The sequence below is a fragment of the Gnatocerus cornutus genome, chromosome 3 (assembly GCF_029298725.1).
Source record: "Gnatocerus cornutus isolate USDA-ARS CGAHR chromosome 3, icGnaCorn1.1, whole genome shotgun sequence".
NCBI classification, from domain to species: Eukaryota; Metazoa; Arthropoda; class Insecta; order Coleoptera; family Tenebrionidae; genus Gnatocerus; species Gnatocerus cornutus.
In genome coordinates, this window is record NC_142235.1 from 20,327,356 (window position 1) to 21,248,098 (window position 920,743).

A 920,743-nucleotide genomic window follows, 5' to 3' on the forward strand; every position below is an offset into this window, starting at 1 on the left:
TGTTAAAATGACACTTGTAGCTCTGGGGGATTTAGATATTGTAGTTTTCACGTGTTACATTCCTTTGTCTGTTGTTCTCTTGAAGAAAAACGAATGGAGACAATTCCTCAAGTGTCTTAATTCAGTTCTTTTAGTTCCGGAGACACAGGCGAGGTTGGTAAAATACGCAAAGTTCGCACTCTTTAAATGGTTTATAGAGTTGATAATTTTGCTTTCTGTGTCTATTTTCTGGTGCTTAGCATCTGGCACTCGTTGGTTTCACCCCTACCGAATCCACAACTTCCAACTAGTTCTTCTATTCACTTTTAACACTCTTCTTTGGTTTATCCTTCATTGTATTCTAACCCAGTACCAAAACCTCGCGGCGAAATTCCCGTTAGCAAACTTGAAGACTGTCTATTTCTTGAAAGATACAGTCGATCTTTTCAACGAGCTCTTCGGATGGCCGATCGCCTTAACAATCTTTTACACTGTTCTCTACTTCCTCAACAACATCGACTTTGTCTTCATTGCTTCCGTGCAAGAGCACGACCAGTTGGTGCTGCGAGTTGCGGCGGATTTGGCGCTAGTTTTGATCACCACTGTAAGTTGGTAGTTTGGTGGCTAAAAAAAATCGTTGTTTTTAGGTTGGTACTTTCATGGTGATTCTGTGGTGCGACTTTATTCAGATGGAAGCTCAGAATATGTTGGATAAATGTAACGTTATGCAGAGACACTGCGACGCCAAAGAGAAAGAAAATTTGAAGAAGTTGGAAAGAGTTCTGAAGAAAAGTTTCCCGAGGTTTTCAGCTGCGCGGTTTTTTGATATTAACAGATCGACGATTTTGGGGGTTTTGAACACGAAAGTCACATTTATTGTGGTTTTGATTCAGTTCCGGATTTTGGCGGAAAGTAACCAAAAAGTGGGTTCGATGTGATCATGGAATATTGATCTATCGATTTTTGTGTTGTTTGTGTATTTATTTGTGTAATAAACAGACACTCAAATTAATTATAAACGTGCAATTGTAACCAACAATGTTTGTCTTTGGTATGAAACTACAGGAAAAAAAAATTTGTTCTAATTCCAGAAATTTCCAGCTTTTTTTATTGATCCCTCAGCGCGTTTATCCAAACAGTAACCACTCATTGTAATTACCACCCTCATGAGTGTCTTTAAAATGCCCGTAGACTCGTCCAACGTTCTCTTCAGCATCGCAAAATTCCTCCTGATAGCCCCACCGCTAAAAACCTCAATCGTATGGGGCCAAAAACTAGCCACTTTCCTCTTCATCCCTTGTAGCATTTTTCTAACTATTCTTTCAGTGCCTGAAATTGATGCTTACTATGAGAACTACGTGAAAACCACACTTTTTGCCCTCGGAGACTTGAACATTTTGGTCTTCTCTTGCTACACGCCTCTCGCTGTTGTCTTTGTCAAGAAAAATCAGTGGCAGCGTCTGGTGAAGAATCTCAACACGTTTCTTTCAGTCCCTGGAGAGCAGTCGAAATGGGGTTGGATTGCAATCGCTAAATGGTTCTTCGAGGTGGTAATTCTCGTCTTGGTTGTGGTGGCTTGGTTTGTGATGGTTCCATCTTACTGGTTTAATCCTTATCGAGTTCGCTACTTCCAGTATCTTCTGTTGTATTCTCACAACACTCTTCTTTGGTTTATCTTGCAGTGCATTTTAACACAGTACCGGAATCTTTCCGCAAATCTTACCACTGACAAAGCCTTAGAGGACTTGTATTTCTTGAAAGACACTGTTGATCTCTTCAACGACATCTTCGGATGGCCCATCATGTTGGCCATCTCGTACACCATCTTGTATTTTCTCAACAACACCGATTTTATCTTCAGAACGTCTCTAAAAGTACCGAGCTACTTAGAACTACGAATTGCAGCAGATTTGACTTTAATTCTCCTGACTACTGTAAGTAGAAGAGTGTCTTAACTCAAAGACATTCGTGTTTGCAGGTTGGTACTTTCATGGTCATTCTGTGGTGCGATTTGGTACTGAAAGAAGCCGAAAGCTTACGGGAGAAATGTCACGTCTTGCAAAGAAACTGCGACTTTAAGGAGTTCGAGAAGTTGGAGAAGTTCAGTCAAGAGTTGGAAAGGAGTTTTCCGAGATTTTTGGCTGCGAGGTTTTTTGATATCGACCGGTCGACGATTTTAAGTGTTTTGAATACTGAGATTACGTTTATTATAGTTTTGATTCAATTCCGCAATTATATTTTCAATGTGTAAAGAAACAACTGTAATTGGTAACTTCTTTGGTTTACCATGAGAAAGTAAGTAAAGCCCATTAAAACTACAGTAGAACCTCTTTGTCGCGACCTTTTTTTACCATGCTTTCAACTTCCAGCACTAACTGTAAATGCTTCGTCATGCAAAAATTTCTCCTCCTTCTGCTGTTATTCTTAACTTCATTAACTTACCAGAAGAGCCAAAGTTTTGGTTTGTAATGTTCAAATTGCCGCAACGAGGCACTGCCTCGATTGCCTCAGCTGGGAAAATTTTAAGAGACAGGCAAAAACGCGTTCTTCTAGGAAATGTAAAAAAGAACAAAAAAAGCCGTTGTTAACTTCTTTATTTTACCACAACTCCAAAGTTACAGCTCACTAATCTCCAGGGTGCTTTTCTTGGTCTCATCATCCCCCATCTAAAAGAAATTACAGTGGAACCTTTTTACTACGACCGCTTCTTACCATGTTTGCAACCCTTATCAACTCCTTCATCATTTTATCTCCATTTCTTTTGACCAAATTGTAGAACACCCCATTGGTGTCCCTCAACAGCTCCATGGGACTCCCAAACTCCGCAACTTTACCATTTTCCATCACCAAGATCTTATCCGAGTCGATGACAGTATGAAGCCGATGGGCGATGGTCAAAACAGTACAATCTCCAAACTTCTTCTTGATGGTACTCTGGATGAGCTCGTCCGTCTTCATATCAACACTCGCTGTCGCCTCATCCAAAACAACTATCTTCGTTTTCCTCAACATCGCTCTGACAAGACACAATAATTGTCGCTCTCCGACACTGAGATTCGCTCCTTTCTCCGTGATGGTACTATCAACTCCTGAGGGAAGATTCGACACCATGCGACGGAGTCCCATGTCATCCAGAGTTTTCCAAAGAAGCTCGTCGGTGACTTCGTCGAACGGATCTAAGTTCTTTCTTAGAGTCCCGAGAAAAAGAACAGGGTCCTGAGGGATAATCGAGATTTTGGAACGAAGAGTTGACAGAGGTACTGAATGGGTGTCAACACCGTCGATGAAGACGCGTCCTTCAAACGGGAAGAGGTGGTAGAGTGTGGAAAGAAGCGAAGTTTTCCCAGCTCCGGTCCTCCCAACTATCCCGACTTTTTCTCCAGCTTGGATTCGGAAGGAGACGTTCTGGAGGACGTGGGGTTTGAGCGGGGAGTACCGAAGAGAAACGTCGCGGTACTCCAAGTCACCATGCGACGGCCATGAAGGTGGTGGAGGAGTTTTATTCAAATCGTCTTCTCCAGGGAGTTCGGCGTATTCAACCAAACGCTCCACGGAGGTCATGTGGGCGTCCAACTCCCCAAGAGTCTTCATTCCGTGTTGGACCAAACCCATTAAGTTGATGGAGAGGGAGATGGCCAACCCCACGTTACCACCAAAAGTGTCTAAAGAAACGTCACAAATGAAGCACGCGAATTGGTAACTTACCAGAACCAAGAAGAAAGAAGCTGAAGGTGACCAACCCGCAGTAGATGGCGCAGGTGAAGTCAGTCCAAAAGGCGAAGGTGTTGAACATCGCGACGTAGTTATAAGACGCTGAGATGTGGAGGTCTTGGTAAGAGTCAAACTCCTCCATAAGCTTTTTCTGGGAGTCAAAAGCCCGGATTGTTGAAAGACCTTGCAGAGACGCCGACAGGTGCGAAAGGACGCTGCTTCGTGCTAAAACCACCAACTAATAACTGGTTAATTCCTCGACTTCTACTCACTGATCCCTTCAGTTCTTTTATTGTTGCGATTCGTGGGTTTGTAAATAACACTGTACAGAAAAATGACCAAAACCAGAGCAACTGTTGGTACCACCATCCAGTAGTTCATCGCGATGATGGTCACCATGATCCCGAAGATTGTTAAGAACCCAGTTATCCCATTGGTGAGGGTCATGGGCAGAATCTCATCCACCGTCCCCGTGTCTTTAGAAAACCGGTTGAGAATCCTCCCCGAAGAGTGGTTATTAAAGAACGTCATACTCCCATGGAGGACCTTGTTGAACATGTTGTCGTACAACGTCTTCGTGGCTTTAACACAGTACGAACTGAAAATCATCGACGCGAAGTGGTTGGTGACCATCATCACCACGATGGTACCGATGTAGATGTACAAACAGTTCGCGGAGAAGAAGGTCTCGAAGTCGAGCCCCAGGTTATAGTCCTTCTGTTCGAAATTCACCCAGAACGCCACGTAGAAGTCGGCGTAGCTCCCAATAACCTGCGCGATGAAAAACAAGAAGAGCACCAAAACAGTGAGCGGCCACCCTCCAGCAGCTCGACAATAACTCTTGTAAATCTTCCGGGTGTTGGAAGTGGTACTCCTGTGTTCTTTCTCTTCGTCTTGGAGCTCATCAGTGGACGCCACCGCAAGCAACGGAATCACCTTGTGCTCTTCGTCGAAGTTCGCAATCCCCTCGAAATCCGGCGTTTCCGCAAGACTCCCGAACTCGCTGAAGTAGATCTTGTCGACGTTCCGCAGGTACTGGAATTGGTGAGTGACCAACACAACGCACTTCTCCGCCAAGTGGTTTAAAATACACGCTTCGAAGATGTTGCGCGCCACCGCGGCGTCCACAGCTGAGAGAGGATCGTCCAGGAGGTAGATATCAGCGTCGCGGTAGATCGCTCTAGCTAAGTTAAGACGCGCTTTTTGGCCTCCGCTCAGCATGACTCCTTTCTCTCCCACTAGAGTCTGGTCACCGAAGGGGAGGTGGTTCAAATCGTACCGCAAACAACACATCTCGATGACCTTCTGGTACTTAACCTCGTCGAAGACGTCGCCGAAAAGGATGTTTTGTTTGATACTCCCGTTGAACAGCCACGGGTCTTGGGAGGAGTAAGAGATCGTACCACCCACGTCTATGGTGCCGCTCTCCACTTCAACTTCCCGGAGGATTGTCTGGAGGAGGGTTGTTTTCCCGCTCCCGGAGGCTCCGATCACCACAACGAGTTCCCCAGGTTGCGCGTTGAAACTTACTCTTTTGAGTGCGGTGGTGTTGTGCCACCCCACGGTGACGTTCTCCATGATAATCCCCGGGAGCTTCGCTCTGAAGGCGTCGCTTGGTCTAAAGACAAACCCGCCTGTTTTAACACCGCGCTCTAGAAGCATGTTCCCCAGGTGGTTGGGTTTCTTGTGGTCATGGAGGAGAAACTCCTGAATGCGCTTGATGGACGCGCGCGTCTCCGCGACGTAGATCACCGCCATGGGGAGGTGCAACACTACGACGGTGGTAATGTTCTGGAAGAAACACGAAATGGAGAAGATGTGCTGGGGGTTAAGAGAAAGACCGGTGAGGACGGTGCTCAACACAGCCAAAAACAAGCAGATGCGAGTGATGTACAACTTGAAGGTGTTGTTCATGAGGCGGAGCTTGGTGGAGAGCGCCACTTCTTTGATTTCCAATCTAAAAGAAGTCAGTTAAGTTAGTTCTTCGTGGTGGAGAGGAAGAGTTACGTCCGCGCAGCGTTGACAAGCTCAGAGAACGCTTTTTCCCACGAGTACATCTTGATGGTCTGGATCCCGCTGATGATGTCGTCCATGAGCCGGATGCGGTAGTCGGTCCGGTGGGCGGTGCGGAGGCGGCATTGCGCGAACTTCCTCGCCATGTAAACTACCATGGTACCATCAAAAAGAAGTACCTCTAGGTATACTCACTTTGTACCATCAAGCAGAGGAAGAGCACAGTGACTCCAGAGAGGGCAGTGTGTCCGAACTTCAAGTCCAGGTAGACGGACCCCACGATGAGACCTAGAGGACCCATCCAGATGACGTGCGCGCTCGCAAAAGCGAACTCAAAACGAAAAACATCAATAGAAGACAAGTTGATGATTTGACCAACGGTAACCTTCTGGAAACTGTCTTTCTTCAGCGACAAGCACTTGCGGTAGATCAAGGAAGAGCACGCAGCTCGTGTCTTAATCCCCAGTATCGCCTGCTGGAAGTTAAACCAGTTGATGGCGATGACCCGAAGCACGAAGAGAAGAACAAGAATGAGGGCGTCCACGTAAGCGCGCTCTTTCTTCATTTCCGTCTCTTCAGGAGTGTAGAAAGCCAAGAGATTGTTAAAGAACCACGGCTGCAAGATCCTGGAAGGAAACAAAACAGTTATGTTGAAAGTCCATGGAGGAACACCCACCCAGAGAGGACTTCCACCGGAAAATAGAAGAGACCAACAATCAGGAATTTCCTCCAAACTAACCGGAGCGCAGCTCGAGTAAGAGAGGGTTTCTTCCGTGTTAGTTCTTCATTCCACAGCTCCTCCAGTTTGTCCCCGAGGTCTTTCGAGTTGTGGTCTTTCAACGGGGCGAAGAGGTCATCCTCGGTGAGCTCGTTTCGCCATCCGTGGAATAAAATCGGCAGCTGCCAACTGCCACATTTGTTAAAAATCCCAGTTTTGTTGACTTACCAGAAGGGGATGAAAGACCAGAATTTCGACGTTTCTTCAGGATGGACTTTGAGTTTTTCTTTTGTGATTTTGGTCCGTTCTTTGTCTTCCATGGTTTGGCTGGACTGTGGTCAAAATATGTTTTTGCGAAAAATTTTACCTTGGGCTAAGGTCAGTGATTCATAAATTAAGATAACCAAATTAGTTACCATGCAAAATTACCAAAAAAAATCGTTTCTATTGGGGAAATTTGGTACCGTTTTCCTCAACTCTGTACGAATTGGTACGATATCGTGCAAAAATGTTGTTTCTCTGACGATAAAACTATAATTTTGCTTCGTTTAGGCACTCTAGAATGAAGGACGTTGGGCAAATTAAAAGTGATAAGAGCTTGGTGTTATCTAGTTATTTTTTGTTTATAGTTGGTTGGTGAAGGAACTCTAATGTTGGTCACTGATTTTGAGTGCCAAGGGCAAGGAAGAAAGAAGTCAAATCGTTCTGATGAGGACTGAAATTAAATGAAAACGAAGAAACAAACGTTAAGATAACGGAAAAGATTCAAAATTTTAAAGAAAGGCGAAGAAAAGTGAAAAATTTCTAAAATCTGTTTTGGGCTCTCCGAGAGAACAGAGCTGCCAACATAAAAAAATTTGACCAAAGTTTTGTTGACGTTTTAGAAATTCGTCTATTAAATTATTTTTTGTGTCTTTTGAATGCTTTGCTTTTATTGCAAATTTTGAAGATTTAAAGAAAATAGTAAATTCGGTTACTTTAAATGCTACAGTAACGAAATTTGCCATGGTTACTACTTTTATTACACTTTATAATCGTGCTGAATTACAAACTTTTAGGGTAAAAGAGAGACTTTCTAGAAATTTATATTTAAAGATCCGCCCTTTTCTCATAACAAAATGAAGAAGGTGATTGAAATCGGGTTAACACCAAAAAAAGAATTCGTGCGATTGGCTGGCATTCTCTTTATCAAAGAAGTTTTTATAGCAAAAAACGCACCCAAGCAACCAATTTCAATGTAACTTATCACCTTATCAATCATTCATTGGCTGGATGTCCAATACTGTTGTTTATTGGATCAATTTCTTAGCTAATTATGCATAAAAAAGTTCATTCTTGCAAAATTTCTACAATTTGAATCTTTTGCTCTACAATTTTGAAATTCGGTATAGTTAATAAACTATTTAAAAATAGTAATCTCTCCAAATTTTATAGTTGTAACACTAAAATTACCAAAATTACGAATTTTAGCCCAAAATGTCGTCAATTTTTGCTTGTTCTTAAAAATTAAAATTTCTAAAATTTTGGTCTTTTGCTCTACAATTTTGCAAATTAGTGGAGTTAATAAACTGTTTTAAAAAAGTAACCTCCCTAAATTTCGTAGTTGTAGCACTAAAATTACCAAAATTACGAATTTTAGTCCAAGATGTCGTAAATTTTTGCTTGTACTTAAAAATAAATATTTCTAAAATTTGAGTCTTTTGCTCAACGATTTTGAAATTTGGTGGAGTTAATAAACTATTTGATATAAGTAACTTCCCCAAATTTTATAGTTGTAGCACTAAAATTACCAAAATTACGAATTTTAACCCAAAATGAAGTTAATTTTTGCTTGTTCTTAAAAATGAAAATTTCTAAAATTTGAGTCTTTTGCTCTACAATTTTGCAAATTGGTGGAGTTAATAAACTATTTTAAAAAAGTAACCTCCCCAAATTTCATAGTTGTAGCACTAAAATTACAAAAATTACGAATTTTAGCTAGAGATTTCGTCAATTTTGCTTGTTCTTAAAAACAAAAAAATTCTAAAATTTTAGTCTTTTGCTCTACAATTTTGCAAATTAGTGGAGTTAATAAACTATTCAAAGCAAGTAACATCTCTAAATTTCGTAGTTGCAGACTAAAATTACCGAAATTACGAATTTTAGCCCAAGATGTCGTCAATTTTTGCTTGTACTTAAAAATAAAAATTTCTAAAATTTGAGTCTTTCGCTCAACAATTTTGAAATTTGGTGGAGTTAATAAACTATTTGATATAAGTAACTTCCCCAAATTTTATAGTTGTAGCACTAAAATTACCAAAAATACGAATTTTAGCTTAGAAGTCGTCAAATTTTGCTTGTTCTCAAAAATAAAAATTTCTAAAATTTGAGTCTTTTGCTCTACAATTTTGCAAATTGGTGGAGTTAATAAACTGTTTTAGAAAAGTAACTTTCCCAAATTTCATAGTTGTAGCACTAACATTACCAAAATTACGAATTTTAGCTAGAGATTTCGTCAATTTTGCTTGTTCTTAAAAACAAAAAATTGTAAAATTTTAGCCTTTTGCTCTATAATTTTGCAAATTAGTGGAGTTAATAAACTATTTAAAACAAGTAACATCTCTAAATTTCGTAGTTGTAGCACTAAAATTACCAAAATTACGAATTTTAGCTTAAGAAGTCGGCAATTTTTTTTGCTTTGTTTAGAAAGTAAAAATTTTTAAAATTTGAGTTTTTTGCTCTACAATTTTGCAAATTGATGGAGTTAATAAACTGTTTGATATAAGTAACTTCCCCAAATTTCATAGTGGTAGCACTAAAATTACCAAAATTACGAATTTTAGCTAGAGATTTCGTCAATTTTTGCTTGTACTTAAAAATAAAAATTTCTAAAATTTGAATCTTTTGCTCTACAATTTTGCAAATTGGTGGAGTTAATAAACTATTCAAAACAAGTAACTTTCCCAAATTTTGTAGTTGTAGCACTAAAATTACCAAAATTACGAATTTTAACCCAAAATGAAGTTAATTTTTGCTTGTTCTTAAAAATGAAAATTTCTAATATTTGAGTCTTTTGCTCTACAATTTTGCAAATTGGTGGAGTTAATAAACTATTTTAAAAAAGTAACCTCCCCAAATTTCATAGTTGTAGCACTAAAATTACCAAAATTACGAATTTTAGCTAGAGATTTCGTCAATTTTGCTTGTTCTTAAAAACAAAAAAATTCTAAAATTTTAGTCTTTTGCTCTACAATTTTGCAAATGAGTGGAGTTAATAAACTATTCAAAACAAGTAACATCTCTAAATTTCGTGGTTGTAGCACTAAAATTACCAAAATTACGAATTTTAGCTAGAGATTTCGTCAATTTTGCTTGTTCTTAAAAGCAAAAAATTCTAAAATTTTAGCCTTTTGCTCTATAATTTTGCAAATTAGTGGAGTTAATAAACTGTTTTAAAAAAGTAACCTCCCCAAATTTCATAGTTGTTGCAGTAAAATTACCAAAATTACGAATTTTAGCTAGAGATTTCGTCAATTTTTGCTTGTTCTTAAAAACAAAAAATTCAAAAATTTGAGTCTTTTGCTCTACAATTTTGCAAGTTGGTGAAGTTAATAAACTATTCAAAACAAGTAACTTCCCTAAATTTAATAAACTGTTTGATATAAGTAACTTCCCCAAATTTTATAGTGGTAGCACTAAAATTACCAAAAATAAGAATTTTACCTTAAGAAGTCGGCATTTTTTTTGCTTGGTTTAGAAAGTGAAAATTTGAGTTTTTTGCTCTACAATTTTGAAACTCCTTCTGAAATATCCAAACAATTCCTGAAACTAGAGGAAGTACCATCTCATATAGCCTCAAGCTTCCGGTGTTAAAAAAGTAGTTTTCTTTATCGGAATTTTAGCTGTGTAAACTTGATAAGACTAAGCTCGTTTTATGATAATAATATGTTCTTTCGTACATATAAGTACTCTACAATGATGGTACTTTATTTTATCCATTAAATTTTATCCATCAAAGAAATTAAGCTTCATTTTTTATTTTTGGTGAATGTATACCAAACTGTAAGGGGTGTGTCGTCTGGAAGCCGACTTTGTAACGGGGGGGATGTAAGATATGGGTACCCCGTACACCAAAACCACCTAATAGACATAATGTGAGGTCAATGAAATCGATGAACTGTCGTACGATCAGACGATGCAATTCAGCAATAGGAAATGCAACGTCCTGATTTGAGGGGGTTCATCGGCTCCTTGACCAGTGGAACTTTGGAAGGGAGTGAGTGGGTCGATGGTTGGTGTTGAAGGTGGTTGTTGGTGTCGGGGGTGCCCAGAAGGCTGCGGGCCAGATCGGCACAAGAATACCCCTCAATAATGTAAGTAGGCTAAGAGTAGAATAAACTAGTAAACGAAACTAAGCGTCTGAATATATACCCCACTCCCTGATCTTACAATCAGAACAGTTTTGCGATGAGTCCGACAATAGCAGTGCCATAACTAGAATTCCAGAGCACAAAATATCTCTAAATTATTATAATTACGTGTCGGTTGTTAATACTAAGTTATTACCAACAAGGTTACCACAGTACCACCGCGTAACAAAACATGTAATCATGATAACATAATATAACACTTCAGTACTTTTATACAATTACTACAGTTAAGTACCTCTTATTTTATCTTATCTGCGAGTGGTACCAAATTATTTTTTAATCTTCGAAATGAGTCGCTACATTGTGCTGCTGGTACTTTTACCAACTGCGCTTTTGGTAAGTGAAAAATTAGTTTTTTGGTAATGATTGTCGTAGGATCCCATCGTGGAACTTCCATCTGGTAAAATCCTGGGCCGCGAAGCTACGACTTATGCGAAGACGAAGTACTACTCGTTCCAAAATGTTCCATATGCTGCACCTCCAGTTGGAGATTTGAGATTCAAGGTTGTACAGTTAGCTGCGGTTCTTTGACCGATATCTCGCTTATTTATTAAACACGATTAAAGTATTGGTACTCATTTTACGCAGAATTTCACGTGGAATCCAAAAACGTGAAATTTGTTAAGATCGGCCCACAAATAACTGAGTTATGAGCGATCAAAGTTTAGGATATTGGAATCACTCCAAAAAAAACTTCTTGAAATCACTTTTTGACCAATGCCTCGTTTATTTGTGTAGCAAATTCAAGTTATTTTTGCTTATTTGACGCAGAATTTCACGCTGAATCTAAAACCGTCTTCATTTTTTTCGTACGTCAACAAATAACGAAGTTATGGCGAATCCAAATCTTGGATAGACAGAAATCAAAAATTTTAATAAACATTGATTGACTCTTCCAGGTGCCGCAACCGCCCCCAAAATGGGACGGCGTCCTCAACGCCACCAAGCTCCGCGTCACATGTTTCCAAATTCCAACAAAGAAGACGGACTCTGAGGATTGTCTCATCCTCAACGTGTACACCCCTCGGGTGAGTCCTCCACTTCTTTGAGTGGTACTACCTCTTAACAGCTTCCAGGAGATGAAGAGTTGCTACCAGTAATGTTATTCATCCATGGAGGAGCGTTCAAGAAAGGCTCCAGTAAACTAGCACCACCTGATCTCTTCGTAGATCATGGAGTGGTACTTGTGGCGATAAACTACAGACTTGGAGCTTTTGGTAATTGAACAGATTTTTAACACCGGTACTATTAAGTTTGTAGGATTTCTCTCAACGCAAGACGAGGTAATTCCTGGCAATAACGGGCTCAAGGACCAACTCCTGGCGATGCAGTGGACGAGCGATAACATCAAACTCTTCGGTGGCGACCCTGAGAAAGTTATAATTTTCGGGCAAAGCGCAGGAGCGGCCTCTGTTGGTTTCCAGACGCTGAAACAATCTTCTGAGGGGTTGTTCAGGGGCGCCATCCTCGAGAGTGGGTCTTTTCTGTGTCCTTGGGCCATCCAAAGAGACGCCAGAAGTATTGCTTTTGGTATTGGTACCACTCTTGATGGTGGTACTAGAAGCGACTCTAAGACTCTTCTGGAGTTCTTGAGCGGCGTGGACGCTAGTGAACTTAACGCCGCCGCCACCAGCTACGCCAAGGAGGTGAGATAGTCAACTTTGACCTCTTTCTTCACTATTAACTGTGTCAATTCTCAAAAAAAATCGACAAAAATTACAAAGTTTATAAATTTTGATGTCTCAGAACAACGAAAAATTTTCAAAGTGTTTCATAAAGTGGTATAATTTTGCTGATTTGTAAGCTAGAAACATGAAATTTGAAGAGATTGTTACTCTAGACTAGTCTATTAACTGTGCAATTCTCAAAAAAAATCAGCAAAAATTACATAATTTATAAAAAAAATATTTCTCAGAAGAATCAAAAATCTTCAAAATTTTACATAAAGTTGTATAATTTTGGTAATTTGTAAGCTAGAGAGATGAAATTTGAAGAGATTATTACTCTTGGCTAGCCTATTAACTGTGCCAATTCTCTAAAAAAAATCGCCAAAAAAACGGAATTTTTATAATTTTTATTCTTCAGATGAACCGAAAATTTCCAGAATTTTACATAAAGTCGTATAATTTTGGTAATTTGTAAGCTAGAAACGTAAAATTTGAAGAACCTACTTTTCTTGGCTAGTCTATTAAGTCTGCCAATTCTCAAAAAAATTCGACCAAAATTACGAAATTTATAAAAAAAATATTTTTCAGAAGAAGCAAAAATATTCAAAATTTTACATAAGTTGTGTAATTTTGGTAATTTGTAAGCTAGAGAGATGAAATTCGAAGAGATTATAACTCTTGGCTAGCCTATTAACTGTGCCAATTCTCAAAAAAAAATCGCCAAAAAAACGGAATTTTTATAATTTTTATTTTTCAGATGAACCGAAAATTTCCAGAATTTTACATAAAGTCGTATAATTTTGGTAATTTGTAAGCTAGAAACATAAAATTTGAAGAACCTACTTTTCTTGGCTAGTCTATTAACTCTGCCAATTCTCAAAAAAATTCGACCAAAATTACGAAATTTATAAAAAAAATATTTTTCAGAAGAAGCAAAAATATTCAAAATTTTACATATAGTTGTGTAATTTTGGTAATTTGTAAGCTAGAGAGATGAAATTCGAAGAGATTATAACTCTTGGCTAGCCTATTAACTGTGCCAATTCTCAAAAAAAAATCGCCAAAAAAACGGAATTTTTATAATTTTTATTTTTCAGATGAACCGAAAATTTCCAGAATTTTACATAAAGTCGTATAATTTTGGTAATTTGTAAGCTAGAAACATAAAATTTGAAGAACCTACTTTTCTTGGCTAGTCTATTAACTCTGCCAATTCTCAAAAAAATTCGACCAAAATTACGAAATTTATAAAAAAAATATTTTTCAGAAGAAGCAAAAATATTCAAAATTTTACATATAGTTGTGTAATTTTGGTAATTTGTAAGCTAGAGAGATGAAATTCGAAGAGATTATAACTCTTGGCTAGCCTATTAACTGTGCCAATTCTAAAAAAAAAATCGCCAAAAAAACGGAATTTTGATAATTTTTATTCTTCAGATGAACCGAAAATTTCCAGAATTTTACATAAAGTCGTATAATTTTGGTAATTTGTAAGCTAGAAACATAAAATTTGAAGAACCTACTTTTCTTGGCTAGTCTATTAAGTCTGCCAATTCTCAAAAAAATTCGACCAAAATTACGAAATTTATAAAAAAAATATTTTTCAGAAGAAGCAAAAATATTCAAAATTTTACATATAGTTGTGTAATTTTGGTAATTTGTAAGCTAGAGAGATGAAATTCGAAGAGATTATAACTCTTGGCTAGCCTATTAACTGTGCCAATTCTCAAAAAAAAATCGCCAAAAAAACGGAATTTTGATAATTTTTATTCTTCAGATGAACCGAAAATTTCCAGAATTTTACATAAAGTCGTATAATTTTGGTAATTTGTAAGCTAGAAACATATAATTTGAAGAACCTACTTTTATTGGCTAGTCTATTAAGTCTGCCAATTCTCAAAAAAATTCGACCAAAATTACGAAATTTATAAAAAAAATATTTTTCAGAAGAAGCAAAAATATTCAAAATTTTACATAAGTTGTGTAATTTTGGTAATTTGTAAGCTAGAGAGATGAAATTCGAAGAGATTATAACTCTTGGCTAGCCTATTAACTGTGCCAATTCTCAAAAAAAAATCTCCAAAAAAACAGAATTTTGATAATTGTCGTATTGATAATGTCGTATAATTTTGTTAATTTCTATGATAGAAACATGAAATTTGTTAACTCTTGGTTGTTTAGAAACAGGTTTTTATCCACAAGCATTCAAGGTTGCATTAGTCCGACCCTTACCAAAAATTATAGAAAAACTTATCAATAAACAAATGTATGAATACGTCACTTCAGAAAATATCATTTTTAGCGCGACAGAAACGAAATTTATGCATGTTGTTTCTTTTGTTTGTTTTAGCAATATCACTAATTTGCAAAAATTTAGATCAAAAATCCGAATTTTTAGAAATTTTCGTTTTAAGATCAAAAAAATGCCACCATTTTTTTTTAAGATCCTGTAATTTCTTTATTTTTTATTTGTTAATTTTTATTATTATTATTTTTATTTGTTTTTTTTTTAGTTGAAAATTAGTTACTTTAGAGGTTAAGTAGAATAGCAACCTGCTAGATCTTTGCATCTTATATTTCTCTTTTTGTTTTCTGTATCCATTTTATTTTTAATAAAACCCTATTATTATTATTATTATTATTATTATTCTCAAGAGGGTTGCAGATTGGGCACCCGTGGGACTTCGACGTTTCCCAAGGAAACACCTTCGCCCCGGTCATCGAAGTGAAGAATCCCGACGCCTTCATCACGAAGAAGATGTTCGGGTTGCTCCAGGCCAAAAATGTGTTAAAAGTTCCGACAATCTTCGGCATCAACTCCGAAGAGAGTCTCCTTTTCAATAAAAGTACCGGAGTTTGATTACTTCCCCGACTAAACTTCTTCTTGTAGATTCAACAGTTCTCCAGGACATCCTCACAACCTTCGACGACGACTTAGACCTCATTGTCAACGACGACATGATGATCACCGACCCTGAAAAACACTCGAAGATGGCCACCGCGATCAGAGACATCTACACCGATGGAAACACCTTTGGGACGAACCTGGGGGCCTTCATCAGAGTGAGTACTCTTCTTCAACCTCCTGGTTACCTCACGTTCTTTGCAAGTACTCCACGGACACGTCTTTTGTTCGTCCCATGGTAAAACACGCCGAGATCTACTCTGAAGTCGCTCCAACATTCTTCTACGAGTTGTCGTACGATGGGAAACTCGGAGGTCTGGATGTCCATTACGACGGCGCCGAAGACGTCGGTCACAGCGAGCAGCAGTACTACATGTTCTGCAGCGGGGATGAGTGCGCTTTTGAAGATGTCCCTGAGGGTGATCGGTTGACGTCGAAACGTGTTATTGAGATGTGGACGAATTTCGCGAAGTTTTTGTAAGGTTGAGGTGGTTTTGGGTTCGTTTTTATGGTGTTTTAGGGTTCCGACTCCTGAGACTTCGGAGGTGGTGGAGGTGATTTGGCCGCGCGTTTCGGTGGCTGCTGGTGACTTCTTGTATCTTAACATCAACGAGACGTTGGAGGTGAAGAATCACCCGAAGAAGGAGGTGGTGGAGAAGTGGAAGGAGTTGTATGAGAGCTTGGGATACGACGATTTCGACACTTATTAAATTTAATGCTACTAAAATAATAAATAAATAATATTAATTAATAAAGTGGACAGAATAATAAATTATAAACTTATTAATGGCAAAACTCTGCGGCTGATATCTTGTTTATTTTTGGGCCAAATTTGCGTTATTTAGGCTCATTTTACGCAGAATTTCGCGCAAAATTCAAAAAGCTAAGATTCGTTAAAATTAGTTTACAAATAACTAAGTTATGAATTATCAAAATTTTGGATATTAAATTTTGAGTTGAAAAATATTCAAAGTTCAATTTCTCCGAAACTACGAAAGATTTTGAGAAACGATTTTTACCATCGTTTTTCTCGGGTCATTTTACTTTAGAATCCGCCTTCAAAAGCCTAAAAATCAATAGTCAATTTTTTGGGCAAAAAATGCGACTTAATCGATAAAATTTTTTTAATTTTTAATTTTTTGATCGCCACTCGTAAACTATTTGCCCGATTGTACTGAAATTTGGACAACTCATAGATCCCGAGCTGCTCTTTCGATCGATATATAATTCAATAATATTAAACGCAGTTTTCGCTCCAAAACATCTTCTTGAAAATGACCTTAAAATTGCCCTATGAAAATGTAATTTGGTCGATATCTCGCTTGTTTGTTAACGAAATTTGAGCTATATAGGCTCATTTAACGCAGAATTTCGCGCTGAATCCAAAAAGCTAAGACTCGTTAAAATTAGTTTACAAATAACTGAGTTATGGATGTTCAAAATTTTAGATATTAAATTTTGAGTTAAAAAATATTCAAAGTTCAATTTCTCCGAAACTACGAAAGATTTTGAGAAACGGTTTTCACCATTGTTTTTCCCGGGTCATTTTACTTTAGAATCCGCCTTCAAAAGCCAAAAAATCAATAGTCAATTTTTTGGGCAAAAAAATTTTGCGGCTTATTCGATAAAAATTTTTTAATTTTTTATTTTTTGATCGCCACTCGTAAACTATTTGCCCGATTGTACTGAAATTTGGACACCTCATAGATCCCGAGCTGCTCTTTCGATCGATATATAATTCAATAATATTAAACGCAGTTTTCGCTCCAAAACAGCTTTTTGAAAATGACCTTAAAATTGCCCTGTGAAAAAGTAATTCGGTCGATATCTGGCTTGTTTGTTAACGAAATTTCAGCTATATAGGCTCATTTAACGCAAAATTTCGCGCTGAATTCAAAATAATTTTTATTTTTTTTGTAAGTCAACAAATAAGTGAGTTAGAGACGTTTGAAATTTTGGGTTGTTGCCAGAGAGCCAAAATTTTGAAGGTTCTAAACCGATTTTGCTCGATATCTCCGGAATTATGGCAAATATTGAACAACGCTTTTCGAAATCATTTTTCTCGCATTTTTTTACCTCAGAAATCGATCTTAGATAGTTTGAATTCAAAATTTTTATTTTTTTAATGTAGAAGTTAGCTGCCTTTTAGTCCCTTATTAAGGCTCGGTTGCTATCTTGCTATTTATAAAGCAATCTTAACGTGCTCATTTTACGCAGAATTTTACACAGAATCCAAAAACGTAAAATTCGTTGAGATCGGCTCACAAATAACTGAGTTATGAGCGATCAAAATTTTGGATATTGAATTTTGAGTGGGAAAATTTTCAAACCTCGATATCTCCGAAACTAAAAGAAAAATTGAGAAACGGTTGACGCCATCGTTTCTCTCGGCTCATTCTACCTTAGAATCAGCCCTTAAATGTTGAAAATTTGAAGGAAAATTTTTTGGGCAAAAAAATTTTGCGACTCAATCGACGAAAAATTTTCAATTTTTCGTTTTTTGATCGCCCCTCGTAAACTATTTGCCCGATCAATCTGAGATTTGGACAGTTGATAGATCTCAATCTGCTCTTTCGATCGATACATAATTTAATAATATTAAACGCAGTTTTCGCCCTGAAACAGCGCTTTAAAAATGACCCTAAAATTACCCTCTAAAAATGGAAATCGGTCGATATCTCGTTTATTTGTTAAGGAAATTCTAACTATATACGCTTATTTTACGCAGAATTTTGCGCTGAATCCAAAACTACCATAATTTTTCTCGTCGGTTAACAAATAACTAAATTAGAAGCGTTTGAAATTTCGGGTTGTCGCCAGAGAGCCAAAATTTTGGAGGTTCGAAAACGATTTCGCTCGATTTTTCCAGAATTAAAACAAACATAAAAAAAAACTAATTTTAAAATCGTTTTTCTCGCAATTTTTTAATTAAGAATTCGTGCTTAGATTTTCCGAAAATCGAAAATTTGATTTTGTCGAAAAAAAATTCATGACTAAAAGGATGCCAAACTTCTGCGGTCAATATTTCGCTTATTTTTAGAGCAAACTTGTATTATTGGGGCTCATTTTACGCAGAATTTCTCACAGCTTCTAAATCCGGGCTCAAAATCCACGTACAACAACAAATAACTGAGCTATGACCATTTAAAGAGTCGATAAGCAAATTTTTAAAATGTTCAAAACTACAACAGATCCAAATTTATTTGAGGGTGCAGATTATTCGACACCACCCTTTGAGAGTTTACAAGTTTACGAATTACGATGAGTTCAATTCTATTAATATTAAGAAGACTCAAAGAAACGTTCAACTTGTTTTGTAGCCAATTTCATTTACGACGCAAACTTGTCCTGTTATTTTATTATTACTGGTTTACGTGCGTCAATTGACACTTTTTCGTTTTTTGCAACAAAGGACGAGAAGTTAGCTATGCCGACGGCTTCTCAAGGTTATCCGGCTCGCTGTCAGGGAATTCCGGACAACAAAAACCAAAACTGCGGCCTACACGATTTTTTTTCTTTGGAAAAAATTATGACCACATTCAAACCACGTTTTCCAAAATTCGACAATTCGACTAAATTTATTAATTTCTTCTAAATTATTTAAAAAAAAGACGTTAGAAAGTCAACAGACCGATTTTTATTCGTTTATTTTTTTGTTTTATTTTTTTCAAACCTGATCTTGCGACCCTCGCCGCGCCCCCGACTCGATAAATTTCCTTCCGCCGCGCCTTCAGCCTCCAGTACCACCTCAACACCCATGGACTTCTTAAGACTCCAAATCCTGGAAAATCTCACCCTTTTCCTGAAACTCACCGCTGGGATTTTCGCCCTTCTTACGATCGCCCAGTACCTCTGGAAGCGCCGCTGGATCTACTACTTCTCCTGGGTGCTCCCAGGACCCCTCTCGCTACCATTCATCGGGAGCCCCAGCATCGTCTTCGCCGGACAGAAAGGTAGGTCCACCCCTGAGTTTCCTCCACCTCAAAATCTTCTCCAGATGTCTTCAGACGGTGGATCAGAATGTCGGAGATTTACCCTCCGGTGTGGAGGATGTGGATCGCCAATCAGATGTACATTCTCACCTCCAGAGCGCAAGACGTGGAGTATTTGCTCTTAAATTGTTTACATAAAGACAATATTTTGTTGTATGAGTACACGGAGGAGATCGTTTCGTCCATTTTTTCAACGAGGTGTAAGTAGTTTGGGGTTGGTTTTCCATGATTTGGTGGTAGTGAACAGGTGGAAGAACCATCGGAAGAATATCAATCCGGCGTTCAACCAGAAGATGTTAAATTCGTTCTTCCATGGGATGGTCAAACACGCGGACAAGCTGACGGAGCTGCTGGAAGAGCAGCGCGGGGATGGCGAGATCCAGATGCTGCCCATCATGTGGACCAACACTTTGAACACAATTTTTGGTAAGGCCATTTTTTTCTGTTTCTTTTTTCAATTTTTTTCTATTTTTTCTTCCTTTTTTTTATTCTTTTTTTTATTATTTTTATTGTTTTTTTTCCTTTTCTTTCTTTCTTTTTATTGTAATTTCTTTTACTTCCAGAAACTTTTTCTGTTTTTTTTTGCTTTTTTCCGATTTGTTTTCTTATTATTTTCATGTTTCTTTTTTCTCTTTTTTTTATGGTTATTTCTTTTACTTCCAGAAACATTTTCTGTTTTTTCCTATTTTTTCCGATTTTTTTTTCAATTATTGTTTTTCCTTTTTTTACCTTTTTGTTATTATTCTTTTACTTTCAACTTTTTTGTTTTTTCTAGTTTTTCTTTATTTTCCAGTTTTCTTTTTTTTTCCTATTATTTTCATTTTTTTTTTCGTTACTTTCTGTTTTTTATTTTTATTTCTTTTACTTTCAGATACTTTTTCTGTTTTTTCCTACGTTTTTTCGATTTTTTTCTTTTTTTCTTATTAATTTCATGTTTGTTTTTTCCTTTTTTATGGTTATTTAGAATAGAATGGAATAGAATGTTTATTGTTGGGAAAAAAACCTCAACGGTTTAATCAAAGATTTTAGGTTATACAGATTAAAATCCAGGACATCACAATAGTATAAAATTACAAAAATATTATGGTTATTTCTCTTATTTCCAGAAATTTTTTCTGTTTTTCCCAATTTTGTTTATTTCTTATATCATTTATTATTCTTATTTCCTTTTTCTTTTTTTTATTGTTATTTCTTTTACTTCCACAAACTGTTTTTGTTTTTTGTTATTTTTTTCCAGTTTTTTCTTTTTTTATAGTATTGTCATTTTTATCCTTTTTTTTTCTTGTTCTTTTTTTCTTTTTTTTAATTTTTTTCCCTATTTTTTCTTTATTTTCTATATATTTTTTTTCTTTTTTTTCTTATTATTTTTTTTATTGTTATTTCCTTTCCTTCCAGAAACCTTGGGCCGCGTGGACCCAAAAACCCTCCGAAAGAGCAACTCCAAACACGTCGCCATGCTCACACGGTACTACCAACCAAACTCCCCAACTTCCACTAACTCTTCTCCCCAGATACGAGGAGCTCGTTGTGGAACGTGGCACTAACATCTACTACTATTTCAACATCTTCTGGAAGACCAGCGCTCTGTACACCGAACTCAACACTCTTCTACAAGAATTCTGGACGGAACTCGAGGAGGTACCACCCCACTTCTTAACTAAAATCCCCTAACTTCCGTTCTTTCAGACGATTGACCGCCACTGCTGCCAAACCGACAAAGGTAAAGTCACTAAAAACGCACGGAAATGAGCAAATTTTGCAGATCCCGCTCTTACCGACAAGACTTTTATTTCGCGGTTGCGGAACGGTGACTACACGCTTCAAGGGAAAGTCGAGGAAGTCGCCTTTATGTTCGTAGCAGGCAGTGAAACAACCGCCAACGCCGTGTGTACTTTTCTCCTCTTCATGAGTATTTACCCCGAAATCCAGGTCCGTACTCCCTTAATTGACCCGGTTCTGTACCTTTTTGTAGGAGCGCGTCTACGAAGAGCTCTTGGAAGTCTTCGGCGACGACGATATAACTCTGGAGGGTCTCAACAAGTTGGAGTATTTAGAACGCGTGATCAAGGAGGCGATGAGGATTTCCCCCTCCATTCCTTGCGTGGGGCGTTACATCGACAAGACGTTCGAATTGGGTAAAAAGCGCCCTTTTAAAAGACTTTTTCAGCAATCGTTTGTTTTCGATACTATTAATGCATGATTTGTCGGCTGAAATCATCCATTAAAGTGGGCTATTAATCAATAATTTAATGTGTTTGTTATACACATAACTTCACTTTGCTTTTGTATTTTTGGTTGCATAACCACCTTTTTTGGTGAATTTTTCAATATTCAATCACCGGAAAAGTATTGTACGTAACTCTATGGTTAATGAACGATTAATAATCTTGCTTATTAACGGTCAAAATCGCTCAATTATTAACCGCTTTCATTAACCAACTTGTTTGTTAAATGGCTATTAAACGATTCTTTTAATAGACGGACAGACGTTTCCGGAGGGCGCCACGACGGTGATTCCCATCTGGAGCCTCCACAGAAATCCCCAGTACTGGCCTGACCCTCTCAAGTTCGATCCTGATCGGTTTTTACCGGAGGAAGTAAAAAAGAGGCCGAGATGTGCCTACATTCCGTTTAGTTACGGTTCTAGGAACTGTGTCGGTGCGTGGGTTGGCACCACTGGGATTTTTTCACTGTTTTGTTGGTTGCAGGGTTGAAGTACGCCATGATGGTTATCAAGATTATAATCGCGCAGGTTCTGAGGAAGTTTGAGGTTAAGCAGGGGAAGTACCGGTCCTTCCAGGAGATCGAAATGGTGTTTCAGTTCATTGCAAAGCCCAAAGAAGGGTGCAGAATACATGTAGAACGAAGAACGGGGGTGGGGGAATAAAAAATGGGGGGCAGTTGTACCAACTGTTGTTTAATTTTTAGGAAAACCACTAAAATTTGCGAGTTTGGTGACAGATGTGTCAATTTGGTGTCAAAACGAAAATCACTAAACTCAAAGAATGAATATGTATAGAATAACGTCATTGTAATGACATAATATAGAAAAACTTTATTAACACATAAAATACAAAAACACAAAAAAATCAGCGTTTATTATATTACAAAACGGCAAAAATTACATAATAATTTGCGGCTCCGGCACCGAAACCGTGATGTTCTTATGCGGCAAGACTTGCCCCCCGTTGATATACGTTTCGTCCTTCACAATAACATCTTCACCGAGCACCGTGGTGCCTTCCATCCTCACCCATTTCCCCACAGAACACCTCCACCCAACTATACAACTCTCTAGCCACGAATTCGATTTGATCACAGCGTCTCTTAGAATAGTCGACCTCTTCACACAGACCCCCTCTTCAATGACCACCCCAGGTCCAATAGTCACGTTAGGCCCGATTTGGCAATTCGGCCCGATTTTCGCCGTGGGGTCCACTAAGGCATTCCCGACGACTCCGGGGCCTTTGTACAAAAGCTCGGAGTTTTTGCTCCTGAGGTCCTTGAGGTAGAGACACATTCCGGTGAGGAAGTCTTTGGGTTGGCCGACGTCCATCCAGAAGCCCTGGAGCTCGAAGGCGAAGAGCTGCTGGTCTTTGGCCATGACTGGGAAAATTTCTTTTTCTATGGACGTGGGACGGAGTTGGATGCGGTTGACCACGCTCGGGTTCAAAATATACAATCCTATATATTAAAAATAATAATAATTATTTGGTCCTTGGAGCCGGATCGCGATACCCCACCTGCGTTGATTTTGTTGGAGATGAACTCCTGGGGCTTCTCCACGAAGCTCTCGATGCAATGGCTGGAGTCGTAAACCACCACGCCGTACTTTGAGGGCTCCTCGACCTTCGTCACCACGATGGTGCCCTCCTGGCCGTGGTCCTGGTGGAACTTCGCGAGTTCTTTGAACGGAAAGTCGCAGATGATGTCGGAGTTTAACACGAAGAACGGCTTGGTGCTCTTCAGGAGGTGCTCCCTGGCCAAGGCGATAGGGCCCGCGGTCCCCAGAGGCTCCGTCTCGTGCGAGAAGATCAAACTGATCCCCAATTTCACAGCTTCGGCCTTTAATTCTTGCTCCATTTGCTCGGCGCGGTAGGACACTGCTAAAATCACCTCGGTGACGTCGGCCCCCACGAGCGCCTCCATTTGGTGGAGGAGAATCGGCTTGTTAGCGAACTCCACAAGCGGCTTGGGGCGACTCAGGGTAAGGGGGCGCAGCCTCGTACCGTAGCCCCCGACTAGAATCAGGGCGCGCATTGTGTCTTTCGTCATTGTGGGGTGGACACGTCACGATTTCTCATTTAACTGATACTGATAAGGGAAGATAAACAATCTGACGTGGATGTGTCAAACTTCGGAGCTGCCAACCGTCAGAGTTTGAGGTTAAGTTGGGTGAAACCGGGGGTACGAACACTGACAGAGGCTGTCGTAAAGACGACGAGTAACCCCTTATTCGTTTAGCCACCAGGGGGGTGTAGAGAAGCGAGAAGACACTCAGAGCGAGGCCGGGTGGATGTAACCTCACTTAAATCTGTCAAATTGTGAAACATCGTCGCTTGAAACGGTAGTGGCTAAAGTATCAACACCGGGAAACTATCAATAAAAGTGACATTTCGTTAGTTTCACAGCAGTGTCGCCACCTTCCTAAATTAAAAAGTGCAACTCTCACTCTTTTATCATCATGGATCTTTTCTATTGTGAACATAACCCCAAATTCGAGGACCCCGGTCCTTCCACTTCCACAATTGCCACTTCTTTTTTTCAAAATAACATAAAATTTGAACTTCTACCCCCTGATCGTGAGTCTTAATAATCTCTCGTTGCTTCGTTTTATATTATTTTCTAGACAAACCACCAATTTTCGACAAGACTCGCTCGAAATTCTCTTCTTCTCAGCTCGAGCTGCTCCAGAATTCGTACCAAAACTCCAAATATATCAGTTTTAGCGAACGAAAAAAATTGTCGGGGGTTTCAGGGCTTACAAGGCAGCAGATCAAAAACTGGTTCAAGAACAGAAGGAGCAGAGAAAGGAAGAAGAAGAACCAAGAAAAAGCCTTTGAAACGAAGTGGAATGAATACGTGATGGACTTGGTGAAGACCATAAGAGTTGACTCCGTTGCCGACATGATGAAGTACATGAAGGTGGAGACTCCGTTTGAGTGCCCCCATGAGTTCTACCACCTCGCCAGAGTGAAGTGCCCCTGTGAGGGAATCTAATGCGATTTTTTTTTACAGAATCCCTTTTTATTTACGATAGAAATCAGTTTTATTTCACCTTTTTTTTCAATAAATAAGTGTCTTTGTAGAATTTTCCGAAGAGATAAATGATCACCAAGACGTTGACGCAGAAGAGGCCCATCCAGCCCTTGGGGTACGAGCAATTGACGTTTAAAATCGCCGGGGCGACACTGATGAAGATCATGCAGTGTTGAATCTAGAAATACAGTGGTACCAACTTGTTATGAAAATTTGGAGCTGCTTACAATTTGGAGAACTGTGACGTACTTCTTCCACCAGATGACTTTGGTGTTGTTGGGGCTCCAGGAGGACATTAAGTAGTAGCAATACATGATGCAGTGGATGACTGTGTTGTAAATCCCGACATAGAGTCCCTGTCCTCCTGGGAAATATTTCCCGGAAATCCAGGCAGCGGTCAAGATTCCAATATGGTGGTAAACATGGAGGAAGGAAATCTGCCGGTTTTTCTTCCGAAGAACGTAAAACACCTACAACACTCTCACAGAAAAAGTCACTAAAAGCACTAAACTCACAGTCTCTATCAGGTCTAAATATTTCAGTAAGACGTAGTAGTAGTGCCCTCGCAGCTCCGCGAGGTTGGCATCAGTGTTGGACTTGTCAGGCGGCGAGCAAATTAAATTTAAGTTGGCACTACCTTCCACCAGCTAAATCACCAAAATAACATCAAAAAATCCAACTAAAACGACTTACTTTGAAGAAAATAAAAGCGTTGAGGAAAATCTGCGCGATGTTATATCCAATGATTGTGTTCCTCAAAGAAAACGGTTTTCGGTGCTGCATGAACATTGGTCCGATTCGAAAAACCACCGCGAGATAAATTAGAAGAATTGTGATGAGCTGCAGCGGCGATTTCATCAAGAAGAGATCCATCCGGGGGTCTGGAAATTGAAGAATTATTTTGATTAGATTTGGGCATTTGGGCTTACCGGACGCCCCCGTGGAATCGGTCAAAACATCCCAGAAGTTCCGCAGCACTGACGCCGACATCTTCGACTGAAGCCGCTCCTCGAGTATAAAGTATTATACCTTCTGAAATTCTAGGTCAACTAGTAAATCGGCGGAAAATGAATCAGCCTTGCGTCGCAACGCTTTTTGAACAAAGTAAAGTACAAATGCATGAATATTGCAATGAACAATGGAAATTGACAATATTTTTACATATTATTGACCTATCGGGATGATTTGAGAATTTTAAAAAGCGAACGGCGCGTGGGAACAAATATTTTTTATTTAGTCACTTTTTTTTCGTAATTATAATTTTTGTGTTATAATCGTTTCCTGCATGTTCCTTTTTTTCGTAATTACACTTTTTTTGTGTCTAAATGTTGACACGAATCTCGTGCGGAATGTAAAAGTTTGCTTAAAACTGAAATTTGTTCGTCTGCTGAACCACTTTATTTTCACTTGTTTTACCTACTTGTGGTGTTATTAAGGCCGTTAAATCTTCATTATGTTTGCTTTGATTGAAAAAATCTGCTTTTTTGCTTTCTAATGGTGAGAAGAGCTCTTGGAGTGGTGAGTCAAGAGGACTTTTGTATTAGGAACAATAAAGAGAATTTACCTACAATGTGGACAATTTTTTATCCTAGATTTCTTCTCGTTTCTAGTTTGTCTTTTCTTTTACTTCTGCTTGCACAAGTTTCAATTCTATCAATTTAAAATTATTAGTTCTTGTCTCTTAATTTAGTTTTTTTATTCTAAATTTTCTATTTTCTGAATTGCTTAATTTTAAACTTACCAATTTTTTTTAACTGTTCATTTTAAACTTCATTTTTTTGAATCACAATTTATAAATCCTAAATTTATAATTTCTGTAATCCTCTAAATTTTGAATTAATAGAATCCATAAAATTATTATTATTAGAACTTACTTCGACTTCTTACTCGAAAAGTGTCAAATCTCTTAAATATCTAGTTTTCGTACATCAAAACTGCTGCGACGATGTAAGTTTCGACGTGACTTTTTTTCGAAATATTCAAAATTTATTAGAAATTTCCAATTGGCTAATAAAAAATTCTAAAATTTGTATCCTCTGTTCAAAAATTCTGTCTTTTGGTACAGTTAAAAATCAAGTTGGGAATAGTACCTTCTTCAAATTTTAAATTTCTAGAACAAAAAATACGAAAATTACAAATTTTAATAAAAAATGTTGCTAATTTTTGACTTGCCGTAAAATATATATTTTTTTTAATTTGCGTTTTTTGCTCAAAAATTTTGTACTTTGGCACAGTTGAAAAACAAAGTAAGAATAGTCTCTCCTCCAAATTTCATAATTTTAGGGCAAAAAATACGAGAGTTACAAATTTTATTAAAAAATATTGCAAATTTTTGACTCACTCAAAATGAAAAATTCTAAAATTTGTCTTTTTTTGCTAAAAAATTCTGTACTTTGGCACAGTTAAAAAACACCTTAAGAACAGTGACTCCTCCAAATTTCATAGTTCTAGGGCTAAAAGTACGAAAATTACAAATTATAATAAAAAATATTATAAATTTTTGACTCCCTCAAAATGAAAATTTCTAAAATTTGTCTTTTTTGCTCCAAAGTTCTGTATTTTGGCACAGTTGAAAAACAAGTTAAGTATAGTAACTCCTCCAAATTTCATAGTTTTTGGGCAAAAAATACGAGAATTACAAATTTTATTAAAAAATATTGCAAATTTTTGATTCCCTCAAAATGAAAAATTCTAAAATTTGTCTTTTTTTGCTAAAAAATTCTGTACTTTGGCACAGTTAAAAAACACCTTAAGGACAGTGACTCCTCCAAATTTCATAGTGCTAGAGCTAAAAGTACGAAAATTACAAATTATAATAAAAAATATTATAAATTTTTGACTCCCTCAAAATGAAAATTTCTAAAATTTGTCTTTTTTGCTCCAAAGTTCTGTATTTTGGCACAGTTGAAAAACAAGTTAAGGATAGTAACTTCTCCAAATTTCATAGTTTTAGGGCAAAAAATACGAGAGTTACAAATTTTATTAAACAATTTTCTAATTTTTGACTACCTCAAAATGAAAAATTCTAAAATTTGTCTTTTTTGCTAAAAAAATCTATACTTTGGCACAGTTAAAAAACAAGTTAAGAATAGTTATTCTTCCAAATTTCATAGTTCTAAAACTAAAACTACGAAAAGAAAATTACAAATTTTATTAAAAAGTGTTAATTTTTGATCTGTGGTTAGATATATTTTTTTTAAATTTGTCTTTTTTGCTCAAAAATTCTGTACTTTGGCACAATTGAAAAACAAGTAAAGAATAGTATCTCCTTAAAATTTCATAGTTTTATGGCAAAAACTACGAAAGTTACAAATTTTATTAAAAAATATTGTAAATTTTTGATTCCCTCAGAATGAAAAATTCTAAAATTTGTCTCGTTTGCTAAAAAAATTCTGTACTTTAACACAATTGAAAGTCAAGTGAAAAATAGTAACTTTTTTAAATTTCATAGTTCTAGGGCTAAAAGTACCAAAATTACAGAAGATAATAAAAAATGCTGAAAATATTTGACTCGCTTTATAAATAAAAAAAATCTAATATTTGTTTTCTTTTCTCAAAAAATCGGTTTCTCAAAAAATACGTTAAGAATAGTAACTTCTGCAAATTTCATAGCTCGAGGACTAAAAATACAAAAATTAGAAATTTAAATCAAAAATGCAAAATTTTTGACTTGCACTTAAAATAAAAAATTCTAAAATTTGTCGTTTATGCTTCAAAATTCAGTCCTTTGGCACAGTTGAAAAACAGGTTAAGAATAGTAACTTCTCCAAATTTGATAGTTCTAAAGCTAAAAGTACGAAAATTATAGAAATTATTCAAAAGTCTTGCAAATTTTTGACTCGCACTTAAAATAAAAATTCTAAAATTTGTCTCTTTTACTCAAAAAAATCTGTACTTTGGCACAGTTAAGGAACACGTTAAGTATAGTAACTCCTCTGAATTTCTTAGTTTTAAAGCGAAAAGTACGAAAGTTACAAATTTTATTAAAAAACATTGTAAATTTTTGACTGGCCCTCAAAATAAAAAATTCTAAAATTTGTCTTTTTTGCTCAAAAATGCCGTACTTTGGCACAGTTGAAAAACAAGCTAAAAATAGTATCTCCTCCAAATTTCATAGTTTTATGGCAAAAAATACGAAAGTTACAAATTTTATTAAAAAATAATGTAAATTTTTGACTTTCCCTCAAAATGAAAAATTCTAAAATTTATCTCCTTTGCTCAAAATTTTTGTACTTTGGCACTGTCGAAAAACAAGCTAAGAATAGTATCTCCTCCAAATTTTATGGTTTTAGGGCAAAAACTACGACAGTTACAAATTTTATTAAAAAATATTGTAAATTTTTTATTTCCTTAAAATGCAAAAATCTAAAATTTGTCTCCTTTGCTCAAAACTTCTGTACATTAACACAGTTGAAAAACAAGTGAAAAATAGTAACTCTTCCAAATTTTATAGTTCTAGGGCTAAAAGTACAAAAATTATAGAAGATAATAAAAAAATGTTGAAAATTTTTGACTCACTTTCTAAATTAAAAAATCTAAAATTTGTCTCCTTTTCTCAAAAAATCTGTACTTTAAAACAGTCAAAAAATACGTTAAGAATAGTAACTTCTGCAAATTTCATAGCTCTAAGACTAAAAATACAAAAATTAGAAATTTAAATAAGAAATGTTGCAAATTTTTGACTTGCACTTAAAATAAAAAATTCTAAAATTTGTCTTTTTTGCTTCAAAATTCTGTCCTTTGGCACAGTTGAAAAACACGTTAATTATAGTAACTTCTCTAAATTTCATAGTTCTAAAGCTAAAAGTACGAAAATTATAGAAATTAATCAAAAATCTTGCAAAATTTTTGACTCGCACTTAAAATAAAAAACTCTAAAATTTGTCTCCTTTGCTCAAAAATTCTGTACTTTGGCACAGTTGAAAAACAAGTGAAAATTAATAACTTCTCTAAATTTTATAGTTCTAGGGCTAAAAGTACTAAAATAACAGCATTTAAGAAAATGTTGAAAATTTTTGACTCGCGCTCAAAATAAAGAATTTCTAAAATTTGTTTCCTTTGTTCGAAAATTCTGTACTTTGGCACAATTGAAAAGCAAGTTAAGCATAGTAACTCCTCCAAATTTCATAATTCTAGGGCAAAAAATACAAAAATTACAAATTTTAATAAATAGTATTGCAAATTTCTCGACCTCATTGTACAAATTCCCGTTTTTAAATTATAAATCCCGAACTCGCATTGTCTCAGTTCAACTGTAATTCACCTAAAATTCGTACTTTGAACTTAAGACTAAAAAACTCATTCCAAAACCAATTCTATTTGTTTAATTAAGTTATGAATAGCAAAACAACACAAAAAAACAAGTTACGCAACTCCACCAAAGTCAAAACATTCCCAACGCGTCTGCTATGCATAAATCTTCTCTCAAACATCTTCATCTCAATGTCGTGACGCCTCCACCTCCACCACCACCCAATCGAATTTCCCGACGTCACGATTACGCAACGAAATTCTTCATCTCATCATCATCCATTGATAGAGTAACGGTGGTTTTTTGACAGATGGCACAATTTCTACCTCCGAAAACTAGTTAATCCAAGAAACGAGTTTGTTTGAAACGACCTCAGATGCATTGTTTATGCCGACTTTCCATTCATTAGTGCAAAATCGGACTAGTAAATTAGACCTTGGCAAATCCGTTCGATGCTGTTCACCTTATGGAAACTCCATTGGTGACACTTCCGATTTCCGGTCACTTAAAAGTGAGTTTTTACCCACTGAACATCCCTTGAGACGAAAATTTAATAGCAACTTATTAATGGTGTCAAGGCAGGAAATTGTGTAAAACCTGAAAAGACTTGTTTTAGCACGAGTTGAATGTCGACGACTTGGAAAATTTGCAAATTATGGAACAGAACTGCAATTGCAAGAGATTGGAGTGCGTGATAGAGTGATCATCTCGTGTTGACCTCATCGATAATGGAAATTGGCGTTTTGCCTTGTTTGTAGTTTTGTAGTTTTTCCTGATTTGTTGTCATGGTGAATATTGGATTTGAGTTGGATAATATTGATCTTGGGGAAAAAGTGAAATTTTGCGGAATTTCAATCAATTTTTTTCAATGTTTGTCTGCTTCGGATGCCGCTTCTGCGGTTGTAAAGAAACAATTTTAGCTTTTTGTGCGTTCCGAGTCGAAAGTCTTGAGGTTTTCTTCAGTTTCTTAGGAAATTTGGAATTGGATCATGGAAATTTGGTCTCTAATTTAGACTCAGTCGCTATTTCGCTTATTTATTAGGCAATCGTATTGGTGCTCATTTTACGCAGAATTTCGCGTAAAATTCGACAAGGTAAAACTCGTTTTCAGATATTGAATTTTAAATTGGAACATTTTCAAAATTCAATATCTCCGAAACTGCGAAAGATTTTGAGAAACGGTTTTCACCATCCTTTTTCTCGGGTCATTTTACTTAAGAATCCGCCCTCAAAAGTCAAAATTTCGATGGTGGATTTTTTGGCCAAAAAAATTTTGGGACTCAATCGATGAAAAATTTTCAATTTTCCATTTTTCGATCGCCACTCGTAAACTATTTGCCCGATTGTACTGAGATTTAGACAACTCATAGATCTCGAGCTGCTCTTTCGATCGATATATAATTCAACAATATTAAACGCAGTTTTCGCCCCAAAACAGCGTCTTAAAAATGACTCTAAAATCACCCTCTAAAAATGTAATTCGGTCGATACCTCGGTTATTTGTTAAGGAAATTTGAGCCATATGGGCTCATTTGACGCAGAATTTTGCGCTGAATTCAAAAATATCATTATTTTTCTCGTACGTCAACAAATAACTGAGTTAGAAGCGTTTGAAATTTTGGGTTGTCGCCAGAGGGTCAAAATTTTAGAGGTTTGAAAACGATTTGCTCGATATCTCCAGAATTATGACAAATATCAAACGACCCTTTCCGGATCAATTTTCTCGCAATTATTCACCTCAAAAATCGATATTAGATAGTTCAATTTCAAAATTTTTATTTTTTCAATGTAAAAGTTAGCTACCTTTTAGTCTCTTATTCAGACTCGGTCGCTATTTTGCATATTTATAAAATAATCTTAACGTATTTGTGCTCATTTTACGCAGAATTTTACACAGAATCCAAAAACGTAAAATTCATTGAGATCGGATAACAAATAACTGCGATATGAGCGATCAAAGTTTTGGATATTAAATTTTGAGTTGGAAAATTTTCAAAGTTCAATATCTCCGAAACTACAAAAGATTTTGAGAGACGGTTTTTACCATTGTTTTTCTTGGGTCATTTTACTTTATAATCCGCCTTCAAAAGTCAAAAATTCGATGATCGATTTTTTAGACAAAAAAATTTTGCGACTCAATCAATGAAAAATTTTCAATTTTCCGTTTTTCGATTGCCACTCGTAAACTATTTGCCCGATTGTACTGAAATTTGGACAACTCATAGATCCCGAGCTGCTCTTTCGATCGATATATATTTCAATAATATTAAACGCAGTTTTCGCCCCGAAACAGCCTCTTAAAAATAATCCTAAAATCACTCTCTGAAAATGTAATTTGGTCGATACTTCGGTTATTTGTTAAGGAAATTTGAGCTATATGGGCTCATTTGACGCAGAATTTTGCGCTGAATTCAAAAATATTATTATTTTTCTTGTACGTCAACAAATAACTGAGTTAGAGGCGTTTGAAATTTTGGGTTGTCGCCAGAGGGCCAAAATTTTGGAGGGTCGAAAATGATTTTGCTTGATATCTCCGGAATTATAGTAAATATTAAACAATTTTTTGCGGAATCGTTTTTCTCGCAATTTTTTACTTTAGAAATCGATCTTAGATAATTCGAATTCAAAAATTTTCATTTTTTTAATGTAGAAGATCAAAGTCTTACATATAATTTTGAGTCAGCAGCGGTTTTTTTTATCGATTTCTCGGTTATTTTTGGATCAAACTTGCTTTTATCAGAATTTGCTTTACGCAGAATTTCGCGCAGAATCCAAAACTGAGCTCAAAATCTACGCACGGCTACAAATAACCAAGTTATGATCATTCAAAGTTTTAAATAGCTAATTTTTATTTTTCAAATTTTTGGAATTTTTGTTTTTTCGGCCGCCATTTGTAAACTGTTTGACCTACCAACCTGAGATTTAACCAGTTGATAGATTTTAAGCTGCTCTTTCGATTGATGTAAACTCAAAGAAAGTCAACGTCGTTTTAATCCCGAAAAAAAAACGTTGAAAATCACCTGAAAAAAACTACTTGAAATCACTTTTTGGCCAACGCCTCGTTTATTTGCGTGGCAAACTCAAGTTATTTTTGCTCATTTGACGCAAAATTTCACGCTGAATCTAAAACCGTCTTCATTTTTTCCGTACGCCAACAAATAACTGAGTTGTGGCGGATCAAAATTTTGCATTTTTTCAACGTAGAAGTTAGCTGCCTTTCGGTCTCTAATTCAGACTCGGTCGCTATCTCGCTTATTTATAAAACAATTTTGACGTATTGGTGCTCATTTCACGCAGAATTTCACGCAGAATTCAAAAAGATGAGAGTTTTTAAAATCGTTTAAAATTTTGAATACTTAAAAAATAATATCCTAATTTTGTAAATATAGAAACAACAAATCTGAAATTTATAATTGAAAAAGAAGGAAACTAGAAGTTACAAAAATTACATTATTATGAATATTTGCAACCTGAGGAATTAGACAATTCGAAACTCCAGCAATGCGACAATTTGCTGCCGAAACTTCCTCAATCAAATGATTAGACCAATGAAGAGACGTTCGCTTTCCTACACACGACACACTTTCCTACCTTTCTCTACTCGATTTAAACCAAAATTTCGCAACAAAAACCAATTTATTAATCATTTAATTACTTTTCTTCAAATAAGCATTGCGATAAAACTGCCCGAACAGATAAGTAGTCACCAAAACGTTCACCGAAAAAATTCCCATCCATCCTTTAGGATACGAACAACTCCGATTGACCACAGCGGGGAAAATAGTCACAAAAATAAAGCAGTGTTGCACCTAAAACACTCAATAAGTCCCTACAAAAAATTAGAACGAACTCACGATTTGGATCAGAGTCAGATACTTTTTCCACCGGAATGCCGTGTTGCTATTGGGGCTCCATGACGTCAGGAGGTAATAACAGTACATTATCGCATGCACGAGGGTGTTGAAAACCGCCACGAAGCCCGCTTGGCCTCCTGGGAAATATTTCCCGGAAATCCAGGCGGCCAGGAGGATTCCAACGTGGTGGGAAGGAGATTTGGCGCTGTTTCTTCCGCAGCACGAAGAAAACCTAAGAAAAATTAACAATAAGCGAGTCTAAATGACGCGCGACTTACAGTTTCCATCAAATCAGCGAATTTCAGAAGAATGAAACAGTAGTGCAAGCGCACCTCCTGAAGACTTTCTTCGCTATCAGTGGTGTCGCTCGGCGAGCACGATATGTTCAAATTTCGCGCCATAGGAATTAGCTAGATACATTCTAAAATTACAAGGGGCCAAGTTGACAACACTAAACTTACTAGAATGAACAGGGTGGTATTAGCAACTATTTGAAGGATGTTATAAGCGATCATGACTCCTCGGAGGGAGTAGGGCTTCCGGTGCTTCATAAAAGAGGGCCCGAATTTGTAGATCGTGCTTAAGTAGACTGTGAGTATCATCATGAATTGCAGAGGCGATTTCATGAGAAATTTGTCCATTCGAGGATCTGCAAAAATGGTAAGATTAGGGGAAAATCCGAAATTAAAAAATTACCAGAAAGGCCGGCGGTGTCGTGGAGGACATTCAGGATTTTTTGGAGTGGCATCGTCGATACTGTCAGTTCTTTGTTATCAACTGGTGCAAATAATTTGCATTTTTTTTGAAGTTAAGAAGGTGCAGCCATGGTCAACAGGTTTCAAGGATTGGCGGTCCATAGACCTGTGCAGTCTGGCGGGTTTTTTGGGGGTACAAATATTTGGTTCACGATTTTTGGGAATTTAATATTAGTTTTTTTTTTAATTTTCAAAATATTTTGAGTTTGGACCAGAGCTAGAGGAAAGAGCTGTTGTTTCTACTTTTGGCTTATCTAGTAATTGTGACAATTTTCAAAAAAATACGACAAAAATGACGAAATTTAGAAAATTTTTATTTCTCAGAAAAACCAAAAATTTACAAAATTTTACACATAAAGTTGTGTAGTTTTGCTAATTTGTAAGGCAGAAAGATGAAATTTAAAGAGATTACTACTCTTGGCTATCCTATTAACTGTATTAATTCTCAAAAAAATACGACAAAAATTACGAAGTTTCTAACATTTTTATTTCTCAGAAGACCAAAAATTTCAAAAATTTTACATAAAGTCGTATAATTTCAGTAATTTGTAAGCTAAAGACATGAAATTTGAAAAGAATACTAATCTTGGCCAATCTACTGACTGAATTCTCAAAAGTACACGACAAAAATAAGGAAATTTAAAATATTTTTATTTCTTGGAAGAACCAAAAATTTTGAAAATTTAGACAAAGTCGTATATTTTTGGTAATCTGTAAACTAAGAACACAAAATTTGAAGAAATTAGTACTCTAGGTTAGTCTATAAACTGTGCCAAATTTCAAAATTCTGGGGCAACAGATTCAGATTTTAGAATTTTTTATTTTTAGAACGCACCAAAAAGTTTCAAAATTCTATAAAAAAAAATTGTATCTTTGGTTGTGTTTGCACTACATCGATTAAATTTTGGGAGGTTGCTACTTTTGACACCCATTTATTAGATGTTCCAAATTTCAATATTTTGAGGCAACAGACGCAGATTTTAGAAATTTTATTTTTAGGACGAACCCAAAAGTTTCAAAATTCTATAAAAAAAATTGTATTTTACTGGTTGTGTTAGCACTACCGCGATAAGATTTGGGAAGGTTGCTGCTCTTGACTTATTTATTAACTGTGCCAAATTTCAAAATTCTAGAGCAACAGACGCAGATTTTAGAAATTTTTGTTTTTAAAACGAACCAAAAAGTTTCAAAATTCTATAAAAAAAATTGTATTTTTGGTTGAGTTAACACTACTGCGATGAAATTTTTCAAGGTTACTAGTTTTTATCTATTTATTAACTATTCCAAATTTCAAAATTTTGAGGCAACAAACTCAGATTTAAAAAATTTTTATTTTTAGTTTTTTACCAAAAAGTTTCAAAATTCTATAAAAAAATGTATTATTAGTTGTGTAAGTACTACATTAATTAAATTTGAGGAGGTTGTTATTCTGAACTTAATTATTAACTGTGCCAAATTTCAAAATTCTAGAGCAACAGACGCAGATTTTAGAAATTTTTATTTTTAGAACGAACCAAAAAGTTTCAAAATTCTATAAAAAAAATTGTATTTTTGGTTGTGTTAACACTACAGCGATGAAATTTTGGGAGTTTGCTATTCTTTACCCATTGATTCATTGTGTAAAATTTCATTAATTTGGACCAACAGACGCAGATTTTGGAAATTTTTTAGTTTTGGGATGAACCCAGAAGTTTCAAAATTCAAAATAAAAATTTGTATCTTTGGTTGTGTTTGAGCCATAGCGACTAAATTTAGTGAGGTTGGTACTTTTAATTTATTTATTAACTGTAGCAAATTTCAAAATTCTGAAGCAACAGACTCAGATTTTAGAAATTTTTATTTTTAGGACAAACTCAAAAGTTTCAAAATTTGAAATAAAAATTTGTATCTTTGGTTGTGTTAGCACTACAGCGATCAAATTTTGGGAGGTTACTAGTTTTTATCTATTTATTAACTCTTCCAAATTTCAAAATTTTGGGGCAACAAACTCGAATTTTAAAAATTTTTATTTTTAGTTTTTTATTAAAAAGTTTCAAAATTCTATAAAAAAAAACGTATAATTGGTTGTGTTAGCACTACATTAATGAAATTTGAGGAGGTTGTTATTCTGTACTTATTTATTAACTGTGCCAAATTTCAAAATTCTGAAACAACAGACGCAGATTTTAGAAATTTTTATTTTTAGGACGAACCAAAAACTTTCAAAATTCGATAAAAAAAATCGTATTTTTGGTTGTGTTGGTGCCACAGCAATGAAATTTGGTAAGATTGTTCATCTTAACTCATTCATTAACTGTTCCAAATTTGAAAATTCTGAGGCAAAAGACCCAGATTTTAGAATTTTTTTAAGACGAACCAAATTATTGTGACTTGGATGAAATTAAATTAGAAAATGCATTATCCGCCGCTTTTATAATTTCTTCTACATCACCATCATCACTCATTTTAACCAACTAATGCACTTTAGAAAACACTGAACGTAAAGTGACATTTCTCTTGTCAACAACTAAATTTTAAACAGTTTGAAATCCCGGTAGTCCGAGCATTTTAATCTCTAGTGGTTAAAATGCGATTTCAATGTCGCGAGAAGATAACTAGAGCATGAGCTAATTCTATCAATTCACTCTCCTATAAGTATAAATTTTTGAAAGTTAAAGCACGAGTGTCTAGAGTTGTTTATGAACATGTTACATACTATATTTTTTCTACGACCTCAAATTTGTCACCGGTGACAAATGGTAACTTAAAAAGTCATTTTAAATACAAAAGTAGAAAAAATAATTAAAGCTTCAAAATAGAAACTTCTGGCTAAAGAGTTTGAAGAGGCGACGATTGTCTTACTGACGCTGAGGAAGCGAAAAAAAATGTTAAAAAAAACGAATGGAAAAATCAGATTCAGGAACACCTCAAAGGTCAACACCCCAGGTCTTGTTTAAAATTTTCCAAAACTAGACACGAGAATAAAAATATTTCCAAACAAACATTTTGATTTGTGTTCTCAGCCTTGAACCAGCGTATAATTAATTCAAGTTTTGGACTTTAGTTCATCTTCTCTTATGATTTATGAATTGAATAACGAGATGTTTTGATTAACCAAAAAAAAATCTCTTTATGTAATTGCCCAATTTTTTGCACACTTAATGACAGTACAGCAACCATTAAAAATGCACAATCATGACTGCCAACAATACAGAATAAATTAATCAAATTACCAAAACCAACGCAATTGTGTTCTTTGGTAGATCCAGCAGCAAAACTTGGAAGGACATGAAATTTAATTAAAGTACGGAACGACTGTAATTACGAATAATTAGATGCTCGTTAATTACTTACAATATCCATACATATTCATTACTGTGTAATAAATAACGATTTATTTTTCCAATAATATGATAATAAATTGTCAACTTTTTACCTCAACGCGATTGATTTTTACCGAAAGGTCAAGGTCAGTGAAATTTTTCACACTTAAGAAGTTCAAGAGCACCGAAAGCACGAGTGTCAGGGTCAAGGCCGAGTTATCTCGCTCAATTTTTACATCTTAAATATGCAAAAAATATAAAAATTAATGGTCATAATTATATAATTCTTGATTTATTAGTCTGGAAATTTCTAGTGAGAGATTTGGAAAAATACAGTTTCGTTGTTTGTTTTAATAAACCGGACAGTATGGAAATTGTTGTTTTCACCTTAAAATGTTAATGAATATTAATCATTGTCTTATAAATTATTACACGGAAGATATAAATAATATTTGCATTGAAAGACAAAACCGGAATGTCTCCGTTTGCAGTCTGAAAAATGTTTTTATTATAGCGCTGATGCATTTTTATTGCTTCTAAGAATGTGTTTACTAATTTTGTTTATTTACTGTAATGTTTTCTCTTCTGGTTCCTGATGGTTGTCAAGCCTTGAAACTGAAAGTCAAAATATTTTTATTTCCCTATTGGACTTTTATATCTCAATAAAACGTAAGTTTTTATTATCTACCAATTTATACATACTTGCAATAAACTTTTTTATTATTTCATATTAATATAACTTCCAATAGAATTATTAAAAAAAATTGAAAAATTTTCTAGATGTCGATCTTATCTTGAGTTAAAATATATTTTTTTAATTTGTCTTTTTTACGCAGAATTTCAGGAGGAGTTCAAATCGGTTTTTTTTTAATCGACAACAAATAACTAAATCAGAAGCGTTTAAATTATAAAAAATAGCAATTTGTGCAATAAGTCATTTAAATAACATGTTGCGTGCGTAAGAGTTATTTTGCTCGTGTAGTAAACAAGATTTTTTCTACAATCGCAGTAATATTCCTAATAAAAGTAATAAACTCCAAGTTTGGTGCGTAAAATACAACTATAATATACAATATTTTATAAAAATAAAAATTTCTAAAATCTGAATCTGTCGCCTCAGAATTTTGAAATTTAGCACAGTCAATAAATGGGTAAAAAGTAGTAACCTCCCAAAATTTCATCGCTGTAGTGCTAACACAACTAAAAATACAATGTTTTTTATAAAATTTTTAAACATTTTGGTTTGTTCTAAAATAAAAATTTGTAAAATCTAAGCCTGTATCCTGAAAATTGTGAAATTTGCCGCAGTAAATAAATGGCTAAAGAATAGCAACCTCCTAAAATCTCAGCGCGCTAGAGCTAACACAACCAAAAATACAATTTTTTTTATAAAATTTTGAAACTTTTTGGTTCGTCCTAAAAATAAAAATTTGTAAAATCTGAGTTTATTGTCTCAAAATTTTAAAATTTAGAACAGTTATTAATTGGGTAATAACTAGCAACCTCCCAAAATTTGATCGCTGTAGTGCTAACACAACCAAAGATACAAATTTTTATTTTAAATTTTGAAACTTTTGGGTTTGTCCTAAAAATAAAAATTTCTAAAATTTGCGTCTGTTGCCTCAGAATTTTGAAATTTGCTACAGTTAATAAATAAGTCAAGAGTACCAACCTCACTAAATTTCATCGCTATGGCTCAAACACAACCAAAGATAAAAAATTTTAATTTTGAATTTTGAAACTGGGTTTATCCCAAAACTCATAAATTTACTAAATCTGCGTCTATTGATCCAGAATTTTGAAATTTGCGACCATGAATAAATGGCTAAAGAATAGCAACCTCCAAAAATTTCATCGCTGGAGTGCTGACACAACTAAAAATACATTTTTTTATAAAATTTTTAAACATTTTGGTTTGTTCTAAAAATAAAAATTTCTAAAAACTAAGTCTGTTGCCTCAAAATTGTGAACTTTGCCACAGTAAATAAATGTGTAAAGAATAGCAACCTCCTAAAATCTCATTGCGCTAGAGCTAACACAACCAAAAATACAATTTTTTTTATAAAATTTTGAAACTTTTTGGTTAGTCCTAAAAATTAAAATTTTTAAAATCTGCGTCTGTTGTCTCAAAATTTTGAAATTTGGCACAGTGAATAAATAGGCAAAGAATAGCAATCTTCTAAAATTTCATCGCTGTAGTGTCAATACAACCAATAATACAATTTTTTTTATAAAATTTTGAAACTTTTTGGTTAGTCCTAAAAATTAAAATTTCTAAAATCTGCGTCTGTTGTCTCAAAATTTTGAAATTTGGCACAGTGAATAAATAGGCAAAGAATAGCAATCTCCTAAAATTTCATCGCTGTAGTGCTAATACAACCAATAATACAATTTTTTTTATAAAATTTTGAAACTTTTTGGTGCGTTCTAAAAATAAAAATTTCTAAAATCTGAGCCTCTTGCTCCAGAATTTTGAAACTTGGCACAATTAATAAATGGGTAAAGAATAGCAACCTCTCAAAATTTCATCGTTGTAGCACTACCGGTTGCGCCATCTATGAATCTCGTAAATAAGTTTCCGTACAAGATAAAAAGGTAAATAAACATGGTCAATTTCTCGTTTATTCTTATAGTAAACCTGCATTATTGGAGCTCATTTTACGCAGAATTTCGCGCAGATTCCAAATCTGGGCTCCAAATCCACGTACGACCACAAACAACCGAATTATGACCGTTTACATCGCGTGAAGCAAAAAGTTGATTTCAAGTTTTTCCATTTTACCACTACTAAAGGTAAATGAAACTATTAAAACACCACTTAATAAATTCTCTTATATTTAAACAATCTAACACTGATCACATTTAACAAATCTTCCGTTTTTTTAACGTAACTTCATAACAGTCTTTCGGCTTAGCGAAGAGATAATAAGTCGTCTCAACATCATCCAAACTCTCTAATTCTCCTCGCTCAACTTCAAACTCCTTCACGATTTTAGCGACGAGGACTTTCACCCCCACAGTTCCATATCTCATCCCTGCAACGTTCAAATATAAGAAAAATTCCCCTGAAGAAGATTCCCACCAATGCAGTTTCTAGCCCCTCGACTAAACGCCAAATAAGCCGCCCGAGGCCTCTTCTCCACTTCTTCGGGCAAGAATCTGTCCGGGTCGAACTTCAGAGGATCCGGCCAATACTCCGGTTTTCTATGGATGGAGTAGATGGGTATCCACACCAGAGTACCAGCTGGGTAAACTTGATGGTCAATTTTAAAAGACTTGTCGACGTAGCGGAAAATTATCGGGATTGGAGGCAGGAAGCGCATGGTCTCTTTGACCACACGGTCTAAGTAGTTGAGGTTGTCCAAGTCTTGTAATGTTAAGCCTTCAGGAAGGTTCTTCACTTCTTCGTGGAGTTTTTCCTAGAGAAGAGTTAAGAGGCGTGGTGGTGAAATTAGAGGCACCTACTTGAATATGAGGGTAAATGCTCAGCGCAAGAAGAACACTCTTGGTGACGATGGCGGTGGTTTCACTTCCTGCAACTCCCATGGCCGTCATCTCCGCAGGGATGCCATCTTTGGCGTAGTGATTCTTCCGCAGGAAGTTAATGAAGTTTGGGGTTGACAGCTCCTCTGAAAGAATTTTACACTCTTTTAAGACGCGAAGAAGAAATTACCTTCAGTGACTGAGCTTCTGGAGCTGGGGTGGCGATCAACAGCCTGCAAAAGACATGGAGAGTGTGCTAACTCCGCCAATTAACTTTACCTCTTGGAGGGCCGCCATCGACTTGTCTTTCGACAGCGCGAGCTCCTTCGCGGAGCCGCTCATCTCCCACAAAGACTTGAAGTAGAAGATGGGGTTGGTGATGCGGCTCCCCAACAGTTCCTCCTGTCTAATAAACAGTTTTCACCAATAAATTAACAAGAAGATACAACCAAAAATACAAATTTTTATTTAGATTTTCGAAACTTATGGGTTCATTTCAAAACTCAAAAATTTCCAAAATCTGCGTCTGTTGGTGCAGAATTTTGAAATTGGGCACAATGAATAAATGTATAATGAATAGCAACCTCTTAAAATTTCATCGCTGTATTGCTAACATAACCAAAAATACATTTTTTTTAATAAATTTTTTAAATTTTTTGGTTCGTCCTAAAATAAAAATTTCTAAAATCTAAGTCTGTTGTCTCAAAATTTTGAATTTTGGTACAGTTAATAAATGGGTAAAGAGTAATAACCTCCCCAAACTTCATCGCTTCGACTCTAACACAACCAAAAATACAAATTTTTATTTTGAATTTTGAAACTTCTGGGTTCATCCCGAAACCCAAAAATTTCCAAAATCTGCGTCTGTTAGTCCAGAATTTTAAAATTGGGCACAATGAATAAATGGGTGATGAATTGCAACGTTCGGAAATTTCATCGCTGTAGTGCCAACACAACCAAAGATATAATTTTTTTATTAAATTTTGAAACTTTTGGGTTCGTTCTGAAAATAAAAATTTCTAAAACCTGCGGCTGTTGTTCCAAAATTTTGAAATTTGGTACGGTTAATAAATGAGTCAAGAGTAGTATTCTCTCCAAATTTCATCGCTGTAGGGCCAACACAACCAAAGATACAATTTTTTTTATTGAATTTTGAAACTGTTGGATTTGTCCTAAAAATAAAAATTTTAAAACTCTGAGTTTGTTGTCTCAGAATTTTGAAATTTGCTACAATTAATAAATAAGTCAAGACTAGCAACCTCACCAAATTTCATCGCTCTGGCTCTAACACAACCAAAGATATAAATTTTTATTTTGAATTTTGAAACTTCTGGGTTCATCCCGAAACCCAAAAATTTCCAAAATCTGCGTCTGTTAGTCCAGAATTTTAAAATTGGGCACAATGAATAAATGGGTGATGAATAGCAACGTTCTGAAATTTCATCGCTGTAGTGCCAACACAACCAAAGATATAATTTTTTTATAAAATTTTGAAATTTTTTGGTTCGTCTTAAAAATAAAAATTTCTAAAATCTGCGCCTGTTGTCTCAAAATTTTGAAATTTGGTACGGTTAATAAATCAGTCAAGAGTAGTATTCTCTCCAAATTTCATCGCTGTAGGGCTAACACAACCAAAGATACAATTTTTTTTATAAAATTTTGAAACTTTTTGGTTCGTCCCAAAACCCAAAAATTTCCAAAATCTGCGTCTGTTGGTCCATAATTGAATAATTGATATTAGGCACAATGAATAAACGGGTAAAAAATAGCAACCTCCTAAAATTTCATCGTTGTATTGCTAACACAACCAAAAATACATTTTTTTTTATAAAATTTTGAAACTTTTTGGTTTGTTCTAAAAATAAAAATTTCTAAAATCTGCGTCTGTTGCCTCAGAATTTTGAAATTTGGAACAGTTAATGAATGAGTTAAGATTAACAATCTTCCCAAATTTCATTGCAGTGGCATCAACACAACCAAAAATACAATTTTTTTTATAGAATTTTGAAACTTTCAGGTTCGTTCTAAAAATAAAAATTTTTTAAATCTGATCCTGTTGCCTCAGAATTTTGAAATTTGCTACAAGCAATAAATAAGTCAAGAGTAACAACCTCACCAAATTTCATCGCTATGGCTCTAACACAACCAAAAATCCAAGTTTTTATTTTGAATTTTGAAATTTCTGGGTTTATTCCAAAACTCAAAAATTTCCAAAATCTGCGTCTGTTAGTCCAGAATTTTAAAATTGGGCACAATGAATAAATGGGTGATGAATAGCAACGTTCTAAAATTTCATCGCTGTAGTGCTAACACAACCAAAGATACAATTTTTTTATTAAATTTTGAAACTTTTGGGCTCGTTCTAAAAATAAAAATTTCTAAAATCTAAGTCTGTTGTCTCAAAATTTTGAAATTTGCCACAGAAACTAAATGGGTAAAAAGTTATAACCTCCCAATATTTCATCGCTGTAGTGCTAACACAACCAAAGATACCAAAGATACAATTTTTTTTATAAAATTTTGAAACTTTTTGGTTCGTCCTAAAAATAAAAATTTCTAAAATCTGCGTTTGTTATTCCAAAATTTTGAAATTTGGTACGGTTAATAAATGAGTCAAGAGTAGAATTCTCTCCAAATTTCATCGCTGTAGGGCCAACACAACCAAAGATACAATTTTTTTTATAGAATTTTGAAACTTTTAGGTTCGTTCTAAAAATAAAAATTTTTTAAATCTGATCCTGTTGCCTCAGAATTTTGAAATTTGCTACAAGCAATAAATAAGTCAAGAGTAGCAACCTCACCAAATTTCATCGCTATGGCTCTAACACAACCAAAAATCCAAGTTTTTATTTTGAATTTTGAAATTTCTGGGTTTATTCCAAAACTCAAAAATTTCCAAAATCTGCGTCTGTTAGTCGAGAATTTTGAAATTTAGCAGAATGAATAAATGGATAAAGAATAGCTACTTCCCAAAATTTAATCGCTGTAGTGCCAACACAACCAAAGATACAATTTTTTTTATTGAATTTTGAAACTTTTGGGTTCGTTCTAAAAATAAAAATTTCTAAAATCTGCGTCTGTTGTCTTAGAATTTTGAAATTTGATACAGTTAATAAATGAATCAAGATTAGTATCCTCTCCAAATTTCATCGCTGTAGTGCCAACACAACAAAAATACAATTTTTTATAGAATTTTGAAACATTTGGGTTTGTTCTAAAAATAAAAATTTTTAAAATCTGATCCTGTTGCCTCAGAATTTTGAAATTTGCCACAATTAATAAATAAGTCAAGAGTAGCAACCTCACCGAATTTCATCGCTATGACTGCAACACAACCAAAGATACAAATTTTAATTCTGAATTTTGAAACTTCTGAGCATCCCAAAACTCAAATATTTCCAAAATCTGCGTGTGCTAGTCAAGAATTTTGAAATTTAGCACAATAAATAAATGAGTAAATAATAGCAACTTCCCACCTGATGATGGTGGATACAAGTTCCGGCGGCTTCATGGAGAGGGTGTTGGCATCCACTTCCCCCAGGTTGTCTAAAAGGAGTTAGAGAGACCCAATCAAAATAAAACGAAAATCACCGAAAACCGTCGCCACGGTGTTTTCCCAGAGGATCCGGACCAAACTCGTCTTCCTCCCGCAGACTCCCTCCAGCCTCTTCAGTAATTGATTGGTGTACTTCACGAAAACCCCGAAGTAGATCTCCATGAGTTTGGGGCTGAACGTGGGGTTCAAGTTCTTGCGATGGACCCTCCAGCGCTCGTCTAAAAAACCATCGAACTTGAAGGAAAAAAACGGATTTTCAACTCACAATTAGTCGAGGCTATGGAGGAGTACGATTCCTCCATGTACCTATAGAAGGGAACGTTCTTCTTCTGCAGACAGTTGTTAAGAACGTAGTCAGCATGCTCGGCTTTGGTGGTGACAATGCATAAGTGGCTGCCCAACCAGAACCTCCAAACCGCTGGATAGAACTCGAGGAAAGCTAGAAACCTCTTAAAATACGCTAAAAGAATTGTAGGTTCTGTTATGGAAGTCTCACCTTTTGGACCCGAGAAGACTATGCTAGGGCTTCCGATAAGAGGCAGAGAAAGAGGACCTGGAAGAATGGCGGAGTAGTAGTACAACCATCTTCGCTCCCAGAGGAGTTTAACAATGAAGGACGCGAATAAAATTGTTAAGAACCATCGTAACAGAAATGAAAGAGTTATCTGGGAGGCGTCCATGGTGGTACAATTTTTACAAGACCATCAGCTGGGGGGGTTTATATATTTGCGGTAATTAGAGTATGGAGGTTATTTTTAGTCCTTCTAAGAAAATGGTAATAATTAATTATTGCAAGAAATGTTATTGTTGAACGTTAATTTTGTAGCAAATGAATAATTAACATGAATTAAAGTGACTTGTTTACATTGGACTTCAGTTCTGCAATACTTTTTCTTAATACAGAAAAGATAAAAAAAAAACCTATCAGGGCAGGATTCATGAAGATTCTTATAAAGTATGTTGCCGGAATTTTTAATGAATAATTTGTCTTCAGTTTTGCAATCTAAAGAATTTGAGGAAAACCGATGGCATCTCCAGAGACGGATTAGGGTAAATGTATTGGAAACTATTGGACTCCTAAAAGACATGAATTTAGTACCAAACGATATAAAAAATTCGAATTATTGTGGCCTGAATCTGAATTTTCTTATGAATTCTCTGATTGTCTATAACTTCTCTTTCCGTTTTTCCTATTTAGAATCCTCTAAGATTAATTTAAATTTTGTCCATTCGTTTCTCTAGATTTTCTGAATTCTTTTTAGATTCTTTCTGTGTCTGCAATTTTCAAACTTGTCATCAGACTGTCTTTACAGCCTCGAGTCATATAAATTCCTTTAGTCAAATTTTGCTTATATTCTATGTATTTAGACGTTTCGTATTGTCAATAGATTCCTTTTAGATTTTAATTTTTTGCAGATTTGTCTTTTCGTCTTTTGTGTTAAAAATTGTAAAGTTGGGAAATTGCAAAATTCATAAAGTCCCATAATTTTTTTAATCTTAAAATAGTAAAATTTCGAGGATTTATCACTTTTGACATGCACATTACCTGTGCTAAATTTTAAAATTTTAGAACATGAAATAGAATTTTTATAAATTTTTGTTTTAAAAATGAGCCAAAAATTTGGACAGTTTTTTATTAAATTCCGTATTCTGGTAATTTAAATCCCAAAACAGTGAAATTTAGACGCATTGTTCCTTTTAACTCGCAGACAAACTGTGCTAAATGGAAAAATTTTAAAACAAAAAACTAAATTTTTAGAAATTTTTATTTTAAAGACAAACTAAAATTTTTTTTGTTTCATATAAAAAATCGTAACTTTGGCAGTTTTAGTCCTAAAATAGTAAAATTTCGGGGTTTTATTACTTTTGACATGTGAATTTCCTGTGCTAAATAACAAAATTTTAAAACAAAGAATAGAATTTTTAGAAATTTTTGTTTTAAAGACAAACAAAAATTTCCTTCGTTTTAAATAAAAAATGGTAACTTTGGCAGTTTTAATCCAAAAATAGTAAAATTTCGAGGTTTACTTTACTTTACTTTTGACATGAAAATTACGCTAAATTTCAAAATTTTACATAAAATAAATTTTTTAGAAATTTTAATTTCAAAATGAACCAAAAATCTGCACAGTTTTCTATTAAATTCCGTAGTTCTGGTAATTTAAATCCCAAAACAGTAAAATTTAGGCAAATTGTTTCTTTTAAATAGTTTGTAACCTGTGTTAAATTACAAAATTTTAAAACAAAGAAATGAATTTTTGGAAATTTTTGTTTTAAAGACAAACAAAAAATTTGTTTTGTTTCATATAAAAAATCGTAGCTTTGGCAGTTTTAGTCCTAAAATAGTAAAATTTCGGGGACTTATTACTTTTGACATGCAAATTACCTGTGCTAAATTTCAAAATTTTAGAAGATGAAATAGAATTTTTATTTTCAAAATGAGCTAAAACTTTACACGGTTTTTTATTAAATTCCGTAGTTATAGTAAATTAAATCCCAAAACAGTGAAATTTAAGCGAATGGTTTCTTTAATCATTTTTATAAACTGTGCTAGATAACAAAATTTTAAAACAAAAAATAGAATTTTTAAAAACTTTTATTTTAAAGACAAACAAAAATTTCCTTCGTTTTAAATAAAAAATCGTAACTTTGGCAGTTTTAGTCCTAAAATAGTAAAATTTCGGGGATTTATTACTTTTGACATGCAAATTAATTGTGCTAAATTTTAAAATTTTATAACATGAAATAGAATTTTTAGAAATTTTTATTTTCAAAATGAGCTAAAACTTTACACGGTTTTTTATTAAATTCCGTAGTTAAAGTAATTTAAATCCCAAAACAGTGAAATTTAAGCGAATGGTTTCTTTAATCATTTTTATAAACTGTGCTAAATAACAAAATTTTAAAACAAAAAATAGAATTTTTAAAAACATTTATTTTAAAGACAAACAAAAATTTCCTTCGTTTTAAATAAAAAATCGTAACTTTGGCAGTTTTAGTCCTAAAATAGTAAAATTTCGGGGATTTATTACTTTTGACATGCAAATTAATTGTGCTAAATTTTAAAATTTTAGAACATAAAATAGAATTTTTAGAAATTTTTATTTTTAAAATGAGCCAAAAATTTGCACGGTTTTTTATTAAATTCTCTAGTTCTAGTAATTTAAATCCCCAAACAGTGAAATTTGAAGGAATTGTTTCTTTAATCATTTTTATAAACTGTGCTAAATAACAAAATTTTTAAACAAAAAATAGAATTATTGGAAATTTTTGTTTTAGAGACAAACAAAAATTTCCTTCGTTTTAAATAAAAAATCGTAACTTTGATAGTTTTAGTCCTAAAATAGTAAAATTTCGGGGATTTATTAGTTTTGACATGCAAATTACCTGTGCTAAATTTCAAAATTTTAGAACATGAAATCGAATTTTTAGAAATTTTATATTCAAAATGAACCAAAAATGTGCACGGTTTTCTATTAAATTCTGTAGTTCTGGTATCTTAACTACCAAAACAGTGAAATTTGGGCAAATTGTTCCTTTTATCATGTTTATAAACTGTAATAAATAACAAAATTTTAAAACCAAAAACAGAATTTTTGAAAATTTTTATTTTCAAGACAAACTAAAATTTTTTTCGCTTCATATAAAAAATCGTAACTTTGGCAGTTTTAATCCTAAGATAGTAAAATTTCGAGGATTTGTTACTTTTAACATGCAAATTACCTGTGCTAAATTTCAAAATTTTCCAGCAAAAAATAGAATTTTTAGAAATTTCGCTTTCAAACTTCGTACGCCCCAGAACTAAAGTCCATTGAAAACAACACTAATTAATTTATAGATCGATGTTATTATTTTCTTTTCAGTTCCAACAAACCGATTGACGCATTCCAATCAAAAATAGCATTTCCTGCAACAATTACGCCTATTTTTACTCGGCGCTAATTTCATAATAACCCCTGAATTAATTACCACACGCCCATATAAACACTTTCTCGGTTTGCAACAATTTTGTACCATCATGGACACTTCCCAGATACTTTTCTCCACAGCCCTCCGATGGTTCTTGACAATTTTGTCCGCATTCTTCATCGCTAAACTCCTCTGGAGGCGAAGATGGTTGTACTACCACTCCGCAGTTCTTCCTGGTCCTCTGTCTCTGCCTCTCATCGGAAGTCCAAGCATTGTCTTCGCGAAACAAGAAGGTGAGATTCCTATTATGGTCTCTACTATCTCTTAGGGTATTTCAAGCGACTTTCAGAGTTGTTCAACTCGTACCCGCGGGTCTGGAGGTTTTGGCTGGGCAGCGACTTCTTAATCGCGACGTCCAAAACTGAGCACATCGAGTATCTTCTTCATAACTGCCTCCAGAAGGACTTCGTCTCGTTTTACATGTACATGGATGAGATCTCATCGTCCATCGTCTCACAGCCTTGTAAGTGAAGAAGTGGTGTCTTCAGACCTTGAGGAATTTTTCTAGATGATCGCTGGAAGGTTAACCGAAGGAGTCTCAACCACGCGTTCAGCTCGAAGCTCATGGAGGTTTACTATGTGGTTTTTAAGAAGTACGCGAATCAAGCGGTGAGGGATTTCGGTGAGTGTTGTGACAAGAAGATTAATTTGATGCCGCTCTTGTGGGAAAACACTTTGACGACGATTTTTGGTGAGATTAACACGAATTTTTCGCACGTTTCTTCAGGGTCTTTTGTAGAAACTTTCGGTGAAGTGGACCCAGAGCGACTTTCCCAGAAGTCTTCTGATATCATTCCAGTAATTGTGAGGTAAAATTTTGGTTTCAATGTCTTTACCTCAAGTAATTTTTTTTTACTTTTTTAGACACTTAGAACTGGTTGTTAACCGCATCACAAATCCTCTTTACTACTTCAAACCTCTGTGGGAAAGAAGCCACACTTTCAAGGAGCTAACAGTGTCTAAATTTAGATCGTTTGATTTGGCTCAAGAAGTAAATATTCGCCTGTGAAATAACTCTTTATTTTACAGTTTTTTTTTTAGATGATTGGTCAACACCCGAGCTCGCAACCTTCGCCGAGTAAAGGTGAGTTTGACTTCAATTTTATTTAAGTGTTTAGATTTAGTTTAACTATTGATTCTCTTTGAATTTTTTAAATCTCCCATTTGCTCGAGGCGACAAAGTTGAAAAATCGCTCGCGAAGCAACTATTCTCTCAATCGGCAATGTGAATTTTTGCGCTCTCAATGCACAATTAGCTATTGTAAAATATTTATATATTTTCTCTACATTTTTCTTTTTTAGTTGTTTGGAATTTTTTTTTTTAGAAAATTAAAATTAAAGTTTTCTTACTTTTAATAAAAATCGTAACTTTGGCAGTTTTAATCCTAAAAATGTAAAAATTTTGAGGTTTAATTAATTTTAACATGGAAATTACTTGTGCCAAATTTCAGAATTTTAGACGATGAAATAGAATTTTTAGAAATTTTATTTTGATAATGAAAAAAAAAATGTGCACGGTTTTCTTTTAAATTCCGTAGTTCTGGTCATTTAAATTGTAAAACAATGAAATTTTAACAAATTGTTCCATTTATCATGTTTATAAACTGTGCTAAATAACAAAATTTTAAAACAAAAAACAAAATTTTTGAAAATTTTTAGTTTGAAGACAAATTAAAATGTTTTTCCTTTCATAAAAAAAATGGTAACTTTGACAGTTTTAATCCCAAAATAGTAAAATCTCAAGGTTTTATTACTTTTGACATGCAAATTACCTGTGCAAAATTTCAAAATTTTAGAACATGAAATAAAGATTTTAGAAATTTTCATTTTGAAAATGAGCCAAAAATTTGCACGTTTCAATATTAAATTCCGTAGTTTTGGTAATTTAAATCCCAAAAAAGTGAAATTTGGGGGAATTGTTCCCTTTTATCGTGTTTATAAATTGCGCTGAATAAAAAAAAATTAAAACAAAAAACAAAATTTTTGGAAATTTTCATTTTCAGACAGACAAAAAATGTTCTTCGTGTCATATAAAAAATCGTAACTTTGGCAGTTTTAATCCTAAAAATGTAAAAATTTTGAGGTTTAATTAATTTTAACATGGAAATTACTTGTGCCAAATTTCAGAATTTTAGACGATGAAATAGAATTTTTAGAAATTTTATCTTGATAATGAAAAAAAAATGTGCACGGTTTTCTTTTAAATTCCGTAGTTCTGGTCATTTAAATCGTAAAACAATGAAATTTTAACAAATTGTTCCATTTATCATGTTTATAAACTGTGCTAAATAACAAAATTTTAAAACAAAAAACAAAATTTTTGAAAATTTTTAGTTTGAAGACAAATTAAAATGTTTTTCCTTTCATAAAAAAATGGTAACTTTGGCAGTTTTAATCCCAAAATAGTAAAATCTCAAGGTTTTATTACTTTTGACATGCAAATTACCTGTGCAAAATTTCAAAATTTTAGAACATGAAATAAAGATTTTAGAAATTTTCATTTTAAAAATGAGCCAAAAATTTGCACGTTTCAATATTAAATTCCGTAGTTTTGGTAATTTAAATCCCAAAAAAAGTGAAATTTGGGGGAATTGTTCCCTTTTATCGGGTTTATAAATTGTGCTGAATAAAAAAAAATTAAAACAAAAAACAAAATTTTTGGAAATTTTCATTTTCAGACAGACAAAAAATGTTCTTCGTGTCATATAAAAAATCGTAACTTTGGCAGTTTTAATCCTAAAAATGTAAAAATTTTGAGGTTTAATTAATTTTAACATGGAAATTACTTGTGCCAAATTTCAGAATTTTAGACGATGAAATAGAATTTTTAGAAATTTTATCTTGATAATGAAAAAAAAATGTGCACGGTTTTCTTTTAAATTCCGTAGTTCTGGTCATTTAAATCGTAAAACAATGAAATTTTAACAAATTGTTCCATTTATCATGTTTATAAACTGTGCTAAATAACAAAATTTTAAAACAAAAAACAAAATTTTTGAAAATTTTTAGTTTGAAGACAAATTAAAATGTTTTTCCTTTCATAAAAAAATGGTAACTTTGGCAGTTTTAATCCCAAAATAGTAAAATCTCAAGATTTTATTACTTTTGACATGCAAATTACCTGTGCAAAATTTCAAAATTTTAGAACATGAAATAAAGATTTTAGAAATTTTCATTTTGAAAATGAGCCAAAAATTTGCACGTTTCAATATTAAATTCCGTAGTTTTGGTAATTTAAATCCCAAAAAAGTGAAATTTGGGGGAATTGTTCCCTTTTATCGGGTTTATAAATTGTGCTGAATAAAAAAAAATTAAAACAAAAAACAAACAGACAGACAAAAAATGTTCTTCGTGTCATACAAAAAACTTTGGCAGTTTTAATCCTACAATAGGAAAATTTTGGAATTTTATTACGTTTGACATCCAAATTACCTGTGCCAAATTTCAAAACTTTAGAACCTGAAATCAAATTTTTAGAAATTTTAATTTTGAAAATGAACCAAAAATGTGCCCGCTTTTCTATTAAATTTCGTAGTTTTGGTAACTTAAATCGGAAAACACTGAAATTTAGGCAAACTGTTTCTTTTATCATGTTTATGAACTGTGCTAAATAACAAAATTTTAAAACAAAAAACAAAATTTTTAATTTTAAAATAGTTAAAAATTGTCTTCGTTTTATATAAAAAATCATAACTTTAGCAGTTTTAATCCAAAAATAGTAAGATTTTGAGGTATAATTACTTCTAACATACAAATTGCCTGTGCTAAATTGTAAAATTTTAAAACATAAAATCAAATTTTTAGAAATTTTACTTTCAAAATGAACCAAAAATGTACACAGTTTTTAATAAATTTCGTATTTCTGGTAACTTAAATCCGAAAGCAGTGAAATTTGGGCGAATTGTTTCTTTTATTATGTTTATAAAGTGTGCTAAATAGCAAAATTCAAAAACAAAAAACAGAATTTTTGGAAATTTTTATTTTCAAGACAAACTAAAAATTTCCTTCGTTTTAAATAACATAATCGCAACTATGGAAGTTATAATCCTAAAATAGTAAAATTTTGTGGATTTATTACCTTTGACATGCAAATTACCTGTGCTAAGTTTCAAAAATTCAGAACATAAAATAGAATTTTTAGAAATTTTTATTTTGAAAATAAGCCAAAGATTTGCACGGTTTTCTATTAAATTCCGTAATTCTAGTAATTTAAATCCCAAAACAGTGAAATTTGGGCGAATTGTTTTTTTTATCATGTTTATAAAGTGTGCTAAATAGCAAAATTTAAAAACAAAAAACAGAATTTTTGTAAATTTTTATTTTCAAGACAAACTAAAAATTTCCTTCGTTTTAAATAAAATATTCGTAACTTTGGAAGTTTTAATCCTAAAATAGTCAAATTTTGTGGATTTATTACCTTTGACATGCAAATTACCTGTGCTAAGTTTCAAAAATTCAGAACATAAAATAGAATTTTTAGAAATTTTTATTTTGAAAATAAGCCAAAGATTTGCACGGTTTTCTATTAAATTCCGTAATTCTAGTAATTTAAATCCCAAAACGGTGTAATTTGAGCGAATTGTTCCTTTAATCATGTTTATGAACTGTGATAAATAACAAAACTTTAAAACAAAAAACTCAATTTTGGGAAATTTTTATTTTAAAGACAAATTAAAAATTTTCTTTGTTTCATATTAAAAATCGTAATTTTGACAGTTTTAATCCTAAAATAGTAAAATATCAGGGTTTAATTACTTTTGACATACAAATTACCTGTGCTAAATTTCAAAATTTTAGAACGTAAAAGTAAATTTTTAGAAATTTTTATTTTGAAAATGAGCCAAAAATTTGCACGGTTTACTATTAAATTCCGTAGTTTTGGTAATTTAAATCCGAAACCAGTGAAATTTGGGAGAAATGTTTCCTTTTATCATGTTTATAAACTGTTGCTAATTAACAAAATTTTAAAACAAAAAACAGAATTTTTGGAAATTTTTATTTTTAAGACAATAAGGTTTTTCTTTCTTTTATATAAAAAATCGTAACTTTGGCAATTTTAATCCTAAAATAGTAAAATTACGGGATTTTATTTCTTTTGATATGCAAATTACTTAATTTCAAAATTTTAAAACAAAAAACAAAATTTTTGGAAATTTTCATTTTCAGACAGACAAAAAATGTTCTTCGTTTTATATTAAAAATCGTAACTTTGACAGTTTTAATCCTAAAATAGCAAAATTTCAGGGTTTAATTACTTTTGACATACAAATTACCTGTGCTAAATTTCAAAATTTTAGAACGTAAAAGTAAATTTTTAGAAATTTTTATTTTGAAAATGAGCCAAAATTTTGCACGGTTTACTATTAAATTCCGTAGTTTTGGTAATTTAAATCCGGAAACAGTGAAATTTGGGGGAAATGTTTCCTTTTACCCTGTTTATAAACTGTTGCTAATTAACAAAATTTAAAAAAAAACAGAATTTTTGGAAATTTTTATTTTTAAGACAAACTAAGATTTTACTTCCTTTCATATAAAAAATCGTAACTTTGGCAATTTTAATCCTAAAATAGTAAAATTACGGAATTTTATTACTTTTGACATGCAAATTACTTGTGCTTAATTTTAAAGTTTTAAAACAAAAAACAAAATTTTTGGAAATTTTCATTTTCAGACTGACAAAAATGTTCTTCGTTTCATATAAAAAATCGTAACTTTGGCAGTTGTAATCCTAAAATAGTAAAATCTTTAGATTTTATTAGTTTTGATATGCAAATTATGTGTGCCAAATTTCAAAACTTTATAGCAAGAAACAAAATTTTTCGAAATTTTTATTTTGAAGACGAACTAAAATTTTCTTCGTTTCATACAAACAATCGTAACTTTGGCAGTTTTAATAATAAAACAGTAAAATTTTCGGAAATTTTCATTTTAAAAACGAACTAAAATTTCGCCATAAATTTCCAGAGGACCTTATGACACCAAACTTCATAAACTCCCTCCGAAAAAGCGACCCAACCCCCGGCGAAATGGTGCGCGAATTTTCCTCCATGTGCATCGCAGGGAGTGAAACTTCCGCAGCTCTTATCAACTGTGTGCTCTTAGCCATGAGCATGTACCCCCAATTCCAAGTAAACTCTCATTTCATTACTATTTTCCCCCAAATAATCGCATTGGTTGCAGAAAAAACTGTACGAAGAAGTGAAAACCGTCGACGACGCCATCACCATGCAGCAACTGGAAAGTTTAGACTATCTAGACCGAGTGGTTAAAGAAACAGTGCGGCTGTTTTCCCCCGTTCCTATAATCTTCAGACACGTAGAAAAAACTGTTAAAATCGGCTCTCAAGTCTTCCCCGCCGGCTGCTCGGTTATAATTCCGATTTTCCATATCCACAGAAGAGAGGAGTATTGGCCGGATCCTCTGAAGTTTGATCCCGACAGGTTCCTCCCTGAAGAAGTTAGTAAGAGGCCGCGGTACTCTTACTTACCCTTCAGTTATGGGCCTAGAAACTGTATCGGTAAGAATAAAATTTTCGCTTTGTTCTTCTTTCTTTCATTGTTTTGATTGAAGGGATGAAGTATGGTCTTGTTGGTGTTAAGTTGATGGTCGCTAATATTGTGAAGGAGTTTGAATTGGAAAGAGGGGATCATGAGAATTTCGCTGATGTTGAGGTGGCGTACTATCTTCTGGCCAAGCCGAAGGAGTATTATCAAGTGACGCTGAGGAAGCGGAAGTTGAATAAAGTGTGAATTGGGATGTTGGGATTGGTGACGGCCACATTTTATTCTGTACGGAAAATTGTTATAAATAAATGAAAACGTAAAGTACAATGTGTTTTTTGTTTTACAATTTCCCAAGTTTTTATTTAATAGAAATTATTTGATCATTTTCAACACATCTAAAAATTTCTAAAAATTCAATTTTATGTGCTAAAATTTTAAGATTTAGTACAGATAATTTGCATGTCAAAAGTAATAAAACCCCAAAATTTTAATATTTTAAGATTAAAATTGTCAAAGTTACGATTTTTTATATAAAATTACGAAGAAAATTTGTTGTTTGTCTCCAAAATAAAAATTTCTAAAAATTCTGTTTCTTGCTTTAAAATTTTGTTATTTAGCACAGTTTATAAACATGATAAAAGGAACAATTTGCCCAAATTTCACTGTTTTTCGATTTAAGTTACCAAAACTACAAAATTTAATAGAAAACCGTGCACATTTTTGGTTGATTTTGAAAATCAAATTTCCAAAAATTCAATTTCATGTTCTAAAATTTTGAAATTTAACACAGATAATTTGAATGTCAAAAGTAACAAAACTTCGAAATTTTACTATTTTAGGATTAAAACTGCCAAAGTTACGATTTCTTATATAGAACAAAAAAAATTTTTAGTTTGTCTTGAAAATAAAAATTTCCAAAAATTCTGTTTTTTGTTTTAAAATTTTGTAATTTAACGCAGTTTATAAATATAATTAAAGAAACATTTCGCCCAAATTTCACTGTTTTGGGATTTAAGTTACCAGAACTACAAAATTGAATAGAAAACCGTGCAAATTGTTGGTTCATTTTGAAATTAAAATTTCTAAAAATTCGATTTCATGTTCTAAAGTTTTGAAACAGGTAATTAGCATATCAAAAGTAATAAAACCTCAAAATTTTACGATTTTAAGAATATTAAACTGCCAAAGTTACGAATTTATATGTGAAACAAAAAAAAATTGTGTCTTGAAAATCAAAATTTTAAAAAAATCTGTTTTTTAGTTTTAAAATTTTGTTATTTAGCACACTTTATAAACCTGATAAAAGAAAAAATTGGCACAAATTTCACTGATTTGGGATTTAAATTACTACACCTGCGGAATTTAATAGAAAACCGTACAAATCTTTAGCAAATTTTTAAATTAAAAATTTGTAAAAATTCTATTTTATGTTCCAAAATTTTGAAATTTTGCACAAGTAATTTGCATGTAAAAAGTAATAAAACCTCAAAATTTTACGATTGTAGAATTAAAATTGCCAAAGTTACGATTTTTTACATAAAACGAAGAAAATTTTTAGTCTGTCTTGAAAATAAAAATTTCCAAAAATTCTGATTTTTGTGTTAAAATCTTGTTATTAACCACACTTTATGAACATAATAAAAGAAACAATTTAGCCAAATTTCACTGTTTTGGGATTTAAATTACTAGAACTGCGGGATTTAATAGAAAACCGTTTAAATCTTTAGCTCATTTTAAAAATAAAAATTTCTAAAAATTCTATTTTATGTTCTAAAATTTTGAAATTTAGTGAAAGTAATTTGCTTGTTAAAAGTAATAAAATCTCAAAATTCTAGTATTTTAGGATTAAAATTGCCAAAGTTACAGTTTATATGAAACGAAGAAAATTTTTTGTTTATCTCCAAAATAAAAATTTCTAAAAATTCAGTTTCTTCCTTTGACATTTTGTTATTTAACACAGTTCATAAATATGATAAAAGAAACAATTGGCCCAAATTTCACTGTTTTCCGATTTAAGTTACCAAAACTACGAAATTTAATAGAAAACCTGCACATTTTTGATTCATTTTAAAAATAAAATTCCTAAAAATTCGATCTCATCTTCTAAAATTTTGAAATTTAGCACAGATAATTTGCATGTCAAAGATAATAAAACCTCAAAATTTTACGATTTTAGGATTAGAGCTGCCAAAGTTACGATTTTTTATATAAAACGAAGAAAATGTTTAGTCTGTCTTGAAAATAAAAAATTACAAAAAATCTATTTTTTGTTTTAAAATGTTGTAATTTAACGCAATTTATAAATATAATAAAAGGAACAATTCGCCCAAATTTCACTGTTTTATAATTTAAGTTACCAGAACTACAAAATTTAATAGAAAACCGTGCAAATTGTTGGTTCATTTTGAAATTAAAATTTCTAAAAATTCGATTTCATGTTCTAAAGCTTTGAAACTTAACACAGGTAATTAGCATATCAAAAGTAATAAAACCTCAAAATTTTACGATTTTAGGAATAAAACTGCCAAAGTTACGATTTTTTATATGAAACAAAAAAAATAGTATCTTGAAAATCAAAATTTCAAAAAATTCTGTTTTTAAGTTTTAAAATTTTGTTATTTAGCACACTTTATAAACATAATAAAAGAAACAATTAGCCCAAATTTCACTGATTTGGGATTTAAATTACTAGAACTGCGGGATTTAATAGAAAACCGTTCAAATTTTTAGCTAATTTTTAAAATAAAAATTTGTAAAAATTCTATTTTATGTTCCAAAATTTTGAAATTTAACACAGATAACTTGCATGTCAAAAGTAACAAAACCTCAAAATTTTCCAATTTTAGGATTGAAACTGCCAAAGTTACGATTTTTATATGAATCAAAGAAAATTTTTAGATTGTTTTAAAAATAAAAATTTCCAAAAATTCTGTTTTTTGTTTAAAAATTTTGTTATTTAGCACACTTTATAAACATGATAAAAGAAACAATTCCTCAAAATTCCATTGTTTTAAGATTTAAATTACCAGAACTACGAAATTTAATAGAAAACAGTGCAGGTTTTTGGTTCATTTTCAAATAAAAATTTCTGAAAATTCGATTTCACGTTATAAAATTTTGAAATTTAGCACAGGTAATTTGCATGTCAAAAATAATAAAACCTCAAAATTTTACAATTTTAGGATTGAAACTGCCAAAGTTACGATTTTTATATGAATCAAAGAAAATTTTTAGATTGTTTTAAAAATAAAAATTTCCAAAAATTCTGTTTTTTGTTTTAAAATTTTGTAATTTAGCACACTTTATAAACATAATAAAAGCAACAATTAGCCCAAATTTCACTGTTTTGGGATTTAAGATACCAAAACTACAGAATAATTACATTTTCAAAACAAAAATTTCTCTAAATTCTAATTTATGTTCTAAAATTTTGAAATTTAGCACAGGCAATTTACATCTCAAAAGCAATAAAACCTTAAAATTTCACTGTTTTTGGTTTAAAAGTGCCAAAGTTATGATTTTTTTTATAAAACAAAGAAAATTTTTGTCAGCTTGAAAATGAAAATTTCCAAAAATTCTGTTTTTTGTTTAAAAATTTTGTTATTTAGCACACTTTATAAACATGATAAAAGAAACAATTCCTCAAAATTCCATTGTTTTAAGATTTAAATTACCAGAACTACGAAATTTAATAGAAAACAGTGCAGGTTTTTGGTTCATTTTCAAATAAAAATTTCTGAAAATTCGATTTCACGTTATAAAATTTTGAAATTTAGCACAGGTAATTTGCATGTCAAAAATAATAAAACCTCAAAATTTTACAATTTTAGGATTGAAACTGCCAAAGTTACGATTTTTATATGAATCAAAGAAAATTTTTAGATTGTTTTAAAAATAAAAATTTCCAAAAATTCTGTTTTTTGTTTTAAAATTTTGTAATTTAGCACACTTTATAAACATAATAAAAGCAACAATTAGCCCAAATTTCACTGTTTTGCGATTTAAGATACCAAAACTACAGAATAATTACATTTTCAAAACAAAAATTTCTCTAAATTCTAATTTATGTTCTAAAATTTTGAAATTTAGCACAGGCAATTTACATCTCAAAAGCAATAAAACCTTAAAATTTCACTGTTTTTGGTTTAAAAGTGCCAAAGTTATGATTTTTTTTATAAAACAAAGAAAATTTTTGTCAGCTTGAAAATGAAAATTTCCAAAAATTCTGTTTTTTGCGTTAAAATTTTCTTAATTAGCACAGTTCATAAAAATGATACAAAAATATAAAAATGTACACAAAAAAACAAAATATATAAATCCGCCTCTGATTTGACCCCACTTCAAATTTTCAAAAATGGTGGATGCGCCAAAAAATCGCTTCAATTTTTGTACCCATTGTAAACTTCTCAGAGGTCCTAAACATTTTAACACATGAGTAGGTAAAATGAACACTCTGTATGTTAATTAGACTGTGGAAATTATTATGATAAAACTAACTAAAAATAGCGATAATTCCAGAAAGTGCTATTTTTGAACAATGTATCGAAAACGTCAAAAATGTCACTCAGACCCTTCAAAATTCTCCGTACAAATGCACTCCCTCCAAAATCTCCCCTTTTTCAACCCCCTAATCCCCCAAATCATTTCCAGAAGCCTCTCCAAATCCATAGTACCAATCAGACTCTCGTACGCCTCGTACGAAACCACCGCCGCACCCACCCCAACAGACCCATCGCCTCTCCTCATCAACCACGGCATCTTCGGCTCGAAAACCAACTGGAACAACATCTGCAAAGTGTACCATGATAAAACCCAGCGCAAAATTATAGCAACAGATGCAAGAAACCACGGCGACAGTCCTCATTCCATGCAGCACACGTACACCCATATGGTCGTGGACATCAAAGAGTTCCTCGAGGAGATGAAAATTGAAAAAGCGGCCTTGATGGGACACTCCATGGGTGGTCGTACGGCGATGTACTTCGCGTTGAAATTTGTAGAGTTGGTACCATGATGGTACTATGGTAGTTTAGCCTAGTTTTGTAGACAGACTCGTCGTGGTGGATATTTCTCCAGTTGCTCGCACCACTGATATGAGGACAGTTTTGGGGATTTCCAACATTATGCAGAATTTAACACTGCCGAAGAACGTTTCGATGTCGGTGGCGCGACTCCAAACAGACATTCAACTCGCGAGGTTTGTCCGCAGCAAAGGAATAAGAAGTTTCTTACTTACCAACTTAGTACAACAATTAGACGGACAGTAAGTTTAAACAATCACCAAATTAAAGTTACGAAGTGAATATAGGTACATTTGGAGAGTCAACATTCCGGGGCTCGTTGCTAACTTCAGAGACATCGCGAGTTTTCCTTCGACCAACGATTTGAAGTTTGAAGGTCCTGTGCTTTTTATAGGGGGCAAAGACTCCAATCTTATAAAGTGAGTTTAAAGGGTGAGTTTTGAGGGTTTTGATTTTTTTGGGGTAGAGAGACGGATCATTCGAAGATCATGCAACTTTTTCCGAGAGCTGAGTTCAAGTTTGTGCAGATTGGCGGGCACTGGATGCAGCACCGCAAGCCGAGTAAAATGCTAGAGCATTCGATTGAATTTTTGAATAAATAAAACTCTATATTGTCGAAAATTTTTAAGGCTTTTCAGTTCCTGTACTTGTGTTTTAGTAATTGCAGAATTTTTGATAAAAAAAACTTATTTTAGAAATCTTTATTTTCAACGTGAAGCAGAAATATGAGACATCCAACCTTAAAATTCGTAATTTTGGTAATTTTAGTGCTACAGCTATGGAATTTAAGGAAATTGCTAGTTTTCCATCGTACATTAACTAGACCAAATTGCAAATTTTTAAATCAAAAGACACGAATTTTAGAAATTTTTATTATCAATGCGGACCAGAAATATGAAAAGTGCTTCCATAAAATTCGTAGTTTTGGTAATTTTAGTGCTACAGCTATGAAATTTGGGGAAATAACTAGTTTTCAATCGTACATTAACTCTGCCCAATTGCAAATTTTTAAATCAAAAGACACGAATTTTAGAAATTCTTATTATCAATGCGGACCAGAAATATGAAAAGTCCTTCCATAAAATTCGTAGTTTTGGTAATTTTAGTGCTACAGCTATTAGGGTCAAAATATCCATGCTAATTTTTAATTAAATTGAGCTTTTATTTGAAATATTTAAGAAACTTGGATCTATAGCTAAAGCTTTATGCATTGTCGTGCTAAAAAAACGGTACTAAACCAACTCAGTTACGCCATTGGCTACTTCAATTTCTCCGCGTCCTCTCATTGGTTGCCATAGTACGCCTATTAAATTTCGAATAGCGATCTAAAATCCACTACTTCAAAATTCGCGCTTGTTGTGACGTCACCACTAATAATTAATACACTAATTAAATTAAAATGCGTGATCTAATTTTAGAACAGTTCAATAATTAGAACGCGAGCAGACTTTACCAATGAGAGCCCAAAATAAATGTTTCCACCACTCCCGTCACCACAGTTACTAAATTTATTTGAAGTTGGTACTTAGATTGTCAACTTTTTTGTTTTTTGCCACGTTTGTGTTCATCATATCTGATCCAGGCGACACCCAATTTATCTCGCAAGTTTTCCAACCCAATTGTAAGTGAAACTCGTTTTAAATCAAGTAAAATTGAATTTCCACAAGCACTGAATTACAATTTCGCAGCATCTATGGAAGCCCCCAATTTTCCCGACGAAAAAACGAAGGAGGCTGTGAGCATGCCGTCAAAAGTTAGTAGGCCTGGAATTGTGTTTAAAAGACGTTAATTTCGCCTAATTACAGGTAAAAATTGTTCTCATGGCACTCTTCATTCTGCTAGGAGTGTGTTTGATCGTCTTTAAGGTTTATGGTAAATTGCGCCACAAAAGACTCCTTTTCCTCACTGCCTCGTACCAAATTAAACCCAATGAACCAAATTCTTGGAGATTGGGGAGTTGGTGACGTCGCAAATCCTAACCGCATGTCGAAAGATGTGTGTAATTCTCCCCCCGATGGTAATTTTTTTTCTCACGTTGGTAGACCTGCTACCAACCCTAAACCCCATACAATTTCAGGTCGCGAATTCATAAACGACTTTATTAACACCAGCACTCGCGAGCATCACCTTCCTGGGTACAATTTCTGCGGATTTGGTACGTAGTTATTTCCACATCAAGACCTGAAACTCGTTTTTTAGGCACGAGACTGGAGGAAAGACTTCAAAATGGCGACGAACCCATCAACCCACTAGATGAGGCGTGTTTGTACCACGACAAGGCATACAACTCCACGGACCGAGAAACGAGGCACCAAGCCGATTGGGCCCTCGCCAAAAGGGCGTGGAAAAGGGTCATTTCCACGGACGCCGTGCCCGAGGAGAGGTTCTGGGCCTTCTGGGTCTTCCTCGCGATGGTTTTTAAGTAATTCACGAGACCAGGAGGCGTGAATTTCACCAAGTTGTTGGTGAATTTGCGTTGACAGTAGAGCCATGTCTTGCGATGTGGAATTTGTTTTTTTGGTCACTTGATAGAATGGAATTACTTTAAATCAAACACGATTTTTTATAAATGTTTATTTTTTGTAACTGAAGTTTTTAAAATAACATTTCAATATAAATTATACGTGTGTTATGGCGTCCGAAATTGGACCGCAAATCGGTTGTGATCCGTGAATCTTTTTGTTTTTTTTTACCAAACTATTCCTTCTATTTTATTAAAACACCTTAAATGGAACATAAGAATTGTATCTATAACCACGAATTAATAATTGTTAGTTCAGAGCGAAAACAATCTGCAAATTGTTAACTTTGGATAATACTGATACAAATGACAGAAAGAAAAAAAAACGAAGCCGCCGCCAACTAAAAGTATTATTCATAGTTACAGATAGAATTTTACGCTGTAGCCTACTTAGTAACATCTATTTTTTTACCAATGAATTTTATAGAACACATTACCTTACCTAATTAAAATGTACAGAATACATCAGCTGCCGCTTCTGATTGGCCTAATTGACGTCATAATCGAGGAACAAAAGAGAAATCCAGCATACTATGACTTTAGTGTCTTTGGTATAGTTTTCCGAACTAAATTTATCACAAAAAAATCCCTAGGCAGTTGATATAGTCAATACACAGACAGCCAGATTCTCGTCATGTTTGCATGAAAACAAACATAAAAAGAATACACACAATCTAGGTATATAAATTTCTTCAATATATAAAACTTTGAAAAGTACAAACATGACAAAAAAAAAGACAAATAAAGCTACGAACTGGATGGCAGATTTTCGTACTTTCAAAAGTTTTCTTTCAAAAAACCAAAAATCTGCTCTGATTTTTTTTGAAAACGGAGGTGTTTTTGAAATAAAATAGAACTACGAAACGATGGAAACGGTGCAAAAGTTTCTCAAAAAAATTCAGAGCCGCATTAATAATAATTATAATGTCCAGCATTAATTTAAAAATCTCCAATACATACATAAAATTTTTCGCAACATTAATCTTTTTTTATTATATAATTTATAGTATCACTAAAAAGCTAGTTCTGAGTTTAATAATACAATCTGGGAAAGTTTGGGACGAGAATGAGCCGTTCGTGTAACTAGCAACAATACGAAGTGGCGCCACCTAGCCACGCCCCCTGAATTAACCACAAAACTGGCAGTTTTCATTGGATAAAATACTAAGGAGGGGGCGTGTCCAATCGACGCGAGTTCGTACGACAACAAACGAGGTTCTTGTTGCGTATTCTAACAAAACAATAGCGAGAGAATCCAAAATGACCGATTTTTAGCCTACGCACTACGCACTGAGACGCACAGCTCACTCTCCGAGTGTCCCAAAATTATAAAAGTTGACTAGTTTCTACAAAAATAAAAATCTAAAATAAAAAACGTGGCGAAGATAAAACTGTCAAAAAAAACTTCATATTTTACATATAAAATTTTGATGCAAAACGTCCTCAAATAATAAAAAAATAATTTAAAACTTTCTAATCACAATATTTTGTAAGAATGTATGCTGAGCTAAGACCCGTGAAGAGTTTCACCCTCGAAGTCGGGGCACCACGCCCTAACGAAAGAAAAACAAACGAACTCTACATCAGGAGCCATCTTGACAATACTTTTCTAATATAGAAATTGTACAAGAACTTTTTTTGGGCCGAACTAACCTCAAATCAGATCTGAACTAAGCTATCACAAGCGTACTTAATTTTGAAACAATCGCAGGTATGCTATATACCCAAAAATTCGCAATCTGGACCTGGTTTCAGTGGTGCCCCCTAGCGTGAATTTTTGTTTCATTACCGACCAACAACTTAAAACGAGCTAAATAAATAATTTAGTAATATTTCGTAACATATAATAGAGAATCTAACATTTATAGTGTTTGCAACACTGCACAGAAACCCAACTCACAACTTATCATACGGCGATGGCAACGTCTCCTCGTGCACACTTTTGACAGATCACACGACGAGACATGCGCACTGATAAGACCTTGTCATCGCACCTGTCCAATTTTATAATTTGTTATTATAATAAATCTAATAGTCTAAAATGGCCAACTAGCCTACTTTAAACTTGTCCCGGTGTCTTGCTGGGTGTTGTTGCCAACCTGCAAAACAAACAATCACTAATTAAACAAACGAACTTTACAGCACACTTCGACGAAATATTTTAAATATTTGCAAAACAGGAAGCTTCGTCTCAAATTTCACCTATTTATAGACGATAAAAACTAAATTTCTTCCCAAATTCCCCAAAAGCCGCCGGATGTTGAAAAAAAACAAACATCGGCGCCTCTTTTTCCCACAGAACTTTCACGGATGACTCATCGTTAAACGTTCAAGGACGAAAACTATCGCAAAAAAATGACTCCTCATTCACCAAAAATTTCGCCGCACGAATGATCAATATCCCGATGGCTATGCGTTAGTCAGATGTTATCGACCTCGAGAAATTTTTTGTTATTTAAATGTTTTCCGGGGTCTAGTAAGGTGCAGTTTTTTCTACGAATTGCTCACTAATTAAAATAGATATCTGTAATATCGGTCATGAATAATAAACAATTGAATACAATGGTGCGAGCGTCATTGTTCTTATTCGTCATTGATGACTCACAATTCAGTGTGGCCAACCGAAATCTGGTGACTTTAAGGACTTTGTAGCGCCGATTTTTCTTTCCAATTATCGAACAAATTTAGGACAATCTGAAAATTTAATTCTTCAACTGTAATTTTTGGACTGTTTTACAAAATATTTATTGATTTTGAGAAAATATTAGATATAATAGATCATTCCACAAGCAAATGACAAGTTTTTTAGTCATTTCTAAATAATGCTTCTACCATTTGGTGACAATTTGACAAAAATGCGTTTAAAAAAAAATCAGCATTGTTAAACACGCTTTCCTAACGACCAATCAAAAAGTCGTATTTTGAATTCGATGCCTAGTCAGTTTAGGTTAGATAGTTTAGTCAATTTTTTCTTAGTGTTGGACTCTTGATGAATTAGCTTTGGAAAAATTGAGTTGATAAGATTGGCAACTTTCTCCCCCAGAATTTGACATGAAATTTGCTACATATTAAGGTTAATTAATAATTAATTAATTATGTAGTATATATCCGCACAGACCTGTCAAAAGTGACACTTATTTTGAAATACAAATGTAATTATTGATTTTTTATCTCAGATATCTAGACGATTCACTGTAAAACAACATGCATAATGGTAAAAATAAACTGGTTAGGTCGTTTCTGACAAGACAATTTTGACAGGTCTGTGCGGATATATTCATATCACACTAGTGACTTTTACTTTCGTACTTTCGTAAACATCTAATTGTGGAATACGTCACTTTCATATAAAGTCGTAGAAAAATGACATTTAGAATAGATAAGAAATCAACTTTTGTCGAGACTAAAGGTTTCTTCCTGATGATGGAAGGTCGTAGGAAAAATAGTGTACATAACTCGTCGGAAAATCTTTCTTGCACTCGAGTAATATATGCACTTGGCTGGCGCCTCGTACATCTACATTCACACTCGTGCGAAATTGGTCACTTTCTGCACTTGGTATGTAAATATCTATTTCCATGCTGTTTAAAAACGGCAAATTGAATTTTGACATTAATTTAACAGAAACGAAATACAGTCGAACTTCCATAACTCGAAACCTGACGGAAAACCACAATTGGATCGAGTTTAAGAAAAACTAAAGAAAAAAAATGAAAATTTTGTTGAAATACATAATCGGTTAAATTTTAGCGCAATTTTTTTCATAAAATTATTTTTATAAGAATTATTGAATTATAAATGTTGTCAGTTAATATTTTAACGCATTTTTCAGTTTTTAATGTAAAACTTCAAAATCTTTCAAAATTTTTCTTAAAGATTTGATTTTCATCTGATTTTTTAGAATATTCTTCTTCTTGCACTTAGAAATCCAAAAAACAAATTTTCGAAATAAAATGTTGAATAGTTCTTTCGGTTACATCGAAGCTCCATATGGAGGATAAGATTTTTACACAATCCAGAAGGCCAATATTGCAAGTTTCATAGCTATCTAGCATTTTTGATAAAATTCCAGATTTATGGTGACATTTAAAGCTATTAATCAACTTCAGAACATTCAGAAAAATACTACAATATCATTTTTCACCAACTAATTCTGAGAAAATTTTCGAGTTATGGAAGTTCGAGTTGTGGAAGTTCGACTGTACCCAAAAAAAATTGAAATTTTTTTTTGCGATATTAACAAATTGTAGAAAAATTCTCTGCAGGAAAAATGAAACTAATTCTGAGAAAATTTTCGAGTTATGGAAGTTCGAGTTGTGGAAGTTCGACTGTACCAAAAAAAATTTGAATTTTTTTTGCGATCTTAACAAATTGTAGAAAAATTCTCTGCAGGAAAAATGAAGTTAGAGTGTACCGAATAAAACTCATAGAAAATTTTGAGCAGACAACACTGGGACTTGGAGTTAGTTAAATTACCAGCGGATGCGGTTGGTCGGACGAGATCCCGCCGCCGCCGACGTTGGACACTCCACTGCCGCCTCCGGCGGCCGCCGTCGTCGTCGGCTGCTGCTTGATCTTATCGCAGTAATCGGCCAAAATATCCCTGAACCGAGGCCAGCTCTTCTCCGGGACCGTGATGGCCGTACGAAAGTTCGTCTTCACCTCCGAAATACGCATATAGACACCGCGATTGTTCTGGCCGATGTCAAAATAGAAATTCTTGTTGTCGACGTGCATGTGCCTGCCTTCGGGCAAGTCGGGTTTGTACGCGTGCTCGTCGGTGCTGAACTCGTCTAGAAGATCGGTGAGGGCGTCACGGAACTCGATCATGCCCTGTGCCGGAATGGCCACCTGCGAACGGGGGCCGCCGCGGGTTATCGTCTGGGAGACGCGGAGGAATCGACCCCGCGAGTTCTCCTTCAGGTCGAGGTAATAGCGTCGGTTGTCCTTGATCATCATCTCGCTTTTCAGTTTGCCGTCTTCGGGGACGTTGTCAGGATTCGGAGGTCCTAAACCAAACAAGTCTTTAATCATATGAGGCGTTGAAAACAAAAGCGACGGGGGCCACTTCAACCCGCCACAGCACGCTTGAAATGGACCCATTATTACAGGCGAAATGTGACGTTTCGTTTAGCCGAGTTACACGATTCGCGAAAAACACACCTGTCAACATTACTCAACTGCCACTCGTCAGAACCGCGCATTTTTTCATTCAATATCTGTCAAATTTTAATTTTTGGGATCCCTTAAATTCCCAGTCGTTGTTGGCCATGAGAAAGAAGCATGTCGTAGCTAACACCATCGCAGCAGTTTTGACGAATGGGAACCGATTATTTGAGGGATTTGACAATTTTCGAGGAAGAAGCCGACATACGCTCAAAATACATGGCCGCCTAGAATATAATTAAGAATGAAGGTTAAAATTCGAATTACGAAACGCCTAGTTAAAAGTTTTTTTGAACGAATATTAATAAAATTTAGATCCAAAATTATTTAATGGGGCTTAGCTTGACATTATTTATTATTTATACAAGGTGGCGTTGAAACAACAAATGTCAGTTGAAAAATCTAAACCACATTTGTAACAAGCGGTAACATATATTTGCAAAACAAGTACGGAAAGTGACCAATTTCGCACGAGTGTGAATGTACGAGTGCAGGAAAGACACTTTCCAACGAGTTATGTACACTATTTTTCCTACGACCATATGAAAGTGGCGTTTTCCATATGGTTAAACGACTCCAAAAGTTGATGATTTCGTACATCCATTTTCGAATGTAATAGTCACTAGTGTGATGTGAATATATCCGCACAGACCTGACAAAATTGACAGTTATTTTGAAATACAAATGTAACTCTCGAATTTTTGTCTCAAATATCTAGACGATTCACTGTAAAACAATATGCGTAATGAATTGTTTCTGACAAGTCAATTTTGACAGGTCTGTGCGGATATATTCATATCACACTAGTGACTTTTACTTTCGTAAATGAATGTACGAAAACATCAACCATAACTATGTGGAATACGTCACTTTTATATGAGATCAGAGAAAAATGACGTTTAGATTAGATAAGAAATAAACTATTGTCGAAACTTATGGTTTTTTCCTGATGATGGAAGTGCGTAGAAAAAATAGTGTACGCAACTCGTCGAAAAGTGTCTTTCTTGCACTCGTGCATCTACATTCACACTCGTGCAAAATTGGTCACTTTCCGCACTTGTAATGTAAATATCTATTACACTGTTTTGCATTCCGTGTAATATCAGTTGGCGGTGTTATGACTAGGTGCCGGACAATGGAATGTCCTTCCTGGAAACGATAATCGCTATCGGTGTTACAGATTCCTGTACTATCGGTATTGATTAATACAGACATAAAAACAAAAAAATTGAACAAACCGTGAAAAAAAAAAGATCCACAAGGCAAATTCCCCCAAAATCAATCGTTAAATTCCCTGAAAATCGATCGTTTTACAGACCTTGTGATAGTGGCCCGCAGTATGACGTAATCTACGACGCGACGTTCCCGTTCGTTCGCCTATCGGGGTTCGAAATTAATCGAAACGTCACATTTGGGGGAAAACCGCACTTTCTCTTACCCAATGAGGAATAAAAGTCACTAAAGGCAGAGAGGTGATCTCTAAATTCGGCAGCAGTGGAAAGAGCCAGGAAAATCTGTGAACGCCTGCCATCTGCTCCGATCTAAATAAAACAACAGGAAAACTGTAAAAACACAATTTAACTAACTAATTGAACTCTAAAATGCAAGAACGAGCGCAATGACAGTGATGCCAACCCCGAAAAATGGTACTGGAGTTGTAAGACGAGTGGAAAATGAAATCTGCCCGTTTTTGGGTGTTTGATGAGTTTGTTGACACGAGTTTAATTGAAATGAGTCAAGTTTATTTAACCTAACTGTCATTGTGACATAAGAAGGGACTCACCTCAGCAACTTTAATAAATCTTCCTCTTCGGTTCTGTTTTACATCTAAATAAAATCGTTTACTTTGGATTTGTAACATTTTTGTGGCCAATTCTTGTTCCACCTGACCCTGTTGACCTGTAAAAAGAAAAACTGAGGTTAGAATCGGTCAAGGCATATTTGATTAATGAAAAAAAAAAAAATGAAAACAACACCAACTTGGATCATGCCAGTACTGTATTCTATGAAAAGGCCACTCAAAATTCAGATCCGGATCCATAAGATTTCTGAAAAAGCACATAGATAACGCGACCGCGGCCCTCAACTCTCAAACTGGGGGGACACACTGAGAATGAATCATGAATGTAGTCTATAGTAATGTCTTACTAGAGATTTCTTGGAATGAATGAGTCATTCCATTCATGAGTAGAGCGCGCGTTCGGCGGGGGCGCACGTGGGGCATGAGGAAAAAAGGGGGCACCTACCTGGGTCATATTCGCTGCTCCCCTGTTCCATTCCTTGGTGATATTCTAAAAAACCAACAATTGGGCAAAGTTAGTGAAAAACTGCTCAAAAATGTTAATGCAAAAGTGCAACCAACCCATGAAACGAACGAAATTTCCCCACAATTGATCAAAAACATCGAATTCAAGCCATAAGGTCGAAGTTGGCCGATTTTCACGTTTGCCAACACAAAACAGCCAACCTAACTAACGTTAACCAAGGTCATTACAAGACTAGGGCAATATACAAGACATTGCAGGGTTTTTGCGCCACTTTCGCCCCTTTTTGCGCCGCGTCAAGGGTCGAATCGCGTAAAACGAACCTGGAAGGACACATTCTAGCCATCATTCGCCGGTTATTCGACGGGACGACTCCGTAAATCGCGCTTTTGCGGTCGGCAACAATTGAAAAAATCGCCATTTTGGTTCGCTTGTCAAATTTGTCGGAGGAATTTTGAGGTTTCTAACGGCTGTTTTGAGGTTAATTTGAAGTATGTTGTAGAGGAATGTGTGGATTTTCGTGTGGTCAAGGTGTGGATCTGTTTAGATTACTCACTTTGCGAACTTGAACCCTCATCTCCGCTTCCTAAATCCGACATCGCAAACCCGACACACACACAACCTTCACTGTTTAGGGGAAAGGCGAAAATTCACTAGGAAACTCACTAACTTGATCCGGTGTAAACATCGAATTTTTAAACTTACATCGAATTGCTGCGGAGGAATGCGGCAACGAACTAAACGCATTTTTCGCTATTCCTAAAACAACAAACGCCTAAATATTATTTTATTTTTGTTTCACCATAATTTAATTTCACAAATATGCTAATTATCTAATTGGGCGTCATTTCTGACATGGAAAATTCTGATTGAACGAATTCCAACATGTGAGCGAATTTGTCATCAAGTTAACTGAAAATGACGATAACATTCTGCTTCGTTGAATTACATAACAAGTTGTGTCACTTTTCTTTTAATCGAATTTTATCTTTATCAAGTTGTAGTTTTCCTTCTAGGGTTCTAAATATCTTTTTTTTATCTCTCGACCGTGTTGATGATAAGCTCTATTACAGCACTTGTTAGATAATAAGAAAAATCGTTATGTAACGTACTCATTACTCAACTGGTTTTTGCCAAAAAAAAGTGCACCTGTCAAACCTGTCAAGTCGTGAAAAAAATAACAATTAGTTTTTCCTTTAATAAACTTAAAAAAATTGACCGAAAATTGGTGATAAAGTTGCCAACACTGCGTCAAAAAAAAAAAATTACTAGAAGTTGACTGAACTGTCAAAATAACTCAAGCACTGCGATTGTTGTTGTTTTTAAGCTGCTGGAAACAAATGAAGATCGTGACGTTGAATATTTACCGAAACAAAACACCAACGGGCACGTTTCGTCATTAATGACTAAGAAAAACTTAATTACGTCATGTCATCCATGAATCATTTGCGTTTTCTGTTAGCCAATTATATTTCCGGACTTTCGCGTTTCCGGTCACCGACGACGCACAGGTTATTAATAGTTTCTGCACTTCAATTAGTTAGCAAATCAGAAAAATCATCATCGATTCGATTAAATTTCGGTGTAGACGCTACATCGAGTAATGACGCAAGCGCGACGTAAGATAGATAAAGACAAAAGCAATCAAAAGTGAGTTTTAAGGAGGCTTTGAAATACAAAATAGGTTGGTAACGCTGTTTTTTTTATTATAATGACCAAAGCGGCAGGTCTACCAACACACGTCAAATTCCAAAGCCTCCTTTGTCGCGGCGAAGTAAAATTTGATAACATCACGTCATCGCTGAACTGGTTCATAAATAATTCCTCAAATCGCGTTTATTTTTAGCAATTAATCTCCTTGTCAATTTCGATCATCCGATGCGGCAGAATCTATTAATAACTCGTGCGAATAAAGTGCGAATTTCTTCGTCTTGATTAACCGGTTATTAATAGAACGAGTAATTATAACAATTACGTCAAGTGGTCATCGCATAATAACAACAAATAACGAAACGTCATCGATTCGATGTAATTTCGATGTAGACGTTCCATCGAGTCATCGACGCACGCGCACGCCATTCGTCCGTGCGTCGAGCGAGGGGAACAAAGATGGCTATGGCTCTATCCGCCATTTTCTAAAGTGAGATAGACTAAAGTGTTTTTCGTGAAAATAGCATGTTTTCGGCGGAAAAACCGGCGATTTTCCCCGTTTTCCACTGAAAGTGGCCGTTTTCGTGTCCGTCGACGCTGTTGCAACATGGCTCGCAGTGAAAAAGGGCGATTTTGACCGTGTTGAATATCGGCGTCTCTGTGGAAACACCGCGGTGTGAGAGTAAAGGTAAATGGTTTTCTTTGTTACTTCTACACTTATTTCATTTCAACTTTATCAGCGTCTTTGTTGTAAAAAGAGATAAATTTGAGCGAGAAGTTAGACTTTTGAAATGCGATGATTGACGTTTGTCTATGACGAAATTACAGAGGCGGAACGCTGGATTTTTTTCGGGCCCCAACGCCGCACCCAGCACCCGCGATTTTTCATGCGAAATTCCATTTTTTATCGACAAATGTCAACGATTCGCTTTTGTTTCTGCCGGGATTGTTGCTATATTTGCGGCGATGATGAACTGGCTGTCAAATAGCTTTCGCGAAATTTATTCAAGCGATTATTTCAATAAATTTACATAATGTTGGCGTTTACATAAATTTTATTGGTTGACGTTTCGGGTTAGGGATTTTTAATCTGATTGCTCCCACGATTAAATATGGATTTGAAGTATGCTAATCCCCAAGTGGACGGAATCAATAAAGAAAACTTATTAATGCGATTGGCTGGCTAATTGCGCTTTTGTTTCCGCCACGACCTTGAAATCCATAGCTATGTCGATCCGTCACTTTTTTTTTGTCTGAGCCTACTATTTTTTTTATTTTTTTTTATTTTCTAGTTGCCATAGTTTGCCCGGTGGAGTCTCTTCACCCCCCAGCCAATCAATGATGTTCGATCCCAACGCCATAACGACCCAGCAGTCCCAAATTCAGTACCAACAGCAGCAGCCGAGTGACAAAGACAAGTCGCAGGATGGCACCCAAAAAGACACTTTTCCCTCTTTTTGCTACGCCAACGTGAATATGATCCACAAAATAACCCCCCAAACCACCCAAACCCACAATTCCACAGTCAACATGTCTCAACTGTCCGACGATAAATGCTATATAACGCAACCGTTTAGCTATAACTATGCTCTCGTTAACCAAATGTCGCTAACCCAGAACACCATATCGAATATCTCCTTCAAATGCGACGTCTGTGGGCTAATTTTCGCCCATTTGTCGTTGCTAAACCACCATAAAAGAGTCCATCAAGGCCAAGGCGACCAAAACCAACCCCAACAACAACAAATCACCGTGCAGGTAAAACAACCGACGTGCGTGGTGTTGCGTACAACGTTTTTTCCAGGTCCAACAGCCGCAGCAGCCTACTCAAATCCAGATAGTGTCAGCTGAGCGAATCCGCTTCCCCTGTGAAGAATGTGGTCTTACTTTCAATACTCAAGCTGACATGAAGTCGCATAAAATCCAAACGCATCAACCCCAGCAGCAACAAGTGACGACGCAGGCGCCCCCACAACAACAGAACACTTTAAAAATCAAAAATTGCGAGTCGTGCGGGGCCCCTCTCCCCCAAGACAATAATAAAAAGCGAGCTGTAATGAAAGTCAAATGTGAAAACTGTCTCTCTGCTGAGGCCATCCAGCCCCAGATTTTCGTAGTAGCAACAGCGTCCGACTCCACGTCGGTGAAGTTCGAGGAGTCGACCGGCACGCAAACCACGGCGAATTTAGGTACTCAAAATTCCATCCCCATCGGGGTGAAAAACAACCACCCAGTAAAGCGTCGCGGCGTCGCCAGCGTCACCAAGTGCACGAAGTGCAACGGCAGCGGCATCATCTTCATCGGCGGCTCGAAAAACCAACAAAACAACGTCGACAAGCCGTTCCATTGCAACATCTGCAACGGTAATAATAAGACGTGGAAAAAACCGTATACAAAACACGTGATTTCAGGTTCGTTCAGTCGGTACTCTTCCTTATGGTCGCACAAGCGCCTCCACACCGGCGAAAAAAACTTCAAATGCAACATCTGCGGCCTGGCGTTCGCCAAAGCCGCCTACTTAAAAAACCACTCTCGAATACACACCGGGGAAAAACCGTACCGCTGCAACGTCTGCGGCATGCAGTTCTCGCAGTCGCCGCATCTCAAGAACCACGAGCGGATACACTCGGGGGAAAGACCGTACGTGTGTGAAGTGTGCGAAAAGTCGTTCGCTAGACATTCCACGTTGTGGAACCACAGGAGGATCCACACCGGGGAAAAACCCTACAGGTGCGACATCTGCGGCTCGTGCTTCAACCAAGCGACGCATCTGAAGAACCACGCCAAGGTGCATTCGGGGGAAAAACCGTTCAAGTGCGATATTTGCTCGGTGGGGTTCTCGGACAGGTGAGGCGGATTACAGGGATCTGTAATTCGAATTACAGGAAACTGTAATTTTGCTAATGCGGTTTTTCTAGATTCGCGCTGAAGCGGCATAGGAACATCCACGAGAAGTACGGGCGCACCAAGCCGAACCCGCCGCCGGCTTCCACCGCCGACGACACCCAAACCAACAACACCGTGACGGACTCGTCGACCACGACGGTCACCACGGTGGCGACCGGAACTCAAGACTCCACCGACCACGAAGAACTGTTAGAAACGAAGTATGAAGCCAAGTTTGTACCCTCCGACGAAATCACCGAAGAAATGACGGACATCTCGGAGCTCCAAGTCCAACTATCTTAAATGTTTAGCTCGAGTATTATTTGTTGGATTTGTAAATACTTCCGTTTAGTATTCTAGGAGAAGATTTTTTTTATTATGTAGGACTTTATTTTTAACGCATTCTTTTTATAACAGCTTTTATGTAACTATAGAATGCTTCAGCTAGGGTAGACCACCGTGTAAAGTATCATGTTTGCCATAGAACTCTCCATTCTTTGTTGTTGAAGATTTTTGACTGCGCTTTGCCCTCCATTACTTTGTTAGTGTTATTTTTAGTTTACGGTACGAATAAATGCTCAGAAGACAGAACAATCTCACTCAACCTTCACCCCAAGGCTACTATATGGGATGACCTTGAGAAATCATCTTATTAAAGAACGATCGCGAGAGATTATAGACACGCGAGGTGACATCACACGATCAAAAAGTGTCAAATCTCACCAGGTAAGCCCTCATTTGTTTCATTGTCGCTTTACTTACGATATTTTCCAATTTTTTTCACGAAAAATGACAATTTGCTAAAGTTTTATTATTATCCTGGCGCCTCCACCATTTTCAGTAAATTTTATTTTTTGGTACAATTTGAATGAAATTTTTGTTACATTTTATAGAGAGAAATCCCTAATTTTTTATACTACCAACCTTAAAAAATCCCCAGAAGTTATTACGCGCGCCTGACTAATTAATTACGTACTTGTGATGCATAGCAATTTTTCTGTCAAAATTGGCAAATGTCAAATTTTGGGGGATAATTATATACAGGGTGGCCCATCTAAGACTTTCGGGCTCAATATCTTTGTTATTTATGAACGGATTTTTCCAAAATTTAAAATATAATTTCTTGAATAGGCAAGGATGATGTGACATTACCAGCGTCATCCTTGTCTTAAAAATGTTAATTTTACTTGTCTTATTTTAAATTTTAATTAGTTAAAAGTTATGGCATTTTATAAAACAGCAATAATTATACGCGTGTGCCAAAAATCAACCGTCTAGCAAGTCAAGTTGCCGAGAAAAAGACAAAAAAGGACCTCAACATTTCCAAAAGATACAAACTGATAGTCGGCTATGAAACAATTGACTTCTACAGCGAGTTTAGATTTTGGACATCCCTGACTTGTTGATGAATCCGTGACATTCATGACATTTGTGACAATCATTTAAGGTTATGTTTATTTTTGAGCATTATGATGAGGACTATTGATTTAAACATGCACATTCGCGATTTTTTATCTCGATCTTTTAGTAACTAGTTACAATGCATTGAACCGAGCATCGTTTCTCGACATTTCTGATAATTTCTCGTTTGAGGTTATGTTTACTTTTAAGCATGATGATGAATATCATTTATTTAAACTTGCGCAGAACGATTTATCCCGATCTTTTGAAATTGAAAACTAATCACAATGCATCAGACAGCGTTTTGATGCAAAAATTTCATAGGCACAAGGAAATGTGAGCGAAAAACTTGTTGAAAGTTGGTCGTCACCAGAAAAATGATTGCAGAATGGTTCGTTATGAGGTGCAACTAGTATTCACGACTTCTTTAGCACTGTCACAGGTTTATTGGAAATGGAAATTCAGTGACACGTATGCAGTGAAGCGATTTGACTCATTTATGATTGCATTTGCGTTAAAACAGTAATCTCATTTATGATGGAGACAGAATTAGATGATCACAAGATTTCGTCCTTTTTCAGGAAACTACTTTACTTTGATTTACTTTGATTAACAAATAATTTGTTACAAGGTATTTTATTGTAAGGTACAAAGTTTTAACAGTGAATAAACTATACCAGTGACAATTATAGCAATGTAACACCATATTTTCTACAATAGTAATGAACGAATGTACAAAAATTTACAAATGTATCAGATATTTACACTGTTACAACATGTCTATGTACTTTGAACATTTATAACAAGTGCAAATAATGCTGGAATATTGTAAGCGTTTGGTCACTACCATTTTGCTTGTTGGCGATGCGATGAGATTTGGCTTTTCTTTTTACTAGCAACTCATTTCTTGAACTTTCTTGTAACGAAATGGACACAAACAATTAGGGGCGGCATAAGTTTTTGAATATGTTCTGTGATGGTGAAGAATGAATTTGCGGTCCCTTGGTCCGAGCAAATCGCTTGTTGCTTTCAACTGGAACAATTGCTTCGATGGTACTAGTCACTTGCCTTCGCTGAACACTTACCATATCACGTTGACGGCGACTCATCATCGAATTCATCAAGCAGGGTTTTGCACTTTTAGCAGCTTGGTTACTGTCCGTCAAACATATCCACCCATGTTAGAAGAATCCAAGTGGCATAGTCGTTCATGGTAGTCAACACCGTCCAGAACGTTCTGCAAACGTTCTTAATGCTTGCAACAGGGTACGATAGCGTGTCAATGAAAGTTCCTTTCATATTTGCATCTTTTGGCGGTTCAATGAGAAAGAACAGGTTCAACATTTAAAAAAGTAACAGTCCGTGTTGAAGTACTGCATCATTTTCAGTGTGTTGCTTTCAGTCTTGTTCGTCTTTTTTTTACTCGTCCAAGTTATTAATGAATGTTGCAATGCCCTAAAGTTAATGTTCGTTTAAAGAATTGTCCCATAGAAAGAGTCGACCGACGATACTTTGATAGAAATATCATGTTTGCAATTTTCATTGGAACGTAGGTATAGATGACGTTCGTTGTCATTTTGTTTCATTTCTTTCTTGCACTATTTCTTTGACTCGTTATTCTTTCTTAGTAAGAAATCGTCATGATACCGTGCAAGCACATTTTCCATATCATAATAGTGGTCCTAGATCGTTAGGTAGTTCGCAGGTTTGTTGAAGAAACAAATACAACTCGCAACATCATGCACCATATTCGGTTCGAAAGCACGAATCTGAAATATCAGATGTAAACAGTGTTTTCCTACAATTTGCAATGACCTTAGAAAATGTAACACACTATCATGCGTTTTTGGTGATCCAAAACCGCTTAGTTGTAGGTAACTACATGTATCTGATTTCCATATTACTTATACGTCTTGGTATCATTAGTTGATTTCCTATTCAAAGTTTCATTTGCCAATCTTTCGAAACGAAATAATAATGGTACTGTACGGCTAATTTGGACTTGAAGAAACTTTCTTGATAACACCTTTTAGCATGGCGGTCGTGTGCAGAATTGTGCCTACATTTGTCGATTCGACCTTGTTTCTACAAATCATAATTGAAACATACGAATTTATTAGTCGTATAGCCACTAAATACCATAAAACTCCGTTTTGACATGGGTAAACTTGTCTTTGTCGCTGGTCTTGTAGGTACTGGGCAACTCAACGATACAGCATTCTTCGTTACTTTTGCATACCAACTTTACCGACATTCATTTGTGAATCAAGTGATTCAAACACTCATGTAGGTACAAGCTAATGCGCACAAATGGCACATAGCTCAATTCTGCACCAGCATTTTTCGATTTCGTCCTAGATTTCATATGTATTATGAACCAATTTTGACTTCTTGACTACGGCAGTTCACATATTGGAGCTTCAAGGTTAATCTACTTTGGATTAATGACATTATTAAACAAAAGAAAAATGTTAAAACTATCTAGTACCATACATTTTATAGGCGCAGTAAAGAAGTTTGCTGCAAAAGGATGAAATCATCTAATTCTGTCTTCATCATAAGTGAAATAACTGGTTTAACGTAAATGCAATCATAAATGAGTCAAATCGCTTCACTGCATACGTGTCACTGAATTTCCATTTCCAATAAACCAGTGACATTTCTAAAGAAGTCGTGAATTCTAGTTGCACCTCATAGCGAACCATTCTGCAATCATTTTTCTGGTGATAACCAACTTTCAACAAGTTTTTTACTCACATTTTCTTGTGCCTACGCATTTTTTGCACCAAAACGTTGCCTGATGCATTGTGATTAGTTTCCAATTTCAATAGATCGAGATAAATCGTTCTGCGCAAGTTTAAATCAATGATTTTCATCATCATGCTCAAAAGTAAACATAACCTCAAATGAAAAATATTACAAATGTCAAGAACGTCACTGACGTCAGCGATTATTGACAGACCGAACGCAGGGATGTCCAAAATGGGGCGTGGGAAATTATTTTTTTCATAGCCGACTATGATTTTGCATCTTTTGGAAATGTTGAGGGTCTTTTTTCTCTTTTTCTCGGCAATTTGACTAGCTAGACGGTTGAGTTTTGGCACACTCGGATAAATATTGATGTTCTATAAAATGACATAAATCTTAACAAATTAAAATTTAAAATAAGACAAGTAAAATTAACATTTTTAAGACAAGGATGACGCTGGTAATGTCACATCATCCTTACCTATTCAAGAAATTATATTTTAAATTTTGGAAAAATCCGTTCATAAATGACAAAGATATTGAGCCCGAAAGTCTTAGGTGGGCCACCCTGTATATAGTAGGCTTATTTTGTTATTTTAAATTTCGCGCGTTCACTTTTCATTTCGCAAACGTGACGACTTTTCTGTCATTTAATCTCTCCCTGTATGAATTATAACCATAATACACAACAAATTTCATGTCAAATGTCAAATTCTGGGGAAAAATGATGCCAACCTTATCATATTAAAAACTTTAAAGCTGATTTGTCAAGATTCCAACTTTAAATAAGAAATGCAGTCCATCCTTTTATTATTAAAAACTCTTTCAAATGCTTTATGTTCCCAGATTTTCACAATTTTTCTCCATTCTTTTTACAAAAAATGACAGATTTTAAGTTTTATTATTATCTTGGCGCCTCCACCATTTTACAGTAAATTTTATTTTATATTGCCTTAATTTCGGTAATATTTTTATAAAACTTATCACATTTTATCAAGCAAAATCCCTACATTTTTGTGTACTGCCAACCCTCAAAAAATCCCCAGAAATTTCACTTCACTTGGACTAGTTTAAGTGCTCGCACTAATTAATTACGTAGTTGTCATGCATAGCAATTTTCATGTCAAAATTGGCAAATGTCAAATTCTGGGGGACAATGTTACCAATCTTGTCAACTCAAAATTTCCAAAGCTAATTTGTCAAAATTCCAATTTTAAATATAAACCAGAGATCAGCCCACTGTCTTATTAAAAACTCCTTCAAATGCTTTATGTTCCCGGATTTTCACGATATTTCCCAAATTTTTCACAAAAAATGACAATTTGCGAAAGTTTTATTATTATCCTGGCGCCTCCACCATTTTTCAGTATTATTTTTTTATATTTTCTTAGTTTTTTTGGTACAATTTGAATGAAATTTTTGTCACATTTTAAAGAGAAAAATCCCTACATTTTTTTTGTGCTACCAACCTCCGAAAGTCCCCAGAAATTATTACGCGCACCTGAAAGACCAGTTTAAGAGCTCGCAGTAATTAATTACGTAGTTGTGTTGCATAACAATTTTTCTGTCAAAATTGGCAAATGTCAAATTTTGGGGGATAGTGATGCCAACTTTGTCATATTAAAAACTCCAAAGCTGATTTATCAAGATTCCAACTTTAAATAAGAAATGCAGTCCACTTTCTTTGCCCTCCATTACTAAATAATAAATGCTCAGAAGACAAAAAAATCTCACCCAACCTTCATCACAAGGCAACTATATGGGATGACCTTGAGAAATCATCTTATTAAAAAACAATCGCGAGTGATTATAGACACGCGAGGTGAGATCACACGATCAAAAAGTAAGAAATCTCGCCAGGTAAGCCCTCATTTGTTTTATTGTCGCTTTATCTCAAAACAATTGAAATTATCGCCAAATCTAGTCATCTAGTTGTCTACCGAAACGTGATCTTTCAATTGTCATGGACCAATGGCTGAAAATCTCGCTGCTGCTTTGCGTGTTCGGGTTCGTGAAGGAGTTGCGCCCTTCCGAGCCCTTCACCTACGAGTTTCTCATAGGGCCATGGAAGGACCTCACCGAAGACGAAATAGTCAAGCAGGCGTTCCCTTTCTCCACCTACAGCAACTTGATTTGTGCCGTGTTCATCTTCTTGATCACGGACATGTGTCGGTACAAACCTCTTATTATTCTTCTGGGGCTCTCGGGGATGGGAGTGTGGTCAATGCTGCTGTGGACCAAGAGCCTTCTTGAGCTGAAGATTATAGAGGTACGATCTTTGACTGTTGTTAAAGTCTTCACGTCTTCTTATTAGATTATCTATGGTTTGTTTCGAGCGACTGAAATCGCCTACTATTCGTACATCTACGCGAAGGTCGAAAAAAAGCACTTCCAGAAGGTGACGTCGCACACAAGAGGCGCCATCTTGGCCGGGAGGTGCGTATCCGGAGTGGCCTCGCAGGTGTTTGTCTCCACGAGCCTCCTCAACTACAAGACATTAAACTACGTGTCTTTAACAAGTAGGTAAAGCCTCTGGAGGCCACGTCTAACATTGTTAAAGGCGTAGGGGTGGCGTCCATCTGGGCCCTTTTCCTCCCTCCCGTCGACAAAAGCCTCTACTTCCACTCCGAAGGCTCGAGAAACCAACCCCTCGGCAAGAAAGTCGCCTCGGCTTTCACCCTCATGAAGAGGCACTTCTTGGACGCCTTCACCAATCGCCACGTTTTGAAGTGGTCGCTGTGGTGGGCCCTCTCCACGTGTGGTTACACCCAAGTCGAATTCTACCTTCAACCTCTTTATGTGGCGATACAATCCGATGACAAAGAGATTTACAACGGCGCCGTGGAGGCCATCATCACTCTTCTTAGTTTCGGCGCCGCGCTCCTCGCTGGGTACTTGAAATTCGATTGGAAAACCAAGGGGGAGCTCACTTTAGGGGTGTTTTCCCTCATCCAAGGGACTCTGATCGTCGTGGTCTCCCAAACGGGGGAAATTTTTTTATGCTACGCATTTTACGTCCTCTTCGGGATTCTCTACCACTTCATGATTACAATAGCGAGCGCGGAAATCGCGAAACAGATCGATGAAGACAGTTATGGCCTCATCTTCGGCATTAACATGTTTGTGGCCCTCGTGTTCAACGCGATTTTGACGGCGACGGTGGCCACCGAAGGGGTGGGATTCGCCCTGGATCCAAGGGGGCAATACGTGGTGTATGGGGGGTACCATTTAACCATCGCGCTTCTTTTCGGGGGCATGGGGGTGTGGACTTGGAGGAAGAGCACAAATAAGTGACGAGCGCACGCCACTGGAATGCACAAACAAGAGTTCTTATCAGATTGCGTAAATGTACGAAAATAAAGTTGTGATTATTTTATTATTAGACCTTGAGAGATGTAAAATCGGAAGATAGGTCAGTGGGGTACGGCAGTATAGTAATAGGAAGGTTGCACACTTAAGGTCACTAGATGAAAATTTTTCTTTTATACAATTTTTATCTAGTGACCTTATGCACATTTGACTTCAGCGCCAACTAGCGGCGGTTTAATCGTAAGTGGAATGAAACAAAGTATTTCCCGCCATATCTTCTGTTATTTTGAGGGGGCTACAATTACATTTCCCTTGTTAATTTTATTGTGCACTTCGCATCAAAAACTTTGCAATTATCGAGATTTAATTGCTGATTAGGCTAGTTAACAACAATAGAAAAGTCTCCTCATTCTGAATCTGAAGTCAGTTTTGCTCCATTAGGTATTCGAAGATAATCTGAGTTTCAGAGATTTTTAGGTTATGCTCCATCAATTTAATTCATTTTGAAAAGTTGCAAAGTTGTGGAATCGTGCAATACTGTTTTCGAAAACCAATTAATAGCTATTTAACAAACAAGTTGGTTAATGAAAGTGTGTAATTGGTTGCCTATAATAAACACATTAAATCTTTCATTAATAGCCCACTTTAATGCATGATTTAAAATAACATTTTTAACTAACTGCAGAACTCATCTCTAGGGTAATTTCTCAACTATTTGTGAAAAATTGAAGTGACATTCAAAGTCAAGGCAAACATTATTTGCTCACTTATTAACACGAAAAATGGGTGCATAATCATGAAAACAGGAAAACATCAATTTTTTTATGTTTATTTCATACCAGATAAAAGACATTTTAAAAAAAAATCACTTTTACATTAACCCATTATCGCCCAGTGTCCTATATATAGGACAGCCAGTTTACAATTTTTTTAAAGTACTTTAGAATTGTTTTTTCTGTATGTTTTAATTTTTACTATAAACTACTGTCTTATGACTTTACATTAACTTTTTTTTTAAGCAAATGGTTTCAGTTTTTAGTTTTTAGTGCATTTATCACTTCACCGTATTTAATTTTTTTGCTGTAAAATGATAAACTGAATATATAATTTGACTTAAAGATTATTAAAAGTAACATTCATTCTTAACAAAGTCACAGATTTTGTGCATATTTTCTACTTTTTATATATTCCAGAGCTAATTATTATCGGTCCACTGAATAAAATATTAAGTTGGCAGAAGCCCTTAGCGATTTTTATCGGTAGCAGTTGGCAGCAAAAGCGTTTGACCTTGACGCATCTGCCATGCGTAGAAGCTAATAGTCTTGGACAACATTGCCAAAACTTGTTAAATCTCTATTATAATCATTCTTTTGCAACAAATTTTTAATTAGTTATTGATTAATACACTCAACTTTGACAACGTGTTAACCTCAAAAATCGCTACATTCAATTTTATCCTAATTTTTTCCCTAAGGAATTGAAAGCCTGATTTACACCCAAAAATCTTCGAAAATTTACAGAGGAGAGTGGACTGACAGCAATGAGCTGTACTTTAAATTTAACCTCATATGTAAAATTTATGAAAAACAAATTATTTCTGGTAGCGGGCGTTAATGGGTTAAAAAACGGATAATTGTGAGGTTAAATTGGTGTGTTTGTCAACCACAAATGTCAAATGTTAAATCAATTTATGCTAAGGTCACTAGATTTTTTCCAAAAGAGAAATTTTCATCTAGTGTCCTTAATTTATGCAACTTCCCTAAGAAGTATCGTGAGCTTTGTGTAGTTGTTTCTTTTTTTCCCATGTGTGGTACCGTGGTGAAGAAGGACAGAAACTGGAGGAGGAGGGTGGTTTTGTTGGATCCCGCGCGCAACCTCCGCCACTGGCGCAGTTACGTTTTTGGTGACTTTTCATTTTCCCCTATGTCACTTTCCTCACCGTCATCGAACGGTTTTTCTTGACAACTACTCATGGTAGCTAAAATCCAATAAGTGGCATAAAATGCGGATATAAATTCGAGTGGGTGGCTTTTCTTCATTCCGCGCATTTCTCCGTGTCCGTTGTATGAATTTGCCAGTTTTAAACCCGAAGAAGGAATGGATGCTAAAAGAAAACTATCGTAAGTCGGCTCACACCTGTCGCTAGGTGCCCCTTTTGACCCGTTTTTCTCCAGGACCCAGGGCGACTCCCTGTACGAAATCTTAGCATTGCCCAAAACCGCCACTGCTGAAGAAATTAAGAAGACCTACAGGAGGTTAGCGTTGAAATACCACCCCGATAAGAACCCAAACAACCCCGAAGCGTCGGAGAAATTCAAAGAAGTGAATAGGGCGCATTCGATTCTTAGCGATCCCACCAAGAGGAATATTTATGATAATTACGGCTCCTTGGGGCTGTACATCGCCGAGCAGTTCGGGGAGGAGAATGTCAACGCGTATTTCGCGATCACGTCGCCGTGGTGCAAGGTAGGCAACGCTAAAAAAATTAAGAGCCGTTTTTCCCCCATTACAGGTTCCTGTAATTTCAAAAAAAAAATTCGTATCGCCGGAAAACCACTTCCGCGCGATTAACTTTTGTTTTAATTACCAAGCAACCGCCCAACTTCCCCTGAAGCGAATTTACAGGTCGCCCCGAAAAATGTCGCTCGCCCCGCCACACAGTGGCTTCTGGTTGAACTAAAATCATGGCGCCTAAACGGCTTGACATAATTAGTTGAAATTTTCAGACTTTACATATTTTTACTTGCTTAATTTGATTATAAGGAAAAAAATGTTTTGATGAATTAGAAAACCACTCTCCTGTGTAAATTTTCGAAAATTTTTGGGTGTAAATCAGGCTTTCAATTCCTTAGGGAGAAAATTAGGGGAAAATTGAATGTAGCGATTTTTGAGGTTAACATGTTGTCAAAGTTGAGTTTATTAATCACTAACTAGTTTAAAATTTGTTGCAAAAGAATGATTTCAATAGAGATTTAACAGGTTTTGGCAATGACGATTAGCTTCTACGCATGCCACAGTTGCGTCAAGGTCAAACGCTTTTGCTGCCAACTGCTACCGATAAAAATCGCTAAGGGCTGCTGCCAACTTAATATTTTATTGATTGGACCGATAGTAATGAGCTTCTGGTATATATAAAAAGGAGAAAATATGTACAAAATCTGTGACTTTGTTAAGAATGAACCTTACTTTTAATAATCCTTAAGTCAAATTATATATTCAGTTTATCATTTTACAGCAAAAAAATTAAATACAGTGAAGTGATAAATGCACTAAAAACCCAGGGTTTTCAATTTTTTTTGCTAAAAACTGAAACAGCCATTTGCTTGAAATAAAATGTTAATGGAAAGTCAAAAGACAGTAGTTTATGGTAAAAATTAAAACATACAGAAAAAGCAATTCTAAAGTACTTTAAAAAAATTGTTAACTGGCTGTCCTTCATCTGCTATAAAATAAAGAAAAAAAAATTGATGCTTCCTTGTTTCCATGATTATGCACCCATTTTTCGTGTTAATAAGTGAGCAAATAATGTTGCTTGACTTTGAATATCACTTCAGTGATTAAATCATCTTAGAAAATTAGTAAAAATTAGAATTCAAAAATTTACTTTTTCCAAAATATTAGTTAGAAACAGGTTGACAGCAACGCAAAATTTTATTTTACATTATACACATACATATTTATTTATTTTATACAGGGTGATTTTTAAAAAACGGCAGGCGTAGAATTTTGATTTATGAACCGATTTTAAAAACTTAAAATACAAATTAAATGGCTCTTAAGTTACTATAAGCTGATGATTTTAGAATTTTTCTAAATGTCTTATTATATTTTGGGCGACATTCAACTTTCTTATTTTAAATTGGCATCCATATTTTTTCCATAATTTGGAAGATATTAATTTTCTTAATTCAGAAATGTGTAATATGCTCTACTTTTACAAATAAATAATTAAAAAAATATATCAAAATTAAAAAGAATTAAGCAATAAAAGTTGTAGTGTCAAAAGGCAGCAAATAACAGAAAGGATTGGCAATCTTTTTTCAAATTTTTAATAACAAAAGACAATAATAATTACAAATCAATAGAAACAATTAATTAAAATCATGCGATTTTAGCGACTTTAACGGCGTATATTTTTATATGATTTGGTGAATAATTCTGAAATTAAGACAATATCTGGAGCCCAACTAAAACTTGCATCTGTGTTAATTACAGCTCGATAAAAAAATGTCAATTTTTCAATTTTCGTTCAACCAGAAGCTTGCAAGTTGCCCACTGCGCCACTGGAATCGATACATTTCCATCTCCAACAAAGCCCTGATAACACAAACATGATCTTTTCTTATCACTCCTTGATAATCCTCTCGCATTCTTCGACGATGCCCGACAATCTAAACCTCCCCGTGTGGTTAATCTACTGGTCCGAGGCGAAAATTCTGGGCGACAACTGCAGGGTCGCCAACCCCACCGAATCGCCAAGGTCACTAGATGAAAATTTCTCTTTTCTACAAAAGCGAAATTTTCATCTAATGACCTTACGAATCGCACCTAAACTAATTTTTGTTTTTTCCAGGCCCTCTTCGTAGTATGCGGTATAATCACGTGCTGTTATTGCTGTTGTTGTCTCTGCTGCTGTTGCAACTTCTGCTGCGGAAAGTGCAAACCGCGACCACCGGAAGACACTGGAGATTATCACACGCTGAACGTAAGTGTTTTCTTGGTTGTTTTTAATCCGAGTTTTATTATCGTTGATGCATGTTCTTTTTTCTGTCGGGACGGCGGGGTTGTGTAAGGTAAGTTCGCACTTTAGACGCACCTTCATGATTATTTTTTTTGTTTCACTGTGTATATTTTCGGGCGCGGATTTGTACGGCCAAAATTCCGTGGGGCAAAATGGCCGATCCAAGATGGCGTGCTAGTATACGCGGTGGCCCAGTTAAGCGTTTTCGAGGCCAATATCGTTTTTTTTACGGATTTTAGTTAAATTTACATCCATAATTATTGATTGAGGCTTGGTTTGACATTATTCATTATTTATACAAGGTGGCTTCGGAACTACAAATGTCAGTTGAAAAATATAAACCATATTTATAATGAGCGGCAATAGATATTTACATAAAAAGTACGGAAAGTGACCAATTTTGCACGAGTGTGAATGTACGAGTGCAAGAAAGACACTTTCCGAAGTGTTATGTACACTATTTTTCCTACGACCACATATCCACCTACATCCACCAAATAAAAAATTCCAAAATTTGTCTCTGTTGCTCTATAATTTTGAAATTTAGCACAGTTAATAAGCAAGTCTAAATTAGTAATTTCCTCAATTTTCATTGCTCTGCCGTTAGAATTGTCTGAGTTACACGCCTTTTAATAAAAAAAATTGGTTTTTTTTGTTCATCTTCCAAATGAAAAATTCCAAAATTTGTCCACGTTGCTCTATAATTTTGAAATTTAACACAGTTAATAAGCAAGTCTAAATTAGTAATTTCCTCAATTTTCATTGCTCTGCCGTTAGAATTGTCTGAGTTACACGCCTTTTAATAAAAAAATTGTGTTTTTTTGTTCATCTTCCAAATGAAAAATTCCAAAATTTGTCCCCGTTGCTCTATAATTTTGAAATTTAGCACAGTTAATAAGCAAGTCTAAATTAGTAATTTCCTCAATTTTCATTGCTCTGCCGTTAGAATTGTCTGAGTTACACGTCAATTAATAAAAAAATTTTTTTTTTTGTTCATCCAAATGAAAAATTCCAAAATTTGTCTCTGTTGCTCTATAATTTTGAAATTAGGCACAGTTAATAAGCAAGTCTAAATTAGTAATTTCCTCAATTTTCGTTGCTCTGCCGTTAAAATTGTCGGAGTTACACGCCTTTTAATAAAAAAATTGTTTTTTTTTGTTCATCCTCCAAGTGAAAAATTCCAAAATTTGTCTCTGTTGCTCTATAATTTTGAAATTTAGCACAGTTAGTAAGCAAGTCTAAATTAGTAATTTCCTCAATTTTCATTGCTCTGCCGTTAGAATTGTCTGAGTTACACGCCTTTTAATAAAAAAAATGTGTTTTTTTGTTCATCCTCCAAATAAAAATTCCAAAATTTGTCTCTGTTGCTCTATAATTTTGAAATTTAGCACAGTTAGTAAGCAAGTCTAAATTAGTAATTTCCTCAATTTTCATTGCTCTGCCGTTAGAATTGTCTGAGTTACACGCCTTTTAATAAAAAAATTGTGTTTTTTTGTTCATCTTCCAAATGAAAAATTCCAAAATTTGTCCCCGTTGCTCTATAATTTTGAAATTTAGCACAGTTAATAAGCAAGTCTAAATTAGTAATTTCCTCAATTTTCATTGCTCTGCCGTTAGAATTGTCTGAGTTACACGTCAATTAATAAAAAAATTGTTTTTTTTTTGTTCATCCAAATGAAAAATTCCAAAATTTGTCCCCGTTGCTCTATAATTTTGAAATTAGGCACAGTTAATAAGCAAGTCTAAATTAGTAATTTCCTCAATTTTCGTTGCTCTGCCGTTAAAATTGTCTGAGTTACACGCATTTTAATAAAAAAATTGTTTTTTTTTGTTCATCCTCCAAGTGAAAAATTCCAAAATTTGTCTCTGTTGCTCTATAATTTTGAAATTTAGCACAGTTTGTAAGCAAGTCTAAATTAGTAATTTCCTCAATTTTCATTGCTCTGCCGTTAGAATTGTCTGAGTTACACGCCTTTTAATAAAAAAATTGTGTTTTTTTGTTCATCTTCCAAATGAAAAATTCCAAAATTTGTCCCCGTTGCTCTATAATTTTGAAATTTAGCACAGTTAATAAGCAAGTCTAAATTAGTAATTTCCTCAATTTTCATTGCTCTGCCGTTAGAATTGTCTGAGTTACACGCCTTTTAATAAAAAAATTGTGTTTTTTTGTTCATCTTCCAAATGAAAAATTCCAAAATTTGTCCCCGTTGCTCTATAATTTTGAAATTTAGCACAGTTAATAAGCAAGTCTAAATTAGTAATTTCCTCAATTTTCATTGCTCTGCCGTTAGAATTGTCTGAGTTACACGCCTTTTAATAAAAAAAATGTGTTTTTTTGTTCATCCTCCAAATAAAAATTCCAAAATTTGTCTCTGTTGCTCTATAATTTTGAAATTTAGCACAGTTAGTAAGCAAGTCTAAATTAGTAATTTCCTCAATTTTCATTGCTCTGCCGTTAGAATTGTCTGAGTTACACGCCTTTTAATAAAAAAATTGTGTTTTTTTGTTCATCTTCCAAATGAAAAATTCCAAAATTTGTCCCCGTTGCTCTATAATTTTGAAATTTAGCACAGTTAATAAGCAAGTCTAAATTAGTAATTTCCTCAATTTTCATTGCTCTGCCGTTAGAATTGTCTGAGTTACACGTCAATTAATAAAAAAATTGTTTTTTTTTTGTTCATCCAAATGAAAAATTCCAAAATTTGTCCCCGTTGCTCTATAATTTTGAAATTAGGCACAGTTAATAAGCAAGTCTAAATTAGTAATTTCCTCAATTTTCGTTGCTCTGCCGTTAAAATTGTCTGAGTTACACGCATTTTAATAAAAAAATTGATTTTTTTTGTTCATCCTCCATATGAAAAATTCCAAAATTTGTCTCTGTTGCTCTATAATTTTGAAATTTAGCACATTTAGTAAGCAAGTCTAAATTAGTAATTTCCTCAATTTTCGTTGCTCTGCCGTTAAAATTGTCCAAGTTACACGCCTTTTAATAAAAAAATTGTTTTTTTTTTGTTCATCCTCTAAATGAAAAATTCCAAAATTTGTCTCTGTTGCTCTATAATTTTTAAATTTAGCACAGTTAGTAAGCAAGTCTAAATTAGTAATTTCCTCAATTTTCGTTGCTCTGCCGTTAAAATTGTCTGAGTTACACGCATTTTAATAAAAAAATTGTGTTTTTTTTGTTCATCCTCCAAATAAAAATTCCAAAATTTGTCTCTGTTGCTCTATAATTTTGAAATTTAGCACAGTTAATAAGCAGGTCTAAATTAGTAATTTCCTCAATTTTCGTTCTTCTGCCGTTGAAATTGTCGGAGTTACACGGATTTTAATAAAAAAATTGGTGTTTTTTTTTTGTTCATCCACCAAATAAAAAAATCTAAAATCTGTCTTTGTTGCTCTATAATTTTGAAATTTAGCACAGTTAATAAACAAGTCTAAATTAGTAATTTCCTCAATTTTTGTTGTTCTGCCGTTAAAATTGTCGGAGTTACACGCCTTTTAATAAAAAAATTTTGTTTTTTTGTTCATCCTCCAAATAAAAAATTCCAAAATTTGTCTCTGTTGTTCTATAATTTTGAAATTTGGCACAGTTAATCAGCAGGTCCAAATTAGTAATTTCCTTAATTTTTATTGTTCTGCCGTTAGAGTTGACGCAGTTATACTGTCACAACTTATGGTTTCTTCCTGATGTAGGAAAAATAGTGTATATAACTCGTTGGAAAGTGTCTTTCTTGCACTCGTACATTCACTCTCGTGCGAAATTGGCCACTTTCCGCACTTGTTATGTAAATATTCTCCTATTGACATTTCATAGCCACATAACATTTTGCAGTAATGACATTTTTGAAATAACTAATAAAATGACTAATAATTTCTCGAAATAACAGACCATAACCCCAAATGAGAAATGTCAAAAACGTCAGATTGAAACAAATGCCTTGGATGTCGAAAATTCCTAGTTTTCATAGCCAGAGATGATTTTGTCGCGTTCTCAGTTTTTGCTCGATTTCTCGGAAACTGGAGCTGCTAGACGGTTCATTTTCAGCAGACACCTTTATGACTACCTCAGTTATCTGGGTTTTAAATTTCGTTAAAATCCGTTGGTAAATAACAAAGATATTGACTGTAAAGTGTCGGAATTTTGGCCGCCGCCCCCATTGCCTTTTTTTGTTTTTTGTCGTTCTCATACGTAGTGATGTTTTCAGCGAGAGCAAGGTCCCAGTAATAATCAGCCTATTTCGACCCAGCCAGGTAAAAGGGTGAGTTTTGTTTCCAGCGTTTTGGTAACACTGTGGTTAGTGGGGGCTGAAGTAAAGCGTTGTGTGTACAGTTCTCATCGGCATGTCCCTCCCCTCCTCTGTAGTTAGCCCCCCTGTAGAGCTTATCCGTGCTTTGTACAAAAGGCGGCTGTGGACACGTCGCAGGTTCCGATTGGCCGCGTCAAATGACCTCTTTGTGGTTGCAGGAGGACGGCTCGGACGACGAACCGGCGCTCGGGACCCCTAGGAACGATTCGCCCCCGGTCACCTCCCAGCCGTCGCCGAAGAAGGGCCCCAACGCCCCCGTGTATGCCATGCCGCCGCCCACGTCAAATTTGGGTGAGAGCGCGGCGTTGAATCAAGGAGACGTGCCTGTGTACACGCCAGGTGTGTGAAGTTTTCGGTCCTTGCAGCCGGATCGCGGCTTGCATGTCGCTGTGTAGTTGTAGTGTTTGGTAGCTTGCAGTCACGCAACCGCGTGCGATTAAAAGTCCCCGATAAGTCGTGGAAATCGATTAACTTCTCTCGGTTGTAGGAATGACGAATTCGCCAACGAAGGGCCAGCAGTGGTGAGGAGAGAGTCACGGGAAGCCATCGTCTGCAGCTCTTGAATCCTCTAGTCATTAATAAGCGACTTTTGACGAAACAGCTCGCCTCGATTTACACAATATTAAAAAAAAAAGTATTTTACGTCTCCTTGTCTTACCATTTATCAAACACACTTAAACTTAGAGATTAAATAAACTACGAATATTTTGTAGGTCGTTCGTATAACATTTTTATTGTTATTGGCACCGAAAGAAAAACAATTAGTATTTTTAAGGCCGTCGATTTAATTTTTTGGTCCATCGAGCCGTATTTGTTGCGCGACATCTTTTGGATAATAGTATTGTTTTTCTATTGTGCTGTTCTGTTATAACTATAACATGTTAAAGGGGGTCTATATGTACTTGCTGTTAGTGTTAACTCAATTTTTGAATGATTATATCAATTATAGTGGTAAGTTGTGAAGACACCTGTTTGTAAAAATTATCCATCACTAGTTAAACTGTAATTTTACTATTTATTGAATGTATAATTGTTGAAACGATTATTTTAGCTTAGATATTATACAGCAACTTCAATGTACATTAAAATTAAATTGCGTACCACAATCTCGTCTTTTTTACCAAAAACAGTACTACCAACTTTATTTTTTTTTTTAGAAAAAAAAGGCATTAAATTAAATAACTCTCTTCGTAACAGTCCCTCAGATCTAAAATTTTATCGAAACACTCCTTCAACTGATCATTTTCAACCCCCTCGCTCACAAACTGGTGGAACCTCTTGTACTTCACCTTCTCCAAGTCTTCAGAAAGTGCCCCAAACACCCTCCCCACGAATTTCCCACTATGCAACCCCCCCAACACGCTCACACTCTCCTCCTGACCAAAAAACCGGGGAAATGGCGTCCTCACCGCCATTTTCTCCCCAGTCACAGCCACCTCACTCTTCGTACCAAAACACGTACAAACTAGATAAAACTCCAACATTTCCTTAACTGTCTCGCAACGGTACGCCGGCATGTCTCTCTGTCTCTCCGCCACGTGTGAAGGCCGCTTTAGCCGCGACTCTGGGATTCCCCTCAGTGTCACCAACTGTAGACTATTATCGCTCTCAATCTCGCAGTTTGGAGTGAGAGAGAGCGAAAGGGGGCCCTTCCACTCGTCGAGACAGTCAATCAAATCCTCGTTTTGTTTGATCGGGAACGGAAACCGACAGCTGGTGGCGGCGGCTTTCCGGCCATTCGTGGAAAAGTCGCTGCAGAGGTCGACCAGACTATGGGGGCTGCCTTTCAAGCGGTGGTTCAAAGTGACGGTGTCTAACGTGGCGGCGAGGACGGCACTAGAATGATAGGGGATGTTAGAACCAGGAAAATTAAATTGGTTTTGGTACGATAAAGGGGTGAAAAGGGAGGCGTGCTCGCTCAACCCCTCGAAGCACAGGGCTGTGGAGAGCAAATGTAGGGGGTTCTTGGAGACTTCAGGGTTCAACGGAACCCCAAAAATCGATTTCGGTGTGTATTCATCCCGCAGGTACTCAAGACACGCGACGGAAAGCCCCGAGAATCCGTTCCAAGAGTCTAACAACACGTGGAATCCTTGAAAATTGTTGCACTCTTCAACGTAGTTTCTTATTTTATCGGCAAAGTCTTCGCCCCACTGTTCGGATTTCCACAAATTCGCCCCCAGAGGGAAAATATCGAACGGGTCGCTTTCGCTTGAGTGTTGGTACTCGTTCACCACATTGACGCTGCGAGGGTGAAAGCGCGTGTAAAGAAAGTCAGACCAGACTCGCACCTCGCTCTCCAGGTCGTACGATTTGCCATGGCAGCCCCCTTCTTGTAGATCCTTCAGGAAATCGAGTTTCTCCTCAGGTTTCTGCGCGCGGACTTCGAGCCCCGCGGTGTCTAAGTCTTGGGGGAGTTGGTACAACTCCCCTTCTTCCGGGAGAGTTTTGAGACTCCCTTTCAAGTCAACGAGGAGGAGTCGGGGGGTGAAGGTCACCTCCCCTTTCAAATTCAGCCCTTCTCTGTACAGAACGTCATGGTTGATGTCAGTGGGGTGATCAGGGTCGTAAGTGAAGCTCGATTCTTGGATGTTCCACCAGTGAGTGCCCACGAAGTTCGAGTAGTGCCCGAATTGTAAGGTTAGGATTTCGTTGGACATAACCTCAAAGTTGGGTCACGGGGGGCTGCAACAAAAAGGGACGAGATTTGACAGGTAAACATAACCTATATCTTAATTTTTGATTTTGGAGTTTTTGAATCACATATAAAGACAGAAAATGATTTAGGGGACTCACTGAATATAGTTGCTGCGTTTTTCTTGATAAAATTCGAGTTTAAATGCATTAATGGCAGTGACAAAACAACGTGAATTTCGTATTCCACTAAAGTTGTGAAGGGAAATTAGGTTAGATACCTACATTACCGACGACATTCTAACCTCACTTTTTATTATTAGCAAAAAAATCGATTAATTTTAAGATATTGGAGTTGCAACGACTGTACACATACAACTGGAGGAGCAAATGTTGAACCCTGAGCTCGAATGAGGGGTCTCGACACATTTCCTTAATAATTATGAGACTTTTCAGCCCCAGGCAGCCCCCCGATTGCTCTTCGTCTCGTTGTATTACGTCAGTACACGCAGCGATTAGTTGTTTTTCATAAATGAAGACAAACTGTCTAATTAGAGTCTGTCTTAAGTGAGCCCCCTCACTGGCGACGTTCTCATTCAAATACTCCAAGAAATTCGTTTCTTGAAGGGCCAAACTCTCATAACTGTGAAGTCTCTGCAGGATTTTCTCCAACGCGCCCCAATCGTGGAGGTGGAGGAGCGCGTACGCAAATTTCACCTGTTTTCTCCTGAATATTAAACCAGTGATGTCCCCAGGGTCATGGGGGCCCTCGCTTTTGATTAAAGTAGTGACTACTTTATCGTTAGTTTCGTAATAAGAGATGTTTCGGACGACTCTCGCTGCGAAGCCCCCCCGGTCTAGGGCTTCCTGGTCGTGTTTCCTCACCAATTCTACAAATCTACGTTCTCAGGTGTCTTTATGGGGGGTACTCTAACAATGTTACCAAGTCTCTTCACGTTCTCCCGGTGTCTTTCATTCCTCCGCTTATTAAAATCGAGGATTTCGGTGCACAAGTCGCCCCCTTGAATTTCGTAGTTTCCAAGACACGTACTTATAAAAATGTCGCAGTTTTCTTTATCAACCCCCACGTGGCAAGTGGGGGCTAAACCCCGCAAAAACTTCTAAAAAGAACAGTTTTATATCAAAACAATTGTGAAAAGGGGGCTCACGAGAACGTTGAGTCTTTTGGTTGTCGCCGCCGAGGATTTCACTTGGAGAGTGTCGTAGACTACGTCACTAAACCCCTCGGCGATGGTGGAGACAGCTTCTGAGTGGAGTTTGGGGAAATCGTAGCGCTTCTGGAGGAGAAACTCGAAGATTTTCGGTTCGGTCATTTTTAGGTTATGTTTATGTTCGACACATGCGCGGTGTATATTTGGTTGCATAATCTAGTTATTTATGGCGCGTGTTTTAAAAACGTTTTATCTATAATTACTCAATAAAATTCCTCTGAGTCTCAAGAAGTGTTTATTTCAACCAAACTTCGTTTTCTATCCATTCCACGTAATGCAGCACGTTTACATAAACCCCAGCACCGCTCCCACACGTCATTCCAAAAGAAGTGATTCCTACGACGTCGTGCATGCAGCGGAGACCATCTTGGACGTGGCGGATCTGAACGGGGCCTCCAGAGTCCCCCTGGCAGGTGTCTCCCCCCATTTTGTTGGCATCCTGCGCGCAGAATTGCATATCCGATATTCCCATGGGAGCAAGTCTGTTTCGCACATATAAGTTGTTACAGGCATTCATATCCGTAATCTTCAATTTGATTTGAAGGAGGAATTTACTAAGGGAGCTTCCATCGCGGGTTGTGGAGCCCCAACCAGTAGCAACAACTTCTTCCGCGGCTAGTTGCGGATGAGAGTACAAACACGCAGGTCTTGTGTACGAGTCCAGTACAACGCTTTTTTCTAGTTTGATTAGAGCGATGTCGTGGTAACTAGAAGGGTAGGTGTACTTGGGGTGCACTACAATTTTAGAGACATTCAGGTCTTGTTTAGTGTCGTTGGAGGACAAATCTGTGACTCCCAATCTCACTATTGTTATGTTTCTAGAAGGAAGGACGTTATAAATAAAGTTTGTGTTGGCTGCACTGAACATACTGATGGGAGAAACAATGCGCTGCTGTCAAAATGAATTGGTCGCTGATCAAAGTGCCCCCACAGAGCCACTGTACTTCGGCGCCGTTATTTGTACCTAGAGAAGCCTACAAAAAATTACTAAATTGTGTGAATAACTAACCGTACCATGTGGGGAAAACTCTTTTTTTCCACCCTCATCCCCCCCACGATTAAAGGGACGAGGCCACAGCTAAGTCGTCTCTTTTCCCCCACTGTCTCGTAGGCATACTCCGAATATTCTCGGCATTCTAAACAGACAAAACTGGAAAAACATTCGCCGGAATTTCACTTACTTTCTCTGCTGATTTCCCCGTGTTGCAAAGGGCAACAGACTTTAGGCTCCGTGCCTTGGAAGCCGCAGACTTGGGGGAACCCCCGATGCTCTGTCAAGTCCTCCAGAGCCTTCTTGCACTCGTTTAGCGGCTTGCACTTTCCGTACGAGTTTGTGGTTCTCAACGTGCAGAGGTCCCCTAAAATGAAAATTTAAGAAGTGAGGATTTAATGTAATTTAGTTGGTACCTATTTTTGGGGCCGCATCGACCAAAATTTCGATCAGGAGCAGAAATACGTAGAGCCGCATTTTTGTTACTAAACGTAATATGTAATATTGACGCGGAGATTCGGAAAGTGACCTGTGACCTACGACCTTGACCGCCATTTGGATAACTTTGTTTCTCTAAAAAACCGCGGAGGTCATGATAGATGTAAAGTTATTTTTAATTAGATTCGGAGTAGGCTCTGGAATTTTAAATTGGCGTTTCTAATAACAGTGTAGCTGTCATTTTCTCTTAAGGTTTTTCATTTGTTTGGGTCTTTCACTAACTCGCTTAATGTGATTGGACCAACGGGTAAGAGTCTTCGTTTGTTTCGCTTTTCAGTGTTCTTGTTAAACGTCAATATTATCAATTTTTGACGTTTCGTTTCTACACTGGAAAAAAGTCGCGGATCAAGGTTAATACTTCTCGAAAATGGCATACACCTGAGTTCCCCTGATTTCCTCCTGATTTTACTTGTGATTTCGTCTAACTTCCTCTGATTTCCTTTTGATTTTCTCTAACTTTTCCTGATTTCTTTTTGATTTCGTCTCACTTTTCATGATTTCCTCTTGATTTCGTCCGACTTCCCCTGATTTACTTTTGAGTTCGCCTAACTTCCCCTGATTTCATTGTGATTTCGTCTAACTTCCCCTGATTTCCTATTGGTTTCGTCTAACTCCCCTGATTTCAATGGATTTCGTCTAACTTCCTCTGATTTTCTTTTGATTTTCTCTAACTTTTCCTGATTTCTTTTTGATTTCGTCTCACTTTTCCTGATTTCCTTTTGATTTTGTCCAACTTCCCCTGATTTTCTTTTGAGTTCGTCCAACTTCCCCTGATTTCATTGTGATTTCGTCTAACTTCTCCTGATTTCCTTTTGATTTCGTCTAACTTCCCCTGATTTCAATGGATTTCGTCCAACATCCCCTGATTTCCTTTTTCGTCCAACTTCCCCTGATTTCATTGTGATTTTGTCTAACTTCCCCTGATTTCAATGGATTTCGTCCAACTTCTCCTGATTTCCATTTGATTTCGTCTAACTTCCCCTGATTTCCTAAATTTAATACACCGATTTCCCAGGGAGGTTTACCCCTCGGTCGCAGACATTTGAATCGTCATCGCCTACATTATTAATATTTGCATTTCTTTCAGCCAATGGCATTTCTTCACTGATGATGTCTAACGAACACTACGACGTACGTTCTTTCATTTCCACAGCCCGACCCTGCATTTGTTTAGCGATCTCAATTTAGAGAGACTTTAAAATCCAAGTTTCATTAGACCTCTCCTGTGATACGGCCCTGTGATTTTGACAGTTTAGACGCTAAAAGAAATAGGAGAGGAATTTTTAAAAATTGTTATTTTCAAATGTATACAGGAGTACCGACTCACAAAAAATCTAAACAACAGAAAAACAATAAAGTCACCAAATAGACAACTTTATTTCCATTAACTACAACTTTTACTCCTCCGGCCAGACCTGGTCTTCAATCCACTTGATGTAGCGAGACACCCTCACATAAACACTTGAGGATCCACTGCACGGTCTCCCAAAAGAAGTAATTCCAATGACATCATACATACACTTGGCATCAGTCTCATTATGATACACCTGAAGAGGCCCTCCAGAGTCGCCCTACATAAAAACCAACTTCACCGTGGAAAAAACATAGTACGCAACAAACCCGACACGTGTCCTTCTTCTTATCATCGTCCGAAGCAGCACACAGTTGAATATCCTCAACAATTCCCTTTTCAAACCTCCGATTGATGCTGTTCTTGTAGCTGTCATTACACTGCTTGTTGTTGACCAGCAACAAGGTGACTTTCAGTAGCGTGGTGCTCTGAGAGTCTCCTTCCGCCGTGGTGTCCCCCCATCCCGTCGCTATAGCTTTGTCCGCCGCCACGTTGCTGTCGTAGTAAAGACAGGCGGGGCGCGCGTACGGGTTGAGATTCGCCGGTTTCTCGAGTTTCACCAGCCCAATGTCGTGGTAATGCGAGGGGTATTTGTACTCAGGGTGAGCTATCCATTGCGCGATCTTGATGTCCTGTCTCTTGAAGGTGCTGTTGAGGTCGATAACCCCCATCCGGACGTGTGTCATGTTCCCTCTAAAGTTCGGGGGACTTAAAAACGGGATTCAACCAGTTCGTCCCCAATACAATTTGCCCCCAGTTTAATTCATTCGGTGCGATCTTTGATAATAATTGAAGAATGGTTTATTTAATTTGAAATTCGTTTTCTAGCAGTGCTGCCACAACTCCCGTGAAAAGTAATTTTGTAGAAGAGAGAATTAATGCGTTACTGGGAAAAAAATCATGCGAGCCGTCGTTATTCATTAGCACTTTGAAGAAGGCTTTGATATTTGAATTTGGTTGGTAGCACTGAGAACACGCGAGTTTTTGAAGTTATTTCAGTTTTTTATTTCATCAATTTTACTGGTTTGTCTAACTATACTGTCGTTTTAATTATTTTCGGTTCATCCAAAAAAATATAATTTCTAAAGTTAGTCGTTTTTATTCAATTACTTTGAGTTTTGGTCCAATTAGTAATCAAGTCAGTACTAGTAAGTTCCCCAAATTTGGTTACTATGGCACTAAAATTATTAGAGTTACAACCATTACTACACAAATTTCTTAGTTTTTGGTCCATCTAAAAAATAAAAATTTCCAAAATCTGTCGCTTTCGCTCCATAACTTTGAATTTTGGCCCAGATAGTAATCAAACCTGCACTAGTTATTTCCCTAAATTTGGTTACTGCAGCATTAAAATCACTACAGTTGCAACACTTAAAACAAAAATTTCTAGTTTTCGGTCCATCCAAAAAGTTAAAATTTGTAAAATCGGTCGCTTTTCTTCAATTACTTTGACTTTTCGCTTATTTAGTAATCAAGTCTGTGCTAGTAACCTCCTCAAATTTAGTTACTATGGGGTTAAAATTACTAGAGTTACAACCCATAGTAAAGAAAATTGTCAATTTTTGGGTCATTCGAAAAATAAAATTTTCTAAAATTTATCGTTTTTGCTCTATAATTTGGAATTTTCGCACACTTGGTAATCAAGGCCAAGTTAGTAACCTCCCTAAATTTGATGATCGTGGCATTAAAATTCCCAGAGTTACAATCGTTAATACAAAAAATTTTTAGTTCTTGGTCCATCTTAAAAATTAAAATTTCTAAAATCAGTCGCTTTCGCTCTATAGTTTTCTAATTTGGTACAGTTAATAATCAAGTCTAAATTAGTAACTTCCCTGAATTTGGTTACTGTGGCATTAAAATTACAAAAGTTACAACGCTTAAAAAACAAATTTCTTAGTTTTCGGTCTATTCAAAAAATTAGAATTTCTAAAATATGTCGCTTTTGCTCTATAATTTTCTAATTTGGCACACTTAACAATCAAGTTTGAATTAGTACGTTTCCAATTTTTGGTTACTGTGGCAATAAAAATAGCAGAGTTACAACCTTGAAAACAAAAATTTCGTAGTTTTAGGTCAATCGAAGAAATTAAAATTTTTAAAATCTGTCGCTTTTGCTCAATAATTTTCTCATTTGGCACGCTTAGTAGTCAAATTTAAATTAGTTACTTCCTTTAATTTGGTTACTGTAGCATTAAAATTACAAAAGTTACAACGCGTAAAACACAAATTTCTTAGTTTTCGGTCTATTCAAAAAATTAGAATTTCTAAAATATGTCGCTTTTGCTCTATAATTTTCTAATTTGGCACACTTAACAATCAAATTTGAATTAGTACGTTTGCAATTTTTGGTTACTGTGGCAATACAAATAGCAGAGTTACAACCTTGAAAACAAAAATTTCGTAGTTTTAGGTCAATCGAAGAAATTAAAATTTTTAAAATCTATCGCTTTTGCTCAATAATTTTCTCATTTGGCACGCTTAGTAGTCAAATTTAAATTAGTTACTTCCTTAAATTTGGTTACTGTAGCATTAAAATTACAAAAGTTACAACGCTTAAAACACAATTTTTTTAGTTTTCGGTCTATTCAAAAAATTAGAATTTCTAAAATATGTCGCTTTTGCTCTATAATTTTCTAATTTGGCACACTTAACAATCAAGTTTGAATTAGTACGTTGCCAATTTTTGGTTACTGTGGCAATAAAAATAGCAGAGTTACAACCTTGAAAACAAAAATTTCGTAGTTTTAGGTCAATCGAAGAAATTAAAATTTTTAAAATCTGTCGCTTTTGCTCAATAATTTTCTCATTTGGCACGCTTAGTAGTCAAATTTAAATTAGTTACTTCCTTAAATTTGGTTACTGTAGTATTAAAATTACAAAAGTTACAACGCTTAAAACCCAAATTTCTTAGTTTTCGGTCTATTCAAAAAATTAGAATTTCTAAAATCTATTGGTTGTGCTCTATAATTTTTTAATTTGGCACACTGAATAGACAAGTTTAAATTAGTAATTTCCCTAAACATGGTTACTGTGGTATTTAAATTACCAGAGTTACAACCCTTAAAACAAACATTTCGTAGTTTTCGGTCCATACAAAAAATTAAAATTTCTAAAATCTGGCGGTTTTGCTCTATAATTTTCTAATTTGGCACACTTGGTAGTCAAGTTTAAATTAGTAACTTCCCTAAATTTGGTTACAGTGGCTTTAAAATTAACATAGTTACAACCCTTAAAACAAAATTTTCGTAGTTTTCGGTACATACAAAAAATTAAAATTTCTAAAACATCTGCAAATTAATTTTTTACTTTTAACTCTATCCGAGTCCGTTGATGCTCTTATTATTATTATTACAGCGCATGTAAACAAAGCCTTCAGGGACAAATTAGCCGAGGACGAATTTTCAAAGGGTCAAAATAACTGAATTGCCGGGGACAAACTGTCCGCAAATCCTTAAAAACAGTACTTACTGATACGGATCGGTCAGACAATGCGCCGCTGTCAAAACAAACAGTTCGCTGAGGAGGGTGCCGCCACACAACCACTTCAGACCATCGTGTTGTTCCTTCCCTAGAGCAACCTTTGAAGGAGTCGAAATGGTACTTTTAGTGTTTGTTTACCATGTGAGGAAATTCCTTCTTGGTGGCGGGTTTCCCCCCGCTGATGAGCTCCACGATTTCGTGGCCGCACTCAAACCGCCGGTGTTTTGGGGCGTTGGGGATGAGGATCGGCGACTCCACCACGGCGTAGGCGAAGTCCGCGTACTCGCGACATTCTGGAAATTATTTCCGTTGATCATCTCTTGTGAGGGGTGAAACTCACTCTTTCTGCTGATTTCTCCGAGTTTCCGCCCTTTGGGGCAACACACAATGGGGATGTGACCTTTGAAGTTACAGTTCTGTGGGAAACCCCGGTGGTTTCTCAAGTCGTCGTCGACTTTCGGGCAGTCGGAGATTAGTTTGCATTCTCCGGGCTCTCCGGTGGCTTTCAGGGTGCACAAATCACCTGCAAAGCGTAGTTTTTATTCTGACGTAAACAGTTGCGAGTGCTTACCAGCGAATTGTTGCCCTTTGGCAGGAAGAAAGAGAGGAAACAGGAGGAGGGTGCTGACGTAGCACTGCATTACCAGAAGCCACATGTTTACTTAGAACCATTAGAACGAAGAATAATCATTGTTTTGACTTATAATAAGTCAGTAGTGGGGGTGTCCTTGCTTTCACAGATTCTGCTGACAAAAAGAAACGCGTTGAAATTCTCAGAATCGATTTTAATTCAATTTGAGAAAATAAGAAGACTATCCAGACTTCCGGTAAATATTCGTGTCTTTGGTGGTCTTTTGGGCTCGTTCATGGTCAAAATCTGCAGTACCAAGGTGGTACCTTTGGACATATAGGCAACCATCATTTCAAGCGTACGCAGATTGTCTTCATTTGCAACTTGGAAAAATCTTTGTTGTCTATTTCGTGGCTTCATTGTGTTTCTGTTGTTTCGATTTGGTGAGTTGGTACTCCTGTATACATTTGAAAATCCAAATTTCTAAAAATTCCTCCCCTATTTCTGTTGGTCTGAATTTTTGAGATTTGAAACTGTCAAAATTTCTTTGTTTTAGCGCCAAAACTGTCAAAATCACAGGGCCGTATCTGAAATAATGGAAAGGTCTAATGAAACTTAGTTTTTAAAGTGTCTCTGAATTGGGCTCGCTAAACAAATGCAGGGACGGGGTGTGGAAATGAAAGAACGTACGTCGTAGTGTTCGTCTGACACCATCAGTGAAGAAATGCCATTGGCTGAAAGAAATGCAAATATTAATAATGTAGGCGGTGACGATTCAAATGTCTGCAAAAAAAGGGTTAACCTCCCTGGGAAATCAGGGTATCAATTTTGAGAAATCACTAGGATATCAGGAGAAGTTAGACGAAATCAAAAGGAAATCAGGGGAAGTTGGACGAAATCAAAAGGAAATCAGGGGAAGTTGGACAAAATCGAAAGAAAATCAGGGAAAATTAGACAAAAATTAGACAAAAAAAATCGGAGGAAGTTGGATGAAATAAAAAGACAATCAGGAGAAGTTGGACGAAATCAAAAGGAAATCAGGGGAAATTAGACGAAATCACAATGAAATCTGGGGAAGTTAGATGAAATCACAACGAAATTAAGGGAAGTTGGACAAAATCAAAAGAAAATTAGGGAAAATGAGATAAAATTAAAAAAAATCGTAGGAAGTTAGACCAAATAAAAAGAAAATCAGGAGAAGTTAGACGAAATCACAATGAAATCAGGAGAAGTTGGACGAAATCAAAAGAAAATCAGGGGAAGTTAGACGAAATCACAATGAAATCGGGAGAAGTTAGACAAAATCACAATGAAATCTGAAATCAGGGAAGTTGGACGAAATCAAAAGAAAATCAGGGGAAGTTAAATAAAATTAAAAGGAAATCAGGGGAAGTTAAACGAAATCACAATTAAATCGGGGGAAGTTAGACCAAACTACAATGAAATCAAAAGAAAATCAGGAGAAGTTAGACGAAATTAAAAGGAAACCAGGGGAAATTGGACGAAATCACAATGAAATCAGGAGAAGTTGGACGAAATCAAAAGAAAATCAGGGGAAGTTAGACGAAATCACAATGAAATCGGAAGAAGTTAGACGAAATCACAATGAAATCAGGGGATGTTGGACAAAATCAAAAGAAAATCAGGAGGTTAGACGAAATAAAAAAAAAATCAGGGGTCATTAGACGAAATCAAAAGAAAATTAGAGGAAGTTAGCCGAAATCAAAAGGAAATCAGGGGAAGTTAGACAAAATCAAAAGAAATTCAGGGGAAATTAAACAAAATTAAAATAAAATCGGAGGAAGTTAGACGAAATAAAAAGAAAATGAGGAAAATTTTGACGAAATCAAAAGGAAATCAAGGGAACTTAGACAAAATCGCAATGAAATCAGGGAAAGTTGGACGAAATTAAAAGAAAATCAGGAGAAGTTAGACTAAATCAAAAGGAAATCAGGGGTAATTTAGACGAAACCAAAAGTTCATGGCCAAAATCTGCATTACCAAGGTGGTACTTTTGGACATATAGGCAACCATCATTTCAAGCGTATGCAGATTATCTTGATTTGCAACTTGGAAAGATCTTTGTTGTCTATTTCGTGGCTCCATTGCTTTTCTGTTGTTTCGATTTTTGTGAGTTGGTACTCCTGTGTACATTTGAAAATGCAAATTTCTAAAAGTTCCTCCCCTATTTCTGTTGCTTTGAATTTTTGAGATCAGGAGAAATCAGGAGAAGTTAGACGAAATCGAAAGGAAATCAAGGGGAATAAGACGAAATCACAATGAAATCAGGGGGAATTAAACGAAATCACAATGAAATCAGGGAAAGCTGGACGAAATCAAAAGGCAATCAGAGAAAATAAAGAGATGAAATCAGGGGAAGTTAGACGAAATAAAAAAAATTAGGAGTTCAATGCATTCAAAAGAAAATCAAGGGAAGTTTATCGAAATTACAATGAAATCGGGAGAATTTAGAGGAAATCACAATGAAATCAGAGGAAGTTGGACGAAATGAAAAGAAAATCAGGAGAAGTTAAACGAAATCAAAAGGAAATCAGGGGTAATTAGACGAAATCAAAAGGAAATGAGGGGAAGTTAGACGAAATCAAAAGGAAATCTGGGGAAGTTAGACGAAATCAAAAGGAAATCAGGGGAAATTAGATGAAATCAAAAGGAAATCAGGGGAAGTTAGACGAAACCGAAAGTTCATGGTCAAAATCTGCATTACCAAGGTGGTACTTTTGGACATATAGGCATCATTTCAAGCGTATGCAGATTATCTTGATTTACAACTTTAAAAGATCTTTCTTGCTGAATCAACGTGTTAATAACCGCCACGTGTTTACCAATTCTTGGCAAAAAACTAGTTTACGGTCTTAATTGCCATATTATCTTAATGTTAGAATATGGCACGCAATCTTGTCAATAAACTGATTATCACAATCAAGATTTAAACAATAGCTCGCAAAAAACGAGACAATACTCGCACTAACACTGGTACTCCAACAGATAATTTTTTACACCAAAAAAACTTTAATTCTAGATATAAATGTCCGCGTCCCCCTCATCTAGCTGAACTTAGAAATGGAGCCGTGGTTCAAAATCTCCCTCCTTCTGTGCCTCTTCGGCTTCCTCAAAGAAATCCGTCCCTCGGAGCCCTTCGTCTACGACTTCTTCATCGATCCGCGATGGCACAACGTCACCGAAGACGAAATCACCAAAGAAGTATACCCGGTGGGCACCTACAGCAACATGATACTCCTCGTCATCGTGTTCCTCATCACCGACATGTGTCGGTACAAGCCTCTGATCATCCTCCTGGGGCTCTCCGGGATAGCCATCTTCGCGATGCTCATCTGGACGCAGTCCCTCTTCGAGCTGCAGGTCGTGGAGGTCTTCTACGGCATGTTCTGCGCGACGGAAGTCGCGTACTTCACTTACATCTACGCGAAGGTAGACAAAGACAAGTACCAGAAGGTCACCTCGCACACCAGAGGCGCGATTTTGGCGGGGCGCGCAATCTCCGGGATATCCTCGCAGGTGTTGGTGTCCACAGGCGCTATGAACTTCAAGGAGTTGAACTACATCACGTTCGCTGGTAAGGTGCCGTGGTAACACTTCGAAGAAGTCACTTCTGTTTCCAGCTGTCAGCTCTGCGACGATTTGGAGTTTGTTCCTTCCGCCGGTGGAGCGGAGCCTGTATTTCCACTCGGAGGAGTCGAAGGATCTGCCGTTTGCCAAGAAGGTAACGTCCGCGTTCACTCTTATGAAGTCGCACTTCTTGGACGCCTTCACCAACAGCCACGTGGTGAAGTGGTCGGCTTGGTGGGCGCTCTCCACGTGCGGCTACGTGCAGATCGAGAACTACATGCAACCGCTTTATGCCGCCATCCAGCAGAACACCGAAGCGGCTTATAATGGCGCCGTGGAAGCCATTTTGACCTTGTCAGGGTTCGTAGTCGCGCTCCTGGCAGGGTACCTCCACATCAACTGGGACATCAAAGGGGAGATTATTTTGGGGTGCTTCTCCCTCCTCCAAGGAGTTCTTATAGTTGTCAGCTCCCAAACCACCTGGATCTTCCTATGTTACGCTTTCTACATCATCTTCGGGGTGTTGTACCACTTCATGGTGACCATCGCCAGCGCGCAAATCGCCAAAAAGATCGACCAGGACAGTTATGGTCTCATTTTCGGCATCAACACGTTCTTCTCATTAGTCTGTAACTCCATTTTAACAGCTGTTGTGGTGACCAAAGGCTCGGGCTTCGCCCTCGACCCCAGGGACCAATACGTGGTGTATGGAAGCTACCACTTAGCCATCGCTGTAGTTTTCATGATCATGGGGGTACGAACCCTTGTAAAAAATCGACGAGTTGGGGGGAGCAGCGACGATATCACCCCAACTAGCTAAAATAAATTTTAAAGAATTTATTATTTTTTTGGGGGGAAGTAGGGAGTGCCCCATGTTAGTTGGTGCTTTCACCACCGAAAGCAACATTCAGCAAGAACCACGTGAAGGTCTGGGGCGTTTCTTGCCAGGAGGGTGGGATCCAGGAAGGGGTGGAAAATGTCAGAGTCAGAATAAGTCGCCAACTTAAATATTGGCTTAGCCGAGCGGCGCTGACTTTAGTGTTCTTTCAAACACACCCAGTGGTCCTAATTAGACCCTCATTCCTTCATACAGTTTCAATACAAACTGGGAAAATGGTTTCCAAGGTGTGACCTTGGATATTATGTGTGGAAAAAGCCGTGTTTTGAACACGAATGCGTAGTAATAATAATAATAATAATGATGATGAAGATGTCCTAAAGGCTTCAATGAGGACAACATGGCTGTCACTTTTATGTGGAAAAATAAAATTTCCCTAGAAAATGGAGAGATGAACAATGCCTACTGGACGAGGCGTCTCATTTCTTCATACAGTTTCAATACGACCAACAAAATTTTTTTTAAGAAAAAGATGCTCCAAAAAAGCTCAAATAATAAAATAATAATGGTAAAAATTGAAGATTTGAAAATATCAGCTGCATGAGCTGAAAAAAATAAGTATTTTATAAGCGAGATAACCTCAAATATTGAAAAGTCACCAAGTTAAAAATGCGGAAAATGAAAATAATATTGCGATGACAGACCCTCCCCACATCGCCGCCACTGCCCTTATTTTACAATCATTTTTCACACAAAAAACCGCGTTTTTAATTAATAACGTTCAAGAATCAAACTATCTGAGGCATAGTTGTAGAATAAACGCCCAAAAAAAACGAAAAAAGTCAATTTTTCTAGAATTTTTGTAACCTAACCTCACAAAAAGAGTGGTGCTAATTAGCGCCATAATTACCACTTTTGGCTCGTGATAACTTTACTGCGTATTTATGAATATATAATTGAAAGTTTAATCGCAAAATTAAGAGCCACAAACCTGAAAAACGGTAGTTTCCGGATCCTTTTGTGACATAACCTCAAAAATTTAGTCACGGAATAAAACCACCATCACCGCTTCCAGCTCTTGTGGGACTTTAATTTGAACACTTGGGGGGTGTATAATAAAAAAATGAGCGTCAAAACAAAAAACGCACGTAGAAATACATTTTTGTGAGCACAACAATTGCACAGCAAGCATATGCTGACGTGGGGGAAACCATTGCCAACCCGAAGACTAAAAATCACTGTTTCGGTTTTATGGGGGCTTGATTTTGCGGATTTATTATTTATGGGAGAAGCAGAGACGAGAAGGATTAAAAATCAGAGATTGAAGGGATTTTCCTCTTATCGTCAAAGATAAGGAATCATTGGAAATAAGTAATTAAAAAAATTGTAGGTACCAACTTATGAAAATGAAGTTCCTAAATTACATGGAAAAAAATTAAAACTGTTTTTATTCCCGTTTTCCCACAAACTCGTTTCAATTCTATTGATGCCCGTTTTCTTTTAAATCAGAAAAAACGTTTTTTCTAAATTTTTTAAAAATTGTTGGACAGGGCCGTATTTTTTTAATTTAGGCCCTCCCGGAAGCAAAAACAATGAAACCCTGTGAAAAAATACGCAAATTCGCTTATTTTCTCCACTAAATTACGTAAATAAAACAAACAAATTAATTCCACTGTTGTTAACCAAATTTGCACTTTTTCAAGCGTCCAAAACAAACAAACCATTTCCGCTCGACTCTTTATAAGCCCCAATTGAACAAACCCACCAACTATATAAACCCCCCCGAATCAAAAACCACCAGAACCATGTTAAACTCGGCGGTTTTCGCATTTCTTCTGGCGGCACTGTGCCAGGTAAGTTCTTTTTCCAAACTCCAAATTTTTGAATTGTTTCTTTAGGCCAAACACGACGAGATCATCGCCCAATGCAAGGCAGAGTTTGGGATAACCGACGCCATGAAACCCCTCCAAAGCACCGGTTTAACCGAACCAATGAAGTGCTTCATCAGATGCGCGAACGACAAACTTGGCTATCTAACACCCGATGGCAAACTTCTTTTGGAAAAAGTGAAAGCGGACGAGGAGTTCCCGTACAAATCACCGGAAATGTTTGCGTGTTTGGAGAAATTCCAGGGGTTTAGAGGGTGCGAAGGGGCTGAAGAAATCGCCAAATGTCACGAACACCACTAACTCCAAACTATATTGTAGTAGCTAAATACCTTTAATTACAAAGAGAAGCATTCAATTAGATCTGTTATTTTCTCGCAGGTGTTAACTCGGGTAAGTGAAGACGCGCACGCGTAGACTTTGTCGAGACGCACGTTATTACCATCGGCGATGTGGTCAGTTCGCATTTTTTCGACCATGACTGTACCATTGGTGCTAATGTAGCCACCGGTGGCGAAGAGACATTTGATGTAGCACTTTTTCTTGGGTGATAAGACCTCGGCGGGTTTGAGGACGCGCGCCTCTTCTTGGGATAGTCCGGTTTGTTGGCGACACTGCTCCTTCACCTGGTCGGTGATCCGGGAAACTCCCTAATCAAAAGAAGAAGTAGAAGAACAGAATCAAAAGAACTTACAAGGGTTTGGGCTAAAAACGCCACAAGAAGTAGAATGGCGACGAATTTTAACACCATGATTGGGTAGTGATAACCCCGAGGGTATCAGAATCAGTGGTACCAACTTTATTATCATTGCAGAGTTATCTTAAACTAAAGCAATCGATTAGTTGCGTCACGCAGTTTATCTTCAGGAGTTGCGCTTTGACCCGACAAGAAACCTCAAAATCTTACAATAAGAAGACGAAAAAGAAGAGTTAAACGAGCTTACAATAGTGAAGAGAAGAAAGACACAAAAAAGCATAGATTGTAACAAAACAGTTTTAAAATTCTAAAAAAAATTGTTCCGGCGCATCCACCATTTTTGGAGCACAAAAAAAATTGTATCTTTGGTTTTGTTGGCACCATTGCGATGAAATTTGGGCAGTTTACTACCCTTACCTCAATTATTAACTGTACCAAATTTCAACATTCTGAGGCAAGAAACTATCACTTTGGAAATTTTTATTTTTGGCACTAACAAAAATTTTCAAAAATTTATAAAAAAAATCGTATCTTTGGTTGTGTTGAAGCCACAGCGATAAAATTTTAGAAAGTTACTAATCTTAACTTACTTATTATCTGTTCCAAATTTCAAAATTCTGGAACAACAGACTGAGATTTTAGAAATTTTTACTTTTGGTACTAACAAAAATTTTCACAATTCTATAGAAAAAAAATTGTATCTTTGGTTGTGTTGGCGCCACTGCGATGAAATTTGGGGAGGTTGCTACTCTTACCTCATTTATTAACTGTACCAAATTTCAAAATTTTGCAGACACAAACTCAGATTTTAGAAATTTTTATTTTTGGTACTAACAAAAATTTTCAAAATTCTATAGAAAAAAAATCGTATTTTTTGTTGTGTTGGAGCCACACCGATGAAACTTCGGGAAGTTACTACTCCTAATTTACTTATTATCTGTTCCAAATTTCAAAATTCTGGAACAACAGACTGAGATTTTAGAAATTTTTACTTTTGGTACAAACAAAAATTTTCAAAATTCTATAGAAAAAAAATCGTATTTTTTGTTGTGTTGGAGCTACAGCGATGAAACTTTGGGAAGTTACTGCTCCTAAATTACTTATTATCTGTTCCAAATTTCAAAATTATAGAGCAACAAATTCAAATTTAAATTTTTTTTATTTTTAGAACTAGAAAAAGTTTCCAAATTCTATGAAAAAAAAAATTGTATCTTTGGTTGTGTTGGCGCCACTGCGATGAAATTTGGGGAGGTTGCTACTCTTACTTCATTTATTAACTGTACCAAATTTCAAAATTTTGTAGCCACAAGCTCAGATTTTAGAAATTTTTATTTTTGACGTTAACCCAAATTTTCAAAAATTTACAAAAAAAAATTGTATCTTTGGTTGTGTTGGAGCCACAGCAATAAAATTTTAGAAAGTTACTAATCTTAACTTACTTAGTATCTGTTCCAAATTTCAAAATTCTGGAACAACAGACTGAGATTTTAGAAAATTTTACTTATGGTACTAACAAAAATTTTCAAAATTTTATAGAAAAAAAAACGTATTTTTTGTTGTGTTGGAGCCACAGCGATGAAACTTTGGAAAGTTATTACTTCTAACTTACTTAATATCTGTTTTAAATTTTAAAATTATGGGGCGAAAAATTCAGATTTAAATTTTTTTTATTTTTAGAACTAGAAAAAGTTTTCAAATTCTATGAAAAAAAATTGTATCTTTGGTTGTGTTGGCACCACTGCGATGAAATTTGGGAAGGTTGCTACTCTTACCTCAATAATGAACTGTACCAAATTTCAAAATTTTGTAGCCACAAACTCAAATTTTAGAAATTTTTATTTTTGACATTAACCAAAAAGTTTCAAAAATTTTAGAAAAAATAATTTATCTCTATTTGTGTTGGTACTACAGAAATGAAATTTGAGGGGGTTACTACTATTCACCTATTTAATATGTGTACTAAATTTCAAAAATCTGAAACCACAGAGTCAGATTTTAGAAATTTTTATTTTTAGGATTCCAATAAGTTACCAAATCATAGGAGAAAAAAAAGTATTTTTGCTTGCGTTGCCACCACTGCGTATCAGAATCAATGCTACCAACACTTTATTATCATTACAGAGTTATTTTAAACTGAAGCAATCAACTAGTTGCGTCACTTTCTCGCAGTTTATCTTCGGGAGTTGCGCGAGGCACTCGTACACTTTCTCTTCGTTTCCAACTTTATCGCCTTTGAGGTGGTCGATGAGGATTCTTCCGTCTTTGGTGAGGTAGCCGCCGTGTTCAAACAAGCACTTAATATAACACTTCTTCTTTTGGGAGAGTTCCTCGCTGGTTTTAAGGAGGCGCGACTCCTCCAAAGAGAGCCCGAATTGGCTGCGACACTCATTCTTCACCTCAGTGGTGACGCGACAAGAAACCTCAAAATCTCACAATAAGAAAACGAAGAAGAAGAGTTAAAAAATCTTACGATAGTGAAGAGAAGTAAGACACAAAGAAGTGGGAGCTTCGACATGGTGACACCTTTCACTCTTAAACTGTTAATGAGAGAAACTATTTCTTGTAACCTTGCATAATTGGGCTATTAGCATAGTTGTTCCAAAATCATTAAAAAAACGGTTGGTACTACTTTATTTCGTTCTATTCAATGTTAAAACACTGCTCCAAGGCCCACGCATCATCACACTCTTTCACTCCCTGAAGACCGTCCAAACAGTTATAAATTTTCTCCAAGTCTTCATCGTCACCTTCGCCAGCAACTTCATCCCTCTTCATCTCGTCAACTCCAAGAGTACCATCAGGGTGGATGTACCCCAACCCCTCAAAAGTGCACTTGATGAAGCACAAGAGTTCTTCGCTCGGTTTACCATCACCAGGTTTGTGGCTTCGAATCATTTCTTCAGTTACCAGCGTCTGGTTCTTGCATTCGGTGGTCGCTGCGATGATCTTCTCAATGTTATCAGCGTGCTGAAAGGCGAAATGAAGGAGTTGAGGTGGGGGGTGGTACTCACCGCAGAGATGAAGGCTGCAAGAAGTGTTAAAATTAGAAGTTTGGTCATTTTGACTGTGAGATTAACACTCAAAACCAGCGAGTTTTATGCGGGTTTGGTGATCACTTCCGGGTCGAAATCGATGGTTTCCGGTGATGTACTTATTACCCGTAAATTAGAGCTTGATTGTTATAATTTAGTTGATGAGCTTTACAACAATTTAATTTAGTTTAAACGATTTAAAATGATCCAATTTTCGTTTTTTTTGAAATAGCTGATTAGCAGTCACTTCCATATTTGAGACTCAATATTGTCAAAACCGTTTATTGTTCTGCGATGGGATTTTGCAGGTTAATAGCCAACTTGTTGAACTATAATCGTAAATTTTTTCAAAATTTTATCGCTATTATTTTCCGGGAAATTTAAAATTAAAAAAATGGTGGATGCGCCGTGTCAATTTTTCCTTCTAACTTTGATATCTCTAGAACGGTTCACACTATTTTGATCAAAGTTAGGCAACTTTTAGTACAGATTCTAACCTTCCTTCTGGATTTTTTACAAATTTTTATCCTTCTTCGTCGTCGAGAAATAAAACAATAAAGCTGAATAATTTCTATCTAGATTTTTATTCAAACCGAATCAAACCAACATGGCTAAAAAAAATTAAAAAACGGTTGGTAGCTCCGACTGTCATGTCACTTTAAGGTTAGGTTAAACCAACTAACTCGCTCTTTGATTACAAGTCGATATTAAAACACTCCTCCATGGCCCAAGCGTCATCACACTCCTTCACTCCTTCCAGTTCTTCCAAGCACTTGTAAACCTTCGCCAACCTTTCTTCAGTGCCATCAGCCACCTTATCCTTCTTTATGTTATCAACCAGAAGAGTACCATCAGGTTGCACGTAGCCCAACTTCTCAAAACTGCACTTAAAGAAGCACAGAAGTTCTTCGCTCGGTTTACCAGCGTTGGGTTTGTGACTTCGAATCATTTCTTCAGTTACTTTTGTGGTGATTGCGCATTCTTTGGTGATGGATGCAAGTTCATCTTTGTCATGAGCAAACTAAAGGATCAACTGTTGAAGTACTTTAAGTTCAAAACGGGTACTTACCACAGAGCTGAGCGCAAGAAGTGTTAATGCGGCTACAATTTTCATCATTTTGACTGTGAACATGTCGTGCGAAATGAGAATTTTATATACGGTTGTTTGACGTAATCACAGCTTCCGGTTCCGGTGCTAAAAGTTAATTGGATCGTTTTACGCGGAAACCGTGAACTTGATTGAACTAATTTGTTGAATAGAGATATGATTTATGTCACAATTTGTTTAATTCAAGGTCGCGGAAAATGCATAGTTTGTAACAAAATGTTTCAAAATTTAAAAAAAAATTGTACCGGCGCATCCACCATTTTTGGAGCCAAAAAAAAAAATTGTATCTTTGGTTGTGTTGGTGCTACAGCGATGAAATTTGGGGAAGCTGCTAATCTTATCTTATTTATTAACTGTGCCAAATTTCAAAATTGTGGAGCCGCAAACTCGGATTTTAAAAATTTTATTTTTAGCCCTACAAAAAGTTTCAAAATTTTGTGAAAAAAATTTGTATCTTTGGTTGTGTTGATGCTACAGCTACGAAATTTGGGGAGTTTACTACTCTTACCTCAGTTATTAACTGTACCAAATTTCAAAATTTTGAGGCAACAGAATAAGATTTTAGAAATTTTTATTTTTGGCACTAACAAAAATTTTCAAAAATTTATATAAAAAATTGTATCTTTGGTTGAGTTGATGCTATAGCGATGAAATTTAGAGAGATTACTACTCTTACCTCGTTTATTATCTGCACCAAATTTCAAAATTTTAGGGCAACAGCCTCAGATTTTAGAATTTTTTTTTGACACTAAAAGAAATTTTCAAAATTTTATAAAAAATCGTATTTTTAGTGGTGGTAATGCCACAGCGATAAAATTTCGGGAAGTTACTACTCTATATTTACTTATTATCTGCACCAAATTTCAAAATTCTCGAACAACAAACTAAGATTTTAGAAATTTTAATTTTTTGGACTAGAAAAAGTTCGAAATTTTAGGAAACAAAACTGTATCTTTGGTTATGTTGATGCTATAGCGATGAAATTTAGGGAAGTTACTATTCTTACTTCATTTATTATCTGCACCAAATTTCAAAATTCTAGGACATCAAACTCAAATTTTAGAAATTTTTATTTTTGGCATTACAAAAAATTTTCAAAATTTTATGAAAAAATTTGTATCTTTGGTTGTGCTGGAGCCACAGCAATGAAATTTGAGGAGATTATTACTCTTAACCCATTTATTAACTGCACCAAATTTCAAAATTCTAGAACATCAAACTCAAATTTAAGAAATTTTTATTTTTGGCGCTCAAAAAAATTTTTAAAATTTTATGAAAAAATTTGTATCTTTGGTTGTGCTGGAGCCACAACGATGAAATTTGAGGAGATTATTACTCTTAACCCATTTATTTACTGCACCAAATTTTAAAATTCTAGAACATCAAACTCAAATTTTAGAAATTTTTATTTTTGACATTAGAAAAAATTTTCAAAATTTTATGAAAAAATTTGTATCTTTGGTTGTGCTGGAGCCACAACGATGAAATTTGAGGAGATTATTACTCTTAACCCATTTATTAACTGCTCCAAATTTTAAAATTCTAGAACATCAAACTCAAATTTTAGAAATTTTTATTTTTGACATTAGAAAAAATTTTCAAAATTTTATGAAAAAATTTGTATCTTTGGTTGTGCTGGAGCCACAGCCATAAAATTTCAGGAAGTTACTACTCTTAACATGCTTATTATCTATTTTAAATTTCAAAATTCTAGAACGACAGACTGAGATTTTAGAAATATTAATTTTTGGACTATAAAAAGTTCAAAATTCTAGGAAAAAAAATTGTATTTTTGTTTATACAGCCATGAAATTTGGGTTTATTAAAAAAAATAACCGTATTGCTTTCAAATATGCATTAAAACCATCAAATATATTAACTGTAAAGTCGCATCAAAAGTATAGTATGTAACCTGAAAAAACCCGTGTTTAAAGTGACGTTTATAAGACTTGTTACATAATGTACTAAAAACAACTTATCGAAACCCTTTTCTCTAAACTCTCCTTAAACTTCCTCGCATCTTCGCACGTTTCAACTTTTTCAATTTCCTCTTCAATTTCTTCGAGATCCTTCACATCTTGAGCCTCATCCAGAAGAAGAAAAGCGTTAAGCTTCTTCACGTTGATTTCCCCGTTTTCATCAAATATCTTATTTTTGGTGTTGATACATTTAACAAAACAGAAGTAATCTTCAGGAGCTTCGTTTGTGGCCATTTTCTTGTAGTTTTCGACATCTGACTCTGTTAGATGAGTTTCTTCCTGGCATTGCTTCTGGATCGCTTTGTTAAAGAACTAACATACAAAGACACACTTTGGGAATTAAATTAGTTAAATTGTGAACTTACAAAGTGTCCAAAACTGAGGACGAACAAAGAAGACACAAAGAAAGAGTAGAAAAACAAATACATGGTAATAAATAAAATAATAATAAATAAATAAAAACGGACGCGGCTATTTATTGCAATTTTCTTGTCGGATAAAAAATGAAGGTCGTGTTTCCGCGTCGTTAATTAAAAAAGGAAATGTTTGACAGAGAGCAGAACAAAAAAATAAACTAAATTTCTCTCATTTATTCACACGTTAAAAGAGCCCATCGAAACACATTTCCAACTTCACCATATCTTTACAACTCTTAACAACATTGGCATCTTTGATGCACTTCATGAACTGCTCCTGTTTAGCCTCCTCCAGACTCTTCACTTCCGGTAGCTCCTTTATAAGGTCAGTGAGGACATTCCCATTGGTATCCAAAACGAAACTCTTCTCATAGAAGCACTTGTAGAAACACAACTCCTCCTCTGGAATCTCTTCAGCTTTCTCGTAGTCGTGGAGGTCCTCGACGGTAATTGACAGTTCTTTGAAACAAGCGTCTCTCATTCCGGCCACTTCGCCTTCCATGATAGTGAACATCTTCTGGACCTAAACACGAGTAGAAATGGTACGACTGTGATGGTACTTACCTCCATGTCCTTCCTGCTGGCGCTGCAGGAGGCGAGGAGGATTGCTGAGAGGTAGAGGAGCAACATTTTACTGTCGAAACTAAACTAGAGGGTTTTATAAGCTAATTTGGAGGCCGCAGGAAACGCAGTCATGATCGTAAAATTTTGATTGGTTTCTGTAATTTTACCATTTTATCGCCACCATTATGCTGATAATAATACGTTGCTTCAATCACCGGCACCGTCCGAAATTACCACTTCCGTGTTGTTACTATAAAACCAAAGTACCACCACAGCTCTTCAAACAGTACCATGAGTAAGTTTCTTGTCGTTTTCCTCGCTTTTCTCGCCGGTTCGCTCGCGGATGAAGCTGCAGATAAAGCAGTAAGTACCCCAAACTCCTTCAGAAAAATACTTTTCAATAGTGAAATGTGAAATAAAAGATGAATTGTTTTTTAATTTTAAAATTTTGGGGCAACAGCCTCACAATTTCGAAATTTTTATTTTTGCCTCTAAGAAACATTTTCAAAATTTTATAAACAATAATGTATTTTTAGTGGTGTTAAAGCCACAGCAATGAAATTTCGGGAAGTTACTACTGTATACTTACTTATTATCTGTACCAAATTTCAAAATTCTAGAACAACAAACTGAGATTTTAAAAAATTTAATTTTTTGGCCTATGAAAAGTTCGATATTCTAGGGAAAAAAATTGTATCTTTGGTTGGGTTGATGCTATAATAATGAAATTTAGGGAGGTTACTAGTCTTACCTCATTTATTAATTTGCACTAAATTTCAAAATTTTGGAGCAACAGTCTTAGGTTTTCGAAATTTTTATTTTTGCTACTAAGAAAAATTTTCAAAATTTTATAAAAAAAAATTGTATCTTTGGTGATGTTGAAGCCACAGCGATAAAATTTTGGAAAGTTATTTCCCTATACTCACTTATTATCTGTACCAAATTTCAAAATTCTAGAACAAACTGAGATTTTAAAAACTTAAATTTTTTGGACTACAAAAAGTTCGATATGACTAGGAAAAAAAAATTGTATCTTTGGTTGTGTTGATGCTATAATAATGAAATTTAGGGAGGTTACTAGTCTTACCTCATTTATTAATTTGCACTAAATTTCAAAATTTTGGAGCAACAGTCTTAGGTTTTCGAAATTTTTATTTTTGCTACTAAGAAAAATTTTCAAAATTTTATAAAAAAAAATGTATCTTTGGTGATGTTGAAGCCACAGTGATAAAATTTTGGAAAGTTACCACCCTATTCTCACTTATTATCTGTACTAAATTTCAAAATTCTAGAACAACAAATTGAGATTTTAAAAAATTTAATTTTTTGGCCTATGAAAAGTTCGATATTCTAGGGAAAAAAATTGTATCTTTGGTTGTGTTGATGCTATAATAATGAAATTTAAGGAGGTTACAACTATTGCCTCGTTGATTATCTGCACCAAATTTCAAAATTTTGGGGCCACAGATTTAGATTTTAGAATTTTTTTTAGCACTAAGAGAAATTTTGCGCTAAGAGAAAGTTTGTATAAAAAAAATCGTATTTTTAGTGGTGATGATGCCACAGCGATGCAATTTCAGCCAGTTACTACTCTATACTTACTTATTATCTGTACCAAATTTTAAAATTCTAGAACAACAGACTAAGATTTTAAAAATTTTAATTTTTTGGACTATGAAAAGTTCGAAATTCTATGAAAAAAAATTGTATCTTTGGTTGTGTTGATGCTATAACGATGAAATTTAGGTAGGTTACTACTCTTACCTCATTTATTATCTGCACCAAATTTCAAAATTTTGGAGCAACAGTCTTAGATTTTCGAAATTTTTATTTTTGCTACTAAGAAAAATTTTTAAAATTTTATTAAAAAAATCGTAAGTTTGGTGATGTTAAAGCCACAGCAATGAAATTTCAGGAAGTTACTACTATATAATTACTTATTATCTGTACTAAATTTCAAAATTCTAGAACAGACTGAGATTGTAAAAATTTTAATTTTTTGGACTATAAAAAGTTCGAAATTCTATGAAAAAAATTGTATCTTTGGTTGTGTTGATGCTATAACGATGAAATTTGGGTAGGTTACTACTCTTACCTCATTTATTATCTGCACCAAATTTCAAAATTTTGTGACAACAATCTAAGATTTTAGAAATTTTATTTTTGGCACTAAGAAAAGTTTTAGAAACTTAAAAAAAAAATCGTATTTTTAGTGGTGTTAAAGCCACAGCAATGAAATTTTGGAAAAGTACTACTCTTTACTTACTTATTATTTGTACCAATTCTCAAAATTCTAGAACAACAGACTGCGATCTTAGAATTATTTTTTTTTGGACTATAAAAATTTTATGAAAAAATAATAAAAAAAACACTCTCCAATAGTTGCAGCAAGCGTTCTGCGAAATGAAAGATGAGTTAGCGACGGCCAGAGACAGTTGTTTTCAAACTACTTCTATGAAAATCGAGGATTTGAGAGACTACGAAAAGTCTGAAGATGCCACTGAGACGGAATTGTGCTTCTATAAATGTTTCTACGAGGCGATTGGGTTGATACAAAAAGGGAAATTCGTGCCGGAGAATATTGCACTGATTTCGACTATCAGGGGAATGAAGGAAAATGAAACTGAAGAGGTGAAGAAATGTGTGGAGGGGTTGGAGGAGATTCAGACTTGTGATGATATGAAAACATTGGATGAATGTTTGTTTTAAATATGTACGTTAAATAAAATTATAAATGCACGATTTTTTTTATTTTGTCGTCGTTTGTTTTGAAGGTAGGAATGTAATGTTGCAATACAAAGAGTGCCTATAAAAGTAGTTATAAGTCTGTGAAAGTTTCATCAAAATCTGTTTAGCTGTTCCGAAGATATTTCAATTTGTTTGTAAAATTGTTCCGGCGCATCCACCATTTTTAAATAAATAAAAAAAAAAATTGTATCTTTGGTTGTGTTGGTGTAACACTAATGAAATTTGAGAGGGTTATTGCTATTAACTTACTTATTAACTGTAGCAAATTTCAAAATTCTGGGACGTCAGACTCCGATTTTAGAAAATTTTATTTTTGGCATCAATCAAAAAGTTTGAAAATTCTATAAAAAAAATTGTAGTTTGGCTTGAATTAGGCGCCACTGCGATGAAATTAGAAGAGCTTACTACTTACTAACTCATTTATTAAGTGTACTATATTTCAAAATTCTATGCCCACAAACTCAGATTTTAGAAATTTTTAATTTAAGCACTACAAAAAGTTTCCAAATTCTATGAATAAAAATATGTATCTTTGGTTATGTTGGCGCCACAGCGATAAAATTTAGGGAAATTGCTATTTTTATCTCACTTATTATCTGTGCCTAATTTCAAAATTCTGAAACAGACTCAAATTTTAGGAATTTTTATTTTTAAGACAACAAAAAACATTCAAAATTCTGAGCAAAAATGTGTATCTTTTGTGTTGTTGGCATCACTGCGATCAAATTTGGGGATGTTATTACCCTTACTTTATCTATTAACTGTACCTAATTTCAAAATTTTGCAGCAATAGACTCAAATTTTAGAAAATTTTATCTTAGCCAAAAAGTTTTAAAATTTTAGAAAAAATAATGTATCTTTGTTTGTGTGGGCACTACAACAATGAAATTTCGGCAAGTTTTTAATATTAACTCATTTATTCTGTGTGCCAAATTTCGAAATTCTGAAACAACGGGCTCTGATTTTAAAAATTTTGATTTTTAAGACTACAAAAAAATTTCTAAATTCTGAGAAAAAATTTGTATCTTCTGTTGTGTTTGCATCAATGCGATAAAATTTGGGGAGGTTACTTTTCATACCTCATTTATTAACTGTCCCAAATTTCAAAATTTTGTAGCAACAGACTCAAATTTTAGAAATTTTTATTTTTGACATTAACCAAAAAGTTTCAAAATTTTAGAAAAAATAATGCATCTTTGTTTGTGTGGGCGCTACAACAATGAAATTTGAGGAAGTTTTTACTATTAACTCATTTATTATGTGTACTAAATTTCAAAATTTTAAGGCCGCAGGCTCAGATTTTAGAAATTTTTATTTTTAGGACTACAAAAAGTTTGAAAATTCTATGCAAAAAAAAGTTGTATCTTTTGTGTTGTTGGTGCCACTGCAATGAAATTTGGTGAGATTATTACTTTTACCTCATTTATTAACTGTACAAAATTTCAAAATTCTAGAGCATTAAACTCAGAATTTAGAAATTTTTATTTTTAGGACTACAAAAAGTTTGAAAATTCTATGCAAAAAAAAATTGTATCTTTTGTGTTGTTGGTGCCACTGCAATGAAATTTGGTGAAATTATTACTTTTACCTCATTTATTAACTGTACAAAATTTCAAAATTCTAGAGCATTAAACTCAAATTTTAGAAATTTTTATTTTTAAGACTACAAAAAAACTTTCGAAATTCTGAAAAAAATTTTTTGTTGTTGGATCACTGCGATAAAATTTGCGGAAGTTACTACTCTTACTGCATTTATTAACTGTCTCAAATTTCAAAATTTTGTAGCAACAGAGTTAAATTTTAGAAATTTTTATTTTTGACATTAACTAAAAAGTTTCAAAATTTAAAAAAAAAATAATGCATCTTTGTTTGTGTGCGCGCTACAACTATAAAATTTAGGGAAGTTTCTACTATTATCTCATTTATTATGTGTACCACATTTTAAAATTCTGAGTCCACAGACGCAGATTTTAGAAATTTTTAATTTTAGAACTACAAAAAGTTTCCAAATTCTTGAATACATTTTTTTTAAATTAGGTGCGTTGGGGCCACTGTAATAAAATTTGGGGAGACTATTACTTTTATCCTATTTATTATCTGTACTAAATTTCAAAATTTTAAAACAACAGACTCTGATTCTAAAAATTTTTATTTTTAAGACTACAAATAATTTCGAAATTCTGAGAAAAAACTTTGTATTATTTGTGTTGTTGGTGTCACTGCAATAAAATTTGGTGAAATTATTACTCTTACCTCATTTATTAACATACGGACTTTCAAAATCCTAGAGCAACAAAGTCAGATTACTACAAAAAGTTTCAAAAGTGTATGAAAAAATTGGTATTTTTGGTTCACTTCTAATTAAATTATTTGTTGACGTACCTAAAAAGTTATCACAATTTTGGATTTGACGTAAAATTCTTCGTTTAATGAGCAAAATTGACCTGGCGCATCCACCATTGTTTTAAACAAAAAATGTTCATTCTCTGTTGAAAATTTGTCACTTTTTTTACCCAAATTTAAATTCTTTCCTTTTAGAGAAAAATTTTCATGTCAAACAAACAATCTACAGAAAATTCGCGAGTGTTTTGGAACAAATCAGCGAAAAAAGTACAATAGGGACCCTAAGAGACAATGTCAGTGATGCCCGGTTCGCTCTGGCGCCCCCATTTAATTTATTAATAACTCTATTATCAACAAACATGATTGTACTCTCTAATTTCCAATATCCTCGAAAAAAACATATAAAAACCAAAGTACCCATGTACCACTTCCATCTTCAACAAGTTACCATGAAGCCGACAATACTACTTTTCGCAATTTTAATTTTTCACGCCTCTTTGGCTGACAATTATGCAGAAATGAAAACCAAATGTTTGAAAGAAACTTCTTTGACTCTCGAAGAAGCCAACACGGACTGGCGATCGGATACAAAATCAGAAAATCGCTTGTGTTTCCACAGATGCATGATGGTCTCTGAGGGACTGTTAAACGAAGAGTTTGAGGTCCAACCGGAGAAAATCAAAGAGAAGATGCAATTGAGAAAATGCAGTGATGAAGAGAGCAGCAGTATTGCAAAGTGTTTTGAAGAAATCGGAATGTTCGGAGATTGTCAAGAAGTTAAGAAGATGTTTGAGTGTCTTCCACAGAGAAGACCTAGTTAGACGTGTTTTGATCTGTTTTTCTTTAAATTGTGTTAATAAATTACTTTGATTTTAGATGTGTAGAGTTTTGATGTGTCTCAAGGTGCTCTTTTTGGACCTCTACTAGCCCAAAAGTTTCAAAATTCTATCAAAAAAATTGTATCTATGGTTGTGTTGGTGCCACAACGATGAAATTTAGGAAGGTTGCTACTCTTGGCTCATTTATTATTTGTACCAAATCTCACATTTCTAAAGTTTTCAAGTTTAATGAAAAAAACTGCTTTTTTGTTGTGTTGGTGCCACTGCGATGAAATTTAGAGAGGTTCCCACTCTTACCTCATTTATTAATTGTACCAAATTTCAAAATTTTGTAGCAACAGAATTAAATTTTAGAAATTTTTACTTTTGACATTAACCAAGAAGTTTTAAAATCTTTGAAAAAAATATGTGTTTTTGTTTGTATTAGCGCTACAGCGATGAAATTTGTGGAAGCTACTAATCTTATTTTATTTATTAACTGTGCCAAATTTTAAAAATTTGGAAAGACAGACTCAAACATTAGAAATTTTTATTATATAAGATTACAAAAATTTCCAAATTCTACGTAAAAAATTTTGTATTTTTTGTTGTGTTGGTGTCACTGCAATGAAATTTGGAAGGGATACTACTGCCAACTCATTTATTACGTGTACTAATTTTTAAAATGTTGGAGCCACAGACTCAGATTTTAGAAATTTTTGTTATTGCGACTACAGAAATTTCCAATTTCTACGTAAAAAATTTTGTATTTTTTGTTGTGTTGGCGTCAGTCCGATAAAATTTGGAAAAAGTACAACTCATAACTCATTTATTACGTGTACCAAATTTCAAAAATTTAGGGCCTCAAACTTAAATTTTAAAAATTTTTATTTTTAGAATTACAAAAATTTCGAAATTTTACAAAAAAAATTGATTCATTTGTTGTGTTGGCGCCACTGCAATGAAATTTGGAGAGGGTACTACTAGTAACTTATTTATTATGTGCACCAAATTTCAAAAAATTTGGGTAACAGACCCAGATTTTAGAAATTTTTATTTTTAGAATTACAAAAAAAATATTTTTTGTTGTGTTGGCGTCACTGCGATAAAATTTAGAGCTCATTTATTATAAGTACCAAGTTTTAAAAATTTGGGTCAACAGACTCAGATTTTAGAAATGTTTACTTTTGACATTAACCAAAAAGTTTCAAAATTTTAGAAAAAAATATGTATCTTTGTTTGTGTTAGTGCCACTACAATAAAATTTGGGGAGGTTTCTAATATTAACTCATTTATTTTGTGTACTAAATTACAACATTTTGGGGCTACAGACTCAGATTTTATAAATTTTTATTTTTAGGATTACAAAAATTTCCAAATTCTACAAAAAAAAAATAAATATTTTTTGTTGTGTTGGCGTCACTGTGATGAAATTTGGATAGAGTACTACCCCTAGCTCATTTATTAAAAGTACCAAATTTTAAAAATTTGGGTCAACAGACTCAGATTTTAGAAATGTTTACTTTTAACATTAACCAAAAAGTTTCAAAATTTTAGAAAAAATTATGTATCTTTGTTTGTGTTAGTGCCACTACAATAAAATTTGGGGAGGTTTCTAATATTAACTCATTTATTTTGTGTATTAAATTACAACATTTTGGGGCTACAGACTCAGATTTTATAAATTTTTATTTTTAGGATTACAAAAATTTCCAAATTCTACAAAAAAAATTAAATCGTTTGTTGTGTTGGCATCACTGCGATAAAATTTAGAGAGGATACTACTACTAACTCATTTATTATGTGTACCAAATTTCAAAAATTTTGGGCAACAGACCCAGATTTTATAAATTTTTATTTTTAGGATTACAAAAAATTTCCAAATTCTACAAAAAAAAAATATTTTTTGTTGTGTTGGCGTCACTGTGATGAAGTTTGGATAGAGTACTACCCCTAGCTCATTTATTATAAGTACCAAATTTTAAAAATTTGGGTCAACAGACTCAGATTTTAGAAATGTTTACTTTTGACATTAACCAAAAAGTTTCAAAATTTTAGAAAAAATTATGTATCTTTGTTTGTGTTAGTACCAGTACAATAAAATTTGGGGAGGTTTCTAATATTAACTCATTTATTTTGTGTACCAAATTACAACATTTTGGGGCTGGAGACTCAGACTTTAAAATTTTTTATTTTAAGAACTACAAAAAGTTTCGAAGTTCTATGAAAAAAAATTGTATCTTTGATTGTGTTGGCGCCACTGGGATAAAATTTAGGGAGATTACTATTTTTATCCCATTAATTATCTGTACGAAATTTCAAAAATTTGAGGCAATAGACTCAGATTTTAGAAATTTTTATTTTTAGATTCATACTAAATTTCAAAATTCTATGAAAAAAATTGTATTTTTAGTTGTGTTGGCACCACAGTAATGAAATTTGAGGAAGTTACTACTCTTAACACATTCAATATCCGTTCGAAATTTCAAAATTCTAGGTCAACAGACTCAGATTTTAGAGAGCTCCTCAGTGTCCCCCAAGGTACTCTTTTCGAACCTCTACTGTTATTTAATAAAAAAAAACTCATTCAAAATCTGTATTTGATTAATTTTCTATGTCAAAAACTTCATAAAGCAGTCTCTGATTTTCTGCACGTCGGAACATTCCTCAATGGGCCCCATGCTCCCCAAACACTCCACAATGTTATTCTTCTTGTCTTCAGCAATCTTTGCAAAAATTGGCAGACTTTCAATCTTCTCCATCACGAACATCTTCTTCTCGTCTACATAGCCCGTCTGTTCTTGGACACACTTAATCAGACAGGCGAGTTTTTCCGGAATCTTCTCAGGAGTAGCAGCCTTAATTTCCTTCCCCAAATCTTCAGCAGTCAACTTCAACTCGGCGAAACATTTTTCTTTGGCTGCTTCCAAGTCTGCATCCACCAGGAGCCCCTCGCGGACGTCCTTAAATAAAAACAATTAGAAGAGTTTAATTAATAAAACGCGAAAATAGAAACTTTGACATCAAACGCGAAGGCACCAAAAACAGCGAAGGAGAGAAGCGCTAGGCGGATCATGGCGATTTTTGAGTGCCAAGTTGGTAGCACTGCTTTTATACGTTGAAACTAATTAAATGTTATTAAATTATTATTATTATTAATAATGAAATGGTGTACAATGACGACAACGGCAATGTAACAATTAATAAAAAAATTAACAGAGGTCCAAAAGTAGTACCTTGAGTGACGCATTGCATGTTCAATTTTTTTCCCACAGCACGCTTTGGTCACGCATCGCCACCTTCGCTCAAATAAATATCATTTTCAGATAATTGCCGCCAATTTTTCGGTACTCGCTGACCTTGGCAAGGCTACATAAAGCGCGCAAACTACCCTGAAATTACAGAGCGCAAAATGAAGGCAATCATTCTGCTTTCCTGTATCATTGTAAGTGGTAATTTTGTGTTGAAACCGCCCATTTAACACTTGAGTTTTTGCAGCTCTCTTCAGGTCGTCGAGGAGGATTTTCCGACCGACAGGAGTTCAGGGAGAAGAGGGAGAAATGTCTTGAAGAGAACTCTCTGACTGTTGAAGAGTTACGGGGGGCGCGGCGAGGGAACGAGACTAGTGAAAACTACTTTTGCTTCCAGAGATGCATGTTGGTGCAAAAAGGGGTGCTGGGGGAGGACTTCCAGGTGGTGGAATCGTTGCCAAGATTTCGAAGACTCGGAGATGAAGGGGTGGAGTGCATCAAAGGAGTTGGGAGGGTGGAGGATTGCGAAGACGCCCAGAAGATTCACGAGTGTTTTAGACTTGCGCGCCGAAGACACCAATAGAAGAGGTTCTTAAACTGCTCCTTGTGGTACCTCGTCCCGCTCTGGCGCATCCATTTAACTAAATAAACAAATTTTAACACCAAAATTGCCTCTAATTGGAACGACCCTGACAAAACGAATAAAACCAAAGTGACCACTTCCTCTAGTGGTCAGAACCATGAAAGCACCACCGCTATTTTTGGCGCTTTTCGTTTTTTCCTCCGCGCAAAAACCGTTTTATTTGAACGAAGAGTTCGCAGAAGTTAGAGAGAAGTGTCTGGAACAGAGCTCTTTGAGTCTTGAAGATCTGAAGAAGGACTGGCGCGCCGATCCAGACACTGAAAACCGCCTGTGCTTCCATAGGTGCGTGTTGGTTGAGGAGGGGCTGCTGAACCAAGAGTTTGAGGTCCAGGAAGAAAAAACCAAAGAAATCATGGGAAAAGCAAATGTGAAGGATGAAGAGATAAACAGTATCGTGGAGTGTCTTAAAGGAGTTGGAAAGTTTGAAGAGTGCAAGGATGTGAAGAAGATGTTTGGGTGCCTTCCACAGAAGGCTCACGATTAGTTTAGTTTTTCTTTAATTGTGTGGTAATAAAGTTACAGCTCAGCTTTGAGAGTTTGAATTTTGTATTGTATGGTTTTGGTGTCCCTCAAGGTGCTCTTTTTGGACCTTTGTTATTCTGGCATTGAAAGCTCCACCATTTTTTTTGCGAATTTTCATTTTTTTACTGAAAACCCATTTATTAGCTGTACCAAATTCCAAAATTTCGGAGCAACAGACTCAGGTTTTAAAAATTTTATTATTGACATTGACTAAAAAGTTTTCAAATTTTACAAAAAAATGTGTTACTTTGGTTCTGTTGTTACCACAATAATGAAATTTGGGAAGTTTACTACTCTTACCTCAGTTATCATTTGTACTAAATTACAAAATTTTGAAGCAACAGAATCAGATTTTAGAAATTTTATTTTTGACATTGACCAAAAGGTTTCAAAATATTAGAAAAAAAAAATGTTACTTTGGTTGTGTTGGTGCCACAGTAATGAAATTTAAACAGTTTACTACTCTTACCTCAGTTATTATTTGTACTAAATTCCAAAATTTTGGAGCAACAGACTCAGGTTTTAAAAAATTTATTTCTGACATTGACTAAAATGTTTTCAAGTTTTAGGAAAAAATGTGTTACTTTGGTTGTGTTGTTACCACAATAATGAAATTTGGGGAGTTTACTACTCTTACCTCAGTTATTATTTGTACTAAATTCCAAAATTTTGAAGCAACAGAATTAGATTTTAGAAATTTTATTTTTGACATTGACTAAAAGGTTTCAAAATTTAGAAAAAAATATGTTACTTTGATTGTGTTGGTGCCACAGTAATGAAATTTTAGCAGTTTACTACTCTTACCTCAGTTATTTTTTGTACTAAATTCAAAAATTTTGAAGCAACAGAATCAGATTTAAAAATTTTTATTTTTGACATTGACCAAAAAGTTTTCAAAATTTAGAAAAACATATGTTACTTTAGTTGTGTTGGTGCCACAGTAATGAAATTTGGGGAGTTTACTACTCTTACCTCAGTTATTATTTGTACTAATTTCCAAAATTTTGAAGCAAAAGACTCAGGTTTTAGAAATTTTATTTCTGACATTGACCTAAAAGTTTTCAAATTTTAGAAAAAAATATGCTACTTTGGTTGTGTTGGTGCCACAGTAATGAAATTTGGGGAGTTTACTACTCTTACCTCAGTTATTATTTGTACTAAATTCCAAAATTTTGAAGCAACAGAATCAGATTTTAGAAATTTTATTTTTGACATTGACCAAAAAGTTTTCAAATTTTTAGAAAAACATATGTTACTTTAGTTGTGTTGGTGCCACAGTAATGAAATTTGGGGAGTTTACTACTCTTACCTCAGTTATTATTGGTACTAAATTACAAAATTTTGTAGCAACATACTCAGGTATTAGAATTTTTTTTTTGGCACTAACAAAAATTTTCAAAATTTTATAAAAAAAATCGCATTTTTGGTTTTGTTGGAGCCGCAGGAATGAAATATTGAGAGGTTACTTCTCATAACTTACTAATTATCTGTTCTACATTTCAAAATTTTAAAACAAACTGACGTTTTAGAAATGTTACTTTTTTTAAGAACAAAAAGTTTCAAAATTTTACAAAAAAAAATTGTATTTTTTGTTGCGTTGGCGTCAATGCAATAAAATTTGGAAAGGGTAACACTAATAACTGATTTATTATGTGTACCAAATTTCAAAAATTTGGGGCCACAAACTCAAATTTTAGAAATATTTATTTTTAGGATTACAAAAATTTCCAAATTCTACGAAAAAAAAAGTATTTTTTGTTGTGTTGGCGCCACTGCAATGAAATTTAAAAAATGTGCTACCGCTAACTCATTTATTATGTGTACCAAATTTCAAAAATTTGAGACCACGAACTCAGATTTTAGAAATTTTTATTTTTAAAATTACAAAAATTTCTAAATTCTACGAAAAAAAATTGTATTTTTTATTGTGTTGGCGTCACTGCGATAAAATTTGAAGACGATACTTCTACTAACTTATTTATTATGTGTACCAAATTTCAAAATTCTGGCGCCACAGACTTATTTTTAGGAATACAAAAATTTCCAAATCAACAAAAAAAATTGTATTTGTTGTTATGTTGGCGTCACTGCGATGAAATTTAGAGGAAAAACTACTACTAACTCAGTCATTATGTGTACCAAATTTCAAAAATTTGGGGCAACAAACAAAGATTTTCAAAATTTCAAGATTCTTTGAAAAAAATTTGTATTTTTGTTGTGTTGGCTCCACTGCAATAAAATTCGGGGAGGTCACTACTTTTACCTCAATTATTATCCGTGCCAAATTTCAAAATTCTATAACAACAAACTCAAAACAAAAAATGTAAAAACCCCAAATTGACTGACTCAGCGGAAACACGTCTGATGGCGCCCCCACAGCCCCCCGTCACGCTCTACCGCCCCCATTTAATTTATAAAAACACGCTTTTAACGCAAACACTATTGTCGCTTTAAAATTGTATCGTCCCTGAAAAATCCTATAAAACTAAACTAATTGCTTCCAATTTCCACCAGAACCATGAAGACAACAACAGTACTCTTCGCGTCTTTCATCCTCTTCGTCTCTTCGGCCGACAAACCATTTCATATGACGGAAGAATTCGCAAAGATGAGAGACGAGTGTTTGGAGCAAAATTCGATAACTCTCGAGGAACTCCATGATTGGAAGTCTAACGCAAACACAGAGAAGCATTTGTGCTTCCATAGATGCATGATGGTGTTAGAAGGACTTCTAAATGAAGAGTTTGAGATGCAAGAAGACAAAGTTAAAGAGATGTTGGAGAAGAGGAAGTTTAGTGATGAAGACATCAGCAGTGTGGTGGAGTGTTATAAAGGAATCGGGAAGATCGAGGAGTGCGCAGACATAAAGAAGATTTTTGAGTGCCTTCCACGGAGAAGACCCCACTAAAGTCGAGTTGTGTTTTGTTTTTCTGTAACTGTGTGTTAATAAAAAGGCAACTTAGCTATGTGAGTTTAATTTTTAACACTAGGTATATAGTTTTTGGTGTGCCTCAAGGTACTCTTTGGGGACCAATTCTACTTTCTTCTAAGTTTCCCGAAGATAAGAAACTGAAAAAAATTGTAAAAAGAAAAATTGTACCATCTTAAGACATTATCAGGACCGTCCTATCGGAATTTGGGCCCCGAGTTCACTCAAGAATCTCTTCTAGGACCTTCACTGTTTTTAGACAGAAAATTATGTATCTTTGGTTGTGTTGGTGCCACACTAATGAAATTTGGAAAGTTTATTTTCTTCACCTCAGTTATTAAGTGTACCAAATTTCAAAATTTTGGGACACCAAACTTGGATTTTAAAAATTTTTATTTTTGGCACTAACAAAAATTTTCAAATTTAAAAAAAAAAACGTATTGTTGGTTTGGTGGGAGCCACAGCAATAAAATTTCAAGAGATTACTTTTCTTAACTTACTTAATGTGTTCTAAATTTCAAAATTCTTAAACAACAGACTGAAATTTTAGAAATTTTAATTTTTTTGGACAACACAATTTGGGGCTACAAACTCAGATTTTAGAAATTTTTATTTTTAGATTTACAAAAATTTCCAAATTCCACGAAAAAAAATTGTATTTTTTGTTGTGTTGGCGTCACTGCGATCAAATTTAGAGAGAGTACTACTACTAACTCATTTATTATGTGTACCAAGTTTCAAAAATTTAGAACCAGAAACTCGTATTTTAAAAATTTTTATTTTTAGGATTTAAAAATTCCAAATTCTAAGAAAAAAAATTGTATTTTTTGTTGTGTTGGCGTCACTGCGATGAAATTTGGAGAGGGTACTACTTCTAACTCATTTATTATGTGTACCAAGTTTCAAAAATTTAGAACCACAAACTCGTATTTTAAAAATTTTTATTTTTAGGATTTAAAAATTCCAAATTCTAAGAAAAAAAATTGTATTTTTTGTTGTGTTGGCGTCACTGCGATGAAATTTGGAGAGGGTACTACTTCTAACTCATTTATTATGTGTACCAAGTTTCAAAAATTTAGAACCAGAAACTCGTATTTTAAAAATTTTTATTTTTAGGATTTAAAAATTCCAAATTCTAAGAAAAAAAATTGTATTTTTTGTTGTGTTGGCGTCACTGCGATGAAATTTGGAGAGGGTACTACTTCTAACTCATTTATTATGTGTACCAAGTTTCAAAAATTTAGAACCACAAACTCGTATTTTAAAAATTTTTATTTTTAGGATTTAAAAATTCCAAATTCTAAGAAAAAAAATTGTATTTTTTGTTGTGTTGGCGTCACTGCGATGGAATTTCGAGAAGATACTACTACTAACTCATTTATTATGTGTACCAAGTTTCAAAAATTTGGAACGACAAACTCAGATTTTAAAAATTTTTATTTTTAGGATTCAAAAATTTCAAATTCTAAGAAAAAAAATTTATTTTTTGTTGTGATTGCGTTACTGCCATGAAGTTTGAAAAGAGTACTACTGCTAACTCATTTATTAAGTGTACCAAATTTTAGAAATTTAGGGCCACAAACTCAAATTTAAAAAATTTTTATTTTTAGTATTAAAACAAATTCCAAATTTTGAGAAAAATTTTTTTTATTGTTTGTTGTGTTGGCACCACTGCAATAAAATTTAGAAAGAGTACTACTGCTTACTCTTTTATTATGTGTATCAAATTTCAAAAATTGGGGGTTACAAACTCAGATTTTAGAAATTTTTATTTTTAGGATTTCAAAAACTTTTAAATTCTGCGAAAAAAAAAATGTATTTTTTGTTGTGTTGGCGTCACTGCGATGAAAGTTGGAGAAAGTATTACTACTAACTTATTTGATATGTGTACTAAATTTTAAAAATTTAGGACAACAAACCCAAATTTTAGAAAATTTTATTTTGACGACTACAAAAATTTCCAAATTCAACGAATCAAAAATTGTATTTTTTGTTGTGTTGGCGTCACTGCGATGAAATTTAGAGAGAATACTTCTACTTGTTTATTATATGTACTAAATTTCAAAACTTTTTGAACCCAAACTCAGATTTAAAAAAATTTTATTTTTAGGATTACAAAAATTTCCAAATTCCACAAAAAAAATTGTAATATTTGTTGTGTTGGTGTCACTGCGATGAAATTTAGAGAGGACACTACTATTAACTCGTCCATTATGTGTACCAATATTTAAAAATTTAAGGTCTCAAACTCAGATTTTAAAAATTTTTATTTTTAGGATTCGAAAATTCCAAATTCTAAGAAAAAAAATTGTATTTTTTGTTGTGTTGGCGTCACTGCAATGGAAATTATAGACGACACTACTACTAATTCTTCCATTATGTGCACCAAATTTCAAAAATTTGGGGCTACAAACTCAGATTTTAGAAATTTTTATTTTTAGAATGACAAAAATTTCTAAATTCCACGAAAAAAAATTGTATTTTTTGTTGTGTTGGCGTCACTGCGATGAAATTTAAAGACGACACTACTACTAACTCGTCCATTATGTGCACCAAATTTCAAAAAAATTTAAGGTCTCAAACTCAGATTTTAAAAATTTTTATTTTTAGGATTCGAAAATTCCAAATTCTAAGAAAAAAAATTGTATTTTTTGTTGTGTTGGCGTCACTGCGATGAAATTTAGAGACGACACTACTACTAATTCGTCCATTATGTGCACCAAATTTCAAAAATTTGGGGCTACAAACTCAGATTTTAGAAATTTTTATTTTTAGATTTACAAAAATTTCTAAATTTCACGAAAAAAAATTGTATTTTTTGTTGTGTTTGCATCACTGGGATAAAATTTAGAGAAGACACTACTACTAACTCGTCTATTATGTGTACCAATATTTAAAAATTTAAGGTCACAAACTTAGATTTTAAAAATTTTTATTTTTAGGATTCGAAAATTCCGAATTCTAAGAAAAAAAAATGTATTTTTTGTTGTGTTGGCGTCACTGCAATGAAATTTAGAGACGACACTACTACTAACTCGTCCATTATGTGCACCAAATTTCAAAAATTTGGGGCTACAAACTCAGATTTTAGAAATTTTTATTTTTAGAATTACAAAAATTTCTAAATTTTACGAAAAAAAATTGTATTTTTTGTTGTGTTTGCATCACTGCGATAAAATTTAGAGAAGACACTACTACTAACTCGTCTATTATGTGTACCAATATTTAAAAATTTAAGGTCACAAACTTAGATTTTAAAAATTTTTATTTTTGGAATTCGAAAATTCCGAATTCTAAGAAAAAAATTGTATTTTTTGTTTTGTTGACGCCACTGCAATGAAATTTAGAAAGAGTACTACTGCTTACTCATTAATTATGTGTACCAAATTTCAAAAATTTGGAGTTACAAACTCAGATTTTAGAAAATTTTATTTTTACGACTACAAAAATTTCCAAATTCTACGAATAAAAAATTGTATTTTTTGTTGTGTTGGCGTCACTGCGATGCAATTTGGAGAAAATACTACTACTAATTTGTTTATTCTGTGTACTAAATTTTAAAAATTTGAGGCCACAAACTTAGATTTTAAAAATTTTTATTTTTAGGATATCAAAAATTTTTAAATTCTATGAATAAAAAATTGTATTTTTTGTTGTGTTGGCGTCACTCCAATAAAATTTAGAGAAGACACTACTACTAGCTCGTCCATTATGTGTACCAATATTCAAAAATTTGGGGCCACAAACTTAGATTTTAGAAATTTTTATTTTTAGGATTACAAAAATTTCCAAATTCTACGAATAAAAAATTGTAAAATTGTAAAAATTTGTTGTGTTGGCGTCACTGCGACGAAATTTGGAGAGTTTAATTTTTAACACTAAATATATGAGTTTTGGAGTGCCCCAAGGTACTGTTTGGGGACCATTTCTATTTCTTCTGAGTTTCCCGATAATAAAAAAAAACTGGAAAAAAAAGTAAAAAGTAATACTGTCCAACCTTAAGACATTACCAGGACCGTCCTATCGGAATTTGAGCCCCGAGTTCACTCAAGGATGTATCAACACCAAATGTCAAATTCTACGTGTAGCCAGCCTCTGATTGGTCTAAAATGACGTAACAATGCCCCTGAATTAATCCGTCAAATTCCGACACTAATTTCCGCGATAATAATAATAATTACGTTCATCTAACACTATAAAAGCAGGCGCGCCAACCCTCCGCGTCAAAACTCACCATGTTGCGCCTAGTACTTTTAGTCTCGTGCGCCCTGAGCGGCTCCCTCGCAGTAAACATTCAAGTGTGTTGCCCACACTATTTTTTCCACACTTTCTCACTCGTTTCTTCCAGGAAATCCGCGCTCGATTAATCGAAGACCAAGACAACACAGTCAAAGAACAATGTTTTTCTGATCTAGGAATGACAGCTGAAGAGATCGCCGAGGAGATAAAGACGGCCAAAGAAGACTCGTCGTCCGAAAAACTCGCTTGCGTGGTCAAATGCATCCAAGAGAAACTGGGCTGCATTGGTGAGGACAAGATGCTGGTGATCGAAAATCTTGAGAAATTGCCGGTTTGGGCTCACATCCCCGAAGACAGAAAACCGAAACTTTTGGAGTGTTTGGGGGCCGTGGGGGCCATCGAGACCTGCATGGACGTGGACAAGGAAAAATCGTGTCTCCAAAACGCGTTAGCTTGAAGGAAATTGTACGATACGGCCATGGGAAAATAAAAGTTTTAACTGAAAGTTATTTTTTATTATTTGGATGGTAGCACTGGGTTAGTTGCTCTCCACGCTGGAGACGCAGTCCTGCAAATAGAGGAGATCCAGACACTTTAACATTTTTGGAAGATTTCTTAAGCACTCATAATTAATCTCTTCAGACTCTGAGGTTGAATCCTCGAAATTCTCTTCAATTGCTTCAACGTTCAGAGTGCCATCCTCCTCGATGAAGCCTCTTCTTTCAAAAACGCACTTGGTGTAGCATAAGACTTTGTGGTCAACTTCTTCGCTTGAGTCATTTTCGATTTGTTCAACAGTGAGATTGCTGTGGTGGAGGCACTCAGAGTCGTACTCTTCGCTTGAGGATCCCAGCGACTATAAGAGTGTTGAAGTGGTTGTTGGACCAACAGAACAGACTTACCAAGACGACGCTGCTGGACGCAAAGAGGAGAAGAACGGCGAACATTCCGTCTTCTGTTAAGGTCGCTGTGGGAATAAAACAACCAGCGCGTTCTGCTTGGTTGCCACTAATTATACAGATTATAAACAAGGTCGAAACAAAACTCTTTAATTGATACATTTAACCAGAAGCTCAACATCTTGACATGTTAGGATTGGTGGAATTGTCTCCAGGCAATCGTAATTCTTGTCCTCAAACTTCCACAGACGCTTCTTGAGGAGTTCCGGATACAAAATCCCGTCGTTGCTCATGTAGTTCTTCTTCAAAAGACGACATCTTAAGAAGCACAACACTTCTTCAGTTACTATGCCGTTAGAAAGTCGCACCAACTTCTCGTGGATGTCACTGATGTTGACTTGCTCCTCGCAGGTGACATCCACGTGGTTCTCTTCGTCGAAGGTGTCTTCAAAGTCGCTTACCATGGCGGTGGTGGTGACCACGAGGAAGAAGAGGAAGAGCATGTTTGCAACTGGTGGTTTTAACACTCTTCCTCTTTTGAAGAAGACAGCACCAGGTGGCAACAACGCATTTTGTTTTTTTTGCACGCGCCAACCTTGCACTATTGCCACACAAAGAGAAATTGGCTTCCGGTCCACCTGTAATTACCCCAATAACTGTCATTACATGATGTAACTGGCAAAGGCACCGACAACCAGTTGGCAACACGCGCTTGAACAATGGCGACGTTCCCAAAAATTTTGCTCCTCTGCTGTACTCTTGTCGCGCTTTCTTTGGGCGACCGCGTAAGTTTTCCCATTTTCCCATTTTCCGATTTATTAAAGTACGATTTCCCTTTCAGGACAGAGAATTCCTGGAAGAGTGTCTGCAAGATGTTAATTTAACCGAAGAGGAGCTGATGAAGTTCACCGGAAACGTTGCCACCGACAAATACATGTGTTACCTCAAATGTGTTAATATGAAGAAAGGAGTTTTGGACTCTGATGGTAATATCAACGTGGAGATGCTCGAGATGGTTTCTGGAGAGTACAAACTACCAAAAAAGGCACTGGCGGCGTTTCTGGACTGTGTTGGCGAAATTGGACCGATTCAGAAGTGTAAAGATATGAATAAGATTATTAAGTGTTATGACGATCTTGACTCTTACTAAGGGCTAAATGAATAAAGATTGTCGAGTTTTGATTGGTTTTTATTGGGGCACTTTTAGGTTCTCACCCTGTATATATTTCAAGTTACGAGTTACACAAGTACGTGATGTTGTAAGGACAGAGTAAATTTTACGTGGTTTTTAGGAAACGTGGCAGACCACGTAGCATGAACTTCTTCGACACCAACTAGGGATTGGTTTATCAGAGTTTCTAGAAAACTGGTGGTAAAAATGGTGGCCTGAACGGCTTTAAAAGAGGTGTAGTGGAAGTAGTAGTCAACTATATTGCTGTATTTTCTTATTCTATACGTCATTTTTCCTGCAGAAAATTTACCGATTTACAAAAAAGTAATTTTAAAAATTTTAGGAAAAATCGTTTTCCCAATCTAATTCGGTCGATATCTCGCTCATTTACGGAGCAATCTTAAACTATTGATGCTCATTTAACGCAGAATTTCGCGCTGAATCCAAAACTCCCTTTATTTTTCTCGCCCGTCTACAAATAAGTGAGTTAGAAACGTTTGAAATTTTGGGTTGTCGCCAGAGGGCCAAAATTTTAGAGGTTCTAAAACGATTTTGCTCGATATCTCAGAAACTAAAAAAGATTTTGAGAAACGGTTTGCGCCATCGTTTTTCTCGGCTCATTCTACTTTGGAATTAACCCTCAGAAGTCGAAAATTCAATGGTAAATTTTTTGGGCAAAAAAATTTTGCGGCTCAATCGAAGAAAAATTTTTAATTTTTCGTTTTTCGATCGCCCCTTGTAAACTACTTGTCCTATCGATCTGAGATTTGGCCAGTCGATTGACCTCAAACTCCTCTTTCGATCGATATATAATTCAATAATACTAAACGTAGTTTTCGCCCCGTAACAGCGTCTTTAAAATGACCCTAAAACCATTCTCTCAAAATGGAATTCGGTCGATATCTCGTTTAATTGTTGAGAAAATTTGAGCTATATAAGCTCATTTAACGCAGAATTTCTCGCTGAATCCAAAAATGTCCTTATTTTTCTCGCACGTCAACAAATAACTGAGTTAGAGACGTCCGAAATTTTGGGTAGTCGCCAGAGGACCAAAGTTTTGGAAGTTCGAAAACGATTTTGCTCGATATCTCCGGAATTATGGCAAATATCAAACAACCCTTTTCGGAATCGTTTTTTTCGCAATTTTTTACTTTAGAAATCCCTTTTAAATAATTGAAATTAAAAATTTTCTATTTTTTTAATGTAGAAGTTAGCTGCCTTTCAATCTCTAATTCAGATTTGGTCGCTATCTCGCTTAATCAAAAAGCAGTATTAACGTATTGGTGCTCATTTTACGCAGAATTTCACGCAGAATCCAAAAAAATAAAATTCGTTAAGATCCGTTTAGAAGTAACTATGTAATGAGCGATCAAAGTTTCGGATATTGGATTCTGAGTTGGAAAAATTTCAAAGCTCGATATCTCCGAAACTAAAAAAGATTTTGAAAAACGGTTTGTGCCATCGTTTTTCTCGGCTCATTCTACTCTAGAATAAACCCTCAATAATCGAAAATTCCATGGTAAATTTTTTGGGCAAAAAAATTTTGCGACTCAATCGATGAAAAATTTTCAATTTTTCGTTTTTCGATTGCCTCTTGTAAACTACTTGTCCTATCGATCTGAGATTTGGCCTGTCGATTGACCTCGAGTTCCTCTTTCGATCGATAGATAATTCAATAATACCAAACGCAATTTTCGCCACAAAACAGCGTCTTGAAAATGACCCTAAAATCACCCTCTAAACATCTAATTCGGTCGATATCTCATTTATTTGTGTAGGAAATTTGAGCTATATTCAACTCATTTAACGCAGAATTTTGCGCTGAATCCAAAAATATCCTTATTTTTCTCGTAAGTCAACAAATAACTGAGTTAAAAGCGTTTGAAATTTTGGTTTGTCGCCAGAGAGCCAAAATTTTGGAGGTTCGAAAACGATTTTGCTCGATATCTCCGGAATTATGGCAAATATCAAACAACCCTTTTCAGAATCGTTTTTCTCCCAATTTTTTACCCTAAAAATCGATCTTAGGTGGTTCTAATTCAAAATTTTCATTTTTTCAATGTAGAAGTTAGCTGCCTTTCAATCTCTAGTTCAGACTCGGTCGCTAATATACGGCAATATTAAAGTATTAGTGCTCATTTTACGCAGAACTTTACGCCCAATCCAAAACTGGGCGCTAAGTTCACGTACGTCAATAAATAATAGAATTAGAAGCGTTTAAAGTTTCGGGTAGTGAATTTTTAGTACCGAAATGTTTAAAATCTAATTTCGCCAATATCTCGCTTATTTAAGGAACAATCGTACACTATTAGTGCTAATTTTACGCAGAATTTCACGCAGAATCCAAAACTGGCCGAAATATTCACATACGTCAATAAATAATCGAACTTTAAACAATTGATTTCACTATGAAAGCCAATTCTATATGCTTTTAACAATTTGTTAAGTTGTTAAGAACAATTAAAAGTCATTGTCCAATCCCCTCTTTTCGGGAATGATTGGCCCACCAAAATTATCATCAAAGTATCAAAGCATCAAAATTTCAACCAATTCCATGAAAACCGCCATTTTGTATTGAACGCCATTCGTCCATCATTATAAACATATTAGTCTAATGACCCTTCGCTAAATTTATTTCCCCAGCTCATTTATTATCATCAATTCAAAATCAATTAGCGCCGCGCAGGGAGGTCAATTACGCAAGCATGCTCATTTGTTTAATTCAGTTTAGTGCTGCGACGCAATGGGGACAGACGTGTTTGCAGATGTGAAGTGAAATTGTGCCGCTTTGGATTTAAATTAAACTGTAAGTGCTAAACAAGTTAATTTATTGACATTTCGCGTTGGTTTTTCTGGATTTTCCGGATGTTTTAGTTAGACAATTTCACATTTACTTAAAGTTAGACGTGCTTCAGTGTAGTTCTTATTTGTTTATTACTATTTTAAATAGTTCGCTGCCTTGTTGCTTCCAATTCTAGAATATTTCGGACTTGACAATGCTATAAGATATATTAGGAATTTAGTAGTGAAACAGTTTCCATAAAAGTACGCATTTATAAAATCAATTAGTCGCCGATCGGCCTCGACAGCAAAACAGTTTTTTGCGCTAAAAAAGAGTTGGATAATCGCTTCTTATTAAAGTGAAACCTTCATTTTTACAGACGAGCTTAAAGACGTGTTGTGGAAACTCGAAATTCATTTTGGTCTTTTGTGCTAGGAATCCAGAAACAACAAGTAGGTTTTAAAAACAGTTGAGACTAACAATTTCGCAGTATTTTGTGACACATCTCCGATCGTTTGATTTTGATTAAACTTTTTGCTAAATCGTTCAGTAACTCTAACTTTACAGTACTTAATTCTAAGTTCTCTATTTGGTTCTAATGTATATTTGGGTTTTAGACGGGCTGTGTTAAGTGACCGAAGTCAAGACAGTGGACGATGAGGCCGCGCCGAAGAAGCCATCAAAGGTAGGATCTGAGTTCTGGGTTTTAATACCCCGTTTCTGTCCCCTCTGTTCTACATTTGCCATTTTACTAGATTTTATTATCTCACTGTTTTACCAGAGGTTTGTTTCTTCTTTCCCCATGTCCACTGAAATTTCTTTCATTATCCTTCTTCTTACACTATTTCTGCCACATTTCTGAAAATTCCACCCTTTCATTTGGTAAGACTCGAAAAACGGGAAAGTTTCTTTGCTACAAGGGAAATTATGTTCATCCACGTAGGTACACTAATGCAGGAAGTTAGGTACATTTTGGTGCATCTGCACATTAGTTTGTCAAGCTATTTACCCACGAATTTAAATCTAGGGGGGTGGATGAACCTTAGGGCGGGGGGTTAGAAAGCCGGCCTAAAGGGCCGGTCGCTTCACTTACCGGTTAGAAACAAGGGCCAATGTTAGTCAATCAGGTTCGCCAGGCTCGGATTGTGTCATACCGCAATGGTCGCAATGGACCATTAGGGTATTTGCTTCATTTTATTTTTACATTTTCCAACACTCTGTTGGAAAAAATGCATGAGACACCACCGAATACTGGCCACGGCTGGGCAGTTGGTAGCCACCTACACTGGGCTAGTGTGAGCGCGCGCGCGAACTTTATCTCTCGTTGGGGGGCTAGAAGTAGGGACGGGAGTCAGGGGGAGTTTAGTTAGCTTTAGAAGTAATGTGCTCGAGGGGGTTAACTTTGAGACCGCGAAAGGGATGGAGAGAGTCTTATCTTATGAATTTTCTTTATTCTGTCAAGTCTTTTATTCTGACATTTTGTCTATTTATATCGGATTTCTGTCCCATTTTCACGGAATGTCTTCTATTCTACGACATTTTTTATCATGCCATTTTAGCATTTTTGTCCCATTTCTGTTGAATTTTCGTTCTTATCCTCATTTTCCATAGCATTCTTCATTTGCCATTTTGCCCATTCTCATTATTATTTTTTCTTTTGCCACACCTTTTAACCATTTCTGTTAATTGGTTTTCTGTCCCATTTGCACTAAATTTCTACTATTCTACGACGTTCTTCATCATGCCATTTTACCATTTTTGTCCCATTTCTGTTGAATTTTCGTTCTTATCCCCTTTTCCATGACATTCTTTATTTGCCGTTTTACCCATTTTCATTTTTATCTTTTCATTTGCCACACCTTTTTACATTTATGCTAATTGGGTTTCTATCCCATTTCCACTGATTTTTTTTCTATTCTACAACGTTCTTCATTATGCCATTTTACCATTTTAGTCCCATTTCTGTTTAATTTTCGTTTTAACCCCCATATTCCATGGCATTCTTCGTTTGCCATTTTGCCCATTTTCATTTTTATCTCTTCTTTTGCCACATCTTTTAACCATTTCTGTTAATTGGTTTTCTGTCCCATTTGCACTAAATTTCTACTATTCTACGACGTTCTTCATCATGCCATTTTACCATTTTTGTCCCATTTCTGTTGAATTTTCGTTCTTATCCCCTTTTCCATGACATTCTTTATTTGCCGTTTTACCCATTTTCATTTTTATCTTTTCATTTGCCACACCTTTTTACATTTATGCTAATTGGGTTTCTATCCCATTTCCACTGATTTTTTTTCTATTCTACAACGTTCTTCATTATGCCATTTTACCATTTTAGTCCCATTTCTGTTTAATTTTCGTTTTAACCCCCATATTCCATGGCATTCTTCGTTTGCCATTTTGCCCATTTTCATTTTTATCTCTTCTTTTGCCACATCTTTTAACCATTTCTGTTAATTGGTTTTCTGTCCCATTTGCACTAAATTTCTACTATTCTACGACGTTCTTCATCATGCCATTTTACCATTTTTGTCCCATTTCTGTTGAATTTTCGTTCTTATCCCCTTTTCCATGACATTCTTTATTTGCCGTTTTACCCATTTTCATTTTTATCTTTTCATTTGCCACACCTTTTTACATTTATGCTAATTGGGTTTCTATCCCATTTCCACTGATTTTTTTTCTATTCTACAACGTTCTTCATTATGCCATTTTACCATTTTAGTCCCATTTCTGTTTAATTTTCGTTTTAACCCCCATATTCCATGGCATTCTTCGTTTGCCATTTTGCCCATTTTCATTTTTATCTCTTCTTTTGCCACATCTTTTAACCATTTCTGTTAATTGGTTTTCTGTCCCATTTGCACTAAATTTCTACTATTCTACGACGTTCTTCATCATGCCATTTTACCATTTTTGTCCCATTTCTGTTGAATTTTCGTTCTTATCCCCTTTTCCATGACATTCTTTATTTGCCGTTTTACCCATTTTCATTTTTATCTTTTCATTTGCCACACCTTTTTACATTTATGCTAATTGGGTTTCTATCCCATTTCCACTGATTTTTTTTCTATTCTACAACGTTCTTCATTATGCCATTTTACCATTTTAGTCCCATTTCTGTTTAATTTTCGTTTTAACCCCCATATTCCATGGCATTCTTCGTTTGCCATTTTGCCCATTTTCATTTTTATCTCTTCTTTTGCCACATCTTTTAACCATTTCTGTTAATTGGTTTTCTGTCCCATTTGCACTAAATTTCTACTATTCTACGACGTTCTTCATCATGCCATTTTACCATTTTTGTCCCATTTCTGTTGAATTTTCGTTCTTATCCCCTTTTCCATGACATTCTTTATTTGCCGTTTTACCCATTTTCATTTTTATCTTTTCATTTGCCACACCTTTTTACATTTATGCTAATTGGGTTTCTATCCCATTTCCACTGATTTTTTTTCTATTCTACAACGTTCTTCATTATGCCATTTTACCATTTTAGTCCCATTTCTGTTTAATTTTCGTTTTAACCCCCATATTCCATGGCATTCTTCGTTTGCCATTTTGCCCATTTTCATTTTTATCTCTTCTTTTGCCACATCTTTTAACCATTTCTGTTCATTGGTTTTCTGTCCCATTTGCACTAAATTTCTACTATTCTACGACGTTCTTCATCATGCCATTTTACCATTTTTGTCCCATTTCTGTTGAATTTTCGTTCTTATCCCCTTTTCCATGACATTCTTTATTTGCCGTTTTACCCATTTTCATTTTTATCTTTTCATTTGCCACACCTTTTTACATTTATGCTAATTGGGTTTCTATCCCATTTCCACTGATTTTTTTTCTATTCTACAACGTTCTTCATTATGCCATTTTACCATTTTAGTCCCATTTCTGTTTAATTTTCGTTTTAACCCCCATATTCCATGGCATTCTTCGTTTGCCATTTTGCCCATTTTCATTTTTATCTCTTCTTTTGCCACATCTTTTAACCATTTCTGTTCATTGGTTTTCTGTCCCATTTGCACTGAATTTCTTCTATTCTACGACATTCTTCATCATGCCATTTTACCATTTTTGTCCCATTTCTGTTGAATTTTCGTTCTTATCCCCTTTTCCATGACATTCTTTATTTGCCGTTTTACCCATTTTCATTTTTATCTTTTCATTTGCCACACCTTTTTACATTTATGCTAATTGGGTTTCTATCCCATTTCCACTGATTTTTTTTCTATTCTACAACGTTCTTCATTATGCCATTTTACCATTTTAGTCCCATTTCTGTTTAATTTTCGTTTTAACCCCCATATTCCATGGCATTCTTCGTTTGCCATTTTGCCCATTTTCATTTTTATCTCTTCTTTTGCCACATCTTTTAACCATTTCTGTTAATTGGTTTTCTGTCCCATTTGCACTAAATTTCTACTATTCTACGACGTTCTTCATCATGCCATTTTACCATTTTTGTCCCATTTCTGTTGAATTTTCGTTCTTATCCCCTTTTCCATGACATTCTTTATTTGCCGTTTTACCCATTTTCATTTTTATCTTTTCATTTGCCACACCTTTTTACATTTATGCTAATTGGGTTTCTATCCCATTTCCACTGATTTTTTTTCTATTCTACAACGTTCTTCATTATGCCATTTTACCTTTTTAGTCCCATTTCTGTTTAATTTTCGTTTTAACCCCCATATTCGATGGCATTCTTCGTTTGCCATTTTGCCCATTTTCATTTTTATCTCTTCTTTTGCCACATCTTTTAACCATTTCTGTTCATTGGTTTTCTGTCCCATTTGCACTGAATTTCTTCTATTCTACGACATTCTTCATCATGCCATTTTACCATTTTTGTCCCATTTCTATTGAATTTTCGTTGTTATCCCCTTTTCCATGGCATTCTTTATTTGCCGTTTTACCCATTTTCATTTTTATCTTTTCTTTTGCCACACCTTTTTACCATTTATGCTAATTGGATTTCTGTCCCATTTCCACCTAATTTTTTCTATTCTACGGCGTTCTTTATCATACCGTTTTTGTCCCATTTCTATTAAGTTTTCATTCTTATCCGATTTTCCATGGCATTCTTTTTTGCCATTTTGCCCATTCTCCATTATTTGCTGATTCTCCGTTCTTCATTTTGTCATTTTCCCATTTTGCTTTTTTATTTCCCCATTCTATGATCTTCAATTCTAATGAATTTCTTTCCCAATTTTCAGACCTCTTCCAGTTTCTTTCTCCAATTCTTATTTTCAATTTGCCCCAAATTCTACACGTCTCTTTTCTTATGTCCATTTTTACCCAGTTTCTTGCCCATTTCTATTAAACGACGTTCACTTTGCCGCCTCCAACTATTTATCTTCGAGCCAAAATATCTGATTCTTCAATTTTAGATTTTAGACTTTGTTGTTCAAGCCTCTGGTCACATTTCCCACATATTCTTGCTCTATTCTTCCCCCAAATTACCCCAAATTTCGTTTGCCTCCCCAGTACTCACATCCTTTTTTTTTAGAAAACCGACTTACCAGTAAGGACACCTGTCGAGGAAATCCGTCCAAAAGCACCAAAAGAAGAAGAGAAGAATGAAATTGTATTTATGAAAAAATAAATTTTATTCGAGAAGTAAATTTTATTTCCAATGATGAACACTAAATTGAAAATACAAAACAAAAATTCGAGAGAACCAACACAAAAATTTTAAAAATCAAAAATCTGTAAAATTTAAAAATTTTAAAATTCAAAAGTAAAAAAGCGTAAAAATCAATTGTTGAAAAAAAAATTAATAATCGAAAAATAATAAATTAAATGAAAATCCAAAAATAAAGGAAAGAAACCAAAATACAAAAATTATTTGAATTCAAAAACTCAAAAATTCAAAAATTAAAAAATCCTTAATTCAAAAATCCAAAAAATTTTAAAATAAATAAATTAAAAAATCCTTAATTCAAAAATCCAAAAAATTTAAAAATTAAAAAATTTAAAAATGAAAACAAAAAATTCTACAATTAAAAAAATACAAATAATCAATCATCAATTTTAAATTAAAAAAAAAACAAAAATTCAGAAATTAAGAAAATTTAAAATCTAAAAATTCAAAATTAAAAAAAAATGAAAATTTATAAATTCCAAATCCCAGAAATTCACTTTAAAATGTAAAAATTCAAAATGGAAAAAAAAAAACTCAAAATATAATAAATTAAAAAAAACAATTATAAATTTGAAAAAAAATTGAAGTTTTAAAATGTAAAAATTCAAAATTGAAAAAAAAACTCAAAATGAAGTGAAAAAAATAATTAAAAAAACGAAGAACAAAAATTTTAAATAATAAGATTTTCCTTGAAAACTTTACTTTCACATAAACCTTTCCATAAAACAATTTTGCAACTTCTTCATGTCTTCGCACTCCTCAACAGTATCGACCTCTTCAGCGCACTCTTTCAGTTGCCCAATTTGTTCCTCCGTCATCTCCTTAACACCAGCAACTAACTCGAGTTTTCCGACGTCGATTTTCCCGTCTTCTTCCAAAAGCCCCATTTTCTTACTCATGCATTTACTGAAGCACAGAACTTTCTCAGGGACTTCGTCAACGGAATCGTACATTTTCAAGTCTTCTTGCGTTAGAGAACTGTTCTTGAGGCAGTCGTCCTAAAATGGAATATACAGGGTCGTTTAAGAAAATACCTGAGTAGGTAACTGTATTATCGGCCTTGCAGAGGGTGAAGATTAAGCACAGCAGGAAAAGCAGAAACGACATTTTTACCAACTGAGCGACAGAGAGTACCAATTCGGTTTTATAGCAACGAAAAAAACCAAGTTTTTTTTACTAAAATTCGTTTAATGATAGAAATTTCGACAAATTAGCGTTATCCTTCATGGTGACCAACTTTAGATAATTACACACCGTCGAATTTTGTCACAGTACCGTGACCCACAATAAACGTTCTGATTGGTTGGAAACGACGCCATTTCCATTTTTTGACAAAACTACAACTTGAAGCCCGAATGTATGGCTACAACCCCCATATTCAAATTCTCATAAGTGACCCCCCGGAAGCCCGCCTCCTCGATCATCCCTTTGAAAGTCTCCTGAAAAGCCATCGTAGAAAAAGTACAGTACGCAACTCGCATACCTGATTCGGAAACTGTCTAATACTCTCGACTAAATATTGGTACGCCTGCCACTGCCCCGCGATAATGTGCCCCATTACTGGAATAACTTGAAAGCTGTACTGGTCGTACAACCTGGAAAGACAACATGAGCCCCCTTGTCATCCTCACAAAGGTACCCACCATCGAAGAGTGTCGTTTTCCACGTGACTGAATTCTAGGCACAAGAAGCGCCCCCCAGGTTCCAGGACTCTGTACGCTTCTTCTAGGACTTTGTCGATATGCGTGCAATTTCGGGCCCCAAAAGCTATAGTGTAGGCATTGAAGCTGTTGTCTTTGAAACGCAAACTTTCCGCGTTCCCTTGTTGCCAACTGATTTGTTGGGGGTCGTGTCTAAGACTCTTACTTCGGGCTTTGCCCACTTCTAACATATCCGCGTTTATATCGCAAACCGTAACATGGCAGCCCCCCACATTCTCGTTTTTCACGTAGTTCAGAAAACGGAACGCAATATCACCTGTGCCCCCCGCCATATCGAGAAGCTTCGTATTAGAAGTCGGCCCCAATCGGCACATAAAAATATCTTTCCAGAGGCGGTGGATCCCCAAAGACATCGCGTCGTTCATTTTATCGTAGCTCGTAGCGACATTCTCAAAGACGCTGTAAACTGAGGCAGAGTTAGAGGAACAAGGGGGCCCCAGACTCACCTTTTTCTTCCTTTTCGCTCTCTTTGACCGTTTGGAAACCAAAGTGGGTGTCTCTGTCGACATCCTGGGGGGCTGTGGCGAAGAACTTTGCGAGGTTTGAGGGGGCGAAGCGGGTTTTTCTGAAAATAGTGGAGAGGTGACGGGAGAACATTTTAGGTTATGTTAAGTTGACCCCGACTAGAAAATTAAACTTGGAATTGTTAGTTGTCTTAATTTGGGCGCACATTCAGACTCTGCTCGTATTTTTAAATAAAATCCTAACAAAATCAACAATAAGTGAGGTTATGTTGCTCAAATTTAATTCAAATTCCACTGAACTTGTGAACTCGATGTCGTGATTGGTCGATTTCCTGAATTTTGACAATTTGACGTAAATTTGACAGACACCGAGAAACATGGCGTCTATCCTCAAGTTGTCGCAATCCGTGGCAAAATTATCCAAAAATGGGAGTCTTATCAAGGTAAGAACCCCTTTTAGCCCCCATAAAAACCCGTTTTAGACCTTTGTCCAACTTTATGTTGTTTGTCCAATAGTTGCATAATGACGTTACGTAATTCGGCGACATAACCTGCAAATCTTTTTCCAGGCGTCAAAGAGCCTCCGCAAAGCCTCCACAGCCGCTGAGCCCAAACAGGTGGTTTTGAACGTCCCCCCGACCAACGTCAGCACGTTGAATTCAGGTCAGTGCCCCCATTCCTGTCTTTAAAGTGTCTGAAATGGCATTGTAGGTCTGCGAGTGGCAACTGAGGATTGGGGCTCCCACACCGCCACCGTCGGCATTTGGATCGACGCGGGGAGTCGCTACGAAAACTCGAAGAACAACGGAGTCGCCCACTTCATGGAGCACATGGCTTTCAAAGTAACCCCCGGCTATTTCTCACTCCCCAATAATAGCCCCTGTTTTAGGGCACTGGTAAGCGAAACCAAACGCAGCTCGAGATCGAAATCGAGGACCTGGGGGCCCAGTTGAACGCCTACACCAGCAGGGAACAAACGGTTTATTATTCCAAGTGTTTGGCGAAGGACGTCCCCAAAGCGATCGAAATCCTGGGGGATATCGTCCAGAACGCGAAACTCGGCGATGCTGAAATCGAGCGCGAGCGCAGCGTCATCCTCCGCGAGATGCAAGAAGTGGAGTCCAACCTCCAGGAGGTGGTTTTTGACCATTTGCACGCCATCGCGTACCAAGGGACTCCATTAGCCAACACCATTTTGGGCCCCACTGCTAATATCCGGTCTATCAACGCCACGGACTTAAGGGCTTATCTTGACAACCATTATAAAGCTAGTCGGATTGTGGTCGCCGGCGCCGGAGGAGTCAACCACGAGGAGTTGGTGAAACTGTGCGAGCAGCACCTGGGGAAATTAAGTAGGTCGTATCAAATGACGTGAGGTGTCTAATTTGGGCTTGCAGACAACACTTACCCTGATGAAATCCCCATTTTGGGGCCCTGCAGATTCACGGGTTCGGAAATCCGAGTCCGCGACGATTCTCTCCCTCTAGCCCACATCGCCATCGCCGTGGAGGGCGCCGGTTGGACCGACCCCGACGTCTTAACCCTCATGGTGGCGTCAACACTTCTGGGGGCCTGGGACAGGTCCCAGGCCTCCGCCAAGCAAAACGCGACGAATCTAGCTCGCGCCAGCGCCGAAGGCGAACTCTGCCACTCCTACCAAAGCTTCAACACCTGCTATAAGGTGAGAAATCCCTCCGACAACCCCCTCGACTGTCTTTATTTCCACAGGACACCGGTCTCTGGGGGGTGTACTTCGTCTCCGACCCCCTGAAAATCGAAGACATGGTCTTCAACATCCAGCAGGAGTTCATGCGCTTGGCCACCAGCGCCACCGAAGGCGAGGTGGAGCGCGCCAAGGCCCAACTCATCGCAAACACGTTGTTGCAACTGGACACCTCCACCGCAGTGTGCGAAGATATTGGACGCCAACTTCTTTGCTACGGGCGCAGGTTGCCGCCCCACGAACTCACCCATAGGATTAATTCGATTTCTGCGCAAAACGTCAGGGATATTTGCTATAAGTATCTTTATGATAGATGTCCAGCGGTGGCGGCGGTGGGGCCCGTTGAAGGCCTCCCTGATTACAACCGCCTCCGCAGCTCCATGTATTGGCTGCGTGTCTAAATAATTAGTAAACACACGTGGAAAATCAGTTGTAAATAAGGTTCCGCTCTTTTTTGTTAATTTAATAAACGTTCACGATTGTACCCCATAGAGACCATCGATTTCCAATTTCCGTGTTTAAACAGGCCGCAATTAGGAGAAAATCACCGGTGTAGCTTTAATATTTAATGCGGTTTTGACCATGACCGGCCATTCCGCCATGGGCATTAAACTCCTCCGCTTGATTATGGTGTACGGCGAAATTTTCGCCCTAACCCCCTCGAGGAAAAGGGTGAAGACGCTCACAACGAAAATCTACGCCGTTCTGGTGATCACGGGGGTTTTGGTAGCCTCTTTGGGCTCCGTAGCCTATTATAGACTCCCCCTCTACATCAACTTCACCGAAATCAAGTTGGTTCTGACCATCAGTATGGTGGTACTGGTCAACTCCTTCAACTGTTACACAGTGTTGGCGCCTGTTTTTTGTAAGAGTCGAGAGTACCGGTATTTAGTCCACGCTCTGGAGGAGTCAGGGTACAATTTCAGAGCCCCTTATGTTCTTTTTATGGTCCCTAATGTACTATACTGGGTGGTCAACGTATACGTCGCCTACGTCTGGACCGATATTTTGGGGTTCGAGTACTACAAGCAGTACTGGATGGAGGTGATCCAACTCTACTTCCAATTCTACCACAACTTCTTTCTTTGCGTGGTGGTTCGTATCATTTGGTGGCGGTACAAACACGTCAATTTCCTCCTCTCCGAACACATCCTCTACACCCAGACACGAGGGACGAGTTCCCCAGTCTTGAGACGCATCGAAGACATTATTTACTCCCTCAAAGAAACCAACGTGGCCTTCAACGACATCTTCGGCTGGTCGATACTTATAACAGTCCTGTATTCAAGTATGTTACTGTTAAACTACTTCGATGACATCTTCAGGAATAGTTTCGGGTACACCCAGAGCCAGTACATGGGTGTGATCATCTCTAACATCAGCGTGGTGCTGTTAACCAACGTGAGTCGCCGCCATCTTGTTGGCGATCTCTAATTTTTACTTCTGTAGGTGGGAACTCTCTGTTTTATCCTTCTGTGTGATGGGGTGTTGAATGAGGCGAAAACGACGATTTTGTTGGGGTACAAACTCCGCCAACACGTCTCCGGGCTGGAAAGGGAAGAAATCTGCCAGTTTATTCGATTAGTTGGGGATAATTTCCCGGAGTTCACGGCTGCGGGGTTTTTCTCGATCAGCAAAACGACCGTTTTGTACATAGTCGGGACTGTTACAACGTTTTTTATTATAATTATTCAATTTAATACAAGCACGTGACAATGCTAGGTGGTATGGTTTTGCGTATACGTGAGTATAGGTCTACGTAGCACTCGCGTAACTTCTCCGTGTCTTCGCATTAGGCGACAGTTTTTGTCTCATCCACACATTCCAGGATCTTCGTCTTCAGTTCTGGAGGAGGTCGGCGTAGTCGTAGAGCTGGAATTGTGGGGTTAGTGGGGAAAAAGTATAGTTTGGAACTTTACAAAGTAGGGGAATACGTAGCAGAAAACTGCTGCGGTTCCTAGTAGCTTGATGGGGTAGAAGATTTCGCCGGCTTTGCTGGAATTATAGTGAGGGTGATTCGAGGGGTTGGCTTCCTTGGGAAATTAGAAGAAAATCGGGGAAATCACTAGGAAATTAGGGAAAATTGACAAGAAATCAAGGAAAATGACTAGGAAATCAGGGGAAATGAAAGAAACTCATTCAGAAATGGGAGAAATCAAAGAAAATCCGGGAAAATCAGAGGAAATTATTAAAAACTTAGAAATCAAGGAAAATCAAAGGAACTCATTCAGAAATCAGGAGCAATTATTGGGAAATCAAAGAAACTACGGAAATCAGAGTAAATTATTGGAAAATGAAAGAAAATGAGGAGAAATTGGAGGAAATTAGAAGAAAATAAGGGAAAATCATAAGGAAATCAAAGAAAATTTGGGGAAATCGGAAATTAGGACAAGGAAATCTGGAGAAATCAAAGGAACTCATTCGGAAATTCGGAGAAATCAGAGGAAATTAGTAGAAAATTTGTGGAAATCATAAGGAAATCGAAAAACATTGAGGGAAATCGGAGGAAATCACTAAGAAATTGGGGGAAATCATTATTAAATCAGAACAAATTACTATAAAATCAGACTAAATTGCAAGAAACTCATTCGAAAATTAGGAAAAATCAAAGAAAAACAGGAGAAATGGGAGGAAATCAGTAAAAAATAAAGGGAAATCATGAGGAAATCAAAGAAAATTTGGGGAAATCGGAGAAAATCAACAGGAAATTAGGGGAAATCATTATGAAATCAGAAGAAATCATTGAGAAAACAAAGAAAATTAGGGAAAATCGGAAGAATCAATAGGAAATTGGTACGATCACTAAGAAATTATGGGAAATGATTTGGAAATCAGGAGAAATCATTGGGAAAACAAAGAAAATTAGGAGAAATCGGAGGAAATCACTAAGAAATTGGGGGAAATTAGGAGAAAATAAAGGAGAATCATTGGAAAATCAAAGAAAATTGGGGATAATCACTAGGAAATTAGGGGAAATTGCCAAGAAATCAGGGGAAATCACTCAGAAATCTAAGCAAATCAGATGAACCCACTAGAAAATCAGGAGAATTTCCTAGTAAATTAGAGGGAAATTGATGGAAATCACACGGAAATTAGGAGGAATTGGTGAAAATCATTAGAAAATTAGGAGGAAAATTAAGGAAAGCCATTTGGAAATCAGATTAAATCATTCGGAAATCAATGGAAATCATAAGAAATCGAAGAAAGACAAAAATCACTACAAAATCACGAATAAATTAGGACAAATCACTACCAAATCAAGGAAAATGACTAGAAAATTATGCGAAATCGTTAGGAAATCAGAAGAAACTGCTATAAAATCAAACGAAATTGCAAGAAAATCAGGAGAAATCAAAAGAACTCATTCGGAAATTAGGAGAAATCAAAGAAAAACAGGGGAAATTGGAGGAAATCAGTAGAAAATAAGGGGAAATTAAAGAAAATTAGGAGAAATCGGAGGAAATCACTAGGAAAATCACTAAGAAATTGGGGGAAATTAGGAGAAAATAAAGGAGAATCATTGGAAAATCAAAGAAAATTGGGGATAATAACTAGGAAATTAGGGGAAATTGCCAAGAAATCAGGGGAAATCACTCAGAAATCTAAGCAAATCAGATGAAACCACTAGAAAATCAGGAGAATTAATTATTAAATTAGAGGGAAATTGATGGAAATCACAAGGAAATTAGGAGGAATTGGTGAAAATCATCAGAAAATTAGGAGAAATTACTAAGGAAAGCCATTTGGAAATCAGATTAAATCATTCGGAAATCATAAGAAATCGAAGAAAGAAAAAAATCTCTACAAAATCACGAATAAATTAGGACAAATCACTACAAAATCAAGGAAAATGACTAGAAAATTATGCGAAATCGTTAGGAAATCAGAAGAAACTGCTATAAAATCATACGAAATTGCAAGAAAATCAGGAGAAATCAAAAGAACTCATTCGGAAATTAGGAGAAATCAAAGAAAAACAGGGGAAATTGGAGGAAATCAGTAGAAAATAAGGGGAAATTAAAGAAAATTTGGGGAAATCGGAGGAAATCAATAGGAAATTAGGACAATCGCTAAAAAATTGGAGGAAATCATAGGGAATTTCGAGAAAATTACAAGGAAATCTGGAGAAATCAAAGGAACTCATTCAGAAATCAGGAGAAAACAAAGAAAAACAGGGAAAATCAGAGGAACTAAGTAGAAAATAAGGGGAAATCATCAGGAAATCAAAGAAAACTTGGAGAAATCGGAGGAAATCAATAGGAAATTAGGACAATCGCTAAAAAATTAGAGGAAATCATAGGGAATTTCGAGAAAATTGCAAGGCAATCAGGGGAAAACAAAGGAACCCATCATCAGAAGAAATCAAAGAAAAACAGGGAAAATCGAAGGAAATCACTAGAAAATAGAGGAAAATCATCATGAAATCAAAGAAAATTTGGATAAATCGTAGGAAATCAATAGGAAATTATGACAATCACTAAGAAACTAGGGAAAACCATTACGAAATCGTTGCAACGTTACAATGTTTTTTGTTATAATTATTCAATTTAATACAAGCACGTGACAGTGCTAGGTGCAATGGTTTTGAGTATACGTCAGTATAGGTCTACGTAGCCCTACATCCCTAGGAGTTTTTTGGCCTCGGGCAAAATGCACACGCGTAACTTTTCCGTGTCTTCGCATTTGGCGACAGTCTTCGTCTCATCGATACACTCCAGGATCTTCGTCTTCAGATCTGGAGGAGCGTCAGCCAAGTACTCGCTTAGTACCTCCGGGGCGAAGGCACCATCGCCGGTTATCGCCTTCATTTTTTCCAACAGACATTTGGCCATGCACTGCAAGTTCTCTGAAGGTTCTTCTAAGAGGACCTTCGCACCCATGTACTCCTCCTGGGGGGTGTTGCTACTTTCTGCACATTCATCCACGTATTGCTGTAGTTCTTTGTACTAAAACGTCATTTGTTAGTTTCATGCCGACTTTAATCGGGTATCGCTGATAGTGTGGAGGTGGCCAAAAAAAGGCACAAAGCGGCAGATAACACCAACATTATTATACAAGTGCCGAGCGTTTAACTCTTGGGATTTTTATACCATCCAGAGCCAAGGCCGGAAAGGACGTAAATAGCACTTTTTATCAAATTAAATGATGTAAAAATAACAATAATAATGAAGGCAATAGTGTTGTGGCTCAGGTGACACGTTAATTACATTAAATTATCGCGAAATCAAAACATCGTGAAAATCTCCACGAATCTCCTTAGTTGCCATGGTAACGGTGTAAGAAAGTGGTGGGGGATGAGTGTATAAAAGCGCATCTCGCGACGCCCGGCTCAGTGCACTTTCCGACCTTGCAGCGTGTTAATGAGCGACACGGCGGAAAAAAACACTTTTCCTATCTGAAAAAACTTGATTATCTAACAGTGTCGCCACCCGCACGTCACCTCAAGTGCCATCTCGTGGTTCAGATGCATTTCCTGGCTGAATTTAATTCGAAATGGTCTGAGAGCACAGGCTAGGAAAATTAAGTACGTTCGTTTGTTGCTCGGGCTCCAGTGGTACCACTGCACGTTCATCAAAGTCGCAAAGATTTGCTCGAACTGAAAGTAAAGTTAGAGGGGATGAGAGCGTGGGGTTTACTAACGGAGTCTTCGATGTCTTGGCCGCACGTGGTGATGGCCATGAGGATGGTGGCGCCTATGAAAATGAGGAATGCCCAACGGAGGATGTTGTGGAGGTCGGCGTAGTCGTAGAGCTGGAATTGTGGGGTTAGTGGGGAAAAAGTATAGTTTGTAACTTTACAAAGTAGGGGAATACGCAGCAGAAAACTGCTGCGGTTCCTAGTAGCTTGAAGGGGTAGAAGAGGCTCTCGAAGGTTTTGACGATTTCGCCGGCTTTGCTGGAATTATAGTGGGGGTAAGTCGAGGGGTTGGTTTCCCTGGGAAATCGGTGTCTTGGGAAATTAGTGGAAAATCGGGGGAATCACTAGGGAATTAGGGGAAATTGACAAGAAATCAAAGGAAATCGAGGAAATTGACTAGGAAATCAGGGGAAATGGGGGAAATAAAAAAAAACGAGAAAATCGGAGGAAATTTGGGGAATCATTAAGAAATCAGAGGAAATTATTAAAAAATTAGAAATCTGGGAAAATCTAAGGAACTCATTTGGAAATGAAGAGAAATTGGAGAAATTTGGGATGATCGGAGAAAATCACTAGGAAATTATGGGAAATTGCCAAGAAATCAGTGGAAATCACAAAGAAATTTGAGAAAATCAAAAATTCTAAGCAAATCAGATGAAACCACCAGAAAATCATGGGGAACTGGTGAAAAATCACTAGAAAATCAGGGGAAATGACTAGAAAATTATGGGTAATTATTAGGAAATCAGAAGAAACTATTTTAAATCAGTCGAAATTGCAAGAAAATCAGGAGAAATCAAAGGAACTCATTAGGAAATTGGGAGAAATTAAAGAAAAACAGGGGAAATCAGTAGAAAATTACTGGACATCATAAGGAAGTCATTTGAAAATTTGAGGAAATTACTAAGAAATTGGGGAAATCATTAGGAAATTAGAAGAAACTACTATAAAATCAGACGAAATTGCAAGAAAATCAGTAGAAATTAAAGAAACTCATTCGTAAATTAGCAGAAATCACAGAAAAAGTGGGGAAATCGAAGAAAATCAGTAGAAAATAAGGGGAAATCATTAGAAAATCAATGAAAAATTGGGGAAATCGGAGAAAATCAATAGGAAATTAGGACAATCACTAAGAAATTGGGGGAAATCAGAAGAAATCAGAAGGAAATTTGTGCAATCATTAAGAAATTAGATGAAATCATTAGGAAATCAGGAGAAATCATTGGGAAAACAAAGAAAATTTAGGGGAAATCAGAAGAAATTACTATAAAATCAGACAAAATTGCAAGAAAATCAGGAGAAATTAAAGAAACTCATTTGTAAATTAGCAGAAATCACAGAAAAAGTGGGGAAATCGGAGAAAATTAGTAGAAAATAAGGGGAAATCATTAGAAGATCAAAGAAAATTTGGGAAAATCGCAGGAAATCAATAGGAAATTAGGACAATTACTAAGAAATTGGCGGAAATCAGAAGAAATCAGAAGGAAATTTGTGCAATCACTAAGAAATTAGGGGAAATCATTAGGAAATCGGGAGAAATCAATGGGTAAACAAAGAAAATTTGGGGAAATTGGGGGAAATCAGAAGAAATTACTATCAAATCAGACGAAATTGCAAGAAAATGAGGAGAAATTAAAGACTCATTTGTAAATTAGCATAAATCACAAAAAAAGTGGGAATATCGCAGGAAATCAGTAGAAATCAACCGAAAATCATTAAAAAAATCAAAGAAAATTTGGGGATATCGGAGGAAATCAATAGGAAATTAGGACAATCACTAAGAAATTAGGGGAAATCATTGAAAAAAACAAAGAAAATAAGGGGAAATCGGAGGAAATTAGGTAAATCACTAAGAAATTGGCGGAAATCAGAAGAAATCAGAAGGAAATTTGTGCAATCACTAAGAAATTAGGGGAAATCATTAGGAAATCAGGAGAAATCATTGGGAAAACTTTGAAAATTAGGGAAGATCGGAGGAAATCACTAGGAAATGATGTAAATCACTAAGAAATTAGAGGAAATCGGAAGAAATCGACAAGAAATTAGGACAATCACTAAGAAATTAGGGGAACTTATTAGGAAATCACTGGGAAAACAAAGAAAATTAGGGGAAGTTGTAGGAAATCACCAAGAAATTGGTGGAAATCATTGTAAAATCAAAGGAGATTATGGGAAAATTGCAAGGAAATAAGGGGAAATCAAAGAAACTCATTCGGAAATGAAGAGAAATCCTTGGGAAATCAAAAAAAATTGGAGGAAATCACTAGGAAAATCGGAGAAATTATTGAAGCGAATCAACCCCTCGGGGTAACTGGAGGAAAAAAGTAACTACTACCTGCGGTACGAGCAGTACATTCGAATGCACCCCAACAATCGTTCTGTAGTAACCTTGTGGTAGAAATCCCCCAATTTTAAGCACCGTCTTGTATCAAAGCCTTGATTGATATTTTCAATATTGTCCATAGTTTGGTAAATACCCAACTTGAAGTGAAGAAACCCAAACATTAGATACGGCGCCGGTATTGCCATACCCGTGTAAACAAAGAACCAAATAAACAACCTGTAGATCAACATGAGAAAGTTCAGACCCTCAGGAAAGTACTCAGTGAGCATAGCCGACAAGAAAAGCACCTCATTGTCGTTTTGATTGGGTATAATCAACAGCACTGCGAAAACCAAGGACATAATAAAGTTGAAGGCCATGTAAGCAGAAATGTAAAACACTTCCTTTTTGAACTTCTTTTCCAGTTTTTTAGAGAGCTTTCTGGTGGGTTCGCTACCAATCTCAAGAAGTTTCATGATGTTCAGAGCTGCGGGTAAAACTATGATACAAATGACGGCCTAAAAAAAATCATTACGGCCCTAGTTAGCACATCGTTGTTTTTTACGTATAAGCAGACTACATATCCAGTGGCGTACTTAAAAAAATACTCAAAGTCGAACTTGCACAGAAAGATCCAACTTTGGAGCAAAAAAAAGAACGAGGCACATGGCGCCCCAACAAAAAGGACCAATTTCGTCAGTTTTAACCGGTGAAAACCTTTCGTTGAGACTTCACAGACTTTTAGGCAGAATTCCAAAGAACTTGGGCGCCGAACGTGTTTGACCGGTCGCTGCATTTCCGAAAGTGGCATTGATTTCTCATTTTGTTTAAATATGAATTGAAGCTTTGATCTGATTTTGGTTGAAAAAGTACATTAGGAGCTTCAAAGGGAGCTTTTATTCTTATTTCCAAGCCTACTTAAACTACAATTTCCTTTGTAACAAAGCTTTAAATGAGCGAAAAAAAAACACATTAAACTCGTTAAAATTAGTTTCAAACCTCACCCTCTGCAGGAACCTGGGAACTTTCAAGGACAGGAATGGTTTCAAGGTCTAAAACTTCGGGGATTCACGTACAATATTATTCCAACAGTCTTTACATGACTCTAGAAAATGAGTTTTTGCTTGAAATGTTCAACTTCAGTTCCAATCACACACTTAATTTAGACACTCCTGAAGTTATCGTCCTCGTCCTCCGGCAGCCCCCTGAGAGGGGTTTTGCCACGTCGCTCCTCTCCCTCCTCGCACGGACGGGTTGGCCCCGCGCCCTCGCCCCCTTGCCGCTAAAACAACTCATTAGTGAAAGAAAAACGACAATTTCACTCACCTTGAGCGCGTAGAATCGCCGATTTCCCCCTGCCCGCCGTCCCTGCCTTCGTCTGTTTCTTGAACATGGGGGCGTTCTTTAACATGTCCGGCAATATTAGAAATCGGATTTTCGAGCCTCTGATGTACACATTTTCCAGTTGGGCCACTCGTCCGTCTCTGTACGTCACCGTGATTTGAGTCATTTGGCAGTTCATGTTGTCTTCGGCTTCTATTAGTTTGCCCCGGTAGACTTCGCCGGTTATGGTTTCACAGGTGACGATGTGGCCTTCAGCCTCATGAAGGACCTTGATAGGGACGCCGATGGACATCTTCGGGGTCAAATTCACTCGAAACTAACACAATTACTCCAAGTTTGGAAAGGATGATTGCGGATGAAAATAAACGTAGGAGAAACGAAACGGACGCCAAAATTTGACAGTTCGAAACTACGACCACCAACCAATCAGAAGCGTGTATTGGTACGTGTGGTGTCCTCTCGCGGCGGAGTTTTTTGAACGGACCAATGAGCGGTTTGTTTGGGCAGGGGTGCCAACGGAGCGAAAAGCGAAACAATTCAAAGTTTTTCTTCGATTTCTACTCAAAAACGGGGTAAACACCTAAATAATGGGTAGGTAAGGGTAAAACGAGGGCGCATCTTTAATTAGTTGTCTTGTGGAGCCTTTTAACGAGAAATTTTAATATTGTTTAACCGAGTGACGTTTTAGGTTATGTCAACCCACTCACGTTTGTGGTTTTGTGACGACAGCCCCCAGGATGGCGAAGCCCCCTATGTCCGAACAGGAGCGCCTGGAGCTAGCCGACAAACTCGACCGTAATTTGGACAGTTTTATTGACAGCCTCCCTAAGCGCCCCCCTCAGGAGTCCGTGCCTTACGACCGATGGGAGGAAGTGAGGTTAAAACTCCTCTTTAATTTCACTTGACTGTTTTGTAGGAACTGGCGAACCACCCCTTCTTTATGACGGGGGCCCCGGAGGGCGAACCCGGCACCCTCCACCCCCTGTATGAGGGCCTGCAGAAACTCAAGTACGACCCTGAGGAGAACGAGCCGGAAGAACTTGCTCTCGCGTACAAAGACGACGGGAATTTCAATTTCAAACACAAAAAGTATCGAATGGCGATATTATCATACACTGAGGGGCTCAGGGCGAAGTCCGGGAACCCCGAAATTGACGCCACACTTTATAACAACCGTTCAGCGTCACATTTCTTCCTTAAGAACTACAGATCTGCGCTTTTGGACGCTGAGGGGGCCCTGAAACTCAAACCGGAGTACGACAAAGCGCTCATGAGGGCAGCGCAGTGCTGTTTCGCCCTCGAGAAATTCGACGAGGCCGTGGAGTTCTGTGATGGAGTGTTGGGGAGGGACAAGAGCCACGCCGAGGCTCTGGAGTTGCGAAAAAAGAGCCTCCATGGAGCGAAGATAAAGGAGAGAGACCGCCGAAAGCGGGGGGCTGCCGAAAAAAAGGAGAGACAAGAAGAAGAGATGGTAGTTTCCGAAATTAAGAAGCGAGGAATTCAAATTGATGGGGGCTCAAATGGTTTGAGTTTGAGCAAATTGGAGCCCCAATTCCCCCAGTTGTTTAACAGCCGCGTTTCGGTCCAAGAGGGTTGTTTGGTGTGGCCTGTAATCCTGTTTTACCCCGAGTATAAAATTATGGATTACATTCAAGGGTTTGATGAGACAACGACGTAAGTTGGGATGGTTTTACCCCCACAGTTACGTAATTTTCCGCAGTTTTCTAGAACAGTTAGGCCACGTGTTTGAAACTCACCCCGAGTGGGACAGGGATGGAGTCTACAGGCCTGACAACCTCAATGTTTATTTCGAGGACGATAAAAAGAGAAACGTACAAATTGATGTTAATAAAACATTATTGGAGGTTTTAAAATTAGAAGGGTATAAAAAAGTGGTGTAATTTTTCCTCTGTATTGACTTTATTTGTAGGCACGTAATCAAAGAGGGGACGCCAAAGTTTATCATTTTGGTGGCTGATAGTAAGGTTGAGAGGCTATTTCTGAGTCATTGAATTATTTTTGTTACGACTTTATAAATGTTGGATTAACAGTCGTGTGCGATGCTTGGAATAAAACAGTAAATAATTGATAACTATTGACGTTTTTTTCACTTTTAAGGAATGAAATACGGTAGTAATAGACGCGACACTGATTGGAGCACATGTTGCGTCATTGGAAGATTCTAGAGGGTGAGTTTTTTCGTCGCAAATTCCACGTTTTCTCCACTTGATCTATAAATACGCAATCTAGTTCTCGATCATTTTTATTCCGCCTACCGATTTTTTCTCGCCACACCTTGGAAATTACTTCGTGGCTCATTAAATATTCATCCCCCAACAGTTTGTGTCCACGTGGAAGAGTCGATCACTGGTAAACACAATGCACCTGGAAGCCTATTAATGCAAAATTTATTTATTATTAACGACCTCATTGGAGTGTGTCAGACGTTGAAATAGTGAGATTTTATCGACGAAATAGGAAACGCACCGTTGAGTTAAGGGTGGTTAATTAGTTAGGGGTCATTTCCGGTCACCCCGTAGACAGTTTAGTTAAATATTAATTGGGGACTAAGCAGCGGCGATTATCACATGAAAATTTCACGTAAGTAAAGTGGGGGTGATTACAGCACCCAGGGGGTGGTTTTTTGAAAATCGCGCCTGTGAGGTAGGCAACTCATTATACATCTCGGTGGTGGTTTTTTTTTCAATCTAGTGACTTTATTTTTTTGGTTTCGAATTTTCGCCGTTTTATTTCTCGCGTTTTTTTCCTGGGATGGTGGTGTTTATTTCGTCCCAATTTCGCCCATGACTTGTCCCATTGTCCCATGTCGTCCCATGGCCCGTTTGCGGCGCGCATGCCCGCCGCCGCCGCGACTCTGGTGCTTTTGGTGAAAGTGGCTTGACGTTGGCAGTCCTGTCCGAAAAATATACAAAATGGCGTCTGGTAGCATTCGTTGATGTCGGCGATCCCGTTGTAAAACCGCCGGAAAATCGTGGAAATAAAGTGAACGTGTTGTGAAAACTGCTCCGGATGTGTCTTTGAAGTCTTTAGGTGTCTTTCCGCATGTCGAGCGCCTCGACTTTGGTGTGAAAGTGTCGAAAAACGTGCTTAAAAAATGTGATGTTGTTTCTTTGTCTTTTATTGTCGACGATGTGAAGTGTGGTTGTTGCCGTTGAATTTTTCCGCCCGTTTTCCACCCCCGAGACGCCGTCGACGTCTTCGCGGAGTTCTTCTGTGTAAGTGGTCGTCAGGGCGCCGCCAGGGGCGGATTCGACGCACTTTTCATTGAAAAATTTAAGTAGGACACGAGGATTCTTGGGCGTATTCGACAACAATGTCGGCACGACTTGCGATGGGCCGCTATTTTGATTTATCGGGGGGGTTTATGAAATCGATCGGTTTAGATTTTTCCTTTACTAAAGTCGCATTTTTTACAGATTCCCCTCTGTTTGTCAAGACTGGATCCCCGTTTCTCCGATAGCGACTCTGTAAGTAATTGAGATTTTATTTCGGATAAAAACAACCGAGGGGAACGGCAAATTTAAAAAATACACACATTTTTATTACACTTTTGAATCTAGTAGCCGTTGCGACAACCACACGTTAATCAAGTGGTTCCTGTTTCGCGCACTCTTGATTTATCCAGATTTTTATATTATGTACACTTGTCGCTCGTGTTTACACTGATAATTTCGCTTTTGAAAATATCAGATTATCACCCACTTCAAGTATATTTATTTTCGATCAGTTATGTAAACACCGGCGACTAATATCAGACGGGTCTCCTAATTCTCAGCACTTTCTTTAAATTTTTCGATCCGGCTCGTTGGACCAAAGACCCTTCCAATGGCGTTACGCAGCAAAAAATAAACCCCAATTTGTCATCCCGACCCTGTTGCTGTCAAAAACATGACAGCCGACTTGTTTCAATCGTTTTTATCAACGCAAAGCTTTCTTTATAAAAAACGAAATAAAATAATTTTAATGAAGCTTCCACTAGTAAAAAGCGCGATATCATAGTCCAACATCGCGAAAATAGCCAAATTAATTAACATGCTAATTTACTTCTGTTTACACGCTCTCGAGGTACAATTTTAACATTTCCACCGATTTTTTTGCCACGTTCCACTTTTCCCACCGTCTTTTTATTTGAAAGAGATATTCTTATCTGGCGTCGGGAGATAACGTCTCTCAACTGCCACTCGAAGCAATTCCCGGGGATTTTTTCCAACGTCATTATTTTAATAACTATCCAAACATTGGAAACGATGGGGTGGAAACTTGACTGGAAAAACAGAACTCTTCATTGTCTTTTAACCGTTTTACAATTAACGTTGGCAGTACAAACGAGCGTTTAAATGAATCAAAGTGGCTGATTGTTGGAACAAAAGAGATGTTGGATGTTTTGTGTTGAAGTGTAGCTTCTTTTGTTGGTTTGTTTCGAGTTATCCGGCACCAAGGACCGGAATTCTTAACTAAATGGTGGTGGTATTAAATATCCGGCTCCAAGGACCAAAGTATCTGTGACAATTAACTGTATTTTGTGTGGGGTTTGGAAAATGTTGACTCTAATTCTGTGCGGAATCTGAAAATGGGTCAACATTTTCGATATATTGTGACAGTTTTTGTGGCGACAACTAATAATTCCGTCTGTCTTTGTCTGGGCTGTAAATTTTGGAAAATTTCACAATTTTGACCAAATTTATTTATATTCCAGCTCGCGGGGCAGATTGGACTCCAATCGAGCTGTCTTGGAACCAAATCGTGCAGTGTTTTTTTGACTCACATACTTTCTGTCAAAAGTGTAAATAGAGTAATAAACGCTATAAAAAAATTGATCCGGCTTCATGGACCAAACTTCTCCACCTCTCTCTTCATATACTTTCTGTCAACACTGCTAATAAAGTAATAAACGTAATAAAAAAAATTGATCTGGCTCCATGGACCAAACTTCTCCACCTCTCGCCTTATCTTGTAACCAAATCGTGCAGTGTTTTTCTATTTTGATTCATATTTTTTGTCAAAGTTAACTAGAGTAATAAACGCAATAAAAAAAATTATCCGGCTCCATGGACCAAACTTTTCCACTTCTCGTCTTGCCTTGGAACCAAAACATGCAGTGTTTTTCTATTTTGACTCTCATATGCTTTTTGTTAAAACTGTAAACAAAGTAACAAACGTAATAAAAAAAAATTAACGGGCTCCATGGACCAAACTTCTCCACCTCTCGCCTTATCTTGTAACCAAATCGTGCAGTGTTTGTCTATTTTGACTGTTATATACTTTCGGTCAGTAAAAAGCGTAATAAAAAAAATTATCCGGCTCCACGGACCAAACTTCTGCACCTCTCGCCTTGTCCCGAAGTTTATTTCTGCCACATTCGCGATGTGGGTCACGTGATAGCGAAGTTTGCAACAACTTTAAGAGCCCCGCTGTGTTCCGGCCCGAATATAGCAGCAAACCACGAAACACGCATCCGCAAACAACGTCATTTTTTTAAATGAAAAACAACCCCATCACAATCGTCACGTGTGAAACTCTCCCTTAGCACGCCACCTTTTCAAATGAAATAAAAATTTCATATCGATGCAACACGAAGTTGGCCATGACAACCATGGCCAGCTTTGACCCGGGACAAAAATGTGTTTGTTCTCGCTGCCACTCGTCGTCGAGTGGACATTTAATTATTTTAAGTGGAATAAAGTCCTTTAAATAATTACCGTGTGTATAAACAAACAATTATGTTCAAACGAAACAATTTTGGAAATAATTTGGAAAAAAAACGGGATTGTGCTTCTACATCTGGCGGTGTCACTTTGTTTGTTTTGTGCTTTTAGCAATTAATTCACTTTATAATGTATAATTTACTAATTCTCTCTCGGTTCGCGCAAATTCGTCGGCGGCAGGTGACACGGAATTAACGAAAATCGGGATAAAAGAGAGCAAGTCAGCGGTCCCCAAACTGTGACATTTCGAGCGTCTCAGGGGGATAATTCCGTGGTTCGTTTTGTTTTGTGGTTTAGCCCACTTTGACCGAAATTTTCTTTGTTATAATTTTGAGGTTAGAAACTAGAATACACTTGTTTTTAGTCTCATGGCCAACTAGAGCGTTCGAAAACCTCCCGAAAATCAATTGAAATTATAATTTCGATAAATTATACTCCGAACGATAACTATTGTTCAACCACGCATAAATTAGTCTGTTATTTGTGTAATTTAATTAATTTTAATCCGGCGATAACCATGCATTATGCGCCGCCAAAGATAAATTCGATCAATCGTGTTGTGTCATCTGTCGTGTGTATCCGTAATTAAGTTGGGAAAATTCTCCGAAACTTGACGTTATTTTCAATTATTCCACTTGCACTGAGACTTGGAAGAATTAGTTAAGATTATCACAGAATGATAACTTTGCTGTCGCGCTTTTCAAGTCGCTTCCGTGAGTCATTTAAAATTTATGGACACGGCGACTGCATCACCTAAAGGAATGAATTATTCCGAAGACGAAAATGGCGGTTTTGTTTGATTACGAGTAATGAGGAAGGTTTTCTGATATGCAAAACGGGGAAAGTGTGGATTTGCATGTTGGAAAATGGAGATTTTTTCCGGTTGACCGGCCGTGGACGGGATTTGAGCTGGATTAGTTTTTCGTTGGTTCAAATTTTCGTTTTTAATTGTGCCATTTTCCCGAATTTTTATCGTCCATAACTCCCCTGCCGGTTTTTTTTTAATTCTCTTGTAATATTCACAAGAATGCTTCTATGGTTTCATTTTTTTGCATGCTTATTGTCCATAATTGCTGTTTTTCATAACTGTCGCCGTTTTTTCAAATTTGCAATATCCATAACTGCCGTTTGTTCAAATTTTCTTTGGAATCAGCGCAAGGGGGCTCTTCGTAAAATCAACATTTTTTCACTTGCTTCTAATGTCCATATTTGCTACTTTCCAGAACTGTGGTTTTGCATAAGTGTCAGTTTTTTAAATTTTCATTATCTATAACTGCCATTCATTAACATTTTTTATTTTTTTTACAAGCCCATTGTCCATAAATGCCATTTTTCCAAATTTTTATTTTTTATAACTGCCATTCCTTAACATTTTTTATTTCTTAGCAAGCTCGTTGTCCATAAGTGCCATTTTTTCAAATTTTTATTTTTATCTATGACTGGCATTTATCAAAATTTGCATTATCCATAACCGTCATTTGTTCAAATTTTCTCTATAATGTTAATCGTAGGAATGGACTATATTTATTTTGATTGCTCATAGTGTCCATATTTGCTACTTTCCAGAACTGTGCTTTTGCATAAGAGCCATTTTTCCAAATTTTTATTATTCATAACTGTCATTCGTTAACAATTTTCATTTTTTTTGCAAGTTTGTTGTCCAGAAGTGTCATTTTTCCAAATTTTTATTATCTATAAATGTTCATTATCAAAATTAACATTGTCCATAAATGCTGTTTGTTCAAATTTTCTCTATAATATTAGTCACACGAATAGACCAGACCTGTTTTGATTCTTCGTTAAATTTATCATTTCTTTACATTTATAAAGTCCATAATTGCTACTTTCCAGAACTGTTGTTTTACATAAGTGCTATTTTTCCAAATTTTCATTAATCATAACTGTCATTCGTTAACATTTTTTATTTTTTTGCAAGCTTATTGTTCATAAGTGCCACTTTTTCAAATAAATTTTTATTCTTTTCTATAACTCATTTATCAAAATTTACATTATCCATAATTGCGATTTGTTCAAATTTTCTCTATAATATTAATCGCAGAAATGGACCAGACCTATTTTGATTCTTCGTTAAATTTATTATTTCTTTACATGCTTATAAAGTCCATAATTCCTACTTTCCAGAACTGTTGTTTTGCATAAGTGTCAGTTTTGCATAAGTGTCATTTTTACAAATTTTCATTAATAATAACTGCCATTCGTTAACATTTTTCGTTTTTTCGCACTCATTGTCTATAAGCGCCATTTTTCCAAATTTGCATTTTTATCAAAAACTGACAGTTATCAAAATTTGCATTATCCATAACTGCCATTTGTTCAAATTTTCTCAATAATAATAGCCGCAGGCATATACTGATTCTTCATAATTGCAGAAATTGCCACTTTTTAAAATCGTTGTTCTCCATAAGTGTCATTTTCCCAAATTTTCATTATCCATAACTGCCGTTTGTTCAAATTTTCTCTACGTATAATAGATAACAGGGCGCAGGGGTGGACTGAACCTATTTCGATTCTCCGATAAATTTGTCATCGTCCATTTGTTCACATTCTCTCTAAATTACTTTGCGGTTGAGTAATATTGATTTTTCGTGTAGCTTGTAAAAGATTCGATGATTAATCAAATTAGAAAATCTGTAATACCTGGAAACATCGTAAGAATTAGTCATGTAGAAAGACAGTTATACAACTCGAAATGATGAAACGCATCGAAAAAACAGATTACATCTTTCGCCATTTCTTAGATGAAGGAACCAAGAGAAATAATGGGAAAAAAATGACGTGCCATTGGTAATGTTGATAAACCTTCCGGCGGAAAATAAAAATCGAACGTAAATGACACACGTTATCAATTTAGATAAAGCCGAACACACAGTCCATCACATTGTTGCTCTTCCTTTATTTTCCCGTCGGATATTTCTTTGTGGGTAATAATTTAAATTTCATAAAAACGTCATATCGGACGATTTATTTCATCTTTAATTTTATTACAACAATAAATTTCAATAATAATTCCTCGACGTTCAATGGAAGTATCGGAAAAATGAAATATATTGAAATAAATGTCTTCGGCGATGGATTAGAAAATGGCCTCAGATTACCGAACGCGTGACACCTACACGGCGACCGTTAAACTCATATTCGGCCCATAATTTACCATCTAATCCTTGATAAAATATTAAGGTTAACCGAGCGAAATTTCCTCCAGGGGTCATTCCAATAAAATAGAAACTTCGATTTTGACTAGGCAAGTTGAAAAATTGGCGCTAATAAAATTAAAATTCCCTACAAGAGAACACTTGCAAAATGTCATTTCGTATTATGACACACTTTCAACTGCTATTTGTCAACATTTGCAATATCCATAACTGCCATTTGTTCAAATTTTCTCTATAATTTGATTCTTCGTTAAATTTATCTTATCTTTACATGCTTATAATGTCATTATTGCTACTTTCCAGAACTGTTGTTTTGCATAAGCGTCATTTTTTCAAATTTTCATTATCCATAACTGTCATTCGATAACACTTTTCGATTTTCGCAAGCCCATTGTCCATACGTGTCATTTTTTTAAATTTGCTTTTTTAGCTATAACTGCCAATTATTCAAATTTGCATTATCCATAACTGCCATTTGTTAAAATTTTCGCTACCATATCAGTCGTCGAAGTAGAGTGAAAAGTTGGCGCAAATAAAATTAAAATTCCCTACAAGAGAACACTTGCAAAATGTAATTTCGTATTACAACGACAGACTTTCAACGAAGAATGAAAAAAAAGCTGGAAATCCTATTACGTTTCGGTAAACTTTTCAGTTTAATACCCGTTTTTAACTCGGTAACAAAGTTAATATTGCTTGATGTTTAAAATAATAATATTAACTAGTGGAGCGAATTTAGCCGCATTGCTCTTTATAACTCCATTTCAGCACGACAAAAAATCTCCGTTTGAAAATTTGTGATCGGAATAGGCTGTGGAAACGTGACGTCATCCCCCAGGCCTGCTACATTTAAATTATTTTGATCCACCTAAATTTAACTTTGTCCCCTTTCGGTGTTTACATATTTCCTAAATATTTATCCGTAGCCAAACGGAAAAGAGGTCGTTCTCCACCAGCACCAGACTTGGAACTGGAAGTAATTTAATACGTAATAAAAAACGTCATAAATTTTATCTACAAGTGTCACGGGTAGAGTGAGTCCCTTGTAAACCGTTTATTTATAACACCGCGACATCCATGCTTACAATTAAAGTAAAAGGGGTAGTAAGGATATCTTCTTTAATTTTTTCACAGGGTGGGATTTCCGTTTTGGGTTAATTAAAACGTTCAAAAGTTGGGGAAAGGCAACGTCGGCGAGACTAAAAAAGAGGAAGATAAAAAGATGGACGCTTATGCAAGACTCTTAGGTAATGGCGGCGTTTAGTGGGTCATTGTGCGAGAAAGGAGAAAAACTAACATAATAAATGATGCTAATTACAGACGGTGAAAGTCGTCGAATCCACGAAAAATCAATAGATCCAAGATTGGACTCTTCTGCTGGTCACACCACGTTGTTAAACAAGACGTATAAAGCAGTGACGGTCATTAAAACCCCTCATTATATCTTTACCTGTACAAGGTACTCATTGAATTTACATTAAGTACCACCACCGACTGCGTAATGTGTCGTTAGTACTACAAATGTGGGTACTTAACAACACTAATTTCCCGGGTTTTAGTCCAACTTTCACAACATTTCCCGGTGTTGTTTTTTTCCTCAATTGAATTTAAATAAAATAACGTTGAAATGAATGTTATTTGCGCCGACAAAAAGAGCTTTGATGATATATTTCGAGAGGATGCACCTGTATTGATTTTACAGCGACATGGATACACTCATTTGATTAAAACAAAAAAAAACCGCTCGAGTTTTCTCCGAGGAAATCGATTCGTTTCCACCCCTCGCTAATTTGCCACAGTGGTCTGTTAGAAAATAGAATTAGACAAAAGAGTTTTTACTGACCTTGATGTTGGGGGTTGCGAACGCCCTGTATTCTCGGAGTTTTCTCCGGGAAATCGATTCGTTTCCGCCCCTAACTAATATACTACTCCATCGGTCTGTTAGAAAATAGAATTACACAAATTGTGGTTACGGGAAACGTTTGAGGAAAGCCAGAGCGCGATCGAGACGAAGAGAATTGGTCATTGAAAAGACAGGAGAGTTTTCCGAACTTATCTGTCGTTGGAGTGGTGAATATGAAATAGGGGTTGAATTTTCCTAGAATTACGGCATTTATCTAGACGCGGAATTTCCAAGACACGAGATTTTCCGACGAGCAATTTCCATTCTGTCAAGTTGTTGGTGCATCTTTAAAACGGTGCATTTGAGTGATTTACGGTGGGGGCTATTAGTGCTGGAAAACTCCATTTATTGTTTATTTTGCCTGAAGAAGTGGCGGAAAATCGTGGAAATTTGCTAGACTGAGGAGTCATTTCACGTTTTTCATTTTTTTACAAGTCCACTGTCCATAAGTGCCATTTTTTCGAGATTTTATTTTTATCTATAACTGCTATTTATCAAAATTTGCATTATCCATAATTGTCATTTGTTCAAATTTTCTCTATAATGTATTCATAACTACCATTCGCTAACATTTTTTATTTTTTTACAAGCCTATTGTCCGTAACTGTAATTTTTCCAAATTTTTATTATCTATAACTGCTATCTATCAAAATTTGCAATATCTATAACTGCCATTTGTTCAAATTTTCTCTATAATATTAGTCGCAGGGATGAACCAGACCTATTTTGATTCTTCGTTAAATTTATCATTTCTTTACATGCTTATAATGTCCATATTGCTACTTTCCAGAACTGTTGTTTTGCACAAGTGTCATTTTTTCAAATTTTTATTTATTTCAATAACTGCCATTGATCATAACTGTCATTTGTTCAAATTTTCTCTATATTCATAACTGCCATTTGCTAACATTTTCTATTTTTTTACAAGCTCATTGTCCGTAAGTGTAATTTTTCCAAATTTTTATTATCTATAACTGCTATCTATCAAAATTTGCAATATCCATAACTGCCATTTGTTCAAATTTTCTCTATAATATTAGTCGCAGGGATGAACCAGACCTATTTTGATTCTTCGTTAAATTTATCATTTCTTTACATGCTTATAATGTCCATAATTGCTACTTTCCAGAACTGTTGTTTTGCATAAGTGTCATTTTTTCAAATTTTTATTTATTTCAATAACTGCCATTTATCAAAATTTGCATTGATCATAACTGTCATTTGTTCAAATTTTCTCTATATTCATAACTGCCATTTGCTAACATTTTCTATTTTTTTACAAGCTCATTGCCTGTAAGTGTAATTTTTTCCAAATTTTTATTATCTATAACTGCTATCTATCAAAATTTGCAATGTCCATAACTGCCATTTGTTCAAATTTTCTCTATAATATTAGTCGCAGGGATGAACCAGACCTATTTTGATTCTTCGTTAAATTTATCATTTTTTTACATGCTTATAATGTCCATAATTGCTACTTTCCAGAACTGTTGTTTAGCATAAGTGTCATTTTTTCAAATTTTTATATATTTCAATAACTGCCATTTATCAAAATTTGCATTGATCATAACTGTCATTTGTTCAAATTTTCTCTATATTCATAACTGCCATTTGCTAACATTATTTATTTTTTTACAAGCTCATTGTCCGTAAGTGTAATTTTTCCAAATTTTTATTATCTATAACTGCTATCAAAATTTGCAATGTCCATAACTGCCATTTGTTCAAATTTTCTCTATAATATTAGTCGCAGGGATGAACCAGACCTATTTTGATTCTTTGTTAAATTTATCATTTCTTTACATGCTTATAATGTCCATAATTGCTACTTTCCAAAACTGTTGTTTCGCATAAGTGTTATTTTTTCAAATTTTTATTTAGTTCAATAACTGCTATTTATCAAAATTTGCATTGATCATAACTGCCATTCGCTAACATTTTTTATTTTTTTACAAGCTTATTGTCCGTAACTGTAATTTTTCCCTAATTTTTATTATCTATAACTGCTATTTATCAAAATTTGCAATATTCCTAACTTCCATTTGTTCAAAATTTTTCTATAATATTATTCGCAGGGATGGACTAGACCTAGTTTAATTCTTCGTTAAATTTGTCATTTCTTTACATGCTTATAATGTCCATAATTCCTACTTTCCAGAACTGTTGTTTTGCATAAGTGTCATTTTTCGAAATTGTTATTATCCATAACTGCCATTCGTTAACACTTTTTATTATTTTTTGCAAGCCTATTGTCCATAAGTCCTATTTTTTTCAAATTTTTATTCTTATCTATAACTGCCATTTATCAAAATTTGCATTAACCATAACTGTCATTTTTTAAATTTTCTCTCTAATATTAATCGTAGAGATGGTCTAGATTTATTTTGATTGCTCATATCGTCCATAATTGCTACTTTCCAGAACTGTACTTTTGCATTAGTGCCATTTTTCCAAATTTTTATTATTCATAACTGCCATTCATTAACATTTTTCGTTTTTTTTGCAAGCTCATTGTCCATAAGTGCCATTTTTTTCAAATTTTTATTGTTTATAACTCATTTGTCAACACTTATTATTTTTGCGCAAACTCATTGCTCATAAGTGTCATTTTTTCAAATTTTTATGTTTGTCCAAAACTGCTGTTTATCAAAATTTGCATTATCCATTACTGCTATTGGTTCAAATTTTCGCTATCATTTTTGAATGATTTACGGTGAGGGCTATTAATGATGGAAAACTCTATTTATTGCTTATTTAGCCGGAAAAAGTAGTGGAAAATCGTGGAAATTTGTCAGACTGAGTCATTTTAAGAATTCATCTTTCTCCGTGTAGTTTTTAATAAAACACTATTGCAGCTCGGGACGTTCGGTGATGTAATGAAAAGAAACAAGGTAAGAATGCTTCTCTTCCCAGATGAACCGTCAATAACGCCAGCGAAAATGACAGAAACGGCAACATTCGTTCCTTAGAACGCGAAAAAACGGGAGAGCCACTGTAATAAGTTAAATTAATTGCAAAGCTTCATAACGCGATATTAAAATATCCAAGCACGAAAATACCAACATTGTAATATTAAAACATCCCAACCTTAAAAATCGATGCTCTCACATTTCCTCGACTCCGACGCAATCGAGGCTACTTTACTGTAGAAAGTAGCAAACGGCGATCAATTCTGGCTAATTTGGTTCGTGCACTGACATATTCGGCTTTCTTTTTGCGGATCTTGGAGGTTCGAAAACTTTCTTTGGTAAATGTTAAATGACAAAATTAACTAGGTGGCCTTGGGAAATTTGTTTTTAGCTTTTTTGTGGAAAAGCGAGGTCCAGGAAAAAAATGAGATTCACATATTTCCCAGGGCCACTTAATTTGTTTGCTTTTTTTGTTGATCTTGGCGGCTTGAGGTCCAAACTCATCGATTAACCCAATTATTGATTGATCAAACGATTTGGAAATAATCCAATCTGAACGTGGAGGAGGTTTTAGCCTTTGACATTCTCTGTTGGATGCATTCTGGTTTCAGGTAATTCCAATGGGCAGTGGGTGTTGCATGAAAACAATGTTATATTGTGTTACCACAAAGTTATTTGTGGATTTACGCCGATCAATCCCACACGTTGGTAAGAAAGGGACCTAAGGTGACACCCTGGGGCACACCAAACTATATAGGCCTGGAGAAAAAATGTTTTTTTTGATTGGTTTGTCGACAAACATTCAGGGTATCGATGACATTCAGGTCATTTACTTGAATCGGAACTGTACTTCGTTCTTGAACCCATTAAACGCCGAACAATAGCACCATCGAAGGATTTGCCTGTCAAAATGTGAAAGGTTCGTTCGTAATGAATCTCAATGACAAAAGCGTTGACCGTTGCTGCTTCGCTTCTTGTCTTTGAGTTTTTCTAAAGAATTTTTGCCGTTATCGAATGCCTTCTTCAAATAGAAAAAAGCGCAACCGTAATGTTAATAACAATCCAATCACATCGCCATTGACGACGCTCTTTTTAAATTATTTGAGGTTACAATTAAAAATAAATGAACGTGGAATCCATCGCCTACTTTCGTAACACCACACGTCATTTAACATTAGTGTACTAAGTAACTCTTAATGAAGCCGTAATTAGCTTAACATCAGGTTATCATAACATGCTTCGCCAGTCTCGTAGTTCAGACAAAATGCTAAATTACCGCCTATCCGCTCCGTACTCGATTATTATTCGAGTAAAAATCCGTTTTTTTCCAGCGTAATTTCCATATTTTTTTCGTGTCCATCGAAATGTGTCTCCCGAATAAATCCGGTGGGAACATTTAATACCAACTTCGCATTATCGACGATTCGCTAAACACTTTTGATGAAGCCGGGCTTCTTTTTTCATGCCGCCCGCCGCCAACTAAAAATAAAGTACTTTGTACTAAATCAAGTTTGCTCTGCTGTGAATAATTGTTGCTTTGTGATGGATGGCGTGTTTATAAATCAAAATTGCTTTTAATGTATTAAAACAATCGGCGGTTTCGGGAGGGCAATTAAGAGGTTTTTTAATGGAGCCGCCTTTTGTTTGGCCGAAATCACATTTCTTGCTGGAAAATTCCGATTTGATACGAAAATTTACCCATCCGACAATTTGACTTTTGACATTTGACGTATCTGACATTGAATCTACGTGTAGTAATAAATCCGAAGTAGATGAGATAACACGAATTACAATTTTTTAATTGTCTAAATTTTTGGTTTTATTTCTAAAATTCGTTTCTGTTGCTCTAAAAATTTGTAATTGAGCACACTGAATAAATATGTCAAAAGTAGTGTCCTTGCCAAATTTTATTACTCTCGCATTAAAACTGCCAGAATTTTCAAATTGTCAAAATTTATCTCTCAAAAAATTTATTTTTTAGATTCGTTCCTCTTGCTCTAAAAATTTGTAATTGAGGGCACTAAGTAAACATGTCAAAAGTACTGTTCTTGCCGGATTAAAACTGCCACAATTACAAATTTTTTAAATCATCAAAATTTTAGCTTTTTCAAAAAACAAAAATTTCTAAAATTTGTTCCTTTTGCTCTAAAAATTTGTAATTGGCTACACTGAATAAACATGTCAAAACTACTGTCCTTGCCAAATTTTATTACTGTCGCATTAAAACTGCCAGAATTACAATTTTTTTAAATAGTTATATTATAATAATTTCAGCTTTCTCTCTGGAAAATCGGTGTATCAGTTTTAGGAAATCAATAGGAAATTAGAGGATATCATTAAAAAATCAGGGGAAGTCAGACGAAATTACAAAGAAATCAGGGAAAGTTAGACGAAATCCCAAAAAAATCAGGGGAAGTTAAACGAAATCACGAGGAAATTATCGAGAAAATCAGGGGAAGTTAGGTATATGCCATTTTTGAGAAGTATAAATGCCTGACAAATCACGTCATGAATCATTTTTTTAAGAAAATCAGGGGGAATCAGACAATATTACAAGGAAATCAGGGGAACTTAAACGAAATCTCAAGAAAATCAGGGGAAGTTTGACGAAATTACAACGAAATCACAAGACAATCAGCGAGGAAATCAGGGGAAACCATGTGTACGCCATTTTTGGACATTGAATTTTAACTCAACAGATGAAAGTTCTTTAATCAACATCTGATCTAATAAACGAATTTAGATTTTAGAATTTAGAACATCTAAATGTAGATCAAATGACACTCTGATCAAGACGATCTACGTATAAAGAAGAGACATTTGTAATGAAACGAGTTATTATCTTTTATTTCCCGCTTCATCTGTCGTAATTTTTCACATGGTCCCATTTTTTCGCTTCCCCCGAAATTCTTTATGATCTATGTGAAATATTTCGTGCTTAACACTCGCGAGCAACTAATGAATAGCCCTAAAAAACGTGCCCGAGCTCCAAATCGGGCAATTTCATTCATTGCGTCCGTTAAATATTAAAATGATATCCAGTAAAACATATCCGATAAAGATCTTGATATTAATTTCACGTGCGTGCCCGACCTCTCCTGCTGTTTATGATTTCGCGTTGCGCCACAGAAAGAAAGAAGATTCGTCATAAATAAAATAGGATAATTAACGTGGACACACATCCCTGAGAAAAAGTGAGTGTCTCGTTACGAGTTTGTTGCACGTAAAGAATTCCAAACGAAATAATATATCAGAGAGACGGGAATTAAAAAAGTTGTAGTTTTGCCGCGTGATCTTCGGGAGTTTATTCCAGAGACAAATAACCAAAACGAGGAATTATTAAGATTTAAGGGGGGTAGAGCATAAAAGACGCCCTCTTCGCTAGGCGTCGTAAAAACTTACTAATTTACTGGTGGTTTTTTGCACGCCGCCGCCTACAGAACTTATTTATTTTATGACGAGGTGTCATATTATAAAGCAACATATTGCTTCCGAAAAGAGCCGCGCGAAGAGGTTTCTTTTGTTACTTCGGACTGTTTTTTCTCTCACTGTGTAGTTATTAATGTTTTGCCGCGGAGGAAAATTACGTCTAATCTGACCACGCATCTTGATCAGCGAGATCATGTTTCTTTCCCTCTGCTGTTGAATGGGGGCTAATTTTCCAACTGACCCTCTTGGTTTCGGATTCCTACCAGCAGGTGGATTAGGTTTAATACACGAATTAACACCGGAAACGACGGATATTAATCCCCGAAGATTGAATAAATAATTTTCTCAAATCTTCTTTTCCGATCGCTGATATTGTTCGTTGATTTCCATCGGCTTTGAAATTCCTCGTAAAAAAATCATCATTGAATTTATTTTGTCGTTTGGCTTCGGCCGACGAGGCTCCGAAATTGATGTTCATTTTACTCCCTGGAGGGAAACTGGGAATATATTGTTGTATTTAAAACGAGAAAGTGAAGGAAAGACTCGATTGGATTTGGGAACGTGGCGAATTGGGTTTTGTTAAGGGAGGCATTATTTTAAAATGACGGGGGAAGGAGATTGGGAGCTGGATTTTTCCGAGCCGGAGTGGATCAGATTTTACTGGTTGAAAGATTGGCTGATTATTGACATAAACGCAGATTTTTATCAGATTCAGATTTTACGCTGAGGCAGATCATATTTCATTAGATCATTACGACTCGAATTTTGGAAACTTTTATTTTGTAATTCTGCTGGTTTCAATGACATTTGGTGACAGTACTTTTGACTTGTTTATTCTGTGTGCTAAATTACAAATTTTTATAGCAAAAGGAACGAATTTTAGAAATTTTTGTTTTTTGAGAAACCTAAAATTTTGACGATTTCGAAAATTTATAATTCTGGCAATTTTAATGCGACAGTAATAAAATTTGGCACGAACAGTGTTTTTGACTTGTTTATTCAGTGTGCTTAATTACAAATTTTTAGAGCAAAAGGAACGAGTTTTAGAAATTTCAGTTTTGTGAGAACTCAAAAATTTAGACACTAAAAAAATCAATTTTGATAAGCCGCCAGATTCGGTGGCGGATGTTGATCGTTCCCGCCAACATTTCCATGAATTTTTCAACACCACAGTGTATAATGCAGGTGTTCATATCCACTTGAACTAACTACACAGATAAGAGCCCTAAAGACCCCATTGTTGAAAGAATAAACAAACAACTCGAAATCGCGGTTGTGGAATTAGTTTTCGCCGACAAGTAAACAAACCAACTTATCCTAAAACGTCGATTTCATTTATGTGAATTGCACCGTTTCTGATTACCGGAACTCTGCAGAGAATCCATTTATCGCGTTTCTTTGCCAACTTTGTACGATGTCAACACGCCCTTTAAACTGGGGATATTTCGGAATTGAATATTTCATGTGTAATTAAAAGCATTTCTAGTTGGTAGACGTGACCATTAACTATACACCGCACAATGTGGAATTGAGTGAATAATAGAAAATGCGGTTCCATGATTGATAGTAGTGACGAAAAATCGTGAAAGGATGTCTTTGATGCACCTGGAAGTTTCCGAAGCTGATTATAAAGTGACGTCGGTAAATATGTAATTAACTTCCTTAGACTCTTGGTTTTGTTGCCCCGACTCTCTGAATTCGCTAACGACATCAATACGAATATAGAGTGAAAGGGTCTTTGATCTATATTTCTGCATTAACAGAACGGCGCCTCTCAATATGGATTACAGGTTTAAAGCCGTCGCGGTTTTTTTTCTCCAAAACGTGACTTTGGAACAAGTGGAATTTGTTGATTTTTTTACACGTCTGGTCACTGTTTTATCTCATATAGAAATGATAATAAATTGTATGCGAAACCCGCAGACAACGCAATCGATAACGTTTGATGCGAACGGGAATTTTTCGATTGCTTTGCGTATGTCAAGGATGACGCTTGATAAGAAAAAGGGGAACGTCGACAACAGGAAACATCATTTTTTACAGAGGTATTGGCAGTGACGTGACAAAAAGGAACGAGGCGAGGGTGTGGAGAAACATATTTGTTACGATAATTTGGAATTCGAGGGAGCTGTGGGAAAAGGAAGGCGTGTCTGAGCTAGATCCGTACATACCTCGCGCTAATTGTCACTATCTAATTGATAGATCCATGTGTGTTTTTATTATACACGCATCCATTTCTCCCTAGTTTTAGAGCTAATTTAGAGCTAATTTTACGCAGATTCTTGTTCAACAATTTTGGAATTCAGCACAGTTGATAAACAAGTCGCAAATAATAAATCCTCCAAATTTTACTGTTTTAAGATTCAAATTGTCAAAGTTGCAGAATTAAATAAAAATTAGTGAGCATTTTTGGTTTTTGGATCCTCAAAATATATTTTTTTTAAATTCGGTTTTTTGCTCTAAAATTTTAAAATTTAGGACATTTGATAAACACGTCGAAAATAGCAAAATTTTCAAATTTCACTTTTTTAGCATGAAAACTGCCAAAGTTACAGAATTTCATAAAATGTGATGAAAATTTTTGGTTCGCTTCAAAATGAAAAATTCTAACATCTGTGCTGCTTGTTCTAAAATGTTGAAATTTAGCACAGTTGATAAACAAGTCCAAAATATCAAGATCTCCAAGTTTTACTATTTTAGCATTTAAACTGCTAAAGTTACGGAATTTAATAAAAAGTGTTGAAAATTTTTGGTGCGCTTCAAAACGAAAATTTCTAAAATCTGTGCTTGTTGCTCTAAAATTTTGAAATTTAGCAAGTCGCAAGAAGTCAAAGTTTCACTGTTTTGGAATTAAAATTTTCAGAGTTACGCAATTTAATTGAATTTAGAGAAATTTTTTGTTTCGTCATCGAAATAAAAAATTCTAAAAATTCTGTTTCTTAAAATTTTGGTGTCTAACTTAGTTAATATAAAATTTGTAAGTAGTAAAATCTCCAAATTTTACTATTTTTGAATTAGGGATAAATGACAAAATTTAATAAAAAGTTGCTAAAATTTTTGATTGTACATAATAAAAATTTCAAAAAGTTTGTTTTTTTGCTCTAAAATTTTGGAATTTAGCATAGTTGATAAACAATTTGCAAACAATAAGTCCTCAAAATTTCACTGTTTTGATATTTAAATTGTCAAACTTACGGAATTTAATAAAAATTATATGAAATTTTTGGTTCATTGACATAAACATTTTTAAATATTCTATCTCTTGCTCTAAAATTTTGAAATTTAGCACAGTTGATAAATAAGTTGCAGATAATAAAATCTCTAAATTTTACTGTTTTGAGATTCAAATTGTCAAATTTACAGAATTTAATAAAAATTATTAAAAATTTTAGGTACGTCTTTAAAATATATATTTTTTAAATTCGATCTTTTGCTTTAAAATTTTAGAATTTAACACAGTTGATAAACAATTCGCAAGAACTAAAACCTTAAAATTTTGTTGTTTTGGGATTGAAATTGTCAAAATTACGAAATTTAATAAAATGCTGCGAACATTTTTGTTCCTGCGAATAAAAAAATTGTTTTTTTGCTCTAAAATTTTGGAAGTTGGCGCAGTTGTTAAACAAGTCGCAAATAATAAAAAGCTGCAAATTTTGCTGTTTTTATATTTAAATTGTCAAAGTTACGGAATTTAATAAAAATTTTTGATTTTTGGTTCCTCAAAATAAAAATTTCTAAAAATTTGGTTTCTTGCTCTATAATTTTGGAATTTAGCACAATCGACACGCAAGTCGCAAGTAGCCAAAGTTCCAAATTTTACAGTTTTGGGACTAAAATTGTCAAAGCTACACAATTTAACAGAAATTAGAGAAAATTTTTGGTTCGTCATCGAAATAAAAAATTCTAAATATTTGGTCTCTTGCTCTAAAATTTTGGAATTTAGCACGATTGACAAGCAAGTCGCAAATAGTCAAAGTTTCAAATCTCACAGTTTTGGGATTAAAATTGCAAAGTTACGCAATTTATAGAATTTAGAAAAAATTGTTGGTTCTTGATCGAAATAAAAAAATTTAAAAATCCTGTTTCTGGTTCTAAAATTTTGAAATTTAGCACAGTTGATAAATAAGTTGCAGATAATAAAATCTCTAAATTTTACTGTTTTTAGATTCAAATTGTAAAATTTACAGAATTTAATAAAAATTATTAAAAATTTTAGGTACGTCTTCAAAATATTTTTTTTTAAATTCGATTTTTTGCTCTAAAATTTTAGAATTTAACACAGTTGATAAACAATTCGCAAGAACTAAAACCTTAAAATTTTGCTGTTTTGGGATTAAAATTGTCAAAATTACGAAATTTAATAAAATGCTGGGAACATTTTTGTTCCTGCGAATAAAAAAAATGTTTTTTTGCTCTATAATTTTGGAATTTAATTTCACTGTGGTGAGATTGAAATTGTCAAATTTGCGCAATTTAATAAAAATTATTGAAAATTTTTGGTTCGCTATCAAAATAAAATTTTTTAAAAATTCGGTTTTTTGCTCTAAAATTTTGGGAATTTAACACAATTGACAAGCAAGTCGCATGTAGTTAAACCTGCAAATTTTACTATTTTTGAATTAGGATTAATTAAAATAAAAATTTCAAAAAATTTTTTTTTTTTTGCTTTAAAATTTTGGAATTTAGCATAGTTGATAAACAATTTGCAAATAATAAATCCTCCAAATTTTACTGTTTTGATATTTAAATTGTCAAAATTACTGAATTTAATAAAAATTACAGGAAATTTTTGGTTTGTCATCAAATAAAAAATTCTAAAATTTTGAAATTTAGCACAGTTGATAAATAAGTTGCAGATAATAAAATCTCTAAATTTTACTGTTTTGAGATTCAAATTGTAAAATTTACAGAATTTAATAAAAATTATTAAAAATTTTAGGTACGTCTTCAAAATATTTTTTTTTAAATTCGATTTTTTGCTCTAAAATTTTAGAATTTAACACAGTTGATAAACAATTCGCAAGAACTAAAACCTTAAAATTTTGCTGTTTTGGGATTAAAATTGTCAAAATTACGAAATTTAATAAAATGCTGGGAACATTTTTGTTCCTGCGAATAAAAAAAATGTTTTTTTGCTCTATAATTTTGGAATTTAATTTCACTGTGGTGAGATTGAAATTGTCAAATTTGCGCAATTTAATAAAAATTATTGAAAATTTTTGGTTCGCTATCAAAATAAAATTTTTTAAAAATTCGGTTTTTTGCTCTAAAATTTTGGGAATTTAACACAATTGACAAGCAAGTCGCATGTAGTTAAACCTGCAAATTTTACTATTTTTGAATTAGGATTAATTAAAATAAAAATTTCAAAAAATTTTTTTTTTTTTGCTTTAAAATTTTGGAATTTAGCATAGTTGATAAACAATTTGCAAATAATAAATCCTCCAAATTTTACTGTTTTGATATTTAAATTGTCAAAATTACTGAATTTAATAAAAATTACAGGAAATTTTTGGTTTGTCATCAAATAAAAAATTCTAAAATTTTGAAATTTAGCACAGTTGATAAATAAGTTGCAGATAATAAAATCTCTAAATTTTACTGTTTTGAGATTCAAATTGTAAAATTTACAGAATTTAATAAAAATTATTAAAAATTTTAGGTACGTCTTCAAAATATTTTTTTTTAAATTCGATTTTTTGCTCTAAAATTTTAGAATTTAACACAGTTGATAAACAATTCGCAAGAACTAAAACCTTAAAATTTTGCTGTTTTGGGATTAAAATTGTCAAAATTACGAAATTTAATAAAATGCTGGGAACATTTTTGTTCCTGCGAATAAAAAAAATGTTTTTTTGCTCTATAATTTTGGAATTTAATTTCACTGTGGTGAGATTGAAATTGTCAAATTTGCGCAATTTAATAAAAATTATTGAAAATTTTTGGTTCGCTATCAAAATAAAATTTTTTAAAAATTCGGTTTTTTGCTCTAAAATTTTGGGAATTTAACACAATTGACAAGCAAGTCGCATGTAGTTAAACCTGCAAATTTTACTATTTTTGAATTAGGATTAATTAAAATAAAAATTTCAAAAAAATTTTTTTTTTTTGCTTTAAAATTTTGGAATTTAGCATAGTTGATAAACAATTTGCAAATAAATCCTCCAAATTTTACTGTTTTGATATTTAAATTGTCAAAATTACTGAATTTAATAAAAATTACAGGAAATTTTTGGTTTGTCATCAAATAAAAAATTCTAAAATTTTGAAATTTAGCACAGTTGATAAATAAGTTGCAGATAATAAAATCTCTAAATTTTACTGTTTTGAGATTCAAATTGTCAAATTTACAGAATTTAATAAAAATTATTAAAAATTTTAGGTACGTCTTCAAAATATATTTTTTTTAAATTCGATCTTTTGCTTTAAAATTTTAGAATTTAACACAGTTGATAAACAATTCGCAAGAACTAAAACCTTAAAATTTTGCTGTTTTGGGATTAAAATTGGCAAAATTACGAAATTTAATAAAATGCTGCGAACATTTTTGATCCCACGAATAAAAAGGTTTTTTTTGCTCTAAAATTTTTGGAAGTTAGCGCAGTTGTTAAACAAGTCGCAAATAATAAAAAGGTGCAAATTTTGCTGTTTTGATATTTAAATTGTCAGAGTTACGGAATTTAACAAAAATTTGTGAAAAGTTTCTTGCTCTAGAATTTTGGAATTTAGCACAATTGATAAGCAAGTCGCAAATAGTCAAAGTTTCAAATCTCACAGTTTTGGGATAAAAATTGCAAAGTTACGCAATTTATAGAATTTATAAAAAAATTTTGGTTCTTGATCGAAATAAAAAATTTTAAAAATCCTGTTTCTGGTTCTAAAATTTTGAAATTTAGCACAGTTGATAAACAAGTCGCAAAATGTAAAACCTCCAAATTTCACTGTTGTGAGGTTGAAATTGTCAAATTTGCGCAATTTAATAAAAATTATTGAAAATTTTTGGTTCGCTATCAAAATAAATTTTTTTAAAAATTCGGTTTTTTGCTCTAAAATTTTGGGAATTTAACACAATTGACAAGCAAGTCGCATGTAGTTAAACCTACAAATTTTACTATTTTTGAATTAGGATTAATTAAAATAAAAATTTCAAAAAAATTTGTGTTTTTTTTTTTGCTCTAAAATTTTGGAATTTAGCATAGTTGATAAACAATTTGCAAATAATAAATCCTCCAAATTTTACTGTTTAGATATTTAAATTGTCAAATTACGAGGAATTTAAAAATTATTGGAAATAGGTTTTCGCCGATTTTTAAACCGAGTTCATTTTGCTGCTGCCTCTCCATGAAAGTTAGTGAAGTTAAAACAAGATAACCAACTCCACGCTTTGAATAGCGTAATTTCAGACACTTCCACATTTTCTTGTTGACCTGTCATAAATTACACCGCACATTATGACCTGTTTATGGCAGTCTTTTGTGTGAGTAATTGTCAGATGATAAATCATCTCCAGTAAATAACTCATGACGGCCAGTTGATTGTTGCTACATAAAAAAAAATTCAATAACTAAATCCACCACAATTTTAATGAAAATGAGCGCCGAGGTATTTATTTATCGCCGCTGTCAGCTCGAGTTCATTGATCAATTTATGATAGGGCTGATGGTCCATTCCCAGAGGGATGTTAAATCACACCTCATTATTGAAGTTAAAATGTCACTGTAATGAAATATGAACAGTCCGTACCGTTTGTGAGCCAATTAGAGTGCGTAAATCTCCGAGGATCGAAATTTTAATGTTTGACATGTCGAGGTAATGTGATTATCATTGCCGCAGTATTAACACTTGGAAATTCGAGGTCTATTTATACACTACATATTTTGGGGCCTCCATAATTTTATGTTTATGTCTCTGGAATTTATCTAGTGCATGACATATTTATGTTCAGACACAAAAACGCGGTTTAGAAACATCAGTTTGTACTTTGAAAAACGAGCGTTGTTTGTCATGGTGTCACACAAGGAACTATATTCGGGCCGACGCTTTTAGTGTATTATCGCCTCGTTAATAACGAAATGTTTATAAAAGCGGTGATAACCCGCGAGTTGGATTAGTCATCTGGCGGAGAATCTACGAACGGGGAGCTAAATTGGACGGTTTAAACTAGGTGGCCCTCGGAAATCTGTGGATCTCGCTTTCTTCGTGGAGCTCACCACTCCGTGGCGGCTTATAAAAGCTTGGCTTAGTCTTCTCTAGACGGCAGAGAAGCAAAAATTGTCTGTTTAAATGGGCGTTTCTTCGCGATTTTATTAAGGTTAACACAATTTCAGATTTTAAGTAGTTAAAAAATTCTAAAATTTTTACTTTTTGTTTCAAGATTCTGAAATTAGACATACTCGATCAGAACATCCAAAGTTCTGATTTCCACCAAATTTCATTAATTTTGAGTTAAAAGTAGCCGATTTATTGAATTTAATGGAAAATTTTGGATTTTTAGGTCGTTCCACGAAAAAAAATTTCCAAAATTTTTATTTTTTGTTTTAAAATTTTGAAATTTAAAGGACTCCATACAGACTCCGAAAGTAATTGAATGTAATGAAAGTATAAAAAAAATAGCGGTTTTATAGATTTTGAAATAAATTTTGGATTTTGAGTAGATAAAATTTTCAATTTTTGTTTCAAAATTCTGAAATTTAACATACGCGATAAGAACACTAAGATTTATATCAAATTTCATTAATTTTGAGTTAAAACTAGCGGATTTATATAGAATTTAATGGAAAATATTTGATTTTTAGCTGGTTCTACAAAGAAAATTTTCCAAAATTTTTATTTTTGGTTTGAAAAGTCTGAAATTTAAAGCACTCAATAAACACCCAAAAAGTTAATAATCTACCAAATTTCATTAATTTTGCGTTAAAAATAGCGATTTTATAGAATTTAAAAGAAAACTTTGAATTTTGAGTAGACAGAAAAATTCTAAAATTTTTATTTTCAGATTCAAAATTCTGAAATTTGAGACACTTGATAAGAACATTCAAAGTAAGATTTCTACCAAATTTCATTAATTTTGAGTTGAAACTAGCGGCTTTACCGAATTTAATAGAAAATTTTGGATTTTTAGGTCGTTGCACGAAGAAAAATTTCCAAAATTTTTATTTTTTGTTTTAAAATTTAAAGCACTCGATAAAGACCCCTTAAGTAATTAATTTACTTATTCATTAATTTTGCGCTAAAAGTAGCGATTTTATAGAATTTAAAAGCAAATTTTGGATTTTGAGTAAATAAAAAATTCTAAAATTTGTACTTTTTGTTTTAAAATTCTGGAATTTAACACACTCGATAAGAACGTTCATAGTAAGATTTCGACCAACTTTCATTAATTTTGAGTTAAAACTGGCGGATTTACAGAATTTAATGGGAAATTTAGGATTTTTCGGTCGTTCCACGAAAAAAAATTTCCAAAATTTTATTTTTTTGTTTAAAAATTCTGAAATTTAAAGCACTCGATAAAGACCCCTTAAATAATTAATCTCCTAAATTTTATTAATTTTGCGTTAAAAATGGCGATTTTATAGAATTTGAAAGCAAATTTTGGATTTTGAGTAAATAAAATATTCTAAAATTTGTACTTTTTGTTTTAAAATTCTGGAATTTGACACACTCGATAAGATCGTTCAAAGTAAGATTTCCACCAAATTTCATTAATTTTGAGTTAAAACTAGCGGATTTACAGAATTTAATGGGAAATTTAGGATTTTTCGGTCGTTCCACGAAAAAAAATTCCAAAATTTTATTTTTTTGTTTAAAAATTCTGGAATTTAAAGCACTCGATAAAGAACCCCCTAAATAATTAATCTACTAAATTTCATTAATTTTGCGTTCAAAATAGCGATTTTATAAAATTTAAAAGCAAATTTTGGATTTTGAGTAAATAAAAAATTCTAAAATTTGTACTTTTTGTTTTAAAATTCTGGAATTTGACACAGTCGATAAGAACGTTCAAAGTAAGATGTCCACTAAATTTCATTAATTTTGAGTTAAAACTGGCGGATTTACAGAATTTAATGGGAAATTTAGGATTTTTCGGTCGTTCCACGAAAAAAAAATTCCAAAATTTTATTTTTTTGTTTGAAAATTCTGGAATTTAAAGGACTCGATAAAGACCCCTTAAATAATTAATCTACTAAATTTTATTAATTTTGCGTTCAAAATAGCGATTTTATAAAATTTAAAAGCTAATTTTGGATTTTGAGTAAATAAAAAATTCTAAAATTTGTACTTTTTGTTTTAAAATTCTGGAATTTGACACAGTCGATAAGAACGTTCAAAGTAAGATGTCCACTAAATTTCATTAATTTTGAGTTAAAACTGGCGGATTTACAGAATTTAATGGGAAATTTAGGATTTTTCGGTCGTTCCACGAAAAAAAAATTCCAAAATTTTATTTTTTTGTTTGAAAATTCTGGAATTTAAAGGACTCGATAAAGACCCCTTAAATAATTAATCTACTAAATTTTATTAATTTTGCGTTAAAAATAGCGATTTTATAGAATTTAAGAGCAAATTTTGGATTTTGAGTAAATAAAAAATTCTAAAATTTGTACTTTTTGTTTTAAAATTCTGGAATTTGACACACTCGATAAGATCGTTCAAAGTAAGATTTTCACCAAATTTCATTAATTTTGAGTTAAAACTAGCGGATTTACAGAATTTAATGGGAAATTTAGGATTTTTCGGTCGTTCCACGAAAAAAAAAATTTCCAAAATTTTATTTTTTTGTTTAAAAATTCTGAAATTTAAAGCACTCGATAAAGACCCCCAAAGTAATTAATCCACTAAATTTCATTCATTTTGCGTTAAAAATCGCGATTTCATAGAATTTCAAAGAAAATCTTGGATTTTGGGTAGATACATTTTTTTTAAATTTTTACTTTTTGTTTCAAAAATTCTGAAATTTGACATATTCGATCAGAACATCCAAAGTTCTGATTTCCACCAAATTTCATTAATTTTGAGTTAAAAGTAGCCGATTTACTGAATTTAATGGAAAATTTTGGATTTTTAGGTCGTTCCACGAAGAAAAATTCTCAAAATTTTTATTTTTTGTTTTAAAATTCCGACATTTAACGCACTCAGTAAAGACTCCTGAAGTGATGAAACTACAAAATTTCATTAATCTTGCGTTAAACATAGCGATTTTACAGAATTTAAAAGAAAACTTTGAATTTTGAATAGACAAATAAAATCTAAAATTTTTACTTTTATATTCAAAATTCTGAAATTTGAGACACTTGATAAGAACATTCAAAGTAAGATTTCTACCAAATTTTATTAATGTTGAGTTAAAAATAGTGGCTTAACCGAATTTAATGGAAAGTTTTGGATTTTTAGGTCGTTGCACGAAGAAAAATTTCCAAAATTTTTATTTTTTGTTTTAAAATTTAAAGTACTCGATAAAGACCCCTTAAGTAATTAATCTACGAAATTTCATTAATTTTGCGTTAAAAATATCGATTTTATAGAATTAAAAAGAAAATTTTAGATTTTAAGTAGTTACAAAATTCTAAAATTTTTACTTTTTGTTTCAAAATTCTGAAATTTAACACACTCGATAAGAACGTTCGAAGTAAGATTTCCACCAATTGTCATTAATTTTAAGCTAAAACTAGTGGATTTACAGAATTTAATGGAAAATTTAGGATTTTTCTGTCGTTTCACGAAAAAAAAAAATCCAAAATTTTATTTTTTTGTTTGAAAATTCTGAAATTTAAAGCACTCGATAAAGACCCCTTAAGTAATTAATCTACTAAATTTCATTAATTTTGCGTTAAAAGTAGCGATTTTATAGAATTAAAAAGAAAATTTTATATTTTTTAGAAGTAGTTAAAAAATTCTAAAATTTTTACTTTTTGTTTCAAAATTCTGAAATTTGACACACTCGATAAGAACGTTCAAAGTAAGATTTTCACCAAATTTCATTAATTTTGTGTTAAAACCAGCGGATTTACACAAAAATTGCCGGTTCAAACAACGTGGCCCTCGCAAATCAGTGGATCTCGCTTTTTTCGTACCCCTCGCTTTTCCGTGGCGGTTTATAAAAACTAGAATTAGTCATCTCTACCCGCAGAGAATCTCCGAACGGGAAGCAAAAATTGCCGGTTTGAATGGGCGTTTCTTCACGGTAGGTTTCCACCATGACAAAGGGAGGACATTCCATGGAACTTCAACCAAGGTCGTCGCAGGGGTTACCGCTCTCTTGATTACCCCGTTAATGTCGTCACACGTGACAAATCCACCCTCGAATCGCCACCCCGTGCGCGTTCCATCATCATTTTTTCTGCTCGTTGAAGACACGTGATGGTGTGAAAGCTACGCACGAGACCTCTCCAAAACACAATTATTCATCCACAACGGGAATTGTCACCCCGATCGGGAACAATGGCAAACTTATTAATTAATTCCGGGGATTTAAGGAAAAACACTGCAAGGGTGTTACGAAACGAGGAAGCGGTGAAAATTTCATGAATTTTACAATCGGGCCATAACTTTTTTATTACGGACATGATGAAATTCGGGCCGCCGAAATAAACACGACGAAAAAATTGAGGATGTTTGGATGAAATTGGTTGTAATGTGATGTGGTGGGTGGTCTGCGCGGTAAATCATAGGAGGCTCTAATTATGGGGCCGACGAAAAAACAGACTGTGGTTATATTGAATTGTATTGTCCGCCATGTTGGATCGCCATTTTGTTTGCTAAAATTCGTTTTTGTTTCCAGAGTTTGGATTTACCCACGAATGAGCTTCACCAACCGCCATTGTCACAACCCAAAAAGTAAGTTTTCCCCGTTTTTTTTTTCTAAACATTCATCCAACGAACCCCTCACTCATAAAGGTTCATAATTACGCTTCGGAAACAACAAAGATGAAGTGAATTCCATTAGGCCCGTCGAACGCACAAGGGTCACAAAATAACGAAATACAGAGATATAACATCAACTAATCCAACATTTGTGGATCATATTTTATCCGGCTTTCATAAATATCACTTTAACCTTAACGTATTATGTTACATACGAAATCCAATACAAGGGAATTACGAGAATCCTATGAAAATATCGCGGCTGCCGGACTATTTCGTTTTGTTCACTCCGGCAATCGTAAGTTCGAATCAAAATGACAAAGGAAGACGGAAGAGGGGGAAGTTATTAATGTTGATGTTGCGGAAATCGCGGTGGCGAGGATAGTGGTGGCTAGATGGGGTAGTTATTTTCTTTAATTATCTAGGTTTCGAGGGTTTCTGGGTAAATATTGCATGTGTGAAGGTTTGGTTTGGCTTTGGGGAGGCCGAGCTCCGGGAAACGTAGTAAATATGATGTTCTAAAATGGTTGTTGGGGGGAAGAAATTACGTTTTGTTTGTTTAACAGCTGCATGTAAGCTCGTTTTACGCAGAATTTCATGCGGAATCCAAAAATGTTAATTAATGATCGAGGTATGGCCGTTTGAAGTTTTGGATGGTCGTCTTTCAAAAATTTTAAAATTTTTATTTTTTGTTTGAAAATTCTGACATTTATAGCACTCGATAAAGACACTGAAAATAATTAATCTACTAATTTTTATTAATTTTGCGTTTAAAATAGAGATTTTATTGAATTTTAAAGAAAATTTTGGATCTTGAGTTGATAAAAAAAATTCTAAAATTTTCACCTTTTGTTTCAAAATTCTGAAATTTAATATACTTGATAAGAGCGTTCAAAGTAAGATTTTTACCAAATTTCATTAATTTTGAGTTAAAACTAGCGATTTTACAGAATTTAATGGAAATTTAGGTATTTTAAGGCGGCTCTAGGAAGAAAAATTACAAATTTTTTATTTTTTGTTTTAAAATTTTGAAATTTAAAGCACTCCATGCAGAACCCGAAAGTAATTGATTTTCTGGATTTCATTAATTTTGCATAAAAAATAGCGATTTTATAGATTTTAAAATAAATTTTGGATTTTGAGTAGTTAAAAAATTCTAAAATTTTCAATTTTTGTTTTAAAATTCTAAAATTTAACATATGCGATAAGAACATCCAAGATTTATACCAAATTTAATTAATTTTAAATTAAAACTAGCGGTTTTACAGAAATTAATGCAAATTTAGGTATTTTAAGGCGGCTCTAGGAAGAAAAATTACAAATTTTTTATTTTTTGTTTTAAAATTTTGAAATTTAAAGCACTCTATGCAGAACCCGAAAGTAATTGATCTTCTGGATTTCATTAATTTTGCATAAAAAATAGCGATTTTATAGATTTTAAAATAAATTTTGGATTTTGAGTAGATAAAAAATTCTAAAATTTTCAATTTTTGTTTTAAAATTCTAAAATTTAACATATGCGATAAGAACATCCAAAATTTAGACCAAATTTAATTAATTTTAAATTAAAACTAGCGGTTTTACAGAATTTAATGGAAATTTAGGTATTTTAAGGCGGCTCTAGGAAGAAAAAATTCCAAATTTTTTATTTTTTGTTTTAAAATTTTGAAATTTAAAGCACTCCATGCAAACCCCGAAAGTAATTGATCTTCTGGATTTCATTAATTTTGCATAAAAATAGCGATTTTATAAATTTTAAAATAAATTTTGGATTTTGAGTAGATAAAAAATTCTAAAATTTTCAATTTTTGTTTTAAAATTTTGAAATTTACCATATCCGATAAGAAATCCAAAGTAAGATTTATGCCAAATTTTATTAATTTTGAGTTTAAACTATCGGATATATAGAATTTAATGGAAAATTTTGAATTTTCAGGTGGTTCTATAAAGAAAATTTTCCAAAATTTTTATTTTTGGTTTGAAAAGTCTGAAATTTAAAACACTCAATAAACACCCCCCAAAGTTAATAATCTACCAAATTTCATGAATTTTGCGTTAAAAATAGCGATTTTACAGAATTTAAAAGAAAATTTTGGATTTAATTGACGAAAAAATTCTAAAATTTTCAATTTTTGTTTCAAAATTCTAAAATTTAACATACGCGATAACATCTAAAGTAAGACCTATACCAAATTTTATTAATTTTACGTTAGAAATGGCGATTTTATGGAATTTAAAAGAAAATTTTGGCTTTTGAGTAAATACATTTTTTTTAAATTTCCGCTTGTTTCAAAATTCTGAAATTTAACATACTCGATGGGAACATCCAGAGTAAGATTTTCACCAAATTTTATTAATTTTGAGTAAAAATTGGCAGATTTACAGAATTTATTGTGAAATTGTGGATTTTCATAAACAATGATTAATATCTCGGAAACTACGACAGATGAAAAGAAACTGTTTTCGCCATCGTTTTTTTTGCGATTTTCCAGTTAAGAATTCGTGTTTATATTTTTCGAAAGTAAAAAATTTAATTTTTTTGTAAATGAAATTCAGGATTAAAAATATCTCAATCTTCTGCTGTTGATTTCTCACTTTTTTTGGATCAAACTTGCGTTATGAGGGCTCATTTTATGCAGAATTTCTTGCAAATACAAATAACTAAGATTATAATAAACCCACGGATATGTAACAGAACATAGTGCACATTTACAAATTAAAAAAAAAAACAACAATAAAACGAAATCTTACAAATATAGTTCGTCCCTCCTCAATCTTGTAAAATTTTGCTGCTGACTGTACATCTGTGCAATGAAAAATCTCCGTGACCTTGAGAGTACACTCCACCCCATAAAACATGACTAATGGTGTGTACATTTCCCCGTTTTGAATGAAATTTCGTGTCGCCGCGCCTCATAAAAATACGGCAAATATTCCACATGTTGTAATTCCCTTAAGGCCGGGCGTCCACTGTCGTGCGAATTTCATTCATTCCAAACTACTCCCAATTATTTAATTCCTTAATTGAGTGTTATTTCATCCAATCAGTCCGAATAAACTCCTTTTTATTATCCCAACCCGAATCACGACCCCGATCCTCCTTTTTTGATTTGTTCGAACCACCCAATTACCGATAATGTAAATTTCCCTCGATATCAAAGTTAAATTTAGCGATTGTGTTCGACATTACAAGGCGACTCGGCCCTTCAGGCAACGAAACCGTTTATGTATTTATATTATGGGATTTATGGACGGCGGCAATTCGGGGATTTGTTCCTGGCTTGTTAAGTACCCTAAAAAGCCTCAACGGTCATAAATCAACACGGCGTTGGAAATCACCGATTCGACACGCTCGGCGAAAATGTTTTCACTTGTTTTTCAAGGGTGCCGGGTTTTGTGTACTCGGTATTAAAACGTCACTTCACACTCTTGATCCATAAACAGGCGTTATAACTAATGACATTTTTACGGCTCCCTCGCTCAATCAGATCATGGATTCAGGGTTGTTTTGGGGTTTTCTTGAAAGTTTCACTGAAGGACGTTTGAGGGTTGATACGTCGATCATTGGCGTGTCACCTGTTGTACAAGGGTGGAAAAAAACGTCGGAATTCGCGCAAAATTGCACATTCCGAGACAGATTTCACCTTGGTCGACACTGAAATTAAATTTTGATAGAAAAGAGGCGGCGGAGGGTGGCACCATTATCATTTTTTTTATCAAAGGTTTGTATCGTAATTTATGTATCGAGAGCGCGAAATGATCCAACCGTTGCGAGGTGGTATAAATCATCCGAGACTTTTTCCTTAATTACCACATTTTACGATATCCCGAAATGAATGTCGCTACCAATTTCCTCGAGCTAATAAAAATTCATTAATATAAGCGTCGTGTTATTAAGTCGGATCGATCGGCGAACGGCGGAAAAATTTCAGTTTCCGGGTGGCTTCGTCGATAATACAGGTAGCATATATTTCATGTATTCCTTCCACATTGTGCTCTTTATTATTTATCAAGCTTTCTTCCTTCGAGGACATTTCAATATGTACATAAATAATGGCGGCGAGGTATCTTCGGATAAAAATCGACCGAGGCGTCGTCGGCGTCACTCCCATACAAAATTAATAGAGGAAAATTTTTAAATTTCTGAAACGTTTAACGACACACGAAACAATTTTCCGCGTCGATGGATTCTTCGGTAAATAGATTACCTGGGGAAGACGGAAGGCAAACAAAAGGGGGCTATATTATGTACCAGGTGGAGTACTCGCAAAAACTAGGTTACGTGAATTCGTTTTCTTTCGCGACGTTTTGGCCCGAACATCATCATGAAACGAATGAAATTCGCATTTTTATTAGTTTTGAGGTTGACAATGAAATTTGGGGAGGTTACTACTTGTAAAGTGTTTATTAGCTGTGCCAAATTCCAAAATTTTAGAACAAGAATTGGAGGATTTTAGAAAATTTCATTTTAGAACGAACCAAATATTTTCACTTGTTTGATAATAAAATTCGCATTTTTGTTAATTTTCAAGTTATGACAATCAAATTTGGAGAGCTTACTACGTCTCAAGTGTTCTTTACCTGTGCCAAAGTGTAAAATTTTAGAACAAGAATTAGAGATTTCAGAAAATTTTATTTTAGATCGAACCAAATATTCCATTTTTTGTTATAAAAATTCGTAGTTTTGTTAGTTTTCAAGTTATGTCGATGAAATTTGGGGAAGTTACTACTTCTAAAGTGTCTTTTACCTGTGCCAAATTCCAAAATTTTAGAACAAGAAATGGAGATTTTAGAAAATTTTGTTTTAGAACGAACCAAATATTTTCACTTTTTGTTATTAAAATTAGTAGTTTCGTCAGTTTTCAAGTTATTTCAATGAAATTTGGAGAGGTTACTACTCCTAAAGTGTTCTTTACCTGTGCCAAATTCCAAATTTTTAGAACAAGAATTGGAGATTTTAGAAAATTATATTTTAGATCGAACCAATAATTTTCATTTTTTTATTACTCAGTTCATATTTTTGTTAGTTTTTAAGTTATTTTAATGAATTTTACAGAGTTTACTACTTCTAATAAAGTGTTCTTTACCTGTGTCAAAGTGCAAAATTTTAGAACAGGAAATAGAGATTTTAGAAAATTTCATTTTAGATCGAACAACATATGTATTTTCACTTTTTGTTATTAAAATTCGTATTTTTGTGAGTTTTGAAGTTATGAAAATGAAATTTGGGAAGGTCACTACTTCTGAAGTGTTCTTTACCTTTGCCAAATTTTAAATTTTTAGAGCAAGAATTGGAGATTTTAGAAAATTTCATTTTAGAACGAACAACATATTTTCACTTTTTGTTGTAAAAATTCGCATTTTTGTTAGTTTTAAAGTTATGTCAATCAAATTTGGGGAAGTTACTTCTTCTAAAGTGTCTTTTACCTGTGCCAAATTTTAAATTTTGAGAGCAAGAATTAGAGATTTTGGAAAATTTAATTTTAGATCGAACCAAATATTTTCACTTTTTTGTTATTAAAATTCGTATTTTTGTTAGTTTTCCAGTGATGTCAATGAAATTTGGGAAGGTTACTATTTCTAAAGAGTTCTTTATCTTTGCCAAATTTTAAATTTTAAGAACAAGAATTGAAGATTTTAGAAAATTTCATTTTAGAACGAACCAAATATTTTCACTTTTTGATAATAAAATTCGCATTTTTCTTAATTTTCAAGTTATGACAATCAAATTTGGAAGGCTGACTACATCTAAAGTGTTCTTTACCTGTGCTAAAGTGTAAAATTTTAGAACAAGAATTAAAGATTTCAGAAAATTTAATTTTAGGTCGAACCAAATATTTTCATTTTTTGTTATTAAAATTCGTATTTTTGTGAGTTTTTAAATTATGAAAATGAAATTTGGGAAGGTCACTACTTCTGAAGTGTTCATTACCTTTGCCAAATTTTAAATTTTTAGAGCAAGAATTGGAGATTTTAGAAAATTTCATTTTAGAACGAACAACATATTTTCACTTTTTGTTATAAAAATTCGTATTTTTGTAAGTTTTTAAGTTACGTCAATTAAATTTGTGGAGGTTACTACTTGTAAAGTGTTTATTAGCTGTGCCAAATTCCAAAATTTTAGAACAAGAATTGGAGGATTTTAGAAAATTTCATTTTAGAACGAACCAAATATTTTCACTTTTTGTTAATAAAATTCGCATTTTTGTTAATTTTCAAGTTATGACAATCAAATTTGGAGGGCTGACTACATCTAAAGTGTTCTTTACCTGTGCTAAAGTGTAAAATTTTAGAACAAGAATTAGAGATTTCAGAAAATTTAATTTTAGGTCGATCTAAATATTTTCACTTTTTGTTATTAAAATTCGTATTTTTGTGAGTTTTGAAGTTATGAAAATGAAATTTGGGAAGGTCACTACTTCTGAAGTGTTCTTTACCTTTGCCAAATTTTAAATTTTTAGAGCAAGAATTGGAGATTTTAGAACGAACCACATATTTTCACTTTTTGTTATAAAAATTCGCATTTTTGTTAGTTTTCAAGTTATGTCAATCAAATTTGGGGAAGTTACTTCTTCTAAAGTGTCTTTTACCTGTGCCAAATTTTAAATTTTTAGAGCAAGAATTAGAGATTTTAGAAAATTTAATTTTAGATCGAACCAAATATTTTCACTTTTTTGTTATTAAAATTCGTATTTTTGTTAGTTTTCCAGTGATGTCAATGAAATTTAGGGAGGTTACTATTTCTAAAGAGTTCTTTTTCTTTGCCAAATTTCAAATTATTAGAACAAGAATTGAAAATTTTTGAAAATTTCATTTTAGATCGAACCAATTATTATTTTCACTTTTTTATATAAAAATTCGTATTTTTGTTAGTTTTTTAGTTACGTCGATTAAATTTGGGGAGGTTACTACTTCTAGAGTGTCCTTTACCTGTGCCAAATTCCAAAATTTTAGATCTAGAAATAGAGATTTTAGAAAATTTCATTCTTTTCTAAAATGTCAACTTCTTTAATTTTGGTGGTGCCTCTGGAAACTGTCTATATTGCATCGAAATCACTTCCGCTGATGTTTCGAGGAAATATCTTTATTGTTGGCACATAATCCTTTATGATGAGGCAGGAAATTCTTTGTGGTGGCGGCTGCTTACCGCTGCACTTGACGTGTTTCTGGAGCGAACTTGCGCTCAAGTTCAACGTGTCGTATGGAAATTTCAAGCGAGATGATGTACTTGAATGTGGAAGAGTTTGTCGGGGGCGGCGACTCTAGTCTTCCTCGAAAACGAGAAGCTTTTACAGGCGGTTCAATAAAACGTTTCCTCGCACTTTTACCAACCTTGCCCCCAAAAAATCCCAGTCACTGAATCTTTAATTAACGATAACGATGCAATTTCGTCTTAATAAAACGATTAATTAAATGAAAATCCAACAATTGAAACGTGAAATGTCATCGAAAGGACAAGACGGCCATTGAGCGAGTTGCTCGGATCCAATCAAAGCTTGAAATGAAATTTTTAGAAAAAGCGACACTTCCGTCATTGGCTGGCTGGTTTTTTTCTTGGTTATTAACAATTTCCTTCAATGAAGTGGACGCACAGGATGTTAATTAGGAGTTTTTGCTTGATAAGCGCACGCGGTGATTTATTATCTGACAGTATTAACATAAATGTCACTCTGAAATAAAACCAAGACGGCTTTGCTTCATTATGGAATGACAGCGCGTTTTTGACACTCTCCGTTGTCAAATTCGACTACTCTATAGTATGTTTATAAATGTTTCTAGCATCAAGGGTGGCTATGAAATGTCAAAGAAATTTGCCGCTCATTACAAATATGGGTTTCGATTTGTCAACTGACATTTGCAGTTAACCTCAAACATGAAGCAAATTAAATTTTGAGAAATAAACTGTTCCAGTTGTGGTTTAAAACCTAAAAATCGAAAACTTGTACAGAAAACCGTAACTAAAACGTCATTGAAGTAAGTAACATTATAAATAATTTTCAAGATAGTTATATTCACTATTAAAACAAAGCGGCAAACTTGGAATTCCAAAGCCGCTCTTGATGCTAGAAACATTTATAAACACCTTGTATATCCGGTGAGACAGATTGGGAGATCTTGACAGTTGACATATAGGTTGGCAGCAATGATGCATAATCCACTAAAAACACTAAATTCCTACGCAAGCTGGGTTATTATTTTAAATAGTGACTTCTGTCATTCAATTTCTCACTGTACGAACTGAACACTCCTCCAATCAGCATTCCAAAACAATGAGAACTACAGAAATCTGCCCGGTCATGCTCTCATCGAACGAATTCCTTACAATATCGTTAAATTTATGGTGTTCTTTGCTGCTATTTTTCGTGCTCGATCCCCGCTTTCCCGCTATCCAACATCTGTTACATGTTACGTAATTTCGTTAAGGACCTTTTCCCCCACAGTCAGTCATAAACTTCCATATCTCGCTCGATTGGTCTTCCCTTATACATTTTTTGTCTGCGTTTTGCTCCACCGAGTTTACTAAACACGACGAGCTCAGGTTATTGGAAAATGTACATAATACGTTGGAGAGAAGGGTTTTGTTTTTCGGATATTGCGATCGGCGAAAGAAACCCCACACTCTGGTCCTTGCAGCCGGATCAAACAACAAAATATTTACTTATTCTCGGAGTTATCATCTCTTCATTCCCTGTTTTAATTAATTCCAGCCTCGGATGAAATTTTTTCCTTTCCAAAAATGTCATATTGCGCATTCCCAGACAGATTTAACTTTTCGAAGCCTCGCAATAAAATTCCACCCTCGTTCGTCAAAAACCGAAGCACCGAAAATAAAAAAAACAAATTTAATTTTCACGCTTTTCTTAATTAATTTTTGTCAATAGTAATTTCGCAAGATTGTGAACGTTAATCAAAGCGAATTCTCGAGCCATTCTCTCTGAAAAATGAAACTCTTACCTTGAATCGAACGTTATTAGGGTCGTCCGTTACACCTCCGACGTCGCCGCCCCCGCGATCCCATCATTGATATTTCAAACCTGGCGTAAAATCCGAGCTGGCGTTTCATTACTGGCATTATACGAGTTTGTAAGTCAATTAATAACGTTATCGATCTTCGGCTCTGATGATGTTCGGGCGCGAAACGTCGCGGAAGAAAACGAATTCACGTTACCGGAGCAACTAGTTTTTGCGAGTACTCCACCCGGTATATTGCGCCCTTTTGTTTGCCTTCCCTCTTCGCCAGGTAATTCTATTTACTGAAAAATCCATCGACGCGGAAAATTGTTTCGTGTGTAGTTAATCGTTTTAGAAATTTTAAAATTTTTCTCTATTAATGTTCGTTCTAAAATGAAATTTTCTAAAATCTATTTCTTGTTCTAAAATTTTGCCCTTTGGTACAGATAAAGAATGTTGACATAATTTGAAAGTTAACAAAAATACGAATTTTAATACCAAATTTTTTCAACTTTTTGTTAATAAAATTCGTATTTTTGCTAGTTTTCAAATTATTTCAAAGTGTTCATTACCTGTGCCAAAGTCCAAAATTTTAGAACAAGAAACAGATTTTAGAAAATTTCATTTTAGAACCGAACTAAATAGTTTTATTTTAGTTATAAAAATTCGTATTTTTGTTAGTTTTCAAGTTATGATAATAAAATTTGGGGAGGTTACTCTTTTCAGAGTGTTCTTTACCTGTGCCAAATTCCAAAATTTTAGAACAAGAATTGGAGATTTTAGAAAATTTCATTTTAGATCGAACCAAATGTTTTCACTTTTTGTTATAAAAATTCGTATTTTTGTGAGTTTTCATGTTATGTCAATGAAATTTTGGGAGGTTATTACTTCTAAAGTGTCTTTTATCCGTGTAAAATGCCAAATTTTTAGAACAAGAATTGAAGATTTTAGAAAATTCCATTTCAGATCGAACCGAATATTTTCACTTTTTGTTTGTAAAATTCGTATTTTTGTTACTTTTCAAGTTATGATAATGAAATTTGGGGGGGTTACTACTTCTAAAGTGTCCTTTACCGGTGCCAAATTTCAAATTTTTAGAACAAGAATTGGAGATTTTAGAAAATTTAATTTTAGGACGAACAAAATATTTTCATTTTTTGTTAGTAAAATTCATATTTTTGTTAGTTTTCAAGTTATGTCAATGAAATTTGCGAAGATTACTACTTCTTAAGTTACCTTTACCTGTGCCAAATTCCAAAATTTTAGAACAAGAAATAGAGATTTTAGAAATTTTCATTTTAATTCCAACCAAAGATTTTCACTTTTTGTTAATAAAATTCGTATTTTTTTTAATTTAAAGTGCAAAATTTTAGAACAAGCAATCCAGACATTTATCGCTCTTTTTAAAAAAAATCACTGCGGGTTGGCCTGTTGAACCCCAGCTTAACCGAAATCGTATTTTTGAACAGTTATGAGCTGTAAATTTCGTTATAATTTCGTTTTAATTCCTAGATTTGAATGATAATTGTGTACAGAGAGAACCGGGTTAATCCCTGACGGTTTTAAAAACTCACTCGGAGGGCGAGCGAGTATATTTCGTTAGTCTTTGTTTTTAGGGTTTTTTTTAAGCGGAAGCGTTCGCACGGGTAGTTGACTCAACTTCAAAATGACACGAATTAAATTGAGATTAATGTCACCTCATTAATCTCTAATCGTCGGAACGTCTCTTTTTCGGTGGGTTTTTCACATAGAAGAAGCCGATGGTGACCGGAGGGCGCCAGGGTCATTGTTCGACCTGCAGGGTGTGGCGGGAGGAAAAAATTCCGGCGGTTATTAAAACTTTAAACTACGATTAACGTTGAATTAGATTTTGATTGGCTACAGAAAAAAGTTGGCAACACTGAGACGACAAAAGTTGTTTTACCTGTGTTAGAATCGTTGATTAACTATGTATAACTATTTAACCGTTAAAAAATTGGAACAAGCAGATTATTTGCTCGCTTCGCTCGCCCCTGCAATTGGGTTTGTATCTAAATTTAGCCCGCCGCCCCAATTGCCGCCGCGAAGATGTCAAAATAACGAGTGCTATTTAAGACTCTTGTATATGCCGCCCCCATGGGACGGCGGTTATTAAAACTTTAAACTACGATTAACGTTAAATTAGATTTTGATTGGCGATAGAAAAAAGTTGGCAGCACTGAGGCAACAAAAGTTGTTTTACCTGTATTAGAATCGTTGAGTAATAGGGACTATTATATAACTATAAATAACTATTTAACTGTTTAAAAATTAGAACAAGGCCCTTATTTGCTCGCTTCGCTCGCCCCTGCAATTGGGTTTGTATCTAAATTTAGCCCGCCGCCCCAATTGCCGCCGCGAAGATGTCAAAATAACGAGTGCTATTTAAGACACTTGTATATGCCGCCCCCATGGGACGGCGGTTATTAAAACTTTAAACTACGATTAACGTTAAATTAGATTTTGATTGGCGACCGAAAAAAGTTGGCAGCACTGAGGCAACAAAAGTTGTTTTACCTGTATTAGAATCGTTGAGTAATGGGGACTATTATATAACTATATATAACTATTTAACTGTTTAAAAATTGGAACAAGCCCCTTATTTGCTCGCTTCGCTCGCCCCTGCAATTGGGTTTGTATCTAAATTTAGCCCGCCGCCGCGAAGATGTCAAAATAACGAGTGCTATTTAAGACACCTGTATATGCCGCCCCCATGGGACGGCAGATCGATCGAGCCGGCAGCGACACATCCAAGGCCATCATCCAACTGCCCCCTGTGGTGGCGACAAGGGCGCGAATTAATCCGAAATTTGCGCGCAAAGAACGCGACAAATTGACTAAAAACGCGTTTTTTCCTCAGCATCCCCGTTGATTCCGGGGCGGTTCGCTACATTAATAATAAGCAGACAGTAAACACGAAATAATACGTTTTTTTGTGTTCGTTTTGTGCTTCGGAGATTCACGAGATGTAAAAAAATAAAAGAAAAAGGGAGGCAGAGCGGAATCCGAGATGAAACAGCGTCGCAAAGTTAAAAATTCAATTGCCGACGACAAATAAGCACCGTTTCAACAAGGTGGGCGTGGAGCCGCCCTTATAAATAACGTGGATCGCCAACTGCGACCCGAACACCTTTCTCGGGGGTGAAACGATTATAATATTCTTATCTTAACGGCCGAACTAGCGGAAAACATCCCCGTAATAGTTGACGAAATTGCGCGTCGATAAAATTCGACATTATTAAACTACGAAAGGGACGGAAGTTTGACTTACCACAGGGGGTGGTTTTTGCGCACAGAAAAACAATTTCGATGCAATCAAATTATATTTCAAACAGCCACCTGTTGGTGGCGTATTTAGTCTTGCGAAAAAAAAACTTAGTTAACGGAAACTGACATAAAACCGTTTGAATGGTAATCGCAGTTTGCCACGCTTTCACGGGGGAAAATGGTATTGTAGGTAAGCAGGCCGCTTTATCCCTTTATGGGGTAGTCGGCTATCCATGAAGTTTCATCCACGATTCGATGGCCGTTTTATGCAAAGCGGCGCGGGGGTGGGATGCAAAGGGACGTAAAATGAACGTTAAAAGGGCGCTAGTATTTTTTTCCACAAATTGATATAGTATATTGTGTGTAGAGGGCGGTGAATCGGTCTTCTTTGTTTCATAGTAAAACGAAGCAAAGTCCACGAAAAATGCGAGATCCACGGATTTCCGAGGGCCACCTATGGATATAGTATATTGTGCGTCGAGGGCGTTGAATCGCAAGACAGTTGTCAATCTAAATCCTCATTTCCTGCACGCCACAAGAACTTTATTGAACAGAATGAAGCTAGTTACGCGTCACCATCATATTTCCGTCTCGATGTTTTCCCAGTTAATATTATTCGTGACAGTTTGTGTAAAGTGCACGGCTTTTTATCCACCGTTCCATAACAAATGAAATTACTTGAACACACAGAACGAAGAAAAAATCGAAAGTTTCTGTTTTATTGAAGCCGCGCCTTCATGTTTGTTCGTTGTGTTTAATTTAACAAGCGATACTGTTGATACAATCTAAAATTCCCCATAAAATTCAATTTTCACTAATAATGCATAGATCGGTTATTTTGGAAATTAATAATTGATTAATGCCATTAGGTTTCGGGTTTGTAGTTGACGGCTTCGGGAACGGCGAGCGTGTAAATTATTTACATTCGGTGTGTTATTTTGTGTTGTTTTGAATGACATTTCATGTTTCGGTTTTAGGCAGCCGCGAGTCAAATGAATTTAATGCTCATTACAATGATTTGATTCGTTATGATAAAGAGGGTTTAATAATGCATGATGAATCGACGAAACGGGAAAAGTTGTAATTGGATTTTTGTTGGGCGCCAAACAAATGTGTTTTTTGGGTTAAGTACAGTTCGCACAACGATCTAGTGCGGTTATGGCTGCGACTTTGTTTTTCTACACAGCCGTCGATTTCTCGGTTATTTTTAGGGCGATCTTAACGTATTGCTGCTCATTTTACGCAGAATTTCACGTAGAATCCAAACAGGTGAGAGTTGGTAAGATTCGGATATCGAAATTTGAGTTGCAAAATTTTCAAAGTTGAATATCTTTACTTTGGAATCTGTCCTCAAAAGTCGAAAATTCGATGGTCAATTTTTGCGACTCATTCGATGAAAAATTTTCAGTTTTTGTTTTTTGATCGCCACTCGTAAACTATTTGTCCGATCGATCTGAGATTTGGTCAGTTGATAGATCTCGAGCTGCTCTTTCGATCGATTTATAATTCAATAATATTAATCGCAGTTTTTGCCCCGAAACAGCGTCTTGAAAATGACTCAAAAATCACCCTCTGAAAATCGAATTCGGTCGATATCTCGAGTTATTTGTTAAGGAAATTTGAGCTACATGGGCTCATTTAACGCAGAATTTCGCGCTGAATCCAAAACTACCTTTATTTTTCTCGTACGTCAACAAATAACTGAGTTAGAGACGTTTGAAAATTTTGATTGACGCTAATGGGCCAAAATTTTGGAGGTTCGAAAACTATTTTGCTCGATATCTCTGGAATTATGGCGATTATCAAACAACCCTTTTCGGAATCGTTTTTCTCGTATTTTTTTACCTCAAAAATCGATTTTTGATAGTTCTAATTTAAAATTTTCATTTTTTCATTGTAGAAATTAGCTGCCTTTCAGTCTCTAATTCAAACTCGGTCGCTATCTCGCTTATTCATAAAGCAATCTTAACGTATTGGTGCTCTTTTTACGCAGAATTTCACGCAGAATCCAAAAAGGCAAGATTCGTTGCGATCAGCCCAAAAATAACTGAGTGATGAGCGATCAAAGTTTCAGATATTGGATTTTGAGTTGGAAAAACTTCAAAGCTCGATATCTCCGAAACTAAAAAAGATTTTTAGAAACGGTTTGCTCCATCGTTTTTCTTGGCTCATTCTACTTTAGAATCAACCCTCAAAAGTCGAAAATTCGATGGTCGATTTTTGGGCAAAAAAATTTTGCGACTCAATCGATGAAAAATTTTCAATTTTTCGATTTTTGATCGCCCCTCGTAAACTATTTGTCCGATCGATCTGAGATTTGGCCAGTTGATAGATCTAGGGCTGCTCTTTCGCTCGATATATAATTCAATAATAATAATTGTAGTTTTTGCCCCAACACAGCGTCTTGAAAATGACCCAAAAATCACCCTCTGAAAATGTAATTTGGTCGATATCTCGTTGATTTGTTAAGGAAATTTGTGCTATATGGACTTATTTTACGCAGAATTTCGCGCTGGATCCAAAAATATCTTTATTTTTGTCGTACGTCAACAAGTAACTGAGTTAGAGGCGTGTAAAATTTTGGGTTGTCGCCAGAGGGCCAAATTTTTGAAGGTTCGAAAATATTTTTCCTCAATATCTCGGTAACTACGACAGATCGAAAGAAACGGTTTTCGCCGTCGTTTTTCTCGCGATTTTTTAGTTAAAAATTCGTTCTTAGATTTTCCAAAATTCGAAAATTAGATTTTTCCCAAATTTTCTGGCTTGATTTTGAAGTAAACTTGAGTCATTGGGGCTCATTTTACGCGGAATTTAGCGCTGATTTGAAATCCGGGCTCAAAATCAGTAATCATTTTAGATTTTCTGCGAATTTTGACTTTTGAAAAGCAACTTGATGAAACGTGTCTTCCCAAAAACTCAAAAATTGCGTCGCGACGCCAAACTGAAGCTCTAAATTTTTGTCTTGAAATTAGGGGATTTTGAGGGTGTTTATAAGTGTTGCCGGAGCCTGTAATAGTGCTGCAATATGAGTAAAACTGACTTTATAACGGCCAATTTGGGCCAACTGATCTCCGTGTCATAAAATACCAATTACCTAGCAGGGAACAGAAGCACAATGAATTTAGATCCGGATCAAAAACGACACTTTTGTGCAAACCACCCGCCGCCCCCAGTGGCAATAATGAACTGCGAAGGGGTGTGGTTTTTTCCTCCCTTTCAGCGATGTGTGTTATCGTCTGAGCATGATTCAGCAACAATTTTTTAAGAGGCGCACAGTTGCATTAGAAAACACGATCGATCGATAACCTCCAAAACTTTGTTACAGAGAGTGGGGAAGGCGTCCAAGGGTTGGTCGCAAGAGGCGGCGTAGAAAAACAACGACAAAACTTGATGCGGAATTGAGAAATTAAAGCCGAATTTTTGCGTTATTGGTAAAGTTTATTTAGTTTTTTTTTACCCCCGTGTTTGAACAGATGTCACCGAGTTGGCGGTGGAACAACTGTTGTTTGATATTGTACGAGTTTAAGGGTGTGATTAGTTGAAAACAACAATGAAGGTCTGAAACGGGACCTGTCAGAGGCGTTCGTTGGGGAAGGGTCACTTTACAGCGGAATTCCGACAATAAAAGTAACAAATTGTGGCGCTGGAAGATCCGAGATGACGTTTTAAAGGCAATAAAAACACCATCCGCGACAACCCATCAATATTCACAACATGGCTTACACCGGCGCGACACATTACACCAGAAGCACGACTCCAGCACCTCTAAAGTCGGCGTAAATCGCGAATTTTCTCTTTACCATCCCGCTAAAACTTCATTCGCGAAAACATAAAACCACAGAATCGATCACTGGAGAAATAAAAATCCGCTAAAATTAACCTCGCGGAAAACTTCCGACTTCCACTCACTTCTGAAGAAGATCCATCATTCCGAAACAACAGAAACACTTTTTTTTTCCGCTTGATTGTTGGACTAGGGCCAAATCGCAACATACGCAGTAGCGTCGTGTGCACAGTTCGGCGGAAGAGAATTTTATTCGAAAAAAAAATGCTCATGAAAACGAAAACCAACAATGTATTCTAGGGTACCTCCTTTATCAAAAAAAGTTTAATTTTGAAAAATTATGAAAATTTATTAATCAATATCTGAATTTTCCTTATTTTTTAAACTTTGAAAACTCTAAAACCAGGGCAGATGGATAAGAAATTGCAATAACGTGGTTATCAAAATTTCATAACTAGTTTTATATAATTTTGGTAATTTTAGTGCCACGGCTATGAAATTTCGGGAAAATTACTATTTTTAAATTCGTAATTTTGGTAATTTTAGTGCTGCAGTTACGATATTTAGGGAATTTACTATTTTTAAGTTGTTTATTAAGTCTACCAAGTTTCAAAATTCTAGATCGAAAGGCCCAAAATTTAGAATTTTTTATTTTTGAGAAGAAGCAAAATTTACGAGATCTTCCACTAAAATTCGAAGTTTTTGTAATTTTAGTGCTACGGCTTTGAAATTTGGGGGAATTACTCTTTTTTAGTCATATATTAACCCCACCAAATTTCAAAATTCTAGATCGAAAGGCCCAAAATTTAGAAGTTTTTATTTTTGAGAAGAAGCAAAATTTACGAGATCTTCCACTAAAATTCGAAGTTTTTGTAATTTTAGTGCTACGGCTTTGAAATTTGGGGGAATTACTCTTTTTTAGTCATATATTAACCCCACCAAATTTCAAAATTCTAGATCGAAAGGCCCAAAATTTAGAAGTTTTTATTTTTGAGACGAAGCAAAATTTACGAGATCTTCCACTAAAATTCGAAGTTTTGGTAATTTTGGTGCTACGGCTTTGAAATTTTGGGGAAGTTACTCTATTTTAGTCATATATTAACCCCACCAAATTTCAAAATTCTAGATCGAAAGGCCCAAAATTTAGAAGTTTTTGTTTTTGAGAAGATGCAAAATTTACCAGATCTTCCACTAAAATTCGAAGTTTTTGTAATTTTGGTGCTACGGCTTTGAAATTTGGGGAAGTTACTCTATTTTAGTCATATATTAATCCCACCAAATTTCAAAATTCTAGATCGAAAGGCCCAAAATTTAGAAGTTTTTATTTTTGAGAAGAAGCAAAATTTACCAGATCTTCCACTAAAATTCGAAGTTTTTGTAATTTTGGTGCTACGGCTTTGAAATTTGGGGAAGTTACTCTATTTTAGTCATATATTAATCCCACCAAATTTCAAAATTCTAGATCGAAAGGTCCAAAATTTAGAAGTTTTTATTTTTGAGAAGAAGCAAAATTTACGAGATCTTCCACTAAAATTCGAAGTTTTGGTAATGTTGGTGCTACGGCTTTGAAATTTGGGGAAGTTACTCTATTTTAGTCATATATTAACCACACCAAATTTCAAAATTCTAGATCGAAAGGCCCAAAATTTAGAAGTTTTTATTTTTGAGAAGAAGCAAAATTTACGAGATCTTCCACTAAAATTCGAAGTTTTTGTAATTTTGGTGCTACGGCTTTGAAATTTGGGGAAGTTACTCTATTTTAGTCATGTATTAATCCCACCAAATTTCAAAATTCTAGATCGAAAGGCCCAAAATTTAGAAGTTTTTATTTTTGAGAAGAAGCAAAATTTACCAGATCTTCCACTAAAATTCGAAGTTTTTGTAATTTTGGTGCTACGGCTTTGAAATTTGGGGAAGTTACTCTATTTTAGTCATATATTAATCCCACCAAATTTCAAAATTCTAGATCGAAAGGTCCAAAATTTAGAAGTTTTTATTTTTGAGAAGAAGCAAAATTTACGAGATCTTCCACTAAAATTCGAAGTTTTGGTAATGTTGGTGCTACGGCTTTGAAATTTGGGGAAGTTACTCTATTTTAGTCATATATTAACCCCACCAAATTTCAAAATTCTAGATCGAAAGGTCCAAAATTTAGAAGTTTTTATTTTTGAGAAGAAGCAAAATTTACGAGATCTTCCACTAAAATTCGAAGTTTTGGTAATTTTGGTGCTACGGCTTTGAAATTTGGGGAAGTTACTCTATTTTAGTCATATATTAATCCCACCAAATTTCAAAATTCTAGATCGAAAGGTCCAAAATTTAGAAGTTTTTATTTTTGAGAAGAAGCAAAATTTACGAGATCTTCCACTAAAATTCGAAGTTTTGGTAATGTTGGTGCTACGGCTTTGAAATTTGGGGAAGTTACTCTATTTTAGTCATGTATTAATCCCACCAAATTTCAAAATTCTAGATCGAAAGGCCCAAAATTTAGAAGTTTTTATTTTTGAGAAGAAGCAAAATTTACCAGATCTTCCACTAAAATTCGAAGTTTTTGTAATTTTGGTGCTACGGCTTTGAAATTTGGGGAAGTTACTCTATTTTAGTCATATATTAACCCCACCAAATTTCAAAATTCTAGATCGAAAGGTCCAAAATTTAGAAGTTTTTATTTTTGAGAAGAAGCAAAATTTACCAGATCTTCCACTAAAATTCGAAGTTTTTGTAATTTTGGTGCTACGGCTTTGAAATTTGGGGAAGTTACTCTATTTTAGTCATATATTAATCCCACCAAATTTCAAAATTCTAGATCGAAAGGTCCAAAATTTAGAAGTTTTTATTTTTGAGAAGAAGCAAAATTTACGAGATCTTCCACTAAAATTCGAAGTTTTGGTAATGTTGGTGCTACGGCTTTGAAATTTGGGGAAGTTACTCTATTTTAGTCATATATTAACCACACCAAATTTCAAAATTCTAGATCGAAAGGCCCAAAATTTAGAAGTTTTTATTTTTGAGAAGAAGCAAAATTTACGAGATCTTCCACTAAAATTCGAAGTTTTTGTAATTTTGGTGCTACGGCTTTGAAATTTGGGGAAGTTACTCTATTTTAGTCATGTATTAATCCCACCAAATTTCAAAATTCTAGATCGAAAGGCCCAAAATTTAGAAGTTTTTATTTTTGAGAAGAAGCAAAATTTACCAGATCTTCCACTAAAATTCGAAGTTTTTGTAATTTTGGTGCTACGGCTTTGAAATTTGGGGAAGTTACTCTATTTTAGTCATATATTAACCCCACCAAATTTCAAAATTCTAGATCGAAAGGTCCAAAATTTAGAAGTTTTTATTTTTGAGAAGAAGCAAAATTTACCAGATCTTCCACTAAAATTCGAAGTTTTTGTAATTTTGGTGCTACGGCTTTGAAATTTGGGGAAGTTACTCTATTTTAGTCATATATTAACCCCACCAAATTTCAAAATTCTAGATGGAAAGGTCCAAAATTTAGAAGTTTTTATTTTTGAGAAGAAGCAAAATTTACGAGATCTTCCACTAAAATTCGAAGTTTTGGTAATGTTGGTGCTACGGCTTTGAAATTTGGGGAAGTTACTCTATTTTAGTCATATATTAACCACACCAAATTTCAAAATTCTAGATCGAAAGGCCCAAAATTTAGAAGTTTTTATTTTTGAGAAGAAGCAAAATTTACGAGATCTTCCACTAAAATTCGAAGTTTTTGTAATTTTGGTGCTACGGCTTTGAAATTTGGGGAAGTTACTCTATTTTAGTCATGTATTAATCCCACCAAATTTCAAAATTCTAGATCGAAAGGCCCAAAATTTAGAAGTTTTTATTTTTGAGAAGAAGCAAAATTTACCAGATCTTCCACTAAAATTCGAAGTTTTTGTAATTTTGGTGCTACGGCTTTGAAATTTGGGGAAGTTACTCTATTTTAGTCATATATTAACCCCACCAAATTTCAAAATTCTAGATCGAAAGGTCCAAAATTTAGAAGTTTTTATTTTTGAGAAGAAGCAAAATTTACCAGATCTTCCACTAAAATTCGAAGTTTTTGTAATTTTGGTGCTACGGCTTTGAAATTTGGGGAAGTTACTCTATTTTAGTCATATATTAACCCCACCAAATTTCAAAATTCTAGATGGAAAGGTCCAAAATTTAGAAGTTTTTATTTTTGAGAAGAAGCAAAATTTACGAGATCTTCCACTAAAATTCGAAGTTTTGGTAATGTTGGTGCTACGGCTTTGAAATTTGGGGAAGTTACTCTATTTTAGTCATATATTAACCACACCAAATTTCAAAATTCTAGATCGAAAGGCCCAAAATTTAGAAGTTTTTATTTTTGAGAAGAAGCAAAATTTACGAGATCTTCCACTAAAATTCGAAGTTTTGGTAATTTTAGTGCTACGGCTATGAAATTTGGGGAAAATACAACTTTTGAGCCGTGAATTGATTTGCAAAAATTTAGAATTTAGAAACGCTTTTTTATAAAAACGTTTTTATAATTTAATATGAGGTTATGTACTAATTTTAATAAATTACAAAAGTCTAGAACGAAAGACACAGACTTTAAAAATTTTAGTTCTTTAACTGTGTACACTACCCAGCAAAATTAACGCAAAATCGGTCTATTAATTTAAAAAATGGTTTTAAAAAATTATTGACGATTCACATCAACTTACGATTGCTTTAATTTGATAGACCATTTATAGGACAATCCAAAATTGCATATTAAAGTTTTGCAATGCATTGAGAACTAAACAGTTTGTTTAACTGATTTAGCACAAATGTGACAAAAAATCTTTAAGTAAGAAGTCAGAAATGGCTTTATGCCACCAAGAATACTGACTGAAAACTGAAAGTAAAAATGACAGCGACTCCCACTTTTGTTTGTTGCAAAATAGTTTAAAATTTCTGGAAAAAATTTGACATTAAATTGTCAAAATAGCTTTAAAATGCATGTACATATTAAAAAAATTAAATTTGTGTAGTGTAGTGCAGTGTAGTTATAATATTTTGCCAACTACGTTATTGTATTTTTTTTTATCTAGATGTCTTGGTTTCAGCTGTCGATTATAGAATTTTAATCAGTTAAACCATAAAAAATTAAAAAAAAATGCAATTATTGAAACATAAATTTTCAAAATGTAAGTAATTCAGCCTACTATTATTCAAAATTTGACTGCTTTTTTCATGAGCAATTTTCTCTCTTCCGGCGAACCGTCTATGAATATCTTCGCTTTTTCGGGGGTCTTAAATCGGTTAACCGAGCGATTTCCACCACCTGTACGGTCAATTGATAAGCTATTTGGAAGGTCGCTGTGGAAATGGACCGCTTCAATTGGCTGCGAGGGTCAGTAACTGCCGGAAGGACGTTTGGGAGGTTTTTTTACTCGATAACGTTAATATCAAGTCTGCCTTGTCGTGGGTTATAAAACGGCACTCTGTTTTTTCCCTCGTGGATTATCGATTCCGTTTGATTAATTAACGTAGCTGCGAGTTTAATTGGTTTAAATATTAAACCAATCAAACTATAGCAAAGTTGTAAGCGAGTTCGTCAACAATCATAAAGCCGCATTTCCACAGTCCGTGCAGGAGTGAACCGAATTTCATTTATGATCGGTTTTTAAATATTTAATTTTGAAATCTTAAAATTAATCCACATATTAAAAAATTAAAAAAATATATGTTTTTCGAATTTGCCGCTTTAATAGGTCCATTAAAGTAGGAAATTTTGGTTTTTAAGAATTGGCAGAACTAATTAGTCTGACTGTCACCTGTTTCCTGTCAAATTCTTGGTCAATTTGGATTTTACGATTCGTGTTTAATAAATTGCTGGGTGAATAAAAAATGTATCAATATAATTGAATTGTCCTTTGCGGCCAACATAATTGTACTTAAATATAATAGATGTGAATACTGGCTGTGAGGTTAGGTTACGTTATGTCAAAATTCACTGACAGTGAAACTCAATAAATGTCAAATTTTAAATTAAATTTGAAAATCAAGTGGCAAGTCGTGGTTACAAAACCATTACCAATCGTGTAACACGAAAACTCTTAGAATTGGAAAATTTAAATTTTTTTATTAAAAAAAGGGTGCAAATTCGAAAAAATAGTATAAAGGACTTGTTTTATAATGGCATTGGTGCACCAAATTGGCCATTATAAAACACGTTCATTAATATACTACTAAAATACTTGCTTGTTAAATTGAATCAATTAAATTATTATTTATGTTGATTTTGAAATGTTTACTTTATGATCTATACGTTTAAATTACAAAAAAATGCACGATTTATATTTTATCGGCAAATATGTATTTTGTCATAAATCAAATTCGGTTCACTCTAGAACGGACCGTGTCAAGGAGCCTCTGCGTCGCAGCCGGATTGATCCAGTTGGACATAAAAACCGGCGATTGTTCCTCTTCTCGGAATTTTCTAAACAAAGCGAGAGCGAACGTGTAATTAAAGCGATCGCTTCAGCGTAATTGTTAAGGGTTTCGGTAATTTAGACGTAATACTATCAGTAGGAGTAGTCGTTAGTTCGTGACTCACAAATCAATTAAGTTAATGTAAGCGTCGCTTAATGGGCGCATCTATCCTTCATAAACTCGAGGATTACTAACAATGACGTATTGTTTCAGGTGCGCCGCAGCGACAGTCGTACGACGCCGTCAAGATGAGGTAAAATGATGCCGGCGTCGGTGGTGTACGATGCAAGAGGAGCGCGTCGTCGTGGACATGGCGACATGTTAAAACCTGGTGACTTTAGTGAACAGGCGACGGCGCCGACGACGAACGTCGTCGTGCGCGTCGTCGGCAACAAACGACGTCGACGACGTCGCGTCGCAAATATCTGTGATCGTCCGTTATTTCAACAAGACTGTGGACACAACCTAACCTTAAGACTAAAGCTAAGTTTATACGTGTTTGTAACAATATGTACGTGCCTAATAACGAGATTATCGTCAATTTTCAACAATTCCAAGCTCACGCAGCCACTGTTGCTTTATTGTCTGTTATGTAGTGCGCACGCGTACTCGAACGAGTTCGACAAGTCCGAGCAGCTCCTGGACAAGCTCAACCTGGAGCAGAGCATCGCCGCGGTTTTCAACAAAGTCGCTTATGGCAGCACCACCAAACGCTCGATCCCTGATAATGCCTATCCGGTGACGACGCTCGCGACGCCGTTATTAACGACGTACCGCTACTCCGACGGCAACGACGAGTGGCTGCGGGTCGACGTGAAGGACACGGAGAGCGGAAGAGTCGCCGGACGCAGCAGCGTCGACTTCGAGACGGCCGAATACGACGACAAGAAGGACGACGGCTACGGCGCCGATCTCGAGAAAGACCACGTGTTGCCGACGTCGGCGCCGGCCGCCGACATCCTCAAGAACAACAACAACAAACATTACAACAACCCCAATCGGTACAACAACGACCGGTTGCGACCAGACTTCCAAGACCCCCAAGAACAAGTCACCGAGAACGTGTACAAGACCACCACAGCCTACAACCTCTTGAGGAACGTCAAGCCGACGAAGTCGATTTATAGCAAAGACATCCCGAGCTACGTTCCTCCGAGTCGCGCGTTCTTCACCCCTCCGCTGCCGCCGGAGTACCAGAATCCTTTCGCAGACAAACCAACGCTCAGAGGGACGAATTCTGATGGCTTCGCCAGCAGGAGACCCATTCCTCCACCTAGTTTGATGCCTAACAAGGATCGAATCCCGTTTCGACCAGATCTGCCTAAAGTCAACGCCGAGCGAATCCCGGAGAAGCCGAACGAACAACCCAAGGTCAACCCGCAGGACAAGAACGAGAAGAAGAAGACGTTGAACACGCCGTCGCAGAACTCCAAACTTGGGGAGTTCTATGGTTTGAACCGCAACCACAACGAGACGAGTTTCGAGTACGAGAAGAGTTACGCCCCGGAGCCTTCAATCACCCGGATTCTAAGCGGATCCAACGGAAGACACGACGACATCCAAATTCCGGATATTTTGTACCGCGCGGTGACGGCGACTCCAAACGTGCAGAGGCAAGAACCAAAAACGACTAAAACGAGAGCACCGGCGGCGGAGCCCACTTTTAAAGTCCAAGAGCCCGAACAGAAACCCCTGGAGGAAGTCGAGGAGCGGAGCGAACCCGCCATCACCAAGAAGGAGGTGGTAGAAACCAAACCCCCAGACCGCAGCGAGAGTGTCACTGTTAAAAAAGACGTGCCGGTGCAGGAGAAGAAGCACGCTGAAGACGTCACCACGCAGATTTCCGACATGGTCAACCTCCCCAACGTCAAAGAGAAAGATGGTAATGTCACCAAGGCGAGCTCGGAGGAGATCTGGCTCATCTGTTGGAACGTCCACGTGTATTTGGTCGTCTTCGGCTACATCCTCTTGGCGGTGTACTCCATCTACAAGTTGATTCGGTACGAGAACGACCCCCACATGTTCTCAAAGAGTTACTTCTTGACCATCCACCTCATGCTCACTGTTATTTGCGTCTTAAGAATCTTCTATCTTACGTACGATCCGTACAACGTCAACAAATCCTTCAACATCTTCTTGTACGAGTTCTTGCACAGTTTCCCGTTGAGCCTCCTCGCCACCACGTTCGCCGTCTTGATTCTGTTCCTACTAAAACGCACTCTGACCCACCTGGAGGTGAAGACACGTCCGGTTTTCCTGGTGGTCTTCGCACTCCTCCACATCGTTCTTTGTTTCTGCCTCAGCACCTTCGAAAGTTTGGGTCATTTCGAGAAAGCGAGTCTTATAGTGTGTCGTCCGGTCTTCGTCCTCCTCGCCTGGGCTCTCGGTTTCAGCTACCTCTACCTCTACCGCATCATCAAGAACGTGTTGGCGAAGAAAAGCCAAAACCTCTCGGAGATGTGCACGCAAAACATCTCCTACGCTTCTCACATCACCATCGCCGTGGCTCTCTTATTCGTCCTCCTGGGGTTCGTGCAACTTTACGCGTTGTTCTTCATCAAAGTCGATCGGTTTAATGGCGAAACGAAACACCATTGGATTCTTTGGGGCTTCGAGCTCTCCGTGCGTTTCCTGGAGATCTCAATCATCACGTTGTTGGCAATCGTGGTGAGTCTGAAGATGTCGCAGAGGGAGAAACAGACCGCTGGGGGTTTCCCTCTGTTCCCGTGCACCACCAGCGACTCGAGTACTGATAACATCTACCCCAATAACTGCAACACGAATCCGAACGCGTTGAATTACAGTCGGAACGAGATGATCATGGATAGCATCCCCACGGAGCCGGTGGAGCGTCCGAATTTGCTCAAAAACGCGTTTCAAAACGACTCGTTCGACAAGAAATCCACTCTGGAACGCTACCACAGCGACTCCGAACGCAACAGTAATTTCGATCGGTTCGAGCGACCCACCTGGGGCTCGGACCGCTTCGAAGCGCGTCAAACCGACCAGACGAGTCTCAACAACTTCAATTCGGGGCACTTTGAACGTGGTGCTCACAACTCCTCGGCACGGAACTCCGCGCGGAAGACGTACGACTCGGCCAAGTACTACACGAAACCCAAGTACGAAGTCGACGAGGAGTACCAACACGGGAACTCCGAAAGAAACATCTACAGCGAGCCCGTGGACAACCACCAGTACGAGAGGACGCGACACGAGTTCGAACGTGGGGATTTTGACAGGAGGTCGCGGAATTCGTCGAACACGTCGGGGCGGAGGTCCACGGGACGCACGAGGAAGAACCACGCGCGGCCCCATCTAGGCGTGCAGACGCTGCCCAACCACCAGGTCCAGGACTCGATGCTTGTCGACGAGCAAGGTTTCGTCAGGTTCCGACACCTGCAGGACGAAATCGAGAAGCCGAAAAAATCAAAGAAGCAGCAGAATAACGACGTCAGTCATTTCAGCGACGCGTGAAATTCGTTTTGGGATTCGGTATGCGGAAAGGGTGGTTCGATAGTGGCGGTTTAAATATTTATCGGCTGGAGTTGGCGGCACCGCGCTGGAGGAGAAAGTCGCTTCTGCCGGCGGATAAGTGTGAACCGAATTTGATTCAAAAAAAAATTGTACATCAAAGCCGCAATCCGTTTTTCAAGTTTTCAAAACCGGTCATAAATCCAATTCGGTTCACTCCAGCTCGGACCGTGGAAAGGCGGCTTTGGAGCTAAATGCAAATTGGGGAAAATGAACCCTGATTGCATTTTATCGATCATAAAGGAAAGGACGAGACGCGGATGCTTTATGAGGGCAATTATGTTCCGTTCTTGTTTAATCCGTTGTTTTATGTTCGTTCTCAGTTTAACTCCGTTATAAATACTGTGATGGCTGTCGACGAAAATAATTTATCGGGCGGAAAAGCCGGACGCTTCCCATTGTTTGACTTGGATTAGTTTGAAGGTGATCAAACAGAAACTTGCCAGATTTTCCACCGGCAACCTGGAAGCAACAAAGCCATTTTTCGGGCAACAACACAAGCGTCCCACTTGTGAGCCGATCGATGCGGGAATTTACGACCCGACGCATCGCTATTTTAAAATTAATAAACCTCTTAGTTTTCCCATAAATTAATCATTAATCGCAGAAAAAAAAAGGGAATTTGGCGCCCAACTGGATCCGGAAAATGACTTTGGCGCCCAACTGGATCCGGAAAGGGGGAATCTGGCGCCCAACCGGGGCCGCAACGAAAGCAATAAGCGAGTATTAGTATCGAGCAATAACGCCAACTCCAGTTGTGAACGTTTCGGACCACCTATATATCGTCTCGGCCTAATCAAAGTCCCAAATTGACGCAACTTGAACAAATAAGACAAATTAGTTAGTCACGTAAGCGGTGATAATTTTGTCCCGACGAAGAGTCGGGAGTTTAATAAATAAATCCACTAATTGTTAGATTCTAGTGTATGTACGATTATATACTTTACAAGATAAAGTAGCCACAGTGTATAAAAAAATTTGCAAAATGTACATATTTATAATGTTAAGTGATGACTATATAATTTTAATTTTTTATATAATTTTATAACTTCTTTGTAAGATACAGGGTGTTCGTGTTGAAACGGCAGCTATACGCAAAACTTATTTATCCGAATTGTTTCCCCATCTGACCCTGTATAATTTAGTTGACCGAAAACTGACTGAAAAGACGATATTATTGTATTACGTTTTTCGGGCTAAATACACGAAAAATTACCGTCCTAATGACCAAAAGCGAGGGGCGAAAAAGCGTTTTTATCGGACGCTTTTTCGCGCGTCGACCGTCGAAATTTCAGTGCGTTGCACTTGTAGATGTCTTTGTTTTGTATATATGTATCTAAGCCAATATTTAGCCTTGCCATTTTTAACTGCTGGGTTTTATATATAAACTTATTTTTGTATATTATGTTCAGTATTATTTTTTTTACGTATTTATTGAACACTTTGTGTTCTGCAATTTATTTTACTCACAACGAGCCGTGACGTAGTGTTAAATCGCCATTGTTTCCTTTTTCTCTCTATCTAAGACTTTGTTTATACATTCCTTTGTTACTTGCCACTTTTATGATGTTCCTAAGTGACGTACTTATACCAGTAATTCTGACGTTTTTTGCCAGTATTTCTATAACGCCTCTACTTGTATTAGTATAGAAAAATAACATTTTTTCATTTTTGAGTGTCACACGAAATGTTATTTTCGGCGATATAATCAACGGGGTGACTTTTCACCCCGTTATTTATACGAGACATCATTGACTTCAATTGTATTATATTATTGTAAAATATAAACTATGTCTTAAAAAAAACTCTGTTCTTTAGTTAAAAACCTTCGACTTTTCGGCTCGGAGCGCAATATACTACTTTGCCTGCGTTTGACATATCGACATCCGCCGACTAGAGCAATTAGCAAAGTGGCGATCTCGTATAATCGGCGTAATATGTCACAAAAGCGCCCCCATAACATTGTCGAAATTCAGTAAATAGCAGCGATTGTATTACAGTTCATACGACATAATAACGCCGCTCTAAATAGCTTCGGTCATGTAATTTTAACATTACAGCTTTTACCAGTAAACAGAAACCACTCGACGGGATCAATACTACGCGGGAAAAATTACAAGAATTCTGATGCCCCGCTTTCAACAAGTAATCAGTATTTGCCGTGCGCTTATCTAAATTATGAGACGTTGAAGAGAAAGGTAAGTGAGTCCGGATCTGCATGTTTCATCAAAGAAATGGAGTTGAGGCTACCGAGGTGAAAAACTCGAGGAAGAGAAGTGTGCGCTAATATTTGCAGAGGCTCGGGGTCGCCGGATTTCGGTGGTTTCATTTCGAGTATTGGAAGGTAATGTGTTATATGCAACCAGAAATATCGAATATCGATTAGGCAACCAATTATACAAATACGGGTGATGGTACAGTTGGCGGCGAAAGAAATGAGGTCGATTTCTCGCTTCTTTTTGGAGTAAATTTGTGTTGTGGGTGCTCATTTTACGCAGAATTTCACGCAGATTCCAAAAATGTGAGAGTTGTTAAGATCGGCCCACTAATAACGGAGTTATGAGTGATCAAAGTTTTGGATATTGGATTTTGAGTTGGAAAATTTTCAAAGCTCGATATCTCCAACACTACGACAGATTTTGAGAAACGGTTTTTACCATCGTTTTTCTAGGGTCATTTTACTATAGAATCCGCCCTCAAAAAACGAAAATTCGATAGTCGATTTTTTGGGCGAAAAAATTTTGCACCCAATCGATGAAACATTTTCAATTTTTCGTTTTTTGATCGCCCCTCGTAAACTATTTGTCCGATCGATCTGAGATTTGGACAGTTGATAGATCTAGAGCTGCTCTTTCGATCGATATATAATTCAATAATAATTATCGTAGTTTTTGCCCCCAAACCGCGTCTTGAAAATGACCCTAAAGTCACCCTCTGAAAATGTAATTCCGTCGATATCTCGGTTATTTGAGCTATATGGTCTCATTTTACGCAGAATTTCGCGCTGAATCCAAAAATACCTTTATTTTTGTCGTACGTCAACAAATAATTGAGTTAGAGGCGTTTGAAATTTTTGATTGTCGCTAGAGGGCCAAAATTTTGGAAGTTCGAAAACGATTTTCAAACAACTCTTATCGGAATCGTTTTTCTCGTGATTTTTTACCTCAGAAATCGATTTTTGATATGTAGTTCGAATTCAAAATTTTCATTTTTTCAATGTAGAAGTTAGCTGCCATTCAGTCCCTAATTCAGACTCGGTCGCTATCTCGCTTATTCATAAAGCAATCTTAACGTATTGGCGCTCATTTTACGCAGAATTTCACGCAGAATCCAAAAAGGCAAGATTCGTTGCGATCGGCCCAAAAATAACTGAGTTATGAGCGATCAAAATTTCAGATATTGGATTTTGATTTGGAAAAACTTCAAAGCTCGATATCTTCGAAACTACTAAAGATTTTGAGAAACGGTTTGCGCCATCGTTTTTCTCGGCTCATTCTACTTTAGAATCAACCCTCAAAAGTCGAAAATTCGATGGTAATTTTTTTGGGCAAAAAAATTTTGCGGCTCAATCGATGAAAATTTTTCAATTTTTTGTTTTTTGATCGCCCCTCGTAAACTATTTGCCCAATCAATCTGAGATTTGGCCAATTGATAGATCTCGAGCTGCTCTTTCGATCGATATATAATTCAATAATAATAATTGTGGTTTTTGCCCCGAAACAGCGTCTTGAAAATGACCCTAAAATCACCCTCTGAAAATGTAATTCGGTCGATGTCTCGTTTATTCGTTAAACAAATTTGAGCTACATGGGCTCATTTAACGCAGAATTTCGCGCTGAATCCAAAACTACCTTTATTTTTTTCGTCCGTCAACAAATAGCTGAGTTACGGCCGTTTGAATTTTTGGGTTGTCACCAGGGGCCCAAATTTTTGAAGGTTTGAAAATATTTTTGCTCAATATCTCGGTAACTACGACAGATCGAAAGAAACGGTTTTGGCCATCGTTTTTGTTGCGATTTTTTAGTTAAAAATTCGTTCTTAGATTTTCCAAAATGCGAAAATTAGATTTTTCCCAAATTTTCTCGCTTGATTTTGAAGTAAACTTGCGTTATTGGGGCTCATTTTACGCAGAATTTAGCGCAGATTTCAAATCCGGGCCCAAAATCAGTAGTCATTTTATGCGAATTTTGACTTTTGAAACACAACTTGATGAAACGTGTTTCCCCAAAAACTCAAAAATTGCGTCGCGACGCCAAACTACCAGTAATAAAAAACAACATTTTGCGTCAGCTTCTGTAGCTCCAAATTTTTGTCTTGAAATTAGGGCGGTTTTGGGGGTGTTGATAAGTGTAATAGTGCTGCAATATGAGTAAAACTAGCTTCATAACGGCCAATTTGGGCCAAATGACCTCCAATTACCTAGCAGGGAGCAGAATTTGACGCAGAATTTCGCGCTGAATCCAAAACTACCCTTATTTTTCTCATCCGTCAACAAATAACTGAATTCTGGCTGTTTGAATTTTTGGGTTGTCGCCAGAGGGCCAAAATTTTGGAGATTCGAAAAATTTTTTTTCCAAAATCTCCGATTTTTTGGCTAAGAATTCGTTCTTAGATTTTCCGAAAATCGAAAATTAGATTTCTCTGCGTTATTTTGGCTCATTTTGCGCAGAATTTCGCGCAGATTCCAAATCCGCTGCTATGTAAAAAAACATAGTGCGCATTAACAAATTAAGCTAGACATGTAAAACAACGTACAAGAGACGTGCCACCCTTCCCAGAAAAAATATCGATTTCCAACCCCCCGTTTGTTTGTTTTAAGTATGAACAACATCAGCACCAAGACAATTTATTCCAACGAGCTCTTTAACATAATATAACACGTCGACACCACATTACCTCTTATCACCAGAATCGCTTAGGAAACTCCCTAAAATTTGCAAGTCGCGATAAAGATCAATTTAACGTGTAGCACCGAGGGCATAGGTTAATCCGAAATGTTCACATAAACCCCTAAAATCAGACATTCCGTTTCTTTATCACCCTTTTAGTGACACGTCACGTTTGCTGGCGACGACGACGGCTTTCAACACGGCGACACTTGAAATAAACAAATGGAGGAATTATTTAAAAATCATAAATTGGGGTTGCGATGGAGTAAGTTAGATAAAGCGGTGGGAAAGTAGGATTGATGGGGGCGGCGAGTCGAAGGATTGGGGGTGGTGGTTGTGGGTTGGGGGTGGTGTTTGCGCAACAAGTGGGGCTGCAATTACCAGAAAAACAGAACGAATATTCCTAAATATTGTTGTCTCAAATTAAGTTTTCTTGTCTGTCTTAAAAACGGGATGTGAAGCTCGAATTCCCATCCTCCAGACGTCCCATTGGGGTGAAGTGTCTTGTCCCGGCGCCTCCACCAGTTTTGACATTTCAGTTTCAAATTGTCACGTCTACTGTATGGTTCAAAAAGTTTAGATATATTCGCTGGTTATTTTTAATTTTGAAACGTCGTTTTTCCCGCATGGGATTTACCGAATTATGTCAACTGTCAAATTTTTACTAACCTAAAAATGTCAAATTTGACAGTTCTTGTTTGACATTTGCAAAAATTGTAGGAGCTTTAAAAATCAGAATTGTATCTACTGGACCACCAATCACACAGCCGCATTTTAAATTTGGCGCTACTTAAAAATTTCTGCGGAAAAATGAGGTTAGGTAGCAGTCTCCCAACCCTGCAAGTGACGTTATGTCATCTCCAACTGTTAGTAACTGTCAAACGTCTAATTCAAAGTTCCCTTGTTTCCTTTGATTTGTTTTTCACGAATAACTAAATCTATTTTTTTAATTATACAGGGTTTCTATAAAAGATTGTAACATCGTATGTGCTTTCAAAAACAAAAGAAAATTAACTGTTGGAAGCATCAAGTTCAAATTTTTTAAATTGACGAAATCGAAATTTTGACAGTTAACGTTCACCAAAAGGCGGCACGTTTGACAGTTGAAACTAACATAACGTCACTAACTGCATTGGGATTTTTTTGTGTTTTTAGAAGCATTCAAACCGAGTTTCCTACAAATAGGATTATGAATCCGGATTTTTGGATAATTGGCCATTAGCTTTGATAAGCTTCAGTCGTCTAGTTCAAACCCCCAAATTCAGCGTTTTTGAAGTTTCTTTGCTTTTGTTTTTTCCAGATAACTAATTAATCTGGATTGTTTTAGTCATACAGGGTTTCTATAAAAGAATATAACATGCTATGTGCTGTTGAAATCAAAAGACTTTGTTACCCCACAGTCGCGATTTGCCAATTACCTCCAATAATGAATTTTACAATGTCATATTTTGAGGTTATGGACGAAAATTAAGTGTTAGAAGCATCATCAATTTCTGAGTTTGATACAGCTATTTCAAAAGTATACAAACAGAGTAAAATTAAATTTTGACACTTTACATTTCTAACATTAGTAATTTCACGTTCAGCGAAAGGCGGCACATATCTTTTAGATTCTTTTATAAAAGCCCTGTATGTAATTATGAATATTTGAGACAACGAGATATTGGATCACGAACGAACGAAATTTTGAACCAATGGGATATTTCGCATGACAGTTGTCAGTTTTACCAATTTTAAAATGTCATGATAAAAAATATGAAGCTATAATAAAATTAGCACTGAAAATAACAAAACCATTTGGTGACAAGTTGACAAATGTGACGTAACTCGCTCTGCTAAACCAATCACAGAGCCGCATTTTAAATTTCGCGCGAACAAAAAATTCTGCTGTAAAGATAAGATTTAGTTATCCATGAAAAACAAAATCAATAAAAATTGAGGTTTGAATTCGACATTTGACAGTTACTGACAGTTGGAACTAACGTCACTTATATTCTTTTAATTTGGTACAATGAATGTTTGACACAATTGGATCAAAAATGAACACGAATTTCGAACCAATGGGATATATCGCATGACATTTGTCAGTTTTACCAATTTTAAAATGTCATAATCAAAAATATGAAGCTATCAGAAAATAGCACTGAAAATCTAATCAGCACTGAAAATAACAAAAACAAGTTTCTTACCAGTTGACAAATGTGAGGTAACCCGCTCTGCTGAACCAATCACAGAGCTGCATTTTAAATTTCGCGCGTACAAAAAAATCCTGCAGGAAAAATGAAGTTTAGTTACCCATGAAAAACAAAATCAGTGCAAATTGAGGTTTGAGCTCCACATTTGACAGTTGGAGCTAACGTAACGTCACTTATATTTTTTTAATAGATGCCCGTTTTAGTAACTATGAACATTCGAGACAAAGAAATATGGGAGCAAGAATCTGTACGAAATTTTGAACCAATGGGATATTTCACGTGACAGTTGACAGTTTTACCAATTTTAAAACGTCGTGATGAAAAATATGAAGCTATAATACGTGCTAGAAAAAATCCTGCAGGAAAAATGAAGTTTAGTTACCCATGAAAAACAAAATCAGTGCAAATTGAGGTTTGAACTCCACATTTGACAGTTGGAGCTAACGTAACGTCACTTATATTTTTTTAATAGATGCCCGCTTTAGTACTATGAACATTCGAGACAATGAAATATGGGAGCAAGAATCTGCACGAAGTTTTGAACCAATGGGATTTTTCGCGTGACAGTTGACAGTTTTACCAATTTTAAAACGTCGTGATGAAAAATATGAAGCTATAATACGTGCTACAAAAAATTCTGCAGGAAAAATGAAGTTTAGTTACCCATGAAAAACAAAATCAGTGCAAATTGAGGTTTGAACTCCACATTTGACAGTTGGAGCTAACGTAACGTCACTTATATTTTTTTAATAGATGCCCGTTTTAGTAACTATGAACATTCGAGACAATGAAATATGGGAGCAAGAATCTGTACGAAATTTTGAACCAATGGGATATTTCGCGTGACAGTTGACAGTTTTACCAATTTTAAAATGTCGTGATGAAAAATATGAAACTATAATACGTGCTAAACAAAATTCTGCAGGAAAAATAAAGTTTAGTTACCAATGAAAAACAAAATCAGTGAAAATTGAGGTTTGAATTCCACGTTTGACAGTTGGAGCTAACATAACGTCACTTATATTTTTTAATAGGAGCCCGTTTTAGTACTATGAACATTCGAGACAATAAGCTATGGGAGCAAGAATCTGCACGAAGTTTTGAACCAATAGGATATTTCGCGTGACAGTTGACAGTTTTACCAATTTTAAAACGTCGTGATGAAAAATATGAAGCTATAATACGTGCTACAAAAAATTCTGCAGGAAAAATGAAGTTTAGTTACCCATGAAAAACAAAATCAGTGCAAATTGAGGTTTGAACTCCACATTTGACAGTTGGAGCTAACGTAACGTCACTTATATTTTTTTAATAGATGCCCGTTTTAGTAACTATGAACATTCGAGACAATGAAATATGGGAGCAAGAATCTGTACGAAATTTTGAACCAATGGGATATTTCGCGTGACAGTTGACAGTTTTACCAATTTTAAAATGTCGTGATGAAAAATATGAAACTATAATACGTGCTAAACAAAATTCTGCAGGAAAAATAAAGTTTAGTTACCAATGAAAAACAAAATCAGTGAAAATTGAGGTTTGAATTCCACGTTTGACAGTTGGAGCTAACATAACGTCACTTATATTTTTTAATAGGAGCCCGTTTTAGTACTATGAACATTCGAGACAATAAGCTATGGGAGCAAGAATCTGCACGAAGTTTTGAACCAATAGGATATTTCGCGTGACAGTTGACAGTTTTACCAATTTTAAAACGTCGTGATGAAAAATATGAAGCTATAATACGTGCTACAAAAAATTCTGCAGGAAAAATGAAGTTTAGTTACCCATGAAAAACAAAATCAGTGCAAATTGAGGTTTGAACTCCACATTTGACAGTTGGAGCTAACGTAACGTCACTTATATTTTTTTAATAGATGCCCGCTTTAGTACTATGAACATTCGAGACAATGAAATATGGGAGCAAGAATCTGCACGAAGTTTTGAACCAATGGGATTTTTCGCGTGACAGTTGACAGTTTTACCAATTTTAAAACGTCGTGATGAAAAATATGAAGCTATAATACGTGCTACAAAAAATTCTGCAGGAAAAATGAAGTTTAGTTACCCATGAAAAACAAAATCAGTGCAAATTGAGGTTTGAACTCCACATTTGACAGTTGGAGCTAACGTAACGTCACTTATATTTTTTTAATAGGAGCCCGCTTTAGTACTATGAACATTCGAGACAATAAGCTATGGGAGCAAGAATCTGCACGAAGTTTTGAACCAATAGGATATTTCGCGTGACAGTTGACAGTTTTACCAATTTTAAAACGTCGTGATGAAAAATATGAAGCTATAATACGTGCTACAAAAAATTCTGCAGGAAAAATGAAGTTTAGTTACCCATGAAAACAAAATCAGTGGAAATTGAGGTTTAAACTCCACATTTGACAGTTGGAGCTAACGTAACGTCACTTATATTTTTTTAATAGATGCCCGCTTTAGTACTATGAACATTCGAGACAATGAAATATGGGAGCAAGAATCTGCACGAAGTTTTGAACCAATGGGATATTTCGCGTGACAGTTGACAGTTTTACCAATTTTAAAACGTCGTGATGAAAAATATGAAGCTATAATACGTGCTAGAAAAAATTCTGCAGGAAAAATGAAGTTTAGTTACCCATGAAAAACAAAATCAGTGCAAATTGAGGTTTGAACTCCACATTTGACAGTTGGAGCTAACGTAACGTCACTTATATTTTTTTAATAGATGCCCGCTTTAGTACTATGAACATTCGAGACAATGAAATATGGGAGCAAGAATGTGCACGAAATTTTGAACCAATGGGATATTTCGCGTGACAGTTGACAGTTTTACCAATTTTAAAATGTCGTGATGAAAAATATGAAGCTATAATACGTGCTACAAAAAATTCTGCAGGAAAAATGAAGTTTAGTTACCCATGAAAACAAAATCAGTGGAAATTGAGGTTTAAACTCCACATTTGACAGTTGGAGCTAACGTAACGTCACTTATATTTTTTTAATAGATGCCCGCTTTAGTACTATGAACATTCGAGACAATGAAATATGGGAGCAAGAATCTGCACGAAGTTTTGAACCAATGGGATATTTCGCGTGACAGTTGACAGTTTTACCAATTTTAAAACGTCGTGATGAAAAATATGAAGCTATAATACGTGCTAGAAAAAATTCTGCAGGAAAAATGAAGTTTAGTTACCCATGATAAACAAAATCAATGAAAATTGAGGTTTGAATTCCACGTTTGACAGTTGAAGCGAACATAACGTCACTTATATTTTTGAATTTGGTACAATGAATGTTCGACACAATGGGATATTGGATCAAGACTGTATACGAGTTTCGATCCAATGGGATATTTCCCTGAAATAATGCCCCATTGTCTCAAATATCCATAGGCTAAACTAATAATGCCCGTGAATAAAACCGTCACGTAAAATCGGCTTCAGTTTTACATTTCCCAGCCCCAAATATTTCATGAGATGATAAATAAATTAATACATATTTTGCATTAACATTACTCGAAATTAATTCAATGTTTGCGAGTTAATAATCGTTATTTTGTTTATAATTGCGCGCCCGTCTCTCTCAAATATCTCATCAGAATTAACAAACAACGCTGAAATAAAGCCATACGTCCGGTAATTGGAACGATAATTGCAACAAAAAAGAAGGAAAAATAAACAGATGAAAATCGCGGCCGTTTTTCGCCGTTTTCTCCTATTGTTGCTTCACCTCCATTATCACCGCACTTTTCCTTTTTCTCTAATATGTCCGCAGATTCTATCCCATTCATGACAAAAAGGTTATCGCGCAGCCATAAATTCATTTAGCACGGAAATAATAGCAATAATCAAGCATTCCCATTGAAATAGGTAATTGCAGCCCTGGTAATCGGATCAGAGTGAGGGTGTTATCGCGTTGCGAGGGTGAGGTCAAAGACGTACAACTTCCCTAACCTTTGCGGGCGTAAATTCGAGAAAATTCGAATCGAGTGGCCGCTGGAATTTCTTATTGTTCCATCGCCTATCGTGCTCACTTTTTTTTTCGTTATTTGGAATGATCGCGATGATTGCGAAGAAATGGGAATAGAGAACATGGAAAGTAAAGAAAACTCGCAACAACAACACAGTAAATTATTTTGCTTTCGCCGCCGCCGAGACGAAGGAGCCCGAGATTAATGTCGCCCGAAATAAAACGACGGAACTTGTGAAAACAACTTACATTACTATACTCGTTGGTTGGGCGAATTGAGGGCCCAATTTAATTATTCGTAATAAACCAAATAAAAATAAATCACGCCACTAAAATCGTGAAGGAAAAACCCCACAAAAGCTGTGGTTCTTGTTTGAAGCAAATGAAGTTTAATGAAACAAATTTTTGATTTTCGAGTTTCTTTCCGTCTGGAAGCAAATTAATTTTTATTTATTTATTTTTTTTGATTTTTGAAGATGGAAATTTGAAACAAGTCGAAAAAACGGATTTCTAAAGGTAATTCGGTCGATATCTCAGTTATTTATAAAGGAATCTTAAAGTATTGGTGCTCATTTTACGCAGAATTTTACGCAGAATCCAAAAAGGCAAGATTTGCGGAGATCGGCCCACAAATAACTGAATTATGGGCGATCAAAATTTCGGATATTAGATTTTGAGTTGGAAAAATTGCAAAGCTGGATATCTCCGAAAATAAAAAAGATTTTGAGAAACGGTTTGTGCCATCGTTTTTCTCAGCTCGTTCTACTTTAGAATCCGCTCTCAAAAGTCAAAAATTCGATGGTCGATTTTTTGGGCAAAATTTTCAATTTTTTGTTTTTTGATCGCCCCTCGTAAACGATTTGCCCAATCGATCTGAGATTTGGCCAATTGATAGATCTCGAGCTGCTCTTTCGATAGATATATAATTCAATAATATTAAGCGCAGTTTTCGCCCCGAAACAGCGTCTTGAAAATCACCCTAAAATGACCCTCTAAAAATCTAATTCGGTCGATATCTCGTTTATTCGTTAAACAAATTTGAGCTACATGGGCTCATTGAACGCAGAATTTCGCGTTGAATCCAACAATATCCTTATTTTTTTTGTACGTCAACAAATAACTGAGTTAGAGACGTTTGAAGTTTTGGATTGTCGCTAGAGGGCCAAAATTTTGGAGGTTCGAAAATGATTTTGCTTGATATCTCTGGAATTATGGCAATTATCAAACAACCCTTTTCGGAATCGTTTTTCTCGTAATTTTTTACCCTATAAATCGATTTTTTATAGTTTGAATTCAAAATTTTCATTTTTTCAGTGTAGAAGTTAGCCGCCTTTCAGTCTCTACTTCAGACTCGGTCGCTATCTCGCTTATTCATATAGCAATCTTAACGTATTGGTGCTCATTTTACGCAGAATTTCACGCAGAATCCAACAAAGCGAGATTCGTTACGATCGGCCCAAAAATAACTGAGTTATGAGCGATCAAAGTTTCAGATATTGGATTTTGAGTTGGAAAAATTTCAAAGTTCGATATCTCCGAAACTAAAAATGACTTTGAGAAACGGTTTGTGCCATCGTTTTTCTCGGCTCGTTTTACTTTAGAATCCGCTCTCAAAAGTCAAAAATTCGATGGTCGATTTTTTGGGCAAAAAAATTTTGCGACCCAATCGATGAAAAATTTTCAATTTTTCATTTTTTAATCTCTCCTCGTAAACTACTTGCCCAATCGATCTGAGATTTGGCAAATTGATAGATCTCGAGCTGTTCTTTCGATCGATATATAATTCAATAATATTAGGCACAGTTTTCGCCCCGAAAGAGCGTCTTGAAAATGACCCTAAAACCACCCTCTAAAAATCTAATTCGCTTGATTTCTCGTTTATTTGTTCAGGAAATTTGAGCTATGTGGGCTCATTTTACGCAGAATTTCGCGCTGAATCCAAAACTACCCTTATTTTTCTTTTTAGTCAACAAATAACTGAGTTAGAGGCGTTTAAAATTTTAGGTTGTCGCCAGAGGGTCAAAATTTTGGAGGTTCGAAAACGATTTTGCTCGATATTTCCGGAATTATGGCAAATATCAAACAACCTTTTGCGAAATCGTTTTTCTCGCAATTTTTACCTTAGAAATCAATCTTAGATATTTCGAATTCAAAATTTTCATTTTTTCATTGTAGACGTTAGCTGCCTTTGAGTCTCTAATTCAGACTCGGTCGCTATCTCGCTTATTCAAAAAGCAATCTTAACGTATTGGTGCCCATTTTTCGCAGAATTTCACGCAGAATCCAAAAAGGCAAGATTCGTTACGATCGGCCCCAAAATAACTGAGTTATGAGCGATCAAAGTTTCGGATATTGGATTTTGAGATGCGAACTTTCAAAGCTCAATATCTCCGAAACTACGACTGATTTTGAGAAACCCTTTCACTATCGTATTCCTTACATTTTTTTCTTTAAAATCCGCCCTTAAAAGTCCAAAATATCGGAACTGGTAAAAACAGTTTACATTATTATTTTACTTCCTTGTACGAAATGAGTGCCCAATTAAATTATTCGCAATAAACCAAATAAAAATAAATCGCGCCACTAAAATCGTAAAGCAAAAACCCAACAAAAGCTGTAGTTCTTGTTTGAATGAGGAGAGTCTAGTCAGCGAGCGCAAAGTTTTAATGAAATAAATTTTCTTAGAGACTCACTTAACGTTTTTCGAGTTTTTTTTCTCGTCTAGAAGTAAATTAAGGGCGGTTCGGATGCTTTCTTTAATTAATGTAAGTTATATTTGACAAATCTAATCATGGAGTAAATGAACAAACCGAAATTAGGTTAATGTACGCGAGTACAAAAGAACCACAACTCATCATTGTGCGAGTTGATGAAGAGGAAATTAAAGATTTACTTTAATCCCTTCGTAGTGGCGAAGCTTGATTGAATTTAATACTTCCAGAGACTTGATCAAAACTGTCAGAAGTTACCAACGTTCAAACGTAAAAAATACAGACAATCGAAGAAGAAAGTTTGTTGGTATGATTGATGTTGGTAATTTAATGAAAGCGGCGCTAATCACTCGCCGATCGGGTCTTAAGATTCGCGCTAATGAAAAGAACGATAAGCGACATTGTTATTCATCGGATGTCGCATTCAAAAATTCGACACGTTCGTCAACTTTTCTCATTTTCTGGTAATTTCATCGACTCGCTACAATCCGACCATGCGGCATTAATATCAAATCAGGGGGCGGCGATGGCGGAGGGGTGGAAATCGAAACGCGCGGGGGGAGGGGGAAACAAATTATATATTTCTGGGACCGCCGAAACGTCGACTAGTTTTTCAGGTTCGAAAACGACCCGGCGCATCCACCATTTCTGACGGCTTCACTTTCAATTTTGAGGGTTTGTTCTACGAACATTTGAGACAATGAGATTTTTAACCTATGAGAACTCAAAACCACGAGTGCAGTAACATTGAGATTTTGAAGTTTTGAAACATTGCTCATTCGATCCAGCGAAATTTCGGTTTAATGAAACCTCATTTGCGTCTGAGGCTAATTTTTTAATTATAAATTTTAAGATTTCATTTTACAAAAATTAGAGGCGTTGTGATTTGTGGGCACGAAATTTTGAAACAATAAGATTTTTAACATATAAGCACTCAAAAACACGAGTATAGAAAAATTGGGATTTTGAAGTTTTGAGATATTGCTCATTCGACCCAGCGAAATGTCGGTGTAACGAAATCCCGTTGGCGTCTATGACTGTTATAGACACTGCTTTGACTAGTTTTTTAATTATAAATTTTGAAGTTTTGTCATCCGAAAATTTGGGACAATGGGATGGTGTCACTAAGATTTGTGAATCCGAAATTTTGAACCAATGGGATAAAGAAGCTAAATTACACATTTCTACAACAAACGTCAGAAAAACAAACTAATTTTGACAATCTTTTTAAATTTCCCGCCACACGCCACAAGTTTTGGAACACTTAAAGTTATGTATGTAATACGAAAATTTGAGACAATGGGATATTTAACATATGAGAACTCAAAAACAGAGTATAGTAAAGTTAAGATTTGAAGTTTTGAGACATTGCTCATTTAATCCAGCGAAATGTCGGTCTAATGAAATCCCGTTTGCGTCTGTGATTGTTATACACCCTGATTTGACTAGTTTTGAAATTATTACAAATTTTAAAGTTTTATTATACGAAAATTTGAGATAATGGGATGACGTTACCATTCGTGGGCACCAAATTTTGTACTAATGGGATATTTAACATATGAAAACTCAAAGCCACGAGTATTGAATAATCGAGATTTTTAAAGTTTTGAAGCATTGGTCATTTGACCCAGCGAAATGTCGGCCTAATGAAACAGACCCTGTTTTGACTTATTTTTTTATTATAAATCTTAAAGTTTTGTTATATGAAAATTTGAGACGGTTTGTTGAGCATGAAGTTTTGAAGAAATGGGATTTTTAACATATGAAAATTTAAAGTTGCGAAAGTTTAGAATATAAAAATTTGGATCCAGGAACAATGGAAATATGAAAATTTGGAGTAATAAAAACAGATAAAATGAAGTCAAATCCTTGAATTTTTGAGACATTCATGTTCGAACTAACAGAATTTCGGTTTAATGAAACCATATTTGCGACAATGATTGTTATAGATCCTGTGAGTTCAAATTTGACTATTTCTGACGTTTCACAAAATTTGAGACCATGACAATTTGAAGCAATGGGATATTTTACATATGGGAATTCAAAACTGCGAAAGTTTATAATATAAAAATAGTCAAAATAGTAAAAATATAACCAAATAAACCCAAATCCACAAGTATAGCAAAACTAGGATTTTGAAGTTTTAAAACACTGCTCATTCGAACAAGTGGGTTTTTGGTGTATTAAAACCTCATGTGCGTCTGTGACTGTTATAGATCCTGCAAGACGAAAATTTGAGATAATGGGATGTCACTAAGATTACACTAAAATTTGCGAATCCGAAATTTCGAACCAATGGGATCAGGAAGCCAAATTAATTGAAGGTTTTGTTGTATGAAAATTTGAGATAATGTAATGGTGTTACAGTTTGTGCGCACGAAATTTTGAAGCAGTAAGATTTTTGACATAAGCGAATTCAATTCGAAATTTTGAAGTGACGATTGAAAATGTTTTTTTGGCGTTTTATTTATGAATTTTAGAGATTTTGTTATACGAAAATTTGGGACAATGGGATGACGTTAAAAATAGTGATATTTAATATTTAATTATAATAATTCGAGAGTTTTGGGACACTGCACGTTCGATCCAGCGAAATTTCGGACTCATGAAACCCCTTTTGCGTCTGTGAATGTTTTTTTTTTGACTAGTTTTTTGTTTCGTCCACTATTTCTGACGTTGTAATTATAAATTTTGAAGTTTTGTTATACGAAAATTTGGGACAATGGGATGAAGTAACAAAAATTTATATCCTCGGGATTTTGAAGTCATGGGATACCTTTTTAACATATGAGAATTAAAAACTGTAAAACCAGCGACCTTTTGTGGTGTAGTAAAACAGAGATTTCGAGACATTGCACTTTCGATTTGGCGCTTGCGAGCACGGAATTTTGAACCAATGAGATTTTTAACAAATGAGAATCGAATACAGAGAAATGGAAACCTAAAATTAGGACCAATAGGAATAGTCAGAACCTGACAAATGAAACTAAACGAGCCCAAAACTAAGAGTTTGGTAAAACTGACATTTTGAAGTTTTGAGCCATCGCGCGTTCGAGCCAGCGGAATTTCGGTTTAATGAATCCCCGTCATGGACCCTGCGAGCGCGCACCTATGTAAAATCCCTGTCATTCCTCAGCCGAAATCCCTAAAATTCCCCATCCATCATCCTCCTCTCATTTCCCATAATATGAAGTGATCACTGAAACTCGCCGAAACACGTTTCCTTCATTTACAACATCACGTGACCCCATCACAGCCACCGTGATTTCCACACTTTCACTCAAACTTCCAGATTTAGTGTATTCCCAAGAGCCGTCTTGTTACAACCGTGCACAGCCCACTTCGATAAACAAAAATAAAATGAAAAAGGTAAGTTGGCCCACGGAAAATTTCACTTTCGAATAAGCCGCGGGCGTTTCTCCTTGTCCCACATTTAATTTGAGCACTCAACTTTCCATTTCTCTTCTAATAACTGACCCAATTAATCAGCAATTCGCGACATTTTCGTAAATAAGTTATAAAGGGTGGAAAGTTTCCGTTTTCGCGCGAGAGGAAAGAGAATACGCAATTTTAGTTAGCGTCCGGAGAGTTCATATTTTAAAATATATGGGGCGTTTATTAAGGCGGCTTCACGACGCCGACGTCGAGGGAAATCTGAATTGATGCTTAATTTTTGAGGCGCGTGTGCCTTGATTAAATTAAAAAACAATATTATTGGGATTCGGGGGATTTCAGGAGATGAATATTCATGGCCGGAAACACGTGAAGCGGTTTTTTCATAAAAATACCACCGAGATGAGACGATCAAGGTTGGCCGTACAAAGGTCAAGCAGTTGTTTTCACGCTGAAGATGAGCAAGAAATGTCATAAGTGACTGTAGTATATAGCGGGTGTTCCGCGGATTGCCAAGTTTTATTTTTTTCCAGCTCTCTCGAACTCTCAAATTTAATGGGGTTAGTGGCGGATTGTGCTCTAAAGAATTCTGGTTCTGATGGCGATTTTTAAAATTCGTTATTATTACGGCTTTGAGAAAAAATTGGATTAAAAGGTGTAAAATTTCAAATTTCCCGCGCGAAATTTTGAAGGTCGTGTCACTGTGAAACGTCGCTTTATGCCTAAACTAACCTTTTTACTGCAGAAGTGTCTTTCCCAAGCAATTTTAAGGTTCGTGTTGATCTTTGGCGCAATGGGATTTCTAACATATGAGAACGCAAAACCACGAGTATAATAAAATTGAGATTTTAAAGTTTTGACCATTGCTCATTCGACCCAGCGAAATTTCGGTCTCATTAGACCCCGTTTGCGTCTGGTACTGCTTTGACTAGTTATTTAATTACAAATTTTAAGATTTTGTTATACGAAAATTTGAGACAATGGGATGGCGTTGTGGTTTGTGGGCACGGAATTTTTAAACAATGGAATATTTAACATATGAGCACTCTAAAAGAAGAAAAATTGAGATTTTGAAGTTTTGAAACATTGCTCATTCGATCCAGCGAAATGTCGGTCTAATGAAATCTCGTTTGCGTCTATGACTGTTATGGGCCCTGCTTTGACTAGTTTTTTTTATTATAAATTTTGAAGTTCTATCATACGAAAATTTGAGACAATGGGATGATGTCACTAAGATTTCTGAACCCGAAATTTTGAACCAATGGGATAAAGAAGCCAAGTTATACATTTCTGCAGTAAACGTCAAAAAAACAAACTAATTTTGACAATCTTCTAAATTTCCCGTCGCAAATACCAATTTTGTACGTTTCATTAATAATTTTAAAGGTTTCGTTATATGAAAATTTGAGAAAATGGGATGGTCTGACGGTCTAACTAAGATTTTGAAGTTCTGGAACATTTAAAGTTAGGCAATTCGAAAATTTGAGACAATGAGATATTTAACATATGAGAACTCAAAAACACGAGTATAATAAAGTCAAGATTTGAAGTTTTGAGGCACTGCTCATTTGAACCAGGGAAATGTCGGTCTAATGAAATCCCGTTTGCGCCTGTGACTGTTATTCACCCTGATTTGACTAGTTTTGTAATTGTTATTAATTTTAAAGTTTTAGTATACGAAAATTTGAGATCATGGGATGACGTTACAGTTTGTGGGCACAAAATTTTGTACCAATGGGATATTTAACATATGAGAATTCACGAGTATTGTAAAATCGAGATTTTGAAGTTTTGACGTATTGGTCATTTGACCCAGCGAAATATCGGTCTAATGAAACCCATTTTGCGTCTGTGGGTATTATAGACCCTGTTTTGACTAGTTTCTTAATTATAAATCTTAAAGTATTGTTATAAGAAAATTCGAGATAATGGGATGGCGTAACGGTTTGTTGAGCAAGAAATTTCGAACCAATGAGATATTTAACATATGAGAACTCAAAAACACGAGTATAATAAAGTCAAGATTTGAAGTTTTGAGGCACTGCTCATTTGGTCCAGGGAAATGTCGGTCTAATGAAATCCCGTTTGCGTCTGTGACTGTTATTCACCCTGATTTGACTAGTTTTGTAATTATTATTAATTTTAAAGTTTTGGTATACGAAAATTTGAGATCATGGGATGACGTTACAGTTTGTGGGCACAAAATTTTGTACCAATGGGATATTTAACATATGAGAATTCACGAGTATTGTAAAATCGAGATTTTGAAGTTTTGACGTATTGGTCATTTGACCCAGCGAAATATCGGTCTAATGAAACCCATTTTGCGTCTGTGGGTATTATAGACCCTGTTTTGACTAGTTTCTTAATTATAAATCTTAAAGTATTGTTATAAGAAAATTCGAGACAATGGGATGGCGTAACGGTTTGTTGAGCAAGAAATTTCGAACCAATGAGATATTTAACATATGAGAACTCAAAAACACGGTATAATAAAGTCAAGATTTGAAGTTTTGAGGCACTGCTCATTTGATCCAGGGAAATGTCGGTCTAATGAAATCCCGTTTGCGTCTGTGACTGTTATTCACCCTGATTTGACTAGTTTTGTAATTATTATTAATTTTAAAGTTTTGGTATACGAAAATTTGAGATCATGGGATGACGTTACAGTTTGTGGGCACAAAATTTTGTACCAATGGGATATTTAACATATGAGAATTCACGAGTATTGTAAAATCGAGATTTTGAAGTTTTGACGTATTGGTCATTTGACCCAGCGAAATATCGGTCTAATGAAACCCATTTTGCGTCTGTGGGTATTATAGACCCTGTTTTGACTAGTTTCTTAATTATAAATCTTAAAGTATTGTTATAAGAAAATTCGAGACAATGGGATGGCGTAACGGTTTGTTGAGCAAGAAATTTCGAACCAATGAGATATTTAACATATGAGAACTCAAAAACACGGTATAATAAAGTCAAGATTTGAAGTTTTGAGGCACTGCTCATTTGATCCAGGGAAATGTCGGTCTAATGAAATCCCGTTTGCGTCTGTGACTGTTATTCACCCTGATTTGACTAGTTTTGTAATTATTATTAATTTTAAAGTTTTGGTATACGAAAATTTGAGATCATGGGATGACGTTACAGTTTGTGGGCACGAAATTTTGTACCAATGGGATATTTAACATATGAGAATTCACGAGTATTGTAAAATCGAGATTTTGAAGTTTTGACGTATTGGTCATTTGACCCAGCGAAATATCGGTCTAATGAAACCCATTTTGCGTCTATGGGTATTATAGACCCTGTTTTGACTAGTTTCTTAATTATAAATCTTAAAGTATTGTTATAAGAAAATTCGAGACAATGGGATGGCGTAACGGTTTGTTGAGCAAGAAATTTCGAACCAATGGGATATTTAACATAAAAATTTAAAGTTTAGAATATAAAAACTTGGATCCAGGGACAATGAAAACATGAAAAATTGTGTAAAATTTCAAATTTTCCGCGCGAAATTTTGAAGGTCGTGTCACTGTGAAACGTCGCTTTATGCCTAAACTAACCTTTCTACTGCAGAAGTGTCCTTCCGAAGCAATTTTAAGGTCCGTGATGACCTTTGGCACTGTCCACGCACAAATGATTGAAAAAGTGGGGTTAGTTCAGACAACTTCGTGACAGCTGCCTAATTTTCAGTACCACCAACTTCGAAAATTCGAATTTCCTAATATCCACTCTTTGTCGCAGTAACGAGTTTTTTAATGTCAAAGAACTCGTGTGTTTCCCCGGAAATTGCCCCGCCGCCGCCTCCAGCCCAAAAGACGAATTATAAAAATAATCTCCCTAACAAATTTCGTAGCGCTCAAAGTTAGAAAATTTATAACGACAACGTCATAAAGTTTGGATTAATGATCGGCGCAATGTTTCGTCGAAACGACAGTCTCAATTACGTCGTTTTACAGCCTCTAAGCCAACTCGATTGTCTATCCATAATTGGGATAAATCAAAATACCCTGTTCGTTTAAACCGGATTTAATGAAAGGGTTAATGTAGTGAATTTTTAATGGATTTTTTAGTGGAACGAACGACACATCAGCTCGATAAATAATCAATTAAAATTGATGGAGAGCTAATTGGATATTTACTGGATAATTTATTGGCGGTTTATTAATTATTTATGCGTCGCGACGCCTTTGAGACCGCTACTTTTAATGAAACAAGAAAGTTGGACGACAATATTTATACAGTTAGGTGGTACCAACCCCCTAAAATCCCCAGATTCTACGAAAACAATAATATCCATTGTGACCAACCCCCAACCCACTAATGTCTCCTGTCATTCATAATCATTTTCAATAACAAAGCGTGCAAGGTAATTTTCCACCGAAAAATGTTTTCCATGTCGATAGTAATCATCGCACGGATAAAATGTCAACATCAGTTTTCGGTTCGATGAGTTTTATAGTCCATATCGAGCATTCATGTTCTATTCAAATGTACAATGTAATTAGGAGGTACTCATGTAAGTAATTGGTCTGTTACGATGATGTTCATGTCTAATTGTCATCGAAAATTCAACGAATTGCGATGTTTATCGGGATTTTAGTGGAATAAACGAAGGGAATTACGATGGATGTGATGAAAAGCTGATAAGTAGGCGCTTTGGGTAATTTCGCAGTAATGGGACGGTGAAAAATCGGATTGGGGATTTTTGGATTTGGGGGGTAGGGTTGGTCACACTGCTACCTTATGGTTTGAAGAAATATCTGCGGAAATTTGAAATGAGAAGAAATCAGGTTGCTAAATCTAATTCGGTCGATTTCTCGCTTATTTATGGAGCAATCTTGAAGTATTGAAGCTCATTTTACGCAGAATTTCAAGTAGGATCTAAAAACGTGAGATTCGTTGAGATCGGTCCAGAAATAACTGAGTTATAGGCGATTAAAGTTTCGGATATTCAATTTTGAGTTGGAAAATTTTCAAAGCTCAATATCTCCGAAACTACGAAAGATTTTTAGAAACGGTTTTCACCATCGTTTTTCTTGTCTCATTTTACTTTAGAATTTGCCTTTAAAAGTCGAAAATTCGATGGTCGATTTTTTGGGCAAAAAAATTTTCAGTTTTTCGTTTTTTGATCACCCCTCGTAAACTAATTCGGTCGATGTCTCGTTTATTCGTTAAACAAATTTGAGCTACATGGGCTCATTTAACGCAGAATTTTGCGCTGAATCCAAAAATATCTTTATTTTTGTCGTACGTCAACAAATAACTGAGTTAGAGGCGTTTGAAATTTTGGGTTGTCGCCAGAGGGCCAAAATTTTGGAGGTTCAAAAACGATTTTGCTTGTTATTTCCGGAATTATAGTAAAAATTAAACAACTTTTTCGGAATCGTTTTTCTCGCAATTTTTTACCTTGAAAACCGATCTTTAACAGTTCGAATTCAAAATTGTCATTTTTTCAATGTAGAAGTTAGCTGCCTTTCACTCTCTCATTCAGACTCGGTCGCTATCTCGCTTATGCATAAAGCAATCTTAACCTATTGGTGCTCATTTTACGCAGAATTTCACGCAGAATCCAAAAAAGCGAGATTCGTTAAGATCGGCCCAAAAATAACTGAGTTATGAGCGATCAAAGTTTCAGATAATGGATTTTGAGTTGGAAAAATTTCAAAGCTCGATATCTCCGAAACTAAAAAAGATTTTGAGAAACGGTTTGTGCCATCGTTTTTCTCGGCTCATTTTACTTTAGAATCCGCTCTCAAAAGTCAAAAATTCGATGGTCGATTTTTTGGGCAAAAAAATTTTGCGACCCAATCGATGAAAAATTTTCAATTTTTCATTTTTTAATCACTCCTCGTAAACTACTTGCCCAATCGATCTGAGATTTGGCAAATTGATAGATCTCGAGCTGTTCTTTCGATCGATATATAATTTAATAATATTAAATACAGTTTTCGCCCCAAAACAGCGTTTTGAAAATCACCCTAAAATCACCCTCTAAAAATCTAATTTGCTCGATTTCTCGTTTATTTGTTCAGGAAATTTGAGCTATATGGGCTCATTTTACGCAGAATTTCGCGCTGAATCCAAAACTACTCTTATTTTTCTTTTTAGTCAACAAATAACTGAGTTAGAGGCGTTTGAAATTTTAGGTTGTCGCCAGAGGATCAAAATTTTGGAGGTTTGAAAACCATTTGGTTCGATATCTCTGGAATTATGGCAAATATCAAACAACCCTTTTTAGAATCGTTTTTCTCGCTATTTTTTACCTTAGAAATCGATTTTTGATAGTTCGAATTCAAAATTTTCATTTTTTCAATGTAGAAGTTAGCTGCCTTTGAGTCTCTAATTCAGACTCGGTCGCTATCTCGCTTATTCAAAAAGCAATCTTAACGTATTGGTGCCCATTTTACGCAGAATTTCACGCAGAATCCAAAAACGTAAGATTCGTTACGATCGGCCCAAAAATAACTGAGTTATGAGCAATCAAAGTTTCAGATATTGGATTTTGAGTTGGAAAATTTAAATCGCGATATCTTCGAAACTAAGAAAGATTTTGAGAAACGGTTTGCGCCATTGTTTTTCTCGGCTCATTCTACTTTACCATAAGCCCTCAAAAGTCGAAAATTCCATGGTCAATTTTTTGGGCAAAAAAATTTTGCGACTCAATCGATGAAAAATTTTCTATTTCTCGTTTTTTGATCGCCCCTCGTAAACTACTTGCCCGATCGATTTGAGATTTGACTTGTCGGTAGATCTCGAGCTCCTTTTTCAATCGATATATAATTCAACAATATTAAGTGCAGTTTTGGTCCCGAAACAGTGTCTTGAAAATAACCCTAAAATCACCCTCTGAAAATGCAATTCGGTCGATATCTCGTTTATTTGTTAAGGCAATTTGAGCTATGTGGGCTCATTTTACGCAGAATTTCGCGCTGAATCCAAAACTATCCTTATTTTTCTTTTTAGTCAACAAATAACTGAGTTAGAGGCGTTTGAAATTTTGAAAATTTTGGAGGTTCGAAAACGATTTTGCTCGATATCTCCGGAATTGTGGCAAATATCAAACGACTCTTTTCGGAATCGTTTTTCTCGCAATTTTTTACCTTAGAAATCGATCTTAGATATTTCAAATTCAAAATTTCATTTTTTCAATGTAGAAGTTAGCAGTCTCGGTCGATATCTCACTAATTTATGAAGCAATATTAATTAGTGCTCATTATACGCAGAATTTCACGCAGATTCCAAAAACGTGAGATTCGTTGAGATCGGCCCACAAATAACCGAGTTATAGCCGTTCAGAGTTCTTGACAGTTCATTTTTATTTTTTTATTTTAAGACAAGGTTGGCACCACTGATTTGCAACCTAAACCAACTGTGGAGTTAAAATGAACCCTTGAAAACGTCGTTTTGAGATCTTTGTGAAGGAATTTTAATACTGCCGGTTTTTCCAATTTCTCGCGTGTTACGTATTATACTTTGTCCGCAAGTGTTTAAAAAGCTTTTACAAAATCAATCACCGTCTCTGTACCACACACTTAAACTGAAACCTGCCAGACTCAACAAGATCAATCACCGTCAGCTCGAAATTCCCTAAATTTGTACAACAGTATTTCAGCCCTCACCGATTTACATCTTAACTCGAAAAAAATAAATATTTACACACCCACATTGAAACGGAGCGAATGTAAACAGGACGAAGTTAAGGGATGAAAAATGCGCTTGACACCAAGTGAAGGCTCTTAATTCCCCGCTTGAATGGCTTTCTCGAACGTGGCGACCAATAAATAAAAAAAAATAATTATAAAATTTCTTGCGGCTGCCGATTCGGGGAATTTATGAGCGACGAGGCAAATGGGACCGGCAATATATTCCGGTACTAAACCCTCGACGCTTTAATTATTTATACAAGGACACCTAATTCGATTGCGCGGAATTATTAGAGCCAGTCCTGACCTGGACTGTCTTTAACTCGCAAAATTATGAGGGTTTATGACTGTCTTCTCTCGGGAGAATCCGATAAAATGTTGTGAAATGGCGAAATAAAAAGACCTCGTCACGTGATTTCCGGGAAATAAGCTCCTGTTCCTTTTTCATCAGTGTAATTGTTCCTGGATGAAATTTATTGAAGTTATGTAATTGTTTCCTGTTCGATTTCGGAACGAGAAATGTCAAGTATTGCGTTTTACAGTTTGCAATATAAATTTCATACCCGGAGAAATTGCTCTGAAAAATCAAGCCGGCGTGGCCGAATTCAAATCCCGCGCCACTCAACTTCCGTGTAATTTTTCTGGTTCACACACAACTTTTGTTTATTTCCAGTGATAACATGCGCTTTTACACAATTTCACATCTTATTGTATTTATATATTTATGTTTATAAATGTTTCTAGCATCAAGGGTGGCTAGGAATTGTCAAAGAAATTTGCCGCTCGTTACAAATGTGGGTTTAGATTTTTCAACTGACATTTGCAGTTAACCTCAATCATAGAGCAAAGTTAATTTTGACTAAAAGAACTTTTATATAGTTTGTACGGTGAGAGATTGAATGACAGAAAAGTCACTAAATCTACGCGATAAAAAGTGTACCGCGCGAAATTTAAAATAACAAAATAACCCCAGTTACTGACAACCCTGCCAACCCATTTCGCGTAGGAATTTAGTGTTTTTAGTGTATTTTGTAGCATAATTTGCTACCAACCTATATGTCAACTGTCGAAATATCCCAATCTCTCAAAATCTCCCAAAATTTTTAAGTGTAGTTAATAGCTATTTAACAAACAAGTTGGTTAATGAAAGCGATAGAGTTCGCTACAAAACTTTTCCGGTGATCAAATCTTGCAAAATTTACAAAAACAAAGTCTAAAAATTGTTTTTTAGGCGACTTAAACTGAAAATGAAATTTTTAGGCCTTAAAAGCGGCCTAAAAGTGAGTCTTTTCTGGCCGCAAACATTTTCGGCCGATCTATGGTGGCGCCATCTATCCATAGTTTTGCATATTACGTCAAGATACCGATATTACCCTCAATTTTATAATTATTTGAACCACTTTTTGGCCTTGGTACACAAATAGCTATTAATTTGGTTTTAGTAAACAAACATGGGGCTAAATCATAATTGCATTGCGCGTGTAATTGGTTGTCTATAATAAAAATCATTCATTAATAGCCCACTTTAATGCATGATTTTAGCCGAAAAATCATGCATTAAAAGAACCCACAAACAAACGATCACCGGAAAACAAGTTATATTCACTATGAGATCAAAGCGGCAAAATAGTACATGGCTGGAATTCCAGAGCCACCCTTGACGTTAGAAACATTTATAAACACCCTGCATTTATGTTGCGATGAGTTTCTGTCTTATTGCACAGTTCGATTTCACAGTTTGCAATAGAAATTTTATACCCGGAGAAGTTGCTCTGAAAAATCAAACCGGCGTGGCCGAATTCAAATCCCGCGCCACTCAACTTCCGCGTAATTTTCCAGGTTCTCACCCAACTTTTGTTCATTTCCGCCGCCCTCTGCGACGTTTCTCATCTTGTGCGCGTCCAACAAACCCACCCATCGACGCCGCCGCCGCCCCCGAGACCCTACGCCTTTGGTTACGCCGCCGGCAGGTTTCCGGGACACATTGACCGGACTCATTCCGAAATTTCCGACGGATCCGGAGTCGTCCAAGGTAACAGATCAAAACCCGCCGGAGTTGTCTAATTTTGGCCCAATTCCAGGGTCGTACTCGTACGTGGACCCACGTTTCCAGATCCGGACTGTGGAATACACCGCCGACAAGAATGGTTTCCATCCGGTTCTAAACAACAGCCCGCCGCCTCTGCCATCGGATACTGCGGCGGTGGCGGCGGCCAAACACCGCCATTTAGCCAAATTCGCCGAAATTGCGAGTGCCCATGCCGCCGCCCCCGGAACTGTTGTCGTTCCGGTTGATTCGGTGGCGGTGTCAAGGGCGAAAGACAAGCATTTTCTCTTGTTCCAGAAGATTGCGGAGGAGCATGCCAGGTTGGCGGCGCTGCAGGAGGTGGGGGAGGGGACCAGCCGCCCCATTTATTGAGACATAGCGGGGGATCCACAAAATGATGCGAGTAGGTCTTGAGAACATTTGACGTTTGACAGTACTTTGACATTTGTCATTTGAGTTATTCTCAAATTATGAAGTGAGGTTATGTCAAAAACAAAAATTTTTCATGGCCTACCTAAATAAAAATTTTGTGGATCACATATATTTACTCAGTTTTGGGGGACGAGGCGGGAAATTTGAATTTTGATGGCGCCCGCTTGATTTATACTGGTGACGGACACTTTTTTTTGTTGCTTTAATTGTTATTTTTTTTTAAATATAAAGTTTTTCACACAATAAAATTATGAATTTTTCAGAGCCGCCTCGCTAATAGTGCATTGATTTCCAGCAAACCATTTAGCGGCAATAAATAATATTTTCGGGCAGTCAGTAATAATTATTTTTTGATGCGGCGGCTTCGAATACAAATTTGAGGCTTATTCCAACCCCTATAATTTATAGCCTTGTGAAATAGCAAAAATAGCTTAAATGTGATTGCATAATTGGAAATAATAATTAGTTTTTAATGAGTTATTGCAAATATTTCCTGGAAACATATTTAAATATTTCAAGTCTGGTAGATTGATTTTAATTTTTTATACCATGTGAATAAATAAAGTATTCAGTTCTTTATTGAGAAATTAGAAAATTTGCAGTAGAGAGATCGCGGGCGGTTTTTTTCCGGGGCCCCGAATCATGTCATTACGGCCCTGTCCTCTGACTACGAACAGATCGAGCGCTGCCAACATGACAACCCGAAACTCCCACTCGCTCTCAAAATGTCCCGCACACCTTTATTTCCGTTTCCGCAGCGTCACACTTGTGGCTACATAACCAAAAACGGCCCCTTTTCACCCCACGCAGTTTTACTTTCTTTCCTGAGCCCCCTTTTCGCGATTTCCGGTGACATTCCGCGCTGCCAACCTCGCGCCAAAATCCCCCAGACAACTGTCACTGCCATTGTCACCTGTCATTCCGTCATCTGATTAAATTATTGAAAGTGATCTGTTTACTTCACGCCCATGTCCCGCTACGTAAAGTCCACCAACCCCTTCGAAGACGACGATGACGACGTCGACGACGAGACGTTCCTCCGCAACTCGCGGAGGTCCAACGGCCCCCAACCCACTTTCGACGACCAACTGCAGACATTCCAAGAACGTAAGCGCGCAATTGAGGATCGCACCATCAACAGCACGGAGAAGAGTCTCAGCATCTTGCGCGATTCCGAACAGATCGGCATCGCCACAGCTGAGGAGCTCATGAGGCAACGGGAGAAGCTGGAGAAGACGGACAAGCAACTCGATGAGATCAACGCCACGTTGCGGTTCTCCCAGAAGCACATCAACGGGATCAAGTCGGTTTTCAGCAGCTTGAAGAATTACATGTCGGGGCGGAACGACGCCGCAGCCCCCAGGCCACCAAAAGTGAGTCAATAACCGAGTTAGGTCAGCTTAAAAGTTTGTTTTGCAGCCCCAGGATGCCACGACTTTACACGAAGAATTGGAGGAGAAGTTAGCCACGTACGACCGGTTCGAGAATCATCCCAGTACGAGAATACGAAACTTGGATTATAGCGCCCAAAGTCAGACCTCTGGAAGCAAAGACTTTAGCGCCAGATTAGACGCGAATCTCCAAGAAATGTGTTCAAATATCTCGAGACTCAAAGGTCTGGCCACTGATTTATCGGGCGAAATCGACACCCAAAACGATCTGATTAGTACAATTACCGATAAAACAGAGACCGCCGATATGAACATCGGCAGACAAAACAAAGACATGTTGAGATTATTGAAAAAGTAATCAAGGGAGCTGCGGGGGTAAATCAAAATTAGGTTTTAAGTGCGATATTTTGTGATAGTTTTGTTTAAATACTCTTCTGTACTTTTAGTTACTGTTATGTATAGTAAATTTTGAATAAAGAGCAAAAAGTGAGTTGTGTTAGTGTGAGGAGGAATGTGAGTACGAGCGCAACCCTACTTAAATGTTAAAATCTTTATTAAAGACAAATGTTATGCAGATCAAATGAAGTGGAACGCAATATTTACAAATGTCAGCAAAAAATTTTGACCCTAACTCAACAAAAATATTCATTTTCATTTTGGCTAACAAAACAACCACATATAAAAATAGAATCGTTTGTTACGCGTCAAAACGAACGAAACCGTTTTAAAACTAGCATTAAAACCAAAATAAAAACAAATACAGCCTATTGGTAAATATTCCAATCAATAAATCTTAGAGCCATTTTAATTATTCATACTTGATATGATTGTTCACTAACTTTAATAAATAACTCGATATCAACTAAAAATAACGTAAAATGGCTGCGTTCTCATTTTAAATACTAATAGTTTTTTTTTTAATGACATTGTAGGCGTTTCTAGCTTTAGCGTGGTAAAATTAAACGTGGAAAAAATAAGGTTTAGATCTTATTCTGTAACCGCATTAGTATTTAAAATGAATTATAGACATTACGAATATCTAAACCTATCTTAGAAATAAATTATGTTCACTTCTTCTTGTTTTTATTAGTACCTCCTCTAGGTGGCGTCACAGGCCTTCCGGCGTTCATATTATACTGGAACTTCCGTTTATCCGCCGGTTTCAGAATCTGAAAACTGCACATCAGCGTCTCATCCACCGACATCATAGCCCCCGCGTTGTCAAACTCCCCTACAAAAAAAAACCGATATAAAAACCCCAATCAAGTTGGCAGCACTGTCTTACCGCAATAATTCGGTGCGCTGAACAATGTTACCAACTGCCGCTTTGCAAAGAACTCGTATCCATCCTCGACGACTTGATGCGCTCGACAAATCAAATCGAAATCGTGCTTATGTAAGAACTTTCCAACAACTTCGGCGCCGAAAGTGAAACTCACACCTCGATCGTTCTCTCCCCAGCCCATCTGGTCCTTGTCGGGATCCGACCATAACAAATCGCACAACAACCCTTGGTCTGGGACGTCCGTCGGTCTCATTATCCGACGGATTTGTTCCATTGATTGAAGGTCGGGACTGAGGCCGCCGTGGCAGCAGAAGATCTTCTCGTCGACGATGGCCGCCACCGGTAAACAATTGAAGCAGTCGGTGAAGGTCTTCCATAGTTTTATGTTGTACCTATGGGCAAAAAACGAGGAGTGGGTGATTAATCGATTTTCATTTGTTTGAGTATTGGGAACGCACTCTCGGATGTCTCATTGAATTATTTGTTTTTTTTTTTTGTTTTATCTACATTCTCCGCATTCCTTTGTTTCAGATAACGGAGGATTCAGTGTCTACAAAGTACTATACAACTATTTTCAATTATGGGGAATATAATAACTGGGACTCATTATTTTCTATTGTTTTTCTTCCTTTATGTGAATTCCATGAATAAAACTGTGATTTCGGCCTCAGTAAACGCAGATAATACGTCCCTGATAACAGTGATTACCTGTGCTTTTACACGATTTCACAACTTTATGTATTTATATATTTATATACAAGGGGTCTATAAATGTTTCTAGAATCAAGGGTGGCTATGAATTGTCAAAGAAATTTGTCGCTCATGACAAATCAAAAAATCAAAGACTTTGACACAAAATCGTAACTACATTTTTAAGTGTAGTTAATAGCTATTTAACAAACAAGTTGGTTAATGAAAGCGATTAGAGTTAGCTACAAAAACTTGCAAAATTTACAAAAAAAAAGAGTCTAAATCATAATTATTGCGTGTATAATTGGTTGGCTATAACAAAAATCATTCATTAATAGCCCACTTTAATGCACGATTTCAGCCGAAAAATCATGCATTAATAGAACCCAGGGACAAACGATCACCGAAAAACATAATTATGTTCACTAGATCCATTTATTGGGACATAGCGGGGATCCGCAAAATATTTCGAGTAGGCATGGAGAACATTTGACGTTTGACAGTACTTTGACACTTGTCATTTAAACTATTTTCAAATTATAAAATGAGGTTATGTCAAAAACAAAATTCGTTTTCATCGCCTACCTAAAAAAAAATTTTGCGGATCACATATTTTAACGCAGTTTTGGGGGACAAGGCGCGAAATTTGAATTTTGACGGCGCCCACTTGATTTATACTGGTGACGGACACTTTTTTTGTTGATTCTGATTGCGGCCTCAGTAAACACAGATAATAAGTCGCTGATAACAGCTGATAACAACTGTGATTTATGTTGCGATGAGTTTTTGTCTTATTGCACAATTAAGCAAAGAAATATGACAACTTTATCACCGATTTTTTAATTCGTTTTTGCTGGTATTTCACAACCGCTTCGATCACTTTTTAATCGCGACGAAATTATTAGTGACTCATTTAATTCGGTTCCGTTTTGAAACGATTCACCCAAAAAATTGTCCACTTTTAACCGGATTTGGCTTAATCCAGTTTAATCCAAATTAGTCTTTACGTTAAATTTCCATTGGTAATTAGATTTGAAAAAAAAAAAAAACATGTCGTAACCAAGACCCACCGCAGAATTTTTGACGGATGACAACAAGGGTGTGTTCACAATTTTATTAAATTTTCTTTAGGATTATCGACTTCTTCCCCTTACGCCATATTGCATGACGTTTAAAATTCAGACGCAGATATGAAATTTTTTGCTCTCGACTGTACACTTTTGGTGATGAATCACACTTTTTTGTCATGACTCATTATTATTATTATTATTATTATCTCCAAAGAAATTAAACATTTGTTCATTTTGACCGACAATTTATTCATTGTAACATTTGCAACAAGAACAAATTACACGATGACAATTAAATAAGTTGCAGGAGTTTTAAAAATCAGTATTGTGTAAACCGGGCTGGTGATAACCAATCCGCTGCAGGAAAAATGAAGTCTAGAGGTAGAATTTAAATGAACACACGTTATTTGACAGATTGCCAAAAATCCCAGTTGTCTTTGGACCAAATGAATAATTTGCCACATTCAGTGGGGCCAACAAAAGGGAAGATTTTTCCACTGTTAAAATTGTCAGATCAGCATTGTTACTTCCGGTTTAGATAATTTATCGGCTTTTGTACAAATCACTGTAAGAATTTGACGGCTCTCTAGCAAACGCCGCCGTGAAAAAAAACGATGCAATTTTGGCCGGATTTCCCCTAGAAATTTTACACAACTCTAGTCTTTATTAATAAAATTGACATGATTTTAATAACTAGGTGAAAGTGGCCAAAAATTTTGAATAAAAGTGAAATCCTCGCGCTCTGTTAACCAACTAGTGCGGTAAATGAACCACAAATTATTACCGAACTTTCCTCACGTCTTATCACTACTCCCGGAAACAGGAAACCCTCATCATTTCCCCGACTTTGCTCACCTCCTTTTGCATTCATCGTAGAATCCATAGATGCGGTTGATCGAAGCGCACTCGTGGTTACCTCTAAGAAGGAAGAAATTCTCAGGATACTTGATTTTGTAGGCGAGCAGAAGACAAATCGTTTCCAACGACTGTTTGCCACGATCGACGTAGTCGCCGAGGAACAAGTAGTTCGATTCTGGCGGGAAACCGCCGTATTCGAATAGACGAAGGAGATCGTAGTACTGACCATGAATGTCGCCTACACAGAAAAAAATCAATAATAAACAAAGCGACTTGATAATGAAGTCAGCGCTAATTCGAGACGCGGGTCAAGGAGGCTGGGATGGTTTTCAGACCTGCCAACTTGATTGAAAACTCAAAGCCTGCTTGACGGCGGTAAAATCGATACTTGGGGGACAACAAAAAACAGTGTTGTGTTGATAAATTCAAATGTTACTATGCTAATAAATTATAATTATCATGGTTGTAAAATCAACAAAAATATCATTCAAAGTCAACAATAACATGACTTCATTATCTCGACATGGAACTACAATTACAACTTTTTTTGGCATTTTTTCTGCCTGCGTACATAAAAATGACGTAATTTATCCACTCTCAGGTCAAAGTTGTCTTTTATGTGTTGAAATTTTCACGGATTATTTGCACTGAATCACTTTGTTTCATAACAGAGTTGTAATTTATACAACTTTAGACAGGTTGCAGGTGCACTTTGGGGCTCTCAGCTTTACTCACCGCATATTTTAAGTGGAGCTTCCAATTCCAACAGAATCGGTTGCGAAAGGAAGATTTCCCTGGACTTGAGACACAGCCCTCGAATTTCACTTTCAGTTAATTGTACATTTTTGCCTGGTCTCGCCCCACGAACTAAAAACGGGAAAAATTAAGAAAATTTTGACATTTTACAAGGCGTTCACCGATGACGCCATTACAAATGTCAACAGAAATTGACCTTCAATAATTACCTTCCAAAAGTCGAGCTATTATACTATCGATATTTAATTTATCGGCTTCAGCCATTAGTTTCGATATTCCTGGTCTCGCTAAAACAACCTTTGTCACTTAAAACTACCGGATGGCTCGGATTTTTCAAGATCTTCGAAGAGCCCCACTGATATAAACACTACTTTTTCGCTTTAGCTCGCGCGGAGGCCGAAGTTAGCGCCGGGTGCCACTCCTACCAACACGCCACCACAAAAAACCCCAAATGCACAACCGCCAAACACGCTATAATAATCGAACCAACACACGCACACCGGTCGTGGGGGCTGTTTCACCCCTCGCCCAACACCGGCAGCCCCTTTTTACCCCCAAAATCCCCAATTTCACCACTGACTTCACTCGAGGCGCGCCTAACTTCACGCAACTGATCCAACATGGCGGCCCGGTGTAAACAAAATATTTTTGCAACAATTTCAAATTGATTTGAAATGAAATAAACTTCCCGCAAACGGAGAAATGGCGCAAACTGGGGAGAATCTCGACTCTCTGGAGGTCCCGGAGAGCATTTTCCAGACCGTGAAGTTCTTCGTCAGCGGGGAAATTCCCGAAAAGGTAAGACACATCTTGGGCGACTTTTTTTCTAATTTTTCGTTGTAGATCGTGGATTTGTTGAAACGTGGGGGCGCTGAGCGTCTCAATTACTTCTCTGATTATGTCACTCATCTTATCTGCGGCGAAAACCCCGAAGAAACCGATCTAACTGATGCTAACGATCTCTATGAAATCCCTGCAGTTACTGCAAGTTGGGTGTTGATGTGCATCAGATTGAAGCAGCTCGTGAACACAAAACCGTACATTTACAGCCTCCAGAAGTTGTTTTCAGGACTTGTTTTCTGCCTATCCAAACCTGGGAATGATAGGTTAGCTCTATGGGCTCTCATAACGTACCATGGAGGCGTCGTGCAGCTAAACCTGGACCCCAAATGCACCCATTTGGTCACCATTGACCTCGGCACGCCTAAATACGAAAAAGCGGCGAGTTTAGGCCCTGAAAAACTCGCCGTTGTGACCCCAGACTGGATTGTCGAGTCTGTGAAGAACAACGCGTTGGTTCAAACAGAGCTGTTTCACCCCAAACGCATCCAGTGGCCTAAAGTGGTGAAGCATGAAAGCACGACGGCCATCACTGGATTTGAGCCCGAAAAAGTTGAACCTGTTGACAGTTCAGTGACTGATTCAACTCAGGCTCTTTTGGACAAACTCAAACAGAGAATGCCATGGAACCAGTCACAGCCCACTACCAGTGGCGATGTGGGCCCACCGAATGTCATCGCCCCTAGTTTCTTGAATAAGAATCAAAATCAGAGCCCTGTGCGCACTTTCGCACAGCCCCAAGTCACGCAACAGCCCCCACAGAACGTCGTTCCTAATCAACCGGTGCCGAGGAGTATCGTGCATCACACGCCACAGCCGCAGATGATGCAACAGCAGCAACAACAGCCGCAACAACAAGCTGCGTTTAATTTGCCCAATCAGGTGCATCTCAACAGGTTGATCAACCAACAACAGAACCGACCGACGCTTCAACAGTTGAGGAGCCAACTCGGACCGACTCAGCTCCATCACCACTTGTTGCAACAGCGAATTCAACAGCAGAATCAACAGAGACCGTTGAGTCTCCAACAGCAACAGTTGTTGCAACAGCAGATCGCACAAGGACAAGTTAGGCAACTGGGGCAACAACTCATTCAAAACCAGCCGCAGGTGCAGAATCAGAATCAACAATTTGGAAATATAATTCAACAGCCTCAACATATCCTGCAACAGAATCAAATTCTCCAACAACAACAGAATCAGGTTTTGCAACAGCAGCAGCAGAATCAGGTGTTGCAACAGAACCAAGTTCTACAGCAGCAACAGAGTCAGGTGTTGCAGCAACAGCAACAGCAGCAGAACCAAGTTTTGCAACAAAGTCAAGTCTTACAGCAGCAGCAACAGAATCAAGTTTTGCAACAGCAACAACAAAATCAAGTTTTGCAACAGCAGCAACAAAATCAAGTTTTGCAACAGCAGCAACAGAACCAAGTTTTGCAACAGCAGCAACAGAATCAAGTTTTGCAACAGCAACAAAATCAAGTCATACAACAACAGCAACAGAATCAAGTTTTGCAGCAGCAACAGCAAAATCAAGTCTTACAGCAGCAACAGCAGCAGCAGAATCAAGTTTTGCAACAGCAACAACAGAACCAAGTCCTGCAACAGCAACCGCAACCCAACCCGGTTCTGCAACAAACTCAACTCCTGCAACAAAATCAACTTCTTCAACAAAACAAAATCTTCGTCTCTCAACAGCAACAAAACCCCCCTCAGATCGTGCAAAATCAACCAAATCTAGCAATCCAACAGCAGTTTGTGGGTCAGAATCAACCTCAATTCCCTCAACAGCAGCAACAGCCGCAACAATTTGTGCAGAATCAAGAACTGAATCAACAGATCGTGCAGAGTCCGCAGTTTCAACAAAACAACGTGATTAATCAACAGTTGTTGTTGAATCAACAAAATCAGTTTAATCAACAGGGTCAACCGGCTCAACGGCCGCAGATTAATCAACATTTGTGGCAACAACAGCAACAGATGACAGTGAGGCATCCTGTGAATATCGTTCAACAAGGGCAGAGGATCCAGTGGTCGCCCAATCAACAACCGAATCAACCTCAGCGACAGTTTATTCAACTAGACGCTCAAACTCACAATGAGCTGCAGAAAATGAACCCGGAGCAACAGGCGTTGTTTGTTCAGAGGTTGAAGCAGAAACAACTGTTGATGCAGAAACAACTAGCGCAACGGGGAGGAGGCGGTCCAATTCTAATCAGGGGCTCAGTTCCGCCCGGATTGAACCCCCAACAACAAATGCAGTGGTTGCAGAGACAAGCGAAACAACAAGGGGTTGTTTTACCCCCCAACATCCAACAACAGACTATAACTCCCGGAGCTCTAACTCAACCGAATATTCAACAACCCCCCAATATTCAACACACTCCGGGGTTGAGTCCGATTCAACAACAACAACAGCCGCAGTTTCCCAATCAGGACCAACAACAGCAGTTGCAGTTGAGACAATACAGGTTGCAACAGTTGCAGTTGCAAAGAGAACAAGCGCAGAAGAGTCAGTTGGTGCAGCAACAACAGCCACCCACGCCTCCGGTGCCCACTGGAGTCGTAAGACCTCTGGGTCCGGTCATCCCGGACTCCACCACCAACCCTCCGGAAGCGAACGTCTCCCAACAGTTGGTGGTTAACGCGAAGACGAAGACTGCGTTGGCGAATATGTTGAGTAATAGGTTACAGAGCGGGGGTGGGAATGTTCCGGTGCCGGAGGCGTTACCGGAGCCGTCGGCGGCGGGGACGTTACGGTAAAGGGTCAACTTTGATCTCAATTAACCCGATTAGTTTAGTGTGGTTTAGCCTTCCTTGAGTTCGCTCGAATTCCACCGATTTTAGTCACGTTTAACACTCGCATGCCCCAAATTTAACAGAATTTGACCCATTTTAACCAAATTCTAGTCAAAATTAGCGCTCTTTGTGACGTGGGGGTGACCGAAACTCGTTGCAGGTTGATGACGGCGCAGCACAACGCCGCCCTGAACCCCAACAACCGCCCCCAGGACCTCATCGCTCTCCAACAACGAAGAGTGATCAACGGCCCCAACGGCGAGATTATAAGGGCGCTGGTGCCCCAAACCGTGCCGGTGATGCCCCAGAACGAGGCCCCCAAAGTCACGTTTGCGCCCAGAGCCTCCGTGCCGATGCAACACCGACCTGGGCCCTTCTACGGCCACAACCCCAATTTAAAACGTGAGTGTGTTAATGAGACTTCACCCTCTAAAGTCGTTGTTTTAGTACCTCCTGATTTGTTTCTTCTGGGGTGCATTTTCGTGGTTGTGGAGATCGAGCGGTACTTGGAGGAGTCTTTGCCGGGGTGGCAGCAAAAAATCGAGAAACATGGGGGCGAGGTGGAGAAGCAGTATTGCAACCGCGTCACGCATGTCTTGTGCGAGACGCAACGCCATGGGGTGGTTATGCAGGCTCTGAGGGACTGCAAGAGGTGCATTACCATCTATTGGTTGTCGGATGTTATGAAGAGGAAGCAGGTTTTGCCCCCATGGACCGCTCTGCATCTTCCGACGATTTACTTAGACACCACGCCGATCGCCAAACATTTGATCACTCTGAGTGGATTTACAGGGTGTGACCGAAATAGAGTCAAACATATGATCAACTATACAGGGGCTAAAGTAAGTTAAGTCGCGATTGTTTTTTTTGTTGATTTTGGTACGATTTTCTTTCTAGTTCACCTCGTATTTCTCGAAGCACAACACTCTTCTCATCGCGGCGAAAGGCGAAGGCGCTAAATACTCCCACGCTAAGAAATGGGGGATTCCGGTGGTCAACGTCCAGTGGCTCACCGACGTGATGTTAGGCCACTTCACGGCCTTGAACCAGATGGAGCACATCATGTACCAACAGTTCCCGTCTCCACCTAACTTCAGTTTTGACCCGAAATTAGTCCCGAATTTAATGCGTGAGTTTCGAGGTATTCGTACTCTTCCCGTTTCAACGTCCCGTTGCAGATGCCTGGAAGATGCCGATCAACATCTCCCAGGACTCCTACGAAAGAGTCAAACGAAGCGCCTCTCCGGTCCTCTTGCCCAAAAAGGCGAAGAAGCTGAAAACGGAGCACACCGACGAGAACGACAACGTTAACGACGAAGGGGTTGACGTCAACTCCAACTACCGGATTTTGTTTTCCATGTCTTCCGAAGTGGCGACGCTGCAAAAGATCGTAAAGTAAGTAGTACCGAAAGTGGGCGCCTTGTGGCGCCACTGTTTGTATCTTGCGCGCGCGGAAAGTGGCGCGTGGTGGCGCTGCGGTTTGTATCTCGCGAGCGTGGAGAGTCCGCGCGGGGATATAAGGGTCGTGGTGGACGAGGGTTGTTATCGCTTCTCGGCCTTATGGCTAAGATCAAAGTGTAGTATCTGTTCTTATCAGCTTAATATCTGATACGCCCCGCATGCGGGGCCAGTATATTAAACTGATTTTTGGAAATTGACGGAGGCTAGGGGCTTGCTCCACCTCCGTCGCGGGTTGGCCCGGCGTTGCAGTACAGCCGGGAACGGCCCACCTAAAATAATTAAACAAAAGTTACGACAATGAAACGCGTTTGAACAACTTCATTTGTTTTCATAGGCGACCATTTTTATTAATTTGTCGTGCGTTCAAGTAAAATGCTGGAGAGGCGTTGGAAACTCGACTATTTTCTTTTTTAACAGTGTACTTTGACAGATGTAGCGAGAGATTTCAAGAACACACATTAAATTTTATTTCTTATTAGAATTTCGAACCAGTCTTTTTTTTACTTTTAGTAAACTTTAACTTCAAAATTAATAGTTGTTGCGTCGGATAAAATTGACAATTTTTGCTTCAGTAAATTTTAATGATAAAAATTGGCTTTTTTAGACAATTTCAGCCTGAAATTATGTGTCACACTACTAGTTTTTACACCACTTTGAAAAGTTGGTACTGATGGTACCACTGTTGAATGTTGTTTTAAATGCAAAGTGTGGCACATTATTTCGAGGTAAAATTTTCTAATTAATTTATTGGTGATTGTTTCGCTTTTGTCACTCTAAAAACTTCTGACAATAAAAACTAACTTTTTCAAATAATGTTAAATTTAATTTTTATTTTTATTATGAAGTTTGTTCGACAATTTTAGTCAGAAAGTATGGGTCACACTTATAATTTTATGCTTCCCTCGAATATTGGTACTGTTGGTACCACCATAAAAAATGGTGAAAATGTAAAGTGTGACACATCATTTCAAGTTGAAATTGTCTAACTTATCGAATGGTGCTTGCTTCGATTTAGTCGCTTTAAGATGGTACAAATTACGTGTGCCAAGAAGCGTTAAATTGGTCAAAAAACGTTAAATTAAGTTTTTATTATCATACTTAACTTTTTTCGACAATTTTAGGTTGAAAGTCTGGGTCGCACTAATAATTTTAGACAAATTTGAAATATTGGTACTGCTGGTACCACCATAAAAAATGTTGAAAATGTAAAGTGTGACACATCATTTCAAGTTGAAATTGTCTAACTTATCGAATGGTGCTTGCTTCGATTTAGTCACTTTAAGATGGTACAAATTACGTGTGCCAAGTAGCGTTAAATTGGTCAAAAAACGTTAAATTAAGTTTTTATTATCATAGTTAACTTTTTTCGACAATTTTAGGTTGAAAGTCTGGGTCGCACTAATAATTTTAGACAAACTTGAAATATTAGTACTGTTGGTACCACCATAAAAAATGTTGAAAATGGAAAGTGTGACACATCATTTCAAGTTGAAATTGTCTAACTTATAGAATGGTGCTTGCTTCGATTTAGTCACTTTAAGATGGTACAAATTACGTGTGCCAAGTAGCGTTAAATTGGTTAAAAAACGTTAAATTAAGTTTTTATTATCATAGTTAGCTTTTTTCGACAATTTTAGCTTGAAAGTCTGGGTCGCACTAATAATTTTAGACAAACTTGAAATATTGGTACTGTTGGTACCACCATAAAAAATGTTGAAAATGGAAAGTGTGACACATCATTTTAAGTTGAAATTGTCTAACTTATTGAATGGTGCTTGCTTCGATTTAGTCACTTTAAGATGGCACTAATTACGTGTATCAAGTAAAGCTAAATGTGTCAAAAAATGATAAATTTAATTTTTATTATTATATTTAAGTTAGTTCGACAATTCTACCCCGATATTATGGTTCACATCTATAGTTTTATGCTATCTTAAAATTTTGGTACTGTTGGTACCACCATAAAAAATATTGAAAATACAAAGAGTGGCACATAATTTCAAGCTAAAATTTCCTAACTAATCGAATGGTGTTTGTTTTGATTTAGTCACATTAGGATGGAACAAATTACGTGTATCAAGTAAAGTTAAATGTGTCAAAAAATGATAAATTTAATTTTTATTATTAAATTTAAGTAAGTTTGACAATTCTAGCCCGATAGTATGGGTCACATCTACAGTTTTATACTATATTGAGATTTTGGTACTGCTGGTACCACCATAAAAAATATTGAAAATACAAAGAGTGGTACATCATTTCAAGCTAGAATTTTCTAACTAATCGAATGGTGTAAGTTTCTCTTTCGTAAAAACGATCACATTGTCGTAAATTCGTCGAAATTCCATGTTGCTCCGGCTAAATTCGTCAAAACCTACCGGATTATCGAAAAACTGCGCTCTACTCGAGCGTTGGCGCCACATTTAAATTTTATACTGTTTCGTTTGCAGGAAATTGGGCGGCGTCCTGGCGAAGAGCCACCAAGACTGCACGCACCTGGTGATGCCCTCGCTGGCCCGCACCAACAAGCTGCTCTTCTCCGTGTGCCGCGAGATCCACATCATGCCGGAGCTCTGGCTGAAGGACTCGCAGGCGGCGCTCAAGTTTCTAGACGAAGCGAGTTATAGCCTCGATACCAAAGATTTCAACAGTGAATATCGGTGTGACTTTACCCAAACCTTGAACACTAAAAACCGCAACAAACTCCTGGAGGGGCGATCCTTCTGGATAACCCCAAGTGTTTTCCCTAGTAAAAGTGTGTTGGTAGAACTGGTACAAACGTGCGGGGGCGTCGTGGAAAGAATCCGAAGAACCGCAGCGCAGATAGAAGCGACGAATATGAACGCGCCCTACAGTTATATCATCATAACTCACGAGAATGATATTCATTTAGTTGCGGATTTGTTGAGGAATAAGAAGGAGAAGATTCGGATCGTTTGTAGCGCAGAGTTGATTTTCAGTGCCATTTTGAAGCAGACTTTTGAGGTGGAACCCTACGCTGTTAAAGTTTTATGAAAGAGAACTGTTTAGAGAATTCATGATATTAGATGTATGGACCAATGTTTTTGTTTAGGGTGAAAATATCATTTTTTGTTTGTTGTTTCAAATAGGTGTATATTGTTATTGCTTTGTTTTTTTTTCTGTACTGAACTGATGTCATTGCATGAATTGCGGATTTGTGGAATCACATCGAGAGACTTAATTTTGTGATTTTATTGCGGCTAAGTTGAAATCATAGATTTTGTAAAATTTCTAAAATAAAGTTAAATCACGTTTTGTTGTGTTTTTTTTTAATTTCCAATTTTCGAAAATAAAAATTTCTAACTCTAGAAGTTTTTACGCCATGGCAATGAAATTTGTTGAGGTTACTAGTTTGGAGTTACTTATTAACTTCGTCAAATTAGAATGTTGTCGAGCAAAAAACTCAATTTTTAGAATTTTTTTTTGCAGATGAACTAAAATTTTCCCATTTTCGAAAATAAAAATTTATAACTCTGGAGGTTTTTACGCCACGACAATGAAATTCTGGGAAGTTAGTAGTTTTGACCTACTTATTAACTCTCCCAAATTTGAGCTTTGTAGAGCAAAAGACACAGTTTTTAGAATTTTTTATTTCGCAAACGATCTAAAAATTTCCAATTTTCGAACATAAAAATTTGTAACTCTAGAAGTTTTAACGCCACGACAATAAAATTTAGGTAGGTTACTAGTTTGGACCTTCTTATCAACTCCTCCAAATTAGAAAGTTGTAGAGCGAAAGACACAGTTTTTAGAATTTGTTATTTCGCAAATGAACTAAAAATTTCTAATTTTCCAAAATAAAAATTTGTAACTCTGGAAGTTTTTGCGCCACGACAATGAAATTTGGGGAAATTGCTAGTTTGAACCTGCTTATTAACTCCTCTAAATTGGAATATTGTAGAGCAAAAGTCACAGTTTTTAGAACATTTTATTTCGCAGATGAACTAAAAATTTACAATTTTCGAAAATTAAAATTTGTAACTCTGGGAGATTTTACGCTGTAACAATAAAATTTGGGGAGCTTACTAGTTTGGACCTACTTATCACCTCTTCCAAATTAGAATGTTGAGCAAACAACACATTTTTTAGAATTTTTTATTTCGCACTTCAACTAAAAATTTACAATTTTCGAAAATAAAAATTTGTAACTCTGTAAGTTTTTACGCCACGCTAATGAAATTTACGGAGGTTACTAGTCTGGACCTACTTAACAACTCCTCTAAATTAGAACGTTGAAAAGCAAAAGACACAGATTTTATAATTTTTTACTTCGCAGATGAACTAAAATTTTCCCAGTTTTTAAAAATAAAAATTTGTAACCCTGGAAGTTTTCACGTTACGGCAATGAAATTTAGATAGGTTGCTAATCTGGACCTACTTATCAACTCCTTCAAATTTGAACGTTGTAGAGCAAAAGACACAGTTTTTAGAATTTTTTATTTTGCAAATGAACTAAAAATTTACAATTTTTGAAAATAAAAATTTGTAATCCTGGAAGTTTTTGCGCCACGGTAATGAAATTTGGGGAGATTGCTAGTTTTGACTTACTTATTAACTCCCCTAAATTAGAACGTTGAGAAACAAAAGACACAGATTTTAGAATTTTTTACTTCGCAGATGAATTAAAAATTTCTCAATTTTTGAAAATAAAAATTTGTAACCCTGGAAGTTTTCACGTTACGGCAATGAAATTTGGGGAGGTTGCTAATATGGGCCTACTTATCAATTTCTCCAAATTAGAAAGTTGTAGAGCGAAAGACACAGTTTTTAGAATTTGTTATTTCGCAAATGAACTGAAAATTTCTAATTTTCCAAAATAAAAATTTGTAACTCTGGAAGTTTTTACGCCACGACAATGAAATTTGGGGAAATTGCTAGTTTGGACCTGCTTATTAACTCCTCTAAATTGGAATATTGTAGAGCAAAAGTCACAGTTTTTAGAACATTTTATTTCGCAGATGAACTAAAAATTTACAGTTTTACATTTACACAGTTTTTTGAATTTTTTATTTTGCATTGTAGCGCAATCACCCTGTATATTTGACTCCCAAAATTAAAAACCGGTCACTGGTAGCAAAACGTACTTAAAGACCAAATAGATGAACCCGAAGACGACCAAAGTCTTGCAAATTTTGTCCACCCAGTACATCCTATAAAAATAAAGTTACTAAACCGTGATATACAGAGTGTCCCTAATAAAACTTACACAAACATGTGTCTTTTAGCCGCCGGTATAGTCTCATCCGACTCCTTCAAGAGGTACAACCTCGCCGAATGAACACAGTCATAAAAGTACTGCTCGTACTGAATCCCATCTCCATCCACCTGTAATAAAACAATTACTTCGTGTCTTTCTCAGTCGTACCAACCTTATATAACTCCCTTTCTTTCCTCGTCAACAGATTCCTCGCATTCATAGACCCTTCATTATTAAAATCCCACTGGTTGTTGGCGTAATACTCGAAGACTTCGTACCCGTTGAGGATCCTGCGTTGGACCTTCTTCAGCACCGGCGGGTAACCGAGACAAACCAGAAGAACGTCGACGACGACTGCAGGGATCCACTGGTAGAAAAAGAAACGGAGGTTGTGGAGAAGACGGTGTTGGGTTATACCACCTCCTGGGTACCAGAAGACGCCGTTGAAAGGCAGCTTGTTGTGGACGGTGTTTCGGCCGTAATTAATGATTTCTTTGAAGGTCACCTTGTGCTCGGCTGAGCTGGTGACGTTGTAGACGCTGCGCACGCTGAAGAAGCCAATTATTAATACAGTGAACATTCGATATTTAATTTAATTTAGTTTTTAGGCGACTTAAACTAAAAATGGAATTTTTAGGCCTCAAAAGCGGTCTAAAAGTAAGTCTTTGTGGCCGCAAAACATTTTTGGCCGATCTATTGTCCCACATTTCATAATAATTTATTATTGATTTTTCGTTTAAAAAAAAAATTTTTTTTTGCAGATAAAATAAAAATTTACAATTTTTGAAAAATTTTTAACTCTAGAAGTATTTACGCTGTGACAATTAAATTTTCGAAGGTTACTAGTTTGGACCTACTTATCAACTCCTTTAAATTAAAACGTTGTAGAGCAAAAGACACAGTTTTTAGAAGTTTTTAAAAACTAAAAACTTTTAATTTTTCGAAATAAAAAATTTGTAACTCTGTAAGTTTTTACGCCACGCCAATGAAATTCAGGAAAGTTATTAGTTTAGACCTACTTGTCAACTCCCCCAAATTAGAACGTTGTAGAACAAAAGACACACTTTTTAGAATTTTTTTATTCGCAGTTGAACTAAAAATTTCTAGTTTTTGAAAATAAAAATTTGTAACTTTCGAAGTTTTTATAGCACGAAAATGAAATTTAGGGAGGTTACTAGTGTGGATCTACTTATCAACTCCCCCAAATTTGAACGTTGTAGAGCAAAAGACAGACTTTTCAGAATTTTTTAGTTCGCAGTTGAACTAAAAATTTCTAGTTTTCGAAAATAAAAATCTGTAACTTTAGAAATTTTTATAGCACGGGAATGAAATTAAGGGAGGTTACTAGTTTGGATCTACTTATCAACTCCCCCAAACTTGAACGTTGTATAGCAAAAGACACACTTTTTAGAATTTTTTAATTCGCAGTTAAACTACAAATTTCTAGTTTTTGCAAATAAAAATTTGTAACTTTAAAAGTTTTTATGCCACGGAAATGAAATTTAGGGAGGTTACTAGTTTGGATCTACTCATCAAGTCCCCTAAATTTGAACGTTGTAGAGCAAAAGGCACACTTTTTAGAATTTTTTAATTCGCAGTTGAACTAAAAATTTCTAGTTTTCGAAAATAAAAATTTGTAACTTTAGAAGTATTTATGCCACGGAAATGAAAATTAGGGAGGTTACTAGTTTGTATCTACTTATCAACTCTCCCAAATTTAACCGTTGTAGAGCAACAGACACACTTTTTAGAATTTATTTATTCGCAGTTGAACTAAAAATTTCTAGTTTTTGAAAATAAAAATTTGTAACTTTAGAAGTTTTCATGCCACAAAAATGAAATTTTGGGAGGTTATTAGTTTAGATTTACTTATCAACTCCCCCAAATTTGAGCGTTGTAGAGCAAACGACACAGTTTTTAGAATTTTTTTATTCGCAGTTGAACTAAAAATTTCTAGTTTTCGAAAATAAAAATTTGTAACTTTAGAAATTTTTATGCCACGGAAATGAAATTTAAGGAGGTTACTAATTTGAATCTACTTATTAACTCCCCCAAATTTGAACGTTATAGAGCAAAAAACACACTTTTTAGAATTTTTTAATTTGCAGTTGAACTAAAAATTTCTAGTTTTCGAAAATAAAAATCTGGAACTTTAGAAGTTTTCCTGCCACGGTAATGAAATTTAAGAAGGTTACTAATTTGGATCTACTTATTAACTCCCCCAAATTTGAACATTGTAGAGCAAAAAACACACTTTTTAGAATTTTTTAATTTGCAGTTGAACTAAAAATTTCTAGTTTTCGAAAATAAAAATTTGTAACTTTCGAAGTTTTCATAGCACGACAATGAAATTAAGGGAGGTGACTAGTTTGTATCTACTTATCAACTCCCCCAAATTTGAACGTTGTAGAGCAACGATATAATATATACCCAATTCGATATAATCAACTTTTTAAAAAAACTGTTTTCAGACAGTATGACTATATCGAATGTTTACTCTAATTAATTATAACACAAAATGAAAAAAACTGACTCGTATATGAATTTATCCATGACGCCCCCGAGCATGGCGTTGACCACAATGTCCACAGGGATGTAATCAGCGTAGGCTTCTTCCAAGCAATACATGGTCCGTAACACGCCTTTCCCGGCCGCAATAAGGAGACCCATAGGCCCGTTGAAATTATCCGTCCATCCAGGGATGGGTTCCTTCAAAATAGGCATGACTGAGGAAACATTAGAGTCGATCAAACAGAGATTTTACTTATCGACGGACGGAGGATGACAACGGCGAGTTTCCCCATTTGCTCGGACACCAGTTGCTCCCCCAAGGCTTTGGTGAAGGCGTAACTATTAGGAACGTTCCCCAAAACCCTGAAAAAATCGAGTTAAAATGAATACTACAGAGCTCTACTTTACCGACTTTGGTGCGATTTTGTTAACACCCACAGTGTCCAAAGCTTCGCAAATTCAGATCATGTCGTGGGGGTCGAATGGCGCCGGGTAGGTTTTTTCGTACAGAACGCGCTCGTTGAGGTGGCAGTAGGCCGTGGATAAGTAAAGAAAAACCTGCAAGAAGTAATAAAACAATTGACTTTGGTTCAACTCGCTTTGAGTTTCTTGCAGTTCTTGGCTAATTCCAGCATGAGTTTCGTTCCTCTGACGTTGAGGAGGACAGCTGGACGCAGATCTTCATCGAATCTGATCGTGGCAGCGCAGTGGAAGATGAACTCAGTTTCTTCAATGAGAAGTTGGCGGTCTTCTTCGGAGAGAGCTAAGTTCGGAGCGGTCATGTCGCCGGAAATGAAGCGGACGCGGTTGAGGACGTTGGTTTCTTCTGGTTTGCTTCAGCAAATCGAAGAGCTTTGAAAATAAAAAATATTTGAATATTTCTAAGAATCCATTGGTATTTAAGAATTTATTTACGTTTGCTGCGAGGCAAAATCTAAAAGTAAAAAAAAAATAACGAGAAGCGAGGGATTTCAAGAACACACATTAAATTTTATTTGTTTTTATTAGAATTTCGAACCAGTTTTTAACTTTACTTCAAAATTAATGGTTGTTGCGTCGGATAAAATTGACAATTTTTGCTCCAGTAAATTTTAATGATAAAAATTGGCTATTTTAGACAATTTCAGCGTGAAATGATGTGTCACACTACTAGTTTTTGCGCCATTTTGAAAAGTTGGTACCGATGGTACCACTATTAAATGTTGTTTTAAATGCCAAGTGTGGCACATTATTTTATGGTAAAATTTTTTAATTAATTGATTGGTTATTGTTTCGCTTTTGTTACTCTAAAATGGTCTGACAATAAAAACTAACTTTTTCAAATAATGTTAAATTTAATTTTTATTTTCATTATGAAGTTTGTTCGACAATTTTAGTCAGAAAGTATGGGTCTCACTTATAATTTTATGCTTCTCTGAAATATTGGTACTGTTGGTACCACCATAAAAAATGTTGAAAATGTAAAGTGTGACACATCATTTCAAGTTTAAATTGTCTAACTTATCGAATGGTGCTTGCTTCGATTTAGTCACTTTAAGATGGTACTAATTACGTGTGCCAAGTAGCGTTTAATTGGTCAAAAAACGTTAAATTAAGTTTTTAATATCATAGTTAACTTTTTTCGACCATTTTAGCTTGAAAGTCTGGGTCGCACTAATAATTTTAGACAAACTTGAAATATTGGTACCGTTGGCACCACCATATAAAAAATTTAAAATGCAAAGTGCGACATATCATTTTAAGCTAGAATTTTCTAACTAATCGAATGGTGTTTGTTTTGATTTAGTCACATTAAGATGACACTAATTACGTGTATCAAGTAAAATTAAATGTGTCAAAAAATGATAAATTTAATTTTTATTATTATATTTAAGTTAGTTCAACAATTCTAGCCCGATAGTATGGGTCACATCTATAGTTTTATGCTATCTTGAAATTTTGGTACTGCTGGTACCACCATAATAAAATATTGAAAATACAAAGAGTGGCACATAATTCCAAGTTAAAACTTTCTAACTAATCGAATGGTGTTTGTTTTGATTTAGTCACATTAAGATGGTACGAATTACGTGTATCAAGTAAAGTTAAATTGTTATTATTAAATTTAAGTTAGTTCGACAATTCTAGCCCGATAGTATGGGTCACATCTATAGTTTTATGCTATCTTGAGATTTTGGTACTGCTGGTACCACCATAAAAAATGTTGAAAATGTAAAGTGTGGCACATCATTTTAAGTTAAAATTGTCTAACTTATCGAATGATGCTTGTTTTGATTTAGTCACTTTAAGATGGTACGAATTACGTGTACCAAGTATAGATCAAAATGTCAAAAAATTAAAAATTTGATTTTTTATTATTATATTTAAGTTAGTTCGACAATTCTAGCCCGATAGTATAGGTCACACTAATAATTTTAGACAACCTTGAAATATTGGTACCGTTGGTACCACCATATAAAATTATTTAAAATGCAAAGTGCGACACATGATTTCAACCTAAAATTATCTAGCTAATTGAATGGTGTAAGTTTCTTTTTCGTAAAAATGATTACATTGGCGTAAATTTAACGAAATGCCATATTTCGCCGCTTAAATTCGTTAAAACCTACCGGATTATCAAAAAACTCGTTGAACCTCTCCACAGAACTCTTCCCTTTCTTCGTCCTCACGATAACAAAAATTCTCTTGACATCCAGAAGCCTCAACACTTTTTCGATGAAGACTTTCCCGACGAAACCAGTGCCTCCCGTCACTAATAAAGTCCGGTCTTTTAGACCTTCAGCTGCGCGGTCTCGATTTTGATCAAGACCGCCGTTTTGTTGAAATAGTGCTTCTTCGGACATCTTTATGAGACTGATTGTGTTGAAATGAATGTTTAACATTCAAGGTAAAAAGGTAATTAATCGGATTTTATTATGTAATTCGGATATTTTTTGCGAAGGAACTAAAGTAAGATCCTTCAATGTTTTTACGCCGCAATTAACAATCGAATCGGTTGATCAATACAGTGAAGACTTCGAAGATTTGAAGACGACTTTTGGGGTGAAATTGGCGGAGTTTAAAGTGAGTAAATCTAGCGAAAATAATACAAACATACAAAATTTATTTCTTCATTCTAATTCTAAAGTTACAATATTGCGCTATATACATTTTAATACAACCACCGTGTATATTTGATTTCTAATCTAAAAACCGAACACTGGTAGCAGCACGAATTTAAAAATCAAATAAATGAGGCCGAAGACGATCAAAGTCTTGCAAATCTTGTCCACGCAGTACATCCTGTAAAAACAAAGTTACTAAACCGTGATATACAGAGTGTCCCTAATAAAACGTACACCATCATGTGTCTTTTAGCCGCCGGTATAGCCTCATCCGACTCCTTCAAGAGGTACAATCTCGCCGCATGAACACAGTCGTAAAAGTACTGCTCGTACTGAATCCCATCTCCATCCACCTGTAAAAAAACAATCACTTCGTGTCATTCTCAGTCGTACCAACCTTATATAACTCCCTTTCTTTCCTCGTCAACAGATTCCTCGCATTCATAGACCCTTCATTATTAAAATCCCACTGGTTGTTTGCGTAATACTCGAAGACTTCGTACCCATTGAGGATCCTGCGTTGGACCTTCTTCAGCACCGGCGGGTAACCGAGACAGACTAGAAGAATGTCGACGATGACTGCAGGGATCCACTGGTAGAAAAAGAAGCGGAGGTTGTGGAGAAGACGGGACTGGGTCATGCCACCTCCTGGGTACCAGAAGACGCCGTTGAAAGGGATCTTGTTGTAGACGGTGTTTCGGCCATAAGCGATGATTTCTTCGAAGGTTAGCTTGTATTCGGCTGAGCTGGTGATGTTGTAAACGCTGCGCTTGCTGGAGGAAGAAGTGTTTGATGAGCAAACAGTTGAAGAGAGTGTTTGGTGAGTAAACACTGGTCGTTAAGAGGAGAGGATTTAGGCTTGTTGACACGGTTTTATGGCAGTTTTAGTGATTTGTATGTTTTTTCTAATTACAACCAGTAGTGTCATTTCTATTTCAATTTCCAAAGTTCCTGTGTAAATTTTCAAAAATTTTTGGGTGTAAATCAGGCTTTTAGGGAGAAAGTTAGGGGAAAATTGAATGTAGCGGAGGTTAACATGTTGTTAAAGTTCTCAAATTAATGAAAGATTTGTTTCAAAATAGAGATTTCTATAAGAATTTAACAAATTTGCGTCAAGGTCAAATTCTTGTGCTGCCAACTGTTACTGATAAAAATTTCTAGAGCTGCTGCCAATTTTATTTTTTATTTAGTGGACTGAGCTCTACAGTCGCGGCCAAATCATTTTGGGCATCAAGGTCATTTGATTGTCCTAAAGTGTAAAGCATTCTTTACGAATTTCATTATTACTGTCACTTTTGACAATGTTTGAAATTTGCGCGTCAAATTGACAGTTATGCATAGACTACACTCAAATTTTCAAAATGTCAATAAAATAATGTTTAAAAAGTTTTGGGCGCGACTGTACTACTCTGAGAGTAAATTTGCAAAAAAAAAATATTCTAAAATTTTTTGATTTAAAAGTAGACGTATTTAAAGCTTACTAATCACAAACAAACTATTAATTAATATTCGTTTTTGGTTACAAGTGGCCATTTTGACAGTTGTTTAGATATTTATTATTAGAATCTTGATGACATAACTTTGGAAATTTTAAGATGACAAGGTTGGTATGATTGTCCCCTCACATTTGACATTTGTCAGTTTTGACATAAAAATGACTGTGTATCAAGGTTAGCTACCGTCGATTTAGGTTGCAAGTGTCAATATTGACAGTTATTTCTTTATCTAAGGTTGTAATCTTGATGAATTAACTCTGGAAATTTTAAGATGACTAGGTTGGTATCATTGTTCCATTTTCACATGAAAACTACTGTGTATCAAGGTTAGCTACTGTCGGTTTAGGTTACGAGTTGTAAATTTAAACAGTTATTTTTTTATTCAAGGTTGAAATCTTGATGAATTATTTTTCGGAATTTTAAGATAACATGGTTGGCATCACGGTTTCCCCCAGAATTTGACATTTTCCAATTTTGACATGAAAATTGCTGCGCATCTTAGTTACGTAATTAATTAGTGCGAGTCCTCAAACAAGTGAAGTGAATTTTTCCTCAAATTCGGGTTTAAAAACAACACTGCCATTGCAAGATTTGCAACAGGAACGAATTACACGATAAAAATTGTCAAATTTGTGACCTTGAGTGAATATTTGCAACCTAAACCTACTGTAACTCCGACATTACATTGACAGAATGCGATCGTCATTTGTCCCCCAAAACCTAGTTCACACAACACCGGCATTGCCACATTTGCAACAGGAACGAATTACACGATGAAAATTTTACAATTTGTGACCTTGAGAGCAACCTAAACCAACTGTACGTATGATGGTTAGTGACTTAGCTACTTGTGATTGGTGAGTTTGAAAATGCAAAGTTTGTAATTGGTGCAAGACACCCTGTATGTCTGTCATGTAGGAAATGTCATTCAAATACGGCGAAATGTCATTTTTCAATAGTTTTTTTTCAGTACTACCAACTTTATCATTTCTCGACCGAAAAATGGGATCCGAAGTTGCCTTCGCTGTACATTTAGTTTCGCCACCCTGTATATTGCTAGGTGTCGTAAAAACCCATAAAGCGACACGAACGACGTAAAAACTGGCAGTTATCACAATTTTGCGTCCTTAATTCCTTAATTGAATAATTAAATTTCTAATTGCACAATCGCGCCGATTCACGACTTTTTCACACATGAAACTACCAATTTTATTACCTCATCCTGCGAGTTTTCTAGCGAGACGTGCAATTTCTGCCGCGTAATACCGACTTTCCACTCTCTTACCACAGAGAAAGTTATCAAAATTCGAACGCGAAACTGGAATTTCCAAGATTACGCAACAGCGTCTACGCCGGCGTCAAGGTCGCACGTGTGGATAAGGTCACTAGATGAAAATTTCTTTTTATAAAAGACAATTTTTTTTATCTAGTGACCTTATTCGGGGAAAGTGAAAACCGCCGCTTACTTATAAACGCATTTGTCCATGACGCATCCCAGCATGCTGTTGACGACAATGTCAACAGGGACGTAATCAGCGTAGGCGTCGCCTATGCAGTACATGGTCCGTAACACGCCTTTTCCGGCCGCGATGAGGAGCCCCATGGGCCCGTTGAAATTGTCCGTCCATCCAGGGATGGGCTCCTTCAAAACAGGCATAACTGAGGAAAAAATAAAGTCGATCAAACAGGAATTTTACTTATCGACGGACGAAGAAGGATGATCGGTAATTCCCCCATTTTTTCGGAGATGAGTTGCTCCCCTAAAGCTTTAGTGAAGGCGTAACTGTTCGGCATGTTGCTCAAAATCCTGTAAAAATCAAGTCAGCTGGAGTAAGACAGATCTCTACTTTACCGACTTTGGTGCGATTTTGTTAACCGACGCGTTGTCCATCATTTCGCAGGTGCGGATCATATTATCGGGGTCCGCAGGAGCCGGATAAGTCTTCTCCTCGAGGACGCGCTCGTTGAGGTGACAATACGACGTGGACAAGTGGAGGAAAACCTACAACTGAATTGAGTACAACGTTTTATTTACGCTCGACTCACTCTGAGTTTCTTGCAGCTTTTGGCCAACTCCAGCATGAGTTTGGTCCCTCGCACGTTGAGGAGGACCGCCGGACGGAGATCCTCGTCAAACCGCACAGTGGCGGCGCAATGAAAAATAAACTCAGTTTCTTCACTTAACAGTTGGCGGTCCTCTTCAGAGAGGCCTAGATTCGGCGCGCTCATATCGCCGGAGATGAAGACGACGCGGTTCAACACGTCTTTTCCTCGCGACTGCTTCATGGAGTTGAACAACTAAAAGAACTAACTGAAGAGGAGGATTGGAGGTGAAGAACCTACCGGATCGTCGAAGACCTGCTGGAAGCGCTCCATGGGACTCTTGCCTTTCTTGGTCCGCACGATGACGAAGATTCGTTTGACGTCCAGGAGGCGTAAAACCTTCTCGATGAGGACTTTCCCGACGAAGCCAGTGCCGCCCGTCACCAGGAGGGTGCGGTTTTTTAGATTTTCAGCTACTCGGTCTCGGGTTTGGTCGAGACCGATGGACTCAGGCGATGCTTCTTTGGACATCTTTTTGGTACTGACTGTGTTGGAATGAACGCTGAACGTTGGTGTCAACGCTAGTGGTCAAGGTAAATGCAATTAATGTGCAGTTTTATTTGCTAATTTGCGTAGTTTTAGTGTGAACAACCCACGAAGGAGATAAAGGAAAATTGAGTTTACGATTCTCCCACTAATTGTCATAAAAGTGAATTTACGGTGGGATTATGTAAGTCAACTGATTATTTCGTGGTAAAAGTAACGCGCGCCACTGGATTTTCTGAGACGAAAAACGCATTTTTGCCCCAATTTTTTAGTTAAATGGTGTTAAACCAGTTGGTTCAAAAAGTAAAAAGTACCAACGAGTTTGACCGCTAGGAATGTATTTACTGAGCTGGAAAAATTCGAGGTCAAGGGTGGTCTTTCGACCATGAAATTTTTACTTTTTTTTAATTCGAGATGATTTAAAATTTAATTTTTTAATGGCTCGGCGAAATTTCGCAATTAACATTATCATTTCAACAAAATTGAATAATTTAGAAAGCGAAAACTGGAATCTCTCAAAATGTGCTCGGGTGTAATTATCTTTGTAATTAAGTACAGAATTTTAATTATGAAAATTATAATTATTGTAGTCGTCTGACTTATTGCTAGAATAAAGAAAAGAAATTGTAATGTCAAATTAAAAAAAAAAGAGACAAAAAAATTTAACTTGGAATAATAAAAAAAAAAAAATTTTTTTGAAACGTCAAAAAATAGGCCCTTTGCTTACCTTCACTGTTAAGGTAAAAGCTTCATTTTTATGCGTATATGCAAATTAGGCACTTTTGTGCCACTCAGAGCAACAATTCTGTCTCACTCCGTTCGGCTAGACAAACGAACAGGCTCAGCCCACAAAGTTTCTTTTTTGCTCTTAATGACATAATGTACTATTAAATATCTCTTTTCTAGAATAAGGAAATAATAAGAATTTTGTAATTAAAAAAAGTTGCACGAGTTGAATTTGCCATCTGATCGAGAATGTGAAACCTGTTTAATTATCAGGTCAGGATTTAAAGAAATTTTAAAAAAATGAGTTTCTCAGGTTATATTGATATGAATTCGACGTTTAATACTTTTGAGTGATATACCAATCGAAAGAGCAGCTCGAGATCTATCATCTGGCCAAATTTCAGATCGGTCGGACAAATAGTTTACGAGTGGCAGTCAAAAAAACAAAAATTCAAAATTTTTAATCAGATTTTTTTGGCGAATTTTCGATATTCAAGAGCAGATTCTTAGTTAATAAAATGCGAGAAAATCGGTGGTGAAAACCGCATCTCTCTATTAGTCGTGGTTTCGGAGATATTTGGCACCGATTTTCCGAACTTTCAAAATTTTGCGACAACCCGCTTTAACTGACAATAACTCAGTTATTTGTAGCCGTACCGGAATTTTGAGCGCGGATTTGGATTCAGCGTGAAATTCTGCGTAAAATCAGTCGAAATAACGCAAATTTGCCTTATAAATAAATTAAATATTGACCAAAATAGGTGTTCAGTCGAGGTTTTTTTGGTGTGATGGTCGAGGAACTGTTTCAGGGCGAAAACGTGCAGCATTATTTTTGAGTTGTACCAGTCGAAAGAGCAGCTCAAAGTCTATCATCTCTCCAAATTTCAGCTCGATAGGACAAATAGTTTAAGAGAGGCGGTCAAAAAACAAAAAACAATATTTTTCGTCGTTTGAGCCAAAAATTTTTTTTCGAAAAAATGAAAAGTCGAATTTTTAAAATCTAAGAACGGATTCTTAGCAAAGAAAATCGCTGGTGAAAACCACAGTTCTCTATCAGTCGTGGTTTTGGAGATATTGAGCACCAATTTTCTTCTAAAATTAAAATTTTTTAAATTTTAGTTGGCCATTACTCAGTTATTTGTACCCGTACCCGAATTTTGAGCACAGATTTGGATTCAGCGTAAAATTCTGCATTAAATGAGCTTGAACAACGTAAATTTGCTTCAGCATTAAATTAGATATTGACCCAAATATGTTTTCATGAGATTTTTTTGGAGTGATATTCAAGGAACTTTTTAAAGGTGAAAACGACGTTAAATACCTTGGAGTTATATACCAATCGAAAGAGCAGCTCGAAATCTATCTTTTGGCCAAATTTCAGATCAATCGGACAAATAGTTTAAGAGAGGCGGTCAGAAAACAAAAAAGGAATATTTTTCGTTGTTTAAGTAAAAAAATTTTTTCGAAAAAATCAAAAGTTGAATTTTTAAAATCTAAATGCGGATTCTTAGGAAAAAAATGCGAGAAAATCGGTGATAAAAACCACATTTCTCTATCAGTCGTGGTTTTGGAGATATTGAGCACCAATTTTCTTCTAACATTAAAAAATTGGCAAATTTAATTGGCCATAACTCAGTTATTTGTACCCGTACTGGAATTTTAAGCGCAGATTTGGATTCAGCGGGAAATTCTGCGTAAAATGAGCTTTAACAACGCACGTTTGCTTCAGAATTAAATAAGATATTGACCCAAATATGTTTTCATCTCACGCTATGTGACATCTGGACATCCTTGACTTGGTTGACGTTTCTTAATTGAGGTTATAATCTGATTATCATTAACTTAATTAACCAGTTTGGAACAAAAACAAATTTCTTACGGAATTTTAAATTTGGCGTCTGCAAAAATTCCCTTCAGGAAAAACGAAGTTTAGAAATTCAAACTTCTCAGTGTATCTAGTTTAATTAGTGTCAAATTAAGCCTCACGTATTCAACATCTTCGTGTTAAATTTTATGAAAATCCGTTCACTTGTTACAAAGATATTGGACTCGCTTTAGATGGGCCACCGTGTATATATTTTTTTCAGTTGGTCGTCAAAACTTCGAGGCTGTTTTTAGTGGTTTCTTTAAGTATTGCATAGAAATAAATACAATAGTTGAATAATAATAAAGGAAAAAATATACAGCGTGTTCAAGTCCGCGGATGTTGGTCAAAACAATTAAATACGCACACTTATACAAGTTTCTACACATTTAATTTCATTTCATTTCCTCAAACATAAAATCATAATAATAATTATCCATTAAGGTCGCAAGATTGATTTAATAAGTACTTTAATTTGCAATAATTTTGCGAATCATAATTTGAAGGTCACTTAAAAAATATTGACGCACTTCCTAGTTAGGAGCCGTGAAAGTAAATAAAATAGATGCGCGTTCTTACTTAGTAAAATGCATTGCTAATTCCGCTAATTAAATTATAGTGTAGTTACTCGTGTTAAATTAAGAGAAGAAAAACAACAAAACCGTCCATTAATGCGTGTAAAGTGTCATCATTTTCTTTCATAACTACAAATTAGCGAGTTGGGTCATGGCTACGATCATCGATCATGATCAAGCAATGCGTCGTGATTTCCTCGTTTCCAAACAAGTTACTAAATATGTCGCGGCCTATCTGTTACCGCATCCCTTTGACAAGAAGCACTTTCTCTCAACATCGCCTTCTTTGTCTCTAATCGAATCAATTACTACAGAAACTGCGGTTATATAAGAATTTTGTAATCATAATCAGACCATAGTATTTCTCTCTTTATGTAACAACTGAGTCAAAAAATTGCCCTATACCTACTTACTTATACACGGTGTCCCAGTTCGAAAACAAGCGGTTTTAGTTATGAATGAAGTGCCGTTGTCAAAAGTGCCGCATTTGTGGGCCAACACTCACTTTTCGCTTCTAACTTCAAACTAAAACGATCTGGTTATGGAACCTTATAATGGGACAGAGTGGGGTGGCCCCCACACTGGTTCAAGATTTTGGGAAACCCGTTGGTGCATTTTTGCGTTCTAGACTAACGGGGCAAATGATAGAAGGCCGGACGCGGGTGCTTCCTGCTTGGAAATTGAAGAGATTGAAGACACTCTGTATATGTTATAGGCGGATTTAGGTCGATGCGCCCTAAGAACAGCTCTTTTGGGTTTTTGGCGCAATCTTAAAGTATTTGTGCTCATTTTACGCAGAATTTCACGCAGATTCCAAAAACGTGAGATTCGTTGAGATCGGCCCACAGATAACTGAGTTATGAGCGATCAAAGTTTCGAATAGTTGATTTTCATTTTTTCTCATTTTTCGTAATTTTTAAAGTTAAATATCTCGGAAACTATTTGAGATATTGAGATGCGGTTTGCGCCATTCTTTTTCTCGGCTTATTTTACGTTAGAAAAAGTACTCAAAAGCCTAAAATTCGATAGTCGATTTTTTGCGAAAAAAAAATCCGACTCAAACGATAAAAATTTTTATTTTTTTTTATTTTTGGCCATAACTTGTAAACTATTGGTCCGATAGATCTCAAATTTGGCCAGTAGATAGATTTTAAGCTCCTCTTTCGACTGATGTATAATTCAAAGCTATTAAACGTCGTTTTCATTTTGAAAACATTGACTAAAAATCACCCTAAAATGATGTTTTCAAAACAGGTTTTGGCCAATACCTCGTTTATTTATTAAGCAAACTCAACAAATTTGGGTCTCATTTTACGCAGAATTTCACGCTGAATCCAAAAACATGATAATTTTTTAATATTTGTCAATAAATAACCGAGTTATGGCCGTTTGAAATTTTGGGTTGTCGCCAGAGGGTCAAATTTTCGAAGGTTCGAAACAATTCATGCTCGATATCTCGGAAACTATTTCAGATATTGAGATGCGGTTTACGCCATTGTTTTTCTCGCGATTTTTTACATAAGAAATAGTTTTTAGATTTTCCAATAGTCGAAAGTTGCAAATTTTCGCAAAAATTCATGACTAAAACTATGGCCAAATTTCTCATATCGATATCTCGCTTATTTTTAGAGTAAACTTGAGTTATTATACATCAGTGTAAGCAGAATTTTACGCAGATTCCAAATCTGGAATTTAAATTCAGATCCGACAACAAATAACTGAGTTATCGCCGATCAAAGTTCCGGATAGTTGATTTTCATTTTTTCTCATTTTTCCCAATTTTCAAAGTTAAATATCTCGGAAACTATTAGAGATATTAAGATGCGGTTTGCGCCATCGTTTTTCTCGGCTCATTTTACGTTAGAAAAAGTACTCAAAAACCCAAAATTCGATAGTCGATTTTTCGCGAAAAAAAATTGCGACTCAAACGATGAAAATTTTTAATTTTTTTTATTTTTTTCCATAACTCGTAAACTATTTGTCCGATAGATCTCAAATTTAGCCACTAGATAGATTTTGAGCTCCTCTTTCGACTGATGTATAATTCAAAGCTATTAAACGTCGTTTTCATTTTGAAAACTTTGATTGAAAATCACCCTAAAATGACGTCTTCAAAACCGTTTTTGGCCAATGCCTCGTTTATTTATCATGCAAACTCAACAAATCTGGGCTCATTTTACGCAGAATGTCACGCTGAATCCAAAAACATGAGAATTTTCAATTTTCGTCAACAAATAACTGAGTTATGGTCGTTTGAATTTTCGGGTTGTCGCCCGAGGGCCAAATTTTTGACGGTTTAAAACAATTCGTGCTCGATATCTCGGAAACTATTTCAGATATTGAGATGCGGTTTGCGCCATCGTTTTTCTCGCGATTTTTTACATAAGAAATTGTTTTTAGATTTTTCAAAAGTCGAAATTTGCAAAATTTCGCAAAAATTCATGACTAAAACTATGGCAAACTTTTGATATCGATATCTCGCTTATTTTTTGGAGTAAACTTAAGTTATTATACATCAGTTTACGCAGAATTTTACGCAGATTTCAAATCTGGGATTTAAATTGAGATCCGACAACAGATAACTGAGTTATGGCCGATCAAAGTTTCGGATAGTTGATTTTCATTTTTTCTCATTTTTCCCAATTTTCAAAGTTAAATATCTCGGAAACTATTAGAGATATTGAGATGCGGTTTGCGCCATCGTTTTTCTCGGCTCATTTTACGTTAGAAAAAGTACTCAAAAGCCCAAAATTCGATAGTCGATTTTTTGCGAAAAAAAATTCCGACTCAAACGATGAAAATTTTTCATTTTTTTTATTTTTGGCCTTAGCTTGTAAACTATTTGTCCGATCGATCTCCAATTTGGCCACTAGATAGACTTCGAGCTGCTCTTTCGACTGATGTATAATTCAAAGCTATTAAACGTCGTTTTTATTTTGAAAACTTTGATTGAAAATCACCCTAAAATGACGTTTTCACAACAGTTTTTGGCCAATACCTCGTTTATTTATCAAGCAAACTCAACAAGTTTGGGTCTCATTTTACGCAGAATGTCACGCTGAATCCAAAAACATGAGAATTTTCAATTTTCGTCAACAAATAACTGAGTTATGGTCGTTTGAATTTTCGGGTTGTCGCCCGAGGGCCAAATTTTTGACGGTTTAAAACAATTCGTGCTCGATATCTCGGAAACTATTTCAGATATTGAGATGCGGTTTGCGCCATCGTTTTTCTCGCGATTTTTACATAAGAAATAGTTCTTAGATTTTTCAAAAGTCGAAATTTGCAAATTTTTGCTAAAATTTATGACTAAAACTGTGCCAAACTTCTTATTTTTTTGAGTAAACTTGAATTATTATATATCAATGTACGCAGAATTTTACGCAAATTGCAATTGAAATTCAGATCCGACTACAAATAACTGAGCTATGACCGATCAAAGTTTCGGAAACTTGATTTTCATTTTTTTAATTCACGGTTGTGTAAAAAAACATAGTTCCCATTCACAAATTTAAGTAGGCATGTAAAACAACATTAGAACGAAACTTTAAATTTGTTTGAGCGATAAACGAACCATTCCGCCCATAAGCTCATTTCTTTTGCTGAACCTGTAATGTACCTATAATGTAATGTTGTTTTGTAGATTACACGCAATAAACAAACCATTGTTTAAGTAATCTACAACTGTAAGCATCCATCAATGTAACTTAATTCTTTAGGTTTATTAATGTCATTGTTACACCTACTATAATAATTACCATTGTGCCTACTTTGAAAATCTGTTTTACACAGCCCACTTTTCGAAAAAATATCGTCCAGGACTTGTAGGTACCTTCTTTTCTCAATTTTTTTTAATCTTCTTTATTTTTTTCTTTCCTTACATTTTTTTTAATGTTCTGTATTAAAAAAAGGATGCGTGCCCCGTGCACATTTTTTTAAATCCGCCCCTGACTTTTTATAAACGCCAAATTAAAACACCCATTTATCTTTATTTTGTACACTTTCAGTACGTGGTACACGAAATATACAGGGTGGCCCGTAAAATTCATCACAGCGGCCGCCATCTTAATATTTACATCGTAATCCTAATTTGGCACATGAATTCACTTGAATTGCTATACAGGCTGTTCGAAAAATTCGACCACCTGTAGCGAACGCCAAGAAAAAAACAATCGCAGAGCTCACGTCAATTTTATACTCGACAAAACTCGGAGCAACTTGTTTTACTAGAATTTGTTTTTTCTTGGCCTCCCTGTAATATATAAATAAAAAATATATAGTCTAGTCTACACGAAAATGATTGACACTGATGGTACGAAAAAACACGAACATCGACACGCCTACTCGATCATAAATATTTTTTTTTTCAAGTGGAATATTCCGATTTCGAAGTTCTGAAAGCCTTCGAACACCGCATTGACCACGAAAATAAATACAGTGTGGACTAAAACTAACCAACGGAACCACCAAACTGTCCAGACAACATAAAGAACCAAAAAGGGGAGGAGCGACCAAAAAACTAGAGCCAATAAGAGTTCGGGACGGTTTTCCGTCTTCAGGATTCGTCCGTGGAGGAACTGACCGGTCATGTGATACTCCCGGAGGGTTCGTTCTTTATCCAACCAACGCTTCTCGAGGAAGTCGCGAAGCCCCTCCTCCGTGCGAGGGAGCACCGCCCTCGGGTACCTAAAAGTACCAAAAAGGGGTTCATAGTTGTGGGTAATCAAAGTCGTACCTGACTAAATGTATTTTCACTTGTTTCGGGAAGTCGCCTCGGAGCAAAACCGCTTCGTTCTGCGGCACCCTATCAGGATACACCAACGTGACGTCATAAACCGCGTCCAGCGCCTGCTTCTCCAACATTCGCAGCGCTAAAAAAACAAATCCGGTGGTCCTTGGATGGAGGACATAGTCGTACTTTTGAACCCCATTTTTACAAGCGAACGCGTCACTTTTCAATTTCGTGCTTTGGGTAAAATCCGTACCTTCGGGGAAAACCAGAAGCGAGTACTTATACGACAAGTCGGTAAAGTAGGTCACTGCTTTCTCCATCGTGACTTTATCCACCCCCCAAGAGCGCTTGATGTAGATGAAACACGCGAGTTGCATCACCCAACCTTCGAACAATCAGAGAGTGAAGAGAAACGGGGCGAAACCCCCCTTACCCGGTCCTGGAATGTGTTTGATGACGTCTTTTAACACGAACTTTGTTGGGTGCCGATACTTGTTCTTCCCGGACAGGCAGTGGTACATCGCGGGCCACAAAAAATTCCAATCCGTCCTAGTCCGATGGTTCATTACAATAAGCGACGTTTCGTTCGTCGGGATGACATCCCCAGAGACTTGAATATCGCAACCGCACAACGTTTCGAGCAAAACCTGAAACTGGCATCTTCAGAGTTGGTTGGTGGGTACGGTCACCTTTACAGTGGGGTAGTACTGCCAGAAGGTGAATAAAGCGTCCGTACAGCACCGGTACAACCTGTTGGAAACGAAAAGGAGAGGCAGCAAAGGACAAAACAGTCCAACGTAACCTAAAAACGTGTTAAAAACGGGTGATAATCAAAGAAATCGCGTTACCTGCGAGGATGCTGACGTACCACAAAAAACAATACAACCATCCCTTAACCAATCCCATAGTCGCAACAAAACAAAACACGCACTACATTTTCGCGATAACTTGATTGAACTGAAAAAACTCCAAGGGTTGCTTTTCGGGTTTACATGGCTGCTGAGGGATGTTTTCGGATGATATTGATTTTTCGCAGCATCCCTGAGACGGGCGAGGGTGGGCAGGCGTGCCAACTACACGGAAAGTAAAACTAGAACTATGAGGAAGATGTATTTGAAGAGGACGATGTCGCTGGGGCTCATCGTGGAATTGGGGCGCCGGGGGCGGAAGTGAAGTCTTACAGAGCGCGTAATTTAATTACGGCATTTGGATTAGGGGGTATTGATTTTTGAAGCGCGCAGTTGGCAGCTATTTGACGTGAGGTTACTAGAGCTGACAGAAAAATATACACAGTGGTTGGAAAAAGGGACCTTCGTTATCTCCGGGTTCATACTTTTAGCTAAACTAATCGCAGTTTAGATAAAATGCAATTAGAAGTGCATAAAAAGCGCTTATCACTATTTTCGCTCCTAATGATAGTAATTAATGAAGCCGAGATAACCTTAAATTAATTATAGACCAATCTGATCTAATAATTGAAAAGCGCTTGGTTGTCGACAAAGAAACACATTTTTTGTATCAAAATTTACTCGAAAAACAAAATTACATCGCAAAGTGGCTAACGAGGTGTGAACTTTTGCTGTCTAAGCTGTCTAAATACGTATTAAAACCAAATTGAGCTTATGATAATCCAACACCCTTGCACGGATAATCAGCGCCCGAATAATCGAGGTTCTACTGTAGATGTAATAATAAATATCTATGTACAGTTCTGGTCCTTAAATTTTGGGCAGAATTATTACGTTACGTCAAGAACAATAAATGTGAACCATATTTTAATGTCATTATGATTGACGTTTCAAAACTTTGACTTTTCGTAAGGAACATAAGGGCCGTTTCACATTTGACATTTGATCATGAAGCTGTCTAAATATGTTTCAATACCAAATTGCGCGTAAAGTAATCGAACACTTGCACGGATAATCCGCACCCGAATAATCGAGGTTCTACTGTATAGAAACAGAAAAAAATGTGTTTGAAAAAAGTGACTTTCGTTATCTCCGGGTTCATAATTTTTGCTCAACGAATCGAAATTCAGATAAAATGCAATTAGGAGTGCATAAAAACCGCTTATCGCTATTTTCGCTGCTAATGATAGTAATTAATGAAGCCGAGATAACCTCAAATTAATTATAGACCAATCGGATCTAATAATTGAAAAGCGCGTGGTTGTCGACAAAGAAACATATTTTTCGTACCAAAATTTACTCGAAAAACAAAATTACATCGCAAAGTGTCTAACGGGGTGTGAATTTCGCTCTGAAACTCTCAGGAACGAGCGTTATGCCAAGTGACATCTCGCCTTTAATACCATTTTGCGTAGCCAAAGACACGTTAAAACTCCTCATCATCTCCACGAAGAAGTAGAACAAGCACTGCTTGGCAAGAACGTCGCCCAAGCATCTCCTCTTCCCTAAAATGGCGGACAAAATGGCGGTCAAAATGGCGGCGACAACACCCTTTCCTTACCTAGCCCGAACGGAATGAAGCCTTCGTGATTGATAAGTTGACCATCTCCATCTAAGAACCTCTCCGGGTCGAAGACGTCGTGATTGGGCCAGTTTTTTTCGTCGTGGTACATGGAGAAGCAATGGATGAAGATGGTGGTGTCTTTCGGAACGTTGTACCCCCCCAAAGTCGTGTCTTTCACGGCTCTTCTGGGGCCGATGATGGGGAGAACCGGAGAGTGTCTTTCGATTTCGTTGAGCACGGCGTTGGTGTACGGGAGCTTGCAGGAGTCCGAGTAAGTCACCTCTTTGTCCCCGAGGACGGTGTCGATTTCCCGTTGGACTTTCCTCTGGATGTCCGGGCGGAGGATCATCATGAAGAAGAGGAGTTCGAGAGTGCCGCTGGTGGTCTGAGTCCCTGCGATGAAGAGGTCGAAGCACACCGCCAGGAGCTCCTCCTCTGCTCATTTAACCCAACGTAACACCTGGAGATCTGATCAGTAGAGACTTACCGGAAAACACGGCTCCTGGCTCGGCCTTCTTGATCTCCGAAATGTAAGAAAACATCAAGTCGTCGTTTCTGCCTTCCTCCCACGTTTCGTCGTGTTTTCGTATCGTCTTCATCACGAGTCGTTTGAGCTTCTCGTTGATTTCTTGGATGAGAGTGAAACCGCTCCATTGAGGTGCGATGTGGCGGAGCCACGGGTACTGGTTGAGGACGCCGCCGGTGATGTCGAAGAGTTTTCCTCTTGAAGCGAACAGATCTAGCAACTCGTCGAGGAGGGTGTCTTCGGTTGCTATTCTTTCCCCGCTCACGAGTCGCCACAGGATATTCAACACTTTGGGGGCGAAGAATTTCGAAATTTGGATGCTTTTTCCGTCGTTTTTGAAGCAATCCAAGATTTCGGAGACTTCGTCTTTGATCATGCCTTCCATGGGGGATTTCCCGAAGCCTAGGGACTTTAAGTGGCGGAGGACGAAGGTGCGGTTGGTGTTCCAGACGGTTCCCTCGCTCCCGGTTATCCCTAAAAAGAATTAGGGGTACTAAAAGGGACCAAGTGCGGGAGAAACGTACCGCTTTTAGCCCTCCCGAAACTGCGCATTTTGAAGAAGAAGTTATTTGGGCGCCCTTCGAAGTCATCGCGGATTAAAACTTCGCGGATTAGAGGATAATCCAGGAGCGTAATTACGTATTCTTTGCCCAATTTGAGACCCAAGATTGTCGTGTTGTATTGTTGGGCTATGGTCGAGAAGGCCTTGTGCAAACCTCCTAGGGATTTTGTTAGTTTTTTGAGGTACAGTTGGTTGCCCACGTAGGGCACCCACGGAGGACCTACGACATTTATGCACACCTGCAGAATCGTTTATAAGTTCCTATAATAAAGAGTGAAAGCAACCGAATTATTTACTAAGCTTCGTTTTTTAAAGGCGCCGAATTTGAAATGCCGCTATGTGATTGGCCAGGATTTTACGTTACGCCAAGCAACACAAATGTGAACCGTACTTTAATGTCGTTATGGTTGACGTTTCAAAACTTTGACTTTTCATGGTGAACATAAAGGCCGTTTCACATTTGACATTTGATCATGAAGCTGTCTAAATACAGTCGCGATCAAATTATTTCGGACGTCATTTTTTTGACATGTTGAAAATTTGAGTGTAGGCTATGCATTACTGTCAATTTGACATGTGAAACTCACGCGATTTTGTCAAAAGTGACAGTAAGAATGAAATAAATGAAGGGTGCTTTACACTTTATGACAATCTAATGACTTTGACGTCCAACATAATTTGGACGCGACTGTACGTATTAAAACCAAATTGAGCTTGTGTTATTCGAACACACTTGCTCGGATAATCCGCGCCCGAATAATCGAGGTTCTACTGTATATCCAATAAATATCTATGTACAGTTCTGGTCCTTGAATTTTAGGCAGAATTATTACGTTACGTCAAAAAAAAAAACAATACTTTAAAGTCATTTAATTGGCATGAAGTGTAAACCACCCTTTATGAAGTCACTTTTGACAGAATTGATTGAAACCTGTACGTCAAATTGACAGTAATGCATAGACTACACTCAAATTTTTAAAATATCAATAAAATGATGCTCAAAATAATTTTACTTTATTGTATTAAGGTCATTTCACATTTGACAGTTGACATTGTTCAAAATTCTATGACCAAAAGTGCATACTATGATCCACAACAAATTTATTAAGTTATTCCGTTCGAATTCCTGTGATTTCTGAAATTTCTTCTAAATGAGTAAATCCACTGCAGGAAAAATGCAGTTTACAATTGAAGATAATACAAGGTGTTTATAAATGTTTCTAGCATCAAGGGTGGCTATGAATTGTCAAAGAAATTTGCCGCTCATTACAAATGTGGGTTTCGATATTTCAACTGACATTTTCAGTTAACCTCAAACATGGAGCAAAGTAAATTTTAAGAAATAAACGGTTCTAGTTGTGGTTTAAAACCTGAAAATAAAAAACTTGGAGTCAAAATTGTAACTGAAACGTCATGGACGTAAGTAACATTATAAATAATTTTCAAGATAGTTATATGTACTATGAAAACCAAGCGGCAAAATAGTGCACGGCAGAAATTCTAGAGCCACCCTTGATGCTAGAAACATTTATAAACACCTTGTACAACTCTGACCTTGATCTTGAATTTATCTCCCAAATGCACATTTTATCTTATTTACAATTTTTGAATAGAAAAATTGCGCAGTGAAAAAGTGGTCATGCTCTTACCTGGCGGAAAGTTGGCAGGCCTGGAAAATTTCTTAATTAAGTAGGCGAAGATCACAATAAAAGTCACTGCAACCAAGATGAGATTCATTTCTTGTTTCTTATCTCTTCGGCAGCGTTGGATATCTTCTTTGGTGGTTGTATCAACTAGTTATTGCAACATCTCGCAATGCTTTATATTCGTCAAAATTTTTCAAAAAAACCTTTAAAAAAAATGACACATTTGATAACTTTTACAAATAAAATGCGGAAAATGTGAACTTTGGTGTTGATTTTTCTGAAGATTTATTAGTGGCAACAGCTTTATTTATAACGTGGTAAAAAACTTGCTGTTTTGGTAATTTAATCTCAAGTTGAATTTTTGTTGTCATGTTGGTTGCATATTTAGAAACGTGTCGTCGTTTTTTACCCGCGCGCAACGTCCGGTTCTCCGAACGACTCTCCCTGTCACCTGTCACTGTCATCGAATGTAGGTTATGAATCTGTGACGTTTATTGTTTTCCGTTGATTTAGCAAATCCGAGTGATACGTATGCATTTTCAAAACAAACCAAGCAAAATCTCCTTCATTACACTAGTTGAAAAAAGGTAGTACAAGACAATGGAGGAGACACTTATGCTAATCGCGCTAATTTTGGTTATGCTAGTGGGCTCGTACCTCGCAGGTTCAATCCCGCTGTTCTTCAGCTTCTCCGAGGTACGTTTTTCCTCATTTTCGCCTTTTTACCCCAAAATTCGTTCCAGGACAAACTAAAAAAAATCACTGTTTTTGGGGCTGGCCTCCTGGTGGGCACAGCCCTGGCCGTCATCATCCCCGAAGGCGTCCGTTCATTAATCCACGAAAAAGTCTCCAAAGACGCCCCGCATGACGACAAAGACAACCTCGCTGTGATAGGGATTAGCTTAGTCTTAGGGTTCATTTTCATGCTGATGGTCGACCAGGTAAGCCCCCTTAATCCCACCACCGCCACTCCACCCCCCGTCGTTTGGTAGATCTCGCAGAAGAAGAACGAGAATGTTAACCCGTCGGAGAGGAACATCACCGCCACCGTGGGGTTGGTGGTGCACGCGGCGGCCGACGGCGTGGCGTTGGGGGCGGCGGCCACCACCAGCCACGCCGACGTGGAAATCATCGTCTTCTTAGCCATCATGCTGCACAAAGCCCCCGCGGCGTTCGGACTAGTCACTTTCCTTCTACACGAAGGCATTGACCGCCAGCGGATACGGAAGCACCTGCTGATTTTCTCCCTGGCAGCCCCCATCCTGACCCTGTGTACTTACTTCGGGATCGGACAGGAAGAGAAGGAGACGCTGAGTTCCTTGAACGCGACAGGTGGGTGGCTTTGGATTTAAAACGTGTTGGTAGCACTGTTTTTTTGATTTTGTGAAGTTGGTACGACTGGTTTTTTCGCAGGTATAGCGATGTTGTTTTCCGCTGGTACATTCCTCTACGTGGCCACAGTGCATGTCTTGGCCGAACTGACTCAAAATGCTCCTCATTCCTATTCGAAAGTGCAAAGTTTGGAAAGTGGGCGCAGCCCCTCGCAGTCGCTGAATACTTTAGAGCTGGTTTGTCTGGTTTTGGGGTGTTTGACGCCGCTACTTCTGACTTTGGGACATCATCATTAAAGTATTTATTTTTTTTACTCGATTTTAAGTTTATGGAAATTTAGAAATGTTGTGATATTGACATTTGTTTGCACAAAGACTTGAGACACAATTATTTGTGTAGATCGTAAGATTTTGCGAATCAAAACGTGAAGTTTATGCAATGTAGAAAGAACAATAAAAAGTAGCAACTACACCGAGTTTTACTGCCAAAATCCCTAAAAAATATCACCAAATGTTGCCAGGTTAATAATACACACGTGTTATGTTGGCTGCCTATAAAACACATTTGACAGTTTGAGGTTAAACAAAACTGCCAACATGGTAAAATTTCAGAAGCCACTGTGATATGCGGCACAAAAAACAATAAAAAACACTTTTTTCGAATGACCTTGAAACTATATATTACAAATTAAAGTCCGTTTTTTTTTAAAAAAACCACCAACACCGCACTCTGCCACCACTTTACAACCGGCAACGTCGTCGATGGTGACTTTTTGGTGACAAAATCAAATAGGTTAGTTGCCTAATTGACAATTTGATTACACAAAACGGCCTTTCAGGCTGTGCCGAGTCTTTTCACTATTAAATCCTTTGATTTGCAATCCAACAGGCTATAAAAGAAACGTTTGTAACGGAATCACCGCCTAATTTTCAGAAATGTCAAAAATTTGACAATTATTTTCTCCCCAAAAATCACCCTAGGCAACGTTGCCGGTTGTAATGCAGGGGAAGATTGCGGTGTTGGTGGTTTAAAAAAAAACGGACTTTAGTTGTAATATAGCCACTTACTTAATACTTCGATGTGTCGCAAAAAGCGGTCATTTACTTACTGTTATCACTCTTGGAAAACAACATATATTAACGTAATTTATAGTAAGACGTCAAAGTTGCTATTATTGTACTCCAAAATTTGTCGTTTGTATATAGTTTGTTCGGTGAGATATTGAATGACAGAAAAGTCACTAAATCTACGCGATAAAAAGTGTACCAAACGCGCGAAATTTAAAATAACAAAATAACCCCAGTTACTGACAACCCTGTCAACCCATTTCGCGTAGGAATTTAGTGTTTTTAGTGTGTTTTGTAGCATAATTTGCTACCAACCTATATGTCAACTGTCGAAATATCCCAATCTCTCACCGGATAAACTATAGTTTTACATGAAAATTGCTGTGTATCAAAATTACAGTCGATTAAGATCACAAATGTTCACTTTGACAGTTATTTTTTGTTTACAATTGGCATCTTGATGAATTAGCTGTGAAAATTTTAATATGACAAGGTTGGCATCAGGGTCTCCTAGAATTTGACACTTGTCTCTTTTGACATAAAATTTGAACTAACTTTGGAAATTTTAAGATGCCAAAGTTACCATCAAGGTCCTCCAAAATTTGACGTTTGTGAATGGTGACATGAAAATTGCTGTATATTAAGATTACAGTAAATTTATATCGCAAATGTCTACTTTGACGGTTATTTTTCTGTTTAAAGTTGGAATCATAATGAATTAGCTGTGAAAATTTTACTATGGCAAGGTTGTCAAATTGTCCCCCAGATTTTGACAGATTTTGCAAATCAAAATGTGACGTTTATGCAATGTAGAAAGAACAATAAAAAGTAGCAAGTACGCCGAGTTTTACTGCCAAAATCACGTGTTATCTTGATTGTTATAACGACATTTGACAGTTTGAGGTTAAACGAAGGCATTTTTCAATGCTGCCAACTTATTAAAATTTCAAGCCCACGCAGGTTTGCCACTCTATGTTAAATTTTTGATTTTTTTTTTTGACATTTTTGAATGACCTTGAAACTATAGACTCTGGAAAGTTAGGTGTAATTTAACCACTTATTTTGTGCTTCGGCAACTTGTCGCAAACGCGGTCATTTATTTACTGTTATCATTCTTGGAAAACAACATATATCAACATAATTTAATAGGTATTTACTTGATAAAAGTGAATTTACTGGCATAGCGAAATAGCGCAACTGACAGGTAAAAAAATTGATAGTTTCTTTTTGGTCGTGACCCAATAACGTCGGTTTTTTAAAGAAGAGGTAAAAAGGAACACTCTGTATATAGTATATTTCTACGAAATAACATTTCTCGAAATTGTGACGTCTAAAAAATTGTAAATTTAAAAAGTAACAAGGTTTTTCACACTACTGATAAGGCAAACTGTGATTTATGTAAAAAAACGTCGTAAATGTAAAAAGTTTTACGAAATTATTTCGAAACTAGACTTCGCTTTGGGTGATTAAATTTTTTTTAAGTATTATTGAAGCCACGTGTGTCATCGATATATCAAATGTAATAAGTAAACTATGCGTTTGTCCACTTCATTTTTAATTTTGCGATAAACAGAAATAGAACAAGAAAGGGGCGATAACCATGGAGGACAAAGAACAGGCCAAAATCAAAAAGGACAAATTGAAACCGCATCCGAAGACCCGAAGCAACATCTTCTCACATTTCTTCTTCTGGTAAGTGCTAGTTTAATAAACAGGGGCAGATTGAGGTTGGTGAAGACTCTGGGCCCTTTATAAATGGGCATTTAATATCTTAAGATTGCTTTTTTGGTTCTGTTTAAATTCTCTTTTAGTTTCTTTTTGGGTTTTCTATATTTTTTATTCTTCCATTTTTCTTCCAGATTCTGTTTCGTTGTCTTTAGATTTTAGATTCACTCTACAGTTGATTTAGGTTGCAAATGCCTATTTTGAAAGATATTTCTTGGAATCTTGATGGTAACTTTGAAGATGACAAGGTTGGCATCATTGTCTCCCCAAAATTTGACAGTTGTCAATTGTGACATGAAAACTGCTGCGCGTCAAGGTTACAGGCAGTTTAGGTTTCAAATGTCTATTTTATTAATTATTTCTCTATTTAAGGTTGGAATCTTGATGAAATACGTAACTTTGAAAATTTTAAGGTCTAAGTTGGCTTCATTGTCACCTCATAATTTGACATTTGTCTATTTTGACATAATAATTGTTGTTTAGGTTGCAAATGTCCACTTTGACACATTTTTTTATATTATTTTGAAGTCTTGGATGAACTAACTTTGAAGATGACAAGGTTGGCATCATTGTCTCCCCAAAATTTGACAGTTGTCAATTGTGACATGAAAACTGCTGTGCATCAATATTACAGTCGGTTTAAATTGCAAATGTCTACTTTAACAGTTATTTTTTATTTAAAGTTGGAATCTTCATGAATTAGCTTTGGCACATTTTTATTGTCCCTCAGACAATTGTCCCTTTTGACATAAAATTTGAACTAACTTTGGAAACTTTAAGATGTTAAAGTTGTCATGAATGTTCCTCAAAATTTGACATTTGTCTATTTTGACATGAAAATTACTGTGGATCAAGATTACAGTGCATTCAGATCGCAAATGTCTAGTTCAACGGTTATTTTTTTGTTTAAAGTTGGCATGTTGATGAATTAGCTTTAAAAATTTTAACAAAGTTGGCATCATTGTCTCTCCGATTTTGACATTTGTCTATTTAGACATAAAATTTGAACTAACTTTGGAAATTTTAAGATGGCAAAGTTGTCATCATGGTTCCTCAAAATTAGACATTCATATATTTTAACATGGAAATTGCAGTGTTCTAACATTACAGTCGATTTAGATCACAAGTGCCTACTTCAACAGTTATTTATTTGTTTAAAGTTGGCATCTTGATGAATTAGCTATGGAAATTTTAATATGACAATGTTGGCATCATTGTTCTTCAGGTTTTGACATTTATTTATTTTGACATAAAATTTGAACTAACTTTAAAAATTTTATAGCGTCAAAGTTGTCATCATGGTCTCCCAGAATTTGACATTTGCCTATTTTGATATAAAATTGCTGTGTATCAAGATAACAGTGAATTTAGATCACAAATGTCCACTTCAACAGTTATTTTTTTGTTTAAAGTTGGCATCTTGATGAATTAATTAGCTTTGGAAATTTTACTATGACAAGGTTGGCTTTATTGTCTGCCAGATTTTGACATTAAATTTGACTATTTTTGGAAATTTTAAAACGTCAAAGTTGTCATCGTTGTCCTTCAAATTTGACATTTGTCTATTAGAGTCAATTTAGGTTGCAAATGTCCATTTTGACCGATATTTCCTTACTTAAGGTTGGCATCATTGTCTCCCCAAATTTTGACAGTTCTCAATTGTCACATGAACAGTTATTTTTTGTTCAAAGTTGGAACCTTGATGAATTAGCTCTGGAAATTTTAATATGACAACTTTGGCATCATTGCCCCCCAGAATTTGACATTTGTCCATTTTGACATAAAATTAGTTGTGTATTAAGGTTACCTAAAAATAAGTGAGTCTTCCAAGAAGTTAAAATTGAAGTGAAATTTCTTAATTTAGTTGGGAGATCCCGATCATCTTCAAAGGCTGGAAGAAGGAGCTCACCGAAGACGACTTGTACGCCCCTCTCGAAGAGTACGAATCCAAGAGATTAACAGATAAGCTGGAGGAGTTCTGGAACGCCGAAGAGAACTTCCAGAAGACCCCATCTCTGTGGAGATGCCTCATCAAGCTCTTCGGCTTCGAGTACATGCTCTATGGGGTGTTGTACGCACCGGTACACATAGCCATCACGCTCCTTCTTCCGTATTGTTTACGGAAATTCCTCGACTTCTTCTCCAACCAGGAGGTGATCGAACAGGGCTACATCTACGGCGGTGGCCTCGCTGTTGTTTGTCTTTTCCGCGTCTTCTTCTTCCATATCTTCCTCTTCGCCTCAACAGTCGTGGGGATGAAAGTGAGGATCGCGTGTTCTTCGTTGGTGTACCGGAGGGCGCTCTTGATGAAGAAGACAACAATTGATAAGATTACCGTTGGCCAATTGGTCAATTTGATATCCAATGACGTGGCGAGATTTGATCAGGTGGCTCCGTATCTTCACTTCTTGTGGATCGGATTGGTGGAGCTCGTCATCGGCGTGTGTTACTTGGACGTGACGCTTGGCCCCACGTCACTAGGGGGCGTGTCTATCGTCCTCCTATCTTTGGCAATTCAAGGTCAGCACCAACAGTTATTAACAAGTGTGTTAAACAACCTTTTGCAGCCTTCTCCATGGTGAAGATTTCCAAGAGCCGGCAAAAGGTCGCGGAAAAAACCGACTACAGAATCCGCCTCATGAACGACATCATCTCCGGGATTGAAGCCATCAAGATGTACACCTGGGAGAAGCCCTTCGCCAAGCTGGTGACCTTGGCGAGAAGGTATTGACCATCTTACCACTTCTTCCTCTGTAATTTTGTTCCGCAGAAACGAACTCTCGCAGATTAAGGTGTCGTCTTTGTACCGCCTCTTCGTCAACACCTTCAAGATCTACGTGGGGAAGACGTGCGTCTTCGTGAGCATCCTCATAGCGGTCCTCACCAACAGCTCTTTGACCTCCCAGTACGCGTTCTCGCTGATAATCATGTATGAGTGCTTCAAACTGTCGGTGATGGTCTTCTTACCTGCGGCTGCCATCATGTTCGCGGAGACAATAATCTCGGTGCAAAGAATCCAGAATTTTCTCTTAACAGACCACCAGAAGCCTCTTATTAAGAAAATGACCTTGAATAAGAACGTGGGGGTGAAGGTGTTGAAGTTCAACGGCGACCACAAGAAACATCCGGAAGTTTCTCTGGAGAACGTCTACGTGAAGTACGATTCCTCCTACAAGCACTACGTCCTCAAAAGTGTTAACTTCTTCGCCAAGCCTGGAGAGTTTGTGGGGGTTGTCGGCACCGCCGGTGGTGGTAAGTCGACTCTTCTCCAAGTCATCCTCAACGAGCTGGACGTGGACAAAGGCACTGTTGAGGTCCACGGCTCCGTTTCTTACGCTTCTCAAGAAGCATGGATCTTCCCGACCAGCATCAAACAAAACATCCTCTTCGGGTTGGAGTTCAATGAAGCGCGCTACCGGAAGGTGGTGAGGGTCTGCGCCCTCGAGCGCGACTTCTCCTTGTTTCCCTACGGCGACCAAACCCTCGTGGGCGAAAGAGGAATTATGTTAAGCGGCGGCCAGAAGGCGCGGATTAATTTAGCCCGCGCGGTTTACAAGAACGCGGAGATTTACCTCCTGGACGACCCTCTTTCAGCGGTGGACTCCCACGTGGCGCGACACATCCACGACGAGTGCCTCCTGGAGTTCTTGGCAGAAAAGTGCGTGGTGTTGGTGACGCACCAAGAGCACTACCTCCAGGAGGCCACGCGGATCTACCAGATCGAATCCGGCGAGGTCGTCCGCTCCGGGTCGTACCAAGACGTCATCGGCGAACACTCAATCTTCGAGAGCATCTCCATGGAGGCGGCTTCGCACGTTTTGACCCAACACGACCTCCGCGAAGAGGTTAAGGAGCACCGAACCACCGGCACCACCAGCAGCAAGGCCTACAAGTGTTATTGTCTTGCAGCGGGTCATTGGAGCTTCACTCTGGCGACGTTCCTCGGCTTCGCCCTCGGCCAGGCCTTCGTGAGCCTCGCCGATTCCTTCCTCACCGTGTGGATGAACATCGAGCAGGAGGACACCCACACCAGACCTCTTGGAGGTTGGCTTACCACGAAGAACTGTCTCTACGTCTACGTGGTGTTGACTGTCCTCGCCGCTTTGAGCAACCACGTCGCGGCGTTCGTCTTCACCCTCTTCAGTGTGAGCGCCTCCAGGAGTCTCCACCGCAACATGCTGGCGAAGGTGGTGTTCGCTCCGATGACGTTCTTCAACCACCATCCTTCCGGGCGACTGTTGAACCGCTTCTCCAAGGACATGGGGTGCATCGATGAGATTCTTCCGACGCATTTGATGAACGCGGTGACGGTTTTTACCACCGCGGTGGCCATCTTCGTCGTCATCGTCGCGTTGAACTACTGGATGATCGTTCCGTCTTTCCTCCTGGTGACGCTCATCAGCCTCTTCGTGTATTTCTTCCAACCGACCAATCGCAACATCAAAAGAACGGAAGGAATAAGTAAGTCTAACTTCCTCTCTGATTTAACGGGATTAATAAACGATCAAAAACTAGTAATTTCCCCAAATTTTATTGTTGTAGCACTAAAATTACTAACATTACGAATTTTATGAGAGCATTTCTCAAATTCCGAGTTCTTCTTGAAAATAAAAATTTCTAAAATTTGTGTCTTTTGATCTACAATGTTGCAATTTGGCAGAGTTTATAAACGATTAAAAACTAGTAAGTTCCCAAAATTTCATGTTGGTAGCACTAAAATTACCAAAATTACGAATTTTAAAAAAGGATTTCTCATATTTTGGCTTCGCCTTGAAAATTAAAATTTCTAAAATTTGTGTCTTTTGATCTACAATGTTGCAATTTGGCAAAGTTAATAAAAACAATAAAATTAGTAATTATCTCAAATTTCATTGTTGTAGCACTAAAATTACCAAAATTACGAATTTTAAGAGAGGATTTCTCATTTTTCGGCTTCGCCTTAAAGAAAAAATTTCGAAAATTTGTGTTTTTTGATCAACAATGTTGCAATTTGGCAGAGCTAATAAACGATTAAAAACTAGTAATGTCCCCAAATTTTATGTTGGTAGCACTAAAATTACCAAAATTACGAATTTTAAGAGAGGATTTTTCATTTTTCGGCTTTGCCTTAAAAATAATTTTTTTTTAAAATTGTGTCTTTTGATCTACAATGTCGCAATTTGGCAAAGTTAATAAACGATAAAAAATTAGTAATTTCCCCAAATTTCATTGTGTAGCACTAAAATTACCAAAATTATGAATTTTAAGAGGATTTTTCATGTTTCAGTTTCGCCTTGAAAACAAAAATTTCTCAAAATTGTGTCTTTTGATCTACAATGTTGCAATTTGGCAGAATTAATAAACGATTAAAAACTAGTAATTTTCCAAAATTTCATGTTTGTAGCACTGAAATTACCAAAATTACGAATTTTAAGAGGATTTTTCATGTTTTGGTTTCGCCTAAAAAACAAAAATTTCTCAAAATTGTGTTTTTTGATCTACAATGTTGCAATTTGGTAGAGTTAATAAACGATTAAAAACTAGTAAGTTCCCAAAATTTCATGTTGGTAGCACTAAAATTACCAAAATTACGAATTTTAAAAAAAGGATTTCTCATATTTTGGCTTCGCCTTGAAAATTAAAATTTCTAAAATTTGTGTCTTTTGATTTACAATGTTGCAATTTGGCAGAGTTAATAAACGATTAAAAACTAGTAAGTTCCCAAAATTTCATGTTGGTAGCACTGAAATTACCAAAATTACGAATTTTAAAAAAAGGATTTCTCATATTTTGGCTTCGCCTTGAAAATAAAAATTTCTAAAATTTGTGTCTTTTGATCTACAATGTTGCAATTTGGCAGAGTTAATAAACGATTAAAAACTAGTAAGTTCCCAAAATTTCATGTTGGTAGCACTAAAATTACCAAAATTACGAATTTTAAAAAAAGGATTTCTCATATTTTGGCTTCGCCTTGAAAATTAAAATTTCTAAAATTTGTGTCTTTTGATTTACAATGTTGCAATTTGGCAGAGTTAATAAACGATTAAAAACTAGTAAGTTCCCAAAATTTCATGTTGGTAGCACTGAAATTACCAAAATTACGAATTTTAAAAAAAGGATTTCTCATATTTTGGCTTCGCCTTGAAAATAAAAATTTCTAAAATTTGTGTCTTTTGATCTACAATGTTGCAATTTGGCAGAGTTAATAAACGATTAAAAACTAGTAAGTTCCCAAAATTTCATGTTGGTAGCACTGAAATTACCAAAATTACGAATTTTAAAAAAAGGATTTCTCATATTTTGGCTTCGCCTTGAAAATAAAAATTTCTAAAATTTGTGTCTTTTGATCTACAATGTTGCAATTTGGCAGAGTTAATAAACGATTAAAAACTAGTAAGTTCCCAAAATTTCATGTTGGTAGCACTAAAATTACCAAAATTACGAATTTTAAAAAAAGGATTTCTCATATTTTGGCTTCGCCTTAAAAATTAAAATTTCTAAAATTTGTGTCTTTTGATTTACAATGTTGCAATTTGGCAGAATTAATAAACGATTAAAAACTAGTAATTTCCCAAAATTTCATGTTGGTAGCACTGAAATTACCAAAATTGCGAATTTTAAGAGAGGATTTTTCATATTTCGGCTTCGCCTTGAAAATTAAAATTTTTAAAATTTGTGTCTTTTGATCTACAATGTTGCAATTTGGCAGAGTTAATAAACGATTAAAAACTAGTAAGTTCCCAAAATTTCATGTTGGTAGCACTAAAATTACCAAAATTACGAATTTTAAAAAAGGATTTCTCATATTTTGGCTTCGCCTTGAAAATTAAAATTTCTAAAATTTGTGTCTTTTGATCTACAATGTTGCAATTTGGCAGAGTTAATAAACGATCTAAAACTAGTAATTTCCCCAAATTCTATTGTTGTAGCACTAAAATTACTAAAATTACGAATTTTAAAAAAAGGATTTCTCATATTTCGGATTCGTTCTAAAAACAGAAAATTCTAAAATTTTTGTCTTTTGATCCACAATGTTGCAATTGCTTTCCCAGCTCGCAGTTTGGTCTTCACGCACATCTCCACGAGTGTTCAAGGCCTGGCGACCATCAGAGCGCACAACACCCAAACCCAGCTCATCCAAGAGTTCGATGACCACCAGAACACCCACAGTTCTGCCTTCTATTTGTTCACTGCGACGTTCGCAGCCTTCGGCTTCTGGGCGGACTTCTTGACCGCCGTCTACACTTTCCTGGTCATCTTCGGCTTCTTCTTCTTGGCGACGAAGTCGCACCCTGGGAACGTGGGTTTGGCCATCACCCAGTCCATCAATCTCTTGGGGATGGTGCAGTACGGTGTTAAAACAATTGGTGAGCTTGACAGTCAGATGACTTCCGTGGAAAGAGTGGCCGAGTACGCCGCGTTGGACCCTGAGGTTGATGGAGGAGCAGCGACTCCTCCGGAGGCGTGGCCGCTCTCTGCAGATCTCGCGTTCGAAGACGTGTCTTTGAGGTACGACGTTGACGATCCTCCGGTTCTTAAGAAGACGAGGTTTGTGGTGAAGGATGGGGAGAAGGTGGGAATTATTGGGAGGACGGGCGCGGGGAAGACTTCGCTGATCTCCGTCTTGTTTCGTCTCTTCAGTTTTGAGGGGAGTGTGGTCATCGACAACGTCGACACCAAGACAATTCCTCTTAGGGCCTTGCGGGCGAAGATCTCCATCATACCACAAGAACCCATCCTCTTCCTTGGCTCTTTAAGAAAGAACATTGACCCGTTTGATGAGTACAGCGACAGTCAACTCTGGAGCGCCCTTGAAGAACTAGAACTCAAAACCATGATCAGTAATCTTCCTCAAGGTCTTGAGACTTTGGTCTCTGAAAGAGGCTCCAACTTCAGCGTTGGACAAAGACAGTTGTTTTGTTTAGTCCGCGCCATGTTAAGACACAACAAAATTATCGTCTTAGACGAGGCCACAGCCAATGTTGACCTCAAAACAGACGAACTCATCCAAAGTTTGATCCGGAAGAAGTTCAAGAAGTGCACTGTTTTGACCATCGCGCATCGATTGAACACCATTATTGACTCCGATAAGATTCTGGCCATGGACGGGGGGAGAGTTGTGGAGTTTGACCATCCGTACCATCTTCTGCAGAAGTCTGATGGGTTCTTCTATGGGTTTGTGAAGAAGAATGGGGACAAGATGATGAGCGAGTTCTTAAGGATTGCGAGAAATGTGAGATACTTACGATGTTTAGTTGAGTTTTAAGACGTTTTTTCAGGCACTGGAGGAGAAAGAGGAAGAGATGTCACACCATTTGACGTTTCACCACAGTCACGTGACTAGTGAAGATTGAGTTCGAAATACGAATATTTCCGATCTTGTTGTTATTGTACGACCATTCTTAAGCTTGTGTTGTTGCTCTGTGTTGTTATTTATTTAATAAATTTTTGCCGGCATTCACCCACTAGGCTACCGTTTACGGGATCCTAGCCACTTCTTCGTCTGTCATCCAAGTATGATTCGTTTTACTCCCACAATTTTGTCCTTTTTCCGACAATTTGTTGTTTCTACATAACTGTAGACACAAAATAACGCCTGTGGTAGTTTGAGGCTAACATTTCTTTAGCTAAGCGGTTTTGAACGCTCAACATCCAAAGTACCTTTCGCGGGGTTTTAACCACTTCCTTCGGTTTTCACAGTTTGACAACTGTCAACATGACGTTTTGTCATTTTTATAACCTCAAACCTTCAAAAATATTGCACAATATGTGGTGATTTACATAACTACACTCGTAAAACTGTAATTAAAAGCGTTTTTGCGATGGTGCGCGTGTGTGATGAGCCCCCCGACAACTTCCGGGACGTGGATGTGTACCCCACTGTGGAGGAGATTCTGGGGGCCCGAAAATTCGTCCGTAAAAACATCATTGATGGGGGTTTTAGCAGTGTGAACGAATATTTGGATATTCAGTTTAGGTTGTTACGTGAAGACTTCGTGGCGAACTTGAGGGAGGCTCTTGAGAGTTACCAGAAGAAGAATCAGGGAAGAGGGATGGAGATCTATAAAGATATAAAGATAAGGTGTGGCCGCGATCGGGCGCTGAAAGAATGTTTGAAAATTGATGTCGCTTTGCCCAAAGACGATAAAAATGATAAGAAGTTCATGAAAGGCTCTCTTCTCTTGTTCACCAAAGACAAGTTTCGAGAAATTTCTTTGGCGAAGGTGGTGCAGAAACTCGCCGACAAGGAGGAAGTAATTATTGAGTTGATTGAACCCTCGAATTGTGCGATTGGGGCTAGTTATACCATGGCGGAAAGCAGTCAATATTTTGATCCGTACTACAACGTTTTATCCGCGATTCAGAGCCTCCCCCCGCACGCCTTCCCCATGGAGAAATACATCGTGTCCGTGGACTCCTCCTCCGTTTACATGCCCTCCTACTTGCTAAAACCTGGTCTTGTTTACGAAATCGACAACCATCGCTTCGCCCCCGAGATGATCCCCCGCATCTCCTCCAACCTCCTCGGCCTCAACACCACCCAATTCCGAGCTTTCAAAGCAGCACTAACTCAAGAATTCGTCGTGATCCAGGGGCCCCCAGGAACGGGGAAGACCCACCTCGGCGTGAAAATCGCCACCACCCTCGTCCAAAACTCCCACTTGTGGCACAAGAACACGCCTCTTTTGGTCGTGTCTCATAAAAACGACGCCCTCGATCAGTTCCTCGAAGGTCTTCTTCCAATCACAACACGTTTGGTGAGAGTGGGGGGCCAATCCAAGAGCGAGAAACTCAAACAATTCAATCTAACCAATGAGAAACGAAACGGGGAGTTTCAGAGACGCCCACAATGTAACTACCTACCGGTTATGCAACAGGCATTGGTTGTTGGCATGACAACGAGTATAGCCGCGCGGTGGCGGGATTACATGCAGGATTTGAAACCGCCAATCGTGATCGTGGAGGAGGCGGCTGAGGTGTTGGAAGGTCACGTGATTGCTGCATTAACGCATCACTGCAAACATTTGATTTTGATGGGGGACCATCAGCAGTTGCAGCCCATTTCTGCGGACCATAAGATGGGGAAGGAGTACCATTTGGGCATAAGTTTGTTTGAGCGCATGGTAAGAAACAGGGTTCAACACTTCCAATTGACGATACAGCATCGGATGCGCCCTGAAATTTCAGAACTACTCAGAGTTAAAATATACACTTTCTTGGAGGACCACGAATCGGTCCTCAGGCGCCCGAATATACAGGGTGTGGCAAAAAACGTCTTCTTTATGGACCACAACCATCCTGAAGAAACTGTTAATTTTACCACGAAGAAGAACAGTTTTGAGGCTGATTTTCTGGCTCGTTTTGCCAAGTATTTAGTGAACAACGGGTACAACAAAGGAGAAGTTGTCATTTTAGCCACTTATGCTGCACAATTGCAAGAACTTGAGAAGCTAGTTGCCAACTCCCCGATACTGAAAAGTGTCAGAATTTCGACTTTGGACGGTTTTCAAGGACAAGAATCTGACATTGTGTTGTTGTCCTTGGTGAGAAGCGACGAAATTGGGTTTTTAGGGAAGGAAAATCGCGTGTGCGTTGCCTTATCTAGAGCCAAGAATGGCTTGTATATACTAGGAAACATGGGATTGCTAGCTCGAAGCTCGAGAGTAAGTGGGAGTACTATTTTCAGCTTAGTTAGTCGATTTTAGTGTGATTTGATGTGCCACACTTGAGGTCTAAAACATCATTGAAATATGTACCACGAATGAACCCGCGCACTAAATGTTGTTTAGAGATCGAGTGGCACGTGTTTTCACCCTCAAAGTGACTAAACTCTTGAAGTATCTTGTTAAAAATGCACTCAGTTGAGATTTCAACTGGTTTCTTGGTGTAGAATATTCAAATGACACTTCATAAAAATGGGGTAGTTTTATATGATTTAGTTGGTTCATTTCAGTCTGGTTTGATGTGTCACAGTGGGGGGTTTAAAGTAACTTTGAAATTGTACCACGGATGTACCTTCCTTTCAGTGTTATTCAAAAGTATAAGTGTGACGCATCTTTTCACACTGAAATAGTCTCAAAAATTCAACTTGCTTGTTAAGAACGCAATTGAAGGCATTTTAAGGTTGTTTTAGCACTTTTTTGCAGCTCTGGGCCACTTTGAAAAAGTGCCTTCACCAACGAAACGCCTTTGGCTCAAAGCTCACTTTACAGTGTCAAAACCACGGAAACACTACTGAAATTCAGGCACTTGAAGACTTTTACCAAGTCCAAAATGGCGGATGCAACTTGAAATGTGGTTCAAGGTTGGATTGTGGTCATATTTGTTCTCTTCTGTGTCACAATGAGGGAATGAAACACAAATGTGAGAAAGACTGTTTTAGGTATGTATTTTAGTGGTACAATTTGTGAGACTAATTTTTGGTTTTAAGGGCTGATATGAATAAGGCGGCTGTGTCTCAATTTTCGAATTTATGGAGAGAACCTGTGGCACCTCCTCGTCGTCGACAAATGGAACCCGAAATTATTGGTACCAACTTATGGAGGGAACCTTTATGGGAACAACCTATCGCAACGATAAGTTTTATGGATACCATTATAAATTGTGTGCGAGAATTTTGGAATCGTTTGACACGTGTGTTTAGATAATTTTAAAACGATGTTTTTGTAAATTTTCTAGATAAATACCATAATTTATTTTGAACCATATTTGTTATTTTTAACGATATCTAGGAAAAAACTTTTTTTAAGTGCAATTGTTTCTGAATTGTCCAATGATAATTAACAGGTTTTGGCACGAAATAAGATAAATGCAAGTCGATGATGCCAAGTCACGTAGGTGTTGAAAACAAAAAGAGGAAAACAATAGCATCATATTTACAAGTGTATAAATAAATAAAAATACACAGGTCGATTTAAACTGACTTGCTTAGAAAAAAACGATTTTTCCAATTTTGGTAGAATTTTTTTACTTTGATGTTATAACTCGCTTTTTGAGATCATTTCAGTGTGGAAAGATGGGTCACACATGTGGTCTAGGGCTATCACAAAAAATGTACCACTTTGAACCCGCTCCACTTAATTCGTTTGAACTAATGCGGCACATTAAATCAACATGAAAATTTTCAGGGAACCGATCTACGTTTATGCCAAGACATCATTCTTTCATCTGGAGGAGTTATACTGCTTTTTTGTCACCACCAGGTGTTAAAATAGAGTTCAAAGACGAAATTACACTTTGTCTAGGAATTTTAATTCAAAACGATAGAAAACACTTTTGGTTTTGTGTAACTGCAATATGGGTTCATGGTACGTACACCCATGCCCTTAAAAGTCGCTTGGGACCCATAGTGTGACCCATCAAATCACACTGAAATTGCCCAAGTAAGCGATTGGTTACCATCTCAATACGATAAAAAATGTTTTCACCAGAGTTTCGTAAAAAAAATACAAAAATACACATTTTTTTAAAAATATCTCTTTATTTTCGCGCAATTAATAGCCGACCCACAATTCAGAATTAATATTTTTCTTGGCAACCGCCGACACAAATGCACGTGAAGTTTGCCAAGTATTGTGGGTGTGACAATGCCATCACAATCAACAAGAATACAGTTATTTATAAATACGTTTGAAAGAAGACGATTTAGTCGTCACCACCTGTCATCACTTCCATGAATTCTGTAAAAATAAAAATGAGGAAAAAATTTGGCGAAGAAAATTCAAGTACCATCGTAATCCACAGTACCGGAACCATCAGTGTCGATTTCTGCGATGATGCCATCGAGTTCTACGTTGCTGAGGTTGCTGTCCAACTCGCGAAGAATTTCTTTGAGGGTCGCAGTGGTGATGTACCCGTTACCTTCTTTGTCGTACAAACGGAATGCTTCTTTGAGTTCTGATTGCATCGCTCCGGCGTCTTCTTCCGCCATGAATTTCGAAGCTAAAGTGATGAATTCTTCGAATTCCAGCTCGCCAGAACCATCCTCATCTACTTCTTGAATAATTTCTTGCAGCATCTTTTCGGTGGTCTGAATACCCAACATGCTTAAAATGGTACCGATCATGACGGTTCCAATGCTGCCTTTTTTCTCCACATCGAAGGTGTCGAAGGCCTTCTTAAGAACTGAAGAAAAAATGTTTAAAAAAAACGACAAAACAAAACAAAACTTACGATTGATTTGATCCTTGCTAAGCTCTTCCTGTCAACAATCAAATTATTACCACTAAAACAAAACGACGCTCTTACCATTGTGGCGTTTTGGCACAGAATATAAGAAGTGTAAAATCTCCGAAAACTTCACTTTTATCTCTCACTGGTGCAGAGGGTGGGGCACAGTCTATATTTTTTCAGAAACAGCTGCTCTACTTTTAATTAATCGTAAAGAATCGAACAGGAGCGGACTAGGACGGAATTAAAACAGTTTTAAAATAAAAAAGGTTGTAAATATGAGACGTGACGTCAGATTTATGATTTACAACTTTCCTTGAGTTTGTCGGGTCGTTTCAGTGTGAAATGATGCGTCGCACGTGGGGTCTACGACGTGCCGCTCAATTTGTACCATGGCTATATACCAAGGTAAAAGTCACCGGAGACTCATAGTGTGACCTATCATTCCAGGCTGAAATGAGCTAACTAAAACATTGGTGTTAGTCGCGTTACTATAATTTTATTATTTAAGTGTTTTTTTAATAAATTCGACAATATCTCACAAAAGTCCAGTGTTTTAATTTTATTTTTTTATTTTTTTTTTGTTTAGTGATTACACGTCGTTCTCTTCAACTTTTTTTAACAACCATAACAATTCAATGGGGACAAGATCAGATATTTGGAGTGGGCCAGATGCTGAAAATCCCTCATTCTCTCCCTGGTTTTCACGACATAACAATGTGCTCAATTTATGAAACCAATTTATCACCGATGCTCCTAAAGCGCACGTTTTAGAAGCATCTTATACCTGTTTTCTTAGTTGGACATTTTCCAGGCGGCGACCCAATCAGATAATCGTTTATTTTGAATTTTAATCTGCTATAAAGTACTCATAAAAGTTAATGTACTTCGTTGCTAGACCAGAGGATATTTATTTCGGTTGACAACAAACGTTTTGTTGCATTGTAGGAAGTTTCACAGTTAGTTAACTATAATCTAAATATACTTGGAGATGGCACAGATATATAAAGAAATTAGAATGCACTATGTTAGACTCATTAAGTGCAGCCCACGTAAGAAACGGAATATTTCAAGATTTGACTAAAAATATGAAAAATCATTAATAAAAATGACGTAAATGTCGAAAGTGATTATTATAATTATTGGTACATCGGAATACCTCGAAAATACGTACATAATTTTAATAGCCTTTTGTGTGTCAAGCGGTAATAACCGTTAAAATTCTTATGATAATAACTGCATGTTAAGTAATTGCTAATATTGATTAATAAATATTTATGAAACGAGTTGCAGAAAGTTGAAAAAAGGTGAAGAACCGTGTTCGAGAGTAAATTTCAGTTTGGTTTGATGTGTCACACTATGGGTGTTATGCAAGTTTTACGGTGGTACCATCACAACCTAACGTACGGTATATCTTGCAAACCGTTGCCCCAATCTCGCGAAAATTGTTAAAAATGGACTAGTCAGAAAATTTTAGTGTGATTTGATATGCAACACTGCAGTATTGCGCCAATTTTAAGAGTACAACGTTTGGTACCCATTGGTACCACTTTATAATTGGGGTTTTAGTTTGTATGTGCGACATATGATTTCAAGCTACTTTTTACTGGGGAAGCAAACTGTGATGTCAAAAATGTCATTTATGCAAGTTTGAAATGTACCATTTTGAGTACATGTTGTTTTAACCCACAAGTGTGACACAAGATTTTAAACTACATTTTTTCGGAGAATCAAACTGTCATATTAAGAATTCAATTTTTACAACTTTGTGATGTTCTGGTCACAAATTATGGTAGTTTGACTTTGAAATATTGTTCCAATCAGTCTTTCCCAGTCACTAGTCGTTTAACTCGAAAAAATTAGATTGATTTAAGGTGCCACACTTGGTATCTGTAATAATTTTTTTAGAGTACCATGGAAGGTACCATCTAATAAACTTGCTTTTAGAAGGCAAGTGTGACATATGATTTCAGGCTACAATTGTCTGAGAAATTCAACCATGGCAATAAAAAATAAGAAAAATAGTCAATAAATGAACCACGGTACCTCCCAAGAAAAATGTTGTTGTACCCCAGAAGTGTGACCCATCGTTTCAGACTGAAATGATCCTAGGAAGTCGAAACTGCCGTTGAAAAATCAATCAACTTACAATAAAGTTTTTTATTTAAAAAAATTATCATAATCACGTGTCTCTGCACACTCCTGTAAAATCAATCATCCAGAACCCCGTCCTTGTGCAGAAAATTTCATACCATTTATATAATCCATTCTTACAATCACGACAGTTAACAACGCTTTCCCATTTGTGATGTTGCAATACCGCAAGTCTGCAATTTCTTTATCTAATTGCCCACAATTTACTCCACGCGCTCACTCACTCTCTATCTTATGTCGTTCGAAGTACCCAGACAATTGTTCGAATTTTTAATTATGTTAATTAAGAACCTTGGCGATTTTGCATTGTTTTCGGAAGGAAAGTAACGCCGTGTCATAGTCTGCATCGAACCAGTTCCACAAGTAGACAGGTGAGTTAAGTTGGCGTTGGATGGTACCTGCTTGATGGTGTTTTTGTAGTACCATGGGGTTCGAGTACGAGTTCAAAGCACAAGATGTGATAAACGAAGGGAGAACAACGAAGGAGGCTGTGAACGAGATGAAGAAGTGGATGGCGGAAGCAAAGCTACCGGAAGTTCCGGAGGAATTGATTGTTTTGTTTTTGTTGTCTTGTAAAAACGTCATCGAGGATACTCAGGATACTGTTAAGGCATATTTTAGGATAAAAATTGATGCTCCTGAGATGTTCACGAAGAGGGATATTGATAGTGAAGAGCTCACGAAGGCCATTAATGTCGTGTAAGTTTTTTTATCTGTACAATCTAGAGGGTGTGGTGGAAAAAGATGACAATCTGAATTTTTTCATGGCAGCTATGATTTATCTCTCCGGGCATTTGGAATGTAAGAGTTCGCGGTTACGTTGAACCAGACACAAAAAAAGTGAGAGAAATTTTCAAATCTTCAGTAATTAGGGTATTGAACCTTGCTGGTTTAATATGTTAATTACTTTAGAGAAAACCCATTTTTGTCACATGCACGGAAACTCCTCTTTTCACTAAAAACTAATTTAATTGTTCTAATAATATCAGACTAATTATCCTCTTAATTTCCTAAGTAAATTACATGTTTAATGTGTATTTAATTGCATATCATGCGTCACGCCATGTCGTCTTTTTTTTACAGAAACACTGTCAGCATTCCTAAAAGAATGCCCAACAATACAGTTATCCACTTTTTCAAAGTTGTTGACCCCAACTACCAAAATTTCGATTGGATCCAGTCGATGAAACTCGCCTATATGCTCCTGGAGATCAGCCAAAGAAGCAATCCACCAAATGAGTTGGCTGTTCTCATTGATATGAAAGGAGTAAGAATTTTCTTTTTTGCTGACTCGCTTATTATTGTTGTTTTATCAACGTCAGCGATTAAATGACAATGATAATATGCATCGCTGACCTGATTACGACTGCATTTACACGTTTTTAATTGACAAAACGTTAAGAATTGATACGTGAAGTCGGAATGTGTTAAAAACGGCTTAGTTAGGTCATTTTAGCGTGAAACGATAGGTCACACTACTACCATCAGGTTGTTTTAAATAACGGTACCACTCGTGGTACCACTTTCGATTTCACTAAAATTATTATAATCTTAGCTTGTGAAACGTGAAATTGAGCCGAAATAAGGCGTTTATGAAATATGTGATTGTTTTAGAAAGTTTAGTTGGTACTCATTGGTTTTACAAGCAAAAAACCGACAACAAAAGAATGAAAATGCAGATTTGATATTATTGTTGTTTTATTCAGACAATTTCAGGCTGAAATCATGTGCCACACTTGTGTAATTAAACGACTTCTACAAGGTGGTACTATCTTGGTACTACACTTAAAATGTTTGTAGACCAAAGTGTGGCACATCAAACCAAGCTAAAATTGTTCGTGTAATTAATTCGTGATTGTTTTATCTGCGTTTGGAGTTTTTGAAACAATGTGGTGGTAATAAAATTTTAATTAAACTTTTAAATATGAATCTAACATCACAGTTCTATTTTTTAGTCAATTTTAGCTTGGAATCATGTGCCGCATTTGTGCTCCATAACAAATTTTACTATATGGTACTCACCATAGTACCACCATAAATTTGGGCCCAAAAACAATTATAATGTTATAGTTGGGTTTGTGAGGTAATTCTAGTCTGAAATCATGTGTCACATGTTGATTTTCGCACAAATATAGCAAGGTGGTACTTTTGATGGTACCAATTTTGGTGTTTTTTAAAATAGAGATAAATATAAAGTGTGACCCATCAAATCAAGCTAGAATTGTCTTCTTAAGCGAGTGGTGGTGGTTAAAACACCATAATAAAAATATTTTGCATTGACACCCGTAAAATTGAGATAAAGGCTTGAATTGTTTATTTAACCACACTATTCGTTTTTTTAATCAATTTTGGTCTGATGTCATGTGCCGCACCTCTATATTTCAACAAACTTCATACGGTAGTACCACAATGGTACCACTTTTAGAAGCGTGCTACACCCTAAGTGTGACGCATCAAATCACACTGAAATTGACTGACTAAACAATTTTCTATACTCTTTCTGACGAAAAACCTTTTTTAGGTGGGATTTATGCACCTCACTCGCTTCAAACTAGGCGCCGCGAAGAAATTCCTCGAGTTTCTACAAGAAGCAATGCCCTTACGCATTAAAGTCATTCACATCATCAACTCTAATTACATTCTAGACAAGATTTTGTCTATAGCTCGAGTTTTTATCAAAAGCGAACTTATGGCTCTGGTAAGTCAGTAATGGTACTAGTTTCCAGAACTAATTTTTGTTTTCCAGATCCAATCTCACCCTCCGGACACCGACATGACTCAATTTCAGAAAGAGCATATTCCGCCATCTTGTTTACCGAAAGAATATGGCGGCAAATTACCTACTACGGACGAACTGAACCAGATTTCTATCCAGAAATTTCGCGGATTGAAGTCATTTTTTGAGGCGGAGGAAAAAATTATTAGTTTTCATAAATAAAACAGTGTGATAAAATTTACAATAAGAGGGGTAATTTTTAATTAAATGGGCTTTCATCTTTAAATATTCGTTTTTAATTTATCGTACGTTCGGACTTGGTGCTCTAAGTCATTATAGAATGACGTCATTTTTCTCATTTCAGTGTATGTGTTTTGAGCGAGTACTGCCGCGTCTGGTAAAGTACCACTGTAATCACCAGGAAGACATTCTTTGGGGAAATCTAGAATCTCGTCCATGTTGGCACCACTGGGATGGAAAATAATCTGAAAAAAAAGTTGTAGAAAAAACATTGTATGGAACACGTTTTACTTACCGCGTCGTACAACTCTTTTTTAAGAAACGGTTTGATAATGAAAAGTACCTTATCAATGAATGGGACAGTGTTCAAAACGTGCACTTTTTTAATAGGGCAAGGAAGCCCTTCTTGGATATACTGGAAGAACTTTTGAACCACCCCTACTCTTAATCTGGTTAAGTGAAGAAGTCCCGCCCCTTTCATGTCGATCACTGTCAAAAAACCATCAGCTGGACCAATCCGCAACGAGAGATCCACAATCAAAAATATCAACTTGGCGAGTTGAACCAAATGAAAGTTATGATAAGACGTATCATTTAACCTCGCAAAAAACACAATTTCGTTGTTTCCCGTCCTTGTTGGCATCACTGCAATATCACTGAAGAAGAATTAAAAAGATCGAAACACAGTGAAATAGTTACAAAACTGTTGTTGCTTGTTTCATATCAATGCCTTCTGGATCCAAATTATAAAACAAATCAGGCGACTTGATCCGACACCTTAAATACTTCTCGATGATATTCTGGGCGGTGGCGACTTGATTTTGAGACCCCCATAAAAACAAAGCGAGTTGTTCGTCATTTAGAGGTAGTCGCTCTTCGTTGCACCACACTTGCAACTGTTTCAACGCCTCCTTTGTGATTTTCTCACCGATTTTTTCACTAGCCTTAAAGGTGTACCTTGGCGACATTTTTACACTGAGGCGCAACAGCTGTGGAGGCTTAATAAAGCGCTCTTTTGTTTATAAATTTGAATGTCGTTGGCTTAAATTTGCTGAATTGCAATCGCGAAAGGTTAAAACTTTGCTTATTGTTATTAAAGTTGGTTATTGTGTCGCTGTTTTTAGGTTGTTTCCAAATTATTGTCGAATTTGCATATTATTGAAGGTTTTGCAAACCGGGTTAAGAGAGTGAAAAGATTTCTGTAAAACCGACAGGAGGCGTCAGATCGGTGTTTAAAAGTGACAGTTGTCTTTTTCAGACAATTTCAGTGTGGTGCGATGGGTCACACTTATGGGTTAAAACGCACGCGTGGGATTGTACCATTTTGAACCCATTTCCAAACGTGTCCTACACCCAACATGCGACACATCAAATCAAGGTACTTTTGTCTAATGAATGCAATAATAAACATTTAAAATAAATTCAACGAGTTTTTTTGGATTTTGTAAAAAAAAATGTATTTATTTCAAATTTCTACAGTATTCCGCTACGACTTCTTCTTCAAGTTGGTAAAACTCCTTGAGATCCCGAAACTGCCGAACTGCCGTTTCGTTCAATTCTTCGCACGTTGCCAAATTTCCCTTGTACTCTCTGGGCAAACACTCCGCCGGAATGTGTTCATGGAACTCCTCCACTCTCAGTTTTGGTGGATGTGGTATAATCTTCAAAAATTAATAAAAATTATTAAAAAAATTACTTTTTAAAAAATTACCAGTTGTATCAACTCGCTGCGCAAAAAAACCCTAGCCATAGCCAACGCCCTGTCGAAAATATAGTTGGCGTTGAGAACGTGAATTTTTTGGATTTTTATCGGCATCCCCTCTTGCATGTAGCTGAGGAACTTTCTGACAGCACTGAGTTTCAAGGTCGTCAGGTGCATCACAGAAGCCTATGGAACAATAGAAAATCGACCGGAAACAAATTAACTTACACCTTTCATGTCTAGGACCACGACCATTTCATTTGGGGGATTTTCGTACTGACTCACGTCTACCAACATAAAACCGAGTTTCATCGATGTTATTAGATCGAAGTTTCTGTAGTTGGTATCAATGAGTTTGAAAAAATGGATGATGGTGTTGTTAAGCATTCGTTTCGGAATACTGACACAAACTCTGAAAAAAAAATGACAGATCGTTGTCAAGGTTACGCATATACAGGGTTTCTATAAAAGAATATAACATCGTAGAAATGTCAATTTTACCCCAACTGTCAAAATTTGACAGTGTCACTATTTGAGGTAAGCGGCAAGTCAGTTGTTTTCCAGAGCACACCGGATGTTACAATCTTTTGTGGAAATCCCGTACTCACATGACTTTCATAGCCTTCTGCAACTCTTCACTGTCCATGTCTCTGTTTTTGAACAATTCAGGCGCTTCGCTCTTCCTCTTAAAATAACTCTTAATTGTATCTTGGGTGGCTGTGATGTCGCAGCAACACGACAAAAGAAAGATGGCGATCATTTCGTCTTGAATTTGTGGTATTTTCATTGTGGCTATCCATTGTCTAATTTCTTCTATTTTTTCTTCGGTTACGCGCCCTCCTTTAATGAGAGTTTCCACTTGGAAGTTGAATGGTAGCGCCATTTCTCTATGACTTTTGACGCACTTTTGACTGATCTGTTTTACATGCGATAACGTGATTCAAATGAGGCAAAATAACAACTATTGTTAGTGGTAATGATAAGGGGGCGGTCACCAAGGTTAAACAGATGCAATGAGAACTGTGATTTTCAATAAACGATAGCCAAAATTGCTTGTCATTTCCTTTGGGCGGCTTCTAGGAGGATATTGACGTCATTAATGCGCGTTTGGGGCGATTGCGGTGTGGAGTGATGGGTCACACGTGGGGGGTAAAATGGGGTGGAGCGGAATGTACCAGGCTGAACCCGGAGACGAAATTTTTTATTTTTATTACCATAATTGTCTTCATTATATTACATTAGATTACAACGGGTCACATCATACTTCGAAGTGTATATGGAGATGTACCATTTTGAACCATTTTCTGAAGGCTAAGAAAATTCTAAAATGTAACATATCAAATCCAACTCTAATTTTCTTAATAAGAGATTAAAGATAATCTCGGATCTCAACATTAAAAAAATTTGAATGATTTAACTGTCAAAGTGACGGATATTGTCCATTTAAATTTTTATTGCCATAATTATACTTTTGAGACAATTTTACCTTGGAGTTAGGGGTTACACTTCATATTTTTAACCGCTTATAGGAATGAACCATTTTGAACCATTCTCTAAAAATTAAAAAAATTGTAATATGTGACACATCAAATTTAACTACAATTTTCTAAATAAGCGATTGATGATGGTTTTGTTCTCGATACTGCAAAAATTTAAACTATTTACCATCCCACAACATGTCAAAGTGATGGGTGACGTCCAAATAAATTTTTACTGCTATATTTACGCTTTTTAGATTATTTTACCTTGACGTCATGGGTCACACTTCATACTTTAAGACGTTTTTAAAAATGAACCATTTTGAACCATTTTCTGAAGGCTGAGAAAATCCCAAAGTGTGACACATTAAATCAAGTTACAATTGTCTAAATAAGCGATTGGTGCTGGTGTCACTGACGATTCTGCTAATTTCGAAGCATTTTACTGCATTTAATTAATGAATTTTTCCACAGCTTCCTAATCAGACACTGACCTAGTTACATAACTCGTTCTCTCAATTAAACAAACATTAATTAATCCTCTAAAGTCTTCAAATATGAACCAGTGTATAATTTCGGCACAGCCAACCTTGACGATTTCCTTAAAAGAGATTTATCAAGCTCTCAGGATCATTTCGATAATTTATTTAGTGAGATCGTGAACAATGTCGTTACCGTACGAGATAAAAGCCGAAGATTTAATCCGGGATGGAAGAACAAGCCAAGAATTTGTGGAAGAAGTGAAAAATTGGTTGAAAACGACAGATTTGCCGGAGCTGCAAGACGAAACAGTTGTGTTATTTTTGATAGCTAGTGAAAACAATCTGTCAAAAGTCCAAAGAATGATCAAAAACTACTTCAAGATAATGTGTAGGGCACCGGAAATCTTCACCGAACGTGATATTGACAGTCACAGCTTGAAGAAGGCGCGGGATGTGGTGTAAGTGTCAAACAATTTCTTTTCGAAGAATCGAAGACGGCCATGAACTGGTTTTTCATTGCCAACCTTGAAATATCCGAAATTTACAGCCTCCGGGCTCTTCGCATTTCTTCTGTTTACTTTCACTTTCATCGCGTTTGCAGGATTTCTTGCAACCTTCCGAAGCACCTCAACAAAACCTCCATTCAACTGTTTCGCCTCTGCGACTCTGATTACAAAAAATTCGTCCTAGCTGATGCCAGTAAGTTGGCAGCAATGCAAGTGCACGTCCACCAAAAACGTCAAATTCCCGATGACAATATCCTCATCATTGACATGGATGGCGTAACCTTGAACTTGCAATTTTTTTCTTTTTCTTGACAATAATCTTGCAGATTTCGCTTATGCACCTCACTCGCATCAAAGTAGGCGTTCTGAAGAACATCATCGAGTTTGTTCAAGAAGGAATGCCGTCGAATATTCAGAAAATTCATATTCTCAACGCTAATTATATTGCCGAGAAGGCCTTGAATGTTGCGCGTTTGTTTATCAACAGCCAACTTGCGGCTAAGGTAACTTGATAAGTGGTAATGACGTCATTTTGTTGGTTAGATGCAGGTGCATTCCACGAGTATGTCGATGCAGGAATTTCATGAGAAGTGCATTCCTGCGACGCATTTGCCACAGGAATATGGTGGGGAATTGCCGAGTTATAAGGAGTTGCAAAAGGTCTCAATAAGGGAATTTCGGGAATTGAGACAATTTTATGACGCGGAGGAGAAACTTATAAGGAAATATTCTAGTAACAAGTGAGAGAAGTAGCACCAAAGTAAGGTTACGTCGTAATATTATAGTCAGGACACCCTGTATATACAAATAAATTAAGCTCAGAGTCAAAGAATTTGTTTATTTATAAGAAATAAGCTTCTAGATTTAACTTAGGCAATATCTCGCTTATTTACGGAGTGTATTGGTGCTCATTTTACGCAGAATTTCGCGTAGAATCCAATTTTCAAAGCTCGATATCTCCGAAACTAAAAAAGATTTTGAGAAACGGTTTGCGCCATCGTTTTTCTCGGCTCATTCTACTCTAGAATAAGCCCTCAAAAGTCGAAAATTCGATGGTTATTTTTTTGGACAAAAAAATTTTGCGACTCAATCGATGAAAAATTTTCAATTTTTCATTTTTTGATCGCCTCTCGTAAACTACTTGCCCTATCGATGTGAGATTTGGCCAGTCGATAGATCTCGAGCTCCTTTTTCGATTGATATAGAACTCAATGATATTAAACGCAGTTTTCGCCCCGAAACAGCGTCTTGAAAATGACCCTAAAATCACCCCCTGAAAATATAATTCGGTCGATATCTTGTTTATTTGTATTGAATATTTGACTTATATAGACTCATTTAACGCAGAATTTCGCGCCGAATCTAAAAATATCCTTATTTTTCTCGTACGTCAACAAATAACTGAGTTAGAGGCGTTTGAAATGTCGGGTTGTCGCCAGAGCGCCAAAATTTTGGAGGTTCGAAAACAAATTTGCTCAATATCTCGAAAATTACGACAGATCGAAAGAAACGGTTTTTGCCATCGTTTTTTTCGCAATTTTTTACTTAAGAATTTTTTCTTAGATTTTCCAAAAGTTGAAAATTTGATTTCGTCGAATAAAACTACATGTGAAACTTCGGTTAATATCTCGCTGAGTTTTAGAGCAAACTTGAGTTGTTGGGGCTCATTTTACGCAGAATTTTGCGCAGATTCTAAATCCGGGCTCGAATTTGACATACGACCACAAATGACTGAGTTATGGCCGCTCAAAGTTTCGAAGCATTTGTTAAACAATGACAGATAAGAGAGCCAATTAGAGCGTCGCATCTCCGCCCAATCAGATAACAACGCGCTAATTACTAATTGTTTCTTCGTTATTACTCTCTGATACGTCATTATTATCACTTTATCACCAATTAGCGCATCCTTTCTCCACCCACTTCTAAAATCGACCAATCTCCGGCGCTTAGCGTCGCGACGTGTCTCTGTCAGCCCTTTGATTGGACGCTGATATTGACAAAAATACAAAACGTATTCTGATTAGTCGAAAATAACGCCAATTCAATTCTGCTTTCCGATTGGTCACATACAAAAAACCCGTAAAACTAGATTAAAACAAGTTTTCAAGGCAAAATCGAAACGAATCTTGATCAGTTTAAGTCGGTTAGTAAATGGAGTCAAATGTTACGCTTCTCAGTGCAAACCATCATCAGCGAAGGCCGAGTCACCCAAGCCGCCCTTGATGCAATCAAAACTTGGTTGCCAACATCAAAGTTACCATGTCTCCCCGACGAGTTCATAGCCCTCTTTCTTGTTTCTTGTGTCAACAACATCGAGGACACCCAAAAGACGATCCTCGCATATTTTAAGATAAAAAATTCGGCGCCATATCTCTACAACGACTTAAAAATGGCAAATCAAGACATCGAGGAAGCCCGAAGAGTACTGTAAGTTGTCGAAACGTCGTCATAGATTAACCTGTCGCAGAGGCATTTGTGTTCTTCCAGAACGGATGGAGAACAACGTCGCTGTTTTTTGTGCACGCCTACTTGATACGAACTACCGGAAACTTGATATGGTTCCCGTAATCAAGTACGCTTGCATGACGTTGTTTATGAGTCAAATGGCAAACCCGCCGAGCGAAGCGATCGTCGTTTTTGATTTGAAAGGGGTAACTTCACTCTCGTAGCGAAAACACGACTTCACACTCTTGATACGTAATTACAGATCGGTTTTATGCATATCACGTGTCTCAAAATGGCGGTGGTGGCCACTCATCTCCGGCTAATCCAAGAAGGCCTTCCTCTTAAAATCCGACAGATTCACATTCTTAACACCAACTATGTCTTCACTAGGATTCTAAGCTTGTTTAAAATGTTCATCAAGAGCGAGCTTTTGGATGCTGTAAGTCTGACTTTTCATAATACAATAGCTCGCACGAGTAGAGTACAAGATTTTTTCTACAATTAAAGTGGCATAACTACTTTTACGCACTTGTGTCTTAAAAAATGACATTTCGAAAATAAAATGACAGTCAAAATGTCAATTTAAGACAGCGATTGTCAATTTTTTTTAGTTCAAAGTTCATACGTCCGGTCTAAAACTAGAAGAATTCCACGAGAAATGGGTGCCGGTGCGGTGTTTGCCCGTGGAGTACGGAGGCGAGGCGGGAACATTCGACGACTTGATGCACAAGACAGAGGCGGATGTTAAAGACATGGAGGAGTTTTTTGAGAAAGAGGAGGAGCTCCGCAAGCTATATGTAGTATGATTGGTTAACACAATAAAAAAGGGGCGGGGTCTGTTTTATCATTGGTTTATAACGCCGCTTCTTAATTTCTGCTCCTCCCTCAGGAACTCCAGGATCTCCTCAGGTTTCTCCCACGTTGTCTTGATTAGCTCTCTTAGAGGTGGTAACTCCCCTCCGTATTCCCGGGGGAGGCAACTTTTAGGAACGCACTCTTGATTGAATTTCGTCACGTCAAAGCCCGCTGGATGGGTCTTGATCTACAACGAAAGATATACTGGTTGTACCACGAATTGTACCTACAGATTGGAAAATCTCCGACTTGATCATCATTTTGAAGAAACTCAACCCTTTATCAAAGACGTAGTTGCTGTTTAGAATGTGAATGCTTCGGAATCGCAGCGGAAGTCCCTCTTGAACATACCGGATGTGGGTGAAACAAGGACCCATTTTAATCCGAGTGAGATGCATAAAACCCAACTACAAAAAAAAAGTGACTTGAGTAAGCGACAAAAACCGACGTACCCCAGCGACATCTGCAACTAGGATGAAGTCATCTGGGGGGTCGTACAGTTGGCACCAATGCAGAATAACATTTGACAGTTTTAACAAAGAAAAAGCTTCACAACTCTTGTAGTTCGTATCGAGTAGCTTACAAACAATAACGACAGTGTTTCCTAACCTCTTCGGCATTATAGCGACACCCCTGCAACTAGAGTTATTACCGCACAAGGTCGGTAAAGTCTACTTACAGCACTCCTAGAGTTGTTTTCAATTCTTCACAGTCGAAATCGTTGTAAATTCGCGGCGCACTGTTTTTTATTTTGAGATACGTAATGATTGTTTCTTTTGCTACGTCAATGTTGTTGTAACAAGACAGAAGAAACAAAGAAATGAACTCTTCGGGGAGGTTTGGTAACTGCGTCTGTTGTAACCACTTTTTGACGGTGTCTATGGCCACTTGATTTGTTTTTTTGTCTTCAATTAGTTTTTTTGTTTTGAAGCGAAATTGGAGAGTCATTGTCACTACTATTGCGATTTTTAGTTTAAAGGAAACTGATCTAGAACTCAGTAAGGACAGAATTTATAGTTTCATTGGAAATTTATCATCAAGTTATCGGAATTTCGACTTAACGCACGTGCGTAGCAATTTTGTTATGTATTGCTTTTTTACCAAAGGTGAGTTGGATCGTAAAAGTCGTACCAATTTAGTTATTCACTAAAAATATTTTTAAACAAGCAGAAAAAAAAATTAACAAGAGGCGATTTCAGGGACACGTTTCAATTTCATTTGTTTTTATTGGGATTTCGACATAATATACACACGTGTGAACCAGTTCCCATGCTTGGAACATAAAAGTTTATAGTACCGTTTTAATTACTGCGACCAAATTAAATTTTAATTATCAAAATTGACTTTTGTTGACGATTTTAGCGAGAAATCTTGTGTCACACTTATGGTTTAATGTCACTTTGGGGCGTTGGTACCGGTGGTACCAATACAAAATTTTTATTAAAATCTGAAGTGTGCCACATTATTTTAGTAGAGTTAACTTTCTCAAATAATGTTAAATTTAATTTTTATTGTCATGGTTAAGATTGTTTGACAATTTTAGCTTGAAAGTTTGGGTCACACTTATAGCTTTTTGTTACTTTAAAATGTTGGTTCCGGTGGTACCACTATAAAATATTGTTCTAAACAAAAAGTGTGGCACCTTATTTCAAGGTGAAATTTCCTAACTAATCGTATAGTGTTTGTTTAGATTTAGTCATTTCAAGGTGGTACTAATTACGTGTATCAAGTAAAGTTAATTTTGTTAAAAAATGAATAATTTTATTTTTATTCTCATAGCTAACTTTGTTCGACAATTTTAGCTTGAAAGTATGGGTCACACTTATAGGTTTTCGCTACTTTTAAATGTTGGTACCGGTGGTACTACTATAAAATATTATTTTAAATATCAAGTGTGGCACATCATTTTAAATCAAAATTTTTTAACTCATTGATTGGTTGTTATTTTGATTTTAAAATGGTACTAATTTTGTACATCCAGTAAAGTCCAAGTGGACAAAAACCGTTAAATTAATTTTTTATCTTTATACTTCAATTAGTTCGACAATTTTAGTCTGAAAGTTTGGGTCACACTTATAGTTTTATGTTACCTTGAAATATTGGTACCGCTGGTACTACCCAAAAAAATTGTTTAAAATATAAAGTGTGGCACATTATTTCAAGCTAAAATTTTCTAATTAATAGAATGGTGTAAGTTTTAGTTTAATCACTTTAAGATGGTACTAATTACGTGTAAGAAATCACGTAAGTTTTGCCAAAAAATGATAAGTTTAATTTTTATTATTATATTTAAGTTTATTCGAAAATTTTAGCTTGACAATATGGGTCACACTTATAACTTTACGCTTCTTTCAAATATTGGTTCCGGTGGTACCATTTTAAAACGTTGTTTTAAATATGAAGTGTGGCACATCGTTTCAGACTGAAATTGTCTAATTAAGCGAATAATGATTGTAGTTTTATTGCTGGATAAAAATTGTGGCTAGAATTCGTCATTTTAAATGTAGAAAATCCTACAAATTGTACTGTTTTATCCTTATCATAAACAAAGGTTACACATGTTGCTTTTTCAAGGCTAAACAACTAATAGTTATTACTTGTTTCCTTCCAGTTATCAACTCTTTGTTGTTGATTGTGTCACAAAAACATTTAAACGAACTGGATCCCTATATTTACTAATTTTTCTCACAATCTATAAATAAAACTATTGTAACATTTTGTAAGCTTTGATCTGATCCTCTTCATCCCGATAAAACTGCCTTTTTCCCCGGAAAGTATTGTACGTCTGAAGGCTCAAAGTCCCTTGATCCGGTAACGTCCCACCGTAATCCTCCGGGAAACAGTCCTTCGGGATCCACGTCCGGAAAAACTGCTCCATATCCATGTTACAGGAATGAAATTTGATCTGAAACCCCCGATAAATTATCAGAAATCGCACCATCAGAACGAACCATATTGTACAACTCTTTGTTCATCAGTGGCTTCATTATGAACATAATCTTGTCGATGAAATAGACAGTATTGATAACATGAATTTGCTTGATTTTGCAAGAGTACCCTTCCTGGACAAAACTGAAGAAAGTTCGCAGAGGCCCAATTCGCAACTTCGTGAGATGAAGGAGCCCTAGACCTTTGAGATCGATGACCACTATCAACCCATCTGGGGGGTCCTCGTGCAGCACTGACTCCCCGACCATGAAAGTCAACTTAACAATCTGCTCGAGGTTGAACCTGTGGTACGACGTGTCCTGAAGACGAAACAATATGATGGCGTCGTTCTTCGGGGTGCGTCTGGGGAAGACCGACAACTGACTGAAAACTCTTTTTTATAACACTTCAAAAAGAATCTTCGGGGTTTTTACCAGACTCTCATGGGCTTCTGGATGTCATCCGCGTTCATGTCTCTGTTGAGAAACAGATCAGGAGCGCCATTCTTGCATTTGAAGTGCGCATGGATGGTCTTCTGGGTGGCTTCCAGGACGTTGTAGCAGGAGAGGAGGAAACACACGAGTTGTTGGTCGGAGAGGGTGGGGAGTGGTTGGGTTAAACACCATTCTTTGAGTTGGTTGAAGGTGTCTTCAGGGACTCTTCCTTGGTCGATGAGGGCGCGGGCGTTGAATGGATACTTTGGCGGCATTTTGCAGAATGGGATTTTTTGTGCGTTGGAAAAGTGTGGTATTATCGTGGGTTTGTAGGGATTTACGTTTTATTTCCATTAGGTGGACAAGGTAAAACGGGGTAATTATAGTGATTGGAGAAGAAAATTTTTTCTTATCTTCGTGTTAGCTTGGTGGAAAACGTAAGAAGTTTTACACCTACGAGGCTAGAAATTTCAAAATATTATCTATTGCATCGCAAATGTTTAATAAAATTATCTAAGATTAAATATATTAAGTAATCGACTCATTTTAAGGACAGTCTGATAAAATTAGAGATAAAATTCGACTTGAAAACTGCCACGAACGCCAATGTTGTTTTGAATGGCAATCCAATTAGTGTTTATCTGCGAGAATAAAAATGTTTCTGTTTCTTCTGCTGCCGTTCTTTCTGGCAAGCAGTCACGGCCAAGAACTCTTAGCGTTCAAAAACGAGACTCATATAATATGTGTGACCGATAACAGAAGAGATCCTCTTTACGTGGAACCCTTGGAAGTCCAAGGAACGAAGAGAAACAATTTAATCGAATCTGAAGAGTTATGGAAGAACTCGAAGGACTGGGTTTTGAAAAATTCGACTGAAACTTTGCATGCGACGGTTGTTGACAAGCGCTGGCAAGGTAACAGTGTCTCTATTGGTGGAAATATAAAGAAAATTGTTTCTTTTTGCAGATTTCAGTGTTGTGAAAGAAGATAATTTGAGTTTTCCCTTCAAAACTTCGTTTTCTTTTTGGGTGTACCAGCCAGAAAAAATTGAAATTTTCATGAAGTATAAAGAGGACAAACGAGATTATCATACTGATGAAACAGTAAGCGAATGGAGTCAGTTTACGATTTACACAAGTCAAAACACCACCAGTTTTTTAAAAAACAATGTAGAATATAGAAGTTTTCGTATAAATCCTTGGGAATTAAGATTAAAGGCAAATTTGAACTTTTGGAAAGTGGAAGATTGTGAGTCTGGGCCACGAGTCAAATGTTTTCTATTTGTAATATTCTAGATAAGATCCGAGTGTCGTATAATTCTTCAAAGACACCCACTAAAATTTCGATTTTATCGCCTTGTTTGGATCTGTATGTGTATCTTTGTGAATATTGTTTTTTGGAAGTGGAGGCTAATGGTCTGAAAAAAACTTTAAATGGAATCAATACCACTCAGAATAATCTGCACACACCGCAAAAAATCCAACTAGAGAATGTACAGAGTTTATCTCTACAAAAATATACACTCAATGGTAAATATGAAGGATATTGGGCAATTGATATAAGAGACTGCACTCCAATTAGATCAGATCATGGTAAGTAGTTCCGTTTTCCACATGTTTTGTGCATGTATAGTATATCCAGTGAGAGATTGGGAGATTTTGACAGTTGACATATAGGTTGGCAAAAAATGATGCTACAAAATACACTAAAAACACTAAATTAAGTGTAAGTAAGTGGGCTTATTTCGTTATTTTAAATTTCGCGCGTAAATTTAGTGACTTTTCTGTCATTCAATCTCTCACTGTACGAACTATAACAAGTGACATGAGAGATTATGCTTTAATTCATTCTAAACAAAATACTATACAGTCGGCTTAGGTCGCAAGTGTCACTTTGACAGTAATTTTTTTATTGAAGGTTAGAATCTTGATGATTTAATTTTCGAAATTTCAAGATTTTGTATATCCGGTAAAAGATTGGGAGATCTTGACAGTTAACATAAAGATTGGCAGCAAATTATGCTGCAAAATAAAGAACACTAAATTCCTACTCACAGGTTGACAGAAAGTAAACTAATTTTGTTATTTTAAATTTCGCGCGTATGGTACACTTTTCATCGCGTAGATCTAGTGACTTTTCTGTCATATCATCATGATTGGCATCATGGCGCCTCCCCCCAGAATTTGACATTTGTCAAATTGCTGTGCATCGAAATTACGCAATTAATTAGTGCGAGTCCTTAAACATGTTCCAAGTGAAGAAATTTATCCTCAACTGCGATTGCTGTTTAAAAACGGTAACAAACAACATTAATTGCGACACATTACAATGACAAAACTTACACGATCGTCTTTTATACACCAAAACAACATTTGCAACAGGATCGAATTACACGATGGAAATTTTAAAATTGGTGACCTTGGGTGAACATTTGCAACCGAAACCAACTATAAATAGCTTTTCCGTTCCTTACGCGTTGCTATAGCAACTAGTGTCAGTGAGAAAATAAGCGAATTTCCGGCGTGTCAAAAAAGTTGGCTGTGTGGCAGTCGCCTAGCAACTCCATAGCAACAAGGCAAATGCACACATCATTCATCATCCAGTGATTGTAATTAATTTTGCTAATGTTTTTCATCATTTCAGTTATATACGAACATAATATTTCAAACTTAACTGAAGCAAAAAATTTTACATGCAAAAGTCTAAAAGGAACTAAGAAAACTCAAATTCAAGATATTGATTATTGTAAACAAACTGGAGTGCTTGGAGAAAAATGCAACATATTTTGTTACGAGCTGTTTGGTAAAGACAAACGGAATTGTGCAGGTTTCAAAATTAGTTATGAAAATTATAAATGGTTTGATCTTCCGGAAAAATGGAAAAAAAGTGAGTGTTTTATCGACAACTAAATTAATGTTTATTTACCTGTTTGCAGCCGTAGAAAACCATCAAAATATTCAGAATTACTGTTCTAAACAAAGTAAGTCAATACGGATATTTTAAGATTGTACAGAATGCAGAAAATAATTTACTAATATAATAGAATTTTTTTTATTTTAGGTACTTTAAGCAGCAGTGGTACTGATAGAAACGGTACTACTACTTTTTTTTCAGCCACCGGTACTGCTATTGGAGGATTCCTTTCTATTATTACAATAATAATAGTAATGTCGGTAATCAGTAATAACGAGAAAAATAAATGGTTACAAAGAAACCTAGCAATAAAACATTCAGTACTGATGGACATGGCCAAAATGGCTTTATCCCATTACACCAGAAGAAGTACATCTGGCCATAAAAGCAACGACAAAACGGAATTACTAGTGCAAGCAATACTGAATTTTAATGTAACAATTTTAGAAGAAGACCCAAACGATGTCATTGCAAATATTTGGGAAAACAGTCCAAAGCAAAATCGGGATTCACTACTTATTATTGACGTCAACGACTCAAACTTAGAAGCGATTAAAAAAGTTTTAACATACTTAGATGTGAATGAGGTAGAAGCCAATGTAGTTTTAGTGGGAAAAACCTTTGACGACATGAACCTAAGTTTCGAAAAATGGAAAATTTTGAAAAATTTTTCAAACATTCTTGATAACTTCGATAATTCAGATTGGTGTTCGTCGATGAAGAGGTTTAAAGTTTCGCTTAATGGACCAGACTCGTTCGATTTGGCGAAATTAGTAGATATTGAACGGTCTGTAGCTGAAGATATAACAGTAAAACTATTAGTTGAAATGTCCCAAGAAGATCAGTTTTTAATTGGCAGATCAATAGAGTTGCCGCCAACATACATTTCAAGAAACTTTTTACAAGATGGAAACTCAATCAAAGAAGAAGAAATGTGTGGTCAATACAATTACAATCAAAATGTAATAACTGTCATTTGTGGTTCTTCAGGAATGGGTAAAACAACGGTAATGCACAAACTAAGAACGAAATCTTCATGGGCGGTTTATGTTTCTTTGAAGGAATTTTCTGCCTTGGCAGGAGACCGAATGAACGTTGAAAGTACTTTGTTAAACGTTTTAAAACAGAATGAAGAGAATTTATTGTTGTCCAAAATCCAAACGATTTTGTTTCAAGAAGGAAACATCGAATTATTTCTTGACGATTTTGATAAACTTGAGGAGCAAGACCGCAAACTTATTGTGGATTATATTCCACAGATTTTGCTAAAAAGTATCAAAATTTCTGTTTCGTCGACAAAAAGTGCAAGTACAGATTTGTGCCACACTTTCAAAGATCAAGTTAAATTATTTGAAATAGAAGAACTGAACCAAAGACAACAAGACGAGTATATAAATCAACGGTTTAAAGATAAAGAAGAACTGGTTTCGAAATTTAATCAAATTTTTAGTGTGGGCACTTCTCGAGAACTACTTGGAAAGCCGCTGTACTTGCAGACAATCTCAGATATTTTGCTTGAGAATGAAACTGATTTATTGACAAAAGTGCTGAAACTGTTTTTTGAAAAAATGGCGGATAATTACATGAAGAGCATTGGAATAAACGCTGCGCCGAAGACAAAAGATATTGTCTACAGGACGTATTTACAAAAGTACGAAATTGCAGCGTTAACGTCGTGTTTAGAACCCTCAGATTTGAAGAAATTAAATGTGGAATTAAACAAACCATCGCAGTTTTTCAATCAAATGAAAAAAACTGGAGATATATATGGTATTATAAAAGGAATAGAAAATGATAGAATGATATTTGAATATAATATATTCGCACAATATTTCGCATGTGTTTGGTTCAAAAACAATCGACAACAAATGAATGCGCTTGAATTGGAGACAACATATTCCGATTTACACGCTATTTTAAGTGTCTTGGATAAGGAAAATTGTGATAATGTTGATCGAAGTGACGAAGGATAAAACAACTGTTTAGAGGTACGTAAGTTTTTTTTTATATATGTGGGATGTAAAATTTTGTTGTTTTTTTAGGCACCTATCAAAGAAAAAAATGAAACCAATAAAACTTATAATGTTAGGATTGTTCATATAATTATACCTACATATTTATGTGCATAAAATCACAAATATAAGTGCAGATTAAGTGTAGAACCTGACGAACCTGAAGAACCCGAAAAACCTAAAGAGCCTAAGAATTCACTATGCACATATTCAAACGTTTCTAACTCAATTATTTGTTACCGTACGTAAATATGGATTCTGCGTGAAATTCTGCTCAAAATGAGCACCAATACTTCAAGATTGTTCTGCTAATAAGCGACAAATCGAACTTTATAACGTGTGATCCACAAAATTTTTATTTAGGGTAGGCTTTGACAAAACTTACGTAAGTCGAGAAAAAATTTGACAGTAGTTTGACATTTGTCATTAGTTTTCAATACATTATTGATTCTGGAGAGACACACGATACAATCTCTCTTATTTGCACCTCGTAATGTAACATATTTTCATCAAAAAATTGAGGTTATATCAAAAACAAAATTTCACTCCGACATGACTTCTATGTTTGTCTCTCTCTTTCATGGCCTACCCTAAACAAAAATTTTGTGGCTCACGTGATATATTTTGGAACTAAAAGTTTACCATCCACAACGCTTCTAATTCGGTTATTTGTTGACGTACTTGAAAAAGTCGCACAGTTTTAGATTCTGTTTGAAATTCTGCGTAAAATGAGCACTAATAAAACCCGAAAACAAAAAAAAAGCATTGGAATTCAAAATGACTTATTTAATGTCTTTCTGACGTGTGATTCACAAAATTTTTATTTAGGGCAGTACTTTGACATATGTTGGTCTCTTTCTTTCATGGCCTACCGTCAATAAAAGTTTTGTGGATCAAATGATATAAGTAGGTGATAAAAAGTGTCATTTTTAATTGATATATTATAATGTATTATGTCCGATATGTAATAAAAAGGTGATGATAACGTGATAATCTGTTATTTAACTGAAAACAATATAACAGATAGCAATTTTGAACCTAAAAATGGAAATCCCAGTCTTAAATAATAGATAAAATTTTTGCTTCAATGAAATTCCGATAAGATTAGATAAATTCGATGAAATTTCTTGACATCGTAATTATAATCGCCACGAATTAAAGAATGTCTAAATGTAAGTGAATAGCATTAAACTATTATTACAAGTAAACTAAATATATAAAAAAATTTAGATATAGAGATATGACTATTTTATTTCTATTAATTTCACTCACATTCATTGTGAATATTGAGTGCCAAGAAATACTAACTCTAAAAAACCAAACTCATGTTATTTGCGTAACCGATAACGTAATTGCCCCTGTTTACGTGGAGCCTCTTGAAGAACGAAAAAACGAAATACTAAATCCATTAATTCAATCCAACGAACTGTGGAACGACTGGAAATTGCAGAATTCTTTCGCAACTTTAAACGCTCCAGTGATAGATAAGAGATGGGAAGGTAAATTAAAAAATGTTACTAAGTATAATTATCTAACTAAAATATAATTTGTAAGATTTCAGTGTTGTGAACAAATCGTACCAACGATTTTCCGTGAAATCTACCCTGTCATTTTCAATTTTCCAGGCTGATACTCTTACTTTCAATTCTACCAGTGATGATATCAAAAATTTTTACAAGTATCAACAGACGAATGCCAGTGTTTGGACTCACTTCACTATATCCGTGCAAAATACCACCTTGAGAATGTTTAGGAATGGTCAACTGCTTACAGCTTTCGATTTGATTCCCTCACTGATCCAGACGGATACAGAAAATTATAGATATTGGAAAATTCACGATTGTAAGTAATTGGAAACCAAATTCGCATCTAAATCCGTTTTTTAGATCAATTAAGAGTTGCTGAAACTGTTTCAAAGACACCTACCAATGTAGTTATTCCAAAATCTGACAAATCATGTTTGGTGCTATATATATATCTTTGCAATCACTGTTTATTGGATATTTCTTTTGATAATGTGAAGAATAAAACTTTCAATGGAAGTATCAATGGAAAGCACTTGTATAAAGTCCAGAAAATCCAACTCGAGGAAGTGTCCCACATCTCTTTGAAAAGATACACAGCCAATGACAATGAGGATGGATATTGGGGAATTGATATGAGGCGGTGTGCTCCAATCAAATCACGCCATGGTAAATGTTTTTCGATTTTTTTACATATGCTAAAGCTCACTAAAACGTAAAGTTGGCAACAGTGTCGGGAGGAACAAATCCTTGAAAAGCTGTCAGAGAATTTCTTCCATTTAGTTATTTTTTAGTTACTTTCATTTTTTCAAGTTTGCAGAAAACAAAGTTGGCAGATCAGTCACTGCGACTTGATTTTTTTGGTTAGAATGGCATCGAGGGAAACACTTTGCCATAACTTTCAATTTCAATTTAATAAGTCATGTTTAAAAATGGTGGATGCGCTGATATAAGAATTGGTCATTCACAGTTGGCTTTGAGACAAAAACTCAAGTTGTAACTAACACCACTACAGTTTTGACGTATGAAAACTAAATATTTGACAGATTTGACAGTTTTCGAGAGTGAAGCCGACATTGGCATCAAATTTTTCTGTCAAAATTTACAAACGTCAAATTCTGGAGGAACAGTGATCTTAAAATTTCTTAAAAGGATTCTAACCTTAAATAAAGTGGCAACCTACAATGACTGTTCACACTTGCAAAATCCTAATTTAAATCCCTCTTTTGGAAGAAATCTATGATGTTAACCTCAAAAATTGGTACGATCAATTGTTTCCTCATTTTCTTCCTAAAGAATTAAAAACTTGACTTACCCCCAAAAATTTTCGAAAATTTTCAGTCGATTTAGGTTGCAAGTGTTCACTTTTCAACGGTAATTTCGTTATTTGAGGTCAGGACCTCTAAGAATTAACCTTGGAAGTTATAACATGACAAGGTTGGTAGCATTGTCTCCCCAGAATCTGACATTTGTCAATTCTGTCATAAAAATTGCGTAATTAATTAGTGCGAGCTTAAAAAGCCTCCACTCTGCAACATTTGCTAAAGAATGAATTACACGACAAAAATGTTAAAATTTGCGACCTTGGGCATTATATTTATTACATTAATTTTGATTTTTTTAAGGAATATTCGAGACGAAGACTCCAAACTCCAAAAATATTACCTGCAAGATTCTAGACAAGACAAATGTGGCAAACAATGATGAAAATATGTTTAATTGCAGTCAGGAAGAAAAGTTTGGCACAGAATGCGATCTTTCTTGCTTGGATCTTACAAACAAACATTTTTGTCAAGGGTACACCATAAGACTTAGCAATTCTACATGGTACAATATTTCGAATTCATTTTTTCGGGAAGAAACACATGACAGTCGTAAGTGGTTCAATTATAAAAATATTCATATTTTGTTTGTTTTATGTTGCAGACGTTGGTTTGTACATCTTCATTGTTGTTACAATTATTATTATTACAACAGTTTACTTGGTGTACAAACGAAAAGGTTAGTAAAATTAATAATTCTCAATTGTAATAATTTAAAGATAAATTGAAAGTTAAAGGAAAAAGAGAAGAATCGTCTGATGAAACTTATTCCTTGATACAACAACAAAGTAAAGAAGAGCAACTGGAAGAGATGGAAATAGAGGAAAAAGAAAACACGACTAAAGCATCAAAAAATAAAAAAGAATTTGATGTGGAAACATCAACCAAAAAAACTACTGATTCTACTCTACAGGTATTTATAACTCTAAGTATATAAGTTTAGGGTAAGAGCACCGAATATTGGATACTTTAAAAAAATATATAAAAACTTGATTATTATTTATATTGAATCTGAAATGTTAACTTTATGATCAATACGTTTAAATTACAAATAAATACTCGATTTTTATTTTATGGGCAAATATGTATTTTGTCATAAATTTTATGTCCTTAAAAAACGTTTTCTAATACTGGATATCCAATAATGAGTATCAAAGATCGGAATGTGGGATATGCAATAATAGGACCCAAAAATAAAAATAAAAATATTGTTTTCATTTATTTATTCAAAAGTCTAATTGTATTTTAATTAACAACTAATTGAATATTAGTCGTAGTAATTAATAAAAATCTAGTCAACGACGTCCGTCAATTCAAGGTGTTTATAAATGTTTCTAGCATCAAGGATGGCTCTGGAATTCCTGTCGTGCACTACTTTGCCGCTTTGTTGTCATAGTGAATACAACTATCTTGAAAATTATTTACAATGTCACTTATGTCAACGATGTTTCTGTTACGGTTTTGTGTCAAAATTTTTGATTTTCAGGTTTCAAACCACAATTAGAACAGTTTTTTTCTCAAAACTTACTTTGCTCTATGTTTGAGGTTAACTACAAATGTCAGTTGAAAAATCTAAACTCACATTACTAATGAGCGGCAAATTTCGTTGACATTTTATAGCCACCCTTGATGCTAGAAACATTTATAAACACCTTGTATAACATTCAATAACATGGTTACTTTGATGATTTTTACTATAAAACACACATTAAATTTGATTTATTTACGCTCAAATTTTATGTATTTAACTCGCACAAACAAAATATTCAAAGGTAGGGTGGTTTCCAATATTAGGCAACCATCCAATATTCAATACTCTTCCTTTATAAATGAAAAAGATACTAATAAAGGATTTTTTTAGGATAACAACAACAAAAAAGATGAACAAAAACACGAATTCAAATATCTGACGTGTGCAATTTACGCCTTAAAGTTAATATCAGACGAAGACATTTCAGACTTTGAAATAACAACAAACGTCAAGAGCATCGAAGACTTCAATGACATTCAAATTAAAGTTACTTTTAGCAATGGCAAACAACGAATTTTCCTGTTCCAATTTTTCCAAACGTTTCGAGACGAAAGTATCAGTCGAAACATCTTCACGAATCGGAAGCGTGGTAAAAACATATTTTACCTACCACACATTCTTGACCTGATTGAAAATTACAACGAATTTGACGAGAATCAAGAAACTACATTCATTTTATATTGCAATGGAAAAACAGACCTGGAAAATGATTCAAAGTTGACTTGTGCTAACACCTCTTTCAAAGCGAAGAAGTGGTCAGAAACGGGAGGCGTAAAGTCGGTTGTTAACACCAAAACGGACAAGGAAGATTCTGTGTTCCAATTCGAGTTGGAATCTTCCTTGATAGAGCAAGAATCGCTTAACACTTCTTTGAAGAATTTTTATTTATTTACCAACCAAGAAGATGATAAAACTGGCGAAGAGACGATTGCAAACAGTCTGAAGGCTCTATTGGGGGCAAGTGAAGTTTCGGACTCATTTACAAGTTTCATGGAGGAGTGGTGTAATGGAACCAACAGTTTGACAAAGCTTCAAGCATTGATGAAACTAACAGAAGTGATTTTCCTTCCCTTCATCAAAGACATTTCGGCTGAGAAAGCCACCAACAAAACTAACTTATTGAAACAGGCAATAATGAAATTTAACGTGACGATTGTTGAAGAAGATTCCAAAGACATTGTTGCAAATATTTGGACCGAAACTGCAACAAATAACAATGATGATGGTGATAAAAAGAATTCGATCATTTTGTGGCAGTGGGATGTTGTCCCACTCATCATTCAAATCAATGAATTTAACTATAAATTAATTGGTAGAGTTTTGCAGATGTTAGAAAGCCACGACGTGACTAACAAAATAATTTTACTTGGAAAGTACCGGGAAGAATTTAACACCATCTTAAAGAAATGCAAACTTTTCACAAACCTTTCAGACGTGTTAAAAAAGTACAAGAAAAAGAAGTGGTGCTCCCACATGATGACCACTTTTCAAGTGACTTTCCAAGGACGCGAACCCTTCAGTTTGCAGAGTTTGATGGACATCGATGAGAGTTTCGCTGAGTTTATAACACCGCGACATTTGATGGATATGTCGCAAAACCACATCCTAATTGGGGAAAAAACAAAATCCCCGAAACTCTACGTTCCACGGAAAGTTGTAAAAAACGGAAAAATTTACGAGGAAAAAGAAATTATGAATAAAATTAAGGAACCGGTGGTGGTCCTCAGTGCTCCTCCAGGAATGGGAAAATCGATTTTGCTGCAACGACTAAGCAAACTGTGCGCTAGAGACTCCTGGGGCGTCTATATTCGTTTAGTGGACTTCCAGCCTGCTCTAAATAAAAAGCTAGAGACTGAAGAGATGTTATCGGAATTTTTAACAGAGAAAAACGAAGATAAACTGGTGGGGAAAATTAAAACTGTTTTGGCGAAAACCGGAAAAATGAACGTGTTTCTTGATGGTTTCGACGAACTAGACGTTCAACATCACGAACAAATTATAACGTTAGTTAAAGAGTTGGCAGAGAAACGTGTGAAAATTTGGATATCGTCAAGAACAAACCTACAAGATTATCTGTGCGCTGCTTTTAAAGTCAAGGCGGTTGAAATCCAAAAACTGGAGAAAGACCAACAAGAAGAGTACATAAAAGAGAAATTTCCCAAACCCGAAGAGAACGAAAAGATTAAAAACATTTTAGACAACACATTCAAGCAAGAAACTCATCGGAAAATGCTCGAAAATCCTCTTCATCTCCACATATTTACCGAAATATTTTTGCACAACAAAAAGTACTTCGAGAAAGTTTCAAACGAGAGCGATTTTGTGCTCACAAAGATGTTTAAGCTATTTTTTGAAGAAATGGACGGCTATTTGTGTAAAAAATTCGGCGTTAATGAGCACCAACTGAACGTCTTGGAGTTGAATTTCGACAATTACTCGCAAATTTACGAAGTTTTGGCCCTGAAATCTTGTTTGGAGCCTCAGGATTTTGATAAGCTATCGATGGATATGAGAGAGGCGGAATTCTTCGTCAAACAGATCCAATCAAAAGGGGATCATTTCGGGATTATATACAGTGTGGATAAAGATAATAACAAACCGATTTTCACGCATGAAACGTACGCGGAGTATTTAGCGAGTGTTTGGATGAAAAAGAACACGGAAAAAATGAAAGAGTTTCCGTTTTTTTCGGTCAAGTACCTCAATCTGCGCCGACTTTTTGACATGATCATGTCAGAAAAAAATCCGGTCCATTTGGCCGTAATCACTGATAATCAAAAGGAGCTTGAGAAGCACCTAGACATCCAGTTTGAGGGCGAAAATCCGTCACAATCTGTTAAAACCAAGGAGGATAAAAACCGAACAAACTTAGAGGACAAAGACGATGGTGGTCGAACAGCTTTACACCTGGCGTGCTCTTATGGTAAACCATACCTCCCCCAAAATTCCGCCAAAGAACAAGACACTCTTCTGGAACAACGCGAAAGAGATTCGTACACCCAAGTAGTCGACGCGCTTTTCCAAAAGTGCCGAAACGTTGATGAAAAAGACGAAGTTTTCTCCCTCGACTGTATTGGATACGCGGCCAAAGCAAATTGCTTGTATCCTTTTGAGGCAATACTAAAGGCGCAACGGCGCAGTTTTGAATTATTGCAACCCGAAATTGATAAAATTTGCAACACTGATGAGGCTAACTTTTACACACTGTGTGCAAAACTGGGCTATGTCAACTTACTAAAAGAAACGACAAAGTTGAAACCGGAGGTTTTGGATCAGAAATTACTCTTGGCTACAATGGAGGGGTGCAAATCTGCGAGGTCAATACAAGTTAATATCGACTGTGCTGATTTCCTTCTAAAGCAGCAGTTGGTTCTTGATGCTAAAGACGTTTTAGAAGCGCTGAATACGTCGTGTATTGAGTTAAAAGATCTAATTAGGTTGTTTTTACAAAACGATATTAAGTTCGCTGATGGTAACAACTTGTTGCATCTAATAATACAACAGAAGAAGGTCAACAAGGCAGTGGTTAATTTTCTGCAAGAGGAAGAAAGTTACGTGAATGCTAAAAACGGCAATGGTTTAACAATCTTACATTTCGCGTCTCAAAAAGGCACAGTTAACGACGTGTTGAAGATTTTACGTCTTGGAGGTGACAACTCGCTTCTGGATAACGAAGGAAACAACGTTTTACATTGGGCGTGCAAGTCAAAAGAAGACAACCGGAAAATAATGTGGTTTTGGTTGCGCGAAAAACCCAAAGACACTCCTCAAAATGTAAACCAAGAAAGTCCAAGAACTGAAGAGGAAGTTGACGGAGCAGCTACAAAAAAACCCGAGAAAAACAAGCAAGAAAGGAAAAACGATCAGGACCAACAAAATTGCTACAAAGAACTTTCAAAAGTAAAGAAACCAGTTGTTGAGAAAATCGAGAGTCAACGTCAAGAGATTGATATTAACGGCGTGAATCGGCACAACCAAACCGCTTTGTATTTTGCGTGTCAAGAAGGTTCCGTTAAGAATGTTGAATATTTGGCCGAACGAAATGCAGATTTCAACTTAGTGGACTCGGATGGAAATACATTGCTGCATGCTGCTGCCAAATCGAACGAAGATAACACCGAGATAATAAAACTGATTTTGGACAAAGGTGTTGATATGCATGCGTTCAATATGAAACAGCAAACTGCGTTGGACGTTGCTCGTTCAGTTGGTAATTTCAAAATCAAAGAATTTTTAACAACTCGTGATGGGTTTTAGTTAGGAACAGTTAGTATTGAAACTCAACATTGTTTGTTTTAGTGAAGTTTTGAAAGAGATAAGTTAGATACCTGTAGTGGATACATGTCAATTTTAGTTAATAGATGGCGCTACAACGAAATGTCAAGTTTACTAATCGCAAAATTATAATAAAATATCTGCAAATCTGCACTCACAATATGTAACAAAATAGTAATTTGTGTACCAAGGCAAAAAAGTGTTTCTTTTGTGGCCAAGTCTTTTTTTAAAGGCCGAGGCGGACAAAATGGCCGTGATTTGATGTTGTTGCAGCAGCACTGCTGTTCATTGATGTAATGATTCATGATGCAATTTAAAAAATTAACGATAGATGGCGCCACCCTAGCACGGACAAAAATGAAAGTGGCCAGAAAACGGCATTTGAGAACTGAAAATTCAGCTTTTAGTCAAGGTCAATTAAAAATAAATTTTTATCAATTTTGGGATTTGGTTTGTGCACTTAAGAAATAGACAAAGTTTGTAACCATAACATTAAAGAGGGCAAGTTTTCAGACCAAATCTCATTATTGTGAAAGAAAATTGTGTTCATTTCAAACGAAGATAAAGCCTTGTGTGTAATTCGTACATAAATAGACCTTGACGTGCCCTATTTAATAGAAAAAATAGTGTATTATACCCGACGAAAAAGTATTTAAAAATGGTCGTTTATAGTCTTGTATAAAAATACCTATTTATGTATTAATAAAAACAGCCGGTAAAATACAGTTAACTTTATTCTACTAGTACTAAAAAGTAAAATTAGGTGTCCTTTACAGGGAGAGCAACTAGACACAAGACTATATAAAGTCCACATTTTGATAACTCCCATAATTTTTCGAAAATTCACTGATACAACAGTAGAGAAACTTCAATTGCTTCTAGAAAAAAACACGAATTAATTCTTGTCAAATGGATATAAGACGCACCTCCGTCTCGACGAATTTTTTCCCTCCTCTCCGAATAATCCTAACAGCCGCACAAACGTCCGTTTCGAGCTCTGCCTTGTACTGTTCGAGAGCGTACGCTAAAGCCACAAATAAGCCGCTGGCGGTGCAGCCATCGCTAGAAATTCCCATCAGAAAAGATCCACAGAAGGACTTTCTTTGCTTACCCACACAAAACTAGAGACGGTTTCACCTCCAATTTGTTCACAGCGTCGACCATCTTGTTGAAATTTTCGATGGAATTAGGGACGAGTTTCTTGTCTTTCCAGTCGCTGAACTCGAAGATGAAGATGTTTTTGTTGTCGTGGAGGATCTGCAGCCAGTTTTAGTCCTTTTTTGGAGTTAATAGTCCAGGCAAAATAAACACGAACGCTGAATCCAAAGTTGCAAGAATTTTTAATTTTCGTCAAGAGGTAATTTTTGGGTTGCCGCCAGAGGGCCAAATTTTTGAAGGTTCGAAACAATTCGTGCTCGAAATCTCGGAAACTATTTCAGATATTGAGATGCGGTTTGCGCCATCGTTTTTCTCGCGATTTTTTACATAAGAAAAACTTCTTTGATTTTTCAAAAATCAAAATTTGCAGTTTTTCGCCAAAATTTATGGCTAAAACTATGCCAAATTTCTGATATCGATATCTCGCTTATTTTTTAAAGTAAACTTGAGTTATTATACATCAGTGTACGCAGAATTTTCCGCTGATTTCAAATCTGGGATTTAAATTCAGATCCGACAACAAATAACTGAGTTATGGCCGATCAAAGTTTTGGAAAGTTGATTTTCATTTTTCCTAATTTTTCGCAATTTTTAAAGGTAAATATCTTGGAAACTATTTGAGATATTGAGATGCGGTTTGCGCCATTCTTTTTCTCGGCTTATTTTACGTTAGAAAATGTTCTCAAAAGCCCAAAATTCGATAGTCGATTTTTCGCGAAAAAAAATTGCGACTCAAACGATGAAAATTTTTCCTTTTTTTTAATTTTTGGCCGTAACTCGCAAACTATTTGTCCTATAGATCTCAAATTTGGCCAGTAGATAGATTTTAAGCTCCTCTTTCGACTGATATATAATTCAATGCTATTAAACGTCACTTTCATTTTGAAAACATTGATTGAAAATCATCCTAAAATGATGTTTTCAAAACAGTTTTTGGCCAATACCTCGTTTATTTATTAAGCAAACTCAACAAATTTGGGTCTCATTTTACGCAGAATTTCACGCTGAATCCAAAAACATGAGAATTTTCAATTTTTGTCAACAAATGACCGAGTTATGGCCGTTTGAAATTTAGGGTTGTCGCCAGAGGGCCAAATTTTTAAAAGTTCAAAACAATTCGTGCTCGATATCTTGGAAACTATTACAGATATTGGAATGCGGTTTGCGGCATCGTTTTTCTCGCGATTTTTTACATAAGAAATAATTTTTAGATTTTCCAATAGTCGAAAGTTGCAAATTTTCGCAAAAATTCATGACTAAAACTATGCCAAACTTCTCATATCGATATCTCGCTTATTTTTTAGAGTAAACTTAAGTTATTATACATCAGTGAACGCAGAATTTTACGCAGATTCCAAATCTGGGATTTAAACTCAGATACGACAACAAATAACTGAGTTATGGCCGATCAAAGTTTCGGATAGTTGATTTTCATTTTTTCTCATTTTTCCCAATTTTCAAAGTTAAATATCTCGGAAACTATTAGAGATATTGAGATGCGGTTTGCGCCATCGTTTTTCTCGGCTCATTTTACGTTAGAAAAAGTGCTTAAAAGCCCAAAATTCGATAGTCGATTTTTTGCAAAAAAAAAATCCGACTCAAACGATAAAAAATTTTAATTTTTTTTATTTTTGTCCATAACTCGTAAACTGTTGGTCTGATCGATCTCTAATTTTGCCAGCAGATAGAACTCGAGCTCCTCTTTCGAGTGATATATAATACAAAGGTATTAAGCGTCGTTTTTACATTGAAAACAGTGATTGAAAATCACCCCAAAATGACCACTTCCAAACAGTTTTTGGTCAATGCCTTGTTTATTTCTTAGACAAACTCAACAAATTTCGACTCATTTTACGCAGAATGTCACGCTGAATCCAAATCTGGCATTTAAATTCAAATCCGACAACAAATAACTGAGTTATGGCTGTTTGAATTTTTGGGTTGTCGCCAGAGGGCCAAATTTTTGAAGATTCAAAACAATTCGTGCTCGATATCTCGAAAACTATTCCAGATATTGGAATGCGGTTTGCGGCATCGTTTTTCTCGCGATTTTTTACATAAGAAATAATTTTTAGATTTTCCAATAGTCGAAAGTTGCAAATTTTCGCAAAAATTCATGACTAAAACTATGGCCAAACTTCTGATATCGATATCTCGCTTATTTTAAGAGTAAACTTAAGTTATTATACATCAGTGAACGCAGAATTTTCCGCAGATTTCAAATCTGGGATTTAAATTCAGATCCGACAACAAATAACTGAGTTATGGCTGATCAAAGTTTCGGATAGTTGATTTTCATTTTTCCTAATTTTTCCTAATTTTTAAAGTTAAATATCTCGAAAACTGTTAGAGATATTGAGATGCGGTTTGCGCCATCGTTTTTCTCGGCTCATTTTACGTTAGAAAATGTTCTTAAAAGCCCAAAATTCGCTAGTCGATTTTTCGCGAAAAAAAAACCCGACTCAAACGATGAAAATTTTTCATTTTTTTTATTTTTGGCCATAGCTTGTAAACTATTTGTCCGATCGATCTCAAATTTGGCCAGTAGATAGATTTTGAGCTCCTCTTTCGACTGCTGTATAATTTACAACTATTAAACGTTGTTTTCACCCTAAAAGCAATGATTGAAAATCACCTCAAAATGACCTCTTCCAAACAGTTTTTGGCAAATGCCTCGTTTATTTATTAAGCAAACTTAACAAATCTGGGCTCATTTTACGCAGAATGTCACGCTGAATCCAAAGCCGCAAGAATTTTTAATTTTCGTCAACACATAACTGAGTTAGGGTCGTTTGAATTTTTGAGTTGTCGCCAGAGGGCCAAATTTTTGAAGGTTCGAAACAATTTGAGCTCAATATCTCGGAAACTATTTCAGATATTAAGATGCGGTTTGCGCCATCGTTTTTCTCGCGATTTTTTACATAAGAAACTGTTCTTAGATTTTTCAAAAGTCAAAATTTGCAGTTTTTCGCCAAAATTCATGGCTAAAACTATGCCAAACTTCTGATATCGATAACTCGCTTATTTGTTGCAGTAAACTTATGTTATTTACATCAGTGTACGCAAAAGTTTCCACAGATTCCAAATCTGGGATTAAAATTCACATTCGACAACAAGTAACTGAGTTATAGCCGATTAAAGTTGGAATCACCAGTGACAACATATTTGCAAATATTTGTCCTTATAAATTGGAACTGTTGAAATTTTGTTTGGAACCATTTTAGTGTCTATTTTGCCTGTACCATAATTAATTCCTACCTGTTTAGTCCTCGACTCGTATATTAAAAGTGAACACTTTCGAACAGTACAAAAGCTCGTTTTCGTAGTTTTAATCTGACTGAACTGGATGACTTCTTTGGCCCCATTAAAACAGACGTTCTCAAAGGGCATTTTCTAAACAATTTATTAATTTAGTCGAACCTACCTTAGTTTAATTTTACCTTATTTAAAAACGTGATGTATTCAATGCCTTCATGGGCCACCATGCACCAGAAGGCGGCAAAGTCTTGAGCGCTCGGCTCTTTAGACACCAAATATCTGTTCGGACCACCGTAACGAAGTACTAAAAAATACCCAAATCAAAGACGCTTTGGAAACAGTGGTACCAACCCGAGGCGACAAAACTGAGTGCGTCTCTTTTCTTTGACGCCTGAAGAATGGTGTCGTGATAACACAAAATTTCCAAGTAATCAAGTTGCTCTTTCAGCGTGCTTTTGTCAAAAGGACTCTGCTTCTCCTTGATGTACTCTTTGATGGTGAAATGAGCCAACGCGTAGTGCTCCTAAAATAAATTAATAAAAACACGTTTCGTCTCTTCATCTTCAAAGTTACCAAATCTTTGACTAAAGAAAGCCGTTGGTTTCTTAACGTTTTAGTCAAAGTGTAGAAATCCGCTTTACCTTTATCTTCAATCATCCGCAGAGCTAAATCACACAGAATGATAGCTCCAGTTCTGCCAACTCCGTAACTAAAATCACTATTATCTAATCTGCAAAAATACAAATAAAAATTTAAAAAAACAGACCCGGAGTGGATAAGAATTGGGCTTGAAACTTTATCGTGCTCTCGTAAGAATTTTAGCACAGGCAGGAAGTTGTTGGGGTAGCAACTCTCAAATTCGGAAATCCATTTCAGTTGGAACTGGAGGATCTCTTTGGTACAACCATTATAACAAACCTCCAGCTTTCGGAAGGTGTAAAAATCGTACATTGTTTCATTGAGAAGTTTAATTATTATTTTCCCGCACTCGAAGATCGCTCCTTCTGTTTGTGGCCAGTATTCGCAACACATTCTCTAACAAAAACTCTGAAGAAATTGGAGAAGTTTGGAGATTTTTTACCTCTTTGTTCTCGAAGGTGTTGGATGCCATTACGATTATTTCAACGTCTTGTTGCCAAATCATCCTCCAGAAGTTCTTTATGGTGCAAAATTTTGGGCCTTGAGCTGCTATGTAGGCTTTGGGGCTCTTGTACCCCTGAAATTAATTAAACAATTAAGTGGAGAAATTAGAATTAGAAGAGGTAATTACGTCGACGTAGTTGGCGTTGATGTAGTTTCCTTTTCCCACTCCTTGCAGTTTTTTTAGTACGACTCTGTTGCAATCGTCTGAAAAACAGAATTTTATTTCATTTTCTATGCGTCATTTTCCCTGAAGAGGTTTACCGATTTACAAACGATCAATTTTAGCTCTGGCGATAATCCGAAACTTTAATTGACCATAACTCAGTTATTTGTTGGCGTGCGTTAAAAATTCGCACGGATTTAGATTCAGCGTGAAATTCTGCGTAAAATGAGCCCAAACAACGCAAATTTCAGATCCTAGGACAAATAATAAATTTTATTTTTTGAGTGTTAGTCAGAAGTTAGCTCCTGTTCTGTCTCTAATTCAGACACGGTCGATATCTCGCTTATTTATTGCAGCAATATTAAAGTGTTGGTACTCATTTTACGCAGATTTTCACGTAGAGTCCAAAAACGTAAGATTCGTTGAGATCGGTCTACAAATAACTGAGTTATGGGCGATCAAAGTTTTGGATATTGGATTTTGAGTTGGAAAAATTTCAAGCTCGATGTCTCCGAAACTAAAAAAGATTTTGAGAAACGGTTTGCGCCATCGTTTTTCTCGGCTCATTCTACTCTAGAATAAGATTTCAAAAGTCGAAAATTCGATGGTCAATTTTTTGGACAAAAAAAATTTGCGACTCAATCGATAAAAAATTTTTAATTTTTCGTTTTTTGCTCGCCTCTCGTAAACTACTTGCCCGATGGATTTGAGATTTGGACAGTCGATAGATCTCGAGCTGCTTTTTTGATCGATATATAATTCAATAATATTAAACGCAGTTTTTGCCCCGGGACAGCAACTTGAAAATGACTCTAAAAACTCCCTCTAAAAATGTAATACGGTCGATATCTCGTTTATTTGTTACGGAAATTTGAACTGCAGTGATCCATTTAACGCAGAATTTTACGCTGAACCCAAAAACACCCTTATTTTTCTCGTACGTCAACAAATAACTGAGTTAGAGGCGTTTGAAGTTTGGCGTTGTCGCCAGACCAAAATTTTGGAGGTTTGAAAAGGATTTTGCTCAATATCTCCGGAATTATGGCAAATATCAAACAACCTTTTTCGGAATCGTTTTTATCGCAATTTTTTACCTTAGAAATCAATCTTAGATAGTAAAAATTCAAAATTTTCAATTTTTCAATGTAGAAATGAGCACCGATTCAGTTTCTAATTCAGACTCGGTCGCTATCTCGCTTATTTATGAAGCACTCTTAACGTATTGGTGCTCATTTTACGCAGAATTTCGCGTAGAATCCAAAAAGACATGATTCGTTAAGATCGGTCCAGAAATATCTGAGTTATCAGCGATCAAAGTTTCGGATATTGGATTTTGAGTTGGAAAAATTTCAAAGCTCGATATCTCCGAAACTAAAAAAGATTTTGAGAAACGGTTTGTGCCATCGCTTTTCTCGGGTCATTGTACTTTACAATCCGCTCTCAAACGTCGAAAATTCAATGGGCGCTTTTTTGGGCAAAAAAATTTTGCGACTCGATCGATGAAAAATTTTCAATTTTTCGATTTTTGATCGCCACTCGTAAACTACCTGCCCGATCGATCTGAAATTAGGCCAGTCGATAGATCTCAAGCTGCTCTTTCTATCGATGTATAATTCAATAATATTAAACGCAGTTTTCACCACGAAACAGCGTCTTGAAAATGACTCTAAAATCGCCCTGAGAAAATGTAATTCGGTCGATATCTCGGTTGTCTGTAAAGGAAATTCAAGCCAAATGGACTCATTTTACGCAGAATTTTGCGCTGAATCCAAAAATATCCTCATTGTTCTCGTACGCCAACAAATAACTGAGTTAGAGGCGTTTGAAATTTTAGGTTGTCGCCAGAGGGCCAAAATTTGGAGGTTCGAAAACGATTTAGCTCGATATCTCCGAAATTAGGGCAAATATCAAACAACTCTTTTCGGAATCGTTTATCTTGCAATTTTTTGCTTTAGAAACCGATTTTAAATAGTTCAAATTCGAAATTTAATTTTTTTATATAGACCGAAATTTTTTTGAGGTGATAATCAAGAAACTTTTTCAAGACAAAAACGAGCTTTTTTTTAAATTATACACCAATCGAAAGAGCAGCTCGTGGTCTATCATCACACCAAATTTCAAATCGCTAACACAAATAGTTTACGACAGGCGCTCAAAAAACCAAAAATTTTGGTAACAAGTAAATACAAATCGGCAAATGACGCAAAAATCGGTAAACTCTCTGCAGGAAAAACGACCTATACTCTCTTTGCAACTTACACGGCAAATACTGATCCCTGTTTCTATTCTTATTAATGTTCGCAGACTGCAAAGCAACCGTCAGAGGTTGAGTTTTCCGCACCGGAAAAGTCTTAAAAAGAAATTACCTGACGCACCTCCAATAACAAAACTCACCTTGAATTCCTCTTTTATCCTTGTAAAGAACTCTTCGGACAACAACTGATCAAACTCTGTTATTCCAACAGCTCTAGAAACTTCCATTTCGGACAACAACAAACTCGAGTCTGCGTTTGCCACATCGTTGACACTCAACCTTCTTTTGATTTCAACATACTGGTAGATTTTGTAAACCAAAAGTGTTAAAGCCACCAGCAAGACTCCCAGCGAGGCAAAAGTGATATAAATGAGTCCATTACCACCCTCCAGAGACTTCGATTGGAAGCTGGGAAGGGAAACTGAAGGCGAAGTAAAATCGGCGGTTTGAAAACCAACAGAGAGGTGGTACTCTTGATCCGGCCGAAGAAACAAATCCGTGGTGGTTTTCAGGGTGTGAAGACAGAAGACATTTGCGTGTTGACCCCAGTAGCACACTTTGATGTGCTTCAGAGTGCCATTAGCAACCACTTCATGGGTGAGTTTAGCAACTTCTGGATGGGTGTCATTGTGGTACCCATCTAGACGATCCATCTTCAGGGAAATTCTGGAAAAACCAGTGGGAAAACTGAATTTGTACACATCCTCGTCTTTTTTGAACGCGACCAAGGAGGATTCGGGCGAAGTCTGTTTAAAATTTTGAGCGAAACTCGAGCAGTTATAGTTTGTGTAGTTCGCTAACTTTTTGATAGTTATTAAGTGTTTGTGATCGGGCGAAAACTCGCTGATATTGGCTTCACCGGGAAAAACTCTTCGCTCGTCTGAGTCGAAGTTAAACTGACAAGAAATCGAGAGTTTGGTAGGACCGCACTCCTCTTCACTGTCTAATTTCAAAGTGAAGTTGACACCATTTGGGCCAAGACTTATGGAGTCAAGTTCGGGAGTTGCTGCAACGAAAGTTGACATAACTCTTCAACTACTTCTTTGATTTTTACCTAATGGTTGAAGGAAATGTTGAATACTCTTGGTGTACTCCTTTGTTGATGTCTTCACCACTAAACTCACGTTGTAATTCATGCAATTTAGCGGGATTTCAAAGGAGTTTTTCGAAGAAACTAGTTCAACTCCATCTAATTTTGTGGTCTCGTTTTGCCAAAATAAATAATAACTGTTAATACATGCAGATATTTTCTTGGGAATCTTCCACGTGACATTCAGCGAGTTGTTTACTGCTCTAACAGCAGTTAACTTTCCTCCAAAGTCAATGTCTTCAAGAACAAACTGTAGAAAAAACTCTTAGAAGTCTTCTAACTTACCTTCAACTTTCGTTTCGACGGTTTTATGCGCTTTTTCTCCGATGGTTCCGTTTTTAAGTACCGCAGCTATGGAGATCGTGTGATTTCTGCACAAATCTAGATTTTCCACAGAATGTGAGAAACGTGTTGTGGTGTTCTTCACACCATTAAGAAAGATTTCAAAGTGTTGAAATTGACAGTTTTTTGAGACTTTCCAGTAGAAAGTTAAAGAGAGATTGTTGAATTCGGTGTGGGTGAATTCCACTTTCGGGGCTGAAATGGTTGGTGTTGATGGGACAAATTTTGTGCTGGGGCGGTGGAAAGTCGGTTCTTAAGTGAAATTGCCGCTTGATTCTGAATCCGAAGTTTGTTTCGATTTCTCAGGCAGTTTTAAGGTCGTTAATGACTCTCTAATTCGGTCAATATCTCGGTTATTTGTGACGCATATTTAAGTTATTTGTGTTCATTTGACGCAGAATTTTGCGTAGAATCCAAAAAGGCAAGATTCGTTAAGATCGGGTTAGAAATAAATGAGTTATAAGCGATCAAAGTTTCGGATATTGGAATTTGAGTTGGAAACTTTTCAAAGCTCGATATCTCCGAAACTAAAAAAGATTTTGAGAAACGGTTTGCGCCATCGTTTTTTTCGGGTCATTCTACTGTAGAATCCGCCTTCAAAAGTCGAAAATTCGATAGTCGATTTTTTGGCCAAAAAAGTTTTGCGACTCAATCGATAAGAAATTTTCAATTTTTCGTTTTTTGACCGCCACTTAGTACTTAGTACGACTCTGTTGCAATCGTCTGAAGAACAGAATTTTATTTCATTTTCTATGCGTCATTTTTCCTGAAGAGGGTTTACCGATTTACAAACGAGCAATTTTAGCTCTGGCGATAATCCGAAACTTTACTTGACCATAACTCAGTTATTTGTTGGCGTGCGTTAAAAATTCGCACGGATTTAGATTCAGCGTGAAATTCTGCGTAAAATGAGCCCAAACAACGCAAATTTCAGATCCTAGGACAAATAATAAATTTTATTTTTTGAGTGTTAGTCAGAAGTTAGCTCCTGTTCTGTCTCTAATTCAGACACGGTCGATATCTCGCTTATTTATTGCAACAATATTAAAGTGTTGGTACTCATTTTACGCAGATTTTCACGCAGAGTCCAAAAACGTAAGATTCGTTGAGATCGGTCTACAAATAACTGAGTTATGGGTGATCAAAATTTTGGATATTGGATTTTGAGTTGGAAAAATTTCAAAGCTCGATATCTCCGAAACTAAAAAAGATTTTGAGAAACGGTTTGCGCCATCGTTTTTCTCGGCTCATTTTACTCTAGAATAAGCTTTCAAAATTCGAAAATTCGAAAATTCAAAAATCAATTTTCATCCGCAAAACGGCCAATTCACGTTCGAAATGACTTTCCACTACATTACTTAACTCACCGCAAGACTTTCGGCAAACTGGTTCTAACCCTCCAACAAAGCCACATGCACATATAGCTTCGGATTTGCCTTCTTTCGGAACGTCTAATTATTCAAAAAAGCGATAAAATGCCTAAAAACGACAAAAACGGGCATTACCTGATAGGCCCCCATTCGTCGTGTAGCCCTCCCTCAAATCAAAACTCCAATAGCCATCGTATCGTCCATTTTTTGCCATTCTCCTCAGAGTAAATTCACTTTCATTCTCTATTGATATAGCGACAGGTTTCCATAACTCGGGAAAACTAGTTTCGCTCCCATTGAGATACTGCGTACCTTTTTTTGGCAAACTAAGTTCTAAATAACAGTACGAGCAAAGATACACGTATAAAGTGTACAAATAATTAGGCGAAATTCTAATAGTCGTTGGTTTTTTTGAAATATTATAAGCCACCCTCAGTTCATCTGAAATTAGAACCTTAAAATTTCTACTTTTTTAGTAAAGTTGGGTACATACAGTTTTGGATTTGCCAATCTGTCTCTTCCGTTGTCGTAACATTAATTTTAGTGTCAGGATTATACGGAAATGTTGAGACTAAACTGCCATTTTCAAACAAACAAATCCCTTCGTTATTTCGAAGCATTGTATAGTAACTCCAAATGTTGATTCTGTTTCCACAAGTGTGTTTATTAAACTTACCATCTTCCGAGTTGATTATGAAAAATTGGATTTCATGTGGTGAAAATACAGAGAAAGATAATGACGACGTTAACTTGAAAGTTGTAAAACGGGTTCTATACATTCTAAATTCTAAAAAAAAAATGGTTTAGAACCAACTGGGATGAAGTGAAGTCGTACCTGACAACCGCTCGTCTGTTACAGCTCCTTGTAAAGTATCATTGACTGGTGTAAGAACCCAATCATCCCAATTATAGCCTTCTAAAAATGAAAATATGATCATTTCTATAAATACTAGAAAAAATAATGTATGTAACCTCGTCTAAACGTGTCTGCATGGTACATCACCACGTCAGAAAGAAGACAGTTTGGTAACGACAGCAAGAGTTGTAAGATAAAAATCATATTGTTTTAGACAGTGTAGGCTACATTTGTCCACTTTATTCTGGATAAAATTATTAATAACATCACTACTGTCTGATACTTGTTTACAAACTATCATTTACATAAATACCTTGGCAATACATAAAAACGTATCAACAGACTGTTTGGCACAATTATTTCGAAATTCTTGGAAGACTATCGGATCTTCAAACTTAAATTTTCCTGATAGCGAAAAGATAAAACTATCGATTAAATTGGAAGTATCAAAACCACGTTAAATAAAAATGATAAAGATAAGTTTGTGTGTTTTTTCGTATTTGCTTCAAGTCTCCTTGAATTTAAATGTGGGTTTTGGCCTAATCTGTTTCACATATATTTGTACAATAAAAAATCGATCATTTTTAAGTAAACAAGATTATGCTGTTTTGGCGTATTTTCTCCGACCAAAATTAAAATTAGTGCCGATTCCAAATCGCCGAAAATAATCTTCCAACTCTAAATTCTGAAATGTAATAAGCCAACTTTGATAGGAATAATAAAAGTGGTGGATGCGCCGGTATAAGAATTGCTCTGCTTATCATTCCCATTCGCAGTTGGCATTGAGAAAAAATTCAAGTCGTAACTAACACCATCGTGGCAGTTTTGACGTATGAAAACAAAATATTTGAGATTTGACAGTTTTCGATCAAGAAGTCCATGGCCACCTACAGTCAATTAAGGTTGCAAGTGTCCTCTTTGGCCGTTCAAAATTTTAAGATGACATGGTTGGCAACATTGCCCTCTCAGAATTTGACATTTGTTAAAAAGTACATATTATTATTAAAATTCATTTCATTTTAAATATAACACACCTTCAAAAATTAGATCTTTATTTATTATTTTTTCTTTTTATTATTTTTGATGCGTTTCCGCACCCCTGAAGCACCTTCAGTGTCGTCGTCATCCCCATCGCCCCCTTTCTTCCTCTTCCCTTTTTTATCCGTCATATCTTTCATATCCTACAAAAAACAAACGTGAAAAGAACCAAAAACGGTGTCACAAATTACCATTTTCGCCATCCTCTGAGCCTCCGCCACTCGCTCCTGCAGAACCATAACTTCATCTTCCTCCGTTTTGTACAACGGCAACTTCTTTTCAATCAATAATTCGATGCGTTGGTACAACTCCACGTCATACTGCTCAAACGAAATTAATTAAACTCCAGAAATAAAAGGGAGGAAAAGTACCTGAGTAACGAAAGTTATGGCTTTCCCCGACCTCCCAGCCCTCGCAGTTCTACCAACTCTATGAATATAATCCTTACTATGAGTGGGAATGTCAAAATTAATAACCACATCAACGTGGGGGATATCCAAACCCCTGAAAACAACACTGGTACCAACTTCACAGAAATTAAAAACGCGCACCTGCTGGCGACATCTGTCGATATGAGAATGGAGCGATTTCTAGCCTTGAATTTCGTCAGTGCTGCCAACCTTTTATTCTGGGACATTTGACCGTGGAGTGGTACTGCCGTTAGCCCCAAATTCCGTAAAATCAGAGCCGTTCGCATCGTATTATTGCACGTGGAGCAGAAAATCATGAAACTATTCCCCGCCATCTCGTTCAAAATGTGCACCAAATAAACGTCCTGCAAAAATAGTGTTATTTCAGACAGTTGGCAGCAATGATCGTACTTTGAATTTCGCGGGAATGAAGAGGTAGGACTGCTGGAGTTTATCCACAGTTTGATATTTCGTCGAGACTTCGATTTTCACCGGTTCTCGAAGACACGCGCGTTGGAGCTTCTTGACTTTCTTCGTCATCGTCGCCGAGAACAAAAAAGTGCGTCTTTCTCTGGGAATCACCTTCAAGATCTTATCAACTTCGACTTCGAAGTCCATGTTGAGAATCCGATCGGCTTCATCCATCACCAAGTACTTGAGGGCCTTCAAATTGAAGCCCTTCGTGTTCTCCAGGTGGTCGAGCAGCCTCCCCGGAGTCGCTATTAAAACGTGGGGCTTCTTCGCCAACATGAGCGCCTGCGACATCATATCCATCCCCCCGACTATCACCGCGCACTTCACCCCTATCGTCGCCCCCAGCGCCTCGAACTGCTCCGAAATCTGAAACGCCAGCTCCCGCGTGGGGGTCAAAACCAACGCAAAGTACCTCTGGGGGCTCTCCAACAGAGACTGCAAAATCGGAAGGGCGAACGCGGCCGTCTTTCCTGAGCCTGTTTCGGCGAGACCGATGACGTCGTGGCCTTGGAGGGCCACGGGAATTGATTCTTTTTGGATTTTCGAGGGTTCGTGCCATTTTAGTTGCTCGCAGGCGGTGCAGAGCACGTCCACCAGGCCCTGGAAGTTTGAGGTTAGGTCACAAAGAAAACACGTGCGGGGGCTTACCAGGTCTTTCCAGGTGACGGGGGCGTCGGGGGCGATCATAGGGGGCGACTCACCGAGCGTTTCTTTCTCGTTATCACTCATTTTCAGAGTTTTTGTCGGGAGAAAATCGACGTGCTAACCTGTTGACAGATCTGTGTTGATCACCGTGACCAACCGTCGAAAAAAGTTACCAGACCGAAGGTTGGTGACTTTTCAGCTCTTTTACAAATTAAAAACTTCAATTAAAAACAGTTTGATAAGTATTAGGAGGCTTCTGTGAGAGTTGTGAGGTCTTTCGCAAGTTTTTTCCGAGTTGTGGAATTTATATTTCCGCTTTTTAATGTCTCTGGTGATTTTTCGTCGGGTTGGCACCCCCGTTTAAATGTCAAAATTAGCATTAGCGTCAAGTTGTGAAAAACCTGCCTGCTCGACGTCAAAACAATAATATTTTCCGTTTTAGGCAGTTTTGAGCTTTAAAATAATGTGATTTCAACGTTTCAGCATCAGTTCTAACCTCCAAATGGCGGCGGCACTGGAGTCCCCTTCCCCCGATCATTCCTGGTCGGATTTCTGTGAAAGACATGCCTCGATCGCAGCCCAAGATTTCTCCAAAAGCTGTGTCCAGTTCATGTCTTTGAATCTCTCCGAGTCAGCGAAGGCCACTGTAACCTACAAAGACTTCCTCAAGAAGTTCATTGAAGCTTTTACTGAACACTTTGAGACTGATATTAACAAAAGGAAAGCCCAGATTAACAACAAGGTGGCCAATGGGGCCTCACGGGTGGAAGAAGAGACGTCCGAGAATGAAGAGGGCTCACCTAAAATGCAACACAAGCCGTTTTTTCGACGGTAAGAGGAAGTTTCTTGGAACTGTCACTCACTGGTTTTTTAGGTTAAGTTTCAAGATGCTGAGAAAAGGGAAGGATTTGTTCCACAAACAACACTCTGATGAAGTCGACTTAGCGCACAACAAAACCAAGTTGGCGAAGATTGTCGTGGAGTGTCGCAAAGAAGGAATTGTGAATTACACCACTCCAGAGACTCTGGATCAACCTGGGGGCCCCCCAAAGTGGGAGAAGTGTCGCCTAGCGCTCGTCAAAGCAGTAGGGGGGTACATGCTCGAGTTCTACACCCCGCCCAAAAGCACCAAAGTATGTCAACAGCCCCCAGAGCCCCAATTCCAATTATTTTCTTTTATTTGTTTGCAGCCAAGAAGTGGGGTCTTCTGCGCTCTGATCATCGAAGCCCGCGAGACCACAGCCTTAGAGATGCCCGACCACGAAAACACGTTCGTTCTGAAAGCCAACAACAGTCTGGAATTCGTAATAGAAGCCCTAGACACGGATGATATGAGGTAAAATTGGTCAAGCTCGCAGAGAATACAGCCCCCTTGCAGGTCCTGGCTCGCCACCATAAAATACTGCATCCGTTCGGGAGCGGGGTACGGCGACGCGCCCCCAGGAGAGCACGGGAGTCGTGACTACCACTCCGACGCCCCCGAGTTGCCCCCTCGTCACGTCTCGGGCCGTGGGGGCGACCGCTTGTCTTCCAGCAGCAACTTCGACATGTGTCCCTCATCGGACGGTAACTCCCCCACTTGCAGTGGTGCCAGGTCAAAATTTCAATGATTCCTAAATTCTAACAAAAAAATCCCTAGAAAATCCCTAGACGCCGTGAATTTTATTTGGCAGACTCTAAACTTCATTTTTCCTGCAGAGAATTTTTCTACAATTAGTTAAGGTTGCAAATGGTTATTCAAGGTCACAAAAAAAAATTGAAATTTTCTTTGTGTATTTCGTTCCTGTTGCAATGGTGAAGTTAAATGAATTGGGTTTTAGGGTAAAAAAGACGATCGTGTAAGTTCTGTCAAAATTCAATCTGTTACCATTTTTAAACAGTGTGGAAAATTTAATTTACTTGGACTCTCTCGCACTAATTAATTAATTAAGTAGCCTTAATACACAGCAATTTTCATGGAAAAATGGCAAATGTCAAATGTTGCCAATCTTGTCAACTCAAAATTTCCAAAGATTATTTGTCAAAATTCCAAATTTAAATTTAAACCAGAGATCAGTCCACTGTCTTAATAAAAACCTCCTTCAGATACTTTACTTTTTCGGATTTTCACGATATTTCCCATTTTTTTTCACGAAATTTCAATTTCTAAAGGTTTTATTATTATCCTGGCGCCTCCACCATTTTTCAGTAAATTTTATTTCATATTTTCTTTATTTTTTGGTACAATTAGAATGAAATTTTTTGCACATTTTAAAGAGAAAAATCCCTACATTTTTTTGTACTACCAACCCCCAAAAATCCCCAGAAATTATTACGCGCACCTAAAGGACTAGTTTAAGAGGTCGCACTTATTAATTACGTAGTTGTGATGCATAACAATTTTTCTGTCAAAATTGGCAAATGTCAAATTCTGGGGGATAACTATGTATGTTGTAGACTTATTTTGTTATTTTAAATTTCGCGCGTACAATTTTTATTCCGCAGACGTGGTGACTTTTTTGTCATTTAATCTCTCACTGTACGAACTATAACCATAATACACAACAAATTTCATGTCAAATGTCAAATTCTGAATTCTGGGGGACAATGATGCCAACCTTGTCATATTCAAAACTCCAAAGCTGATTTGTCAAGATTCCAACTTTAAATAACAAATGCAGTCCATTCTCTTATTAAAAACTCTTTCAAATGCTTTATGTTTCTAGATTTTCACGATTTTTTCCCATTTTTTTACAAAAAATGACAGATTTTAAAAAGTTTTATTATTATCCTGGCGCCTCCACCATTTTACAGTAAATTTTATTTTATATTTCCTTTATTTTGGTAATATTTTTATAAAATTTGTCACATTTTATTAAGAAAAATCCCTACATTTTTGTGTACTACCAACCCTCAAAAAATCCCCAGAAATTTCACTTCACTTGGACCATTTTAAGTGATCGCACTAATTAATTACGTAGTTGTGATGCATAGCAATTTTTATGTCAAAATTGGCAAATGTCAAATTCTGGGGAATAATGTTGAATCTAATTCCTCAAGGTCACAAAAAATGTGGAAATTTTCTTTTTTCCTGTTGCAATGGTGAAGTTATATGAATTGTGTATTAGAGTAAAAAAGACGATCGAGTAAGTTCTGTCAAAATTCAATTTGTTACCGTTTTTAAACAGCATGGAAAATTTAATTTACTTGGACCCTTTCGCACTAATTAACTAATTAAGTAGCAATTTAATTTACTTGGACCCTTTCGCATTAATTAATTAATTAAGTAGCCTTAATACACAGCAAATTTCATGTCAAAATAGCAAATGTCAAATTCTGGGGAACAATGTTGCCAATCTTGTCAACTCAAAATTTCCAAAGCTAATTTATCAAGAGTCCAACATTAAGTAAAAAATTACTGTCCACCTAAACTGACTGTAGGCATTGAATTTAATATGCGAATTTTTGATTGGTCGTTTAAGAAAGCGAGTTAGACAATGCTGATTTTGTAAACACAATTTCTGCAAAACATCAAACAAAAACTGTCATTTGTCAAATTGTCACCAAATGATAGAAGCATTATTTTGAAATTACTAAAAAACTTGTCATTTGCTTAGAATCAATAAATATTTTGTAAAACAGCTTCGAAAATGACAGTTAAAGAATTAAATTTCTAGATTCCTCTAGATTTGTTCGATAATTGAAAAAAAATCTCTTTCCCCCCCTAACACTTCAAAATTCCCTAGATTCGGGGAAAATCCCCAGACCTGGCACCACTGCCCACTTGTCAAAACTCTCTCTAATTGTAAAGTTGGCAGCAATGGAAACCGACATCGGTCAAACCCTGAAGAAAGAATTCTGGTTCCACGGCACCCTCAGCCGCTCCGACGCCACGAATTCGGTCCTCCACACCGGCGCAAGAGGCCACGGACTCTTCTTGGTGCGCCAGAGTGAAACTCGAACGGGGGAATTCGTCCTCACTTTTAATTTCCAAGTACGTTGTTTGTGTATCAAGAGAAAAAAGTGACGTTTGTATTTCCAGGGCCGGGCCAAGCATCTTCGGATGACGATTAACGACCAGGGTCAGTGCCGGGTGCAGCATTTTTGGTTCCAGTCGATCTATGAGATGTTGGAGCACTTCAGGCAGCAGCCGATTCCTCTGGAGAGTGGGGGGAATTCGGATGTGACACTTACAGATTTCGTTGTGAATCCCAACGCGAGAGGGCAACTGCAAGGGTCGATGGGGCGTGGCAATTCGTCCAATCAACAAGCTTCCACCAATGGCGTCCAGGAACGAAGAGTCCCACCAATCCCAGAAGTCAGACAAGTGAGATAAAATCAAATCATGTTGAAGCATTGTGTTCATTTGTTTGTGCTCGGTAGTTTTTATTTTTAACTGTGTATAGTGATTTTTCTTTTTTTTTTTTTGTATATATTTGGTGTGATTCAGTGTGCTTTAACTTGCTTTCGATGTTCACCAGCAATACTCGAATTTGGTTTTGTAAATATCAGTGCAATGAACGATGTACATTTTATTTTAAGTATTTATTTTATATTAGTGCCTTCCTGGGCTTGTAAAATCTTCAGTTGGTAGCTCTTATTTTAACGAAATTCTAATTTATTAAGTGAACGAGATATATCCGTAAGTTAAGAACAAATTTATAAAATAAATTTAGTGATTTAAGCTTTGTTTTATTTTCCCGGTTGAGATCACTGCAGCTATTCCAAGGTCATCCGATTAGTGTCACCAACTGGAATGACCTTGGATTGGAACTAAGAGGAAGAGCACCGAATATTGGATACTTTTAAAAAAATATATTAAAAATACTTGACTTTAAATTCAATCAATTAAATTATTATTTATATTAAGTTTGAAATGTTTACTTTATTATCTATAATCTATAATATATTTGATGCTCTAAAAAAAGGTTTCCTAATATTAGATAATATAATGGGTATCAAAGATCCGAATATGGGATATCCAATAATAGGACCCAAAAATAAATATAATAATATATAATATATAATAAAGGTTTAATTGTATTTTAATGAACAAGTAATTGAAAATTAGTCATAATAATTAATAAAAATCAAGTCAACGACGTCCTTCAATACAAGGTGTTTCTAAATGTTTCTGGCATTAAAGGTGGCTCTGGAATTCCTGTCGTCACTACTTTGCCGCTCTGTTTTCATAGTGAATATAACTATTTTGAAAATTATTTATAATGTTACTTAAGTCAATGACATTTCAGTTACGGTTTTGTGTCCAAATTTGTTATTTTGCGGTTTCAAACCACAACTAGAACAGTTTTCTTCTCAAAACTTACATTGTTCTATAATTGAGGTTAACGACAAATGTCAGTTGAAAAATCTAAACCCACATTTATAAAGAGCGGCAAATTTCTTTGACATTTCATAGTCACCCTTGATGCTAGAAACATTTATAAACACTTTGTATAACATTCAGTTACATGGTTACTTAATATTGGATATCTAATATTGAGGGCACCAAAGTATCCAATATTAGGGATTTAGCATACTTTGTTTCGGAGAGAAAAATTCGGTATTCATTATGCCAGATTATTGATTTTTATTGATTTTTCCTATAAAACAAACGCGATAACTCAAATTTTATAATAAATAAACGTATTTAAGCAGCGCAAACAAAATATTTCAATTGGCACAAAAGACTTTCGTGTTGTTATTGTCGCCATATTGAAAAACTAACTGAGTTAGAGTGGTATCCAATATTAGGCAACCATCCAATATTCGGTGCTCTTCCCTTACCAACGAACCCAGGTTAAAACCGCCATTTCGCTTGCAATTGTTTCACGAAATTTTTGTTTTTAGGTGCAAACTCACAACGGAAGCGTACGAACTCAGGAAACCACTCTGGAACAAATTTCCGAAGCACGGGCAGTGGAAAACCAGTACAGTTTCGTCTGATTTTCTTTCGCTTTTATTTTCACTGGAGTTCCTATTCAGTATTACTAAAACGGTGCCGCAGCAGGCTTTGGAATTTACTCCCGCTTTGGTGACTATCAGTGTTACCAACGTGACAGTCAATCCAACGCCGCCTGGTCGCCGTTTGTTCGATACCTCTGGAATTTTTTTGTACCACAGACGCCGCTGTTAGGGTCTGTGTCTTTCCCCCAGACACAGTCACTAATAATCAAATTCTGACAATAGATGTCTCTAGTCTAGTTTGATGTACAGATCTGTAATTAATATATGTTAAACGCCACTTTCGTCTTCATTCACCGCCACCAGCTGCTCGTTCAAAAACTCCACTAACTGCGAGTCTGAAACTGTCTCAGTCCTGACTTTGATAGCCCCCGTGATCTTGTTCAGTTGGAACGCCAAAACGTGCCGACACGTAATTTCGGACTGTTCCAACACGTGCGTTTTGAAGTCTCGACACTGGCAGAAGTTGATGTCGTTGTAAATCGTGTAGCGGTCGCTTTGGGGCCCCACCTTGAAGACACTCCGACTTTTGTCGCTCGTTTGGTACTGAGTTATCTTACAGTTCTCGAGGAGCTCCGTCGCTGCAGACAAAGTCCCCCCGAAGACTGCGTTGAGTTGCCCCCACACTTCGTTGGTAACTGAAAACGGGAATTTGAGGTTAGCTTGGACAAGGGGGCTGTTTACTTTTTTGGTGTTGCGCGTGGGAGGCGGCGGCTTCTGTTAGAGTCTCCCAGGCCAACTTTTGAATTAGCGACGCCTTCAGCATTGTTTATCGCAGTGACTGATAATTCCACTAGAGTTGTGAATAGGGGTCCGGGATTATAACCTCACTTTTAGGACGTGTTGGCAACATAACCCTACTTTAAGAAAACGACTGATTTCGTGAAAATTAACGTTTTTTTATGAATAAATAAGAACACATCGCTCTGTTAGTATAATTTCAAGTGTCCTGAAATCTTATCCAAGATGCTTTTAGGCGCCGGTCCGATGGCAATCACAGTTCTGGTCCCGGGGGCCACTTGTGTTTGCCCCGCGTCTCTAATTATACTCGACAAAACGTTCATTTTCCTCGCCTTTTTATCCAGGTCCAGTAACTCCTCCTCTGAGTCTATTCTAACGGCAATTTTGGTGCCCCCTAAAAATGAACGTGTTCACTGAAAGTACAAGGGGGCCCCCTTACACGAAATCACCGTATCTCAACCACCGTTTGAGCGTCTTCGGCGTCTGATTAAGCGCTTTGGCGTACGCAGCAACCGCCGCATGTCCACACTGAGCTGCCACTTTTCCCTTCTGCATTTTCAGATCGTTGCGGACCCCCATGATCAACCGGTACTCGTCTTTAGGGTCTTCGAACTAAAAACTGGGGGGCTAAAAATTGAATCTGACGTTTAATTCTAACCTCAAAACGCTCTTCCATTCCTGACTTCCACACAGCCCCATTATTGTTGCTATGAATGATTTTCTTCAAGTAGCGCAGGATTATGTAAGTTGAAGTGGCCCCAATTATCGTGCCGGCGCTGAAATAAACCAAATACGCGTTGTTTGCGATGAGGGACATGTTTTAGGTTAGGAAATTGTTGACAGGTGTCAACCGGCAAATCGGCCATGCGGTGGAAGTGTCTAGGAACCCGCGAACGGGAGACTAACACCACGCCATGAAAAAAAACACATTTGTAGTTAAACTTGAAATTTTAAGTCGTGTCTTTGATTGAAGAACCAGCAGTGGTTATTTAATGATGCTCTTCATTTTGTTGCATTTTAAGACAGATTCAACCTCATGACCTTGAAAATGACATATGTCAAAGATTCAAAGCCGACTTATAAAACAAAGGTTTAATTTATACAATACAAGAAAAAATATCTCAAATAACTAAAATCGTTTTGTGAACTTCGCTGTGTAAGCCTGTGGTACTAAAGTGAGCCCCAAAGTTACACCCCCAGTCAAGGGCTTAGAATCTGGTGCTAACGTCACAGTGAAGTTCCTCAAAGTCTCTACGAAGAAATAGAAGAGGCACTGCTTAGCCAGAGCGTTACCGAAGCACTTCCTCTTGCCTAGAGCAAAAGGAACGAAGCAGTCAGGTGTGACAACATCACCATTTTGGTCCAAAAACCTCTCTGGTTTAAATTCTTCAGGATCTTCCCATTCTTCCTTATTATGGAACATCGAAAAGTAGTTAATGTAGACCGAAGTTCCCTAAAAGGGTGTTAATAATATAGTTTTTAGTACTTCAGTTGGTACCTCTGGTAGATGGTACCCTCCCAGCGTGGTAGCCCTGGTCGCTCGTCGTGGTCCGATCACTGGTAAGACAGGCGAGTGGCGCGTGGTCTCCAGCAAAACCGCGTTGGTGTAAGGAAGTCTAAAACACAAGTCAAAATTTTTCCGCGTCCTAAAAACCGTACTTTTCCGCATCCTCGAAGTCCAAAGGCGTGTTTCTGTCAAGTTTCGCGTCGATTTCTTCTTGTACTTTCCTTTGTACCTCAGGAAACTGAATCATCTTGAAGAAGACAAGCTCCAGAGTCCCACTAGTCGTTTGGGTACCGCCCAAAAAAAGGTCAAAACAGATGGCAACCAGCTCTTCTTCACAAAACGTGGAGTCTTCCTCACCCTTGTTAATCTCACAGATGTACGAATAGATTAGATCGTCTCTTTTCCCTTCCTCCCACGTTTCGTAATGCGCGTTGATCATCTTCAGGATCATAGCTCGCAGCTTCCCATTGATTTCCTGGATGAGACTATAGCCAGTCCATTTGGGCGCGACGAACCTCATCCACGGCATTTGGTTGAGGATGCCTCCAGTCACATCCATCATTTTTCCGCGCACGGCGAAGAGGTCCAGAAGCTCGTCTAAGGTCTTCTCGTCTTTGATTCTTTCTCCGTTGACGAGCGCCCAGATGATGTTGAGGACTTTGGGCGAGAAGAATTTGGCGATCTGGATGTTGCTGCCACTCTTGGCGAGGAACTCCAAGAAGTTTTTCACTTCATTTCGGACCATGGCCTCCATGGGCTTCTTCCCAAAGCCTTGCTCGCGGAAGTGGCGAGCTACGAAGTTGCGGTTGGTTGTATGGACGGCACCATCACTCCCTGTAATACCTGCAAAGAAACTGTGAAGACATTGGGGGGGTTTGGAGAGGTGGTACCGCTATTGGGGCGCCCGAAACTCCGCATTTTGAAGAAGAAGTTGTTGGGACGGCCCTGGAATTCTTCACGGGTGAAGACTTCTTTGATTAAAGGGTACTCGAACACCGTCACCACGTATTCTTTGCCCAGTTTAAGACCGAGGATGTTGGTGTGGTACTTTTGGGCCAAAAAAGAGAAGGCCCGATGGAGCCCCCCCAGAGATTTGGTCAATTTTTTGATGGAGAGGAGGTTACCGACGTAGGGAAGCCATAGGGGACCTAAAAAAAGAATAGTACGGGACTGGAAATATGTAAAATAGTGTTGGGGTCATGTTGATAAAGAAGACCCCCAACAAAGTCGATAACAAGGTCACTTAAAAATAGATTAAATAGAAAAAAAAAGAAAAAAAAAGAAAAAACTACAAACCTGGAGGGAAATTCGGTGGTCTTCTCACCTCTTTGATCAAGTAGGTGACGACCAGAATTAAAACAATTGATGCTAAAATCACACTCATCTTACACGATATTTGAGTGAGAGTTGATTTCTAGCCTACTGTGATTATCTTGGCTAAGTTGGGCTTTATAAGAAAGATGACTGTCGAAAATTATGTTTATAACAAATTAAAGATAAGAAAATTGGCTTTAAAGGAGGTATTTCCTTGTTTTAACGAGATAAAATCGTGCATTTTGAGTACTTTAAGCGGCTAAAAGTACCCATATCTCGAGTGATGGTGACGAAATGGCACTTATTTCACTCACTATTTCATAACGAGTTCAAATGTCCTCATTTGCAGGTGACTGAATTTTAGTGTAGTTTTAGCACGTCTGATCATATTTGGCGCTTGGGGTGCATTTCGGGTGTACAAAAGAGCTATTACAAGGTCATATTCCAGTCAATATCTTGCTTAGCTTAGAAATCGGTCTAAAAAAGTTCAAAATCAAAATTATATTTTTTTGAATGTCGAAATTAAATGCCTTTTGGTCTCTACTTCAAAATTAGTCGATATTTCGCTTATTTATGGAGGAATGTTAAAGTATTGGTGCTCATTTTACGCAGAATTTCACGTAGAATCCAAAAACGTAAGTTTCGGATATTGAATTTTGAGATGGAAAATTTTCAAAGCTCGATATCTCCGAAACTAAAAGAGATTTTGAGAAACGGTTTGCGCCATCGTTTTTCTCGGCTCATTCTTCTTTAGAATAAGCCTTCAAAAGTCGAAAATTCGATGGTCAATTTTTTGGGCAAAAAAATTTTGCGACTCAATCGATGAAAAATTTTCAGTTTTTCGTTTTTTGATCGCCCCTCGTAAACTACTTGCCCTATCGATCTGAGATTTGACCAGTCGATAAATCTCGAGCTCCTCTTTTGATCGATATATAATTTAATAATATTAAACGCAGTTTTTGCCCCGAAACAGCGTATTGAAAATGGCTCTAAAATTACCCTCTGAAAATGTAATTCGGTTGGTATCTCGTTTATTTGTTCAGTAAATTTAAGCTGGATGGGCTCATATGACGCAGAATTTTGCGCTGAATCCAAAAATACCCTTATTTTTCTCATCCGTCAACAAATAACTGAGTTAGAAGCGTTTAAAATTTTGGATTGTCGCCAGAGGGCCAAAATTTTGAAGGTACGAAAACAAATTTGGTCAATATCTCGGAAACTACGACACATCGAAAAAAACGGTTTTCGCCATGGTTTTTCTCGCGATTTTTTAGTTAAGAAAACCTTATTAGATTTTCCGAAATTCGAAAAGATGATTTTTTCGAAATAAAATAACTAAAACTTCTGCGATCAATATCTCGCTTATTCTTGAAGCAAACCTGCGTTATTCGATCTCATTTAACGCAGAATTTCACGTAGAATCCAAATCCGTGCTCAAAATACACATCCGACAAAAAATAACTGAGTTATGACCGTTTGAAGGTAAAATTGACACAAAATAATCAATCAATCCTACCATATGGAAAGATCCTGATGAGTTTCGACCAGAGAGGTTCTTGGGCGAAACGGGAGAGTTCCTGAATCCAGAAAATTTTATTCCTTTTGGTTTAGGTAAGTTTCTGGATTAACTGTTGGAGGTAGTAGGGAGTTTTTAGGGAAGCGGAAGTGTCCTGGAGAAGTCCTGGGGAAACAGTGTCTTTTCTATTATTTTGTGGAAATTATGAGGAAGTTTGATGTTGAATTGGCTGAGGATTCGCCACCGATAAAAGGGAAGATGTCAGTGGGGATAACTTTGTCCGGGGAAACTTATAGGGCTAAGTTTTTCAAACGCTGAAGAGTTTTGTCCGTAAATATTAAAAAATATTTATTATTTTTGGTCTCATTTTTCCAATTACTCCTGCGAGGAAAGTTTCGTATTGATCTGAAAAACACAAAAGAGATTTTGTTCATGCATTGTGAAACTTGGTCAAAGTATTTTTTTTTTAAAACTACGTTTTTTTCTTTAATTTGGACATCAGGAACAAGAATCTGACCTCTAACGTCAGACTTGGAGCGTAAGTATAATTTTTTTTAAATTAACCTAGCTTTGTGGATAGGCAACCAATTATACCCACATTATGTTGTTATTTCAAAATAGTGTAAATAAAAAAACTAATGCACTCAATTTGTCATATTAAATCTCAGAAAAACGAATCTGACGTTTGATTTGAGATTCAAGCGTCGGTTGTCATTTAATTAACATTTATTTTAAAATTAAGTCTGAAGTTAGCTCGCGCCTGGTGTTTGCCGTGTGTCCTAGCTTAGTGCACTAGTTGAAATTTTACTCGACGCGGGAATTTGAATTTTTGAATTTTTAATTTGTATTTTCTCGGAAAATTTCACAGGTAGCGAGAAACTGAGACCAGAAATGGATGCAAAAATGCCAAATCATGCGTTGTGCAAAGTTTCGTGTTGATCTGAAAACTTTCGTGTTTTTCGCCAAAAAAAGTTCAAAGGGGTTAATTCATGGATTTTTGGCGATTTTGACAAAAAATAAATTCTTTCTGAAACCAACTTTTTTCATTAATTTGGACCTCAGGAACAAGAATCTGGTGTCGTTTTTTTGATCCGACGCTCCGTTGATTTTTTATTGATTTTTAAAACTTTTATTTGATATTACGATTTTCGGTCTAAATAAAAGCAGAAAAATACCCGTTTTATCAATTTGGGCCTCAGAAAAACGAATCTGAACTCTGATTTGAGATTCACGCGTCGGTTGTTGTTTAATTCATATTTGTTTAGAGATTAGGTGTGAAGTTGGGTCTTCGCCATATGTCTTAGCTTAGCAGCACGCACATTTCTTGGACGAATTTCAATTGGCATTTTCTCGGAAAATTTTACAGGTCGCAAGGAACTGATACTAGAAATGGGTTCATGAGGGCCAAATTAAGCTGTGTGGAGAGTTTCGTGTTGATCTGAAAAAAAAAAACAGAGGTTATGTTCATGATATTTTTGAAATTTAATCGAAACCCATAAAATGTTTTAAAACCATTTTTTTTATTAATTTAAACTTCAAAAACAAGATTCTGCACTCTAAAGTCGGATTCAAAACGTAATTATAAGTTTATTTTAAATTAAAACTTGCAGTGTGGGTAGGCAACCAATTATACACGCATTGTGCTGTCATTTTCAAACTCAATTTTTCGGTATAAATAAATGCAATAGACTATTTCATTTGTTCGTTTAGATTTTAGAAAAACGAATCTAAACTTTGATTTAAGATTTACGTCTTTGTTACTATTTTATTTAATATTATTTATGACTAAAGATAGGACAGATTTGTTGACGCATGTCCTAGCTTCTATGCTTTGTTGACGTATTGCTTGACGCGGGAAATTGAATTTTAAAATTTTTATTTTGCATTTTCTCAAAAAATCAAATAGATATCGAGGAACGGAGACCAGAAATGGATGTAAAAATGTTAAATTATGCCCTGTGCAAAGTTTCCTGTCGATATAAAAACTTTTGTGTTTTTCGCCAAAAAAAGTTCAAAGGGGTTAATTCATCGATTTTTGGCGATTTCGACAAAAAATAAAATTTCCTTGAAACCGACTTTTTCTATCAATTTGAACCTCAGGAACAAGAATCCGTTAAAGATTTTTCGATCCGACGCCCCGTTAATTTTTTATAATTTTTCAAACTTTTATTTGACTTGAATTTTTTCGGTGAAAATTAAAAACAAAAAAACACTCTTTTCATTAATTTGGTCTTCAGGAGTAAGAATCTGAACTCTGATTTAACATTCATCACATAGTTATTGTTTTATTGAATATCTAAATTTATTGTGTCTAAAGATAGGACAGATCTCTTGACGTAAGTCATAACTTCACGATTTTGACAGCACACATTTTTTTCGATGAAAATAAAAGCAGAAAAATACTCTACCTATCAATTTGAATTCTCGGAAACGGAATCTGACGTTTGATTTAAGATTCAAGCATCGGTTGTCGTTTAATTTACATTTCTTTAAACATTAGGTCTGAAGTTAGGTACCGCCTGGTGTTCGCCGTGTGTCCTAGCTTAGTGCACTGGTTGAAATTTTACTTGACGCGGAAAATTGAATTTTTGAATTTTTAATTTGTATTTTCTCGAAAAATTTTACTGATAGCGAGAAACTGAGACCAGAAATGGATGCAGAAATACCAAGTGATGCTCTGTGCACAGTTTTGTGTTGATCTGAAAACTTTCGTGTTTTTCGCCAAAAAAAGTTCAAAGGGGTTAATTCATGGATTTTTGGCGATTTTGACAAAAAATAAATTCTCTTTAAAACCAACTTTTTCTATCAATTTGGACCTCAGGAACAAGAATCTGGTGTCGTTTTTTTGATCCGACGCTCCGTTGATTTTTTATTGATTTTTAAAATTTTTTTTTGACATTACGATTTTCGGTCTAAATAAAAGCAGAAAAATACCCGTTTTATCAATTTGGGCCTCAGAAAAACGAATCTAAACTCTGATTTGAGATTCACGCGTCGGTTGTTGTTTAATTCATATTTGTTTAGAGATTAGGTGTGAAGTTGGGTCTTCGCCATATGTCTTAGCTTAGCAGCACGCACATTTCTTGGACGAATTTCAATTGGCATTTTCTCGGAAAATTTTACAGATCGTAGGGAACTGATACTAGAAATGGGTTCACGAGAGCCAAATACAGCTGTGTGGAGAGTTTCGTGTTGATCTGAAGACTTTAAGGTGTTTGCTGTTTGCAGGTTATGTTATATTCCATTTTTCCAATTCTAGTTCGATCGATATTTATTATTTTTGGTCTCATTTTACGCAGAATTTTGCGTAGATTTCAAACATAAGTTTAAAACGACGTACGACAAAAAGTAACAGAGTTATGGCCGTTTGAAGTTATGGATTTTTACCACAGTATTTACTACAACTTAAAATTCAATTTTCTGTTATAAACTTATTTATTAATGAAATATTTAGTGTAAATTAGCTGAACAAGGTCGCAAACATGTTTATGAAACTAAAATCCAACAAAATAATTTATCAAGGTTTTAAAGATAGGTTTAAAAAGTTCAAGGTCCTCAGTTTCTATGATGATTAAATATAAAAATTATTATCAGTCTTCACAAGCTCCAGTGAAAATGCTTTTTGAAATAGGAGACGAAACCTGGGAAACTCTGTGCAGAAAATTCTCCAAAAATCGAAAGTCTCTCGACCAAGACGTGGAAATTCTAGAAAAATGGTTAAAAACACAAAAACATCTTCCTTCTTTCCTCGGTAAGCAACCAATTATTTCCCTCTTAAATTAACACCGCCACTTCCTAGACTCCCAGAGCTTGAGGAACTTCGTCATCCTCAACAAATTCAGCATCGAATTAGCCAAGAAAAAAATCGATAACTACTTCACCATCCGGACAAATCTTAAAGAAATCTACGGAGAAATCAACCCGAAGTTGCCTTACCACGAAGAGTTCTGCAAAGCGGCGTAAGAATTCTCTTAAAAAACATTCTTCTTCTTCTTATTATTAATATTAGATATCTGGTGATGCTCCCCGAGCTCACTCCTGCCTTCCATCGCGTCTTCTTCTACCAAGTCAAAGACAAGAGCTTGATGGACACGTACGAACCGGTTTCCTCATTAAAAAAGTTCGCACTGATGCAAGATCTGAGACTCCGCGAAGACGCAATGTTTGCAGATCTTGTTATTTCGGACTGCAAAGACTATCCGACGAGTGCCATCCTCAAGATAACACCAACGCTGCTTTACAACCTCGTCTTGATCTTGGAAGTAAGTTCTGATGCACACACCACCTATAATTGTTCAGAAAATTTTCTCGCTTCGAGTTCAAGGGCTGTATTTGCTGAACATGCCACCACTGGGGGCCAAGATTCTATCCATCCTCAAAAAAATGGTCAAACCGAAGATCTTTGACAGAGTGAGTTAAAAATTGCCGAAAAAAATATTTCCTGTTGTTTTAGATCCACGTTCTGACGAGTGTGGAACCCCTGAGGAGTGTGGTACCACTGGAATTATTACCCCCGGAGTTTGGCGGGCGAGGGATGACCTTGGACGCGTTACAAAGTAAAACTTTTTGGTACCGCTGTACGAAATGACAGCGGAAATCTTTCAGGGAACGTGGACCTCTGGTTTGAGAAAAACCAACAAGTCTTTGACGCTTTGGACGGACTGACAGTCAACGAGACGCTCCGACCTGCAAATCTGGAAGATGACGACATTTTGGGGGTTTACGGCAACTTCAAAAAGCTGGATATCGATTGAGTTAGGGATTTTGAAGTGTTATGTTGGCGACAATGCAAATAAAAATTCCGTTGTTGATTTTTCCCGCTCTGAAAACAATTCCCTAGCAACCAAGAACCGCGTTACCTAGCAACGAGTTTGTTGAATCAATACGTCAAAATGTCGGCGCGTGATTTGGAGCGTCTCGGCGAAGAATTCAGCAATTTCATGGTTAAAGTCAACGAGGTTAGCAACATCGTCCGGAAGCTCGCATCAAACGACAAGAATCTCCAAGAAATTGGTGACTTGGAGGCTAAGGAGTATCTAGGGGAAACGGACGAAGACAAGTTGGCAAACCTGGACGAAAACTCCGTCGAACTCACAGTGAAAACAAACAGAACTGTGATAAACAAGAAGGCGCTGCTCAAGGAAGACACTCCAGGGACTCAAACTCAAGGTAAACAAAAATCCCCAAATTTCTAACCGCGTTTTGTAGAGGCTTTCATGGAGGAAGTTTCCAAGGACGCTGATCGGCGCTACAAGGACAAACTGGTGAGGATGGAGAGGATGGAAACGTTGAAGAAACAAGCGACGTTGGCTTTCCGCAGAGGCGACTACGAAAAAGCGCTCACTTTATACACAAAGGTAGTATTTTACGCACCGAGAGCAAAAAACGTTTTTTTTTCGCGCAGGCCATCGAACACATCCGAGACAGCTGCATGTTGTACATCAACCGGGGGCTCACTTATCTCAATTTGAAATGTTACGACAAAGCTGAGGAGGATTGCAACACCGCGTTGCAATTAAACGAAAATTCTTTGAAAGCTCGCTTGCTTTTAGCGAAGTGTCACTACATGCGCCAAGACAAGGAGAAATTTGCGAGTGCTGTGGCTGAAGCCAAAGAAAGAAACAGTAAGCATGTTGATTTAATCGACGATTTTGTTAATAAACTACACATTTAATCAATGTCGAGTTTTTTGAAGTTTCCAAACATTCCCATGATGTCATCGTTGGCTAACTTCTCGGGTCTCAAACTCTCATCGAGTGTCATTTCGTCCAAACTGTCAAAAAGGGGTTGGTTTTCGACAAATTTCGCATCCAGTGACTCTAGAAAGTTTGACAGTTATTTGACAGAGCGAATATCACAGCCTACTTTGTAAAACTTCCAGAGAGAGACCTTCCCCGCCGAACTCAGGCGGCAGTAAATGTAAAGGAATGACAGTTTTTAAGTACTCCATATTGGGACAGACGTGTATCTGAAAAAGTCCCTTTTACGGACGCGTTTTACCCACTAAATCTTACCCTTTGAAAAACTTTCGGTTTCATAACGGCTCTGGCCAAATCTAGCACTCGCTGAGCGAACGATGGCATATTGACGATGTAAACGGCCTTCAAACGAAGCGAAAAAACTTTCTGAAAAAGTAAAACGGACGGTAAAAAAACACTTTTGAATAAACCGCGGAAAATCTCACCTCATACATCAAAACGAGAGCCCGATAAACCAAAATAGGCGTAATGTGAAGAATGACACTCAAAGGGAGATTTTGACAGTCAAAAACCAAAATGTCGCCCAACATGACGTCATATCTGAGCCTCAATTCCTGCACTGTGGCCAATCGGCGCACGGTATTAATGGGGGTATTTTTATCCATAACGTTGGCGTTCCTGACTTTATAGTACGCAATTCCGTACAACTCGTCCGTGAGTTGCGGGTACGAAACAAGATACCTGGGAAAACCCCGATCGTCACTTGTCAAAAAAAACAAAAACTTACACCGCCTCCTCGAACTCCCTACGATACGCCAACTTCGGATTGCTCTCTTTGTAGATCTCATCGATTTTCGAGCGCACGGTATAGTAGTTGTCAATTTTTTGCTTGGCCACCTCGATGCTAAACTTATTGAGGATGAGAAAATTCCTCAGACAGTTGGCGTCTGAAATCCACAATGACACAACTTTCGTTACGATTTTGTTTACCTAGCAATCTTGGCAGATGCGGCTGCGTTTTGATCCACTCCTGCAAAATCGCGACGTCTTCGTCCAACGCCTTCTTGGTTTTGTTGAACGTCGCGACGGCTTTGTCCCAAGCGTCGGCGTCGCGTTTGTACACGTCCACAATTTCGGCCATCGCGGATGCAACTGCAGAAAATTTTAGGACTAAACCTTGAACGTCTGGGATATTTTTTTATTATGTCTGGTTAGTCTAGATGGCTTTGAAACAAAAAAAAACATTTGCGAGTAACCGGTTTAATGCCGGTGCGTTCAAGTGTTTTTCAACGCTCACTTGGTTGTGATGCGGTCTGCCTTCGCGGGAATTTTCTTGTTTTAAAATAAACCAATTAGAACAGAGGATCAATTAGATTTGTTTTGTTTGCCCGGGTGGCTTGATAAAAATGTTTATTTAAAAAAAAAAAAAAGAAGTTGTAAGGTTAACGGCTGCTCGACCGTCAATTGTTTTAAATGTCAGTGCGGAACAACAATTGACCACAAAGTCACCCTTGGGAAATTAAGTAAAACTTCGCAATATAACAAATATTTTATTACTTAACTTAAGTATATCAGTTCTGTATTAATACTCAATAGTCACACACTTTGTCTTCAGATACTCGTTCAGCGCGTCTTGCCCTAGAAAAAAACATTGTACGCAACTCAAAAATACCACCAAAACTCACCTAAGTCTTTCCCAAATCCCGACTGCTTGAAACCGCCGAAAGGAGCTGCGACATCCGTCTTATTATAAGTGTTAACAAAGACAGTTCCTGCGTCGACTTTCTCAGCGAACTTAAGAGCCTTCGAGAGGTCCTTGGTGAAGACACCGGAGGCTAAACCGTACTCAGTGGCGTTGGATCTTTTGATGACCCCATCAATGTCTCTGTGGACACCATCGTCAACGAGGAACCCCCAACTGGTCGTGTTAACTCACCCATTGAACCTGCTGATGACCATGATGGGTCCGAACGACTCTTCTTTGGCGATGAACATGTGGTCCTCAACTCCCGTGAAGATGGTCGGTTGGAGGAAGAAACCAGGACGGTCTAAGCGTTTGCCGCCGTACTCTAACTTCGCGCCTTCTTTAACACCGGCGTCTACGTACTCCAGAAGCTTCTTCAAGTGCGCGAGATGGTTCTGGGGCCCGTGGGACGTCGATCTGTTGAGTGGGTCTCCAATGGTAATCTTCCGGGTTTCCTGTACGACCCTCCGGACGAACTCCTCGTGGATGCCGTCTTCGACGAACAACCTCCCAGCGGCTATGCAATTCTCGCCTTTGTTAAAAAACACACTCTGCATCCCCAATCGCACGGCTTTGTCCAAGTCGCAGTCGGAGAAGATCACCAGCGGGGACTTCCCCCCCAGCTCCAAAGACACTTTCTTCAAATTGGAGTCGGCGCACGTCTTCATTATGACTTGTCCGATTTCCGTGCTCCCTGTGAATCCCAGTTTTCTGACTTCAGGATGCGACGCGATGGCTTGGCCGGTCACTGACCCCGTTCCCGGAACCACGTTGATGACACCTGGGGGAATCCCGGCTTTGACGGAGAGCTCGGCGAACTTCAGAGCGGTGAGAGGACAAACTTGGGCGGGTTTGATGATGACGGTGTTGCCGGCGGCCAGGCAGGCCGCCATCTTCCACGACAGCATCATCAGCGGGTAGTTCCAGGGGGTTATCAGCCCGCAGACCCTAAAAAAAGTGTTGTTATAATGAGACGTGGATACGAAGACGTACGTCGGAGATTAGTGGTTGTAACAGTTATCAGCCCACAGACCCTTAAAAAACCGTTATTATAATGAGACGTGGACACGAGAACGTACGTCGGAAATTAGTGGTGGTAACATACCCAATCGGCTCCTTCTTGGTGAATGAGAGATTCTTATTGGGCCTGGCGTGCGTGACCGGTATAGTAGATCCCTGTATTTTGTCGGTCCACCCGGCGAAGTACCTCCACGTTTCGATGCTCATTCCGACGTGCGTCTTCAGGGCCAGAGTGTAAACAGCGCCGGAGTCAATCGACTCGATTGTTGCCAGTTCTTCGCGGTGTTGGTGCATCAGGTCTGCCAACCTTAATTAAGTTATTCCCCGGAATCGTTCGTTAATAATTACAGTTACCTGTAAAGAAGTTGACCTCTTTCGCGCGCGCTTATTTTACTCCACTCGCCGCTCTCGAAGGCCTTCTTCGCCGCGGTGACAGCTCTATCAACGTCGTTCTTCGACGCACACTGGACCTGCAATGAGTTATTAGCTTCCACTCCTTCTCGGCGACGTTTCTTACGTTACAAATGACCTCTTCAGTACTCGGATTGACCGTTGGTAACGTCTTTGCGTCCTCCGCGTCCACGAACTCTCCATTGATGAATAATTGACAGGGAAACTTGATTGTCATGCCGTTGGTGTTGAGTTCCACCGCTTTGTACTCAACTTGTGTCTTCGCGGCGCCTCCACGCTTCTTAAGGAGGACGTGGTGCGCGAACTCCAAGAACACAGGAGCCATGAAGACGGCCTCGTTGTCCAGCTCGTCTAACTTGAGGAGATCCTTAACTTCTTCGACTAATCGGACGACGTCCATGGAACCAGCACCCGCGGCGAAGAAGTCGGTTTCTTCGTCGACATCACCATTGAGGATTCCTTCCCAGATCTCTCTGATCCCCTCAAAGTGTTGTTTTTCTTCCTGGGTTAACTCCACGGACTGTTGTTTGGTCGCTTGGTCCAGAAGACACGCCATCTTCATTCTTCCTCCAGTTTTAACTCTTTTGATGTTGACAAAGAGACCATCGGAAGCGGTGATGAGTAATCCATCATCGTGGATAATCCCCGGGGGAGCTCCAAGTATTTCGACTTGTTTTCCGGAGGGTTTAACACCTCTCCAGAGGGTTGAGCCGAATAATGACACTTCTTGGAAGTCATCGTCGTGGATTTTGATATTGCAGGTGGCCCCAGGTACTGAATCCATCCCTCTGATGAAGTTGTGGAGTTCAACAGCACTCTTGGTGAAGTCGATTTTTTGAAGCTCCGGTTTGTTTAACATGGGGTCGTAAGTCGCTCCTTTTTCTGTCTGGGGTTGATGGGGGGCTGAGCCGTCGGCGACGAGGTCCACGGCTCTCGCCACCGCGGTCACTCCAACAGGGTACAAGAACCTCTTATAGAGAGTATCAACAGTGTCGTCTTCGAGAACTTCACACTCTTCTTGGAGGAGGATCGGTCCGGTGTCGAGGCCATCATCAGCCCAGAAGATGCTCAGACCCGCCTTCTTATCTCCACAAATCAGCGTCCTAAACTCTCTTATTATTACCTCCCCAAGAGGTTTTCAACACTTACCAGTTGATGGAACTCGCGCCTCGATGGCGTGGTAACAACGACGGATGGTAGCAAATCGTCTTCAGCCGTGGATAATTGATGACTTCCATCGGTATAAACTGGGAGCAATACGGAAGAACGTTGAGATCTGCATTAACATTCTTGTAAACATCGAAGACTTCCGGTAGCGCCTTTCCTGCTCTTCTCCACGCTTTGACCTTGAAGAGCGGCACGTCGTTTTCTTGGGCTACTTTAGCTGGAAACGACGGTGATGATGTGGTCGGAATGAAGAAGTTGAGCTTACCTAGAGGATCTTCTCTTTTGCCCTTGTCGGGGATGGTGAAAACACCGACGATGATGTGGCCGTGTTGGCGGAGGCGGTGGAAGACGTCGACGGCGAAGGCGCTTTGGCCGATGATGGCCACTTTCAAGGGCGCGCAGCCGTTGATGGAACTTTGCTGCAGAAGACAGTCAATTGTTAATTAAGTTGAAGCGCGGTTGGGAACAAAAGTCATGTCGTAACTTGGACCAACGCAGAAGTTTGGACGTTTGAAAACTCAATATTTGACGAATTTGACAGTTTATCCATCAAAAATTCGACGTACGTTCTAAACGCATGGCCTGCCGAGACTAGAAGTTAATGAATCACACCATATTCTTTAAGTGGTACCAAAACAATTTCAATGTTAAAGAAATCCTAAAATTAATTAAAGTTAAAGCGCAGTCGTTTTTGAGAAAAAATGTCATGTCGTAGCTTACACCAACGTAATAGTTTTGACGTTAGAAAACTCAATATTTGACAGATTTGACATTTTTTTGTTCAAAAAGTCGACTTGCGTTCTAAATTAAATTTAATTGATCGCACGATATTTTCTAAGTGGCTCTAAAATAAGTTCTGTCTTAAATAAATTCTAAATTTAATAAAAAATCAAACATTGTGAGAATCAATTGATAAATTAAATAAAATTAAAGCGCAGTTGGCTTGGAGAAATTACGTCATGTCGTAACTAACACCAACGCAGCTTGTTTTTATGTTAGAAAACTCAATATTTGCAAGATTTGACAGTTTTTCGAACAAAAAGTCGACGTGCGTGAGATTGGAAATTTAATGGATCGCACGATATTTTTTAAAGTGGCACCAAAACAATTTCAGTGTTAAATAAATTCAAAATTTAATACAAAACCAAACATTTTGAGAATCACTTGGTAAGTTTTAATTAAAAAAAAAACGCGTTGGCTTTGAGAAAAAATGTCAAGTCGTAACTAACACCAACGCAGCAGTTTTGACGTTAGAAACCTCAATATTTGACAGATTTGACAGTTTTTTGATCAAAAAATTGACGTACGTTCCAAACGCATGGCCTCCCGAGACTGGAAATTTAATGGATATTTTATTAACTTGTAAAAAATTGTAAAATTGGAACCATTGAAACTCGAAAAATTGAAAGTTAAGACATTTTCGGACGCATCGAAGAAATTTGAACAAAAAAACTCACGTTTGGCGGCATTGTCAATTGTTAACTCTTCTGCTCCAATCAGAACACTAAATGGTGCCGTAATGGTCCCCGGACATTTATACAACTCAACTGTTGTTTATCTTTGGTGATTTCTTACAATTTGTAGAATAAGTTGTTCCTTTCTCTTTCTTTGTACACAGACTGGTCACAAAATAGCACCAATTCAAATGTTTCTGCCTGGAAGTAGAATCGTGCCCGGATTTTGAGGGTGCGGCAAATTTAGAAAGAGCAGGACCGTACCGAACAATTTGGGTGGAAAAATTGAGGAAAAAAACAAATAAATAAAAAAAGAGCGACATTTTTGGACCACGCTGTGTTCGATGCTAACGCAAGTAACATGACATGTGTTAGATAAATCGGGCACAGGTCACAATTCTTCGCGGAGTAACTGGATATAACCAGTTAAGAGAAACTTGATTAGAATAATGATTAAATTACTGTCAGTTCTTTCGCAAGAATCGTTTGTGGTAAATATTCCGCAGATTGTCGCTTTTTATTTGTAAACATGAGTCCACAGAACTGCCGTTTGATAAGTTTTCAAGAGTTCTGCGTCAATTTTGATTTTTGAGTGTAAACTCATTATTTTTATTTAGTTTTTTGTTGACCCAAATCACCTTGACTGGGGAAAAATTTCCTTGTAAAAAAAGATATCACTTATCTTGTAATTTCAGACTTGTTTGACATTCCAACCTGTATGGAATTTATTTCTCTGAAATTAAAAACTTCTATTTCAGGGCCGTTTTTACTTTGCCTGCTTTGCTATCTCTTTGTTTAGAATGTTATTTATAGTCAGCCTATTTAGAAAAATTATATCATAGGTGAATAGGTCACTAGTGATACCAAAAAACTGGTTATCACTGGTTTCATTCCTTTGTTTTTTTTTGTAATTACAATAAACAATTTTGAGTGGTGCAATGATTATCAGAAATTGTGTTATTTTTGCATTGATGAGAGATGAAAGGCCGAATAGACTTACCATGACTCTTATCACTGAAAGTCACTGAATATACTAAAATGACTTTAGAACACTTCTAAGGTCGTCGCGTAGTTTCCACAATTTGCAATAATCATTTTAAACAATTTTCCTATTTGCATTTGTGATTATATGTCATTTGTTTCAATATTTTTGTTTTTTTATCTAATTAGACACGGCATGGAAAAAGAAATAAAACCTCATTAATTAATTATGTGTTGTTATGAAATGAAAAAGTCATAATAGTTTTGTTTTGTAAACTTAATATTTTTAGAAAAATCAAGATATCTCTGAATTTACCTATGGATTTAATTTGTCCAAATCTAATTCGGTCGATAACTCGCTTATTTATAAAGCAATTTAAAAAAAAATTGGCTCATTTAACGTAGATTTTCGAGTAGAATCCAAAAATTGGCGCAAAATTCACATACGTCAAGAAATAAGGGAGTTAGAAGGGTTGAAAGTTGGTGATAGTGGATTTCCAGAAGAAGGTCGATATCTCCGAAACTAAGCGACAAAAAAATGTTTTAACACCACCACCTTAAAAAGCTGGTTCACCCGAGTGTTGGCACCAAAAATCATCCCTCTAGCTTTAATACACCTCAAAGGTAGTTTTTTAGAATTTGTCGAGTCGCACCTCAAACGACGCAGAATTAAATACTGATTCCAAATATATATCATATGTCATATTTCTTTTCAACGGTTTGGCCGTTTTTGGCAATTTTTAAAAAATTGACCACATTGTGGGGTTGGTTGCACCTTATTGCAAAAATCCACATTCCATTCGATAGCACTCTTTAAGACGCATCTTTTTTTACATAGTTTTGTTCCTCGTCAAACCCACCGTTTCCGAGATATAAGCCCCCAAAATTTTCACGATCCCGAATCAACCGGAAATTATTAATCGCCTCCTATTTTCTATACCACGCCCCCCTTTTTTTCTTCAAACCACGCCTCTTGTCCGTCAAACTACTTCTTTATTCTCTAAACCACGCCTTTTCGTCGCCAAGATACCCCCCCCCCTTTCCTCCAAAACACGCCTTGTCCTTTCTAAGACACGCCCCCCTTCGCCCAAGACACGCCCTTTTTATTGGATCATACGTTTAAAAAAACAAAAACTACTCAAAAATATTTATTTCATAACAAATTCAGGCCTTTGGCTAGAAATAAATTCATTAACAATTAACAAATGCTCCTAACACCTATCTCTTCCGCGTGGAAAAATAAATATAACAATTTTTACATAAATAAAGCACGTAACCTATTTACACTTCATTAAAAATAAGTCTTATTGTAAACTTTAGTAAAAATAGATCACTTTTCGAACATAAAAACTTGTCGCTGGCGCTACTCTGCGTTTTCCCCAGACCCTAATTGAGAGAGAGTTCGAATGACTTCAGCTTTTTGGTTGTCTGATAGCTTCTGGATGATGTTCACCACGGCGTCGAGGGCCACATCGGGACACTCCTCCAGCGAGGAATTGATTTGGTTGATCACCGCGTCCTTCTTAACACAGTGGAGGTTGCGGTTGACTATCGACTGGCTTTGGGGCCTCTTCAGCTGCTCTTCAATCCAATGCACCACTGTTTTATTATCGTCCCATTTATACCCCTAAAATCAACAGACATTAGACCGACGTGATTCGTGACGGCACTCTTACCTCCGTGGCGCCTTTGTCTTCGATGAACCACCTCCTCAACATCGCCTCCCCTTGACCAATTCCAAGCAAGGGCTGGGCTTCTAGCAGCGCCGTCACCACCTTATCCTGCAGGAGAAGGCGCCGCAACCGCCAATACAGAATCGTGCGCGACTTCCTCCACGCGACGATATCCTACGGATTTGTGTAAACTCCGCCCTGGTGACCACGCCCACTTACCTGTAACGCCCCCTTTTCCAACATCCTCTCCGGCGTGTCGTGGAGATCTGCGAAATGCACTGACACCTGATGGTACATTGGCATCAACAAATTCTCTCGTTCTGAGATCTTCATCTCTAACTCCAACACCTCCGGGGACTTCTTCTGTTCGATTACCATACTCGAAATACTCGAAGTGCGCTCCCTTGGTCGGGTTTGGTTGATTTTGTTGATTTTCTCGTCGAGGTCCTTGAGGATTGGGTCTATCCGGTGCATCGTCTTCAGCAGGTCCTTTTTCTTGTACTTAATTTCGACTATTCCTTCCGGTTCTAAGACTCCGCCCCTTGCTTCAGGGTCCGCGTACATCTCCATGTAGCGCGAGTTTATGGTTGGGTCGACCACAGCCCACGCCCCGCCTCTCAGCTCGCCATTGGGCGGAATGTAGATTATGATTGGTTGCTTGTACCGATGGAGGCCGTCCACTATATACGCCCCGAATTTCATGATTTGCTCGTACATGTCTTTCATCCCACCGCTAAACCCGCGCCAATTGGCGAAAATGATCAGAGGGAGGTCCTCGCGAGAGAAGTCTTGAATGGACTGGGCGGTCTTGTAGGCGGAGTCTGGGAACCACACCATCCCAGCCTGCGAAACCGTCTGCAAAACAAAAAAAAGTGTCAAAAGACCAGAAATCACTTCTTTGATTTTACCTTAGCTTCCGAGTCCAAATTCGCGGGATCTGCTGGTAGGTTCAACTCCACAGTTCGCGTCTCGACGGCGATGACGCCCACTGGAATCCCTCCGAGTCGCGCGCGTCCAGAGACGACGGTTTGGGCCCAGGGCTTCATGATTTCCGACCACGAGCCTTTGTCGAAGAACCCGCTTTCCCAGTTGTTGGGGTCACCTCCAAAGAAAAACGTTAAGGGGGAGTGTCTAGGTGGTTAGAAGACTTACTGGGTGATGGTCGGCCCTCCAGCATCCACCGCGGGTCGTACGGTGTCTTCGTCGGCATAAACTCCACCTCTCTGTCGATGGAGTCCACAGGCACCATCACAGGAAGAGGACTCAGTTTGTCTTTGGCGACGTACGACAACCACTTGAGGATGGTGCCGATGCCATCCAAGTCGCTCTGCTCAACTTTATGCGACACTCCATTGTTGTACATGATCTGGATGCCACCAAGTTGATTGTTAGACGCGTAGACTTGTCGCCCTAAGAGCTGCAACACACAATTACCACCTGGAGAAGTCGAGGACTTTCTTACTTTGTTCAAGGCACTGTAACCCGTGAGGATGATGTGAGAGTTTTCGATTTGGATGACGCGTTGACCTAGACGCACCACGTAGGAGCCGATTCCAATAGCCCGACACGTGACCATGGAGATGGTGACCACCTCGTCATACGCCCTCGATGTTTCTCCGGCGATCATCCCCGCGTACCTCAAGTTCTCCACTCCCAAACCGTCGTCTTTGCCGATGATATCCGTGAGTTTATACCGCGACTCGCCCTCGTCTTCGATGAGGACCGCGCGCACCGAGTTCAACGAAGACACTTTGGCGTAGTCTTCCGGTGTTAAGTATAAATATCGGAAGCCTTTATCAGGCTCGTTGTTGTCTTCCCACGCGATCCTAAAGAGACTCTTCACTTCTTCGGCTAGACCGATGCGAGCGCCACTGTTGGCGGCTATATACACCCTCGGGATCTTGAGAGACCTGGAGATCTCACTCGCCATGGTGTAGACTTTATCTTCGCGCGGTCCGAACGACCCGATTTGGTGCGTTATATCGTTAGCTATGACGATGATGTCTCTGCCTTCCGGGTACTCCGGAGTGTAGAGAGTCAACCTCCAGGCCACCATCCCTACGTTGTTTTCTCCGGGAACTCGCTTCTGTTCTATGAGACGAGTCTCGCTCTCGTCGAGGATGAGCTCCACGAAATCCATGAGTTTGTCTGGGGGCTGAATTTCCTCTGCGGAGCACAAGAAAGTTAGGGGTTTGTAACGTCCTTGAACTCACCGGAAATCCGCTCGATCATGTATAGTTTCCATTGCGCATCCACCATCTGTCGGAACATGTCCGGAAAATCATAGACGTACGACGTTCCGGCGGACTGCGCCTGGAACCGCTTTTGCTGGAGGTAGTCTTTGGCTAGGTACGGCGTGGAGATGGGGAGGCCATGCATGGGGCCCTGCTTCTTCCCATACGCCCGGAATTTGATCTAGAAATAAATTTGGTAAGACAGCCCCCATGATTTATGACGTAGGTCGGAACTCCATCGAAAATTTGACGCGAGGTGGACACATAGGCGTAGAAACCAGTGGGGTCTCGCGACAAAAATTAATTAATTCGATTTCGCAATGGAAAGGTGTTAAAACACCACTTTTTGTTGAGTATCATTGATGGACACTCACGCCACTCCCATCCGATGCAACAAAACCCCATTTAACACGCGAAGAATGAGGAAATTTCGCGCGTCAAATCCCCACATGTTCCGCCACTGGCCCTTTTCTGACAGTCGACGTGTCATGTGAGAACCGACCTACGTCTCTTTTAGAAAACTTACGACGCCGGTGTCCGGGTCCACCACCTCCGTGTACATGTTGATGTCCAGGTAGTACCCGCTGTCGTTGGCCAGACACAACCGAATCGTCTGCGTGGGCGAGTTGGGTGCTAACCTGATGATCATCTTCAGCTCAGCTTGGAGGACCCTCAACTTCCAAAGTCTGGGTCCGTACCGCATCACCATGCTCGTGACGGCTTCCTCGATCTTCGCCGGATCCATGATAACAGTCGGTACGAAATTCAAGAAGATGTGGTTGCAATCAGTCCTCCTGGAGTGCGGGTGTGAGAAGGCGACCTCCAGCTCGTCCATGGCTTCCAGAAGGACGCGCTCTCCTTCGTTCTGCAGGTATTCGAACGACGCCTCCTTCGTGATCAAATCCGAATGTCTGATGATGCTCCTGATGAAGAAGCGGTAATCGGTGACTTCTTTGCCATTGCCTTTCGCCTTCCCCAGGTACAAATGCATCTTCTGGTTGGACGTTGGTAGCGCCTCCAGGTTATAATTCCTCATTCTGTTCAACTCGAGTTGAAAAGCGCACGCCGGCTCCAAGTGCCTATAAATCTTATCCTCCTTGAAGTCGTCCCGAGCGCGGAACGTGAAGAACTTGGGAGTTTGCTTGTGTTTCAACGCCGCGAAGGTAATCCTCCGAATCCTCCGGCTAACCAACTCTTCTTTGTGCCGCAGGAAAAAGCTGCTGAAGATGCGACTCATGGTGGCATCATCAGAGTCACCTTTATCCTTAATCCCGACGTGGAGGATGTGAATGGGCTCGTGGAAGCACTCCTCCTCCGGGTACGTTCTTTGGCCATCCAGCGACAAACTCACATTGATCGACGTGCTGTTCCGCGACTCGGAGCCGCTTTCCATCGCGATCAAATCCTTCGCGGAGATGGTGGCCGGGTTGGCGAAGTCTTCGATGAGATCGAGGATCTCATCGGCGTACTGCTCGAACTCCTGGAAGTTTTCGAACGCCGCCATGCACCCGGTTCTTTGGAAGGTGTCCACAACGCGAGGTCCCTCCTCTGGTTCTTTGAACTCATCGAGTTTGATCAAGCGGTTGGGGTGGTTTGGAGGAAGAAGAAACTGGAAGTGGACTAAAGGCACCTCGCCGCTGAGCTCCAGGTGCTGGAGACAAGTGATATCGTAGCTGGTGTAGGCTCTTCGCACGTACACCTCCAAGGCAGCGTTGCAAACCGCCCGGTTCGCGTGGTAGAAGAAGTCGTGAAGAATATCAAAGATCGACGTCTCCGACACGATGAGCTTCTGGAGGTTCTCCGGGTGGAACTCGTGCCCGTACATATCCACCGCGGACAAGAAGATGCTCTCCATCTGGTTGTGCCGGAGTTCGTACGCCGGCTGGTGAGCGGCGATGAGGACCTGGCGAGCTCTTAAAGCCACTCGCGAGTGTTCACTACGGTTCAACGACGTCAACTCCGTGAGCGCCGGTGCCAGCTCGTCCGTCAACCCCGGCTCGTTCGACCACAGATGGTCAATGAGCATCGTCACCAAAAGGTTCTTCTTCGCGACCTGCGCGTGCGAGAAAATCGTCGCCAACACCACCTGCATGTCTTCCTTGTGCTTCTCCCTCAAGAGCGCCACGCATTTATCGTACGACCCCTGCAGGAACTGACTCTCGACGTCATAATACTGCCGCAGCAACTCCTGGACGGCGACTTTCATGCGGCCGCGGATCCCGTTGCGGTAGCGCTGCACCAGCTGGACGATTCCTTCGGTGGCTAAGAAGAAGCCGTCGCGTTCGGCGCGCTTCTGCATGCTGGCCGCGTGGCTGTCGATGACGCTCGCGATCTGTTGGCTGGGGAACTGGGCCAACACACTTGTAATGTTGCGTTCGTACAAACTCATAAGTCTTCGAATCTTCTTCTCCACCGCTGGAGGAATCCGCCCGGAGATGGATGCCATCACTTGCTGGAGTTCGAGGAGGGGGAGACTGGGGTCTCGGAGACTTGACATGAATTTCTCGATGACTTCCCGGAGGCGTGGAGCGTTGTACGGGTCCGGGAGGCAATACCCGGCGAGGGTGTTCTCCAAGATCGCTTTGTAGTTGTTGTGGATGTGGTGAAGCTTCTCCGAGAAGACTGGTTGGGACACGTCCAACTCGGGAAAGGGGCCTTTGTACAAAGAGGCCTTCGTGACTAAGGAAGGGTCGTCCAACTCCAGAGACGCCAAGACGGCGCCTGCTTCCAACACAGCCCCAGGTCTCTTAACGTAGAAGATGCTCCCGCTTTCGCTCGCTGTGAGCGTCATCACCATCTTCATGACCTCGATCTCCGCGTACGCTTGTCCTTTCTCAACGTGGCCACCGTCTTCAACGAGGAACCCGATGAGTTTCCCTGCAGAAGGTGACCGTAAGATCGTCGGATCGTTTTCTTTCTCAAAGACGCACGTCTGATTTCCTATTACAATTCTATATCTGTCCACTTCTTCCTTCATGTAGGTGGTGAAGGAGGCGCTGTCCACCGAAAGCAAGACACCGCCGTCGTTGAGTCGATGGACCTCAATCTCTTTGAATGTTCCGTTCATCATTAAGAAGTACGTGTTGGGTCCGCTTTTCGTCGCTTGAACTTTGTACTTGTTGCCTCCGTGGATGAGCTCCACGTCCACTACGTTACTAAGCGTGTTGGAACCTTGGATTTGACCACGCTCAAGCGAATTTTGAAACTCTTGGAACGCAGTGGTGATGGCCTTGTCGGCGATGTGAAGCGCCCCACACATAACCCCAAGCATGACGTTGGGCTTCTCGGACTCCACCTTCTCGCTGATGAGGATGTCCAACCACGCCGTGTCAATAGTGTTCTCCTGGAAGCTCTTCGTCTCTAGTAAGGTAATGAGGTACTCCACCGTGGTGCGGAAGTCCCCGCGGATGGACAACTCCTTCAAAGCGATCACTAGGTTTTCTCTCGCTTGCTCCCGATTTTCCCCCCAGGAGAAACAATGCCCGAACTGGGAGTCGGCGAACTCGTGCAGCCCCCCAGACGCCGCCACCGAAAAGTACCCCCAGACATTCTTCGAGGATCGGAAATTCAACTCCTGCACCGTCCCCGAGCTGGGCTTGAAGCCTTCATCTGGATTCTCTGAGGTGATTCTCGCGGCGATGACGTGCCCCCATGGCTGCGGTTTGTGTCTCGGCTGATCGAAATCGATCTCGGAATTCCCCCAGGGGGACTCCCCGTACAACAAACGTATGTCTTTGATATAGTGCAACGGCAGCCCCATCGCGATCTGCAGCTGCGCCGCCGGTAAGTTCACATCGCTCACCATTTCCGTGCACGGATGCTCCACCTGCAACCTGGGGTTCAACTCCAGGAAGTAATAATGCCCGGAGGTGTCATACAGGTACTCTACAGTACCGGCCGAGACATAACCCACCATCTTAGCCAATCGCACGGCCGCCTTCTCCATGTCTTCGAACACCGACGGAGCGGCTATCACCGCCGGCGCCTCCTCGATGATCTTCTGGTGGCGGCGCTGGATCGAGCAGTCGCGCCCAAACAGCGAAATGGCGTTGCCGTATTGGTCGGCCAAAAGCTGCACTTCAAGATGGCGCGCGCACTTCGCCAACTTCATAACAAAAATCGGAGAGCCCGGAATTTCGGTTTGAACCTGGCGGAACGCCGCCGGAAAGTCATCGCCGTTCTCCACCTTCCGGATACCTTTGCCGCCCCCGCCTTCAGACGCCTTGATCATGACGGGGAAGCCGATTTTCTGCGCCGCCGCCAGGCCTTGTTCAGCCGTCTGGACGCAACCGCGCGCGAAGAGGTCCGACGAGATCTTGATCTTCTTGCCTGTGTACTGGGCTTTCAGGTCTGAAACAATACAGTGAGACCTCGAACTGGGGATCAAGTACAGTAGAAGCTCGACTTACCGGAACCGGACCACGGCAGCGTTGGGATTTCCGCGGTTTGAGCGACGATCGACGATGCGATTTTGTCGCCCAGAGCCCACATGGCCTTGTCGGGGGGGCCAATGAACGCGATTCCGTTTTTGTGCAGGAGTTCGGGTAACTTCGGGTTCTCGGAGGCGTGGCCCCAGCCGGCCCACACAGCCTATCAAAATTCACAGTTAGTATTGTCTAGTCGCCTAGTTGCAAATTACAGTTTTACAATCATTACGATTAGAGCGTGGGCTGCATAACCTCAAAATACTGAAAATACTCAAAAAGCTAACTCATCTCTGCCTAATTTTGTTGTTTATTGTTGAAATTAATGACTTTTTTCTTGCCGATTTTGACGTTTGACAGGTGACACTATTGACACAAGTCCGAAGTGACACAACTAAAATCCATCCACAAAACATAAAAATCAAATTACCTTGGATTCTAGTCGATTTTGAAACTTTGATTTGAACTTTTTACATTAGAGACACCAACTACCCATTTAGTTACCATGGTTACCACTCTTGCCAACTGGCAAATTTAGGACTTTTTTGGCCAACCTTAGTAACTTTTGTGTTTGTGAATGGATATTAGTTCACACAGATATTCCAAAGCCAACTAAAATGGAGCTCATTGTTATAAATCCCCTCTCCTGTGCAAATTTTTGAAAATTCTTGGGTGTAAGTCAGGCTTTCAATTCTTTAAGAAGAAAACTAGGAGAAAATTGAATGTAGCGAGTTTTGAGATTAACAAGTTGTGAAAGTTGAGTGTTTTGATAATCAATAAAAATTTGTTGCAAAAAAAAAGATTTCAAAGTTTTGACAACCACAGTTGCGTCAAGGTCGAACTCGTGCTACCAACTGCTACCGATAAAAATCCCTAGAAACTGCTGCCAACTTAACTTTTTAATGAGTGAACCGACAGCAATGAGCTCCAGTATAAACAATAATCATTTTGAAACGCGCTGTATGACATCAGTTGTACCAACATAAAACCGACCTGAACTTGCAGTCTCGTCGCAATGTCTACTATCAGCTCCACATTGGCGTAGTTGTTGTTGTTGGTACCGCCAGGCACGGGGACGTAGTGGTCGGCCATCTTGATGTACTCGGCGTTGGCCTTGAGGTCCTCGGGTGTTACCATGACAACGAAACGCACAGCACGCTCGTTTTTGAACATTTCGTACGACCAGCGGCGCACCGACCGCATGCATTTCACCGCGGCAATGCCATTGTTAGCTATAAGTACCTGCAAAACAAAAAAAAAAGTTTGGAGGTTATGTAGTCGGAAAAAATTGAATTTTAGATCGAAAACATGGCGGGAATTCTTCTGTTTTTTCTAATTGTGTCTCTTAAATGTCGTTGACACAAATTTCGTAAGTGTCCGTTGCATCAAGGTTCGACTGTACTTTTCAGTTCATTTACCCACAAACCAGTCTTGGTAGTTTCCAAATTGTGATGCAACATTGACGTGTTTGGTTCGCCTTGAACCCCAAGTCGCCACACTTTCGACGAATTACCATTTCAAGGTTCCTCGTCAAAACGGCCCCAATTTTCTCACCTTATTAATAACTTTGGTCCCGTTGAACCGCTTGACGAACTCTTCAGGCGTCGCGACGGTGAAATCCTTCTCTTGCAGCCGATTTTGCAACATAACAGTTCCTTGAGACATACTGGGCCTGAAAAAGACACATTTGTCAAATGACATAACCCCTAAGTTGTCAAAAAAAGTCACGACAGGAAGCCCCTTGGTTACTTACGTAAGAGACGCCCCTGGCTTGAGTCGCGACGACTCCGCCAGCCATTCGCCCCTTTGCACGTTATCATTGTTATCAACGTTTTCGGCGGCAGTTATTTCTATGTCGGGGGTGGTAAGTTCGTCTTCGTCGCCAATGACGAATCGTTTGCTGCTTCTTCGAGTTAGCGTTCGCTTCAGCATGGCTTCGGATTGAAAGTAACTCAGGAAGTACGAGAAGGAAGACGCGATAAAACTCATTCCATGATTCTGGAGAGGGAAAGACCGAAACGTTGCGGAGGGTTTTCAAAGTTTTGTAACTTATTGTTGATTTATTGTTATTAAAATTAGCTTTAAATGTGATTCCAAAGGTGATTAAGTAACAAAGTCAGCTTAATGGGATAATTAAGTACAATTCATTTATCAATGTCAAAGTTCCACTTTACGTACAGTAGAACCTCGACTTATTGTGATTTTTTAGGCACAAAGTGTGGGAATTTCCGCCCGTTTTTACTTCGCCTTCGCGAAGAGAAACAATAAAATTACGTCAATGTAAACAATGAAGATAGCAAAAACATTTTCGCAATGATTGTTTATTCAAATTGTTTATCAAAATGGTCTAAAAATAGGCCTTTTCCACGGCCGCCGCGACCGTCACATTTTCCAAAAATCAAATCGTCCAATAAAATGACAACTTCACTTGTTTTTTAGTTTTTTCGACCACGTTGACGTTGACACCCTTCGCCAACTTGACCCAAACCCCCGAAATAGGTTTTGAGGTTACCGCAACATAACCTAGAAACCTTCACACACTAGATTTACTCCACTGCCTAAAACAAACGCCTACGAGGCACTGCCTCCGCGATCGATTTCGTTTGTTTTACCCACCGCGACTGTGCGAACGCAACTGAAGACTTAAAATGGGCGAGATCGCAACAGGTGAATAATGTGGTAGTGGGTTACACAGGTCCGGCTCTGAAAAATTTTCCCCACTAACTTACTTCAGGCGTTTCCGTTTTTCGATCAACGCTTTTTGTTCGGCTGGAGTGAAGCCCCCTTGGCCGTCAGAGGGGGCTGCAGGGGGGGAGCTGTCGGTGATGTCCCCATTTTGAGGAAAGACGTCGTCTTGTTCACGTGACTCGTCTCCGAGGGTCCATTGGACGCCGTTTTCGCGGGTTTGGTCAGTTTCAGTCATTTCGATAGTTTCTTCTTTGGTGCGATTGGGCCGGGATTCTTCACAGTCCGGCACTGGTTTTTCTGGAAATTGGTCAATTTAGGGTAATTTTTTTGATAGTTGGCGAAGGTTAGTTAAGTGGTTTGTTTATGGAAAAAATTGACTAATTTTAAGAAGCATTTTCTTCCAGAAAACAGTCTCGCCTGCTTGATTTCGCAGTTTTCAACCACAATCTAGCCACCTAACCACAACAAACTGCCCACTCAACCTCAAAAGTTTGACATTGTCCGTCCTGACCTTCATCCCAAGACATAATTTTGCAAACATTTGCAAATCTCAGTCAATATTACATAACAATTGAAACCAAAACTCACCACTTTCTTCTTTCCACAGCCTCCTCCAAAATTCCAACATACAAACACCCACAAACAAAACACCAACTAGAATCAGCATCCACCATCAAAAACATCAAAGTTGCAACTGACTCAAAACTGTCCAAGATTCGCTAAATTAAAGTCGATAATAGCGATACCAGGATGACCTTGCAGATGTACCCTTGTTTTGACATTAATAAGAATTTGATAACATGCGTGGATATAGAGTGACCAGGAAATTTATCGCGAAGAGTGCCATGAGGAAACAAGTAGTGGTGTGATCGTGATCGCAGTAGCTAGGGAAACAAGCGAGAATCAGTTCTTGATTTTTTTGATAAGAGTGATAAAACAACAGGTGGCTGGGTTCAAAGGGGCCGGGATTAGGCAACGCGATTCCCATATTATTTACACATTTGTCATTTAAATTGCGTGTTTCTATTATTTCTGTAAAGCGATAAAACCTAATTTATAGCCCAATAAACAATATCGCACTTATCTAGTCATAAACCCAACAGGCCTTGACATTCCCACCATCAAGCAGCCCTTGCATCGCCCAAAATCGCATCATCCACGACATGACGAATCCAATCTAGTTACCTCAGACTCGTACCAAATACAATGAACTCGCAACAATTGATCGTCTACAACCATGTGGCATGTTCAAATCCAACCAATCGCGTTGAAGCTCACAAACTGGTGACGTCAATCCACCAATCATGAGCTCTGACGTTACTACAAACCAACACGATAATTTAATACATTCGTGGATTTTAAAAGTTTTGATGTGTTTTTGTTTTTTTTTAATTCATAGTCGAACGACTGGAGCTCCGCGATTATCTTTTGTTTACCTGAAAGAATGATTAATTAAGGAAGAATGCAAGGTGCGAGAGAGATGGAGTAATCATTCATAAAACGAAAGGCGACTGGATGGAGGTGAATTGGACTGGGCGCTCAGAGCCTGCTACGATTATTGTTTTTTTACGATGTTCAAATGTTCGGAAAATTTTAATGGTATGTGGGTGATTTACAATCAAGACGTCAACGTCATGGTAATAAAAGTGACAGTCAAAATGGCCTTGAACCTCCAATAATAGAACATTGTGAAGAGGGCAAAGGTTGCATGAACTGGAGCGCTTAAATATTGAAATAAGAAGTCACGTGGTCAAATTCGAGGGCAATAACTTCTTAATTCGGTAAAAGCAATAATCAAGCAAGCGTGTAATTGGATCAAGATACCATGAAAACATCTCGCGTGGATAAAATTCGCGAAAATTAGCTGCCGGTCGCTTTGGTCACTCGCCAGAATTCGCCGTTTTAGCCCTAATTACATAATTAATCGGTGTACGAACGACGATTTCGGGTTTAAATCGATGGAAATTGTGTTACTTACCTAAGAAATTCCCAATTTTGTTCCTAATTCCGTGAAAAAAAAAACTTCACTCACATAACCTCAAAATTCCGATAACCACAACCGATTTCTGTAAAATAACCGTAAAACAATCACGTTGGCACTTCATGTGGATAATTTAAACAATATTCAAGGTAGTGATTGAATATCGATCGATTTTGCATACAATTCACATTTTTAATTGAAAAAAAACCGATTATGAAGACAACGGAGTGGGCTGAGACGGACTACATTTGTTTGGTTAGATTCGGATGGATGCCGGTAAATTGGTCCGGGACGGGAGAGAGGGGCGCTTCTAGGGGGGTTCCACAGAGAACGCGAAACTAACAGGGTTAGAAATAGGGGTGTTCGAAACAAAAGGGATGAGAGGCGCTACTTGCAAATTTTCGCAATTTTTGGCAAGGGCGGTATTGAGATAGGGGGTAAATAAGGGGGATGAAAGTCAACTGGTCCTTGTCCTCGGTGGGTAAAAAAGAACACTTTTTGCGGAAGTGTCATAAAAAAAATATTTTTAATTATTGTGGTTATATACACACACCTAAGTTTGGCTATGCAAATTCCATGAATAATTTATTACCAAATAATTTTTTTCTCCCATCTTCTGTAAACAAAATCTAATCTAGACACCCGGCGGCCTTGTTTACCTTTATTTACAGCTGTAGTGCAACTTCAAGGTCATCCATACATAATTTGCTAATTTAGGTTTGAAAAAACTGGTTCTAAATGGTTCGAGCAAAGTTTCAGTCGCAAAATGTTAGTGGACGAGCAACAGTTTCCGATCATAATCCAAGAACTTGGGCAATCGAACGAGTCATTAGACCAGGATGTCGAGAATCTTCAAAAATGGATGAAGAGCCAACCGCACTTTCCGGAAATTCTAGGTAAAAACAACATTTTTTTATCGAACAATTTGAGCTTGTAATAATAATTGTGGATAAAACGTTGTATGGCATTCACTATTTTAGAATATCAAACTTTTTGTGTGGATAAAACCTTGTATGAAATCTTCAATAAACAATTCTTATTGGCGCTTTGTAGAGCCCAGAACAATAAAAAACTTCCTGGTCCTCAACAAGTTCAGCGTAGAAAAAACAAAACAAAAAATCGACGCCTACTTCACCGTGAAAACCGAGCTCGATGACATCTTCAGCGACTTTGATCCCAAATTACCTCACATGAGGGAAGTGCGCGAGATTATGTGAGTACCACTGGAACTATTCGTTTCACTGTTTTGGGACCTCAGATACTTCGTTCCGTTTCCGAAGCTACTCGACCATCGCCGAATCTTCTATTTCAAAGTGAGAAATCCAAGCTTGGGGGAAAAACTCGATCCGTGCAACATATTACGTCACAAAATGAACATCACGGAAATCAGACTAAGAAACGACGTTATGTTCGAAGAGTACTTCATTATCGACTGTCAAAACCTACCGCTGTCTTTTTATTTTAAGATAACGCCAACTGTCATTTTCAAGGCCATGATTATAATATACGAGGTGAGACTAAAAGAGGTGAATTTTCATAAATTTTGAGGTTACAGAAAGTGTACTCTTGCCGACTCAAAGGTTTCTACGTCATCAACTGCCCCCCCATAGCCGAGAAGTTAGTCGCTCTAGCAAAGAAAGTAATGAAACCGAAGTTAGCCGAACGAGTAAACAATTAGCGAGATTCAAACAAATTCTTCTTTGACATTTTTCAGATGAAATTCTACACAGATTGCAGCGTGCTAAATCGCGAACTTCCCGAAGAGTACGTCCCTGAAGACTACGGCGGGACAGGACCGTCTCTGGAAAAATTAAACGGTGGGACAATTCAGTACAGTTCGTTAATTTGTGTAGAAATGTTGGAGTGTCAGTTTCAGCAACACGAGGAGCTCTTCGCTCACTTGAAGACACTGAAAGTTGACGAAAACGTGAGACCTGCCAGTCTGAAGAACGACGATCTGTTTGGTTGCTATGGAAATTTCAAAAAACTCAACGTTGATTGACAACTCTTCTTTTGTTTGGGGGGGAAATATAGTTACAAAAAGATGTCGTCCTTTTTTTAACCTCCTGTAATTTGACGTTAGATCTGTCAATTGTTCTAAAATGGTGGATGCGCCGGGATAATTTCTCAAGTTTTGTTCTTTTGAGTTATCTGTCAATTCGGATTTCTAGAACAAGAACTCGACTATCAAATGCGATAAAAGTTAAAGTCCCTAGCGCTTATAAATCTTGAAAATTAAAAAATAATAATAATATTGGTGTATTCTGTGTTGCCTACATTCAGCAGATTTCTATATTATCGGCACTATGAAAACTTCAAAAACTCAACGTTGATTGACGACCCCTTCTTTTGTTTCGGGGAAAAATACTGTTGCAAAAAGATGCCGTCCTTTTTTTAACCTCCGCGTGGTTTGACGTTAGAGTTGTCAATTGTCAAAAATTGTGGATGCGTTGGGATAATTGCTCGAGTTTCTCTTTTTTCAGTTATCTGGGAATTCAAAGTTGTAAAATAAAAACTTAACTGTCAAATGCAGTAAAAGTTGAAGTCTATAGCGTTCGTGAACTTTGAAGATTAAAAAAAACAACAAACAAAAACATTTAGATGTTTTATGTGTTGCCTACATTTCGCATATTTCTACATTATCGGCATATTATAACAAACTTTTAGCAATAAAACAAGCGATGTTCTAATAAAGGTGACACGTATGTCTGAAATTGACAGTAAAACGTCAAATAATTGACGGATGTTGGGGAATGACGGATTTCCAGACATACGTTCGAAGAGTTACAGCCCACTGGATAAACATCTCGACTGAAAATTGATCTTTGGTTTGACAACTGACAGTTTACGAGTGGTAGCCAAAAAAACAATGAATTAATTTATTTTTGTCGTTTCTGTGGGTTTTTTATTGCAAAAGAATTGACCAATAAATTTTAAATTCTTGAGAGCGGACTTTAAGCAAAAAAGCTTGAGAAAAACGATCCCGAAGACTGCAGCATTAAATCTGTCTTAGAGATATGGGGCGTTTTGAAACTGAAAAATTAGTATCCGAATTTTAATCGCTTCTAATTTTTTTATTTGTAAACGTACATTAAAAACTGACCCAGTTTCAGATTTTCCGTGAAGTTCTGCGTAAAATGAGTAAAATGAGATATTTTAAAAATGTTTATTTTAAAGCTCAAGCAAAAATTGACGACATCTTCTGGTAAAATTTGTAATTTTGGTAATTTTAGTGCTACAGCTATAAAAATTGGAGAGGGTACTCTTATTAAATAGTTTATTTACTCTACTAAAGTGCAAAATTGTAGAGCAAAAGACTCAATTTTTACAAATTTTTATTTCATAGAACATCCAAAAATTGACGACATCTCTTGCAAAAATTCGTAACTTTGGTAATTTTAATGCTACAACTATGAAATTTGGGGAGATTACGTTTTTTGAACTGTTTATTAACTCCACCAAATTTCGAAATTGTAGAGCAAAAGACTCCAATTTTAGAAATTTTCATTTTTTAGAACAAGCCAAAATTGACGAAATCTATGGCAAAAATTCGTAACTTTGGTAATTTTAGTGCTACAACTATGAGATTTTGGGAGGTTACTCTGTTAACTTAGTTGATTAACTCTACCAAACTGCAAAATTGTAGAGCAAAAGACTGAAATTTTAGAAAATTTTATTTTTAAAAACAAGCAAAAATTGACAACATCTTATAGTAAAATTTGTAATTTTGGTAATTTTAGTACTACAGCTATGAAATTTGGGAAACTTACTCTCTTTAAATAGTTTATTAACTCTACCAAATTGCAAAATTGTAGAGCAAAAGACTCAAATTTTAGAAATTTTTATTTTTAAGAAGAAGCAAAAATTGCCCACATCTTTAGATAAAATTCGTAGTTTTAGTAATTTTAGTACTATAACTATGAAATTTGGGAAACTTACTCTCTTAAATAGTTTATTAACTCTATTAAATTGCAAAATTGTAGAGCAAAAGACTCAATTTTTAGAAATTTTTATTTCTTAGAACAATCCAAAATTTGTGGCAAAAATTTGTAACTTTGGTAATTTTAGTGCTACAACTATACAATTTAGGGAAATTACTTTTTTTGAATTGTTGTTTATTAACTTTGTTTAACAACATGACAGTTTAATCAACATCGAGCTTCTTAAAATTCCCATGGAACCCCAAAACGTCGTCATTTTCCAGTTTTTGGGGCCTCAACCCCTCGTCGACTTTCATCCGCAACAACTCCTCAAACCGGCCCTGGTATTCCCCCATCCTAATTCTGGCAATTTCTGGAACGAGAAATCAACCCGTGAACTGGAAACTTGACAATTACCGAAGAGCTCCTGCACGGATTTTTCGTCCCCGCCGTAGTCCTTCGGGATGCATTCTCTTGGCAGGAATTCCCTCAGGATGCTCGTGTCTTGGCACACTTTGATCTGATAATAAAATCGGTGATGGGGTGAAAACAGTGCTGCCAACTTACCCGTTCGAAAAGTTTCGGTTTTATTAAATTCTTCATCAGTTTTAGAATGAGTTCGATGAAAGGAGGACTGTTGACAATGAAGCACTTTTTCATTGGAAACGACAGGATTTTTTCATAGACGGTCAGAATCTTCATTAGCACAGGAGGAGAGAATTTTGACATCATTGAAAAAGTCAATCCGTCAAGATCGTAAATATGTAAGTCGCCAAACATGACGTCTTCTTTCAATCGAACTTCTTGAAGTAAATTGACCTGGGAAACTAAATGTAACAAATCTAATTCCTCAGCCTTGGTTTTATCAAGGATTTTAAAGATCCAAATTCTGTGCATTTCTTCGGTTATCTTAGGAACTGGTATCCAACACGCGATCTCTGCTGTGTGTTTAATGGCGTCACAACTGGGGTCCATATTGTCGAAAATATCTGGAATCCGCGCCCTCAGAGTGTAGTAATTATCGATTTTCTCTTTGGTTTTCTCAACACTGCACTTGTTGAGAAGAAGGAAATTCTCGATTCTTTTATCATCTAAAACGAGCGGATTATTGAAATCGCGATGTTGTACAACTCACCGAGAGTCTCTGGAAGGTGAAGTTGAGTTTCCATCCAATTCTTAAGAGTGGTGACGTCTTCACGCAGAGATGGAACTGTTCGTTGGTATTGATGAGCCACCAAAGAGAGCATGTTGGCTGGAACTATAATCCAAGAAGTCGCCATTGTTGTAGTGAAAAAAGTGAAGTCGTTACCATTTATATGGTTAAGTGACGTCTCCTTGATTACACAGCAAATAAATATATTCCAATTATTTCATATTTCTAATTTTACCGATAGAAATATCATGTATTTGGTAAAAATTTTAGCATCAAACATCATTATTTGTAGCACTAAAATAAACAAAATTATGAAATTTATTTATTAATTTAGCCAAAGATATCAATTTTTGCTTTATTTTAAAAATAAAAATTCCTAAAATTTGAATGTTTTGCTCTACAATTTTGAAATTTGGTGGAGATAATGAACCATTCAAAAAGATTAATTTCCCCAAATTTCATAATTGTAGTCCTAAAATTACCAAAATTACGAATTTAGCCAAAGAAGTGGTCAATTTTTGCTTATTCGTAAAAAGAAAAATTTCTAAAATTTGAAGCTTTTGCTCTACAATTTTGAAATTTGATGGAGTTAAATGAGTTACTCATCCAAATTTTGTAGCAGTAGCATTAAAATTATCAAAGTTACGAATTTTAGGCAAGGATGTCGTCAATTTTTGCTTGTTCTAAAAAATAAAAATTTCTAAAATTGTAGTCTTTTGCTCAACAACTTTTCAATTTGGTATAGTTAATAAACTGTTCAAATAAAGCGACTTGCCCAAATTTTATAGTTGTAGCACTAAAATAACCAAAATTACAAATTTTATTGATTAATTTAGTCAAAGATATCAATTTTTGCTTAATTTTGAAAATAAAAATTCTTAAAATTTGAATGTTTCGCTCTACAATTTTGAAATTTGGTGGAGTTAATATACAATTCAAAAAGAGTAATTTCCCCAAATTGCATAGTTGTAGCCCTAAAATTACCAAAATTATGAATTTTAGCCAAAAATGCATTCAATTTTTGCTTGTTTTTAAAAATAAAAATTCCTAAATTTGAGTCTTTTACTCTACAATTTTGAAATTTGGTGAAGTTAATAAACTATTCAAATAGAGTAATTTTCCCAAATTGCATAGTTGTAGCCCTAAAATTACCAAAATTATGAATTTTAGCCAAAGATGTCAAATTTTGTTTGTTCTTAAAAATAAAAATTCCTAAAATTGTAGTCTTTTGCTCTTTAATTTTTCAATTTGGTATAGTTAATAAACTGTTCAAATAAAACAACTTGCCCAAATTTTATAGCTGTAGGACTCCAATTACCAAAGTTACGAATTTTGGCTAAAGATGGCGTCAATATTTGCTTGTTCTAAGAAATAAAAAGTTCTAAAATTTGAGTTTTATGCGCCACAATTTTGAAATTTGGTGGAGTTAATGAACTATTTAAAAAGAGTAATTTCCTTAAATTGCATAGTTGTAGCCCTAAAATTATCAAAATTACGAATTTTAGTCAGAGATGTGGTCAATTTTTGCTTGTTCCTATAAACAAAATTTTTTAAAATTGTAGTCTTTTGCTCTACAACTTTTCAATTTGGTAAAGTTAATAAACTGTTCAAATAAAGCGACTTGCCCAAATTTCATAGTTGTAGCACTAATATAACCAAAATTACAAATTTTATTTATTAATTTAGCCAAAGATATAAATTTTTGCTTAATTTTGAAAATAAAAATTCTTAAAATTTGAGTGTTTTGCTCTACAATTTTGAAATTTGGTGGAGTAATTATACCATTCAAAAAGAGTAATTTCCCCAAATTGCATAGTTGTAGCCCTAAAATTACCAAAATTATGAATTTTAGCCAAAAATGCATTCAATTTTTGCTTGTTTTTAAAAGTAAAAATTCCTAAATTTGAGTCTTTTACTCTACAATTTTGAAATTTGGTGAAGTTAATAAACTATTCAAATAGAGTAATTTTCCCAAATTGCATAGTTGTACCCCTAAAATTACCACAATTACGAATTGTAGCCAAAGATGTCGTCAATTTTTGCTTGTTCTTAAAAATAAAAATTCCTAAAATTGTAGTCTTTTGCTCTTCAATTTTTCAATTTGGTATAGTTAATAAACTGTTCAAATAAAACAACTTGCCGAAATTTCATACCTGTAGCACTAAAATAACCAAAATTACGAATTTTATTTATTAATTTAGCCTAAGATATCACTTTTTGCTTAATTTAAAAAATAAAAATTCCTAAAATTTGAGTGTTTTGGTCTACAATTTTAAAATTAGGTGGAGTTAATAAACCATTCAAAAAGGGTGATTTCCTCAAATTGCATTGTTGTAGCCGTAAAATTACCAAAATTACGAATTTTAGCCAAAGATGCCCTCAATTTTTGCCTGTTTTTAAAAATAAAAATTCCTAAAATTTGAGTCTACTGCTCTACAATTTTGAAATTTGGTGGAGTCAATAATTTATTCAAAAGGAGTAACTTCCTCAAATTCCGTAGCTGTAGCTCTAGAATTACAAATATTACGAATTTTAGCCCAAGATGTAAATTTTTGTTTGTTCTTAAAAATAAAAATTACTAAAATTTGAGTCTTTTGCTCTACAATTTTGAAATTTTGGGGAGTTAATAATTAAATCAAAGAAAGTAACTTTCCCAAATTTCGTAGCGGTAGCTTTAGAATTGTGCAAATTACGAATTTTAGCCAAAGATGTGGTCAATTTTTGCTTGTTTTAAGAAATAAAAATTTTTGAAATTGGAGTCTTTTGCTCTACAATTTTGAAATTTAGTAGAGTTTATAAACAATTTAAAAAGAGTATCCTCCCCAAATTTCATAGCTGTAGCACTAAAATTACCAAAAGTACAAATTTTACTAGAAGATGTCGTCAATTTTTGCTTGAACTTGAAAAGAAACATTTCTAAAAGATCTCATTTTACTCAATTTACGCAGAATTTCACTCAGACCCAAAACGGGGTCAATTTTTAACGCACGTTTACAAATAAAGAAATTAGAAGCGATTAAAATTCAGATCTCTGAGCTTTTGAACAAATTGACTGAAAGTTCCTGAGGGACCTGTAGAACCAAATGTCTTATACAAACGTCCTGAGGGACTATTTTCAATTAATTCAATTATCGTAGAATGTAAATTGATTGACTTTTTTAATTAACCTGGAAAAATATAACAACAAAAAAAAAACAAAACTAATTAAATGTATAAGCACTTGGCAACTATGTCGATCAATGAAAATAACTTTTTATGCTAGAATTTCCACTAAACAAATGCTAAACCTGTTGATAAAATTAGAAATTAATATGAATTACTTAGAATTTGTTTATTTGCGGAGTTATCAAGGAGACGTCACTGATATAAATGGTAACAATTCCTTTTTTTTTTCACTACAACAATGGCAACTCCTTGGATTATAGTTCCAACCAACATGCTCTCTTTGGTGGCTCAGCTGCACCAACGAACAGTTCCATCTCTGCTTGAAGACGTCGCCACTCTTAAGAAGTGGATGAAAACTCAACTTCACCTTCCAGAGACTCTCGGTGAGTTGTACAACATTGCGATTTCAATAATCCGCTCGTTTTAGATGATAAAAGAATCGAGAATTTTCTCCTTCTCAACAAGTGCAGTGTTGAGAAAGCCAAAGAGAAAATCGATAATTACTACACTCTGAGGGCGCGAATTCCGGAGATTTTCGACAACATGGACCCCAGTTGTGACGCCATTAAACACACAGCAGAGATCGCGTGTTGGATACCAGTTCCTAAGATAACCGAAGAAATGCACAGGATTTGGATCTTCAAAATCCTTGATAAAAGCAAAGCCGAGAAATCAGATTTTTTTCATTTAGCATCCCAGGTGAATCTACTCCAAGAAGTTCGATTGAAAGAGGACGTCATGTTTGGAGATTTACATATTTACGATCTTGATGGATTCACTTTGTCAATGATGCCAAAGTTCGCTCCTCCTGTGGTAATGAAGATCCTCACCGTCTACGAAAAAATCCTTTCGTTTCCAATGAAAAAGTGCTTCATTGTCAACAGTCCTCCTTTCATCGAACTCATTCTAAAACTGATGAAGAATTTTATAAAACCGAAACTTTTCGAACGGGTAAGTTGGCAGCACTGTTTTCACCCCATTACCGATTTTATTATCAGATCAAAGTGTGCCAAGACACGAGCATCCTGAGGGAATCTTTGCCAAGAGAATGCATCCCGAAGGACTACGGCGGGGACGAAAAATCCGTGCAGGAGCTCTTTGGTAATTGTCAAGTTTCCAGTTCACGGGTTGACTTCTCGTTTCCAGAAATTGCCAGAATTAGGATGGGGGAATACCAGGGCCGGTTTGAGGAGTTGTTGCGGATGAAAGTCGACGAGGAGTTGAGGCCCGGAAAACTGAAAAATGACGACGTTTTGGGGTTCCATGGGAATTTTAAGAAGCTCGATGTTGACTAAACTCTCTTGTTGTCAAATAAAAGTTTTGTTATACAATTTTGCAATTTGATGGAGTTAATAAACTATTCAAAAAAAATAATTTCCCTGAATTTCATAGTTGTAGCACTAAAATTACCAAAATTACGAATTTTAGCCAATGATGTGGTCAATTTTTGCTTGTTCGTAAAAACAAAAATTTCTAAAATTGGAGTCTCTTGCTCTACAATTTTGAAATTTGGTGGAGTTTATAAACTATTCAAGAAGAGTAACTTTCCCAAATTTCGTAGCTCTAGCAATAAAATTACTAAAGTTACGAATTTTAGACAAAGATGTGGTCAATTTTTGCTTATTTTATAAAATAAAAATTTCTAAAATTGGGGATTTTTGCTCTACAATTTAGAAATTTGGTGGAGTTAATAAACTATCCAAAATAAATTACCTCCCTGAATTTCGTAGTTGTAGCACTAAAATTACCAAAATTACAAATTTTTGTCAAACATGTCATCAATTTTTGCTAATTCTAAAAAATAAAATTTTTAAAATTGGAGTCTGTTGCATTACAGTTTTGAAATTTGACAGAGTTAATAAACCATTTAAGAAGAGTAACTTCCCTAAATTTCATAGCTGTAGCACTAAAATTACCAAAGTTACGAATTTTAGACAAAGATGTGGTCAATTTTTGCTTGTTCTAAAAAATAAAAACTTCTAAAATTGGAGTCTTTTGCTCTACAATTTTAAAATTTGGTGGAGTTAATAAACTGTTCATGAAGAGTAATTTCCCCAAATTTCGTAGTTGTAGCACTAAATATACCAAAGTTACAAATTTTAGATAAAGATGTGGTACAATTTTTGCTGGTTCTAAAAAATAACGATTTCTAAAATTGGAGTTTTTTGCTCTACAATTTTGAAATTTGGTGGAGTTATTAAACTATTTAAGAAAAGTAACTTCCCCAAATTTCGTAGCTGTAACATTAAAATTACTAAAGTTACGAATTTTAGACAAAGATGTGGTCAATTTTTGCTTATTTTATAAAATAAAAATTTCTAAAATTTTAGTTTTTTGCTCTACAATTTAGAAATTTGGTGGAGTTAATAAACTATCTAAAATAAGTTACCTCCTTGAATTTCGTAGTTGTAGCACTAAAATTACCAAAATTACAAATTTTTATCAAACATGTCGTCAATTTTTGCTAATTCTAAAAAATAAAATTTTTAAAATTGGAGTCTGTTGCATTACAGTTTTGAAATTTGATAGAGTTAATAAACCATTCAAGAAGAGTAACTTCCCTAAATTTCGTAGCTGTAGCACTAAAATTACCAAAGTTACGAATTTTAGACAAAGATGTGGTCAATTTTTGCTTGTTCTAAAAAATAACAATTTCTAAAATTGGAGTTTTTTGCTCTACAATTTTGAAATTTGGTGGAGTTATTAAACTATTTAAGGAAAGTAACTTCCCCAAATTTCGTAGCTGTAACATTAAAATTACCAAAGTTACAAATTTTAGACAAAAATGTGGTCAATTTTTGCTTATTTTATAAAATAAAAATTTCTAAAATTGGGGTTTTTTGCTCTACAATTTAGAAATTTGGTGGAGTTAATAAACTATCCAAAATAAGTTACCTCCCTAAATTTCGTAGTTGTAGCACTAAAATTACCAAAATTACAAATTTTTGTCAAACATGTCGTCAATTTTTGCTAATTCTAAAAAATAAAATTTTTAAAATTGGAGTCTGTTGCATTACAGTTTTGAAATTTGATAGAGTTAATAAACCATTCAAGAAGAGTAACTTCCCTAAATTTCGTAGCTGTAGCACTAAAATTACTAAAATTACGAATTTTAGACAAAGATGTCGACAATTTTTGCTTGTTCTAAAAAATAAAATTTTCTAAAATTGAAGTCTCTTGCTCTACAATTTTGAAATTTGGTGGAGTTAATAAACAATTCAAGAAAATAGTAATAATAATATAATATAATATAATATAATAATTTTAGACAAAGATGTTGTCAATTTTTGCTTGTTCGTAAAAGAAAATTTATTGGATCAGTTCTTGGTGTTGACAAATTATTAAAATTACAATTTATTCCCAAACACCAAATTTTAACAAAAAAAACATTTTTTGTTAAAATTTGGTGTTTGGGAATAAATTGTAATTTTAATAACTTGTTCGTAACAACAAAAATTTTTTAAATTATAGTTTTTTGCTCTATAATTTTGCAATTTGATAGAGTTAATAATCTGTTTAAAATAAATAACCTTTGTTTATTTTTTCAGTCGAGTGAGCTTACTCTCCGAACGTATGTCTAGATATCCGTCATTCCCCAAAATCCGTGAGTTATTTCACGTTTTACCGTCGAGCTCAGACATACGTGCGGTCCCACCCACTAGATAAAATCTTCAATTGATCATTCTGTATAACTAGTCAAAGTCACTCCGTGTTGTGGGTTCGTCGCTTATTTTTTTAGTTGAATTCTCCTCTTATCTCCCAAACTATCAGACCGATTCAGCATAATTTTTATATTTCCCAACAAAATTCGTACAAAAACACGTTAATTAGTCCACATCAAGCTTCTTGAAGTTCCCGTGGAACCCCAACACCTCATCATTCTCCAGCTTCTCCGGCCGAAGACCTTCATCGACTTTCATTCCAAGAAGCTGGTCGCACCGTTTCTGGTACTCCCTCATCTTTATTTTCTCCACCTCTGCAACAACAAATGAGATGAGGGGAGACTTCAACTCCCAGTCTTACCGAAGAGCTCCTCCACGGACTTTTCGTCCCCACCGTAGTCCTTCGGGAGACACTGTCGCGGTAAGACTTCCCTCAGGATACTGGTATCTTGACAAACTTTGATCTGAAATCCCGGAATGAGAAGATACAGTGCTGCCAACTCACCCGGTTAAATATCTTTGGTTTGATGACGGTTTTTAGGATTGTTAAGAAGCTTCCTATGTATCCAGGACTGTTGACCAGATAGAACTGTTTCATCGGGAACGACAGGACTTTCTCGTAGATCATAAACATCTTCGTAACCACAGGAAGAGTAAACTTGGACATCAACGCCAAGGTCATACCTTTAACATCAATGATGATGACCTCTCCAAACATGACGTCTTCTCGAAACCTCATTTCTTGCAGCACCCAAACTTGGGCCATAATAAGAAACGGCTCCATCTTCTCAAACCTCTCCAAATCCAGACTTTTCATTATCCAGACTCTGTAAAACTCCGGAGTGACCTTTGGAAGAGCCACCCAACACGCCAATTTTCCCGTTTCTTGGAAAGCGACACTCTGCGGGTTCATCTGGGTGTAAACCTCTGGAACTTTGTTTCGCAGCGTGTAGTACATGTCGATTCTTTGCTTCGCTCGTTCAACACTGCACTTGTTGAGAGTTAAGAAGTTCTGGAGGTGTTTGTCGTCTGAAGAAAAAAAAGTCATGCGCGAGTTATGGAGGTGTCGAGCTCACCGAGGATCTCCGGGAGGTGGGGTTGTGTCTTCATCCAGTTCTTAAGCGTGGCGACGTCCTCCAGGAGGGATGGTACAGTTCGGTTGTAGTGTTGGGCTACCAGAGACAGCATGTCTTCGGGGACTATGAGCCACGGAGTCATTGTGTTTTTTGTTAAAGTGTTACTTCTTCACGTTGCACCTAGTTTCACACTGGTGCTTTGACTTTTTTTTTCTTGTTTACCTTTACCTGGAAATTGTTTTTTAATTGTCAGGAAAACGTATTTTAAAACAAAGTCAGTTTTTATATGTACCTAAACTAGTTTTCACAAGTTCAAGGACTTCCTAGTCTTTTTGAAATGCAATTTAAACTAGAATTACTGGTAATTAAAATGGTGATTAGTTCTTTGTAAACAACAAATTATAGCTACTACGAATTTTTTTAACTGACAATGTTAACACTTCTTACAGTTCTTATGAGTCTCGATGAAGACAATTTTCAGTCATGTTAACCCTTGCAATGCGATGCTGAAGACATCGAATCTTCTTGGTGCTTCATTTTCCACAGCTCTACAAAAAAGTTTCAGTGTTGTGGGTTCGTCGCTTAATATTTTTTTTTGTTGAAATCTCCTATTATCTCCTGATCTTAATAAAATTTTGCACACGTATAGATGGCAAATGCTTTTTCTTAAATCAAGTTAAAAAATGAGATTAGTTTAACACCCTGGTAAGATTTGTCGCTTTTATTTACTCATTCACCGGAGATTTCATCAGTAAGCGACGAACCTTGACTAATTAAATTAATTTAATTTTTAATAGCAGTTTTATTTTTTATTAATATACAAGAATTCAATCAACAATGAGCTTTGTAAAACTTCTATAAAACCCCAAAACGCTCATTTTTTCCAGTTTTTTGAGTTTCAAGCTTTCATTCGCTTTTAACTTATTTAAGACGTCGAATTTTTCTTGGTGCCGCTCTAACTTTTTGTTCCACAGTTCTACAAAAAAAGTCAGTATTATGGGTTCGTCGCTTATTTTTTTTTAGTTAAAATCTCCGATTATCTCCTGAACTATCACACCGATTTAGATAAAATTTTGCACACGTGTATAGATGGCAAATGTTTCTTTTTGATTTCAGTAAAAAAGTGAGATCTGGCAAAATTTGTTGCGTTTATTTCATCATTCACCGGAGATTTCATCAGTAAGCGACGAACCTTGACTAATTAAATTAAAAAAAAAAAATTTAAAAGCAATTTTATTTTTATATTAACATACAGAAATTCAATCAACATTGTGGTTCTTGAAATTTCCCAAGAACCCTAAAACAATAATCTTTTTTTCAGTTTTTCGAGTCTGAAGCTTTCATTCGCTTTCAACTTATTCAATACGTCGAATCTTTCTTGGTGCTGCTCCAACTTGTTTTTTCACAGCTCTACAAAAAGGCCTGTCACTCTCAAGGTTGTGGGTTCGTCGCTTATTATTTTTAGTTGAAATCTCCTATTATCTCCTGAACTATCAAACCGATTGTGATAAAATTTTCCACACGTATAGATGGTGAATGTCTCTTATTGATTCCAGTTAAAAAGTGAGATTTTGTTTAATACTCTGGTAAGATTTATCGCTTTTATTTACACACTCACCGGAGATTTCATCAGTAAGCGACGAACCTAATTAAAGTGAGGTAATTTTTAGACAGATTTATATTTTTTAACATACAGAAATTATAGTTAACTTGATAGATAAATAATCCAATTAATCACACTGTGCAGTTTAGTTTTAGTAAGGTTATATGTCATACGTCATGTGTATAATATGTTGCCTACACCACTTAAAGTTACCGAAATCTTCCAAATACAAGCCGCCTTTTTGATTTTGAGACACCCAATTTTATTCTTTTTTTGTCTTAATTTTACGGTATTTAAAAAAATATATTTCTTCGTTCCTAATCGACATCGAGCTTCTTAAAATTCCCATGGAACCCCAAAATTTCGTCATTCTCAAGCTTCTCCGGCCTTAAGCTCTCATCCACAGTAAATTTGTCCATTTCATCAAACCGGCTCTGGTACTGCTTCAGCTTCATTTTAGAAATCTCTGCAAGCAACAAATCAACATCCAAACTTAACACGCGAAGAATTACCGAAGAGCTCCTCCACGGACTTCTCATCACCACCGTAGTCCCTCGGGAGACACTCTTTGGGCAGTTCCTTTAAAATACTCGTGTCTTGACACACTTTCACCTAAAAGTAGGTAAAAGAGTTCAATGGTGGAAGAAGACAGTGCTGCCAACTTACTCTGTTAAATAGTTTGGGTTTGATCACTCCTTTAAGAATTGTTAAGAAGGTTTCAATGTACCCAGGACTGTTGACCATGTAAAACTGCTTCATCGGAAACGAAAGGATTTTCTCGTAACTAGCAAACAATTTCACGAGAACCGGAGGAGTGAACTTCGACAAGAAGTTAAAGTTAGCACCCTCGAGATCCATGATGATGACTTCACCAAACATGATGTCCTCTTTCAATCTCACTTCTTGCAGCGCTGTAACTTGAGCGATGACGTAATAGGGATCGATGTTCGGCACCATACTCTTATCCAGAGCCTTGAACACCCAAATCCTGTACATCTCCTTGGTTAAAGTGGGCATCGGCACCCAACACACCACTTTCTCCAACTTCTTCATGACTTCACATCTGGGATTCACATGGTTGTAAATCTCCGGGATCTTGAATCTGAGGGTGTAGTACATGTCGATTCTTTGTTTGGCTTTCTCAACACTGCACTTGTTGAGGGTGAGGAAGTTCTGCAGAGTCTTGTCGTCTTTAAGAAAGAATGTTACCTCTTGGATGGGGCGATTTTGGACTTACCGAGAATCTCAGGAAGGTGGTGTTGAGTCTTCATCCAGTTCTTAAGAGTAGTGACGTCCTCCAGGAGGGATGGTACAGTTCGGTGGTAGGTTTGGGCCACCAAAGAGAGCATGTCTTCGGGGAGTTTAATCCACGGCGTTGTCATTTTGAGGATCGGCTTGGGACTGATTGAGATTCGGCTTCGAAAATTGACCTCGATTTATTAGTTATCTGATCGCAGTTTCCTCATGGTCTGCTTTGGCATTTTTTTATTAATTATAATTATCTAATCAAGTCAGCTATGATAAAAACAACGTTTTATTAACAAAATAGTTAATTAATATCACTTTGTTAAAAGTATCCTTGAAAATGAACCATTTCGCATCTTCTTCTTATGCGTTTGACGGAAATCTGCGTAAGAAAACCGCCAAGGTAATCGAGTTTGAAGGAAGGAAATAATCCAAGACAACCTCTAAAACAGTGGAAAATTATCGAAAATTAATATTCGTACCTAATTTTCATAATCTTGAAAGTGCATGGTCAGGTGTTGCTAATTTGTTAAAGTTTAGAGGTTAGATAAAGGACGAAATTGTAATAAAAAACTAAAAAACAATCGTAAAAAAATGTTTGTTGCTAAACCTAAATAACAATTGACTGTTAAATACCAACGTACTTGATATTGTTAATTATTTTAAAAATGCAAGTCTAAAATGACCATTATAACCGTGTTAAGTACAATACTTTATCTACGTCAACTGTTTTACAATTCATATTTACCACAGTTGTCACGAAATTTATTAATATCTGATGTCAAATGTCTATTAGAACATTTTTAACATCATGTAGCTATCTTTCTTTTAGAAAATTTTTACAAAATTTGAAGTTAGTTTTTTTCGAAAAAAATTAGTTTTTTAAATCTAATTCGGTCAATATCTCGCTTAATTTACGGTGCGATCTGAAACTAGTTGTGCTCATTTTACGCAGAATTTCACAAAGAAATCAAAACTGTGCGAATTTTTAACGTACGTCCACAAATAAAAAAATTAGAAGCGATTAAAGTTCAGATAGTAATTTTTCAGTTCTAAAATGTTTAACGCCTCATATCTCCGCAATTAAGACAGATTTAATGTTGCAGGCTTTGGCATCGTTTTCCTCGTTTTTTTTGCTTAGAATCCGCTCTCAAGAATTTAAAATTTAATGTCCAATTCTTTTGAAATAAAAAAAACGATTAATGAACGCCAAAAAAAATTTTGTTTTTTTGACCACCACTCGGAAATCACTCGACCTACCAAACTGAGATTTCGCCAGTTGATTGAAATAATCGTTGAAATAGACATCAAGGTCTCAAACAGAAGCAGTTCGTTTAATAGATTCCTGCGAGTCTATTAATAAATGTGGGTTCGTCGCTTATTTTTTAGTTGAAATCTCCGATTATCTACTAAACTAACACATCGATTTAGATGCAATTTTGCGTAGGTATTGATAGACGATGTTTCTTCTTGATTTTAATGAAAAAATTAGATTTGTGTGCCACTTTAGTCAAAATTCGTCGCTTTGATTTAGTCACTTGCCGGTGATTTCATCAGAAAGCGACGCACCTTGACTAATTAAATCAAAGAATTTTTCAAGGTCCATTTTATTTTTATATTAACACACAAAAATTCAATCAACATTGAGTTTCTTGAAATTTCCATAGAACCCCAGAATGTCATCATTTTCTAGTTTCTCAGGTCTAAAACTTTCATTCACCTTCAATTTATCCAAGACGTCGAATCTTTCTTGGTGCTGCTCCAACTTCTTTTTCCACAGCTCTATAAAAAAAAGTCAGTCAGTTATCAGGGTTCGTCGCTTAATATTTTAGTTGAAATCTCCGAATATCTCCTGAACTATCAGACCGATTTCGATAAAATTTTGCATAGATATAGACAGACAATGGTTTTACTTGATTTCAGTTAAAAAGTGCGAATTGTGTAAAGATTCGTCGCTTTTATGCAGTCACTCACCGGAGATTTCAACAGAAGCGACGAACCTTGACTAGATAATTATTATGTTGGTAGCTCCGTTATTAATTACTGACAGAGCTACCAACAGACTTTTGATTTAGTAGCTACCAGAAAGTTCCTCCAGAGATGGTCCATCACCGCCGTAGTCTCTCGGAATGACCTCTTTCTCCAAATTCTTTGCCAAAAGTGAAGTATCTTCAGAAACTTGTACCTAAGAAGTTTAGTTTGAAGACGTAGAAAAAATGTTGTATTACCTACCCTGTCAAAAATCTTTGGTTTCATCATAGCCTTCATCACCATCAACACGGTGTTAAGTTGAGGACTATTATTAATAATCAAGACTTTTTTCATCGGAATTGAAAAGACGCTCTGCAAGAAGTGTTAACTTCCTTTTAGTGGTTTACCCATACTTACTTTGAAAATGACGTATATTTTTGACAGAACGGTTGGTGTTAACTTGGAGTAGTAACCAAAAGAAAAACCTTCCAAATCGTAAACAACAACGTCTCCATACATAACATCTTCCTTCAGGCGCACTTCTTGCAAATTCAACGCAAGACCAATAACTTTCTGAGGGGTCAACTTCTCGGCTTGTTCTTTCAATTTCAACTTTGAATAAATCACCCTGTACATCTCCTTCGTAACTTTTGGAAACGGAACAAAGTAAAAAATCTCATACATCTCCTCCATCCTTCCACTCTTCGGATTAACATGTTCGTACATATCCGGAATCCGACTCCTGAGCGTATAATACATATCAACGCTTCTTTTCGTTTTCTCAACACTACACTTATTCAAAATTAAAAAGTTTTGCAGCGACTTATCGTCCAGAAGCTCCGGAAGATGCGGTTGGGTCTTCATCCAACTTTTCAGTTGCTCCACATCTTCATCTAGAGACTCTTTCGTTCGGTTGTACGTCTCCAAAACCACAGAGAGAAAAGCTTCCGGAAATTCAAACAACTGCGACATCCCGGAGTCTGAAATTTGAACTAAACAAACGAAAGTCGGCGGCTCCGGAGCCAACTATATTTGCAATCATCCGTGAGAAATCTTATCTGCCATGACTAACTTCAGCGAAGTTCAAATCGTGCTCACGTTTTTTAAGTGTACAGGGCTTCTATAAAAGAATGTAGTGGGCTCTGGAAAACAAAAGAGAATTTAAACGTTTGAAATTTCCATAAAACCCCAAAACGGTCATCTTTTTCCAGTTTTTCGGATCTCAAACTTCCATTCCCTTTCAACTTATTCAAAGGGTCGAATCTTTCTTGGTGTTGCTCCAACTTTTTGTTCCACCAGCTCTATAAAAAAATCCCAATGTTAAGGGTTCGTCGCTTATTTTTTTTTAGTTGAAATCTCCGATTATCTCCAAAACTATTAGACCGATTTTGATAAAATTTTGCACACGTATAGATGGCGAATGTTCCTTTTTGAATCCAGTTAAAAAATGAGCTTGGTTTCATTTACTGGTAAAATTTGTCGCTTTTATTTACTCACTCACCGGAGAATTCATCAGTAAGCGACGAACCTTAATTAAATTGAAGCAATTTTCAAAGACAGTTTTATATTTTTATCTTAACATACAGAATTTAGAAATTACTAATTAACCAATTAATTAAAATAATTTAATTGATCACACTGTACAGTTTAGTTTTAGTAAAGTTACGTTTTTTTCAAACGTTATGTGTATAATATGTTGTCTACAACACGTAAAATTACTGTAATCTTCCAAATACAAACCGCTTCTTTTTTTTTGAGACACCCAATTTTATTTTTTTTGGCTTAATTTTGTTTCACTCTAAATTTTACGGTATTTAAAAAAACAATTTCATCGTTTCTAATCGACATCCAGCTTCTTAAAATTCCCATGAAACCCCAAAATTTCGTCAATTTCAAGCTTTTCCGGCCTCAATATTGTAGGTGGGCTTCAATTGTTTTTTATAGGCGAGTTGACTACTCCTTTATAAAGATCCTGTAGATTCCAATTATTTTATTTTTAAAAAATTCTGTATCTAGTGTGTTGTATATTTTTATTAACAAAATTTTATAACTTTTTTACTACTTTATGTTAAAACAGTAGTAGGCCGTGCATGCGTCATAAACGTATGTCGACTTCTTACCCGAAAACCGTGTAATCTCTGTAATATTTTCTTTTGATTCGTTTAAACTAAAGCGTTGGTGTTAGCTTCGACATGATTTTTTTTCGCAGCCAACTACGAAATTTAATGATATTTGTGACCATGGTGGCTTGATAAATATTTAAATCTAGAAACGTCAATGATATGAAAAAATAACAAAGTGGCCAAAGAGTCATTCAGTCATCAAATGTCGCTCTTTCAATTTCCAGAAAACTGCCTCTCAGTGGTTCTTCAGACGTACCACAGATCAAAGGAGTCTCTGAACGAGGATGTGGAACAATTGAAAGCTTGGATGAAGACGCAACCGCACCTTCCGGAGCTTCTAGGTCTGTTTCGTACCAACAAACAGTCAAATAATCTTCGATTTTAGATGTTAAGTCTCTGGAAAACTTCTTAATTTTGAATAAGTGTAGTGTTGAAAAGGCCAAGAAAAGTGTTGATATGTACTACACGCTGAGGAGTCGTATTCCTGAGTTCTACGAAGATGTTAATCCAAGAAGTGGAAGTGTGAAGGAGTTCCTTAACATTATTTATTATCTTCCGTTTCCAAGAGTCACGAAGGAGATGTACAGAGTCCTTTATTCCAAGTTGAGATTGGAAAAAGAAGTCGGGAAATTAACACCTCGAGATGTTATGGTTCTTGCGTTCAACCTGCAAGAAGTCCGTCTGAAGGAAGATGTGATGTGTGGGGACGTCTTGGTTTATGACCTGGAAAGTTTGCCTTTTGGATATTACGCCAAGTGTACACCAGCAATCTTATCAAAAATTCATCTCATTTTTAAAGTACGTAGATAAAAAAAAGAGTCAATTTGAGTTAACACTTCTTGTAGAAAGTCTTCTCGATTCCGATAAAAAAAGTTTTACTTATCAACAGTAGTCCGCATCTTAACACAATCTTGATGGTGTTAAAGACCATGGTAAAACCAAAGATTTTTGATAGAGTAATGCACAATACTTTTTCTATCGCTTTTCTCAAACGCACATTTTAGATACGAGTTTGTGAAAATACGTCTATTTTGAACGAAGTGTTAGAAAAAGAGATAATTCCGAAAGACTATGGCGGCGATGGACCATCTCTGGAGGAGCTGTCTGGTACTAAATCGAAAGTCTGTTGGTAGCTCTGTCTGTAATTGATAATAGAGTTACCAACATGATAATTATCAAGTCAAGGTTCGTCGTTACTGTTGAAATCTCCGGTGAGTGACTGCATAAAAGCGACGAATCTTTACACAATTCTCACTTTTGAACTGAAATCAAGAAAAACCATTATCTGTCTATACCTATGCAAAATTTTATCCAAATCGGTCTGATAGTTTAGAAGATATTCGGAGATTTCAACTAAAAAAAATAAGCGACGAACCCACAACCCTGAGAGTGACTGACTTTTCTTGTAGAGCTGTGGAAAAAGAAGTTGGAGCAACACCAAGAAAGATTCGACGTCTTGGATAAGTTGAGGGTGAATGAAAGTTTAAGACCTGAAAAACTGGAAAATGATGACGTTTTGGGGTTCTATGGAAATTTCAAGAAGCTCAATGTCGATTAAATTGGAGTATGTTAATATAAAAATAAAACTGCCCTTGAAAATTACTACTTTTATTTAAAAAGTCAAGGTTCGTCGCTACTGTTGAAATCTCCGGTGAGTGACTGCATAAAAGCGACGAATCTTTACACAATTCTCAGTTTTTAACTAAAATCAAGAAAAACCATTGTCTGTCTATACCTATGCAAAATTGTATCCAAATCGGTCTGATAGTTCCGGAGATAATCGGAGACTTCAACTAAAAAAATAAGCGACGAACCCACACTGAGAATCACATCAAAATTTATAGAATTTTCTCGCGAAGACGATATCGCCACATCACAGGTAAACCTCAGACGTCGCTCGTCAGCTTCTGTTTGTAAAACTTCTTGTACTTCAACTCGTCAACTGCTTTTTCCGCCGCCTAGAAAAAAAAAATTGGTAACAAATAAATGAAGAAAATTACAAGTAAAGACGCACATTCCTGACACTCTCATTCGAGTCGTACATCAACGCCTCCAAAGTCTCCCTCAGCGCCTCATTCCAAACACTCTCCATCTCGTTCGTGGTCAAATACTTCCCCAAATACAAGAGAAAAACGCACGTCCGTTCTTGCGTCAACGCATTATTGCACCTCAACAACTCAACAAAGTTAACCCGCTTGTCTTCCTCCCCACCCAAAATAATCTTCTCGATCAACTCCGCGTTCTCTGGAAAGTGTCTTAAGACGTGCGTTAAAATCGCCAACAGATCTGTGGAAATCTGCTTACTTTTACAACACAACAACGCTCGAAGAATATTGAAGACATTCAACACCGCCAGCGAGTCGCAGAGTTGAACCAAAAACTCCTTATCTAAGTAGACTAGATGCGTGATCAACATGTAGATGTGTTCTAATGACTGGAAATCTTCGTCTGTTAGATCAGTGGGGTCTTTGAGGACCTCCGGAACTGGAGTGTTGGCAGGGGAAGGTGTCCACCCGTCTTTCTTAACCGTCATGATCTGTTTCGACGAGTACACCAAGTTCGGGATTAGTTTAACACCCACGTAGACCTTCCTCATCTGTTCTTTCACCTCTTTGCCAACACCTCTAAGAACCAGAGGTAACGACAACAACTGAGCGACGTACGTTAAGACTTTCGGGCCCGTGTTACTGTTGCGCAGAGGCGACACGATTATATTGGTCAAGTACTGTTGAGTCAAAGAGGTGAGGTCTCCACAGATCACCTCCTCCATGGATTTCTGGAGGAAGACAATCCACTCTTCTGTTTCAATGGGAGTGTTTTCTTCGGTGAAACCCGCTCTGTCGTTGCTTCGAACCGAGGAGGAATTCTCCAAGGAGAGTTTACCAATCGACTCGGTTATCGACACGTTGTTGTTCTTGGTGTCTTGAGATTCGGTTCTTGTGGTGTTGATGTTCTGCGGAGTTGTCCGGTGCGACGTGCCTCTGCGAAGAGCGAAGGTAAAAGAAGTAGTTTCGTTGCGACCTCACCGTGACAAATGCTCCTTCCGCTGCTCCTCCTTCGCGTGCAAAGTCCCTTCAGACGCCGCACTAGTGAGTGGCATATTTCCCTCTTCGCACACCAAGATGTGCCCTTTGACGAAGTCGTGCTCCAGGATATCAACCCAACTTATTCTTTTCCCCGGGTCCTTCTGAAGAAGTCCCTTCAGGAACCCGATGCAGCTCTCGGAGACGAACGTCGGCCACTGGATCTGCTCGTGGCGGATCAAGCGGATCAAGTGAAGAATCGAAGCGGTGCAGAATGGGGGCGCGCCCACCAATAGCTCGTACATGATGCACCCCAAAGACCACAGATCTGCTTTGTAGTCGTAGGGCTGCTCTTCGACCAACTCAGGGGCCATGTAAAGTGGAGTTCCTTTGATGGAGGTTAGGACGTGGGTGCCGGTGCTCATGTTGCGGGCGAAGCCGAAGTCGCACAACTTAGCGCGGTTCTGGGAGTCGATGAGGATGTTCTGCGGCTTCAGGTCTCTGGAGGAGTGAAAAAATGACAATGGGGGCTTCGTGGGGTTTGACTTTACCTGTGTAAAACGCGGTGGGAGTGCAAGTAGTACAGGGCGGACAAGAGGTCCCAGATTATGGGCCCCGCGCGCTTTTCCGACAAATATCCTTCTTTGCCTAAGAGGGTGTTGAGCTCTTTCTGGGCGAATTCCGTCACCACGACGATCTGGGAAAAGAAGACGAAATGAAGAACTGCGGAGTGTTCAATAGAACTAACCTAACCTCACTTGTCGTCTCGAAGGAGTCCAACATTTCGATTATATTGGGGTGGTGCAGATTCCGCTGGATTTCACACTCTCGCCGGAGGCCTATGATCTCTTTGTTTGACCTCCTCGCCTGGAAAGTTTACTGGTGGAGTGAGAAAGGGGGCTGTGGGTGAAACTCACTTTGCAGATGACTTTCAAAGCGACGAACGACGAGTCGGAAATGACTTTGGCTTTGTAGACTCTGCCGAAGGATCCTTCGCCCAGTAGCTTGATGACTTCGTATTTGTCCATTTCATTTTTTGAATTGGAGATTTGTTTATGTTTCGCTGACTTTGACATGTTGATGACGGCTGGTGGGACAGTAGCGCCAAGTCAAAAGTTCAATTATCCCCAGATTCTAACCTAACAAATGTCACTCTTACTTTTTACGCAGGGGTGTGTTCATAAAATGAGACGTCTGTTGGAGCGTGTGACGTCAGAGTGATGTGATTAACACTCTGATGAGATTCGCCAGAGTGTTGTTGCGTTTATGAACGGTTTCCGTGATTATTTAAATGTTCGACAAATAGATCCATCACCTACATACAAAACGCAATTTTCGCAAAAATTCATAACTAAAACTATGCCAAACTTCTCAAATCGATATCTCGGTTAGTTTTTAGAGTAAATTTGAGTTATTATACATCAGTGTACGCAGAATTTTACGCAGATTCCAAATCTGGGATTTAAATTCAAATCCAACAACAAATAACTGAGTTATGGCCGATCAAAGTTTAGGAAAGTTGATTTTCATTTTTCCTCATTTTTCCTAATTTTTAAAGTTAAATATCTCGGAAACTATTTGAGATATTGAAATGCGGTTTGCGCCATTGTTTTTCTCGGCTCATTTTACGTTAGAAAATGTTATCAAAAATCCAAAATTCGATAGTCGATTTTTCGCGAAAAAAAATTACGACTCAATCGATGAAAAATTTTCAATTTTTCGTTTTTCGATCGCCATTCGTGAACTATTTGCCCGACCGATCTGAGATTTGCCCACTCGATAGATCTCGAGCTTCTCTTTCGATCGATATATAATTCAATAATATTAAACGCAGTTTTCGCTTCAAAACAGCATCTTGACAATGACCCTAAAATCACCCTCTGAAAATCTAATTCGATCGATATCTCGGTTATTTGTTAAGGAAATTTGAGCTACATAGGCTCTTTTAACGCAGAATTTCGCGCAGAATCCAAAAATATCTTTATTTTGCTCGTACGTCAACAAATAACTAAGTTAGAGGAGTTTGAAATTTTGAGTTGTCGCCAGATGGCCAAATTTTTGAAGGTTCCAAACAATTCATGCTCGATATCTCGGAAACTATTCCAGATATTGGAATGCGGTTTGCGGCATCGTTTTTCTCGCGATTTTTTACATAAGAAATAGTTTTTAGATTTTCCAATAGTCGAAAGTTGCAAATTTTCGCAAAAATTCATGACTAAAACTATGGCCAAATTTCTCATACCCATATCTCGCTTATTTTTGAGAGTAAACTTGAGTTATTATACATCAGTATACGCAGAATTTTCTGCAGATTCCAAATCTGGGACTTAAATTCAGATCCGTCAACAAATAACGCAGTTATGGCCGATCAAAGTTTCGGAAAGTTGATTTTCATTTTTTCTCACTTTTCGTAATTTTCAAAGTTAAATATCTCGGAAACTATTAGAGATATTGAGATGCGGTTTGCGCCATCGTTTTTCTCGGCTCATTTTACGTTAGAAAAAGTGCTCAAAAGCCCAAAATTCGATAGTCGATTTTGCGCGAAAAAAAATTGCGACTCAAACGATGAAAATTTTTATTTTTTTTTATTTTTGGGCATAACTCCTAAACCGTTTGTTTGATCGATCTCAAATTGAGCCAGTAGATAGATTTCGGGCTTCTCTTTCGAATGATATATAATACAATGGTATTAAACGTCGTTTTTACATTAAAAATAGTGATTGAAAATCACCCCAAAATGACCACTTCCAAACAGTTTTTGGTCAATGCTTTCTTTATTTCGTAGGTAAACTCAATAAATTTTGACTCATTTTACGCAGAATCTCACGCTGAATCCAAATCTGGAATTTAAATTCAGATCCGACAACAAATAACTGAGTTATGGCCGTTTGAATTTTTGGGTTGTCGCCAGATGGCCAAATTTTTGAAGGTTCCAAACAATTCATGCTCGATATCTCGAAAACCATTTCAGATATTGGAATGCGGTTTGCGGCATCGTTTTTCTCGCGATTTTTTACATAAGAAATAGTTTTTAGATTTTCCAATAGTCGAAATTTGCAAATTTTCGCGAAAATTCATGACTAAAACTATGGCCAAACTTCTCATATCGATATCTCGCTTGTTTTTTAGAGTAAATTTGAATTATTATACATCAGTGAACGCAGAATTTTACGCAGATTTCAAATCTGGGATTTAAATTCAGATCCGACAACAAATAACCGAGTTATGGCCGATCAAAGTTTCGGATAGTTGATTTTCATTTTTTCTCATTTTTCCCAATTTTCAAAGTTAAATATCTCGGAAACTATTAGAGATATTGAGATGCGGTTTGCGCCATCGTTTTTCTCGGCTCATTTTACGTTAGAAAAAGTGCTTAAAAGCCCAAAATTCGATAGTCGATTTTTCGCGAAAAAAAATTGCGACTCAAACGATGAAAATTTTTCATTTTTTTTAATTTTTGGCCATAACTCGCAAACTATTTGTCCTATAGATCTCAAATTTGGCCAGTAGATAGATTTTGAGCTCCTCTTTCGACTGATGTATAATTCAATGCTATTAAACGTCATTTTCATTTTGAAAACTTTGATTGAAAATCACCCTAAAATGATGTTTTCAAAACAGTTTTTGGCCAATACCTCGTTTATTTATTAAGCAAACTCAACAAATTTGGTCTCATTTTACGCAGAATTTCACGCTGAATCCAAAAATATAATAATTTTTTAAAATTTGTCGATAAATAACCGAATTATGGCCGTTTGAAATTTTGGGTCGTCGCCAGATGGCCAAATTTTTGAAGGTTCCAAACAATTCATGCTCTATATTTCGAAAACTATTTCAGATATTGGAATGCGGTTTGCGGCATCGATTTTCTCGCGATTTTTTACATAAGAAATAGTTTTTAGAGTTTCCAATAGTCGAAAGTTGCAAATTTTCGCAAAAATTCATGACTAAAACTATGGCCAAATTTCTCATATCGATATCTCGCTTGTTTTTGAGAGTAAACTTGAGTTATTATACACCAGTGAACGCAGAATTTTACGCAGATTTCAAATCTGAGATTTAAATTCAAATCCAACAACAAATAACAGAGTTATGACCGATCAAAGTTTCGGAAAGTTCATTTTCATTTTTCCTCATTTTTCGTAATTTTTAAAGTTAAATATCTCGGAAACTATTAGAGATATTGAGATGCGGTTTGCGCCATTGTTTTTCTCGGCTCATTTTACGTTAGAAAATGTTCTCAAAAGCCCAAAATTTAGTAGTCGATTTTTTGCGAAAAAAAATTCCGACTCAATCGATGAAAATTTTTCAATTTTTTTAATATTGGCCATAACTCGCAAACTATTTGTCCTATAGATCTCAAATTTGGCCAGTAGATAGATTTTGAGCTCCTCTTTCGACTGATATATAATTCAATGCTATTAAACGTCATTTTCATTTTGAAAACTTTGATTGAAAATCACCCTAAAATGACGTCTTCAAAACAGTTTTTGGCCAATGCCTCGTTTATTTGTTAAGAAAACTCAACAAATTTGGGTCTCATTTTAAGCAGAATATCACGCTGAATTCAAAAACATAAAAATTTTCAATTTTCGTCAACAAATAACTGAGTTATGGTCGTTTGAATTTTTGGGTTGTCGCCAGAAGGCCAAATTTTTCAAGGTTCTAGACAATTCGTGCTCGATATCTCGGAAACTATTTCAGATATTGAGATGCGGTTTGCGCCATCGTTTTTCTCGCGATTTTTTACATAAGAAAAAGTTCTTTGATTTTTCTACAGTCGAAATTTGCAAATTTTCGCAAAAATTCATGACTAAAATTATGCCAAATTTCTGATATCGATATCCCATTTATTTTTTAGAGTAAGCTTAAGTTATTATACATCAGTATACGCAGAATTTTCTGCAGATTCCAAATCTGGGACTTAAATTCAGATCCGTCAACAAATAACGCAGTTATGGCCGATCAAAGTTTCGGAAAGTTGATTTTCATTTTTTCTCACTTTTCGTAATTTTTAAAGTTAAATATCTCGGAAACTATTAGAGATATTGAGATGCGGTTTGCGCCATTGTTTTTCTCGGCTCATTTTACGTTAGGAATTGTTATCAAAAGCCCAAAATTCGATAGTCGATTTTTCGCGAAAAAAAAATCCGACTCAATCGATGAAAAATTTTCAATTTTTCGTTTTTCGATCACCACTCGTAAACTATTTACCCGATCGATCTGAGATTTGGCCACTCGATAGATCTCGAGCTTCTCTTTCAATCGATATATAATTCAATAATATTAAACGCAGTTTTCGCTTCAAAACAGCGCCTTGAAAATGACCCTAAAATCACCCTCTGAAACTCTAATTCGGTCGATATCTCGGTTATTTGTTAAGGAAATTTGAGCTACATGGGCTCTTTTAACGCAGAATTTTGCGCTGAATCCAAAAATATCCTCACTTTTCTCGTACGTCAACAAATAATTGAGTTAGAGGAGTTTGAAATTTTGGGTTGTCGCCAGAAGGCCAAAATTTTGGACGTTCGAAAACGGTTTTGCTCGATATCTCCAGAATAATGACACATATCAAACAACGCTTTTCGGAATCGTTTTTCTCGCAATTTTTTACCTTAGAAATTGATTTCAGATAGTTCGAATTCAAAATTTTCATTTTTTCAATATATCGCTTATTTATGAAGCAATATTAAAGTTAAATCAGCCATAACTCAGTTATTGGTTGTCGTATCTAAATTCAAAGCCCAGATTTGGAATGTGCTTAAAATTCTGCGTAAAATGAGCCCAAATAATCCAAATTCGCTCCAAAAACAAGCGAGATATCGGCCACAGAACTTCGGCATAGTTTTAGTCTAAGATTGTAGAGAACTGGGAAAATGAGTACCAAGCTAAATAAATATTTATTTCGTGTCAAACTTTAAAGTAGTAGTACCATCCGTACCATTTTAACCAATTCTTCTCTTTCTAGCCTCTAGCATCGTTTGTGGTACCGATTTGAGATCATAAGCCCATCAAATCTTTGCCATTAAGTCTATAAAAGCAGTACTCCAATTCATTCCCAAAGTACCCTCCAAATTCTGAAGCTTTGTAGTTCCATGGGAAGGTATGATGGTAGTTGTGCCACCCTTGAAGTTAAAAAAAACTCCATTGTACCAACAGCCCAAAAGTACCATAGTCGTACCTGTACCCCCAAAAATGGGCTATACTGTTTATTGACGTAAAAGACGTAATGAATCACCACTGGAAACCTTAAAATTGAGGCTGTAATGAACGCTCCTCGTTCCAGAAGTACCACGGTACCATGATGAGTACGACGAAACAACAAATTGTAGAAAGAAGGTAGTAAGTAGTACCTAAAAAAAAGTGTACATTTGTTTGGTACCATTTGCATCCTCACTTGTATTGGTAGTACCCGATGGTTTGGAAGAGGCCCAACAAGAACCTCAATGGTTCTTCACTTTGTACGACCGATGGGACCACAATCTATGGGCTCCTGAAGTGACCACAACCAAGAGAAGAACTACAAAAGTGGTGCCGATGGTACTGGTGGTACTTACACCAAACAAAAGACTGCCATGCTGTCTTCAAAGTCACTAGATAGTGAAGGAAATGCAAAAAAGTGCCGAAATGTAAAATTTCAAATCGAAGGTTGCCATGTGAGAGTGAATCGCTCATAAGAATTCAAACCTCTGTCATTAATATGGAAGTGGGGTAAAACAAAGTAGGCGAAAACAAAAGTTGTCACGGTTAGTATTGTTAGTACCGCTCGATATATTATACAGAGTGATCAAATTAATACAAGTTGCGTGCCGAAAACTGCTACTTCTAGTCTTGCTACATAAACACTAGTTTAACACCAGGTTGTTCAGATAACTGTAGAACGACAACGCAGTCTTGAAAATCTAACCAAACGAAAATCACCAAAGGTACGAATGAGTGGTACTCACCTGCGTGAACGTCTTCAGATTGATGTAAACGAGCCCAAATCCATTGAAAACGATCCGTTTTTGGGCTCTGGCGATGATTATCGTGATCGCGTTCTTAATCTCAAGGTCGTCGGTTTGGTACCACTGCGAGTTGTACGCGGCATTGCCAACCTCCTCCGACTACAAGAACAGTGGTGGTCAAAATTTTTCGCGCGAGATTAGAACTACAGCGTCGGAAACTAATTCGGCGTTGAAGCAATACATGCCAGTTTCTATAATCTCCATGATTGAGTGGTTGATGCATTTGATTTTGTTCCAGAGTTTGAAGCCTCTGCAAGAACCAAAGAAGACAAAGAAGGAGGAAGGGACTTACCTCTGCGAGACCACGAAGAGTTGCAGGCAGAAGATGCCAACAGAGAAGAGAAACTGGTTGATGAAGATCCCGTTGTTGAACTCGTTGACGTCGTTGCAGTACTCGAAGAGGAAGTTCTGGTGGTCTACCAGCTCCTTCAGGTTCTTCTTGAAGTCTTCCTGGTTCTGCTCGATCTTCCACTCTTCGATTTTGTGTGTTAGGAGTTTGAACTGGATGATCACCGGCACGCTGATGGCGCAGAAGAGCCCGGCAGATCCGTAGATGCTGACGACGATGCAAGGCGCCAAGGGCCAAAAGGCGAAGTGGATGTAGTAGTACCAACCTTCTGGAACGTACACAGTGACTGGTAAATCCCCCCCTGTTAAATAGGGCTGCATGTAGAAACTGAAGACCACGAAGGACGTCAACACCATGAAGACATTCACGAAGCGAGAAGTCTTCATCAGGAGACCTTCGTACCGCTCTTGAAGTTCCGGGCCGAAATTTTGCATCTCGAGGAAGTTAGACCTCTGGCTTAGAATCCTCGAAAGAAGTTTCTTGTAGCGGAACAACACGTACTGGTTGAAAAAAATGTGGAGGTAGATGAAGGTGGATTGAAGGCACTCCACCACCATGTTGATATCGTTGGCACGAAAACCCACCAAGATGCCGATGGTGGCCAAGACGATGATCGCAGAGACAATGCTGCAGTTCATCCAAAACAAGAAAACTAAGAAAGGGGTGACTTTAACATCGGGATGAACGCCACCAGCCCGGAAAAACTTCAAGACGTAGAAAGTCGGGTCGGTTTGCCGCCCCCTGGAACAACAGAGAGACTTAAGTGGACTCTTGAGGGACACTTACATCTCGACTCTCGGAGTGGTAAAGTCAAATTTTAGGTTCTTTGCGGTATTTAAGCCTCGGACACCCTCAATTATATTAATTACTACAATTTCGCTTGGGGTTGGTTGTGTAAGTGATCAATATGCACCCTCAAAGACGTGTCTTGCGGTGGTGAGGGTGTAATTACGGTTGGATTTTCTTGTGGCCTCCTTATGTTAGTTGTTTGGTTATAAATAGAGTTTTTAAGTGGTGGATGATTAGGGGGTGGCAGCGAAGGGATGGATATTGATCGGAGGGATGAAAAGTGACACGTTGGAATGAAATGTGAAAAATTAATTGGTAATTAGTTACTACTTACATTGATCCAATTGTAATAGTAAAGAGTTTTTGCTTGGCCTTGGAAACAAAAATTTTTAAAATTGGAGTTTTTTGCTCTACAATTTTGAAATTTGGTGGAATTATAACTTGCTCTAAAAGAGTAATTTCTCTAAATTTCATAGTTGTAACACTTCTACACTTTTACTTTTTTTCAAAATGGAAATTTTCTAAATAAATTTTCGTGACCTCTCAAACTTCTAAAATCGATATCTCGATTATTTTTAGACCAAACTTGCGTTATTCAGTCTCATTTAACGCAGAATTTCACGCGAATTTTAAAACAGGCCTCAAAATCCCCGTACGGCAACAAGTAACCGAGTTATGATCGTTTCAAGTAATTTTTTGCATTTTTTACATAAGAATCCGGTCTCTTGTGTATTATTGGTTGCCTAACCAATTATTTTCAATAACTTTTCTTTGCGTTTCTGCTTCATTGTTGCACAATTCTCTCAATTTACCGCAAACTTTTTCTCTATTGAAGGTCTCCGCCCAACATTCCCATTCTCATCGTTACCACCAACGATGTACGACCTATTCCAGCACTCTCCAGACATCATCTCCTCCATTTCCCAGTCGTACCAACGCACCGAAACCTCGCTAAATGAAGACATCGCCACACTAAAACAGTGGATGACCACCCAGCATCACCTCCCAGAAGTCTTAGGCAAGTCTCCACTTCCTCCCTCCGTCACTATAACATCTCTTTCAGATGACAAGAGCCTCCAGAACTTCCTAATTCTCAACAAATGCAGCGTCGAGAAAGCCAAAGAAAGAATCGACATGTACTACAGTCTGAGGAGTCGCCTCCCGGAGATGTACGAGAAGATCAACCCAAAGAAGTTAACTGAGGTGATGAAGACGGTGTGCTGGGTGCCGTTGCCTAAACTCACGAAGGACAACCATCGCGTGTTGTTCTTCAAGTTGAACCGGGGAGACGTGGGGGAGTTGGAGCCGCGCGACGTCTTGTCCGTCGCGAGTTGCATCCAAGAGGTGCGACTTAAAGAAGACGTGATGTTCGGGGACGTCTTCGTCTACGACATGCAAGGGTTGACTTTGGGGTACCTGGTGAAGTTGACTCCTTCCTTCATAGCCAAAGTCTTCGCGATTTACATGGTAAGCGCACGTCGAAAGAAGCTGTTTCAATGTCGTTTCAGAAAGTCTTCTCCATTCCCATGAAAGGGTTCTTCGTCATCAACAGCTCGAGCTACGTGACGACGCTGTTGGCCATCATTAAGACCATCATGAAGCCCAAACTCTTCAGTCGGGTGAGTTAAACGAAGTTGAGGAACAAATCTCCAGGAAGTGACTTGCAGATTCATGTCTGTGAAGACGCCAGCATTCTTCACGAGCGGTTTCCGAAGGAGATGCTGCCTAGGGACTATGGAGGCGAAGAACTCTCCACCGGAGAGCTTCAAGAGCTGCTCCAGGTGAAGTTCCAGCAGTACCAAACTCGGTTTGATCAACTCGAAGAGTTGAAAGTTGATGAGAAGTTAAGACCGGAAAAACTCGATAATGACGAGGTGTTGGGTTTCCATGGTAATTTCAAGAAGTTGAATGTTGATTAGATTTCAAGGATTTATTAGTGATGTTGCTCAATAAAGAAAGGAAAATAATTGTTATTTGCATTGGAAGGAAAAATCAAGGTTGGCTTGGTGTGTGACGTAGGCAACCAACCTTGCAGTGGCTGGAACGTGATCAACGCGACACTTTCTAACCTCAGAATGTTTCCTGCCACTTTTAATCTGAACGTATGTCGGCTACTTGTCCGAAAATCGTCACATTTCTGAATTATTGAGATTTGATTGGCCGAAACTCGTGCGATGGTGTTAGCTACGACATGCAAACGTCTCTCAAAGCCAATTGCGAATTACGATATATAAACAACGCCACCGTGTATATTATCTAAATTAACGCGTTTATTTTTTACCTCAAAATGTTTCCTGTCAGTTTAAACTTGAACGTATGTTGGCTTCTTGTGCGAAAATCGTCACATTTCTGAATTACTGAGATTTGATTGGTCGAAACTCGTGCGATGGTGTTAGCTACGACATGCAAACGTCTCTCAAAGCCAATTGCGAATTACGATATATAAACAACGCCACCGTGTATATTATCTAAATTAACGCGTTTATTTTTTACCTCAAAATGTTTCCTGTCAGTTTAAACTTGAACGTATGTTGGCTTCTTGTGCGAAAATCGTCACATTTCTGAATTACTGAGATTTGATTGGTCGAAACTCGTGCGATGCTAATAACTACGACATACAAACGCCTCTCAAAGCCAACTGCGAATCACAATAAACAACGCCACCGTGGATATTATCCAAATTAACGCGTTCATTTTTAACCTCAAAATGTTTCCTGTCAGTTTAAATCTGAACGTATGTCGTTTTTTTTTTGGAAAATCGTCAGATTTCTGAATTATTGAGATTTGATTGGTCGAAACTCGTGCGATGTTGTTAGCTACTACATATCAATGCCTCTCAAACCCAACTGCAAATCACGATATATAAACAACTCCACCCTGTATATTATCTAAATCCACGCGTTCATTTCTACCTTAGAATGTTTTCTGTTAGTTTGAATATGAACGTATGTCGGCTTTTTGTCCGAAAATCGTCACATTTCGGAATTATTAAGACTTGTTTGGTCGAAACTCGTTCGATGATGTTAGCTACGACATGCAAACGCCTCTCAAAACCAACTACAAATTATGATATATAAACAAAGCCACCGTGTATATTATCCAAATTAACGCGTTCATTTTTAACCTCAAAATGTTTCCTGTCAGTTTGAATCTGAACGTATGTCGATTTCTTGTCCGAAAATTGTCACATTTCGGAATTATTGAGATTTGATTAGTCGAAACTCGTGCGATGGTGCTAGCTACGACATGCAAACGCCTCTCAAAGCCAACTGCGAATGACATAAAAACAACGCCACCGTGTATATTATCCAATTTATTTACAAATTACAAAGATTACATGACTATTTACATCATTTACACTTAGATATACTCAGAAATAAAGACTTTCTTCAGATCAGGTACACTTCCGACGTAGTTCCTCGACTCTCCCCTCTTCCTCTGGTTCGGATAGTTGAAATAGAAGACATCTTCAATGAAGACAGTGCTGGCATTGGAACTCGGCAAATACTCAACCGACTTGATCTTGTGCCGGATATTGTGAGTGCAGTCCGACAACTTCGAGTTGGATCTCAACAACTTCTTCCCACTCCTCTTATTGCGGTCCTCCAGAGTCATATAAGAGTTCGACCTCTGCAACTTAATTTGTGGTCTCTTCACCTCACTCTCAAATCCACTCGACTGTTCTTTGTTCTGGAAGAACTCGAAGTCGCAATTGGCTTCGGTGGTGATCGAATACGAGCTCCTGGAGCTCAACGTGTCGCAATTTTGGTTGGTATCGGTGACGTATTCGTCGGAACTCGAGTAGTCTAAGATCTGCTCGTTTGTTTCCTTCCGGGACTTGAACTTGAGGCCGTTTAAACTGTCTTCACTTTTACACAGGCGGAGGTTGTTCAATCTAGAGTCCTCAGGGATGTACCGGACGCTGTCCTGACTTAAGCTGGTTCTCTTCAGCTGCATTAAGTTAAGTTGTTTGTTCATATACTGGGGGCTCAGGTGGTGGAGGTTGGAGTGACTGGGGCACAGATCCGCCTCGCAGCTGCCGCAGGAATAACTCTGCGGTTTGGGGCGCGGCGGCGGTTGATACTCGAAGAAGTCTTGGCGGCGGACGTGCGGCATTTCCGGGTTGTGCACTAAACAAGCACCATCATAATGGGGTTAAGAATTTAAGAATCTCACCTCGGTCTTTGGGGCGCCTGTAGTTGTGGATGACCGGGAGGCGGCCGTCGATGCTGGTGTACAAAGAGCCGTTGGTGATGGGAAACCGGTGCTCGCGGTTATGGGGCGCCTCGAGGCTCTGAGGAGCGCTGCTAAAGGGCCGAAACTTTCCGTCCAATCCGACTGAAAACCACAATTAGAAAAAATCGAATTCATATCTCGGGCTAACCATGTGGTAACTTGTCGCTGCCTTTCTTCTTGGAGCACTTGTAGACGTTGGAGACCCATTTGCAGAATCGGGAGTCGACGATGCTTAATCCGATGGGGATTAAGAGGTCCTGGACTAGACCCAGCCAGAGGGCGACGCCCGCGATGGGCCATGGGGCCACCAAATCCGGGTAAATGCACAAAACCTGAAGGAAAACGTACGAAATGAAGAAAAAAAAGTGTGTTGCTAATTTCACGACGTTGCCTCCTGTGAGGATTGAACTCACGACCCCTGGTTTACAAGACCAGTGCTCTGCCACTGAGCTAAAGAGGCTTGCGCGAGGTGTGCCGAGCGCGCATGAATATAACCGACGCATTTCACCGGTCAACAATTCTTGCGTAAAAATGCCATTGTGCCTCCAATTCTCTTTTACTTCAACATATGAAGTTACTACCGACAATAAAAACAAAAGAACTAGGTGAAAAACGATGATTTTCGGGAAAAATACTCGCAACGCCTGGATGGATGCAACCAACAATACAACTCGTTTCTAAATTAATTAGACCACATCGTTTTCTAACATTGCCCCATAGTCACTACCATAACCCACGCCCATTGTAGTTGATCCAGATCAGTTACTTATCTATAAACACTCTCGCTCCAGCGAAATATGCCCATATGGTACTTTCAACGCTTGCGGCTGCCATGGGTCAGTACCATCGATACCAACAGAATTTCCCATTTATTGGAGCATACAGCTTCACGTTACGCCACTGTGTGCTCTCATTGTGTTACGTAAAGAATGTCGTTGCGGTGATTTAATTAACGTAATTCTAACTATAAAAGTATTCTTATGGAGTGCGATGACATTTAACGTTGGCAGAACTGGGCGCATCAGTTCCAAAACGGAACTCTTTTTGAAAAAATCCGCACGCATCTGCCTTTACCAAATGTCAAGTCGTAACTGATCTTTCACGTTTATTGACCACTCCTGGCGGCACGGCGAAACAAAAGGAATTCTTGGTTTAGTACCGCTGCTTGGCGAAAGTAACAAATAGGTATGTCAAGAACGAATCTGTTGCCTTATATGGTGTTCCAACCCATGACAACCATAAGAATTCCATCATGGTACCTTTTTCAGGCTCGAAATTATGTACAAACTACCAACGTTAGGTTGCCACACCTGGGCGCTGCTCTCTTGTCTTATTATTATTTTTGACACGCACCTCAGCCGTGACATTGCTCAAATGTTTTAATGAGCACCAATTAAAACAGCGGATCAAGGTTTCGACCAATTGGAAGTTTTAGTTAGTGAATCAAGAGCCCTCGACTTTCAAGGTTACAGTATTTATTTCCGGTCGCCCCCTCGCGTGCCGACTGAAAATATTTCCGGTATTATCACCAGAGCGTTGACATTATTGTTTTTTATTGGATCGATGAGTAATCTCGTTCTGAACCATAAATGGGTGACGTTATGGTCATAAATTTAGGCGATGCGACGTTGTTTGCTACTGGCATGTTATTCGCAAAATTTTGGGGAGGCTATGAGTGCGAAAAAAGTTTGACAGGACTTAATTACATTTGACATTTAAATTATTGTCATTTTCTCGTTCATGGCCTACTCTAAATAAAATTTTTGTCGAGCATATATTATATTTTATGGTTTTAGCAGTAGGCTGTTTAATGTCAAGATGAGGTCACTAGATTCTTGCCAAAACGCTGTCAAAAACAAATTGAACTCAAACGATGAAAAAAATTTAACTCTGGGTAACCAAATAGTCTGTTGGCAGCCCTGCCTACCTAATTCGATCTGCATAACAGTGTTACCAACATATAACAAAAGAGTAATTATCTATTTTAGTCGATTAGTGAAGTAATTTTTGGCAAACCTCGTCTCACACAACCATTGCTGCCAACATTCCACCGCGAACTTTCTATTTATGCATGACCACCGACATTTGCCCGCAGTGTTTTGTTTAATTTTTTGATGACAACTAGAGGTCGTTTTCATCACCGCAGCCACCTCGATACTAATGAAAATTGCGCCTAATCGTTTTCCCGGTTAGTTCAAGGTCGTCCACGTTGAGTTTTTCCAGGAAATTCAAGGCCACGTACCTACGCATGTTTGTATTTGTAAATTTACGGCTCAGTGCGCTAAATGAGCGCGATTTCTTGTTGTTAACGGCGTGAAAACGCCGTTTTACAGTGTAGCTTTCCAATTAATGAAACCCTGTGTTTAAGATCAATAAAGATTTAATTATGGCCAATCACGATTAAGCGATTGTGCATAATTAGAGAAGAATGTGAAAATGGGAAAAGCGCACAATAGCACGGAAGTGGCGATTTTTCGATCGATGGATGGTGCTGGTTGCCGCTGTCGCCACTTTAAACACCATTTTTCCGACCTCCTTTGCTCAAATTACCAGCAAAACGGCGCCATTAGAACGTCCAAATTCCGCTTCCTGTGGTTTACACCTCGGCATAAACTTCTGACCCATTGCCTCCAGCGCACGGAATGACCTGGATGGTACACCTTTTGACCTTGAGATGGTACAAGCCGGTTCGAGCAGTTGCGAAATTAAAAATGTATTAGATTCGTGGGCGGCCTTGGAACAAACGAAATTCGCCTGTTTTTTTTTTGGTATGTTGGTACTAAATGTAATTAATGTGGAAACGCGACGTGAGAAAATCCCCCTCAACCTTGCTTGAAATAGGCGGCCTTGGTTGTGCGCTTTTCTATTGTCAGGTTTTCACACACATTGTTCCAGGACAACGGAAAATTTCGGAAAAAGATAAGAAACAGTTTCTTTTTTTTCTCGTAATTAGTCCCGTAAAATGCCGGAGATAGCGGAAATGCGACATCAGTTTCCTCTTTCTCTTTCACCGTGACGCCTGTTCCTGAGGATAATTAACGGGCGCCGAAACGTTTTGACAAAAAAATTCATCTAGTCGACTATGATTTCCGTAGAGTTGGTTACATAACCCCAAAAAACTTTTCAAAAATTACTACAGTTGGCTTAGGTTGCAACTGTCCGCCCAGGGTCGTTCTAAAATTTTCATCGTGTAATTCGTACCTGTTGGAAATGTTGCAATGGTGGTGTTACGTGAATTAGGTTAAGTGTAATTCAATTTGTTTCACTTGACTATGAACATCTTTAAAGGCTCGCGCTTATTAATTACATAACCTCAACACACAACCAATTTCATGTCAAAATCGACAAATGTCAAATTCTGGGGACAATCAAGATGCCAACTTTAAGTAAAAAAATTATTGTCAAAGTGGACATTTGCGACTTAGACCGACTGTAGGTAGACTGATTGGCAGAACTGGGGCGCTGAAGGATAAAACTGACTTAACCTCCGAATTTTTCTGTTTTGTTTACATTTTTTCCCAATGGCGATTTTGACATTTGACAAGTGACACCATTGACAGAAAGTGAATTTGACAGAACACCGTACAGTGGAACAGCACAAGATAAATTACACTCTAAGGATGCCTACCTACCTAAAGTTGCAAATGTTCACCCAAACTCACAAATTTTAAAATTTCTATCGTGTAATTCGTTCTTGTTGCAACCACATGGCGGTGTGAGTTTTAGGGTGCAAAAGACGATCGTGTGTTTTAGCAATGTGAGTTGGGTTTTAGGGTTCAAAAGACGATCGCGTAAGTTCTGTCAACGCAAATCTGTTGAAATTAATTTTGTTTCTTACAGTTTTAAAACAGCATTAAGGAAGATTTTACTGCACTAGGAACACTAATTAATTACGTAGCCTTGATAGACATCAATTTTCATGTCAAAATTGACAAATGTCAAATTCTGGGGAGACAATGATGCCAACCTAAAGTTTATTTCTCAAGATTCTAACCTTAAATAACGAAATAGCTGTCAAAGTAGACAATTGCAACCTAAACCGTCACAAAATTTTTATTTAGGGAAGCTTTGGAAGTGAGAGGCACACATAGAAGTCACGTGAGTGAATTTTTTTTAACATAACCTGAATGCTTGTACGAAAATCTATCGTTTGTAACCCCATAGTCAATTATATATCGAAAAACAATAAAAAAACATCAAATGACATATGTCAAAGTACTGTCAATTTTTTTCTCGACTTACGTCAATTTTCTCAAAGCCCACTTTGTTTTTAGAGCAAACTGGCCAAACCTGAATTCTCGGATTTTCTACTTTCAGTGTCAGAGGTTAATTGAACGAAAAATTTGTCGGAATTACTGCAAAAAATGATGTTTAATTATAATTAGTAGCAGATGGTGTTGAACGGAATTTAGAAAACGGTGAAAGAACTGAAAAAACTGCCATGAAATCCAATTTTAAATAAGAAAATTTGGATTTTTCAGCAACAATCAAGGAGTCGTGATCATGGAAAAACAAGTTCAAGCCGAAATAACCTCAATTGACATGATTTTTTGTCATCAGCGTAGGCTAAAACAGTTTTTATCTCAATACCCGTCAATGTTCTCAAGTATGTTGACCTCTCACAAATATGGAATCTTGATTTACATGTTAAAAATAATTGGAAGGTGTGTCTTCCTCCTCCTACATCATTTACCATTTTTATGACATTTCTTCTTTCTCACGCAATTATCCGCCATTCGTCCTACTTAACTTAAGTTTGAAAACTACTTACGATCAGTGGTAGATGATAGAACAAATAACAGACTATCAGAACGGGGTGAATGGTTTCCAGTCCGGTCCTGCATTCCTTTTCGTTTTTGATTGGCGGTTGGGCGATGCACGGCCGCCTGCTATTGGTGGAGCTCACAGTCGTGGAAATGTTCGAAACGTCACTGTTCCACACAATGTTGTTGTTTTGTCCCTCGTATTCCAACGGGTGGCTCCCTCTATGTATAGTATAAGTATCGAAATAGTTCTTGTGCTCATTGCCCAGACTCAAGTCGCTCAAATCCGAATTTGACTTTTTCAAGTAGTCAAAACCTTGACGTTTGATCTTCAGTTGTTTAAAACACGTGACAATAAACGCGATTGTAGACACACTTCCCAAAAACACGTGTAAAACTATGATAAACACGTTGAATTTGATATCCAAGTCAAACGGCATGAATTTGCACGGATTCGTCTCAAAAACCGTGAAATTTTTGAAATTCGCGCTTCTATCATGCTGAGCCAAGATGGCGGCCACCCCGACACATGCGCACAACGTCGTCAAACAAAACAAGTGGTAGATCACGTGGGTGGACGTCAAAAATTGGCGCAAATTTTGCTGTTTTCGGTGGAGTTTGACAGAAAACAGGCCAATCAGCGCCAACGTTGTTAAAGAGCTCGCTTGGAAAGTATGAATGGAGTTGAAGATCCACACGATGACGCTGCAGTAGTCCACGTCGATGGTGTTCTGATTCAAGGTCACGAAGAGCGTGTAGGTGAGGATGGTGAGGTTCCTGATGATGCTCAAGATGAGGAGCGAAACGATGGGGATGTCGTAGGGCCCCCACGATTTGCGGTTGCGCTGGAAGATGGCGGTGGTCCAGACGAGGAGGATGGTGACGATGGGCAAGGCCACCAGGGAGGCGAGCTGCTCGTTGGTGTAGTGAAGCATCCTGAAGAGAAAAATGAAGATTCTTGTCAAAAGTGAGGTGATGTAAGTTAAGTCGTTTTTAATTGGTTCTCAGTACCTAATAAAGGTTACATAACGTGATATTACAACAATCACGAGAGCTTTGGAAAAAATTGAAATGTTAGTTCTGAGTGGTTATTATGGTGCCAGTTACTCAACTGAAACAGTTGCCGGTGTTAATAAGATAACGCGATTTTAACACCGAGGCAAGAAATCTAGTTGCCTGCGAAAGGCTGTGCTGAATTTTCGATATAGTAGGCTATGACATTGCCTAGTTACGCAACTACATTGTATTATCTGTCAACACGTCAGTTGCCAATTGTTCCTGTCACGACATGTAAAAAAACAAAACAAATTTCTTATCTCTATCTTTTCTTTCCATAGCACGCTGTGGCAAGAGTGAAAGTAGCATCCATCGCAGTAGGCGCAAAATCAATTTTTTCTCCCGGTGGTCATTGAGCAAAACGAAATCAAACCATCTGGGTAAGGCTGAAAGAATTTCAAGGTTGACTTGATGTGGCGTTCCGCAAACGCAAAACAATCGACGAACAGGATTCATCCATGAGTACACATAAAGCGAGGAACCGAATTATGGATTATGTCAATATGGCAAAAACCACGTGGGCCTTTCTTTGAAGTTAATTGATCGGTGGAGATTCGCTTTCGGCTAATCAGCACTTTCACTGGGGACAAACGCGATTTAATTGGACGTTTTCGAAAACGCTGTTATGTCATTACGAGCGAAAGCAGATTTTGATTTGCGAAAAATGACAGCACTTCAATCTAATTGGCTCGTATTGCACCAATCGCAACCAGATCAGTTTTCTATAACCCGCTTGACGTTTTAATTTCCTGCGACTCATAGCCTACTTTGTTTTTGCTTATTAATGTCATTAGCCATTATCATTAACTGCAAATATCCTGTCATTTTTTTCTTGGCTAGGTCAGTTTTCCGCACCAAAGAGCGGAAACGACTTGATTTTTCTAAAGTGTTCCAATAAGATTTGGCCCCGTCATCAAAAGATGTTTCCTCACAACCTACTTGATCAAATCAAGGTCAATAGTCCAATAAATCAAACACTGGTAAAAATCAAGATATGCCATGAACAATTGAACAGCGCGTTGCCCTTTTGTTCGGAAATATGGTTTCATTCCGCGGATTTCCGTTATGTTGGCACGCCTGGAATGCGGCGTTTGATCGAATTCACAACGGTTTCTCGCAGTCTGGGGTTTTTTCATCCCTTAAATGACAACACGATCGGGTTTCCGGCACGTGACCTCTATAACCGTTCGAAAAATGACAATCTAGTTGGCTTTGAAAGTTGATTTGTTAATTGTTGCGTTGGGCGACGCCTACTAAACAAATTCTTATTCAAAGCCTACGTGATGATAAGATGCGACCAGGTGATAATTTAATTTGCGCTAACAGGATCACCCGATTTGTCCCCTTTGGAAAAGTACAAGTGAAAGAACGGAAAAACAAAGGTCAGTGTCCGGTTAGTTTTTTTGTCGGAAAAGAAAGTGACGTGTTGGATAAACAAAAAAAATTTAATAATATTAAGTGGGCTTTGGGGGAACATAGGCGGCTGCGGTGAAAAATTTGTTTTTTTGCCTGCTTGATGTGGTTGCTTCTCAAAATTCGCTCACGTAATTGGGCGCTCATTGGAGCATCCCGAAATGCAATGCCATTAGTCCGAGGATAATCCAATCACACGCTAAAAAACATCACGGATTTTTATTGGTTGATAAGGGCCAATAAAAACGCATAGATTTTTGTGTGATGCAAAAAGAGAGGTTTTGTCCCATTTCGCCCAAGTGAAGGCCAACAAACAATACTTTTCATGGCACTATTGATTTAGGAAACCAAAAAAGCGTTTAATTCAATTAATTAATAAAAATCCGCATTTCTTAATCGTAGTGACCTCAGTAATCATCCAATTAAAGTCGCAACAGTTTCGTAAAATCGAGTTTTTTAATTTTACCTTTTAGCGCCGAAAATCCATCTGTACTTCCACGACAATTCCCCCAAAATTCGCGCGTAAAAATCACCAACACAAACTTTAAACTTCACATTTTCTTCGCAGTGTTAAAAGAGTTCTGCACGCGCTATCGAGGACGGTGAACGAATGGTAAATGTGGGGCAAAAATTGAAAACATTGGCTCGAAAGTGGAGGGGCAAAGGAAGATGCAATTATCGGTTTTCTTATTTATTTTTAGCGATCAAGAGAGAGAGAAAAATTCGTAAATGTGTGTCGATGGGGAAAAATCGGACAAAAGAACTAAATGACAACTTGAGGACTTTAAATTCTAGTGACCAGTGGCGTTCTGTTTACTTTTTTAAATTATGGAAATTCAAGCAAGCCATGGCCCGTTAAATGGAATTTATATCGAAATTTTACGTCGGTTGGGTTTCTGGTGACCCCGAAATAATTTATTTAAAATTTTAATTAAATATTTCTTTACATCCTGGGTGGCTCTAAACTGGGGAAAATTTCTGTATGTTGCAACCACAAAATGGTAACTGACAGTACACATTTTTGACAGCTCTGCCCATTTGATTTTTCCCAAATTGTCTAATCTCATCTTAGACATAAAAATATGATAACAGTAACACCATGGGAATCAGAACAAGCTTTTTACGTCTTTTTATCATTTCCTTTTCCCGTAAAATCGTCGTTTTCTATTGACACCATTTTTTGCCATTTTATTATCGTTTTATCTGCTTTATCTTCTTATTTCTTCTGTCTGATACGTTTTATTAACTTTTACAACAAGTAGAGCCAACAAAACTTACTTTAGAAAGAAAATCCTATTTTATTTTAGTGGCGCCACCTATACATTTTAAGCTAAAACACAGAAAGAAAACTGTAATAAACAAAACTTACCCTATAATATTAACACAATGTTGCATTATTTTGTCATAATTCCATTTGTTTGTTGTTTCCACGTTTGTTAATAACTCAATTTGTGTCAATTATTTAGAATTAGCAACTTTAATTGTGCAACTTCCAGACACTGGCGCCATGTTGGTTGCCTATGCAACCCACTAAAACCGCAATTTAGTGAAAGTAGATAATAGATAAAGTCTCTTTTTTCCGCACCCGTTAAAAAATGCCCCCCAAAGCCCACTTGTCCCGCCGCATAACATTCTCAGCTTGCCACCGCCTCCACAGGTAGCCCCCATTTCACCTAACCTCACATTTCTCTTTTTTTCATGTTACAGCCCCCATTTGAGCGACTCAGAGAACGCGGAAGTCTACGGAAAATGCAACAACGTCAACGGCCACGGTCACAATTACATTGGTTTGTTTTTTACAAATGTGGGTTTATCATAACCTCACTTTTTAGTCAAAGTGTCGGTTTTTGGGGAAATTGACCCCCGAACGGGGATGGTGATGAACATCGCGGATCTGAAGAAGGACATGGAGGAGGTGATCATGAAGACCATGGACCATAAGAACCTGGATAGAGATGTTGAGTTTTTTAAGACTAAACCAAGCACGACGGAGAATGTCTGTGTTTTTATTTGGGAGGGGCTCAAGGGGGCGATGAAGACGCCGGAGTTGTTGTCGGAAGTTGAGGTGTTCGAGACGGAGAATAATAGCGTAAAGTTCAGGGGAGAAGGGACCAATTATTGATACTCCTTTTTTATTAAATACAGTTTGTTTTATTCACTTTTTGTGTTTTTTCTTTATTTTTTACCCGAATTTACAAATCAATTGATAAGGCGATAATTAAAAAAAAATTTCGAACAAAGACAAAGCAACCTTTGGATTTCATTTGTTCGAATCTAATTTGGTCGATATTTCGCTTATTTTTGGAGCAATATTAAAGTATTGATGCTCATTTTACGCAGAATTTCACGCAGAATCCAAAAACGAGAGATTCGTTAAGATCGGTCCAGAAATAACTAAGTTATGAGCGATTAAAGTTTCGGATATTGCATTTTGAGTTGGAAAAAATCTCATGGCCTGCCTGATTTATTTCGATAAAAACTCACCCGGAATTCAATGTTACGTTGCGTGACACGTGTTAAACGTAAGTTAAAAAAAAAAAGATTTGCAGTGTCCCAAAAATTGTGTAAAAGTGGTTTTAATGTGATCACAAAAATAATAATTTATCGATTTAAGGAAACTTGGAAAACGACTAAAAAACTTTCTCCGTCTTTACTACAACATTCTTACACAAGTCTTCAACATAAAACACATTTTTACAGTCTTAGAAATATGAGAATTTTAATGCCAAATTATTACCAAAAGCGTTAGATAAGAGTGACACAATTTTATATAACTCATTAAAGTGGAGCAGTGTCACGTTTTGCCTCCGTTCTGCATCTCCATGAATAAAAATGAAAGTGACACACCCTGTATATAATTTTTGCTACATTCCACACATAAAAACAATTTTCTTTCTCGACCTGGTTTATTTCAAATGTCTGAAAATTTAGTTTATGTAACTTTCGTAATTTGGCAATTACTTTAGTAAAATCTACTCTGCAAGATTATTTTATTAGTGTTGTGTAACGTGTTAGAGAAAGCTCTCAAGGACAAGGTAAAGTGGCAATTATTCTAACTCGATTGGCGTAATTAATAATTAATTTTTCGCGAGTGCTCGTGTTCACATTGAAGCCACTTAATTGCTCGAGTGGTGTAATTGTCGGTTTTCGTAATCAGAAGTGGTGAATCAAAAATTAAGTTTTTTTGTAATTCAGATTGCAAATTTAATTCATAAAACTGCCAGATCGTAAAATATATTTCAATTAAAAATCGTTTTGATCACCTTGAAGCCACTAATTTCTAATTAAAACGAATGAAGAGAAAACAGCGGTTTGGTCCGGGCAGGCTGTGAAAAAAACGCGTGTCTCCGCAGCCACCGCGATTGGTGCGTATATCATGATTTCAGCGCCTACTAAGGCTTTCTAACCATTTGTCTAAATCTAATTCCGTCGATACCTCGCTTATTTTTTGAGCAAATGTGAGTTATTTGGCCTCATTTTACGCAAAATTTCACGCAGATTCCAAAAATATGTTTAAAATCGACGTACGACAAAAACTAACTGCGTTATGACCATTTAAAGTTTTGTATTTAATTTGTCACAAAACTTTATTTTGGGTTTTTTAGTTTTGACATAACCTCCATTCTTTGACAATAAATTAAACGACAAATGTCAAAGTACTGTCAGATTTTTGTCTCGCCGTCAATTTTTTCAAAGCCAACTCTACGTAAATCTTTCGTGGATCACGCGTTATATTCGTTACTGAGTACGTAAAGTGAGCTATTATTGCATTAGGATGAAAAAATCATCCGAGTGTAACAACACCTTTTGATTTTGTCTACGACTAGACAATTGAATATAAAAAAAAAATGAGCGCCAAATTTAAAATAATCAACAAATTTAATTTTTAATTAAAACAAATGAAGAGAAAACAGCGGTTGGGTCCGGGCAGGCTGTGAAAAAAACCGCGAGTCGCCGCAGCCACCGCGATTAGTGCGTAAATCATAATTTCAGCGCCTACTTTGGCTTTCTAACCATATTTCCCAAAATTTCTACGTGATTACCCTGTAGCTATCTTCACTTTCTTCTGACGTAACAATTCAGTGATTTTTTAGTCCATTCAGTTTTTCCCCCAAGCTGAATAAAGATGAGTTAAATTTGGTAAAAGTGGTTCAAAGAGGGGGAAGTTTAAATATCAGATCAGCACCAGCAGGAGCATTTCTTCATTAGAAATGGTGCAGTTAATCGACAATCCGGAACCCAACAGGGTTACCAACTTTTTTACAAACAAAACGATTCTAGTGACTGGTGCTAGTGGGTTCTTGGGGAAGGTTCTCGTGGAAAAACTCTTGCGGTGCACGAAGATCCGGAAGATTTACGTGTTGATGAGGACGAAGAAAGGCCAAAACCCCACCGAACGTCTTCAGGCCATCTTCGATTTACCCGTGAGTTAGCACTAAGAGTGGTTCTAAAGTGTCCTCAGCTGTTTGATTTAGTGAAGAAAGAGGTCGGGAAGGGCGTCTTCGACAAAGTGGAGGTCATCTGCGGAGATGTCGAAGTGCAGGACTTGGGGATTTCGCCCCAGGACAAAAAAGTGTTAACTGAAGAAGTCGAGATCATCTACCACTCGGCGGCGACGGTGCAATTCGACGAGAGCTTCAAGAAGTCGGTGATGATCAACGTCCGCGGGACGAAGTTCATGCTGGAGTTGGCGAAAGCCTGCAAGAACTTGAAGGTAAGTCGCTGGAGACACGGCGAAGAGCTCATGGCGGCTTCCAGGTCTTCTGTCACTTGTCCACGGCGTATTGTCAGGAGAACCAAGAGACGCTCTTCGAGAAGACGTATCCTCCGCCGAGCGACCCGCACCGCATCATCGACATGTGTCAGTGGATGGACGAGAAGACTCTGGACGTCATCGCCACGAAGTGAGTCCTCCGGGTCTTTTGCACGGTTATTGAACGTGGTTTTAGGATTCGGGGGAGTAGTGCGAATACGTACACCTTTACCAAAGCTCTAGGCGAAGGCCTCATCATCGAACAGATGGACGATCTTCCGGTTATTATCCAGAGGCCTTCCGCTGGTGAGTTGTGCAACAATGACGCAAGAATTTTGGGAGCGACGAAAGAGAAAGCTTGCTGTAATCATCCATCAATTTCAGTGATACCAGTGTGGAAAGACCCATTGCCTGGTTGGATAGACAATGTTAATGGACCCACTGGGCTTCTTCTGGGCGCTGGGAAAGGAGTCATCAGGACCATGCATGGGAGAGAAGACTATTTCGCCGATTACGTTTCCGTTGATTGCGTTGCCAACGCTTTGATATGCAGCGCCTACGATTACGTAACACACAAGTACGTTCTTTTATTAACTAATTTTTGATTGGCGGACGAAATTCCGCGACAGCCAATCAACGAGCCGCGTGTTTTTTATTCGGCGGTGGGAGCGCACGCCCATCTGTCACAGCCAATCAACAGTGTCGCGTGATCTACAAAACTTTATTTAGGGTTTTTTTAGTTTTGACAAATGTCAAAATTTTTTTTGGCGTCAATTTTCTCAAAACCTACTCTAAATGAAACTTTTGTGAATCACACGTTTCTGATCGCCCCTCGTAAACTATTTGCCCGATCGATCTGAAATTTGGCCAGTCGATAGATCTCGAGCTCCTCTTTCGATGGATATATAATTCAATAATACTAAATGCAGTTTTCGCCCCGAAACAGCGTCTTGAAAATGATCCTAAAATCACCCTCAAAAAATGATTTTCGGTCAATATCTCCTTTATTAGTTAAGGAAATTTGAGCTATATGAACTCATTTAACGCAGAATATTGCGCTGAATCCAAAAATACCCTTATTTTTCCCATACGTCAACAAATAACTGAGTTAGAGCCGTTTAAAATTTCGGCTAGTCGCCAGAGGGCCAAAATTTTGAAGGTTCGAAAATCCTTGTTGAGTACAACATTTTTTCCAGATCTCGCCGCGTCTACAACCTCACAGCCACCGACGAGATAAAAGTAACCTTCGGCGAAGTCCTCGAGGTGGGAAAGAAAATAATAATCGACAAAGTGGCCTTCGATTGGACCTTATGGTACCCAGGCGGTAACATCACGAGCAGCCAAATAATCCACACCTTCAACTTCATCCTCTTTCAGTTACTTCCGGCGCTGTTCATCGACGCGATTCTTCTTCTCTTCGGCTTCAGACCTTTGTAAGTCATTCTGAGTAACTCAGTACACTTCTTATTTATAAATGTTACAGTTTGTTACGAGTCCAGAAGCGCATCCTCAGAGGGTACCAAGTCTTCGAGTATTATGCTAACAGGAAATGGGATTTTAGGAAGGATAATATGCAGATTGTGAGGAATTATCTTAATAATACAGAAAGAAAAATGTTCAAGTTGGACTCTAAGGGGTTTGATATTGAGGAGTATTTCACACAGTGTGCTCTGGGGGTCCGAAGGTACCTTCTTCATGAAAAAGATGAAAATCTAACCATAGCGAAACGGCGGTTGAGGATGTAAGTTGGGTTTTTTTTTAGAAGAAGGTTGGTAACACCGGACTGATTTTAGGTTATGGTTCATTGACAGGGCCGTCAAAATCTTGGCGATGTTTGGAGTGTTTTACTATTTATTGCAGACGATTGCTAATTATTTTTAGATTGTATTGTACAGGGGTGCTTAGAATAAATTTATTTTAGTTAGAAGAAATTATTTTTTTGAGTAAGAAAAGTGAATAAAAAATAAAAATGCATGATAATGAATAAAACGTAGTTTTTTTACTCTTTATTTACATCATGTTGGTAAAAAAAAATAAAAAATGGTTTGAATGTGAGCAATGCGTCCACACTACATGCATTCAAAATGATAACAATAGAATTTACTCTGAAATTAAATCATCAAAGCTAATTAATTACAAAATCCGCTCCTTACCAATAGTGACAGCTTCCGTGTTAAACCAACAATACGAATAAAAACCACAGGGCGTTCCAAAAACGTGTCTTCTTGCCACATGGTATAAAACTGATCTGATTTATCGACAGCAACGTCCCAATTTACCTTATCAACGGAAGTTTCGATTCGATATTTGGCGCTTTGCACATAGCCAAAGTACAACTTAACTGAAGAAATGACAAAAGGTTGAGCTAAAAAAAAAATTAATAAAAAAAAAATTTGGAAAAAGTGGTGTACCTAATTGTATCGTAATGTAGTCTTTTCCCATTCTGTGCCACGACGGAGAGTTGTTGGGGTCGCCGTTAAGAATTCCCTCGGGATCATTCCTGTGGGAGTGTTAATGACAACCAGGATAATTCAGCAGCGACACCATAAAAAAGCTTTCATCTAGTCGGCTATGATTACAAATTAAAAAATGCCGCTTCATGAAGATAATGATTGGAACGTTGGTTACATAACCTCACAATACTTAAAATTAAATTATCAACTGTTCGTGGGATAAAACTGGCTCAACTTCTATTGACAATTTAGACGTTTGACAAGTGACACTATTGACAGAAGTCCAAAGTGACCGAACTAGTTCAGATCTAGTACAATGCGAGCGGCACAAAAAGTTAGTTACAAAGATGAAAACCATTTCTGTTTGAATTTGGCGCCACTGTATTCTAACGTGGAACGTACCCTTCGATGCAAATGGCGCCGCGCTCCAACGTGGCAACGTTGCATTTTGGCCGAACTATTCCGTCGACGATAGATGGCGTGTCATTTTTGAAAAACGCTCCAAACGACACAATCTCAAACTATCAAAACAAATGAATACAAAAATTGGTTTAACCCCACTTGACTCACTTCACCTGTCCCTTCTATTTTTATAAACTGTGTTTCTCTTTGGCTAAAATACAGATTTTGGAGGGAACGACAGGGAAAATCGCAATGGTCGATGACTCTAACCCAATTCTTCCTGTCACGTGACACCTCAATAAAGTACCGTTTCTCATGATCCGGTAGAGTCATCCCGATATGATTGATCATGTAAATTTGATCAAGTTTAACAATAATACTTCCGTTGACTCCATGGGAAGCGAAATGACTGTCCGATTGGTGCCCGGAAATAACTTGACATGAAGCAGCTATATTTTCGTCCAAAATCAAGTTGCCATCGTTTTCAGAGTTTGACAAAACAGACAATAATTGTGACTCTTCGAAAAGTCTAGAAGGCCAGACTATCTTCAATAGGTCATTCCGCGAGAAATTTGACAGGGTGACACAACTTTTGACCAAGTTGTCCGTGTCTGTGTGGTTTTGACACCACTTTGACACAACGTCAAATATGTCAATTTCTGACAAGGAGTGTTGACATGTCAGTACGGCAATCAGAGCTGGCTGAAAATATCCGTCAAAAAATGAAGATTATTGGTGGTGATTTACTTGAGACAATGTCAGGGGAGCGGCATTTTTAACGATTTCTTCAGTGTGCCGTTCGATGCATCTTAGACACTTCTTTTTCAGTTCTTGGAAATTGTACGAAATTGCGGCGTCTAAAATTCCGCAAACATTCAGAGTATCTAAAAACGACTCCGAGCGGTCACTCAGAAATGTCTCTAAGGCCCCCAAAGAGAATTCACGCACGAGTCTTAGAATGTCAGCAACCAATTGCGCATCACGTGGAATCGTCACGTGACCTGTCACAACAAGTAATAATTATTATTGATACCAGATTTTGATCAAGTTACCCAAGTAAACAAACGTCAAACAACTTTCAAAAGCGGCCAATGGCACGTCGAGTGCGATTTCCTGAGGGCAGGGCCGGACTTCGGACTCTGACAGAATCGAATCGAAATAACTCGATCGAGAAGCTAAAATAACCTAATTTTTTGTGATAAGATAAGAAAACTGATAATACTCACTCGGTGGCCCCATATTTTCGCGTCACCTATTACGAATTGAACGTCGGCGAAACGGGGGCTCATCACAAACTGCGCCATATTTTCGTTGAAATTGTGGCATGGAAATGAGGGGGTTTCGGCGGGTGGGGCCTCTTGTGCCATCATTCACAGTTTTCGGGGATTTTGGTGGCTGCACTGATAATTTTTTTACTGATAGTAAAGTTTTATTACCCGTAGATAAGAAATACGAAGAATTGCGACGCGTGGAAAGTGGTTTTAATGTGATCAATGCACTGAGTTTGTCGAGTATGCAACCAGTCATACAAGTACAATTCCAATTTTTTGTCTTTACTGTACAGCGGGTTAAAAATTAATACAGTCGCGACCAAGCTATTATTTATCTGACATTTTACTACTACTATTAGGACGTCTCAGCTTTTTTCTAGCTAGTTTCAGCTTTTAGCAATAATTATTGTCAATTTTTTCGTTTGTTTTATTAATTTCATTGTTAAGACTACCGTAATAATCGCTCCGCCTACTTCGTTTTGTTTAAAATCCAGTTTACACACCTAAATTTTTGGGAAAATGGCGCCTACAACTCCACCAGTTACTTTCGGGTCTTACTGTACATATTCGTCCTTGAAAAAAAAATCAAGTATACTAGGAACGACTCTATTCAAAACTCAACATTATCACAGACATTTCCTCCACTAAACAGTCTTAATTCTCCAAAGAAGGCGACACGTTAGTTCCTAAGACGTTGGCTTTGTAACGCAGCTTCTCAACATTGGCGGCGTCCTCCAGAGACTCGTCGGTGAAGAGCCTGTCACTCCGCGAGTCCTTGATTGCATCTGCAACACTTATTTGATTAGAAAAGCCCCAAACCAAGACTTCTCACCATTGTAAGGTGTGTACTTATCAGACAGAAAGTTCTCCAAATTGTAACCTATAACCCCAATAATTGCAGCGAAGGGTAGGGTGATTACAGGGGCGTATTGCCGCAAGGCTCGGACAAGAATAGGCCACATTTCACTCGATTGCGGCTCTGTGCAATCACGCAAGTTTTTGAGGTTAAATTAAAAAAGTGACAGAAGTGCCGCCATCTAGTAACAGACTCGTTAAGTTCCGCGATGTATAGTTGGTTGCCTACACTTTAGACACAATTAAATATTCTTTGTTAAAAGTCCCTCCAGTTCTCAAGAAGGATATTTGTTCTTTTTCCGAGCGAACTGCTTGTTTTGACCATCGTTGGCTGTCTCACGGGTTCATTTCTTGACGGGATTTACCATCGTGTGAAAATATGTTATCTTCTATCTTAAGAACCGAAAGGCTATAATTATCGTGGCATCGTGGGTCCATAAATAACGAGATTAATAGTGACCTCACCTCGCTCCTCAAGTTCACCGGACAATTTCCATGTTACCAATTTTTCTCTTATTGTCTATTTCCTTTTCTTTGAAGGTCAATTGCAACGAGAGTGTGCAACTCCACCACAGAAAAACAGCTTTGAATTGGTTTGAGTTGAGTCTAAGACTTCTTAACATAACTTTCGTGTTAATTTTTGAGAGTTGCTTCGACCTGAGAGGTAAATCTCGTAAATTACCGCCGCTTTCCACGCTATGGTACCTTCTCAACCGCGGTGGAACACCCATCCGCCCATTTCGTACCTGCATTCCAATATGGCGTCCCGAAGAATGCGGGTAAATAACTGTTAGATACTGTGCACTTGTTTCCGACGATTTGATAAATTATCGTTAAAATCGGAGGTATCAAGCTGGCTGGGGTTGACAGGTTCGTGTTTGTTTTATTACCACGATGTAGCGACTTTGATACGCCTGCTACGGTTGTGCTTTAAAAATTAAAAGTGATTTTGAGTGAGGATGTGCGAAAAAGGAGATTTCTGGAGACATGTCGCACAGGGATTTCACAGAGGTAGGTGGAAAGTTAGGTTATAGGGGAGGAATCCGGCCAAAGCTCGGTGATTTCAACGTGAGTTCGGGCATGACCCCGGCTGGGATTTGTTCTAAAATGTTAAAAACAGATTTATTGTATTTTTGGTAATAAATTGTCAAAAATATTTTTTTTAGTCTTTTCAATTGTCAAAATTTCGCTCTGCACTCGTTGTTTGAGTCCCTACACTCTTCGTAATAATAAATTTCGAATATTTTTCGCGAATTTTCGCGTTTTTCCGGGAGATTTCAAGGGCTAGGCGACGAACCCACCGTTGAAATCTCCGCCGCCGCTCCACTTTTCACATTTTTCCCATTTTGCAGGTGGAACCGGAAGGCACCTCTGAGCTTCCGGCCGCCAACCGTGCGCTCTTCCTCGAGAAAGTCCGCCAATCGAACTCAGCTTGCCAAAATGGCGACTTTGCCACCGCCGTCGCTCTCTACACCGACGCCCTCCAGCTCGACCCAACGAACCACATCCTCTACTCCAACCGTTCTGCCGCCAAATTAAAACAAGGCCTTTTTGCCCAAGCCCTCCAGGATGCCACAACCGCTAGGGATCTCTGCCCTACGTGGCCGAAAGCCTACTACCGCCAAGGCGTAGCTCTCCAGTGTCTGGGCCGCCATGGCGACGCCCTCGCCGCGTTCAGTCAAGGTCTCGCGCAAGACCCGACGTCTCAACAACTTCTTGCGGGATTAGTGGAGGCGTCGATCAAATCGCCTCTTCGGCACCACCTGGAGCCCACGTTCCAGCAGTTGGAGGTGATGAAGCTAGACCAGAGCCCCTTCGTGTTGATTTCCGTGGTCGGCCAGGAGTTGCTGGCTGCCGGGTTGTACCACTCGGCGGTGACGGTGCTGGAGGCGGCGTTGCGAATCGGTTCGTGTTCTTTGAAGTTGAGGGGGTCGGTCTTCAGCGCGTTGAGCTCCGCCCATTGGGCGCTCAACCAACTCGACAAAGCCATCGGGTACATGCAGCAAGACCTCGCCATCGCTAAGAGCCTCGGCGACACCGCCGGCGAGTGCAGAGCTCATGGTAACTTAGGCTCGGCGTACTTCAGCCAGGGGTCGTACAAAGAAGCTCTGACTGCTCACCGCTACCAGTTGGTCCTCGCGATGAAGTGCAAAGACACGCAGGCGGCGGCCGCCGCCCTCACTTCTCTAGGTCACGTGTACACAGCCATCGGCGACTACCCCAACGCCCTCGCCTCCCACAAGCAGTGCGTCCAGCTGGTGAAGCAGATGGGGGATCGTCTTCAAGAAGCGCGCGAAATTGGCAACGTTGGCGCGGTGTATTTGGCCATGGGCGACTTTGATTCCGCCGTGGACTGCCACACTCAACATCTGCGCATCGCGCGACGCCTCGGTAACCAAGTGGAGGAGGCGCGCGCCTACTCCAACCTCGGTTCTAGTCACCACTACAAAAGAAACTTTGCCCAAGCGATAGTCTACCACGAGAAGGTCCTCAGGTTAGCCCAAGCCATCGGCGACAAGAGCGTGGAAGCCAGGGCCTACGCGGGTCTTGGACACGCCGCCCGCTGCGCTGGAGACTACGTCCAAGCGAAACAGTGGCACGAGCGCCAACTCGATGTCGCCTTAGCCACGCGAGACAAAGTCGGGGAAGGCCGCGCGTGTTCCAACCTAGGGATCGTCTACCAGCTGCTGGGGGAGTATGACGCCGCGTTGAAGTTGCACCAAGCCCACTTGACCATCGCGAGAAATTTGCAGGATCGAGCAGGCATGGGCCGCGCGTACGGAAACATCGGCAACGCGTATTCAGCGGCGGGGTTTTACGAGTCCGCCATCAAGTACCACAAGCAAGAATTGACCATCAGCAAGGAGGTGCATGACCGAAGCAGTGAAGCCAGCACCCATGGGAACTTGGCAGTGGCGTATCAAGCCCTTGGAGCCCACGACATGGCGCTTCTCCACTACCGCGCCCACCTGGGGATCGCGCGAGAGCTCAAAGACACCGCTGGCGAAGCTTGCGCGCTTCTTAACCTCGCCAACTGTTTGAGCTCGCGGTCGGAGTTCGCGGAAGCCATTCCTTACTACGAGCAGTACTTGATGTTATCTCAAGAACTCGCGGACGTGGAAGGCGAAGCCAAAGCCTGCCACTTCCTGGGGTATGCGCACTATTGCATCGGCAACTACCGAGAGGCCGTTCGCTACTACGACCAAGATTTAGCCCTCGCTAAGGACCTCCAGGACAAGATGAACATGGGCCGCGCCTACTGCAACCTGGGGTTGGCGCATTTGGCCCTCGCCCAACTGGAAACCTCCCTCGAGTGCCAGAAGTACTTCCTCGCCATAGCCCACATGACCAACAACCTCTCCGGGAAATTCCGCGCTCTTGGGAACATCGGCGACGTCCTCATCAAAATGGGAGAAACCGAAGAAGCCGTGAAGATGTACCATCGGCAGTTGGCCCTCGCACGAAGCAACAGAGATCGAGGGATGGAAGCCGCCGCCTGCGGAGCTCTTGGTATCGCCCATCGACTCCTAAAACGCCTGGATAAAGCCCTTGGTTACCACACTCAAGAACTAACTCTTCGGCAAGAAATGTCGGAACTCTCCGGAGAGTGCCGCGCTCATGGCCACCTGGGAGCCGTGCACATGGCTCTTGGGAACTACACCCACGCTGTTAAATGCTACCAGGAGCAATTGGAAAGAGCTCAAGAGCTCCAAGACTGCGCGGTGGAAGCCCAAGCTTATGGTAACCTGGGGATCGCGCGACTTAACATGGCGCACTACGAAGACGCTATTGGTTACTTCGAACAACAATTAGCGACTCTGGAGAGACTGAGCTCCTCCACGGCTCAGTTGGACAAAGGAAGAGCTTTTGGGAATTTGGGTGACTGTTACGACGCTCTGGGTGACCCTGAAGAAGCCGCCAAGTGTCACGAACAATACCTAGCCATCGCACTTAAACTGAAGAGTGTTAGGGACCAGGAGCGCGCCTACCGGGGACTTGGACAAGCACAGAAAGCCCTCAGTAACCTCCAGCAAGCTCTGGTGTGTCTGGAGAAGAGACTAGTGGTGGCGCATGAACTAGCCAATCCCGACGCCAAAGCCGCTGCTTATGGAGAATTAGGCCAACTCCATGCGAACTTGGGGAACCTCGAGCAGGCGATTTCTTGTTTGGACCACCAAAAAGCCATCGCCAGAGATTTAAGTAAGTGGAAGCTTTATTTCAATGAAATTCCTGGAGACTTCAATGATGGGTTAGCACGCGAACCTAGCATTGAACTCTCTGAATAAATCCTAATAAAACTGTTATTTTCTCCGTTTCAGACGACAAAATCATGGAAGCCGACTCCATCTGCGGCCTCGGCACCGTCTACCAACAAATGGGCGAATACACCACCGCCCTCCGCTACCACCAAAACGACCTCGACATCGCCGAACAGCTCGGAATGCCGGTTTTGCAAAGCCGCGCGTACGGCAACCTCGGCGCGGTTCACGAAGCTCTTGGAAACCTCGAACAAGCGGTATGTTACCAAGAACAGCACCTGCAGATTGCCGCCAGCACCAACGACCAACTGGCAAAGACCATGGCGTACAGTTCTCTGGGGCGCGTCCACCAACTCCTGGGTAACCGCACTCAAGCAGTCGCTTACTTGACACAAGGCCTCTGCATAGCGGAAGCTCTTGGGCGGCGGGATGAAGAAGCGCGCATCAGGAATCGTTTGGGGTTGACGTTGTGGTCCAACGGCGATCTCGAGGGCGCGCAGAAACAGTTAGAAGCAGCGACGCATCTCCTGGAGACGATCCGAAGAGAGGCTAGGAACACTCCGGATTATAAATTATCACTGTTTGAGCTGCAGACTTCGAGTTACCAGGTTCTGCAGAGGGTGTTGGTGGGGTTAAACCGCCAAGAGGAGGCTCTGGTGGTGGCGGAAAGAGGAAGAAATCGCGCGTTTGTCGACTTGCTGCTGGAGCGCCAAGTCAGCGAGAGCAAAGTCAAGAAGAAATTCGACGACCTCAACAGTGGTAACCTCGAGCAAATCAAAGAGATCGTCAACAGGCAGAGAGCGTCAGTTTTGTACTACAGCGTCGCAGCTGGGTTCTTGTACGCGTGGTTGATTGTACCGACGAAGGGGGTGGTAAAGTTCCACGCGAAGGCCCTCAATGAAGAAGAAGAGAAAGGTGAAGTTCCCAGTGGTACCGGAGTCTTGGAGAAACTGGTAACTTCCGTCCGGGATAGTCTAGGAGTTGAGTTGTCTCCGTGCTCCACCATCTCCGAGGAGTATTCCGATGACACTCTTAATGAAAGAAGCGGGTTCTTGAGGATGGTCAACCGACAGCACCTCCTCAACAGTAGTAATTACTCTCTCAGTTCTTTGTTTTCGTTGGGGAGCGTCGGAGGGTCCGTTGCGTCTCTCCAAGGCAGCACCAGGTCCAGCGCGAGTGCTCAAGGTTCCACAAGAGTTCCAACACGTCAGTCATGGAAAGGACCTTCTTGTATCCACGCTCTCTACACTCTTCTTATCCAACCCTTCGAGGAGTTTCTTCCGAAGGAGAACACCAACCGCCGCGAACTTATTTTGGTCCTCGAAGGCGATTTGTACTTGGTGCCGTTTCCAGTTCTTCGGTCCTCCAGCGAGAACTCCGAGTACCTCTGCGAAAGATTCTCTCTTCTTATCGTCCCTAACATCTCTTCGCTCCGCGGAGGCCGCAGCAGGAAACAAGACGACCAAGCAGTGCGAGGGCTAATTGTTGGCAACCCCAAGCTCCCGAACACCGTCACCGAACACTGGGGCTGGAAAGACATTCCTCAAGCAGAACAAGAAGCCACGATGGTCGCCGAACTCCTCCAAGCCCAAGTTCTGCTAGGAAGCTCCGCGACCAAGGAGCAAATCCTCAATCAAATCCAAGAAGCGGAGTGCGTCCACTTCTCCACCCACGTCTCCTGGAAGCTATCTTCACTAGTGTTAAGCCCTGCGGAGGTGTTGGATCAGAGCCAGAAGAGATTGTACATGACGGACCCCTCCGAAGAGGAGGAAAGCGAGATGTCCACCACGGCTGAGCTGCCGCCGCTCTCCGAGTTCCTCTTAAGCGCCGCTGATATTCTTTCGTTGCGCCTGTCAGCTCGCTTGGTGGTGGTGAGTTCTTCGCACACCCGCGACCAGCAAGGTTGGGCCACCTCCGACGGACTCGTCGCTTTAGTGCGCGCTCTCCTAGCAGCCGGCGCCCAGGCGGTGCTGGTGTCGCTGTGGCCAGTCCCTGAAACCGCTTCCAAGATTCTTCTTCGCGCGTTTTACTCGGCGATGCTTCAAGGGACTCGAGCCGCAAAGTAAGTTTCTTAGTTGTCGTTTCTTCACTTAACACCTCTTCAGAGCTTTAGCGGAGGCCATGCAGACGGTGCAGCACACGAAGCACTTCGCCCATCCTGCCAACTGGGCTGGTTTCCTCCTGGTGGGAGTCAACGTGAGGCTGTCCAACAAAGTGGCGATGATGGGACAAGCACTCTGCGAACTTCTTCAAGTTCCTGAGAAGTGTAGAGACGCTTTGAGGGTGACGCTGCACCTGGTGGAGAAGAGTCTGCAGAGGATCCACCGAGGGCAGAAGAACGCCATGTACACAACACAGAAGTCCATAGAAAATAAGGTAAACTGGCAGAGTCGCGTGGAGGTGTTAGAAACTTCTTGCAGGTGGGCTCGGTGAGTGGATGGCGCGAACTCCTCATGAGTGTGGGCTTCCGGTTTGAACCCGCTTCCAACGGTATCCCCAGCAGCGTCTTCTTCCCCCAATCCGACCCCGATGAGCGTCTCACCCAATGTTCGGCGAGTCTTCAGGCTCTTCTGGGCTTGACCAACACCTCCATCCAGGCGCTGTCAAAGTTAACACTCAATGCAGACGTGGCGGATGACATCATCGGCGTGATCCAATCGGCGCTGACTCAACTAACCGACAGCGAAAGCGTGGAGGTGGCGCTCAACGTCCGGTTGGTAACCTTCTGCTTCTCTTAACACCTCTAACTCTTTAGTTTTAGCCTCTGGAGAGTCCCCGGTTGCCACGAACTGTTGGCGTCTCTAGGTTTTGACCTCACGGACGTGGGGCAGGACAAAGTGACCTTGAGAACTGGAAAACAGGCGAGTCGGAGGAACATCCAGTTCACCCTCCAGGCGCTGTTGGCGCTCTTCGACACCCAGGAAGCCCCGAAGAGTCTGACTATTGACTCCTCCAGCAGCTTGGAGTCGTTGGCGTCCGTCGACAACGACTTCTCGCATTCTGACAACGAACTCCCGAAGTCACCACGTCCCTCAAGAGTTCCTCCGACGTTCGCGCGGACTGTTTTACCGACCAAGCGGTTGGGTGGCGCGTTCACTAGCTATGTGCGCAGACGTGGAGAACCGGATGGTCGGACGGCCAACCCCACAGACACCACGAAGCCGCTTCTGGACACCAAACGCAAAAACATAAGAGACACAGATGCTTTCACTCCAAGTCCTCCAGTTCTTCCGGAGAGTCAGATGGCGCTCTCGCTGGCGCACCAGACGCGCATCAAGAACTTGTACTCGCAGAGTGAAGGAAAAGAGCACCGACCGGATAGTTCGAGTTCCGCGAGTTCCGCAACGGACTGGGATAATGGCCACGCTACCGTTCTTCGGCGCCAGACGCAGATGCCGCCGTTACCACCCTCCAGAGCGAAGCCTCTGGTGGACTTAACACCGTACTTACCTCAACGTGTCTTCGAGAACAGCTCCGACAGCGAATTGGAGAAGATGGAGGCGAAACTCTTCACCCGGAAGTACAGGAAGTCGAGGACCGCCATGTCAACTCTTGACCGGTTGAGCGTGCGCACCGAGCTCAGCCCGGCTCAGACCATCATGGGTCAACGCAAACCCATCACTCTTCCTAGTGAAGAAACGCTTCCTGCGAACGAGAGGTTGCTGTACTTCAACGACAAGAAGCCGCTGGAAGACGAGCCTCCGGAGCTCACAAAGAGCGAGGCGAAGAACCAAACGACTCTTCATGATACTATTTTGGCGACGCAGCTTCGGCATATTAACCGCGAGCTCACTCCAACCATCTCCGAGGTGTACCATGAGCGTAACATTGGTCTGGGGTTGGCTCCGCCCCTCTCTAAGCTCCTCCTCAACCAAACTTCAAGCTCCGCCCCTCAGACTGATGGTAGCGTCCTCGAGAAGATCACTCTGGGGATTCTGGAGGAGTCCGGTGAAGAACTCAAGCAGTGTCTTCGGTGCAAGTCGGAGGCCTGCGGGTGTAAGACGAAAGTGACGAAACCGTGGATGTCCGATGGTGGAAGTCTTCAGCAAATCCAAAGCTCTGATCTCACCACGGCGGACATCCTCGAGCGAGAGGTGAAGAACAAGAAAGGATTGAGGTGAGTCTCGTTTTGAGTGGCAGTTTTTCAGTTTTGTTCTTCAGGGATGTTAAGAAGGAGGAGCCGAAGAGGTTGTCGCCTTTCTCGGAGATGTCGCGAAGAGATGAAGGCGATGGCAGGAGCATTGCTGATTCGAATTGCTCGAGTTATAAGAATCAGTGTTATCATACTGGGGACAAGAAGAAGCCGAATGCGAAGGTGAGGACGCTGCATCCTCCCATGCCGTCGCAGAGGAAGAGCAAAGCGACTTAAGATGAGACTGATTGGGGTGGGAGAGACACGAAGTGTGTATAAATGTAGCGATTTATTTATTTGTGCATTGTGATTTGTTGCAATAAATGTACTTAAGTAAGGTAATAAAGAGTTCTTATTCTTTGGAAGTGGAGTTTTCTTCTACAGTCACGGGCGAAAGCAACTTGGGCGACTCTTTCAAAAATTTAGTTGTGTAAATCGGGATTTCAAACATGAACGAAGTAGGCGTGATTATTACGGTTGTCATAACAATGTTATTAATAAAACAAACAATTAGTGACTGTTTTGACGTCAAAGTCATTTAATTGTCATAAACTGTCATGTATTTCTCTATAACTGTCACTTTTGACAATCTTGATTCGAATTTCATACGTCAAATTAATAGTATTGCATAGATTACACTCAAAATGTCAAATATTTTTATACAGTGACGGTCAAAAAAAAAATTTTCGTCTGTAAACGTTCAATTTAACCACAAACTTTGCCAAAAACAGAGACATTGGTGACCAAATTTTTTTGCTCTCGACTGTATACATGTCCTCAAACATTTAGTAGTGTAAATCTGGATTTTAAACATAAACAAAGTAGGGATTATTACGTTTGATCAAACATGACAGTGATATGTACAATAAATGAAAAATTTTTGACACAAAAAACGCAAATTTTGGAAATTTTATACGAAGACGATACTCAATTTTTGGATTTCTTTTTTTTACGAAAAATTAGCAAAGACAAACACCATCAGTGTGGTTGTTGTCTTGACTCTTAGTACGGCCAGATTTTTATAGAGTGCGCTAGAGTCGGTATCAAAACGCGAGTGATGAGTCGGCTATCTATACTCGAACTAATCTAAGACGACGACTGCAGTCGTTAAAATAAGTGTAAACAGCTGAAGGTAAATAAACACGGCCCCCTTTCCGTCGCGTTATTTTTAAATTTCCATCTTTCACATCTTTTGTTTGGGAAATCGGCGGAGAGATGGCGCACATTTCCGAACTGGTCGCTTGACACTACGACCTACGTGCCCAAGCCGAGTAATAAACACGACAGAGAGAGAATGTCATTGTGTTGTCGTAACTGTATTCATTTTCCTTGAACTTGATTGTAGCGGTCGCGGCGATCAGTGTCTGCCGCCGCCATTGTTGTGTTAGTGAGTAGCCATATTGCCGCGACCATCTTTTATAAACAAAATAGGAAGCATCGTCATGGCGGACCACCAGAATATCATGTGCGAGGTGGAAATTCAGCCGGACATCCAAGAATGCGTTGAAATCGAGTCGATACCAGTCGACATTTCCGACACAGTCGAGACAATCGTAGAATGCGGTGAACCGATGATCTCCATGCAGCCGTTGGAGGGCCGCGATATAATCCTGGAGGCCCAGGAGGAGATCATCGATGACTCGGGTGACCCCCTCAACATCTACGACGTCCCGGTGCCAGACGCCTCTGATTTATACGTGGAATCCTCCCCTGGCCCCTCAAAGAAGCGCAAATCCCCAGCGAAGAATCGCGCTGGCGGTGGAATCCTAGGCCGACGCGATAACGAGATGTTGCTCAGTGACATGCACGTGGAGACAAAACCCAGGAAATGGGAGCAGAAACAGGTGCAAATCAAGACCATGGAAGGGGAGTTTTCGGTAACAATGTGGGCGTCGGGGGCCAGCGATGGTAAGTCACACTTTTAAGCGCGCGTGGGGGCGGCGGAACGCGAATTTTAAACGGACGCGGGGCGGCCATCACGACTTTTCTGCCATATTTTGTCATGGCCGTGGTGATGGAACAGCATGGCGGAGAATGGGGAAGCTGCCCCCGAATGGCGCCAAATTCAAATCTCCTCACCCAAAACCCCAAAAATTGTCGTTTTTGCAGCCCCCATCGCGTCGTGACTCATCACAATCCTCCCTAAATCCGAAATTAATGCGCATTGTCCACGAAACGTCAAATGAGATATTCGGGAAACCGGACGCGTCGTCGATTCGCGCGATTTTCAGGAACACGCACTTGTCGTCTTCACACGTCCTAATTTTTTTGGATTTTAGATGAGGGCTCCAATCCAGAGCCGGACCCGGACTACACAGAGTACATGAGCGGGAAGAAAATCCCGGCGGATGGAATTCCAGGATTGGATCTCTCAGATCCCAAACAACTGGCGGAATTCGCCAGGCCCGGACTCAAAAGTCCCAGAATTCGCCGACCCAACCAGGACACGACCGACCGAACCATCGGTAAGTTACTTCTTTGTTTTTTTCTTAGATAACTTTGTTTTTTTAGCGTGCCCCCACAAAGGATGCAATAAAATGTTCAGAGACAACTCGGCCATGAGAAAACATTTGCACACGCACGGCCCCCGTGTCCACGTGTGCGCAGAGTGCGGGAAGGCGTTCGTCGAATCTAGTAAACTTAAGAGGCATCAGTTGGTACACACGGGGGAAAAACCGTTCCAATGCACATTCGAAGGGTGCGGGAAGAGGTTTAGTCTCGATTTTAATTTAAGGTGAGAATTGCAGGCCACCTGTATATCGCACTAGACATGTGTACTGGGTGTTCCACGAATTGCTTAACGTAAGGAATTTGAAGTGTTTTTTTTGCCCCTTGAAACAGAAAATTAAATTTGGTTGATGGCGGATTGTGCTCTAGAGAAAAATGGAAAATTTCAAATTTCCCGCTCGAAATTTCGGAGGTTCTGTCACAGGAAAATTCCTAACTCTGGTCATTTTCAAGCTATGAGAATGAAATTTGGGGAGAACAGCTTTTGATACGTTTATTAACTATGCAAAATCCCAAAATTATGACACAAAAAACTCAAATTTCAACTTTTTTAACTAAAATTTATCAGACTTTGATTTGGAAAATCGGAAGGGCAGAAAAAAAATAAAATTTACCTGTTATTTCCGTTCATCAATTTACGGAACATCCGATACCAGCCCGCATCCATTAATTTTAGACGTAGAAATTTGAATTTTACCACGACTGTAATAAAATTCAATTTCTTACTCCTAAAACTGCGCCACACTGTATAACACATTGCTCCGAGTTGACTCATCGCTAAAAGCGCAACTCCCTGTATATGGATGAGTCACGATTTCGCAACATATCTTTAGCATGAGTCAGTCCTAACTCCCAAGGTCGCCCTTCAAGGTCAATTTGCGTTTTGTTGCAGGACTCATGTTAGGATTCATACGGGTGATAGGCCATACGTGTGCCCCTTCGACGGGTGTAACAAGAAGTTCGCACAATCGACCAACCTAAAAAGTCACATTCTAACACACGCCAAGGCGAAGTGAGTGCCAATCTGACGTCAAACGCCAATTGTCTGTTTGCTCCTTTTCAGATCTAGAAACAACATGGCGCGCAACTCCGGCAACATGCAGATGCTGCAGTCGCAGTTCGTGCAAGTCGAAGTCACCGACCCAGAGTACATTGTTTATACCGATTAGAGTCGGTGGTGCGCCATTCTAGGACTTTTACGAACGCATCAAGTGAAAGCAATTCAGTTTTACCAAAATACAAACGTAAATTTCAAGTTAGAGGCTAGAGCGTTTACACTCCGACGGAAATGGCTCGTTCCAAACAAATGAACATCGATATTTATATGAGTTATAAATTATTTTAACGTAAGGTTTGTATATCAGCAGGTTTTAAGCCAACTCAGTGAGAGTTGTAAGAGTAAATATCATATTTCCTAATGTACATAAAAAAAATAAATAATTTTCCAATTGCGGTTTTTTGGGACAGCCTGTATACATACGTATGCCCGCCGACATTGAACCTAAAAGTGAAAAGTGACCTCGTGACGTTTATAAATAAAACAATGACATCACTTGCGAATGGGGAAATGACATCATGAAAAAACAATTGGTGAAAATATATTTATTTCGATTTTAACTGTGAACATCGATTTTGACCTAATTTAAAGCTTAGACATGCACGACTTACAATAAACAATAAGGCACAAGAACTTCAAAAAAAAACAAACTAGAATAAAGAATTTATTTGAACACAAGAAAATACAAAAAAAGTTACCAAGACTTATACTAAACCTGGAATTACAATCCCTCGGTATAAAAATCCTATTGTTTTAATATAAAAGAAAAAAAGACTACTTAAGTTCGACCCCTCCAGATTTCTTAAAAACAGAAACCTGAAGAGATCCCAGAGTCCCCTAATACTTATATAAATAAAAATATATAAAAGTCTCTCCTTACAAAATTCTCTAACAATTTATATGAAGACAAGTTGCTCAGTGAACGAAATTCCATCCCCGTCGAAGCGTCCATCCGATCCGCGAATCAAATAAAAGCGTCAAGCGAGACTAAAGACGTCACTTTTACATAATTCGGCACTTTTCTTCCCCTTGCGGGTCTCCGTACTGGTGGTGGAGCTCCTCCGACCCCAGGAAGCCGCCCCCCAATTCCCGGTGCCTCAATGCCGCGGTGGAAAGCTGCCGTTTTGTCCTAGAAAAAAAAAATTAGGAAGTGTCACCGGTTACGTCACGACTGTTAGATGGTGACTGTTAAAATAAACAATCCTCTGTGTTATCGTTTATTTTATTGTAATAACCATAATAAAATACGTACTCTAAGAATATTAATACAAAATATAAGCATAGATAGAATATATATGGAGATACAATGATTGGTTAACACTAGGGAGATTTGGTTTCTCAATTTGGTTACCTTGGTTCCGTTGGGTTGGCAACGGACGAGATCTGATTTGGTACCACTGCTCTCTTCTTTATTAATGAATGATTCGAATTGGCACCATAAAATAACATGGCCTTCTAGATAAAATGAATGATTCCCCTCCTTCCTTTCTTTTGTTTTATGGTAAGAAACTGTCAGCACCGTCACATCATTTGTTAAAAATGGCCGTCCCCAGCCAACTCCGGCTCAACTCAGAAACCAAACCTTTTCCCGGCGGTGCTCGACACAAATTAGGTGCACTTATAAAATATGCATATAGTAAACCAACCCCCGGCACTGGTGGTCGCCGCACCATTTTACCTTCTATAAAATCTGGAATAACCAGAAGAAAGCACTAACCTTTCAGACACCGCCACTTCGTCTCCGCTATTATTGAACACCGTCGTGGTCATGTTATCGGCGATCATCCACTTCTGCCCCTTCATCACCAGGTTGGTCGGCGGCTCGTGCTCCTTGTTCTGGTCGGAGGACCAAACGGTCACGTGACCATTCGGTTCGACCTTGACCGAACGATGGAACTTGTACAGCGTTTCGGCCGCTCCGGCCTTCCTCACCACGGTCCAGCCACCTAGACTAACCTCCTGGTTGCTCTTGTTATGGAGTTTAACAAACTTTCCGTCGGAATCGACTTCGGAGACTTCGATGTCCCCTTTGGAGGAGCTGTTGACGCTGAAATCCGACAGACTCTGTTCGTGCGACTCCTCCAGCAGCGTGCGCTTGCGTTTGGCGCCGGCCCTCACCGGAGTCCGCCTCTGCGAGCCCCCGCGCACCGCGTGCTGCGCCTCCGGAGAGCCGTGCGGCGTGATATTCAACCTCGCCTCTTCGCTCTCCAACAGCTTGCGATACGCGGCGATCTCGATGTCCAGCGACACTTTGATGTCCATCAAGTCTTGGTACTCCTGCAGCTGGTTGGCCATCTCTTCACGGAGTCGCGCCAGGTCCGTCTCGAGCGCGGCGAGGTCTTCGGCGTGCCGGAGGCGTTCGTTCTCGAGCAGCTTCTCCAGGTCGCGGCAGCGCGTCTGCAGGACGGAATTCTCGCCTTCGAGCTCCGTGATCTTGGAGGTGAGGCTGTCGATGCGAGTGCGGACCTGGCGGAGTTCGTCGAGCGCGTTGCCGGCGGCGGAGGAGTGACGGTTGGCGGCAGATTGCAAGTTTTTGATTTTGTTCTCGTAGAGGAGCTCGATCTCTTGGCGGTTGTTCGCCATCTGGCTCTCGTATTGGTCGCGGAGCTCTTGGAGGGCCTCCTGGAGTTTCGCTTCGTACTTCTCGGCGAGGCGGCCGTCGATCTCGCTGATCTCCACGTGGCGCCGCGTGCGCGTGTCGGTGATCTCCTTCTGGTACACCTGGAAAGAAGAAGGAAGAGATGTTAAATTGCTATTCAAGAGAGTTTAACGAAAACACAAGGAAATCAGGGAAATTTAGACGAAATTACAAGGAATTCAAGGGAAGTTTAACAAAATATCAAAGAAATAAGGGAAAGTTGGACGAAATCTCAAGTAAATCAGGGGAAGTTGGACGAAAGCTCAAGAAAATCAGGGGAAGTTGGACGAAATCACAAGGAAATAAGGGGAAGTTGGACGAAATCACAAGGAAATCAGGGGAAGTCAAGTGTCAAGAAGAAGAAGAAGAAGAAGAAGAAGAAGAAGAAGAAGAAGAAGAAGAAGAAGAAGAAGAAGAAAGAGATGTTAAATTGCGTCTCCAGAGTCCTCGCCCACTCCCATTCTCAATGCCACCGGCGATAAAAAGCAAACTTAAGAAATTCCAGTGGACACTTGGTATTCAACGTCAAAATAAATATTTGTGCATGTCTTCAAGGTCACAACGAAAAATCCTCCTTCCCACCCCAGTCGCACAAACGACTATTCTCCATTTTGTATAATCCATCAAATTTACAATCGTAGTGAGCTTTGAGAGGCAACGTCACGTCGTAACTAATTTTGGCCAATAAAATCGAAGTATTTGACAGATTTGACAGTTTTCGAGCAAGTATCGTCATACGTTTAAAATGCACGGCCAGCCTGGAAAGAATCACCGCTAAATCGCTAAATGGTGACGTAATCAACCCATCCGAAATTAACACATAAAATGGGCGTCCATGTGGGTCGATAATCTCGAAATCGATTCTATCCGCGATTTCCCAACAAAATAAATATTGTTATCTGCAGGTGCAGCGGTGTAAAAATGATAATAATAATCAAATAACCACATCCCGGTCGATAAAACAGGACTTTATTTAAATAGAAACACGTGCACACGTGAGGGGGTATCAATTGTTATTTTTAAACGGTGACATCATAAAATAGCGGGCTGGTTTATCGACCGTGACGTCACGTACCTACCGGCGCTTTGACAAATAAAATCGGCGATTTATTAATAAAGTGATCGCATTTTGTTTTATTTACGTTTATACAGGATGTTTAAAAAAACAAAGTTTTACGGATTAGGAGACAAAATAAACAGGCTTTTTACGGTTGACAAAATTTAAAAGCACGCTGCGCTCACTAGATTCTTGATCGAGGAGTTAAACTCCCTGGGAAATCAGGGAAAATCGGTTGGAAATCAATAGAAAATCACAAGTTCAGAGGAAGTTGGACGAAATCTCAAGGAAATTAGGGGAAGTTTTATGAAATCGCGAAGAAGTAAGGGGAAGTTGGACGAAAACTAGACGAAATTACAAAGAATTCTGGGGAAGTTTAACGAAATAACTAAAATAAGGGGGCAATTGGACGAAATCTCAAGGAAATCAGGAGAGGTTTTATGAAATCACAAAGAAATAAGAAGAAGTTGGACGAAGACTAGACGAAATTACAAGATTTAGAGGAAGTTTAACGACATAACAAGGAAATAAGGGGAAAATTGGACGAAATCGCAAGGAAAAAAGGGGAAATTGGACGAACTCACAAGGAAAAAAGGGGAAATTAGATAAAAACACAGGAAAATCAGGGGAAGTTGGACGAAATAAGGGGAAGTCAAGTGTCAAGGCCATTTTTGAGAAGTATTACCACTGGTCCATGACATTCAAATAAAGATCAAATAAAGATTTTTCATAAACATTCTCCAAAGCATGTTATCAATGAAATGTCAACAAAGATAAATTCGGCAAACACACTTCAACCTAATTTTGTTTCGAAATGTAATGTCGGCATTTCCGTCACTTATTATAGGCGGATTTTAGAAACATTGAAAAATCTAATCGACTGAAATCAGTTCAATGATGACACAGTAAAAGTGCATTTCTGAGAAGTACCTTGATGTATTATTAATATCACTTTTTATGACCACCTTGTAACATATTCATTTCTAGATTATTAATGGCCAATGTCAATAGTATTTACATTACTATTATTAAACGTGTCTGAGTAAACTTTATTTTTAGTTTCGTGTAATTGGCAAAAATGTGACTAAAACGCCTTCCTAAATTTTATTAGAGAGACACCCTGTATATTTAATTTGAAAGCCACGCCTTTGTTCACAATAGCACCGCCTACTCAAAAAGACGCGACGATTAAAAATGTCACTTTTTTATGTCATTATCTAATTTTGACGCTTCGGTAAAAGTTCAGTTACGTCATCTCCCGCAGTTGTCTCTACATAAATAAACAAACTGTCACTTTCGTGGTCACTGTGTATCTATCAGTGACATGAATTATTCCTTGAATTTATTACTCAAGTCGGCCATGACGTAACTTCTATTTTTAGTGGAATTTCAGTTATGAAAAGTGTCCGAATTCCGAAAAGCGAATCTAGTGGGTGTTGAGAAAGTGACACCTGTCTCGAATTGTGGGTGGTTTAACCAACACCCTGTATATTTCAAGGACGATGTGATTAATAGGATTAGAGGAGCGTCATGCCCCCCACTTTGAGTGCTTGGCGGGAGAAAACACGCCATAAAATAACCAAAATTGGTCTTTTTTTAATCGTGACGTGAGTTTGTATTGACCAAACTTTACCTGATCTTTAAATGAAAGCTCCTCCCTCAAAGTTTGGTTGTGGTTTTCCACGTCGACCCTCGCAAGAGATTCTTCCTCGAGTTGTTTTCTCAGTTCTTCGCATTGCTTCCTGAGCTTGTCTCTCTCCTTCTCTAGATCCCTGAGGTCGCTGATGGCCTTCTTGGCGTCGGAGTTGGCTTGGTTGTACTTAATCTGCAACTCGTTGCATCTCGTCTCCCAAACTCTCGCCGAGTTCTCAGCCAACACCAAATCCTTGTTCTTCTTGGCCAGATCGGCTTTGAGTTCTTCGTTTTCGTCCCATAATCTCTTAGTATCAATTTCCAGTTTGGCCTTCTCTCTGTACGTCTCGTCCAGCATCTTCCTAGCCTCCGACAGCTCGTTATCATACATGGATTTGATGTCTGTGACCTGCCTGGTGACGGTCTCGTGGGTCTTCTGCACCTCCCTGGTGAGGCGGCTGTTTTCGCCCTCCAGATACCTCACTTTGTCGATGTAACATGCTAATCTGTCATTGAGGTTCTGTAAGTCGGCTTTTTCCTGCATGCGTGAGTGACGCGTGGGGCTCAATGGACTGCTCGGCCGCGCCGATTGCGGCTGCGATACCGGCGTCGAGCTCTTCTTGGACTTGGCGGACATCACGACACTTTCACACTGCCACACAAAACGAGGATTACACTAAATGCGGTCGAGGTTGATCCAAGCTGTTCGCTATTTTCGGACGTGATGATAGGAGAGCTGCAAAGCGGCCGGTTTAACGGTTTTTCTACAGTTAAATGTAAATAGGTGGGGCTGGGAGTGGGGCTCTGCAGGGTTGACGTTTGAGGTTCGGCTACCCGCGGACAGGTGGCGCGGGGTGCAAAATATTCAAAAAATTACTAGTTGGACAATTGTCGGTTTAAAACCCCGATTTTGTATTTAGTGATCTTAAATCTAAAGCCACTTAACGATAATTTTGTCTTTGTTTTTTTAAAAACGGTATTTAAAGAAACGACACCGCAAAAACGGGTGGATTTAGAACCGGCAACGTCGCCTAGTTTGTTTTTTTTTAGTGCCAAAACAAAAATAGTCCCAATTTCAAATCTGTGATTCTTCAGAAAATTATGCTGGAATTAAGAGGGAAAAGTCTAAATGTAGAAAATAAAGAATGAATAGAATTCCGTCTTAGCTGAAATTCGAAAACTGAAAAAAAATTAGACCAAAGGCCTTTGGATTTAATTTTTTCAAATCGGGCGATATCTTGCTTACTTTTGTCAAAATCGCCAATTTTTTAAAAATGGTAAAATTTGTAGACTTTATTTCCACATATTTTTATTATCCAGTAATGTTACTACAATAATACACCTCCACCGACGTTTCTTCACACTAATACACTTCTCCAGTGGGAGTAATGGTCAACTCACTTATCTAAAACCAAGAGAAAAACCATCAAAAACGTTTCCAAATTACAAGAGTTCCTCACCTGTACACTTTGCGGCGTTGACAGAACGTAGCAAATCGCCTCTGCAATATCCTCGCTCTTCAGGAAGTTAACATTCTTCAGCGTCTCTTGCCGCTCCTTGGACAGCTCCGGATTCAAAGAAGTCATCTCACTTGCAACAAATCCCGGACTAATGCTCTAAAAACCACATCAGAAAATCCAATCCCGCCAAATTCCTCCACTTACCGTGACCTTGATATTGTTGCACCTCTTCTCCTTCAGCTCGTGTCTCAGCGTCTCCGCCAGCGCCGTCACGGCGAACTTACTCGCTGGATAAACGTTAATATTCGGCAGATAAACCACTTTATGCCCCGTGACGCTGTTAAGATGGATAATATGCCCGCTGGTTTTACTCGCCGCCATTCGCTTAACCGCCTCGCGCGTCGCGACGCACAGCCCCATGACGTTGACATCGAAGACGCTCCTCCACCCGCTGGCGTCGCCGTCCGTCAGCGACGTCTCCTTCGCAATCCCTGCGTTGTTGATGAGGATGTGCACCGGCCCCACATGCTGGTCCACCCAGTTGAAGGCTTTGACGACGTCGCTCTCGCTGCCCATGTCCGCTTTGACCGCGTAGAGTTTGCCCTTCTTGGAGCTGAGCTTCTTGGCCGCTTCTTCGACGCGCTCGGAGCGGCGGGCGACGCCGACGACGAGGAGGCCTTTGGTGACGAGGAATTCCGCGATGGCGGCGCCGATTCCCGAACTGGCGCCGGTCACTATGGCCACTTTGCCGATCCAGCGGTCCATCGAGAGCACCATGGTGGGATGAAGAGTGGAACTGCGGAGATGACGGTGCGGGTGCGGTAATAAAGGTGAGTGTGACCTTGTTACATAAGTGGAATATAATTATATTTGTTAGATGCGATGAGTACAGGTATTTGATTGTGTCCTGGACGGCATGGGACGAGAGCCAAGGTCGAGGTGCGTTCTTGAGGATCTAATCGGATTTTAACAGTGCGCAGTTCAAGGTGGTAGATTTTTGATTTTTTGTGGAGGGTTGGTTGTCGTCCAGAAAGGTAATTTTTGGTTTTTCAACGTTTTATTTTGATGTTTGCCTTCTTTTTTTGATTGATATAGGCAACCAACATTTCAACAAATAATTCAACTTCTGAAGAAACTCGAAGTTTCTAAAGGAGATGCGGTACAAACAAAAATTAGAGAAGATCTCAAGGTAATCTAAAACTCTAAACCAATCCAAAAAAAAAAATAAAAAAAATTACATATCTATAGAAAATGTAATGAAAATTTGTCTCAAGACAAGTTTAGTCTCAAAAGGTATAAAGCTTAATATTTTGCTTATTTATGCAGCAATATTAAAGTATTGGTACTCATTTTACGCAGAATTTTATGCAGAATCCAAAAACGTAAAATTCGTTGAGATCAGTCCACAAATAACTGAATTATGGACGATCAAAATTTCGAATATTGAATTTTGAGTTGGAAAATTTTCAAAGTTCGATATCTCCGAAACTAAAAAAGATTTTGAGAAACGGTTTACGCCATCGATTTTCTCGGCTCATTCTACTTTAGAATCCGCCCTCAAAAGTCGAAAATTCGATGGTCAATTTTTTGAGCACAAAAAATTTTTCACTCAATCGATAAAAAAATTTCAATTTTTCGTTTTTTGATCGCTCCTCGTAAACTATTTGCCCGATCGATCTGAGATTTGGCCAGTTGATAGATCTCGAGCTCTTCTTTCAATCGATATATAATTCAATATTATTAAACGCAGTTTTCGCCCTAAAACAGCGTCTTGAAAATGACCCTAAAATCACCCTCTGAAAATGTAATTCAGTCGATATCTCGGTTAATTGTTAAGGAAATCTGAACTGGATGGGCTCATTTAACGCAAAATTTCGCGCTGAATCCAAAAATAACCTTATTTTTCTCATACGTCAACAAATAACTGAGTAAGAGGCGTTTGAAGTTTGAGGTTGTCGCCAGAGGACCAAAATTTTGGAGGTTCGAAAACAATTTTGCTCGATATCTCCGGAACTATGGCAAATATCAAACAACAGAAATCGATTTTAGGTAGTTCGATTTCAATTTTTTTATTTTTTCAATGTGGAAGTTAGCTGCGTTTCGGTCTATAATTTAGACTCAGTCGATATCTCGCTTATGTATAAAGTAATCTTAACGTATTGGTACTCATTTTACGCAGAATTTCACGCAGAATCGAAAAAGACAAGATTCGTTAAGATCGGTCTAGAAATAACTGAGTTATAAGCGATCAAAGTTTCGGATATTGGAATTTGAGTTGGAAAATTTTCAAAGCTCGATATCTCTGAAACTACGAAAGATTTTGAGAAACGGTTTTTACCATCGTTTTTCTCGGGTCATTTTACTTTAGAATCCGCCCTCAAAAGTCGAAAATTCGATGGTCAATTTTTTGGGCAAAAAAATTTTGCGACTCAATCGATGAAAAATTTTCAATTTTTCGTTTTTTCATCGCCCCTCGTAAACTATTCGTCCCATCAATCTGAGATTTTGACAGTTGATAGATCTTGAGCTGTTCTTTCAAGCGATGTATAATTGAATAACATTAAACGCAGTTTTCGCCCTAAAACAGCGTCTTGAAAATGACCCTAAAATCACCCTCTGAAAATGTAATTCAGTCGATATCTCGGTTATTTGTTAAGGAATCTGAACTGGATGGGCTCATTTAACGCAGAATTTCGCGCTGAATCCAAAAATTTGCTTATTTTTCCCGTACGTCAACAAATAACTGAGTTACAGGCGTTTGAAATTTTGGGTTGTCGCCAGAGGACCAAAATTTTGAAGGTTTGAAAACAATTTTGCTCGATATCTCTGGAATTATGGCAAATATAAAACAACGCTCATCGGAATCGTTTTTCTTGCAATTTTTTACCTTAGAAATCGATTTTAGGTAGTTTGAATTCAAAATTTTATTTTTTCAATGTGGAAGTTAGCTGCGTTTCGGTCACTAATTGAAACGCGGTCGATATTTCGCTTGTCTATGGAGCAGTTTTAAAGTATTTGTACTTATTTTACGCAGAATTTCACGAGGAATCCAAAACTGGGCGATATATTCACGTACGTCGACAAATAACCGAACTAGAAGCCTTTAAAGTTGCGGATAATAAATTTTCAGTTCCAAATTTAAGTATCCGAAAATACAAATAATTTCTAAGATCTTGAAGAATAATTATTATTTAAGAAATTATTAGAACAAAGTATTTATAACAATTTGGCGAACTATACTTAAGTACACTAAGAAATACCTCCAGTTGGTGTTATGGTCAACTCGTTGATCTTCAATCAAAAAAATAAAAGCACTAAAAGAAGTAAATTTACTGTCTGAAAAACTTACCTGCACACTTTGCGGCGTCGCAAGAATGTAACCAACAGCCTCTGCGACATCCTCACTCTTCAAAAACTTAATTTTTTCATAGAACTCTTGTCGCTCCTTGGAGTTTTCTGGATCCAACGCCGTCATCTCCGTGGTGACAAAACCAGGACTCAAACTCTTCAAAGAAATCGTATAAATTACAAATAAATTAATTAATTCAAAAAAACTTACTGTAACTCTAATATTGTTGCTCCAAGCGCCCAACTCTTGCCTCAGAATATCAGTCAGGGCCGTAACGGCCCATTTACTGGGCCCATAAAGATGGAAATTCAACTCATTGTACACCTTATGCCCCGTGATGCTATTAATATGAATAATATGTCCATCAATCTGTCCATTCTTCATTCTTCTCACAGCTTCGCGCGTCGCGACGCACAATCCCAAGACGTTGGTCTCGAGGATGCTCCTCCAGGTTTCGGTCTCTCCTTCTGTCAAAGAGCTCTCTTTAAGAACAGCCGCGTTGTTGATGAGGATGTGGACAGGACCGACGTTGTGGTCAATCCAATTGAAGGCTTCGACGACGTCTTCTTCATTACAAACGTTCGTTTTGAGGGCGAACAGTTGGCCGTTTTGCGAAGAGAGCTTCTTCGCTGCTTCTTTGATTCGATCGGAGCGACGGGCTAATCCGACAACCAGGAGGCCTTTGGCGACTAAGAACGCGGCGATGGCGGCACCGATTCCAGAGCTGGCTCCAGTGACTACTGCCACTTTTCCTGACCATCTGTCCATTGAAAGAACCATCGCTATTGATGGTGAGGATGGAGACGGAGCGCGGATATAAAAGGTGTGAAGAAAGGTGACCCTGGTGAGATTAATGGGTCATAAAAAATTAATTACCTGCGCGTGGAGTTGGAGTAAAATGACCACTTTTTCCGACTTGGATTTTTGGATTTTTGAATTTTTTAGAGTTTTAGTGGCTTGAATGTGATCACTGCGCCAAAAATATGGTAATGACTCCTTGGAATTAAAGCGTTATCTGTTGATTAATGAAAGAGAACAAAAGCGATTAACACGGAATTTTTATTCACAATTAAAACAATTAATGACTTTGACCTCCTGTGTTACTGGAATAATTAATTTGAGTGACTTGTTCTACAAATTGTGTAAGTGCTTTTTTGCGTAAAATCACTGGGCGATCAATTCTCATATTTAGGTGCAATTTTTACAAAGTTATTCCAATTTGTGATCAATTGATCAATGAACAATGGTCATTTTTAACTTTTTGTTATTAAAATTCGTAATTTTCTAAGTTTTTAAGCTATGTCAATGAAATTTGAGGAGGTTATTACATCTAAAGTGTTCTTTATCTGTGCCAAAGAGCAAAATTTTAAAACCAAAAATAGAGATTTTAGAAATTTTTTTTAGAACGATCTAAAAATTTTGCACTTTTTGTTGTTAAAATTCGTACTTTTGTTAGTTTTTAAGTTACGTCAATGAAATTTGGGGAGGTTATTACTTTTAAAGTGTTTTATACCTGTGTCAAAGTACAAAATTTTAGAACAAAAAATACAGATTTTAGAAAATTTTATTTTAGAACGAACCAAATATTTTTTTTTATTTTTTGTTATTAAAATTTCTATCTTTGTTGGTTTTTAAGTTACGTTAATGAAATTTGGGCAGGCTACTACTTTTAAAGTGTTTATTGACTGTGCCAAAGTGCAAAATTTTAGAACAAGAAATGCAGATTTTAGAAAGTTTTATTTTAGGACAAACCAAATATTTTCAACTTTTTTTTATTAAAATTTGTATTTTTGTTAATTTTCAGGTTATGTCAATGAAATTTTGGGAGGTTAATACTCCTAAAGTGTTCTTTATTTGTGCCAAATTGCAAAATTTTAGAACAAAAGATACAGATTTTAGAAAATTTCATTTTAGAACAAACCAAATATTTTCAACTTTTTGTTATGAAAATTCGTATCTTTGTTAATTTTTAAGGTACGCCAATGAAATTTGGGGAGGTTACTATCTCTAAATTGTTCATTAAGTGTGCCAATAAGCAAAATTTTAAAACAAGAAATAGAGATTTTAGAAAATTTTATTTTAGGACGAACCAAAAATTTTCAACTTTTTGTATTAAAATTCCTATCTTTGTTAGTTTTTTAGTTATGTCACTGAAACTTAGGGAAGTTACTAGTTTTAAAGTGTTTTTTACTTGTGCCAAAGTGCAAAATTTTTGAACAAAAAATACATATTTAAGAAAATTTTATTTTAGGACGAACCAAAATTTTTTAACTTTTTGTTAAAAAATTAAAATTCCTATCTTTGTTAGTTTTTTAGCTCTGATAACTAAATTTGGGAAAGTTACTACTTTTAAGGTGTTCTCCACCTGTGCCAAAGAGCAAAAATTTTAGAACCAAAAATAAAGATTTTAGGAAATTTTATTTTAGAACGAACCAAATATTTCCAACTTTTTATTATTAAAATTCGTAATTTTGTTTGTTTTTAAGTTATGTTAATAAAATTTTGGAAACTTTTTATTTTTAAAGTGTTCATTAAGGGTGCTAAAGTGCAAAATTTTAGAACACAAAATACAGATTTTAGGAATTTTTACTTTAAAACGAACCAAGATTTTTCCACTTTTTGTTATTAAAATTCGTATTTTTGTTAGTTGTTAAGTTATGATAATGAAATTGTAGGAAGTTGTTACTTTTAAACTGCTCTTTACCTGTGCTTAAATGCAAAATTTTAGAACAAAAAATTGAGATTTTAAAAATTTTATTTTAAGACGAACCAAAAATTATCTACTTTTTGCTATTAATATTCGTATTTTTGTTGGTTTTTAAGTTATGTCAATAAAATTTAGAGAAGTTACTACTTCTAAGGTGTTCTTTACCTGTGCCAAATTGCAAAATTTTAGAACAAAAAATACAGATTTTAGAAAATTTTATTTTAGGACTGCTCAAAAATTTTCAACTTTTTATTAATAAAATTTGTATCTTTGTTAGTTTGCAAGTTATGCTAATAAAATTTAGGGAGGTTACTATCTCTAAAGTGTTCATTAAGTGTGTTAAAGTACAAAATTTTAGAACAAAAAGTACAGATTTCAGAAAATTTTATTTTAGAACGAACCTAAAACTTACGACTTTTTGTTATTAAAATTTGTAGTTATGTCAATGAAAGTTGGGGAAGTTAATACTTCTAGAGTGTTTATTAACTGGGTCAAAGAACAACATTTTAGAACAAAAAATAGAAATTTTAGAAAATTTTATTTTAGAACGAACCAAAAATTTTCCACTTTTTGTTATTAAAATTCGTATCTTTGTTAGTTTTTTAGTCGTTTTAATGAAATTTGAGCTGGTAACTACCCCTAAACTGCTCTCTACCTGGGCCAAACTTCAAAATTTTAGAACAAGAGATACAAATTTAAAAAAAAAATATTTTTGAATGAACCAAAAATTCTCAAATTTTTATTATAAAAATTCGTATTTTTGTTAGTCTTTAAGTCATGTCTATGAAATTTGGGGAGGTTACTATCTCTAAAGTGTTCATTAAGTGTGGCAAAATTTTAGAACAAGAAATAGAGATTTTAGAAAATTTTATTTAATTTTCAACTTTTTGTATTAAAATTCGTATCTTTGTTAGTTTTTTAGTTATGTCAATGAAACTTGGAAAAGTTACTACTTCAAAGTGTTCTTTACTTCTGCCAAAGTGCAGAATTTTTGAACAAAAATACAGATTTTGCGGAAGAACTTCTTCAACTGAACGACCAATGACAATTCCGCATTTCAAATTTGGCGCCCACAAAAATTCAGAAAAAATTGCCAAATTTTCCTCAAATTCCGTTTAAACTCTGCAACTATAAGAAATGAGGTTACAATGCTCAAACCATCACCAATATCGCCGTTTTATTGTTACTAATATCTGAATAATTGAACAGCTCTATTGTTTAAAAACTGACCCTCTAAGTTCATTACCATTATGCAACTTATGATTATTAATATCGTCTTTATATAAAAGAACGTGTTTCTTTATCTTGCACCAGATGTCTATCGGTCTTCAACATGGCACCAAACACCACTGAAGAACCAAACAGCAAAAGAGAAATTGCTTGGCTAAAAGTGGTCTTCTTCGTGTATCTGCATGTTGGAGCTGCCATCGGGTTATACTACCTCCTCTTCGAAGCTTCATGGTTCACTTGGCTATGGGGTAAGAAGGTACTTCTTTCTTTTAGTACAATTTTCATTGCATTTTTCTTCTAGGCTACTTTCTTATTCTTATATCTACCCAAGGAACTGGGGCTGGAGTCCACAGACTCTGGGCGCATCGGACCTACAAAGCCAAACTTCCATTGCGCCTCCTCCTCGCGTTCTACCAAACTTTAACCTTCCAGAAAGACATTTATGACTGGTGTCGCGACCATCGCGTCCATCACAAGTACTCAGACACGGAATGCGACCCCCATAATGCCTCCAATGGGTTTTTCTACAGCCACATGGGGTGGTTGATGTTAAAAAAAGAAGACTGTGTCATCAAGAAGGGAAAACAATTGGATTTAAGCGATCTGGAGGCCGATCCAGTCGTCATGTTCCAGAGAAAGTGAGTTTGAACCCTCAGTTGGTACCGCGACGATTTCTCTTGTTTCAGGTACTATTGGTACTTGGCACCGGTGGTCGCTTTTCTTTTCCCAGCAGCTGTGCCGTGGTACTTCTGGGGTGAAAGGTTCCAAGTCTCGTGGTACATTTGTAATATGTTCAGGTACTTCTTGACGTTGCACGGTACTTGTTTGGTTAACAGTGCTGCGCATATCTTCGGGAATCGACCGTACGATAAGAATATTTTGCCGAGTCAGAATATGTTCGTTTCTTTTATTACTAATGGTGAGGGTTTTCATAACTACCATCATGCTTTCCCTTGGGACTACAAAGCGGCGGAATTGGGGTCGTACTATGGGAACTGGAGTACTTTGTTTATCGATCTTATGGCGAAGATTGGATGGGCTTATGATCTCAAGAGCGTTCCAAGAGGGTTAATTGAAAGAAGAGCGATGAGAACGGGGGATGGGAGTTGGAAACTTGAAGAGAACAAGACGTGGGGATGGGGGGATAAAAACATGGATAAAGAAGAGAGGAAAATGGCGGATATTACATTTAGGGAGAGCGTTAGACAAGGATGAATTTGTTGCTGTGATAATTTTTATTTTCGTTAGACGTTTGTGTATTATTTTTTGTATTCAATTAATTTAGTTGTTAGTTGATTAGTTGATGCCATCAATAAACTTGTGAAAAATATTTTTTTGTTTTATTTTTGCAGTCAAAAAATTAGCTGAGTTATAAAAAAAGTTGTGGAAAGTAAATTTTTAATTTCAAAATCTATAAAGCTTGATATTTTGTTTATTTACGAAGCAATATTATATTAGTGCTCATTTTACGCCGAATTTCACGTAGAATCTAAAAAAGTAAGACTCGTTAAGATTGATCTTTAAATAATCGAGTTATCAGCGATCAAAATTTCGAATATTGAATTTTGAGTTGGAAAATTTTCAAAGCTCAATATCTCCAAAACTACGAAAGATTTTGAGAAACGGTTTGCGCCATCGATTTTCTCGGCTCATTCTACTTTCGAATAAATCCTCAAAAGTCGAAAATTTGATGGTCGATTTTTTGGGCAAAAAAATTTTGCGACTCAATCGATGAAAAATTTTCAATTTTTTGTTTTTCGATCGCCTCTCGTAAACTATTTGCCCTATCGATCTGAGATTTGGACAGTTGATAGATCTTGAGCTGCTCTTTCGATCGATATATAATTTAATAATATTAAAGGCAGTTTTCGTTCCGAAACAGCGTCTTGAAAATGACCCTAAAATCACTCTCTGAAAATGTAATTCGATCGATATCTCGGTTATTTGTTTAGAAGATTTGAGCTATATGGGCTCATTTAACGCAGAATTTCGCGCTGAATTCAAAAATATCTTTAATTTTCTCGTACGTCAACAAATAACTGAGTTAGAGGCGTTTGACATTTTGGGTTGTCGCCAGAGGGCCAAAATTTTGAAGGTTCGAAAACAATTTTGCTTGATATCTTCGGAATTATGGAAAATATCGAACAACCCTTTCCGGAATGGTTTTTCTCGCAATTTTTTACTTTAGAAATCGACCTTAGATAGTTTGAATTCAAAATTTGAATTTTTTCAATGTAAAAGTTAGTCTCTAATTCAGACTCGGTCGCTATCTCGCTCATTTATACAGTAATCTTAACGTATTGGTGCTCATTTTACGCAGAATTTCGCATAGAATCCAAAAAGGTAGGATTCGTCAAGATCGGTCCTGAAATAATTGAGTTATGCGCGATCAAAGTTTCGGATATTGGATTTTGAGTTGGAAAAATTTTCAAAGCTCGATATCTCCGAAACTAAAAAAGATTTTGAGAAACGGTTTCCGCCATCGTCTTTCTCGGCTCATTTTACTTTATAATCCGCCCTCAAAAGTTGAAAATTCGATGGTCGATTTTTTAAGCAAAAAAATTTTGCGACTCAATTGATGAAAAAATTTCAATTTTTCGTTTTTTGATCGCCGCTCGTAAACTATTTGCCCGATCGATCTGAAATTTAGCCAGTTGATAGACTTTGCCCTGCTCTTTCAATCGATATATAATTCAATAATATTAAACACAGTTTTCGTCTCGAAACAGCGTTTTGAAAATGACCCTAAAATTACCCTCTGAAAATGTTATTCTGTCGTTATCTCGCTTATTTATTAAGCAATATTAACGTATTTGTACGCATTTTACGCAGAATTTCGCGTAGAATCCAAAAACGTGAGATTCGTTGAGATCGGCGTACAATTAACTGAGTTATGAGCGATTAAAGTTTCGGATATTGGATTTTGCGTTGGAAAATTTTCAAAGCTCGATATCTTCGAAACTAAAAAAAATTTTGAGAAACGGTTTACGCCATCGTTTTTTTCGGGTCATTCTACTTTAGAATACACCCTCAAAAGTCGAAAATTTAATTATTAATTTTTTGGGCAAAAAAATTTAGCGATGAAAAAAATTCAATTTTTCGTTTTTTGATCACCCCTCGTGAACTATTTGCCCGATCGCTCTGAGATTTGGACAGTCGATAGACCTCGAGCTCCTCTTTCGATCGATATATTACTCAAAAATACTAAACTCAGTTTTCGCCCCGAAACAGCGTGTAAAAATGACTCTAAAATTACTCTCTGAAAATGTAATTCGGTCGATATCTCGTTTATTTGTTAAGGAAATTTGAACTATGAAATCGTTTTTCTCGCAATTTTTTATGTAGAAATCGATCTTAGATAATTCAAATTCCAAATTTTCATTTTTTCAATGTAGAAATTAGTTGCCTTTCAGGCTTTAATTCATACTCTCTAATTCAGCAATCTTAATGTATTGTGTATGTGCTCATTTTACGCAGAATTTCACGCAGGATCTAAAACTGTTCGCCTTTTTTAGGTACGTCAATAAATAACCGAATTAGAAGCGATCAAAATTTGCGGATAGTGACTTTTAAAACGTATACAAGGTGTTTATAAATGTTTCTAGCATCAAGCGTGACTTTGGAATTCCTGTCGTACACTATTTTGCCGCTTTGTTTTCATAGTGAATATGACTATCAGGAAAATTATTTATAATGTTACTTACTTCAATGACGTTTTAGTTACGGTTTTGTGCCCAAGTTTTCGATTTTCAGTTTTAAACTACAACTGGAACAGTTTATTTCTCAAAACTTACTTTGCTTCATGTTTGAGGTTAACTGCAAATGTCAGTTGACAAATCGAAACCCACAGTTGTAACAAGCAGCACATTTCTTTGACGTTTCATAGACACCCTTGATGCTAGAAACATTTATAAACACCTTGTATGAATAATTCTCGATAACTTCGAAACTAAGACAAGCAGAAAAATGCAGTTTATACTCGTTTTTTTACTTAAAAATCTGTCTAAAAATCCTCAGATTTTGTAAAAGAAAAAACTTTATTTCACAATAATTTACAGTATCACAAAAATTATCTACTTAAGTATTTCTAAAATTTATAAATAAAAATATCACACTATCCTTTTCTCGGATTATGTCTAAACGTAATCTCAGTCAATTTCTTTTCCTCTTTATCCATATTCTCATCTTCCCATCCCCACGTCTTATTCTCTTCAAGCTTCCAACTCCCATCCCCCGTTCTCATCACTCTTCTTTCAATTAAACCTTTTGAAGCGGTCTTGAGATCATACGCTAAACCAATTTTCGCCATCAAATCGATGAAAGCAGTACTCCAGTTCCCATAGTACGACCCCAATTCCGCCGCCTTGTAGTCCCAAGGGAAAGCATGATGGTAGTTATGAAAACCTTCTCCATTGGTAAAAAATGATACCAACATATTTTGAGTTGGCAAAATATCCCTGAAACACAATTCTAGTGGTTTTATTAAAAATAAACACACCCTTACTTATCATAAGGTCTGGTGCCGAAGATATGAGCAGCACTGTTGACCAAACACGTCGCATGCAAGCTCAAGAAGTACCTCAACATATTGCACATGTACCACGAGACTTGGAACCTTTCACCCCAGAAGTACCACGGCACAGCTGCTGGGAAAAGAAAAGCGATCACCGGTGCCAAGTACCAATAGTACCTAAAACAAGAGAAATCGTCGCGGTACCAACTGAGGGTTCAAACTCACTTTCTCTGGAACATGACGACTGGATCGGCCTCCAGATCGCTTAAATCCAATTGTTTTCCCTTCTTGATGACACAGTCTTCTTTCTTTAACATCAACCATCCCATGTGGCTGTAGAAGAACCCATTGGAGGCATTATGGGGGTCGCATTCCGTGTCTGAGTACTTGTGATGGACGCGGTGGTCGCGACACCAGTCATAAATGTCTTTCTGGAAGGTTAAAGTTTGGTAGAACGCGAGGAGGAGGCGCAATGGAAGTTTGGCTTTGTAGGTCCGATGCGCCCAGAGTCTGTGGACTCCAGCTCCAGTTCCTTGGCTCGAAATCAACGTAAGAAGATATACTAAAAAAAACAGTAGAAAAAAGATTGTGCGGAACTCAAGAAATACGTACGCCAAATCATCGTTGCAATTTTCGCCTCCGTGAATAAATAACATAGTCCTAGAATAGCCCCATAGTGTAAGTAAGCGAAGAAAATGACTTTTTTCCACGATATTTCTCGGATTTTGCCCTTGATTTGTAGGTCTTTAGAGGAAAAAATGCGATATTCGGTATTCATTTTCCCGGCTGTCTTCACTCTGATTGTAATGAGTTCTCGGCGCTCTATTTATTCGTTTTTTAAAGCAGCAATTGGGTTAAGTTGGCAACGCTGGTAATGAACTTAGGTTCAAAACACTGTCGAAATAATAGATTGAGTGATTCAAAGCGAAATTTATTCATTCGTGGTCTAGTTTCGGGCTAGACGAATAATTCAAGGTCACACATTAGCATTTGAAATTTGAAATTTTACATTTTTTAATCCCATTTTCTTACTAATGCGGTAATAACTTCGAATTTTAAAAATCGCTCGCAGTATAGGAACTCTCTAGAGCACATTCCGCCCTTAATCAAATTTAATTTGAAGGTTCGGCAGAGTAGGAAAAAAATAAAAATCAAGTTTTCAACATCAAATTAGAATAAAAAACCTGCAAATCTGCAATTGGTGGCAATTTGACAAATGTGACAGTTCTTGTTTGACATTCCCTAGTTGAGAATGACTGAACGACCAATCACAGAGCTGCATTTTAAAATTCGCGCCTACAAAAAATTTATTGCTGGATAAATGAGGTTTATCCAACACCAGCTGGTGTTGGTTTATCTGTCTAGTAAGCGGAGGTTTGAAACAAACCTGCGAAATGAAGTAATTTGACGTATAAAATGTATGGCGTCTAGGGATTTTCGAGGGATATTTTAGGCTAGAATTTAGGGATTATTGAAATTTGGATTCAGCAGCACTGTTCAGCAATCCGTGGAACGTTGGGTTTGCGTTGCAAGTGTTATTTCTGAAAATCATTACTTTATTTAATGTTGAAATCTTGATGAAAAAAATCTGGAAATTTTAGGATGACAAGGTTGGCATCATTTTTCCCCTAGAATTTGACATCTGACAATTTTCACGTAAAATTTGTTGGTGGTGAAGTGAAATTCTCCTCAGACGCGACTGCTGGTTAAAATCGGTAAAAAACAAATTGAATTTTGAAACCTTTATTTTCCCCCAACCACCCCCACAAATACAAAGTTCTAACCTAATTTCCTGCTACTGTTAAAAATCAGACTACGTTCTTTAGAATGTCCAAATAGAACAATCGTTAGATTAGTTTAGGCATAATGCGTCGTCAATTTGGATTGCAAGTGTCCACATTGCCACTTTTTTATTCAAGGTTGGAATCTTGATAAAATTTGGAAATTTTAAGATGACGAAGTTGGCACTATTCCTCCCCCAGAATTTGACAACTGACAGTTTTCAAGTGAAATTTACGCAGTTTATTAGTGCGTGCCTTTAAAGATGTTCCAAGTGAAGTGAAAATCGGGGGTAAGAAACAAATTTAGTTTTGAAACACTTTATTTTCACACCAACCACCTCCACAATTACAAAAAAAAACAAAATTCTAACCTAACTTCCTGCTATTGTTAAAAATCATTGGCGACTGGATTTTACTCAAAAACAAGCTAGCGTACGACGAAAACAACCACAAAAACAAAAGTCCCAAGACTACGTTCTTCAGAACGTCCAAATAGAACAATCTTTTGAGTATTTTTCGGGCGTACGGAAGCGTTTCCGGTTCTTCATGCACGCAATACCTCCTCGCCCCCAAAACGTAGTTCAAAATGAACTTATCGTAGTTAATTTTAGTGCGGTCGGTGTAAAATATCTTTCTGTCTTGATCCGTGAGTTTTTCCCAAAGATCTGCGAAGTTTTCGTTGTGGAAGTACCAAGGCCGTGTCGTGTAGTACTGAAGGACTTCAAGGCCGCTCTGGATGCGCTTCTGGGTTCGTACCAAACTGAAAAAAAAACTTGCAAATTTCGCTGGTTTTAGCCTACTAGATTAACTTACAACGGTTTGTTTCGTGTTAGTACCATTAAGAAGTCGACCAAGTAGGCTGGGATCACGTGTAAAAAAAACACGGCGATCAAGTGGTACCAATAATTGGACTTGATGCTGCCGCCTGGGTACCACAGACAGACACTAAAGGGGTTGTCGTAGAAGTGTTTCCGCCCCTTTTCCAGAGCCTCCCCCCACGTGATACTATTATCATTATTGGAAGTGATGTGGAAGACCCTCACGTCATTGGATGGGGTAGTCGCAGCCTTCCACCCAATCAAAATCAAGGAATTTATAGCACTATCCACAGGAACTATATTGGCTTCTAGATTAGGATCGCAATGCATGGACCGAATCACCCCTTTCCCCGCCCCCACCAACAGCCCCGTCGGTCCATTGAGGTTGTCCACCCATCCAGGAAACGGCTCTTTCCACGCTGCTACCACAATCGACGGTCTGGTGATCACCACAGGCAACTTCGATGAGTATTCAGACACTAGTTGCTCTGTTAAACATTTGGTGTAGGCGTAAGTGTTCGGCCACGTCTTTACTAATTTTGGTGTTAAAGTCTTGAGGAGGTCGTCGTCCATCCAGGTGGCTAGATCGAGGATTTTGCGAGGGTCGTGGGGGGCTGGGTAGATTTTCTCTTGGAGTTCCACTTCGTTGCAGTGGCAGTACGAAGTGGAGACGTGGATGAAAGTCGAGAGGTTCTTGAAGGTGCAGGAGAGATCGAGGAGGTTCTTTGTGCCGCCGGTGTTGAGAGTCACTGCGGCTTTGAGGGTTTGGTCGAATCGGACGGTTGCTGCCATGTGGAAGACGATTTCGATGGTGTTTTGGAGGGTCATTTGGTCGTCGTTGGAGAGATTTAGGGAGGGTTGGAGAATGTCGCCGTTTATGCAAGACAGTTTGGAGAGGAGCTTGTCGCTGTTGGGTTGGTCGCGCAGCTTGTCGAAGACCTAGAGGACAGAGATAAGGATTTTTAAGTTTATTTGAAGGTCCACCCTTTATTCGTAACAAAATGGAGAAATCGGAATAAAACATAAAAAGGATTGATTCTATTGGCTGGCTCCGTCGTTATCACAGTGTTTTTTCTTACAAAAAACGCAACGAAACAATTAACTCGATCGTAACTCTCCGTTTATTGGTTGGATGTGTCAAGCCCGGATTAAGAAAATTTGAGGCCCGGGGCTAGATCGTAAAAGGGGGCCCATCGATAAAATTATGCAAAGAAATCCGTACGTACTTGATTTGTATTTTTTCAATTTCTATAGCAAATTTTTACGTGGCAAGGGGCCTCTGGGAAAGTGGGGCCCGGTGCTACAGCACCCTTAGCCCCCCCCCTTAGTCCGGACTTGGGATGTGTTGATTGGACGAATTTCTAAGCTAATTAAATTATGCACACATTGGAGTTATTTCAGTGGATGCTGATAACAAAAAACGCACGAACCGAAAGAAGTTGCACTTTGGATTTCGTTGGTTTTTATTGCATAAATCAGGTCAGGACTTGAAGATATTAGAATTTTATTTTAGAAATTTTTGTTTTCAATGTTTTCAAATGGGATCTGTAACTTTAGTACTTTTGACATTAGCTGATTGAAATTTAGAGAGGTTGCTCTCTTTACCATGTTTACTGTCTGTACCAAATCTCAAATTTTTTGAACAACAGGGACGGACTTTAGAAATTTTTATCTTTAAGGCTAGTCAAAAATTTTCAATATTTTTCATTCAGACATGTAATTTTAGTAGTTTTGATGCTAGGGCAATGAAATTTGGATAAATTACTAGTTTTAACTTGTTGACTGTCTGTTCCAAATCTCACATTTTTTAAAGAACAGGGACGGATTTAAGAAATTTTTGTTTTCAAAACGGGCCAAAAGTTTCCAATTTTTTTGAATCGGATCTGTAACTTTAGTAGTTTTGATATTAGCGGAATGAAATTTGGGGAGGTTACTTTCTCTAACATGTTGATTATCTGTACTAAATCTCAAATTTTTTGAACAACAGGGACGGATTTTGGAAAGTTTTATGTTCAAAGCGAACCAAAAATTTCCAATATTTTTCATTCTGACATGTAATTTTAGTAGTTTTGATGCTAAGGCAATGAAATTTGAAGAAATTACTAATTTTAACTTGTTGACTGTCTGTTCCAAATCTCACATTTTTTAAAGAACAGGGACGGATTTAAGAAATTTTTGTTTTCAAAACGAGCCAAAAATTTCCAATTTTTTTGAATCGGATCTGTAACTTTCGTAGTTTTGACATTAGCGGAATGAAATTTGGGGAGGTTACTTCCTCTAACAGGTTAATTATCTGTACTAAATCTCAAATTTTTTGAACAACAGGGACGGACTTTAGAAATTTTTATCGTTAAGGCTAGCCAAAAATTTTCAATATTTTTCATTCAGACATGTAATTTTAGTAGTTTTGATGCTAGGGCAATGAAATTTGGAGAAATTACTAGTTTTAACTTGTTGACTGTCTGTTCCAAATCTCACATTTTTTAAAGATTAGGGACGGATTTTAGAAATTTTTGTTTTCAAAACGGGCCAAAAATTTCCAATTTCTTTAAATCGAATCTGTAACTTTAGTAGTTTTGACATTAGCGGAATGAAATTTGGGAGGTTACTTTCTCTAACATGTTGATTATCTGTACAAAATCTCAAAATTTTTGAGCAACATTTTTTTGTGACAAGAATATCTCTAAATCCGGACCTGGTGAACCAAAACGGACTTCAGCTTCGTAATCAATAGACTTTTCCACTTTTCCAGTCCATTTTTCTCCATAATTAGTAGACTAAAAGTGACTTACTGGACTATTAATGATGTCCTGCAGCCTCTCATTTGGCTGCTTCCCCTTCTTGGGCCTCACCAACAAAAAAATAGTCCCCAATTTCGGACAGGACCTCAACAACTTCTCGATCAGGACTTTTCCCATAAAACCAGTGGCGCCCGTGATCAGAATCTGCCTATCCGTGTAAAACTCCGCCACTGGTGATTGGTCTGCCATCATAACTTCGTCTGTAATAATAATAATTAATTAATAAGAAAGAATTGATCGGAAAATGGGAAAAGCGGAGGGTTAATTGAACGCTAATTATATAATTTGGTGTTGCGTTACTGTTACGCAAGTGGAGGAGGCGTGACGATAAGTGCTATGTGGTATTTTATGACATTTCTTCGTAAAGAAAAAAATCAGTTTTATGTCTTTTAGTTTAACCTTTTATGCAACGAGCACGAGGAGGCAGTGACCTGTGATAAGAAAAACGCGAAGCGCGGAGTTTTGACAACGCCCAAAAAGTGGCTAAAACGTGATCATTAACACCTAGGAAATTAAATAAAAGTCACAGCTTCATTACTAATTTATGACTGTCATAAAATATCTTATTTGCGCGATGAATTAACACAATCATACCTAATTAGCTGGAGGAAATCACTTATCGACGTGCACTGCAAGAATGACCAACAAAGGCACCTGTCTTATTACTTATTACAAGTACCATAAACCACCCATTATTACCATGTCAACTGCGAGGGTCCCATGGTGGGGGCCCAGCAATCAGACCGCAATAAAATTACCCTTTTAACTCTTCATCTCGCAGATGAACCAACGAAACAAAGCCTTCATTAAATGCATGCTTTTGCATTTCCATTGCAAATTACCGTTGTGTCTTAACTTAAGTAAATTGTCTACTTTCACCTGTGATTTATTTTTCTCTTCTTACAACATGTACCGTTTCGGTCCGATTTGCAATCGAAAGATGTTTGGATTTACGTAAGAGAGCTTTTTTCAAGAGATTTTCTTTGTTGTTTGAACTATTGCGAGATGTTTGCGTATGGAAATCAGGCGTGGTTGATGATAATTGGATACGAAGAGGCGATTTTTAAAGGGACTGGACTTGCATAAGTGCAACGCTGCAATTGCGCTAGTTTTGATTGTTTTGTGCACTTTGTGTAAGGAAATGTACGAAAGTTATGAGCGAGTGGCTTGAATGTGAACAGTGCGACATCGAGCGAGTGTTAATTTATTTTCTAATTTTTTATTTGGACAGTGACGCTCAAAATAAAATAAAAATAAAAGTGTGGACACTATTATTTTGACACTTTTGAGACAAATTCTGAATTTGAAGGACTGAAGGAGATCAGATAAAAAGATTCTTTTGTGGATTTCAAGCATATTTCTGCCGATTTTTTCCTAATTAACAGTTGTATCTTGATCAAAACTCTCTATTTTATGTATTTCGATCTCTACTTTGCAAATATGGACTCCAAAACCGACAGCAAAAATCGTCTATTTAATTTCAGATTTGAGTAATTTTAAAAAATTTTAGTGTTATTTAGGCTCACTTTACGCAGAATTTCACGCAGAATCCAAAAACGTAAGATTGGCTCATTTTGCTTTAGAATCCGCCCTCAAAAGTCAAAAATTCGATGGTCAATTTTTTGTGCAAAAAAATTTTGCGACTCAATCGATGAAAAATTTTCAATTTTTCGTTTTTTGATCGCCACTCGTAAACTACTTGCCCGATCTATTTAAGATTAGGACAGTCGATAGATCTCGAGCTGCTTTTTCGATCGATATATAATTCAATAATATTAAACGCAGTTTTTACCCCGGGACAGCGACTTGAAAATGACTCTAAAAACACCCTCTGAAAATATAATTCGGTCGATATCTCGTTTATTTGTTAAGGAAATTTGAACTACATTGATCCATTTGACGCAGAATTTTACGCTGAATCCAAAAATACTCTTATTTTTCTCGTATGTCAACAAATAACTGAATTAGAGGCGTTTGAAGTTTTGGGTTGTCGCCAGAGGGCCAAAATTTTGGAGGTTCGAAAACGATTTTGCTCGATATCTTTGGATTTATGGCAAATATTAAACAAACATTTTCGGAATCGTTTTTCTCGTGATTTTTTAGCTTAGAAATCAATTTTCGATAGTTCGAATTCAAAATTTTTATTTTTTCAATGTTAGAAGTAGCTGCCTTTCAGATTCTAAATCACTCTCGGTTGCTATCTCGCTTATTTATAAGGCAATTTTAACACATTGGTGCTCATTTTTCGCAGAATTTCACGTAGAATTCAAAAAGGCAATACTTGTGAAAATTGGTTTAGAAATAACTGAGTTATGAGCAATCAAAGTTTCGGATATTCAATTTTCTGTTGGAAAATTTTCAAAGCTTGATATCTCCGAAACTAAAAATGATTTTGAGAAACGGTTTCTACCATCGTTTTTCTTGGCTCATTTTGCTTTAGAATCCGCTCTCAAAAGTAGAAAATTCGATGATCAATTTTTTGGGCAAAAAAATTTTGCGGCTCAATCGATGAAAAATTTACAATTTTTCGTTTTTTGATCGCCCCTCGTAAACTATTTGCCCGATCGATCTGAGATTTGGATAGTTAATAGATCTCGAGCTGCTCTTTTGATCAATATGTAATTCAATAATATTAAACGCAGTTTTCATTCCGAATCAGCGTTTTGAAAATGACCCTAAAAACACCCTGTGAAAATGAAATTTGGTCGATATCTTGTTTATTTGTTCAGGATATTTGAGCTGGATAGGCTCATTTAACGCAGAATTTTGCGCTGAATCCAAAAATATCCTTATTTTTTACGTACGTCAACTACTAACTGAATTAGAGGCGTTTGAAATTTTGGGTCGTCGCCAGAGGGCCAAAATTTTGAAGGTTCGAAAATGATTTTGCTCAATATCTCAAAAACTACGACAGATTTTGAGAAACGGTTTTTGCCATCATTTTTCTCACAATTTTTTAGTTAAGATTTCGTTCTTAGATTTTTCGAAATTCCAAAATTTGATTTTTTCCAAACTCAAACTTCTGCGATCGAAATCTCGCTTATTTTTACGTAGAATTAAACCAAATTTTATTAGCACAAAAACATAAGATTTAAATTGCTATTTTCTTACGTTATGAGTAGGTAAAGTGTTAGTAGTTCTAGTGACCTCTTATTACCTAGTAGTTCAATTGATTATTTTTTAACCCGAAAAAAAATCCGTACAACTTAATTTTGCCCATGACATATTATAATACACTCTATGACCTGACCTTTACGTGGTCACTCTTAGAACGGACGCTCAATTACTCTACCACAAACTTGCACAACTCCACAGGTGGAGAGATTTATAGTTAGAAAGCAAATTCCACCCTAAAATTTGTAATCAATTGAAGAATTCATTGAAAACACAGCGTGGGCCCTCAATAAAACTTATCATGCATTGTATAAAATTAGTAAAAGCGACAATCACAAGTGTGTGAAGGTGACTTTCCTAAATTTGCATCTACAATGAAGAAATGAAGAACTACCCAATGCGGAACGGCGGAACTACTCCAATCTAGATAACGACCTTGGGCGTAAAGTCCGTTGACCTGAAAACATATCAAGACAGTGGTAATTGCACAGCGCGTACCGTTTATCGCAAGAGGGAAAGTTTAATGTTTAATTTATTCACTTTTTATTTGTTTGGTTACGATACCCAGGCAACGGCCGAGAAAGAAAGTCATTAAAACACGTTTTTTGAGGTGATTTAACGATTTTTACGTAACTCCATTACCACATTTTCTTCATTTTTTAGTTGATAAAAGATAAGAGAACGATGCGAGTATAATTGGTTGCCTACATTTCGACTTTTTGTGACTTTGGGTGGAATTAACTAATTGTCGAAAAATCCTCTGCAGGAAAAATGAAGTTTAGAGCGGGCCAAACACAATTCATAGCATCTAGAGATTTTCTCGGAATTTTTTAGTTACAATCTAGGGATCATTGAAATTTTGATCTGGCAACACTGAAACAAACAAACAAAACACGAACGTAACAAACATGGCCGGCAAAGGTAAGAAAATCGTCGATTTTTCTTTAATAATCCCCATTTCCAGGGTGGAACTACATGCCCGGGGCCCCCGAAACCGACGAGCAGCAACGCCTCCGCTTCCAGATCGAGCTGGAATTCGTGCAGTGTCTCGGAAACCCGAACTACCTGAATTGTAACATAACCTCACTTTTTTATTTTTGTTTTTACGGTGGGTTTCAGTCCTTGCTCAGAGGGGCTACTTCAAAGACAGCACCTTTGTGAACTACCTGAACTATCTCCTGTATTGGAAACAACCAGAATATGCGAAATATCTCAAATATCCGATGTGTCTCTATTTCTTGGATTTGTTACAATATGAACACTTTCGGAGAGAATTGGTTAATGCGCAATGCTCGAAATTCATTGATGATCAACAGATTTTACTGTGGCAACACTACACGAGGCGGAGAAGTAGGCTTTTGACCCCCACAAATACTAATGGGACTACAGAGCAAAATAGCCAGAATAGCCAAAGTAATGGTCATATTAATAATAAGATTAGCTAAGGTTAGTTGTATTGGGATTATTATATTGTATAATTAAACGATTTTGGTTAATTTGTAGAGGCAAGCCTGCGCTCCTTCCTCTTCCTGTTTTTTTTCCCGAGAAAATCCCAAAGGTAAGAAACGCAAAGTCCCTAGAATTGCGCACTATTTACAATTATAACAGTACTTATAGTCTGACCAACTTTCCTATAACTGTATCCAAGTCGCCCATACTTGCATCCTATTGACTTTCAAACCAAATTCATACAACACGTTATGTTTTTTAATAATAGTTGACATGGTTCTAATTTATACGTCCATCAATCATTTTATTACGGACGCTTTTAAAGACTAGTCAGTCATGAATTTCAAACTCGTCCTTCTTGTGGTTGTGGCTCTTTTATGTGTCTGTGAAGCAAAAAAAAAGAAAAACAAAGGTTTGGTGTTGCGACAGAAAGAAACCAACGCGATCAATTTTCTCAGGTAATTTTTTCCTATTTTTTTGGGGAATTTTGTTTATAATTTTTTTGAAGGTTGGCTGTGATGCGACTGGTTTATGGTGTGGCAACGCGATTGGGTTTCGGCGAACAGATCGCAGAGGCTTTGAATGGGGCTTTCGTGCCCCCTGGAGTTGACGATTATGATGACTATGGGGGCTTTTCGCTGGACAGGGATGACGACTACGATTACTGAGACTCCGACGTGCGAACTCTAATTTATTGATTATGTACAAAAATAAATAAAATTTAATCTTTGTTTAACTTTAAAACCGGTCATTGTTATCTTAAAATAACTGATTTGGGAGCGCCAAACTTCCGCAAATCAGTCCTCGACTTACAATGTAATGGTGTAGAAGGTTGCGCAATGCTCTCTTCTCAGAGTCCTTAAAATGATGATTTGCCCCAAACTGCGCGCCCTATTTGCACCCCAATTTGTTCTTCTCCAGTGACATGTCTCTCTGTGTAAGTTTTTTTTTGTTTTTAAGACTATTTTTAAGGTTAGAAACACGCCGCGGTGATTAATCAAGTCGACTGGATTTCCCAAGGTTATAAATAGAACCACCAAACGGTTTGTCATCATTTAATAAACGACTTTTTTTTTAATAAAACAATGATCTTGGTTTTAAAATATTCCGTTTTAGATCATTTAAGTCAATTTAAGTTAAGTGACCCGTAAACCGTGACTAAAGAGGCACTTAAGTCATGGCTGAAGTTGGCCGCTTTGTTTTTAGTCTTCTGAAGTTGACTTGTGATATTCACTGGCAATTATCGTAGTTTTAATAATGGATCAAGGTCAAAGAAAAAGTATAGTACGTAACCCGTTTATAAAGTAAAATTTTCTTACGTTTTGCTATGATACCGAATCGATTTTCGCTTGTGTTTTTAGGTATTTGACATTTCTTCAAAGGAAGAAATTGTTAGAAAAAAAAAACGAAATTCGTAATTTTATTAATGGAACATCCTGTATATTCTGTCAATTTCCATTTCAGACGTACAAGAAGCGCGCCGGCACGTCCGACCGCGGCCGAGAGTACGAATGGCTCTTGTGCGCCTTCTACTCTTTGAACTTCAGTGTTTCCCCGAACGTCATCGACTTTGAACTCTTCACCAACAACGAATTTTTCGGCGATTTCGACGACATCACTCTTCGCGTGAAATTTTCCAACGGAGCCATCAAAGTCTTCCTCTTTCAGTTGAAACACAGCGAAAAAACCAAAAGTTTCGCCTTGAACTCTCTGACGTCACCAACTGGGGATTTTAGTCTCGCTAAATATTTGAAATCGTACCAAAACAGCGTGACTTCCAAGAATTTCAACTACATTCTGTACGTAAACAAGACTGCCAACTTCAAGGATCAAACGAAACTAACTTGGGATTCCCAGGAGGTTTACATACGGCGGCATGGTTGTGTTGGGGAGACTTTACTGGACACCAACAGAGGGCGCAATTGCTCGGTTTACAAATTCGAAGGTCACGACACTTCGGGGTTCTTCGGACGGTTTTTTCTCTACGCCAACCAACAAAACGACACCTATTTAAAACAATCGATTGGCGCCATTTTGAAAACGAACCTCCATTGCGACATTTACACGACTTTCATCGAATTCATGCGAAGCTGGTGGGCGGGAAATTTCAAACTGACGAAACGCGACGTAGTCTCCAAGTTGGCAGAACTGGTTTTTTCCCCCATGATCCTCCCAGTGAGTGGTGAAGATAGCAACGAACGAACTTCACTCATCGAAGCGGCAATTTTGAAGTTCGATTTGACTCTAATTGACACTAGAATTGGTAATATTTGGTCGAGGGCGGTGGTCAATGACTTGAAGCGCGCCAGCATGACGGCGTTGAAGTTCGGTCTCACCACCACAGGGATACGAAGAGTCGAGGACCTCGCCGAAGAGAAAAAAGCGAGAGTGTTGTGGTTCATGGACGAGTTGCCGCTGGTGGTTGAGGTCGACCACGCGAAGAAGGAGCAAGTTGATGCAATTTTCGGGTTATTGGGGCGTTGCAACAAGAAGAAGAGAGTTGTTTTGATTGGGTACGATGTCAATTTCGTCACCTGGAGGACGTTGCGGACTCTAGCAGACCTGGAGAAGAGCGATTTTGAGCGGATTTCCAAGAGTTTCACCCTGTCGCTGCAAGGGAAAAAGACGATCAAACTGCAGGAAATCAACAGTTCGGTTCTTGGAGTCGCAGCTCTGGTGGAAATCGCTAATAGTGACACCTTCACCGTCGGGGAGCCTCTGGAGAATTTACCCCCATGTTACATCGAGCGTTCTTTTACGAAAATAATGTTAAATTGGGGTGTTATTAACGATCTTAACAAGTCGAAGATCCTCTTAAGTTGCAACGGCCACCTCGAATCAGTCCAAAATAAGTTCAACAAACAACCCGTCGACATTTCTGTGGCCAATCGGCGCCTCAACTTCTTCAAATACAACATGTTTGTGACCAACCAGGAGTTCCCTGAAGAGGTTGTAGCGCAAGAACTTAACACTGAACATCCGAGTCACCATTTTCGGGTCGTCGAGCAAAGCCTCCAGTGGCTCACCAGCAGTGGTAAAATCGAAGAGTTGGAACCGTACAAGAAGTCCGGAGACGTGATCAAAGAAGACGAAGTTGAAGACCACTTCCGGAACAAAATCAAGGTGGTGACGTCGCATCCGGGGACCGGCAAAACCACTCTTTTTAATAGTCTGAAGAACAACGCGCCTCGTGATTGTTTCGTGGTCAAAATGACCTTGAAAGACCACGCGGAGTTGTTCAATGAGGACCAAGACGCGTGGAGGTACATCGTGGATTTCACGGCCAAAACCAGGGGGTACAAGGGGTTTGAAACCCAACTCCTGTGGCATTTCCCGAAGAGACGCGTAATAATCCTGTGGGACTCTCTGGAGGAGTTGGACATCGATCTGATTACTTCTTTCGTGAACACAGTGTTAACACTCCGGGATGGTGGAGTGTCGCAATGGATCAGCGCCCACAACAACTTCCGAAAGTTTTTGGAGATCAATTTGGGCGTCTTCGCCATGAATCTCCTTCCGTTCACTCAGGAGGAACAAAGACAATACATGCAGTGTCGCTGTGGAGTTACCACGACCCATTTCTTTGAAAACATAACAATTGTTGATGACCAAGAGTACCTGGGGGTCCCTCTGCAATTGCACATTTTGACAGACATCTTCTTCAAAGACCCGAAGCTGTTGGACACCATCTACACGCTCACCGACATGTTCGCCGCGTTTATTGAAGGCCGGTACAAGCACTACTTGTCGGGGAAGAGCACCGGGTCCTTCAGCCGCCTCAGTAGTCTAATAGAAGACGCGAAGACCCATCGGATGGAACAGTACAAGATTGCGGCCGTCAAAACGCATTTACCATCACTGTACCATCAACTCCACCTAAGAAGCAGCGACAGGTTTGTTGAAGACGTTAAAAACGGCGATTTTCTAGGCCTCTTACGCCTCCACGGCGACGAGTTCCAATTCGAACACCGCATAACCGGAGAGTTCTTCTGTGCCTCCTTCTTGGCGGAGAATCCACCTAGGGGCCTCCACGACTTTATTTTCGAAGAGGACTGCAGGAATATTCGTTTCATGTTTGATTTGTTGTCATCCAACGACCCCACGTTTGTCGCTTTGTTGTACAAGAAGTTCGACTCCATCGGTGTTGGACTCAAGGACAAACACGGGAGGAGTCCTCTGCATGTTCTGTGTTCCTACGGGGTCAAACACCCGCGACTTCCGACAGAAGACCGCGGCGATAAGTTCGTGATTAAAACGGCTCGTCTCCGAGGGGTTCGCGAAGACGATCAAGACCTGCAGGACGTGGTGAAACGGTTGGGGAAGTTGTACGACCCCTATGAAGAAGACACGTTTGGTTCGAACTGTTTTGACTACGCCGACCGCTCGTTCTCTCTAGGGCTGTTGGAGTGCCTCAATTACAAGAAGCAAGAACTGTTGAACTACTCCCACGCTTCTCTTTTATACTACGCGATCAGAATGAACTACTCTGCGATTTTCGCCGGTGTTCAACACTTTCCCTTCGTTGAAGATTCCTCCGGGTGTAATCTTCTCCACGTAGCGACGAAGTTCAACCGAGGGGAGTTTCTCACCCGTCTTCTCTCCCTCGACAACCACAAAGTCTTCATCAACAAGCCCAACGGAGACAACTGGACGCCACTTCACATAGCTACGTTCAACGGCAACTTCGAGCTGGTGAAGTTTCTGGTCCGCAAAGGCGCGGCGTTTGTTTTGCGTGAGCCGTCGGTGATGTCGCTCGCTGTTGTCCGCGGGCGCAAAGACCTAGTGGAGTTCTTTCTGGAGTGCGGCTGCAGCCCCAATGAGTTTTACCACACCAATCACTTCACCACGTCGATTTTTCAAGCGATCGACCGAAAGCACGAGAAGATCGTGGAGTTGCTGTTGGACAACGGCGCCAAGTTGTATTGTGTCAACCGAATTACTCCAGACGATGAGAAACCGAATCCGTTCGGAATGAACTTGTTTCACATGCTGCTGGAGAACCAACAGTTCGAAGAAGCGGATATTGTCTTGCAGAAAGGGATTCATATCAACTCTGTTGATAACGAAGGAAGGACGGCGTTCCACCACGCCGCGTTGAATGACCTGGAGGCGGTGTTAAAATATCTCTTAGCGCGCGGTGGTGATTGTAAGATTGTGGATAACTCCAGGAGGAGTCCTCTTCATAGTGCTGCGCACTCTGGGTCTCTGGGTGTGGGTAAGATGCTCATTGACCACGGAGTGGATGTTGAGGCTCAAGACAACAATGGTTTGACACCGCTTCACACCGCTCTGATGGCCGGAGAAGACAAATTCGTTTGTTTTTTACTCAAAGAGGGTGTGAACCCGAACGTGGTCAATAAGTACAGAAGAACGCCTCTTCACCTGGCGGCGATTTATGATTTGACTTCCTCCATACAAGTCCTCCAGGAGTTCGGTGCGGATCTCGAGGCCAAAGACGGACTTTACGAGCGAACGCCTCTCCACTTGGCGGCGTGGAATGGTAACTCTGACTGCGTTAAACTCCTTCTGGAGTTGGGCGCCTTCTTCGACGCGTCGTGTCATTTCGGGTACACACCCCTCCACCTGGCGGTACAGGAAGCGCACACGTCCTCCTGCAAACTCCTCCTGGAAGCCGGCGCCTCCGTCAACGTAAAAAACGTGAACGACCGCACCCCTTTGAGTTTGTTAAAGAAGGGATGTTCATCCCTCGGCCGGCTGTTGGCGGCGTTCGATCCGACACCCCTCCACACGGCGGTGGCCCGCAAAGACGTCGTCTTCATAGAGGAACAACTGTTGGACCACTGCGATGTAAACGGGCGCGATGGGGCGGGCAACACTCCCTTACACATCGCCGCCACGTGCCCAACCCCCTCTCAAATAATCAAAATATTGTTAGCCCACGGCGGCGACGTCACGGCGAAGAACTCCAAAGGCTTAACACCTCTTCACGTGGGGATTCAGAGCGGCTACCGCGACGCCGACGTGGTGGAGTTGCTGCTCGGCGACGACGTCAACGAGGCGACGGGTAAAGGCGACACTCCTTTAATCCTCGCGTGTCAGATGCAGTGGTGCCAACTCGTCACCACGTTGATGCAAAGAGGCGCTCGGAGTGAAGAGAGGGATGCTGTGGGGCTCACCGCCCTCCACTACGCCGCTTCGTTTGGCATCACCGAAATCGTCTCTTTGTTGGTCGAACGCGACCACGTCGTCAATCGGGGGACGAACTCCAATCGAACGCCGCTCCACCTGGCGGCGAGTCGCGGTCACTTAAACGTGGTGAAACTTCTTCTGAGTTGTGGAGCGTCACCGATTGTGGTGGACGCCGACGGTGATACTCCTTTAGACGACGCGCTTAAAGCCGAACAACCGCACATCTTCGAGGTGTTGAGGAGGCACCACGTCGAATACGACATCGCGACGACTTATTTAGGCCGCTCGATTTTACACGCGGCGGCCAAAAGCGGCGCCCTTGACATGGTGAAGTTGTTCATGGAGACTCTTCCAGTAGATGCCACCCACGCCGAGGAGGCTCTGTTCAATCGCCACTTTAAAGTCTTTGAGTTTCTGGCGGGGAAGGTGAGTTTTGACCTCAATAAGAAGAGTTGGAGGTACGGGAAGTACCCGTTGCACGTGGTGACGAGCGCGGGGTCCACGTTAGTTCAGTCCTTTCTGAAGAAGGGAGCCAAAGTCGACTTGGTGGACGACGAAGGAAACACTCCTTTGCACAACTCCATCGAGAATGGTCATCATCCGAATTTCTTGCAGTTGTTGAGTTATGGCCGTGGCGCTCTTAATATGAAGAACCGGAAGGGTTACACTCCTCTTCACCTCGCGGTGAAGTTAAACATGAAAGACAAAATGGCGGCGTTGTTAAACGCGGGCGCTGACCCTGACGTGGTGGACGACGATGGCCATACTCCTCTAGACCTGGCTCTTAAGGAAGGCTCGTTTTACAAGCCGCTTCTGTTCAAGACGAAGAACTTCGATGTTAACAAGCGGTACCACTTCCAGCAGACTATCTTACACTTCGCGGTTTCTGGGGGTTGTGTCAAGGTCATACCAACTCTGGCCGAGAAAGGGATGTCCATCAACTGCGGCGATGCGCGTGGTAACACCCCTCTTCACTACGCGACAGGATTGGAGCCGGAAATCCTCACCACCTTGCTGGAGGTGTTCAAATCCTCCATCGACATCGACATGAAGAACGGGGATGGGAAAACCGCCCTCCACGTGGCGGCGGAAGTGTCCCTCCCCAACGTCACCAAGCTCTTGGAGTTCGGCGCCTCGCCCTACGCCACGTCCAAATACGGCGCCACTCCCCTCTTCTACGCGCTGAAGAACCCCAAGTGCTTCACCCACCTCTGGCGGAAGACGCCCGAACTGAAAGTCTTCAACATGGCGGGTCATATGACGAAGACGATTCTACACCAAGCCGCATACGATGGAGATATCGAGTCCGTAAAGTTCTTGTTGGGCGTGGGGTTGAAGATCAACGAAGCTGATAACAACGGAGACACGCCGCTGAAGAACGCGGCTGTTGAGGGGCATCTGGAGGTGTTGAAGGTGTTGTTGCGCGAAGACAAGAAGCACATGGTGGTCAACATCTTCGATAAGCACGGGCGCAGTCTTTTACATTTAATGGCGCACCATGGAAGCTTGGAAAGTGTTAAGCTACTGGTGGAGTGTCGAGCGAGGAGGGATTTGTACGATCAAAAAGGACGCACGGCCGCGCAGTTAGCGTCCTCCAAGACCATCGCCAAGTTTTTGAGTAAATAAAACGAAATTTGTTGTTTTAATTTTATTACAGACTTTTACCAATAAAATTCTAATTATAATGATTTTCTAAGTTAAAAGGACTTCAATGTAGGCGCCAGGAAGCGGCTGTAGAGGTAATACACCAAGCCGAGTACCATTAAGACTTTGCAGATCTTATCCACGAACCACATCCTGAAATAGACATTTATGTAACAAGTGCGGAAAGTGACCAATTTCGCGCGAGTGTGAATGTAGATGCATGACGCGCTAGTCGAGTCCGACGAGAACTTTTCCTTTTTCTTTTTTGCTTGTTTCTACTTACACTTTCATGTGTCTTCTGGCGGCTGGGATGGTGTCGTCTTCTTCTTTCAGGATGAACTTCCGCGCGCATCGTATACAGTCGGTGAAGTAATGGTAGTAGTTGATGCCATCACCGTCGAGTTTGTACGTTGCTCGTTCTTTCGGATTTAAAGAATTTATTAGTGCTAGACTGGCGTCGTTGTTGAAGTCCCATTGGTTGTTGGCGTAGTATTCCAAGACCTCGTAGCCTTTGGAAATCCTTTTTTGTACCCGGAGGAGCCTGAAACGATGCGTGGATTAAGATCAAGAGTTGAGGAATCAATCAAAGAAAGACTCAGGAGGACATAAAAGGACCTTAATCCTCCCCTGATTGCCTGCACACTTACACCGGCTTGTATCCCAGCAGCACCAGCAACCCATCCAGGAATAAAGCCGGGATTAGCTGGAACAGGAAGAACTCAACGTTGTGCAGCCACCGGTACTTCTTCATAGATCCTCCAGGATACCACAACACTCCATTGAAGGGAATTTCGTTCGTGACGACGCTCCTTCCGATATCAATGACTTCTTCAAAGGAGACTTTGTACTGAGACGAACTCGTGACGTTGAAAAACCGTTGACTGCGGAAATGACAGTAAACTTCTGTTGGTTTCAAACCAATTACTCACTCTGATTGTAGATAAAAGAACGAAGTGCATATTAAGGCGTTGGCGACGATGTCCACGGGGATGTAATCCGAATAGCTGTCGCCTTGGCAGTACATGGTCCGTAACACTCCTTTTCCGGCGGCGATGAGGAGACCCATGGGGCCATTGATGTTGTCGGTCCATCCGGGTAAGGGGTCTTTCCACACTGGAACGACTAGCAAAAAGGGTAAAAATAACAAAGAGAATCAATAACTTACTGACTGATGGTCGGAGGATGATGACTGGCAAATTGTCCATTTCGTCATTGACCAGTCCTTCGCCCAGCGCCTTCGTGAAGGCGTAGGTGTTAGGAATATCCCCTAAAATCCTACAAAAACGCTTATAAAAGAACCAAAACCACCACCGCAACACTCACTTGCCGGTGATGCCGTCCAAACTCCTCTCGTCCATCCACTCGCACGTCTTGATGACGTGGTGCGGCGACGCCGGTGGAGGATACGCCTTCTCGTACAAAATTCGTTCGTGTAAATGACAATACGCGGTGCTTAAATGTGAGAAAAGCACCAATTTCTTGCACTCTTTCGCCAACTCCAGCATCAACTTCGTCGCGCGGGTGTTCAAAAAAACCGCCTTTTTCAGACTCTCGTCGAAGCGAATCGTCGCCGCACAGTGGTAAATCATTTCTACTTCTTCCGTGAGTTTCTTTCGGTCCTCGGAGGACAGTGCCAGGTCTGGTGCCTCCATGTCTGCGGCGACTGCTTCGACTTTCTTCACGATGTCTTCGCCTCGCTGCTTCTTGAGTAACTCAAACAACTACGGAGTGTGTTAAAAATGCAAGAAATTCATACAGGGAACTGGCTTACCGGCCCGTTGAAGATGTCTTTGATGCGGTCGTTGGGGTTTTTACCCTTCTTTGTTCTCACGAGGATGTAGATTTTGTGGAGGTTGGGACACGTGCGGAGGAGTTTTTCGATGAAGACTTTGCCAACGAAACCGGTGCCGCCGGTTATGAGCAGAGTTTTGTTCGCGAAGATTTGGGCGATTCTGTCGGGGTGGTCGGCGAGGTTTGGCGCGGGGTCCGACATTTTGGGGACTTCTGGTTTTCAAGCTGCTGTCAAAAAACTGAAAAAGAAACAGTTTTTGCGTTTTTAATTCAAAATGCTCAGTTTGTCAAACGTCAAATTACTTGACAGAAACAAAAGACATGATATGAAATTTCAAAGCCGACTATGGAGGAGTGGTTTTTGAAAACTAAAAATTTTAGGGGGCTGAGTTTTCAACAAGACATTTGAAAAAACAGGTATGTCGGAGAAAAAATTGACAGGATTTTGAAAGTTGTCATTTGATTTATTTTCAGTAAATTATTGAATCTTGTGTTTGTTTCAACGGATTTCTTCTTATTTACATATTGCGGTTATGTTAAAAACAAAAATATCACTCCGAGATTACTTTTTTTAATCTCTTTCGTCATGGCCTACCCTAAATAAAAATTTTTAAATCAATTTAAAATGATGCCCAAAACGATTTGGGCGCGACTGTATTATTTCGATAAAAACAGTTTTGGTTTATTTTTCTTTTGCTTATTTATTTACTTTTTGCTTTTTATGAGTGAGTTGTCAATAAAATGAATAAACGATTTCGTAAAAATACAATCGGACATAAAACAAGTTTTTTATGCTATTTTTTCCAATTTGCATATCAAAAACAACTTTTAGTTGAAAATCATTAATTGATGACACCTATTAATCCCTGATTTTTTTATGTACAATTAGCGGTCACACAAAGCAATTTGTGACGTCTAGATATGAAAAAAAAAACGCGACTTGGACGGGTATCGAACCCGCGACTCATTACAAGGTTTTGGAGGCAGAAATTCTGGCTTCTTGCCTATTTTCCTCAAACCAATTTTTAATTTTCTAAGCGAGTAATAAACACCAAAAAATGAATTTTACAATTTATAGAGGAATTTTAAAATTTTACGACTTACTAAAGTAAACAATCAATGTATGATTTTAACATCAGCTTCCGGTAACTGTCAGATACACCGGAAGTAGCTGCCAACTTTGTTATTTTAAATACAGGGCGATCAATAAATTAGCTTGCAGTAGGCCGTGACGTCCGAAAACATGTCTTCTAGATACAGAGTGAGATTCTTTTCAATATTAATCAAAGGCTGCGTTGAAATTTTTCGGGTTTCTTTTCTTACACGACGATTTTACAAATTTAAAAAAAAAATTAAAATTGGCGTATCATGCAGTAAAATTTCGGCATTAAACGACTCTGTTTTCGTTGTGTAAAATGTGGCAATTTTTTTGTTTTGTGTGTACATTTATGACGCAAAGCAAATAGCACTCGTTTGCCGTTTTCTGTTACCGACACCCAAATTATGAAATTAAGCCCCCTAACCCCAGTTGATTCTACGCTCATGTGTCAACCGTTCAATCACTGGGGAATTCCCTAAGACCTACGTGCTAAAATCCAAAGCCACCTTTGATTAACATTAAAAATAATCATTTCGGCAGATAATTTGGTAATAAAATAGTACTAGATTTAGCACTTTTTTTACTTTTACTTAGATTATCACCAATAGTTTGGGGGTGCAACGTCTAATCTACTATATGTATGTAATTTTTGGAGATTTTTGAGTTTTTTCAAAATTTACTTTAAAAATATCTCAGATGAGTTCTTGGACCCCAACAAAAGTCTCACCTGATGTACCTTTTTCGGTGTTTATTAATAGTTTGTTCAAAAAAAAAACAGGGCCAACTTAACCTTCAGAAGAACGAGTTGAGTGACTTGTCATAATTTGGTGTAAACGTAGTTTTCAATTGTCACGTCATAAGCAACTAACTTAATAATAATTTTTTATACAGTTACATTGAACATAATTTAAATTGGCAATTATTTTCACAAAAAATAGAAAATTGCTAAAAATTACAATTTTCCGGCGTCACGAATGCCAAACTAGCGGTGATAAAAACAATTTTTTTCCTCAAATCCTAGAGCATTTTAAATTTTTATTTTAAATTTTTTTTAATTTTCAATTTTTAAGACAAATGTTCTGATTGCACTTTTCCACTTTTACAAATTGTACAAATTTCCAAACTCAAATACCTAAAAAATAATAGTCCATAGCCAACTTTCAATTTTTTTAATAGGGGAGTTTTTGAATCTAGCGTGCTTTAATTTAATTTTGCGGAGATAAAATAACTAGAAGTAACACTATTAGTTCCATTTATATTAAAAACAATTTTTATTCCCAAATAAATTGATCAACAAAACACTATATTAAGCACTTACCTTTAAAAACAAAACGCACGGCACACTAAGGTTGAACAAACTTCCTAAGTCGATCCGCACTTGTCTGAGCACAGCCTACTTCTAACGCTGTTATCTTCGGCCACTTGATTTAATAAAACGTAAATTGGTTAGGAACGCTTTCTTTTGTTTCCCAAAGGTGGGGCGAAAAACGAACAATTTTCTAGACGTACTTTGATCGTTCGAATGTTTTTCTTTTCAATAAAATGTTTATTGATCAGGAGAAGCAACAAGTTTTGTTTTAATTACTATTTGACTTATGCGTCCAATCATGTTATTTATGTTAATTGTATAAAATTTTCGCAGAATTAGCGGATTGGAAAAGTTTTATACAATACATTTTCAAATAAAGTGCCGTAAAAACAAATATCCCACTTTTTTTATATAATTGCGATCTTGTGACGCATTTTTGGCTTTCCACTTATTAATAAAACTTTTGACGTCAAGTGATCGATGAAAACAAAATCCATCCGATATTCGCCTTAACGATCGTTAAAAATCATTTACGTCGTATTGGCGACGACATCGTTAATAACTTAAGTAGAAACAAATGTCTGGGTGAAATGGAAATCCCACAAAAGTCCTTGGAGGTGTTTAAAATTGTGAGAATTTACCCGAAAACAATGTTCCTAAAATTGCCAAATTTCCGATTCAGATTTTTTCCCTATGACGCAGATTATTATTAAAAAACAAGTTTTGGTGATGCGTGAGTCTGAATGAGTTTTTTTTGGTCAAGTGACCTCGGAACCGCCGAATAACATTGCTGATGAAATCGACGATGTGAATAACTTGCTTAGTGAAATGATTTCTTTTCTAACACTTGAATTTCTCATTATTGCGGTATTGACATTCGTCCATTAAAATTATGTAAACTTGGAAAAGTAAACATTTCGAGTGAACTTGTTATACAAGGTATTTATAAATGTTTGTAGCATCATGGTTGGCTCTGGAATTCCTGTCGTGCACTACTGTACTTTGCCGCTTTGTTGTCATAGTGAATATAACTATCTTAAAAATTATTTATCATGTTACCTTACGTCAACGACGTTTCTGTAACGGTTTTGTGTCAAAATTTTTGATTTTTAGGTTTCAAACGACAACTAGAACAGTTTTCTTCTCAAAACTTACTTTGCTCTATGATTGAGGTTAACTACAAACGTCAGTTGAAAAATCTAAACCCACATTTATAATAAGCGGCAAATTTCTTCGACATTTCATAGCCACCCTTGATGCTAGAAACATTTATAAACACCTAGTACAATTGATTCAACAAATTATTCATGAATTCTTAGAGTTTTGGGTGCCCCTCAGTTCCACCGGAAAGTTCTAACGACATTTATGTAAACGAATGTAAATATCTCAAAGCATTTGAATCTAAATACAAAGGACAAAGAATGGAAAGTGTGTCTATTACATGATCATCGGTACTTGTTACATGAATTGTCATCAAATACCGAAAACGAAGTGTGTCACTTAATTGTATTCATCTCGAGGATCTTCAAACGCGCAATCGCTATTTACAAAAGTGAAATTTGGCCTCAAACTGACAGATTTGTTTAAATTAACAATAATGTAACAATTAGCGACATCGCTTTTCCTTGAAGATGTTATGTAGTTGTTCGAAACTTTTAATTTTAATAGAGTAATTACATGCACGACGTGTGCCACTTTCTCTAATCGTGTCAAATTTGGCGACTTATTTTGCAACTGTTATAAATGGGTCACTCTCAATCATTTCCGAGGTGGAAAATTGTGTACTCCATCTGTTTACGTGCGGAAATAATTTATTTCTCGTGTTACTTTCGATGATATCTCGTTTGAAAATTATTGCAGTTTGCCGCTTGATCAAATCGGTAATTAGTAATTAGGGATGAGATAAAAGCTTTCTCCCGGGACACGATTAGGTGTAATCGTTGTTTACGTCATAAGTGCGGAAAGTGGCCCATTTCGTACGAGCGGGAATGTGGATGCACGAGGCGCCATTTAGTTATTACGACTAAAAAGATTTTTGATTAAATTTCGTATTTTCTCTAATTTTCGGAATACAAGAATGAAATTTGGAGGCGTTACTACTTTTGACTCGCTTGTTGCCTCTGCCAAATTCCACAATTTTAAAACAAATTTTTTAGAAATTTTTTTCTGGCAAAGAATTTTCAAGATTTTTGATTAAATTTAAGAATTATTTAGTCGTGAGCGCTAGTGATGCAAACATTTCAAATCTAAAATAACTAAATCTGCGGATTGGCGCTACTCTCCATCAGTAAAACTCCAACGGCGGACACTCATAGTGCCGTAAATTCCTCGGCATCACCATCCCATGCTGCACCTTAGCCACATCTTTCACATAACGCACAACCTCAGCCACCATCTCCTCCGGAATCTTCGCCCCAATCCCAGGAACGGCGTCAACGAGCACATCTTCATATTCTCTCTAAAACTAAATCTAAATTTTACTCTTCCAAAGTTCATCCTTACCTCATCAACAACCGTCTTCTCCTCCACAGTGGGCGCAGAAGAAGCGACCGACGGTTCCGACTTCACCGACTCAACCGAGGACTCCACTTCTTCGATCTTCGTGGTAAAATCTTGAGGAGCTTCCATTTGGGCAGCAGTCAAGCCTGCGTCCGCGAGAATGTCCGCTTTGAATTTCTCGATTTCGTCGTCGCTTTCACCCATCAACTCCTGCTGGACCGCCTAAAAGGAAAAAAGAACTTGAGGGTGTTGTCGGTGGTGAAGTTTCCCTACCCTAAGACGCTCCAAGTCTTCTAAGAGATACTTATCGTCTTCGGGTTTATCGAAATCTATTTTCTCTGAGAGTTCGTCGCTTTCTGCGTTGAGCGAGTCTTTGGTGTCTTGAGAAGTCGCGTCCTCTGGAGCTGTGCCAAAGAGATCAATATCTTTGTCTTCTTCGAGTTGTTGCGCAAAGGATTTATCCATCGGTTTGTTTTCTTCTGGGACTTTTTCGGTGGGAGCGTCTCCGTCGAGGTCCGCGCGTGTTTCCTCCACTTCCTCAAGTTCTTCTTCGGTCTTCACGTCTTCTTTTTCCCCGGTATACTCCTCCTCCAAGTCATCAGTGTCTCGTATCTTCATCAACAACTTCAAGTAGTTATCCTCCTCCTGGCTGGCGACGCTGGGGCACGACACCACCGAAACCCCGTCTTCTTTCTTTGATTCTTTCTCGGATTTTTCCGTGGAAGTCGAGGAAATCGTCCTGACAACCTCCACGGGTTTTTCTTCGGGGGGTTTTTCCCCGGAATCCTTCTCAACTTTCTCTTTGAACAACTCGAGGAACTTGTCTAAGAAGTAGTAGTTTCTTAGAGTCTGCGGAATCGACGCATCGATCTGGGCGAGAAATTGGTACAAATCCAGGAAGATTTCCACAGGGATCATCGCGGAACCACCTTCAGGCTCTTCAGTGAGGATCTCGCAGATGAGCACCATGGATTGGGTGAGATTTTCCGTCAAGTGTGCTGCACATAGCCTACAAACAGTCTTACCAACTTAGTGGGCAAAAAAGTTTCTACTCACCCGATGAACCTCAACCAGGGTATTGCCAAGTTGTCTTCGAAGCCCCCCAGGACTAAAATCTGGATCAAGTTCGGGTGCTCCAAGCAGGCGCCGATCCAGCGGTCCCATAACACTCTGAAGGTCACGGTTTTGCTACCAGCCATTTGCTGGAGGAGCGCTTTGAGCCATCCTGGGGTCATACCATGGTGGTCCCTGGGGATGGGGTACTCCAGGCGCGGCTTCACAGGCGGGGGGATGTTGAGGGACAGGCAGCGGAAGTACGTCGTGGACCATCTAGTTATACAGGGCCTTAGTGACCTCAATCCGCCTCTGGGTAAAAGTACAAATTTGGACTTACTTGAGGAGGTCGTTGGGTTGGCTTCTTATGGCAGCTTTCGCGAATTGGCGCAATAAGTACGGAAACGTTGGAGGAATGCAGATTTGATGGGAGGAGTACATTTGCTCCCCCATTTCCGGCATTTTCACGTTTGGCAATTGTTGTTGATAGTGGAGTTGCTATGGAAACCTATCGATTTGGAAGTTTTTAGAAAAGTCCCTAAACTTGGACAGAATAAAACAAATGAAATTCGAAAAGTCGCAGGACCGCCAATCCAACCAGAAAAGTTACTAGATCAAGATTATTTCCTCTTGAAATCACCGGGAAATCAAACCATTCTTCAAAAAGTGATTAAAATAGTTTTGCGGTCCGTTTCGCTGTGCTATCTTAATTTAATTTCGCGTTTTCGAATTTATTTCTGTGGCACTTAAACGAAAAAAACCCTAAAGCTGTCAATTGTCATTTATCTGTCAAAAGTGAAATTGTTAATAAACAAACCACAACCGAATTAATCCATTTTTAATGTTTCTTTCCGGTGTTTAAGCCCCAAAACGCGTCCCTGGAGTGTCTTCAACTTGGTATGAACGCAGCCAAACGCTTCGCCATGCAAAAAGGGGCCTCAAACCGTCACGGGGGCAAAGCGAAAGATATTGCAACCTCCTCACGTCACGAGTCCACAACAGACACGGAAACCTTCATCAACAATTTGCCTCTGATCAAACAGGCCGACAATGCGAAATTACTGCCGAGATATTCAGCGGGTACACATAACCTCACTTTATTTGTTTTAGCTCTAAAACGTAATTTTGTAGTTTTGGGGCGCACTGAAGACGATGGAGTGAATATGGATGACTTGGACCAGCTTCAGCTTGATTTGGAGAAGTTGATTTCCACGTGTGCTGTGAGAAATCGATTTTTAAGGGGCGAAATTGAGTCTATAGATAGAGTTGAGGAAAGACGCGATAGAAAGGGGAAATCCTACGATAAAGTGAGGGGGATTTGGGATTTCGGTGGATTTTAGTTGTTTTTTTAGGGGTCTCTGAAGAAGAAACGTCCAGACGATAAGTTCAAATATCGAGATTTGAAAAATGGGGGGCGCCCTATTAAACGACACTATCCTTTACCCGTTAATAGTCTCATAGGGGACGTGCCGCTTCGCCACGAGATCCCAAAGATCAATCTGCCCAAAAACGACACTTCTGATAAGTTCTGGGCCACAGTGGAGCCCTTTTGTGCAGCGATCACGAACTCCCACGCCATGGTAATGGGAATTGGGCCCCCATGACACCCTCTAATCCCTTTCTAGTTCCTAGATAAACTAATTGAAGAGTGTTCCCAAGAAATCGACGTGAAAATCCCGGAATTGGGGGACTATTATGCTAACGAATGGACCGACAACGTCACTGGAATGGAACAGGAACTAGGATTAGGCTCAAAGACAGTCGGCATGGACCTGAAAAAGAACGGACTGAGCGCGTAAGTAAAACAAATCGACCAATCACATCATCTAAAAGTCTCACCAGGATTGTGGACACGTTCTCAAACCCGAAAACTCAACGCCTATTGGCTGCTTTAATCGAAGAAAAAGTCATGACGTCATTTCCGGGAGTCACCGGAAAGTTAAAACGTAAGATTGCGAGTGTTCAGGTCCTCTAATGACAATTGTAGCTTCAGATTTGAACATCATCAAGTCGACTGGAGGGGCACGTGCTGCCATCTGCATGGACCGCCGGCTCAAAAAGGATCTGGTAGAGCAGGGACTTTTGAGCGTCGAGGATCTCGCCAAGGTAAAACTGTTATATTTTGACCCCGAGCCGTTTTGATTTGGCTCGATAAAAAAAGGTTCTCGGAATTTTTTCAATTTTTTGTTTCTAACCCAAAAAAAAATTCATAACTTTTTTTGGGTTGAGAACAAAAATTTGAAAAAATTCTAAGAACTGTTTTTCATAAGGTAGAAAAAAAATGAAAAACTTTCAGCCAAATCGAAAAGGGTCGAGATCAAAAGTGGTCGATTTGGTATGGAATACCCCATATACAGTGTGTTCATCTTATATTTGTAAATGTTAGAACGCGCCGGACGACGAGATCCTCCAAGAAATCAAAAAGTGTCAACAAGAACTCGCCACTGTTAACGAGTACAACGTTGAGGAACTAAAACGTTTGAAATCGATAGTAACGCGAGATCTCAAGAGACAGGAAATCAAAGCCACGTTGGATAAAGTCGACAATCAGGTGAGGTTATTTATACACGCGTCACGTACTATACTTTTTCTAAAAATCTGAGTTATGATTAAAACCCGTACGATTTGGTGACTTTTAGGTCCTGGAATTGTACAACAAAGTTCTAGTAACGAAACAAAAGCAGGCGCAACAAGCGAAAGACGAAGATTTCGATAAAGCCACGTTCACAAAGGTCCTGAAAGAGTTCGAACTTCAAGCCGACGTTCTGTTGAAGCAGCAGCAGAAACTCCAACAGGAGTTGTCGGAGTTGCATGAAGTTTGATTGACGTAGCGCCCTCTGGTTGTAATAATAAAAAACACATCGATTCTTATATAATTTTTTGACACATAGTAATTTACAAATTAGTCTGATATTTGGTGTTAAAGTTGTTTTGTCGTGATTGTGCCATGTTGTCACATTTACTAAATTACCTAAATTCCGTCAGATGGCACAACCGATTTATATTAATCTAGACATACTCGTAACACTTCTAGTAACAGAAATATATTTAAATTAACATCGACAAACGAAAGCGTTTAATTTGTACTGGGGGTTACACATATACAGGGTGTTTGTACAAACACTCTGCACACGTAAACAGGATCAACAAAATATAACACGTAACAGACACTGAAAAGTAGTTTCGTTTTTTTGCCTTAAGATGTTAAGGTCTTGGTAAAAAAATCACTCTTTTTTTTATTCAAATTGGCACTACTGTATGTGAATGATGTTAAAATATGAGAACAAAGAGTGCCAACCTGACAATCACAATTGTATGATGAGATGAACTTAACCTAAAAATCACTTAAAAAATATTGCTAGGAATTGAAAATGGCATTTATAAACTTGGCTACCGACGACTAAAATACGAATCTCTTTTGTTTCGGGGGCGGTCCTTGTGGTTATTTGTAACCAATCATGTTGTGTGTTTTGATCGGCCACGCCCCCACGTTAAAATAGTATACTATCACTGGCTATAAAGATTCTTGTCTGTATATATAAAATTCTCTAACAATAAGTGGTAATAAATATTCAAAACAGACACAAACAAAATATAGAAAATAAAAAACGAATATTTACACAGATCCGCTTATATCTAGAAATTATCACATATAGTCTATACAAATGATTATCATGGATTTTTAGATATTTTGTCCTGAAGGAGGATACTACGATCGAAACGTCGCGCTTCTACAACCATTGTCTAAACTAGAGCAGCTCGACACAAATACAACTTAAAATGGAATGTCGCCCATTACAAACTGTCAACGTACAAATTCAGTACTCGATGTATCAACTCGTACTGCTCAGCCGTCTGCACCATCCCTCCCCTATTCAACCTCAACGAGCACAAAATCGCCAAAACGTCAACATTGAAGTTGGTCTTCAACTGTTGAATCCCATTCAAAATCGCCAAGAAGCAACCGGTCCGACCAATCCCAGCGCTGCAATGGACGACAATCGGCGGAATTTTCGCCCCCGTGTCACTCGACCTTCGCCTCTCCCTTCGAATCGGCTTCATTTTCGGCTTCTCGGTCTTCACCGGCGTTTCGCTTTTATTGTCGCTGAGGAGATGCAACGCCATCTTTAACAACTGCTCCGGATTGGCCATCTTGTGATCTTGCCAATTGGGAAACCAATAATGGCGCAGCTTCCGCGTCTCTTTCTTATCGAAATTCGTCATTTCTAAATGCCGAATTATGCATTCCTCCAAGACTTCCTCCTTCACGTACTTGATTTTATAGTGCCCGTACTGCACCTCGTCCAATTCCTCGAATTTGAAGATTTCTTCCTCGGTTTGACTGTTGCGGTTCGTATCGAACGTGAATTTGTCACGTTCGCGGGTTGTTTTTACGTAGAAAAATGACTTGGATGCTGATTGGTCCTTTTTGCCCAATGGAAAGTACAACTCGCATTTGCTCCGCCCCTTTTCGACCAGACCGGTCAGCATCACGATACAAACGCACTGATTGGATAAGAGAAAGTCACGTGGGAGATTCGACAGGCGATATACTTACGTGAGTATGCCAGACCATCTCCCAGAAATCCTGACAGGTGTGGGCCATGGGGCCTTGGGTGGCGATGTAAACCGTCTCTGTGTAGTCGGGGCCCTGAAAAATGACAGTTTAGATTAACCCTGTAACTGTTGTAAATGTATATTTACAAGGTGATTATACAAGGTGTTTATAAATGTTTCTAGCATCAAGGGTGGTTAAGAAATGTCAAAGAAATTTGCCGCTCATTACAAATGTGGGTTTCGATTTTTCAACTGACATTTGCAGTTAACCTCAAACATGCAGCAAAGTAAGTTTTGAGAAATAAACTGTTCTAGTTGTGGTTTTAAACCTGAAAATCAAAAACTTGGACACAAAACTGTAACTGAAACGTCATTGATGTAAATAACAATATAAATAATTTTTAAGATAGTTATATTCACTATGAAACAAAGCGGCAAAATAGTGTACGACAGGAATTCCAGAGCCACCCTTGATGCTAGAAACATTTATAAACACCTTGTAAATGTTTCTAGCATCAAATGTCGTGCACTACTTTGCTGCTTTGTTTTCATAGTGAATATAACTATGTTCAACTTCATTCACGTCATTGACGTTTCAATTACGGTTTGTGTCGAAATTTCAAGTTTCAAATCACAACCAGAACAGTTTTCTTCTCAAAACTTGCCTTGCTTAGGTTAACTTCATGTTAGTTGAAAAATTTAAACCCACATTTATAAGGAGCGGCGAATTTCTTTGACATTTCATAGCCATCCTTAATGCTAGAAACATTTATAAACACGTTGTACGTTTTACCATTTTTCTTAGAAAATGCAAACGATAATAATTTGAAATTTTTGGAGACAAAAGTAAGCAGATAAGACGAATCGAATAAATAGATCCACATTTACGTGACACTTACGGTTATACCGGAAGTAGCAGTCAACTTGCTTATTTTTTTTATTTTTTTTTAAATGGAGCACCTATATTTTATTGTATTTTTGAATTCTATGTGGAAATTGAAAATCACTGTCTTTATAATGGGCTATACTTAATTGTTTAATTAAATTAGGGGAAAATCGAATGTATAGTTTGTACAGTGAGAGATTGAATGATAGAAAAGTCACTAAATTTACGCGCGAAATTTAAAATAACAAAATAAGCCCACTTACTGTCAACCCTGTCAACTCAGTTCGCGTAGGAATTTAGTGTAAGTGTATTTTGTTGCATAATTTGCTGTCAACCTTGACATATGTCAACTGTCAAAATCTCCCAATCTCTCACCGGATATAAAGTGCAGCTCATTCTGCTCAGTCGACTCTCCAGTGTAAAATTTCGAAAATTTTTGGGTGTAAAGCAGGCTTTCAATTCCCTGGGGAGAAAATTAGGTAAAAATCGAATGTATAGTTTGTACAGTGAGAGATTGAATGACCGAAGTCACTAAATTTACGCGCGAAATTTAAAATAACAAAATAAGCCCACTTACTGTCAATTCAGTTCGCCTAGGAATTTAGTGTTTTAAGTGTATTTTGTAGCACAATTTGCTGCCAACCTATCTGTCAACAGTCAAAATCTCCCAATCTCTCACCGGATATAAAGTGCAGCTCATTTTGCTCAGTAGACTCTCCTGTGTAATTTTTCGAAAATTTTTGTATGTAAAGCAGAGTTTCAATTCCTTAGGGCGAAAATTAGGCGAAAATTGAATGTATAGTTTGTACAGTGAGAGATTGAATGACCGAAAAGTCACTAAATTTACGCGCGAAATTTAAAATAACAAAATAAGCCCACTTACTGTCAACCCTGTCAACTCAGTTCAAGTATATTTTGTTGCATAATATGCTGCCAACTTATATGTCAACTGTCAAAATCTCCCAATCTCTCACCGGATAAACTATATACGTTGTACATCAAATGAAGACATACGTCGTTGCCTCTGCGTTATGAACAGAAAGAGGACATTTGACAAAAGTACGTCGTAACGTGACCACGGCCTTCTTGTTATTTTTGACTATTTGGTCAAAATACCTTAATATAGTTGGCGTGGATGTAGCTCTGCGAGCACGGGAGATGCACTCGACTGTGTTCGTTGGGCAGCACCCCCTTGTACCGATTGCGGCTCTGACTCCCTGAAACGTAGCACTTCTCTTGAAGATTCAGAGGGACTTCCCAGAACTCCGAATGCAGTTTGGGCACTCTTGCCACCTAAAAACTCCCATAAGACATTGACAATTGATAGTTTCACCCCACCTCGCACGCCATCTTCAAATCGGACACCGAAAGAACGCTCCCAGCAGTCTGGAGGTACTGAACGTTCTCCAGGTGCACCTTGAAGTCTTCCGAGAGTAATTGGGACGCTTCCAAATCCGGCTGTCTCGGGTAATACGCCTTCCTGTAGCCTTTGCAGTGTTTGGTGGTGCAGTCCTTGTAAGCCCCCTTCTGACAGAAGCCGCAAGGGGGCACGTAGAGATTCTCGTTGGAGAGGGATTTGCGCCTGCACTTGATGGAGCAGTTGCAGCGCTTCGGAATAGCCCCACATTTGTTGGTTTTACAGCCGTTGGCTTTACTGGGGACTGATTCGTAGATGATGCAGTTCCCGCAGGCTTCTTGCGATTTTCTTCGCTCGCAGATTTTTTTATCCATCATTGTGCACCCACACTTGTCCCCAAAAGATGTTAAATTAAGATTAGAAACGCTCTTTGCGGGGTTCAACCTCACAAAAGTCGGTTTTTCAGAAATACTAGAATTGGAGCCTAAATCTATGGTGAGACTAGCATTGGAGCCCCTCCGTTCCAACAGCCCTTTTGCCTTAATTCTCACCGGTTCCGTGCGGTTATCAGAAAAGTCCTGCAGTGTCATGATTTCCGGAAGAGTCTTGAGGGTCTGCGACCCCGAAATACTGTTGTTTGAAGCGAATTTCTTCAAATTTGAACTGAAATTTGGCGTCAGGGTGGTTTTGTGGTTACCATCATCGAATTCGCAGGACAATTTATGTTTTATCTGTCTTTTGGGGGTGTTGGGCATGGAGAAAACATCCCTGGAGACTTCCAAGCTCGTCGATTGTTTAGGGGGGTCCGAGTCGAGACTAACAGCTTTGAGTTTCCGTGACAAAGTTGGAGTTTTCGGCGACTGAATTTCCAGGATTGGATTGGGGCTCGCATTCAACGACTGTTCTGAGAGGTCCAAAGTGGGAAAAGTCCGTTCCTTTTTAGCGGTCGAGGCTGCATCGTCCATTTTCACCACCTGTAACAACAAATTTGAACTTTTTTTAGGTTAAGTTGCCATTGCCAACCCGTCGCCGAAAAACCCCGACTCTGGAGAAACGAAGAAATAATAAAAACGTTATTATTGGAAATTAGGTCATGTCAGCGGGGGTGGAACTAATTCCTCGAGAACTACGCTAAAGAGACTCACATGAATATCGAGGGGGCCGTGGGGTGCTTGCAAATCCACTTTTGTTTATTAGGGTTTTTGTTTATATTAACGAAATTAGATCCATTCCAAATGTTGGTAGTTCAGTTTGGTTGTTTCGGTCATGACGCACTGCGGTTTTTGTCACGTTTAGATTATCGTCCCAAAAGGATCAAATTCGGGTTTCGCTTCAAACATTTTGAAACAAGACTGGGGCAAGACTCGTCGGCCATTATAACAGGCTCGTAAACAGCTGTCTGTAGGTCAATTCGACACAGAGCTGGTCCGAAATCACACGCGAAGGCGCCGTGGAAACTGAAAGTAAAACGCGCTCGCACTTTTCGGACACGCTGTATAAGATCGATTCAGCTGATTCGTGAATGAACTCGGCTCAGCGCCCTCTAGAGGAGGCAAAATTACAGGGGTAGGGTGCAGGAAACGCTCTGTGGGGCTGCCAGGGGCTATTATTGCGTTTACTCTATTAATTGTATTAATAAAGTTTAATAGAGTTTAGGGATTTATGTTTTTTTTTTTGGGGGGGAAAGCAGCGCCATCTGTCGGGCGCTTGTTCGAAGTTCGGTAATCAGTGGGTTCCAGTGCGGCCAAATCAACTATAAATAAAAAATAAATCGTAAATAAAATTAGTCGCGTCTCCTTCCGCACGCCGTTCGTTGTTATCTGCATTCCGACATTCCAACCTACTTGTTATTGACGTCTGTCAAATGTCAAAGAACGTGTCTGTTTTTGACATAAGTGTGTGCCTTGAAAAGTTTCAAAAGTGGATTTTCCGCGCTTTGTGATGTGAAAAGCGCGACAATTTCCGCGAAAACCGAAAAATGATCGACTTCTAGCCACTTCCCGTGCAAGAAATGGACCCGTTATCCGCCGACTTGGCCCTGCAAGCGATTTTAGGTGAGCGTTTTTTTATCAGCGATTTTCGTCCGAAAGGTCGTTGCTTTTTCGGTTTTCCCCGACGGAAATTGTGCCCATTGTGCCCGAATTAGCCGAACGAATTGAATAAACGGCCATTTAGGGGGGAGGACATTGGCCATTGTATTGTTGACATAATAACAAGATCTGTATCTGGATGCTGCGGTAATTGCGTTAGTTTTATTGCCATGTATTGTTGACCTCATCCGCGCTCCCATTCAAACGCTCGAGGGGCGGCGATAGGCAACAGGTGGTGGCACTCGCCGCCGCCAACGGCGCACCCTCAAAAAACTTTCAAAGTCCCTCCACTAATCAAGGCACCTGCGAGAGACAAATGAGCGCAGCTTCTGTTGACGCAAGCACCCTTGATTGCCGGAAATCGGAAAACGCCGTCGATTCGGAGGTGAATTCCAACCACGTGTATAGTTGGTTGCCTGACTCGCCGGATTTTCCGCTTCGATAAGTTTTCCGTAATTTGAAATTGTTCGTTTCTTGGAAATTTGAACGCGACATCTGTTTTGCTTCATGATCGACGATAAGAGAGACGAAATTTGACACTTATTTACGATGATTTGGTCAGTTTTATCAATTTGCGTGACGTCACTATGCGTAATTGATAGGTTGGTGTCATTATGTTGGTATGAATGAATTTTTATTTGTTTGTGAAGAGTGCTAATCAGTTGGCTTTGTTTTTGAGACTTTCTTAAATTTTTCTCATATACAGGGTGGTTCATGCAGGCGCCGTAGACGCGTTAGATTTCAGCTAGAAATCGATCTTAGATAGTTCGAATTCAAAATTTTCATTTTTTAGATGTAGAAGTTAGCTGCCTTTTAGTCTCTAATTCAGACTCGGTTGCTATCTCGCTTATTTATTAAGCAATCTTAAAGTATTGGTGCTCATTTTACGCAGAATTTCACGCAGAATTCAAAAACGTGAGATTCGTTGAGATCTGCCCACAAATAACTGAGTTGTGAGGGATCAAAGTTTCGAATATTGAATTTTGAGTTGAAAATTTTCAAAGTTGAATATCTTTGAAACTACAAGAGATTTTTTGAAACGGTTTTCACCAGCGTTTTTCTCGGCTCATTCTTCTTCAGAATACGCCCTCAAAAGTCAAAAATTCGATGGTCGATTTTTTGGGCAAAAAATTTTGCGACTCAATCGATGAAGAATTTTCAATTTTTCGTTTTTTGATCGCTCCTCGTAAACTATATGTCCGATCGGTCTGAGATTTGGCCAGTTGATAGATCTCGAGCTGCTCTTTTGATCGATATATAATTCAATAGTACTAATTGCAGTTTTCGCCCCGAAACAGCGTCTTGAAAATGACCCTAAAATTAACCTCTAAAAATATAATTCGGTCGATATCTCGTATATTTGTTAATGAAATTTTAGCTGGATGGGCTCATTTACCGCAGAATTTCTCGCTGAAACCAAAAATATCTTTACATTTTTCGTACGTCAACAAGTAACTGAGTTAGAGGCGTTTGAAATTTTAGGTTGTCGCCAGAGGGCCAATATTTTGGAGGTTCGGAAACTAGGAGAGATCGAAATAAACGGTTTTTGCCAGCGTTTTTCTAGCAATTTTTTAGTTAAGAATTCGTAAATTTGATTTTTTTGAAATAAAATCTCATGACTAATATTATGTCAAACTTATGCGATTGAAATCTCGCTTATTTTTCGAGCAAACTTGCGTTATTCGGGCTCATTTTACGCAGAATTTCGCGCAGATGTCAAATTCGTGCCCAAAATCCACCTACGAGAACAAATAACCCAGTTAGGGTCTCTTAAAGTTTTTGGAAAAATTGTTTCAATGAACCACTGCGATTAAACCAAGTTTATTAGACCGTTTTTGCCTAAACGTCCCATTCATGAATCAACTCTTCCATGTAAATCATTGAAACTTGATTTTTTGCATTTTCCATACGTACGGTTGGGGACATAAAATCTTGGGCAATCGGTCAACAAAATGTCAACCAACAAAATTCCGTGTTCCCAACTGTAGGTACAAGACATGGATATTTCCACTTAGAATGTGCCTTTTCGGCCATTTCCACCCTCAAGTCGTGTCTGTCAACAGTTTATGTTAATGTTCTTCGTGCGTTTAACGTATTTTTACAATATCGATATAATTTCCCGTCTCGGTGATGCGTGAAACGCAGCTTGTGCGTTTATTGTCGATTAAAGGGTATCAAACACACCCTTGACAGGTGAGCTCTTCGCCCCCTAATTTCAAATTCAAAAAAAAAAAGAAAAAATCATTAAGCAAAACAAAGCAAGCCGTGACAAATCGCTACATCATCCGACGTAAAATTCCACAATAATGAGGTCCGAGGGGGCAAAGAGGGTGTTTTTTTCCGTTTTGATCTTCGCTCCTGTATCGACCAAACGCAGTTGTCAACGAGCGTTTGTTTCCGGAGAGCACGCGATCTTCGTATAATCGGCCAACTCCGATTTTCTCAAGAATTAGGAAAATCCGCGTAATCTCAGTGACCGGTGGTTAAACAAAATTAATTAAGAATAGTCGTGCGTGGACAAAGGGCGGCCGTCCATTTTCTGGCCGCCACACCCCCCATCCAATCGCGGCCGCGATCGATTTTCCTCCGTTTCCCCATTGGCGCTCGTTTGTTCCGGTCGCCGCCCCTTCACCGCTTATCGCGTTATCAATAAACAAATAAAAATTATTAATAAATGATCAAATTCGCAATTATCAGTCTCGGGAGACTTGATTCTCCATTTCGGTGCGATTGTCGATGCGATTTTGTTACTTTTCCCCTCCGTTCGGTTGGTTACTTGGTAACCGGGGAGCGGTGAGTGGGGGGTTAAATATCGTTTAACTCCTTAAATATTTTATTAAATAATTCAGTTGGCGTTGCAACAGATTGTTTGCGGTGCGCGTTTGTTTTTTCAAAGTCAAGATGGCTTGATCAATTGTTTTTTTGACACGGCCTTTGTGATTTTTCGTTTGATTTTGTGATGTGTGAGTGATCGGAATTATGGAATTTTGGGATATGGACGATCGCAGAGAAAACAGACATCGCAATGGACAAGGTGATTTTCAACGAAAAAAAAAAAAATAATAAAACGGATTTAATATTTTTATTTCGACTCGTGGCGATTAATTACAGCTTTCGCCGTTCTTTTTGAGTCTTTTTTGGGTTGGTACGATTTCGGTTGTCATTATTAGCGCGTTCTTTGCTCGTTGTTTTTTGTTTCGAAAACGGGACGCTTGATCGGTTGGGAAAAGTCGCGATCATGGCCTCCTAGAAACGAAATTTTAGGCCTGCTCCGATATTCGCCAATTATCGCCGTCTTGATTAAATATTTTCTTTTGTGACGCAACTTTTAGCGTTTATCCAACTGATTATCCCAATTATCCGATGTGCGTTTATTTTTAGCCGCGTTCAGGAAACAATCGAATCTCGATACGCCTCCTCGGGATTTTTTATAGTCGTCATCCCCTTCGTTTGTTTAGTCAATAGCGCACTCAATTGTTTATCACCGTTGCCCGGGCAACAGTCATTTTGGCGAATAACAGGTTGCCGAATCATTATCGATTGTCGTTTTTTTTTTCTTCTTTTGTTTAATGGATGCAAGGTCTAATTGTTAGCCGCGTGCGAAACGCAAAGAAAATAATAATTATTTAGCGAAAGTCAATCGAAATCGCAGACAATAATATAGTAATAACGGTTTCGATTTTCTTTTTCGCCGAACGAAGAAACGCTGATATGCTCTGTTAAGTCGATTGTCGATTATTAGCTCGAGTGCGACCCGAAGAAAATAATTAAAGATGTTTTTCCGATAGAAAAATGCGGCGGTCGTGTGCTCCGGTTAACCTAGAATTTTTTCCCTGAAGAAGCGAGTCGAAACGTTCGAAAACTAACCCCGCTTTGTTTTCAAGGTTGCGGATCGGACTTTGTTCAGGGGGTATCGACAACGAGCACACTTTATTAATTTTCCGAAATTTGAAAATTTGTCAAAATATGTCAAAATTCTGATATCGATATCTCGGTTAGTTTTTGGAGTAAACTTGTGTTGATATGCATCATTTTACGCAGAATTTTACGGAGATTCCAAATCTGGGATTGAAATTCGGATCCGACAACAAATAACTGAGTTATGGCCGATCAAAGTTCCGAATAGTTGATTTTCATTTTTCCTTATTTTTAAAGTTAAATATCTCGGAAACTATTAGAGATATTGAGACGCGGTTTGCGCCATTATTTTTTTCGGTTCATTTTACGTTAGAAAAAGTCATCAAAAGCCCAAAATTCGATAGTCGATTTTTCGCGAAAAAAAAATCCGAGTGAAAATTTTTCAATTTTTCGTTTTTTGGCCATAACTCGTAAACTATTTGTCCGATCGATCTCAAATTTGGCCACTAGATAGATTTTGAGCTCCTCTTTCGATTAATGTAAAACACAAATATATAAACGTCGTTTTCACCTTGAAAATAGTAATTAAAAATCACCCCAAAATGACCTCTTCAAAACAGTTTTGGTCCAATGCCTCGTTTTTTAATTAAGCAAACTTTGCAAATTTAGGCTCATTTTACGCAGAATTTTACGCTGAATCCAAAGCCGCAAGAATTTTTAATTTTCGTCAACAAATAACCGAGTTATGGCCGTTTGAAATTTCGGATTGTCGCCAGAGGGCCAAATTTTTGACGGTTCAAAACAATTCGTGCTCGATATCTCGGAAACTATTTCAGATATTGGAATGCGGTTTGCGCCATTGTTTTTCTCGCGATTTTTCACATAAGAAATAGTTTTTGGAAAATCTAATAGTCGAAAGTTGCAAATTTTCGCAAAAATTCATCACCAAAACTATGGCCAAACTTCTCATATCGATATCTCGCTTATTTTTTAGAGTAAACTTGAGTTATTATACATCAGAGAACGCAGAATTTTACGCAGATTCCAAATCTGGGATTTAAATTCAGATCCGACAACAAATAACTGAGTTATGGCCGATCAAAATTTCGAATAGTTGATTTTCATTTTTTCTCATTTTTCCCAATTTTCAAAGTTAAATATCTCGGAAACTATTAGAGATATTGAGATGCGGTTTGCGCCATCGTTTTTCTCGGCTCATTTTACGTTAGAAAAAGTGCATAAAAGCCCAAAATTCGATAGTCGATTTTTCGCGAAAAAAAATTGCGACTCAAACGATGAAAATTTTTCATTTTTTTTAATTTTTGGCCATAACTCGCAAACTATTTGTCCTATAGATCTCAAATTTGGCCAGTAGATAGATTTTAAGCTCCTCTTTCGACTGATGTATAATTCAATGCTATTAAACGTCGTTTTCATTTTGAAAACTTTGATTGAAAATCACCCTAAAATGATGTTTTCAAAACAGTTTTTGGCCAATACCTCGTTTATTTATTAAGCAAACTCAACAAATTTGGGTCTCATTTTACGCAGAATTTCACGCTGAATCCAAAAATATGATAATTTTTTAAAATTTGTCAATAAATAACCGATGGCCGTTTGAAATTTTGGGTTGTCGCCAGAGGGTCAAATTTTCGAAGGTTCGAAACAATTCATGCTCGATATCTCGGAAACTATTTCAGATATTGGAATGCGGTTTGCGGCACCGTTTTTCTCGCGATTTTTTACATAAGAAATCGTTTTTAGATTTTCCAATAGTCGAAATTTGCAAATTTTCGCGAAAATTCATGATTAAAACTATACCAAATTTCTCATATCGATATCTCGCTTATTTTTTAGAGTAAACTTGAGTTATTATACATCAGTGAACGCAGAATTTTACGCAGATTCCAAATCTGGGATTTAAATTCAGATCCGACAACAAATAACTGAGTTATGGCCGATCACAGTTTCGGATAGTTGATTTTCATTTTTTCTCATTTTTCCCAATTTTCAAAGTTAAATATCTCGGAAACTATTAGAGATATTGAGATGCGGTTTGCGCCATCGTTTTTTTCGGCTCATTTTACGTCAGAAAAAGTGCTTAAAAGTCCAAAATTCGATAGTCGATTTTTCGCGAAAAAAAATTGCGACTAAAACGATGAAAATTTTTCATTTTTTTTAATTTTTGGCCATAACTCGCAAACTATTTGTCCTAGAGATCTCAAATTTGGCCAGTAGATAGATTTTAAGCTCCTCTTTCGACTGATGTATAATTCAATGCTATTAAACGTCATTTTCATTTTGAAAACATTGATTGAAAATCACCCTAAAATGATGTTTTCAAAATAGTTTTTGGCCAATACCTCGTTTATTTATTAAGCAAACTCAACAAGTTTGGTCTCATTTTACGCAGAATTTCACGCTGAATCCAAAAATATGATAATTTTTTAAAATTTGTCAATACATAACCGAGTTATGGCCGTTTGAAATTTTGGGTTGTCGCCAGATGGCCAAATTTTTGAAGGTTCCAAACAATTCATGCTCGAAATCTCGAAAACTATTTGAGATATTGGAATGCGATTTGCGGCATCGTTTTTCTCGCGATTTGTTACATAAGAAACAGTTCTTTGATTTTTCTACAGTCGAAATTTGCAAATTTTCGCAAAAATTTATGACTAAAACTATTTCGCTTATTTTTTGAGTAAATTTGAGTTACATGAGCTCATTTACCGCAGAATTTCGCGCTGAATCGAAAAATATCCTTATTTTTCTCGGACGTGAACAAATAACTGAGTTAGAGGCTTTTGAATTTTGGGGTTGTCGCCAGAGCGTCAACCTAGAATTTCTCCCTGAAGAAGCGGCTCGAAACGTTCGAAAACTAACCCCGCTCTGTTTTCAAGGTCGCGGATCGGACTTTGTCAGCGGTATCGACAACGAAGCCCTCGACTTCTCGCAGCTCGAGGACTTCATCAACAGCGAGGGCTCCCAAAGCAACAACACCTATTTCAACGAGTCGCTGAACTCCACTCCTCCGTCGGGGAAGCTTCTGAATGTCATCGTGGAGAACAAGAGGAATGCGGGGCACTCGCTGCCGGAAAGTCCTCCAGATAGCAGCTCCGAGCACCCTTACAGTCCGCAGGAAGGGTGCGAGGCGGCGATCAACCCCTCGGATAACATCTACACGACATTAGGGCCGAGCATTTATAAGCCGACGATTATCAATCCGATGCTGGGGGATAATCTCATTCTGGGGTCGCATATCGTCGTCACGGAGCAAAGCGAGGGGTTGATGGAGAACGGGAATCTTCTGCCAGACGGGAGGATTATTGTTAATCAGAACGACACTCTCCTCCAGGAGAGGATAATGTTGCCGGAGGATAACCGCCAGATTTTGTTGGGTAACGGAGAGGCGACACCGAATTTGTACAAAGACAACAATCTGGTGCACCTGGGGTACAACCCCGGGATGGAGAGCAACATCTGCGAGCCCAACCTGGAGATCCAGACGGTTTACACGAACCTCCAGAGCGCGCCGAAGAAGAGGAAGCTCTCGCAGGACTCGCCGCTGGTTAAAAGCGAGCCCGAGCATTGTTCGACGAGTCAGTTGAGTCCGCCGGGGCCGCTGTCCACGCCGATGGACGAGGAGTACGCGTCGTCCGAAGCGTGTCTTTCTGAGTCCCAATACCAATGCATTCGGTTTAGTGCGTTTCAACAGCCGCAATGGCACGCTTTGTGCGACCAGAATCTCACGGAATTGTAAGTGGGTTTGTGGTCTTCCAGTGGTAATTTCTTTTTTTAGGCCGATTCCACACTATCGGGTGGATGCTGATAAGGGGTTTAACTTCTCCAACGCCGACGACGCCTTCGTGTGCCAGAAGAAGAACCATTTTCAGGTGAGGAAGCGCCTAGAGCTCCGAATATTGGATACTTTTTAAAATAGGAAATTGTGTTCTAAGGCGAAAAAGTGTTTCTTTTTCGACCGAGCCTTTTTTAATGGCCGAGGCGAAAGTCAATAAAACCTAATTTTTAAAGTTAAATATCTCGGAAACTATTAGAGATATTGAGATGCGGTTTGCGCCATCGTTTTTCTCGGCTCATTTTGCCTTAGAAAAAATTCTCAAAAGCCCAAAATTTTCGTCAACAAATAACTGAGTTATGGCCGTTTGAATTTTTAGGTTGTCGCCCTTCTTTAAAACAGTGATTTGGATCATAAGGCCAGAAAATGCTCTTTGGAAGTCTGAGTGAAAAAAATAATATCTAGTTTCTTTTTTGGGGGCCTAAGCCGCCAAACGCCTGTTTCCGTCCTATTTATATATCTCCAAAAAAAATGGACGGCGATCTAAAATGGTTATTTGTGTACCAAGCCGAAAAAGTGTTGTTTTTTCGACCGAGCCTTTTTTTAAGGCCGAGGCGATAGCCAAAGGCAAAATTGCACTTTTTGGCTACGATACACCCAAGACTTTTTAGGTGACATCAATAAATTAAGAAGTAAATTAATTTTTAATTATGATTTATTGATCTACTCATTTATAACAACTGAACAATTGTAAATATTATATACAATTGTAAATTATATACTGAGTTAAATGTTAAAAGTTAAATGTCGTTTTAGATCACTTGCCACGTCCAACTTCTCGGCGATGCTCAATTCGTGAAGACACCCGACGGCTTCCAGAAGATCTCCAGTTTCCACATCCATTTCTACGGGGTGAAACACGACTGCCCCACCCAAACCATCAGAGTGGAGCAAAGTCAGAGCGACCGGAGCAAGAAGCCGTTCCATCCAGTTCTGTACGTATCTAACAAACTCTCCAGAAGGTGGAAATATATAATAAATCCCCGTTTCAGGGTGGAGTTGATCAACTCCCAAGTGACGAAGGTGACAGTGGGGCGCCTCCACTTCAGCGAGACGACGTCAAACAACATGCGGAAGAAAGGCAAGCCCAACCCAGAACAGCGCTACTTCCAGCTGGTGGTGGGGCTGCACGCGCACACCTCCAACGGCAACTTCCCGGTGATCAGCCACGCCAGCCAGAAGATCATCGTCAGAGCGTCGAACCCGGGGCAGTTCGAGAGCGACGTGGAGTTGTGCTGGCAGAAGGGGCAAACCCAAGTAAGTTAAAACTGTCGGCGAGGACGCGGCTGTACCTCAAGGTTTTGCTCTGTTGGAGGACTCCATCTTCCACAATGGTAAAGTGGGGATCAACACCGACCGCCCCGACGAGTCTTTGGTCGTCCACGGGAACATCAAGGTCACCGGACATATCATCCAGCCAAGCGACGTGAGGGCGAAGAAGAACATCGTCGAATGCGACACCGCCGAGCAGTTGCGCAACGTGCAGAAGCTGAGGGTCGTCAGGTAAGGAAACGCTTGGTACGAGTGGTGGTGTTAATTTGTCTTCAGGTACGATTACGAGCCGTCGTTCGCGTCGCAGTTGAGTCGGGAGGCTCGTTCGGACACTGGGGTGATCGCTCAGGAGGTTGCGAAGATCCTTCCGGAGGCGGTGCGACCTGCTGGTGATCTTCTGCTGAAGAATGGGACTTCCATTGATAATTTTCTTGTGGTTAACAAGGAGAGGATCTTCATGGAGAATATTGGGGCTGTTAAAGAGTTGTGTAAAGTTACTGATAATTTAGAGACGAGGATTGATCAGTTGGAGAGGATAAACAGAAGGTTGAATAAGTTGAAGAGGGGCGACAGTCTCAAGTCGACGAGCACTGGTAAGTCAAGAGTCGATTTTTAAAGAGAATTGGCTTCTGCGCCAAAACGATTTCTTAGCGAGACGAGCTTTCGCTGTGAGCTTTGCGGCAAAGTACTGTACATGATTTTTTAAACTGATTTTTCTATAATTAATAAATAGGAGTGCTAATTACGAACGTTCAGCTCACGAAATGACCAAGAATTTTTCGTTTTTTAATGAATTCGGGAATTTTGGCAGTTTTGATTAAAATTTCTTTGGAAATAAATATTTACATAACAAGTGCGAAAAGTGATAAATTTCGCTCGGGTGGGAATGTTGATGCACGAGGCGGCAAACACATGTGTACAAAAAAAGACGCTTTCTTACGAGTTATGTACATTTTTTTATTAATAGAAAATTCTGTATTTTGAGTTCGCTTAAATAAAATTTTTCAAAAATTGTTGTTTTTGGTCCTAAAATTTTGTAATTTGGTGCATTTACTGAACGCACTGAAAGTAATAAATCCTCCAAATTTCATTGGTTTATCGTGAAAACCCTTTGGGCTACAGAATTTAATACAAAATTTTGAATTTTCAGCTTGTCTAACAAATAAAAAATTCGAAAAATCGTTGCTTCTGGTCCGAAAATTTTGTAATTTAACACTCAATAAACGCACTCAAAGTAATAAATCCGCCAAATTTCATTGATTTATCGTAAAAACTGTTGGAGCTACAGAATTTAATCCAAAATTTTAAATTTTCAACACGTCTTACAAATAAAAAATTCCAAAAATCGTTGCTTCTGGTTCTAAAATTTTGTAATTTAGTACACTTAATTAATAATAAACGCACTCAGAGTAAAAAATCCACCGAATTTCATTGATATATCGTAAAAACTATTGAAGCTACAGAATTTAATACAAAATTTTAAATTTTCAGCTCGTCTAGCAAACAAAAAATTCGAAAAATTCTTACTTTTTGTTTTAAAATTTTGTAATTTTGTACAATCACTCAACACACTTAAAGTAATAATTACACCAAATTTCATTAAATTATCGTAAAAATTGTTGGAGATATAGAATTTAATGCAAAATTTTTGATTTTGAACTCGTTCTACAAATAAAAAATTTCAAAAATCGTTGCTTCTGCTCCGAAAATTTTGTAATTTAGTATACTTAATAAACACACTCAAAGTAATAAATCCACCATATTTCATTCGTTTATCACGAAAACCGTTTGGACTACAGAATTTAATCAAAATTTTAATTGTCAGCTTGTCTAGCAAATAAAAAAATTCGAAATATTCTTAGTTTTTGTTTTAGAATTTTGGAATTTAGTACACTCACTGAACAAACTTAAAGTAATTAATACACCAAATTTGATTAAATTATTGTAACAATTGTTGGAGATATAGAATTTATTACAAAATTTTGGATTTTGCCGCACAAATGAAAAAATCTAAAAATCGTTGCTATTGGTCCTAAAATTTTGTAATTTGGTACACATCTCTGAACGCACTTAAAGTAATAATTACACCAAATTTCATTAAATTACCGCAAAACTTATTGGAGATCCAGAGTTTAATACAAAATTTTAAATTTTGGACTCGTCCTACAAATAAAAAATTCCAAAAATTGTTGCTTTTGGTCCTAAAATTTTGTAATTTAGTTCACTTAATAAACATACTTAAGGTAATAAATCCACCAAATTTCATTGATTTATCGTAAAAACTGGTGGAACTACAAAATTTACAATTTTGAGCTCGCCGTACAAAAAATCGCAGTGGGCCGAGTTAGCACCTTACAATGACAGTGGTAGCATAAAAATTCTAAACCTCATTTTTCCTGCAGCGAGTTTTTGTAGGCGCCAAATTTAAAATGCCGCTCTACGATTGGTCGTTCAGCAGAGATTCTTGAAAAATTGACGTTTGACATTGTGTTGTGGAGCCATCTATTAATAAAAATTGACATGTATCCACTGCAGGTTTCTTAAATTGCTCCTTTGTAAACTTGAATATTCTCTGCAGGAAAAATAGGCATTTCTATTCTTCTACCTTTTTTGACGCTTATAAACTTTCCTTTTGTTTGTTTCTAGTGAGCAGCTTAAAGAACTCCCTCTCCCAAAAATGCTCGAAACATCACTGCACCCGAGACGACGAGCTCTGCTCGAACAAATTCATCCAAATAATCATAGTGGTCTTGGTGCTCATCATGGCCTTCTGGTAATAATAATGATTTATTTCCCTTTCTGCTCCTCATTCAAACAAATTTGCAGCTTGGCAGCAATAACAACTTTGTACCTGATGGAGGCGTCGCGTCACAACCAATTCGCTCACACGAACCTCCAAGCCACTCACCGTTCCGTCGTCACCAAGCGACAAATGAAACCTCCAAAAAGTCACCAATCGTGGCACACCATGACCGATCATCACCGAACCAACACATTCATCGATGACGTCACTAAAACATCGATCGACCCGAGTTTAGCAAAGAGATCGTTGTCGATCATTGGAAGGCCTCCGGATTGCCTGTCGGTCGATCAAGACCTGGAAAGTAGCCAACTGTGTCAGATTTACTGTTGCGCGGCTTCCTCGCCGGTGGTTCCCCCGCCAGAGTCGCCCAATTCGATCTATGGCGATAAGAACACGAGCAATAATAACAAAACGGGCATTTTGAACATTGAGAGGAGCAAAATAGCGACGCCGTTCCATTCGAGCACCAACGAGATCGACAAGAGGCAAAAACGCGACGCCTTCGACTTGCCCGGCGACGAGCTCTTCGATGCGCCAGACGATCAAGTCTTCTTGATTGTCGTTCAAGGACGCAACTTCAACACGACCTTGACGCGGAACTACTTGCGCTCCCAAACCGAGCCCCCTCACAATTATTCCTATTCCGTTCCTATTTCGAAATACATGCCAGACGAGTTCGTCAGTCTTATTTTCCGGTAAGTTGGCCCTTCTGGGGGTGGTTGTCTTAAGAAGGTGTTCTAGGTGCACTCAAAACACCATCAAAGAGATAGAGTACTGTGGGAACGACCACAGAGAGCCTGGATGTTCTTTTAACGACGAAGAGAAGCCTCAAATTCGCCATAAAATTAACGAGCAGAGTCCAAGTCAGAGCACGCAGAGCGTGGCGTTCGAGGTCAATATGGCCGATTTTCAATCCAAAGTCATGACGTACAGAGCGTCGATCAAGTCGACTCAGGTTTGTGTTTAGCTTCAATTGGTTTAGGTTGCAAATTGGCAAATTTTTATCGTGTGATTCGTTCCTGTTGCTATGGTTTTGGGGGACAAAAGATGATCGCGTACGTTTGCCAATGTAATGTTTAGTTGAGTAACCTTAATTCACAACAAACGTCAAATTCTGGGGAATAATGATACCAACCTTGTCATCTTGAAATAACTCTCAAAGTGACATTAGCAATGTAAGCCAACTGTGTTCGGTTTAGGTTGCAAATTGTCAAATTTTTATCGTTTAATTCCTTCCTGTTGCTGTGAGTTGGGTTTTGGGGGGCAAAAGATGATCGCGCACGTTTTGCCTAACTGTCAACGTGACATTAGCAACCTAAGCCAACTGTGTTCTAGTCGACTCAAGTTTGTGTTGAGTTGCAAATTATATAATTTTTATCGTGTAATTCGTTCCTCTTGCAATGTGAGTTGGGTTTTTGGGGGCAAAAGACGATCGCGTACATTCTGACAATGGAATGCTTAGTTAGATAATCTTAATTCACAACAAACGTCAAATTCTGGGGAGTAATGATACCAACCTTGTCAACTTGAAATAACTGTCAAAGTGACATTAGCAACCTAAGCCAACTGTGTTCTAGACTTTAATTAATTGTGTTTTTTTTTGCAGAATCCGTGTAAACTGAACAATCCGGGAGAATTCATCGAATACAGTTTCCATTTTTACCGGCAATGTGATGAATAAAACATACGTACTATTTGATCTTACAATTAGAACAAAAGCCACATGACATGTTTATTTATTGTTTTTAAATATTTTATTTTTTTAATTGTTTTATTGAAGGACGTGTTCGATGTAACGCCACCTAGATTTAGAGTACCTGTATTTACAAATTTTGGGACACTGATTTAGAGGAAAAAAAGCACCAAATCGTAGATATAGTCATTAAGCTTTATATGAATTTAGTCACAGACTATAAATGACTCATATCAAGTACTTAAGAATTTGTCCGTCCAGTAACTGTAAATGTGTAGGTTAGGAGTTATGATACTCATTTTAAAAGTTATGGACATATTTTTATCATTTTATAGATGAACAAATAGCTAGAATCATGCAATATTATTGTGATTGTGTAAAATAAATTGTTTTTTTCTTATTTCAAAACCACTTTGATTTCAGTAACATTTTAATGACTTTTGTAGGTAATACATATTTTGCGTTAAGTAAGGCGCTACAGTGAATCTCAAATATACAAACAACGCGATTATAAAAATGAAGAATAAAAACAAAATGAAATAAAACCTACGCAGTGAAAAAATATTTATCGAAAAATTTTCATTTGCAACTCTTTTTGTTAAAGTACTTGAAATCTACTTGTGCTCCTGTACCAACTGTTTCAGTTTCTCGTAGTTGGCACCACTAAACTGCGTAATTGTCGCGTTGTTCTTCACGAAAACGAAAGTAGGCATTGAAGAAATACTGTATTCCATGGCAAGCTCTTCACATTCGTCCACGTCCACCTGAAGCAAAATGTCAAAACTATGTATTCATCGTACGAGATATAACCTTGAAAACAAGAACGTTGTGGTATTCCTGCACCAACTCTTCCAATTTTGGGGAGATCATCTTGCAGGGACCACACCAGGTGGCGAAGAAGTCGATGACGACAAGCTGGTCACCAGCATCGTTCAGTTTTGATACGAGGTCGGCCTGGAAAAAAACAAACAAAATACAGTCGAGAGATGGCGCACTAATTACAATCACGACAATCATGTGAGCTGTGATAAAAAATTAAAACAAATGATATCAAGTCACGCGATTTTTACATCCAGAATGTAAATAAATGAATGCTGAATAAAAGATAAGACTTTTCGACGAGTACTTGGAAAAGCGTTAATAAAGTCAAATTGTGGATTAGTCATCACTTCAATTTTTCACGGTGACGTCACCATTGCCACTGGTAAAAAAATTGTGATTGGTTTATTACGCACCCAGCCGCCTTGAAAACTTTTTTCCACTTCTGTTAGTGTTGACACAAGAAAGGTTGAGATTACGGTATATCCCAGTGATAAGATTAGACTTTATGTAACGAGAAAAATTGTTATCTGAGACGTGTGAAGACATCGCCGATTACACAAAACACTGTAGAAAAGTTAAAATGACGATATCAACATTATTTAAAAATTATTTAAATACTTTGTGGTATTTTTACGTTAGCACGTAATGACCGAGTCAAGTAGGTCATGATTAATTGCGTTTTGTGTCTTCCGTTTCGTAGCTGTTGTCATAGAAATCGAAAATATCGGAGATTTAGTATTGGCGAAGTGGGCAGAATCCGGCTCCAACGACCAAAAAACCAAACGCTGATGTTTCATTGGACGAAAAAAAGGCAGTTGCTCCATATTCGAGTCATAAAGTAAAATTCCCTTCATATTTATTTACACATTAAATGAGCTCGTCGTAAAAAACGCCACTTTTAGGACACACCCGGTAGAGTGTTCCGGCTACCGGTCTTGTAGGAGAGAGACAGCGTACGAATATCACGTGTTGGAGAGAGACGCGGATATCCTCCGTGCACTGTTTTTTTGACAATATATCGGAATTCGCGATGACCTTGAGTTGGGACTATCCGTTTTTAATATTGTTTTATCCGTTATTATCCGCTGTGTACAATAATAAAGTAAGTAAATGAAAGTATTATAATGGAGTGGTGCAAAGCCGCCGCCTTGATTAATTCGACGATAACACTCAACGAATTATAGGTCACGATCAGACAACTGTCAATCGGTTTGTCTGTCAAATTATCTGGAAATGATCTGTGTTTTACGTTCAAAGGGTCGAAACGTGTGAAATTTGCTGGTCATGCAGCGATAACAAACGAAGAATGCCGGTCTGATAATTGTCGTATTATAAAGTTTCGCAGCGGCCGTAAAAACTCACCTTATCGTTGATGTGGGTAACCATTGCAAAGTTCTTCTTTTTACCAAAACACGGACAACAGGAAGGAATGTTGAATGAAAATACACTGACCTGTGCACGAGCACTCTTGAAATGACGCTTCGAGTCGATGAGTGTCGACGGGTGCACTCACGCATGCGCACCAGCGCGGTACTTTTCTTTTGCCATCCTTGTTTGACGCACGGAAAACGTCGCGACGTATCACGTAGATTGACTGACAGCTTTGAAAGGCCGCGCCAAGGTGTGACTTGTATGGGTGTACGCATGATGATAATGCGACCTTTTCGCTGCGTTCTTGTTGTTTTTCTTCGCGAGCGCATTTGTCAACGTCCGCCGTCGCGGCGCCACTCTCCTGGAACGGCATTTCAGTGAGGGAGAAGAGGCTTTGTTTGCAATTGGCACACCTGAGAGTACGACCTTGAGACACGTCATTTTTAATTTGCGGCAATCATGATTAAATTTAAATTATGCTTCATGTTTTTCTGGGAATTCTGGGGTTGTGTGGGTAAAATGGGGAGTTTAACTAATTTGGGTTGGAAGCGGGAGTGATAATAGTTATTTATGTACCAAGTCAGTAAAGTGATTCTTTATCGAACGAGTCTGAAATTACGAGTCGAGGGTAAAAGTAAAGACAAACTTTTATTTTTTATGCGTAATAATCCGGTCTTCGCTTGAATTCGAAAAATAAAAAGAAAACGACTAAAGGTGGCTATCATTTTATTTTAATAATTTTTCCGAATCTAATTCGGTCGATATCTCGCTTATTTTTAAAGCAAATTTAAATTATTTAATACTCATGTATGCTCATTTATCCAAAACTGAGCTCAAAATACACGTACGGCAACAAATAAGCGAATTACAGCCGTTTAAAGTTTCGGACACTTTTATTCAACGAGTACAATAAAATGAATGTTTACTTCCGCAAATTGCTATGATAATAATGATAGCTTTCTAGACTGTCGGCGATAATCTAAACCGATTTTATTTGATGTATTTTTGGTTGCCTACTAAACGAACAAAATTATTCTTAGTAATTTTACTAATTAAATTAAGTAACAATTAAATAATTAAGACACTTATTTGCTTCATCGGTAGATGGCGCTAAAGTATCGCCTTTTAAAAAACTGTAAAAACCTAAATTCCCCTATCCATAAACTAGAATCCTCAGTCAATGGACAACTGTTTGAAACTCCCGTCTAATCCAAACAAATCCTCCTGAGTTGCGGGTTTCCCGGGCCTCTTCGATTCGTCAACTCTGACACTCTCTTCCTCTTTAAACCACTCAGCGTACTTCTCCATCTCCTGGATCCACCCCTGCAAATACTTCTCCACCTTCCCGGCAGTCCCTCCAAACTCCTCAGGCAGCAACTCCTTCGGCACGTGCTCATACAGCTTGTTAACATCCTGATGGACGTGTATCCTCCTCCTGATCTTCTCCTTCAGGAACGGCGAAACCCATTTTATGATAAAATCAACGAGAGGTGTGGCGTTGATAACGTGCACTTCTTTGACCTTGACGGGATACGCTTCTTGGACACAAACGAAAAACTTCTTCACGATGGTCGGAGTGACCTTGACGAAGTGTTTCAAGAGGGCAACACTGGCGTCGAGGACGTAGACGTCTCCCAAGACGCCGGTTTCTTCGATTTTGAGGCGGAGGTCGCTGATCATGAAGATGATTTTCATGAAGTTGGCTATGTCTGGAGTCTCGAAGTCTGTGGCGGCGGCGCCGGCGACGGTGACGCGTTTGCCGTCGGGAGTCAAGCCGGGCATGACGGCGCAGCGCCTAAACAAACAAATGCAGGGTTATTTCGAGTTGGCGGCTTTTTATGGGATTTGGATTTTTTTTGATCGTTCTTAAAATAAAAATTTTTAAAATCGGAGTCCGTGGCTCCACAATTTTGAAATTTCGTTTAGTTAATAAATAAGGTAAGAATAGTAACCTTCCCAAATTTTATTGCAGTGGCGCCAACACAACCAAAGATTCAATTATTTTAATTGAATTTTGAAACTTTTTGGTTCGTCCTTAAAATAAAAAATTCTAAAATCTGTGTCTATTGCTCTAGAACTTTGAAATTTGGTTCGATTAATATGTGAGTTGAAAGTCGCAACCTGTTCAAATTTTATCCCAGTAGTACCAACACAACCAAAGATACAATTTTTTTAATCGAATTTTGAAACTTTTTGGTTCGTCCTGATAATAAAAAATTCTAAAATCTAAGTCTGTTGCTCCACAATTTTGATATTTGGTACAGTAAATAAATGAGCTAAAAATAGCAACGTCTCCAAATTTTATCGCAGTGACACCAACACAACCAAAGATACAACTTCTTTGATCAAATTTAAAAACTTTTTGGGTCGTCCTAAAAATAAAAATTTCTAAAATCCGAGTCTTCAGCTCCACAATTTTGAAATTTGGTACAGTTAATAAATGAGTTAAGAGCAGCAACCTCACCAAATTTCATGGTACTGGCACCCATACAACCTAGGAAACATTTTTTTTATGAAATTTTGAAACTTTTTGGTTCATTCTAAAAATAAAAATTTTTAAAATCCGAGTCTGTAGCTCCACAATTTTTAAATTGGGTACAGTTAATAAATGAGTCAAGGGTAGCAACCTCACCAAATTTCATCGCAGTGGCACCAACACAACTAAAGTTACAATTTTTTTTAATAGAATTTTGGAACTTAAAAATTTCTAAAATCTGTGTATGTTGCTCTAGAATTTTGAAGATTAGAACAATTAATAAATGGGTTAAGAGTAGCAACCTCTCCAAATTTCATCGCAGTGATGCCAACACAACAAAAGATATAATTTTTTTATAGAATTTTGCAATTTTTTGGTTCGTCTTAAATCCGAGTCTGTTGCTTCACAATTTTGAAATTTGGTACAATTAATAAATGAGTAAAGAGTAGCAACTTCACCAAATTTCATCGCAGGGGCGCCAACACAACCAAAGATACATTTTTTTTTATAGAATTTTGAAACTTTTTGGTTCGTTTTAAAAATAAAATTTTTTAAAATCCGAGTCTGTGGCTCCAGAATTTTGAAATTTGGTACACTTAATAAATGAGTTAAGAATAGAAACCTCTTCAAATTTCATCGCAGTGGCACCAACACAACCAAAGATACAATTTTTTTATCAAATTTTCAAACTTTTTGGTTCGTCCCAAAAATCCGAGAAATCTTAAATTTTGCGACCTTGAATAAACACTCGCACCGGTAGATGACCTTGACTTTGACTCACATTAACTTGATCATTTCTTGCAGTTCCGGTCTTCTGATGTCGCGATTAGCAAAAAACTCCGGAATTGCAGTCCTCATGGTAAAATACATGTCCAACTTCCTTTTGGTTTTTTCGAGGGAAAACCCACAGCCTCTCAGGTAGGTCATAATGCGCGCGTCATCTAAAACAAAAAACAAACATTGACACTAGTTTACTAGATGTAACTTGCACTTTCGTTCATGACCTCGGACTTTCAAAGTCTTCTGTTTTGTGCGGCAATTTGATCAAAAGTTGTGATTACGTCACGTCTAACAGTTTTGTTAGAAAACAACTTTTCCCTGCGAGATTGTGTCAGATGGATGTTGGTCAATTCCAATTCAAGATAACTTTCACTGGGAAAATATGGGTCATTCCATAACAAGCGAACCAGTTTTGAAAGAAATTCGCACGTGTCGACCAAGCGTGCATGGGTAAGATGGTCAAGTCACCGCTGCGACTTTTTGCAAAAAAATGTCGCTTAATCTCGCATTGAAGTCTCCGTGTATTTTCGTTATTATTGCTTTAACAGTGTTTTTTTCGCCGCCTCCTATTTAATTATGTTTTTCTAAGTAAAACAAGAGAATGTTACGACGTTTTCATCCCCAAAGCTCGTGTTTACAACCCCTTTTATTCACAACTTTTCTAATGCAGCATTGAAATCTCCGGCAAAATCCAAGTTTCCGTTGCATTAACACTTCCAAAACTGGCGAACCAGTTTTGAAAGACATTCGCACGTGGGTTAGATGGTCAAGTCACCGCAACAACTTCTTGCAAAAGTGTTAAAAAAACACATAACAAAATGAAAAAAAAACGGGAAAATTCGTAAAATTCTTCTTCGCCTCACCCCACGTGTCCGGCAAATGCGGCTCCTTCCTCATCCACTCCTTGATCGCCTGCACGTCCCTCTCGCTCGTGTTAACATCTTCATTGAACGACTTCCTGATGCGCTCGCGTTGCTCTGAATTGGGTTGGATTAGCAGCATTCCGAAGCACACACGACGACTCGCACAAGAAGAATGAGCGAACTTTTGGTTATTTTTCCAGCCTTGGCGATGTTCGAGCGTCAAGAGCGAGGATCTCGGTGTCGAAAAACTCGTAATCAAACCGGTCGCCAGCGATTAATTATGGGAAACGAAGGTTTAATTAGATTGCTGTTGACGTCCGGTTTGGCGGAAAAATTGTTTTTTTTTTCTTGGGAAATTGACGTTGGAAGAGCGACCTTTGCGAGGGGCAAGTTGTGGTGTGACTGAGGTTGGTGGGTCTCTAATGGGTGTTGGAGAAAGTGGACTGGAGTGTTTTCAGATTAGTTAATAATGAGTTGGGATTATGTAAAATTGAGCGAGTAGATAAACGAGGAATGACGTCAAAAGGAGAATTTTGGGAACAATTGGAAGGTTAGTCATTGCGAAAACCCAACGAGGAATTGGAGATTCCAGCAGTTTAGAGGCGAAAAATAGTGATTTGAAAATCATTCTAAGGAAAAAAAATTTAGACTGTGTCTAAAGTGGCAATTGGCTTCTTTTTAAGGAAAAAATGTTAAATTAACTAAAAGATGTACATAAAATCAAGTATTTGCGGTATTTATGAAACACTTTACACACTTTTCAAAGTTAACAAATTACAAATCGCGATTATTGAGTAAATAAATCGTTTGGCTACTGAAATACACTTGTGGATAATAACTGGTTGTATACCTTAGTCGTTTATATCCACAACCGGTTGCTCTACAAACTTGAAATTTTGAACAGATAATAAATGGGTTAAGAATAGCAACCTTACCAAATTTCATCGCAGTGGCACCAACACAACTAAAAATACAATTTTTTTTATAGAATTGTGAAACTTTTTGGTTCGTCTTAAAAAAAAAAAAATTTTAAATTTGAGTCCGTTGCTCCACAATTTTGAAATTTGGTACAGTTAATGAATGAGTTAAGAATAGTAACCAGCGGAAATTTCATCGTAGTGGCACCAACACAACCAACACAAGATACGATTTTTTTCGTAGAATTTTGAAACTTTTTGGTTCGTTCTAAAAAATTTTTTTTTTTAAATTTGAGTTTGTTGCTCCACAATTTTAAAATTTAGTGCAGTTAATAAATTAGTTAATAGTAGCAACTTCACCAAATTTCACAGCAGTGGCAATAAAACTACCGAAAATACAATTTTTTTTTATCGAATTTTGAAACTTTTTGGTTCGTCTCAAAAATAAAAATTTTTAAAATTTGAGTCTTTTGCTCCACATTTTTGAAATTTGGCACAGTTAATAAATGAGGTGAGAATAACAACCTCCTTAAATTGCATCGCAGTGGTACCAACACAGCCAAAAATACATAATTTTTATCAAATTTTGAATTTTTTTGGTTCGTCCTAAAAATAAAAATTTGTAAAATCCGAGTCTGTTGCCCCAGAATTTTGAAATTTGGAACAGATAATAAATGAGTCAAAAGTAGCAACCCCTCCAAATTTCATCGCAGTGGCACCAACACAATTAAAAATACAATATTTTTTTATAGAATTTTGAAATTTTTTGATTCGTCTTAAAAAAAAAAATTCTTAAATCCAAGTCTGTTGCTCCACGATTTTGAAATTTGGCTCAGTTTATGAGTGAGTTAGGAGTAGAAACCTCTCCAAATTTCGTCGCAGTGGCACCAACGCAACCAAATATACAATTTTTTTTTTGAATTTTGAAACTTTTTGGTTTGTCCTAAAATAGAAATTTCTAAAATCCGAGTCTATTGCTCTACGATTTTGAAATTTAGCCTAGTTGATAGATGAGTTAAGAGTACCAACCTCTTCAATTTTCATCGCAGTGCCACCAACACAACCAAAGATACAATTTTTTTGTCGAAATTTGAAACTTTTGGGTTCACCTTAAAAATAAAAATTTCTAAAATCCGAGTCTGTTGCCCCAGAATTTTGAAATTTGGAACAGATAATAAATGAGTCAAAAGTAGCAACCTCTCCAAATTTCATCGCAGTGGCACCAACAGAACCAAAGATACATTTTTTCCTATCAAATTTTGAAACTTTTTGGTTCGTCTTTAAAATAAAAATTTCTAAAATCCGACTCTGTTGCTTCCCAATTTTGAAATTTTGTACAATCACTTAATGAGGCAAGAGTAGTTTTCTCTCCAAATTTCATCGCAGTGGCACTAACACAAGCAAAAATACATTTTTTTATATACAAATCTGAAACTTTTTGGTTTGCCCTAAACATAAATATTTCTAAAAACCGATATTAATTATATCTGTTAATTAATTTTATTTTTATATGAAGGACATACTTTTTTAATTAGTGAAAACTTGAAAAACACCACTTTACTGCAGTTGATCAATAAAACCATCGACGCGTAAATTAGACGTGTTTGCAAGAACAAACATCTTCTTTACTCAGCCTATTACGTAAATTGCCATTTTAACCAAATTGCAGTAATTTATGAAGAAAATGCTCCATCAATTTTCCGAGAATCTAAATTTTCCGCTAAAAGCGGTTTCAGAGCCAACCTTGGGTTTTCATCTAGGAGTAAGGTCAAAAAAAAGACTTCTATTCCAATGTCCATCGTAAATCATCGCAGTTGCCCTGGAAAGCACCTACCTAATTTGATTGGAGTACTTGATTTTAAAACAAAACATACGTTCCAGTACATACCTACTTGATTTATTAGTTATTACCATTCATTTATTTCCCGAGCCAACTCTGATTGAAAATTAATTTATTCCAAACGTTTGCATCAATTAGCTTTTGCGCGAAAATGATTAATTGCGGAGCTTTCTCGCATTTGTGGGAGTTGAATTTCTCAACGCCAATAACTGAAAACGTGGAACAATTAATTATAATTGCGTAATTAGCTAAAAGGCGACAAGTTGTTAATTTTCCGCCGCCAACCACATAAAACTGACCCTACTTAACACGCAGTTATTTAAAAAAATCCGTAATGCCAACCGCAAAGAAGTGAAAGTACCAAGTGGTATTTATATCCACTGGTCAAAAAATCTTTATTCTTGCTCCTTAAATTATGGTACCTAATGACAGTGACCAGCAATGACGCAAAGCACATCTAAGTTGTAATTAGTCTTTTGAAGCAAACGCGTAGTTCTCTTGATTTTATTCCAAGTAGCAAGTGCAAATTATAGGTCACTTTATTTATTATTAGATTATTACTACTTGTTTTTGACGCAAAAAATGTCACTTAATCTCGCATTGAAGTCTCCGTGTAGTTTCGTTATTATTGCAATAACAGCGTTTTTTTCGCCGCCTTCTGTGCCATTCTGTTTTTCTAAGTAAAACAAGAGAATGTTACGACGTTTTCATCACCGAAGCTCGTGTTTACAGCTCTTTATATTCACAACTTTTCTAATGTAGCATTGAAATCTCCGGCAAAATCCAATTTTTCCGTTGCATTAACACCCATTTATCAGCCGCTATAAAAGTAAAAGTTTGTTTACAAACTAGAGGTTGATTGGGGTCAATCTTAAAGCTGCCTCTAAATATTTTAACATTTGTATTGTACAGGGTATTCGTATTTCAAGGTGGACTGGAGATTTTTTTAGTTTGTAAATTCTTTAGAGGAATAAAATGAGCACTTCCATTGATGAAGAAATGTGTTCCGTTCGTTAATTTGAAAGATCTGTCACGGTTGTTTTGTTGTGTTTCTTTCTTTGCTGAAAATGTTGCAATTGGTGGCAATAGCAATTAATTGCGGAATATGTTTTAATAATGGAAAAATTTTCGGCTCTTCTGAAATTTTCCGTTATCATTAAAGTAGGTCATGGAACCTTGCGGATTGTCGATTGTTGCATTGGATGTGGACTTTTAAATATACAGGGTGTCTCACCAGCATGTGGGTGCAGAATTTTGAAAATCAATTGTTTTAACCTCCAAAATAGTTTTAATAACCCGAAAATATACGTCAAAAGTTTCAAAAATGTGACTTTTGAACATTGAATAATAAAAAACTATGGTCCCTTAGAGCCGGATTTAGTTAATTAAATTTTCTAGGAAGTATGTTCTCCGACCAAACAATGGTTCAATTTTACGTCTAAGTTTGAAGAATCTAATTTTTAAAAGCGAAAAATAAAGTTGGTCCTTTTGAGCCGGATTTAATTAATTAATTTATGACTAGAATACTTCTAACCAACAGTGGTCCAAATTTTACGTTACAAGTTTTAAGAATATGACTTTTGAACATTGAATAATAAAAAATGCTGGTCTTTTTGAGCCGGATTTAATTAATTAAATTATTTAGGAAGTATGTTCTGACAACTTCTACTAAACAGTGGCTTAAATTTTACGTTAAAATTTAAAGAATGTGACTTTTAAACATTAAATAATAAAAATTCTGGTCCTTTTGAGCCAGATTTTATAAATTATTTAAATTATTTAGGAAATATGTTCTGACCACTCCTAGTAAACAGAGGTCTAAATTTTAAATCAAAAGTTTCAAGAATGTGACTTTTGAACACCACCACATAATAATAAATTCTGGTCCTTTTGAGCCGGAAACCTAATAATTAAATTATATTCATGTACTTACCTATTAGATTAGATAAAATTGTTTAATTGTTGTATTCAACTACTACGCTTTCTTAGTTGTCATGGCAACTTTTTTGGGATTAAGTCCATTTTAGGGAGTCTTCAAAATTGCTATTTTTGGGACCTTTGTATACACAGATGACAGCGGCGGAAGATTGGTTTTGTAAATTTATTATTTTTGCGAATAAAAATTGCTAGTTCCGTTTACACGGTCATCCCATTCAAACAAACGGACTGAATATTTGTAACCATTTCGACTTTTTATGTTATTTCTTGTAAATTGTGAAAAGTCACAGTCAAGTTTTTGTGGTTGCGTCAATTTGGCTCAAGCTACAATGAGCGTGTAAACGGAGCCTTCGGTAAAATTTCTTCTAAAAACTGTTATCAAAACCGCCCGATTTTAAAGAAGCGCACTATTAAGTAATGCAAGATTCGCATTAAAAACGAACAAAGGTCAGTGCCAAGCAAACTAGACTACAAACGCAGTTTCTTTAACACTCCACCACCAACGTTATAAATACGACACCAACACTGAATGGTCTTAGTGCATCGTGAAAGTCCCTTGCAGCCGCTGCACTTCCCAAATCTGGTAATCACACGCTTTTTTTTCCCTTAGTTTTACTTTTTTTATTCAGTCATGGCCGACCAAGATCGCATCTCTGCAGTTTTCCGGGACCGCACTGTGTTCATCACAGGAGGCTCTGGATTCCTTGGGAAAATCTTAGTGGAGAAGTTGCTGAGATGTTGTGATGTTAAAAAAGTGTATTTGTTGGTACGGGACAAAAAGGGGAAATCTTCGCAAGAGCGGATGGAAATTATTTTTGATAATATGGTGAGTTTTCCCCGAACTTCCAGTCGCAGTTGGGTTTGAAAAAGTGACATGTCGCAATTTTTTTGACATATTTACTCGCAGATCATAAAATCGCGGAGGCTGATTTTTGTTTCCATCTGTCAATAACATGACAGCAGCCAACTGTTTGCTCGGTAAATACGAGATCAAGTTCAATTGTTTTCCCACGTCAGGTCCGAACTAAAAAATATTTCAAGGATGTCAACCATTACAAAAGACATCGTTTCATAATGGTATTTTTCCGTCAGTTTTCTTTTCTCCGCATCAATTATCTGTTGCATTATGAGTAGAAAATTCCGTCGCGTCTTCAAAAATACACAAATTTTCCATCGGTGTGGTAAATATCTACAAAACCAGAACGCGTTTCGACATTAATTGACAGTTGCGTAATGACAATTTTTACATTGCACTCGATCAATGTAAAAGAATTTCAGTAATGAGAGTGACAAAACAAGTTATGAAAGTTGATAAAAGCGAAGCTCACTTGATCGGTTTTGTTATTATTCAAGAATGTCAATGTTAAAAAAGGCAGTAATGTCAAATTCATTTTTTCTGTCAATTATAAGTACTCAATGGTCAATTTATCCACAATGCAATTACTCTTATTATACAATTACAGCTTAATTATCTCAAAGTGGTAATGAAGAAGCAATAAAAGTCGCAAAAACATCTGAATACACAACAATGATTTTGCAATTTTTTTATGGTTGAAGCAATGATAAGGCAAAACATTTTTGAGTTTCAGTTTACTCTTAACTCTTAATTACACAGCACTCTCTCTGCTCTAGAAGGGCAATTCTTTCAGACTGTCAGATGCAAGTAGACCATAAACAGCATTTTAATAGTGATATGACTGCTTGCCTCCCAACGCATTGCATTCACCTCTGAATTTTTCTCTCTTTTGGCATTACATTACCTGATTATGTCATTGCATGAAAGTAATGCAACCATTTTTTGGTTCTGTGACGAAATTGGTCACTTATCTCAATTATCGTTTAATTATTCTGATGCACTTTACCAGAGGGGGATTTAGGTCGGTTGAGGCCCTCGGCGAAATCTTTTTGTTTGGATTTTCTAAATCTTCCTAAATTTTCAATTAATTAGATTTCAAAAAATTAATTAGATTAATATCTAAACCCAGATTTGTAGTGAGCGGCAAATTTTTTCTTTGACGTTTCATTGCTACCCTTGCTGCTAGAAGCATTACTAACACGCTAGATTTGCCTTAGATTTATTATTATTTCTTGTTTTTCTTCGATACTTTAGATCAGTTTAAATTTTTTGAATTCTCTCTAGGTTTTATAAATTTTTCTTAAATTTTTCTTTTAATTTTAATTTATTTTTTACTAGATTTTCAACATTTTTCTGTAAAAATGTTTTCTAATTTCTGTAAAAGTCCTAGATTTTCTTTAAAATTTCCACAAATTATGTTTATTTTTATCCAGATTGAGCACAAATTCTAGTTATATTTTTTAACTCCGATTTTTTAAACTTTTTTTAAAATTTCTAGATTTTTTTTCTACAATTTTTTAGATTCTTTATATTTCTCGGGTTCTTCGTATTCTTCGGATTTTTTTGATTTTTCCGAATCTTCCATTTCTTTCGATTCTTTAGATTTTTTAATTTATTCCGGTTCTTCAGATTCTTCCGGTTCTTCCCATTTTTTTTCAAATTCTTCTTCAAAGATTTTTCTTCAGATTCTTCCAATTCTTCCGATTCTTCCGGTTCTTCCGATTTTTTCCAGTTTCTTTTTCAAAGATTTTTCTTCAGATTCTTCCGATTCTTCCCATTTTTTTTCAGATTCTTCTTCAAAGATTTTTCTTCAGATTCTTCCGATTCTTCCTATTTTTTTTCAGATTCTTCTTCAAAGATTTTTCTTCAGATTCTTCCAATTCTTTCGATTCTTCCGGTTCTTCCGATTTTTTTCCAGTTTCTTTTTCAAAGATTTTTCTTCAGATTCTTCCCATTTTTTTTCAGATTCTTCTTCAAAGATTTTTCTTCAGATTCTTCCAATTCTTCAAATTCTTTAGGTTTTTCCGATTTTTCCGATTCTTCCGATTTTTCTTCAGATTCTTCAGATTCTTCAGATTTTTCAGATTCTTCCGATTCTTCCGATTCTTCCGGTTCTTCCGTTTTTTTTCCAGTTTCTTTTTCAAAGATTTTTCTTCAGATTCTTCCGATTCTTCAAATTCTTTCGGTTCTTCAAATTTTTCCGATTCTTCCGATTTTTCTTCAGATTCTTCAGGTTCTTCAGATTCTTCCGATTCTTCCGATTTGTTTCCAGTTTATTTTTCAAAGATTTTTCTTCGGATTCTTCCAATTCTTCAAATTTTTTAGGTTCTTCCGATTTTTCTGATTCTTCCGATTTTTCTTCAGATTCTTCAGATTCTTCAGAATCTTCCGATTTTTTCCAGTTTCTTTTTCAAAGATTTTTCTTCAGATTCTTCCGATTCTTTAAATTCTTTAGGTTCTTCAAATTTTTCCGATTCTTCCGATTTTTCTTCAGATTCTTCAGATTCTTCCAATTCTTCAAATTTTTTAGGTTCTTCCGATTTTTCTTCAGATTCTTCAGATTCTTCAGATTCTTCCGATTCTTCCGATTTTTTTCCAGTTTCTTTTTCAAAGATTTTTCTTCATATTCTTCCGATTCTTCAAATTCTTTAGGTTCTTCAAATTTTTCCGATTCTTCCGATTTTTCTTCAGATTCTTCAGGTTCTTCAGATTCTTCCGATTCTTCCGATTTGTTTCCAGTTTCTTTTTCAAAGATTTTTCTTCAGATTCTTCCAATTCTTCAAATTTTTTAGGTTCTTCCGATTTTTCTTCAGATTCTTCAGATTCTTCCGTTTCTTCCGATTCTTCCGATTTTTTCCAGTTTCTTTTTCTAAGATTTTTCTTCAGATTCTTCCGATTCTTCAAATTCTTTAGGTTCTTCAAATTTTTCCGATTCTTCCGATTTTTCTTCAGATTCTTCAGATTCTTCAGATTCTTCTTAAAAATCTCTCTTTCAGCTCTTCGACTTGCTAAAATCCCAGAACCCCAAATCCCTATCAAAATGCGAAATCATCCCCGGCGACATCACCCAAGACTTCCTCGGCATCTCCCCGGAAGACCGCCACCGCCTCCAAACCGAAGTCGACTTCATCTTCAACTCAGCCGCCTCCACCCGTTTCGACGATTCCGTCAAAATCGCTGTTAAATTCAACACAAAAAGCACCAACGAACTCTTAAACCTAGCCGAAAACTGCAAGAAGTTGAAGGCTCTAGTCCACGTCTCCACCGCGTACGCTTTCCCTCTCGAAAAAGTCCTCCACGAAAGAGCGTACAAACCACCAGACGACCCCCAAAAAGTGTTAGATACAGTCAAATTCGGCAAAGATGAAGAAATCGAGGCGTAAGTCGGTCGGTAATATAGAGAACTGTAATAATGAGCGGTGGGGTAGTCTTTTAGGGGGCTCCCCGAACACCTACACGTACAGTAAGGCTCTAGCGGAGGGACTAGTCGTGGAAAGAATGAAGAAACTCCCAGCAATAATTGTACGACCTTCTGTTGGTAAGTTGAACAGTTAAGTTGACTCGTAACGTAATTTTTCTTATGTAAGTGTGCCCCATTTGGCGCGAGCCCATGAAGGGTTGGTGTAACAACCTTCAAGGACCCATGGGGCTCTTCGTGGGTGCTGGAAAGGGCATAATTCGCTCCATGTACATGAAGGGAGACTCCTGCGCTGATTTTATTCCCGCTGATGTTACCGTCAATGGGATGTTGGCAAGCGTGTGGAATTTTCTCCATCATTCCAAAGAGTAAGTTTGGTTGGTCGCGCCTTGGGCCCCCTTAAACTGTGCCTCTTTCAGCGATAGAGTCATCAATATTACGGCTTCGGATGAAAGCTACACGTGGGAAGAAATCATCGAAATGGGCAAGAGTGTCGTCCATGAAGAAGTTCCTTTTAATGGAGCTGTGTGGTACCCTGGGGGCTCCATCAAGAAGTCGCGGCTAATCCACAATGTCTGTTTCTACTTATTCCAGTTCATACCGGCGCTTTTAATAGACGCTTTATTGATGATCCTCGGATACAAACCAATGTGAGCTTCAAGAGATGTTACTAAATCTCTCAACATTTCTTTTAGTCTTTTTCAAATCCAGAGGCGCATCCAGAAAGGGTCAGAAGTGTTTGAGTACTACACCAACAAATCCTGGAAATTTAGGAACCTGAAATTCTTAGCAATATCTTCCAGAATGACCACAAAGGAGAAAGAGTACTATAGGATTGACTCCGAAGGATTTAATACAAGAGAATACTTAAAAAACTGCATTCTAGGAGTCAGAAGGAATAATTTGAAGGAAACGGACGAAATGATACCCGCTGCTAAAAGACACATGAAAATGTAAGAAAAAAATTGTGTTTTTCGGACTTAATTTGTTTTTTTAGAATGTGGACAGTGGACTTGGCGTGTAAAATTGTTTTTATCGCTGCAATTTCTTACTACACGTACCAATTAATTTTGAAGCCATTTCGTCTTATTTAATGCTCAAACTTTTTTCTGTCATTATGGAAAGGGTGTATAACTAACGACTGAATACGATATTATTTTATACAGATTTATTGAATAAAAATTTTGGTTTTTTACTCGGATTTTTTTCAAAAATAATAAAGTCGGTAAAACAGGTCCCCTTACTCGCGGCATCATCACCACAAAATTACAACCATAGCCACTGCCACTTCACTCCCCCCACCAAAGTCTTTTTGTTTCTACTTCATTCATTCACATGTTGATGTGTGTTTTAAGTGAAAATGAAGATAATTTCGAAGTAATTCAATGGAAATTTACTAAAAGTAAGTGGATAAAATAGTAACGCTCCATTCAATGTAGTAACATTTGCGAAAATCTACAGTTTCGCTTTGTTATCGGCGAAGACAGAGTTTGAGGTTATGTTGTTTACTTCACTGTTTGAATTTAAATCTTTTTCTCCAAGAAAATGAAAATTTGCGCATGGGAAAAGCACAAGCGCTGTTCCAACAACTGCACGAGTTAACAAATTATAAATAAATAATTTTTCTGCGATAGATTCGTGTGCGTTTCGTTCTGATTTTTTTAATTTTCAGTGCAACAAACTAAAGGCATTACTAAAATTAGTTTGGCGGAAAAATTATTTAATATAAGGGATTTAACATTTTTGCGTTTTTTTTTTGATAGCCCCCTTTTTGCTAGAATGTGAGCTCCACTCCAGAGATGCAGTCCGCGCAAACCAGTATGGCGGGCATCGACCCCCACACCACCCAAATGAACCAATTCAGGAGCTACGTCACCATGTTGGGGGACCCCAACTGCAAAGACGTCCTGAAGTTGAAGGCCACTCAAGAAATCAGCAAAAATTTCGAGGTAAAACTCTTTTGCGACGCCTCAGAGCTCAATGCCAGTTTTAGATCATATTGTCGTCCTCGCTGTATCAAAGTTTTCTGGACCACTCTGTAAAAATCTTCCTGAAGATCTTGGAGGAAGGAGAACCGCACTTCATTGCAGAGTACAACATTCAGCAAGTGCGGAAACTCATCTTGGAGATGTTGTATCGGTTGCCGACAAACGACCTGTTGAGGCCTTACGTAAAATCGATTCTTTCTTTGATGTTGAAGCTGTTGGAGATTGATAATGAAGAGAACGTTTTGGTGTGTTTGAAGATTATAATAGAGCTGCACAAGCAGTACCGTCCGGCCTTCAATCCAGAGGTTCGTCTCTGAATATTTCTCACGAGGGGTTAATATGCCTCAAAAATTATTTCTATTGATTTTCCCTGATTTCCTAGTGATTTTCTTGTGATTTTCCCTGATTTCCTAGTGATTTCCTGAGACTTATTCACCGATTTCCTAGGGAGAACGACCTTTCGGTTTCTTACTGTGCTAATTTTTGCAGATCCAACATTTCCTTCAGTTCGTCAAGTCGATTTACTCGGATCTGCCCAACCACATGGATAAGATTTTCGAGCCGCGCGCCCCCATCAAAGTCAAGGATTTAAGCGAACTTAACATCGAAGACTTACTTAAGGAAACCTTCACCATGACGAGCATCCAGACGGAGAAGCGAAACAAAGACAATACGCTCATTGCGGTTCGTTTGTCTCCCCCATCGTGTCACTCTCTGATTGGTTGCTTTCAGTACTACCTCATCCCCAAAGCAGTACTTTCTTTGAAGGTCCTCCAGGAACTCCCAATTATTGTGGTGTTGATGTACCAATTGTACAAGCAAAGTGTCCATCAGGACGTCAGCGACTTTATCCCGTTGATCATGAAGACGATAACTTTGCAACCGAGTCCGGAGCAGCGCCAAGCCGACACCTTCAACAAAGAGATCTTCGTCGACTTCACCGGCGCTCAGGTCAAAACGCTCTCGTTTCTCGCCTACATCATCAAGTTTTACCTGGAGCACGTGCAAAGTCACTCCACTATGATGGTCCAAGGGATGTTGGGCCTCCTCATGCTGTGCCCCATGGAGGTCGCGCACCTAAGAAGAGAACTGTTGATCGCAGCACGCCACATCCTGGCGACAGATCTCCGCAACCGCTTCGTGCCGCACATGGAGAAGCTCTTCGACGAAGATGTTCTTTTAGGACGTGGTTGGACCACGCATGAGTCGTTACGACCTTTAGCGTACTCCACGCTGGCGGACCTGGTGCACCACGTCCGACAACAACTCCCGCTGTCTGACCTCACGCGCGCTGTGCATTTGTTTAGTAAAAACGTCCACGACGACACTTTAGCCACCACGATTCAAACAATGTCCTGCAAGCTCCTCCTGAACCTGGTGGACTGTATTCGGCTCCGCTCCGACGCGGAGAACAGCACGGAAGGCCGAGAACTCCTCATGCGGATGCTGGAGGTCTTCGTGGTGAAATTCAAGACGATCGCGAAGATTCAGCTACCGATTCTCACCAACAAGTGTAAGCTGGTTCAGAGTCCGCCAACTCCTGATGGTAAAAACGAAGAAGTTAAACCGAATCCGGCGGAGGTTTTGGAGAACGCGCTGGCGACGACGCAGGGTAACCAGCAGAAAGAGGAGAAATCGAAATTCGGGTTTCCACAAAACAACAATTATAACGTGGCGGATTACAGGAGTTTGGTCAAGACGTTGGTTTGTGGGGTTAAGACGATAACGTGGGGGTGCGCGGCGTGCAAATCCACCCACGCGCCGGTGGCCACGAAGCATTTCCAACCCCATGAAACTCTGGTTTTTGTGCGGCTGGTCAAATGGGCTTTGAAGGCGTTGGATATTTATACTTTGGCGTTGGGGCCGCCGCCCACAGGGCCCCAGAGGATCAACCAGCAGAACGTGAGGAACAAAGAAGAGAAGGACGTTTTGGAGCACTTCAGCGGAGTGGTAATGAGGTTTTAATGGTCGTTGACCACACTGAATGGTTTTTTGGTAGTTTTCGATGATGAACCCGCAGACTTTTCATGAGATTTTCTCGACAACCATCGAGTACCTGGTGGAGCGCGTTTACAAGAATCCAACTCTGCAAACTGTCCCGAACACTTTACTGGCGAATCCGGCGACCAGTTCCATCTTCGCCACAGTGCTGGTGGAGTATCTCTTGGAAAGAATGGAGGAAATGGGCTCCAACTTGGAGCGCAGTAATTTATACCTGAAGCTCTTTAAACTCGTCTTCGGGAGTGTCTCGTTGTTCCCTCAAGAAAACGAGAGCATGTTAAGACCTCACTTACACCAAATCGTCAATAGGTGAGTTTACCGGAAACTTTGAGCGTTTTTAACACCGTCCTCCAGGTCCATGGAATTGGCAATGAGCGCCAAAGAACCCTACAACTACTTCCTCCTCTTACGAGCTCTCTTTCGTTCGATTGGTGGCGGTAGTCACGACCTTCTTTACCAAGAGTTCTTACCACTTCTTCCAAACCTCCTGGAAGGTCTCAACCGCCTGCAGAGCGGCCTCCACAAACAACACATGAAAGACTTATTCGTGGAGCTCTGTCTAACTGTTCCGGTGCGATTAAGTTCTCTTTTACCGTACCTACCAATGTTGATGGATCCTCTGGTGTCGGCGCTCAACGGCTCCCACGTCCTCATCAGCCAAGGACTGAGAACCCTCGAACTTTGCGTCGACAACCTCCAGCACGATTTCTTGTACGAGCACATTCAGCCGGTGCGCGCGGATTTGATGCAAGCGCTGTGGAGGACGTTGAGGAACAACGACCAAGTCGCCCAAGTTGCCTTCAAGTATGTCCAGATTTTAGGGGGCTAAATAGGGAGAATTCATATGTTTTAATTTTGACGAAAATCGATAGTTTTCATGGCGTCGCTAGTCGAAAAATTGCAAAAAAATGCCTTTTAAGCGTTTTTAAAAGTTCGATTTGAGTGACGTCTACTCTCAGCTGTTTATTTTTGAATATTATTATTGTTATGTTTGTGCAGGGTTTTAGGGAAATTCGGTGGCGGTAACAGAAAAATGATGATCGAACCGCAGAAACTCGACTACATCTCTTCCGATTACGATCCTCCAGCGATCGTCGCGAAGTTCCACGACCAAGACAAGACCATTGAGTTTCCGGTGCAGAAGGTACGAGTTTGTTATTAAATTTCTTGTTTTAAAGAGGTCGTTTTTAGATCATAGAGACCGCTTTCAACGCGCTGAAACAAAGCAACACCGATTCGTTCTACCGGAAGCAAGCCTGGGAGGTCATCAACTGTTATTTAACAGCGTCGCGCAACCTCACCGACGACAAGAACACCCTCATCAACTTGTTCCTTCATTCGAGTTTCCAGGACTCGAAAACGATCCCCCAAGTCAAAGGAGCGGTGTACAAGAGCATCTACAAACAAGCCCGCGAAACCCACCAAACCGCTCTAACTGGGATGTTCGTAGCAGCGGCTATTAAGGAGCTCCGGCAGCCGGTGGTGGCGCTCATGGTGGCGGTGGTGCGTCACTACACCATGGTGGCGGTGGCGCAACAATCCGGCGCTTTTGCCTGCACCCCCAAACACAACGAACAAGTAGCGTTAGATCCGCTGGTCCTGGTGGACGCGCTGGCGGTCATCATGGGCCACGAAGAGAAAGAACTGTGCAAACCCGGTCATGTTGGTTTGGTGTTGATTTTGGACACGGCGTCGACTTTGCTTGGGAGTAAAGAAATGGCGTGTCGTCTACCACTCATTGAGTACCTCTCGGAGAAGATGTGCTCCTTGTGCTACGAGAGAGCTTGGTACGCCAAACTCGGCGGCTGCATCGCCATCAACTTCATGTTCGAGCGGTGTGCGAAGAAGTGGGTGTACGAACACATTTTCACCTTCCTCAAAGCGCTCCTCTTTGTCATGATGGACCTCACCGGAGAAGTCTCCAGTGGTGCGTTGGACATGGCGAAGAACAACCTGGAGAAGATGTTGATCGTGTGCGTCACCGAACCCCCGGAGGGTTCGGATCAAACAACGAAAGATCTGCAGAGGAAAGCTCTGCATGAAGTGACGCACGAGTTGGTGAGACAAGTCACCAGTCCTCACACGATGGTGAGGGAACAAAGCATGCACTCCTTGCGGTTGTTGGCCGAGAAGCAGAACAAGTCGGTGACGTCGGTGATGGAACCTTTTAAAGAAGTCCTCGCTGATATGGTGCCTCCAACGAAGCACCTGTTGAAACACCAACCGGCCATCGCGCAGATGGGGTTGATGGACGGCAACCAGTTTTGCACCACGTTGAGCCCCAGGCTCTTCACCATCGGTAAGAAAGACACGACTTGACCACCGCCCCGTAACAATTTCTTGCAGATTTGTCCATCAAAGAACACAACCTCTTCATCGTCGATCTCCTCTCTCTGTGCAACACGGAGGACTCCAAACTCAACACTTTTTCCTGTTACAAGAACATCACGAATTTCATCCCGTTGCGAAAGAGCGCACTTAGAGTCCTGGCGGCGTGTCATTACCTCGAAGAAGTTCGCGAGCAAATCTTCCAGGTCTTGTACAAAGCCCTGGAGAAGCCCAACGCGGAGTTGCAACAAACCGCCTTCGAGTGCATGCGCGACTTCATCGCCGGGTATCAAGTCAACAAAGATCTCGTCTACCAGACTGTTAAACCGCTGTTGTTGACTCTTGGAGATGCGAAGAACTTGACTCTGAACGGCGTGAAGATGTTGTCGTATTTGACTCAACTATTTCCGCTGACTTTCAACGAGAATCTTTGCGAGCAGTTGTTGGAGTTGTTGAAACAACTCTTGGAGAACCTCACCAACAGCCATAAAGGTGGTAAGGTGACGTTGCAACTTGTTTGTTTGATTGTTTGATTGTAGTGTCGACCGGTGTATCGAAGAAAGGCGATGAGGAACAAAAAATCGTTACGATCATCGGGATTTTCCATCAAACTCCTGCGGCTTCTTCGAAGTTCATCAACCATTTGTGCCAGTTGATTCTTCAGACTGAACAGGCAATGCTCATCGAAGCTAGTTCGCCTTTCCGTGAGATTTTAATGAAGTTCTTGTTACGGTATCCTGGGGAGACTTTGGAGATGTTCTTGGATGATACCTGCATCAAAGACAAGCAGTTTAGTCGGTACTTGGAGTACCTCATCAAGCACAAAGAGGGTAAACCGTTCAGAGACCACATCCAGGGTAGTATGGTGAAGAGATTGATCACCATCGTCTTGGCGAATGTCCACGTCAATTATAATTTAACACCGCAAGATCGAAACGAGCTGCAATATCAGAGTATCCGGATAATTTCTTTGTTGATCAAGTTTGATGACCAGTGGTTGTCGGAACAACAAGAGCTGGTGGAGGCTCTGCGACAGATTTGGTGCGATGACGCGTACCAAGAAAGACACAAGAACGTGGATAACTTGGAGTATCCTCATTGGAAGGAGCCGAAGCTCCTGGTGAAAATCCTGCTGCAGTATTTCTGTTACCATCCTAACAACGTCGATTTGTTATTCCAGTTGTTGAGGTCGATGTGTCACCGCTTCATCCCGGAATTCCAGGTAAGAGGAGATGCGGATCAAACTAGTTTAGACGAGGTTTTTCGAGGGGTTATTATGCCTCCAAACTGGCATAGACCTGATTTTGAAAGTAACTGTTTTTCTCTAATTTCCTAGAGATTTCCCCTGATTTCCTAGTATAATTTTCCTTGTTTTCCTCTGATTTCGTAGTGATTTTTTCTGATTTCCTAAAGATTTCCCCTGATTTCCTAAGATTTTTTAGTGATTTTTCCTGATTTCCTCTGATTTTCTAGTGATTTCTCCTGATTTCCTTTGATTTCCTAGTGATTTCCCTTGATTTTCTTTGATTTCCTAGTGATTTCCCCTGATTTCCTAGCGATTTCCCTTAATTATCTCTGATTTTCACTGATTTCCTAGTGATTTCCCCTGACTTTGATTTTGTTTCTATTAATTTTACTCCACTGATTACTTAGTGATTTCCCCTGACTTCCTAGTGATTTTCCCTGATTTTCTCTGATTTCCTAGAGATTTTCCCTGATTTTCTATGATTTCCTAGTGATTTCCCCTGATCATCTCTGATTTCCTCTAATTTCCGAGTTATTTCCCCTGATTTCCATTGATTTTCTAGTGATTTTCACTGATTTTCTAATGATTTCTTCTGATTTTCTCTGATTTCGTAGTGATTTCCTCTAACTTTCTATTGATATCTCCTGACTTTGATTTTGTTACTAGTAATTTTACTCCACTGATTACTCAGTAATTTCCCATGATTTGCCAGTGATTTCCCCTGATTTCTTAGTGATTTCTCCTGATTTCCTCTGATTTCCTAGTGATTTTTCCTGATTTCCTCTGATTTTCTAGTGATTTCCTTTGATTTTCTAGTTATTTCCTCTGATTTCCTAGTGATTTCTTTTTATTGCCTCTGATTTTCTAGTGATTTCCTCTGATTTCATAGTAATTTTCCCTGATTTCCTAGTGATTTCTTCTGATTTCCTAGTGGTTTCACCTGATTTCCTCTGATTTGGTAGTGATTTCCCCTTATTTCTTAATGATTTTCCCTGATTTTCTAGTGATTTCCCCTGATTTCCTCCAATTTTATAGTGATTTTCCTTAATATCCTAGTGATTTTCCCTGATTTCCTAGTGATTTCCCCTGATTTCCTCTAATTTTCTAGTGATTTTCCCTGATTTCCTAGGGATTTCCCCTGTTTTTCTAGTGATTTTTCCTGATTTCCTAGTGATTTCTCCTGATTTCCTCTGATTTCCCAGTGATTTTCCCTGATTTCCTATGATTTCCTAGTGATTTCTCCTGATCTCCTCTGATTTCGTAGTGATTTCCCCTGATTTCCTAATGACTTCCTCTGATTTCCTAATGATTTTCTCTGATTTCCTAGAGATTTCCCCTAATTTCCTCTAATTTTCTAGTGATTTCCCCTGACTTTGATTTTGTTACTAGTAATTTTACTCCACTGACTACTCGGTAATTTCCCCTGATTTTCCAGTGATTTCCCCTGATTTACCATGATTTCCCCTGATTTCTTAGTGATTTTCCCTGATTTCCTAATGATCTCCTACGAAGGCTAACCCTCGAGTTTTTTCTTCCAGTTCTTGAAAGACTTCCTCGCCAACACCGTCGCCCAGAACTACACCGTGGAATGGAAACGCACCGCCTTCTTCCGCTTCGTCAAGCTCTTCCCCACGAACACGATGTCGCAAGAACTCAAATCCAAAGTCCTCCAATTGATCCTAATTCCTTGTTTCGCCGTGAGTTTTGAAAAAGGCGAAACCAACAAGCTTGTTGGAGGACCTCCGATGCCTTACCAGGATAATCCGGATAATGTAGTCTCCGTCTTCATCAACAAACTCATTGATCCGGATAATCCGTTTCCGACGGCCGACTGCGTGCGCATTGCGCTCCTCCAGTTCTCGTGTCTTTTAGTCGAACAGGCGAGTCCTCATATCCATGATCACGACGCTAATAATAAGACGCAAGGCTTCAAACTCCGACGCTTGATGACCTTTGCCTGGCCGTGTCTTCTGGTGGAGAACTGCGTGGATCCGGCGACTCGTTACCATGGACATCTTCTTCTTTCTCACATTATTGATAAGTTTGCTATTCATCGGAAAATCGTCCTCCAGGTGTTTCATAGTTTGTTAAAAGCCCACGCTTTGGAGGCGCGGAATGTCGTCCGACAAGCACTGGAGATTTTAACGCCTTCGATGCCCCTAAGAATGGACGAAGGCAACACGATGTTAACCCACTGGACGAAGAAGATTATAGTCGATGAAGGCCACTCCATGCAGCAGTTGTTTCATATCCTCCAACTCGTGGTGAAGCACTACAAAGTTTATTATCCCGTTCGCCACCACCTGGTGCAGCACATGGTCAACTCCATCCAGCGGCTGGGATTCAGCCCCACCGCCTCCTTGGAGCACCGGAAACTGGCCGTGGAGCTCGCCGAAGTCATCATCAAATGGGAGCTGTACGGAATCAAAGAAGACGCGGATGGAGGCGAAGTCGTGGAGAACGTCCCCACGAAACGCATGAGTTTCGACGACCCCATGGAAGGCCAACGCAAGCGCTTGGCGATGATGCAACCATCAACTTCGTACTCTCCAACCCCCGTCATAAAACAAGAACCTGGAGTCAACAAACCCATCGATCGCGTCCACACCGACACGGTGTTAAACTTCTTGTTGCGATTGGCGTGTCAAGTCAACGACGCCACTCCGCAGAACCCGGCGAATCCTTCAGCGAGTAGTCCAGGCGAGTTACTCTCCAGGCGCTGCGTTATTTTGTTGAAGACGGCGCTCAAACCGGATCTGTGGCCGCAACCGGTGGATTTAAAACTCGCGTTCTTCGATAAGATTCTTCTGACGGTCGAGGCACCCAATACCAACATTGGAAATGTTTGTACGGCGTTGGAACTGTTAACTTACTTGTTGTCGGTGATGAAGAAGGATCAGATTCTCGCGAGTTTCAAACCTCTGCAACGGGGGCTGGGGGCGTGCATAACTTCCACGAATAATAAGATTATTAAGCTGGTGCATGGGCTGCTCACCAAGTTGATGTCTTTGTTTCCGACGGAGCGCTCCAACACCACAGTTTCCTGCAAATACGAGGAGTTGGAGATTTTGTACTCCACCGTCGGAAAGGTGATTTTCGAGGGGTTGAACAATTACGAGAAGAACGCTCAAGCGAATTCCTCCACGTTGTTTGGGACGATGATGATCTTGAAGGCCGCGTGTGCTAATAACCACTCTTACATCGATTTGTTGATCACTCCGTTTATGCGAGTTCTTCATCGGTTGGCGAAGGAGCACCTGCAGCCCACCTCCACAGAGTACGCTGCCAGTATGTCCGATTATCAGTGGTGGAGTCTCAACTAATTCTTTAATTTCAGTCAACAGCGAGCTTCTTATTCTCAGTCTGGACCTGGTGAAGACGCGAGTCGTCGTCATGGGCGTGGAAATGCGTAAAACCTTCATCGGCACCATCCTCGTGGGTCTTATCGAAAAAACGCAAGACATCAAAGTCATGAAAGCCATCACGAAGATGCTTGAGGAGTGGATGAAGTGCAAGAACGTGGTGACGTTGAACCAGGCGCCGAGTCTCCGGGAAAAGTCCATTTTATTAGGGAAAATGATGCAGTACGTGGAGAAGAGGTTCCCAGAGGATGCCGATCTGAACGCGCAATTCCTGGAGCTTGTTAACTACGTCTACACGTGAGTGTCTTCATCTAAAGAGACGCAATGTAAACTGGAGCGATCATAACTCAAAAACGGTTTGGTCCAGAAAACTTAAATTTATGATATATGGGGCATTCTATAGCAAATCGACCTCTTTTGTTCCCGAACTTTTTCGACAAACTTTCAGTCAAAAAAAAATACAAATTAGGCAATTTTGGGCTCTCATGTTACTTCAATCATTTAGTCACGATTTTGATCACTTTTTTCATTATTAAATATACAGGGTGACTCAAACTTGCGTGGTCTTTCTGTGACGCTTTTATATATAAATAACTATTTAATATATAAAATGTGATAAAAACATATTTTTATTGTTGAAATGAACATTTCTGTTGCAGCGACGTCAACCTGAAGACGACAGAATTGACGTCGAAACTCGAACCGGCGTTCCTCGCCGGTCTGCGGTGCAGCCAACCCCACATCCGAGCGAAATTCTTCAAGGTCTTCGACGAGTCAATGCGGCGCCGCCTCCACGACCGTCTCCTCTACATCGTGTGCTCGCAGAACTGGGAAGCCATCGGCCAGCACTACTGGATCAAACAGTGCATCGAACTTCTCCTGGTGACGTCTTCAGCCGATACGAGCATTCAGATGGCGCACGAGAGCAGCATCCTCCCCAGCATCACCTCAGTCATCAATTCTCCTGAGAAACGCGAGGAGTTCAACGCCATGCAGGTGGACAATCCGGAGTTTTACGCTTCGACGGAGATCAAAGAAGAGGTGTTGGATCTGGATTTGTCCAACGTGGAGTCTAATCCTACCATCGAAGAGAAGCCCATCGACCGCGCGGAGACCATCTCCAAGATGATAAAGAAACACTACGAGTTCATCGAGGTTTCCAGGAATGTTACCACTGATCAGTTTTTGACCGCGGCGTCTCAGTTGTGCCACATGGACACCAACCTCGCCGAGCAGGTGTGGTTGCAGTTTTTCCCCCGAATCTGGGAGATCCTGGAGGAGGAGCAACGCAACGTCCTCGTGCAGGAAATCCTCCCGTTCATCACGTCCGGCACTCACATCATCCAGAAGGATTGTCATCCAAGCGCCATCAACACATTCGTGGAGGCGCTGTGCCGCTGCAACCCTCCCATCCAAATCGCGCCGCCGCTCATGAAGTACCTAGGGAAGTCGCATAACCTCTGGCACCGCATGGCGCTGGGTTTGGAGCAGATGGCGTTCGATCCGTCCGCCGCCTCCAAGGCGAGCAACGCCGCCACGTGTTACGACTTCGAAACGGATCAGTCGAAAAACGAGCTGCTGGACTCTTTGGGCGAGTTGTATTCGCTGCTGTGCGAAGAGGATTTGTGGGCGGGGTTGTGGCAGAAGCACGCGCATTATAAGGAGACGAGTATTGCGATAGCCTATGAGCAACACGGGTTCTTTGAGCAGGCGCAATCCGCCTATGATTCGGCGATGGCGAAGCACAAGCAGGATAACTCGATGGGGCCGGTGCCCACGCACACGCAACGCGAGGTCTTGTTATGGACGGAACATTGGATACGATGCGCGAAGGAGTTGAACGAGTGGAATGTTCTGACGGAGTACGCGAAGAACGGCGTCTACGACCCGTATTTGCTGCTGGAGAGCGCCTGGAGGATCCCCAACTGGGATGTTATGAAGGAGGCGCTGTCGAACGTGGAGTACAACTGCCCCAAGGAGCTGGGGTGGAAGGTACGCCATCAATTCCCTCACTGTTATAATAATAATAATATAATAATAAGAGACATCACTGCAGTTGAGAAGTTAAATTAATAATAAAATTTTCTTGCAGATAACGATGTATGGGGGCTTCCTGCTCATCTGCCAGCCCGACGAAAGCAAACCGTTGAAATTCGTCGAGCGGTACGTGGAGAGCGCCAGCGCGCTTTGTCTGAATGAGTGGCGGCGGCTGCCCCACATAGTCAGCCACATTCACTTGCCGTATCTGCAGGCGGCGCAACAAATCATGGAGCTGCAGGAAGCGTACCAAATCCACAAGGGGTTGCTGCAAGGCCATCAGAACTCTCTGCACGACATGAAGGCCATCGTGAAGACATGGAGGAATCGCTTACCGGTCATCGCCGACGATTTGACTCATTGGAATGATATTTTTACGTGGCGCCAACACCATTACCAGGTCATCGTCAACCACTATGAGAGTATAAGAGAATCGGCTCACACCAACTCGATGTTGGGGATCCACGCCTCGGCGCAGTCGCTGATTCATTTCGGGAAGATCGCGAGGAAGCACAAGCTGGTGAACGTGTGCTTGGAGTCGCTTAATAGAATTTATACGATCAAAAGTGTGCCGATTGTGGATTGTTATCAGAAGATCCGGCAGCAAGTCAAGTGTTATTTGCAGTTGGCGTCGATGAATAACAAGAACGAGCTGCAGGAGGGACTGGAGGTTATCAACAATACGAACGTCAAGTTCTTTGCCAAGGATTTGACGGCGGAAATCTACGCCCTCAAAGGGATGATCTACCATTTGAGCAGTGAGTTTCACTTGAATTTAACACCAAAGACCTTCTTACTCTTTTGTTTGATTGTTAGATAAGTCCGACGAAGCGAACAAGGCGTTTTCGGCGGCCGTCCAAATGCACGACACCTCGACAAAGGCTTGGGCTCTTTACGGCGACTATCTGGAGCAAGTCTTCACCAGAGACTCCCGTCAGATCAACCTGGGGGTGAACGCGATGGCGTGTTTCTTGCACGCGTGCCGCCACCAAAACGAATCGAAAGCGAGGAAGTACCTGGCGAAAGTACTCTGGCTCTTGAGTTACGACGACGACAATTCGAGTTTGATGGACGCGCTGGACAAGTACTCAGTTGGAGTCCCGCCGATTTTGTGGCTGCCATGGACGCCGCAGCTTCTGAATTGTTTGGTGCAGTACGAAGGACACGTCATCTTGAACTTGCTCTGCCAGGTAGGGGGAGTTTGTCCCCGGTCAATTCGTCCCCTTGAAAATTTGTCCGCGTGTTTACATGCGTTTGTTTGTTTCCAGGTTGGTAGGATGTTTCCCCAAGCCGTGTACTTCCCCATCCGCACGCTCTACCTCACTCTTCGCACGGCCACGGCGCGGAAGACCAACACCGTTCAACAGCCCCCTCAAGACTCCCAGAACGACAATCAAACCGCCACCACGCAAACCCAAGAAAGTACCAACACCGCCACTATAACCACCAGTGAGACGTCTTCGATCAAAGCCACCCCTGCCATGATCCGTTGTTCGAAGATCATGAAGATGCAGAGAGACATTCACACCACGGCTCTGTCGAGTCTGGAAGGCATCGCCAATCAGATGGAGTGGTTCCGGGAGAACTGGTACGAAGAGGTGTTGAGACAGCTGCGCCAGGGATTGACGAAGTGTTACGCCATCGCCTTCGAGAACCGCGAGAGTGTCAACGAGGCGAAAATCACACCGCATATTCTGAATTTCGTCAAGAAATTGATGTCGACTTTTGGAATCGGCGTCGGTAAGAAAGGAAACTTCTAATTATCGAGTGGAGTTGATTGGGGACTTTACAGAGAATATCGGATCGGTGAATGTGACGTTCAATTCAGCGGCGTCGGAGAGTTTAGCGAGGAGGGCGGAAGCGACGTATCAAGACCCGGTTTTCAAGGAAATGAAGCAAGATTTTACGAAAGATTTCGATTTTTCCCAGACAAACTCGATGAAATTGCACACGCTGATCTTCAAATTGAAGAAGTGGATTAAGATTTTGGATAATCGCTCCAAGATGCTTTTACAGTGAGTTTAATTGGGTTTGATGACACGCGAATGAGTCAAGGTCGGTAATCTCGGAAATGATAAGGGAGATAAAACACGATTTCGCTTTCAAAATCGGTTTGTTTTTTGTGTAATTAATTTTTTCTCGGATTTGTGCCGGTATTTCATTCCAAGAGAGGGAAATTATTAAATTACTCAATTTGTGATAACAAGAATCGCATTTTTTAGCTAAAACAATTGAAACTGGATTTGGAGCGGGTTTTTTTAGATGTTTAATGAATATCATAATTTTAAGAAAAATCAAGTCGCCTTTGAAATTTACAAAAAGTGAATTTTGAACGTTTAATTAATCTGAAATTAGCGAAATAGAAACTTTTAAAATTTTAAGAGAAATCAAGTCGCCTTCGAAATTTACAATAAAGTGAATTTTGAACGTTTGAATTTGAAATTAACAGAAATTAACAAAAAAAGAAAACTCCAAAGTTTTAAGAAAAATCAAGTCGCTTTCGAAACTACCAAAAAAGCGAAAATTCTAAAATTTTAAGAAAAATCAAGTCGCCTTCGAAATTTACAAAAAAAAAAGTGAATTTTGAGCGTTTTAATTTGAAATTAACAAAAAAAAATATGAAAATCAAGGTCACCTTCGAAATTTACAAAAAAAAGTGAATTTTGAACGTTTGAATTTGAAATTAATGAAACAAAAGAGAAAATCCTAAAATTTTAGGAAAAATCAAGTCATTGTCGAAATTTACAAAAAAAGTGAATTTTGAAGGTTTGAATTTGAAATTAACAAAAAAAAAGAGCAAATTCAAAAAATTTTAGGAAAAATCAAGTCATCTTCGAAATTTACCTATACAAAAAAAGTGAATTTTAACCGTTTCAATTTAATTAACAAAAAAGAGAAAAATCAAGTCACCTTCGAAATTTACAAAAAAGCGAATTTTGAACGTTTTAATTTGAAATTAACAAAAAAAAAGAGAAAATTTTAAAATTTTAGGAAAAATCAAGTCATCTTCGAAATTTACCTATACAAAAAAAGTGAATTTTAACCGTTTCAATTTGAAATTAACAAAAAGCGAAAACTGTAAAATTTTAAGGAAACATAATTTTAATTATTTTACTAGGGAATAACATTGTCTCTTTTCAAGGTCTTTCCTCATCGAAGAAAAGTGCCGTTTCCTGTCGAACTTCACCCTGAAGACGGCCGAGGTGGAGATCCCCGGCGAATTCCTCCTCCCCAAGCACAACCACTACTACGTCCGCATCACGCGCTTCATGCCCCGAGTGGACGTCGTCCAAAAGCACAACGCCGCCGCTCGCCGTTTGTACATCCGCGGCCACAACGGCAAAATCTACCCTTATCTGGTGGTGAACGATTCGGGCTTGGCGGACGCGCGACGCGAAGAACGCGTCCTCCAACTTCTGCGAATGCTCAACCACTGTCTGGGCAAACAAAAAGAAACAGCGCGGCGATTCCTCCACTACACCGTACCAAGAGTCGTCGCGGTTTCCCAACAGATTCGGCTAGTCGAAGACAACCCCGCGTCCATCTCCCTCTTGGACATCTTCAAGAAAGGATGCGCGAAACTGGGGATCGAGCACGACGACCCCATTCATTATTATTACGAGCGCCTGGGAGGCGTGCAGAGTCGGGGGATCAAAGCGAGCCATCAGCTGTCGAGGGACATCTTGAAAGGGGTGCAAACCAACATGGTGCCGCGGACGCTGTTGAAGCAATGGGCGGTGCAGACGTTCCCGTCGGCGACGGATTACTGGCAGTTCAGAAAGATGTTCACGCTGCAACTGGCATTGGCGTGTTTCGCCGAACACGTCCTCCACTTGACCAGGTTGAACCCGGATATGATGTATCTGCACCAGGACTCGGGGCTGATGAACGTGTCGTATTTTAAGTTCGACGTGGATGACGGGACAGGTGAGGAAACCGATGATAACTGGTTAAGAGGTCGATTGCCACTCATGTCGGATTATCGATTTGTTTACGGTTCGATGACGATTAGTAGGCTAGGCAAAATAAACGTTAAGCTCGGAATAATTCGCTGATTTTTTGTAACGAATTGTCAAAAGTCCCCGTCGATAACAAGTGCGGAAAGTGGCCAATTTCACACGAGTGTGAATGTAGTTGAATCATTAGGAAGAAACCATATGTTTCGACAAGATTCTTTACATAAGAAATAGTTGTTAGATTTTCTAAAAGTCGAAAGTTGCAGTTTTTCGCGAAAATTCGTAACTAAAACTATGCGAAACTTCTGATATCGATATCTCGCTTGTTTATTGTAGTAAACTGAGTTATTATACATCAGCGTACGCAGAATTTTCCACAGATTCCAAATCTGGGATTGAAATTCAGATCCGACAAGAAATAACTGAGTTATGGCCGATCAAAGTTTCGGAAAGTTGATTTTCATTTTTTCTCATTTTTCCTAATTTTTAAAGTTAAATATCTCGGAAACTATTAGAGATATTGAGGTGCCATCGTTTTCTCGGCTCATTTTACGTTGGAAAATGTTCTCAAAAGCCCAAAATTCGATGATTCAAAGTAACAAAAGCCAAAGTTGATATTTCTACTCGTAGATGGCGCACGCGTCTACCGCTCCCTGACCATTGACTGTCGCCTTGTGAATAAAGATATTTACATCGAGTGGTGTGATTTGTCGATCTGACCCGTCGCTTCGGCAACGAGAATGACCTGACCATTTATGGGGTTCTTTCGCATTCGTGCGTTCTCCCCTAAAAAAGAAACGGGGTTCTTTTACGATCAGCGTGTTTCTCCCTTCAAAAGTAAACACCCCCAAAGTAATTCAAGCATAAGGCCGGTTCATAGTTTTAGTAACATCATCTATTATAACTTTCTATCTGAATTCATATCACTAGGTAACCGCAAAAAAAGTACACATTCTAACGTGCGTACAAACAAAACATATTTGGTGTTGGCGGTGAAGATTCAAATTCCACGATTTTTTTCAGTAAGGAAACGTAAAAAATTGACGGATTGTGTGAATAGTGAATATGATATTTTTCTACGACCGTTTAATAATATTTCCATTATTTTAACTTTTTCAATTATTAATATTATATTTCAAGCATGGTGAATAATGAATTCATAATTGACGGGGCCTTCATCCAATCATAGGTGGGGATTTTTATAATTCACTGGTGCACTGAACCAATAGAAAACCCTTGGGTGGTTGCTATGACAATTTGCATTATTTCAAATCGTCCGCGCTTATGCTAACCTATCACAGAAAAGAAGCAGCGTTACCATGGTGACAGTTGTTGATTTTCGTGATCTGATGCTGGGTTATGTTCATCAAGTGAGACGTCAGAGTGATGTGATTAACACTCTGAGATTCGCCAGAGTGTTGTTGCGTTTATGAACGGTTTTCGTGGTTATTTAAATGATCGACAAATAAGTACAAGGTGTTTATAAATGTTTCTAGCATCAAGCGTGGCTTTGGAATTCCTGTCGTACACTATTTTGCCGCTTTGTTTTCATAGTGAATATAACTATTTTGAAAATTATTTATAATGTTACTTACTTCAATGACGTTTTAGTTACGGTTTTGGGTCCAAGTTTTTGATTCTCAGGTTTTAAACTACAACTGGAACAGTTTATTTCTCAAAACTTACTTTGCTTCATGTTTGAGGTTAACTGCAAATGTCAGTTGACAAATCGAAACCCACATTTGTAATGAGCGGCACATTTCTTTGACGTTTCATAGCCACCCTTGATGCTAGAAACATTTATAAACACCTTGTACATCAATTACATACAAAACGCAATTCATGACAAAAACTATAACAAACTTCTGATATCGACTTTTCGCTTGTTTTTCGAGTAAACTTGAGTTATTAAACATCAGTGAACGCAGAATTTTACGCAGATTCCAAATCTGGGATTTAAATTCAGATTCTACAACAAATAACTGAGTTATGGCCGCTCAAAGTTTCGGAAAGATTTTCATTTTTCGTAATTTTTAAAGTTAAATATCTCGGAAACTATTTGAGATATTGAGATGCGGTTTGCGCCATTCTTTTTCTCGGCTCATATTTTACGTGAGAAAATGTTTCAAAAGCCAAACATTCGAAAGTCGGTTTTTCGCGAAAAAGAATTCCGACCCAAACGATGAAAATTTTTATTTTTTTTAATTTTGGCCATAGCTTGTAGACTATTTGTCCTATCGATCTCAAATTTGGCCAGTTGATAGATTTTGAGCTCCTCTTTCGATTGATATAGAACACAAAAGTATTAAACATCGTTTTCACCTTGAAAACAGTGATTGAAAATGACTGTATTCAAAGTAACAAAAGCCAAAGTTGATATTTCTACACGTAGATGGCGCACGCGTCTACCGCTCCCTGACCATTGACTGTCGCCTCGTGAATAAAGATATTTACATCGAGTGGTGTGATTTGTCGATCTGACCCGTCGCTTCGGCAACGAGAATGACCTGACCATTCATGGGGTTCTTTCGCATTCGTGCGTTCTCCCCTAAAAAAGAAACGGGGTTCTTTTACGATCAGCGTGTTTCTCCCTTCAAAAGTAAACACCCCAAAGTAATTAAAGCATAAGTCGTGTTCATAGTTTCAGGGGCTATTCTGTATCGGGTCTGTTAAATTTAAAGGGTAGGTTAAAATAGTCCGATTTAACGGTGCGGGGTTTAAATAGCTATTCTGTATCATGAAATAAACGTAGTACGTTAATTCGATTGTGAACCAGCCATGGTGGTAGGTTTTCCGAACCGAAAGTAGGCTGTTGTGATCGTGCGCGTGCGCTTTATGTGACATCGACTTAAATGCAAATAAAAAAATAAATATATTTGTTTCGTTGTTGCAAACGTATAAACGCTACAAAAAAATGAAAATTTCTTGTTTCTGGTTTGATAGCACCTTTAGATGCAACATCTGGCTTCAAGATGTACTTCGAAAAACCCATGAGCAGGCAAAGTTTGGGTCAAAGATAATAATATGCAAAATATTTATAATCGAAACGTGCTGATTTTCTTTCCATCTTATTTTATTACAAGAAGGTAAGTTATTTTGATCTAAAATTTGTGTTCATTATTGTGGTTGTGATTGGTGCGTCTAGTTGATCCTCTACCTTACTTTGTTTAAAAGTTTAAATAAATATGTCGAGAGCTCCAAGAATTACCAAAAAACAAAAAGAAGGTTTAATTGCATATTTGGAGCAACATCCTTTCTTAATTGAGGGCAGAGCCAGAAATGCTGTTGAATTGGAGAGATTTGAAAACAAATGGGAAGAGTTGGTCCAACAATTAAACAATTTTATAAATAATTTATCCGGCAATGTAAATGGATCGCTTGAATCTCTCAAGTGTCGGTGTTTTATACGAACTTCATTTCTGCAAATAATTTAAGTTTTAGATAAACATTTATAATCTAACCTCTAATTTTACCTTCGTATTCGATCTTCTTTATCATGCATAATTATCAAATGTATTAAACCATCCAATGCCATTTTTGAGTTGCAACAAATTTGTGGAAGAATTATGTTATAATTGCAATATTTATAAAAATATCAAGCATCGAACTGTCAAACAGAAACCCTGTTAAATTTAAGGGATGGCTTCGACTAGCCCTTAAAATAAGCAGCTTTTTAACGTACCTAGGTTAAAATTTTAACGGACTTGGCTGATACAGAATAGGAATTTCGTTTTAAAGGACCTTTAAAATTTAACCACCCTTTAAATTTAACCGACTCGATACAGAATAGCCCCTATCATCTATTATAACTTTCTATCTGAATTCATATAACTTGGTATAGTTTATCCGGTGAGTGATTGGGAGATTTCGACAGTTGACATATAGGTTGGTAGCAAATTATGCTACAAAATACACTAAAAACACTAAATTTCTACGCGAAATGGGTTGACGGGGTTGTCAGTAACTGGGGTTATTTTTTTATTTTAAATTTCGCGCGTATGGTACACTTTTTATCGCGTAGATTTAGTGACTTTTCTGTCATTCAATCTCTCACCGTACAAACCATAACGTGCGTACAAATAAAACATTTGGTGTTGGCGGTGAAGATTCAAATTCCACGATTTTTTTCAGAAAGGAAACGTCAAAAATTGACGGATTGTGTGAATAGTGAATATGATGTTTTCCTACCACCCCATATGAAAGTGGCGTTTTTCACACGGTTAAATGACTCCGAAAGTTGAAGTTTTCGTACGTCCATTTCCGAAAGTAAAAGTCACTAGTGTAATATGAATATATCCGCACAGACCTGTCAAAATTGACAGTTATTTTCAAATACAAATGTAATTCTTGAATTTTTGTCTTAAATATCTAGACGATTCACTGTAAAACAACATGCATAATGGTAGAAATGAAGTTTCTGACAAGTCAATTTTGACAGGTCTGTGCGGATATATTCATATCACACTAGTGACTTTTACTTTCGGAAATTGATGTACGAAAACATCAACTATCTAACTATGTGGAATACATCACTTTTATATGAGGTCGTAAAAAAAATGATATTTATGGTTTCTTCAAGATGATGGAAGGTCGTAGGAAAAATAGTGTACACAACTCGTCGGAAAGTGTCTTTTTTGGACTCGTGTAATATCTGCACTTGACTGGCGCCTCGTGCATCTACATTTACACTCGTGCGAAATTGCTCACTTTCCGCACTTGTTATGTAAATATCTATTTTCTACGACCGTTTAATAATATTTCCATTATTTTAACTTTTTCAATTATTAATGTTATATTTCAAGCATGGTGAATAATGAATTCATAATTAACGGGGCCTTCAGCCAATCATAGGTGGGGATTTTTATAATTCACTGGTGCACTGAAACAATAGAAAACCCTTGGGTGGTTGCTATGACAATTTGCATTATTTCAAATCGTCCGCGCTTATGCTAACCTATCACAGAAAAGAAGCAGCGTTACCATGGTGATAGTTGTTGATTTTCGTGATCAGATATCGACTTTTCGCTTGTTTTTCGAGTAAACTTGAGTTATTAAACATCAGTGAACGCAGAATTTTACGCAGATTCCAAATCTGGGATTTAAATTCAGATCTGACAAGAAATAACTGAGTTATGGCCGATCAAAGTTTCGGAAAGTTGATTTTCATTTTTCCTCATTTTGCGTAATTTTTAAAGTTAAATATCTTGGAAACTATTTGAGATATTGAGATGCGGTTTGCGCCATTCTTTTTCTCGGCTCATATTTTACGTGAGAAAATGTTTCAAAAGCCAAACATTCGAGAGTCGGTTTTTCGCGAAAAAGAATTCCGACCCAATCGATGAAAATTTTTATTTTTTTTAATTTTGGCCATAGCTTGTAGACTATTTGTCCTATCGATCTCAAATTTGGCCAGTTGATAGATTTTGAGCTCCTCTTTCGATTGATATAGAACACAAAAGTATTAAACATCGTTTTCACCTTGAAAACAGTGATTGAAAATGACAAAGTTGATATTTCTACACGTAGATGGCGCACGCGTCTACCGCTCCCTGACCATTGACTGTCGCCTTGTGAATAAAGATATTTACATCGAGTGGTGTGATTTGTCGATCTGACCCGTCGCTTCGGCAACGAGAATGACCTGACCATTCATGGGGTTCTTTCGCATTCGTGCGTTCTCCCCTAAAAAAGAAACGGGGTTCTTTTACGATCAGCGTGTTTCTCCCTTCAAAAGTAAACACCCCAAAGTAATTAAAGCATAAGCCGGTTCAGAGTTTTAGTCACATCATCTATTATAACTTTCTATCTGAATTCATATAACTTGGTAACGTGCGTACAAATAAAACATTTGTGTTGGCGGTGAAGATTCAAATTCCACGATTTTTTTCAGAAAGAAATTGTGTGAATAGTGAATATGATGTTTTCCTACCACCCCATATGAAAGTGGCGTTTTTCACACGGTTAAATGACTCCGAAAGTTTACGTTTCGTACGTCTATTTCCGAAAGTAAAAGTCACTGTGTGATATGAATATATCCGCACAGACCTGTCAAAATTGACAGTTATTTTCAAATACAAATGTAATTCTTGAATTTTTGTCTTAAATATCTAGACGATTCACTGTAAAACAACATGCATAATGGTAAAAATGAAGTTTCTGACAAGTCAATTTTGACAGGTCTGTGCGGATATATTCATATCACACTAGTGACTTTTACTTTCGGAAATTGATGTACGAAAACATCAACTATCTAACTATGTGGAATACGTCACTTTTATATGAGGTCGTAAAAAATGATATTTATGGTTTCTTCAAGATGATGGAAGGTCGTAGGAAAAATAGTGTACACATAGTTGTTGATTTTCGTGATCAGATATCGACTTTTCGCTTGTTTTTCGAGTAAACTTGAGTTATTAAACATCAGTGAACGCAGAATTTTGCGCAGATTCCAAATCTGGGATTTAAATTCAGATCCGACAACAAATAACTGAGTTATGGCCGATCAAAGTTTCGGATAGTTGATTTTCATTTTTTCTCATTTTTCCCAATTTTCAAAGTTAAATATCTCGGAAACTATTAGAGATATTGAGATGCGGTTTGCGCCATTCTTTTTCTCGGCTCATATTTTACGTGAGAAAATGTTTCAAAAGCCAAACATTCGAGAGTCGGTTTTTCGCGAAAAAGAATTCCGACCCAAACGATGAAAATTTTTATTTTTTTTTAATTTTGGCCATAGCTTGTAGACTATTTGTCCTATCCATCTCAAATTTGGCCAGTTGATAGATTTTGAGCTCCTCTTTCGATTGATATAGAACACAAAAGTATTAAACATCGTTTTCACCTTGAAAACAGTGATTGAAAATGACTGTATTCAAAGTAACAAAAGCCAAAGTTGATATTTCTACACGTAGATGGCGCACGCGTCTACCGCTCCCTGACCATTGACTGTCGCCTTGTGAATATAGATATGTACATCGAGTGGTGTGATTTGTCGATCTGACCCGTCGCTTCGGCAACGAGAATGACCTGACCATTCATGGGGTTCTTTCGCATTCGTGCGTTCTCCCCTAAAAAAGAAACGGGGTTCTTTTACGATCAGCGTGTTTCTCCCTTCAAAAGTAAACACCCCAAAGTAATCAAAGCATAAGTCGTGTTCATAGTTTTAGTCACATGACAAAAATTGGACTCAAACGATGAAGATTTTTAATTTTTGGCCATAACTTGCAAACTATTTGTCCGATAGATCTCAAATTTAGCCAGTTGATAAATCCCGAGCTCCTCTTTGGATTGATGTAGAACACAAAGGTATTAAACACCCATAGATGGGAACTTTTGACATTTTGTTGCAGCAGCGTTTAGAGATTCGTTTATCTTATAAAAATGTGATTTTCCAGGCGAGTTTGGGGCTGCAAGACCCGTCCCGTTCCGCCTCACCCCCAACATCGTCGAATATCTCTCATCGATCGGAATCAGTGGGCCGCTCACCGCCTCCATGATAGCGACAGCTCGCTGTTTCGTCTACCCGAATTTCAAAGTGCAAGCGATCCTCAAACCCATTCTTCGCGACGAGATGGTTTTATCGAGAATGAAGAAACCCGAGGAAGCTGTGGGAAACAATCTCGAAAAACTGACAGACAGCGAACAAATCATAAATATGGTCAATAAAGCCGTGACTTCCATCTCCAACAGGCTAAACAGTTTGGCACACTTTGATGGTGCCGATAGTAAGGTGCGTATTTGCTACTGGATGTTCATCAAGCATCAAGGGTGGCTATGAAATGTCGAAGAAATGTGCCGCTCGTTACAAATGTGCGTTTAGGTTTTTCACCTGACATTTGCAGTTAACCTCAATCATTCAATAAAGTCAATTTTGACAAAAGAACTGTTCTAGTTGCCAACATAGTTTTATTCACTATGGAAACAAAGCGGCAAAGTAGAACATGACAGGAATTCCACAGCCACCGTCGATGCTACAAATATTAATAAACACCTTGTATTTCCGTTCGGATTTTTATTAATTAAAGTTCTTTCAGGTGTCGACTCTTGTCAACGCTGCGATTAGTCACGATAATCTGTGTCGAATGGACCCGGCGTGGCATCCATGGTTGTAAGATATATTATTTATATTTAGATTAAAACGTGATATTTTTTATATAAATAAAAAAAAATAATTTATTTTCGTTCTTTTATTTAATCGGAGTAAACATGCGTAACAGGTATGTCGCTCAATGTGGTCATTTTTTGTGTAGCAACAACTGAGGAGGTTATCTTCAGGCCTGATAGCGATGACCTTGTATTTTCGTAAGACCACAAATCACATTCATGAAAATTCTCCGTTTGTTTTTTTAAGTAAATTCCGTGAAACATTTTCTTTTATTGTGTTTACCTGCTAGATAAATAGGTGATAAATCCAACAGACCTGTATAAATCACAGTTTGTGTTTTTCGATTTCCAAATCGATTCCGATTATTGTTTACTTTTGGGTAATTGCGAAATTAGTTCCCGATCTGGATTAAGTGACGTCTCCAATTTCATCGCTAATAATAGATAAAATCAATGATGACATGAATATTTATGCATTTTTGTATAAAAATCAGACCCAGCGGCCCAGAAGTCGAAAAAGTGTTGTTTTTCGATGCATCGCACTTTGCGCAGTTTCCCAAATTGTTGTGTAATTGACTTGGACAGATGGTTTTCTTACTTCACAGATAAGTGGAGAGATTACAAATATTCATATATAAACGTGATTACCCTCTTGAAAACACATTCTGCTGATTTATCAAAGTGCGGAACGTCGGTTTTGGCGAAATGGTGGAAAGTGAAAACGAAGTGAAAAATTATAAAGGTGATGATGACAGCTCGGAGTTCAAACGCTCGGTATGGAAACAGGTAAGAAACACGTTTTTTTTAATATTTTTTTGATTTTTTTGGCCAAAATAGGCGTTTTTATTGCTGCATTAGAAAAAATCTTGTATGCAATACGGGGCAGAAATGAAAAATGAAAAAACGTCTAAAAAAATGCGTCAAATTCTTGTTTTTTGACGGCAGAATTTGTACCTCTTGTGTGGAAATTTTAATCCTCTGTGATGACAGGACGATTAACTTCTCTCTTAAGATATTTATTATCATTTCTTAAACACGCAAGAAGTTATTTATACAAAATTTAATCTTTCGGAATTAACAATTTTTGTTCATAACTTTTATCTGCAAATAAAACAATCCATTATTTAATTTATTATAAATTCTACAAATATTTACTGCATTAAATGTCTTTATAATGGCAAACGTGTCCATTGAAATCTCTATGTCAAGGTTGCTGTGATCCTTTAATTCTTAATGAGGAATGTTCAATAGCTTACCGAAATTTAAGATTTTTTTCTACAATCGCACCTAAATGCAGAATTTAGCGATAAAAAAATTATGGTTCTCTAGCAAATGCCGCCAGTGCGAGTCGTAAAATCATACTTACAATTACTCGAGTGTAAATAACCATCGTGTGTATAATTTTCATTTCGCACGAGTAGCAAACAAAATTTTTTCTTCAATTGAGAAAAATTTAAATATAAATGTAAATAAAAAGTGACAGTTTTGACAGTATTTTCGCGCTGTTTGATTACTTTTACGCACTCTTATGTCGCTCTTATGCACTCATTTGATCACTTTTATGCACTCTTATGTCATTTTTGCGCACTTGGTTGTAGAATAATGTCATTTTTAAATTAAAATAACAATCAAAATATCAACTTTATAAAGCAATAATAGAAAAAATATGAAATCGATTAAGCTTGCGATTGTCCACTTTGACAGTTATTTTTTTATTTAAAGTTGGAATCTTGATGAATGAGCTGTGGGAATTTTAATATGACAAGGTTGGTATCGTTTTTCGCCAAAATTTGATATTTGTCTTATTTGACATGAAAATTGCTGCGCATCAGTTACGTAATTAGTGCGTGTCTTTAAACTCCAAGTGAAGTGAATTTTGCCTCAGATGCGAGATTGTTTTAAAACGGTAACAAACAAATTTACTTGCGACGCAATATGACAACGTCTATGATTGGTTGAAAAACAGTCACGTGTCACGTTTTTAAAAAACCACAAACCCTCACAAAACGCTAAAAATGACGTTTTTAAGGCGTCGCGACGCCAACATTAAAGATATTGAATATCTTCGTTTCTATTTATAAGGAAAAATTTGCTAATGGAGGACTGATTTGACACACTGATTATCACTCAGATACTATTATATTCTCTTGAGTGTCTTAAGTGTCATGTCCATCACAATGAACTCTCCTAATCGAATCTTTATCTTCACTCAAATCTTCACATTTCAGGTAACTCTTGGACTGCTCACAAACTTCTCGAGCATTGCGCCAAGCATGAGTTTGGGGTTCTCAGCAGTTGCCCTCCCTGCTCTAACAGCCGCATCCAACAACTACGCACTAAGTCCAAACGAAGCGTCTTGGTTTGGTAAAATTAGTCCTCACACAAAAAACAAACAAAAAAACAATCGTTTTTATAGCCAGCATCGCTTCTTTGGCAACACCATTCGGTTGTTTATTCTCTGGACCAATCGCCGACCGTTTCGGACGTCGGACTGCCATGATGTGCATCAACGTGATCGGATTCATAGGGTGGCTCTTCATCGCGGCGGCTTATTACTTCTCAGAGCACCAATATCTTATTTTGTTGATTGGGCGGCTGCTGACTGGACTATCAACAGGTCTTTCTAGCATTCCAGCGACTATTTACATGGCGGAAATATCCAGCGCCAACCTCAGAGGAGTTTTCTGCACGTGGAACAGCGTCTTCTTCGCCGTGGGAGTGCTGATAGTCTACTTCTTAGGCTACGTGCTGCAAGTAAGAATCTCCCGTACGAGTACTGCTTCTTCAGTTCTTTAAAAGTCTCATTAAAGCACTGTTTTAACGTAGTATTATATCTGAAGTAGAAAAAACCTTGTATGCAACACTTTCCGTTTCAGGACAATTGGGGAGTGATCGCCTTGATTACGGCCGTGTTTCCTTGCGTGGCGACAGCCCTCGTTTCGTTCCTGGTGCCCGAGTCCCCTTCATGGCTCATCCGCAAAAACCGTTACGACGAAGCCAAAACCAACATGTGCGAAATCTTCGGCGCCAAAGAATACATCCCGGAAGTCGAACAAGAGATTGTTAATCTAGTCAGTAACAAAGGCATCAAGAACATTCCGAAACAAAAAACAATCTTCGAACAAATGAAGACGAAAATGCAGTACCTAATCAAGCCAAACTCCCTCAAACCTTTGGCGCTCGTGACGTCTTTCTTCTTCTTCCAGCAGTTTTCCGGGACGTTCGTTTTGGTGTTTTACGCCATCGACATCGTCAAAGAAGCGGGTGTTCAATTAGACGCGTATCTCACCATTGTACTGATCGGAGTCGTTCGTTTAACAGCGGCTATTATTGTTAGTTATATTAGTAAGAAGTACGGAAGGCGGCCGTTGTCTGTCATTTCCGGTTCCGGTATGACTGTCTGCATGATGGCCCTAGCGGGTTACATCCTCGCCATCAATCAAGGAAAAGTTCCAGAGGCCACTCAACAATCATTGATGTTCCTCCCCGTCCTCCTCCTTCTGGTGTACTTCTTCATCAGCACTGTTGGTTATCTCCCCATGCCGTTCGCCATGTCGGCGGAAGTCTTCCCGGCGAAAATCAGAGGAACAGCTTCTGGTTTGGCCTCCGCCATGGGCTACTTCTTCAACTTCATCACGGTGAAGATCTACACCAATATGATGGAGGGAATGGGGCGCCAAGGCGTCTTCTTCTTTTACGGCTCCGTTAGTTTAGCCGGGACCATCTTCGTTTTGCTGCTTCTCCCGGAAACCAAAGGCAAATCCCTGCAAGAGATTGAGGAATATTTCGGAAAAAAGCGGCCGGAGAGGAATTCTCTTCTCAACGGGACTGTGGGGGTGTAAGCAATCTACTCATATCAGTATTTTCTGTGATCTTTTATTTATAATAAAATCGGTTTGTTAAAATGACAGTGGGTCCGTGTCATCTGTCATTTTAATTTGTTTTTTAATAAAATTATCCAATTAAAATGTTCTAACGTCTCGTGGTTTCCATCCCGTTACCGTGTGCGTTGGCAACGCCGCCTGCGATGACACCAAAAGTGACAGTTTAGCTCTTATGTCACTTTTACGCATGCTTATGTCACTTATGGTAAATAACCATTTTCTATAACTACAACACATCGTGTGTATAATTTCCATTTCGCACGAGTAGCCAACAAAATTTTTTCTACAATTGAGAAAAATTGGAAGATGAATATAAAAAAAATGACAGTTCGGTTCTGACAATTGTTTTAAAATTAACTGTTTTGACAGAATTTCGGCGCTGTTTTGGGTGTTTGAACACTTTTGCGCACTCGTTTGATCACTTTTACACATTCTTATGTCACTTTCATACACTCTTATGTCACCTATGACATGGCTCTCTAGCAAATGCCGCTATTGCGAGTCTTAAAATTATACCTACAATTGCTCGAATGAAAATAACCATTTTCTATATCGTGTGTATAATTTTTTCTTTAATCGATAAAAATTAAAAGATAAATATAAATAAAAAGTGACAGTTCTGACGATTGTTTTAAAATGAACTTTTTATTTGACAGACTTTTCGCGCTGTTTTATGTCACTTTTACGCACTTGTTGGATCACTTTTACACTTTTACACTGTGGGGGTGTAAGCAATCTACTCATATCGGTATTTTCTGTGATCTTTTATTTATATAATAAAATATGTAGTTTTGTTAAAATGACAGTGGATACATGTCATTTGTCATTTTAATTTGTTTTTTAATAAAATTATCTAATAGAAACGCTCTAACACCTCGTGACTTCCATCCCGTTACCGTGTCCGTTAGCAACGCCGTCTGCGATGACACCAAAAGTGACAGTTTGGCTCTGAGTGTTCGGCCAACTTGTGTCCTCTTTTAAATCTCTCTGAATTTTTAGATATTTTCGTCTGGATTTGTCCACGTTGCGGAATCTCGGTCTCACTATCTGTCGCAGAACGTACTGAACCACAACCTCCTCGATAAACATACAAATTGCAAAATTCAAGAGTGCTACGATCAACATGGCGACTCGCCCGTCATAAAATGGCGGAATCTTCAACTCCAAAGCGTCCAAAATCCAGTTGGCTGGATCAAGCGTGATGTAGGAACAAACAGCCACCATTAAAAACGCAGAAAACAAAAGAACGTAGTTGGTGTAGATGGGCTTCCGGTAGGGTTTGCCCTTGGAGAAAACCACAGCCATGATGATGTATTGGAACATCGACGAGCAATAAACTGCGTAGTTTTCGTAGCTACTATAAAAAATACTGTTTTCCGGATCGTACACAAACGGAACGAACCAATCGTACGTTTGTATGAAATAGTAGGCGAAGATTTGCACCCCCACGATGACCAACATGAAGAAAATTATCGACACCAAAGGAATGAAACTAAGAAGTGACGTCATCGGTGGTTCGTGATGGAGCTTCTCGTAGGCTTTGGTTTTTCCGAAGAACGAAGCGAAGTTGAGAATAAGACAAATGTCAATGAAGAGAAACTGGAGAGAAGTTAGATTCGAATCGATCGCGTACAAAATGATGACCGACGCGAATTCCGTCAAACTATAACACAACATGACTTTGAAAACGCCGAGCGAGGTGACCAAGGCGGCTCGGCCTTCCCGTATCACCTCAGTGGTGCAAGAAATATCCGGTTCTTGAGACGTAAACGGCGAGGCAACGCTTGATTCGGCCTCAGAGAGGGAGATTCCAACGTTCGCCGCTTTGAGGGCGCCACAGTCGTTGGCTCCATCGCCACACATTGCTGCAACTCATCGTTAATACAAAACAAAGGTTTTATTAACAGTCGTACCAACGTAGTACCCTAAATTCTTGAGCTCCTCCACTAGTTGTTGCTTCTGAAGACCCGACATCCGCGCGAAAACAACCCCTTTGGTGACAATCTTCGGAATGAGTTGGGGGAAGTACCGGTTGATGTCCCCCCAAGTGGTGCCGCTCACCACCAACTGGTACTGCCGCTCCGCGACTTTTTCAACATCCTCCACTTCTTTATTCTGCGGTAAAACCTTGTCGGACTCTTCGTACCTAATTTTGGCCACTTCGGTTTTCGTCGGTTTCGTAGTAATGACGTCGATCACACCACAGCCTGCTTCGATGATCCCGCAGTCACGTGCCACGCTCACAGCCGTCTGGATATTGTCGCCTGTGACCATGACGACTTTCATTCCGGCGTCCTTTAACACTTTTATTACCGCGGAGGTTTGGGGTTTCAAGCGGTTTTCAAGGATTATGAAACCTAAGAAGTTGAGGTCGCATTCGACTTCTTCGCGTTGGAGTTTCGGGATTTTATGGAAAGGAGTGTTGGTGATGGGTTTGGTGGCCATCCCGATGACTCTGTAGCCTTGTTGGGTGTAGTCCTTGAGACGGGTGAAAATTCCCGCAGGAACGGTTTCCGGTTTGGAAAGAGAAACGATCATTTCCGGGGAGCCTTTGGTGAAGATCTCAAAGTCGTCGGAGCCGAGGCGCCGGCAGATGACGCTCATGCGTTGGAGGGTCGAGGAAAACTGGTATTTTTGAATGAGGCCGATTTCGGAAACACTGTCTCTTATTATTGTGGGCACCAGGAGGTCGTACTTGGAGGTGTCCGCGATTGTGGGTTCTTCCAGGGTCCAGCCGGTTGATTCAAACATCTAAAGCACAAATTAGAAGAAGTTAAAACATTTGAAAACTTACTTTAACATCCAACGGATCGCCACTGAGTTGGTTGTCGATCAGAGTCAAAGAGTGACAAGTTAACATTCCGGTGAACAACAAAGAGTCGTTGGTGATGGTGCGAATGTCTTTGACGGGTTTGCAGATTTCGTTGTTTCGGATTGGAACCACCCCCCACATGTCCAGGCCGTCTTCGGTGAGGGTTCCTGTCTGGATGAAGACAAAATAAAATTCGGTTATTGGCAGATGGTGCTTTAAGAGGTCCTTAAGAGCCATTAGAAACCAATTTTACTGCGGCATAATTAAAAAAAAAGAAGCAAAAACGTGAAATTTCAAATTTTCCACTCAATTTTCGAAGTTGGTAGCACTGAAAATTAGACAGCTGACATAAAATTGCCTAAACAATCCTATTTTTTCAGTTTAGTTGTGCGTAGAGAGTATTAAATGATCATAAAATTGCTTTCGAAAGCCAAATTTGTACTAAAAAGGTTAGTTTAGACATAAAGCGACGTTGCACAGTGAGATCTTTGAATTTTCGAGCGGGAATTTTGAAATTTGACGTTTTTGATTCGTTGGTTTTTAATAATGCCGCATTCAAATTTAAAATTTCCCATTTGAATGGACAGCTAACAAAATTGTCTAACCTAACCTTACTTTTTTAATTTATTTGTTCGTAGATACGAAAGGATTATAAAAATGCTTTGGAAAGCCAAATTTTTAGTCAAAAGAGTAATTTAGGCATAAAGGGATATTCCACAGAAACAGATTTTCGAAATTTTGCGGGGGAAATTTGAAATTTCACGTTTTTAATTCGTTTTTTTAAATAATGCCGCAGTAAAAATCGAAATTTTTAAGTTGGTAAGACTGAAAATTGGACAGCTTATAAAGTCCGACCACCAACGCCGCCATCTTCCCCTGCATTACAACCGGCAACGTTGCCTAGGGAGATTTTTGGTGAAAAAATAGTTGTCAAATTTTTGACATTTCTGAAAATTACGCAGTGGTTCCGTTAAAAACGTTTCTTTTACACCCTGTTGAATTGTAAATCAAAGGATTTAATAGTGAAAAGACTCGGCACAGCCTGAAAAGCCGTTTTGTGTAATCAAATTGTCAATTAGGCAATTAACCTATTTGATTTTATCACCAAAAAGTCACCATCGACGACGTTGCCGGTTGTGAAGTGGTGATAGAGTGCAGTGTTGGTGTTTTTTTTTTTTAAATAACAAAGTAACCCCAGTTACTGACAACCCTGTCAACCCATTTCGCGTAGGAATTTAGTGTTTTTAGTGCATTTTGTAGCATAATTTGCTGCCAACCTATATGTCAACTGTCGAAATATTCCAATGATGGATATGCTATAGAATTGCCTAAACTAACCCCACTTTTTCAATTTACTTGTGTGAAGAAAGTACCAAAGAACCATAAAATTACTTGCGAAAGCCAAATTTGCAGTAAAAAGGTTACTTTAGGCATAAAGCGACGTTCCACAGTGACAAATCTTCGAAATTTCACGCGGGAAATTTGAAATTTCAAATTTTTTAATTCAATTTTCTTACTAACGCATTAATATTACCGAATTCTAAAAACAGGGTCCAGAACAGAAATTCTCTAGAGCACAATCCGCCATTAACCAAATTTAATTTGAAGGTTCGGCGGAGCAGAAAAAAAATAAAATTCAAATTCCGATCCGTAGAACACCCGGTACTTGGAATTTTTATCCTAATTCCAACAAAATTCAACTTACTTTATCGAAACAAACGCAATCTACGGACCCCGACACGTTAATGACCCTCGAATTAATACAACAGATCTTCTTCTTTTTCAACCTGTTCAACGCGTACAACTTCCCCACAGTCATAGCTGCTGGCAGCGCTGGAGGAATGGCGATAGTTACTAAATCCAACGCCTTGATGAGGATGTCCAGCGACGCAATATCTCTAGAAAACTAAAGAGAATGAAAGAAACCAGCACTCGCAGTCGTACCTTGGAAAAAACAGTGTAGATAACCCCAAGGAACGCAATAAACGATAAAATCATAATAAACTTATAGCTGTCTTGATCAAACTTGAAGTCCGCGGGTGGTGGGTACATGATGCTCCTCACCAACTCCCCTTTGGAGGTCAAGTACCCGGTACGAATAACCACCGCGAGGACATGTTGGGTACTGTAATATCGCGTCTGTATGACTTTGGTACCACAAAACAACGTATGATTGGCGTGTTCTTTGCCATCGTACAATTTTTCGTTGTTCGGCAGTGCCGTCTTGGTCACCGGTACTGACTCTCCTGGAAAGTGGTACTACTTCACTATAACGACCTCAATTCGGAATATTTTACCTGTAAGCATACTCTCGTTGACGATGCAGTTACCATTCAACAACACCGCGTCACACTGCATGTCGCAACCATGAGATGGTATGACGATGACGTCACCAGGCACCAACTCAGTGGTCGGAATCTCTTGGAAGGAGTCGTCGCCGCGACTCACTAGAATTTTATCGGACGAGTGCACGGTTCCTTTGAGGTTCTTCTGGTTCTGGAAGAAGGAGTTAGATGGGTCAAAGCAAAGGGGGTGGTACCTGTCGCGTCTGAATGATGGACGTGGTGATGCCAAACACCGACATGATGATGATGGCGATGGTGTAATAGTAGTAGTACTCCGCCAACCAGACGATCAAACTGAAGAGCTGGAAGATGTAAAAGGGGGTTAGCGCCTCCAAGACCAGAAGAGTGAGGATGCTCTGAACCGGTACGTTAATTTCGTTGGTACCATAAGTGACACGTTTGAGGTTTTGCTCGTCTTTGCTCAATCCTTTTCGTTTGTGGTACTCCGAATTCGTGATACTTCGATCCAGACCGGTCAATTTCAAGAATTTGTGTTTGTTGTCGTCCCAGACGTAGGTGAGCTTCTTGCAGCGGAGGATGCGGACTTCCTGGACTTCTAAAGAACGGGTTATATAGGTTGGTACCACCGAAAACTTACTTTTTCTAGTCCCATCGTTGAGGTATACAGTGAGTAGATTCTTTGGTTCGTTTTTGAAAATCAATCCGGTGATGCTGATCACGCTATCGGTCTTTTGCAGGGTGGTACTTTTCAATATAGTCACCTTCTTGACGAAGTAAGTTTTGTACTTATCTTTGTACTTATCCTAAGAAAATAATTGTGCCAACTAACTTAGCTAAGCAAGTTACTAAAACGAGGCAAACTCACGATAATGAGGACTTTTTCCGCTTCATGCAGAGCACATTTCGAATGACTCGCGTACAGCCGCCATTGGGGGCACCAGTGGAAAATGAGTCGTAAAATACCAAAAGTGAGCACGTAAGCTAACCACGTCAGGTACTTCTTCATGTTGTTGATTGTGTAACCAGAAATTTCCTAGAAACCACAGTTTAGTACAGTTCGGGGAAGTCAGGAGTACCAACCATCTGATCTTCTTCCCCGAAATTGAGGTAGTGTATTTTAGTTTTGGTGTTTGATACGGCGCCATTATTTTTTGTTGTTTTCACTCCGTTTGATGTATCTGGAAGAGAGTTTTCGATTATTATTTGCAGGTCGTCGACTTGTTATGCAACGAAGAAAGTTTCAAGGTAAAGTGTTACGGCAGGTATGTTGAGGGAGACAAGAATATTTAATGAGAAGAAATAAGACGCTCTTATCTAATAATTAAATTTTCCCATATGACCTAATAAATTTCATTTTTAATAGATATCTTAGGTTGGATTTTAGAAACTTTGGTTCAACCACGGGCAGCTCCTCAACGTGCAGGTAGTTTAGGTTGCAATGTCCTCCAAGATCACACATTTTTATCGTGTAATTCGTACTTGTTGCAAATTAGGTTATGGGATACAAAAAAATCTGTGAATGTGTAGGAATTCAACTTGTTTGTTACCGTTGTTAAACAACTAATAGAAATTTCACTTCACTTCTCTTGTTGCACAACAATTTTTATGTCAAAACTACCGAATGTCAAATTCTGGGGCGGTGATACCAACCCTGCCATTTTAAAATTTCCAAAGTTGATTCATCAAGATTCCAACCTTAAATACAAAAATAACTGTCAAAGTAGAGACTGGTAGAGACTTGCAACCTAAACCGTCTGTTATTATTCGTTTACTTATCATATAAGTGACATAAGAAGTTGCAAGTTAATCCTCTAGGGAATTTACCGATTTACAAAGAACTAATTTTAGACGGCAGGATTTCAAAGAGATAAGTTAGATACCTGTAATAGACACATGTCAATTTTGACTAATAGATGGCGCCACTACTAAATGTTAAGTTTTGAACGTTGAACGTCTAATCAATCACAGAGCCGCGTTTACAAAAATTCTCTTGAAAAAAATCACCTTAAGGTCCACATTGCATTATTACAATTGCCATGAAGTTACTTTTTCAACGTGTATCGTACAATGTTTTAACTACGATTGTTCTCCATTTTGAATTTATAAAAACGATAATTAGAAATAATCTGTCATGCAGAGTTAACTAAGCGGCTTTCTTTTAGATCAAAATCTTATTAAAAAACGCCTACTTTTTGCACGATGGTAGATAAAATTAATTGAGTACCTCCTTATCTGCATCTAAAATGACCAAAACGTGACTCTACATTAAGTAGTAAATTTGATCACAACACTAAAAAATACAAAATTGTGGTGATAATTTGACAGTTCTTGTTTGACATGTAGAAATTGCAGCAGGATTGGTGTAAATCGGATTTTTAAGTGACTAATCACAGAGCTGCATTTTAAATTTGGCGCCTACAAGGTCAAAATAGAAATTTAATCGGCTCATGGTATTTTGGGTGGCCTACTTGTTTGTCATGACTGAAATTGCTAAAACTGCCAAGAAAATGGGTTTTTAATTACGAGTATAATGTTATGTAAATAAATGGGTTTTTAAACATAACGTTTAAAAACATTTTTTCCAAGGAAATTAAACGTTAGACCAAAACGATTTTAAATTTTAACAGCTTCTAGGACAATCACTATTTGGTATTTAGTTATATTATGCAATAAAATGAGTCAATAACGTTACACCTTTGCCAATCTTGTTGTATAACATCTTGTCCATAAAAACCGAATGTTAATAACTCAAAATAATCGTAAATATACAGGAAGCTAAAAGTTTCAATGAAATCCGTTGGCCATGACTTTGTGAATTGGCAGCAATGCGATCCACCCGTTTAAACGTCAGTCATCGTTTGTTTAATCAGTGTTGCCAAAATTCATTCAAAGTCAAGGCTCGCCAATTTGCTTGGAGGTCCTCTGTAGTAATTATTGTTTGTTTCTTTGCGGAAATTGTGACGTAAAATAAATTATTTTCTTATTATTATTTAATGTGACTCTAATTACGTAGTAATATGCACTTTTTGTATGGGGTGTTCCAGGAAATGTTTTTTTTTCTGTTCTCCCGAACCTCCAAAACTAATTCGGCTAATAGTGTATTGTACTTAACGAGGTTCTTAATTCGAGAGCCACTTGTAGGATCCAATATTAATGCGGCATTATTAAAAAAATCGAATCAAAATCGTAAAATTTCAAATTTCCCACTCAAAATTTCGAAACTGTTTAAACTAACCTTACTTTTTAATTTACTTGTGCTTAGAGATTATCAAAGGTAAACACGGGCCATAAAATTGCTCTGTAAGGACGAATTGCACTGACAGATCTTCGTTGCGCAGTCACACAACCTTCAAAATTTCGAGCGGGAAATTTGAAATTTAAAATTTTTAATTCAATTTTTTTACTAATTCGGTAATAACATCGAATTTTAAAAATAGCGCTCAGAATTAGATCTCTCTAGAGTACAATCCACCATTAACCAAATTTAATTTGAAGGTTCGGCAGAGCATAAAAAAAGTAAAATTTAAATTCCTTACGTCCAGCGATTCGTGGAACACCCGGTACTTTCAATTTTATCCTAATTTGGCTACGGCGACGGATAGACAAAAAACAATTCAACAAAAACAAACTTCAAGGATAATTATGTGGTTAAAAAAGATAACAATTCGACATTTTTTATTTTCTCAACAAAATCTAAGCAATCATTGTTTTACGACTTTGGTGTTTGCACATGCCAATTAGTACCTATAATAATCAAGTCGTACGTTACAAAAACAGTTTAAAATTTTTTGGTTCTGGCCAATTTTTTGCATTTGACGTAGTCAATTATCTTTGTCAATAAATAAACCTGCGACTTGGACATCGGCACTATAATTAGCAAGTCGGGAAAATGTAATAATTTCCACAGCCATGTCATCGCCACGTGTCACCCCAAAAAACCCACAACCAATTTCCCTATTGAAAAAATCAAGTGACCCATAAATGACACCCCGTGCTAAAACAAACCGTCAATTTATCACAATTAGGTGACCTTGGGCTTCATAGGTCGCTGGATTTAATAATACGAGCGATTATGCGATAACCCTCGTCTTCCGTACGGTCGGTTTTAAAGAAAAAATTGGGAATGAACTCACTTCGCTCGCTCAAGTTGTTCACCATACCGCAACAACACGTGAATCTTAGGCAAAATTCTCTCTAAACGGACACTTTCACTGGCACATGTGGAGCCGGTCTTGTGAAAAACCATACTGACATGGTTTGCACGCAATTTGACAACACCTTGCGGCTTAGAAAGAAGGGGACGACGGTGAATTGCATCCGCACCAATTTTTTTTTTCACGAACCAGTTTCGTCTATTTCGCTTATCTTTATTGGCGCGATTTTTATTGGGGATTTAGGACGCGGTTTTTGGGGTTTATCGAGTGTGATTAAGGAGGACAGATAACATTTCTTGGGTTTTGGTGGAGAGCCGATGGTTGCGAGCTGGTTTTCACCGGAAGATTATTTGACCTTTATCCGCCAAATTAGAGTCGAAAGTTGAATACATTTATAATTACATAATTTAGTTTTATCCAATCCAATCCCATTAACATTTCCAATTGTTTGTTCTGATTGATGGAACTCTCCTCAATTTTTTCGCCTCCTTTTTGATCGACCAACAATTCCACAAATGCACTAATCTTATCGGAACTCAACCGTAGAATATTTATAAAAAAGCAAACACAAGGTTGAACCATTATTAGTATGGGAAGGCAGTTTTGACATGGTCATTATTTGTACCATTTTATGCTTGTTTATTTGACACTTGGAAATAAAAGGCTAGACCGCGTGCCTTTTCGCAATTGATAACATTGTCTCCACCGGATTATAATAATAATTATAAAGTGTGAGATTAAATTGGTTTCTGTTGATTATTTCCAGTAAATTATTTTATTACATTTTGTCATTGCATTGTTGTACTCATATACTCTATAAAATGTACTTAAGTGTGAAGGAGAAATAAGTAGGTACATTGTGACGTCACTTTTTGATAAGACAAAGTTCGAAAAGTTTGAACCATAGAAACAATGATCAATGAAATGTCATATCATTTGTTGTTTTTAATCACAGCCACCTCCAATCTCATTCGCGAGTAAAATTGACGATCTACAAGACTTTGATGGTGGTTTGGATATAGGAAATCGAAAGTTTAATTCAAAACAATTAGAAATGAAGGAAAACTTATCGAGCAACTAAAAAAAAAATTGCACAAAAACAAGGTTAACAATTTCGTTAATATTATTCAAAATGTTGACCAAATATTTCCATCAAAACTCGTAAACATTACGGAAAATGTGCCTATCAAGTGGTACAATCGTCTATTTTTACATGACTAGATAATAGTTTAAAGTTGCGGATTGTGAATTTTTTAGTTTTCAAGGGTATAAAGCTCGTTATTTGCCTTATTTATGGTGTAATCTTAAAGGATTGGTGCTCATTTTACGCAGAATTTCATGCAGAATCCAAAAACGTGAGATTGGCCCACAAATAACTGAGTTATGAGCGATTAAAGTTTCCGATGTTGAATTTTAAGTTGAAAATTTTTCAAAGTTGAATACTTCCGAAACTACAGAAGATTTTGAGAAACGGTTTTCACCCTCGTTTTTCTCGGCTCATTTTTCTTTGGCATCGGCCCTCAAAAGTGGAAAATTCGATGGTCGATTTTTTTGGCAAAATAATTTTCAATTTTTTCGTTTTTTGATTTTTTTTAAATAAAATTTTATGGCTAAAACTGTCTCAAATTTCTGCGATGGAGACCTCGGTTATTTTTGGGGTAAACTTGCGTTATTAGGGCTCATTTTACGCAGATTCCAAATCCGTGTTCAAAATTCATGTACGACGAAGAGCCTAAAATTAAGCCAAACAGAACTAGAAACTCGAACGACAATCTAAAAAAAATCAAAAGGGACATTATAATAGACAATTCAGAAAAATATAAAAAAAGATTTGAAATTTTACTTTTACTTTAAAATGTATTGTTTTCTTTACCACATCACGCACTTATTTTCGGGATTCATTTTGGCACCAACAGGACAACTAAAAGCTTCAGCAAACTCTTCCATGTTAGCCAAAGTCCCCAAAACTCTATATCGATTTGGTACGTGCTCATTCCTCTCTACCAACTCCGTAAGATACTTCAGAGAATCGTCACTACACCAACCCTGGAAAAAAGATTGTACGCAACACCAACATTAAAACACGCACTTACTGTTGCAAAATTAATAAAAAAAAGCTGCTCCAACGAATATTTATCTGAAACAGTCCCATCGGGACGATTTTCCATCAACTTTAAGAAAGCAGCAAAGGCGTGTCGAAGTCCCCCATTATCCGCGAGGTTCTCATCCAAAGTTCTCGTTCCATTAATATTATCCACGTCGGGAACAACAAATTGGTTGTATTGCTCCACAAAACAGGCAGCTTTCTCGTCAAAACTGTTTGTATTTTCGGGTGATAATAACGGACTTTGATCTCCTAGTTCGTTGTAATAAATGCCTCGACTGTCAAAATGGTGGACAAACTCATGGGCAATAATGCTGCCGTAGCGGCTATAATCAAAAACTACATCGCTGCCGTTTAAGAACCGCGACTGTAAAACAGAAGCTGGTGAAACTAAAATCAAATTACCGATTAGTTTCGTTCTTAATATTGGCAGGACTGACTTATTCTCATGGTGGGTTTGATCGCGTAGGCGTTGACTTCAAAAGCGGATTTGGTCCATCTACAATACAACGTTTAGATGTGGTTTTGTCCCCGGCAATTGGTCCCCAAACCTTTTCGTCCCCGGTCAATTCGTCCCCAAGGCAATTTGCCCCCAGTTTAATTTGTCCTTGAATTGAAGATGTGATTTATATAATTTTACTTAAAATTGATATCAGCAACACAAGCTATATACTAAGAAAATTTTCGGGGGCCAATTGACGGGGACGAACTGGTCGTATCCCAATAACTCACTGATTATGACTGAAAAATCTCCCCAAAGCATACGCTTGTTTGAAGGCGCGAATTCGTCTCGCATTTCCAAAGTTGTCCCACTCACAGATCCTCAAATTCTCGTAGAAACCGTCCAGCGCATCGGCGGTTTCGACGAATTTCGGAAAACCTAACTCCACCACGATGTTGTCGAGTTTTTGGTTAACAGCCCCACGCGAATCGTTGTCGAGCCAATTTAGATCAATTAGAGCTTCTTTGAATGTTTGTCTCACGTTATTGATTATGGTGGCGGCCTGAAAAATCGAGTTAAGCGGAGTTGGATTGGTACGACTGTCTTACCGCGGGGATTTTATGGATGTCGAAATTGTAGTTGATGAAGTCGTAAGTCACTGCGTAGTTTAGACTGACGGGGTCGACGACATCGAGGAGTTTTCTGGTGCAGTAGTCAGATCTGAAAAGGATTTTAGTTGGTGTGTTGGGGTTGGTGGACGCTACCTGTTGTAGTAGGTGAGGTCCAAACTGGTGTAGTACTCCTCGAAAGCCGCCCTCATTTCCGGGTCGTTGCTGTCGGGCGCCATGTACATAAACGTCTTTAAAAGAACGAAATTTTTCACCACTCCTGGATCTGTCTTCCGGATCAAATTCAACACTCCATAGACTAACGAAGGTGACGCTAAATACACAAGAAAATCCTCCGTGATGTTAACATTAGCCCACTTAAAGTGTTGCCCCAGGTAATCAACCCAGTTTATCTAAAATCGGAGCGTTTGAATAAAACTCTGTTAAATTCGCCCCATTACGTCAATTTCGTCCCCAAATTGTTCCTCAGTCCACGTCTGTAGTTCCCCCAACGTGGTGATGTCACTCGGAAGAACCATGTCATCGTCCACGATCTGAAAAACTTCTTAGATCATCGTTCGGTAATAAAACATTACGTACTCCTTTATCGTACAATAGCGCCATAAATCTCTTCATGTCATTTAAATCTCGTGTTAATTCCTCCTCAGGTTTGGTCACGCCGTGTTCAACAAGAAGATGTTTACTGATCGCTCTAAAGAACACATCTAAAGGGTCTTGTTCGAGGATTCTCGAAGAAATTTTGACTTTTTTCAGCGATTCCTCCAAGACTTCATCGTAGGTTTTAACAGTGCGTGGTCGGATCATCTCGGGGATGTTTTCACTGTCCGTAAACATCTAAAACGAGTTTAATTTTAGCTTCAAGCTCCCACTCACCAACACAACGTAGTCTTCAGGGTTGAAGCTCGCGACCATAAATTGAAACATGAGCGGTACACCGAATTGCGCCGCAATGTTTCCAATTTCCGAAAACGAGATTTTCTCGACTGGGTCGCCAACGAGCGGCATTCCGCCGAATTCTTGGATTACTAGTTTTTCTTCAGATTGATAATATGGGAGGGTTAAAACGTCACTATTTAAACACGCTGTAAATGCGGATTTGGCTTTTTTTACAGATACTGGGTCACTGCTCCTCTTAGGTGCGGACAGGATTTCTAGAATTGGAAATTTAACTCTGTGGATAAGTTTCACAGGAAGCTACCTCGCCCGATTTTAATCAGTTCTTCAGTAGTCAAGGTAAAGTGGTCAAGAGTTGGTTGGTCGTCGGGTCTGACATGGTATTTCCCGAAATTCCCACAAGCGAACTTGTGGAAATCTTCGCAGGGGTCGACGCTCTCATCCAGGTAGTTCAAATCTGAAGCAAAATACACTTAAAAAAATCTGATTTAGTGACTTTCACTCCTCAAGGTTGCTCGCCTAGTAACTGTATTGGAAATATGTAAAACATTTGAATTTTTTTTCACATTTCTTATTTATATTATTTTAGAACGTCTCAAATAAACTATTTATTAAAATTGTGAATAAATTTAGGTGGCAGTAAAGCGACCGTTGTTACCCTTTTGCTGCTTTAGTTATCTCGGCGGAAGTACAATTTTCCAAATCACTGCCATCACTATCCATTTCTTCAAATACAATTTTCCAAATTACTATCATCACTATTCTCCATTTTCTAATTCAAAACACTCTGTAGATCACTACAATTATCTCAAAGTGAAACTAAACAGCATCACATCACGAGAAATCAACAACCGTCACCATGGTAACGCGGTTTCTTTCCTGTGATAGGTTGGAATAAACGCGGGCGATTTGAAAAAATGCAAATTGTCATGGTAACCACAAAGTTTTTTATTGGTTCAATGGATCAGTGAAGTATAAAATTCCGATCTATGATTGGCTAAAGGCAGTGAATTATGAATTATTATTCACATGCTTGAAATGAAGGTAAAATTATTAAGCGAAAAAATTTAAATAAAGGAAATATTATTACACGGTCGTAGAAAAGCTACTATTTGTATATTGTATCTGTATATAAGAAGTATCAATGCGCTTGATTTCAAGAAGAATCTTACCTATTGAAGCCTCAGCTTGGACGAAGGCCGCCAAGACTGTTATCACTGTAGCTGCGTGCATCTTCACAACACCACTAGCCAGCATTCATTGTGATAGCTACGTTACCCCAGATAAGGTATCTTAAAGATTGGAAACTCCCGATTCGCGGTTTTTGTTGTATTTTTATAAACTTAATTGCAAATCGGTGTTTAGACTCCAAACTGGAGACTTCAAAGGGAGCGCTAATGAAAACAAGTGCTTGATCTTTGTCATATTCAGATGTTATCTATACATTAGTCAGTTGAACTCGACGATACTATGAAAGAAAATGAAAGATTCGCGCAGGGCTAGATGGAAGTCTTATCACGAAAAAATCCACCTAGAAGTTATTTCTAAAAATTTCGTTGCGAAATTAGCCTAAGCCAGGTCAGCTTCCAATCTTCGAAGATTATCTGATTACCGTTTGACACGTGTCTTCCGATAAGTAATCAATCATTGTCAGGGTCTAGGAAATTATTATTATTGACAACAACAAATGATAGAAATTATGCCCAAAGTTGACACTTCTTTTCTGGATTCATGGGAGCTCCAACCGGGCAATTGAAGGCCTCGGAAAACTCCCTCATGTTGGCCAAACTCCCAATGACTCTGTATCTTTTGGGGGGATAACCGTTCGTTGTCGAGACAATGACACTCAGAGTGTAATCTGATTCATCGGAACACCACATCTGGGGAAAAATCAATGAGTCCCGGAATCCCGGAATTCTCTTTGACTCACTGTTCCGTAACCAATGAAAAAGAGCTGTTCTAACGTGTACTTCCCTTCAACTTGAATTTTTGATTCTTCCGCCATTTTCTTGAACGCTTTGTACGACTCTCTGATTCCTCCATTGTCGGCCAAGTTCTCGTTGACACAATTCGAACCATTTACCTGTCAGTTAAAGTTAAAATTTAGATCGCATAGGAATAGAGGAATAGAGGAATAGAGAAGAAACTCACAAAAGAGGCGATTTCAGGTACGTAATATTGGCTGTACTGCTCTTCAAAACACGTGACTATCGTGTCGAAAGAGTCGGATGTGGGGTTCGTCCACCAAACATTCAATTGTCCGTCTTGGTCGTAATTTTTACCGTTGTTATCAAAGCCGTGTGTTATCTCATGGGCGATGATGCTGCCAAGACGACTGTAATCCAAGATTGGATTAGTGCCGGAGAAAAAAACGGGATTAAGCATCGATAGGGGGATCACTGCAAGAAAGCACACGCTTAAAAATAATCAGTTTAGTTTGATTTCAAAATTTTCATTCTTTCAATGCAGAAGTTAGCTGCCTTTCAGTCCCTAATTCAGACTCGGTCGCTATCTTGCTTAATTATGAAACAATCTTAACGTATTGGTGCTCATTTTACGCAGAATTTCACGCTGAGTCCAAAAATATCTATTTTTTTTCGTACGGCATCAAATAACTTGAAATTTTGGGTTGTCGCCAGAGGGCCAAAATTTTGGAGGTTCGAAAATGATTTTGCTCGATATCTCCGGAATTTATTGCCGTACGGCGATTTTGAGCTCTGCGTAAAATGAGCCCAAATAAAAGAAGCGAAATCGATTTAGAAAAATTAAGTTTTCATCTGCAAAAGAACTGCAATAATTTATTACCGATTTTATTGTTGGGCCTGTTGTAATACGCGTTGGTATCAAAAGTGGACTTTCCCCAGCTGCAACAGACATTTTATTTCCATTACAACAATGTTGGCAACACTTACAAAAACCGCTCCGGCACGAGTTGCTTGAATTGGTACGCCTGTCTAAAAGCCCGAATTCTGCGAGCATTCCCGTAATTATCCCCTTCACAAACTTTGAAATTGTCGTAGAAACGATCAAGGTCTGTTCCGTTGACCACAAAATCAGGGTGTGCCAGTAGTACCAACATATTCTCCAGTTTTTCCAACGCTGCTTGACGCGACTCTAGATCCATCCATTGCAAGTCTGATAACATCGCTTTAAAAGTGTCTTGAATGTTGTCCACGAGCTCATACGCCTAAAAAGTTGGCACTGAGAGAAAGAAAAACACTAGAAAATTTTACTATACTGTAGTGATTTTGTTGACATCGTAGTGGTACCGCTGATACAAATAAGTCACCGCGTAACTCAAACTAGCAGTGTCGACAACATCTAGAATTTTGCGGGCACAGTATTGGTCTCTGGGATAAAGTTGGTAGCCCTTATCTTCGTAATATTTGACGAAGGCGTTTTGAGTGGCCAAATCGCTATCTGGAGCTTGGAAAAGGAAGACACGAAGCAAAGCAAAATTTTTGACCACCGCAGGATCTGTCTTGTGGACTAAATTAATAACTCCATAAAGCCATCGACTGTCTGGTACCATAACTTTAACATCACTCTTCATTTCAACACCGGAAAATTGAAAAACTTTGTTCAAATACTCGCTCCAGTTCAACTAAAATAACTGTTAAAACCTTTGGAAACAAACTTCTTTGTTTACTTGTGGGAAATATCCATCGGTCCACTCTTGAAGTTGAGCCAGAGTCACCTCGGAAGCTAAAGACGCAACATCACTGTCTTGAACTCCTCCAGCATACAGCTGCCGCATGAACGTCGCCATGTCGTTGAGTTCGGCCTCAACTTCTTCATCACTCTTCTTAACAGTGGTGTTCTTCAACAAGATCTTCGCGAGAGTTTGCAGGAAAACGTCAAATGGAGCTGAGGACTTCGTCGCGTGTTCGTGGAAACCCTCTTCTAAGACTTCTTCGTACGATTTTAACAGCCGCGGTCTGAAGAGACTCGGGTTCGTTAAAGAGTCGGCACTTATTCTTATCACACTTTCAGTTTGGGTTGTTTGTCCAACAGTAAACGTGAAAATCAAAGGAATTCCGTAGTTTGCAACAAGATCTCCGATGTCAGTCCAAGAGAAGTTGACAGTTTCGTTGGAAGGAGAAAGAAGCGGCATTCCTCCAGCTTCTTGTATTGTTACAATCTGTGGAGTACCATTAAGAGCGCCATGGTACAAATGGGAATTAACACAAGCTCTGTATGCAGACTTCGCTTTTTTAACTGCAATGGGGTCTTCGGGGTGTTTAGAGTCCGACAAAATCTCTACGACTTTACGTTAGTTTGTTTAACTCGAAGAAACTTACTTTACCTATGCCAAGTTTGATCAAATCGTCTTCTAAAAGAGTGAAGTGGTCAATGATGTTAACACCAGAAGGTCGAGGATGGAGTTGGGCAAAATTTCCACAAGCGAAGTTGTAGAAGTTGTCGCAGGGATCAACAGAAGTGTCTAAGTAATCCCACTCAGGTATATCTGCAATGATTACTTAATAAAGTGGAGGTGAGGCTAAGAATTACCATTGGGAGTGAAGACAAGTTTGCAGCGGACGCAGGAAAGAGTTAGGACGAGTCCTAATAGTGTTTTGAATACAAGAGTCATTACACTTCGCGGAGAACCTGGGGAATTGAGTTTGAAGGCACAAACGAGTCATACTTGAGTTTCGAAGATAAGATTGGGATTTGAAGTGCAGATAATTCAATCTGGAAATGCGGGATTATCGTCAAGAGACGCGTAGTTAAAAATTGTATTTGCAAAGGTTGATTCTAAGCGAAAATTCAAATTCAATTTGATTAACAGCGTTATTGAAAAAATTGGGTTAAAAACGTGAAATTTCAAATTTCAAAGTTGGTACGATTGAAAATTGGGGAGATGTCAATTTGTCGAAATTAACCTTACTTTTTGATAAATTTACTTGTGCGTGGACTATAAAATTGCTTTGTGACGGCTATTTGCAGTAAAAAGGTTAGTTTAGATACAAAGCGATTTTACACAGGGACAGATATTTATTTCGCGATCAAACAAGTGTAAAATTTCGAGTGGGAAATTTGAAACTTTACGTTTTGTAATTAATTTTTTTTAGTAATGCCGTAATAACATCGAATTCTAAAAATAACCTATCGAATAAGAATTCTGTAGAGAACAATCCGCTATTAATTGCAACAGGAATGAATTACACGATAAAAATTTCAAAATTTATGACCTTGAGTGGGACAGTTGCAACCTAAACCAACTGTATGTAGCTTTTTCGTTCCTCATTCGTTGCTATAGCAACTAGTGAGAAATTAGAGTATATCCTGCGTGTCAAAAAAAGTTAGCTGTGTGGCAGTCGCCTAGCAACTCCATAGCAACATGGCAAATAGACAACATCTTTCATTGTGCAGTGATTTTTTTGTACGAACTAATGAAGATCGTCGTAGAAAAAGTACAGTGTAGAACTCGCATGGAATATCCATTTCCAACTCGTCGTATAAATGTTGATGTTCCACACGCATTTCTAAGTAATGTATATTGGGCTAAAATTTTCAAACGTCGTTTATTTTGCGTATCTTAAACGACGTAGAAAAAGTATAGTACACAACGCAAAGTAACTTTTGCAAAATGCAACCTAATTTCGTGTTCAGATCAATAATTGTCTATATTATCCTCAGATGTCGCCAAGAATTCTTGGCCCTCCCACGGCTGCGCCAACCATCGATTCTTCATTCCTCTTCGAAACCCCGAGGAGTAAACGCGCGAAAATTCAACCATGGACGACCGCACCATCGACTTGATCTTCGCCGGCTCTCTGGAGAACCTTCCTCCAGTGAGCTCGAAAATCGTGCGAATCTTCACCAGCTCCACGTTCACAGGTGAGTGAAAATCGTCCGTCAGAGTTTCTTAACTTTTTTCTGAAGATACCACCATGGAAAGAAACACTCTGATGGCGAAATGCTACCCCAAAATCAAAGACTATTGCCGGGAGAAGCACGGGCTGGAGTTCCAGGTAAGTGACCTTCGCTATGCGCATTTTTCTTAAATGGCCTTGGACAAGGGCGCGAACTTGGTACCGCTTGGTACAAGAACAATTAACCTACTCGGAGGGAATCGATACTTTAATTGCGGCTTTAAGGTGGTCGACATGAGATGGGGGGTCAGAGACGAGGCCACAGACGACCACATGACCACAGAACTGTGCATGAAGGAGATCCAGAACTGCCAGAGGTTGTCCATGGGCCCCAATTTCGTCGTTTTCTTGGGGCAGAAGTACGGCTATCGCCCCATTCCCACGTACATCCTGTCTTCGGAACTCCAACTGATCCGAGACGAGTTGGCTAACACCGGCCACGACCCCACACTCATTGACACGTGGTATAGGAAGGACAGCAACGCGGTTCCGCCGATTTCGGTCCTCCAGCCCATTTCGTCGATTCTCATCAACTTTAACAACAAGAGAATCCCGAAGTTGCAAGCTGAGGATCAAGCAAAGTGGTGGGACACGTTGAATAAGTTTCAGAAGCTCTTCAGGAAGGCTGCAGCGTCGTTGTACCAACAGGGGAGGATGGATCATGACGCCATGCACAACTATTTCATGTCGGTGACGGAACGGGAGGTCATCAACGGGATTTTGAGTGTGAAGAACACGAAGAATCACTGCTTGGCGTACGTGCGCTACATCAACAACATCAACTTGCAGAATCTGAAGAAGGCGTCGTTGTTTGTCGACATCATCAACAGGAGTTTGGACGTGGAGTCGGCGAAGCTCCTGGGAAACCTGCGGGATGAGAGGCTGCCGGAGAAGATTGAAACCAGCAACATGCAGAAGTAAGTATTTTGGTTCAAAATTCTGCTACCCATGGTCAGTCCGCCTACTACGATAATAAAACAAAAATTTTGAAAAAAAAAAACGTTCCAATAAGTTATTTTTTGAAAAAATTATAACTATTTGAAAATAAAAAAAGCATTTTTTTTTTGGAAAAATTCATAACTTTTTTAGGATTGGGTAAAAAATGTGGTCGATTTGGTATGGAATACCCCATATGCAAAAAATAAAACACTCGTGCGAAATTGGTCACTGCCCGTACTTGTTATGTAAAATACATACATTGAATTCGCCCTATCCTGAACTTTGATCGAAATCGCCTTAAATTCCAGATACACCGTGGAGTGGATCGGCCGCGAAGGCCTCGACAACGAAACCCACGAAGACTACCTAAAGCACTTCATCACCCATTTCTACAAGAACATCGTCAAGCTGGTAGACCGCGCCATGCGCAAAGAAGACTCCAGCGCCCAAGGACAGATCGTCACCGAGATCCTCCAACACCTCCACGCCTGCAACAACTCAGTCCGCGTCTTCTACGGGCGTGAAGCGAGCCTCGAGCACATCCACGACTACATGACCGACGACTCCGACAAACTCCTGGTGCTGTACGGCGAAGGCGGCTGCGGGAAGACGTCGCTTTTGGCGAAGAGCGCCGGCATGTCCATCAGCACGGAGTGGTTCAAGAACGCCAAACCAATTAGTATAATTCGGTTCTTAGGCACCACTCCGGATTCCTCGGCTTTGACGCCGACGCTCATCTCGATTTGTCAACAGATTTCTTATAATTTCATGCTTCCGTTTGATGGGATTCCGGATGATCTGGTGCCGCTCACCGCGCATTTTAAGTATTTGCTCACTTTGGCGACGAAGGAGCAGCCGCTGGTGTTGTTCTTGGACTCAGTTGACCAGTTAACTGGGACTCAAGACGCTAACAAGGTGTCGTGGTTGCCGACGCGGCTTCCGCCACATTGTAAAATTGTGGTGTCTTGCGCTTCGGAGGAAAACAACCCGGAAGTGTCTAGAGAGTACCACGTGTTGAGGCGGATGGTCGATGTTGAAGAAAACTTCATAGAAGTGAGAGCTTTGGGCGAAGAACTCGCGATGAAAGTCGTGAAGTGAGTGCTCCTAGAATTCAATTGTTTTGTTTATAATAATGATTTTAGGATGTGGATGAGGACGGCCTGCCGCGACCTCACCAACTACCAGTGGCGGCTCGTCTCCAACGCCATCGAAAAGTGCAGTTTACCCATCTTCGTCAAGCTGGTTTTCGCCGAAATCTGCAGGTGGCGCAGCTACACCAAAAGCCAAGATACTCATTTAGCGTCCACCGTCATGGACTCCATCATGATGTTGTTCGAAAGAATCGAGAAGCAGCACGGAAGGATTCTCGTCTTCCACGCTTTGGCCTACATAACAGCGGCCAAAAGCGGTCTGTCAGAATCCGAACTGGAAGATTTGATCTCGTTGGACGACAAAGTCCTCGATGACGTCTACCAGTACCACTTACCGCCCGTCCGAAGAATTCCTCCTCTGCTGTGGACGAGAATCCGGAACGACTTGCCGAACTATTTGTCGGAACGCGAAGCCGATGGTGTTAGCGTGATGAATTGGTACCATCGCCAGTTCAGAGACACGGCGAAGGAGCGCTATTTTAAGAACATGAACATGGCGATGTACTTCCATTCGATGATTGCTGACTACTTTTTGGGGATTTGGGGCGGCGGCAATCCCAAACCCTTCAAGTACACCGAAATTCAAAGACACAGGTAAAGTCAGTTGGTGGTCAATCACAATTAATGTTTTGTTTTTCTTCAGATTCAATCTCACGGACAAAGAGGGAGTCGCTGACAGAAAAGTGCCTGTTCAACCTCTGGTTTTCTACTCCAAGGATGGGAAAGTTTCTCGTTATAATCTGAGGAAGTTCGGGGAACTGCCGTTTCATTTGGTACGGTCGCGGCGCTTCAAGGATCTTTACGAAAACGTTCTTTTTAATTATGAGTGGTTGCACGCGAAGTTGTCGAGTTGTCCGCTTCAAGCGGTTCTTGCGGATTATGAAGATGCGAGTAACCACATCGAAGATAAGGAAGCAAGAAGGTATACGATATCTCGATTATTTATGTAGTAATGTTAAATTATTGGTGCTCATTTTACGCAGAATTTCACGCAGAATCCAAAACTGGGCGATATATTCCCATACGTCAATAAATAACCGAATCAGAATTTTCTAAAAAAAATCTAAAATCTAATAATTTTACAGAGAACTGATGTTGGTGGCTGACGCGTTACGCCTCGGAGGAGCAGTCCTCGGCCACTACCCCAACATGCTCGCCCCCCAACTCGTCGGAAGACTCTTACCAGAAGTTGGTAACAACCCCAACATCAAAATGTTGCTCAACGACTGCGACATCAAAGGACCCGTCCACTGTTCTCTTTTACCAGTGTACCATTGTCTGCACACACCTGGAGGTCCCTTGAAATACTCCCTCGAAGGACACCAGTTTGCGGTTTTCGCCATTTGTTTAACATCCGATTATAGATACGTAGTCTCAATATCTAATAGATTTATAACGTGGGATTTGTCAACAAGCGACTTGACGAGAGATGTTAATCCGAACATTGAAGGAATAATGCAGCAGTTGGTGTTGAGCCCGGATAATAAGTGGGCGGCGGCTTATACTAACAACAATCAGACGGTTTTACTTAACATGTTGTCGAGCGAATTTGTTACTACGGATAATCCTCTTCCGGAAGGAGAACCAGTTTGCGGAATATTTCTTTTGAATAAAAATTTGTACATCTATGGGCTCAATCGCTGGGTGAAATTCGACATGAGAGGGAACAGAGAAGAAGATTTCAATGCGAGTATAGAGCTGGAAGAATGGCAGATTTTACGTAAGTTTCATTCAAAAGTTGTGTTTTCCCAAAATTTCATAGCTATAGCACTAAAATTACCAAAATTACGAATTTTAGCCAAAGATGTCATCAATTTTTGCTTGTTCTGAAAAATAAAAAATCCTAAAATTCTTTTCCGCCTGTGTTTTAGTGATGGAATTTAACACTCCCACCGAGCACCGCATCATCTTCTGGAAAGGCACTCTGGACGACGACCGCATGCTGCTTCACTTAAAAGTCGACGAAGACGATTTCGACCCGTTCGACTTCCACAGCTCCATAGTCTTCACCAAAGACAACTCCACCTTATATGCGTGTACCACTGAGGGAAACTACGGCGTGTCAAAGTACCGGCGTTCTCTTCCTGAGAAGAAATGGATCTTGATGGAGAATCTTCCACGAATGGAAAACGACGACTCCGAGGTGATGCTGCAGTTGAAACTCGACAAACACGACAAAGTCCTCTTTGGTACGTCTCTTTGGTATTTAGTTCGTTTGTTAAACTCCTTATTTTAGGCACCACGAGCAACGGCTTCGTCCTCTGGGACTTCGACGAAGAGGCTAACATTAGCCGGGACGCCATCGTGCTCAAACTGCCCTATGGTACTAGAAATATTACCACGAAGATCTTGCAGTCGAATTCCGTCACCTTGAGTGGGCGTAGAAATTATGCCATTGCTGGTGTTCGGAAGAATTTGTACGTCTGGAATGTTAAAGAACAGAAGCTTGTTAAGATTCTTGATGCTCATTTTGGGAGAATCATACAACTGGAAGATTTAACGATCGGTAATTGGAACAGTATCGTGACGTCGTCCATTGATCGCACTGTGAAAGTTTGGAATATTAATAATATCTTCGAACAGGTGCACGTGATTGATAGGCATGAGCTGCAGGTGGATTCCATCAGGTAAGGGTGAGGCCAGGGGCGGATTTAATGGGTTCGCAAAACTACCCTTTTTTGATGTTTTAATCTAATCTAATCTAAATCTAAAGAGATTTTTTATAAATTTGCTGCTATTGCACAAAGTTACGGTACTTTCAAGGAAAAATTTTAGTCACTTAATAAGCTTAAAGAAGGTAGTAAAACCTGCAAATTGTATCACCATTGCACCAAAATTACCCAAATTACGGTGCTTTTAAAGAAAATTTCGAGATTTTTGTTACACCCTAAACCCATCACCAATTGTTTCAGCTTATCCGACGACTTAAGCTTAGCCGTGACAGTCACCCGAAACTGCGCAGGAGTCTGGGACTTGCGAGTGGGAAAACTAACGGCAAAACTAGCCGACAGCCCCCTCGGCGCCATTGTCACCCACGCCATAATCACCCCAGACGGAAAGTACATAATCTCCGCAGAATCCGGCAACTTCTTAATCTGGTTGCGCCTAACTCAACAAGTAATTTTCAAAGAAGAACAACCAGGAATCCGCCAACTGTCTCTGATGGACGAAGGCACAAAAGTGCTATCAATTTCAAAGCCGAGCAATCCAGCAGGCACGGATATGGTGCGTACGGTGGCCACAGCCTGCGTGCGCGAAATTCCAAGTGGCGAAATGGTCTACAGCTTCGAGTATCCGGTGAGGAGTATCACAGGAGTTCCTTTCAAGTTGGCGGTGATCAGCAGCGACGTGCAGCATTTGGTGGTGGTGGCAGCGGACAAAACGAATCGAGATTGCATTATTGTCTACAATGCTAATAATGGAAGTTTGGTGCATAAAATATCGCTGAAAGCTTGTGGGGTTAAAGACGTGGGATCTCTGGTCGCGATGCCCCATAAAGGCCACTTGATCGCAGTCATGAATATCGATAAAGGTGCTATTATAGATATAAAAAGCAAGAAGCACCTGAGGAGCGTCCCGAAATGGGGAGGAAGTGTAACGAAGGATGGAAAATACGGACTGTATGCTCCATCTCGGTAAGAACCCGCAAGACGTGTCGTCACCTCACTGCTATTTTCACAGAGGCGGTCTTGAGCTTCTAGAACTCAAAAAAGGTCAAACTGTGCGCACTTTCATCCCCAAAGTGGCCGAAGGAGTCTTTACCATTATTTGTCTCTTTAATAAAACTGATGAATATGTGTTGTATTATCACAGCGGTCGTAAAACATTACGGGTTTTTCGGTACGTCGCCAGAAGCGAGTTCTTTTGTTAAAAGTGAGATGTTTTAGAACTTCTGATGCCACCATGGTCGCTAATTATCGGGTGCAAGCTGAACTGACGGCTGTTGAAAGTACTCCCGATGGCAGAGCTTTGGTTTTGGGGACTGTGGATGGCTGTGTTTCTGTCTTGGCGATTGTGGATACTGATAAGCAGGAGTTGGACGATTATTTGGCCGAAATGCCGTCCAGAGATGAAGAGGTAGTCATATTATTACCATTATTAGTACCTATAATCAATCGATTATTTATTTATTTATTAATTAATCTTTGTCAGGTAAAATTTCAAATTTCCCACTCAAAATTTCGAAATTGGTAGTACTGAAAATTGAAGAGCTGTCACTTTGTCTTAAGTAGGTAATCTCACTTTTTAAATTTTCTTGTGCATGGACTATAAATTTGCTTTGGAAAGACATATTTGCAGTAAAAAGGTTAGTTTAGCCATAAAGCGACGTTCCACGGTGACAGATTTTCGAAATTTAGCGCGGGAAATTTCAAATTTCAAATTTTTTAATTCAATTTTTTTACTAACGCCATAATATTATCGAATTCTAAAAATAATGCCCAGAATGAGAATTCTTTAGAGCACAATCCGCCATTAACCAAATTTTACACAACCTTCGAAATTTCGAGCGGAAAATTTGAAATTTTACTTTTTAATTCCATTTTTTCATTAACGTCGTAATAACAGAGAATTTTAAAAATATCTCTCATTTTAAGAATTTTCTAGAACTAAATCCGCCTTTAATTTAATTTGAAGGTTAGGGGGAGCAAGAAAAAAATAAAAATAAAATCTCCATGTTATTTCTCTACGTTAAGCAATCCGTGGAACACCCGGTACAATATTTTATTCAAAACTCATTACAGTTGTATAATGAGCTCTATAAAACCCTTGTTGCGTAATAAAATACACTCATTATACAACAAGTGATATAATGGTTACATTACATCCCTCATTTTTCATTGTTCATTAAAACGACTTTACTTTAAATCTCAAAGCCTACTGAGAATGAGTTTTTTTATCAAAGTATGTATTCTCTAGTGGCGTAAAGTAAAATCTCGTTACGTTGCTATGGCATCAGCGCAAGCATGGCTTTCTGGATGATGCTAAATTTGTCATTGCTGTCACTTCTGTCAATACTTGTATTATGAATTGACTATCTAAAAATGTATTTTTAGTGGAAAAAGAAGGTGAATAAAATGAAGGCTGCGACTCGTTTCAAGGCTGTGGGCTCCATCGCCAAGTTGTCGACAGTTTTCGGCAACAACGTGGCAAACGAAGTGAATAACAATCCCATCGTGGAGGAAATGATAGAAGAAGAATAAAAAGTTACTAAAAATAGTGGTGTTTTTATTTTTTATTTTTCCCTACATTAAGTGATTTACAAAACAGTCATTTACGGTATTAATAAATTACGAAATGATAGGTACATCGATAACAAATTTGTGCTTTGCACAAAAATAAAGTGCAAATATTTTAGTAATACTTTTATAAATAAAATAAATTACAAGTCTTTGATTGGAACACAGGAACCCATTAATAACAAAAACAAAGTAAACTCAATCACAGTAAATAATTACATCGACGCGGCAATGTTAAACATCTCTTCGAAAAATAGCGCGTTATCCACAAATAAATTCGTCTCATCTCTGGTCATCAAATACGCAATAAGCTCATTTGGCAGGTTATATAAAAGTCTCTAGAATATTTCGTATTTTTCGTACAAAAACAACATCAATGTATATTCTTTGAAGTCTTCTTTTTGGTCACTTTGCCTTTTAACACCTGTGTGGCTCCTTTAACCATCAACAAAAACCAATAAATCTGCGGTAACAATAAAATAAGAATGCTTATCTTGCATCCGTTTGGTAATGACTGGACAGCCTGCGCAAGAAATTCAATGTAATCTCCAACAACTCCTTTGAACAACTTACCGAAAAATAGTCCAAACCGGCACTTCGACCGTACAAATATATCACACATGGAAACATAGCTACTCTACATAGAAAGAAGATGACTAACATGACGAGTCCGTTGGTAACGTACAGACTCGACGATTTCAGTCCAATCTTCGACAAAATCCCCCTCAAGGACACGAAAGGAGTACTGGCCTCCATCAGGTACACGAAACCGAAAAAACAGTCGCCCAGACCGCCCCTCAAATACTGAAAAAAAAAGAAATATTACTCTTTTTTCACGATTGCCACATATCAAGTTGGCATAGGACAAATTTCGTAGAAAAAATAGTGTACACAACTCTCGTTTAATGGCTATTATGATAGGCGTGTTTTTTACGATACTCGTCAAGGTCGTGTCGTAATTTACACACTCAATATCAATGACTATTAAGTGAGAAAATAACACTAAAAAAACACGAGAAACATTAACCTTGTTGCCATTAGCAACGTGTTTAAAAAGCCTTAAAATACGCTGCTATTGACAACGTACCTTTATAAAGCTCTAAGGTACGTTGCTGTTGGAAATCGTTAACAATCAGTTTTAGGAAATCAGGGGGAGTCATAGAAAATTACAAGAAAATCAGGGGAAATCAATAGGAAATCAGATGAAGTTTTTCGACATAACAAGCAAATAAGGAGAAATTAGACGAAATCACAAGGAATTCAGGGGAAGTTTTATGAAATCACAAGGAAATAAGGAGAAATTGGGCGAAATAACAAGGAAATCAGGAAAATTTTATGAAATCACAAGGAAATAAGGGGAAGTTGGACAAAACACAAGGAAGCCAGGGGAATTTAGACAAAATTACAAGAAAATAAGACGAAGTTGGACGAAATCACAGGGGATTCAGGGAAGTTTAGACAAAATTACAAGAAAATAAGGGGAAATTGTACAAAAGCACAAGGAAGAATTCAAGGGAAGTTTTACGAAATAACAAGCAAATAAGAAGAAATTAGATGAAATCACAAAGAATTCAGGGGAAGTTTTACGAAATAACAAGCAAATAAGATGAAATTACACAAAATCACAAGGAAATAAGGGGAAGTTGGACGAAAACACAAAGAAATCAGAGGAATTTAGACGAAATTACAAGAAAATAAAGGAAAATTACAACGAATTCAGGGGAAGTTTTATGAGAAGTATTAACCCCTGGATATATTATACAAGGTGTTTATAAATGTTTCTAGCATCAAGGGTGGCTATGAAATGTCAAAGAAATTTGCCGCTCATTGCAAATGTGGGTTTCGATTTGTCAACTGACATTTGCAGCTAACCTCAAACATGAAGCAAAGTAAGTTTTGAGAAATAAACTGTTTCAGTTGTGGCTGAAAACCTAAAAATCGAAAACTTGGGCACAAAACCGTAACTAAAACGTCATTGAAGTAAGTAACATTATAAATAATTTTCATGATAGTAATATTCACTATGAAAACAAAGCGGCACAATAGTGTACGACAGGAATTCCAAAGCCACTCTTGATGCTAGAAACATTTATAAACACCTTGTACAACAATCATTTTATGCCAAGCATAACAATAAGTGTAATAAATGCCTATTAAACGAGAGTTGTATACAAAAAATTTTCCACGCCCGATGAATGACAAATCTCAATGATAACTTGATAAATGGCGAAAACATTTCCATAGACTATGGACAATTAATACCAACCGTAATAACTAGAAAACCGAAAGCTCCTATAAAAATGTGATGTCCCACGATGACGGCGTGCGTTTTCAAGTAGCTGAGGAATTTAACGCCCGTCCGTTTGGCGTCACCGTTCATGACAATCTGCATCACTTTGGCATTGTGGACTTTATACATTGACCAGATGTCGTAGAGAAAATATGCGGCCCCAAACCAAGCATACGCCTCTGAAATGTAATGCGACGTGTGCAGGATGTCTCTGAAGCACGAATAGCAGCAACATGTGAATCCGGTGATGCAGCAAAACAGCGCTTGGACGGCCGAGACGATCCTAAAGAAGCATTTTATCAATATTTGTTCTTAACGCACGGAGATAACGAGATTTTATTGTTTTTTATGACCAACTTGATTATACTCACTTATTGCTGATGTCGTAAACATCCGCCACGGACAATTTGTATAATTTAATAAACTTTTGTCCAGAAGTTGTTCGTAGAAGTAAGTTGTTGAGAGCGTGGTAAAGAACGGTGAAGAAGACGAGTCCATAGCAAAACAACGAGAATCCTCGGTTGACGGAAATCTTATCTTCCCATTCCAGATCGGCGATTGATAATAGCGACAAAACTAACGTTGAACCGACGACGAAAATCAACGGTATGTGCAAATGAGTTTTCTTGTGCTAAAACAAGAAAAAAACGAGTTTGGATTAAGTTGCACAACGCCCATACCTCCATAGCGCACAAACGAATGCACGTGTACTTTCTAGTAATTATCTGATAACTACGATCCTTCAATAAACCTCTTATCTTTTACGTAAATATTTAGAACGTCTGAATAGCCTTTAAGATACATTTTTGTGATTTATTGTGGTTGTTAAATTGCTTCAATGGGACGTGCGTTTGAACCGGTTCATGGGGTTAAGTGGCAGCAACGGGCACGTGAAGATTTTCGGAAATTCTAGAGACATGGGGAGACTTACCTCTTTTTTGAATTGGGAAATTAGCTGAACTTTTGATTTCATTTTTCGGAAATTTGAACAAAGGCGACAATATTTAACGTTATTTCACATGTCGACGGGTTTAAAGAAACTTTGCATTTTGCAAGTAATATTTTTTGAGGTTAAGTTCGAGAACTGTCAAATTTGTATTTAAACGGACAGCGACATCTGTCGGCGGTCCCCTCGAACACTTACAGGAAGCTGTAAACGTGTTTAAAATTTAAATTTTTTTATTTGAAACTGATACAAATTGGTACAAATTGAGAAGATTAATTATACGCAACAGTCGCAGTTCAGACACCACAAACAACAAGCACAGTCCGCACAGTCTCCGCAGTCACAACAACACAAATTGCAGCAAGACGGGTCTAAACAACACGCGCAGCATCCCGCTGTTGGAAGAGGATTATCATCAGCGTCGAAATTCTTCGTTCTTTTAGGCTGTTGCTGCACAATCTCTTGAACGCTGGCTTCGTTTCTCAGCGGGACACTCTTCAAACAATGAGTCATTCATATTTAGATAAACACAATTGTTATTATTATTATTATTATTATTATATTACCTGTGCCCTCTCTGCGGTAATGACGGTGCTGAAACAATATTGCGATTGGTTGGTGATAACAAGTCAACAACCAATGACGTAACACTTACCTGACACAAAGGCCCATGATTGGATTTACGACCCACCGCACCGTGGTCAGATTTTTCAATGTTTTTACGAGAATAAATTTCGGTATTGTTCGGAAGTAATCGCAGACAGTGGCGGCACGAAGATTTAATTCATGCAGATACCCAGAGGCGGATTTAGGGCGACTGAGGCCCGGGGCGCGTGAAAAACTATTATTTCCCGGTTCTGTTGACTTCTTCCTTAAGATTTAGTTTAAATTCTAGAGATTTACTACGTTTAAACTGGGGCGTTTGTGATGTTCCGCCTCTGTTTATTACCGCAATAACATCATCAATAAAAATGAAAGTTTTACTACAAGACCATTGTTGCTATTTTTATACGCCATGACAAATCTTAAATAATTCTACAGAAAAGCACTCAAATAATAAAAAATTCCAGCGACGATTAAAACCACGCAGATTTTATCGACGCACCACATCCTGGAAAAAACAATCAAATTGGAAAATAAACAAAAACTACGTTAAATTTCTTACAATTTCATGTGTAGATGCGCATTTGTTCCACTATTTTCACCCAAAGTGTAGTTTTGCGCCCCCCGCACGCAGTTCGCCAAATATTCTCTCAAATCCTCAATTCCTTCAAGTTTATAAATGTCTTTCTCAACTTCGTTTAGTTGTTTGGTTCCTTCGAGACTTTGCAAGCGGTCGTAACACCAATTTTCTTTGGTGTAAAACTGGCACAACGCGTAGACGTTCCAAGCGTTGCTCTGGACTGGCATGAAACTACAAGGTTTTTATTAATGTTTTTAGCATCAAGGGTGGCTACGAAATGTCAAATAAATTTAATATCCCGCTTATTTGAGGAACAAATTTAAATTATTTGTACTCATTTGATGCAGAATCCAAAACTGCTTGAATTTTTTACATCCGTCAATAAATAACCGAATTAGTAGCATTTAAATTTGTGTCTAGTGAACTTTTAGCTCCGAAATCTTTGGTCTTAATAATAACAGCGGCAAAATAGTGCATGACAGAATTCCAGAACCCCCCTTGATGCTAGAAACATTTATAAACACCTTGTATAAAAATACCTCGTAATTAAATAAACACGTAGAAAAAGTCTTACTGTGGTTTTATCCGGCACAATATTAGCAGAGCGTCCAAAAGAAGAGCCGGCATAAGTTGGAAACAAATAAAAACAGCGTAATGTTTGATTTTTGACTCTGTTAGAGATAATCGGGGGTACCAATATAAATTGCTGAACGGAAAAGTCTCCAAAACTGTTTGTCCAACATCCACGACTTGCCTCATTGTGTATTCTTGACCAGACACCGCGTTGTAGACTCTTCTTTCTCTGATCAAACAAAGTACCATCAAATAGATGAGGGAACAATCTTACTTGTTCGTGATAACGTCGTAATTAAAAGTTAAAAAAAAATAAAATAAGGGGAAGTGGCACGAAACCACAAGGAAATAGGGGAAGTTGGACGAAATCACAAGGAATTCAGGAGAAGTTTTACGAAATAACAAGGAAATAAGGGGAAGTTGGACAAAAAAACAAGGAAATCAGGGGAATTTAGAAGAAATTACAAGAAAATAAGGGGAAGTTGGCGCATCAAACTTACTTGTTCGTGATAAAGTCGTACGTGCTGTACAAAAGAAAATTGGCTAAAATGTCGGCCGGGATGCAATTTAAACGCGTGTCTTGGTTGCAACACAATGTTCTAACGAGTCCCGTTCCGACACCAACGAGAAATCCTGAAGGACTTGTCCTTGAATATCCCGGAACCGGTTCTTTTAAAGTTGGTACGACTGTAAAAACATTTAGTGAGTGTTCTTTACTAGGAGCGAAAGGAAGTCGTACCAACTGAAGGTCTAACAATGACGACAGGGAGATTGTTCATTTCTTGGGCCACCAGATTCTCGCTGAGGGCTTTGGCGAAGTGGTAGCAGTGCGGGAACGGCCCTAGGATGCTGAAATTGGTTTATTTTACAGTACAGCGTGTTTCAAAATTATTTTCATCTAGTTGGCTTCTGTCATTTAGTGTCACTTGTCAAACGTCAAAATCGTCATTTCTTTGTTTAAGGTTGGAATCTTGATGATGGATTAACTTTGGAAATTTTAAGAGGGCAAGGTTGGCATTTTCGTCCCCCAGAATTTGACATTTGACAATTTTGACGTGAAATTTAGTGGTGCGCGTCCTTAAACATGTTCCGAGTAAAGTGAAATTTTCCTCAGATGCGACTGCTGTGAAAAACGGTAAGAAACAATTTCATTTCCATTTTCATTACATTGATAGAACTTATACGATCGTCTTTTGTTCCCCAAAACTTAATTCACAACATTTGCAACAAGAACGAATTACACGATAAAAATTTTGAAATTTGAGACTTTGGGTGGACATTTGCAACCTAAACCAACTGATCTAACCATTTTTGAGGTTATGCAACAATCGTTCTAACCACTATGTTCATAGAGCGGCATGTTTAAATCGTTTTGAAAATTGCTAGATAACTAGATAAAAATCAATGTGAAGCACTTACTCTTTTTTAATTTTTTCCACGACATTCCACGGAAGAAATTCGCAGATTTCGATCACTTTCTGCGGGTGGAGTGAAATTGCATCGTCCAAAACTTCTTCGAAGTGGCAAAAGGTCGTGGAGACGTGAATAAAAGCCTTTAAGTTCCTGCAGCTTCGCGCCAAATCCAACATTTGTTTGGTTCCTCGGACGTTGGTCAAAACGGTGTCTTTTAGTCCGCCCATTTTAAGCTCAGCGCAATGATAAATTATGGAAACGTCTTCACGGATCTTCTCGAAGTCTTCTAACTTCAGGGTTTCTAAGAGATCTCCGCAAACAACCTCAACCTTGATGGAAGCCTCTTCAAACCCCTACAAATTTTTTACCATCAATAGCCATTATTTTAGTTCAAGTTATACTAACTAACAGGAGTGTTGATGAAGATTTCGTTCAAACGGACGTGTGCTTCTTTATCTTCCTGGTTTCTGATGAAAACGTACACTTTTCTAATAGAACTACACACCCTCAGAATCTTCCACAAGAGCACTTTACCGATGAGACCGGTGACGCCGGTTATCAGCACTGTGTTATCTTCGAAGAGTTGGGCGATTCGGTCGGGTTGGTTCATCTTGAGTTGAAGAAGACTGGAGATGCAATGACTGTTCTTGTTGTTAACAAACGTTGTAACGATTATTATAGGTAGGTCGTTTTTGCAGAGGCGGATTGGAAAGCATTGGGCCCGGTAAAAATGGGTAGTAGTATTATTGCTTTCTCGGTTTTGCTTGAATTTTCTGTTTGATTCATGCGGGTTTCTATAGATCTTCTAGCAATTAATTCCTGTTAGGGTTTTTCTAAATTCCCATTACGTTTTGTCCAAATGTTTATAGATTCTTCAGATTTTCTCTAAAAGAACAGAAATAAAATCAAAATTGTTGTGTCAATTTGTCGTATTTCTCCGAAATTTCTCACTAATTTGCAAAAAGCCAGAACTCACTTGACTTTCGAGACAGAAACTTAAAAATGAAAATTTCTAAAATTTGAGTCTTCTGCTCTACAATTTTGAAATTTGGTACAGTTAATACCCGACTCAAAAATAGTTACGTCCCCAAATTTCGTAGATGTAGCTCTAAAATTACGAATTTTAGCTAAAAATGTTGTCAATTTTTGCTTGTACTTGAAAAATAAAAATTTCGAAAATTGGAGTCTTTTTGAAATTTGGTGGAGTTAATAAACAATTGAAAAAAAATTTCTCTCCAAATTTTGTAGGTGTAACACTAAAATTAGCAAAGTTACAAATTTTAGCCCAAAATGTTGTCAATTTTTGCTTGTTCTAAAAAATAAAAATTTCTAAAATTGGAGTCTTTTGCTCTACAATTTTGAAATTTGGTACAGTTAATACACAACTTAAAAATAATAACTTCCCTAAAAATTGTAGCTGTAGCTCCAAAACTATCAAAATTATAATTTTTTTAGAGAATGTCGGAAATTTTTGCTTGGTCTTCAATTTCTAAAATTTGAGTTTTTCGCTCTAAAATTTTGCAATTTGGTAGTTAATCCACTAATCCACAGTAACTGCCTATTCCTGACTTTAGTTGCTTCAGATTCTGTTTAAATTCTGTAGATTCTCATTTTCATTTTCTCTACATTAGGCACAAATTCTCTTTGAATTTTTTTTGATGCTCTGAAATTTGTCTAGAGGTTTTTTCAAGTTTGTTCTGGATAAATTTGAGATCATCTCTGTTTTCTGTAAAATCTCATGACCAAAAAGTGTAAAGTTGGATTCCGTTCTTGTTTAAATCCGGCTCTGCTTCGTTGCTTCGTTTAACATTTTCCCTGTAAAAGTCGTACGCGTTTGACTAGTCTCATTAGCAGTTTGCTCTAAAACTAGGCCTAAAAATCACCCGCAATTAAAATTTCCATTGGTTTATTACACATTAAACAAACACCATTTATTTTTTCTACAAAATTATAGTAATCGGACGTTTTAATAGTCATTTAAACCGATGCGTATCTTTTAAAATATTACCCCCATTAAACAATCATGCAAGTGGCCATCCGACATGAAACAGTTCTAACAACACCACTGACCGAAATGTCGTGTAAATTTTTAAAACCCTTTTTCAAAGTCGGCCTAATTATGCCAATTATCCCAACATTTCCAATGACAAACAGAAGGAAAGCGTACAGTGCTGTCGTCTTTGCAGTTCTAATCATCGGAGTAGCGGTGTCCATCCAAAGCAAACATTTCTACCAGAGCGCTTTCTTCTTGAAAAAATTCTTTTTGTTCGTCAACGATTTCATTCTTGTCGCCCTCGATTTCCACGTCTTGATCATCTTCAATTTTTGCAAACACGAACAATGGAGAAAGTTCCTGGAAAAACTCAAAATAAGCGGTAAAATGACTCTGGTGAAACAAAGAGACGATTATAAAAGGAAGCTTCATGACTACACCGCCTTCGTGGCGGCGCATCTCCTCTTCCTCTTGGTGGTGCTGTACGGCATCATCGTCTGGTACCGAATCGAAGGCTGGACAGTCTTACTACGCGTGGTAATACGTGTTGAGGAGTACATCGACTTCTTTTCTCTTCTGTTCCTCTGCCACGTCCTCCACATGATGTTGGTGCGGTACCGGGGACTCAACCAAACTCTTTCTTTGTACACCACCAGGAAGCGGTTCTCCGACGACGTGGCCAAGTTCATCAGTTACGTGGTGTGTTACCTGCGGGAGACAGTCGACGCCTTCAACGATTTGTTCGGATGGGTCATACTGTTGGTCATCCAACACACCATCATGCAACTGTTGATCTACGTCTTTGCCATGGTCACCAACGAGCAGAATTCTGAGGCGTTGTCGCTGCAAATCTGCACGGTTTCTTTTACTTTGGTACGAAAGGTTTCATGCGCTTCTTAAAACTGTTGCGATTTTTAATTCCAGTTTATGACGACTCTCTTGCTTTTTATGTGCAACAGTGTGACCCAAGAAAGTCAGAAGACTGTGGTCCTCAGTTACAAGTTGAGATGGGCGTGGCAACAAGTCCATCAGACTCAGAAGCAGGAGTTGTACGAATTTACCAATTTGGTTGTCCGGAGCGTTCCGGAATTCACAGCTGCGGATTTTTTTGTCGTTGGGAAGTACACGGTTATTCAGATTTTGGCCACTGTTAGCAGTACTTTGGTTATTTTGCTGCAATTTAATAATAAATAATTCGTCGCTACTTTATAAATATGTATCATTGCTTTCTCGGTTTTATTTGAATTTTCTGTTTGATTCTGTTGGGTTCGTCTAAAAGAACAGAAATCAAATTAAAATTCTTGTTGCAATTTGGCGTATTTTTCCGAAATTGCTCACTTTTGAGTTTGTGAGAAATTACAAAAGCCAGAACTCACCGGATTTTCGCGACAGAAACTTGAAAACGAAAATTTTTAATATTTGAGTCTTCTGCTCTAGAATTTTGAAATTTGGTGGAGTCTACAAACTATTCAAAAAGAGTAACTTCCCCGAATTTCATAGTTGTAGCACTAAAATTACCAAAATTATGAATTTTTGCCAAAGATGTCAATTTTTGCTTGTTTTGAAAAATAAATTTTTTTTAAATTTGAGTCTTTTGCTCTACAATTTTGAAATTTGGTGGAGTTAATAAACTATCTAAAAAGAGTAACTTCCCTAAATTTCATAGCTATAGCACTAAAATTATCAAAATTATGAATTTTAGCTAAAGAAACCGACAAGTTTTGCTTGTCTTGAAAAATAAAATTTCTAAAATTTGAGTCTTATGCTCTACACCTTTGAAATTTGGTGGAGTTAATAAACTATTCAAAAAGACTAACTTCCTTAAATTTCATAGCTGTAGCACTAAAATTACCAAAATTATGAATTTTAGCTAAAGATGGAAACAAGTTTTGGTTGATTTGAAAAATAAAAATTACTAAAATTTTAGTCTTCTGCTTAACAATTTTGAAATTTGGTGGAGTCAACAAACTGTCCAAAAAATTTCCTTAAATTTCATAGTTGTAGCACTAAAATTACCAAAATTACGAATTTTAGCTAAACATGTCGTCAATTTTTGCTTGGTCTAGGAAATAAAAATTTCTAAAATTGGAGCCTTTTGCAATACAATGTTGCAATTTGGTAGAGTTAATAAACTGTTCGAAAAAAGCAATTTCCCTAAATTTCATAGCTGTAGCACTAAAATTAGCAAAATTACGAATTTTAGCTAAAAATGTCGGCAATTTTTGCTTGGTCTAGGAAATAAAATTTCTAAAATTTGAGTCTTTTGCAATACAATGTTGCAATTTGGTAGAGTTAATAAACTGTTCGAAAAGAGCAATTTCCCCAAATTTCATAGCTGTAGCACTAAAATTACTAAAATTACGAATTTTAGCTAAAAATGTCGGCAATTTTTGCTTGGTCTAGGAAATAAAATTTCTAAAATTTGAGTCTTTTGCAATACAATGTTGCAATTTGGTAGAGTTAATGAACTGTTCGAAAAGAGCAATTTCCCCAAATTTCATAGCCGTAGCACTAAAATTAGCAAAATTACGAATTTTAGCTAAAAATGTCGGCAATTTTTGCTTCGTCTAGGAAATAAAATTTCTAAAATTTGAGTCTTTTGCAATACAATGTTGCAATTTGGTAGAGTTAATAAACTGTTCGAAAAGAGCAATTTCCCCAAATTTCATAGCTGTAGCACTAAAATTACTAAAATTACGAATTTTAGCTAAAAATGTCGGCAATTTTTGCTTGGTCTAGGAAATAAAATTTCTAAAATTTGAGTCTTTTGCAATACAATGTTGCAATTTGGTAGAGTTAATGAACTGTTCGAAAAGAGCAATTTCCCCAAATTTCATAGCTGTAGCACTAAAATTACTAAAATTACGAATTTTAGCTAAAAATGTCGGCAATTTTTGCTTGGTCTAGGAAATAAAATTTCTAAAATTTGAGTCTTTTGCAATACAATGTTGCAATTTGGTAGAGTTAATGAACTGTTCGAAAAGAGCAATTTCCCCAAATTTCATAGCCGTAGCACTAAAATTAGCAAAATTACGAATTTTAGCTAAAAATGTCGGCAATTTTTGCTTCGTCTAGGAAATAAAATTTCTAAAATTTGAGTCTTTTGCAATACAATGTTGCAATTTGGTAGAGTTAATAAACTGTTCGAAAAGAGCAATTTCCCCAAATTTCATAGCTGTAGCACTAAAATTACTAAAATTACGAATTTTAGCTAAAAATGTCGGCAATTTTTGCTTGGTCTAGGAAATAAAATTTCTAAAATTTGAGTCTTTTGCAATACAATGTTGCAATTTGGTAGAGTTAATGAACTGTTCGAAAAGAGCAATTTCCCCAAATTTCATAGCCGTAGCACTAAAATTAGCAAAATTACGAATTTTAGCTAAAAATGTCGGCAATTTTTGCTTCGTCTAGGAAATAAAATTTCTAAAATTTGAGTCTTTTGCAATACAATGTTGCAATTTGGTAGAGTTAATAAACTGTTCGAAAAGAGCAATTTCCCCAAATTTCATAGCTGTAGCACTAAAATTACTAAAATTACGAATTTTAGCTAAAAATGTCGGCAATTTTTGCTTGGTCTAGGAAATAAAATTTCTAAAATTTGAGTCTTTTGCAATACAATGTTGCAATTTGGTAGAGTTAATGAACTGTTCGAAAAGAGCAATTTCCCCAAATTTCATAGCCGTAGCACTAAAATTAGCAAAATTACGAATTTTAGCTAAAAATGTCGGCAATTTTTGCTTCGTCTAGGAAATAAAATTTCTAAAATTTGAGTCTTTTGCAATACAATGTTGCAATTTGGTAGAGTTAATAAACTGTTCGAAAAGAGCAATTTCCCCAAATTTCATAGCTGTAGCACTAAAATTACTAAAATTACGAATTTTAGCTAAAAATGTCGGCAATTTTTGCTTGGTCTAGGAAATAAAATTTCTAAAATTTGAGTCTTTTGCAATACAATGTTGCAATTTGGTAGAGTTAATGAACTGTTCGAAAAGAGCAATTTCCCCAAATTTCATAGCTGTAGCACTAAAATTACTAAAATTACGAATTTTAGCTAAAAATGTCGGCAATTTTTGCTTGGTCTAGGAAATAAAATTTCTAAAATTTGAGTCTTTTGCAATACAATGTTGCAATTTGGTAGAGTTAATGAACTGTTCGAAAAGAGCAATTTCCCCAAATTTCATAGCCGTAGCACTAAAATTAGCAAAATTACGAATTTTAGCTAAAAATGTCGGCAATTTTTGCTTCGTCTAGGAAATAAAATTTCTAAAATTTGAGTCTTTTGCAATACAATGTTGCAATTTGGTAGAGTTAATAAACTGTTCGAAAAGAGCAATTTCCCCAAATTTCATAGCTGTAGCACTAAAATTACTAAAATTACGAATTTTAGCTAAAAATGTCGGCAATTTTTGCTTGGTCTAGGAAATAAAATTTCTAAAATTTGAGTCTTTTGCAATACAATGTTGCAATTTGGTAGAGTTAATGAACTGTTCGAAAAGAGCAATTTCCCCAAATTTCATAGCTGTAGCACTAAAATTACTAAAATTACGAATTTTAGCTAAAAATGTCGGCAATTTTTGCTTGGTCTAGGAAATAAAATTTCTAAAATTTGAGTCTTTTGCAATACAATGTTGCAATTTGGTAGAGTTAATGAACTGTTCGAAAAGAGCAATTTCCCCAAATTTCATAGCCGTAGCACTAAAATTAGCAAAATTACGAATTTTAGCTAAAAATGTCGGCAATTTTTGCTTCGTCTAGGAAATAAAATTTCTAAAATTTGAGTCTTTTGCAATACAATGTTGCAATTTGGTAGAGTTAATAAACTGTTCGAAAAGAGCAATTTCCCCAAATTTCATAGCTGTAGCACTAAAATTACTAAAATTACGAATTTTAGCTAAAAATGTCGGCAATTTTTGCTTGGTCTAGGAAATAAAATTTCTAAAATTTGAGTCTTTTGCAATACAATGTTGCAATTTGGTAGAGTTAATGAACTGTTCGAAAAGAGCAATTTCCCCAAATTTCATAGCTGTAGCACTAAAATTACTAAAATTACGAATTTTAGCTAAAAATGTCGGCAATTTTTGCTTGGTCTAGGAAATAAAATTTCTAAAATTTGAGTCTTTTGCAATACAATGTTGCAATTTGGTAGAGTTAATGAACTGTTCGAAAAGAGCAATTTCCCCAAATTTCATAGCCGTAGCACTAAAATTAGCAAAATTACGAATTTTAGCTAAAAATGTCGGCAATTTTTGCTTCGTCTAGGAAATAAAATTTCTAAAATTTGAGTCTTTTGCAATACAATGTTGCAATTTGGTAGAGTTAATAAACTGTTCGAAAAGAGCAATTTCCCCAAATTTCATAGCTGTAGCACTAAAATTACTAAAATTACGAATTTTAGCTAAAAATGTCGGCAATTTTTGCTTGGTCTAGGAAATAAAATTTCTAAAATTTGAGTCTTTTGCAATACAATGTTGCAATTTGGTAGAGTTAATGAACTGTTCGAAAAGAGCAATTTCCCCAAATTTCATAGCCGAGGCACTAAAATTAGCAAAATTACGAATTTTAGCTAAAAATGTCGGCAATTTTTGCTTCGTCTAGGAAATAAAATTTCTAAAATTTGAGTCTTTTGCAATACAATGTTGCAATTTGGTAGAGTTAATAAACTGTTCGAAAAGAGCAATTTCCCCAAATTTCATAGCTGTAGCACTAAAGTTACCAAAATTACTAATTTTAGCTAAAAATGTCGGCAATTTTTGCTTGGTCTAGGAAATAAAAATTTCTAAAATTGGAGTCTTTTGCAATACAATGTTGCAATTTGGTAGAGTTAATAAACTGTTCGAAAAGAGCAATTTCCCCAAATTTCATAGCTGTAGCACTAAAATTAGCAAAATTACGAATTTTAGCTAAAAATGTCGACAATTTTTGCTTGGCCTAGAAAATATTTTTTTTTTAAATTTACATAAAAGATTTTACAAGGAATACCCAAGAACTTGCCAATATTTTATGCAACCAGTAATACACTTAGGCAAACTGGAGGAATTAAATTTTTTGTTATTCTATAAAATAAAAATCTGTTTTCTGTCAGATCTTTACTTATTGTATTTAACATCAATCATCACAGCTGCAGTCACAATCTCCACAATCACAGTCACAATCGTCACAATCACAACATCCACAGCAATCCTGATCCTGATGCTCCAGATGATCCTGATGGTTGTGATGGTGGTGATCCCGGGCGGCAATACAACACCAAACCACTCCCTCTGTCAAGTCCTCAATGTCTTCAGCTGTCGAGGTTGGTTGTTCTGTAATTACTTTGTCCCTCTTTTTGCGCTTCTGTTCTTCCGTTTCATTTGTAACACCTTGTGGTTGTGGAGACAGTGGTAACTAAAAGAGAATTCAAATTAGAGGTGTTGGTCCTGTTGTTTCTCACATTTTTATTGACAAACGGCAAGTTGTTTTAGTGACCTTGTAAAAGTCAGTGACCTAAAAAAGTGTTGTGATTGTATATCATCACTTACCGCACTTTCATCGGGACTATCAGAGACCACACTTCAAAATAATACGTGTTAGATTAAGAAAGAAAAAGTTGGCGAGGTTTACCTTATTAAAATCCCCATGACAATTTGTAGGAATGAGAATTGCGTACAGATGAGATAAATTTGAGCAAACAATATCGATAGTTCTGGCGCCACGCCGCTGCTACGGCTTCGCCGACAAAATTAAATTCCCATCAGCAAATTCAGTTCTGCGTGTTTCAGTGACGTCATTAGTTTGTTTGAAATAATGTGTTGCTTCCCAAAAGTTTCGTATTTGTTCTTTATTTACTCAAAATAAACAAATTTGGATTAAACAGCGGAAAGTACCGTGTGGTCGTAAAAAAATCGAAAATTTGATTTTGTCGAAGAAATCTCGCTTGTTTATGAAGCAATATTAAAGTATTGGTGCTCAGAATTTCACGCAGAATCCAAAAAAGTAAAATTCATTAAGATCGACGCATAAATAACTGATCAAAATTTCAGATATTGAATGAGTTGGAAAATTTTCAAAGGTCGATATTTCTAAAACTATGAAAGATTTTTTAAAACGGTTTTTACCGAGCTTTTTCTCGGCTCATTTTACTTTAGAATTTCCCTCCAAAAGTCGAAAATTCGGTAGTAAATTTTTTTATTTATTTTATTTAACACCAATCACAGCAGCAGTCGCAGTCACAAACTCTACAATCACAGTCACAAACTCCACAATCACAGTTACAAACTCCACAAGCACAGTCACAAACTCCACAAACACAGTCATAAACCCCACAAACGCAGTCATAAACTCCACAAACACAGTCACATAGTCCACAATCCCAGTCACAATCTCCACAATCACAACATCTACAGCAATTCTCATCCTGATGCTCCTGATGGTTGTGATGGTGGTGATCCCGGGCGGCAATACAACACCAAACCACCTCCTCTGTCAAGTCCTCACTGTCTTCAGCCGTCGAAGTTGGTTGTTCTGTAATTACTTTGTCTCTTTTTTTGCGTTTCTGTTCTTCCTGTTTATTAGTAACATCTTGTGGCAGTGGAGACAGTGGTAACTAAAAGAGAATTTAAATCACAGGTGTTGGTCTTGTTGTTTCTTGCATTTTTGTTGACAAACTGCACGTTGTTTTAGTGACCTACAAATGTATATCGTCACTTACCGCACTTTCATCAGGACTAGCAGAGGCCACACTTCAAAATAATACGTGTTAGATTAAGAAAGAAAAAGTTATCGAGATTTACCTTAATAAAATCCCCATCACGGGACAGATTTTGCGTCCAAATGAGATAAATTTGAGCAAACAATATCAATAGTTCTGGCGCCACGCCGCCGCCGCCGCCGTTGTTTCGGCGACTAAATTGAATTCCCAAAAATGTGTTGCTTCCCAAAAGTTTCGTCTTTGTAGGATCACACAGCGGTAATTACCAAAAAAGTCAAAAATTCGAAAATTTTAGACAAAAATTTTGCGACTCAACGGATGAAAAATTTTCAATTTTTTGTGTTTTGATCGCCCCTCGTGAATTATTTTCCCGATCGATCTGAGATTTGGCCAGTTGATAGATCTCGAGCTATTTTTTCGATCGATGTATAATTCAATAATATTAAACGCAGTTTTTGCCCCGAAACAGTGTCTTAAAAATGACCCTAAAATCACCCTCTGAAAATGTAATTCGGTCGATACCTCGTTTATTTGTTAAGGAAACTTGAGCTATATGGGCTCATTTTACGCAGAATTTTGCGTTGAATCCAAAGATATCTTTATTTTTCTCGTCCGTCAACAAATAACTGAATTAGAGGCGTTTGAAATTTCGGGTTGTCGTCAGAGGGTCAAAATTTTGAAAGTTCGAAAACATTTTTGCTCAATATCTCGGAAACTACGACAGATAGAAAGAAACGGTTTTTGTCATCGTTTTTCTCGCGATTTTTTATTTAAGTATTCGTTGTTAGATTTTCCAGAAGTCAAAAATTTGATAGAGGGGATGAAGGAAGGAATCTAAATAAAACCTAAAGATAATCTAAAGTAAACCTAGAAAATTCGCAATTACGATTACGAGGTTTATGGAGTGTAAATAATACTAAATCACACTATAAAAATTTATAGCGGAACTGATAACTGTGAAGAAAGCCGCTATAAAATAATTACGAAAAATTTTATAGATATTATAATTTTCCCTGTAAGGGTTGAAACTCCAAAATTTCAAATAATAAAGCATTTCATAATAATTATTCTCCTTTATTTATTGCACTTTCATAAAATACTCTCTGATTTCATCGAATTATAACCAGATACATAGTATTAAAGTTACAGTTTAATACATAAAACAATAAATAAAAAAAGTATAAATTCTATCTTATCACCTTGTATTTGTTAATCTCGTATATTAATATGGTTACCATACCCGTCAATAAGTTTCGACATCTATGGACCCCTTTATATAGATGATATATTATTAAAACTCTATTGGAACATCAAGAATGAAAAAACGTGACATTCAGATGTAAAAAGTCGATATGATTAAGTACACGTTAATTTAATACCCCATGATTTCATCGTCTTCGTCGTCGTAACTGTCTTCAGTGCCGGGTTCCCCAAGTGCGTTCACAAATTCTGAAAGTTCATGATTCATTATAAGTAATTGTCAGAAGTTAAATTACCGTAAAAATCAATGCGGCCGTCACCATCGACGTCCACTTCTTTGATCATGTCTTCAACTAAAATTAATTAAGTAATTAGTGTCATGGTAATTAAATTAATCTTACTTTCTTCCTCGGATAAATCTTCGCCAAGACACTGAAGAACCGCCCTTAAATCCGACGCGGTGATGTACCCTCTATTGTGCTTATCGAACACTCTGAACGCATCCCTCAACTCCTTTTCTTCTTCTTCTCTGGACAACACGTGATCTGGATCACCTCCAGCCCCAGCCGACCAGGCAATATCCACAAACTCTTCAAAACTAACATTTCCATCACCATCGACATCGACTTCTTGTAACATCTGTTGCAACTCTTCAGTCCTCGCGAACTGCCCCAACGACCGCATCACTCTCCCCAACTCCTCCTTGGTGATGCTCCCATCTCCGTCCTTGTCAAAGAGCCGAAACGCCTCCCGAAACTCCTTCATCTGACTCTTCGACACTTCGGAATGTCGCGTGGACACCTTCATCGTGGGCTTGTTTTCCTTCATTTTCGAGTCTCGGTCTTCATCGTTGTTGACGATGGCGGTGTCGTTTTCTTGAGGGGTTTGTCGGGTCTGGAAAGTGCCCACAGTGTTATCGATATCGTAGCTGCGACTTCGCAGACACAAAGACGTGAGGAAGTAGCGGACTTTCATTGTTGGAATGAGTGGATGGATAGAAGTCGTGGGTGTTAAATAGGATGCTGGGGTTCCCAGACGGGACCTCCGATTATGCAACGTGTGGTTGGGTAAAAACCTGTACCAAGACTGTTACTCAGCGGATATTGTTTTGGCGTGTTTTGTTTTCAAAAGCTGTGATAGGTGTTATCTTAATGGAAAAGTTTATGCAGAGCAAATATTGTTTTTTTTTACTCATAATAGAGTGCCTTGGAATTCTTAATATAAGAGCTATTTTTAGAGTTGCGCATTAGAAAAAAAATTGTAAAATTTCAAATTTCCCGCTCGAAATTTCGAAAGGTGTGACTGCGCAATAAAGATCTGTTACTGTGGAACGTCGCTTTATGCCTAAACAAACCTTTTTACTGCAAGTGGGCCTTTTGGAACTAATTTTATGGTCCGTCTTTATCTTTGGTACTATCCATACAGAAATAAATTTAAAAAGTGGGGTTATAGTTTATCCGGTGAGAGATTGGGAGATTTCGACAGTTGACATATAAGTTGGTAGCAAATTATGCTACAAAATACACTAAAAACACTAAATTCCTATTAAATTTAGAAATGGGTTGACAGGGTTGTCAGTAACTGGGGTTATTTTGTTATTTTAAATTTCGCGCGTATGGTACACTTTTTATTGCGTAGATTTAGTGACTTTGGTGGCATTATTTTCCCCCAGAATTTGACATTTGTCAATTTTGACATGAAAATTGCTGCGCGTCAAAATTACGTACTAACATTGTCGGAATTACGAATTTTTGTAAAAATGTTGGAGATTTTTGGTCGGTCTAAAAAATTAAAAAATTCTAAAATCTGTGCTTTTTACTTTATGTTTTTGAGATTTGGTGCAGTTAATAAACGGCCCAAAATTAGTAATCTCTCCAAATTTAGTTGCTATAGTACTAAAATTGTCGAAATTACAAATTTTTGTAAAATTGTAGGAGACTTTTGGTTGGTCTTAAAAATGAAAATTTCTAAAATCTGTGTCTTCTACTTTAAACTTTTGAGATTTAGTGGAGTTAATAAACAACTCAAAATTAGTAATCTCTCCAAATTTGGTTGCTATAGTACTAAAATTGTCGGAATTACGAATTTTTATAAAAATGTGGGAGATTTTTGATTGGTCTTAAAAATAAAAAAATTCCAAAATCTGTGTTTTTTACTTTATGATCTTGAGATTTGGTGGAGTCAATAAACGACTCAAAATTAGTAATCTCTCCAAATTTGGTTGCTATAGTACTAAAATTGTCGGAATTACGAATTTTTATAAAAATGTGGGAGATTTTTGGTTGGTCTTAAAAATAAAAAAATTCCAAAATCTGTGTTTTTTACTTTAAGGTTTTGAGATTTGGTGGAGTCAATAAACGACTCAAAATTAGTAATCTCTCCAAATTTGGTTGCTATAGTACTAAAATTGTTGGAATTACGAATTTTTGTAAAAATGTGGGAGATTTTTGATTGGTCTTAAAAAGGAAAAACTTCCAAAATCTGTGTTTTTTACTTTATCCTCTTGAGATTTGGTGGAGTGAATCAACGATTTAAAATTAGTGGTTTCCCCAAATTTGATTATTATAGTACTGAAATTGTCGGAATTATGAATTTTAACATAAGTATTGGACATTTTTGGTTAGTCTTAAAAATAATTGATTCTCCCAACACTTTACTGACTTCAAATTCGTGAAAATTACAATACAAATTCTTAACCTCAAAATTTAATACGTGCTGTAACATTGTGCACCATTTGAGATAAGCGGCAAATCGTAGCTCGTTTTTCAGAGCCCACTCGACGAAATATATTCATTTATAGAAACCCTGTATGTGGGTATTAAAAATAATAATCAAATGTCATTAAAAACTTGCGATTTTTTGACAAAATAAAAAAAAAAATAGAAACTGAATTTTGTGTGTTTTGCAAGCAGAAATCCCATACTTATGTGCCGATGTTCTTACCATTAGATCTTTCAACTGGTTAACCAAAGGGGATGAAGAAAAGAAATTATTCACTGCTGAAAATATTTTGCCTTCAAACTTCGCCACTTTTTTCAGTTTATGACGACTGCTTTGAAGGAAACTGTAACAAAAAAATGAAAGCTATTTTTTCCACGAAAGAAATTAAGTGACGTCATCATCTCAGAAAGTGTAAATAACGCGACTTGACAACTTATTTATAGACAGTACTTTAACCCGATGAACTAAAATAAGTGGGTGACAAGGTAAAATATCAAATTAATACTTTTTATGACAATTATGATTTTTACACGTAATCGAGATAATAATTATCACTGATTAAACTGTAACCATACGGTCACTATAATAACAATAATAAATAACTTATCATTAACAACTCAAAAATAACGAAAGTACTTCAAACTAAACAATTATCTTGCTTGGATTATAGAATACAAAACTAATTGGTTGAAATAATTGCTGGACTACAAAAAGCGAATGAAAAACATATCTGGCGGTCAAAAAACATAGCGTAACGTCATTATCCCATTTTTAATTGAAGGGGCGTGTCTAGAATCATTTCCTGGTCTTGTTTCTAATTGTTTCAAAATAAAATGACCTTGAAACCAAAAAACTACTCACAAATGACTCCGGTCAAAAATAACAAAGCACACTTTGATAGTCCACGTCTGAACGTCACACACTGACAAATAATTTCATCGCTAACTAGATTCAACGTCCCTCATTTGTTGCTTAAAGGGTTGTTACCAACGAGGTGGGCCCATTCAAAAAAATTGCAATAAAAGTATTGTGACAAATTTTTCTTCTTTTATATCGTTGTGTCTTCAGTTTTATTCACTTTAAAGGGGTTGGATCACATTTTTCATTGTTTTTTGTACGACCGAAATTTAGTGGTTTCACCTTTTGTCGCTTTTATGGTAAGGGATGCTGCGATCCAGTTGGGGGCGGTGGTCTGGTGCGCTCGATTCGTTGCGCATTTCGGCGGAAAACCAACGTCAATCAACTTGTCGTCTAAAATACAATAAAACGTTGTTTTTGGGGAGTTTAGTTTTTATCACCTGCTGGGTTAATTAATTTTATTGGGGGGTTGGCAACAAGGTGTGGTTCTTTTGAGTCTGATGGAGCAACAATGAGGCAATTTACGTCGAATTTGTATTCATTCAACGTTAATTGAGGGTAATTCGATGTCGTATTATTCAATTAAGAGACGGTTGGGCTTTGATGGATGCATGAGAAATTTCGCTTTAAAGTCACCCGCATATGGGTACAATTAATGGGGCGAAAAATTGGCTGTGGGAAGGATTGGGAGATCAATAGTCATGTGAACGATATGTAGAGAGTGTGAAAGTAATAGAAGAGACAAAAAGAGGAAAAATATGAGATGTGATTCATATTATGTGCGTTTTAGATTTGATTTCGATAAGCTTATTCGGCAAATTCATGACTAGAACTATGGCAAAGTTCTGAAATCGAAATCTCGCTTATTTTTTGGAGTAAACTTGAGTTATTATAAATCAGTCGATTTATCGATACGATAGTCGACTTTTCGCGAAAAAAATTGCGACTCAAACAATGAAAATTTTTCATTTTTTTAATTTTTGGCCATAACTCGTAAACTATTTGTCCTATAGATCTCAAATTTGGCCAGTAGATAGATTTCGAGCTCCTCTTTCGGCCGATGTATAATTCAATGCTATTAAACGTCGTTTTCATTTTGAAAACATTGATTGAAAATCATCCTAAAATGACGTCTTTAACACCGTTTTTGGTCATTGCCTCGTTTATTCATTAAGCAAACTCGACAAACGTGGGTCTCATTTTACGCAGAATTTTACGCTGAATTCAAAAACATGATAATTTTTTAATATTTGTCAACAAATAACCGAGTTATGGCCGTTTGAAATTTTGGGTTGTCGCCAGAGGGCCAAATTTTTGAAGGTTCAAAACAATTTGTGCTCGATATCTCGGAAACTATTTTAGATATTGAGATGCGGTTTGCGCCATCGTTTTTCTTGCGATTTTTTACATAAGAAATAGTTCTTTGATTTTTCTACAGTTGAAATTTGCAATTTTTCGCAAAAATTCATGACTAAAACTATGGCAAAGTTCTGAGGTCGATATCTCGGTTATTTTTTGGAGTAAAATTGGATTATTATAGCCCAATTCACGCAGAATTTCGCTCAGACTTTAAATCCGAGCTTGAAATTCACATACTACAACAAATAACAGTTATTTATTAATTTCATTATTAAGAAATTTTTTTTTATGCGTGACAGAAGATATTGACCTTCAAACTTCCTTCATGGTTAACGCGCAAACATTAAATATTTATAGAACTATAACAAATAACAACAATAGTAAACTGTTAGCGTAGCTAGTTTAACTTGTTGAAATTTCTCAAACTTCTAAACATCCCTCTAATAAAAATATTGCTCCTTTATTGATATCTTTAATTTTACAGTTGATAAACAAGACGATTTATGGAAGTACCAATAAATCAGTCATTCTTAACGAAAATCCAAAGATAACACTGTCACTTTGGGACTTCGGCACCAATCCTCCCCTTCTTTCGCTATGTAAATTAGCACCGGAAGCGCCAAAACCATCCTCCACCAACTTCCTCTTCCTCCCTTAATCCCGAAAGTTCGTTACTCTTCCGTGCAGAACGTCCCTCTCCGAAAATCTTTAAGACCATGTTAATCGCGCATGCCCCTCGAACATCATGCGACACGTACGCCTATGTGTACATATAGCACTGGTGCTAGAATCGCCTCTCGCGATTTTCACGCATCTTCGAGCGACGTGCGGTTGTCTATCCGAGTTGAAGCCGGCTTTTGTTAAGGGTGTAAGTTGAAGAAGAAATGGCTTTCAGTATGGGAGCGTCGCGATTATTTTTATTTTTAGTTCTTTTTACAGTCTTTCAATTAAATAGTGCCAAAATGGTTGACGCGCAACTGGGGAAGAAATACAAATTGGCGACGAGCGAGAATTTCGACGAGTTCATGAAAGCTCTGGGTGAGTGGAATTTACCATTTTCTTATTCGAACTGTTTTTATGCGCTTTTTTGTTGCGTGACGATTTAATCGGGTTCAATTGAGAGCTAATTGGAGTGATTCACTGTGAAGTTGTGAGGAATTTAGTTTTTAGCGTCGTGAAAAACGGTCTAATCTCTTTGTAAATCACGTTTTTGCTGATAAGCGCTCTAATCTATTTTTCTCCCTTGAATTTAATTATCGTAAGTGTTCGTACTGATTTAGTATTATTTGGGATTTGTTCACTGAGTTATCAGACCGGTACTGTTAATTTCAATCGTTTTATCACTAATATACTAAAGTTGTTTTTTTTTTAATTTGTACTCTAGAATTGTTTTGCAAATAATGTCCAGATATAGGCAACACACAGTACAGTGCTTTTTATTCCTGCGGCTCCGCGCTGGCGCATTTTCACTCCCGGAAACGTTCCAGGACTTTTATTTCGTTCTCCAGAAAAGTTATTGATTTTATAAATTATTCGATACTATTTGATGACAAAAATTTGACGAACTGCACTGGTTTCAATGTCACTTTTAAAGTTTAAAGATGACTGTTAATTCAAAACGATTTTCATCTAATCGCTTCTGATTTTCCGTACAAATAAAAAAGTGCCACTTTACGAAGATAATAATTGGAACGTTGGTTGCATAACCTCAAAATACTTTTCAAAAATTAACTAAACTAGGATTCAATTTCTGCTTAATTTTTCTTTTTGTTGTTTAAATTCGTTCCTTATTGTTATTGACGTTTGACAATTGACACTGTTGACAGAAATAGTCACGTGGCAGTTCTAGTTCAAACATAGTGTAATGCGAGCGGCACAAAATGGTTTTAGAACCTTTTTTTTCTCGATTTTTGAATCAAAATATCTCCGGAACTATGACAGATAAAAAGATGCGGTTTTTACCATCGTTTTTCTCGCTCTTTAGCCTATAAGAATTTGAAGTTTTAAAGAAGTTAAAAAAATATAAGTTTCTAAATCTAATTCGGTCGCTATCTCGCTTATTTATTAAACAATCCTAAAGTATTGGTGCGCAGAATTTTACGTAGAATTCAAAAAGGTACGACTCGTTACGATCGGTCAACAATTAACTGAGTTATGGACGATCAAAATTTCGGATATTGGAAAATTTTTAAAGCTCGATATCTCCGAAACTACGAAAGATTTTGAGAAACGGTTTTTACCATCATTTTACTATAGAATTCAGTTTCAAAAGTTGAAAATTCCATAAGAGATTTTCTGGGCAAAAAAATTCTGTGACTCAATCGATGAAAAATTTTTAATTTTTCGTTTTTTGATCCCCCTCGTAAACTATTTGCCCGATCGATCTGAGATTTGGCCAGTTGATAGATCTCAAGCTGCTCTTACGATCGATATCTAATTCAATCATATTAAACGCAGCTTTCGCCTTGAAACTGTGTGTTGAAAATGACCCCAAAATCACCCTTTGAAAATGTATAAGATACAGAATGTAATTTTTTTTGAGTTGAGACTACAAAATAAAAGTCTAATTGTAAATTCGGTCAACATTTTGCGGCTATTTTGAAACATTACTATACTTATAACTTCATAATTTGAAGCTGATTTTTGCACAGGGGGAATTGCCACTATTGCCGTTTGACCTTGATCATCAATAAATGATTGCATTTGTTTAATACCAGAGACTCGTGTTGTTTTCTGCGATAAATGCACCTAATTTCTAACATTAATAAAAATTCCGTTATGATGTTTATATTGCGATTAGATAAAATTGTACCGGGACCAACCAAAAAAAAAAGTTTGTACGGCGGTAAATAACTCTATTTGAACTCATTATCATCCACTTGAACACGCATTTCATAACAAATAATTAATTTTACAATCCAGATGTTGAGCTTAGTCAATCGTTCCATAAATGTTTTAGCACGGGCGGAAATTTTTCAAATTACCCTCGTATCTCGAATAATACTAATTAATAATCGTCATGATCATGAATAATAAATGTTATTGTGCAGTTAACAATGCGAGTACTTTCGAAATAAAACCGATTCATCGTCCTTGAACTAACAATTATTCAGAATGTTGGCTAAAAATTGTGCTCTTTGTCCGATCAAACTTCAAAATTGAATAATGCAGAGATAAACCTTCACCTTCAAACCCAAGTCGTTCGGAAACGCCCGTCTGCAAACCCACCAAATTGGCCATAATACGACCGCAATTAACAGCTCGTCTTCACTCGTTATCGCACAGCTCATAGTCCAAATCACTTTTTACGGTCGTTTTTCGTATAAAATCTGACAGTTTTCGACCTATCGCTCAGTTGATTCGAACTTTTGGCTGTGTCAAGTCCCGTTAAAATGTCGTTTGATAGTGTGTTCGGTCACAAATACAAACTCGAGAAGAGTGATAATTTCGATAACTACATGAAAGCTCTCGGTGATTGATTATCTCCAGTGCTTTTTTTCCTCTAATAAAAACCATTTTTTCGCAGGCGTGGGTCTGGTTACCCGCAAAATGGGCAATGCAGTCTCCCCAGTGGTGGAATTGACCAAGGATGGAGAAGAATACACCCTCACATCATCATCGACGTTCAAAAACGTGGTTCTCAAGTTCAAACCGGGAGTAGAGTTCGATCAAGAAACCCCCGATGGTCGGAAAGTTAAGGCTACGATTACCGTCGATGGTAATAAATTCCATGAGGTGCAGAAGGACCCCAGCAGCGGGAAAGAAACGGTCATTGATAGAACCTTCACCGATGACGAGGTCAAAATGGTGAGTTTTCTTCTTCGTCCGAGTTTTTCCCTCATTTGGTTTTTGTTACAGGTGATGACTTACGATAACATCACAGCCACTAGAATTTACAAGCTTCAAGCCTAAGTTTGTGTTCGTAAACACAATTTTGTTGTACTGATTACTTTAGATTTTTTTTCCTAAGATGTATTCACTTTTCCAAGTTAGTAAAACTTGTATTGAAGTAAACTGTGTGTTATTTACATCCTGTTATCGCGTTTGTTCGTAGGATCATAAGTGATGCTTGTTGGTTGTTATTCTGTGATATTTGATGAGGGGTTTCGTAATGTTTGTGTTTACGGATCATTAAAAAAATCTGCATGGCAGATGTCATTACTCAATTTAAACGACTCTTTTAATTGCGGGTTTGCTGCTTTTATTGCTACATACTTAAAAAACACTGCAGAAGAGAAGTGAAAAGTCATTTTAAAATCTGATTTTGAATCCCGAAAAAAAAAATTATAGGCGTCAAATTTAAAATGCGGCTCTGTGATTGGTCGTCAGCAGGGTGCGTTACACAATTCTGATTTTTTAAACTCTTGCCATTCCTGTGGAAGGTCAAAGAAGAACTGACACAAGTGTCAAATTGTCACCGAATTGTACGAGCATCAGCAATAAATCTGTTTTTGTTCTTTTCTGAGTAGCAATTAATAAATTTGTCATTGTGAATGTAGAGCCATCTATTAATCAAAATTCGCACTTATCCACTACAGGTATCTAACTTATCTCTCCTAAATTTGAAAATTTTGACACATAGTAACCATGGTAACCGTGGTTGCAGCCGCGGAAGTGTCTAATGTGGCATATTTCCATTAGTTGAAATATGGATGTTATTTTCGTTACACTTTTACTTACATACTAACAGACATTTATAATGCATATATTTTTTAATTGTTTTAGATAACAGTTTTAGCATAAAAACCTACTTTTTAAACGATCGTAGATAAGAAAACATAATAGCATCGACATAACGTAGCATAATAACGGTTTTTGCGTTCATTGTATGTAAACAAGCAATAAGAATGATTAAAAACGACTTACCGTTCGTCAAAACCCGACTTCTAGCCACAGAAAACAGAAGATTGAATTGGAATGTCTGCACATTTAAGGTGTTATCCCTTCTTCTGTTTTCGAGTGGTTCTCAAATAACGCAAAACTAAAAAAGCAAATATTTATTGTCTCTTTTACGTAATCAGAACCACATTTAAAAGTGCTAATTATTATAGTAGTCTCGTGACTTGAATTACAGTACACTGACATGGCAAACAATTGCTCACGGGCAAAAGAAATAAAAAAAAAAATGCGTCCGTTGTCGTATGTTGGGTTGCCGGCATAATTTTTCGTCGACAATGTAAAATTCAAATTCCGCGTCAAACAATCAACCAATTGCAGTCAAGTATTTGCTGTCACTTCACAAATCTAGTGGAATTGGTATTTACTGCAAATTGATCAGTGATGCCATCCCGCGACCGCTGAGCTAACTTCTCTCGTAACGGTACATTCACACTGTATTTTGTCTGTCTCCGCGCTCATAACGGTGCCGTGGTGTGCCAGAGAGAGAAAACAGACTTTGCTTGTGCAAGTTAAAAGCCAGTGTAAATCAAGCAAGTAGTGAAAATAGTTGACGTTCAATGTTTGTTGTGTTCGTGCTACGTCCCGTTTCTGTCAAAAATCTCGCGAAAAGTCGCGCTTTCCTCGCCAGAATTATGTGTCCGTGTGTGTGTGGTGTTGTGTCCAACTTAGGCTAAGCACCGACTCGACGTCGCTAGAAATAGGCTCCAAGGTGTGTATCCGAATGAAAATCGCGAAAAACCCTTCGCTTTATCGATTATTTTCACCGAGGGTTCATAACCTCATTCTCGCCCCGGTTGCTTGATCGCGACATTCTTGGAGAATGCAAATATTTTATGGGCAATCTTCAAAGTGCACCGTTTGACCTTGACTCCAGCTGATTTCTGGTTTGAGTTCCTTGAGCGCCGATAAATCTCGGCTCGGTTTTCTTTTTCTGCGAGAGAAAGTGATGGTGATCCTGCGATCCTGCGATTAATGAAAGACGAAAACAATTGCAGTTTATGACAGTCGAGGGAAAAACTGTGGAAATCAGTGCTTCCTTCCTACTTGTTCAATCTATTGTAACGAAACGAGAGAGGTGGAAACATCGCCATTGCGACTATGACCCACTAGAAAGTATTATCTATATCAGATAACATTAACACTGACTATGATTAAGTATTATATTTGTAATAATTTCAGAAAAAAACGCATTTGACAACTGACAACAATGTAGTTTGGCAGGTTCATGGCACTCTGGATCATTTTGAAAATACAATTTTAGGAAGCATTGAACCAGTATGCTTTATTAGTTTTTGGAATTGAGTTGCGAAAAAGACCCTTGTTAGAGACTTAATTGAATTCGTTTATTGCTTTTCTTGTAGACACGAGTTTTTGTAGAGAATTTATGTGATGTAACTTCAAATATTATCGCTCTAATGTTAATTACGGCAAATAACAAAAAATGGTACTACATATTTGTTTAAAAAATCAAGAATGCTGAGTTCTGAATCACCTCTCAATTTTGGAACCAAATAACAAATCTCCAGTAGAAAAAAATCTTAACTGCGTATTTTATACGTATAATCATATTTTTTGTCACATTTTAAAATATTTATATGATAAAATTTCTTATCTGATAACTGATAAATGTCCAATTTGGCTAAAAAGTAATTAAGTTTATCAACGCGTGTAAACAATTAACATTTTCAATTACCTACGTCAAGAAATCGTGTTTCATCGATAAAATTATTTGTATGAACAGAGGTGTGATTAATTTGCGTTTTTTTTCAACGGCGTTCGGATTCCGCATCCAAATGTTTCACCATTACAGCGTAATTACCATAATCTTCATTTGTTTGGATCGTTCAACTACTACGATTATGAGTCTGTAAAAAAAATAATAAAAAAATCTTGGTATTGTTTTATTTGAAACGTCCACATTGGAAACTTTTACGACGAATCAAATATTTTCAACTTTTTGTTATTAAAATTCGTATTTTTGTTAATTTTTAAGTTATGGAAATGAAATTTGGGAAGTTACTATTTCTAAAGTGTTCTTTACCTGTGCCAAAGTGCAAAATTTTAAAACAAAAAAAAAAAGAGATTTTAGAAAATTTTATTTTAGGACGAACCAAATTGTTTTAACTTTTTCGTTTTAAAATGTTTCACCATTGCGTCATAATTACTACAAGGTGTTTATAAATGTTTCTAGCATCAAGGGTGGCTATGAAAGGTCAAAGAAATTTGCCCCTCGTTACAAATGTGGGTTTAGATTTTTCAACTGACATTTGTAGTTAACCTCAATCATTGAACAAAGTTAGTTTTGAAAACAAACTGTTCAAGTTGTAGTGTGAAGCCTGAAAATCTAAAATTTTGAGACAAAACCGTAACTGAAAAGTCGTAGACGTATGTGAAATTTGAAATAATAGTTAACATAGTTATATTCACTATGAAAATAAAGCGGCAAAATAGCGCTGCACAGGAATTCCAAAGCCCCCCTTGATGCTAGAAACATTTATAAACACCTTGTATAATCTTCATTTGTTTGGTTCTTTCAACTACCACAATCGCGAGCCTGTAAAAAAAATAAAAAAAAATCTCGGTAATGTTTGATTTGAAACGTCCTCGTTGAAAACTTCAATTTCTGTCGTTTATTTATCGACAATAAACATGATCGTCTCCGTTGAAAAAACTTGGTATTTGTGTTTGCACAACGATTACGCCTTTTAACTTGTTTATTTTAGCTCTTTACAATCCATTACAGTACGGCTTAATTAAGAGACGGATGCATAAATTTTACGTTTTGAATTTACACCCTCATTACCACCAAACGTCACGTTCCTTTATCCCACAAGAGGGTCGTTGCACTTTATTTTATCTCGTCCAAAGCAAGGGGGCGTTGAAAAACGCTGTTATATCACGAATTGACACAATTAATCGAACTTTCGCCGTTTGTTTTTAACAAATTGATTGAACTCTGTCTGTAAAAACGCTTTAAAACAAATTCCGATCGTCGTGTTTGCTTCCAGATAAGACGGCGACGATGTTTAACTTTATCAAGAAGGCTGGGACCACGGCGACCTCGGATAAGGACGAGAAAGAGAAACGGAAACGAGACAAAAAGGACCGGAAGGAGAAACAAAAACGGGAACGTGCCAGCATGTCGACGGAGGATCTCTTGAGGCTCGACGAGGTATTTTTAATGGCGCGTTTTTCAAACGTTTCAAATTTATTTTTTGTAGGTTCGTCGATCGTTGAAGATTCGCGGTCGCCGCAAAGAAAAAGAAAAACTTCCTTCCGGCATCACCGCCGATTACACCGCCGACTTTCTAGCGAGCTTGGAACGAGTGGAGTCCCCAGCCTCCACGATTCCTGGCTCGCCCTCCAATATGAACCATCTTCATGAAGGTTACACCCAATCCGATAGTTCAGAAACGAGCCTCAACTCTCTTAATAACCCCCAAAGTAACAAGATTCTTCCGCCGTTGCCCCCAAAACCCCCAAAACGAGGGATTTTGAAGACCCCCCGTGTCAGCGTCACTCTTGACAACGGCCTTGAGAATTTAGTTCGCAACACCATTCAAAACGAATTGATAACATATCAGAACGTCCCGCAACAGAACGGCGGCCTAAACGGTAAAAATCTCGGCTCGGAGCTGTTGGTGATAACGTCGACGTCGCCGAGCGCCGACAGTTTAACGGACACAACGAATTCGTCGTTCGCGACTCCTCCATTCTCGTTAAGTCCCGTCGGGGAATCACAGGGATTCCATCGATGGTCGCGAACATCGAATTTCGACGACGTGGAGTTGCCGTTACCGGCTATCGCGCCGTTGGTGCTGCCGAAACCGAGGACGCTGGTCATCCAGAGGCAGAAGCCGCCGAGGAACGATTTCGGGTTTTCTTTGCGGCGCGCGATGGTTCTGGAGAGGGTGGTGAATGGGGGCGGCGACGTGGGGAATTTGACGATGAAAGCGGTGATTTTCGCCGAACCGGGGGCGATGGTTCAACATAACAACGAGACTGGATTGCTGCCGGGGGATAAGTTGTTGGAAGTCAACAGTTTGCCGGTGGAAGATAAGACGAGAGAAGACATTATTGATAAGATTAAGGCGTCGGGGGAAAGTGTGACTTTAAAGGTGGGTATATGGATTGCGTTCGGATAAAACACTTCGTTAAATGGTTAGTAACCTACATTTTTAAGAGAAAGGTGGTTTTATAGGTTTCCGCATGCCGTTTTTTTGCCAACTATCTAACGTAGAATTTCGACTAGAATCGGACCGATATTGTGGTTTTGATAAAAAACCGTCGCGTCGTTGAATTGCAGAACGGTCGCCGCCCTAACACAGTTAATTATCTCTCCGACGATGACATTTAATGAGGCATTTAATGCGGCGAAGAACAGATGTGTTTTAAATAGTTTTTTTATTAATTTCATTATACACTGATGTTCAAAAGACTTGCACTTTTCTCATTATTTTTTTCTTTTGGTCATAAACTTCTGTGAAGCGATTATATGCTATTTATCAAAAGCCAAATATTATAATTATATTATATTATGTAACTGTGCCGAAGTGCAAAATTTTAGAACAAAAAAATAGAGATTTTAGAAAATTTTACTTTAGGGCTAACACATAAATTTGTATGTTTTTGTTCTTTTGATTGCAGTTTAAATTACAATTATGCCCATATTCAAATTTTAATATTTATCATGTTTTTATAAAGGGGTGCAAGATTTTTGAACGTGAGTGTAGTACACAGACAAGTGAGTCATTCTAATCGCAACTGTCAGATAGAGAAACGAAAAGAGGATGATACAAATTAAGTTTAACAAGACTTGAACTGTGATAAATATGCGTCCCCACGGATCAATATGGAAAGGTGTGTCATGTCATAAATAAATGATAGTTTGCATAATTCGGTGAATGAGTCAAGTTTATTGAACGTAGAAACGAAATTTAGACGCGTGTACGACTTGAATCATCACGTGACGTGTTTCTTTGATGGTCATTTGGGCTGTTTTTCATATAGCTACCCAGAGACGGATCAAGGCTGCTTATAAATCCCATAAATCCGCCCCTGGTGTTAAAACCTTGTGGTTCCTCCATGGATCATCCGATTTATTTGTTTCGTGTCCGCGCTTCTTCCGTTCCAACATAAATATTTATAAGATCACTGTTGCTCCGGATGTGGCTAGCGTCACGGCACCTGCAGGTGAAATTACATCTGCATTTATAGACGGTTATTTATGTGCAATGGATAGAAATGAAAAAATCTAAACAAATATTGTTGTCTCCAGGTCCAGCCGGTGGCGGAACTGAGCGAATTGAGCAGACGATCGGGCCATGACGGCGCCGAGGTCGTCCTCGATGATTCGAACATCCGCGGCGGAACTCTGCGGCGTTCCGGAAGCCGAAGATTCAACAAATCGACCACGGTAAGTGTCCACGTTTATCGATCGCATTCTTCAAGTGCAATGATCTTCAACCTAAATATTGTGGGAGTGACAGCTACTCTTCGAAAAACATGAAATTGGAGGTTTTGTACGTATAATCCGGTTGAATAGCGATGAAAACTGAAAGGAGCGCGAAATGTTGAAAAAATAATTGCGGTGGCGCTCTGGCACGATGATGGTCTTATATGGTTGTCCAGTTATTAAGGTTGCTGGTAATGGTGGTGGTGACCTAGATCGGATTCTGAGTGTTATTCCTTGTTTTCCGCGGATTTTGTTTGTCCTAAAAGAATTTGGTTGCAACCGTTATTTGACACAAATCGGCCTAATTAAATTCAATAACCCGTACATGACCAAAAAGTATCGAAAGTGCGATAGAAAGGGGCTCACGATTTTGCATTTACTGAATGCTAATGTATTCGAGTTGATTTCCTATTGTAGCACTACGATGTTATCTTTAAAAGAGGTTTTTGTTTGATGGGAAGCGATGCTTTCACTTTTATGGAAAACATCAAAAACGGAAACGAAATTTCAATAATTCGTGTCATCTCTATTCTTAGAATGGTCAGAAATTGCACAATTACTCCACTTCCACCCAGTAAAACAAAGTATTCTAGGCTGGTTTAGTTCGCCGCGATAATTACTGACCCGCATCTGATTTTTACGTTTCCCGTTTGTGGTTTCTTGCGGTGTGGATTTCGTCGGCCACAAAAGCCGCTTCCTCGTCGTTCGAAAATAAGAGTTAACAGAGGAGACGGGAGGAAAAAAGCGAGAGAGAAACAAGACATTACCTAGTAACCTTTAGCGCAGTTCACGTAACACGTTTAATATTAATAAGATGAAATAATAGTACAACCGGTTTTTGTATTCGCGAGGAATGCGCATTCCGAGCGAATACGTTGCTCCCGTTATTATTATCATGACTCTTGTTTTGTAGATAAGTCTTATCAAGGGATATAAAGGCGGAAATGTGGAAACTGCGGGAAAAACTGTTTAAAAAACGGTGGAAATTGAGTTTGTGACTACAACCGGCAATACGCGAGTGTATAAAGGGCTGCCTATACTCGCTCGCATTTTTCGGGTTTCTTAATAGTCATTAAAATCCTAGCAACGTTACGGAATTTTATAGAAACTGGTGGAAATTTGGTTCGGTCCCAAAATAAAAAATTCTAAAATTGCTTTTTTTTTTTCTCTAAAATTTTGAAATTTGGTGGGGTTGATAAGTAAATTATAACGTCGACAAATTTCATTGATTTAGTGTTTAAATTGTCAAAGTTACGTAATTGTAGAGAAAATTTTTATTTATTTTTTTATTCTTCCGAAGAAAAAATTTCTAAAATTGTTCTTTCTTGCTCTAAATTTTTGAGATTTGGGAAAATTAATAAGTGTGTTGTGAATTATAGTGTCGACAAATTTTATTGTTTTAGCGTTTAAACTGGCAAAGTTACGTAATTTTTTAGAAAAAATGCTGACTTTTTTTAATCTTCCTAAGAGTAAAAATTTTTAAATTTGCTCCTTGTTCTAATATTTTGGCATTTTGCGTAGTTAATAAACATGTCAAATGTAGTGTTTAGTCCAGTTTTTATTAAATTGGCGTTAAAACTGCCAAAGTTACGGAATTCAATAGAGAAAAGAGAAAAATCAATAAAAATTTCTAAAATTGTTCTTGTTTGCTATATATAATATTTTGGCATTTGGCACAGTAAATAAACATGTCAAAAATAGTAACAACTCCAATTTTAATTGTATTGACGTTAAAATTACCAAAATTACAGAATTTTATAGGAAATATAGGGAAATTTTGGCTTACCCTTATAATATTTTTTTTAAAATCGCTCTTCCTTGCTCAAATATTTTGGCATTTGCCACTGTTAATAAACGTGTCAAAAGTAGTAACTACTTTAATTTTGATTGTCTTGGCGTTAAAACTACCAAAATTACAGAAAAATGGTAAATCGGAATAAAATGTTAAATTCTCATGGGTTATTAGTCTCTGTTATTAGTCCTACGAAAAATATTATAATTTTTTTTGTTGCAAATTTGTTTAGAACAATAAAATGAATTATTCCGCATGTTTAATTTGTCAGGACTATAATTTGATCAGCCAAGTTTAGAAATCCTAATGGAGTGAGAGTTTAAAGTACTCATGTACGCATGTCGAAAGTTTTAATTGCCAGTTTAACGCGGCTCACTTTTTCCAAATCACGTCACTAATTCAATTATTGCACCTGGTGTAACTTTGTAAGCATAATGAGAAATGTGAAAAGAGCATTGGCGACCTTCTCCACAATTGAACCCACGCAAGTTCGTGACTCCTCCAGGAATCGCAACGTCACACATTCGTTACTCAACTTCCATCGTGCACAAATAACACGAATGGCAATTAAACTTTACAAAGACACGTGCAAATTATTAAAACTCACCGCCGCCGGACACACCGTCAATACCTATCAATTAATGGTCATTAGAGTCTGATGCTGGGAGGCATCGCAGGCGCAGGTGGTTCGGGAAATTCTCTTTTCCTGATGGTGATAACGAGAATGGAATTAGCATGATGTCAAGGGATTTTATTGTGCAACACCAATATGGGTGTGAGGACAATCATGGGATGGCACGAAAGGCCTTGAATGGAGCGTTTTTGCGAGCAAAAGAGCGGATTCTCTGCTAGTGCATTTTCAATTAAGAATGCGTGCATCGATCGCCAATTTCCTGTGTCGTTGCTGTTGTTGCATTAACACCCACGAAGCACCGATCGCTAAGGAATTTATTTCATTCAAGGTACATATATACATTGGCGGTTCTCATCGAATGTTTACGAAACACATAAGGTGTGAACTCTAATGACTAGCATTAATTGGACGGATGATGAATAGAGAGACAATCACTGCACGTGCATCAGTTGGTTTTTTGCACCTGTGGCCGAAATTACATGATGCTAATAGATTATGTTATTATTAAATTTTTTGTATAAAATCCAATTATTAGCATTCTCTCAATCTACAATCTAAATCAAATTGTTTTTCGAGGTGTTTCCCATTTGTTTTTTCATGACTAAAACTATGCCAAACTTCTGATATCGATATTCTCGCTTATTTTTTAGAGTAAACTTAAGTTATTATAACATCAGTGTACGCAGAATTTTACGCAGATTCCAAATCTGGGATTTAAATTCAGATCCGACGACAAATAACTGAGTTATGGCCGATCAAAGATTCGAAAAGTTGATTTTCATTTTTTCTCATTTTTCGTAATTTTTAAAGTTAAATATCTTGGAAACTATTTGAGATATTGAGATGCGGTTTGCGCCATCGTTTTTCTCGGCTCATTTTACGTTAGAAAAAGTGCTTAAAAGCCCAAAATTCGATAGTCGTTTTTTCGCGAAAAAAAATTCCGACTCAATCGATGAAAAATTTTCATTTTTTTTAATTTTTGGGCATAACTCGTAAACTATTTGTCCTATAGATCTCAAGTTTGGCCAGTAGATAGATTTTGAGCTCCTCTTTCGGCTGATGGATAATTCAATGCTATTAAATGTCGTTTTCATTTTGAAAATATTGATTGAAAATCACTTTAAAATGATGTTTTCAAAACAGTTTTTGGCCAATACCTCGTTTATTTATTAAACAAACTCAACGAATTTGGGTCTCATTTTACGCAGAATTTTACACTGAATTCAAAAACATGATAATTTTTAAATTTTTGTCAACAAATAACCGAGTTATGGCTGTTTGAAATTTTGAGTTTTCGCCAGAGGGCCAAATTTTCGAAGGTTCGAAACAATTCATGCTCGATATCTCAGAAACTATTTCAGATATTGAGATGCGGTTTGCGCCATCGTTTTTCTCGCAATTTTTTACATAAGAAACAGTTCTTTGATTTTTCCACAGTCGAAATTTGCAAATTTTTGCAAAAATTCATGACTAAAACTATGGCCAAATTTCTGATACCGATATCTCGCTTATTTTTTAAAGTAAACTTAAGTTATTATACATCAGTGTACGCAGAATTTTACGCAGATTTCAAATCTGGGATTTAAATTCAGATCAGACAACAGATAACTGAGTTATGGCCGATCAAAGTTTCGGAAAGTTGATTTTCATTTTTTCTCATTTTTCGTAATTTTTAAAGTTAAATATCCCGGAAACTATTAGAGATATTGAGATGCGGTTTGCGCCATTCTTTTTCTCGGCTCATTTTACGTTAGAAAATGTTATCAAAACGTCAAAATTCGATAGTCGATTTTTCGCGAAAAAAAATTACGACTCAATCGATGAAAAATTTTCATTTTTTTTTATTTTTGGGCATAACTCGTAAACGATTTTTCTGATAGATCTCAAATTTGGCTAGTAGATAGATTTTGAGCTCCTCTTTCGACTGATGTATAATTCAAAGCTATTTAGCATCGTTTTCATTTTGAAAACATTGATTGAAAATCACCTTGGAATGATGTTTTCAAAACAGTTTTTGGCCAATACCTCGTTTGTTTATTAAGCAAACTCAACGAATTTGGGTCTCATTTTACGCAGAATTTCACGCTGAATCCAAAAACATGATAATTTTTTAATATTTGTCAATAAATAACCGAGTTATGGCTGTTTGAAATTTTGGGTTTTCGCCAAAGGGCCAAATTTTCCAAGGTTCAAAACAATTCATGCTCGATATCTCGGAAACTATTTCAGATATTGAGATGCGGTTTGCGCCATTCTTTTTCTCGGCTCATTTTACGTTAGAAAATGTTCTCAAAAGCCCAAAATTCGATAGTCGATTTTTTGCGAAAAAAAATTACGACTCAAACGATGAAAATTTTTCATTTTTTTTATTTTTAGCCATAACTCGTAAACTATTTGTCCGATCGATCTTAAATTTGGCCACTAGATAGATTTTGAGCTCCTCTTTCGACTGATGTATAATTCAATGCTATTAAACGTCGTTTTCATTTTGAAAACATTGATTGAAAATCACCTTGAAATGATGTTTTCAAAACAGTTTTTGGCCAATACCTCGTTTGTTTATTAAGCAAACTCAACGAATTTGGGTCTCATTTTACGCAAAATTTTACGCTGAATTCAAAAACATGATAATTTTTTAGTTTTTGTCAACAAATAACCGAGTTATGGCCGTTTGAAATTTTGGGTTTTCGCCAGAGGGCCAAATTTTCCAAGGTTCAAAACAATTCATGCTCGATATCTCGGAAACTATTTCAGATATTAAGATGCGGTTTGCGCCATTGTTTTTTTCGCGATTTTTTACATAAGAAATAGTTCTTAGATTTTTCAAAAGTCAAAAGTTGCAGTTTTTCGCGAAAATCCCTGACTAAACTATAGCAAAGTTCTGAGGTCGACATTTCGTTTATTTTTTGGAGTTTTGACGTTACAAGGAGACATAAAAGAAAGTCGCACATTAGCCATACGATTTGAAAAATCAATTTGTGCTGTGCGTGGTCGTTGGCGATGATAAAAGAGGCCCAACCTGTTCTAATTACGCCATTCTCGGTACGAAATCGTGTAATTTGAATGATTTAGCAATAAATATCTAATGGTTAGAAGGCCGTTAAGCTCGGTCACCTGACACGCATGTGGACCTGGTGCATTTATCGCGTGGGTGACACAAGGTAACTTACCACCAACCAACAAAATTCCAAATAGCGGAAACGGCATGGACGTGAGTCGAGTGCTTATGGGCTTCGATGCTACATAACTCCAAGTGTCAAAACTCCTCGTTTTAGTATGCGGCGAGTGTGGAAAGTCTTACGACATCCGGACGCTATGAAAATCTTCGGAAATGACTCGAATTCTTTTCAGTTAAAGAAAGGCGTGCGGCTTGCGGCCTTGACGAGGGACACATGAATATTAATTGTTTTAACACACGCGAATATCTCGATGGGATCGGGCGTGGGAGCAAATCACGGAGGCGGGAAGTGTCTCGCTCTTGCGATTTCGACACACAAAGGAACCAGGAGATGGAGAAAAAACGAGAAAAATTGGAAAAAGTGGGCGAAAAGCGACGCCGATAGGAATACTCAGTTGAGATTTGCATCGGCGTTTGGTGGTATTATCTATGCATATTTCAGAAAAAAACAGAACCGGTAGTGAAATATATGTTTGTTTAAAAGCAAGACGGGTGCCCACGCATTTTGGGCACTAAATGAGGGGAACTTGGGCGGAAAGTACTGTTTTCTGAAGTAAATGCGTATTGGAGGGGTAAAATCGATTTTTTCTTATAATTCTCGTTACAATTTGTAATGGGGAATTCTATACGTTTGGAGATATTTGACCAGATAGATAATACGGATAATAAAGTATGAAAAACGAAACATTTTTGTTGTATGTGATCGCAAATACGTGCAGATGATGCTCTTATTATTATTACAGCTTTCAGGAACAAATTTGCGGGGACGAATTGTCCGCAAATCGTCGTCTTCATCGTCCAGCTCCCGCCTTTCACGTGGTCGTTTCCTCAGATCCATAGACTTCCATTGAGTTAGTCGTTTATCGGTAATCGTCGCTGTTAGACGAAGTGCACGTGTCCATCATGTTCCGTCGCGTCAAATCATAATTCCTACAACCGAGGTTTGATAAAAAAGTGAAAAGTCACCGCAGAACGAAGCTTGGTCCATCAAAATTTCTCTTCTGTTTTTCCGATGCCAACTTAACAAATTACATAAATTGTACGCAAGATTAGAAAAAACGAGTTCTTATGTAAATGACACTCCATGAGAAGAGTCTGATATTAAATTTCGATCGCTGCCGGCTTGACCTTTCTGGTTTTAACGAGGAACTAGTCGTGGTGCAACTCAACTATCTTCATAAATAATCTGTGCGGAATTGGAATTGTTGCTGCAGGAGTGTCCTTTAATGGGGGAGATGATACCTCTGAAATAACCAAAGAACCTTTCAAAATCGCCGCGAAAAAGATCAAGAAAACCAGTAGCAAAATTTTTATCGCTGTTTTGCAACCGGGTTTGGTCCAGTTGCTGTAGAAACGGGCTCTCGGAATGAAAATCAATCGCTCGTCGATAGTTCAACAGTGAAATGCTTTTAACGGAAAAGACATTTGCATGTCGTGTAAACAGTGTAAATAAGACATTCGTTCCGCAGCGTTAAAATCTCCGTTTCAGTAAAATGTTCAACGGCTCGTTCGAAAGGTCGTTACGCAGCGGTGTTTACACACCATCGAAAATCGCGAAACTTCCTCAACACGGGGGATGTAAAGGTGCGGCGCACGCCACTGGTACCTACGTGAAAGATGGTGCTTTCCAACGAACACCATCGAAAAGGTACAAGAAACAATCGGAAGTCGCAACGGAAAAGACGAAGAGTGCCAGTGTTAGTTCGGAGGGGTTCAGCGAATCGGATTCGTTGGACTCTTTGGGGGAAAAAGGGAAGAATTTGGGGAAAAACGACGTTTCTAGTCGATTGTATAAAAGTACGACCAAAGCTTCGGCGGCCAAAACGGCCCAAATGAGGCATTTAGATATTTTCGAAATTGACGACGTGTGGACGAATGAGTTACGAAAAAGTAAAAACAAGAAGTCGAAACGAAAAGAGAATTTAAAGAAAGTGTTGGATGATAAGAAAAAAGGCGCGAAAATTAAATTCCGGCGGTTGTCTAACCTGGAGAGTGTTGAATACGCGGATCTCGCCTTTCTGGCGGATAATAAAAAGTTCTCCGGCTTCTACCGGTCTTTGGACAAAACCAATTGTTTCAAACAACTGACGGATGTAACTGTACACCTCCCATCGATAAAAACGAAGTTTTGATCCTCTTTTATTTTAGGCAAAAACCGAAGAGAACCTAGAAAAAGAGAAGCAATGGCTGGACACGGAAACAATCTGGTTGATGCACCGGGGCGGTTTCACCGCCGCCGTGAAAGACACGTCCTCCGCCACCGATCCCGGAAAAATCCGAATTCGTCTGGAACAAACCAAAGAAATTTTAACAGTGGACGAAGACGACATCGAAAAGGCGAATCCGCCACAATTCGACCGCGCCGAAGATCTGGTGACTTTGCGCCATTTGAACGAGTCGAGCGTTTTGCACACTCTTCGCCAGAGATACGCGACGAATTTGATTCATACGTACGCCGGAAGCGGCACTCTTCTGGTGGTCAATCCGATGGCCCCTTTGGCGATTTATTCAGAGAAGGTGAGGAATTTTTTTTAGTAAAAATAGTTGAAGTAATTGAGGGTTTTTATAGGTGGTGGCTCTCTTCAAAGGTTGCAAAAGCGAGGATATGCCCCCCCACATCTACTCGATGGCTCAGTCTTGTTACCAGGGGATGTTATCCTCCCGCCGCGACCAATCGCTAGTCTTCCTAGGTCGTTCCGGATCCGGAAAAACGACCAATTTCCGCCACTGCATCCAATACTTAATAACCGCCGCCGGGTGTGTCAACAAGATTGTCACCGTGGAAAAACTCAGCGCTCTCTGGACAGTCCTGGAAAGCTTCGGCAATTGCAGGAGTGTTATGAACACCAACGCCACGCGCTTCACGCAGATTTTCAGTCTGGATTTCGACCAAAGCGGCGTGGTGGCTTCGGCGAGCATCCAGATTTTGCTATTGGAAAAGGCGAGAATCGCGAGGAGAGTCGATGGCGAGACCACTTTTCATATCATGCAGAGACTGTTGAGCGGCGTCGAAGGCAGTTTGAGGAAGGAGTTGTTTTTGGAGAATCTGTCGGGTAATGAAAATAACGCCTTTGTGAATCTGTCGCAAAAGCACGAAGACAAACAAAGGGCTCAAGCGGATTTTGTCAAAGTCTGTGGGGCTTTCAACGTGCTGGGAGTTGGTGAGAACGAACAGAAGCTCATTTTTTCGGTGCTCGCGGCGATTTATCATCTGGGAAACGCAGGAGCCGCAAAAGGTAAATTGTTTCTTTGTGATGCAACGTTGCATTGAGGATGACTCAGCACTCTTTTCATTAATTATGTTTTTTAAACTTAACTGTTTCATTAATTTTTTGTGCTTATCAAGATTATCAATTAACACCAAGACGGAACTGAAAAACATTTTTTTTTATTTTCAAATAGTCTATAACTTTTTCAAAAAATAACTTATTGGAACGTTTTTTTTTAAATTTACAAAAAAAATGATAAATTCAATAACATTTTTGCCATTTTTGAGAAAAACCGTAATTTTTTTCGAAGATCGCCATTTTTTTTTATTTTTTTATATTTTTTTATTATTTTATTTATTTTTATTTGCAGCGGGCACATCCAGTAACCGCTACCAGTTCGCCAGCCCCCAATCGGCCCAACGCGCCGCCACCCTCTTGGGCACCAGCGTCGAGGAGCTGTCGCGCGTCATCTTCGGTCTCTCCTCCGGGGGTATGGTCACCCCGAACACACCTCGCGCCCCCTTTCGCACCCCGTCGCCCATCGATAAGGGTTTAGAACGCGAAGCCGTCGGCGCCGAAGCCATCGAAGGCATGGCAATGGGTCTCTACGCCGAAGTGTTCAATTGCATCGCCTCCTTGATCAACCGTTCGATCTCGGCGTCGTCTCACACCGTTTCCAGTATTTTACTCGTCGATACGCCCGGATTTCAGAATCCTGCGACTTGCGGGCGGCAAGCAGGAGCCACTTTTGAGGATTTGTGTCATAATTATTTGCAGGAAAGGTTGCAGTTGTTGTTTCATCACACGAATTTGGTGGCGCCGAAAGATCGGTATTTGCAGGAGAACATCGATTTCGTGTTCGATGAGAACGAGAATGAGAATTTGATCAATCCGACGCCGTTGGTGAACCTTCTGGACAAAACTGCGCAGAATAGCGTGGTAAGTTTGATGGACGTAAAAAGTGTCATCGAGTGTTAATGAGTGTTGTTACTTAGGTGAGAACGTCTCAGACTGATCTACACGAAGGTGACCGTCGCGGCTTGCTCTGGTTGCTCGACGAAGAAGCCATTTATCCCGGTTCCACGGACGATTCGTTCTTAGAGCGGTTATTCACTCACTACGGCGACCGTGACCATCAACTTCTCCTCCGGAAAGCTCCCGGGAATAATCAGTTCATCCTTCAACACCTTCAGGGTACAAATCCCGTCTTGTACACTGCGAAAAGTTGGTTGAAACACAGTCGAGAGAATCCGATCGCCAGAGCTGCCGTCACTGTGTTGCAAGAGAGTTGCAAGTATGTCCGTTGGCTTGTCTGTGTTAATTGAAAGACACGATGGATTTTCAGAGAGGATCTCAGCAAGTTGTTTGTGAGCGTGCGGGGGCTGGGGGCGACGAGTTTCAGTGGATCGCTGGTGGGGATTGAAGGGTCGCAGTCCTTGAGGAGGGCGTCGAGTATCAGGAGGACGTTTACGGCAGGAACAGCGGCTATTAAACGCAAGAGTGTTTGTTTACAGGTACGGATTGAACTATACAGGATGTCCCAGAACCCCTGACCCAGAGTAAAAAGAGGCAAGAATTCTGAACCAAAATTGCGAAACTAAAATTTTTTAGCTCAAAAGATAGTCGAGTTAAGACGAAAAAACGGTAGCCAATCTCAAAGCAGAACAGTATTTGAAAATAGGTAACCATGGATACATACTATCATTCATTGGTCAGCTGAACATTACACTCTCGTTGTCTAAGAAATTGGGACTCCGCCTCTAGAATAAGCTTCCGGGATTGGTTGTGAATTTTTTATTCTTTCTTTTTTTTTAAACTGCCGCCGGCACCCTTCATATTCTATGGGTCATGAGTTCTGGGACATCTGTAGCAACCAAATATGCAAAAACAGTTTTATTACAATTCGTGGACATTTAACCAGATTTTCCCTTCAGGTCTAAGAACGACGGAATTAATCGCCAAATTTAACGGTTCTGTAGTTCTCGAGTTTAGCGTGAGTTTGAAGTTCCTGAGCAAGGAGAACAAGGCCACTTTTACCACCATTAGCCCAAACCGTTTTCCTAAAATTACACTGGTCAACACGATTTTTGTCGTCCCATGAACACTATGGTGACCTTGAAAATTTTCTAGGATTTTTGAGATAAAAACTCAAGATAATAACTTATTTCTATTTAAAAGATTTTTTAGATGAAGAGGAATATCAAAAAAGGAAAAAAAATTTTTTTTTTCTTATTTAGTTGTCTCAAAAACGGTTAACTGAATATTTTTTTGTTGCCCTGATACCACTAATTATGTGACAATTGTTAACAATTTATTAGGTAACATTCAAAATATGACTGCCAACTTTTATAGAAAAAAATTACCCCAAGTTACCCTGTTTAAAAACAGAAAACTTCTGAACAAGCCATTTTAAAAAAATTAAGAATTTATAGCTTACAAAACATAAGTTTCAAAGTGGAGTTAGTGGATTTTACGCTCTCTTCTCTGATTGGTTAGTTTATTCTGACTATTGTCTGTTTGCCTTTAAACTCTCGTTTATTTGAATTTTTTCTTCTCTTTCTCTCAATTATTTGAATCACACTATATTTTGAACTCTCGATAATTTGAACTTTTTGCCGGTCCCTTGAATTTCCAATTCAAGTGTACTAGAAGTGTTTTATTTTTGAATTATTACTTTTTTGTTGGACCAACTTAAATTCCAAAATTTTCTACTAAATTCCATAACTCGGATAGTTTTAAAGTTAGACCAATGAAATTTGGTTAATTTACTAATTTGGTGATGCTTATTGAGCGTTTTAAATTATAGAATTTTCGAACATGAAATGAGAATTTTTGATTTTTTTTTCTTATCAGGACTAACTCAAAATCTAAATTTTTCTATTAAATTGCTTAACTTTGACAGTTTTAAATTGTTTTTTGTATCTTTTCATTATTATTTATCATTCATTGTTTGCTGCCTACATGGGCAACCTCGTTCGATCTTACCCTGCGTCCGACATTACTCCAACTCACCTTACAAATTTTTTTTTTAATCAAATAATAATTATTTTTATTTAAAACTAAGACTTTCAGATAGTTTGATGAATGAAATCGCCAAAAATTTATATCTAGTTCCGGAAATTTTACCGCAAAATCTTTCTTTTTCAAGAACACTCAAGTTAGCAGTTTTTTCATATCTCAAAAATCAGACGTCCTGGAAAATTTCAAGGTCACCATCGTGTTCTCCAATCAAAAGTACACTAATTTTGCCTACCGATGCAAATCCTTGGTCCCTCGCCGAACGGAAGATGGGCGTAATGATCCCTGAAACTCTTACACTCTTCGTTAAATCGCTCAGGATCGAATTTCTCAGGCTGCGGGTAAAACTCCTCGTCGTGATGAATGGCGTAGTTTGGTATAATAACAATAGTCCCCTTCTCAATCGTGGCACCATTTGGAAACGAATAATTCTTCGTACATCGTCGGGTTAAATACATAACCGCTGGATATTTCCTCATAGTTTCTTAAAAGAAAAACGATCAGGTTTCTCCCCTTGGAAAAGATTAAAAACTCACCGTCTATAATCTGGTTGAGATACTTCGCCCCCAACACAGCCTCATGGGTCATTTTCCCACATTTCCTCACCGCCGCATTGATTTCATTTCTGGCCCTCTCTTGGATTTCTTGATTTTTGGCGAGTTCGTACAGAGCGAACGTCGTCGCAAGGGTGGACGTTTCGTAGCCAGCGATGAAAAAAATCAGACTCTGGGCAGCGATTTCTTCGATTGTTAACAGCCGCTCGTCGTATAATTTAATAAGTAGTTGCATCAAGTCTTGTCTTGAACTCGTTTCTTGTCTGTGATGGACACAATCGCGCGCTAATTTCAAGAAGAAACTCGACACCTCCTTCGAGTAGTGTCTAAGATGAAGAGTCCGAGCAAAGTTCGGAAACATGGACGCTATTATCAGAGTGAAAAGCGATAAACGCGACATTTCCGGGCATTTTTTCGCACAAAACTCGAAGGGAGAGTCGTCGTCAAACATGCCGCATTCCAATCCGAAAGCGCACGAGCCGATGTTGTCGATGGTGAAGCAAGAAATGATTTTTTCAATGTCGACGGGGGTTGTTTCATTGCGGATTTTCTTAACCAGATTTTCCGCGCAGTTTTCCATTATTGGAAACATTGATTTGATTTTGCTGGAGGTGAAAGACGGATTGAGTTTAGTTCGGAGAGTTTTCCACTGGCCGCCACCTAGGTAGAGGAGGTGGGCGCTCAAAGGGTCGTCTTTTTCGTTATAATAGACTCCACGGTCGTCGAAATGGTCGAAGTCTTTGGTGAGGATGGTCTTCACGTACTCCAGATCCACGACGAGGTAGAGAGGGTTTGTTAGGATGTAAACTCCGCCGTGCTTCCATCCGTTTTTCTTCATTTGGGTGTAGAGGTTTTGGAAGATGAAGCCAGGTTTGGATTTGAGGTGATGGAATTTCACGTTTCCGAGAGGAAAATGCGGTTGTAAATACGGGAGATTTCGTTTTTTCCAATAATTAAACTTCCATTGGTAAAACGCGATCAAAGCAGTAACCAGAAGCACAATTAGAATTTCCAGCACCGCCATGTTTGGAGAAGAAATTGGAACTGCACTTTTGCTAGCCTAGTTACTAAACGATAAAACGTATCGAAAATCGTAAATTCAACTTAACAACGAGATAATGAAACTAATTTACGTCTTCATTTTTGTTTTTTATTAGGAAAAACGAACAAATTTATGTTACTGTTAATTTCTCTTCCAGACCAAGTTCACTGTGGATGGCTTGATTGAGACCCTCCGCAGAACGCGCCTCCGCTTCGTCCACTGCCTCCTCCCCCAACACAACGCCGGCTTCAGCGAAGCCTTGGCGGTGAAAACCAGCTTAGGCCACCCCGAAGACGCCTTGATGAACGTCCCTCTGTTACGTTCCCAAATTCGCGGGGGTCAAATTCTCGACTCGGTCCGTCTCTGTAAACAGGGATTTCCCAACTTTTTGCCTTTGGGCGAGTTCCGAAGACGATTCCGACTTTTGGCTGGTGACAGTAAAATCGCTAGTCCGGTCCTGGACGAGAGGAAGGCCGTAGAAGACATGTTGTTGGCTGTGGATTTGGAACTATCGACGTACAGGGTCGGATTAAGCCAGGTACTCTTTTTATTATTATTTTTAAACGAATGGAAAGTGGCGGGTTTGGATTGATTGATTTCCACGGCATTCAGCCCTACAGCTAAGTCTACTTTCTCAGCACACCCTCGTACGAAAGAGTGCGTTGACATTGACTTTCACCCGAGATGATGGAAATGTATGCCGGTTGTTTTGTTGTCTGATTGCACCAGTAAAGGTGTAGACGTTGTTGATGAAGAAGAAAGGTTGGCAATTTCAAACCGGTTCGACCTCCATTTGTCCGTTATTGGCGATCGGAAGGTTTTTTTTAACATGAGATGAGGTTGTATTCTGGTTTGGTTTCTTTACCGTTAAAAAAGTTTTTGGTTTTGAGGTCATTATGTAGGAGATTTTTTCAAAAAAAAAAGTTGAAAAAATCGCCAATTGTATAATCAAGACGAATTGATGCACGTCTCTTGTGGTTGCACGCGTTTCTGCGGTTCAAATCGTCATTTATTTTTGACATTAATTGACCTTGCTATTGTTCTTTTGTTTGGGAAATTGTATTTATAAGAAAAAAGTTCGCAGAGGCGTTGGGTGGGGAGTTGTTTATAGTAGAAAAAAAGATTTGAAGAACCGAGCATTCATTAATTTTAATTATTTTTTCGTGTTTCATTGATTTACGACCAGCGAAAGCGTTCAGAAATTATTAGTTCAAAAATGATTAACAATAAATGAAAGTGGAGGTCAAAAAAAATAGGAAAATTTGTACAAAATAAAGTGGTAATACAAGGTGTTTATAAATGTTTTTAGCATCAAGGGTGGTTATGAAATGTCAAATAAATTTTAAATAATTGTGAACATAGTTATCTTCTCTATTACAACAAAGCGGCAAAATAGTGCATAACAGGAATTCCAAAGCCCTTCTTGATGCTAGAAACATTTATAAACACCTTGCATTTATTTTTAATAAATTTTCTTAGGTCGATGACTGAGCAGATCAATGCAAATCTCAAACAATAGAGTTTAAACGGGCCGTATGTAGTAGTTATCTTTATAACAAATAAAAAGACTGAAGCCACAATGCTTCTCAGGAACAGGTTCTCATTAAATTAAAAAAAAACCACGCCAGTTGCTCAAGTTTATAACTACTCATCTAAACAAGTGCATCTACAGGTGTCTCAGAACAGAAAAAACAAAAATAATTGATTTGGGTTTAATAGTAGTCGAGAAAGGATGAAAAATAAACAACCAATCCCGAAAGCTTATTGGGGGTGGAGTTCCAATTTCCTAGACAACGAGAGTGTAATGTTTATCTGACCAATGAATGAGAGTCTGTGTCTATGGTTACCGATTTTCAAATTCTGTTCAGCTTCGGGATTGGCTACCGTTTTTTCGTCTTAACTCGATTATTTTTTGAACTAGAAAATTTTTGTTTCAAAATTTTGGTTCAGAATTGTTGACTCCATAAGCCTCTGGGTCAAGAGTTCTGGGACAACCTGTATACTCGAAGTGAAAGTCCGTCCAAAATAAACGCTTTTGAGAAATTTGCGAGTAAACAAATTCTCAGCACTTTTGTTCTATTTTAATGGAGCTTTTTTTTATTATTTTGTCTGAATTTATGTAAAAATTGTAATTTTTTTTTTTTGAAAAATCTGTTCACATGAAAATTTTCAGCTAGTTCCGATAAGAAGTTAAGTATTTAATTGACATGCTGTATGTCAAAGCGGCAATCTTGGCAATCAAAGCAAAACACGAAAATACAATTCGAAATTTTAGCAGTGGATTAAACGAAACAGCTTGTTTTGTTTTGTTTTTTTTGACACTTTCACCCACAAAAACATCCATTTTATTGGTGTTTTTTGATGCTTTTATTAAAAAAATTCACGAAAAACGATGTGACGATAGGCGCGATGGCGTATGACGCAATCCAACATATTTAATTAAAGGCCTGTCACGGCTCAACTGATAAAAACAGTTATAAGGGGTTTCCGGTGTGGTATGCGGGCCTACTTTTATTCAATACTGCACATACCTGTGCATGGATGACCCATGACCTCGCTATTGCGAACGTCGATAGTTTCCTCTGGCCGATTTGTCATATGGCAAACGGTGATTTCCGCGTCCTCGTTTGCGGGAAGTGTAAAGTGATGTAAGCAAACGTGATTGTTTCAATTTTGGAAAATTTTGTGGAACTTCCAGCATCTTTATTGTATGCAATAAATTTTTTATTATTATTAAATGTTCACACGTTATTTGCCGATTTCGTTGAGGTAAAAGGTGAAGTGGTTTCCAATTAGTGCGCCACAGTTGTTGAATCAGTCTTTATAAGTCATTACCAGTTGTTATCATTCTATTAACGGAAGACTTAACAGAGAAAGCTCAGTTTGATTTGTCGAGTAGGTTTTTTAAATTGTAGAGAAACTCTTGCGTATCTTAATATGTTACTAGGTTTAAACCCACAATTATAGTCGGATTTGTTCAACTTTGGTTTAACTCCACCTAAAACCCGTTTATCTACAACTTGAACCAATCGCGTTTGCATTTCGAACCTAGGGCACCTTATAAGAAACATTTGTTTTTAAATTTATTTCGTTACCAAAAATTATGTAAATTTAATTAATGCGTAATTAAGACTTTTTCCATCGAATTGTGCTCGCTCTTTTATAACGACGTGACCGGAAACCTGAATTTTTTACGTGAAAGTAGTCACTTTAAATTGTTTCGAGACTCATGTAAAATATTGATTATCGTAAGGTCATTCCAAATTGATGAGAAAAAGAAATTCGTGAGAACAAATAACATTGAATTGTGTTAATAACCAACAGCTCGGATGAGATTAATTAGAACTTAAATGTTCAATCCGTAAAATAAAAGCAAGCAGTTCCGCCCTGTTGATGTTCATTCGACCGGTTTTTGTCCAGAACAGAATCGGGTCAACATTAAAACAGGAAATCTCTGCCGACACAAAAACACTTGCAATTTCAGGTTCTGATCTACTTATTTCATAAAATTTGATCAAAATTCGCCTCTTTGAGTTAATCTCTTCGTTTTCTTCCCACTCGTGGAGTCGCGGAGATCAATCGGACCAGTTTGATAAAGTGGCCGTTGACCTCGCAACAGGTTCATCACGATTTGCATCGGTAAAAATCGATGGATACCGCTAATGGGCCTTTCTAATCTGAAGGAGCGTCTCGACGCCACCTGTTGGAAACATCGGACCGGTCTTCACCATCAGTAGTCGCGTGACCGCCAAGTGAAACGAAGCAGTGTGTGGTGTGATGCGCGTGAAGATGTACTGACGATGATGGCGACCAAATGCAAACCGGTCAACAAACCTCTCCTGAAGAAATGGACGAAGAAAAGCGAACATGTTTACGAGAACTTAACCTTCAAGAAAAAGGATGACAAGTTGAAGATGGTCATCAGTAATTTTGATAAGATTTTGGATGAGTACAAGGCGCCGGTGACGAAGATACCGAAGCTGCAGAAGGCCAAGACGTGCAGTATTATTGAATCCAAGTGTATTTTGAAGAAGAGTCTCTCGCAGCCTCTGGAGGGCTCGAAGACCAAAACGAAGAGTCTTGCCGAAATTCCTCAGATGCGTTCACTGGCAGTCAAGACGAGTAGTTTGATTGACATCCCTCAAGACACTTCGAAGAACGAATGTTCGAAAGTTAAGGAAGAGGTTCAAAGGATCAATCTTCTAAACAAGGCGAAAAGTTCTCATGATGTTAGTATTCAGGAACCGAGGAAAATGAGCAAGATTCCGATCAAAACTCCTTCCTTGAGAAAGACTTTTCCGAGCACTCCCTCCGGTCTGAACTGTTTAGACCGCCAAAGCAGCGGTAGCGCCCGGAAAACTACGCAATTAACCTTATCATCTTCTAGTATAAAGAGAGATTTTGTTAACAAATCCTCCAAAGCGAAGAGCGTCAAGGATGTCGTACAAAAACTCGAAGGAAACGCCAATCGAAAAGAGGAAAAAACTGCAGAGCCGGAAATCAAACTCGATTTTAAAGTCGTGCAAAATTTCATTGAACACTTGAAAACGGACGAGAAGGAGTTTTACTTGGACCCGAAGAAGGGAAAATTGAATTACAATTCCGACGACAATTCCGACGATTCTGGGAACATTTCCAACGAGAACGAAATGGACTGTGAAGACGAAAAGGTAGAGCGGGGTGTTGTTGTCAAAAATTTAGTTGTGTAAATCGTGGTTTCAGGAACAATCACACTGAGATAATTGTGATGACGTCCTCTATAAGTAGCTCAAAAGTTCATTTTTAACCCGTTCTACAATGGCGAAAAAAGTGTACCAGTTCTTTTAGTCCGTGACTGTACATTAATCAATGTGGTTAACTTTTCATTGTCAAGGTTTTCACCTCAATTAATTATTCCTCGAAATCAAGTTGGTAAACTTATTTTTTTCTTCATTTTCAACTTGTAACCGTAAAATCAAGTCTCTCGTGTGGGTAATTCTGTATTCATTTGATGATTGCTTGAAGGTCATTACCGTTTGCGACACGCAAGACGTTTGTGGCAGAAAATTGAGCTCTTCTTTTTCGTCTGAGATTTAATTGCAGACATTTTTTTGTTGTCTAACATGCGGTAAAACTACTGCATTTCGATAAAGAGAAATCTTTATTGTTGTTTATATTTGGGTATATTTTACGGTTATTAATTAAAAAATTTGGAAAGTACTCGATCACCGCTGGCGTTGGAATGTTCGGTTGTTTGTCAAATCCGGAAATTTCAAAATTATGAAATTTTAAGATGCGTCTAATTGCCTTATGTAATCACATGCTGCGAGTGTTTTTTTACATTGCAATAAATCCTAAGCGACATTCCATATGGAATACAAATTTGGACCTAATTTTGTTCATCTGACTTTCCCCAACGAATTTTATATAAAACAAGTGCTTTCACATACGTAACACTTGGCAGCGTCTCACAAAATATTACTACGATAATAATTACGTTTTTACGGACGTGTACGAAAATATCTGAGTAGTTTATGTATTAACAACACCTCCAAACAATTGCCAATGCGATTACGACGATCGAATGCAGGAGAAGAGCACCGAATATTGGATAGTTTTTTTAAAAGTATATTAAAAATACTTGCTTTTAAATCGAATCAATTGAATTATTATTTATATTGAGTTTGAAATGTTTACTTTATGATCGATTATTTTATCGGAAAATATGTATATTGTCATAAGTTTGATGCTCTAAAACAAGTTTTCCTAATACTAGATATCCAATAATGGGTATCAAAGATCCGAATATGGAATATCCAATAATAGAACCCGAAAATAAAAATATTGTTTTCATTTATCTATTTCAAAGGTTTAATTGGATTTTAATGAACAAGTAATTGAAAATGAGTCGTAATAATTAATAAAAATCTAGTCAACGACGTACGTCCTTCAATACAAAGTGTTTATAAATGTTTTTAAAACAACAATGACAAAAAAATAGAAATAGAAAGTGAAGTAAGATTTGATAAAAGAAAGAATCAGAGTCTATAAAACTGTAAAACTTAGGCAATTATCCAATATTCGATGCTTTTTCCTTAATTACGTTTTTACGGACGTGTACAAAAATATCTGAGTAATTTATGTATTAACAACATCTCCAAACAATTGCCAATGCGATTACGACGTTCGAATGTATAGAATTTCACGGTTAAAGTCCCTGGAGTCGCTTAAAATTGAAAATAGCCCACTCTTTGGCAGCTGTGCGTGTTAATTATTTCAATTTTGTTCGAATTTTTCAGATTTTCTTCCGCAATGGTGTATTGTCCCAACTCGAGTCCCAAAGAGATGAACGTCTTGCAGGAATGGTGGTCAGTCTGCAAGCCCACTGTCGCGGTTATTTGGCACGCCGGCGTCTCGCCCAACGGAAACTTCAAGATTTAGCAGTGCGATGCATCCAGAGAAACGTGAGGAAGTTCTTGATGGTCCGCGACTGGCCCTGGTGGCGTCTTCTGGTGAGAGTTACGCCGCTTCTGAACGTCCATCGGACGGAAGAGGAGCTCCGAGTGAAAACGGTATGGGAGTGTTACTTAAGTAACTGAAGAAAATTGTATTGTTTTCATATAAAACGACACGCTTTCTACACTTCCTGTTAAGATAATACATGTAATTGGGAAGGGTCAGGGTCACGAGCTCGCCCAGCCCTGACCTGTCCACTTGAAAATGTACGTTTGGCAGTGCCGAAATTTCTCGTCCCACTTTTTATTCGCGTGTGCCAAAAATCTGTGACATGTTTTCTGTCGTTGCAGGACGAACTCGAAGCCCTCAAAACCAAATTGGAGAAGATCGAAAACGAACGGACGGCGCTGAAGCACGAAAATGACAAATTGGAAGCCAAAGTGAGTTTTTCTTTTTGAAATCGTTGCGTTGTTGTACCGGTTCAACGGCCTTGACGGTGGATTTGGCAACGAAACCAAGTTTTTAGGGCAGCCGCCCAAAACATTTCGGCTGCAGTTGCAAGCCAATCAGTCACTCTGGCGCCCTATTAAAAATTCACAATGTGAGAGAGGAAAAAGCGCGAATTATGGGCCTCAGCCAAGGGCGGGTTTATTCTAACAATTATTTGCCCCCGTCAATTCGTCCCCCGGTTATTATTTTATTATGAAAAACGAAACATTTTTTATTGTATGTGATCTCAAATACCTGCAGTTGATGTTCTTATTATTATAACAGCGCATGTAAACACAGCTTTCAGGGACAAATTTGCGGGGGACGAAAAGGTTTGGGGACCAATTGCCGTGGACGAACTGTCCGCAAATCCGTTTTTCGCCTCCACCACGTACAGTCTTCGATTTACCAACGATGTATAAAGAATGAATCGTTCTAATTTTAACCACCTTAACTTGAGCCGCCGGCCATCGGTTGTTCGTTCCATGTCGTTATTTTAAAATCACAATTACGACAGTTTGCCAGTAGCGCGATCCGCTCCTCGCCGCGTCCACACGCTCCAAGCATGCCGCTCACGCCGTCAAACTTTTCCGCTTCGTCCTTTTTCCGCTCCTCCAGTTGCGGCAGCGACGTTTCCTTTCCTCTCAGCTCTTCCTCGAGTTTATCAGGTTTGCCGCCTCCATCGCCTTCGCGCCGCTTCACCCCCATCCGTCGAGGTTTCGTGGATTCGCCTTCGGCCCACACGTTCCATACTCGACCATTGAGGAATTTGACGGTGGTGTCGCGATCGCCATCCCCTTATTCCTCCAGGTCTGGTAGTGTGCCGAGAAGAGTGTTCCCTCAAGTCGGAGTCACTTCGGGCGTCGATGAACTCTACGGCAAAGAAGATTCGCCGGTGGTGTTCGACGCCAATTTGAGTTTCGTCTTGGGCTGCAAAGGGAAGATGAGGCAGAAGTTGACGGCGATTCCGGCGCATCAAGAAGCGAAGACGGCGTCGAACGTGTTGAGTAGTAAGATCGCGAATTTCTTAAGAAAAACCGATCATGTGATGGACGAGTGGAAGCGGTTGGGGCACAAAGACGACGGTGGCGGCGGGTATGATGGTAGAAGGGCGGGTAGGTCGCGGAGTGCTACGAATATTTTGATCAAGGGCTTCCAGTTGTACAGTCGGTCGAGCAGTTGCAGTAGGTCGTCGATTGCGAGGGATTATTCCCTCGATGACTGCACCGAAGCAGAAGCAGACGAGGTATTGTAAGGAAATGACATATTATGTCACTGATTGCAGGAAAATCGAACGGTTATTTCCTGGATGGAAACCGGAAGGGAAGTGGCTGGTTATCGGGGTGCAATCCGGGAAACGTTTTTTCTTTAAATAAACGTATTTTCTTTATCAATCGTTTTGTGCCGCTCTCATTATACCGTGTTTGAACTAGTTCTGTCACTTTGGATTTGACACTGGTCAAACGTCAAAATCGACAATATGGAACGAATTTAAACAACAAACCCAAAAATTAAGCAGAAGTTGAGTCTCTTTTGTCTCTTCAGCGATCCAGTTGGCCTAGATCAGTGTCCACCTAATGATTTTTGAAAATTATTGTGAGGTTATGTAACCAATGTCCAATCATTACAGAGGGTGTTTATAAATGTTTAGCATGAATATGAATTTGCACTATGATTGAGGTTAACTGCAAATGTCAGTTCAAAAACCTAAACGCACATTTGTAATGAGCGACAAATTTTTTTGACATTTCATAGCCAATCTTGATGCTAGAAACATTTTTAAACACCTTCTAATTGTAAAGTTGCATTTTTTTAATTTGTACGGAAAATTATAGACGACTAGATGAAAATCTTTTTGTAAAATTGTACATTTTCAATGATAACCGGTTTGGTTGGCCCACCGCCAATAGTGCATTAACTGGTAATTTCAATGTACGTCAATCATTAGATAAAGGCGAACTAAATTGAGGAAACGAAAGTGGATGTCGCAAGGTTTCAGCTATTTTTAATGTTTTTTGATATACTATATATTTGATATACAGGCCGTTCCAAAATTCATGTTAAATTTTAAAACGAAAATTGATTACGTTTAATACAAGGTGTTTATTAATGTTTCTAGCATCGAGGGTGGCTGTGGAATTCCTGTTATGCACTACTATTTTGCCGCTTAGTTTTCATAGTGAATATAACTATGTTTAACTTCACTCAATTTCAAATGTCAGTTGAAAAATCTAAACCCATATTTGTAATGAGCAGCAAATTGCTTTGACATTTTATAGCACTCTTTGATGCTAGAAACATTTATAAACATCCAGTAGTAATCGAGAAAGGACAAAAAATTAACAACCAATTCCGAACGCTTATTTTAGAGGTGGAGTAAAAGGCCACCCCCGATTTCCTAGGCTACGAGAGTATAATGTTTATCTGACCAATGAATGAATGATAGTCTGTGTCCATGGTTACCCATTGTCAAATTCGGGTCAGCTTCGGGATTGGCTACCGTTTTTTCGTCCTAACTCGATAATTTTTTGTGCTAAAAAATTTTTGTTTCGAAATTTTGGTTCAGAATGCCTTTTTTCTCTGGGCCACCTGTATATTACGATTTTTCTAATTTCTTGTGTCGGTTGTCAAAAAAATCCGTCCGGAAAAGTTCGCTTTATTTATCTTCTATTTATCTAAGTTGGCAGGATTTTTTTACTTTCAAGTTTCTGGCCGGAATTAATCCCATTCTATTTATCACCAATAAATCTAGGTGGCCATCCTAAGCACACAATACAATTAAATCCTTGCCAAATCAGCTTTAACAATCTTAAGTAAACTTAAAAAAAAACAGTTGGTCAGTTCCTTTTAGACTTTCGCGGTGGAAAAGTGTCCCAAATGTCGTTTTACAAAGTAAGAATGTCTTTTATTTGTCTAATAATGTCTGTTTTTCAAGACTGTACTAAAAATGAACCTACTTGATTACCGGTGTGTGTAAATCCGCAAATTTATTGATTTAAGTTGGCTTTGCGCGACTGATTGATGCCTTGCAATGATAGTTTTCCTCGTTTACGGAAAAAAATCGTCGAAAACAAACACATTATCCGGCGAAAATAAATAGAATATAAATAAACGCGCCGAAAATCCGCCGCGCGCTCGGTTAAAAATACGCCAAAAGTCGACGATACAAATCACCGAAATTCTGCCTATTTTTCCAGCTGAGCGAGATGACGGCCGACTTGGCCGAAGAACACTCGACGTCGACGTTGGCCACCGAGCGTCTGGATGCCGAAACGTCGGAGCGCATCCGTCTGGAACGGGAAATGTCCGAGATCCAACACAAAAACAAAGAGTTGCAACAGTCTTCGGAACGGCTCGAAATGGAGCTTTTATATGCCCGATCGGATCTCAATGGGATTTCCGAAGAGGACGAGGACGGAGACGTTGACGGCGGGGTTTACAAGCAACGGTACGAGAGAGCCGTTCGAGAGCTGGAGTTTACAAAGAGGCGGTTACAGCAACAGCACGAGGATGATTTAGAGCAGTTGGTCGGGTTGAAAAAGCAACTAGAAAAGAAGGTAAAGACGAGCTGTTTGTAAAACACAAGTTATGTAATGTAAAGGTTTCTAGCATCAAGGGGGCTTTGGAATTTCTGTCATGCACTATTTTGCCGCTTTGTTTTCATAGTGAATATAACTATGTTTGTTATATTGACCGAATTAGATTTTAAAGATTAGGATTAAGATTCGGAGCTAAAAGTTCACTATACACAACTTTAAATGCTACTAATTCGGTTATTCATTGATGGATGTGAAAAACTCTAGCAGTTTTGGATCTTGCGTGAAATTCTGCATAAAATGAGTACAAATAATTTAAATTTGCTCCCCAAATAAACGGGATATCGACCGAATTCGATTAAAATTCAGTAATTAATTAAATTAAGTTTGTTTCCAAAACTAACTTTGTTCAATGATTGGGGTTAACTACAAACGTCAGTTGAAAAATCTGAACCCCCATTTGTAACGAGCGGCAAATTTATTTGAGATTTCGTAGCCACCCTTGATGCTTGAAACATTTGAATGGTGTTATGCAACAAAGATCCAACCCGCAAAAAAAAAATTGATTTTGAGTCCAACTGAGTGAGGTGCCACATCAGTGTTACTGCTATTTTGCTCTATGTGTAGAATCGGTAAAATTAAGTCTTGAATAGCCATGATCTCCATTTTTAGACGACAGTGGCTGGATCTTCGTTGCGTAACAGTATTCTTTTATAAACACCTTGTACAAACAAATGATAACTTGTGACGAGATAAAAATTCATTGTTTTGTTTGTTTTAGTTGACGGACGCGTACGAAGAAGTTGAGGAACAAAGACAAGTCGTCGGCCAGTGGAAACGAAAAGTACAGAAATTAACGGGAGAAATGAACGATTTACGATTGTTGCTGGAGGAGCAGAGCGCACGCAACAACTTACTTGAGAAGAAACAGCGGAAGTTCGATTCCGAGACGCAACTGTTACAAGATGAGCTCAAAAAGGAGAAACAGGCGAAGGACAGACTCGGACGTGAAAAAGAAATGATCGTCGCGGAGAAATACGCCGTTGAAAGCAGTTTGGCCGTAAGTTTACCCCCTACTCATTGTTAAATTTGTTTTCAACACTTTTTATTCTTCAGGACACCCGTCTGGAACTCGACCTTAAGGAGGAAAAAGTCAACTCCCTCCAACGCGAATTGGACGAGATCACTTGCGGCGGCAAAACCGAAGAAGAAGTGACTCTCCTTCGCCGTCAGAAGATCGATTGCGAGCGTCGTCTCCAAGACCAAGAGGAAGAACTGGACGAACTCGCCGGTCAAGTCCAGCTACTAGAACAAGCAAAACTACGTCTCGAGATGTCTCTAGAGTCGATGCGGAAAGAATCAAAGAAGGACGCTCAAATGCGCGACGAAGAATTAGAAGAGGTTCGTTGCAACGCCCAGAAAAAGGTCAAAGCTTTGGAGGCGCAACTCGAAAACGAGCACGAAGAACGAACTTTGCTCCTAAGAGAGAAACACGAATTGGAACGAAGATTAGCGGCGGCGGCGGAATTAGAGAGGAACGACAGAGCCGGGGATGAAGCCCTCCTACACAGGCTGAAGAGGGATTTAAAGAGAACCAAGGTGCTCCTGAGGGACACTCAGACTCAACTGGAGCGACAAAAAGCGGACAATCCCGGCAAAACCATGATTAGACAGTTGAGGAATCAACTGGAGGATCTAGAATGTGCAAGAGCGGTGGCTGTGAAGACGAAACAAAGCCTGGAGGCGGACTTGTCGGAGACGCAAGCGTCTCTGGAAGAAGCAAACCGGTTGAAACACGACGCCGAACAGAAAGTCACCGTTTTATCGCGAGAGAAGAGCGATCTTCAGAACCAACTGGAAGAAAACGAGGAAGAGTTGGCCGAAGTACTTAAGAAGTACAAAGCGGCGGTGCAACAGATGTCGCTGGATCAAATCGCGTTGCAAGAACAAGTGTCGTTGGTGGCGGAGCTAGAGGTGGAACGCAACCATCTGAAGGAGCAGTTGGCAGAATTGACCACCAAGTTGGAGTCTGTTGAAAGCATGGGAGACGCATCGTCGAATTTACTAGTGAAGAGGTGAGTTGAATTCACTTATTTTATAACAATTGAATTTCGCTGTTTTCCAGGACCGAACTCAAAGTGAAAGAATTAGAGTCGAAATTGGAACTAGAACAGACAACCAAAGGTCGCCTGGAGGTACAAATAACGCGACTGAAAGAAGCGGTCGATAAACTCCAATCAGAGTTGGCGACGGCGCGGGTGCGGGATCAGCAAAGCCAAGACCAAGTGAGAAAATTGCAGCGAAACTTGCGCGAAGTTAAAGAGGAGCTCAACAACAGTTTGGTGAAGGAATCGGAAGTGATTCAGAAGAAGAAAGAACTAGAAAAGCGCTACGAAGCTCTCGAGGCTGAAACTTCGACGGCTCGGACAGACTTGAAGTTGGCGCTCAAACGAATCGAAGATTTACAAGCTGCCATTCAAGGGGAGTTGGAGAACAGCACCTCTGACATTTCAGACAGGTAAAATAAACGTTAGATTAAAAGAGCGGCGAAAATTGAGTTGATTTCTTTCAGCGAGCAAGATACTTACAGTTCCGACGAATCGGTGAATACTTTTCTGGCGAACAACAGATCGTTGACGAGCGATTTGAAGAGCACGAGTCGTTCGAGCACACTGAGTACTCTGGGAAAAGACTCTTCGTATGCCTGAGTGGCGGCGAACGTCTGCAGGAGTCTGTCAATGACCTTCTGCAGACAAGAGGAAGAAGACGCTTCTGATTACGTTTAGTATTTATGACGATCAGATTTATTTTATTGTGATAAGACTGAGATGATTTTGACAAGTTTTTATAAGACGGTACTTAGCGACGCAAGTGTAATCAAAATGTTGACGCAATCAAACTCCTCAAAGGGGCCAGGTTCATTTTCACTTGTTTTCATTCAGCTTTTGAGTTGTAATTATTTGTGGATAAACGAGTTTTACTCAACATGCTGTTGATATATTCTTTATAGACATGTTCTTTGTATATACGCTTCACAATATGTTTATAGTAATCAGTCAATGTATTATAGCGATTGGAACGTAAATGTTAGGTTTTAAATTTTATAAGTCACTGTACCTAGAGAATTTACCATATTCTGTATTATAATTTCAATGTTGTGGAAATATATTGTTTACAATATTTTTTTGGATTTTTATTCTACATTTCCGAACCAAGGCCGTAAAAAGAAGTTTTTCGGCCGATCTGAAATTCAAGGCTGTGAGTTACAGTTCGCCGGCTGAGGTGCACGATTTTTAACGCGCCACTCAATTTGAATGAAAACTTGATATTTGAGACGCAAAAACTGAGTTTTGCCGGTCCCATCCTAAATCCCCTAAATCCGCCTCTGATTTCGCTAATTTTTACGTTTGATTTTGAAAGATTTTAATTACATACGCAATCTAGAGCGTATAGTTCAAATTTGAATTTCAAATTGGCGCAATTGTTGTAACCAACCTAAAGAAACCAAATACTCTAAATTTTAATTAATTTTTTTACTGAAATAACGGGTAATTTATATCAATTTTGGTTTATCCGGATCATATCTAGACTCTGGAATGCGTTAATTGTGATAGAATTAATCATTTATTTGTTATCTCGAGTGAAATTTGATAAAATCAGTGACGTGTGACAGTTCTCCGCTAGATGTCGCGGCATCGCATTTTGACGTTTCAAAATTTTCGCATAACCAAATAAGGGATTTCCGTCTTATTTCGTGAACTAGATATGTGGTGCATCTAGATAAGCAACAAAATACCTCGAATTAATGCACTAATAAATGTAAATAGTTTTCAACGACGATAGCAATAAAGTGAAGCCAAGGTGAGTACGTGTTGCCTCTTAAACATGACGTTTTTAGGTTATGTTTGGTTTCTGATAACCGTTTATCTAAAAATTTCAGATGTCTTTCCGTGTAGTTCGTAGTTCCAAGTTTCGTCACGTTTACGGACAAGCCCTTAAAAGAGAGCAATGTTATGATAATATAAGGGTGAGCAAGAGTTCGTGGGACGCCACATTTTGTGCAGTCAACCCCAAATTTCTGGCCATCATCGTGGAAAGCGCCGGCGGGGGGGCTTTCATCGTTCTACCTCATAACAAGGTACATCTTCATAAATAATTTATTATGCTTAGAAAGTTGAATTTAACGAATTTAAGCACCTTATGAATCATTCAGGTTCAAAAATGCACTCTCCTATTAATAGAACGCGGTTATTTTCGAGCCAAACGCGTCTATATTCAGTTTTTGAGAGTCTGCCAAGTGTTGCAATATCTCGGCTTGTCCCAATCCGTCTTTGTTTTTTAGGTGGGTCGTTTGGCCGCCGATCATCCTCTCGTGGGGGGTCATAAAGGGCCAGTTTTGGACATTGCTTGGTGCCCCCACAACGACAACGTTATCGCCAGCGGATCAGAAGACTGCGTTGTCAAAGTATGGCATATACCAGATGGAGGCCTTATCAAAACCTTGACGGAACCGATCGTCGATCTACTCTACCACCAAAGACGTGTAGGTCTAGTTCTCTGGCACCCCACCGCTCTAAATGTGTTATTGACGGCGGGGAGCGACAACCAAGTGGTCATTTGGAACGTCGGCACCGGCGAAGCGCTCGTCAAAATCGACTGCCATCCTGATATCGTTTACAGTGCCTGTTTCAACTGGGATGGCTCACAGTTATTGACCACCTGCAAAGATAAGAAAATTAGGATGATTAATCCCAGGACGGGGGAGGTGGAATCTGATGCGGTTTGCCATGAAGGTACAAACTTCCGTAGTCCAGGCAAAATCGCTCATTGTTCCAAACAAAATGTCAAAAGTTCCAATTGCTAAAAAGTTACGCGCTAGTAAATGTCAAAGAAAACTAATATTTGCAAATATCTTGTTACTGGTGATTCCAATGGCAAAATTACTTCTTATGAAAATAATAATAATAATAACTTTAGCCAATTTGTTACGAACGATAAAATGAAGCTTCAACACAAAATCCTTCTTCATTTTGTGAAATTTTCAGGTTCAAAAGCGACACGCGCAATCTTCCTTCGACACGGCCTGGTCTTCACGACGGGCTTTTCGAAAATGTCGGAACGCCAATACAGCCTTCGAACCCCCGACGCCCTCAACGAGCCCATCGTCATGGTGGAATTGGACACTTCGAACGGCGTCATGTTCCCCCTGTACGACCCCGACACGAATTTAGTTTATTTATGCGGCAAAGGCGATTCTGTCATTCGCTATTTCGAAATCACCGCCGAGCCGCCGTTCGTCCATTACATCAACACTTTTCAAACGCCCGACCCTCAACGAGGCATAGGAATGATGCCGAAGAGAGGATGCGACGTGACCTCGTGCGAAATCTCGAGGTTTTATAGGCTAAACAACTCCGGACTGTGCCAAGTGATAACGATGACCGTACCGAGAAAATCTGAACTCTTCCAAGAGGATCTCTACCCGGACACTTTGGGTGACAGTGCGGCGCTGTCGGCTGAAGAGTGGATCGAAGGGAGGGACGCGGAGCCTCTGTTGATTTCGCTCAAGGATGGGTACAAACCGCCGGAATCGAAAGCGACCATTTCGGTGTCGAAGAGGAACATTTTAGACAAAAGCTCCTCGAAATCGGGGAAGACTCAAAACCAAACACAAGTTTCGGTGAGTGGTTTAGATTTGTCGTGTTTCTTAAGCTAATTTTATTGATTTAGGACAAAACGTTGCAAGAATTCGCCGACGAAATAAGAAAGTTGAAGGCGATGATCGTCAAACACGAAAACAGAATTCGAGCGTTGGAAGCTGAAGTGGCTTTGAGCAAAGCTAACGCCGACGAAGATGGCTCTGGTGGCGATGGACTCAACGCAGGGCACACGTTAGGAGACGACGAGGTTTAGTACGCACAAATTGTTGCCTTATCATTTCTAAACAAGTGCTCAAATCGTTTGCAATTTTCGCTTCTACTTTTTTGATACATTAAGTCTAATATATTTATTTTATCATCTTTTTTTTAATTATGATGTCATTTTTTATCACCCCAAAGTGCTCTTTAATACATATTATCTACGATTGTTAAATGCCTAGTTATAGAAGATTATAATATTTTCATGAAACGTTAGTTATATTCTATATAGTTTATAAAGTTCGGGCAAGTGTCGTTCAGGACGTTTCCGTCTTCACATGACAATAACGACAGACTCGCTTTTTCTTGATTTTTGTACATAACAAATTTTTCATAAAACATTAGGAAAGGAAATCTTCAAGAAAAAACATTGTACATAATTGTGTAATTTTATTAATTAGCGATGGAGATGGCCTTGACGACAAATCTCGGATGTAAATTTTGTGTGTTCCATGTTTAACAACGAATAATGTAAATAAATGTATAAATATGTAATGCATTTGCAAAGAACAACTAATAAGAATTGTTTTATTAGTATTTTTACAAATACATTTTAAAATTTTCTTCGGGACTGTTTTTTTTCACTCACTAAAAAGTTAAGTTGGCAGCAGCTCCTAGCGATTTTAATCGGTAACTGTTAGCAGTGAAAGTGTGGTCAAATGGAGGAGGGGGTGTGGCCTAATGGAGAAAGGGGGTGGCCAAATGGGAAGTGGGTGTGCCTTAATTGAGGAAAAGGGGGTGTGGCCAAATGGGAAGTGGGTGTGGCTTAATGAAGGAGGGGTGTGGTCAAATGGGAAGTGGGCGTGGCTTAATTAAGGAAAAGGGGCGTGGCTTAATGGGAAAGGGGAGTGGTCAAATGGAGGAGGGGGTGTGGCCAAATGGGAAGTGGGTGTGGTTTTATGGAGGAGGGTGTGGTTTAATGGAAAATGGGGGTGGCTAGATGGAGGAAGGGTGTGGCTTAATGGAGGAGGGGGGGGGTGTGGTCAAATGGGAAGTGGGTGTGGTTTAATGGAAGAGGGGTGTGGCTTGATGGAGGAAGGGTGTGGTCAAATAGAAAATGGGTGTGGCTTGATGGAGGAGGGGTGTGGTCAAATAAAAAATGGGTGTGGCTTAATGGAGGAGGGGGGTGTGGTCAAATAGAAAATGGGTGTGGCTTAATGGAGGAGGGGGTGTGGTCAAATGGGAAGTGGGTGTGGCTTAATGGAGGAAGGGTGTGGCTTGATGGAGGAGGGGTGTGGCTTAATAGAAAAAGGGTGTGGCTTAATAGAAGATGGGTGTGGCTTAATGGAGGAGGGTGTGGTCAAATGGGTAATGGGTGTGGCTTAATGGAGGAGGGGTGTGGCTTAATGGAGGAGGGGTGTGGCTAAATAGAAGATGGGTGTGGCTTAATGGAGGAGGGCGTGGTCAAATAGAAAATGGGTGTGGCTTAATGGAGGAGGGGGTGTGGTCAAATGGGGAAGTGGGTGTGACTTAATGGAGGAGGGGTTTGGCTTAATGGAGGAGGGTGTGGTCAAATGTAAAATGGGTGTGGCTTAATGGAGGAGGGGGTGTGGTCAAATGGGTAATGGGTGTGGCTTAATGGAGGAGGGGTGTGGCTTAATGGAGGAGGGTGTGGTCAAATGGGGAAGTGGGTGTGACTTTATGGAGGAGGGGGTGTGGCTAAATAGAAGATGGGTGTGGCTTGATGGAGGAGGGGTGTGGTCAAATAGAAAATGGGTGTGGCTTAATGGAGGAGGGGGGGGTGTGGTCAAATGGGAAGTGGGTGTGGCTTAATGGAGGAAGGGTGTGGCTTGATGGAGGAAAGGTGTGGTCAAATGTAAAATGGGTGTGGCTTAATAGAAGATGGGTGTGACTTTATGGAGGAGGGGTGTGGCTTAATGGAGGAGGGGTGTGGTCAAATGTAAAATGGGTGTGGCTTAATGGAGGAGGGGGTGTGGTCAAATGGGTAATGGGTGTGGCTTAATGGAGGAGGGGTGTGGTCAAATAGAAAATGGGTGTGGCTTAATGGAGGAGGGGGTGTGGTCAAATGGGAAGTGGGTGTGGCTTAATGGAGGAGGGTGTGGTCAAATGGGTAATGGGTGTGGCTTAATGGAGGAGGGTGTGGTCAAATGGGGAAGTGGGTGTGACTTTATGGAGGAGGGGTGTGGTCAAATAGAAAATGGGTGTGGCTTAATGGAGGAGGGGGGTGTGGTCAAATGGGAAGTGGGTGTGGCTTAATGGAGGAAGGGTGTGGCTTGATGGAGGAGGGGTGTGGCCAAATGTAAAATGGGTGTGGCTTAATGGAGGAGGGGGTGTGGTCAAATGGGTAATGGGTGTGGCTTAATGGAGGAGGGGTGTGGCTAAATTGAAGATGGGTGTGGCTTAATGGAGGAGGGTGTGGTCAAATGGGGAAGTGGGTGTGACTTTATGGAGGAGGGGTGTGGTCAAATAGAAAATGGGTGTGGCCTAATGGAGGAGGGGGGTGTGGTCAAATGGGAAGTGGGTGTGGCTTAATGGAGGAAGGGTGTGGCTTGATGGAGGAGGGGTGTGGCTTAATAGAAAAAGGGTGTGGCTTAATAGAAGATGGGTGTGACTTTATGGAGGAGGGTGTGGTCAAATGGGGAAGTGGGTGTGGTCAAATGGGTAATGGGTGTGGCTTAATGGAGGAGGGGTGTGGCTAAATAGAAGATGGGTGTGGCTTAATGGAGGAGGGGGTGTGGTCAAATGGGAAGTGGGTGTGGCTTAATGGAGGAAGGGTGTGGCTAAATAGAAGATGGGTGTGGCTTAATGGAGGAGGGGGTGTGGTCAAATGGGAAGTGGGTGTGGCTTAATGGAGGAAGGGTGTGGCTTGATGGAGGAGGGGTGTGGCTTAATAGAAAAAGGGTGTGGCTTAATAGAAGATGGGTGTGACTTTATGGAGGAGGGTGTGGTCAAATGGGGAAGTGGGTGTGGTCAAATGGGTAATGGGTGTGGCTTAATGGAGGAGGGGTGTGGCTAAATAGAAGATGGGTGTGGCTTAATGGAGGAGGGGGTGTGGTCAAATGGGTAATGGGTGTGGCTTAATGGAGGAGGGGTGTGGCTAAATAGAAGATGGGTGTGGCTTAATGGAGGAGGGGGTGTGGTCAAATGGGTAATGGGTGTGGCTTAATGGAGGAGGGGTGTGGCTAAATAGAAGATGGGTGTGGCTTAATGGAGGAGGGGGTGTGGTCAAATTGGAAGTGGGTGTGGCTTGATGGAGGAGGGGTGTGGCTTGATGGAGGAAGGGTGTGGTCAAATAGAAAATGGGTGTGGCTTGATGGAGGAGGGGTGTGGTCAAATAAAAAAAATGGGTGTGGCTTGATTGAGGAGGGGTGTGGTCAAATGTAAAATGGGTGTGGCTTAATGGAGGAGGAGTGTGGCTTGATGGAGGAGGGGTGTGGCTTGATGGAGGAAGGGTGTGGTCAAATAGAAAATGGGTGTTGCTTAATGGAGGAGGGGGTGTGGTTTAATGGAGGAGGGGTGTGGTTTAATGGAGGAGGGGTGTGGCTTGATGGAAGAGGGGTGTGGTCAAATGGAAAATGGTGTGGCTTGATGGAGGAGAGTGTGGTCAAATGGAAAATGGGTGTGGCTTAATGGAGGAAGGGTGTGGCTTAATGGAGGAGGGGTGTGGTTTAATGGAGGAGGGATGTGGCTTGATGGAGGAAGGGTGTGGTCAAATGGGAAGTGGGTGTGGCTTGTTGTAGGAGGGGTGTAGCTTAATGGGAAAAGGGTGTGGTGAAATGGGAAATGGGTGTGTCTTTATGGAGAAGAGGTGTGGCTTAATGATGAAGGGGTGTGGCTTGATCTATAAGGGGGTGTGGTCAAATGGGGGAGGGATGTGGCTTAATTGAGAAGGGATGTAGCCTAATGGAGGAGGGGGGTGTGGATTAATGGAGAAGACTATTTTTTAAACTCTGGTAGTTTCAATTATAATAATTTTATTATGCTTTTTCTTCTTTTTTTATTTTTGGCAGCTCCTTTACACATAAAAAGTGAGTTTTAATTACAAACGTTAAGACAACAGTTTACAAAAGTAATGAAAAAGTGATGACTGCGAAAAAAAACTTGCAAAACAGATCCAAATATCGGTACCTAAAACAAACAAAAATCGGATATTATTTAATTAGTTTTAACACTCACATTTTCATGCGTCTTACATCAGCTGGAATGTCTTCATCGCGCTCTTTCATAATATGTCGTCGAATAAATAATCCACAGTGGAACAGATAATCTTCTAATTCAAACCCATCGGGGGTTAACTGTAACTCTTTTATTTCTCTTGAATTCAAAAGACTTCGAACAGTGTTGCTGTTCGTTCTATCAAAAGTCCATTGCCGGTTCGCGTAGTACTCAAACATTCTGTAAGATTTCCAAATTCGTTTCTGAATTCTCACTAAGCTAAAAGAAGAATTAATGATAAAAAAAGAGGATTTGAATTGTTGAAACGACCTACAAGGGTTTAACTCCTAGAAGAAAAAGTAACATGTCCACAAAAATCGCCGGCACCAATTGAAAGAAGAAGAACGCCAAATTGTGCGCAATCTTCGACTGTCTTAAAGTACCGTTAGGATACCAGAGGACTTTGCTGAAAGCTACTCGATTGACCAACACTTCTTTACCCAAATCTACCACTGCTTGCATTGTTAGTCCTAACCGTTGCGCATCTTCAGACAATGTAGCGTGGTAAATTCTTCGAGTTCTATAAGAAGAGTGGTCATAAACACTTGTAAGCAAGATGTTGACCATGATGTCAACAGGACAACAATCGACGATGATATCTTTACGAGCAACCATCGTCCTGATGACTCCTTTGCTTCCACCGACTAGTAACCCTGAGATGTTGTTCAAACTGTCTGTGAATCCTTGAATTGGTTCTTCCAAACTGGGGTTCCCACAGAAGGTCTCACGATGATTACCGGTAGTTCGTCTAAGACATCTTCGATCAAAGCTTCACCAAGAGCTTTAGTGAAGCTGTAGTTGTTGTTACTGCTTCCTAAGAAGCTAAACAACACGTTATGAAAGAAAAATGGATCTTTTTCTTACTCTTTATGAAGTTGTTGTAACGCGTCTTCCAACATCAACTTCGTCCCTCTGACGTTCGTTAGAACTGTACTTTTGAAAGGATCTTCAAACTTGACAACACTGGCTGAATGGTAGATAATTTCAGTTTCCTCAGCCAATCTCTTCCTGTCTTCAGCGGAGAGACCCAACTCCTGAAGACTAACATCTCCCGGAATTCCCGTAACTTTGTCAAAAATGCCTTCACCGGGCGTTTTCTTGACGCCCTCAAAAAGCTTCAAAAACACATTGAGGAATTACCGTTGGACTTCTTACCGGTCCGCGAAACATTCCCTGAAGACGCTGCGTGGCATTTTTTCCTTTTTTCTGTCGCAAGAGAACGTAAATTTTCGAGCAGGTGCAAGTTCGTAACAGCTTTTCGATGAGGAGTTTGCCAATGAGGCCGGAGCCGCCGGTTATGAAGATGGTTTTACCTGAAAAAAACTCGAGGATTCTGTTAGGGGCATCGGTGGAGGCGCACATCTTCCGCAATTTGGTCTGAAGGAAAGTTGAACAGTTTGATCTAATATCCACTAATTTTGACCTTCAGCCGATTGATGCTTTGATAGTGATTGTTAATTGTCTATAAAAAGAAACAACCTTGATAGGTTGTCATAATTTAAATTAATTTTCGTCGAACTGTGAATAAATTAAATTTTATTGTCTGTTCACTAAACATCTTTTTTTGGCGGTACTGATTCTTCTGAAAGACGGAAAAAATAAAATTAAAATTACAACCGCATCAGTGTCTTTCTTGGTCGATATCTCGCTTATTTTTTGAGCAAATTGGAGTTTGATACACTCATTTTACGTAGAATTTCACGAGGGATTCAAAAACCTGAGTTTCGTTAAAATCGGCCAACAAATAACCGAGTTATGGCCGTTTAAATTTTTGGATTTCTGGAAACTAAACTTTTTCTCGCGTCTTTCTACAGATGAATCAAGTCTTATCTCGATTTTGAAAAATTTTTAAAAATATTTTTTTCGAGCAAAGAAAAATACAGATTTTTGGTTTCCTGGAATGCTTTAAGTAGATGCGATTTTTTATTCTTTATAAACTGCGTTCTTTAGAGAAAGTGTAAAGTGTGGATTTATAATCGCAACGGACTTTAAACAATAAAAAAATGTTAAACGAAACAAAATACAGGAAGCGCTCATTTACCGCGATAACATTTAATTAATTCTTCGTTTCCTTTGAGCAAATTTTCTCCGATTAGATTACTTCAACCAAAAACAAAAAAACTCCACGAATCGCTTATCCCCAAAACACAAACCTCTAATTTGCTCTTCACATTTCAACTCAACCACTCATTTTCCATCGTCGCCCTTATCCAAATCAACAAAAAATCATAATTTATTCAAAAATCGTCCTCGATGCATTTCCTCGTCTTCGTATATAAACGAAAAAGAATGTTTCCACTGAAAGTACAAAATGTTGATCCTAGTGGTAGTGTCGTTTGGTGTCGTTTGTTCGCTTCCTCTAGAAGAGAACGAGATTGATGAAAGAAGCATCGATTTATCGTATTTGGGCCCTTCAATCTTCGGCTCACCTAAAGAGAGTTCCGGGAAAAAAGTCCAAGAATGGAGCGAAACCTCCGAAGTGAATCCAGAAGAACTGGGTGAGTACGCCGAGGGCGACATCCTCTTTCCAGAAACTGGAAGAAACGGACTTGTTTCCAAAGCCACGAGGTGGAACAATGGGGTCGTTCCGTACGAAATCTCCCCCTTTTACACCCCCAAAGACAAAGAAATTATCAAGCGAGCTATGGATATTTATCACAAGTACACGTGCGTCAAGTGAGTATGCACCACCCCAACTGCAAAGTACTACAAACACTTTTCAGATTCCGCGAGCGCAAATCTTCAGATTCCGACTATCTCGCTATAGTTAACGGTCCTTCGGGCTGCTGGTCAAGTGTTGGGAGGATCAAAGGGCGCCAAGAAGTAAATTTGCAGAGTCCTTATTGTACCACTAAAGTTGGGACTCCTATGCATGAGCTGATGCATGCGCTTGGATTTGTCCATGAGCAAAACCGCTGGGAAAGAGACGACTATGTCAGCATTGCTTGGCAAAATATCAAATCTGGACATGAAGCGAATTTCAAGAAATCCGATCGGGGAAGTACTGATGGGTACGGGGTCAAGTACGACTACAGGTCGGTAATGCATTATTCTCCGACGGCCTTCACGGTCAATGGAAGACCGACAATCATACCAAAGGTAAGATTCTGCTTAAGCCTCTTATAGTTTTTGATTCGGAAAGGAACAGTCTTCACATTTAGAATACTTTTTTAGGACTCTAGCAAGAACCTAAAGATGGGCCAACGTGACGGTTTCAGCCGAGGCGACATTCTCAAAATCAACGCGATGTACAACTGCCCCAACAAACTTCCTGGTGGTGACGACCCTCTCACAATAGCAGGAAACGACAACAGTGGCGGAGGTGGATTGCTATCATTCCTATTCCAAATTGTAAACTAGACTAAAACTGCAAGGAAATAAATTTTTTATATTGTCTCGCAGACAATTTTTGTCAAAAACCAGAAAAAACTAAAGTCCCATTTCTATCAGTCCACAATAATCATGAACCTCTTTGATTTTTTTTGAGCAAACACATTAAAGTCTTCAGATCAAACGAAACTCTTCACACAGCTTTATTTGGCTCTCGTGAACCCATTTCTAGTATCAGTTCCTTGCGACCTGTAAAATTTTCCGAGAAAATGCCAATTGAAATTATTCCAAAAAATGTGCGTGCTGCTAAGCTAAGACATATGTCGAAGACCCAACTTCACACCTAATCTCTAAACAAATATGAATTAAACATCAACCGACGCGTGAATCTCAAATCAGAGTTCAGATTCGTTTTTCTCAGGCCCAAATTGATAAAAAGGGTATTTTTCTCCTTTTATTTAGACCCAAAATCGTAATGTCAAATAAAAGTTTTAAAAATTAATAAAAAATTAACGGAGCGTCGGATCAAAAAAACGACACCAGATTCATGTTCCTGAGGTCTAAATTGATAAAAAAAGTCAGTTTCAAAGAGAATTTAATTTTTGTCAAAATCGCCAAAAATCCATGACTTAACCCCTTTGAACTTTTTTTGGTGAAAAACACGAAAATTCTTAGATCAACACGAAACTTTGCACAACGCATAATTTAGCATTTCTGCATCCATTTCTGGTCTCAGTTTCTCGCTATCTGTGAAATTTTCCGAGAAAATACAAATTAAAAATTTAAAAATTTAATTTCCCGCGTCGAGTAAAATTTCAACCAGTGCACTAAGCTAGGACACACGGCAAACACCAGGCGCGACCTAACTTCAGACCTAATGTTTAAAGAAATGTAAATTAAACGACAACCGACGCCTGAATATCAAATCAAACGTCAGATTCCGTTTTCTAGAATCCAAATTGATAGGTAGAGTATTTTTCTGCTTTTATTTTCATCGAAAAAAATGTGTGCTGTCAAAATAGTCAAGTTATGAGTTACGTCTAGAGATCTGTCCTATCTTTAGACACAATAATTTTAGATATTAAATAAAACAATAACTGTGTCGTGAATGTTAAATCAGAGTTTAGATTCTTACTCCTGAAGATCAAATTAATAAAAAGAGTATTTTTTTGCTTTAATTTTCACCGAAAAAATTCAAGTCAAATAAAAGTTTGAAAAATTATAAAAAATTAACAGAGCGTCGGATCGAAAAATCTTTAACGGATTCTTGTTCTTGAGGTTCAAATTGATAGAAAAAGTCGGTTTCAAGGAGATTTTATTTTTTGTCGAAATCGCCAAAAATCCATGGATTAACCCCTTTGAACTTTTTTTGGCGAAAAACGCGAAAGTTTTTAGATCGACACGAAACTTTGCACATAGCATAATTTGACATTTCTACATCCATTTCTGGTCTCCGTTCCTCGCTATCTGTGAGATTTTCTGAGAAAATGCAAAATAAAAATTTCAAAATTCAATTTTCCCGCGTCAAACAATACGTCAACGAAGCATAGAAACTGGGACATGCGTCACAGATCTGTCCTATCTTTAGTCATAAATAATATTAAATAAAATAGTAACAAAGTTGTAAATCTTAAATCAAAGTTCAGATTCGTTTTTCTAAAATCTAAACTGACAAAATAAATAGTTTATTGCATTTATTTATACTGAAAAATTGAGTTTGGAAATGATTGCACACTACGTGTATAATTGGTTGCCTACCTACATTACAAATTTTAATTTAAAATAAACTTACAATTACGCTTTGAATCGGACTTTAGAGTATAGAATCTTGTTCCTGAAGTCCAAATTAATAAAAAAAATGTTTTAAGGGATTTTATGGGCTTCGATTAAATTTCAAATCTCTACGTAAATTTTCGAAAATTCTTGGGTGTAAATCCGGCTTTCAATTATTTAGAGAGAAAATTAGGGAAAAATTCAATAACGAATTTAAAGTCATTAGTTAGGAATTAATCAAAGCATCTGCGGATGTCACCATTGCTTCAAGGTCTAACCTTTCCAATTGTTTCCAATAAAAATTCCTAGGGGCTGCTGCCAACTACTTTTTAATAATTGGACCGATAGTAATAAACTCTAGTATTTGAAAACAACAGTTTTTGGAAGAAAACGACGAAACACAACTCTCAAATATAGTTAAGTGTTCCTTTTATTATAATATTAATTAAAATAACAAATAAAATTTTTCATAGATAAATTAACAATTACATCAAATCTAGAAGCGGATTAATACAGAGTGCCGCGAATCTAGAAGAACACGATGAGGTGTCGCCTGGCGACAATTTTGTAAACAATACAAGACAAAAATAATACTGCAGCTTCAGGGAATACGTCGATAGTAAATTCGCAACACCCTGTATACGTATTTGAATTATTTGTTTAAAATGCGGAATATTAATTCCAGTATTATTGTGTTTTCGTCACAATCGTTAGTCGCGTTTCTGTGTAACACAGGGACTAACTCATTGTCCAAACTTTCCATGTAAATTGGTGGTAGTTTCACTCCGTTACTTCCGGCGCTGTATGCGACCTAAAAAAAAGGTAAAACAAAGAGATAATACTTGACGTGTACTTACGAAATAAGCGTTAAGATTTGCCCGTATCCCAATTTTATAAAAACTATTACTAACTAACAAGTCTAAATATTTAACAAGTGCTGTACATGTAGCTTTAGCTATAGTCTCTGAGACTTTGGAAATATCTATAGGGTCCTGGTTGCGGCTCGCTTCGCTCTCATTCTGGAAGGAAAAAAAAGGTTAAAAAGTTCATTTTGACTGTTCCTGTACATTTCAGCTACATACATTGATAAGTAAATAAAACCAAATTGGAAACGCTTAAAATTTTGCTCCAAGTGCATTTTACACCAAATTAAGATTGAATTAATCATAAGAAATTCAACTTTTATTAGATTATGTGCACGTTCAGGTTAAATTAGTAACAACTAACCAACAGGTAGGAGTAAAACGGTAAGTTTTTTATCATGGTTTAGAAAACAATTAGTTATATTTTACTGTAATCGGCAGAGATACCAACACAAATTCGCATTTAAAGCCTCTTTTACCTGTACAATAAAAACTTCCGTCCATCTAATCAGCCGAGTCGCATTGACGTAATCCTTTCCATTATGAACTCTAATCGAAGGAATGCCTTCCATGGGTTTATTATCAATAGGCGAAAAAACACTAAAATTGTACCATTATTACCAGCACAACAACAAAAAAAACTGACTTTATATTAAAATTCACGTCTGCCTCCCCCCAAATTATGTTAACCGTTTCGTCCGAGGCAGCATTTATACAACCGCATTGTATAGTGTGATTCTTCATGTTTCTTAGACTCTCCCTGATTTGAACCATGTGCTCTGGAGGAATCTGAATCATTAGACCATCTTCGACGATTGAAGACTTTGCTGTTAAACCACTGGAGGACTTGAGAGCGCCGTTGAAGACGATAAAACTCGCTCCAGTGACTAAAATTGACAAGAAAGAAGGTGAGAGAACTGTTAAGACTCGTAATGTTTAAGCCCCCAATCAATCTTAAGCGATTACCTTTCCTGGGCTTATTGTGAATGTTGATAGCATGCGTACTGTACGCATTCTCATTGCTCTGAGTGTCCTGAATACACACCAAATGCGAATCCGCCAAATTACTAAAATTCCCAGCGAAAGCCAAAATATGATCGCTGGAGTTGTTCATCGATTTCATCACCTGAAACCAAAAAGTCACCGATTTTCTAAGGCGCGATTTTCTTACTTGATCGTAACGATTCAGAGGTATTGTTACTGTGGTGTTTTTATCTTCCATATGAATCGACAATCCTCGAATTTGCGGTAACGTATAAGAAAAGTTTCGGAAATCCTAAAAAATAGATATTTACATAACAAGTGCGGAAAGTGCCAGCCGAGTGCAGATATTACACGAGTGCAAGAAAGACACTTTCCGAAGAGTTATGTACACTATTTTTCCTACGATCTTTCCATCATCGGGAAAAAAACATAAATCTCGACGATAGTTCATTTGTTATCTATTCTAAATGTCATTTTTATGACCTCATGTATCATATCACACTAGTGACTTTTACTCTCGTGAAAAGATGTACGGAATCATCAACTTTCGGTGTCATTTAACGGTGTGCAAAATGCCACTTTTATTTGGGGTGGTAGAAAAAATAGTATACACACCACGGTAGTGGTGATTACTCAACTTACAGCCAATAGGTTGATAATGGTGTGTCCGATCTCCACGAAAACGCTGTCTCGGTATCGGTTTGAGATTATTGGACTTGGGTAATATCGGTACTCTGCCCCTAACCGCAGGATTAAACGGAGAGGAAAGAGTTTAGCCCACGGGGTTTCCCATCTGAAAAAATTAATTAACGCTACAAAATAACCAGAAGGAAAACATACCTGTGGATCAAAACTCCAATGAGGTACGGTTCTTGCGGTTTGATAACATTCTGCAAACATTGGAATGTTGGTCGGATATAAACAAACCCGGCATGGTTCTTAGACCCCAGAAAATTCGTCGTGTTGTGTAGCGACAGCCCCATTTCCTTCACAGAGGTGCCTTTCACAGCATCCAGATAAATGTTGTTAATATGGTGGAAAACATCTTTAGGGACTGATTTCTCATCATCCAACAGTTCCAGGAGAATTACGATCTCGTCCTGACCCACATTGATGAGCCCCTCAGTGGAGAAGCACCAAGCCACTTTGTTTATACAACAATCCACTGAAAGCAAAGTTCAGAAGAGACTCAACATGAATTTGGTACCTACTATTAACAACTTTGACATGTACAAGTAGATTTGTTTGAAGAGCAAAAATAAGCGTTTCGTTCTTCAACATTTCTACGACATTGGGGCCATTTGAACACTCCAAGTACGACGCATCTGCCTTGTTCATGGTGACAGTAGGCGGTAAATCGTCCCCTTTTGGAATAAAACTCCTCGTGTCCGAATCCATAAGCGGAAAATTCCTCTCATTCATCTTGCCCGCTTCTTCAACCTTCTTATTCTTCTGACTATAACTAAAATCGTTATCTAAATTCGTCAAATCACTCCCCGGTCTAATCCCATCACAAAACATAACACTTTTGTTAGTCCTAGCCTTGTTAGAACCTTTCCTCTTTAGCACCCCTACAGGTACCATAACAGCCGGAGGATTCGTGTTCCCAGCGCTGACTTGCTGGTGAGGTGGAACTGTAGAACAGTACTCCAGAGGGTTGTTAGGATTTGGTTGAGACATCCTAGGAGAATTCGATTCGCTCCCCGAACTCCCGCTGCTCCCACCATGGGGGCCTTCTTTCGACAAGATCTCGTAACATTTATTGCAGACGCGAGCGATCTCTTCTAGGTATTCCAAGCGGTACTTGAGGTTGCAACACTTGGAGCAGAGGACGTAGCCGCAGGCGCGGCAGTGGTGGCGGCGCTTGATCACGGTGAATTTCATCTCGCAGTGGAGGCAGCTGGTGGCTTCCGCGTCGGGGATCCACAAGGGGGCCTGCTTACCCAACCAGGAATCTGGTCAAAAAATAGTAATGAAATACAAAAAAATCAGAAAATCCATCTTACTGGAAGCCGCGCTGGTGGACTGTTCTATTTGCACGGACTCCTCGCTCTCGCCGCCACCGTTCACCTCAGGGTTGGCCCCACTCGTTTCGTTGATCTCAGGTTCTTCCTCAGGTTTGGGGGCTTCAGCGGTGCTGCTACCTGTGGGATTGACATCGCCAGCACCGTTTTCGTTGACGTTATCATCGTTGACGGTATCAGTGGAAGGTGTACAGGACGAGTTGGTTTCCGTTGAGATGTCAGAAAAAGTGGGAGACGCCGAAGTTGAGCATTCTGTATCACTATTCTGTTTCTCCTGCGGCAATTCTTTGTTGATATAAACGTTGTTGTATGGTGTGGATCCAGGTTCACCTGAAATCACAAAATTACTGAAATGGGGGAAATACAGACAGGGGTACCAACCGACTAAATTTATCACAGGTTTAGTGACATCCTCCTCTGGGGTAGTCAAAGGAAGGTTATTGGGTCTTACATTTGAGGTATTGTCTTCTTTTTCGTCAGGTGCTACTTCTTGGTTTTCATCACAGTCTTCCTTTGCTTCTTCATTACCATATTCTACCTCCAACTCAGCTAAATATCTGTTCAGTTCAGAGTCATCCAAATCTATATCATTATCAAAGCCAACTTTAACCACAGGTTCTTCAGTCTTCTCATCTTCACTTGTTTCACTCTCAAGGTCATTGGTGATTTCAACTGGGACTTCGTCAGGGGGCACACTTATTAAATCAGTCTTTTGTTTAATTGACTCATCAATTGTTTCAACCAAGGTGAGTTGATCTGATGGTTCCTCCTCAATCTTAGGGGGCTCAATTACATTTTCAACAGTTTGAGGTTCAAGATCAAGTTCTTCCACTGGGTCTGTATCAATTGAAATCAACTCTTCTTCCTTTGGTTCATCAGCTTCGTTTTCTTCACCAGCTGAGTTAGTCTCAAGTGAACTAATTGGGGGTGTTTCAGTTGTGTTATTGTCATTCACTTGTGCAGAGTTCTCCCCTGAGTAACTAGCCTCTGATATAATCGACTTGATTTCGCACTTTGGTGAGATATCAGAGTTCAAATATTCATTCAGACTATGAAATACATTATTAATTGAGTGTTTCACGTTGGTATTTTTGAAGTTGTTGTGAACATAAGGAGAGGTCGAATTTTGCTTGCTGTTTACCCTTGAGTGTTCGAAACCTTGTTGATCCGTTAATTCGCTGTACTCGAAATCATTCAAGACTTGATCCAAGTCCACAGTGTATTTATCCATCTACAAAAAGCACTTAAAGACAGTCTAATCAAACATGTTGTTACCTTTAATTGAAGTTTGATCAGTAAATATCATCGCCCCAACATTTGAAACGAAAAAGAAAAAATAAAAATTGCCCCCTTTTGACCGAAAAATATTTTTATCAGCTGACTTAATTTGACAGGTCATTTATTTTGACGATTGGTATGACGAAAATCCCTAAACTGGGTTAGTGGGAATTTGGGTAGTGCAACATTTCAAAATGGCCGAAGAAAGTGACAGTTATCCTCTACACGAAGCCGTTTTTAATAATGATTTAAAATCTCTGTCACGATTATTAAGGAAACATGACATAGCAGCTAAAGACAAACACGGTGAGTTGGTTAGTCTAAGAATTTCCACGTTTTTTTCACAGTTTAATACAGAATAATTTGTTTACAAAATTAAGTGAGGTTATGTCTTCGGATATTTATATCCAGTCATAAACCGAGATTTTCCGTTATTTACTAAACAATTCGATGTGTTTCAGGGAACACCGCCCTACATTTGGCTGTAATGCTAGGGCGGAAAGGTAAGTGTGTTGTAATCACCAGTAATAGCTTTTATCTTATCTTTTCAATTAGAATGTGTACAGCTACTTTTAAAACATGACGCCCCCGTTAAAGTAAAAAACGGCTTGGGATGGACAGTCCTTGCAGAAGCCGTCAGTTATGGCAACAGACCCACTAGTAAGCCCCACATGTCTTTTACCCCACCGTTCAATCGAGAGTTTCAGTTTCTTCCCTCGTCCGCAAGTTCCGGCAGCAATCCCGGGAGCAAATGGAAGAGAGGCGTCCGAATTTAGTAGAGGCTTTAAATAGGATTAATGATTTTTATATGGAACTCAAATGGGACTTCCAATCATGGGGTAAAAGTGTTGGCTGAACAATTCAAGTTGCATTTCTAATTGCCTCATTTTAGTGCCGTTGGTGTCTCGGATTTTGCCTTCAGACATCTGTAAAATCTACAAAAGCGGAGCTAATATAAGACTGGACACCACTTTGGTCGATTTTTCCGACATGCGATGGGAGAGAGGTGATATTTCATTTATTTTTAACGGAAATGCCGAGCCGAATGAAAGTCTGACCGTCCTTGACAATATCCTGAAAGTTTATCAAAGAGTACGATATGAAGAGAGCGAAATGGAAATTGAGGATGAAGTGGATTTACTCATGTCCACCGATATTTTAGCCGCTCAGATCTCTACGAAAAGTATCTCTTTTGCGCGGGCGCAAAGTGGCTGGATCTTTCGAGAGGATAAAAAAGAGTTGGTTGCTGGACAGTACGAAAGTGAATTGTATACAGTAAATGGGTTGATGTTGGAAAGTCGGAAGCGACGGGAGCATTTGTCGTCGGATGATTTACAGAAGAATAAAGCAATTTTGGAGAGTTTTACCAAAGGGGGAAACTTGCAGAATTTTGACCAGAATGGTGTTGTAAGTATTCAAAATTCCTTAACAAATATTAAGTACTACTACTCTTGTTTTTTTATAGCCCGTCCGAAGAACAAGTTTAATTCCACCCCCAGAGAAAAACGTAACGTGGCCGCAGTACATTCATTCCAATCTAAACGATTATCCACGACTAGGGCGTGAATTAGTTTATAAGGAAACAACAAAAGCCTTCAAAGCTACGATAGCAATGGTAAGATTTGATGATTAACTACAACGAACTGTTCATCTTTTCCAGAGTTCTGATTTTCCATTGTCAGTGGAAATGTTACTTAACGTCCTCGAGGTGATTGCTCCATTTAAACATTTTTCTAAACTAAGAGATTTTATTACATTCAAACTGCCCAATGGTTTTCCAGTAAAAGTGGAAATTCCAATTTTGCCAACGGTGACGGCAAAAATCACATTCCAGCAGTTTGAGTTCAGAAATAACATACCAAAAGAGTTGTTTGAGACTCCAAAGCACTATAAAGAAGATCCAACAAGGTTGATAATATTTTTGAGTTTCTTGTAATAATAGTTTTGGTTGTAGGTTTCCAGATTTATGACGCCCTGAACTATTCAATTCGTTTGAAATTACTTACACAAAAAAACCAGTGTTCCTTCTACCGTACGATAGGCGTCGTCTCACCAAGGCAAAGTTTGTCGGTAAATTAAGAAAATCAAAGGATTTGATGGGGAACAGTTGTCCTACAGTGTGCATTGAAGTACCCATGTTATTCACTCTGGGCAGCATCTACTCGACTAGTTGTCTAGTCTACTTGGAATAGGCCGGGAAAATAAAATCTTTTTATTTTCAATGAAGCAGGGTATTTATTATAATTGTATTTTTACTTTAGAACTACTCACGCTAAGTTCATACTGTATTTATAATGATGAAGGTGCTGCCATTGTCGTATTTTTTGTTGTTTTCTTGTTAAATTGTTGTTATATTTGTGTATTCATGTTGAGTGTTGAAATTTATTGTGTTGCTGTCATAGTTACCGACATATCAAAAGCCTCCTTTTGAGTAGAGCAGAAAATGTCAATTAACATCAACAATCGTTCTTTTAAGCCATTCTTATACAACTTTTAGATTAATTTATACAATCTGCCGTATTATTAAATCACTTAGCCTCTTATTTATGCTTGAATAATCCGCGCGTTCTAGAAATAAGTTGTATTTATTTTATCATAAAATAGTAGACGACTGTTTAATTTCTCAATAAAAGTATTTAAAAACGACGTTCTTGTTTGCATTTTAGTTAGTCTGATGACAAACCAGGAAGTGTTCTGCTGATTTCACCATGATTATTAAATAACGTCTTCACCTTTAGAACCTCAGTCAAATAATATTTGCACACAAATGGCCTACTATTGGCAATTCATCCGAAAACCTTGAATTCTTTAATAAATAGGACTACTATTATTCAACCAAAACTAAAGATGTCTACAGTTCCGACAATCCCGGAATTTTTCAGCAGAAGTGTCTTCATAACCGGAGGAACGGCCTTCATTGGCAAAGTTCTCATCGAAAAACTCCTCCGCTCGTGTCCTAACATAGAAAACTTGTACTTGTTGATGAGACAGAAAAAGGGGCGCTCTTTGGAAGCAAGACTAGAAGACATGTTAAACGTTCCCGTAAGTTATCTCACTTGGTTGCTACTAAAATTCCTCTAGTTGTTTGATGTCCTGAGGTTCCAAAACGCCGATGTCTTCAAGAAGGTTAAAGTGGTTGGTGGTGATGTCCGCGAACTAGGTCTTGGACTATCACCAGAAGACCGAGAAGTGTTAATTCGCGACGGCCATGCGTAGCCGCTTCTGTTCGTTTCGACGACAGTTTAACAGCCGCTGTGTTATTGAACACTAGAGGAACTCGCGAGGTTGTCGCTCTAGCTCTCGAAACGAAGAACCTAGACACCGAAAACACCGAAAAGGACGTCATAGAAACGTGTTGAACGCCATGACTGACAAGTATATCGACCCTCTGCCCAACACCTACACCTTCACCAAGTCTTTGGCTGAGCACGTCGTCCACGACATGTGCAAAGGGAAGCTTCCTGCCGTCATCCACAGACCATCAGTTGGTAAGTGGTGAAACCTCAACTTCCCACTAAGACACGTTCGTAGTTATGCTGCCGACTTATGAAGAGCTCTTTCCTGGTTGGATCGACTCCCTCAACGGCCCTTTGGCCCTCACCGTAGGCTGTGGCACTGGCGTCATAAAAATCATCTATGGCGATGGTGACTTATTTGTGGATGCGTCCCTGCTGATCTCGTCATCAAATCAATCATTATATCTGCGTGGAGACAAGTGATTTACGAAGATCACACGAAAATGAGCATCAACGTCTACAATGGAAGCAACGGGTCGTTGATACCGTTCAAGCAGAAAGACAACTTGGAGATCTGTGTGAATGAAACGAAAACTGTGACGCCTTTTAATCAACTCTTATGGTACCCAACGATTGCATTCACTGAATCTTCAGCTGTGTTCTTCGACAGCGTTTTCAAAGTTCTCGGAAAGAAACCAATGCAAGTTAAACGTCGTTTTTAATTACGTTTAACAGTTTTTTCTAGGTTGGTGAAGCTCCAGAGGAAGATCTACACGTCTTCTTTAGCACTTTCATACTTCACTCATAACCGATGGGATTTCATCAACAAGAAATACGTGGAACTTGAAAAGCATCTAGTTTCGAGCGATGTTGATAGTTTTAAATTTAACATCTCAAACATTGAAGTGGAACCTTATTTGTTTAATCTAGTTGAAGGTGCCAAAAAGTTTATCTTGAAGGAAAATGATGACTTGGAGGAATCCAAGAAGAAACTCAACAGAATGAAAGTTGTAGCTCTTGTTTTTAACATCCTGTGGTACGTTGCTTTGTTTTGGATAATCTTCGTTAAGATGGATGTTATTAATAAGATCAGCAACGCTGGAAGAATGTCTCCACTGTATTTTATGAAGGAATAAAATAGTGATTTTTAGTTCTTTCATCTTCACCAGTATAAAATTAACTCATTTTCATCTCTTTATCGTGGGTTTATTCAAAGTTATAACTTAGCTAGTACTCAAAAATTATTTTTTTTCTAAATAATTCTCAGTTCTTACCTAATGGAATAAATATTCTAGTTTAGAATTGCCCTTTTACTTCTCTAGTGCAGTTTTTCCAAAATTTGTTCGCTAGTGTATAGTACAGGGTCCGGCAACACTTGTGTCCACTCCCAAAATCGTCTTCAATTTTAAAGATAAAATTTTGAAAATTTGTATACTCTCACAGTTGACAAAGCGCTAGAAGCTGAAGCAAAGATTTGTTTTTTATCACTGATAGTTTTGGCGTCGCGACGCCTTAAAAATGTAATTTTTAGTTAATTGTGAGGGTTTGTGATATCAACCCCTAATTTATTTTTTTTTTCAATATAAATATGGTAAAAATATTTCAGTTGTCATTTTAGATTTAATGCAAATTGTCTTCAAAATTTGAGAAAAAAATGCTGTTTTATCAAGTTAGTTTCCAATTTTATTACGTCAAAATTTGGAAACTACATTTACACCCATCTATCAACATCTTGTGTCACAAATGACATCTATCCTTTGGTTTGCTTTAGATTGTAACAAAAGTTTTACTTGGTGAAATTGTCGTCTTGTCGATGTTAATTAATGATTTCTGGTGTCCATAAAGTGCAACATGCCCGTGTTAATCAAAATTAACCTTTATAAGAGTGAATGAAGTGACTTGTGAAATTTTGGTGTAAACGTAGTTTGCCATTGCGCTGTCATAATTTTGAAAACTAATAACTTGATAAAACAGCGTTTTTTTCGCAAATTTTAAACACAATTTGCATTAGATTTAAAATAAAAACTCAGATATTTGTATCACAGTTATGTTGAAAAAAAATTGAATTCGCGAATTTTTCCGCAAAAACTCAAAAATCGCTAAAAATTATACTTCTTAGGCGTCGCGACGCCAACCAAACCATGATAAAAAACAAATTTTTGCGTCAGCTTCTACAGCTTTGTCAACTATGGGCGTATGCAAAGTTTCAAAATTTGATCTTTAAAATTAAAGACGATTTTAGGGGTGGACACAAGTGTTGCCGGACAATCTCTCTACCCCGATTCACACCCAACTTTGCGCCATGTTTGCACGAATTGCAAGAATAAAACATTTTTGTTAGAAAATTTGATTTCAAACATGTTTGTCATCTTTATTTTTGCTCTAAAATGAATGGTTTGGAAGATAAATGAGAAAAACAATTTTTAAAGGTGTTGACCCCAATTTAAGGGATAAAACCACCACATTAGGTGAGAGAACATTTTTTTTTGTTTAATTCATGATGCTTTCAGGATCTTTTCTTGCTAATTTTCAAAAAATTTGTTAGGATTTTGTTGAAATCATACCATAAAAACTATTTCAAATTTAGCGCCCCTCTGTTACGCCACCTATCTTATTGTATTAGTAAATAAAAACAGTCTTGTTCTCACCGTCTAACTGAGTGGTTGTTTCTATTACGAACCCTTAATCTCAACAGGTTATGGGCCCAGACCCACGCTAGTGTCCGCCATTGTTGTTCGCTGTTTGTGTGTGTGTCCTTTTTTGGTGATTTCAAAAAGTTGAATAGTGTCAGACATGGCTATCAATTATATGGCGAGTGTACCGAAGTTATTAGGCCGAGAAAATTACGATGATTGGGCATTTGCTTTTGAGAATTATCTAATTCTGGATGGGCTGGATAAATGCCTTACGACCGTGATGGAGGACCTAGAGAAGGACGCCAAAGCCAAAGCAAAGTTGATCCTAACTTTGGACACATCTATATATGTTCACATTAAAGAGGCAAAAACAGCGAAGGATGTATGGACCAAATTGAAATCCCTTTATGATGACTCGGGCTTTACGCGAAAAATTGGATTGCTCCGGAATTTGATATCACTTCGGTTAGAAGAGAATGATACAATGGAGAATTACGTGACTCAAGTCATAGAAGCGGCCCAGAAATTGAGCAGGACGGGTTTCAAAATTGATGATGAATGGGTAGGCTCTTTACTATTGGCGGGATTGCCAGAAAAATTTAACCCAATGATAATGGCGATTGAACATTCTGGGATAAAAATAAGTACAGACGCCATTAAGACGAAACTCTTAGATATGCAGATAGATGGCGACAAAGCGGGCAGCGCATTTGCAGGAAAGAGTTGGAATAGTTCAAGAAACAGGCTCAAAGAGGGCAGCTCAAACAGCTCAAAAAGAACCTGCAATACCAACCAAGATCAGTACTCTGGTGGTACAGGCAGTACCAACCGAAACAACATGACAGCTAACAGAAATGACGTAAAATGTTACCACTGCAAACAGTATGGCCACTTCAAGAACAGATGTCCCAATATTGGAAACAGAGAAAAGGGAAGAACGTCAAATGCTTTTAGTGCAGTGTTCCTAAGTGGATCGTTTGGAGAAAATGATTGGTACATTGATTCAGGAGCCAGCAATCACCTGACAACAAAGAAAGATTGGCTCATCAATGTCAGGACGAACACAGAGCCAAAGGAAATAATGGTAGCTAATAAAACAAAAATCTCAGTAGTTTGTTCAGGGGAAGTGAACGTACAGACGGTAGTTGGAAATAAGACTCACGACGTAGTTATTCAAAAAGTATCCTTTGTGCCAGGGTTGAGCACCAATCTTTTGTCAGTTAGCCAATTGATTAGAAACGGTAACCAAGTGACTTTCACGAGCGATGGCTGTTTGATCCACAACCGGCAAAATCAACTGATTGCCACAGCAAGTTTAGTGGAAAATGTATACAGACTGAATGTGAAAAACCAAGCACAGTGTTTGTTATCGGTGCAGAGTGAAAATCCTGAATTATGGCACAGAAGATTTGGTCATCTTAACTTCAAAGACTTAAGTGAAATGACATCCAGTGACGTTGTTGTTGGACTGAAGTGCAAGAACACAACAAAACGAATGACCCCTTGTGTAGTTTGCTGTGAGGGAAAACAAACAAGATTACCTTTCAAGCATAGTAAGAGTGGTACGTCTTCACCACTTGAACTCATTCATGGAGATGTTTGTGGACCCATGGAACACAAGTCAATTGGGGGCTCGCGATATTTTTTGATGTTGGAAGACGATTACACGAAGATGACGTTCGTATATTTCTTGAAATCAAAAAGCGAAGTTTTTAATTGTTTCAGAAATTTCACTAATTTCGTTGAAAACCAGCAAAACAGAAGATTGAAGACATTTCGCACTGATGGTGGTACTGAATTCAGCAGCAATGAATTCAGAAAGTACTTAGAAGACAAGGGTATCCAACACCAGACGACAAACCCTTACACGCCCGAACAAAATGGTAAATCGGAGAGAATGAACAGAACCATTGTCGAAAAGGCCAGATGTCTACTCTTTGATGCTAACCTCGATAAGAAGTTCTGGGCAGAAGCGGTTAATACTGCTGTGTATTTGAGAAACCGTTCTGTCTGTTCAGGGTTGAAGGTGACTCCATTCCAAATGTGGACCGGTCGAAAGCCACACGTGGAACATTTACGAGTTTTTGGGAGCCAAGTCATGGTACACGTCCCAAAACAACGCAGACTAAAATGGGACAAGAAAGCAGCAAAGATGATCCTCATGGGTTTCAGTGAGGACACGAAGGGCTATAGAATGTACGATCCAAGAACAGGAAAAATAACCATCAGCAGAGATGTCGTAATAATCGAACAGTGTGAGAAGAGAGTTGAAGTTCCTCTTGTAAGCGTCGATTCAGTGGGGGCTGAAATGGTGGAACCCCTTGAAGAACAGCGGCAAGCAACTGAAGAAGAACAACCTGAAGAATCTCAACAAGATAATGTTGAAGCAGCTCAGAGTTTAGAAGATGTGGAGGAAGTTGAAGCGGTAGTACCTCAAGTTGTCCAACCAGACCCCGAACCACGCAGATCTGAGAGACCAAAGAAGCCGAAAAACCTTGACGGGTTTGTGACCTTCTTTACAAACTCCAACAACACACAAATAGAAAGAGAGCCCATGACAGTAGTTGAAGCCATGTCAAGACCAGATCGAGTTTTTTGGAAAAAGGCGATGGAAGAAGAAATGAAGTCTTTCGAAGAGAACGAAGCCTGGGACTTGGTAAGCTGTCCAGATAATGGAACGATCGTCAAATGCAAGTGGGTATTCAAAAGAAAGACTGATGAACATGAAAACGTGAAGTATCGCGCACGGTTAGTCGCAAAAGGGTTTACTCAAAGTCAGGGAATTGATTACACAGAAACTTTTGCACCTGTAGTTCGACATTCAACATTGCGCTTGTTGATTGCTTTGTCCGCGAAATTAGGTTTAAACATGTTTCATTTAGATGTACCTACAGCCTTTTTAAACGGAGAATTGAAAGAAAATGTTTTCATGGAACAACCTGAAGGTTTTGCTCACGAGGAGGGTAAAGTTTGTAAGCTCAAAAGAGCAATTTATGGTTTGAAACAGTCATCGAGAGCATGGAACCAAAAAGTTGATTTTTTCTTAATTAGCTTAGGGTATAAAAAGTCGGAGATTGAGCCATGTTTGTATATTCTTAAGAAAAATGACTTATTGACTATTGTAGCGCTTTATGTTGATGATTTTTTCATCTTCTCTAACGATGACGACAATGCTAAGAAATTAAAAATTGCTTTGAAACATGAGTTCAAGATCAAAGATCTGGGTGACTTAAAAAATTGCCTAGGTGTCAGGATTCAAAGAGAGAATGGAAAAATTATACTGGATCAGTCAAAGTACATTAAAACGTTATTGCAGAAATACAAAATGGAAAATTGCAAATCGGTAAAGACCCCTATGGAAACGAAAATAAACTTAAGCAAGGGTACGACTTGCAATGAAAATTTGCCTTACCAACAATTGATCGGTAGTTTGATGTATTTGTCGGTATTGACTAGGCCTGATTTGACTTACGTAATTAGTTTCCTTAGCCAATTTAACAAATGTTATACTGAAGAACACTGGAAATGTGCTAAAAGGGTTCTAAGGTATTTAGCAGGAACGATAGATCATTGTTTAGTGTTTAAGGGGGACAACAGCGAGCTAGAAGGCTTTGTTGATGCCGACTGGGCAAGTGATTCAACAGATAGGAAGTCCTATACTGGTTTTGTTTTTAAACTTGCTGGCTCGGCGGTGTCCTGGGAAAGCCGCAAACAGTCCACTGTGGCCCTGTCGAGCACTGAGGCAGAATACATGGCCATTAGTGAGGCGGCGAAAGAAGCGATATACCTGCGAAACCTGTGGAAGGAGTTAACAAGCCAGATCCATTGCATCTCATTAAGTAATGATAACCAAAGTGCGCAATGTCTAGCAGTTAACCCTATTCACCACAGACGGTCGAAGCATATCGATATAAAGTTTCACTTTATCAGGGATAGTGTTAATAATAAGTATGTAGAGTTAAGATACGTACCGACAGACGATATGCCAGCAGATTTATTGACAAAAAGTTTGACAGCTGTCAAAGTGGGCAAATTTTGTCAACTCTTAGGTTTAGTTAAACATATGTAGTATGAAATAGTGTTTTTTGTTAAGTGGGGGTGTTGAAATCATACCATAAAAACTATTTCAAATTTAGCGCCCCTCTGTTACGCCACCTATCTTATTGTATTAGTAAATAAAAACAGTCTTGTTCTCACCGTCTAACTGAGTGGTTGTTTCTATTACGAACCCTTAATCTCAACAGATTTAAAAGATTGCTATTTTTGCAACTAGATGCAGAAATACTACATTTTATCACAAGACGTGATTATTGTCGACCGAGGTAAAAGTAACAAAAAAGTCTGTCATTTTTGACAATGTTACACTCACATTTTTGAAATACATTGAAACCCCTGAAATTTAGGCATGACAACAACAAATGTTCAAAACCTGTAAAAATTGAAGACCTGGAAAATTTTAATTTAATTTCCTAGTCTTCACCTTGAAGATGGACGTCAGTACTAAAAACCGTTTTCCACCTTTAAGACCTCAATCAATCGTATTTGCATACAAATAGCCCACTTTCGCCAATTCATCCGAAAGCCTTGAATTCGGTAATAAATAGAAGTACTATTTCAGTTCCACTATTTCACAACCACAACTAAAAATGTTTACAGTTCCGACAATCCCGGAGTTCTTCAGCAAAAATGTCTTCATAACCGGAGGAACGGGCTTCATTGGCAAAGTTCTCATCGAAAAACTCCTCCGCTCGTGTCCTAACATCGAAAACTTGTACTTGTTGATGAGACAGAAAAAGGGGCGCTCTTTGGAAGCAAGACTAGAAGACATGTTAAACGTTCCCGTAAGTTGTCTCACTAGGTTGCTACTAAAAATTCCTCTAGTTGTTTGATGTCCTGAGGTCCCAAAACGCCGATGTCTTCAAGAAGGTTAAAGTGGTTGGTGGTGATGTCCGCGAACTAGGTCTTGGACTATCACCAGAAGACCGAGAAGTGTTAATTCGCGACGTCCATGTGATCTTCCACGTAGCCGCTTCCGTTCGTTTCGACGACAGTTTAACGGCCGCTGTGTTATTGAACACTAGAGGAACTCGCGAGGTTGTCGCTCTAGCTCTCGAAACTAAGAATCTAGACGTGTTGGTGCACGTCTCTACCACTTATTGCAACACCGATAAGGACGTCATCGAAGAGAAGTTGTACCCTCCTCACGCTGACTGGAGGAAAACCATCGAAATTGCAGAGAAAATGAACAGAAACGTCTTGAACGCGATGACTGAAAAGTACATCGACCCTCTGCCCAACACCTACACTTTCACCAAGTCTTTGGCTGAGCACGTCGTCCACGACATGTGCAAAGGGAAGATCCCTGCCGTCATCCACAGACCATCAGTTGGTAAGTGGTGAAACCTCAACTTCCCACTAAGACACGTTCGTAGTTATGCCGACTTATGAAGAGCCCTTTCCTGGTTGGATCGACTCCCTCAACGGCCCTTTGGCCCTCACCGTCGGCTGTGGTACTGGCGTCATGAAAGTCATCTATGGTGATGGTGACATGGTTGTGGATTGCGTCGCTGTTGACGTCCTCATCAAATCCATCATTATCTCCGCGTGGAGACAAGCAACTTTCGAAGATCACACGTCGAAGATGACCATCAGCGTCTACAATGGTAGCAACGGGGAGTTACTGCCGTTCAAGCAGAAAGACGGGTTGGCAATGTGTGTAAATGAGACCAAAACTGTCACTCCTCTTAACCAAATGCTGTGGTATCCCAAGTTGGCGTATACTCAATCTTTCTTCGTATTCTACATCACACTGTTATTTTGCCAACTCCTTCCAGCTGTGTTACTCGACAGCATCCTCAAAGTCCTCGGAAAAAAACCAATGCAAGTTCATCGTCTGTTTTCTTGACGTCTTTTACCACTTTGCTTGCAGGTTAGTGAAGCTCCAGAGAAAGATCTACACTTCTTCACTAGCGCTTTCATACTTCACTCACAACCAATGGGATTTCATCAACAAGAAATGCGTGGATCTTGAGAAGTATCTTGTTCCCAGCGACGTTCGTAGTTTCGAATTTAAATTATCAGAGATTGATGTGGAGACGTACGTCACCAGTATGATTAAAGGTGTCAAAAAGTTCGTCTTAAAGGAAGATGATGACTTTGAGGAGTCCAAGAAGAAACTCAACAGAATGAGAGTTGTGGCTCGTATTTTTAACATCTTGTGGTACGTTGCTTTGTTTTGGTTAGTATTCGTTAAAATTGACATTGTTAACAAGATTAGTACCGCTGGAAGAATATCTTGGGTGTACTTAACGAAGGAATAAAGAGTTTGTTAGTCTCTTCTATTTTAATCACCAGTTTCGTTGAAAATAAAATGTCATCAAGTTAGCTTTGAAATTGTGATAGATCAAAACTATGAAGCCTGGAAACAGGCAAGGTTCCTAAATTTGCTCGTTACTAAGGCTGAAACTCCATCCCCTTTTGGCTGCTATGGACGTGTGACCATAAATGACGTCACAAGAAAGTTCTGTCAATTGTTTTGGGGTGTAAAAACATTGTTGATCGCCAATGTTGTTTAACAAAGTTCTTGTAGAAGGCATCAGAGTGTTAAATAATGCTGTTTTGAATAATAATAGCAATGAAAAAATTCAATCGGAATTTAAAAGAGCTTTCCGATGACGTATTCGCGCCAGTTCAAGAGGCCTGCTTCTATTGGCTCAAAACTTTGTAATTTTAGTAAGCTTCGCCAATGATGACTTTTTGTTTTGTTGGTTATGGTCACATTTTGTTGATGTCAGAAAAGTGTTTCTTCATTTTATCTACGTTATATGTGAATATTTGTCTAAATATTCCGATTATTTTATGGTTAATTCCGCCATTAATAAAAAACTATGTTGGAATTTTTACAGAAGTACCAGCTTACACCGAGGCTCCGCGTTTTAGGATGGCAAGAGTTGTTGCAGCCGAATAGTAATGAATTGTGCTTTAGTCACCGTTCGCAACTAAACGTTTCGAATTCATCGTCAGTCAAAAAATGTGAGCGCGCTTTTACTGCGCATCTACTGCTCTCGCCATCCCAAAGCGCACAACTTGTACACATAATGTAAGAAATTAAATTGTATCGAATGGCATGTTAAAATGGCTCGAGAATTTCCATCAGCAGAAGCTTTGCTTTTGCAATTTATTGGAAAAATTGGCGAAGGGTGCGACATCTATCGTCGTTCGTCTGAAACGCCGAAACGGTGAACAACAAAAACGGCCTGTCTTTAAAAAGTTTTTTTGAACCGTTTTCGTTGTTGAATTTTGCAAATTAACAGTTTGAATTACTTTTATTTTGAGTCTAGGCCCTTTCCTGCGTATGACAAAAGTGATTTGTCGTTTTGTTTAGTATTTCAATGGTCAAATGTGTCATTGTTCAAGAGTTAAATGGTAAAAAATGTTAACATAACTAAACAAATCAGGCTCACTGACGTTGTTAAATGTTGGAAGAAGTCTTGTAGTAACAATTTGTTTCATGAGATATTGAAAATTGGCAGAAAACGCAGGCACTAAAAATATAAAATTGAAAAAAGCCAAATACGGCTACGTTGATGTTAGTTTATGGATTTTACTTGCAAAAACATTGTTGGAAAACATTCAATAGCCACAGGTATATCATTTCCGTGGCTATTAAATAAATACCTATGTAACTTTCTTTTAAAACCAGAGCCGAATTACAGAATAAAATCGTCAAGAACTATTAATCTGAACCGGCATAAGTCCACAACAGCCTTCTTTTAAATGTCCGAAGAATGCTTGTTTCTTTAAGACAATTATTTGCATCGTAGGGCATTTGAAACAAACATAAATGCAAATTTTTGTTGCTTGTTAAATACTGTTGCTCATCGTTAAAACCGCCATTTTGTAGTTTAGTGGCGCCATCTACTGACACCCGAATAGCCCCCAATGAGCACGTCATGAGTTAACCATGTGATGCCCAGTAGCCAATAGCAGAGAAGATGCGCAGAGCCCGGCAAGCTCGCGATGATTTCTGACTCGCGTTTTTCGACGCGCGGCATACAAGATTGACCTCCTGTATACATATCTCCTTGAACAAAACGTAACAATAAACGAATGTCTCTGATTAGCCGATATTATTCCACCTGACATTTGGCCAATTGAACTAAAATTTTTTGAGTTGTCGCATACGCTCATTATGGACCACCCTGTACATATGTAGTATTGAATGTTATTCCCAGAAATTTGCATACAATGAGCATTTTCTAAATGTCATTGTAAATAGACACTGACGCAGAATTGAATTCAGATTTTGGCAGATTTAAATTAGGTAAAGGTTAATAGAAGAGGAAGTGACGTTCGGGACTTTGAAAAATTTTACCTTTGCTTGTGTTAGCGCTACAACAATGAAATTTGGTGAGGTAGTTACTCTTGGCCCATTTATTAACTGTGCCAAATTTCAAAATTCTCAGGTAACAGGCTCCGATTTTATAAATTTTTACTTTTTGGACGAACCAAAAAAATTTCAAAATTATATAAAAAAAAATGTATTTTTAGGCGACTTAAACTGAAAGTGAAATTTTTAGGCCTTAAAAGCGGCCTAAAAGTGAGTCTTTTCTGGCCGCAAACATTTTCGGCCGATCTATGGTGGCGCCATCTATCCATAGTTTTGCATATTACGTCAAGATACCGATATTACCCTCAATTTTATAATTATTTGGGTAAAATCAAATCGACAAACTGCTGTAAAGTGCAACAAAGACGTGTTGAATTATTGAAAATGAACATGTCTAGCAGTGCTCCTGCAACAACATTAAAAAACACATTAAACCTAATTCATACAAATTGTGAAGCTACACGTGCTGAAACTGCAAATGTAAATAAGGAAAATATGAACTTTTCTGACGGATTCATAAATATTTACAATTATTCAGTTGTTATAATTGATTAAATCAATAAATCATAAATAAAAATTGGTTAACTTGTAAATTTAATGATGTCGCCTAAAAATCTTGTGTGTAACATGGCCAAAAAGTGACATTTTGCCCTCGTCTTCTTTCTGGCCTCGCCTCGGCCATTAAAAAAAGGCTCGGCCAAAAAAGAACCACTTTTTGGCCTTGGTACACAAATAGCTATTTTGGTTGTGTTAGCGCCACAAAATGAAATTTGGGGAGATTAACATTTTTTACTCACTTAATAACTGTACCAAATTTCAAAATTCTCAGACGACAGATTCGGAGTGAAGAAATTCTATTTTTAGAACGAACCAAAAAATTTCAAAATAATGTAAAAAAAATTGTATGTAAATTAATGTTTGTTTTGTTAAAAAGTAAAAGTTGCTTTTCTTTTAAATGCCTCTGAGTAGCCACCGTAATCAGCCTTTTTTGCCGCACTGAGAACATTTGAGAAGAGCATAAAGAAAAACCCAAGTTTCACTCAACACTTTTAATCTTCAGTTAAATACACCCATGAGTTCCTCCCAGCATTGCCAATCGTAGAAACAATATCCATCTTAACAAACACAAACCAAATTAACCCAAAATACCACAGCAAGTTGAAAACAATGTACGCAATCTTCATCCTGTTGAGTTTCTTCTTAGCAGTTTTCAAGTCATCGTCTTCTTGTAGTACATACATCTTAATTCCTCGAACTAGCTTGGCACAATACTCGTCAAGGTCAAACTCATCTTCTTTTAACATAAAACTGTCAACATCGCTGGGTGCTAGATGTTTATCCAGATCCAAACAGTTCTTGTTGCGGAAAACCCACTGCCCATGACTGAAATACGAAAGTGCCAGAGTGGCCGAATAGATCTTCCTTTGGAGCTTCACTAACCTGTAAAGAAGTGTTAAAACTCGTCATAGAGAAAGTCTGAACTTGCATTGGTTTCTTCCCGAGGACTCTGAGCACCAAGTCGAAGAAAACTGCCGGAAGGAGTTGATAAAAGATCATTTTGATGTAGAACTCGAAGAAGGAGCGAGTGAAGCGGTAGTTGGGGTACCACAGAAGATGGGTGTACGGAGTCATCGTCAACACGCTTTCAATGCACTTGTTGAGGTTACCAATCTGCTTCTCGGGGTTGATGTCGCAGTTGCTACCATTGTAGACATTGAGAGTCTTCTTCAAGGTGTCGTTTTGGAACGTGGCCTGTTTCCACGAAGAAATAATCATTGATTTCACCAGGAGATCCACAGGGACGTAGTCAGTGAAGACGTTGGGATCTCCGTACATAATCCGAACGACACCAGTAGCACACCCTGTGGTAACCGCCATGGGGCCGTTGAGAGTGTCCAACCACCCGGGGAGGGGCTCTTCGAGGGCCGCCAACACTGTGGAGGTCGTTCTTCAGACGACGATTTGTTGTTACCACACTTACCAACTGAAGGTCTGTAGATGACGGCGGGAATTCTTCCTTGGCACAAGTCGTACACGACGTGCTCAGCCAAAGACTTGGTGAAGGTGTAGGTGTTGGGCAGAGGATGGATGTACTTCTCTGTCAACGTGTTCAAGACGTTCCGATCGATTTTCTCTGCAACTTCGATGGTTTTCCTCCAGTCAGCGTGAGGAGGGTACAACTTCTCTTCGATGACGTCCTTATCGGTGTTGCAGTAAGTGGTAGAGACGTGCACGAACACGTCTAGATTCTTCGTTTCGAGAGCTAGAGCGACAACCTCGCGAGTTCCTCTAGTGTTCAATAACACAGCGTCTGTTAAACTGTCGTCGAAACGAACAGAAGCGGCTACATGGAAGATCACATTGACCTCGTGAATTAACACTTCTCGGTCTTCTGGTGATAGACCAAGATTTAGTTCGCGGACGTCACCACCAACCGCTTTAACCTTCATTAAGTCATCGGGGTTTCGACACCTCACTACATCAAACAACTACAAAATTAAAGACGACCTCTTGGGGAAACTTACCGGAATATCTAACATTTCTTTGAGTCTCGTCTCCAGAGAGCGCTTCTTTTTCTCCCTCATTAACAAGTAGATGTTTTTGATGTCTGGACACGACCGAAGGAGCTTCTCGAGGATGACCTTACCAATGAAGCCGGTTCCTCCGGTTATGAAGACACTTTTGTTGGAGTAGAACCCCGGGATTGTTGAAAGTGAAGACATTTTCACAGTGAAGCTTCAACCAGCGAACCGACTTTTATTTGGCAATTATTTGTGACGATTGGCGTTATTCAAATTAATTATTGTTGTAAAGTTCATGGACGCGGAAGCGTAACCTCTGATTTTGCTAAAAGGAGCGAACTTTTGGAGCATCGAGAAAGCAAACCTAGAAGAAGGCGAATTGTTAGAAGATTTAGAGTTTTGATAAGAAAAAGAGGAGATATACATCTTAGATATGCGTTCCAACAAGCAATTCGTTGGATCACACTATATTTATAAGGTCTGTAAGGTCACAAAATATTTTTGGTTGGTCGATGAATGTACGCATTTGCAAAGAATAGAATAATTGCAATTGCAATGAAATTTACAAACAACTAATAAAAGAATAAATTTCCACCACATTTGGATATTAACTTCACAACGTTAGAATGTCTTCACTTCCAACAATTCCGGAGTTTTACTCCAAGAAAAATGTCTTTATAACTGGAGGAACAGACTTCATTGGGAAAGTCCTCGTTGAGAAACTCCTCCGGTCATGTCCTGACACCAACAACATTTACTTGTTGATGAGGGCGAAGCAGCGGCGCTCTCCAGAAGCGAGATTGAAAGAAATGTTGGACCTTCCAGTAAGTTGTCTTCGGCGATTACTACCAAAGTTGGTGTAGTTGTTTGATCTCATAAGGTCCCAAACTCCTGATGCCTTGAAGAAGGTTAAACTGGTCGGTGGTGACGTCCGCGATCTTTGTCTAGGATTATCACAAAAAGACCGAGAAGTGTTAATTCGCGACGTCAATGTGGTCTTCCACGTGGCTGCTTCAATCCGATTTGACGACTCTTTAACAGACGCTGTGCTAATGAACACCAGAGGCACTCGCGAGGTTGTTACTCTGGCTCTCGAAATGAAGAATCTAGACGTGTTGGTGCACGTCTCCACCACTTACTGCAACACCGATAAGGAGGTCATAGAAGAGAAGTTGTACCCTCCTCACGCTGACTGGAAGAAGACCATCGAAATTGCAGAAAAAATGAACAGAAACGTCTTGAACGCGTTGACTAAGAAGTACATCCATCCTCTGCCCAACACCTACACCTTCACCAAGTCTTTGGCTGAGCACGTCGTCCACGACTTGTGCCAAGGAAAGATCCCGGCAGTAATCTTCAGACCATCAATCGGTAAGTTTGAAGAATGTAGTTTTGAATGAACACGAGTTTGTAGTTATGCCATCGTCCGAAGAGCCTCTCCCTGGTTGGATCGACTCCCTCAATGGTCCTTTGGCGGTCATTGCCGCCTGCGGGACTGGCGTCATGAGAGTTATCTACGGCGGCAGTGAGATAGTTCTCGATTGTGTCCCTGTGGACCCTGAGTCATCATCATTTCTTCGTGGAGACAAGCAATTTTGAAAGACTACACAATCTCAATCTACAATGGTAGTAATGGCGGTATACAACCATGCAAACAAAAAGAATGTATTGGATTGTGTGTGGAGGAAATAAAGACCTCGACACCTTTAAACAGAATGTTATGGTACCCCACGTATAGCTTTACCAGATGCTTCTTCATTTTCTACGTCAAACTGATCTTTTACCAACTTCTTCCAGCCGTGTTCATCGACATGATCCTCAGAGTCTTTGGAAAGAAACCAATGCAAGTCAAAACTCTTCCTTAACACCTTTTAACAATTCTTTGCAGGTTAGTGAAGATCCAGAGAAAGATCTACACTTCTTCGATAGCCCTTTCATACTTCAGCCATCATCAGTGGCATTTTATCAACAACAACTGTTTAACTCTTGAGAAATGTCTTCTTACAAGCGATTATGACAGTTTTTACAGTAAAAAATCAGAGGTAGATAAATCACAATATGTCGTCACCACTGTTAGAGGTCTTAAGAAGTTCATCTTCAAAGAAGAAGATGACTTTGAGGAATCTTCCAAGAAACTCCACAGAATCAAATTTGCGGCTTTTTTTATTAACACTTTGTGGTACCTAGCTGTGTTTTGGTTGGTTTTTATTCGAATTGACCTCATTTCTACTACAGTCAACTTATTAACAAAATAAAGACGAAATTGATCTTAATTTTAATTTTATCTCTCTCATTGCGTCCTTCTGAATGTCGTAGATTGACTCAGACGCTCTCAGAAAGTGTCAGTTAATAAAATCGATTTTTTTTATTATAATTAGAATATTTTTCACAAGAATTAGCATACAATGAGAATTTTTGGAATGTCATTGTAAACAAACGATAGCCAGTCTGTCTTTAATTGTTTCTGTCCATTTCTAACATTGAGGAAGGTTCGAAATCAGAACTTGGTAATTCAAAATTTAGAAAGGTCAATCGCCGAAGAAATATTAGGAACATTATGAATAGACAGAAAACGAAATTTAAACTTCAGATTTCAGTTCTGTGCTTCAGTTCTGTGGTGGTAGCACTGGAAATTACCAAAATCACCAGAGCTTAGTGACTCGAGTTGGCTTTGAATTAGCATGTTAGCCAAAATAAACTTTTCTTTTACCAAAAATCCAAATAAGAATCAAGTCACTAAAGCTGTCAAAATATGACATTTCCTGACTTTTTTTTCGGTTTTCAAGTTTGTTGTGAATCTTTTAAATGGAACTAGAAGAACTGATAAAACCAACCGTCATAATCGAGCGAAAGTTGACTTTTAACGAAAAAACGACAAACTGGACGTGGTCTTCCCCCAAACGGCACAAATATCGGAAACCAATTAGCACCGAGCATCTCAGCCTAATCAAAAATCTACTGGAGTGCGAGGGTAAACCACTAAAACTTTTTTCTCTTTTGTCTTTAAAATTTCCCCCAGACCTCCATCGAAATGATATCGTCTCCATCATTCGGAAATGCGAAAGCGAAGTGTTCCGTAAACCCACGATTGACAACAAATTCTGGGAACCCCAAACACTCGCAATTGGGCAAGTGTATCACATCCCCCCCAAAATGGGCAATACAAAGTGGTGCAAAGCCAAGTTGATAGCCATCGAAAATGAAGTACTAAAGTTGGTAACACTGAACACGATGGTCCCTGTGACTTTAAACGCGAGGTTTGTTGCGCACGAAGAACCAGTGAAGGAGTTTTTGAAAGTTGGCACCCGTGTGCTTACTTTGGTTCATAAAGTAATGGATACAGGCGAAATGTTTCGTGGGCAGAAAGTGCATATTCTGGGGGTGGTGGCGGAGGTTCCCACCCAGCAGAATAGATACCGGTATCTGGTGATCCTCGACAGCGGCTGGTGGACGTACGTCCAGTACACTTGTCTTTGGCCCCTTTGCTTGCAGCCCCTCAAAGTGTGGAAGTTCATACCCAAGCAAACTCAGCGCATGGTAAAGAACTACCTCAATGGTGCCTACCCAACCATGGTCGACTACCAAAAAGGTGATATAATTCGTTGCAGTGTCTCCGACATAGGTAAGCCCCCCTAAAAATCGTTTCTATCAAAAATAACCCCCTTCTAGGCCTTAATGATGGTCTCGTGCTACATGTCGACGCCTCAGTTGTAGTATTCTGGTCACAAAAGTACTCCATGGCTGTCTCCATGTACAGGGGACTCCCTCATTTTCGTAAACTATGAGTTGTAAGCACGGTTTTATTCCAATTAGTACATAGCTAAAAGGCATTCATTTATAACTTTCATGTACTTCTCCCAGATGTTTTTTAAGACAGATGACTCCCTAAAAAACTAGATGTAGGTATGTAGCCACGCCCCACACTCACCTTATGACGTCAAGCTCCGCCCCACATTGGGTGTAGTCAGTTAGAAAAATCTCAAGCTCCTGAATGGACCAATTGGCTTGTTTTAAAGAGTCAGAGAGTGAGCTTAGCTCCACAAACATGTTCTTGACGTCACGGGGGCGGTGCATATTCGTCGTTGGTAATAAAATCGCGCGATGGTAGTTTTTAAAGTTGACATCAAGATCAGTGTAACTTTTCTGTAGGAGTTTAGTTTTTAGAGACACACAAACCAAACTAGAAAATAAAGTTATCAGTGTTACCAACTACAAAAACATACTGTTTGTGTTCTTTTTCTTTCTCTATGAGGAATTTGATTTCTCGCAGCTCTGAAAAGAAGTCCTTATCGTGGTCAGTGTCGAAATTATCAACTCCGGCTAATTTGTTAGTCCAGTGGTCCATGATGGCCTCTGTGCAGCGCTTCCAACAAGAGAAAGTGATATGATTTAACTTCTTTTTAGTCTCAAATCGGATGCAAGCAAGAAAGACAATACACGCGTATTTTTTAGCCATGTGTTTAGGTAAGTAGAAGAGATTCTGGATGTTCTGCACCACAGACCCCTGCATGTCTTCCACCATCTTATAAATCCGCTTAACATTATCAAACTGTCGCCGACACGACTTCAAGGGACGCCCCGTCTTTTCCGCGACTTCATCCAAGTCTTTCCTGTGTTTACTAGACAACTTCTTCCCAATCAATTCCCTTACTACATCATCATCAAAATCATAGTATCTAAAACGAGGGGGTTAATTAAACAGGTCATACAAGAATGAAGCGTACTTTTCGATCAAAAGCTTGCGAGTTTGGGGTTCGATTTGGAACGCTAGCTGCTCTTGGAGTTTATTGGGGTTACTGAGGAGCTTCTCCAGGAGGGAGTAGGTGCGGTAGTGGTCCAAAACGTCGCTGGCGATGAGCTCCAAGGAGGCTCCAGTCGCCTCACCCAATCCCCTATGATTCAGGATTGAGACAGCTTCGCTCGCTGGAAAGGAAGATCAGGGGGGCACTTTTAGGGTTATGGAACTCACCGGTGTGGCCCTCTACCCAAAGCGCGTAGATTTCGGGGTCCACGAGCGTGTAGTTGCTGATAAAGACGTCGATTTCGGTCCCCATGGCGCAGAAATGGTCAAAAATCCGAGTTTTCACATATTTAAAAAGTGAGGTTAGAGTGTTGGAGGTGACAAACAGGAGTACCAATTCCTTATTTCTTTGCTATATTCGGCTTGTTTAACTGGTTTAACCCATTGTAATTATACAGTTTGTGATATATTCATTACAGGAACACAGTGTAGTCCCAAAATAGTCCAAAATTCCCGTTAATTTAAGCAAAAAATAATGAAATCGTGTTGCCAACTTAGCATTAAAGTTCCCTAGATGTCCCTTTTTCCATGTCACCTGATCTCACCTAACCTCATATTTTCATTAAACTTTGTCCCTTGTGAAAACCAGCCATGAGCGACGGTAAAAAGGAGCCCCCAAAAGACGACAAAGTCGACGCCGAGCTGTCCGACTTGCTAGACAGTGAGCCCCAATTTCGTCCATATTACGTAATCACTTGTGCTTTAAGGTGCGTTGGAGGACTTCAAAAAGGAGGGCCCCAAAGAGGAGACAGTTCCCAAATCTGAGGAGGAGATTATCCCCGATTCGGCTGAATGGAGCGACGATTTTATCCGTCAAGCCGCGGCTCAGTTTGAGCAAAATTTATCGAATTTTTTGGGCTCTAATACCGATGGTACTCAGTTAAGTACCGATCAGATCCAGCAGAAATTTCAACAGATGGCGGAGGCTGCTCAACAAGTTATAGAGACCCCAAATGTGACTGAAAACTCGAATGATTTCGCTTCGACGATCACACAGACAATACAGGGATTGAATGCAGGGGCTGAGGGGCTGCAGAATCCGTTTTCTGAGCAGGAAATAATGAATTTGTTTGGGGGCCAAGGGGACCAAAACGCCTTTCTGCCTTTCATGCAAGGGATGATGCAGAGTCTCTTGTCCAAAGACGTTCTCTATCCTAGTTTGAAGGACATTCTGGACAAATTCCCAGAATGGTTGAGGACCAATAAGGAGAAACTGAGCACGGAAGAGTACGAAAGGTACGAAAATCAGAAGAAGTTGATGGAGGAGGTGTGCGGAGAGCTAGAAAAGGAGAAAGAGACCGACAGTGAGGAACAGAAGAAAGAGAGGTTTGAGAAGGTGCTAGGATTAATGCAGAAAGTAAGTATGGATTCTGGGTGGTATGCTATTAATGAGGTGTAGTTGCAAGATTATGGACAACCACCGACTGACTTGGTAGGGGACGTCGGGCCACCTTTACCTTTGGACGTTCAAAGTGGCGCTGATCCAAACCAGTGCAATGTGATGTAAATGAGAAATTTCTTAGTCTTGTTGTCTTTCGTTGTTATTTATAATTCAGTAAAAAATGGGAAAAACAAACGAAACTTCACGTTCAGTCACTCATTTTACTCCTTAAAATCACATCACAGTTCAATAAGAGACTTCAAGAAACTCGTCCCATTGATCAGCTTCGTCGTCGCTATCACAAACTCCACGTTCGAATCCTCCTGCTGCGACAAGAACCGCAGCGCCGCAATCTAAAAACACATTTTCACCACCAAGCCTGTCTCAACAGCCTCCTTACCTCGGCAAACGTGCAGCCCCCGATAAAAAACACCAAGACAACCTGTGGCGCATCATTGTTAGGCACGTTGGTGCCCACCGACGGCGACTCATCCAGCGTCGGTCCGGGGAGGAGCCCCAAAACGTCTTGGAGTTGTCTCCAGCCCCCGTTTTTCGTCACTTGTTCGGCGAGGCGCACACTTAAAGGCGCGTAGACGCTATGGACGTAGCTGATATCAGTCGGATTGACCTCGGAAGTGTCCTCCATGGTCAAGCGGAGAGCTTTGCGAAGAACCGTGTATTGGCGAGTTCCCGACTGGATTTTCAAAAGCCCCACTTTTTCGAGCTTCGTGATGGCGAGGAGGGCTTGAATCCCATAGACCTGCGGAAAAGAAGACTGGATTTTGTCGGGGGGAGTGACCGTGGGGGTTTACTTGGACGAGTTCCCGTTTGTAATGCTCGAGGATCTTTGGTTTGAGGCCCGAGCTGGTGATGCACTGGAGACAGATGAGTCTCAAGACTTGCACGAGGGGCTTGGCGTGGGCTATCATGTCCTCGATGTAAGTGCTCGCTTTGTCCACCTCAATACAGTTGAGGAATTCCTGCTCGGTCTGCAGAGTATCCAGGAAGTCGTAACTATCCGTCACTTCTTTAATACACTCGGCGATAGCGGTGTGATGCGACAACGCCTTCTTCTTCGCGAGGATCTGCGGGAGTCTCTGCACGTACAATTTCATCTCCTGCACAGACTTCTCTTGGCTGTTATCGAGTTGAGCACTGATCGTCTTCGCCTGCTTGGACAAGAACGCGCCGACAGCGTTGAAATTCTTATCGCGGATCTCGGCGAACAACTTGTCAGCCGAGTTCAAAATGATCTGTTTCTTATCCTCCGACAGCGACTCGGAGGTCCTCTCTTCACTACTCAAGAAGTTATCAATCGGGAAATTGGCGGTGGAGTTGTTAATCCCGAAAATCTCATCAATGAGGCCTTCATAAGTCAATTGCGTGGCCAAGGGGGTGATGAGATCAACCGACCGGTCTATGAGGAGAATCTGATCTATAGTCGACGTCTGGTTGTTTTTCGGGAGGCTCGCCGTGGTCTTCTCCCTCTGGAGCCGAGTCACCAACTCCCACACCTGTCGGGCGGCAGCCCCCTTCCCCCAAACGCGCGGAATAGGCCCGTAGAGCTTCTGCAGGAAGATGATCGCCTGCGCGGTTTGGTACAAATACGTGGGGTCGTTCTCCAAAGTGTACTCCCTATGAATCCTCAGTTAAAGAAGGAAATCGATGAGTTCACCTCACCTGAAGACCTCGGAAATCTCCATCGAGACGACGTCCGCATCGAAAGGAAACAACTCGCACCGGAACTCCTCTACCAAAGTCACGCTCCCGAAGACCCCATTGTGTTTGAGTCTCTCCATGCACAGGAGGCTCCTCTTCGGGACGAAGAAGACGTGATACTGCTTCTTCGTCTTCGTTTTACTGTCAACGTGGACGTTGTGCCCCACGTAGTCCATGAGGTGGAGCTTGGGGCGCGTTATGAAGATGACGTGCGCCACATCGGTCTCCGGGAGCGGCGTGGGGCGCAACGGAAACATTTTCGTCACTGAGTGCTCCCGCAAGACCGCATACTGGGCGATGAGCCCCACGGGCCCCGCCAAAGAGTTGTCCCAGACGATGGCTTTGGGTCCTGGACACTTCTCCAGGAGATTAATGAGATTGTTTCGGGCTGCTGTCTGGATTAACGAGATGTCGACACGGCCCCCTTGGAGGTGGGATGACATTTTGAGGTTAATTGAACTGTCAGAGTGACAGCTCGGAACTGTCACATTGACGAAGAGAACTGACGATCAAAAGTCACGAAATGATTGAATGCATCGACTTTGATCGATTCATTTGTCTTGGAAGCGATTAAAATCGATAAAATGGCTTAAGGAATCAAACAAATGCAGGCTAGAGATGCGCGCGGTGATTGGATTTGTTTTTCTCGTTAGTTGCGTGTGGGACCGAAAGATGTCGCTAGTGCTTTTATGTTTTACCGCGAGGCGTCTTCGTTGAGATAAAACGTAGCGGTGGGATCCTCCTCGTCAGCTTTGCGCAGTGGCAGTATCGTAACCGATGAGGTTTATCCGAGGTGCGATTATTGCTAGTTGAAAACTTTAACCAATACCCCGCCATGTGCACGTGAAATACCGTGCGCTAAGGCAATTTTTGGAAGCCTCTACGGGGGCTTATTAACTAAACAAGCAAAATTCCACCTAAAAACCTTAAAAGTCAAGTTGGCGTTGAACACGTGAAAAAAAAAGCACCGCTGTCATCAAGGAGGCTCATTTCGAGTTTTACTATAGAAAATCCGCCTTCGAGAGGTTTACTGTAAAAAAAACTCATTCAGCGCCAAAAAGCAATAAAACATTGAGATGCAAATAAGACTCATTTTAAAATCGAATCATTTGTTATGTTTATTGGTGGCAGCCTTGGCCCAAGTCACAAAACTTTAAAAGCCAAGTCCGTAAAATGTCCACAGCCGCCAACTGATTGTTGCTTAAAATTTAATCTTCCGTCCGTCCGAAGCCGTAAAAAGAGAAAAGCACCAGAAACACAAACATTCCTAAGTCTTCATCGCACGTAATACACCCCTAAATCCAGTGGTGGTGGTGGAAAACAAGTGAAAACCTCCCAGTCGCAGTTACAATGCCTCAAAAATAATGGACGATAAAACAAATCTAGAGTGCTTGGATAACCCGAGTTCGTCTTACACTATCAACACTTTTTTGAGTAACTTGAATTTGGAGAAAGATGTGGCATCTCCAGTGGCGGCGGTCGAACAAGGTGAGTGCGAAAGTGCCACAATCAAATTAGCTGTAATTTTAATTAGATTTGTGCTTATTTGATTTGACAGATTATCACGCGGAGAATTATGGGGGGAACGACGAGGACGGGGGCGGCGGCACCAAAAGGAAACAGAGACGCTACAGGACCACTTTTTCGAACTACCAGTTGGAGGAGCTGGAAAGAGCGTTCCATAAAACCCACTACCCTGACGTGTTCTTCCGCGAGGAGTTGGCGCTGAGGATTGATTTGACTGAAGCTAGGGTCCAGGTTTGGTTCCAGAACCGCCGAGCCAAGTGGCGGAAGCAGGAGAAGAACGTCAAGACCAACATGAGCATGAACATCCCTGGTAAACCTCCTCTAAATCTGCCACCTATTTAATAATAATTTCAGCGTGTTCCACCCCACTGGAGTCGCCCTTGTTGAATTTCGCCCCGGAGCCCAACACGAACTTCTTTCTGGGCCTGGAATGGCCAACCCAAGTCCCTTTCCAGAATCCAGACGTCACCGACGCCATCCAGATCTCGGATCGCGTCACCAACATCATCGGCGACAGTATTTTGTTAGGTGACGATGGCAACTTGGATCTGATTCAAGATCACGGTGAAATTAGCATCGATCCTGATTTGTTGACCTTGAAGCCTGGAAGGAGTGTCCGAAGCGATGAGTGCTGAACCAATTTAGCCATATACGGGGTGTTGCAATAATCTTACAGTCATGCTGTATTGAATAAAATTTTTCACGGGTTTTTGGGTGGTCAACCTCAAAGTGGTAAAAACTGGCTGATGGGGGCGTGATTGGTTGTCCAAAAAAACTTCTTTTGCGAAACTTTATTACTGGCTCTAAAAAAATCTACAAGTAAAATACACAAAATATTCTACTCTGTCTCGGCCTACTAAGATATCACAAATTTTATTGGTAGGAATCTACATCTACAAGCTAAACGCCTTGGTCAGTGTCGCCTACTATAAATTATTGTTTTCATCGTTGACTTTGGTATTTAAATCACTCTGTATATTACTCAAAAGAGCGGGACATTAAAGGGACGTATTTCTCCGACGGTCTGTATTTCCACTGGGCGCAAAGCTCGTCGCCTTCGGCTTGAGTGTAACCATTCCTGAGAAAAAAAAACGAGAATTCTGTCAAAATTTATTGTCAAAAATATCACAACAGTCTTAGTTTGCGGAGGATGATATTGAAGAAGAACTCGTGTTTACTCCTCCAATCAAAACGGGGGGAGCGCGAGCCGACGTAGCGATCGGAAAGGATGAATTCAGCCATGCAAGAAGAAGAGGAACTGTCACTAAATAAAAAAAATAAAAAAAAAACAATAAAAGAAGTGTCAGACTGACCTCTGCAGCGGCGAGCAGGGCGTCCTCTCCTTGAAGCAGATCACCTGCACCACGTTGAAGAAGATGGCCCCAATGGTGTTGGCCGTCTCCGTGTTGACATTCTGAAGACATCTCCGAAAAGTAGCATCGCAATCACAATGCGACCTTGTAAAAGGAGAGTCGTTACAAATCCCCTGTCTGCATTCACCTCTCAACAGATTATTGGGACAGTTATCGTGGTCTCGACAACACATATCTTCACTGGAATGGTACCCCAGATCCGTGTCATTCTTCGCGACGGTCCCAGGCCCGCACCACTTCGTCCCCGGGTATATAAACCCACCCTGATGCGCAGAATGAACCTGATTGCTCCTGCAGATATCCATCAACTTGATAACAGAGTCATCGGCGATCTGGCGGATCCTCCGGGGATCCGAGCTGAGAATCATATTCCGGATTTTCCCCCTGGAAACAAGAACAGTCTCCACGCCTCGTTGGCGCCCGGATTCGATCCTCACCTGTCGGTGTGGACGTGACAAAACGGCTTTCGGGTGGTCAACTCCACCATCTTCGACATGGTATTGTCGGCGATGAGGACCGTGGCCGTCACGTGACCTACCAGAAGCAGCAGCGCGACTGGAACCTAAACATTGTGCAAACGATTAAAACTTGTTTGAAGAAACGCGGTCTTGGCTAACTTGTTAATGTGAACCAGACGTAATTTTCACTAAATAATAAAAATTAGTTGCTTGGGTGGGTTGGCAAACTTGACACAGATTGGGGGAAAGGTCGAAATTTGGAGAGATCGGTTACTGTAGCAGTGCTACCAACGTGCGAACAGATGCAATGCCTCCTCGGCGTTTTTCGATTATCCGGCATTCGATAAATAAATAAATCGTTAAATTTCGCAACGCTCTTGCAAGAGTGCTGTGTTTATTGTCTTAACTGATGAGTTTACACCTGAAAGTAGGTCCAAGGGTAGGTGCAACTACCTTTTTTTCGCTGTTTAGAGTCTACGAAAATGCCAATAAAAATTTAATCGCGCTTAAATGAAGTCGTTTGTATTCCAGAAAGTGAAGACACCGCGGAAATTCGCCAAATTCGAAGGAAGAAGAAGTCAAGGTCTGGGTCATCGCGAACTCAAACGACCATTCCATTGATTACCCATTGAGGTAATTCCAATTAGATACATCTTTACCTTGTGATTTCCACATATTATTACCAAAATCAAACCAAGGTAAAGGACTAATAATTAATTAACAAAATTATTACAATTAAAACTCACTTTCATTGTGCCCTTTCAAATTTGTTTTTACTAAAATTCAAACACCTGAAAACCACTCCACCACTCAAAGCATCACTGAAAATGGTAAAAAAAGAGCCGCAATTTTGAATAAACTCAAACCCCACCACCTGAAACTGAAAGCATTGAATGAAACATTGATTTTGCCTGAATACAGGCAACCAGTTATACATTGGCGCTAAAATAGCAGAATGCGCAACCGTGCGTGTAAAAATGGCTTTATTGATTTGGATGCGTGCTCGGGGGGCCGACGAGCCCTTGACAGCAAAAAGTAACAAAAAAGCGTCCAAAACCGCGATAAAAAAATGAAGTTATGTTGTTACGCCTGTTGAGAAATCAACAAGGGCGCCTTGAAGCAACTGTGAAGAGGTGTTTAGTACAAAGATGTTTAAGGTTTAGTATAGTTTATCCGGTGAGAGATTGGGATATTTCGACAGTTGACCATTAATCAAACACTTTAGATGAGAAAGTTCCCCTAAGAGAGCCGGGATTAAATTTGGAAGGTTTGAAACTTTGCTAAAACTTTCCCCCACAATTGTGAGATACCGCTGCGGTCGCTGCAAATGCCACGTGAATGATTCTAATGATTCTGATTGGCCGAACTGGTTGCTAGGAGCATTGAGTCGTTATGGTTGTTACAAACTTACAAACTGCGCAGACAAATGTGTGGTGTTGTCACATTATCATTCTCCAAAACGTTCAAATCAGTTGTAAATCCGAGCCCAAGAATTGATTTAACACTAATTGAAGCCAGAGGACATCAATTTTCTACATTACGTACATCAGGTCCAGGTACCATCATCAGCTATAAAGAATAAACAAACTGAACTGTTTTCATCGGGAATGAACAAGTTCTCTATTAACAAAATATCGAAGATAATATGCCAGGAAAGAAAGGTATACTAAAAATAATGATTCCCTAAACCGAGTTAACACATTCAATTATCTAGGAATAAACAAGAGATTCTCTTGTCCAGATGAACAGACACAAAATGGAAGGATGAACGCTCAAAATAAAGGACAATGTAAAGTTTTGAGATGTGGACTTATACATAGATGGATAGACCAGAGTTCTAGCGAAAAATCGCCAAGAAGAATGAATAACGAAACCGATAATCAATCAACAGGAAGAAACTGGAAAATGTTATCAGTGAATGGATCACACCGTGGGAAAACTAATCGTTTGCAAGATTGGCTGTTCCCAACATACATAAAACTATTCAAGAACATCAGTTAAAGTGCAGTGTACGTACTACTAAGAAATAAAAATTACAACAGCGATTTTTGGGTTATTTGATCTTAAGTGAAACTACAATAAAAATAATAGTAATACTAATCGTAATTCAATTTTAATTCTCCCCACAAACACTTTGGCGCTAGTGTTTTCATTCCGCCTACTACACCGTACTTACTCATCTAAAGTGTTTGATTTATGACAGTTGACATATGGGTTGGTAGCAAATTATGCTACAAAATACACTAAAAACACTAAATTCCTACGCGAAATGGGTTGACACGGTTGTCAGTAACTGGGGTTATTTTGTTATTTTAAATTTCGCGCGTTTGGTACACTTTTTATCGCGTAGATTTAGTGACATTTCTGTCATTCAATCTCTTACCGTACAAACTATACCCTTGTTTCAAGAAATTTTGCGATTACGCCTCATTTTAAATTTCCCTAGGGGCTTTCGCCGCGCGGTTGGTACCGTTTTGGTTCCCCCCAGACCTGTTGCATTGACGTTTACAAACAAACGTCAACGTCACTTTCACTCAAAATGTTTTAATTTGTCCGTGACCGCTCGAAACGCCCGTAAAAATGTTAAAACTCCTCGTTTTCGTCTTAGTGATAGTTTTCAGTGAATCTCGCAACATTCGTTCGAATCTCGCCGATGAAAGTTTCGTCGAAAATCCCCGTTACCTCAATTACGATGAATTGACCAATTTGTTTAAAAAATTACAGACAGAACACCCGGATATTGTTAAATTGACAAGTGTCGGACGTTCAGTGAAACAACGCGAACTGTGGGTCCTGGAAATCAACAATCATGTCGAGAATAGGACTTTACTGACACCCATGTTCAAGTTCGTGGCCAACATGCATGGAGATGAAAGTGTGGGGCGACAATTGATGATCTATCTGGCGCAGTATTTGGTGTATAATTATGGAAAAGACGAGAGGGTGACGAGGTTGGTTAATTCCACGGATATTTATTTGATGCCTTCGATGAACCCAGACGGATATGAGAATTCACAGGTACTTAAAATGAAGAATTTGTGACAGGAGTAGGCCGTGGAGACGTGACGGCATGTCTGTGCTTGGGTCACACGGGCGTCAAAGTAGCGATGCGCCATTGCACGCGCCTACTCGGATCGCAAATTCTGCTAATTGGAATATCACGTGTTTTGTGGTTGATTCTAGGAATGATAAAACGAGTAAATAAATATGACACAATTAATACACACTGAAAGCTGTTGAAAAACATTCAAAAAGCGATAATGAAACAATTAAATATTTGCTTGGTCGCTTAATTTTGTTTTTCTTTTCATTTTAGGGATTTTTTAGGTTGTTTTTTTGAGACATTTTTCGAGTAGTTTGAAACCATAATTTTCCATTGTGATTGTCATCGTCAATTTGCTTGCGTAATTGCAAGCTTTGCTATTTAACCTTCGCAACACAACTCAAAGCCGTTGACCTCTTCCTTCTTTTCTCTTCCCAGGAAGGCCTCTGTGAATCCAAAGACGGCTATGTAGGCCGTGAAAACGAACACAGTAAAGACCTAAACCGGGACTTCCCCGACCAATTCGAAAAACTACGAACAGGTCAGTACCAACCTCATTAGTACCATGACTAAAAGTTGGTGTACCACTGTAGGGACAATGCTGTCTGGCCGCCAGCCCGAGACCGTCGCTCTCATGACTTGGATCATCTCCAGACCGTTCGTCCTCTCTGGAAATCTCCACGGAGGCGCCGTCGTCGCTAGTTACCCATACGACGACTCCAAGTAAGCACTCAAAGTGCGCGTGTGTCTATACAGGGTGATTGTTATAATTTTCAGAGCGATGCGGCAGTGTTGCCGCGAGAGTAAATCCCCGGACAACGCCGTCTTCAAGCAGCTCGCCTTGACGTACTCCCAAGCGCACCCTCTGATGAAGAACGGCAAAGCGTGCAAGAACGACGACTTCGCCCAGGGCATCACCAACGGGGCTTTCTGGTACGAAGTCCGCGGAGGAATGCAAGACTTCAACTACGTCCACTCCAACTGCTTTGAAGTGACTTTCGAACTCAGCTGTTGCAAGTTTCCCCCGGCCAACACCCTCCCCACTGAATGGTCAAACAACAAAGAAAGTCTGTTGCAGTTCATGGAGGCCACGCATTGGGGAGTTAAAGGGTTGGTCGTCGATGAAAATGGAGAGCCGGTTCTGGACGCGGACGTCGTGGTGAGAGACGTTGCGCACAACGTCACTACGTCGAATCGTGGGGAGTACTGGAGGTTGTTACTCCCAGGGGAGTACGAAATGTTTGCTAGCGCCTATGGGTGAGTCCCGGGGACTTGGAGGAGTTGTGCTAAATGGGTATTGCAGGTTCGCACCGTCCAGTCCTGTGAAAGTGACGATAACTCCCGGACGGACTGCCATCCAGAACTTCACTCTGGAGCGAGCGGCGGTTCCTTCAGGTAAAACCACGTTTGGTGGCTTAAACTCACAGTGGTATTGGTCGCACTAGCTTTTGTTTTGTTTCACCGTCACGGCTTACTAATTCAAATACATATGTTTATAATGTCTAGGTCTGTGTAACTAGTTTTTAGTACTTGACGCAATAAAGACGTGCTTTATAAGCATTTGTATTTTTTCTCACTAATCCAATCCTTGCACTGCTTCATTGTCGCTTTAGAAATAAGATTTTGTTGAGAATGAGCGGAAAGGGAGTTTTTACTAGCGCGGTTTTTCAGGCGCTGCAAATGATAGGTCCTTGAGTTGCGTTTTGGCTCTCACTTTGGTGAGTTTTTGGTTTGTGGCGATTTTGATTAAGATTTTTTGTTTTAGATTTTTAACATTGGAATTGCAACGGTTTTTTCACACGTGACGTAGTTTTTGTGACTTTTGTGGCGTTACAGCACTCGTGTTATGTCTTTTGCACAGTTCTACTTAACCAAAATGTAAATGCTGTATTTTTAAATCAAAGTTTTTTCTCAAGTTTTAATTTTAGTAAATATTGCCCTGAAAATTTGATAACCTCAAAAAAAAAACCCTAGAAATTACTAAAGTTGGCATTAGTCCTACACTAGTTTTTCTAGTCCTAACTAACCGATTAATTCTCTAGTTTTTAGTAGATCGTGTTGAACACCCTTTCCCAAACTTCTGTTAAAACCAGTTTTTTCAGATAAATACAAAACTGTCCTAAACCAAACCCAACCATTTTCCGACCAATTCGGTTTCGTACAGAGCGATCCTCACTTGTTCTCCCATCACAACTACACCCAGATGGTACAATTCTTGAAGGACTTCAATACCAGTTTTCCTAACATCACCTATCTTCACTCCATTGGACAATCAGTTCAAGGCCGAGAGTTATACGTCATGGTACTAAGTAGTACTCCTTTCAAACACGTTCCTGGTGAGTAGTACCAACGCTGGAAAACCAACTAACGATGTTTTCTAGGCAAACCAGAGTTTAAATACGTGGCGAATATGCACGGAAACGAAGTAGTGGGACGCGAACTGTTGCTGTACCTCATTAAGTACCTCTGTGAGCAGTACCAACTTGACGAGAGAGTCACAAGACTGTTGCATGGTACCAGGATCCATGTGATGCCCAGTATGAACCCTGATGGGTACGAATTGAGTAGGGAAGGGGATGAATCGAGTGGGCAGGGACGGGGAAATGCCCATGGCAAAGACTTGAATAGGAACTTCCCCGACCAGTACGTCGTCAATGAGGTTAAGAGGTGCTACTTGTACGATTTTTTCTGAACTGTAAGTTTCAGTTTAATCACTTCTTGGAGCCTGAGACTAGAGCCGTGATGAATTGGGTACTATCGGAACCGTTTGTGTTGTCGGCGAACCTCCACAATGGGGCTTTGGTGGCGAACTACCCCTACGATGATGATCCTCCCGGTCAATCCGGGGAGAACTTGTCTCCGGATGACGCCGTGTTCAAGTTCCTCGCGCACGCGTATTCTGATGTAGTACCACCAGTTTGAGTCGTACCCACAATGATTCTCACGTTTTAGGCCCATAAATCGATGCACCAAGGAGAGGCGTGCCCTTTATTCCCTCAGGAACACTTCCAGGATGGTATAACCAACGGCGCGAAATGGTACCAAGTCACTGGAGGCATGCAGGACTGGAACTACCTCGTCGCTGGGTGCATGGAACTAACTCTAGAGATCGGTTGCTACAAGTACCCGTACGCTAAAGATCTCCCTCGCTACTGGATGGATAACCGCGACGCTCTCTTGACTTACATGGAACAGACCCAGCGTGGTATCCACGGTTTTATTCGAAGTACCATCGGAAAACCCATCGAAGGAGCTAAAGTCATAGTTGAAGGAATCTCTCATTACGTGCGGTCGCACAAAGGGGGCGATTATTATCGCATTTTGTTGCCGGGGCGGTACAACATCACCATCGAGGCCAAAGGGTACGAAAGCTACACCAACGAGGTGGTGATACCCAAAGACGGTAGCTTAGACTACAGTGTGAGCTTAATGAAAGACGACCCTCTCCACTGGTCCGATGGGTACGACTTCGGGATCACAGACAACGTGCTCAATCCCAAGTACCACAGCAATGGGGAGATCTACCAGATTTTGGGGGAGTTGGAGAATCGGTATGGAGGCGTCGCTGCGTTCCAAAGCGGTGATGACTACGTTTCGATGACGCTTAGATCTCTGAAGATTAGTCATGAGGTGAGAGAAATTTATTTACTTTTCAAAAAAGTCGTCCAAAGGAACGCGAGACAAGACATTGTTGAAGAGGCTTTTACAAATTTGGCCGAAGGCTTCTTCGTAGTTCGCTTGGACGTCTTTGTACACGTCCGACCAGTTTTCATTGAGAACTTTGTTGATGTTGTCGCCTAGGGCTTTGTCCCCGTTGAATAAGTTGTCGAGGTTGAAAGTGACCAGGCTTGGGTTCATGGTCAGTTTGCCGCCGGTCACTTTCCAATACTTCTTTCCCTTCTTTTCGAACTCTTCCAATTCGAAGGTTTGCTCCGCCACAAGTTTTTCTAAAAATTTAAATAATTATTTCTCTAGTTGGCTATGAGAACGTATCTCAATCCCCAACATCTGTTAAATATTTAATGCCTTTTATGTCAAGTTCAGACACACGTTCGCAAAGTGTCAGCCGACTGAATAAGTAATTTAATTTTACATTGCCAACCCCAAAAACAAAACTCCCTGATTACATACCCAACGTAATCACACTCTGTCCATTTCCATAAACCGGTAACAACAAAATCTTCCCATTGACATCATAATCGGCCACCATTTTAATCTGAGGATAGGAAAGCGTCAGCTTCGCCATCTTCTTCTCCGCGTCGACCCTAATCGCAATTTTTTTATTCCACAACAACAAATCTCAAACTCACTCAAATGCCGTTTTCTCCGGCTTTGTAAATCCATACAATTTGACATTCTTATAATTCTGAACCAAATTAACAGCACCAGTACCTTCACCAATGATCAACTCGGGCAATTCCAGAGGTTCCAAACTCGGGAGTCGAATTTCATCGAAGGGTTTATCTAGTTGCTTGAGGGCATTGTCTACAGCTTTTGAGAGGCACTTGGCGTCGGATTGTTTACATTTTTGAAAAGTCGAAGCTAGGGAATTTTAGTTTAGTTGAGTAGGGGAAGTACCCATAAACTTACGGAGTTTGAAGGCGAGACTTGAAGTGACGAGTAAGAAACAAGCGATTGTTGTCTTCATGGTGTTTTGATTCGAAATGATGCTCGTTTTTCGTGATGGGCTTTTATACTTGCCGTTGAAATGTATCAAGTGTCCTTCAATTTTTTTAGGGGACTTTGGTGTTCTCTTCTTGACATTACTACTAACAAGTTTTTTTTTTTTTAAACTTCAGTGATCCAGTCGTGCTTAATTTGGCTTAAATGACGTATTTTGTAGTTAGATATGTAGAAAAATTCGAATTGGCAAATTTTTTTCGTACGATGAATCAACACACTTAAATCTCAATCCATTAAAAAGAAATTTGAAGCTAATTAACGTGTCTGAAAAACAATGAAACTACCATTAGCATGTCAACATTTAATTGTTTGTTTTTTTTTTTTTAATTTAACGCACTTGTATCGTTTTTTCGTCTGGTTACACGAAAACACGTTTACAGTCTACATAATCAAGTTCACTTTTTAAGCAACCTTGAGACTAACAATTCCCCAGGTTGCATCTTCGGACGAAACGAAATTCCACATGGCCATCATGGGCAACCTCTTCGCCACTCAGCCCATCGGACGCGAAATATCCCTAAATCTGGCCCGTCATCTCATCTACGGCCACAACATTGGCAACCCTGAAATCGTCAACATTTTAAATAACACCGTCCTCCACATCATCCCAGTCATTGACACGGCGTTCGAGCAAATCTGGGGGAATTACGAACGTGAAGTTGGTAGCAGTGTCCCAAACTCCCACACGTGTAACAACATAACGGCGGATTTCAAACAAGTCGGCGATCAGATCATAGGCGGCGTTCGCGTCAATGGTGGATTGAAATCCGTGGCGACCGCCTTCAAGCATTTGTTAATGGAGGAGAAGTTTGATTTGGTGTTGAATATCGAAGGAGGCTCTGGAGGGGTGACGTACGACATTTTGTAGTAGCCGCCATCTTGTTAATTTTTGACAGGTTTCCAGCTGTGGATTTGTACGGGAAGTACGCGGAGTTGTACATGGCGTCGCGACGCCCGGAAACTTGTCATAGAAACGTCAAAGGGACCGACAGGAACATCACAAACTCCCTCTATCGAGACTACAACATTCCAGTGCTGACAACCAAAGTGAGTTGTTGCGAATATCCCTACGTTGGGGACATCCCCTATATTTGGAGGGATTCCCTCAAACCTCTCATGGCAGTTCTGGGTTTCACCACTACCGGTGAGTTTTGAGTGAAGTTGGTACCACTGTAACCGATTTTTGACAGGTGTCGAGGGATACGTCGTGGACGAGAAAAAATCCCCGATGCGCAACGCCACTGTGCGCGTTTCCGTTTTTGACCGAAACTTTGACGTGACGAAGAACTTGGCGCACTTTAAAATCATGTTACCACCCGGGGAATATAAAATTGACGTTTCCTGTCACTACTACGTCAACGCCTCCTTTGCTGTGACAGTCGCGCAGGGGAAACTCACCCCCATTGTTGCCACCCTAAAGAAATTAAATACTGTTTTTGTCGAAACTGACTCGGATCTGTCAAAACCGCTTGTTGTAAACGGCGTTGTCTCCACTGGTATCAAAGGTTACGTCAAGGACAACTTCAATCATCCCATCAGCGCCGCTTTGATCACAATCGCCGAGAAAAACGTCACCGTGATGGCGGACGAAAACGGGAAATACAGTGTTGCCGTCCCTCCCGGAACGTACACTTTAACAGTTGGCGCGCGTGGTTACCACGAAAACGTCAAGTATTTGACGGTGGATGGCGTCACCATCGCCCCGCAAATTGTCATGTTCACTCTAGTCAAAGACAGTAGTGTCTGGGGGATGCCGCGTCTCGTTTTTGTCATCTTCATGGGATTCGTTTGTTTCATGGGACTGGGGTTGGCACTACTGTGCTACGTGGGCTGTAGGAAAAAAAGTGAATACGGACTGCTGTCGCAGAACTTTTACGACGATTTTAGGGACTTTGACGAGACGAAAGAGACGGAGATATTCGCCAGACCGTTACCTGGTGAGTTGGGACTAGTCGCGAATCTAGGGACATTTGTTTTTTGCAGAGAAAGCAGTGACGAGGCCGTACTTCGACGACGATGATGACGATGACTACTCCGACGCCGACGTCAGTTCGGATGAAGATGACATCGTGTTATTGCACACACGGCAGTGATACCAACTTTGAGAAAATTCCAGGGCCTCCCGGACCATAGATAGGACCAAATTGTGCTTAGATTTAAGTTGTTTTGAGGGCTTTTATCTATTTTTATAACCACGAATTTTGTATATAGTAGTCGGAAAACATATTTATATAGAGTTTTTTGACTCTGAAGGTTGCTGAAGAAGAGATTTTTTCTGACATTTTAACGTCAAGTGTGATATTACGTCTTGCAATAAGTTATTAAATTATGATCGTTACAGAATTAATATTTTATACATCACTGACTGTGAGTATTATTTCCTTACAATTTAGATTTTAGACCGTTGTAATTTTTTCTCTGATAAATATAAAAATAACGTTGAAACCGCGTTTTTTTTTAACTCATAGTAGGCTTAGGAGTTGAAGTTTGTTGGTGACACTGTGACGTGATATGTCAAAATGGGCTGTCAACTGATAAATGTCACCTGTCAAAAAGCGTTTAGAATCCAGAGCCTACTAGAAATCCGTTTGAAACTTTTAATTGAGCCACTTGTCGCAGCACCGATAAATCTAAATTACGCCCAAGCTCTAACGGAAAACGCCGTCCTTCTCAGCCAACGCACGCAAACAGAGTCATTACCACTCTCCCGATTTTATAGGGCATAAAGGACAAATTTGTTAAGTCTTAGTTATGCAAATTGTCATTTGCAAAACTCGAATTCTATTACTTAATCATATAAGTACTTAGCAAATAAAGAATCACTTTAGTCGTTGTACGTCTCATCTAAGCCAAGGTAAGCCCCTGCCGGAGCCCTTCACCCCTTAATTCGCCGTTTTTTAGAATGAAAAGTGTCTTTATAGTCGTTGCTTTGGCCCTCTCATCCCACTGTTGTGAATACAACGGAGCCGGAGACGAGACGAAATGCAGCGCGATCGAATTCGAAAAGGGCAAACCCATGTCTTTAAAGAAGTTCGGAAAAAAACTGGATTTGACCCTGATCCGGGGGCCCATCTACGCAGACTCCTTCCCGCTCCTCTTAGGAATCAAAGAGATAGTCATCCGATCGAGCAACATCTCTGACATTGAGCCGGGATTCTTCCACTCCTTCCCGAACCTGGAGACGCTGACCATCAGGATCAACCACGGCTTCCCCAACATCACCACGCGCGTCTTCAAGGGCTGCTGCCCGAAATTGATCACGCTGCGCGTGTACGACAACAACTTCCCCTTCTTCGACAACCAAATCTTCAGAGCATTGACCAAACTCGAGTTCCTCTGGATCGAGAAACAGAATTTGGGGCCTCTAGACGCCAATTATTTTAAAGGCTTGAAAAGTCTGAAGAAGTTGAGGCTGCAACATTGTCAGATCAAACAAATTGACCTCAATACCTTCGATGACTTGACGGGATTGGTCAAGTTGGAGCTACCCACCAATCAGGTGGAGAAGATCCAACCGGGGACTTTCAAAAACTTGCACAATTTAGAGGAGTTGCACCTCTCTGGGAACAGCATAAGGAACTTCACCGGCGGGGAGTTCGATGGATTGAACAGTCTGAAGAGGTTGGAGTTGGTGGGGAATAAGATCAACTCGTTAAACGTGGAGAAGATCTTGGAAAACCTCCCGAAATTAGAGAGGATTGGGATTAAATTGACGTTGTTTGAATGCGATCGCGCCAAGTCTTTGGTGGAGAAGATCCAGGAGAACCACATTGAAATCAAGAATGTTGGTGAAGTGCTGTCCGATAAGTGTCAAGAGATGTAGATAATTTATGGTAGATAATAAATATTTAATTCTGCAGACAATCAAGTTATTAAAAAAATCATGGCAAAAACAGTTCTTCCTCGGGCACCCTGGAAAAGACCTGATTGAGAGTTTCCTTCCACACCGTACCCATGACCTGGTTAAAAGACGGCGCCACTTCCTCGTACACACTGTCGATGTTCTCATTGAGCGTCTTCACCACCTCCTTGCTCAGTTGCTCATTCCCGTCTATAATATTCTCGTAGTCTATCACAAGCTTCTTCGGTGTTATGCTGAAGAGGAACTCCGTCACTCTCAAGAAAGTCTTGTTCCTCTTCTTGTACCTCTCACACTTCGCCTTGTAGTTCCCAGTGCTGTTATCTACGAACCAAAGTATGCGCCCGTGGGTCCCTCATTCCAGAGAAGTACTCACACAAATAGTTCACACATTTCCCGTGTCCATTGAGCGGGAACAGCAGGAGTTGCCCTGTCATGACATAGTCAGCCTCCAGACGCACCATCGGATTGAACACTTTATAGTTCCAGAAGCAATTCTCCCCCGTGAAGTTAGCACTGCGGAGACAATTCAATCAGACATTAATACACTCTTTACCTACTTTGAATCGGAGAGAACAGCGTTCGTCATCCCGAAGATCTTCATATTGTTGTAGACCTGGTGCAGACGAACCGCTCCCGCCGTGTTGTTCCCCAAGTCCACCTGACTGATCAGGAACGGCTCTAGGGGGACCACCCCCAAGTCTTTATTGCCGACCTTGAGTTTCTCGGCTGCCTCGAAGGCGCTTTTATCGAGACATTTGCCGAGATTCGGGTCAGATTTGCTGCATTTCGTGATGAAAGACGCTGGAAGAAAAGGGGTTAAGACAGGAGACTAAAACAAAACGACTTACGGAGAGATTTGGGGGTTGAAAACGTCAGAGTTAGGAGGAAGAAAAAATAAACGAGCATGTTAGCGCGCGGTTGCGACTGGTATGAACTGGTTCTTGAAATCCTTGGACCAGTAAAAAGTAAAACAGAAGAGTATTGCATTAATTAATTAATTGTAATTTGCGTCAAAACACATTATGCTAATTTCATAATTTTATAGCGCGTGAAAGTTTTTCCCAACACATTGTATTGTTTTTAATCACACCGAAAAAGTTCATTGCGAGGTGAACGATTAGTACTAATTGTTTGTGTGTTCAGCGAAAAAATGGCAATTTTCAGGACTGGACTTTTTTTTCCACCCGAGTAATGCGTAAATAATTACTTCTAATTACAAGGCGACATTCAAAAGTTGGCAGTTTAGTCACTTTAGAAACAAATTAACACAGTCAGTTGTTTTATTTTTATTAATCGTTGTTTGTTGGTCAAGTGTAGAAACTTGTGATTTTTTTCACCAAGTCGTCGCGATTTAGCCAATCGGTGATAGAAATGACGTCACAAGTGACCAATCAGAAAATCAATATTTTTCCTGGTTCTACCGTATTTCGTTCCTATTATGTGAAATATACCAAATTAAATGCATTTTTGTGGTGAACATAAGTCAACGGTTCTACTGTATTAAAACTTTCTGTTTTCCACAATATCTGAGTTAACAACGTCCGCAGCTCGTAGATTCTACTGTAATTAATTAAAAACAAAATGGCAACCAATATGGCGGATGAATGTAAAATTATCATATTTGTGAGTTAACAGGATCTAAAAAAAGAGATCGCAGCTTGGAGATTTTACTATAGTCTTAAAATTCAAGCTAGTCATTGAATTTAAATGAACTTGAAATTTATGCGAGTTTTTTCCGAATCTGATTGGAAGGTCATCTCCTACTATTTAATTGTGGTGTAAGCATCCTAAGTTCAGCATTAAATTTCGTAACACGATGATCGTTATAACATTTTCATTGTTTTTCTTATGTGTTTCCTCGAAAAATCTACGTAAGTACTTTTATGGTTATAAACTTTTGGCAAGTATCATCTGTCATATGTTAAATAACTTTAAAATTGATCGATTATAATGAAAGTATGGTTTACACTGGCCTAAAATAAGTGGCCCAAATTTAATGCGCACAAGTGTACAATTCCCTTCGGTTTCAGCTCCGGACATCAACAAATGTAGCAGAACGGACCCCAAACTGAGCGACTGCTTGGCCACCAACGCCGTCGACGCCATGCTCAAACACCGCCTTGGAAACAAAGACATGGGCCTCGTCCGCCTTGAGCCCCTACTCATCAAAAAACTGTCATTCGGAGAAAATAGCAGCGACACCAGAATCAGTATCGCTCAAGAGTACGAGAATTTGAACATGTACAACGCCACCACTGGAGTCATCGTGGCTAGCGAGTGGGTAACAGTACTGAGGTTCCACTGTATTACATTTTCTTGTAGCGTTAAACTCAGCGGTGACAACTGGTACTGGAGATTCAAAACGAAGACGCCTCAAATCAAAATGGAGGCCGATTACAAGATGTCGGGGCAGCTTTTGGTGTTTCCTATCAACGGGCACGGGAAGTGCACGATGGAGTTGTGTAAGACTGTGAATGTATGTCTTGATATTTTGACTTTCGTCGATTCTTGTCAAGTTTTTGACGTTTCGAAGTCAAGTTCCGACATACGTTCAATTATTTTCGCTCTCTGTAAAGAAATTTTCAGTCGATATTGACACCGACTACGATGTTAAGATAGACGAAGTGACGAAAAACGGGAAGAAGCATCTGCACGTCACTGACTTTGTCCTCAAGGCGAAGCCTAAACGAGGGGTTTTTAATTTCGAGAATATTATCGACGGAAATGAAGCTTTAAGTCGTGAGGTTGGCAAGACCATGAATGAAAACTTTGATATTGTCTATGAAGACGTGGGGAAGTATTTTGATGAAGGCATCTCACTCATTTGGAAAGACATTATCAATCGAGTCTTTGCGAGGGTGTCGGAAGACGAGCTGTTTCTGCCCTAGGTCGAGGTTCGACTGTATTTAAGAATCTGAGGTTCTACTGTAACTTTTAGAGCTTTTAAAAGGAATAAATGACTCATCGCATTCACCATTTTTTACTTCATGTAAAAACGTCCAAAATGTCAACTTTACGTGTCGTTATGTCAAATTTACATGACAGATTTGCAAAACGTCACTTTGACACTTAAAATAGAAACGTTTCCGGGCTATCTATGAGTTTTTGTAACGTATGTCGTAAAGTTTCTATTAGAATGACACTTCTAATCTCACTTTACTTAAAGACAAATGACAGTTGGGTCTCTATAGTAACAAAATCAATGCGAAATCATGGCAAAGGCGACTTTAATCCCTTATTTCTTATTGAATGCACGATTGAATGAATAAATAAAAGGTTACAAATTGAGAAGTCAATAAAAACCTATAATTTGGTCATGAAAAGTCATATTTTTTATCCGATTAACCTAAATTTATGTTAACAAAATAATAGTAAAAAAACTATTATTGTCTGTTCAAATCATTTTTTGATTGCTCATTTAGATGACTTTAAATGTTGACTATTTCATTAATGAACGATTTTTGATGCCAGTTTTCACTAAACCATGGATCCAGTCGCTCCTTCCTCCAAGAAGTGGTCAAAAAAAGGTAAATTAACCTAAATAAAGACCCTGTAAAATCCGCAGTCCTTCTCCAGATGACCACCTCTGGCTACTGCGCCTCCTGTTTGTCGATTTCACCCAAAACTCCATCATGAAAGCAACTCCAAAGATCATCGCCATGAGCTTGGTCCTCCTGATGATGTTCCAAACTCTCCTCTTCTTGCAAAAGTTCAACTCGTTGTACTTCATCAAGTATCTGTCGTTCTACGGAGCTTCATTCTTTGTAAGTAGTTCCCAGAGGAGCACCTCCAGGTCTCTAGACCTTCTTGTAGCTCGTGGCAGTTCTCTTGGCTGCGCCCAAAACGTCGGACATTTGCCGAGAGTGTGTTAATGATAATTTTACAATTTGGGAAGTGAAGACAGCGAGTTTTACCACCAAGAGGAGGATCCGCGTGGAGGTCGCTTTGACTCACGCGGCGGTTGTGGTAAATGGAGTCATCGCTATAGCTTCGGGAGTGACTCATATGTTGCCTCTTCAAGACGATGTTGATCTGTTTTTTCCCTTGGCGCTCTTCGAGGAGTTTGTTCCTCAATGGAAAACCCTCCTGTCGTGGGGGTTCAGAATCAGTTTTGTCCCCGTGTCGTTTCTCATCCCCGCTGTCTTCTACATGTTGATTTATTTCACCACGTTCGTGCGGTTGGAGTTGTACCTCTTAATCGACTTCTTGGAGTCTTTAGGTGGTATCAAACACCAAAGAAGAGTCCGAAAGAAGCTCGAAATTGCTATCAAGAGACACGTCTATCTCTGTAGCGTCGTCAACGAGTTCCTAAACAAGTTCAAGTCGCTTATCTTCGTTTTTAACATCACTGGCGCCATTCTAGGGATCAGCATCTTCATTTTTTACTTCTCAGTAAGGTAATTCTTCTGGTAATCCTCCTAAGCCGTCTCAAAGTTTCAAGGGACTTTCGAAGGACGATACCCGCGCATCATCACTTTGGTTCTTTCGGCTTTCTTCACTTTCTGCCACACCATCCGCTCAGGACAGATGCTCGAAGACGTGGTAACTTAATTCTTATTTTAGTAAGATTTCTAGAAACTTTTCCAGTCGAACGAACTCTTGGAGGCTCTGAAACGAAGCAATTGGTACGGCTGGGACCAAAACAACAGAAAATCGTACCTGATCTTTCTGACCAATCAAAGGATTTTGAGAATTAACTTCTCCGAGTTAGTGGCCATCAACTATAATATGGGCGTCGGGGTGAGTTGGTATGACCTTGAGATGATAATAATGTTATTTTTTAGATAATTAAGTCGATTTATTCGACGGTTTCCGTAATGAGTCGGCTCAAACACTTGGATTATTCACAGTAGATTCTTCATGGCTTAAAAACACGACTTTGGACTCTTGTTATGTTAATATGCACCACACTTTCAATAAAAGTCACTGGCAATTACAGAGTTTTAATCAGAGATGGCCACGAAGTAAATTTAGTGTCAAAATTGACAGTTGTACATTTTTGGGGTGATTGTAATACCAAAATTGTCTTATAAAAATACCCAAAGTACTAAAACATTAAATAAATAACTGTCAACGTGGACCTGAACGGAATTTACAATTTGGAATTATCACAGTTTGAGGTTTGACTGTATCTGACTTATAAATGTCCTCAATTCGTAGATGTGACTATATTTTGTAATTCAAATTTGTATTAGAATAATAATAGTAATTAGTCAGAGATGTCAAAATTTGGCTGTAATTTGTAAAAACAAAATGGTGGATCCAACATGGCAACCAGGAATCCTCTAAACCTTTTTTTAGAACAAAATATAATTAAGTACTGCCTGAATTAATAAAAGCTTCCAATTAGAAAATCAATAATTTATCCGATTAGTAGTCAAAACAGAGTCGTACATTTTTCATATCAAACTCAAATTAAAATTATGTTTAAGGACCATCAATAAAAGACCTCTTTAGCGTCTATTCTATTTCCATTAATAACTAAATTTAATGATCTATCGAGCGAACTTTTATGATAGTTTTAATTTGACCATGGACACAATCACCCCTGTCTCCAAGAAATTGTCAAAAAACGGTAAAACCGCACCAATGGTGATGATAAAAATTCCACTTCTCTCTCCAGATGACCACCTCTGGCTACTCCGCCTCTTGTTTGTCGACATTTACCAAAACTTCTTCATAAAACTGACCTCAAAAGTCATCGCGCTAAACTTGGTCGTTCTGTTGGTGCTCCAAACAGTTCTCTTCTTACAGAAGTTCGACTCGATGTACTTCATCAAGTACCTGTCATTCTACGGAGGTTCATTCTTTGTAAGTACCGAGAAGGCCCTCTAGATCTTTAGAACTTCTTGTAGCTCGCGGCGACTCTCTACATTATGCCCAGAACTTCTGAAATCTGCCAAGAGAGTGTTAATGACGACTTTACTATTTGGACGGCCAACACAGCGCGTTTGGCCACCAAGAAGAGGATCCGATCAGACGTCATTTTGAATAACATAGGCGCTGTTGTTGTTAGAATCATGGGGATGGCTGCTGGTGTAACTCACTTCTGGCCGCTTGAAGACGACGCCGATCTCTTCTTCCCCTTGGCCATTTACGAAAAGTTTTTTCCGCAATGGAAAACATTTCTTTCGTGGGGCTTCAGAATTAGTTTCCTTCTTTCGACTTTCTTAGTCCCTGCTGTTCCTTACATTCTGATTTACTTCACTACGTTCTTGCGCTTGCAACTCTATCTCTTAATCGACTTCTTGGAGACTGTTGGTGATGGAAACAACCCTAAAACAGACGATCGTCAGTACCACAGTATTATTCGCGAAAAGTTACAAATTGGTGTTGAGCGCCATGTTTATCTCTCGAGGTAAGTTGGGGAGGCACCCAAAGTTAAATTCTCTTTGTAGCGTCGTCAGCGAGTTCCAAGCCAAGTTCAAGCCGCTCATCATCGTCTTGAACATCACAGGCGCCATTCTCGGGATCAGTCTCCTCGTTTTTTACTTCTCAGTGAGGTAATTCTTCTGGTAGTTCTCTTAAACCGTCTCGACAGTTTCAGGGGACCTTCAAAGGACGATATCTTCGCATCACCACTTTGATTCTTGTGTACAATTTCACTCTATGCCACGCAGTGCTGTCAGGACAGTTGCTCGAAGATGTGGTAATCTCTCCTTTGTTTTAGTAACTTTACTAGAGACTTTTCTAGTCGAACGAGCTCTTGGAGACTTTAAAACGAACCAATTGGTACGACTGGGACCAAAACAACAAAAAGTCGTTTTTGATTTTTTTGACCAGTCAGAGGACTTTGAGAATTAGTTTCTCCGAGGTTTTGGCGATTAATTACAACATGGGCGTCGGGGTGGGTCGAAATGACTCTAAAATGGTAACAATAATACAAATTTTTAGATAATAAAGTCGGTGTACTCGGCGGTTTCCGTAATGAGTCGATTCAAACAGTTGGATTATTCACAGTAGATTCTTCACGGCTTGAAAACACGACTTTCAACTCTTGTTATGTTAATATGCACCACATTTTCAATAAAAGTCACTGGCAATTACAGAGTTTTAATCAGAGATGGCCACGAAGTAAATTTAGTGTCAAAATTGACAGTTGCACATTTTTGGGGTGATCGTAATACCAAAATTGTCTTATGAAAATACCCAAAGTACTAAAACATTAAATAAATAACAGTCAACGTGGACCTGAACGAAATTTACAATTTGGAATTATCACAGTTTGAGGTTTGACTGCATCTGACTTATAAATGTCCTCAATTCGTAGATGTGAGTATATTTTGTAATTCAAATTTGCTTCTGTATTACAATAATAATAATAATTAGTCAGAGATGTCAAAATTTGGCTGTAATTTGAAAAAACAAAATGGTGGATCCAACATGGCAACCAGGAATCCTCTAAACGTTTTTTAGAACAAAATATAATTAAGTACTGCCTGAATTAATAAAAACTTCCAATTAGAAAATCAATAATTTCTCCGATTAGTGGTCAAAACAGAGTCGTACATTTTTCATATCAAACTCAAATTAAAATTATGTTTAAGGACCATCAATAAAAGACCTCTTTAGCGTCTATTCTATTTCCATTAATAACTAAATTTAATGATCTATCGAGCGAACATTTATGGTAGTTTTAATTTGACCATGGACACAATCACCCCTGTCTCCAAGAAATTGTCAAAAAACGGTAAAACAGCACCAATGGTGATGATAAAAATTCCACTTCTCTCTCCAGATGACCACCTCTGGCTACTCCGCCTTTTGTTCGTCGACATTTACCAAAACTTCTTCATAAAACTGACCTCAAAAGTCATCGCGCTAAACTCGGTCGTTTTGATGGTGCTCCAAACAGTTCTCTTCTTACAGAAGTTCGACTCGATGTACTTCATCAAGTACCTGTCATTCTACGGAGGTTCATTCTTTGTAAGTACCGAGGAGGCCCTCTAGATCTTTGGAACTTCTTGTAGCTCGCGGCGACTCTACGTTTTGCCCAGAACTTCTGAAATCTGCGAAGAGAGTGTTAATGACGACTTTACTATTTGGACGGCCAATACAGCGGGTTCGGCCACTAAGAAGAAGATCCGATCAGACGTCATTTTGAATAACATAGGCGCTGTTGTTGTTAGAATCATGGGGATGGCTGCTGGTGTTACTCACCTCTGGCCGCTTGAAGACGATGTCGATCTCTTCTTCCCCTTGGCCATCTACGAAGAGTTTTTTCCGCAATGGAAAATATTTCTTTCGTGGGGCTTCAGAATTAGTTTCCTTCTTTCAGCTTTCTTAGTCTCTGCTGTTCCTTACATTCTTATTTACTTCACTACGTTCTTGCGCTTGCAGCTCTATCTCTTAATCGACTTCTTGGAGACTCTTGGTAATGGAATCAACCCTAAAACAGACGATCAGTACCACAGTACCATTCGCGAAAAGTTACATATTGGAATTGAGCGCCACGTTTATCTTTCGGGGTAAGTTGGGGACGCACCCAAAGTTAAATTCTCTTTGTAGCGTCGTCAGCGAGTTCCAAGCCAAGTTCAAGCCGCTCATCATCGTCTTGAACATCACAGGCGCCATTTTCGGGATCAGTCTCCTCGTTTTTTACTTCTCAGTGAGGTAATTCTTCTAGTAGTTCTCTTAAACCGTCTCGACAGTTTCAGGGGACCTTCAAAGGACGATATCTTCGCATCACCACTTTGATTCTTGCGTACAATTTCACTCTATGCCACGTAGTGCTGTCAGGACAGTTGCTCGAAGATGTGGTAATCTTTCCTTTGTTTTAGTAACTTTACTTAGAGACTTTTCTAGTCCAACGAGCTCTTGGAGACTTTAAAACGAACCAATTGGTACGACTGGGACCAAAACAACAAAAAGTCGTTTTTGATTTTTTTGACCAGTCAGAGGACTTTGAGAATTAGTTTCTCCGAGGTTTTGGCGATTAATTACAACATGGGCGTCGGGGTGGGTCGGAATGACTCTAAAATGGTAACAATAATACAAATTTTTAGATAATAAAGTCGCTGTACTCGGCGGTTTCCGTAATGAGTCGATTCAAACAGTTGGATTATTCACAGTAGATTCTTCACGGCTTGAAAACAAGACTTTTGACTCTTGTTATGTTAATATGCACCACACTTTCAATAAAAGTCAGCAGCAATTACAAGGTTTTAATCAGAGATGGCCACGAGTCGTACCTATTTGATACACCGAGGTAAATTTAGTGTCAACGTTGACAAATGTACATTTTTGGGGTGGGCGTAGTACCAACATTTGGTATAAAAAAATAAAAACTCCATCATTAAATAAATAACTGTCAGAGTTAAGTGTTTGTCGTGTAATTCGTTCCTGTTGCAAATGTTGCAATAGCAGTGTTGTTTTGAGGTACAAAAGACGATGTCAAAAATGACAAATGTCAAATTCTGGGGGGAACAATGATGCCAACCATGTTATCTTAAAATTTTGAAAATTCATCATTCAGGGGAGTGGACTGATAGCAATGAGTTGGACTCTATAGAGCTGTAATTTTATGGGTGTTCCATAAGAAATAACTCCCGCAAGGCAACCCGCAATACTTTAAAAAGTGTTTACCATGAAATAAGCACCTACTGAATTAATAAAAGGCTATAAGTAGCACGTTCAATTAAAAAATCGATAAATTAGCCATCAGCAGCGAACCAACGTCGTAAATTTTTGATATTCGAGTTAATTTCAAATTATTTGTAAGAAGTAACCATTAAAAGTGTCTTTAATGTTTGTTCAAACTATTATATTCCCAATAACAGTTATGTTTTTATACACCGATCCACTGAGTGACCTTTTGCGGCAGTTTCAATTTGACCATGGACACGGTCACCCCCGTCTCCAAGAAGTTGTCAAAAAAAGGTAAAAATATCTCAATGACGACGCTAAAAATCTCACGTCTTTCTCCAGATGACCACCTCTGGTTACTGCGCCTCTTGTTCGTCGATTTGTATCAAAATTCTCTCATTAAAATAACTTCCAAGTTTCTGGCTTTGAACTTGGCTGTTCTGATGGTGATCCAGACAATCCTCTTTTTGCAGAAGTTCGACTCGTCGTATTTTATCAAGTACCTGGCATTCTACGGAGCTTCATTTTTTGTACGTATCAAGAAGAATCTCCAGGTCTTTAGGTGTTTCTGTAGTACGTGGCTGCTCTCTACACGGTCCCCAGAATTTCTGAAATATGCCAAGAGTGTGTCAATGGTAACTTCACAATTTGGACACTGAAGACGGCGAAATTAACTACCAAAAGGAGGATTTATTGCGAAGTCATTTTGACTAACATTGCTGTTGTTGTTATTAGAGTTGTGGGCATAGCTGTTGGAGTCACTCAACTCAAGCCTCTGGAAAATGATGCTGATCTGTATTTTCCCTTGGCACTTTTCGAGGAGTTTCTTCCCCAGTGGAAAACCTTTCTGTCGTGGGGCTTCAGAATCAATTTTCTTCTGACTGCATTCCTAGCCCCTGCTGTCTTCTATATTTTGATTTACTTCACCACGTTCTTACGTTTGCAGTTATATCTCTTAATCGACTTCTTGGAGACTGTTGGTAATGGGTATGACCCCAAACAGGAGCAATACCACCGGACAATTCGAGAGAAGCTTCGAATCGGTGTTGAACGTCACGTCTACCTCTGGGGGTAAGTTGGAGCTCTAACAAAACGTAAATCTTCTTTGTAGCGTCATTAGCGAGTTCCAAGCCAAATTCAAGTCGTTCATCTTCGTCTTAAACATCGCCGGTGCCATTCTGGGGATCAGCCTCCTCGTGTTTGCCTTCTCAGTAAGCTGACTCTTTTAATATTACCCATGAGCCCCCTCAAAGTTTCAGGGTACGTTCCAAGGACACTATCCTCGCATCATCTCAATAGGTCTTTCTTATTTCTTCACTTTATGCCACACCATCCTGTCAGGACAATTGCTAGAACACGTGGTAATTCCTCTTCCATTTTAGTGACTTTTCTAGGAATTTTTCTAGTCGGATGAGGTTTTGCAAACTTTGAAACGAACGAATTGGTACGACTGGGATCGAAACAACAAAAAATCTTACCTGATCTTTTTGACCAATCAAAGAACTTTCCGAATAAATTTCTCCCAGTTTATGGCAGTAAATTACGAAATGGGCGTCGGGGTGTGTTTAAATGAATTTTCGATGGCAATAATAATAATAATAATTTTAAGATAATGAAGTCGATTTACTCGGCGGTTTCCGTAATGCGTCGGCTCAGACAGTTGGATTATTCACAGTAGATTCTTCACGGCTTGAAAACACGACTTTCAACTCTTGTTATGTTAATATGCACCACACTTTGAATAAACGTCACAAACAAAAGTTGGTTTCAATCAAAGACGGTCATGACTTCTAGTTGCTAAATTTGTACTTGACACGTTCAAACATAAACACTGTTTGTTTACCAAGTGCAGGAAAATGTTTTTTAACACCGAGAAGGACGAATTTTAAGTAAACACGAGCGTAACAAATAAAATTTTATTAAGTAAAACATATAAATTGACTAATGAATACAAAACAGTCAGTTCTAACCTACGGTACAATCACTACCAACATCAGGAAACAAATTACTCTAAAAATATGTCCTTCAAGGGCACCCTCGAGAACACCCGATTAGCCAAATCTTGGAAAATCAGTCCGAAACTCTTCTCATATCCGTCTCGGACGTCAGCGAACACAACGTCCCAGTTCTCGTTAATTACTCTGTTCAATTCGTTCCCGAGACGATCGTCCCCGTTGAACAAATGGGCAAAGTTGAATTGGACCTTCTCGGGTCGCAAAGTCACGGTGTAGTTCACCCATTTCAAGTAGGTTTTGCCTTTGCGGTCGAAGGGCTCACCGATGAGGGTGTGGTTGATGGCGGTGTTAACTAGAAAAAAATCAAGTTGGCAGACAGTGTTTTGTTGCGCGGGCGTTCAACTGTTCCATGGCAGTCTTGATCGGAAATGTTTGACATCAAGTGGCCATGATTTTTACGTTTTGTTTTTCTAGCCGGACAAACATCACACGAGTTTAATGATGTTGCTAACATTCGCAATTACGTTAAAAATTATTCAAACATTATCAAAGAAAAATTGCTGATTATTATTTTTATTGGTATCGATTATGAAATATTTATTATTTATGATTTTTTTTACAGTCGAATTTCGTCACTTGTACGGCGAATTGGAGTGAGTAAATTGGACTTGAAAATAGGCTAAATTAGTACAGTGGAACCTCTCCACTGGGAGTCCATCAAAGTTGGACTGTAACAGCAACAACCGTCATAGAAATTACCATTTTAAATGAATATAAATTGTCATCAGAGTTTCCCGATCAATTTAATTGTAAATTAATTATCAAATTAATGGCCTGTAACAATTAAAAATTACACGTTGTAAATGTCCTTCACCAGTAGAAATTCGCGTACGATATTTGCCTTCTAGGTTTATCTTATTACATCACTTTTGTCATTTCATTTCAAAATCTTCCACTACAAAAGGTAAATACAAGAATTACGTCACGCCTAATAAAAAGAAGGTTAATGAAACGGTTTCCTCCGGAACCATGACCGGAATCTTCAAGAAAAACAAATTTCGTAACCAAACTTACCTAAAGTCACATTGCAAGGTCCATCGCCGTAAATCGGTAGCAAAAGAACGCGGCCCTTCATGTTGTATTCGGCTTCGAGGCGGAGCATCGGGGTCACCGATTGGGCCAGCAGAATGTTTTTCTTGGGGTCAAACCTAGAATTAAGTTGGTAGAATTGTGGGGAGAAAAACACTTTTTTTACTTTTGCGAGAGGACTCTGGAGCCTGTTAAACCGTGGAGTTTCACGTCTTTGAAGTTTTGTTGGACGTTGACAGGACCGGAGCCTTCGCCGATGATCAGTTCGGAGATGAGGAGGGGCTCGAAGGAATCCAGGGCCAGTTCAGGGGCGCCTGAGGAAAATTTGCTTACATGTTTGTTGTTTTTGTTTTGAAGCTATTTGAGAGTTTTTTTATCTTAAAAGTACCAATTTTAGGTTTTAAACTAGTTGGCCCTCGAAAATCGGTGGACCTCGGTTTTTCGTGGACCTCGTTTTTCCGTGGATTTAGATTTTAATTCAAATACAAAATTGGGTTTTATTTTTGTAATTTTCAAGATTAGAAAATTAAAATAACGGTAATTTTAGATCTTAGGTTTAATTTCCACTATTTTGGATTCGTGGACGAATGAAATAGAACAAAAAATTAAAATCGCGTTAAATTTTGTAAATTACATTTTGAATTAATTAGACTTATTTGACTTAGCAATTAATTCGTTAATTAATTCGGACAAAAAAGTTGATTTCTCATTTTTAGGCCAAAAACCTGAAAAATCTGCAACAGTTGCATCCAAAGACTTTCTAAGAGTTGCCAAACAAGGCAAGCAACATATAATAAAGATTGCCTTTTGCACGTTTCACTGTAATTAAATTAAAAATTTTAAATGACAAACACGTAATCGAGCCGACAAAATTAATATTAAGAAAAATTTTCGTAATATTCAGTGAGATCACTTTCTTATTTCAAAGTAGGTTAGTTCACAATTAATTAGAAAGAAAAAAGAAGACATTCTAATTATCAAATTAAAAGTGCGCGTCGAGTCAGAATTAGACTCAATTAAAATAACAATACAAAAATTAAAAAATCATCCTGTCTTGCAATTCAATGAATTAGTTAGTAATTAAGTAATTCAAATTTACCATTTTTTAATTTCTTGATGGCATCTTCGATGTTCACTTTAAGACACTCGTCGAATTGCGGGTCGCTCTTGTGACATCTTTTGAAGCTACTCGCTGCAAAAAGAAGAAAATGACCCGAAGATTTCAATGACGAAAATGACTTACGTAATTTGGCCGCAAAACTCACTGCAAGCAGTGCAAAGAAACCAAAAGTGACACGAAATTGACCCATAATTCACACACTCAGTGAATGTTGTTTTTGTTAGATTGTGTGCACTTGCTAAAGTCGAGGGGGAAATTGTTCAGATATGTTCCACTTTGACTCTTTTATACCGAAATATGTGCGCAAGCAACGAAAAAAATTACGGAAAGGGAATCTGTCGCCAAGGCGAACGTCCCATGATGGGTTTGGATGGGATGGTTCGGAGAAAAATTGGCGTAAATTGCGGGAAATGACGCTGATGAGAACATGAAAGGTTTTTCGCGGAAGAAAAAAATATTTTAGGTTTTTGTGGAGCCAGAGTGGGAAGAGCGTTTTATACGCACGAAACGAAAGGTTTTTAACAAATGGCTATTTTTTCAGACTTGTACTAAATTTAAATAAACGGTACAATTTCTAGGTTTTGTTAAGTTTTAGAAGCCTAGATCTAGATCACCTTTTTTGCTATTTCAAATTTTCGAGTCTAAATTATTTGATTCGAAGTTTAGGTTTGTAATTATGCAGATTATGTGTGAATTTAAACCTAAATTCTAGGCGTTTGGTTTTCTTATCCCAGTTTTAGGTTTGATTCCAATTGTAAAACTTAAATAATTTAGGTTGCATTTTTGGTTATGTGCGTCAAAAAAGCTTAAACCTGAAAGCTCATTTTTGGACTTTTCTTCCTCAGCTTTTAGCAACATTCCATGTAGTTCTTGCGCCACTCACCCAACTTTCCCCTCTCCCAATGAAACAAAGCCTACTAAAAATACTTTATTTAGAAAAAAACTTCATTGAAACTCGACACTACGCCACTGGCTATAAATTCCACTTACATAACAACCTCAAATTATGTAAATTTGTCAAGTGTGACACTTTGATTTGCCAAGATTAAGGAAACGTCTCTAAACAAAACGACAAAATTTGACAGAAAATTGTCGTTTTCCCCCAATTTCGCAGGTGATGTCAACGTCAGCAGGAAAATTATGAGAACGAAAAAGGAATTTCCTGGGTCAAGGGTGCGCGTCACCAAGATCACAACCAGTAAACAAGTGTCGAAAAAAAACTGGAAATTAGGAGATGTCCATCTCTACCGCGTCATCTGAAAGAAAACAATAGAAAATTATCTACACAGTGACCAATTTACCTTCGTTGAACATGAATTCTTGTTGGTACTCTTTCAGGAACTGCACTGATCTCCCTTCATCGAAAAACAGTTGGTACGCCCTCTTGATGTCTTCAACGTCGACTTCCGGTGCCTTTCGCTTCCGCGCGATCAAACTCGACGTCATGATCAGCTGCATGCCGTATCTCAAGGACGTTTCTTTCGAGATTCGTGTTAAGACAGTGAGAGCATTGTCTGACATCTGACAGTCCTCCTCCTCGCATCGAATACTTAAGATCTCTCTCAGCTCCTTTTCGTCGTAGGGAGACGTCGGGACTATGATCATCCGGTCGAGTAAATCCAAGGGGATGCCATGCGGAGACTTGTAATTCGTTCCTCGGATCTTGGTGATCCCCCGATTGGTCGCCATGATGACGATGGGCGCCATCTCGTTCTCGAGCGCGCGATTCAAAAACGAGAAGCACTCAATGTCCAACATGTGAACTTCGTCGATGAAGAGCACCCCCGGGATCATGTCAGCTTTGCCCTCTTCGCGCCACTCCGCCACTTTCCCGTTGATTTGCTCGCGGACCTCGGACTTGATTTCCCCAGTGTCCCCTAGGAATAATAGTAACGATAAGTGATGACTTCCTACGGTGCCAAGGTCTGTGACGCAAAAATCTGGTCTAATTTAGTCAACTGTTGCGGAATAAATTATGTAAATGTGATTTCTCTTTTGCAACGCGTGTTAGACTCATCACCAGGTGTTCCCTGCCAAAAATTACCGGAAAACAGCGCCAGAAAGCCGTGCGTCCGACTGTTGATGACATCAATCTCATGCAGCGTCACCGTGTGCACCACTTCCTTCCTCTTCTGGAGCTCCCCTTCCGGGCACTGGACGAACCTCGTCTGTTGCCCAGTGGCGTCGTAGTCGCGGGCTCTGGCGAACGAACGTCCCAATCTAGTGATTTTACCTGTCAACACATCGTTTGTTAAAATCAAGGTCGCGGTGTCCTCGAACCTGTGGCCTTGTCGATGGTGATGACGTCGCCGGACTTGACTTTCTCCTTCAGAATGCTGTCGATCATTTTTCCCCCAAGATCGTACACTGTCTCCATCTCTGTCGTTTTTAGGATTAATTTGCCGACTTTCGTCCCGACGCCGGTCGCTGGACGCTCGATTTGGACTTCGACCACTTCACCTTCGATTATTTCGCTCTCTTCCCTGAGAAAAATGCAATTTCCGGGTTTAGATTTGAATTTCAATCAGTGTGCGGCAATGAAGCTGTTTTGTTTTTCCGGTATTTTGGCAAAATAAAACCAAACATGACGTCATTGAATAGCAACCAGATCGCCCGGAACAAAACACAGCAACCTTGATCGCACTCGTGCATTACTAGTTGTCTATAGCTACGGCCGTAACGTCATTGATAGCCCCCTTATTCACTCACTTGATTCTCACTCCGATGCTCTTCCTAATCGCCTGCGTGAGCGCCTCCGTTTTGCTCATCTCCAGCGAGTAAATCTCCGACCCCGCCATGCTGGTAAATGGCGTGTCGTGTCCCAACGCCGCCGCCAAAGCCGTGGCGATGGCGGTTTTCCCCGTTCCCGGCTGCCCCGCCAATAACACAGCTCTTCCGGCGATCCTCCCATCGCGCACCATCTTTAGAACAATCCCAATAGCTCTCCGGGCTGACATCTGCCCCACCATACCTTGAGACACATGTCGGGCTTCGAGACTCTCATCCAAACCAAGACCACGGATGTGGGAATGAGCCCCAATTCGTTCCACGCGCGTCGTCTCGCGGACTTCGGCGATTTTTGCCGCGGCGGCGGACTAAAAAGTGAGGTTAAGTTGTGGGTGGTTTGTTTAAGGGGGGCGAAAAAACGATTGGGGATTGATAGTAGGGGGTGGTTTATGGTTTTTTGAAGACGTTGTGAATACTTACAGCCATTGTAAACGTGAAATTAGAGAAAATTTGCTGTGCCGGCTTTCGAAAATGTTTGGTGTAAACAGTTGGTGGAATCAGAGGTACCAACCTCGAAACGTTCAGACGAAAAGTTACTAGGATCTTTGAATTTACTTAAAATGAGAAAAACGGGAAATAAACAACAGATAACTAAATAATTAATCAGCGTAATTACTTAATTGATTAACGGCAAAATAATTAACCGAAAAACCTAATTACACACCGCCCATGTACCAATCTGAAAAAAATAAACTCAAAAATCAACAGTTTTTAGCCAAATTATCGACAAACGTTCGATTCCTTCTTTGAATTATGAGAAAAACAAAACACACTCTCGCCCGTAGGACACAATTATAGAACTGGTACTCCCACGGGAAATATTGATCAAACAAGACCAAATCACATAGATAAAACGTAATGACCTTGCAAAAAGTCCAGCTTAAACTAGAGCAAAGATGCTAAAAATTGGCGGATGCGCCATCGAAAAGCAAAAATAATAAATCAACGACGTACGCATCGCTTCTCAGAGGCTATCCACCGCACAAATTTTGCCTGGAAGGCACCGTTACTCTGTTTCTTCTGCAAAAGCGGAATAGAGGCCTTGACCATGCTCACCAGTAACCGCAATAACCACTCTAACTGTACATTATAACTTTATTGAGTAGGTCAGAACAGTCTTTTTGGGTCGTTTGTATAAATGAAGAAGTATCGGAATCTCAACACGAGAAGATGAAGAGCTTTGTGTTCGTTTGTGCGCTTCTTGCAGTGGCCACAGCTCGGAAGCTCCGTAAGTCTTTAGCACCCCCCTGAATGACTTTATTTCTTGTGAATTTTAGCCCCAAGTTTCAAAAGATGCGACACAAAAAAAGATTTCAACGCCTGCCTTAGCGTCGCGATTCCGGACGCTGTAAGACAGCTCACGAAGCCCATGAGACGAATCGGGTTACCCAGCGTGGACCCGCTGGTTATCCCGGCTATTTCCATAGGTCCCGGAAGTGGTCCCACGGGATTCGAGCAGAACTACACGGATTTTAAGATTTCCGGGTTCATCGGAGTTTCCTGCCCGGAGATCAACGCGGATTTAGAGTCTCTTAACATGACCATGAGGTGTTTTACGCCGCAGCTGAAGATCGATACGAATTACGTGTTCAATGGGACCATGGTAGTGATGGATATGTACGGAAATGGGACTGGTACCATCATTTTGGGTGGGTAAAAAAGGTCGCTTATTTACCGTCTAGTTTTGTTTTTCCCCCAGATGAAGTTCAGTGCTACCACACGTATAATTTCGAAGAGTACAATAAGCGTGGGCGGAGACACCTCAGGGCTACCAGCAGTACTTTGGAGGTGACTCCCCGGAAAATGTCCTTTAATTTTGAGAATCTTTACGACGGTCAGGAGCTTTTAGCGACTAATATGAATTTGGTAATGAATGACAATTGGCGGGAGATTTGGACTGATTTGAAACCAAAGTATGAAGAGGTTTTCAGAAGAGTGATTCAGGCGTTGATGAATGCCGTCTTCTCGCGGGTACCCGTCAGCGATATCTTTATCAACGGCTGAAATGTTACTAAAGTAACTACATAGATTTTTATAATTTAATTTCTATTTGTTGAAAAATAATACTGTAATAATTGTTTGACAACATTTATTAATAAAAAGACATTTTACTCTCGTTATTAAAACACTACTTTACTCTTTTGTGTCACAAACATCGAGAGGGTTTCACTACGAGTATTAAGACAAATAACGCTTTATTTATTAATCTTCTTTGCGTCTCTTCTCCAGAAGCACTCGGTATCCCCTCTTCGCCTTGGAGACCAAGAGGAAATTGTGATCGATATCTTCAATACTCTTGTAATCGACAGTCTTCACCACGCGGTATTCGCTAATCAAAGTAGCCATCATGACTTTCAGCGACAACATGGCATACTTCAAACCTAAAAAATCCGGTTAACCTCTTAGCCTAAACCTGCCAATCTGTTCATTTCAGAATGTTTGACATTTCAGTGCACTTAGAAATATGAATTTATGTTGGCAGAATCGTCAAGCTTAGTGATTTTAGTGGTACACGCATGGCCTACCGAGACGTCAATAATTCTGAAAAGACATACTTTACCTATACAATTTCTAGGCCCGTAACTGAAAGGTAAGTACGCGCACCGACTCCTCTTCTCCACCTCTTCAGGTAGAAACCTATCCGGGTCAAACCTCAGAGGATCCGGCCACAACTCTTCCTTTCTATGGATATAAGGAACCACGAAGAACACCCTCGAACCCGCCGGAAAAGTACAAGAATCTGTAATCAGAAGTCACGTCACGAAACAAGACAGGGGGGGGCAACCTAGAGTGACATCTTTGTCGAGTTTTCTTAAAAACAGAGGAATCGGCGGGAGAAGGCGCAGCGTCTCTTTGATGACTCTCTCGAGGTAGTCCATGCGGTTGATGTCTTCAAGAGTCCACGCCGTGTGTCCAAAGGAGCACAGTTCGTGGTAGATCCGCTCCTGGATCTCGGGGTAGAGGCCTAGGACGAGGAAGAGCGAGCCCATGGCAATGGCGGTGGTCTCGCTGGACGCAAAGAGCATCAGAGGTGTCTCCTCCAGGAGCGCTTCGTGAGAAATTCGACCGCGCTTTTCAAGGTCCAGGAGGTAGTTAAGAAAGCGCTTGTTGCGAGGAGGCGCGTGGTGCGACTCTTGAGACTCCTTCTTCACTCTAACTATCTAAGAAAGAAGGTTAAGAACATCGGAGAATGGAGTAATACTCACCTGCTCCACAAACCCTTGCGCTCGCTTGGAGATGTCAGCGGCTTCCTTCTTCAACGCGGCGAAACTCCACACGTAGTCGTTATGGAAGAAGAGAGAGTAGAAGCGATCAGTGAGAATCTCTTCGTACCGGTAGAGTCCCTTCAGGAAGTCGTCTTTTCCGATAAGAAGATCCGCGTCGATGTCACCCAAAGTCTCTACAACCCAAAAGTAGAATCCAGAACAAGTTGATGGTTGCTCAAGTACCACAAGCCGACTCGAAAGTGTACTTCCAGAACACCGGGAATAAGTCTCTGGGCTCTCTTCTCCAGCCACACTCCTCCTTCATCTGCTTCTTCAACCTCCCAGCGTACTTCACCAAGATCGGTACCATCGAATTCAAAACATTGATGTTGAACGTGGGGTTGATCGCCTTCCTCCGATGCTTCCAAACACTCACTTCAAAACAAGAATAAGAGAGCGAATCAAAGAGGTGATACTAACTTTGAGACACCAGAAGCGATTGATGGAAGTAGTCTTCAGCGAGGTTGTAAAACTTTCCTTTGTTCAACGACTTGGACAGGATCAAGTCGATGTCTTCAGGTCGCGACGTGCTGCAGTATAAGTTGGGACCCAACCAGACTTTGAACACAGGAGGCGACTTCTTGGAAATCGTCATCACGGTGTTGTAGGCCTCTATAAAGAGAAGTAAGCTGATTAGTAAGCTGGTACTTCAAGAAGTTACCTTCTTTTCCTGCGATCAACAGCTGAATGGCCCCGAAAATAGGAATCCCTGAAAACCCGGAGATCTTCGCCGCGTGGTAATACAACTTCCTCCGCCTCCAGTACCACGAAATAACAAAGTAGAAGAAGAAAGTAAACACCACCAGAACCCCGACATTGTTGACATTGAACACTCTTCTGATCATCTTCTCGGAACGCTTTCACCGTGTCGCTTTCTTTTAAATCATTTTCACCATGACTAAGAAATTAACATTGAATGGGAATTGTAGTTTCGCACAATGTCAGGAGGTTGACCTTCCGGGTAATAAGGAAGGAAAAAATGGAGATAACGTGAATTTTTAATTCATCAAGTGACTTAACCTAATTACAAAATAAAGTTTTATGACACGGAAAAGCCGCAATGATTGCACTTCTTTTCGCGCATGCAGCAGCAGCAGAAGAGGATGCCGCATGGGAAGCAGAAGATGGCGCACAGCCATCCGCAGGTGGTGAAGCCCGAGACGAATCTTCCTGTGTGGCAGACGGGGCAGGTGCCGCCGTGCTGGGACTGCGTGTTCACGGTCACGTGGGTGACATCTGCAAAACAAAAGAAGAGCGACATGTAGTATACAGGGTGATACATAAAACAATTTGCTTCTTGGTAGGCAGGTACCTATATACAGAGTGTTTATCTTGCTGATTTAGATAAACTGTATCTTACAACGTCAGTCTAATCAATTCGTTGCACTTATACAGGGCGATGAATAAAACTGTTTGACCAGTTGGTGTTAGTTTAGATCGTACTATACTGTGAAATCTGTCAATTCCCATTGTTTATCAGTTATTTGACGTTTAAACGTCAAGTTCAGACACACGGTCGCTGCCTAGATGAATTCGTATTTCTTAAAACAAACCAAAAGTCTTATTTTGGAAACATTGGTTGAAATAAACAAAGAAAAAGAATCTAAAACAACAATAAAAAAAAAGAGAAATAGAAAGTGAAGTAAAATTTGATAAAAGAAAGAATCAAAGACTGGAAAACCAACACATTGCCTGCATTGCCCCAAAATCACGTCCAATCAAATTTCAGCACACAAAACCGCCCTACTTTACATAATTTTACTATCAAATAAACAGCAGTAACACTTTTCTTATCAGTTATTGCACTACGCCATGCAGATACCATCGAAACTCCACTTTCTCGCTTCTTTACTTACGTTGAACGGGCGGCGCTGCCAAAGGGACCGTCGGCTGCGTCTCCAAACTGTAAGGGGGCGGCGGACTCTTGTCCATTTTAAAATCTTATAAATTTACTGTATTCAGGTTCAAGCTTCGAAACCAGACGACATCTGCTGGTGATACAAAACGTCTGTGTTGCTCTCTTGGCGTGGGAAATGACTCATTTCTATATTGCGCATATTTGCACGAAGCGATAAGCGGTGTAAAATAACAACGACATGAGAGAAATGTTATTTCCCGAGATTGGAGTTGAGAAATATGAAAATTGTTATTTTCCGGCGATCGTTTGGTTTTAGGTACTATTAATGCATGATTTGTCGGCTAAAATTATGCATTAAAGTGGGCTATTAATAAATGATTTCATGTGCTTAGTTTCTATAAGCAACTAATTACACACGCAATTTAATAAATTCAATAATGATTGACGCTGCTCTGGATCTGTTTAATAATACCAAAACAAAACAATTTTTACACTCAAATTTGGCAACTTTGGACACATCCATCATAAACATAACTTCACCTTAGTTTTTGTATTGTTGGTTGGATAACCACCTTTGCACCAGTTTTCGTTTTTGGTGAATTTTTCAATATTCGATCACCGGAAAAGTTTTGTAACTAACTCTATGGGCGATTATTAATCGCTTTCATTAACCAACTTGTTTGTTAAACAGCTATTATAGGTTGATTTGAAAAATCACTTCCAATTTCTACTTTAGAAAAACTCATAAATTCCTTAACGTGATAATGACAAATTTCAATATCTGGTGATTAGATTTCAAATTTTTTTTAAACCGGTCAAGGGTAAGACACTTTAGTTTCGATTGTTTTAAATATTTGGTACAATAAATTAGCCAATGGTTTGAAATGATGTTGGGGACAAAATAAGTAGAGGCAAAAAGACAAAAAGATTGTAACACGCATTGATAGCAACTTCTGGGACAGCTTTATCAACAAACCAATTCAAAACAATACAGACAGACATAATGCAACCGCAGAGGATTTCCTGTCCCCACAAGGAAGTGACCATGATAAACCACATAATAACGGCACCGAAGGCCACAGAACATCCATACCAACTTAAAAATGTCGATATTTGTTATCTAACAATCCTTATCACTTGCATAATTTCACAATTTATTGTGTTTTAATCCACGCCGAACAAATTCCGTTCGAATTCGAGAGGTTTCTTGGCCACTCACTTTGCTGGGGTTGTTGTTGCTGCGGCATGACAATGGTTGTTTGCGGTGCTAAAACAGTCTGCGGAATCTGCGGCTGCAGAGGCTGAGGATAACTGGGAGATGTGTTGGGCTGCGGTTGGTAAGGCACCGGGTTTGCAGAGTTGTAACTCGGTGGTAAATCCGGGCGGAAGTTACCAGCTTGGTTGTAAGGAGCACTTGCTTTTTCCATGTCACGACTTTTCTAACGGAAAACTAACACTAGACTGAACAGTGCTATCTCATCTCCGAATCAATAAAAGCACAAACCTGTGATTGTGTTTAGTTGCAGATAAGAGTTGTATTATTTATCAGAGTTATGAGCGTTGGATTTTTTGATAAGAGGCTAATTAGCCGCAGGGGACCCACAAGGGTATCGTCAAGTCCCAGTCTTTAAAAATACGAAATTGAGTAAATGAGACTCACGTGGTTCTCCGGAAGTGTCCATTGTCTGCATTTGGGTGGCTCCTCCTGGGTTATTGTAAGGTGGAGGAGGATCTTTGTGTCCCATTTCTTGGCGCAGCGAAGACTGACTGATTCAGCTGTTGCCAACTCGTGATCAGTAATACAGAAATGTAAATATGATGTTGTTAACATTGACGCATTGTTTAAGAATTTGTTTGCTTATCTTGAAACGATGGAAAAAATGGTTCGGGTTATGGTGGCGCGTCAAGTAATGGAGTTAGAGAACTCAAAAATCGACAGAATAGCAAGAGCATTTATAATCTTTTGAGATAGAAATTTGAAATTTGGCACAAACGATCTCACGCACACCGCCAAAATATTCTTTTTTTGTCAGTCGAAGTTTATGGGAAATGCAAATTGTAATGCTAGCAAAATTTGGGAATTTGAGAACATTACTAGTTTTTAAACGAATATTACGGTGTCTGTGTTCGCGAAAGGGGTGTATTTTGAGACCCAAAATGGGGGGAGAGTCACCCAAATTTAATTTATTTCTCCATTCTGAATTTTTTTCGACTAGAATTTCTGACATTTTATATCTTTGATGTTAATCTTTTCTTATATTCAAACTTTCTCTTTTTTTTTCATTATTCCTTCTATTCTAATCTAATTCCACCATTGATTTCGAGTGCCAAAATTTTTCGTCCGCGAGATAGTTCAGTTCAGTTTCAGTAGTGACTTAAAAATAAAATTAAAATCGTTTTTAAAACAAAGTGAGTTAGTGGTTCCTAAGTTATGGCCGCTTGAATTTTTGGGTTGTCACCAGAAGGCCAAATTTTCGAAGGTTCGAAACAATTCATGCTCGATATCTCGAAAACTATTTCAGATATTGGAATGCGGTTTGCGGCATCGTTTTTCTTGCGACTTTTTACATAAGAAATCGTTTTTAGATTTTCCAAAAGTCGAAATTTGCAAATTTTCGCAAAAATTCATGACTAAAACGATGACCAAATTTCTCATATCGATATCTCGCTTGTTTTTTAGAGTCAACTTGAGTTATTATACATCAGTGAACGCAGAATTTTACGCAGATTCCAAATCTGGGATTTAAATTCAGATCCGACAACAAATAACTGAGTTATGGCCGATCACAGTTTCGGATAGTTGATTTTCATTTTTTCTCATTTTTCCCAATTTTCAAAGTTAAATATCTCGGAAACTATTAGAGATATTGAGATGCGGTTGGTGCCATTCTTTTTCTCGGCTCATTTTACGTCAGAAAAAGTGCTTAAAAGTCGAAAATTCGATGGTCAATTTTTCGCGAAAAAAAATTGCGACTCAAACGATGAAAATTTTTATTTTTTTTTATTTTTGGCCATAACTCCTAAACCGTTTGTTTGATCGATCTCAAATTGAGCCAGTAGATAGATTTCGAGCTCCTCTTTCGAATGATATATAATACAAAGGTATTAAACGTCGTTTTTACATTAAAAATAGTGATTGAAAATCACCCCAAAATGACCACTTCCAAACAGTTTTTGGTCAATGCTTTCTTTATTTCGTAGGTAAACTCAATAAATTTTGACTCATTTTACGCAGAATCTCACGCTGAATCCAAATCTGGAATTTAAATTCAGATCCGACAACAAATAACTGAGTTATGGCCGTTTGAATTTTTAGGTTGTCGCCAGATGGCCAAATTTTTGAAAGTTCCAAACAATTCATGCTCGATATCTCGAAAACTATTTCAGATATTGGAATGCGGTTTGCGGCATCGTTTTTCTCGCGATTTTTTACATAAGAAATCGTTTTTAGATTTTCCAAAAGTCGAAATTTGCAAATTTTCGCAAAAATTCATGACTAAAACTATGGCCAAACTTCTCATATCGATATCTCGCTTATTTTTTAGAGTAAACTTGAGTTATTATACATCAGTGAACGCAGAATTTTACGCAGATTGCAAATTTGGGATTTAAATTTAGTGTCTTTATGATGTCATGGCTTTTGTAGTATCAGAGGAAGATGAACACCTAAAACTATTTGGTTTGTTTTAGTCGGAAAAAGAAATGAGCACTGAAATGTCCGACAAGCTGGCTGCGGTTACATCAGCATATAAAAACAACAATGATCTACAAGAATTGAAGAAGTCGTTAAATGAGATATTTTTGAGGAAGCGCCACTTGCGAAGGACTAACCTTGGCTCTTGGCTCTTGGATCAGTTGGAATTAGAGCAATAATCAATTACCATTAATTAAGAATGGATAGTTTCGTCCATTTCAGATTGTTTCCCTCGTCTTTTTTAGGTAAGCCAACAAACATGTTCCTAATGAAACTTTTTCACACTTTTTGCAAGAAGGAGGGAGAGTGTCGAGTTTGTGTTTTTTTATTTTATTAATACTCCTTTAGTTTAATTTGAGGGTATTGTTTTTTATCATTCTTCCTTATTCCTGCAAATGGTTTTGATTCAAAAATTGTAAGTTTTAAAAACAAAAGTTTAGCCCTCTGGTGAGAGGAGGCGTGAACTATCAACTTCGGCGTTATTCCGCTAGGTGGCTTTTATGGAAAAACTTCTCTCACTTTTCGGTGTAAATAAATACAATAAACTACTTAACTTGTTAATTTTAACCTCAGAAAAACGAATCTGAACTTTGATTTAAGATTTACGACTTTGTTAATATTTTATTTAATATTATTTATGGACTAAAGACTGTTGACGCATGTCCTAGCTTCTATGCTTCGTTGACAGATTGCTTGACGCGGGAAATTGAATTTTAAAATTTTTAATTTGCATTTTCTCAAAAAATCTTGCAGATAGCGAGGAACGGAGACCAAAAATGGATGTGGAAATGTCAAATTATGCCATGTGCATAGTTTCGTGTCGATCTGCGAACTTTCGCGTTTTTCGCCAAAAAAAGTTCAAAGACTAAACATCATGGATTTTTGGCGATTTCGACAAAAAATAAAATCTCTTTGAAACCGACTTTTTCCATCAATTTGGACCTCAGGAACAAGAATCCGTCAAAGATTTTTCGATCCGACGCTCCGTTAATGTTTTATTAATTTTTCAAACTTTTATTTGGTTTGCAGTTTTTCGATGAAAATTAAAGCAAGAAAATCCTCTTTTTATTAATTTTGTCCTCAGGAGTAAGAATCTGAAGTCTGATTTAACATTCACGACTTGGTTACGATTCTATTAATTATTTAAAAATGGTATTGTGTCTCTATCTTAACGTATGTCTTAACTTGAATATTTTGACAGCACACATTGAGGTTATGTTCATGATTTACTAAACTTATTTTCAGAGTACAACAAATGATTAACAACGATCCTGCTTGCACAAGAGACTACCAAAATTCTTTACTGTTTACTTTCTCGTTCTTCTGGGCATGGTAGCAAAGAAATTACACAAGTTAAGAAGTTCATTTGAAGCTATTTTTAGTTGGAGTTGATTTGCAACAAATTGATGGGTCTTATTGAAATTTTTAAACGCAGGTAAGCTGAAAACTGTTTGAATTCCAGCCTTGAAATGTTTCGTGGTATTTCAGGTTCCAACTTCATTACCAGAGTTTATTATTAAGAGACTGAATCGATGGATGATACCCATAGCCTAAGATGTCGAAAAGGCGGTTGTCGTCGCTCAACGCTAAAGGACTCTGCAAGTTATTGCACAGAATTGAAGAAACCACCCATTCAGTGCTCCCAGAGTACAGTGAATTGATCCATCACGAAAAAGGTGCTGCTTTACTGCAATATGGATGAAAAAGGTTAAATTCAAAGTCAAATGTTCTTTTTCCAGTGGTTGAAGATGTCGTTCAGTGACTGGGAGATGTTTCAAGTGTTGCCTTATTGCATTGCGGGAGCACGAAGTTTGCAATGTTGAGTCTACGAGCAGAAAACGAGTATTCTCCTCTAGAGAAGAGCCAAAGGAACTCAACCAACGGAAACAGAGCATCATCGAGATGCAGTTGTCAAGAAAGAAAATATGTACTACAAAGGCTCTGAAGGTCATCTGGTGTCTTGTGAGCTATTTTGTGAAGTCAAGGAAACATCATTTATTGGTTTCTTGAAAACGCGAGATCTGTTTGTTCAGGAAGGATGGAAGGTTTGTTTGTTTTCTTTTCTCTCCATTCATGGTCTCACCTTAATCTCTTAGTTGCAGCTTAACACAACTTTGTTGTCTTTCCTGTTGGTCAAGAAGCAGGCGCAATTAAAAGCTTTGCCGTGAAGAAACAGCAATTGACTGCACAGAGTAAGAAGAGTTTTTCAGGTGAGATAAACAAACATGTTCTTGATGAAACTTTTTTACACTTCTTGCAGGAAGGAAGATGGTGGAAGGCGTGATATTACATCAACACTCAACTCAGGCATAGGAATGATGCCGAAGAGAGGATGCGAAATCTCGAGGTTTTAGAGGCTAAACAACTCCGGACTGACCGGACTATCCAGATACTTTGGGTGACAGTGCGGCGCGCGCGCGCGCGCGCTGTCGACTGAAGAGTCTGTTGATTTCGCTCAAGGATGGAATCGAAAGCGATCATTTCTGTGTCGAAGCTCTTCGAAATCGGGGAAGACTCAAAACCAAACACAAGTTTAGGTTTGTGGTTTTTCTTAAACTAATTTTGTTGATTTAGGAGAAAACGTTGCCAGAATTCGCCGACGAAATAAGAAAGTTGAAGGCGATGATCGTCAAACACGAAAACAGAATTCGAGCGTTGTTGTCTTATCATTTCTAAACAAGTGCTCAAATCGTTTGCAATTTTCGCTTCTACTTAATTATTATGTCATTTTTTATCACCCCAAAGTGGCTCTTTAATATATATTATCTACGATTGTTAAATGTCTAGTTATAGAAGATTATAATATTTTTATGAAACAAATTTTCGCGAAAATTCATGATTAAAAAAACAATGCCAAACTTCTCATATCGATATCTCGCTTGTTTTTTGGTGTAAACTTGCGTTATTATACATCATTTTACCCATCGGCCACGGTGGATTATTCCCACGGACATTTACCCATTGTTAATCCCATCCTGATCTGAAGGCTTTGGATCACATCCCTTTGGTCCGTCCAGAGGTCGATTCTCCACCCACATCTAGCCCTTAAGATCTTGTACTTGAAGTTGGTATGGTTCCTAGCCTTTTTCTTTTTGGCGAAGTCAGAAACGCAGCTGCTGGTGGTGCTGATGCTAGTGACAAGTTGTCACGTTCCAAATGTTGCAGGTGAAGCGAGAGTTCCACGACTTCCGATGCACGTGACGTTGACTCCGCGGAAGCTTAGCCCTTCTTCGTTTTCACCGGCCTCATCTTCAGTCTCTCTGCCTCTTCGTGGTCCTCACCGCCCAAACACGGTACAAGAAATTCACGGCTTTCATCCAAGTCGTCTTCTCGGTTCTAATCCTCCTGAAATCAACCCAGAAAACTGAAAAACGATATTAAAATCCGCTCGGTTTCGAACAGTTTTCGCACCATCTTCGATCACGCAAGCAGTCCGCGAAGAGTGCAGCTCGTTTTACAGCGCGATCAAATCGACAAGAGGTACAACTTGTACACGTTCGAAATCACCACGAAAGTGCAAGCGGGGATTTTAAGGGGGGACACTTTTCAACAACGAGGTGGGGGGTTCAAGGTACAAGTCGGGTTAGACGAAATCGGCTGTCTCGCTTGTAGTAACAACAATTTAACGACGGTCAAAAGACCGAAAGAAGCGAGATTTAATGTAAGGAGTGTAGTCGAGGCGGTTTTCAACGTCTTTCTATGTCCTGTTGTAGTTTTTAAGTAGAAACTTTGTACTCATTAATTTATTCATGTTAATGTTCGTGTTATTAATAAATTTCTTTAAATTTGCCGGTTCTTATTTGGGCTGTGTGTGATTGGTTGAAAACTAAACAGGTTTCTTCGCGACTGATATTTGAAATTTAATCGAAACCTTCTTAAAACATTTTTTTTTTTATTAATTTAGACTTCAGGAACAAGATTCTGTACTCTAAAGTCAGATTCAAAACGTAATTATAAGTTTACTTAAAATTAAAATTTGCAATGTAGGTAGGCAACCAATTATACACACATTATGCATTCATTTTTCGGTGTAAATAAATACAATAAACTACTTAACTTGTTAATTTTAATCTCAGAAAAACGAATCTAAACTTTGATTTAAGATTTACGACTTTGTTAATATTTTATTTAATATTATTTATGGACTAAAGACTGTTGACGCATGTCCTAGCTTCTATGCTTCGTTGACAGATTGCTTGACGCGGGAAATTGAATTTTGAAATTTTTAATTTGCATTTTCTCAAAAAATCTCACAGATAGCGAGGAACGGAGACCAGAAATGGATGTAGAAATGTCGAATTATGCTATGTGCAAAGTTTCGTGTCGATCTGAAAACTTTCGTGTTTTTCGCCAAAAAAAGTTCAAAGGGGTTAACCCATGGATTTTGGCGATTTTGACAAAAAATAAAATCTCTTTGAAACCGACTTTTTCCATCAATTTGGACCTCAGGAACAAGAATCCGTCAAAGATTTTTCGATCCGACGCTCCGTTAATTTTTTATTAATTTTTGAAACTTTTATTTGACTTGCATTTTTTCGATGAAAATTAAAGCAAGAAAATACTCTTTTTATTAATTTGGTCCTCAGGAGTAAGAATCTGAAGTCTGATTTAACATTCACGACTTGATTACCATTCTATTAATTATTTAAAATTATAGTGTCTAAACATAGGACAGGTATCTTAACGTATGTCCGAACTTGATTATTTTGACAGCACACAAACAGGTTATGTTCATGAATTTTAAAGTTAAATATCTCGGAAACTATTAGAGATATTGAGATGCGGTTTGCGCCATCGTTTTTCTCGGCTCATTTTACGTTAGAAAAAGTGCTTAAAAGCCCAAAATTCGATAGTCGATTTTTCGCGAAAAAAAATTGCGACTCCAAACGATGAAAATTTTTATTTTTTTTTATTTTTGACCATAACTCGTAAACCGTTTGTTTGATCGATCTCAAATTGGGCCAGTGGATAGATTTTGAGCTCCACTTTCGACTGATATATAATTCAATGCTATTAAACGTCATTTTCATTTTGAAAACATTGATTGAAAATCACCCCAAAATGACCACTTCCAAACAGTTTTTGGTCAATGCTTTCTTTATTTCGTAGGTAAACTCAATAAATTTTGACTCATTTTACGCAGAATCTCACGCTGAATCCAAATCTGGAATTTAAATTCAGATCCGACAACAAATAACTGAGTTATGGCCGTTTGAATTTTTGGGTTGTCGCCAGATGGCCAAATTTTTGAAGGTTCCAAACAATTCATGCTCGATATCTCGAAAACTATTTCAGATATTGGAATGCGGTTTGCGGCATCGTTTTTCTCGCGATTTTTTACATAAGAAATCGTTTTTAGATTTTCCAAAAGTCGAAATTTGCAAATTTTCGCAAAAATTCATGACTAAAACTATGGCCAAACTTCTCATATCGATATCTCGCTTATTTTTTAGAGTAAACTCGAGTTATTATACATCAGTGAACGCAGAATTTTACGCAGATTCCAAATCTGGGATTTAAATTCAGATCCGACAACAAATAACTGAGTTATGGCCGATCAAAGTTTCGGATAGTTGATTTTCATTTTTTCTCATTTTTCCCAATTTTCAAAGTTAAATATCTCGGAAACTATTAGAGATATTGAGATGCGGTTTGCGCCATCGTTTTTCTCGGCTCATTTTACGTTAGAAAAAGTGCTTAAAAGCCCAAAATTCGATAGTCGATTTTTCGCGAAAAAAAATTGCGACTCAAACGATGAAAATTTTTATTTTTTTTTATTTTTGACCATAACTCGTAAACCGTTTGTTTGATCGATCTCAAATTGGGCCAGTGGATAGATTTTGAGCTCCTCTTTCGACTGATATATAATTCAATGCTATTAAATGTCATTTTCATTTTGAAAACATTGATTGAAAATCACCCCAAAATGACCACTTCCAAACAGTTTTTGGTCAATGCTTTCTTTATTTCTTAGGTAAACTCAATAAATTTTGACTCATTTTACGCAGAATCTCACGCTGAATCCAAATCTGGAATTTAAATTCAGATCCGACAACAAATAACTGAGTTATGGCCGTTTGAATTTTTGGGTTGTCGCCAGATGGCCAAATTTTTGAAGGTTCCAAACAATTCATGCTCGATATCTCGAAAACTATTTCAGATATTGGAATGCGGTTTGCGGCATCGTTTTTCTCGCGATTTTTTACATAAGAAATCGTTTTTAGATTTTCCAAAAGTCGAAATTTGCAAATTTTTGCAAAAATTCATGACTAAAACTATGGCCAAACTTCTCATATCGATATCTCGCTTATTTTTTCGAGTAAACTCGAGTTATTATACATCAGTGAACGCAGAATTTTACGCAGATTCCAAATCTGGGATTTAAATTCAGATCCGACAACAAATAACTGAGTTATGGCCGATCAAAGTTTCGGATAGTTGATTTTCATTTTTTCTCATTTTTCCCAATTTTCAAAGTTAAATATCTCGGAAACTATTAGAGATATTGAGATGCGGTTTGCGCCATCGTTTTTCTCGGCTCATTTTACGTTAGAAAAAGTGCTTAAAAGCCCAAAATTCGATAGTCGATTTTTCGCGAAAAAAAATTGCGACTCAAACGATGAAAATTTTTATTTTTTTTTATTTTTGGGCATAACTCCTAAACCGTTTGTTTGATCGATCTCAAATTGGGCCAGTAGATAGATTTTGAGCTCCTCTTTCGACTGATATATAATTCAATGCTATTAAACGTCATTTTCATTTTGAAAACATTGATTGAAAATCACCCCAAAATGACCACTTCCAAACAGTTTTTGGTCAATGCTTTCTTTATTTCGTAGGTAAACTCAATAAATTTCGACTCATTTTACGCAGAATCTCACGCTGAATCCAAATCTGGAATTTAAATTCAGATCCGACAACAAATAACTGAGTTATGGCCGTTTGAATTTTTGGGTTGTCGCCAGATGGCCAAATTTTTGAAGGTTCCAAACAATTTATGCTCGATATCTCGAAAACTATTTCAGATATTGGAATGCGGTTTGCGGCATCGTTTTTCTCGCGATTTTTTACATAAGAAATCGTTTTTAGATTTTCCAAAAGTCGAAATTTGCAAATTTTCGCAAAAATTCATGACTAAAACTATGGCCAAACTTCTCATATCGATATCTCGCTTATTTTTTCGAGTAAACTCGAGTTATTATACATCAGTGAACGCAGAATTTTACGCAGATTCCAAATCTGGGATTTAGATTCAGATCCGACAACAAATAACTGAGTTATGGCCGATCAAAGTTTCGGATAGTTGATTTTCATTTTTTCTCATTTTTCCCAATTTTCAAAGTTAAATATCTCGGAAACTATTAGAGATATTGAGATGCGGTTTGCGCCATCGTTTTTCTCGGCTCATTTTACGTTAGAAAAAGTGCTTAAAAGCCCAAAATTCGATAGTCGATTTTTCGCGAAAAAAAATTGCGACTCAAACGATGAAAATTTTTATTTTTTTTTATTTTTGGGCATAACTCCTAAACCGTTTGTTTGATCGATCTCAAATTGGGCCAGTAGATAGATTTTGAGCTCCTCTTTCGACTGATATATAATTCAATGCTATTAAACGTCATTTTCATTTTGAAAACATTGATTGAAAATCACCCCAAAATGACCACTTCCAAACAGTTTTTGGTCAATGCTTTCTTTATTTCGTAGGTAAACTCAATAAATTTCGACTCATTTTACGCAGAATCTCACGCTGAATCCAAATCTGGAATTTAAATTCAGATCCGACAACAAATAACTGAGTTATGGCCGTTTGAATTTTTGGGTTGTCGCCAGATGGCCAAATTTTTGAAGGTTCCAAACAATTTATGCTCGATATCTCGAAAACTATTTCAGATATTGGAATGCGGTTTGCGGCATCGTTTTTCTCGCGATTTTTTACATAAGAAATCGTTTTTAGATTTTCCAAAAGTCGAAATTTGCAAATTTTCGCAAAAATTCATGACTAAAACTATGGCCAAACTTCTCATATCGATATCTCGCTTATTTTTTCGAGTAAACTCGAGTTATTATACATCAGTGAACGCAGAATTTTACGCAGATTCCAAATCTGGGATTTAAATTCAGATCCGACAACAAATAACTGAGTTATGGCCGATCAAAGTTTCGGATAGTTGATTTTCATTTTTTCTCATTTTTCCCAATTTTCAAAGTTAAATATCTCGGAAACTATTAGAGATATTGAGATGCGGTTTGCGCCATCGTTTTTCTCGGCTCATTTTACGTTAGAAAAAGTGCTTAAAAGCCCAAAATTCGATGGTCGATTTTTCGCGAAAAAAAATTGCGACTCAAACGATGAAAATTTTTATTTTTTTTTATTTTTGGGCATAACTCCTAAACCGTTTGTTTGATCGATCTCAAATTGGGCCAGTAGATAGATTTTGAGCTCCTCTTTCGACTGATATATAATTCAATGCTATTAAACGTCATTTTCATTTTGAAAAGATTGATTGAAAATCACCCCAAAATGACCACTTCCAAACAGTTTTTGGTCAATGCTTTCTTTATTTCGTAGGTAAACTCAATAAATTTTGACTCATTTTACGCAGAATCTCACGCTGAATCCAAATCTGGAATTTAAATTCAGATCCGACAACAAATAACTGAGTTATGGCCGTTTGAATTTTTGGGTTGTCGCCAGATGGCCAAATTTTTGAAGGTTCCAAACAATTCATGCTCGATATCTCGAAAACTATTTCAGATATTGGAATGCGGTTTGCGGCATCGTTTTTCTCGCGATTTTTTACATAAGAAATCGTTTTTAGATTTTCCAAAAGTCGAAATTTGCAAATTTTCGCAAAAATTCATGACTAAAACTATGGCCAAACTTCTCATATCGATATCTCGCTTATTTTTTAGAGTAAACTCGAGTTATTATACATCAGTGAACGCAGAATTTTACGCAGATTCCAAATCTGGGATTTAAATTCAGATCCGACAACAAATAACTGAGTTATGGCCGATCAAAGTTTCGGATAGTTGATTTTCATTTTTTCTCATTTTTCCCAATTTTCAAAGTTAAATATCTCGGAAACTATTAGAGATATTGAGATGCGGTTTGCGCCATCGTTTTTCTCGGCTCATTTTACGTTAGAAAAAGTGCTTAAAAGCCCAAAATTCGATGGTCGATTTTTCGCGAAAAAAAATTGCGACTCAAACGATGAAAATTTTTATTTTTTTTTATTTTTGGGCATAACTCCTAAACCGTTTGTTTGATCGATCTCAAATTGGGCCAGTAGATAGATTTTGAGCTCCTCTTTCGACTGATATATAATTCAATGCTATTAAACGTCATTTTCATTTTGAAAACATTGATTGAAAATCACCCCAAAATGACCACTTCCAAACAGTTTTTGGTCAATGCTTTCTTTATTTCGTAGGTAAACTCAATAAATTTTGACTCATTTTACGCAGAATCTCACGCTGAATCCAAATCTGGAATTTAAATTCAGATCCGACAACAAATAACTGAGTTATGGCCGTTTGAATTTTTGGGTTGTCGCCAGATGGCCAAATTTTTGAAGGTTCCAAACAATTCATGCTCGATATCTCGAAAACTATTTCAGATATTGGAATGCGGTTTGCGGCATCGTTTTTCTCGCGATTTTTTACATAAGAAATCGTTTTTAGATTTTCCAAAAGTCGAAATTTGCAAATTTTCGCAAAAATTCATGACTAAAACTATGGCCAAACTTCTCATATCGATATCTCGCTTATTTTTTAGAGTAAACTCGAGTTATTATACATCAGTGAACGCAGAATTTTACGCAGATTCCAAATCTGGGATTTAAATTCAGATCCGACAACAAATAACTGAGTTATGGCCGATCAAAGTTTCGGATAGTTGATTTTCATTTTTTCTCATTTTTCCCAATTTTCAAAGTTAAATATCTCGGAAACTATTAGAGATATTGAGATGCGGTTTGCGCCATCGTTTTTCTCGGCTCATTTTACGTTAGAAAAAGTGCTTAAAAGCCCAAAATTCGATGGTCGATTTTTCGCGAAAAAAAATTGCGACTCAAACGATGAAAATTTTTATTTTTTTTTATTTTTGGGCATAACTCCTAAACCGTTTGTTTGATCGATCTCAAATTGGGCCAGTAGATAGATTTTGAGCTCCTCTTTCGACTGATATATAATTCAATGCTATTAAACGTCATTTTCATTTTGAAAAGATTGATTGAAAATCACCCCAAAATGACCACTTCCAAACAGTTTTTGGTCAATGCTTTCTTTATTTCGTAGGTAAACTCAATAAATTTTGACTCATTTTACGCAGAATCTCACGCTGAATCCAAATCTGGAATTTAAATTCAGATCCGACAACAAATAACTGAGTTATGGCCGTTTGAATTTTTGGGTTGTCGCCAGATGGCCAAATTTTTGAAGGTTCCAAACAATTCATGCTCGATATCTCGAAAACTATTTCAGATATTGGAATGCGGTTTGCGGCATCGTTTTTCTAGCGATTTTTTACATAAGAAATCGTTTTTAGATTTTCCAAAAGTCGAAATTTGCAAATTTTCGCAAAAATTCATGACTAAAACTATGGCCAAACTTCTCATATCGATATCTCGCTTATTTTTTAGAGTAAACTCGAGTTATTATACATCAGTGAACGCAGAATTTTACGCAGATTCCAAATCTGGGATTTAAATTCAGATCCGACAACAAATAACTGAGTTATGGCCGATCAAAGTTTCGGACAGTTGATTTTCATTTTTTCTCATTTTTCCCAATTTTCAAAGTTAAATATCTCGGAAACTATTAGAGATATTGAGATGCGGTTTGCGCCATCGTTTTTCTCGGCTCATTTTACGTTAGAAAAAGTGCTTAAAAGCCCAAAATTCGATGGTCGATTTTTCGCGAAAAAAAATTGCGACTCAAACGATGAAAATTTTTATTTTTTTTTATTTTTGGGCATAACTCCTAAACCGTTTGTTTGATCGATCTCAAATTGGGCCAGTAGATAGATTTTGAGCTCCTCTTTCGACTGATATATAATTCAATGCTATTAAACGTCATTTTCATTTTGAAAAGATTGATTGAAAATCACCCCAAAATGACCACTTCCAAACAGTTTTTGGTCAATGCTTTCTTTATTTCGTAGGTAAACTCAATAAATTTTGACTCATTTTACGCAGAATCTCACGCTGAATCCAAATCTGGAATTTAAATTCAGATCCGACAACAAATAACTGAGTTATGGCCGTTTGAATTTTTGGGTTGTCGCCAGATGGCCAAATTTTTGAAGGTTCCAAACAATTCATGCTCGATATCTCGAAAACTATTTCAGATATTGGAATGCGGTTTGCGGCATCGTTTTTCTCGCGATTTTTTACATAAGAAATCGTTTTTAGATTTTCCAAAAGTCGAAATTTGCAAATTTTCGCAAAAATTCATGACTAAAACTATGGCCAAACTTCTCATATCGATATCTCGCTTATTTTTTAGAGTAAACTCGAGTTATTATACATCAGTGAACGCAGAATTTTACGCAGATTCCAAATCTGGGATTTAGATTCAGATCCGACAACAAATAACTGAGTTATGGCCGATCAAAGTTTCGGATAGTTGATTTTCATTTTTTCTCATTTTTCCCAATTTTCAAAGTTAAATATCTCGGAAACTATTAGAGATATTGAGATGCGGTTTGCGCCATCGTTTTTCTCGGCTCATTTTACGTTAGAAAAAGTGCTTAAAAGCCCAAAATTCGATAGTCGATTTTTCGCGAAAAAAAATTGCGACTCAAACGATGAAAATTTTTATTTTTTTTTATTTTTGGGCATAACTCCTAAACCGTTTGTTTGATCGATCTCAAATTGGGCCAGTAGATAGATTTTGAGCTCCTCTTTCGACTGATATATAATTCAATGCTATTAAACGTCATTTTCATTTTGAAAACATTGATTGAAAATCACCCCAAAATGACCACTTCCAAACAGTTTTTGGTCAATGCTTTCTTTATTTCGTAGGTAAACTCAATAAATTTCGACTCATTTTACGCAGAATCTCACGCTGAATCCAAATCTGGAATTTAAATTCAGATCCGACAACAAATAACTGAGTTATGGCCGTTTGAATTTTTGGGTTGTCGCCAGATGGCCAAATTTTTGAAGGTTCCAAACAATTTATGCTCGATATCTCGAAAACTATTTCAGATATTGGAATGCGGTTTGCGGCATCGTTTTTCTCGCGATTTTTTACATAAGAAATCGTTTTTAGATTTTCCAAAAGTCGAAATTTGCAAATTTTCGCAAAAATTCATGACTAAAACTATTGCCAAACTTCTCATATCGATATCTCGCTTATTTTTTAGAGTAAACTCGAGTTATTATACATCAGTGAACGCAGAATTTTACGCAGATTCCAAATCTGGGATTTAAATTCAGATCCGACAACAAATAACTGAGTTATGGCCGATCAAAGTTTCGGATAGTTGATTTTCATTTTTTCTCATTTTTCCCAATTTTCAAAGTTAAATATCTCGGAAACTATTAGAGATATTGAGATGCGGTTTGCGCCATCGTTTTTCTCGGCTCATTTTACGTTAGAAAAAGTGCTTAAAAGCCCAAAATTCGATGGTCGATTTTTCGCGAAAAAAAATTGCGACTCAAACGATGAAAATTTTTATTTTTTTTTATTTTTGGGCATAACTCCTAAACCGTTTGTTTGATCGATCTCAAATTGGGCCAGTAGATAGATTTTGAGCTCCTCTTTCGACTGATATATAATTCAATGCTATTAAACGTCATTTTCATTTTGAAAAGATTGATTGAAAATCACCCCAAAATGACCACTTCCAAACAGTTTTTGGTCAATGCTTTCTTTATTTCGTAGGTAAACTCAATAAATTTTGACTCATTTTACGCAGAATCTCACGCTGAATCCAAATCTGGAATTTAAATTCAGATCCGACAACAAATAACTGAGTTATGGCCGTTTGAATTTTTGGGTTGTCGCCAGATGGCCAAATTTTTGAAGGTTCCAAACAATTCATGCTCGATATCTCGAAAACTATTTCAGATATTGGAATGCGGTTTGCGGCATCGTTTTTCTCGCGATTTTTTACATAAGAAATCGTTTTTAGATTTTCCAAAAGTCGAAATTTGCAAATTTTCGCAAAAATTCATGACTAAAACTATGGCCAAACTTCTCATATCGATATCTCGCTTATTTTTTAGAGTAAACTCGAGTTATTATACATCAGTGAACGCAGAATTTTACGCAGATTCCAAATCTGGGATTTAAATTCAGATCCGACAACAAATAACTGAGTTATGGCCGATCAAAGTTTCGGATAGTTGATTTTCATTTTTTCTCATTTTTCCCAATTTTCAAAGTTAAATATCTCGGAAACTATTAGAGATATTGAGATGCGGTTTGCGCCATCGTTTTTCTCGGCTCATTTTACGTTAGAAAAAGTGCTTAAAAGCCCAAAATTCGATGGTCGATTTTTCGCGAAAAAAAATTGCGACTCAAACGATGAAAATTTTTATTTTTTTTTATTTTTGGGCATAACTCCTAAACCGTTTGTTTGATCGATCTCAAATTGGGCCAGTAGATAGATTTTGAGCTCCTCTTTCGACTGATATATAATTCAATGCTATTAAACGTCATTTTCATTTTGAAAACATTGATTGAAAATCACCCCAAAATGACCACTTCCAAACAGTTTTTGGTCAATGCTTTCTTTATTTCGTAGGTAAACTCAATAAATTTTGACTCATTTTAGGCAGAATCTCACGCTGAATCCAAATCTGGAATTTAAATTCAGATCCGACAACAAATAACTGAGTTATGGCCGTTTGAATTTTTGGGTTGTCGCCAGATGGCCAAATTTTTGAAGGTTCCAAACAATTCATGCTCGATATCTCGAAAACTATTTCAGATATTGGAATGCGGTTTGCGGCATCGTTTTTCTCGCGATTTTTTACATAAGAAATCGTTTTTAGATTTTCCAAAAGTCGAAATTTGCAAATTTTCGCAAAAATTCATGACTAAAACTATGGCCAAACTTCTCATATCGATATCTCGCTTATTTTTTAGAGTAAACTCGAGTTATTATACATCAGTGAACGCAGAATTTTACGCAGATTCCAAATCTGGGATTTAAATTCAGATCCGACAACAAATAACTGAGTTATGGCCGATCAAAGTTTCGGATAGTTGATTTTCATTTTTTCTCATTTTTCCCAATTTTCAAAGTTAAATATCTCGGAAACTATTAGAGATATTGAGATGCGGTTTGCGCCATCGTTTTTCTCGGCTCATTTTACGTTAGAAAAAGTGCTTAAAAGCCCAAAATTCGATGGTCGATTTTTCGCGAAAAAAAATTGCGACTCAAACGATGAAAATTTTTATTTTTTTTTATTTTTGGGCATAACTCCTAAACCGTTTGTTTGATCGATCTCAAATTGGGCCAGTAGATAGATTTTGAGCTCCTCTTTCGACTGATATATAATTCAATGCTATTAAACGTCATTTTCATTTTGAAAACATTGATTGAAAATCACCCCAAAATGACCACTTCCAAACAGTTTTTGGTCAATGCTTTCTTTATTTCGTAGGTAAACTCAATAAATTTTGACTCATTTTACGCAGAATCTCACGCTGAATCCAAATCTGGAATTTAAATTCAGATCCGACAACAAATAACTGAGTTATGGCCGTTTGAATTTTTGGGTTGTCGCCAGATGGCCAAATTTTTGAAGGTTCCAAACAATTCATGCTCGATATCTCGAAAACTATTTCAGATATTGGAATGCGGTTTGCGGCATCGTTTTTCTCGCGATTTTTTACATAAGAAATCGTTTTTAGATTTTCCAAAAGTCGAAATTTGCAAATTTTCGCAAAAATTCATGACTAAAACTATGGCCAAACTTCTCATATCGATATCTCGCTTATTTTTTAGAGTAAACTCGAGTTATTATACATCAGTGAACGCAGAATTTTACGCAGATTCCAAATCTGGGATTTAAATTCAGATCCGAAAACAAATAACTGAGTTATGGCCGATCAAAATTTCGGATAGTTGATATTCATTTTTTCTCATTTTTCCCACTTTTCAAAGTTAAATATCTCGGAAACTATTAGAGATATTGAGATGCGGTTTGCGCCATCGTTTTTCTCGGCTCATTTTACGTTAGAAAAAGTGCTTAAAAGCCCAAAATTCGATGGTCGATTTTTCGCGAAAAAAAATTGCGACTCAAACGATGAAAATTTTTATTTTTTTTTTATTTTTGGCCATAACTCCTAAACCGTTTGTTTGATCGATCTCAAATTGAGCCAGTAGATAGATTTTGAGCTCCTCTTTCGACTGATATATAATTCAATGCTATTAAACGTCATTTTCATTTTGAAAACATTGATTGAAAATCACCCCAAAATGACCACTTCCAAACAGTTTTTGGTCAATGCTTTCTTTATTTCGTAGGTAAACTCAATAAATTTTGACTCATTTTACGCAGAATCTCACGCTGAATCCAAATCTGGAATTTAAATTCAGATCCGACAACAAATAACTGAGTTATGGCCGTTTGAATTTTTGGGTTGTCGCCAGATGGCCAAATTTTTGAAGGTTCCAAACAATTCATGCTCGATATCTCGAAAACTATTTCAGATATTGGAATGCGGTTTGCGGCATCGTTTTTCTCGCGATTTTTTACATAAGAAATCGTTTTTAGATTTTCCAAAAGTCGAAATTTGCAAATTTTCGCAAAAATTCATGACTAAAACTATGGCCAAACTTCTCATATCGATATCTCGCTTATTTTTTAGAGTAAACTCGAGTTATTATACATCAGTGAACGCAGAATTTTACGCAGATTGCAAATTTGGGATTTAAATTTAGTGTCTTTATGATGTCATGGCTTTTGTAGTATCAGAGGAAGATGAACACCTAAAACTATTTGGTTTGTTTTAGTCGGAAAAAGAAATGAGCACTGAAATGTCCGACAAGCTGGCTGCGGTTACATCAGCATATAAAAACAACAATGATCTACAAGAATTGAAGAAGTCGTTAAATGAGATATTTTTGAGGAAGCGCCACTTGCGAAGGACTAACCTTGGCTCTTGGCTCTTGGATCAGTTGGAATTAGAGCAATAATCAATTACCATTAATTAAGAATGGATAGTTTCGTCCATTTCAGATTGTTTCCCTCGTCTTTTTTAGGTAAGCCAACAAACATGTTCCTAATGAAACTTTTTCACACTTTTTGCAAGAAGGAGGGAGAGTGTCGAGTTTGTGTTTTTTTATTTTATTAATACTCCTTTAGTTTAATTTGAGGGTATTGTTTTTTATCATTCTTCCTTATTCCTGCAAATGGTTTTGATTCAAAAATTGTAAGTTTTAAAAACAAAAGTTTAGCCCTCTGGTGAGAGGAGGCGTGAACTATCAACTTCGGCGTTATTCCGCTAGGTGGCTTTTATGGAAAAACTTCTCTCACTTTTCGGTGTAAATAAATACAATAAACTAGTTAACTTGTTAATTTTAACCTCAGAAAAACGAATCTGAACTTTGATTTAAGATTTACGACTTTGTTAATATTTTATTTAATATTATTTATGGACTAAAGACTGTTGACGCATGTCCTAGCTTCTATGCTTCGTTGACAGATTGCTTGACGCGGGAAATTGAATTTTAAAATTTTTAATTTGCATTTTCTCAAAAAATCTTGCAGATAGCGAGGAACGGAGACCAAAAATGGATGTGGAAATGTCAAATTATGCCATGTGCATAGTTTCGTGTCGATCTGCGAACTTTCGCGTTTTTCGCCAAAAAAAGTTCAAAGACTTAAACATCATGGATTTTTGGCGATTTCGACAAAAAATAAAATCTCTTTGAAACCGACTTTTTCCATCAATTTGGACCTCAGGAACAAGAATCCGTCAAAGATTTTTCGATCAGACGCTCCGTTAATGTTTTATTAATTTTTCAAACTTTTATTTGGTTTGCAGTTTTTCGATGAAAATTAAAGCAAGAAAATACTCTTTTTATTAATTTTGTCCTCAGGAGTAAGAATCTAAAGTCTGATTTAACATTCACCGACTTGGTTACGATTCTATTAATTATTAAAAATTATTGTGTTTCTATCTTAACGTATGTCTTAGCTTGACTATTTTGACAGCACACATTGAGGTTATGTTCATGATTTAACAAGAAACTACCAGAATTCTTTACTGTTTACTTTCTCGTTCTTCTGGGCATGGTAGCAAAGAAATTACACAAGTTAAGAAGTTCATTTGAAGCTATTTAGAGTTGGAGTTGATTTGCAACAAATTGATGGGTCTTTATTGAAATTTTTAAACGCAGGTAAGCTGAAAACTGTTTGAATTCCAGCCTTGAAATGTTTCGTGGTATTTCCAGGTTCCAACTTCATTACCAGAGTTTATTATTAAAGAGACTGAATCGATGGATGATACCCATAGCCTAAGATGTCGAAAAGGCGGTTGTCGTCGCTCAACGCTGAAGGACTCTGCAAGTTATTGCACAGAATTGAAGAAACCACCCATTCAGTGCTCCCAGAGTACAGTGAATTGATCCATCACGAAAAAGGTGCTGCTTTACTGCAATATGGATGAAAAAGGTTAAATTCAAAGTCAAATGTTCTTTTTCCAGTGGTTGAAGATGTCGTTCAGTGACTGGGAGATGTTTCAAGTGTTGCCTTATTGCATTGCGGGAGCACGAAGTTTGCAATGTTGAGTCTACGAGCAGAAAACGAGTATTCTCCTCTAGAGAAGAGCCAAAGGAACTCAACCAACGGAAACAGAGCATCATCGAGATGCAGTTGTCAAGAAAGAAAATATGTACTACAAAGGCTCTGAAGGTCATCTGGTGTCTTGTGAGCTATTTTGTGAAGTCAAGGAAACATCATTTATTGGTTTCTTGAAAACGCGAGATCTGTTTGTTCAGGAAGGATGGAAGGTTTGTTTGTTTTCTTTTCTCTCCATTCATGGTCTCACCTTAATCTCTTAGTTGCAGCTTAACACAACTTTGTTGTCTTTCCTGTTGGTCAAGAAGCAGGCGCAATTAAAAGCTTTGCCGTGAAGAAACAGCAATTGACTGCACAGAGTAAGAAGAGTTTTTCAGGTGAGATAAACAAACATGTTCTTGATGAAACTTTTTTACACTTCTTGCAGGAAGGAAGATGGTGGAAGGCGTGATATTACATCAACACTCAACTCAGGCATAGGAATGATGCCGAAGAGAGGATGCGAAATCTCGAGGTTTTAGAGGCTAAACAACTCCGGACTGACCGGACTATCCAGATACTTTGGGTGACAGTGCGGCGCGCGCGCGCGCGCGCTGTCGACTGAAGAGTCTGTTGATTTCGCTCAAGGATGGAATCGAAAGCGATCATTTCTGTGTCGAAGCTCTTCGAAATCGGGGAAGACTCAAAACCAAACACAAGTTTAGGTTTGTGGTTTTTCTTAAACTAATTTTGTTGATTTAGGAGAAAACGTTGCCAGAATTCGCCGACGAAATAAGAAAGTTGAAGGCGATGATCGTCAAACACGAAAACAGAATTCGAGCGTTGTTGTCTTATCATTTCTAAACAAGTGCTCAAATCGTTTGCAATTTTCGCTTCTACTTAATTATTATGTCATTTTTTATCACCCCAAAGTGGCTCTTTAATATATATTATCTACGATTGTTAAATGTCTAGTTATAGAAGATTATAATATTTTTATGAAACAAATTTTCGCGAAAATTCATGATTAAAAAAACAATGCCAAACTTCTCATATCGATATCTCGCTTGTTTTTTGGTGTAAACTTGCGTTATTATACATCATTTTACCCATCGGCCACGGTGGATTATTCCCACGGACATTTACCCATTGTTAATCCCATCCTGATCTGAAGGCTTTGGATCACATCCCTTTGGTCCGTCCAGAGGTCGATTCTCCACCCACATCTAGCCCTTAAGATCTTGTACTTGAAGTTGGTATGGTTCCTAGCCTTTTTCTTTTTGGCGAAGTCAGAAACGCAGCTGCTGGTGGTGCTGATGCTAGTGACAAGTTGTCACGTTCCAAATGTTGCAGGTGAAGCGAGAGTTCCACGACTTCCGATGCACGTGACGTTGACTCCGCGGAAGCTTAGCCCTTCTTCGTTTTCACCGGCCTCATCTTCAGTCTCTCTGCCTCTTCGTGGTCCTCACCGCCCAAACACGGTACAAGAAATTCACGGCTTTCATCCAAGTCGTCTTCTCGGTTCTAATCCTCCTGAAATCAACCCAGAAAACTGAAAAACGATATTAAAATCCGCTCGGTTTCGAACAGTTTTCGCACCATCTTCGATCACGCAAGCAGTCCGCGAAGAGTGCAGCTCGTTTTACAGCGCGATCAAATCGACAAGAGGTACAACTTGTACACGTTCGAAATCACCACGAAAGTGCAAGCGGGGATTTTAAGGGGGGACACTTTTCAACAACGAGGTGGGGGGTTCAAGGTACAAGTCGGGTTAGACGAAATCGGCTGTCTCGCTTGTAGTAACAACAATTTAACGACGGTCAAAAGACCGAAAGAAGCGAGATTTAATGTAAGGAGTGTAGTCGAGGCGGTTTTCAACGTCTTTCTAAGTCCTGTTGTAGTTTTTAAGTAGAAACTTTGTACTCATTAATTTATTCATGTTAATGTTCGTGTTATTAATAAATTTCTTTAAATTTGCCGGTTCTTATTTGGGCTGTGTGTGATTGGTTGAAAACTAAACAGGTTTCTTCGCGACTGATATTTGAAATTTAATCGAAACCTTCTTAAAACATTTTTTTTTATTAATTTAGACTTCAGGAACAAGATTCTGTACTCTAAAGTCGGATTCAAAACGTAATTATAAGTTTACTTAAAATTTGCAATGTAGATAGGCAACCAATTATACACACATTATGCATTCATTTTTCGGTGTAAATAAATACAATAAACTACTTAACTTGTTAATTTTAACCTCAGAAAAACGAATCAAAACTTTGATTTAAGATTTACGACTTTGTTAATATTTTATTTAATATTATTTATGGACTAAAGACTGTTGACGCATGTCCTAGCTTCTATGCTTCGTTGACAGATTGCTTGACGCGGGAAATTGAATTTTAAAATTTTTAATTTGCATTTTCTCAAAAAATCTCACAGATAGCGAGGAACGGAGACCAGAAATCGATGTAGAAATGTCGAATTATGCCATGTGCAAAGTTTCGTGTCGATCTGAAAACTTTCGTGTTTTTCGCCAAAAAAAGTTCAAAGGGGTTAACCCATGGATTTTGGCGATTTTGACAAAAAATAAAATCTCTTTGAAACCGACTTTTTCCATCAATTTGGACCTCAGGAACAAGAATCCGTCAAAGATTTTTCGATCCGACGCTCCGTTAATTTTTTATTAATTTTTGAAACTTTTATTTGACTTGCATTTTTTCGATGAAAATTAAAGCAAGAAAATACTCTTTTTATTAATTTGGTCCTCAGGAGTAAGAATCTGAAGTCTGATTTAACATTCACGACTTGATTACGATTCTATTAATTATTTAAAATTATAGTGTCTAAACATAGGACAGGTATCTTAACGTATGTCCGAACTTGATTATTTTGACAGCACACAAACAGGTTATGTTCATGAATTTTAAAGTTAAATATCTCGGAAACTATTAGAGATATTGAGATGCGGTTTGCGCTATCGTTTTTCTCGGCTCATTTTACGTTAGAAAAAGTGCTTAAAAGCCCAAAATTCGATAGTCGATTTTTCGCGAAAAAAAATTGCGACTCAAACGAAAAAAATTTTTCAATTTTTTTATTTTTGACCATAACTCGTAAACCGTTTGTTTGATCGATCTCAAATTGGGCCAGTGGATAGATTTTGAGCTCCTCTTTCGACTGATATATAATTCAATGCTATTAAACGTCATTTTCATTTTGAAAACATTGATTGAAAATCACCCCAAAATGACCACTTCCAAACAGTTTTTGGTCAATGCTTTCTTTATTTCATAGGTAAACTCAATAAATTTTGACTCATTTTACGCAGAATCTCACGCTGAATCCAAATCTGGAATTTAAATTCAGATCCGACAACAAATAACTGAGTTATGGCCGTTTGAATTTTTGGGTTGTCGCCAGATGGCCAAATTTTTGAAGGTTCCAAACAATTCATGCTCGATATCTCGAAAACTATTTCAGATATTGGAATGCGGTTTGCGGCATCGTTTTTCTCGCGATTTTTTACATAAGAAATCGTTTTTAGATTTTCCAAAAGTCGAAATTTGCAAATTTTCGCAAAAATTCATGACTAAAACTATGGCCAAATTTCTCATATCGATATCTCGCTTATTTTTTAGAGTAAACTCGAGTTATTATACATCAGTGAACGCAGAATTTTACGCAGATTCCAAATCTGGGATTTAAATTCAGATCCGACAACAAATAACCGAGTTATGGCCGATCAAAGTTTCGGATAGTTGATTTTCATTTTTTCTCATTTTTCCCAATTTTCAAAGTTAAATATCTCGGAAACTATTAGAGATATTGAGATGCGGTTTGCGCCATCGTTTTTCTCGGCTCATTTTACGTTAGAAAAAGTGCTTATAAGCCCAAAATTCGATAGTCGATTTTTCGCGAAAAAAAATTGCGACTCAAACGATGAAAATTTTTATTTTTTTTTATTTTTGACCATAACTCGTAAACCGTTTGTTTGATCGATCTCAAATTGGGCCAGTGGATAGATTTTGAGCTCCTCTTTCGACTGATATATAATTCAATGCTATTAAACGTCATTTTCATTTTGAAAACATTGATTGAAAATCACCCCAAAATGACCACTTCCAAACAGTTTTTGGTCAATGCTTTCTTTATTTCGTAGGTAAACTCAATAAATTTTGACTCATTTTACGCAGAATCTCACGCTGAATCCAAATCTGGAATTTAAATTCAGATCCGACAACAAATAACTGAGTTATGGCCGATCAAAGTTTCGGATAGTTGATTTTCATTTTTTCTCATTTTTCCCAATTTTCAAAGTTAAATATCTCGGAAACTATTAGAGATATTGAGATGCGGTTTGCGCCATCGTTTTTCTCGGCTCATTTTACGTTAGAAAAAGTGCTTAAAAGCCCAAAATTCGATAGTCGATTTTTCGCGAAAAAAAATTGCGACTCAAACGATGAAAATTTTTATTTTTTTTTATTTTTGGCCATAACTCCTAAACCGTTTGTTTGATCGATCTCAAATTGAGCCAGTAGATAGATTTTGAGCTCCTCTTTCGACTGATATATAATTCAATGCTATTAAACGTCATTTTCATTTTGAAAACATTGATTGAAAATCACCCCAAAATGACCACTTCCAAACAGTTTTTGGTCAATGCTTTCTTTATTTCTTAGGTAAACTCAATAAATTTTGACTCATTTTACGCAGAATCTCACGCCGAATCCAAATCTGGAATTTAAATTCAGATCCGACGACAAATAACTGAGTTATGGCCGTTTGAATTTTTGGGTTGTCGCCAGATGGCCAAATTTTTGAAGGTTCCAAACAATTCATGCTCGATATCTCGAAAACTATTTCAGATATTGGAATGCGGTTTGCGGCATCGTTTTTCTCGCGATTTTTTACATAAGAAATCGTTTTTAGATTTTCCAAAAGTCGAAATTTGCAAATTTTTGCAAAAATTCATGACTAAAACTATGGCCAAACTTCTCATATCGATATCTCGCTTAGTTTTTAGAGTAAACTCGAGTTATTATACATCAGTGAACGCAGAATTTTACGCAGATTCCAAATCTGGGATTTAAATTCAGATCCGACAACAAATAACTGAGTTATGGCCGATCAAAGTTTCGGATAGTTGATTTTCATTTTTTCTCATTTTTCCCAATTTTCAAAGTTAAATATCTCGGAAACTATTAGAGATATTGAGATGCGGTTTGCGCCATCGTTTTTTTCGGCTCATTTTACGTCAGAAAAAGTGCCTAAAAGTCGAAAATTCGATAGTCGATTTTTCGCGAAAAAAAATTGCGACTCAAACGATGAAAATTTTTATTTTTTTTTATTTTTGGGCATAACTCCTAAACCGTTTGTTTGATCGATCTCAAATTGGGCCAGTCGATAGATTTTGAGCTCCTCTTTCGACTGATATATAATTCAATGCTATTAAACGTCATTTTCATTTTGAAAACATTGATTGAAAATCACCCCAAAATGACCACTTCCAAACAGTTTTTGGTCAATGCTTTCTTTATTTCTTAGGTAAACTCAATAAATTTTGACTCATTTTACGCAGAATCTCACGCTGAATCCAAATCTGGGATTTAAATTCAGATCCGACAACAAATAACTGAGTTATGGCCGTTTGAATTTTTGGGTTGTCGCCAGATGGCCAAATTTTTGAAGGTTCCAAACAATTCATGCTCGATATCTCGAAAACTATTTCAGATATTGGAATGCGGTTTGCGGCATCGTTTTTCTCGCGATTTTTTACATAAGAAATCGTTTTTAGATTTTCCAAAAGTCGAAATTTGCAAATTTTCGCAAAAATTCATGACTAAAACTATGGCCAAACTTCTCATATCGATATCTCGCTTATTTTTTAGAGTAAACTCGAGTTATTATACATCAGTGAACGCAGAATTTTACGCAGATTCCAAATCTGGGATTTAAATTCAGATCCGACAACAAATAACTGAGTTATGGCCGATCAAAGTTTCGGATAGTTGATTTTCATTTTTTCTCATTTTTCCCAATTTTCAAAGTTAAATATCTCGGAAACTATTAGAGATATTGAGATGCGGTTTGCGCCATCGTTTTTTTCGGCTCATTTTACGTCAGAAAAAGTGCCTAAAAGTCGAAAATTCGATAGTCGATTTTTCGCGAAAAAAAATTGCGACTCAGACGATGAAAATTTTTATTTTTTTTTATTTTTGGGCATAACTCCTAAACCGTTTGTTTGATCGATCTCAAATTGGGCCAGTAGATAGATTTTGAGCTCCTCTTTCGACTTATATATAATTCAATGCTATTAAACGTCATTTTCATTTTGAAAACATTGATTGAAAATCACCCCAAAATGACCACTTCCAAACAGTTTTTGGTCAATGCTTTCTTTATTTCTTAGGTAAACTCAATAAATTTTGACTCATTTTACGCAGAATCTCACGCTGAATCCAAATCTGGAATTTAAATGAAGATCCGACAACAAATAACTGAGTTATGGCCGTTTGAATTTTTGGGTTGTCGCCAGATGGCCAAATTTTTGAAGGTTCCAAACAATTCATGCTCGATATCTCGAAAACTATTTCAGATATTGGAATGCGGTTTGCGGCATCGTTTTTCTCGCGATTTTTTACATAAGAAATCGTTTTTAGATTTTCCAAAAGTCGAAATTTGCAAATTTTTGCAAAAATTCATGACTAAAACTATGGCCAAACTTCTCATATCGATATCTCGCTTATTTTTTAGAGTAAACTTGAGTTATTATACATCAGTGAACGCAGAATTTTACGCAGATTGCAAATTTGGGATTTAAATTTAGTGTCTTTATGATGTCATGGCTTTTGTAGTATCAGAGGAAGATGAACACCTAAAACTATTTGGTTTGTTTTAGTCGGAAAAAGAAATGAGCACTGAAATGTCCGACAAGCTGGCTGCGGTTACATCAGCATATAAAAACAACAATGATCTACAAGAATTGAAGAAGTCGTTAAATGAGATATTTTTGAGGAAGCGCCACTTGCGAAGGACTAACCTTGGCTCTTGGCTCTTGGATCAGTTGGAATTAGAGCAATAATCAATTACCATTAATTAAGAATGGATAGTTTCGTCCATTTCAGATTGTTTCCCTCGTCTTTTTTAGGTAAGCCAACAAACATGTTCCTAATGAAACTTTTTCACACTTTTTGCAAGAAGGAGGGAGAGTGTCGAGTTTGTGTTTTTTTATTTTATTAATACTCCTTTAGTTTAATTTGAGGGTATTGTTTTTTATCATTCTTCCTTATTCCTGCAAATGGTTTTGATTCAAAAATTGTAAGTTTTAAAAACAAAAGTTTAGCCCTCTGGTGAGAGGAGGCGTGAACTATCAACTTCGGCGTTATTCCGCTAGGTGGCTTTTATGGAAAAACTTCTCTCACTTTTCGGTGTAAATAAATACAATAAACTACTTAACTTGTTAATTTTAACCTCAGAAAAACGAATCTGAACTTTGATTTAAGATTTACGACTTTGTTAATATTTTATTTAATATTATTTATGGACTAAAGACTGTTGACGCATGTCCTAGCTTCTATGCTTCGTTGACAGATTGCTTGACGCGGGAAATTGAATTTTAAAATTTTTAATTTGCATTTTCTCAAAAAATCTTGCAGATAGCGAGGAACGGAGACCAAAAATGGATGTGGAAATGTCAAATTATGCCATGTGCATAGTTTCGTGTCGATCTGCGAACTTTCGCGTTTTTCGCCAAAAAAAGTTCAAAGACTAAACATCATGGATTTTTGGCGATTTCGACAAAAAATAAAATCTCTTTGAAACCGACTTTTTCCATCAATTTGGACCTCAGGAACAAGAATCCGTCAAAGATTTTTCGATCAGACGCTCCGTTAATGTTTTATTAATTTTTCAAACTTTTATTTGGTTTGCAGTTTTTCGATGAAAATTAAAGCAAGAAAATACTCTTTTTATTAATTTTGTCCTCAGGAGTAAGAATCTAAAGTCTGATTTAACATTCACGACTTGGTTACGATTCTATTAATTATTAAAAATTATTGTGTCTCTATCTTAACGTATGTCTTAACTTGACTATTTTGACAGCACACATTGAGGTTATGTTCATGATTTAACAAGAAACTACCAGAATTCTTTACTGTTTACTTTCTCGTTCTTCTGGGCATGGTAGCAAAGAAATTACACAAGTTAAGAAGTTCATTTGAAGCTATTTAGAGTTGGAGTTGATTTGCAACAAATTGATGGGTCTTTATTGAAATTTTTAAACGCAGGTAAGCTGAAAACTGTTTGAATTCCAGCCTTGAAATGTTTCGTGGTATTTCCAGGTTCCAACTTCATTACCAGAGTTTATTATTAAAGAGACTGAATCGATGGATGATACCCATAGCCTAAGATGTCGAAAAGGCGGTTGTCGTCGCTCAACGCTGAAGGACTCTGCAAGTTATTGCACAGAATTGAAGAAACCACCCATTCAGTGCTCCCAGAGTACAGTGAATTGATCCATCACGAAAAAGGTGCTGCTTTACTGCAATATGGATGAAAAAGGTTAAATTCAAAGTCAAATGTTCTTTTTCCAGTGGTTGAAGATGTCGTTCAGTGACTGGGAGATGTTTCAAGTGTTGCCTTATTGCATTGCGGGAGCACGAAGTTTGCAATGTTGAGTCTACGAGCAGAAAACGAGTATTCTCCTCTAGAGAAGAGCCAAAGGAACTCAACCAATGGAAACAGAGCATCATCGAGATGCAGTTGTCAAGAAAGAAAATATGTACTACAAAGGCTCTGAAGGTCATCTGGTGTCTTGTGAGCTATTTTGTGAAGTCAAGGAAACATCATTTATTGGTTTCTTGAAAACGCGAGATCTGTTTGTTCAGGAAGGATGGAAGGTTTGTTTGTTTTCTTTTCTCTCCATTCATGGTCTCACCTTAATCTCTTAGTTGCAGCTTAACACAACTTTGTTGTCTTTCCTGTTGGTCAAGAAGCAGGCGCAATTAAAAGCTTTGCCGTGAAGAAACAGCAATTGACTGCACAGAGTAAGAAGAGTTTTTCAGGTGAGATAAACAAACATGTTCTTGATGAAACTTTTTTACACTTCTTGCAGGAAGGAAGATGGTGGAAGGCGTGATATTACATCAACACTCAACTCAGGCATAGGAATGATGCCGAAGAGAGGATGCGAAATCTCGAGGTTTTAGAGGCTAAACAACTCCGGACTGACCGGACTATCCAGATACTTTGGGTGACAGTGCGGCGCGCGCGCGCGCGCGCTGTCGACTGAAGAGTCTGTTGATTTCGCTCAAGGATGGAATCGAAAGCGATCATTTCTGTGTCGAAGCTCTTCGAAATCGGGGAAGACTCAAAACCAAACACAAGTTTAGGTTTGTGGTTTTTCTTAAACTAATTTTGTTGATTTAGGAGAAAACGTTGCCAGAATTCGCCGACGAAATAAGAAAGTTGAAGGCGATGATCGTCAAACACGAAAACAGAATTCGAGCGTTGTTGTCTTATCATTTCTAAACAAGTGCTCAAATCGTTTGCAATTTTCGCTTCTACTTAATTATTATGTCATTTTTTATCACCCCAAAGTGGCTCTTTAATATATATTATCTACGATTGTTAAATGTCTAGTTATAGAAGATTATAATATTTTTATGAAACAAATTTTCGCGAAAATTCATGATTAAAAAAACAATGCCAAACTTCTCATATCGATATCTCGCTTGTTTTTTGGTGTAAACTTGCGTTATTATACATCATTTTACCCATCGGCCACGGTGGATTATTCCCACGGACATTTACCCATTGTTAATCCCATCCTGATCTGAAGGCTTTGGATCACATCCCTTTGGTCCGTCCAGAGGTCGATTCTCCACCCACATCTAGCCCTTAAGATCTTGTACTTGAAGTTGGTATGGTTCCTAGCCTTTTTCTTTTTGGCGAAGTCAGAAACGCAGCTGCTGGTGGTGCTGATGCTAGTGACAAGTTGTCACGTTCCAAATGTTGCAGGTGAAGCGAGAGTTCCACGACTTCCGATGCACGTGACGTTGACTCCGCGGAAGCTTAGCCCTTCTTCGTTTTCACCGGCCTCATCTTCAGTCTCTCTGCCTCTTCGTGGTCCTCACCGCCCAAACACGGTACAAGAAATTCACGGCTTTCATCCAAGTCGTCTTCTCGGTTCTAATCCTCCTGAAATCAACCCAGAAAACTGAAAAACGATATTAAAATCCGCTCGGTTTCGAACAGTTTTCGCACCATCTTCGATCACGCAAGCAGTCCGCGAAGAGTGCAGCTCGTTTTACAGCGCGATCAAATCGACAAGAGGTACAACTTGTACACGTTCGAAATCACCACGAAAGTGCAAGCGGGGATTTTAAGGGGGGACACTTTTCAACAACGAGGTGGGGGGTTCAAGGTACAAGTCGGGTTAGACGAAATCGGCTGTCTCGCTTGTAGTAACAACAATTTAACGACGGTCAAAAGACCGAAAGAAGCGAGATTTAATGTAAGGAGTGTAGTCGAGGCGGTTTTCAACGTCTTTCTAAGTCCTGTTGTAGTTTTTAAGTAGAAACTTTGTACTCATTAATTTATTCATGTTAATGTTTGTGTTATTAATAAATTTCTTTAAATTTGCCGGTTCTTATTTGGGCTGTGTGTGATTGGTTGAAAACTAAACAGGTTTCTTCGCGACTGATATTTGAAATTTAATCGACACCTTCTTAAAACATTTTTTTTTATTAATTTAGACTTCAGGAACAAGATTCTGTACTCTAAAGTCGGATTCAAAACGTAATTATAAGTTTACTTAAAATTTTCAATGTAGATAGGCAACCAATTATACACACATTATGCATTCATTTTTCGGTGTAAATAAATACAATAAACTACTTAACTTGTTAATTTTAACCTCAGAAAAACGAATCAAAACTTTGATTTAAGATTTACGACTTTGTTAATATTTTATTTAATATTATTTATGGACTAAAGACTGTTGACGCATGTCCTAGCTTCTATGCTTCGTTGACAGATTGCTTGACGCGGGAAATTGAATTTTAAAATTTTTAATTTGCATTTTCTCAAAAAATCTCACAGATAGCGAGGAACGGAGACCAGAAATGGATGTAGAAATGTCAAATTATGCCATGTGCAAAGTTTCGTGTCGATCTGAAAACTTTCGTGTTTTTCGCCAAAAAAAGTTCAAAGGGGTTAATCCATGGATTTTGGCGATTTTGACAAAAAATAAAATCTCTTTGAAACCGACTTTTTCCATCAATTTGGACCTCAGGAACAAGAATCCGTCAAAGATTTTTCGATCCGACGCTCCGTTAATTTTTTATTAATTTTTGAAACTTTTATTTGGTTTGCAGTTTTTCGATGAAAATTAAAGCAAGAAAATACTCTTTTTATTAATTTTGTCCTCAGGAGTAAGAATCTGAAGTCTGATTTAACATTCACGACTTGGTTACGATTCTATTAATTATTTAAAAATGGTATTGTTTCTCTATCTTAACGTATGTCTTAACTTGAATATTTTGACAGCACACATTGAGGTTATGTTCATGATTTACTAAACTTATTTTCAGAGTACAACAAATGATTAACAACGATCCTGCTTGCACAAGAGACTACCAGAATTCTTTACTGTTTACTTTCTCGTTCTTCTGGGCATGGTAGCAAAGAAATTACACAAGTTAAGAAGTTCATTTGAAGCTATTTAGAGTTGGAGTTGATTTGCAACAAATTGATGGGTCTTTTTGAAATTTTTAAACGCAGGTAAGCTGAAAACTGTTTGAATTCCAGCCTTGAAATGTTTCGTGGTATTTCAGGTTCCAACTTCATTACCAGAGTTTATTATTAAGAGACTGAATCGATGGATGATACCCATAGCCTAAGATGTCGAAAAGGCGGTTGTCGTCGCTCAACGCTAAAGGACTCTGCAAGTTATTGCACAGAATTGAAGAAACCACCCATTCAGTGCTCCCAGAGAACAGTGAATTGATCAAGGAGCATAACATCATGAAAAAGGTGCTGCTTTACTGCAATGTGGATGAAAAAGGTTAAATTTAAACATGTTTTAAGTCAAAGTCAAATGTTCTTTTTCCAGTGGTTGATGATGTCGTTCAGTGACTGGGAAATGTTCAGAGTGTTGCTGATTTCATTGCGGGAGCACGAAGTTTGCAACGTTTTCAAACCTGATGAGTCTACAAGCAAAAAACGAGTGTTTCTCCAGAGAAGGCTCAAAGGAACTCAACCAACGGAAACAAAGTATCATCGAGATGCAGTTGTCAAGAAAGAAAATACTACAAAGGCTCTGAAGGTCATCTGGTGTCTTGTCAGCTATTTTGTGAAGTCAAAGAAACATCAAGGAATGGAAGTTTATAGAGAATTTTTATTGGTTTTTTGAAAACGCGAGATCTGGAATTCTGGATGCATCGCTGCTTGTTTGAGGAAGGATGGAAGGTTTGTTTTCTTTTCTCTCCATTTATGGTTTTTGGCAAACTTGCGCTAGACGTTAACTGTTACCAATAAACATCCCTAGGGGCTGCTACCAACTTTAGACGAGTGCATTTGATGGTCACATGCAGTAAAATTCGTAATTTTGGAATGCGGTTTGCGGCATCGTTTTTCTCGCGATTTTTTACATAAGAAATCGTTTTTAGATTTTCCAAAAGTCGAAATTAAACGTCGTTTTTACATTAAAAATAGTGATTGAAAATCACCCCAAAATGACCACTTCCAAACAGTTTTTGGTCAATGCTTTCTTTATTTCGTAGGTAAACTCAATAAATTTTGACTCATTTTACGCAGAATCTCACGCTGAATCCAAATCTGGAATTTAAATTCAGATCCGACAACAAATAACTGAGTTATGGCCGTTTGAATTTTTGGGTTGTCGCCAGATGGCCAAATTTTTGAAGGTTCCAAACAATTCATGCTCGATATCTCGAAAACTATTTCAGATATTGGAATGCGGTTTGCGGCATCGTTTTTCTCGCGATTTTTTACATAAGAAATCGTTTTTAGATTTTCCAAAAGTCGAAATTTGCAAATTTTTGCAAAAATTCATGACTAAAACTATGGCCAAACTTCTCATATCGATATCTCGCTTATTTTTTAGAGTAAACTCGAGTTATTATACATCAGTGAACGCAGAATTTTACGCAGATTCCAAATCTGGGATTTAAATTCAGATCCGACAACAAATAACCGAGTTATGGCCGATCAAAGTTTCGGATAGTTGATTTTCATTTTTTCTCATTTTTCCCAATTTTCAAAGTTAAATATCTCGGAAACTATTAGAGATATTGAGATGCGGTTTGCGCCATCGTTTTTCTCGGCTCATTTTACGTTAGAAAAAGTGCTTAAAAGCCCAAAATTCGATGGTCGATTTTTCGCGAAAAAAAATTGCGACTCAAACGATGAAAATTTTTATTTTTTTTTATTTTTGGCCATAACTCCTAAACCGTTTGTTTGATCGATCTCAAATTGAGCCAGTAGATAGATTTCGAGCTCCTCTTTCGAATGATATATAATACAAAGGTATTAAACGTCGTTTTTACATTAAAAATAGTGATTGAAAATCACCCCAAAATGACCACTTCCAAACAGTTTTTGGTCAATGCTTTCTTTATTTCTTGGGTAAACTCAATAAATTTTGACTCATTTTACGCAGAATCTCACGCTGAATCCAAGTCTGGAATTTAAATTCAGATCCGACAACAAATAACTGAGTTATGGCCGTTTGAATTTTTGGGTTGTCGCCAGATGGCCAAATTTTTGAAGGTTCCAAACAATTCATGCTCGATATCTCTAAAACTATTTCAGATATTGGAATGCGGTTTGCGGCATCGTTTTTCTCGCGATTTTTTACATAAGAAATCGTTTTTAGATTTTCCAAAAGTCGAAATTTGCAAATTTTCGCAAAAATTCATGACTAAAACTATGGCCAAACTTCTCATATCGATATCTCGCTTATTTTTTAGAGTAAACTCGAGTTATTATACATCGTTGAACGCAGAATTTTACGCAGATTCCAAATCTGGGATTTAAATTCAGATCCGACAACAAATAACTGAGTTATGGCTGATCAAAATTTCGGATAGTTGATTTTCATTTTTTCTCATTTTTCCCAATTTTCAAAGTTAAATATCTCGGAAACTATTAGAGATATTGAGATGCGGTTTGCGCCATCGTTTTTCTCGGCTCATTTTACGTCAGAAAAAGTGCTTAAAAGTCGAAAATTTGATAGTCGATTTTTCGCGAAAAAAAATTGCGACTCAAACGATGAAAATTTTTCAATTTTTTTATTTTTGACCATAACTCGTAAACCGTTTGTTTGATCGATCTCAAATTGGGCCAGTGGATAGATTTTGAGCTCCTCTTTCGACTGATATATAATTCAATGCTATTAAACGTCATTTTCATTTTGAAAACATTGATTGAAAATCACCCCAAAATGACCACTTCCAAACAGTTTTTGGTCAATGCTTTCTTTATTTCGTAGGTAAACTCAATAAATTTTGACTCATTTTACGCAGAATCTCACGCTGAATCCAAATCTGGGATTTAAATTCAGATCCGACAACAAATAACTGAGTTATGGCCGTTTGAATTTTTGGGTTGTCGCCAGATGGCCAAATTTTTGAAGGTTCCAAACAATTCATGCTCGATATCTCGAAAACTATTTCAGATATTGGAATGCGGTTTGCGGCATCGTTTTTCTCGCGATTTTTTACATAAGAAATCGTTTTTAGATTTTCCAAAAGTCGAAATTTGCAAATTTTCGCAAAAATTCATGACTAAAACTATGGCCAAACTTCTCATATCGATATCTCGCTTATTTTTTAGAGTAAACTCGAGTTATTATACATCAGTGAACGCAGAATTTTACGCAGATTCCAAATCTGGGATTTAAATTCAGATCCGACAACAAATAACCGAGTTATGGCCGATCAAAGTTTCGGATAGTTGATTTTCATTTTTTCTCATTTTTCCCAATTTTCAAAGTTAAATATCTCGGAAACTATTAGAGATATTGAGATGCGGTTTGCGCCATCGTTTTTCTCGGCTCATTTTACGTTAGAAAAAGTGCTTAAAAGCCCAAAATTCGATAGTCGATTTTTCGCGAAAAAAAATTGCGACTCAAACGATGAAAATTTTTATTTTTTTTTATTTTTGACCATAACTCGTAAACCGTTTGTTTGATCGATCTCAAATTGGGCCAGTGGATAGATTTTGAGCTCCTCTTTCGACTGATATATAATTCAATGCTATTAAACGTCATTTTCATTTTGAAAACATTGATTGAAAATCACCCCAAAATGACCACTTCCAAACAGTTTTTGGTCAATGCTTTCTTTATTTCGTAGGTAAACTCAATAAATTTTGACTCATTTTACGCAGAATCTCACGCTGAATCCAAATCTGGAATTTAAATTCAGATCCGACAACAAATAACTGAGTTATGGCCGTTTGAATTTTTCGGTTGTCGCCAGATGGCCAAATTTTTGAAGGTTCCAAACAATTCATGCTCGATATCTCGAAAACTATTTCAGATATTGGAATGCGGTTTGCGGCATCGTTTTTCTCGCGATTTTTTACATAAGAAATCGTTTTTAGATTTTCCAAAAGTCGAAATTTGCAAATTTTTGCAAAAATTCATGACTAAAACTATGGCCAAACTTCTCATATCGATATCTCGCTTATTTTTTAGAGTAAACTTGAGTTATTATACATCAGTGAACGCAGAATTTTACGCAGATTGCAAATTTGGGATTTAAATTTAGTGTCTTTATGATGTCATGGCTTTTGTAGTATCAGAGGAAGATGAACACCTAAAACTATTTGGTTTGTTTTAGTCGGAAAAAGAAATGAGCACTGAAATGTCCGACAAGCTGGCTGCGGTTACATCAGCATATAAAAACAACAATGATCTACAAGAATTGAAGAAGTCGTTAAATGAGATATTTTTGAGGAAGCGCCACTTGCGAAGGACTAACCTTGGCTCTTGGCTCTTGGATCAGTTGGAATTAGAGCAATAATCAATTACCATTAATTAAGAATGGATAGCTTCGTCCATTTCAGATTGTTTCCCTCGTCTTTTTTAGGTAAGCCAACAAACATGTTCCTAATGAAACTTTTTCACACTTTTTGCAAGAAGGAGGGAGAGTGTCGAGTTTGTGTTTTTTTATTTTATTAATACTCCTTTAGTTTAATTTGAGGGTATTGTTTTTTATCATTCTTCCTTATTCCTGCAAATGGTTTTGATTCAAAAATTGTAAGTTTTAAAAACAAAAGTTTAGCCCTCTGGTGAGAGGAGGCGTGAACTATCAACTTCGGCGTTATTCCGCTAGGTGGCTTTTATGGAAAAACTTCTCTCACTTTTCGGTGTAAATAAATACAATAAACTAGTTAACTTGTTAATTTTAACCTCAGAAAAACGAATCTGAACTTTGATTTAAGATTTACGACTTTGTTAATATTTTATTTAATATTATTTATGGACTAAAGACTGTTGACGCATGTCCTAGCTTCTATGCTTCGTTGACAGATTGCTTGACGCGGGAAATTGAATTTTAAAATTTTTAATTTGCATTTTCTCAAAAAATCTTGCAGATAGCGAGGAACGGAGACCAAAAATGGATGTGGAAATGTCAAATTATGCCATGTGCATAGTTTCGTGTCGATCTGCGAACTTTCGCGTTTTTCGCCAAAAAAAGTTCAAAGACTAAACATCATGGATTTTTGGCGATTTCGACAAAAAATAAAATCTCTTTGAAACCGACTTTTTCCATCAATTTGGACCTCAGGAACAAGAATCCGTCAAAGATTTTTCGATCAGACGCTCCGTTAATGTTTTATTAATTTTTCAAACTTTTATTTGGTTTGCAGTTTTTCGATGAAAATTAAAGCAAGAAAATACTCTTTTTATTAATTTTGTCCTCAGGAGTAAGAATCTAAAGTCTGATTTAACATTCACGACTTGGTTACGATTCTATTAATTATTAAAAATTATTGTGTCTCTATCTTAACGTATGTCTTAACTTGACTATTTTGACAGCACACATTGAGGTTATGTTCATGATTTAACAAGAAACTACCAGAATTCTTTACTGTTTACTTTCTCGTTCTTCTGGGCATGGTAGCAAAGAAATTACACAAGTTAAGAAGTTCATTTGAAGCTATTTAGAGTTGGAGTTGATTTGCAACAAATTGATGGGTCTTTATTGAAATTTTTAAACGCAGGTAAGCTGAAAACTGTTTGAATTCCAGCCTTGAAATGTTTCGTGGTATTTCCAGGTTCCAACTTCATTACCAGAGTTTATTATTAAAGAGACTGAATCGATGGATGATACCCATAGCCTAAGATGTCGAAAAGGCGGTTGTCGTCGCTCAACGCTGAAGGACTCTGCAAGTTATTGCACAGAATTGAAGAAACCACCCATTCAGTGCTCCCAGAGTACAGTGAATTGATCCATCACGAAAAAGGTGCTGCTTTACTGCAATATGGATGAAAAAGGTTAAATTCAAAGTCAAATGTTCTTTTTCCAGTGGTTGAAGATGTCGTTCAGTGACTGGGAGATGTTTCAAGTGTTGCCTTATTGCATTGCGGGAGCACGAAGTTTGCAATGTTGAGTCTACGAGCAGAAAACGAGTATTCTCCTCTAGAGAAGAGCCAAAGGAACTCAACCAACGGAAACAGAGCATCATCGAGATGCAGTTGTCAAGAAAGAAAATATGTACTACAAAGGCTCTGAAGGTCATCTGGTGTCTTGTGAGCTATTTTGTGAAGTCAAGGAAACATCATTTATTGGTTTCTTGAAAACGCGAGATCTGTTTGTTCAGGAAGGATGGAAGGTTTGTTTGTTTTCTTTTCTCTCCATTCATGGTCTCACCTTAATCTCTTAGTTGCAGCTTAACACAACTTTGTTGTCTTTCCTGTTGGTCAAGAAGCAGGCGCAATTAAAAGCTTTGCCGTGAAGAAACAGCAATTGACTGCACAGAGTAAGAAGAGTTTTTCAGGTGAGATAAACAAACATGTTCTTGATGAAACTTTTTTACACTTCTTGCAGGAAGGAAGATGGTGGAAGGCGTGATATTACATCAACACTCAACTCAGGCATAGGAATGATGCCGAAGAGAGGATGCGAAATCTCGAGGTTTTAGAGGCTAAACAACTCCGGACTGACCGGACTATCCAGATACGCGCGCTGTCGACTGAAGAGTCTGTTGATTTCGCTCAAGGATGGAATCGAAAGCGATCATTTCTGTGTCGAAGCTCTTCGAAATCGGGGAAGACTCAAAACCAAACACAAGTTTAGGTTTGTGGTTTTTCTTAAACTAATTTTGTTGATTTAGGAGAAAACGTTGCCAGAATTCGCCGACGAAATAAGAAAGTTGAAGGCGATGATCGTCAAACACGAAAACAGAATTCGAGCGTTGTTGTCTTATCATTTCTAAACAAGTGCTCAAATCGTTTGCAATTTTCGCTTCTACTTAATTATTATGTCATTTTTTATCACCCCAAAGTGGCTCTTTAATATATATTATCTACGATTGTTAAATGTCTAGTTATAGAAGATTATAATATTTTTATGAAACAAATTTTCGCGAAAATTCATGATTAAAAAAACAATGCCAAACTTCTCATATCGATATCTCGCTTGTTTTTTGGTGTAAACTTGCGTTATTATACATCATTTTACCCATCGGCCACGGTGGATTATTCCCACGGACATTTACCCATTGTTAATCCCATCCTGATCTGAAGGCTTTGGATCACATCCCTTTGGTCCGTCCAGAGGTCGATTCTCCACCCACATCTAGCCCTTAAGATCTTGTACTTGAAGTTGGTATGGTTCCTAGCCTTTTTCTTTTTGGCGAAGTCAGAAACGCAGCTGCTGGTGGTGCTGATGCTAGTGACAAGTTGTCACGTTCCAAATGTTGCAGGTGAAGCGAGAGTTCCACGACTTCCGATGCACGTGACGTTGACTCCGCGGAAGCTTAGCCCTTCTTCGTTTTCACCGGCCTCATCTTCAGTCTCTCTGCCTCTTCGTGGTCCTCACCGCCCAAACACGGTACAAGAAATTCACGGCTTTCATCCAAGTCGTCTTCTCGGTTCTAATCCTCCTGAAATCAACCCAGAAAACTGAAAAACGATATTAAAATCCGCTCGGTTTCGAACAGTTTTCGCACCATCTTCGATCACGCAAGCAGTCCGCGAAGAGTGCAGCTCGTTTTACAGCGCGATCAAATCGACAAGAGGTACAACTTGTACACGTTCGAAATCACCACGAAAGTGCAAGCGGGGATTTTAAGGGGGGACACTTTTCAACAACGAGGTGGGGGGTTCAAGGTACAAGTCGGGTTAGACGAAATCGGCTGTCTCGCTTGTAGTAACAACAATTTAACGACGGTCAAAAGACCGAAAGAAGCGAGATTTAATGTAAGGAGTGTAGTCGAGGCGGTTTTCAACGTCTTTCTAAGTCCTGTTGTAGTTTTTAAGTAGAAACTTTGTACTCATTAATTTATTCATGTTAATGTTTGTGTTATTAATAAATTTCTTTAAATTTGCCGGTTCTTATTTGGGCTGTGTGTGATTGGTTGAAAACTAAACAGGTTTCTTCGCGACTGATATTTGAAATTTAATCGACACCTTCTTAAAACATTTTTTTTTATTAATTTAGACTTCAGGAACAAGATTCTGTACTCTAAAGTCGGATTCAAAACGTAATTATAAGTTTACTTAAAATTTTCAATGTAGATAGGCAACCAATTATACACACATTATGCATTCATTTTTCGGTGTAAATAAATACAATAAACTACTTAACTTGTTAATTTTAACCTCAGAAAAACGAATCAAAACTTTGATTTAAGATTTACGACTTTGTTAATATTTTATTTAATATTATTTATGGACTAAAGACTGTTGACGCATGTCCTAGCTTCTATGCTTCGTTGACAGATTGCTTGACGCGGGAAATTGAATTTTAAAATTTTTAATTTGCATTTTCTCAAAAAATCTCACAGATAGCGAGGAACGGAGACCAGAAATGGATGTAGAAATGTCAAATTATGCCATGTGCAAAGTTTCGTGTCGATCTGAAAACTTTCGTGTTTTTCGCCAAAAAAAGTTCAAAGGGGTTAATCCATGGATTTTGGCGATTTTGACAAAAAATAAAATCTCTTTGAAACCGACTTTTTCCATCAATTTGGACCTCAGGAACAAGAATCCGTCAAAGATTTTTCGATCCGACGCTCCGTTAATTTTTTATTAATTTTTGAAACTTTTATTTGGTTTGCAGTTTTTCGATGAAAATTAAAGCAAGAAAATACTCTTTTTATTAATTTTGTCCTCAGGAGTAAGAATCTGAAGTCTGATTTAACATTCACGACTTGGTTACGATTCTATTAATTATTTAAAAATGGTATTGTTTCTCTATCTTAACGTATGTCTTAACTTGAATATTTTGACAGCACACATTGAGGTTATGTTCATGATTTACTAAACTTATTTTCAGAGTACAACAAATGATTAACAACGATCCTGCTTGCACAAGAGACTACCAGAATTCTTTACTGTTTACTTTCTCGTTCTTCTGGGCATGGTAGCAAAGAAATTACACAAGTTAAGAAGTTCATTTGAAGCTATTTAGAGTTGGAGTTGATTTGCAACAAATTGATGGGTCTTTTTGAAATTTTTAAACGCAGGTAAGCTGAAAACTGTTTGAATTCCAGCCTTGAAATGTTTCGTGGTATTTCAGGTTCCAACTTCATTACCAGAGTTTATTATTAAGAGACTGAATCGATGGATGATACCCATAGCCTAAGATGTCGAAAAGGCGGTTGTCGTCGCTCAACGCTAAAGGACTCTGCAAGTTATTGCACAGAATTGAAGAAACCACCCATTCAGTGCTCCCAGAGAACAGTGAATTGATCAAGGAGCATAACATCATGAAAAAGGTGCTGCTTTACTGCAATGTGGATGAAAAAGGTTAAATTTAAACATGTTTTAAGTCAAAGTCAAATGTTCTTTTTCCAGTGGTTGATGATGTCGTTCAGTGACTGGGAAATGTTCAGAGTGTTGCTGATTTCATTGCGGGAGCACGAAGTTTGCAACGTTTTCAAACCTGATGAGTCTACAAGCAAAAAACGAGTGTTTCTCCAGAGAAGGCTCAAAGGAACTCAACCAACGGAAACAAAGTATCATCGAGATGCAGTTGTCAAGAAAGAAAATACTACAAAGGCTCTGAAGGTCATCTGGTGTCTTGTCAGCTATTTTGTGAAGTCAAAGAAACATCAAGGAATGGAAGTTTATAGAGAATTTTTATTGGTTTTTTGAAAACGCGAGATCTGGAATTCTGGATGCATCGCTGCTTGTTTGAGGAAGGATGGAAGGTTTGTTTTCTTTTCTCTCCATTTATGGTTTTTGGCAAACTTGCGCTAGACGTTAACTGTTACCAATAAACATCCCTAGGGGCTGCTACCAACTTTAGACGAGTGCATTTGATGGTCACATGCAGTAAAATTCGTAATTTTGGAATGCGGTTTGCGGCATCGTTTTTCTCGCGATTTTTTACATAAGAAATCGTTTTTAGATTTTCCAAAAGTCGAAATTAAACGTCGTTTTTACATTAAAAATAGTGATTGAAAATCACCCCAAAATGACCACTTCCAAACAGTTTTTGGTCAATGCTTTCTTTATTTCGTAGGTAAACTCAATAAATTTTGACTCATTTTACGCAGAATCTCACGCTGAATCCAAATCTGGAATTTAAATTCAGATCCGACAACAAATAACTGAGTTATGGCCGTTTGAATTTTTGGGTTGTCGCCAGATGGCCAAATTTTTGAAGGTTCCAAACAATTCATGCTCGATATCTCGAAAACTATTTCAGATATTGGAATGCGGTTTGCGGCATCGTTTTTCTCGCGATTTTTTACATAAGAAATCGTTTTTAGATTTTCCAAAAGTCGAAATTTGCAAATTTTTGCAAAAATTCATGACTAAAACTATGGCCAAACTTCTCATATCGATATCTCGCTTATTTTTTAGAGTAAACTCGAGTTATTATACATCAGTGAACGCAGAATTTTACGCAGATTCCAAATCTGGGATTTAAATTCAGATCCGACAACAAATAACCGAGTTATGGCCGATCAAAGTTTCGGATAGTTGATTTTCATTTTTTCTCATTTTTCCCAATTTTCAAAGTTAAATATCTCGGAAACTATTAGAGATATTGAGATGCGGTTTGCGCCATCGTTTTTCTCGGCTCATTTTACGTTAGAAAAAGTGCTTAAAAGCCCAAAATTCGATGGTCGATTTTTCGCGAAAAAAAATTGCGACTCAAACGATGAAAATTTTTATTTTTTTTTATTTTTGGCCATAACTCCTAAACCGTTTGTTTGATCGATCTCAAATTGAGCCAGTAGATAGATTTCGAGCTCCTCTTTCGAATGATATATAATACAAAGGTATTAAACGTCGTTTTTACATTAAAAATAGTGATTGAAAATCACCCCAAAATGACCACTTCCAAACAGTTTTTGGTCAATGCTTTCTTTATTTCTTGGGTAAACTCAATAAATTTTGACTCATTTTACGCAGAATCTCACGCTGAATCCAAGTCTGGAATTTAAATTCAGATCCGACAACAAATAACTGAGTTATGGCCGTTTGAATTTTTGGGTTGTCGCCAGATGGCCAAATTTTTGAAGGTTCCAAACAATTCATGCTCGATATCTCTAAAACTATTTCAGATATTGGAATGCGGTTTGCGGCATCGTTTTTCTCGCGATTTTTTACATAAGAAATCGTTTTTAGATTTTCCAAAAGTCGAAATTTGCAAATTTTCGCAAAAATTCATGACTAAAACTATGGCCAAACTTCTCATATCGATATCTCGCTTATTTTTTAGAGTAAACTCGAGTTATTATACATCGTTGAACGCAGAATTTTACGCAGATTCCAAATCTGGGATTTAAATTCAGATCCGACAACAAATAACTGAGTTATGGCTGATCAAAATTTCGGATAGTTGATTTTCATTTTTTCTCATTTTTCCCAATTTTCAAAGTTAAATATCTCGGAAACTATTAGAGATATTGAGATGCGGTTTGCGCCATCGTTTTTCTCGGCTCATTTTACGTCAGAAAAAGTGCTTAAAAGTCGAAAATTTGATAGTCGATTTTTCGCGAAAAAAAATTGCGACTCAAACGATGAAAATTTTTCAATTTTTTTATTTTTGACCATAACTCGTAAACCGTTTGTTTGATCGATCTCAAATTGGGCCAGTGGATAGATTTTGAGCTCCTCTTTCGACTGATATATAATTCAATGCTATTAAACGTCATTTTCATTTTGAAAACATTGATTGAAAATCACCCCAAAATGACCACTTCCAAACAGTTTTTGGTCAATGCTTTCTTTATTTCGTAGGTAAACTCAATAAATTTTGACTCATTTTACGCAGAATCTCACGCTGAATCCAAATCTGGAATTTAAATTCAGATCCGACAACAAATAACTGAGTTATGGCCGTTTGAATTTTTGGGTTGTCGCCAGATGGCCAAATTTTTGAAGGTTCCAAACAATTCATGCTCGATATCTCGAAAACTATTTCAGATATTGGAATGCGGTTTGCGGCATCGTTTTTCTCGCGATTTTTTACATAAGAAATCGTTTTTAGATTTTCCAAAAGTCGAAATTTGCAAATTTTCGCAAAAATTCATGACTAAAACTATGGCCAAACTTCTCATATCGATATCTCGCTTATTTTTTAGAGTAAACTCGAGTTATTATACATCAGTGAACGCAGAATTTTACGCAGATTCCAAATCTGGGATTTAAATTCAGATCCGACAACAAATAACCGAGTTATGGCCGATCAAAGTTTCGGATAGTTGATTTTCATTTTTTCTCATTTTTCCCAATTTTCAAAGTTAAATATCTCGGAAACTATTAGAGATATTGAGATGCGGTTTGCGCCATCGTTTTTCTCGGCTCATTTTACGTTAGAAAAAGTGCTTAAAAGCCCAAAATTCGATAGTCGATTTTTCGCGAAAAAAAATTGCGACTCAAACGATGAAAATTTTTATTTTTTTTTATTTTTCACCATAACTCGTAAACCGTTTGTTTGATCGATCTCAAATTGGGCCAGTGGATAGATTTTGAGCTCCTCTTTCGACTGATATATAATTCAATGCTATTAAACGTCATTTTCATTTTGAAAACATTGATTGAAAATCACCCCAAAATGACCACTTCCAAACAGTTTTTGGTCAATGCTTTCTTTATTTCGTAGGTAAACTCAATAAATTTTGACTCATTTTACGCAGAATCTCACGCTGAATCCAAATCTGGAATTTAAATTCAGATCCGACAACAAATAACTGAGTTATGGCCGTTTGAATTTTTCGGTTGTCGCCAGATGGCCAAATTTTTGAAGGTTCCAAACAATTCATGCTCGATATCTCGAAAACTATTTCAGATATTGGAATGCGGTTTGCGGCATCGTTTTTCTCGCGATTTTTTACATAAGAAATCGTTTTTAGATTTTCCAAAAGTCGAAATTTGCAAATTTTCGCAAAAATTCATGACTAAAACTATGGCCAAACTTCTCATATCGATATCTCGCTTATTTTTTAGAGTAAACTTGAGTTATTATACATCAGTGAACGCAGAATTTTACGCAGATTGCAAATTTGGGATTTAAATTTAGTGTCTTTATGATGTCATGGCTTTTGTAGTATCAGAGGAAGATGAACACCTAAAACTATTTGGTTTGTTTTAGTCGGAAAAAGAAATGAGCACTGAAATGTCCGACAAGCTGGCTGCGGTTACATCAGCATATAAAAACAACAATGATCTACAAGAATTGAAGAAGTCGTTAAATGAGATATTTTTGAGGAAGCGCCACTTGCGAAGGACTAACCTTGGCTCTTGGCTCTTGGATCAGTTGGAATTAGAGCAATAATCAATTACCATTAATTAAGAATGGATAGCTTCGTCCATTTCAGATTGTTTCCCTCGTCTTTTTTAGGTAAGCCAACAAACATGTTCCTAATGAAACTTTTTCACACTTTTTGCAAGAAGGAGGGAGAGTGTCGAGTTTGTGTTTTTTTATTTTATTAATACTCCTTTAGTTTAATTTGAGGGTATTGTTTTTTATCATTCTTCCTTATTCCTGCAAATGGTTTTGATTCAAAAATTGTAAGTTTTAAAAACAAAAGTTTAGCCCTCTGGTGAGAGGAGGCGTGAACTATCAACTTCGGCGTTATTCCGCTAGGTGGCTTTTATGGAAAAACTTCTCTCACTTTTCGGTGTAAATAAATACAATAAACTAGTTAACTTGTTAATTTTAACCTCAGAAAAACGAATCTGAACTTTGATTTAAGATTTACGACTTTGTTAATATTTTATTTAATATTATTTATGGACTAAAGACTGTTGACGCATGTCCTAGCTTCTATGCTTCGTTGACAGATTGCTTGACGCGGGAAATTGAATTTTAAAATTTTTAATTTGCATTTTCTCAAAAAATCTTGCAGATAGCGAGGAACGGAGACCAAAAATGGATGTGGAAATGTCAAATTATGCCATGTGCATAGTTTCGTGTCGATCTGCGAACTTTCGCGTTTTTCGCCAAAAAAAGTTCAAAGACTTAAACATCATGGATTTTTGGCGATTTCGACAAAAAATAAAATCTCTTTGAAACCGACTTTTTCCATCAATTTGGACCTCAGGAACAAGAATCCGTCAAAGATTTTTCGATCAGACGCTCCGTTAATGTTTTATTAATTTTTCAAACTTTTATTTGGTTTGCAGTTTTTCGATGAAAATTAAAGCAAGAAAATACTCTTTTTATTAATTTTGTCCTCAGGAGTAAGAATCTAAAGTCTGATTTAACATTCACCGACTTGGTTACGATTCTATTAATTATTAAAAATTATTGTGTTTCTATCTTAACGTATGTCTTAGCTTGACTATTTTGACAGCACACATTGAGGTTATGTTCATGATTTAACAAGAAACTACCAGAATTCTTTACTGTTTACTTTCTCGTTCTTCTGGGCATGGTAGCAAAGAAATTACACAAGTTAAGAAGTTCATTTGAAGCTATTTAGAGTTGGAGTTGATTTGCAACAAATTGATGGGTCTTTATTGAAATTTTTAAACGCAGGTAAGCTGAAAACTGTTTGAATTCCAGCCTTGAAATGTTTCGTGGTATTTCCAGGTTCCAACTTCATTACCAGAGTTTATTATTAAAGAGACTGAATCGATGGATGATACCCATAGCCTAAGATGTCGAAAAGGCGGTTGTCGTCGCTCAACGCTGAAGGACTCTGCAAGTTATTGCACAGAATTGAAGAAACCACCCATTCAGTGCTCCCAGAGTACAGTGAATTGATCCATCACGAAAAAGGTGCTGCTTTACTGCAATATGGATGAAAAAGGTTAAATTCAAAGTCAAATGTTCTTTTTCCAGTGGTTGAAGATGTCGTTCAGTGACTGGGAGATGTTTCAAGTGTTGCCTTATTGCATTGCGGGAGCACGAAGTTTGCAATGTTGAGTCTACGAGCAGAAAACGAGTATTCTCCTCTAGAGAAGAGCCAAAGGAACTCAACCAACGGAAACAGAGCATCATCGAGATGCAGTTGTCAAGAAAGAAAATATGTACTACAAAGGCTCTGAAGGTCATCTGGTGTCTTGTGAGCTATTTTGTGAAGTCAAGGAAACATCATTTATTGGTTTCTTGAAAACGCGAGATCTGTTTGTTCAGGATGGATGGAAGGTTTGTTTGTTTTCTTTTCTCTCCATTCATGGTCTCACCTTAATCTCTTAGTTGCAGCTTAACACAACTTTGTTGTCTTTCCTGTTGGTCAAGAAGCAGGCGCAATTAAAAGCTTTGCCGTGAAGAAACAGCAATTGACTGCACAGAGTAAGAAGAGTTTTTCAGGTGAGATAAACAAACATGTTCTTGATGAAACTTTTTTACACTTCTTGCAGGAAGGAAGATGGTGGAAGGCGTGATATTACATCAACACTCAACTCAGGCATAGGAATGATGCCGAAGAGAGGATGCGAAATCTCGAGGTTTTAGAGGCTAAACAACTCCGGACTGACCGGACTATCCAGATACTTTGGGTGACAGTGCGGCGCGCGCGCGCGCTGTCGACTGAAGAGTCTGTTGATTTCGCTCAAGGATGGAATCGAAAGCGATCATTTCTGTGTCGAAGCTCTTCGAAATCGGGGAAGACTCAAAACCAAACACAAGTTTAGGTTTGTGGTTTTTCTTAAACTAATTTTGTTGATTTAGGAGAAAACGTTGCCAGAATTCGCCGACGAAATAAGAAAGTTGAAGGCGATGATCGTCAAACACGAAAACAGAATTCGAGCGTTGTTGTCTTATCATTTCTAAACAAGTGCTCAAATCGTTTGCAATTTTCGCTTCTACTTAATTATTATGTCATTTTTTATCACCCCAAAGTGGCTCTTTAATATATATTATCTACGATTGTTAAATGTCTAGTTATAGAAGATTATAATATTTTTATGAAACAAATTTTCGCGAAAATTCATGATTAAAAAAACAATGCCAAACTTCTCATATCGATATCTCGCTTGTTTTTTGGTGTAAACTTGCGTTATTATACATCATTTTACCCATCGGCCACGGTGGATTATTCCCACGGACATTTACCCATTGTTAATCCCATCCTGATCTGAAGGCTTTGGATCACATCCCTTTGGTCCGTCCAGAGGTCGATTCTCCACCCACATCTAGCCCTTAAGATCTTGTACTTGAAGTTGGTATGGTTCCTAGCCTTTTTCTTTTTGGCGAAGTCAGAAACGCAGCTGCTGGTGGTGCTGATGCTAGTGACAAGTTGTCACGTTCCAAATGTTGCAGGTGAAGCGAGAGTTCCACGACTTCCGATGCACGTGACGTTGACTCCGCGGAAGCTTAGCCCTTCTTCGTTTTCACCGGCCTCATCTTCAGTCTCTCTGCCTCTTCGTGGTCCTCACCGCCCAAACACGGTACAAGAAATTCACGGCTTTCATCCAAGTCGTCTTCTCGGTTCTAATCCTCCTGAAATCAACCCAGAAAACTGAAAAACGATATTAAAATCCGCTCGGTTTCGAACAGTTTTCGCACCATCTTCGATCACGCAAGCAGTCCGCGAAGAGTGCAGCTCGTTTTACAGCGCGATCAAATCGACAAGAGGTACAACTTGTACACGTTCGAAATCACCACGAAAGTGCAAGCGGGGATTTTAAGGGGGGACACTTTTCAACAACGAGGTGGGGGGTTCAAGGTACAAGTCGGGTTAGACGAAATCGGCTGTCTCGCTTGTAGTAACAACAATTTAACGACGGTCAAAAGACCGAAAGAAGCGAGATTTAATGTAAGGAGTGTAGTCGAGGCGGTTTTCAACGTCTTTCTATGTCCTGTTGTAGTTTTTAAGTAGAAACTTTGTACTCATTAATTTATTCATGTTAATGTTCGTGTTATTAATAAATTTCTTTAAATTTGCCGGTTCTTATTTGGGCTGTGTGTGATTGGTTGAAAACTAAACAGGTTTCTTCGCGACTGATATTTGAAATTTAATCGAAACCTTCTTAAAACATTTTTTTTTTTATTAATTTAGACTTCAGGAACAAGATTCTGTACTCTAAAGTCAGATTCAAAACGTAATTATAAGTTTACTTAAAATTAAAATTTGCAATGTAGGTAGGCAACCAATTATACACACATTATGCATTCATTTTTCGGTGTAAATAAATACAATAAACTACTTAACTTGTTAATTTTAATCTCAGAAAAACGAATCTAAACTTTGATTTAAGATTTACGACTTTGTTAATATTTTATTTAATATTATTTATGGACTAAAGACTGTTGACGCATGTCCTAGCTTCTATGCTTCGTTGACAGATTGCTTGACGCGGGAAATTGAATTTTGAAATTTTTAATTTGCATTTTCTCAAAAAATCTCACAGATAGCGAGGAACGGAGACCAGAAATGGATGTAGAAATGTCGAATTATGCTATGTGCAAAGTTTCGTGTCGATCTGAAAACTTTCGTGTTTTTCGCCAAAAAAAGTTCAAAGGGGTTAACCCATGGATTTTGGCGATTTTGACAAAAAATAAAATCTCTTTGAAACCGACTTTTTCCATCAATTTGGACCTCAGGAACAAGAATCCGTCAAAGATTTTTCGATCCGACGCTCCGTTAATTTTTTATTAATTTTTGAAACTTTTATTTGACTTGCATTTTTTCGATGAAAATTAAAGCAAGAAAATACTCTTTTTATTAATTTGGTCCTCAGGAGTAAGAATCTGAAGTCTGATTTAACATTCACGACTTGATTACCATTCTATTAATTATTTAAAATTATAGTGTCTAAACATAGGACAGGTATCTTAACGTATGTCCGAACTTGATTATTTTGACAGCACACAAACAGGTTATGTTCATGAATTTTAAAGTTAAATATCTCGGAAACTATTAGAGATATTGAGATGCGGTTTGCGCCATCGTTTTTCTCGGCTCATTTTACGTTAGAAAAAGTGCTTAAAAGCCCAAAATTCGATAGTCGATTTTTCGCGAAAAAAAATTGCGACTCCAAACGATGAAAATTTTTATTTTTTTTTATTTTTGACCATAACTCGTAAACCGTTTGTTTGATCGATCTCAAATTGGGCCAGTGGATAGATTTTGAGCTCCACTTTCGACTGATATATAATTCAATGCTATTAAACGTCATTTTCATTTTGAAAACATTGATTGAAAATCACCCCAAAATGACCACTTCCAAACAGTTTTTGGTCAATGCTTTCTTTATTTCGTAGGTAAACTCAATAAATTTTGACTCATTTTACGCAGAATCTCACGCTGAATCCAAATCTGGAATTTAAATTCAGATCCGACAACAAATAACTGAGTTATGGCCGTTTGAATTTTTGGGTTGTCGCCAGATGGCCAAATTTTTGAAGGTTCCAAACAATTCATGCTCGATATCTCGAAAACTATTTCAGATATTGGAATGCGGTTTGCGGCATCGTTTTTCTCGCGATTTTTTACATAAGAAATCGTTTTTAGATTTTCCAAAAGTCGAAATTTGCAAATTTTCGCAAAAATTCATGACTAAAACTATGGCCAAACTTCTCATATCGATATCTCGCTTATTTTTTAGAGTAAACTCGAGTTATTATACATCAGTGAACGCAGAATTTTACGCAGATTCCAAATCTGGGATTTAAATTCAGATCCGACAACAAATAACTGAGTTATGGCCGATCAAAGTTTCGGATAGTTGATTTTCATTTTTTCTCATTTTTCCCAATTTTCAAAGTTAAATATCTCGGAAACTATTAGAGATATTGAGATGCGGTTTGCGCCATCGTTTTTCTCGGCTCATTTTACGTTAGAAAAAGTGCTTAAAAGCCCAAAATTCGATAGTCGATTTTTCGCGAAAAAAAATTGCGACTCAAACGATGAAAATTTTTATTTTTTTTTATTTTTGACCATAACTCGTAAACCGTTTGTTTGATCGATCTCAAATTGGGCCAGTGGATAGATTTTGAGCTCCTCTTTCGACTGATATATAATTCAATGCTATTAAATGTCATTTTCATTTTGAAAACATTGATTGAAAATCACCCCAAAATGACCACTTCCAAACAGTTTTTGGTCAATGCTTTCTTTATTTCGTAGGTAAACTCAATAAATTTTGACTCATTTTACGCAGAATCTCACGCTGAATCCAAATCTGGAATTTAAATTCAGATCCGACAACAAATAACTGAGTTATGGCCGTTTGAATTTTTGGGTTGTCGCCAGATGGCCAAATTTTTGAAGGTTCCAAACAATTCATGCTCGATATCTCGAAAACTATTTCAGATATTGGAATGCGGTTTGCGGCATCGTTTTTCTCGCGATTTTTTACATAAGAAATCGTTTTTAGATTTTCCAAAAGTCGAAATTTGCAAATTTTTGCAAAAATTCATGACTAAAACTATGGCCAAACTTCTCATATCGATATCTCGCTTATTTTTTCGAGTAAACTCGAGTTATTATACATCAGTGAACGCAGAATTTTACGCAGATTCCAAATCTGGGATTTAAATTCAGATCCGACAACAAATAACTGAGTTATGGCCGATCAAAGTTTCGGATAGTTGATTTTCATTTTTTCTCATTTTTCCCAATTTTCAAAGTTAAATATCTCGGAAACTATTAGAGATATTGATATGCGGTTTGCGCCATCGTTTTTCTCGGCTCATTTTACGTTAGAAAAAGTGCTTAAAAGCCCAAAATTCGATAGTCGATTTTTCGCGAAAAAAAATTGCGACTCAAACGATGAAAATTTTTATTTTTTTTTATTTTTGGGCATAACTCCTAAACCGTTTGTTTGATCGATCTCAAATTGGGCCAGTAGATAGATTTTGAGCTCCTCTTTCGACTGATATATAATTCAATGCTATTAAACGTCATTTTCATTTTGAAAACATTGATTGAAAATCACCCCAAAATGACCACTTCCAAACAGTTTTTGGTCAATGCTTTCTTTATTTCGTAGGTAAACTCAATAAATTTTGACTCATTTTACGCAGAATCTCACGCTGAATCCAAATCTGGAATTTAAATTCAGATCCGACAACAAATAACTGAGTTATGGCCGTTTGAATTTTTGGGTTGTCGCCAGATGGCCAAATTTTTGAAGGTTCCAAACAATTCATGCTCGATATCTCGAAAACTATTTCAGATATTGGAATGCGGTTTGCGGCATCGTTTTTCTCGCGATTTTTTACATAAGAAATCGTTTTTAGATTTTCCAAAAGTCGAAATTTGCAAATTTTCGCAAAAATTCATGACTAAAACTATGGCCAAACTTCTCATATCGATATCTCGCTTATTTTTTAGAGTAAACTCGAGTTATTATACATCAGTGAACGCAGAATTTTACGCAGATTGCAAATTTGGGATTTAAATTTAGTGTCTTTATGATGTCATGGCTTTTGTAGTATCAGAGGAAGATGAACACCTAAAACTATTTGGTTTGTTTTAGTCGGAAAAAGAAATGAGCACTGAAATGTCCGACAAGCTGGCTGCGGTTACATCAGCATATAAAAACAACAATGATCTACAAGAATTGAAGAAGTCGTTAAATGAGATATTTTTGAGGAAGCGCCACTTGCGAAGGACTAACCTTGGCTCTTGGCTCTTGGATCAGTTGGAATTAGAGCAATAATCAATTACCATTAATTAAGAATGGATAGTTTCGTCCATTTCAGATTGTTTCCCTCGTCTTTTTTAGGTAAGCCAACAAACATGTTCCTAATGAAACTTTTTCACACTTTTTGCAAGAAGGAGGGAGAGTGTCGAGTTTGTGTTTTTTTATTTTATTAATACTCCTTTAGTTTAATTTGAGGGTATTGTTTTTTATCATTCTTCCTTATTCCTGCAAATGGTTTTGATTCAAAAATTGTAAGTTTTAAAAACAAAAGTTTAGCCCTCTGGTGAGAGGAGGCGTGAACTATCAACTTCGGCGTTATTCCGCTAGGTGGCTTTTATGGAAAAACTTCTCTCACTTTTCGGTGTAAATAAATACAATAAACTAGTTAACTTGTTAATTTTAACCTCAGAAAAACGAATCTGAACTTTGATTTAAGATTTACGACTTTGTTAATATTTTATTTAATATTATTTATGGACTAAAGACTGTTGACGCATGTCCTAGCTTCTATGCATCGTTGACAGATTGCTTGGCGCGGGAAATTGAATTTTAAAATTTTTAATTTGCATTTTCTCAAAAAATCTTGCAGATAGCGAGGAACGGAGACCAAAAATGGATGTGGAAATGTCAAATTATGCCATGTGCATAGTTTCGTGTCGATCTGCGAACTTTCGCGTTTTTCGCCAAAAAAAGTTCAAAGACTTAAACATCATGGATTTTTGGCGATTTCGACAAAAAATAAAATCTCTTTGAAACCGACTTTTTCCATCAATTTGGACCTCAGGAACAAGAATCCGTCAAAGATTTTTCGATCAGACGCTCCGTTAATGTTTTATTAATTTTTCAAACTTTTATTTGGTTTGCAGTTTTTCGATGAAAATTAAAGCAAGAAAATACTCTTTTTATTAATTTTGTCCTCAGGAGTAAGAATCTAAAGTCTGATTTAACATTCACCGACTTGGTTACGATTCTATTAATTATTAAAAATTATTGTGTTTCTATCTTAACGTATGTCTTAACTTGACTATTTTGACAGCACACATTGAGGTTATGTTCATGATTTAACAAGAAACTACCAGAATTCTTTACTGTTTACTTTCTCGTTCTTCTGGGCATGGTAGCAAAGAAATTACACAAGTTAAGAAGTTCATTTGAAGCTATTTAGAGTTGGAGTTGATTTGCAACAAATTGATGGGTCTTTATTGAAATTTTTAAACGCAGGTAAGCTGAAAACTGTTTGAATTCCAGCCTTGAAATGTTTCGTGGTATTTCCAGGTTCCAACTTCATTACCAGAGTTTATTATTAAAGAGACTGAATCGATGGATGATACCCATAGCCTAAGATGTCGAAAAGGCGGTTGTCGTCGCTCAACGCTGAAGGACTCTGCAAGTTATTGCACAGAATTGAAGAAACCACCCATTCAGTGCTCCCAGAGTACAGTGAATTGATCCATCACGAAAAAGGTGCTGCTTTACTGCAATATGGATGAAAAAGGTTAAATTCAAAGTCAAATGTTCTTTTTCCAGTGGTTGAAGATGTCGTTCAGTGACTGGGAGATGTTTCAAGTGTTGCCTTATTGCATTGCGGGAGCACGAAGTTTGCAATGTTGAGTCTACGAGCAGAAAACGAGTATTCTCCTCTAGAGAAGAGCCAAAGGAACTCAACCAACGGAAACAGAGCATCATCGAGATGCAGTTGTCAAGAAAGAAAATATGTACTACAAAGGCTCTGAAGGTCATCTGGTGTCTTGTGAGCTATTTTGTGAAGTCAAGGAAACATCATTTATTGGTTTCTTGAAAACGCGAGATCTGTTTGTTCAGGATGGATGGAAGGTTTGTTTGTTTTCTTTTCTCTCCATTCATGGTCTCACCTTAATCTCTTAGTTGCAGCTTAACACAACTTTGTTGTCTTTCCTGTTGGTCAAGAAGCAGGCGCAATTAAAAGCTTTGCCGTGAAGAAACAGCAATTGACTGCACAGAGTAAGAAGAGTTTTTCAGGTGAGATAAACAAACATGTTCTTGATGAAACTTTTTTACACTTCTTGCAGGAAGGAAGATGGTGGAAGGCGTGATATTACATCAACACTCAACTCAGGCATAGGAATGATGCCGAAGAGAGGATGCGAAATCTCGAGGTTTTAGAGGCTAAACAACTCCGGACTGACCGGACTATCCAGATACTTTGGGTGACAGTGCGGCGCGCGCAGAGTCTGTTGATTTCGCTCAAGGATGGAATCGAAAGCGATCATTTCTGTGTCGAAGCTCTTCGAAATCGGGGAAGACTCAAAACCAAACACAAGTTTAGGTTTGTGGTTTTTCTTAAACTAATTTTGTTGATTTAGGAGAAAACGTTGCCAGAATTCGCCGACGAAATAAGAAAGTTGAAGGCGATGATCGTCAAACACGAAAACAGAATTCGAGCGTTGTTGTCTTATCATTTCTAAACAAGTGCTCAAATCGTTTGCAATTTTCGCTTCTACTTAATTATTATGTCATTTTTTATCACCCCAAAGTGGCTCTTTAATATATATTATCTACGATTGTTAAATGTCTAGTTATAGAAGATTATAATATTTTTATGAAACAAATTTTCGCGAAAATTCATGATTAAAAAAACAATGCCAAACTTTTCATATCGATATCTCGCTTGTTTTTTGGTGTAAACTTGCGTTATTATACATCATTTTACCCATCGGCCACGGTGGATTATTCCCACGGACATTTACCCATTGTTAATCCCATCCTGATCTGAAGGCTTTGGATCACATCCCTTTGGTCCGTCCAGAGGTCGATTCTCCACCCACATCTAGCCCTTAAGATCTTGTACTTGAAGTTGGTATGGTTCCTAGCCTTTTTCTTTTTGGCGAAGTCAGAAACGCAGCTGCTGGTGGTGCTGATGCTAGTGACAAGTTGTCACGTTCCAAATGTTGCAGGTGAAGCGAGAGTTCCACGACTTCCGATGCACGTGACCTTGACTCCGCGGAAGCTTAGCCCTTCTTCGTTTTCACCGGCCTCATCTTCAGTCTCTCTGCCTCTTCGTGGTCCTCACCGCCCAAACACGGTACAAGAAATTCACGGCTTTCATCCAAGTCGTCTTCTCGGTTCTAATCCTCCTGAAATCAACCCAGAAAACTGAAAAACGATATTAAAATCCGCTCGGTTTCGAACAGTTTTCGCACCATCTTCGATCACGCAAGCAGTCCGCGAAGAGTGCAGCTCGTTTTACAGCGCGATCAAATCGACAAGAGGTACAACTTGTACACGTTCGAAATCACCACGAAAGTGCAAGCGGGGATTTTAAGGGGGGACACTTTTCAACAACGAGGTGGGGGGTTCAAGGTACAAGTCGGGTTAGACGAAATCGGCTGTCTCGCTTGTAGTAACAACAATTTAACGACGGTCAAAAGACCGAAAGAAGCGAGATTTAATGTAAGGAGTGTAGTCGAGGCGGTTTTCAACGTCTTTCTAAGTCCTGTTGTAGTTTTTAAGTAGAAACTTTGTACTCATTAATTTATTCATGTTAATGTTCGTGTTATTAATAAATTTCTTTAAATTTGCCGGTTCTTATTTGGGCTGTGTGTGATTGGTTGAAAACTAAACAGGTTTCTTCGCGACTGATATTTGAAATTTAATCGAAACCTTCTTAAAACATTTTTTTTTATTAATTTAGACTTCAGGAACAAGATTCTGTACTCTAAAGTCGGATTCAAAACGTAATTATAAGTTTACTTAAAATTTGCAATGTAGATAGGCAACCAATTATACACACATTATGCATTCATTTTTCGGTGTAAATAAATACAATAAACTACTTAACTTGTTAATTTTAACCTCAGAAAAACGAATCAAAACTTTGATTTAAGATTTACGACTTTGTTAATATTTTATTTAATATTATTTATGGACTAAAGACTGTTGACGCATGTCCTAGCTTCTATGCTTCGTTGACAGATTGCTTGACGCGGGAAATTGAATTTTAAAATTTTTAATTTGCATTTTCTCAAAAAATCTCACAGATAGCGAGGAACGGAGACCAGAAATCGATGTAGAAATGTCGAATTATGCCATGTGCAAAGTTTCGTGTCGATCTGAAAACTTTCGTGTTTTTCGCCAAAAAAAGTTCAAAGGGGTTAACCCATGGATTTTGGCGATTTTGACAAAAAATAAAATCTCTTTGAAACCGACTTTTTCCATCAATTTGGACCTCAGGAACAAGAATCCGTCAAAGATTTTTCGATCCGACGCTCCGTTAATTTTTTATTAATTTTTGAAACTTTTATTTGACTTGCATTTTTTCGATGAAAATTAAAGCAAGAAAATACTCTTTTTATTAATTTGGTCCTCAGGAGTAAGAATCTGAAGTCTGATTTAACATTCACGACTTGATTACGATTCTATTAATTATTTAAAATTATAGTGTCTAAACATAGGACAGGTATCTTAACGTATGTCCGAACTTGATTATTTTGACAGCACACAAACAGGTTATGTTCATGAATTTTAAAGTTAAATATCTCGGAAACTATTAGAGATATTGAGATGCGGTTTGCGCTATCGTTTTTCTCGGCTCATTTTACGTTAGAAAAAGTGCTTAAAAGCCCAAAATTCGATAGTCGATTTTTCGCGAAAAAAAATTGCGACTCAAACGAAAAAAATTTTTCAATTTTTTTATTTTTGACCATAACTCGTAAACCGTTTGTTTGATCGATCTCAAATTGGGCCAGTGGATAGATTTTGAGCTCCTCTTTCGACTGATATATAATTCAATGCTATTAAACGTCATTTTCATTTTGAAAACATTGATTGAAAATCACCCCAAAATGACCACTTCCAAACAGTTTTTGGTCAATGCTTTCTTTATTTCATAGGTAAACTCAATAAATTTTGACTCATTTTACGCAGAATCTCACGCTGAATCCAAATCTGGAATTTAAATTCAGATCCGACAACAAATAACTGAGTTATGGCCGTTTGAATTTTTGGGTTGTCGCCAGATGGCCAAATTTTTGAAGGTTCCAAACAATTCATGCTCGATATCTCGAAAACTATTTCAGATATTGGAATGCGGTTTGCGGCATCGTTTTTCTCGCGATTTTTTACATAAGAAATCGTTTTTAGATTTTCCAAAAGTCGAAATTTGCAAATTTTCGCAAAAATTCATGACTAAAACTATGGCCAAATTTCTCATATCGATATCTCGCTTATTTTTTAGAGTAAACTCGAGTTATTATACATCAGTGAACGCAGAATTTTACGCAGATTCCAAATCTGGGATTTAAATTCAGATCCGACAACAAATAACCGAGTTATGGCCGATCAAAGTTTCGGATAGTTGATTTTCATTTTTTCTCATTTTTCCCAATTTTCAAAGTTAAATATCTCGGAAACTATTAGAGATATTGAGATGCGGTTTGCGCCATCGTTTTTCTCGGCTCATTTTACGTTAGAAAAAGTGCTTATAAGCCCAAAATTCGATAGTCGATTTTTCGCGAAAAAAAATTGCGACTCAAACGATGAAAATTTTTATTTTTTTTTATTTTTGACCATAACTCGTAAACCGTTTGTTTGATCGATCTCAAATTGGGCCAGTGGATAGATTTTGAGCTCCTCTTTCGACTGATATATAATTCAATGCTATTAAACGTCATTTTCATTTTGAAAACATTGATTGAAAATCACCCCAAAATGACCACTTCCAAACAGTTTTTGGTCAATGCTTTCTTTATTTCGTAGGTAAACTCAATAAATTTTGACTCATTTTACGCAGAATCTCACGCTGAATCCAAATCTGGAATTTAAATTCAGATCCGACAACAAATAACTGAGTTATGGCCGATCAAAGTTTCGGATAGTTGATTTTCATTTTTTCTCATTTTTCCCAATTTTCAAAGTTAAATATCTCGGAAACTATTAGAGATATTGAGATGCGGTTTGCGCCATCGTTTTTCTCGGCTCATTTTACGTTAGAAAAAGTGCTTAAAAGCCCAAAATTCGATAGTCGATTTTTCGCGAAAAAAAATTGCGACTCAAACGATGAAAATTTTTATTTTTTTTTATTTTTGGCCATAACTCCTAAACCGTTTGTTTGATCGATCTCAAATTGAGCCAGTAGATAGATTTTGAGCTCCTCTTTCGACTGATATATAATTCAATGCTATTAAACGTCATTTTCATTTTGAAAACATTGATTGAAAATCACCCCAAAATGACCACTTCCAAACAGTTTTTGGTCAATGCTTTCTTTATTTCTTAGGTAAACTCAATAAATTTTGACTCATTTTACGCAGAATCTCACGCCGAATCCAAATCTGGAATTTAAATTCAGATCCGACGACAAATAACTGAGTTATGGCCGTTTGAATTTTTGGGTTGTCGCCAGATGGCCAAATTTTTGAAGGTTCCAAACAATTCATGCTCGATATCTCGAAAACTATTTCAGATATTGGAATGCGGTTTGCGGCATCGTTTTTCTCGCGATTTTTTACATAAGAAATCGTTTTTAGATTTTCCAAAAGTCGAAATTTGCAAATTTTTGCAAAAATTCATGACTAAAACTATGGCCAAACTTCTCATATCGATATCTCGCTTAGTTTTTAGAGTAAACTCGAGTTATTATACATCAGTGAACGCAGAATTTTACGCAGATTCCAAATCTGGGATTTAAATTCAGATCCGACAACAAATAACTGAGTTATGGCCGATCAAAGTTTCGGATAGTTGATTTTCATTTTTTCTCATTTTTCCCAATTTTCAAAGTTAAATATCTCGGAAACTATTAGAGATATTGAGATGCGGTTTGCGCCATCGTTTTTTTCGGCTCATTTTACGTCAGAAAAAGTGCCTAAAAGTCGAAAATTCGATAGTCGATTTTTCGCGAAAAAAAATTGCGACTCAAACGATGAAAATTTTTATTTTTTTTTATTTTTGGGCATAACTCCTAAACCGTTTGTTTGATCGATCTCAAATTGGGCCAGTCGATAGATTTTGAGCTCCTCTTTCGACTGATATATAATTCAATGCTATTAAACGTCATTTTCATTTTGAAAACATTGATTGAAAATCACCCCAAAATGACCACTTCCAAACAGTTTTTGGTCAATGCTTTCTTTATTTCTTAGGTAAACTCAATAAATTTTGACTCATTTTACGCAGAATCTCACGCTGAATCCAAATCTGGGATTTAAATTCAGATCCGACAACAAATAACTGAGTTATGGCCGTTTGAATTTTTGGGTTGTCGCCAGATGGCCAAATTTTTGAAGGTTCCAAACAATTCATGCTCGATATCTCGAAAACTATTTCAGATATTGGAATGCGGTTTGCGGCATCGTTTTTCTCGCGATTTTTTACATAAGAAATCGTTTTTAGATTTTCCAAAAGTCGAAATTTGCAAATTTTCGCAAAAATTCATGACTAAAACTATGGCCAAACTTCTCATATCGATATCTCGCTTATTTTTTAGAGTAAACTCGAGTTATTATACATCAGTGAACGCAGAATTTTACGCAGATTCCAAATCTGGGATTTAAATTCAGATCCGACAACAAATAACTGAGTTATGGCCGATCAAAGTTTCGGATAGTTGATTTTCATTTTTTCTCATTTTTCCCAATTTTCAAAGTTAAATATCTCGGAAACTATTAGAGATATTGAGATGCGGTTTGCGCCATCGTTTTTTTCGGCTCATTTTACGTCAGAAAAAGTGCCTAAAAGTCGAAAATTCGATAGTCGATTTTTCGCGAAAAAAAATTGCGACTCAGACGATGAAAATTTTTATTTTTTTTTATTTTTGGGCATAACTCCTAAACCGTTTGTTTGATCGATCTCAAATTGGGCCAGTAGATAGATTTTGAGCTCCTCTTTCGACTTATATATAATTCAATGCTATTAAACGTCATTTTCATTTTGAAAACATTGATTGAAAATCACCCCAAAATGACCACTTCCAAACAGTTTTTGGTCAATGCTTTCTTTATTTCTTAGGTAAACTCAATAAATTTTGACTCATTTTACGCAGAATCTCACGCTGAATCCAAATCTGGAATTTAAATGAAGATCCGACAACAAATAACTGAGTTATGGCCGTTTGAATTTTTGGGTTGTCGCCAGATGGCCAAATTTTTGAAGGTTCCAAACAATTCATGCTCGATATCTCGAAAACTATTTCAGATATTGGAATGCGGTTTGCGGCATCGTTTTTCTCGCGATTTTTTACATAAGAAATCGTTTTTAGATTTTCCAAAAGTCGAAATTTGCAAATTTTTGCAAAAATTCATGACTAAAACTATGGCCAAACTTCTCATATCGATATCTCGCTTATTTTTTAGAGTAAACTTGAGTTATTATACATCAGTGAACGCAGAATTTTACGCAGATTGCAAATTTGGGATTTAAATTTAGTGTCTTTATGATGTCATGGCTTTTGTAGTATCAGAGGAAGATGAACACCTAAAACTATTTGGTTTGTTTTAGTCGGAAAAAGAAATGAGCACTGAAATGTCCGACAAGCTGGCTGCGGTTACATCAGCATATAAAAACAACAATGATCTACAAGAATTGAAGAAGTCGTTAAATGAGATATTTTTGAGGAAGCGCCACTTGCGAAGGACTAACCTTGGCTCTTGGCTCTTGGATCAGTTGGAATTAGAGCAATAATCAATTACCATTAATTAAGAATGGATAGTTTCGTCCATTTCAGATTGTTTCCCTCGTCTTTTTTAGGTAAGCCAACAAACATGTTCCTAATGAAACTTTTTCACACTTTTTGCAAGAAGGAGGGAGAGTGTCGAGTTTGTGTTTTTTTATTTTATTAATACTCCTTTAGTTTAATTTGAGGGTATTGTTTTTTATCATTCTTCCTTATTCCTGCAAATGGTTTTGATTCAAAAATTGTAAGTTTTAAAAACAAAAGTTTAGCCCTCTGGTGAGAGGAGGCGTGAACTATCAACTTCGGCGTTATTCCGCTAGGTGGCTTTTATGGAAAAACTTCTCTCACTTTTCGGTGTAAATAAATACAATAAACTACTTAACTTGTTAATTTTAACCTCAGAAAAACGAATCTGAACTTTGATTTAAGATTTACGACTTTGTTAATATTTTATTTAATATTATTTATGGACTAAAGACTGTTGACGCATGTCCTAGCTTCTATGCTTCGTTGACAGATTGCTTGACGCGGGAAATTGAATTTTAAAATTTTTAATTTGCATTTTCTCAAAAAATCTTGCAGATAGCGAGGAACGGAGACCAAAAATGGATGTGGAAATGTCAAATTATGCCATGTGCATAGTTTCGTGTCGATCTGCGAACTTTCGCGTTTTTCGCCAAAAAAAGTTCAAAGACTAAACATCATGGATTTTTGGCGATTTCGACAAAAAATAAAATCTCTTTGAAACCGACTTTTTCCATCAATTTGGACCTCAGGAACAAGAATCCGTCAAAGATTTTTCGATCAGACGCTCCGTTAATGTTTTATTAATTTTTCAAACTTTTATTTGGTTTGCAGTTTTTCGATGAAAATTAAAGCAAGAAAATACTCTTTTTATTAATTTTGTCCTCAGGAGTAAGAATCTAAAGTCTGATTTAACATTCACGACTTGGTTACGATTCTATTAATTATTAAAAATTATTGTGTCTCTATCTTAACGTATGTCTTAACTTGACTATTTTGACAGCACACATTGAGGTTATGTTCATGATTTAACAAGAAACTACCAGAATTCTTTACTGTTTACTTTCTCGTTCTTCTGGGCATGGTAGCAAAGAAATTACACAAGTTAAGAAGTTCATTTGAAGCTATTTAGAGTTGGAGTTGATTTGCAACAAATTGATGGGTCTTTATTGAAATTTTTAAACGCAGGTAAGCTGAAAACTGTTTGAATTCCAGCCTTGAAATGTTTCGTGGTATTTCCAGGTTCCAACTTCATTACCAGAGTTTATTATTAAAGAGACTGAATCGATGGATGATACCCATAGCCTAAGATGTCGAAAAGGCGGTTGTCGTCGCTCAACGCTGAAGGACTCTGCAAGTTATTGCACAGAATTGAAGAAACCACCCATTCAGTGCTCCCAGAGTACAGTGAATTGATCCATCACGAAAAAGGTGCTGCTTTACTGCAATATGGATGAAAAAGGTTAAATTCAAAGTCAAATGTTCTTTTTCCAGTGGTTGAAGATGTCGTTCAGTGACTGGGAGATGTTTCAAGTGTTGCCTTATTGCATTGCGGGAGCACGAAGTTTGCAATGTTGAGTCTACGAGCAGAAAACGAGTATTCTCCTCTAGAGAAGAGCCAAAGGAACTCAACCAACGGAAACAGAGCATCATCGAGATGCAGTTGTCAAGAAAGAAAACATGTACTACAAAGGCTCTGAAGGTCATCTGGTGTCTTGTGAGCTATTTTGTGAAGTCAAGGAAACATCATTTATTGGTTTCTTGAAAACGCGAGATCTGTTTGTTCAGGAAGGATGGAAGGTTTGTTTGTTTTCTTTTCTCTCCATTCATGGTCTCACCTTAATCTCTTAGTTGCAGCTTAACACAACTTTGTTGTCTTTCCTGTTGGTCAAGAAGCAGGCGCAATTAAAAGCTTTGCCGTGAAGAAACAGCAATTGACTGCACAGAGTAAGAAGAGTTTTTCAGGTGAGATAAACAAACATGTTCTTGATGAAACTTTTTTACACTTCTTGCAGGAAGGAAGATGGTGGAAGGCGTGATATTACATCAACACTCAACTCAGGCATAGGAATGATGCCGAAGAGAGGATGCGAAATCTCGAGGTTTTAGAGGCTAAACAACTCCGGACTGACCGGACTATCCAGATACTTTGGGTGACAGTGCGGCGCGCGCGCGCGCGCGCTGTCGACTGAAGAGTCTGTTGATTTCGCTCAAGGATGGAATCGAAAGCGATCATTTCTGTGTCGAAGCTCTTCGAAATCGGGGAAGACTCAAAACCAAACACAAGTTTAGGTTTGTGGTTTTTCTTAAACTAATTTTGTTGATTTAGGAGAAAACGTTGCCAGAATTCGCCGACGAAATAAGAAAGTTGAAGGCGATGATCGTCAAACACGAAAACAGAATTCGAGCGTTGTTGTCTTATCATTTCTAAACAAGTGCTCAAATCGTTTGCAATTTTCGCTTCTACTTAATTATTATGTCATTTTTTATCACCCCAAAGTGGCTCTTTAATATATATTATCTACGATTGTTAAATGTCTAGTTATAGAAGATTATAATATTTTTATGAAACAAATTTTCGCGAAAATTCATGATTAAAAAAACAATGCCAAACTTCTCATATCGATATCTCGCTTGTTTTTTGGTGTAAACTTGCGTTATTATACATCATTTTACCCATCGGCCACGGTGGATTATTCCCACGGACATTTACCCATTGTTAATCCCATCCTGATCTGAAGGCTTTGGATCACATCCCTTTGGTCCGTCCAGAGGTCGATTCTCCACCCACATCTAGCCCTTAAGATCTTGTACTTGAAGTTGGTATGGTTCCTAGCCTTTTTCTTTTTGGCGAAGTCAGAAACGCAGCTGCTGGTGGTGCTGATGCTAGTGACAAGTTGTCACGTTCCAAATGTTGCAGGTGAAGCGAGAGTTCCACGACTTCCGATGCACGTGACGTTGACTCCGCGGAAGCTTAGCCCTTCTTCGTTTTCACCGGCCTCATCTTCAGTCTCTCTGCCTCTTCGTGGTCCTCACCGCCCAAACACGGTACAAGAAATTCACGGCTTTCATCCAAGTCGTCTTCTCGGTTCTAATCCTCCTGAAATCAACCCAGAAAACTGAAAAACGATATTAAAATCCGCTCGGTTTCGAACAGTTTTCGCACCATCTTCGATCACGCAAGCAGTCCGCGAAGAGTGCAGCTCGTTTTACAGCGCGATCAAATCGACAAGAGGTACAACTTGTACACGTTCGAAATCACCACGAAAGTGCAAGCGGGGATTTTAAGGGGGGACACTTTTCAACAACGAGGTGGGGGGTTCAAGGTAAAAGTCGGGTTAGACGAAATCGGCTGTCTCGCTTGTAGTAACAACAATTTAACGACGGTCAAAAGACCGAAAGAAGCGAGATTTAATGTAAGGAGTGTAGTCGAGGCGGTTTTCAACGTCTTTCTAAGTCCTGTTGTAGTTTTTAAGTAGAAACTTTGTACTCATTAATTTATTCATGTTAATGTTTGTGTTATTAATAAATTTCTTTAAATTTGCCGGTTCTTATTTGGGCTGTGTGTGATTGGTTGAAAACTAAACAGGTTTCTTCGCGACTGATATTTGAAATTTAATCGAAACCCTCTTGAAACATTTTTTTTTTCATTAATTTAGACTTCAGGAACAAGATTCTGTACTCTAAAGTCGGATTCAAAACGTAATTATAAGTTTACTTAAAATTTGCAATGTAGGTAGGCAACCAATTATACACACATTATGCATTCATTTTTCAGTGTAAATAAATACAATAAACTACTTAACTTGTTAATTTTAACCTCAGAAAAACGAATCAAAACTTTGATTTAAGATTTACGACTTTGTTAATATTTTATTTAATATTATTTATGGACTAAAGATAGGACAGATCTGTTGACGCATGCCCAAGCTTCTATGCTTCGTTGACATATCGCTTGACGCGGGAAATTGAATTTTGAAATTTTTAATTTGCATTTTCTCAAAAAATCTCACAGATAGCGAGGAACGGAGACCAGAAATGGATGTAGAAATGTCGAATTATGCCATGTGCAAAGTTTCGTGTCGATCTGAAAACTTTCGTGTTTTTCGCCAAAAAAAGTTCAAAGGGGTTAACCCATGGATTTTGGCGATTTTGACAAAAAATAAAATCTCTTTGAAACCGACTTTTTCCATCAATTTGGACCTCAGGAACAAGAATCCGTCAAAGATTTTTCGATCCGACGCTCCGTTAATTTTTTATTAATTTTTGAAACTTTTATTTGACTTGCATTTTTTCGATGAAAATTAAAGCAAGAAAATACTCTTTTTATTAATTTGGTCCTCAGGAGTAAGAATCTGAAGTCTGATTTAACATTCACGACTTGATTACGATTCTATTAATTATTTAAAATTATAGTGTCTAAACATAGGACAGGTATCTTAACGTATGTCCGAACTTGATTATTTTGACAGCACACAAACAGGTTATGTTCATGAATTTTAAAGTTAAATATCTCGGAAACTATTAGAGATATTGAGATGCGGTTTGCGCCATCGTTTTTCTCGGCTCATTTTACGTTAGAAAAAGTGCTTAAAAGCCCAAAATTCGATAGTCGATTTTTCGCGAAAAAAAATTGCGACTCAAACGATAAAAATTTTTCATTTTTTTTTATTTTTGGCCATAACTCGCAAACTATTTGTCCTATAGATCTCAAATTTGACCAGTAGATAGATTTTGAGCTCCTCTTTCGACTGATGTATAATTCATTGCTATTAAACGTCATTTTTATTTTGAATACATTGATTGAAAATCACCCTAAAATGATGTTTTCAAAACAGTTTTTTTCCAATACCTCATTTATTTATTAAGCAAACTCAACAAATTTGGTCACATTTTACGCAGAATTTCACGCTGAATCTAAAAATATGATAATTTTTTAAAATTTGTCAATAAATAACCGAGTTATGGCCGTTTGAAATTTTGGGTTGTCGCCAGAGGGTCAAATTTTCGAAGGTTCGAAACAATTCATGCTCGATATCTCGGAAACTATTACAGATATTGGAATGCGGTTTGCGGCATCGTTTTTCTCGCGATTTTTCACATAAGAAATCGTTTTTAGATTTTCCAATAGTCGAAATTTGCAAATTTTCGCGAAAATTCGTGATTAAAACTATAACAAATTTCTCATATCGATATCTCGCTTATTTTTTAGAGTAAACTTGAGTTATTATACATCAGTGAACGCAGAATTTTACGCAGATTCCAAATCTGGGATTTAAATTCAGATCCGGCAACAAATAACTGAGTTATGGCCGATCAAAGTTTCGGATAGTTGATTTTCATTTTTTCTCATTTTTCCCAATTTTCAAAGTTAAATATCTCGGAAACTATTAGAGATATTGAGATGCGGTTTGCGCCATCGTTTTTCTCGGCTCATTTTACGTTAGAAAAAGTGCTTAAAAGCCCAAAATTCGATAGTCGATTTTTCGCGAAAAAAAATTGCGACTCAAACGATAAAAATTTTTCATTTTTTTTTATTTTTGGCCATAACTCGCAAACTATTTGTCCTATAGATCTCAAATTTGACCAGTAGATAGATTTTGAGCTCCTCTTTCGACTGATGTATAATTCATTGCTATTAAACGTCATTTTTATTTTGAATACATTGATTGAAAATCACCCTAAAATGATGTTTTCAAAACAGTTTTTTTCCAATACCTCATTTATTTATTAAGCAAACTCAACAAATTTGGTCACATTTTACGCAGAATTTCACGCTGAATCTAAAAATATGATAATTTTTTAAAATTTGTCAATAAATAACCGAGTTATGGCCGTTTGAAATTTTGGGTTGTCGCCAGAGGGTCAAATTTTCGAAGGTTCGAAACAATTCATGCTCGATATCTCGGAAACTATTACAGATATTGGAATGCGGTTTGCGGCATCGTTTTTCTCGCGATTTTTCACATAAGAAATCGTTTTTAGATTTTCCAATAGTCGAAATTTGCAAATTTTCGCGAAAATTCGTGATTAAAACTATAACAAATTTCTCATATCGATATCTCGCTTATTTTTTAGAGTAAACTTGAGTTATTATACATCAGTCAACGCAGAATTTTACGCAGATTCCAAATCTGGGATTTAAATTCAGATCCGGCAACAAATAACTGAGTTATGGCCGATCAAAGTTTCGGATAGTTGATTTTCATTTTTTCTCATTTTTCCCAATTTTCAAAGTTAAATATCTCGGAAACTATTAGAGATATTGAGATGCGGTTTGCGCCATCGTTTTTCTCGGCTCATTTTACGTTAGAAAAAGTGCTTAAAAGCCCAAAATTCGATAGTCGATTTTTCGCGAAAAAAAATTGCGACTCAAACGATAAAAATTTTTCATTTTTTTTTATTTTTGGCCATAACTCGCAAACTATTTGTCCTATAGATCTCAAATTTGACCAGTAGATAGATTTTGAGCTCCTCTTTCGACTGATGTATAATTCATTGCTATTAAACGTCATTTTTATTTTGAATACATTGATTGAAAATCACCCTAAAATGATGTTTTCAAAACAGTTTTTTTCCAATACCTCATTTATTTATTAAGCAAACTCAACAAATTTGGTCACATTTTACGCAGAATTTCACGCTGAATCTAAAAATATGATAATTTTTTAAAATTTGTCAATAAATAACCGAGTTATGGCCGTTTGAAATTTTGGGTTGTCGCCAGAGGGTCAAATTTTCGAAGGTTCGAAACAATTCATGCTCGATATCTTGGAAACTATTACAGATATTGGAATGCGGTTTGCGGCATCGTTTTTCTCGCGATTTTTCACATAAGAAATCGTTTTTAGATTTTCCAATAGTCGAAATTTGCAAATTTTCGCGAAAATTCGTGATTAAAACTATAACAAATTTCTCATATCGATATCTCGCTTATTTTTTAGAGTAAACTTGAGTTATTATACATCAGTGAACGCAGAATTTTACGCAGATTCCAAATCTGGGATTTAAATTCAGATCCGGCAACAAATAACTGAGTTATGGCCGATCAAAGTTTCGGATAGTTGATTTTCATTTTTTCTCATTTTTCCCAATTTTCAAAGTTAAATATCTCGGAAACTATTAGAGATATTGAGATGCGGTTTGCGCCATCGTTTTTCTCGGCTCATTTTACGTTAGAAAAAGTGCTTAAAAGCCCAAAATTCGATAATCGATTTTTCGCGAAAAAAAATTGCGACTCAAACGATAAAAATTTTTCATTTTTTTTTATTTTTGGCCATAACTCGCAAACTATTTGTCCTATAGATCTCAAATTTGACCAGTAGATAGATTTTGAGCTCCTCTTTCGACTGATGTATAATTCATTGCTATTAAACGTCATTTTTATTTTGAATACATTGATTGAAAATCACCCTAAAATGATGTTTTCAAAACAGTTTTTTTCCAATACCTCATTTATTTATTAAGCAAACTCAACAAATTTGGTCACATTTTACGCAGAATTTCACGCTGAATCTAAAAATATGATAATTTTTTAAAATTTGTCAATAAATAACCGAGTTATGGCCGTTTGAAATTTTGGGTTGTCGCCAGAGGGTCAAATTTTCGAAGGTTCGAAACAATTCATGCTCGATATCTCGGAAACTATTACAGATATTGGAATGCGGTTTGCGGCATCGTTTTTCTCGCGATTTTTCACATAAGAAATCGTTTTTAGATTTTCCAATAGTCGAAATTTGCAAATTTTCGCGAAAATTCGTGATTAAAACTATAACAAATTTCTCATATCGATATCTCGCTTATTTTTTAGAGTAAACTTGAGTTATTATACATCAGTGAACGCAGAATTTTACGCAGATTCCAAATCTGGGATTTAAATTCAGATCCGACAACAAATAACTGAGTTATGGCCGATCAAAGTTTCGGATAGTTGATTTTCATTTTTTCTCATTTTTCCCAATTTTCAAAGTTAAATATCTCGGAAACTATTAGAGATATTGAGATGCGGTTTGCGCCATCGTTTTTCTCGGCTCATTTTACGTCAGAAAAAGTGCTTAAAAGCCCAAAATTCGATAGTCGATTTTTCGCGAAAAAAAATTGCGACTCAAACGATGAAAATTTTTATTTTTTTTTATTTTTGGGCATAACTCCTAAACCGTTTGTTTGATCGATCTCAAATTGGGCCGGTAGATAGATTTTGAGCTCCTCTTTCGACTGATATATAATTCAATGCTATTAAACGTCATTTTCATTTTGAAAACATTGATTGAAAATCACCCCAAAATGACCACTTCCAAACAGTTTTTGGTCAATGCTTTCTTTATTTCGTAGGTAAACTCAATAAATTTTGACTCATTTTACGCAGAATCTCACGCTGAATCCAAATCTGGAATTTAAATTCAGATCCGACAACAAATAACTGAGTTATGGCCGTTTGAATTTTTGGGTTGTCGCCAGATGGCCAAATTTTTGAAGGTTCCAAACAATTCATGCTCGATATCTCGAAAACTATTTCAGATATTGGAATGCGGTTTGCGGCATCGTTTTTCTCGCGATTTTTTACATAAGAAATCGTTTTTAGATTTTCCAAAAGTCGAAATTTGCAAATTTTCGCAAAAATTCATGACTAAAACTATGGCCAAATTTCTCATATCGATATCTCGCTTATTTTTTAGAGTAAACTCGAGTTATTATACATCAGTGAACGCAGAATTTTACGCAGATTCCAAATCTGGGATTTAAATTCAGATCCGACAACAAATAACTGAGTTATGGCCGATCAAAGTTTCGGATAGTTGATTTTCATTTTTTCTCATTTTTCCCAATTTTCAAAGTTAAATATCTCGGAAACTATTAGAGATATTGAGATGCGGTTTGCGCCATCGTTTTTCTCGGCTCATTTTACGTTAGAAAAAGTGCTTAAAAGCCCAAAATTCGATAGTCGATTTTTCGCGAAAAAAAATTGCGACTCAAACGATGAAAATTTTTATTTTTTTTTATTTTTGGGCATAACTCCTAAACCGTTTGTTTGATCGATCTCAAATTGGGCCAGTAGATAGATTTTGAGCTCCTCTTTCGACTGATATATAATTCAATGCTATTAAACGTCATTTTCATTTTGAAAACATAGATTGAAAATCACCCCAAAATGACCACTTCCAAACAGTTTTTGGTCAATGCTTTCTTTATTTCGTAGGTAAACTCAATAAATTTTGACTCATTTTACGCAGAATCTCACGCTGAATCCAAATCTGGAATTTAAATTCAGATCCGACAACAAATAACTGAGTTATGGCCGTTTGAATTTTTGGGTTGTCGCCAGATGGCCAAATTTTTGAAGGTTCCAAACAATTCATGCTCGATATCTCGAAAACTATGTCAGATATTGGAATGCGGTTTGCGGCATCGTTTTTCTCGCGATTTTTTACATAAGAAATCGTTTTTAGATTTTCCAAAAGTCGAAATTTGCAAATTTTCGCAAAAATTCATGACTAAAACTATGGCCAAACTTCTCATATCGATATCTCGCTTATTTTTTAGAGTAAACTCGAGTTATTATACATCAGTGAACGCAGAATTTTACGCAGATTCCAAATCTGGGATTTAAATTTAGATCCGACAACAAATAACTGAGTTATGGCCGATCAAAGTTTCGGATAGTTGATTTTCATTTTTTCTCATTTTTCCCAATTTTCAAAGTTAAATATCTCGGAAACTATTAGAGATATTGAGATGCGGTTTGCGCCATCGTTTTTCTCGGCTCATTTTACGTTAGAAAAAGTGCTTAAAAGCCCAAAATTCGATGGTCGATTTTTCGCGAAAAAAAATTGCGACTCAAACGATGAAAATTTTTATTTTTTTTTATTTTTGGCCATAACTCCTAAACCGTTTGTTTGATCGATCTCAAATTGGGCCAGTAGATAGATTTTGAGCTCCTCTTTCGACTGATATATAATTCAATGCTATTAAACGTCATTTTCATTTTGAAAACATTGATTGAAAATCACCCCAAAATGACCACTTCCAAACAGTTTTTGGTCAATGCTTTCTTTATTTCGTAGGTAAACTCAATAAATTTTGACTCATTTTACGCAGAATCTCACGCTGAATCCAAATCTGGAATTTAAATTCAGATCCGACAACAAATAACTGAGTTATGGCCGTTTGAATTTTTGGGTTGTCGCCAGATGGCCAAATTTTTGAAGGTTCCAAACAATTCATGCTCGATATCTCGAAAACTATTTCAGATATTGGAATGCGGTTTGCGGCATCGTTTTTCTCGCGATTTTTTACATAAGAAATCGTTTTTAGATTTTCCAAAAGTCGAAATTTGCAAATTTTCGCAAAAATTCATGACTAAAACTATGGCCAAACTTCTCATATCGATATCTCGCTTATTTTTTAGAGTAAACTCGAGTTATTATACATCAGTGAACGCAGAATTTTACGCAAATTCCAAATCTGGGATTTAAATTCAGATCCGACAACAAATAACTGAGTTATGGCCGATCAAAGTTTCGGATAGTTGATTTTCATTTTTTCTCATTTTTCCCAATTTTCAAAGTTAAATATCTCGGAAACTATTAGAGATATTGAGATGCGGTTTGCGCCATCGTTTTTCTCGGCTCATTTTACGTTAGAAAAAGTGCTTAAAAGCCCAAAATTCGGTAGTCAATTTTTCGCGAAAAAAAATTGCGACTCAAACGATAAAAATTTTTATTTTTTTTTATTTTTGGGCATAACTCCTAAACCGTTTGTTTGATCGATCTCAAATTGGGCCAGTAGATAGATTTTGAGCTCCTCTTTCGACTGATATATAATTCAATGCTATTAAACGTCATTTTCATTTTGAAAACATTGATTGAAAATCACCCCAAAATGACCACTTCCAAACAGTTTTTGGTCAATGCTTTCTTTATTTCGTAGGTAAACTCAATAAATTTTGACTCATTTTACGCAGAATCTCACGCTGAATCCAAATCTGGAATTTAAATTCAGATCCGACAACAAATAACTGAGTTATGGCCGTTTGAATTTTTGGGTTGTCGCCAGATGGCCAAATTTTTGAAGGTTCCAAACAATTCATGCTCGATATCTCGAAAATTATTTCAGATATTGGAATGCGGTTTGCGGCATCGTTTTTCTCGCGATTTTTTACATAAGAAATCGTTTTTAGATTTTCCAAAAGTCGAAATTTGCAAATTTTCGCAAAAATTCATGACTAAAACTATGGCCAAACTTCTCATATCGATATCTCGCTTATTTTTTAGAGTAAACTCGAGTTATTATACATCAGTGAACGCAGAATTTTACGCAAATTCCAAATCTGGGATTTAAATTCAGATCCGACAACAAATAACTGAGTTATGGCCGATCAAAGTTTCGGATAGTTGATTTTCATTTTTTCTCATTTTTCCCAATTTTCAAAGTTAAATATCTCGGAAACTATTAGAGATATTGAGATGCGGTTTGCGCCATCGTTTTTCTCGGCTCATTTTACGTTAGAAAAAGTGCTTAAAAGCCCAAAATTCGGTAGTCAATTTTTCGCGAAAAAAAATTGCGACTCAAACGATGAAAATTTTTATTTTTTTTTATTTTTGGGCATAACTCCTAAACCGTTTGTTTGATCGATCTCAAATTGGGCCAGTAGATAGATTTTGAGCTCCTCTTTCGACTGATATATAATTCAATGCTATTAAACGTCATTTTCATTTTGAAAACATTGATTGAAAATCACCCCAAAATGACCACTTCCAAACAGTTTTTGGTCAATGCTTTCTTTATTTCGTAGGTAAACTCAATAAATTTTGACTCATTTTACGCAGAATCTCACGCTGAATCCAAATCTGGAATTTAAATTCAGATCCGACAACAAATAACTGAGTTATGGCCGTTTGAATTTTTGGGTTGTCGCCAGATGGCCAAATTTTTGAAGGTTCCAAACAATTCATGCTCGATATCTCGAAAACTATTTCAGATATTGGAATGCGGTTTGCGGCATCGTTTTTCTCGCGATTTTTTACATAAGAAATCGTTTTTAGATTTTCCAAAAGTCGAAATTTGCAAATTTTCGCAAAAATTCATGACTAAAACTATGGCCAAACTTCTCATATCGATATCTCGCTTATTTTTTAGAGTAAACTCGAGTTATTATACATCAGTGAACGCAGAATTTTACGCAGATTCCAAATCTGGGATTTAAATTCAGATCCGACAACAAATAACTGAGTTATGGCCGATCAAAGTTTCGGATAGTTGATTTTCATTTTTTCTCATTTTTCCCAATTTTCAAAGTTAAATATCTCGGAAACTATTAGAGATATTGAGATGCGGTTTGCGCCATCGTTTTTCTCGGCTCATTTTACGTTAGAAAAAGTGCTTAAAAGCCCAAAATTCGATAGTCGATTTTTCGCGAAAAAAAATTGCGGCTCAAACGATGAAATTTTTTATTTTTTTTTATTTTTGGGCATAACTCCTAAACCGTTTGTTTGATCGATCTCAAATTGGGCCAGTAGATAGATTTTGAGCTCCTCTTTCGACTGATATATAATTCAATGCTATTAAACGTCATTTTCATTTTGAAAACATTGATTGAAAATCACCCCAAAATGACCACTTCCAAACAGTTTTTGGTCAATGCTTTCTTTATTTCGTAGGTAAACTCAATAAATTTTGACTCATTTTACGCAGAATCTCACGCTGAATCCAAATCTGGAATTTAAATTCAGATCCGACAACAAATAACTGAGTTATGGCCGTTTGAATTTTTGGGTTGTCGCCAGATGGCCAAATTTTTGAAGGTTCCAAACAATTCATGCTCGATATCTCGAAAACTATTTCAGATATTGGAATGCGGTTTGCGGCATCGTTTTTCTCGCGATTTTTTACATAAGAAATCGTTTTTAGATTTTCCAAAAGTCGAAATTTGCAAATTTTCGCAAAAATTCATGACTAAAACTATGGCCAAACTTCTCATATCGATATCTCGCTTATTTTTTAGAGTAAACTCGAGTTATTATACATCAGTGAACGCAGAATTTTACGCAGATTCCAAATCTGGGATTTAAATTCAGATCCGACAACAAATAACTGAGTTATGGCCGATCAAAGTTTCGGATAGTTGATTTTCATTTTTTCTCATTTTTCCCAATTTTCAAAGTTAAATATCTCGGAAACTATTAGAGATATTGAGATGCGGTTTGCGCCATCGTTTTTCTCGGCTCATTTTACGTTAGAAAAAGTGCTTAAAAGCCCAAAATTCGATAGTCGATTTTTCGCGAAAAAAAATTGCGACTCAAACGATGAAAATTTTTATTTTTTTTTATTTTTGGGCATAACTCCTAAACCATTTGTTTGATCGATCTCAAATTGAGCCAGTAGATAGATTTCGAGCTCCTCTTTCGAATGATATATAATACAAAGGTATTAAACGTCGTTTTTACATTAAAAATAGTGATTGAAAATCACCCCAAAATGATCACTTCCAAACAGTTTTTGGTCAATGCTTTCTTTATTTCGTAGGTAAACTCAATAAATTTTGACTCATTTTACGCAGAATCTCACGCTGAATCCAAATCTGGAATTTAAATTCAGATCCGACAACAAATAACTGAGTTATGGCCGTTTGAATTTTTGGGTTGTCGCCAGATGGCCAAATTTTTGAAGGTTCCAAACAATTCATGCTCGATATCTCGAAAACTATGTCAGATATTGGAATGCGGTTTGCGGCATCGTTTTTCTCGCGATTTTTTACATAAGAAATCGTTTTTAGATTTTCCAAAAGTCGAAATTTGCAAATTTTCGCAAAAATTCATGACTAAAACTATGGCCAAACTTCTCATATCGATATCTCGCTTATTTTTTAGAGTAAACTCGAGTTATTATACATCAGTGAACGCAGAATTTTACGCAGATTCCAAATCTGGGATTTAAATTCAGATCCGACAACAAATAACTGAGTTATGGCCGATCAAAGTTTCGGATAGTTGATTTTCATTTTTTCTCATTTTTCCCAATTTTCAAAGTTAAATATCTCGGAAACTATTAGAGATATTGAGATGCGGTTTGCGCCATCGTTTTTCTCGGCTCATTTTACGTTAGAAAAAGTGCTTAAAAGCCCAAAATTCGATGGTCGATTTTTCGCGAAAAAAAATTGCGACTCAAACGATGAAAATTTTTATTTTTTTTTATTTTTGGGCATAACTCCTAAACCGTTTGTTTGATCGATCTCAAATTGGGCCAGTAGATAGATTTTGAGCTCCTCTTTCGACTGATATATAATTCAATGCTATTAAACGTCATTTTCATTTTGAAAAGATTGATTGAAAATCACCCCAAAATGACCACTTCCAAACAGTTTTTGGTCAATGCTTTCTTTATTTCGTAGGTAAACTCAATAAATTTTGACTCATTTTACGCAGAATCTCACGCTGAATCCAAATCTGGAATTTAAATTCAGATCCGACAACAAATAACTGAGTTATGGCCGTTTGAATTTTTGGGTTGTCGCCAGATGGCCAAATTTTTGAAGGTTCCAAACAATTCATGCTCGATATCTCGAAAACTATTTCAGATATTGGAATGCGGTTTGCGGCATCGTTTTTCTCGCGATTTTTTACATAAGAAATCGTTTTTAGATTTTCCAAAAGTCGAAATTTGCAAATTTTCGCAAAAATTCATGACTAAAACTATGGCCAAACTTCTCATATCGATATCTCGCTTATTTTTTCGAGTAAACTCGAGTTATTATACATCAGTGAACGCAGAATTTTACGCAGATTCCAAATCTGGGATTTAAATTCAGATCCGACAACAAATAACTGAGTTATGGCCGATCAAAGTTTCGGATAGTTGATTTTCATTTTTTCTCATTTTTCCCAATTTTCAAAGTTAAATATCTCGGAAACTATTAGAGATATTGAGATGCGGTTTGCGCCATCGTTTTTCTCGGCTCATTTTACGTTAGAAAAAGTGCTTAAAAGCCCAAAATTCGATGGTCGATTTTTCGCGAAAAAAAATTGCGACTCAAACGATGAAAATTTTTATTTTTTTTTATTTTTGGGCATAACTCCTAAACCGTTTGTTTGATCGATCTCAAATTGGGCCAGTAGATAGATTTTGAGCTCCTCTTTCGACTGATATATAATTCAATGCTATTAAACGTCATTTTCATTTTGAAAAGATTGATTGAAAATCACCCCAAAATGACCACTTCCAAACAGTTTTTGGTCAATGCTTTCTTTATTTCGTAGGTAAACTCAATAAATTTTGACTCATTTTACGCAGAATCTCACGCTGAATCCAAATCTGGAATTTAAATTCAGATCCGACAACAAATAACTGAGTTATGGCCGTTTGAATTTTTGGGTTGTCGCCAGATGGCCAAATTTTTGAAGGTTCCAAACAATTCATGCTCGATATCTCGAAAACTATTTCAGATATTGGAATGCGGTTTGCGGCATCGTTTTTCTCGCGATTTTTTACATAAGAAATCGTTTTTAGATTTTCCAAAAGTCGAAATTTGCAAATTTTCGCAAAAATTCATGACTAAAACTATGGCCAAATTTCTCATATCGATATCTCGCTTATTTTTTAGAGTAAACTCGAGTTATTATACATCAGTGAACGCAGAATTTTACGCAGATTCCAAATCTGGGATTTAAATTCAGATCCGACGACAAATAACTGAGTTATGGCCGATCAAAGTTTCGGATAGTTGATTTTCATTTTTTCTCATTTTTCCCAATTTTCAAAGTTAAATATCTCGGAAACTATTAGAGATATTGAGATGCGGTTTGCGCCATCGTTTTTCTCGGCTCATTTTACGTTAGAAAAAGTGCTTAAAAGCCCAAAATTCGATAGTCGATTTTTCGCGAAAAAAAATTGCGACTCAAACGATGAAAATTTTTATTTTTTTTATTTTTGACCATAAACCGTTTGTTTGATCGATCTCAAATTGGGCCAGTGGATAGATTTTGAGCTCCTCTTTCGACTGATATATAATTCAATGCTATTAAATGTCATTTTCATTTTGAAAAGATTGATTGAAAATCACCCCAAAATGACCACTTCCAAACAGTTTTTGGTCAATGCTTTCTTTATTTCTTAGGTAAACTCAATAAATTTTGACTCATTTTACGCAGAATCTCACGCTGAATCCAAATCTGGAATTTAAATTCAGATCCGACAACAAATAACTGAGTTATGGCCGTTTGAATTTTTGGGTTGTCGCCAGATGGCCAAATTTTTGAAGGTTCCAAACAATTCATGCTCGATATCTCGAAAACTATTTCAGATATTGGAATGCGGTTTGCGGCATCGTTTTTCTCGCGATTTTTTACATAAGAAATCGTTTTTAGATTTTCCAAAAGTCGAAATTTGCAAATTTTCGCAAAAATTCATGACTAAAACTATGGCCAAACTTCTCATATCGATATCTCGCTTATTTTTTAGAGTAAACTCGAGTTATTATACATCAGTGAACGCAGAATTTTACGCAGATTCCAAATCTGGGATTTAAATTCAGATCCGACGACAAATAACTGAGTTATGGCCGATCAAAGTTTCGGATAGTTGATTTTCATTTTTTCTCATTTTTCCCAATTTTCAAAGTTAAATATCTCGGAAACTATTAGAGATATTGAGATGCGGTTTGCGCCATCGTTTTTCTCGGCTCATTTTACGTTAGAAAAAGTGCTTAAAAGCCCAAAATTCGATAGTCGATTTTTCGCGAAAAAAAATTGCGACTCAAACGATGAAAATTTTTATTTTTTTTATTTTTGACCATAAACCGTTTGTTTGATCGATCTCAAATTGGGCCAGTGGATAGATTTTGAGCTCCTCTTTCGACTGATATATAATTCAATGCTATTAAATGTCATTTTCATTTTGAAAAGATTGATTGAAAATCACCCCAAAATGACCACTTCCAAACAGTTTTTGGTCAATGCTTTCTTTATTTCGTAGGTAAACTCAATAAATTTTGACTCATTTTACGCAGAATCTCACGCTGAATCCAAATCTGGAATTTAAATTCAGATCCGACAACAAATAACTGAGTTATGGCCGTTTGAATTTTTGGGTTGTCGCCAGATGGCCAAATTTTTGAAGGTTCCAAACAATTCATGCTCGATATCTCGAAAACTATTTCAGATATTGGAATGCGGTTTGCGGCATCGTTTTTCTCGCGATTTTTTACATAAGAAATCGTTTTTAGATTTTCCAAAAGTCGAAATTTGCAAATTTTCGCAAAAATTCATGACTAAAACTATGGCCAAACTTCTCATATCGATATCTCGCTTATTTTTTAGAGTAAACTCGAGTTATTATACATCAGTGAACGCAGAATTTTACGCAGATTCCAAATCTGGGATTTAAATTCAGATCCGACAACAAATAACCGAGTTATGGCCGATCAAAGTTTCGGATAGTTGATTTTCATTTTTTCTCATTTTTCCCAATTTTCAAAGTTAAATATCTCGGAAACTATTAGAGATATTGAGATGCGGTTTGCGCCATCGTTTTTCTCGGCTCATTTTACGTTAGAAAAAGTGCTTAAAAGCCCAAAATTCGATGGTCGATTTTTCGCGAAAAAAAATTGCGACTCAAACGATGAAAATTTTTATTTTTTTTTATTTTTGGGCATAACTCCTAAACCGTTTGTTTGATCGATCTCAAATTGGGCCAGTAGATAGATTTTGAGCTCCTCTTTCGACTGATATATAATTCAATGCTATTAAACGTCATTTTCATTTTGAAAAGATTGATTGAAAATCACCCCAAAATGACCACTTCCAAACAGTTTTTGGTCAATGCTTTCTTTATTTCGTAGGTAAACTCAATAAATTTTGACTCATTTTACGCAGAATCTCACGCTGAATCCAAATCTGGAATTTAAATTCAGATCCGACAACAAATAACTGAGTTATGGCCGTTTGAATTTTTGGGTTGTCGCCAGATGGCCAAATTTTTGAAGGTTCCAAACAATTCATGCTCGATATCTCGAAAACTATTTCAGATATTGGAATGCGGTTTGCGGCATCGTTTTTCTCGCGATTTTTTACATAAGAAATCGTTTTTAGATTTTCCAAAAGTCGAAATTTGCAAATTTTCGCAAAAATTCATGACTAAAACTATGGCCAAACTTCTCATATCGATATCTCGCTTATTTTTTCGAGTAAACTCGAGTTATTATACATCAGTGAACGCAGAATTTTACGCAGATTCCAAATCTGGGATTTAAATTCAGATCCGACAACAAATAACTGAGTTATGGCCGATCAAAGTTTCGGATAGTTGATTTTCATTTTTTCTCATTTTTCCCAATTTTCAAAGTTAAATATCTCGGAAACTATTAGAGATATTGAGATGCGGTTTGCGCCATCGTTTTTCTCGGCTCATTTTACGTTAGAAAAAGTGCTTAAAAGCCCAAAATTCGATGGTCGATTTTTCGCGAAAAAAAATTGCGACTCAAACGATGAAAATTTTTATTTTTTTTTATTTTTGGGCATAACTCCTAAACAGTTTGTTTGATCGATCTCAAATTGGGCCAGTAGATAGATTTTGAGCTCCTCTTTCGACTGATATATAATTCAATGCTATTAAACGTCATTTTCATTTTGAAAAGATTGATTGAAAATCACCCCAAAATGACCACTTCCAAACAGTTTTTGGTCAATGCTTTCTTTATTTCGTAGGTAAACTCAATAAATTTTGACTCATTTTACGCAGAATCTCACGCTGAATCCAAATCTGGAATTTAAATTCAGATCCGACAACAAATAACTGAGTTATGGCCGTTTGAATTTTTGGGTTGTCGCCAGATGGCCAAATTTTTGAAGGTTCCAAACAATTCATGCTCGATATCTCGAAAACTATTTCAGATATTGGAATGCGGTTTGCGGCATCGTTTTTCTCGCGATTTTTTACATAAGAAATCGTTTTTAGATTTTCCAAAAGTCGAAATTTGCAAATTTTCGCAAAAATTCATGACTAAAACTATGGCCAAACTTCTCATATCGATATCTCGCTTATTTTTTAGAGTAAACTCGAGTTATTATACATCAGTGAACGCAGAATTTTACGCAGATTCCAAATCTGGGATTTAAATTCAGATCCGACGACAAATAACTGAGTTATGGCCGATCAAAGTTTCGGATAGTTGATTTTCATTTTTTCTCATTTTTCCCAATTTTCAAAGTTAAATATCTCGGAAACTATTAGAGATATTGAGATGCGGTTTGCGCCATCGTTTTTCTCGGCTCATTTTACGTTAGAAAAAGTGCTTAAAAGCCCAAAATTCGATAGTCGATTTTTCGCGAAAAAAAATTGCGACTCAAACGATGAAAATTTTTATTTTTTTTATTTTTGACCATAAACCGTTTGTTTGATCGATCTCAAATTGGGCCAGTGGATAGATTTTGAGCTCCTCTTTCGACTGATATATAATTCAATGCTATTAAATGTCATTTTCATTTTGAAAAGATTGATTGAAAATCACCCCAAAATGACCACTTCCAAACAGTTTTTGGTCAATGCTTTCTTTATTTCTTAGGTAAACTCAATAAATTTTGACTCATTTTACGCAGAATCTCACGCTGAATCCAAATCTGGAATTTAAATTCAGATCCGACAACAAATAACTGAGTTATGGCCGTTTGAATTTTTGGGTTGTCGCCAGATGGCCAAATTTTTGAAGGTTCCAAACAATTCATGCTCGATATCTCGAAAACTATTTCAGATATTGGAATGCGGTTTGCGGCATCGTTTTTCTCGCGATTTTTTACATAAGAAATCGTTTTTAGATTTTCCAAAAGTCGAAATTTGCAAATTTTCGCAAAAATTCATGACTAAAACTATGGCCAAACTTCTCATATCGATATCTCGCTTATTTTTTAGAGTAAACTCGAGTTATTATACATCAGTGAACGCAGAATTTTACGCAGATTCCAAATCTGGGATTTAAATTCAGATCCGACGACAAATAACTGAGTTATGGCCGATCAAAGTTTCGGATAGTTGATTTTCATTTTTTCTCATTTTTCCCAATTTTCAAAGTTAAATATCTCGGAAACTATTAGAGATATTGAGATGCGGTTTGCGCCATCGTTTTTCTCGGCTCATTTTACGTTAGAAAAAGTGCTTAAAAGCCCAAAATTCGATAGTCGATTTTTCGCGAAAAAAAATTGCGACTCAAACGATGAAAATTTTTATTTTTTTTATTTTTGACCATAAACCGTTTGTTTGATCGATCTCAAATTGGGCCAGTGGATAGATTTTGAGCTCCTCTTTCGACTGATATATAATTCAATGCTATTAAATGTCATTTTCATTTTGAAAAGATTGATTGAAAATCACCCCAAAATGACCACTTCCAAACAGTTTTTGGTCAATGCTTTCTTTATTTCGTAGGTAAACTCAATAAATTTTGACTCATTTTACGCAGAATCTCACGCTGAATCCAAATCTGGAATTTAAATTCAGATCCGACAACAAATAACTGAGTTATGGCCGTTTGAATTTTTGGGTTGTCGCCAGATGGCCAAATTTTTGAAGGTTCCAAACAATTCATGCTCGATATCTCGAAAACTATTTCAGATATTGGAATGCGGTTTGCGGCATCGTTTTTCTCGCGATTTTTTACATAAGAAATCGTTTTTAGATTTTCCAAAAGTCGAAATTTGCAAATTTTCGCAAAAATTCATGACTAAAACTATGGCCAAACTTCTCATATCGATATCTCGCTTATTTTTTAGAGTAAACTCGAGTTATTATACATCAGTGAACGCAGAATTTTACGCAGATTCCAAATCTGGGATTTAAATTCAGATCCGACGACAAATAACTGAGTTATGGCCGATCAAAGTTTCGGATAGTTGATTTTCATTTTTTCTCATTTTTCCCAATTTTCAAAGTTAAATATCTCGGAAACTATTAGAGATATTGAGATGCGGTTTGCGCCATCGTTTTTCTCGGCTCATTTTACGTTAGAAAAAGTGCTTAAAAGCCCAAAATTCGATAGTCGATTTTTCGCGAAAAAAAATTGCGACTCAAACGATGAAAATTTTTATTTTTTTTATTTTTGACCATAAACCGTTTGTTTGATCGATCTCAAATTGGGCCAGTGGATAGATTTTGAGCTCCTCTTTCGACTGATATATAATTCAATGCTATTAAATGTCATTTTCATTTTGAAAACATTGATTGAAAATCACCCCAAAATGACCACTTCCAAACAGTTTTTGGTCAATGCTTTCTTTATTTCTTAGGTAAACTCAATAAATTTTGACTCATTTTACGCAGAATCTCACGCTGAATCCAAATCTGGAATTTAAATTCAGATCCGACAACAAATAACTGAGTTATGGCCGTTTGAATTTTTGGGTTGTCGCCAGATGGCCAAATTTTTGAAGGTTCCAAACAATTCATGCTCGATATCTCGAAAACTATTTCAGATATTGGAATGCGGTTTGCGGCATCGTTTTTCTCGCGATTTTTTACATAAGAAATCGTTTTTAGATTTTCCAAAAGTCGAAATTTGCAAATTTTCGCAAAAATTCATGACTAAAACTATGGCCAAACTTCTCATATCGATATCTCGCTTATTTTTTAGAGTAAACTCGAGTTATTATACATCAGTGAACGCAGAATTTTACGCAGATTCCAAATCTGGGATTTAAATTCAGATCCGACAACAAATAACTGAGTTATGGCCGATCAAAGTTTCGGACAGTTGATTTTCATTTTTTCTCATTTTTCCCAATTTTCAAAGTTAAATATCTCGGAAACTATTAGAGATATTGAGATGCGGTTTGCGCCATCGTTTTTCTCGGCTCATTTTACGTTAGAAAAAGTGCTTAAAAGCCCAAAATTCGATAGTCGATTTTTCGCGAAAAAAAATTGCGACTCAAACGATGAAAATTTTTATTTTTTTTTAATTTTTGGGCATAACTCCTAAACCGTTTGTTTGATCGATCTCAAATTGGGCCAGTAGATAGATTTTGAGCTCCTCTTTCGACTGATATATAATTCAATGCTATTAAACGTCATTTTCATTTTGAAAACATTGATTGAAAATCACCCCAAAATGACCACTTCCAAACAGTTTTTGGTCAATGCTTTCTTTATTTCGTAGGTAAACTCAATAAATTTTGAGTCATTTTACGCAGAATCTCACGCTGAATCCAAATCTGGAATTTAAATTCAGATCCGACAACAAATAACTGAGTTATGGCCGTTTGAATTTTTGGGTTGTCGCCAGATGGCCAAATTTTTGAAGGTTCCAAACAATTCATGCTCGATATCTCGAAAACTATTTCAGATATTGGAATGCGGTTTGCGGCATCGTTTTTCTCGCGATTTTTTACATAAGAAATCGTTTTTAGATTTTCCAAAAGTCGAAATTTGCAAATTTTCGCAAAAATTCATGACTAAAACTATGGCCAAACTTCTCATATCGATATCTCGCTTATTTTTTAGAGTAAACTCGAGTTATTATACATCAGTGAACGCAGAATTTTACGCAGATTCCAAATCTGGGATTTAAATTCAGATCCGACAACAAATAACTGAGTTATGGCCGATCAAAGTTTCGGACAGTTGATTTTCATTTTTTCTCATTTTTCCCAATTTTCAAAGTTAAATATCTCGGAAACTATTAGAGATATTGAGATGCGGTTTGCGCCATCGTTTTTCTCGGCTCATTTTACGTTAGAAAAAGTGCTTAAAAGCCCAAAATTCGATAGTCGATTTTTCGCGAAAAAAAATTGCGACTCAAACGATGAAAATTTTTATTTTTTTTTAATTTTTGGGCATAACTCCTAAACCGTTTGTTTGATCGATCTCAAATTGGGCCAGTAGATAGATTTTGAGCTCCTCTTTCGACTGATATATAATTCAATGCTATTAAACGTCATTTTCATTTTGAAAACATTGATTGAAAATCACCCCAAAATGACCACTTCCAAACAGTTTTTGGTCAATGCTTTCTTTATTTCGTAGGTAAACTCAATAAATTTTGAGTCATTTTACGCAGAATCTCACGCTGAATCCAAATCTGGAATTTAAATTCAGATCCGACAACAAATAACTGAGTTATGGCCGTTTGAATTTTTGGGTTGTCGCCAGATGGCCAAATTTTTGAAGGTTCCAAACAATTCATGCTCGATATCTCGAAAACTATTTCAGATATTGGAATGCGGTTTGCGGCATCGTTTTTCTCGCGATTTTTTACATAAGAAATCGTTTTTAAATTTTCCAAAAGTCGAAATTTGCAAATTTTCGCAAAAATTCATGACTAAAACTATGGCCAAACTTCTCATATCGATATCTCGCTTATTTTTTAGAGTAAACTCGAGTTATTATACATCAGTGAACGCAGAATTTTACGCAGATTCCAAATCTGGGATTTAAATTCAGATCCGACAACAAGAAACTGAGTTATGGCCGATCAAAGTTTCGGATAGTTGATTTTCATTTTTTCTCATTTTTCCCAATTTTCAAAGTTAAATATCTCGGAAACTATTAGAGATATTGAGATGCGGTTTGCGCCATCGTTTTTCTCGGCTCATTTTACGTTAGAAAAAGTGCTTAAAATCCCAAACTTCGATAGTCGATTTTTCGCGAAAAAAAATTGCGACTCAAACGATGAAAATTTTTATTTTTTTTTATTTTTGACCATAACTCCTAAACCGTTTGTTTGATCGATCTCAAATTGGGCCAGTGGATAGATTTTGAGCTCCTCTTTCGATTGATATATAATTCAATGCTATTAAACGTCATTTTCATTTTGAAAACATTGATTGAAAATCACCCCAAAATGACCACTTCCAAACAGTTTTTGGTCAATGCTTTCTTTATTTCTTAGGTAAACTCAATAAATTTTGACTCATTTTACGCAGAATCTCACGCTGAATCCAAATCTGGAATTTAAATTCAGATCCGACAACAAATAACTGAGTTATGGCCGTTTGAATTTTTGGGTTGTCGCCAGATGGCCAAATTTTTGAAGGTTCCAAACAATTCATGCTCGATATCTCGAAAACTATTTCAGATATTGGAATGCGGTTTGCGGCATCGTTTTTCTCGCGATTTTTTACATAAGAAATCGTTTTTAGATTTTCCAAAAGTCGAAATTTGCAAATTTTCGCAAAAATTCATGACTAAAACTATGGCCAAACTTCTCATATCGATATCTCGCATATTTTTTAGAGTAAACTCGAGTTATTATACATCAGTGAACGCAGAATTTTACGCAGATTCCAAATCTGGAATTTAAATTCAGATCCGACAACAAATAACTGAGTTATGGCCGATCAAAGTTTCGGATAGTTGATTTTCATTTTTTCTCATTTTTCCCAATTTTCAAAGTTAAATATCTCGGAAACTATTAGAGATATTGAGATGCGGTTTGCGCCATCGTTTTTCTCGGCTCATTTTACGTTAGAAAAAGTGCTTAAAAGCCCAAAATTCAATAGTCGATTTTTCGCGAAAAAAAATTGCGACTCAAACGATGAAAATTTTTATTTTTTTTTATTTTTGACCATAACTAATAAACCGTTTGTTTGATCGATCTCAAATTGGGCCAGTGGATAGATTTTGAGCTCCTCTTTCGACTGATATATAATTCAATGCTATTAAACGTCATTTTCATTTTGAAAACATTGATTGAAAATCACCCCAAAATGACCACTTCCAAACAGTTTTTGGTCAATGCTTTCTTTATTTCTTAGGTAAACTCAATAAATTTTGACTCATTTTACGCAGAATCTCACGCCGAATCCAAATCTGGAATTTAAATTCAGATCCGACGACAAATAACTGAGTTATGGCCGTTTGAATTTTTGGGTTGTCGCCAGATGGCCAAATTTTTGAAGGTTCCAAACAATTCATGCTCGATATCTCGAAAACTATTTCAGATATTGGAATGCGGTTTGCGGCATCGTTTTTCTCGCGATTTTTTACATAAGAAATCGTTTTTAGATTTTCCAAAAGTCGAAATTTGCAAATTTTTGCAAAAATTCATGACTAAAACTATGGCCAAACTTCTCATATCGATATCTCGCTTAGTTTTTAGAGTAAACTCGAGTTATTATACATCAGTGAACGCAGAATTTTACGCAGATTCCAAATCTGGGATTTAAATTCAGATCCGACAACAAATAACTGAGTTATGGCCGATCAAAGTTTCGGATAGTTGATTTTCATTTTTTCTCATTTTTCCCAATTTTCAAAGTTAAATATCTCGGAAACTATTAGAGATATTGAGATGCGGTTTGCGCCATCGTTTTTTTCGGCTCATTTTACGTCAGAAAAAGTGCCTAAAAGTCGAAAATTCGATAGTCGATTTTTCGCGAAAAAAAATTGCGACTCAAACGATGAAAATTTTTATTTTTTTTTATTTTTGGGCATAACTCCTAAACCGTTTGTTTGATCGATCTCAAATTGGGCCAGTCGATAGATTTTGAGCTCCTCTTTCGACTGATATATAATTCAATGCTATTAAACGTCATTTTCATTTTGAAAACATTGATTGAAAATCACCCCAAAATGACCACTTCCAAACAGTTTTTGGTCAATGCTTTCTTTATTTCTTAGGTAAACTCAATAAATTTTGACTCATTTTACGCAGAATCTCACGCTGAATCCAAATCTGGGATTTAAATTCAGATCCGACAACAAATAACTGAGTTATGGCCGTTTGAATTTTTGGGTTGTCGCCAGATGGCCAAATTTTTGAAGGTTCCAAACAATTCATGCTCGATATCTCGAAAACTATTTCAGATATTGGAATGCGGTTTGCGGCATCGTTTTTCTCGCGATTTTTTACATAAGAAATCGTTTTTAGATTTTCCAAAAGTCGAAATTTGCAAATTTTCGCAAAAATTCATGACTAAAACTATGGCCAAACTTCTCATATCGATATCTCGCTTATTTTTTAGAGTAAACTCGAGTTATTATACATCAGTGAACGCAGAATTTTACGCAGATTCCAAATCTGGGATTTAAATTCAGATCCGACAACAAATAACTGAGTTATGGCCGATCAAAGTTTCGGATAGTTGATTTTCATTTTTTCTCATTTTTCCCAATTTTCAAAGTTAAATATCTCGGAAACTATTAGAGATATTGAGATGCGGTTTGCGCCATCGTTTTTTTCGGCTCATTTTACGTCAGAAAAAGTGCCTAAAAGTCGAAAATTCGATAGTCGATTTTTCGCGAAAAAAAATTGCGACTCAGACGATGAAAATTTTTATTTTTTTTTATTTTTGGGCATAACTCCTAAACCGTTTGTTTGATCGATCTCAAATTGGGCCAGTAGATAGATTTTGAGCTCCTCTTTCGACTTATATATAATTCAATGCTATTAAACGTCATTTTCATTTTGAAAACATTGATTGAAAATCACCCCAAAATGACCACTTCCAAACAGTTTTTGGTCAATGCTTTCTTTATTTCTTAGGTAAACTCAATAAATTTTGACTCATTTTACGCAGAATCTCACGCTGAATCCAAATCTGGAATTTAAATTCAGATCCGACAACAAATAACTGAGTTATGGCCGTTTGAATTTTTGGGTTGTCGCCAGATGGCCAAATTTTTGAAGGTTCCAAACAATTCATGCTCGATATCTCGAAAACTATTTCAGATATTGGAATGCGGTTTGCGGCATCGTTTTTCTCGCGATTTTTTACATAAGAAATCGTTTTTAGATTTTCCAAAAGTCGAAATTTGCAAATTTTTGCAAAAATTCATGACTAAAACTATGGCCAAACTTCTCATATCGATATCTCGCTTATTTTTTAGAGTAAACTTGAGTTATTATACATCAGTGAACGCAGAATTTTACGCAGATTGCAAATTTGGGATTTAAATTTAGTGTCTTTATGATGTCATGGCTTTTGTAGTATCAGAGGAAGATTAACACCTAAAACTATTTGGTTTGTTTTAGTCGGAAAAAGAAATGAGCACTGAAATGTCCGACAAGCTGGCTGCGGTTACATCAGCATATAAAAACAACAATGATCTACAAGAATTGAAGAAGTCGTTAAATGAGATATTTTTGAGGAAGCGCCACTTGCGAAGGACTAACCTTGGCTCTTGGCTCTTGGATCAGTTGGAATTAGAGCAATAATCAATTACCATTAATTAAGAATGGATAGTTTCGTCCATTTCAGATTGTTTCCCTCGTCTTTTTTAGGTAAGCCAACAAACATGTTCCTAATGAAACTTTTTCACACTTTTTGCAAGAAGGAGGGAGAGTGTCGAGTTTGTGTTTTTTTATTTTATTAATACTCCTTTAGTTTAATTTGAGGGTATTGTTTTTTATCATTCTTCCTTATTCCTGCAAATGGTTTTGATTCAAAAATTGTAAGTTTTAAAAACAAAAGTTTAGCCCTCTGGTGAGAGGAGGCGTGAACTATCAACTTCGGCGTTATTCCGCTAGGTGGCTTTTATGGAAAAACTTCTCTCACTTTTCGGTGTAAATAAATACAATAAACTACTTAACTTGTTAATTTTAACCTCAGAAAAACGAATCTGAACTTTGATTTAAGATTTACGACTTTGTTAATATTTTATTTAATATTATTTATGGACTAAAGACTGTTGACGCATGTCCTAGCTTCTATGCTTCGTTGACAGATTGCTTGACGCGGGAAATTGAATTTTAAAATTTTTAATTTGCATTTTCTCAAAAAATCTTGCAGATAGCGAGGAACGGAGACCAAAAATGGATGTGGAAATGTCAAATTATGCCATGTGCATAGTTTCGTGTCGATCTGCGAACTTTCGCGTTTTTCGCCAAAAAAAGTTCAAAGACTAAACATCATGGATTTTTGGCGATTTCGACAAAAAATAAAATCTCTTTGAAACCGACTTTTTCCATCAATTTGGACCTCAGGAACAAGAATCCGTCAAAGATTTTTCGATCAGACGCTCCGTTAATGTTTTATTAATTTTTCAAACTTTTATTTGGTTTGCAGTTTTTCGATGAAAATTAAAGCAAGAAAATACTCTTTTTATTAATTTTGTCCTCAGGAGTAAGAATCTAAAGTCTGATTTAACATTCACGACTTGGTTACGATTCTATTAATTATTAAAAATTATTGTGTCTCTATCTTAACGTATGTCTTAACTTGACTATTTTGACAGCACACATTGAGGTTATGTTCATGATTTAACAAGAAACTACCAGAATTCTTTACTGTTTACTTTCTCGTTCTTCTGGGCATGGTAGCAAAGAAATTACACAAGTTAAGAAGTTCATTTGAAGCTATTTAGAGTTGGAGTTGATTTGCAACAAATTGATGGGTCTTTATTGAAATTTTTAAACGCAGGTAAGCTGAAAACTGTTTGAATTCCAGCCTTGAAATGTTTCGTGGTATTTCCAGGTTCCAACTTCATTACCAGAGTTTATTATTAAAGAGACTGAATCGATAGATGATACCCATAGCCTAAGATGTCGAAAAGGCGGTTGTCGTCGCTCAACGCTGAAGGACTCTGCAAGTTATTGCACAGAATTGAAGAAACCACCCATTCAGTGCTCCCAGAGTACAGTGAATTGATCCATCACGAAAAAGGTGCTGCTTTACTGCAATATGGATGAAAAAGGTTAAATTCAAAGTCAAATGTTCTTTTTCCAGTGGTTGAAGATGTCGTTCAGTGACTGGGAGATGTTTCAAGTGTTGCCTTATTGCATTGCGGGAGCACGAAGTTTGCAATGTTGAGTCTACGAGCAGAAAACGAGTATTCTCCTCTGGAGAAGAGCGAAAGGAACTCAACCAACGGAAACAGAGCATCATCGAGATGCAGTTGTCAAGAAAGAAAATATGTACTACAAAGGCTCTGAAGGTCATCTGGTGTCTTGTGAGCTATTTTGTGAAGTCAAGGAAACATCATTTATTGGTTTCTTGAAAACGCGAGATCTGTTTGTTCAGGAAGGATGGAAGGTTTGTTTGTTTTCTTTTCTCTCCATTCATGGTCTCACCTTAATCTCTTAGTTGCAGCTTAACACAACTTTGTTGTCTTTCCTGTTGGTCAAGAAGCAGGCGCAATTAAAAGCTTTGCCGTGAAGAAACAGCAATTGACTGCACAGAGTAAGAAGAGTTTTTCAAGTGAGATAAACAAACATGTTCTTGATGAAACTTTTTTACACTTCTTGCAGGAAGGAAGATGGTGGAAGGCGTGATATTACATCAACACTCAACTCAGGCATAGGAATGATGCCGAAGAGAGGATGCGAAATCTCGAGGTTTTATAGGCTAAACAACTCCGGACTGACCGGACTATCCAGATACTTTGGGTGACAGTGCGGCGCGCGCGCGCGCTGTCGACTGAAGAGTCTGTTGATTTCGCTCAAGGATGGAATCGAAAGCGATCATTTCTGTGTCGAAGCTCTTCGAAATCGGGGAAGACTCAAAACCAAACACAAGTTTAGGTTTGTGGTTTTTCTTAAACTAATTTTGTTGATTTAGGAGAAAACGTTGCCAGAATTCGCCGACGAAATAAGAAAGTTGAAGGCGATGATCGTCAAACACGAAAACAGAATTCGAGCGTTGTTGTCTTATCATTTCTAAACAAGTGCTCAAATCGTTTGCAATTTTCGCTTCTACTTAATTATTATGTCATTTTTTATCACCCCAAAGTGGCTCTTTAATATATATTATCTACGATTGTTAAATGTCTAGTTATAGAAGATTATAATATTTTTATGAAACAAATTTTCGCGAAAATTCATGATTAAAAAAACAATGCCAAACTTCTCATATCGATATCTCGCTTGTTTTTTGGTGTAAACTTGCGTTATTATACATCATTTTACCCATCGGCCACGGTGGATTATTCCCACGGACATTTACCCATTGTTAATCCCATCCTGATCTGAAGGCTTTGGATCACATCCCTTTGGTCCGTCCAGAGGTCGATTCTCCACCCACATCTAGCCCTTAAGATCTTGTACTTGAAGTTGGTATGGTTCCTAGCCTTTTTCTTTTTGGCGAAGTCAGAAACGCAGCTGCTGGTGGTGCTGATGCTAGTGACAAGTTGTCACGTTCCAAATGTTGCAGGTGAAGCGAGAGTTCCACGACTTCCGATGCACGTGACGTTGACTCCGCGGAAGCTTAGCCCTTCTTCGTTTTCACCGGCCTCATCTTCAGTCTCTCTGCCTCTTCGTGGTCCTCACCGCCCAAACACGGTACAAGAAATTCACGGCTTTCATCCAAGTCGTCTTCTCGGTTCTAATCCTCCTGAAATCAACCCAGAAAACTGAAAAACGATATTAAAATCCGCTCGGTTTCGAACAGTTTTCGCACCATCTTCGATCACGCAAGCAGTCCGCGAAGAGTGCAGCTCGTTTTACAGCGCGATCAAATCGACAAGAGGTACAACTTGTACACGTTCGAAATCACCACGAAAGTGCAAGCGGGGATTTTAAGGGGGGACACTTTTCAACAACGAGGTGGGGGGTTCAAGGTACAAGTCGGGTTAGACGAAATCGGCTGTCTCGCTTGTAGTAACAACAATTTAACGACGGTCAAAAGACCGAAAGAAGCGAGATTTAATGTAAGGGGTGTAGTCGAGGCGGTTTTCAACGTCTTTCTAAGTCCTGTTGTAGTTTTTAAGTAGAAACTTTGTACTCATTAATTTATTCATGTTAATGTTTGTGTTATTAATAAATTTCTTTAAATTTGCCGGTTCTTATTTGGGCTGTGTGTGATTGGTTGAAAACTAAACAGGTTTCTTCGCGACTGATATTTGAAATTTAATCGAAACCTTCTTAAAACATTTTTTTTTTATTAATTTAGACTTCAGGAACAAGATTCTGTACTCTAAAGTCGGATTCAAAACGTAATTATAAGTTTACTTAAAATTTGCTATGTAGATAGGCAACCAATTATACACACATTATGCATTCATTTTTCGGTGTAAATAAATACAATAAACTACTTAACTTGTTAATTTTAACCTCAGAAAAACGAATCAAAACTTTGATTTAAGATTTACGACTTTGTTAATATTTTATTTAATATTATTTATGGACTAAAGACTGTTGACGCATGTCCTAGCTTCTATGCTTCGTTGACAGATTGCTTGACGCGGGAAATTGAATTTTAAAATTTTTAATTTGCATTTTCTCAAAAAATCTCACAGATAGCGAGGAACGGAGACCAGAAATGGATGTAGAAATGTCAAATTATGCCATGTGCAAAGTTTTGTGTCGATCTGAAAACTTTCGTGTTTTTCGCCAAAAAAAGTTCAAAGGGGTTAATCCATGGATTTTGGCGATTTTGACAAAAAATAAAATCTCTTTGAAACCGACTTTTTCCATCAATTTGGACCTCAGGAACAATAATCCGTCAAAGATTTTTCGATCCGACGCTCCGTTAATTTTTTATTAATTTTTGAAACTTTTATTTGGTTTGCAGTTTTTCGATGAAAATTAAAGCAAGAAAATACTCTTTTTATTAATTTTGTCCTCAGGAGTAAGAATCTGAAGTCTGATTTAACATTCACGACTTGGTTACGATTCTATTAATTATTTAAAAATGGTATTGTGTCTCTATCTTAACGTATGTCTTAACTTGAATATTTTGACAGCACACATTGAGGTTATGTTCATGATTTACTAAACTTATTTTCAGAGTACAACAAATGATTAACAACGATCCTGCTTGCACAAGAGACTACCAGAATTCTTTACTGTTTACTTTCTCGTTCTTCTGGGCATGGTAGCAAAGAAATTACACAAGTTAAGAAGTTCATTTGAAGCTATTTAGAGTTGGAGTTGATTTGCAACAAATTGATGGGTCTTTTTGAAATTTTTAAACGCAGGTAAGCTGAAAACTGTTTGAATTCCAGCCTTGAAATGTTTCGTGGTATTTCAAGTTCCAACTTCATTACCAGAGTTTATTATTAAGAGACTGAATCGATGGATGATACCCATAGCCTAAGATGTCGAAAAGGCGGTTGTCGTCGCTCAACGCTAAAGGACTCTGCAAGTTATTGCACAGAATTGAAGAAACCACCCATTCAGTGCTCCCAGAGAACAGTGAATTGATCAAGGAGCATAACATCATGAAAAAGGTGCTGCTTTACTGCAATGTGGATGAAAAAGGTTAAATTTAAACATGTTTTAAGTCAAAGTCAAATGTTCTTTTTCCAGTGGTTGAAGATGTCGTTCAGTGACTGGGAAATGTTCAGAGTGTTGCTGATTTCATTGCGGGAGCACGAAGTTTGCAACGTTTTCAAACCTGATGAGTCTACGAGCAAAAAACGAGTGTTTCTCCAGAGAAGGCTCAAAGGAACTCAACCAACGGAAACAAAGTATCATCGAGATGCAGTTGTCAAGAAAGAAAATACTACAAAGGCTCTGAAGGTCATCTGGTGTCTTGTCAGCTATTTTGTGAAGTCAAAGAAACATCAAGGAATGGAAGTTTATAGAGAATTTTTATTGGTTTTTTGAAAACGCGAGATCTGGAATTCTGGATGCATCGCTGCTTGTTTGAGGAAGGATGGAAGGTTTGTTTTCTTTTCTCTCCATTTATGGTTTTTGGCAAACTTGCGCTAGACGTTAACTGTTACCAATAAACATCCCTAGGGGCTGCTACCAACTTTAGACGAGTGCATTTGATGGTCACGTGCAGTAAAATTCGTAATTTTGGAATGCGGTTTGCGGCATCGTTTTTCTCGCGATTTTTTACATAAGAAATCGTTTTTAGATTTTCCAAAAGTCGAAATTAAACGTCGTTTTTACATTAAAAATAGTGATTGAAAATCACCCCAAAATGACCACTTCCAAACAGTTTTTGGTCAATGCTTTCTTTATTTCGTAGGTAAACTCAATAAATTTTGACTCATTTTACGCAGAATCTCACGCTGAATCCAAATCTGGAATTTAAATTCAGATCCGACAACAAATAACTGAGTTATGGCCGTTTGAATTTTTGGGTTGTCGCCAGATGGCCAAATTTTTGAAGGTTCCAAACAATTCATGCTCGATATCTCGAAAACTATTTCAGATATTGGAATGCGGTTTGCGGCATCGTTTTTCTCGCGATTTTTTACATAAGAAATCGTTTTTAGATTTTCCAAAAGTCGAAATTTGCAAATTTTTGCAAAAATTCATGACTAAAACTATGGCCAAACTTCTCATATCGATATCTCGCTTATTTTTTAGAGTAAACTCGAGTTATTATACATCAGTGAACGCAGAATTTTACGCAGATTCCAAATCTGGGATTTAAATTCAGATCCGACAACAAATAACTGAGTTATGGCCGATCAAAGTTTCGGATAGTTGATTTTCATTTTTTCTCATTTTTCCCAATTTTCAAAGTTAAATATCTTGGAAACTATTAGAGATATTGAGATGCGGTTTGCGCCATCGTTTTTTTCGGCTCATTTTACGTCAGAAAAAGTGCTTAAAAGTCGAAAATTCGATAGTCGATTTTTCGCGAAAAAAAATTGCGACTCAAACGATGAAAATTTTTCAATTTTTTTATTTTTGACCATAACTCGTAAACCGTTTGTTTGATCGATCTCAAATTGGGCCAGTAGATAGATTTTGAGCTCCTCTTTCGACTGATATATAATTCAATGCTATTAAACGTCATTTTCATTTTGAAAACATTGATTGAAAATCACCCCAAAATGACCACTTCCAAACAGTTTTTGGTCAATGCTTTCTTTATTTCGTAGGTAAACTCAATAAATTTTGACTCATTTTACGCAGAATCTCACGCTGAATCCAAATCTGGAATTTAAATTCAGATCCGACAACAAATAACTGAGTTATGGCCGTTTGAATTTTTGGGTTGTCGCCAGATGGCCAAATTTTTGAAGGTTCCAAACAATTCATGCTCGATATCTCGAAAACTATTTCAGATATTGGAATGCGGTTTGCGGCATCGTTTTTCTCGCGATTTTTTACATAAGAAATCGTTTTTAGATTTTCCAAAAGTCGAAATTTGCAAATTTTCGCAAAAATTCATGACTAAAACTATGGCCAAACTTCTCATATCGATATCTCGCTTATTTTTTAGAGTAAACTCGAGTTATTATACATCAGTGAACGCAGAATTTTACGCAGATTCCAAATCTGGGATTTAAATTCAGATCCGACAACAAATAACTGAGTTATGGCCGATCAAAGTTTCGGATAGTTGATTTTCATTTTTTCTCATTTTTCCCAATTTTCAAAGTTAAATATCTTGGAAACTATTAGAGATATTGAGATGCGGTTTGCGCCATCGTTTTTTTCGGCTCATTTTACGTCAGAAAAAGTGCTTAAAAGTCGAAAATTCGATAGTCGATTTTTCGCGAAAAAAAATTGCGACTCAAACGATGAAAATTTTTCAATTTTTTTATTTTTGACCATAACTCGTAAACCGTTTGTTTGATCGATCTCAAATTGGGCCAGTAGATAGATTTTGAGCTCCTCTTTCGACTGATATATAATTCAATGCTATTAAACGTCATTTTCATTTTGAAAACATTGATTGAAAATCACCCCAAAATGACCACTTCCAAACAGTTTTTGGTCAATGCTTTCTTTATTTCGTAGGTAAACTCAATAAATTTTGACTCATTTTACGCAGAATCTCACGCTGAATCCAAATCTGGAATTTAAATTCAGATCCGACAACAAATAACTGAGTTATGGCCGTTTGAATTTTTGGGTTGTCGCCAGATGGCCAAATTTTTGAAGGTTCCAAACAATTCATGCTCGATATCTCGAAAACTATTTCAGATATTGGAATGCGGTTTGCGGCATCGTTTTTCTCGCGATTTTTTACATAAGAAATCGTTTTTAGATTTTCCAAAAGTCGAAATTTGCAAATTTTCGCAAAAATTCATGACTAAAACTATGGCCAAATTTCTCATATCGATATCTCGCTTATTTTTTAGAGTAAACTCGAGTTATTATACATCAGTGAACGCAGAATTTTACGCAGATTCCAAATCTGGGATTTAAATTCAGATCCGACAACAAATAACCGAGTTATGGCCGATCAAAGTTTCGGATAGTTGATTTTCATTTTTTCTCATTTTTCCCAATTTTCAAAGTTAAATATCTCGGAAACTATTAGAGATATTGAGATGCGGTTTGCGCCATCGTTTTTCTCGGCTCATTTTACGTTAGAAAAAGTGCTTATAAGCCCAAAATTCGATAGTCGATTTTTCGCGAAAAAAAATTGCGACTCAAACGATGAAAATTTTTATTTTTTTTTATTTTTGACCATAACTCGTAAACCGTTTGTTTGATCGATCTCAAATTGGGCCAGTGGATAGATTTTGAGCTCCTCTTTCGACTGATATATAATTCAATGCTATTAAACGTCATTTTCATTTTGAAAACATTGATTGAAAATCACCCCAAAATGACCACTTCCAAACAGTTTTTGGTCAATGCTTTCTTTATTTCGTAGGTAAACTCAATAAATTTTGACTCATTTTACGCAGAATCTCACGCTGAATCCAAATCTGGAATTTTTGGGTTGTCGCCAGATGGCCAAATTTTTGAAGGTTCCAAACAATTCATGCTCGATATCTCGAAAACTATTTCAGATATTGGAATGCGGTTTGCGGCATCGTTTTTCTCGCGATTTTTTACATAAGAAATCGTTTTTAGATTTTCCAAAAGTCGAAATTTGCAAATTTTCGCAAAAATTCATGACTAAAACTATGGCCAAACTTCTCATATCGATATCTCGCTTATTTTTTAGAGTAAACTCGAGTTATTATACATCAGTGAACGCAGAATTTTACGCAGATTGCAAATTTGGGATTTAAATTTAGTGTCTTTATGATGTCATGGCTTTTGTAGTATCAGAGGAAGATGAACACCTAAAACTATTTGGTTTGTTTTAGTCGGAAAAAGAAATGAGCACTGAAATGTCCGACAAGCTGGCTGCGGTTACATCAGCATATAAAAACAACAATGATCTACAAGAATTGAAGAAGTCGTTAAATGAGATATTTTTGAGGAAGCGCCACTTGCGAAGGACTAACCTTGGCTCTTGGCTCTTGGATCAGTTGGAATTAGAGCAATAATCAATTACCATTAATTAAGAATGGATAGTTTCGTCCATTTCAGATTGTTTCCCTCGTCTTTTTTAGGTAAGCCAACAAACATGTTCCTAATGAAACTTTTTCACACTTTTTGCAAGAAGGAGGGAGAGTGTCGAGTTTGTGTTTTTTTATTTTATTAATACTCCTTTAGTTTAATTTGAGGGTATTGTTTTTTATCATTCTTCCTTATTCCTGCAAATGGTTTTGATTCAAAAATTGTAAGTTTTAAAAACAAAAGTTTAGCCCTCTGGTGAGAGGAGGCGTGAACTATCAACTTCGGCGTTATTCCGCTAGGTGGCTTTTATGGAAAAACTTCTCTCACTTTTCGGTGTAAATAAATACAATAAACTAGTTAACTTGTTAATTTTAACCTCAGAAAAACGAATCTGAACTTTGATTTAAGATTTACGACTTTGTTAATATTTTATTTAATATTATTTATGGACTAAAGACTGTTGACGCATGTCCTAGCTTCTATGCTTCGTTGACAGATTGCTTGACGCGGGAAATTGAATTTTAAAATTTTTAATTTGCATTTTCTCAAAAAATCTTGCAGATAGCGAGGAACGGAGACCAAAAATGGATGTGGAAATGTCAAATTATGCCATGTGCATAGTTTCGTGTCGATCTGCGAACTTTCGCGTTTTTCGCCAAAAAAAGTTCAAAGACTTAAACATCATGGATTTTTGGCGATTTCGACAAAAAATAAAATCTCTTTGAAACCGACTTTTTCCATCAATTTGGACCTCAGGAACAAGAATCCGTCAAAGATTTTTCGATCAGACGCTCCGTTAATGTTTTATTAATTTTTCAAACTTTTATTTGGTTTGCAGTTTTTCGATGAAAATTAAAGCAAGAAAATACTCTTTTTATTAATTTTGTCCTCAGGAGTAAGAATCTAAAGTCTGATTTAACATTCACCGACTTGGTTACGATTCTATTAATTATTAAAAATTATTGTGTTTCTATCTTAACGTATGTCTTAACTTGACTATTTTGACAGCACACATTGAGGTTATGTTCATGATTTAACAAGAAACTACCAGAATTCTTTACTGTTTACTTTCTCGTTCTTCTGGGCATGGTAGCAAAGAAATTACACAAGTTAAGAAGTTCATTTGAAGCTATTTAGAGTTGGAGTTGATTTGCAACAAATTGATGGGTCTTTATTGAAATTTTTAAACGCAGGTAAGCTGAAAACTGTTTGAATTCCAGCCTTGAAATGTTTCGTGGTATTTCCAGGTTCCAACTTCATTACCAGAGTTTATTATTAAAGAGACTGAATCGATGGATGATACCCATAGCCTAAGATGTCGAAAAGGCGGTTGTCGTCGCTCAACGCTGAAGGACTCTGCAAGTTATTGCACAGAATTGAAGAAACCACCCATTCAGTGCTCCCAGAGTACAGTGAATTGATCCATCACGAAAAAGGTGCTGCTTTACTGCAATATGGATGAAAAAGGTTAAATTCAAAGTCAAATGTTCTTTTTCCAGTGGTTGAAGATGTCGTTCAGTGACTGGGAGATGTTTCAAGTGTTGCCTTATTGCATTGCGGGAGCACGAAGTTTGCAATGTTGAGTCTACGAGCAGAAAACGAGTATTCTCCTCTAGAGAAGAGCCAAAGGAACTCAACCAACGGAAACAGAGCATCATCGAGATGCAGTTGTCAAGAAAGAAAATATGTACTACAAAGGCTCTGAAGGTCATCTGGTGTCTTGTGAGCTATTTTGTGAAGTCAAGGAAACATCATTTATTGGTTTCTTGAAAACGCGAGATCTGTTTGTTCAGGATGGATGGAAGGTTTGTTTGTTTTCTTTTCTCTCCATTCATGGTCTCACCTTAATCTCTTAGTTGCAGCTTAACACAACTTTGTTGTCTTTCCTGTTGGTCAAGAAGCAGGCGCAATTAAAAGCTTTGCCGTGAAGAAACAGCAATTGACTGCACAGAGTAAGAAGAGTTTTTCAGGTGAGATAAACAAACATGTTCTTGATGAAACTTTTTTACACTTCTTGCAGGAAGGAAGATGGTGGAAGGCGTGATATTACATCAACACTCAACTCAGGCATAGGAATGATGCCGAAGAGAGGATGCGAAATCTCGAGGTTTTAGAGGCTAAACAACTCCGGACTGACCGGACTATCCAGATACTTTGGGTGACAGTGCGGCGCGCGCGCGCGCGCGCTGTCGACTGAAGAGTCTGTTGATTTCGCTCAAGGATGGAATCGAAAGCGATCATTTCTGTGTCGAAGCTCTTCGAAATCGGGGAAGACTCAAAACCAAACACAAGTTTAGGTTTGTGGTTTTTCTTAAACTAATTTTGTTGATTTAGGAGAAAACGTTGCCAGAATTCGCCGACGAAATAAGAAAGTTGAAGGCGATGATCGTCAAACACGAAAACAGAATTCGAGCGTTGTTGTCTTATCATTTCTAAACAAGTGCTCAAATCGTTTGCAATTTTCGCTTCTACTTAATTATTATGTCATTTTTTATCACCCCAAAGTGGCTCTTTAATATATATTATCTACGATTGTTAAATGTCTAGTTATAGAAGATTATAATATTTTTATGAAACAAATTTTCGCGAAAATTCATGATTAAAAAAACAATGCCAAACTTCTCATATCGATATCTCGCTTGTTTTTTGGTGTAAACTTGCGTTATTATACATCATTTTACCCATCGGCCACGGTGGATTATTCCCACGGACATTTACCCATTGTTAATCCCATCCTGATCTGAAGGCTTTGGATCACATCCCTTTGGTCCGTCCAGAGGTCGATTCTCCACCCACATCTAGCCCTTAAGATCTTGTACTTGAAGTTGGTATGGTTCCTAGCCTTTTTCTTTTTGGCGAAGTCAGAAACGCAGCTGCTGGTGGTGCTGATGCTAGTGACAAGTTGTCACGTTCCAAATGTTGCAGGTGAAGCGAGAGTTCCACGACTTCCGATGCACGTGACGTTGACTCCGCGGAAGCTTAGCCCTTCTTCGTTTTCACCGGCCTCATCTTCAGTCTCTCTGCCTCTTCGTGGTCCTCACCGCCCAAACACGGTACAAGAAATTCACGGCTTTCATCCAAGTCGTCTTCTCGGTTCTAATCCTCCTGAAATCAACCCAGAAAACTGAAAAACGATATTAAAATCCGCTCGGTTTCGAACAGTTTTCGCACCATCTTCGATCACGCAAGCAGTCCGCGAAGAGTGCAGCTCGTTTTACAGCGCGATCAAATCGACAAGAGGTACAACTTGTACACGTTCGAAATCACCACGAAAGTGCAAGCGGGGATTTTAAGGGGGGACACTTTTCAACAACGAGGTGGGGGGTTCAAGGTACAAGTCGGGTTAGACGAAATCGGCTGTCTCGCTTGTAGTAACAACAATTTAACGACGGTCAAAAGACCGAAAGAAGCGAGATTTAATGTAAGGAGTGTAGTCGAGGCGGTTTTCAACGTCTTTCTATGTCCTGTTGTAGTTTTTAAGTAGAAACTTTGTACTCATTAATTTATTCATGTTAATGTTCGTGTTATTAATAAATTTCTTTAAATTTGCCGGTTCTTATTTGGGCTGTGTGTGATTGGTTGAAAACTAAACAGGTTTCTTCGCGACTGATATTTGAAATTTAATCGAAACCTTCTTAAAACATTTTTTTTTTATTAATTTAGACTTCAGGAACAAGATTCTGTACTCTAAAGTCAGATTCAAAACGTAATTATAAGTTTACTTAAAATTAAAATTTGCAATGTAGGTAGGCAACCAATTATACACACATTATGCATTCATTTTTCGGTGTAAATAAATACAATAAACCACTTAACTTGTTATTTTTAATCTCAGAAAAACGAATCTAAACTTTGATTTAAGATTTACGACTTTGTTAATATTTTATTTAATATTATTTATGGACTAAAGACTGTTGACGCATGTCCTAGCTTCTATGCTTCGTTGACAGATTGCTTGACGCGGGAAATTGAATTTTAAAATTTTTAATTTGCATTTTCTCAAAAAATCTTGCAGATAGCGAGGAACGGAGACCAAAAATGGATGTGGAAATGTTAAATTATGCCATGTGCATAGTTTCGTGTCGATCTGCGAACTTTCGCGTTTTTCGCCAAAAAAAGTTCAAAGACTAAACATCATGGATTTTTGGCGATTTCGACAAAAAATAAAATCTCTTTGAAACCGACTTTTTCCATCAATTTGGACCTCAGGAACAAGAATCCGTCAAAGATTTTTCGATCAGACGCTCCGTTAATGTTTTATTAATTTTTCAAACTTTTATTTGGTTTGCAGTTTTTCGATGAAAATTAAAGCAAGAAAATACTCTTTTTATTAATTTTGTCCTCAGGAGTAAGAATCTAAAGTCTGATTTAACATTCACGACTTGGTTACGATTCTATTAATTATTAAAAATTATTGTGTCTCTATCTTAACGTATGTCTTAACTTGACTATTTTGACAGCACACATTGAGGTTATGTTCATGATTTAACAAGAAACTACCAGAATTCTTTACTGTTTACTTTCTCGTTCTTCTGGGCATGGTAGCAAAGAAATTACACAAGTTAAGAAGTTCATTTGAAGCTATTTAGAGTTGGAGTTGATTTGCAACAAATTGATGGGTCTTTATTGAAATTTTTAAACGCAGGTAAGCTGAAAACTGTTTGAATTCCAGCCTTGAAATGTTTCGTGGTATTTCCAGGTTCCAACTTCATTACCAGAGTTTATTATTAAAGAGACTGAATCGATGGATGATACCCATAGCCTAAGATGTCGAAAAGGCGGTTGTCGTCGCTCAACGCTGAAGGACTCTGCAAGTTATTGCACAGAATTGAAGAAACCACCCATTCAGTGCTCCCAGAGTACAGTGAATTGATCCATCACGAAAAAGGTGCTGCTTTACTGCAATATGGATGAAAAAGGTTAAATTCAAAGTCAAATGTTCTTTTTCCAGTGGTTGAAGATGTCGTTCAGTGACTGGGAGATGTTTCAAGTGTTGCCTTATTGCATTGCGGGAGCACGAAGTTTGCAATGTTGAGTCTACGAGCAGAAAACGAGTATTCTCCTCTAGAGAAGAGCCAAAGGAACTCAACCAACGGAAACAGAGCATCATCGAGATGCAGTTGTCAAGAAAGAAAATATGTACTACAAAGGCTCTGAAGGTCATCTGGTGTCTTGTGAGCTATTTTGTGAAGTCAAGGAAACATCATTTATTGGTTTCTTGAAAACGCGAGATCTGTTTGTTCAGGAAGGATGGAAGGTTTGTTTGTTTTCTTTTCTCTCCATTCATGGTCTCACCTTAATCTCTTAGTTGCAGCTTAACACAACTTTGTTGTCTTTCCTGTTGGTCAAGAAGCAGGCGCAATTAAAAGCTTTGCCGTGAAGAAACAGCAATTGACTGCACAGAGTAAGAAGAGTTTTTCAGGTGAGATAAACAAACATGTTCTTGATGAAACTTTTTTACACTTCTTGCAGGAAGGAAGATGGTGGAAGGCGTGATATTACATCAACACTCAACTCAGGCATAGGAATGATGCCGAAGAGAGGATGCGAAATCTCGAGGTTTTAGAGGCTAAACAACTCCGGACTGACCGGACTATCCAGATACTTTGGGTGACAGTGCGGCGCGCGCGCGCGCGCGCTGTCGACTGAAGAGTCTGTTGATTTCGCTCAAGGATGGAATCGAAAGCGATCATTTCTGTGTCGAAGCTCTTCGAAATCGGGGAAGACTCAAAACCAAACACAAGTTTAGGTTTGTGGTTTTTCTTAAACTAATTTTGTTGATTTAGGAGAAAACGTTGCCAGAATTCGCCGACGAAATAAGAAAGTTGAAGGCGATGATCGTCAAACACGAAAACAGAATTCGAGCGTTGTTGTCTTATCATTTCTAAACAAGTGCTCAAATCGTTTGCAATTTTCGCTTCTACTTAATTATTATGTCATTTTTTATCACCCCAAAGTGGCTCTTTAATATATATTATCTACGATTGTTAAATGTCTAGTTATAGAAGATTATAATATTTTTATGAAACAAATTTTCGCGAAAATTCATGATTAAAAAAACAATGCCAAACTTCTCATATCGATATCTCGCTTGTTTTTTGGTGTAAACTTGCGTTATTATACATCATTTTACCCATCGGCCACGGTGGATTATTCCCACGGACATTTACCCATTGTTAATCCCATCCTGATCTGAAGGCTTTGGATCACATCCCTTTGGTCCGTCCAGAGGTCGATTCTCCACCCACATCTAGCCCTTAAGATCTTGTACTTGAAGTTGGTATGGTTCCTAGCCTTTTTCTTTTTGGCGAAGTCAGAAACGCAGCTGCTGGTGGTGCTGATGCTAGTGACAAGTTGTCACGTTCCAAATGTTGCAGGTGAAGCGAGAGTTCCACGACTTCCGATGCACGTGACGTTGACTCCGCGGAAGCTTAGCCCTTCTTCGTTTTCACCGGCCTCATCTTCAGTCTCTCTGCCTCTTCGTGGTCCTCACCGCCCAAACACGGTACAAGAAATTCACGGCTTTCATCCAAGTCGTCTTCTCGGTTCTAATCCTCCTGAAATCAACCCAGAAAACTGAAAAACGATATTAAAATCCGCTCGGTTTCGAACAGTTTTCGCACCATCTTCGATCACGCAAGCAGTCCGCGAAGAGTGCAGCTCGTTTTACAGCGCGATCAAATCGACAAGAGGTACAACTTGTACACGTTCGAAATCACCACGAAAGTGCAAGCGGGGATTTTAAGGGGGGACACTTTTCAACAACGAGGTGGGGGGTTCAAGGTACAAGTCGGGTTAGACGAAATCGGCTGTCTCGCTTGTAGTAACAACAATTTAACGACGGTCAAAAGACCGAAAGAAGCGAGATTTAATGTAAGGAGTGTAGTCGAGGCGGTTTTCAACGTCTTTCTAAGTCCTGTTGTAGTTTTTAAGTAGAAACTTTGTACTCATTAATTTATTCATGTTAATGTTTGTGTTATTAATAAATTTCTTTAAATTTGCCGGTTCTTATTTGGGCTGTGTGTGATTGGTTGAAAACTAAACAGGTTTCTTCGCGACTGATATTTGAAATTTAATCGACACCTTCTTAAAACATTTTTTTTTATTAATTTAGACTTCAGGAACAAGATTCTGTACTCTAAAGTCGGATTCAAAACGTAATTATAAGTTTACTTAAAATTTTCAATGTAGATAGGCAACCAATTATACACACATTATGCATTCATTTTTCGGTGTAAATAAATACAATAAACTACTTAACTTGTTAATTTTAACCTCAGAAAAACGAATCAAAACTTTGATTTAAGATTTACGACTTTGTTAATATTTTATTTAATATTATTTATGGACTAAAGACTGTTGACGCATGTCCTAGCTTCTATGCTTCGTTGACAGATTGCTTGACGCGGGAAATTGAATTTTAAAATTTTTAATTTGCATTTTCTCAAAAAATCTCACAGATAGCGAGGAACGGAGACCAGAAATGGATGTAGAAATGTCAAATTATGCCATGTGCAAAGTTTCGTGTCGATCTGAAAACTTTCGTGTTTTTCGCCAAAAAAAGTTCAAAGGGGTTAATCCATGGATTTTGGCGATTTTGACAAAAAATAAAATCTCTTTGAAACCGACTTTTTCCATCAATTTGGACCTCAGGAACAAGAATCCGTCAAAGATTTTTCGATCCGACGCTCCGTTAATTTTTTATTAATTTTTGAAACTTTTATTTGGTTTGCAGTTTTTCGATGAAAATTAAAGCAAGAAAATACTCTTTTTATTAATTTTGTCCTCAGGAGTAAGAATCTGAAGTCTGATTTAACATTCACGACTTGGTTACGATTCTATTAATTATTTAAAAATGGTATTGTTTCTCTATCTTAACGTATGTCTTAACTTGAATATTTTGACAGCACACATTGAGGTTATGTTCATGATTTACTAAACTTATTTTCAGAGTACAACAAATGATTAACAACGATCCTGCTTGCACAAGAGACTACCAGAATTCTTTACTGTTTACTTTCTCGTTCTTCTGGGCATGGTAGCAAAGAAATTACACAAGTTAAGAAGTTCATTTGAAGCTATTTAGAGTTGGAGTTGATTTGCAACAAATTGATGGGTCTTTTTGAAATTTTTAAACGCAGGTAAGCTGAAAACTGTTTGAATTCCAGCCTTGAAATGTTTCGTGGTATTTCAGGTTCCAACTTCATTACCAGAGTTTATTATTAAGAGACTGAATCGATGGATGATACCCATAGCCTAAGATGTCGAAAAGGCGGTTGTCGTCGCTCAACGCTAAAGGACTCTGCAAGTTATTGCACAGAATTGAAGAAACCACCCATTCAGTGCTCCCAGAGAACAGTGAATTGATCAAGGAGCATAACATCATGAAAAAGGTGCTGCTTTACTGCAATGTGGATGAAAAAGGTTAAATTTAAACATGTTTTAAGTCAAAGTCAAATGTTCTTTTTCCAGTGGTTGATGATGTCGTTCAGTGACTGGGAAATGTTCAGAGTGTTGCTGATTTCATTGCGGGAGCACGAAGTTTGCAACGTTTTCAAACCTGATGAGTCTACAAGCAAAAAACGAGTGTTTCTCCAGAGAAGGCTCAAAGGAACTCAACCAACGGAAACAAAGTATCATCGAGATGCAGTTGTCAAGAAAGAAAATACTACAAAGGCTCTGAAGGTCATCTGGTGTCTTGTCAGCTATTTTGTGAAGTCAAAGAAACATCAAGGAATGGAAGTTTATAGAGAATTTTTATTGGTTTTTTGAAAACGCGAGATCTGGAATTCTGGATGCATCGCTGCTTGTTTGAGGAAGGATGGAAGGTTTGTTTTCTTTTCTCTCCATTTATGGTTTTTGGCAAACTTGCGCTAGACGTTAACTGTTACCAATAAACATCCCTAGGGGCTGCTACCAACTTTAGACGAGTGCATTTGATGGTCACATGCAGTAAAATTCGTAATTTTGGAATGCGGTTTGCGGCATCGTTTTTCTCGCGATTTTTTACATAAGAAATCGTTTTTAGATTTTCCAAAAGTCGAAATTAAACGTCGTTTTTACATTAAAAATAGTGATTGAAAATCACCCCAAAATGACCACTTCCAAACAGTTTTTGGTCAATGCTTTCTTTATTTCGTAGGTAAACTCAATAAATTTTGACTCATTTTACGCAGAATCTCACGCTGAATCCAAATCTGGAATTTAAATTCAGATCCGACAACAAATAACTGAGTTATGGCCGTTTGAATTTTTGGGTTGTCGCCAGATGGCCAAATTTTTGAAGGTTCCAAACAATTCATGCTCGATATCTCGAAAACTATTTCAGATATTGGAATGCGGTTTGCGGCATCGTTTTTCTCGCGATTTTTTACATAAGAAATCGTTTTTAGATTTTCCAAAAGTCGAAATTTGCAAATTTTTGCAAAAATTCATGACTAAAACTATGGCCAAACTTCTCATATCGATATCTCGCTTATTTTTTAGAGTAAACTCGAGTTATTATACATCAGTGAACGCAGAATTTTACGCAGATTCCAAATCTGGGATTTAAATTCAGATCCGACAACAAATAACCGAGTTATGGCCGATCAAAGTTTCGGATAGTTGATTTTCATTTTTTCTCATTTTTCCCAATTTTCAAAGTTAAATATCTCGGAAACTATTAGAGATATTGAGATGCGGTTTGCGCCATCGTTTTTCTCGGCTCATTTTACGTTAGAAAAAGTGCTTAAAAGCCCAAAATTCGATGGTCGATTTTTCGCGAAAAAAAATTGCGACTCAAACGATGAAAATTTTTATTTTTTTTTATTTTTGGCCATAACTCCTAAACCGTTTGTTTGATCGATCTCAAATTGAGCCAGTAGATAGATTTCGAGCTCCTCTTTCGAATGATATATAATACAAAGGTATTAAACGTCGTTTTTACATTAAAAATAGTGATTGAAAATCACCCCAAAATGACCACTTCCAAACAGTTTTTGGTCAATGCTTTCTTTATTTCTTGGGTAAACTCAATAAATTTTGACTCATTTTACGCAGAATCTCACGCTGAATCCAAGTCTGGAATTTAAATTCAGATCCGACAACAAATAACTGAGTTATGGCCGTTTGAATTTTTGGGTTGTCGCCAGATGGCCAAATTTTTGAAGGTTCCAAACAATTCATGCTCGATATCTCTAAAACTATTTCAGATATTGGAATGCGGTTTGCGGCATCGTTTTTCTCGCGATTTTTTACATAAGAAATCGTTTTTAGATTTTCCAAAAGTCGAAATTTGCAAATTTTCGCAAAAATTCATGACTAAAACTATGGCCAAACTTCTCATATCGATATCTCGCTTATTTTTTAGAGTAAACTCGAGTTATTATACATCGTTGAACGCAGAATTTTACGCAGATTCCAAATCTGGGATTTAAATTCAGATCCGACAACAAATAACTGAGTTATGGCCGATCAAAATTTCGGATAGTTGATTTTCATTTTTTCTCATTTTTCCCAATTTTCAAAGTTAAATATCTCGGAAACTATTAGAGATATTGAGATGCGGTTTGCGCCATCGTTTTTCTCGGCTCATTTTACGTTAGAAAAAGTGCTTAAAAGCCCAAAATTCGATGGTCGATTTTTCGCGAAAAAAAATTGCGACTCAAACGATGAAAATTTTTATTTTTTTTTATTTTTGGGCATAACTCCTAAACCGTTTGTTTGATCGATCTCAAATTGGGCCAGTGGATAGATTTTGAGCTCCTCTTTCGACTGATATATAATTCAATGCTATTAAACGTCATTTTCATTTTGAAAACATTGATTGAAAATCACCCCAAAATGACCACTTCCAAACAGTTTTTGGTCAATGCTTTCTTTATTTCGTAGGTAAACTCAATAAATTTTGACTCATTTTACGCAGAATCTCACGCTGAATCCAAATCTGGAATTTAAATTCAGATCCGACAACAAATAACTGAGTTATGGCCGTTTGAATTTTTGGGTTGTCGCCAGATGGCCAAATTTTTGAAGGTTCCAAACAATTCATGCTCGATATCTCGAAAACTATTTCAGATATTGGAATGCGGTTTGCGGCATCGTTTTTCTCGCGATTTTTTACATAAGAAATCGTTTTTAGATTTTCCAAAAGTCGAAATTTGCAAATTTTCGCAAAAATTCATGACTAAAACTATGGCCAAACTTCTCATATCGATATCTCGCTTATTTTTTAGAGTAAACTCGAGTTATTATACATCAGTGAACGCAGAATTTTACGCAGATTCCAAATCTGGGATTTAAATTCAGATCCGACAACAAATAACCGAGTTATGGCCGATCAAAGTTTCGGATAGTTGATTTTCATTTTTTCTCATTTTTCCCAATTTTCAAAGTTAAATATCTCGGAAACTATTAGAGATATTGAGATGCGGTTTGCGCCATCGTTTTTTTCGGCTCATTTTACGTCAGAAAAAGTGCTTAAAAGTCGAAAATTCGATAGTCGATTTTTCGCGAAAAAAAATTGCGACTCAAACGATGAAAATTTTTCAATTTTTTTATTTTTGACCATAACTCGTAAACCGTTTGTTTGATCGATCTCAAATTGGGCCAGTGGATAGATTTTGAGCTCCTCTTTCGACTGATATATAATTCAATGCTATTAAACGTCATTTTCATTTTGAAAACATTGATTGAAAATCACCCCAAAATGACCACTTCCAAACAGTTTTTGGTCAATGCTTTCTTTATTTCTTAGGTAAACTCAATAAATTTTGACTCATTTTACGCAGAATCTCACGCTGAATCCAAATCTGGAATTTAAATTCAGATCCGACAACAAATAACTGAGTTATGGCCGTTTGAATTTTTGGGTTGTCGCCAGATGGCCAAATTTTTGAAGGTTCCAAACAATTCATGCTCGATATCTCGAAAACTATTTCAGATATTGGAATGCGGTTTGCGGCATCGATTTTCTCGCGATTTTTTACATAAGAAATCGTTTTTAGATTTTCCAAAAGTCGAAATTTGCAAATTTTCGCAAAAATTCATGACTAAAACTATGGCCAAACTTCTCATATCGATATCTCGCTTATTTTTTAGAGTAAACTCGAGTTATTATACATCAGTGAACGCAGAATTTTACGCAGATTCCAAATCTGGGATTTAAATTCAGATCCGACAACAAATAACTGAGTTATGGCCGATCAAAGTTTCGGATAGTTGATTTTCATTTTTTCTCATTTTTCCCAATTTTCAAAGTTAAATATCTCGGAAACTATTAGAGATATTGAGATGCGGTTTGCGCCATCGTTTTTCTCGGCTCATTTTACGTTAGAAAAAGTGCTTAAAAGCCCAAAATTCGATGGTCGATTTTTCGCGAAAAAAAATTGCGACTCAAACGATGAAAATTTTTATTTTTTTTTATTTTTGGCCATAACTCCTAAACCGTTTGTTTGATCGATCTCAAATTGAGCCAGTAGATAGATTTCGAGCTCCTCTTTCGAATGATATATAATACAAAGGTATTAAACGTCGTTTTTACATTAAAAATAGTGATTGAAAATCACCCCAAAATGACCACTTCCAAACAGTTTTTGGTCAATGCTTTCTTTATTTCGTAGGTAAACTCAATAAATTTTGACTCATTTTACGCAGAATCTCACGCTGAATCCAAATCTGGAATTTAAATTCAGATCCGACAACAAATAACTGAGTTATGGCCGTTTGAATTTTTGGGTTGTCGCCAGATGGCCAAATTTTTGAAGGTTCCAAACAATTCATGCTCGATATCTCTAAAACTATTTCAGATATTGGAATGCGGTTTGCGGCATCGTTTTTCTCGCGATTTTTTACATAAGAAATCGTTTTTAGATTTTCCAAAAGTCGAAATTTGCAAATTTTCGCAAAAATTCATGACTAAAACTATGGCCAAACTTCTCATATCGATATCTCGCTTATTTTTTAGAGTAAACTCGAGTTATTATACATCGTTGAACGCAGAATTTTACGCAGATTCCAAATCTGGGATTTAAATTCAGATCCGACAACAAATAACTGAGTTATGGCTGATCAAAATTTCGGATAGTTGATTTTCATTTTTTCTCATTTTTCCCAATTTTCAAAGTTAAATATCTCGGAAACTATTAGAGATATTGAGATGCGGTTTGCGCCATCGTTTTTCTCGGCTCATTTTACGTCAGAAAAAGTGCTTAAAAGTCGAAAATTTGATAGTCGATTTTTCGCGAAAAAAAATTGCGACTCAAACGATGAAAATTTTTCAATTTTTTTATTTTTGACCATAACTCGTAAACCGTTTGTTTGATCGATCTCAAATTGGGCCAGTGGATAGATTTTGAGCTCCTCTTTCGACTGATATATAATTCAATGCTATTAAACGTCATTTTCATTTTGAAAACATTGATTGAAAATCACCCCAAAATGACCACTTCCAAACAGTTTTTGGTCAATGCTTTCTTTATTTCGTAGGTAAACTCAATAAATTTTGACTCATTTTACGCAGAATCTCACGCTGAATCCAAATCTGGAATTTAAATTCAGATCCGACAACAAATAACTGAGTTATGGCCGTTTGAATTTTTGGGTTGTCGCCAGATGGCCAAATTTTTGAAGGTTCCAAACAATTCATGCTCGATATCTCGAAAACTATTTCAGATATTGGAATGCGGTTTGCGGCATCGTTTTTCTCGCGATTTTTTACATAAGAAATCGTTTTTAGATTTTCCAAAAGTCGAAATTTGCAAATTTTCGCAAAAATTCATGACTAAAACTATGGCCAAACTTCTCATATCGATATCTCGCTTATTTTTTAGAGTAAACTCGAGTTATTATACATCAGTGAACGCAGAATTTTACGCAGATTCCAAATCTGGGATTTAAATTCAGATCCGACAACAAATAACCGAGTTATGGCCGATCAAAGTTTCGGATAGTTGATTTTCATTTTTTCTCATTTTTCCCAATTTTCAAAGTTAAATATCTCGGAAACTATTAGAGATATTGAGATGCGGTTTGCGCCATCGTTTTTCTCGGCTCATTTTACGTTAGAAAAAGTGCTTAAAAGCCCAAAATTCGATAGTCGATTTTTCGCGAAAAAAAATTGCGACTCAAACGATGAAAATTTTTATTTTTTTTTATTTTTGACCATAACTCGTAAACCGTTTGTTTGATCGATCTCAAATTGGGCCAGTGGATAGATTTTGAGCTCCTCTTTCGACTGATATATAATTCAATGCTATTAAACGTCATTTTCATTTTGAAAACATTGATTGAAAATCACCCCAAAATGACCACTTCCAAACAGTTTTTGGTCAATGCTTTCTTTATTTCGTAGGTAAACTCAATAAATTTTGACTCATTTTACGCAGAATCTCACGCTGAATCCAAATCTGGAATTTAAATTCAGATCCGACAACAAATAACTGAGTTATGGCCGTTTGAATTTTTCGGTTGTCGCCAGATGGCCAAATTTTTGAAGGTTCCAAACAATTCATGCTCGATATCTCGAAAACTATTTCAGATATTGGAATGCGGTTTGCGGCATCGTTTTTCTCGCGATTTTTTACATAAGAAATCGTTTTTAGATTTTCCAAAAGTCGAAATTTGCAAATTTTCGCAAAAATTCATGACTAAAACTATGGCCAAACTTCTCATATCGATATCTCGCTTATTTTTTAGAGTAAACTTGAGTTATTATACATCAGTGAACGCAGAATTTTACGCAGATTGCAAATTTGGGATTTAAATTTAGTGTCTTTATGATGTCATGGCTTTTGTAGTATCAGAGGAAGATGAACACCTAAAACTATTTGGTTTGTTTTAGTCGGAAAAAGAAATGAGCACTGAAATGTCCGACAAGCTGGCTGCGGTTACATCAGCATATAAAAACAACAATGATCTACAAGAATTGAAGAAGTCGTTAAATGAGATATTTTTGAGGAAGCGCCACTTGCGAAGGACTAACCTTGGCTCTTGGCTCTTGGATCAGTTGGAATTAGAGCAATAATCAATTACCATTAATTAAGAATGGATAGCTTCGTCCATTTCAGATTGTTTCCCTCGTCTTTTTTAGGTAAGCCAACAAACATGTTCCTAATGAAACTTTTTCACACTTTTTGCAAGAAGGAGGGAGAGTGTCGAGTTTGTGTTTTTTTATTTTATTAATACTCCTTTAGTTTAATTTGAGGGTATTGTTTTTTATCATTCTTCCTTATTCCTGCAAATGGTTTTGATTCAAAAATTGTTAGTTTTAAAAACAAAAGTTTAGCCCTCTGGTGAGAGGAGGCGTGAACTATCAACTTCGGCGTTATTCCGCTAGGTGGCTTTTATGGAAAAACTTCTCTCACTTTTCGGTGTAAATAAATACAATAAACTACTTAACTTGTTAATTTTAACCTCAGAAAAACGAATCTGAACTTTGATTTAAGATTTACGACTTTGTTAATATTTTATTTAATATTATTTATGGACTAAAGACTGTTGACGCATGTCCTAGCTTCTATGCTTCGTTGACAGATTGCTTGACGCGGGAAATTGAATTTTAAAATTTTTAATTTGCATTTTCTCAAAAAATCTTGCAGATAGCGAGGAACGGAGACCAAAAATGGATGTGGAAATGTCAAATTATGCCATGTGCATAGTTTCGTGTCGATCTGCGAACTTTCGCGTTTTTCGCCAAAAAAAGTTCAAAGACTAAACATCATGGATTTTTGGCGATTTCGACAAAAAATAAAATCTCTTTGAAACCGACTTTTTCCATCAATTTGGACCTCAGGAACAAGAATCCGTCAAAGATTTTTCGATCAGACGCTCCGTTAATGTTTTATTAATTTTTCAAACTTTTATTTGGTTTGCAGTTTTTCGATGAAAATTAAAGCAAGAAAATACTCTTTTTATTAATTTTGTCCTCAGGAGTAAGAATCTAAAGTCTGATTTAACATTCACGACTTGGTTACGATTCTATTAATTATTAAAAATTATTGTGTCTCTATCTTAACGTATGTCTTAACTTGACTATTTTGACAGCACACATTGAGGTTATGTTCATGATTTAACAAGAAACTACCAGAATTCTTTACTGTTTACTTTCTCGTTCTTCTGGGCATGGTAGCAAAGAAATTACACAAGTTAAGAAGTTCATTTGAAGCTATTTAGAGTTGGAGTTGATTTGCAACAAATTGATGGGTCTTTATTGAAATTTTTAAACGCAGGTAAGCTGAAAACTGTTTGAATTCCAGCCTTGAAATGTTTCGTGGTATTTCCAGGTTCCAACTTCATTACCAGAGTTTATTATTAAAGAGACTGAATCGATGGATGATACCCATAGCCTAAGATGTCGAAAAGGCGGTTGTCGTCGCTCAACGCTGAAGGACTCTGCAAGTTATTGCACAGAATTGAAGAAACCACCCATTCAGTGCTCCCAGAGTACAGTGAATTGATCCATCACGAAAAAGGTGCTGCTTTACTGCAATATGGATGAAAAAGGTTAAATTCAAAGTCAAATGTTCTTTTTCCAGTGGTTGAAGATGTCGTTCAGTGACTGGGAGATGTTTCAAGTGTTGCCTTATTGCATTGCGGGAGCACGAAGTTTGCAATGTTGAGTCTACGAGCAGAAAACGAGTATTCTCCTCTAGAGAAGAGCCAAAGGAACTCAACCAACGGAAACAGAGCATCATCGAGATGCAGTTGTCAAGAAAGAAAATATGTACTACAAAGGCTCTGAAGGTCATCTGGTGTCTTGTGAGCTATTTTGTGAAGTCAAGGAAACATCATTTATTGGTTTCTTGAAAACGCGAGATCTGTTTGTTCAGGAAGGATGGAAGGTTTGTTTGTTTTCTTTTCTCTCCATTCATGGTCTCACCTTAATCTCTTAGTTGCAGCTTAACACAACTTTGTTGTCTTTCCTGTTGGTCAAGAAGCAGGCGCAATTAAAAGCTTTGCCGTGAAGAAACAGCAATTGACTGCACAGAGTAAGAAGAGTTTTTCAGGTGAGATAAACAAACATGTTCTTGATGAAACTTTTTTACACTTCTTGCAGGAAGGAAGATGGTGGAAGGCGTGATATTACATCAACACTCAACTCAGGCATAGGAATGATGCCGAAGAGAGGATGCGAAATCTCGAGGTTTTAGAGGCTAAACAACTCCGGACTGACCGGACTATCCAGATACTTTGGGTGACAGTGCGGCGCGCGCGCGCGCGCGCTGTCGACTGAAGAGTCTGTTGATTTCGCTCAAGGATGGAATCGAAAGCGATCATTTCTGTGTCGAAGCTCTTCGAAATCGGGGAAGACTCAAAACCAAACACAAGTTTAGGTTTGTGGTTTTTCTTAAACTAATTTTGTTGATTTAGGAGAAAACGTTGCCAGAATTCGCCGACGAAATAAGAAAGTTGAAGGCGATGATCGTCAAACACGAAAACAGAATTCGAGCGTTGTTGTCTTATCATTTCTAAACAAGTGCTCAAATCGTTTGCAATTTTCGCTTCTACTTAATTATTATGTCATTTTTTATCACCCCAAAGTGGCTCTTTAATATATATTATCTACGATTGTTAAATGTCTAGTTATAGAAGATTATAATATTTTTATGAAACAAATTTTCGCGAAAATTCATGATTAAAAAAACAATGCCAAACTTCTCATATCGATATCTCGCTTGTTTTTTGGTGTAAACTTGCGTTATTATACATCATTTTACCCATCGGCCACGGTGGATTATTCCCACGGACATTTACCCATTGTTAATCCCATCCTGATCTGAAGGCTTTGGATCACATCCCTTTGGTCCGTCCAGAGGTCGATTCTCCACCCACATCTAGCCCTTAAGATCTTGTACTTGAAGTTGGTATGGTTCCTAGCCTTTTTCTTTTTGGCGAAGTCAGAAACGCAGCTGCTGGTGGTGCTGATGCTAGTGACAAGTTGTCACGTTCCAAATGTTGCAGGTGAAGCGAGAGTTCCACGACTTCCGATGCACGTGACCTTGACTCCGCGGAAGCTTAGCCCTTCTTCGTTTTCACCGGCCTCATCTTCAGTCTCTCTGCCTCTTCGTGGTCCTCACCGCCCAAACACGGTACAAGAAATTCACGGCTTTCATCCAAGTCGTCTTCTCGGTTCTAATCCTCCTGAAATCAACCCAGAAAACTGAAAAACGATATTAAAATCCGCTCGGTTTCGAACAGTTTTCGCACCATCTTCGATCACGCAAGCAGTCCGCGAAGAGTGCAGCTCGTTTTACAGCGCGATCAAATCGACAAGAGGTACAACTTGTACACGTTCGAAATCACCACGAAAGTGCAAGCGGGGATTTTAAGGGGGGACACTTTTCAACAACGAGGTGGGGGGTTCAAGGTAAAAGTCGGGTTAGACGAAATCGGCTGTCTCGCTTGTAGTAACAACAATTTAACGACGGTCAAAAGACCGAAAGAAGCGAGATTTAATGTAAGGAGTGTAGTCGAGGCGGTTTTCAACGTCTTTCTAAGTCCTGTTGTAGTTTTTAAGTAGAAACTTTGTACTCATTAATTTATTCATGTTAATGTTTGTGTTATTAATAAATTTCTTTAAATTTGCCGGTTCTTATTTGGGCTGTGTGTGATTGGTTGAAAACTAAACAGGTTTCTTCGCGACTGATATTTGAAATTTAATCGAAACCCTCTTGAAACATTTTTTTTTTCATTAATTTAGACTTCAGGAACAAGATTCTGTACTCTAAAGTCGGATTCAAAACGTAATTATAAGTTTACTTAAAATTTGCAATGTAGGTAGGCAACCAATTATACACACATTATGCATTCATTTTTCAGTGTAAATAAATACAATAAACTACTTAACTTGTTAATTTTAACCTCAGAAAAACGAATCAAAACTTTGATTTAAGATTTACGACTTTGTTAATATTTTATTTAATATTATTTATGGACTAAAGATAGGACAGATCTGTTGACGCATGTCCAAGCTTCTATGCTTCGTTGACATATCGCTTGACGCGGGAAATTGAATTTTGAAATTTTTAATTTGCATTTTCTCAAAAAATCTCACAGATAGCGAGGAACGGAGACCAGAAATGGATGTAGAAATGTCGAATTATGCCATGTGCAAAGTTTCGTGTCGATCTGAAAACTTTCGTGTTTTTCGCCAAAAAAAGTTCAAAGGGGTTAACCCATGGATTTTGGCGATTTTGACAAAAAATAAAATCTCTTTGAAACCGACTTTTTCCATCAATTTGGACCTCAGGAACAAGAATCCGTCAAAGATTTTTCGATCCGACGCTCCGTTAATTTTTTATTAATTTTTGAAACTTTTATTTGACTTGCATTTTTTCGATGAAAATTAAAGCAAGAAAATACTCTTTTTATTAATTTGGTCCTCAGGAGTAAGAATCTGAAGTCTGATTTAACATTCACGACTTGATTACGATTCTATTAATTATTTAAAATTATAGTGTCTAAACATAGGACAGGTATCTTAACGTATGTCCGAACTTGATTATTTTGACAGCACACAAACAGGTTATGTTCATGAATTTTAAAGCTAAATATCTCGGAAACTATTAGAGATATTGAGATGCGGTTTGCGCTATCGTTTTTCTCGACTCATTTTACGTTAGAAAAAGTGCTTAAAAGCCCAAAATTCGATAGTCGATTTTTCGCGAAAAAAAAATGCGACTCAAACGATAAAAATTTTTCAATTTTTTTATTTTTGACCATAACTCGTAAACCGTTTGTTCGATCGATCTCAAATTGGGCCAGTGGATAGATTTTGAGCTCCTCTTTCGACTGATATATAATTCAATGCTATTGAACGTCATTTTCATTTTGAAAACATTGATTGAAAATCACCCCAAAATGACCACTTCCAAACAGTTTTTGGTCAATGCTTTCTTTATTTCTTAGGTAAACTCAATAAATTTTGTCTCATTTTACGCAGAATCTCACGCTGAATCCAAATCTGGAATTTAAATTCAGATCCGACAACAAATAACTGAGTTATGGCCGTTTGAATTTTTGGGTTGTCGCCAGATGGCCAAATTTTTGAAGGTTCCAAACAATTCATGCTCGATATCTCGAAAACTATTTCAGATATTGGAATGCGGTTTGCGGCATCGTTTTTCTCGCGATTTTTTACATAAGAAATCGTTTTTAGATTTTCCAAAAGTCGAAATTTGCAAATTTTCGCAAAAATTCATGACTAAAACTATGGCCAAACTTCTCATATCGATATCTCGCTTATTTTTTAGAGTAAACTCGAGTTATTATACATCAGTGAACGCAGAATTTTACGCAGATTCCAAATCTGGGATTTAAATTCAGATCCGACAACAAATAACTGAGTTATGGCCGATCAAAGTTTCGGATAGTTGATTTTCATTTTTTCTCATTTTTCCCAATTTTCAAAGTTAAATATCTCGGAAACTATTAGAGATATTGAGATGCGGTTTGCGCCATCGTTTTTCTCGGCTCATTTTACGTTAGAAAAAGTGCTTAAAAGCCCAAAATTCGATAGTCGATTTTTCGCGAAAAAAAATTGCGACTCAAACGATGAAAATTTTTATTTTTTTTTATTTTTGGGCATAACTCCTAAACCGTTTGTTTGATCGATCTCAAATTGAGCCAGTAGATAGATTTTGAGCTCCTCTTTCGACTGATATATAATTCAAAGCTATTAAACGTCATTTTCATTTTGAAAACATTGATTGAAAATCACCCCAAAATGACCACTTCCAAACAGTTTTTGGTCAATGCTTTCTTTATTTCGTAGGTAAACTCAATAAATTTTGACTCATTTTACGCAGAATCTCACGCTGAATCCAAATCTGGAATTTAAATTCAGATCCGACAACAAATAACTGAGTTATGGCCGTTTGAATTTTTGGGTTGTCGCCAGATGGCCAAATTTTTGAAGGTTCCAAACAATTCATGCTCGATATCTCGAAAACTATTTCAGATATTGGAGTGCGGTTTGCGGCATCGTTTTTCTCGCGATTTTTTACATAAGAAATCGTTTTTAGATTTTCCAAAAGTCGAAATTTGCAAATTTTCGCAAAAATTCATGACTAAAACTATGGCCAAACTTCTCATATCGATATCTCGCTTATTTTTTAGAGTAAACTTGAGTTATTATACATCAGTGAACGCAGAATTTTACGCAGATTGCAAATTTGGGATTTAAATTTAGTGTCTTTATGATGTCATGGCTTTTGTAGTATCAGAGGAAGATGAACACCTAAAACTATTTGGTTTGTTTTAGTCGGAAAAAGAAATGAGCACTGAAATGTCCGACAAGCTGGCTGCGGTTACATCAGCATATAAAAACAACAATGATCTACAAGAATTGAAGAAGTCGTTAAATGAGATATTTTTGAGGAAGCGCCACTTGCGAAGGACTAACCTTGGCTCTTGGCTCTTGGATCAGTTGGAATTAGAGCAATAATCAATTACCATTAATTAAGAATGGATAGTTTCGTCCATTTCAGATTGTTTCCCTCGTCTTTTTTAGGTAAGCCAACAAACATGTTCCTAATGAAACTTTTTCACACTTTTTGCAAGAAGGAGGGAGAGTGTCGAGTTTGTGTTTTTTTATTTTATTAATACTCCTTTAGTTTAATTTGAGGGTATTGTTTTTTATCATTCTTCCTTATTCCTGCAAATGGTTTTGATTCAAAAATTGTAAGTTTTAAAAACAAAAGTTTAGCCCTCTGGTGAGAGGAGGCGTGAACTATCAACTTCGGCGTTATTCCGCTAGGTGGCTTTTATGGAAAAACTTCTCTCACTTTTCGGTGTAAATAAATACAATAAACTACTTAACTTGTTAATTTTAACCTCAGAAAAACGAATCTGAACTTTGATTTAAGATTTACGACTTTGTTAATATTTTATTTAATATTATTTATGGACTAAAGACTGTTGACGCATGTCCTAGCTTCTATGCTTCGTTGCCAGATTGCTTGACGCGGGAAATTGAATTTTAAAATTTTTAATTTGCATTTTCTCAAAAAATCTTGCAGATAGCGAGGAACGGAGACCAAAAATGGATGTGGAAATGTCAAATTATGCCATGTGCATAGTTTCGTGTCGATCTGCGAACTTTCGCGTTTTTCGCCAAAAAAAGTTCAAAGACTAAACATCATGGATTTTTGGCGATTTCGACAAAAAATAAAATCTCTTTGAAACCGACTTTTTCCATCAATTTGGACCTCAGGAACAAGAATCCGTCAAAGATTTTTCGATCAGACGCTCCGTTAATGTTTTATTAATTTTTCAAACTTTTATTTGGTTTGCAGTTTTTCGATGAAAATTAAAGCAAGAAAATACTCTTTTTATTAATTTTGTCCTCAGGAGTAAGAATCTAAAGTCTGATTTAACATTCACGACTTGGTTACGATTCTATTAATTATTAAAAATTATTGTGTCTCTATCTTAACGTATGTCTTAACTTGAATATTTTGACAGCACACATTGAGGTTATGTTCATGATTTACTAAACTTATTTTCAGAGTACAACAAATGATTAACAACGATCCTGCTTGCACAAGAGACTACCAGAATTCTTTACTGTTTACTTTCTCGTTCTTCTGGGCATGGTAGCAAAGAAATTACACAAGTTAAGAAGTTCATTTGAAGCTATTTTTAGTTGGAGTTGATTTGCAACAAATTGATGGGTCTTATTGAAATTTTTAAACGCAGGTAAGCTGAAAACTGTTTGAATTCCAGCCTTGAAATGTTTCGTGGTATTTCAGGTTCCAACTTCATTACCAGAGTTTATTATTAAGAGACTGAATCAATGGATGATACCCATAGCCTAAGATGTCGAAAAGGCGGTTGTCGTCGCTCAACGCTAAAGGACTCTGCAAGTTATTGCACAGAATTGAAGAAACCACCCATTCAGTGCTCCCAGAGAACAGTGAATTGATCAAGGAGCATAACATCATGAAAAAGGTGCTGCTTTACTGCAATGTGGATGAAAAAGGTTAAATTTAAACATGTTTTAAGTCAAAGTCGAATGTTCTTTTTCCAGTGGTTGAAGATGTCGTTCAGTGACTGGGAAATGTTCAGAGTGTTGCTGATTTCATTGCGGGAGCACGAAGTTTGCAACGTTTTCAAACCTGATGAGTCTACGAGCAAAAAACGAGTGTTTCTCCAGAGAAGGCTCAAAGGAACTCAATCAACGGAAACAAAGTATCATCGAGATGCAGTTGTCAAGAAAGAAAATACTACAAAGGCTCTGAAGGTCATCTGGTGTCTTGTCAGCTATTTTGTGAAGTCAAAGAAACATCAAGGAATGGAAGTTTATAGAGAATTTTTATTGGTTTTTTGAAAACGCGAGATCTGGAATTCTGGATGCATCGCTGCTTCTTTGAGGAAGGATGGAAGGTTTGTTTTCTTTTCTCTCCATTTATGGTTTTTGGCAAACCTGCGCTAGACGTTAACTGTTACCAATAAACATCCCTAGGGGCTGCTACCAACTTTAGACGAGTGCATTTGATGGCCACGTGCAGTAAAATTCGTAATTTTGGAATGCGGTTTGCGGCATCGTTTTTCTCGCGATTTTTTACATAAGAAATCGTTTTTAGATTTTCCAAAAGTCGAAATTTGCAAATTTTCGCAAAAATTCATGACTAAAACTATGGCCAAACTTCTCATATCGATATCTCGCTTATTTTTTAGAGTAAACTCGAGTTATTATACATCAGTGAACGCAGAATTTTACGCAGATTCCAAATCTGGGATTTAAATTCAGATCCGACAACAAATAACTGAGTTATGGCCGATCAAAGTTTCGGATAGTTGATTTTCATTTTTTCTCATTTTTCCCAATTTTCAAAGTTAAATATCTCGGAAACTATTAGAGATATTGAGATGCGGTTTGCGCCATCGTTTTTCTCGGCTCATTTTACGTTAGAAAAAGTGCTTAAAAGCCCAAAATTCGATAGTCGATTTTTCGCGAAAAAAAATTGCGACTCAAACGATGAAAATTTTTATTTTTTTTTATTTTTGGCCATAACTCCTAAACCGTTTGTTTGATCGATCTCAAATTGAGCCAGTAGATAGATTTTGAGCTCCTCTTTCGACTGATATATAATTCAATGCTATTAAACGTCATTTTCATTTTGAAAACATTGATTGAAAATCACCCCAAAATGACCACTTCCAAACAGTTTTTGGTCAATGCTTTCTTTATTTCGTAGGTAAACTCAATAAATTTTGACTCATTTTACGCAGAATCTCACGCTGAATCCAAATCTGGAATTTAAATTCAGATCCGACAACAAATAACTGAGTTATGGCCGTTTGAATTTTTGGGTTGTCGTCAGATGGCCAAATTTTTGAAGGTTCCAAACAATTCATGCTCGATATCTCGAAAACTATTTCAGATATTGGAATGCGGTTTGCGGCATCGTTTTTCTCGCGATTTTTTACATAAGAAATCGTTTTTAGATTTTCCAAAAGTCGAAATTTGCAAATTTTCGCAAAAATTCATGACTAAAACTATGGCCAAACTTCTCATATCGATATCTCGCTTATTTTTTAGAGTAAACTCGAGTTATTATACATCAGTGAACGCAGAATTTTACGCAGATTCCAAATCTGGGATTTAAATTCAGATCCGACAACAAATAACTGAGTTATGGCCGATCAAAGTTTCGGATAGTTGATTTTCATTTTTTCTCATTTTTCCCAATTTTCAAAGTTAAATATCTCGGAAACTATTAGAGATATTGAGATGCGGTTTGCGCCATCGTTTTTCTCGGCTCATTTTACGTTAGAAAAAGTGCTTAAAAGCTCAAAATTCGATGGTCGATTTTTCGCGAAAAAAAATTGCGACTCAAACGATGAAAATTTTTATTTTTTTTTATTTTTGGCCATAACTCCTAAACCGTTTGTTTGATCGATCTCAAATTGAGCCAGTAGATAGATTTCGAGCTCCTCTTTCGAATGATATATAATTCAATGCTATTAAACGTCATTTTCATTTTGAAAACATTGATTGAAAATCACCCCAAAATGACCACTTCCAAACAGTTTTTGGTCAATGCTTTCTTTATTTCGTAGGTAAACTCAATAAATTTTGACTCATTTTACGCAGAATCTCACGCTGAATCCAAATCTGGAATTTAAATTCAGATCCGACAACAAATAACTGAGTTATGGCCGTTTGAATTTTTGGGTTGTCGTCAGATGGCCAAATTTTTGAAGGTTCCAAACAATTCATGCTCGATATCTCGAAAACTATTTCAGATATTGGAATGCGGTTTGCGGCATCGTTTTTCTCGCGATTTTTTACATAAGAAATCGTTTTTAGATTTTCCAAAAGTCGAAATTTGCAAATTTTCGCAAAAATTCATGACTAAAACTATGGCCAAACTTCTCATATCGATATCTCGCTTATTTTTTAGAGTAAACTTGAGTTATTATACATCAGTGAACGCAGAATTTTACGCAGATTCCAAATCTGGGATTTAAATTCAGATCCGACAACAAATAACTGAGTTATGGCCGATCAAAGTTTCGGATAGTTGATTTTCATTTTTTCTCATTTTTCCCAATTTTCAAAGTTAAATATCTCGGAAACTATTAGAGATATTGAGATGCGGTTTGCGCCATCGTTTTTTTCGGCTCATTTTACGTCAGAAAAAGTGCTTAAAAGTCGAAAATTCGATAGTCGATTTTTCGCGAAAAAAAATTGCGACTCAAACGATGAAAATTTTTCAATTTTTTTATTTTTGACCATAACTCGTAAACCGTTTGTTTGATCGATCTCAAATTGGGCCAGTGGATAGATTTTGAGCTCCTCTTTCGACTGATATATAATTCAATGCTATTAAACGTCATTTTCATTTTGAAAACATTGATTGAAAATCACCCCAAAATGACCACTTCCAAACAGTTTTTGGTCAATGCTTTCTTTATTTCTTAGGTAAACTCAATAAATTTTGACTCATTTTACGCAGAATCTCACGCTGAATCCAAATCTGGAATTTAAATTCAGATCCGACAACAAATAACTGAGTTATGGCCGTTTGAATTTTTGGGTTGTCGTCAGATGGCCAAATTTTTGAAGGTTCCAAACAATTCATGCTCGATATCTCGAAAACTATTTCAGATATTGGAATGCGGTTTGCGGCATCGTTTTTCTCGCGATTTTTTACATAAGAAATCGTTTTTAGATTTTCCAAAAGTCGAAATTTGCAAATTTTCGCAAAAATTCATGACTAAAACTATGGCCAAACTTCTCATATCGATATCTCGCTTATTTTTTAGAGTAAACTCGAGTTATTATACATCAGTGAACGCAGAATTTTACGCAGATTCCAAATCTGGGATTTAAATTCAGATCCGACAACAAATAACTGAGTTATGGCCGATCAAAGTTTCGGATAGTTGATTTTCATTTTTTCTCATTTTTCCCAATTTTCAAAGTTAAATATCTCGGAAACTATTAGAGATATTGAGATGCGGTTTGCGCCATCGTTTTTCTCGGCTCATTTTACGTTAGAAAAAGTGCTTAAAAGCCCAAAATTCGATGGTCGATTTTTCGCGAAAAAAAAATGCGACTCAAACGATGAAAATTTTTCAATTTTTTTATTTTTGACCATAACTCGTAAACCGTTTGTTTGATCGATCTCAAATTGGGCCAGTGGATAGATTTTGAGCTCCTCTTTCGACTGATATATAATTCAATGCTATTAAACGTCATTTTCATTTTGAAAACATTGATTGAAAATCACCCCAAAATGACCACTTCCAAACAGTTTTTGGTCAATGCTTTCTTTATTTCGTAGGTAAACTCAATAAATTTTGACTCATTTTACGCAGAATCTCACGCTGAATCCAAATCTGGAATTTAAATTCAGATCCGACAACAAATAACTGAGTTATGGCCGTTTGAATTTTTGGGTTGTCGCCAGATGGCCAAATTTTTGAAGGTTCCAAACAATTCATGCTCGATATCTCGAAAACTATTTCAGATATTGGAATGCGGTTTGCGCCATCGTTTTTCTCGCGATTTTTTACATAAGAAATCGTTTTTAGATTTTCCAAAAGTCGAAATTTGCAAATTTTCGCAAAAATTCATGACTAAAACTATGGCCAAACTTCTCATATCGATATCTCGCTTATTTTTTAGAGTAAACTTGAGTTATTATACATCAGTGAACGCAGAATTTTACGCAGATTGCAAATTTGGGATTTAAATTTAGTGTCTTTATGATGTCATGGCTTTTGTAGTATCAGAGGAAGATGAACACCTAAAACTATTTGGTTTGTTTTAGTCGGAAAAAGAAATGAGCACTGAAATGTCCGACAAGCTGGCTGCGGTTACATCAGCATATAAAAACAACAATGATCTACAAGAATTGAAGAAGTCGTTAAATGAGATATTTTTGAGGAAGCGCCACTTGCGAAGGACTAACCTTGGCTCTTGGCTCTTGGATCAGTTGGAATTAGAGCAATAATCAATTACCATTAATTAAGAATGGATAGTTTCGTCCATTTCAGATTGTTTCCCTCGTCTTTTTTAGGTAAGCCAACAAACATGTTCCTAATGAAACTTTTTCACACTTTTTGCAAGAAGGAGGGAGAGTGTCGAGTTTGTGTTTTTTTATTTTATTAATACTCCTTTAGTTTAATTTGAGGGTATTGTTTTTTATCATTCTTCCTTATTCCTGCAAATGGTTTTGATTCAAAAATTGTAAGTTTTAAAAACAAAAGTTTAGCCCTCTGGTGAGAGGAGGCGTGAACTATCAACTTCGGCGTTATTCCGCTAGGTGGCTTTTATGGAAAAACTTCTCTCACTTTTCGGTGTAAATAAATACAATAAACTACTTAACTTGTTAATTTTAACCTCAGAAAAACGAATCTGAACTTTGATTTAAGATTTACGACTTTGTTAATATTTTATTTAATATTATTTATGGACTAAAGACTGTTGACGCATGTCCTAGCTTCTATGCTTCGTTGACAGATTGCTTGACGCGGGAAATTGAATTTTAAAATTTTTAATTTGCATTTTCTCAAAAAATCTTGCAGATAGCGAGGAACGGAGACCAAAAATGGATGTGGAAATGTTAAATTATGCCATGTGCATAGTTTCGTGTCGATCTGCGAACTTTCGCGTTTTTCGCCAAAAATAGTTCAAAGACTAAACATCATGGATTTTTGGCGATTTCGACAAAAAATAAAATCTCTTTGAAACCGACTTTTTCCATCAATTTGGACCTCAGGAACAAGAATCCGTCAAAGATTTTTCGATCAGACGCTCCGTTAATGTTTTATTAATTTTTCAAACTTTTATTTGGTTTGCAGTTTTTCGATGAAAATTAAAGCAAGAAAATACTCTTTTTATTAATTTTGTCCTCAGGAGTAAGAATCTAAAGTCTGATTTAACATTCACGACTTGGTTACGATTCTATTAATTATTAAAAATTATTGTGTCTCTATCTTAACGTATGTCTTAACTTGACTATTTTGACAGCACACATTGAGGTTATGTTCATGATTTAACAAGAAACTACCAGAATTCTTTACTGTTTACTTTCTCGTTCTTCTGGGCATGGTAGCAAAGAAATTACACAAGTTAAGAAGTTCATTTGAAGCTATTTAGAGTTGGAGTTGATTTGCAACAAATTGATGGGTCTTTATTGAAATTTTTAAACGCAGGTAAGCTGAAAACTGTTTGAATTCCAGCCTTGAAATGTTTCGTGGTATTTCCAGGTTCCAACTTCATTACCAGAGTTTATTATTAAAGAGACTGAATCGATGGATGATACCCATAGCCTAAGATGTCGAAAAGGCGGTTGTCGTCGCTCAACGCTGAAGGACTCTGCAAGTTATTGCACAGAATTGAAGAAACCACCCATTCAGTGCTCCCAGAGTACAGTGAATTGATCCATCACGAAAAAGGTGCTGCTTTACTGCAATATGGATGAAAAAGGTTAAATTCAAAGTCAAATGTTCTTTTTCCAGTGGTTGAAGATGTCGTTCAGTGACTGGGAGATGTTTCAAGTGTTGCCTTATTGCATTGCGGGAGCACGAAGTTTGCAATGTTGAGTCTACGAGCAGAAAACGAGTATTCTCCTCTAGAGAAGAGCCAAAGGAACTCAACCAATGGAAACAGAGCATCATCGAGATGCAGTTGTCAAGAAAGAAAATATGTACTACAAAGGCTCTGAAGGTCATCTGGTGTCTTGTGAGCTATTTTGTGAAGTCAAGGAAACATCATTTATTGGTTTCTTGAAAACGCGAGATCTGTTTGTTCAGGAAGGATGGAAGGTTTGTTTGTTTTCTTTTCTCTCCATTCATGGTCTCACCTTAATCTCTTAGTTGCAGCTTAACACAACTTTGTTGTCTTTCCTGTTGGTCAAGAAGCAGGCGCAATTAAAAGCTTTGCCGTGAAGAAACAGCAATTGACTGCACAGAGTAAGAAGAGTTTTTCAGGTGAGATAAACAAACATGTTCTTGATGAAACTTTTTTACACTTCTTGCAGGAAGGAAGATGGTGGAAGGCGTGATATTACATCAACACTCAACTCAGGCATAGGAATGATGCCGAAGAGAGGATGCGAAATCTCGAGGTTTTAGAGGCTAAACAACTCCGGACTGACCGGACTATCCAGATACTTTGGGTGACAGTGCGGCGCGCGCGCGCGCGCGCTGTCGACTGAAGAGTCTGTTGATTTCGCTCAAGGATGGAATCGAAAGCGATCATTTCTGTGTCGAAGCTCTTCGAAATCGGGGAAGACTCAAAACCAAACACAAGTTTAGGTTTGTGGTTTTTCTTAAACTAATTTTGTTGATTTAGGAGAAAACGTTGCCAGAATTCGCCGACGAAATAAGAAAGTTGAAGGCGATGATCGTCAAACACGAAAACAGAATTCGAGCGTTGTTGTCTTATCATTTCTAAACAAGTGCTCAAATCGTTTGCAATTTTCGCTTCTACTTAATTATTATGTCATTTTTTATCACCCCAAAGTGGCTCTTTAATATATATTATCTACGATTGTTAAATGTCTAGTTATAGAAGATTATAATATTTTTATGAAACAAATTTTCGCGAAAATTCATGATTAAAAAAACAATGCCAAACTTCTCATATCGATATCTCGCTTGTTTTTTGGTGTAAACTTGCGTTATTATACATCATTTTACCCATCGGCCACGGTGGATTATTCCCACGGACATTTACCCATTGTTAATCCCATCCTGATCTGAAGGCTTTGGATCACATCCCTTTGGTCCGTCCAGAGGTCGATTCTCCACCCACATCTAGCCCTTAAGATCTTGTACTTGAAGTTGGTATGGTTCCTAGCCTTTTTCTTTTTGGCGAAGTCAGAAACGCAGCTGCTGGTGGTGCTGATGCTAGTGACAAGTTGTCACGTTCCAAATGTTGCAGGTGAAGCGAGAGTTCCACGACTTCCGATGCACGTGACCTTGACTCCGCGGAAGCTTAGCCCTTCTTCGTTTTCACCGGCCTCATCTTCAGTCTCTCTGCCTCTTCGTGGTCCTCACCGCCCAAACACGGTACAAGAAATTCACGGCTTTCATCCAAGTCGTCTTCTCGGTTCTAATCCTCCTGAAATCAACCCAGAAAACTGAAAAACGATATTAAAATCCGCTCGGTTTCGAACAGTTTTCGCACCATCTTCGATCACGCAAGCAGTCCGCGAAGAGTGCAGCTCGTTTTACAGCGCGATCAAATCGACAAGAGGTACAACTTGTACACGTTCGAAATCACCACGAAAGTGCAAGCGGGGATTTTAAGGGGGGACACTTTTCAACAACGAGGTGGGGGGTTCAAGGTACAAGTCGGGTTAGACGAAATCGGCTGTCTCGCTTGTAGTAACAACAATTTAACGACGGTCAAAAGACCGAAAGAAGCGAGATTTAATGTAAGGAGTGTAGTCGAGGCGGTTTTCAACGTCTTTCTAAGTCCTGTTGTAGTTTTTAAGTAGAAACTTTGTACTCATTAATTTATTCATGTTAATGTTTGTGTTATTAATAAATTTCTTTAAATTTGCCGGTTCTTATTTGGGCTGTGTGTGATTGGTTGAAAACTAAACAGGTTTCTTCGCGACTGATATTTGAAATTTAATCGAAACCTTCTTAAAACATTTTTTTTTATTAATTTAGACTTCAGGAACAAGATTCTGTACTCTAAAGTCGGATTCAAAACGTAATTATAAGTTTACTTAAAATTAAAATTTGCAATGTGGGTAGGCAACCAATTATACACACATTATGCATTCATTTTTCGGTGTAAATAAATACAATAAACTACTTAACTTGTTAACTTTAATCTCAGAAAAACGAATCTAAACTTTGATTTAAGATTTACGACTTTGTTAATATTTTATTTAATATTATTTATGGACAGATCTGTTGACGCATGTCCTAGCTTCTATGCTTCGTTGACAGATTGCTTGACGCGGGAAATTGAATTTTGAAATTTTTAATTTGCATTTTCTCAAAAAATCTTACAGATAGCGAGGAACGGAGACCAAAAATGGATGTGGAAATGTCAAATTATGCCATGTGCAAAGTTTCGTGCCGATCTGCGAACTTTCGCGTTTTTCGCCAAAAAAAGTTCAAAGACTAAACATCATGGATTTTTGGCGATTTCGACAAAAAATAAAATCTCCTTGAAACCGATTTTTCCATCAATTTGGACCTCAGGAACAAGAATCCGTCAAAGATTTTTCGATCCGACGCTCCGTTAATGTTTTATTAATTTTTCAAACTTTTATTTGGTTTGCAGTTTTTCGATGAAAATTAAAGCAAGAAAATACTCTTTTTATTAATTTTGTCCTCAGGAGTAAGAATCTGAAGTCTGATTTAACATTCACGACTTGGTTACGATTCTATTAATTATTTAAAAATGGTATTGTGTCTCTATCTTAACGTATGTCTTAACTTGAATATTTTGACAGCACACATTGAGGTTATGTTCAAGATTTACTAAACTTATTTTCAGAGTACAACAAATGATTAACAACGATCCTGCTTGCACAAGAGACTACCAGAATTCTTTACTGTTTACTTTCTCGTTCTTCTGGGCATGGTAGCAAAGAAATTACACAAGTTAAGAAGTTCATTTGAAGCTATTTAGAGTTGGAGTTGATTTGCAACAAATTGATGGGTCTTTTTGAAATTTTTAAACGCAGGTAAGCTGAAAACTGTTTGAATTCCAGCCTTGAAATGTTTCGTGGTATTTCAGGTTCCAACTTCATTACCAGAGTTTATTATTAAGAGACTGAATCGATGGATGATACCCATAGCCTAAGATGTCGAAAAGGCGGTTGTCGTCGCTCAACGCTAAAGGACTCTGCAAGTTATTGCACAGAATTGAAGAAACCACCCATTCAGTGCTCCCAGAGAACAGTGAATTGATCAAGGAGCATAACATCATGAAAAAGGTGCTGCTTTACTGCAATGTGGATGAAAAAGGTTAAATTTAAACATGTTTTAAGTCAAAGTCAAATGTTCTTTTTCCAGTGGTTGATGATGTCGTTCAGTGACTGGGAAATGTTCAGAGTGTTGCTGATTTCATTGCGGGAGCACGAAGTTTGCAACGTTTTCAAACCTGATGAGTCTACAAGCAAAAAACGAGTGTTTCTCCAGAGAAGGCTCAAAGGAACTCAACCAACGGAAACAAAGTATCATCGAGATGCAGTTGTCAAGAAAGAAAATACTACAAAGGCTCTGAAGGTCATCTGGTGTCTTGTCAGCTATTTTGTGAAGTCAAAGAAACATCAAGGAATGGAAGTTTATAGAGAATTTTTATTGGTTTTTTGAAAACGCGAGATCTGGAATTCTGGATGCATCGCTGCTTGTTTGAGGAAGGATGGAAGGTTTGTTTTCTTTTCTCTCCATTTATGGTTTTTGGCAAACTTGCGCTAGACGTTAACTGTTACCAATAAACATCCCTAGGGGCTGCTACCAACTTTAGACGAGTGCATTTGATGGTCACATGCAGTAAAATTCGTAATTTTGGAATGCGGTTTGCGGCATCGTTTTTCTCGCGATTTTTTACATAAGAAATCGTTTTTAGATTTTCCAAAAGTCGAAATTAAACGTCGTTTTTACATTAAAAATAGTGATTGAAAATCACCCCAAAATGACCACTTCCAAACAGTTTTTGGTCAATGCTTTCTTTATTTCGTAGGTAAACTCAATAAATTTTGACTCATTTTACGCAGAATCTCACGCTGAATCCAAATCTGGAATTTAAATTCAGATCCGACAACAAATAACTGAGTTATGGCCGTTTGAATTTTTGGGTTGTCGCCAGATGGCCAAATTTTTGAAGGTTCCAAACAATTCATGCTCGATATCTCGAAAACTATTTCAGATATTGGAATGCGGTTTGCGGCATCGTTTTTCTCGCGATTTTTTACATAAGAAATCGTTTTTAGATTTTCCAAAAGTCGAAATTTGCAAATTTTTGCAAAAATTCATGACTAAAACTATGGCCAAACTTCTCATATCGATATCTCGCTTATTTTTTAGAGTAAACTCGAGTTATTATACATCAGTGAACGCAGAATTTTACGCAGATTCCAAATCTGGGATTTAAATTCAGATCCGACAACAAATAACCGAGTTATGGCCGATCAAAGTTTCGGATAGTTGATTTTCATTTTTTCTCATTTTTCCCAATTTTCAAAGTTAAATATCTCGGAAACTATTAGAGATATTGAGATGCGGTTTGCGCCATCGTTTTTCTCGGCTCATTTTACGTTAGAAAAAGTGCTTAAAAGCCCAAAATTCGATGGTCGATTTTTCGCGAAAAAAAATTGCGACTCAAACGATGAAAATTTTTATTTTTTTTTATTTTTGGCCATAACTCCTAAACCGTTTGTTTGATCGATCTCAAATTGAGCCAGTAGATAGATTTCGAGCTCCTCTTTCGAATGATATATAATACAAAGGTATTAAACGTCGTTTTTACATTAAAAATAGTGATTGAAAATCACCCCAAAATGACCACTTCCAAACAGTTTTTGGTCAATGCTTTCTTTATTTCTTGGGTAAACTCAATAAATTTTGACTCATTTTACGCAGAATCTCACGCTGAATCCAAGTCTGGAATTTAAATTCAGATCCGACAACAAATAACTGAGTTATGGCCGTTTGAATTTTTGGGTTGTCGCCAGATGGCCAAATTTTTGAAGGTTCCAAACAATTCATGCTCGATATCTCTAAAACTATTTCAGATATTGGAATGCGGTTTGTGGCATCGTTTTTCTCGCGATTTTTTACATAAGAAATCGTTTTTAGATTTTCCAAAAGTCGAAATTTGCAAATTTTCGCAAAAATTCATGACTAAAACTATGGCCAAACTTCTCATATCGATATCTCGCTTATTTTTTAGAGTAAACTCGAGTTATTATACATCGTTGAACGCAGAATTTTACGCAGATTCCAAATCTGGGATTTAAATTCAGATCCGACAACAAATAACTGAGTTATGGCCGATCAAAATTTCGGATAGTTGATTTTCATTTTTTCTCATTTTTCCCAATTTTCAAAGTTAAATATCTCGGAAACTATTAGAGATATTGAGATGCGGTTTGCGCCATCGTTTTTCTCGGCTCATTTTACGTTAGAAAAAGTGCTTAAAAGCCCAAAATTCGATGGTCGATTTTTCGCGAAAAAAAATTGCGACTCAAACGATGAAAATTTTTATTTTTTTTTATTTTTGGGCATAACTCCTAAACCGTTTGTTTGATCGATCTCAAATTGGGCCAGTGGATAGATTTTGAGCTCCTCTTTCGACTGATATATAATTCAATGCTATTAAACGTCATTTTCATTTTGAAAACATTGATTGAAAATCACCCCAAAATGACCACTTCCAAACAGTTTTTGGTCAATGCTTTCTTTATTTCGTAGGTAAACTCAATAAATTTTGACTCATTTTACGCAGAATCTCACGCTGAATCCAAATCTGGAATTTAAATTCAGATCCGACAACAAATAACTGAGTTATGGCCGTTTGAATTTTTGGGTTGTCGCCAGATGGCCAAATTTTTGAAGGTTCCAAACAATTCATGCTCGATATCTCGAAAACTATTTCAGATATTGGAATGCGGTTTGCGGCATCGTTTTTCTCGCGATTTTTTACATAAGAAATCGTTTTTAGATTTTCCAAAAGTCGAAATTTGCAAATTTTCGCAAAAATTCATGACTAAAACTATGGCCAAACTTCTCATATCGATATCTCGCTTATTTTTTAGAGTAAACTCGAGTTATTATACATCAGTGAACGCAGAATTTTACGCAGATTCCAAATCTGGGATTTAAATTCAGATCCGACAACAAATAACCGAGTTATGGCCGATCAAAGTTTCGGATAGTTGATTTTCATTTTTTCTCATTTTTCCCAATTTTCAAAGTTAAATATCTCGGAAACTATTAGAGATATTGAGATGCGGTTTGCGCCATCGTTTTTTTCGGCTCATTTTACGTCAGAAAAAGTGCTTAAAAGTCGAAAATTCGATAGTCGATTTTTCGCGAAAAAAAATTGCGACTCAAACGATGAAAATTTTTCAATTTTTTTATTTTTGACCATAACTCGTAAACCGTTTGTTTGATCGATCTCAAATTGGGCCAGTGGATAGATTTTGAGCTCCTCTTTCGACTGATATATAATTCAATGCTATTAAACGTCATTTTCATTTTGAAAACATTGATTGAAAATCACCCCAAAATGACCACTTCCAAACAGTTTTTGGTCAATGCTTTCTTTATTTCTTAGGTAAACTCAATAAATTTTGACTCATTTTACGCAGAATCTCACGCTGAATCCAAATCTGGAATTTAAATTCAGATCCGACAACAAATAACTGAGTTATGGCCGTTTGAATTTTTGGGTTGTCGCCAGATGGCCAAATTTTTGAAGGTTCCAAACAATTCATGCTCGATATCTCGAAAACTATTTCAGATATTGGAATGCGGTTTGCGGCATCGATTTTCTCGCGATTTTTTACATAAGAAATCGTTTTTAGATTTTCCAAAAGTCGAAATTTGCAAATTTTCGCAAAAATTCATGACTAAAACTATGGCCAAACTTCTCATATCGATATCTCGCTTATTTTTTAGAGTAAACTCGAGTTATTATACATCAGTGAACGCAGAATTTTACGCAGATTCCAAATCTGGGATTTAAATTCAGATCCGACAACAAATAACTGAGTTATGGCCGATCAAAGTTTCGGATAGTTGATTTTCATTTTTTCTCATTTTTCCCAATTTTCAAAGTTAAATATCTCGGAAACTATTAGAGATATTGAGATGCGGTTTGCGCCATCGTTTTTCTCGGCTCATTTTACGTTAGAAAAAGTGCTTAAAAGCCCAAAATTCGATGGTCGATTTTTCGCGAAAAAAAATTGCGACTCAAACGATGAAAATTTTTATTTTTTTTTATTTTTGGCCATAACTCCTAAACCGTTTGTTTGATCGATCTCAAATTGAGCCAGTAGATAGATTTCGAGCTCCTCTTTCGAATGATATATAATACAAAGGTATTAAACGTCGTTTTTACATTAAAAATAGTGATTGAAAATCACCCCAAAATGACCACTTCCAAACAGTTTTTGGTCAATGCTTTCTTTATTTCGTAGGTAAACTCAATAAATTTTGACTCATTTTACGCAGAATCTCACGCTGAATCCAAATCTAGAATTTAAATTCAGATCCGACAACAAATAACTGAGTTATGGCCGTTTGAATTTTTGGGTTGTCGCCAGATGGCCAAATTTTTGAAGGTTCCAAACAATTCATGCTCGATATCTCGAAAACTATTTCAGATATTGGAATGCGGTTTGCGGCATCGTTTTTCTCGCGATTTTTTACATAAGAAATCGTTTTTAGATTTTCCAAAAGTCGAAATTTGCAAATTTTCGCAAAAATTTATGACTAAAACTATGGCCAAACTTCTCATATCGATATCTCGCTTATTTTTTAGAGTAAACTCGAGTTATTATACATCAGTGAACGCAGAATTTTACGCAGATTCCAAATCTGGGATTTAAATTCAGATCCGACAACAAATAACTGAGTTATGGCCGATCAAAGTTTCGGATAGTTGATTTTCATTTTTTCTCATTTTTCCCAATTTTCAAAGTTAAATATCTCGGAAACTATTAGAGATATTGAGATGCGGTTTGCGCCATCGTTTTTCTCGGCTCATTTTACGTTAGAAAAAGTGCTTAAAAGCCCAAAATTCGATGGTCGATTTTTCGCGAAAAAAAAATGCGACTCAAACGATGAAAATTTTTCAATTTTTTTATTTTTGACCATAACTCGTAAACCGTTTGTTTGATCGATCTCAAATTGGGCCAGTGGATAGATTTTGAGCTCCTCTTTCGACTGATATATAATTCAATGCTATTAAACGTCATTTTCATTTTGAAAACATTGATTGAAAATCACCCCAAAATGACCACTTCCAAACAGTTTTTGGTCAATGCTTTCTTTATTTCGTAGGTAAACTCAATAAATTTTGACTCATTTTACGCAGAATCTCACGCTGAATCCAAATCTGGAATTTAAATTCAGATCCGACAACAAATAACTGAGTTATGGCCGTTTGAATTTTTGGGTTGTCGCCAGATGGCCAAATTTTTGAAGGTTCCAAACAATTCATGCTCGATATCTCGAAAACTATTTCAGATATTGGAATGCGGTTTGCGGCATCGTTTTTCTCGCGATTTTTTACATAAGAAATCGTTTTTAGATTTTCCAAAAGTCGAAATTTGCAAATTTTCGCAAAAATTCATGACTAAAACTATGGCCAAACTTCTCATATCGATATCTCGCTTATTTTTTAGAGTAAACTTGAGTTATTATACATCAGTGAACGCAGAATTTTACGCAGATTGCAAATTTGGGATTTAAATTTAGTGTCTTTATGATGTCATGGCTTTTGTAGTATCAGAGGAAGATGAACACCTAAAACTATTTGGTTTGTTTTAGTCGGAAAAAGAAATGAGCACTGAAATGTCCGACAAGCTGGCTGCGGTTACATCAGCATATAAAAACAACAATGATCTACAAGAATTGAAGAAGTCGTTAAATGAGATATTTTTGAGGAAGCGCCACTTGCGAAGGACTAACCTTGGCTCTTGGCTCTTGGATCAGTTGGAATTAGAGCAATAATCAATTACCATTAATTAAGAATGGATAGTTTCGTCCATTTCAGATTGTTTCCCTCGTCTTTTTTAGGTAAGCCAACAAACATGTTCCTAATGAAACTTTTTCACACTTTTTGCAAGAAGGAGGGAGAGTGTCGAGTTTGTGTTTTTTTATTTTATTAATACTCCTTTAGTTTAATTTGAGGGTATTGTTTTTTATCATTCTTCCTTATTCCTGCAAATGGTTTTGATTCAAAAATTGTAAGTTTTAAAAACAAAAGTTTAGCCCTCTGGTGAGAGGAGGCGTGAACTATCAACTTCGGCGTTATTCCGCTAGGTGGCTTTTATGGAAAAACTTCTCTCACTTTTCGGTGTAAATAAATACAATAAACTACTTAACTTGTTAATTTTAACCTCAGAAAAACGAATCTGAACTTTGATTTAAGATTTACGACTTTGTTAATATTTTATTTAATATTATTTATGGACTAAAGACTGTTGACGCATGTCCTAGCTTCTATGCTTCGTTGACAGATTGCTTGACGCGGGAAATTGAATTTTAAAATTTTTAATTTGCATTTTCTCAAAAAATCTTGCAGATAGCGAGGAACGGAGACCAAAAATGGATGTGGAAATGTTAAATTATGCCATGTGCATAGTTTCGTGTCGATCTGCGAACTTTCGCGTTTTTCGCCAAAAAAAGTTCAAAGACTAAACATCATGGATTTTTGGCGATTTCGACAAAAAATAAAATCTCTTTGAAACCGACTTTTTCCATCAATTTGGACCTCAGGAACAAGAATCCGTCAAAGATTTTTCGATCAGACGCTCCGTTAATGTTTTATTAATTTTTCAAACTTTTATTTGGTTTGCAGTTTTTCGATGAAAATTAAAGCAAGAAAATACTCTTTTTATTAATTTTGTCCTCAGGAGTAAGAATCTAAAGTCTGATTTAACATTCACGACTTGGTTACGATTCTATTAATTATTAAAAATTATTGTGTCTCTATCTTAACGTATGTCTTAACTTGACTATTTTGACAGCACACATTGAGGTTATGTTCATGATTTAACAAGAAACTACCAGAATTCTTTACTGTTTACTTTCTCGTTCTTCTGGGCATGGTAGCAAAGAAATTACACAAGTTAAGAAGTTCATTTGAAGCTATTTAGAGTTGGAGTTGATTTGCAACAAATTGATGGGTCTTTATTGAAATTTTTAAACGCAGGTAAGCTGAAAACTGTTTGAATTCCAGCCTTGAAATGTTTCGTGGTATTTCCAGGTTCCAACTTCATTACCAGAGTTTATTATTAAAGAGACTGAATCGATGGATGATACCCATAGCCTAAGATGTCGAAAAGGCGGTTGTCGTCGCTCAACGCTGAAGGACTCTGCAAGTTATTGCACAGAATTGAAGAAACCACCCATTCAGTGCTCCCAGAGTACAGTGAATTGATCCATCACGAAAAAGGTGCTGCTTTACTGCAATATGGATGAAAAAGGTTAAATTCAAAGTCAAATGTTCTTTTTCCAGTGGTTGAAGATGTCGTTCAGTGACTGGGAGATGTTTCAAGTGTTGCCTTATTGCATTGCGGGAGCACGAAGTTTGCAATGTTGAGTCTACGAGCAGAAAACGAGTATTCTCCTCTAGAGAAGAGCCAAAGGAACTCAACCAACGGAAACAGAGCATCATCGAGATGCAGTTGTCAAGAAAGAAAATATGTACTACAAAGGCTCTGAAGGTCATCTGGTGTCTTGTGAGCTATTTTGTGAAGTCAAGGAAACATCATTTATTGGTTTCTTGAAAACGCGAGATCTGTTTGTTCAGGAAGGATGGAAGGTTTGTTTGTTTTCTTTTCTCTCCATTCATGGTCTCACCTTAATCTCTTAGTTGCAGCTTAACACAACTTTGTTGTCTTTCCTGTTGGTCAAGAAGCAGGCGCAATTAAAAGCTTTGCCGTGAAGAAACAGCAATTGACTGCACAGAGTAAGAAGAGTTTTTCAGGTGAGATAAACAAACATGTTCTTGATGAAACTTTTTTACACTTCTTGCAGGAAGGAAGATGGTGGAAGGCGTGATATTACATCAACACTCAACTCAGGCATAGGAATGATGCCGAAGAGAGGATGCGAAATCTCGAGGTTTTAGAGGCTAAACAACTCCGGACTGACCGGACTATCCAGATACTTTGGGTGACAGTGCGGCGCGCGCGCGCGCGCGCTGTCGACTGAAGAGTCTGTTGATTTCGCTCAAGGATGGAATCGAAAGCGATCATTTCTGTGTCGAAGCTCTTCGAAATCGGGGAAGACTCAAAACCAAACACAAGTTTAGGTTTGTGGTTTTTCTTAAACTAATTTTGTTGATTTAGGAGAAAACGTTGCCAGAATTCGCCGACGAAATAAGAAAGTTGAAGGCGATGATCGTCAAACACGAAAACAGAATTCGAGCGTTGTTGTCTTATCATTTCTAAACAAGTGCTCAAATCGTTTGCAATTTTCGCTTCTACTTAATTATTATGTCATTTTTTATCACCCCAAAGTGGCTCTTTAATATATATTATCTACGATTGTTAAATGTCTAGTTATAGAAGATTATAATATTTTTATGAAACAAATTTTCGCGAAAATTCATGATTAAAAAAACAATGCCAAACTTCTCATATCGATATCTCGCTTGTTTTTTGGTGTAAACTTGCGTTATTATACATCATTTTACCCATCGGCCACGGTGGATTATTCCCACGGACATTTACCCATTGTTAATCCCATCCTGATCTGAAGGCTTTGGATCACATCCCTTTGGTCCGTCCAGAGGTCGATTCTCCACCCACATCTAGCCCTTAAGATCTTGTACTTGAAGTTGGTATGGTTCCTAGCCTTTTTCTTTTTGGCGAAGTCAGAAACGCAGCTGCTGGTGGTGCTGATGCTAGTGACAAGTTGTCACGTTCCAAATGTTGCAGGTGAAGCGAGAGTTCCACGACTTCCGATGCACGTGACCTTGACTCCGCGGAAGCTTAGCCCTTCTTCGTTTTCACCGGCCTCATCTTCAGTCTCTCTGCCTCTTCGTGGTCCTCACCGCCCAAACACGGTACAAGAAATTCACGGCTTTCATCCAAGTCGTCTTCTCGGTTCTAATCCTCCTGAAATCAACCCAGAAAACTGAAAAACGATATTAAAATCCGCTCGGTTTCGAACAGTTTTCGCACCATCTTCGATCACGCAAGCAGTCCGCGAAGAGTGCAGCTCGTTTTACAGCGCGATCAAATCGACAAGAGGTACAACTTGTACACGTTCGAAATCACCACGAAAGTGCAAGCGGGGATTTTAAGGGGGGACACTTTTCAACAACGAGGTGGGGGGTTCAAGGTACAAGTCGGGTTAGACGAAATCGGCTGTCTCGCTTGTAGTAACAACAATTTAACGACGGTCAAAAGACCGAAAGAAGCGAGATTTAATGTAAGGAGTGTAGTCGAGGCGGTTTTCAACGTCTTTCTAAGTCCTGTTGTAGTTTTTAAGTAGAAACTTTGTACTCATTAATTTATTCATGTTAATGTTTGTGTTATTAATAAATTTCTTTAAATTTGCCGGTTCTTATTTGGGCTGTGTGTGATTGGTTGAAAACTAAACAGGTTTCTTCGCGACTGATATTTGAAATTTAATCGAAACCTTCTTAAAACATTTTTTTTTATTAATTTAGACTTCAGGAACAAGATTCTGTACTCTAAAGTCGGATTCAAAACGTAATTATAAGTTTACTTAAAATTAAAATTTGCAATGTGGGTAGGCAACCAATTATACACACATTATGCATTCATTTTTCGGTGTAAATAAATACAATAAACTACTTAACTTGTTAATTTTAATCTCAGAAAAACGAATCTAAACTTTGATTTAAGATTTACGACTTTGTTAATATTTTATTTAATATTATTTATGGACAGATCTGTTGACGCATGTCCTAGCTTCTATGCTTCGTTGACAGATTGCTTGACGCGGGAAATTGAATTTTGAAATTTTTAATTTGCATTTTCTCAAAAAATCTTACAGATAGCGAGGAACGGAGACCAAAAATGGATGTGGAAATGTCAAATTATGCCATGTGCAAAGTTTCGTGCCGATCTGCGAACTTTCGCGTTTTTCGCCAAAAAAAGTTCAAAGACTAAACATCATGGATTTTTGGCGATTTCGACAAAAAATAAAATCTCCTTGAAACCGATTTTTCCATCAATTTGGACCTCAGGAACAAGAATCCGTCAAAGATTTTTCGATCCGACGCTCCGTTAATGTTTTATTAATTTTTCAAACTTTTATTTGGTTTGCAGTTTTTCGATGAAAATTAAAGCAAGAAAATACTCTTTTTATTAATTTTGTCCTCAGGAGTAAGAATCTGAAGTCTGATTTAACATTCACGACTTGGTTACGATTCTATTAATTATTTAAAAATGGTATTGTGTCTCTATCTTAACGTATGTCTTAACTTGAATATTTTGACAGCACACATTGAGGTTATGTTCAAGATTTACTAAACTTATTTTCAGAGTACAACAAATGATTAACAACGATCCTGCTTGCACAAGAGACTACCAGAATTCTTTACTGTTTACTTTTTCGTTCTTCTGGGCATGGTAGCAAAGAAATTACACAAGTTAAGAAGTTCATTTGAAGCTATTTTTAGTTGGAGTTGATTTGCAACAAATTGATGGGTCTTATTGAAATTTTTAAACGCAGGTAAGCTGAAAACTGTTTGAATTCTAGCCTTGAAATGTTTCGTGGTATTTCAGGTTCCAACTTCATTACCAGAGTTTATTATTAAGAGACTGAATCGATGGATGATACCCATGGCCTAAGATGTCGAAAAGGCGGTTGTCGTCGCTCAACGCTAAAGGACTCTGCAAGTTATTGCACAGAATTGAAGAAACCACCCATTCAGTGCTCCCAGAGAACAGTGAATTGATCAAGGAGCATAACATCATGAAAAAGGTGCTGCTTTACTGCAATGTGGATGAAAAAGGTTAAATTTAAACATGTTTTAAGTCAAAGTCAAATGTTCTTTTTCCAGTGGTTGAAGATGTCGTTCAGTGACTGGGAAATGTTCAGAGTGTTGCTGATTTCATTGCGGGAGCACGAAGTTTGCAACGTTTTCAAACCTGATGAGTCTACGAGCAAAAAACGAGTGTTTCTCCAGAGAAGGCTCAAAGGAACTCAACCAACGGAAACAAAGTATCATCGAGATGCAGTTGTCAAGAAAGAAAATACTACAAAGGCTCTGAAGGTCATCTGGTGTCTTGTCAGCTATTTTGTGAAGTCAAAGAAACATCAAGGAATGGAAGTTTATAGAGAATTTTTATTGGTTTTTTGAAAACGCGAGATCTGGAATTCTGGATGCATCGCTGCTTGTTTGAGGAAGGACGGAAGGTTTGTTTTCTTTTCTCTCCATTTATGGTTTTTGGCAAACCTGCGCTAGACGTTAACTGTTACCAATAAACATCCCTAGGGGCTGCTACCAACTTTAGACGAGTGCATTTGATGGTCACGTGCAGTAAAATTCGTAATTTTGGAATGCGGTTTGCGGCATCGTTTTTCTCGCGATTTTTTACATAAGAAATCGTTTTTAGATTTTCCAAAAGTCGAAATTTGCAAATTTTCGCAAAAATTCATGACTAAAACTATGGCCAAACTTCTCATTTCGATATCTCGCTTATTTTTTAGAGTAAACTCGAGTTATTATACATCAGTGAACGCAGAATTTTACGCAGATTCCAAATCTGGAATTTAAATTCAGATCCGACAACAAATAACTGAGTTATGGCCGATCAAAGTTTCGGATAGTTGATTTTCATTTTTTCTCATTTTTCCCAATTTTCAAAGTTAAATATCTCGGAAACTATTAGAGATATTGAGTTGCGGTTTGCGCCATCGTTTTTCTCGGCTCATTTTACGTTAGAAAAAGTGCTTAAAAGCCCAAAATTCGATGGTCGATTTTTCGCGAAAAAAAATTGCGACTCAAACGATGAAAATTTTTATTTTTTTTTATTTTTGGCCATAACTCCTAAACCGTTTGTTTGATCGATCTCAAATTGAGCCAGTAGATAGATTTTGAGCTCCTCTTTCGACTGATATATAATTCAATGCTATTAAACGTCATTTTCATTTTGAAAACATTGATTGAAAATCACCCCAAAATGACCACTTCCAAACAGTTTTTGGTCAATGCTTTCTTTATTTCGTAGGTAAACTCAATAAATTTTGACTCATTTTACGCAGAATCTCACGCTGAATCCAAATCTGGAATTTAAATTCAGATCCGACAACAAATAACTGAGTTATGGCCGTTTGAATTTTTGGGTTGTCGCCAGATGGCCATATTTTTGAAGGTTCCAAACAATTCATGCTCGATATCTCGAAAACTATTTCAGATATTGGAATGCGGTTTGCGGCATCGTTTTTCTCGCGATTTTTTACATAAGAAATCGTTTTTAGATTTTCCAAAAGTCGAAATTTGCAAATTTTCGCAAAAATTTATGACTAAAACTATGGCCAAACTTCTCATATCGATATCTCGCTTATTTTTTAGAGTAAACTCGAGTTATTATACATCAGTGAACGCAGAATTTTACGCAGATTCCAAATCTGGGATTTAAATTCAGATCCGACAACAAATAACTGAGTTATGGCCGATCAAAGTTTCGGATAGTTGATTTTCATTTTTTCTCATTTTTCCCAATTTTCAAAGTTAAATATCTCGGAAACTATTAGAGATATTGAGATGCGGTTTGCGCCATCGTTTTTCTCGGCTCATTTTACGTTAGAAAAAGTGCTTAAAAGCCCAAAATTCGATAGTCGATTTTTCGCGAAAAAAAATTGCGACTCAAACGATGAAAATTTTTATTTTTTTTTATTTTTGGGCATAACTCCTAAACCGTTTGTTTGATCGATCTCAAATTGAGCCAGTAGATAGATTTTGAGCTCCTCTTTCGACTGATATATAATTCAAAGCTATTAAACGTCATTTTCATTTTGAAAACATTGATTGAAAATCACCCCAAAATGACCACTTCCAAACAGTTTTTGGTCAATGCTTTCTTTATTTCGTAGGTAAACTCAATAAATTTTGACTCATTTTACGCAGAATCTCACGCTGAATCCAAATCTGGAATTTAAATTCAGATCTGACAACAAATAACTGAGTTATGGCCGTTTGAATTTTTGGGTTGTCGCCAGATGGCCAAATTTTTGAAGGTTCCAAACAATTCATGCTCGATATCTCGAAAACTATTTCAGATATTGGAATGCGGTTTGCGGCATCGTTTTTCTCGCGATTTTTTACATAAGAAATCGTTTTTAGATTTTCCAAAAGTCGAAATTTGCAAATTTTCGCAAAAATTCATGACTAAAACTATGGCCAAACTTCTCATATCGATATCTCGCTTATTTTTTAGAGTAAACTCGAGTTATTATACATCAGTGAACGCAGAATTTTACGCAGATTCCAAATCTGGGATTTAAATTCAGATCCGACAACAAATAACTGAGTTATGGCCGATCAAAGTTTCGGATAGTTGATTTTCATTTTTTCTCATTTTTCCCAATCTTCAAAGTTAAATATCTCGGAAACTATTAGAGATATTGAGTTGCGGTTTGCGCCATTGTTTTTCTCGGCTCATTTTACGTTAGAAAAAGTGCTTAAAAGCCCAAAATTCGATGGTCGATTTTTCGCGAAAAAAAATTGCGACTCAAACGATGAAAATTTTTCAATTTTTTTATTTTTGGGCATAACTCCTAAACCGTTTGTTTGATCGATCTCAAATTGGGCCAGAAGATAGATTTTGAGCTCCTCTTTCGACTGATATATAATTCAATGCTATTAAACGTCATTTTCATTTTGAAAACATTGATTGAAAATCACCCCAAAATGACCACTTCCAAACAGTTTTTGGTCAATGCTTTCTTTATTTCGTAGGTAAACTCAATAAATTTTGACTCATTTTACGCAGAATCTCAAGCTGAATCCAAATCTGGAATTTAAATTCAGATCCGACAACAAATAACTGAGTTATGGCCGTTTGAATTTTTGGGTTGTCGCCAGATGGCCAAATTTTTGAAGGTTCCAAACAATTCATGCTCGATATCTCGAAAACTATTTCAGATATTGGAATGCGGTTTGCGGCATCGTTTTTCTCGCGATTTTTTACATAAGAAATCGTTTTTAGATTTTCCAAAAGTCGAAATTTGCAAATTTTCGCAAAAATTCATGACTAAAACTATGGCCAAACTTCTCATATCGATATCTCGCTTATTTTTTAGAGTTAACTCGAGTTATTATACATCAGTGAACGCAGAATTTTACGCAGATTCCAAATCTGGGATTTAAATTCAGATCCGACAACAAATAACTGAGTTATGGCCGATCAAAGTTTCGGATAGTTGATTTTCATTTTTTCTCATTTTTCCCAATTTTCAAAGTTAAATATCTCGGAAACTATTAGAGATATTGAGATGCGGTTTGCGCCATCGTTTTTCTCGGCTCATTTTACGTTAGAAAAAGTGCTTAAAAGCCCAAAATTCGATAGTCGATTTTTCGCGAAAAAAAATAGCGACTCAAACGATGAAAATTTTTATTTTTTTTTATTTTTGACCATAACTCGTAAACCGTTTGTTTGATCGATCTCAAATTGAGCCAGTAGATAGATTTCGAGCTCCTCTTTCGAATGATATATAATACAAAGGTATTAAACGTCGTTTTTACATTAAAAATAGTGATTGAAAATCACCCCAAAATGACCACTTCCAAACAGTTTTTGGTCAATGCTTGCTTTATTTCGTAGGTAAACTCAATAAATTTTGACTCATTTTACGCAGAATCTCACGCTGAATCCAAATCTGGAATTTAAATTCAGATCCGACAACAAATAACTGAGTTATGGCCGTTTGAATTTTTGGGTTGTCGCCAGATGGCCAAATTTTTGAAGGTTCCAAACAATTTATGCTCGATATCTCGAAAACTATTTCAGATATTGGAATGCGGTTTGCGGCATCGTTTTTCTCGCGATTTTTTACATAAGAAATCGTTTTTAGATTTTCCAAAAGTCGAAATTTGCAAATTTTCGCAAAAATTCATGACTAAAACTATGGCCAAACTTCTCATATCGATATCTCGCTTATTTTTTCGAGTAAACTCGAGTTATTATACATCAGTGAACGCAGAATTTTACGCAGATTCCAAATCTGGGATTTAAATTCAGATCCGACAACAAATAACTGAGTTATGGCCGATCAAAGTTTCGGATAGTTGATTTTCATTTTTTCTCATTTTTCCCAATTTTCAAAGTTAAATATCTCGGAAACTATTAGAGATATTGAGATGCGGTTTGCGCCATCGTTTTTCTCGGCTCATTTTACGTTAGAAAAAGTGCTTAAAAGCCCAAAATTCGATGGTCGATTTTTCGCGAAAAAAAATTGCGACTCAAACGATGAAAATTTTTATTTTTTTTTATTTTTGGGCATAACTCCTAAACCGTTTGTTTGATCGATCTCAAATTGGGCCAGTAGATAGATTTTGAGCTCCTCTTTCGACTGATATATAATTCAATGCTATTAAACGTCATTTTCATTTTGAAAAGATTGATTGAAAATCACCCCAAAATGACCACTTCCAAACAGTTTTTGGTCAATGCTTTCTTTATTTCGTAGGTAAACTCAATAAATTTTGACTCATTTTACGCAGAATCTCACGCTGAATCCAAATCTGGAATTTAAATTCAGATCCGACAACAAATAACTGAGTTATGGCCGTTTGAATTTTTGGGTTGTCGCCAGATGGCCAAATTTTTGAAGGTTCCAAACAATTCATGCTCGATATCTCGAAAACTATTTCAGATATTGGAATGCGGTTTGCGGCATCGTTTTTCTCGCGATTTTTTACATAAGAAATCGTTTTTAGATTTTCCAAAAGTCGAAATTTGCAAATTTTCGCAAAAATTCATGACTAAAACTATGGCCAAACTTCTCATATCGATATCTCGCTTATTTTTTAGAGTAAACTCGAGTTATTATACATCAGTGAACGCAGAATTTTACGCAGATTCCAAATCTGGGATTTAAATTCAGATCCGACAACAAATAACTGAGTTATGGCCGATCAAAGTTTCGGATAGTTGATTTTCATTTTTTCTCATTTTTCCCAATTTTCAAAGTTAAATATCTCGGAAACTATTAGAGATATTGAGATGCGGTTTGCGCCATCGTTTTTCTCGGCTCATTTTACGTTAGAAAAAGTGCTTAAAAGCCCAAAATTCGATAGTCGATTTTTCGCGAAAAAAAATTGCGACTCAAACGATGAAAATTTTTATTTTTTTTTATTTTTGGCCATAACTCCTAAACCGTTTGTTTGATCGATCTCAAATTGAGCCAGTAGATAGATTTTGAGCTCCTCTTTCGACTGATATATAATTCAATGCTATTAAACGTCATTTTCATTTTGAAAACATTGATTGAAAATCACCCCAAAATGACCACTTCCAAACAGTTTTTGGTCAATGCTTTCTTTATTTCGTAGGTAAACTCAATAAATTTTGACTCATTTTACGCAGAATCTCACGCTGAATCCAAATCTGGAATTTAAATTCAGATCCGACAACAAATAACTGAGTTATGGCCGTTTGAATTTTTGGGTTGTCGTCAGATGGCCAAATTTTTGAAGGTTCCAAACAATTCATGCTCGATATCTCGAAAACTATTTCAGATATTGGAATGCGGTTTGCGGCATCGTTTTTCTCGCGATTTTTTACATAAGAAATCGTTTTTAGATTTTCCAAAAGTCGAAATTTGCAAATTTTCGCAAAAATTCATGACTAAAACTATGGCCAAACTTCTCATATCGATATCTCGCTTATTTTTTAGAGTAAACTCGAGTTATTATACATCAGTGAACGCAGAATTTTACGCAGATTCCAAATCTGGGATTTAAATTCAGATCCGACAACAAATAACTGAGTTATGGCCGATCAAAGTTTCGGATAGTTGATTTTCATTTTTTCTCATTTTTCCCAATTTTCAAAGTTAAATATCTCGGAAACTATTAGAGATATTGAGATGCGGTTTGCGCCATCGTTTTTCTCGGCTCATTTTACGTTAGAAAAAGTGCTTAAAAGCTCAAAATTCGATGGTCGATTTTTCGCGAAAAAAAATTGCGACTCAAACGATGAAAATTTTTATTTTTTTTTATTTTTGGCCATAACTCCTAAACCGTTTGTTTGATCGATCTCAAATTGAGCCAGTAGATAGATTTCGAGCTCCTCTTTCGAATGATATATAATTCAATGCTATTAAACGTCATTTTCATTTTGAAAACATTGATTGAAAATCACCCCAAAATGACCACTTCCAAACAGTTTTTGGTCAATGCTTTCTTTATTTCGTAGGTAAACTCAATAAATTTTGACTCATTTTACGCAGAATCTCACGCTGAATCCAAATCTGGAATTTAAATTCAGATCCGACAACAAATAACTGAGTTATGGCCGTTTGAATTTTTGGGTTGTCGTCAGATGGCCAAATTTTTGAAGGTTCCAAACAATTCATGCTCGATATCTCGAAAACTATTTCAGATATTGGAATGCGGTTTGCGGCATCGTTTTTCTCGCGATTTTTTACATAAGAAATCGTTTTTAGATTTTCCAAAAGTCGAAATTTGCAAATTTTCGCAAAAATTCATGACTAAAACTATGGCCAAACTTCTCATATCGATATCTCGCTTATTTTTTAGAGTAAACTTGAGTTATTATACATCAGTGAACGCAGAATTTTACGCAGATTCCAAATCTGGGATTTAAATTCAGATCCGACAACAAATAACTGAGTTATGGCCGATCAAAGTTTCGGATAGTTGATTTTCATTTTTTCTCATTTTTCCCAATTTTCAAAGTTAAATATCTCGGAAACTATTAGAGATATTGAGATGCGGTTTGCGCCATCGTTTTTTTCGGCTCATTTTACGTCAGAAAAAGTGCTTAAAAGTCGAAAATTCGATAGTCGATTTTTCGCGAAAAAAAATTGCGACTCAAACGATGAAAATTTTTCAATTTTTTTATTTTTGACCATAACTCGTAAACCGTTTGTTTGATCGATCTCAAATTGGGCCAGTGGATAGATTTTGAGCTCCTCTTTCGACTGATATATAATTCAATGCTATTAAACGTCATTTTCATTTTGAAAACATTGATTGAAAATCACCCCAAAATGACCACTTCCAAACAGTTTTTGGTCAATGCTTTCTTTATTTCTTAGGTAAACTCAATAAATTTTGACTCATTTTACGCAGAATCTCGCGCTGAATCCAAATCTGGAATTTAAATTCAGATCCGACAACAAATAACTGAGTTATGGCCGTTTGAATTTTTGGGTTGTCGCCAGATGGCCAAATTTTTGAAGGTTCCAAACAATTCATGCTCGATATCTCGAAAACTATTTCAGATATTGGAATGCGGTTTGCGGCATCGATTTTCTCGCGATTTTTTACATAAGAAATCGTTTTTAGATTTTCCAAAAGTCGAAATTTGCAAATTTTCGCAAAAATTCATGACTAAAACTATGGCCAAACTTCTCATATCGATATCTCGCTTATTTTTTAGAGTAAACTCGAGTTATTATACATCAGTGAACGCAGAATTTTACGCAGATTCCAAATCTGGGATTTAAATTCAGATCCGACAACAAATAACTGAGTTATGGCCGATCAAAGTTTCGGATAGTTGATTTTCATTTTTTCTCATTTTTCCCAATTTTCAAAGTTAAATATCTCGGAAACTATTAGAGATATTGAGATGCGGTTTGCGCCATCGTTTTTCTCGGCTCATTTTACGTTAGAAAAAGTGCTTAAAAGCCCAAAATTCGATGGTCGATTTTTCGCGAAAAAAAATTGCGACTCAAACGATGAAAATTTTTATTTTTTTTTATTTTTGGCCATAACTCCTAAACCGTTTGTTTGATCGATCTCAAATTGAGCCAGTAGATAGATTTCGAGCTCCTCTTTCGAATGATATATAATACAAAGGTATTAAACGTCGTTTTTACATTAAAAATAGTGATTGAAAATCACCCCAAAATGACCACTTCCAAACAGTTTTTGGTCAATGCTTTCTTTATTTCGTAGGTAAACTCAATAAATTTTGACTCATTTTACGCAGAATCTCACGCTGAATCCAAATCTGGAATTTAAATTCAGATCCGACAACAAATAACTGAGTTATGGCCGTTTGAATTTTTGGGTTGTCGCCAGATGGCCAAATTTTTGAAGGTTCCAAACAATTCATGCTCGATATCTCGAAAACTATTTCAGATATTGGAATGCGGTTTGCGGCATCGTTTTTCTCGCGATTTTTTACATAAGAAATCGTTTTTAGATTTTCCAAAAGTCGAAATTTGCAAATTTTCGCAAAAATTTATGACTAAAACTATGGCCAAACTTCTCATATCGATATCTCGCTTATTTTTTAGAGTAAACTCGAGTTATTATACATCAGTGAACGCAGAATTTTACGCAGATTCCAAATCTGGGATTTAAATTCAGATCCGACAACAAATAACTGAGTTATGGCCGATCAAAGTTTCGGATAGTTGATTTTCATTTTTTCTCATTTTTCCCAATTTTCAAAGTTAAATATCTCGGAAACTATTAGAGATATTGAGATGCGGTTTGCGCCATCGTTTTTCTCGGCTCATTTTACGTTAGAAAAAGTGCTTAAAAGCCCAAAATTCGATGGTCGATTTTTCGCGAAAAAAAAATGCGACTCAAACGATGAAAATTTTTCAATTTTTTTATTTTTGACCATAACTCGTAAACCGTTTGTTTGATCGATCTCAAATTGGGCCAGTGGATAGATTTTGAGCTCCTCTTTCGACTGATATATAATTCAATGCTATTAAACGTCATTTTCATTTTGAAAACATTGATTGAAAATCACCCCAAAATGACCACTTCCAAACAGTTTTTGGTCAATGCTTTCTTTATTTCGTAGGTAAACTCAATAAATTTTGACTCATTTTACGCAGAATCTCACGCTGAATCCAAATCTGGAATTTAAATTCAGATCCGACAACAAATAACTGAGTTATGGCCGTTTGAATTTTTGGGTTGTCGCCAGATGGCCAAATTTTTGAAGGTTCCAAACAATTCATGCTCGATATCTCGAAAACTATTTCAGATATTGGAATGCGGTTTGCGGCATCGTTTTTCTCGCGATTTTTTACATAAGAAATCGTTTTTAGATTTTCCAAAAGTCGAAATTTGCAAATTTTCGCAAAAATTCATGACTAAAACTATGGCCAAACTTCTCATATCGATATCTCGCTTATTTTTTAGAGTAAACTTGAGTTATTATACATCAGTGAACGCAGAATTTTACGCAGATTGCAAATTTGGGATTTAAATTTAGTGTCTTTATGATGTCATGGCTTTTGTAGTATCAGAGGAAGATGAACACCTAAAACTATTTGGTTTGTTTTAGTCGGAAAAAGAAATGAGCACTGAAATGTCCGACAAGCTGGCTGCGGTTACATCAGCATATAAAAACAACAATGATCTACAAGAATTGAAGAAGTCGTTAAATGAGATATTTTTGAGGAAGCGCCACTTGCGAAGGACTAACCTTGGCTCTTGGCTCTTGGATCAGTTGGAATTAGAGCAATAATCAATTACCATTAATTAAGAATGGATAGTTTCGTCCATTTCAGATTGTTTCCCTCGTCTTTTTTAGGTAAGCCAACAAACATGTTCCTAATGAAACTTTTTCACACTTTTTGCAAGAAGGAGGGAGAGTGTCGAGTTTGTGTTTTTTTATTTTATTAATACTCCTTTAGTTTAATTTGAGGGTATTGTTTTTTATCATTCTTCCTTATTCCTGCAAATGGTTTTGATTCAAAAATTGTAAGTTTTAAAAACAAAAGTTTAGCCCTCTGGTGAGAGGAGGCGTGAACTATCAACTTCGGCGTTATTCCGCTAGGTGGCTTTTATGGAAAAACTTCTCTCACTTTTCGGTGTAAATAAATACAATAAACTACTTAACTTGTTAATTTTAACCTCAGAAAAACGAATCTGAACTTTGATTTAAGATTTACGACTTTGTTAATATTTTATTTAATATTATTTATGGACTAAAGACTGTTGACGCATGTCCTAGCTTCTATGCTTCGTTGACAGATTGCTTGACGCGGGAAATTGAATTTTAAAATTTTTAATTTGCATTTTCTCAAAAAATCTTGCAGATAGCGAGGAACGGAGACCAAAAATGGATGTGGAAATGTTAAATTATGCCATGTGCATAGTTTCGTGTCGATCTGCGAACTTTCGCGTTTTTCGCCAAAAAAAGTTCAAAGACTAAACATCATGGATTTTTGGCGATTTCGACAAAAAATAAAATCTCTTTGAAACCGACTTTTTCCATCAATTTGGACCTCAGGAACAAGAATCCGTCAAAGATTTTTCGATCAGACGCTCCGTTAATGTTTTATTAATTTTTCAAACTTTTATTTGGTTTGCAGTTTTTCGATGAAAATTAAAGCAAGAAAATACTCTTTTTATTAATTTTGTCCTCAGGAGTAAGAATCTAAAGTCTGATTTAACATTCACGACTTGGTTACGATTCTATTAATTATTAAAAATCATTGTGTCTCTATCTTAACGTATGTCTTAACTTGACTATTTTGACAGCACACATTGAGGTTATGTTCATGATTTAACAAGAAACTACCAGAATTCTTTACTGTTTACTTTCTCGTTCTTCTGGGCATGGTAGCAAAGAAATTACACAAGTTAAGAAGTTCATTTGAAGCTATTTAGAGTTGGAGTTGATTTGCAACAAATTGATGGGTCTTTATTGAAATTTTTAAACGCAGGTAAGCTGAAAACTGTTTGAATTCCAGCCTTGAAATGTTTCGTGGTATTTCCAGGTTCCAACTTCATTACCAGAGTTTATTATTAAAGAGACTGAATCGATGGATGATACCCATAGCCTAAGATGTCGAAAAGGCGGTTGTCGTCGCTCAACGCTGAAGGACTCTGCAAGTTATTGCACAGAATTGAAGAAACCACCCATTCAGTGCTCCCAGAGTACAGTGAATTGATCCATCACGAAAAAGGTGCTGCTTTACTGCAATATGGATGAAAAAGGTTAAATTCAAAGTCAAATGTTCTTTTTCCAGTGGTTGAAGATGTCGTTCAGTGACTGGGAGATGTTTCAAGTGTTGCCTTATTGCATTGCGGGAGCACGAAGTTTGCAATGTTGAGTCTACGAGCAGAAAACGAGTATTCTCCTCTAGAGAAGAGCCAAAGGAACTCAACCAACGGAAACAGAGCATCATCGAGATGCAGTTGTCAAGAAAGAAAATATGTACTACAAAGGCTCTGAAGGTCATCTGGTGTCTTGTGAGCTATTTTGTGAAGTCAAGGAAACATCATTTATTGGTTTCTTGAAAACGCGAGATCTGTTTGTTCAGGAAGGATGGAAGGTTTGTTTGTTTTCTTTTCTCTCCATTCATGGTCTCACCTTAATCTCTTAGTTGCAGCTTAACACAACTTTGTTGTCTTTCCTGTTGGTCAAGAAGCAGGCGCAATTAAAAGCTTTGCCGTGAAGAAACAGCAATTGACTGCACAGAGTAAGAAGAGTTTTTCAGGTGAGATAAACAAACATGTTCTTGATGAAACTTTTTTACACTTCTTGCAGGAAGGAAGATGGTGGAAGGCGTGATATTACATCAACACTCAACTCAGGCATAGGAATGATGCCGAAGAGAGGATGCGAAATCTCGAGGTTTTAGAGGCTAAACAACTCCGGACTGACCGGACTATCCAGATACTTTGGGTGACAGTGCGGCGCGCGCGCGCGCGCGCTGTCGACTGAAGAGTCTGTTGATTTCGCTCAAGGATGGAATCGAAAGCGATCATTTCTGTGTCGAAGCTCTTCGAAATCGGGGAAGACTCAAAACCAAACACAAGTTTAGGTTTGTGGTTTTTCTTAAACTAATTTTGTTGATTTAGGAGAAAACGTTGCCAGAATTCGCCGACGAAATAAGAAAGTTGAAGGCGATGATCGTCAAACACGAAAACAGAATTCGAGCGTTGTTGTCTTATCATTTCTAAACAAGTGCTCAAATCGTTTGCAATTTTCGCTTCTACTTAATTATTATGTCATTTTTTATCACCCCAAAGTGGCTCTTTAATATATATTATCTACGATTGTTAAATGTCTAGTTATAGAAGATTATAATATTTTTATGAAACAAATTTTCGCGAAAATTCATGATTAAAAAAACAATGCCAAACTTCTCATATCGATATCTCGCTTGTTTTTTGGTGTAAACTTGCGTTATTATACATCATTTTACCCATCGGCCACGGTGGATTATTCCCACGGACATTTACCCATTGTTAATCCCATCCTGATCTGAAGGCTTTGGATCACATCCCTTTGGTCCGTCCAGAGGTCGATTCTCCACCCACATCTAGCCCTTAAGATCTTGTACTTGAAGTTGGTATGGTTCCTAGCCTTTTTCTTTTTGGCGAAGTCAGAAACGCAGCTGCTGGTGGTGCTGATGCTAGTGACAAGTTGTCACGTTCCAAATGTTGCAGGTGAAGCGAGAGTTCCACGACTTCCGATGCACGTGACCTTGACTCCGCGGAAGCTTAGCCCTTCTTCGTTTTCACCGGCCTCATCTTCAGTCTCTCTGCCTCTTCGTGGTCCTCACCGCCCAAACACGGTACAAGAAATTCACGGCTTTCATCCAAGTCGTCTTCTCGGTTCTAATCCTCCTGAAATCAACCCAGAAAACTGAAAAACGATATTAAAATCCGCTCGGTTTCGAACAGTTTTCGCACCATCTTCGATCACGCAAGCAGTCCGCGAAGAGTGCAGCTCGTTTTACAGCGCGATCAAATCGACAAGAGGTACAACTTGTACACGTTCGAAATCACCACGAAAGTGCAAGCGGGGATTTTAAGGGGGGACACTTTTCAACAACGAGGTGGGGGGTTCAAGGTACAAGTCGGGTTAGACGAAATCGGCTGTCTCGCTTGTAGTAACAACAATTTAACGACGGTCAAAAGACCGAAAGAAGCGAGATTTAATGTAAGGAGTGTAGTCGAGGCGGTTTTCAACGTCTTTCTAAGTCCTGTTGTAGTTTTTAAGTAGAAACTTTGTACTCATTAATTTATTCATGTTAATGTTTGTGTTATTAATAAATTTCTTTAAATTTGCCGGTTCTTATTTGGGCTGTGTGTGATTGGTTGAAAACTAAACAGGTTTCTTCGCGACTGATATTTGAAATTTAATCGAAACCTTCTTAAAACATTTTTTTTTATTAATTTAGACTTCAGGAACAAGATTCTGTACTCTAAAGTCGGATTCAAAACGTAATTATAAGTTTACTTAAAATTAAAATTTGCAATGTGGGTAGGCAACCAATTATACACACATTATGCATTCATTTTTCGGTGTAAATAAATACAATAAACTACTTAACTTGTTAATTTTAATCTCAGAAAAACGAATCTAAACTTTGATTTAAGATTTACGACTTTGTTAATATTTTATTTAATATTATTTATGGACAGATCTGTTGACGCATGTCCTAGCTTCTATGCTTCGTTGACAGATTGCTTGACGCGGGAAATTGAATTTTGAAATTTTTAATTTGCATTTTCTCAAAAAATCTTACAGATAGCGAGGAACGGAGACCAAAAATGGATGTGGAAATGTCAAATTATGCCATGTGCAAAGTTTCGTGCCGATCTGCGAACTTTCGCGTTTTTCGCCAAAAAAAGTTCAAAGACTAAACATCATGGATTTTTGGCGATTTCGACAAAAAATAAAATCTCCTTGAAACCGATTTTTCCATCAATTTGGACCTCAGGAACAAGAATCCGTCAAAGATTTTTCGATCCGACGCTCCGTTAATGTTTTATTAATTTTTCAAACTTTTATTTGGTTTGCAGTTTTTCGATGAAAATTAAAGCAAGAAAATACTCTTTTTATTAATTTTGTCCTCAGGAGTAAGAATCTGAAGTCTGATTTAACATTCACGACTTGGTTACGATTCTATTAATTATTTAAAAATGGTATTGTGTCTCTATCTTAACGTATGTCTTAACTTGAATATTTTGACAGCACACATTGAGGTTATGTTCAAGATTTACTAAACTTATTTTCAGAGTACAACAAATGATTAACAACGATCCTGCTTGCACAAGAGACTACCAGAATTCTTTACTGTTTACTTTTTCGTTCTTCTGGGCATGGTAGCAAAGAAATTACACAAGTTAAGAAGTTCATTTGAAGCTATTTTTAGTTGGAGTTGATTTGCAACAAATTGATGGGTCTTATTGAAATTTTTAAACGCAGGTAAGCTGAAAACTGTTTGAATTCTAGCCTTGAAATGTTTCGTGGTATTTCAGGTTCCAACTTCATTACCAGAGTTTATTATTAAGAGACTGAATCGATGGATGATACCCATGGCCTAAGATGTCGAAAAGGCGGTTGTCGTCGCTCAACGCTAAAGGACTCTGCAAGTTATTGCACAGAATTGAAGAAACCACCCATTCAGTGCTCCCAGAGAACAGTGAATTGATCAAGGAGCATAACATCATGAAAAAGGTGCTGCTTTACTGCAATGTGGATGAAAAAGGTTAAATTTAAACATGTTTTAAGTCAAAGTCAAATGTTCTTTTTCCAGTGGTTGAAGATGTCGTTCAGTGACTGGGAAATGTTCAGAGTGTTGCTGATTTCATTGCGGGAGCACGAAGTTTGCAACGTTTTCAAACCTGATGAGTCTACGAGCAAAAAACGAGTGTTTCTCCAGAGAAGGCTCAAAGGAACTCAACCAACGGAAACAAAGTATCATCGAGATGCAGTTGTCAAGAAAGAAAATACTACAAAGGCTCTGAAGGTCATCTGGTGTCTTGTCAGCTATTTTGTGAAGTCAAAGAAACATCAAGGAATGGAAGTTTATAGAGAATTTTTATTGGTTTTTTGAAAACGCGAGATCTGGAATTCTGGATGCATCGCTGCTTGTTTGAGGAAGGACGGAAGGTTTGTTTTCTTTTCTCTCCATTTATGGTTTTTGGCAAACCTGCGCTAGACGTTAACTGTTACCAATAAACATCCCTAGGGGCTGCTACCAACTTTAGACGAGTGCATTTGATGGTCACGTGCAGTAAAATTCGTAATTTTGGAATGCGGTTTGCGGCATCGTTTTTCTCGCGATTTTTTACATAAGAAATCGTTTTTAGATTTTCCAAAAGTCGAAATTTGCAAATTTTCGCAAAAATTCATGACTAAAACTATGGCCAAACTTCTCATTTCGATATCTCGCTTATTTTTTAGAGTAAACTCGAGTTATTATACATCAGTGAACGCAGAATTTTACGCAGATTCCAAATCTGGAATTTAAATTCAGATCCGACAACAAATAACTGAGTTATGGCCGATCAAAGTTTCGGATAGTTGATTTTCATTTTTTCTCATTTTTCCCAATTTTCAAAGTTAAATATCTCGGAAACTATTAGAGATATTGAGTTGCGGTTTGCGCCATCGTTTTTCTCGGCTCATTTTACGTTAGAAAAAGTGCTTAAAAGCCCAAAATTCGATGGTCGATTTTTCGCGAAAAAAAATTGCGACTCAAACGATGAAAATTTTTATTTTTTTTTATTTTTGGCCATAACTCCTAAACCGTTTGTTTGATCGATCTCAAATTGGGCCAGTAGATAGATTTTGAGCTCCTCTTTCGACTGATATATAATTCAATGCTATTAAACGTCATTTTCATTTTGAAAACATTGATTGAAAATCACCCCAAAATGACCACTTCCAAACAGTTTTTGGTCAATGCTTTCTTTATTTCGTAGGTAAACTCAATAAATTTCGACTCATTTTACGCAGAATCTCACGCTGAATCCAAATCTGGAATTTAAATTCAGATCCGACAACAAATAACTGAGTTATGGCCGTTTGAATTTTTGGGTTGTCGCCAGATGGCCAAATTTTTGAAGGTTCCAAACAATTTATGCTCGATATCTCGAAAACTATTTCAGATATTGGAATGCGGTTTGCGGCATCGTTTTTCTCGCGATTTTTTACATAAGAAATCGTTTTTAGATTTTCCAAAAGTCGAAATTTGCAAATTTTCGCAAAAATTCATGACTAAAACTATGGCCAAACTTCTCATATCGATATCTCGCTTATTTTTTCGAGTAAACTCGAGTTATTATACATCAGTGAACGCAGAATTTTACGCAGATTCCAAATCTGGGATTTAAATTCAGATCCGACAACAAATAACTGAGTTATGGCCGATCAAAGTTTCGGATAGTTGATTTTCATTTTTTCTCATTTTTCCCAATTTTCAAAGTTAAATATCTCGGAAACTATTAGAGATATTGAGATGCGGTTTGCGCCATCGTTTTTCTCGGCTCATTTTACGTTAGAAAAAGTGCTTAAAAGCCCAAAATTCGATGGTCGATTTTTCGCGAAAAAAAATTGCGACTCAAACGATGAAAATTTTTATTTTTTTTTATTTTTGGGCATAACTCCTAAACCGTTTGTTTGATCGATCTCAAATTGGGCCAGTAGATAGATTTTGAGCTCCTCTTTCGACTGATATATAATTCAATGCTATTAAACGTCATTTTCATTTTGAAAAGATTGATTGAAAATCACCCCAAAATGACCACTTCCAAACAGTTTTTGGTCAATGCTTTCTTTATTTCGTAGGTAAACTCAATAAATTTTGACTCATTTTACGCAGAATCTCACGCTGAATCCAAATCTGGAATTTAAATTCAGATCCGACAACAAATAACTGAGTTATGGCCGTTTGAATTTTTGGGTTGTCGCCAGATGGCCAAATTTTTGAAGGTTCCAAACAATTCATGCTCGATATCTCGAAAACTATTTCAGATATTGGAATGCGGTTTGCGGCATCGTTTTTCTCGCGATTTTTTACATAAGAAATCGTTTTTAGATTTTCCAAAAGTCGAAATTTGCAAATTTTCGCAAAAATTCATGACTAAAACTATGGCCAAACTTCTCATATCGATATCTCGCTTATTTTTTAGAGTAAACTCGAGTTATTATACATCAGTGAACGCAGAATTTTACGCAGATTCCAAATCTGGGATTTAAATTCAGATCCGACAACAAATAACTGAGTTATGGCCGATCAAAGTTTCGGATAGTTGATTTTCATTTTTTCTCATTTTTCCCAATTTTCAAAGTTAAATATCTCGGAAACTATTAGAGATATTGAGATGCGGTTTGCGCCATCGTTTTTCTCGGCTCATTTTACGTTAGAAAAAGTGCTTAAAAGCCCAAAATTCGATGGTCGATTTTTCGCGAAAAAAAATTGCGACTCAAACGATGAAAATTTTTATTTTTTTTTATTTTTGGGCATAACTCCTAAACCGTTTGTTTGATCGATCTCAAATTGGGCCAGTAGATAGATTTTGAGCTCCTCTTTCGACTGATATATAATTCAATGCTATTAAACGTCATTTTCATTTTGAAAAGATTGATTGAAAATCACCCCAAAATGACCACTTCCAAACAGTTTTTGGTCAATGCTTTCTTTATTTCGTAGGTAAACTCAATAAATTTTGACTCATTTTACGCAGAATCTCACGCTGAATCCAAATCTGGAATTTAAATTCAGATCCGACAACAAATAACTGAGTTATGGCCGTTTGAATTTTTGGGTTGTCGCCAGATGGCCAAATTTTTGAAGGTTCCAAACAATTCATGCTCGATATCTCGAAAACTATTTCAGATATTGGAATGCGGTTTGCGGCATCGTTTTTCTCGCGATTTTTTACATAAGAAATCGTTTTTAGATTTTCCAAAAGTCGAAATTTGCAAATTTTCGCAAAAATTCATGACTAAAACTATGGCCAAACTTCTCATATCGATATCTCGCTTATTTTTTAGAGTAAACTCGAGTTATTATACATCAGTGAACGCAGAATTTTACGCAGATTCCAAATCTGGGATTTAAATTCAGATCCGACAACAAATAACTGAGTTATGGCCGATCAAAGTTTCGGATAGTTGATTTTCATTTTTTCTCATTTTTCCCAATTTTCAAAGTTAAATATCTCGGAAACTATTAGAGATATTGAGATGCGGTTTGCGCCATCGTTTTTCTCGGCTCATTTTACGTTAGAAAAAGTGCTTAAAAGCCCAAAATTCGATGGTCGATTTTTCGCGAAAAAAAATTGCGACTCAAACGATGAAAATTTTTATTTTTTTTTATTTTTGGGCATAACTCCTAAACCGTTTGTTTGATCGATCTCAAATTGGGCCAGTAGATAGATTTTGAGCTCCTCTTTCGACTGATATATAATTCAATGCTATTAAACGTCATTTTCATTTTGAAAACATTGATTGAAAATCACCCCAAAATGACCACTTCCAAACAGTTTTTGGTCAATGCTTTCTTTATTTCGTAGGTAAACTCAATAAATTTTGACTCATTTTACGCAGAATCTCACGCTGAATCCAAATCTGGAATTTAAATTCAGATCCGACAACAAATAACTGAGTTATGGCCGTTTGAATTTTTGGGTTGTCGCCAGATGGCCAAATTTTTGAAGGTTCCAAACAATTCATGCTCGATATCTCGAAAACTATTTCAGATATTGGAATGCGGTTTGCGGCATCGTTTTTCTCGCGATTTTTTACATAAGAAATCGTTTTTAGATTTTCCAAAAGTCGAAATTTGCAAATTTTCGCAAAAATTCATGACTAAAACTATGGCCAAACTTCTCATATCGATATCTCGCTTATTTTTTAGAGTAAACTCGAGTTATTATACATCAGTGAACGCAGAATTTTACGCAGATTCCAAATCTGGGATTTAAATTCAGATCCGACAACAAATAACTGAGTTATGGCCGATCAAAGTTTCGGATAGTTGATTTTCATTTTTTCTCATTTTTCCCAATTTTCAAAGTTAAATATCTCGGAAACTATTAGAGATATTGAGTTGCGGTTTGCGCCATCGTTTTTCTCGGCTCATTTTACGTTAGAAAAAGTGCTTAAAAGCCCAAAATTCGATGGTCGATTTTTCGCGAAAAAAAATTGCGACTCAAACGATGAAAATTTTTATTTTTTTTTATTTTTGGCCATAACTCCTAAACCGTTTGTTTGATCGATCTCAAATTGGGCCAGTAGATAGATTTTGAGCTCCTCTTTCGACTGATATATAATTCAATGCTATTAAACGTCATTTTCATTTTGAAAACATTGATTGAAAATCACCCCAAAATGACCACTTCCAAACAGTTTTTGGTCAATGCTTTCTTTATTTCGTAGGTAAACTCAATAAATTTCGACTCATTTTACGCAGAATCTCACGCTGAATCCAAATCTGGAATTTAAATTCAGATCCGACAACAAATAACTGAGTTATGGCCGTTTGAATTTTTGGGTTGTCGCCAGATGGCCAAATTTTTGAAGGTTCCAAACAATTTATGCTCGATATCTCGAAAACTATTTCAGATATTGGAATGCGGTTTGCGGCATCGTTTTTCTCGCGATTTTTTACATAAGAAATCGTTTTTAGATTTTCCAAAAGTCGAAATTTGCAAATTTTCGCAAAAATTCATGACTAAAACTATGGCCAAACTTCTCATATCGATATCTCGCTTATTTTTTCGAGTAAACTCGAGTTATTATACATCAGTGAACGCAGAATTTTACGCAGATTCCAAATCTGGGATTTAAATTCAGATCCGACAACAAATAACTGAGTTATGGCCGATCAAAGTTTCGGATAGTTGATTTTCATTTTTTCTCATTTTTCCCAATTTTCAAAGTTAAATATCTCGGAAACTATTAGAGATATTGAGATGCGGTTTGCGCCATCGTTTTTCTCGGCTCATTTTACGTTAGAAAAAGTGCTTAAAAGCCCAAAATTCGATAGTCGATTTTTCGCGAAAAAAAATTGCGACTCAAACGATGAAAATTTTTATTTTTTTTTATTTTTGGGCATAACTCCTAAACCGTTTGTTTGATCGATCTCAAATTGGGCCAGTAGATAGATTTTGAGCTCCTCTTTCGACTGATATATAATTCAATGCTATTAAACGTCATTTTCATTTTGAAAACATTGATTGAAAATCACCCCAAAATGACCACTTCCAAACAGTTTTTGGTCAATGCTTTCTTTATTTCGTAGGTAAACTCAATAAATTTCGACTCATTTTACGCAGAATCTCACGCTGAATCCAAATCTGGAATTTAAATTCAGATCCGACAACAAATAACTGAGTTATGGCCGTTTGAATTTTTGGGTTGTCGCCAGATGGCCAAATTTTTGAAGGTTCCAAACAATTTATGCTCGATATCTCGAAAACTATTTCAGATATTGGAATGCGGTTTGCGGCATCGTTTTTCTCGCGATTTTTTACATAAGAAATCGTTTTTAGATTTTCCAAAAGTCGAAATTTGCAAATTTTCGCAAAAATTCATGACTAAAACTATGGCCAAACTTCTCATATCGATATCTCGCTTATTTTTTCGAGTAAACTCGAGTTATTATACATCAGTGAACGCAGAATTTTACGCAGATTCCAAATCTGGGATTTAAATTCAGATCCGACAACAAATAACTGAGTTATGGCCGATCAAAGTTTCGGATAGTTGATTTTCATTTTTTCTCATTTTTCCCAATTTTCAAAGTTAAATATCTCGGAAACTATTAGAGATATTGAGATGCGGTTTGCGCCATCGTTTTTCTCGGCTCATTTTACGTTAGAAAAAGTGCTTAAAAGCCCAAAATTCGATGGTCGATTTTTCGCGAAAAAAAATTGCGACTCAAACGATGAAAATTTTTATTTTTTTTTATTTTTGGGCATAACTCCTAAACCGTTTGTTTGATCGATCTCAAATTGGGCCAGTAGATAGATTTTGAGCTCCTCTTTCGACTGATATATAATTCAATGCTATTAAACGTCATTTTCATTTTGAAAAGATTGATTGAAAATCACCCCAAAATGACCACTTCCAAACAGTTTTTGGTCAATGCTTTCTTTATTTCGTAGGTAAACTCAATAAATTTTGACTCATTTTACGCAGAATCTCACGCTGAATCCAAATCTGGAATTTAAATTCAGATCCGACAACAAATAACTGAGTTATGGCCGTTTGAATTTTTGGGTTGTCGCCAGATGGCCAAATTTTTGAAGGTTCCAAACAATTTATGCTCGATATCTCGAAAACTATTTCAGATATTGGAATGCGGTTTGCGGCATCGTTTTTCTCGCGATTTTTTACATAAGAAATCGTTTTTAGATTTTCCAAAAGTCGAAATTTGCAAATTTTCGCAAAAATTCATGACTAAAACTATGGCCAAACTTCTCATATCGATATCTCGCTTATTTTTTAGAGTTAACTCGAGTTATTATACATCAGTGAACGCAGAATTTTACGCAGATTCCAAATCTGGGATTTAAATTCAGATCCGACAACAAATAACTGAGTTATGGCCGATCAAAGTTTCGGATAGTTGATTTTCATTTTTTCTCATTTTTCCCAATTTTCAAAGTTAAATATCTCGGAAACTATTAGAGATATTGAGATGCGGTTTGCGCCATCGTTTTTCTCGGCTCATTTTACGTTAGAAAAAGTGCTTAAAAGCCCAAAATTCGATAGTCGATTTTTCGCGAAAAAAAATAGCGACTCAAACGATGAAAATTTTTATTTTTTTTTATTTTTGACCATAACTCGTAAACCGTTTGTTTGATCGATCTCAAATTGAGCCAGTAGATAGATTTCGAGCTCCTCTTTCGAATGATATATAATACAAAGGTATTAAACGTCGTTTTTACATTAAAAATAGTGATTGAAAATCACCCCAAAATGACCACTTCCAAACAGTTTTTGGTCAATGCTTGCTTTATTTCGTAGGTAAACTCAATAAATTTTGACTCATTTTACGCAGAATCTCACGCTGAATCCAAATCTGGAATTTAAATTCAGATCCGACAACAAATAACTGAGTTATGGCCGTTTGAATTTTTGGGTTGTCGCCAGATGGCCAAATTTTTGAAGGTTCCAAACAATTTATGCTCGATATCTCGAAAACTATTTCAGATATTGGAATGCGGTTTGCGGCATCGTTTTTCTCGCGATTTTTTACATAAGAAATCGTTTTTAGATTTTCCAAAAGTCGAAATTTGCAAATTTTCGCAAAAATTCATGACTAAAACTATGGCCAAACTTCTCATATCGATATCTCGCTTATTTTTTCGAGTAAACTCGAGTTATTATACATCAGTGAACGCAGAATTTTACGCAGATTCCAAATCTGGGATTTAAATTCAGATCCGACAACAAATAACTGAGTTATGGCCGATCAAAGTTTCGGATAGTTGATTTTCATTTTTTCTCATTTTTCCCAATTTTCAAAGTTAAATATCTCGGAAACTATTAGAGATATTGAGATGCGGTTTGCGCCATCGTTTTTCTCGGCTCATTTTACGTTAGAAAAAGTGCTTAAAAGCCCAAAATTCGATGGTCGATTTTTCGCGAAAAAAAATTGCGACTCAAACGATGAAAATTTTTATTTTTTTTTATTTTTGGGCATAACTCCTAAACCGTTTGTTTGATCGATCTCAAATTGGGCCAGTAGATAGATTTTGAGCTCCTCTTTCGACTGATATATAATTCAATGCTATTAAACGTCATTTTCATTTTGAAAAGATTGATTGAAAATCACCCCAAAATGACCACTTCCAAACAGTTTTTGGTCAATGCTTTCTTTATTTCGTAGGTAAACTCAATAAATTTTGACTCATTTTACGCAGAATCTCACGCTGAATCCAAATCTGGAATTTAAATTCAGATCCGACAACAAATAACTGAGTTATGGCCGTTTGAATTTTTGGGTTGTCGCCAGATGGCCAAATTTTTGAAGGTTCCAAACAATTCATGCTCGATATCTCGAAAACTATTTCAGATATTGGAATGCGGTTTGCGGCATCGTTTTTCTCGCGATTTTTTACATAAGAAATCGTTTTTAGATTTTCCAAAAGTCGAAATTTGCAAATTTTCGCAAAAATTCATGACTAAAACTATGGCCAAACTTCTCATATCGATATCTCGCTTATTTTTTAGAGTAAACTCGAGTTATTATACATCAGTGAACGCAGAATTTTACGCAGATTCCAAATCTGGGATTTAAATTCAGATCCGACAACAAATAACTGAGTTATGGCCGATCAAAGTTTCGGATAGTTGATTTTCATTTTTTCTCATTTTTCCCAATTTTCAAAGTTAAATATCTCGGAAACTATTAGAGATATTGAGATGCGGTTTGCGCCATCGTTTTTCTCGGCTCATTTTACGTTAGAAAAAGTGCTTAAAAGCCCAAAATTCGATGGTCGATTTTTCGCGAAAAAAAATTGCGACTCAAACGATGAAAATTTTTATTTTTTTTTATTTTTGGGCATAACTCCTAAACCGTTTGTTTGATCGATCTCAAATTGGGCCAGTAGATAGATTTTGAGCTCCTCTTTCGACTGATATATAATTCAATGCTATTAAACGTCATTTTCATTTTGAAAACATTGATTGAAAATCACCCCAAAATGACCACTTCCAAACAGTTTTTGGTCAATGCTTTCTTTATTTCGTAGGTAAACTCAATAAATTTTGACTCATTTTACGCAGAATCTCACGCTGAATCCAAATCTGGAATTTAAATTCAGATCCGACAACAAATAACTGAGTTATGGCCGTTTGAATTTTTGGGTTGTCGCCAGATGGCCAAATTTTTGAAGGTTCCAAACAATTCATGCTCGATATCTCGAAAACTATTTCAGATATTGGAATGCGGTTTGCGGCATCGTTTTTCTCGCGATTTTTTACATAAGAAATCGTTTTTAGATTTTCCAAAAGTCGAAATTTGCAAATTTTCGCAAAAATTCATGACTAAAACTATGGCCAAACTTCTCATATCGATATCTCGCTTATTTTTTAGAGTAAACTTGAGTTATTATACATCAGTGAACGCAGAATTTTACGCAGATTCCAAATCTGGGATTTAAATTCAGATCCGACAACAAATAACTGAGTTATGGCCGATCAAAGTTTCGGATAGTTGATTTTCATTTTTTCTCATTTTTCCCAATTTTCAAAGTTAAATATCTCGGAAACTATTAGAGATATTGAGTTGCGGTTTGCGCCATCGTTTTTCTCGGCTCATTTTACGTTAGAAAAAGTGCTTAAAAGCCCAAAATTCGATGGTCGATTTTTCGCGAAAAAAAATTGCGACTCAAACGATGAAAATTTTTATTTTTTTTTATTTTTGGCCATAACTCCTAAACCGTTTGTTTGATCGATCTCAAATTGGGCCAGTAGATAGATTTCGAGCTCCTCTTTCGAATGATTTATAATACAATGCTATTAAACGTCATTTTCATTTTGAAAACATTGATTGAAAATCACCCCAAAATGACCACTTCCAAACAGTTTTTGGTCAATGCTTTCTTTATTTCGTAGGTAAACTCAATAAATTTTGACTCATTTTACGCAGAATCTCACGCTGAATCCAAATCTGGAATTTAAATTCAGATCCGACAACAAATAACTGAGTTATGGCCGTTTGAATTTTTGGGTTGTCGCCAGATGGCCAAATTTTTGAAGGTTCCAAACAATTCATGCTCGATATCTCGAAAACTATTTCAGATATTGGAATGCGCTTTGCGGCATCGTTTTTCTCGCGATTTTTTACATAAGAAATCGTTTTTAGATTTTCCAAAAGTCGAAATTTGCAAATTTTCGCAAAAATTCATGACTAAAACTATGGCCAAACTTCTCATATCGATATCTCGCTTATTTTTTAGAGAAAACTTGAGTTATTATACATCAGTGAACGCAGAATTTTACGCAGATTGCAAATTTGGGATTTAAATTTAGTGTCTTTATGATGTCATGGCTTTTGTAGTATCAGAGGAAGATTAACACCTAAAACTATTTGGTTTGTTTTAGTCGGAAAAAGAAATGAGCACTGAAATGTCCGACAAGCTGGCTGCGGTTACATCAGCATATAAAATCAACAATGATCTACAAGAATTGAAGAAGTCGTTAAATGAGATATTTTTGAGGAAGCGCCACTTGCGAAGGACTAACCTTGGCTCTTGGCTCTTGGATCAGTTGGAATTAGAGCAATAATCAATTACCATTAATTAAGAATGGATAGTTTCGTCCATTTCAGATTGTTTCCCTCGTCTTTTTTAGGTAAGCCAACAAACATGTTCCTAATGAAACTTTTTCACACTTTTTGCAAGAAGGAGGGAGAGTGTCGAGTTTGTGTTTTTTTATTTTATTAATACTCCTTTAGTTTAATTTGAGGGTATTGTTTTTTATCATTCTTCCTTATTCCTGCAAATGGTTTTGATTCAAAAATTGTAAGTTTTAAAAACAAAAGTTTAGCCCTCTGGTGAGAGGAGGCGTGAACTATCAAGTTCGGCGTTATTCCGCTAGGTGGCTTTTATGGAAAAACTTCTCTCACTTTTCGGTGTAAATAAATACAATAAACTACTTAACTTGTTAATTTTAACCTCAGAAAAACGAATCTGAACTTTGATTTAAGATTTACGACTTTGTTAATATTTTATTTAATATTATTTATGGACTAAAGACTGTTGACGCATGTCCTAGCTTCTATGCTTCGTTGACAGATTGCTTGACGCGGGAAATTGAATTTTAAAATTTTTAATTTGCATTTTCTCAAAAAATCTTGCAGATAGCGAGGAACGGAGACTAAAAATGGATGTGGAAATGTCAAATTATGCCATGTGCATAGTTTCGTGTCGATCTGCGAACTTTCGCGTTTTTCGCCAAAAAAAGTTCAAAGACTAAACATCATGGATTTTTGGCGATTTCGACAAAAAATAAAATTTCTTTGAAACCGACTTTTTCCATCAATTTGGACCTCAGGAACAAGAATCCGTCAAAGATTTTTCGATCAGACGCTCCGTTAATGTTTTATTAATTTTTCAAACTTTTATTTGGTTTGCAGTTTTTCGATGAAAATTAAAGCAAGAAAATACTCTTTTTATTAATTTTGTCCTCAGGAGTAAGAATCTAAAGTCTGATTTAACATTCACGACTTGGTTACGATTCTATTAATTATTAAAAATTATTGTGTCTCTATCTTAACGTATGTCTTAACTTGACTATTTTGACAGCACACATTGAGGTTATGTTCATGATTTAACAAGAAACTACCAGAATTCTTTACTGTTTACTTTCTCGTTCTTCTGGGCATGGTAGCAAAGAAATTACACAAGTTAAGAAGTTCATTTGAAGCTATTTAGAGTTGGAGTTGATTTGCAACAAATTGATGGGTCTTTATTGAAATTTTTAAACGCAGGTAAGCTGAAAACTGTTTGAATTCCAGCCTTGAAATGTTTCGTGGTATTTCCAGGTTCCAACTTCATTACCAGAGTTTATTATTAAGAGACTGAATCGATGGATGATACCCATAGCCTAAGATGTCGAAAAGGCGGTTGTCGTCGCTCAACGCTGAAGGACTCTGCAAGTTATTGCACAGAATTGAAGAAACCACCCATTCAATGCTCCCAGAGTAAAGTGAATTGATCCAGGAGCATAACATCAGGAAAAAGGTGCTGCTTTACTGCAATGTGGATGAAAAAGGTTAAATTTAAACATGTTTTAAGTCAAAGTCAAATGTTCTTTTTCCAGTGGTCGAAGATGTCGTTCAGTGACTGGGAAATATTGAGTGTTGCTGATTTCATTGCGGGAGCACGAAGTTTGCAACGTTTCCAAACCTGACGAGTCTACGAGCAGAAAACGAGTGTTTCTCCAGAGAAGGCCCAAAGGAACTCAACTAACGGAAACAGCATCATCGAGATGCAGTTGTCAAGAAAGAAAATACTACAAAGGCTCTGAAGGTCATCTGGTGTCTTGTGAGATATTTTGTGAAGTCAAGGAAACATCAGGAAACGGAAGTTTATGGAGAATTTTTATTGGTTTTTTGAAATCGTGAGATCTGGAGTTCTGGATGCATCGCTGCTTGTTGAGGAAGGATGGAAGGTTTGTTTGTTTTCTTTTCTCTCCATTCATGGTCTTTGGCAAACTTGCCCAAGACGTTAACTGTTTCCAATAAACATCCCTAGGGGCTGTTACGAAGTTTAGACGAGCGCATTGATGGTCACGTCCTCTAGTACAGTAAAATTCGTAATTTTGGTAGTTTTAGTGCTACAGCTATGAAATTTGGGGGAGTTACTATTTTTGCGTCGCAATGACACAGATTTTAGAAATTTTAATTTTTGAGACAAGTGAAAGTTTCCACGTCCTTGACTGAAATTCGTAATTTGGATAATTTTAGTGCAACAGTTATGAAATTTGGGAAAGTTACTTTTTTTGATTCGTATATTGACTCTATTAAATTTTAAAATTGTAGAGCCAAAAACACAGATTTAAAAATGCTTATTTTTGAGACCAATCAAAAATTGCAGACACCTTATAAAAAGTAGGCGCTCATTGCCATCAGTCAACCCCTCGTGTGTAAATTTTCCAAATTTCTTTCTTGTAAATCTGACTTTAAATTCTTTAGATAGAAAATTGAAGAAAAACTGAATTTAGCAAGTTTTGAGGTTAACTCGTTGTGTACATATCAACATCAGGAGAATAATGAAAAATTTAAATAAAAATTTGTGACCTTTGTGCTTATCTGCAACCTAAACTAAACGTAGACTTTTCATTTCCAACTCTAACTCTACCAATTTCAAATTTCAAAAGTCCCGCGCTAGAGTTTGACAGACGGCAGCTGTCGTCAGTTCGGTAGATGTCATTTGTTGTAAGTGGCCGGCTCTCCAATTTCGCGTAAAAACACAAGTTTTTAGTGTTCCCACGTGAAATTTTGTGTTCTGAAACATTCATGGAAGTGTTTCAAGTGTTTTAGTCGTGGTCACCAGCCAAAACCGTGTAAATTAAGGTAAATTTTACGATTTTTCCAACAAAGCCAAGAACGGAGAGTTCTGTTGTAGAGCCAGATGGTTTATCCAGTTTCTTGTGGAAATATTCAAAGATTATTGGGGGTAAATCAATTCTTTATTAGGGAGAAGGTTAAGAGAAAATTAAATGTTGCGATTTTGGAGGTTAAGTTGTTGGTGATGTTGGTTGTATCAATATGATGAAGAAACTATAGAACATTTTTTTCCAAAAGAAGGATTTTGAGTTGATTGTGATTTAATTCGTAATTTTGGTAATTTTAGTGCAACAGTTATGAAATTTGGGAAAGTTACTTTTTTTGATTCGTATATTGACTCTATTAGATTTCAAAATTGTAGAGCCAAAAACACAGATCTTAGAAATGCTTGCTTAATTTTGATTGGTTGAACGGTTGGTGCAAACTGGCATCAACCTAAGAAAGAAAAGTTACTAACTTACCAAAAATTACTAAGGTGTATAATTGGTTGCCTATATGCTGCATGTTGAAGCGAAATAATTCTTACTAATTAAGACTTATTTTCAGAGCACAACAAATTCTTTACTTTCTCGTTCTTCTGGGAATGGTCCAAAGAAATCACACAAGTTAAGAAGTTCATTTGAAGGTATTTAGTCTTGGATTTGATTTGCAACAAATTTCCGGGTCTTTATAGAAATTTTTAAAGGCAGGTAAGCTGAAAATTGTTTGAATCCCAGCTTTATAATGTTTTGTGGTATTTCAGGTTCCAACTTCATTACCAGAGTTTATTATTAAGAGACTGAGTATATAGATGATGGTCTTCTCATGACTACACACATCTTGCAGCATCTTGATGGTACCACCCATAGCCTAAGATGTCGGAAAGGCGGTTGTCGTCGCTCAACGTTGAAGGACTCTGCAACTTATTGCACAGAATTGAAGAAACCACTCATTCAGCTCCCAGAGTACAGTGAAGTGATCCAGGAGCATAACATCACGAAAAGGGTGTTGCTTTACTGCAATGTGGATGAAAAAGGTTAAATTTAAACATGTTTTAAGTCAAAGTCAAATGTTCTTTTTCCAGTGGTCGAAGATGTCGTTCAGTGACTGGGAAATATTCAGAGTGTTGCTGATTTCATTGCGGGAGCACGAAGTTTGCAACGTTTCCAAACCTGACGAGTCTACGAGCAGAAAACGAGTGTTTCTCCAGAGAAGGCCCAAAGGAACTCAACCAACGGAAACAGCATCATCGAGATGCAGTTGTCAAGAAAGAAAATACTACAAAGGCTCTGAAGGTCATCTGGTGTCTTGTGAGATATTTTGTGAAGTCAAGGAAACATCAGGGAACGGAAGTTTATGGAGAATTTTTATTGGTTTTTTGAAATCGTGAGATCTGGAGTTCTGGATGCATCGCTGCTTGTTGAGGAAGGATGGAAGGTTTGTTTGTTTTCTTTTCTCTCCATTCATGGTCTTTGGCAAACTTGCCCAAGACGTTAACTGTTTCCAATAAACATCCCTAGGGGCTGTTACGAAGTTTAGACGAGCGCATTGATGGTCACGTCCTCTAGTACAGTAAAATTCGTAATTTTGGTAGTTTTAGTGCTACAGCTATGAAATTTAGGGGAGTTACTATTTTTGCGTCGCAATGACACAGATTTTAGAAATTTTAATTTTTGAGACAAGTGAAAGTTTCCACGTCCTTGACTGAAATTAGTAATTTGGATAATTTTAGTGCAACAGTTATGAAATTTGGGAAAGTTACTTTTTTTGATTCGTATATTGACTCTATTAAATTTCAAAATTGTAGAGCCAAAAACACAGATTTTAGAAATGCTTATTTTTGAGACCAATTAAAAATTGCAGACATCTTATAAAAAAGTAAGCGCTCATTGCTGTCAGTCTACCCTCGTGTGTAAATTTTTCAAATTTCTTTCGTGTAAATCTGACTTTAAATTCTTTGAGAGAAAATTGAAGAAAAACTGAATTTAGCAAGTTTTGAGGTTGACTCGTTGTGTACATATCAACATCAGGAGAATAATGAAAGATTTAAATAAAAATTTGTGACCTTTGTGCTTATCTGCAACCTAAACTAAACGTAGACTTTTCATTTCCAACTCCAACTCTACCAATTTCAAATTTCAAAAGTCCCGCGCTAGAGTTTGACAGACGGCAGCTGTCGAAAGTTCGGTAGATGTCATTTGTTGTAAGTGGCCGGCTCTCCAATTTCGCGTAAAAACACAAGTCTTTAGTGTTCCCACGTGAAATTTTGTGTTCTGAAACATTCATGGAAGTGTTTCAAGTGTTTTAGTCGTGGTCACCAGCCAAAACCGTGTAAATTAAGGTAAATTTTACGATTTTTCCAACAAAGCCAAGAACGGGGACTTCTGTTGTAGAGCCAGATGGTTCATCCAGTTTCTTGTGGAAACATTCAAAGATTATTGGGGGTAAATCAATTCTTTATTAGGGAGAAGGTTAAGAGAAAATTAAATGTTGCGATTTTTGAGGTTAAGTCGTTGGTGATGTTGGTTGTATCAGCGGCTCTATATGATGAAGAAACTATAGAACATTTTTTTCCAAAAGAAGCATTTTGAGTTGATTTTGATTTAATTCGTAATTTTGGTAATTTTAGTGCAACAGTTATGAAATTTGGGAAAGTTACTTTTTTTGATTCGTATATTGACTCTATTAAATTTCAAAATTGTGGAGCCAAAAACACAGATTTTAAAAATGCTTATTTTAGAGACCAATCAAAAATTGCAGACACATTATAAAAAAGTAAGCGTTCATTGCTATCAGTCTACCTTCCTGTGTAAATATTCGAAATTTCTTTCGTGTAAATCAGACTTTAAATTCTTTAGAGAGAAAATTGATGAAAAACTGAATTTAGCAAGTTTTGAGGTTAACTGGTTGTGTACATATCAACATCAGGAGAATAACGAAAGATTTAAATAAAAATTTGTGACCTTTGTGCTTATCTGCAACCTAAACTAAACGTAGACTTTTTCATTTCCAACTCAAACTCTACAAATTTCAAATTTCAAAAGTCCCGCGCTAGAGTTTGACAGACGGCAGCTGTCGTCAGTTCGGTAGATGTCATTTGTTGTAAGTGGCCGGCTCTCCAATTTCGCGTAAAAACACAAGTTTTTAGTGTTCCCACGTGAAATTTTGTGTTCTGAATCATTCATGGAAGTGTTTCAAGTGTTTTCGTCGTGGTCACCATCCAAAACAGTGTAAATTAAGGTAAATTTCACTATTTTTCCAACAGAATCGGGTTGGTCCATTTTAACCAAGAAAGGGGAGTTCTGTTTTAGCTTTTGGCTTTTCGAGTTTCTTTTGGAAATATTCGATTATTGGGGGTAAATCAATTATTTATTAGGGAGAAGGTTAAGAGAAAATTGAATGTTGCAATTTTTGAGGTTTTAGAAATGCTTATTTTTGAGACCAATCAAAAATTGCAGACACCTTATAAAAAGTAGGCGCTCATTGCCATCAGTCAACCCCTCGTGTGTAAATTTTCCAAATTTCTTTCTTGTAAATCTGACTTTAAATTCTTTAGATAGAAAATTGAAGAAAAACTGAATTTAGCAAGTTTTGAGGTTAACTCGTTGTGTACATATCAACATCAGGAGAATAATGAAAAATTTAAATAAAAATTTGTGACCTTTGTGCTTATCTGCAACCTAAACTAAACGTAGACTTTTCATTTCCAACTCTAACTCTACCAATTTCAAATTTCAAAAGTCCCGCGCTAGAGTTTGACAGACGGCAGCTGTCGAAAGTTCGGTAGATGTCATTTGTTGTAAGTGGCCGGCTCTCCAATTTCGCGTAAAAACACAAGTTTTTAGTGTTCCCACGTGAAATTTTGTGTTCTGAAACATTCATGGAAGTGTTTCAAGTGTTTTAGTCGTGGTCACCAGCCAAAACCGTGTAAATTAAGGTAAATTTTACGATTTTTCCAACAAAGCCAAGAACGGGGACTTCTGTTGTAGAGCCAGATGGTTCATCCAGTTTCTTGTGGAAACATTCAAAGATTATTGGGGGTAAATCAATTCTTTATTAGGGAGAAGGTTAAGAGAAAATTAAATGTTGCGATTTTTGAGGTTAAGTCGTTGGTGATGTTGGTTGTATCAGCGGCTCTATATGATGAAGAAACTATAGAACATTTTTTTCCAAAAGAAGCATTTTGAGTTGATTTTGATTTAATTCGTAATTTTGGTAATTTTAGTGCAACAGTTATGAAATTTGGGAAAGTTACTTTTTTTGATTCGTATATTGACTCTATTAAATTTCAAAATTGTAGAGCCAAAAACACAGATTTTAGAAATGCTTGCTTAATTTTGATTGGTTGAACGGTTGGTGCAAACTTGCATCAACCTAAGAAAGAAAAGTTACTAACTTACCAAAAATTACTAAGGTGTATAATTGGTTGCCTATATGCTGCATGTTGAAGCGAAATAATTCTTACTAATTAAGACTTATTTTCAGAGCACAACAAATTCTTTACTTTCTCGTTCTTCTGGGAATGGTCCAAAGAAATCACACACAAGTTAAGAAGTTCATTTGAAGGTATTTAGTCTTGGATTTGATTTGCAACAAATTTCCGGGTCTTTATAGAAATTTTTAAAGGCGGTAAGCTGAAAATTGTTTGAATCCCAGCTTTATAATGTTTTGTGGTATTTCAGGTTCCAACTTCATTACCAGAGTTTATTATTAAGAGACTGAGTATATAGATGATGGTCTTCTCATGACTACACACATCTTGCAGCATCTTGATGGTACCACCCATAGCCTAAGATGTCGAAAAGGCGGTTGTCGTCGCTCAACGTTGAAGGACTCTGCAACTTATTGCACAGAATTGAAGAAACCACTCATTCAGCTCCCAGAGTACAGTGAAGTGATCCAGGAGCATAACATCACGAAAAAGGTGTTGCTTTACTGCAATGTGGATGAAAAAGGTTAAATTTAAACATGTTTTAAGTCAAAGTCAAATGTTCTTTTTCCAGTGGTCGAAGATGTCGTTCAGTGACTGGGAAATATTCAGAGTGTTGCTGATTTCATTGCGGGAGCACGAAGTTTGCAACGTTTCCAAACCTGACGAGTCTACGAGCAGAAAACGAGTGTTTCTCCAGAGAAGGCCCAAAGGAACTCAACCAACGGAAACAGCATCATCGAGATGCAGTTGTCAAGAAAGAAAATACTACAAAGGCTCTGAAGGTCATCTGGTGTCTTGTGAGATATTTTGTGAAGTCAAGGAAACATCAGGGAACGGAAGTTTATGGAGAATTTTTATTGGTTTTTTGAAATCGTGAGATCTGGAGTTCTGGATGCATCGCTGCTTGTTGAGGACGGATGGTAGGTTTGTTTGTTTTCTTTTCTCTCCATTCATGGTCTTTGGCAAACTTGCCCAAGACGTTAACTGTTTCCAATAAACATCCCTAGGGGCTGTTACGAAGTTTAGACGAGCGCATTGATGGTCACGTCCTCTAGTACAGTAAAATTCGTAATTTTGGTAGTTTTAGTGCTACAGCTATGAAATTTGGGGGAGTTACTATTTTTGCGTCGCAATGACACAGATTTTAGAAATTTTAATTTTTGAGACAAGTGAAAGTTTCCACGTCCTTGACTGAAATTCGTAATTTGGATAATTTTAGTGCAACAGTTATGAAATTTGGGAAAGTTACTTTTTTTGATTCGTATATTGACTCTATTAAATTTCAAAATTGTAGAGCCAAAAACACAGATTTAGAAATGCTTATTTTTGAGACCAATCAAAAATTGCAGACACCTTATAAAAAGTAGGCGCTCATTGCCATCAGTCAACCCCTCGTGTGTAAATTTTCCAAATTTCTTTCTTGTAAATCTGACTTTAAATTCTTTAGATAGAAAATTGAAGAAAAACTGAATTTAGCAAGTTTTGAGGTTAACTCGTTGTGTACATATCAACATCAGGAGAATAATGAAAAATTTATATAAAAATTTGTGACCTTTGTGCTTATCTGCAACCTAAACTAAACGTAGACTTTTCATTTCCAACTCTAACTCTACCAATTTCAAATTTCAAAAGTCCCGCGCTAGAGTTTGACAGACGGCAGCTGTCGTCAGTTCGGTAGATGTCATTTGTTGTAAGTGGCCGGCTCTCCAATTTCGCGTAAAAACGTAAAAGTTAGTAAAAGTAAAAACTAAAAGTTTTTAGTGTTCCCACGTGAAATTTTGTGTTCTGAAACATTCATGGAAGTGTTTCAGGTGTTTTAGTCGTGGTCACCAGCCAAAACCGTGTAAATTAAGGTAAATTTTACGATTTTTCCAACAAAGCCAAGAACGGAGAGTTCTGTTGTAGAGCCAGATGGTTTTTTTCAGTTTTTTGCGGAAATATTCAAAGATTATTGGGGGTAAATCAATTCTTTATTAGGGAGAAGGTTAAGAGAAAATTAAATGTTGCGATTTTGGAGGTTAAGTCGTTGGTGATGTTGGTTGTATCAATATGATGAAGAAACTATAGAACATTTTTTTCCAAAAGAAGGATTTTGAGTTGATTGTGATTTAATTCGTAATTTTGGTAATTTTAGTGCAACAGTTATGAAATTTGGGAAAGTTACTTTTTTTGATTCGTATATTGACTATTAAATTTCAAAATTGTAGAGCCAAAAACACAGATCTTAGAAATGCTTGCTTAATTTTGATTGGTTGAACGGTTGGTGCAAACTGGCATCAACCTAAGAAAGAAAAGTTACTAACTTACCACAAAATTACTAAGGTGTATAATTGGTTGCCTATATGCTGCATGTTGAAGCGAAATAATTCTTACTAATTAAGACTTATTTTCAGAGCACAACAAATTCTTTACTTTCTCGTTCTTCTGGGAATGGTCCAAAGAAATCACACACAAGTTAAGAAGTTCATTTGAAGGTATTTAGTCTTGGATTTGATTTGCAACAAATTTCCGGGTCTTTATAGAAATTTTTAAAGGCAGGTAAGCTGAAAATTGTTTGAATCCCAGCTTTATAATGTTTTGTGGTATTTCAGGTTCCAACTTCATTACCAGAGTTTATTATTAAGAGACTGAGTATATAGATGATGGTCTTCTCATGACTACACACATCTTGCAGCATCTTGATGGTACCACCCATAGCCTAAGATGTCGAAAAGGCGGTTGTCGTCGCTCAACGTTGAAGGACTCTGCAACTTATTGCACAGAATTGAAGAAACCACTCATTCAGCTCCCAGAGTACAGTGAAGTGATCCAGGAGCATAACATCACGAAAAAGGTGTTGCTTTACTGCAATGTGGATGAAAAAGGTTAAATTTAAACATGTTTTAAGTCAAAGTCAAATGTTCTTTTTCCAGTGGTCGAAGATGTCGTTCAGTGACTGGGAAATATTCAGAGTGTTGCTGATTTCATTGCGGGAGCACGAAGTTTGCAACGTTTCCAAACCTGACGAGTCTACGAGCAGAAAACGAGTGTTTCTCCAGAGAAGGCCCAAAGGAACTCAACCAACGGAAACAGCATCATCGAGATGCAGTTGTCAAGAAAGAAAATACTACAAAGGCTCTGAAGGTCATCTGGTGTCTTGTGAGATATTTTGTGAAGTCAAGGAAACATCAGGGAACGGAAGTTTATGGAGAATTTTTATTGGTTTTTTGAAATCGTGAGATCTGGAGTTCTGGATGCATCGCTGCTTGTTGAGGACGGATGGTAGGTTTGTTTGTTTTCTTTTCTCTCCATTCATGGTCTTTGGCAAACTTGCCCAAGACGTTAACTGTTTCCAATAAACATCCCTAGGGGCTGTTACGAAGTTTAGACGAGCGCATTGATGGTCACGTCCTCTAGTACAGTAAAATTCGTAATTTTGGTAGTTTTAGTGCTACAGCTATGAAATTTGGGGGAGTTACTATTTTTGCGTCGCAATGACACAGATTTTAGAAATTTTAATTTTTGAGACAAGTGAAAGTTTCCACGTCCTTGACTGAAATTCGTAATTTGGATAATTTTAGTGCAACAGTTATGAAATTTGGGAAAGTTACTTTTTTTGATTCGTATATTGACTCTATTAAATTTCAAAATTGTAGAGCCAAAAACACAGATTTAGAAATGCTTATTTTTGAGACCAATCAAAAATTGCAGACACCTTATAAAAAGTAGGCGCTCATTGCCATCAGTCAACCCCTCGTGTGTAAATTTTCCAAATTTCTTTCGTGTAAATCTGACTTTAAATTCTTTAGATAGAAAATTGAAGAAAAACTGAATTTAGCAAGTTTTGAGGTTAACTCGTTGTGTACATATCAACATCAGGAGAATAATGAAAAATTTAAATAAAAATTTGTGACCTTTGTGCTTATCTGCAACCTAAACTAAACGTAGACTTTTCATTTCCAACTCCAACTCTACCAATTTCAAATTTCAAAAGTCCCGCCCTAGAGTTTGACAGACGGCAGCTGTCGAAAGTTCGGTAGATGTCATTTGTTGTAAGTGGCCGGCTCTCCAATTTCGCGTAAAAACACAAGTTTTTAGTGTTCCCACGTGAAATTTTGTGTTCTGAAACATTCATGGAAGTGTTTCAGGTGTTTTAGTCGTGGTCACCAGCCAAAACCGTGTAAATTAAGGTAAATTTTACGATTTTTCCAACAAAGCCAAGAACGGAGAGTTCTGTTGTAGAGCCAGATGGTTTTTTTCAGTTTTTTGCGGAAATATTCAAAGATTATTGGGGGTAAATCAATTCTTTATTAGGGAGAAGGTTAAGAGAAAATTAAATGTTGCGATTTTTGAGGTTAAGTCGTTGGTGATGTTGGTTGTATCAGCGGCTCAATATGATGAAGAAACTATAGAACATTTTTTTCCAAAAGAAGCATTTTGAGTTGATTTTGATTTAATTCGTAATTTTGGTAATTTTAGTGCAACAGTTATGAAATTTGGGAAAGTTACTTTTTTTGATTCGTATATTGACTCTATTAAATTTCAAAATTGTAGAGCCAAAAACACAGATTTTAAAAATGCTTATTTTAGAGACCAATCAAAAATTGCAGACACATTATAAAAAAGTAAGCGTTCATTGCTATCAGTCTACCTTCCTGTGTAAATATTCGAAATTTCTTTCGTGTAAATCAGACTTTAAATTCTTTAGAGAGAAAATTGATGAAAAACTGAATTTAGCAAGTTTTGAGGTTAACTGGTTGTGTACATATCAACATCAGGAGAATAACGAAAGATTTAAATCAAAATTTGTGACCTTTGTGCTTATCTGCAACCTAAACTAAACGTAGACTTTTTCATTTCCAACTCAAACTCTACCAATTTCAAATTTCAAAAGTCCCGCGCTAGAGTTTGACAGACGGCAGCTGTCGTCAGTTCGGTAGATGTCATTTGTTGTAAGTGGCCGGCTCTCCAATTTCGCGTAAAAACACAAGTTTTTAGTGTTCCCACGTGAAATTTTGTCTTCTGAATCATTCATGGAAGTGTTTCAAGTGTTTTCGTCGTGGTCACCAGCCAAAACAGTGTAAATTAAGGTAAATTTCACTATTTTTCCAACAGAATCGGGTTGGTCCATTTTAACCAAGAAAGGGGAGTTCTGTTTTAGCTTTTGGCTTTTCGAGTTTCTTTTGGAAATATTCGATTATTGGGGGTAAATCAATTATTTATTAGGGAGAAGGTTAAGAGAAAATTGAATGTTGCAATTTTTGAGGTTTTAGAAATGCTTATTTTTGAGACCAATCAAAAATTGCAGACACCTTATAAAAAGTAGGCGCTCATTGCCATCAGTCAACCCCTCGTGTGTAAATTTTCCAAATTTCTTTCTTGTAAATCTGACTTTAAATTCTTTAGATAGAAAATTGAAGAAAAACTGAATTTAGCAAGTTTTGAGGTTAACTCGTTGTGTACATATCAACATCAGGAGAATAATGAAAAATTTAAATAAAAATTTGTGACCTTTGTGCTTATCTGCAACCTAAACTAAACGTAGACTTTTTCATTTCCAACTCCAACTCTACCAATTTCAAATTTCAAAAGTCCCGCGCTAGAGTTTGACAGACGGCAGCTGTCGTCAGTTCGGTAGATGTCATTTGTTGTAAATGGCCGGCTCTCCAATTTCGCGTAAAAACACAAGTTTTTAGTGTTCCCACGTGAAATTTTGTGTTCTGAAACATTCATGGAAGTGTTTCAAGTGTTTTAGTCGTGGTCACCAGCCAAAACCGTGTAAATTAAGGTAAATTTCACGATTTTTCCAACAAAAGCGGGTTGGTCCATTTTTACCAAGAAAGAAGAAGAGTTTTCTTGTAGCTTCTCTAGATTCTTGTGGAAATATACAAAAACTATTGAGGGTAAATCAATTCTTTATTAGGGGAGAAGATTAATAGAAAATTGAATGTTGCGATGTTTGAGGTTAAGTCGTTGGTTGTACTAACGTCTTAATCTGATGAAGAAACTATAGAACATTTTTTTTCAAAAGAAGGATTGGTTAACCGAAGGTTTTTGAGTTGATTTTGATTTAATTCGTAATTTTGGTAATTTTAGTGTATGAAATTTGGGAAAGTTATTTTTTTTTATTTGTATATTGACTATTAAATTTCAAAATTGTTCAGCCAAAAACACAGATTTGCTGCCAACTTTAGACGAGAGCATTGATGGTCACGTGCTCTAGTATAGCAAAATCCGTAATTTTGGTAGTTTTATTGCTACAGCTATGAAATTTGGGGAAGTGACTATTTTTGCGCCGCAATGACACATATTTTAGAAATTTTAATTTTTGAGACAAGCAAAAGTTTCCACATCCTTGACTAAATTTCATAATTTTGGTAATTTTAATGCTACAGTTCTGAAATTTGGGGAACTTACTATTTTTAAGTCGTGTAACTCTGTCAAATTGCAAAATTGTAGAACGAAAGACACAGAAAGTTGCAAAATCAGTTTCGTCTACAAATCGTTCGGACACTGTATATTTGGATTTATATTGGAACTCGACCTTGTCCATTCATTTCCCTCGGTTATGGCAATAGCACTACCTGATTATTTTTTGTTCGCTCAAGAAAAAAGTTATAAGATAAGCAATTAGGAAATTACGTAGGTATTAATCTCTTTATTGGAATCAGTTGTGTTTCGACTTTTGATAAAGACGGTCGTTTCGGAAATTTGCTACTCTGATAAAATATCTTGTAAGGTAAAGTACTAGCCCATCATATTCATTTATAGACATTTTGGAGAGTTTTCAATTCATAGAAACGTTAGGTGAAACGTTGTTCATTTTTTCAGTTTGTTAGCGTTAACAAAAGTTGTTTAATATACAGAGTGTTTATGTTTAGTAATAATCGGACTTTAAAGGAAGTTAGGTACATTTAGACTTTTTTGGTTCTTACAAATGTTTATCTAGGATTTGTGTTTGACTGTTGGATATGGCAAACAAAATTTGAAGATTGCTTTCAGAATTTTGAAATTTTTTTATTGAAACGGAAACATTCTTCTCAAAATTAACCGCTCAATATTAATTTTGAGATTTAAATTTTATTTGAAAGCACATATGAAACTCAACTTCATAATCGTCGTATAAATTTCCATAGTCGTCTCACGCCATAGTGCTGGAATTCACTTAGGTCTTATGTATTCATTTTATCCTTCAATTACTTAATTAGTTGAAGGGCAGACAAGTTGAGCAGTACCGCACCACTGACAAACAATTGTTTTTTTTGGCAAAAAATTAGTTGGATAACAATATTGAAAACTTCGCGAATATTTTGGCCAATTTCAAGTTCAATTATATGAAAAAAGGTTCACACTAATAGACCTTTGTTGAAATATGCCTCGATTGATTTTCTTTCTGGAGGAAATATGTATGACAAATTCGCTAAAAATCCTAATGTGACCCTGACGTCTTATTGCATACTAAAGAAGGACTTAAAAATAACGCCCCAGCGAAAACCAAATGTTTAAATTTTGTTGCATAGTGAAATTAGTGCTCATTATTTATTCTTTAGGCGTGTAGTGTCCCACTTCAAATTCAAATTTCAAACTTTTCGCGCCACAACGACCGCAGGAATTTTTGCGTTAAGAAGTTGGTGGACTTGGGAGTTCACCACCGCCGCAGCGGAGGAGGCGGGCGACGCCGGAGGCGATTCATTCTTGTTACGAGTTCGGGAGTACTAAGGTGTTGTGCTATCGAGTGCGTTTCGCCATATTTTTCACAGTGTTAATTTTAATCGCTATTTTGTTCTAATTTTTCATTTTTGTGTTTTTTTTTTAATTTTTTGTTTGTTAAAATCTTTTAAACAATTTTTTTTTACCCATTAATTTTAACGGGAGTGTGGTGTTATTTTAGAGCCCCTTGTAGAAGCGCTTGTGCGTTGTCACCTTTTGGTATGTAATAATTTTTGTCATTTGTTGTCTGAAGAAGGAAGTCACCCCGGATTCATGTAAAGTAGTTATTTTCCCTACAATTCTAAAGTAACGCGTTTTTTTTCCGCTGACGTAAGCGTCTGGATTCAACCAGTGTTCGCCCACCGTCCGATAAGCCACGTGCAGAAGCAATTTAGATTCGTGGAAACCTGATAGTTTTGGGAACTGAAATTTTTATTCGATTCAGTTCAAGGAATTTATACTGTTGAGTTCGAAGGATTAAAAATAGAATAGGATTTTAAAGAAATTGTGAAATACATGAAATTAACTGGGAATGTCTTTTTGGATCACTCTGTGTCATTTGTGAACAAAAACGAGTACATTTTTCCTAAAGTCCACGACTTTCTCTTCCATTGTATTTTATCGAAACTGAAAATTTATATATGTCCCTTGATTTCTTAGATGCTTAGACTTTTTTCGTCACAAAAGACACAACATAACAAACAGCCTCTCGCGTTAATGTTAGTACATTCTTTTAGAGTGTGATCAATTCAAAATTAAACTTTGATTTTTGACTTTCGAAAACCCTCCAGTGCTGGAAGCTTGTTACGTGGGACTCTCGGGGTAGTCAGGGTTCACCTAACTAGCGGGTCTTCCGCGGGTGATGTTGGTTACTCTTAATCTGGCCATAATTTGTTAGTACTCTCGATAAGACACCGCCTGTATGTTGCGGAATAGGAAAAATTGTCTTCGGGTCTTCCGAAAACATAATCTCGTCCTGTTTCTGTCTGTCGCCTTTGAAAATAATTATCTTTTATTAATGTTTATTGATAAATTGTTTGTACATGTCTACTTGGTAAATTGTGTGTTGTTTTTCATTGTTATTTTGTTTTCAATCATTTTTGTAGTTTGATCACACTCACAACAGAGAGAATGGGAGATTTTTGTAGTTTTTTTGATGTAATTCACTTTCCGTTAATTTGTTTATTGCATTTTTGTACCGAAACGTTTCTTTGTAAAGTGACTTCTTTTGACATTAAAGATTATTAAGAATTTTGTAACATGATCAAATCGTCTGTTCAAATGCTTGTATTTCTTGAAATGTTAAGAATGGACACGTAGCTGTAAAATTTAAATCAAAACCATTCAAACTTCTAAAGTTTGAATAAAACAAGTTAAACCACATTTGGTCTGGTGTATTTTTATTTCTTTGTGTTGGTACGCTCTTCCTAAAAGACGATGCACTGCTTTGTATCTAATGAACATCCGCCTTCACAACACAACGTAGGTCCTAGCCGTTTCAGACGATCACGGTTTTCGGCCGTTTTATTTATTTTAAAGTTCGCGGTTCTCGAGTTTGGCGGTTCATTTGAATTTTGGCGGAATTGGGTTACAGATCATTACAGGCGTGTTTGTAGTTTCGTTTAAAAAAGACGTGTTTGAAAAATTCGAAATTTGGGTCAATGTGTTATTATAAAATCTGATTATTGCAAAGCACTTTAAATACCGGGTGTTCCAGAGACTGCTGAACATAGGGAAATAACATGGGAAAACGAATTTTATTTTTTTCCTGCTCTCTCGAACTTCCAAATTGAATTTGGTCAGGGGTGGATCATTCTTTGAATGATTCTCAATCAGACCGTATTTTTTTAAATTTCATGCTTTTACGGCATTATTAAAAAAAAACAAATTAAAAACGGTGAATTTTAAAGTTCCCGCCGGAATGTCGGTACATTTGAAATTGAATATTTGTCATTGTGACAGCCGAGTTAATCACCGTGAGTCCAACCTAACCTCACTTTTTAAAGATTTGGAGACTCGTTTTGGAGGACTAACAACGATGTCTAACGTTTCAAAATAATAGTAAAGTAAGTAAAGTAAAGTAATAGATAGTAAAGTTGCTTTAAAAACAATCTTCAAAGTTTGTAACTAAATAGAATGAGCAGCATTTATGCTACAACTGAAATGCACTCATTTGTCAGACGCTCTGTTAACGGATTATTTGCTTCACCAAGAGTCCAAATGCATTTTTGAAACGACAAAAAATATATGGCTGAGACTGTCAAACAGAAGAACACAGCCAAACATGTTTTGTTTTTAATAAGAGTTCAAAGTTCTCGCAACATTTTGTCAAATTTTAACCATATTTTTGCACAGATTGAAGTTATCTACGTCAGAAATTAACAATTTAAGCTTAGAACAAGAGTTTTGAAACGTTAGACATCGTTGTTAATCCTCCAAATCTTTAAAAAGTGAGGTTAGTTTGGACTCACGGTGATTAACTCTGCTGTCATAATGACAAATTTTCAATTTCAAATGTGCCAACATTCCGGCGGGAAATTCAAAATTAACCGTTTTTAATTTGATTTTTTTTGAATAATGCCGTAAAAGCATCGAATTAAAAAAATTACAGTCTGATTAAGAATCATTCAAAGAATAATCCACCACTGACCAAATTCAATTTGGAGGGTCGAGAGAGCAGGAAAAAAATAAAATTCATTTTCCCATGTTATTTCCCTATGTTCAGCAATCGCTGGGACACCCGGTACATGTTTTTAATGTAAGGGAAGTGTTTTAACAAAAATTGCGTCGCATTCTTTAGTAAATTTCTATTTGATAGTTTTAATATTGCCGAAACGGGATTTTCCGCCAGTCTTGGGTGTTTTAACAAAAATTGCGTCGCATTCTTTAGTAAATTTCTATTTGATAGTTTTAATATTGCCGAAACGGGATTTTCCGCCAGTCTTGGGATGAAATGTCTTTTGAAAACGCGAGGCGAATTAATAACGAAATTGATAGATTTTCAATAAGGAGAAATAATTTTGAATGGCTGTGTGATATTTTTCCGTACGTTTTAGTCCTGTTTTTTTAATGCAGAATACGTAACTAACTGAGCTGCATTGTTCCTAATTAGTGAAAGGACAAATCAATTACAAATAAAATGCTAGAAATTTTTTTCCAAAAAAAAGAGTTAAATAATCATTATTTAATAACCCCCGTAAAGTCATCGTTTATTTAGTTGTACTCCGAGTTTTGTGTAAGAAAGACGTCGTGCTACGGTGGCTCGAAATTTATTTTATTGTAGTTTAGTGATTGCCAGGGTTTAAAGGTAGGACTTGTACTATTAGTGCTACAGCTATAAAATTTGGGAAAATTTAGTAATTCTAAAAACTAGTGTTTTTAAATGAATATTACGGTGTCTGTGTTCGCGAAAGGGGTGTATTGTGGGACTCAAAATGGGGGGGAGTCACTCAGATTTAATTTATTTTTCCTATTCTGCATATTTGTCGACTAGAATTTCTGACATTTTATCTCTTCGATGTTAATCTTTTTATCTATTCAAACTTTCTCTTTTTTTTTCAGTTTCCACCATTGATTTCGAGTGCCGAAATTTTTAGTGCGCGAGATAGATCAGTTCAGTTTCAGTAGTGTCATAATAATAAAACTAACATCGTTTTTAAAACAAAGTGAGTGAGTGGTTCCTGGTTCCTGCTTCCTGGAGGGGGATGCAGTGGTAGGAGCGCGACGATACCACTTAGGGATCAGGATTAAAGGGTAAGTTAACTGCTGGCTTGAAATCGTTGGCCAAATTTCTAAAAAAAAATTTCTATTGCAGTAAGTCCGTGTGCGAAGACGATGGCGACGTTGGATCCAACAAGGTAGGATTTTTTTCTTTCTTTTTTGGGTTGTCGCTAGAGGGCCAAATTTTTGACGGTTCAAAACAATTCGTGCTCGATATCTCGGAAACTATTTCAGATATTGGAATGCGGTTTGCGCCATTGTTTTTCACGCGATTTTTTACGTAAGAAATAGTTTTTAGATTTTCCAATAGTCGAAAGTTGCAAATTTTCACAAAAATTCATGACCAAAACTATAGTCAAACTTCTCATATCGATATCTCGCTTATTTTTTAGAGTAAACTTAAAATCCGGGATTTAAATTCAGATCCGACAACAAATAACCGAGTTATGGCCGATCAAAGTTTCGGATAGTTGATTTTCATTTTTTCTCATTTTTCCCAATTTTCAAAGTTAAATATCTCGGAATCTATTAGAGATATTGAGATGCGGTTTGCGCCATCGTTTTTCTCGGCTCATTTTACGTTAGAAAAAGTGCTTAAAAGTCGAAAATTCGAGTCGATTTTTCGCGAAAAAAAATTGCGACTCAAACGATAAAAATTTTTCAATTTTTTTATTTTTGACCATAACTCGTAAGCCGTTTGCTTGATCGATCTCAAATTGGGCCAGTAGATAGATTTCGAGCTCCTCTTTCGAATGATATATAAAACAAAGGTATTAAACGTTGTTTTTACATTAAAAATAGTGATTGAAAATCACCCCAAAATGACCACTTCCAAACAGTTTTTGGTCAATGCTTTCTTTATTTCGTAGGTAAACTCAATAAATTTTGACTCATTTTACGCAGAATCTCACGCTGAATCCAAATCTGGAATTTAAATTCAGATCGGATAACAAATAACTGAGTTATGGCCGTTTGAATTTTTGGGTGGTCGCCAGATGGCCAAATTTTTGAAGGTTCCAAACAATTCATGCTCGATATCTCGAAAACTATTTGAGATATTCGAATGCGGTTTGCGGCATCGTTTTTCTCGCGATTTTTCACATAAGAAATAGTCTTTAGATTTTCCAATAGTCGAAAGTTGCAAATTTTCGCAAAAATTCATGACTAAAACTATGGCCAAACTTCTCATACCGATATCTCGCTTATTTTTTAGAGTAAACTTGAGTTATTATACACCAGTGTACGCAGAATTTTACGCAGATTTCAAATTTGGGATTTAAATTCAGATACGACTGCAAATAACGGAGTTATGGCCGATCAAAGTTTCGGATAGTTGATTTTCATTTTTTCTCATTTTTCCCAATTTTCAAAGTTAAATATCTCGGAAACTATTAGAGATATTGAGATGCGGTTTGCGCCATCGTTTTTCTCGGCTCATTTTACGTTAGAAAAGGTGCTTAAAAGCCCAAAATTCGATAGTCGATTTTTTGAGAAAAAAAATTGCGACTCAAACGATGAAAATTTTTCAATTTTTTTATTTTTGACCATAACTCGTAAACCGTTTGCTTGATCGATCTCAAATTGGGCCAGTAGATAGATTTCGAGCTCCTCTTTCGAATGATATAGAAAACAAAGGTATTAAACGTTGTTTTTACATTAAAAATAGTGATTGAAAATCACCCCAAAATGACCACTTCCAAACAGTTTTTGGTCAATGCTTTCTTTATTTCGTAGGTAAACTCAATAAATTTAGACTCATTTTACGCAGAATCTCACGCTGAATCCAAATCTGGAATTTAAATTCAGATCGGATAACAAATAACTGAGTTATGGCCGTTTGAATTTTTGGGTGGTCGCCAGATGGCCAAATTTTTGAAGGTTCCAAACAATTCATGCTCGATATCTCGAAAACTAGTTGAGATATTCGAATGCGGTTTGCGGCATCGTTTTTCTCGCGATTTTTTACATAAGAAATAGTCTTTAGATTTTCCAATAGTCGAAAGTTGCAAATTTTCGCAAAAATTTATGACTAAAACTATGGCCAAACTTCTCATACCGATATCTCGCTTATTTTTTAGAGTAAACTTGAGTTATTATACACCAGTGTACGCAGAATTTTACGCAGATTTCAAATTTGGGATTTAAATTCAGATACGACTGCAAATAACGGAGTTATGGCCGATCAAAGTTTCGGATAGTTGATTTTCATTTTTTCTCATTTTTCCCAATTTTCAAAGTTAAATATCTCGGAAACCATTAGAGATATTGAGATGCGGTTTGCGCCATCGTTTTTCTCGGCTCATTTTACGTTAGAAAAAGTGCTTAAAAGCCCAAAATTCGATAGTCGATTTTTTGAGAAAAAAAATTGCGACTCAAACGATGAAAATTTTTCAATTTTTTTATTTTTGACCATAACTCGTAAACCGTTTGCTTGATCGATCTCAAATTGGGCCAGTAGATAGATTTCGAGCTCCTCTTTCGAATGATATAGAAAACAAAGGTATTAAACGTTGTTTTTACATTAAAAATAGTGATTGAAAATCACCCCAAAATGACCACTTCCAAACAGTTTTTGGTCAATGCTTTCTTTATTTCGTAGGTAAACTCAATAAATTTAGACTCATTTTACGCAGAATCTCACGCTGAATCCAAATCTGGAATTTAAATTCAGATCGGATAACAAATAACTGAGTTATGGCCGTTTGAATTTTTGGGTGGTCGCCAGATGGCCAAATTTTTGAAGGTTCCAAACAATTCATGCTCGATATCTCGAAAACTAGTTGAGATATTCGAATGCGGTTTGCGGCATCGTTTTTCTCGCGATTTTTTACATAAGAAATAGTCTTTAGATTTTCCAATAGTCGAAAGTTGCAAATTTTCGCAAAAATTTATGACTAAAACTATGGCCAAACTTCTCATACCGATATCTCGCTTATTTTTTAGAGTAAACTTGAGTTATTATACACCAGTGTACGCAGAATTTTACGCAGATTTCAAATTTGGGATTTAAATTCAGATACGACTGCAAATAACGGAGTTATGGCCGATCAAAGTTTCGGATAGTTGATTTTCATTTTTTCTCATTTTTCCCAATTTTCAAAGTTAAATATCTCGGAAACTATTAGAGATATTGAGATGCGGTTTGCGCCATCGGTTTTCTCGGCTCATTTTACGTTAGAAAAAGTGCTTAAAAGCCCAAAATTCGATAGTCGATTTTTTGAGAAAAAAAATTGCGACTCAAACGATGAAAATTTTTCAATTTTTTTTATTTTTGACCATAACTCGTAAACCGTTTGCTTGATCGATCTCAAATTGGGCCAGTAGATAGATTTCGAGCTCCTCTTTCGAATGATATAGAAAACAAAGGTATTAAACGTTGTTTTTACATTAAAAATAGTGATTGAAAATCACCCCAAAATGACCACTTCCAAACAGTTTTTGGTCAATGCTTTCTTTATTTCGTAGGTAAACTCAATAAATTTAGACTCATTTTACGCAGAATCTCACGCTGAATCCAAATCTGGAATTTAAATTCAGATCGGATAACAAATAACTGAGTTATGGCCGTTTGAATTTTTGGGTGGTCGCCAGATGGCCAAATTTTTGAAGGTTCCAAACAATTCATGCTCGATATCTCGAAAACTATTTGAGATATTCGAATGCGGTTTGCGGCATCGTTTTTCTCGCGATTTTTCACATAAGAAATAGTCTTTAGATTTTCCAATAGTCGAAAGTTGCAAATTTTCGCAAAAATTCATGACTAAAACTATGGCCAAACTTCTCATACCGATATCTCGCTTATTTTTTAGAGTAAACTTGAGTTATTATACACCAGTGTACGCAGAATTTTACGCAGATTTCAAATTTGGGATTTAAATTCAGATACGACTGCAAATAACGGAGTTATGGCCGATCAAAGTTTCGGATAGTTGATTTTCATTTTTTCTCATTTTTCCCAATTTTCAAAGTTAAATATCTCGGAAACTATTAGAGATATTGAGATGCGGTTTGCGCCATCGTTTTTCTCGGCTCATTTTACGTTAGAAAAAGTGCTTAAAAGCCCAAAATTCGATAGTCGATTTTTTGAGAAAAAAAATTGCGACTCAAACGATGAAAATTTTTCAATTTTTTTATTTTTGACCATAACTCGTAAACCGTTTGCTTGATCGATCTCAAATTGGGCCAGTAGATAGATTTCGAGCTCCTCTTTCGAATGATATAGAAAACAAAGGTATTAAACGTTGTTTTTACATTAAAAATAGTGATTGAAAATCACCCCAAAATGACCACTTCCAAACAGTTTTTGGTCAATGCTTTCTTTATTTCGTAGGTAAACTCAATAAATTTAGACTCATTTTACGCAGAATCTCACGCTGAATCCAAATCTGGAATTTAAATTCAGATCGGATAACAAATAACTGAGTTATGGCCGTTTGAATTTTTGGGTGGTCGCCAGATGGCCAAATTTTTGAAGGTTCCAAACAATTCATGCTCGATATCTCGAAAACTAGTTGAGATATTCGAATGCGGTTTGCGGCATCGTTTTTCTCGCGATTTTTTACATAAGAAATAGTCTTTAGATTTTCCAATAGTCGAAAGTTGCAAATTTTCGCAAAAATTTATGACTAAAACTATGGCCAAACTTCTCATACCGATATCTCGCTTATTTTTTAGAGTAAACTTGAGTTATTATACACCAGTGTACGCAGAATTTTACGCAGATTTCAAATTTGGGATTTAAATTCAGATACGACTGCAAATAACGGAGTTATGGCCGATCAAAGTTTCGGATAGTTGATTTTCATTTTTTCTCATTTTTCCCAATTTTCAAAGTTAAATATCTCGGAAACTATTAGAGATATTGAGATGCGGTTTGCGCCATCGTTTTTCTCGGCTCATTTTACGTTAGAAAAAGTGCTTAAAACCCCAAAATTCGATAGTCGATTTTTTGAGAAAAAAAATTGCGACTCAAACGATGAAAATTTTTCAATTTTTTTATTTTTGACCATAACTCGTAAACCGTTTGCTTGATCGATCTCAAATTGGGCCAGTAGATAGATTTCGAGCTCCTCTTTCGAATGATATAGAAAACAAAGGTATTAAACGTTGTTTTTACATTAAAAATAGTGATTGAAAATCACCCCAAAATGACCACTTCCAAACAGTTTTTGGTCAATGCTTTCTTTATTTCGTAGGTAAACTCAATAAATTTAGACTCATTTTACGCAGAATCTCACGCTGAATCCAAATCTGGAATTTAAATTCAGATCGGATAACAAATAACTGAGTTATGGCCGTTTGAATTTTTGGGTGGTCGCCAGATGGCCAAATTTTTGAAGGTTCCAAACAATTCATGCTCGATATCTCGAAAACTATTTGAGATATTCGAATGCGGTTTGCGGCATCGTTTTTCTCGCGATTTTTCACATAAGAAATAGTCTTTCGATTTTCCAATAGTCGAAAGTTGCAAATTTTCGCAAAAATTCATGACTAAAACTATGGCCAAACTTCTCATACCGATATCTCGCTTATTTTTTAGAGTAAACTTGAGTTATTATACACGAGTGTACGCAGAATTTTACGCAGATTTCAAATTTGGGATTTAAATTCAGATACGACTGCAAATAACGGAGTTATGGCCGATCAAAGTTTCGGATAGTTGATTTTCATTTTTTCTCATTTTTCCCAATTTTCAAAGTTAAATATCTCGGAAACTATTAGAGATATTGAGATGCGGTTTGCGCCATCGTTTTTCTCGGCTCATTTTACGTTAGAAAAAGTGCTTAAAAGCCCAAAATTCGATAGTCGATTTTTTGAGAAAAAAAATTGCGACTCAAACGATGAAAATTTTTCAATTTTTTTATTTTTGACCATAACTCGTAAACCGTTTGCTTGATCGATCTCAAATTGGGCCAGTAGATAGATTTCGAGCTCCTCTTTCGAATGATATAGAAAACAAAGGTATTAAACGTTGTTTTTACATTAAAAATAGTGATTGAAAATCACCCCAAAATGACCACTTCCAAACAGTTTTTGGTCAATGCTTTCTTTATTTCGTAGGTAAACTCAATAAATTTAGACTCATTTTACGCAGAATCTCACGCTGAATCCAAATCTGGAATTTAAATTCAGATCGGATAACAAATAACTGAGTTATGGCCGTTTGAATTTTTGGGTGGTCGCCAGATGGCCAAATTTTTGAAGGTTCCAAACAATTCATGCTCGATATCTCGAAAACTATTTGAGATATTCGAATGCGGTTTGCGGCATCGTTTTTCTCGCGATTTTTCACATAAGAAATAGTCTTTAGATTTTCCAATAGTCGAAAGTTGCAAATTTTCGCAAAAATTCATGACTAAAACTATGGCCAAACTTCTCATACCGATATCTCGCTTATTTTTTAGAGTAAACTTGAGTTATTATACACCAGTGTACGCAGAATTTTACGCAGATTTCAAATTTGGGATTTAAATTCAGATACGACTGCAAATAACGGAGTTATGGCCGATCAAAGTTTCGGATAGTTGATTTTCATTTTTTCTCATTTTTCCCAATTTTCAAAGTTAAATATCTCGGAAACTATTAGAGATATTGAGATGCGGTTTGCGCCATCGTTTTTCTCGGCTCATTTTACGTTAGAAAAAGTGCTTAAAAGCCCAAAATTCGATAGTCGATTTTTTGAGAAAAAAAATTGCGACTCAAACGATGAAAATTTTTCAATTTTTTTATTTTTGACCATAACTCGTAAACCGTTTGCTTGATCGATCTCAAATTGGGCCAGTAGATAGATTTCGAGCTCCTCTTTCGAATGATATAGAAAACAAAGGTATTAAACGTTGTTTTTACATTAAAAATAGTGATTGAAAATCACCCCAAAATGACCACTTCCAAACAGTTTTTGGTCAATGCTTTCTTTATTTCGTAGGTAAACTCAATAAATTTAGACTCATTTTACGCAGAATCTCACGCTGAATCCAAATCTGGAATTTAAATTCAGATCGGATAACAAATAACTGAGTTATGGCCGTTTGAATTTTTGGGTGGTCGCCAGATGGCCAAATTTTTGAAGGTTCCAAACAATTCATGCTCGATATCTCGAAAACTATTTGAGATATTCGAATGCGGTTTGCGGCATCGTTTTTCTCGCGATTTTTCACATAAGAAATAGTCTTTAGATTTTCCAATAGTCGAAAGTTGCAAATTTTCGCAAAAATTCATGACTAAAACTATGGCCAAACTTCTCATACCGATATCTCGCTTATTTTTTAGAGTAAACTTGAGTTATTATACACCAGTGTACGCAGAATTTTACGCAGATTTCAAATTTGGGATTTAAATTCAGATACGACTGCAAATAACGGAGTTATGGCCGATCAAAGTTTCGGATAGTTGATTTTCATTTTTTCTCATTTTTCCCAATTTTCAAAGTTAAATATCTCGGAAACTATTAGAGATATTGAGATGCGGTTTGCGCCATCGTTTTTCTCGGCTCATTTTACGTTAGAAAAAGTGCTTAAAAGCCCAAAATTCGATAGTCGATTTTTTGAGAAAAAAAATTGCGACTCAAACGATGAAAATTTTTCAATTTTTTTATTTTTGACCATAACTCGTAAACCGTTTGCTTGATCGATCTCAAATTGGGCCAGTAGATAGATTTCGAGCTCCTCTTTCGAATGATATAGAAAACAAAGGTATTAAACGTTGTTTTTACATTAAAAATAGTGATTGAAAATCACCCCAAAATGACCACTTCCAAACAGTTTTTGGTCAATGCTTTCTTTATTTCGTAGGTAAACTCAATAAATTTAGACTCATTTTACGCAGAATCTCACGCTGAATCCAAATCTGGAATTTAAATTCAGATCGGATAACAAATAACTGAGTTATGGCCGTTTGAATTTTTGGGTGGTCGCCAGATGGCCAAATTTTTGAAGGTTCCAAACAATTCATGCTCGATATCTCGAAAACTAGTTGAGATATTCGAATGCGGTTTGCGGCATCGTTTTTCTCGCGATTTTTTACATAAGAAATAGTCTTTAGATTTTCCAATAGTCGAAAGTTGCAAATTTTCGCAAAAATTGATGACTAAAACTATGGCCAAACTTCTCATACCGATATCTCGCTTATTTTTTAGAGTAAACTTGAGTTATTATACACCAGTGTACGCAGAATTTTACGCAGATTTCAAATTTGGGATTTAAATTCAGATACGACTGCAAATAACGGAGTTATGGCCGATCAAAGTTTCGGATAGTTGATTTTCATTTTTTCTCATTTTTCCCAATTTTCAAAGTTAAATATCTCGGAAACTATTAGAGATATTGAGATGCGGTTTGCGCCATCGGTTTTCTCGGCTCATTTTACGTTAGAAAAAGTGCTTAAAAGCCCAAAATTCGATAGTCGATTTTTTGAGAAAAAAAATTGCGACTCAAACGATGAAAATTTTTCAATTTTTTTTATTTTTGACCATAACTCGTAAACCGTTTGCTTGATCGATCTCAAATTGGGCCAGTAGATAGATTTCGAGCTCCTCTTTCGAATGATATAGAAAACAAAGGTATTAAACGTTGTTTTTACATTAAAAATAGTGATTGAAAATCACCCCAAAATGACCACTTCCAAACAGTTTTTGGTCAATGCTTTCTTTATTTCGTAGGTAAACTCAATAAATTTAGACTCATTTTACGCAGAATCTCACGCTGAATCCAAATCTGGAATTTAAATTCAGATCGGATAACAAATAACTGAGTTATGGCCGTTTGAATTTTTGGGTGGTCGCCAGATGGCCAAATTTTTGAAGGTTCCAAACAATTCATGCTCGATATCTCGAAAACTATTTGAGATATTCGAATGCGGTTTGCGGCATCGTTTTTCTCGCGATTTTTCACATAAGAAATAGTCTTTAGATTTTCCAAAAGTCGAAAGTTGCAAATTTTCGCAAAAATTCATGACTAAAACTATGGCCAAACTTCTCATACCGATATCTCGCTTATTTTTTAGAGTAAACTTGAGTTATTATACACCAGTGTACGCAGAATTTTACGCAGATTTCAAATTTGGGATTTAAATTCAGATACGACTGCAAATAACGGAGTTATGGCCGATCAAAGTTTCGGATAGTTGATTTTCATTTTTTCTCATTTTTCCCAATTTTCAAAGTTAAATATCTCGGAAACTATTAGAGATATTGAGATGCGGTTTGCGCCATCGTTTTTCTCGGCTCATTTTACGTTAGAAAAAGTGCTTAAAAGCCCAAAATTCGATAGTCGATTTTTCGCGAAAAAAAATTGCGACTCAAACGATGAAAATTTTTAATTTTTTTTAATTTTTGGCATAACTCGCAAACTATTTGTCCTATAGATCTCAAATTTGGCCAGTAGATAGATTTTGAGCTCCTCTTTCGACTGATATATAATTCAATGCTATTAAACGTCATTTTCATTTTGAAAACATTGATTGAATATCACCCTAAATTGATGTTTTCAAAACAGTTTTTTGCCAATACCTCGTTTATTTATTAAGCAAACTCAACAAATTTGGTCTCATTTTACGCAGAATTTCACGCTGAATCGAAAAATATGATAATTTTTTAAAATTTGTCAATAAATAACCGAGTTATGGCCGTTTGAAATTTTGGGTTGTCGCCAGAGGGTCAAATTTTCGAAGGTTCAAAACAATTCGTGCTCGATATCTCGGAAACTATTTCAGATATTGGAATGCGGTTTGCGCCATCGTTTTTCTCATAATTTTGTACCTAAGAAACAGTTCTTTGATTTTTCTACAGTCGAAATTTGCAAATTTTCCCGAAAGTTCATGACTAAAACTGTGGTCAAACTTCTGATATCGATTTTTTACAGTAAACTCGTCATTATACGTCACTGCGCCACTGATGGTGAACGCAGAATTTTCAATTGTTTTTACTTCCTGAAACTGACCTGATCTAACCTCACGCGTCCTGACCTGACAAAACCTGATCTGACCCGACATGAGCCGATCTGACATGGGGGCGACTCCCCAGGTTCTTCGCCGACCTCTCCCTCTTCCGGATCTTTCCGTTTTTTCGTGATTTCCCGCGATTTTCTTGGTATCTCGCGGTTCAGTCGGTCTCTTGCGGTCCTCCGCGGTCAACTCAATCACCTGCGGTCTATTGCGATGTACTCGGTCCCCTGCAGTCTGCCGCGGTCTACTACTCGGTCTGCTGCGGTCTCCCGCGGTCCATTCGGTCCCCTGCAGTCTCTCGCGGTCCACTCGGTCCTCTGCAGTCTCCTGCGGTCTACTCGGTCTCCCGCGATCTCCGGCGGTCTACTTTGTATCCCGCGGTCTACTCGGTCCCCTGGAGTCTCCCGCGGTCTGCTCGGTCCCCTGGAGTCTCCCGTGGTCCACTCGGTCCCCTACAATCTCCCGCGGTCTACTCGGTCTCGCGCGGTCTATTCGGTTCCTTTGCAGTCTCCCGCGGTCTGCTCGGTCCCCTGCAGTCTCCCGCGGTCTGCTCGGTCCCCTGCAGTCTCCCGCGGTCTACTCGGTCCCCTGCAGTCTGCTGCCGTCTACTCGGTCCCCTGCAGTCTGCTGCCGTATACTCGGTCCCCTGCAGTCTGCTGCCGTCTACTCGGTCCCCTGCAGTCTGCTGCCGTCTACTCGGTCCCCTGCAGTCTGCTGCCGTGTACTCGGTCCCCTGCAGTCTGCTGCCGTCTACTCGGTCTGTTGCGGTCTCCCGCGGTCCACTCGGTTCCTTTGCAGTCTCCCGCGGTCCACTCGGTTCCTTTGCAGTCTCTCGCGGTCTACTCGGTCTGTTGCGATCTTTCGCGGTCTACTCGGTCTGTTGCGGTCTTCCGCGGTCTACTCGGTTCCCTGCGGTCTGTTGCGGTCTATCGCGGTCCCCTACGGTCTGTCGCGGTCCCCTACGGTCTCCCGCGGTCTCCCGCAGTCTACTCGGTCTCCCCTGGTTTCCCGTAGTCTACTCGGTCTTCCGCGGTCTCTCGCGGTCTACTCGGCCTCCCGCGGTCTCTCCCGGTCTACTCGGTCCCTCGCGGTCTCTCCCGGTCTACTCGGTCCTCAGCGGTCCCCCGCGGTCTCCCGCGGTGTACTCGGTCTTCCGCGATCTCCGGCGGTCTACTTTGTCTCCCGCGGTCTACTTTGTCTCCCGCGATCTCCGGCGGTCTACTCGGTCTCTCGCGATCTCCGGCGGTCTACTCGGTCTCCCGCGGTCTACTCGGTCTCCCGCGGTCTACTCGGTCTCCCGCGGTCTACTCGGTCTCCCGCGGTCTACTCGGTCTCCCGCGGTCTACTCGGTCTCCCGCGGTCTACTCGGTCTCCCGCGGTCTACTCGGTCTCCCGCGGTCTACTCGGTCTCCCGCGGTCTACTCGGTCTCCCGCGGTCTACTAGGTCTCCCGCGGTCTACTCGGTCTCCCGCGGTCTCCGGCGGTCTACTGGGTCTCCCGCGGTCCAATCGGTCCTTCGCGGTCTCCGGCGGTCTACTCGGTCACCCGCGGTCTCCGGCGGTCCACTCGGTCTTCCGCGGTCTCCGGCGGTCTACTGGGTCTCCCGCGGTCCAATCGGTCCCCCGCGGTCTACTCGGGTCTCCGGCGGTCCACTCGTTCACCGGCGGTCTACTGGGTCCTCCCGCGGTCTAATCGGTCCCCCGCGGTCTCCGGCGGTCCACTCGGTCTTCCGCGGTCTCCGGCGGTCCACTGGGTCTCCCGCGGTCTAATCGGTTCCCCGCGGTCTCCGGCGGTCTAATCGGTCTCCGGCGGTCTAATCGGTCTCCGGCGGTCTACTCGGTCTCCGGCGGTCTACTCGGTCTCCAGCGGTCTACTCGGTCTCCGGCGGTCTACTCGGTCTCCGGCGGTCTACTCGGTCTCCGGCGTTCTACTCGGTCTCCGGCGGTCTCCGGCGGTCTCCGGCGGTCTCCGGCGTTCTCCGGCGTTCTACTCGGTCTCCGGCGGTCTACTCGGTCTCCCGTTGTCTGCGGCGGTCCACTCGGTCTCCGGCGGTCCACTAGGTCTCCCGCGGTCTTCGGCGGTCTACTCGGGTCTCCCGCGGTCTCCGGCGGTCTACTCGGTCTCCCGCGGCCTACTCGGTCTCCCGCGGCCTACTCGGTCTCCCGCGGCCTACTCGGTCTCCCGCGGCCTACTCGGTCTCCCGCGGCCTACTCGGTCTCCCGCGGCCTACTCGGTCTCCCGCGGCCTACTCGGTCTCCCGCGGCCTACTCGGTCTCCCGCGGCCTACTCGGTCTCCCGCGGCCTACTCGGTCTCCCGCGGCCTACTCGGTCTCCCGCGGCCTACTCGGTCTCCCGCGGCCTACTCGGTCTCCCGCGGCCTACTCGGTCTCCCGCGGCCTACTCGATCTCCCGCGGCCTACTCGGTCTCCCGCGGCCTACTCGATCTCCCGCGGTCTCCGGCGGTCTACTCGGTCTCCCGAGGTCTCCGGCGGTCTACTCGGTCTCCCGAGGTCTCCGGCGGTCTACTCGGTCTCCCGCGGTCTACTCGGTCTCCCGCGGTCTCCGGCGGTCTACTCGGTCTCCCGCGGTCTCCGGCGGTCTACTCGGTCTCCCGCGGTCTCCGGCGGTCCACTCGGTCTCCCCCGGTCTCCAGCGGTCTACTCGGTCTCCCCCGGTCTGCCGCGGTCCACTCGGTCTCCCCCGGTCTGCCGCGGTCCACTCGGTCTCCCCCGGTCTGCCGCGGTCCACTCGGTCTCCCCCGGTCTACTCGGTCTCCCCCGGTCTCTAGCGGTCCACTCGGTCTCCCTCGGTCTCCCGCGGTCTGTTCGGTCTCCTCCAGTCTCCCGCGGTCTACTCGGTCTCCCCTGGTCACTCGCGGTCCACTCGGTCTCCCCCGGTCACTCGCGGTCTACTCGGTCTCCCCCGGTCACTCGCGGTCTACTCGGTCTCCCCCGGTCTCCAGCGGTCGTCTCCCCCGGTCTCCAGCGGTCGTCTCCCCCGGTCTCCAGCGGTCGTCTCCCCCGGTCTCCAGCGGTCTCCCCCGGTCTCCAGCGGTCTACTAGGTCTCTCGCGGTCTACTCGGTCTCCCCCGGTCTCCAGCGGTCTACTCGGTCTCCCCCGGTCTCCAGCGGTCTACTCGGTCTCCCCCGGTCTCCAGCGGTCTACTCGGTCTCCCCCGGTCCACAGCGGTCTACTGGGTCTCCCGCGGTCTAATCGGTCCCCCGCGATCTCCGGCGGTCTAATCGGTTCCCCGCGGTCTCCGGCGGTCTAATCTGTCTCCGGCGGTCTACTCGGGTCTCCGGCGGTCTTCGGCGGTCCACTCGGTCTCCCGCGGTCTCGGGCGGTCCACTCGGTCTCCCGCGGTCTCGGGCGGTCTACTCGGTCTCCCGCGGTCTCCGGCGGTCTACTCGGTCTCCCGCGGTCTCCGGCGGTCTACTCGGTCTCCGGCGGTCTACTCGGTCTCCGGCGGTCTACCGCGGTCTCCCGCGGTCTCCGGCGGTCTACTCGGTCTCCCGTTGTCTGCGGCGGTCCACTCGGTCTCCCCCGGTCTCCAGCGGTCTACTGTGTCTCCCGCGGTCTAATCGGTCCCCCGCGGTCTCCGGCGGTCATATCGGTCCCCCGCGGTCTCCGGCGGTCTACTCGGGTCTCCGGCGGTCTCCGGCGGTCTACTCGATCTCCCGCGGTCTCCTCGGTCTCCGGCGGTCTACTCGGTCTCCGGCGGTCTACTCGGTCTCCCGCGGTCTCCGGCGGTCTCCCGCGGTCCACTCGGTCTCCCGCGGTCTACTCGGTCTGCGGCGGTCTACTCGGTCTCCCGCGGTCTCCGGCGGTCTACTCGGTCTACTCGGTCTCCCGCGGTCTACTCGGTCTCCCGCGGTCTCCGGCGGTCTACTCGGTCTCCTGCGGTCTCCGGCGGTCTACTCGGTCTCCCGCGGTCTACTCGGTCTCCCCCGGTCCCCCGCGGTCTCCGGCGGTCTACTCGGTCTCCGGCGGTCCACTCGGTTTCCGGCGGTCTACTCGGTCTCCCGCGGTCTACTCGGTCTCCCGCGGTCTCCCACGGTCCACTCGTTCTCCCGCGGTCCACTCGTTCTCCCGCGGTCCACTCGTTCTCCCGCGGTCTACTCGTTCTCCCGCGGTCTACTCGTTCTCCCGCGGTCTCCGGCGGTCTACTCGGTCTCCCGCGGTCTTCGGCGGTCTACTCGGTCTCCCGCGGTCTCCGGCGGTCTACTCGGTCTCCCGCGGTCTCCGGCGGTCTACTCGATCTCCCGCGGTCTCCGGCGGTCTACTCGATCTCCCGCGGTCTCCGGCGGTCTACTCGGTCTTCCGTTGTCTGCGGCGGTCTACTCGGTCTCCCCCGGTCTCCAGCGGTCTACTGTGTCTCCCGCGGTCCACTCGGTCTCCCTCGGTCCCCCGCGGTCTCCCTCGGTCCCCCGCGGTCTCCGGCGGTCTACTCGGTCTCCCGCGGTCTCCGGCGGTCAACTCGGTCTCCGGCGGTCTACTCGGTCTCCGGCGGTCTACTCGGTCTCCGGCGGTCTACTCGGTCTCCGGCGGTCTACTCGGTCTCCCGCGGTCTCCGGCGGTCTACTCGGTCTCCCGCGGTCCACTCGTTCTCCCGCGGTCTATTCGGTCTCTCGCGGTCTATTCGGTCTCCCGCGGTCTATTCGGTCTCCCGCGGTCTATTCGGTCTCCCGCGGTCTCCGGCGGTCTACTCGGTCTCCCGCGGTCCCCGGCGGTCTACTCGGTCTCCCGCGGTCCCCGGCGGTCTACTCGGTTTCCCGCGGTCTCCGGCGGTCTACTCGGTCTCCTCCGGTCTCCAGCGGTCTACTCGGTCTCCCCTGGTCTCCCCTGGTCTCCCCTGGTCTCCCCTGGTCTCCAGCGGTCTCCCGCGGTCTCCCGCGGTCTCCCGCGGTCTCCGGCGGTCTACTCGGTCTCCCGCGGTCCCCGGCGGTCTACTCGGTCTCCCCCGGTCTCCAGCGGTCTACTCGGTCTCCGGCGGTCTACTCGGTCTCCCGTGGTCTCCGGCGGTCTATTCGGTCTCCCGCGGTCTACTCGGTCTCCCGCGGTCTCCGGCGGTCTAATCGGTCTCCGGCGGTCCACTCGGTCTCCCGCGGTCTCCGGCGGTCTAATCGGTCTCCGGCGGTCTTCCGCGGTCCACTCGGTCTCCCCCGGTCCCCCGCGGTCTCCGGCGGTCTACTCGGTCTCCCGCGGTCTCCGGCGGTCTACTCGGTCTCCCGCGGTCCACTCGTTCTCCCGCGGTCTACTCGTTCTCCCGCGGTCTCCGGCGGTCTACTCGGTCTCTTCCGGTCTCCAGCGGTCTACTCGGTCTCTTCCGGTCTCCAGCGGTCTACTCGGTCTCCCCCGGTCTACAGCGGTCTACTGGGTCTCCCGCGGTCTAATCGGTCCCCCGCGGTCTCCGGCGGTCTACTCGGTCTCCCGTTGTCTGCGGCGGTCCACTTGGTCTCCCCCGGTCTCCAGCGGTCTACTGTGTCTCCCGCGGTCTGATCGGTCCCCCGCGGTCTCCGGCGGTCATATCGGTCCCCCGCGGTCTCCGGCGGTCTACTCGGGTCTCCGGCGGTCTCCGGCGGTCTACTCGATCTCCCGCGGTCTCCGGCGGTCTACTCGGTCTCCCGCGGTCCCCGGCGGTCTACTCGGTCTCCCGCGGTCTCCGGCGGTCTACTCGGTCTCCCGCGGTCCCCGGCGGTCTACTCGGTCTCCAGCGGTCTACTCGGTCTCCGGCGGTCTACTCGGTCTCCCGCGGTCTACTCGGTCTCCGGCGGTCGACTCGGTCTCTCGCGGTCCCCGGCGGTCTACTCGGTCTCCCGCGGTCCCCGGCGGTCTACTCGGTCTCCGGCGGTCTCCGGCGGTCTACTCGGTCTCCCGCGGTCCCCGTCGGTCTACTCGGTCTCCAGCGGTCTACTCGGTCTCCGGCGGTCTACTCGGTCTCCCGCGGTCTCCGGCGGTCTACTCGGTCTCTCGCGGTCTCCGGCGGTCTCCGGCGGTCTACTCGGTCTCCCGCGGTCTCCCGCGGTCTACTCGGTCTCCGGCGGTCTACTCGGTCTCCGGCGGTCTACTCGGTCTCCGGCGGTCTACTCGGTCTCGGGCGGTCTACTCGGTCTCCGGCGGTCTACTCGGTCTCCGGCGGTCTACTCGGTCTCCCGCGGTCTCCGGCGGTCTAATCGGTCTCCGGCGGTCTACTCGGGTCTCCGGCGGTCTACTCGGTCTCCCGCGGTCTCCGGCGGTCTCCTCGGTCTCCTCGGTCTCCGGCGGTCTACTCGGTCTCCCGCGGTCAACTCGGTCTCCCGCGGTCTCCCGCGGTCTACGCGGTCTCCCGCGGTCTCTGGCGGTCTACTCGGTCCCCCGCGGTCCCCGGCGGTCCCCGGCGGTCTCCGGCGGTCTACTCGGTCTCCCGCGGTCTCCGGCGGTCTAATCGGTCTCCGGCGGTCTACTCGGGTCTCCGGCGGTCTACTCGGTCCCCCGCGGTCTCCGGCGGTCTCCTCGGTCACCCCGCCGCCCCCGGTCACCCCGCCGCCCCCGGTCACCCCGCCGCCCCCGGTCACCCCGCCGCCCCCGGTCACCCCGCCGCCCCCGGTCACCCCGCCGCCCCCGGTCACCCCGCCGCCCCCGGTCACCCCCCGCGCCCCCGGTCACCCCGCCGCCCCCGGTCACCCCGCCGCCCCCGGTCACCCCCGCCGCCCCCGGTCACCCCGCCGCCCCCGGTCACCCCGCCGCCCCCGGTCACCCCGCCGTCCCCGGCTCGGTCAGGTCAGGTCAGGTCAGGTCAGGTCAGGTCAGGTCAGGTCAGGTCAGGTCAGGTCAGGTCAGGTCAGGTAGGTCAGGTCAGGTCAGGGTCAGGGTCAGTCAGGTCAGGTCAGGTCAGGTCAGGTCAGTCAGGTCAGGTCAGGTCAGGTCAGGTCAGGTCAGGGGTCAGGTCAGGTCAGGTCAGGTCAGGTCAGGTCAGGTCAGGTCAGGTCAGGGTCAGGGTCAGGTGTCAGGTCAGGGTCAGGTCAGGTCAGGTCAGGTCATGTCAGGTCAGGTCAGGTCAGGTCAGGTCAGTCAGTCAGGTCAGTCAGGTCAGGTCAGGTCAGGTCAGGTCAGGTCAGGGTCAGGTCAGGTCAGGTCAGGTCAGGTCAGGTCAGGTCAGGTCAGGTCAGGTCAGGTCAGGTCAGGTCAGGTCAGGTCAGGTCAGGTCAGGGTCAGGTCAGGTCAGGTCAGGTCAGGTCAGGTCAGGTCAGGTCAGTCAGGTCAGGTCAGTCAGGTCAGGTCAGGTCAGGCTCAGGTCAGGTCAGGTCAGGTCAGGTCAGGTCAGGTCAGGTCAGTCAGGTCAGGTCAGGTCAGGTCAGGTCAGGTCAGGTCAGGTCAGGTCAGGTCAGGTCAGGTCAGGTCAGGTCAGGTCAGGTCAGGTCAGGTCAGTCAGGTCAGGTCAGGTCAGGTCAGGGTCAGGTCAGGTCAGGTCAGGTCAGTCAGGTCAGGTCAGTCAGGTCAGGTCAGGTCAGGTCAGTCAGGTCAGGTCAGGTCAGGTCAGGCTCAGGTCAGGCTCAGGTCAGGTCAGGTCAGGTCAGGTCAGGTCAGGTCAGGTCAGGTCAGGTCAGGTCAGGTCAGGTCAGGGTCAGGGTCAGGTCAGGTCAGGTCAGGTCAGGTCAGGTCAGGTCAGGTCAGGTCAGGTCAGGTCAGCAGTCAGGTCAGGTCAGGTCAGGTCAGGTCAGGTCAGGTCAGGTCAGGTCAGCGTCAGGTCAGGTCAGGTCAGGTCATCAGGTCAGGTCAGGTCAGGTCAGGTCGTCAGGTCAGGTCAGGTCAGGTCAGGTCAGGTCAGGTCAGGTCAGGTCAGGTCAGTCAGTCAGGTCAGGTCAGGTCAGGTCAGGTCAGGTCAGGTCAGTCGTCAGGTCAGGTCAGGTCAGGTCAGGTCAGGTCAGGTCAGGTCATCAGGTCAGGTCAGTCAGGTCAGGTCAGTCAGTCAGGTCAGGTCAGGTCAGGTCAGGTCAGGTCAGGTCAGGTCTGTCAGGTCAGGTCAGGTCAGGTCAGGTCAGTCAGTCAGGTCAGGTCAGGTCAGTCAGGTCAGGTCAGTCAGGTCAGGTCAGGTCAGGTCAGGTCAGGTCAGGTCAGTCAGGTCAGGTCAGGTCAGGTCAGGTCAGGTCAGGTCAGGTCAGGTCAGGTCAGGTCAGGTCAGGTCAGGTCAGGTCAGTCAGGTCAGGTCAGGTCAGTCAGGTCAGGTCAGGTCAGGTCAGGTCAGGTCAGGTCAGGTCAGGTCAGGTCAGGTCAGGTCAGGTCAGGTCAGGTCAGGTCAGGTCAGGTCAGGTCAGGTCAGGTCAGGTCAGGTCAGGTCAGGTCAGGTCAGGTCAGGTCAGGTCAGTCAGGTCAGGTCAGGTCAGGTCAGGTCAGGTCAGGTCAGGTCAGGTCAGGTCAGGTCAGGTCAGGTCAGGTCAGGTCAGGTCAGGTCAGGTCAGGTCAGGTCAGGTCAGGTCAGGTCAGGTCAGGTCAGGTCAGGTCAGGTCAGGTCAGGTCAGTCAGGTCAGGGTCAGGTCAGGTCAGGTCAGGTCAGGTCAGGTCAGGTCA

The 920,743-nt window shown here is 37.8% G+C and overlaps 157 protein-coding genes, 13 long non-coding RNA genes, 3 other non-coding genes and 4 pseudogenes across 222 annotated transcripts; 95 read left to right on the forward strand and 82 right to left on the reverse strand.

Moving 5' to 3' along the window:
- Positions 1-2,556: 2,556 nt before the first annotated feature.
- On the reverse strand, positions 2,557-6,943 carry LOC148177939 (putative multidrug resistance-associated protein lethal(2)03659). 3 transcript variants are annotated; one of them, XM_088032122.1, is made up of 9 exons: positions 6,851-6,943; positions 6,650-6,794; positions 6,380-6,610; positions 5,899-6,329; positions 5,698-5,854; positions 3,963-5,647; positions 3,685-3,915; positions 2,692-3,641; positions 2,557-2,645 (listed from the first exon to the last, which is right to left on the reverse strand). In XM_088032122.1, exons 2-9 carry the CDS (start codon positions 6,739-6,741, stop codon positions 2,595-2,597), a joined length of 3,828 nt encoding a protein of 1,275 aa, XP_087888248.1. In that variant the 5' UTR covers positions 6,742-6,794; positions 6,851-6,943; the 3' UTR covers positions 2,557-2,594. The 3 variants fall into 3 exon arrangements, with proteins under 3 accessions (XP_087888248.1, XP_087888249.1, XP_087888250.1); XM_088032123.1 differs by having other exon boundaries at positions 6,650-6,788; positions 6,838-6,936; XM_088032124.1 differs by having other exon boundaries at positions 6,838-6,936.
- A 4,098-nt stretch (positions 6,944-11,041) lies between these two features.
- On the forward strand, positions 11,042-16,149 carry LOC148177940 (carboxylic ester hydrolase-like). The gene is made up of 9 exons (XM_088032125.1): positions 11,042-11,166; positions 11,206-11,334; positions 11,730-11,858; positions 11,900-12,047; positions 12,091-12,476; positions 15,163-15,343; positions 15,388-15,560; positions 15,608-15,879; positions 15,923-16,149. The coding sequence occupies exons 1-9, from the start codon at positions 11,119-11,121 to the stop codon at positions 16,110-16,112; spliced, it is 1,656 nt and encodes a 551-aa protein (XP_087888251.1). The 5' UTR covers positions 11,042-11,118; the 3' UTR covers positions 16,113-16,149.
- A 2,945-nt stretch (positions 16,150-19,094) lies between these two features.
- Positions 19,095-22,304, forward strand: LOC148177941 (cytochrome P450 4C1-like). Its single transcript, XM_088031656.1, has 10 exons — positions 19,095-19,355; positions 19,400-19,594; positions 19,635-19,820; positions 20,790-20,859; positions 20,906-21,032; positions 21,081-21,114; positions 21,157-21,323; positions 21,367-21,529; positions 21,873-22,052; positions 22,103-22,304. Exons 1-10 carry the CDS (start codon positions 19,160-19,162, stop codon positions 22,279-22,281), a joined length of 1,497 nt encoding a protein of 498 aa, XP_087887782.1. The 5' UTR covers positions 19,095-19,159; the 3' UTR covers positions 22,282-22,304.
- Positions 22,305-22,465: 161 nt separating this feature from the next.
- Positions 22,466-23,913, reverse strand: Gmppb (GDP-mannose pyrophosphorylase B). Its single transcript, XM_088031660.1, has 2 exons — positions 23,138-23,913; positions 22,466-23,078 (listed from the first exon to the last, which is right to left on the reverse strand). The coding sequence occupies exons 1-2, from the start codon at positions 23,667-23,669 to the stop codon at positions 22,516-22,518; spliced, it is 1,095 nt and encodes a 364-aa protein (XP_087887786.1). The 5' UTR covers positions 23,670-23,913; the 3' UTR covers positions 22,466-22,515.
- A 725-nt stretch (positions 23,914-24,638) lies between these two features.
- On the reverse strand, positions 24,639-25,693 carry LOC148177943 (very long chain fatty acid elongase AAEL008004-like). The gene is made up of 5 exons (XM_088031661.1): positions 25,583-25,693; positions 25,347-25,534; positions 25,169-25,300; positions 24,881-25,123; positions 24,639-24,831 (listed from the first exon to the last, which is right to left on the reverse strand). The coding sequence occupies exons 1-5, from the start codon at positions 25,641-25,643 to the stop codon at positions 24,664-24,666; spliced, it is 792 nt and encodes a 263-aa protein (XP_087887787.1). The 5' UTR covers positions 25,644-25,693; the 3' UTR covers positions 24,639-24,663.
- A 7,551-nt stretch (positions 25,694-33,244) lies between these two features.
- Positions 33,245-35,916, reverse strand: LOC148177944 (very long chain fatty acid elongase 1-like; annotated as a pseudogene).
- A 2,436-nt stretch (positions 35,917-38,352) lies between these two features.
- LOC148177945 (cytochrome P450 4C1-like) lies at positions 38,353-55,635 on the forward strand. Its single transcript, XM_088031657.1, has 10 exons — positions 38,353-38,484; positions 48,718-49,056; positions 49,092-49,286; positions 49,332-49,514; positions 49,563-49,632; positions 49,688-49,814; positions 49,865-49,907; positions 54,788-54,951; positions 55,004-55,340; positions 55,394-55,635. Exons 2-10 carry the CDS (start codon positions 48,873-48,875, stop codon positions 55,570-55,572), a joined length of 1,482 nt encoding a protein of 493 aa, XP_087887783.1. The 5' UTR covers positions 38,353-38,484; positions 48,718-48,872; the 3' UTR covers positions 55,573-55,635.
- Positions 40,634-45,566, reverse strand: LOC148177946 (cytochrome P450 4C1-like). Its single transcript, XM_088031658.1, has 9 exons — positions 45,351-45,566; positions 45,120-45,314; positions 44,890-45,072; positions 44,775-44,844; positions 41,578-41,704; positions 41,489-41,531; positions 41,281-41,444; positions 40,898-41,234; positions 40,634-40,850 (listed from the first exon to the last, which is right to left on the reverse strand). Exons 1-9 carry the CDS (start codon positions 45,532-45,534, stop codon positions 40,678-40,680), a joined length of 1,476 nt encoding a protein of 491 aa, XP_087887784.1. The 5' UTR covers positions 45,535-45,566; the 3' UTR covers positions 40,634-40,677.
- Positions 55,636-59,863: 4,228 nt separating the features above from the next.
- On the forward strand, positions 59,864-60,949 carry LOC148177947 (sn-1-specific diacylglycerol lipase ABHD11-like). Its single transcript, XM_088033429.1, has 4 exons — positions 59,864-60,322; positions 60,360-60,589; positions 60,635-60,766; positions 60,814-60,949. Exons 1-4 carry the CDS (start codon positions 59,864-59,866, stop codon positions 60,947-60,949), a joined length of 957 nt encoding a protein of 318 aa, XP_087889555.1.
- Positions 60,950-63,252: 2,303 nt separating this feature from the next.
- Pur-alpha (Purine-rich binding protein-alpha) lies at positions 63,253-70,970 on the reverse strand. Of its 3 annotated transcripts, none has more exons than XM_088032261.1 (6): positions 70,855-70,970; positions 70,281-70,325; positions 69,818-69,933; positions 69,473-69,575; positions 67,345-67,892; positions 63,253-64,967 (listed from the first exon to the last, which is right to left on the reverse strand). In XM_088032261.1, exons 1-6 carry the CDS (start codon positions 70,895-70,897, stop codon positions 64,923-64,925), a joined length of 900 nt encoding a protein of 299 aa, XP_087888387.1. In that variant the 5' UTR covers positions 70,898-70,970; the 3' UTR covers positions 63,253-64,922. The 3 variants fall into 3 exon arrangements, with proteins under 3 accessions (XP_087888387.1, XP_087888388.1, XP_087888389.1); XM_088032262.1 differs by having other exon boundaries at positions 67,345-67,877; positions 70,855-70,969; XM_088032263.1 differs by lacking the exon at positions 70,281-70,325.
- A 1,488-nt stretch (positions 70,971-72,458) lies between these two features.
- Positions 72,459-75,428, forward strand: LOC148177949 (transcription factor Clamp-like). Its single transcript, XM_088032767.1, has 5 exons — positions 72,459-72,636; positions 73,241-73,706; positions 73,753-74,311; positions 74,360-74,795; positions 74,867-75,428. The coding sequence occupies exons 2-5, from the start codon at positions 73,287-73,289 to the stop codon at positions 75,135-75,137; spliced, it is 1,686 nt and encodes a 561-aa protein (XP_087888893.1). The 5' UTR covers positions 72,459-72,636; positions 73,241-73,286; the 3' UTR covers positions 75,138-75,428.
- Positions 75,429-77,177: 1,749 nt separating this feature from the next.
- On the reverse strand, positions 77,178-77,588 carry LOC148177950 (uncharacterized). Its single transcript, XR_015769776.1, has 2 exons — positions 77,321-77,588; positions 77,178-77,268 (listed from the first exon to the last, which is right to left on the reverse strand). It is a non-coding gene; the product is annotated as an uncharacterized LOC148177950 (long non-coding RNA).
- A 786-nt stretch (positions 77,589-78,374) lies between these two features.
- Positions 78,375-79,726, reverse strand: LOC148177951 (uncharacterized). The gene is made up of 6 exons (XM_088033430.1): positions 79,719-79,726; positions 79,615-79,644; positions 79,340-79,360; positions 78,993-79,172; positions 78,729-78,941; positions 78,375-78,666 (listed from the first exon to the last, which is right to left on the reverse strand). The coding sequence occupies exons 1-5, from the start codon at positions 79,724-79,726 to the stop codon at positions 78,791-78,793; spliced, it is 390 nt and encodes a 129-aa protein (XP_087889556.1). The 3' UTR covers positions 78,375-78,666; positions 78,729-78,790.
- Positions 79,727-80,797: 1,071 nt separating this feature from the next.
- LOC148177952 (thiamine transporter 1-like) lies at positions 80,798-82,724 on the forward strand. The gene is made up of 4 exons (XM_088032257.1): positions 80,798-80,843; positions 80,908-81,252; positions 81,298-81,502; positions 81,544-82,724. Exons 2-4 carry the CDS (start codon positions 80,947-80,949, stop codon positions 82,275-82,277), a joined length of 1,245 nt encoding a protein of 414 aa, XP_087888383.1. The 5' UTR covers positions 80,798-80,843; positions 80,908-80,946; the 3' UTR covers positions 82,278-82,724.
- Positions 82,725-84,190: 1,466 nt separating this feature from the next.
- Positions 84,191-92,446, forward strand: Csp (Cysteine string protein). 2 transcript variants are annotated; one of them, XM_088032858.1, is made up of 6 exons: positions 84,192-84,412; positions 84,467-84,758; positions 86,866-86,997; positions 91,239-91,292; positions 91,499-91,679; positions 91,828-92,446. In XM_088032858.1, exons 1-6 carry the CDS (start codon positions 84,390-84,392, stop codon positions 91,863-91,865), a joined length of 720 nt encoding a protein of 239 aa, XP_087888984.1. In that variant the 5' UTR covers positions 84,192-84,389; the 3' UTR covers positions 91,866-92,446. The 2 variants fall into 2 exon arrangements, with proteins under 2 accessions (XP_087888985.1, XP_087888984.1); XM_088032859.1 differs by lacking the exon at positions 91,239-91,292 and having other exon boundaries at positions 84,191-84,412.
- Positions 92,336-94,000, reverse strand: mst (misato mitochondrial distribution and morphology regulator). Its single transcript, XM_088032851.1, has one exon. It carries the CDS (start codon positions 93,998-94,000, stop codon positions 92,510-92,512), a length of 1,491 nt encoding a protein of 496 aa, XP_087888977.1. The 3' UTR covers positions 92,336-92,509.
- Positions 94,001-94,272: 272 nt separating this feature from the next.
- Positions 94,273-95,447, reverse strand: LOC148177955 (uncharacterized). The gene is made up of 3 exons (XM_088032856.1): positions 95,144-95,447; positions 94,918-95,095; positions 94,273-94,864 (listed from the first exon to the last, which is right to left on the reverse strand). Exons 1-3 carry the CDS (start codon positions 95,357-95,359, stop codon positions 94,281-94,283), a joined length of 978 nt encoding a protein of 325 aa, XP_087888982.1. The 5' UTR covers positions 95,360-95,447; the 3' UTR covers positions 94,273-94,280.
- Positions 95,425-97,797, reverse strand: LOC148177956 (serine protease snk-like). Its single transcript, XM_088032855.1, has 5 exons — positions 96,614-97,797; positions 96,388-96,564; positions 96,221-96,342; positions 96,077-96,180; positions 95,425-96,024 (listed from the first exon to the last, which is right to left on the reverse strand). Exons 1-5 carry the CDS (start codon positions 96,750-96,752, stop codon positions 95,442-95,444), a joined length of 1,125 nt encoding a protein of 374 aa, XP_087888981.1. The 5' UTR covers positions 96,753-97,797; the 3' UTR covers positions 95,425-95,441.
- LOC148177957 (uncharacterized) lies at positions 96,790-97,926 on the forward strand. Its single transcript, XR_015769863.1, has 3 exons — positions 96,790-96,798; positions 96,870-96,942; positions 97,783-97,926. It is a non-coding gene; the product is annotated as an uncharacterized LOC148177957 (long non-coding RNA).
- Positions 97,927-98,053: 127 nt separating this feature from the next.
- On the reverse strand, positions 98,054-102,262 carry LOC148177958 (serine protease snk-like). The gene is made up of 6 exons (XM_088032854.1): positions 102,098-102,262; positions 101,867-102,049; positions 101,665-101,819; positions 101,515-101,624; positions 98,316-98,739; positions 98,054-98,266 (listed from the first exon to the last, which is right to left on the reverse strand). The coding sequence occupies exons 1-6, from the start codon at positions 102,180-102,182 to the stop codon at positions 98,093-98,095; spliced, it is 1,131 nt and encodes a 376-aa protein (XP_087888980.1). The 5' UTR covers positions 102,183-102,262; the 3' UTR covers positions 98,054-98,092.
- Positions 102,263-102,290: 28 nt separating this feature from the next.
- LOC148177959 (thiamine transporter 1-like) lies at positions 102,291-106,523 on the forward strand. 2 transcript variants are annotated; one of them, XM_088032853.1, is made up of 3 exons: positions 102,291-102,353; positions 105,138-105,692; positions 105,739-106,523. In XM_088032853.1, exons 2-3 carry the CDS (start codon positions 105,179-105,181, stop codon positions 106,503-106,505), a joined length of 1,281 nt encoding a protein of 426 aa, XP_087888979.1. In that variant the 5' UTR covers positions 102,291-102,353; positions 105,138-105,178; the 3' UTR covers positions 106,506-106,523. The 2 variants fall into 2 exon arrangements, with proteins under 2 accessions (XP_087888979.1, XP_087888978.1); XM_088032852.1 differs by lacking the exon at positions 102,291-102,353 and having other exon boundaries at positions 104,976-105,692.
- A 1,192-nt stretch (positions 106,524-107,715) lies between these two features.
- LOC148177960 (uncharacterized) lies at positions 107,716-108,767 on the forward strand. Its single transcript, XM_088033431.1, has 4 exons — positions 107,716-107,814; positions 107,914-108,015; positions 108,227-108,376; positions 108,422-108,767. Exons 1-4 carry the CDS (start codon positions 107,716-107,718, stop codon positions 108,710-108,712), a joined length of 642 nt encoding a protein of 213 aa, XP_087889557.1. The 3' UTR covers positions 108,713-108,767.
- Positions 108,697-109,214, reverse strand: LOC148177961 (uncharacterized). The gene is made up of 2 exons (XM_088032663.1): positions 109,104-109,214; positions 108,697-109,059 (listed from the first exon to the last, which is right to left on the reverse strand). Exons 1-2 carry the CDS (start codon positions 109,158-109,160, stop codon positions 108,748-108,750), a joined length of 369 nt encoding a protein of 122 aa, XP_087888789.1. The 5' UTR covers positions 109,161-109,214; the 3' UTR covers positions 108,697-108,747.
- A 2,506-nt stretch (positions 109,215-111,720) lies between these two features.
- On the reverse strand, positions 111,721-112,182 carry LOC148177962 (B1 protein-like). Its single transcript, XM_088032961.1, has 2 exons — positions 112,118-112,182; positions 111,721-112,073 (listed from the first exon to the last, which is right to left on the reverse strand). Exons 1-2 carry the CDS (start codon positions 112,163-112,165, stop codon positions 111,747-111,749), a joined length of 375 nt encoding a protein of 124 aa, XP_087889087.1. The 5' UTR covers positions 112,166-112,182; the 3' UTR covers positions 111,721-111,746.
- A 521-nt stretch (positions 112,183-112,703) lies between these two features.
- On the reverse strand, positions 112,704-113,291 carry LOC148177963 (uncharacterized). The gene is made up of 2 exons (XM_088032792.1): positions 113,208-113,291; positions 112,704-113,159 (listed from the first exon to the last, which is right to left on the reverse strand). Exons 1-2 carry the CDS (start codon positions 113,268-113,270, stop codon positions 112,833-112,835), a joined length of 390 nt encoding a protein of 129 aa, XP_087888918.1. The 5' UTR covers positions 113,271-113,291; the 3' UTR covers positions 112,704-112,832.
- A 1,800-nt stretch (positions 113,292-115,091) lies between these two features.
- Positions 115,092-115,653, reverse strand: LOC148177964 (uncharacterized). Its single transcript, XM_088032985.1, has 2 exons — positions 115,591-115,653; positions 115,092-115,537 (listed from the first exon to the last, which is right to left on the reverse strand). The coding sequence occupies exons 1-2, from the start codon at positions 115,651-115,653 to the stop codon at positions 115,211-115,213; spliced, it is 390 nt and encodes a 129-aa protein (XP_087889111.1). The 3' UTR covers positions 115,092-115,210.
- Positions 115,654-115,795: 142 nt separating this feature from the next.
- LOC148177965 (uncharacterized) lies at positions 115,796-116,274 on the reverse strand. The gene is made up of 2 exons (XM_088032451.1): positions 116,206-116,274; positions 115,796-116,164 (listed from the first exon to the last, which is right to left on the reverse strand). The coding sequence occupies exons 1-2, from the start codon at positions 116,269-116,271 to the stop codon at positions 115,826-115,828; spliced, it is 405 nt and encodes a 134-aa protein (XP_087888577.1). The 5' UTR covers positions 116,272-116,274; the 3' UTR covers positions 115,796-115,825.
- A 190-nt stretch (positions 116,275-116,464) lies between these two features.
- Positions 116,465-118,944, forward strand: LOC148177966 (uncharacterized). The gene is made up of 2 exons (XM_088032450.1): positions 116,465-116,568; positions 118,588-118,944. The coding sequence occupies exons 1-2, from the start codon at positions 116,497-116,499 to the stop codon at positions 118,912-118,914; spliced, it is 399 nt and encodes a 132-aa protein (XP_087888576.1). The 5' UTR covers positions 116,465-116,496; the 3' UTR covers positions 118,915-118,944.
- Positions 118,945-124,696: 5,752 nt separating this feature from the next.
- On the reverse strand, positions 124,697-125,203 carry LOC148177967 (uncharacterized). Its single transcript, XM_088032881.1, has 2 exons — positions 125,131-125,203; positions 124,697-125,077 (listed from the first exon to the last, which is right to left on the reverse strand). The coding sequence occupies exons 1-2, from the start codon at positions 125,188-125,190 to the stop codon at positions 124,727-124,729; spliced, it is 411 nt and encodes a 136-aa protein (XP_087889007.1). The 5' UTR covers positions 125,191-125,203; the 3' UTR covers positions 124,697-124,726.
- Positions 125,204-125,520: 317 nt separating this feature from the next.
- Positions 125,521-126,027, forward strand: LOC148177968 (uncharacterized). Its single transcript, XM_088032950.1, has 2 exons — positions 125,521-125,559; positions 125,613-126,027. The coding sequence occupies exons 1-2, from the start codon at positions 125,527-125,529 to the stop codon at positions 125,946-125,948; spliced, it is 369 nt and encodes a 122-aa protein (XP_087889076.1). The 5' UTR covers positions 125,521-125,526; the 3' UTR covers positions 125,949-126,027.
- A 78-nt stretch (positions 126,028-126,105) lies between these two features.
- LOC148177969 (uncharacterized) lies at positions 126,106-126,541 on the forward strand. The gene has a single exon (XM_088033432.1). It carries the CDS (start codon positions 126,106-126,108, stop codon positions 126,490-126,492), a length of 387 nt encoding a protein of 128 aa, XP_087889558.1. The 3' UTR covers positions 126,493-126,541.
- A 2,506-nt stretch (positions 126,542-129,047) lies between these two features.
- On the forward strand, positions 129,048-129,494 carry LOC148177970 (uncharacterized). The gene has a single exon (XM_088032737.1). The coding sequence runs from the start codon at positions 129,049-129,051 to the stop codon at positions 129,436-129,438; it is 390 nt and encodes a 129-aa protein (XP_087888863.1). The 5' UTR covers position 129,048; the 3' UTR covers positions 129,439-129,494.
- Positions 129,495-133,687: 4,193 nt separating this feature from the next.
- LOC148177971 (uncharacterized) lies at positions 133,688-134,203 on the forward strand. Its single transcript, XM_088032447.1, has 2 exons — positions 133,688-133,757; positions 133,808-134,203. Exons 1-2 carry the CDS (start codon positions 133,695-133,697, stop codon positions 134,153-134,155), a joined length of 411 nt encoding a protein of 136 aa, XP_087888573.1. The 5' UTR covers positions 133,688-133,694; the 3' UTR covers positions 134,156-134,203.
- LOC148177972 (uncharacterized) lies at positions 134,198-134,838 on the reverse strand. The gene is made up of 2 exons (XM_088032446.1): positions 134,601-134,838; positions 134,198-134,554 (listed from the first exon to the last, which is right to left on the reverse strand). Exons 1-2 carry the CDS (start codon positions 134,757-134,759, stop codon positions 134,237-134,239), a joined length of 477 nt encoding a protein of 158 aa, XP_087888572.1. The 5' UTR covers positions 134,760-134,838; the 3' UTR covers positions 134,198-134,236.
- Positions 134,839-135,280: 442 nt separating this feature from the next.
- On the forward strand, positions 135,281-135,777 carry LOC148177973 (uncharacterized). The gene is made up of 2 exons (XM_088032662.1): positions 135,281-135,382; positions 135,439-135,777. The coding sequence occupies exons 1-2, from the start codon at positions 135,317-135,319 to the stop codon at positions 135,745-135,747; spliced, it is 375 nt and encodes a 124-aa protein (XP_087888788.1). The 5' UTR covers positions 135,281-135,316; the 3' UTR covers positions 135,748-135,777.
- Positions 135,778-138,503: 2,726 nt separating this feature from the next.
- LOC148177974 (uncharacterized) lies at positions 138,504-144,178 on the forward strand. Its single transcript, XR_015769822.1, has 3 exons — positions 138,504-138,574; positions 139,168-139,235; positions 144,066-144,178. It is a non-coding gene; the product is annotated as an uncharacterized LOC148177974 (long non-coding RNA).
- A 701-nt stretch (positions 144,179-144,879) lies between these two features.
- LOC148177975 (uncharacterized) lies at positions 144,880-145,312 on the reverse strand. Its single transcript, XM_088032098.1, has 2 exons — positions 145,248-145,312; positions 144,880-145,198 (listed from the first exon to the last, which is right to left on the reverse strand). Exons 1-2 carry the CDS (start codon positions 145,305-145,307, stop codon positions 144,905-144,907), a joined length of 354 nt encoding a protein of 117 aa, XP_087888224.1. The 5' UTR covers positions 145,308-145,312; the 3' UTR covers positions 144,880-144,904.
- A 55-nt stretch (positions 145,313-145,367) lies between these two features.
- Coq5 (ubiquinone biosynthesis protein COQ3, mitochondrial) lies at positions 145,368-146,604 on the reverse strand. The gene is made up of 4 exons (XM_088032096.1): positions 146,368-146,604; positions 145,844-146,327; positions 145,684-145,795; positions 145,368-145,639 (listed from the first exon to the last, which is right to left on the reverse strand). The coding sequence occupies exons 1-4, from the start codon at positions 146,516-146,518 to the stop codon at positions 145,538-145,540; spliced, it is 849 nt and encodes a 282-aa protein (XP_087888222.1). The 5' UTR covers positions 146,519-146,604; the 3' UTR covers positions 145,368-145,537.
- A 113-nt stretch (positions 146,605-146,717) lies between these two features.
- On the forward strand, positions 146,718-148,597 carry UQCR-C1 (Ubiquinol-cytochrome c reductase core protein 1). Its single transcript, XM_088032094.1, has 6 exons — positions 146,718-146,828; positions 146,955-147,048; positions 147,097-147,227; positions 147,275-147,737; positions 147,783-148,066; positions 148,114-148,597. The coding sequence occupies exons 1-6, from the start codon at positions 146,763-146,765 to the stop codon at positions 148,507-148,509; spliced, it is 1,434 nt and encodes a 477-aa protein (XP_087888220.1). The 5' UTR covers positions 146,718-146,762; the 3' UTR covers positions 148,510-148,597.
- A 57-nt stretch (positions 148,598-148,654) lies between these two features.
- LOC148177978 (uncharacterized) lies at positions 148,655-149,826 on the forward strand. The gene is made up of 2 exons (XM_088032095.1): positions 148,655-149,509; positions 149,558-149,826. The coding sequence occupies exons 1-2, from the start codon at positions 148,691-148,693 to the stop codon at positions 149,819-149,821; spliced, it is 1,083 nt and encodes a 360-aa protein (XP_087888221.1). The 5' UTR covers positions 148,655-148,690; the 3' UTR covers positions 149,822-149,826.
- Positions 149,827-156,942: 7,116 nt separating this feature from the next.
- On the reverse strand, positions 156,943-157,833 carry SmD3 (small ribonucleoprotein particle protein SmD3). 2 transcript variants are annotated; one of them, XM_088032846.1, is made up of 3 exons: positions 157,395-157,833; positions 157,226-157,350; positions 156,943-157,173 (listed from the first exon to the last, which is right to left on the reverse strand). In XM_088032846.1, exons 1-2 carry the CDS (start codon positions 157,702-157,704, stop codon positions 157,247-157,249), a joined length of 414 nt encoding a protein of 137 aa, XP_087888972.1. In that variant the 5' UTR covers positions 157,705-157,833; the 3' UTR covers positions 156,943-157,173; positions 157,226-157,246. The 2 variants fall into 2 exon arrangements, with proteins under 2 accessions (XP_087888972.1, XP_087888971.1); XM_088032845.1 differs by having other exon boundaries at positions 156,943-157,350.
- Positions 157,825-159,502, forward strand: Dpit47 (DNA polymerase interacting tpr containing protein of 47kD). Of its 2 annotated transcripts, XM_088032844.1 has the most exons (5): positions 157,825-158,003; positions 158,101-158,284; positions 158,329-159,086; positions 159,133-159,294; positions 159,343-159,502. In XM_088032844.1, exons 2-5 carry the CDS (start codon positions 158,150-158,152, stop codon positions 159,422-159,424), a joined length of 1,137 nt encoding a protein of 378 aa, XP_087888970.1. In that variant the 5' UTR covers positions 157,825-158,003; positions 158,101-158,149; the 3' UTR covers positions 159,425-159,502. The 2 variants fall into 2 exon arrangements, with proteins under 2 accessions (XP_087888970.1, XP_087888969.1); XM_088032843.1 differs by lacking the exon at positions 157,825-158,003 and having other exon boundaries at positions 158,055-158,284.
- Positions 159,503-187,330: 27,828 nt separating this feature from the next.
- Positions 187,331-213,355, forward strand: LOC148177981 (uncharacterized). The gene is made up of 2 exons (XM_088032177.1): positions 187,331-187,386; positions 210,092-213,355. Exon 2 carries the CDS (start codon positions 210,137-210,139, stop codon positions 213,353-213,355), a length of 3,219 nt encoding a protein of 1,072 aa, XP_087888303.1. The 5' UTR covers positions 187,331-187,386; positions 210,092-210,136.
- A 16,935-nt stretch (positions 213,356-230,290) lies between these two features.
- On the forward strand, positions 230,291-240,958 carry LOC148177982 (uncharacterized). Its single transcript, XM_088032982.1, has 3 exons — positions 230,291-230,542; positions 240,055-240,247; positions 240,297-240,958. The coding sequence occupies exons 1-3, from the start codon at positions 230,534-230,536 to the stop codon at positions 240,632-240,634; spliced, it is 540 nt and encodes a 179-aa protein (XP_087889108.1). The 5' UTR covers positions 230,291-230,533; the 3' UTR covers positions 240,635-240,958.
- A 611-nt stretch (positions 240,959-241,569) lies between these two features.
- On the forward strand, positions 241,570-242,575 carry Snap29 (Synaptosomal-associated protein 29kDa). Its single transcript, XM_088032981.1, has 2 exons — positions 241,570-242,067; positions 242,114-242,575. Exons 1-2 carry the CDS (start codon positions 241,663-241,665, stop codon positions 242,441-242,443), a joined length of 735 nt encoding a protein of 244 aa, XP_087889107.1. The 5' UTR covers positions 241,570-241,662; the 3' UTR covers positions 242,444-242,575.
- Positions 242,576-242,620: 45 nt separating this feature from the next.
- Positions 242,621-247,165, reverse strand: LOC148177984 (serine/threonine-protein phosphatase PP1-gamma catalytic subunit A). Its single transcript, XM_088032980.1, has 5 exons — positions 246,954-247,165; positions 246,724-246,855; positions 245,986-246,226; positions 243,371-243,762; positions 242,621-243,316 (listed from the first exon to the last, which is right to left on the reverse strand). Exons 1-5 carry the CDS (start codon positions 247,006-247,008, stop codon positions 243,153-243,155), a joined length of 984 nt encoding a protein of 327 aa, XP_087889106.1. The 5' UTR covers positions 247,009-247,165; the 3' UTR covers positions 242,621-243,152.
- A 270-nt stretch (positions 247,166-247,435) lies between these two features.
- LOC148177985 (uncharacterized) lies at positions 247,436-255,117 on the forward strand. 2 transcript variants are annotated; one of them, XM_088032978.1, is made up of 7 exons: positions 247,436-247,542; positions 247,588-250,343; positions 250,544-250,785; positions 250,831-251,225; positions 251,281-251,512; positions 251,562-251,778; positions 254,292-255,117. In XM_088032978.1, the coding sequence occupies exons 1-7, from the start codon at positions 247,447-247,449 to the stop codon at positions 254,854-254,856; spliced, it is 4,503 nt and encodes a 1,500-aa protein (XP_087889104.1). In that variant the 5' UTR covers positions 247,436-247,446; the 3' UTR covers positions 254,857-255,117. The 2 variants fall into 2 exon arrangements, with proteins under 2 accessions (XP_087889104.1, XP_087889105.1); XM_088032979.1 differs by having other exon boundaries at positions 247,588-250,259.
- Positions 251,928-252,118, forward strand: LOC148177986 (U2 spliceosomal RNA). The gene has a single exon (XR_015769872.1). It is a non-coding gene; the product is annotated as a U2 spliceosomal RNA (small nuclear RNA).
- Positions 255,118-256,834: 1,717 nt separating the features above from the next.
- On the reverse strand, positions 256,835-262,413 carry LOC148177987 (putative fatty acyl-CoA reductase CG5065; annotated as a pseudogene). Its single transcript, XR_015769864.1, has 8 exons — positions 262,180-262,413; positions 260,170-260,422; positions 259,983-260,128; positions 259,824-259,933; positions 259,593-259,785; positions 257,232-257,607; positions 257,069-257,187; positions 256,835-257,012 (listed from the first exon to the last, which is right to left on the reverse strand). The product of XR_015769864.1 is annotated as a putative fatty acyl-CoA reductase CG5065 (transcript).
- Positions 262,414-262,653: 240 nt separating this feature from the next.
- LOC148177988 (fatty acyl-CoA reductase 1-like) lies at positions 262,654-270,455 on the reverse strand. 2 transcript variants are annotated; one of them, XM_088032964.1, is made up of 9 exons: positions 270,338-270,455; positions 266,514-266,758; positions 266,217-266,468; positions 266,027-266,172; positions 265,868-265,977; positions 265,637-265,829; positions 263,072-263,447; positions 262,909-263,027; positions 262,654-262,852 (listed from the first exon to the last, which is right to left on the reverse strand). In XM_088032964.1, the coding sequence occupies exons 2-9, from the start codon at positions 266,742-266,744 to the stop codon at positions 262,756-262,758; spliced, it is 1,524 nt and encodes a 507-aa protein (XP_087889090.1). In that variant the 5' UTR covers positions 266,745-266,758; positions 270,338-270,455; the 3' UTR covers positions 262,654-262,755. The 2 variants fall into 2 exon arrangements, with proteins under 2 accessions (XP_087889090.1, XP_087889089.1); XM_088032963.1 differs by having other exon boundaries at positions 266,514-266,794.
- A 3,438-nt stretch (positions 270,456-273,893) lies between these two features.
- Positions 273,894-275,974, reverse strand: LOC148177989 (lysocardiolipin acyltransferase 1-like). The gene is made up of 5 exons (XM_088032920.1): positions 275,505-275,974; positions 275,352-275,458; positions 275,090-275,303; positions 274,660-275,041; positions 273,894-274,610 (listed from the first exon to the last, which is right to left on the reverse strand). The coding sequence occupies exons 1-5, from the start codon at positions 275,560-275,562 to the stop codon at positions 274,265-274,267; spliced, it is 1,107 nt and encodes a 368-aa protein (XP_087889046.1). The 5' UTR covers positions 275,563-275,974; the 3' UTR covers positions 273,894-274,264.
- Positions 275,975-276,825: 851 nt separating this feature from the next.
- Positions 276,826-279,953, reverse strand: LOC148177990 (putative cytochrome P450 305a1). The gene is made up of 5 exons (XM_088032595.1): positions 279,866-279,953; positions 278,179-278,436; positions 277,616-278,128; positions 277,126-277,563; positions 276,826-277,069 (listed from the first exon to the last, which is right to left on the reverse strand). Exons 1-5 carry the CDS (start codon positions 279,951-279,953, stop codon positions 276,894-276,896), a joined length of 1,473 nt encoding a protein of 490 aa, XP_087888721.1. The 3' UTR covers positions 276,826-276,893.
- A 340-nt stretch (positions 279,954-280,293) lies between these two features.
- On the forward strand, positions 280,294-281,663 carry Zip102B (Zinc/iron regulated transporter-related protein 102B). The gene is made up of 4 exons (XM_088032596.1): positions 280,294-280,558; positions 280,606-280,803; positions 280,855-281,194; positions 281,276-281,663. The coding sequence occupies exons 1-4, from the start codon at positions 280,463-280,465 to the stop codon at positions 281,488-281,490; spliced, it is 849 nt and encodes a 282-aa protein (XP_087888722.1). The 5' UTR covers positions 280,294-280,462; the 3' UTR covers positions 281,491-281,663.
- Positions 281,664-283,364: 1,701 nt separating this feature from the next.
- On the forward strand, positions 283,365-292,468 carry LOC148177992 (ATP-binding cassette subfamily C member 4-like). Of its 3 annotated transcripts, none has more exons than XM_088032567.1 (7): positions 283,365-283,780; positions 283,835-283,953; positions 285,851-286,506; positions 286,554-286,710; positions 286,757-288,447; positions 291,018-292,198; positions 292,245-292,468. In XM_088032567.1, the coding sequence occupies exons 2-7, from the start codon at positions 283,862-283,864 to the stop codon at positions 292,317-292,319; spliced, it is 3,852 nt and encodes a 1,283-aa protein (XP_087888693.1). In that variant the 5' UTR covers positions 283,365-283,780; positions 283,835-283,861; the 3' UTR covers positions 292,320-292,468. The 3 variants fall into 3 exon arrangements, with proteins under 3 accessions (XP_087888693.1, XP_087888694.1, XP_087888692.1); XM_088032568.1 differs by having other exon boundaries at positions 283,365-283,527; XM_088032566.1 differs by having other exon boundaries at positions 283,365-283,953.
- A 134-nt stretch (positions 292,469-292,602) lies between these two features.
- LOC148177993 (NFX1-type zinc finger-containing protein 1-like) lies at positions 292,603-295,668 on the forward strand. 2 transcript variants are annotated; one of them, XM_088032569.1, is made up of 3 exons: positions 292,603-294,629; positions 295,113-295,348; positions 295,397-295,668. In XM_088032569.1, exons 1-3 carry the CDS (start codon positions 292,788-292,790, stop codon positions 295,611-295,613), a joined length of 2,295 nt encoding a protein of 764 aa, XP_087888695.1. In that variant the 5' UTR covers positions 292,603-292,787; the 3' UTR covers positions 295,614-295,668. The 2 variants fall into 2 exon arrangements, with proteins under 2 accessions (XP_087888695.1, XP_087888697.1); XM_088032571.1 differs by lacking the exon at positions 295,397-295,668 and having other exon boundaries at positions 295,100-295,307.
- Positions 295,669-296,426: 758 nt separating this feature from the next.
- Positions 296,427-297,291, reverse strand: LOC148177994 (troponin C-like). Its single transcript, XM_088032576.1, has 4 exons — positions 297,214-297,291; positions 297,139-297,166; positions 296,695-297,090; positions 296,427-296,645 (listed from the first exon to the last, which is right to left on the reverse strand). Exons 1-4 carry the CDS (start codon positions 297,214-297,216, stop codon positions 296,611-296,613), a joined length of 462 nt encoding a protein of 153 aa, XP_087888702.1. The 5' UTR covers positions 297,217-297,291; the 3' UTR covers positions 296,427-296,610.
- A 2,111-nt stretch (positions 297,292-299,402) lies between these two features.
- Positions 299,403-302,291, forward strand: LOC148177995 (retinaldehyde-binding protein 1-like). Of its 2 annotated transcripts, XM_088032574.1 has the most exons (5): positions 299,403-299,660; positions 299,710-299,988; positions 300,373-300,556; positions 301,811-301,987; positions 302,036-302,291. In XM_088032574.1, exons 2-5 carry the CDS (start codon positions 299,714-299,716, stop codon positions 302,225-302,227), a joined length of 828 nt encoding a protein of 275 aa, XP_087888700.1. In that variant the 5' UTR covers positions 299,403-299,660; positions 299,710-299,713; the 3' UTR covers positions 302,228-302,291. The 2 variants fall into 2 exon arrangements, with proteins under 2 accessions (XP_087888700.1, XP_087888699.1); XM_088032573.1 differs by having other exon boundaries at positions 299,403-299,988.
- Positions 302,287-303,313, reverse strand: LOC148177996 (alpha-tocopherol transfer protein-like). Its single transcript, XM_088033434.1, has 3 exons — positions 302,945-303,313; positions 302,541-302,901; positions 302,287-302,490 (listed from the first exon to the last, which is right to left on the reverse strand). Exons 1-3 carry the CDS (start codon positions 303,211-303,213, stop codon positions 302,287-302,289), a joined length of 834 nt encoding a protein of 277 aa, XP_087889560.1. The 5' UTR covers positions 303,214-303,313.
- A 392-nt stretch (positions 303,314-303,705) lies between these two features.
- Positions 303,706-304,882, reverse strand: LOC148177997 (retinaldehyde-binding protein 1-like). Its single transcript, XM_088033435.1, has 4 exons — positions 304,556-304,882; positions 304,176-304,359; positions 303,957-304,133; positions 303,706-303,906 (listed from the first exon to the last, which is right to left on the reverse strand). Exons 1-4 carry the CDS (start codon positions 304,828-304,830, stop codon positions 303,706-303,708), a joined length of 837 nt encoding a protein of 278 aa, XP_087889561.1. The 5' UTR covers positions 304,831-304,882.
- A 1,086-nt stretch (positions 304,883-305,968) lies between these two features.
- On the forward strand, positions 305,969-307,393 carry LOC148177998 (alpha-tocopherol transfer protein-like). Its single transcript, XM_088032572.1, has 4 exons — positions 305,969-306,365; positions 306,509-306,689; positions 306,740-306,916; positions 306,957-307,393. Exons 1-4 carry the CDS (start codon positions 306,091-306,093, stop codon positions 307,155-307,157), a joined length of 834 nt encoding a protein of 277 aa, XP_087888698.1. The 5' UTR covers positions 305,969-306,090; the 3' UTR covers positions 307,158-307,393.
- Positions 307,394-308,446: 1,053 nt separating this feature from the next.
- Positions 308,447-309,716, forward strand: LOC148177999 (alpha-tocopherol transfer protein-like). The gene is made up of 4 exons (XM_088032575.1): positions 308,447-308,840; positions 308,881-309,064; positions 309,121-309,297; positions 309,470-309,716. Exons 1-4 carry the CDS (start codon positions 308,575-308,577, stop codon positions 309,662-309,664), a joined length of 822 nt encoding a protein of 273 aa, XP_087888701.1. The 5' UTR covers positions 308,447-308,574; the 3' UTR covers positions 309,665-309,716.
- On the reverse strand, positions 309,703-310,661 carry LOC148178000 (alpha-tocopherol transfer protein-like). The gene is made up of 4 exons (XM_088033436.1): positions 310,393-310,661; positions 310,166-310,346; positions 309,944-310,120; positions 309,703-309,900 (listed from the first exon to the last, which is right to left on the reverse strand). Exons 1-4 carry the CDS (start codon positions 310,659-310,661, stop codon positions 309,703-309,705), a joined length of 825 nt encoding a protein of 274 aa, XP_087889562.1.
- Positions 310,662-312,361: 1,700 nt separating this feature from the next.
- Positions 312,362-313,499, reverse strand: LOC148178001 (alpha-tocopherol transfer protein-like). Its single transcript, XM_088032506.1, has 3 exons — positions 313,076-313,499; positions 312,665-313,025; positions 312,362-312,618 (listed from the first exon to the last, which is right to left on the reverse strand). The coding sequence occupies exons 1-3, from the start codon at positions 313,348-313,350 to the stop codon at positions 312,418-312,420; spliced, it is 837 nt and encodes a 278-aa protein (XP_087888632.1). The 5' UTR covers positions 313,351-313,499; the 3' UTR covers positions 312,362-312,417.
- Positions 313,500-313,653: 154 nt separating this feature from the next.
- On the forward strand, positions 313,654-318,984 carry LOC148178002 (uncharacterized). Its single transcript, XM_088032914.1, has 7 exons — positions 313,654-313,989; positions 314,042-314,323; positions 314,371-314,667; positions 315,719-315,961; positions 316,011-316,055; positions 316,136-317,976; positions 318,031-318,984. The coding sequence occupies exons 1-6, from the start codon at positions 313,731-313,733 to the stop codon at positions 317,959-317,961; spliced, it is 2,952 nt and encodes a 983-aa protein (XP_087889040.1). The 5' UTR covers positions 313,654-313,730; the 3' UTR covers positions 317,962-317,976; positions 318,031-318,984.
- A 156-nt stretch (positions 318,985-319,140) lies between these two features.
- Positions 319,141-326,633, forward strand: LOC148178003 (uncharacterized). The gene is made up of 7 exons (XM_088032592.1): positions 319,141-319,499; positions 319,555-319,842; positions 319,887-320,192; positions 321,149-321,397; positions 321,450-321,524; positions 321,577-321,758; positions 322,707-326,633. The coding sequence occupies exons 1-7, from the start codon at positions 319,241-319,243 to the stop codon at positions 326,631-326,633; spliced, it is 5,286 nt and encodes a 1,761-aa protein (XP_087888718.1). The 5' UTR covers positions 319,141-319,240.
- Positions 326,634-327,367: 734 nt separating this feature from the next.
- On the reverse strand, positions 327,368-332,809 carry LOC148178004 (receptor-type tyrosine-protein phosphatase epsilon-like). The gene is made up of 10 exons (XM_088032593.1): positions 332,338-332,809; positions 332,149-332,283; positions 331,834-332,102; positions 331,641-331,776; positions 331,419-331,590; positions 331,250-331,371; positions 331,068-331,202; positions 327,763-327,908; positions 327,578-327,713; positions 327,368-327,529 (listed from the first exon to the last, which is right to left on the reverse strand). The coding sequence occupies exons 2-10, from the start codon at positions 332,209-332,211 to the stop codon at positions 327,449-327,451; spliced, it is 1,260 nt and encodes a 419-aa protein (XP_087888719.1). The 5' UTR covers positions 332,212-332,283; positions 332,338-332,809; the 3' UTR covers positions 327,368-327,448.
- A 981-nt stretch (positions 332,810-333,790) lies between these two features.
- On the reverse strand, positions 333,791-338,489 carry LOC148178005 (uncharacterized). Its single transcript, XM_088033437.1, has 14 exons — positions 338,402-338,489; positions 338,265-338,345; positions 337,923-338,216; positions 337,565-337,870; positions 337,427-337,510; positions 336,003-336,254; positions 335,682-335,954; positions 334,768-335,633; positions 334,551-334,723; positions 334,448-334,498; positions 334,123-334,180; positions 334,022-334,050; positions 333,921-333,972; positions 333,791-333,838 (listed from the first exon to the last, which is right to left on the reverse strand). Exons 1-14 carry the CDS (start codon positions 338,487-338,489, stop codon positions 333,791-333,793), a joined length of 2,655 nt encoding a protein of 884 aa, XP_087889563.1.
- An 831-nt stretch (positions 338,490-339,320) lies between these two features.
- pths (probable ATP-dependent RNA helicase DDX47) lies at positions 339,321-341,032 on the reverse strand. The gene is made up of 6 exons (XM_088031845.1): positions 340,856-341,032; positions 340,145-340,807; positions 339,875-340,098; positions 339,695-339,827; positions 339,515-339,643; positions 339,321-339,466 (listed from the first exon to the last, which is right to left on the reverse strand). Exons 1-6 carry the CDS (start codon positions 340,934-340,936, stop codon positions 339,344-339,346), a joined length of 1,353 nt encoding a protein of 450 aa, XP_087887971.1. The 5' UTR covers positions 340,937-341,032; the 3' UTR covers positions 339,321-339,343.
- A 178-nt stretch (positions 341,033-341,210) lies between these two features.
- On the forward strand, positions 341,211-346,777 carry Lnk (SH2B adapter-like protein Lnk). The gene is made up of 7 exons (XM_088032171.1): positions 341,211-341,683; positions 341,727-341,985; positions 342,043-342,188; positions 342,231-342,418; positions 344,650-344,825; positions 344,874-345,158; positions 346,682-346,777. Exons 1-7 carry the CDS (start codon positions 341,355-341,357, stop codon positions 346,775-346,777), a joined length of 1,479 nt encoding a protein of 492 aa, XP_087888297.1. The 5' UTR covers positions 341,211-341,354.
- A 231-nt stretch (positions 346,778-347,008) lies between these two features.
- Positions 347,009-347,664, reverse strand: LOC148178008 (zinc finger SWIM domain-containing protein 7-like). The gene is made up of 2 exons (XM_088032173.1): positions 347,480-347,664; positions 347,009-347,433 (listed from the first exon to the last, which is right to left on the reverse strand). The coding sequence occupies exons 1-2, from the start codon at positions 347,559-347,561 to the stop codon at positions 347,066-347,068; spliced, it is 450 nt and encodes a 149-aa protein (XP_087888299.1). The 5' UTR covers positions 347,562-347,664; the 3' UTR covers positions 347,009-347,065.
- A 9-nt stretch (positions 347,665-347,673) lies between these two features.
- LOC148178009 (peptidyl-tRNA hydrolase 2, mitochondrial-like) lies at positions 347,674-348,410 on the reverse strand. Its single transcript, XM_088032172.1, has 3 exons — positions 348,195-348,410; positions 347,986-348,148; positions 347,674-347,930 (listed from the first exon to the last, which is right to left on the reverse strand). The coding sequence occupies exons 1-3, from the start codon at positions 348,351-348,353 to the stop codon at positions 347,725-347,727; spliced, it is 528 nt and encodes a 175-aa protein (XP_087888298.1). The 5' UTR covers positions 348,354-348,410; the 3' UTR covers positions 347,674-347,724.
- Positions 348,411-348,613: 203 nt separating this feature from the next.
- On the reverse strand, positions 348,614-350,708 carry LOC148178010 (putative cytochrome P450 305a1). Its single transcript, XM_088032559.1, has 5 exons — positions 350,340-350,708; positions 349,934-350,191; positions 349,196-349,886; positions 349,035-349,152; positions 348,614-348,989 (listed from the first exon to the last, which is right to left on the reverse strand). Exons 1-5 carry the CDS (start codon positions 350,425-350,427, stop codon positions 348,666-348,668), a joined length of 1,479 nt encoding a protein of 492 aa, XP_087888685.1. The 5' UTR covers positions 350,428-350,708; the 3' UTR covers positions 348,614-348,665.
- Positions 350,709-355,019: 4,311 nt separating this feature from the next.
- Positions 355,020-356,688, forward strand: LOC148178011 (alpha-tocopherol transfer protein-like; the record flags this gene model as incomplete). The annotated part of the gene is made up of 7 exons (XM_088032488.1): positions 355,020-355,101; positions 355,505-355,624; positions 355,673-355,832; positions 355,883-356,135; positions 356,173-356,283; positions 356,327-356,429; positions 356,479-356,688. Coding segments are annotated over 7 exons (978 nt in total), but the record flags the coding sequence as incomplete, so codon positions are not given.
- A 75-nt stretch (positions 356,689-356,763) lies between these two features.
- LOC148178012 (tetratricopeptide repeat protein 12-like) lies at positions 356,764-357,551 on the forward strand. The gene is made up of 3 exons (XM_088032487.1): positions 356,764-357,042; positions 357,082-357,230; positions 357,278-357,551. The coding sequence occupies exons 1-3, from the start codon at positions 356,766-356,768 to the stop codon at positions 357,545-357,547; spliced, it is 696 nt and encodes a 231-aa protein (XP_087888613.1). The 5' UTR covers positions 356,764-356,765; the 3' UTR covers positions 357,548-357,551.
- LOC148178013 (alpha-tocopherol transfer protein-like) lies at positions 357,496-358,801 on the reverse strand. Its single transcript, XM_088032486.1, has 6 exons — positions 358,563-358,801; positions 358,360-358,519; positions 358,058-358,313; positions 357,888-357,998; positions 357,739-357,841; positions 357,496-357,692 (listed from the first exon to the last, which is right to left on the reverse strand). Exons 1-6 carry the CDS (start codon positions 358,711-358,713, stop codon positions 357,544-357,546), a joined length of 930 nt encoding a protein of 309 aa, XP_087888612.1. The 5' UTR covers positions 358,714-358,801; the 3' UTR covers positions 357,496-357,543.
- A 308-nt stretch (positions 358,802-359,109) lies between these two features.
- Positions 359,110-363,468, reverse strand: LOC148178014 (cytosolic 10-formyltetrahydrofolate dehydrogenase). Its single transcript, XM_088032867.1, has 9 exons — positions 363,372-363,468; positions 362,180-362,333; positions 361,897-362,131; positions 360,854-361,850; positions 360,691-360,806; positions 360,422-360,643; positions 359,509-360,264; positions 359,258-359,457; positions 359,110-359,210 (listed from the first exon to the last, which is right to left on the reverse strand). The coding sequence occupies exons 1-9, from the start codon at positions 363,381-363,383 to the stop codon at positions 359,155-359,157; spliced, it is 2,748 nt and encodes a 915-aa protein (XP_087888993.1). The 5' UTR covers positions 363,384-363,468; the 3' UTR covers positions 359,110-359,154.
- Positions 363,469-365,484: 2,016 nt separating this feature from the next.
- Positions 365,485-376,101, reverse strand: ACC (acetyl-CoA carboxylase). 2 transcript variants are annotated; one of them, XM_088033181.1, is made up of 13 exons: positions 375,957-376,101; positions 375,410-375,665; positions 374,235-374,352; positions 373,674-373,922; positions 372,666-372,846; positions 368,783-372,606; positions 368,236-368,437; positions 367,485-368,188; positions 367,175-367,439; positions 366,931-367,124; positions 366,242-366,877; positions 366,026-366,196; positions 365,485-365,976 (listed from the first exon to the last, which is right to left on the reverse strand). In XM_088033181.1, exons 1-13 carry the CDS (start codon positions 376,033-376,035, stop codon positions 365,713-365,715), a joined length of 7,143 nt encoding a protein of 2,380 aa, XP_087889307.1. In that variant the 5' UTR covers positions 376,036-376,101; the 3' UTR covers positions 365,485-365,712. The 2 variants fall into 2 exon arrangements, with proteins under 2 accessions (XP_087889307.1, XP_087889308.1); XM_088033182.1 differs by lacking the exons at positions 375,410-375,665; positions 375,957-376,101 and adding an exon at positions 374,434-375,318.
- A 569-nt stretch (positions 376,102-376,670) lies between these two features.
- On the forward strand, positions 376,671-379,394 carry LOC148178016 (retinol-binding protein pinta-like). The gene is made up of 7 exons (XM_088033183.1): positions 376,671-376,889; positions 378,067-378,245; positions 378,403-378,562; positions 378,608-378,860; positions 378,905-379,015; positions 379,064-379,166; positions 379,203-379,394. The coding sequence occupies exons 2-7, from the start codon at positions 378,116-378,118 to the stop codon at positions 379,349-379,351; spliced, it is 906 nt and encodes a 301-aa protein (XP_087889309.1). The 5' UTR covers positions 376,671-376,889; positions 378,067-378,115; the 3' UTR covers positions 379,352-379,394.
- Positions 379,395-381,411: 2,017 nt separating this feature from the next.
- Positions 381,412-382,586, reverse strand: LOC148178017 (alpha-tocopherol transfer protein-like). The gene is made up of 4 exons (XM_088032756.1): positions 382,405-382,586; positions 381,837-382,360; positions 381,687-381,789; positions 381,412-381,642 (listed from the first exon to the last, which is right to left on the reverse strand). The coding sequence occupies exons 1-4, from the start codon at positions 382,547-382,549 to the stop codon at positions 381,494-381,496; spliced, it is 921 nt and encodes a 306-aa protein (XP_087888882.1). The 5' UTR covers positions 382,550-382,586; the 3' UTR covers positions 381,412-381,493.
- Positions 382,587-385,821: 3,235 nt separating this feature from the next.
- Positions 385,822-386,918, forward strand: LOC148178018 (alpha-tocopherol transfer protein-like). Its single transcript, XM_088032763.1, has 4 exons — positions 385,822-385,970; positions 386,015-386,538; positions 386,586-386,688; positions 386,734-386,918. The coding sequence occupies exons 1-4, from the start codon at positions 385,826-385,828 to the stop codon at positions 386,880-386,882; spliced, it is 921 nt and encodes a 306-aa protein (XP_087888889.1). The 5' UTR covers positions 385,822-385,825; the 3' UTR covers positions 386,883-386,918.
- A 2,445-nt stretch (positions 386,919-389,363) lies between these two features.
- Positions 389,364-390,608, reverse strand: LOC148178019 (alpha-tocopherol transfer protein-like). Its single transcript, XM_088032374.1, has 4 exons — positions 390,326-390,608; positions 389,755-390,278; positions 389,611-389,713; positions 389,364-389,563 (listed from the first exon to the last, which is right to left on the reverse strand). The coding sequence occupies exons 1-4, from the start codon at positions 390,465-390,467 to the stop codon at positions 389,415-389,417; spliced, it is 918 nt and encodes a 305-aa protein (XP_087888500.1). The 5' UTR covers positions 390,468-390,608; the 3' UTR covers positions 389,364-389,414.
- A 1,193-nt stretch (positions 390,609-391,801) lies between these two features.
- On the forward strand, positions 391,802-398,869 carry LOC148178020 (retinol-binding protein pinta-like). Of its 3 annotated transcripts, none has more exons than XM_088032350.1 (6): positions 391,802-391,888; positions 397,492-397,608; positions 397,653-398,065; positions 398,113-398,223; positions 398,272-398,374; positions 398,677-398,869. In XM_088032350.1, the coding sequence occupies exons 2-6, from the start codon at positions 397,575-397,577 to the stop codon at positions 398,823-398,825; spliced, it is 810 nt and encodes a 269-aa protein (XP_087888476.1). In that variant the 5' UTR covers positions 391,802-391,888; positions 397,492-397,574; the 3' UTR covers positions 398,826-398,869. The 3 variants fall into 3 exon arrangements, with proteins under 3 accessions (XP_087888476.1, XP_087888475.1, XP_087888474.1); XM_088032349.1 differs by having other exon boundaries at positions 391,807-391,911; XM_088032348.1 differs by lacking the exon at positions 391,802-391,888 and having other exon boundaries at positions 397,012-397,608.
- On the reverse strand, positions 391,905-393,639 carry LOC148178021 (retinol-binding protein pinta-like). Its single transcript, XM_088032347.1, has 4 exons — positions 393,166-393,639; positions 392,595-393,118; positions 392,441-392,540; positions 391,905-392,394 (listed from the first exon to the last, which is right to left on the reverse strand). The coding sequence occupies exons 1-4, from the start codon at positions 393,308-393,310 to the stop codon at positions 392,246-392,248; spliced, it is 918 nt and encodes a 305-aa protein (XP_087888473.1). The 5' UTR covers positions 393,311-393,639; the 3' UTR covers positions 391,905-392,245.
- LOC148178022 (retinol-binding protein pinta-like) lies at positions 394,807-396,336 on the reverse strand. Its single transcript, XM_088033438.1, has 4 exons — positions 395,562-396,336; positions 395,406-395,516; positions 395,256-395,358; positions 394,807-394,955 (listed from the first exon to the last, which is right to left on the reverse strand). Exons 1-4 carry the CDS (start codon positions 396,114-396,116, stop codon positions 394,807-394,809), a joined length of 918 nt encoding a protein of 305 aa, XP_087889564.1. The 5' UTR covers positions 396,117-396,336.
- fu (STKc_STK36 domain-containing protein fused) lies at positions 398,860-401,470 on the reverse strand. 2 transcript variants are annotated; one of them, XM_088032345.1, is made up of 6 exons: positions 401,208-401,469; positions 401,044-401,157; positions 400,842-400,987; positions 400,294-400,791; positions 399,282-400,248; positions 398,860-399,225 (listed from the first exon to the last, which is right to left on the reverse strand). In XM_088032345.1, exons 1-6 carry the CDS (start codon positions 401,364-401,366, stop codon positions 399,154-399,156), a joined length of 1,956 nt encoding a protein of 651 aa, XP_087888471.1. In that variant the 5' UTR covers positions 401,367-401,469; the 3' UTR covers positions 398,860-399,153. The 2 variants fall into 2 exon arrangements, with proteins under 2 accessions (XP_087888471.1, XP_087888472.1); XM_088032346.1 differs by lacking the exon at positions 398,860-399,225 and having other exon boundaries at positions 399,395-399,522; positions 399,572-400,248; positions 401,208-401,470.
- A 5,499-nt stretch (positions 401,471-406,969) lies between these two features.
- On the reverse strand, positions 406,970-408,909 carry LOC148178024 (odorant receptor 85b-like). Its single transcript, XM_088033439.1, has 8 exons — positions 408,850-408,909; positions 408,770-408,807; positions 408,560-408,609; positions 408,433-408,514; positions 407,590-408,387; positions 407,445-407,547; positions 407,238-407,396; positions 406,970-407,192 (listed from the first exon to the last, which is right to left on the reverse strand). Exons 1-8 carry the CDS (start codon positions 408,907-408,909, stop codon positions 407,136-407,138), a joined length of 1,347 nt encoding a protein of 448 aa, XP_087889565.1. The 3' UTR covers positions 406,970-407,135.
- Positions 408,910-409,220: 311 nt separating this feature from the next.
- LOC148178025 (alpha-tocopherol transfer protein-like) lies at positions 409,221-410,402 on the forward strand. Its single transcript, XM_088032610.1, has 4 exons — positions 409,221-409,453; positions 409,499-409,902; positions 409,944-410,054; positions 410,103-410,402. Exons 1-4 carry the CDS (start codon positions 409,312-409,314, stop codon positions 410,352-410,354), a joined length of 909 nt encoding a protein of 302 aa, XP_087888736.1. The 5' UTR covers positions 409,221-409,311; the 3' UTR covers positions 410,355-410,402.
- A 1,331-nt stretch (positions 410,403-411,733) lies between these two features.
- Positions 411,734-420,455, reverse strand: LOC148178026 (uncharacterized). Its single transcript, XM_088032199.1, has 5 exons — positions 420,370-420,455; positions 417,443-418,370; positions 412,820-413,003; positions 412,612-412,773; positions 411,734-412,565 (listed from the first exon to the last, which is right to left on the reverse strand). The coding sequence occupies exons 2-5, from the start codon at positions 418,367-418,369 to the stop codon at positions 411,796-411,798; spliced, it is 2,043 nt and encodes a 680-aa protein (XP_087888325.1). The 5' UTR covers position 418,370; positions 420,370-420,455; the 3' UTR covers positions 411,734-411,795.
- TRNAT-UGU (transfer RNA threonine (anticodon UGU)) lies at positions 413,060-413,131 on the reverse strand. Its single transcript has one exon. It is a non-coding gene; the product is annotated as a tRNA-Thr (tRNA).
- A 914-nt stretch (positions 420,456-421,369) lies between the features above and the next one.
- Positions 421,370-422,061, forward strand: pr (6-pyruvoyl tetrahydrobiopterin synthase purple). The gene is made up of 3 exons (XM_088032200.1): positions 421,370-421,560; positions 421,611-421,690; positions 421,736-422,061. The coding sequence occupies exons 1-3, from the start codon at positions 421,499-421,501 to the stop codon at positions 422,023-422,025; spliced, it is 432 nt and encodes a 143-aa protein (XP_087888326.1). The 5' UTR covers positions 421,370-421,498; the 3' UTR covers positions 422,026-422,061.
- Positions 422,062-422,750: 689 nt separating this feature from the next.
- Positions 422,751-426,551, forward strand: LOC148178029 (putative fatty acyl-CoA reductase CG5065). 4 transcript variants are annotated; one of them, XM_088032238.1, is made up of 9 exons: positions 422,751-422,938; positions 423,998-424,327; positions 424,366-424,617; positions 424,662-424,807; positions 424,853-424,962; positions 425,041-425,233; positions 425,853-426,089; positions 426,140-426,397; positions 426,450-426,551. In XM_088032238.1, the coding sequence occupies exons 2-9, from the start codon at positions 424,115-424,117 to the stop codon at positions 426,535-426,537; spliced, it is 1,497 nt and encodes a 498-aa protein (XP_087888364.1). In that variant the 5' UTR covers positions 422,751-422,938; positions 423,998-424,114; the 3' UTR covers positions 426,538-426,551. The 4 variants fall into 4 exon arrangements, with proteins under 4 accessions (XP_087888364.1, XP_087888365.1, XP_087888363.1 ...); XM_088032239.1 differs by having other exon boundaries at positions 422,753-422,938; positions 424,185-424,327; XM_088032237.1 differs by lacking the exon at positions 422,751-422,938 and having other exon boundaries at positions 422,961-424,327.
- Positions 426,552-426,633: 82 nt separating this feature from the next.
- On the reverse strand, positions 426,634-429,354 carry LOC148178030 (BTB/POZ domain-containing protein 9-like). Of its 3 annotated transcripts, XM_088032889.1 has the most exons (9): positions 429,286-429,354; positions 428,738-428,911; positions 428,564-428,696; positions 428,259-428,512; positions 427,680-428,213; positions 427,512-427,630; positions 427,068-427,156; positions 426,810-427,021; positions 426,634-426,761 (listed from the first exon to the last, which is right to left on the reverse strand). In XM_088032889.1, the coding sequence occupies exons 2-9, from the start codon at positions 428,879-428,881 to the stop codon at positions 426,726-426,728; spliced, it is 1,521 nt and encodes a 506-aa protein (XP_087889015.1). In that variant the 5' UTR covers positions 428,882-428,911; positions 429,286-429,354; the 3' UTR covers positions 426,634-426,725. The 3 variants fall into 3 exon arrangements, with proteins under 3 accessions (XP_087889015.1, XP_087889014.1, XP_087889016.1); XM_088032888.1 differs by lacking the exon at positions 429,286-429,354 and having other exon boundaries at positions 428,738-428,968; XM_088032890.1 differs by lacking the exon at positions 429,286-429,354 and having other exon boundaries at positions 428,564-428,686; positions 428,738-428,842.
- A 20-nt stretch (positions 429,355-429,374) lies between these two features.
- LOC148178031 (small integral membrane protein 12-A) lies at positions 429,375-429,997 on the reverse strand. The gene is made up of 2 exons (XM_088032892.1): positions 429,615-429,997; positions 429,375-429,567 (listed from the first exon to the last, which is right to left on the reverse strand). The coding sequence occupies exons 1-2, from the start codon at positions 429,742-429,744 to the stop codon at positions 429,437-429,439; spliced, it is 261 nt and encodes an 86-aa protein (XP_087889018.1). The 5' UTR covers positions 429,745-429,997; the 3' UTR covers positions 429,375-429,436.
- A 442-nt stretch (positions 429,998-430,439) lies between these two features.
- LOC148178032 (tetratricopeptide repeat protein 28) lies at positions 430,440-438,393 on the forward strand. Its single transcript, XM_088032886.1, has 7 exons — positions 430,440-430,648; positions 430,990-433,837; positions 433,957-435,958; positions 436,002-436,272; positions 436,317-436,609; positions 436,658-438,013; positions 438,058-438,393. The coding sequence occupies exons 1-7, from the start codon at positions 430,625-430,627 to the stop codon at positions 438,263-438,265; spliced, it is 7,002 nt and encodes a 2,333-aa protein (XP_087889012.1). The 5' UTR covers positions 430,440-430,624; the 3' UTR covers positions 438,266-438,393.
- A 1,077-nt stretch (positions 438,394-439,470) lies between these two features.
- LOC148178033 (transcription factor YY2-like) lies at positions 439,471-441,985 on the forward strand. The gene is made up of 5 exons (XM_088032891.1): positions 439,471-439,936; positions 440,308-440,493; positions 440,540-440,762; positions 441,429-441,548; positions 441,600-441,985. Exons 1-5 carry the CDS (start codon positions 439,471-439,473, stop codon positions 441,703-441,705), a joined length of 1,101 nt encoding a protein of 366 aa, XP_087889017.1. The 3' UTR covers positions 441,706-441,985.
- A 259-nt stretch (positions 441,986-442,244) lies between these two features.
- Lam (Lamin) lies at positions 442,245-447,722 on the reverse strand. Its single transcript, XM_088032887.1, has 3 exons — positions 446,922-447,722; positions 443,311-444,314; positions 442,245-442,722 (listed from the first exon to the last, which is right to left on the reverse strand). The coding sequence occupies exons 1-3, from the start codon at positions 447,555-447,557 to the stop codon at positions 442,596-442,598; spliced, it is 1,767 nt and encodes a 588-aa protein (XP_087889013.1). The 5' UTR covers positions 447,558-447,722; the 3' UTR covers positions 442,245-442,595.
- Positions 447,723-448,198: 476 nt separating this feature from the next.
- LOC148178035 (farnesol dehydrogenase-like) lies at positions 448,199-449,202 on the reverse strand. The gene is made up of 3 exons (XM_088031834.1): positions 448,585-449,202; positions 448,381-448,536; positions 448,199-448,325 (listed from the first exon to the last, which is right to left on the reverse strand). The coding sequence occupies exons 1-3, from the start codon at positions 449,155-449,157 to the stop codon at positions 448,284-448,286; spliced, it is 771 nt and encodes a 256-aa protein (XP_087887960.1). The 5' UTR covers positions 449,158-449,202; the 3' UTR covers positions 448,199-448,283.
- A 2,402-nt stretch (positions 449,203-451,604) lies between these two features.
- LOC148178036 (farnesol dehydrogenase-like) lies at positions 451,605-452,708 on the reverse strand. The gene is made up of 3 exons (XM_088031835.1): positions 451,940-452,708; positions 451,730-451,885; positions 451,605-451,671 (listed from the first exon to the last, which is right to left on the reverse strand). The coding sequence occupies exons 1-3, from the start codon at positions 452,507-452,509 to the stop codon at positions 451,630-451,632; spliced, it is 768 nt and encodes a 255-aa protein (XP_087887961.1). The 5' UTR covers positions 452,510-452,708; the 3' UTR covers positions 451,605-451,629.
- LOC148178037 (acyl-CoA Delta-9 desaturase-like) lies at positions 452,482-456,881 on the forward strand. The gene is made up of 4 exons (XM_088031833.1): positions 452,482-452,552; positions 455,751-455,914; positions 455,968-456,304; positions 456,353-456,881. Exons 1-4 carry the CDS (start codon positions 452,518-452,520, stop codon positions 456,879-456,881), a joined length of 1,065 nt encoding a protein of 354 aa, XP_087887959.1. The 5' UTR covers positions 452,482-452,517.
- Positions 456,882-459,780: 2,899 nt separating this feature from the next.
- On the reverse strand, positions 459,781-461,731 carry LOC148178038 (acyl-CoA Delta-9 desaturase-like). The gene is made up of 9 exons (XM_088033440.1): positions 461,694-461,731; positions 461,480-461,633; positions 461,364-461,435; positions 461,212-461,280; positions 461,049-461,136; positions 460,792-461,001; positions 460,405-460,741; positions 460,171-460,356; positions 459,781-460,123 (listed from the first exon to the last, which is right to left on the reverse strand). The coding sequence occupies exons 1-9, from the start codon at positions 461,729-461,731 to the stop codon at positions 459,781-459,783; spliced, it is 1,497 nt and encodes a 498-aa protein (XP_087889566.1).
- Positions 461,732-462,265: 534 nt separating this feature from the next.
- On the reverse strand, positions 462,266-471,043 carry LOC148178039 (putative fatty acyl-CoA reductase CG5065). 2 transcript variants are annotated; one of them, XM_088033461.1, is made up of 4 exons: positions 470,956-471,043; positions 465,571-465,779; positions 462,774-463,717; positions 462,266-462,720 (listed from the first exon to the last, which is right to left on the reverse strand). In XM_088033461.1, the coding sequence occupies exons 2-4, from the start codon at positions 465,769-465,771 to the stop codon at positions 462,327-462,329; spliced, it is 1,539 nt and encodes a 512-aa protein (XP_087889587.1). In that variant the 5' UTR covers positions 465,772-465,779; positions 470,956-471,043; the 3' UTR covers positions 462,266-462,326. The 2 variants fall into 2 exon arrangements, with proteins under 2 accessions (XP_087889587.1, XP_087889586.1); XM_088033460.1 differs by lacking the exon at positions 470,956-471,043 and adding an exon at positions 466,174-466,300.
- MED31 (mediator complex subunit 31) lies at positions 469,226-470,269 on the forward strand. Of its 2 annotated transcripts, XM_088033467.1 has the most exons (5): positions 469,227-469,303; positions 469,357-469,614; positions 469,658-469,765; positions 469,813-470,139; positions 470,197-470,269. In XM_088033467.1, exons 2-4 carry the CDS (start codon positions 469,602-469,604, stop codon positions 470,136-470,138), a joined length of 447 nt encoding a protein of 148 aa, XP_087889593.1. In that variant the 5' UTR covers positions 469,227-469,303; positions 469,357-469,601; the 3' UTR covers position 470,139; positions 470,197-470,269. The 2 variants fall into 2 exon arrangements, with proteins under 2 accessions (XP_087889591.1, XP_087889593.1); XM_088033465.1 differs by lacking the exon at positions 470,197-470,269 and having other exon boundaries at positions 469,226-469,303; positions 469,813-470,190.
- On the forward strand, positions 470,306-470,948 carry LOC148178041 (uncharacterized). Its single transcript, XM_088033469.1, has 2 exons — positions 470,306-470,600; positions 470,651-470,948. The coding sequence occupies exons 1-2, from the start codon at positions 470,479-470,481 to the stop codon at positions 470,808-470,810; spliced, it is 282 nt and encodes a 93-aa protein (XP_087889595.1). The 5' UTR covers positions 470,306-470,478; the 3' UTR covers positions 470,811-470,948.
- LOC148178042 (uncharacterized) lies at positions 470,957-477,977 on the forward strand. The gene is made up of 2 exons (XM_088033453.1): positions 470,957-471,079; positions 471,607-477,977. Exons 1-2 carry the CDS (start codon positions 471,068-471,070, stop codon positions 477,916-477,918), a joined length of 6,324 nt encoding a protein of 2,107 aa, XP_087889579.1. The 5' UTR covers positions 470,957-471,067; the 3' UTR covers positions 477,919-477,977.
- Positions 477,926-482,260, reverse strand: LOC148178043 (putative fatty acyl-CoA reductase CG5065). The gene is made up of 8 exons (XM_088033463.1): positions 482,145-482,260; positions 479,708-479,966; positions 479,260-479,657; positions 479,102-479,211; positions 478,866-479,058; positions 478,584-478,817; positions 478,220-478,477; positions 477,926-478,089 (listed from the first exon to the last, which is right to left on the reverse strand). The coding sequence occupies exons 2-8, from the start codon at positions 479,927-479,929 to the stop codon at positions 477,990-477,992; spliced, it is 1,515 nt and encodes a 504-aa protein (XP_087889589.1). The 5' UTR covers positions 479,930-479,966; positions 482,145-482,260; the 3' UTR covers positions 477,926-477,989.
- Positions 482,261-483,773: 1,513 nt separating this feature from the next.
- Positions 483,774-486,286, reverse strand: LOC148178044 (uncharacterized). Its single transcript, XM_088033462.1, has 5 exons — positions 486,028-486,286; positions 485,691-485,963; positions 484,908-485,643; positions 484,638-484,856; positions 483,774-484,593 (listed from the first exon to the last, which is right to left on the reverse strand). The coding sequence occupies exons 1-5, from the start codon at positions 486,147-486,149 to the stop codon at positions 484,420-484,422; spliced, it is 1,524 nt and encodes a 507-aa protein (XP_087889588.1). The 5' UTR covers positions 486,150-486,286; the 3' UTR covers positions 483,774-484,419.
- Positions 486,287-486,432: 146 nt separating this feature from the next.
- Positions 486,433-488,563, forward strand: Ada3 (transcriptional adaptor 3). Its single transcript, XM_088033464.1, has 8 exons — positions 486,433-486,767; positions 486,819-486,994; positions 487,040-487,267; positions 487,313-487,482; positions 487,530-487,633; positions 487,675-487,793; positions 488,074-488,238; positions 488,327-488,563. The coding sequence occupies exons 1-8, from the start codon at positions 486,587-486,589 to the stop codon at positions 488,507-488,509; spliced, it is 1,326 nt and encodes a 441-aa protein (XP_087889590.1). The 5' UTR covers positions 486,433-486,586; the 3' UTR covers positions 488,510-488,563.
- On the reverse strand, positions 488,551-493,768 carry LOC148178046 (uncharacterized). Its single transcript, XM_088033459.1, has 5 exons — positions 493,633-493,768; positions 492,469-493,461; positions 492,247-492,423; positions 490,246-490,338; positions 488,551-490,193 (listed from the first exon to the last, which is right to left on the reverse strand). Exons 2-5 carry the CDS (start codon positions 493,450-493,452, stop codon positions 489,483-489,485), a joined length of 1,965 nt encoding a protein of 654 aa, XP_087889585.1. The 5' UTR covers positions 493,453-493,461; positions 493,633-493,768; the 3' UTR covers positions 488,551-489,482.
- Positions 493,769-494,154: 386 nt separating this feature from the next.
- On the forward strand, positions 494,155-508,467 carry LOC148178047 (myelin regulatory factor). 4 transcript variants are annotated; one of them, XM_088033456.1, is made up of 11 exons: positions 494,155-494,541; positions 501,336-502,191; positions 502,235-502,328; positions 503,048-503,226; positions 503,284-503,548; positions 503,604-503,794; positions 503,840-504,156; positions 506,210-506,336; positions 506,390-507,061; positions 507,108-507,321; positions 507,973-508,467. In XM_088033456.1, exons 1-11 carry the CDS (start codon positions 494,499-494,501, stop codon positions 508,045-508,047), a joined length of 3,033 nt encoding a protein of 1,010 aa, XP_087889582.1. In that variant the 5' UTR covers positions 494,155-494,498; the 3' UTR covers positions 508,048-508,467. The 4 variants fall into 4 exon arrangements, with proteins under 4 accessions (XP_087889582.1, XP_087889583.1, XP_087889580.1 ...); XM_088033457.1 differs by having other exon boundaries at positions 503,607-503,794; XM_088033454.1 differs by lacking the exon at positions 494,155-494,541 and adding an exon at positions 497,412-497,611.
- A 4-nt stretch (positions 508,468-508,471) lies between these two features.
- Positions 508,472-510,364, reverse strand: Trx2 (Thioredoxin 2). Its single transcript, XM_088033468.1, has 3 exons — positions 510,244-510,364; positions 508,870-509,013; positions 508,472-508,823 (listed from the first exon to the last, which is right to left on the reverse strand). Exons 1-3 carry the CDS (start codon positions 510,265-510,267, stop codon positions 508,674-508,676), a joined length of 318 nt encoding a protein of 105 aa, XP_087889594.1. The 5' UTR covers positions 510,268-510,364; the 3' UTR covers positions 508,472-508,673.
- An 858-nt stretch (positions 510,365-511,222) lies between these two features.
- On the reverse strand, positions 511,223-514,605 carry LOC148178049 (alpha-tocopherol transfer protein-like). The gene is made up of 3 exons (XM_088032189.1): positions 514,372-514,605; positions 513,510-513,669; positions 511,223-512,047 (listed from the first exon to the last, which is right to left on the reverse strand). The coding sequence occupies exons 1-3, from the start codon at positions 514,508-514,510 to the stop codon at positions 511,426-511,428; spliced, it is 921 nt and encodes a 306-aa protein (XP_087888315.1). The 5' UTR covers positions 514,511-514,605; the 3' UTR covers positions 511,223-511,425.
- Positions 514,606-519,540: 4,935 nt separating this feature from the next.
- LOC148178050 (putative fatty acyl-CoA reductase CG5065) lies at positions 519,541-524,535 on the forward strand. The gene is made up of 8 exons (XM_088032188.1): positions 519,541-519,649; positions 519,696-519,892; positions 522,919-523,301; positions 523,351-523,460; positions 523,510-523,708; positions 523,760-523,990; positions 524,036-524,293; positions 524,338-524,535. The coding sequence occupies exons 2-8, from the start codon at positions 519,698-519,700 to the stop codon at positions 524,432-524,434; spliced, it is 1,473 nt and encodes a 490-aa protein (XP_087888314.1). The 5' UTR covers positions 519,541-519,649; positions 519,696-519,697; the 3' UTR covers positions 524,435-524,535.
- A 125-nt stretch (positions 524,536-524,660) lies between these two features.
- Nipped-A (Transcription-associated protein Nipped-A) lies at positions 524,661-548,433 on the forward strand. Of its 3 annotated transcripts, XM_088033174.1 has the most exons (21): positions 524,661-524,742; positions 525,119-525,289; positions 525,334-525,633; positions 525,818-526,012; positions 526,061-527,278; positions 527,328-527,638; positions 527,684-528,133; positions 528,329-528,473; positions 528,521-529,628; positions 529,676-530,149; positions 530,197-530,879; positions 532,442-534,191; positions 534,241-534,562; positions 534,925-536,257; positions 536,358-537,060; positions 537,119-537,492; positions 537,571-538,042; positions 538,095-538,317; positions 539,445-540,229; positions 547,653-547,987; positions 548,292-548,433. In XM_088033174.1, the coding sequence occupies exons 2-21, from the start codon at positions 525,140-525,142 to the stop codon at positions 548,367-548,369; spliced, it is 11,409 nt and encodes a 3,802-aa protein (XP_087889300.1). In that variant the 5' UTR covers positions 524,661-524,742; positions 525,119-525,139; the 3' UTR covers positions 548,370-548,433. The 3 variants fall into 3 exon arrangements, with proteins under 3 accessions (XP_087889300.1, XP_087889298.1, XP_087889299.1); XM_088033172.1 differs by having other exon boundaries at positions 525,818-527,278; XM_088033173.1 differs by lacking the exon at positions 524,661-524,742 and having other exon boundaries at positions 525,108-525,289; positions 525,818-527,278.
- Positions 548,434-548,970: 537 nt separating this feature from the next.
- LOC148178052 (trehalose transporter 1-like protein) lies at positions 548,971-552,333 on the forward strand. The gene is made up of 4 exons (XM_088031650.1): positions 548,971-549,147; positions 550,590-550,725; positions 550,778-551,115; positions 551,238-552,333. The coding sequence occupies exons 1-4, from the start codon at positions 549,067-549,069 to the stop codon at positions 552,201-552,203; spliced, it is 1,521 nt and encodes a 506-aa protein (XP_087887776.1). The 5' UTR covers positions 548,971-549,066; the 3' UTR covers positions 552,204-552,333.
- A 661-nt stretch (positions 552,334-552,994) lies between these two features.
- Positions 552,995-561,617, reverse strand: LOC148178053 (polyamine-transporting ATPase 13A3-like). The gene is made up of 11 exons (XM_088031644.1): positions 561,497-561,617; positions 558,444-558,541; positions 558,229-558,396; positions 558,001-558,166; positions 557,597-557,958; positions 557,355-557,553; positions 557,002-557,303; positions 556,763-556,963; positions 555,040-555,228; positions 554,159-554,996; positions 552,995-554,110 (listed from the first exon to the last, which is right to left on the reverse strand). The coding sequence occupies exons 1-11, from the start codon at positions 561,519-561,521 to the stop codon at positions 553,113-553,115; spliced, it is 3,546 nt and encodes a 1,181-aa protein (XP_087887770.1). The 5' UTR covers positions 561,522-561,617; the 3' UTR covers positions 552,995-553,112.
- Positions 561,618-562,617: 1,000 nt separating this feature from the next.
- On the reverse strand, positions 562,618-566,871 carry LOC148178054 (endothelin-converting enzyme homolog). 3 transcript variants are annotated; one of them, XM_088031645.1, is made up of 12 exons: positions 566,759-566,871; positions 565,891-566,043; positions 565,566-565,843; positions 565,272-565,526; positions 565,133-565,225; positions 564,828-565,084; positions 564,672-564,783; positions 564,354-564,625; positions 564,062-564,120; positions 563,611-564,011; positions 563,403-563,563; positions 562,618-563,290 (listed from the first exon to the last, which is right to left on the reverse strand). In XM_088031645.1, the coding sequence occupies exons 1-12, from the start codon at positions 566,841-566,843 to the stop codon at positions 563,197-563,199; spliced, it is 2,220 nt and encodes a 739-aa protein (XP_087887771.1). In that variant the 5' UTR covers positions 566,844-566,871; the 3' UTR covers positions 562,618-563,196. The 3 variants fall into 3 exon arrangements, with proteins under 3 accessions (XP_087887771.1, XP_087887773.1, XP_087887774.1); XM_088031647.1 differs by having other exon boundaries at positions 562,618-563,249; positions 566,759-566,870; XM_088031648.1 differs by lacking the exon at positions 562,618-563,290 and having other exon boundaries at positions 563,344-563,563; positions 566,759-566,870.
- Positions 566,872-567,233: 362 nt separating this feature from the next.
- Positions 567,234-570,235, reverse strand: LOC148178055 (neprilysin-11-like). The gene is made up of 9 exons (XM_088031649.1): positions 570,099-570,235; positions 569,893-570,054; positions 569,236-569,846; positions 568,825-569,190; positions 568,499-568,773; positions 568,392-568,450; positions 567,738-567,985; positions 567,517-567,669; positions 567,234-567,466 (listed from the first exon to the last, which is right to left on the reverse strand). The coding sequence occupies exons 1-9, from the start codon at positions 570,178-570,180 to the stop codon at positions 567,284-567,286; spliced, it is 2,139 nt and encodes a 712-aa protein (XP_087887775.1). The 5' UTR covers positions 570,181-570,235; the 3' UTR covers positions 567,234-567,283.
- Positions 570,236-570,801: 566 nt separating this feature from the next.
- On the forward strand, positions 570,802-571,309 carry LOC148178056 (uncharacterized). Its single transcript, XR_015769759.1, has 2 exons — positions 570,802-571,079; positions 571,230-571,309. It is a non-coding gene; the product is annotated as an uncharacterized LOC148178056 (long non-coding RNA).
- Positions 571,241-578,881, forward strand: LOC148178057 (NACHT and WD repeat domain-containing protein 2). Its single transcript, XM_088032073.1, has 13 exons — positions 571,241-571,430; positions 571,476-571,564; positions 571,691-572,382; positions 572,713-573,498; positions 573,547-574,149; positions 574,199-574,477; positions 574,641-575,275; positions 575,427-575,744; positions 575,792-576,182; positions 576,468-577,190; positions 577,237-577,395; positions 577,443-577,632; positions 578,610-578,881. The coding sequence occupies exons 1-13, from the start codon at positions 571,328-571,330 to the stop codon at positions 578,754-578,756; spliced, it is 5,115 nt and encodes a 1,704-aa protein (XP_087888199.1). The 5' UTR covers positions 571,241-571,327; the 3' UTR covers positions 578,757-578,881.
- LOC148178058 (TLC domain-containing protein 3A) lies at positions 578,761-582,201 on the reverse strand. Of its 2 annotated transcripts, none has more exons than XM_088032075.1 (5): positions 582,014-582,201; positions 581,454-581,713; positions 581,059-581,365; positions 579,366-579,596; positions 578,761-579,315 (listed from the first exon to the last, which is right to left on the reverse strand). In XM_088032075.1, the coding sequence occupies exons 1-5, from the start codon at positions 582,053-582,055 to the stop codon at positions 579,166-579,168; spliced, it is 990 nt and encodes a 329-aa protein (XP_087888201.1). In that variant the 5' UTR covers positions 582,056-582,201; the 3' UTR covers positions 578,761-579,165. The 2 variants fall into 2 exon arrangements, with proteins under 2 accessions (XP_087888201.1, XP_087888202.1); XM_088032076.1 differs by lacking the exon at positions 582,014-582,201 and adding an exon at positions 581,763-582,000.
- A 42-nt stretch (positions 582,202-582,243) lies between these two features.
- Positions 582,244-582,806, reverse strand: LOC148178059 (uncharacterized). The gene is made up of 3 exons (XM_088032077.1): positions 582,684-582,806; positions 582,595-582,622; positions 582,244-582,523 (listed from the first exon to the last, which is right to left on the reverse strand). Exons 1-3 carry the CDS (start codon positions 582,698-582,700, stop codon positions 582,305-582,307), a joined length of 264 nt encoding a protein of 87 aa, XP_087888203.1. The 5' UTR covers positions 582,701-582,806; the 3' UTR covers positions 582,244-582,304.
- A 143-nt stretch (positions 582,807-582,949) lies between these two features.
- On the reverse strand, positions 582,950-587,174 carry LOC148178060 (fatty acyl-CoA reductase wat-like). Its single transcript, XM_088033441.1, has 12 exons — positions 587,111-587,174; positions 586,983-587,069; positions 586,824-586,923; positions 586,598-586,628; positions 586,174-586,209; positions 585,607-586,002; positions 585,204-585,550; positions 584,524-584,633; positions 584,285-584,471; positions 583,786-584,013; positions 583,194-583,442; positions 582,950-583,139 (listed from the first exon to the last, which is right to left on the reverse strand). Exons 1-12 carry the CDS (start codon positions 587,172-587,174, stop codon positions 583,064-583,066), a joined length of 1,911 nt encoding a protein of 636 aa, XP_087889567.1. The 3' UTR covers positions 582,950-583,063.
- An 8-nt stretch (positions 587,175-587,182) lies between these two features.
- On the forward strand, positions 587,183-588,412 carry LOC148178061 (uncharacterized). The gene is made up of 3 exons (XM_088033442.1): positions 587,183-587,186; positions 587,228-588,063; positions 588,115-588,412. The coding sequence occupies exons 1-3, from the start codon at positions 587,183-587,185 to the stop codon at positions 588,382-588,384; spliced, it is 1,110 nt and encodes a 369-aa protein (XP_087889568.1). The 3' UTR covers positions 588,385-588,412.
- A 4,849-nt stretch (positions 588,413-593,261) lies between these two features.
- LOC148178062 (uncharacterized) lies at positions 593,262-594,025 on the reverse strand. The gene is made up of 3 exons (XM_088032761.1): positions 593,791-594,025; positions 593,709-593,739; positions 593,262-593,574 (listed from the first exon to the last, which is right to left on the reverse strand). Exons 1-3 carry the CDS (start codon positions 593,805-593,807, stop codon positions 593,296-593,298), a joined length of 327 nt encoding a protein of 108 aa, XP_087888887.1. The 5' UTR covers positions 593,808-594,025; the 3' UTR covers positions 593,262-593,295.
- A 1,905-nt stretch (positions 594,026-595,930) lies between these two features.
- LOC148178063 (neo-calmodulin-like) lies at positions 595,931-597,173 on the reverse strand. The gene is made up of 3 exons (XM_088031799.1): positions 596,479-597,173; positions 596,374-596,430; positions 595,931-596,326 (listed from the first exon to the last, which is right to left on the reverse strand). Exons 1-3 carry the CDS (start codon positions 597,050-597,052, stop codon positions 596,250-596,252), a joined length of 708 nt encoding a protein of 235 aa, XP_087887925.1. The 5' UTR covers positions 597,053-597,173; the 3' UTR covers positions 595,931-596,249.
- Positions 597,174-601,761: 4,588 nt separating this feature from the next.
- Positions 601,762-605,029, forward strand: fabp (fatty acid binding protein). 4 transcript variants are annotated; one of them, XM_088031803.1, is made up of 4 exons: positions 601,762-601,883; positions 601,943-602,053; positions 604,542-604,822; positions 604,874-605,029. In XM_088031803.1, the coding sequence occupies exons 2-4, from the start codon at positions 601,978-601,980 to the stop codon at positions 604,925-604,927; spliced, it is 411 nt and encodes a 136-aa protein (XP_087887929.1). In that variant the 5' UTR covers positions 601,762-601,883; positions 601,943-601,977; the 3' UTR covers positions 604,928-605,029. The 4 variants fall into 4 exon arrangements, with proteins under 4 accessions (XP_087887929.1, XP_087887928.1, XP_087887926.1 ...); XM_088031802.1 differs by having other exon boundaries at positions 601,955-602,053; XM_088031800.1 differs by having other exon boundaries at positions 601,762-602,053.
- Positions 605,030-606,347: 1,318 nt separating this feature from the next.
- On the forward strand, positions 606,348-638,438 carry Mhcl (Myosin heavy chain-like). 3 transcript variants are annotated; one of them, XM_088033012.1, is made up of 17 exons: positions 606,348-606,623; positions 608,923-609,086; positions 609,136-610,032; positions 611,193-611,330; positions 619,122-619,490; positions 619,543-620,209; positions 620,553-621,121; positions 621,178-621,476; positions 621,528-621,696; positions 624,954-625,334; positions 631,075-631,347; positions 631,582-631,671; positions 634,918-635,277; positions 636,038-636,316; positions 636,373-637,331; positions 637,382-637,774; positions 637,829-638,438. In XM_088033012.1, the coding sequence occupies exons 2-17, from the start codon at positions 608,937-608,939 to the stop codon at positions 637,962-637,964; spliced, it is 6,129 nt and encodes a 2,042-aa protein (XP_087889138.1). In that variant the 5' UTR covers positions 606,348-606,623; positions 608,923-608,936; the 3' UTR covers positions 637,965-638,438. The 3 variants fall into 3 exon arrangements, with proteins under 3 accessions (XP_087889138.1, XP_087889139.1, XP_087889140.1); XM_088033013.1 differs by lacking the exons at positions 606,348-606,623; positions 608,923-609,086; positions 609,136-610,032; positions 611,193-611,330 and adding an exon at positions 617,834-619,072; XM_088033014.1 differs by lacking the exons at positions 606,348-606,623; positions 608,923-609,086; positions 609,136-610,032; positions 611,193-611,330 and adding an exon at positions 617,834-619,066.
- LOC148178066 (putative cytochrome P450 6a23 pseudogene) lies at positions 622,079-624,838 on the reverse strand (annotated as a pseudogene). The gene is made up of 3 exons (XR_015769791.1): positions 623,737-624,838; positions 623,436-623,684; positions 622,079-622,242 (listed from the first exon to the last, which is right to left on the reverse strand). The product of XR_015769791.1 is annotated as a putative cytochrome P450 6a23 pseudogene (transcript).
- A 483-nt stretch (positions 638,439-638,921) lies between the features above and the next one.
- coro (protein coronin) lies at positions 638,922-641,738 on the forward strand. Its single transcript, XM_088032805.1, has 5 exons — positions 638,922-639,117; positions 639,197-639,394; positions 639,599-640,049; positions 640,302-640,936; positions 640,987-641,738. Exons 2-5 carry the CDS (start codon positions 639,197-639,199, stop codon positions 641,167-641,169), a joined length of 1,467 nt encoding a protein of 488 aa, XP_087888931.1. The 5' UTR covers positions 638,922-639,117; the 3' UTR covers positions 641,170-641,738.
- A 3,501-nt stretch (positions 641,739-645,239) lies between these two features.
- LOC148178068 (putative fatty acyl-CoA reductase CG5065) lies at positions 645,240-647,387 on the reverse strand. Its single transcript, XM_088033444.1, has 11 exons — positions 647,338-647,387; positions 647,232-647,294; positions 647,100-647,175; positions 646,965-647,030; positions 646,870-646,932; positions 646,774-646,812; positions 646,506-646,727; positions 646,215-646,465; positions 646,106-646,172; positions 645,625-646,073; positions 645,240-645,569 (listed from the first exon to the last, which is right to left on the reverse strand). Exons 1-11 carry the CDS (start codon positions 647,385-647,387, stop codon positions 645,308-645,310), a joined length of 1,608 nt encoding a protein of 535 aa, XP_087889570.1. The 3' UTR covers positions 645,240-645,307.
- A 64-nt stretch (positions 647,388-647,451) lies between these two features.
- Positions 647,452-648,746, forward strand: LOC148178069 (hatching enzyme 1.2). The gene is made up of 3 exons (XM_088032507.1): positions 647,452-648,026; positions 648,074-648,449; positions 648,525-648,746. Exons 1-3 carry the CDS (start codon positions 647,662-647,664, stop codon positions 648,708-648,710), a joined length of 927 nt encoding a protein of 308 aa, XP_087888633.1. The 5' UTR covers positions 647,452-647,661; the 3' UTR covers positions 648,711-648,746.
- Positions 648,747-650,872: 2,126 nt separating this feature from the next.
- Sara (Smad anchor for receptor activation) lies at positions 650,873-655,729 on the reverse strand. The gene is made up of 12 exons (XM_088032080.1): positions 655,600-655,729; positions 654,706-655,555; positions 654,307-654,654; positions 653,512-654,255; positions 653,141-653,465; positions 652,943-653,093; positions 652,488-652,592; positions 652,283-652,442; positions 651,963-652,203; positions 651,796-651,916; positions 651,311-651,472; positions 650,873-651,264 (listed from the first exon to the last, which is right to left on the reverse strand). The coding sequence occupies exons 2-12, from the start codon at positions 655,553-655,555 to the stop codon at positions 651,106-651,108; spliced, it is 3,366 nt and encodes a 1,121-aa protein (XP_087888206.1). The 5' UTR covers positions 655,600-655,729; the 3' UTR covers positions 650,873-651,105.
- Positions 655,730-655,739: 10 nt separating this feature from the next.
- On the forward strand, positions 655,740-657,670 carry LOC148178071 (ankyrin repeat domain-containing protein 13C). The gene is made up of 8 exons (XM_088032081.1): positions 655,740-655,908; positions 656,064-656,105; positions 656,158-656,262; positions 656,310-656,441; positions 656,495-657,009; positions 657,068-657,217; positions 657,263-657,510; positions 657,557-657,670. The coding sequence occupies exons 1-8, from the start codon at positions 655,797-655,799 to the stop codon at positions 657,570-657,572; spliced, it is 1,320 nt and encodes a 439-aa protein (XP_087888207.1). The 5' UTR covers positions 655,740-655,796; the 3' UTR covers positions 657,573-657,670.
- A 626-nt stretch (positions 657,671-658,296) lies between these two features.
- LOC148178072 (putative fatty acyl-CoA reductase CG5065) lies at positions 658,297-658,818 on the forward strand. Its single transcript, XM_088032745.1, has 2 exons — positions 658,297-658,644; positions 658,684-658,818. Exons 1-2 carry the CDS (start codon positions 658,450-658,452, stop codon positions 658,816-658,818), a joined length of 330 nt encoding a protein of 109 aa, XP_087888871.1. The 5' UTR covers positions 658,297-658,449.
- A 16-nt stretch (positions 658,819-658,834) lies between these two features.
- Positions 658,835-659,396, forward strand: LOC148178073 (fatty acyl-CoA reductase wat-like). The gene is made up of 2 exons (XM_088032746.1): positions 658,835-659,090; positions 659,134-659,396. Exons 1-2 carry the CDS (start codon positions 658,967-658,969, stop codon positions 659,319-659,321), a joined length of 312 nt encoding a protein of 103 aa, XP_087888872.1. The 5' UTR covers positions 658,835-658,966; the 3' UTR covers positions 659,322-659,396.
- Positions 659,342-660,296, forward strand: LOC148178074 (fatty acyl-CoA reductase 2-like). The gene is made up of 6 exons (XM_088033445.1): positions 659,342-659,538; positions 659,584-659,946; positions 659,990-660,053; positions 660,106-660,132; positions 660,189-660,206; positions 660,282-660,296. Exons 1-6 carry the CDS (start codon positions 659,342-659,344, stop codon positions 660,294-660,296), a joined length of 684 nt encoding a protein of 227 aa, XP_087889571.1.
- A 5,471-nt stretch (positions 660,297-665,767) lies between these two features.
- LOC148178075 (fatty acyl-CoA reductase 1-like) lies at positions 665,768-667,808 on the forward strand. Its single transcript, XM_088032742.1, has 5 exons — positions 665,768-666,067; positions 666,131-666,315; positions 666,356-666,863; positions 666,907-667,354; positions 667,404-667,808. Exons 2-5 carry the CDS (start codon positions 666,256-666,258, stop codon positions 667,792-667,794), a joined length of 1,407 nt encoding a protein of 468 aa, XP_087888868.1. The 5' UTR covers positions 665,768-666,067; positions 666,131-666,255; the 3' UTR covers positions 667,795-667,808.
- Positions 667,809-670,912: 3,104 nt separating this feature from the next.
- Positions 670,913-672,757, reverse strand: LOC148178076 (fatty acyl-CoA reductase 1-like). The gene is made up of 4 exons (XM_088033446.1): positions 672,389-672,757; positions 671,845-672,352; positions 671,350-671,797; positions 670,913-671,303 (listed from the first exon to the last, which is right to left on the reverse strand). Exons 1-4 carry the CDS (start codon positions 672,584-672,586, stop codon positions 670,913-670,915), a joined length of 1,545 nt encoding a protein of 514 aa, XP_087889572.1. The 5' UTR covers positions 672,587-672,757.
- A 147-nt stretch (positions 672,758-672,904) lies between these two features.
- LOC148178077 (putative fatty acyl-CoA reductase CG5065) lies at positions 672,905-674,794 on the forward strand (annotated as a pseudogene).
- A 396-nt stretch (positions 674,795-675,190) lies between these two features.
- Positions 675,191-676,021, forward strand: LOC148178078 (histone-lysine N-methyltransferase eggless-like). The gene is made up of 2 exons (XM_088033447.1): positions 675,191-675,356; positions 675,405-676,021. Exons 1-2 carry the CDS (start codon positions 675,191-675,193, stop codon positions 676,019-676,021), a joined length of 783 nt encoding a protein of 260 aa, XP_087889573.1.
- Positions 676,022-676,171: 150 nt separating this feature from the next.
- Fibp (acidic fibroblast growth factor intracellular-binding protein) lies at positions 676,172-677,535 on the reverse strand. The gene is made up of 5 exons (XM_088033166.1): positions 677,355-677,535; positions 677,110-677,308; positions 676,609-677,061; positions 676,314-676,565; positions 676,172-676,270 (listed from the first exon to the last, which is right to left on the reverse strand). The coding sequence occupies exons 1-5, from the start codon at positions 677,437-677,439 to the stop codon at positions 676,195-676,197; spliced, it is 1,065 nt and encodes a 354-aa protein (XP_087889292.1). The 5' UTR covers positions 677,440-677,535; the 3' UTR covers positions 676,172-676,194.
- A 135-nt stretch (positions 677,536-677,670) lies between these two features.
- On the forward strand, positions 677,671-678,767 carry Pex19 (peroxisomal biogenesis factor 19). Its single transcript, XM_088033167.1, has 3 exons — positions 677,671-677,847; positions 677,894-678,543; positions 678,586-678,767. Exons 1-3 carry the CDS (start codon positions 677,778-677,780, stop codon positions 678,691-678,693), a joined length of 828 nt encoding a protein of 275 aa, XP_087889293.1. The 5' UTR covers positions 677,671-677,777; the 3' UTR covers positions 678,694-678,767.
- A 1-nt stretch (position 678,768) lies between these two features.
- car (vacuolar protein sorting-associated protein 33A) lies at positions 678,769-680,946 on the reverse strand. The gene is made up of 4 exons (XM_088033165.1): positions 680,248-680,946; positions 679,380-680,202; positions 678,968-679,327; positions 678,769-678,920 (listed from the first exon to the last, which is right to left on the reverse strand). The coding sequence occupies exons 1-4, from the start codon at positions 680,727-680,729 to the stop codon at positions 678,807-678,809; spliced, it is 1,779 nt and encodes a 592-aa protein (XP_087889291.1). The 5' UTR covers positions 680,730-680,946; the 3' UTR covers positions 678,769-678,806.
- An 88-nt stretch (positions 680,947-681,034) lies between these two features.
- Positions 681,035-681,175, forward strand: LOC148178082 (U4 spliceosomal RNA). Its single transcript, XR_015769876.1, has one exon. It is a non-coding gene; the product is annotated as a U4 spliceosomal RNA (small nuclear RNA).
- A 376-nt stretch (positions 681,176-681,551) lies between these two features.
- On the forward strand, positions 681,552-682,542 carry LOC148178083 (uncharacterized). Of its 2 annotated transcripts, none has more exons than XM_088033170.1 (3): positions 681,552-681,774; positions 681,821-682,123; positions 682,168-682,542. In XM_088033170.1, the coding sequence occupies exons 1-3, from the start codon at positions 681,651-681,653 to the stop codon at positions 682,446-682,448; spliced, it is 708 nt and encodes a 235-aa protein (XP_087889296.1). In that variant the 5' UTR covers positions 681,552-681,650; the 3' UTR covers positions 682,449-682,542. The 2 variants fall into 2 exon arrangements, with proteins under 2 accessions (XP_087889296.1, XP_087889297.1); XM_088033171.1 differs by having other exon boundaries at positions 681,845-682,123.
- Positions 682,543-682,589: 47 nt separating this feature from the next.
- On the reverse strand, positions 682,590-684,573 carry LOC148178084 (group 3 secretory phospholipase A2). 2 transcript variants are annotated; one of them, XM_088033169.1, is made up of 4 exons: positions 684,391-684,571; positions 683,624-683,748; positions 683,127-683,570; positions 682,590-682,891 (listed from the first exon to the last, which is right to left on the reverse strand). In XM_088033169.1, exons 1-4 carry the CDS (start codon positions 684,394-684,396, stop codon positions 682,792-682,794), a joined length of 675 nt encoding a protein of 224 aa, XP_087889295.1. In that variant the 5' UTR covers positions 684,397-684,571; the 3' UTR covers positions 682,590-682,791. The 2 variants fall into 2 exon arrangements, with proteins under 2 accessions (XP_087889295.1, XP_087889294.1); XM_088033168.1 differs by lacking the exon at positions 682,590-682,891 and adding an exon at positions 682,901-683,077 and having other exon boundaries at positions 684,391-684,573.
- Positions 684,574-685,215: 642 nt separating this feature from the next.
- Positions 685,216-685,762, forward strand: LOC148178085 (uncharacterized). Its single transcript, XM_088032550.1, has 2 exons — positions 685,216-685,305; positions 685,359-685,762. The coding sequence occupies exons 1-2, from the start codon at positions 685,290-685,292 to the stop codon at positions 685,643-685,645; spliced, it is 303 nt and encodes a 100-aa protein (XP_087888676.1). The 5' UTR covers positions 685,216-685,289; the 3' UTR covers positions 685,646-685,762.
- Positions 685,763-686,101: 339 nt separating this feature from the next.
- Positions 686,102-693,581, forward strand: svr (Carboxypeptidase D svr). The gene is made up of 13 exons (XM_088033151.1): positions 686,102-686,662; positions 687,126-687,228; positions 687,281-687,410; positions 687,465-687,944; positions 687,991-688,082; positions 688,790-689,023; positions 689,069-689,346; positions 689,394-689,591; positions 689,640-690,317; positions 691,804-692,222; positions 692,267-692,514; positions 692,561-693,307; positions 693,354-693,581. Exons 1-13 carry the CDS (start codon positions 686,225-686,227, stop codon positions 693,461-693,463), a joined length of 4,155 nt encoding a protein of 1,384 aa, XP_087889277.1. The 5' UTR covers positions 686,102-686,224; the 3' UTR covers positions 693,464-693,581.
- On the reverse strand, positions 690,314-691,627 carry LOC148178087 (protein takeout-like). Its single transcript, XM_088033156.1, has 4 exons — positions 691,278-691,627; positions 690,998-691,229; positions 690,819-690,952; positions 690,314-690,634 (listed from the first exon to the last, which is right to left on the reverse strand). Exons 1-4 carry the CDS (start codon positions 691,333-691,335, stop codon positions 690,333-690,335), a joined length of 726 nt encoding a protein of 241 aa, XP_087889282.1. The 5' UTR covers positions 691,336-691,627; the 3' UTR covers positions 690,314-690,332.
- Positions 693,582-694,123: 542 nt separating the features above from the next.
- Positions 694,124-695,234, forward strand: LOC148178088 (uncharacterized). The gene is made up of 2 exons (XM_088033152.1): positions 694,124-694,224; positions 694,272-695,234. The coding sequence occupies exon 2, from the start codon at positions 694,273-694,275 to the stop codon at positions 695,191-695,193; it is 921 nt and encodes a 306-aa protein (XP_087889278.1). The 5' UTR covers positions 694,124-694,224; position 694,272; the 3' UTR covers positions 695,194-695,234.
- LOC148178089 (protein takeout-like) lies at positions 695,198-696,232 on the reverse strand. The gene is made up of 4 exons (XM_088033154.1): positions 696,081-696,232; positions 695,790-696,033; positions 695,606-695,745; positions 695,198-695,553 (listed from the first exon to the last, which is right to left on the reverse strand). The coding sequence occupies exons 1-4, from the start codon at positions 696,217-696,219 to the stop codon at positions 695,252-695,254; spliced, it is 825 nt and encodes a 274-aa protein (XP_087889280.1). The 5' UTR covers positions 696,220-696,232; the 3' UTR covers positions 695,198-695,251.
- Positions 696,233-696,931: 699 nt separating this feature from the next.
- On the forward strand, positions 696,932-698,203 carry LOC148178090 (protein takeout-like). The gene is made up of 4 exons (XM_088033155.1): positions 696,932-697,103; positions 697,263-697,509; positions 697,555-697,694; positions 697,819-698,203. Exons 1-4 carry the CDS (start codon positions 697,049-697,051, stop codon positions 698,118-698,120), a joined length of 744 nt encoding a protein of 247 aa, XP_087889281.1. The 5' UTR covers positions 696,932-697,048; the 3' UTR covers positions 698,121-698,203.
- Positions 698,204-706,719: 8,516 nt separating this feature from the next.
- On the reverse strand, positions 706,720-709,286 carry LOC148178091 (protein takeout-like). The gene is made up of 5 exons (XM_088032547.1): positions 709,105-709,286; positions 708,961-709,053; positions 708,028-708,175; positions 707,847-707,980; positions 706,720-707,124 (listed from the first exon to the last, which is right to left on the reverse strand). Exons 1-5 carry the CDS (start codon positions 709,169-709,171, stop codon positions 706,823-706,825), a joined length of 744 nt encoding a protein of 247 aa, XP_087888673.1. The 5' UTR covers positions 709,172-709,286; the 3' UTR covers positions 706,720-706,822.
- A 610-nt stretch (positions 709,287-709,896) lies between these two features.
- rept (RuvB-like helicase 2 rept) lies at positions 709,897-712,310 on the reverse strand. The gene is made up of 6 exons (XM_088032790.1): positions 712,189-712,310; positions 711,691-712,076; positions 711,262-711,464; positions 711,026-711,214; positions 710,283-710,858; positions 709,897-710,237 (listed from the first exon to the last, which is right to left on the reverse strand). The coding sequence occupies exons 1-6, from the start codon at positions 712,192-712,194 to the stop codon at positions 710,209-710,211; spliced, it is 1,389 nt and encodes a 462-aa protein (XP_087888916.1). The 5' UTR covers positions 712,195-712,310; the 3' UTR covers positions 709,897-710,208.
- Positions 712,311-712,910: 600 nt separating this feature from the next.
- On the forward strand, positions 712,911-713,772 carry LOC148178093 (protein takeout-like). Its single transcript, XM_088033448.1, has 3 exons — positions 712,911-712,996; positions 713,046-713,417; positions 713,468-713,772. Exons 1-3 carry the CDS (start codon positions 712,939-712,941, stop codon positions 713,770-713,772), a joined length of 735 nt encoding a protein of 244 aa, XP_087889574.1. The 5' UTR covers positions 712,911-712,938.
- An 87-nt stretch (positions 713,773-713,859) lies between these two features.
- LOC148178094 (cytochrome P450 4c21-like) lies at positions 713,860-715,941 on the reverse strand. The gene is made up of 7 exons (XM_088032769.1): positions 715,696-715,941; positions 715,455-715,646; positions 715,218-715,409; positions 714,975-715,168; positions 714,554-714,929; positions 714,329-714,508; positions 713,860-714,149 (listed from the first exon to the last, which is right to left on the reverse strand). Exons 1-7 carry the CDS (start codon positions 715,877-715,879, stop codon positions 713,971-713,973), a joined length of 1,497 nt encoding a protein of 498 aa, XP_087888895.1. The 5' UTR covers positions 715,880-715,941; the 3' UTR covers positions 713,860-713,970.
- Positions 715,942-716,014: 73 nt separating this feature from the next.
- On the reverse strand, positions 716,015-718,738 carry LOC148178095 (uncharacterized). Of its 2 annotated transcripts, none has more exons than XM_088032771.1 (3): positions 718,553-718,738; positions 718,112-718,331; positions 716,015-716,270 (listed from the first exon to the last, which is right to left on the reverse strand). In XM_088032771.1, the coding sequence occupies exons 1-3, from the start codon at positions 718,721-718,723 to the stop codon at positions 716,074-716,076; spliced, it is 588 nt and encodes a 195-aa protein (XP_087888897.1). In that variant the 5' UTR covers positions 718,724-718,738; the 3' UTR covers positions 716,015-716,073. The 2 variants fall into 2 exon arrangements, with proteins under 2 accessions (XP_087888897.1, XP_087888898.1); XM_088032772.1 differs by having other exon boundaries at positions 718,112-718,342; positions 718,553-718,644.
- A 2,861-nt stretch (positions 718,739-721,599) lies between these two features.
- On the forward strand, positions 721,600-722,933 carry LOC148178096 (uncharacterized). Of its 2 annotated transcripts, XR_015769772.1 has the most exons (4): positions 721,600-722,262; positions 722,326-722,631; positions 722,683-722,796; positions 722,847-722,933. It is a non-coding gene; the product is annotated as an uncharacterized LOC148178096 (long non-coding RNA). The 2 variants fall into 2 exon arrangements; XR_015769771.1 differs by having other exon boundaries at positions 721,600-722,631.
- A 27,342-nt stretch (positions 722,934-750,275) lies between these two features.
- On the forward strand, positions 750,276-754,274 carry LOC148178097 (uncharacterized). The gene is made up of 3 exons (XM_088032860.1): positions 750,276-750,391; positions 750,440-750,795; positions 754,194-754,274. Exons 1-2 carry the CDS (start codon positions 750,377-750,379, stop codon positions 750,737-750,739), a joined length of 315 nt encoding a protein of 104 aa, XP_087888986.1. The 5' UTR covers positions 750,276-750,376; the 3' UTR covers positions 750,740-750,795; positions 754,194-754,274.
- A 2,298-nt stretch (positions 754,275-756,572) lies between these two features.
- On the forward strand, positions 756,573-757,557 carry LOC148178098 (uncharacterized). Its single transcript, XR_015769797.1, has 2 exons — positions 756,573-756,656; positions 757,285-757,557. It is a non-coding gene; the product is annotated as an uncharacterized LOC148178098 (long non-coding RNA).
- Positions 757,558-759,215: 1,658 nt separating this feature from the next.
- Positions 759,216-763,214, forward strand: LOC148178099 (uncharacterized). Its single transcript, XM_088032789.1, has 3 exons — positions 759,216-759,331; positions 759,380-759,735; positions 763,134-763,214. The coding sequence occupies exons 1-2, from the start codon at positions 759,317-759,319 to the stop codon at positions 759,677-759,679; spliced, it is 315 nt and encodes a 104-aa protein (XP_087888915.1). The 5' UTR covers positions 759,216-759,316; the 3' UTR covers positions 759,680-759,735; positions 763,134-763,214.
- Positions 763,215-772,712: 9,498 nt separating this feature from the next.
- Positions 772,713-773,813, forward strand: LOC148178100 (uncharacterized). Its single transcript, XR_015769799.1, has 2 exons — positions 772,713-772,886; positions 773,515-773,813. It is a non-coding gene; the product is annotated as an uncharacterized LOC148178100 (long non-coding RNA).
- Positions 773,814-781,458: 7,645 nt separating this feature from the next.
- On the forward strand, positions 781,459-782,464 carry LOC148178101 (uncharacterized). The gene is made up of 2 exons (XR_015769817.1): positions 781,459-781,544; positions 782,173-782,464. It is a non-coding gene; the product is annotated as an uncharacterized LOC148178101 (long non-coding RNA).
- Positions 782,465-806,408: 23,944 nt separating this feature from the next.
- Positions 806,409-808,500, forward strand: LOC148178102 (uncharacterized). The gene is made up of 5 exons (XR_015769819.1): positions 806,409-807,586; positions 807,641-807,829; positions 807,893-808,198; positions 808,250-808,363; positions 808,414-808,500. It is a non-coding gene; the product is annotated as an uncharacterized LOC148178102 (long non-coding RNA).
- Positions 808,501-808,599: 99 nt separating this feature from the next.
- On the forward strand, positions 808,600-809,606 carry LOC148178103 (uncharacterized). Its single transcript, XR_015769818.1, has 2 exons — positions 808,600-808,686; positions 809,315-809,606. It is a non-coding gene; the product is annotated as an uncharacterized LOC148178103 (long non-coding RNA).
- Positions 809,607-810,832: 1,226 nt separating this feature from the next.
- Positions 810,833-815,194, forward strand: LOC148178104 (kinase D-interacting substrate of 220 kDa-like). Of its 2 annotated transcripts, none has more exons than XM_088032875.1 (3): positions 810,833-811,079; positions 811,134-811,362; positions 811,411-811,531. In XM_088032875.1, exons 2-3 carry the CDS (start codon positions 811,200-811,202, stop codon positions 811,431-811,433), a joined length of 186 nt encoding a protein of 61 aa, XP_087889001.1. In that variant the 5' UTR covers positions 810,833-811,079; positions 811,134-811,199; the 3' UTR covers positions 811,434-811,531. The 2 variants fall into 2 exon arrangements, with proteins under 2 accessions (XP_087889001.1, XP_087889000.1); XM_088032874.1 differs by lacking the exon at positions 810,833-811,079 and adding an exon at positions 815,118-815,194 and having other exon boundaries at positions 811,262-811,362; positions 811,411-811,766.
- Positions 815,195-823,621: 8,427 nt separating this feature from the next.
- On the forward strand, positions 823,622-830,215 carry LOC148178105 (uncharacterized). The gene is made up of 3 exons (XM_088032882.1): positions 823,622-823,737; positions 823,786-824,141; positions 830,135-830,215. Exons 1-2 carry the CDS (start codon positions 823,723-823,725, stop codon positions 824,083-824,085), a joined length of 315 nt encoding a protein of 104 aa, XP_087889008.1. The 5' UTR covers positions 823,622-823,722; the 3' UTR covers positions 824,086-824,141; positions 830,135-830,215.
- A 7,942-nt stretch (positions 830,216-838,157) lies between these two features.
- Positions 838,158-842,659, forward strand: LOC148178106 (uncharacterized). The gene is made up of 3 exons (XM_088032809.1): positions 838,158-838,273; positions 838,322-838,677; positions 842,577-842,659. Exons 1-2 carry the CDS (start codon positions 838,259-838,261, stop codon positions 838,619-838,621), a joined length of 315 nt encoding a protein of 104 aa, XP_087888935.1. The 5' UTR covers positions 838,158-838,258; the 3' UTR covers positions 838,622-838,677; positions 842,577-842,659.
- A 4,971-nt stretch (positions 842,660-847,630) lies between these two features.
- Positions 847,631-853,359, forward strand: LOC148178107 (uncharacterized). The gene is made up of 3 exons (XM_088032909.1): positions 847,631-847,746; positions 847,795-848,150; positions 853,279-853,359. Exons 1-2 carry the CDS (start codon positions 847,732-847,734, stop codon positions 848,092-848,094), a joined length of 315 nt encoding a protein of 104 aa, XP_087889035.1. The 5' UTR covers positions 847,631-847,731; the 3' UTR covers positions 848,095-848,150; positions 853,279-853,359.
- Positions 853,360-857,911: 4,552 nt separating this feature from the next.
- Positions 857,912-868,028, forward strand: LOC148178108 (kinase D-interacting substrate of 220 kDa-like). Of its 2 annotated transcripts, none has more exons than XM_088032895.1 (3): positions 857,912-858,165; positions 858,219-858,448; positions 858,497-858,616. In XM_088032895.1, exons 2-3 carry the CDS (start codon positions 858,286-858,288, stop codon positions 858,517-858,519), a joined length of 186 nt encoding a protein of 61 aa, XP_087889021.1. In that variant the 5' UTR covers positions 857,912-858,165; positions 858,219-858,285; the 3' UTR covers positions 858,520-858,616. The 2 variants fall into 2 exon arrangements, with proteins under 2 accessions (XP_087889021.1, XP_087889019.1); XM_088032893.1 differs by lacking the exon at positions 857,912-858,165 and adding an exon at positions 867,942-868,028 and having other exon boundaries at positions 858,349-858,448; positions 858,497-858,852.
- Positions 868,029-868,126: 98 nt separating this feature from the next.
- LOC148178109 (uncharacterized) lies at positions 868,127-870,240 on the forward strand. The gene is made up of 3 exons (XR_015769800.1): positions 868,127-869,940; positions 869,992-870,105; positions 870,156-870,240. It is a non-coding gene; the product is annotated as an uncharacterized LOC148178109 (long non-coding RNA).
- Positions 870,241-872,574: 2,334 nt separating this feature from the next.
- Positions 872,575-883,545, forward strand: LOC148178110 (kinase D-interacting substrate of 220 kDa-like). 2 transcript variants are annotated; one of them, XM_088032590.1, is made up of 3 exons: positions 872,575-872,828; positions 872,882-873,111; positions 873,160-873,279. In XM_088032590.1, exons 2-3 carry the CDS (start codon positions 872,949-872,951, stop codon positions 873,180-873,182), a joined length of 186 nt encoding a protein of 61 aa, XP_087888716.1. In that variant the 5' UTR covers positions 872,575-872,828; positions 872,882-872,948; the 3' UTR covers positions 873,183-873,279. The 2 variants fall into 2 exon arrangements, with proteins under 2 accessions (XP_087888716.1, XP_087888715.1); XM_088032589.1 differs by lacking the exon at positions 872,575-872,828 and adding an exon at positions 883,470-883,545 and having other exon boundaries at positions 873,012-873,111; positions 873,160-873,515.
- A 1,665-nt stretch (positions 883,546-885,210) lies between these two features.
- Positions 885,211-887,264, forward strand: LOC148178111 (uncharacterized). Of its 2 annotated transcripts, none has more exons than XR_015769740.1 (3): positions 885,211-885,539; positions 886,984-887,126; positions 887,180-887,261. It is a non-coding gene; the product is annotated as an uncharacterized LOC148178111 (long non-coding RNA). The 2 variants fall into 2 exon arrangements; XR_015769739.1 differs by having other exon boundaries at positions 885,213-885,539; positions 886,984-887,122; positions 887,180-887,264.
- A 75-nt stretch (positions 887,265-887,339) lies between these two features.
- Positions 887,340-898,595, forward strand: LOC148178112 (uncharacterized). 2 transcript variants are annotated; one of them, XM_088031704.1, is made up of 2 exons: positions 887,340-887,853; positions 890,902-891,041. In XM_088031704.1, exon 1 carries the CDS (start codon positions 887,438-887,440, stop codon positions 887,804-887,806), a length of 369 nt encoding a protein of 122 aa, XP_087887830.1. In that variant the 5' UTR covers positions 887,340-887,437; the 3' UTR covers positions 887,807-887,853; positions 890,902-891,041. The 2 variants fall into 2 exon arrangements, with proteins under 2 accessions (XP_087887830.1, XP_087887831.1); XM_088031705.1 differs by lacking the exon at positions 890,902-891,041 and adding an exon at positions 898,378-898,595 and having other exon boundaries at positions 887,672-887,853.
- LOC148178113 (uncharacterized) lies at positions 891,259-893,382 on the forward strand. Its single transcript, XM_088031706.1, has 3 exons — positions 891,259-891,371; positions 891,420-891,768; positions 893,242-893,382. Exons 1-2 carry the CDS (start codon positions 891,357-891,359, stop codon positions 891,723-891,725), a joined length of 321 nt encoding a protein of 106 aa, XP_087887832.1. The 5' UTR covers positions 891,259-891,356; the 3' UTR covers positions 891,726-891,768; positions 893,242-893,382.
- Positions 893,600-894,744, forward strand: LOC148178114 (uncharacterized). Its single transcript, XM_088031707.1, has 2 exons — positions 893,600-893,712; positions 893,761-894,744. Exons 1-2 carry the CDS (start codon positions 893,698-893,700, stop codon positions 894,064-894,066), a joined length of 321 nt encoding a protein of 106 aa, XP_087887833.1. The 5' UTR covers positions 893,600-893,697; the 3' UTR covers positions 894,067-894,744.
- On the forward strand, positions 895,114-902,442 carry LOC148178115 (uncharacterized). Its single transcript, XR_015769738.1, has 3 exons — positions 895,114-895,917; positions 902,099-902,290; positions 902,352-902,442. It is a non-coding gene; the product is annotated as an uncharacterized LOC148178115 (long non-coding RNA).
- Positions 902,443-920,743: the final 18,301 nt, after the last annotated feature.

Coding starts and splice junctions, on each gene's coding strand:
- LOC148177965 (XM_088032451.1), bottom strand. CDS start 116,271: ATGTTGCTCCTCTACCTCTCAGCAATCCTCCTCGCCTCCTGCAGCGCC. Junction 116,165..116,205: donor CCAGCAGGAAGGACATGGAG/GTAAGTACCATC, acceptor ACTCGTGTTTAG/GTCCAGAAGATGTTCACTAT.
- LOC148178039 (XM_088033461.1), bottom strand. CDS start 465,771: ATGATGGCAGACCAATCACCAGTGGCGGAGTTTTACACGGATAGGCAG. Junction 463,718..465,570: donor AGGACATCATTAATAGTCCA/GTAAGTCACTTT, acceptor TCTGTCCTCTAG/GTCTTCGACAAGCTGCGCGA. Junction 462,721..462,773: donor CTAACACGAAACAAACCGTT/GTAAGTTAATCT, acceptor TTTTTTTTTCAG/TTTGGTACGAACCCAGAAGC.
- LOC148178053 (XM_088031644.1), bottom strand. CDS start 561,521: ATGGTGAACAACTTGAGCGAGCGAA. Junction 558,542..561,496: donor GAACAACTTGAGCGAGCGAA/GTGAGTTCATTC, acceptor ACTCTCTTCCAG/ATACATCAAACGGAGTGAAA. Junction 555,229..556,762: donor ATTGCGTTTGTTTCGATAAA/GTAAGTTGAATT, acceptor GTCTTCATCCAG/ACAGGAACCCTCACCGAAGA.
- LOC148177961 (XM_088032663.1), bottom strand. CDS start 109,160: ATGGTGTTAAAATTCGTCGCCATTCTACTTCTTGTGGCGTTTTTAGCC. Junction 109,060..109,103: donor CGTTTTTAGCCCAAACCCTT/GTAAGTTCTTTT, acceptor TCTTTTGATTAG/GGAGTTTCCCGGATCACCGA.
- LOC148177964 (XM_088032985.1), bottom strand. CDS start 115,653: ATGTATTTGTTTTTCTACTCTTTCTTTGTGTCTTCTTTGTTCGTCCTC. Junction 115,538..115,590: donor TCCTCAGTTTTGGACACTTT/GTAAGTTCACAA, acceptor TTTGTATGTTAG/TTCTTTAACAAAGCGATCCA.
- LOC148178025 (XM_088032610.1), top strand. CDS start 409,312: ATGTACGACCTATTCCAGCACTCTCCAGACATCATCTCCTCCATTTCC. Junction 409,903..409,943: donor AAGTCTTCGCGATTTACATG/GTAAGCGCACGT, acceptor ATGTCGTTTCAG/AAAGTCTTCTCCATTCCCAT. Junction 410,055..410,102: donor AGCCCAAACTCTTCAGTCGG/GTGAGTTAAACG, acceptor AGTGACTTGCAG/ATTCATGTCTGTGAAGACGC.
- svr (XM_088033151.1), top strand. CDS start 686,225: ATGTTAAAACTCCTCGTTTTCGTCTTAGTGATAGTTTTCAGTGAATCT. Junction 689,347..689,393: donor ACCAGTACGTCGTCAATGAG/GTTAAGAGGTGC, acceptor TGTAAGTTTCAG/TTTAATCACTTCTTGGAGCC. Junction 690,318..691,803: donor CTCTGAAGATTAGTCATGAG/GTGAGAGAAATT, acceptor ACAATTCCCCAG/GTTGCATCTTCGGACGAAAC.
- LOC148178017 (XM_088032756.1), bottom strand. CDS start 382,549: ATGGCGACTTCTTGGATTATAGTTCCAGCCAACATGCTCTCTTTGGTG. Junction 381,790..381,836: donor AACCGAAACTTTTCGAACGG/GTAAGTTGGCAG, acceptor TTTTATTATCAG/ATCAAAGTGTGCCAAGACAC. Junction 381,643..381,686: donor ATCCGTGCAGGAGCTCTTCG/GTAATTGTCAAG, acceptor TTCTCGTTCCAG/AAATTGCCAGAATTAGGATG.
- LOC148178012 (XM_088032487.1), top strand. CDS start 356,766: ATGTCGGCGCGTGATTTGGAGCGTCTCGGCGAAGAATTCAGCAATTTC. Junction 357,043..357,081: donor TCCAGGGACTCAAACTCAAG/GTAAACAAAAAT, acceptor CGCGTTTTGTAG/AGGCTTTCATGGAGGAAGTT. Junction 357,231..357,277: donor CGCTCACTTTATACACAAAG/GTAGTATTTTAC, acceptor TTTTTCGCGCAG/GCCATCGAACACATCCGAGA.
- LOC148178031 (XM_088032892.1), bottom strand. CDS start 429,744: ATGTGGCCTATTCTTGTCCGAGCCTTGCGGCAATACGCCCCTGTAATC. Junction 429,568..429,614: donor TAAGTACACACCTTACAATG/GTGAGAAGTCTT, acceptor TAAGTGTTGCAG/ATGCAATCAAGGACTCGCGG.
- LOC148177959 (XM_088032853.1), top strand. CDS start 105,179: ATGGAGCCGTGGTTCAAAATCTCCCTCCTTCTGTGCCTCTTCGGCTTC. Junction 105,693..105,738: donor GAACTACATCACGTTCGCTG/GTAAGGTGCCGT, acceptor TTCTGTTTCCAG/CTGTCAGCTCTGCGACGATT.
- LOC148178071 (XM_088032081.1), top strand. CDS start 655,797: ATGGCCGAAGAAAGTGACAGTTATCCTCTACACGAAGCCGTTTTTAAT. Junction 655,909..656,063: donor AGCAGCTAAAGACAAACACG/GTGAGTTGGTTA, acceptor GATGTGTTTCAG/GGAACACCGCCCTACATTTG. Junction 656,263..656,309: donor TTATGGCAACAGACCCACTA/GTAAGCCCCACA, acceptor CGAGAGTTTCAG/TTTCTTCCCTCGTCCGCAAG.
- rept (XM_088032790.1), bottom strand. Junction 711,465..711,690: donor AGCATCGGAGTGAGAATCAA/GTGAGTGAATAA, acceptor CATTTTTCTCAG/GGAAGAGAGCGAAATAATCG. Junction 710,859..711,025: donor CTTTCTGGCGCTGTTTTCCG/GTAATTTTTGGC, acceptor TATTATTCCTAG/GGGACACTGGGGAAATCAAG.
- LOC148177984 (XM_088032980.1), bottom strand. CDS start 247,008: ATGGCTGAAGCCGATAAATTAAATATCGATAGTATAATAGCTCGACTT. Junction 243,763..245,985: donor TACGATGAATGCAAAAGGAG/GTGAGCAAAGTC, acceptor TTTTGCCCATAG/GTACAACATAAAACTATGGA. Junction 243,317..243,370: donor CAGCGCACCGAATTATTGCG/GTAAGACAGTGC, acceptor TTTTTTTTGTAG/GGGAGTTTGACAACGCGGGG.
- LOC148178112 (XM_088031704.1), top strand. CDS start 887,438: ATGTGGATGAAAAAGGTTAAATTTAAACATGTTTTAAGTCAAAGTCAA.
- LOC148178088 (XM_088033152.1), top strand. CDS start 694,273: ATGAAAAGTGTCTTTATAGTCGTTGCTTTGGCCCTCTCATCCCACTGT.
- LOC148178074 (XM_088033445.1), top strand. CDS start 659,342: ATGAGCATCAACGTCTACAATGGAAGCAACGGGTCGTTGATACCGTTC. Junction 659,539..659,583: donor GTTCTCGGAAAGAAACCAAT/GCAAGTTAAACG, acceptor AGTTTTTTCTAG/GTTGGTGAAGCTCCAGAGGA. Junction 660,054..660,105: donor TTATCGTGGGTTTATTCAAA/GTTATAACTTAG, acceptor AATAATTCTCAG/TTCTTACCTAATGGAATAAA.
- Coq5 (XM_088032096.1), bottom strand. CDS start 146,518: ATGTTCTCCCGTCACCTCTCCACTATTTTCAGAAAAACCCGCTTCGCC. Junction 146,328..146,367: donor GAGCGAAAAGGAAGAAAAAG/GTGAGTCTGGGG, acceptor ACTCTGCCTCAG/TTTACAGCGTCTTTGAGAAT. Junction 145,796..145,843: donor GAAAACGACACTCTTCGATG/GTGGGTACCTTT, acceptor TTGTCTTTCCAG/GTTGTACGACCAGTACAGCT.
- LOC148178075 (XM_088032742.1), top strand. CDS start 666,256: ATGAGACAGAAAAAGGGGCGCTCTTTGGAAGCAAGACTAGAAGACATG. Junction 666,316..666,355: donor AAGACATGTTAAACGTTCCC/GTAAGTTGTCTC, acceptor AAATTCCTCTAG/TTGTTTGATGTCCTGAGGTC. Junction 666,864..666,906: donor CATCCACAGACCATCAGTTG/GTAAGTGGTGAA, acceptor ACACGTTCGTAG/TTATGCCGACTTATGAAGAG.
- LOC148178016 (XM_088033183.1), top strand. CDS start 378,116: ATGTTAGTGGACGAGCAACAGTTTCCGATCATAATCCAAGAACTTGGG. Junction 378,563..378,607: donor AGGGAAGTGCGCGAGATTAT/GTGAGTACCACT, acceptor TTGGGACCTCAG/ATACTTCGTTCCGTTTCCGA. Junction 378,861..378,904: donor CCATGATTATAATATACGAG/GTGAGACTAAAA, acceptor TTGAGGTTACAG/AAAGTGTACTCTTGCCGACT.
- LOC148178029 (XM_088032238.1), top strand. CDS start 424,115: ATGGTGCAGTTAATCGACAATCCGGAACCCAACAGGGTTACCAACTTT. Junction 424,328..424,365: donor AGGCCATCTTCGATTTACCC/GTGAGTTAGCAC, acceptor AAGTGTCCTCAG/CTGTTTGATTTAGTGAAGAA. Junction 424,618..424,661: donor AAGCCTGCAAGAACTTGAAG/GTAAGTCGCTGG, acceptor GGCGGCTTCCAG/GTCTTCTGTCACTTGTCCAC.
- LOC148178013 (XM_088032486.1), bottom strand. CDS start 358,713: ATGGCCGAAATTGTGGACGTGTACAAACGCGACGCCGACGCTTGGGAC. Junction 358,520..358,562: donor GCATCTGCCAAGATTGCTAG/GTAAACAAAATC, acceptor TGTGGATTTCAG/ACGCCAACTGTCTGAGGAAT. Junction 357,693..357,738: donor CTCTCTGGAAGTTTTACAAA/GTAGGCTGTGAT, acceptor CAAACTTTCTAG/AGTCACTGGATGCGAAATTT.
- LOC148178062 (XM_088032761.1), bottom strand. Junction 593,575..593,708: donor ATAGTCCCGATGAAAGTGCG/GTAAGTGATGAT, acceptor ATTCTCTTTTAG/TTACCACTGTCTCCACAACC.
- LOC148177985 (XM_088032978.1), top strand. CDS start 247,447: ATGGCGCAAACTGGGGAGAATCTCGACTCTCTGGAGGTCCCGGAGAGC. Junction 250,344..250,543: donor TCGGCGGCGGGGACGTTACG/GTAAAGGGTCAA, acceptor AACTCGTTGCAG/GTTGATGACGGCGCAGCACA. Junction 251,779..254,291: donor ACGCTGCAAAAGATCGTAAA/GTAAGTAGTACC, acceptor TTTCGTTTGCAG/GAAATTGGGCGGCGTCCTGG.
- LOC148178037 (XM_088031833.1), top strand. CDS start 452,518: ATGGTGAGGATGGAGACGGAGCGCGGATATAAAAG. Junction 455,915..455,967: donor ATGGTTCACTTGGCTATGGG/GTAAGAAGGTAC, acceptor TTTTTCTTCTAG/GCTACTTTCTTATTCTTATA. Junction 456,305..456,352: donor GTCGTCATGTTCCAGAGAAA/GTGAGTTTGAAC, acceptor CTCTTGTTTCAG/GTACTATTGGTACTTGGCAC.
- LOC148178010 (XM_088032559.1), bottom strand. CDS start 350,427: ATGAGTGTGATTTTAGCATCAATTGTTTTAATTCTGGTCGTCACCTAC. Junction 350,192..350,339: donor ACCACCGAATTTCCCTCCAG/GTTTGTAGTTTT, acceptor TTCTTTTTTTAG/GTCCCCTATGGCTTCCCTAC. Junction 348,990..349,034: donor GAGGGTACCATCTACCAGAG/GTACCAACTGAA, acceptor ACACCCTTTTAG/GGAACTTCGGTCTACATTAA.
- LOC148177941 (XM_088031656.1), top strand. CDS start 19,160: ATGGACTTCTTAAGACTCCAAATCCTGGAAAATCTCACCCTTTTCCTG. Junction 19,356..19,399: donor CGTCTTCGCCGGACAGAAAG/GTAGGTCCACCC, acceptor AATCTTCTCCAG/ATGTCTTCAGACGGTGGATC. Junction 21,115..21,156: donor CTGCTGCCAAACCGACAAAG/GTAAAGTCACTA, acceptor CAAATTTTGCAG/ATCCCGCTCTTACCGACAAG.
- LOC148177952 (XM_088032257.1), top strand. CDS start 80,947: ATGGACCAATGGCTGAAAATCTCGCTGCTGCTTTGCGTGTTCGGGTTC. Junction 81,253..81,297: donor TTGAGCTGAAGATTATAGAG/GTACGATCTTTG, acceptor TCTTCTTATTAG/ATTATCTATGGTTTGTTTCG. Junction 81,503..81,543: donor AAACTACGTGTCTTTAACAA/GTAGGTAAAGCC, acceptor ACATTGTTAAAG/GCGTAGGGGTGGCGTCCATC.
- LOC148178087 (XM_088033156.1), bottom strand. CDS start 691,335: ATGAAGACAACAATCGCTTGTTTCTTACTCGTCACTTCAAGTCTCGCC. Junction 691,230..691,277: donor AAGTCTCGCCTTCAAACTCC/GTAAGTTTATGG, acceptor AAAATTCCCTAG/CTTCGACTTTTCAAAAATGT. Junction 690,953..690,997: donor CCGGAGAAAACGGCATTTGA/GTGAGTTTGAGA, acceptor AATTGCGATTAG/GGTCGACGCGGAGAAGAAGA.
- LOC148177956 (XM_088032855.1), bottom strand. CDS start 96,752: ATGGCGGTCAAGGTCGTAGGTCACAGGTCACTTTCCGAATCTCCGCGT. Junction 96,343..96,387: donor CGGGGAAATCAGCAGAGAAA/GTAAGTGAAATT, acceptor TTGTCTGTTTAG/AATGCCGAGAATATTCGGAG. Junction 96,025..96,076: donor GCGCATTGTTTCTCCCATCA/GTATGTTCAGTG, acceptor CCTTCCTTCTAG/AAACATAACAATAGTGAGAT.
- LOC148178019 (XM_088032374.1), bottom strand. CDS start 390,467: ATGACTCCGTGGCTCATAGTCCCCGAAGACATGCTGTCTCTGGTAGCC. Junction 390,279..390,325: donor CCACCTCCCGGAGATCCTCG/GTGAGCTCGACA, acceptor TTTTTTCTTCAG/ACGACAAACACCTCCAGAAC. Junction 389,714..389,754: donor AACCAAAGATATTTAACCGG/GTGAGTTGGCAG, acceptor CCGGGATTTCAG/ATCAAAGTTTGTCAAGATAC.
- Trx2 (XM_088033468.1), bottom strand. CDS start 510,267: ATGGTTACCCACATCAACGATAAG. Junction 509,014..510,243: donor TTACCCACATCAACGATAAG/GTGAGTTTTTAC, acceptor GTTTTTTTCCAG/GCCGACCTCGTATCAAAACT. Junction 508,824..508,869: donor ACAACGTTCTTGTTTTCAAG/GTTATATCTCGT, acceptor ATTTTGCTTCAG/GTGGACGTGGACGAATGTGA.
- LOC148178046 (XM_088033459.1), bottom strand. CDS start 493,452: ATGGACGATGCAGCCTCGACCGCTAAAAAGGAACGGACTTTTCCCACT. Junction 492,424..492,468: donor ATTTGAAGATGGCGTGCGAG/GTGGGGTGAAAC, acceptor GGGAGTTTTTAG/GTGGCAAGAGTGCCCAAACT. Junction 490,194..490,245: donor AGATGGTCTGGCATACTCAC/GTAAGTATATCG, acceptor TTATCCAATCAG/TGCGTTTGTATCGTGATGCT.
- LOC148178022 (XM_088033438.1), bottom strand. CDS start 396,116: ATGTCGCAGTTGTTTGAATTTCCGGAAGCTTTTCTCTCTGTGGTTTTG. Junction 395,359..395,405: donor AACCAAAGATTTTTGACAGG/GTAGGTAATACA, acceptor TAAACTTCTTAG/GTACAAGTTTCTGAAGATAC. Junction 394,956..395,255: donor ATCTCTGGAGGAACTTTCTG/GTAGCTACTAAA, acceptor TTTTTTTTATAG/AGCTGTGGAAAAAGAAGTTG.
- LOC148178041 (XM_088033469.1), top strand. CDS start 470,479: ATGAATTTCAAACTCGTCCTTCTTGTGGTTGTGGCTCTTTTATGTGTC. Junction 470,601..470,650: donor AACGCGATCAATTTTCTCAG/GTAATTTTTTCC, acceptor ATTTTTTTGAAG/GTTGGCTGTGATGCGACTGG.
- Lam (XM_088032887.1), bottom strand. CDS start 447,557: ATGTCCGCCAAGTCCAAGAAGAGCTCGACGCCGGTATCGCAGCCGCAA. Junction 444,315..446,921: donor AGCTTTCATTTAAAGATCAG/GTAAAGTTTGGT, acceptor TCTTCTTTCCAG/GTGTACCAGAAGGAGATCAC. Junction 442,723..443,310: donor GAAGTGGCGGTGTCTGAAAG/GTTAGTGCTTTC, acceptor TTTTTTTTCTAG/GACAAAACGGCAGCTTTCCA.
- mst (XM_088032851.1), bottom strand. CDS start 94,000: ATGTCCAACGAAATCCTAACCTTACAATTCGGGCACTACTCGAACTTC.
- LOC148177990 (XM_088032595.1), bottom strand. CDS start 279,953: ATGAATCTCATCTTGGTTGCAGTGACTTTTATTGTGATCTTCGCCTAC. Junction 277,564..277,615: donor GCCAGGAGCCGTGTTTTCCG/GTAAGTCTCTAC, acceptor TTAAATGAGCAG/AGGAGGAGCTCCTGGCGGTG. Junction 277,070..277,125: donor CTTCATTCCGTTCGGGCTAG/GTAAGGAAAGGG, acceptor CCGCCATTTTAG/GGAAGAGGAGATGCTTGGGC.
- LOC148178026 (XM_088032199.1), bottom strand. CDS start 418,369: ATGCTTCACTACACCAACGAGCAGCTCGCCTCCCTGGTGGCCTTGCCC. Junction 412,774..412,819: donor CAGCGACAAGTTACCACATG/GTTAGCCCGAGA, acceptor TGTGGTTTTCAG/TCGGATTGGACGGAAAGTTT. Junction 412,566..412,611: donor CAGGCGCCCCAAAGACCGAG/GTGAGATTCTTA, acceptor GTGCTTGTTTAG/TGCACAACCCGGAAATGCCG.
- LOC148177982 (XM_088032982.1), top strand. Junction 240,248..240,296: donor CGGATCCGGAGTCGTCCAAG/GTAACAGATCAA, acceptor GCCCAATTCCAG/GGTCGTACTCGTACGTGGAC.
- LOC148177955 (XM_088032856.1), bottom strand. CDS start 95,359: ATGCAACCAAATATACACCGCGCATGTGTCGAACATAAACATAACCTA. Junction 95,096..95,143: donor CCAAAAGACTCAACGTTCTC/GTGAGCCCCCTT, acceptor TGTTCTTTTTAG/AAGTTTTTGCGGGGTTTAGC. Junction 94,865..94,917: donor GGAGAACGTGAAGAGACTTG/GTAACATTGTTA, acceptor GTAGATTTGTAG/AATTGGTGAGGAAACACGAC.
- LOC148177996 (XM_088033434.1), bottom strand. CDS start 303,213: ATGTCGCCAAGGTACACCTTTAAGGCTAGTGAAAAAATCGGTGAGAAA. Junction 302,902..302,944: donor AAACAAGCAACAACAGTTTT/GTAACTATTTCA, acceptor ATTCTTCTTCAG/TGATATTGCAGTGATGCCAA. Junction 302,491..302,540: donor AAAAAGAGTTGTACGACGCG/GTAAGTAAAACG, acceptor CTTTTTTTTCAG/ATTATTTTCCATCCCAGTGG.
- LOC148178073 (XM_088032746.1), top strand. CDS start 658,967: ATGACTGACAAGTATATCGACCCTCTGCCCAACACCTACACCTTCACC. Junction 659,091..659,133: donor CATCCACAGACCATCAGTTG/GTAAGTGGTGAA, acceptor ACACGTTCGTAG/TTATGCTGCCGACTTATGAA.
- LOC148178061 (XM_088033442.1), top strand. Junction 588,064..588,114: donor GCACGGTTTCTTTTACTTTG/GTACGAAAGGTT, acceptor TTTTAATTCCAG/TTTATGACGACTCTCTTGCT.
- LOC148178014 (XM_088032867.1), bottom strand. Junction 362,132..362,179: donor CAAAAGAGAAGATCCTCTAG/GTAAGCTCAACT, acceptor CGTCGTTTCCAG/CTAAAGTAGCCCAAGAAAAC. Junction 360,265..360,421: donor ACCAAGAAGGAGCCGATTGG/GTATGTTACCAC, acceptor CACTTTTTTTAG/GGTCTGCGGGCTGATAACCC.
- Nipped-A (XM_088033172.1), top strand. CDS start 525,140: ATGCAGTCCGCGCAAACCAGTATGGCGGGCATCGACCCCCACACCACC. Junction 530,880..532,441: donor GCTTCATCCCGGAATTCCAG/GTAAGAGGAGAT, acceptor TTTTTCTTCCAG/TTCTTGAAAGACTTCCTCGC. Junction 537,061..537,118: donor GATGATCTACCATTTGAGCA/GTGAGTTTCACT, acceptor TTTGATTGTTAG/ATAAGTCCGACGAAGCGAAC.
- LOC148178003 (XM_088032592.1), top strand. CDS start 319,241: ATGACTATTTTATTTCTATTAATTTCACTCACATTCATTGTGAATATT. Junction 320,193..321,148: donor TCCAATCAAATCACGCCATG/GTAAATGTTTTT, acceptor GATTTTTTTAAG/GAATATTCGAGACGAAGACT. Junction 321,759..322,706: donor CTACTGATTCTACTCTACAG/GTATTTATAACT, acceptor GGATTTTTTTAG/GATAACAACAACAAAAAAGA.
- LOC148177940 (XM_088032125.1), top strand. CDS start 11,119: ATGAGTCGCTACATTGTGCTGCTGGTACTTTTACCAACTGCGCTTTTG. Junction 11,859..11,899: donor TCAACGTGTACACCCCTCGG/GTGAGTCCTCCA, acceptor ACCTCTTAACAG/CTTCCAGGAGATGAAGAGTT. Junction 15,344..15,387: donor GAGTCTCCTTTTCAATAAAA/GTACCGGAGTTT, acceptor TTCTTCTTGTAG/ATTCAACAGTTCTCCAGGAC.
- LOC148178076 (XM_088033446.1), bottom strand. CDS start 672,586: ATGTCTTCACTTTCAACAATCCCGGGGTTCTACTCCAACAAAAGTGTC. Junction 672,353..672,388: donor AAGAAATGTTAGATATTCCG/GTAAGTTTCCCC, acceptor TTAATTTTGTAG/TTGTTTGATGTAGTGAGGTG. Junction 671,798..671,844: donor CATCTACAGACCTTCAGTTG/GTAAGTGTGGTA, acceptor CGACCTCCACAG/TGTTGGCGGCCCTCGAAGAG.
- LOC148178030 (XM_088032889.1), bottom strand. CDS start 428,881: ATGATGGCACAAGAGGCCCCACCCGCCGAAACCCCCTCATTTCCATGC. Junction 428,697..428,737: donor CGAAAATATGGGGCCACCGA/GTGAGTATTATC, acceptor ACAAAAAATTAG/GTTATTTTAGCTTCTCGATC. Junction 427,022..427,067: donor CTACATTACGATACAATTAG/GTACACCACTTT, acceptor TTTTTTTTTTAG/CTCAACCTTTTGTCATTTCT.
- LOC148178093 (XM_088033448.1), top strand. CDS start 712,939: ATGAAGAGCTTTGTGTTCGTTTGTGCGCTTCTTGCAGTGGCCACAGCT. Junction 712,997..713,045: donor GGCCACAGCTCGGAAGCTCC/GTAAGTCTTTAG, acceptor TGTGAATTTTAG/CCCCAAGTTTCAAAAGATGC. Junction 713,418..713,467: donor GACTGGTACCATCATTTTGG/GTGGGTAAAAAA, acceptor TTTTTCCCCCAG/ATGAAGTTCAGTGCTACCAC.
- LOC148178094 (XM_088032769.1), bottom strand. CDS start 715,879: ATGATCAGAAGAGTGTTCAATGTCAACAATGTCGGGGTTCTGGTGGTG. Junction 715,410..715,454: donor ATCGCTTCTGGTGTCTCAAA/GTTAGTATCACC, acceptor CTTGTTTTGAAG/TGAGTGTTTGGAAGCATCGG. Junction 714,509..714,553: donor CGACAAAGATGTCACTCTAG/GTTGCCCCCCCC, acceptor TTCTGATTACAG/ATTCTTGTACTTTTCCGGCG.
- LOC148178059 (XM_088032077.1), bottom strand. Junction 582,524..582,594: donor TTACCGCAGAGAGGGCACAG/GTAATATAATAA, acceptor CATTGTTTGAAG/AGTGTCCCGCTGAGAAACGA.
- LOC148177960 (XM_088033431.1), top strand. CDS start 107,716: ATGCTGACGTGGGGGAAACCATTGCCAACCCGAAGACTAAAAATCACT. Junction 107,815..107,913: donor ATTTATTATTTATGGGAGAA/GCAGAGACGAGA, acceptor AAAAAATTGTAG/GTACCAACTTATGAAAATGA. Junction 108,377..108,421: donor TTCTGGCGGCACTGTGCCAG/GTAAGTTCTTTT, acceptor TTGTTTCTTTAG/GCCAAACACGACGAGATCAT.
- LOC148178008 (XM_088032173.1), bottom strand. CDS start 347,561: ATGCTGAAGGCGTCGCTAATTCAAAAGTTGGCCTGGGAGACTCTAACA. Junction 347,434..347,479: donor CCACGCGCAACACCAAAAAA/GTAAACAGCCCC, acceptor TCCCGTTTTCAG/TTACCAACGAAGTGTGGGGG.
- LOC148177968 (XM_088032950.1), top strand. CDS start 125,527: ATGAAGGCAATCATTCTGCTTTCCTGTATCATT. Junction 125,560..125,612: donor TTCTGCTTTCCTGTATCATT/GTAAGTGGTAAT, acceptor GAGTTTTTGCAG/CTCTCTTCAGGTCGTCGAGG.
- LOC148178072 (XM_088032745.1), top strand. CDS start 658,450: ATGTCTACAGTTCCGACAATCCCGGAATTTTTCAGCAGAAGTGTCTTC. Junction 658,645..658,683: donor AAGACATGTTAAACGTTCCC/GTAAGTTATCTC, acceptor AAATTCCTCTAG/TTGTTTGATGTCCTGAGGTT.
- LOC148178055 (XM_088031649.1), bottom strand. CDS start 570,180: ATGACTCTTGTATTCAAAACACTATTAGGACTCGTCCTAACTCTTTCC. Junction 570,055..570,098: donor ACTTGTCTTCACTCCCAATG/GTAATTCTTAGC, acceptor TAATCATTGCAG/ATATACCTGAGTGGGATTAC. Junction 567,467..567,516: donor TTTTCATTGGTTACGGAACA/GTGAGTCAAAGA, acceptor ATTTTTCCCCAG/ATGTGGTGTTCCGATGAATC.
- UQCR-C1 (XM_088032094.1), top strand. CDS start 146,763: ATGGCGTCTATCCTCAAGTTGTCGCAATCCGTGGCAAAATTATCCAAA. Junction 146,829..146,954: donor AAAATGGGAGTCTTATCAAG/GTAAGAACCCCT, acceptor ATCTTTTTCCAG/GCGTCAAAGAGCCTCCGCAA. Junction 147,228..147,274: donor TGGAGCACATGGCTTTCAAA/GTAACCCCCGGC, acceptor CCCCTGTTTTAG/GGCACTGGTAAGCGAAACCA.
- LOC148178050 (XM_088032188.1), top strand. CDS start 519,698: ATGGCCGACCAAGATCGCATCTCTGCAGTTTTCCGGGACCGCACTGTG. Junction 523,461..523,509: donor AATTGTACGACCTTCTGTTG/GTAAGTTGAACA, acceptor TTCTTATGTAAG/TGTGCCCCATTTGGCGCGAG. Junction 523,709..523,759: donor TTTCTCCATCATTCCAAAGA/GTAAGTTTGGTT, acceptor TGCCTCTTTCAG/CGATAGAGTCATCAATATTA.
- LOC148177946 (XM_088031658.1), bottom strand. CDS start 45,534: ATGGACGCCTCCCAGATAACTCTTTCATTTCTGTTACGATGGTTCTTA. Junction 41,705..44,774: donor CTTGTATCCACCATCATCAG/GTGGGAAGTTGC, acceptor ACTGTTTATTAG/ACAGGAGGAACTGTTGGGGA. Junction 41,445..41,488: donor CAGAAGCTCAGTCACTGAAG/GTAATTTCTTCT, acceptor AAATTCTTTCAG/AGGAGCTGTCAACCCCAAAC.
- LOC148178002 (XM_088032914.1), top strand. CDS start 313,731: ATGTTTCTGTTTCTTCTGCTGCCGTTCTTTCTGGCAAGCAGTCACGGC. Junction 313,990..314,041: donor TGTTGACAAGCGCTGGCAAG/GTAACAGTGTCT, acceptor TTCTTTTTGCAG/ATTTCAGTGTTGTGAAAGAA. Junction 315,962..316,010: donor TCCGGAAAAATGGAAAAAAA/GTGAGTGTTTTA, acceptor ACCTGTTTGCAG/CCGTAGAAAACCATCAAAAT.
- LOC148178095 (XM_088032771.1), bottom strand. CDS start 718,723: ATGTTAACAACATCATATTTACATTTCTGTATTACTGATCACGAGTTG. Junction 718,332..718,552: donor GGACACTTCCGGAGAACCAC/GTGAGTCTCATT, acceptor GTTTTCCGTTAG/AAAAGTCGTGACATGGAAAA. Junction 716,271..718,111: donor GCAACAACAACCCCAGCAAA/GTGAGTGGCCAA, acceptor TTTGTTTTGCAG/ATGTCACCCACGTGACCGTG.
- LOC148178004 (XM_088032593.1), bottom strand. CDS start 332,211: ATGATTTGGCAACAAGACGTTGAAATAATCGTAATGGCATCCAACACC. Junction 331,203..331,249: donor ACATCACGTTTTTAAATAAG/GTAAAATTAAAC, acceptor TAAATTGTTTAG/AAAATGCCCTTTGAGAACGT. Junction 327,909..331,067: donor ACGAGTCGAGGACTAAACAG/GTAGGAATTAAT, acceptor AACTGGCTGCAG/ATCCTCCACGACAACAAAAA.
- LOC148177949 (XM_088032767.1), top strand. CDS start 73,287: ATGATGTTCGATCCCAACGCCATAACGACCCAGCAGTCCCAAATTCAG. Junction 74,312..74,359: donor CCATTGCAACATCTGCAACG/GTAATAATAAGA, acceptor ACGTGATTTCAG/GTTCGTTCAGTCGGTACTCT. Junction 74,796..74,866: donor TCGGTGGGGTTCTCGGACAG/GTGAGGCGGATT, acceptor CGGTTTTTCTAG/ATTCGCGCTGAAGCGGCATA.
- LOC148178047 (XM_088033454.1), top strand. CDS start 497,557: ATGGAATTTTGGGATATGGACGATCGCAGAGAAAACAGACATCGCAAT. Junction 503,795..503,839: donor CAGAAGCTGAGGGTCGTCAG/GTAAGGAAACGC, acceptor ATTTGTCTTCAG/GTACGATTACGAGCCGTCGT. Junction 504,157..506,209: donor TCTCAAGTCGACGAGCACTG/GTAAGTCAAGAG, acceptor GTTTGTTTCTAG/TGAGCAGCTTAAAGAACTCC.
- LOC148177973 (XM_088032662.1), top strand. CDS start 135,317: ATGGCGACGTTCCCAAAAATTTTGCTCCTCTGCTGTACTCTTGTCGCG. Junction 135,383..135,438: donor CGCTTTCTTTGGGCGACCGC/GTAAGTTTTCCC, acceptor TTTCCCTTTCAG/GACAGAGAATTCCTGGAAGA.
- LOC148178090 (XM_088033155.1), top strand. CDS start 697,049: ATGATCGTTATAACATTTTCATTGTTTTTCTTATGTGTTTCCTCGAAA. Junction 697,104..697,262: donor TGTTTCCTCGAAAAATCTAC/GTAAGTACTTTT, acceptor CTTCGGTTTCAG/CTCCGGACATCAACAAATGT. Junction 697,695..697,818: donor GAAGTGCACGATGGAGTTGT/GTAAGACTGTGA, acceptor AGAAATTTTCAG/TCGATATTGACACCGACTAC.
- LOC148178018 (XM_088032763.1), top strand. CDS start 385,826: ATGGCAACTCCTTGGATTATAGTTCCAACCAACATGCTCTCTTTGGTG. Junction 385,971..386,014: donor TCACCTTCCAGAGACTCTCG/GTGAGTTGTACA, acceptor CGCTCGTTTTAG/ATGATAAAAGAATCGAGAAT. Junction 386,539..386,585: donor AACCGAAACTTTTCGAACGG/GTAAGTTGGCAG, acceptor TTTTATTATCAG/ATCAAAGTGTGCCAAGACAC.
- fu (XM_088032345.1), bottom strand. CDS start 401,366: ATGTCAAAGTCAGCGAAACATAAACAAATCTCCAATTCAAAAAATGAA. Junction 401,158..401,207: donor CTTTGAAAGTCATCTGCAAA/GTGAGTTTCACC, acceptor TAAACTTTCCAG/GCGAGGAGGTCAAACAAAGA. Junction 399,226..399,281: donor CGAATGAGAGTGTCAGGAAT/GTGCGTCTTTAC, acceptor TTTTTTTTCTAG/GCGGCGGAAAAAGCAGTTGA.
- Csp (XM_088032858.1), top strand. CDS start 84,390: ATGGATGCTAAAAGAAAACTATC. Junction 91,293..91,498: donor CGACCCAGCCAGGTAAAAGG/GTGAGTTTTGTT, acceptor TTGTGGTTGCAG/GAGGACGGCTCGGACGACGA. Junction 91,680..91,827: donor CGTGCCTGTGTACACGCCAG/GTGTGTGAAGTT, acceptor TCTCGGTTGTAG/GAATGACGAATTCGCCAACG.
- Pur-alpha (XM_088032261.1), bottom strand. CDS start 70,897: ATGTCGGATTTAGGAAGCGGAGATGAGGGTTCAAGTTCGCAAA. Junction 70,326..70,854: donor TGAGGGTTCAAGTTCGCAAA/GTGAGTAATCTA, acceptor TTGGTTTTTTAG/AATATCACCAAGGAATGGAA. Junction 69,934..70,280: donor GAGCAGCGAATATGACCCAG/GTAGGTGCCCCC, acceptor TTCTTTTTACAG/GTCAACAGGGTCAGGTGGAA.
- LOC148178060 (XM_088033441.1), bottom strand. CDS start 587,174: ATGACTATTAAAACGTCCGATTACTATAATTTTGTAGAAAAAATAAAT. Junction 586,924..586,982: donor AAACGAAGCAACGAAGCAGA/GCCGGATTTAAA, acceptor GAGATTTTACAG/AAAACAGAGATGATCTCAAA. Junction 584,472..584,523: donor CATTGTTAGACCTTCAGTTG/GTACGACTTCCT, acceptor ATGTTTTTACAG/TCGTACCAACTTTAAAAGAA.
- LOC148178009 (XM_088032172.1), bottom strand. CDS start 348,353: ATGTCCCTCATCGCAAACAACGCGTATTTGGTTTATTTCAGCGCCGGC. Junction 348,149..348,194: donor GAATGGAAGAGCGTTTTGAG/GTTAGAATTAAA, acceptor CCCAGTTTTTAG/TTCGAAGACCCTAAAGACGA. Junction 347,931..347,985: donor CAAACGGTGGTTGAGATACG/GTGATTTCGTGT, acceptor GTTCATTTTTAG/GGGGCACCAAAATTGCCGTT.
- LOC148178063 (XM_088031799.1), bottom strand. CDS start 597,052: ATGAAAGTCCGCTACTTCCTCACGTCTTTGTGTCTGCGAAGTCGCAGC. Junction 596,431..596,478: donor AGATTTATCCGAGGAAGAAA/GTAAGATTAATT, acceptor AATTAATTTTAG/TTGAAGACATGATCAAAGAA. Junction 596,327..596,373: donor CGGCCGCATTGATTTTTACG/GTAATTTAACTT, acceptor ATGAACTTTCAG/AATTTGTGAACGCACTTGGG.
- LOC148177939 (XM_088032122.1), bottom strand. CDS start 6,741: ATGGAAGACAAAGAACGGACCAAAATCACAAAAGAAAAACTCAAAGTC. Junction 6,611..6,649: donor TGGTCTTTCATCCCCTTCTG/GTAAGTCAACAA, acceptor CAAATGTGGCAG/TTGGCAGCTGCCGATTTTAT. Junction 5,648..5,697: donor CTTGTCAACGCTGCGCGGAC/GTAACTCTTCCT, acceptor GACTTCTTTTAG/ATTGGAAATCAAAGAAGTGG.
- pths (XM_088031845.1), bottom strand. CDS start 340,936: ATGAGTGATAACGAGAAAGAAACGCTCGGTGAGTCGCCCCCTATGATC. Junction 340,099..340,144: donor TCATTCCCGCGAAATTCAAA/GTACGATCATTG, acceptor CTATTTTTGCAG/GACGTTTATTTGGTGCACAT. Junction 339,467..339,514: donor CTCAGAGGATGGCGAAAATG/GTAATTTGTGAC, acceptor TGTTTTTTGTAG/GATATGAAAGATATGACGGA.
- LOC148177995 (XM_088032573.1), top strand. CDS start 299,714: ATGGGGTTCGAGTACGAGTTCAAAGCACAAGATGTGATAAACGAAGGG. Junction 299,989..300,372: donor ACGAAGGCCATTAATGTCGT/GTAAGTTTTTTT, acceptor TTTTTTTTACAG/AAACACTGTCAGCATTCCTA. Junction 301,988..302,035: donor AAAGCGAACTTATGGCTCTG/GTAAGTCAGTAA, acceptor TTTGTTTTCCAG/ATCCAATCTCACCCTCCGGA.
- LOC148178032 (XM_088032886.1), top strand. CDS start 430,625: ATGTCGCACAGGGATTTCACAGAG. Junction 435,959..436,001: donor CAAGGGACTCGAGCCGCAAA/GTAAGTTTCTTA, acceptor ACACCTCTTCAG/AGCTTTAGCGGAGGCCATGC. Junction 436,610..436,657: donor GAGGTGGCGCTCAACGTCCG/GTTGGTAACCTT, acceptor CTTTAGTTTTAG/CCTCTGGAGAGTCCCCGGTT.
- Mhcl (XM_088033012.1), top strand. CDS start 608,937: ATGTTTAACTTTATCAAGAAGGCTGGGACCACGGCGACCTCGGATAAG. Junction 621,697..624,953: donor GCAAGAGTGTTTGTTTACAG/GTACGGATTGAA, acceptor TTTCTCTTCCAG/ACCAAGTTCACTGTGGATGG. Junction 631,348..631,581: donor AGGAGCTCCGAGTGAAAACG/GTATGGGAGTGT, acceptor CTGTCGTTGCAG/GACGAACTCGAAGCCCTCAA.
- LOC148178043 (XM_088033463.1), bottom strand. CDS start 479,929: ATGTCGGACCCCGCGCCAAACCTCGCCGACCACCCCGACAGAATCGCC. Junction 479,212..479,259: donor TTGGACGGCATCACCGGCAA/GTGAGTGTTGCG, acceptor GCGTTTTTGTAG/GATTTTAGGGGATATTCCTA. Junction 478,818..478,865: donor TTCTTTTATCTACAATCAGA/GTGAGTAATTGG, acceptor TCATTTCCGCAG/TCAACGGTTTTTCAACGTCA.
- LOC148178054 (XM_088031645.1), bottom strand. CDS start 566,843: ATGCTGGCTAGTGGTGTTGTGAAGATGCACGCAGCTACAGTGATAACA. Junction 565,844..565,890: donor ACTGATTAAAATCGGGCGAG/GTAGCTTCCTGT, acceptor TTCCAATTCTAG/AAATCCTGTCCGCACCTAAG. Junction 563,564..563,610: donor TTTTTATTAATTTTGCAACA/GTAAGTGCGTGT, acceptor TCTTTTTTCCAG/GGTTGGTGTAGTGACGATTC.
- LOC148177958 (XM_088032854.1), bottom strand. CDS start 102,182: ATGTGGCTTCTGGTAATGCAGTGCTACGTCAGCACCCTCCTCCTGTTT. Junction 101,820..101,866: donor CGGAGAAATCAGCAGAAAGA/GTGAGTTTCACC, acceptor AATAATTTCCAG/AATGTCGCGAGTACGCGGAC. Junction 101,625..101,664: donor AGAAGGAATTTCCTCACATG/GTAAACAAACAC, acceptor ACTCCTTCAAAG/GTTGCTCTAGGGAAGGAACA.
- Pex19 (XM_088033167.1), top strand. CDS start 677,778: ATGAGCGACGGTAAAAAGGAGCCCCCAAAAGACGACAAAGTCGACGCC. Junction 677,848..677,893: donor GCTGTCCGACTTGCTAGACA/GTGAGCCCCAAT, acceptor TTGTGCTTTAAG/GTGCGTTGGAGGACTTCAAA. Junction 678,544..678,585: donor TGCTAGGATTAATGCAGAAA/GTAAGTATGGAT, acceptor AATGAGGTGTAG/TTGCAAGATTATGGACAACC.
- LOC148177966 (XM_088032450.1), top strand. CDS start 116,497: ATGAGTAAGTTTCTTGTCGTTTTCCTCGCTTTTCTCGCCGGTTCGCTC. Junction 116,569..118,587: donor ATGAAGCTGCAGATAAAGCA/GTAAGTACCCCA, acceptor ACTCTCCAATAG/TTGCAGCAAGCGTTCTGCGA.
- LOC148178000 (XM_088033436.1), bottom strand. CDS start 310,661: ATGACTCTCCAATTTCGCTTCAAAACAAAAAAACTAATTGAAGACAAA. Junction 310,121..310,165: donor TAGTTGCAGATGTCGCTGGG/GTACGTCGGTTT, acceptor TTTTTTTTGTAG/TTGGGTTTTATGCATCTCAC. Junction 309,901..309,943: donor AGTCGGAGATTTTCCAATCT/GTAGGTACAATT, acceptor CTTTCGTTGTAG/ATCAAGACCCATCCAGCGGG.
- Gmppb (XM_088031660.1), bottom strand. CDS start 23,669: ATGACGAAAGACACAATGCGCGCCCTGATTCTAGTCGGGGGCTACGGT. Junction 23,079..23,137: donor CTCCAACAAAATCAACGCAG/GTGGGGTATCGC, acceptor TTTAATATATAG/GATTGTATATTTTGAACCCG.
- LOC148177992 (XM_088032566.1), top strand. CDS start 283,862: ATGGAGGACAAAGAACAGGCCAAAATCAAAAAGGACAAATTGAAACCG. Junction 283,954..285,850: donor TTCTCACATTTCTTCTTCTG/GTAAGTGCTAGT, acceptor TTCTTAATTTAG/TTGGGAGATCCCGATCATCT. Junction 292,199..292,244: donor TCTTAAGGATTGCGAGAAAT/GTGAGATACTTA, acceptor ACGTTTTTTCAG/GCACTGGAGGAGAAAGAGGA.
- Dpit47 (XM_088032844.1), top strand. CDS start 158,150: ATGGCGAAGCCCCCTATGTCCGAACAGGAGCGCCTGGAGCTAGCCGAC. Junction 158,285..158,328: donor CTTACGACCGATGGGAGGAA/GTGAGGTTAAAA, acceptor ACTGTTTTGTAG/GAACTGGCGAACCACCCCTT. Junction 159,087..159,132: donor GGGTTTGATGAGACAACGAC/GTAAGTTGGGAT, acceptor AATTTTCCGCAG/TTTTCTAGAACAGTTAGGCC.
- LOC148177975 (XM_088032098.1), bottom strand. CDS start 145,307: ATGTCGTTTCTGCTTTTCCTGCTGTGCTTAATCTTCACCCTCTGCAAG. Junction 145,199..145,247: donor TCTGCAAGGCCGATAATACA/GTTACCTACTCA, acceptor ATTCCATTTTAG/GACGACTGCCTCAAGAACAG.
- LOC148177999 (XM_088032575.1), top strand. CDS start 308,575: ATGTTACGCTTCTCAGTGCAAACCATCATCAGCGAAGGCCGAGTCACC. Junction 309,065..309,120: donor TCGTTTTTGATTTGAAAGGG/GTAACTTCACTC, acceptor ACGTAATTACAG/ATCGGTTTTATGCATATCAC. Junction 309,298..309,469: donor AGAGCGAGCTTTTGGATGCT/GTAAGTCTGACT, acceptor AATTTTTTTTAG/TTCAAAGTTCATACGTCCGG.
- SmD3 (XM_088032846.1), bottom strand. CDS start 157,704: ATGTCCATCGGCGTCCCTATCAAGGTCCTTCATGAGGCTGAAGGCCAC. Junction 157,351..157,394: donor GGCGATTCTACGCGCTCAAG/GTGAGTGAAATT, acceptor GAGTTGTTTTAG/CGGCAAGGGGGCGAGGGCGC.
- Fibp (XM_088033166.1), bottom strand. CDS start 677,439: ATGGGGACCGAAATCGACGTCTTTATCAGCAACTACACGCTCGTGGAC. Junction 676,566..676,608: donor AAAGAAAAAGAACACAAACA/GTATGTTTTTGT, acceptor TTTATTTTCTAG/TTTGGTTTGTGTGTCTCTAA. Junction 676,271..676,313: donor GCGGAGCTTGACGTCATAAG/GTGAGTGTGGGG, acceptor CTAGTTTTTTAG/GGAGTCATCTGTCTTAAAAA.
- LOC148178058 (XM_088032075.1), bottom strand. CDS start 582,055: ATGAAATCAAAAGTTCAGCTAATTTCCCAATTCAAAAAAGAG. Junction 581,714..582,013: donor TTTCCCAATTCAAAAAAGAG/GTAAGTCTCCCC, acceptor TTCTTGTTTTAG/CACAAGAAAACTCATTTGCA. Junction 581,366..581,453: donor GTTTACGACATCAGCAATAA/GTGAGTATAATC, acceptor ATGCTTCTTTAG/GATCGTCTCGGCCGTCCAAG.
- LOC148177981 (XM_088032177.1), top strand. CDS start 210,137: ATGATGCCGGCGTCGGTGGTGTACGATGCAAGAGGAGCGCGTCGTCGT.
- ACC (XM_088033181.1), bottom strand. CDS start 376,035: ATGCTGATTCTAGTTGGTGTTTTGTTTGTGGGTGTTTGTATGTTGGAA. Junction 375,666..375,956: donor GCTGTGGAAAGAAGAAAGTG/GTGAGTTTTGGT, acceptor ACCAATTTCCAG/AAAAACCAGTGCCGGACTGT. Junction 368,438..368,782: donor TGGACCCGGACACCGGCGTC/GTAAGTTTTCTA, acceptor ATTTATTTCTAG/ATCAAATTCCGGGCGTATGG.
- LOC148177943 (XM_088031661.1), bottom strand. CDS start 25,643: ATGTCGGCGTCAGTGCTGCGGAACTTCTGGGATGTTTTGACCGATTCC. Junction 25,301..25,346: donor ACGCTTTTATTTTCTTCAAA/GTAAGTCGTTTT, acceptor TTGGTGATTTAG/CTGGTGGAAGGTAGTGCCAA. Junction 25,124..25,168: donor ATTTAGACCTGATAGAGACT/GTGAGTTTAGTG, acceptor AGAGTGTTGTAG/GTGTTTTACGTTCTTCGGAA.
- LOC148177994 (XM_088032576.1), bottom strand. Junction 297,091..297,138: donor TAGCAAGGATCAAATCAATC/GTAAGTTTTGTT, acceptor TTTTTTCTTCAG/TTCTTAAGAAGGCCTTCGAC. Junction 296,646..296,694: donor CGGTACTGTGGATTACGATG/GTACTTGAATTT, acceptor TTATTTTTACAG/AATTCATGGAAGTGATGACA.
- LOC148178021 (XM_088032347.1), bottom strand. CDS start 393,310: ATGACAACGCCGTGGATTAAACTCCCCGAAGACATGCTCTCTTTGGTG. Junction 392,541..392,594: donor AACCCAAACTATTTAACAGA/GTAAGTTGGCAG, acceptor ACCTACTTTTAG/GTGAAAGTGTGTCAAGACAC. Junction 392,395..392,440: donor GTCCGTGGAGGAGCTCTTCG/GTAATTCTTCGC, acceptor TGTTGCTTGCAG/AGATTTCTAAAATGAAGCTG.
- MED31 (XM_088033465.1), top strand. Junction 469,766..469,812: donor AAACCCGAACTACCTGAATT/GTAACATAACCT, acceptor GGTGGGTTTCAG/TCCTTGCTCAGAGGGGCTAC.
- LOC148178089 (XM_088033154.1), bottom strand. CDS start 696,219: ATGCAATACTCTTCTGTTTTACTTTTTACTGGTCCAAGGATTTCAAGA. Junction 695,746..695,789: donor GCTGTTCTCTCCGATTCAAA/GTAGGTAAAGAG, acceptor TTGTCTCCGCAG/TGCTAACTTCACGGGGGAGA. Junction 695,554..695,605: donor GAAATGTGTGAACTATTTGT/GTGAGTACTTCT, acceptor TTTGGTTCGTAG/ATAACAGCACTGGGAACTAC.
- LOC148178083 (XM_088033170.1), top strand. CDS start 681,651: ATGGACGATAAAACAAATCTAGAGTGCTTGGATAACCCGAGTTCGTCT. Junction 681,775..681,820: donor AGTGGCGGCGGTCGAACAAG/GTGAGTGCGAAA, acceptor AATTTTAATTAG/ATTTGTGCTTATTTGATTTG. Junction 682,124..682,167: donor CATGAGCATGAACATCCCTG/GTAAACCTCCTC, acceptor TAATAATTTCAG/CGTGTTCCACCCCACTGGAG.
- LOC148178049 (XM_088032189.1), bottom strand. CDS start 514,510: ATGCTGCTAATCCAACCCAATTCAGAGCAACGCGAGCGCATCAGGAAG. Junction 513,670..514,371: donor GCATTTGCCGGACACGTGGG/GTGAGGCGAAGA, acceptor TTTTTGTTTTAG/ATGACGCGCGCATTATGACC. Junction 512,048..513,509: donor CAAGAAATGATCAAGTTAAT/GTGAGTCAAAGT, acceptor TTGTTTGTTTAG/GCGCTGCGCCGTCATGCCCG.
- LOC148178044 (XM_088033462.1), bottom strand. CDS start 486,149: ATGCCGGAAATGGGGGAGCAAATGTACTCCTCCCATCAAATCTGCATT. Junction 484,857..484,907: donor AAGACTTGGAGCGTCTTAGG/GTAGGGAAACTT, acceptor TTTTCCTTTTAG/GCGGTCCAGCAGGAGTTGAT. Junction 484,594..484,637: donor AGAAGACGGTTGTTGATGAG/GTAAGGATGAAC, acceptor ATTTAGTTTTAG/AGAGAATATGAAGATGTGCT.
- LOC148177963 (XM_088032792.1), bottom strand. CDS start 113,270: ATGTTCACAGTCAAAATGATGAAAATTGTAGCCGCATTAACACTTCTT. Junction 113,160..113,207: donor TTCTTGCGCTCAGCTCTGTG/GTAAGTACCCGT, acceptor TTGATCCTTTAG/TTTGCTCATGACAAAGATGA.
- coro (XM_088032805.1), top strand. CDS start 639,197: ATGTCTTTCCGTGTAGTTCGTAGTTCCAAGTTTCGTCACGTTTACGGA. Junction 640,050..640,301: donor TGATGCGGTTTGCCATGAAG/GTACAAACTTCC, acceptor TGAAATTTTCAG/GTTCAAAAGCGACACGCGCA. Junction 640,937..640,986: donor AAAACCAAACACAAGTTTCG/GTGAGTGGTTTA, acceptor TTATTGATTTAG/GACAAAACGTTGCAAGAATT.
- LOC148178052 (XM_088031650.1), top strand. CDS start 549,067: ATGGTGGAAAGTGAAAACGAAGTGAAAAATTATAAAGGTGATGATGAC. Junction 549,148..550,589: donor AACGCTCGGTATGGAAACAG/GTAAGAAACACG, acceptor TTCACATTTCAG/GTAACTCTTGGACTGCTCAC. Junction 550,726..550,777: donor AAACGAAGCGTCTTGGTTTG/GTAAAATTAGTC, acceptor TCGTTTTTATAG/CCAGCATCGCTTCTTTGGCA.
- LOC148177970 (XM_088032737.1), top strand. CDS start 129,049: ATGAAGACAACAACAGTACTCTTCGCGTCTTTCATCCTCTTCGTCTCT.
- Lnk (XM_088032171.1), top strand. CDS start 341,355: ATGGCGGCGGCACTGGAGTCCCCTTCCCCCGATCATTCCTGGTCGGAT. Junction 341,986..342,042: donor CCCCGCCCAAAAGCACCAAA/GTATGTCAACAG, acceptor ATTTGTTTGCAG/CCAAGAAGTGGGGTCTTCTG. Junction 345,159..346,681: donor CAATCCCAGAAGTCAGACAA/GTGAGATAAAAT, acceptor TTTTGTTTTTAG/GTGCAAACTCACAACGGAAG.
- LOC148177945 (XM_088031657.1), top strand. CDS start 48,873: ATGGACACTTCCCAGATACTTTTCTCCACAGCCCTCCGATGGTTCTTG. Junction 49,287..49,331: donor GTCCATCGTCTCACAGCCTT/GTAAGTGAAGAA, acceptor GAATTTTTCTAG/ATGATCGCTGGAAGGTTAAC. Junction 49,908..54,787: donor GCAACCTTCGCCGAGTAAAG/GTGAGTTTGACT, acceptor ATAAATTTCCAG/AGGACCTTATGACACCAAAC.
- LOC148178084 (XM_088033168.1), bottom strand. Junction 683,571..683,623: donor TGTCACGTCCACACCGACAG/GTGAGGATCGAA, acceptor TCTTGTTTCCAG/GGGGAAAATCCGGAATATGA. Junction 683,078..683,126: donor CCCTGCTCGCCGCTGCAGAG/GTCAGTCTGACA, acceptor TTTTTTATTTAG/TGACAGTTCCTCTTCTTCTT.
- pr (XM_088032200.1), top strand. CDS start 421,499: ATGCCCCCCAAAGCCCACTTGTCCCGCCGCATAACATTCTCAGCTTGC. Junction 421,561..421,610: donor GCTTGCCACCGCCTCCACAG/GTAGCCCCCATT, acceptor TTCATGTTACAG/CCCCCATTTGAGCGACTCAG. Junction 421,691..421,735: donor CCACGGTCACAATTACATTG/GTTTGTTTTTTA, acceptor CTCACTTTTTAG/TCAAAGTGTCGGTTTTTGGG.
- LOC148177998 (XM_088032572.1), top strand. CDS start 306,091: ATGTCGTTACCGTACGAGATAAAAGCCGAAGATTTAATCCGGGATGGA. Junction 306,366..306,508: donor AAGAAGGCGCGGGATGTGGT/GTAAGTGTCAAA, acceptor TCGCGTTTGCAG/GATTTCTTGCAACCTTCCGA. Junction 306,917..306,956: donor ACAGCCAACTTGCGGCTAAG/GTAACTTGATAA, acceptor TTTGTTGGTTAG/ATGCAGGTGCATTCCACGAG.
- LOC148177947 (XM_088033429.1), top strand. CDS start 59,864: ATGTATCGAAAACGTCAAAAATGTCACTCAGACCCTTCAAAATTCTCC. Junction 60,323..60,359: donor TGTACTTCGCGTTGAAATTT/GTAGAGTTGGTA, acceptor ATGGTAGTTTAG/CCTAGTTTTGTAGACAGACT. Junction 60,767..60,813: donor AAAGACTCCAATCTTATAAA/GTGAGTTTAAAG, acceptor TTTTTGGGGTAG/AGAGACGGATCATTCGAAGA.
- Sara (XM_088032080.1), bottom strand. CDS start 655,555: ATGGATAAATACACTGTGGACTTGGATCAAGTCTTGAATGATTTCGAG. Junction 652,593..652,942: donor CCATTATCAACCTATTGGCT/GTAAGTTGAGTA, acceptor TCTATTTTTTAG/GATTTCCGAAACTTTTCTTA. Junction 652,443..652,487: donor CTCTGAATCGTTACGATCAA/GTAAGAAAATCG, acceptor TTTTGGTTTCAG/GTGATGAAATCGATGAACAA.
- LOC148177988 (XM_088032964.1), bottom strand. CDS start 266,744: ATGTCCAAAGAAGCATCGCCTGAGTCCATCGGTCTCGACCAAACCCGA. Junction 265,830..265,867: donor CCTTCTTCGTCCGTCGATAA/GTAAAATTCCTG, acceptor TTTTTTCCTCAG/TTATGCCTGTTTTGAAGGAG. Junction 263,028..263,071: donor AAGAAAGGGAGTTATATAAG/GTTGGTACGACT, acceptor GTTTTTTTACAG/GTGGATGGAGATGGGATTCA.
- Ada3 (XM_088033464.1), top strand. CDS start 486,587: ATGAACGCAGCCAAACGCTTCGCCATGCAAAAAGGGGCCTCAAACCGT. Junction 487,794..488,073: donor GCGTCGAGGATCTCGCCAAG/GTAAAACTGTTA, acceptor TGTAAATGTTAG/AACGCGCCGGACGACGAGAT. Junction 488,239..488,326: donor TGGATAAAGTCGACAATCAG/GTGAGGTTATTT, acceptor GGTGACTTTTAG/GTCCTGGAATTGTACAACAA.
- LOC148178068 (XM_088033444.1), bottom strand. CDS start 647,387: ATGAGCGCTTCCTGTATTTTGTTTCGTTTAACATTTTTTTATTGTTTA. Junction 646,466..646,505: donor AGGGAATGTTTCGCGGACCG/GTAAGAAGTCCA, acceptor GTGTTTTTGAAG/CTTTTTGAGGGCGTCAAGAA. Junction 645,570..645,624: donor CTTCTAGGAGTTAAACCCTT/GTAGGTCGTTTC, acceptor TTCTTCTTTTAG/CTTAGTGAGAATTCAGAAAC.
- Snap29 (XM_088032981.1), top strand. CDS start 241,663: ATGTCCCGCTACGTAAAGTCCACCAACCCCTTCGAAGACGACGATGAC. Junction 242,068..242,113: donor CAGCCCCCAGGCCACCAAAA/GTGAGTCAATAA, acceptor TTTGTTTTGCAG/CCCCAGGATGCCACGACTTT.
- LOC148178033 (XM_088032891.1), top strand. CDS start 439,471: ATGGCGGACCACCAGAATATCATGTGCGAGGTGGAAATTCAGCCGGAC. Junction 439,937..440,307: donor GGCGTCGGGGGCCAGCGATG/GTAAGTCACACT, acceptor TTTGGATTTTAG/ATGAGGGCTCCAATCCAGAG. Junction 440,763..441,428: donor AGTCTCGATTTTAATTTAAG/GTGAGAATTGCA, acceptor GTTTTGTTGCAG/GACTCATGTTAGGATTCATA.
- LOC148177951 (XM_088033430.1), bottom strand. Junction 79,361..79,614: donor AATGACAGAAAAGTCGTCAC/GTTTGCGAAATG, acceptor GTCATTTTATAG/AACATCAATATTTATCCGAG. Junction 79,173..79,339: donor ACATCAATATTTATCCGAGT/GTGCCAAAACTC, acceptor CGCTGACGTCAG/TGACGTTCTTGACATTTGTA.
- LOC148177989 (XM_088032920.1), bottom strand. CDS start 275,562: ATGGGATTGGTTAAGGGATGGTTGTATTGTTTTTTGTGGTACGTCAGC. Junction 275,459..275,504: donor GTACGTCAGCATCCTCGCAG/GTAACGCGATTT, acceptor ACACGTTTTTAG/GTTACGTTGGACTGTTTTGT. Junction 275,304..275,351: donor TCTGGCAGTACTACCCCACT/GTAAAGGTGACC, acceptor TGCCAGTTTCAG/GTTTTGCTCGAAACGTTGTG.
- LOC148177997 (XM_088033435.1), bottom strand. CDS start 304,830: ATGGCGCTACCATTCAACTTCCAAGTGGAAACTCTCATTAAAGGAGGG. Junction 304,134..304,175: donor TGGTCCTAGACATGAAAGGT/GTAAGTTAATTT, acceptor ATTGTTCCATAG/GCTTCTGTGATGCACCTGAC. Junction 303,907..303,956: donor GCAGCGAGTTGATACAACTG/GTAATTTTTTAA, acceptor TAATTTTTGAAG/ATTATACCACATCCACCAAA.
- LOC148178038 (XM_088033440.1), bottom strand. CDS start 461,731: ATGATTTTCAGAAATAACACTTGCAACGCAAACCCAAC. Junction 461,281..461,363: donor CACCAATTGCAGATTTGCAG/GTTTTTTATTCT, acceptor AATTTGATTAAG/GGCGGAATGTGCTCTAGAGA. Junction 460,357..460,404: donor GTCGTCATGTTCCAGAGAAA/GTGAGTTTGAAC, acceptor CTCTTGTTTTAG/GTACTATTGGTACTTGGCAC.
- LOC148178024 (XM_088033439.1), bottom strand. CDS start 408,909: ATGAAATTTAGAGAAATTACTCTTTTAGAGCAAGTTATAATTCCACCA. Junction 408,515..408,559: donor CGCAAGACACGTCTTTGAGG/GTGCATATTGAT, acceptor GCGAAATTGTAG/TAATTAATATAATTGAGGGT. Junction 408,388..408,432: donor ACCACTCCGAGAGTCGAGAT/GTAAGTGTCCCT, acceptor CTGTTGTTCCAG/GGGGCGGCAAACCGACCCGA.
- LOC148177969 (XM_088033432.1), top strand. CDS start 126,106: ATGAAAGCACCACCGCTATTTTTGGCGCTTTTCGTTTTTTCCTCCGCG.
- LOC148177993 (XM_088032569.1), top strand. CDS start 292,788: ATGGTGCGCGTGTGTGATGAGCCCCCCGACAACTTCCGGGACGTGGAT. Junction 294,630..295,112: donor TGCTAGCTCGAAGCTCGAGA/GTAAGTGGGAGT, acceptor ACTTTTTTGCAG/CTCTGGGCCACTTTGAAAAA. Junction 295,349..295,396: donor TGTGAGAAAGACTGTTTTAG/GTATGTATTTTA, acceptor TTTGGTTTTAAG/GGCTGATATGAATAAGGCGG.
- LOC148177962 (XM_088032961.1), bottom strand. CDS start 112,165: ATGACCAAACTTCTAATTTTAACACTTCTTGCAGCCTTCATCTCTGCG. Junction 112,074..112,117: donor TTGCAGCCTTCATCTCTGCG/GTGAGTACCACC, acceptor TTCGCCTTTCAG/CACGCTGATAACATTGAGAA.
- LOC148178078 (XM_088033447.1), top strand. CDS start 675,191: ATGGAACTAGAAGAACTGATAAAACCAACCGTCATAATCGAGCGAAAG. Junction 675,357..675,404: donor AAATCTACTGGAGTGCGAGG/GTAAACCACTAA, acceptor AATTTCCCCCAG/ACCTCCATCGAAATGATATC.
- LOC148178069 (XM_088032507.1), top strand. CDS start 647,662: ATGTTGATCCTAGTGGTAGTGTCGTTTGGTGTCGTTTGTTCGCTTCCT. Junction 648,027..648,073: donor CACAAGTACACGTGCGTCAA/GTGAGTATGCAC, acceptor AACACTTTTCAG/ATTCCGCGAGCGCAAATCTT. Junction 648,450..648,524: donor GACCGACAATCATACCAAAG/GTAAGATTCTGC, acceptor ATACTTTTTTAG/GACTCTAGCAAGAACCTAAA.
- LOC148178091 (XM_088032547.1), bottom strand. CDS start 709,171: ATGGGTCAATTTCGTGTCACTTTTGGTTTCTTTGCACTGCTTGCAGTG. Junction 709,054..709,104: donor GAGTTTTGCGGCCAAATTAC/GTAAGTCATTTT, acceptor TTCTTTTTGCAG/CGAGTAGCTTCAAAAGATGT. Junction 707,981..708,027: donor TCCAGAGTCCTCTCGCAAAA/GTAAAAAAAGTG, acceptor ACTTAATTCTAG/GTTTGACCCCAAGAAAAACA.
- LOC148178036 (XM_088031835.1), bottom strand. CDS start 452,509: ATGGTTCTTTCAATGGACAGATGGTCAGGAAAAGTGGCAGTAGTCACT. Junction 451,886..451,939: donor GCAACAATATTAGAGTTACA/GTAAGTTTTTTT, acceptor ATTTCTTTGAAG/AGTTTGAGTCCTGGTTTTGT. Junction 451,672..451,729: donor CGACGCCGCAAAGTGTGCAG/GTAAGTTTTTCA, acceptor TTTTGATTGAAG/ATCAACGAGTTGACCATAAC.
- car (XM_088033165.1), bottom strand. CDS start 680,729: ATGTCATCCCACCTCCAAGGGGGCCGTGTCGACATCTCGTTAATCCAG. Junction 679,328..679,379: donor ACAAACGGGAACTCGTCCAA/GTAAACCCCCAC, acceptor TCTTTTCCGCAG/GTCTATGGGATTCAAGCCCT. Junction 678,921..678,967: donor GGGGCTGCACGTTTGCCGAG/GTAAGGAGGCTG, acceptor ATGTGTTTTTAG/ATTGCGGCGCTGCGGTTCTT.
- LOC148178001 (XM_088032506.1), bottom strand. CDS start 313,350: ATGCCGCCAAAGTATCCATTCAACGCCCGCGCCCTCATCGACCAAGGA. Junction 313,026..313,075: donor CAGAAGCCCATGAGAGTCTG/GTAAAAACCCCG, acceptor AAGAGTTTTCAG/TCAGTTGTCGGTCTTCCCCA. Junction 312,619..312,664: donor ACAAAGAGTTGTACAATATG/GTTCGTTCTGAT, acceptor CGGGGGTTTCAG/ATCAAATTTCATTCCTGTAA.
- fabp (XM_088031800.1), top strand. CDS start 601,900: ATGGCTTTCAGTATGGGAGCGTCGCGATTATTTTTATTTTTAGTTCTT. Junction 602,054..604,541: donor CGAGTTCATGAAAGCTCTGG/GTGAGTGGAATT, acceptor ATTTTTTCGCAG/GCGTGGGTCTGGTTACCCGC. Junction 604,823..604,873: donor CCGATGACGAGGTCAAAATG/GTGAGTTTTCTT, acceptor TTTTTGTTACAG/GTGATGACTTACGATAACAT.
- LOC148178035 (XM_088031834.1), bottom strand. CDS start 449,157: ATGGTGCTCTCGATGGACCGCTGGATCGGCAAAGTGGCCATAGTGACC. Junction 448,537..448,584: donor GCAACAATATCAAGGTCACG/GTAAGTGGAGGA, acceptor TGTGGTTTTTAG/AGCATTAGTCCGGGATTTGT. Junction 448,326..448,380: donor CAACGCCGCAAAGTGTACAG/GTGAGGAACTCT, acceptor TCTTGGTTTTAG/ATAAGTGAGTTGACCATTAC.
- LOC148177967 (XM_088032881.1), bottom strand. CDS start 125,190: ATGATCCGCCTAGCGCTTCTCTCCTTCGCTGTTTTTGGTGCCTTCGCG. Junction 125,078..125,130: donor CCTTCGCGTTTGATGTCAAA/GTTTCTATTTTC, acceptor TTTTTATTTAAG/GACGTCCGCGAGGGGCTCCT.
- LOC148178005 (XM_088033437.1), bottom strand. CDS start 338,489: ATGATTTTTATCTTACAACTCTTGCTGTCGTTACCAAACTGTCTTCTT. Junction 338,217..338,264: donor AACAGACGAGCGGTTGTCAG/GTACGACTTCAC, acceptor TTTTTTTTTTAG/AATTTAGAATGTATAGAACC. Junction 333,839..333,920: donor ATTTCAGATCGATCGGGCAG/GTAGTTTACGAG, acceptor TGCCCAAAAAAG/CGCCCATTGAATTTTCGACG.
- Zip102B (XM_088032596.1), top strand. CDS start 280,463: ATGGAGGAGACACTTATGCTAATCGCGCTAATTTTGGTTATGCTAGTG. Junction 280,804..280,854: donor TCATGCTGATGGTCGACCAG/GTAAGCCCCCTT, acceptor GTCGTTTGGTAG/ATCTCGCAGAAGAAGAACGA. Junction 281,195..281,275: donor GAGTTCCTTGAACGCGACAG/GTGGGTGGCTTT, acceptor GTTTTTTCGCAG/GTATAGCGATGTTGTTTTCC.
- LOC148178057 (XM_088032073.1), top strand. CDS start 571,328: ATGGACGACCGCACCATCGACTTGATCTTCGCCGGCTCTCTGGAGAAC. Junction 572,383..572,712: donor GAAACCAGCAACATGCAGAA/GTAAGTATTTTG, acceptor CTTAAATTCCAG/ATACACCGTGGAGTGGATCG. Junction 577,191..577,236: donor GGACTGTATGCTCCATCTCG/GTAAGAACCCGC, acceptor CTATTTTCACAG/AGGCGGTCTTGAGCTTCTAG.
- LOC148177972 (XM_088032446.1), bottom strand. CDS start 134,759: ATGTATCAATTAAAGAGTTTTGTTTCGACCTTGTTTATAATCTGTATA. Junction 134,555..134,600: donor CGTCCAGCAGCGTCGTCTTG/GTAAGTCTGTTC, acceptor ACACTCTTATAG/TCGCTGGGATCCTCAAGCGA.
- LOC148178020 (XM_088032348.1), top strand. CDS start 397,470: ATGTCGCTCTTTCAATTTCCAGAAAACTGCCTCTCAGTGGTTCTTCAG. Junction 398,066..398,112: donor AAATTCATCTCATTTTTAAA/GTACGTAGATAA, acceptor CACTTCTTGTAG/AAAGTCTTCTCGATTCCGAT. Junction 398,224..398,271: donor AACCAAAGATTTTTGATAGA/GTAATGCACAAT, acceptor CGCACATTTTAG/ATACGAGTTTGTGAAAATAC.
- LOC148177978 (XM_088032095.1), top strand. CDS start 148,691: ATGACCGGCCATTCCGCCATGGGCATTAAACTCCTCCGCTTGATTATG. Junction 149,510..149,557: donor GCGTGGTGCTGTTAACCAAC/GTGAGTCGCCGC, acceptor TTACTTCTGTAG/GTGGGAACTCTCTGTTTTAT.
- LOC148177971 (XM_088032447.1), top strand. CDS start 133,695: ATGTTGCGCCTAGTACTTTTAGTCTCGTGCGCCCTGAGCGGCTCCCTC. Junction 133,758..133,807: donor CCCTCGCAGTAAACATTCAA/GTGTGTTGCCCA, acceptor CGTTTCTTCCAG/GAAATCCGCGCTCGATTAAT.